A 1,139,177-nucleotide genomic window follows, 5' to 3' on the forward strand; every position below is an offset into this window, starting at 1 on the left:
TGGCTATGACTTTGTTGCAGAATTAGGTTGAAACAGGGGCTTGAATTGAAACCCGTCTTTCAAATTAAAGTTAATATTTGATCTTTACCCATTCTCACCATTTTCATAAATCTCAGTCCGGTTCCCTAATCAGAATTAGCAATGTCTTTTCTTTCATATAGGTTGACCATTTTTTTTCTGTTTCTATTTTGTTGCCTGCCTCCCACACAGTGTTTTCTGTCTAAACAGGTAATTTGATAGATACCACCTTTAAACCTACTGCTGTTTAAATGTAAAAGAATAGAGTTGAGTAACCTGTTTCCAGCATTTGGACAATATACAAACTGCAACTTAAAAAATAATATACTTTGCATGGTATAAAGCAGTTATAACTAAGTGATAAACAGCAATGCAAAATGAAGCAGTGCTAGGGTCTGTATCACAAGTAAGTGTTTATTCTTACATACTGTTCAGGGTAAATTACATAAGAGCATCACTATTATGCTGACTCTTGCTTTTGTAAATATTCAAGCAGCAATGTAAGTTAAGTTACATATTTTGTCTATTCTGAGGCATTAAAGCCATGTTCTACTTTGTCTGTTCAAAAGAGGACATATAAACATGTATTATTTCTTTGACTATTCAGAGAGATAGGTTTGATCACTTAAAGGATTATTGCACTTAATCATTTCAGTGTATTTCAGTGTGTTTCGGACTTGTTTACCTAAAGGTTAGAAAGTTGTTTATGACATTCCAAAAAAGAAACATACATATGCCTGCTGTTTTAAAATGCAGTTAATGGTCTAAATTAATGAATGGTTTTCCCTAATTCACAGAGAATCTTTCATTTAGTACATTTTAGTACTGCCTGAAAATTACCCATTTTCTTTAGCAGAACAAGTAGCACATAGCACATCCCAGATGAAAACAAGCTCTGGCAGGCCGTGTCTAGTAGCTGAGGCTGGGCCAGGGCACAGCTCGAGCACTACACATGACCACTGATGCTGTCCAATAGTTATGCCGATCTCTGGTGCTGTTCACCAGGAGCTGTTTCCAACATGCAGTATTGGCAAGGCTATTTTGGTGGGGCAGGGGCTTGAGTCATATGGACACAAGTCGAGTGGTGTAGCTTTCCCTCAGGGCTCGAGAATAGGCCCAGCATTTTCTGTTAACCTGCAGAGAGAGTCATTCAGAGTAGATTTTTTAAATCTTACAAATTACCTCTCCCCCCCCTCAACTGCATAATTTTCTGAACTGCTGTAGCTATAATGATGTCCACACCGAGGTTGCAGTGTCTGTGCCATTCGCTGGCTCTTTAGGTTCACCTGTTGGATATTGCCTGTAGCAACCAGACAGTGCTCACAGAGTGCTTTGCCAGCATGGCTGGGGGAGCAGTAACCCCCGCGGGAGGCAACTGCAGCATCTGGGCATGGGGGCAGGGGAAAGAATGTCTCCAGTTTTTGTACTGAGGGAATGGTGGCCATCTGTCCAAACGCTGAGGATACAGACAGATCATTAGAAATGATGGAGTAAGAATAGTTTAAAAATGTAGTGCTGTTCAACCAAAATAATAATCGGGTGTGAGCAGTGGTGGTATAGGCCCATTTCAGAAGACATGTGCTTTTAGTTAATTACAATATCTCAAGAAGAAGAAAATAACCTCCACAGAAGTTCACTTCTTAATCATCTCGAACTTTGTCACTTTCAATTGTCTATACCTTACTAAGATTCTACAAAGATGTATATAAACCCCCTAACTGAATGGTTATCACAGTTCAAAACTTAAATTCTTGAAATGCCTGTACTCTGGCAAAGAAACTAGGAAAATTGCAGCTTAGATTTCCATGATCTTCAAGTGTTAGCAACTATCTTACACATAGATAACATCCATACTTTTAAAAACAATGTCCTTCTTTGGAGAACACTTAGTGATTTTTAAAACAACCTTTCCATCCCCTCATTGAGGAAATACTAAAATCTTGAAATAGTGTCTTGGCAGCAGAATTAACCTCTTGACCAGCAAGTGTGGTTTTCTGTCTTTTTTTGGTGAAAAAGAGTGTACACTGAGCAAAATCACTTCAGAATTCTCACATAAATCTGGATACAGACTATTGTATACAAAGATACTGATATATAATGAAGATAGCCCAAAGTTTAGGCAGCAATTAAATTTGGAAGAAAATATGCTTGATTTCTGGGATTTGCATATAATCAAGTTCTGACCATTTAAAACACCAAATAAAAGTATGTAATGTTACAAATATGCACAGGTTCTGTTGGGCTCTTAGTTTTCAATTTCCCTTGTAAGGACTTGGATTCTTCCATGATCTTAATCATAGTGTTTGGTTCTTTAGCTCTGAATGAAAAAGAAGGAAAAGGTGGTATTTTCCCAAGTATTATCCACTTAGCATTAGAAGGAATATACGGTATAGCTTCTTGCAACTTTATGCCTCTCCTTTCTTTGGTCAATAGTGAAGTAGTTAACTAGACTGACCATGAAATTATCGTCATTAAGGCTCAGAATTAATACCCTTATAACATGAATGTGGGACAATTCGCACCCTTCCCAGCAGTTTGAAAAATCTACAGTTTATTCTCATTTCATAATTTAGAGATTTTCCATGTGGCATTCCAGACATACTAATAAGAAAAAGTAAAGAAAGCTTAGATTCTAAGACAACAAGAAAACAAACTTAAATACATTCATCACTGAGCAGCTGAAAGATGATCAGATTGAGCCTTGAATTTAGAAGTAAAGCTTCCTCTGACTTTTGAAATAAAGAAGAAAAAGCTCTAGCAATTTGTTTCTAGATGACACAAAGGAAAAATGCTGCAAGGCAGGTTCCTCACAAGCTCAGGAACCCTGCGGAAGATCTGAGGATATCCAAAGAGAATGGGTGAGACGAGTGAATAGGTATTGCCCTTTCAACCAGTCCTGTAAACAAGTTAGGACTGAATTACTATTACATTTTTTGTGAATGTTTTACTCCCTAGGAGTGACCACAACCCTATGGTGAAGTTCCTGGCCACAGGATTTCAATGGATACAGCAATGTAGGAAGCCAGACACACAGAGTGCTGGAATCAGTGCTGAGTCAGACTTCACGTTGATAGTCCAGACCTTTGCATCCATTCTGGGAGATCTGCCAGTGTTTAGAGGCCAAAACCCATGTCCACTCCATATGGAGAAGGAAGAATGGCATTGAAATAAATGGTGACCTCAGAAACTTTCTGGATTCCTAAGCAGACTTTTCCTAAAAAGGGTACTCTCTGGATTTGGGTTCATTTTTTGTTGGTGCAAAGCTTAGTATTTTATTGGTGTCAGTTTCCTGTCTCTTTTCCCATATTTATTTAGAGCAGAAATAACTGCTCTCTTTCAATAGTTCAGTTATGCAAGATACTTTTCATCTCACATTAAAATTTATATCTTACTCGTTATCCAGAAATAGTGGCAAAGATTATTCTTCATTTCCTGACTGGATGCTCTCTGATATTGCTCAGGTAATCTTATGGATGAACAAACAGTTAGTCTACCAAACTGCTTAGACTTTTTGGGCAACTTTAAATCAGAATCACAGAATAGCCATCATAATTCTCTTCATAATAATGTAGAATACTCTTTTTCACTGCACAGGATTGCAGTAAAACCCTGGAAAAATTTGCATTTACTTCTGAAAAATTATACATACAAAACAGCTCCTAATTTTGACATCCATGTTCTCCTTTATAGCAAAAATATATCTCAACATTGGCAAAATTTTACTGCAAAAATTACTTGCACAAGCTAACACGTAGTATGCCATGCCTTCAGCTGGAAAAGAAAATTCAATAGCTGTGGCATAGCTAGAGAAAGCTTTTTAATTGAAGAAAGCTAAAAACATGGATGCACGTTCAGAACGAGATACTGTATCACACATATGGCAGCATCTGGAGTGTGGGGTGGAAGAACAGTGTCCTATGAGGAAATATTTCTGGATGCCTAGGTCGTCTGAAATGCAGCCCATTCATCCCCACTGCTTACAGATGGCCACTGAAAACTTAGACATCTACTGAAACATGTATATAATCCCACACCACATTGCGAATTTCTGCCAGTAGCAAGACTGTGCAGCCCACAGCAGCAGTAACTTACTGTTTTGGCATGTGCATGGGCTTCAGAGGCCAGTTTTGTTACAAGTCAGAGGACTTCTCTGTATTCTGTGACCTTACCCTCCCCAGGAGCATACTACCCTTAGCACAGTTTTAACACTCTACAGCCTGGGCTTCTGAGAGAGGCACCTTTCTCAGAGAGGCAAACAATAATGTAGTATGAATTTTCTTTCATCTTCTAAGCACAGAGAGGGAGGAGTTCAGAAGAAAATGCAAGAAAAAAGGAAGAAAAAGGCAAGGAATAGTACAATAGCAGAAACAGAAGGAAAAAGGGAGAACAGACAGCTATAGTGCTTTAGAAATCTTTATTTCTATCTTTATTTCTTGTTAAATAAGCCAACAGCAGTATTTCATGTAGACATAGCATAACACTGAAAAGATAACATTAATGTTGTCAAATTACTCTTTATGACTTCAGAGTGCAACACTCATAAAGTAGTGACATGAGTATAAAGTGAAACTTTAGTTTCAGAGCTTGAACTAAAATAACATTTTCTTTTCTCCTTGGTCTTTCATTCCACCGTAACTGTTATGTAGCACCCCTTTTGGGAGCAATTAGCAGTGTGTGTATCATTGCACATAGGCAAATTGGATATTATGGGCATCTCAGTTTGCCCAGTTTCGGTGAAGGAGGTTGCATACACACTAGCATCTCAACGACATACATAGAAGCATGCTCAAGAATTTAAAAATGTTAGCAACCTGGAAACATATATGATGATTCCCCTATAGGTACAGTGGTACCTACAGTGGACCTACCAGTTTACCATTATGGCTTTATTACATTCATCAGCTTTTAAAACGCAGTTTTTCTTCTGCTATATATCCATCTAATGGATGTTCTTACACAAATGCATAGTGATAGCTGGTAGAGTCTATGGTATAACCTGTACTTGTGTCCTATCTGTTCCTCATCTTGTGCAAATGAGGCTCCCCCCACTCAGAGCAGTAGCGTAACCTGCCCTCTGTATGTAGCAGAATTGGTATTGTTTACCAATTTAAGGAATATATAAAACTATGCAGCAGCAGCAGCAGCATAAATACAAATAAATAGTAAAATCTATTACAAAAGCCTGAAAGTCTATGCCAGCATAGCATCTCTTTCTGAGATTTTAAGTTCCTCTCAGTAGCATGGGTATATTTTGGTCTATTAAGGGGGCATTCGTAATTTATGCAACTCTTCAGTTTATGCCATTACCCTATAAATAGAATTGACTACATTAGAAAGGAAATCTTACCATGCAAACAGTCTTTGGAAAGTGGGACCCCCTGAGGTTTTTTACCTTCAGAACCAGATGCTTACCTAGCACAGCAGACTTAGTGAAACAAGTGAAAGATATCATAGTCCAATGGACTGAAGAACAAAGGGAAAATATAGTTCAGACTCACTCAGTAATTTGTAATCGCATATTCTTTTGAGAATATTTAAAAGATTTTTACCAGTTCACCTTACACCATAGTAGAGCTAAATCATTCTCAAAATTGGTTGACTTAAATACATCATTGATTTTGCTGTTATTAGCAGTATACATAGTGTTTATCTCCTTCATATTTTATCTGCTCACAACAAAATTTAATTCAAGTTCTCCTCTCCTCCTTAAATCCACAAGTAACACCCAAAAATTCACATAACACTTTAAAACTATGGTTACAATTTTCTGAAGTGTCTCAGTAACTTAGAATCCTTTTCAGTCTTCCTTTTTAATCCCTCTTAAAAATGACATTTAAATTTTGAATCAAGCTGCTTCCAAAAATGTTGCTCTAGAGACAACTCTTTGATGATACTGATAGTTAGGAATTAAAATAGCTTAAAAGGAGGAAATCAGAGTTCTTGATTGTTTTACAGTCTCACTGATTTTAAAAGGATTTAGGTGGATGCTCTCCAAATAAAAATCCTTAAGAATAACCACTCCCTAGCAATTTCCCATCAGGCACCCAAGGGACAAAGTTGCCCTCCATTTCATAAAATCATTTCCATCGGTACAATTGAGTGTAGAACATTTTTGTAGTGTTCTCCAAACATAAAAACAAATTACTTTGCACACAGTGGTGTATGCAATGGTGTCAGGTGAACTGTCTGACCTCTGATTCATGTCTATTGGTCCAAAAGACAAAATGCTGCTGCATTCATATAAAATGCTGATTAATTAATAGATACTATTTAAAAATCTTTACATTATATATTAAAATGTCTTTGTTACGGACAGGATCCACTTCATATTCACTTACCTAAAAATCTAACTAGTGTTCTAGGTTCTCTCTACAGCAAAACAAGCAGATGTTCACATATGTAAATTAACCCCCTCTTAAAATAGATACCCAAATATTAGGTAGCTAAATATGACTTATACTGATTCCACCAAAATAGTAGTTTATTGACCTTTGAAAATAAGATACATTGAGCCTGTTTTACTCGTGATTGTGAGAATACTGAAGTTGTATGGGGATCAGACGAGAAGTCTATGTAGTGCAAAAGCCCGTGACAAAAAGCAATAAGGAATGAGCAGAGCTGCATTTAGGTGAGAGCAAGCAGGGCGATGAGGTGAGACCTCATGACACGACAGGGAGAAGTCACTGCTCTAGGGCAGTTTTGCCAGCTGCACAATGTGCCACTTGGACAGTGTGTGTCTGCAGACATTCATGCATTGGTCTTAGCTCAGTGTTGCCTATTTTAGGGGACTACTGACAAATGCAAAAGTAGGCCTCTGCTCTATGTTTGCTCTGGTCCATATCACTAATAGTTAGAGGCTCTTTAAATCCTGAAGTGCAATGTTTGGCTCTTGCTATAATTCATTTAGTTTTAACTCTCCTATGAGAAATGTAATCTAACCCATTAGCTGTATTTCTAGTACTGTTCCACTAATCAAACACAGCAGACCACATTTACTCTCATTGAACTCCGCTAACTTCAGTTACTTACTGAAGTTCTTACTTACTTACTTAAGTACTGAAGTACTTACTTACTTTCTTACTTTCTGTAAGAAAAACATAGTTTACTGTGTTTCCTCTTTTAAATTTCTTGTGTATTAGATATTATTTCATGGGTACATCAGCTGCATGCCTAATGTCTAGAGAATGTCTGAGCATGGTATTTCTACAAATTTGTCTGTTTACTCCTGAATCCAGAACACTAACTTCTTAACTGCCACTGGTAAATAAAAGGTATATTATTGGTACATAGTATTCTGTAAAATAACTTCATTTACAGCAAATGTTCTTTTAAAAATTGCGGATTACTTTTTTGCTTCCATGAGTCACGAATTATTTCAATAGATGTTAACTTAACTGGAGCAATAGTACAACAGTGAGAACTCCAATGGTGGCTCCAGAAGCTTTATTTTTCACATGATGATAATGTTGAGTTTATTTGTGTATATAGTCAATATTTTAGCTTGATTCATTCAAATTAGCTGCCCTTTATGTGGAAATAGTTCTATAATGAACACCAAACAATCTAATTTATGGATCCTATATTCCTACTTGTATTTTCCTGGTTTTTGGACATTGACCAACAAAATCCTAGAGAGATTTTTGAAATGTGATCCTTTCCCTGGAGGTTGTTGCCATGGCCACTCTCTGGCCATGAAATGGTAGATTTCATGACTCAAATAGCCACAGATGAGCATATGTATTCAATGAGCTTTTGCACTTATTTTAAATTCCCTTTAACTCACTCTGTAGGACTAGTGCAAATAAAAAAGGCAAGATTTTCTATGTGAAAATGTTGCTTCTTAGTCATTGATTCCCTGAATGACACACTGGAATTATTAATGAAGAATTTTTATATTATTTTAATGTCACACGTCTCCTTATTTTTTTTACATCATTAACAGTACTACTTCCTTTGCCTTCTCACCACTTTGCTCCCAAATAGCATCTATTCCTTAATCCATCATTTTAGCCTGCATATCAACCGATATTCCATATTTTTTCTGGATTGAGAATTTTAGGATGACAGAATGGAAAATTTACCTCTCTCAAGCTAATGAATAAATTGAACTATTTTTCTGTATTTTCTTGTCATTATTCTTGTCATTATACTCATGTATTGCTCCATGATGTATTCTGTACTCCTGATGTTTATGGTACTTGGACACATGGTTTATAGGCTGTCTTTTCTGCTTCTCAAGATGCATCTGCTTGTGATACTAAAACAAGATAATTACTATTCTAAAGGGTTCTTAACCTCTTACCTTGTTCTGTAAAGTGAAAAATACTGTTCGAGCTATTGATAAGTGTGGGTAAACTCCCTGCTGAAATCTTTCATAATAAAATCTCCCATCCATAATAAGATCTCCCATCTCCCAAGGTGTACTAATCTTTTTCTAATATCTTTAATTAGCACAAAGTATAAAATTTCTTCCAAATTAGAGACTGATCAAAAATTCTGCATAGGTATACATCTAAGTACTACATGAAAACTTACTACATTTTCAAACAATGCCTAAAAATAGAAGTGGATGTGGATTTCTTAAGATTATCATATATAGATCAACTGAAAAAAGTGTAATATAAGATTCTGAATTAATTTTCTAAGGTATTCTGGTTTATACCTACCAAAAAAAGGGTAGAAAAGAGGACCCTGGGAACTACCGACCTGTCAGCCTCACCTCTGTGCCTGGGAAGATCATGGAACAGATCCTCCTAGAAACTATGCTAAGGCACATGGAGGACAGGGAGGTGATTTGAGACAGCCAGAATGGCTTCGCCAAGGGCAAGTCCTGCTTGACCAACCTAGTGACCTTCTGTGATGGAGTGACTACATCAGTGGACAAGGGAAGAGCTATGGATGTCATCTATCTGGACTTCTGTAAGGCCTTTGACACTGTCCCCCACAACATCCTTCTCTCTAAATTAGAGACATATGGGTTTGATGGATGGACTGTTCAGTGAATGAGGAATTGGTTCGATGGTTGCATCCAGAGGGTAGTGGTCAATGGCTCAATGTCCAGATGGAGATCAGTGACAAGTGGTGTCCCTCATGGGTCCATACTGGAACCAGTACTGTTTAATATCTTCATCAATGACATAGATGGTGGGATTGAGTGCACCCTCAGCAAGTTTGCAGACTACACCAAGCTGTGTGGTGCGGTTGACAAGCCTGAGGGATGGGATGCCCTCCAGGGGGACCTGGACAAACTGCAGAAGTGGGTCCATGTGAAACTCATTAGGTTCAATAAGGCCAAGTTCAAGGTCCTGCACCTGAGTCAGGGCAACCCCTGGTGTCAATACAGGCCAGGGGATGAAGGGAATGAGAGCAGCCCTAAGGAGAAGGACTTGAGAGTACTGGTGGATGAAAAGCTGGACATGAGCCAACAATCTGCGTTCACAGTCCAGAAAGCCAACCGTATCCTGGGCTGCATCAAAAGAAGCGTGGCCAGCAGGTGGAGGAATGTGATTCTCCCCCTCTACTCCACTCTGGTGAGACCCCACCTGCAGTACTGCATCCAGCTCTGGAGTCCTTAGTACAGGAAAGACACGGACCTGTTGGAGCAGGTCCAGAGGAGGGCCACAAAAATTATCAGAGGGATGGAACACCTTTCCTATGAGGACAGGCTGAGAGAGTTGGGGTTATTCAGCCTGGAGAAGAGAAGGCTCCAGGGAGACCTTATTACTGCCTTTCAGTACTTAAAGGGGGCTTATAAGAAAGATGGGGACAGACTTTTTAGGAAGGTCTGTTGCAATAGGGCAAGGGGTAATGGTTTTGAACTAAAAAAGGGTAGATTTAGACAAGGTATAAGGAAGAAATTTTTTATGATGGGGGTGCTGAAACACTGGAACAGGTTGCCCAGAGAAGTGGTAGATGCCCCATCCCTGGAAACATTGAAGGTCGGGTTGGATGGGGCTCTGAGCAACCAGATCTAGTGGAAGATGTCCCTGCTCATTGCAGGGGGGGTTGGACTAGATGATCTATAAAGGTCCCTTCCAATCAAACTATTCTATGATTCTGTAAAACTTAGCACAAATTAAGTTATCCCATAAAATCCATGTGGCACTAGGACACATTATGGCTTTGGGATTACTTATGTCTTTGAGTATTTTGAGTCATAATGAATGTCCCCAGAAGTAAGTGTAAAAGTGAGATTAATTTTGGAGCTTGACTGTAAGTATTTGCAGGATACAGCTTTCATTTTGTTCATTGCTTCATAAAGTGAATGTACCGACATCTAAATGGCTAACTTGTATCTCTTAAGATACAAAACGTTTCAAAATATATAGTAGAAAAACAGTGGAGTGACTATCAAATGGTTTAAAAATGAAAGGGCTGCCCAGATAACTCCTTAGTTTAACCCTGCTGCAGGTGAGGTCAGATCAATTTTTTATTACCTTGCCCAAAATGTGGGTTGTAAACCTTGTTCAGTACACATTTACTGTACAGAAATTGCCAGCCAATATTTATATGAAATAAAAATTTCTCTTATTATTAAATGACACCTAATGGGTGACTTTCAATATCTTTTAACTCTAATGCATTCTGCTAGAAGAGATATGGGTCTGCAGCATCCAATTCAACAACACGTACAACAATGCACCTATTCAATTGGCCTCCTACCCCACGATCCTCCTGGGGTTTGGGAAAAAGGCCTTTTGATATGAGATATAGGACCTACATGAAGAACCATCTGTTTGTACCTCATATAAACAAGGGTTTGATCATTTGAAAGACAGAAAAATATGTATGTTGATGGTATGCCTTACTTTGTGACCTATTAGTTGCCTCATATATTACTTTTGATTCCTATTCTCTTACTTATATGGTTCTTTCATCTACCTTTCATATTCTCATCAGTATTTGTTAATGTATCTCTCTTGTTCTTGCTGTTAAACTCAGTTAAACTCCTTGTCCTAGAATGTTAGCCTTGGTCCTGTGCACTGCAGTATGAAAATAAAGACATTTCAGTACATAAAAGAAAGTCAGGTAATCTGAGGAACGGCTTATGAATAAAGCTGAGGAGAACCAAGGGTGTTGTACTATGACTAAGACATTAGTAGGAGACAACACTGGGAAAAATTATTCAGTAAAAGATAATATATAAGAAGGAGTAGTGGCATAGACTTCTAGAAAGGAAAGTTTAGGCTGCTAATCAATAAAATACCTGTCATGGTGAGATTTTACATAATGAAAGTTTCAAAAAATGGTGAAGCACACTCATTAAAAACTAGATAGGAAAAAAATGGAAAATTTACTTTAGATTTCCTGTATTTGGACTAGGTGATATAATTAGACAATCCTATTTCTAGAATCTTTAATTCTAAGAAATCTCCATTGTATAAAAATTCACAGCTATAATCTATTTTCTTTACTTTTAGTATTTGATTTTGGGTTGTATACGTTTTGTTAAAATACCTACGTATGGAAAATAGCATCTTGAATTGAGTATCTTAGAACACACGGGTATTCATATAGTAAATGCACCTGGTGAAAAAAACAAAACACAGGGGATGTCCTTTATGACACACAGCAAGTCCAGTTCCAATATCTTCCTTTTAGGACAGGAACAGTTATTAATGAGTGATTGCCTGTTCAGAACAAATCCCCGTGTTCTCCAAGAGCATTGTAGATCTTGAAATCATCAGAGTTTCATACCATCTGTTCCAAAATATGCTTGCTCATACACAGCTCTAGACTTCAAACATTTATAGGATCTGAATCTTAAATTGAGGTAATAAGCAACAGTCTACAAGATAGTTCTGTTTCTGTTTCTCCATTTAATCTCCTGCAGCATCTTCCATTTTCAAACTGCGTAAGAAAGTCAAAGAGCCCAGTTCTTCTCTGTGAAGCTAATGCTGTATCTCCTAAACTTCAGTGATGGCAGCAGAAGGTATTGAAAATAATTTCCTGATGTTAAAACTATATAAACTTTCAAACCGGTAATGAAATACAGACCTTAGTCCCAAATCAGTTCATGACATCAGTGTATCCCGGTAGCAGTAATGTTAAACTGTTGCCAGAGATTCACAATATCATTGAAGCAAAGCACAACTGCTTTACATTATCACTTACTGGTATTTAAATAGCTAATGCTAGAATAGTACTTCCAAACCCTTCCTTAATTCTGACATGAAGCTGAACAGCTAAGAGCAATATATTTCACTTCATGCAGATGGTGTATTGCTTACTTGTTAGGTTTCCTTACTGGACATGACTTCTCTGTCTTATAACCATGACTAAATCCCAGCTACAAAATGAATTTGATTAAATCCAAGTACTTGACCTTGTCAACTAATGTCCCCAGACGCCTCTTTGCTGACTACCATTTTCTATGCGCTTCTAAGCAGTGGAGCTGGAATATTTACACCCTATCCCATGTTCTCTGCCCCCAATAACTACATCTTTTCCCAAATCATTATTAAAATTAAAAATTATTTAGAAGGATGGACCTTCATCCCTTTCAGGCTGAGTTATATTACTTAAAATGAATTATTTTCTTAAACCATGATATCTCATCCAGATGTTACCTTCCCATGCACATCTCTTAAGATAACTATTCAGGACCTGTACCAATCTGTCTTGAAGTAAAACTGGAATTAAAAATAGTTCTAGGTGAAAATTACTTTGCCTCAAGATGTTAAAATTATTATTTTAGATGCAATTTAGTAGTCACTAATCAACTATTTTTAAACAATGGCTTTATGATTCAGTGTCATTTTTGGGGTTGAAATTAGAAACTTTTATTTATTCCATCAATGTATCTAAACTGCCTTTAACTTCAGACAAGACAATCTATAGTCCAATTCTTCTACGTTAGATCAATTTAAATATCAAATCTTAATGATTCAAAATCAATTAAAAATCTACAGAGATACCATTTTGTTATTTAGACTAAAGTTAACTACATTTTCTTACACTAAGATATGTAAAGAATTGTAACATCAATAAAGAACTGCAGTATACAAGTGACTGAAGGTTGTAATAAATTTATGATCTTCAGTGGATTATAAAACTTCCAACTATTGTTAAGTTCCATAAACCGTTGTTTTATGTGGAGTCCTGTTGCACATTAGTGAGGTGTATACCCAGACTTTGACTTAATATGATCAGAGAAAGGCAAGCCAAGTGAAAGAGCACCAAAATGGATGTGAAATTTAAATGATGACACAAAAAATAAATTAGACTAAATTGACCATAAGTAAAATTGACTGGAGACTAGAATAAAGTTTCCAAACATGAAAGTCGTAAGATTTTGGACAGGCTTCCAGTAGGAGAAGTGAATACAGGCAATCTAACAGCTTTAGGTGAAGCAAGTGGTTTCAGAGAAGGATCATATTAGATAGCACCTGTGATAGGAGGGGATTGGGCATGGTAATTTTAAGATTTGTTTTAGTTATATGGAAAATATATTTCATTGTATGTCTCAAAAAAAAGATTATTATACCATTTGTGACACACCAATTTACAGTATTTAATTCAACAGCAAAAACAAGGGCGAATAGTTTTATCTGATGCAAAAGTTCTCCATCATTTGGTACATATTAGACATCATAAAATGCCAATATCCTGAGGGTCACAAACTTACAAACTTTACCTGAAGCAGTCATATTATATTGGGGTCATTCCTCTGCTGCACTGAAGTAAAGAGGTGAGATAAAGATTCTTTTATGCCTCCACCAGTTCAGCACCATCCTGGAGATAAGAAGCCAAGCCAGCCTTCAGCACAAAGCTGGAGAAATCACAGGGGTGCTCTAACGTCTGACAACTAGAACAAAACACTCAGTACCCTCTGTCAGCCAGAGCTGGAAGAGCATTCCACGCTGCACCTTTCCCCACTATTCATTGGCTCCAGGCATCACAAACTGTGTGAATGTATGTAAATATATCCCACTCCTGAAGGTGACAGAAAATGAATCTTTCTAAAAAGATCGCTCAGATTCCATGAAAGGGAAACTTATGGTCATTTTACTTCCCTCCAGAAATGGAAAATGGCTTTATAGGACCTTACAATTGGTCCATTATTTTTCCTGCAGCACACTATTTTCTGTGTGTTTTACAAACACACACACATAAACACACACACATCCCAAGTGTGAGTGTGCATGTATGCATATATTTACACACATATATATTGCCTATATAGCCACACACATGCATCCATACATACAGAATTTTAAAAAGAAATCCAGAAACTCATTAAATTATGGTAACTCAACTGTAAAAAAAAAACAAACACAGTACTCATTATAATCTCATCACATTATTTTTATATTAAACCCTCTCTCTTTGATTTTACAATGTCGGGTCTGATCTTGCACAGCTTAGGTGCAGTATGTTGCCTCTTTCTGTGAACTATCCTCCTATCTATTTCCTAAGCTGTTGTTCCACACTTGTAATCATGTTATTTGAGTGCCTTATGTATTCTAAAAATAACTGTAATAGAAGTTGCATGTAAGTGCAAGGTGAGAAGTGATGAACAGGACAGCAACACAGCACAACCAATCATACTGAATGTAAATGGGAGACCAGACCACACTGCACAGCAATAAATATTATTACTACCATTTATAAAGAAACCCAAGGTGTCAGAGGCACTTCAAAGTACACACAAAGAGACATATTCCCTCCCCTAAAGAGTTTAGAAATGTTGCCAGACTGTTTCTTCTTGTCCCATAGGACTAAAACAAAATAGAGAATGATGACTTAAGTGCTGCATTATATTGGATCATGCTTAAGCCTATACTGCATCAACAAAGTTTATTCTGTTCCCTCCTACTTTATAATACATTTTTGCCACTAAGGAAGGAGCCATACCAGCAGTTTGAGACTTGTTGAAACTCAGCTTGCAAGATACCAGTGATTAAACTCACTTGCACAGCCACAACTTGCAAATAAACTCAAATGAATGTAGATCTATTTTGCATGCTCATCATAACATGAGCTAAGTCAAACTTTCACTTCCTGGAGTCATCGTTTCCAAGTGAGACCTCCAGCAAAACTTTCCTTTGGCTCCCAGCCAACTGCCTGCACTTGTCTACAAGTATGTCCTGCACCACAGACCCTTGAACAATGGAAGTTCAGAAGTTTCTGCAAAAAAACCTAATCCATCACTTCCACTGCAATAGAACGTACCCTTCATAAAAGAGAACAGTAAACAGTTCCTGAAGAGCTGTATTCCCTTCCACAGAATTACTTCATCAATTCCTTTCCAAAACACATACATCCCTAACCAACTTCTCTCCTGCAATGCTGTCCCTAACATTAAACAATACCACAGCTGCCAACAAGGTAGATGTAAGCAGGGGTGAACGAAACCTTAGAACAGTATGGAAATTATGTTATAGAGATACCATACATCTGAAGGTCAATAAAGGTGAGCACAAAGACAAGAATCTGGTATATTATAATGATTAAGAATCTGTACTATATGATTTAAATCTTTTATATTTACCATACCACATCATGTTCGTCCAAGGTGCATAACCCTTTTTTTTGTAGGCACTTACTGTCTTATACTGCTAGGTAGACACCAGGACAGACTCTAACAGGCAAAGGAGACGAGGAATTAGATCTGACTCTTCTGAAGTCAGTGGAATCTTTGCCATTTGCTTCAGTGGGATCAGGGTCTCACCTTGAACTTTTAAAATATAAAATTATTTAAGGGGGATTTCTCAAGGGTTAGGGTTCTATTTCAGTGTGAAAAAGTAAAGCTTAATCTCACTCTTAATGAGAGTGGGTTTTTTCCTAACCAAATTACAATATCAAATTACAATAATATAATATCTTCTGTTACTGGAGATTGATTTGTAGTCTGATTTTTGCTCATCTGTATTTTTCCTTTTCATATCCTCCACAAGCCGAGAAAAAGGTGAAAGGGCAACCCATTGGCATACAGTGTTGAAAAGTAAAACAATTTCAAAAGCACATTTCCACTCTGAAATTGCAAGTAACCTTTAAAATAAATATACCTGAATGAGATTAGAAAACAAACAAAAATATTTGTGTCCCTTTGGTAATTTATTCTGTGGATATAATAAACTGGGCTTATAGTCAGTTTTATTTTTTCAGGGGAAATGGTCTTTATTTTTCAAAGATTATAATACAGAGTGATTGTGTCATTCCCAGGAACTGGTACGGGAAAATTTCATGTGCATGCTTACCATTAGACAGTGGAAAGCCGTGATTATAACATCCTTGACATTGAGGAGACTGCAGGTGAGTGTGCGAGAAGTGAAAAAGAAAAATGCTGCTCTTAGGTCCAGGTCACTTGACTCCAAATATCTGTGATACAATGTGATTTTCCCTGCAGATTTTTTTTTCCATTTCCTCTCAATGTCAGCAGAAACCTGGAATTTCTCTTCAAAACCAAGGTACAAGATTTTTATTGTTATTTCCATTCAAGAGAATATGGAAAATTCTATGTGAATCTGAACAAGAACCCAAGCTCTGAGCCTTCTGTCTTTATGTGGCTTGCCTTGCTTCTAGGTTCTCCATGGTGAAGGTGAATCATCCATCCTCTGCCTTCTCTTGGCTGTAGAGTAGAGAAATTGGAAACTCTTAAAGTCGCAGCATGAGCCATACCTTCCAGGCAGCTAATGTAGCACTGAGGGACCAGAGCCTTGAAGGTAAGGACCATCCAACTATGATCCATGGAACATGAAGGCACTAAGGTCCTCATGCTCATACATGGTGGGGTCTTCCCAGATGTCAGGGTCAGGACACTGGGCAAAGTCCACATGGTAGTGCTGTCCATTTGTGGGTTCCAGTTGTTGCCAGTTTTGGAAGAGTTTCGCAGAAAGAGTAAGATAAAACAGAGGAACCTGGAAGCTGGGGACCACCAGCAGATGGCAAAGTAGGATGGCCTGTGGACTGCCAGGAAGCTTTTCTTGGGTTTCATTGGAAACCCGTTTGCCAAACAGAGGAGTCATAAGAAACATTTCAGTTTTGCAATGTTGACTTTTTCTTTGTAAGGAAAACCTACCGCCTGGAAAGAATCTTAACCAGTTCCCAAAAGCATGAGAGAAAATAAGTCGAAGAGCTGGATCTTGCAATACGGCTCCAGCTTTTGTGTTGCACACCTGTGTGCAGTGACAGAACGCTGTGGTGTGCATGGCTAGGAGTGGATAGAGCCCAACAGTGTTATAACATACTTCATAATTTTCAGTTATTCATTATTTATAGGTAATGAATGTCAGCAAGATGCTGTCACCTCGCCTTGTTTACCAAAGGAGCAGTGATATCTGCTCAAAAGAGCCACTAGAGGGGAGTTTGCAGTCAAGCAGGTGAGGTAGGGTCCAGGTCACAGGCTGCTTTGGCTTCATCTTCCAAATGTGATCCTGCAGTAATTAGTGGCAATCTTTGTATTTCTTTCTAAAGTATGTATCAATAGACTTGATATGTCAAAAAAAGAGTACATGTTATTGCCTTTCGTTATAATAATAGTAAGACCTGCATCTACTTTTCTTCCAGAATTTCCAATGTGGAAATTCACTTCTTGTTTGGTCTAGCAGTAATGCAATACAGGATTTTATTAAAAGAATCGAATATGACTGTCAACTGACAAAGCAGTAGTACTGGATATCTTGTGCTGAAAAGTAGAAAAAATGATGCATGGGAAATATCAATATGGATTAATCTGTGGGCCATGGATTTGACCGTTTATTAAATTGGGTTTAGTTGTATAATGTATATTGAAGTAAGATAAATTCACAATTCACATTTCATTGATTTAGCTAAGTTCAATTGAGAATTTGTGTTGTTGTTTTGTGTGTTTATATTTGACTGTTTCTTCCTATAAGCTTAATCAGTGTAAGCTTACATAGCCAATACAACCTGCTGTGAAAGCTTGGATCTTTAATACTGTACCATAAGCCATGCTACTGAGGTAGAAAATCTACTGCTGGCCAGAAAAATAAAAATACCCTCCCTTCAAGATTATGAAGTATATTTCGAAAAGATTTCCAGCTGGTCTTCCAGCTAGTTGGTTTCAGAGAGGGTATCTTAGACATAGAAAAACATAATTCTGCAGACAGAACTCATGAAAGATAAAATGTGCAAACCAAAAACTATCAAGCCTTTCTTTAGTCAGATGCATATATTAAATCCAGTGGCTCTCATCATCTGCATACTGTCTAGATGTGTAATACCTACAGGTGTGCATGAATTTCAAGGAAGCCTTTAACTTGACTTGATAGAAAACCCTTGGAAAAAATTAATTCAATGATTATTTTTAATTGTCTTTTACTGTTGAATACTTAATTTTCAGTTCATGGGCTAAAGTATTGTTGTTATCTATCTTATACTAAGTATACCAGTTTATAACAAAAATGTATATTATTATGCATAACAATGACATATTAGAAGTCATGGGTATTCGCACGTCCCTTTAAAACATTGCAGTTTGATTTTGCTATTCCATATGTATCAATAGTCATTTTAGTATTAAAGGGCAAAATGTAGTACCTTTACAGAAATTACTTCTCATCAGTCAGTTTTGACATAGTATTGTAAAAACAACATGATGGAGAAACAGACAAAGAAGAATTGTACCTATCCAGACTAACAAAAGAATATCTTGAGAGAAGCAAAAAATATGACTACTCTACTCGGCTAACTTTGTGTTCACACTAATGGTGCTATTGGTTGAAAAAGAATGGTTCTTACAGTTGTGCTTGTAATAAACAGGGATTTCATTTGAAGTAGGCTTTGTAGTTTAACTCTGTAGATCATAGAATCATTTAGGTTGGAAAAGACCTTTCAGATGATCAAGTCCAACCCTAAACCTAACCCTGCCAAGTCCACCACTAAAGCATATCTCTAAGTGCCTCATCCACACATCTTTTAAATACCTCCAGGGATGGTGACCCAACCACTTCCCGGGGCAGCCTGTTCCAACATCTAACAACCCTTTCAGTGAAGAAATTTTTCCTAATATCCAGTCTAAACGTCCCCTAGCACAGCTTGAAGCCGTTTCCTCTTGTCCTATCACTTTTCACTTGACCAGCACACACCACTCGACAATCTCCTTTCAGGTAATTGTAGAGAGCAATAAGGTCTCCCTTCAGCCTCCTCTTCTCCAGGCTAAAAAACCCCAGCTCTCTCAACTACTCCTCATAAGACTTGTGCTCCAGACCCCTCACCAGCTTCGTCGCCCTTCTCTGGACACGCTCCAGCACCTCAATGTCCTTCTTGTAGTGAGGGGCCCAAAACTGAACACAGGATTCGAGGTGCGGCCTCACTAGCGCCGAGTACAGGGGCACGATCACCTCCCTGCTCCTGCTGGCCACACTGTTTCTGATACAGGCCAGGATGCCGTTGGCCTTCTTGGCCACCTGGGCACACTGCTGGCTCATCTTCAGCCGGCTGTCAATCAACACCCCCAGGTCCTTTTCTGTGGGGCAGCTTTCCAGCCACTCGTCCCCAAGCCCTGTAGTGCTGCATGGGGTTGTTGTGACCCAAGTGCAGGACCCGGCACTTGGCCTTGTTGAACCTCATACAATTGGCCTGGGCCCATCGATCCAGCCTGTCCAGATCCCTCTGCAGAGCCTTCCTACCCTCGAGCAGATCAACACTCCTGCCCAACTTGGTGTCGTCTGCAAACTTGCTGAGGGTGCACTCGATCCCTTCATCCAGATCATTGATAAAGATATTAAACAAGACCAGCCCCAGTACTGAGCCCTGGGGAACACCACTTGTGACCAGCCGCCAACTGGATTTGACTCCATTCACCACAACCCTTTGGGCCCGGCCATCCAGCCAGTTTTTTACCCAGCAAAGACTGCACCCATCCAAGCCATGAGCAGCCATTTTCTCCAGGAGGATGCTGTGGGAAACAGTGTCAAAGGCTTTACTAAAGTCTAGGTAGACTATATTCACAGCCTTTCCCTCGTCCACTAAGCGGGTCACTTTGTCATAGAAGGAGATCAGGTTAGTCAGGCAGGACCTGCCCTTCATAAACCCATGATGACTGGGCCTGATTGCCTGGTTGTCCTCTATGTACCATGTGATGGCACTCAAGATAATCTGCTCCATAATCTTCCCCAGCACTGAGGTCAGGCTAATAGGCCTGTAGTTCCTCGGGTCCTCCTTCTGGCCCTTCTTGAAGATGGGTGTCACATTGGCTAACCTCCAGTTCACTGGGACCTCCCCGGTTAGCCAGGACTGCTGGTAGATGGTGGAAAGTGGCTTGGTGAGCACTTCCACCAGCTCCCTCAGTACCCTTGGGTGAATCCCATCTGGTCCCATAGACTTATGGGTGCCTAAGTGGCTTAGCAGGTTGCTAACCATTTCCCCTTGGATTGTGGGGGCTTCATTCTGCTCCCCATCCCTGTCTTCCAGCTCAGGGGGCTGGGTACCCAGAGCACAACTGGTCTTACTATTAAACACTGAGGCAAAAAAGGCATTTTTCTCATCCTTTGTCCCTATGTTTCCCTCCGCGTGCAGTAAAGGATGAAGATTCTCCTTAGCCCTCTTTTTGTTACTAACATATTTATAGAAAAATTTTTTGTTGTCTTCTACAGCAGTAGCCAGGTTAAGTTCTAGTTGGGCTTTGGACCTTCTAATTTTCTCCCTGCAAAACTCACAACATCCTTCTAGTCCTCCTGAGTTACCTGCCCCTTCTTCCTAAGGTCATAAACTCTTCTTTTTTCCTGAGTTCCATCCAAAGCTCTCTGTTCAGCCAGGCTGGTCTTCTTCCCCACCGGCTTGTCTTCCGGCACATGGGGACGGCCTGCTCCTGCGCCTTTAAGACTTCCTTCTTGAGGAGTATCCAGCCTTCCTGGACTCCTTTGCCCTTCAGAACTGCCTCCCAAGTGGACTCTGCCCACCAGGCCCCTAAACAGGCCAAAGTCAGCCCTCCAGAAGTTTAAGGTGGCAGTTCTGCTAACCCCCTTCCTTAACTTCTCCAAGAATTGAAAACTATAATTTCATCATCACTACGCCCAAGACAGCCTCCAACCATCACATCCTTCTCTGCTCGCAAACAACAGGTCCAGTGGGCATCTTCCCTAGTTGGCTCATTCACCAAGAGTGTCAGGAAGTTATCTTCTACGCACTCCAGGAATCTTCTGGACTGTTTCCTCTCTGCTGTATTGCATTTCTAGCAGACATCTGGTAAGTTGAAGTTCCCCATGAGAACAAGGGCTAGCAATCGTGAGACTTCTCCCAGCTGCTTATAGACTATTTCATCTGCCTCTTCATCCTTGTTGGGTGGTCTATAACAGACTCCCATGATATCTGCCTTGTTGGCCTTCCCCCTGATTCTTACCCACAGACACTCAACTCTATCGTCACCATTGTTAACCTCTACACAATCAAAACACTCCTTGATATACAGGGCTACCCCACCGCTTCTCCTTCCTTGCCTGTCCCTTCTGAAGAGTTTGTAGCTTTCCAGTGCAGCACTCCAGTTGTGTAAGTCATCCCATCATGTTTTTGTGACTGCAACTATATAATAGTTTTCCTGCTGGACAACGGCTTCCAGCTTCTCCTGTTTATTGCCCATGCTGCGTGCATTGGTATAGATGCACTTTCAATGGGCTATTGATCCTGCCACCTTTTTGGGAGGAGAAGCCCTAATTCCTATGTGACTGTTCTCAGGCGCTTCCCTGGTTTCTAGCACATCAACAACCCCGACGTCTTTGCTGCCGCGTGAGTCCCCAGCCCTCCGCTGAGACGGCAGTCCAGAGAGCCTTGCCAGCACACCTCCCCTCAAACACTGGCATGCCACCCCCAGGCTTATCATCAGTGAGCCTGATTTTATTCCTTTCCCCCTTCAAATCCAGTTTAAAGCTCTTTCAATGAGCCCTGCTAACTCCTGCGCCAGCATCCTGGTGCCATATAGAGTGACCCATAATCAAAGAATCCAAAATTCTGGTGGTGACACCACTCTTGGAGCCAGGTATTGATCAGGTGGCTCTTCCTGTTTCTTCCCTTGTTGTTCCCTGCCAATGGAAGGGTGAAGGAGAACACCACTTGTGCTCCCCATCCCCTGACAAGTCGTCCCAAGGCCCTGAAGTCTCTCTTGACTGCCCTCGGGTTTCTTGTTGCGACTTCATCACTGCCTACCTGAAGAATCAATAATGGATAATAACCTGAGGGCCATACCAGGGTAGGAAGTTTTCTTGTCACGTCTTTAACATGGGCCCCAGGGAGGCAGTAGACTTCCCTAAGAAGTGGGTCCGGTCTGCATATCAGGCCTTCCGTTCCCCTCAGCAGAGAGTCCCCAATGACAATGACCCGTCTTTTTTTCTTTACGGAAGCTGTTTTTACGCAGGGCGTAGGCTGGCTTAGCCTAAATATTAATTTAAATTATTCTACAGAAATCAGCTTTGCATTGCTATCCATAGGTTAGCATCAAGGTTGTACAAAGTAACGACAGCATAACTGCCAAATTGAGGGGAGATTCAATACGCAGCTCAATGGCATTTCTGCCAGCTTCTACTATGCAATGCCTGGAATTTTACATTTGGTCAATTTCTGTGAATCAATGGGTCGAACCCAATTACTTTTCCTAGTAGCTGGACAGGGAAAACCAGAAGTAGATGGAACTCTGATTACTATGTCCAAAACCTAAAAGCACCTCTGTAGCAGCCTATAGACTTTCTAGTGTAACACTTGGTATGCATCTGTTTCCTGCTTTTTAAATATGGAGTTTCCTGAATAAATTGCTTCCAAGACACAGAGGATGAGTGTCAGAATGGTGACTGGGAAAAGGATAGTAAGGAGAAGGGATGCACACACAGAAAACTTCTGGCATGAAGGTAAGAGAAGAGGGTATCCTAGTCTGGGAGGAAGAGGAAGGGTAGGGATATGTCTATAAACTCTAGAATGAGGTAAGGAACTAAAGGAGCTGCGGAGTTTGCAAAATACAGAGGAGTGGGGAAGTTGGTAGCCAGTGCACTTAGAGGGGAGAACAAAGGCATCCCAGGGTGCACAGTAGGCTTGACCTATGGAAGTAATGCACTATGTGACCCTCTTGTTGATGAAACAACAACAACAGTAATAAAGGATTATTTTCTCTGGCACTCAAAAGCATGCCACATAGTGCAGCCTTTGATTGATAGTAAAATTAAATTAATATGAAATAATCTTGAAATTACAAAGCTTTCTAGAAGGGCTTTGATTCTATACATGACTCAAGTAAACATGATTTTAAAGTAAAAGTGTAAAACTGAAATTAAATAGACTAAGTTGGAAAATCCACCTAGCCATAGCCATTGCCACTTTGCTATAGATGCTTTCTAATATAACCCGGTCTTCACATAGTGGAATTATAGGCTTTGAAAAGATGTTTAAAACAATGGAAATATGCAGATAAATTTGTCTTCTTTCAACTTCTACTTTTTGCCCCATTTTTGAGATAAAGTTTTGTGTAGACGAGCAAAAAATGTTCCTCCTGTGTTTCTGGGAATTTGTTCATGATGTTAATGATGATGTTCATAATGGTATATCTTCCTTTCCTATCTTACCCTTGCTAATCATTTCCTTTAAGATCATGTATAGGTGGATCTTGGGAACAGTAGAACTGGAAAATTCTGTGAGTCTCCAACTCTGCAACATGAGTTGGCTATTTATGATCTGTATGTTCTTCTCATTGGCCTATTTCTCCTTTCTCAAGTGGGAGATGGAAAATACTGTGTTTCTTAGAAATGGATTCTTTTTGCTCTCTTTTTTTTCCTTGCATTATTTTTTTCCTGTTGTTTTGCTTCTTCAATTACGTTTCCTTTTTTTTTCTTTTTTCTTCAGGGTGCCCTTTTAGAGAGCTACTAAAAAACCTTCTATTCTTTGCAGTTTCTGTCTTCCTCTGAGCACAGGAGAGATTTTCTGAGAAGGTTCATAACTATGGTTCAAGTTAGCAGGTGTTAAGTCGGTTTAGCAGAGGTAACTAGAGCTCTCTCCATTTTTTTACGCTATGACGTGTTATGTCAAATCATCCAGCACAAACAAATCTTTCCTAAATGGTGTCAGTACCTGTTAGGACAGGAGTAGTAGAGTATGCACAACCGTACAACACTTGGCTGTGTTACTGCTAGCTTCTGTGCTGATGCTCTTTCCTCTTTTCTTTTTTCAACTGATCTAACTCTCAGCTGAAGATAATGTTTAAATATGAGCAGCTTCCAGGCCCTATTTCATCTCAAGCCCATTTGGCACTGCAATGAAGCTTCAAGATTTTCCAAGCAAGTCTAGAGGGACTTGATTCCCTCAGTTTCACTACCTGGTAAACAACTGGTTGCAATTCCATTTTAAAATCAATGTCAAAGAAGCACTGGCTTACTAAGTATAACATGTATGACTTTTCTAACAGTCAGTATTTTTGTGTCTCCAGTTTCCATGTCCATGAGTCAAATGTATCAGAACACTAGTCATGGCATTAATTCATTCTTATGTGTGTAACAGATATTCATGATTTAGTGCATGAAACCTATGAGATCTTAAAAAATGTATTTTTACCTCCTGTTCCTGCCACTGGCCTTTTAGGACATGAATTTCATTTAATTTGAATTTCATATATGATACAGTATCATATATGAAAGGCAAACCAATTCAGGTTTGTGGGTTTTTTAAATTGCAATAATTGTCAGCAATAGATTTATTATCCTTATTTCTAAAATGTCATATATGACCATTACTCTACCATAAAAAAAGAAAAAGAAGAAAAAAAGAAGACCTCAGAGTATGTTTTTCCTTAACCTTGCACATAAATTATTTACAATATTACAATTAAAACTCTAATATTAGCACTTACAGATTGGATTCAAAAGCAGGTTCTTTAGACTATGTTCCCAAGTCCTAGCTGATATGTCTAAGTAGTGTAATTTTCGAAGTCCAAAGAAAATGACATTTCTTTAATTCAATGTTTTAGCAAATTTTGAGAAACTAAGCTACTTACACTGTACATAAGCATTAAGAAGTCATTTAACCTTATCTCCCATCAGCAGTACATAGCCATTTCTTGTTTTGAACAGAGAAGTAGGGCAACATAACAACACTGCACAGGAGTCTACTGTATGTTCCATGAACTGGCAAACTGCATGCCTGTGGTAGAAAAATAAGCAAGATGAGCCACCTGCCACAGGGGACAAATGGTTTGAAGAAGTGATTGTCAATAAAGCAACTATATACAGCTTTAAGATTTATTAGTTTATGTCTTAAACCAATATACATAGCATCTAAATATCCAATAGGAGTACCCAGTTTTGTTACATGTTTTGAAAGCTCTCGTTATATGTAGAACTGGAGATAATGAGCTCAATCTAGGTTCCAATCTAGGTTCCAGAACCATAAATATATGTATTGGGTTTGCATGGCAACGTTGGGGGGCGGGGGAGGCTACAGGGGTGGCTTCTGTGAGAAGCTGCTAGAAACTTCCCCTATGTCCGATAGAGCCAATGCCAGCCGGCTCCAAGACAGACCTGCCACTGGCCAAGACCGAGCTAATCAGCAACAGTGGTTGCGCCTCTGTGATGACATACTTAAGAAGGGGGGGAAAACTGGGAAACGGCAGCTGAGGAAGAGAGGAGTGAGAATATATGAGAGAAACAACTCTGCAGACACCAAGGTCACTGAAGAAGAAGGGGGAGGAGGTGCTCCAGGCGCCGGAGCAGAGATTCCCCTGCAGCCCGTGGTGAAGACCATGGTGAGGCAGGCTGTCCCCATGCAGTCCATGGAGGTCCACAGTGGAGCAGATATCCACCTGCAGCCCATGGAGGACCCTATGCAGGAGCAGGTGGATGCCCGAAGGAGGGTGTGATCCTGTGGGAAGCCTGCGCTGGAGCAGGCTCCTGGCAGGACCTGTGGCCCCATGGAGAGAGGAGCCCACGCTGGAGCAGGTTTGCTGGCAGGACTTGTGACCCCGTGGGGGACCCACACTGGAGCAGTCTGTTCCTGAAGGACTGCACCCCGTGGAAAGGACCCATGCTGGAGCAGTTCGTGAAGAACTGCAGCCCATGGGAAGGACCCACATTGGAGAAGTTTGTGGAGGACTGTCTCCCGTGGGAGGGACCCCACACTGGAGCAGGGAAAGAGCGTGAGGAGGAAGGAGCGGCAGAAACAACGTGTCATGAACTGACCGCAACCCCATTCCCTGTCCTCTTGCACCGCTCGGGGGGAAGAGGGAGAGAAAATCGGGACTGAAGTTGAGCCCGGGAAGAAGGGAGGGGTAGGGGGAAGGTGTTTTTTTTTTAAGATTTGGTTTTGTTTCTCATTATCCTACTCTGATTTTGATTGGTAATAAATTAAACTAATTTCCCCAGGTCAAGCCTGTTTTGCCCACGATGGTAATTGGTGAGTGGTCTCCCTATGTCCTTGTCTCGACCTATGAGCCTTTCGTCGTATTTTCTTTCTCTTGTCCAGCTGAGGAAGGGGAATGAGCAAGCAGCTGTGTGGTGATTAGTCCGGCTGGGACTAAACCATGACAATATATCTTTCATGTGCTCATGTATCTCCTGGTGACTTGAATAAGACAAAACTAATTCCTTGCTTGATGTTTCAGCCTTGATTAAACAAAATCAAGGCACAGTAATTTGGAAAGTACCTCTAGGGTAAACACCACCACACAGGACAGAGGAGAAAAGGATCCACTGATTCCCAAACTGGCTACCTTCTGAAGAAACATTTAAATTTGGGGGCAGGAATAGAATTAACTGTTCTCTCTGTTTCAAAAAGCAACTTAAGCATAGGATTTTGAGCATTGAAGAGAAGTAACAGGCATTATCACTCCCTCAATTTAATCTCCTCACACAGTGGGTAGATCCACTAGAATAGGATAACTGTTGGATACTTACATTCCTAAACATAAAAATTATGTCTTGGAGGCTATCAGTACATAGAAGAATGCACCCAAAAGTTTCTTCCCTGACCTCTCTTTTATTTGCTTTGTACAGATATCACTCTAAATTCTTTTGGCTTGTTCTGGTTTGGAAATTTCAGAATGTTTATTTCTGAAAAATCTGTTGATAGTATCATGTCTTGAAACTGTGACAGATGAAGGGATTGACTTTGATGAGAAGGGATAATTAGGTCTCCTTGTTTGCTCAGTCTTTGGTCCCTTCATTGACTTATTTAAGAAAATTATCAAGCAACAGTTTCCATTATGTGCCCAATCTCTTGGTAACTACACTAATCATAAATTCAAGTTTAAAACAATCATCTGCCCTAATCTACATTAAATCTGAACCTTTTACCTGTTTCTTTCAGCTGTTCTAAACTGAATAATAACTGGACACAAATGCCACAAAGCCTATTTCCTCAATTTTTGTAAGTTATTTTCATATTTTGTTCCTATGCCCAACAGAAAAAATCGTGGAACCATAACAGTGAAAATGCAGACAATTTTGTGAAGACTGAATGAAAGAAAATTTGGTGCATTTAAAGTGTATTTCCCTTTTTAGACAAAATTAACTAGTAAACAAACAGTCTTAACCTTTGCTTGCTAGCTAAATGCACTAATGTCCCATTTCTAATGTTTGTGTTATCTAAGAAAAAAATGGAGAGGAGTTATTTAGAAAACCTCATTAGAAGTGATTTATTTACCAACCCACAAATGTATAAATACCTTACCTGTAAGTCTCAGCTGTACAAAGACTATTAGCTAAAAATGTGTGCTTAGATGTAACAGAAGTTCTAAAAAAGCTGCATTCTTAAATACGTTATTTACGTATATGGGGTCCAATTTATAAAACAATGAACTCTATCTAACTCATGATTCTTGGGCATTTTGTGTAGGTGGTAAGTCAGATGAATAGCATCTGAACAACATATGCAATCTTCATAGAAGTATTCCCATTTGGAGAAAAGAGGGTTGAAAATACTCCCTCATTCTTGGGATGCCTTTTTAAATACATCAAGGACATCCTAATACAAGCGTTCTATCAGGAGTCTTTGAAGAATCACTGAAAAGTAGACTGATCAAGAAATGGGATAGCAAACTAATTAATAAAGTCTAATTTTTAATATTAACTATAGAATTTAAAATGAGATAGTTTTGTCTCTGTTTGGTTATACACTGGGCAGTTAAAGAACAAGATTAATTTAGGCCTTTCCTTCACAATCTTAAATATGAAGCCTGCACATATATTGTATTTCTATATAAGCACTATATATGGTTTGGGGATGTATGCATGTATTCCATCAGTTCTCAATGTACTCTAATTATTTAATGATCTTCACCAGCAAAAAGCGGCCATAAAAGCAAAGATCTCAGGAGGCTGTGCTTCAGAGTTGGAGCCCTACTGCCTGTGTCCCTGCTGCTGCCTCTGAACGGCATAGCTGGCTTTTGCGTGGCTTACTCACTCTTCAAGAATGCTCAGATGAGGCTCAGTGAGGTTCAAACTACTCCAGGGACTGAAAATATTGGAAGCACACCCCAGTGCTGCATCTTCCTCCACTTACACACCTAGTGTCACTTAGCAGCAGCTCTGAATCGGGCTCATAGTGAGGTGCCTCTTTTGCCTAACTGCACAGCCAGGTATCAGCTGCAAAACTTTACTGACAGTAAGTTCAAACTTACTTGCAGTTGAACCCATCTATGAGGGTTCACCAGTTAGAATTCAACATTGCTGTCTTTCTACAGTGTATTTACAGCATTTTGTAATTTTTAACGCAAATTAAATACCACACTCCTGTAATGGCAGATTGTCAGTGTAGCGCTTGGTATTTTAAAATGTAGGCATTTTGCAGTACAGTAATAATTCAAAAAGTGTATATTTTCTGCAGCTGATGATTTTATAAAGATTTCAAATGTCATATTCAAATGTCAAATTTCAGGTTGACAAGCTAGAGCATGAGCAGAATTTTTACATCTTCAATTTTCTATTTAGTGTGAACTTCTTAGTTATTGTTTTTCTATTTGAGAGATACTAAACATTGTATTTTTAATAATATTTGAATGTAACATTCATGTTCCTAAAATATCTTGTCCTGATAACTAAAATACAGTGTAACAGATATCAAAGGCAGAATCCTGCTCAGGTATTGTCAGCAGATCTATTTGGATGATCAAGGCAAGTGAGATTTGCTCCGTACTGTATGAATTGTCTTTCATTCTGACGTCCTCATGATCAACTACGGAATAAGACTAGTGAGAAAGAGTGAAAAAGACAAAGGAGAAATTAAACTAAGGGCTGAAAAATAAACTGTAAGAGTTGATTCACTGAAACACTATTGAAAGGTTGTCTTGATAGAGACAAAATATTTTTTTCCAGCAGTGTTTAGTGGAGGGCCTCAGATTTTGGATTTGCCTAGTCAAGAAAGGTGAAGAAGATAATGATGGGGAGAAGTCACTGCAGGTTAGAAAAAGATAAACAGTTAAACATCATCATTTGAAAATAATTATTGACCAACTAGGAGGGAGGAACAACCAAAAAGAAAAGAGCAAGGGGAAGTAATTATTTGAGGGGAGAAATACATTGAAAAGAGAAGGAAGGAGACCTGAAACACTATAGAAGAAAAGCCTTGTCACATGGCATAAGGCACCACTAAAAAGTGAAAAATGTGTTATATAGGCAGGAGTAAAACTGCCTATAATAATATATTGGAATGAGATAAGAAGAAATTAAATCTATAGAACCATAGAAATGATCCACATATGTGAGAAATCTATAGTTGTCAGAAGAACCACTTAGGTCAAAGAGAGTAAGAGGAAATAATGAGGTATGGGCAGCAGAAAGAGGGAGTCACTTTAGTCACTAAGAGCAAGAAGTGAATTCTACATAATGGCCAGATTGCAGTCTAGACTGATACTGGGAAAAGGTAGCATTGAATAACACAAGCTTGGGAAAATTAGAGGAGGAGTTTTTCTTTAAGAAGAAAAAAGTAAGAATCTGCACAATATTTCTGAGGAGTTTCCCTTCAATTAACAAATTTAGGAAGATCACAGAAGTGTGAAAAGCGAAAAGATATGAGAGATGTAGGTATGGAAGTAGCTATCAGCCTGGAGTCATGTTCACAACTGAGAAAACTGTTAGATTGCAACGGAGAAAGAAGTCTTTTCAACTACCCCCAGAAAACACTGGGAAGGAAGAATAGCCAGGCTGGTTAGAGAAGAGTGTTACTGATACGGAAATGGAGCAGTGGCCACAAACATACATCTAAAAGAGGAAGAAAAAGAAATTACACTGAATTTGCTATAGTTAGGCATCCCTATGGAGCATCTGATGAGATTTACAGCTCTCCTAGCAGACCAAGATAGCCCTGGCAATGAGATGAATACCTGAATGGATTCAGTTTGTACAGAAGTCCACTGACAGCGTGAGACTACAGAATCCCTGAGACAGTATCTGGGGATGTCACAATAAAGTATCGCTATTTGCTGAGTACCAGTATGTCGCAGTTCAAAAGTGCAAAGCCTTCCTTTGTAACTTTGTTACGGATACTGAGCATTAAAGAGAATTATAGTTCTGTCTGAAAGGTTTCCTTGCCTTGTCACCCAACTCCAGCAAAAGGCAAGTGTGTGCAAAGCCATAGTCTGCTCCAGCAAGGCAGTGTCAGCGCACTCCATGTCTGGTATGGAAAAGCGTGCAAAAATCAGCCACCTGTGGGAAGGGTAAGACACAGTGCAGAGAGCAGGGAGCAGCCTGCCTCTGGCACAGCCTTCCAGCCACGGGCAAGTGCAGATCACACTGCTAGAGAGTAATCTGTAGCTCACTGGAGGCCTGGGGAAAACAGATTGCTCAGGGGCTGGAAGAATTCACACTGCCCTTCAGTAGGTGAGCTGGTGGTCGTAAATAAACAGTTAATTTTTATTATGGTACATAAATGCTCGGGGCAGTTCCTAAAGCTTTGGGAGTCTTATTACTGTCTCCTCTCCTGTAAATTCTTGCAAACAATGTTATCCACGATACCTATAAAAAAGTGTATCAGCAAGTGAAAATTCTTAATAAAAAAACCCAATAAATTCTTATTAGCACCAAAAGTATATGCATGCAAAAATAAAAGCACCCTTCTGGGACACAGCCTACTGTGGTTTTTTTAGGGCTCTGACGTGTACATTTGAAGGCCGTGAATGCCAATGAAATCTTGAAGTACTGAAAAATTGTGCAGATGTTATGGGGAAAGTTGCAAATCAATAGACAACCTCAATATATGATAGAAATGAAAAAAGAATTCTGGTAGTGGGCATGTGCTTAAATATAATCAGAACTTGATGACAGTGTACTGAAAGAAAATGTGTCAGAAATAATTAAATAATAAAGAGAATATGCAGACAGAAGGATATTGCACAATGGTAATGTCGCCATGTGTATAGGTGGGGGACTTTGGAAATAAGGAAGCTGCATTTAAGACTTTCCCATGGCAAGCTCAACCAGTGAATTTGAATCCTGTCCTCATCCTAATAATATCCCTGGCTGGCTCCTTCTGCAGAATTTTTCAAGAAGGCAATATGTTGATAGGTGTAACTTTGATTTAGTTAACGTATTTTTAAACTCAGTAAATCATTAAACAAAATTAGCACCTGGATGTATAAGAATAACATCTTTCCTATCATATTGAGAGAAAGCAAACTCTCCTAAACTCACACTTCTTTTGCACTGAGGGTGGCAGGATACAGTGGAAAATTCAGCGAGTTTCCAGAATACTAAATGAATGTTAGATATTTTTGTGTATATCAAAACAACTTAGACTCAAAATGTTGCCAAGTAGATTCCATATTTATGTTGTAAGGATTATGTATTTAGAATAGTGATAATTAAAAAAAAAAAAAAAAAAAAGAAGCAAAGCAACTCCTGGAAGTTGAACATTAGTCTTTTGCAGGTAACAAGCATGTAAATAATAATTTTTTGGAAACGTGTAGGCAAATATAAAAATGTATGTGTAAATATGTATGTATCTATACCTGTATGATCATTTCTTTGATGAATGAGCTTGATCCATGCTCTATCTATTGGTATTTTTCATTATATTTAATTTTCATTCATTTATTCATAGTTTTAACCTTTGTAAGAACATCAGTTATTTAAATGAGTAGAAGGTAAACCACATCAACAAAACTGCAGTGTTTAATGTTGAAGATAACTGACATGCATGAAGTCATTGTATTAAAATATTGGTTTTCCCATTGTTTAGCACAGATGGTGCTGGTAATTAATACTGTGCTATTTTTTCATCAGGGGATTCCCTGATTACAAAATTCACGCAGTATGTAATAAACTGTTACATTACACTATATGAATAAATGATTTATGATTTATATATTTATTAATGAGAAATCCATTATCCAAGATGCAAATTATGCAGTGTTTCAAAAATTATTGTGAGATATTTTTTGAAAAATCATGTATTTTTATAAAATCCATAATTTATGAAATACTGTATACTATCAAGCAGACCCTGTTTAACTTCTGTCTTTCCTAAAGGCCTTATCTAGGTGTTGATGATCACAAACAGGCTCATTAGGAAATGCACATCAACAATCAAAATATCTTTGATGGTGTTCTGATACTTCTGCAGAGGGTATTTTGAGGACAGTTAGGAATAAATTCTTCTGTCTTTATCTATAAGGGTAAATATTATGTCCTGTGCACCACCTTTATTCCAGGGATTTGTTTAAATCATAGAATCATAGAAACATTTAAGTTGGAAAAGACCTTTCAGATGATCAAGTCCAACCATAAACCTAACCCTGCCAAGTCCGCCACTAAAGCATATCCCTAAGCGCCTCATCCACAGGTCTTTTAAATACCTCCAGGGATGATGATTCAACCACCTCTATGGGCAGCCTGTTCCAATGTCTGAGAGACCTTTCAGTGAAGAAATTTTTCCTAATATCCAGTCTAAACCTCCCCTGATGCAACTTGCGGCCATTTCCTCTTGTCCTGTCACTAGTCACTTGGGAGAAGAGACCAACACCCACCTCTCTGCAACCCCCTTTCAGGTAGTTGTAGAGAGCGATGAGGTCTCCCCTCAGCCTCCTCTTCTCCAGACTGAACAACCCCAGTTCCCTCAGCCGCTCCTCATCAGACTTGTGCTCCAGACCCCTCACCAGCTTCATCACCCTTCTCTGGACACGCTCCAGCCCCTCAATGTCCTTCTTGTAGGGAGGGGCCCAAAACTGAACACAGGATTCGAGGTGCGGCCTCACCAGTGCCGAGTACAGGGGCATGATCACCTCCCTGCTCCTGCTGGCCACACCATTTCTGATACAGGCCAGGATGGCGTTGGCCTTCTTGGCCACCTGGGCACACTGCTAGGCCTGGTGTGGGGAAAGTGAAAGCCTTGTCTGTGTCAATCACTCTGAGAATGAGGGGAAAAAGTATTTCCCCCCTACCTAAAATACAACTACTGGGATGCCTGAAGTGGATCAAAAACCATTCCGTAAGAATTAGACATAGAACGTTAATCTAGAAATGGTTGGGACTATAGGCTGGGACAAGAATTATATGACTTTTCCACATCCAGTCTGTATTTAAGCCCTAGTAAGTGACCTGCTCAATCAGATGTCCTTGTGCTTTTTCAAGACCTGAAAGAGGCAAAGTCTTAACCAAATCTGTTCCAGCAAAGTTTCCATGTTTTGAGGTTGTGCAGACTGCATTTTGTTTCATTCACATGCAGTTCAGGGCTGGCATTTTGAAGCAAAAGCTCTAGATACTCAACATGACTTTTGAATAGAGCAGAAAATGGAATTAAAATGTCCATAACAAAGAAAAGGATACTTTTGTCTTCTGAGTCAGGATGCCTAAGCCCTAAGCAACAGCAACTACCTAGTACATGATACTACAGGCTTCAGAAATCGTATTTCTTAAAACAGTGGATTTTTTTTCTGAGCAAAATCCTAATTATGTCTACTGCAAATATAAGTCATTTCCTGTATTCACTGGATTATGAACATATTCACTTAAAAATGTATATTTCAAAAGCATACTGAATATAGTTTCTATCTCCAGTTTTTATTCTCAGGTATTAATATAATTCTTTTTGAAGATATGTGAAGATGGCTATAAAACAGATGAATACCATAATTAATAATTGCACTTAATCATTAATAGTAAAGCAATAGATAATTTGAATGTACGCTTATGCTATACTACATGTTGTCACCTTTAAAGTACAAATTTAAAAATCAATACCTTTTAGCTATTGGAACTTTTATAATCATTTTAAGCTAAAAGGAGTAATGCTGGATATTATTTACATTTTCATCAGTCATTTTGCAGGTATCTTTCAAGGTCTCTCTATCAATATGCATCACTAATAAGGAGGACAAAATGTTATAATTATAATGTAATTTGTAAGTAAATGCATGTTCAGTTTAAAAACATGAAATTATTTTCCCTTTCAAATTAATAATATCTGTCATATGTTATATTTTACAATCTGCAAATTTATTATGACAGTGTTTAGTTTCAAGAATCTCTCTGGGATTTTTGTTCCCACACAAATGGCATATACATTTGTGTGGGTTCTTTAAAGTTCCCTGAGTTGTTAGGCTATTATAGCATGAATTAGTACGTTAGAATGCAGACTATGTATCTACAGCATAAACTTTTTTGGGGAGAAAAGCAGTATTTCCAAACAGACTAATGCTGGTACAGTATACAGTATTTATGTTTTGCTGCATGGAAAACAACAGGTTTTAAAAAGAAACATTCATCATGAAGCAATTAATCCAGCCTGGTTAACTTTTTAATGGAAAGATGTTACAAGAAGTGTAATAGTAGCTCCACTTATAAACTATCTCACAATTCTCAGTTCTCTATTAAATATTACTGTAATGTAAAATATTGAATGTTTCAAATTTGCAACAGAACAATTTAAGAAAGAGCTAGTAATTCCTGCAAATAAAGCAATAATAAAGCTCATACTGATCATTGAGACTCTTCTCCTAAAGTGGAAAATGAGTTGCTTAGGATTTCAGCTTTCCACGGGATTTTTCTTTACTGTTTTCTGCATGAAAATGTTTAATGAATATGGGAGGCGAATGTGTAAATATCCAGCTTTAAGCTAGTATAATAATCTTTCTTTCGAATTCATATTTCACAAATACTGTGTTGACTAGCTGCATAAAGAATATTAGTCCAAATCATGGAGGATTTGTTCTTAAATCATAGTCCTTGAATCACATGCTATCTAGTGCTTAATGTATTTGTATACAAAGGACTATTTATTTTGCAATAACTGTGGAAGAATTTAAAATGTGTAAAACAAATCTTTCTACTATGATATTTTCTACTTTATGAGTTTCTGCTTTGACTATTTTCTTTAATTCTTAGTTGCTTATTTGTCTCATTTAAATCTGGTTACATGACTATACCTGAGTATTGCTTGCACCAGTAAGAATTAAAGATGATCTAAAGCATCATGAAAACAACTCTTGATAGAAGTCACAGGGTATTTTGGGGTCTTGCCACTGCAGTCCTTTCGCTTGCAAAACTCACAATATTGAGCTTTTTGGCCACAATTTTAGGCAAGTCAGGATTACAACTATACATCCAAAAGGACTATGTGGCATAGGCTCAGTTCCTGACAGTTGTTCTAAACTCGCAGATTCCTCTGCCTTATTGCAACTGATTGTAAGACTGAGGTCACTGGCTAGTTTACAACATTGGATTTATTTGGTCAACACTAAATCACTGATCCAGGCTGAAATCATTTGTAATTGCAACACAGGTAAACAAATGTGCATGTGCAAATACAAAGCAGACAGCCGTATTTTTTAAAGAGCTCTCGCAGTTATTTCACAATTTATTTATGATGGGTTATTTTTGATATTCACAAGATAATATAACACAATCATACTACTGTAAGAAAATACGTAATGAAATCTTGATTGTTATAAGAAGATACTATAGAATATCTGGTTTAATTAAAAAAATGTACACTTTTTAACATAGATGGTCTTTATCTGGAAAATAAATGGTAAGGAATACAATTCAAATAAATTAAAAGTTAATATTTAGGACCAAGCAGAAACCTAGAGGTAAAGGTAAATGACTTTTTATACTTCGGGGAATAATATTTTTAGCAATATTATTATCCTTGGAATTGCACCATTAAAACTTACTACATTGTATTAGAATTTTCTTTATGTTTCATTCTGCCAAGTATCATACCTCGGGATCAATAAGTAGATCATAAATTTCATTTATTACATTGAACAATTACAAATGTGATCTATGGCAGCTGAAATGTGGTACTAGGAAGAAGTAACATTCTAAATCTCTATAAGTAACCTCCTTATGGAAAAAGAACAGTGCTGGAGTTATTGGACACTTCTGCTCCAAACAAAGTGATAAGAGAGAAACAAATATAATGATTCAGAGTGATTTCCTACCTTGCTGTCTATGGCTTTCATCCTTTACTTTTACTGATAGATTGCAGATATTCATTATTGTTTTAAAAGTATCTACAAATATACAGCTCTAACCATATTTTAATCTGTACACTGAACTTTTTACCCAGTACTCCAGTGTTTGACAGTAGCGGGAGCTATGTGTGAGGATCTAGGATAGCATATGGCCTGAGGTCCAGCTGGATGTCTGAGTATGTCATTCCAGACGCAGGTTTGGATTGCTCAGTAATTAGCAACTGACTGTTTAATATTGTTAACTCATTTTTTCTTCGCAATTCATGTCCCGCTTTTCAAAATTCTAAAAGCACAAATTGTGTGAGTGCCAGAAAAAAATAATAGTAACGAGCTCATTTCCATAGCATTGGACCCATTTTCATGCTGACTGATGATGGTTTCCAAAACCGAGTTTTACTGGCAAACAGGGTCCTGCTAGCATTGTCCTTCCAAATGCCTGGAGGAAATAATCCCAGGTTTCAAATGGAAAAATAAAAAATATGCTCAGTTCTGTGTAGGTTTTAGCTTTACTTTTGTTATGAGCTGCAATGGCCCATAGGAAATGTAGCTTTGGAAAAAATGAATTTTTCTTTGTTAACAGTTTGAAATAATTTTGTTCCTGCTCATTAGATGCCACAGATTCAGACAGTTGGACTCCCCTTGCTCTCTCTCAGTGAGGCAGAGACTTACTGTGATTTGTCAAATGTTGGCAACTCTACGGCTTTGCCTTTTCTATTCCCAGGCTGCAATCTGCCTCGGAACAGATCTGCAGTGGAAAGTTTTTCCTCTAATGATTTGTGCTTCATTGTTGAGGTGTATCTGTAAACAAGCAACAGCAAAGTTGTACAGATGTGGCATCAACAGGAAAATATTCAATGGCTGGTTCTTGTGTTTCACTTGAGCACAAAACACAGTTACTCCAAGAAGGACCATCTTATTTTCCAATAGGCTGCAAACCCTCATCCATTATTTCTGGATTTGCTATTTTAGTGCCTGCATGCATTCACCCTTTCAGTTTTGGAATGGTTGCCCCCCCCCTTTTATTTGCCAAAGGCCATCTTCCATCTTCAAGTCCTATCATCAAGTGCTGTTCTGGAAAGCCTATCTGAATGCAGTGCAATTTCTGTAGTGCTTTATTTGTATGTCACTGACCAGTGAACATTACAAAGCATTCTTTCTGTATCGGGCTTACTCCACTCCTGTTCCTGAATCAAACTGCCCCGGGGCCAGGAGGATGGCTGAATATGATTCTGATTCTGCTCAGCTCTCAACAAATAACAAACTATCAAGGTGACTACATGAAGCACACAATGGCGTTCCTGGTTCCAGGAAATGATATATTTTTTCTCTGTCGGCAACATTAGCCAAAGGTTGAGTGTGTTTATGGGCTTTTCATGCAAATACTCCTTTGTGAATATATTATGCTGGGAAAAGTTATGTTTTCCTCCACTTTTTCTGGCTTTTCTAGTACAATGGTAAAAATACACATATTGTGCCTACGCTGTAACTTCTGTCCTTGAAAACTCCAGCTTTTAATTTTTTCTAATATAGACAACACCTTTGTAGCTCTGTGCCAGGATTTGTGGCAGAAAAGTGGGTTATACCTTGCAAGTAAATTCAGCATTTTACCTATCATGTCCTGATCTTTAAGAGAGATTCTGACATTCACTGAAAGTTATCTACAGTCCATTCACTTTGTTTTCATAGAGCTAAGGAGTTCAGGATTATACATGCTTTAGTTCTTTCCCCAAGTCCAGAGAAAAATGAATGAGAGAGGGAAAGGAATGGGAGAAAGCTCCCTGGGTCTATCACTGTGAATTTCATGGATACCTTGTTGACAATCTTGAAGCATCTGAATAGGTCAAATATTCTGCACATAGGAAAATTTCATTATTTCTTAGACCTGAGCAGTTACCTTAGACAAAAAAATTATCAATGTGTGACAACATCTGGCGAGTTATTTCTTTACTGTTGCTGCAGGTAGTTCATCCTGGAGGTTAGAGTTGGAGTTAAGGGTACATTTTTGTGTAGGTTATAAAATGAAAATGCAAATCTATTCATATTAAAATGAAGTGTGACATCTATCAAGTTGGACTTCTTCTTGTTTCTTGACACTGAAACTATTTGTTCCCTTGTAGCTCCACACACATTCATAGCAGTAGGTTACATGTGCATGTAATCCGACCAAAGACCATTTGAGGACACCCATCAAGGCTCCTTTCCAAAGACAAGCTCCCGTTGCATCTACCCACTTATTCTTATGGGATGGTAGTCATTTGGTTAGTTGTGTGGACTGAGTTAAGATTTTGTGTTATTCTTTGCTTAAATTGCTGTTATAACAACAAAACGCCAAGCTGAAAGTGAAAGTGGGTAGACACAAAGGCTTTCCAATGATTCTAAGTATCAGTCAGTCTCTACATTGTAGATGATGGACCCGTATCTGGACAAGCAATAAAACTCTTGTATTCTGAATGCAGTCTAACAAATTCCTATACATCTATGGCATTCCATATGATCCTGTTCCATCACTTGACCATATCTGATGTGTGTTCAAATCCATAGCTTATGCTGTAGTTTACACCCGCTGGCCCAATATGCAAAGGGTATGCAGTATGGAAAAGAACTCCCTATAGGAACTTAGAAGCATTCCCAGCTTCCTTGGTATAGGTGTCACTGCATAACTGCTGAAATGATCTCCAGCACATTAAACAGAATTCATACACTGCACAAAACCGGAAACCCTAAATTAAACAAAGTGAATATTTTTGGAAGGAGGAAGGAAATTCCTCTAAGTAAAATTTACAAATCAATTGGTAATTAATTTAGAGTTGCTTTCCAGTTATAAAATTGAGGATAGATTAATGCCAGGCAGTGCCATGCATGGATAGATTGCAGTCATTTGCTTTGCACTGAATCTAGGCTTCTAAACTAAGGTAACATTTGTGCTGACCACTGATCTCAGTTTTTTGGCTACATGTTGATCTTCTATACAGCCAAATCAATACAGAGATTGATGACAAGGAACCTGAGAAATTTTGCATTTGTCATTTGAAAAAAATGCTGATACATGAATAACTGAAAGATCATTGTGTGCTGCAAAACCTCTTTTTCCTGCATGCCGTGGCTGTTGGCATTCTTTTCGGTGCAAGAAATATTCATCCTACTACCCTACCATGCCAAAAAATCCTCCACAGTATTAATGTAGAAATTTTGGTTCCTAAATCAGTAAGAAAAGAAAAATATCTTGACTTCTATGTGTAAAAAATCACGTATGAATTTACTATAATGCAACGTTCAATACAAAGTACCTACACGTATGAAATATCAGTATAGAAACTAGCCATTTGTAGTTACTTAAATAATGATTATAGGGTATTGCTATGTACAATAGGATGAGAATATAAAAGGTGGAATATAAATATATATAAAGAATATAAAAGACAAATATTTTTAATTGATAACTACAATTTTCTTACAGCTAAAATAAGTTTAGCCTGTTTTAAGTATTTTTATATGTGTTTAATGATGTAAATCCTGAAGGTTTGCAGTATAAATTCGTGGGAGGAGAACCTTTTTGTTAGAAAAGATCAACACTGACTGTAGCTTAATTAAACCTTATTTTACTAACAAAATTGTAGTGAAATGCAGGTGTTACTAAAAGTAAGCAGGATTTTGCGATTGATTTGAAAAGAGTCAGGATTTCACTGTAACAGATTAGGAAGTTCTGTGGTAATATGCAGTTCATGCAATCTGTGTACTATTTTTTTTCTCCCAAATTAGGTTGGAAATAGTTATTTTCACTAAAAACAGTACACAATTGGAAATGCATATCTCAAGCACTTTGACTATTTGGCTGTTAACTTATTTACTTATTTAGGCTACAGATATATGCAGAAAGGACACAGAAATGTCTTTCTTTAGAGATTGTATTTATCACAATTTCACAGTGATTTAAAAAATTCAATTCTTTTAAATGTGGTTTCAACTATTTCTCTTAGGAGCTAATAGAGTTGAATGTGAACATAACTATTTTTTTCTAAAAAGCATTTTTAAACATTTTGATTTTGCCAAAACTGTAATGTTAGAATTGTAATATGCCACAAATATCCTCAAGTTCAGGAGTGCCTTAGAACTGTCAATCATTCTGAAGCAACTGGAAAACCTTCTTTGTTCTCTTTCTGCTATATAAAAACATATCCTAATGTGATCACTAGTCATTCTTGTAGGGTGCTTTTTGTTGCCTGAAAATTCAAATTGGAACACTGACATTTTATTTACTTACTAGTGACATGCATTTCATAACAGGTGCTAATTTTATACGGTAAGATGGCCCAGCCATGTATTAGACTCATTGTTTTGTATCTGAAGCAGATTTGCCACAAATATCGTTGTTTTGCTGTATGTCTTTTTTTTTTCCTCCAGTAGGTGCCTGCCAGTTCCTCTAATTTTTTTTTATTTCTTTCCCATGTATTTTTAAAATGAAAGAGGTCTGTCTAATAACGACAAAGATTTCCTAACAGCTAAATCTCCATTTGCAGTCAGCGTAGCAACTTTTCCCTCTCTGCTAACTGCGAGTGTCAACATTACCTTCTACAACAGCATAAATTGCTGATTTCTGGCATATGGACATGGAATGCCAGATACGTTGTGGCTTAGCTGAGGCATTAAATCTCTCAGTGTTGCTGAATGCCGCTGCTTCCTAGGGTCAAGGAAATGAAGGATGTGAATTTTGTGGTAGAGAAACAAAAGGGGAAGAGTATTTGGATTTTTGGTAATATCCGAGGAAAAAAGAAGGAGAAGAGGTAAAGTCCTAGCTCCCCACTAGCTCTCGTTATTCCATGTGCAATACCAGGCTGCTATGGAGTACAGCTGAGCCCTTTCAAAATGTAAGTACAATCCACAAGAGCTGCATCGAAATAACAAAACACATTACATGTTGTAAATGAGGTGAACGCAGAATCTCTAAATGTAGAAAGGATGCTAAGAAATGCAAGTTAACTTTGTGAAAGATAGAAAAAGATAAACTGGTTTTTGGGATCGTGTATTGGCACTTTAAAAACCCCTTCACGCTAGACAAAGTCTAAATATGCCCTACTAAGTTTGGCTCACGTAACTGTAATAAATAGGAGCCTACGACACTGAGTACATTGTTTAAAGACTACTTCAGGACGGTTTAAGAAGAGGATGATATAATCTAAATATGTGATAAAAAGAGATTACTGGTACATATAATATTCCTCACTGGCAGGCATTCCTATCATGTCATATCAAAGTCTAGCAAAATGTTGAAAGTTAGAAATGTTATCTAGCATTAGCAGGCATTTAAGGAACGTCTCTTGAATATTTCTAGCATAAAAAAGTATTTCATGTGATGTAAATGAATGGTAATTTTCTGACTTTAAAAGAGAACTGTGCCAGTACATTTCAGCATTCTGGACCCAATTCTGCAAACATGGAGATGCTTTCAATTTGCTCTGCCTGCCTTCCCGCCTTAGATGGCTGCGATTGCAGCGAAATTAATCCATTTAAAAATCTGCGGCTTAAACTTAAGGATTTTCGGTTTTTTTCCCTCTCTCTTTTTTTTCTTAGAATATCAATAAGTTCCAATTGAAGAGCGGATTCTTTTGCAATTCAGGCATGTGCCGGCGATAACGGGCGAGTTGGCATGAAGAGAGGCAGAGATGGATTAATTATGCAGAGAACATGGAAATTCTGCTTATCATCGGCTAGCAAAGGAGCCCAGCTCACATAATCAGCAAACGAAGGGAGAGAAAAAAATAACAATGCAATGGCACCTTCCAGCCCATCATCAGGATTTTTTCTACCCCCTTGTAATTAAAAAATAACATACACTTATAGCCCTATCTCCTGTGCAGGCAAGGAGTGGATGTCCACAAAATAATTGCACTGGGATATTAGAGCTGGGAAAAAGGGCTGTCCATTCCGACTATCCCTTACTCTCTCCCTCCCTCTCTCTTCTGGCCTCTCCTAGGCACTTTCTTTCTGTCTGCATTCGGAATCAGATGAATGTCTCAGGTGACATCCTATCTCAGTGTCCATAAGTCCCAAACCTCACCCTTATCAAGATTCAAGCAAACATGTATATGATAAATATTTGAAGTGCTGAACCTGTGGGGTTTTATCCTGATCACCTACGAGCTATCTGCAGAAAATCACTTTGATGAAAACCTTTCCAAATAGTCTTTCTGAGTTACAAAATAGACTGATTAGAAGGGGTTTTTTGTTGCTGTTCCTGTTTCACTTTTGCTTAAAGAAGACCATGCTACCTGTAAAGTTGTTGGGTTTTTTCTTTTTCATCTCATCTGTTTTTTAAACACAAGGTAAAAAATAAAGAAAAGCGACACATTTATTGTTTAGGTGAAATTATGGTGGTTTAACAATGTTCAGTAGCAATATATTTGAGGAGAGCTACGTAATAAAAAAAAAGAAATCTCTTTCTTGTAAAAAAAATAGATTGATTCTACATTTGTTAGTGTTCATTTTACTAATGGTAAATCTCATGCAAATTAAGATGCAGACAGTATATTTTACAATTTTGCTCCATAGGCAGATGATTTTACAAACGTGTTTTGCTGCTTTTCTATCCATCTACTATTTTGCCCATTGCTCTTTGTAAGTCATGCTCCCAGACATCCTGAGCCCTGGTCTCCCTCCCCCTGGACTCATTGGTCAACAAGGGGACCGAACAGGGAGGATGAAGCCCAGAACGACAGAAAATATGCAAGTAGGAAGGGAGAGCAGTAGGCCAGGATTATAAAGCTGGCTGTCTCTGGAAATTTAATTTATTCATTGAGTTCCTCCAAAGCAGGGGACCAGTGTGGGGCGCAGTTTGCACACCAGTAAATGAGCTCCTGGGGACTTTGATGATAACTGATTCTCTACTAAGTTTTTAAAAAAAATTTAATCCCCATTTGGAAACAGCACTGAAGCTGGAAAAGAAAAATCTGATTCCATTGCACAGTTATGCATGATAAATCAGTAATAAATTTTCATCAGTATCCTTAAGAAAAGAAAAACATTTACAAAACTGGCATCTTAAAGACAAGATACTGTTCCAAACTCTGCTCTGAGGCTCCATAGTATAAACCCAGAATAAATCCACTGAGCTCATTACATTATATAATCAAAGCAGTGCTAATGTATACGTGCACACATAGTCACACATGGTTTCAGGAAAAGGTTCAACAGGGTGAAGCTTATGCTATTTGTTTCAGCAGAACAAGACCCTGTCTAAAATCCTGTATTAAAATTACCTCAGTGAAGTTTCTTTGTTTGTTTTAAATGAAATTGGAGCAGACCAGCTCTTCCTGCACCGCAGGGGTGCAGCAGCGGCGTGTGCACCCCTGGAAAAATCACTTCCAGCCTGAGAAATTCCCCTGTCCGATTCTTCTGACTCCCAGCCACTTCTCCCAGCGAAGATGCTAGCTAGGGGCATTTAGAGTTCGGTGATCCCACCTGGGCATTTTTTTGCTAGGAAATGATCTGAGACCTTCCACCGTTCCAGCCACATCAGTCCTTTGGGAGCAGATGGACTCTGGGATTCAGTTCCCTATCCCCATACCAGTCTTAGTGTTATTGTAGAGGGGACACAGCTAATACCAACCTGATGGCAGCCCTGTTGTAACAATAGTTGTTTAGGGTCATAACTGGCAATGAATGGAATAAAAAGAAAAAAAAAAAAGAAAAAAAAAGGTGAGATGATATGTCCATAGTCACAGGAAAACATCAGAGGTACAGCCACCAGAAGAACTAGGTATGTCTTGATTACCTAGATTACCCATGCATAGTCTATATGTTAGATCGGAGCTAGTAATCAGTAATACCTTCACTGCAGAGGCCACAGCTGGTCACCTGGCTAAGTACTGTTTGTGAATAGAAGAAATCATGGTCAGAATCTAAACCAGCTGCCAATATCATCCTCGAGCCTGTAAACAGATCGGCATAGCCAGGCATACGTTCATGCAGAGATGCAGCTACAAGTTCACTTGCTGAGTTTCATCTTTAACAGTTCCTGGTATTAAGCAGGTTTTTGTTGCTCTGCTGTGATAGAAACTTTGCATAGAGAGCATACTTCTATAATCTTTTACATTTCCTGAAAACAAGTTTCAACATCTTTCACAATAGGAGGCAGATAATAGAATTCTCAGTAACCGTAACAGTAAATGGATTTGTAATCTACCCATGATTAAAATTATTTTCATCATGAAGCAGAATTCTCATTATTGTTGCCATTTTAATATTATCAACTATAAAGTGTCTCAGTGATTGATACTATAGACAGCAAAACCCTATATTATGGTAATTAAATCTAAAATGAATCAGCCATCCTTATACGTCTTAGTATAGCACCTGATTATTTAAAAACAATTATATTCTGGTGTCACATAATGGGACACACTACTTTAAGGAACACACTGATGTAAGAGCTGCTCAGGGTGAAAAAGTTGAGCCATAAGCAAAACAAAAAGGAAAAAGAAGAAAGATATGTTAACCCTAATTTTAAATAAAGAGGATTTACATTTGTGAAGAATTTCAGTCTATTCTTTTCATAAGTTCTAAAATCTTTGCAGAAGTCTGGAGAGAAACGAACAGATATCTAAAATGTAGGCATCTCCTTGTTCATAGTATTTGCAAGCGTGTGTGCTTGAACAGGCGTAGAAGAGAGGAAAAAAACCAAAACCCATTTGACTTTAATTGTATTGGTTCTGCCTTTGAAGGAAATCAAGTAATTGTGAGAAAAAACCTAAACTGTCCCCTTTTAAAAAAACGTTTCCCCCCCCTCAAGTTTTAGAGTGGCAGTTTACTGCTGTCTTAAATTGGAGCTAGCTTGTGGATTAGGAGCTCTTCAAAGCAGATGTCAATATCTGGAAATGCTAAACTCGGCAAAAATAGTCCAAAAAAATATTTTTGCACCCTTTCCATATAAGAAGATTTTATAGGGACAGGAGCTTCTCAACCAGAAGAGCGTTTATATCTTTTATCCCTTTAATCTTCAGCTGTTTTCAGTGCATTCTGCCACTGCCTGCTCTTACAAGCTACTTTTTTCATTTTGGTGAAATTTTAGTACAAAAAATTCTTTAGTGCCTCCGTTCATTTGCAGATTTCACCAGGCTTGCAAAAGCACACCTGTTGTGCTGTCTGGATTTCCTTTTCTGATCATAGGCTTCTGACAAAGAGGGGGGAAAAGAAAGATTTTTATCAAACGCTCTTCACCGGACAATGAATTTTCTTCACCATTTGAATGTATCTGTGGAATGCCTGAGTGATTCATTACAGCAGATTCTGAAGTATGACAATGGGCCGCAGAAATGACTGATGGTATCTTTTTCCTGATTTCATTTCCCTGATCCTCTTCATCCCTTGGCCTGTGTACCTCGATTAATTAGAAACCAGGGATTTTCACTCATCAGCTGATGGGTTTCATGCTCCACTCTGTCACAAATCTGCTGCTTGCACTATCTCTCTTACAGCTGGTGGCTGCTTTAAAAACTTTCTTTTTTCTTTTTTCTTTATTTTTCTCTTTTTTGAAGCAGTGCTTTGTGACTACAGGTTTAGGCCTTTTTAAGATTCAGACATATTTTTAAAAAGAGATTAAAAATTAAAGTAAAGAAGATTCAAAATCTCTGATTAAGTTAATCCCTATCCAAATGATACTTGTCCAAAAATGAACTTTTTGAAGAGATAATAATGTAAATGTTTCATAGCTCTCAGCTTTCCAAGTTCTTTTTTCAAGATATAATAATTGAAGTATTATGCAAAGGATGAAAGTATATAAATATGATTTTTGTGAAAAAGGCCCATATGCTCAGTTCACATGCATTTTAGTCCTGCCTATACTATATTGTTAAGCCAATTGCATTTCAGATTTCACTTGTACGAGGCACCTTATAATAGGATCCTGCAATAAATCATTGAACCATTATTGTTTCTGGAGGAAATATTTCATAATTGAAAATATGCTGCCCCTTAGGGTATATACCAAATTAAAATCACATGGTGATATAATCCCTAAGGAAACAAACCATAATTAAATAGTATTTAAAATGCAGAATATTTTGCAATAAAAATCCCCCTCAGAAACTTAAAATAATGTGTGAATCACAGACAACAAACATATCAATTATGTCTACCATAGAAAATGTAACCACTGCTAGTTTACTTTCTTATCATTATATATACCCTCCCAGAATTGTTTCATTTAATTTCTTCATTTAATATATTGTCGGTATTAAAACAGGAGCCTTCTTTTTCTCCCCTTTTTTTTCCTGCATGAACAAGGATCAGAAGCAGCACAGTCTTTCTGGAATGTCAGACTTCGTAGATGCCATGTGTTACTGAGAGGGGCAATGCAGAGCCGTAGACATCCACGTCTTTTGTTTCTATGGATTAAAATAGATCAAGTCTACAAGGTGGTTAAATTTAAATATGATTCTTTGAGCCTCTGTATTATTGATTAATGGCCTAGGTATATAAGTATACACCCAATATCCCATGATGCAGTCTTCTGCCAGGCAGGGATTTGCTCAAGCAAAAATATTTTTTGTTTATTCCTTTCCTTGGTTTTCATTTTCTCTCAAAATAAAAGGTGTGGCTGATGTGTAAGGATGCAAGAGCAAAGAGAAAATCAACATATCTGTGCAATTAAAAATCAGTTTAAGAATTTTAAATGAATTACCTTAATCCACTAATTTTTACGGTTCCTTTCTACACTAACTTATTTTGCTCATCGATAATAGGATGCCTTTACAAGGCAGCCTCCGTAAGCTAGCCTAGTGTACAGAGGATCCTTGCTACCCTGCAGCAACCTAAACCTTGGCAACCTGCAGCAGAGGGACAGTCGCACAGTGACCAGGTGTGCGACTGTGCTTGCTGTGCACCAGGACCTGTTCCAAGCAGACCTTGATGGGATGTGCTCAGCTACTACCTTCTCAGATTTTGCTTCTTGATGTAATACTACATTTATACTAAAATTAAAAAAAAAGGCCATCAGAAATCTTATCTTTGGGATTTTTTTTTCTTTGCTGCCATTTTGATATTAGTTAGTAAGAAGAGGACTAATAACATTCAAGTACTCCAGTTTTTATCAGACAGATTCTGCAGCCAGACATTTTCACTCTTTTGGCAGCTTACAATTTGTGTAAACACATTAGCAACTGCATATTGTGTTTCATGGGAATTTTACCATAGACACCTGCTGCTTTTTCATGATGAAAAAATAGCATTATTTTGATTAGTCTCATATAAATTATTCCCCAAAATCAAGCCAAACCCATTGTAAACATTCATCCACATAAGTCTTCTGTCATCTCTATTTTGTGATCTCCCTTGTGCAGTACTCCAAATCAGCCAGTTCAGAAGTTTGCTGCTAAAACCATTTGTCTGAGTCATCATTCTGAATTCCTTTACTAGATCCCTTTGCTTGACCACATCAAGATCAAGCTCACAGTTCTTCCCTTGGAGATTAACCTTATCCTGCATTGCTTTGCCACACACGCCAGCTGCTAGTTCAGACTGCAGCCTTCTCTGCTGCTGGTGCCGGTGGGAGAGTCCTCACCATCACCTCTGGGACCCAGCCCCCAGGCATCTCCCTTATGGTGCAGCCGTGAATACCACCCTTCTTGATCCCTCTGTGACCATTTCTCCAAAGTAATTCCATGTCTAATTCAGTGTGATAGTTCTCCAGATTCCCCATCTGAGTCCTTCATCTTCTCTCTAACCCCATTTTAAGTGTCAGCATGGTTGGACACCAATAAGAAATCAGCTGTTTAACAGCAGATGGAAATGGAATGGATGAGATGAGAATGTGGATTTTCCTTGTATTTAAACTGTTAACACATGCAATAAGTGCTACATTGTGGACTTCCAGCAACTGTAGTTTTTCTGTGTTTCAAGGCATGGTGCTCCAGTCTCCAGCTCTAAAAAAAGTAGACTTTGCCAGTTGATGGCTTTGTGGATCTTAAGGCACATCTTACTTTCTCTGTCCAGACACCCCATATTGAGTAAATAATTTACATTAGCTTTTTTTTTTTTTTTTTCTCCTAATCAGCTTTTATGCTCCTTCAGGCAGGAACAGATCTTTGTCCATCTTTGCTCTGGGGCATACAGGTTCAAGTATTTACATAGTCTACTTCAGGTTGCTGTAACCATTTAATTGAAGTACAGGCACCTGTATTTAGGACTGCAGCTTTCCTATATAGTACATATAAGAAAAGTTAGGAGCCTTCAGAAGGTGATTTAGAGCTCTAACAGCAGCTGTGAAGAGTTACAAAGGGTAAATATTCCTCGCCCTCGCTCCTGGCGATGAGCACAATGATGTTCTGATCCTGATGGTGCCTTTCTGGGAATGACACAATGATAATATGAAAAAAACGATAATAATTTTAACTGTCATTTGAGTCTTGAATAATTCTGTGTGTTACAGAGGAAGACCTTTAAGAAACAATCTGTGAAACTGAACATTTATTTTGTGGAATTGAACCCTGATGAACTGAAATCCCATTATCATTTCATTTGTTCCCTGAGATTCATTTCTCTGCAGATTTCCAAAGAACAGCACTAGATCAGTACATCTCTCAGCCCAAGCTTACCAGTCATCATCAACACTATCTTTGTATTTGAAAATTAAAAAGTTAATTAAAAAGCAGGGATGGATAAGAATTTGCATTTCTGATCAACAAAGTTTTTAAAGTTTCTCTTGCTATCAGACTTAGTAAGAAAAAAAATATTATGCCAAACAATTTTACCTGTTTATTAAGAAGCAGAAGAACTTCTTTAGGCTAGGAAACACCTATCTCCTTTTATACAGAGGCATTATTATCTGTATTTTTCTCTAAACTCATAAAGACATTATCAACAGCTCCTTTTCCAAGTTGCTTAATTCTGACATTACAGGTGAATAAAAATGTGAACAATGAGCTATTTGCTCTGACACAGACAGCATTTTGAAAGGATCTCCAAAGGCAGTCAAGGGGTGCAGTGGAAGCATAAGAAAATTAAGTAACCTGCTGAGGGTAACACAGTAGATGGAGAAATATGGGGGAGGAACACTGGCTTCCCAACCTGGCTTTTTAACTTAGACCTTGATAAAGGCACATCCCCTAAAAACAAATGCTATCATAGATACCCTGAAGTTAATCAAACCTAATCAACTTGAAAATGTCCTTGAAAACAATATCCTTCACTGCAGTGACAAGACGTAAACAAACTCCCCCAAAATGAGCGCATTTGTGGATGCTTCTGTTTTGCTCATCTACTGTAAAGAGGTTGGATCTGGACTGATTTCCCATCGGTAGGACCTGATCACGTCGACTTTTCGGCTCAGCAGCTCAAGCTGGTCTGTGTCACACTAATTCTAAGCAGAACCATGAAGAAAAGCTGTTTCGAATGCCTGTGTGTAAAAATGGCATTGGTCAGAACTGGGGGGGAATCAGGATTCATAACAGTTAATCCAATGAAATTGCGCACATGCAAATCCACCATTTCTGGGCAAATTCATGTCCATCATATTTTGACTTATTTTTTATAAGTTTGATGAACCACTCATTTTTATTAGAAACAGTAAAACCTTAGACATTCAGAACATCAGCAATATTTTTCTCAGACGAAAAAACAACTAAGACAATCCTGGTTTGATTATCATCGCTGATAGCGGACACTTAAAAAAGGAGTCCACTTCTGAAAGGAGTCCACTGTGAAAACAAGGCAAATCTTCCCTTGCTATAACCTGCATCCATCAATGTAAGGCTTAAGGACTTCCTGAGCTGGAAGGGAAATCTCCTTCCTTGTGCTTAACAGGTCTAGGAGAACTTTCTCTTCCACAAATGTGCCTAACTGCTTTTTTTAACGCAGTGATACATTGGGCTTCCACAACATCCTGGGCTCACCCAGACTGCACGCCTGATTGTGTGAACTTTGTGAAGAACTTCCTTCTGCATAAAAATTTGCATGAATTTAAATTGATAAGGATTCTTGTGCAATAGTGAATAACTATATAATAGTGAATAATTAGTGAATAAGCATTCCCCATTCACTGTCTACATGCCTTTCATGATTTTATGGACATTAATTTATGTTTCCCTACAATCATTATTTTTCCAAGCTGAAAAGTAATTTTCTATTTAGTCTTTTCTCATAAAAAGCTGGTTTGTACTTTTTTTCCACTTACATTTTTTCTAGTTCTACTATATAATTTTTCGAATTGGACTACTAGAAGTGCACTCACAGATTAAGATGTAAGAATGCTGCGTGCCTATGCAGTGGCATGGTATTTACTGCTTTGCTCTTTATTCCTTTCCTAATAATTTTTAACATTTATTTTCTTTTTTTTGATTGTTGCTAAGGGTAGAGATGATGTTTTCCTAGAATTGTTATAACTCCAGGATCTTTTTCCCAAATGGTAATGGCTAGTTTACAGCTTAATCACTTTCTAGATACAGTCAGAGATGTTTTTTCTCATTTACGTAACCTTATGTTCATCAGTATGAATTTCATCTGCCATTTTATTTTCCAGTTACAGTGTTGTGACATCCTCTACAAGACTTCTCACTCAGTTTTCATTTTAACTAGCCAGAATAATCTTATACCATCAGTTCAATACCAAACCCTCCTCTCCTTTGTTGATAAATATGTTAAATCACAAAGTATCTGCGCAGTCTGTAAGGAGCTCCTCTGTTGACTCCTTTGTGCTGTAATCATTCATTTCTGCTACTTTTTTATGTCTTGGAACCTGTGAGAGCCCAGATTTCTAAAATCCTTTGTTGGAAGTTTTTTTAAGAACTTTGTAGAGTTCCAGGTATGTTAAGAGAATCTGGTCACTTTTATCTATTTGTTCACTGACTCCACTGAAGAACTTTCCTATAGGTCAGTGAGACATAACTTCTCTCTGCAAATTTTATATTAAAATTTTCAAATTATATCTAATAATAACAAATTGTCTTAATGGTATCTTAATACAGAAGTTCTTTAATCTTAAGAATATCTTAGTAATAATATATGACTATTCTTTACTGTGGCTTTCCGTCAGCTTTCTCAGTATGAAAGACAGCTACTAGTCTGCAATCTATCAGGACTTCTTCAAAACCTTACATTTAAACAGATAGCATACCTAATAGATTTTTCCTCCGATATGAGTTTTAGGCTCTATATAATAACTAATAACTAATAATATGATAATACTAAAAAATTTCATAATTGAGTCCATTCAGAAGTATTGGCTAATTCCTTGCTACTATTAATTTTATTGATTTTCTCTAATTTCTAAGAGATCATTTTGGCTGTGTGGACAGATTTTTTGCAGCAGAACCAAGCAACCCAAGCTTTTTCCTGACCTGTTGCTGAAGGATTTGATTGACTAAACAGACAAGCTAACTGGGCAGGGCATTAGGAGGGACTCCTGACTCTTTTGGTTGAATAAAAAGTCCAGGTCATAAGTATCACTTTCCCTGAAGGAACTAGGATTAATAGTTGCATAGCTGCACAGTGTATGAAACCTGTGGTGCAGCATACACATTTGCTGTAAGGATTAGGCTGGTGCATTGGCTGGTTACAGCTCGTAAAGGCAGTGAGATGCCAGGCTGGAAATGTTTGTCAGGTAAAAAAATTTACACAATATGTAAAATGTATACAATTTATACAATGGCATTCAAATTTAGAGACAGGAAAAGTTGATATGGAAAAGAGTGGAAAATTAATTGTGGGAAAATAAGAATTCTTATTCTTTTATTGTTTCTTTTTGTGCTTAGTGTTAAAAGTTCAGGCCTGATTTTTCTTCCGGCTGCAGAAGCTGGATAATACACTACTCAGCTCATCCTCAGCTTTCTCCTTTTCATCTCTTAAGGTGAGACTAAACTGAGCTATAAATGTGAATGTGAGGTTTGAACCCTGATTTATTTTAATTTCTTGCATTAATCCTGACTTCCAGTACTCTGTGCATATATAGCCAGTACAAAAGTTAAATTCAGCTTTAGTAAAAAGTTATTTTATAACTGAAATTAAGGAAGAGAGTGCTTCCAGAGGATCCAAGATTATTGTAAAGTGTCCTTTGAAATAACAAAGTTAAATAGTCTTATTTCAGCCACAGAAGCCAATATTAGTTTCACATCTTTTATTAGCATAACCAAGTCAGCATCTTGGATAACATCATAAAGTTCCCCAACAACTTTTGATTGTTGTGATTTATTACGTTAAGTCACAGCAGTACCAGGAAATGCCCTGATGCAGTATACTGCAGTAAATATAAAAACCCAACAATATTTGAGCTTAAATCTACTACAGTTATTCTTATTTATGTCAAGTAGTATTCAATCACTAAGTAACATGCTGAAAGCATTCATAGAATATTTGTATTATCAAGTACTATTGCTTCTCTTGATATTACTCCTACTGCTACATAATGGGAGAAAACATGGCAGAAATGGCCCCTGATCAGCCTAGGACATACTCTCCTGAGCCTTAGAAATGTTCTGAAGTTGGGGAAGGGCTGATCATAGCTTTTCCCTCATTTGCAGGGCATGGCATTGCACAGATGAGGCACGCTTTCCTTCTGATTTCCTAGGTATGCTACAAAGGGCTGGTAAGTGATGCAGTGGCTCATAGGAAAGGCCTGGCACAGCAGCTCAGCGCCAGCTGCATCCATGAGAAAATGTGTATAGAAGACCTGCGTCCCACAAAGCTGTACTGGGATTTCAGTGGCGACATTATAAAATATTCCAACCTAGGAGGAAAGCTGGAATTTCAAAGCACACTACATTAAGTGAGCTTTTTTATCTTCACCTGCCAGTTTTACACTGGTATGCGCAGCTATTAATGTTAAAAGGGTTACAAATTATTAAGACCCTTGGGAGCACTTACGTGATGAGCAGAATACATCAAGGCATATCTATTGTTTAGTTGTATCATATTTAGTGAGATGCAGGCCCTGTTATTCATGAAGGTAAATGTGGCAGTACTAAAATTTAAAAATCAGTTTATTTCCAATAAAACCCTTTTTTATTCCTTAAGGATTTTTGAATAATTTTTTAACATCTGGGCTGTCTTGTATCTGCTTCACCAGTCTAATAGTCTCAGTTTCAAAAGAAAAAAAATTTCACTGAGATTCACCGGTAGATGACAGATGGATTCTCTCATACTGCCTGAGACATGAAATTGCAGGTGACACCTGATATATGATAATAAAAGAGCACCCATCAAGTAATCAGCCCCTGGCCTTTATTTCAGTGACGTCATGAGAACGCAGGTGGCTTACCTCTGGATCCCGGCGCTTCAGAGCAAAATGGTGTGCATTGTTAGGGGCTTACTAAGAAAACTTTTATCTCCCCATCTGTGTGGTCTCTGTTGCGATAATTTTGGAGTGAAGCCGTCTTCACTATTCTGTCTGCTTAGCTGAAAGTTAGGAGCAATTGGCTGCAGGGCTGTTTATCCTGCACTTTCTTTTTGTAAAAGCCACCATTTGGGGCTTGCCATTGTTATCAGTACTGGAATATGTCCTGGACCATGATTAAGAAAATATAAGGGGAGAAAATGAATACTGCTGCACTGTTCAACCCTCAAATACAGGTCAAGCCAGTTTTCAAACTAGTGTTTGAGCAGTGTAAAAACCACAAAGAGATCCTTCTCCTGTACTGTTTGCATCATATTTGGTGGTTTGAAGGAGTAACCAGTTTTTAATATACTGGTAGACATTTTCAGAGCTGTCAGCTGAGCATTTAATGTAAAATCCACCATTCATGCTGGCAGTCTAACTATTCTTCATTCCAGGAGTCAAGAAGATATTATGGAAGTATAATATCTCCCCTATAACGTTCCTAAAAGCAAGATGCTGCCTGTGGTTTGCAGCCATCTTTTCAAGCATTCCTGGAAAAGCCCATAAGAAAACCCAAATCCTAAATCAAAGAGTCTTTGCCTCAAAGCATGGGGCACTGAATTCAAGTGTGTGAGACACCTGCAGACCCTTTGTGGTTCTTGGTTATGACCAAAGATTCACCTGTTAATGAAATCATGTTGCAAGACAGTGCAGAGATATCAAATTCACTGGGGTGCCACATTTTCAAGGCTGCACCCCCAAAGTGTCCTCTTGCCTCAGAGACCATTTTATGAATAAAGCCTCAGTTGAAAAACAGCAACCCATTGTCATGAACACAGCTAAGCCGCTCGCATCTCTGTGAAGGGATTAGTGGAATTGCTTTGATTACTCAGACTGAGGAAAAGGTGGGACCATGATCAGGATTGCACTGCTAGTCCACCCTCCACAACATCTTCAAAGAAACCAGAATAGCATGTCCATTACTTAATGCAAAGTACACAATACCGCTGTGATGGGCTAAAACAGGCTGTGTAAAATGAGTTTTGCAGCTAGTGTAAGCAAAGGTGCCTTTTTGATGGGATGCGTGCTGTGTGAGATGAGCCAGCTCTCTGTAACACAGTGACACATAAAGAGCTCACAAAAGCAGCAGCAAATATCTGACAGCTGTGCCCGTGGTATAGGTATGGTTAAACAAGTCACCAAGAGGGGCCTGAAGGGTGGTGGTAGCACAGCTTTGTGGCAGTCCCAATAAGGATGTGTTGTCCAGCTGCCCAGGACGGTAAGTCATGACTTCATTGCTGGCAATAGAAAGGCCTGTATTTCAGGAGCCGGGGAGGAGTCAGTTTGGAAAATGCACCCAAGGGGAAGATGCATCAGCAATGTCATCAGTCCAAATAAAAGGAAATAGCAAAGCTCAACCCTATGTGTGGATCAGTCCAGCAGACAGACATTATTGCTCAATCCAAAGTACAGAGAGAGACTGTTCCTAACTTCATCCCAGGAGCCCTTTCCAAAAGCTAATACCTCATTTTCTCCACCTTATTTCATTAACAAGGACTTGTTAGCTTTTCTCTTTCAAACTGATAGCTTGTACATGTTTCTGTTGGAGTAGGATGTAATTTCTCCGTTGGCTCTCTTCTTGGTTATTGCTCTGCCCGCAATTTTCACTTAAAGCTTCTAATATATAGAATATACCTTTATGAGTGTGCCTCTTCCATTTTGACTTTTCCTAAGCTCAGTTTCAATAAAATGCTACAAGCCATTCTCTTCCTTTGTTCTAAGACCTTGATGATCTTCATCAATTTTTTTCACTGCTCTCTTGCTTTTATATCTCACTGAGATCAAACTCCTTGTTCTGTCTCTCAGAAACACAGATTTTATTTAAACAGATTCCTTTCTCCCACCCACATTCTGGCAGCAGTTGGACTGAGCACAGTTTTCCCATCCACAAAAGTCTTGATATTTAGAAACATTCCTGTTTTACATCCAAGCCCCCTCAAATAGACAAGCCAGACAGCACTTCATCCACCCCAGAGCGGGCAATGGACCAGTGATTCATGAGTTTTCCTGTGATCCAGGAGGAATTTGTTTTTCTGCTCTGCTTTAGTCAGAGGTGAACTGCTGGCCTTCCGCAGCTGAGGAGGTAGCCACAGTCACTTGGTGCTTTGCTGCTGCGAGAAAGGTGTTCAGCCAGGAATTCCCTTCTTATCTGCTGTGTATGGCTGTGTGAGCATGGTTTTGACAAATTAACTCTTCATGGAGAGAGAAAAAATTAGACAGAAAAAAATTTCTTCAATTGCTGGAATCCTGACTATATTTTCTATGATCGGGGCACTCCAGCTTTGCTAGCTGGCAGGCTGGATTTGGTCTCTTCCCTTTATAGCCTGACCCGAACCCTGCTGGTAGCAGTGAACCTTATGTTTTCCCATGCTTTCCCAATGGAAACTACTCCTCCTCCTCTTCAGTCTCAGTTTTCTTCAGTGAGCTTTCACCTTTTCCATCTTCCAGTTGTAAAGAGTCACCAAACTCATGCTCTTGCTCTGTTCACAGAAAGCTAGGAAGATCTGCGGCCTCATTTGGGAAAGTTGCCATTGTCACACTCAGAAGAGCCAGGGTCCTGCTGTTTATGTTTCTGCTACAGATAGGAGAGGGGAGAAAGCAGAGGAGTGGATGGGAGAAGCATCTCAGTGGTCAGAGCCAGTATGCAGAGAGTGAGCTACCTGTCCTGTCGTCCTTCTCCTTTTGGTGACCTTCCAATAGTAGCTTTATTTTTCTGGCTATGGGAAGCCTTATTAAGGAGGTGTTTGGAGCAGTATTTACAGTCTTTCTTACCAAGAATCAGGCAAAAATGTTCTTCCAGAAGTGTGAGTAGGACTTTGAAAACCATGTTTTGGAAATGTTAAATACAAGAATGTGTCTACCTTTTTAATGGTGCTATTTTAAGTGTTCGGCCTGCCTTCCCAGTGTATGCTTTGAGATGGTTGATTGTGTCATAAAAATCAGGTTTTGACCAATTCCTGTCTTCAAACTATTGAAATAGTAATATTTTAACAAAAACGCATCTATGGAAGGATTTACTTATGTGTTATTCCTCTGGTTCCCTGAAGAATAAGGCAAAATATTGTTCGTGTAAGTTCTAGCCCACTACAGCAAATACTATCTCCATAAATACTTACACAAAATAAAAAATTATTTGGGGATGTTTTCATACCAGGGTTTTTCTTCCTGTGTACTTCCTTGAAGTGTCTTTTCATTACCATGAACATCTCATAAAGCATATTCTAATGTTGCACGCTCAACAATTGCAGGTATTTATTTTTCAGGAGCTTTCACATCAGGAGCTCTGGATCTACAATTATACACATCCAACCAGAGAGTAAGAAGCAATTACATGAGTCTCCAGTGACCTATCATAGCTAAGAAATCAACTGAAATAAGAAATGATGGAGAAACAAAAATTCACAAAAAAATTGAGTGAACAATTTCAAACACAAGTTAAAGGAAAATAAGTTATTTTCAACAAACAGGTAAAGAGGCAATAAAATTATTGAAAAATTGATAAGTAATGAAAATTATTCGTTATTTATTGGGAGGATTTTTTTCACATGATGGAAGGAGATATACTAGATAAGATTTTCAAGAGGTTTTAGCTTAGAGTGCTTGTCCTTGACAATGCTAGACAATTCAATGTGCCATTTTTTATTAACCTTAAAGGGACCAGATTCTTTATCATGAAGTCAACATAAGTGGAATCAGACCCAGATCCTGGAAGGTATCCTTAGTATCCTCAACAGTTTTAGCTGTGATGCTCATTTTCCCATTTGTTCCAGTCTTAAAGAGTAGTCTTAATTATTATATTTTTCATTTAGGGCTCAAGCTGTAAGCAAGCAGATACGATGTCTGTATATCAACACCTGAGTGTGCAAAGACTGCTCTGCACATACAAATTGTGTGCATGAAGCAGTCCTGGGGAACTGTTGTTTTATGTAATAGTATCTAGTCCTATGTGTCTCCAAGTTTTGCATTTAATTCAGCATTACACTATCAAAGCAGCAGTGAACTATACCAATCACTGCAGATTTTTTGGTCCTTGCTGTATAGGCAGCTAAACACATAAAAATGTTTTTGCCTGATAAAGCAGAAAGGTATCACTGAACCCTGGAGCTCCTCAGACTCTGTCTTAATCACAAAGCTGCCCCATTTATGGGACAATTTATGTATTATAATATAGGTCTATAACAGAAGATCATGTCTGAGCTTGGTCTATAAATGAAATGTTAACTTTTTGAACTAATCTACTTATATATACTGTATATTCAGTCCTGCATTCACTGTCCTCTGAAGTACTTGGTAGACTAAGTCAGGATTGCAGTAGGATAGAGAACTGTCCCTGGGGATCACTATGACTAAGCTGAAAGCTCTTACATTTCTAGAGGGTTTGTGCTACAGAAGTATTTCTCTAACTTGTTTATATTCTGCCCTGTTATCGGAGGTGGGACTGGTAATACTGCTTGTGTTGAATGTTGTCTGATGCTTCCCATTTTAAGATTCTGTTTTTACTTGCTGACGCATTTTTCAGACTTTAACTTTTGGTTTTGCAGTCGGAGTTTTCCTGTTGTGTAGCTCTCTCGGGCTGAGAAAGTTTGGGAAATTTCAGTCAAAAGGGATTCCACCATCTCTGAGAATGCACACAGGGAAAAAGCACATGGTGTCTCTCCGAGGGCCCTCTAGCCCCATTAAATTGTTCTAGTGACCTCTCCTTAAAAGATCTAGTGCCCCCATCCTTGAAATGAGTCTTTCTGTCTTGCTTATAAGAATCAACTTCGTTTGGATCAGATCACAGGCCCTTGAGAGGAGCAGTTTTACAGCTGGAGCCAGCAGCGATGCCTGGTCTGCGGGCTCAGGACCCCGGTCTGCCCTGCGAGAGGAGGAGCACTCCACGTGTCCTCCGAGGCCTCGGTTTCTACACGTACCATCTGTGTACACATACTTTATACACAGGTAGCATGTGTAGAAATTACAGATGCTACAAATAACATCACAACTGCACGTAACATCCGAGCAAGCTGAGCTTTGAACAAAGTGTGCTCTGAGGTGAAGGATGGGTACCAGAAAACAGTAACACATATTTGTATCAATCTTTCCATGCCTCCATTCCCTATCTACAAAATGAGCATAAATAATACTTATTCTCAGAAGAACAGTGTGAAAACATCACAGTGTCATCACTGGTTACAAAACTGTAGTACTGAGCACCATGGCAAACTCACGAAGGAATATGTAATTCTGTCTAAAAAACAGTCCAGGGCTTCACCAATGAAAGAACAACAGATTGGATAGCTGATCACCAAATATGCAGTGGATAAAGCAGAAGCTATTTAATCAAAATGTCTTTTCACTAAAGATCTGAATTGTGGTGAAAGAGGCAACGTTAACATCCTACCAGTTTCTGCCTGCTAAGAGTCTGAATCTGCCACTTGAGTACATTTATATTAATATTCATGGGTAATTTACCATAGAGTAAATGTGCACTGCATATAGTTTCATATTAGATTTGCTTCTGTATTTACTTGTGAAACAAATACCTATTTGGTCCATTATATCACCACTTTCCTCTTGAGAAGGCTATAGAAAACATGCTTCTTCAAGTTCAGAGTTTGTTCTACTCGACTAATTCTCTATATGACTATGAGCAATTTTTATTATATTCTACAAAAAAACTGTAAAATATTTTATCTGATGCCACAGTCCCACAATAATCAGCTGAGATTCACTCACTGAGGTACATCATCCATTGAGCCGGCTAGTGCTTTTTCTCCCCATTTTTAAACTGTAAACCAAAGTCTTTTTGCTAGCAAATTCTTGCCTTTTCAAATTACTGGTTAATACTGTAGTAGCAAAGATAAACTTCATAAAATAGATTAAATACTAAAAATGTAATTATGTTTTAAATTAAATGTAAATGTTTAAAAATATAAAACTTTGTAAATGTGTTTTTGCATTTTGTACTGAAACCTCCCATATATATGTATAAAGCAATTGACCACACATAAAACTGTCTCACAAATTTCAAAGTAATAGTTTGTGTAATTATATTGAATCAGAGGGGTCCTGTTACTTTGTTCATAGCTGGGAAAAAAAGCTTATGTAATACTGAAATGAAATGTTATTACAGTCTCACTTACTCATTCTTGGAATTGGCTTAGTGATTACTTCAACATCGACATCAGTGAAAAACATTTGACATCTGGCCTAGAAAATCAGACAGCAGACCACAGAGACTTTGATTAAAAAACTTCATGTAATTTTCTCCAATCAGCAAGCTGGCCTATTCTTTTATTAGAATGAAGGTTTCTCTCATCACCTGCAAATTTCTAGGAAGACCTCAGAAAAGAACAAAAAAAAAAGCAGTTCTACCACTTTTATAATAAATTCCCATTCCAACAAGCAATTGCACAGACTGAAGAGGAGTGTCAGTTCCACTGACAAATTGTTTTCTTCTGTTTGCAAAGGGTCAAACATTTGATTTCCACAAGTGTTTTTGCTATTTATTCCTTTATCAAAGTTTACTATTCCATCCTTCTCTATTTAATGATTCCTCAGGAGTTTTGCACAAGATGCAAACCCATTTTCTGGAAAAAGGCAGCAAAATGTACAAGCTTTTTCATGCTCCTTGTATGTCACTGCATAATCCAAGCTAGAAATAATATAGACCACTTACGCTCATGTTTTTATATCCTCCTCCAGAGCACAGCCACTATATCATGAGACAGAACAAACCATTAGCACAGTATTACAACATACATTCAGAAATGAACTGCACTGCAGTATCATCATGAATTAGAGTCTCGGGCTGAGACTTCGGTTCACAACATGAGAGTGAGGCATCAATGAACTCATGCAAGAAATACTGCAGTAATGAACCGTCACACTGCCTTTCCCCTTTGAATCAAATTTATATGATGAAACTGGATAATTAACTTATTTTCAACAAACTAATGTCAATGTATCTGTTTTCAGCTCAAACAAAGTTGCTGGAGCCGTTTCAAATGCAATACCCTGTCTTCCTCTTCTTTGGCAAGGACAAAGTACTTGCTAATATAATGCCACAGTAGATTTGCTTACCTCTTAAGAGCAACAAGGTATGTTGTAAAACATGATACTACTTTCAAAACATTCACAATCAAATCCTAATAAAATTACAAAGTTGGAATAGAAGGAAACTAATGTATTTCCTTAAATTGCACATCACAGTGTAACCCTTATAAAAGCTAGTGCTCAAAAAATTCTGGCGAGCAGAACTGTAGCAAGGAGAGGGGATAAGCTAACTCCTGGAAACAGAACAAGAAATCTTTCTACCATTGTAAACTGAGGACTATATTTAATGATGTACCTTACAGGTCCTGACCGGAATCGGTCATGGTTGGTCCCAAATGTTTCAAAGCAGATGCGATTCTCTTGTTACTGTTGGGTTTTGTTAGAAGCAGCCATGTTGAGTCCTCCTGTTTAACATAGCCCTTTAATTATACAACAAGTTGATACTTCCAGCTATTGCAGTCATATTAAAGGAATAAAAATTTCCCTTATGAAGCTGTGCCTAATAGCCCAAACACAAGAGCTCAAAACATATGTTAACAATATAACACTTACGCCATAGAGCTTGTTTCCCTGTATACAGGGAAAGAACAACCTGCTTGCTATCAGAGCACAAACGCTGGTCACTGCATCCTGGCTGTATTCTATAATTCCTCCTTTAACTTCAACTGCTACTTCTAAAATACCATGCTTAATTTCCCACTAAAGCATTAGCACGTAACTATGAATTTCACAGTATAGCAAACCTATTTTTATAATGGATATAACTAAATCTCATTGAGAAAGATATTGAATAGAATCTATTGCCCTGTTATTCTAAGTCTTGTTACTCTGTTTTATATTCTCAAAATGTTTTGCATTCATGCTACACTCCATTCCACAGCAGTCTTTTTTTTAACAGTTAAAACGCTGAAGTCCCTCTACCAGGGGCTAGGTCAGTTATTACTTTTTTAACAGTAGCAAGACAGAATAAAATCAGAAAGCTGTATCCTCCTCCCTGTGTTAGAGAAAAAGGGGAGAGGACTGTACACAATGGAGGTTTTTCTCATGTGGTGTGGAGACCAAGTGGGATACACATGGGGGTATGACAAGCTGTATGTTTTGTTTGCTTTGTTCTGCTGCATGGCTGCATCCCCGCAGCGGACGATTGCAGAATTGGACATTAATAACTTTACTCTCACTAATTGGTTATGGACTTTATAGTACTAATCAATAAACTAATTAAGCTGGGTCAGTTGGTCTCCTGAGCCCTTCTTAAGAACAACAAATAGACAACAGTCAAACCCACAGGTCACAGGCAGCGCCAGAAGGAAGTGAGTGATGTACCGGGGGGATGCATGCAAGCCTGGAGGCCTGTGAGCCCAGGGATGGGGGGGCCAACGGGGACCATCAGGGAGCTTCTGCTGCTGGGAGCAGGCAGGCAGAGAGAAGGGAAGGACACCTGCAGAAATATGGAAGTCACTTGAAGCACAACCATGAGGGAAAGCCAAGAGAAAAGACTTTTTTACCAGAGCACTGGCTTAAAAGACTTCTGAAATTGCTTCCCCTTCTTGAGCTCAAGTATTTAAAGTTTCTTTTCAAAACATGTATAGAACAGCATTAAAAACAGATCTGCCTCTATCGTTGACTTCACCCTCCGAACAGAACTAGCCTGTAATATTTCAGCAACTCTCTTAACCGTTTGGGTAAAGAAAAGCAACAGAATGGGTTTTCTGTACAACAGTGTAGATATGTGTACATGAAATTATAATTTTCCTGCTTTTCTCTTGAGCGTGTGCTACCATTCTGGCCTCTGGGAACACTAAACTTTATATAAATTTGTTTCTGCCTGAAACTTCAACCACAGCCATTTGGTTTTTTCCCCATGAGTATATTACAGACATTTACCTAAAGGTGATTGACCCTGACAATGTATGATAAACATGATGATCCTTTATGCTATATCGGCTTAATGCAATGAATCTGGTAAAGGCTAAAATAAAAGGAATTATACCATCAGATCATCCGTGATCATAGTGAATTGGAGTAAGTGACCCAGGATAGTCCTTTCAGGCCTGTGCCCCTATCATTCTATTTCAAGCTATCTGAATACGAATTAAGTGACACAAAATGTATTTTGTCTTCAAAGTAAGTAACATCTGTTTACTGAGCTCGACATGGTACTTGCCAAGGATGTAACAATTCTTCATGTAATTGCAGTAAATGCTCAGCACACTAAGCTTCTGAACTAAGCAAGTGACATATTAAGACTAGACTAAGAGAGAGCTGTCCTGTTCTATAATTCCGCACACCAGTACATGTTATCAAGTGACATGATGTTTCTTTTCTTCCTATAATTCTTTTTAAATAATTGCATCACTAACAAGTGATATCTCATCACAAAGGACTAGAGATTTCATTATTTGTCTCGGATGAATCCTCGAGTATGTCATGCCTGAACATCTGCTGTTTTGCACTGTCATGAGAGGAAAAAAAAGAACCTCCAGTAAAATTTTTTATGTAGCATAAACAGTCCATTTAACTGGTTTGTTTTAAACAATACAGGAATTTAGTTAAGTGTTATTTAACTTCTCCCTCAGAATAAAATTAACTCTTCTGCTAAAACAGTCTTCATCTTTGGGGTTATTTTCCTTTTCTACAAAACAGGACAAGTGGTTTATTTCAGGTTTGGCCATGATTAAAGATAATTAAAATTTCACTTTGGGTCAACCTGAAGTATTTTTTTCTTACTTCAACCATTTTTTAAGTTGATTTCAGGTGTGATGAATTTTTTCTTTAACCTACACTTAAAGTATTTTGTTCTGATATTGTTTCAACCATACATATTTTTTGTATTGATACTGAATTTGATTCAAATTTGAAATTAAATCCTACTTTAAAGCAAAATAAATTTAAAAGACAATGAAATATTTAATTTAAATGACTATAGTATTTTCTAAGCTTTCATCAAAACTCTGGCTTAATCTCTAAAATTCTCTTTTCCTGATTAAAGGTCTTTTCTGTATACTTCAAATTTCTGGTCTTTAACTTGACAAAGGTAGCGTGCTAATACAGAGACAATACCACTAGGATTTTTCCTACCTTTTCTTCATTTACATCTGTAAGATAGAAGGAAGTCTGTTGTCTGAAACAGTAGACATTTATTATGGAGACTAAGTACGGTACAGTTTGAAAATTATATATGGGAATATTTGCTAAGAATGGGTTTGGTAAATATTTCTAATACTATGGATAGTATTTCATCACCACATGACTCTTTTTTGGAGGGTTTATCTGTGACAATTTCATAATCTGTCACTAAGGGGATTGTATATACAAATGCATTAATTCTTTGTTTGAGGATCTTATGACCATCCTAAACATGGGATCCTGCAAAAAAGTCCTGCCTAATCATATGTTTACAAAGTTTATGTTTGTTTGCATACTGTATGGTTGCCAGAATATCTGGATTCAGGACTGTGACTGTACAGCTGAGGGACGGGCTGTGTTATTTTCCATTCAGTAAAGATACTCTATGGTTTGCTGTTCCTAGAAAAGTTTCTCTCAAGTCCATTTTTTAAAGACTATTATTCTAAGGTTTTCTCAATAAAGAGAAAATAATAATAAAAATAATTCTCATTATAATTAAAAGGTTTTCTCATTATAATCTTTTCAAATGTTTGGGATTATCTTAAGAGCAACCTCAGCTCTGCATGACTTAGGTACCTATTAATTTCTTTTGTTCCGTTGGATTTTTTTTCATGATAGCTATATTCTTGGAAAGCATTTTCCATGTTAGGTTACTTATATGCACCCCAAAACTAAGAACCAGTACAGGAAATAATGTTGTTTGCAGATCTAAAGTAATCTTGATCTTTATTACAGAAATAAAGTTTGATCTTTATTACACTGAAAATAATTCAGCATAACAAGGCAGAGAGCAAAAAGTTGTAGTGGGCATTGAGTAATATGATGATAAAGGGAAATGAGAAATAAAGGGATGTGTTTTGCTGTAGAGTTACACAGGCTTCATCTCAGAGACAGCAAGCTGACTTCTTTGCCCTTATTTACCATGTAACCCAAGTACATTAAAACACCAGATGATCTCCTCCTACCCTAATGTCAGCTTGCACCTCTATTTAAAGCTGGCATTGATGTAACTTTCAAGTTACAATGTAAACAATTCTATGAAATCCCACTACAGCATTCTATAAGAAAATAAAAACAATTTTTATGTATTAGAAATTATTGCAATTAATAACGGATTTTTTTACTTTCAGCTCTTACATCACTGTGAATTCTATTTACATGGCAAAAATAATTTCTGGTAATCTTTAGCAGATATGCTTTCCTTCCTTTCCAATATTTGTAAACTCTTAGCTACATTGCACAGCCCAACATAATTCTCTCCCAAAATATTATCATGTAGCGTATAAATTCTTCAGCATCCAGCTGACATGGCCCATAAGTTCATCTGGTAACCAATGTCTTCAAGATCATGTTGCTGAAGGAGTTTTTATTAGTTCTCCAAATTATAATTTGCAGCCTTTATTGTTACATGCTTAATCGTTTGTTGCATTTTTTTCTTGTTCATACAGTTATGGTACTTTTATATACTGGCTTAGAGGAGTTTCTACCAACAGGAGTGTAGGGAATTTATTTTTGATCATGCACCTAAGAATTTTTTAATTGAAAGCTCAGCCCTCTATTAGCATTCTGATTCAGCAAATCTGTAGCAGTTAGAGGAAAGAATGCCACCTACTGAATTATGAATACCAATTCAGTTCACATCCCATATTTTTCTTACAGGTCCCTTACCTTAATACTGATCAAGCTCAATACTAGATAGCTCTGATACTTGGCAAGACCACAGACCAAAGAAATATGACGTCATGATTCATATGATGGGCAGCTGAATTTTTAGACTGTTGAAATCAAATATAAAAAAAAGCATTAGTACATTTTGTAATACATTGCATTCCCAGAAGCACTTAGCAAGAAGAATTTTAGGAGTTTTATGAGATTAAAAATGTTGAGAATTAAAGTAACACCAACACAGATTTTTTTAAGTTTAGAAAAGCAGATACTGATGGATCACGGACCACGTATACTTTTTAAATTGCATAGTGATCAGAACAGCGACAGTAGAAGGCACTTCTTCGCACTTTTATCTTCTCATAACTCTACCAAGATGAATGACTAGTGATAAAATTATTTTAACGTGCCTTGTAACTGTGGGTGATGCAGCTGTGAGACAAGCTGTGTTGCATCCTACCCTATGTTCCATCGATGATATTACTAACCAGGTTCTGTTCAAAAATCTTTGACTGGCAATAATTTAGCCAATATGAATACAGTTAAATCTGTAAAACTTGTGGCAAGTATAATTTACTTCAAAGTAAACCTGTAAACTGAGCAGGCTTGATCTTTAAACTACTAGAGTAAAATAGTATGCAAAAATATGGGCCAGTGCTATTTTGCCCCAACTCAGTTTGACTTCAAGAAAATGCGTATGCCAGAAGAGAATATGGCCATCAGTGTTTTCATGTTGTTTTTTTCTGACAATAATCCCAGTGTTGTTATTCTATTGTTGTACACAGCCCTACCCAATAGTCATGTTACAGTCATCCACATTCATATGATTTTTAAAAAAATATGTTATTATTTGTAAGGTCAGGCCAGCATTTTGGGTGTAACTTCAAATGACCTTTGCTACACTTGATGATAGTATTTTTATATAGCAATGACACTTGAAGAAACAGAGTGGAAATCAGTGCAGCTTTCAAATTAAGTAGATAATGGCATTAACATCTGCTGTGTAAAACAAGGAGCGCGCAACTCCCAGTCTCAATTTTTTTGAAATTAGGTCACATCATAAGAGAATGGAAACCCTCTTCTAAATGGTACATCTGAATGTAACAGTCCTTTTTCATAAACTATAGTCATTCAAGATAATTTAGAATAAGTAGAACTTTATTTGTCATTTAAATATGCACATTAGCACTGAATACCACAAAGAAAGCAGTATTCACATTCCATTCAAGAGCAGAAATATTATCCTATAATTCATATGGAAATTTGTACCTGAAAAACAACAGCAAGAATCAAGTCCATACTGTTGTTTTGTGTGGCTGTATTAAGCATTAAAATAAACTTCCATTAGTTCATTTTTATTTTTCATATACAAATCAACAGCAGCTGTTGTTTTAAAATGAGTATATAAAATGTCTAGGTGCTGAAAACAATATATAAAACATGGACACAAATAATAATGGTACAATACCTTCTTTTTGAACAAAACTGGTATGCATTTCAAGGGTACTTAGAGTAATCAATCATCCAAATGAGAAGATGTGCTCGGTAGGGTGCTGGAGTACTGCAAGAGAGGGCACTGATCTGTTAAGCCACATATGATGATGTGCAAAAATCAGAGGAAAAATCAGAGGAAAATCAGCTGGGAACAACTCACATATTGATAGTGAGGAACTATTTTTTGCGTGAGAGCAGGAGGGGATCGAGGGCTCTGAGGTCTGCCTTAGCCATCGTCCCGCAGGGCGGAGGCGGGGAGGGACCTCGGAGGGGGCAGCAGGACTGTGCACTGCTGCTGTTTCGTGGCTGGCAGGTGCAAGCCCCCTTAATCTCACTCACTGCTGGGTGAGCTTGTGATGACAGTACAGCACCTTTCAAAGCTTTAAGTACTCAACAATATGCTCAGATAGTATTTTAATGACTTAGAAAAAATTTTAGAAATAGCCTGGTCTGAAGGAATGTCTATGGGCAGACGGCAAGTCTTATGAACATTAAAATTCATTCGATGTTAACTCATTGAAGTAATAAAAATTCCCACAGAATTTGTATTACTTCCTGTCAGGAGATGTGCAAACACAACAACAACATCATAGCATGATTAAGAGTTGCTTTTTTTGCTTTAAGTTAATTCACATTTTGCCATTGATGCAAGAAATTTTTTTCTGTCTCTGAGTTCCCCGCCTCTGAAGTGGTGTAAAAATAGCTGTTACTCGCAGGGTTATTGTGACTACAGATGGTTAAATTATTTCTCATGATTTGACAAAGCAGGCTTTGTTTATCTAGGGCAAGTCATTTGCAAACAGAGTTCGCACTTCACAAATATATTCTCTGCTTGTAATTGTTTAATGAGCAACATTTACAAAGACCAGCGGTGGGGTTGGCTGTGACCGAGTTCCTCTGCTCAAGGGTTCAATTGGGTTGTTGGTCACTTTAGCCACACCATTTTGTTTCTGCTCTTTTTAACAACTCAAGTGATTTAAAGAGGAAATGGCTCCTATTAAGTAACGACAGTGAGAAACAGGTATGTTTTCCCATATGATGGATCTTTTTTATTCAAAAATCATTGCATTTTTCCATTCCCTCTGAGAACAGGCATAGGTCTTGATGGAGCTCACTGACTAACACTGAGGGCCATCCCAAAAAAACAAAATACTCCACAGGAATAGCAGCAAACAAGCATGGAACTAGCAAAAGAGAATTGCTGCTGAGAATTTAAGTAGTATTTGTGAGCTTGGTCTCGCGATATTTCCTGAACTCACACTGCTACTGTGAGGATTAATAGAACATGTAGAAGATATATATTACCATTATCTTCTTCATATATCTCATTGTTGTTTTTTTTTTAAACCTGGTAATACTTGATTCTTTTCCTAATCTTGTTTGTCACAACATAAAGAAATGCTTTTGATGAATACTATTAGCATGGTCTTTCTCTGAGTCCCAGCAAAAGAGTGAGCACGGCTGTTTGATGACAAGATATGGTAACTCCCAGTATTTATTCAGCATTTATTCACTACTCCTACCCTTTGCAGGCCAATCTCTGTCTTTTGGCCTTAATCTACCCCCTCAAAGGAAATGTTAGGAAAGGCAGAAAATGAAACAGAACTTTCAAACTTCCATCAAGCAAAAAAGCGACAACCAAAAAAACCCTTCATCCTTCTCTTGTTATGGTTTGTTGAATCTTCCTTTGTCTTGTTGTATAATAGGAATAATGTTCATGGCACTGGAGTATACACACAATAAATAGCTTCTGTGGTTATCAAACACCTCAGCTTCACTTCAGCATTTAATCACCCACAAAAGCCATTTCTCTGCCTTGTATACTTCTCTGCCACAAACATTATCCTGTAGCTAACATACACCCTGGAGTGCCAGACCTTCATTTTGCACTCGGAACGCTGAATTAGAAGAATGAAAAACCCAACCCTCAGTTTTTAAAATAACAGTTAAAAAGTTAAAAGGGGGGTAATAGTAATCAAAATCCCCAAGCCCCCATTAATGCAATAGAGAAAAAGATCTGTCTTAAACGGTCTCCCAAAATTACCTGCTGGAAGGACTCCAAAGAAAAAGCATAGTTATGATAGACATATGCTAGAAGATTATGGTAATAACTTTGTTCTGGGAGGAATTAACTTTGCTCCCATGTTAGAAATAACCCTAGCAGAGCCAACAATACTCTGCATAACACAACTTAGAGAAGTTTCAATCAATAAATACAAATGGCTCTCTCAAGCTGCTTCAACAGGCCCAAAATGTTAATGACCTGAAAGGCATAAGGAAACATAATATAAAATTAATATTCCCCTTGTTCATCTTCCCTGCCTTTTCCGTGTCCCTCTCTTCACAGCTCCTCAGGTTGCCCCTTTAAGCTGTAGACAGCACTGAAGAGTTCCTGAGACCCTCAAAACTGGTGAACGTATTTTATTCTTGGGCAGTCCTGTGTTGACAGCCTGTATGCTCCTGATCAGTCCAACTGTCCTCTTCATTTATGCTTTAATCTTATCTATGTCTGATCAACAGTATTTGGTCAACCTAAGCTACTCCAGTTCCTGGATGGATATTTGTTGCTTCTAAGTACTTAGAAGTCAAAAATGGAGAGATGAGAGAGAATTGAGCCTGTGGAAAAGCTAGACAATGAATAAAACTTTCTCTGTTAAAGTCAGAAAGGAAATACTCTGGGATAGTAAAAGGAAAATGTGTCTGAAGAGAAAGAAGGAAGGAAAAAAGGAAAGGCAGACAAAAAGAGAAAGATAAAGAGAAAGAAGTAAAGAATTTGGGTGACCAGAGAAAAGAATAGATCAGCAAAAGGAAGAGAGGTAATGCTATAAAAAGAGAAACAGAATATGACAGAAGAAGAAAGAAAAACTAAACAAGTTCCACAGTGACTGGAAGTAGAACTGAAGTTTAGTAAGAAGGGAGAGGCATTGTAATACTGGAAAGAGGGGCAAAGAACTGGAAATGAGAAGAAGGAGGTCAAAAGAGAAAGAAGGAATGAAAGAAAAATACTAGAGGGACAAACAAAGCATCTGATGTTAGGCTGGTGGATGTATTTTTCAGTGCTTTGGCCACTGTGAAATTATAAAAGTGAAAACCCGGGGGCTACTGTATTATACGCGCTATTGTATAAGCTATAGTTGGACGAGAAACACCATGTACATAAAAGCAGAGAGTCCTTGCATTGGAGCTTACCTCTTTTCCTACATCCCTTTGATTTATTCTGGATTTGTTAATGTGAGTTAGATGGAAGGACTATAAGGCGAAGCAGTGTCGTGGTTTAAGCCCAGCTGGCAACTAAGCACCACACAGCCGCGCGCTCACTCCCCCCCTGCCCCAGTGGGATGGGGGAGAGAATCGGAAAAGTAGAAGTGAGAAAGCTCGTGGGTTGAGATAAAAACAGTTTAATAAATGAAATGAAGTAAAATAATAATAATAATGATAATAAAAATTGTAATGAAAACAACAACAAACAAGAAAGGCAAGTGATGCAAATGAAAACAATTGCTCACCACTTTCCAACCGATGCCCAGCCCAAGCAGCGGTCCCCCGGCCAGCTTTCCCCCTAGTTTATACACTAAGCATGACATCATATGGTCTGGAATATCCCTTTGGTCAGTCGGGGTCAGCTGTCCCGGCTGTGTCCCCTCCCAACTTCTTGTGCACCCCCAGCCTACTTGCTGGTGGGGCAGTGTGAGAAGCAGAAGAGGCCTTGACTCTGTGTAAGCACTGCTCAGCAGTAACTAAAACATCCCTGTGTATCAATACTGTTTTTAGTACAAATCCAAAACACAGCCCCATACTAGCTAGTATGAAGAAAATTAACTCTATCCCAGCCCAAACCAGCACAAGCAGCAAAACGAGTGAGTCTATATTGGTGCATGTTAGCAACCTTCCCCTGATTCTTTAGGAGGAATTTAAAGAGATGAGTTAGGGTTTTTTGCCTGGATGAGGAGGGAGGCTGCTCCAGGTCCAAAACACAGCACATGAAACAGTTCAGGGGCAGACATTGTTTGAGCTGTTTCTTCTAGAAAATGTCCCTTTTAGCAAAAGCAGAGGTTGTTGGTATGTTACTCAAAGTTCTGCATTTTAATTTCCAGTATCTGTGGTGTCATGTTTGGTCCTAATATGAGGCTCACAGAGAAAGAGTCATTATAGTAAGAAGGTTGCATGTGTTAGATAATATGACACGTTGCAGCTTTACCAGTCCATCTTCAGAAGACTACAACAGAGACAGGTAGAGTGAAGTCAGGAATATGTTAATTCAGATATACTATTAAAAGGTTAATTTAATTAAAAATATCAGCAGGTGGAGAGAAGGATTTACACCAGGTAGTCACCCTGCCCCCTCTCCTGCATAGCACATATCCAACTACAGGAAATAAGGAAGGAAGTCATCTCAAGGGGGAAGTGAACAGAGAGATTTATTCGCTGCTGTGTTGAACTTTGTCATGTTAAAGCGTCCTGCCGTCTAATGGAGTTCCCAGTCCTGATTTGGTCAGTTCTCAGGGGTCCCCTATAGAGTGAATAGGAAGGGGTGGGTATGAAGAATCGCATTCATGAAAGCAGAATGCTGCCTGGTTAAGGAGAGGGTTGTATTTATATTCATCTCATTCAAGTTTCTCTAAAAAAATCACATTACAGAGTCATTTTCTTGCCTTTATCCATTCACTGTCCCAAATAAATATTGCATTATGTCATATAGATTCACATGATAGGCAGAGGAGGTCCCACCGCAGGTTACCTTGCAGCCAAGGGCATTCTCTGGGGAACCAAAAGATGGGATTTAAGGGCCCAACAGGAAGGGGAGTTTTAAAGCTGGATCTTTCACAGTCCAAATTAAAAAAAATCAACACTGACCTCTTAAGTAAAACTGTGGATGCAGTCACTCTCTCCTCCTCTTATTCTGTGTTACCTGAGCCTGCTAGATCCAGCCCTGCCAATGGCATAAGCTGAGGAAGACTAACCTGTAAATAAAAGGCACGAGTAGTGAGCCTAGGTGCTTCAGTCTCTCTGGATTTAGGTGTTTCTTGCTTTCTCAAGGTGTCAGGGAAGCTGAGGTACCTACAGGATTAGACAAGGTGATACAATGTTATTAGATACCAGCGATACCTAAATGCTGGTCTTAGGTGCCTAAGGAGGCATAGAGATCCTTAACTCTCCCTTGTAAATTGAGCCCCGTGTTTCTTCTCCCATAAAACTGTCTCTGTCAGCAACATTGTTCGTTTCAGAAATGTTCATTTTGATTTATTTTTGCCTTTATATAACCTGCTTTACATTCTTTGTTGCTTCTATAAACTTATAAAATCACCCTATTATATAGAAATGTAAGTCGCTTATGTCATCTAACAACATTAGCTCCGTTCAGTACACTCAGGATGAAACAGCTGTATAAGCTTTAACCCTTTATGCCAGTGTCTGTTTATTATCCTCACTTATTTGACTCACAAGCTGAAATAACTTCCTTGTCCTGAGCCGTGCAGTTCTCTTCTTCTGACTGAGCTGCTAAATGTTCTAGTTGTTCGGCTCACATTAATAGCTTTTGTTTTGCGTTCACACTGGCTTTTCAGCACGTTCTAAGTGGGACTGGAAACTCTCATTTAAGGTTTCCAGACACTCTGCTGAGTTCAGTTACTTAAAGCTTAGCCAAATTTCAGCTGTTTGGGATAAAATAACGTTCTATGCCTTGTGTCTGGCCTAGGCTGGATTTTTTGAGAAAATTTCAGCCAAGGTCACTGAGCCCCATTTGAGAGCAAGGTGAGGAATACTACGCAGCTTTGCTCGTATTGAAAAATACTGGTATCACTGCTGTGAAGAATTTCACCTTTTCTTTGCACTGAGGCATGGACTATGGCTCGGACTAAGTGGTCTTTGTATCTAGCCTACAGGCAAGATAAAGCCAGCCTGCATGGGGCTGCCTGTCCCAGCTTGATTTGCTGTTGAAATTTAGCCCGCTTAAGTGGCAACATACGCCAGCGTAGGTGGTGGTGGTGGGGAAGCAGGCTTTAATCTCCCCCATGGGCTGCTCTTCTGCTGGAGTCCCACAGTCACCGGGATAGGAGGGCAAAGCTGGTGTTGGAATAAGTGCAACTTTGCTGGTCCCAGGTCTGCACTGGGACTGTGAAAAGCAGTTCTGGTCCTACCAAATTTGTCCCAGTTCTTGCTGTGACCTGCACACACTGCTGCTCTGTGGGATGTAGGCTCCAGGGAGCATCTCAGGGAGGACACAAGTAGCTGCATCCAACCTTTGACATGATCAGTTGAAGCGAGGAATGACAGGGACTTGAGCACCGACCTCAGGATGAAACAGTGGTACCAAGTGACTCACCAGACTGGGGATGGGGTAAGAAAGGTCAGCTGTCTGTCTGCAGAATGGACGTGAAATGACATTAGGACCACAGAGTAAAGGGTTGGACTCCAACAAAATGTATTGCATAAAGTGGCAGGGTTATTGAGTGATGCTGGGCAATCACTTAAACCAGACTTTCCACAAGATGTCAATAACTATATTTTGTTCATTTCCTGGGTCCTGATTTCAAACTGGGATGTTTGATTTGCAGAAGTGGTAAACATTTATGTCTGACACAAATGAAAGGGGTTTTGTGCATGTACAGGGATGCTGCAGAGTCCTCCCAACGACAAAAAAAATCAGATCCTAGATATATCTAGTTGAGAATCCAAAATTAGAGCAAGCTTTCTATTTTCATCAAAATTTGTTTCAGCTTTAGCCTGGAAATAATAACAGCACCATAACTACCCACTTGAAGAGACTTATTGAGAACAATCCTCACTTTTTGAGAAAAATAAATTGGCAAAACAGTCAGGCACACTGCTGGCAGGGAGGGATTCATAAAAGGCACTGCATGGCATGCACTTGTGGGTGTTATAGCTCTGTGTTATGCCACTGCAGGAGTTGCACTGCTCTCCCCACTGCCGTTACAGCTATCTTGCTAGCAATGAGCACCAGAGATGAGCCCAAAAATAACTGACTTTGCCTTGGGGGAAGGTATGAAAAGCGTGCTATAAATATAGTTTCACAGCACACACTGAGCAACGAGGAGACAACAAAATACAGAGCAACAGCTTGTTAAGTGGGGGTTGTCCATCAGGTACGATGGATGAGGTAGGGCCTTGTATACAGCTAGACTTCAGCCATGCAGTTAAGGGCTGTACCAAAATGAATGCAAAAAAATGAGCCAAATCAATGATGCCCAAGCCATCTTTTCTAGCATTTGAGTGGCTGATTCTAAAAACCTTAATGAAGTTCTTGCAGAGCCTTTCTCTGTGTGTATATGCATGTATGTATGAAATCAAATCCTTCACTCAGTCATTTTTTTAAGCTACTTTTTGTTCCTTACTTTTTACATATATTCATTAATTTACATTTCTTATTTAAAATTAAATGAAAAAAGTATCCTGATATCCATGATAATGGTACTTTATCAAAGAATATCTTCTAAAGATGACACCTGATATTTATAGTGTCTGCATTCATTGTGGTGGCATAGTAATACTGTAATTATTTGATATAATAAAAGGTATTATTTCTCTGTGCAAATCTTACCGCAATCCAAGCAACCAATTTGGCTCATTGATTCTCCCTACCAGGAGTATCCATCCACCAATGATTTCCTGTAAATCTAAACCATGATAATAAGGAGACCAGGCCATGCTCATTATTTGTTACCTCCATCAAAGGCAAAGTATAACGTCAAGGATACATTTGACCTTATTATCTTTAACTCAGTGTTAAATTTATAATAACATTCATGAGGATGTTAAAGTACAACACATGACACCAGACCCAGATTAAAAGCATTAGTGGCAAAATCAACATATTATTGGTTCATTCCACAGTAACAAAAAGGACTTCAGGCTGTTGCAGAAAGCTTGCAAAATCAGCCTAGAACTAGATGAGAAATTTTAAAAATGCAGAGAGCAAAAATGAATGCTGGTGAAAACAAAGCAGTTCCGTAAAGCTAGATTGTGTTCAAGTTGCAACTACCAAAAGGCTTTCCTTGAGTAAGAAAGATAAGCAAGATTTGGTGCTTCTGTTTATTGGGATTGTGTTAATTCATGCAAGAGGGGTTTTGGAAAAACCATGTAAGATACTACATTTAAACAGGAAACAGATGGCCCTTAACTGGGCATGCAGGTGAGGAAACAGTGGCTTCCTAATTTCACTGAGCCAGCAAAACAAGAAGAAACGTAATGCCTTGTTTGTTCCCTTCAGTCCAGTACGCACTGGATTGGATATTACCTTTTATCTTTTTTTAATGTATTTTAATTTTTTTTCACACTCATACTTATAACAAGGCTACAGCCTCACCAAGGGTTCATTTCTGACGAGTATCCTTCCTAATCACGTATATTTTCAGAAACGCAAACCATTCCCGCTCAATTACACATACAATGGTATTAGGGCAAACAACAGAAATCCATGCAAAGTTAACTATTTGCAAGGCATGATGGGCCTGGGAGAAACCACAATAATTTATTGAATGCATTAAAAATGGATTGCAAGGAAATTTATGATAGGCAGCCACACAATAATAAAAAAACAAAGATTAATTAACATAAAAATTCTAGCTGTCATATTTCTCTAAGTAGAAATAATTGCAAGGCAATTTTATTTCACTGAATGAACCTCCAAATAGGCAGAGTAAAGTCGACATGAAAATGAAAGTCACCTTTAGACTAGTAAAGGAACAGGTCAGAAACTATCTGGGTGGGTTGGTAGTAATGTAATTACTTTGTAAAATGCAACTGTACTGGAAACAGTATGAAGTTAAGGACATAAGAAAATTTAAAGGATTTTTAAAAAATCTGTTTTCCTTGCACTTTTGGAAATTTATGATAAATGTAAAACCCTCAAAAAGCAGACTTAAAATAAGATAAAAGGAGTGAATCAAGGGCAGGAAAGCAGATTTTTTTTTTTTTTTTTTTTTTTGATTGACAGTTACAGGGTAATTCTGTATGAAAAGTATTATAACCCTGATCTGTATAACAGTGTGTGCATATAAACATATATATATATGTATTTTACCCCACGCAAATATATAAAAATCACAGAAGGCCATATCTTAGGTGCAAAATTGAATGACACTAGCTTTACAGCCAAAGAAGAACTTTTTCCAGAGGTTTGAGTTTGCTCTCTTTTGCATCACTCTGAATCAGGAGGTAGCCCACCAAAGTCAGTCAAATCCCAGCTCTGAGACTGGCTAAGGGGAAAGATGAATATATTCTTCTGGCTAACTTGGAAAACAAAACCTGAATATTTTTTTAAAGTTATGCTGCATCTTCAACGTGTGACTACTGGTGTTGTATCAGATATGGCTAATGCCACTGAAGTGGGAAGTGGAATGTTTCATAGAGAAAACATCTGGTTTTGACCTGTCCTGACTACTTTAGCAGACTGCCACAGAGCACAGTTTCCAGGGGTGTGTAAGCACTGGGGAGGCTGACCTGTATGCCCTTCTTTCATCCTCTGTAATTAAGCTGGAGCAGATACATTCCGAGTTGAAATTGATAGCTGGTGGCAGATCTAAATGAATTTTCACATATTTCTGACGATGTACAATACAGTCCTGTTGTTTATGCCGCATCATGCTGTATGCCAAAATGATGCAGCATACCATGTGAGACTCTGGCAAACTTACAAAGGAGGGAACAATTTTAATAGCTTTGTCTCAGATTGGATGGTAGGTATCTGATCTAAATGTTAGGTGATTTCTCTTGAAGTGCATATCAGTAAAGGCTGATGATTTAAACATCTCCAAATACTTTTAATCTTCAGATATTTTAGTGCCAAGTTCTTTTTAGTGAATATAATGGATTTCAATGTTGAGAACAGTGAAGAGGGTGGGGTTTTTGTATACATGCAACTGTGAGCATCTTTAATGCCCTTTGAAATGTGGTAGAACAAAGCTGCTTTCTTCTCTGATTTAGCCAAATTGAAGTGAGGGTTTATTTACACTTAGACTCATTTAAAGATGTATTTCTTCCTCTGCATTGTATCTGAATGTAGTATTACGGTTAGAAAATACAGATGGACTTTGTCTACTGTTCAAAGTCTACTTTGAACTCAGTACACTAACATTATCATCAATTCTTAGTTTAGCATTTTATACATAAATATTTTTATTGGATTCCAGTCCCCAAAATTTTCACCTAAAAATTTGCTTCTGTATTTATATTTTTTATATTTACAACTTTTTTCATTTCTGTAAATTTGGTTAAAAGGCTAATACTTCAAATAAATGGAGAAAAGGAACATGGTGTTGTGGCTAAACCACAAGGCCAAAAAGAGAAGTGCGTATGAAATAAGCCTCCGGTTTTGTAACTTATGGTTCCCCTTACGTATCTGTTCCGTTAACGTAGCTTCCCTGTCCTATCATGAGCCTCCAGCTTCCTTCTTCTGGCTCCTTATCCTGTGAGTTGCACTTTCTTGGACTCCATTAATGTCACTTAAGTATTTGGCTGGATCATCTCGCATTTCCCCTCTGCATTTTGGACTGCAAATCAGGAGTCAAAGATATTTACTCTTCTTCTTTCACAATTGGGTTCTTACTTCAAGTTTTCCAGTCTTTCAGATGCATGTGTTACTATGTGCTTCACAGGGCTGCTGTGATATTTAAATAGTTCATTTTTGTTGTTAAAGTACATACGGGAGCAGTGATGATGCCCCCCTCACACGTGCACATCTTAAGACTGACCTTCATACAACAGATCTGCACAAAAAGATCTCTGATGGCTTGTATGATGTTAATGCAGCAAGGCACTGATCTCTGTGTAAAGTGCCACATTTTCAAAATCACCTCACCAATCAGCAGTTCCTAAAATTTGGCCTCAGTTACTTGAACTGAGCCCTTTGGAAGGTCAGTCCTGATTTGTATTGAATGTGCACATTAATCAAACATGGAGAGTGTGGCATGCTGACAATACTTTGTTCTGTAAAAATGTATCTGTGCTGATAATGCCTGAATTTGTTTTGCTCTGAACCAGCTGTGAACTCACACCTGTGAGTGCAAAGTAGGTATGAGATGACACCAAATCAGAACAGCCTTTATTTTATATCCACTTTCAACCAGTGACAAACCTATGCAAGGAACAATAAAATACATGTGCTCTAACTGGACCAAATCTTGCATATGGTAACACGTCTGTGCACGTTTGTTTTGCAGAAGGACAAAGCATGGTGGGAGGCTGTGTTACCACTGCTCGATGCAGGGCTCGGCAAGGGAGCAGTTGAACAAAGCCAGCCCGTTCTGAAACAGGAGTAGGAGTGACTACTTAAAATTAATAAAGATAGATATCATGAACAGGTTACTTAGGGCAAGCTCAGGGTAGAGAGGAACAGCCATGTACGTTGTAGTAAAAAAGGAAATGTCATTCGTAAGTCTTGAAAATACAATACCATTAATAATTTCAGTAATAAATAAAATGTGCTGTACTATCTGCAATGATTACACACATTGAGACCATTATTTTTGGTGACTAGTTGTAAAGACTCTGGTGCATTGTTGAAATAACAGTATAAAGGGTCTGGGTGGTGATGAGGCTTTTGCTTCTCCAGGCTTCCTTTCACTGCCTATTGTTCAGCAATTTTTATAGACCTTGTAAAAACTGGAATTCCCTGTCCTAGTAACGAGACATTAACATGCAAAATGGGGTGATATGAAATGCAATATTTTTATGAAACTAGCTATATTCCTGTAATCCTCACAACAGCAATATTCCTTGATCATATCCACTACATCGTTTTACCTTGCCTGACATTGTATTTATGATGTGGTAAAATTAATGCATTAAGACAATAGTTTAGCAAAAACTGCCCAAGAATATGCAAATAAACTCAAATTGAAATACAAATATTAGTTTATGGTGTATGGCATTTTAAAATTTAAAAAAAAAATTATTTGTTTTCAAAATATTATTCTAGGCTTTAGTGTCAGAAATAAGGGGAGATCATGAATGCTGAAAAAATATATCCAAGTATACTCAAAAAGTTTGATATGGAAAGAAAGAAATTAAAGCTTGTTAATGATTTGTACATTGCAATGGGCAATTCAAGAAATATTCAAAATAGAAGCAGCAGTGGTATATGCAGTATTTGAACATCGTATCTTTTGTGACTGTGCCGTCAAAGTCCAATACAAACACAACATGCTGTACCTAGAGAATCACTTGGTGCAAAAACACTACATATTTTACAATCTAGATGTTCAGTTATGATGAATGTCAACAAAAGCTGCCACAAGAATGACCCTCCTGACTGCACTTCAAAATCTTGCCAAGAAATGTATTCCCTATACTGTCATAAACAATCTATTTGCCTTCATTGTCTACTGATAAACATTTCCTATCCATTCTTTTGAAGCACGTAATATTGACATACTCTGAGATAACAATAGGTAGTCTAAAATAAAATCCATTTGGGTTAACTCTAATGTTCAAGGTCTACTTTCCTAATAAATAAAGCGATCTTTAATTGTCATAAGCAGTCATCAAATACTGTGAAGCGCTTTGGGTGTCACAACTTCAGAAATACCACTCTGTGTTAGCAGCACTATCATTTTCCAGTTGTGACACAGCTTTCTTGTGCAGAGCTGATACTCCTAAATTGGCAACATAGCCTGAAAAAAACCCAGGAATACTGTTTCATCAAGCAGCAGTCAAAAAGTAGCTCTTTAGCTTAACTGTTAGCAATCGAGTCAGAGCATTCTGCTGGTTATCAGTAAACAACTGATCCATAGTCTCTCTGAGACCCGTATCTCTAAACATATTTGTCAGTCAATTTTCCTACTTTGTTTTAACAGCTATACTGGCCATGTTTACAATGTCAGGAATGTTTACTGAATTAAGCATAGTTGTCATGCAGATAATAGTATTAAACCATAGGTATTAATATTGACTCACTATAGTTCCAAGCAATGCTTTTAATGCATGGTACCTTACCACAGATAAACAGAGCACAGTAAAAAGTTATTTTAAATATGGAATGATCATATTGTGCCGTACTACACTAATGTCTAAGTCAAATGTGTGCGTCAGAAAAAAAACTGAAAGAGGTTCCACATACATTGACTTTTCATCTCAAGTTAGTGATGAGTCAACAGTCACGAAGCACTTCCTAAATATAATTGCAAGTCTATTTTTCATGTTTGACATTGAAGGTTTTCTGAACATGTATCACATCTTGTCCAGCCCGTAGGAGAGAGGTAACTTTCACCACATCCCTTTTACAGCTTGAAAGAGTTAAAAAACTGGCACATATTTATTAGTCATAATTATTAAGGCAATTGTGTAAGCCAGGCACTTGGGCACCGTGTCCATATACTGTGGTCTATCTACTAGACTACTGTCAATAAGTCTGATAATACACAGAAATACAGGTATGTTTATGGCAGTTTCCAAGGAGGCAGGAATAACAGTGTCGAGATTCATATTTTTTCCAGAAACACAGAAAGAAAAAAGTGATGAAAGAGAGAAAGAAACACAAATTCTGTTTTGTTTCTCTTCATCCTGTAAATTAGAAATGAGTATTTCTAAAAACATCCATTTTGTCTGATACTCTGTACAATATTCATTCTAAAATACTACATTGCTAAGACATCTATCCAAGTCACAATAGCTGAATTATGCAGTGTATTCCCAAAGAAATACTCAGAGCCCCAGCACCTGCTGCTGGAAGTCTGGAGGAAACGAACGCATTTGTGAGTAAGGCAAAAATCTCTTAGGAAAACTGGCAATATCTCCCAAGAATCGCCAAGATGTAGGGAAAAGTGTGTCATTTTCTCACCAATAATCTGCACTTTTATCTTACATGAAACAATTTTTCACAAAAAAAGTCTGCACTCCTTGTATTTGATAAAGAAGAAGAATTAGAAATAGGTCCAATTTCCTTTTGAAAAGCAGGCTTCTTCTGCTTTTGATTGGCCTTTTCCATGACCCTCTATACAAGAAGACAGATAATAAATATAATGATTTGTACTGAAAAGAAAACTGTAAGGATAATGGCCCAAACAGTGTAGTATTTTATAATGTTACCATAGTAAATAATAGCAGCATGGTTAGCATGGTTATAGTTATGGCTGCATCAGTGTTTCCATTATAAATCCTGTTTTTCATAAGTTTACAGTTTCATTTTAATAAATTTTCTCTTGGCTGAACTGCAACATAGAAGGTTTCAACAAGGAACACTTTTCCTTTAATTTAAACAATAATAATTTTTTTGGCTAGTCGTGAGCCATCTGTTAATCAAAAAGAACAATTTACTTGTTTATAACAATGTTTTGCACCATCTGACAGAAAAAAACAACTTTGAAATGAAGTAATGAAACCAGGCAATTGATTAACCTACAGCAAACTGTCATCAGTCTTGATTGTGAAACAAGTTCTTTTGCTCATCTGCTAAATGTACTTTTTGACTACACATACTAATACCTCCTCCAAGCCCCCATTCTGCAGTTAAGCATATGCTTAAGCGCCCTCTTGAATAGGAATGCTTTCCAGAGCTCAGGCCTAGAAATATATACATATTTAATTAGATGGTAGTGCTTGAAGATAATTCAATCCTCTCCAAACAGCATGTGGTTTTACTGACTTCTGTGTGTCTGACAGCAGTGTATTTTTGCATTTGTGTATTAATGATCAAGTATTGCTTTCTTCCCTCCACACTATTCCTTCATCTTGATGGGTATGTTTGTTAATCAAGGAAAGGTGAGGGTACACCTGAATATCTGCTTAATCGTACAGTGCCTCCACATACAGCACTCACTAATTTCACTAAGTATTTTATGTTGCGCAGCCCGAGAAAAATTATAGCTTGTTTACCATGCATTTCCTTGATTGGTCTGTGTCATAGCTCCGGAATTACCGAAACACAGAGATGTGTGTTAATGGGGAATATTATTCATTAAATATAATGGCAACAGATCTATTTTACTATACATTAATATACTATAGTGTTTCACAGTACTAACACTAATCTATTTTACTTTACATGGTTAGATATTAGTGACATAATTTATTAGTGACATGATTTAATAATCTAAATATAAAAATAAGATCTCAACATTGAATAGCAATATATAAATATCACAGGTGCATGGAGCTGCAACATTTTAAGCAGCCATGCTTAGGAAATTTCAGATCGTCATGTTTGGAAAAGATCTCTTCTGCACAAGTCAAAAACCCAACTTGGGCAATCACCAAGGAGTCAAAAGCCCCCAGCAAGAGCTACTGATTATTACTCTGCAACAACCCTTCTTGTTTCTCCTTTTCAGAAAGGGAAATATTTGCTGTCCTACCCAAAGAGAAGCTGAGTATCTTGGCTGTCCGCAGCTGCCGAGACCATCAAGGTCTTCTGCAAAGCGGGGGTGGGATAACTCTGCTGAGGGGAGGTGGGATAATGCTGCTGTCTTATTCAGGGGAGCCAGCACCGTAACAGTGTTGTGCAAAGACTGCTCAAGTGCTCAGTGGATCATGAGGAGTCCGTCTGTGAATATACTTTACATTCAGGGTTCTGGGTGAATTCTGCTCTAAAAATAGGATTCAGCTTTTATTCTTGCACCCTGAACACCAGACTCATTCTTGGCCTTTATCCTGCGCTAGAGCATCTGCACTTACTCATATTCAGCAGAGCTGCTGCCTTCCCACCGCCCGAGGACACTCCATGCCAGACAAAGCTGGTTTATGCCAACTGCCGGTGCCTGTAGCTGGCGGCTCGGGGGTGAGTGAAGAGGGCAATGCAAGGCTCTGGGCGGCAATACGGGGGGCACACCTAGGCCATGGGACTCCGCACACGTGGCCAAGTCCCTCACCAGATCCTTTTCCTCACTGCTTGCTCTGATGTGTAGTCCCACATATTGGGAATCCAGTAACTAGACAGGGACATCACAGATAAAAGCAGAATACTAATAAAACACAGGAGCCTCCATATTATCACTTGCCTGCATGATAAACAGCTCTACAAATGTTAATTTCTCCAATGTTACTAGTAGTACAAACAGTACATATTGCTTCAACGCTGCTGCACACGGCTTGTGCATTTAGAGGGAATGTGTTTAGTTTTTATATTTATTTACTAGGGACACAAATTTTAACAACATGAAATATTTTGCTTCTATGGTATGAACACCAATAGTTTAACATAAACTATGGAAGGAATCCAGGCTGTGTTGACATATTTTATGAATGTTATGGGATGCCAGATTGGAGGTGTACATCTGTGTGGGTTGGCCAGTCATCCCACTGCCGTCTGTGTATCTGTATGCTTAAATGAATTAGCTATTATAAAAACACTGCATAAACAAGTTTAATGCTGTACACTTTCCTTTTGCTGATATAAAAGTATCTGAATCACAGTGAAGTAAGCTAACAATGATATTCAATTGCTCTTTCGCTACTCTCATGTAAAAAGTTGGAAAGCTGTGCACTTTAAACCATTTCGTCTCCAACGCTGAGGACCCCCTCTCTCCCTTTGACTCCATCTCCCTCCATGTCATTGGCAGCAATTGTCTTGCAGCCCCTCATGGTGGGAAGTACCACTGCATAATCCTGCAGTCAAAATCATTACCCAGTGACTGCTATCCACAAGGTCACTCAAGGTCCCTAAAATCCCTTCCAACCAGCCCAGGCCTGGACCAATGACTGCCAGAAAACGGCACCAGATTGCCCAGCTACCAGTGCCAGGATACCAATATAGAAGTCGGGAGCTGTGAGATACCTTAGGGATTCCTCATACCTGAGGCCATCATGCTGGCTATCAAGGCAGACGTGGGAATTGCAAAGAAATCTTTTTCCTGCTGTGTATCTGAAAATGATACTACAATAACTCTTTGTTGCTCCCTTTTTTTACACAGCACATGGTAATAAAGGCTTTGGGTTCAATTCTTGTAACCTTTACATTCGTCAGAGGATAAACATAGAAACCTCAGTGGTCAACAAACTTGGTAGGAAGTGGGATACTCAGCAATGAGACAAATCACAGGGGAACAGGGAAATCATGCCGCTTCTATTTCACTGTATAAATAAACATTTATAAGCTTGACATTATGCATCTTGTTCTGAATATACTCGTCAAATGGAATAAAAGAAATGGATTAGAAGAAAAGTTTGTGTGTTTACTTAGAGAGTTTGATCTTTGAGTTAAATTAGAAACAATAAAACATTTTGAACTTTTTTTCAGCTAACAGTTTGTAGGCTAATTTTGAATTTGAATTCATTCCAAGCATGATAGCTTAGATTTGCCCCAGATGGACTTTCAGTTCTGTTCAAATCGCTTGACAGCACCATAACAGCCATTTGTAACTAAGTCTGCAGAAATGGGCTGGCACTTGCAGCCTACTAGCATTGCTGATCTTTTTGTATGGGAAAAGCACCCATAAATCACAGTGCATTAAAAAGGCTCACACATCCCAAGCAAACATCATGGAGAATCCATTGTCCTGTAGATAAGTATACAAATAAGTGCAAAGCATCACTTAAGTTTTATATAAGGCACATATTTTTTGGAAGGCAACCAATGCAGTTTCACATGCTGTACTTTTTCTAATCTGACTGACTCACAGTCTTGTGATAGTGAGATAAGCTAGGTAGGCAAATTTTTACAGAGTTGCAATTACTGAAATTGTCATTACGCTGCTCACTGTAAAATAAATATAGATAGAAGTGAAATTATGCACAGGCTAGAAGTAGAAAGTGTTTTGCTTCTGTTTGCTAAATTAATCTCTTCCTAAATGGCTGCAGGCCAGGTAGGTTAGCATTTGTGGTTTCAAAGGTTTTCAGCGCTTGCAATGAGCCATGAAATTACTGCATGCTGCTGAAAATGGCAGCTGATGAAAGGAAAAGAGCGAATCCCAAAGGCAGAAAGACAGGAGGAAGCAAAATTACAGGCAGAAAGTCTGATTTTTGATGTTGCTCATTGTGAAATGTACACCCAAACTTTTAATAAAACATAAAACATTAATAAACCTGCTAACAATTCCTTACAATTTCTTTTGAAGTCTCAGTATAATTTCTGAATACTTATTAAAACGGGCAATGATTCAATGGTGGCTGAGCAGTTTCTGTCTGTCAGATATGGTATATTGGTATACTAGTGACTTTTGAAATTAGATTTTTATTGATGTTTTTTAATTGAATTATCCAAAGGATTGATGTTTTCTGTTAATAATGTGACCCTAAACTCTTGAACTGTTGATCAAGTTTAACTAATATTAAATTAGACATTCAGTGGTAAAATACACTGTCTGATCAATGCTGCTTCACCATTCCAAATCTTCTCAGTTTGGTTGGGAAAATAAATCTGGCTTCAGCTAGTCATGTTGCCAACAGCTAGTTTATTATATGACATGTACATGCCACAGGAATCTTGGCGTTACTTCTGGGGAGGGATGAAACAACGATTTTAAGCACTATGAAAAGGAGGCTACTAGCAGAAGAATCTTGCACAGCAGTAGCTGGGATACTTCAGTATAGTACCATTTTAGTTTTAAAGGAACATACAGAGGTGCAGTTCCTTTGGATTGGTATCATGCTATCAATTTTTTGGCTGAATCTCCTACTACTTTCAAAGACTCTTCTGTAATTACTTTGTAATTATTAAGACGCAATTTGTCATAGAAGAAACTTGTTGACAAAGAAAAAATTAATTTTAAAGGACGTAACATTAAGAAATTGGCTTTCTATTAAAAAAATACTGAACAGATTAATGAGTTATCCTAGAACTTGGTTATATTCTTAAGGGCTCTGTGCAGACAGATAACTTGCTTACTGTGATCAACGTAAAACAGGATACTTCCTGGTAGAAATAAGCCTGCATCTAATACCTTTGGGGACTGAGGAATCTTACATTTTTCTGATATAATTGGTTATGTAAAATAGTATCTGCTTTTATAGGCCCTTTAAAATAGATCTGAATCGAGCAAGACAAGCAGGCAAGAACTGAATTCAATATTATGTCTAGGAGGAATCAGGCATGGAAAGTAGGCTCACATCCTAAAATTTCATTGATAGAGGTGGCTGGCTTTGAAGGTTTCTTTACCTTAGCATAGCACTTTTGACCTGAATTGTCTCCAAAATATATATCAATAAGTACAAGGACGCAGAAATGGTCTACAGTTAGAGGTGGCCACTAGAAGTAGGAGTGCAATATAGGATGTGGCAAGTGGAGAAGGTACTTCAGTGAAGGAACCTGGGCAAAAGCACTTCTGGAGTGTCACAGGCCCCTCAGGGTCTGTGTAGGGGAAATAGTTCTTTGGCTTTTAAGGTATTGTCCACCTAAGAAGGAAGCACACAGAAAATTGCGAGGAAAGCTGTTTTTTACCCAGGGTGGTCAACTGAATCAAGGCAATCACACTGTAATTTGAATGGAGACAGAAAAATCTTAGCCTTCCTGAACAGGTACCTGACTGCATCCTGAACAGCAGAGTGGCAGCGGCCAAATCTCTTCCAAACAGAAAAATGCAGTGGCCAAGTAAAACTGCAGGAGGAATGCCACAGGTGAGAAGAAATCACTGAATTGGAATCACACGTATGTACATACACACAAATTGGGATTTTGTGTGCACAAGTTCAGTATGTGGTAACGCATGTGCAAAATGTCACGCCCTTATCTATTCAGTTGTTCATTCATACCGCACTAATCACTGTCTCAGCACCTAATTTTGAAGACTATAAATATTTTATTATCCATACAAAAATCAGAGGTGGTAACTGAGCTCAAGCTGTGCCCTGAGGAAAATAAAGCAAATTGTGTCACATAGTAAAAGATAGATACAGAAAACCATTGCATGGACATAATTCATATTCATATTAAGGAGCCCTATACTATATCTAGAGTAATCACATTATTCATTATATACTGTATGCTAGAGAAATAGAAAGTGTGTACTACACATATTGTAGCCTAAGAAACATTTTTAATTACATTTTTATTAAAACTTGTAAAATAAGAAGAAAACATAGAACATGCTTACCTCTCAGTGTGATAGGAAGAATTTACTGCTGCACTACAGAAAAAGATAGCACAGCACATTTCCAACATTTAAAAACAAAATTGTATATACTCAATCTATGATCTTCCTTACCAAACTGAAAGAATCTTATAAGCCTGTAACAGAAGACAAACAATGCCAGCATATACTAAGTAAGTCACACATGCACAAAGAATAGCATTGAGTTTCATGGAAAAACACAGTACTTTTGAAGCTGAGTTATAAAACCAGAGACATTTCTGATTTTTAAAATCTTAATACCCAAGCAACTTTCCCCTCATCCTCCTTAAAAAAAGAAAGAAAGAGAGAGAGAGAAAGAGAGAAAGAAAGAAAGACAGAAAGAAAGAAAGAAGGAAGGAAGGAAAGGAAGAAAGAAGGCAAGCATCCCTAGGAATAAAAGTCTATTTAAAAATACATGAGAAAAAATCAGTCGAGAATAACAGAAAAAGCTCATGGTATGAATACACCTGAGTTTTGGGCTGAATACTGCTGAAGTCCCCATTTAAAAAATAAAATAAGTGGCAGAAGTGAAGATACAGAAATCTACAACTGAAGCAAACTAAATGCTGGCAACGTCACCCTTTCTTCCCAGTTATGTAAAAGAGAAGACTTTTTTGGATGGATCCTCCATACGAAAACAATGCTGTGTGTGATAAGTAAAGATACGGAGGTATGCGTTATTTGATGGATTATTCTGTAATGAATGCATGAGGAATGCCTAAGTGAATTTGGGTGGAGAAATAAATGCATTCCATATGAAGGGTGTTATAGTTTGCTGCACAGAATGGAAATCTAATGCAAGCAGGACTTGTAGAGGAAGTTGCAATTTATGTGCAGTTTCTGTGGAGAGGAAAAAGGAAAGAAGGCTCCTGAATCGCTCAGCAGGCTATGCACTATCTCCCTGAATTGAGAGAAAGGAGTTCCGGCTCCCAAAACTGCCCCTCTTTGCTACTGACAAAGTATTAGGCAAAGTCAGTAACTTAATTAGATAAAGTGTGAGTTAAAATTATGTGTGAATATACGTTGCATGTGTGGGTTGGAGAGTAGAGCTGACCCTTGAGTATTTCACTACTAAAGGTTTAAGTCTGGTAGTATACATTGTTTACTAGTACCAACTGGAGAATGAAATACAATGATCACAATGTACACTCTGGAAATACACACTGTGCAAAAGTCAATAGGTCTATACTACTGTAAATCAAGAAATCAGTCTACCACTCTGCCAAAATGATAGGAAGTATTTTCCAATTAGATTGCCACTTTTCTCTGTGGTGCTGTGGGCTCACACGCTCCCTCAGCAGGATTCATTTTGAAGATGGAGAGGTTTGACTAAGTGGTTTGGTTAAAAGATTTGATTAAGAGTGATTAAAATCAAAGGTATTCCTCCCTTTGTAGCAGGTGGAGTTTCACAGCAAATGGTTTCATAGAAACATGGGTCTGTTTCAGTCCATTTGACCTCCTCTCTCTCCTGCACTGGATTAGAAATGAAAATGAATCTCAAAACAAATCTCCAAAGCACTGCCATGACCTGTATGGTTTCACCTAGCAGTATGCCCAAGAAAGCTCGAAGATCTCCATTCTGCATTACCTTAGCTGTTATCTTTGGAAACTGTTCCCTTCATATGGGAAGCAGATTTTATTTATTCCCTTTAGGATTCAACTATGTTTCTTCAGCCATTGTTACTAACACAGCTCAATTTAATTTATTTAATTGCAGGTATTTTGCAGCAGAAATTGTAATTAAAAGTAGGAACATTGAGTGATACGATACAGCTTTTTCCCCATCTAAATAAAAAATTCAGAAGCCTTTGGCTTCACTGAATTTGAAGCTGAAGCTGAACCACATTTCTTAATCTGGCACAAGATGGATAGTATGTGCCTAGATGACTTCTTTGTCTACCAATATATGTGAATATTCTTAGAAATAAGGTGGTGTAGCCTTAGCGAGACTATCACTGGAACACTGAACCTTGACGAATTGCAAGGAGTTTGGTAAAGGGCCACGGGAATGACTGACAATGTAGATCTCACCTTAATGTTAGAGAAGTATAAAGCTTTATTTCTTTAGTTTGTCAAAGTGAATATGAAAGAAGCAACTTGAGCAGAGCCTACAAGCAAGTGCGGAGGCAGAAGTTTCCTGCTTGCAGATGGCTCTTTCTGCCTTCAGTCAAAGACTGGACAAAATTCAATACATGGCAGGTAAAGCCAGACAAATTCCAGGTGGCATTGTTATAATGTTCTAAACACTAAAAATAATTAACCACAAGAAGTTCTTACCTATGGAGGTGATAGACATCACCTGGAGTGCTACACCTGATGTCTTTCTAAAGGCTATGCTTTATTGCAAAAGCATTGGAAGGAGTAGATTAAATTATAGCTTCTATTTTGTGCAGAAAGTCAAGTTAAATTATCATTATGTCTCTTCTAGTTGTAAAAAACTGCAGATCTACAGGAAAACAAAAGAACAGGTGGTAGTTATAAGAACAGACAAATCAGAGAAAAAAATTAAGCAAGCCAAGCCAAACCTTTGTGAATTCCTCTTGTTGATTATTCAGGCCACATGTTCTCTTTTCAAAGTTTGCCAAATGATTTGTGCTCACACAGGAGCCCATCATACTCAAATAGATCACATTTTTCCACTAATAAAGTAGTGGCCTTTTGGACTGTTAAAGTGATTTCTAGTCAAAAGAAAAAAAGACAAAAGCACCTCCCCAACTGAGAAGCGCATCAGGATAAAAAGTGGGTAAGGCCCCTCGGTTTCTGAAAGCAGCGGCATGCGAGGGAGTGAGATGGCTAGGGGCACACCCGGCTGCAGCCCAAACAGCCAGCGCCTGCTTCCTGATGCACCGAATGGAGCCAGTCCTCAGCACAAGTCAGGAGCAAAACTTCAGACCACATCTCCACGTCTCCTGATTATACCCCTTAGCTGCACTGTTACCTCAGCCTGGCTAGGCTGTATGGGGGAAGAGGGGTGAAACCAGGCTGGAAGTGTTTCAGGTTGCCACCTTACACACTGTTATTCTGCTCCCAATTTAGGCAATTACCTGCACACACTGCCACTGCTGGTTGGCTGCTTGGCAAAGTTGCCACTCCAGGAAACTGTAGACGCAACTGGAAAACCATTGCTTAAAGACAGCCTGACCTAAAGGTCTACCTTTCTCTGAAGCACAAACATGAAGACGTTCTTAAGACACAGGAAGCAAAAAATAACCTAAACTCATGACTCCACTGAGAATGCACGCTAGTGGCAATATTATATCAAAGGGAATTTTTTTTTTTTTTTAATGCATTCACCCCCAAACAGTGACTTTTCTGTTGCTCTCCATATGAGGCAGTGTGCAGGAGCACAAGAAGTTAAAGTGCATCCTGCCTGGCTCTGGCGAGGGAGCCGGGGTTGCAGGAGGAGGCTGAGGACTGCTGTAGAGATGGGGAAGGAGCGCTCAGGATCGCCCGCCCGCTCGCTTGGGGCTTTGCTGATCACCAGGAGAGGGATAGTTTTGTTACCTTTCTTGATTCGTGTTTGCAAAGATCCTCTCCTACTGAACAGACCTTACTACATTTTGCTGTATTTATTTCTACTCGGTCATTTTACCAGCCTCTGTTTCGGCACCTGCCTCTGTCATGCCCAGTGAATGAATGAGTGGAAAGCAACAGATTGATGCACACATTAAACATATGAGAAAAAAAGAAAAACCCCAAGCAGGACTCAGAAAAAGACATATTCAAAAGGGCATTCAGAATGGTTAAACACAGGCAAATGTGAAAATCTGCACTTGCTTTTGTCAAACTAAATAAAGATATGTATAGTATAAATTGTCGTCTGCTTTTAGGACCCAATTCTGATTTCCCTAAAATCATAAATGTAAAAAAATCCAGGCTTTTATATGTGTGTGTATATATATATATATATATAAAAAAAAAAATCCTCCAAGTGTTCACCCCTCCACATGTTGCAATGTGTCCTCGAGTGTGATACTATGTCTAGGTAAATTAGTGGCCAGACACATGTTTGTAACGATGCAAAATTAATGTTTGTTTGCAGAAGATGTCACTGTATGTGTTCTGAGCTTTTACATCTTTACCAAATGGTTGCATTTAATTGGTGCTTTTCTCCAAAGTGTTCAAGCTAAGAAAATATTAACAATTATGTGGAAATAGAAGACATCAAGGAATAGAAAATATCAAAACTCTGGAACAGAGAGAATGTCTCCTTATCAATAGCCTCAGTAGAGATCAATTTGTCAAAACCCAAATAACACATTCAAGGTATTTAGAAAGTCTATAAAGATGTTTTATGAAGATGACACAGGGAAAAAAAATATCCCTCTCTTATGAGCAGGGAGTTCAACTTAGAATTTCAAATTAACTTATTGTATGATGCATTATTTAATAAATGTTAGCATTAATTTTTGAAGAGTTCAATTTGCATACTATTACTGGGCCAAATGGTTGATGAGGATCACAATTAAAGAAAGATGCACTATTCATTTGGCTAAAAAAGAAAAAATCAAACGAAGTCAAACCTTCATCATTACACAGAATAAAGGTGGCCTATAACTGCCAAAAAATGCAGAGCTCTATGACAGATGTATTTAAAGTTCCGCTGATATTTAAATCAAACTTTCTGTAGTCTGACCCTATGCAAAAGCTCAAGATCCTCTCCTAGACTTGGTTAAAATATTTTAAAAACAAAAGCTTCTAGCCTAGGAAGAAGATCCAGTGAAAGAGAAGTAAGTTAGAGTTTCTTTTAGGATGACATCTGAAATAAGTTTTCATCACCTTATCTATGACCCATTTTCTGACTTTTTCTGTGAAAAATAACATTAAAATATTTGAGCAAAAGTGTTAGCATTAACTTACCCTACCAGCTATATATGTTATACCAAAGAATGTTACAGCTACAAATAAACATTGGCATTTAGAAGAAATGAACCGTAAAAGATGGTAGCTCTTACAGATTCATGGATTATTATGCTGGAAGAGATGATTGTGACCCTCTAGTTTGACCTCCTGCATAATGCAGGCCACAGGACTTCTCTGAATTAATTCCTGATTGAACTAGGGCATCTCCAATAGACTCGGAGTTCAAAGGCTCCCGTCACCTAGCCTGAGCAGCCACCTTTTCCATGGTACACAGAGCTCTTCTGTGCAGATCCTAGTTTACCGCATGTCACCTTTGCTTTTGAATTCAGAGGAAAAGATTAAATTAAATATTTTAAAAATATTTTTCATACCCCTAAAAATCCTTTCATGGAAAAAAAAGCCCCACAACAGTAAGTGAAAAATGTTGAGAGTTTCCAGTCTTTCATCAAAAACTGGAAAATGTAAATCAAAATGTATTTTGGGGAGAGGAGGAAGGCAGGCGTTGTTGGAAATAATGGTCCAGTGAAAGACTTCAGCTATTCTCTTTTAACCTCAGCACAATTACCTTCAGGCACACGAATCACAGTTTCTTTTCTGATGTGCAGTTTCGGAAGGGCCCAAATCCTCAGCTGCCCTGGCCTGACTCCACCACGAGGGGCAGAGGGCTCCTCCCTCATCTTCATGCCTCTTGAATCCTGCATGCTTTGTCACAGCCTTGAAAGGAGATGTTAAGAGAGATCAATGCTGAGTACAATACTGATATAGCATCTGGCAGTTCTAGCTTTGGACTGGGACTGCATTGCACTTGGGACTGCACAAAACAGAGCAAAAGGAAAACTGTCACAAAGACAACATTCAGGAGACAAAAGAAGGATAATGTGTAACTTCAGAGTCATTCAGTGTCATCTTCTCTTAATCATGAGGGGCAGCATAGAAGAAAGCACAAAAAGTTGAAAGTTGGCCTACTGGGAGTCAACATCAGCCTTTAGATATTGAATCAGGGCTGAGTGGGGACAACACTGGTTAGGCCTTGTACATGAAGATAAGTAGAGCTTTTTTTTTTTTTTTTTTGAGGTGACAAAGGGTATAGGGTCACTGAAGATCTGTATGGAGAGGATTGTCTTGAAAACCTGCAATTCCTGCAAGGATCTACAGAATAGTTGTTACAAAGACCAATATTATCTCATCATTTTCTTGAGCTTCCCTGGCTGCCTGCACCATCTGTTGTTTTTTAGAGATACTTATGCCATAATATGTAAAGGTGAGCCATGGCTTGGACATGAAAACTAAAAATCTGAGGCAAAGATTATGTCCATGTTAGTGGTGTGAGTAGCAGGCACAGTAACAGAGAATAGTCTGGGGCAGAAAGGAAAGAGCTTTTTCTTAGTCATGTTGCACTCAAGTTGAAAGCCGCATCCATGAAGAGATATAAAGGTTTAGCTTTTCAACACAAAGATCTGTTTCAGGACAGAGCATTAGAGATACCTGTATATGATTCATCTGCACAGAGATGGTAGCCGAAGTTGGGTTATTTAACTAAATTGCCCAGATATCAGATGATGAGGAAATGTTACAGCGTTAATGTCTTCGAAGAGTGGAGCTGACACACAGCATAACATTGAGAGGCCAATGTCCATGGAAGCTTTATCTGGTATTGAATGTTATGGTTCATTTTATCAGAATGGTACACTGTACTCATAGTCCATGCTTTTCCCTGGCTACCCATCTGCTGCCAGGTCAAAGTGTTGGTTATAATCTTTAAATCCCTACAAAGCTTTAGGGTCTGCAATTCTAGAGACTGCCTCTCTATTATATGTTCTCACACAACAGTTAATCCTAGTTATAGCTGTTTCAGGTAAATGGGAAAAAGAAGCAAAGGATGCTGTTTAATTAAGCCACAACTCGATTTATTTGGGAACTATTATCTGCACCATGAAATAATTTGTAAATTGTTCCCAACTGAAGAGGATTGCCACTAACTCCACCCCACTGAGCTACTGGACTATTTTGCTTATCAGATATTGAAACTCAACTCTATCCCACTATTTCTTTAACAGACACCTTCCCCTAAAACTATTCCCAATGTGGATTCATGAGGAAATATTTTCCACCACGGACTGAATAACTTCACTGGAGAACTCTCTAAGATAAACTTTGGTTAATAGTAAGTAGGTAACCCCATGACTGACTAACCAGTCAGGGCAAAAAAAACCATACCCCATGCTGAACAGTATAAAGGTGAGAGGAACAACATTTTGAAAACACCTGATGTATAATATCCCTAGCTGACTGTGTAGGGGTAGGGACCACTCATCCAGGCATGTGAGCAGGATCAGACTTTGGAAAGACAAGGGAGTTTTTATCCCTTTCCGTATATAGATTTACATCCAGTAGCAGAGATGAGCCAAAAGGGAGGGGTGAGGGGGGTGTGGGAGAAGGACCCTTAAACAACATGTCCTTCGCATCCTATCTCAGTGTTGAAGAAAACATATTTTCTAGGAACTGTGTCCCCTGTTATGGCAACACGATCTTAATATTGGTTCTTGGAGTTTCTCTCGACTTCAGCAAAGCGGTCAACACTGTTTCCCCCAGCCTTCTCCTAGACAAACTGGCAAGATACAAATTGGGTGGTTGGTCTGTGAGATGGGTAGGAAAATGGCTAACAGGTTGCATTCAGAGGGTGGTAATCAATGATTTTTTTACCTAGGCTGGCAGCCTAAGTAAAAGTGGGGTCCTCCAGATATCAATACTGGGCCCCATGCTGTTCAACATTTTCATAAATGATCTGGGTGATGGGGTTGAAAGCACCCTCATCAAGTTTGCTGATGACACCAAACTGGGTGGTGAGATGAGCACATCAGAAGGGAGAGACATCTTACAGCGAGATCTGGAAAGGCTAGCAAGAACTGTATGAAATTTAACAAAGACAAGTGCAAATCCCTACAGGTTAGGATCTGTGTGGCTGGGGAGCAGGCTTGATGAAAGGGACCTGGGGGTCCTGGTAGACAACAAGCTGAACATGAGTCAGCAGTGCACCGCTGCAAAAACAAAGGCAAATTGGATCCTGGCCTGTATCCACAGAGACATTACAAGCAGAGATAGAGACATGATCATCCCACTCTACTCAGCACTTATCAGACTGCACCTGGAATACTGTGTCCGGTTCCGGTCCTGGCAATTCAAGAAAGATGCAGACAGACTGGAAAGGGTGCAAATGAGGACCACGAAGATGATCAAAGGGCTGGGGAACCTGCACTACGAGGAAAGACTGAAGGAATTAGGTCTTTTCTCCCTGGAGAAGAGAAGGCTTAGGGTGGGATCTCATCACAGTATTCCAGTATTAAAGGGCAGCGTCAAAGAGGACACAGGTCCTCTCTTCACAAGGAGCCACTGGAGAAGACAAGGAGCAGCAGGCATGAGGTTTCATCTTGACATAAGAAAGAAATTTTTTACAGTAAGAACAGTCATTCACTGGAACAACCTCCTCAGGGAGGTAGAGTTCCAATCACTGGAGGTTTTCAAGATGCATCTGGACAGGGTGCTAGATAATCTCATCTAGGCTCATCTAGGTTAGACCAGATGATCACTCGAGGTCCCTTCCAACCTGGGGAATTTTGATTCTATTCAGGGTTAATAACAAGGCTTCTTCTGAAATATCAACTCCACCCCATGATCCAATGAAGAATATACGTGATTTTTAAGGGACAAAAAAAGACTTGGCTGTTCCACCTTATTTTCAGTTAAACTTTGTAACAGTTGTTACAGTTTTCCAGTTTAAATGCACGCACTCTTGTCCAAGGCCACATTAGCATCAAAGCTATCACTTTGAAGTACTCTTCCCTTCTGTCTCCTGGTATGACACTGGCCAGCAACTTGCATTTTATTTCCATAATGTTTGCCCATTCATAAAACAAGGATCGTGAAACCTTCCCTAATAAAAAGCTTTGATATCTAGCTTGAAAAGCACTATGTTGATGTTAAGAATTTGTGTTAATCTATTTGTGTTTTGAAGATAGGAGCTAAACTAGCAATAGTCTCACCATAAATTTTTACAGCTTCACTTGCAGTTGCTACACCTGTAAAATCTGATAGTTGTCTCATTTCCAGTGAAGAAAATACGGGAATGCATTTAGAAAGTTTTGAGCACATTTAAGCAATAGGTACTTGAAAGTGTATTTTATAGAATAACTGTTTTATGACAGATTATGCTAAAAAAGAATCCACATGAATACACCTATGTTGAGCAACTTTTTCAAACTCAAATATATTGGCTATTTAAAATACATATGTATAATGCCAAAAGTAATTAAACCATATTATGAACTAATTCCTTGCCAAATTTTCCTGCTTACACTGTAACACTTTTCAGGTTACACAAATACAAAAAAAAGCCTCAATAGAAAAACCCCAAACAGCTGAACCACTATCTTTGAAAATTTATTTTAAAGCCTCACATCACTCCCAAGCTAAATCCTTGAAGTTCTGGATGCCAAGTTTCAGACTACAGTGTGGGTTTTTTTACTATTGGGCTTTAAAACTCAGAAATGAAAGTTCATAATGCAAGTAATTATACAATCTGATTTTTGTGATGCCATTGGGTGTTGCTATAATTTACAATGTATTCTTAGACTATGAATACAAAAAATAACAAATAACAACAAATATAAAATAAAGAAACATAAAGGTAAAAAGTGAATATTATTTCAGGGCTTATTGCACTATGATAATGGATTCTGATTCTCATCTGTTGAACTGTTACTTTACTGACCCTTTATAGATCCATTCTTCCAATAACCCTTGTTACTTACTGTAATATTAATTCATTTATTCACATTTCATTCATCAAGAAAAAGCCATTAAAACACAATAGTTCAATGTGATCTAAGGCAATCTAGCTAAAACAGATCCTTTGGTAAGGTTGATTTAAGATTTTTTTTCTCTGTCACTAACAGACTAATGGGAATTCTGAAAGGTGTTGCTAAACTGCTAAATATCTGACTCTTGATACCATCTGAAGCTCTACTTCTTTTGTGCCTGAAGACCACTATTTAGTAGTTTAGAGGAAAATATTATTTTGGTTTTCTTCTGTTACAGCAATGTCAGGTAGCAGTCCCATTAATAAAAGACATCTGTTGAGAGTAAATAATCCAGGTAGGGTGTTGTCAGATGAAAGATGTTGTCACCCATTAGCATGGATTGCATTATCCAATGGTGTTTCAGAGGATTCTGGATCCAGCAGTCTTTGGGGACTAACCTCTCACAGCTATAGTGTGAGGGATATAGCATATCATCTGTAAGCCAAGCTGAAAATCTCCAGAGTTTAGCTATGTTTAATATTTTTGTCATCTCAGGTGTATTTAGAAGCTTTAATTATCTATGCATGATATTGACAGATGAAGTATCAAGTGTTTAAAGCATAGGCTGGTATCAAAGCTGCACTTCTTGTTTTGGAGAAGGTATTTAAACATATGGCTATTTCTGTATACTCCATAACGCAGTCCCAGATATCTGGCCAAGTCCTTTGGTCTCACAGGACTGGCTTTCTTCAGAGCAGGTCTGCCACCTCTGCAGTGCAGAACGTTTGGCTCTGGGGCCAAGATGTCCCAGAGCCCCATCTGGCAGCTGAGGTTCCTAGGAATTTTTTTCATTTTTTTCATTGTTTTTCAATTGAAAGTGCCTGATATATTGTGAGAGTTGTGCCACAGCCCACCAAAGCGGTATTTTTAATATCACAACACTAAAAGCATCTTTTGTATGCCTGGGAGCATGAATGAAGTTTGAGGGTAATGGTGATACGTACAAGGACTTTGAGGCTATTTGGGACATAAAGATGTTCTTTTATCTCTTTTTAGATCTAGCCTGTACTGTTCATCATAAAGATTCTGAACTCTCTGGGAAGGACCAAGAGAGAAATACTGTCTCAGCTTGAATCACTGACAGCACAGCCATTGCCAACAACACTGCTAGGATATAACCCTATATGTCTATTTCTCATGTGTATTACATTATTCAGAAACCTAATAGTCAGGGACAGAAACTAACTGGCAGATGAGATCTTATTACAAATATTGGAAACCAAAAGGGCAAGGTCACTAAACTGAGTTCACCTAACTTAAACATGGTTTAATATAATACTAAAGAAAGTGAAACAGTTTGGAGAAACAAACAAGTCTGTTCTACTATAGTGTCGGGAGACCCTAACTTCAGGAACAAATTACACATTTTCCAAGAATTTTGGTCCTTTGCCATAGGCAAGGCAAACAGCCCTTGAAAATGCAAGACGTGTATCCTGTCCAACCATTAACATGTGACTTAAATGAATTTGAATGCCCATCTCCACTATTAGCATTCTGCATTACTGGTTTGATTGTATTCCATGACCTGAGTTATGCCTTTCAATACTCTGTGCAAATCATTGCATATTTCAGAAAATCTTTGCTGCGCATGTGTAGAAGAAGGAACTTTCTGCTTATGCTGAATGGCAGGATAGAAGAGAAACTCACAACAATTTGCATACTAATAGGATTGCATGAGTGATCTCTGATATATTTTATTAAAGTAATTCCTGTTTTTATTATAAATCGAAAGCAGAGAAAAATATTTGTCATAATTTTTTCAGTGTATTTTCTTTGTTTGAATGATTGCTTAAAACATTTTAGTTACTTGTATTAAACCTTAATAACATCCTATAGAAATTAAAAACAGGGGTTATAAGTGAGATATCAATTAACATAAGAATCAATTTAATGGTAATTTAAATAGCTAACTTATAATTTTTGCATAATGAAGTGGCCTGTGGGCTTGAAGTCCTAATCATGACTAATTAATTTAAAGGATGTTACTTTTTATTACCATTGAAATGTCTGACAGGTGATAAAACATTTAGGTTTGGAGTTACAAACTTTTTACATCAGCTATAATACAAGGCGACAGGTTATATAAACCCTTTCTCTGAAAAATGAATATTTAAGGAAAATAGTGTTAAGCAATTTGGATCAAATTCAGCCATGGTAGAAGTGGGTGAGAGTCCCATGAAGAAATTATGTCTGCCTATGTGAAGCCTCAGCCTTATCCTATCTTTCAGTAGGAACTGGGTTGGGAAACTCTGGGTTTCTTTGCTATACATAGAGAGTCCTATTGAAATGAATGTATGTATCACGCAAGGAAGTCTTCACCAGGTGACATTTTCACAGTCAAATTTTTCTTTTTTTTTCCCCTCTGTGAATCTGAATAAAATTAAAAGGTGACCTAATTAAGTCCTAATGTGTGGTATTTTTAAAGAAAGTAATGTGTTGGGGTGAAGACGACCCTAGTTCTCTCCCCCTAAGAAAGAGTAGTTGCGACGTTGCGACCTGCAGTATGTTTGCTGCCACACCAGTTATGTAGGTGGTCTATACATGCCATTCAGCAGCATGGCATTCTGGCATGCGGTGCCTGTTGGAGCCTGCTCTCTCCTCTGTCTCTTAGCATATTCCTGCCCTGATAGCACTGAGGCTAAAAAGGTTCTGCATGTTCTTTAGTTCTTTTGCTTATACGTAATCCAGGTTGTAGGAATCTCTAATAGTGGGGAAAGAGGGCAGGTCATAGAGTATATACATGAGGATAACACATCTCAGAGGACTGTAGTCAGTGTTGGGTAGGAAACAGAGCGAGCCTTCAAAGGGCTGTCTAAGATGTGCCACTCGAGGTGAACTGCGAGCCCTCTCCCTGTGGTCAGGAGGTTGTACTTATGGGCTTTTTGAATAGTCTGTCAAGGCAGCTTTTCCAAAGCAGGTATCAAATCTTGATGCCCAGAGTAAGGGAATAAAACTATATGGAAATTAAGACTAGTCTATCTCTAGAAGCTGCAAGAGCAGTGCTGTACTGGGCTGTAAGGAGCGCCTGTAATCTGAGCAACTCATGTAAGATAAGCCATCAGAAAATTTTCAAGACTTGTCAGCTATCACACCCAGCTGACAGACCATGGAAGCAGCTTCCAGGAGTTATGGAGAAGTTCTCCCCTGTTCTGTGAGGGAAACCCTATGGGGAACCCTATAGGGAAGCTGCATGCAATTTTTTGTGAGGCTAAAGGAGGACAATTATGACCTGACTTAAATGAAATCCAGTGTCCCAGTCAGATCCCTGCATGTAAGACTGAGAAGTTACAGACAGCCTACTGTCTTTCACCAGGGCTAGGAAGGGTAACCTGTATTTTTCCCTGTGTCTTTGAGGTGACTGAAGGAACGACTGCTTTTTGCTGGCCTGAGTGGACAAATTCTTGACGGCTAGACTGTCGCACAATAAAGAATGCAAACGCCCTCATTTTCATACTGATTAGGAAGATAAATGTGATGAGAAATTAATTTTCCAGAAGCACTAGTCAACTTTCTCTTGAATACCTTAACTTTAGCAATCTTTATTAAAGGTTTAAAAAAAGTTTAACAAGATGAGACAATTTTACATTGAAATTTTATTTTATATCACAGAATTCAACAGCAACAATAAAGGAGAAATTGTATAAACAGGTGAAAATCTGGCAAAAAATTGGGGAACAAAAATAGACCGCAGTAGAGGCAGGATCAATAATGAAGTGTATTTTGAAATTACTAGGACTACACAGATGAGAAGAGGAAACTTGTGTAGAGAGCCATGAGGACATAACTGAATGCTAGAAAAGAAACACAAGTATCAGGAGTAGACATACGGGCCATTTGTACATCAGAAAAAGGACAAAGAAACTGCTATACAGACAATTATGTGTGGATGAGTAGGAGGCAAGAAGGTCTTTACATCATACCATATCAAGTTACCTTGCAAATAAACAATTTAAGCACAATAGATTAAAAAAAAATAAAATGCCATATATTCACCTACAGTGAAGAGGGAGCATGCCAGACTCTTTTGCATTGCCCGAAATGCAACTAAGAAAAGGGAAGAATGCAAATGGAAAACACATTTTGTTTATAGAAGGATATGCAGCTAATCGTGTTCAGTTATTATCATAGAAATTACATGTTTTCTGCTTTAGCTATATTCTGCCACAGTTAATAATTAAAACACAAACACATGAAACTAATTTAATGGCAGACTTTGTAATTATACAAGTACTGTAAGTGTTTGTTTTGGAAACATATGTGAAAATCTTATGTACATACTGTAATTAGGAGATCGTAAAAATCAGAGACTATCTCAAAAGGAAAAACTGTCCCACTTCTTTTTCTGAAGCAAATGGAAGTGTAAAGGGTCCATCATAAAACAAGTTTTTCACAAAGCCTTAAAGTATCTAAGCACGTCAGTTAGTCAATGCATGTCTATTGCTGATTCTACAGTTTATTTTTTACAAAATAAAAGCTGTTGGCTCAACCTGCTCATAGCTGTGGGAAGAAACCCCAAACGAGAGCGGCGGTGCTCGTGGGCTCCCTGAGGAAAAGGCAGGGCTGCCAAACCCATCCTGAAGTCTGAAGAAAAGTAATGGTGGCTCTGAGAGCAAAGGCCTTCATTTGAACAATCATGGGGAAGGATTTGGATTTGCATCCTATCCTGGGTTTCTCAGCAAACAAATTCAGCTTTTGGAAATCTTTGTTTCCAAAGAACTTGTCCAGACTGCACTTCTTTGTTATCTTACTTGGCTAGGTGTCTCTTCTTCTATGCCTATCTCATGGTAAAGAGTAATTGGGGAAATGAAATAGGACAAAAGAGAGATCTCAAAGGAAGTAACTTGCAAAAAGAAGGAAACAAACATGTTTCAGAAAGAAATGAGCTGTGCCACAGGAGAGCAGGACCCAGGCTAAGGAAAGCGCTGAGACCAGAAAGGAGAGCGATCCACAAAGACAAGTGGTAAGAAGAGGAGGAAGGAGAAATACCCGAGGATTTGGGATAGAAGGGAAAAGAGAGAAGGTCCTCAGCAAGTCAGGAAGAAAATGAGACAGGCTTCCAGTTCTTCGCCAGCCCCTCTTTGTCTTCAATACTACAGTCATCCTCCTCAGTTTTCTACTGAAAAGCTGGCAGCTTTGGTGACAAAACAAGCTCCCCTTCACACACCCCAGATCCCTTCCTCCTAGGCAACTCCTTTGATTTGCCTTTTGTCACTCAGGTTTTGTTTGTTTTTGAACCTTTGTACTCTTGCAGTTGGACTTCTTTATTTTATTTTAAAACAGGAATGTTGTTTGACAGCAATACTTTTTAAAAGAAAATGCAAGACAAACAGCTGGACTTCCAACCCCTGCACTCGCTATAATCACTGGTTGCTGTCCACAACTTTTCCATTTCTCATCATGCTCATCATGCATGAGAGTAAAATCTCTGTAGAGCACAGAGGCTGGGCTGATTTTTCTCTCTTGCCTGGTAAACATCTCCCCAGAGGATGTTACTGATAACTCTTTTTCACCGTGGGACTCTCCTGGCTCTAGAAACATCCTTCTCTGGTTGAAGAAGCAGAATATCTACCCGGGCCTCTAGACCCCAACCTTTGCCCACCCTGTGGTTATTTTAAAACATTATCCTAGTTTTCTGTTCAGAAGGGACAACGTTTAGACACTGTTCTAACACATAATTAGGTTTGAGTGAACCATTTCAGGGTTTTTTTATGATTTTTTTTTCCTTCAGGTCACCCTGCCTTCAACTAAAACCATCACCTCCCCTTCAAAGACTGTTTGAAAGCCATCTCTGTCAACACACTTCTCAAATCAGCATCCGAACAACCAGACAAGCTGCTTCTATTGACTTCTGCTGCTGTTTCAGCACATAAAACATCTTCTCATTTTGTATCCTGTCTTCACCTGCTCTTGTAGTCATGTAGCCTCATTTCAATGTTTCCTTTGAAATCCACTCAATCAGCAGCAGCTGAAATCTTCTCTCAAATCCATCCATGCACAGTTCATGTATCCTGGTGAGCCTGCTCACCGATGCTTATCTCAGCACTGCTTTCATTGAACTAGGCTTTTACATTCACACCAAGACTGCTCTGAAGGTATACATATGTACATATAAGCAGTCCCGCAAAGTGAAAAAAATTCAAAAGGAAGTACTGCAAATGAACCCACTTCTGAATCTCTAAGGTCCAGCCACTGCAACAGAGGATATGCGTTCAGATCTACATAGATAAAAGGAGAACATCAAATGCAGTCAAATCTCTCTATCCTTATTGAGATGGGCATCAAAACTGTACACAGAGGATACTTGGATTTACTTAAGGGCAGAATTATACATTTTGTTTGTGCCCTGGTCTTTTCCTAATAATTCCCAACTTTCTATTTTGTTTTTGTTTGTTTGTTTTTAACAGCTACTGTGCGTTAGGCTAATGTTTTCTTAGAATTACCTATTACGACTTCAGGATTTCTTTACTGTGTGGTAACAGCTCAGAACTCAATACCATGTTTGTAAAATTAGGCTTGTTTTTCTCCAACTGCATTACTCTGCATTTATTAGCACTGAATTTCATCTCCCATTTTACTGCCCAATTACTCAATACTGTGAGATCCTTCCACAGCTCTTCAGAGCCAGCTTTCATTTTTACTACACTGAATAATTTAACATCATCAAGCTTTATCAGTCTCTACCACCTTTTCTAGATCCTGTATGAATATGTTGAATAGGACAAGCCTTAGCATAGGTCTCTGTAGGGTACACTATTTTCCTCCTGTTATGACCATTTATTCCTACCTTTCATGTACTATCTTTTAAGAAGACATTTACCTGTGGGAGATATTTATCTGCTCTTGCTAAACTGATCACAACTGATCAGCCTTTGGAAATCTCAGAAGATTGTATCTGTTGGCTCATCCTTGTGCACATGCTCAATGACTCTCTCAAATAGATTACCTAATAGACTTGTGAGACATAAGTTCTCTGTACAAAAGCCATATTAACACTTCTGTCTATATTTGTCGAATTGTTGGCTGATTAATTTCTTTTATCATAATTTCTACAAAGCTTCCCAGCCTGGACATCAGATTTGCAGAGCATTCAGGAGCCTGCTTTAAAAATTGACATCATATTTGCAGCCTGCTTTTCCAGAGGCATGGAAGAAGCTCTAAGTGATAAGTCATACTCTGTAAACAGAAGGTCAAGAATTTTATGGCACAGTTTCACCATAATGTGCACCTGCATACACACAATCCCCGTCTGAAGATTTGTCATTATTAAGAATATCAACACATTCTAAAATCTCTTTTTCTGACACTTTGGTTTCAGGCAGACTCTCTAAGACGTTCCCCATGAAGGTTCTAGCATTGGAGCCTCTTTACCTCCTCCACAGTGAACACAAATGCAAACAATTTCTTTAGCTTTCCTGCTGCAGCCAGGTTTTCTGTGAGTGTTCCCTGAGCACTCGGGTCAGCTATTGGTCCTCTGGATCATCAGAAAGGCTGTTTGGTCCTGAAATATTGGAAAAAGTACTGGTGATTATTTTTTATAGCTTTAGCAAACCTCCCTTACTTGCTGTTTTACTGTAACAGCCCGCCCTTGATCTCTTTGGAGTGTCGCTATATGCTATGCACCCCCGATGCAGCGTGGTTAATTAATCTGAGACACCTGCAAGCATTTTACCTTTTGATTATCTATGTCACCTTACCACTGGAACCAAAGGCATTGATGGCATCCAGGTTAGCTGGCAGCTAAGAATGGATCTGAAGATCTCTCCTGGGAGGTTTTAGGATCAGCTGCGTGACTAAGGCTGACCCATGGGTCTGTATGCAGCGGGTCCTTCATGCTTAGCTGATGATCTGCTTCCCCCCTTGTCCCCTTTTCTTCCCTAAGGTGTACCCCCTGCTTATCCCTTACTATCTGTTTTGTCACTAGGCAGTTTTGACAGAAGAACCAATGAAGATAAAGGGGTTCTCTTGACACAGAGAGAAAACAACGAAGATTTTACATTTACAAAAATCAACCACCAAGACCTTACAGCTCAGGCCACCCCTGCCTCGCCATATGTTGCAGGCTGAGGACGTATGCATGTGCAAATACCCTCTTCCATGTGTATACCATACGCCATTGTCAGACCAAGCCCCTTTCACTGAACTGTTGAACCATTATAGCTGAGTTTATGTTCTTACCTTTGTGAAAATATCCACTATTACGTTTCTTTCAGTTTGAACTTGAGGAACTCCCTAAATCTTCATATCAGGCACTGTGGATAAACATCACTTTGCCTGTCCACCATTTCCTGCATGTGTCTTTCCAGTGTATGGTAAAATTGGAGCAATTGTATTTAAATTTGATACCAGTAACTCAGTACCCTCTTTTTGATGAATTTTTGTTAGACATTTACTGGAGAATCAGCAAGCGGGGAAAAAAAAAGGTGGTAAAAATATTATTAGAAAGGCCTATTTCGATAGTTCTTTTCATTCCTATCTTTTTCCCTGAAGAACATAGCATAGCCTTGGAAATAAAAAGGGAAAACATAAGGGTTAGAATTTTTCCTGCCAGCAGGAAGAGAAGGAAATGAAACAAAGAAAAACAGTTTGCCACCTGCATTGTCTGCCTTTGCCTAACAGAAAAAAAAAGTCCTCCTCTGCAGGATGTAGTAGGTCAAAGAGGCTAGTAAAAAACCAACAAGAGTCAGTAAGGATTAAGCTATTCAAGAAGAAGATACAAAAATAGAAGGAAGTGTCTGCTTTCTGCATATCTTAGCTATATCACCTGCTTCTTTCACTGGGTCTGCTTACATCTTCTTCTCTACAGTTTTCATCCAGCTTCTTTCCCTTCTGCTGGATACTCCTTTTGGCTTTCCAGCTTCTCAGAAACTGGACTTACTGTCCAAGTTCCAGGGCATCAGCTATGAGTTTCTCTTTCACTGAATATTTGCTTTCACTTATCTCAACTCCATTTCTACACAAGATGAAATGGCTCAGCACTCTTATCTTTTCAGAAGCAATATTCTATGCAATTAAAGTATTTCTTTTACTATCATGTGACTTTTTAATCTGTGTTGTACTCGTGAAAATTTTCATGGGAAAAATCCTACACTAATCTTAAAAGAATACCTTTTAACTGAATATGCCAGGCACCTCTACAGGGGATTTGTTTAGGAATCAGAGCCTTCTACAGCCCTTCATGTCAGATGATACTCAGCTAAGGTGCACTACATGAAACAGGAGTTCAGGTTTTTTCTCATCAGCAACATACATAGTAATTGATAGCTGAGGCAGTTTGTGAACATAATAGAGCCCCAAGAGTGATTTTAAGCTTGTATTCACTCTATGGCCATCTGCTGTTATTTCAAATAGAAGTTTTATTAGCTTTTACATTTTAACCTTAACATTTCTACAAAGGTCACAATTAAATATTAACACTTTAACGTGCAAAAAAATTAATCATTCCTTTTCTACTAATAACACTTGGTCTTTGCTTCTGAACATGTCATAAATGTGATAAAGAAAGTGCTAGAGTGCAAGGGAGGTTTCATCAGCAATCTGGTCAGTGAGGTTAGAAAATTTATTTGTGTATCATTTCTTTCTCTCAAGGGAAGAGTAATTAGGATGTTTTGTGATAAGAAGAAAAATCATGCACATTTTAATCTTCATGTGCACATTCTTTTTTGCAAATACAGAGCAGGTCTCTTTCTGAGCACATTATGAACTAGAATTATGATGTTGGAACTACTAAAGCTGACACATCCAGAAATGGTTCACTTTAAGTTGAAATGCTAAATAGAATAAAGACCTGATGGTTTTGTTGGAATCAGGATTGAAGTACTGCGGAGCACTTATTAGCTAATGTAATTTAAAGTATGCAGTGTTTAGGAATGCAGTGTACCAAATAGGTGACAAGAATCCCAAGAGAAGCCCTTGTAATTTCAAAGATACCAGTCTTGAATGCCCAGTTAGAGTTTTCTTGCATATGATTTAAACTTCTGAAATGATTGCCTAGGGATTTTTTTTTATTTTTAGATAGCAATCATCAAGCCAATAAACAGATCTGATTCTGAAAAGGTTGAGTTCAGTATATTATGAAATCATGTTTTTTATTGTTTCTTAAACTAATATGCAAAACTAGCATTCTTGAAATAATTTCTGATTTGCAAAACATAGGTTTAGGCATTCCGCAAGACAGTGAAGATATTCTAAAAACATGGAGCAAACGAAACAGTGGAGGGGGTACTGCAATGACTCTTGGATATCAGAAGAGAATTTTTATCAGCATAACTCATCTAGGAAAAGCACGAATAAAGGGCAGAACTTAACAGCAATCTTATCACCAGAAGGGCAATATCTCTGATGCTTAAAGTCATAGTCTTGCAGTACTAGCACATCTTTCAGCATTGAAGACAACAGCAAACTGGCAAAAAGAACCCATAATCAGTCTCCCAAAGGCAAACTAAGTGTGAGGAGAAATAGAAGTAGGTAATACTGAGTGGCAAACATGAGTATTGCAGTGCATCTTAGGTTCACTACATAATACTTGGGACTGTGAAAAATATTTGGAACCGTCTTAGTATTATCCCTATCAAAGAGAGCTGAGTTAAGCCAGTAAAGACTTTTTAAAAATGCGTCTTCACATGCATGTCTTATTTTTCTAAAAAAATAAATGTCCTAACCGTCTTTGAAACATTTAGAAAATGTGGAGCTGGTAGCGACAATTAAACAAAACCAAACACCGCACTTAATATAACATGGTGCAAGAGGTATGGCTTGGTATGGAAGTAAATTCCAGAAAAAATAATCCACTCAAGTTCATTTTATATATTACAGCCACCTGGACTGCAGGATACCATGATAGACCGTAGAGGCTTAAACCTAGTTCAGCTGAATCCTGGTAAGGACCTGAAGGACACAGAAACACACTGTGGTAGTATGTGAAGTCTACTGTTTACCAAAATAGAATATTTTACCACCAATGGAAAATCTACTAAACCCAGTCATTTTCTGCGGAATGTTCTGTCATCAATTTTGTTTTCTGAAACAAAAATATCTTGTCAGGAAGGTTTTGAACATTCTAAACTGTGAAAATTTAATCCATTACTTGTTGTTGTTTTGTAATAACTGGGTCGTACTTCCAAGATATTACTTTTCTGAAGAGGAATTTAGCCATGTCAACACGCTGAGGAAAAGAAAAATATTCTGGGAAAGGAGATTGTCCTACCCTGCTGCTGCAAACACTCCGTAGCTGTAGCTCTTGTTTTGTTTGGCAAGCAAACAACAAAGCCAGAGCAATGAATGCACTAACTAACCCTATTTCCTGAGCGTGAAGAGACTCCCCATCAGCTGTCAGCAGCAACAAGTTTGTCTAAACAGTGCCCTGAAGTGCTGACTTGGGATCCCCATGCAGGGCAGCCACAGTCCCCAGTTGGCTCTGGTTGTGTTGTGGCACGTGCCTTCCCAACTTAATTGCCCAGTCTATCTGCCATTTAGACATGCACAGCACTGCCAAAGTACTGTTTTTCAGCTTCAAATTCTGAGGTTAATTCATCTGATGCTGTCTAAGATGTATCCATAGAGAGGGAAGAGACGTCTCCTTTGCTCTTATGTTTCAAGGAACAATAAGACACAAATAATTTCCAGGCAATTACCAGGATGTGCAGAAAAGTTGTGCTGTGGACTACACCTTCATGGAGAAAATATTTTGCAAACTCTATCTCCTGCTGGGATGAATAAGACAACTTTCTATGGAAAGGTGATACTAGGGAAGTAATGAAACAGACTCCAGAATGAGGACTCCACTGTAGGTTTTAACCATTGTCGTTGGATACTCTGTGAGGTCTACAGAAAGGCAAATGTGACTGACATCCATTCTTGTTACTAGGGTTCATATCAATTTACATAGAGTTTCACTAAAGCTGATGAAACTAGAATCAACCTAAAGTCTCATTGCAGTCACTGGGGAAATGCAGGCACCAAAGTCCTAAATCATCCTCTGGAAATATTTCACCCTCCTCTCTGACTTCACAGAGTGTTGAGGGCATCTCTAGCCCTAATTTAGACACTGCAGTCAGGTGCCTAACCTTAGATAACAGAGTATGAGTCTGTGTTTGAAGCTAGCAAATCACAGATGAGGGGAATAATGCATTTCATAAAGGTATTGGAAAAAATACACAGAGTTTTACCATTTAAATATAAGTATTAAGAAGCCAGCTTGGTGGAAATATTTTCTTTTGCTTTATAATGCATATATTCAGTTACTGTGAAGACATGCTGTTCTACACATAACATCTTTAAGTCCCAAATGCAAAACATCATGCTGCTATCATTTAATACGCATACCTTGAGCATATGTGTACATCACCATTACTACTGCATCCTTACTGCATGGGTGCCTGTTATGCAGCCCTCCCAATATTCAGTAGCACATGGTCTCTAAACCCAGGTGCTCCTGGACTGACTATACCATAAATTTTCATATATTATAGTGAATTAAGTATAAATTGTCACATTTTAAAAATATTTTGAGGAATTTTCTAGACAAGGCTTCTAATATAGAAATGACCGTGATAGAGGGGCTCTGGTTGTCAGAATCCTCAGGGTGCTTTGCAGTCCTATGCTTTTCCAGTTCCTCGGGCTCTCTGGTCAGATTTGCCCAATTGTTCTATTGACCTTGACTAACAGACCGTTTCCTGTGGATCACCAGTAGTCTTCCAAAAAAGACAGGGCCTTCAGGTTACACAATTGCTATCTTTGAAATCCTGACGTTACTGTAGCTTTGGGATTGGGATCATATGGAAAAGTCTTAAAGGTTTATTTTCATCAGTTTTGCTTATCTCTGACCGTAGTGTCATAGTCATTATACTCTGATGTAAATTCACATTGCCATTAACAACCTTCCCTCCGTCCTCAGCTACTCATTTCTGCTAACTCCACCGTGCTGGCACTAACATTTGCACAGCTGTTCAGAGAGCTGGGCACTGTTCAGAACTAACCTGAAAACTAACCTGATCAGCTCTGAGTCTTGGTGTCCTGTGCATCTCTTTCACATAGGGCACACATTTGTGTCAGATGAAAGTGACAATGTAACTACAACCTCTGCAAACTTATACTTCGACTGAGCTATGCTTTAAAATATCATTACATAGTTGAAGTGTTAGGGAATTCCAGACGAGCAGGGAAAGGAGCCTTAACACCACCATTTAAACTCTTCCTGCCCCTAATCTTTATTTTTTCCATTTGGAAAACAACACTAATACTTTAAAAATAAATTGCATAAATTGGACAGGGATCTGTAATTGTTGTCATACCTATTATATAGACTGACCTGAATGACTAAATAAGCTTCATCTTTGGATTCAGAAGCAACTGTTACCAACATGTAAATATTGCTGCATAAAAGATGTAAAATGCAAGGGTTTTCCTTTTGTTCATTACTAATTCCTGCCTTCACAACACAGGCATGCATTTCCTCCTCTGTTAGACATGCAGCATTCATTCTGCTCCTGAATCAAGGATTTGAATGGTGCAGCCTTCTATAATTGGGATTTCCTTAAAAATATTGAACATTTTTTACTATTAACTGCTATCTTCAAAATCCTAGGGCAACATTCCAAGAGCTTTGATTTGCCCCCAAATGATTTGGTTCCCAGAATGTTTCAATTTCTGGATTTAGCAACTCTGAGCTGTGGTGCAGAAAAATATATTTTAAAAAATCTTTGAAGCTAAGTGCAGAGAAGAGCCCAGTAGCCAGCTAGAAATTGCAGCACGCTTTATTTTATTTTTTCCGGCATCAGGATTCCAGCCCAGCAGGCATACAAACATCCAGTGTATGCCAGAAAACACAACGAATGAACTAGATATCAGGATTTAACTTTTTCTAATAATAAAAAGGCAGAGAAAATGTGGCTGCTGATATTAGTTTGGTAATTATCAGCTTCCATATTATCTGTCTTTTTTTTTCTCCCATTGCTGATGGACACAGCCTACTGAACTCTACTTTCAAGTTTATAGTCCTAGCCATAGGTAAAACTGTCCTACTGTCATAAAGCCTTAAATAAAGGTAATTTTCTTTCTATCCCCATTTCCTCATCTTCAGCAAAGGGAGTAAACCCTTAAACTAAGAGTAGCTGTGTGCCAAGAATCTCAGTTTTTAAGGCTTGCCTTGCTAGTTTATGTGCTGGCAAGAAACTCAAGGGGATGGGAGAGATTATACTTTGTCCTGGAGGAATCTGGATGACTACCCAGGAACTCCCACCAACTAAGTAAGGAGGTGATGTTGATATTTTCTGAAAAGTCTTGCTGGGAAGAGAGAGAGTGACCACATTATAGAAATTGGAAGCACTATCTAGTGGATTTCTAGGAAGGTACTTTAGGTCCAGTCTATTTAACATTTTCATTAATGAGTTGGAAGTGAAAGTAACTAGCCTGTAATTACATTTGCTGATATTAAATTGAAAGGAGTTTCAAACTTCACTGGGGACAGAGAAATAACGCCAGGGGACTTACGGTACAGATATAGGCAGAAGAATCACAAAATGAGTGGGAAGGATGGGAGTAAGGGAAAGAGGAAAGGAAATAGAATACCATTTTAATTATTTTTTTAATTGATTTGTGTTCCTCTCCATTAATTTGCTTTGTATCACATACAGAAAAACACTAGTTCCAGGTACTGAGTAGCCAGTCAAATACTATAATTAGGTATTTGGCAGACATCTAATAGGAATATGAAGGAACTGCAGGGTGGGAATCAGAGGTCCTGTGACTGGGAGGACAGTTGTGGGTTCACTGTATCTGGGAAGCAGCTTCACAAGCAGCAGAGGTGCTTTGCTCTTGATACGGTTTGTGAAGCCCTTGCCTTCAGCCTCTAGGCAGAGGGGTGCTTTAATAAAGGTGTTTGGACCTGCACTGGTAAATCTGGGGACCAAGAAGTGATTGATGGCTCTTTAAAGGGAAGTGAACCCATTTTGTTCACTTGATTAATGCAGGAATTGAAGCAGGTTTTTTTCAATGCTCCCTTAGTCTTTTCATAATATGACCCTTGTTCAGTGGTGAAACGATGATTTGTTTTCTCTTATTACTTAGAAATTTTTGATGACTCAAGTGGGAGAAAAATATATGCCTATATGTGCACATTTGCACATGAAGAAATAAACCAGTTAACAAGAATGGAAAACAAAAAAGGGTCCTTTTGCTGTTCACTGCAGAAAGCCTTCACCATGCTACTAATAAAGGCACAAGATGTCAGAAGGCAGAGCAAGTACTGTATGTTAAAATATTAATGTTAGTAAACATTGATTTGTTTAGATTTAATATAGAGGATTAAGGAAAGAGGAATGAAGAAATGGGCATCAGGTAGTGCCCCAAGGTAAAATGCAGCTTCGTAGTTATGAAAATTTAATTTGACTGCATTGGGAATAATTGCTCCTGTTTGGTAGCAGGCTTATGCCAGCAAGATAACAGTCACTCAAATGGACATCACCCTGCATACACTCTTAAGCAGCTGCATAATATTCTCGGTTGGAGAATGATGTTGTATCCCATTGTTACCGGAGAACCATGCAGCTGAAAAAGACACTGAATCAGTCTGAATAATACTCTAGTGCAATGTTTTTCTGTAATGAAGCTTCCTTTTGTTCTCACATAAAAGTCTGCTTAAAAGCCAGAAACTTTTCATTCTAAAAATGTAAAATCTATTGCATTGTTAAAAAAAAAAACCTTCTGGGTCTTATTTTCACTGTGGTTCTTCCTTCCTTCTCCCCTCCCCTCCCCTCCCCTCCCCTCCCCTCCCCTCCTATCCTCTCCTGTCCTCTCCTCTCCTCTCCGGTATAATGATGTAAAAGCTCTTTAAAGGTGTGTTGACTATATCTATATATTGAACAAATAAATTCTATTTACATTCAATGTAGGATATTTTGACATTTCCAGGGCAGGATAGAATGGCCTTAATAAAGCAAAAGAACTAAGTCCTTGTGCTTAATCTGCCAGATTCTCTGGTTTTAAAATTTGCTGTTAGCACCCAAAAAATCAGCAAAAAAAAAAAAAAACGGAGCAAGGAACTAGCATCTCATCTGAAGACTTACAGTAGTAAATGTACTCATTCACTGTCTACATTTCCTATAACACTTTTTTGCATTCATCCTTTTCCTCTTCTGTTTTCCACAACACTTCATGACTACTGAGAAAACGTCATTAATAACTGATACAAAGAATCACGCATGTGCATATAGATAAACTGAGGATGACAAAATATCAACTTGCAGCTGCTCAATTGAAAGCCATATCTACACAACGGGTAATTACTTTTAATTTAATTAGTACTCCTGGTATTGTTTCTATCTCGTAGATTACATTATAACATGTAATGTGTTAAAGCAGGAAGACAAACTGTGAGAAGACACAGAAAATATTACCTGTTTTGCCTAACTTCAGCACCTCTCTAAGCACTTACTGCTTATTGGCAATAATCAGTTCTTGCATCCTGCTCTTTTTTAGCACTTTGGTACATTCAATACACTCAAATAATATGATTTGGAAAGATACATTTTAGCTTTGTAGAAGTAACATAAATTGACATATATCTTGGGCAAAACTTTCACAGTTTTTATGCTCCAGAAAATGCAAATTTTTAAAACAAACTTCAGTTAATCAGCTGCAGAGTATAATCATCAAGCTCAAAGAGCAAAATATATGATTTACAGAAATCAGTTCCAAGAATAAAATCCTGTTATGTGAAACACAATGGGACAAACCTCCTACTGGTGTAAATAGGAATAGTTCCTTCATCTTCACTCACTTATGCCACCAGAGAACATATCAGTTCTTAGGAGAGCAGTAAACTGAATGAAACAAAAATAACCTGATAAAATTTTGATCTATTCATGTAACTAGACAGATTTCAGTGCTGTAACTCTGTCTTTTACACAGTTTTATAGTCTTTCAGTCTATTACGATACACAATTTCTTTGTTAGAACCTGATTCTGTACTCAGAATAGAGCCTCTTATTTTAACATACAACAGAGTCCATAATTTTTTTCTCTGATTCCCTATTATGTGGCACTTTGCTTTCTATTTATCAGCAAATCCCAATAAAAATATTCAGCCAGAAGTGCAAATAATCTTGCTTTATTATTTCATTGTGTTAGACAAACAGATCTAATGAAATCACTCCTGAAGGTTTAAGCTAGCATCTGGCCCATCTCTTCCTCCTCCTCTCCCCATTCTTATCCACCAGCATTTAACATCCTCCTGGACTGTCAATGCAGGACAAACAGCAGAGGAAATGCTATGCACATGGTAGATTATCAGCCCAGACTACCGTCCATTTTATATTATATCTCATTTCCACTCTCCCTATGAGTGTGCCATGGAAAAAACTTTTCTTTTTATATTGGTCAATAATCATAGAATCATAGAATCATTTAGGTTGGAAAAGACCTTTAAGATCATCAAGTCCAACCATTAACCTAAAGCTGCCAAGTCCACCACTAAACCATGTCCCTCAGTGCCACATCTATACATCTTTTAAATACCTCCAGGGATGGTGACTCCACCACCTCCCTGGGCAGCCTGTTCCAATGTCTGACAACCCTTATGCTGAAGAAGTTTTTCCTAATATGCAATCTAAACCTCCCCTGGTGCAACTTGAGGCCATTTCCTCTTGTCCTGTTGCTAGTCACTTGGGGGAAGAGGCCAACACCCACCTCTCTGCAACCCCCTTTCAGGTAACTGCAGAGAGCGATAAGGTCTCCCCTCAGCCCCCTCTTCTCCAGACTGAACAACCCCAGTTCCCTCAGCCGCTCCTCATAAGACTTGTGCTCCAGACCCCTCACCAGCTTCATCGCCCTTCTCTGGACACACTCCAGCACCTCAATGTCCTTCTTGTAGTGAGGGGCCCAAAACTGAACACGGTATTCGAGGTGCAGCCTCACCAGGTGGCATTGGCTTTCAAAGTCCTTTTGTCTTTACTGCTAATGCTGGAAATGCCTTTGGGGCTGATTCTCTCTATATAATGACCTGCATTTTCCTCACTCGGTGCAATCAAAAAAAAGTGAACCTGATACTAGTTTTCCAGTTGTACAATGATTAATAATAATAAACATCTTTCCCATAATATGGTCAAATTCTGACCTTGAAAAATTATTTTTGTATGAGTTCAACTGAAAATGAGGGCAACTTGCAATTTAGACCTGAAGAACCATAGCCAAACCACCAGGGTTTCACTGGTGGTTCTTTTAGTAAATTGTTCTGTGTATTGAGCAAGTTCAGTTCTCCAAGGTTGGTGCATATGTCTAAACCTGAATATAAGCCCTCATAGCATATACAGCAAATATTATGTGCAACCTGAATAATAAAAGTATAAAAACATCAGCCCTTCACACTGAAGTGAATAACTCTAAATGAAAGTAAATTTCAGTAATGGTCAGAACAAAAACTTTGTTTCAAGGCACCCATTGCAAATTGAAACATTTGTAAATCCTTACTACCCCTGCCCAAAAAAAGAAAATTCCATATGAAACCAACCATACAAACAAAAAAACCCAGCTGCCAACTGCTGCACTTCATATACTTTCTACTAAAATGATTAATCCTCTGAGAATTGCTTTGTGAATTTGCTCTGAACTCAAGTGAATGATTCATGCACCTTGGCAATCCTGTCCTGAATCTGAAGTTTTGTTCCTGGAGTCACTCATACCACTTATGACATAATACTTTAATAATATTCCTGGTAAAGGAGCAATATTTTTTATACACTTGTATAAGTATGAGTGATTAGTTCTTTTCATTCAGACACTTTAAAAATAACCAAATAGCAGGACACTGAGGGATGTGAATTCCAGAACATCCTGATGAAGGATGCTATCCTTCCCTGAGATGAGTGTGTTGGAGGACTGATAAAACCCTGCAAACAGGAGATAGCGACACTAACTGACAAACTTAGACCTTTCAGAGCTGTGCTGGCATCATAAGACATCATAATTCTTCAGAGACTAAGACTAATTAACAGAAAGAGATGAAGACCCAGGGCCCAGGTTTCATGGGAAGTTCACAGCCACTTCACTGAGTCTGAACCTGAATGTCATCAGTAAAAGTCTTAAAAGCTGGTCTTGGCAAGAGTTCTGGCACACAGAGTTCTGGAGACATTTTCCTTCTCCCATACTTTAATTCCTGTTTAAATCCTGCCTAGCTTAGGTATTCCAGAAGGTGGCAATAGGTCTGCCCATTTGCCCTGACTGTCTTTGCCTACTTATAAACCAAGGTTATCCTTGAAAGTAACATTGAAATGTTAGACTGTTTTGCTTAACAGGGAGGAGAATGAACCAGGCTTGAAAGGACTGATAATGGTACCACTTTGTAATCCCCTCAGTGATAAGCATTTAGTTATATCAAGGGAGAACACCATACATGTAATAACTGTACAAAATTTCATCTCAGTATGAATCTATGGAAATAGACTGAAACTATTTGCATAGAATTATAGAATCATAGAGTTGGAAGGGACCCATAAGAATCATTGAGTCCAACTGCCTGCTCCTTGCAGGACTGCCTAAAACTAAATCATATATGTTGCATAGCTAGCAACATTTGGCATCTTGATAGAAACCACATACTCTCCTCTTGGGGAGTGGTCTGCTCTTCAGCTCATCTGTTTATTTTTCTCAGGTTCTGCTCCACCGGTTGTCCAAACTCTGATTTGCTCCTAGGCATTTTTCACCCAATTCTTTCCCTCTGAGGTGAATCTCAGATGTGGTCTTGTGTGTTGTTTGCTCTAAGATGAAAGGACACTGTACTGAAGTCCAAGTCTGCATCTCCAAACTTTATACCTACAAGTAGCTTGCCTGCTTCATGTCTTGCCACTGACCATAGTATGCATCACATCCTCAGCATGCTGCTATAAAGACTATGTCATAGGCCGTGACAGAGCGGTCACATCTTAGTCACTTCAAACTGAAAATAAAATTATATTTTAAAGTATATTTCAGAGGGTTACCTATGGCCTGAAAATATCTGGACCAAGTGTTACATATCATGGCTGGGGTTGGTTGGCCTAAATCAGTTTGGGAGACATTTTGTTCCATTTGGTCTGTAGGTCAGGGACTATCCCTACAGCACTGTACATACAGCCAGAAATTATGAAACACCAAAGCAAATCCATCTTGTCTTTTACTTAATTAGCCCATGCTCCTTAGCATTAATGAAAGTCATCTTCAAGGAGGCCATTGGCTTTGTCTACATTAGCAGGTATCACTACAGGAATGGATCTGTATAACAAAAATTATTTTCAGATGCAGTGTCTATGATGTTTCACGATGAGGTAGCTCCAGCCTTTCCTGCGACCAGAACACCCTTTAGTGGCTGGACCATACCAGGAGTAGTCCTTTCAGAGCTTCTTCCGGTTAGTTTCCTGCAAAGGGAATTCAGCCTGCATGCTCTGAGACCTCTCTGCAATGTCACCTCTGGGCATGGTCAGGGGATTCTCCTCAAAACCACACTCACCAAAAAGTGGACAGATGCACCTATAGCATGAGCCTCAGTAAACAGGACAATAAACCAGCCTGTGATGAAGCGTGGTGAGTTAACCTTGGCTAACAGTCAAACCACAGTGGGTCAGGGAGAGAAAATAGCATAAGAAAGCTTGTGGGTTGAGATAAAGACAGGAAGATCACTTACCAATTATTGTCATGGGCAAAACAGGACTGGACTTGGGGAAAATAAATTTAATTTATTGCCAATTAAAATATATTCTGGAAATAATCACTACAGCTTTTATCTTTGCTACTTGGCCACGTTCAGTTTGAAAAGTAATGGTGATCAGTTTGAAAAGTAATGGTGATCCCATTCCTGTTGCATACAATTTCCTCCTATCCATATTTCAAATCTTCCCAGACAGACTATTGAAATGAATGAGGAAGAGATGCCTCTAGCTGTGATGATAGCTAATCTTAGAGCCATGATCAAGGTGTCACAAACATTACTGTTCAAAGCAGACATTAATACTGGTGTTTTTATCAGTTGCTTTTGCCACCATGGATCACAAAGTTCTGAGGCTTCTCTCTGTAAATAAATGAATGCTCTACTGACTTTACCCTGGCTTCTCTGAAAGACTCCAGAGATTATAACAATAGGTAATTGTTTTTCATTCTTGAGGTTTTAATCCTTTAACCTTTCTTATTCAATTCCTGTGTAAAACTGGTGGGATGGCCAAACTTGTGGCCTGTAAATTATACCCAAGAACAGCTCTTCTTCAACAAAAGAGGTCCAGATAATAGTATTTCTCCAGCAAAGTATCTGAAGGAGAATGACTCAAAAAAAAAAAAAAAAAACCCCGAAAAGAAAATTGTCCAGAGGTAAGTTCAGGTAAGATGAAGGTAACATTTGGAGGAAGAGCAAAACCACTAACAATAAAAAACCCCACATTTCCAGTGAAGAAAGCCAATCGCAGTCTCAGGAACCAAGTAATTTTTACTGTTCAAGTATATAAAAAAATCTGCAATGTTGCCAAACCAGAAAAAATATTCTCTTTTTATCTTTATCCGAATTTGTTATACACAAGTTATTATTAATATTTATCATTTATCCAACATTGAGCAAGTGAGCCATGCCCTCCTTATCTGCAGGCTAAAAGATATGAAAAGATAAAATATCACAAAGGAGGCATGCAGACAGTAAAGCCATTCAACTTAAAACAAAAGACTTTATTACGAGGAATCTCTAGAAACTTTCCAGAGTCCATAAAGTTGTTCAACAAAATCTCAAACAACCTTATTAAACAGAAAAGCAATACCAGGTGGATTAAAGATGCTGGAACAGAGGTTTAACAACAAATAAAACTAAAATTAGCAGCAGAAGTGGTCAAGAGATCCCTTAAGAAAAAAAATGTCAGGACCAGATGTTATCAATAGTTTTTGGCTTCAGTACTTTATATTTTTGCACCCAAGACTCGCACAAAACTCCAGGCAGTTCTCTCAGGAGTAATCATTAAGATGCATGTCAGAGTAGTGTTAATTATGGGAAACAAAAGCACAGGCCTTCAAGTAGTTCCCAACTCCTAAATAATCACATGTCTCTCAACCATGTGCAAACTGCTAACATTGATCATATCAGAGCAAATCTACTACAGTGTGGTTACCAATGCAAATTTCACATGGGAATGAAAAGGATGCAAAAGAAATACTAGTACTTCTGGGGATCGACTTCTGATTGACATGTTGGTTATGAAGACTGCCAAAGCCAGAAAATCTCAGGACAATATGCAAAGACTATGAGGTCTTTGAAATTACCCCTCTTACATGAACAAAGAAAGCATTAAGAATGTATAGCACTCCAATAGCATAATTCCTGCAAATTTAAATAAAAACATCTCGAAGACAGATCTCGCCCTCCAAGATTGCAACTTATACCCAGTCCATAACCCCTGGGGAAGTTTCCTGGGGGACTTGTTATCATCCCAATTTTCATAATTTACAACTTGCCATTATTCAGCCTTCAAAGGAAAATTTGAATGGAAATTCAATGCATCTTGCAAAACATTACTAATAACCACCCCACGTATAAATAATCTTAGATGATTACTAGGTCAGGTAAAATTATCCTAACCTCATGAAGATCATCAAGTCTTTCAAAAAATCATGCAGCTCAGACAAGTTCCAAGAAATTATTTACATTTAAGACCAGAGGAAGCCATTGAACTGTTATCCCTCAGAGACAACTGACTCCTTAAATGCCAAATTGGCAGAAACAGCCTCTCTTCAAGGCAAATAATTCCATGCCCTATCCTGACTATGTGTTGCAGGGACTTACTTTAATAGAACTGAGGCAGTTGGAAGAAAAACCAAAAAAGTGACTTACTCTATAAAGAGCATTACATCCAAAACCAGATGCTGAAATACTAAATATACTTAGGAGGAAAGCTGGAAGAAGTCTGAAAAACTTGTGTTTAGAGAGTTATTTCTCAGACAAGCTTTAAAGTTATTTGGTAAGGAAGTAATTGTGGAAAACGCGGGAAAGAAATCCAATCGTGGGAAGAAAATCAGTTTTAGAGGCAGGAGGCCCTGATACAGGAAATGGGTGAACAGACATTAAAATGTCAATAAAGACTCTTCTGGGTAAGATAGCTCAGCTAAAATCATTCACTGCAGTCCTGGCTGCAGTTGCACACTGCCTCTTCACACATAATGGGAGGAGGGGATAACACACGTGAAAGGCTATAAAACATAATGCCATAATACATTTGGCACAATGTGTAAACCACAGATAGCATCAACATTGCCCTTCACTATGATCTGTGTGGCCAATATTCCCCTCCTAGATATCACAAACAATGAGATCAGAAGCCTGATCTACTGGCAGATGAAAGAAAAAGGAAAGAACCTTTGGGGTCTTTTATCGGGATAGATCAGTAAAAGGCAGAAAAATGGATTCCAGATACTTCAAGATCATCATGACCATTATCAACACGGCCTGCCCATAAGCTTAACATAAGACAGAAAGGGAAGTACAATTCCAATATTTCAGCACCACCACTTTGAATATAAGCCTTCAGGAGAGCATTGAAAAGGACAGGAAGAAGAATGATCAGAAGAGTACTGATTTTTACAACTTCTTCTGTGGCTCAGCCTAAAACCCCTAGACAACCTCTCAACAATTTGAACAATGTTCTGAACATTTTCATCAGTAACTACAGTCCCTGGGAACCTGGCTGTTTCTTTCCCTGACATCTTTCACATTTTGACCACACCCTGACCCTAAAGATCTGGTTTTTAGCTGGAGGTGAACCATTGCCAATTTATAAACAATGACACCAATCCATTAGAATGTGATATGAAAAAATAATAATAACAAAAAAAAAAAAAAAAAAAAAATTTGCAACTTAATTATTCCAAGAAACTGGAGGATAAACGAAAGAGTATCACAAGGATAAAACACCCACATAAAACCAATGATGACTGCAAGCTCTGCAGCATATTGTTCAAAGGTGACAACTTCCTTTGAAAAAAAATCATGTTAAAATTGCTATCTGTTCTTTGTTGGCAAAATCTACTGCCCTGACCCACTGTCTGTGTGTTAAGAAAGCTGTGTAAAGCTGAATGCAACTTCACGTAGCCCAAGAATAGTTATTATTGCATGATGTGGACAATATGCAGAAGAGGGTGGAGGAACCCAGGACAAAATGGGATGAGTTACTCTGAGTATTAGCTACTCAAAAAACCCCAATGAATTTCTGACTTTGGAGCTCCTTAGCATAGTTCAGATAAAAAAATTCTGTTATCTACCAAAAAAAAAAAAAAAAAGAAAAAGAAAAAAGAATTGTATAGAGAAGACTGTAATGGTCAATAAAAAAGATAGTCCCATTATCAAGCTGTTGCCCCTACCACATTTGTTTGGGATTGACTTGTTGATTCCTTTGTTGTATTGTGGTGTGCTGCTGTTACAGTGGTGAAACTCATTTGCCCACTGAGCATGTGTTGACGCATGTACTGCATTTCTAGCAAACAATCAATAAAGAGCTTTTAATGAAAATCAATCATCATCTTCATTTCACATGGTGGACTGTATGTTTCTTTACAGACAGAAAAACAGGACTGACTTCAGCAGTTAGTTTGGATTTGCACAAACGGACAGGGTCTGGTTAACAAAGCTGAGATGCAGCAATGTTAGTGTGGAGCACAGCATAAGAAATCAAATGTGATCCCTGTCGTTGTTCCTGCTTTTTCCAGTTTTGTATCATAGTGTTCAGGTCCTTCAGTATATGTCTTCTACAGTTGTTTCAGTGCCAGCACGCTTAGTCTATGCCATTGCCAGAGTGAATTTTGTTGACACAAGCAGTGATCTCAACAGTATGCTGTATTTGATCAATTGTGGCTACTGTTCTCATTTCTCTTCTCCAGCATCATTATCAGATGGTCCTGTCTCTTATACAACGTGAGAAGAAATTATTTAATCTAGAAGAAAAAGATACAGTTGGTTGTGGTTCTGTGTCTTCCTACATGCTGTTTAGCTAATGCAGATAGAGTTAAAGCTATCACATCTACTGTTGCACACACATACACACACTGGCTGAGAGCACAGTATGGCATAAAGTAGCTGACTAAGAGTCTACTTTGAGAGACATGATCCAGTAAAGTAGCACAATATTGTAGAAGTTGCAGACTTCTTGATTGAGTCCAGCTGTGGGGAATCAATATGGATTCAACACTCACTGAATCATTATTTTATGATTAACAAAACTTGTGGAAAAGAAAGCAGCTAATTCATAATCACTGATAGGTATCACCTGTAATTAACAAACTTTCTGTCATCTTTTTCAGTTTAAGAAAGATTTAAAAGTGAAGTGCTGCAGTAAAGTTTCCTTTTATTAAGACTTCGTTATTTTTACAGAACACATTCCATGTAATGTTATAATAAATAATTAAAACTAAATGAGAAAAAAACCCACATCTTGAAATACAGCATCTTGGACTTCAAATTGCCTTTTTTTGTTTTTGCTTTTTTACTGACTTGCAAAACTCAGTAAGTTTTAATGAGTCTCCAAGGTCTGTAGTGCAAATCGTAACATTTCCACTATATTCCTATACACTAATTCTCTTTCCATCTAACAAATTTCACACAAGATAAATAATACTTTATAGTTAGCAGAGTCGATCTCTAAGTGGGAGATTGATGTTATCTAACTTCAGCTGTCCGAAAACTGATGTCTGCCTTGAGGGTGCTGATAAAAAAGGAACAACATTTAAAAACTGGACAGCAGAAGAAACGTCCACTTTGCATCTGTGACATGAATAGCCAACCCAAGGCAGGAACACCTGATCTACACATGAATTTACTCCTGAACTATGGTGTCCTATACAGGTTTGAAAGCTGTAGTGATTCAGGAGCTGGTTACTATGTAGACAAGATGTTTCTTCCTTAAGGGCAGAAACATTTTTCAGAAATTTGGGCAGATGGTTGTGGGGCAGTTACAAACTCAGCTATGCAATTTCAATATTCTACTGTATCTTTCTCATAGCTTATGCCTGTCATCTAGGCTTCCTCTGTAGACAATGAATTGAGACTCTTCATCACAGAGTGTGATGAATCACTCTCTGGAGTTTCCTATTTCTTTATTGACAATAGAACATGTCTGTATGACCAGCTTAGATTATATTTCTAACTCTTAGATAGTTAATCTTAAGTACAATGAATACCACCTCAGGTGCTTTATTGTCATCAAGTTGACCTTCTTTGGTTTGATACATGACTCTGTTTCTTACCTTGGTGCTTAATGCTAACTGGTTTTTAACCTGTAACATTCACCATTTCAAAAGATTGCTAAACTTGATTTGGGACTTAGAAATCTTAGAAGCCTGGCTGCAATGCAAGTTACGCTGGAGTTTTCACTTCTTTTTTTCTGTGTTGGAGTCAGATGTAAACAGTTTTGATTCAAAGGATCTGCACAACCATCTTGCGACTCTCTCTGTTCTGACATTAATGCTGGCATTTATGGCACTTTACAGCAAGAGCTTGCTAGAAGTTTCTTTCATTGACATCTTATTAATTTCAGATACCATAAAATGCTGCTGGCTCACACTTAAAAGTTCTAATAACACACTGTCTTTGTTATCTTTCCCCTCCTAATTCTATCCCTCTAGTCTATCCCTATTTCCTCTTTTCTCTTCTTTCTCCCCCTTATATTTTGACCTCAGGATGAACAAGCATGTACACATGCACACAGGTGCAGTCTCCCCGTAAATAATACCCTATGGCCCACTTTGGTTTTGACAGATTTCTGCCTGTTTGGTGGCTCTGTCAGCATCATAGCTCCAGTCAGACTTGCTCTTCACTGCAATCCTAATGGGCAATTTCAGGCTCATGATGAAGAGTAAGACAAACAGGCAAACGGCTGTAAGCACGCAAGCTTGAAGGGGTTTCATTGCCAGCTCATTATAGCTCCACTAATGAGATTTCCATCCAATTTGTGGGATAGCAGAGCTCAACTCAAAAAAAGGACAGAGCTACCAGGATTAGTATGCCTTATTAAAAAAAATAACCTTTGTTAAATCAGGACTCAGTGGTTAGGGCAGTGTCCTTATACACTGGCACAATGCAAAAACAATTGATGGATTATTTACATTACACTCATCAGCTTGGCAAAATTGCTGAAGTGATGTAAAACTCATGCAATTCACTTAGGCAATAACAAATGCATACTTTATGTACAATCTTCAGTAAAGTACAGTTAGTAAGATTTTTGCTAGCAAGTAAAAATCAATGCTGTTTGTGAAAATGCTTTTGCAGTGAATCTTGGGATGCATAAAGTAAATGGCAAAAAGAAATGGAGATCCTGGACACTAACATAGAAACCTGTGAGGAAATATAAAGTCATTTCCCAGTTCTGCGGTTGTACATGAGGGACTGAAATGCTGAAAATGTGAACAGGTTTTAGAGATTTAGCAAAAATTTCTTTATAATTCACCCAGACATCTGCCATCTACAGTCCATGGTTGCTAACCTCTAACTCTCAAATAAAGTCGTATTTATTATTTGCTTAGGTATAATTATTTCTTTTGATTAACCCAGTCCCTATGTAAACCCCCTTGAAATACGGACCTACCTCTTCAAATTCTGAACTCGCTAACAAAAGGTGATCACTTCATTATTCAAATATGCAGTTGGTATACATTTCAATAGGCCTTTTATAAGTGCAGATCTAGCATGTAGCCTAATTGAAAATAGTTACAAATTTGTTTCATATATACCAGAAGTAGCTCTTAGTTCCCTAAACTGTATTGCCTTTGCCTTCACCACAAAGGATGTAGATGTAGTTCTCCGTGTTGTGAGGGCCTTACTCTCCTGAACTTCTGGAATTAGCAAGTAATATTCAAACTGAGAACGAACATTTGTCCTCTCCAAACATTGCTCTGTCTCCATGGAGGCAGATATTTCTGTCTAAATCCACATGATTTTTTTTTTAAAACTGCAAAGCACTGTAACAGGATTTTTTTTTCACAGTAACAAAACCTCAGTTCTGTAACCAAATGGAGTCAGCCTGGTTTAATCAGGCTATCAATCACCCCGCAGAAACTAGAGAGGAGGTAAATAATTTTTTTCCATCTCCTGCAAAGGCACAGAATATGCCATCAAAATTTCTCAGTGTTGCAGTGGATCAAATTTAGCATGGGACTTCCACCAGAAGGTAGAAATATCGGTCTCTGTTACTTAACCCACTGCAAGTCATTTGTAAGCCATGCTAGGAAAAAGGCAAAGCTACATTTAGGGACCTTCTCAAAAATGCTGGAGTGTAGAAAGATCATTAGAATGTGCTACCAGACTGCTAATCAATCAACCATCAGCCAATATTTATTGCAACAGGCTGGAGACTCAAAGCGTCTGCCAGTCTTTTAAGGCAGGCTCTCAAAGTGTCAAACACATGCCTCAGTCTGTTATTTTTCACTCATTGCACACCAGCAAGACCAGCTGCTAGCTGGAGTGTCCCAGTAAGCACCAGACTTAGCGAGCAATCATCCGTGCTACAGACTCTCTAGGCAACAGGAGAGCTGGACCCAGATTTCTTGAGCTGCATTCCCAGGTACTAACCATGGTCTTCTTTGCAATGAACAGTAGCTTGATCTTAAAGATGTTTTAGAGATGAGCATGCCACACAAGAGATCTAATAACCCCCACAAAAAGCAAAAACGGAGGACTTCTTCATTAGAATGTCGGTGTTCCCAAGTGCTCTAGTGACATAAACTGAAACAGTTCTAGGTTGGTGTCTAAAATAAAACAACTTAACTGCAGACAAATCTTGCAGGGGCTGGTTGTCTCATTAGCCTTTTCCTCAGGGCAAACCATTATCTGCCTTGTTGTTTAACCCACAGATATGCTGGGAGATCTATTCAATATTATACCTTGTATATTTTAAAGCCTGATTAGTTGTATTTCTACCCTGGCCTGGAGGCTGGCAGTTTCCCTAAGGCAGACATTACTATGTTCTGGCATAATGATACTCAAAGGAAACTGGAGGAATGTGCAGTTTCTTCAGGAGTCTGAAAGTGGCTCTAACATTTTCGTACAGATAAATGTAACAGTTTTATAGTTTGATGAGGAAAGAAACCACCACAATCTGCTTTGGCAGCATGTTCACTGTGATTTCTGCAGTGTGTGAACACAGCAAGGAGCGTGACAGGGTTGGTGGGATTTCTCAGCCAAGCAGCATAAGTCAGAAACAAGTTCAACTATGGTAAAAAATCTTCTTTGTCTTTAATTACCATCTCTCTGTATATTTATAAAATCCACTGGCTATAAGGCACAATGTTAATATATACCTTTTTTTTTTTGAGATTAGTTCTTTCTCATGTGTTTGTTAATTGTTTTTCATCTCAACATAAATGAGGCGAGAGCCTTGGCATGTTCCTTGTGGAGTCCAAAGAGAAAGGAATGATTTACAGTGGCTTTGAGTGTATGTTGGTTTGGAATTGCAGTCTAATGAATCTCATGGTGAAAATATTCAGACATGGAAATCCTCCTAATTCTACAGCATTTCAGAATATTTCCCAACAAGTACTTAGGCCAGTAGATACTTCAGGAGTTTGATTGGGTTAATAGTCTTAGAACTATTTTGGATCAATGCACATGTCAAACACCATTACTATCCTGTTATTCAATAGTACATTACTGAAGGAAGCCATACAGAACAGTAGGTATGGAAATTAAGAAGAATTTCGAGGGAATACATATTTTCCCAGGGAATTAGATGAATATCCATGCACTTTCCAGAAAATAAGGTCAATAACTCACTTCAAAAATTTCCTGTTTCTCACAGAACCTTGTGGTAGCAGACACAGCCATAGCAGGTGAATGTGAAGTAATTTCAGAATGTAATTTTTCTAATAGAGTCCAGAGAAAGACAGTCTGTTGCAAGGTATCCCTTAATGAACAGGTTACAATTCCTAACTCTTTTTCAACTGAAATAACCTGTTCATGATTTTCCCTTGTCTCGAACCAGAGGCAGTGTGGAACTTTTAGTGCACTAACTTGCCTGTATAAGAGACGATTGTAACATTGCTTGATTCATATGAAATATAAAGGACAAACATGGCAGTGGAAACCTCTTCTACCAAGGACATTCTTCTTTGGTTTTCATGTAATTGTTCCTGAAGGAAGGAAATTTTCCCAATGAATGAAGCAAGGGTGTAGGAATTAGGTTTTAAAGCAAGTGTCTTCCTGCAAAAAAAGAATTTGTTCTGTGACTACACAATAAGGATAAAAAGTTCTTATGAGTTCTAGTTCATAGCCATGTGGTAAAATAAGCCTATAAACTACTTGTCAACGTGTCAACAGACTATGAAAAAAGCCTTTAAAATAAGCATAGTTCCCTTCTTTTCTCTACACCTGCTTTATGAACATTTTTTACATTCAGATCTTGTACATAAATAACTTACTTGTTTTTACATTGGCATGGCTTGTGTCATGACAGATTTTGGTTAACTAGCTGACAGCAAGGTCCCTGTCTCTTTGGATGTAACAGTCCTTTAACCCAGGGTTGGAAATCACTCTCGTGGTGCCCAGAGCCCTGGTACAGAGCCCTGGAAGTGAGACGGGGAACTCCGTCTCAGCTTGGTCGGGCTAGGGGACTCAGGGCCAGGCAGGGAAAGTGCCCAGCCTGGATGTGGGCTGCCAAACTGGTAGTGGGTGCACCATCACAGCCAGGCTCCCCAAAGAGCACACAGCAGTCTGGTAGTTTACTTAAACACCGGAGCTTGAGAGTTAGGGAGTCAGTTCCTTATTCTACCACAGGGTTCCTGTAGTGACCATGCTAATAATACTCATTTTTTCCTGGAATAAGAACTGTTTTAAGGGTATGTCACACTGCAGACAGCAATGTATTAGAAAGATAACTGAGCTAGCTTTAAACAGGAAGGATAACTAGCACCTATCATACCGTGAGCCTATATGCTAACATACCTTTACTGCTTCTGGCAGCCAGGCTAGCTTGGTTATCTTTGCAGTATACTGCAGTTTACAATGAAGGCCTGTCCTTGGTATGGTAACATCTACCACAGATAAATCGCAACCCAAGATGGGACTTGCACTTACGATCATTGAACAATGGCTGAGATATACAATGACAGATTCTTGTGTCTGTGACCAGTTCTTCTATTTTAGGCAGCATTGCCTGGACCAGACAGGGACACCTCTACCCATGGCAGAACAACACTCCTTCTCACTGGTTTCAGTGATCTCACTTCTTTCAGACTGAGCTACTGCTCAGCAGTTATGATGGTCACAGTTTGGCCAATTAAGGGAAACAGCCAGAAACTTTTGAAATGTAAATGAAATTTTAAATTTCCTACTGTTTTCTTCATTTGCTGTTGGGACACCTCATTTGCCTGATGGTAACCAGGCATCTTCAATGTGCTACAGATTTTGGGAGGTGTGCACAGAACTGGATTATGGAAGTTACCTTGGGCAGAGATAGGGAAAGATGAAAGATGGGATTCTGAGAGCTCTAAGGAACAAACAAAGACACAAATAAAACATGGTAGAGGGCTGGGGTTGTGGAACAGTCACAGAAATATCCTTCCACTTGGTCAGCCCTTAAATAGTTAACAATTGTGGTACTTCTATTATCTTTAAGTTTCACAATGGACAATCCAACTGAATGAACCAATTTGGTTACATCTCTGTTACAGATAAAATTTCAGGCTCCCTGAAGATTCAGAAAAGAGTATTTTTATCAGCTCATACCTGGTGCATGTTTTAAAAGATCACAGTGATGAACATATGGTAGTTGTTTTTATTTTTTAAAGTTTTTTGATTCAACATCAAGGAGATGATTCTGCAGCCAGTGATAATTACGCAGAGAAAATCCTGGGGTTTTAGTTTTAAACATAAAACAGAGCAATAATCCCTCTAGGCTCGGTGACTGCAAAAATCTAGGTTAACCAGACTCACTCACCCCAACCAGTACTAATTCTGTGATCTTAAGTTGTAGACTTTCATGGGTTTTATTTTGCAAAACATGACATCTCTGCCTGTAGCTATCTCAAGTGGCTGACTCCTTTCAAGTGAATGACATGGACAAAGCTTTACTGCTCTATAAGAAGTTGCCTAGAAACCATCTATACCGTGGTTGAATCATAGCTTCAGTTTGGTCGCTTTCATTACTGACTTTCAGGGAATGAGCAAGCCCAGTAGCACAATTGTCTCTTTCTTTTTACTTGTGAGATTACTGTCAGTCATGATGGTACTAAAGGACTTCTAGTGATATTACATACATTGTTGATCTACTCATGTAATCTCTTTTCTTGACCTCCTTATGCAGTCATACATGGAGAAGTTGAATATGGATGGGTTGGGAAAGTCAAGAGGATATTTGCAGTCCTTTACTGATCTCAGCCAGCAACACATGCTTCATCCTGGCTCTTGTCATCTAACAGCAAATCTGCCCAGTCATAAGGGTAGACATCCTGGCTCATTTGTAAGGGAAATTTCGTTTCATCTAGGATCCCTTTCCCACAACAGTTTGGCTTAGATGATCTTTCAAGGTCCCTTCCAATCTGGGCTATTCTATGATTTTATGATTCTATAATATTTCTCTTCCATTAGGCTTCAGCTACAGAGTCTCATTTCCCAGGTTTTGCTGCTGTTGGGTTTTCGTGCTTGATTTCTAAAGAAACCAGTGTCCTCAGGGAGAGCGCTCAGTATAGGCCACCTCTGCTTTCACCTCTCAGCAAGCTCTCCTGCTATGTGCAGCATCCACTGTCTTCTGATTGAGAATAGTCTTTCTGGACTTAAGAAATGGTCATCAGGCCTTTTTTAATGTAGTGTGTCAGGTGAGAATCTCACAATGTCCTTCTGGTATTCAAGCACTGCTTTACAGAAGATGGTAGTTTCAGCTTGTCTGTAGAGCTGTCTGATTTCTCTTCATGCTGAACAGCATTTCAGAGTTTACACAGGACTGATGATCCCTGCGCACACTCTACTATTGACATCTTTATGGTTTTGATGGTTCATCCCCTTTGTGTGCCATATACTGAGGAAGTCCATGCTATGTCACACACGTAAAGAGGCAATGCCATTGTAGTCCTCTTGTGGAGTCCACCACAAATAAGTTTCTGATATTTATTTGGTATTCTATAATACTGAACAATGCGTGCTCAGGCTGAAGTAGTTACTAGATGTCATAATTTCAGCCTCTGAAGTCTTAGCAGCTAATGTTTTCCAAAACATACTTCTGAATCACAATGAAACAGCATGATTGTTCCAAGATTCCCACACACATTTAGGACAATTCACCTGGCCAACATATTGAAAATCCAAATCTGAGCCAGTCAGACTATCTTTATATTCAGTGGCATGTAACAGGCAACTAGTTCATGTCATCTAAAGCAGACATCTAAAATAGCCTCCCTAAGACACTGTTCTTTTCCACTAAATCAAAGACATTCAACTGTGGCCAAGTCAGATGTGGAGTTATTTTTACTGTATGCCCCTCAATATAAGGGGTTAAGGCAAAATAAAGGCTATGGGGTGACTTTATAAGCATTTGTTATGTGGAACATAAAAATGCAGAGGATATTAATGGGAGAGCTTTATCCTGGCAATGGATTGAGATTGGAGAACATAATGGTTGTAAACTAGGACTGTTTCTTAATATATATGAACGATGGGCAGAAAGAATGAACAACAGTGTGACAAAATGTTCAGATGACACAACATCATTCAAAATAACCAGCACATACAAAGATAAGGAGTTTAGAGCACAATGCAAGTCTACGTGAATGGGCATCCTAAGAAAAGTCAGCTCAGTGTCAACAATGGTCAAAGAAGGAAATAATGTATAAGACTGAATAAAGAATAGGATAGACAATTATCCTAACAAGTTATATCAGGTCATTAGCTAAACAAGTAGTACATCCTCAACTGGAACACTGTGTTCAGCTGTGGTTATCCGATCTTAAAGCAAAGACAGTAGGTAGAGAAGAGGTTTACTGACAGCTGATTAATATTATTAGAGTCATGAGAGAACTATTACAAAATGATTCTGAAAAAAATGTGCCTGGCTGTTTTAGAACAAGCAAAAATGAGAGTCAAGTCATAAGAATAGTGAGTAATAAAAGATAGTGTTTTTTGCTAGTTTGCTCACATTTCGTTCATGCTTCTAGGTAATAGGTGCAAAATATTCAGAATAAGAACTGTGGATAATGGAAAAACAGGGTTGTGAGGAGACCATCTAATCCTCCCCCTGCCCTGACAGAGGACCGAACAAGCCTAAACAGTACATAAATGTTTGGTTTACTTGATATGAAAAAACATCAACTGGGATTGCATAAATATCTTCATTTGTGTGCTCCATTGCTTAAGAATCTCAGTTACAAAGTCATGTCTAATACATAAACCAAATCTTCTTTACAGAAAATAGTTCCAATTATTTCTGAACCTACCTATAGTGGACACAAAACCCATGAAATTTTAGTCTTTTTGTAACAAACTTTTACATATTGAACGGCTGCTACCATGTATCTCTCTCAGTCTGTTTTCTCCTAGACTAAACAAACCAAATTCTTTCAACCTTTCTTCATACACCATGCTTTCTAAACCTTTAATCACTCTTGTCACTCTCTCCTGGACTCCCTCCAAGCTCAGTTTTTCTTAAAGCATGGTGCCCAAAACTGGATAAAGTATTCTACCAGTAGTAGATAGGCCAGAATAATTACCTCCCAAATCTCCCATCCAACAATCCTTTTCTCACATCTTGGATTAAGATTTTCTCTTTTTGAAACAACAGCAAGTTTCTGCCTCACATTCAGTCTGTGGTGCTGAAGATGTTTTCTGCAGTACAGCATTCTTTCTAGTTACTGTCCATTTTGCATTTATGTATTTGCTTTCTTCTTTCTGTATGTATCACTTTCTACTTTTTTGCCTTGGGCTTAAACTCATTAATTGCAGATTTTAATGTTTTGTTTTATTTTATTTTATTTTTCTAAGTGTCCGTAATCCTCCTGTTCAGTTTTGACATTCACCAATTTTGTAACTGTGCTTTCCAGTTCTTAATCCAGGTCATAAAAAATATTGTATATGGTTCAATTTGACTCCCAGTTTTATAGAGTGCTATTGATATATTCTCTTTGAGTACTGTCTTTCAACCAGTTCTTCATCTACAATGTAATTTAATCTAGTTCATATTCCCTTGATTTTCTTGGGAGTGTCATATATGACAGCATAAAAATCTTTACAAATGTCAAGATAAATCATCGTTATCTCTTCCAGCTTATTCCAATTACTCTGACAAAGGAAGAAAATAGATAGGGTTGAGATAATTTTGTCTGGACAAAGCCATGTTTACCTTCTACGTGCTCACAGCTTATTGGCTAATAATTAGGTTTAATATAACAAAAGTAAGTCTACACTGTCCTATGTCCTTTATTTTTTTCATTTTTAGAAGTCAAGTACTCTGTTTTCCATTCCTTGGGCTTGTGAATCCCCTCCATATTTGATGAGTTCCTAAACATAATCACTTACTGGATTGTTTTGACTGGTTTGTTGAAAAGTCTTGGAAAATACATCTCATTTGTCAAAGTATTATCTGGCCATTTTTTCCCCCTACTCTCCAGTAGGTCCCCTCCCCTCCCCTCCCCTCCCCTCCCCTCCCCTCCCCTCCCCTCCCCTCCCCTCTCCTCCCTTCCCCTCCCCCCCTCCGCTCCCCTCCCCCCTCCCCTCCCCTCCCCTCCCCTCCCCTCCCCTCCCCTTCCCTTCCCTTCCCTTCCCTTCCCTTCCCTTCCCTTCCCTTCCCTTCCCTTCCCTTCCCTTCCCTTCCCTTCCCTTCTTTACCATTGTGGCCTTTTCTTTTTTTCATTTTTCATTTTTTGATTGCATTAAAGATTTCCAGATGTAGCAATGTTGGTTCTGCATTGCTTATGCTTCACGATAGTTTACTGCTATGCCTTTAATCTTGTCTCTCTTATGTATGGCCAGCTCTTCTGAACTTCATTTTTCTTCTCAGGATTCTTTCCCAAGGGACTTACCTAGCCATAGTTTACTGACATCTTCCTTTTCAAAGTTTATTGTGATTACTTTCTTCACCTTCTTCCTTTCACTAGAATCAGGAACTTTCCATTTCATGAGCCTTCTGTCCACGAATTTGTCAGAGTCCCTCCCAAGTAAATCAAATCTATATTGACTGCATCCAATTTCTTCATTTTTCTTCCATAATAAAAGCTCTTGCCCTCAAAACAATCCAGAACAGAAAGAATGATATGAAGAATAGGAACTGACTGATCTATTTAAGCTTTTTTTCACAGTACAAAAAAAAAGAAAAAAATTAGTGATATTGAAATTTGGTAAGTTTCAAGTTAATGAAAAGATGTTTTTTACCCCACAATAAACACTTTGTGGAACTCATTGCTGCTACATATTGTAGAAGCAAGGAGTCAAGCTCACATGAGGATTGGATTTAAAAAATATTAGTCATATAAAATTTTATGGTTCAGGGAAGAGGTTCATATGAGGACTGGATTTAAAAATATTAGTGATATAAAATTTTATGCTTCAGGGAAACATCCAGCCACTGTAATGTCTTAGAGTAGGTCCTCTGAAAACTTACACTGTTTCTTTTTTTCCCTTTTTCGCACTTTTTTCTGAAATATCTGGGGTTAGCCATTGTCAAGATAAGAAAAGTGGACTCCTAATCTGATCCAGTTCTTCTACTTCCATGGATAATCTTGGCATTAAGATTGTCTGCAAATTCTTTCTAGTCTAAACACCAGTAAGTTAAATGCAAACCATAAATATAAAACCATTGGCAGGCCAAAAAAGATTTTGAGGAACAACTTGCTAACAACATAAAAATTAACAGTAAAGCCATCTTCAGACACATCAAGAAACCAGAAGTCTGCCAGAGTCTGCAGAGCTGATAGATGATGAAGGTGCAAAAGGGGACCTTGATGAAAATAAAGCTTTAGCAGTGAAAAAACACAGAGAATTTCTTGCATTAATGTTCACTCTTGAGGGGCATGGAGGGAGTCCAACACTGGAGTCTTTCTTTGAAGAGGACAAGTTTGACGAACTGTCTCAAACAAAAGTGTAAATTGAAGAGGTTTTAGAGCCTGTGGAACAAATGAACAGTAACAAATCTCTAGGACCAGATAGTATTCACTCAAGAGCTCTAAAAGATCTCAGTATGCTGCTGTTCTGGTACTCACTGCTTAACTCTGGTTCAGTCCTGACAGCATGGGAGGAGGCAAACATGACATCAGTTTCTAAAGAGGGCTCCAGGGGAGACTGTTGGCACTACAGATCAGTAAGTCTCATTTCTATACTGGGAAAGCTGGTAGGAACAGAGAGATAAGTTAATCACTGTGTATAAAGGAGGGAAAGCAAAGAATAGGGATACATTGACAGTGGAGGAAGGTTACAAGAAGGTACCCACGCATCTCTCTGCTCATGCAATTGAATTTCAATGAATCCAAAATAAGGTATATAGGGAAAATAATCCTAAATGTAAATTAAATAGCAGTAATAGAATATCAGATTACCCTTCAAAAGGAGATTCTGGAGATAGTGTGGCTATTTTTTTTTAAAACCTTAGGTCAGTGCTGTACTGTGACCACTAAGTGCTGACAGCATGTTAAGGAGCTGTTAAATGGGCAGCCTCTGTTTCAGGAAATCCTTAATCCACACTGAGAGTGGCAGGATATGCCAGGGGAAGTACTGTTCTCTCCTTGCCCTGGGTTTCTTCGGTTGGGTTTTTGTTTTTTGGAGTCTGCTACTGGCAACTACTGGACACGGGACAGCCGGCTAGATGAATGTTTCATCGTCTCCAGTACAAACATGCTAATGTTCACAAGAATTATCACTGGATTTACAGGCTGGTCCTGAGTTCACACTGAAGAAGCAGCCACCAATTCCCCAAATCACACAGTGATATATTCCCCTCTGGAACCTTTTCTGTTTCTGGTTGAACATTTCTTGAGTTACCTGAGAATTTATGGCCAGATTTTTAAAACTGCACATAAACACATTTTTTTAATCAGCTAATACAGCAGATAAATCCATGTTTAGGCACCTAAAACTACAGATAAAAACATGCTTAGGTGCCTAAATACCTTTAAAATACGGCCCTACATGTCTTTGAAGATGATGCCAAGACTTCTGTGGACATCATTAACATAGGGCTGAGTTTCAAACATATTTAGCAGGATTCAGATAATGTACAGAGCCCATCTTGGCACAAGCTCTTCTTAAAGGTCAAGAACTAAAAAAGGAAATTCTCCTACAAAGATGGAGTGTACAAAGAATCTTTTGGGAAATAGAAAGACAGTTCTGGGCCTCCCTTTATCTTGATGAATAACATAAGGGTAATGAAAAACAAGGAGAGAGAGATAAGGAAACAGAGATAAGAAAATAGATAAGAAAAGAAAGCCAAAGTTTTTAACATTAAATGCCATTAGAAAGCAACATGCCAACTGGGGAAGTGAAAAGAATATAAGAAGTTTCAAAAAGAGCATTCAGGATTTTTTTATTTAACATGATAGAAGCACCTGGAGAACTCCTCACTTATATGAAATAGCTTTAACCTACACAGGATGGCCCCTACAGAATAAAACTCAGAAGTCTATCCCTTTTTAGACAAAAAACACCACAGAAGATGAAATAAAATGTTATCAATATTTTCTTGCAGATTTCAATTGGAACGAACTTCGAGAAAAAAAAATTGACATGCCCATATTCTGTCCTATTTTTTTCAAGATACATTCCTTTTTGTAACAGGCTATCAATACTAAGCCACATTTCAATTTATTTGTTTGCAGTGCATACTAATTTATGACAGGAGATCCGTTGTCTGCCTGGGACCCAGTTTCACTATGCATTATGAAAAGGGATTACATCTCTTACTGCAGACTATGGTATTCTGACACTAATTTTAATCTCTGACTTTGGTCTTGAGCCAGAATCATTGGTGACCAAATGACTTTTAGAAATCCTTTTGCTCTTTACACCTTGCTGTGAAATTGTTGTGACAGATGTATATGGCATTCAAAATAGTTCCATGTCTATGCACCTAAAATCTGTAGCAAATTTACTTTTCAACATTTCAGTAATAGCTTTCTACAGATATTAGCTATTATTTTTCTGGTGAACTAAATCTGCTCTGTCTGTGATTGTGTTCTTTCACTTATGACTGTGCAAAACACATGTTCTGAAGTAGAAACATTCCTCATGTAAACTATGGAGGTGTAAATGAATTCACACAGGGTTCCACCAATAAAACATTGAGGCTTATGGGTTGTTCAAGATGATGGCCATTTTTCTTATGTTAACAGCCAGCAAATACGCTTCTCCAGAGAGCACCCTGGTGATGGAGAGTATCCTGATAAAATGGACTAAAACAACACCAGGAGGAACAAAGGTGGTAGCAACTCTCTGTAAATCATAATTTACTAATAAACCAGAATAAACTGAAGGATTTGTACAAGTGAAGTCAAGAGTAATCACAATACACAGTGGTATGCAGTGGTAGCTAATGTAGTCAATCATTTCCACAGATACACCACTGTATATATTTGACTGATTAAATGCAATCCTGCTGCTATGACTTTCTTGATATCCAAGCTGGCTTTTATTTTGCATTTTATTGGTGTTAAGACAGCTACTTAATTGTACTTAAATAATGATTATCAGTTCCATGTTATTACACTGAGCAAAATATATTGTGATAATTGTAATGGACTTTTGATGTTATTTTGCTTATCAGTTGCACCATTTTAGTAGTTTTCCACATCTGTATATATGACACTAGTTATGTTCTGGAAATGTTAATTAAAGAGGAAAAGAGAACTTAGAATAATATATAATATGTGTAGCATGTGCAGCAACAAAATATGTGAACTATCTTTATCTCACATTTCTTTACATAGTGATGACCTTAGTCATATATTCAAATAAAATTCAGTTCATGTTCATTTTAAATTTCTAATAGAAGACTTAATTCCTTTGTCTCTCTGTCAACATTGATCTTATTAACCTCAATTTTCAAAAATGCTTGTTAAATAGTCAGCAGTTATTATAAGGTTATGTAAATGAGAAACAAACACAATGTTTTCTTATATTCCAGACTGGAAAATAGTACAGTAACTCACAGCCCACCCCTGGTAAATTCTTGCCCTGAGTTCCTCACTTTGGTATTTTTTTTCCAATTTTGTTATATAATGTAATTAAGAGGAGTGTTGGAATTGAAATACAGTGTTTATTTATGAAGACTGACTGGTCTCAGGAGAGTATCTCAACAGATTTGGCACTCCAATACTTGGGCGAAATTCATTCTAGTCTTAACTCTTGATAGATACACCCAGGGATGAGTTTGGTCCTTTTATTTAGCAGAAATATATTGCACTGATTTGTCCCTCTTTTATTCATTTTGGCATCTTCCAAGACTTAGAAAGACGTAGGAATATATTGACTATCACTTTAAATCCCATTCCACTCAAAAATCCTTTGAGTAAAGTAAGGCATCTAAATTTAAAGTTTAAAATAAGACAATCCTTGCAGTAAAAATCAGTCACTTATCAGTATACTTCCATGCAGCTCATTCGGAATTCAGAATTTGGAACACAAATTTAGAATATTGAACATGGCATTATTCATTACCTGGCACACACTCATTCAAGGCAGTTAGCCAAACAAGCTATCTCTCTACTTACAGGTGAAACAATGTTTTTGAGAATCTTAAAAATTTGAAAACATTCATAAATCAAAATACGAGGGTTTCTAAGAGGGAAGCTAACATCATGCCAATTTAAAGTATACTGGATAGGAAAACAAGTCAGCAGTTTAAAAGGCTTCTCTGACAGGCACTTCCACTTATTCAGACAATATCAATTAGTGTCTGTAGAGCAGACTTACCAACGATGATATTTCAATTGGTGTGTTTTCCAGATGCGAAGACACCCTATTTTTCCTCCCTTTGTTCTAGAGTGCATCAAAAAGAACAATGAATATTGAGGGTTAGGACATGAATGGGGGTATAGAACAGGTGCTTATATATGAATTTGAAAACCAGGTCCAGAAACTTTTCCACAGTGGTCATCACCACCCCTCACAGCGATTTTCTGTACCAGTGAGCTATTTTTCTCTTTTTCCTGTGACCGTACACTGAGAAGCATGTGGCAGGACTGCAATGGTGGGAAGGGCTGGTGGGAAGTGGCCCAGGAGAAGACAGAGGGGTGGCCCCGGCCACATAACCTGTTCCTGGGGGAATGGGTAGTCTGCCAGACCACATGCTTGTGTCCCAGCCATTGCACTCCTTCAAGCCCCTTCGCCCTTGTCTTTGCGCTTGCAGCCCATGAGCAGTGTTTCCCAAGGTGGTGGGTGGGAGCGAGCACTTGCTGTGGGTCCAGGAGGAGTGTTCCCATCCCACCGAGCTGCTGCAGACACAGGACCTTCTTCCCTCCCTGTTGCCCCCTCACAGCACCAGAGGGTTTTGGTAAAAGGAGAAACACTTGGCAATTTGAGATGAACAATTACTTTGTCACAACACTGACTGCTGACCAAAAGGAGTAAAGCCCAAATGGGACTTACAACCAGTAAGTTGTGATTTCCAGGGTGGCCTTGTGCCCATGCAGGCAAGGAGATCCAAAACTAAGCTGTCAAGTAGCCCAGTAACCCGTCCTTAAACTCTCTTAAATGTCTGCTGTGTGATAAATAGAGGCAGGGTTAAATCAATGGCTCTGAGGCATCCTTCTGTTACCGTGCCTGTGCTTACCTGCATCACCTTACCAGCAGCATAGTCCTGGCTGAGAATGAAGAGAGACCTATGGGACAATTTGGACAATTGCTGTAGCTGGAAGAATGAATACAAGAAGTGCTATCTGACCAGTTTAAAAAAATAAGCTGTTAACACTGTACAGCTCTTCATTTCTGCCACTATAGCTAAATCTGTTTTAGACTATGTTGAAAACTGCCACTTCATTCTTAATGTCCATGACTCCCAAGACTTTAAGTAATTTCAGCATGACTATTTATATGAGTAGGGTGTTTTGGTATTCACCATTCGTTCACCTTTGGTAGTCCTTTTTTGTGGTAGGGAGCTCTAAAAAGCATCAGCCATCCTTCAGGAACTCAGAGCAATAGTATAAGGTTTAGATGACCAGTTATGCCCTATAGACAGCAAGTATTAAATATGATTGGCCTCCATCAGTGCTTCAAAAATAGATCAATTGTAATAACTTTATGAGAAAGACAAAAGCAAATATCTGTGACTAAAATATATCTACAGTATGTTCAGTTTATGATACAGTTTATGATACAGCAACAACAACAACAAGATACAGAAAAAAAGTCCTAAATTCATGGGAAAAAATCATTCATAACAAAGAATTTAATCACATCGGCAAATATTATTCTGTCTGCTTGGAATCCCCTGGAGTTTCAGCTGGATTAGTTCTCCTTCACTTCCTGTCCTAAACATTTGCTTTATGTTTCTGTCTCCTGTTAAACAGAAATTGCCTTTCACCTCAATGGATGCCAGGATTTCAGTGATGCATGAAGAGTTTCACGTATGTATCCTATACAAAGTTAGACAAAGACATAAGGATAGATAAATGGGCAAGCACGTGGTTTGTTCGTTAATATAAAAGAAACGTCAACATGTACTATGCAATGCTTATAACCTGGGTTGGATTCATATCAGTAGAAATGGGTATAGCTGCTGTAATTTCAATAGAGCTAGGCTGATGTATACCCTTCTATACATAGAAGACAATATTTATGTAGGTCCTTCAATTCAAAGGGATCCTAAAGTGCTTTGTGTTTTAGTAAAAATCTCTTATCTGTATTATAGCTGGGTGAATAGTACTTAAGGAATCCATTATCTGAGAAATTTTACCATTTTTCATCAAATAATGTGTTCAACAAGTAGTTTTATGAGGTGTTAGAGTAATTCTATGTGTAGTTGAACACTATACATGGTTGAATAAAGAATTCAATAAACAATGGTAATATGGATCAAAAAATGCATTCAATTATTTTAGTCCTTTAAAAATGTGACCAGCTTCAATTAATTTCTATATAAAGAAATACTAGTACATCTCTAATACTGAACACCTTGCAAATTTTGATCAACTTTCCCCCTGCCCCCAAGAGAATAAACATCTGAAGGAGGTCTCCTATTCTCATTTTAGAGACTGGAGATACAGAGATATGAAATACAGACCTTGACTCAGGTTTTTTTCATGTACACAAAGACAGAATAAGTCCCTTCTAGGAACTTTTACCTGCTTACAGTTCATAAATGCCAGTAAACAGAATCTGCATCTTAGACACCTCAGCAGAACCAGCCAACAAGAAGTGCTGACAAAGGGAGGGTGCTTCATACCCTGCTGGCCCTTCCCTCGGCCAGAGCTCCTCTGGGGTGCCTTTGTGCACCTGGGTTACAAAGCCTGGCTCTCTTTCTTTCCTACAGCTCATCCCACCTTTTCTTTTAAACTACTGTAGTCTCTATGGGTGCAACCTACCTTGTGTAAAGTATCACAGTGATTAGTCCCTCAAACAAGAAAATACTAGACTTCTTTTGATGTCCAACTCACCCTGAAAGGATTTAAACACATTTTCCACTGGCCAGGAGAGTAGACTAGTTGGCTTGGGGAAGGTGGGCTTGAATTTTACACACTGTTTAAGAACCATTTCTGTATTTATAACTGAGCAAAATACAGGAATAAATCTTGAATCAGGTCTCAGAAGGCAGTCCTCCCTCTTCTGTGCTCTCCCTCCCTCCTTGTCTTCTCCCTCTCTCTCTCTCTTGCCAGAGAAGTCATGTTTTATTTTGTTCATCTGCTGCACCCTCAACAATAGGCTAGGAGGTCAAATACAGGCCTATAGTTACGTATTAATTTCTGGATCAGCTGTCTTCCCTGCTTACCGATACAGACAGTGTATACCTAAATAACAATGTACCTGTGATATAGAGATAGCTCTTTTATGAGAAGCAGTAATAATTTAATGAAGAAGCAGCAGACATAGTTTGTTAACCTCTTTGGGATCCTGCACAATGAAAGGTGCCTCATAAGTTACGATTAGTGGTACTATGATTGCTACAAAAGCCTTCATAGTGTCTTATCCTGAACAGATTTTTACAGCTGAAAAGACAAGGACATATTCAATATTTTAAAAATTGTGATCTACCATGATCTTACCTTATTTGGAGTGTTCTGAATACATTTAAATAATGATCAGATCTTCCTTCATCTTTATCTTTTCACAGTGCTCATGGAGCCAGAATGATATCAAGGTATTAAAATTCAAGCATTATTCTTTTTAAAACCAATATTTCTCTTTCTGTAAGTGTATGGTTTAATTCCATGTAAATTAATTTCACTCAGGAAAGTATTTTTTCACTTCATGTATCTGTTAAATGCTTCTTTTTACACCCAACCTGCTGGCAAAAAAATAGAAAGCAAACAAATGAGATGATTTGCAGTGAAGAGACGGGATGCCAAAAGAGCATAGTATATAATTGGAAGAACACAGGAGAATGTTTAAAATAAGTTCAAGAACAGCGATAAGGCTAAAGATGATGTTATCTGTTGGACAGAAGAAACCATTAACATACAGCAGAGTGTTTTCAATCACTTAATCAGAAAACCCTTTTCCTGAGCACTGTTTCTTGTCCATGTGCCATGAACAAACATAAATATTTTGGATTTCCTGCATCCTTCACTCTGATAATGGGCTCTTAACTGTAAGCCCTTCCCACCTCAAAGAAAGAGCTAAAAACAAATGATAAAACATGAACCATAGAGATGATTTCTAGACCAGTTGAGTTACAGAATTCAACTGCATGTTCAAAATGGCTTTTGCATTTTGCACAAGGACTGTTAGTCCTAGTTTAATAAGAATGTAATTCAAAATGAGAGACAAGGAGAAAAAGGCCATGGATGAGGATGGAACTGTTCCCAGTCAGCTCAAATAACTATCACTGCCTGCAGTGGTATATGTTCAGCAACACAGAAACAAGAGCTTGACTGTTCTATTTCTACAGCAAATACCAAATTTTAGTTTTCAATGAAATCACATTTGATTTCATAGAAGTATACTAGAAACAGACAATCTTGTTCTTTTTTTTCCTCTTCATACACATTTTGTGTGGGAGGCAAACGTACTTACTCCAAAGGAGATCTCTAAGAGGTCTTGAGGATGTCATTGTCGCTGCTGCTGGAGTTTTTTCCACCAGTTTCTGATTATTCAAGGAGGAAATTTAGATGACATTAACTCTTCTATAGAAACAATGACTGGATGATTTCTATAACTGTAGATCTCCATCAATGCTTCTTGCATGTGTGTTGCATATATTCACTGTTCTTTGTTACAGCTGAATGGCAGTCAAGTATCCTGCCCCATACTTACAGCACTGCAATAATGCATCCAAACATTGCATCAGGAAAGGACAGGACAGCATTCACTCTGTAATGGTCACAGTATATTATCAGAAACATCCCAAGTTTGGCAACAGCAGTATGGCTTCAGGAGCTGTTTTCAGAAAATTCTGACACCACTGATGCAATGTTTTCCTTGGTCCAAATGAGCTGTATCAGTCATTTGAATAATAATGAACTAGAAACTGCAGAGTGTGTTTCAACAAATAAATCAAAGTGTAATACTTGGGCATCAGGTGAAACTAACTTTAAGTGATCATTACATAGAAAAACAATAGATCCGTTTTAAAATGGTTTTGTACTGCTTCAAATGACCAGGAGACAAATTTGTTTGCTATGTTACGACACGTAAAAGAAATCACACAACACATAGTAGATTGATCACTAGTCAAGATTTAACTTCCCAGAAGCTATATAAAAATAAATAGTGCCAAATAGTTAGCTGGTGTAAACTAGCAACATTGTACTGAACAGTACCAACTTGCATCAGGTGAGGATCTGGCTGTTGCACTAGTTCCGGAACTTGAAAGTGGTAATTTGCAAGGTTTTAAAATACATGTTTTGGGACAAAAGTTGTTCTAAATTTGAATTGGACTTCAAAAATACAAAATGTATATAAACAGAAAAACAAAAAAGGTGTATTCTGGCAGTGAACCAAAGTCACAGAAAATAATTACTCAGTTCAATTAAAATATTTGGAAATGTTATACCATTGAATTAATGTGCAAAATCTGCCTTTTCCCAGATGGCATGCAATAGTTATCAGTTTTATACTTTGGTGTAAGAGTTCACGAGTGACTTTTTTGCCATCACAGAATGTATTTATGCGCTCACACTTGGATTCCAAGTAAAAACAAACAAAACCTCCTTGAATACATGCAAAATGCAGAATGCAGAATTGAGTTGATTCGGTGCTTTTGATGTATGTTCCCTTAGTTTGTGTGTCTGAGCTAGCAACAGGAAAATGTATGCAACTTTCAGATTTATGACATTTTCCACTTGTTTTTCTTACAGGTGAGATGCACTTTTTATAATAAAAAGATGAAAAAAATATTTTTTCTGAGGAAACTGCTACGGAAATCTGATGGCTCATTAGAGAGACTGTTTTCTCATCATAAACATTTCCTCTCATTACTGAGAAAACTGCCACTAATCAAACGTATTTCTGAAGTACTACAAAAGGATTTGGCATTAAATTTCAAGATAATGGTTAAGTGCAGCTTGTTTCATTCTTAGTCTTTATTTTTAGCCTGTTATTGCTTTATTCTTTTTCAGTACACTGGGAAATGTGCAGCATTGTTTGTTATGGAGTGTGGGACATAAATATGAATCAAACCTGTTTACATATGATTCTGATTTTGGGGGGACGAATTACTTCTCAGACAATCAGACTTAATAAGTGCTACAGAAATGAACAGAATGCGGAGTTGGTTTGTTTTTTCCTTTGAAAAAATGTTGGTTGAATCACATCAAAATCTCAAGACAATTCCAAGATGAACCAACTCAGAGAGTAAATGACCTCTTCATCTCAGTGATAAAGTTCCAGCCAAAATATTCTCTCGGCCTGAGACGTGATTCATTAGAAATATGTGCATGGTGTGGAGCTCTACTCTCTATCTGGCAGAGTCCGGCCTGCAGACTGATAAGAAGCAAATGCAAATGTCCTGATAAGAACTGAATGCAAATATTTATGATATGATATTCCCTGGGAATTATGTGCAGATAAAACAAAGTGTATTATTTTCCCGCTTCTCTTTCAGGTTTGCCAAAATGCCCTTTTTCGCTTTCGGAATTTGCATTTCTTCAAAATTGATTCGGCTTGCGTATTATGTTAAGCTATTTGTTTGCTAAGGATGGTAATTAGTTACTGTAATTACAGCAATGACAGTTGCTAAATTGTTTTTAAAGCATTACAGTGAGCCTGTGCCAGAAGATTGCAGTATTTTTTTGGATTTAAGCAGAGGCTGGAAAAACTCCCACTCTAAGGCCAGCATGGGATTTTCAACTACAAAGCTGCTTTTCCTGATTGAAATATTTTTTTTAAGAAATCATTAATTTGCATTGATTGTAAGTACTAACTTTAAATTTTGGTTTATTCACAGATCACAGAAATATTAGTGATAGTGGGCCCTGTGGGAAAGGAGATACAAGGGGGACGCCCATCGTAAATAAAAGTGAAAGCTGATAGCAGAGGAAAAATGGTATAACTATTACTCTGAGCCTGTTAATTAAACTCTTTAGCCTGTTTTTAGATAAATTAAAAACAATTTAAAAACGCCTGATTGAAAGTCATTCCTGAACTTTTCTGAGGTGCTCAGAGCTAAGTAAGAAACTCAGAAACAACTATATCCACCAAGTCCTTACTGTATAGCACTTTCTGATTCAAGACAGAGCAGAAGGGAGGAGACAGCTCTTCCAAATAAACTCACAAAGTCACTTGAAAATAAAGGTTTTTTCTATGGTGGCTTGAAACTGTAGTCACTGCTTTTCCATTCTTATTTACAGACTAACACTGGACACTTGCATCCGGAGTATGTCCAGGGCGAATATTTGGTGATAAACTCAGAAAGCTCCGTTTCATCCTTTCCTCCTTCCCCCTAGCATTTCCTCCAAAGGAGGTATTGTCACAGCAGGAAAAGTGTGCAGCTCAGCAGTGGAAAAGCCCCAGGCATCTTAGCATGAGCTCTTCCTCTTCCAAGACATGTGGTCTCAGGAGATTAGCTGGTGTGTGTGTGGGAACCCTAAGGCTTTCACCCATCTCTTCATTCTGTTCCTCCTTCCACTCCACCCCCCGTATAATCTCATTCCCCACAGTTTATAGGAATAGACATAATCACTGCACTTTTCTTCCTTCAGAGAAAAGGCAGCCTCCTTTGAGGCTACGGTTCTGCTCTGCAACTAGGAAGCAGAACACCTGCAATCCACCTTCCATCACCTTCTTGGATGCCAATTCACCTAGAGCCCTGAAGCCTGAAGTGCTGGGATTTATCTGAAGATTCCTCCCACCCCCAAAACCAGCCTTTCTTGGCTGGTCCTCACCACCCGTCTTGCTGCATTTTTTTCCAAGTCCCATTTTACCTCTTGATCACTCCCGCCTCTCTGTTGCGGATGGCCATTATACAAGGAGCCATAAGTGGTACACACTGCTGCCTTTGCATGTGTGTGGATTGCGCTCTTCTACTGAGCGTGCTGTCACTGTATTTAAATAGACAGCACTGTATGAAAGCAAAATTTGCTTCATGGTTTGCACGCCTATGTTTTCATTTTGACATATAGTCAGTCTTTCAAAGGTGCATTGTGCTTTGCAGTATCATTTATCTAGTCTCCAGTTAATAGGCAAGTCCAGCTGATTAACTAAATATCCAGTTCTTGCCCCAGCACACCAGCCTGAATCAGCTATTGTCCTCATGCTTACACAAAATCCCATTATTCTGATGACACAGAAGTCTTACATTTGTTTGGGAAAAAAAAAAAGATTCTGTGCTGTATTGTCTTCATGAAGTAACTAAAGATCCAGAGAAATGCAAGTCCCATGATATCACCAGATCATTCAACACAGGGGAATCTTGCTGGTTTTAATCACGAGGGAATAGCATGCTAACAGCTCATGAGAAACACATGGTGTGACATTCTAAGGTCACTTTTCTATCCCGTATATAAACTTACAATAGTGGATTTTGACTGAGCAGTATTGGATCAAAGAACAACTTCAGGAAACATAAGTTAGGATTCAAATATCAGCTAAGTGATTGCTTAGCTACAGAAAGAAAAACATCTCTCCTGAAGTGAGAGAATTTTCTTGTCCTGAGTTTCAAAGACTTATTCTTTACAAAGTTTATTGGCTTATATTTGGATTATACTCTTCACTTTGAAACTCCTACCAAGGATTTACTTCCAAGGCCCTGCACTAGTTGCATAGACAATATATCAGGATATAACAGCCCCATCTGCCAGTAAGTAGATTTGTATCTAATTTATACTTGTATTTGGATGATAGCGTTTTTAGGGAAGGATGAGAGAATATCTTTAAGCATTATTTTGGATCAAACTCTATATGGCATTTTAATTTTAAAATGGAAAATAAGTTGATAGTGTAAGCCTGTATGGTATGTCATAGATGCTTCTCAGAAACTCTATTAAAGGAGTTGTGAGCAATGTATATAAAAACCCCAATTATTCATTAGGCTTTGAAACAACTCATAACTATTGACAAATCATTTATTAACACATCTGGTAAACATTTAGTACCATTTATTGGCCATTTATAAATCAATATATAAGATCTAATCAAGTGAATGAGAACTGTCCGTACATTGTCGTATTTGTTAGAGAAAGTAATTGCTATCTACTTTGGACTTCTGAGAGCAACACAATGGCAGAATATATTTATATTTAACTTGCATAATAAGCTAGTAAATATATTCAATTATTGCAGGAGTGAGCATGACTGTAAAATGACATTCTAACTCTATAATGACTTTATTTTGCTTTGCGTGTGTGTATATATATATAATGCAATTATTTGCGTTGTGCATGCAGATCCTTAAACTCTGCTACTTGTGAGTTTGGCAGACATCATCTAGTTAGAGTCATGTGAAAATATGCAATGTAAAGCACACAAGAGTGATATATATATTTGCATAAACACACAAAACGTAGCAATTTACTTGAAATCAGGACCAAGGCTGTGGAAACACGCATCTGTCCAACTCAGAGGTTAGCACAGCAGGTTATAAAGGACGTATGCAGGTTATAGTAAAATTAATCTTGCAAAACACTGGGGTAACAGATTGGTGGCTGCTTTATTTGTTCCTGGGTTACAGGAGAGTGACTGGGTCAGGGGAGAGTCCTGGAGGGAGGGTGACATTGCACTGTCTCAGCAGCTAAGGGACTCTTGGAGAAGCTGCTTCCAAAATCCAGTCTGGGCAGGAATGAAAATTGCAGGGAGTCACAGTGAGGATTTGGGAGACTGCAGCTTAGGAGGGGATGCTAGGAAGAGCAAGGGAGAAATGCACAGCTAGAGTTTTGAGGCGATGGAAGAAGAAAGAGCCTGGGGATTAAAGAGGATTGTGCAAAACTGGTGCAATCCAGACGATACGATACTTCCTGAGTGGCCTGAACCAAGTAGGGAAGCAAAGACAGACCTTGGAGGACTCAGATGGTGGCAGGAAAGGGCTTTCTTCCCTCCTTATTACTTCTGTGCACTCTGACCTTATTACTTTGCCTTTTCTCTGTATAAGAACTTGTTAATTACCCTAGTTTAGATAGCAACAAAACTTGGCATTTTGAATTAAAAGTCTTTGTTTTGGGTGGGTGTTGTCACTTGCAGTGTATAAAATGTAGGCAGATGCCTCTCAAAGGCCTGACTAAGTCAGGATTCTGTCACACTCCATCATTGGGGTTTTGTTTTGTTTTATTTGGGTTTTTTGGTTTTTTTCTTAAAAGTCTCAGCTTTTGTAATCAAGAAATAACAGAAATACATTAATTAAAAAGGAGGTCCTAGGCCATGTGGAGGCTAAGGAAATCTTGAAATGCACCCAACTGAAACCAAAAAGCTCAGAAAAAAAAGATCACAAGTGGGGGAAAAAACCCTAAACTGTATTGTTTTAAAAATCTTGTTATTTTTAAACTAGTCTCAGGCTTTTTGCAAACTTGAGGTTGCTTATGTTTTAACTGTTTTAATTCTATGCTGACAAGGGACTGTGAATACAGAGCATCACAATACCGTAAGAAGAAGTTTTACACTCCCTGAATAATAAAGCAAATGATTAAATAGATTTCTCTGATGTGATGCATTGTTTAAGGTGCTGTCTTCCTGTGTGCATCCTGGCAAATGATAGGGATTAAAATCCCACACAGCATTTAATTAACACCAGTGCTCTGCCTACAATAAAAGTTGAACAAATAGATACAATGCTTAGAAACGTGTGTTTATTTTCTAGCTTGAAACACATGAAAAGGTTTAAGTTAATAAATTATTGCAACCCTCTCACTTGACCAAGGCCAATAGACCCTGATTATTGTAACAACTGTTGGTTTTATTCTAAATCAAATATAGAAAAATATTATATCAACACTTAAGTGCGATGTTCTCTGTTATTATTATATTCTAACATGACAAAGTATGGATGCCTTGATGCCGTCTAGGTATTCGGAGTCTGCTATGCTTTTGTGAATAATGTCTCTTCTTGCATTTCTGTCACTGCCTAGCACAGGTTTGCTGGAACTGATGATCTGTCAGGAAGGACTGAAAAAAAAGAGTTATGAAGTGTGGGTTATTATCAGTGAACAACCCGTCGTCAGTCCCATGGTGAGTCGGTGACTGGATGCAGCTGTGATGGGGACAGGGTGGGGAGCAGACTGTAGAGACACCATGGGCTCATTTTCCCAACTAGAACAGGTCATGCTAATGGGATCTAAATGGCGAGGGAGGAGTACAGGTCCCTTTGCACTTTCTCCTGCACCCACAGTAAATTGACGACTGACCCTGTTATAAGTCAGAGCATCATTATGTTACTGCCTGAGGTGCTGTGTAAGTCCTCAATTCTTAAAATCTGTCATTTTACTCCAAAAAGCTCTTAGTTCGCCATTTCAGCCTTCTGCACCAAATTTGAACCACAAATATTAGTTTGGCAGGAATTTTCCACCTGAAGTCTTTTTTTTCCTACTCAGAGAATCTTCCAAATGATCAGTTTTGATGTTTGTCTCACATACATCATGAGGTCAAACTTAGTTCTAATGTATGGTTGTACTGCTACTCCTCTATCATGTGACATCGAGCAAGCACACTTCACTGGAAGGTGCTAAGAGGGAACTGCTACAGCCTCTTAACCTACGAAATTCTTAATATCTTTTTCTTATCTAAATGCTTTGCAGAACTATGCTGAATTTGACAAGTTCTCATCAATACACAAGAAGAATTTTCAGTAGACTGGAGCAGGCTGTTAGGACACACTAGTCTGCCAGATTCAGTGACTCTGGGGCAGTACTGCCTTGGACTAACTTGACCACATGGACTGGAGACCTTCCAGGTTCCCTGCCAGCTGACTGTAACTTGGAGCTGCCTACACCACCTGTTTGTGGTGAAGCTTGGATCTCTGTCCCAGCCCAGAGAGTGGAAGTTTTGCAAGACTCCATTTGAATTGTGACTTTCTAGACTTCTATCCTTCTGGCTTTGAGACAGGGGTCTTCCCTGAATCAAGGGACTTCCCCAGAATGATGCAGACCTTTCAGACAAGTCAGGTTTCCCCAGTTAAGTTCCATTAGTGAGAGACAGCTTCTGTGTCCTTAGTCTGGGGACAGTGTGATGAGTTCCCAGGAGCTGGAATACCTGGCTGCTCCATTTTTTGCTAGAAAAATTTAACAACACATGAAAGTTTACTAAAAAAAAAAAAGTTTGGGGTCAGATTCAGTGTGAGGTTAAGACAATGCAATTTAAGTATCTACACATAAACCACTGCACTAGGTATCGGAGTCAGTCCAGTTCAGCGTATTGTTCTTGGTAGCATCGTGCCCTTTGAGCTGCCCTGGAGTCTCCCACTGGTCCTCCTGGACCTCCTGCCACTCCAGGAGGTCTTTGGTCTTCTTTAGGCCCTGTGCTGGATTCCCAAGCTTTTGCACATATTTGAGATATCTTGGGGCATCTCAGACGATACTAGTTAGCTGTCTAAGGGCAATTGAATGAAGCCCAGTGGAGTCAGCCATGCTTAGATATTCATTTAGTGAACACACAGTAGATCTCTGCTTTGGATAAGCTAAATCACTCTTTAGGCTCTATTAATTAGATCCTTAGTAACTATAATGAAAGTTTAGGCACTTGGTGCCCATGTGGGCATCTGCCTGTAGAGTCCTGAATTTAAGCATCTTAACCTAGAGCTGACCCCACTAAGAGTAAGTTATATCAGTCATATGTAGGTATGTGCCATCAGTACCCCTTAGTGCAACACATATTTCAAATCACATAAAGGGGAATCAACAGTGTAACCCACACTTCACAGCTGCATCTAACAATTTGATATAAAAGAAACTGTCCAATTTGCTTATTTGCAAGATTTTCAGTTGTTAGCTTAATAACATCATTTGTGGTAAAAGAGTAATTTTTGAATTAATTGTCTAAAGAAAATTCATGATAGATTTTTTGATGGCTGTATACAGGTATAAGGCATGTGCATTTATTTTAACTTACATCTATAATCTCAGAGTATTAATTGCACATTGCATATTGTCTTAATGTGCAATGAAGACATATCTAAATAGGATAAAATCAACAAGCACAGGTACTTGTAACAATTCAGCTATGGAAGAGCAGGGTTCATAATTATCTAATATATTCTGCTTTTTTACAGTCTGTTGGGTAGATACATCCTTATAGTTTTACAATGACTTACAGAATCATAGAATAGTTTGGTCTGGGAGGGACCTTTAAAGGTCATCTAGTCCAACTCCCATGATTAGGAATGTGCTACAAATATAAATACGATTTGTATGTGTACAAAACACAGCAGAATTTACCAAGGAAGATAACCTTTCTGATGAAATCACTAACAAATGAGTGTAGCCAAGTCTAACATTGGATGAACTCTGAAATATCCATGATGTGCTGAAACAAACCAAGTACTTGCTGGCACAACTTTGAAGATGGCTCTGTTGTGTTCCATTAGGAGGATGAATGTGTCCTAATCACAAGTCCTAAAATAGTCTCAAACTCCATCAAAAGAAATTCATTCAGTCCAGGTGCACCTCGTTTCCAATAAAGTTTTGATGGTAGATGATAGATGGTAAATATAAATTAGCTGTACTGGATCAAAGACCAGCTGTAATGATGGGGAGAGAAGAATGGCTGCATTCATCATATCATAAAGCGGAGAGAGACATGAAATGGTACTAGTTAAGCTGAGCTGAGAATATGTGAAGGGGACAAAAAGGAAAGGAAAACTAAGATATAGAAGAGAGACTATGAATCATCATGCACAATCAGTATCCATATCTTAAAAAAATGATTACAGAAATGTGAAAAAGCTATTATTTTCCAAAGGACTCTGCAGATCATTTAAGATCGTTTCATTATCCTCGTACTGAAACTTCTAAAAATATTGTGAAAAGAGGTTATATCCTACTTTGTTTTTTAAATGTTACATGTTTTAATATTAGCTTTAATTTTTTATCAAAATATAAAATCTAAATACAAGCTATCAATAATCTTAAACTTTTTGCTAAAAAAGAAATCTGACTATAAATGAAAGCAAAACAACTTTTACACACTGAGAACAACATGTACCATGGAAATTTAAGCATTTTGGATTTTTCCATATGAAACAGTTTTGATTTGTGAAATCTTATACTAGAAAAAAAAATCAAATGGGGGGTTTCTAATCTGACTTCAATATTTAACACAGCTAAATGATCCCTTTCCCACAAAACTCAAGATAGACTTCATCCATCTTTTGTCAGTAATTCACTTTCCATAAGAGTCTGTCCCTTTACATGAAAGCTTTACTCCCTCCTGAAGTGCTTAATGATTCAAATTCATTATTCAAAACTATCAGCGCTTAGGTCCAGTGTCTGAGTTTCATTAAGCCTATGACCAAAGGCCCCAGAACTTGAAGGACATTGGAAAGGTAAAAGGGAATTGAAATTGCCCAAGGTAAAATGCTTGGCCCGTTGTTGGATACCAAAGGCTGAAAAGAACATAAAGATTTTCTCTAATGCTCAGGACTAACCAGAGAAAATTATTTGAATGGGTAAGAAATGCTTATGTTTGCACTGTCTAGTCACAAAAAAATGTAAATGCATCAAATGTAGCATATCCTAACTACAGTAAATATATATACCTGACATCACTGACTAACACAGAAAGTCAATCTCTCCTTTCTTCCCTTTCTGCATACCTGACTATTGCTAGGGTTCATGTGTTAACTGATGCAGAAGCAGAGAAGACTTTGCGAAGTTTGTACTTTATAAGCCTTTGCAGCAGGGACCTTCTGTGTTTATATACCAACTACAGAAGTGGGGTCCTGGCTTATCCTAGAATTAGATCAAATACTTATAATAGCAATAATACTCATGACAGTGGTAATAACAGCCCATCAGGCTCACCTGACAGCTACATGCTAGCACGCCTGAAGATATTTCAGTTGATACCATGCTCTTTGAAGCATTTGAAAGCTCCACTGGTGTTATGCAGGATTTCTTTGGCCTTTTTTTAAGAGCTGTGCTGAATAAGGACACAATGGATCTAAAATGAATAGATAATTCATTTCCACACTTATGCAGAACACTTTAACCTCAACACACAGTAAAGTCATTGAAGGTTTTATTTGTGAATTTCTTTGTGATTATGCCTTCGCTGTGAAGAAACTCTGCTGCTGACCTACCTGTACTTAAGAATAGACCGGTTCTTCCCAGGACCTTGGATCTGTGAGCAACCTCTTAGATCATGCAAGACATAATTTACATATTAAACAAACCAGAAGTATTTTACACTCCTTAATATGAACAAGTGATGACAAAAGACAAAATAGAGCTGTTCATTAGAAAACCCCTCTTTGACAGCAGAGAAGTATTTAAAAGGTTAACTCTGCTTCTGATTACCTAGTAAATAAATAAATGTATTTGTCCTTCTGATGAACTCTTCAAACCTACCTGGAAACAGTGCAGAACTAAGTTCATTGTTCAGCATGCTTCTGAGCTGACTGTGTTTCCCAGATTTATGAAAGATTTCTGCTGTGCTATAGATGTTGTAAGACTTTATTTGAGTTTCCTTCAAAAATGATGGGAGAAATTTTGCTTCATGCCACATATTTTGTTATATTGATGTGGTTTACTGCAGTATGGCTGAAGTAACAAAACATGAAGTGGGTTTTTTATAGCTATAAATCATTTCCCGGTACCTCAATGCTAGAGTATTAGACGTATGCTAACACAACAGAGATAAACTTCATCTGTATAACGTGATGTGAATTTTTTTCCCTAGCAAGTGGGTTTGATCCAAGTTAAATCAGTAACAACGTTTTGATAATTTTGATGGGTGCAGACTTAGGCCCTAACTCAACCAAAAGAGTAACTTCATGTGGCTTGTTGCACTCTACATATACAGGAAGACAATTTCAGTGGTTCATGTCCTGCCTCCTCATAAAAAGAGCCAACCTGTACCTGTCCAGTGATTTTTCATTTCTTTTAACCATTGCCTTTGACAACACTGATGAAACTGCCTCCTTCGAAAATACATGCTCAAAACTGCCTTAGCACATGGGTGTCCATGTTGCTGTTGTAGCCATAAGAGTCTAAAACTTTAAGTGAAACAAGATTTGTGAATGACTCAAAAAAGAGGCTGTGCACCTAAAAACATGCTGTTTTTTCCAGCTACTTATTATCTTTTCTTAAAAGTTTTGTCTTTCATGGGCTAGAATGCAATTACAAATGCTCATGGACATTGATTCTGATCTCTGTTATCATTCTCTCCAGAACCCTGACTATATTTTCCCATCAACTCTCACACTGATATAAAATCTTCTTACTAAGTTGTCTCTTTCATAGCTTCTCCCATAAGAGTGTGGATAAGAAAAAGGTAGATATTTTTCTGTGTTTGGCAATGCTTTGCTTATATGGAAGCATCTTGGAGCTCCAGACAATTGGTTGCAATTTAAAGCAATTTTAAGGCTATCCTAAATTACGCCCCCATAGGAGTCCAGGAATTAACATTGGCAAAGAATTGTTCCACCGCTCCTCATCTATATGGGACCTCAATTCATCACCTGGTTATATATTTAGTTATATTCTAAGTGAGTAATAAAAAACCCACATGTTTATCTCAGAAAATACTAAATCAAGTGCATACAAGTGAGACCTGTGATTTTCATCTGGTGGCTGATTTAAGAAGACTCAATTAACTTCTGATTCCAAAAATGTGATGACCACTTTCAATCTGACCAAATAAATATTTCAAAGGTCATAATTTCTATTCACAACCCTGTAATTGCCTTGGATAAAACAGGTAGTTCAACAGAGTGAAATCTGCCTATATTTCTTACTTTCTTATACTTTGCCAACATTTGCACAGTTGGCTTGCCAAGCTACTCTCTTTCTATTGAACTGAAATGCACAGCTTGGGAAACACAAGTAACTTTTTTTTTCTGAGAAAAACATCATTCTGTTGGTTAATAGTAATCAGAAGTCATTGAAGTGTTTACTAGATGGCTAAGCAACGAGACTTACTAATAGCTCTTCCTTCAGAAAGGGTTATCAGCCTCTGCTTCACTTTCATGTTTTGTGTCTTTTATCTGAAAAGCACTTTTTAGGCCTACAATTCATGACAAACATAATGAAGGTCCATGCAGATTTCAGATTGCTAATCAACTCACTTAATTTGTCAATGAATGCCAACCTATCATATCTACTTAATGTATAGCATGCTTAAAATAAGCATAACTGCAGTGTATATTAACACAAAAGGGGTATTTCACTGCCAACAAAAGACTGTTGTACACAAGTTTTTAACAATGTGTTACTGATTCCCAAATGGTGTGTTACTGATAGTAAAACTACCCTTTATAATCGTCTGTAGAATGTGTAAAGCACAGAACTCCTGCATTTGCTGAGCATTACCTAGCTGTTTGTCTTTGAGAAAACAAAGAATTCCAGACCAGGATTCAAAATATTTGGTAGCTAAAAACCTGTGTTGCTGAGTTAGTAGTAGCTAAATCCTTTACCAAAAATATGCACAACTAAACAAGGAATTGTGGACCTCCCAGTACTGTAAAGAAGATCATGCAGTTATCATAAATGAAGATGAAGCTATGCCATCTATATCAACAGATTTGGGACACATGCAGATGTCCTGCCTTTACTTTGGAACCAACACATCTGCTGTTACTAAGAATCAAGTTTTAGCAATGTTTATAAATAATATAAAGGGCTATTATCAGGCTTATTGTATTTTTTAATATTTCGGAATGCTGTATTTGAGCTGCCGACTGAACAGTCATGTCAAATACAGAGTTAAAATTTTAAAACCAAAACTGGACATTCATGTACTCTCTTGGAACACTTGTAAAACTAAATAGTATTACTGCAGGATTATCTTGGTAAAGGCAATATGACAAATGTCCATATGGCGTTTTCTTCATGTTTTAAAAGTGAACGCTGCTTAGTATATATGTAATTCTTGCCAAATTATCATGTACTTCTGCAGCTAGTCTGAATTTCTATAGTACCATATTGTATTTACAAATCCACACATCCTACATGTCTGGTCAGAAATACTGAAACAGTAACATAGGTTGTAGTTTAAGAACACTTTTCTTGTAAATATCGTTATAATCCTTCCCTTGGCAGTGAGGGTTTGAAATTCAAGATGCTTTAGACACAATTTTAATAGTATGATTTCAAACTTATTTAACAAGTTAATGCAAAATCCTTTGTTCATTTAGGAAATGTTCTATTACATGAACTGCCTTGCTGGTTTCGTACAGGGATGCTCATGTAAGGAAAGAATATGCCTGTGAGTAAAATTAGGAGGCCAGAGACATGATTAAGCGTTTAAGATCTTTGTGTATAAGGAAAGTGCTTAAAGCAGGCTCTTTCACTGTGGGCAATTTAGCCAAGGAGCTAAACTGTTCTCTTTTAAAACACAAGAGCCACAAAAAACTCAAAGATATGAAGGATTATGTCAGTTCAAGGCTCTGTCTGAAGTCCATACATTTTGGCAATAAGCTAAGCTTTGCTATTGGCTGTGACTTGGAATAAATTGTATAGTTTCTCAGTACCTGAGCTTCACTTTCTGTAAATGGAAGAACAACTCTCTTTCTACTGTGTACTGAGATGCACAATGCTAATGCTTATAGAACATAATGTTTTGCTAATGCTCATAGAACAATGTGAAAGTCTTAGACAAAAACTAATACGAAAGTACAACATATTATTTCAAGGAGAAAAACTTTCAATAAATTATTCAATACAAATCTCATATTCAGACCACCCACCAACACACATAATTAATGTATTAATACTTATCATAACTACTCCTTTATCATTTTTTAACATCATTACTGAGTTGAAAATGGATTTGTTTAGGAAACTATGGTAAGCCAAGCCACACACTAAAACTGCTATTCCCAACACCTGCCCTTTTACAACTAGTGTTCTTCTTCTGTTTTAGGGCTGGCCAATAAATAAAAAAAAGAAAAGAAGAAAAGATCGGAAAACTGGGAAAATTAGCAGAAATGCAAACAGAGAATATTAAGCCGATATTAGAATTATCTTCAAAGCTTGCCTGTTGGTATTAGTGGCCTTTAAGCATACATTTGCAAGTTACATAAAGAAAAAAAAAACATAAATGAGTGTTCCAAACCCTAATTGTTGTAACTTATCCATGCATTCCAGCAAAAATTTTCAGTGCTCTTCAGAAATGTTTGTTCACTTGCTGCAAACCATGTCACAAATCTTCAGTGCAGCAGCTAATATTTTACAATTGATCAAATAAACTGGGATATGTATTCTAAATATGTGACTTAATGAAAACAACTTAAAGATTTATGCTCCATTTAATGTACTTAGCTGAAGTCTCATGGGATTGCCAAAGAAGATAAAAACTGCAACATGGGTTAGTGCTTAGTTATCTTTTGGTTAACTTATATAGCTTAGTAATCAAAGGACATGAAAGGAAAACCTTTGATAAAAAATAGCCTATTTTAAAATTCCACAAAAGACAGCTGCCTTTAAATACAATACAATGTAAACTTTTAAACTTCCAAACAAGAGCTCATAGCTAAACTTAATTTGCAATTTGTAGACAAGAACAGTATTCTTGGTTGCTTGGTATCCTATTAAATGTAAAAATCAGTTTGGAGAGGAAAATGAAAAATGTGAAATGATAAGTAGTGTTGATACGTCTACATATTTTCCTCTTCTTGTCTTTCACTGGCTTTTGCAAGGCAATAGTGGAAAACAAGATTCTGCAATGTAGAACATTACCAAAGAAAGAGAAAGAAATAAATGATGAGTAAATAGTCTTCTAGGTCTCTGTCAACCTCTCAACATTTTGCAAACTGAAATAGAAGTATAAAATGTATTTGCTTAATTAGTCCACTGAAGAACAGTGTTATTGATTTTTATAATTATACCACCTTGTGAGTAAATATTGCTGTTGGTGAAAATAGTCAAGTGGTATAACACTGCTGTTACAAATGTTAAAACAAAAAATTGCATCATAAATAAGAATTACTGCTGACTGATTCTGTCCTTAGAATAGAATAGAATTGTTTATGTTGGAAAAGACCTTTAAGATCATCAAGTCCCACTGTAAACCTAACACTGCCAAGCCCACCACTAAACTATGTCCCTAAGCGCCTCATCCACACGTCTTTTAAATACCTCCAGGAATAGTGACTCCGCCACCTCCCTGGGCAGCCCCTTCCAATGTCTGCCAACTCTTTCAGTGAAGAAATTTTTCCTGATATCTGATCTAAACCTCCCCTGATGCAACATGAGGCCATTTCCTCTTGTCCTATCACTTGTCACTTGGGAGAAGAGACCAGCACCCACCTCTCTACAACCCCCTTTCAGGTAGTTGTAGAGAGCGATAAGGTCTCCCCTCAGCCTCCTCTTCTCCAGGCTAAACAACCCCAGCTCTCTCAACCGCTCCTCATAAGACTTGTGCTCCAGACCCCTCACCAGCTTCGTTGCCCTTCGTTGGACACGCTCCAGCACCTCAATGTCTTTCTTGCAGTGAGGGGCCCAAAACTGAACACAGTATTCGAGGTGCGGCCTCACCAGAGCCGAGTACAGGGGCACGATCACTTCCCTAGTCATTGAAACCAACATGCCAGCCCTCTCAAAATCCAAGGCAGACTGACTACTCCAGATCTGCTTTCAGTCTTCTTAAATGCAGTGTTTATGTTCAAATCCAGCAGAACAAACAAATGCACATGTTATTCAGTACTGGTGACTGAAAGACTGTCTTCCTGAGATTGATCAGTCTAGATACTAAGCAACAGAGGTTGGAACAAAAAAACTTCACTCAATGCCATTATACAAAATCTGGTGTGACTAAACACAGAGGATCAACCTATAGACTATTACTCCTCTCTCAAGTGTTATATTACAGGAAGAAAATAACTGACAAGACACTTAAGGTAGAAAAAGAAGAGACGATGTTTCATATTTTTCTGTATGAGTGGCTTTTGCTGGTTTTGGGGGAAGGAGGGGCAGGCTGGCCTGCTATCTATGTGTGTATCTATCTCATAAATTTCTTTACTGCTTGTCCATGTATACCCATGAATCCTATCCCATCTTCACTTTTGCATCTCACTTTCACAGAGATGGCAGAAAATTATTATTCTACTATTATTCCACAGTTTATTTGCCCTAGTGAGTATGAGGCTGAGCTTACTGGTTAATAGTAATATGTTACTCCAAATCATAATAGTGACCACTTAAGTCTAGCGGCTGCTGTCAAATACAGCTTTTGTCACTGAGAGATTTGGGAGATCCAAGAGAAAAAGAGTTTTGGAAGAGCTGTAGGACTGTGTGTCTTGTAATATTCATTGTGAAACTCCATTTTGATGTTTGTGGTTCTAAAAGGGTGGAGTTGAGGAAAAAATTTCTTTCTGGCTGTCCAAGCAGACAAGGAGAGATGAGAGGGCATGCTGAGAGGCTGTATCAGTAACACTAGGCTTCCCCCTTGATGGCTTAATGTCAGCAGGGCTGGTCTTGTTGAAATTAATGCAGTCACAATAATGGCGTAAAGACATGCATTTATACCTCTATTGACTTTTCACGTTCACAGGATAATTGTTGTAACATTTTCTTAAAGGCCAAAGACCTTTTGATGATAAATATATCTCATTACATGGAATTTTATGTGTAATCATCACATGAATCTCTGTGTAATTCAATGGATGTATTTACCATATGTTAATTCTAGCATAACAAGCCTTTAACCTATTTGACTTAATTATAGGCATATCATCAGATTTACTGTAAAAAAAGCTTTTTTTTTTCACATCTGCTTTTAAAAACTCTTTCACTTTTTTAACTCTTTTGTGAATTACCTATCAAAGAATGCATCTTCTCCACTCCTCACCTTGCTTGAATGCAAACCGCAGGGATGCACAACATCACTATTTGCCTGGCTGATGTGAAGATAGGCAGAGCCAGGGAAGCTCCTGAGTGGAACTTTTGAATAGATCTAGACCTGGCAAAGACTCCTACTGTATTTCATTTGAAATACCTTCCAATTTGTCAATGTATAATTGATCAATTCTGATGAGATTTTTCAGTCAGCACTGATGCATTTTCATTGCTTATGAACATGACAAGTAAGACAATGTTTAAAGCCTTCCTAAAATAGAGATATATCAATATGAAACTATCTTAGCAATCCAAATCTATGGACAGTTAGAAGTGAACAGCAGATGTAAGAAAAAAATTGAAGGAATCGGGTTTATTTAGATCAGAAGAAACTCAATTACAAAAGCCCAATTTGTGGATAAGTGTGAAAATACTCAAATGTTGTCCTTGACTTCTGGAAGAATGAGATCACAGAATCACAGAATGGTTGAGGTAGGAAAAGGCTTCTGGAGGTCATCTGGTCCGACCCAGCTGCTCAAGCAGGGCCACTTAAAGCCAGTTGCTCAGGACCACATCTAGACAGTTTTTTAATATCTTCAAAGATGGAGATTCCACGGTCTCCCTGGGCAACCTGTAACAGTTCTCAGTCACCCTCACAGTAAAAGTGTTTCCTTACGTTCAGACAGACACTACTGTTTTTCCATTTGTGTCCATTGCCTCTTGTCCTGTCACTGGGCACCGCTGAGAAGAGCCTGGCTCCATCTTCTTTGCACCCTCCCTTCAGGTATTTACATACATGATGAAATTGCCTTAATTTGCAGGAAAAAAAAAAAAAGAGCGATTGTTAGCAAAAGCATTTAATAATCAGAACTGAAATACTGGGCTTTGATGGAAACTACATAACCGGAGGTTTTAAGAGCTGGTATAAAATATCTGCTGGAGCTTGTCTATTCCCCTGTGATCTTCCTTCTGTGAAAGTAGTTATACTGCACAATCTCCTGAGGTGTCTTTCAGCCACGCAGTTGAGTAATTCCATTACTTTCTTCCTGTTACTTTTCCAATCCTATTTCTTTTGACCAGTTTTAGAACACTACCTTCACTTGAACATAGACATACTCCTAGGAGCCAAAACTTTTCTAAACTAGTGCTTGTACCATATGGCCTCTTTAAAATGTAAACAGATTTTAGATATTCTTTCAAACATATACTTCAACATGGCAGAAAATAAACCCCATAAAAACAATGCTTCTTTCATGAAAATACCATATTCATATGATAGTATCAGCAATATATTAAGACGAAATGCAACAAAATCTTAATTAAATCAGGTTAAAGTCCCAGTATTTACATAAGTTACATGTATTCAAGTTTACAGTGCCATATGGTACTCTGCCACCGGGCTGTAACAACCTATGTGAAGTAATCTCTGGACCATCAGTGATTGTGTCCAAGATTTTGTCAAGTATGGGGGAGGTTCCAGGGTACTGAGAAGGGCAAATATAGTAACCGTTTTTAAAAAGCAGAAGAAGAGGACCCTGGAATTATACCTCAGTTAAAGGCAGCCAGAAAGACACACCAACAAATTATTAAACAATCCAGCTGGAAGCACCAAGAAGATAACAAGGTGAAAAGAAACAGCCAGCATAGATTTGTCAATAACAGATCACATCAACCTAATTTCTTTCTTTGACAGGATGACTGGATAACAGCATAGTAGAAGGCAGAGGAATTGATAAATCCTGACTTCAGTAGGGCTTTCAACACTGCTCTGCATACTGTTCTCATAAGCAATGAAGAGAAATGTCGTCTGTATGATTTCATGAAAAGATGTGTGACCAAGTGGTTGAAAAACAGTACCCGACATAGTAATTAGTACGGATTCTCTGTCAGACTGGAAGGTATTTCAGATAGGATTCTGCAGGAGTCTGTCCCTGTGCCTCTTTGTTCTAGTGTGATTTTCACTGGCAATCTTGATGGTGGGATGGAGGACACAGTTATATTTTTTATACGTGACATTTGTGGGTAATGTCCAAAGAGTAAGTGGAATGAGACAAGAACTACAAAGCATTTTGGCAGTTCAGTCAGAATACAAGCTGTTCTTCAGGTCCTGGAGAAGCATTCACAAGTGAATATAAAATGCAATCAATATACATGCAAAATACTAAGCTTAGCAAAGTTGTATGGGCAATTGTTAAATGAGGAATAAATAAGCAATATTAATCTAAAACAAACAAACATAGTGGGGCACAAACTAAATAATTTCTTGCTGTTTCAGGGAAGTCTGGAGCTCAGGTAGAAGTCAGGAGTGTCATGTATAAGCTATTGGAGGTGATGTTCTGTTGTCCTTGGGTATTGCTCATAACTCAGCTGGAATAATGTTTCCCATTTTGGTCACCACATTTCAGGAAAGATACAGACAACGTAGAGAGAATCCAGAGGAGAGCAACAGGAATGATAAGAGGTTTGGAAAACGTGACCTACAAGGAAAGGTTGAAGGAGTTGGATTTGTTTAGTCTAGAAAAGGGAAGACTGAGAGGAAGCGTGATAACGTCTTCAAATATATAGAGCTTGTTATAAAGAGTACAGCGATCAATTATTCTCAGGGCCTGAGTGGGATTTGTACAAGAAGAAAGCAGTATAATTTGCAGCAAAGGAGATTCAGGCTACAAGGTTTCCAACTGAAAGGGCAGTTAAGGGTTGAAATAGTTCACTGAGGCAGGTTGCAGATTCTCTTTCACTGAAGGTTTTTAAGAACAAGTGAGATATGTCAGGTTTGTTTTATGTACAGTCAGGATAGGGAATGAATTAGCTTATGTCTGTAGATACCTTCCAGCCCTATATATCTGTGATTCCCATGACAATGAAGCATTGATTCCACAGACACAAAAAAGCATACTGTGAGATATATCTATAGACTGCTTCTTGACAGTCATTTGTATGACTGCATTGTGGACTGTCCCAGAAATTAAAGAGCTCAAATGTCCCCAGTAAAGGTCTCTACTATGCTTATTCTTCAGATAATAAATAATGTGAGTTTATACACATGGATACAATGTGTAAGAAGATATCCACATAAGTGAAATGAACACATTTCTTTTGGAAACATGAAATATGGAGATATTTGTTTCTTAGAAGAAAAATGACTGCTTGTCAAACCATGAACCAATAAGTGGCTAAAATGAACATAAAGACAATGCCTGCTGGGTTGGTAGCCTCCTATCTCATTACAATGAATTAGATACCCATAAAATTCTGTGATTTTGTAGCTGATAACAGTCACCACATAAACCGAGACCAATATCACTGTCTTTGATCAATGGCAGAAATTCACCGCAGCATCTGAACCTTGGAGACTAACATAACTGTTCTTCCCTTGTTGAGATGAATGTCTAACTATAAACAAAGTCAGGGTGATGTGAGCCAGAATGTGAACTAAGTATTGCTTTTCTCTAAGTATGGGTAAGTGGTTTTTTTGCATTATCACAAGAAATTTGTTAATGGTAGTGAGAGCTGAACTGCTCCCATGAGGATCTCAAAAGGGGAATAGTCCTATTTTGGTAAATCAGCAGACAGGTATGTCTGATGCTGTCTTACCTATACCAAGTACTCAACAGTCACAAGTCAGGCCCCTACAAACTATCAAACTGTCTTTAAAATATGGCTTTAAAGTGTCTTACAAGGTATGTTTCATTTGTCTTTTGGGTTTTGAGCCTGCAACGTGGACCCAGTTCACTTTTTCAGACCTTTCTCAACAACCGTTAGAGACTCATTAGCTTTTTAAGCTTTGTAGGAAGGAGGAAAAGAAGTAAGGAAAACCATACATATTTGCAATCAAATCTTAATCGATACCAGTGCTGGAGATAGTTCACTCTTCCAGGTGTAGGTGGATGGCTTTGCCTTGGTTGACATGGTGACAGCCTGGTGTTGAGCACTATAATACGAACAACTACACTGCTTCACTGTCAATGCACTGCCTTGCAAAATTTTTGTTCATGCTGTGTAGCTTTCTCTGCAACAACACCTGGACATGGCTTATGTGACAGCACAAGTCAAGGACCAGCCTCAGGACAAAATAGAAGAGAAGAAGAAATTCTTAAGTAGTACCAAGAGTGTGCTTTTTTCTAAGTTTTACTTCCATTGGCCTAAGAAAGAGAAAAGCATATAGTGTGCGTGTGCATCTCCAAACAAAGCTAAGTGACCAACACACTTCAAAATCTGGATGCTGAATGCTCCATTTAAACTGCATGTAAATAAACAAGAAGGAAATTCTGCTATCATTAAACTCCTGCTTGCAGTATTTAATGTCTGGATTTTCACACTAAGCTTTATTGAACAGGAGGATCGCTACTGGGAGAAAGAACTGCAGTTAGTTCAAAAAGGAAGGAAAAAGTCACTCTGGGCTTCTCCCATGTTACATTATGGTCTGTGATGGAAGACAGGGCAAGCTGGACACTGCAGCCTTCATGCAGAAAATAAGAAAATACAGTGAATAAATGCAAAGGGAGAGATTTATATCACATATAACCATATGGAGCATATTAATAAGTAAATGTATGCATATAGACCTAGGTGAGTGTCACATTTAGCTATATATTAACATACAGATAAAGACACATACACACAAACACAAATATGGGATATATTTATACTCCACAGCCTCTTCCTTATCTCCAGAGCACCTCTTTCAACAGCAGCACAGTTGTAGCCTTTCTTGAAACTTGTTTGAACTTTCCCTGTACTGTAAGGACACTAAATTAACTTTAAACTAACCTCCAATTTGGGATTTCATTTCATACAAAGCAAAGTCAAAAGCCAGCAGGTTACCACTGAAGCATTAGAGAACGTGGCATCTCCACTGATACAGTAGGTAGGGAGAGGAAGCTATTAACATGTCTGTAACACTTTGCTTTATACACAACTACCCTGCTTTTAACTCCAGCCTTGGTCGCTAAGGTCAGGCAAGACAGAGCTGACTAATAGTGTCGCTTTCCTACAGCCTTGCCATGTTCACCCCCGCCACAGCATGACAGCCCAGAGCTGGAGGGGTAGTGTAACACCCAGCCAGTGCAGGGAGGGGGAGAGAAGAGCTAATCGGGGCTTTTCATTAAATGGTGGATGTTAGGGAAATAAGTGTCATACCGCCATACCTATAAAGCTGTTGAAAAGAGAGCTACTTAGCCATTCATGAAACACTGTTATGTTAACACAATAATGAATAGGACAAGGTCCCTTATTGTCAAGCAGGTGGTGGACTTTTACTCTGCGTGAAGGCACCTGAGTGCCCAAATTGCTCTAACCAAGTGTAAAGAAGCTCACAAAACATAGCTGCCAGCCTATTATTTCAAGTTTGAAATAAAAGTATATGTGATGAAATGCTCCAACAGAAATTGAATCTTCAGAAATTCCAGTTCATAAATGCATCCTCTAGACTGCTCTATGCAGTGGGGCATCAGTTTAAAGGTATAAGCTAGTGGAGCATGAAGCACTCATTCAATCACATCGTTTTTGAATATGAAATAACAGCAGATTTTTTTTTCAGAAATTATTTAAAGCATTCCTCATCACTGTGGTTGTATTTGTACCTGTCATTCAAAAGAAAAATGAGCCACTCTCTAAGAAGCCCTTCTCAAGACCAGTCCACTGGTCCACCAGCAAACAGTGCTTCAATGTGGTTAAGGATCCAGCACTCCCTACAGAAAACTTTTAGCAAGGAGACAAGCTTACCCCTCGATGCTGAGTATTTTGGCCATAGGTACTGCAGTAACTGGAAGACATGACTTGGAGGAATCTGGGCCAAACTTAGCACCATAGAACTGAATCCACCTCTTAGCCTCAGAAAAATACCTACACCAAGAAGGGCTATCCTTCTCCTCCAGTGGAAGAACTTGGCATCCTGAGTCCTTCAGGCAAAACCCTTTTTCACCATTCTTCTACGGTAATTCAGATTTCAAGAATTGTAAGGTAAGCTGTGTTAATTTTATAGGTGATCTTTCTGATTCATATTATTTTAAATCCTTTCAAGATTTCAAGCAATTCAAGATCCAATTTTCTCTTCCTAATACAGTTTTTTTATCAAATACAGCATTAGGTCATTTCCATTCATAGACATGTGAATACACTACCCTTAACTAATGGGATAGAATACTTTATGCTAAATGCACTTGATATAACTAAATTTGTTACTCGTGCTTATAATGTAATTATTGATGTAATGGATAAAAAAATTGGAACCACAAGAAATATTCTAGAAAATATATCTGGGACTCCAACAGCATTGTCAACAGGAGAATTGATGCACATTTGCATAAAATATAACAATTAATGCAGAACCTCAATTTTTTTTTAATTAATGATTTTACTGGAAAACGAAACATACATTTGCTCATGGTATATGCAGGATCACTTCTCTACTCTGTAGAGAAAGCTAAGACAATAGAATTATAGAACCAAATTATTCAAAACATGACAAATGCTTCTAAAACACAGAGAAAGAATAGAACAGCTCAAAAATAATCTGCCAGATCCAAAATGGTTCTCTTGGACATTCTTCCTGAAGATACAACTTTTTCTTCCAACAGGTATAAACTTCTGGTATTTTATTTTCTCTACAAAAATAATGTAATATACAATGGAAATGGGAAAAAAGATCACAATGACACTAAAAGGATTTCAGAGGTGTCACAGAGCACCCTGTGCAGAAAGCTGGCTAGACAAAACACAGTGGAGAATTAAACCAGAGGACTGAACCTCCCTTCTTTCCTGTCAAAGGAACAGGTAATTCCTCTAATGTACCCATGTGGAGCAGATTCTCCAGTTCTTTCCCTTTACAGTCTTCTAGCAATTCTTTTCAGTTTGGTGAACTCACAAAAAAGGAAAGGATGTAACAACTGGAGTGTTAGCTTAGCCTTTGTTAATCAGAAATTTATTTTGAACAATTATTCCTAGATTTAAAATTGGGCAAAAGACTTTCCACTTGTCCACAATACCAGATGATTCATTTTACTTTCTCTAAACAGACTTTTGGTTAGATAGATGTTTGTAGAAGATGATATGCTGGGAAGAAATTACACATTCAGTAAGGACTTCTGTTCAAAGTATACAGACAGAGCTGAAGCTTAGTGAGACAACTGAAACACTGCATCCAGTTTTGAGACCCCAGTGCAAACAGGACACTGATAAACGGGGGCCAGTTCAGCACAGGGCCCCCAGGCTGGACAGGCTGGAGCACTTGCCCTGTAAGGAGAGGCTGGGGGAGCGGGGCTGCTGCAGCCTGGAGAGGGGGCAGTTTCAGGTGCCTAAGAGCATCCTGTCATAACCTGCTGGGAGGTTGTGCAGTCTCCATCTTTTTTGTTTTTCAAGAACAATCTAGGTAAAAACCTATATACTAATAACATAATACAGACAATATTATAACCATGTTACCGTAACCATCTTTACTTATATTGATGACCATAGTTTGTAGGGGCCTAATCATTAGGAATTTTAAAAGTCAGCATAAGCCTAAGAAAATTTAGGCTAAAAAGTTTGTCCCCACTTCATTCACAGTCTATAGAGAGTTACAGGATATGTCGGAGAGCGACTCAGTGCAGCAGTCTCTGACTTGAGCCCTTCAGGATATTATTTCTCTCTGTGGCTAGAGACAAGACAGTATAACAGGAACACTGATTTCATCCTGAAAACTGGTCTTCCTTAGCCTCTCTCTCATTCCTTCTTCTAGATCTTATATAGTCAACTTAGAGCAGGAGGGTTCTGAGTTAGCTGAACTTGAATTTTGCTGTGATGTTTCCTTTTCTTTTACCAATGGTGTTCTCATAGTATAGCATGCAGATCTTTGGGAGATGCTTCACTACTTCCGTGTGGCAGTGGGAGTTTCAAAGGGACCCCTCCTGCTACTCAATTTAAAAAGCTTGGAAGGTCCTGCATAATGTGTCCAGTTGTGCTATTAAAAGCAAGTACTTACTTTTCCTTCATAGAGAGGAACTATTGAATTAGGTCCAAAGCCTCCTATTACTTCTGTGAGTCAACTCTAAATGAGGCTACAGCTGCCAGCAAGGGAATCAGTCCTCAGTTTGAATGTATGAAGAATTTAATAATTTGTATAAATGTAGAAAAATTAAATTTTCATTTTCTTTGTGAACATTTGCTTTTCAGTGTTGTCTTTGACACTTACATTCCAAAAATCAATTAATGGTAAAATTGTGTCAATTAATGGGAACTGCAGCACACATCTGGATTCACTTAAGTGGAGTCAGTCTGAATTTACAGCTGTGAAGATAAGTACAAAATCTGGCCTGTGTTTTCTTTTTCACTGGTAATTTTCAGCTAAAGAATGACACCATGGCCATCTTCATTACTTTAAACTGACATCTTTTCTCACCTGTATCACAGCTCAGTAGATAGCATTGGAGTCTGAGTATCAGGCGGGGTTCTTACAGAAAATCAAAGCAGTACTTCTCACTACAGATCAGGGCTACTGTTGTGAAGTGCAGAAATACAGGCTGAATACAATAAGAAACATCTGGGCTTCAAACAGCCCCCCATCAGGGGATTTATCTTTCTAGTAAACATTGATCTGCACTCCTTAAATGCCACTTATCAAGATGGGAGAACTAAAAGACCTTTTGTTCCTTCATAGTATTTTCAAAATAACGTAGATACGTGGTGAATCATTTCTGCAGTGGAAAAATTATTTCAAAACCAATTGTTTATATTTGGTCACTGTCTCAGAATGCCAGAAAAGTACATTTTTCTAACTATAAGGCTATTTGTAACATGAAAAAGAAAACCATAAAACATAATCTGTTAAATATATTCTTTGAAAATGCCAGCAATGTGAACTTGTTCTTTTTTTTGCTGCTAGTAACAAAACAAGGATTTTCTAATATATGGATAGATTAAATGTTAATTATGAATAAAATATAGGCCCCACAGGGAAATGACCAGAAGAATATACTTTTTTACAAGGCTAACTTGCTATACACCTTAAATATTGCAAGCCTTGTAAAAGAAAACAGTCATTATAAAGAGTGATGGAGAGTTCTCCATAGAGAGGTCTTCTAAAAACCTTCAGGCACATTTCAGAGTAGTTTGCATCAACAATGCAACCTCACTTAGCTTCAGAAAATGTCTGTGTATACATGGGAATGTATGTGCATCTGCCCTTGGGTCTTCAACCTGTTTAGGTTTTCTGTTGGACTGTGCTTTCATGGCTTTGCTCCAGGCATCATGTTGAGCTAGGGACGAATCTCTCTCACTGACAGAGTAGTATAGACAGGATTATTTTTTTCAGTTTAGGTCTCTCTCCTGCTCCCTGCTTCTTGGGCAAGCACATTTTTCATGACCTAGGTGTCAATAAGCACTCAGCTGGGGCTTGCTTTGCTGAGAAATCAGAATTCAAAGCAGGAATAGGAGAAGCTGGGAACAAAACTGGAAGATGTGCGATGATGTCACATACTGTACTAAAAGAAAACAATCCCTTTTTCCTCATTGTGTCACATGCAGTTTAGTGATTCTCACAGAGCCTCGGGAGTACTTGCTGGCCATGGGTTAACAAAGTGCATGTGGCTGAAATGGAGGAAAACTGGGCAGGCAGGAAAAGGAAAAGCCATCAGAAATCCTCCTCAGTATATAAAGAAGAGTTTTGGTGCTGATAGTTGCTCTTGACTAGCTAAAATGGGTAATAATGGGAAAGATATATGGGATAATCTACTGCCACACAGTCCCACACACATTAGTACAATTATGACCGAGTTACAGCACACCTGTCACGCCTTGTCCTTTCTTTTCTGGTTTTCATGATAATGTATTACAAGACTTTGTGATAATAGCTAAAAAAATAGAAAGTAATTTTCTAAACCATTACGATTTTGAATACATTACCCCATCTCAAACTCATTCCCACATCACTGAAGAATTAAAGGAAAATAGGAATTTTAACTGCACGCTGAGTACAGGACTGGGGAAAAATAGAAATAAGCAGCTGACCACTGTCATGAGTGTCACAGATAGAATCCCTTCTAACTTTTGTTATTCAATTTTCATGCAATAGATTGTGGCTTAAATTTCTTACTCAACTACTCGGAGTAAATCAGTGAGATTTAGGCATCACTTAGACATTGTAAAGAATATACATAGTGGATACAGAATCACGTCCCAGATTTTTCTAGAATGACAGTAGACACTTCCTGGGCTGAGATTTAAAAAAATAATTAGAGGATATGTGAATCTATGCCTTACAAGTAGGCAAGTATATCATACGAAATATATGTGAGTCAGGATAAAAGGTCCTATTGAAATAGATTGCATTCTGGTATGGCAATTCTGTGAAAAACTATTTTGAAAGTTGGTTTAGAAAATAATTAAATGTAAAGTCATTTTAATATACAAATGTCTGACAGGAACTTGAAGTCCAACCCTTAACCCTGAAAAAAAGATAAAATAAATTTAGATTAAAAAAGGATTTGAATTTCTCTAAAACCCACAGAAAATGTTACCATTTAGTAATGACATTCCCTCTCCATTTGACCCCAGCTTGACATGCTGAATTGCTCTGAAGATCTGCCACCATGTACAGAAAGTCTTACTTCTTAACTCTTGCTATTCTAATTTGCACACAAAAGTACATTAAAAGGGATGTTAAGGCTGTGACATAGAACAATAAAAGCAGCAAATTCAAAAGTAATTAGGAAACATACTGTACAAAATCTTCTCCAGTGCAAAAGGGCTGCTAATACATCACAGAGAAGATAGAGTTCTATGAGAAAACAATGGAATTTTCTGATACATAATGTGATGTCCCCATTTTACAGGAAAAAAAAAGAGTAACTGCAGCTTGTAAACAGAGACTAGCATAGCCATGTACGCTGATAAAGTATTATGGCTAATTCAGAGACGAGGCCAGCACCATTCATTCAGAAGTGTGGAAAACCAAAGGACTGCGTACAAAATATTTTAGACCTCTATTCTTCTATGTAAACTATGTTTATGAAAGCATGAAAGGCACCTTCAATTCTTTCCTTTATCTTTACTCGTAGTTTGCTCCAAATCCCATTGAAATCAGGTGGAGAGAAGCAGGGATCAAACAGTACAGATGTGAGAGCGCTTGATTCGTTGTATATATGGGTTACTCTCAGCTTTCATGCAAGGAAGGCTGAATGTGTTAGCCTGATGTGAACAAAGACTTAGACACTTCCTTTAACCAGTTCAATAGTTCCACCAACTTCCCACAGGCTTCAGGCACTGCCAGAGATAAACACTAACATGTTGTCAGAAGGATGGCGCAATAAGTAGGATGGGATTTGTTATAATGTCAGTGAGACATAGGGCTACATCATGGGCCTCTGGAAGGTGACATTGCAAGCTCTTTGGGCACCTTCTTTGAAGAAGGGGAGCAGGACTTGTTTTGGATTGGTTTTTTTTTTGCGTATCTAAAACACTCAGCATATTTGTAAGAGCTAAATTTATTGGCACGGTTCAGGGACATATAAATTTTGCCCAAAGGGGAATAAATTGATGATAGCATTAGCTGCTTTTGGTATCATCCCATCGATTTCTCAAGTAGGTATGAGGTCCAGTTTCCCTGAATATTGTAAGAAACAACAGGCAGTAATTTTTTGCTTATATCTCCAAGCATCATTTTGCTAGTACCTTTCCCCAGAGGTCTTTCACGGGTACTTTTTCAAGGCCAAGGTGTCAGTGTTTCTGCAGATGCAGCCCTGCCACAGCTTAAGACTGTCCAAGTTGGAGCTGCCATAATTACAGCCTGTGCCCCCTCCAGTATCACCTATTTGTACTCCATTCACAATGGTGACTCAGTAAAGGGAGCAGTGATATGAATGAAGACAAAACAGTGATTTTTTTTTTAACAGATTAGTTCATTCCCTGAATCAGCGCACAGAGCAATTTCGTGACCAGGAATAAGCAGCCAAGAGCTGAAGGGAAGGCCATTGCAGATCCCACCTAGATGGGAATATGCCACTGCAGAACTAGGCTCTGGGTCTCCTTCGCCTTTCTTGTGTTCCTGCTGTTTCTTGTCCTTGCACAAAATTTTCAGTAAGTAAAAGCTAGTGAAACTCTTTCTACTTACACTTTGAAAATATATTCTGGGTAGAGACACGTCTCTATTTGGAAGGCAGGCTGCTAGTTACATAAAGGAGTTAAACTGTTTCTTATGGACTATATACCATTGAAGATGGTGGTTACATGTTCCTTCTTCAGAGGAATCTGACTCAGCGTAAAGCACGACTGTCAACATCCATTGATAGTACTTTGTTGTTGTTTTTCTGGGAATTGAGGAACAATGGAAAACAGATTCATTTTTTTTCCTAAATAAACAGATCAACCTTACGCTTATTCATAGGGTCACAGTGTTCATTTCTTGCAAGTATTCAGATGATCATCTAGTATTTGTGAAAATGTTTTCAGTTCTGAAATTATTGTACAAGCAGCATTTGTCTGGGAATGAGTGTCAGAACTGTATTATTTTTTATTCACTATTTTTCATATATCATTTTTCTATTTTAAAAATGTCTTCCAATCAAAGATCAGAAAAAGATCATATTAACTCAGGTGAAAAATGTCAGTCCTTCTACCAACTGGAAAAAGCAAACAGCCAGTTGACTCTAAATGGAAGCCCAGTGAAGATACTCCTAATAGTTTCCATGGGATTTGGTGTCAGGGAGCAGCAAACATGAGGCTGCTCCGAGAGGGAAGACAAGCCAGGAGATGATGACCCCAGCACAGGCAGAGGCAGTGCCCTCTCCAATGAGATGCAGATAATTTTCTTAAGAGAATAATAAAGGTAAGAGGCAAAAAAAGCCCTTGAGCCAAATGTTCCCTCTAGATGTTAATAAAAGAAGTGTTTTACCCTAGGTGATTTTGGATATCTTACGAAGTTCTGCCAAGGTCCTTTGTAAACACTTTCTAACTGCCCTAAGTTTGGGAGTCAAGATGTTCTTCGCAGTCCCTTCAACATATCCACATTTGGATTTCTTCATCCCAGTAGGCCCCCTAAATTATTTATTGGCATTTTGACTTTACCCAGTAAAACAGTAAAAGCTTTGTTCACCCACCAGCAGCTGAAATACACGTACTCAACTCCAGGAACTTTTCCTCTTCACTTAATGCTTCTAGAGTCTTTTCTGTATCCCAGGTCCCATATGCCTATATGCATCTCACTTATCATCCAGTTTGCTTTCTTCTGTCACTCGTACATCTCTTACTCTATAACCATAAGGTCTCTGATGCTATCACTCTGGTATCTCTTGTTCTTTCACTCTAAGTTCTCTTGTTCTCTCACCCCTAAATATCTCATGGTATAGTAGGTTTCTCCAAGTTTCACCCACTCCTTAAGTCTGTTGTTGTTTGTTGTCTGTTGTCTGTTGTCATCTGTTACTGCAAGCGTGAAACAACTAGAAAATTATGTATTTTGTTTGAAAGATAATTTTGCTATTTTCCTTGCCCACATTTCTAACCTCTCTATGATCCTTTGTATCATTTCTTGTTCCTTGCAGCATCTCTCAGACAGCTTAGTATACAAGAATATTGTTAACATGCTGGCTGCTGCTTCATCTCGAGATCATTAAGTACACCATTAAAGGCTGGAGCTGCTATTTAGGAGTACCACTGCCCTCCACAGGAAAGAATGGCAGACATACTCAAGTGTGTCCAAAATACCACCTCTGAAACAGCCATACCTTATGGCAAGTCTTCTTCACCTCATCTGGCAGAAACTATTGATTGTCAAGTGCAATGATTTGAAAGGACAGAAACATGACAATGGTATGTTCCATGTATTGGTGAGATAACCTGGGGAATGAAGAGTCTCAGAAACCCTGCCCATCTATTCTCAACAGCCAGTGCTAAATGGCTGTTGGGTATTTTGCTTCTGGGTAAAATACAATGAATGAATACTCCCTCCTTAACTTTACCACTTGATCAACAGTAGACAGAAAATTAATCCTTTACTCTTCTTCTTGTGAAAGCCTGCATCATGCAATTTCTTCCTATGAGTTGCCTCTCTGTCTCTGTTAATCCATATCTCCCAGAGCAAACATTCCGTGTTCTTATGAAATGCTTTCTTTCTGGAAGCTCCTCACTTGCAGAGATGCCTGACTGTCTAGTCAGAAACACTTGAGTCTTAAAGCTGATGAAATAATTCAGTTGATGATTTCTCCTGTAAATTCAATGCAGTAATTATCCTACACTGAGAGATCTACACCTTCTTCCTCTCAGCTTTACCTCTACTGCAGAGACTATGAAGTGTCCCAGGCTTCTGTAAAACTCACTTTCACCGGGTCAGTAGCTGCTACTGAACCAGATCACAGAGAAGAAAGAAAAAAGCCCTCAGTACTTTCTTAGTGCCACTTAGTCTACTGAACTGCATCCTTAGTTTGCATATAACTATGGTCTTGATTCATCACTACTCCAAGTCAATTATACTGGAGCATGGCAAATGCTGAATAACTGCATTTGAAAATAGGAAGTACTTTTCACAAGGTAACATTTCTGCGGGTGCCTGAATGTTCCCCTCTTTATCTAGAAGCTACTGATTAACTGCATTACAAAAGATCAGTTCCCAACACAGAGAATTAGGACTGGCCACATCACTCTCATCAACATTAACAGACCAGACGTGCTCATATGTGAAGTCGGTCCTTCGTTACCTTTACAAGTAGTGAAGTATTCTGAGATAAGACCATCACAGAGGGAAAGTGAGTAATATTTGCTCTTTCACTTCTGGTTTACCCTGGAGTGACTCCACCAACACCAGCAATGAGTTGTCTCTTTTTTTTGTTCCCCTATAAATAAACAAGAGAGTGGCCAGCTTTGCTTCTCATTATTTATAAATAACAATGCGAAGTGTTATCTCAGAAGGGAATTTTGGTAGTGAAGTTACATATCCTTTACAAGAGGAATTTATAATGGGAAATATACAGAAAGAAGCTATACCCTTGGTATTGTAATTAAGCTTTTAAAACATCCGATAATTTGGTGTTATTTGTTTTTCCTTTCTTTGATGAACTGATAAATGTCACTTGAATATTTGCATGAGCACTCAGTAGAGAAGCTGGTTTTCTTCAAAAGAAAATAGCATGCACACTTATTCCTCCTCTAACGTATATAAATTCTAAATAGTACCTTGGCAGAATTATGAAATAAAAATGAATGCTTTTAAAGGCATTTGTGGAGTCTGGGGAATAAATGATAGAATTTTCTTATATTTCTCATATATGCAGATAACAGATACATTTAATGCAAGAAGGAAATAGAATTTTAATAGAATTTTTAACTAAAGATCTTGAAACAAAACTAGACATACATTTTAATTGAATTTCTGGCTCAAATTACAGCAAACCATTATAAATCATTAGGAATCAGTTTTAAAACTGCTTTCACTTTTACCCGTATTACAAACACAGAGGTAAGCTTTTACAGCTACAGATAAGTGTTAATAAATTACCCGAATTTCAAAATTAATGGCTGCCCGGCTGCTTTGGGGAGATATCATTGTGTTTCATGAATATTTTGATTTTGTGATTAGATCAAAATGCACTGAATTCCTAAACAGTCATAACTAAGGTCTGCTGATCATAAACTGTTCTTTTTTAATAAATTATATTCCTCACAAATCTGCTGATATGGAATAATTAGAAATTGGTTGCCTGCATTTACTGTAATATTTGCATGACTTTAGATCTCCACCTACTGATCTAGTGGCTGGCAGGAAATGTACATTTTGTACATTTCTAAATATACCTTGCCTGCAGAGATAATGGTTTATATTGTGATGTTAAGAAGGTTTTTATTTGCAAAAAACAAAGAGGTGTCACTTGCCAGTTCTGGAAGACATTGATTAGGCTGTTTATGTCATTCCTATTCAGAACTTATTATTTACAGCTTTCCTGTTTCCTTTCCTTTGTAGGAGATAATGATCTGTCTCTTGTAAACTGCTTAAAGTGTGCCTATTTTCTCTTTTTTTTAGGGAGTCTTGAGATACATTTTATAGAAGGCAAGCATATTGAAATGGAATGTAAACGGTGTAAAATACAGCGTATTAATCGAAAATGATATCTGTCAGTATAATCTTTAAATTAAGTGGTATACAAATATTTATAGTTAGGGAAAATGAAAATTGCAAATCCATTTTTCATTGTGGAAGGCACATGTATCTGAATGTGATCCTGTAAGACACATATACTCCATAATTAAACGCACTTACATTTTGAGAACTATTCATTTTAACAGTACTGTACATGTGCATATCTGGTTTTTGCTACAGATCTTAATTGAGGGAAGGGAATGTGCATTGCTATCTGGCATTCAGCTCTCAGAATGGCCTAAGCACGCAGTGTCCTTATAGATTCTTTATAACCAGGTTCTTTAGGGCACATTTCAAATATATAAAGGTGCCTTCACTTTTCTGGCATATGCAGTAAAGATTTAACACATTTGTTAATGGTTACTGTGCACTCCGCACCAAAGAGGCAGGCTACAGCCTACTATATAACGTACTTAGATGATAGGAGAAGGACAGTATTTGGGATATTCACATGCTAAAATTAGAATAATCCTCCATTTCAAAAAAAGCAAATAGAAATTGTTGCCATTGCCGTAGCTCTGTAATGTGAATGATAGATCAAGGAGAAAATACTGATGACAGACAAAATCTTTAGCCAGTTTGCAAGACATTCTAATGATACTATCTCTTTTTGAAGAAAAGTTGACCCTGCTGCCTATTTTCTCCCCATTGCTACTATAGTTGTTACTGTACCTCAGTGAAGAGCTTCTTACTCCCACACTGGACAACTGGTCCTGTAAACTAGAAAATATGTAAAGTGATCAAGGATGAAGCTGTTAATTGCTCGCAGTCATGCCCTTTTGACATTTCAGCCAAGTCTTTGCGCTGTTTATTTTGTGTGTATTTATCACATTCTCCCTGGCAGTGTGACCTACTTCCATTAAAACTTAATTCTGAGTTTCATCAGCAATGTATCATACACCAATTTCAACTCTCCCCCAAATTAAATCTATTTTCCTTTTTAAGATAAACGAAATCAGTGCTGTAGAACAACTCCAGTGGCTCCACTTGTTGAATCACATGTATCGATTGATGCTTCATCATTAGCCCTCAAAATTGCCACAGGAACATTATTCTGTATAGGAAGTGCTTCTTCAACCCTGAAAAAATCTCATAATTTGGCCAAGCACAGATTAATAAATGTGGTGATAAAAAGGGAATCATATGTGTTACATCCTTTCCACTGGTCCTACTGGAAACCAGATTCCCTGGCAAGGTCCTAGCCTGTCTCACTGGCTGCAAGTCCATCATGATTCAGAGCCCGGTGGTGTGTTGGCCCCACTTCAGTACATTGTTTCTAGCCTGTTAGTAACTTCTGGTCAGAAGCAAACCCAAATGGCAGGGTATGTCATGTGGAGGGGCTTTCTCTGTCTGCATAGGTAGGGCACATTGCATAGACAAGGGGGTATGTGACCCACTGCCATTAGAGACACAGAAAACAAGGAAGAGGCTCTCCTAGCACCAAACCTTAGGGACTTTAGGTGCCTAAACTGGAAGTCTTTGGTTCTAACAAAGGTTTCCTCAGCAAATGTTTCAGGCAGGAAATTAACTTAGGCAGCCTAAAGTTTCTTCTAGAGGAGACACTCTGTCTTCATTAGTTATATTGGAAGCTGACAAAAACCAGCCTCCTGACTGAGGCATGCAAATTAGGTATATAATGTTGGCCAAGGAGAATACTAGTGAAAAGGAAAACTAATTATACAAATAACTAATAAATGTACAACAACAGCACACAATGCAAATCATTAATGATTGAATTGAGCTTTTTTTTTCCCTACACTGGGAATTAGAATTAGATTAGAATCTGGGAAATAATCCGGAAAACAAGACTGAAACAGGAACAAATAAATAGCCAGGCTGATGTATCCTCCAGAACTCCTGACATCCAAGGAATATTTTGTGCTCTGTGGAACGGAGACCTACAGATAGAAAAAGCACATGGCCTAGAGTCAGAAAAAAAATGTTTTACTTTGAAAGCTATGTTTGACCAAGATATCCTTAAAAAGTACTATGTAGGACATGAGAGCTGCTATGGTTACACCAGTGAAGATTGTCTTATTTGAACCTAAAGATTTCTGTGAGAATCCTAATTCTACCCTTAGCGGATATTGCTAACTCCCATTGATGTTAGCTCTTCATGGGACAAAGTTTGGGCTGGAGGATTGTTAACTGGTATAATTCTTATGAAAAGAGAATATACATTTCTTCTTGCAAAGAAATAACAAGGGATAATCTGAAGTGCTCTAAGCCACCATCAGGAAGAAGAATTATTATCTTTTCTTTTCACAAGAAAAAAGAACCTACATTTAAGCTAATATTGACAGATCTCTGCAGACCAGAAGAGAAACAATCCTGCAGCCTAAGCAAAGCAAAGAGATCAGTCTCTGACATCCATTCAGAGACCAGCTGCTGGTGAAAGAGAACAGAAGAGCTGAGAGCCGGGGGAACAGATGTGTCTGATGAGACGTGTGCAGGGCATATTCCTGGGACCCAGTAAGTAGGCCTAGCTATTTAGCAGATTTTGTAAAGTACCTTTTGTGCGGAGAATAAATAGACGAAAATATGATCCTGAAGATTTCAGGATCATACATGGCGTAAGAAACTTGGGTAGCATCAGTGTTCTGCTGCTGAGTTATTTGTACCTGCGCGTGTTTGCATTAGTGATAGTGACTTCAAAGCACTGCGGTGACAGTCATTCTGCATAATGCCAAACAGCCGAGCGTGTTTTAACAAGGGGGCAGGATTACATTTTCAGTAGTTCTGGTGCTATTTGCTTTGTGCAAATGCTTAATTGTATGCTAAATTGACTGTAGACATGATCTATTAAAGCTCGGTTTTTCAAGGGTACCTCAGGGAGTTAGCGTCCACCTCCGTGTGACATGCAGTGTGATTTGGGCAGGGAACTCCCTCAGGCTCGTTCGAATATCCCAGCCTCATTGTATATTTGAGGGCAAACATGTGGCAATCCTTGTCCTGATTGGGGTGGGCTAATTAGTTAGTATTTATATTGTGTTCTGCAGAGTGTAAAGTAGGAAAGAGGTGCTAACTGCTGTTATAATTATTACATTATACAACAAGACAAAGCCTGGGAAACCTCTCCTGGATGCCTCAAGTGACAACTATGAGTCACAACCCTGTTTGCATGGGGTTTTGTTAAAACACCCAGCCCCAGGAATAGCCTGGGCAATTTTTTAACATTGTATGTCTACATGTGCTGATGGCTCCTGTCCCTGAAATACAGGGAATTGCACGTGTGTGAGGTGAAGAGGCAGCATTACCCCTACTCCCAAGGAAACAAAGGCCAAATACTTTTGCAGTGTCAAAGACAGAGAGCCTTGATCTCTAGTATTGCCTAGCAGTACCTAAACTGAAGGGCTACTTCAGTGTATAGTCAAAAACAGTGCTTAGTCATGCAAACTTCGTGGATTTGAGATTTTGCTTATAATTTTCCTAGGTCCTTCCTCAAGAAGCAGACTGATCCTCTTGGTGTCCTCTCTTCCTGCCTGGGCATCCAGAGTCTTTCTTCCATCACTGGCCTGACCCCCTTTGCTGCAGATCTGAGCTCCCTGGACATGGTGATCATGACAAAGGACCTAGCCTAGAGATTGGAAAGATTGTTTTCCCCTTATGGGTCTATTTGGCAAGGGAAGGACCAGTCAGGATTAAATGAAGAGGAAGTTCATGTTAGCAGAAGACGTGGAAATATTGAGCATGTTGCTACTGCAGTCCCCTGCAGTTGCTATTGCAGTCCCCTGAAGATGAAGACAAGAGAGGCCAGTTGCCAGAGGTAACTGAGACATGGACCTGGTAATGTTGGCATGTCAGAAGTCCTTCTTCATTTGCCTCTATTCCATCAGGGCAGATGATGGCAGCGTTCAGAAATGAACGGTGTCTTTGGGATAGGATGAGAAAAGCCAATCTCTACTTAACAGTTACGTGGTATAAAACCTTCTAGCTCTTACTGGAACCAATTCAGTGCCTGATGTGTGTGGGAACACCCCTATCATTATCAAGTTGAAATAGTATGTCTTCTGTTCAAAACCATCCTTCTGCCTGATTTTGTGCTTATGAATGCACATATTATTACAATGGCACAGCAAAGTAAGATCATTCTGCCGTGTAAAACAAGATCAATTTAGGAAATTAAACCCCAGCCTCTACATACTTGGAAGCTTTGCAACAAATTATGAGTGTCCCATGAAGTGGGAGAAACACCACGTTGCCTCATACATGCTTGTATCTTTAGAGTAGCCAGTGACAATGGCTAAAGAAGGGTAAACTATAGTTTTGCTGAAAAAGTCAGAAGTGCAATATACTGATGCATTACCTAGATTCTGCCTCACCGGAATGGCAACTGGATATGGTAAAAGCAAAGTGTTGAGTAAGGGGAGCATTACCTATGAATATTTATACATACACATAGGTGTGACAAATTTCTTCAAACTGCGGTTGCAATCATGACTGGCATGTGGAAAAGAGCTCACAAGTCTGAAATAGACTGAAGTTAGGTAGAGAAAATCAAGGGGAAAAGGGATATCTCTAAATATGTTCAACTCAGGAGAACAAATATACCCAAGAGTAGACCCCCCCCAGCACAGCAGTGATCATCCTAGAGGCACCTGTGTTAAGTATGAGCTGGGATGTGTACCCACACAGCAAAGAAAGATGCCGTAAAAAGATAATGCTTTAGGACTCAGAAGCAATACAGATGCTGTTGAAGATCATCCCTTCTGATGCCAGGGGTAGTTCCCAGCTGCTAGGTAGACTCACTCTATGTTATTGTATAGTGTTGTGCAGGTGTCCATTAAGAACCAGTGGATATTGCAGAGGCAAGGGCAACCCCGCTAATTGTTGTTCTTGCTGCTGCCCTGGCCCATGGAGTTTTTCTGACTGCTGTATGGGAGCGGAAGGTCGCTGTCCCTCTGGTGGGATTCCTTCTCTCTTTGATTAACTGCTTAGCCTGTTCTGGGGCAAGCTCCTTAGGCCAACATTTTCAAAAATAAGCCCATCAACCAGACACTTGAACCCATGTTAGGCACTTCAATGAGTGGACAGATTCCTCATCATGTAAAATCTATAGCTATCACAAGGTTGATTTGGAACTATGGGTGCTCAGCAGCTCTAAAAACTAGGCCATTTTTGTTTAGAGTCCCAAAGCCAAAATCAAATATGTAGCTTTAGGCAACTTCAACCTGAACCTTGGTCCTAATCTCTTTTTTAATTCTCTGCTGAGTAGAAGGATGCAAATAGTTACTGTGTACATAAATCAGTGTTGTTTCAAAGATTAGTTAGGGCTTGTAAAATGTTATGCAACTTATTAAAGCATATCCATTTTTATTCTGTACAGACAGTGAAAATAAAAGATAATTGCCTTTATCTAACTTTTTCTATCACCCACATCACAGTATTACTCAAGTTGTACATTAAATTTATGTTTTCCACATGGGTTGACTCTCTCTACAGAGAGAATGGAATTGTTGTGGGATGGTTGCTTTGGATTGTGGTTATTTTGTTTTAAACATAAAAGCTTCTTTGGGTTTCTGTTAGAAAATTCAATGAAGAAGAAGTTTTCCACTGGCTAAGAATGAAAGATCAAGAAAATTTTTACTTACACAGAGGAATGTTGGCATTTACTTCATGAATGAATGATACGAGGGCCAAATAGAATAATATTAAGTAAGTATTTCATTTGTAACTGTATTTAAACAAATTATGGCTAAATCTTTATTATCTTGGACTGATGGGCACATATATAAAGATTTTTCCTATCTTCAGGATTTTAGAATTAGAGGTATGATGAGAGTTTTGCATAAAAGTTGGATTACAGTGTTTACTCTAAAAATCCTGGAATTTTGCCAGTAAATAATGAGTAGATCTTGGTGGTAAGAGGGTAAAATAATTTAAGATTTTGAACGAATCTATCTACATGAAATAATCTTAAATAATTCTTAAATTGCTCCAAGAAGAAATTTAATGGGATCACTGGGCAGGTTCACATATAAATTCTGTTGTATGAGTAGACTGAATTTACTTTGAGGAACACTGCACACCCACAACTGTGGTGATCCAACTGGAACTACTTTTAGAAGTAATTACTTGCCAACAAGGAGCATATAATCAGGCTCACAGTCTTCTTGTAACAGTGATTGCCTCTGATTCTGCATACCACCACCAACCCAAAATTGGAAACTCCCAGTATCTCATGGTTATACTATTCCAAAAAAATAACTTTTTGCTAGTGTAAAGTAATCAACAAGGGTGATGCAGTTTTCTCCCTAGTCATGAATATTCATTGTTATTCATGCACATTAATTAGCCCTTTTCAAAAGATAGAATTATTTAAAGAAAGTAGAGAAAATTATGGATTTGAGGAAATCATTCAAAGAAATATTGTCCAACAGAAGGTCAAATATTAAGTGTTGCTCAAGCTGTTTTCCAGTTGATTTGTGGTCTAAAAAGTGTATTTTATACAAAACTCTCTGTTTGTCCTAACAGCTAAAAATCCTTTAGCATCTGCAGGATATAATCATAACCTTTCAGTATGCTGTAGGGTAATTGCTGGATGGTATGTGGTCTTGGTAGAGCTGGGCACCTCTGACAGTTGGAAACACCTCTTTCACTTGAAAGTATCTCAAGGTTGTATGTTTTAGCCAAGGAATCTAGCAGGATAATAAAAAAAGGAAGATATATCATATAACTTTATTAATCATAATGGAAATTTTGTCATAAGGGGTATTGGCGTTTGAAAGTTTGCCTATGAATTTTATATACCCAAATTAAGAAACTATGGTGTATGTTTAAGGTATTCAACAGAACAATCACTCTCATAACATTCAATATTCAAGCAGAAAATAGTGCTTGGAGAAAACACACTTTACCACGTACTAAGCTAAGAAATCCATCTTATCATACCTGAGAGCACAGGTGTCTTCAAATGTATATACCAATAAGACTGATCATATCCAAAGCAGTGCATGTTGTAATGGAAATACTATAGACCAATATTTATTGATTGAAATTAAATATTAATTTTCAAAGTAAATTAAGTATTGAAATCTTTTCAGCATCCTTCTAAATCTAAAAAGGTGTTTTAATTTGATGGCTAATTCATGCATTCCTAGGCTGTAATGTTAGAAAAAATGTTGGCAATATCACCTGACCTCCCACATGAGAAAAGTGTATGGAAGTTAATATTGTTTATAGTTAGGCAGGATTGTAACAAAAAATACCCAAATTCTACATTTTTTCTTCATTGAAATATTCTGCAAGACCCCTAATTTCAGGCAAAGTCAGAGGAGATAGTAATAAATATTTTTTGTATTACACCATGAAAACAATCAATCCTTGTGGAAATTCTCCATATTGAGACAATGTTGGTGGTAGTAATTTTTGCTAAGAAGTTGTACTGTTTCTGCCAGAGGAATAAAGGACCACAATTACAGACTGAGAGAAATATCTGCTTTAACAATCGTTTCAGGCACCTGAAGAGGAGGAACACCAAGTGACCTTTCCAGCTCTTTAAAAAATTATTTCAGCAGTGCTACACAAGCAGCGTCCTGCCTCTGTTAGAAATCTTTTGGCTTTTTGGGCTGCATATGAAAACTTATATCAGGGTGTCACATTTGGAAAAGAAAAGAACCCCACCCCTGTCATCATTACCTCTTTGCCTCAACAAATGGCTTTGTGGTAGGTCTGAAAAGAAATTGCATATCACTCCAAAATTTCTCTATTGTAGAGAAATCCCCAGTGATCCTGTTATGGCAGTGTCAAAGAACTGGATACCCACTTCTTGAAAAATGGACTTATCAGTGACTTAAGTTGGGTTCTTAAATTCTCTGAAGGAGGAGCTGCAGTGTCTTGAGAATATTTTAAAACCGGATCAATTTTTGAGGCCTGAAATTTTCAAATTAAGACAGAATTGGTCATAAGAAATATGACAAAGTTTTCCTGTGTCAGATGCTCATTTGACTAAAAATATTTAATGAAAAGAGTTGGTGAAAAATGCTTTAAAAATATAGAATCCTGTTTTGATTTTTTTCCGTATGAATGTTTTACTTGTAAAGTAATTATTTATACATATATATTCATTTCAAAATGCACATATGCCTTAAATATACCTAGAATATTTTCAATTTATTGAAAAAATCATTGAAATATAGAAACATAGAATGGTTTGGGTTGGAAGGGTCCTCAAAGACCTAGTTCCCACACCCCTGCCATGGGCAGGAACACCTTCCACTACACCAGGTTGCTCGAAGCCCCATCCAGCCTGGCCTTGAGCACTTCCAGGGATGAGGCATCCACAATTTCTCTGGGCAACCTGTTCCAGTGTCTCACCACCCTCATAGTGAAGAATTTCTTCCTAATATCTAATCTACATCTACCCTCTTTCAGTTTAAAGCCATTACCCCTTGTCCTATCACTACATGCCCTTGTGAAAAGGATTCAAGTGGCCATTAACGAAACTTTAGAAAATTGCGTCATTAAAGTCCTGTTTTCTTTTCTGTGAACCCCCACAAGATGCCTTCACTTTCCTCCGTACCCAGCTCTGCACTTTGCCTTGCTGCTGCAAGATGACCACTCTGTTCCCCTGTAGCATATAAACTCTGTCCTCTCTTCCTTGAAAGCAGTGATTAGTGCCTGCAGGCAGCAGCACAATACAAATAATCAATACTCAGTAATGTTTTCTGAGGGTTTTTTTCTCCACATTCAATATGAGCCTCACCCCTCTCTTCCTATTCACGCCGTGCTTTCCTTTACCACATCTATTACAGCATTGTCATTCTCCTGCACTCCTGACTTCCCAGCTGGTGAACACTTAGTGAAGAGATGGTTATATTAAAAGCCAGATAAAGTGAAGAGAATAAATTTTGAATAGGCCAGAATGTCCAAGATGGGACTGGGATGCTCTCTTTTCTGAGCATTTAAAATCATTCCTGTCTTCACAATGTGTGTCTCTGCCCCATAGAAAATTGGGGGAGGATGAACAGTCTTCAGATCATGACATATTTAGAGTTTATCAAAGGACTTACTGAATATTTTACAAGTATTGATGATGCCAAAACTAGCCAGTAGCTGTTTGCATTTGATGTCATGTATGCAGAACTCAGCAAAAGGAAATTATGGTGTTGAGATGCCAATAAGTACAAGCAGAGCATGGGGTTGACTGAGGAAACCACTCGCTTAGATTGTAGAGCAGTGTGTCCTGTCCCAGGTAGATACCGTTAGACTGACCTCAAAAGTAGCCACAAAGTTATAAAGCAACAACTATTTTAAAGTACATTATGGTCCAGTCATTCTCTAGTGTTGAAGCTGTTCTGCACACCTAGCTTCTAGTCCTCTGCTATGGGAGCTTCAATGTGAAGTAACACCTGTCAAATGATCAGTCTTAAAAAATTCTACTTCTCTAAAGCTTTTCAGAAGTATGCCTTTTAAAATACATATCTTACGGGCAGCACAAAAACATTTTAATGAATGCTAACATGTTTGTAAACACAATAAAAATAGTATTTCCTACTGAGCAGTATAAGATCATTTAAATAAAATATCTGCCTTTGGACATCAGACCCTGCTGGTGATCCCAATAGGATTTTTGCTTCATTTTCCTATTGGAAAACACAGCATATATGGACATGATTTATGAGAATTGATAAAAAGAGAAATATCTAACACATGACGTCTGTACAGATTTCTTCTTTTTAAATCCGTGCATCTTAATAGACTTCAGAAATTTTTCCCTGAAAATGTGATGACTTGTTCTAAATGCCTCATGCTAAGAGGTGAATATCAGTATGAGGATTCATTATTTTAATAGAACTAAAGTTTGACAGAGGTAAGAGAGCAGAATGCAAATGTCAACATTGCTGGAGGTACCAGGAAACTGATAAAGCCCATTTATTTATATGACTGTATTTTCAGTACAACAGTGTCACTTGAATATCTTCAGTCACTTTATGTTTATTCTAGTTTCTTTATAAAGTGACTTCCATCTAACACCAGAACCTGATGTCCTACCTCAGTAAATACTGAGTTCTTACTCAATAAAATGTTACTTGGGCTAAATCCTGAAACCAACTAAAACAGTGAATAGAGAGGTTTGCAAGGTGCAAAAAAAAAAACCCTTCCGCAGTTTGAACACCCTTCCCTCGGTGTCAGTGAGAGCTACAAGTGAGAGAGCATGAGCACATGAAGGTGACCACAGAGCCTCCCAAGGTTCAGGCTCCTGGTTTTGTTGGGGAACCTAAGCCTGAGGGCCCTGCTGGGTGACTGTATTGGGTTTGAGTGGCAAGGTTTTGGTAGCGGGGGGGCTACAGGGGTGGCTTCTGTGAGAAGCTGCTAGAAGCTTCCCCCATGTCCGATAGAGCCAATGCCAGCCGGCTCCAAGACGGACCCGCCACTGGCCAAGGCCGAGCCCATCAGCGATGGTGGTAGCGCCTGTGGGATAACACATATAAGAAGGGGGGGGGAAATCCCTGCACAATTGCAGCTGGAGAGAGGAGTGAGAATATGTGAGAGAAACAACTCTGCAGACACCAAGGTCAGTGAAGAAGGAGGGGGAGGAGGTGCTCCAGGCGCCAGAGCAGAGATTCCCCTGCAGCCCATGGTGAAGACCATGGTGAGGCAGGCTGTGCCCCTGCAGCCCATGGAGGTTAATGTGGAGCAGATACCCTCCTGCAGCTTGTGGAGGACTCCACATAGGAGCAGGTGGATGCACCAGAAGAAGACTGTGACCCCGTGGGAAGCCTGTGCTGGAGCAGGCTCCCGGCAGGACCTGTGGCCCCGTGGAGAGAGGAGCCCACGCTGGAGCAGGTTTGCTGGCAGGACTTGTGACCCCGTGGGGGATCCATGCTGGAGCAGTCTGTTCCTGAAGGACTGCACCCCGTGGAAAGGACCCATGCTGGAGCAGTTCGTGAAGAACTGCAGCCCATGGGAAGGACCCACGTTGGAGAAGTTCATGGAGGACTGTGTCCCATGGAAGGGACCCCACACTGGAACAGGGAAAGAGTGTGAGGAGTCCTCTCCCTGAGGAGGAAGGAGCAGTAGAAACAACGTGTGATGAACTGACCGCAACACCCATTCCCCATCCCCTTGCACTGCTGAGAGGGAGGAGGTAGAGAATTCAGGAGTAAAGTTGAGCCTGGGAAGAAGGGAGGGGTGGGGGGAAGGTGTTTTAAGATTTTAAGGTTTTATTTCTCATTACCCTACTCTGATTTGATTGACAATAAATTAAACTAAGTTCCCCAAGTCGAGCCTGTTTTGCCCATGATGGTAATTGGTGAGTGATCTCCCTGCCCTTATCTCGATCCACAAGCCTTCCGTTATATTTTCCCTCCCCTGTCCAGCTGAGGATGGGAATGATGGAGCGGCTTTGGTGGGCACCTGGTGTTCAGCCAGGATCAATGCACCACAGCGACCAAGCCCAGCTGCCTGCTGCCACCAGCTTTTTCACCCCTTTCCTCTTACAGACCTGCTTGTTCTTGTGCAGTCAGTGGCCTTTAGATCATATGGCTCCGCCCTCTGATCCCATTTACAGGCAGTAGTCATATCTTTCCTAAATACTGCAGACAAAGCAAACAAAGCTTTTTCTCTTCTGAAAGAGTTTCTTTTTCCCACACTGGTAGCCCTTTTTACACCTCTTCCAGTTTGGATTAATTTTTTTTAGATACCAATGCCAGAATTTTGTACAGGGCAACAAAGGAGACCTTATTAGCATAGTGTGTGTGATGGCCCTAATATCTTCTGTCTTTCATAAGCTGTCTTCTGTATTTGTCATCTTCATGGCTGCAGCATCCCAGCAGCCTGCAGCCATCCTGGGATGATCTGGTACACCAGGCACTCCTCTGCTATGGGCATTTCCAGCTGGTGACCTCTCAGCTCTCAGAAGAGGTTTCTGATCATATCTTTCCTAATGAAGACCAATCTGAAACTGATGCATCACTTTAGAAATGGCCCTGTAGAATATGAACCATAGGTATCTATCAAGTAGCTGCGCTTCAGACAAATTTACTTTCATGTGTTATAAACTACTCAATCTGTTCAACTCACTATGCATTTTAATTTATCTTTCTCAAAGAAAACATATTTAGAGTTGATTTATTTTTCTACTTTACAAATATTATTTTTCTGTTCTATCAAGAAGAGCAGAAAGACATAAATATATGTACCCACAGCTACCATATCGACTAGTATTGGTGTAAGCCATTACTGAGGCTAACGAAGGACTATTCACATTAATTTTAGTGATATATATTCAGTAGCATAATTTATGACATTTGTAACACTGGATGGCTACCGACTAGGAAATTCTAGCTATGTGAGATACAGAACTGAAAAAAATCTGAAGGAACACATTTTTAAACGCAAGGTCTGAGTGCTGATTGACATGCTTTGTACGATAGTAAAATCTGGCAGGTGCATTAACTTGCATTCCTCTGATCTGTACACATCCACACTTGTCTTCTTAGGGTACTTGGTAATAAGCTTCTTTAAAGATCCCTGAGTAAGCACTGAAGATAATATCTGGAGTATGTAGCACTCAGTCCTTTTAGAATGGCTTTTTCCTGCTCCTTTCGTTTTCTTAAGAAAATGTCAGTTTAATCATATCTTAATGCTTTGATAATGCGTTTCTTTACATAGCTGTAGAACACTCACTTCAGTGTTTTAAAAGAATTAATGTAGATGTAAAAATGCCAGTTAAATGAGATTTCTTCCAACAGGCTAACAAAACTGAAGTGTAAGGCTTCAAAACTTGCAAGACATTTGCACAGCAACACAAACGTGCTATAACAGTCCACTCTGCATTTATCATTGCAGAAGACACTTGTGTTCCCATTTGGCAACTTCAGAGAATCTATATACAAGCTCACCTACTGCCAAATGCTGCAGCTAGCTTTTTCATAAAAGTTCACTTCTGATTTCTACCTGGCAGTCCACAAATGTCACCGACCCAGAAACCCCAATGGCAGTTCTTTGGGACTAAATATTAATTGTCAGAACTGGCCAAACTCATAATGGTGTACCCTTCTGTTGCTGAAGAAATTAAAGAATTGTACCATGTTTCACTGGCTCATTCTGTACCAATAAGTATGCTCTGAAACAAAAATATATTCTCTCAGAAAACAACACAACAAAGCCCCAGTATAGGCTGTCATCAAAGAGTGAGCACACCACAGACCAGGTTGAGGGAAGAGCGTTCAGAGGCAGGCGCACATTCCTCAACTGAGTTCTGCTTGGTTCACAGGTTTCCAAAGAATGCATCTCAAACTGCTTATATATGTTAGCAAAAGTAGCCATGATTTTACCTTTTAATGAATTTCTTCTTACAATACATGCTCAAACACAAACCCAAAACTTTCTTATTCACTTACAGTATAAAATTAAATATTACAATGTGTGTTACAGTGGCAGACTTAGAAAAGTATAGCATATTCATTTACACATACATAGCAAAAAAATCAACAGGAAAAATAAAAACACAACCTTTTTTTTCCTTTCCCCAGCGCAGGGAGGATTTATGCTGTTTGACATTTAACTGATGGAATCTGCATAATTAGGAGATTCTACAAAATTCCTTCTTCACCATTATGATTCTATGATTACATTTGACTATTGCTAGAAATTCGCTTTTTATTATTGATTTGTAGACTCAGCTGCCCTAACAGGTATAACTGAAAGGTTTTGTGAGTCTTGTACATTAGTTTCCAAGATTAAAAGAGGCCCTTTCCTCCAAGAAGAGCATAATTTATGATGTACTGCAATATACATTGCATGAGATAAATTGACAACTTGCATGTCTTCAGCTGTAGTCACTTTCTATAAGTAGAAAATACTTCTAATTCCCTGTGTGTCTTGTAAAAAGTAAATATCTACTCTGAAATCCAAATGCAATTTGGCAGAATATGACATCAAGTAAGACGATCCTACCTTCGGTATTTTGCTTGAAATGTCAGCCAAGAGTCTCCAGTGTTTCAGTAGGCATAGAACAAAACCAAGGAAAATCTTCATCCACACCCATATGAATTTAATGAAATTAATTTAATGGATGAATGAATATATGGATCTGGAATATTTGTGGTCTGATTTTTTTTTTTAAATACTCTTACTGCAAATTGCTTTCATATGAATAAATGTTTGGAGGATGTGCTCTTCTTTTTATGCCCTATGTCAGAAGCAGCATGATCAAGGCTGTAATTGTGATAGAAATCATGAAGCACAATGATTCAGAGAGTTCATCCTTCATTTATGCCCTTATCTAAAACCTGTGGAAGTTAATCAAAATTTTTCAAATGATACAGTAGTCTTTGGATGAAGTCTTTACACAGGCACGAATAAAAAAAACCCACCATCAAATCTACAAAGTTACACAGTTGTGTAATAGGTGAAAATTAGAGGGAACCAAGCGCCTCTTAGCTGTTGAAGAACCATTGTCTCTTTCTTTTAATCCCAGGAGGCTTAAAAAAAATGTATTATATAAAAAATACATTTAATATCATTGTTTCTAATGCATTTTGTAAAGCAGTGATTGCAGCCTTGAGCTACTGAAGAGGCACTTTAGGAGAAACCATGAGCAGACTACTATCTGAGAAAATGACATCTTTTCTTTTTGTTCCAAGAGGCTGTTTTACTCCTGTACTGGTGAAATCTTCCACAGTTTTATTTTGTGACATGTCAGCTTGATTCCAGCTCTGTTGTTTAACAACTATTCTTTTGGACTGTTTCTTGTAATTATACAGGCAAGTCTGTTCTTGTTGGCCCCCATCATACCCAAGACAGTGCAGGCTGGAACCATCTTTACTATGCTTGGTTTACACTAGGGAAAGGCAAGGCCACCTAACACCAAGAAGAGCCATTACTTCTTGGTGAACACCAGGTGGGTCACTGCAAAGACTACTCTGAGGACTAATAATTGGACTTCTTAAGTAATAAGTCAAGATGCACATATCCTTTTGAAACTGAGAACTGAGAAATGGTAACAGCATTTCAGAATTCAGAATACAAATTAGAGTAACGGGACTTTGTCTTTGAACTCCAACATAGATGTTCTGACAAAAACTTCTTGGCCTGGAGAAGACATGCTCTATTGGCAATCCCAGAAATATGATTTCACTTAGATGAGAGAGAACAAAGCTCGGATCCCTAATGTACAGTAGCAGAAGAAAGGAAATAGAAAGAACTGCTACTGTTGAAACAAAGGAAGTACAGAATTTGACACAGAAATAAAGTCTTTCTAATAATTAACTTACAGGCGCTCTTTCTTTAAGCTAATTTTTAACTGTTCTCCCCACCCTTCTCACTCCGTTAAAACTCAGTAGGACTGAGCCTGTGATTGTGTTTATGTGGATAAAAAACACAAGACCAAAGATATCTAGATTTAGAGTTCTTGTTTTGCTCTGTATCCAAATGTTACGGTTTGTTCTTATTTATAAAGTGGCATGAATTAAGACTACAGACTTTAAAAGTATGTCACAATAAGTTTGTAGCACTTATGATGCTTGGAAGTAGACTTAAAAACTGCATTTTCTTCTCCCAAATGATGATCAAGGGCTATACCTGGTAGGTAGTTCTCTAACCAGGGATATTAAGTTCAAATAAAATGTACTTAAAATACCTAAGAGAAAATACTTCATTTGGCTGTCTCACATAGAGAAGATGTCACAGTTCTGAAAAAAAAGAGAAATCTCTTTTTCAAGTCTAGTGAATGCGAAGTGCAGCCTTCCAAACTTTATCCGTACCTTCCTCACAAGCTCTTTTTGTTCTCCACTGAGCCAAAAGTGGTAAATAATTCTGAATCAGCAAATGATGCATCAGATTAAGGATGTGACCTCAATCATTATGCACATCTAACATTCATTTTCTCCTATTGCATATTACATTGGCCTTACAATGAACAGCAAGTTCATAGGGCATGGATCACGGCATTTGGACTAGTGCGTTCTTCCAATGAAAATCTAGTCCTGACAGGACTTACCATTGCATGTATCAGGCAATCTTAAAAACTCAGTAAACTATTATGTTAGACTCTCTGATTAGCCAAGATTACTTGCAACCGATTTAGCTTGTTCTATTTCATGCTGCATAAAGCTGTCGTTATATTTGAATGCTGGGTGTGGATTTGTCACTATAAAACTACCAAAAAGGAATAAAGATACCAGATAATTCAACTAACTCACTTTTGCCCTGTTTCAGTTACAGGTCCTAGATACTCTAAGGAAAATTTCCTAAGCACTCCACAGATGAGAAATATTTTTCCCATGGTGAAAATTAGGGGAAAATACCTATTATTGGTAATTTTTCCTTAAGAAAAGGCAGACTGCCAGAAGCATTCAAGCATGCGCTTATTGGGTCCTTACTCAATAAATCCTCTCCTAACATTAATTTTCTTGCCAACTATTGTCTGATTGCTAAACCTCCCATTTCTGGGCAAGATTATTGAAGAGATGATAGATAGCAAATAGTGTCTAGCAGCATCTGCTCTTAATTTTTAGACACCAATCAGTCAGGCTTCAGACCTTGACATGGCATCTGAAGGGCATCAGTTTCAGTGACTGAAAATCTCCCTAGGGCAATGGGACAATGTTCAGCGTCCTTACTAATAACTCCAAGTTGCAGTGACCTTCTGTCTTTGATTCCAGAGATTGTCAGGTGCTGTTTATTTGTCTGTGGAACCTGATGAGGGCTAAAAAAATTAATTTATTCTTTCTTATGCTGGAGATGATCCTGGCGGGTTATGATCATTTGCTTTTCCTCTGTATGGGCTTTGCTGGGGCTGCCTCTGAAGTACAGCCCTGACAGCCTTAATCCTTTTTTTCTGTGCTAAGGGGAAGACAAGCTAGGAAGTGGGAAAGTCTTTTAAGCAAAAATGGGCAAATTTGCAAGTATAGAGCTGATGATATTCCATTTGGTCTCCTAGTTTTCCAGATCCTGGCCCTGAATTAAATTTTGCCAGGTAAAGGTCTTGCTGTCATGGAGACAGTGCTGGCAAAGGAAAGCATAGTAGTGAACCAGTAAAACTTACAACCACTCCATTTAGGAAGTGTATCTTCCTGCACTTTTATAAGATGATGTGTAGATATGTAGTCATGCTCAATTCATTCTGCTTCTGGTTTCCCAAATAAAAAGGGTCCATATACATGTTTCTGCTCTGCACTTATGACCCAGGCAGATGTCACCATTCTCAGCCATACTTCTCTTTTGCATGGGCTACACCACAACACGTCTCACATATGACCTGTCATGAAATGTTAGTGACATTCACATACAAAACTCAACAGTCAAAGCCCACCTGACTGGGAGAAAGTTCCTTTCTCTCTCTTCCAAACCCATCCACCTACTTCTGTGCTGAGTGGAGACAAGCAAAGAAAGGGTGGCTTGGGCAGTTCAGAGGGCTTGTTCTCTCAGTCTTACATGTAAATCGAGTTTCAAAAATCCAGGATGCAATGCACTAAATACATGAGCAAAGGATTGCATCCAGGTGTTGGCAGTGGTGTTTAACTTGTTCTGGTTTTGATGTTTCCTCCCTTCCTGCCTGGGGGAAAGCAGACCTATCTGTGCCTTCCCCTGGGAAATGGTTGCTTGTTTCCTCAAATGCAGTAGTGATGGAAGTCTCGATTTGAGGAGAAAAAAAAAAAGAAAAAAACAGAGGGAAAGTTAAAATAAGGATTAATGTCAACCAATAAGATCAAAGTAAGAAGCCATAGATTTAAAACCATAATGAGAAGAACAGATTCTGAAACAACCTCTGAAAAAACCTTGCTTGTGTTGAGGGGAGCATCAAAAAATACCTTGCTGCTGTCTCCAGGATGTGTTTTATGGACATTAAGCATTTGTGTAGCATTGTGAACCCTGAATACCAGAAAGACCTTCCATTTCCTTCTCCCTTCCCCCACTGAGGGTGTCCTGTGTGATGAACGTTCCCTGGTTCTGGGTAGTTATGAAATGTGGCTGTCAGCGACATGGCTCACCAGTCCTGGTCAGAGCCTCCCTCCTTTCACATCTGGGACACATTAGGGTTTTGGAAATCTAAATCCCACTGGAATCGATGAATGTGCAGCCTTCCCCTTCCGGCTTCACAGATTCAAGTGGTTACAGGAGGCAGTTTACGTGTAATCAGAGGGAGATCTAATAATACATGCTTAAATGTAATTATGAGCCGATTCCAATACATTCTTCAGAGACTGCATAAGGCATTTCTTGCAGTACATCAGTGGCTGCAGTGCACTACCCTGAGAGATTTAAGGCACGTCATATAACAAGAAGGGAGCAGGGGAGTAAGTGAATTTGCAAATAAATAAGCAACGCAGTGCATACAGAGTTATAGATATTGAAACATTATGGATTCTGAACAACATAAACCAAATTTTAGTGAATTCGAATCTCACTTTTCTCTATTACTACCCCTGTTCGTAATATATCCCAAAGTGCCCAGGAATTTACTGTGAGAGAAATCTGAGAACCTGAAGAGAACAGCACAGAAAAACAGACCAAATACCACAGGGGCACACAACCTGAAAATTTGCATAAGGTATTTGCACCCATGGTTCAACTTGGGCAGACAGAATAAGGTAAAAATACTCTCCTCAGATATTTTGACCAAAATTTTGTTTTGCAGACACATTTTCCTAGCATTAAATTGTTCTAAAATCATTGGAAATATATGTCAGTAAGTATAATTAAGGGAGACTAGCATAACTGGCTGGAAATATTAATAGCATATATTTTTCCAGCATAATGAGGGGTTTTTACAAATAAGAGATTATAAATCAGATTTATGGAATTCACATAAAAAGCTAAACATAACCAGAATGTCATGAAAAATATGGAACAGTGGTGTGCATTATATTTCACAATGCTCTCTGAAGGGAAGTGTAGGAAGCTCCATCAATTTAGTCTCTTAAGGCTGGATTAAGGAAAACACAAGTACACTTTGGGAGGAGAAAATTGCAATTGGTAGATGTGGAAGACTAAACATTTCTAGCCACAGATCTTGTCCGTCTCCAGTCCTTTTTGTTTTATTAACAAGAGAAATACAAAGAAGCAGAAATATCCATCACAGCATAGTGTTACTTTCCATGGATAGAATTTCTCTGATGAGATTTAAAAAATCCTGGTGCTACACTGCAGAAAACTGAAGCTCTCAGAAACCAAGCTGAAACCTGCACAGTATGTACCCAATTTCCAGTCTGATTATTCAGTTTCACACAGTTGTGAGAAACTGAATAAGGACTTGTCTATTGAAAAGTCCTTGATTACTGCAAACAACTGCAGGGCCACAGCCCCATTTAGCTGTTTCTCAAAAAATTTCTTGACCTTTTGAACTGCTAATATTAACCTGTATATTTTGCCTTCTGTGGAAAATGTATAATAAATACCTCGATAACCTGAAAAACTGTAGTTTCAAGCCAGTACTCAATAATAGCCCTTTTACTCTAAGTAAAATTTTGTATGGGTGATTGTCAGATACAAGTTTCTTTTAACAACAAGGTACTGATGAAACAAATTATTTTACAAGACACTTCACCGCAGAATCTTTTTTCTCTATTGTCACTGTTGCTGTTGTTATTTGGTAAAAAATCAATCCTAATGGTTAAACTGTAACTGGAATATGTGTCTTTATTCACAAACCCAATATTTCATAATCTTTTGTACTCAGCAAATCATGTAATCACATCTCACTTCATTCCCCTACAAAATGGGTGATGTCCTCTGCCCTGCCTCATATAGCTCAGCATCAAGCTTTGAGACTTAATTAGTTAGAGTCAGTTGAGTGTTTTAAAATTTCCAGACAATATATGTAGAGACAAACTGAAATCATCCTTGGTTTTTGCAGATGTCTTCAATTGCCCTAAATGTACACAGAACATTTATTTGGTTCATATTATTTTTATTTTTTTCTGATTCTGTCAAGGTTTTTTCCTTCTGCTATTTTAATATCTGAGAGAATAAAAAGCCCCTGTGGATGTACACAGTGTGTAGCAGCAGCTGAGATATCACAAAATAAAGGTAGAGTCAAAGAAACACACTTACCTAAATAAAGAGGTGCTGGCAGGGAAAGTCAGTGAAAACCTTTAACCGTCTTTCCTTGGAAATAATAAGAAAGGTATCAAAAGATTTCAGCATTTCAGGATTTCAAAATAACTGGAATTCATAAGTCTTAAGAAAAAGGACTTTGCTAAAGTGAAGTAAGTTCAGTCTTTGCAATGTAATTCAAATTGCACTTGTAATTCAGGTCCTGAAATTAACCCACTGAAGCAAAGCTTGAAAAGATTTAGATTTACTCAGGCTACCAACAATACAATAATGTCTTACAATTTCACAACTCCCTGTCTATTGGTGATACTGCCAAACCATGGTAATCTGTCAGTCTGAGGCTCAGAGTTGCTAATTGTTAAAAAATGAATCTGGACATCATTGCTGAGTTTCTCTGGCTGAAAACTTACACAGACTCAAGCACTTTTTAATCAGGATGAGATAACAACTGAGCTCTTCATTGAGACACTTGGAGAATGTGTTTAAGTCCCATTTTTTATGGGAGAAGAGGTGTATTCAGGAGAGAATTCCTGCACTGTCCGACCATTGACTCTGATGAAAAGAGACTCTCTCACAGCATTGTCCTGATTGAGGTACAATTCAAGTCCCCTCAGCTACCTCTTTATTTCCCAGGGATGAATCCCTTGGGTATTGAGCGTGGGGACATTATTTTATATTTTTATTTAATTATATTATTATTATTTAATTATATTATGTAATTATATTGTTTCATTATGTTGTTATTTACTATTATTATTTTTTATTGGGAGGAGAGCAGCGGGGACCAGGGAGGGAGAGGAGAGAGGGAGGACGGGGCTGGGAGAAGGACCTGGTTGAGGGTATCAGTGTGTGGCAGAGCCCAGCCAGGCAGCCTTCATTTTGCAGGATTGTCTGTGGGCTTTCCATACAAGCAATTTAGGTTAACTCTGCTGTTGCACCTTTATCAAATTTGGCAACAGTTCAGACAGCAAAGTAAATCAGGTTTAAAGCTTCATTTTTAATAGGTATGCTCTTTGTCTGTCTACCAAATAATGCTACAAAATGAGTAACAACACTATTGTGATGAGGAACTTAAAATTTCAACAACATATCCAGCTATTTTTAGAAGTATTCGCGATTATTTGGAAACCAGGGCACACTGAAGCCAACTCTTTGTTGTTTTAACCTCTATCCCCAATGGCGAGTCAACTTCAGCTAACAAGGTCCCTCCACTGATTTCAGTGGGCTTTGGATCTGGCTCCCTCAGAGTAAGAGAAAGCTGCAGTAATGTACTAAAATTGGTGCTATGTAAACAGCTAAAATAGTAGGAAAACATAATGAGTTCAAAATTACACACACAGAGAGATAATAAACAAAATGCTTTGTGCAGATGCTGTTCCCACATGGAAATAAAAGAAATATTACTGGGAGTAGCACAAGGAAAGAATTGCTGGTGAAATCAGAATTCTTTCCAGCATTTTATGATACCCCTACAGGGATGATATTTGTTATCACAAAATATGTGTACTTTTTGTCTCATAAATAAGATATAATTTAGTATCAGAATATTGTATTTTCTGCTAAAATCACCCTATGCAAAGCAGGGCAGTTTTACATATATTTAGCTTCCTGCTTTCTCTCTTTTAAAACATTTATTAACCACAAAGACCTCACTGACATGTAAATTTCATTTTCTATGCCCAGCAGATTAAAATACATCTGTTTCAGACATCATTCAGTAAAGAAATAATTTGAATAGTTCATTTTATTAAAAAAAGATTTATGTCAGCATTCAACTATGACAAGAGAGGGGATAGTGGCATGTGCACAATACTGGAAACAGATTTTTCCATGAAAAGTATCTGTATTGAACAGAATTGTGCAGAAATAACGTGGGCTTTCTATGAATAGGTTAACCTAGCAGGTTGTGGACAACACCGGTCTTTCCAGGTAGAGATATTCTGTTCCCTCCCTGGACAAATCACTCAGGCTCCTGAATTAGCAGCTGACTGAATCAATGTACATTTAATACACATTAGGAGAATGTGCATGATGAGGTAGATGGGAGTCAGTCCTGTCTGGCTATATGGAGCTCCACGTGTCGAGGAGAGAAATTTCGTTCTCTTGGGGGTTTAATTGCACTGTCTCAGGAAAAGTCCCTTTTATTTTATTTTTATTTTTCTTATAGTTTGCAACAAGACCAGTAGGCTAGACATCTCTTTCATAAAGGCATAGTAAATATAAAGCATAAGAAATACAGGAGTAACATAATAGGCTGCAGTATCCTTTGCTATATGATCTAGCAGCATATTATAACGCACTGGGATATGAAAGGTGATAAAGTGCTATGCATGACTAGGTAGTTTAGGGAATGATAACAGAATGCAGATCCCACCTTATCGAGGTCACTAATCTGAAGGCAACCTGGTTTTTTGTGATTGGAAGTCATTGCTATCCAATTGATTTTTAGTACTCTGCATGGGTTGAGACCATGATAACCTCATATTTTTAAGAGAAAGTATTCCCCCTAACACCAGTTGACCTCTGGTTTCTTCCAGGGCTAGACAAAAATTACTACTGTGTTTGTAAATATTTGATTCTTTCAAATGTCGTGATAGTATGAATGCTGTCATCTATTCATAATGTAAATATTAAACAATTGTTCAATTCCTGGGAGTATTCACACCAAGTTGAGAAAAATGCTTAAGCCTGTCAAAATTAAAGTATGCTTTTCAGAACTTGCCTAAATACAGAAGGTGGGAAGCTTTCCTGAACTGGAGCACACAAGGAAAAGATGAAGTGGAAGAAAGGACATATCTGTTGAACAACAACTTTGGAAAAAAAAAAAATCACAGCATTCAATGAGCTGTTAGGATTGTTATCAAAACATACTGGCAGGTGGATTCAGAAGGGATGGGTGTCTCTGCACCTCTAATGCAGTCATACCATGTTAGTAAATCTCAGCTGCAGGTCTAGAGACTAAATTACCGCAAAACCTCAGATGCAAAATGCCAAATAAATATATGTCACACTGGTTGAGCATATTGCAGCATTGTAATGTGTTCCTGTTCATACAAATATTTGATGATAGTGAACAGCCAGTGCAGGCTGATGCAGAAAAACGGAGTACCAAAACAGAGGCAGAAACAGATGAACTTCAATATAGCCATCGTCAAAGCTTGATAAAAAAGCACACAAAAATTTTTTGCCTAAGTTGCAAACCCCTGCTTATGGAAGAGATCTTTTAAACATACACAGGATTAAAATACACTTGCTTTACATACCTACAAGATAATTAAATAAATCTCAAGAAATTAAAAAAAAATATATCAGATTGAGAAATTGAACTAATAAAACACAGATAGAATAGAAGCAAATTTGAAGAAGAATGGTAAGGGCTTTTTAAGTGCTAGTTATGGTATCCAGTAATCACCATTTGTGTTCTTTACAGCCAAAGGCATATATAAATTTGCCCTATGGAGTCTCAAAAGATGTAAATCTCTGCATTGCTCTGGTTCCACTCTACTAAAAACAACTGGTAAGAAACTGAAAATCTGGTTTGCTTCAAAACCCTCAGACACAGCTTTGAATCTGGCTAACTAGAACTGCAGCTTTAGAAAACAGTTCCTCACATTGCAATACAGTTATAAATATGACCACTATTACTCATGAAGAAATCTTGATTTTGTACAACAATTAATATCTAAATGCATTGAAATTCTCTCTTAAATAAGTTTGTTGCATTGCCCTTTAAATATTTACACAATGTATTTCCCATATGTATCAATATTCAATTCCGTGTAATTATGTTCAGTACATATATAAGCTAATGTGAATAGTGAGCTTGTGTTCACATATTTATTATGTTCTGTATATAAATACACAAACACAAATCAGAAAGTTTTACAGACTGGGATTAATTTTACCCCAATTTTATGCTCATGTTTGAAAGCCATTACAATATGTTACTAAGGTATATAATTGGAGTAATAAATGAGCTTTTGACCACATTTTCCTGTCTGCAGTGCACTGCAACACTTGATTAGAGATCTCCTGAGAAGGACATTTGTGATAAGGAGATAGTATATGTCTCAATTTAAGGATCATTTCCCAGTTAAATAAACCGAATTAAACTGGCCATAGCAAAATACCAAATAGGAAAGCCTTTTGTACGATGTGAAACATCTGCATTCCTCCTTTTGTTATGGACTCGATTCCCAAACCTTTGAACCTCCTGAAGGATTTACAGTAAATGACAAGTAGAGAAGATGGCCACTTCATTGTGCGGGAATAGGCTAGGACCCATACTCCATTTATTTCATGAATGAAATCAGGTATGGCAAGCCTTGGTTAACCCATTCCTGCTCCAGGCAATCCCTGTTTTATTCAATATAAAACCGCCTTAAAGAAAGCAGGCTAAAGGAAATCCTTCTGAGAACTGTGTATCTAAAGCTGTTTCCCTTAATTAAATTCCTGGCAATAAAAAAACCTTATTATTACAACTCTGAATTAAATGCAGCGACATTCATCCTAAAGGACCGCAAACTGTCTTACAAAGTGTGTGTATGTGTTTGTCATGGCCACAGTTTCACAAGGAGGTGAAATTATCTGTCAGAATAATTTTCGGAACAATCAGGAGAGTTGTCTTTAATACTGGAATGAAAAAGGGTGCACAAAGATGCTGCTTGTTTTTATTTTTCTTTTACAAGAAGGAAATTCAGGGAGTTCCCATTGACCGGAGTTTGGAGAGAAAAGCCCAGATCCAAACCGCTGGTGCAGGCAGGTGGAGCACCACAGCTGAGCTCACAGGATTGGGCCCGAGTGTGCTGCTGCTCTCGCAGAGCGCCGTGGGGATAAATTTGCTCTCAATGGTTTCATCACCCACACTTCTAGTTAAATATCGTTCAATTATTAAGGCCTGTAGAAGTCAGAGAGACTAAAAGAAAGAAGAGATCTTTGAAAGATCTGAGGGGAAAATGGCATTTTTTATTAGTATAAAGATTATTTAACTTCGGAGCTCTACTAATGATAATTTCTGTGACCAAAAATGTCCCCTTATGATTAATCAATTATGCAAACCATCCCCATTTCAAGGCTAGTAAAGACTTATTTAATGACATTTTTCATGCATCTCATGTCTTTAATATATTATTTTTTCCCTTTGCTCTGACAGAGCAATCTGCTCTGCAGAAGCAGCACTGTTTGCCATCAAATAAAATCATTCCCCATATCGAGAAACAATTGTTTATTTATAATACATTCTAAAAATTGATCCTTTTAAAAGAACTGATTCGGTGTTCGGCTTGTTTCTCTGCAGCACAAATTATTCCTCCACCGGCACGTTTCAGTACAGAGTGTTCTAACATGAATGGCACGAGACACTGAGAACAACAGGCCCACTGCAGGGTTGGGTTTTTTACTGTCTCTCCTTTCTGCTGCCCGAAAAATGGTCCCATCTCACCTTGGATATACCCTGTCTCCAGGGATGCAGCAAGTCATTCAGTCCTTTCACTGATTCGTTTCTGGGTATCTTCTGGACAGACACTGGCAATAATCCCCAACTGCATGTTACATGATGTGGACTAGCATGTGCCTACGAAATAAGCTGAGACAGCCAAGCTCATTTTAGTTAGGGCCAGTCTGTAGCAGTGTCCGAAAGCTTGAGGTCAGTGCCTTATGCGCTACTCTGCAAAGCAATTTGCAAAAGCCCAGCTTACTGAAGGGAGAAGAAAGAATCCATCAAGAAAGGAACTATTTAAGACAATGGCTCAAAATATGATTCACATTCTGTGGCTGAGCTTGACATCGCATGAAAGAAAGAGGCATTATTAAACAAACAACAACATGTTAACAAGAGAGATTAATTTATTATCGTGTGTACAAGTAATACGGAGATTTGGGGAAGATTGAAGGAAAGCGGCTTTCACAGTTGTATTGCTCAGGTTTAGTTAGGACACAAAGATCCCATTTATGGAAATAACAATGCTTGGGTCATTAGTACTGCCGCAAGTGAGTGGCTCCGCTGTCTTTCCCCTTGTCATAATCTGTGCTACACAGCGGTAAGACAATTGTCACTGTAAACCGCATCCTGCACTGAAAAGTGAGAAAACAATTGCAATGTGCCATTGGAATTAAACAAATAATTAGGACGAAGAAGAGCATGTGCTCTACAGTTCCAGATGCATTCCCTTCTCTTTTGAAAGATACGGTGTAACCTTAATTAAACTTGTATGTTTAAAAGTAAATATTTATTTACTGTAGATTACCTTTCCCAAAAAAAACCCTTGGTAAAAATATAAATGCCTGAAGAGTAAACTTGCATTGCATGTACTCTGTCCATGATAAAACAGATTAAAATAAAGAAAACGCAGGATAAAGGAGTCTCTTGCATGGCTGACTCAAGATCCCCATCTAGCGTCCACAGGAAGATTAACAGAACCTTTTAAAAACTGGTATTTTAAATTAAAGAACAGAAGATTTCTTTCTCTGAGGTTTTAGGTCTCTTCATTTTATGGTACACCATGATGTAGAAATTGCCATATTTCATCTTATGGCCCCTGGTTGGTTTTCTTCACTTCACGAGTCACTTTGCTTCTATTCTTTTCTATTCTATTCTACTCTATTCTATTCATGTCCTTATATTGACCTCCTCACCACTGCTTATAAGAATCTTTAAGAAGTATACTAAGTGATATGACTAACATATGCCATGTATTTTTCTCCTATCTTCTCTTTAGAAGGAAATTATATTTAGAGAGATGTTTAACTATGCTATATCGCAGGGAAGAGTGGCTTGTAAGTCCAGCTGGGTTCCTGTTAATTGCTCTGTTTTGTTGTTGTCACTGCATATGCACATATTGGTCCAAATTTTTACCATAAAAAGCCAGATCAGAATAAAGTGCTGTGTGCTCATGGCAGCAGGTACCATGGTTTGAGAAGCTCCTGGGTTCTGTTGCCACCACTTGGACCTGCCACATTCCCCTCCCATAGAAACACAGCAACAAAAATCAGGTAAATAAACAACCCTAATATCTAATCCAAACTTATCATACACACTAAAAACAGTATTTAAAAAAACTGTTTAAAGTTCAAGGGAGGGATTTCTTCCTTTTCCCCTCATTCTACTCCTCTATGCTTCCTATAGTTTGGGTAGAAAAATGGATGGGTTTTTAAAAATCTTTTCACAGTATGCAGCATATATCTCTCAGTCAGCATCCTTTAGCTAGCAATGTGGGAAGAAACAGCAGCATGGACTTCAGCACGGCTGTGCACAAGAAAGAGGCACCCTCCCCTAGGCCACTCAAGCCCAGTGCTAGTTCAGCTAGACCCAAAAGTGCTGGCCCACACCTCCCGACTGCCGTGTAGATTCCTACAAAGGCTTGTTTATCAAGGCACACACAGGGTTGTTACCCTTCCATTTTATGGTCCTGGATGAAGGGGTCTTACAGCACGTGGTGCCTTGACGGCTATGTGGCTTAGAGTCTCTCTTGGGTGTGAAATTCTGGATGCATCTTCAGTGCTGGCCAAAATCAACTCAGGAGAAGGAGGGAGAGCATTATGGGAATGCCAGTTGTACTTAAAAACAAACCAGAAAAGGCTGAGCTGCTGCGAAAGGTCATTTTTTAATATTGTTTCCAACAGGTTCGTAACAAGTATACAAAAATTTGAAAGAAAATTTCTTCTTCTGAGATATTCCTGGACTAGAGCAGTCTGGATGAAATGAGCCTGCAGATACCTAGAGCTTGTGCTCCTTCCCTTCATGTGAACTAGAACACTAAGTGAGCACATTTATAAAGCTGACCATGGTTTTCATAGAATCATAGAAATATTTAGGTCGGAAAGACTGCTTAAGATCATTGGCATTCCCAGGTTTTTGCAATATTCCTTATAGTTACGGTGGTGAATGCCCCTAGAATCAGTAATATTTCTGAACGTGGAATCAATTTTTCAAGAGCAGGACTGTAACTAAGCACATTACAGCCATGCTGAACTCAGCGAGTGAACAAGGTTCTCTGAGCTGGCTCCTAAATCCAAGTGGATATTCTGTAAGGCAAGGATAAAACACTCTGTCTTTTCTGTATTTGAACTTCCAGATGAGGAGAAGGCTTTCTTACACACAAAGACCACATACTTCTGCTGCAATATAAAGACTACTGAGGCAGTGCCTCCCAGCTCTGGTCAGAGGCTTGTCCCAGGAGCTGCACGAATGCAAAGAATTAATAGGAGTGAAGACCACAAGCCCTATTAGTTAGAAGAATGTAATCAGGCCTGAAAGAAGACAACAATTATTGCATGTGATAGACAAATTTATCCATCTACCAGTCATCTCAACAGTGTCACATTGTCCTGTAGACACCAAGGTAAAGGGGTTTTAAGGATGGAGGTTAAGGAGACCATTCTTTCAGACATCTCCTAAGTCTGGGGGCAGCATAGGAGAAAGAAGGAAAATGCTTCTGGCAAAAGTTAAAAGGAGGCAGCAACAGCTGGCACTCACGGGGTGGATGGAGGTGGGAATCCACCATGTCAAAGCTAAAGCAAGACATGGAGGATGAGAGAGAGGACGAGTATCTGACAGCTGAAGGGAGAAAAACACAGGAGCAAAAAGAGGTGAGAGGGGTAAAGTCCCATCAGCCTAGCGCAGCCAGTGCACTTTATGGGGCAGAGCAGTGCCTTTCTTCCTCTATGGTGTCACCAAAACACCAAGGGCTGAGGATCAGAGATGTGCTTTTGGCTATTACTAATAGTGTTATTTCTTTCTCAAAGTAAGAATCAACTACACCTTTTAAAGAGTAACCAGAAAATTATAAATTCATGTATAATTATATTCTATATGCCAATATTCTTGGATTGTTAGAAGCATAAGTATCTCCAAAACTTTCTAATTTCTTTTATTTTTTAAACAAAATCTGTCAACTTTTCCCATTGTTCTACCTTAAAGTACTGTATTGCATGTAAAGTGCATGTGTGCTTCCTTTAATTCACAAATCCTTAGCTTTTCTTTGTCTGTACTTACATAAACTGTTAAATATTTGTTAAAGATAAATGATGGGGAAATTGCAAACTGACAAATAAAATTAATATTGACAAATTTCTCATGATCTTCTATGTACCAGTGAAATAGTCACTTTGTCACTGGTCACTGTATCTCTTTACACCCGTATTCATCAAGCCTTGTTATCCATGCTCCTGGTGCTTTTAAGAGAAGCCTTCATATCCAAATTTCTTTCCTCTTCAGATCAGTTCTGGAATACCTTCTCCACCACACTTTGCTTCCCTCATTTCCTATGGTTACCCAAATCAGGTCTCATAGCTTCCTGTCTAGTATGTAAACATCTCCCCATTAGTAGTTTGGCCAGGATACATTTTGTAGGACTATGCGGTGCTGTTTGATAAGATAGCAGGAAAGAAGCTATTTTCTGATTTAAAGATAGGGTATCTCTCCTGTCAGTTTGTGTGGCAGTTAAAAAGTTCTAAAAACATTTGGATTCCCATTAGTACTCTGATGGCAGGGCACAGATAAAACATGTCAAATTTTATCAACGTGCAAAAATTTCCTCAGTTCTTAAGGTGTAAACCAGGCCCTACTATATCAAGCATTAATTCTTTAGGTAAACCAAAAGTCACAGAAATGAAGGGACTTGTAGAGTGGAGAAGACTGCATGACTAAAAGGCACAGGCAAACTCTGGCCTCATTTACAAAGGTTTTGTCCAAGAAAGGGCTGGCAGAAGCAGAGTGATCTCACTGCTGTTGGCAGGGTGGCCACTTTGCAGGGATTTCTTGGTGAAGAAGAAGCTTTCAGCTGTAAAAACTGACAAGGTTTACAGTTATAAATTGATTCTCCAGTATCCTCAGTATCTACCCACCAAGCATGCTGTCTCGCTCAGCCTTTCGCATGAGGCGTACTGGAAGGGTTTTCCCGACAGCATTGTCAGCACTAATTTTCTAGCATCGTGGGCTTGACACAGAGAAGAAGTACTTGTTTTCTACTGAAATTAATTCTTCTTGTACATAATTACACCTCCAGAGTGGTGCAGTGTACTTTTCAAAAGTGTGTATGGATTTGAGGGGCCACCTCCCATTGCATTCATGGGAATGGCTTTGGTATTTGGGCTAAGGTGGCCTCATAGCTCAGGGGTGCTCTCTTTCTTGGGCATGACAGCAGTATTTAATAGTAGGCTCATGGCCTCTTCTGGGGCTGGCCATACAGATTACAAAACTCTAGTAGTTTTTGCAAGCCTGTAATCTTTTCCTCAGTCCCCTCCCACCAGTATTCTTCAGATGACTTGGTATCATTAAGGTTATATCTATGTGTCCCTTAAGCAGTGTGCTATCACTTGGTACCAACACAAGTATAGACAAATAGAGACAAAAGCTGTCCCAGACTCCAAATAAAAACAGAGAACAACATGCCCAGGCCTCCACACTGCTGGTCTAAAACTAGCCGGGGTGCAGCCACAAAAGCTGTAGTCTCAGCTTTGGGCTGGTAAACTCTCCCTGTGTGCTCTTTGAACCCCAGGGAAATCGTTACTCAGCTCTGGTTGTGAATAGTCAGAAGCTGAACTATAGTTATATTTACACCAGACATTGTTTATCCAAAAGAGAGAGGGAGAGACAGAAGATACTTACAAAGCCAAGAAATAAAATAAAAGCCTGACCAGAGTCTTACTAGAGGAATCTAAACATCATTGTGAAATAGTGGTAGCAGCAACCTTCCACAGTGATGACTCCCTTCCCGACATCAGCAATCCCTGACAGGTTGCCCAGAAGGGAGGCTGCTTTTTTTCATCTTCCAAAAGATTTGGTACTCGCTTCCAAGTAGAGGCTGTGGCAATACCACCCTGGCTCCCCCATGGACTCCAGCCGGGGAAGCAGCTCTGAACTGTTCTCGTCTCAGCCACAGCAGCGGCCGCTGCTTGAGAACTGCTTTAAATCAACACATTTACCAGATGCTCGGCCCTGCCAGCTTTGGCAGCTGTACCATCTGTCTCAGTTCCCGTGATGGAGTAGACTTGGTGGGCTGCTTGTAACTCCCACGGGTCCCTCTGCACAGAGCATACATTGCTGGGACTCGCTACCTGGGCTCTGCCAGCAAAACGCAAGGAATTAATCCATCTGAACACCCCGGGGCAACAACGAGGGTGATATCTGTTACAAACTGTTTCCCTCAATCTGCATCCCAGAGGAGGTAATCTTTATTTTCATGTAGAACTCCCAGTTTCAGAAGAGATGACAGCCTTGGATTTAAAATCTACAAAGGCTTTTTAAAGTTCTACCAATTCCTTCTTTCTTGTATCTTTTGGCTGAAGTCTGGAGAAATTGTTATCGCCTGCCCTTGGAATTCAATGCTTCTCTCTTTCCAGGCTGCCTGAAGGATCTTCTCCTTATCTCTCATTTCCACTAAAGTCACAAGCATTGTGTTCTTGGAAGGAGTACCCTTGAGTTGGTTGTGGGTGAGTATTTTATAGCATCAATCAATACAGGAAACATCCTCATTCTCTGGCAGCTCCCGAATAGCAGACTGTCATTTTTCTAGGAAATCCACTAGATCTTTTCTGTCAGTTCCAGCTGAAGATACTGAGATTTATTCACACCGAGGGTCTGGTTTAAATACTAGCTTGTTTCTGAGAATTTCAGGTCTCTGAACATGGATTACATGGTTCGTTTTAACAGATCTTTGTTTAGCCTGCATGCAGAAGGCTTTTGTGTCCCAGCCATTGATCTGTGCAGTCAATCTGATTTTCCCCACATCGACGTTGAGCAATAGTACTCGCTAACTTTGCTAGAAGCCAAACACCATCCATAAGACAAATCCAAGGTCTGCATTAGTAATCGGGATCTAAAGAAGCAATGTTACTATTCCCTTCTCGTTCTTTTTCTCTCCCTTACTTTGGAAATCAGTGAGTCATTGGCAGGGCTGTGGGGGACAGAGTGGGGGAGAAGAGAGCGTTGGCACAGAAGACATCTGATGATATGTCATTTCATAGAATCGATTCAACCCTCAGAGGTACTTTTATGATCCAGAGTAAAAGCCCAGAGCTGTAATGGCTTAGCAATATGCAGAGCTATAAATTATTCGCTTTATTGGGGGACAATCTCAGTAAATAGACAGAGGAGGGCAGGACAACTGCATTCTGCTTCTGCCACCACCACTGACCTGTGCTGCGCAAACCACCCCAGCTGTCAGTGCCTCCCGGCTCCCTCCTTATTTTGTGTATTTAGATTGGGGGTGGGGGGGACACAGCATGTGGTTAAAAAGAGGTTTCAATCTCTCGAGATTGCTTACAGAGCAAATTACTATTAATCATAAATTTCAAGACAAAGAGCGTGCCTGACAGGCTGCAGTGGCTCCTGGATATACACCCAAGGGATGCGCATAATTTCCCAGCATGGGAAGTGCTGTGTACCTGACTGCTTTCCCCACATTCGCCTCTGAAAAGGTTGCAGCCAACAGGGGCAACTGTGGGAATGGAAGAAATTTGTTCCCTCTCCTTTGGGGGTCTGTTCATACAGAAGCGGGGAAGTGGGGAGGGTGTTACAGGTGTCCTCCTGCTCTCTACCGTATCACCTGTGAGTAACAGAGAGGCAAGCCCACTCCTGCTGTCGGGTGCAGGGGGTCTGGCTGGGCAAGCTGTGCCTACGCAAAAGCCGTAGGGGTGGTCAGAGGAGTTGGGAGGGGGCAGAAGAGAAGAGGACAGGGGACAAAACCACCGGGGAACTGAATGGCAGCATGGCTGAAGGCTGTGAGGATAAGAAACAAGATGATGTAAGGGCAGAACAAGGGCAGACATCTAATGACAAACTCTTTTCTAGGAGACTTTAATCACAAAAGCTGACAATCTCTATTGAATGCTACAGGCTTCCGCTGATGACCACAGTGCCACTGTATTCATTAACATCTTCAAGTCGTACTTAATTATATTTATTAATTGTCTCCTTCTCCTCTGTCATTTTCCTCCTGGATTTCATTTCTTCATTTCTCTTTCTGATTTTGCTTTCTGTTCTTCACTTTTTCCTCTATATTTCCAATTCCATTAATTGGCTGAGATTGCAAAGATTTTGTAAAAAGGTTTATATAAAAATAAAGCATCCCTCACTGAGTGCCTGATAAGATGAAATTACTTGTTAGCACATGTTGGATATATTACAGCAGTGACATCTTCACTGCAAAGTTCAAGATCTCACTGCGCTGAAGGGATGGAGCATGGAGAAATCAACAGATTCCCATTCTGTGACCCTCACATGCTCAAAGTAAAATAAGAGATGGGTGCAATGAATTCTACTGTGTCACCTCCATGCCGTGTCAGGATTACACCAAACAACCCCTTCTTTCAGTGGATGTGCAGAGGAGCAGCAACCCAGGCTGTGATGGAAACAACGGCATGAATTCTCTACCAGCCAGAGCTCCCCTGCCCCAGGGGTACCACCGCATGCACCTCCAGCTGTGAGCACTTTCGGTGCAACCCATCTCTAGTACCTTGTTGCAGGCTAGATCTTCATCAGGAATAAACCAGTTTAGCTCCACTGACTGCAGGGAAATCATACCAGTGTAAATCAGTTTGGAATGTGATAAAACCTTCTTGAAACTAATAGAAGTGGGCTTCATTAGGAAACTTTCAAGAATCTAAATTGATTAAAATTAGGAGGTTATGATTTGAAATAAATTGCAAGAATCACTTGAATCAATTTTTACCTTTTCCCGTTTACAAATTAACCACAAATGAGTTACAAATTTGTCAAATACACTTATTATTTGAAGTCAGTGAAAATTTTATGAATAATTTAACCCTCAAATTATGTATATTCGGGTCTTACTAAGAATTTGGTATTCGCAGTCTCAGATATTTATTTTTGTTTTGACTGAACATACAGATCAGTGATGGATCTCTGCTCATTAGTATGAATTTTATGTTGTTGCACATAAGATTTACTATCTCATAAATAGTATCAGCAAACTCATTTGTTAGTATAGCCTGACAAAATGAACACAAAAAGAGTATAAGCACAGCTGAATAGAATGTAGTTAGAAACTGAATAGTCACAGAATTTGACCTTTTCAAAGCCTCTTTGTATGAGTCCAGTTTTAGTATGCCACGAAGTAGTCAAATCTCTAATATATTTTGGGGAAAATTGTGAATTTATGTTCCTTTGCACCTTTATAAATAGTCTCAAAGGGAATTGAAAGTGTATGCTGATGAGATGCTGAGAAGGTAACAGCTGGGGGAGAGGCAGAGACAAAGAGCTGTGCAGAAGGTGGACCTTGGGCACATGACGAGAAAATAATAAAGCAAATTCAATTTGTAAATATGTTGTGGGCGGAGGGAGGCAGCACCTGCTCTGAGACCACATGGTTGAGCCAAAACCATGGCTGGTTAGAGACATGGTTAGGGAGGTTAGAGAGGTTAGGAGTTGTCTTCTTTTTTCCAACCTCACCTGGTGCCCATTTCTTGCCATGTTTCCTTTTTCTTGAAGGAATTTGTAGCAGCCATGGTATCTTGCTGAAGGTTTTTAAGAGCTGAAGCAGCCCTGGGGTGCCACCAGGGACGAGCCTGACCCTGGGTCTCAGGGCGTTGACCCAAGCCTCCGCAGGCAATCTGCGGGGCTTTGTAGCTCCCCGGGGGAGGCCTGTACCACGCTCTGGAGAAGAGCATTTCACTTCTCCTGAGTCAGTTTTCTTCATTTAAAGCCTGTTATGTTTGCCCTTGAAATAACTTCTCCTGCAGTGGAAGTCTCTGTTTGCTCTCATTTGATGTTGGTTTTCTCAGGCGGTGGCTGTTTGGTACCGCATTACTCTGGTATTGCGAACAGTAGAATGGCTATCTTGAAACCAGACACCTTCTGTCCCAGTAGTTTCAGACTTTGCTGGGAGCCCATCTACCAGACCTTCTTGTAAAGGTATAGCAAGAGGTAGAGGGTATAAATGGCTAGTTTCTTTCTACATGCAACTATGAAACTTCACGTTATGTTTTAGAACTAAATGGGGAAAAACCCTCTGTGGCTTTACGTGTGTTTTTTTCTTTGGCTGGGTTTGTTGGGGTTTTTTTGGTCTTTTGGCTGAAGGACCTTGTCAGATGTTTACATTAAGGGTTTAATACTTCTGTCCTCTAAATTAGAAGTGCCATAAAGCACCAGGAAGCCCAGCGTAGCAAATTTACATTGTTATATGCAGCTCTTGATGAAGTTGGTGACTCTGTGCTCAACTTACTTTCAGGGTTTCTGTCCCTGATTATGTTCCTTGATGCTCCAGACTGCCTCTTTTCCTAGGCTGTCTTTACTGAAAGATGAGAAAAACACAAAGCCCCAGCTTGCAAAGCATTTGCAATCTCAGCTGAGAAATGAGTCATACCATCATGGACACTTCCCAATAATGCTGCAAGATTTGTGTGCGTGATTTGTGGTCACAGTTCGTAGGAGAAAGGAGAAACTAATATGTTTAAGTATATGTTGTTGGCAATGTTTCTTGATGAAAGACAGAAATACTGTCAAGGAAAAAGGACGTTTGCAAGACCTGGTAGGAGGGAGGGAGTACCTCACAAAAAAAAAAAATGGGACAGGTGGGGATGCCCTGGAGAAGCTGCATCCTCTTGGACTGAGCCTGTGTTTGGAATTCCTCTGAGATGAGGCTGTTTGTGTAGCCCGCTGTTGATAAATAAAACATTCACAAACTAGGTCAAGATTAGAGCTATGAGACACTAACAAAACTGGATGATGAGCAGCTCTTTTATGTTGTTGAATAAATACACCAAGACTCATGAGCTGAAACTATTAAAAATTGCTTGTTATTAACTTGAGAAGTCCAGGGCCATACGAAAGAAATCTCTGGAAAAATTCTTCGGGCAGAGTAAGTATCCAATTTTTATAAGTATTAAAGAATTTTCAGAGTTCTGTTTGGCGTATTCAGCCTCTACTGTCGAACAAAACTGGAAATAAATGGAAAACCATTAAAATAATCATGTTTTGTTTATTGTATCACTACTCAACCTATATGACTCAGTCTATAGAATATACAGGAGTGTCAGGAATGGCTTGGCAGAACTATTGGGAGCAAAACAAGTTTACTATCAGCCACCCTGTGATGGGCAAAGCAGATGGCAGCACACCGAAGGCATGTTGTTGAATAAGAACTATCCCAGGCCACTCTTCTAGTTTCCACCAAGTTTCACTGTCATGTTTTAGGGGCGGGCGGCATGCTTTGCACACCCTCCGTCCTGAGGCTGGGAAATGGGACAGTGCATTGAAGTTGTTTTCCAAGACAGTGATAACAAATAGAGGGCCCCCCACACCAGTTTAGGAGACATCACAAACAGGGACTGTTGGCTGGGATGAAACTTAAGTTGTGGTCTGGTTCTAGATCCAGACAGTGCAGGTCTGCTATAGGATTGTTGTGGCAGTTCAGTTAAACTGTTGGGTTATTACTGTTTCATTTCTCATTCTACAGTTTGTGTGTCTCTGGTGTTAGTCTCACACGCTACTCACACTTTGATTTCAGTTTGTCTACAGTCTTACAGCCAAAAATCACGCTTATTGAAAGGTTATTCAATCCCCAGCATGATGCAACCCTGTCCCCAAGTCAAGTGCCGCTGGCTGCTATGCTAATACAGATGACCAAACTAGTGTGTTTGTAAAATACACCTCAAGGACTCGATCCAGAGCTAGTCAGTCCATGGATTTTCATTGCAATTGATGGTGTTTGTATGCTGCAGAGTATGCTCTGTTACCTGAAGAGTCCACTTCCAAGGTGTACTTCTGAAGAACCACTCCTGCAGCCTGTGTTGCTTCAGTACATGTAAATAATATTTACTGAATAGCTCAATAAATTGTAAATGATGAAAGCAAAGTGTTAAACACACGGGATTCACAGATCTACACATCCGTGGAACAGCCTTTGAATTTGGTCAGATAAATGCAAACTCTGTGAAAGAGAAAGCATAGTTTCGTATCTTCCGTGATTTCCGGCAGAACACATTTTGTGTTTATCTGTTCATTCACAGATGAATATGGATGTACCTGTTTGGCATTAGCGAAGGGACACTAGTCTGAGACATGAGATAAACTCCGCTGGCAAATTGGTATCTCATTGCCTATACTATGCTCTTCAGCAAGTTGTCTCACTCTCACAGCTCCTGTTTCCCTTTGTCCCTGTTTTTGCTTGAACAGTGGGCCTTCCCCAGCAGGATCTGTCTCCACGCATCTGCACAGAGCCTAATTCTGGGTGGGGAGGGCTGGAGCACAGGAAATTGTTACCCGTAACAATGGCGTTAGTAGCAGGCTGACATGAGTTACTCGAATAGCGATGGACTGCTGGACTGGGGCCGCGATCACGAGACTTGCAGACCTGTTTGAGACGAGATGCTTGGTGAAGTCTGAGTTGGTCAGTGGACATCCGCATTGCCTTTCTGACTCCTCTGGTTTATTTTAAAAGCTGCCTAATTCAGCAAGCGGTACCGGCCGGTGTATGGCAGTTTACCATCGGCGATGGGGGGGGGGTAATCTTTCACCCGCAGATTTTAACATCTAGTTTCAGAAAAGAAGCTTAGGGAAGCGGCTGCAGCCGCTTCTGCTTCTTCGCCCCCGGGCGGAGAGCCCCGGCCCGGGCGGGGCGGGAGCGCGGCGGGGCGGGCGCCGCGAGAGGCCGCTGTGCGGCAAGCGCTGAGCGCTCGCCGCCGCCAGCCCGCCCCGCCGCAGCGGCGCCCGCCGCCCCGCGGCCCCGCGGCCCTGACGGCCCCGGCGGCCCCGACGGCCTCGCGGCCCCGCGGCCCCGTGGCCCCACGGCCCCGGGCTTCGGCCTCGCTTCCACGCACCGTGGCGGCCGCTCCGGCTTTCACTTCTGTTGCAGGTAGAGAGGCAGCGCCGGCAGTTGCGGAGTAGGAGTTTGTCCAGAAATTCAACCAAACTTTGGCACGTTTTCTTTTCAGTACAAGATTCAACCCCTTATAGGATAAAAAAGAAGATACTGTGTATGTGTGTAACCTATGAAACGATTCTAACCAGCTGCATTATTTCCGCAACCTGCTGTTTTCATGAAGCCAGCGTAGTGTTTACCACACAATTAACAGCACCCATGCAGCAAGATTATGTACAGAACATAGGTCTTGCATCCCGATTATTACTTTTCTGCCCCTGCAGTGACTCGTCAATCAGTGACTCGTATTGTATAGCCACAGTTCCATTTACATATATTTGCACATCTCTTGTAGACATTTTCCCTTCAGACAGATGGTGTAGGTCAATCAAGCAAAGGTCTGCCCTGTCTGCCTGCACATAGGGATCTAGCTGATGGACCTTGTGTGCATGAACTCTGTTTCATGGCTTTCTAAAAAAAAATCAGTTGTTTTGTGCTTTAACATACGAACCTAGCCAGCTCTATAATCGTATCACCATTAAAATTGATTTTCAAACCAAAATTCTCTCAGCACTGATTTTTCTAAGATTATTTACACACTTACAGTGAACTCTACATCAAAGCATACATTAATGCCTCTCTGCAGCAGTGCTCCAAAATTACCTTTTCTAACAAGAAAGCCAATTAAACCCATTTTTTTCTTTTTCTTTTTTCCATAACAGATCATAAATTGTTTTTGTGAAACTGAATATATATATATATATACAAAAAAATCTATTACTTTTCAGAATTTTCCTTTGCAATGACACAAATCTGTTTAGCAAATAAAAATGTGGGTCAGAATCTTAGCATAATGGCAATAGAATTGGTAGAAAAGGATTGTGTATAAGCCGCTGCATGTAACTTTCAGCCATTCTTCTGTTGTTGAGCCTGTTGTTTTTTTCAGGGGTCAGGCTCTGACCATGATACTGTTTGCACACTGAGATACCTTCTGCTGCTGCTGAGGGAAATTCATTACTTCTAAAGTTATCTTTGTGTCTTTCAGTTTGCTGAAGACCTGCATCTAGAATTTCAGAATTGTCCTTTGGAAACAGCTTCAATTTTACAGTTTATAAAGTGTTGTTGCTAACAGTACCTTGATGCTAGATAGCGCCCTTAGTCCTTTGTTGCTGTTTGGATGTATGTGTATCTTTTTCTGTTCCTATGTTAATACTAAGGGTAACTAAATCACACTAGAAAAAACTCTCCAAAACACTGCCGGCTGCTGTATTCTTTGTCTACTCCTGTAGCCAAGATGGTTACAAAGGACAACACAGGTCTGCACATCGGCATTTGGTTTTGGTAGTCTCTAAGTTCCCTGGCCCATGAAGTTTACATAACTAAGACCCGCACGTCCTTTCCAGTATCTGTCACCATTTATCTCAGTGACCATACCGGTTTTGAGGTTTGAGGAGTGAGATGGCAGACAGAGCTTTGTGAGTGCCTTGCTCTACATTCATTCAAACTGATGGGGACCACTGTCCTTCTCGTCTCTCTTTCCAAATTGCAAATACTACTGAGGGATTCTTGCATTTGATTTTTAATGCTTTCTCTTATAAATGTTGTGACTTTAAGTTACTTTTAGCTTGCATACAGGCCTAAAAGGACTTTTGAAACTAAGTCAGGAAGCAGAAAAAATGGAATTAACTCTGACATGGACCAGATCATTGCCATGGACAAAGTAGCTTGAAGGGAGCAGAAACAGCAATCCACTCTTTCGAAGAAGCTGTCTCTGCTCCTGACGGCACTGAATGAAGGAAAAAGAGAGAATCCTGTCCTGCAGGTGATTAATGCTGCATTTGTCACTTCCGTGGGCTCAAAGGTTCATCTGCAAAACCACAGGGGAATGTTATAGTGAGGCAGTGCAGGAGGAAGGGTGATAGGAAAGAAGTTTGTGTTCCTGAGTACATTGGATCTGAACTGCCAGCTCCAGAACATTTCAGAAATAGAGAGCGTTTGATGGGGATGGAATAAAATATTTCATTTCAAGTTTCAGCCTTTAATAAGGTAATTTTGATAAATGCTCTGATTTTTGTTTAATTTGGAATTGCTTTGTCTTGAAAATATCAAAATAAAATTGAGATGAAATTTAGGGAAGAAAAAATCTCAAATCTACTTTCTCCCTACCCCAAACAAACAACATTGTTTTAATCGAATTTATTTCTTCAGCCTTCTAAAGGGATGAAGAAATTTACCTAAAACAAATGTGTGTATTTTGCTCGCATCAGCTCATCCCAGAGTGCATGCAGCATGCGATTCGGGAGTGGAACTGATGGAGTGGTTAAATCCGGGCGGCAGGAGGGACAGCAGGCCTAGCATCTGAAAGGAGAGCAAGGTACCACTCTGCCGTAAGGCACAAAGCAAGCCTGGGATATGACACTAGTCTCAGGGAATTTGAATTCAAAAAACTGAAAAATGACTGATGTGCAAATTATTCTGCAGAATGGCCACCCTTCTGCAGGATCAGGTTTCTCAGCTACGTTAGGCAGCAAATGGTCTTTTATCTGCTTTGTTTTTTAACAAGGCACTTTGATGATAAACTGTACCTATGCTTGCAATATGGCATTTTAACATACAGCCACACTGAAGACTGGATCCTGACAAATCATGTTTTAAGTAGCCACACCCACAAAATAGCTTGCCCTGCGTATAAGCAAATTAAGAGGTCACTTCAGTCTTTCTTGGTTTCAAAAAAGGTCTTTGTAGCATGAACACTCAATGCTTCTTACCTCCATTCTCGTCTCCTCTTGGCCTCCTTTTCTTACTGAAGTATTTGAATGCGTTCCAGTAACACATTAAGTGAACTCACTGAGACCTGTCACATGTTGTTCTTTCCATCTTTCTCTCATCCCTTCCTCGTGGAAAAATATTTATCCAACTTGTTAATTTGTGTAGTTATGAAAGGTCAATAGCAGCACTCGAAGCAGGGCACATGGGGTTTCACCTTTCATCCAGAAAGTCTTTTACAGACAGCAGCGTAGGGATCGAAGTGAGAAACCCATTCCAAAATACAGAGTCTCCCAGATTTCTTAACATCTTCAAAACCAGAACAAAGACTAAGCTATCGTAGCCATTCAACTGTTTTTCTATCAACATGTAACAGGAATCAAAGTGTATGTAAGCAGAATTCAGATACTGTATTTCTGTACTGACATGAAATAGGACAGAAAAAACCCTTGAAAAAAGTAAAGAGAAAGGACACATACAGAAAGAGACTCACAAAACTGGTTTAGAAACGATAAAAAGAGTTATTGTGTATGTTGCCCCAAAGCTCCAGCGAGTTATCCTAGGGTGCCCCAGCAGGATAAGGAGGGAGCACTGTGCTTCTTGGCCATGCCTCTGCTATCTGCTCTACCTAGCACAGAGGAAAAGGACAGGCTGCTGTCCTTAATGGTTAGATACAGATAGCAGTTTAGAAAACACAAATGGCAGGGAAGCGTCCAACTAAGAGTGACTTTCAGAAGAAACTGTGGGTTTAATAAAAAGAAGTCACATGGGATCCCATCCCGCAAGGTGGACCTCAAGATACACGTTAGCTGGCTGCTCTCCCTGCTCAGTGCGTGCGCTGCCTACTTCCCAACAGAGCACTGCATCGGGAGAGCATAAACGTGTGGATATGTCTGCTTAAAACATGTATGGGTAGCGAAAGCTGACACAGCAGCTTCAGGCTGCCGTAAGCCTACTCCCCACTTAGACCCAGATGGGCATTTTCTGCTGAAGGTGAGACTATGCCTTAGGGGAGTTTGAGGTTCAGCGCCTTCTCAGCCTGAAACAAGTGTGCACCGTACATGATCCAGGAAAGTACTGTAACTGCTGGGGTGAGATTAAGCTTTGGGGAACATATTTCCCCTCCTACTGCTGAAGAACTGCCTCTTGGATAACACAAACCAAACCCATAAGGTCAAAAACGGGAGTGCCATAAGAAAGAGTGTGAGTGTAACTTAATGACATAGATTGTCTATGCATTTTATACTAAACATTCATTAGATTAAAATAATAGAAATAACCCAGGGAACAAATCTCCAGTTCTTTTGCTGTTGAGCTGACAAGTTCTTATCACTGCTGATGATTATTCTGGAATTTGACAAATGGAAAAAAACCATGTTCTTAGACATGGAAAAATTCAAGTGAGAAGTTACAGGAAACTTTAATGGTCATAAAATGTGCAGTCTCTCAAATTTGGCTGACAAAATCACTTCAGCTGACAGCTTCCATTGTTAGGGATGTAATGGGTTTAAAAAGAGATAGGAAGCAAATTATAGGCTCTTGAAAAATCAAACCCACCCAGCACATTTCTGTGGTATGCAGCAGTCATTTCTGCAGGTCCCTGCCAGGCAGAGCCTGGGGTAGAAGCCATGCTGCACCTGCAAGAGGCTGATGTGAGACTTTTGTGAGATGAATACACTGAATTGCCAGAAATACTTTGCAGGGATGTGGAATTAAACTCGTAAACTTTTATCCTTGGTTCACAGAGTTTAAGAATTTTTTTTTGGACTACATCACCTGGCACATATTTTTGAAGGGTTGCTCCATACCCTCCCTAGATAGCATTCTGTAGTTTTCCTGGGATCTAGCCTAAATTACTCCTGGTTACCTTGCTTAGCTAAGACAAATTTTATGTCACCTTTTCCCCTCGCCTCCACTTTTACTTTGAAAACCCCTTACTGGCAAAGCACACTTGTTGCTGGGGAGCCAGTGGGAAGAAAGCAGCAAGCAGTGGAACGAGGCAGGGGGGCAGAGACGCAGGCGGATCCAGAAGGGAGGCCCTGGCTGGCTTATTCAGCGCCTGCTCCCCTCCCTCCAGAGACACTGGGGATAGCAGGGGGGAGTGGAAGGTGTGTCGGCATCTGCTGCACAGATGTGAGGGTGCGAGTCCCCTCCCGACCTCCTTCTCCACTCGGTAGTGGCAAAAAGGTTGTGACTGGCTTTGTGGCAATCATTCGCCATCACCATCTGATTTAAAGCTGCTATTACGAATGGCACGCAGAACTCATTCCCCGTGCAGCTCTATTCAAAGTGGCACTTAACTGCGTTGAGTGAATGCTGATGAATGTTCCTTAATTAAAGTGCTATAATAAAAAACACAGAACATCTGTGCCAAGGTGCTAAGTAATCTGTCTAAACAGATGTCTAATTTTAAGCTCAGTCATATTACAAAAATATTATATAAAATTTTCAAATAGGAAATAGAGTTGCTGCCTTTCATATGTGCATTGTATTTCTCTTTACTCAATGCAAATCTTCTCAGTCTGCATTTGGTTTTATTTGAAGTTCAGTCAGTTATTCTCCTTTGGGCTTCCAGTTAAGCAGCTGACATGCTTTGTTGGTAGAAAACTGAAAAAATTTCCCTTTTCTTTTATTGTGATTTAACAACCTAGTATTTATTACATCTAAAGTACTGGAAACAAATATACATGCAGACATGAACTTTTATGATAAATTTAGTTTGCAGAAAACATTTGGGATTGCTTGCGTTGCAAGCAATTCTTTTGAAAAAGAGACCTTTACTTGAACAAACTGACCTTGCTGAAAAGCTCTGCAGCCCATGAGTCTCTCTTTTTAGTAGGGAGCCTGTGGACTCCAGCATAGCCTGACTGCTGTCCTTGAACACACCAAACTGCAACATAATCCTGAACGCTGCATCAGAGAGGCAGCAGCCTGAGCTCTTCTAACAGGTATCTTCTACAAAACACAATGCGAGATTTGATCCTGTAAGAAATTAGGTCAAAAAAGAAGAAACTTATTTCCAGGAGTGATCCAGCAGATATTCACAAGCCAGGTTCACATATCAGCATCCCTTCGCTCTGTTTATTTTATAGCCTTGTCTTCAGAAAGGAAGTTGTAGACTGGTATACCTGCTGCTCCTCCTGTCGCTAAAACCTTCCCAGTACCTACCAGCCACTAGAAAATGCAATGACACCTTCCACCTTTCAATAAAGACTTCTTCTCTTTACCTTTAAGGCTCTCCCCCATTCCGCTCCAGCCTTGGTATGACAACTCATCTTGGGACAAAATGCCAGCTCCAGTAGACTTTTGCTGAAAGGTCAAAGCTCTGGAAACGGTCGGCAGCCGCCCGGGCGCCGGGGGGGCGGGGGGTGCCCTGGGCAGCAAGGTGTGCTTGGTACGGTTTCGGTAAAAGGTTTCTGGGATAGAGCCCTCTGCTAAAAATAGCTTTGCTTATGGTTTGTCACATTCTGCCACAGTTTTCCAGAAACCCAGAGAAATAAAAACTTGTTTTGATTCTGCTTCCCGATGGCTGAAGCTTACCCCAGCGAAAGCTTGTCTCTCACTGCCCTGCAGGGAGAATAACATGAAGAATAAGAATAACATATTAAAAAAAAAACCCAACACAGGAAAGAAGAAAATGGGAAGTTCTGTGAACAGGGGAGTGTCAGCCTCACTTGCAAACCTAAACTACAATGAGAGGCAGAGGTGCCAAAAGACCTTTTGCCTGCCCGTTTTTATGTGAGATGGGTAGCTTTTTCCAAAGGGAAGTGGAAATGACCCAGACACTCACCCAGTGGCCACTGGAGCTGTAATCTGGGTAGAAAAAACAGCGGGGAGAAATAAAGATCCTTACGTTCTGAGGAAAAAGTGATTCGGGAAGGTGAGAGGGGGAAGATGGGGGTGTAAAAAGAAGTATAGTCTGTGTGCAGTGGAAAATTCAGAAAATGTTCACTTGTCGGAAAGGACAGAAACAGTGCACACGGATGTCCACAGGGAGGGGATGGAGGAGCTCCGTGCAGCATGGGCAGAGCCCTTCGTAGGTCAGGAGGGCAAATAAATCCAGATGTGAAGAGAAAGAGAAATTGGGGCAACGGTGAGTGAATCCCAGGGAGAAGTGGCAGGGGGGAAGAGACTAGTGGGATCAGGAAACGCAGGCAAGGCTGGAAGCTGGAAGGATTGGTGCTCTCCTTTCCCGATGGGCTGAGAGACACTTGCGTCCTCTGGACCAGCTGAAAGGTTGTCTTCTTCTAGACTACAGCTGCTGCATATTTAGGTTATCTCAGACGCATTCTCCTTCTGCCTGAAAACTTTTCCAAGGTGGATTTTAATTTTTTTCTCATGTTTGTCCCATATTTCCTGGCAGAGTAATTCTTCCCGATCAGCGTAATTCCTCAGGTATTCCAGCCCATGTGCTGTGTGTCTGCAAATCCTGAGCAACTCCACTTCAGGGTGATTGCCAGCACTTTCAGGAAGAAGCAGCTGTGCTGTACATTAACTTTTCTGCATGTATGGGAAATCCAGGCTGTCCCAGGCCCGTCTGGATTCACAGTATGTGAACAGTGAGGGTCAGTATGAAGTTACTGTGGAGGCACCACACAGCCTGTGCCAGGCAGACTTTGCATAAGGACCTTTACAAAAGGCTGGGGTTTGCTTGTTTTAATAAGATCTTCGTAGTTTTTTTGTTGAGAGATAGACAATTAACTCTTGCCTCTGGCTGTCGATCAAGTAGGCCGCCATCACCTCCTGGGAAAGCATTACTGTGGCATGCAGCAAAAAGCAGTGCATCCAATTTAATTTTCTCCTTTGAATGCTCCTAGGCCATTTTCTTATGTTGCCTGAGCCAGTGCCCCATTTCCTGCCCTCTGTATAGTCATGTTCTGTGACCTGCTCCATAATACCAAAAATTAAACCCCTCCAAGGAAATAACTGTTGCTCCAGGGAAATACCAGCTGAGCCGTTACAGTTCTCTGCATGTGGTAGCAGTAAAAGAGGGGAGGCAGGAGCTGGGGGAGCAGATAGTCCAGCAGGATGGGAGGACAGAGGGTGGCAGTCAGCTGGCTGGGATGTCCTGGAGGCCGCCTGCTTTGCTGTCCTGGCTGGGCTGCCGGAGCCCTGGAACATGAGATCAGAGTGCAATAGCTGCCTCTGATTTATGTCTGCAGTAGCAAAAGTGCTGGGCAGCAAGGAGTAAGTGTTCCTGCGTGAATGGTTTCCAGAAGGCAAATGGCTCGATGGAATGAGAGGAGAGGAGATGAGCTAGAAAAGCTGTCACTCGATTTTATTGTGCCATTGACCCTGTCAGGATGTGGGGGTAGACAACCTGATGTATTGTGTTACGGCTCTACAGAGTGCAGCTTGAGCTTTCCACAGTGCTCCTTAATCGATCCAAGTGCAAATGGAAACGCAGTTCCTTGGGCTGTGGAGTTGCAAGCAGCTACACAAACAGGCAGCTGTCTCTGTCCTTCTGTTACCATGTCTTAGTGGGGCCTCTAGGCTTGAATGGATCTTACGTCTTTGTGAATGTTCATGATCTAGTCTTTAAGCTATGTCAGCCTTTGTCATTTGAAGGGTAATACCTTTGTCATCATAAATATATAGTAATTGCATGCAGTTCCGGCAAATATATTTCTGCTTTTTCTGTGCTCTCCACAGACATTCAATCAGCCTTCTTCAAATTCACCACAAGACTTACCTCCATTTTGACTCCCTGCTACCTGATTACAGCTTGGCTGCTAGTGAAGAGTCGATTCCTTGTTTTCCGTAAGGGCCAAAGCAAGAGAAGACATAGCAAATGCCGCATCAATCTATTCCATTAGCGTTTTGCAACTTAGCATACATAACTCTCAGAACAGCAAGCTTTCTAGAGCAAGAATTTTTTGTCATTGTTTGTGTAGTTTCGAACACAATGGAGTCCAAATCCTTGATGTGTGCTGTATTATAGACCAACAAATTACCGTACTTTTTTGGTAGTAAAGAGAACGAAGCAGACAAGAAGGAGATGAATCTTTATTTCAAAGGGCAGTGAAGAGAAAATGACTCAGAGGAACATTCTGTGGTCCAGTGCACCTGAGTTTGCAGGTAGTAGAAATGATCTTTTACAGGCTTCTTTGTCTTCATGCACACAATGCAGGACCAGCATAGGCTCAGGTTAAGAAATGGTCAACAGAAAAAAAGAAAAGGTCTCTCATCCCAGCAAGAATACTATTCAAAGTGCTGCAAGGATTTGTGCTTGGATCTCTGCCATTTCCAACCTACGTGAATGGATCCAGACATATGTTCCCACGTGAACGGGTTAAAATACTAAGACTGAAGTGTTTCAAGAGCAGAATAAGCTATGTGTGTATTAGCTGGAGAGGAGGAGATATCTGGAACAAATGGATTTTCAGAAAATATTTTCTGTGAGTGTCATGATGTAAAGGAGTACCAGGGAGGAGATAGATACCTTATTTAATTAAACACTCTTTGTCTCCTCTATTATTTGTTTCCTTTCCTACTACTTATTTATCTTAGAAAGTAATGCAGGAATTAACCAGAACAATGTAGGGAAAAAGTGACACTCGTGGAAAACCAAATGCTGATCATATTTGCATAAATGTGTGGGCACAAAGGTTTATGCACAAATGTGCGTTGACCACTTTGCAATATCTTTGCTTTTCCTCTTGTTAATTAAGAAGTCATAATTTAAGCAGTGAAAAAGCATATGACTTTTCTGCTGCCTTTTTTTTTTAAGTGGAGGCGATTCACCATGTGGTTCATGTTTTGTAGGAATGCAGTAAGTATTTATGTAGCTGAAAGCCTTTCCTGGTAGCTGAAAGTCATGTTTGTGTAACTGACAAGTCATAACACACTCATTTTTTATTCTTACTGGGTCCTGAGGATGTTTAATCAGCAGTGTAATCTGAACAAGTCTAGAAAATCAGTGTTGTTAATTAATAACTATTTCTGTTGCAGATTGAGATGTTTCCAGTCAACATGAGTAGAAGATATAGCTTGAATGTTTTCCTGTTTGATTCTACTTCAAAAAATATAAATATTTTATTAAAAATGTTAGAAATAATAAACATTTTCCAGCTGCTGTGGTAAATAAATCTATTCACAAAACAACTTTAAGTCTTAGAAATGTTTGTGTGAGGACACGCAGCATGTACATCAGCCCAAGGCTTCTTCCCCTGCTTTGGCTATTTGTTCCTCATTGTTTGTGATATGGGCTTTGTCAAGTCCTGCCAAATGGGACTGCTTCTCATCTCTGGTCAGCTGAAACTTAACATGGGAAAGGGAATCTGAGTATCATTAACAATAACTGAGTAAACAGGATATTTTTGAAGTTAGCAGGTTAGCTGCCCAAATACCTTAGTTACCACGCTTGATGCAACTCCACTTCCAACACTGTTCATGAGCAGTTCTTTAACCAATCTGACAACAGAGAACCAGACATTCTCGTGAAGCTATTTTAGAAAGCAAATATAGCTATGAGTGAGCAAATTCAGGGAAATTGAATTTGATAATAAATGTGGAAATTAAAAAGGCCCTAAAAACAGCTAAAATGTATTTATTTTCCTAGCCGTAACATTCACACTGTGCTTGCTGCTACCAATGGCTTCTTTTTTATGTAAAATACACACCTGACTAGTTGATACTGAAAAATGTTCTTGCTGTTATGTTACTTCATCATCTGTCTTGTCCTGTCTTCATCACACCCTGATTTTTGTTGGTCTCATCCACTAGTTACACACTGTCCGTTTGCGTGGTGCCTGCAGCCGGCTGGGTGCCTGCCTGTCGTCTTGTGTGACACAGCTCCAGCCATCTATGTACATCACAAAACAAATAATTACAGCTACCGTGCTCTACTATGTGTGATTTGTTTGAAAATGAAAATTGTCATCGATCTGTGAATTTCAAATGAATTCTGAATGTCTGTACCATGTAGCAATTTATAGCAACTGAGTATCTGCACTTAATACTTGAAACATGTCTTTTGTCAGGAAGCAAATTGAGGATCCTTCTACATCAGATATGCGTGCTTGTATTTTTTAATTGCACTCATGTACTCAGTGATTTGAAAAATACTGCTTTATGCATTCAAAAGGTGATACCAGGCACTGATCCTAGGAGTAGGAACTTGTCCACCACAGGGACATCTTGATAATTAAAAACTATCGCCAGCTGTGGGCAGGGGCAGAGTTGGTGCTTGCTTAGGACAGCAGACTGGTGAAGGCTGTTTCGTGGTTATGCCCCTCCTGCTTATATTGCCTGTGGCAAAATCAGGAAAGTCACTGATGAAAGATGAGGGCACGCACAGGAAGCCCAGCCCCACAGGAATGCCCAGTGCTCCTCTTCAACAGCAGAAAAAACAGCAAACTTTGTACCTTCGCCAGCTTCCCACGGCGGTTCTGCCTTTCCCATGGTCGAAGCCCTGGCTGCTCCATCCTTAGAGTGGCAAAATTCGATTTTACCAATGCATCTGAGGAGCCTTCAGCTGTGTCTATATACTGCAACTCCACACTTTCTGATTAACATCTCTTTCCTTATCCTTCTCCAACACAGAGCCTTTTCTGTTGATGACCTCACAAAATTTTCTGCATCGCTTCTTTGGCCTGAAAAGCAGCACTTTAGGGATTACTAAACTGCAGTGTATCCAGATTTTATCCAGAATTACAGATCATAAATATCCTGAAAATTATAATCTTCAAGGGTGAAAATGAGTGGTGGTGTAATTTAAAAAAAAAAAAATTATGTGTCTTTCAATGTGTATGAACAGCTAGGTAGATTACCCCTTGAACTGCATAATGTAACCAGTAGAAAAGTTAACACAGGACTTGATCTGAAAATAAGAATTAACCAACAGCTGATTAGATCATTATAACTATTTATTTTAGCTCATTTGACATGTTTGTTCAGTTCACCCTCCCATAAAGATTGTTAGACTGCATATGCAATCACCTTTTCACTTACTTGTTAAGGCTGGTGGGGAAGAAATGTAATTAATTCCATCTTTGTTAATGACTGCAAGATTCTGGCCTGCTATCAATAGAGGCAGGCTTGATATAAAATCCAGATTCTAGATCTGGAGCCAAAGATAGACACCCTTAAAGGTCCATACTTGCTCAGAGCTAACTTGGCGATTAAGCTGCTTTCTCGAAGATCAACTAGGCAAAGTAAATATACTCATGTTCAAGACCTTGTTGTCTAGAGGATCTATGCAACAATTTTCTAAACCTCCAAATTCTCCTGCTTAAATAGATAAATGGCCTGGCATCAAAAGAGGCTTGTAAGACAGCTAATTTAATACCATTTTATCATGCAGTTTTGGAAAACATTTGCACAACTGAGTATTTAAGAGATATACAGATGGTCCTGCCGAAATGTATGTAAGCAACTTTCCATAATTACTGGAGTGTTTAAACATCTGCATAAGGGTAATCTGCTTTCTTGCAAGGTTCAGGTAGATGACAGAAGTAGAAACCTGACTGTGCCGTGCCCCTCTTTGATCCTTGTCAGACTTCTGTGGAAAGGATTTTGCCGTCTCCAGAAAATAACAACAAATTCCACCTGATCTGAGGGGCGGCAAGGCTTCACTCAGCACACACGGCTGCCGCTGTCAGGGCTGCGTCACCCAGCCAGGGCGTGGAAGGGACGGCCCAACACCTCGGGATCATCAATGACTCCTTGGTAAGAAGAGTATTGAAATGCCTTTGAGAGGTCTGGGGGGTTTATTGTTGTTTTTAACTGGGTCTCAGTTAAGCCAGTAATCAGTTAGCAAATGATACCAAGCTTTTAAGACCCATCTGGAGGAAAGACATGTAAATGGAAAAGAGAGAAGCATATTTAGCCTTAAAATTATCACTGAGTTTACTACCATCAATGTTGCATCTCATCTTCTTTATGGCTTTGCAGTCTAGGAAAGAATAGTTGCTTGACTCTGGTTAGGTGTATGTTGAATGTAATTACCTTGGTTACTCAGCCTATCAGGCCTAGAAGAGATTTAACATGACAGAGCATGGCATAGGGTATTGTTATTTTCCATGGAAATTGTAAATATTCACTGTCTATTGTAACTGTTCTTTCATTTTACAGTCTTATCCAAGCATATCTGGGATTTGTTAACTGGAAAGGAGCAGAATGAGAGGATACGGGAAGCTATAAATAACACAGCGCAAGCCCTGAGGGGTGGAATTGCATAGCTAAAAACTTTTGGCCACACAACTTCTTCCAACTGCTTTTATATGTGCTGCAGTTCAGTGTATCCTACTTGTATCTACTACAAGATGGATGCAATTCACCTCTGGAAATGACATGCTGTGGCAGTCCTGAGGGAAGCTGACACACAAAATGCTCTTTCCCTGGGGGGACCTCGGCTGCCAGGGCTCTCCCAGAGCAGAGCAGGAGGACAGGAGCAGCAATGGGAAATTTGGGAGAGTAGCTGCACGTCCTGTGAGTGCAATTGAAGAGACCTTGGCAGAGCTGGTCTCTCAGCTTTGTCTGGAGGGTTGAAGAGGCAGCTGGGAGCTGGGAGGACCAGATGCACAGGACATAGCTCAAATGCCATGCGGATGTCTCAGGGCTCTGTTCTTCCCCTCACTAAATGAGGGCTTAGAGAAGAGTCTGGAAACCACCCTTTAATCCATCATTGACTGTGAGATTTCTGGGTGCCATTCATTTCAGCGTGACAGAGAAAAGGCTAAGGGCTGACTTGTTTCCCAACTATAGGCTGTGATGGGAAATTGATAGATGTGGGATTTTCAGTGTTGGCTGCTAGCCAGTAGCTCATGCTTGACAAAGTTCAGTCCAGAAATTGAACCCAGAGGCTTACTTTGCTTCATCATCTCTTCGTTGTTTGAACAACGAGGGCAAACAATTAACCAATGAATGCTGTGGGTTGCCTACCACTTTTTTTTTTTTTTTAATAGATCTAAACCATTTTAATAGATCTACACATTTTTAAGTGGTTACTTATTCAAGGATATTCTATAGTCTTGTCCATAAGAAAAAAAGATTATTGCAGTGGTTCATTCTAGCCTTTTAATCCAGAAGATTTTGTTGCTACTTAACATACAAAAGCAAAATTAATATGTATCAAACAAGAGTTTAATTTCCCACAGTGCCTCCCCTCAGTCTGGTGGGAAGAAGGAGAGACAGGAAAAAGATACACATACAAATACCATATGAACTAAAAATAGGATGTGCATAATGATTTTCAACTGGTAGAGAAGGACTTTGATGAATTCCCACAGAATTGGGAAATAACATAGGTCAGTAGTCATGGGGTGTTTCATCCTTACTCCTCCCTCCCAAAATCCACCTAAGGAAACAAAGCACAGGGGGTTGAAAAACCCAAACAGAAAATGTTCGTTGCTGCCTTATGAGATCTGAAGTCGTTTCCAGATCCTGCACACTCTTCTACACAGCTGATCTCTTCCTCTCTGTGTGACTAGGAGGTGCACATCTCAATCCAAAATGACAACATAAACATAGTCAGGATAACTTTCATTCTGGTGGCTTCAAAACCCATGTGGTACCTATGTGTTGGTTCCAAAACTTCTTTGTACCTCATCCTGTGACCTTAAATTTAGTCTCTCATGCTTGTGTAGACGGTTCATTTTCATTTTGCTATGGAGTACCCCTACCCCCTACCCATCGCAGAACAATCCTGTTTTGAAATCTTAAAGCCTGTGTAAGTATTTCTGTGGGGGTTTTAATGTGTGCTACCATGGTGCCCAGTCTCCAGTCACACCAGGATGCTGTTGTGTAGCAACAGTACAGAAGCACGGGGAGAAACAGTCCCTTTCCAACATATTAGCTGCTTAAGTAGCAGAGTGCTTTCCTTTCATCTGACAAATGCAGAATTATGGCACAGAAACATGAAGTGAATTGGTAAATGCAAGAATTGACTCTGGGTTTTCTAATTGTAAACCCAGCCTTTAATCACATGCTGATCCAGCCAATCTCTCTTCTAGCTTTGGGTTGTTCTTTGTTTAACGGAAAGCCTTTTCTTTATTATTTTCTTGTTAATTTTTAAGCAGATATTTTGTGTAGTTGTTGCTGCAGAGACCCTAATAGATAACACTTCCTTCAATGTGATCGATTGGTTTACTATCATTCCCCTGGTGTGACTGGGGAAAGGGTGATTAAAAAAGCTTAATAATGATAAGTATATGCAAAAGGACACTTATAAAACAAAATTTATTTTAGTCTGATTTTTCTAAAATGTATATACATAATAAAAACTTCCTGAAATCAGCATTCTTGATCTAATGATACATTAACTCCAAGTTATCTTTACTGTAAGAGATCAATTGATACTTTTAGTGTAGGAACAGTGCTAATGTTCTTATTAGTAACTATATAAAAAGATCACTTAGCATAGTTATAAACTATTGCTTTGTAGGATTTAAAAGCAGTTTGCAACTCTTAAGGACCACACTATATAGCTAATCTTTTCTGTATGACTAGAAAATGTGCTTCTATTGAAATGTATGTAAATTTGTCACATCAGGTCAGTTCTAAAAAAGTAAAGAAAAAAGATTAGCAGTAACTAAATTGAAAGAATTATGTACTTACTGACAAAGAACACTGGTATTTGCTAATCCCTTCTAAGGCTTTTTCTCTGTGTGCAAGATTATGGATATTTTTCCTGAATATAATAATATGTTTTCAAGGGTCCCTAAAGGCTGAATCTTCTCACCTTTTAGGAAGAAGAATTATTTCTTAAAATTATGGGGCATTATTAACACTTTCAAACTGGTTCAGAAAGAGATTAGAAAGTTATACCCCACTAGAGAAGAGTCAACATTTCTAAGAACAAAACCTACTTCCAAAGAAAACTTAAGAGTTTTGCGTGGGGTCAGTATATTTGTAAATCACCCCAGAACAGGTTTAGGTTGCCACCATTTTGTCTGGCATTAGAGCTAACTGAGACTCTTCCTATAGAAATTTACTTTACATTTACTTTCATATGGGTCAAACAGTGATGAACCTGGATTTTTCCAAAGCTCAGCAGCACTATTATCAAGGATGGACGAACCGCTGCTGTTTATTCCAGACTTCAGCTAAACTCTTGATGTCATCTTAGTGAAACATTGATAGCTCTAGCCTTTTTCTTCGTTGAGTACGAGTTTCTTGGTTATTAAATATGTTGGCTCCTAAAAGATTTCAATAAATAACAAAGAACTGTTTTCTGATCTAAGTAGTGAAGCAATCTTCAGTAATACATTTTTGCTTCACATGCAAAGTATTTTGACACCTCTATTCAGGTGCTGGCTTTTGGTGAGCTTTCAGGACAAGCAGAGAAGTTTTTCTCTGATTCTGTCCCAGAAGGGCTTGCTGCCTTGTACAGCAAAAGCAGAGCGGGATTTACAGGCAAACCTGTTCAGAAAACTTCCTTCCAGCAATGTGGATGTAGGGACTGTCTGTCAGAAAGCTTTATTCTGAGGCTTATATTTGTGTGCATAGTAGGGGAATAGCCAAAGTGGCATTTCTACTCAAAACCATGAAGCTGTGATATTAACTTTTCAAATGGCACTATTCCTTTTTTTTTTTGAGAGGAAAGCTAAGAAGGGCTTGTCTTGAATACATCTGATCTAAATTAAAATCTTTTGAACTGCACTAAAACTTTTTATCTGAAGTCAGTTCAATATTTAAGTGTTATGGATGGTTTCATGGATTTGTGCAAATGCTTTGTGTCCCTCCTCTCCTCTATGGTCTGAGCTTCTTATTGCCTATACATCTCTCTCATGATGCATTATGGCACACTGTCACGGCAATCATGGACTGCAGGAAAGGCTTCCTAACCCTTAGGCAGGAGGGAGGGCTCTACAATGACAGGTCCAACGAGGCACTTCAACATCATAGGCTGCTGCAACTTCATGTGGCCTTCAATAAACTTTTCTTCAGTTGGTTTTAATGCAAGAAAATTAAATATGTTGATATGAAAATGCTGAAATGTCTCCTTCTGGTTTGTGGAAAAAAGATCTTTTCTGTTTTTTTCCAAGACATTTCAAACAATTTCTCAGAATGTTTTGGTATTTAGTCTGTTCATGGAACAAAAGTAACATCAAAATATTTGAGCTTAGAAAATATTTGAATGAATGGTCATGGGAGTCTCCATCAGTCCCAAAAGGAAGAAAAGATGCTCTTGAAGACAAATAAAGAAAGAGGAATTTCCAAAACACTGACGGCACCATGAAATATTGGGTACACAAACTGCATCAGGCTGTTACGTGAATGACAGAGAACTGTTTGTCATGTATAGTGCAGTTGATGAGACTGAGTGACTCAAATTGTCTTTTCTTAGCCTTTTGTCTATGATGTGCTACTACTTGGTTCCTCTGTGTGGATGTACTTCCATAAATCCTCATTTGATACCTGTACTATGCTATTATTTTATTTAGATGAGTTTCTTAAGAAAATTTTTTTATTTTTATTTTATTTTGGTGATCAAAGCAGCCAATTGAAAGTAGCTGGCTAATGTTTCTCACAAATTTTGACTGTGGGAAACTGCCTGGATGGACCAGTAGCTAAGAAGCGCTTTGGGTTTTGGCTTATCACAGAAATGAAATCATACTGCCTTTGTGCAGGCGTATACAGATGTGGGTTCTGTTCTTAATCACTTTTGAGCTCATTGTCCCTGTGGAAATCAGCCCTCAGAGATAATTACACTCTGTGAAAATAGGTGATTGGTTAGAGGAAGGAGATACCATACATGCCCTCAAGATGTTGGGTGAGCTCATCCCCTTTTAGACACTAGGTAATCAACAGTAGAGGGAAGATACACAAATGAGCTGGCCATAGAAGTTTCAGATGAGCTTGCACCTTTCTAAACAAGTAAAACAGAAGTGACTTACAAGCTGTAGAAACCAGGCATCATTCATTTTAGTGGTTGTAATGTTTTAAGAGAAGGTTTCTCTTCCTCTCTGCCTGATGCTGCCATGGTAGTCATTCATTCAAAGAGGCAAGTTCTGAACCTGAATTAAGGAGCTGACAGAGAAAAGTCTTTCAGTGTTTGTGTTCTCACAGTTCTCCAAAGCTTCCAGCCACCTTGCAGCAGTCCTGGCTTGCAAAGTGTCAAGGGAAAAAAAAGTAACTAAAAATACGTGTTAAGTATAACTAATCTATTTCTCTCCACTCTGTCATGTAGCTATCTCAACATATGATCACAGGATGCTCTGGTCTCTGTTTATGCCATAGTGCTATGCTTGGAGAAGGATTGCTACAGAAAGAAGAGTTGATGTTGGCTAGGGTGAGGTTTATGAACTCTACTTTGTTCCCTTTTTGTTTTGACATCCTGCTATCAAGTAGGTCTTCTGAAGAAAAAGAGATGAGACTGTTAGACAGGTTTTCTAGGTCAGATTGGTATTAAATAGAAACAACTAAAATACTTGCATTTCATAAAGTATGGAGTTAATACTCCATGACATTTTGATTTAAAACCTTGCTTTGTTTCAGAACTGGAAGATATTTTAGTGTATTTATTAATACAAAAAACAGGGAGGGGAAGTTCCAGAAGGACCAAAATCCCTTCTTTAGGAACAATGCTATGCTATAAAAACTGTCCTAATTAAATTTGCATAGTCTGCAAAGAGAGCTGAAATAACAAATTACTAAGCGATGGGTGTTGCTTAGTCAAATGTCACTTTGTCTTTACTGTAAATGTTCAGCAGAAAGCTTTTGCATGAGATTTAGATCTCTTTCTAAGAGTCATGCTTCATCGAGCTTCTAGGGGGTGAAATTCAGCCTAAATATGTAAGATCAGCAGAGAAGATTTGTACTCATCTCAGTCTGAAAGCCACTAACATTGAAAGTTGGTCCCCATCTATACTGTGAACTGAACCTAATACCCATTCAAAGTAAACACTAAATCTGTGAGGAGGTCCAAATCAAAATTTGGATACCATGGCTTATGTGTGATGTCTGAAGTTTTCCTTCCATAGTTGGCAGTGTCTTAGATTTATCTCTATTATACTGCTGTCAGTGCTCATCGATTTTGCACACTCCAGCTTGATGGACCATTTAATTAACATTAATCTGTTTTGAATATACAGCCTGCATAGTTAAGATGTGTACACGGTAGTAACCAGTTTCTTGTTAAGTACTATCTTTATACAATTAACTGTTGATAGCCTATACCTCATTTACAGATAAGCTCCTTATAAATTTCCTGTAGTGTGGCAATTCTTATTTTAACTTTTTTTTTTTTTTAATGCAAGGTCATTGGCAAAGTTGTAGATGTAATTTCTTACTGTAAAGGCTGACTTCTAACACCAGTCTGGTAACTGGACTATACAGCTGGTTCTTGAAGATAGGCCTTTGAATCATTTGCCATCTGGTTACTTGGAAGTTTATGGTGGAAAATGAATTTGGTGTCATTCCCCAGATGTCCAGCCTCTTTTGCCATTTATGTTAATTGACCCAGTTTGCTGGCCAACTCCAAAGAAGGGGCAAAAAATGAATAGATTGTAGAGATCAAATTTCTCCATCTTTCACAGAAATGACTGAAAGGTTGGCAGCATGGAGCAGGAGAGCTGGCACTCTCATAATTTACTTTCCAAGAGGATTTCTTGCAATAGTCAAGGAACTTGTAGAAAATCTGAATGTGATTTTTTTTTGTCTTATTTAAAGAAAAGCTTTCATTCCCAGAGGATATGGTGTCTATTAGAGCAGTGCAAATGTACAGTCAAGGTGAGCAACCAACATTAGCCAAGCTGAAAATTATTATAATGGGTCACAGAGGAGTAGCTGGTTTGTTTGGTTTTTTTTTTTTTTTTTGTCCTATAATCAAGGTCAGGAGGGAAGAACTAGAGATTTATTCCAAGTTTTTCATGTACATCTGGAATAAAAAATTGTTGTGAAGGAAGAACAGGAGTTGCCTACATTCTCAATGTAGGTATCAAACTATAGAACCATAATATCTAATTTAATACATTCTTTAGGAAGGGGTGAAGATAATGACTCAGAATTTTGGAAGGTGAACTTACTGACTGTAAAGAACATTAATATTAGAAATATGAAAAGATTTGTGGTATGCCTACCTCTTATGAAAGCTAATCTCTCAAGTCACTGGGGTAAAAAATGATACCAAGTTTGTGATTTCTAGCTCTTTGATTCTAAGATTAACGAGGGTCCAAGAATTTTGCTAAAAAAAGGAGAACTTCAGACATGGGAACTTCAGTGTTTCTGGGAAGCTGTTTACACCGCAGGCCTATGCAGACCGTATCTTTACAGTGGTAGTCACAGGAGGCATGTGCACTCCCAGGACTTAATACAGCAGGGAACTGAATACCCAACACATCAAAGCTGGAACTTCAGTTAAGCAAGTACAAGAAGTAAATCATTAGCTTTGTCTCAGGAGCTGATTTCTGCTTTTTAAAAGGATTTACTAGGCAGACCTGTGATCCACATCTTAATCACTGCTTCTTAGAAGTATCGATTATTAAATGCAGACCTGAGATCCATATGGTAATCACTTTCAAAATTTTGGATGCACTTCAAGGCAAAAGGTCTAATGTCAGGTCTAGATCTAAAATCTCTTGGTATTTCACTGTCATTTTTTGGTTTATACAGGCAAAGACGCCACTGAGAGCTGAAGTTAAAAAAGGGAAAACAGAAAGCAGATGAACAAGTGCTATGCTCAACTCTCTTCTGGGAACTGGTAGCAGCCATGTCAGCAAAAAGACTATTTTGCTACTGTAAGCGAGGCTGTGGACATCCATCCTTGTCCAGGCTGGGCTGTACTGACTGGAGATATTATTGTACCCAAGCTGCTCATTGTTTGCCTGCCCCCGTCCGCAGTCTTGCAGATGAAAACAACCATGCCACCACTTCTGACCCAGCTGGACATCCTGAAACTGGAGCTCTGGGTGGACCGAATCCACTGGCCATGCTGGGAGCAAACGGAGAAGGAAAGAGTCCCCTGATTTTCCTACCTCCAGAACGGGGATGGTGAAAGCTCCCAGCAAAGCACAGGCAACAAACAGCTGGGAGAGTGGTAGCACACTCAACCTGCAGGGCTGATGTGTAAAAAAGTCAAAAGCTTATTTTAGGATGGTGTGCTGCTATGGTTGTTCCTCTACAGAGGAAGGTTTTCCTAGTGAAAACAGGTTTAAAATATTCCATAGACAGTAGCATGAGAGTATGTGTTCAAAAAGCCTGCATGTAATGAATATGCAAGAGGTTGTGGAGACACATTTAACTTTGGCTGGTTTTGCAGTCTGTATGTATTCTGAAGATAGCTTTTATACGGAATGTATATATATAACGTATTTAACATAATCCAACTATTTTTCTATATGAAAGAGCATAAAATATCTTGACTTCCTGTGATGAAAAATTGCAAAAAAACCTCAAAACCAATGTATTTAAATTGACTGATATAAAATGGAGGCTTTTTTTGTAAAGGCTCTGAACAGTTTCAGCAGCACAGACACTTTAATTCACGCTCTTTGCTTAACTAATGGCAGCTGTATTCGCCAAAATTGTACTCTTGGTTCTGTCCTCCTACATGCTCTAACAGCTAACCAATAAAAGCTCTCAGGGGTTTAAAAATAATCTTACTCAGCTCAGGGCAAAGGAGGCTTTTACACTGATGATATGATACAGACCTTTTCTAAATCAGTTTATCAAACCCAAGATAAAGCTGCAAATCTAGAGATAAATTTTTAACTCTAATTATGCATGTGGTAATTATTAATAAACTGATGGACAGCAGTTGAGTGTTCATTAGGGACTGAGTATTAGTTCTGCAAATGTCTCATTTATGTTGCTTTTAACATTCAGATATCAAAATAAATCATTAAAGCAACCATTAGCATTTTTAATTAGTGACAGATCTGGATGATTTTGATGGAGCCTTAATTTTCTGGAGAATTGATACTTCTCATCATCACTGATGCTAATTGACTGGGGCCAGTGAGAAGTTTCACTGACCACAGTTTTATTTACACAATTAAGTTTAAGGAGCCGGGTTTGAAAATAGGGTGCCTAATTTAAGCACATTTTTTGACAGTGTCATGTCTAAGGGCAACATACTGCTCAAAAGACAGACATTTTAAAAATTTTGTTAACAGTTGGTACGAATGATCATAACAAAAGGAGAGGAAGAAATCACCCCGTTTTCCAGAAGAAGCATTTATTTAGAAATTATATTTATCAGCAGTACTTGCTGTGTAAGGACATGTGTATTGGCACATGCTGCCTTACAGTCATGGTACTAAAAATTCCAAGAAACTAGTTTGCAATGCAACCAGAGAAAAAATGCTGATAGCTAAAAAACCCATAGAACTTAATCTATTTTGCTGACCATATTTTAAGTTTTTCAAGGGTTTCCCCTGCATGTGGATGCATGGCATAGCCTCCAGCTATGTAGCAGCCCCTTGTCACTGTGTGACCCTTTGTGCCACAAACAGCTACTGACTGTGTTGTAGGCAGACTCTGTGTTTGGCGTGGTTAACGATCTCATCTTTCCTTCATGTTCATAGGAGTGCTGTGACTGTGCAAGGCACACGCAGTCATTTCAGTGCTTTTGTCACTTGGACCATCCATGAAAATGTTAGATAGGGTTGACTAGTCTTTGACTATTGATCTGCATTTAGCTTAAGAGGATTTCAAGGGTTGTCCCTGCACCAAGGCCACATCATACAACTGGAAGCAGGGTTGTGGCACTGCCTGACACTGTTGGATAATCCAAATACTAGATTGGGGTTATCCTTGGGCCAGTGGTACACCCATGGCCGGTTTACAGCTGGACCATCGTTGTTAACCACTGCATTCAACTCTTGGTCTTTTGGCCAAGGGAAAATTTTTATAGACAGTTGTTAGGATCAGGATTAGGATGTGTACTGCCAAACAGAGGATATGACCTTTTTGCTGTGTAACAGCCACCAAGAGAAGCATCAGCGCAATGTCATTTTGTAACAACAAAGTATAGTAGGGCCAACAATTTTATTATCAAAGGGCTTTCATATGTCAGACGTTCACCCAGAAAGATTTTGAGGGCTGGAAAAGAAGGCAAAACCCAGACATTTGGTAGCCTTGCTCACAGTCAAGGGTGTCCTAATTTACCCCTTGATTCTTGTGCAGTGCTGCAGCTTCCCATGTGTTATGGGAAACAGTCACTCTTTAAGAGATGTCTCTTGGTGCCATAGATGTCCTCCCAACTGTGAGCTGCAGCCTTCCTCCTACACCTTGTCCCCATATGCTGGAGGTGTAGCTGAGACAGGAGACAACTCTACATGTCTAAGGGCATGATGCAGAACTAACTGCAGAGTTTCAACTCCTTTTGAGCCTTACTGAGTCTGTGATTTTAATCACTGTAAATATGGGAGTCCAGTTCCCTTCCCCACCTGTGTTGCTGTTCTAGCACCATGCCGATGAAATGCTGCTGGCTGCTGAAATCAGAGGAGTTGCATTTAAAAACAGGAGAGGTCAGTGGTGAATATAACATACAGTTTTTAACTGTAAGCAATCACTAGAATTGAGCTGATAAAAAGGGACATGGGACTAAGCAAGAGAATAGGGAAAAGTAGACAGAAATTAATGGCAGAAGCTAAAAAAAAGCAGAAGGAAGGAAATAGCCTGGGAAAATTAGGGAGGAAGAAAGAGGATGGAAGCAGAAGAATCATTGCTGGAAGAGAAGGATGCATCGAAAGTGAACTCACAGACACTGGCAGCACAGTGGAAAAAAAGAAATACAGAAAAAGAGGGAAATGAATAATGTATTGCTCCATTTGCACTTCAGTTCTAAAGTGGATTTTGGAGTTATTACTGCAATCTCAAAGTTTTCCAACTGAATTGGAATCAAGCCCTCACTTCACCCTTCACATCCTATTAGGCAGTTCTTAGATCATAAGTTATTTACAGGTGCTCATAATCTCCCATCCTGACTGTGGTAGCTTTGCTACAGCTTGACCTTCTTGAGCCTTAAATGTCTTCCCTCTGTCACAGACTAACCGCAGCCACCTCCACATCCACCTGAAGCTGGCCTCCCTTTTCAACCTATTGCTCTGAATTTCCTTTTCCCTTCTAGAACCTTTCTAACAAATCCCGTTTACTTTACGTCTTTTTCATCACCCCATTGATTGTGTTTGGGAGACAGGCTTCCATGTACAATGCCTGGTCACATCTTATATCACATTGCCCTCTATGCCTTGAATCTCTTCTGAATACTCCCTTCTTCTATGAAGTCAGGAAAATCCAAACTGATATCATCGAAGTGTGTTTTATGGAGTAGAAGCTACATTTTAACAGAAGAAAATTTTCCTGCTAAGCTCAGTCACCAAGATGTAGTCTATTGTAAGCTGCATCCTTTCAAGTACTGTTTGTGAATTTTATGCTTTTTGGGACAAGTTTTGCATTTTCTCCTGTGGTTGGAAAATACCTACCACATGGGTACGAGAAAACCATTTCAGAAAGTGCTGAAAGTCTTCATGGGTAATGGCCATGAGTAACGAAACAAGCCCTGACTTGCAGGCTGGCTCGCTAAGCTTTTGCTTTAGGCTACTGGGTTCTCTGTATCTCTCCAAGAACAGGAAATGGAACAGTAGCACAAAGGTCATCTGATTTACAACTGAATGAGTTTCCAGCCTGAGAAGAGACAGCTTGAGTGCCCACCTCTTATCCACTTCTTGCCCACCTTTGCCCTTCCACTGCCTTTACCTCTCCCTCCAGCACAGAGGGATTTAACTTGTTGCACATTTAATTATTTCATAGCTTGGGGTAAAGGAAAGGCTTTGCTGCCTTCATCTACATGTTCTGTATGATGCAGGGAATTAGCAATAGGTGGTAACACTGACATACCCTCTCTAATGCTGCAGAAAGGACCACCAGTGTAACAATTCACTGTTTTTGTAATTAGCAGATTCCTGTGTCCTAATATCTTCCGTAAGCCAAAGCAGTCGTCACCAGAAACAATTTGCCCCACTAGCCCTACATCTGTTCACAGAGCGGAAGGCAGGTCCCGTCCATCGCACTCCTCGCCAAGAGAGGAAGAGCTGATCGCGCTCAGTGAGAAATGGAATTACGGTCACAGCAGAAGCCCTGCTGTAATTTATTTGTTTCTCATTGCATTCTTAAAATTATTTTGTTGTTTGCTCTAAAGTTATTGTTTGGCTTCGGTGATCTAGCAGTCCAAAATATTTAAAGTAAGCATTTTAAATATAAGATAAAGATGATAACATGGGAAATATGATTAGCATATGATTTCAGCCTTTAAAACAGGAAAAATATGGGCATTGACAAGATGTCTGTAAGTCATCAAATCAAGTTGGTTTTAATAGAATTAATATTTTTAAGCTCACTAAAATAGTATTGTAAGCTGGTGCAGTTTGGGATTTTCAGAAAATGGAAAACTTCCATTTGTGCTATAGAAAATTGCCTTTGAACATTTTAATGACTAACGATTTCCTGTAAAATTGTTTTGTATGTCTTTATAGTATTCTGACATTAATGGAGTTGCCAGTTAAAAACAGAACCATTAAAATACATGTGAGCAATTAAATGTTTCCTTTGCACAAGGAAAGCCTGAATCCCAGTGAAATTACCTATTGTAGCTGAGGAAATGTGATGTTATAACCGAGGCTGTTAAAGCCTGGTAAGATATTCAGCCTGTATTTCTTCTATGTGTAAAAGGAAGCAATCGGGGGATTAATGTTTAGTATTTGCCCGCAATCCAGAAGCCTTACTGAGTTTGTATTCAGGCATTACTCGAATTAAACATCCATTGACTTCTGGAGACAGTGGGACCGCTATGTATACAGCCTGAAACTTAAGTACAAGAGTATGGGCTATGTCTTTGGTGGTAGTACTAATTGTCTAGTCTTACCTTTCATCTTTGTCGCACGCTTATTTCTGCTACCTCAGCTTTCTGTGCTTTTCCCATCAACTGGGACACACTGAGATGCTCTTGTGGGTCCTACAAACCTTGAAGTCTTGCAGGCCCACCTAGTACACACTTTCCGAGCTTTATCTGCATCCCAGCCTTATCCATAGCCCACAGTCACCACAAATCACATTGTCTGGCCCTTCACCAGACTGTTGAGCAACTGTATGACCATGCTGCCTAGTGCTCCCACAGCTGACAGCAAGTTGCATGAGACCTAGAACTGGAAGACCATATGATGCCTACTCCCAACTCACTTAGACTTATCTTTTCCTCAATATCAAACGGAATTAATGCAGGTTATGCCACCTGGTAACCTGCTTCCCTGCTTCTGCCCATCCTACACCATCAGCAGCTCTGGAGAGCCGTCCCTGGGTGAAACTGTCACTGGGTAATGAGACACCACCAGCTGCTGATAGGACCATGTGCTCGACCACTCACACCTCTACATCAGGAACAACCACCATTAGGTATTAGCATATTTTCTTTTGGTTTGTGACTACACAGACAGCAGAACTGAATGTATACCATTAGACTCATAAAGAATGTTTTCCCCTCTGCATACAAATGTCAGCACCTGTATCTTTTTTTTGCTATTGCTACAACTTTATTGGCCACCTAGCTCACGCAATGAATGCACAAGCAGATATAGGCATTGACTCACTTTGGCACTTTATATTGATGTTATTTGACTTTGGAACAGTCCTAAGATATTTTACGGTTCTGCAAGTACTTACAGTATAAGAATTATTTGGCCAAAGTCAAGGATGGGTCAGTGTCCCACCTGCTCTTGGCAGTTTTAGAATAGGGAAACCAAAATGCACTAGTGAGACCACTTGTCCTGCCACATCTGCCACAACCACAGTGCGCACAAAACCCCAAGAGGAGGAAAGTGTCCTCTCTTCTTTCTACCAAGAGCTGACTCACACACAAAACCAAAGAGCAGACACTTTCAGTTCAGCAAAACAGGGCAATTCTGCCTAATTAGCAGCGAAAGAAAAACCTGCCTTTTACATCACAGAGAAGATGTATCTGTCCCTTTTAGGAGAATAGCCCTATCCACAGGGATGTGTGCTTTTTAACTGTTCTTTTTGAGGTACCTGTACCTGAAAGACAAAAATCTCATTATCCTTTTCTCTCCTTCTTGGACTGGAAATCTTTTAAAATTTTCCCTCTGGAAATCAGGTCCGTGATTTCAGAACATATGCTTAGTGTGGCCTGTTACTCTTTCAGATCTTAAAAAGGCCCAGATGCTCTGTTCCTCCCCATCCTCTGGGTCTGAGTGCTTTCCCTGACAGATGCTGCTGCATGGGCATGGTGGCTGGGGGCTACAGAAGCCGTGAACATGCTGCAACACATCTTCTCTGATTATGGACAGTTTAACAGGAATAGGCAAAAATCAGGCACAGAAACTTGGCACTGATGTTCATATTTTTCATGTCTCCTATTTCATGGCCTTATCCTGCCAGTTCGAGCCTGTACTTGGAGCTGCAGAGAAGTCTCCCACGAGCAAATCTTCACTCTCCTCTGTCTCCCAATATGCTGAAAAAGAGGAAAGGGCAGACTCATGACGAGAAGTCAGGCTTCTGCCAGATCACTACTCGCATTCCTTTGCCAAGGCTGGGCTCATTTCTTTGCAGACCTTGTCCCAGAAGAATTGCCTGGAGAAGATCTCTGGCCCCAGCTGGCAACACCCAGGCGCCTGGCAGAGACAGCTGTCTGCTTGGTGGCACCATGCTAATGGTACTACCCTGCTGTCTGTCTGTCTGTCTTAGATGATTGACCTACCTCTATGTGCATAGAGAACCTGTGGCTTCTTCATATGTCCTTGGAAAGTAAAATGGGCATCCGAGATTAGTGAAGTGATGGTGTGCTATGGTTATAGTACATCTGCCTAATGCCACATTCACCCACATTGGACGAAAAAGTGCTCTAGCCTGGAGTGTTATCACTACGCAGGCTGTTGACCACAGCCTGCCACTACCAGGGCTTGAAATCTGCTGATTTTCATGGCTGATAGATGGGGACTAGATTTGCAGTAACAGGTCTGAGGAGCTGTGAGTGTGACTAGTAAAGCATACAACTCTTTTACTGTGACTACTTTACTGTTGGGTGGATGAAGGGAGAACAGCAAAGACGCATAAGTGGAGGAGACTGGGAGAGAGGGGAGTCTTTTTGAGAGCCTTCCCATCCCCAGGCACTCAGGTCTGCCCGTTGGCTGCCAGCCTGCCCTCCATAAACAGGGGTGTGCAGAGCATGTCCCCTCTCTAAAGACGACGTTGTCTTCCCTTCAGCCTTGCTCCCCTCCCTGACAGCATGTGTACCTGCACCGGCACACTCGCAGAGCAATGCCACAGAGCTGGCTGGGTTGGGCAGCTTAGCTTTGACTTGACCTGGGGGGGAGCAAAAGTGTTGCTGCCATGGCCGCAGACTGGGCTTGGGAAGAAATAGTCTGTCTCCTGTGTCTTGGAAACTAGTATAGACAGGATGGGTGATCTGGCTTGGTCATAGCCACTTTGTGAAGGATTTTGTCCAACTTGTGGTAGCAAGGGTGAATCTGCTGAGCTGCTCCAGGCTGAAGATTTTTTTTAGTGGAACAAGCATGTTCCACACTGGAGATCTATTTCAAAGTGAAATGGTGTCCTGATCTGTGTGTACCAGGCCTGGGACAGATCCACTGCAACCAAACCATCGCTTGTAGGAAACTAGTGCTCATCCTCACCAACTCTGCTGCTGTTACAGCAGAGGTGAGAAAGTGAGAGCTGCTCCGTCCAGCAGTACATGTCACAGCATCGGGCACTGTCATGGTGCCTGTGCCTGGAGGCACAGAGCGAGGAGGGGGCAGGATACCTCGGGGGGCCACAGGCGGGCAAACTGGAATCCAGCGATGCACTGTGTCCATCTGCGGATGCTGTGAAACTATCTGCCTGCCTCCAAACTTTTCCTTGCAGATATATCAACATGTAGGCAGTATGGATAACTGTGGACTAGGACTCCTGCAAGAAATTCAGTCCAACAGCATAAACACACCCTCTCAGTACATATCGCCACTGTCAGTGTTAAGAGAACCAAGGTCACATTTTGTTTTTCAGCAGTCAGGTGATAACTGTAGTTACGAACTTAGCCACAAAGCATCAGGACATTATTAACAAGATCATATGAGAAAGCACTGTGATTCTGATATATGGGGTTTATGCCCTAAATATTGGAAGTTTTCTCCCTCTCTTGGATGAAGTTTTGTGAGCAGAATCTTTGCTGAAATGAATTCCAACTGCTTTTCCATCAACAATGCATGATGCCAGCGCATACGTTCCTGTCTGAATTGTGAAATGGAGAAAATGGAATGTGAGACAGCTGTGACGAGGTTAATAGTAAATTAGCATTTTCCTACTGGAGTGTGAAGAGGGAGGTGAGAAGCATTGTTAGTTCTCAATCTCTCTAAAAAGTCTTAAGAAAACTAGTCAGTTATCTTGCAACTTAACATTTTGCAATGCTGCTTAACATTCAGCTACAGTAAGTGAAAGCCAGCACTGGCTACTGTGCTGTACTTATTAAAGCTAACAGAGCATTACAGAAAAAGATTTATGGTTACTAGCAGGGAGGGAGGGAATGTTTCCAACAAGAGGGAAAAGAAAATAATTCACAATGCAAATGTTAACTTTTAAAAGTTCGCATATACTATCTATTACTTACTTAGTGTCCCAAACTCAAAATATAAATGTTTCTAAAGAAAAGGAACCCTTTCATTAAAGCAATGTACTTTGATGTAAACAAATGAACAACACGCAGTACAAATAAAGTTTTGTATTACTGACCAATTGTCTCAAGACTGAAGACACATCTATAGATTTAAACACTTAAGAATATAAACTGCCCTAAGTTACAGAGAGTAATTTCACTACAGTTGGTGAAGTTGCTTAGTGTTCACATCTGTATGAGAGAGATCTTTTGTTCCTATTAAATCCTCATGCATTCAGGTGATACTGTACTCTTTTAACTGTTGTGTGATAGTCTGCTTAAACTCGGAATAAAGCACAAGGAAACACAGGCTTATTGAATAATAATAATATTTCTTTAGTGATGTATTCTGAGTACAGAGCTTTATCAAAAAATGCATATATACATGTATCTACATAGCATCTTCTAAGTTTCCCAGGCTACTTGTGTATTGGATTGTTACAGAAGACAAGTGTTACACTTTTGCACAATGACAGTAGGTATGGAGGGACAATTTGGGTGGTTTGTGAGCTGGAAGAAGCAAGCTAATAATGAGTCCAGCCATTGCTTAGCTGGAATCTCTCCTGATTCTTCACCCTTCTGCGCCAACACAGGCCTTTGAATACCTCCCTTTTAAAAACAGTCAGGACCGGTATGTGCCTTCCACACTGATGTAAAGATAAATGAACCTTGGTAAGAGATAAGCATTCCTCTTATGCCTCCACCCATTTATTTGCCATCAATTTCCTGTTTGTTAGGGGTGATTTTCCCACATCATCTGTATTCGGACTTTGCTTTGAAACCTGAACAGGCATGAAAGAAATCTGCTGTAGGAAGGCAGACTATCTTTAGTGTTTATGCTTTTCACATACTGGCAGGAAGAAAGGAACCTCTGAGAACAGTGGCAGTGAGCGTTGGGGATAAGGCTGGAGAAGAAAAAAGTTTTGTAATGTTCCAGAATAGGCTTGAAAAGATTCTTTTAGTAACCTTTCTACCAAGCTGAAAGCTTTATCTTGTTGCTTTTTGACTCAAGTGCTTAGCCAGTATTCAGAGCTACACCCAATTACTCTGCTGGTAGGGGAAATTGATTTTTACAACAAGGTCTTTCTTTAGTGAAATTCAGTTTATTTACAAAAAGAAATCTATGCAGCGTGCTGCTTGTGTGGACACGCTAAGACCAAATAGCAGCAGGCAGTTCACTTCCTCGCATTTTCCAAGCTGTCCTTTCCAGTGAGCTTCACCTCAGGAGCTCAGTCTGCTTCTTCGCCACACGGCTGCAAACACGGCTCCTTGGGGTGATGACTCTGCCCTCCCTTCCTTGTTCCCTTTTGCCTTGGAGCAACAGATGCACATATCTGCTCTCAGTCCGTCTGCTGGTCCGGGCGGTTTAGCCACGCTCTGGCCCTGCCATCCCACCTTCTGGCCGTTAGCTTCAGGTTCAGGTGCTCCTTCATTTAGCAGGAACAAAGGCTGCCCTGCTTCCCCGTGGACTCTGGCCAGGTGTTCTGCTCAGGACAAGCACTGGCTTCTCCCAGCACGCCAGCACAAATGCTTCCTCCTAAAATTCCGTAACTTCAATAGTGGGAATATTTGTTTCTTTTTGTGTATGTTATGGCTAGCACCTGCAGAGAGCATAAGAAAAGTATGATACTGCCTGCTTCAGTTGATGTGTTTGTTCAATTTCTCAATATATATTTATGTGCACATTACACAGTGTATGCCCTCAAATGAAAAGGAAGACCCTCTGCACATGTGGATTAAGAAAGGAATATGAACACCAAGTTTGGGAAGAAATGTGCATGTCCCAAAGTCAGAGCCACAGTTTTGGTGTAGACCACCACTGCTAACAGTTCTGAATTCCCCAAGATACATAAAATAGGAGGGGGAGGCTATTTAATTTTATGCAAAAGACTTATAGATCCAGATTTTTAAAAAGCACAGTTGGATCACTTAAGAGAAAATACTGCAAAGTTTAAAGCAAGTGTGAATGTGAAGGTTCCTGAGGGAAGGAAAGAGATTTCTGCTGATCAGAACACGGGAAAAATTCAACAGGAGAAATAATGAAGTAAATGTTTTACTTGGTAATAATATCAATGACCTACACTTACAAATATTTGGGTTTATTATTTTTAAGCTGGTAGCATTTAACCTGTTACTGTTTATACTCTTACTGTTTATAGAAGGAAGTTAAAGAATTTAAGTTAAAATCCTAGCTGTGGTGTCATTTTGATAATATTTTATTTCCAAGACTGTTGTCATCACATGTATTTATAATGAATAGAAATTTTTGTAATTGGAAGAGCTATCCAAAGAAACCCAGACTTTTTTATTTCACAACTAAAATATCAATATTTAGTAGTAGTCAACAGACTGAGTTATACCTGTGATACTGTAGTTATTTATTATTTTATTTTAATAACCAAGTTGTCAATGTAGCTGCAGCGTGAAAAATACTGACTTTTAAAATACAATGTATGAATGGAGTGGAGGAGACTACCTCACTAGTTCGTTTACACTGAAAATTTTCATGGTGTGACTTTCCCTAGATTTCCCACTGCTAAGGACATTATTGTTGTTTACATAATGCTGAACTTGTTTTTTCCCACAGGGAGTGCATGACAAACAAGCTGAATGTTTTAATAATTGTAACAACTAAATATGATGGTGTTTAATTTGCTTGCATTTGTAATGAGACTTTGTTGAGTGTTTAGTATTGAATTCGTTTATAAAATGTTACCTGCTACACAGGAAAAAATCACACCTGCTTGCTTTGTATTCAGAACAATGAAGAACAGCATTTCTACAGCATGCTACGTCAGATCTATTATCAGCACTCTTCAAATTTATAAAATATAAGATGACTGATCTGTTATTTTGGCGCTCTGCAGAGCTAGCAATATAATCTCTAAGTACACCATTTAAACTCAATATTTACTAGAAAGACATAGTTTCAGAGTATTTCATTTGGCTACCTGTAGAGTCTACTGAAATTAAGAAATGGACATTTTATTTTTTTATTTCCATCATTCTGTATCACTTGATTGCTGAAATTCTATCATCTTCTGTATTCCACCAGTGAGCAGCTACAGCAGCATTTTGGGTTTGTTTTTTTTTTTAAGAATTATGACAGTAGATCAAATGGTAAATTGGTTATCTAACAGATGTTTTACATTTTTCAATTTACCAGTCTTTGATGATGTCTTGTTTCGAACAGTATTTTTCTGATTAAGACATTGTGTGATCCCTTCGCATTTCTGTAGTGATTAACTCGACTTTTTCAATTTGTCAGTAATCACTCTTAAAGGACTCTTTGCTGAGCAAGCTAAATAAATGTAGGTAGTCATTCCACCTGTGGTAAAACTCAGAGGTCCTGTAGTATAATCAGTACAAGCTACTCTTCTGAATTAAAAATGTACAAAGAGAAAGATTCTTACAAGTTAAGCTACTTTGGAGAGGACGAAATATAGGTCAGATAACTCAGCAGATGAAAGACGAGCAATGTAATGCTATGAAAGGGCAATGTGATTGTGAATTCCCTTCTTCTTGCAGCTGCTCATTGCTAGCACTGTCCAGACCGTAGTATAAGCACATGTACAGTCAAGCTGATGAAGAGAGGTACGTGTATGGGCTTGGACCTTTTTCTTGGCAGCCTCTGCACATGGGCATCATTGTAGAGCTCCTTACAGTGGCCAAATCCAGGTGCTAGCCACATGGCATACGTGCCTGATTCCAGATATACTTCACCTCCTGAATCCGCATGCGTTGCAGATTTTTGGTAAAGAAGCACTGGAGTTACCTGGCAGGATATTTCCATTTCACCTCCAGAGCACAGCGCACCACCCAGCACACATTCTCTTCTGCCCCAGGGGAGCAGTTGAGCGACCACATGTGACAGACAGTAGTCGTCTTCCTAATCCCCTGCAAGATACTCAGAGACCACAGCAAAAAACGCGGTATAAAAAGGTATGTTGAATAAAACAGCATGAAACATTGTCTGCTCCCACAGGAATTCATGGGTATTTTGTTGTTGACTTCAAATTAATGTAGAATTCCACCCATGCTATTTCAAGCTAATTGCAAAGTTTTCTTGAAAATTTCTAACAGGAATAAAATAAATTTTTTCTTTCTTTTTTTTTTTTCCTTTCTTTTTTTCTTTTTTTTACTGAGGGCCTTCTCCGTATTTAACTAGGCAAGTTTGGATTTGACTGTTTATCATTGCACTGTCTCACTGAAGAGGGATCTCAAACTCGCGTTGCTGTTGACTATGGAATTGCTGCTCTCTCCATGACTCCTAAAGTCCTATGAGATTTTATAGCTGTATCTAATAGCTATCTGATCAAGTCTTGAACTAAAGTCTGAAGGTGTCATATGCTTTTGCATCCACATCCTTTGACTTGTTGTTATTAGTGCCCACTGGTGTAGATGCATATAGATTTTCTTATTTATTACCTTAATTAAGTTTACTATAGTTCAAGAAATGTTTAGCAAATTGTAATTACTAGTATTTCTTTACATATAACAAAAAAATTAATCAGTCCATCTCTTCATTTCCAATTCCTTAGATATGATTCTGGCTCTCCCTTAGCTTACAAAATATAATTACAAGTCAATCAGTAATTTTATTAGTGAATACCCTGAAGACTACGGGATGCATATCTCCTAGACTGGCTCATCCTTATATATGCTGATTCTTCATGTATTCCCTTACCTGCCAGATCACCAGATATGGTGACATAATCTTCATTACTTAATTACAATTATTAGTCAAGGGGATTCCACCCCAGACATATACCTTCCGAGCAGTCTGTTGAACAGATTAGCAACAGGTTTAAAAAATAAACCATTGGACACTGGGAATATTATCTGCTAGTCACCTAAGAAGAACAGTAGGAGAATAAATACCCATTTGTTATTTGGAGAATGCTATGTAATGGACAAGCACAAAGACAGAAAGCTGTATGGGTATCCATTGCTAGAATGTATTCACTTTTGAATGCACTGCAGTTTAAAGTACTTTTTCTCTTAACATATAAATTATGCATGTATATATATGTATAACAAAAATGTTGGTATGTTCCTTATGGGGGCTGGGGCATTTCTTGGAGGGAGGAAAATAAAGGCGGGGGATGGGGGGGGGAAGGAGCTTGAAATTCCGGTGAAATCTAATTTGCAAGTAATTCGCACTAGCAGCTATAAATTTCGCTCAAGAGATTTCCAGGTGTTTGGTGCAAATCTATACATGGGGATCATTTCCCAAGAAATGAAACTTAATGGTTGCAGTAAAATGAATCAGAGGCCTTAACTTGATGCAGGATATTTGCATTCCTACTCTCTGTGAATCTTTACTTCATGGATGCCTCTTTTGCTTTTGCTCTGTCCTTGGTTTTTTGAAAAGAAAGCAAGATGAGTAGGCTTTCTACTAATGAGTTACGCTAACAGCCTGCTGAATTTCCAGACATACATTTCATAAATGTACTTGTCTTTTATGAAGGCAGTTCTTTGATTCAGTTTACTATACACATTACAGCATCCTTGAAATCAGAATCCTTGAGCTATGGGCGCTGTGCATTCATGCAATGAGACATACACCATCAAAATCACCCCAGTTTAAAGGGAAAAGACGGGCAGAGGGGCATTATCTCATTCTATACCTAGGAAACTGAGACTCAGAAAGACTTTGTTTTTTCTCAGGGTCACTGAGGATAACTGTGCCAGAGTCAAAAAGTTATCTCTTGATTTACTGCCAGTTTGTGCCAGCTCCCATGGAAGTCCTGTCAGCAGCACTCTAATCTTGCATTATTCTTGACCTTCCTTTTTTTCTTTTTTGGCAAAGCCTAAATGTCACAAATTGTCACAGAGCTAAGTAGACTATCCTATGCAGAACTGCCTGTATTGAAAGCAAGACTTTAGTCTGTGTCTGTTTAATAAGTAGTTAAAGTAGGCAGCAAACTGAAATATATGTGATACGTTCCACTTCTCTGTGCTACTGGTTGGAAGAGCAAGAAATGAGTAACTAATGAGCAGAGCTTTAGAGTCCGCAGAAAAGTTGCAGCAATATGTGGAGCTTTCTCTGACCTTTCCTTTGTCAAGGACATTTTAATTCTTAGAGCAACAAGTGCCATGTCTGTACCAAGCCTGGCCAGGAGAAGCCAGCATGTTCGCTGCAAACAGCAGCCGAGTTGGAGGTTGTCTTGATAGGTTTCTTGATGTCCCAGACTGTTGGAATGAAGTTTTATAGTTCTGCCCCTATTTTCAGCAGGTTTTATCTCCTCCTACAGGAAGAAATTGCCAGACCAAGACAGGGATTTGTTCCTGCACTTTATGTTCACATTCAGACTAGGAAGTTGAAGTCTTCCAAGGAAGCAACCAAGTGAGTTTTATCTTCTCCTCGGTGTCTACAGCAGCTTCTCTAGAAAGCTTTATCTGTTTAGGGGATTTAGAGATTAACAGCATGGCCAGAGTGTATACTGTCTCTGGACACACAGATTAAGTGTGAGGAAATATTGGCTTCCCCTCAATTTTTATCCTTCCAGCTCTAGATCCGTGATGAATGGGGGGGGGGGGGAGGCGCACAGGGGAGTGAAATGAGAGATGGGTGCTGCAGTGTCAGCTAGCTGGGTTTCTGTGACACAGACCAGTCATCAGGGACAGGATTGCAGATAGTGATGGAGGGTTTATTACTGACAGAGCCTCTGTATTTACCCTTTTGCCCTGGACAGTTGTGAATAAACAAGTAAAATTTGAACACTGTGAAAAATAAAAAAATGCCTTTCTGAATGTTAAGAGCCACACGTGCTAGTTCAGAAGAAAATGATCCCAGCTGCCAGCATTTCCAGGAGTCCCAGATATCTTCTGCAATGCAATTATGCAGGCTCAGTAGAAAACTATTCTGCACATTTGGAGGTAAAGGACAGTATAATAAATTACTGCAGTGAACTACATTGCTATTGCATCAGATTGCATCTGAATCCACTACTAGAGGGTTTTCTGGTGCTGGAAATCTGCCCTTCAGGATCTCATTGTCCTCTTGTTTGTTTGCTTACATCCTCCTTGATACTGCAATACCACTGCAAGTCCAAGGTAGATTAGAAGCAGCTGTTTTGTAGCAAACAAACAAAAGCCTTTGTCTATTAGCCGTTATCACTTTTTTCCAGTGGGGAAAAAAAGCCAGCTGTCTGTTTGCAGACAAGCGAAACTTCATCAAATGGTTGAACGTTTTACAAATGGAAAATTTGGACCTAGATCCAAGACTGATTTCAGGAAAACCTGATATTAGTGGAGCTTCATTTACTTTGGGGAACAACGCTAATTCCTGCAGTTCATGATATAGCCTGTAGGTCTAAAATCTCTGAATATTGCCATGAAAATATTTCAATGTTATTGTGCTACTGCTCACTTGGAGTGTGTCAAAGACTTCTACAAGCCTGACAGGAATATACTGAAAACATCATTTCAATAAATAAGCAACATAAAATAGTAGGTCTAAAGCTTGAAAGGGAAAAATGAAGTGCAAAACTGTCTGGCACAGTGGAAAACTAAAACCAACTGAGTTTAGTCCTAAAGCCATTTTTCAGTGTATTGAAACGCTTCTCCAAATGATCATGCTAATTCCAACCCACTGATCTCTGCAGCTACAGGAGAACAGGGAATATGAGGCAGTCTCTTCTGCTGTGGATCTCCCACTCTCACTCACAGCAGATGCACTGAAAGATGCAAATGGGATTGAGACATCCAGGCCTTAATTTACTCCTGTAGCTTTAATGACTAGATATAAAATGTACTGTTGGTATGTTCTCTGAAGAATAGGTGACAGAATGTGAATGTCATAATCTTAATCGTCCTTTCACATTTTCTTGTATTTTAATTAAAAGATGGAGAAATGCTAAAAAAAAAAAAAAAGTAGGACATCTTTCTTCACTACAATATATCACCCTACCACAAGGTCTCAAGACATTTTATTTTAATTTATATTGCTGAACATGGTTATTGAATATACTGATGTTCATCTTTAGGAATATGCACTTTGTCTTCTGTGAAGTTTAATATAGGTTTGATTTTACAAATAAAGGTAAGTTTGTATATTAGATTTCAAATAAAGGTCATTGTGTCAGAGAAGACTGGAATGGCCTATAAAATACCTTTGTAAATGGAAACAAACTAAAAAATAAATTAACTGCTTTGAGTTCTAATTTACATGCGTACTTTGCACGCACTTCACAACCAAAAAGTTCGTGTTCGTCTTGGGGACTTGCACAGCTTTGCAAATCCCTGGCACTCTTAATGTATTACCACATGGTTTTTGACTTAGCTTGAATGGGTGAACATATGCAGGTATTGCCAAGTTTTATGAGTCAAGTCATATGCAAAGTCTTATTGAGAGTCTTACGATTTTTTAAAAACCATGTGATTTGGGGCAAGGGAAGGTGAGACCTAGAATGACTCCTAGACTGTTTGGAATAGGTACTGTTAGGATTAAGGTACCTAGATAAGAGTGGAAGGTGTAACAGTGCATATGAACATACTACATATACATAAGCGTGTGTCTACTATCATTTTGGACCTTTGACAGAATAACTGTCGTGTTCAGAAGTTTAGGTGGAAAAGTGTAGTACTCCTTGGAACGCTTTTGCTCAAGCCAGTAACTGTCAGTTACTGTCTCTCTATTTCACAGCCTGAGACAAGCTCTTAAAAGCCCTCTCCTCTAACCTTGGCTAACCTGTGGGTTATGTTAAGGTCTTACTACAGTTAGTTAGATGATCTGACTCACAGTTCACATGAACCTTCACCTAAGAGATATCATTGCTTTTGGATTTAAGACTGGGGTTCCTCTTGCCAAATCCGGTTCAGTCATGCAGTAAGAGCCGAATTATGACTTTGAAGGATAGTTTCTGCTGGATGGGACAATGGAAAGGAAGAGTAACACTGAAGTAATGTAACCCCTCTCTGAACATCTGGCTCCTGTAGGGGTTCCTCCCTTTGAAGCTAGAAGCTATCCTACAGAGTGCTCATGCCCACCTCTGCGAGTTTACACCCCATAGTTTTCTTCAAATTGCAACACACATCTACGAAATGGCATTAGGTATGGCTAAGCCAAAAGAAACCTGTTAAGAATTTTAAGACAGCAACATCCCAACTGCTATTGTGTAAGAAAACCAAAGCACTTCAGTCTTGGTCCTGGAGAATTGTAGAAATCAGTTTTAGCACGTTATTAGGGAAGGAGACTGGATTAAGTTCCTGAATGCGCTAAAGGGCTGCAGAGCTCCTCTGGCTGAGATCCTGCCCTCTGACTCAAAGTCTTCCACTTGGAGGTTATGGGTGCACCTGACAAACAGATGATCTGGAACCGTGGCTAAAGATTAGCTGCACTCAACAAGATAAAAAAAATCTATTTGGGCAAAATATTAACACATCACGTTGGTTGTGTTTTCTTCCAGCCCTGTCAACAGGCAGAACATGATTACTGCTACAAACTAGAGTTCATTCTGCTACTTTGAACTTTGGGCTATAGTTTGGAAGTACTTCAGACTTCATGCTGTTTCTGCCTTAATGACCAGTGGGGGCATTATGTACATGTGCAGCTCAGGTGAAGGAGGTTCTAATTTAACCTAATTGAAAAGCAAGAATATTACCAGTGTCAGTACGGATCTTGAAAAGATAATTGCTTCAAAAATTGTGTGTAAGAAAAAATAAATTGAATTCAGAAAATGAAAAATTCCACAAAAAAACCTGTTGCTTTTTAATAGCTCCTTCCACACTAGCTAATTAGCCTCTTTTAGGTTTTGAAAACTGCTCATGAAATGTTCTGTTAGTATTGAGGAGATTTCTTGGTTTTCTTTGCAATCATGAAGTCTTTTGTCTTGGATTTTCCTTTCCTTTGGCATATCCAGGTTTTTTTACCTTTCTTTTCCGCTTGGTCTTTGGGTTTGTCTGCTCTAAAATTAAAATAGTATTAATAGCTTAGTTCTTCATTCTATCCATGAATTAGCTGAACAGTTGTGCTCTTTCTGTGACTGGATAATTATTCAGAATTATTTTAAAGTTTTATACAAATACCTTCGCCTATAAATTCATTGTTTTGACTAGACTTTAAACTCAGTCTTTTCTTGTGGGTTTATTATAATGTTTTATAGAGTAATGTGTAAAAAGCATATAGGTTTTAAAAAGAGATTGTAGTGATAGAAGTTTCTTCCAGGTATCCGCTAGCAGATCCTGAGAAGCTAAATCCAAAGGTAAGAGAACGGCTGCTAAGAGCAGCCTTAAGTCTCTCATCACTGGAGTGAAGGACTAGATTTTCTTCTGAGATGTGATGTGACCATGGACTCAGATTCTGTCCTATCTTCTGATGTTATTCAACCACTTTAGATAACCACTGATGCTTCTCTAGTGCACTGGAAGTCCTGTAGTAAAATAATGCTAATATAGTGGTTCTTAAGCCACTTTTGGGGCTGTTATTAGGGATGCAGGCAGAGGAATGAAGGTATCACCATACTTACCGATCTTTGCCTGCCATCTAGGTCCACATTGCCTCAGTAAGAGTTAAGCTGCTTTAGTTAACAGTAAGGAAATAACAAAAGCAGTTTTAACATCTGTGATGTTACCATGTTGTAGGTACTCACCTAAGCATTATGTTACACAGTGTAATTGCAGGCTGAATTAGGTCACACTTTGACACAGGGCTTATTCCAAACTGAAGTTCCTTCTGTTTGATTGTCCTTGCAGCAGCAGCAGTGTACTTTAATAAATACACAAGCTCGGACAACATTTCCAGAAATGCCTAAAACTACAAAATTAGTCAATAGCGATTCATGCAGCATATGACAGAAGTGCTATTAGTGTCAGGGAAACTACAGAGCCTGTGACTACAATTCATGATTTAATCTGAACAGTCAGCTGAACATAAAACAGTTGTAATAATATTTAAAGCATAATATCCGATACATGTAAGAGAGACAGTCCAGATTCAGATGACTAGTAAGGAAAAATAACTACTATTATATTAGGGACATGAATTTCTTTTAACTGAGATAACAATTTTGTAGGCAGTTCTTAAAACTTGCTTGTACACAAACCCCTTTCTCCTGCGGGGGGATCTGGTTACTCTGTTTAGATCCTAGGCAAAGAGCTTACAAACTGTCTACAAATCTACAGTCCCTGGGTGATAAAGCATGGAAAAAGAGCACTGACTTACTCCAAGTGCTCTGCAGTGGTTTGAAGAAACCAATGTGAATCCCAGAAGCAGTTAGTGGACCACGCTGCTTAAACTAATGTGCCCTACAAAATTAGTTTGGGTGCAAGTTACAAGGATGCAGCTACACTGTCACTGGCTCCAGACATACTTCTGCATACAACTGCAGTTAACCGAGCTATATTTGGACTGTTTTCCACTGCACAACGTACAGCATGTCCTATGTTTGTACAGTCCTTAACATAATGGGACCCTACTCTTGATTGGACTCTAGACGGCACAATGATACTAATAATAAATACCAGGGAAATAAATGATCACTTAACACATTTGATATATTTTCTCCAGCATGCAACAGCGATACTGATATGTACACCAGCAGAACACAAGCAGATTCTGATGTATGCTATATATTTTTAACACAATGGCCTTCATCCAGACATTTCTGGCACCATCTTCTACTGTCTTTCATCATTTTGCAGTGGAGTTATGTAGGGTACTCTAGATTTGAGGCAGCTGTGCTCTAGTATTAAAAATAATGTAGAATAAAAATCTATTTATTAGCACTCTTTAGACAACTGTCGTGCAAAGAACTGTTTGTTAAAAAAAAATAAAAATCACTGAATAGATGGAACAAATAATTTTTGTCCCAGTCTTCATATGTTGTGCTGCAAAACAAATGCAAGTCTGGGAGAGAAATCCACTTTCTCTGCTGCGTACTTTTTCATACTTTATAAATAATTGTTTTGGAAAAATCAGTATCACAAAATAAGAAAATTTAGAATTCCATTGATGTCCTTTTTCTGATAAAATACTTGAGTTCCTCTGTAAAAAAAAGGTGAAGAAAAATTCAGATGTGGTAGAGGTCTCACCAAAAATTAAACACTGGTACTGAATATACCAACATTTCTTATGACCTCACCTGAAGGGAGGATATGGGGCAGAAGGTAATGAGATCAGTAAAGGAAAACTACAGTTACTTTTTTAGCTGAGATCTAGTCAACATCTTAAATCGTCCCCATTCTTATTGTGTATTAAAATGGTGCCAAGAGGTCCCAACCAGGACTTGGCATTAGAGAGACATACTGTAAGATTGTATCCTACCATTTTACAGACAGTCAGAGCAGGAATAGAGAGAAAGGAATGAACTGGGGGCAACTTTTACAATGGGTCATAAAACTGCTGTTAAATCTGTGGGTGGCATTTGCTAACAGTATAGTCTGAAGGGACAAAAGAAAGGGAGAACTGATAAGGAAGGGGTATGAAGAGAAAAAGAGAAGATGGTGAGAAGGAAGCATGTGTGACAGGCAGTGAAGTGAAGCTGTAAACAATCAATCGTTAAAAAGAGAACAATGTTGAAAGTAAAACTACAGGGGGAAAAAATCATATTCTGATATCATCAGTGGGTGCCTGATAATTCTTGCTGAAGCTGCTTCAGTAGCTTCATCTGCCAACCAGGAGGTTCAGACAGAAGAATGACTGCCTGTTACAACAACCTTGGTTTGGTTCAAGGTGAACCATGTGTGCACTTTCAGGATGTTTATCTTCACCTGCCTTCAAATACAAAAGAAAGACGGTGTCAACTTCTGTGCCAGCTTAAAATGATTCCTATTGATGAACTTTTATTAGTCTTCAGATAAGAGTAAAAAACAAACAAACAAAAAAATACAGTCATGATTAGAATTTCACATACATAAAGTTATGTCTATGATTTACTAAGTACTTTTCAGACATAGGAGAAACAATATTCTTCTCCCCAAACATCAAAGAGATTAAGACAGCTCTCGGCAGAGGCCAGCAGAAGGAGCAGCAATAAAAAAGGAGTTAGACTTTTTACTGAGATAACTTTGCTAGGAAATAAGTCTTTTGAAATAATTTAAAGTTCATAGATTTGGTGAACTTGCTAAGGGTGTGGCATGGGAAGACGTTGCTTGACATCCTGAGAGTCTTATCTGGATTACTAACACAATCTCTTCCCTGGACTTACAAGATCCAGCTCATCTCATATGCAGGCAAACTGCTCCTGCAGAGGTTTTTTCTCTAGATTATTACTTCAGTATCTCACCTTTTGCTTGCCAAGCTCATTTAGTACTGAGGCAGGACTCTTCTGCATACCATCCTTTGCTCTGCATTTTTGAGAACAATGTTAATTAAGCACATGTCAGGGGTTGATGCTTTGCTCTCTTCTGGCGTGAACGATCAACCTGGGTAACATGGTAAATAGTAACCCCTTTTTGTGCAAGTGATTGAAAACAGCTTTTCCAACAGAGATATTTGGCTGTTTGGAATAGCATTTAATCTGAAAAATTAATTCCTGTTGTCTTCTTAGTTATGCAACTAAAATCAATGGAAAATCTATGGAAAGAGAATCATCTCAAATCTCAACAGCATATAACTGGGTGGTAGAAACTGGGTCAAACTAGATAGACAAAAATAACTTTGGGAGGAGTGGAGGAAGGCTATGGATCATGTGCTAATTTGTTTAATGTTGACCTGTCTCTATGGCAGAGTTTAACAGGTTCCAGTAAGGACTTGCACCCAGCACGTACAGCTGTAATTACTGTGGGTTAGTCCCTGTGCGTTCATAGGCTCTGTGCGGTGTCTGTTCATAAAAGCTGTAATGTCTTTCTCAGTGGCTACACACCAGACCTCCTGAGCATCCTTCCAGTGCCCCATTGTTAATAATTAAAAACAAAAAGAGGAATGGGATACACTGATGTCGTGGTTTAACCCCAGCCGGCAACTAATTCCCACACAGCTGCTCGCTCACTCCCCCTCTGGTGGGATGGGGGAGAGAATTGGAAGGGTAAAAGTGAGAAAACTCGTTGGTTTGAGATAAAGACAGTTTAATAGGTAAAGCAAAAGCTGCAAACGCAAGCAAAGCAAAACAAGGAATTCATTCACTACTTCCCATCGGCAGGCAAGTGTTCAGCCATCTCCACGAAAGCAGGGCTCCATCACGCGTAACAGTTACTTGGGAAGACAAACGCCATAACCCCAAACGTCCCCATCCTTCCTTCTTCTTCCCCCAGCTGTATATTGCTGAGCATGACGTCATATGGTATGGAATATCCCTCTGCTCAGTTGGGGTCAGCTGTCCCGGCTGTGTCCCCTCCCGACTTCTTGTGCACTCCCAGCCCACTCATTGGCAGGGTGGTGTGAGAAGCAGAAAAGGCCTTGACTGCTCAGCAATAACGAAAACATCCCTGTATTATCGACACTGTTTTCAGCACAAATCCAAAACACAGCCCCGTACAAACTACTATGAAGAAAATTAACTCTATCCCAGCCAAAACCAGCACAACTGGGTGGAAAATAGGACATCTGAGGTTTCACTGAAGAAGTTGGTTAGACTTGCAAGTAGAAAGAAACCAAAAAGGTTATTGGCTAAGACGCTGGAATGCTTTACTTATTTGTATAAACCTATAAATAAAGGTTGTGTTTTCTTCTCCCTTGAAGTACTAATTTTGTATGCATACTAATGGCTTCTGAGAGGTGAACAGTCACATTCCTCATAGGTTCAAACTGTGACTGGACACATTTACTGAAGACTAATCCATTCAGGATTATTAAACTCAGTGATACCATCATCTCTAGTACAGGGTGTTCCTGAGCCACAACTTCTCAGAGAGTCGGAGAGCATTCATGCTTGTCTGGTTTACCTTCCTTCTTTGGTGACTATTATTAATGCTGTATCTTCATCCAGATGCTCACCCTTAAATAAACCTCTCCTCCCTCCCAAGACATGCCCCCAATATACTTCTCTTCTTTCCCAAATAGACTGGGATTGGGAAATAAATGTGGTAGACATCAGAGAACAACAAATGAAAGGAAACGGCCTCAAGTTGTGCCAGGAGAGGTTTAGACTGGATATTAGGAAAAATTTCTTCACCAAAAGGGTTATCAAGCATTGGAACAGGCTGCCCAGGGAAGTGGTGGAGTCACCATCCCTGGAGGCATTTAAAAGACGTGTAGATGTGGAGCTTAGGGACATGGTTTAGTGGTGGACTTGGCAGTGTTAGGTTTACGATTGGACTAAATGATCTTAAAGGTCTTTTCCAACCTAAATGATTCTATGAAAAAAGAGAGGAATAAGGAGAAATAGCATAGAGCACTCCACCTAGCAATTACCATTTGTGGAGCAAGGACTCTGGTCTGATCCAAAACATCTGTTCTCATAGTGTAGCTACGAAGACCTACCAATGTATGTTAACTTTTGCTTTTCTCAGGAATGGTAATATTTTGTTTTTCCAAGATCTAGTAGAACAGAGGCAATAAACACTTCTCCCAGTCTGCAACAGGCACTGCAAAATTCAAGCTAAATATAGAAGTTGTGCTGTGAATCCCACTTGCTTTTGACACTCGGTCAAACAATTGAGTGTGATAGATAACTGTGCAACAGGAAAATGGTGTCGTTAAAGTGTGAAAGACGGTCAATCGTAATTGAACTGAAAAGTGTCACAAGGAATTTCTATGGGCTCCATAATTTTGGATGCTGTGCATCTGCAGCAGTTATGCTTTTTTGCTCCCACGGTAGTTTGCCCGTCTCACTGGTGAAACGCAGATTTGGAGGTCAGAAACACAGCGGCCGCCAGCTGCCGGCGTGTCTCTGTGCTTTATAGATGGAGTTTGATTTCACACACTGGGTTTTCTTCAGGGCAGAGCGCCAGGACACCCAAATACCCATCTGGTTGTTTTACGTGTAAGCCGGGAATCCAGGCTGCTCTGCCGCCGTAGTGACGGGAAGACTCACCCTCCCTCACCCGCTTGAGCCCTTCTCCTCGGAGGACGCCTCCTCGGGTCAGCGACACGGCGGCGCGGCCCGGGCGGAGAGGCCGGCCCGGGGGCTCCAGCCCGCAGAGACGCAGCCTCGGCTGAGGGGGCCGGCGGCGGCTCCCGGAACGGGGCGGGCAGAGCGCTGCCAAGGGCGGGCCGAAACCTGGCGGCGGCGACAGAGCAGGAGGAGGAGAGAGAGGGGGCGGCGGGGTGGCGACACGCCGGAGCATGGCGGCCCGGGCCCTCCCCCACCGTCTGGGGGCCGCTGCTCCGCCCCGCTCGCCCGCCCGGCCCGCGGCTGCCGGGAGCGACTCCATGCGCTCGGGCCGCCAGTGCGCAGCCGCGGCGGAGCCCAGCCCGGGAGGAGGAAGCGGCGCGGCGCGAGGGGAAGGAGGCCGAGGCCGGCGGAGGTGGCGGCGGCTCATGGCTCCGCAGGCAGGCGGATGAGGCGCGGGTGTGCGGGCCGCTAGCGCTCCCCGAGGCGGCAGCTCCGGTGGGCGAGGGGGCGAGGCCCGGCCGGCCCCTCTTGTGACGGCGGCTCCGGCTCCCTGTCGGGGGCGCGGAGGTGGCAGGTCCGGCTCCTCGTCGCCTCCCTGCGGGCTGGTGTTATGGCCCCTTGGGGGAGCGCAGAGGGCTCCCCGGCTTGGAGGTCAGCGCAGCTCCTGCTCCTCGTCGTCTCCTGCTGCGGTAGGTACCGGGGGAGTGACGCCACCCGTCCGCCTCCGTCTCCCGGGCCGGGAGGCGGCCGCCCGCCGCCGGGGAGGCGGAACAAAGCCGCCTTTCTCCCAGCCGGCCTCCGGCGGCGCGGCGGCCACGGGCGGCGGTGGGGTCCCTCGGCCCGCCCCGGGCCCTGGCGCCTCCCGGGACCGCCGCTGCCTTCCTCGCGGCGGCCCTGCTGGTGTCCCCGTACTTCCTCGCCCCCAGCCCCGTCCTCCCCTCCGAGCTCGGCTGCTCCAGGACTCGCTCCGGGTCTTTTCGTATCTGTGGGGGTGGGCGGAAGTCTCCTCAGGGAGGTCCTTAAAACTGAGGCTGGCATTTGGCCCAGCTGCCCTCGGCTTTCTCTCTCGGAAATGTACGTTGCCGGGAACTCCGGAGTTGGCGTGCGGCCGCGCAAACAAACCAGCCCCAAATCCTCTGAGTCACGAATAATCGCTGTCTGTGGATAATGGGGATGCCTGGGAGATGTTCCACGTCCCGCCGGGCTGGGAGGGATGCGGCCTGGTGTCTGGGGGCAGGACGAGCCCCTTGGAGGGCCGAGGGGCTGCGGGGACTGGGGGGTGGCTGGCGCTGTGTGATGAGTTTGTGACACATCGGCATAGGCCTTGAAAACCCTTCCAGGGACCTTTGCTTCTGCTCAGCCTGCTTTCAGTTCATACCTGAATGGCATTTCATTTGTGGTTATAAACCCACCTTTAAACAGAACTGCTAATGAAAAATACGTGTGTAAATGCATTAGGGAATGTACTTATGTTGTTTTTTTACAGTATGTAAGTGGCCCAGTAATACATGACAGATCAAAAAGCAGATACTCGACAATGGGAGTCGTTACATGTTTTCTCACGGAGTTGTGTTTGTTTTACAAACTCAAGTGTAGGTCATGTCCGTCAGCCCCTGATGTGAGAAGCAGCCTTTGGCACAGAGCTGGGCGTGTGCCTTCTTCTGAGGAAGACAGCAATAGGGGCCCTGATTTAGCAGTTTCTTAAGTAGGTGCCTTTGCTTTAAACATGTGATTGAGCGTATGAAATATTTCGGGTTTGTCTGTGCAAAAATGTCTAGCCGATGCCTGTGCTGCAAAGATGAGTGCAAACTCTTTGTAAGAACATCTCATATTTACTGAGTAGAAGTAAGGTAGGCTTCTTCAAAGAGAACTACAGTTACGCCAGTACCTGTAACTGAATAGTTACAGTGGTAGAAGTTAATTTTTGAGGGGGCCTACTTGCATGAACTGAGCAAGGTACTGACCGATGTTTTAAATGCACACAAAATCAAGGAAAAGAGTTTTAATACCTATATAGACTGTTACAAATTTGATACATCAAAAGCCAAACTGAAAGCACAACTGGAAAGGAGTTGTTTTATGGTAGAGCAGAACTGGTAGGGAAGAATCTCAAGTCTGGGTATATTAAGCTGTCCTTATGTTTGTATACATAATGTACTTGAGCAATTTAACTTCTGTGCGAAGGTTTTTTACAAACTCAGTATTTGTTTATTATACTCATGACAGAATTGAAGTAAAAGTAAAAATTAAGTTGTCATGATACATCTCACCAATTGGACTTCAGTAGATAGATTTGGATTGTGATGCTGTAACTTAGGCAGTATTGTCAGCATTTCCACTATAAAAATTTAAACCACAAGCACAATCTTTACCAAATAAAATTCTTGCTGAATAACATTTTTCATAGATCTTTAATCAAGGCTTTCCAAAGTTCAACCAAGAACGAAGGCTCCGTAAGTTTCTTTTGCCTTGCTGAGAAACACATTGCCATCTGTTACCACCACTGCGTGGAAGGAGAAGCTTGTTCCAATTTCGATCAGTGTGCATGCACTCATCGTGAGGCATGGGTTTCTCCTAACAGTTTTTGTTACAAATGTCTGAAGTTCTGACCAGTTTCACTGCTCGAAGGAAAGGAACTTTCTCTTCCCCAGGCTAGACCGACCGTTCAAAATGAAAGCAAGCATTTGCAGTGTGGTGTAGCCCTATCTCGAGCTGTCATTTTGGTTTCACCTGTTTGTTTCTTTTGGGAGAAGGAAGTGGGAGTGGGAACTATTCCCTATTAAAACATTTTACCTTCTTGTACAACTGCTTTTAGCTCTTCCAAACTAAACTAATTTAATATTGGCATGAATTTGATCAAGGCACTGCTGACAGCACAGCTCTGGACTACGATGTTGATCCTGAGCACAGCCTTGTAGATATTATTATGTTACTGCGTGTTAAGGCTTTGAATACAGTAGGCAGTACTCAAGGTAAATACACGCTTGGAAAAGCAGTAGTGCATCACTTTGGTTGCCTTCCATTATGCAGTTGCACAGCTATAATATCTAGAATTTTCCACTAATTAAAATACTAAACTACCAAGGTTGATATGTGGGCATTGAGCTCTCCAGAGAATGTTTTGCTCTTTCCCTGTAGTTAGTGAATTTTTCAGACCTTTCTTCTGATGATGACTATAATTATAAAAATTTGAGAAGGAGGAATACTGATAAGTGAAATGTTGGAATAGCACTGACTAACGAGAATTATAGCTTGGTGGGGTGTTGGGCAATGGTATTTGTTTTTAATATGCCTGGCCTTTCTGTTGGCTTGAGAGTTTTATATTCAAGAAATAATTGATTGTATGTGTCTCTATATAATCCTGGTATGGCCTTTACTGGAACAAATATTAAGACATTTCTGCATATCTCAAAGGCCCTAACAGTTCTCTGAGTTCAAAACAGAACTGTATGTGGTGCAAAGCAGTTTCTTTAGGGGGAAAAATGTCTTTTGAGAAATTGGTCCTGTTCTTGAGGGCAGAGTTTTTCAAAGTTTGATGATTGAAAAAAAAAAAAATTGGAAATCAAATTAATCTTATGGTTTTATTGTTAAAACACAAGCTTAGATTAGAGAACTGAATTCCTAATGTTACCATTTTGTTTGATTTTTATTTAGCCCTTGGAAGGATGATGGTGTGTATCTTACTGGTATTGTGATGCAGCATTTTCAGGACCAGTTTGGGAGGGACTGGCGTTCCAGAGCAGAGGCTGAGTTGTTATGAAAAGTCTCTGAGGGGTCACAGTGCAAAAGCTAGGAGATGCTTTCCTTTGGAATGGAGTCTGGTAGTGTGGGTACTTGACTGCTTCAGATTTCTGGAAAGTCAAATTTGTTAGTCTTAACTATACTTGGCACCCCGATATATTAATTTGAATTTCTGTACCACTGAACAGAAGACTACAAGGAACTTTTATAGTGTTCTGTACAGTTGGTAGTAGTCAATGCAGTAGTACAGTAGGTAAATTTTCCTGCTTTTGGCTTCACCAGATGTAATGACTATCAAAGAAAAATATTTACAGTAGTAGGACAGTGAGACTAAAACAGTTCAAAGGTAGAAGTGGGGGTCGATAGAGATCAGTCTTAATTCTCCTTATCTCCAGGATGCGTTTGGCTTTAGTGAGTACTTCTTGAAGTACCAATGACTAAGAAACATTAGCAGATGTCAGAAAATTACTCTTCCTAAAAACTGTAGTTGAAACAATGTTCTATGTTACTACTAAGACTGCAGTGCTATTGACATTATTCTGGCCCATTAAAGAAAGACATATTACACTTATAAGCTTTAAAACACTTAGTTTTGGGTTAAAACTATTCCAGGTTTCTGTGGTACAAATGTTGCTTGAGATTACAACGAGATTATGCATGTAATTAATTGTTCATTTGATTTTAAGATAAGGCAGGTAAAATTGTCATAAAAATTCACTGGTCAGCACCCAAATTTTACTTACATGTCAGTTTGCTAATGATGGTATGAGGAAGAATAAATAATTCTTCAGGTTTGTTCACCTTGTTTGAAAGAATAGCCTGAATCATGTAAGCAAATAAAGTCTGCCAGCCAGTTTATTTAATTTTCTAAAGAAGTTAAACTATGAAGCCAGGACAGACTGTCCTAAAGAAATGGCTTGGCTTAATAAATTATTGTACCTTAAACTCTTGAATGTCACTCTTTAGTGATACTTTGTGATACACTGAACAGATATATTTTGCTAAGCTGTAAATCGTATTACTGGCAAAAATGCTGCATTTAATTTATTAGAATGGTTTTGTAGTCCTTGAAGTGAAAATGTCCTAATTTTAATGCCATAGAATTTCATACTGTCTAATAAGTTGATCATATGTTGAGTTGTGCAAGTACATGCATATTCAGCTGGCTGTTCAGAGCCACAGTTAGGTCTGTAGTCAAAGTATCTATGAGGTCACATAGACAATATTTAAAGCAGTGTTCATTCAAGGGGAGAAGAAAAAACCCACATCCTAGACAACCTCAGAGCAAAAAGAGTTTGAAAATTTAAGCTAAGGTAGTTGGTTGTTATGCACAAAATGAGAACATCGTCAGCCAGAGGAAGAGCAGAGAGGTACTTGTAACTGGAATCAGGACAGAAGCCACCTGACTCCATTCCTGTCATCAGAGCAAAGCATATAATTAGCATGGCTCTTTCAGCTGTTTCTATCATTGCTAAGAGAGGAAGAGCTCTGCAGGGTTAGTGTTGGAAGGGCCCTACAGGTGAATCTGTTTAACTCCTTTGCTTTAGTCACTCCTATTTTAGTATCAAATAGATGTAAACTGTATGCATATTATTTTCAACTAAGCCCTAAATATATTGTTTTATATTTGTCCTGGCTAAAACCTGCAATTATAATCAGTCTTGTGGTTCGTTAACGGATCTCAAATTTTTAAACTTAGTATCTTTGGTACGTTAGGTACATCCTTCCACACATCATTTATCTTTTACCATATGCCTTAGTTTCCCAAGCTGTAGACGTTATTTTCATACTTGTTAAGTAGAATTCGCTAATTTCCTTACAATTTTTTAAAATTCACAAGTACTGTTTGTACTGTATAAATAGTGTGGTTTTGCTTTCCTAGATAACTCTGCGTTTTCCAGTTTTAGTGTTCCATTTATATTGTCCCAGATCGTTAATGATGATGTTAAATACTGGAACAGCTGAGATATCTAGCTGGGCATTAGTTGAAAGAGTGCGTTTTATCAACAACCTGGGATTTTTTTGGCTTGTATGCATTTCAGAATTACTAGCTGTAACATTCTGCAGTACTGATTATTACTGAAGCGTCAGTTGGTCGGCAAGGTTCAGCTTGCTTAGTTCACATCGTTGTAAGAAAACGCTGGGTACCAATGCGTTTGATACTATGGAAGCTGGTTGTAGATCCGAGTTCCTGTGTTTATCCCCTCAGTAGAAATAAATGCTCCAAGTGGTTTATAGCAGGCTGTATAATACCAAACTCTGAAGAACTGTGTTGTTCTGACTAAATTTTTTTGTTTTCTGCACTTGATTTTTTGCTGCAGTTGTTACTTTACTAATGCTTTATTACATGAAGGTTTACAGTTGCATTGAAATATATAGTATTGATTCTTGTGAGCATCTAAGTTTAAACCACTGAATTTAGTGTAATTGACAGATCAGTGCAAATACTTTCAAAAGCACTATTCCAAATTGTGGTTCTCACTTGTTTCTCTGAACAGATGCTTTAAATTTGGATATACTATAACTTTTGCTACATTGTTCACGTGTTGATGATGTCTTTTTAGCAAGGCAAGCATATTTAGTAGCTATCTGATAGACATTTTTTTCCTGCTGTTCTCTTTGACACTCTGAATTTTAGGTTATGAGGGAATTCCTGTATAACTTTCTCATCTGTTTTGTGAGGAACAACTTTCTGGAACTGTTCAGGAAGAAAAAAAGTTTACAGTCTTTTTTTTCCCCCTGACTTATTTGTTACTGGATCAAAAGTAAGTTGGCAAGCAAGAATAAGAGCCTCAAAAAATTTAAGAAAGCTTACAAGTAGAGCATATTTTGAAGGGGAGGGGGGGAAAAAGTCAAATGAAAACATTAGGTTTACTAGCTTGAGTTGTCATAAGATGGTCTCTCTTTCCATTTAAGCATCTTGTGACTTGTCAGTACTTTCCCAGACACCTTTAGTTGGTTGTGGAATTTTTTGATGTGCAAGAAATCTGAACTCGTTCACTCTTACAACGAACTATAAACTTTCAGCAAAGCAATGAAAGTGAGCTAGTTGTGTTTCTCTGTGAGTGGAAAGTACACTTGAACTATGTATTAGTATGTGAAGTGCATGTTTTCACCCATCTGATTGTGTGTCTGTAATTCATGACGACCCTTCCCTTAACCTCTGAGATGTTTCCTCCACTAAGTGGAAGCCCCGGGGACTGACTCTGGGTAACCAGAGCAGGCTTTTTGAGTCAGTTGCAGCCAGAAAACAGTAGAGTGATCCTCTAACAAGCAGTGTGAGCACGCTTTGGCATGTGGTGGAAGTCTATAATGAAGTTGTTTGTGTTTAAAAGTTAGGAAAAAATGACTCTGCTAGAGGCTCCTGTAACTTGGTTTTATTACTCCAGCTTTGTATGAACCTATTGGGAGACATAGATAGGTCCCTCTGAAAGTACGGATTGTGAGAATAGTTCTTTCATGAAAAAAAGAGGATTTTGTTTTTCCTCTGATTTATACACTGTTACTAGTAATAACTTGGTATAGTCAATGATGTCTCTTAAAAATTTAGTGATCTAAGGAACGGCTCCTTTAGTGATTTAAGGAACGGCTCCTTTAGAAAGAACTTTTTAGTAACTGAAGGTGAGCAGTTTGGAACAGAAAATGGAAGTCTTATTGATGTGTCTTGTAGAGGGAAGGCATACACTTACATTCATGTGCTTTGGCTTCTAGATTTTTGTTGTATATGAATTTTCATAAGACTTTGGTTAGTGCCTTTTTTCCTGCACTTTACAAAGTGTATTGCAATCCAATTAATTAGTATACCCTGATAGGGTGTTTTCCTTTTGTGAAATTGCATTTTGAGTATCCCAAGTAAAAGAAGGTAAAAGCTTCCATTAGGGATATTGTAGTAACTGGGACTGGACAGGTAATGAATAGGTCACATGCAGTAAACAAATCCATATATATGTGTTCCTCTTATCACATAGTTTTAAGTAGAGGCTTTAACCTTCCCCTCCTTTTTTCCTGCACATAGAGCTAAATGGAGTCCTTTCCAAAGAAAGAATGATTCTAGAGTCCTAATTAATGTGCTGTTTTATTAATAATATTTCTGTATTTACTTCAGTCTGCTCTTCATACTACTAAGCAATTACATTTTTCCATTTGCTCTCTTCTAAAGAAGTGTTTAGAGAGAGTGCATAGGGATTTAACTCAAAATGTGTGTCTAAACCATATGGAAGTATTTGTAACTGGACTTGGGAGAGTACGTATCTCATTTTTTTTCCACAGTTCATAATTTTTTAAAAGTATGGACACAGAATGTTTTTCCTTTCCAAGATGTAAACATCAGTTTAAATATTCCGAAAGAAATGCCTTTTGGTGTCTGTGAGAAAAATGAATGATAAAATCATCAGTCACATGTCTCTTGATCACAGCTACATGCAGCTGGAAGTACTGTCTGGGATGGATTTGGGTAGTTGTGTAATTAGTAGAAATGACTTTCCTCGTCAGAGCACCTTCCATTGGTCGTATTTCCTATCGAAAGGTACTGAAAGAGCAACCAGTTCCATGGTTAAAGTTCAGCTAGTGTCTGTGGTTAGAGATATTCATGAAGACTGCAGAGGTGGAGTGGCAAGGGAGGGAAAGATTAGGATGTCTTGGGAAGGCACGTTCACTGCTAAAGGTGGCAGAACCATTCTTCAGTGTGGAAGAGGAAGCCAAGCTGTCTGGGAGAACAGCTGTTGTTAAAGAGGCTGTACAAGTGGAAGGGAGGAAGGGAACTAGCCCTTCTATTTTAAGGGGTGTTACGGTGGCTGAGTGAGTATCTAATCAGTCTAAGAGGTTATTCTTATGACTTACCAGCAAGCAGGAAAAGGGGTTTGAGTGCAGGAGGAGGTCAGGAATTGCATGAGGTCTCACTCTGAGGCTTTCCAAGTACTCTCAGGTGGGGGAATGTTACAGAAACATTAGATTCTTGCATTTTACCTGTGCTTTAGAAAATAAGTGGATGAACAAACAGAGATTTTTGAGCATTTTGTAACTCAGCGTATGGCTTTTGTCAGTGTTTTGGAACATCCTTTTTTGTGACCCTGCTTTGTGTTCCTCTTTCTGGCTGATACTGGCATTTGGCAATTGTGCACTCTTCAGCAGCTTTACTGCTGGGCGTGCCTGGGAGCTGTATGTTTCTAGAGTTCAGTTACTACTGACCTCCATGTTGCTGCTGATCCAGCTAATGCTGTTTCCAGTGCCTGTTGCCTAGGTGTTGTCTAGCTTGCCTCACTCCAATCCCTGATTTCAAGTTACCTGTTGCATCTGTCATATGTGCACACTAACAAAGCTTCAGTGGTGTCACAGTTCTAATGTAAATGGCAATCCAATATACCAAAGCTACTACTCTCAATGTTAAGTCCACAATACCAGCTTCTGTGTTTCTATATCCATTGTGGAAATCTGGGGCAGTACTGTCTGTACAGCCCTTTCGCCTTTACACTGTAGATGAATAAGGCTTGGGAAAAGGGCTATACCTTTATCCTCTTCCCTTAGTGAGGAACACAGGCTGCTTTCTTCACTATCTGTTGGAACTGCACAGCTTGTGTGTGGTGCCTTTGGGGTTCATGAGGAGTTTTCCTGGAATGAGATCCTGTGTTCTGAATGTGCAGATCAGGAGGAGCAGCAGTGCTGCAAACTGTCCTATGCAATGACATCTCCCGGGGATGACTCCTTTGCAAGTCAGATCTGCCCAGAGTGAAAAGTTAAGGTCATGGCTGCAGTCCTAACAGAATGTTCTAGTAGTACTTGATAGTGACTTTTTGGAATAAGTATCATGAAATATTCAGCTGTATATCTGTCTTAAAATGTTAATTAAAAGCATGGAGGCCACGAAGATGTATGGGGAATCAAGTGAGTAAGTCCACGTTTGAAATTCTTTCACCAGTTTGCTACAATTGCCCCTAGTTTGTGGCTTTACAAAGGAGATGGATCTGAACTCTAGATAGCCATTTAGAGCATTGGACATGATGGAATTTGGCATAAAATGCAACAGCTTTCAGAAATGATTAATTATTAATGAAAATAAAGCTGAATTTCAATTTTTAATCCGAGATCCTGCTTGCTGACCATACTGCACATTTGGGAGCCAATAAAGTGCTCAAAGCGCTTTTTGAAGTAAATAATTTGAACTAAGCATTCACAGTTTCTCAGGCATGTGTGTATTAGTCAAGTAAAATGATCACGTCAAATAGTAGGTTTTTTCAAGGGAGATGAGTTACTCTGGGAAGGAGGTCTGAACTAGCTTTAAACTTGTGAGTTGTGGAACACAGTTTTTAAATTATTGCTATGAATATAGGGATCATGGCATCAGATTCTTGTTAAGCAACTCCTTCATGCCTGTGCTGAAAAAGGGTGTACTTTGATGTATTTTTGAAGTGTCTGAAGATATTTTAATTTATTTAGACATGTAATCAGAGTTTGTGTTTTGCAGATTATGGGGTTCCATTGTGCTGGGTCTGCTTTTCTCCCTATATCTGGAAATCTGCGATTAAGCAGGAAGGATGTGTACTGAAATGAGCGATATACATCATTGTATAAAAGCAGATAAACAGAAATTCAACCATGCAGTCATTACATCTGACATTGATCTTGTGCTTGTCACCATGCTATGTCACATTTTTTGCTATTTTAAAATTCGGTACCTACCTTTAAAAAGGGTGTAGGAGCAAGTGCTGAATTTTGTTAGCAGGCTGGCTTTTAATAGAGTGGAATGTCGGCCTGTATATGTAATTTTTTACCCTTTATTTTACAGCTGAATTAGTGCATTGAAGCCTAATTGACCCATTTTCCTTTTCAAGCTACGTTCCTTAAAAAGGAAACCCATAGCTATTTGAGCCTTAGAACCTTTCTGTAGCAGTATAGAGTGAAGCATCCTCTGTTGTAGCATGGTCATGATTATTTAAGAAAAAATATATTGCCAAGTGCTGTATTCTTCAGTTAAACTTCTCCAGAGATAGGATTTGCGTATTTGTGTAGGGCAGGCTAAGAACTTCTGTCATTAATCCACAACTGTGTTTCCTAAGCCAAGACTAACTTTCTCTGTGCTTAAGGTTGTCTCCTGTTAGTTTTGTTGTCCATTGCCTTAGCCCTTCCTTAGTGAAGTTGTCATTGACTTCATCCATAATTCTGTGTCAGCGGAAGTTGGCAAAATCAAGGTAAATCTTTGGTTTTCCAATGTGCGTATGATTTTGTGTAAGTACTGCTAAGTCCTGTGTTTGCTTTGACTATGTATATACATATTTGGAAGGGGGAGGGTGTGGAATTTTAATCCATGCTCAGTCTTCACTTTGCTGTGCTTTGTTATCAGTTTAAATTTTACTGCTGACATCAATAAGGTCAAAGTCAAATCAAAATGAACTGCTCTTAAAAATGTAGTAAAATTATTACCTGCAGTTTGATAATTATAAGCAATGAAATTAACTTTAGACATTAGGAACTTCCAGTGGTGTGTTTATTAATTCAAAATTATCTTTATAAAAAGCTGCATTTGAAAGTTTTACCCACCCAGGATTATTGTAGGACATTTATCTCTGTTGTAGGTGGTCCACATTAGAAACATATACAGTTTGTTTTGCTTTGAGAGAACAAAGGCCAACAGGAGTGCCATCTGTACCACCACTTTTAGCTGCAACAAGCCTAACAGTTACCTTCTGGGGACTGAACCAGCTAAAATACTTCGAGTGAATAAACAGGTCTCTTGAGAAATCACGTTGTCTGGTGCCCCAACGCTGGTAATGACTGTATCCATGTAAAAGTTGTCCTGTAATGTCAATGCTGAGCCTCTCAGTATGTCTGTAGACGATCTAGAAAGGAAAATCAAGTAAATAGTCAAGTGGATAACAATCAGTGGTGAAGTATAAACAGTGTAAGAATTTGCAAGTATTCTGTCTTCACAGTATCTACTTTATCACAAATAAGCCTTGCTCTTCAATTTTGCAATCTGTATCAACTTGAAAGTACTTCCTAATTTTAGAATGTAGTATATGTATATACTGTCAATAAAAGATGAGGAATGGAAAACTCAGGTACCATGAAATATTCCAGACTTCCTTTATACTTTTTTCCCAGAACTGTACCTCTTGTAGTGATATCCTCTTCCTTTTTTGAATAGCAAACACACAGCAAAACCAATGCTGTTAAACTGTGGCTTATTATTATTCATTAGGCAGAGTTGCCAGTAAGGAATTGTAAGGGATGTAATCTGCTTTCATCAATGCACAAGTGTAACAATGCTTTTCATGCAAATTGAAAAGAAACTACATCCAAAAGAATACAACTGCCTGTCAAGTTTAGTAAATGGTATTAACATAAAAACTACTATCTTTTTCACATAGCTATTTTTCCAAAGCATTTTTCATCCCTTTCTTTAAAAAATCATTTTGTTTCATTCATAGACAGGTTGAATCTGAGTGTCCCAACAAATAGCTGCTGTTTCAGTTTCTTTCCCTAGTTGGCTGTTACTTCATATATGGCATCTCTTTGTAAAAGAACACTTGTGTATCAAGCAGTGACTTGCTGGTACTGAGCTTTCTTAAAACTAGGCTTATACCAAAAGAATACTATAAACCTAATTCGCATCTAAATTTACTGTGCTTTACTGATGCTTGGAAACAAAGCTTCAATGAATATTTTTCTTACTTTAAAATATTCTTTGTGTAGTTGCCTAAAAGCTCTTTATTATCTGAGGTTTAAGTATCAAGATAGACTAATAACCCCTCACACTGACGGTCTTCCTGTAAAGTACTGTTGTTTGCAGGGTAGAAGCTGAAGCACAGAAAATAAATAGCTGTTCCATGGTTGTGCATGAGTAGAGTTTGTTACTCCACGTTTCTGATCCTGTGCTGATTTTGTGTGTGAGTGTGAAGTGAGGAGAATTGGTTTGTCTTAACTTAAGGCAGAGTCAGTGTGGGAAAAGGCAGGCTGAGAGGCAACAGGAATGTGTCTTAACTGATCTGAAGTCACAGAAGTCTCAATTCTCTGTGTAGGAAGAGCAGTCCTAAAGCATTTAAATGCAAACAGCGCCCTTTTGGGAAAGATGTAGTTGCTGAGTTTTTGTTGTGAAACTGGAAATAGACTACTTTGAGAGCAGGGTATCTGTTCCACTTTATTTAAAACTCCAAATCCTATCCTTGTCTGTTTTTATAAATGTTACTGCCGACTAATTTCTCTCATCCCCAAAATGCCAGTCCTGTTCTGCTCATAAGAAACACAGTCCATTGTATATTTTGGCTATTGTTTCTGAAGTGAATTGATGCAGACTGCTTTAAAAGGTTTAGTGATGATCTGCTGCTGCCTCTTAGAGAACTCCTTTCGACCAGCTATCTTTTGTTGGAAGCAGGCCAGTAGCACATTTTTTCTCATGGATTATTGTATTCTGTGTGGAATCTCTTAGTAACGAGAAATTTTACAATTAAACCTTTCTGTTGGAAACCAAGTAGAAATGTATAATTTTTTTTCTTGAAATTATTAGCTGGATTTTTGGGACTGTTACTCTTCTGCCAAATGTGGTAGAAATAGTCCAAAGTATTTGGAAGTTGTGGGGAATGTACAGATGTGCACAACTGCTCTTATGCTGTGTGATCCATGGGAAACTAGGCTCAAGCTTATATTCAGATCGCCAGATAGCAGTGAATATGCACAAATTAAACAGCTGAAGTGGCTTTTGGAGTATCTGGTTGTGAACTGGGTGGACAAAGGGGTGAGCAGCAATTATGTAACTTGACCTTTGGTCATGTGGTGTTTATCTGAATAATTCTTGGCAGGGATTTCCTCCAAAAGGAGAGTCGAAACAGGTATCCCATATATTTAATAAGATATTTTTTAGGAAACTTGAGTGCAGAAAAAAAAAAGTAAGATGTTAAAATTATTCTCGGGAAGGAAGACAATGACTCATGTAAACACGTGTAGCGAGAATTTTTTTTGGTCGAGAAAGGAATAGATGAGAAGAGCTGGAAGAGCTTGTGTCAAGGCAAAAGTGGAGTTACAGTGTACTAGGTGTAGGGATAGCATGCTGGAAGGTAATTATAAATATGAATGTCAGGATAAATGGTGATAAGGATTTTGGAAATACCTGTTAGATCACATTCTCTTCTAGGCATTCATTCCTCTCATTATGTTTAAGCCTCTCTTCCTATTTGTGCTTTTGTCATAGGAACTCTGTCGTAGAGAGAGAGTGTGTGTGTGTGTGTACACACACTCACTCATGGCTACCTGCTTTTCCCTCCCTGGGGGAGCTGGTGGTTTGGTGAGGTTTTTCAGTATATGGGGGTGGGAGGCTCTAAGTATTTTCTTGGTGAGCATCCCAGGACCTGGAGGGCAGGGGAGCATGTGCCTGTGTGAACCCTCTTTCCTAGTTCTGCTGGTGGGACTGGCATGTGGGTAAGCCTGAGAAACAGGGGTATTGGAAATCGGCAGCCTAACGCCAGCCCTATCAAAGCGGAGAGGGATGGTACAGTCCCAAGTATGGCTGTGTTTCGGTGGAAGGAGGCAGCTTATTTCTTTGTCATTCATCTCCATAGGGCTTTTTCATTAAGATGATAACATTAGGTGGAAGTGAATGGGCCAATTCACACCTCTGTAAATGTGCCTATTTCAACCATCTAACTCATTGGAAATCGGTTTGCTCTTTTGAATTGCTGTGGACTTGTATCTAAAACATCAAGGTTCAGAGTGCAATGAGACACCAAATTTGGGTTTATTTGACTGAGAGATAAAAAAATAAAGCATATATCATGAATTTTATAGACATTTCCAGTTTCTGGCAAAATGCTCTGATTGAAATGATGATTCTGCTGCACTGGGGTACATGTATGTGGTGGACAGAGGGTCAGGGTGGGAGCATCTGTGCATGTTGGAGAAAAAGCAGGATGTTGTTCAAATTCTGTGTTATGAAGAAGAGTGAGATAAAGCTGAAGGGTGCAGGACTTCTCTTGCATGCTTAGAGCTACTGTAACGTAATAAAACTTAGGATTTTGTGTCCTGTACAGTGTGAGACTTTTTCTTACTGGCTCTATAGATAGTAGGCATAGAAAGTGCATTTAGGGTCATACAAACAGCCTTTATTGTACACTATGGCATCTACAAGTTATTGTGATCTTTTAATTTCTGTAACAAATACTCGCCTTGCTAAAAGCCAAAACTAGAATCCATATAGTAAATTAGCTGTGTGTCTACTTTAACACATTTAAAGTTTTCCAGTGGTAATATGTATGTCTTAGGGAATGTAGTTTGACAGCAGGGAAAAGATATACTTAAGTTTTTTGAAACAAACTTTGTTCCACCCTCTTTGACTAATGTTTCCTACACTGTAACTGTTTGGAAAGCGTGCTGTACTCTGCTGAATTGCAGCTGCCTAAACTGGCTGTCAAGTCAAATACTTATTCAGCTCTACAGAAAGGATTTCTTTGCTTCATTTTGCGATTGTGGAGTCATAGTACTATCCAACACTCTTGTTTCTAGTTCCTGATAGCAAGATTGTGTTTATCTTTTCTAACTACTGGGAATCCCTGTGGCAAGAGGCTCCAGTACCCTGCAGTACTATGCAATGTGAAAAGAAGTATTCTGGCTGTCAGATGTGCACTTCTTTTCATTGCATATAAAGGTGGCAGTGTTCACTGTCTTTATATTGCAATTACTGTTCTACAATTGTTTTCACATAAGCTCTGCTGTCTCTATAGCTACCTCCAGCACAATTAATGTAATTCAGACTTTCCTAAATGCTTCCTGAAGTTTCCCCTTTGGGAAAGAGACAAGCCTTTACCTTTGGTGTTCAGAATTTTGAACTTTGTTTGGAGTGATTTGGGGGAGAGAGGGAAAGTGAGGCACAATGAGGAGTGTTAGCACAGGACAGCTGTAAGTCAAAGCTTTGTTTCACTTGGTTTTACTATCCTGTCGAGCTGCAGTGGTTCTTTAGTACTCATAGCTTTATCACTTACTAACATTACTCAAGTTTATCCATTCTTTACTTTGTGCTTCCCACCACCTGGGTAGATCTGTCCATGGGAAACACAAAGCCATCATATTTGCTTTCTTCAAACCCTCTTGACTGTGCTGTGGTTCCTATAAAGCACTGTTGTCTGATTATGTTTTGGCACATGGTGCCAACAATTGATTTCCAATTATTTATGTATTGTGCTTTTTTATTGTCCTTTCCTTTACCTGATAAAGATGTAACATACACAGTTTTCACAAAGCAGTGAGCTCTGTGGAGCAAGAGTTGTTTTTCTTGTTTGTACAGTTCCTGACACAATAAAGCTATAATCATGATAAATGCTTATTTGTGCTGTTATGAAAAAATGCAGTAGTATGTTACTGTGCATTACAGATATCATGAGCCAAGTAAAGAAGACTCTAAACTTTTTGCAAATTTATTTTTAAGACACTGCATAGTGTCTGAAATTAAAGGTGTTAAACTCTTTTACAGGTGTACTCATGCTAGTGTGCAAGGTACAGCACCAGCATCATTCTTGCAGGACAAGAGTCACAGGATTAATAGCAGATAACATGGAAGGGGAAAAAAAGAAAAGATCTGCTTTCCAAAGAGAAGGAAAGAAATACTGGTTTGGGTCTTAGAGATTCACACCTGTTTCTCTATTGTTTTTTAATTGTATAAATAAGTATAGACTACTTCTAGACCTTTTATAATATCCGTGGGGCTTCCTGAAGTTTCCTGTTTTAGAATCAACGAGTTGAATCAATGCAGTAGCTGTAGCAGAGTTTTCTCGAAGTGTACATAGGTTTTGCATAAAACACTGGAGAGAAAGTAAGTTTTACTGGATTATAAATTTTACTGCGTATTTCCCTTACCATTTGTTTGCTTTGAAACTAATTTGTTTGAACAAAAGAATGTAAAAGTAGCAAGGCTGCCATGCACAGATCTTACATGGTTACTGGGTGTACTTGTGCAAGTATGTGTGCATGCATGTATGTACCAGGAGTATGCCTTGGCTGTTTTAAGATCTGATTCTTAATTAAAGAAGTTATTAATCTGAGTAAAATCAATTTCATATCTTGCAGGCAATCTGTCTTCTATTAATGTCTGTCTTTTTTTGAATAGAAGCAATTCATGGTGCATTTTGAGGAATGCAGTATGTTATCACTGGCAAGTTATAGCAAGTTCACCTCTTATTCTTCCTAAGTCCTGAAGATATTTAATAAACAGCACAGTTTAGGCAAGTCTAGAAAATTAGTGTAGCTAATTAATAGCCTTTGCTATTGTGGTGATTGAGATTTTGAAGCTGACAAAGAACAGTAGAGGAAAAAGCTATGTGGATTGAATGTCTTTTTAATAGTGAGAATGGAAGCATCTACATATTGTGGTTCCCTTGAAAATCAGTGACATCTCCGCTTCTGTCTGCTACAACTAGAACAGATCAAATTATTCATAATAAATAATGAAATTAATTTTGCGTGTGGCTATTTGCATGACATTAACAAAAAGCTTTGTTTTACAGATGTTGAAAGCACAGGCAAGAGGTGTATTGCCTTAGGAGTTCTTCCCTCCTTTGGCTGAGCTTTTTACTGCGTTGTTGCAGTCCATGTGAATGGTGCTGTGCTGAGTTACGTCGTGCAAAGTTACTTCTACGCTTTAATTAGTTCAGTGAAGCGTTAGTAAGGCACAGAGACTCTGTCCTGTATTACTGGAAGATAGCTGGGCAGGCTGCATGACATTTTGTGTAACTTCAGTTTCAGTCTGAATAGGTACTAGGGGTCTAAAAACTGGTTGCCATACTTCGCATAAACAAGTCTGCACAAGTATTTGCAAGGTATGTGGTTTCTGTGAACTTTTTTTGTAAATTAAAGAAAACAAGTTTTCTTGAGAACTCTGGGGTGCTTTTTAATTCTATCAGAAAGAAACCAAAACACATTAAAGAGTATAAAAGGTTGCCAGAAAAGTTTTATTTCTAGTAATAAGTAGCGAGAAGGGAAGAAAACACAGTTTTATCTTTCAAATGAGGATATTTTTTCTAGATACAATAAACATGCTGTGTTCTTACTATTTTTATATTTGATGTATGTGCAAAATGTGCATGTAAACATACTGCTGCTTCACCACCCTTTCCAGTAAATGGCTTGCATTCAATTCAGTTATGTCATTACAGTAAATGCAGTTGGGATGCTTTGCAGTTAATTCTAATCTATTGTTGTTACCTTCATGAAGGTAACGAGTTGAAGCTCAGTGGGTATATACTCTTGGCTCCAGTATTCCCTGGTTTGCTCAGGCCAATATTCCAGAAATAATCTAGCAAATCTGGAAATTATGGTAAGATTTCTCAATCCCCTGCTTTTGCTCCTGTCAGAAGTATGAAAATTCTTCTTTGATTTCTGAATTGTAACATCTTAGCTCATCTGTTGAATAAAGACTTAAAATATATTTATAAATATAAAATATATTTTATTTTATGAATCCAATAAGCTTTCTGGATTTTGAGACCATTATTCTCTGGATGTATTTTAGGCAATGATGATTTTTTTTTCCTTCCTTCTAACATGACTAGTGTATTTCTTTTTCTCTTCTGTTTTGAGTTGTTGGTCACATGAGATGTAGGCTCCATAATAAAGATGCAGCAGTGGAGCGGTGTTTTCCTTTTCAAAAATCCTCGTGATTCTCCCACCCCCCACCCCCCAATATCAAGTACTCCTACACTACTTAAGTCTTTTTTGGAAAAAAATCAGTTGTCAACTCTGAGTCATGCTGTCATCTGGAACTAGAAGCTTGGATGTTTTGAGGGTTCCTGTTAGGGATTCATGGGGTAACAGCAGATAATATTTTAATTTCTGCAGGCTTATAATAGATTTATGATGGCTGCTGTTATTAGTTAATGAATAATGATTTCATTTCTTCTGTTAGCACTTGTTCAAGACAGAATGGAATCAAATAATTGGAAGAAAACAGGATAACCAGCAGTTTTATAGCTTAAGAATATATGATCTGAAGCCCTGCTTTTACCATCTAACTTCTGGTAAAGGCCTGAAATCTTCTGATTGACTGTAGATGTTTGGTGGTGGTTTTTTTGGTTGTTTTTTTTTTTTTTTTGTTTGTTTGTTTTTTTGTTTTGTTTTGGTTTTTTGTTTTGTTTTAAATATAACATACCTACTGTGTGTAGACTGTTTCCTACTGCCATTTGTTCCTGTAGTTATAAGGAGTTAAGATGGAAATCAATCCAAACCTGCATGGAGCAAAACCAAAACTAGTTTTTATAACTGCAACAGCAATTTAAAGAAACCGTAGTAGATAAAAGTACGAAGCATGTGGAGAGTATGAATCAAATCTGAAATGCTCTTCCCCCTACTGTATCAGCACTGTGCAGCCCACACATTGAAATTTTCCCCCAGTCTGGCACTTCTCAAATGTGAAATACTTGTAGTATCTGAAATAGAATTTCAGAGGAAAATAGTTACTGCAGCTGAACACGTATAAAGGATCTGAACAGTCCTTTGTTAAAATAATTGAGCTTTATTATTTTAAACGTAGCTGTTTAAAATAGCTAGAAACTTTGGCTTTTTCTAGGTTTGTACGTAATACAGCAGTACAACGTTTTCAAATAGGATGGCAAATTGTTAGGTATGCATTCATGATAGGGTCTAATCAGTTAAGAATAGGCACCTAAGCCTTATAAAGGAGACAGTTCATTTAAGGATGGGTAGGCATTATGGTCTCTCTTGCCTTTAACACCCCCACCCCCCTCCCTGTTCCTGGTCTACGCTCTTTTCCTCTGATTTCTTTACCTTTTTTTAAAGTTATCTGAGATTTAGCTGTAATTTAGAAGACTGTATTCACTGTTTGAACTGTTTAATTTGGTTTAGTAATCTGGTTTTTCTACTCTCAGTTTGTCTAATCTGAAATGCTGCTGTGGACTACCACCTGAGAACACGTACAACTTGCAGGCAACGGTCAGTCAAGTAACTTGCTTTATACCTGGCTGGGTAGAAGTATAGTGCTTGACATGAATAGAACTACTTATGTGCTTAAAATCAGGAATCTTGTTGAAGCTGAGCCAGTGTCTCTGCTAGATTTCCAATTTCCACTGCTTGCTGCCAAGTATATTAGAGCTGTCTATAAATAGTTTGTGGAATTTCTGAGTGAGAATTAAAGAAAAAAGCCAAGTTCTTTTCTGTCCCCACCTTTTCTAACTACAGCTGGGAAGTTTTAACTGGTTTTGCTGAAACTTTCATACAAAAATCATTCTCTTAAGGAAAGCTGGTTTAGTTATTAATTTAAGTTTTTTGTATTTTAATGACAATATACTCAATTAAAAATTGTCTTGTGGGATTTACAGATGTGACCAAATGTTTTGGGTTTTTTTTTCCACCTGCAGCATTAAATCAGAGTTGCTATAGTTACTACTCTAGCTTCTCTTCTGCAACTTAGGATAAAAGAACCTTGGGTTATTTTGCTAATTTGGTATGCAAAGATCTCTTTCAAAGGTGTTTCCTGTTCTCTTGTGAGAGTCTCTCCTGCTGGTATACGCAGAGAAAAGGTTTGTGCTTCATTAAACACAGCCAAGTACAGAACTGCTGGTTGCTTTGTGTCTTTGTCTGGCAACAAGGGAGAGCTGCCCCTTCCTGTAGAAGGGAGAAGGAAGAATGGAAAGTGACTGAGAAGCCACACCTATAGAGTAAGAATGTGAGAGCTCACATTGTAGACTGCAGCATCTTCCAAATGTTTACTTGATATATCACAGTGGTGCTGAGGGCTCGATTTGAATACTCCAGCATCATCTGGCTGGCAGCATCTATGTCAGATTTGCATTATGCTAGCATCTCGTTATGGTTTATACGGAATTTTGTAAATTTTCTTTTGTGTGTTGCAATGACATTCACAAATGGTGTAATATTAGTGAATAATGATTCATTAAGCACTGCATACCAGAAAGAGAACTTGTGTTGCTCACACTGAATGACAGTGGAAACTGAAGCTTGTGCCTGAAGTTGAGGTGGAGCCTCCCTGGCAGCACTGGAGTTGTGGTGAGCAGAGAGCACACTTGGTATGTTGGGTAGCTGGAGGTGTCTCTGCATTGGCATGTCCCACAGCCTGGCAGGAGGGGATTTGTGGAGTTACGCGGATGATCTAATGTTTGCGCTGTATACATTTCTGAAGGGTTTTCCCTGGACTAGCTCTAGTGTGGTCCAGAGAACTGGGTACCCATTACCTGTAGGAGTGTGTCATCTAAAAGGAATCCAGTTTGATGTTTCCAAGGCCACAGTGTAATGTGAATGAAAGCAAAGGAAGTGGAGCAGATCAGGAGATTCAGAAGCATGCTTCTTACCTGAAATAAAATACTGATGTAGACAAATCCCAAGTTAACACCATAAAAATGTTGTCAGGAATAAAGGATATATGGTGTTTTGGCAGAGAAGTTAATAGATCTGTTATGACCTGATCACTGTATATTCTTCAAATTCAAAGCATTCACTTAAGTAGTGAACTTTGATTTTTAGAGTACCTGTTTTAATAGTCAATTTTTGAAGAACAAACACAGACTTTTTTTGGTGGGGTGAATAATATTACAATGCTAAAGAATGTAAAAAAAGTAGAATATTTTTCTTTGGAGATTTTTAAGTCAGTGTTACCAAGATGATAGCAATAAAGGTATGTGCTGTTGTTCACTCAAGTGAACTGATTAACTTTGGGTTTAGGCTCTGTACAGTGAAAGTAGATTAGTAAACTTCCTGGCTGTGATTATTCACAAAGAGATGAATAAAGACTTGTCTTCCAAAAGTATCATGCAGTTAGATGTCATTTAAAGTCCCTCTGTGAGGAGGAAAGGACAGTATGAGAATGAAGGGGTTATACAAAAATGCAATGTTGGACAACAGGTTTTAAGTATACACTGCAGACTTTCAGCAGCACCATACCCATTGTTTTATACCCAAACAATAATTTTCTAAGCACAAAATGGTAGATATTGGTTGTTGTAACAAGTAAAAATAAGAATCTAAAACCTACATAAAACAATTCCATTGCAGAATTGATTCTCTAATTCTTGTCTTAGTTTTCTAAATAAAACTACATCACAGTTGCTCTAAAATAAAAATGGTACTACATAAAATAACAGCATTGAGTATTGTAAACAAATGCTGTGCTTTATCTGTTTTTACAGTGAAATGTTATGTGCTTATTTCCTGCTTTTGTATCATAAACACATTTAAATAAGCCACTATTTCAGTATAGTTTCATCTGTTAGTCATTTTTATTCTTTCCTTATTTAAAGAAATTAATTATGCCATTGTAGTGTTCGAGTAGACAACACTTTCTCATTTTGTGTGAACATTCGTTTTCACTGTTTGAAATTGTAGATGTATTTACTGTATCTTCTTAGTAGCAGATGTTCTTCTGTTACAGGGATTTGGAATAAATCTTGTCACTCTGTCGCTCAGCTTGCCTGTAGTAGAGAATTCTGACTGATGTCTGCACAGCAGTAAGGCTTTCTCTCAGTGTTTCTGTCTGTTGCATGTGTAATTTTATATTAAAAGAAATGTTTCTTTAATCCTTCCCTGAAGGATAATGTACATCTTGCTGCACAGCTTAATACTGTTTTACAAATGACCACCTGAAATTCCTATGACTCCAGTACTGAAGTCTAAGGAAATACGGAAAAGAACTGCACGTAACTAGTTAACATCAAACTGTTGATTTAAAAATAAATAATACAAAATTTGTCAATAACTCTTGCAAAGATTCTTCATCTCAGCTGGAGATTATTGATCAGTTAATGCCTAAAAGTCAATACTGTTACTTCTTAGGATGCTTTTTTAATTGCCTTTTGTTATGAAATACATGAACTTCGGCAAAAGCATGTGTTGCCCTTTGTCAAGGAAGTAAGCAGCAGTTGGGTGTAGCACAAAAACTTCTGGTCAAAGATACAATGCACATTATCTAAAAAAAGAGCAATAAAGACGTAAAAATATGAGATGACTGTGGATCATGAATATTATCTTGAGCAGTTAATCCAAATGCATATTGGTGCACAAACATGTTAATTTGATTTCATGCATACCTCAAATGAAAAGGATGCTGTGATTGCAAACTAAGCCATCAGAAGGCAAGAAATAATAAAATGGTGTCACCTGTTAAAGGCTGTGATTGGTTTCTGTAGGAATCTGAGAATGACACTGCTGCTTCGCTTTGTTACTGAATATAGAGACGTAACAAATGTTGCCTGGCTTCAGTGGACTGTGTACTCTGAGCTCTGCCGCACCTTAACTTGAAGCATTCCCTTGTAGCAATAATACTGTTTATTTCATGAACTGTTCTGGGAGAGTAAGTGTCAAATGCTTAGGTAGCTCGCTCTCTCTTTCTTTTCTTTCTTCCTATCTGCTCTGCTTTCAGTTCCTTGTCTCTTCTAATGTTGAAGTTGCACTTGTAGCTCTGTTCCTGTCTTCAGAGGAAGGCAAAGTCTGAATTTCTTTCATACAGTTTAGCAGTGGTAGGAGAACATATTTTGCACAGATAGAAGAGAAAGTACAGGAGAAACCATATTCTCAGAGACTTTTCGATGTTATAAAGGATGAAGAAACAAGTCTAGTCCCTTTTGTACCCTCATGTTTGTTTGACGTTACAGAAAGTATGGGGGTTTTTTCTCAGTTGCATAATCTCAATTTACTGTGTACTACTCTTTCTGCAGTACAGGAGAGTTTGGTAGCAGTATGTCTGTATATCTGTGGATATGTAGCTCTCTGCTATTGTTAGAGCATTAAATCCCTGCAGCTAATGCATTTAATTCTAAATGCACAGTAGTTTAACAAATACAGATGCAAAATGTTCAGGAGATAAGGAAGTTGTAAACGATGAGCCAAAAGACTGGAGAGGATCCTGCCTCATTTTTTTTGGCTCATTAAATGCATGTGACCTACATGTAAATAATTCAATATAGTATTTTGGGTTACATAGCGAACAAATGTTTTTATCAAGCATGGTTTGAGTTGGAAGGGACCTTTAAAGATCATCTAGTTTACCTGGAGGAGGGTGGTAGTACTTGTTTTTCTGTTGATCTCCCAGATGCTCTGCTCTGAGCTGTGACATCCTAACCTTAGATTATGCGTAGGTATGATGGGTAGGCAGTTAGCCTTTGCACTTTTCTCCCACAGACTCGGCAGACAAGTGTGGCTGCGGTTCAGCCTGACAGATGGCGTCTTCAGGTGGAGCTTGTTTCTTCACAACTGTGCTTAGGTATTTGCAGGAAGTGGAGGGCGAGATGGCCACAGGCTGGGACTGTCACCAAATGTGCTAGCAAAAGGGGTCATTTCCAATAAGCATGCTGGAATATTACAGAGGCATCATGGATGTTTCCAGCTCCCATACCTCTAGATCAAGATGGTTTTTGCTATTTTTAGACTAGGGCATTATAGAACCATTGCTAAGTGGCTTTTTAGTGGGGTGATAGGTAACACAGCACCAGTTTGTTCATGGAAATGTATTGTAAGATTCTTATTTTGGTAGCATCATCCACATTTGGTCAGTTAGAAGCAAAATTTGGTGAAGATTAATGCAAGATAACTTCAGCTGACAAGATGCAGTGTAAACAAGTTAAGCTTACTCTCTGTAAGGTACAGAGGGGACAGGAATTTTGGGAGTAGGATGAAGAAAGGAAATTTGGTCATGAAGTACATTGTCTAAAGTAAAGCAGGTTGAACACGTACCATGATAAAGGGTGTTTGGAAACGCATGATACACAGGAAGTGTTGCTGATCTCTTGTCCCTGATAAATGTGGTTCAAGAGAAGTGTCCTGTCCAGTCTGCTTATGTAGCATTCATTATGCACCACAGTACCTTTTAACTCAAGGTAGTTTAAAAAGGCTCTCTGTTCGTAGCCATTCAGTTACAGCAGTTCCTCAATTTATACAGTTCTGTTTATAGGGAGGGTGTTAATTTGGCTGTTAAAGCTAATGGCAGAGGCTTAATCTTGATACAGAAGAATTTAGCTTCAGTGGAGATACGTGTGCGTGATTTTTTTTTTTTTTTTTTTTGTGGACAGTAACTACTTGGTCTAACAGCAAAAATAAAGGTAACTTAAAGGTGGTGTTTGCCACTATGGATTTTCTTTTCATTTTTCATTTCAACAGTCAGGTTAATTTCTCTGTAAAACACAGTCTGGATTTAACTGAGTCCCAAGGTACATGATGTTCTTCCAAACTGAAGTTATAAAACTCAATTTTACAATCACAGTGGACAAAGAAGTCGCATGTACCAGATTTTTTTGGGTGCACTTTCACGATATTCATCACTTCAGTACTAGTTTTAGTCAAATTGAAATTAAAATGGGGTTTTCATTTAAGAGTCATTATTTGATATTTCAAATATATCAGTATTTAGATAAACTTCTCTTCTCTGTCTGAAACCTCCAAGTTCATATATCAGGAATGCAGAAGCTTGTCTTATTTAATCTGAATGGGACACTTAATTATTGGAGGGGGGATTTGTTTGGAGGGGGAATCTGTTTGGCTATGTTTTTTGAAAACTGCATGAATTGGAGTAAAACTTAAAGGAGAAGATCATTTCAGGACTGTAGGCTTAGTTTTATGCTCTGAAGTTTTATGGAGATAATCCTTTGATATTCTTCCCACTTTGAGAGCGAACTGTGCTGCGCAGGCCATGGGGAAGGAGGGATGTAGGGGGGGTATCATCCCAAAATGAAGGTTGCTGTGTGGTGGTTAGCCTCCACGTTAATCTGAGCATCACTGCTATTGTCTGGGTTTCAAATATGTAGGATGTGGCAGCTATTTTTTTTCCAAACATGTCATGCTTTTCAAGTGTGAAAGCATTGTTTTTTCCACACTTTCCCCTTATAGCTTTCCTTTGCAGTTTGGTTGGAGTGTTTGCTGCTGAGACCACCTTGCTGCCAGCCACACTCCCCTGGCCCATGTTTATTTTTCTGTGATGAAAGTCAGAAGATGTTAGTGAGTCAGGTACCTTCCATGGCCATGGTTTTTATCTTCCACGTAGCTTTGTTCTCCTTTCCAGAGTCCGTATAGGAGTATAGGGCTCATGGCTCTTTGACCAGGATGTTCGGAAGTGATGTTGTCAGCGTGTTGGGTTTTTCAGGGTGGGGTGGGGGGTGTTTAATGTAGTTTCATACAGACTGATAGGGAAGAAATGTCCCAACTGCTGGAAAACCTGAAGGCAAACCTAGTGTCATCTTGCCTGCTTCTGTGGTCAGTCAGCTGTGAGACACAAATCAAAAGGCATTAATTTAAGTGTTCATGGAACTACTTGTTGTCTGTTTCTGCCTACTCCCAAGACAAGACAGCATCTCAGCCTGGAGGATTAGAGTGGGATAGAAAAAACTGACGAAGGTCAAAGGGACTGGCTTTGTGCTGTGAAAATAAAATAAAATTTTATGGATGAGTCCATCAGAATCAGTGACCAACTTTGACCATAACAATACTTCGAACATTTAAGAGATTTTTAAAGTTATTCAAGACAGAAAGGCACCTCAGAAACTGGAGATTATTCCATACTGTAAACGCACTCTATGAAGAGTCTTAACTCATTTTATAACCAATTGGCTGTTTTTTGGGGTTTGTTTTTTTTTTTTTAATTGCAGTCAAGGAATCTTTAGAGGTATTACCAGCAGTGGTGGAAACACACTCATGTGCACTTAAATAGAAAGCCATTAAAAGTACTTTCCATACTTTTGTTTAACCTAAAGGTTACCAGTAGTTTAACATATTTCGTATCCTATTTACCGAAGATTCTATTTTGATTTTTTAAGAAAAAACATTATAAACACTTGTTTTTATCTTGAGCCTTGTCCATTTGAAATTTTTAACTTAAATGCAGTTGCTGACCGTATCTTAAGCTGCAGGACTGAAGTTAACATACATTTCTGTTTAATACTGCTTAAAATAAGTGGTCCATTTGTCATAAGTATTTATAAAAGAATATGAAGGAGATGGGTATAGTCCTGGTTACACAGGTGATTTTTTTTTTTTTTAAGTCACTAAAAAGAAAAAAAGTAAGTGATGGAAGATGCCAGTTTTTGAAAAACAAACTTGGTTTCTTGCAGGCAGAATGGATTTGTGCAGGAACTTCTCAGTGTGTGTCTTCCAGTGCTGTGCTGTCACGTGTACTTAACCAGCTCCTGTAATTGATGTGGGTAAACTTTGTTTCAAGTTTTGTTAGGTGGCACGTGTTTCAGTTTTAAACTTCAGGTTCCAGTGGAAATGAATAGTAAATATTTCTTTAAAACATCAAGAAATATGAAAGCTTACTGGTGACCTAAGAAAATTTTTTTTTATATACTCGTAGTTTGCTGTATTAAATAGATAGACTAACAGGAATTTAAAAGATAATTATGTTCCCATATCTTAATGGAAATTACTGATCTGTTATCTGATATATTGATATTGTAGTGGGCTCAGTTTGTATGGAACTGTGTGACATAATTGAGATCATTGCCTAAAAATTTCATAAAGTTGTCAGCAGTTAGTAATGCTTAAATGGCATCTGAACACACTCTATTTCAATGACAGTTTCCAATAAAAAAGGAAGTAATAATCTGAGAGATTTCTAAGGTTCATCTAGGTCAACTCTAACAGTCTTTGAGTTTTCCTCATGTATTTGAGGTTCTTGTTACCCAAACGCATCACACTTACATTGCAGTTCTGGTAGAACAACTGATTTCACATGTGTGAAAATCTGTTTGATATGGCAAATCTTCAATATTACAAAACTTTGAGGGATTAAGAGTTGTGTGTTTAAAATTTGCTTAGTGATGTATTTTGAATTTTAGATTCACTGCCTATGTTCAAAGCAGCTTGTTTATGAAAGTAGCTCTCTCCTCCCGAAATGCCTGGAAGATTTTATTAAAAATTTGTTGTAAAGGTTAAAAGAAAAGATGTTGAATAAAGGAGAGGAGAATGAGAACTGTTCAGTGGAGGAAATGTGCACAAATACAACATGATCTGTCACATCATGTAACAGGGCTACCACCCATCAGCAAACGTATTCATTTTAGCAGACGACTTTTACTTTGGAGGAGTACAAAGTAGTATGAGATTTGAAGAAATAACTTTTTGTCTCTAACTCTTGATGACCTCATGGGTCTCGTTGTTCATCTTTGCAAGTGTACTTCGTTTTAAAGAACATTGATGGGGAGTTACTCTTGAAGGTAGCTAGTTCCTGGCTATACCTGAAATACCGTTTTGGATAAAGGGTATAGGCTGCAATTCATTATGAAATAGATGGATGTCTTCCCCCAGATGTCTTTATTTGCATAGCATTTACTTACGAATCTTGATCCAGGAGGAGATGGGGAAGATGCATTGAAATAAACCTTTCTTGAAAAGAAAATAACATTTGATGCAAAATCATGTAAAATCTACTATCTAAAATGCCTGAAGTTTCTCAAAACTCTTTGCTACTATCAGTCTCTCGTTCCTTAACTTTCTAGTATATTTAATTGTTCCTAGTACACTAATGATGCTTGTTTCTTATTTTCATTGTAGAGCAACTTTTTCTCTATTTTTTCTCTAAGTTTTATTATAAAATGAACATAGGACCTTTAATGTTTAATATTAATTAAAATAACTTCAGTTTTGTTCTTTCTGTTCTGTAAAAAGGTATCTGAAGAATTTTTACAAATTTTATCTTGGAAATTAGCTTATTCATTATGTTTAATTTTAGGAAATGGTGCTCTTGCAGAACATTCTGAAAATGTGCATATTTCAGGAGTGTCAACGGGTAAGTCATTTTTTGTAATGTTTAAATTTCATGCATGACTTAAATAGTAAATATTGAAAGCCACCTGGTATCTTATGAAGAGATATTTGGCTATAAAAATTATTACTGCCTTTTGCAGCATGTAATAAGGAATGAAGCAACTGGAACATGGAAAAATTCTCATAAGATAAAATTGATACCTGCATGCTCATGAACAGATTATGCCTTTCTAAGTGGACTGCTTAATTATTTTTCCATACAAACATTGAACTAAGAGAAAAGTTGGTTTAAGTTGAATTGATATTTTCTTTCCACAGTAAAGTTTTTGTGAAATGTAATTTATTGAAATGTAATTTTGGACACTGCTACTATCAAATAATATAACTCCAGGAGTTATGCGTTTCACCTGATTAGATTGAAGCAGTAACTGAAACTACTGTACACTTGACTGCACAGTTTCCTTAACGCAAGAAAAAAAGGATTTTAGGACTCATGAAACTGAGAAACTGATGAGACGCTGGGAGAATATGGGGTATAAAAGCAGCACACGTTGCTCAAAGGTTGCTACATTCTCTTCCAGTAAGTCGGTCTTAGGCCTTTTCTGGGCAGCAGCCACAGTTGGGACTCTTCTGTGTTAGTGATGTGACTGTATGTCCATTAAGGCGTTAGGTGATACCAGTGTATAGTCTTTGTTCTTTGCATGTTAAACAGTGTCAGCTAAGTTGCTGGTCGTGTTTTATGGTACAGATGCTCAGAATATGTGCAAGTGGGGAAACAAACACTCTACAAGCCTGATTCTTTCCATAGGGAAGGTGCCCCTAATCCCAGGAAATTGAACTGATTTTCACACCCTTCTCTGAAAATAAGAGTCAAAATGCAAACTCGCCCTTTTTGACAGCAGCTTGCACATCTCACTGTAGTTATCGTTGCAGTATCACTTCAGACTTTACATTGCTACTTGTGCACGATTAAGTTTTTTGGATAAATGTAGGGTCAGTGGATGGTCTCTGTTACACCATACTATCTTCTTTTTCCCTTCCATTTTTTGCCACTCAGACTGTCAAAAGTCTAATTACAGAAGATCTTTGCCATTCTTGTGCTGCATCATGAAGAATGTTGTTGCTTTTCAACAGTATTAATGCACCAAGTATCATATATAGTACATTTATGGCACACTGTAAATAATAAATAACAGCACAGGTACTTGCCACTGTTGGAACAGTTGTTGCTGAATTGTATTGTACGAGATACACAGCCTAAAATCTAGCTATGCAGCTTTCAGGATATGTTTTAATAACCCTTCACCCCTTTGTTTACTGCAACAGTCGTGTCACAGGTCTCAATACAGGCAGAAAAGCATCTGCTGGGCAAGAGGTGAACGGAATTTTTGACTCTGCTTTCAGTACTTTGGCCAGCACGCTTGAATAGGCAGTGCCAAGAAGAGGAGAACACAATGTACTTCCTACGCAAGATAACAGCAGCTGGTAGACAGACGTTTAACTACTGAAAAGAAAGATCCAGTGAGGACTTCCATTTAAAGATAAATTAAAAAATAAGAAATGTAAATATATTTTTTAAAAAAAGGCAGTTCTGGCTGTCTTGTGTTCTAAAATAGCTTTCCAGCTGGGGAAAAATAAATATCATACTCTTTAAGCTTCTATCTTAATATAAAATGAAAATTCTTCACTGGAGAATTTTGAGATAATGGAGATGGGGGGGGTCTGTTAATGAAAACCTGAAGAAAGCATGTAGGCAGACCTAGTGGCATTTTCCTTACAGTTCTTTGTATGTACATCTTAAATGTTTGGTGTATGGCCCAAATATAAAAGATGGGGATGGATTTAGATGATTTTTGAGTTCCTTTGAAACAACCTGGGTCTCCCAAACATGTTTTTGTACTTGCAGATTATATATTTTATCAAGCATACCTGGACAGCTTTATATTTATCAGAATATTTTTAAGCAGAGTTTCTGTAAAATAGAACCAAAGACATCTGGCCTTTAATCTTTCTAAATCCAACTTTAACTTGGTGTTGAAACCAAGCAAGCGATTTTCTTGGACTGTTGCTACTGAGAAGGGATTTAAAATGAAATGATTGTCTTGATGGTAGAATTCCTGTCATGCTGCTGCTGTAAGGCTACATGACCTACCTTACTAAATTATGTTTTAATAGCACAGACCTCTGTGGTCTTTGGTATTTATGCTTCTGCTGTATATTATATCTGCCAAGTTGCAGGTACACCTCTAATATATAAGCATGCTTTTTCTACCAGCAGCAATAATAGAATGTTGTCTCTCGCATATAAGCGATCATAGAGAACAAGTGTTTATGCCTTTAAAATCTGAAAAATTTAGAAATATTTTTCAAGTCTCTCTTTGGGGTATGTAGCACCATAATTGTCACAACTGCAAAACCAATCCACCCCCACCCCGGTTTTAAAGAACTTCTACACTGGTGAAAACACTTGTTCACAACAATTTAAAAAATAATAATATTATTATGATTCCTTTTTACTGGGAGTGTCTTTCTATTCCAGAGCAAAGGGCATTTTAAATTAAAGCTTTACAGCTTGACCTGGAGGCAAAGACTCCTATGCCTTCTTCCCCTGTAGCTCTCCAAATAAGACTTTCAGTGGCTCCTGAGAGTTACAAATGCAATAATTATCCTCCCTATTCATGGTTTAGACTTTATCATAACATTATTCTCTTTTTACTCTAAGCTGTTTTAAACACCTTCAGATCATTTATCCAGCTGCATTCATGTCCTTACCATGTCCAATATAATGCATACCTTATCATCTTGTGGTTCACATTGAAAGCTAATTCTTTTATCTTTTCAACTAATCTCCTGGCATTACTGTGAAGATAAATCCCTAATCTCCCTCTCCCTGCTTTTCTGAAGTGACTTTTTTCCTTGACATGTTGTTCACTGTTACTACAGGTACTTTACTCCTCTAGATCTTGCTATAGAAGTTTTGCATAGGTTTCTCAATTATTTTCTTGTTATAACTTGCAAGTTGAATTTTGTACTATAAAGTTTTCATTTGTCTCTCTTCTGTTTACCAGTCAACATCCCATAGGTAGTTTACGGTCATATTCTGTAACAAGGGGTGGTGAAGAAATTTCAGGAAGAAGGGAATAAGGAAACTTGTACATGTTTTTAAAAAGTCTACAAGAAAATCCATGTACACCAGAAAACCACGTGCACAGCTTATCTTCTCAGCAGCTTTTTTTGACCATTATTTTGCACTTTAGTCTATGAAACATCTTCAGTCCTAATTACAGTATTGCAATCTACTGAACAGAGTTATGTCACGGTAACAAACAGATTGTTAAATTAAGTAAATAGAGTGTTAATAAAATAAAGGCTTACAACGGAAAAAGTTTAAAACGGGTAGGTGACGGATGAGCAGAATTGTACTAAAGAATATAGGGGAATTGAGAGGAATGTAGGAAGAGACAACACTCATGCATGAGATTTGAAAACATCTTGGGCGTGCATCACTATGTATCTTTGCTTCTCTGTGATGCAACCTTCTCAATCTCTTTTGTGCTTCTACCTCCATTACAAACTCATCTTTTTTTTCTGACTCCTCTAGTTTTCATTGTGCTGTTTTCTTATGTATTTTTAATACTTTTAATAAATTATTCCAAACCTAGTCAGTTTTCTTTGTAATTTTAAGTTCCTATAGACATAACTGACCTGTATGGCAAATGCCTGCAGGGCCACTAGCAATTGAAATTAGAAGTGCAAATTCTCCACAACTTAATGAAAAGATGTTTGCCTCTATTCATACATGTCTGTTTTACGTGCTGTCAGTTGAATTGTATTTTTTGATTCCCATGCCCTTCTTGATGTTGCTCACATTCTCCATGTTTACAAACACATGAATAAAATGTATTTTACATTATATTCTCAAAAGCTTTAGAAGAAATAACCTAGTTAAGCAGAGGGTCAGGAACTGGTTTTAAAAGGCTTGCTATTATCTTTTTATAAAGTAGATTCCCTTTAAAGCTCTTCTATTTCAAAAGGTTATCCTTGATTTTAAAAATCTTTCTGAGAAATTATTGTCTCTCAGAATGACAGCATTTCTGAAGTGAAGCTTCTACACAGTTGATCTTGACCTTTATACATTTTTTTTAAGCAAATGGAAGATTTCTGGGTCTCCTGAGTTATAAGTAAGAGATTTCAGTGCATGAATGTATACCAAGTATGCAAGTACATTTAGGTTATGTAGCTAACCTTCAGCTAAGGAAGCTGTAATTCACTTTTCAAATCCATTCCCTTTTATTTGTCCAATCCCCACTTTGTCATATGCACACTTAAACCATCTTAAGTAAAAAAAATATAGGAAATACAGGGATATGACTGGTATTGCAAACAAAGGCTAAAAAATACCAAATTTGAGTAAAACTGAAAGTTTTCAGAGTGCTCTGAAAATACTACCTTGGTTATACAGGCTTTCTATGTGGAATTTCTTCCATTCAAACTCCTGTAACAAGTAAAAGTTACTGCTTATACTACTGCAGGGATTGGACTGAGTAAATTATAGTTGTCAGTGTGTGCTGTGCCAGCATAAGTTGCAAAGCTAATTGCTTAGTAATGTACAGTTGCTAGCAGAGTTTGGAGGTTCCTATTCAATACGCACATGCTGTACATACATTTATAGCATGCTTAAGTTTTTGGAGGTGAACTTTTTAAAATTGAATGAAAATATGTTGAATGGATTATTTTTATCTTCTAGAGTAAGGTTTTTCTTTGTCAGGCAAACTGAAAAACTTCCTTAGAAGTTCTCAGTGACAAAATCTCATATGTCAGTTTGTAAATATCTAAAACCAGATGAACGTTGTAATAGCATGAATTTCACCTGAAGGCAGCTTATTTTAAGCTGAGCGCTATTTCAGTAGTAACCAAGGAGTGCATGGAATTGCTTGCCAACATCTACAAGCTTGGTACATTTGGTTTATACATACTTCTACTTTTTTGCATTTGTTTTTGTACCTTTTAAAAATGCTATTTTACTTCAATATTTAATTGCAAATAACCAGTTTTTCTTTCCAGCCCTCCTATTTCTTGTCTGAACAGATGTAAAGTATATCCAGATCATTCATATAGGAGTAGTGTTCCAAAATATCATGGTGTTACAGCACCACCTATAGGGCTTGCTCAAAATTAAAACAAGAAAGTTTCCAGGGAATAGTTTATTGAATACTCAAATAAAATAATATCTTTCTGTATCTTGAGACATTTTTGTCCCTAGATATTAGGAGAGGTCCTGTGTTCTGTAGCCAAAGTATGTTAGTACTTGACTGTGCGGCATGAATGAAGCTGTAATAAGAAACATGTGAAAAACTATCTAAAGCAATGTTTTCTTACAGCTGTATGTGAAAACAGTAAATTTACTGAGTTTTATTTTTGTTTCTAAATTTCTGTATTTAAACTAATGCAGAAAATGCAGGCATATGCCAGAATTTTTGTCTTTTAATCCTTTCAAACCTATTTTTAGAGATGTATTTGTTATGCCATATATAAGTATTTCTACGTAATAATAATCATTTAAGAATATAACTTTATTGACTAGCTCTAATACAATATAATTTCAGGTCCCCATAGTCTTGAAAAATGATCTTAAAAGCTTGATTGTGGATAAAAATAGAAAAAAAATTAATAACCTGTTTACAAATTACATTATTACAACTTGTGCACTATTACAAATGCAGTTCATTCTTCATCGTGTGTTATCACTGCATCAGTTTGGATTTGTTACTTTAATCAAATACGTATTCAAAATTTTAAAAACACTAAAAGCTTTTGATCATCAGACAATAATGAAAATGCCTCCTCATTTGTAATAGTTTTTCTGTTTAAACTACTGTGCGTAACTGATTGCTCTACCAGTAAACTTTGAGAGCTCACAAGTTTTGGACTAGCAGTGAGGAAACTGAAATAAAAGGACAGAGGACAATTATTTTTAATGTGTTTTCTGACCTCTGAAACTTCCTCGTAATTTCAGGCTCTGTAGTGAGTATTCTGGCCTTCCTATTTATGTGAAGTTTGTGAATATGCTATATGACAGGTGTTGGATTTGAGGCTGCCAAGGGGAAAAAAAAAAACACAACAGCAAAACAAAACCACAAAACTAGTAAGTACATGACTTGAAATAAAATCAGCAGAGCTGAGAATGCTCCGGTGAAAGGAACAAGCAATTGAGTTAAGGCCAATACAGAAAGCTACACTATAATAAAGTAAGAATACAAATGGCGAAGTTACTTCAGTTGCATAGAATTAGTCCTACAAATACAAGCTTTCTAGTCCATTATCAGAAATAGAGTTACGCAAGTCCCTCTTAAGAATAATGTGTTGTAAACCTAACTTTTAATATCTATAAATGAAGTGTGCTGCAGTAAGTGCTTTTCGCCTTGCAAGCATTGAAATCATGTGTATGAAGATCATTTTCATGCCAAGGACTGGAAGGGGGTATTTAAATGATGGCCAGGCATTGGGTCTTCCTAAGACAGGAAATTTCAACTACTTGATTGTTTTGCTTTAATTTATTTTTCACCTTCTAATGCATTTTTCAGTATAAGATATAAATGCATAGTTAAATTGAACTGAGTCTTTGTGAAGGCTAAAAATAAAATTGGGAAATACAAAACCTTTCAGATTGCTAATGAAGTGTCAAAGTCTGTATGTAGTAAGCTTTTTTTAATCTGTAGTACTAATTGACATTAGTATAAACTTCTGCACTATCAACACTGGAAAACATCTTTTGGCTGACATGCTGTGAACTGTGTCCATTATGAACTTCTTTTAGACATTGTTTTTATTGCTACCTCATCTAACTCAGTGGGATATTTTCTGTGATAAGTGTTGATTGATTTTTGTCCTACTGACTTTAAAAAAAATGGCATTAATCAAGTAGCTTTCAATATATATGTGTTTTTTAGCTTGTGGAGATATTCCGGAACAAATTCGATCATCAAGCGGGACAATCACAAGTCCAGGGTGGCCTTCTGAGTATCCTGCCCGAATCAACTGTAGCTGGTACATCCATGCAAACCCAGGGGAGATCATTACTATAAGGTAACAGTGCTCCTGTATTAACCACATGGATTGAAGAAGTACTAACTAGACATTTTTAACTGCCAATTGTGTATGTACCAATTTTCTCTTCCTTCTTGTAAATGTAGGATTTCTGTTTTGTTTGTTTTCTGCCTTTCCTTTTATCTGATTTGTTCTCACACAGCCATGTAGCATTTGTTTTCAACTGGAGAGTTGGTGACTAGAAAAAGTTTGTGTGCTGATTTATTTGATTTCTTTTTGATGTCTCTGAAATATAAGAAATTTGCATTAAAAAATGTGTAGGGGAAGTTCTGTAATGCTTCATTGCTATGAAGTCTCATGGTGTGCTTAAAAGTGGCAGGATATAAATAGTAAATCAATACGTATGATTGCAGTTTTGTAAATGCTGACTTTTGGTGCAGGGAGCTCCTCACATTTTCACATACCTTATAATTTTTCTGAAGAAGTAATGTAAAAAATTTGTATCGTAGGCTCAAGTTCTTATGAGTTTATTCCCCTTTACTGCCACAAGGGAAATCTAGGCTTGTTTTAGCATCAAGATATAAATTAGTACTGCTTCACAGGCTGATCATGAAACTACATTAGCTGCAGATTTACTTCAGTTTCCAGTACAGACCTGCTGACCTAAGAAGCAGCTCTTCATTATGAAGTATTTGCTTTGACATCAGTTACTCTTCTAAAGTACTGCTTTTTAATTTAAACAGTCTTTCTACTAAATATTAAACTGGCATAAATGCAGTGTAAAGTAGGTAGAGCTGTTCATCTACTAGAATGCTTTCCAAACTTTTTCATACAGTTTATTTTTCATAAAACTCATTCATTTTTCTCACATTGTTTCCTTCCACTCATCTACGTAGCATACATTTCACATTTCATTTCTGGTTTACTGCTGTGTTGTCTGTACTGACCTGTTTTGCCCAGACTGTCTCCCCTTCACACTTCATTACCATGACGGCATGTCTTGATATAGCTGTAGCCATTCCATGACATTCCATGACATAACCATTGGGTAACTGAGTAGTGCAACTGGAAGCAAATTTTATCTAAAATCATAGTTTTGAACAATTTAACTGTATTCATAGTGTCAAGTCATATCATTGGCTAAGTGTAGCATTAGCTAAAGTTCTGATGAAATTTGGGTTAAATAAAACCACTTAGTAGTATATGAAAGTCATTAAATGAGACTCCCAAAGACAATTTCATTAACAGAATTATTTAATTTATTTTTAAATGAAGACTTAATGTGTTTTTTATAGAAAACTGAGCTGCCTTAAGTAGTGGATGCAGTATTTTGGTGAACAGAATAGATTCCTGCTGTCCTAATAAAAGTATCATCACCACAAGATTAAATCCTATTCTTACATGGGTAGAGAAGCCGCTCCTTTTATTTCAGACCAGAAAAGAACTTACCTCTGATTTCCATTTTTATGTGTAGCAATTCATCAGCTTGGTTGTGTAATATCCAGTTCAGTAGCAATTTTGACCTCTTTTTTTTTTTTTTTCTTTTCTTTTCTCTCCCTCCCCACCCCCCCCGCCCCTCCCCCCTCCTCCCCAGCTTTCAAGATTTTGATGTTCAGGGATCACGACGATGCAGCTCAGATTGGTTAACAATTGGAAGCTACAAGAATATTGAAGGCTATAGAGCATGCGGCTCCTCCATTCCTTCACCATACATCTCTTCACAGGATCATGTTTGGATCAGATTTCATTCAGATGATAGCATCTCCAGAAAAGGCTTCAGATTAGCCTACTTTGCTGGTATGTTTCAGATGATACCTAGTTCAGCTTTATGGTTTCATTTTTTGTTTTCTGTTTCAAGAAAGACTTCCTTGTAGCAGGGTACAGTATATGCATTTCCTGTAGTCGATTCAAGGCTTATTGTGTAGATTATTTTGATCCCATGCACAACTTGACTATTCAAAGCGGGAATTAGTGTTCACAGTAATAAGTAGAGTGAATGATTTGGGGGAGGGGGAAGTTCACTATTAATACTAGGCAACTTGGGAGGGTTTTTAACATAGCTTAAGATTTGAAATTTTTTCATCAGAATAAAATTACTTGTTGAAATAGTAGGGTGGACTTCTGAGTAGCATAAATAGGGCAAGAGAAGAAACAGTGGGATTTTTTTTTTTACATTTGCATCACTTTTTCCCATCTCCAGGAGGTGTAGTCTCTTTTTTAAAAAAAGACCACAATTAAAAACTTATTAACATGATAAATTACTCTAGCTGAATATAGATATGGTTTTGTACATGCAAAACTTTTATTGGATCATTCAAGTATGCAATATAAGCTATTTACCAGTAATAATCTTTTGAGACTGTTTTATGGGCAACTCTTGCTCTAGTAGCTGTTGCCAAGAGAGAGGAGGAAGGCAGTAATGGGTAAAGACTAGCTCCAAACTTTCTTCTGCCCTTAAGCGATACTAGGATTTTATATAGGAGCATGATCATGGCTTTCTATGTCCTGATTATCAAAAATACTTCATTAGATTCCTTTTTGTTTTCATAATGGTTTCGCGTTCTCTTGCTTCCTCAGTATATGCCTATACTCGACTCTCTGACCTGCTCCAAATCTCTGTGCACTCTTAACTCCTCTCTTCCATAAAACAATTCATACTCTCTCACACCTATCCACTGCCACCCATCTTCAAAACTATTCCACCAAGATTCAGTAAAATGAGCCCTGATCTCCTCTAGCCTAAGCCATGTATGTTTGCCACCGTTCTGTGTTCTGCGTTCTTTCTGCTTAACGGCTTCCTCCACTCTGTCAGTCTCTCACAAACCTCAAGTTTCCAGGCAGGCATATCCCTTTCTATCACCTGTTTTCAAACCTACAAAGAAGTTCCCTCTACACTTCAGCTCCTTGCAGCTCAGCAAGTCTTGGAAGAAGTAATGCAGCCTTGCATTTGATGCTGGCTCAGCTTTCAGGGCAATATTCTATCTGGGTTTTGCTTACTGTCTCACCAAAAAACATGACGGGGGAAAAAAAAAGCTACTGTCTAATCAGTCATTCTCTACTGCTGTTTCTGCTAACTGCTCACACACATGCTATTATCCTGTGTGAGGCATTGGCTTCTGCCCTCTTCTCATAGGTGCAGAGGGAAGGCAGCGTTCCTGCCTGAGGGGCTTTGAGAAGGACATATTGGATAAGGCTGTGGAATGGGCAGAGGAGGAAAGCCACAGGCTCAGTAGAGTTTTTCTGAAAATCCTTTGCTCTCTTTTCCTCTGATCTTGAAACAATTTCAGTATGTAACCCCTTTTGGAAGAAGTTGCAACATTTTCAAGAATAAGCAATTTTTACTGTTATGTGATTTCTTCTTGTTAGCATCATGCAGTGGTACTCAGTTTAGAGTACTTAAGACTTTAACCAAATGTTTTCAAATGTCTTTTCAAAAACAAATTTTGGTTTTGGGTTTTTTCCTGTTTGATTTTTTTGTTTTTTTTTTTAAATGAACTTTGATGAAACTTTGGTTTGAGCTTGATCTCTATGCTTGATAGGACACTTAGGAAGTATTTCATGATTGAGGTGGAAGTGTAGTGTTGCAGTGACCAGAGTAGTCTTCTAATGTTGTAAACTGACCTGTGTATAAAAGAGTTGACAAATCTGCTTTAATAATCATCTGATCGTTTCTGCTTTCCAGTGTGAAAAGGAGACTCCTGAAATACTAACAACACTTTTGCTATACATTCAACTGTGCCATTATGTTATTTGATTTCTTCTCATTAGTGTCGTGCAGTAGTGCTCAGTTTAACTCCTCAATAGACTATTTAATTCAGTATTGTTAAGGCTACGCTCAAAGGTGGCATGTGATCTTAGAAAAAGGGGAAAAAATAGTAGTACTTCAGTTACACGGATGCAAGTTAGGCCTACTTGTGCTAGAATGATAGAAACAATACAGATTACAAGTGTGAAGGGACCATTAGGGAACCCCATGTTTAAAATCTGGTGTGGAAGATTGGCCATGTGAATTGTTTGAATTAATTCTTGTTTAAAGTAAATAATATCTTCCAGGTAAATATTCGTATTTATTTTAAACAAACAGAACAACAACAACAAAACAAAGCATTACAGTTAGGAAGGGTACTTGACTAGAAGGTAAATTTTGTCACTTGTCTGTCTTTCCTCGTCTTCCTCCCACCCCTTTTAATTTATCAGCCTCTTTAATTACAGATATTGGAATGGGATGGAGTTTACTAATGGTGATGTAGAGTGGAAAATAGAGTTAATAAAAGTACAGAGGTTTAGGTTCACTGTAAATGCACATAAGGATTATGTTAGTCCTTTGGCTACAACTGCACATGGGTTCTGCTAATTATCTTGTACTATCCTGAAGTCTTTTGTGGTACAGCTTCCAAGACTAGTCTTATATTGTACATCTCTTATTTTACGACTCTGATTTTTGATTCATATGTAAACTTTCCTGATGTAATGACTTCAGGATCAGTGATTAAAAATGCTAAAACAGGATGAAGTAGGCAGCTCTTTTCTGGGACGTCTAAAAGCCTGCAGAAAGAAGAGCTTAGGTTGAAATCGTATCCTGTTTTGTTACTACAATATTGCCATTAATATTTATAGCTCCATGTTACAGCTTTCTACTCAACCTTTTTCCAGGTTCTGCAAGGTAGAAGTACTGAGCTAGAGTTTCGTCAGTACTTGAGCAAGTTCAATGACTCTTCTTATGCATATTCTACTCTATTGCCTGCCACCTATGGGGCACAGTCATTCAGTTTAGGCAGAACAAGTCTCGTAGTTCAAATTCCAAGTTTTAAATTCAAGGCCAAGGTTCATACTAAGTATTTGCTATAATAATATTATGACAATGTGTATGTGTTTGTGTATAATTATATCTAAAAATACCTATATATGTGTAACAGAACAAGAAGATTGTATCATTTATACTAGATCTGTTCTTTGGTTTTTTCTTAGTGAAATAAACATTTTCTAAAACTTAATCACTGGCAGCACACACATTTTGCTCTCCTTTCACTCTCTGTCAGCAAGTTTATTGACTTAAACACTCTTCAGTAGTGCTTATAACATTTATCACTCTTGTTGGTTTCATTTTTTTCCTGCATTCATTTTTTAAAAACCTTAGCATTTGTGCCATTTTTAAAATGCTGACATTGCACCTTTCTTTAAAAAAATTATTTCAAGGTAGGGTATTTCTTTTTAATGCTTTCTAAGATACTAAAATAGCAAAAAGGAGAACAGAGGTGTGATATGACTTGACTGATCCCAGCAGATCAGTTGCAGCAAGGGAAATTCAGGCTAGATATGAGGACTTTTATCACTTTGTGTGGTTAAGCATTGGAACTTTTAAAATACTTAGTTGGACAAGGCCCCGAACAACCCAATCAAACTTCAGTTAGCCTTGCTTTGAGCAGATTTGATTAGGTAATGTCCAGAGATCCCTTCCAATCTGAATTGTTCTGTTATAAAGCAAGATAGAACCTGCTTATTCTGGGAAAGTCTGTATTTCAGTAAGTTCATCATGCTGTCTTTTCCTGTTTCTTTTTTAAAACCCTAAGTATAGTGTTATTTAGATTTAGTATATATTTGTCTAATTTAGTTCCTGAATTACTGTTGCATAGGACCATCTTCATTGCAGATTTTTTGAAATTGTTTTTGAGGATTGACCACAGCAGTTTGTTTTATAGCCAACTTTAATGTCTGTATCATGGTTTTTAGAAATTGCAGTGATTTTAAATGATATAGCAGTATTTGACTCAGCTAAGTTGTTGCAGAGCGTGAAACAGCTTGCTTCCCAGGTATGTTTCAGTGTTTAACATGGTTGGGACTTTAATAAATGAATCCCTGAAAAAAATATTATGGATGTTACAAGTGTGGTAGTAGCCAGTAGACCACATTTTCTTAAATAAAGGGTTGTCTTGACTTTTTTTCAGAATTAAAAAAAACACAAAAAAATCCCACACTTCCATGTTTTCTGGACCACTACTTGGATCCTTAACTTTTAAAGCATATTTTTGTATGGGTTTGTATGTTTTAAGTATGTGTTTCTGCATTTGCTGCACTCTTTTCTTAGGTGCTGGAGGAGAGGCAGGAGCAAACAGGGGCAAGAGGTGAGGAGAGAGGTTTCTCTCTTCAGTTGGTGGTAATAGGTAATCTTCAACTGTCAGCTTCTCTCTTGCCATAGATCATAGAATCAAAGATAGAATGGTTTGGGTTGGAAGGGGCCTTAAAGATCATGTAGTTCCAACCCCCATGCAATGTACAGGGACATCTTCAACTAGATCAGGTTGCTCAAAGCCCCATCCAGCCTGGCCTTGAACTTCCAGGGTTGGGGCATCCACAGCTTCTCTGGGCAACCTGTTCCAGTGCCTCACCACCCTCATGGTGAAAAATGTCTTCCTTATATCTAATCTAAACCTACCCTCTTTCAGCTTAAAGCTATTATGCCTTGTCCTATCCCTACATGCCCTTGTAAAAAGTCCCTCTCCAGCTTTCTTGTACCTGAAGGGGGCCTACTGGAAGGCTGCTATAAGGTCTCCCCAGAGCCTTCTCTTCCCCAGGCTGAACAACCCCAGCTCCTTCAGCCTGTCTTCATAGGAGAGGTGCTCCAGCCCTCTGATCATCTTCGTGGCCCTCCTCTGGACTCCCTCCAACAGGTCCATGTCCTTCTTATGTTGGGCTCCAGAGCTGAACGCAGTACTCAAATCCTTTGGTACAAAGTAGGAACCTACAAAAACAGAACAGAGGTCTGACTGCTTTTACAAGAAAGAATTTGAGAAGGTAACCAGTACTGCAGGACAAAATGTTTCTGTATTTCGAGTGATATAGAGGAGAGAAACAGTATCTTTCTGACTTCTTTTTAGCGCCTTAGAAGCCAGATTTTTCAATCACTATAAATGAACATTGGTTTTTTTGCTTGTGTTAAAGTTATTTGAAAGCAGCTAAGGATGAGGCTCATGCTGATACCCTAAAAGAATTTCGACTTGAAAAAACTGTTTTATCATGAAATATGCTGAAAGTTGTGATGACTTACAGAGAATTTAAATAGTTGTTTTGCCATTCTGAACTACGTGGTGTGGCAAATAAATATGCAACACAAACCGTAAAGTGCTAAATTCTAAAAGATAATATTTTTATAATTTCTTTTTTTTCTTTCAGGGAAATCTGATGAACCAAATTGTGATTGTGACCAGTTTCACTGCGCTAACGGGAAGTGTATTCCAGAAAGTTGGAAATGTAATAATATGGATGAATGTGGAGACAACTCAGACGAAGAAATCTGTGCCAAAGCTAATCCTCTGGTAGCTTCTTCCTCTCAGTCTTGTGCTTACAATCAGTTCCAGTGTCTTTCACGCTTCACCAAGCTTTACACTTGCCTTCCAGAGTCTTTGAAATGTGATGGTAACATTGATTGTCTTGACCTAGGAGACGAAATAGACTGTGATGTGCCAACATGTGGGCAGTGGTTAAAATACTTTTATGGTACTTTCAGTTCTCCTAACTATCCTGACTTCTATCCACCTGGAAGCAACTGCACCTGGCTGATAGACACTGGTGACCATCGCAAAGTAATTTTGCGATTCACTGATTTTAAACTTGATGGTACAGGCTATGGAGACTATGTCAAAATATATGATGGATTAGAGGAGAATCCACGGAGGTTGTTGCGTGTGCTAACAGCATTTGACTCTCATGCTCCCCTCACAGTTGTTTCATCCTCAGGACAGATAAGAGTGCATTTTTGTGCTGACAAAGTGAATGCTGCAAGAGGATTCAATGCCACCTATCAAGTAGATGGTTTCTGTTTGCCATGGGAAATTCCATGTGGTGGAAATTGGGGTTGCTACACTGAGCAGCAACGCTGCGATGGCTACTGGCACTGTCCAAATGGAAGGGATGAAACCAACTGCACCATGTGCCAAAGAGATGAGTTTCCCTGCTCTCGAAATGGTGTTTGCTACCCTCGTTCAGATCGCTGCAACTACCAGAATCATTGCCCTAATGGTTCAGATGAAAAAAATTGTTTCTTCTGTCAGCCAGGAAATTTTCATTGTAAAAATAACCGCTGTGTGTTTGAAAGCTGGGTTTGTGATTCTCAAGATGACTGTGGTGACGGCAGCGATGAAGAGAATTGCCCAGTCATTGTGCCCACTCGAGTAATAACTGCAGCTGTCATTGGGAGTCTTATTTGCGGATTGCTGCTTGTCATTGCACTGGGATGTACTTGTAAATTGTACTCACTCAGGATGTTTGAGCGAAGGTGAGTAGAATAAATGGCCTCAAGAACTTGAGTTTTTAGAATATTTTCATATCTTTTATTGTTATACGTGAAACATTTTTGTTGACATACAATTATTGTTGCATGTGATTTCTAAAGGCATTGTTCCTTCTTATTCTTTGACAGTAAAAAGAGGTTAGTTAATCATAGAATCATAGAATATCTCAAGTTGGAAGGGACCGATAAGGATCATCAAGTCCAACTCCCTTCTCCTTGCATGACCACCTAAAACTAAACCACATGACTAAGAGCGTCATCCAGATGCTCCTTGAACTCTGGCAGGCTTGGTGCCGTGACCACTTCCCTGGGGAGCCTGTTCCAGTGACTGACCACCCTTTCAGTGAAGAAAATGGGATAGAAGTATTCTGATCACTTAACTATTGAGAGTTAAGCTTTCAGATGATGTTACCAAAAAGAAAGTGTGGAAAAGCTGCATTTCTGCAATTAAATATCTCAATTCTGTATTTAACAGCATGTTTCTTCTATTGTAGGCTATCTCATACCAGGATTACATGTTCTTCAATTTTTATAAAATAATATAAGCATCTCTCATGGTGCCTTTTATATTTAGCCTTTTTTTTTTTTTTTAAAGAATTTATTGTTGGGTTGGTTTTGTTGTTCTTGTCTCAGCTGGACAGACCCATAGGATTGACTGCAAGGACTTACTGTGTATTCTTTGTAAATTAAATTTCCATTAAATTAATAAAACTTCATCTGCTGAAATTTATTATTTCAGATTATAGTAGTCTGATGTAGTTTTAAATATATGTATACACATCTTAGTCTTATGTATTATGAAATTTCTTTTCTCTTTGAAAGATCATTTGAAACTCATTTGTCAAGGGTTGAGGCTGAACTGTTAAGAAGAGAAGCTCCTCCATCCTATGGACAGTTAATTGCCCAGGGTTTAATTCCACCAGTTGAAGATTTTCCTGTTTGTTCACCAAATCAGGTAGGATTCCAAAATAGCAGGCAGACCACTTCAAATTTTAAGGAGGTTGAAATAAAGATATTTTAACTTTCATTTGCATTTTTTTGTTCTATAGAATTTCCTTTTCTTCCTTTCAGGCCAATACTATTATACTAAGGATCAGCCACTGGACAAAATAATGATATGGTAGCATCATGCAGTTTTCTTTGCAGGCTTTTTTTCTTGTTAATGAATGCCAGTAATGCACACTAAAGAATCCCTCTTGAATGAAAAGTAATAGATTGGTAGATCTAGTTTTATGTTCTGTATTGATGTTGTTGTGTAAGTTAAGACTGCAAGAAAGCACTTTGAAATTTGGGAAAGAAGAACTGAAGACTTCTAATGCAAAATGGTAGTTCATATCCACTGTGCATATGTGTTTAGGTACAGTCAGGCCCACTATGCTTAGAAAAGATGATGGCAAAGGCAAGGCTGTATTATCATATAAAATAAACAGGAATGAGTAACAAAGTAAAAGCTAGGAAATGGCAGTTAATAGTGTCTAGCCATCTTGAGTCTCAGATGGATCATTAGCACAATTCCTATTTGGCTGATGAATTAATTTCTATCAAAACAACTTTTTCATTTAAAAAATTGGCTTTCAGTTATAATGCTCTTTTGTGAAATACAAGAAAAGTCTCAGTCTAAGAATCCTGTTGTGGTGCTGTATTAGAGTTGGCATTAACTTGTATTATGTGTTGCAGTTAATATAGCAAAGTTTACTGTTAGCTAATATTGGTGAGCATGTAAGAAAAATACTTACAAGATCATAAGAAGGGGAATTGTGGTTTTTTGGTTTTTTTATTTGAACAGGACTGATTTCATTGAACTTATTCTGCCATAGATTTCACTTATTCTTTCACGCATACGTGTTCACAAGCAGCAGGTGTGATCCATCACAAAGGATTTTGCAGAGGAAAAGAGGAAAATAAGTTGCAATTTGCACGAGAGGCTTTGAAAACATAGCAGAAAGAAAACATTGTGAAGATTTTTCAGTAGCTAAATTAGCACTAAACTTATTAATGAGCTTATTAGTGAATGCCTATAATGAACATTATAGAAGCCCTCATTCTTGTTGGATGGGTTTTTGTGTTATAATAAAGATCAGTATGTTTCTGTTTAAAAACAATTCTGTACTTTTAAAAATTTGGCTTGCTGTCCCCTTTTCCGAAATAAAGCTTCACCAGTTTCTGGTGCAGCTATGCTCACAAGCCTCTTGAGTTAGGGTTAGCTCAAGAAAGTCTGTTAAGATGGTGCAGTTGTCACGCCCAGATGTGTAAGTCCTCTGGTACAGGTAGCTTGGAACAAACGAATGTCTCCCGCACATCCCTACCCTGTATGGGACACTTCAGGTTTGGTGCACATGAACACGTTTAGGAACCATTATCATTTTCATACAAACTTAGCTTGCTCAGACCCTGTCTTCATCATGAAAAGATTGCCTAAAGATCTTGGGTTTTACTAAAATGAAATCTCCTGATAGAGAGGACAATTCTGGAAAACGCAGGCATGTAGTGGCTGCAGTCAGAGATTGGTAGTGGAGCTTTTAAAAAACCGTGCAATTACTGAAATTTTCTTTTAGTTTGACTTAAATTGAATTAACCGCTGTTGCTTTGGATATATTTTAAATTATTTTTCAGAACTAAAATATAATGGAATTTGAAAGACTTACTGAAAGTGGCAATCTTTTGTAATGACACATAACAAAATGTAGTTGCTTCATAGTCTTTCTATGTAACCATGGTTTCACACTCCATAAAAATACTGATGCATGTACAATAGTTTTGAACAATGGAAAACTGTTAGTGAATTCCCATTATGAAGACCAGTGGCCTTGAAAACTTAAATAGCTACCCTGGGAAATTAACTAGCATAAAAATAAGGAATAGTCAGGAGCAGGCCGTCACCTTCAAAAATAATGAAAAAGTCATTCTAGAACATTGATGCTTCCATGTTAAAAATTTTTACTCTTATTTAATCAATGAACTTGCATTGTTTAAAAAATTTGTTTTTCAGAGGAGAGAACACAAGTAAGAACAAAAACTTTAGAATTCAATTTACATTGCCTCTTTAAAGTTCAAATTAAACTTGTAATATGGTTAAGTGTTGGGGGGAGGGAGTCAGTATTAAGTCAGGCTGTGTTCAGCTTGCTTTGTTTTGAGCAATATATACATCTTAAGATTGCAAATCTGTGTAGGACTGAAGATACCTAGTCGAGGTTTCCTAGAAGTTAGTAGTCTCAAGCTAGAGGAATCTTGGTGGTTCTGATTTGTATGTAATGCTTTCCGCCTAAAACTCATACATGCCTTCAGAGCTGGATTTTCAAGGGTGGGTAGCAGTCTCCCCAGTAGCTTTTGAAAGTAAGGCTACTGAACATATGTGTTTATATGCTTGAATTCAAATATCTTTCTATGAGCTATTGGAAGGGAAGAGGTAGGTTGTGCATGAAGTATTGTTTGGATACTGTGCTGTGTATGCCCTGTGGCGTCTGAAGGATTGCGGAAGGGAGCTGAAGGTGGCAGCGTAAGAAGACGGAAGTTCAGTGTTTGTAAACAAAGTGAAATATATGCATATATGTTAAGCATTGAATTGGGGGGGGGAAAGGCTATTCTGAAGAATATTCTATATTTTTGCCATAATCTTCATTAAAAGATGCAAATATGGACTTTATCCTGTAATTAAAGACATCAGTGAATATTTTCAGAATCGTGGGCATCTGGCCGATCTTCTAACCTAGTATTTGAGAATTGAGCTTACTTAGCTGAGGCACTGTTTTCTGTAAGTTTGAGTAAGGGACCCCCAAGTCAAAGGTGTTAATATGTTTGTGTTACCTTACAAATTAAGTTACACAAGGTTTTAAGCAGAAAAATTGAGGCATGCATTGTTCTATAGCTGAATGACTAGAAAATGTATACCGAATTTGGGAAATGTATGGTTTAGAACATACAAGATAATTTTAATTAAACAGAAGCATTAAAGCATTTTGAAACTGGAATTAACTGATTATGCCAGAATGGGGGGGAAAAAATCAAACTACAAGCCTCTGCTAGAGAGGATATTTAATTTAGTCTCTATTCTAGGTAGCCCCATGGTAGTGGATAAGGAAAGGTCACCTCTGTTAAATCTTTCTGGAAGATTTAGTTTTTAAATCCTAAACTTTTTGAGGCATGTTTCTATGTATTGTACTCTAAAATCTGCAGTGACTACTTTATCATCTTGGTAAGATTGTATGTAACAGATCTTGCATACCTGCTGTAGTGGGTCTGCACTGGGTCTGTGGATGTACTTTTCTGTAATCAGTGTTCCATATCCAGGTTATAGTGCTTTGGTTTTCACTTTGCCTTTATTTAGAGGTCCTTGATCTGGGCAGAAATGTACCTTACATACTTCATTGCTCTTTTATTCCCCTTTTTCTTCCATATGTATTTCCGCTTAATTTTCCTGTTTGTTTTTTCCTCAACAGAATCTAGACTTTTTTCATGCTTGATTTTTAAAACAGCCTATTGCTACATACACCAGATCCTTAATATTAAAGATGCAACATTTTTTAGTATTTAAGACTGTACATTCAACTTTGTGGTTATATGCCGTTTTGCACAATAGTTGTCGTTCTTCTTTTGTTAGAACAGTGCTAACATACTGTCAACACTTTATCGTTGCTTGTCTTCTCATTTAGGCTTCAGTTCTGGAAAATCTGAGACTGGCAGTACGATCTCAGCTTGGATTTACCTCAATCAGACTTCCTATTGCTGGCAGATCAAGTAACATTTGGAATCGAATTTTTAATTTTGCAAGGTCACGTCATTCTGGATCATTGGCATTGGTCTCAGCGGATGGAGATGATGTTGCCAGCCAAAGTACTAGTAGAGAAGCTGAAAGAAATAATACTCACAGAAGCCTGTTTTCAGTTGAATCTGATGATACAGACACAGAAAATGAAAGAAGAGACACAGCAGGAGCAGTTGGTGGCGTTGCTGCCACCTTGCCTCAGAAAGTCCCACCTGCAACAGCAATAGAAGCAACAGTCGGAGCGTGTGGGAGTTCCTCTACTCAGAGCGGCAGTAGCGGTAACACGGATAGTGGAAGAGAAGTGACAAGTGTAGAGCCCCCAAGCACAAGTCCCGCACGTCACCAGCTCACTAGCGCGCTAAGTCGTATGACTCAAGGCTTACGCTGGGTGCGCTTTACTTTAGGGAGATCAAGCTCAGTGAATCAGAACCAAAGTCCTTTGAGACAGCTTGATAATGGGGTAAGTGGAAGAGAAGAGGATGATGATGTTGAAATGTTAATTCCAGTCTCTGATGTAGCATCAGACTTTGACATGAATGACTGTTCAAGACCTCTACTTGATCTCGGCTCAGATCAAGGACCAGGGCTTAGACAGCCTTACAGTGCAACACATCACGGTGTAAGGTCATGCAGTCGAGATGGCCCCTGTGAGAGCTGTGGCATCGTACACACTGCCCAGATACCTGACACTTGCTTAGAAGCAACAGTGAAAAATGAAACTAGTGACGATGAGGCATTATTACTCTGCTAGGTACGGATTGTTTAGGAAAGATTGTGTACAAGTTGGAGCAATATCTGTCATTGTTTTGTACTTCACAGTTAAAACTAGTTTTTAGTTTTAAAAAATCCAGGACAACATTATGTTAAAACTATTTTAGCCTGTGTGGTTGATTAAACATTTCTTATACTGGATGACGTTATGGAACTATTAGAGTGAACATTTTAATGGCTCTGAATACACGATGTGTGTATCCAGTATAATCTGATTATTCTTTAGACTGAAGTTATCCCAGTTAGTTTCAAATTTAGTTTATCCTGGTACTGTGGTTCAAACCAGAAACACGGCTGCTCAAGACTTATTTGGCTGCCTGTTTAACCCCATATTAACAGGTGAATTTGTACAGAATTATTTTCCTTTAGGAACTGACTCTGTTTTACTATTGCCAACATACTTGTAACTTAGTATACTAAATACTGGTAAGGATTGTTAATGTAAAATAATGTACTTTTCTTTGAGTTTATACAACACTTTGTCTAAATATTCTTGAATTTCATCATAATGTGAACTTATTTAAAGGGAGGAGAAACTTTCTCCAGAAGCATTCTTTTTCTTTCAGAAGTACAAAATGCAATGATTTGTGAAATTTACATATAATAGATAAACTGATGGCAAAAGCTTTTATAGCACTGACTTTCCTAAACTGCAATCTAATATGGTACAGCCAAATAGTATGTAAAATCCCCAGTCATTAGTCTTTTCGATTTGAAGTAAAAAAGGGCCGAAGATATTACAATATATGTTAGTTCTTTAAATATCCAATACGTACAAATACACTACAGAATAAGTTCCAACTGGTAATAGATCTTTTCCTAATACTGTAGGGTATAAAGCTTGTTTGGACTCAAGGGATTTGCACTAAAATCGTATTAAGGTCTCTAATGAGCTTAGTGCACAAGCACTATCACTTTAAGTACTATTATTGTCTAATATTGGAATGGCTATATATTTCCATGGCTCTTTTCTTGGTGTTGCATTTTTGTTGCAATTGAATTTGCTTTACTAATTCCCTATTTATTCGTTGTATTTAAAAACTGGTTTATTTGGTTGCAGACTGGTTGTTTCAAAAAAAAAAAAAATCCCTTTCAGTGTATTTTTTTTTTTATGGTATTACATATTGGAGCAAAACAAATCAGTGGGAAAAAAGCTCATAACTTCCAATTTTGTGATAAGCAGGTTAATATGTGGCTACTAGCGTGACAACAAGAATCTACACCTTTTAAAAACAAAAATGTCAACTACTGTTTTATTTATTCTTTGCCAGTCTGTTTTTAGTAGGCTTAAAGATCCAGTATGAAATGTATTTGTGTGTGATTGTATGCTATTTATTAAATTTTAAATACTTTGTTGAATGTCATTTTAAAGCATGTTTAAAGTCTTGTGCATTTCTGTCGTGTTATGCTGTCGGGCAGAACTGACGAAAATGTTTTAATATGTATCAAAATTAAATTGAATTTTTGTTATGTTTTTGAGGTACTTTTAAAGATAAATCCAAGGTCTGTCTGGCTTTTTATTTTATTTTTTTAAAATCCTCATCTCTGAAGTACAAATCACATGCAGAAGAAACAAATAATTGAATGGATTCCAAAGTGTATATATCTTCTCCCTCTTCTCTTCATTCACAGACACTGGGATGAGAAAAATAAACGATTTTACCATCTGGTTGATTTTACTCATGAGAGTTAGCAGGTAAATTCTGAGTCCAGTCCACGGTTATGTAGATTTGTGCTGTTGAGGAACCTTATGTGCAATACAGTTGTAAAAGATTTTATTATAATGACCTATGTGGTTTCAAGTTTCAGAACAGATCACATCACACGGGTACCAGATCAGGTACAGATTGGCCCATAATTACACATACTCGAGTAAAAGTCATCAATGGCCATTTTTATTCACATTGAATAATATCTAAATCTGTGGGTAATCTTTAGTCTGATTTCAGTGGCATTGCTTATAGAGCAGGCAACTTTGCAATACGAACATGGTAATACACCCTGAAATATATGTGAACAGTATGTCCTGGTATAAAATACTGGGTTTTTAAACCTCCCTAACTAATTGTCATTAGAAAGTGGTTATGTAAATGTTTGTCCCTGAGGCAGATACATTTTGAAGAAAGTCTTCACAGAATACCTTCGGTGTTAAACAAACACATAGTGATCTAAATTTGTTCCATTAGATGCCCCAAATAGCATGTACTTATGGACTCCATATTGCAGATGCAAAAAGAACACAATGTTTAATTTGTTTTAAAGGAGAAATGCTACACATTTAACTGAGAAGTTGGATTTGATTGAGAATTTGGAAAATTGTAAATAAAATTCATATTTGTATGAGGCTCATTTGTTGCAGTGATTTTTTTTTTCCTTAGTGATTTTAAAGGGAGTGATCAATTTTTCTTCTAATTAATGTACTAGTGATTGAGGGTTTTTTGTTTGGTTTGTTTTTACTGAGACTTCCATTTAGTCATATTACTTCATTTCTTTTTATTCTGGAGAGCTTGAATTAGTGTTTTGTTTACATGATTCTTAATTTAGTTGTGCTACAATGCTAGGGAATTTTGAACAGAAGTCAGAATGATTCATTATGAAATTATGTTATTTTCTGTAATAAATCCCTTTCATCTGAAAGCTTTGAAGAATGTAGGTTATTGTGAGGCAAGTTTTCTCCTCATGTAAAGCGTTCTAAGCATGGAAGGAGTTTGTCATTGTTCCTTTTCACATATCACACTTCTCTTATCATTTGATTTGCATTGAAACATTAAGGGAGCTGACTGAGCTTCCGATGCTGCAAGGGCTTGTTTTGTTTCCAAATTAAAGTCCATTTTCAGTACAAGTTCAGCAAGTATTGCTGATAACTCTTCTTTCAAAACAGGTTCCCAGAGAGGATGCTGGAATTAGGTACAGTATCTTGTGTTCCACTTCCTGTCCAAATGCCAAAGCAAGAACTTGTGGCAAAGCTTGGATTCAGTCTAGGGAAATCACTGTTCAAGTTTGGACACAAATGCTTTTTCAGTGAGTCTTTACATTAAATACTCGCTGCTGATCAAAGTTAATCACGGCTTTTCCTGTTGGGATGTTTTTGCTTCCTTTCTGAAAAGTGAATGTTTACTGGCCTGTTTCATTCTCCTGCAGCTATTCGACTGCTGCAGTTGTCCTGAGGAAGTACTGCATATTTCCCATAAATCTTATTTTAAGTCAACGGCTTTAATCTTTTGTAGTTGTGATGAGGCTTTTTGTGGGGTGTCTTCTGTTGGTTTGTGGGTTGTTTTTTTTTCTGTATCTCTTCTTCCTCACCTGTGGGTTTCTGAAAATAAGCTGTTGGTAACTGAACTCCAGGACATCAGCTACAATTCAACTGCCCGAAATGGGGTATGTTCTGAAAGGACAAAGGAGAAGTCTGTCTTGTCCCTTTGCCAAGTCACTGAAAGTATGGAGAGGTAAGCAGATCAATAGTGAAAACTCTTTCCCTTTTATCCTCTTTCAGGATTTGACTACTGTAGTTAAGTTTTCCCTCATCAAAGTAAATTTAAGTCCATAATTACTGGACTTGATATCGAGTAGTTTTATAGCACAACATTGCTTTCATGTCAATGTATTTGTCCAGTTGAGGCTTCTATTCACATCCAGTACCACACTGTGGTCTCTCTGGTGAATAGTAGTAACTTGGGGGAAGAGAATGTAGTAGTCACTAAATTGAAGTATTATCTAACAATTTGGATAGACAAAGACTTCCTCCATCACTGACAGGAAATGAGAGAAGTAGCTCTATAAGCAATCTAGTTTAGTGATTCCTAATTGTGCTTTGAGAAAGAGCATTTGGGGAAAGCCAGCATTAACAAAATGTAGCTAATCTTTGGGAATATCCAGGCACAAATTCATGTTTGTAATATTTCCCCATGCACACTGAAATCTAGCAAAAGAGTTTGGCTTTCAGCATTAGTTCCTCCTTGTGATCAAGTTGCATCGTATTATTGAAGTACCAAAGAAAAGATACAGCCTGAAATACTTCACTTGCATTCAGTTTGAAAGATTATTCCACATTACAGTCACCCTGTACGCTGCTTGTGCAGGAAGGAAAAGGATGGAACACAGGAGGCAAAAAAATTAAGATGAAAAGATGAGTCACTGTATCTTGAATTTGAATGATGGGAGTGTTGTAATAAAATGGACTAGAAACTTTAAAGGAATATAATTGTAATCTATTACATTGCACAAAGGATTTTTTTTTTTTATGAGATAAGCCATTGTAGGAGATCCCCCAAAAAATAAGTCAGAATGGATAGGGCACGTCAAATCAGGAACGTGTAAGAGAAGGGAAGGAGGAGTTCTGGTTCATGGTGCACTTCCTAACAAATCATAATGGTCCTTTATATTTTGCATAAGAAACAACGGAATAAGCTTGTGCTAAGGAATAAGGAAAATACCCCTGAAATAAGGATACATTGTAGATACTACCTAACAGGTATCTGAACCCAGAGCAGGTATCTCTGATTCTGTCACAGCATTGTTGACTTGTGGTGTTACAGAGGTAAGGCAGAATAATTAGTAGAATTGCATTCGTACCTTTGCAACCAAATAGTCATGTATCTAAAGGTATGCCAACAGAAATGCAGAAATAATTTTTAGCTGCTTCTCCAGGTGTAGAAAATTGAGCAAGAACAATTGGTAAAATTTATTGGTTTAAACCTGTCATCTTTCCTATGGTCAGTTAAGAAGGACCTTTGACAGCCACAGTTAGAGGAAGTGGTTCTGGTGCACCAGATGAGAAACAAAGGTAGGAGCGATATACAGGATAGTGAGGAAGATCATAAACAGACATCTTATTTCTGCAGTGGTATGGCAAGGAACAGAGGTGTTCAGTTTTGCTTTTTCTTGCCTGGTATGTTGGGCAGCAGTTATTATTCTGACTTCACGCTCCTTCAAAAGAGAGATGTTGAGGTTGAGAATTGGCCAAAAGAATATAAATAATATTGTGCAGTGTTTTTCTAGATAATGCATTAGTAAAAATAACAATTTCCAAAGGAAGCTAATCTCTGTGCTTTTGTGGTTATGTTTCTTGGAGTTCAAAAAAATCCTACCCATGAACTGGCTTTCTTTGGCTGAGATTATCCACCAGGAAGCAACTGACAGATCTGATGAGTCTTTTTTTAACCAGAATGTCCTGAGACCTAGAACTTCAATGCCCAAGTTGAACTGCCTTTGTGGTCTCACAGTTTTTTAGAAGGTGGCCATTTTACTGGACCCTTATTAAGCCACTATGGGAAATGAATAATGAAAAGAGCATCGTATTAGGGGTTCTTAGATGCTCTTCTGCTGGGTTCCTAGTCTTTCTTTCCTCTTCCTTGGTTGTGCTGTCTGTGATTCTGTGACTTGTGTTGAGCAAGTTCAAGGAGCACTTGGCATAAGGCACTTGGCACTTTCATAAGGCACTTGGCCTTATGAAAATGAGAGAGAACAGTCACTACCTATTGTTGCTTTAAAAAGTAGGATGGTCTTCAGCACATGCAACAGCTGTGGCTGCCTGCTTTCGTGTCACAGATGTGGGGCCCAAGGCTGGGTGCTAATGGGCTGCAGCATCACTTCCAATGTATTTGGGGAAAGACTGGCACTAGAGCTTGGATGTGGCCCAGTACCTACACTAAGGAGAGAATATTTATAATTGTACAGAAGATGTGGAACTACAGGATTCAACTCCTTTCATAATCTTTTTTTAGCCCTGTTTTATTATAGGAAAGCAATAGGGTGTACTTGCTAGTTTTGGAAAGCATTTACAACTGAAGAAGCCTTTAGAGATTAGATTTTAGAATATCACCACTTGTTTGTCTCCGTCTCATGAAAGTAGCACCAGATTGTTCAGAAAACTAGTTGTGATGTTTTGACAAGGGGCACCTGACTGTTGTCACAATCATGAAGACTTTCCAGGTGCAATTACATTGAGACATGATTTTATTGAATGAGTATTAAATTCCCCCTGCAGAAAAGAGGACTGTGAAAGTAAATCCATGTGAACAGGTGTTATGGATTCTTTACAGGAATTGCAGAGAAATGCCTACTGAGTATTCAAAGTACTTCTGACTTTCTGAATATGGGAAGAGATAACCATTTGTTCCCTTCTGCAAATCCAGTTCACCTCAAACTGACACATCTTTACACCGATTGTCCAAAACCAACTGCTTTATCCAGCATTACTGAAAGTTGGTTGTATCCCTTCTGTTAATTTTCTTGCATTGAAAATCTGGTTCATGATCCAGTCTTTCCTCCTTAGAAGAAAGTTGTCAAAAACGGAAAATATGATTAGTAACACATCTTCATTAGCTGAGCTTTCTCCGCACTGCTCATCATCAGTCTCTAGTTTCCTTCATAAAACATCTTTATTGTTCGTCAAAAAGCCTATTTGTCTGCATCTCCTGCATTTTGAGATACATCTCTGTTTCACCGACTTTTATCTGAAGCTTAATGCCACTAAGAATATTTGGGTTAAGAAAAAGCTGAAGACTGAGCGATGATACAAGGGCTTTTCAGAAATAGGGTATGGTAGAAAGGATGTGAAAATAGAAGCAAAGGGAGGATAGGAGTAAGATGGGATAATTACAGCAGAAGATAGAAATTAATAATGTTTTATGCTGGGAGGTAGCAGTTAAAGGTTCCAGGGGGAGGTGGGTGAGTGAGTGTGTCTCAGAAGACTTTAAACTGATTGTGTCTTCATTATAATGACTTTTAGAAGATATCCTCAAGGTCTTCTGAATGTTCCAAACTTCAGTCATCCATTTCTTGCAAACCTATTCCTTAATTTGCTGAATTATTTTCTTTTGGTAAATAATAGATGTGGATTGGGTTTTCTTCAGGGTTCTTCATCTTAAAATTAAATCAGTTAAGTTAATCATTAGGTTACTGAGAAACCTCTTTGATCATACTTCCGTGATAACTAGACTAAACAAGACATTCCAAAGTTTAGATTTCCAGGATTATTTGCTTTGCTACCGACCACAAAAGCATTAGCATAAGATTCAAGTTCAGGGTTGCAACTGATGACTTTCTGTGATGTCTCTCCAATCATTGAACTACTATGTAATATTTTAGGATAAGTAAATGTTTCTTAACTGGAAAGTTCTCTGCACATTTGTTGTGGTTTAAGCCTAGCTGGCAGCTAAGCACTGCACAGCCACTCGCTTGCTCCCCCCCAGCAGGATGGGGGAGAGAAGTGGAAGGGCGAAAGTGAGAAAACTCGTCGGTTTGAGATAAAGACAGTTTAATAGGTAAAGCAAAAGCTGCACAAGCAAGCAAAACAAAATAAGGAATTCATTCACTACTTCCCATTGGCAGGCAGGTATTTAGAGCCATCTCCAGGAAAGCAGGGCTCCATCACACGTAACTGTTACTTTGGAAGACAAATGCCATCACTCTGAACATCCTCCCCTTCCTCCTTCTTCCCCCAGGTTTTATTGCTGAGCATGACATTAAATGGTATGCGGTATCCTTTTGGTCAGCTATGTCCCCTCCCAATTACTTGTGCACCCCCAGCCCACTCGCTGGTGGGGCGGTGTGAGGAACAGAAAAGGCCTTGACTCTGTGTAAGCACTGCTCAGCAGTAACTAAAACATCCCTGCTCTATCAACACTGTTTTCAGCACAAATCCAAAACATAGCCCCATACAAACTACTATGATGAAAATTAACTCTCTCCCAGCCCAAACCAGTACAACAGTGTGGAGTCAACCACTGATTACAGAACAAAGATTTGTTTTAAATGGTGCAAAGAGAAGGATAAAGAGTAAAATGTTTTGTGGGTGAGTGAAGGTTACAAGGCCAATTAGGAGCCAGAAGCATTGTTGCAGCTGGAACACGTATTCAGTGATCACTAAGAATATGGGGACAGTTGTCTTCTCACAGTATTATAAGGATTATTTCTGTCCCACAGGTGGTATTTCAGACCATTCTTTCCAGGGACAGCCGAGCTGTGAAAAAAACAAATATTTACTAAATGTACATAAATGCAGCTGATGTGAGATTATCTTGTTGGTCTAAATGGACTAAATAAAAGGATTGCTTAGACAGAATGTCATTATCTACCAATAACCTATTTAATGTGTTCAAATCCACCTGTGGGATAAATTCAGTTTTCCTAGGCACAATATTGTAAGACCTGATACTCAATTACTTTGTCGGTTTGTGGGACCTGCAGCTCTGAGTTGGGCATGAAGTTAGAGGCGGGAAGGTTGAGGCACTTAAGAGTAGGATCCACAAAGTCTGTATTAGCCAGGAGGAAATCGGAGGAGGGGAAACGGAGCTCAAGCCTGATGCTGTTCAGAAACAGGGGTAAATAGGATTTTGAGCTGTGCTATTCTTCATGCATTTTGGTGTCAAATTCATGTCAGCTCTTTCCTGTGTGACACAGAAAAAAAAGGGAACTGAATACCCTGGTGCTTACCATAGTCTGCTGTGATGTGGCAGGCCTGCCTTCAAATCTCCCTCTGCGCAATTTGCAGGAAGGATTTGAGCAGGAACAGTTTACCACTGCCACTAGCCCAAGAGCATACTTGGAGGTGATTATCTAGGTCTGTCACGTAGAAACTCGTTTTGCAGAAATAACTAAATAATCATTGGCCAGGAAGAACTAGTAAGAAAATGATTATTTTAGGTTGGCAGTTTCGGCACCGAGCTGGGAGATTCAGGGTGAAGCCTCTTTTCCAATAAATACTGAAAAATTTGTTGATGCTGTTCCACATGAAATTATTAAATACCCATTGGGACAGGCATATGAACCTGACTGCTACACCCCATATGACTGCACATGATCGAATGAACCTCTTTCTTTGCCACCCCCTCTCCTCACTTATCAAATGTCACTTCATTAAACTTCTGCACCCTCATCTCAGATCCCCAGCAGTCTGGCTATTCAGGTGCCCATCTGCATGGTGGGAGAAATGGGTTCATTGCCTCAGCAGCAGCAGAGTTTCAAAGTATACCCCTGTTATCCCCTTTTCGGTGCCCACCTGGGCCTCTTCCATCCTCACTCTCAAATGTTCACAATTCCTGTCTTAAAGCGCCACAGTTTGACTTCCCCCCTGCGTCTTTATTCCCCAACTCTTCATCTGAATAATCATACTGCTGAAAATCACCTGTTCCTGGCTCATCAATACCATTGTAATTAGTGAGCTAGAGTTCCTGCCTGAATTCCCACCACAGTACCTTGATCCTTTTCTTTTTACCAGCTTTAAATGCAGCAGACGTGGTAGGTGCAGGTTGTCCTTTCCTGCCCGTTCAGCACCACGCAGCTGCCCCGGAAGCCTTGGGGCATTTCACTTTGTTGTTCTCATTCTCTGCTTCGCTTTTCCAAGTGAGTTTTGACCTTTTCCGTTGCTGTGTGGTGTGATGAATCCCAGCGGGCCTTTATCCCACCGCACAAAGGGGAGGTGTAAGAATAGGCAATTTTGGATGAGCAGATACACAGGCAAACATCTGGTACTGCTCTCCTATCCACTGGTAGAAAAGGAACAAAGGTGACACACTGATGGGAAAGGGAGCATTTTCCAAATCTAGTGTCATTTGTCCGAGAGTCTTTTTGGCAGCCTATGTGTACACCCTCCCATGGCCCCCACAGACAACACTCTGTCTTCTGAAGCCACTGTTGCTGAACTGGAAGAGGTTGAGGGGATGAAGATGCCGGTTCTCAGCAGATTCAGGGACATGCCTGAGCAGCGTCACTGCTGAGTAGGCAAACCCCGGGATACGGGAGGAGGTAAGCAGGGAAAGTCCATAGAAGCAAGTACCTCTGGGATGGTGTAGAGCAGGTCTTTCCTCTTCTGCTCCTTTCTAGACACCTTAATTTTACTTTCCCACCTCTTTTTCCGGCTCTGTATTTTGAAAGGCACAAGCCGCCTCTCCCAGCCAGGGTCACGCCAGCCCTGCATGAAACACACGGCAGATCACAGAATCACAGAATCACTACAGTTGGAAAAGACCTGTAAGATCATCAAATCCAACCTGGAAAGATCTCACTGCCCAGCGGCGGCATCCGCCGCCCCGGCCCTGGGGAAGGGGCCCCCCTCCGGCGGGGGAGGCGCGAGGGGTCGGGCACAGCCCGGCGCGGCTGGCGGGGGACGGCGGTTGCTGCCTGCGCGGGCCGGAGCCGGGGCCGGGCGGGGCCGCCGGCCGTTCTGCGGGCAACAGTGCGGGGGGGCGCAGCGGGCAGCGGCCGGCCCGAGCACGGCGGGCGGCGGCCGCGGGGGCGGTGGTGCAGATGGCGCACGGCAGCAGCTACCGGAAGATGATTTTCACGTGGTCCTGAGACAGCGGCCACTCGGCCATGGCGCGTGAGCGTGCTGCTGAGCGGGTGAGGGGAGGCGTCGGCAGCCTCCGGCAGTCCCCGAGCGGCTTCCCACTTCGGCCCCGTGTGCTGTCCAAGTAGTGGCATTGAGGGGTGGGGGGTGTCTGTGTTTGCCTCCTGAGGGTTGTGTGTCCCAAATCATCTGAGACACAGCTCGGGAGCAGGTGGTGATGCCTGGTGTGCTCCGTCGGTCGCTCAGTCCCATGGCAGCAGAGTGGACGCCACCATAGCGGCCTGCGGGGGCGCGGCTGAGGCGGGTGCGACGCTTGGAGCACCGCAGCCCTGCGCTTTCCCAGCCCCTCTGCACAGGCAGGACTCACAGGCTCCCCGGACACCGCAGCAGGGAGCTCAGGTCACCCTTGGGCTCCCTGGCCACTTCTGTAGAGAGCTCAGGTCACCCTGGGTTTCCTGAAACCCCGTTGCAAAGAGCTTGTGTCTCCTTTGGGCATCACACACTGATGAATGACCACACTTTCAAAACGGCCCTGCACGTTTCAAACCTTGGGGTGTACAGGGCAGGCTGGAGTGAGCACCGTGACAACCCAGCTGGACCCTCCGGAAAGCCTGGCCTCACTTTCTCCAGGCAAAGCATCTGGAGCAGCAAGGGCCCCAAGCCAGTGCTCTGCCACCAGCCTGTGCACCCGCTCGCTGCACTCACCGGGCACTGGTGCTTCGCTGGAGGCGGTAGGTGGAGCTGCCAAGGGCAGAGGGGGCAATTCCTCTGGTGTCTGTTCAAATAGCACTGTGTGGTGTGTGTTTAGGGCCATTTGGAGATAACTGCTGCTCTGATAGAAGGGCGGGCTTTGAAATACTCTCAGGGAAGAGCAGCTTTCTGAGCTGAGGCCTAACTCTCGCCTTCTAGGCTCCCATGCCACGCCAAAACCTGGCTCAGCAGAGACTTTTGATCAAGGGGGGAAAAGTCGTGAACGATGACCACTCTGTGGTGGCTGATGTGTACGTGGAAGACGGAGTGGTGCAGCAAGTGGGACCGAACCTAAACCCTGAGCCACAAACTGGACTCGTCGTGCTGGATGCAGCCAACAAGCTGGTGATCCCTGGGGGCATCGATACTCATACACACATGCAGTTCCCTTTTATGGGTAGCAGGTCAAAAGATGACTTCTATACAGGAACCAAGGTGGGTGCACATATGCATGTCTGTGTGTGCATCTGGGCTTTCTCAGAAGGGGATGTCTGCTGGTTATTCAATATTACTTCTAAAAGAGAGAATAGAGTGTGAGTCGAGCACAGGCAGTTGTTACTGTCCCTTGGCTGGGACATTGTAATAAGCGGTTAGAGTGCTCAGAGGTCCACCTTCAACCAGTATGTTGCTTGGATTCCTTCAGAGACTTCTCTGGCTGTGGGTGGCAAGTGTTAAGCACAGTCGTTTACCCTGGCTGTCGCCATGCTTTGGTACATGCAACAAGCTTTATACTTTTCTGAGCAAAGGTTAACTAAAGCAACAGTTTAACTCCCCAGTGCATTTGGAGGACTTCTGTGGTAATCTGATCTTTCTCCTCCTTTAGCATGAGGGAATGAAAGTTTTTCTTGTTATTCACTTCTGTCCTTACGGTGTCCCTCAGTGAAAGTCCAGTTCAAACACACTTTCTAAAAGTATCTAATTTCTCCCAGTTTTACACTTGGAGTTCTTTTTTTCAGCTTTTTAGCTGATCTCATTACATTCCCTGCATTAGCACTGTATCAATTACTAGTATTAACAGTATTCAACATCATCTTGAAACAGTAAAGACACTTATGCAGGGATCCCTAAAATTTGTAAGGTACTTTTCTAAGTGCTTTGCTGTGCTGGGTGAAATCCTTTGCACACAGAAGGGATCACATTGCCCTGTGAAATGGCTTGTCTGTCAGCCAGCATCTTCAGAGAGCCTGTTAAATCTTGTCCCTCTCATGGCAGAACTGGGGTTTGCTAAAAAGCAGAAAACGATGGTGCATCCCTTCTAAAGAAATGGGTTTCACTGATGTGCATTTTTTCTGATGTGCAAAATACTAATTTGCCTCTTTGAAATAGTTGAAATAAGCTAAATTCAACTCTTTTTAACAAATGATGTGGTGCAGTAACCACGTATCTATTAAGAACCTTTGAAGTTTGCAGTCCTGCTTAGATTGACTATTTAACGGAAAATTTCATTTCTTGCTTGCCCCATCCTGTCATGAGAGTGCGAGTTAGATTGAGTGGCATAATTGTACATTTCCATACTGTAATAAGGATTTGGCTTGTTTTAATGTTGAGCCCAGAGTACTGAAGGTAGGAGTACAAATGACCTGTATGCTATCCTCAAATTACTGGCATATTTCTTTCAATAACAATATTTATTCCAACTCAAGATAGATTTGCTGGCATTGCTGCTGTTACTTGGAATGGAAATACTTTACGCTGGATAGTTTTAAGCACTAGAACTGTTCTTCTCAATGAGCACAGAAGTTACAGTGGCTCATTATAACTGACTGTAATTATTCTGCAAAACTCTGGCAAAAAATCATTTTGTCCATCACAGCAGATCTTTCCTGCCATACCAAAATGGTTGCTATGTCAAACATAACATGTCTCTCCAATCAGATGTAAGACAAGATATAGAAGGAAAGCTACAGCATTGAATTTCTACCTCCAGAACTGCTAGCTGGAAAGGGATTATAAATTTGATCATGGGAATTTTTTTCCCCAAACTAAGTCTCTTCCATAGCTATCTGGTAGAAATGAGGGAATCTATTATTATATGGGCCTCACAATGCTGTCTTTTTCAGATGTCCATAGACAAGAAATATTTTTTGAAAAAAAATGTAGTTGCCAAAATGGCTTCACAAGCAGTTTTTGGACTTCACACTGCTTTTTGTGATAAATGGAGAGAAAAAAATCAAGTCCACAATGTCTGTTCTCCTTGCCTACAGACATCACAAAGTATGTTTCCTGGCTGAATGAAGTGCAGAATTTGATTTACATGATCTACAGTACATAAAAATGTATATTAATATTTTGTCATTTTCTGCTACAACCATCTCTTTCTCTGTGAAGACCATTTTTGTAAACTAATTATCAACAATGTATTTAGAAATTTGACATTGCAAGAGAAATCAAACAAATGTGACTTGCAGCCAGAAGATGATTTTGGTGGACAGGAGAAAACATGTAAAAGAAATAGCAATGACTGTGGCTTTCTCTTAAGATGTCTGCTTGAGGTGTAAGTGAACTCATTCTTCAAGTGCCTCCATTGACTTTAAAGGGAACTGAAGATGCAGACTAACTCAGATGTAGGTGCCTACACTGTAAATCCCAAATTAAAGGAGATAAATCATGTGCTAACTTGCAAAAGAAATTTCCGTTAGCATATAGGTTTTTTGAATAAATTTTTGAGGCACTGGACAGGGAAGCTGTAAATCATGGACTGCATACACAAAACAGGATGTCCAGATGGTCACTTTGGTGCCTAAAAGAAGACTCTAGATCCAGCCTAGTGATCAGATGTCAAAAAGTTCTATATTGTAGACCTTCTTAACCCAGGTCAAAGTGTGGCAAGTGTTCAGAGCTATTTACTTAGGGTCATGATTTGACAAATATTTTGGCAAGAGAAACAGAGAGACAAAGTTGTGTTCCAGCTATTGCAAAATATGCTACAATGATTAGCTAAGATTCACCCATTCAGTTAAATAAATAAAAGAACAGCATACCTCTTTTTACAAAGAGAGGGGAAAAAAGATGTTAGGGGAAAAAAGATACTTTGAGTGGAGTTGTGGAACCAATGACTTTTTTTTCTTGAAGTTTATAAATATTCTTTAATTCTAAATCCTATTTAACAAATAAGAAGTCAATCTGTCTTGTTGAAAAAAAAAATTGAGAATTTGAACAACTGCTCTTGGAGAAAATGTTCTGCTGAATTCATCACTGATTCACAAATGTTTATGTCACTCTCCAAACTTCTTTTTGCAAAATATACTGACATATTTACAAGTTTGCTTCTGATTGCTAAATGGAGAGAAGGAAGGGACTACTGGTTGATCTAGAAATAGGAAGAGTAATTTAGCATTAATTTGAACTGTGTATATTTTGATCTGAATTGGTTGTACCTGTTGTGCAAAGGGATGTTGTCCAGAGCAATAGAGAAGATTTCTCTGGGTAATTTGAAAGATTGCAACAATTACAGCAAAGGAATTTCTATATTGGATCAATATCTGTTAATAGAGGATTTGGTTTTTGGGAGTGACTAACAAAGATCCTTCAAAGGAAAAAAAAAAAGTAATTATTCAATTGTCCATAAAGGAGAGTGAAAATTATTGGTTAAAAAGCAATTTTTGATCCTCCATAAAGTAAATTTTTTGTTTATTTATTTACTTGTAAATATTTATATGGAGGATGTAAATACCTCATTCTCTTTCAAAACCTGCTATGCAGTTTTACTAAATGATACCCTGTCAGTAACAAAAATAATTTTAAACCACTTCAAAAATCCTTCTGGTGTTAGACAAGGGTTTGGGGATTTTCACACTGGATTTTCAAACTGAATCTGTTTTCTTTCGTTGTGTATCTGACCCTTAATACTTTCCTGTCACACGGGCTTGTTTTTTCAACCACGTAGACTCTGAGGAAGCATTTCTCAAGTTGACTTCTGGTGCTCTTCTTTCTCAGTGATCCTACCCACTTAAGGAAACTCACTGATGCATGAATGCTTCAGACTCATCTCCAAATCTTTGATAAGATTTTGTACATGTGCGAAAGCTTCTCTTTCAGTCTGAGAATTTCCCCATAATTCTCGTGAATACCTGTTTGAGAACATCCTTCTCAAAGGAGGTGAAATTAATCTCCACAATCATTTTGCAAATTCAGACTTTACTCAGGGAAACTCTTCAGTGGCTTTTGGCTTTTCAGTGTATCAAGATTAATTGTTGCACAGGGAATCGGAGAGGGTGGGAGGAAATTTGCATTCTCTCTGTTTGCTAAATAATAACTTTCTTGCTTTCAGGCTGCTATAGCAGGAGGAACCACTATGATCATCGATTTTGCCATCCCTCAGAAGGGCTGTTCTCTTATTGAAGCCTTTGATACGTGGAAAAGCTGGGCAGACCCTAAAGTCTGCTGTGATTATGCACTGCACGTGGCAGTTACGTGGTGGAGCAACAAGGTAGACACAATAGCTGATTTTCAGTTCCATGAATTGGTACCGCACCTGCTTTGAATTAGTCCTCATGTGCTAAATATAGCTTGCTGGCAGTGTAATAGTTATTGTATTTTTGTGTGTAAAAACTACATTTTAAATAGTCCACATCCTTCTAAAAGTTCATGTGTTTGAAAATATAAAGAAAGTCTGCAGATAGATAGCCTACATCTTTGGATAATACTAGACAAAGTTAAAGGAAAAGGAAGCAGTTGTGCAAGACCAAGACCAAGCAGGCCAGAGGAGGCAAGAGGTGTTTGCATAAATTTTGGCTTTTTTTACTTGAATGTTTGATAATCTATGCTCCTGTTGGGTCTTGGTGTTTTGTTGTTTTTTTTTTTTTTTTTTAATAAGAGTATACATGAAAAATACGGTACTTGACTTTATTTGTAAAGGAAGAGTTCTATTACTGAGTGACTGCAGTAATATCTCCTTAAAGTAAAGCAGGACTAGAGCCAATAATATGAGATTATCTAAAAAACCTTTTTGGAATTTATATATGTGTGAGAATCATCCTTGTTGTGTGAATGTTTGCTGATAGCCTGAAAGCTTTACTGAATAAATTAACTCTTCAGGTGCTTGACATCTATCTGAACCTGACCCAGGTTTTTAAAGACCACTTTGGCTCCTCAGAGAACATGCATCAGTATATAGATATATTAAGTAAATTAAATTTTTAAATAGGAGTACTTCTTCTAATTTTTAACTTTTAAAATGTATAAACCAAAGCCTTCATTCTGCAAACACCCCATCTTTGGTAGTCTGTGCACTGAGTACTAAATAGACTGACCCCAACTTGTGACTCAAAGCAAAGACATAAAATAAAATCTCCAGTGAAGTTTGAGGAATGTGCATTTGAAACAGCCTTAGTAGAGAACAGTGGAATTGTACTGAAAAATCCAATAAAAGTAGGGAGGTGTAAATCAATGAAATGTTCTGGTTTATGTTAAGAAGTTAACTGTTTTTAAAGGCCAGGATTGAAAGAAATAGAAAGGTCTGATGTTTTGTAGCTGTAAAAGACCTGGGTAAAGAAGACTTTGATATTTCATGCCCTTCTAATTAGCTACCATCATCTCCTCAGGATTTAAAGTATTGATTAAAAACATACATTATTTACAATGCCTTCCCTTAGTCATAGTAATTCATGAAGAAGAAAATAAATGGTGTGCCTCTATATTTGTGCCAGAGCAGGGCCTTATGTCAGGTATTTATTTGTTTGATAATTCCCACTCAAGATATGTTCCCATCCCTCCTCTGGATAAGTCCAGAAAATTTCCTTGAGTTTTGTATCAATCTCTCACCATTCTTGGGCAGATGCAACCAGATTATTAGAGAGAAGATGAAAAATATTGTTTTATTTTTTGAAAGGAATTCATCACATGGAAGTTGTAATAGCATGGCAGATACTTGTCAATTACTGTCACCATAATTCTACGGGGAAGGGAAAGCCAAAGTTAGGTAATGGATAGTTCTAGCTAACCAGCTGCACAAGAAACCTTTGGGCTAAAAGCTGCATCTTTCTTTCTTTCTTTGGGACATAAATATTTTGCTGGGCTTTGCAGATTCTAGCAGAAGCAGGGAATCCAATCAAGGAGTGCATATAAGAAAAAAAAGCAGGTTTGCATCTAGAGTTTTAGAGCCATTTTGTTTGATGACAAAATATTTCAAAAGGCTATGTGTTGTTTAGAGTCAGGACAAAGCTCTAGGAGATAAGATCTTTTCTGTTGCTTTGTTATTTGCCAGAAGCTGAAGCCTATTACGATCCAATTTTGAAAATAAATTTTGCACAAATCTCCATACTCTATAAGTTGGATACATTCACTGTAACATCGGACTGGGTGTTTTCATCATCAGGAGGTTTATTTGGAATAAAATTCTGCTTCACTATCTTTTGTAAAAAGCATTCCCTTCCTGCAGTTAGCTTGTGCCCCCAATATCTGCACTGCACTGGTACTGGTTTATACACATTGAGAATCAATTTGATACATGAAGAACAGTATAAGTCAGTCTTGAAATATGTGACTTAGGCTGTTTGGACTGAACATATGTTTGATGGGTGAGTAATGGCTCACCCTTCGTCCTTCCAATTTCTTTATACAAAATTATTAACAGGTAGAATATAATATTGCTGTTTTTTGAAAATTGCTGACTGTCTTTCAGGTGAAGGAAGAAATGAAAAGTCTTGTTCAAAACAAAGGCGTCAACTCCTTCAAGATGTTTATGGCCTATAAAGATCTATACATGGTCAATGATGAGGAGTTATATGCAGCCTTTTCCTGCTGTAAGGAACTTGGAGCAGTTGCTCAAGTCCATGCGGAGAATGGGGAGCTAATTGCACAGGTAGGCATTTGACATTTTGTCCATCAAAGTCAGGAATATAAATGGTCCTGTTATCTAAGCACTTCAATAGATGTATTAGTACCATCATTGTATCATAGGGAAAGGCTTTTCTACCCTGTTTTACTTCCATGGAACTGAAGACAAACTTCTTGTCCAAGATCCTAAAGGATGCTTGTGGTGGGCTAAGAAATTGTAACCTGGAGTCCTGCGTTCAGGGTAGGGACAGTAGTAGACAGGAGGGAAATGATCCTGTTATAATGAGAGTTAAACTTGCAGTATACTATATATACTTGCAATATGATATGTATACTTGACTGACAAAGAAAGCATCAGTCAGAGCCTGACCATCGACCAGGTCAAAGGGGGAGCACTTGGCCAAGTGTTTAGATGTCAGGTGTGGGATGCCTAACCCTAGGTCTCTCCAAACATAGTCAGCTCATCTAACAGGAACAAATCCAGAAGTACAGAGAAAGCTTCACTGACTGGGCACAAAAGTCTAAACGTCCCTCTACACATAGCTGGCCTCACCTAACGCTTGGTACTGCCATCTTAGTGCTGTGTGGAGGCACTGGGAGCATAACTACACTGATGTCCTTGAGTTTCTTCAACTATTCTAGTCAATAGTGCTTTGACTCTGCACCAGGTCACATAATGGAAATGAATTTATTGCTAAGTAATTTCAAATCAGCAAAGCATAAGTTCCTGGAATACAGTGGGGACAAAATCTTATGCCTCTTAAAACCTTGAAGCTTCATTCAGAGGCTCTGGATGTGTATCTTTGTGCTTAGTATGGATCTTTCAATTTTTTTTTTCCATTGAAGGGATAGTACTGTCATCTCAGTTACTGGCTGTGATCATTTAAGAGTACATATTGAGAGAGAGGTAGGATTTTCAAAAGTGGTGATTTATCGCTGCAAAGCAGTGGAGCATGTTCTCTGAAGTCACTTAGGTGTTCTGAGACCTGTGTTTATTGAGAGATATATTGGATTTCAGATAATACAACAATAACTTCTCTTGAAAAAAAATCATAACTGCCTTTTTTTTTTTTGCAAACTAGCTGCAGTGGCTGGTTTAGGATCCATTTGACTGACAGCATGCTCATGACACCATGGTTGCACTTTAACTGACTCTTACATGTTTTTGTGTGGTGTTCAGGGTGCAAAGAAGATGCTGGCAATGGGAATAACTGGCCCTGAGGGGCATGAGCTGTGTCGTCCTGAAGAAGTGGAAGCTGAAGCTACGCAGAGAGCAATTACCATAGCAAATGCTGTAAACTGCCCCCTTTTTGTAGTCCATGTAATGAGTAAATCTGCAGCAAGCGTGATAAGTAATGCACGAAGAGAAGGTAAAAGTCCTAGTTCTTTTATGCTTGGGCAGTGGCATTGTAGGAAGGGTCATGGAAAACCAAACGTAGCATCAGTGTCCTACTTGTCTTGGGTACCATAACCCTCAGAACATGGGTGATTTTCTTGGAGTGGGGTGTCTAAACTGTGTGTGAGTGTTGTGGGGCCCAAGGGCAGCTGAGCAGCGTGGAAGAACAGCAACTGGGATTAAGACTTTCCCTTCTCCCCAGGCAAACTTTTTCTCCTCTGTTCTATACTCCAAGGTCAAAGTGATGGCCAGGACAGCATTATTGCATTAAAAATGATGTGACCAGTCCAAGACAATATATGCTTTGCTATTGTCCTCTCTTGAGTTATAGTCTGCAAGCTATTATTACCAGCTACTTAGATGAGGAATTCTACAACAGACACCATACCATGTTTTTACAGACAGTGCCATGGCATGACCAGGACTCCTATTCACTGGGCAGTTAGAAATCATGGTGATGATAATAGTGTCTGAAAGCCTTGATGTCTTCCAGGGAAGGGTTTCTCAGGTCATGCACTGCAGGGTTCATAAATAGTTCTGGTCAGCCAAGGGAGCCTGACTGTCTTGACCATCTGTTGGGCAGGCTAGAAGCAGCCTGAAGGCTGTAGGGATTCAGGATGTTTAACCTCCTCATCTGTAAGTTCATCCAGAGCAGCCTGTGGAACCACAGTGCTGTGAGGACACATTATATGGTTAGAAGGAGCAGGCAGATGCCCATGATTTGGAGGTCCTAAAAGTTTGTGGAATATCTGTCCTCGTTATCTTTTTACATCTCAGCTTGTGTTCATCTGACCTAACATGAATTGCATACAGACCTCAGTTTCCTTGTTTCTTGACTTTACATAATGCTTACACTGGGGGCGTAGATTATCAATATCAAAATGCAGAGTATGAGAGCTTGAAGAAAGTGCAATCAAAACCAGCATGATATCATTGTGCTAGTACAGATGGATATGTTTATATGGAATATGTATTGATTATGACTTCTAGTAAGTCTTATCAGCAATTCAAATTTATAAAAGTATCTACCAGAGTATTTTTTACTAGCACATCTTTTGGTACTGTGCTGTATTAGATTCCTCCACTAGGTGACAGTGCTGCTGGTAATGTGGATTATATCCGTCAGTGTACATTCACAGGTGTGGTGTCAACATTAACTACAAGAAGCTGTAACAACAGTTAAAATACCCAGATTAAAGATGAAACACTGGCTGTGAACATAAAAGAGCTAAAATAGGAGGTGGTGTTTTATAACACAGTATTCAAGTGCAAAATTCTATGCTGATAGTAAATACTGTAAAATATTGTTAGGCATGTGTTGTAAGAATAGTCTGCAGTGCCAGTATGATAGCTGACTTGATAACAGTACGCTTCTTTGATGTGTAAAAAGAAGAAATTCGTACAACTTATGCTTATTATGGTGCAAATTGGATTTTATAGCTTCCTGGGTTCATTCAGTCAGAATCATCAATGCTTGCCTTTGTGCGTAGCAACATATAACATCTCTCCATAATTAATTTCTATTTGCATGGAAGTATACTGTGTAGGAAACAGAAATATAGGATTGATTAAGAAATTTCAAAAGATAGCTACTGTACCACAAAGATAGGTACAATTATAGTTTTTAATCAGACTGATCTGTATAAATCCTGGCAATTAGAAATTCATTGTTGTTAGTTTCAATAAAAGTTATTTTCCATTCTTCAATTAAAAATGTTAATACAAAACAAGGAGTTCCAGAAAAAAAAAATAAATTCTCAAAGTATTGTATGAATGACATAAATAAAACCCAGATATTTTGCTGAAAGATATTCAACTTGGACAGGTTAAAACCACTCTGATGTGAAAGCTGTGTAAAATAGAGGAAGGCTCTCAAGCATTTGAAATATTCACTCTAATGCAGTTTATTCATCTTTTCAAGATTATTTCTCCATCTTTTGATGCTAGCTTCCTGCTATTTACAATTGTGAAATTTTTTGTGTTCCTTTCCAAGCACTTAGCATGAAGTACAGCATATGGCTGCATATTCCTCCCTGCTCATGTCAGGGAAAGATTGATATCCCTTCCTATTCCATCACTGACCTCAAAAGGGGAGAAACTGATCTTCAGTGAGTGTAATCTGTTTTCTGGGTAACAGTGTGATACTAGAGGTGAAGCATTGCTTTTCAAATTCTGTGGGATGGTGATTTTCCTAGTCAAAAATGTAAGTCAGAGCCCAGTTCTTCTTTGTCCCTCATTTAGCTATACAAGGTGAACAATAATATTAGAGCTAGCGACCAAAGGCCTGATCCAGTTTGCTGAAGACAGTAGGCATAATTCTGTTGTCTTCAGTGAGCTATGACTCAGACCTTAAAGGCTAAAATCAATCATACAGACTGTAAAGGGATACTAGTTTTTATATGAGAATAAGCAAACTTTAGGGGAATCAAAGGAGTGACCATCTTTCCTTCTCCTCTCCATGCCAAAGTCCACCAGCTATGTCTGCTCTGATCTCCAGCAACACTGGTCACCGAAGGAAATCTTCAGATTGTAGCAGCATGTTTTTCATGTACATCAGCAACAGCTCCAATGCTGCTGAATACTCAACAGGAAATCCAAGATTTCCGCATTGTGACTGTGTTAAAGAGGGAGAGGTTAACTTATGCCCCAATTCTGTTCTTTTTGGGCCTTACCAGCCTGTTTGCCAAAAGCAGTGGTTCACCATTTCTCCATTTGAGAGGGTCAAAACCAGCGCCTCTCTGTGAGAACAGTTCTTGCTCGTGTCAGTGGCTGTTTCTTCATCTCTCGGCAGAACATGATCTTAAGTCTTGCTAGAATAGGTAGAGGAATTGTCTGCTTCCACAGAAGGGCAGTTTGATATCTTTGTGTGCTCAGTCTTACTCCCTTGAGTGGGAAGTCAAAGAGAATCCTCTTTCTGCTATTATGCATCTTCCCTACAGTGAGAAGGCAAGGCTGTAGAATGCTGGTGTCAAGCAGTGCAGCTCCCTCTCCTTGTTAGGACTACCTGATGTGAACTTACTGGGGAAAACTAATGTGGCCCTGTCACCCATTCCTTCGGCCAGTAATACCTACAGGGAAGCAAGGCGAAAAAAATGTGGTGTAGGGATATATGACTTATACTGCCTCCCACTTAAAAATGCTTTCTTTCTAAGTGTATAAGAGACCAGAGATCATGTCCTTTTCCCATTTAACTGCGCTGTTACAGCTAAGGAAATAAGACTTTCTAGTGCAGATTAGAACTGGAGAGCAGCATCTTACTAAAAAGTCAGGTTTTACAAGGTTTCTCCCTTTTAAAAACATGCATACAAAAAAGATGTACTTGGTCAGATTACAAGAAGCTTGCTTAGACTTACGAAGTCAGCACCTCCTACCATCAGTCACGGGTTAGGTCTGCTCTTAGTGAGAGGAAGGGCATCTCCATAGCTGTGGGTATACAGACTCTCAAGCTGATTCTGAGCACAGGAGTGCAACTGAAAATGCCAACTTTTTAGCTGGCTCATGCTGGACAGCTCAGGTCCAGACTGTAGATAGCCTAATTAATGCAATGCTATGCCTGATTCAATAAACCCTGCCTTGCAGTTCTGCTTCTTTCAGATCATAGCTAGTCAGTGAGTATCTTTGCCCCATATGACCTTAAGTACTTCTGAAACTTTTACAGGAATAAGCACACAGGGACCAATTTTTCAACTTGTAAATGTTAGTTGGTGTTTCTCAAGTTTTTGAGTTCTTATAGATGGTAAAATAAATTGCAGTTGCGTGTTCTTCTTCTTTGTTATAAAGTAATTAATGTGAAAATAGCTCTCGCCAGCCAGTTTGGGCATCTGATGAAGAAGTCACAAAATCCACAGCTATTTTCCAGCAGCTCAGAGATGTGAGAAAGACCAAACAGCAGAACACTTTCTGCTTACTATTTTTATTGAATGCAGGAAGACATAACAAATGGAAAGACCTGATTTATTACTGCATTACTCCAGTTTTATGCCTATAGGCAGAAGCCAGACGAGCTAAATCACAGAATCACTAAGGTTGGAAAAGACCTGTAAGATCATCAAGTCCAACGATCAACTAACACCACCATGCCCATTAAACCATGTCCCACAATGCCTTGTCCACACGTTCCTTGAACACCTCCAGGGATGGTGACTCCACCACTTCCCTGGGTAGCTTATTCCAGTGTCTCACCACTCTCTCAGTAAAGACATTTTTCCTAATATCCAGTCTGTATCTCCCCTGGCGCAACTTGAAGCCATTTCCTCTAGTACTGTCACTCATCACTTGGGAGAAGAGACCGGCACCCACCTCTCTGCAACCTCTTTTCAGGTAGTTGTAGAGAGCGATAAGGTCTCCCCTCAGCCTCCTCTTCTCCAGACTGAACAACCCCAGTTCCCTCAGCCGCTCCTCATAAGACTTGTGCTCCAGACCCCTCACCAGCTTCGTCGCCCTTCTCTGGACACACTCCAGCACCTCAATGTCCTTCTTGTAGTGAGGGGCCCAACACTGAACACAGTATTCGAGGTGCAGACTCACAGGCGAGTACAGGGGCAAAAAGAACCTTAATGCAGAATTTCCTTGTTGCCAATCGAGCTAAAAGAGCCTTAATGTAGAATGTCCTTGTTATTTGGATTAAAGCAGAATCTTGATATTATTGCACCCTTCAGTCTGGCAAGTCATAGTCCAAATGAAATGCAAGAAGTTGCACAGTCAGCAAAAGTGTCCAGATGTAGTCCATTGAAGCTGTAGTGTTCAGTCACAAAACCACTTGAGGAAATGGCTTGTACTCCTTCCCACTCATGGGAACAAGGGGAGCGGCTCAGGTCAAATTCTGACTGCAGAGATACTGTCATCAGCTGTTATACATGAGTTGTTAGAATCAACTCGGCATATACAGCTGTGAGCTTGGAGACTTCTTTTCATTGTGGAACTGAGATAAGAGAATTATTTACAGAAGCTAAACATTTACTCCTTTCCTAACAGTTTAACTTTTATAATTTATAGCTATATCCTAATGATTCATAGTTTAGGTTTGGATGGAAGTTTCTTTAGCATGTTTAGATGCAGTAGCAAAGACACAGACCACACTACACTTCCTCCTCCCCCAGTTTCCACTGACTTTGCTCCTGAAAAACCTGTCAAAAGCCTAATAGGTAAATATAGGAGATATTGTTTATATATGCAGGACTTTTTCTGTATATATCTAGGTTTGGGGCAACCTGCCCTCAAATACTGTGTTTGGAGTTGCCCAAGGAAGGCCAAGATCCACTGAACTCCTGCAGCAGCTCTGAATTAGGAAAACACTAATCTGACTCAAACCTCCTCATTCACTGAGTGGACGTATCACATACATGGGTGGCCTTATATCCAGTGCTTTAGGTTTTGAAAATAAGATGCAAAAAACAGCAAATAACTGTGTAAGTCATGATTTCCAGTCTGAAAAATGGTAGTAGTCTTCCTCTGACCCCAAGTGTAAACCATATGTAGATAAGTGGGACTGGTAGCTTAGAATCCTCCAAGCCAAAGTGTCAGTACGAGACACGCATGTACAGCATGTCAGAGCATCTTGAGATGGTGATAGCAAATTAATAATGCTAATAGGGAGTCTTTAGGTTGTGGCAGAAGTTATACTATGTAGTATTTGGAGTAAATGTACAGTATAGTAATGTCAGAGCAGGCCTTAAAACCTTGTAGAAATACCTGTAGAACTATGGGTTTTAAATGGTATGAGGCCTTTTTGCAAGTCTGGCACAGAAAATAAGAGGAATGGCACTACTGCAGTGGGAAACATATTTTGAAAAGAACTGAGCTCCTCACTAGCTAGTGTAACAGTTACAATCCAGTAGCTCACAGAAGTACCAGAATCTAATGTACAGAGAGAAATCTGCACAGGTTTGCTTTGCTGTTTTCCAACAGTACAGTGAATACCTGACTTGCAGAAAGCCAGAGAAAGGTCACTGTCTTGTATCACCAAGCAATTACCAGCTGAGCCCTTGCTGGGGTAACATAGTGATAGTTTTGGTAAAAATTATGCCTGGAGTGACATCTGGAATCCCTAGCAAGATACCCACTGTCTGTAGGGAGCAGGGGAGGGAGAAAGTTCTTGCTGGGATCCAGCAGAAGCTGCCTTTAACCAGCATCAAGCAGCCTATGAGTGGGTGTGCAAGGTCCCAGCTCGCTCTGGTTCTTTGGTGACCATCACAGTCAGGGGCTTTACCACCTGTTACCTACAGAACTGCAAAGTGGCTGGACCACCTCCTCAGGGAGTGAAACATCTTGTTTTATCTCCCATTTTGTTCTGATGAGTTTCAAACCTGTGTTTCCTAGGAGGAAAAATGGTTAAAATATGTTAGCTCTATCAAAAGGCTAACAGCCAGTCTGGGTTGGCATCCTCTTCTGAGGAATCTGGAATACTGTGCAGCAAAGAATTGAAGATTAAAATTTTGGAAATAACTTTTAAAATTAAATTACTTATAGTTTTTTATTTAGGAAATTTTTTTACACTCTAAATTTATGTCTGGTGCTATATTGTTCTTCCTGAAACAATTATATTCTGACAATTAAAAATACCACCTTGCAAAGTCTGTATGTTCTATATGTTAACTTACATTTATACACAGTCAATAATTTCAGAGCACCAAACAGGTGCTACCAAGTAATATATGGATCTTGAACATAATTAATGCAACTGAGGGCTGTGTTGCTTTTGAAATCTCAATCACATGCCTGGTAAACAATATATAAAACCCATTATAATATATCTGTCAGCAATTTAATTGAAAAACTTGCCCAAGCAATGTTCTTAGGAGATATATTGGGAGATCACCAACAGAATATTCAGAACAGAGATGCTGTGTTATAGCTTAGTTTATTACGTCCTTCCATACGTTGGTGTTTAATTTGAAACACTCATTCAAATTTAAATCCATTGCCACCAAAAAGATCCGGAACAGAGGAAATACATGATATGCATTTTTATGTTGTTTGATGGTGATACTATTGCTTTACATTTTTCAGGAAAGGTGGTTTATGGAGAGCCTATTGCTGCTAGTCTTGGCACTGATGGCACCAACTATTGGCATAAAGACTGGGCTCATGCTGCAGCATATGTCATGGGACCTCCACTGAGACCAGATCCATCTACTCCTGGTTTCCTCATGAACTTACTGGCCAAGTAAGCAGATGAACAAACAGTGACAGCTGATGCCCAAATACACAGCAAATTCTGTCTGGAGTACATAATAACAGGTTGATACTCTGGAGATTTTCTAAGTGCAGAATGTTACATTATCAGGAAGGATAAATGGAAGGTGAAACCATAGATGAAAAACATTCTTTGTTACAGAAATTAGAAAGTGTTCAGATTTTGTTTCTATGAACTCTTGTGGCCTTCTGTCCCCCTCTGATTTTAATCAATAAGCCTTGCCTTGCTAATACTGCAGCAAAAATTGAAACATGACCAGGGGGACAGTAAGGCTGTAAGTTGGTTGGAAACGTGTAAAAAGTGGGGTCACAGCTAAGAGTTCTGGGTTTTGTTGCCAGCTGCCTTTTTCACTTGAAATTTGGATGCTGCATAAAAACTAAGCCTGCTGGATTCTGAAGGTAGATATAAGTTCTCCACTTTATAACATCTTCAGAAGAAAGTAGGAACAGAAGTATCCTTCAGATACTTGCAGTTAACAAAATATGTAGTTCACTGGTATTTCGTTACCAATAAAACTTAACTCCGCAAAAGCATTGAACTTGACCGTGGAGTCTGTGAAGGTATGCCTTAACACTGACTGATGGTTGTGCAGATCTGTAGTAATTTCACAGGGTATATGGAGCTGACACAGTCTAAAATTGCTCTATGTGAGGATGAAACCAAGCCCTTTGCTCTCGGCAAAGTGGGACAGTCCTCCATTTGTGGGACACCTTTGACATATGCAAAGTAAAAGTGTTATTTTTGGTCCTTGGTTTCTGAAGACTAAACTGCTTCATAGGGGAACTGGCAGTTACTATGGAGCTACTCTTGGATGATGAGACTGAAGACAGGCTAGCAGGACATATCAGTTTTTCCTTGCAGAAGGGGTGGCTGGATCTACCCAGCCTTGCACCAGATTTTCCTATGTGGCACTGTCTGGTACATGCTCTGATTCATAATGAACTTTGTTTTTTCATAGTGATGACCTGTCTGTGACAGGGACTGACAATTGCACCTTTGACATGTGCCAGAAAGCTCTGGGGAAGGATGACTTCACAAAAATCCCTAATGGAGTGAATGGTGTGGAAGACAGGATGTCAGTCATATGGGAAAAAGGTGTTGTAAGTATATCAAGATGTCTGAACATGGAGGTAATTGATTTCTCCAACAAAATACAATCTCTCAGTGGTATCAACTCTCCAGTTTTATCAAGTGTATTTATAATAGGATAACTCCTTTGATCAAATACCATAAGAAAGTCCTTACTAACTCTCACTTTACGGTCCTGGGAGATAGAAGAATATTCTTGGTGCTTAAAAAATAGCACTAGAGAATGATTTCCACTGTTTAGCAGCAAAGGACTGCTGTTTTTTCATCTGTAGTGCACAGTACATTTACTTGCAGCATTTTTTTCAACAGATGAAAGTAAAAGGGAAGAGGTGCCCACAGTTTTGACTTGGTCAGTTCTGTATTTTTTCGTCTTTGATCTCTCTCAAATGTAGCTGTTGGAGGAGCTTCTACACCTGGTGTGTGCCTGTCAACTTCTAATTTGTGTTTTCAGCCAGAGGAAACAAGCTAGAGACAAGAAATGCTTCTCTAATGCATGTCTCAGTCCTGTGGTGTGATGAGATGAGCACCTTCAAGTCCCATTGACTTCAGATTCTCAATGTCATCACAAGAATGCTTGGTGCTTCTCAGGACAATACCCTTCAGGCTCTAAACAAATACAAATATGAAAGCTGGTGGCCAGGCTTTTTGGATATGGAGTAGTCTGATGAGGGGGGAGGTGAAGCAATTTGTTGAGGGATATGCTGCTTACTGGGTGTTACGATTGCTCTGGCTAATACAATACTGTTAAGTTCCAGAGGCTCTAGTTCAACTTTCTAATTAATATTAAGATCTCGTGCAGTAGTGAAGTCCTGTTGGTAATGTACTGTGAAGCATATTTATTTGTCACAGTAGAATTATCTACTTCACACACTTGGTGAGGATGTGGTTCAGAATCTCTCTTGTTTATCTGTATTTGGGACTCACTTCCAGCTGTATGTACAAAGCAGACTTCTGCCTATATTCACCTGTGGCATAGCTCTAGTGTGATTATTTTAGGTGTAAATTGGAATATAATCTAGCTTGTGGTTAGTATGAAAGGGAGACATGAATACGTACATCAGTGATGCTTTTAAACAGTGTATCCTGTTGGGCAAGATAATTTTTCAAAACGTTCTTCAATCACTGATATCCCCCCTTTTCTTACTCATAACTCATGAGTAAGGATTGATGAATGTCTTACTTATACTCAAACAACTATGAGAGTTTGTTTGGAAAGCTTCCCTCCCTTCCCACACACCATTATTTAGAAGAGCAGTGTTCACCACTTTAGTTACGCTTTTCTTCTCAGGTGACTGCTCACAGGCCACCATACAAACATGTTTTAATGACATTCTGATTCCTAGACTGACCTATGCACAATATTACTGCCAGTGTAGCAGGCTTTCCGAGCAAACAACAGTCACGGACGCTGGATTATATTAGTTATGTAGCAGTGAACAGTCCCAAGACACGTGTATCCATTATTGTTTGACATTTTGCTAATGTGTCACATCAGCAAATTGTTTTTTATACTGCTTGATCTCAAATATTTACTGAACAGTACTATCCTCTGTGTCATTGTTGAAGAGATTTGGATATCACCTTTCCTATATTACACATTGTGCCTTGCCTCTCCTTTATCATCTTCTAGGCTCTCCTTAATACTGTCTCACCATTTTCCAAAACCTAGATACTTGAGAGATGTTATGTTACCTGAGGAAACTGCTGAGCAGGACTACAGATTCAAAGCCAGCTAAAAATTTTTATTTCAGTTGACTTGGGACTGGATCCACAGAGCATTTGGCTTTAACGTTGTCTTTTTTTCCCTTTGCTGTGGGATAAAGTAAGATAAAGTTACCATATTCAGTGAATGTACATTGCAGTATGTGCATCTGAGACAGATAGTTATTTTTACTTCTTTTAAACTCTTCAGCATGACATTTAAAAAAAAATACTGATGTGATGTTGACAGAGAACTATCACTCATCCTGGCCTTTTAAACATGAGGAACATTTTTTTTATTCCTTGTTTAAAAAAGTAATGAGTTTGCTTTTGTGTACTCTTCTGCAGTACAGTGGAAAAATGGATGAAAACAGATTTGTAGCTGTTACCAGCACAAATGCAGCAAAAATCTTTAACCTTTACCCAAAGAAGGGGAGAATTGCTGTGGGTTCTGATGCTGACATAGTAATTTGGGATCCCAAAGCTACAAGGTATGTATGGGTAGTTATTTCCTCCCATCCAGCCTCTCTGCAGGAAAAAATACCTCAAAGACTCTATGCAGCAATAAGCCTTTGGGGTGAGGTTTTGGTGTTTTTCAACAGAACTTCACATGAATTATTTACAGGTTATTTGTCTCCTACAATAGTGTATGTAAGCAGAGATCTTTGATCTCTAGATGGACTTAAAAAAATTTTCCTAGATTTCTGACCAAGTGCAAAAATAACAAGGTCTGTACATTATGGTACCAGGGCTTGGTATCCTAAGAGTAAAAATAACCACTTTGGGATCTTAGAGTAACTCTGTTAAGTGCTAGAGTATGTTTAGCTTCCTCCCACTGCAAAGAGAAGGGAGAGGAGCCTGTGTTCCTACAGGATGACCCATTGCAAGCTTGTGTTTTGAACTTACAGCTCCTTCAAACATATTCAAAGATGGTCAGGATGGGTGGTGAAAGTGTGGGGTCTTGCCCTCCTAATGTCTTCTCCCTAGCTGATAGAGCAGATACAGTGGTAGAGCCATAAGTGAGCTTAGTTCTGAAGCTCAAGCTGTGCATGCTTATGCTTTTATTTGAGGAGTTTTCTGATTTTGTGCACAGTAGGTCTTCTAGAATAGAGCTTGTCAAACCAACAATAGATGCACAAAAGGAGTGCTTACGTCTCACGCTGCATGACTTGATGCCATGCTACATTTTTCCTACAATGGACATGCAGTGTCTTTCTGGGAGCCTCACACAGCATACTCTGCATTACAGCTGATTCCTGTCTTCAGGTATATTCACACCATCAGCCAGCTTCCATAGTCAGGCCACTATAAACATCTCAAAAATTACACATCTTGAGTCTTGCTCTAGCTCTTGTGCCTATCCTGGTCTTGTTTAAACTGCCTGGAAATGGTCTGGTAGCCAGCTGTCACAGAGCGAGCTCACCTGGGGAGTTATCTTTCTCAGCTGAGATGCCTATGGGCTGTGCGAGTGCATCTCCACTGTTCAGGTGCTGAGCAGGTTAGCTTAAATCTGCAGGCACTTTAACAGCTGAGTCTTGCATCTGACCACATCCAGCCCTGCACATAGCAGCAGCAGGTCAGGAGGTGTGCTGGGCTGGTGCTCTTGTCTTGGGCTCAGCTCTCATGAGCAGTGTGAGCATACAACTGCCCTGAAGGCACACATTGACCCTCCTTGAAATGTCTTCATCAGTGTCATACAAATAGTAAATCCATAGAAGATAGCAATCACTAACCCTAGATGAGCTTTAGGGGGTGTTGGGCATGATGACAGTATGGCCAGCTTTCGTCAAGGTATCACAGTGTTTGATGTTGCTAAAGCCTGAGCTGTTGTAACTCAGATAGCATTATATTTTCAGCCTTTGTTTTTTAAAAAAAGAGTTGAAGACCCCCCTCATGGTAGAGGAAAGTTTTGAAACATAACTGGGTAAATCTGATTTTGGAAGCCAAATGGAGGAAAAAAAGCCCTAATCCTAGATTTACCTGACACAAACAAAATTTTCTTGACCAATCTTCTTGTTTTTTGAATTTTTGGTAATGCAATTCTCACTCATTTCAGTATATTCATGAGTATAAAAAATGCATGAGAGTGAGAGGAAAAGCATTCTGTGTTTTAAGTTGCAAAGCTTGAGGACATGGAGGTTGCAATTAGAAGTTCAACAAAAACTGGCAGCACCAGCAAAAGAAGTTTTAGGAGTGTCAACCCCAATAAACATAAAGGCCTGCCCAGCTCTGGGTCAGAGAGATTTTCATGTGCATTATGCCTTCTGGCATGTTGAGCAAGCATATTTCAAGATACTAGCAATGAGCTATTTCAGGGCAGTGGAGCTATGAACTCTGATTAAAAAAAACCTGAAGGATTCTTTTCTGAGCTCACTTCTGCTATGCCTGGGGACAGATGAATCTAGAAGGATAGCAGAGTTTTGACATTGTCCTCAAGGTGCTTTGTCAGCTCCTGAAATTATTTATCCGTTTGCCTCCCAAACATTCCTTCTGCCTCCCTTCACTCTCTCGTGAGTGCTCTAATTGCCTTTTTGCCCACTGCAGCTGTGAAGATCCAGTTTTTCTTCAAATATTTTTTCAAACATGAAACTGTATTTTCTTACTGAGTGAGCTGATTTTAAGTTCAGCCAGTACTTTTTTTCTGATCTGGTACTGTTCGCATTGTTTATCCCTTTCCTTTGGCTTTGCTGGGAATAAGCCTCTCTGCAGGTACAACTTTGTGAACTACATGAGTAAGTATAAATAAATCTCACTAGTGCTTGTCTATTCATTTCACTACAAATCCTGAAGAGGGCACAAACAGCCCAGCAGAAGAAAGCGATCTAACTAATGGACTTCAACTATATTACACAAGGTGCAGCCTCATGTGCTTTTGTTGACTCTGAGGAGTGATTTTCTATTTCACAATAGGCTTGTTCCTCTTTCTTGCAAAGTCCTTCCTCTTTTGAGCATGACTTTTTTTCTTGTTTGTAAATCTACATCTTGTAAGAGGAAAATGCAATTTTCCAGTTCTGATTTGATGCTGTATTGCTGAGTCTTAAAATACTGGCTGATACTAGCTTGAAGAGTTAGACAATTGCCGAAGTATTGCTGTGAGGAACTGGTATTAGCACAATCTGTCAGAGGAAGTCTATAGGGAAGATTCTGAAGTCATTCTGAAAGGTAGCGAAGCTCTTCAAAATACAAAAACTTACATCCCTACAAAATCAGCTGCGTTTCCCCTCCCACATCATCGCAGGATAGCAGCATGTTGGGTGCTACCTGGGCATTCAGGATTTTCTCTTTCTAGGTTGCAAAAACCTAGTGAATTCAATGTGACAGCTCTGCAAGCTGGGAGCAATTGCAATTCAAGGTTCTACTTCCAGCATTCTGCCACTTTAGCCGAGGCTTTCCTTCTACGGGTCAGCTACATTGACTGACCTATTTGTGCAGCATTTTCTGGTAATTTCTGCAGAAAATATTATATGAACAGTTATCAGATTTGCTGCTGTATTTAAAGGCTTCTCAATACTGTTTTTAGCGGGTCCGCATGAAAGCAAGCAGTATTGGGAAGAAACACATTCAATGTATACATTTGTTAGAAACTGCATTAGAAAAGATGGGTTGTGAGTTCTGCCAGGTTAGGTCTATTTCTTAGCTTCCTTGTACTCATTGCATATTCATTAAAGACCGCACAAATACCAAAGGGGCCTGTTGGTTTAGTGCAGCCATGTGCTACCAAACATCATCTTGCAGACCTCAACACCCTCAGCATCCCAAGTATAGCCTGTGCACACAGGATTGCTTTGTGAGAACTCCTTGGAAAAAGGCATGTAGGCAGCAAATGTATTTTAATCTGTGCTTTGATCAAGAATGTTCACTGACTTCTTTCAGCTGCACACAAATAATATAACAGCCCCAAGTCTGTGAAACAAAAGCAACTGTGAAGACTGTTCCAGAAGGAGAGGGCAGAGTAAGCAAGGAAAAGGGAATGTCACCTGTCAGCAAGTCTGTGTCCTCTGTAGCTGATGCCTTTAGCTATTTGAAAGCAAGCAAGAATACAAAAGCAGTAGGGTTTGTTTCAGAAATGCTCAGCAAGGAATCTAAATACGGCAGTACCCAATTCGGACCATGGGAAGAGCTGAGCATCCCTTGTAAAGTAGGGGCAGAAGGTGCTAAAGATCTCGGAAGAGACATTCAGCTACTAGCAGATACTAGGGCTCAATAAACGCACTGTAGCCTGTCGGAGCCTTGCAAATAAGCCCTGATTCAGGCCCCAAGGCAAGATCAAACACCTGTAGGGATAGAAAACCCATCTTGAATGGAGTTTAACTTTCTAAGTCCAGCCACTTCATTATAACAACATGCGGTCTGGGAAGCCTTGTCCACCAGTTTTTTTCCACTCACGAAATACAGCCTAAAATTTAGCTACTTTTGAATGCAGAGGCAGAGCTGGCTGTGTAGGTAGTAGTCTCTCACCCCATCTTCCTTGGGTTCCACTGGAGTGGCCCTCTTTGGCAGGCCCAGTGTGTGCCCCACATGTGCCAGTGAAGCTGGGCTCAACCCTGAGCACGGCAGTGATGGCTGCAGCCCCAAGCACACTGCTGCTGGACCGGGGTCGCTAATTAGCAGGGGAGGCAGGAGTCCTGAGGTTGAGGGGGAGAGGGAGGGAAAGGACATGTCACTCTGTAATCTACCTGCTATGACATGACCAGGGAAGACATGGTTTCTAGCCCCTGTTTCTGTTGTTGTTTATGCATTTTAGGGGAAGTAGTCACTGCATGCAAATCAGTGAGAAGTCAGAGTGCCCTAATCTGCTGGCATATGTTCCCTCAGTGCCTTTGCTTATGTATAGATGTGTTCATGGATAAATCTTCTGCATTTGTTAGAACCAAAATCTGCAGCCTGTGTCTGTCTCATTTGTAGTCAAGTCTTCAGCCTCAGAGGCTTAAGTGGGGACAAGTTACAACATTTAAGCACTCTTTGCTAAGCAACTGCCTGTAATTTTTTCTAACATGAAAGAGGAGGAAACTAAGATGTTAGGAAGTGATTAGAATAAATAATGCTGCAACTGTCTTACTCTTTTGATGAATGAGCATAATTTTGAATACTGAGTGTATGGATAACTGCATCTAGACATAATGAGGCAAAATGAAATAATGTGGCATACAAGTATGTATGCATAGGACAAGTATGTTCTGGCATTTTCAATAGCCCCATATTCTTTTGCACAAGTGAAAGCCTATGCATGCATGAATGTACACTAATTCACTAGAATCAGAGTTCCTGTCAAAGGCGTGTTATCTCAAATTAAGGGGACATGGAGAAAGAAACAATAGGCACAAATTAAAATACAGGAAATTCCATTTAAAAATAAGAAAGAACTTTTTTTTGCTGTGAGGGTGATCAAACACTGGCACAGGTTGCCCGAAGAGATTGTGGAGTCTCTATCTTTGGTGGTACTCAAAACCCAACTGGACACGGCCCTGAGAAACCTACTTTGGCTGACCCCGATCAGAGCAGAGGGCTTGGAACAGATGATCTCCAGAGATGCTTTCCAACCTCAGTGACTCTGTGGTTCTGTGAACTGTAACAAAATAAGCCTCTCTGAGAGAGCATGATGTATGTTTCCCTAGTAACCTGCTGTCTCACTAAATGTCAGCTGCTCTCTTTAGATAACTGAATCTTAGAAATGTTACCAAAAAAAAAAATCTTTCTTATTTTCTCCTTATATAACCTTGCTTTTTTGTTCCCAGTAATCACTTCCAGATCTTCTTTAGTCATTGAATAGACTCATTTGTATTTTCCTCTCTTTTCAGGCTTTTCTGCAGGCTTAATTTCTCATTACTGTTTCCCTCCTGCCCATTATACAGTTTGACAATTTTCACTTCCATCCCATATCAGCTTGGAGTGATTGATAGGACCAGGCTGATAGTATTGTTGACAAATTAGTTACTTACCATAATCAGAAAAATAATTTTGTTGTCATTTTCTACCCATCTTAAAATGAGGAATTTTAGGAGATATGATTGCATGAAATAAAGATCCCATCCCTCAGATAAGTCACTTTGACTTGGAGCTCTCAAACATTAACTTCCTACCTCTTCTTGCATCTGTTATTTTATCCAGAAATCTCCTCAATTCATATGGTTTCTCAAAGGCAATGCTTATTTAAAGATATTTTTTAAGAAGCTAGGAATACAACTTTACGAATAGTTGCTTGCATATATTTGCATGTGCAGTTATTGCAATTCCTTAATATAAAATAGGTCATGGGAGTTTTAATCCATGTTACAGGCTTATAGCTAGCATTTTTGCACATAGATTTTAAGACTTTCTTCTTTTTCTTCTCTTTTTCCCCCCTCCTTTGCTTTTCTTTTTAATAAAACTGACTGTTTAACATTCACAAAGTTGAACTTAATTAATTATCATTATAAATGAGTGGTGGCACAGGACAGCACAGAAAGGTGAACCATCGATTTATTTTTTTCTAGATTTCAGAAAAGCAGGTTAACAATATGGAGAGTTCAAAGGCATCTGAAAGTGATGTGAAGAGGCAACTCGCAAAGGCTGATACTATCCTCAGCAAACTGGCATTTCTCACCTACCCCCAGCTCCGAAAAGCTTAGAGATACTGCACTGTAAGCACTGATAGAAGTTGCTTACAGCTCAAATGCTCGCTCTTACATAAGTTGGTTTTCTATGGCAGGTGTCAACAAAGCGGTTGTTTTCTCTGCAACAATGGACTTCTGTCATTTTAGCTGCCTTTATTACTATGTTTTAAATTAATTAATTAAGTAATTATAAAATAGGTGTCCTCCCTTTACTGAGATGTTGAACAGCTATTCTTGCCTGAGGGCTGTCAACTACAACTCATATTCCTGTGCCTGGAATTCTTTAAGAAAAGTGTGTGAGGTATGCATCCAGTTTCCATTGAAAGTAATTAAATTCTTCATTTTCTTATGCCCCGCTTGAAAATCGAAGTGATAAACCACACAACAGTCAAAGTTTAGGTTCTAGAGCTCACTCTAGTCCAACATCCACCTTCACTGGGCTGATGTAGCTTCGTGTCCTATGCATTATGAGGGGTAGAAAATTACTCTAGTATCTAATGGTTTCCCTTCATCCAGTTCCCCCTTCTCCCTGACTGTAACTCGCTATTTAGTATTTCAGGTTCTGACTGAGACGTAGACATGTTTATGATGCTCCTGGGTTGTGTTTGACTTGAAATGAAAACTGGTACCTCTAACTCCTTAACAAAACTTTTGAGCTGACCGCCTGTACAGTCTTGAATTTCACCCTACAGATTGCTGCATTAGTCTAATCTGATGCTCTTTTCTAAAGTTCAAACTTCAGTCTGTAGTTTATTTAGATACAATATTCTAGGAGTGGCAGTAAAGCCCTTTCTTACATAGAGAACAAATAAATACAGGATTACTAGTCACTGAATTCTCTCACAGCCAGAGAATATCTGGTAATTGCTCTTAGACTAAAATAATTGCAATTTGACTGTAAATTAGTTGGACAGAAGCACTGGATTGAAAAAAAAGACAACTTCAGAAGCAGTCGTCGTCTTTGGTACTAGAGGAATATAAATTGTTATATTGATAGCCTAAAACCTCTTTGCAAGACGGGTGTATCAAAAACAGCTGAAGTGAATTACATGGAAACACTGATGTAAGTAAGAACAAAATAGGGCCTGATGTCTTTGCAGTATTCTCTTTGTAGAGGAGAATGTTCTTTCAAATGCTTAAGTAATCATTCTGATCTCAGTCTCCATATGAGAAAGGGTTGTCTGAAACAAGAGCCACTGTAATTAATAACCAGAATTAGAGAATTTTACAAATTTTATTAAAAAAATCCAATTCAGGTTTTTGAAGCCTGGAGTCAGAATCTGCTTTCTCATGTTGAGTAATCCCTTATGTCAGACATCGCTTAGGGTGCTGGAGACAGATGTTGTGTTATACTTCATTACAGTGTCAGTCTTGGTTTCTTGGATTATAAGTGGGTTACAGCTGTTCTTGCCATCAGCCAAGTGGTCAATAGTGTTCAGACATTTGGAGCAAGCATTGGAATTTTGCTAAGGTTCCCAGCAAGCTGCCTGCTACTGAAATGGCTGATACAGCAGTAAACGGTCTGTTGTGTAAGGTTGCTGAGCTGTGAGCTTCAGACTGAAGCATAGCGTCTGGTTCTGTTTTAATTGGTTGCTCACTTACTACCCAAAATTTTCATTGCCATTGATAATGTCAAAGGGTTAAATCTAAACACAGATGAATTTTGGTGATCTCCATCAGGGATAATACACTTCACCTTCAGAAAGGGCAGTGTGATCTAAGGCTTGTTTCAACAGAAGAGTTATAAATGAGTTCTATACAAGTTTATTGTTGAGACAAGCTCTGGGAAATGTGTTTTGTCATATTGTGAGGTTTATCCGTACAAATGGATATTTCTTTTAAATGTGCTAACTTCCATTCATTTTGTATCTTTTTACAGAGGACGTACTTACCTCTGAGGCATGTTTACCTCTAGTGATGCTGCTCTATCACATTTAAACAGCTCACATGTTGAGTTGAAGGATCTTGCTTATTTTTCTGTTCATTGGCTCAAATTACCTTTTCCATTTTTCTTTTTGTGTCCCAGTGCTATTGTGCAAATAGATGTGATTTATACCCAGAGAATGCTAAAGATAATTATATTACAGTTGTTCTTACTTCCTGTTCTACCAATTGGACCCATAAGGGTAATGCAATAAGCTATAGGAATATGTTCACAAACTCTTTGTAGGGCTGTTATAACACCCACGGATAAACTTGTTCTACAGTATTCATAGGACCGGTGAATACAAGACAGGTCTGACTTCTATTGCTCGCTCTTTCCATTGTGAATCTACAAGATGATGCTGATACTGATGAGCAGGCATGTGTAAGTTTTCTGTCCAAGGTGTGCTGAATAAGAAAAAGTTTTTATTCCTATAGGCAGATTGGCCATAAAGAGTATTTCTATATAGAGAGCCTTTGAAGAGTCAGTCGCCACCAAGTTTTAAATGCAGCCCTTAGCAGAACTAATTTCTCTTAGTTCAACAGAACAATATGAAAGGAAAACTAAGTATCTTTCCACAAATTCTTTTTTCCTCTGTGTAAGTAATTGTTTGAAATGTATGATAAGCAATTACTTTTGAAAATGGTTATACTTCAAGAAAGATACAGTTTTTGTTGTGGTTTTCTCATTTTGATAAGGATGTTAACTAAAGTTTTAAAAAATTCTTCTCCAAATAGATCAATATTTTAATCTATTAATATTTCATATTAGTTTTGACTTTGATAGTTGTTTTGCAAAAGATGTAGTCTCTGGAATAATGTTAATGCTATATATGCATGATGATAGGTTTTTGATTTTGTGAGCACCCATTCTGGAAAATTCTGACTGCTAGCCAAAAGCATGAAGCTTCTTCCCTTTCAGAAATTACAGATGACAATAAAATTATAAAATCTCGAAATTCTATATAAAAACATAAAAATACCTGTAGATTGGAAAAAGGAAGTTAATAAAATAATTAACTAAAATTCCAAATCTTGTGACCCATTTTAGATACAGTAAGTAGTAAGTAGCTCAGCAGGGAAAATAGATAGTAAAGGAAGTATACACGGCCTGCGCTTCTAGATGCTAATGTCAGCTCTAGCATTGGCTCTGCCTTTTATGTAGCCAGCTAGCGTTGGAGAAATTGACTAGAAAAGTGGTGATCATAAAGAATAAGGTGTATGCATAAAGAAAGCAATAATACCATAGCTCAAATTAGTGCTGTTGAGGTCTAAAATTACAATTTGCTAATACCCTTGAAGGAAAGGTATGTAGAAGTTTGATGTTGTCATTATTTAGCAGCATCGAGATATTTGGGCTGTCAGTCACTGGATCAATTCAGCTCACATTAAGAGTTAACCAAAATTCGTTACCACCTACTGACTTTCCAGTAAAATAGTCTTTGTCTTATTCGTGAGTCTCAATCTTTGAAACATTGCAGCCGTACTTTTCAAACTTGAAATTGCAAGTCATTCTAGCTAAAAGGTCAGAGCTTTTTCTGACCTTATCATGCATAGATATTTGCTTGACAAGGCAGAATGAAATCATATTATCCAAATAAAATATTACAACCTGATTTTTTTCCCACTAATCTCTTTCTAGTGGAAAATTTTGCATTTCAAGGCTCCAAAGTTCTGTCCTTTTGACTCCCTCTTCATTCTTTTGAAATGCAATTACTGTTCAATGAAATGTTAATGCTTTACCCTATTTTTACAGCTGTTCTGTGATGTACTGTACAATGTCATAGTTAATAATGCTGCTAACTTTTCTTCCTTTGTCAATTTCTCCAAATTTTATAATGAAGTAAAATGCCAGGATCATAGTAAATTTGGGTGTTGTTTTGTTTTGTAAACACAGGACAATATCTGCAAAGACACATCACCAGGCCAACGACTTCAATATATTTGAAGGAATGATCTGCCATGGAGTACCAATTGCAACAGTTTCAAGAGGCAAAGTGGTTTATAAAGGTGGAGCTTTCAATGTCACAGCAGGAGAAGGCAAATATGTCTTCCGTCCACCATTCCCTCCATATGTCTACAAACGAGTCAGGCAGCGGGAGCAGGTTAATTAAACTAATAAATCTCTGTAATGGTTTGTACAACATGAGGATAACTAGCTCTTGGGAAGAGAGGTTTGGGGATTCAATGGTAATTTCCCTTACTAATCAAAATCTGCCAAGGTGGGAGGAAATGAAACTAAGGACTCAATTTTTATTGCTCTTTATCTTACAGAAAAATATCATAGACTAGTTCCTGCTCTTAGGGTAGTCTGTACAGCTCATAGACTAAGCCTGGGTACTTTTTAAAATAAACACGTCCCACCTGCAATAAAAGTGGACAAAGTTTTGCTCATGGGTAATCTGACTAACTGCTAGATTTCATCACTGATTTCACTGAAATTCTGAGAGGCGTAACACCATATGCAGGAAGAAACCTTATACTGAGGAAGAGATCAATAATTTTCTAACTAACTCTCATGGATCAGATGTTTGGAGGTAAACCTTGTAGAATATTGAACCCTTGGCTCTGTTCCAGCAAGAATGTGTTAAAAGCTGAACATGTGCGAAGGGCACTGCTGGACCAAGCAAGATAGCTCTGTTCGAGCTCTTGTTCTATTTTTTTTTAAGAGAAATACTGCAAAATACATGAAGGTTGAATTTTCAATGCCTCTTTGCTATGGAAGCATTTATGAAGAATGCTTTTGAGTCCTTAGTGTTACTTATTGTGGGTAGGATTTTCAAAATCACCCGGACTAAATATATTTGAAAATCACAACCTGAATCAGTGGGATTCACTTCAGGATCTAAAAGCTGAATCAGACTAGCATCCATGTGATATATGGCCCATTGTAATGCTTCCAAGATAATTCTGTATATTTCTTCCTACTGTTGTCTTGATGGACTGAGAAAGGCATGTAAAAGTGGCTGAGTGAGGCTTTCCTCCAAAGACCTCACTTTCGCAGGAGCTGGTGGGCTGTCTGCAAGTTGATACACAACTATATAGTGGATAGGCAGGGAAGTCCACTCATGAGCACACAGTTTTTCCTTGGGAACTAAGAACAGAAAACAGATGATTGCATTTTGGGCTTTTCCAAATGTAAAGGAACACTTCTTTTTTTGTACCAGTACAAGTCAGTGTAAATTAGATAAACTACAGGTATCTTCACTTGCATTATGTTACCATCTAACTATGCTGTTTCTACTTTGCTTTTTATTTTGAAACCAGATTCCTCATTTAAATCTGTCTACAAATTTTATATATTCTATTCACCTTTTCAATGTGAATGAAGGTTAATGTTTCTAGGGGAAAGGAAGGGCAAAGAAAATAATCTGTGCCTGGACTTCCCAGACATAGTAGAAAGTGAACCAGTAGTCCTAACTGTGAATTTGTCCAGAGAAAAGATCTTCCCTTTCCACTGAACATTTAACTGACTTTAAACAATTGCTCCAAAGGTCATGCAATTCCATGGCCAGCTGCAGATAAGATTGTCTCACAGGCTAAATAGTGAGAACTACTCGCCTGCAGGAGACTCATTCTGCATTTTTAATCTAGGTAGATTCTCTTTGCAGTGTTCCTCTTAGAAATCATAGTCCTTTGAATCTACCTTCAGTGGGATATGTATCACACACAAAGCTGTATGTGCCTGTGAGTCTTTTTAATCCACTGGACACTAAAGATATTTGGTACTTTGTTAATAAGGGCAGCTTATTATTATAGTATTTCCTTTGTTGTGCAATGTTGATCCCTTTGACTTTTAATGCAAAATAAATGCCAGGTAATGGTAATAGAAACTAGTTATTGAAACCAGAGTTGTGCTGGCATTACAGCAGCAAAAACTTGGGGCATTCCTTTTCATGTAAGAGAATGTGCTGCAGTTATTAAATGCTCCTGATGAAAGCTGAGAACTGAACAGTTTAATCCCAGGGTAAGGGATCTTTTAAAGAGAGAGGTTTGATGAAAGTGTTGGGATGCATAACATACAAAGCTGGGTTATCACAGGACTGCTATTTTCATTGTGTAGAATTAGCAATTGCAAGGGTAAGACAAATAATAGTGAAAGATTTTAAATATTTCATTATAGGTCTGTCAGCCTGTTCCTGTTAAGAGAGCACCCCATACAGACATGGTCTCAGGAACATCCATCACACCGAAATAATAGGCTCATTCCCCAGTTTTGGCTCTTGCAGGTAACTGTCTCTTTTGATTAGTCAGAACTACTTTACTTAATGCTTCTCTGAAATTTCAAGAAAACAAAAGTGCAGCAGACCATCTAGCTTGTGACAGGCTTGTCTGAAATAAGCCCTCTCAGAAGCTGAGTTGTGTTGGTATCTTTAAATTTGATGAAAATGTGTGGCAGCGCAGGTATGGAGGACCTCTTTCTGATTGGAGCCTCATTTTAAAAGTTCAGCTGAGAGAAGCAAATAGAGTTTAACTGCTACACTGAGACGTGTGTGAAGGCCCATAGAAAACCTGAATTCAGTTTGCACCAGGAGTACAAACAAAATATAAATGTTTGGCTTGAAAATTTACAGAGAAAAACCCAAACCTAGCTTGATGTGAAAAATTAAATTCTCTAGTGTCCCTTTGTTACAGACAATAACTCTCCACCAATTGTGCTGTTTGGGTTAAGTTGATAGATCTGTTTTGCAAAGACAACAGCTGTCTTCATGCAATAGAGGTGCTGCAGTCAGTGCCAGCAGTGGTCTAATGGATGGTTGAGCTGCTGTAAGGCTCAGTGCTGCTAACAGAGCAGTAACGCAAAGCATGTCCCCTTCCCTTCTCTCCAGTGTCCACAGTGCATAGCTTGGTTATTGATACTCCCTTACCTGTATATGCCCTGGTGCTTGGTAGATCTTTGTGTGAGCTGATTTACTTGCTAAGCCAGCAGAAAATGATTAGCTTCCTTTTTCTGGGTTAGTTTTTTGTTGCCTTAGTGAGTTGAACTGTCTCTCAGAAGAACCTAGCAAGGATCAGTGCAGTGCAACATGTGGGTGGGATAAGGCAACTGGGTAGAAGGACTAGGTGGCACCACCTCACCCTTTAACTGTTTAACAAGCAGAAAAAATGCTTCAGGAAAAAGTAAAAGGACTAGGTAAGACCTTCAGCAAGGACAATTGAGACATGATGCTGCTGTATGCCAACTGCAGCTGAAATGTTGTGTACTACAGCAGGGGAGTTGATTAATATGGGTCAGGGGGACAGTGAGTGGCAGTAAATATGACAAAATCCAGGCTGAATTTTTCGGTGTATATGTGTTCCAACAGCATCAGCTAGTTTGAGAAGCAGTTTCCCAATAGATGGATGTAAAGCCCCAGTTCGCACCTCATGTACAATGGGTCTGTTCTTAGTGCTAATTCACATGAGGACAGGAACAAACTTGCAATGGGGGGAGGGTGAAGTTAGCTTTTCCACATTTCATTGCATCATTCCTTTAAAGCTCCCTCACAGTGAACCTCATCCAGGGCAGCAGCAGCAGCAACAGAGTGCAGCATGCTATTTGTTTTCGTCTGTCATAAGGGAGAAAGCTTTTGTAATAGAGAGGACTAAAGGCTAAAGCTGCAATAGAGTGAGGGAGCAATAATCATTCTTTCTAGCTCCTACCACTCTTTCTCCATTATTACCTCTCTGAGTGACAAATTGCAAAGCAGAGATTTTCTTTTGAAAGATTATATCATATTGTCTTTTTCTTCCCTGTAGATAAAAGCAAATGAAAATGACCCTGCTGTCCCTACCAAAGCAGTGCATTCTGGGTCCAACAATCAGTCCACAATCAACTTCTCAAGAGCCAACATGAAACGACAGTAACCAATAAACATTATACTGGGCTTCTGCATGAAAGCTGTCATTGCAGTTTCTCTTTAAAAGGAATTTTGTTATTAGATCTGGAAGATTCTTTTTAGAAAATGGAGTAGTAATAAAATAATAACTACAATTATAATGTGGCAGCAGCTCTGTAGGTTCTTAAAAGTAGGTAAGTCTGGGGATGGTATTTCTTAATATTTATCTTTAGAAGGTATCAACTAACCTATAAAGTCAAAGAAATGAGCAGTGGCCTTTAAGCACATTTTCTACATTCTTGCTCTGTTACGTCACAGAAGATGAATCCTAATTCTCTAATTTCATGTGTTAGGAAGACCTCTGTTGTATTTAGCAATGCAGAGAATTCTGATAGCAGATGGTGAATTTGATTTTTTGTTTTTCCCTTACTGGTGGGGGTCAAGTACGGAAAAATGCTGATGCAGGGGAACTGTCACTATTTTAGAGCTGCTGCTACATCCCCCTGTCTCTGTCTTTAAAGGAGGTTATACATTCTGTCCCTGCCCGCTGCACAGCCAAGTGTTTATTGGTGTGTTCAAGTCTTTCCTTTGTTACACCCTATGCAAACCTGTGCTAACCATACTGGTGAACTCATCAACAATACTGTTTTGTATTCTGGCTTTATGGAGAGACACACACCCATAACTTGAAGGCCTATGAAGTGGCATCACCAGAGCAAGAGCATAATGCATTAATTTAAAAAAACGTTTTGTACTGAAAATGTGAGTTTTTTCCCAATGTAACGAATACTTTGGGGTTTTTTGTAGGATAGGATTCCTAATTTTTAAAAAATCTCATTTGCTCAATTTATCTGATTTCCCATTGGAGAGGTAATTGTATTCTTAGAAGCATGATTCTGTTACCATGCCTAGACAGGTTTTGCCTCGGAAACCTATAATGTTGTTTAAAGTTGCATTTTCACATGTCATAGCCCTTCTTTTTAAGCAACTGTCACTGGGGAATACTTAAGAGAGAAATGAGGCCAACATAAAAAACACCTGTACAGAGAGTTTATTGTCCTGTATGTACAAACAGTATAACCTGTACTTCTGTGCAACCCATGGACCAAACAGGCACAGAAAGACAGACACAGAAAGCATATGATAATTACTGTTATTTTTAATTTGACAGTGAAAGGCAGACTTGTAGTTCCTGTTATATTCATAGGCATACAGTGATGTATGAGCTTGTATGAGAAACAAACTCCTACTAGGTCTGTAGTTCATGTATCTCTAAATAGCAAAGGAGATTTTTTCTTTGTAAGATGATAGAGGATAATCATGGGGATGTTCAGGAGGAGCTAGCACAGGTTCCCATTTCTCAGGTTGTCTTTGGGGTGGCAGAACAGCAGAACCAGGCATCCAGCACTATTACAATGACTGTTACAAGGGAATGGGATTCACTGTTCAATGCAGACTTCTGTATTGCAATGGTTTGCATCTGAGTTTGTTGTCTAGTCTCCCTCTGTAATCAACAGAAGGAAAGGTGCTTCTGGAACACTATTCATCTCTGCATGAAGATCTAAAATAGGCTAGATGAACCTGTCCAGAGTTGTTCTCCTTTGGGATGAGATGAATAGTTTTCTTGCAATGCCAGTTTGTCTCCATTGACTATAAAGAGAATACAGTGTGACTATGGTGCAGATGTCTACTCTGCAGACACCTTCCACGTAGCCTGTCTTTGCCTCTCAGAACTGGAACTTTCTGGTATGAAGGATGCCAGTCTTTTCTTATGTTTTGTCTCGTCAAGAGTGCATGTCAACCATGAATCCATTCTTTTTAATTAATCTTTTGCTATCTTGGAAGAAGAGCAGAAATTTGGGAAGAGTAGGGGAAAAAGCAAAAGGGAGAAAGGGCCTATTTTTACTTTTAACAATAACTTATATTTGTGTGGAGTCTTTTCATCTGAGGCTTCAGGTTTTAACAATTATTAGAGCCTTGCAATTGCATGATATACCTGTGAGACAAGTAAATACAATTAGAATAAATTTACAGTTGTGAGAACTATGGATGCTCAGAAAGTGAAACCCAGGAGTAAAGGCTGCCAGTCCTTTGGATTCTGTGGACGTGCCCAGGACCTTCAAATGTCCTTTGGGCTCTTGGGACATCTGCTGAGATCAAACTGATACAAAAGACTGCAGATCATGAAAGCCCAAAGGAACAAAGTTAGTGATTTTTCTAAAAACAGATGTTTTCACAGTGTGATAACAGCAAGTAGTTTTATGAGTTATATAAACACCCATTTTGTGAACTGAGCTCTCCAAATCATCAAAGTGTATTATCTGTGGAAAAATGTAGAATCTTTTTAGGTTTTTGTTTCAGAGTGTGCTCCTCTCTCCATGGGTCCACAGGTCCTGCCAGGAGTTCGCTTCAGCACAGGCTTTCCACAGGGTCACAGCCTCCTTCTGGTGCATCCACCTGCTCTGGTGTGCGGTCCCCCATGGGCTGCAGGAGCATATCTGCTCCACCGTGGACCTCCATGGGCTGCATGGGGACAGCCTGCCTCACCATGGTCTTCACCATGGGCTGCAGGGGAATCTCCGCTCCAGCGCCTGGATCACCTCCTCCCCCTCCTTCTTCATCGACCTTGGTGTCTGCAGAATTGTTTCTCTCACATATTCTCACTCCTCTCTTCTCCAGCTGCTGTTAGGCAGTTGGTTTTTTCCCCCTTCATAAATATGCTATCTCAGAGGCGCTACCACTGTTGCTGATGGGCTCAGCCTTGGCCAGTGGCGGGTCCATCTTGGAGCCGGCTGGCATTGGCTCTATCGGACATGGGGGAAGCTTCTAGCAGCTTCTCACAGAAGCCACCTCTGTAGCGCTCCCCGCTACTAAAACCTTGCCATGCAAACCCAATACAGTTTCCTACAGATTTTTATTAGATTAGAGAAGAGGAAGCTTCTCCCTGTACAATTATCAAAGAGTTCCTGATCCTTATGTTGGTATTTACTGCTCTGTACCATGGATTATACTCCTCATAGGGAGTTTCCTTTGGATTTTGTTCTTAACAAATGCCTACTTTTTACTTCCAATGACTCTTTTAACTATTGTGCAGATGTCATGGAAAAATTACCTGCATATTGTGAACTGGGATTTACACCAAAGCATCTGCTGTATTTTTACGTTCTTGAGTGCAACAAGTTATTGAGCCTGTCAGGTTTGTGAAGTTTATGAGTATTTGTTTTGCCATGACACGTGCGGGATCTAGTACCTAAATCCTGCCTCTAGCCACAAGGTGGCAAGTAATAGCCCTTGAGAAACTGTGTGACATCCAAAGTATTTCAGCTGTGCTATTCAAGCACTACTACTGAAGTTGAGACTGTCAGGCTCCAAATACCTGCGGTCCTTGTTCTTTTCCCGCTTATGTGGGGCACACTATAATGGTGGGATCTCCACAGGGGTATAATTTTGGAACTGCCCACATCCCTGTTCCAAAACACCAGTAATGAGTGATAGCAGAGCCAAACATAGTAGAATGTTTTTTCTAGTAGGCATATAGTTAATTTGGGAGGAAATGGGATTATAAAATGCCTTTACGTCAGCACAGGTCCTGAACTGGAGCACTGGAAGGAGCACTGAGGGGTCTCTCAGTCCTGCCTCAGTCTCTAGACCTTGACAAGACTTCTAAATTTGTCCTACAACCTCATCCCAGCTATCGCTTGCTCATTACATTCTCGCAAAGTTGTTGCTGGGGCTGTGCTATAATTGTAGTCCTAAGACAACAAATGCCCCACACTGAGTTGGAAAGAGGGTTTAGAGATTTGCAGCACAGTTTCCTTGAGCCTTTCACAGAGAAGTAAGACAACAATTGCTTTCCCAGATGTTTGAATCCTACCTCATTTAGCCACACTCCTCAAGCTTCTTCAGCACCTACTGAGAAAAATGTTTGCTTTCTTTGATTCTTCCTTCTGTCTGTTGGTCACTCAGTGAGAGTAGACTATCTCTGATTGCTTTGAGAGGTGGCATTGCTCCATTAAAACCCTTGTTCTCTGAAGCAATGCATCTCAGTACAGAGGAACCAAGGATCTTATTTTGTTGAGGCTGAAACACAGAACAGCTTTTCCTTGCTCAGCACTTCTCATGGGGATTCTGCTGGTTTCCCCTCTGCTCTTGTATAGAAAGGTGAAGCCTCAAATATAATGCTAAAGTAAGGAAAAAACTCTGTTAACCATATTTTTATCACTCTCCCCAGCCAGACAGAAATTCGGGATCTTTAGTACCCCATTCTCCCTGGTGATGTGGATTCCAGGGGCAGAAGCAGAGAAGCAATTTAGGAGATCTGTTCCTGGCATACCTAACATTGCTTTCATCCCCATCATTTGCCAGAGAAATCCTCATGCGGCCAGTATGTGTTTATTGTCTGGTTATCTGTTGGCTATCATTTCACTGCCTGTAAAGAGCTCATGGCTGTGGTGCAAGCACCTACACCTGCAGGGCTTCTCTGTCATGAATGAGTGGTTTACACCACTTAAAGAATCACCATCAAGGATATTGGCAAAAGCAATTTTAATAGAAGTTTATAAAAATGTAACTTAACAGAATTTGATGGTAAGGTTCACTCTATTACTTACTAAAACATACAAAGGAAAATCAAATTAAGATTGAATCAGAATTATTTATACAGAGAGACTGGAGAAATAAAAGGGTAAAGAGAACCCGCCCATTGAGTCATGAGGTTCAGAATCGACCCCCTTGCTTTCTAAACTTCTCAGAGAGGAGTTTAGGTGCAGCTGAATCCAGACTTAGTCTCAGACTTGGTCAATAGTTCATGTCTAAGGGAAAGAGTGCAAGGAACAAAGAAATCCTCCCGTTGAGTCACGAGGTTCAGAGAAGACCAGCTGGGTCCACTCCTAGTCCCAGACTTGGACAATGGTTTATGTCTAGTAGAAGAGATACAAAGAGTAGAGAAGACCCTCCTGTTGAGTCACGCAGTTCAGAGTAGACCCCCTTGCTTTCTAAATTCTCAGAGAGGAGTCTAGGTGCGGCTAGGTCTAATCCTAGTCTCAGACTTGGTGAACGGTTTATATCTAAAGGACTATATGCATTTAGGAGCAATCTAAGGTTCATTCACAGTTTAAGGTAAATCATAAGATTTTAGCAACACTTAATCGTGGATTACTTTAACATTTGCAAAGTAAGTTAATAGAATTTACCACAATCACAACAGTGGCTTGATTACAGATTTGAAATGGTAATACTATATTTGCTCTCAAATATTCAAACTGATTCACACACGCATGCACAGAGACACAAATATATATATATAGAGATATATATAAAGGTACACCTGTTAAAAATTCCCCTTGAGTTCTGTGAAATACTCACTTCAAATGTCTCAGCATTTCTCAACAAGGGTTGAGCCTCGAGGAGGAGAGGGTTTCAGCCCAGGACCCATCACCAGCTTTCAGTGGTTGTCCTCTGAATTTCACAAACTGGAGAGTTCGTGAAACTCTGAGAGGCACCGCACGCAGAGGGAGATGCTGGTCACAGCCTGCTGTGGTCCAGGAGAGCTCAAAGGGTCTCACTTGGGACCACTGTTTATAGGTTCGTAAAATGATTGGTTTTAGTCATCAGCAATTTACTGGAACATTACTGGAATTCCAGAAACGCTGGTACCATTCCACTAGGGCTACAGTCCAGGTAAGGGATGTTCCAAGGCTGATGTCTGATTATTCCCGCTCTCATTACCTGCCTGGAGTTGGGTAACAGGAGTGCTTGGGACGGTCAGTTCCGTTCCCCACTGTAGCCATGCAAGAGTTTCTGGTACAGTCAAGAGACTCTTAACTTCCCAACTCATTGTGCAAAGGCCAAGGTCTAGCTGGAATTCCTGAGATCGTAGAGCGGCTCAGGAAAAGGGGGGTTGAAGGAATGCACCACCACATTCTCTCTTCAGCCTGAAGTACCAGGGGATCTCTGCAGAGAGTAGCAACACTGGGGTATGTAGCTTTACTGGGCCACTGGAGGGCAGGGCTGGTATTATGTATCAGGAATGAGGTGAGAAGGAAGTTACTCTCATGCACAGCAGCACCCATGAAGCATGTGCACATATTTTGAAGTCTGTGCCCATAAAGTCAACAATAACATCCCGATTTTCAGGCTTTATTTCATCAGCAGCAAAGAGTGATACTTTGATCCTTACTTTCCACTTTTGCAATGTAAAACAGAACCAGAGGAAAGGCTTTGTCTGTTCATTTCTTCTTTAACTGCAAGCATCTCTGGGCTATTTAAACAGTGATGAAAACAAAGTGAGTCAGTGTGACAATATTGACAGAGCAGGGATCTGGGTGAAAGCAGTTGTAAACCCAGCATCTTCTGACTTTGCACACCCAGCTGCCCAATACTGCAACAAAACTAGCGCAGAGAAAAAAAAGCCTTTAGCTTAGCTATGAAGAAAGCTAAGTTCGGGGGTACGGAGTGGTGATGAGGAGAGTTCTATAAACACGGTTGTTGAAAGGAAACAGCCTCGTTTGTACTGTGCTTCAGGAGGGTCAGGAGCACTAGCATGTCTCTCTGAATTATCTTCATAAGACAATCAGGTCAGCCTTTCATTAATTTTGCAAACCAGATTTGGGGAGATTTTTCACAGTAAATCAAACAGCTTCTACACTGGTGAAGGGCATTTAAAATGGAAGTTGAGCTCTGCTGCGAGCTGGGGGAAGGAAAGGGATGAATCAGTCAAAAGCCAAATGCAGACTCCTCAGACTCTTCTGGCTGCTGGTGCTGTATGAATACATTTCTGACAAGCTCTAGAGAGGCAGTTAGAGACAATGCCCAGTAACGTGAAAGATATTAAAAATTTCCATTAAGCCAACAAATTAATAAATAAAATCCTTAATTTCAGCTGTACCTGTAGTTCACTTGTGCTCAGCAGAAAGAAAAAATACGTATTTTTATGTATGGGGAAGAATGATCTATTGGAGCAGAAGAAAACATATGGAAAGAGGAAGGAAGACTTCAGATGACAGACAGGGGAAAAGAGCCAAAATAAAATGCAGGAAATGTGGTGAGAGGGTAGGCAAGAAGAGGAACAGAAATAATTGTGGATGGAATACTGTTTTTTTATTGTAACTTGTATACTTGAAAAAAAAAGAAAAAAGAACAATGTAATCGTGTGGTTGAGGGTTATGGTAAACAGAGAGACCAAAGGGAATAGCTGAACAACTTGCAGAGGAGACAGCTGAAGATAAACAAACCCCCAGACTTCCCCAGCTCACAGGACAGAAACAAATAGAAGAAAACAGAAACCAAGAAAGGTCTGCAGAGAATGAGAGATATGTCTCAGTGTAATGCCAGGGGAGAGACAGACCTGCCTTTTCATCTGTACAACTAAAGAGGACCTCAGTTTACTGGGTCTTTCTTCTACTCTGTTCCCAACCACAGGGCAGCTGAAGGAATAGACGTAATACTGTAGATTGGAGTAAGAACTGTTCTACTACTGAGATAATCTCAATGTCTTTGAGGCACTGAAGGTGAATTTGTTTTAGAATTAAAAAAAAAATGTGCAGAATGTGCCATTTTCCGTGGTACCCCAAGTTTAGGGAGATGGGGAAGAGCAAACTTACCTCCTTTGCCTGCCATCAAGCTCACCTTCAGCACACGGGTATGCATGTGTATAATCACAGAAGCAAACAGTGCATTAGTCCACTCAAGTACATGACTCCAGTACGAGTGTAATGGCAACAGTATTTGTGAGGTGGCAGCCTGGTTCTGGCACAGCACAATCACAAATTAACACAAGCTTTTGCTGTGCATATCTAATATGTTTTCCGCAATGCTTTCTGTAAAAGTCACTACAGAGTGGCAGAGGCTGGCAGGCACCTTTAGAGATATCTACTCCAACCTCACTGCTCTGAGTTGCTCAGAGCTGTGTCTAGTTGGGTTTTGAGTATCTCCAAGGATGGAGACTCCATAACCTCTCTGGGCATCCTGTTCCAGCATTTAACTACCCTCACAGTAAAAAAGTTTTTCTTATGTTTAGGTGATATCCCAGTCAGGTTCCTGGCCTTTATGTTAGGAAATGGCTTCCAGGGGAAATTGCTCCATCACCTTCCCACAGACTGAGGTAAGGCTGACAAACCTGTGGTTTCACAGATCCTCCTTCTCCTTCTTGAAGATGGGAGTGACATTCACTTTCTTCCAGTGCTCAGGAACCTCTCTTGATCACCATGACCTTTCAAAGATAATCAAGAGTCACCTCACAATGACACCAGCCAGCACCCTCAGCACCCATGGGTGTCTCCCATCATGTCTTATGAGCTTAAGTATGTCCACTGTGTTTAAGTGTTCTCTGACCATGTTATCTTTCACGGGGTTGTCTTCCTTGCTCCAGACTTTCCCTCAGGTCTGAGGGACCTGGTATGGCTGAAGGTCAGTCTTACCGGGAAAGACCAAGACAAATAAATATCTTGGGCTTTTCCATGTCCTTTTTCACTGGGAGTGGGGTCAAGCATCTAGGTAAAATGTTTACCAGAGCCGAACATTTTGTACTGAATTACAGTTAGCTTCCCAAGGAGGATTGCCTTTTATCACTGCCATGACTCTTGCCAATTTGAGGGAGCAGGCTAAGCAATACTCAGTAAGCTGCCAGTTAGTGGTGGGAGTCCCAGCATTCAGGTACGACACTGGTCTGTAAACCCTGCAAGACCTTACCTACCCTGCCAAGGCCTAATGGCTCTTTTCCGTAATCAGTCACTCCCACTAGGCTTAATGTCCTCAAGTAAATACAGACATGGTATTGTCCTGACACTGTACTCCCACACTCAAAATCCTAACACATTTAGGCATATATCCTAACCGTTGACCCCTGACTGAGTCATTTCGATGAACCATTCCTGTGTGCTGCAAAGCTTTCACTTGCTGCTTGCAGAGTAACAGAGAAAAGGTATGCTGGGTGGCTACACACCATCAAACAGGAAAGGCAAGACAACTTTTGCCTCCTGGTGCCAACTGAAGCAGGTAGTGTTTTGTGGTAGTACTGTCAATCAGGCCTGCCCCCACCTTTGGGCATTGTAATCCGTAGGAGATCAGAGCTTCTTACCACCTTGTCCTTTTGAACTGAAAGGAGCACATCCAACTCCTACCAGCAATGAACTTGTCAGGATTCAGCCAAAAATGCTCAGCTTTTGCTGACATTTGACTCCTTTTCTCCTTTCATCTGCAATGATAACAAGAGTGAGGGAATATATCCTCTTGCCAATAGTACCTGGACAGATAGTCTGTTTTGTGAAAAAAATTTAGAACACCCTTCATTTTGCTCCTTTTTCACCAGGATGCTTTTTGCTGCTAGTCCTTGACGGTAGTACCTGGGATATGAATGATGTTCTGCTACTTTCCAGGGCTGTCGCACTTCAGCAAAAGAGGACATAGCCAGGACACTCAGAGACATTCAGCACAACCCTCAATAATGCACGGCATTGATCTAGCACCCCATTCTCTAGAGACAAATTGTTGGCACACCAGCAACGTGAACAACCTGTGTCCATGGAGGAGTGATACTTTGTTTGGAAGATCCAAAGAAAAAGGGATTGGTGTTTTTCAGTGTTTCAGGTAGAAAATAACTTCTGACACTTGCTACTGGAAAGTCTTAAATAAGCCTTTATTCATTCAGGTAACAGAGACATTGATCAATGGCTGTCCTGGGACCATGCGCCTATTATAAAGGAACAGAGTAGAGTTTGCTATTCTTATGCAACCTAAGGAAGGAAGTTGACGGTGGCTGAAAATCGAGTACACTGTGTCTTGGGTGGATTTTTAGCTCTGCATTAAATCTCTCGTGCCATGTCAGTCAAGCCATTCCCATGTCTTTATGCTTTTAGCATTTGTCCTTGTGTCATATGAAGGTCACATTGCCAATGTTAGTTGAATAGGTGAGGCACTCAGTATTGGCTCAGTTTTGTTTCTTTGAAGTCAATGGTGGCTTTAGCAACAAAATTAAGCCCATTTTTGCCACTTCTGCAAGATCACTCAGACTGCAAGACTCGAAGCATTGTTCACCTCTGCTCGTATGCCTCTACGCCTCAAAACCAGCTCATTTGCACCCACAGCACCTGATTCCTCTGTATTCCAACTCTTGTGAGCATTCTCACTTCTGTGTGTACTACATTACCTCTCTCATGATCATCAAAAATACAGGGCAATCTGCACTAGCGATACAGTCTATGGATCTGTGAAAGTGGGAGACTAAAACCAAGTGAGGAATTCCGGATGGGAGACTAGGATTAGAAACTTCTGAGAGACAAATCAGAAAAAGTAAGTCGGGGAGCTGAGGTGGGAGAGGGAGTTCAGCTGGGCTAAAAGATTAACAGGGCATATAGAGCCCTGGCCCTACAGAAGCAGGAGGAGGTGTATGAAGCTAGGGATGGGAAAGAACCAGGGTGAGCTGTTTGGGGCAGTTGAGGGTCAAGTCTGATAGAAATGACTAGAAACATCTAAGACCACTAGTCAGGTTCTTGGCCAGCCCAGAAACCAATGGACAACCTCTGCTGTGTCTTCTATCTTCAGTGTCTGGCAAATGTGAAGAATACAAACCTGCTGCTGCCATTATGTCCTCTGTTGGCTCAACCCAAAGAGGTTTGTGCTGTAGTCCTAAAAGCTCCAAGCTGGTTGATTGCTTTTACACAGAAGAACAGACCCTCCATGGCTTTCTAAAGTACTCGACAATGCAGACCCCAAGATGAAAAATGAGTATTAATGCAACCTCGAGCTCTTTGTGGTGGAGAGCACATGATCTCCCATGGCTTCTTTTCCACATGTTTCCAAAATACTGCTGATTAGCCATTGATCCTATTTTTAAATTTTAAAATTGAAATTCCATAGGAAAGATGGGTGCAAAATACAGGTCCCTGTGGAGCTAGAGCATCTCAGCCTTATCCAAAGATGCACTTGGTCTTTTTCACACCATGTTGCCACTTGCCACACTCCTTTCTTTCTTTCTCACTGCCTCTCTTGCCTTGAGTATTGGAAACCAAAAGTTGATCTGAAAAGACAGAAATATGATGCTATGATCATGGTACTACTGAGTTAGAGATTGCCTAGACACTAATATCCTGTATAGTCAGTATTGAAGGCTATTAAAAAACCCAAACCAAGGCAAACTATATGTGTTTGCAGCTGGATTTGCCATAAATATATGCATGTGTGTTTGTATTTCCATTAGTGCATATATACATACATATAGAGGGTGAATGTTTTTGGAAGCAAAAAGTTCTGTTTCTTAATGGTATTTGCAGTTGCACTCCTACTGTGTTTTAAAGCAGAAATATATCACCTTCCATTTTGCTAAGCAACAACTGAACATCTTTCTCAATATTAAAAGGCTGCTCACAAATGCCTAACATTTGCTGCCTAGATTTCAGAAATACCTGGAGCTGGAGGTACTTTTCATACATTCATGAAAACCAAGTTTCTTCTCTGAAGAGCTCTAAGTTTGAGGAGTATTTTCTTGCTGGCACATGGTCATTTAGGCGTACCTGTGTCATGTCTGATGCATGTGTGTTGAAGGACAGAACAAAACAATGTCCAAAGCATTTCCAAAGAAGGGCAACGAAGCTGGTGAGGGGTCTGGAGCACAAGTCTCTAGACTTGAGGAGCGACTGAGGGAACTGGTGTTGTTCAGTCTGGAGAAGAGGAGGCTGAGGGCTGAGGGGAGACCTTATTGCTCTCTACAATTACCCGAAAGGAGGTTGCAGAGAGGTGGGTGTTGGTCTCTTTTCCCATGTAACGCGATAGAATGAGAGGAAATGGCCTCAAGTTGCGCCAGGGGAGGTTAGACTGGATATTAGGAAAAATTTCTTTACTGAGAGAGTGGTGAAGCATTGGAACAAGCTGCCCAGGGAGGTGGTGGAGTCACCATCACTGGAGGTGTTCGAAAAACGTGTAGACATGGCACTGCGAGACACAGTTTAGTGGGCATGGTGATGTTGGGTTGATGGTTGGACTTGATGATCTTACAGGTCTTTCCCAATCTTAATGATTCTGTGATATGATCTAATCTTACTGATAGGCAAATTTTCTCCACACCCTGTGCAGGAAAGCACTGGGGAAAGTCTATTAGCACATAACTGAAATTAGCAAGCGTTTCCTGGATCTGGCTATTAACCTGAAAGAAGAAGATTTTTTTGTTCCCTAGAGCTGATGGCTTACCGTTCTAGCAAACATGTTCTTCCCAGTTTTCTCTTGGAGCTTTGCTCTTTTCTTGAGTAATTTTGCATGCAAATAATGTATCCGTTTCATCTCAGTGTCAGGATAAAATGAAGTTGACACGAGTATTTTAAGTTGGGTCAGGAGGCCAGAGAATAACCCAAAAATGATTAAGAAGAAGGTGATTACTCCAAGCTGGATCCATGTCGTGGAGACAGTGAGCTCTGGCTGAGGGATGCAGTCACGCTTAAACAAAGAGATCTTGAAAGGATCAATCTTTGCAATATGCTCTCTCATACCAATGACAAAGCTGTTCTCATTCCTCTGCACAAGAAAAGGGAAAAAAAAGACTTGATATAGTACTTATTCCCTCCTTTCTTCATATTTCTCCCATTGGACATTCAGATTTACAAAGAACCATATATCATCTAGTCCATCCAGTGTCTATATATGCTATGCTCATAACAACGTATTTACTGGCTGTTTATAAATGTTTCAGACTGCATTTTCACCATTTCTCTTGGGAGACTGTCCCACAATTTGGACTGTTAAGAACTTACCTTCTCAATGGCTCTGACAGACAAATATTTAGCTAATCTGGCTATAATAGTTTAATATATTTCCAGTCCCATGAATCTGCTCAGATCCTCTGTTGGAGGGTCCCTCCTTCAGAGTAAAACAGCAGAGCAGAGTGTGTCTGTCCCTTTGGTTGTGGCACAGTACATGATCAGCAGTGCTTCCACACCCGCCTAGGCAGGTGCTCTGACCACAAGGTTAGCATATAAACAAAGCCACGTCTGCTCCTCTAATAGGTGCCTTTGCTTAGAAGAGCTGATGTCTTGCACTGCTTGTGGCTTGAAATGCTGAATGAGAGGGACTAAATTAGCCTTGCTGCTGGGACAAGTATTTCATACTGGCAGGCAACTTCCTGCTCTGTGTGTAGGAACACTGTAGGAAGACTGAATCACCCAGCCCTCTTTTCTGACCATGTCAGGGGAATATGTAGCTCTTCCTTGTGACTCTTCTAACCACCTTACAGAGGTCAGGCACTTCTGTTAGATGCTCAGAGGAAAAATCAGGTGGCCAAAGTATGCCACCCATTTTCAGCCTGTTAGCCTTTCCTTAACATTATCCTGTTCCGATCTATCTCAGTACATTTTATCCCTGAACTGAACCAATGTATAAGCAAGGAAAAACTGCATTAGGAACTCAGTATGAAACAGTGGCACAAGTTGTAAAGAACTTTACTGTTCATACCAAGAATAAACTTCTCAAGAAGTCGTTGAGTCTGTCCTGCTCACCCAGCCAGCTTTCTAGACTCCCTGAGATCAGCAGTCCTGAAGTTTGTTATGACAAATCTGTTGAGGTTAGATTTTGCTTTTTAATGTGACTAGCCTTCCTTGGGGAACTAGAAACAATCTGATGACTGCATAATTTTCTGTTTTGGGAGAGTCAACCAGCTCTCCATAGGAGTGAGCACCTCACATAAAGAGAGCAAATTCATAGTACAGGACTCATGAATCAGCCAGACAGGGCCAGGCTCAGGCCCTCTGTCCATGGATAGTGGGGCTAAGCTCCTTCTTTGCCCTAACTTGAGTCACACCCAAGGCAGGTCATGATAAGGGGCTGTCCTCAAGGTACAAAGGATAGAAACACAGGCAAAACCACCCACAGCAGTACACAGAGAATAGCTGAGGCTACAGCAAGTTGCTTAGGGCTGTGTTCAGTTATGTTTTTAATATCTCCAAGGATGGAGACTCCATAACCTGTCTCATAAACCTCTGTGTTTGATCACCTGAAGAGTAAAAAAAAAAAAAATTCTTATGTTGAAATGGAATTTCCTTTAATTTGTGCCCATTGCCTCTTGTCCCTGCACTGAGCACCACTGAGAAGAGGCTAGCTCCTCTTTCTTACAGCCACCCTCCCATCAAGTATTTCTGTACACTGATGAGATCCTCCTGAGCTTCCTGTTCCCCAGCCTGAACATCCTCAGCTCTCTCAGCCTCTCCTCATATGACAGATGCTCCAGTGCTTTAATCATCTTCTTGACCCTTTACTCAAGTCACTCCAGTATATGCATAGCTCTTTTGTACTGGGGAGCCCAGCACTGGGCACAGCACTCCAGATGGGTCTCACCAGTGCTGAGGAGAGGGGAAGGATCACCTCCCTCAGCTTGTTGGCGACGTTCTGCCTAATGCAGCCCAGGATAGCCCTTTCTTTGCCCATAAGGGCACATTGCAGGTTTGTGGTCAACTTGGTGTCCATCTGAACTCCCAGGACCTTTTTCTGCAAAGCCGACTCCCAGCCAGTTGGCCCCCAATACGTATAGTGCATGGGGTTATTCCTCCCCAAGGACTGCAAGACATAGCATTTTCCTTTGCTGAATGTTGTGAGGTTCTTGTAAGCCCAATTCTTTAGCCTTTTCAAGTCCCTCTGAATGGCAGCAGAATCCCCTAGTGTTTCAGCCACTCTTCCCAGTTTTATATTATCTGTAGACTTCTGTGGCTACAATCTGTTTCTCTGTTCAGGTCATAAATGAAGAGGTTAAACAGTATAGGTTCCACTGTCTGCTCCTGGGGGACATCAAAAGTGACTGTGTGCCACTAATCAGAACCTTTTGGGTTCAGCAGTTCAGCCAGTTTTCAGTTCACGTTACTCTCCATTTATCTAGACCATGCTTCATCAGTTTGTCAATGAGGATGTTGTGGAATAAATGCACAATCAGCATCCGCTGTTCTTTCATCCAACAATCCAGTGATCGTATTGAAGGCTGTTAGGATGGTCAAGCATGATTTAGCCTTTGTAAATCCATGCTGAATACTCCTAATAGCCTTCTTGGCCCTAACATATTTGGAAATGGCTTCCACGATTATATACTCCATCACCTTCCCAGGGTTCAAGGTGAGGCTGACCAGATTGTAGTTCCTTGGATCCTACTCCTTGCCCTTCTTGAAGGTGGGAGTGACATTTGCTTTTTTCCAGTTCTCAGGAGCCTCTCCCAGGTACCATGACCACTCAAAGATAATCAAGAGTAGCCTCACAGCGACATCAGCCAGCCCCCTCAGCACCCGTGGCTGCCTCCCATCAGGTCCCATGGACTTACTTTGTTTAAATGTTCCCTGACCTGATCCTGCTCCACCAAGGGTAAGTCTTCCTTGCTCCAGACTTGCCCTCTAGTCTCAAAGGCTTGGGATTCCTGAAGGGTGGTCTTCCTAGTAAAGGCAGAGCTGAAGGTGACATTGAGTACTTTGGGCTTTTCCATGTCCTTTGTCACCAGGACCCCTACTGCACTTAGCAGTGGACCCACATTTCCCCATGTCTTTCTTTTGCTGCTGATAGACCTGTAGAAGCCCTCTGCGCTGCCCTTTGCCTGCCTCACCTGATTCAGCTCCAGGTGAGCTTTGGCTTTCCTGACCCCATCCCTACACAATCAGACAGTGTCTCTATAATCCTCCGGGGCCCCCTGTCCCTGCCCCTGCTTCCACCTCCTCTATGCTTCTTTTCTACATTTGAGTTTTGTCAGGAGCTCCTTGCTCATCCATGCTGGCCTCCTGCTGCCTTTGCTTGATTTAATTGGGATGAACCATTCTTGAGCTTTGAGGGGCTGATTTTTGAATACCAACCAGCTCTCCTGAACCCTTCTTCTCTGAAGGACTATATCCCATGGGACCAGGACCATTTCGCATGCTGGTTTGGTGATGATAGATGTGCAGGAGCAGGGTTTATATGAAGTGTAAAGCCCCCTTAGCATCCATAGCAATCTGCCTCCTCAACATGTCTCACATTAGACTGACTGACCAGATGATGAAAGTCTCTCTGCTTTTGCACAGGAATCTGAGCTCTCCAGGATGGGTCTGACTTGTTACACATGTGCTGATGGCACAGTTAGAGTGAATCCAATGGCTTTTGCACCTACCTTCCTAAAGGAAAATTCAGGTAACAATTAGAAAAGTAACAATTAGAAAGGTAACAATTTGAAGATGGCAGCCTCCATCCTTTAGGAAAACTGGTTTTCCGCTGACACAATTTGGAAACCTTTGGCTTATGCTGCCATACAGTTTCTGAATTTCTCTACTCTTTGTTAACATAAAACTGGACAATAATTTAATTTTTATCCCATGGAAGAGTTTGATATTTTGATATAAAATACAAAATATCATCACCTGAAGTATGACAGATTTTGACCAGCAGCTTGACTCCATTTCAGCTAATTTCATTAGTAGTTTACATTTGCCTGAAGTGCTCCCATGCTTCAAGAGTGCTGTGCACTATGTCTTCCTTCTCTTTCATAGTTCAGTCCCAACCAGAAGAACATCCCATGACACATGGGGACCACCAGTCTGCCACAACACTGCCTAAGCTGAACCTGCAATGGTTTAGCAGTGTGTCATAGGAAATGTGGTCTGGCTGAAGAAACCAGCTCAGAGGTTTAATATGTCATGTATGGAAAAGCGAGAATGAGAATCTGCCAAAGATTGTATGTCCTGTTCTGTTTGCTTGTAATTTCAAGCAACACACTTACTGCATTGCTCACCTTAATAACCTTACTCTCTGGAATTGCTTTTGGCTAGATGAATTTTGGGGGGATGGGGAGAAATGGGAATGAAGTCTCATTATTATGAGCTCTAAGAGGAAGTAATAGAAAATGCTGAGTGAGAAAACATTGTCAGAAAAAAGAGCATACATTATATTGTACTAACAGTCAAACATGACTTTGAACTCTTTTTATCTTGAAAGTATCAAAGGGTTATATGCTTTTGGGAAATGTTTTAAGCCTGATCTTGCAAGCTATCAAACTGGACAGTTTTCCTGTGCCCACACAACATCACACAGGTCACACACTCCAGTGGTGAAATCTCCAGCCTTAGAAGTATTCACAGACAAGACTCTGAGCAATCCGATCTGACTCTGAAGTTGGCCCTGTTTTGAGCATGAAGTTGGTCTAGATGGCCTCCAGACGTCCCTTCCAACCTAATTACTCTATGGTTCTGTATGCCACTGCTGCTTCTGCTAGAAGAACCTTGAGATTTCAGCAACATGTTATTATTTCATGTGTATGCAGTCATGGTTTTTTCAAATGATGAGCTCCTCACATACTCAGCAAAAGAAAGGTAGGCATCTCTTATATCAGTGCCACAGTGGCATTCTGACTATAAAAGTTGTGCTTCACAAATGTCAGCACTGTGACTTTCCAATTTTAAGCTTCCGGTCTTCTCCACGTATATAAATGGAGGAATGAAAGTCCTTCTTCCTCTATTTACTATTCTCTAGAAATATGATGACACTTTGGAAAGTGCAGAGAACTGTCTGGTTCCATCCAACATACGTATCTGTAAAGGCAATGGCCCTTTTTGAAAGAAAATGAATGATAATGCCCTGAAATAACTGATGGCTCATTGGCTGTACGTCTGCTCCTGCAGCTGCTGAAGATGAAGGGAAATTTTTCAACACTAAACTAAGAAGTATAAAGTACCAATAAGTACTTACTTGCTGAAAGAGGCTGAGTTGAATCTCTAGATCTGGTACTTCCTGGAGATGTTTATTCACAGAAATAATTAACCAATAAAACAAATAATCTACTGCAGCAAACAGAAGCCAGATGCAAAGATGAATAATTACCGGGAAAAAAAAATAATGCATATTTTTTCTGTCCTTCCTTGTTAGGCAGAAAGATGGGATTGTGACATAATCTTTTCTCTCTTTTCTGTTAAGTGGCAGAAGGCAGGGTCTTTGCTGTTGCTTTTGAAGCTCATCAAATGCGATGAATTGTTTAGTAATATAAGTATTCTTAAATTTGGCACTGTGAGAGCCCACAAATTTTTTGATAAAGAGGCCAGTTCCAAAAGAAGCTAGAAAAATCCCTGCTATAGGCAATACTTTCTGGCCTATATAGGGCAATATAGTTAGCATAAAAGATATCTGGTTAGCAACTCTCTGGATTTCTTGCTTTGTGTCATTTAGCTCTTGTTTTAATGCATCATCTGAAATTGAATAAGATGGTGTGAATTCATGCCTTAGGAGCACTATATGTTTAGATAGTTCAGTGGAAAGCTTGGCTGTCTCGTAAATCCATTTCACCGCCTCAACATAATATTTTATCAAGGCAAATTGCTCAAACTCCAAATGACAGGTAATACTGTCAGCCAGAACCTTTAGGTTGTGAAAAATATTTTGGATGTTGCCGGCCACCACGATGCCTGTGCCAGCAGTAATAAGAGCATTCCTGCCATTTTGCAGTCCACAGGAAAGAAGGAACAGGACACTAAAACAGCGCAGGTGCTTGAAACAGGAGAGCGCAATAGAAAGCGAGATCCAGATGAATCCAGAAATCAATAAGGGACCCAAAGGGTGGTGTGCCAGGGAGAAGTGCATGCCAAGGAATAAGAGAAAGCTTGAGAGGAAGCCAACTGCAGAGCAAACTGCAAAAAGCTGCATCAGATACTTCCAGCCAGGCTTCCTTTCGGATATAAAAATTCCCCAGAGATTCTGGGCTGTTGAGACAAACGTTCCCATTTTCTTCTGATTGTTGCTGACACTGCGATAGCTCAAACTAAAAGGAAAGGAAAACAAAAATACTGTTAGTTACAGGGTCACACTATTGACAGTGATGTGCTTTTAACTGGCTGATCGATAGTACTTCACATTGCAAAAAATACAGGTCTGACTTACATGGGGGCTGAACCACCCCATGTGAGACCCAAATCTTCATCCCCAATATCACATATATAAACATGGAAGAGATGACTCTAAAAGGTATTCTATCTTTTTTTCAAAGTATTTTTGTCATTTTACTTTTTGTACAGTTTGATTTCTCATTTGCTATATAGACACAGCGGTTCATATGTACATGAACGTGTTTGTGTATGTATGAGGAGAGAATGAGAGGGGATGCAAGTCTCCCGTAGCACCCAGTGCTTCCCCACAGATACTAGCTTTGCCTTACAGGGGCACCAGGAAGGGAAAGAGTGGAGCATGGAAACTTCCCATCGGTACCCCGATGCAGGGCAGCGTGGCTCGACCCATGGGGAGCAGCCAGAGCAGCTTCCAGGGAGGGAGGAATGGGTGGAGCAGTGTGTGCGCGCTGCCCGGGGATGGGGAATGAAGCTGTCCTTTTTCAGCTGGAGGTAGGTCAGTACAGAGGGAAGAAAGTGTGTCTCAGAGGCATCGTTCCTTCTTTGCGTCTCTCCTGGGACAGCACAGCTACAAATTGGCCCATATACACTTTTAACCCTAACTGCTTGTACATGTCACCATCTCTTCTGCCTACCAGCATGCCTGTGCTGTAAATTACATAGTCCTGTGAGATTCAATTCAGTTTGATGGGAGACAGTCCAGTGCTCACATCTTTCCTTTTTCTTTTATAATATAATATTTATACTGCAATTTGTCCAAAGATGCAAGATCAAGGTATATGCATATTAGCCTTTTAACATACTAGAACAAATGAGATACTAATTAAATAAAATAAACTGTTGCAATTTTATCCTATAATAGGGAACAGTTGTCTTCGCAGATACATCCTGAAGATACTACTTTGTCTTTTGTTTAGCTTGAACGCAGCAGGTAGCCAGAAACTAAACTATTATTTTGTACACATACTGTATTTTACTGGCATTTGACTTTATGAATTCTGCTAGCATTCACTGCACCATTTTCCCCTTCTCCTCGTTGTAATTAGTTATTAGTTATGTCATTATCAGCTTTGCATGCAGCAGGAATTGAGGGTGACTGGTGCAGGCATCTGACGCCAGCTGGGACATTCTTGGACTGCTGTACTCAGTGTCCTGCTTTTCCTTGGCCTCACTTGGGCCTGATCCTTTCCAGTGCTGAGGGCTATCCTGAAAGATGCTGGGTGTTTTCAGTGCTTAATAGCTTCAGCAGGGATTGATGGTGGGCAATAGCTCTCAGGGTGGGCTCAATCCCTGGCACTCTCACTCTGCTTGAGAAGGCTGAGGAAATTGCTTCCCTCCAGGGCCTCTGAACTCAGCTGTAAAGGGAGTGTAACAGCAATTAGCAGCTCCTTCACAGGAGCAAACTCAGTTAATTAATGTCCACGAAGTATTCAGGGAGCTGTAGGTAGAAATTGCTGTGTGTTTGGGAAAGTGGTGCAAGCGAAACAGGGAGGAGAGGTAGCACACAAGCCACTGGACTCCAGCTTTGCAGTGAGCAGAGCTGTCCTTTGCTTACATGGATGGTCTGCTTTGACCTCTTCCTACTGACCTAGAAATTAATGAGGAATTTTAGGAAACATAATTAAAAAGGAGATGTTCATCATCCTGGAGTCAAGCAGAACCAGACCTAACAGCCAGCAAACCGGGCCAGCAAATTCTAACTTCCTAGGTAGGATCCTTAAACAGTATGTGCCACCAGATCTTCTTGGTAGATCTAAGAAAAATTGCCCTGTACAGTGAATAGATTTGGAGTTGTGTTCTTGATTTAAGAAGCATAAAAAAAATCAAGTGCTAAAAAGCTAGCATTTATGTAATATTCGGCAAAAACTTCTGTGTGAGAAAATACCACATTTTGAATTTTCTTTTGCAGCATTGATTTCACAGCTGTTCTCAAGCATAGTTTCTGCAAGGTTTTGTGTGTTTGTATGTATGGCTATAGTGTATTCCTGTTAATGTTTATAAGCATTCGGTAAATGGCTGCAATGTGTCACTGGGATCTTGGCATGACTGCATCTAAGAACTGGAGAGAGTGTCAAGAATGAAGCCTTAGAATTAACAAAAGCTGTACTTTTGGACCAGGAGGCTGGAGACTTGCAAAATATGGACAGAATTTGAAAATAATCAAAAAGTCTCCTTTACTGGGAAGCTTCAACGCTGTTACGTGAGATCACTGCGGTACTCAGCACATCATGGCAGGTTTGTCCCTAACCTGCATGAACCCAGAGTTTTAAGGCAGGAAAGGCATCATAAGGAGCTGCTGATTTTTGGAGCCTGTGGAACGGATGCTCAGGTGTCTCTGTGTGATCGCTAAACGTTGGGAAGGGAGTGTCCCTCTGCCCTGCAGAGCCTGTCTCTGAGCTCAGCCACCACCGGGATCAGAGCCAGGCTCACAGCATGCATCTCTGTGGCTTGTCTGACACCTGACACGTCCGTTTTCCCCCGCAAGACATCACAGAATCACAGAATCACAGAATCACTAAGGTTGGAAAAGACCTGTAAGATCATCAAGTCCAACCATTACCAAAAAAAAAAACAAAACCAAAACCAAAACCCACACAAAAAAACCCCACCCACCCACAAAAACCACCACACAAAAAAACACCCACCACACAGCTCCATGCCCATCAAGCCATGTCCCACAATGCCACATCCACATGTTCCTTGAATACCTCCAGGGAGGGTGACTCCACTACCTCCCTGGGCAGTCTATTCCACTGTGTTACCACTCTCTCAGTAAAGAAATTTTTCCTAATATCCAGTCTGTATCTCCCCTGGTGCAACTTGAAGCCATTTCCTCTAGTCCTGTCACTAGTCACTTGGGAGAAGAGACCAACACCCACCTCTCTGCAACCCCCTTTCAGGTAGTTGTAGAGAGCGATGAGGTCTCCCCTCAGCCTCCTCTTCTCCAGACTGAACAATCCCAGTTCCCTCAGCCGCTCCTCATAAGACTTGTGCTCCAGACCCCTCACCAGCTTTGTCGCCCTTCTCTGGACACACTCCAGCACCTCAATGTCCTTCTTGTAGTGAGGGGCCCAAAACTGAACACAGGATTCGAGGTGCGGCCTCACCAGCGCCGAGTACAGGGGCACGATCACCTCCCTACTCCTGCTGGCCACACTGTTTCTGATACAGGCCAGGATGGCGTTGGCCTTCTTGGCCACCTGGGCACACTGCTGGCTCATCTTCAGCCGGCTGTCAATCAACACCCCCAGGTCCTTTTCTGCAGGGCAGCTTTCCAGCCACTCGTCCCCAAGCCTGTAGCGTTGCATGGGGTTGTCGTGACCCAAGTGCAGGACCCGGCACTTGGCCTTGTTGAACCTCATCCAATTGGCCTCGGCCCATCGGTCCAGCCTGTCCAGATCCCTCTGCAGAGCCTTCCGACCCTTGAGCAGATGAACACTCTCACCCAACTTGGTGTCATCTGCAAACTTGCTGAGGGTGCACTCTATCCCCTCATCCAGATCATTGATAAATATATTAAACAAGACCGGCCCCAAAACTGAGCCCTGGAGGACTCCGCTTGTGACCGGCTGCCAACTGGATTTCGCTCCATTTACCACAACTCTCTGGGCTCGGCCATCCAGCCAGTTTTTAACCCAGCGAAGAGTGTACCTGTCTAAGCCACGAGTCGCCAGCTTCTCCAGGAGAATACTGTGGGAGACAGTGTCGAAGGCTTTACTGAAGTCCAAGCAGACAACATCGACAGCCTTCCCCTCATGCACTAGGCGGGTCACCTGGTCATAGAAGGAGATCAGGTTGGTCAAGCAGGACCTGCCTTTCATGAACCCGTGCTGGCTGGGCCTGATCCCTTGGTTATCCTGCACGTGTCCTGTGAGCGCCCTCAAGATGAACCTCTCCGTAATCTTCCCAAGCACTGAGGTCAGGCTGACAGGTCTGTAGTTCCCCAGATCCTCCTTCCGACCCTTCTTGTAGATGGGCGTCACATTGACATTCCTCCAGTCATCCGGGACCTCCCCCGTTAACCAGGACTGTTGATGAATGATGGAGAGCGGCTTGGCAAGCTCCTCCGCCAGCTCCCCCAGCACCCTTGGGTGGATGCCATCAGGCCCCATAGACTTGTGGGTGTCCAGGTGGCACAGCAGGTCGTTAACTGCTTCCTCCTGGATCGTGGGGAGCCTATTTTGCTCTCCATCCCTGTCTTCCAGCTCAGGGAGATGGATACCCTGAGGATACCTGGTCTGGCTATTAAAGACTGAGGCGAAGAAGGCATTAAGTACCTCAGCCTTTTCCTCATCCTTCGTGACAATGTTCCCCACCGCATCCAGTAACGGATGGAGATTCTCCTTGGCTCTCTTTTTGTTGTTAATGTATTTATAGAAGCATTTTTTGTTGTCCCTCACGACCATGGCGAGGTTGAGCTCTAGCTGGGCTTTTGCCTTTCTAATTCCCTCTCTGCATGACCTAACGAGGTCCTTGTATTCTTCTTCACTTGCCTGCCCCTTCTTCCAAAGGTGATAAATTCTCTTTTTTCCCCTGAGTCTCAGCAAAAGCTCCTTGTTCAGCCAGGCCGGTCATCTTCCCCACCGGCTCTTCTTACGGCACATGGGGACTGCCTGCTCCTGCGCCTTCAAGATTTCCTTCTTGAAGAATGTCCAGCCTTCCTGGGCCCCTTTGCCCTTCAGGACCGTCTCCCAAGGGACCCTCTCAACCAGTGTCCTGAACAGGCCAAAGTCTGCCCTCTGGAAGTCCATAGTAGTGGTTTTGCTGACCCCCCTCCTTACTTGGCTAAAAATTGAGAACTCTATCGTTTCATGGTCGCTAAGCCCAAGACGGCCTCTGACCTTCACTTCTCCCACCAGACCCTCACTGTTCGTAAACAGCAGGTCAAGCAGGGCACCTCCCCTGGTAGGCTCCCTTACCAGCTGCATCAGGAAGTTATCTTCCACACACTCCAGGAACCTCCAGGACTGTTTCCTCTTGGATGTGTTATACTTCCAGCAGACATCTGGTAAGTTGAAGTCCCCCACAAGAACAAAGGCTTGCGACTGTGAGACTTCTGCCAGTCGCTTGTAGAATGCTTCATCGGCTTCTTCGCCCTGGTTGGGTGGTCTATAACAGACCCCCAGCAGGATATCCGGCTTGTTGGCCTTCCCCCTCATCCTTACCCATAAGCATTCAACCCTGTCATCACAATCATCAAGCTCTATACAATCAAAGCACTCCTTGACGTACAGAGCCACCCCACCGCCTCTCCTTCCTTGCCTGTCCCTCCTGAAGAGTTTATAGCCCTCCATTGCAGCACTCCAGTCATGCGAGTTGTCCCACCATGTTTCTGTGATGGCGACTATGTCATAGCTGTCCCGCTGCAGCAACAGAAGTAGATATTCAGCACAGGAGAATCACGCAAAGGATGAAAACTCTAAACCTAAAAAAATGTGGAGGCTGAGAAGTCCTGTATCAGCAGGCACTTAGACAGCTGTGAATGCTTGGGAAGGGAAAATAACACCCTGGCTCAGAGGCAGAACTAAATCTTTGGCTCCACTAAAGAGGCCAATTCAGTGCTTAAAGAAATAGTAAACCTTGAGAGCTTTCTGGAATGATTCGTCTTGAAAACATAAATCACAAAAGCTCTCCTGAAGCTGTTAGGCGCAGATACAAATTCTAACAGGAGGCTGACAAGAACAAAGCCTTCATTTCAGTTGCAGTCTGAAGCAAAGTATTCTTTCTTCTGTCCTGTAACATGAACTAACGTGGGGGCTGCTACCGTTACTTATGTAGCATAAGGAAATAATTATTCTTGGAAAGCAGTTTCTTGCTTTTAAGTGCCAGTTTCTTTCCACCATACTTTCTCATGATGTACGCTACAGAGGGGAGCTGGAAACTCTTGCACTCCAGCTCTGCCTTTGAACCTGATTTTTCTGTAGGGTCCAAGGGGAACCTCTCTATGCTTTAGTTTCCCTCTATAGGAAATACTTACTCAGATCTGGAAGTGTGATATTCATCTATCATATCACATGCTGGCGGGAGTAATTACGAAACCAAATTCTCAAAAGGACGCTCTCCAGCAAGGAGTTCGGGCCATACTTCTTAAGGTTTGTGATGTATTGAAATTAATGCAATATAATTAAGAGGTATTTTTCTAGTTTCATTTTAAAATAAAAGGGGAAATTTTTAAAGAGTTTTTAAGGTCCTGTTCATGATATTTCAGATATTGGCAATAGTTTTTAAGTAAGCAGAGGATAAGTACATAGCATCAAGAGTCCCTAGAAAATGTCTTTCCAGCTCAGGCATGATCCCTGTGCTGGAGCTATGTCATTTTTATACAGTACATACTCATACTGTGTATGATTTCTTCCCTGCTTGCTATGGAGACTCCTCCATATTCACTGTCCAAGAAGTTGTGGCCGTCTTCACTACCAATTTGGTCCTGTCCTAGTCCTTTGCTCACCCCATATCTGACGATGGCTTGCTACAGTTAGATAGAATAGAACAGAATAGAAGGCAGTAGAGTAGAATAGAATAGAATTAGTTCAGTTGGAAGGGACCTACAATGATCATCTAGTCCAACTGTGATAGATTGAAACTCGTTATATTTCCAGGGAGTATTTCTTAAACCTTCTCTGCCCAGGCTACTGCTTGCTTAGGGGTGATCACCAGGCCTACATTTCTAGTATATGGATTAGCCACCCATGCAAACTCTTTGCCAGTTTTTAATACAACGGAAGAAGTGAATGTCTCCTAAAAATGTATAGTGAGAAAAAGAATGGAATTTACTAAATAATTAACTTTTTTAGAAGAGACACAGCTGATTTGGCAAAGCATGACAAACAGAGTCAGATCTTTAAGTCTACTTTCTCTTTTGACACAGACCTAACTCAGACAAAGCCTGGGGACTACAAGTTCCATTGAGTTGGGACTGTTTAGTACCAGTCAGTGTTTGTACCCTCACACAAAGTCTGACACAAGTTTTCTCTGTGCAGCACTGTTGTTTGAGCTGATCCTAGGAGAGGCATGGCAGTTTGGCAGGCCCTTTGCCCCGTGCAGTGCACAGGATCCTCATACATAAAAATAAAGTCTTATTAAAAGAGACATTAGGTTAAATGGGAAACTTAAATCCCATTGATGCTAAAGCTTCAGCTACACAGTGATTTTTGCCTCATAAATCCTGTTTTGATTTTATACAGGAATTAAGGAAGAGAAAGCACACAAGAAGAATATAAAAACAAGTATTTCCTTTTTTGGCAGTTTCAGCAGCCTTCTCTCCTAGCCTGGATCAGTTACATTGAAATGTAAGAGAATTACTTCCCTTTTTTGGATACCATCAAAAAATACAATGCTGAACTATGGTTTAGTAAGAGGCAAAAATACAGGAGGGAGTCCCACATTATTTCCTTTTGTCAATGCAGGGCATTCAGCAAAGAAATAAAAGTCCAATCAAAAATCCTGCAACGTAACTGTAACTATCCCCAGGGCTTCATTGAGACCCCTGTCATTTCTCATGTTCACATTATTTGCTTTTAGCTGCAGGGGGAAGGAGAGTAAATGGTACCAAACGCAACAAACACAGGCGAGGACTAAAATATCTGATCAAATATGTGTACATAGGAACTTGAAATACTGAACAGCACAGCAATGCAAACAAAACAACAATTTATACACATGCAAAAACAAACAAACAAACAAAAATAACAACTGATCAAGATCTCTTTTTCTTCATGTACTTAAAATACATCGCTCGGGAAAATTCTGAACACTGCAAGGTATTAGCAAGTCTTTAGGATGCCACAAACTGGTTAAATGTCATCTAATATCAGATGTCTGTAGCATAATGTCCACATCTGAGCTATCTGTCTTTATGTCAATGCGGAGAAAAGGACAGTTACCCAGAGCCATATTTCAGACCTGTTTTAGAAGTTCATCCTTGCATGAGATGGATTGCATCCTATTAGAGCTTTTTCTCTATCTCGACTATGAAAAGAGTCTGGATTACTCAGACAGAGCTATCCAAAGTCAGGTGAGATGAACCTCTCTCCCTGTTTCTCCACTGCAAGTACAGGTTATATTTGACTCTGCTGCGCACAGCTCAGAGCAGGACAAAGAAAATGTATTGTGGGCAGCTGTAGAAAATGGACAGCTATGGCAGAAACATGGAACAGGAAATCAAATTTTCTCAGTTATACCGCTATGGGCCATGTTATGTTTGGAAGCTCTGATGCAGCAGACCCACAGACATATTCTTTCCTTAAACAGCAGGCAGGAATGAAGACACAGTTTGGGAAACCCAAATGGTAGTTTGCCTATTGACAAAAACAACTCTACAAAACACAGAAAATTCCAGTGTGAGGCATGGAAGGGAACAAGAGAGGTTACATAGTCCCTTCTCCTACACATAATATTACTATACATAGTTTTGGGAGAGCTTAGGACTAAATTGTTTCATGAACTTTAGGAATAGACCCTCCAATCAGTAAGGTGACAACAATTAACTTAAAGCAAGTCCTTTTACCTTAGAACAGCTAACTCAGTCCATGATTACTATCCACAGTTCCTTGATATTAACCCTAAAGCGTTACTTACAGGCCCTCCTGTAAAGCACATGAAGGATCTTCGCAGTGCTGTGTGTCTCTTGATTTTGGTGAGGAACCGAGAGAGGCACTAGTAAAAAATTTCACATGAGTAATTTGTTTCCAATACCCTCCCTCAATGAGTCAGGCACACTACAATTTTGAAATTATTCTGGTTTTGACAAGATTCATGAGGAAGTAACTTATGCACAAGACCAAAATAGTATATAATTTGCAAGTGCCACTTTCCACCTTTTTTCTGGCAGAGTAATAGATATCAGCAAATGAGTTCTGGGCCCAGATTTCAAAGACTTAATTTTATGTTGAATAATGCCTTAGGTCTAGAACATCTAAGCTATTTTGGTGCTTCTCATTGAAACTAGCAGCAATTCAGTGCGCAAATAACTTCGAAGCTCTGATCATTTTTACCCTACAGATGTTCTTACTGAGATCTGTGTAAATATTTCTGTAGACAATCTGTCAGAATATGGCCCTTAGAATAGTATCCACCTTAAATATCCAACAAAGACACTCAAATTATGTACAAGTCGTACTTGATTAATAAAGATAATTGATATACAGGAGGGTAGAGCTGCTATTCAGAGGAATTTTGACAGACTGGAGAAATGGATTGACAAGAATGTCATGAAGTTCACAAGAGGAAAATGCAAAGTCCTGTCCCTGGGGAGGAATAACCCCTGACACCAGTACAGGCTGGAGCTGACTGGCTGGGAAGCAGCTTTGCTGAAAAAGACCCGAATCTCTTTGTGGAAACCAAGTTGAACACAAGCCAGCAATGTGCCCTTGTGGCAAAGAAGGCCAGTGGCATCCTGAGCTTATTAGCAAGAGTCTTTCCCGCAAGCCAGGGGAAGTGAGTCTTCCCCTCAACTCAGCACTGGTGACACCACATGTGGAGTGCTGTGTCCAGTGAAGAAATCCCAGTACAACAGAGCAACATGATCCAGCTGGACCTGCTCTGAGCAGGGAATTAAACTAGATGGTTTCCAGGAATCCCTTCCAACCTAAATTATTTTATTCTTCACCAGATGCCTTACCAGTGAACACTGAGATATCAAATCCATTTAAACTTGCTTCTGATCTCTACTGGCACAGTACCATGTATATGTGCCGTGTTCATATTCTACATTTGCTCTAGATAAGTTTAATTAATATTACACACCTATCAAAAGTAAAACATTCTACTTCAGTAATTAAAAAAATTCGTAACAAAATACTATTACTTTAGTAGTTTTGAGGTCCTAAAGAAAGGGTGAAATCAGTCTGTCTTCCAGGAGTTTATGTGCATAAAGAACTGCAGAGTAACTTAGGGACTGATGTGGGCATCTTAAATACCCTACAGCTTTTATAACTTGAATTATCAGTCATATGATCTCTTATTTTTGCAAGACGGTAGTTTTCCTACAGAGAAATGAAAAGTTCATTTACTGGATGTGGCAAATGGATTTTCTTCTTGCTTGTGGTACTGAGAAAAAAATGGTGAGAAGTGCTAGTTTGTGTTCAAACATGAAAAGACTTGAAAATCTGGGACAGATTTCATTATCATAGTGATATGGGAACACAACACACAGCAGAGACTTTTAATAACTTCTGATTCATTCAGTAGCCAAATAAGATCATATTTCTTACAACTTTCTGGAAAATACATAAGAAACTTATTTTGCTGTCAATTTGGCACTTAAAAGTTTACTTTTAATAAACTATTGGTTTCTGCAAACACTACAGTTTGTATGCATATTTGTGTGTATGGGAGAGAAAGAAGTTAATTCTGGACACCCATCCCCTCCACTTGAAATGTGTTGCACAGATCCTACCAATTACTGGATTGATCCATTGAACCAGTCAGTCCTTTCATTCAGTTGTCATCAGGGCCATCTGATAAAGAGGACTACAGATATACTTTAAAGGAAATCAAAGGCTGATACACTGCTTTACAAGGACAACAGCAACAGAAAGAGTAAGAAGACTCTTCTCCACAGTCTACTAAGCACCTATGGTATCTTTCCAACAACATCCTCCATATACTGTCTTTTACAGCCACTTTCAGAACTAACTTGCAATTATGGTTTTACTGTTTATGTCTAAATTTCCAGATCCATTTTTGGAATAAAATGTGTCCATTGCTTTTCTCAGAAATGTCATAGGTGGTTAGGTCCATTGCAGACATGCTACCTACTACACCTAAGGAATTCTAAATTAGAGATTAACTCTCGTTTAGACTCTGATTTCAAAGATCCAGGGCTGTACATTGGGCTCAGTTCTGTCCTCCGACTCTTTGTAGAGTCCAGCCCAATCAGCAGCTACTGAAGTGCTGGCATGAACATTATCTTTTTGCCCTTGTGTGAAATGTCCCTGCATGTAGTTTTCCAGACAGCTGGTTTTCCAGCAGATACTGATAACACTGAAGTACCAGGTCTCACTGGCTCACCATAAGACCAGGTTTCCCCTCCACAGAGCAGCCATATCCCTGCTGTTTCAAAAGCAGCTACTGAACAAGTTCACAAAGCTGGCAGGCAGCAAGATGAACATAGCACAATGTTCATAGCTTCTAAATTATGCATAATGTAAGGGTATAATTAGATACAGCGGACCATCTATAACTGAAGAAAGTCTTTGTTCATTATACGATGAATGAATGAAACGATCTTTTAGCAGAACATATCCTTCATAGTATTACATAGGGGAAAATTCTGTGAAGTGATCCAGGTATGTGCTTATTAAGTCAGACCAAGTCTGCACTGAGCCCAGCATTTCAGCCTTGATAGCAGCATGTAGCAGATGTTTACAGAATCACAGAATTCTGGACCATCTGGACATGGTGTAGGTGACTCTGCTTCAGTGGAGGGGGGTTTGGACCAGATGACCTCCAGAGGTCCCTTCCAACATCAACCATTCTGTGATTCTGTGACAACTGAGATCCCTGTTGGTCCATTTCTCCTGCCTCTGAGGCCACTCTGAATGGCAGCACAACCATCTGCTGTATCAGCCACTCCTCCTAGATTTGTATCATCTGCACTCTTTCCAGGTCATTAATGAAGAAAATGATCAGGGGGGTGGAACACCTTTCCTATCAAAAAAGGCTGAGAGAGTTGACGTTGTTCAGCCTGGAGAAGAGAAGGCTCTGGGGAGACCTTATCGTGACCTTTCAGTACTTAAAGGGGCTTATAAGAAAGCTGGGGGCAAACTTTTTAGCAGGGCCGGTTGCGAAAGGACAAGGGGTAATGGTTTTAAACTAAAAGAGGGTAGATTTAGACAAGGTATAAAGAAGAAATTTTTTACAATGAGGATGGTGAAACACTGGAACAGGTTGCCCAGAGAGGTGGTAGATGCCCCATCCCTGGAACCATTCAAGGCCAGGTTGGATGGGGCTCTGAGCAACCTCATCTAGTGGAAGATGTTCCTGCTCATTGCAGGGGGGGTTGGACTGGATGACCTTTAAAGGTCCCTTCCAATCCAAACTATTCTATGATTCTATGATTCTATGTTATACAGTACTGGCCCCAGTATCAACCCCAGGGACACACCACTAGTGAACTTTGCCCAGCTGGACTTTGTGCTGCTGATAAAAATGCCCTGAGCCCAGCAGTTCAGCCAGTTTTGTCCACCTCATTGTCCATTTATCTAACCCATACTTTGTCAGCTTGTCTATGACGTTGTTATGGGAGGCATTGTTGAAAGCCTTTCTGAAGAGCATCATCCACTGCTTTCCCGTCATCCACCAAGCCAGTCACCTCATTGTATGCTGTCAGGTTGAGTAAGCATGCCTTCCCCTTTGTAAATCCATGCTGAATACTCCCTGCAAAGGTTTAGTTGCTCCATCACCTTCCCAGGGATCAAGGTGAGGCTGACCAGATTGTAGTTCCTTGGATCCTACTCCTTGCCCTTCTTGAAGGTGGGAGTGACATTTGCTTTTTTCCAGTTCTCAGGAGCCTCTCCCAGGTACCATGACCACTCAAAGATAATCAAGAGTAGCCTCACAGCGACATCAGCCAGCCCCCTCAGCACCCGTGGCTGCCTCCCATCAGGTCCCATGGACTTACTTTGTTTAAATGTTCCCTGACCTGATCCTGCTCCACCAAGGGTAAGTCTTCCTTGCTCCAGACTTGCCCTCTAGTCTCAAAGGCTTGGGATTCCTGAAGGGTGGTCTTCCTAGTAAAGGCAGAGCTGAAGGTGACATTGAGTACTTTGGGCTTTTCCATGTCCTTTGTCACCAGGACCCCTACTGCACTTAGCAGTGGACCCACATTTCCCCATGTCTTTCTTTTGCTGCTGATAGACCTGTAGAAGCCCTCTGCGCTGCCCTTTGCCTGCCTCACCTGATTCAGCTCCAGACGGCCTTGGGCTTTCCTGACCCCATCCCTACACAATCAGACAGTGTCTCTATATTCCTCTGGGGCCCCCTGTCCCTGCCCCTGCTTCCACCTCCTCTATGCTTCTTTTCTACATTTGAGTTTTGTCAGGAGCTCCTTGCTCATCCATGCTGGCCTCCTGCTGCCTTTGCTTGATTTAATTGGGATGAACCATTCTTGAGCTTTGAGGAGCTGATTTTTAAATATCAATCAGCTCTCCTGGACCCCTCTTCTATCCTGCACCATATCCTGTGGGATTCTTCCAAGAAGATCTTGGAAGAGTCCTAAGTCTTTCTCAACATCCACCAAGTGTTCATTGCCAATCACTTTCTTCATCTCTGTATGCAGTCTAGAGAAGGCACTATTTTCCTCACAGAGGATGCTGTCTGTCTGTTAGTCAATTTTTATACAGTGAAATAAAACAGTTTATAGGCACAGGCTTTAGCTCTTGGGCATGGAAATTTTGCAGCACCTCATAACCCCTTCAGGGCTCTAGGAAGAAAAGAGGCTCCCACAGCACCATTATAAGCAGTGTGAGTGTGCAACAGGACTTTTCTTCCATGACAAGCCAGTTATGGCACTGACAGTTCATTCATAATAACCCAAGTGCTGGCCAGGTCAGCAGCTGTTAACCAAAGAACTGGGCCCAAAGAGGAGTATGGGGAGGAAGGAATATTTGTATCCACTTGGGCTATACATGAGAAAGGAAGCCGTTTGTGGACATCTGGGTGGAATAACTTTTTCCACCCTTTATGTTTTCAAGAACAAGGAGTTGTGGGCAGGCTTTGCCCATACTCACCAATTTGAATTGAGTCGTGGCAGTGACTGGCATTAGTGCTCCTAGCCTCTCCTAGAGAACCAAATAAACCCATAAAGTACATACAGACAATGCAGAAGTCAATCCTGCAGCCTGAAAAGTGTCCTAACATTCAAATTACTTAAGGCCATAGCTCCCTTCAGTGATACAGCATGCTGATAAAGATACTCAGCTGGTCTTTCCCAACCCATATGCTGCAACCAGGGACACCTCTCAGGTGTGCTGGTGTCACTGGGTTTTTCTGGCAGTTCCTTTAAAGCAGAATATTTTAGTGAGCCACTCACAGCCCACCCTCACAAACTGTTGTGTCAGTACAACTGTCCAACAACTGTCCAACACATTTTCTGGGACCAAGGTGGATGCCTGCTGACTGGAGGTGGCCGAGGCCACCAGGTCACAAACTACAGCACGAGCCTCTGTGGGAGATGGTTTCAGAATTAGTGCATTTCTGACCTCTTTTCCTATTTTTTTTATTAATCCCTGCAGAATGACTAGAAAAATTGGCTTGCACAAAGAAAGTATTAAAAACGTCACTGCTCAAGATCCTACTGTTCTGGCAGTTCCTTAATGCATTTTAACTGATAACAATGCTGTGATTAACGGTTTTGATAACACTGTGCTTCAACTATTGTAATGTGCAAGCTGAATGCATATTTCTTTGGATTTGTCTTTAGGATGCTGAAGGTTGCTTCTTTTTGTGACATATCTGTGTGCTGCAAGAACAAAGCGAGTTCAGAGCTGTGAACACCGTGTCACATTGAAATCACTCGATATTCTGCCCAGCCTGCTTCTGCCTAAGGAAGACCAGCTAGCAACTAATAGTCCCTCCTTGTGTCTGGCTTCCAGAGAGCCAGGAAAGAAACAAAGATCAGCGTTTGTAAATATTTGTGCTCTTGTTTTTGACTCATGGTTTTAATTACTGTTTCTGTTTTACTGCTACAGCAGAAATTTAGATTAAAATAAGACAATTACATTTTCTTTTCTAAATATCTGAGGAAATGAAATAATGACAGTGGATCACTACTCACAGTGAGCAGAACTCCACTGGATAAGCAATATGTCTGGAGCCAGTGACACAACAGCTATGAGTAAATGGTTTTCAGAGTGAATCAGGATTGCAGAAACTCACTTCTGATGGGCTCCAGTGAAAAACCTGATCCAAATACTGCTGAGCTTGGGTAAAGCTTGTATCTGATGCTGGTAGCTGAAGCTAATCTTTGTATGATATAAAGGTAGTGTTTGAGTTGCTATGAAAACACGAACTTGATGCTTGCTGTAAAGAACTATTCCTGTAAGTTGAGCTGGGGAAGGTTCCTAACAGTCTCCAGGAAAGCAGTTTAGCAGGGAGTTTTCAGCTGAATAATCATCATTGATGGCCACATACATGCTCCTGACTTGGTCCCAGGAAAATGGAATCTTGATACATCTCTATGGAGTCTTGATTGAATGCCCAACAGATATCATGAAGTGACTGCCCAAAGCACAGATTTGTTACATCCTTCTTCTTTTGATGAAAGCTGGATATGCCTCTCTTCGCTGTTGTAAGTTACTTTACTTTGTTTATGTTTCATAACCTCTTCTGTGTTGGAGATGTCACCCCCAACAAATTATGCAGCCAGCTACAGCTGCTACCTCCAACTGCAGAGAGAATAGGCATTTCAAATGAAACATAAAATCAACATTTAAAAAAGCACTGGTAGCAGTTTCACAGTTATAATGAGAATCACACAGAATCACAGAATCAGTACGGTTGGAAAAGACCTGTAAGATCATCGAGTCCAACCTGGGAAGAAAAAAAAAAAAAAAAAAAAAAAAGAAAAAAAAAAACCACACAACATCAAAAAACCCACAAAAGAAAAAAAAAAAAAAACCAAACCACAAAACCCACGCCACACAACAACAATAACAAGCCACAACCCACCCAACACCACACAGCACCATGTCCATCAAGCTACATCCCACAATGCCACATCCACACGCTCCTTGAATACCTCGAAGCTGCACCTGCCTAACTAGCTCTACTAAAAAGGAGGATGCAGCCTGTGTGAGATCCTGGGTTAAGGGGTCTGTAATAACAAACTTATTTGGAAATAAATGCTTGCTGCATCATGGCTGCCTGGAGGATTCCTGACCTTCACTCCACAGCCGGAACTGTTGGGCACATTCATGGACACATGCTTTAGGGCTGGAGCTTCTCCTGGTGCAGTCATGCACCTTGTTTTGGACTCATGTGAGTCCTTCGCCTGAGCATTCCCAGCCTCCTTAGAGTCACGTGCCCAACTGCTCCTGTATTCCTGCTTTAACTCATTTCAAAATCATTTTGCTTAGAAAAAGGATATTATTAAAAAACCTTAAAGTAAGTGGTATCACTTTGGCACTTTGGTTTAACCCTAGCCACCACACAGCCGCTCGCTCACTACCCCACAGTGGGATGGGGGAGAGAATCAGAAACATGGTAGAACACGTGAGTTGAGATAAAAACAATTTAATAGGACAGAAAAGGAAGAAAATAATAATATTGATAAAAGAATATACAAACCAAGTGATGCACAATGCAATTGCTCACCACCCGCTGACCAATGCCCAGCCAGTTCCTGAGCAGTGGCTATGCCCCCCCCAACCAACTCCCCCCAGTTGTTTTTTTTTTTGTTCAGCATGACATCATATGGTATGGAATATCCCTTTGGCCAGTTTGGGTCAGCTGTCCCAGCTGTGTCCCCTCCCAGCTTCTTGTGCACCTCCAACCTCCTCGATGGCAGGGCAGTGTGAGAAGCTGAAAAGTCCTTGACTTAGTGTAAGCACTGCTCAGCAACAACCAAAACATCAGTGTGTTATCAACATTATTCTCATCCTAAATCAAAAACACAGTACCATACCAGCTACTAGGAAGAAAATTAACTCCATCCCAGCCAAAACCAGGACACACTGTTAGACTAACAGGAGATTGCACGAGAGGTTATTCCAGAAAATCTGAGAGAAGAAGTAATCTCTGCCAAGCTGTAATGATGGGGATGGGCTTGGGAGAGCAAGGCAAGTTCTCAGGCTGAAGATGCTGTCTTAGCTCCTGCTCAGCTAGGGGACACCTGGGGATACTCAAAAAGCACATTTTCCAGAATTACGTTCCAGATAATTTTCATCAGCTTAAAGTAAACCCCAAGCTATTTATACATTGATAACTGGATTTTCATTCCTTTTTTTTCTTTGTGTTTTCATCCTATTGTTCACTCAATACCCTATTATGTTTTTCACCAAAGCAAAAGATACACCAGACATTAGAATTGACTTTTTTAAATGACTGTAAGGAAATGAAAAACAAATAGGATGCACCGCAAAAAGGTTTTGCCCCAGACAGTTACACTGTAATGAAATACCAAACTATTCCAATCTAATTTTTCCATAATATGTGCTATTCCAGATAACTGAAGTCAGCATTGCTCCAGTGAAGGTGCCCATACAGCAAAGACTGCCAAAGTGATAAAGGAAAAAGGTTATATGGAAAAAAGAGAAAAATGTAATAACAGCATTTGTTGGACCATATCTTACCAGCAAATCTGATACATTACTAATAAATTCCATACTGTATGCTATGAAAAGAATCAGTGAGATAAGGAAAGAAATAATGTAGCCAAGGAACAGCAACTGGATAGCAATCTTTGCTTAGAATAATGTAAGTAGAATTTATAATGGATCTATCAAAGCATCTGGCAATGTTGCTATAAAATAGGTCTGGCATTTCCATCTTTACCCCTCAGTTACTTTGAAGGAGTTTATAACTTTGCTAACTTGATTGAAACTTGCAGTAAAGTATTATTTCCCAGTCTTGGATGTTTGGGTTTTGTTAGTGACTAATAAGAAAGTTCCTTCTGACAAAAAAGAAAAAAAAAAAGAACAAAACAGAAAAAAATTAAAAAGTAAGGCAGCCTAAGGCTTACAAGACAATACTTGTCACTGTTCTTTCCAAAGCCTTTCCTTGTGTTGTCTTCTTCTGGCCAAAGACTGAATTCTCTGCCTTCTGTTTTCTGAGTCTCACATGGTTTAGCTAAGAACGGCTTCTTTAAATTGAAAGGGGGGGTGGGGGAGGAAGTGGTTGATGCAGTAAAGTTAGTTCTTGTGCACAATGAGTATATGATATAAAACCACTATAGAAACACAGTGTTTTGAGGAAGAAGAACTGGTAAAACAAAGGCGAAGGCACAGAATGAAACCCACAAAGCATTATAAAACAGACCTCAACACATACGAGTTTGCAGAGTTATGGAAATAGTTAGAATTTCATTAGACATTAATATGTAGTGTTATGAGTTCCCATCTGTCCTGTAACTTTACAGGACATGTCACCTTCCCAGACAGTCACATCCTATATATATCAGCTACAAAAATATTAACAGTTCTGTAGCCATTAAACAATTAACAGCATAGTTTATCTCCTCAGAGGTATAAAACCAATGAAGGTTTGAGGCTGAACTACTTAGGAGCTGAGAATATGCATTATCCAGTAGCTCCCCCAGTGAGTTAGGGCAAAAAGCTGTAGTTCAGTGCTTCTGCATGCGTGTGGAAAAGGGTAGTGGTGCCTTTATTTTAGCAAGAAGAAGAGAGAAAAGAGAAAGACATAGATAGGACAGGAAAGGGAGTGACCACTGTATTTATATGGTCCTAAAACTTAACCTTGACCCTCCCTTTAACAATCCTCCTCTGCAGGCAGGATCTCGGGAGCCCCCACAAGGAGGGGAACTCGCAAACTGTACCAGCATTGAAGTGATGCTCCCGTTTCTGCCTCGGCAGGGCCCTGAGCTGCAGGACATCCAAGGGCACAGAGAGAAGACAAATATGAGCAGAGCTATCCTGGGAAGGACCTGCAATAAGAATGATGACAAAGTGAGAGGGGAAAGATTAATATCAGGCCATTAAAGCTTCTGTAATGGATTTTTTTTTTTTTAGTTTATTTGGTTTGTCTGACTGGAGCAAATTAAATTATCTTTACGGAAACAAGCAAAGAGAGACGGTGTGCATTCTACTAACTGGAAGCTGCAGCTCATGACAGTTCTGGTTGGAAGGAAGAGGATAACTCAAATATGGAGAACTTAAACGTTTATTTATAAATAATGTTACAAAAGCAGTAAAAAAATGAGGTCCCAATGATAAAACCTGAAAGGTAGGATGCCACTTTTCTTCTGACCTACCTGGAGATTTTTTGACCCCCAAATTCACTAATAAAATCAGAGGATTAGCTGTATGACATTTTCAGAGAAATCTGGTGTAGTGCAAAAGTAAAAGAAAACCTTTTGCTTATTGACGATAGTAAACACAGGACAATACTAATAGTTGGCTGCAAAGAGGGTGAATGGAAGAAGCAAGCGACGTGGCTGGGGCATTGCCAGGAGCAACCGCGGGAGATTTAAACGGCCCTAGGGAGCACTAGCGACCAGGGCGGGCAAACAGGGCACGGCGCTGCAGTTAGCACGGCAGTTTGCCTGGAAGGGCGTGCAGGGAGGGCGCAGAAAGCTCTGCCGGCTCAGCAAGGGAGCTGTGGTATCCACTCGGCAGAAAGCCATGGCCTCTCTAGGCTCTATACCCACCATGACTGATGCAGCCTCCCAGAGCGAGCTCCGGTGGGTACACGCTGCCAGCCAGGTGTCAGGCCGCAGGCTGTGCCCTGCTCTGACGCCAGTACCGGTCGACAGCAGCGAGCACACCCGTGGGAGGTGCACCCAGGTAGACTAGCTGCTCCGCTTAGTGGCAGAGCTCCGGGAGGAGGGGAGTACGTTGAGGAGTATTGGGGAGTGCGAGAGGGAGATAGACCACCGGAATCGCACCCTACCTTCCCTGGGACAGGCCCAACAGGCAGACAGGGCACGGGATACCGAAGACTCCCTTTCCTCTCTCCACCCAGCGGAACAAGGTGACTCAAGGGATAGGGGGCAATGGCAACAAGTTCCTGCATGGCACAGCAGGTAACCCCCGTTCTGTTACTACCCCACCTTCCCAGGACCTCTTGCATGGTAGGTGTGAGACTCTGCAAGTGGAACGAAACAATGACAAGGACGAGGGTTAACCTAGCTTGGAGGTGTCACCAAGGCTAAGCCGGCCTACGTCCTGTGTCAAAACGGCTTCCACAAAATAAAAAAGACGGGTCATTGTCATTGGGGACTCTCTGCTGAGGGGAACGGAAGGCCTGATATGCAGACCGGACCCACTTCTTAGGGAAGTCTGCTGCCTCCCTGGGGCCCATGTTAAAGACGTGACAAGAAAACTTCCTACCCTGGTACGGCCCTCAGGTTATTATCCATTATTGATTCTTCAGGTAGGCAGTGATGAAGTTGCAACAAGAAACCTGCGGGCAGTCAAGAGAGACTTCAGGGTCTTGGGATGACTTGTCAGGGGATCGGGAGCACAAGTGGTGTTCTCCTTCACCCTTCCATTGGCAGGGAAGAAACAGGAAGAGCCAGCTGATCAATGCCTGGCTCCAAGACTGGTGTCATCACCAGAATTTTGGATTCTTTGATCATGGGTCACTCTATATGGCACCAGGGCTGCTGGCGACAGGTGGGGAACGCCTGTCTGTGAGGGGGAGAAGGATGCTGGCGCAGGAGTTAGCAGGGCTCATTGAAAGAGCTTTAAACTGGATTTGAAGGGGGAAAGGGATAAAATCAGGCTCACTGATGATAAGCCTGGGGGTGGCATGCCAGTGTTTGAGGGGAGGTGTGCTGGCAAGGATCTTTGGACTGCTGTCTCAGTGGAGGTAGGTGATGGGGACCCACACGGCAGCAAAGACGTCGGGGTTGTTGATGTGCTAGAAACCAGGGAAGCGCCTGAGATCAGTCACATAGGAATTAGGGCTTCTTCTCCCAAAAAGGTGGCAGGATCAATAGCTCATTGAAAGTGCTGCACTGGAAAGCTACAAACTTTTCAGAAGGGACAGGCAAGGAAGGAGAAGCGGTGGGGTAGCCCTGTATATCAAGGAGTGTTTTGATTGTGTAGAGGTTAATGATGGTGATGATAGGGTTGAGTGTCTGTGGGTAAGAATCAGGGGGAAGGCCAACAAGGCAGATATCATGGTGGGAGTCTGTTATAGACCATCCAACCAGGATGAGAAGACAGGCGAAATATTCTATAAGCAGCTGAGAGAAGTCTCACGATCTCTAGCCCTTGTTCTTGTGGGGGACTTCAACTTACCAGATGTCTGCTGGAAATACAATATGGCAGAGAGAAAACAGTCCAGGAGGTACCTGGACTGCGTGGAAGATAACTTCCTGACACTGTTGGTGAATGAGCCAACTAGAGAAGGCGCCCGCTGGACCTCAGTGCCAGCGAAGATTATGGAACAGACCATCTTGAGTGCCATCACGCAGCACGTATGGGACAATCAGGCGATCAGGCCCGGACAGCATGGGTTTATGAAAGGCAGGTCCTACCTGACTAATCTGATCTCCTTCTATGACCAGGTGACCTGCCTAGTGGATGAGGGAAAGGCTGTGGATGTTGTCTACCTGGAATTTAGTAAAGCCTTTGACACCATTTCCCAGCGTATTCTCCTGGAGAAGCTGGTGAATTGTGGCTTAGACAGGTACACTCTTCGCTGGGTTAAAAAACTGGCTGGACAGCTGAGCCCAGAGAGTTGTGGTGAATGGAGTCAAATCCAGTTGGCGGCCGGTCACAAGCGGAGTCCCCCAGGGCTCAGTTTTGGGACCGGTCTTGTTTAATATATTTATCGAAGATCTGGATGAGGGGATCGAGTGCTCCCTCAGCAAGTTTGAAGACAACACCAAGTTGGGTGGGAGTGTTGATCTGCTCGAGGGTAGGAAGGCTCTGCTCTCTGGACAGGCTGGATCAATGGGCCAAGGCCAATTTTACAAGGTTCAACAAGGCCAAGTGCCGGGTCCTGCACTTTGGCCACAACAACCCCAGGCAGCACTACAGGCTTGGGGACGAGTGGCTGGAAAGCTGCCCCACAGAAAAGGACCTGGGGGTGTTGATTGACAGCCAGTTGAAGATGAGCCAGCAGTGTGCCCAGGTGGCCAAGAAGGCCAACGGCATCCTGGCCTGTATCAGAAATGGTGTGGCCACCAGGAGCAGGGAGGTGATCGTGCCCCTGTACTCGGCGCTGGTGAGGCCACACCTTGAATCCTGTGTTCAGTTTTGGGCCCCTCACTCCAAGAAGGACATTGAGGTGCTGGAGCGTGTCCCGAGAAGGGCAACGAAGCTGGTGAGGGGTCTGGAGCACAAGTCTTATGAGGAGCAGCAGAGGGAGCTGGGGTTGTTCAGTCTGGAGAAGAGGAGGCTGAGGGGAGACCTCATCGCTCTCTACAACTACCTGAAAGGAGGTTGCAGAGAGGTGGGTGTTGGTCTCTTCTCCAAAGTGAAAAGTGATAGGACAAGAAGAAATGGCCTCAAGTTGTACCAGGGGAGGTTTAGGTTGGATATTAGGAAAAATTTCTTCACTGAAAGGGTTGTCAGGCATTGGAACAGGCTGCCCAGGGAGGTGGTTGAGTCACCAGCCCTGGAGGTATTTAAAAGACGTGTGAATGAGGCGCTTAGGGACATGGTTTAGTGGTGGACTTAGCAGGGTTAGGTTTACAGTTGGACTTGATGATCTTAAAGGTCTTTTCTAACCTAAATGATTCTATGATTCTATGATAAATTTTCTGTGGTTATATAATTTTTTGGTATCTTAAACCAATTCATGGTACAACAATTGCAGCAATTAATTATTTAAACTGTTACAGGTAAGCACACTTAGCATACATCTAATGAAGAGAAATATAAAACCCAACACTAAATGTTAAAGTATGTGATTTATAAGAAAAGGAGTTTCTATTATAGCAGATTTACTTACTTCTGCATTTCTTTCGAAACCAACATTCAGGCTTTCACTATATTACGTATTCTTCAGTAATCACAACTTCAATTACCATTTATCAACATTTGTGTTTTGTTAGGAACAAAACAGCTAATCAGCCATTTCCTTTCCTGCAATCAAGCAAATATTGTGTTCAAGATGAGATAAGCCACTTTAGAACTACAAAGCGTTCTGTAAATATGGGAAAATTGGGGGAAACATACATTTTACTATCAGCTAACAGGTTGTAGCATAAAAAGTTTCATAGGTAACAGGGCATTTGACAGAAAACAAGGGTGTGAGGAGCCTTTGAGGAAGACAACTTTCCAGCTTTCCAACTTTCAGCCAGAGCCTGAGTTTTTCTCCAAGTACTCAGGCAATACAGCTCATATGCCAGGACTGGGAAAATATGGTTGAAAACTGATTTTAACCGAGGTATTTATAGAAGGACATATTTTTGTTGAATGGTAATTACTAATGGGCTGAATTACACCATGCTGGAAGAGCTTGATTATAGCCATGATGCTAAGGATTGTTTGGAGACATTAGCCAAACCTCCTGGAAGCAGAACAGGGGGAGAACTTGAAGCTGGTTCCTCTCCAGTGAGGTCCTGTGGCAGTAGAGAGGTACTTTGCAAAGAGAGTTAGCCTGTGATACGCTCAAAATCTGAATCGTAAATTATGTTATATGTTAAAAACCTTTCCATATGATAATTAAAATAAATAATTCTTGCTGAAAAACTTGCTCCTAGCTGACAAATGCCCTATTACGTACTTTTCAATGATCCCAAAGAAAGTATCAGTGCTATGACAGAATTACTGCATTTTCTTTGCTTGTGGCATGCTGTAAATGTTCGAGTCAATTGGATAGGAATAAAGATGCTCAATACACTGTAATTACTTTTCCTTTTTCCTGATTTACCAGTTCTCGATGGATCTTCCCCCCTCATCACAATTATACTGAAAGCTTTCATTCTATTTTCTTTAGCCTTCGTATGGAGATTGTTTAAATATTAATGAGGTAAAATGTCTGTAAAAGGAAATACAACCAAATCTTTTCAGTAAAAGTCGGTGAATATCCTCCTTGTTTCACTGAAGTTTCATAAGATTTATATCTTAGTTACTTAACTATTAGGTAGACAGTAAAGCTCAGGTTAGGAAAGAAAAAAACTTTGTCATACTTCTAGTCAAATTGATTTTCTACCATTTATTCAGAATACCAATGTCATGGAGAGTTTAATCTTGCTCCAATATAATGAGCCTAGTAACTACTGAAGTCTGTTATGTATTAACTCTTCATTTCCTGTAGCTTGCTGAATGTTCCTTCTCTTAAGATACAATTAGTTCCTTTCACATTTTTAAGAGAGACTTTTTTTTTAAGTGCCACAGCCCTGATGTCCCTACCAAGAGAAAAGGCCTAGTTCTTTACATCAGTGGAATTTACGTAGGAAGTAATTGGTTTGAGCCAATTGGTTTGTCCTCTTTTTGGCAAAACTTTGTGGCAGTTGTAACTGACCTTTTCCTACAGCTCCAGTCATCCATCCAAGCAGAAAAATCTAGTTTTCAATTAAGACACATGATGTCTCATAGCCACACAAACTATGTTAACATTTCTAATAAATTAATGATTCCTTTCCTTATGCAACCCAAACAAATAATAGTTCCAGAGAAAACAATAAAATATCCCTTCCCATGCCTCCATGCTTCCCCATTCCTGACTATGCTTCAGGGTTTTACCTTTCTCCAGGAGACCCCTTGTCACACATAGGCATTTCCTTCAAATCACGGGGTCTCTCAGATCCTTCTCCCTTTCTAAAACAGCCAAACCTCCTTTCTGTATACTCTGTCCTCCGTATCAGGATGAAGTCATGAATGAACCCCTTGTCAGGTTGTTGTTACTGTCCGCACCAGACCTGCTGCTTAGCTACCAACCAACCCAGGTGCTTTCTTGGTCTGGCCATGCCATTGCCCAGAGATTTAAGCAGAAGTGTTTTAGAGCTTCATAAACATCTGTTGTTAGTCCTATATCACCATTTCCAGGAATTTCAATCCAAGATGAAGGCAAAAAATTTGCATATTTGGCTAGACCAGTAGTCGAAATAGCATTTGCAGTTCATGACCTCAGCTGGAAATATTGGTAAGAAATAAGATATGTATCACAAAGTTGCCATGCAGAGAAGGTGGTCGTATTCCTCAGCCTGGATACATTAGAAACTGGCTGAAAATGGGCTTGTCTCAGTGTCCATATGAAATGATGCAGGCCAGATCTGCCATGGTGAACAGATTTCCTTGAGCCCTGCTACAGGGTCAGGACTGTTACGTGCCATCACAGATGCTGCCCTCTCTGCCTCCAGCCAAAAGCCCAAACAGCAGCATTCTTGCAGCACTCAGCCCTGTTGGCTCCCTGCAGCTCCCCAGTACCAACCCAGCGTACCCAGTGCTCTCCTGTGCTCCCCCTGCACAGTGGGAGAGGAGATACTTATTGGGAAGGTAGCAGCACTGAGGAAAAAACTAAACTAGGTATTTTTAAGAACTTTCCAAGGAGGGGGGAGGAGGAGAGCTTTAGCTTTGGCCCTGATCGACTCTCATGCCATGGTCATTCACATACATAGTTCCCTCTCTAGACAGGGTTGGGGGCTCTCCCTCCCTCTCCAGCCCACAGCTAGTATCAGCTGTGTGATCGGGCTTCCCAGACTAAATCTGTGTGTGTATTATGAAGTAAAAAAATGAGCAGACCTTGTGCTGTGAAAGGGCAGACCAGATAGTCCTGGAGCAAGACAGCACAACAGAATGGGCAGAAAGGAAGGAAGGAAGGAAGGAAGGAAGGAAGGAAGGAAGGAAGGAAGGAAGGAAGGGGTGGTGACCCTCTCCCCTGCTTTACCTTGCATGCTCGGGACCATGGTCACTCCCTCTCTTCCTTGGGTTTTGGTAATTTTGGGGGTTTTTTGTCTGGGTTTTTTTTTCCTGTCCAGGCTACATTTCTCCTTTTTCATATAACATAAAGAAAACTCACATGCTGCCTGCCTATTGACAGCTGGGCTTGTGCTGGGAGAGAGGAGCTGGATTCCCAAGGGATCATTCAGAGGATTTTGCCTCACCCATGTGTAAAGCTGTGTAATAAGTCTATGCACATTTGAAGTTTACTTGGCTTTTTGTCAGTACGATAGCTACCTACCATTTAGGGTTCTTCTTTGATGGCCCTTTCTCATATGTCTTTGCATTTAATCGATTTTTTTGTTTCTGAGTGGCCGGGCGTGCCTGTGTGTGGGTGTGTGTCAGAAGACACTTAAGACCCTTTTACAGCCTGACAGAAATGTCTTCCTTCCACTTGTCAGAATGTTTTAAGGAATAAGAAGAGCAAAACATCTCTTCAGTTGATCATACATAGTGGATGCTAATGTGATACACATTACTGACAGCACTTGGTGCAGACAGTGCCCTAAGGTGTGCCTGGGTGGGCAGACACGACCTTCCTGGGGTATCCAATGGCAAGAGTCCACTGCACTTCCTAACCAAAAACCAGAGTTACTCAGCATGTACCCCAGGGCTTGCCAGCGATCACTCACCCTAACGTGATTGCAAAACATGCTCTCAAACTACACTAAACAGATTTTAAAACTCTTTGCAGACCTAACTCCATGCAGCTGGCCTGGATGTGTTCTGCCCATACCCCAAGCTTAAATAATATTTTTAATATAGCTGTAAAATTATAATTTTTGCAGAATATTATCATTTTGCTTATCTAAATGCGAAGTACTTCATTTATTTATTTTCCTCCCTTTAAACTGCTAACCAATACTTGGAAGACCATACAAAATGGCCTGCAGATTTTTTCCCTCAAAGCTTAAGTTCTTTACTTAAAAAAGGTTGAGATAAATGGCTTTAGTGATACAAATGCATCACATTAAAGCCAGTTATTAGCCTGTGTGGTAAAAAAGAATGGGACTTGTTTCTGTTTCCCAAACTCAAAATTACTGTGTGTATTTTATTTTGTTTTTGTTTTTAATTAAAACTCTAGTACAGCATCTTTTGTGTTTGTGGTAATTATTCTGAACTTTGTATCCCAAAGGAGAAACGTGTAAATAGTTCACTCTTTTGTGGCTATTTGTTCCTGCCATTAGCTCAGGAAATGTGTTTTCCAAGCTCTGCATTAGTTTAGCCAACTGGTGACAAAAGTAGTCATTTCTGTTAAGACAAGCAGAGCAGCGTTAAGCAACAGAATTGACTACATTTCTGAGTAACATATGACCTTCTGAGGAAACAGTAATTGTACACAATGTTTTGTCTTAAGTATACTCTTTATTATCCATGTGCTAGCTGTCAATGTGGATGGAGAATGGTTTATAAATCATTGACAGCTGTCGCCGGAAATGTTTGTATTTTGAGGACTTTTCAATCTGTCCTGCTGTCCTTGGAGTCAACATGGACACTACTCTCGACTTACACTGTAATGAACAGGGGGATTTAGGTTCTATCCTAACATACATTGTGCTACCCGCTTTGGATTTGACAGATACACTACAAACTCAGCCCAGAAAAGTGGCCGAGGCTCTGCCCTGAGCCAGCGAGGCTGCAGCATGCGAGCAGCAATGCTGAGTGCCGCCTAGCAGCCATCAGAGGGGAAATAACCGAGTGATCCTTCACCAGCACAAATGCAACTGGTAGGGCAGCATGGCACAGGCATTCATGAGCTACCAAATCAATGATTTTGGAGAAAAAGGTGTGTGGATAAAGCCACATTCATCCGAGACAGAAACTCTGAAGTCAGTTCAAGTCCATCAACTTACAGCAAGTCCCTGTGGAGGTAAAAGTTACAGAACAGACAGTTTGCACCCTTTGGGTCCATGGAGGGTGCAGGACAGACCTGGATCCCAGTGGTACTGTGGGGCTCAGGGCAGCAATACCTGCTGGGCGGCGGGGAGTTGCCTGCAGAACTGCCTGTGGTTGCTGGAGAGCCCTGTGGTGCTCCTCGGTCCCCACCACCTCACTGGGACAGAGACAGGGACAGAGCCCCTGTGCTGACAAACTCCCATGGGGCTCTGGAAATGCGGACGCCCATCGAGCTCTCCTCCTGGCCATCCTCCAGATCCGCACCCTCCAAGCCCCTGCTCCCTCCCCATATCCTTTCCCTCTCCCCACTTCTCCCTTGGGGACCCCAGGGCTGCCACTTCTGCCACCTCCACTGCCAGCCTGCAATCTTGACTGATCCCTGATGAAAAGCCAGCCTGGGTTTGGGCTGGCAGCACCCGTGTCCCTGCAGGCAGCCTGCCACCACCCTGAGCTCCCAGCCCCATGCAGTGCCAGCCCACGCCTGGCAGAACCCATGCCCCGTGACAGGCAACTGCCTGCTTCTGCAGCCCTGGAAATGCCTTTCTGAGGCGCTTCCCAACTTGATATCAAGAGTCGGCATGGAATAACACCGACAGATTATTTAGAGAGGCTGGTATGTGCTCGTTTTGGAAAACACCACCACTAAACCCCTACTTTTCTACAGTGTTTCAAATACTCCTGTTTTACACCAAAGCCAGGAGCTAGTCCTATAGCAAACTATTAAATGCAACAAATCCTGCCAAGCAGTCTTTTGCAGTAATCCTGTGGGTTAAAATTTCACCACAGTTTGCACTTCAGAACTTGAATCTCATAAAAGGTGAGTGGTTTCTCAAACATGTGTTGTGTCAAACTGAAGAGCCTCCCATCCCAGCCCACCCCACCAGGCCACGTTACCTGGACACTGATGTCCATACCCCCTCAAGCCCCCACCCCAGCAGGAGGCTGGACTAGAGCCCTACTGAGGTCCCATCCAACCTGAATTATCCTGTTATCTTGTGATTCTGCTATTCTGCCCCAGGTACAGGACTTTGCGTTTGCCTTTGCTGAATTTGTCCTTTTGGCCCATTCCTCCATCCTCGCTGGGTGCCTCTGAATGGTAGCACAGCCCTTGAACATATTGGCTGATTCCCACCCCCAGTTTGGTGTTGTACACAAACTTGATGAGAGCAGACTCCACCATCTCCTCCAGGTCATCAGTAAAGAAGTTTAAGTGGACAGGTCCCAGGACCCTGCACTCTACTTCTGCAGCATTCGCGTGGATTATGGCCCATTAACCACTGCCCTCTGAGCCTGACCGCCCAATCAGTTTTTTACACATCTAGATGTCTATCCATTCAGACTGTCATATCCTAACTTTGATACTTGAAGGACTTAATGTTTGGAAAATAGAGCACATGCTCTGCCAGCTCTTACTTCTTCAGCTAAGAACTGCCATGTGGGTCTGTTCATTCATTTTTCGTGTCAACTCTAGAGCCTTTAAGAGCTTCATGACATGTCCTTTCCTTGTCTTGACTGTGTCTCAAATGAGTCTGGTAGTGCAAAAACACCGATCATCCAAATTTTAGCTGGAGTTTAAAGTCAGAGTAATCTTACGCATCAAGTGGGTTTAGAAAAACATTAAGTTGTTAACACCCTACACAATGACTACTTCATTGAATATCTTAAGTGACATTGTAGTTGACAGCTGGGAGTTTTCTCCTGTCTGACTATTACCTTTGACCTGTAATGCTTGTATTTTCTGTAATGAATCAGGGACATGTGATCAAGGGGAACTAGAACTATTCTGCCCTTCACAAAATACTGGTCTTTATTACAGAGTGTGCTAAGGAAATGAGACATTTGGGAACTAAAGACAAGTAAGGCTTGGCTGGTTTTGTGCTGCTCTGGCAATGCAAACATGGTTTTGCTGGCCAGTGTGCTCTGACAGCTTTGGTCTGTTCTGAATCTCTCCTTAAAAGTTGAAAAAATTTGAGTGGTTTTACCACCAGACTCCATAACAGCAAAACATTAAAAATAGCAAGGGATGTTGTTCAGTGTTTATTTATGAACTCTTTGCTAACTTTCGAAGCCCAAAGATATTTCTAGACAAACATGTATATTAAAATGGAGATAAAGCTGCTCATCAGCAAGATAAGGGTAAGAACGAAACACATACCCCAAATCACCTATTCTGAGCCCAGAAAATTCGAAGTTGAGCTAACTGAAGTGAACCATGTTGACTGTTACTGATGTATCACTGAGACATCCACAAAAACTTAATGCTTCCCAGCAATGACGATGTGAAAGAAAAATATTTTAAAACCAGGTCTTCAAAAAAATCACAGAACCAAAGAGTACTTGAGGCTGGCAGACATGTCTGGATATCATCTAGTCCAGCCTCCTGCTGACAGGAGGGTCACTCAGCAGGTTGCTCAGGGCTGCGTCCAGTCAGGTTTTGAATATCTCCAAGGATGAAGATTCCATAACCTCTCTGGGCAACCTACTCCAGTGTTTGACCAACTGAACAGTAAAAATATTTTTTTCTTATGTTGAAATGGAATTTTCTTTATTTCAGAGTGCCCCCATTGCCTCTTGTCCCTGCACTGGGCACCGCTGAGAAGATTCTGGCTCCTCTTCTTTACACCCACCCCCCATCAGGTATTTACACACACTGATGAGATGCCCCTGAGCCATCTCTTCTCCAGCCTGAACATCCCCAGGTCTCTCAGCTTCTCCTCATATGACAGATGCTCCAGTCCCTTAATCATCTTTGTGACCCTTCACTGGGCTTGCTCCAGTATGTCCTTGTCTCTCTTAGAATCATAGAATCATTTAGGTTGGAAAAGACCTTTAAGATCATCAAGTCCAACCGTAAACCTAATCCTGCTAAGTCCACCACTAAACCATGTCCCTAAGCACCTCATCCACATATCTTTTAAATACCTCCAGGGATGGCATGACTCAACCACCTCTCTGGGCAGCCTGTTCCAGTGTCTGACAGACAGTGTCTTGTACTGGGAAGCCCAGCACTGGGCACAGCACTCCAGATGGGCCTCATCAGTGCTGAGCAGAGGGGAAGAATCGCCTCCCTTGACCTGCTGGCAACACTAAGCCTAATACAGCCCAGGATACATTGGCTTCCTTGCCACAAGGGCACACTGCTGGCTCGTGGTCAACATCTTGTCCACACTCCCAGGACTTTCTCTGCAAAGTTGCTTCCCAGACAGCTGGCTCCCAGCCTGTGCTGGTGCATGAAAACCCTTTTAATCTACTCTGTCAAGAAAAAAAATAAGGGCAACATTAAAAATTACTTTGGCGCCTCAGAGCAATTAGGTGGACCTTACATACCTGTGGTCCCAAGAGCCCTTCCAGTACTGCCTTCAGGTTCTGATAGGCTGTAGGAGTGTGACTGGCCTCATCTGCTTTTACATCTCTGTATGTGCGCTTGCCACTTGCAATCCTCTTTATAGACAATGTGCACATGTGGGGCACAATTTGTCCTGACTGCTTTAGGATGAAATGGGTCATATGGCACATCTCCTTGTCTCCTTCCATCTGCTGTAAAGGGAATCTAAGTGACCCCTTGGGTCAAATGAATCCATCCCCTGGTCTCCATGCTTTTGCAGGAAAATGCAGGACACCAGATGATGCTACACTTTCCTTCGTTTTCCTGTGATTCCCACCCTTCACTGCCAAGTGAGGACATCACACTTGGGAGTCCAGAATGAACAGGGATCTGATCTGGGCCTAAAATAACACATAACAGAAAATGGTTATTTTTTCAACTGAGCTATGTTTCTGCCCAAATAGTTGTGTCCACACCAGGGAGGGTAGAAACCAGCAGCTGCATGAGTAGAAGCAGATCTATGAGGAGCTGCAGCTAAGCATGACCCCAGCAAAGTCGTCTCGGAGGCCTGCTTTTAGGGGTGTGCTGAGAGTCTGACACACACTGACAACACAGTGTCCAAATCCCGCAGGTCTGATGCTGTCTCTTACTGCCGTGGCTATAATGGTCTGGCCTAAGGGGCACCAGAACATATTGCTGTTTCTTTGCTCCTCAGCCCTTCCCCGAGTTGCCCTATGCCGCAGGCATTTTCTGGGGAAGAAAAAGAAAAATTACTTTAAATCACCTTAGATAGTGCAAGGAACTGAAACAAAGCCTCCCATCACTGGGCCACTGGGCAAAAGATACACAATGGTTTCTTTCTGGCTCACTTTTTAGGGAAAGAAATGTAAGCCAGTCATTCCCACCAAAAGAACGTGGCTGGGCAAAACTCAGTCCCACAGAAGCGCCTCAGGGCTGCAGGTAGGCACTTGTGCCTGGGGAAGACAGAAAGAGAAAAAACATAAGTTGCTTCTTCAGAGTCATAATTTCTTTATCTCTCCTTTTTCCTCCCTCTCTATGCTTAATGCACTGATGCCTGCACCCTCTGAAGACAAATGGAATGGCTCTGGGATTTCATCTCTGCAGGGCAGAGGTAAGGATGTTTGGATGTTTTACGGATATTTCAAGCTAGTTCATTTCAAGTTACAATCCAAATACCATTTTCCAGGTTTGTAATGCACAGTTTTAGTAAAAATATAACTTCGTGATGCTCTGGGCTTCCTCCTCTGTCTTCCTTCAATGTCACCTTAACGTGTCTGGGAACATCAACAAGCAAACCAGTTCCAGTTTTTCAATGCATTTTAAACAAACAAATAGCAAGCGTGGTTATAGCTAACTGAAGCTGCACCTCTACAAGTTCTTCTATAAATACATGTTGTCTATTATTAAGAAAAACCCATCAGATTCTGACTATTCTTGTAATAAAGCACTTGTGTTACTGAAGCTGTACATACAGGAATGACTAAACTTACTGAACCAAGGACAAAGGGTTGGAGGTTTTTTGCCCGGAACATGTATGAGCCACTGAGCCTTGCAAAACCTCAGGGTCAGGCTAAGGTTCCAATAGTGGAGTACCCCCTTAGAAAGTGGAAGTTCCTCGCACACAGAAGAAGCTGTAATGACTCCAGCTGCAGGATGCACAATGACTGCAGGTTATACCAGCAGGCAGTCAGGAGTAATCCAAAAATATCTTCTGAACCACCGAGGGTCCAAAGCTGTGTTCGCTGTAACACCACGTCAAAGCCAGAGATGATGTAGCTTGTTTCTGTTTCAGGTCTTGTCTGAGAGTGGGCGAAATCCCTAGTGTGCACTTGACATGCTGCCTGAGCATTGTAATGGCAGTTTCTTCTTTCTTCGACTACAAGCGGAGAACACACTGCACTCTATCAGAGCAAATATCACCAAAATCAATGGATCACGCCCATGGGTTTCTAAATTCAGTGTGGATTTCATGTTCACAGCACCTGATCCTAATTCTATTACAATCAATGAATTTCACATAAGGACTAAGTATAGAAAATAATGATAGAAATGTCAGGTCAGATACTATAGCCTAATTTTTAACAGAGCACATTTTACTAAAGTGCTTAAACTCATGCTTTTTATGTGTGAGGCACAGCAGACATAGTGGCATAAATCAGTCATGCACCAGTGAAGTTGCTCAGTAGGAACAATAAGTGACTCCTTAATCACACCAGTCTCTTCACATGGAGACAAGCAATGCAAAGCTCCCTTCCCAGCTGAGGCTGCAGGGACCCCTCTGCCAGGAAGATACTTTTGCCCGGGACAGCAGAGTTCCCACCACGTGTCTTACATAGTCCCATGGCCAGAATGGCTCACCTTCAAAACCATAACCAAACCCACCGCTTTAGGGGAATGCTACATCTAACTCCATGCTTAGGACTGGCACAGTGGTTCTTGGTGGGAAAAGGCTGCATCTTACACTGAAAGTGCTGCTTTTCTGCTCTATTGCTCAGTTTCCCTGCCAGCCTCCTGCCTACCCTGAGACATCCCACTCGAACAGGCACAGTTCAGCTCAGGAAAGACGGATTAAACCAGAGCACACAATGATACAGCTGGAGACCATCTGCTTTCCGGACTTAGCCCTAGGCAGTAGGATGTACAGATATGTAAGCACGTGTTGCTACAAAGCACAGAACAAGCAGTTTTGTGTGTTGTGAGGTTGAAGCTGTGCATGGGAACAATTAAGTAAATGTAGAGGCAGAGGCAGAAGTAACTCTAGGAATGAAAGGAAATGGCCTCAAGTTGCACCAGGGGAGGTTCAGGCTGGATATTAGGAGAAATGTCTTTACTGAGAGAGTGGTGAGACACTGGAATAGGCTGCCTGGGGAGGTGGTGGAGTCACCATCACTGGAGGTGTTCGGGGAACGTGTGGACGAGGCATTGTGGGACATGGTTTAATGGGCATGGTGGTGTTAGTTGATGGTTGGACTTGATGATCTTACAGGTCTTTTCCAACCTTAGTGATTCTGTGATTCTGTGATTTGCAGAAGCAGTGCCTAGAGCATGGGTCTCTACAGCTGTGTAGCAGTGCCCTGGCCTGGTGCTTCTCTCCAACCAGTGAATATCTGATTGTTACACACAGAATACAGGACACTTAACAGTATGGGTAGTATATTCTGAAAATGCTTCTTAGTTTGTGCCCCTAGTTTGTGGATCCACGTAGGACTTGGGCAGCAGCAGACAGGCTTAACTAAAACTTCAGATGCCAACGCAGCTTTACTGCTTAAAACCTGACTAACGCCTGTGATCAGTGAGGATAACTGTTAGCAGCTGCATAATGGGGGATTCAATGTTTACAGAGGCAGTTAACGGAGACTAAGGGTGGACGTGCACTGCTGTATTGCTAAGGAGACACATGTGAGTTGCTCCAGCTGGGCAGCTCAGAAGTGCGGTGCTTGAAGCCGGTGCAGGTCCCTGGCACAGCCCTGAAATCCCAGGGCAGACCTGCCCTTCGGCTGCAGCTCTGCAGCCTGGGCCCAAGCTGCTGCCAGGGGAGGTGGCTCCTCCCTGCCCTTACCCTGTGCCCATGTATTCCCACCTCCACCTTCTGCAAACCCAGATCCACACAACTACGTGGTTACTGGATCAGGGAACTAATGAGAGCTAGTCCGAGGCATACTACAGCTTACTGTTATTGGCAGTATGACACAGCTCAGCCTAACTTGACCTGAAAACTCACACAGATTGATATGCTTCACTTTGAGGAAAAAGGGCTTGTTCAAACCCAATATCAAACCCAATATACAGTGGGTGAAAATGATCTTTTATCACTCCAAAGGGTCACATGCTGACTGTGTGACAGGAAGCGGACACACCTTTTCCTGATACCAAAATAATTACAGAAGGGAATTTGCAGATTACTTATATGAGCTCTCTCTGCCAGTCCTTTTCTTAGCTCTCTGCTCAGGTTTTTATAAGGCTGGGCTGATTTTCCTCCCTTTAACTTACAAGAAAAACTTAGCTTTAAAGGGAACTGACTAAGGTCTGTATAGCACAGTTCCTCAGGTAAACATAAAAATACAAGGGTAAAGGTAAAAGTTGAAGTAAGCCCTTCTAGTGGCATCTGAACATGATTTTGAGTAGCATTTATCTGCTAATGATCCCTTAATGGTTGTGTCTGACAAATAACACAATGAGAGGAACTTAAAAAATGTCTCTGCTGATAGCTATGACTACTGCAGTGGGAGATACAGATCTGTCTCGGATGAGTCAAAGGTAGGGTATGGCAAACATTACAGTGACAAGTACTTGGTTTCGAATGTTTCTCATGGTCTATGGAGAAACACCAGTTATGGAAGTGTTGCATTTCGTCTGACCCTGACACTGTAGGAAGACAAGCCTTCACACATTGGTGTGGGGATTGTAAATCTTTGTCCCCTTCCTTTAAAACACAATAGCTGGCTCAGAGAGGCAATCTTCACATTTTTGGTCGGGCTGCAGAATATGTTTGACTGCACAACATAGCTGTGGTTTTCCTTCCTATTAAAACCAGGATATCATGTATTCAGCTATTACATTCCTTATTTTTGTTATGTAAATTTATAATACCCAGTACTACAAGAGGCTGCCCCCAGCCTACAGCACGAAACTACGTGTTACTCAGAAACCTTCCCACCAGTGTGATGGAGAGCTTCCAGCCCTGCCAGTCACCTCTTGCTGCTGTGCGAAGCCTCCTATGTGCCAGTGCCTCTCTACCACCACCACGGTACCAAGCACAGGGTGCTTTCACAGCCCTGGAGGAGGCTGGTAAAAGTAATTCCTTAAGCCAGACACATTTTACGTAAAATGTGGGTGTGGGAGATAAACCATGGTTTTAGGCTCCTCAGAGCTATATTTTGGAGGAACCATTTTCCTTATCTTCCTCCAGTTTATTTTATAGCATTTTTTGTTTTCACAGCTGACTTAGCAAAGCTGGAAGTCATGATTTATAAACACAGGAGGAGAGGTTGCAGAGCAAACTCCTGTAAACTGAAGACCTGGTGCCTCAGGACTTTGTAGGCTGTGGTACCTGAGGTGTTTTTTTCAAGTTATGTGCTCCCTCTAGGTTATGGAGGCATTTGCCTACAGGTTTTGTGGAGTCATTCCAGAGCCTTCACATGATTCTTTTTCCCAGAATCATTTTGGTCTTCAATATTTACAGAAGAGGCAGTTTCTGAGCACAATGTCAGTCACACATTGTCTTAACAGTAAAAAAAATCACATCTGCTTCTGCTGTTGCTTTTGCTTTTGCTCTGCTTTCACTGACACAGGCACCACATCGCCAGACCACAGCACTGGGACATCAGGGGACTATGTAACTGTGTAGCCCTGTACTACAGCATTGCTATCACTAGTAACAGGCTATAAGCTTTGATACGAGTCTGCAAGGCCTCACGGCTGAGGCTGGTCAGGCTTGCCCTGTCTGAACTCTCCCTGAGCTGCCTGCAGCTCTGGTTTACTTGGTTTAGCTGTGACAGCAAGTTCTCCAATTCTTCAGGTGTCTATGGATAATACCTTTCACTTTGTGTGACGCAGCCCTAGCTTTAGGTGGATACCAGGCAGTAACAAGCAGTTACTCTGCACTGAATGAGAGAACTACCACTCCAACACCAGGTTGTATTGCAGAGAAATACAGACCTGGTGCGACAACAGAGGTCTTGAGAAGTAGGGACACAGGATGTAGAGTAGAGGAGCACAGACAAGGGGTGATGAGAGATAAAACATGGAGGTGCAGACCGGTGAAGAAAGAACAAAAGTGCAAGGGCATGTTAGGAAAGGATGATCCCAGGTGGATCTTGGAGAGAAGAAGAGGAAACGATCATCATGAGTATCATATTCCTCCAGAGAGATACTCCAGGTGCTGGAAACTCCCCCACCAACACCAGAATGCAACCACCAACCTTAGGACCCATTGGAGCAGTGAAAGGGTGAGTGGGAAAAGGGGTAGAAAATAGTAAGTATGTGTATAACAATTCTTAATTGGATTCTGTTTTGGGGCAGCACCCTATAGGCACAAAAGCGAGGTACACAGAAATGCTGTGTGCTCTGGGGTGTGACAGTATCATTATTCTTTTTTTTCTTCCCTAAATTGGGAACCGAGGTGCACAGGAATGTGTTTATGTGCTTAGATACAACTTCAATGACTATTCCGTGATTTCACAAGGAGTCTGTGAAAGCCAGGCATCCCAGAAAGGGTCACTGAGTACAGTCCTTCCAGTTACAGGCACCACATCAATCCTATTAGAAACCTCTGAAACCTCTCATGGTCTATCCACACAGAATCACTTCTCCATTTACAGAAAACTGAACCACTTACCCCTCCCTCTTGACATAGAGCTTCAGTTCCTTCAATGAATGTTTATACTTTCTCACTTGCTATTGATTTTATTAACATTATAAAAGATATTCATGGCGCTAAGTAAAAATGTGGACAATATTTTATATGGCTACTGTATAGCATCCGGAAATCTCATGTTTCCTGCCTCAGCCTTAACAATTCATGAATGCATCCAGTTCCTAAAAAAGTCCCAGTAGGCACAAACAGTCCTATTGATTTCTGTTGTATTCGGGAGGTCTGGAGCCAAGGTTTTAGTGCAAGACTGCTCCTGAGATGTTTTCTGGAAATAGCATAAGAGGTTTAAAGTCTACCAGCATCCAGAGGCAGTGTGGGGATGCTTGCATTACTACTGCTTTAGTGGGTAAAAGGAAGACTTTACTGCCCAGGGCTATCAAGCCAGCCCTAAGTTTGTCTCCAGCAACTCCAGTTCAGTGTTTGCTGAGAGACGAGTTTGTGAAATCAGTTTTAGTTATCTAAGCAAGATGACAAAGGCACAAAAATCCCTTGCATAGTCAGTAGAAACACTCATGCAATTTTCAGTGATGGAAGTAGTGACTTGGCATTTGCCTTCTTGGCAAAGCTTGGCAAAGCTTTGAGGCAATTTCAGCCAAGCAGGCACTGATGTTATAGCCTGGATATTTATCAGTCTGAAACATGTTAAACGTTGAATGTCCATACTGTGACTGCATTTCTGAGGTTTTTGATCCCCAAACCCTTGGAAGTTAAAACCAGAGCTGAAATCCAGTCCAGTACTGCATATGTGTTGTACACAGTCGCTCTTGTCTCATAGGGCAGGGAGACACTGCCGAGAAGTGAAATTGGTTGCTGCAATTAGCAGAGGTCAGTGCTTGTGAAACAACTGCACCATCTCAACATCTGTGGTTTGTAGGTGTTAGGATTTAGCTTTCTCTGTATGTGAGATAAGTAAGTAAGTAGAAAGCAATGCAGCCTGAGCAGACTGCAAAAGTTTCTCATTTGTCTTCCCTCTCTTTCTTTTATTGTCATGATTTCATGGGTCTCATTTATAAGTATTGATTCTTTTAAAAATGTTGGTATGGGATTCTCTTCCAAGAAAAAAGTCAAAATATAAAACCATGTAGTCTAGTGGTCACGTAACAAGGCTAAGTGGGACAATGATGCATCTTATACCTACTGAAGGGAAAAGTACCATCAGAGCCAGAGGATGGAAGAGAGGGTGTCAGGACCCCATTGAACAGATTCATTTCACTCTATAGCCTGTCCATACACTGGTGTCTTCACTGTGCCTGTGTATGCATATGTCTGACTTCTGTCTGTCAAATACAGTATACGCATAAACATAATTCTGAACATCAGGGAAAAGTAGAATAGAAAAAATTCAGAGAGAGGCATAAAAGCCCGTCACTAAATAATGCTCCGTTCTAGCTGTGGATGTAGCACAGTTCAGCAAAAGGCTTTTCAGAGAAGTGCTGTGATGGCTCAGTGTCTGGTTGCAGTCAAGCTTTCCAAAGAGCCTTGCACTTGAAGAGCGAAATAATCCAACCTGAAGTTCATCTCCGTCCTGCACATCATGTGCCTGGGAGTGTGACTGCTGAGGCTGCCACGGACAGGCAGCCAAGCAGGCAAGGGCCGTGCGTGTGCTGGCAGGAGAGGCTGCTGCCAGCCTGTGGGGCTGCTGCCGTGTGCCAATAACACTTAGCACAAGCATCTAATGTAGAGCTCTTTTTTTTTTTCCTTTGAGTGTGCTGTGATCTGCAGTGGAATAAATTAATCCTCCACCACAAAACCACTATTTTCTGCAAGGATGAGAAGGAGAACCTAAACCCCTTCTCCACAGGCGAGGCAGAGCCCTCAGAACTAATTAGCAGGGAACAAACTGTACTGATAAGTCTCCACTTTCCCTTTCCTGGGCCAGGGAAAGCAAAAAGATTCAGAGCACCATTAAAACTGAAATTTATTATAGGGAGCAAACCTTTTAACATAGGAAATGGGAGGCTTTAGCGGAGATAAAAGCTTTTACATTTTGGTTTCCTGCCACTTCAGTGCACAAGGCAAGCCTGTTATCTCCCACCGCTTTCCTGGGGCTCTGCAGGGCCCCCAGTGACTCAGAGCAGAGGCCTGCAGATCTTCCTCCCATCAGTCACCCTCAGCTGACTGCTTCTTTCGGTGGCTCTGTCCTCAGCCAGCCTGGAAATTGTCTGCCCCTCTCAGTGTAACGCTTTGTTTACCTTTGTTAAATTCTGGAGAAATCTAGCATTTTAGTAGAGATAATATATTCTACTCAACAGCTGTTGTCAATGCTGGTTTCTTAGCAGATAATAAAACTTTTATGGAAGTGCTTTACAGTGCGTTGCCCTAAACCAAAAGCATGTTTAAGGGCTGCTCTTCGAACTCTGAGCAGAGCCAGCAAACTGATGTTACACCACTGCTGAATCTGGGCCCTCCTCTACTCACCCGGACTGGCACCGAGTCCTGCTCTCCTTTCTCTGCTAAACCTTAAAGATTAAGTTTTAACAAAAATGAGAGTTTTACTAGAGGGAAAACATTCAAGAAAGTGTCTTTTTGTGTTGCTCATCTTAATAGTCACCATATAAAAACCCCAACTTTGCATATTTTTTTCCATTCCCAAGTGACAAATCCTTAAAAGTCAATGGACAGAAGTCCACTGGGTACAGTTTTAACTGCATCAGTTAACAGGAATTTTGTTGTTGACTTTGATGAAATAAGGATCTGAGACAGGCATCTCCAGGGTGGGCTCCTCAAGTTTAAACAATAAATTGTTTTAAAAAAGAGAGTACAATTCTTGGGTTGGTTTTCTGTGTTCTCAGCTAGTACTGAAATCACAGAGGCTAACTTGGAAGTTCCAGTTCCTTCCTTTATGCAACATTTTTTCTACAAACGAGGATTCAAAATCAGGTGCAAGTTAAAGAATAGTCAGTTCAACTGAAGGTTAATAGGAGAGCCAGAAGATGGCCAGAGAGAGAAGCACATGTAGAAATGATGGCATTCAGCTTAATTTCAGCTGCTTTAGAGATAATACATAATAATAAAAATAAAGCTGCACAAATCTGCTCTCCAAGGTAACAATTATCTTTGTTGTTTACCAACATGCCTGCACAAATCTGGCTTGGATGCCATGATCATTTCCTGAGTGCAAAGGAAAAGAGATGAATGTGAGACGGGATGGGTATATTTAGGCCACAGAACCCCCCTCTGAAATTCCTTTATGAAGCCACCAGTCTCCTCTTATACTGGGGGATATCTTTTAGTACAACATCCAGACTTGAAAGACTCACAGTGATGCTGAAAGCACCATGTCTGTGGGTTAGCTGCATCATTAACTGATAATTTTCTAGTGTTTAAGAAAAAAAAAAAAAGGGTGCCATTTCATCATTGGAAAGTGTCAAATGCCTTAGCATTTTGCCTTTGGTCTTGCTAAGACACTTCTGTGGGGCTGGAGACCTGCCTATTAGCAGAAGTTTTGTTCCTGAGTAGACCAGCTATGAAAATTTGGAAGGGAAGCCCAGGAGTTATTGGTAGCATATAGAAAGAACTTTAGGAAATACAGATAGTGTATTTCCCTCAGTGTGTTCTGGCTTGCTTTCTTCCAGTGTCTATTTGGTTGCATGTCTCTGGAGCAGCCTCAGGAGGCACCGCTCCTCCTCTAACTGTGCTCTATGCTGGAGCGTGGTGCTGTCACGTCCTTGGACTTGACTGGTCTCTTAGTGTCCATAGGGCTAACAAAGCAACCTTTCTTACATGTTCATGTTTTTCTCAACCAATGTCATATATGTTGCTTTTGGCTAGGATCTGTGTTACAAAACCAGTCCACTAAAATCAGGCTCAACCTGCAGGTGTAGCAGTGATTTCTGCAGTCCTTATAGATCCCCTTTAGCACAGCACCATAATACAGCCCTGTGTCCTCTTAGCACTGGGTCTGACAGTTTGGCCCTTAGCACATTCCCCAGCCACAGGTCTCACTGGTGTCACTGGAACAAGAGGAGAAACCCATGCTCAGCTGATGTGTATGCCGTGTGTATGTAACCAGGCTGCACATCTGTGTAACCTTGTTGCGAGCCTCTTCTGGACCTGTTTTTCTAGCATTAGGACATTTTCTTCAGACACAGGACACAGACTGCTGCTGAGAAGTGCAAGTGGGCAGCAGTGTCAGGAGACCTTGGCTGAAGTGACATCCTTCTCTTCACCTCTAGGAGAGGTGGCAACTTGGGTGTTTTGGCTCATTTTCAAGTGTTCTCCTTGTGTATTGCATACAGAGCCTGGGTACCTCGTTCAGAAGTGGAAGCCCATTGGGCAGTAGATTCAAGATAAAATCAGGTTAGAAACTTCATTAATATACCCTAGAGATGTCAGACAGTATCATGGTTTTACTTCTATCTTCCATCTCTTCTCCCAAATGCTTCCCTTCTGCTGCCTTTCCTTCTCAAGCACGTAGCCTGACGCTTTGGAAAAGGGAAGGGGGTTTCTGAACAGGTGATGGAATAGTAACTGTCACTGAGACAAAAATTCAGTAGCAGGTTTTCCTGCTGAACATCATTCCCTCCAGCTGGAGTGAACATGCATCAGAGGGATAAAATTGTACGATCTTAGGATTAAAATAATGGTTGATAGTACAGGAAAGAAGAAATGGGAAGATTTAGGGAGATTAAAATAAGAGGTATTCTTTCAGACAACAGATGCTTATGTGTGAAGGCCATGTCACTTGTAGAAAGCATGGTGGAGACATGGGGTTTAGTTTGAAGCAGAGGAAAAGAAAGGAGTTGAAGCCTGTTCCTGTGTTGTGAATAAGGTGGTCTGTGAGAGACAGACAGTCTCTACCCAGGGATGTTGTTGTTTATTTTATTCAGCAGCTGTTTAAATCCAAAACCCAAACTCCCTCAGATCCCAGCCCAGAACCTAGGCATGCCTAACCTCTCAGCTCAACCAGCACTCCCATACGTACGTATGTCTGCCTTGGCTCCCAAGCCACATAGTTTCACAGAGGCTGGAAAAGTCCTTCTTCCATCACATGCCTCAGAGCTGGCTCTTGGGGGCCCTTTCCGCTCGGCAAGAGAGCTGAGTGTGAAATCTTTCAGGAGTAAGGGGAAACTCAATCTCACTCTCCAGCATCTGAAGCTCATGCTATAGGTGAAAGACTGAGCAATACAGCTGCCTTGGCAAGCTTTTAAAAACCAGCCTGAGGCAGAATTAGAGAGAAGGCAGGCTGCAGCCATCTGTCTTTGGGAGAGGGCTCTCACTCTGCACCCCAGAAACAACTCCTGAACCCTTACAGTTTCAGACATATCCAGAGATGTCTTTGCCATCTCTGCTGGGTTAGCTCAAGGCATCTCTTGCCCTGCAACTACTGCGGTTCTTTCATCTGCCATCCTGCAGCACTCAATATGTGTCTCCAGCAGCCTCGGACTGGATGCTGCAGCAGTGCCTCTTCTGTGCTGGAGCCATGTAAGAGGCTTCAGTCAAAAGCCCTTTTGAGTCAATAGCAAGACTCAATGGGATTCAGCTGACTAGATGTACATCTGAGCTATTCCTTTCATAGTCAGTGACAAGAATAGGTACAGCTAAGCTATGATCCATTTCCATCTTAAAGATGACATCTAAAATGTCAGATAATTTGGGTTCTAAAAGTACCATTTCCACTGTCTATACAGGGAGACCAGGATGAACCACACACCTGCCTGACCTCTGCAATTAGGTGAGATAAGTCCTATCCCTAGAGACTTGCCAGATGGCAGGGCCCCGTCAAGCTTTAGTACCAAGGGAGCTTTAGTACCTAGGTGAAAGCACTGTAAAACACAGTGCAGGAAGCTAGGGGAGGTGGTGCTAAAGTTAATGTTGTAACACATGGAGCATGCATAATCCCAGATTAGGCATTTATGCAACCCATGCAGCAGGGAATAGAACTTGGTGCCAGGGCAGGAGGAGAGCCCAGTCTCTAATGGGGATCAATGGCGGCAAAATCTGTCCAGTGTCATTAGATACAAAAGCTGGAACAGTCCCTTCTTGCAGGAACACCCTTCAGAGGGAGACAATGTGCCTCTTTTATGCAGATACCAATAGGTATTTACCTGCTCTGGGGAGTCCCAGTCTGCCGGGGGAGTGGAGTGCTTGGCAGAGGGCACTTCTCAGACACTGCACTGAAAGGGTTTGCTGGATATAACATAATTCAGTGCTGACTGGAGCAATAATTAGAGGGCAGGTCTTATCCCACAGCTCATGGTGCCTCCATATCACTCGAGAGCCTAGGAGTCCTTCCAGCTCCTCCTCACCACCATTTCACTAGTCATTATTGGTACCTGCATTTTCATTTTTAGTGAGACATCTAAACACTTTAAAAAACCCAGCCCTGGCTACATGCTGATCACCATCTAACTCAGCTGTGCCCCTCATCCCTGAAGATCTCAAGGGATCTGTGTGGTTTCACATTCCCAGTAGGCGGTTCCTCTGAGGCTGACTTGAGCTCCTCTCCCAACAAAAGAAAGTTCCAGTGAAGGCTCAGTGGGAGATGACTGCATCGCAGCTTCTTCCAGCTTCTTCTCCCCCTGCAGAGCTTTGGGTAATAGTTCTTCTTAAAACAAATTCATTTTTGTTCAATTCCAGGGGAGATGATGTATGGGATTTGGTGTCATTTGACAATGGCCCATTGTGGAGCCTTGTGAGGCAGGCACTTATTCTTTAACTTTCCTTTTCTGCATGAATTGTGAGCTGTTTCCTTCCAATTTGCCATTTTCTTCTTGGCCTCTACCCAAGACAACACTTCTTTTTTTTTTTTTTTCAGAGAAGAATTTGTCTTGAACAACTCAAGCTGTATTAACAGTTAAGACCTGGATACATGTGCTCAGAAAATAATAGGATAGTAAAATAAAAACCAAAACCACATTTGGGTGTAAGAGAACTTGAGAAAGAAAGAGAGTGTCAAGTGGAGACTCATAAACATGATCTTTACACCGTCTCACTTTACTGTTATTTGGCATCTTTAAAGACAGCAGATCAGTAGCAAGATTAAGGCTAGCCTCGAAGACCATGGGAGTCACCATCCTGGATCGCAGCCTCTGGTTTCACCTCGGTTTGGCAAGTACCCCTGCTAAATGATTCAAAAGAAAGTACATGACATTCCTTGATAGATAGGAGCAGGATAACCTGCCCCACCAAAAGACCTTATCCTTGTCTCTGGTGCTTGGAGACCAACTTCAGCCCTGAAACTCAAGTAACTGCATCCTTTCCAAAAATCAGTTAGGAGCAGTTGTGGCATCGAGGCCAATGATGGCCCTTTATCGGAAAAACCACCTGCATGCTTGTTTGTATCTTTTACCTGTTGAAACGATTATGGGACAATATCACAGGTGCTGAACTAGACAAGACAACACCGTGGTTGCAGCCAAGGAATGTAGAGGAATGAATTAAATTGCTTAGTAGGGTTTTTTTTCCCCTCTCCTCAGGCTTTTAATTACTTAGCTTGGTCCATTCATGTTATCCTTGTTAATTGTGATTAACTGGCCATGAGTCCGTTCTCTTTTTGCAAACTTGTGTAAGTAGGACCAACTTGAGCAAGGTAAATATTTGGCCAGAACAGCAGACTTCTGGGAAAGTGGGAGATGGATCCTGTTGCTTACTTTTCCTGAAGCAGCTTCTCAGGAAGCTGACGGGCTCTTACCCTTCCTGCTGATGGGGGGCAGGGTATGTTCTGTAGCCCTTTTTAGTACCCCCTCCAGCTCTCACACCTCCCACCTTTCCTCTGGTTGCAGCAGCACATTGTGGCTCATCAACACCACCTAGATGTTTCTTTTAACTCCATGTAGCTCGGCCCTCCTAGGGCAGAGGAGAAGTGGCCCTTGTACACTCGGGGCCAAAACCTCCAATTTTGCTCACGGTGCCTAGGAGCCTGGCTGTCTTACAACAGCTTTTCATTCCTGAAATTCTTGTTTATTTCAGCCTTTCTCCCTTAACAGATCTGCATTTATTTAAGCATTTATTTAAGACCATATGGAGTAAAGGAACAGGCTTCAAATATGGCAAGAAAGGTGCTGTGTTCCCAGCTTGGAAAGGACTGTTCTGTCCTTTGCTCATCCACTTGAATTCCCATCTGGCTTTGCATCCCTGCATACAGAGGTGGCCAGGCTACATCTGTAAGCAAGGACAGGCCGTACCCTAAAGCCCTGGCTTGTACCATGCATACTGTGCCATCGCTGGGATGGCCCCTGCTGTGGTTTTGACCCATGACAGACAGTGCTCTCTCAGGAAATGCTTTGGGGATAGCCTAGGCCAGCCCTTGTTCCCAGCAGTTTGGGAGAGGCAATCTTATTTGAGGAGGGGAAGGGAAGGGAGAAAGGAAGAGACTTTGGGTGTAAGGATGCAAAGCAAGCTGTGCTCCTGGGTCTCCGCGCTTGCGAACTGGAGCTGGCATGTTTTATTGAGCAGTGCAGGTGTGACCTAACTGAACAAGGTCCAGAAGCTGAAGCGAGGCAGGGACACCGGGACGATGCTGTCGCAGGGCTCCAGCAGTCAGGTGGCATCTTGCTTGTCTGCAGGTGAAACTCAAGTAGCTGTTTGAGAGCAGAAATACGACCAATCCTCATGCCATGGTCTGTCACCAAGGCCAAGGTCAGCCACAGTCTTAGTCCGAAGTCCTGAGGTTTGCATGAGAGGGTGGAGAAGCTTCAGTGGGTACATTTTTCCCTTCCCCACATTTTTGCCTTCACAATATTCAAATTCATTGTCATTCAGGTCTCAGGAGAGAGACTTCCCCAGACATTTTCCGGGAGCACCGGTTATTCTTTTATGTCTTACCCAGAGGGTGGCATTGTGGTTTCTGGAGCTATTTGCATGGTTTACCTTGTAAGCTGAACTGCCTTAGGCTTCCTATGCAGCTGATAGTGAAAGGTGCTCAGAATGGCTTTCCAGAGGATCGTAAATTAGAATGACCCTGGCGGGCCTCCTGTCTCTTTCCACTGAGCACAATTAAATAGACTCTTAATTCTGGCCCTCTGCGTTTCACCTAAATTATATGTCTGAAGACAGCCTGAGTATCCATCTCGGGCTGTAAGTGTGGCTTGCTGAACTGCATTGGCACCCAGCTGTCACAATTAAGTTTGTTAATCAGCACTGAAAGCAAAGCTGCTGAGGGAGGGAGGGTGAAAACTATATGCCAGATTATTCTGAATCTGTCGCCTAAGGCATCTGCTCACATTTTAAGGATAAACCAGACACATATTAGATGTGGAAAGGTCATGGGGAGGTAGCTTGGTCCTGCTCTTGGTTTATGGATCATTCTTAAAGAAAACAAGGAAGTTAAAACTGTGCCTAAGCAGATAAAGAAAACAATTACTATACAAAAATAAGTTCTTAGTTACCCAAGTGTAACTAAAGAAAACTATCCCTACAGCTGTATAGATACTGTGCTCTTTACTGATCCTCAGCATGCTAATTGAAAACAAGAAATCCTGGGTTGGAAATGAACGTGGTTCACGGAAATCTGAAATGGGGATTCTTATGTTCTTTTTTTTTTTCTTTTTCATCTTACTGAAACTTTCAGAGTTGAGAGCTATGCCAACAGGAGTTTTTTGGCTTAATGTTCCTTAAGGTGCTGGCAGGAGCATGTCACCTCTGTGTCTCCACTCAACATTTCCTTGTCTAGCACCTGGCTCATGTGTTTAGGGGACAGATTAGAGATGCAGTTGGTTTTTAGCTGATTTGGTGGCCTGATTCCCTTCATGTGACCCAAACACTTCTTGGCTCACTCTGAGATCTGCTCTTCTTAGCTCTCACTTTGTTTCAACGGCCAAAGTGCATCAGGATATATAAAAAATGTCTTTTCTCCAACTTGTATCTTTGCCAGTGAAGAATAAAGTTATCTATTGGTGAAGTGCCATATTATCCCAGGGCCGTTCCTAGAGAGCCAGAGCTGTTGGCTTCCAGGCAGTTGGGCTTGTATAGCCGAAACACAGTGAAGGACAGGATGCATTTGTTTGTGCATGCAGCTGTGTAAATATGTGCACTGACACCTCAGGCAGGTGGTAGCTAAGGCTTCTGAAAGTCCAAGTCAGCAGATCTGAGAGTAAGCAGGTCTTGAGTTCAGACTCCAAAACAGAGAATCACAGCTTGGAAGTTGGTATGGAATCAGAATATGGGCTGAGAAACTTTTAAATAAGGAAAATCTTTGTGTCATTTCCAGTGTGTGGTAGGCTGTAAGAAAGCACTTGAAATGTTCCCAAGCTTCTTAACTGAGTTGCTTCCCACACAGCAGCTCTCTCAGTGTGCTAGTCCCTGGGAGATGGTGCCTGATATAAATGACTCTTCCTCATCTTCAGGGAGCTGTCTGACACTATTCAGGAATGCTGCAGTTGAAGTGCTAATTAACCAGAAACAAAACGGGGGATCAATAAAATATCTGCCCATTGTTACTTTGATAATTTCACATTCTTACTTCATCCCTCAGTCTTCCCTAAATCTGCTTTTTATTCTCATCAAGGGGATAATAATTTTGGCTGCTATTGGCATTCAAACGAGGTTGACGTGCACTGGCAAGTCTAATACTGGTCTTTTCTTCATGTGTCAGATGCACTATTCACATACCAGGACCCGCTGGTTGAGTTCTGGCCTATTAAGTGTTCGTATTTTGTTTTGTTTTCATTTCAGGGAGTGGTGTCGCCTTAATGTAAATATCAATCATCTCTAAAACACTGATTGTTCCATTACCAAAACTGCAGCTAGACAGAGGGACTTTGACTAACAACTCTCACACTAGCCCTGCTAACAGCTGTCCAGAGAAATCATAGAATCATAGAATATCTCGAGTTGGAAGGGACCCATAAGGATCATCAAGTCCACCTCTCCGCTCCTCGCAGGACTGCCTAAAACTAAACCGTATGATTAAGAGTGTCGTCCAGACGCTCCTTGAACTCTGACAGGCTTGGTGCCGTGACCACTTCACTGTTCCAGTGACTGGCCACCCTCTCAGTGACGAACCTTTTCCTAATGTCCAGTCTGAACTTCCCCTGACACAGCTTCATTCCATTTCCTCGTGTCCTATTGCTGGTCACCAGAGAAAGGAGATCAGCACCTTCCCCTCCGCAGCCCCCCCGTGAGGAAGTTGTAGACTTCAATGAGGTCACCCCTCAGCCTTCTCTTCTCAGAGCTGAACAAGCCAAGTGACTTCAGCCGCTGCTCGTAAGTCTTGCCCTTGAAGTAGTCTACCAGTGCCAAACCTGCTCCCACCTCGTTGAGGTATCCTAAACCTCCACGCCCATAAAGCTAATGGCATTCAGTGCCACTCACCCACTCCATCTTCATGCCAACACCAGTTCAGCAATATGTACATTTTGGATGACACTTAATAAACTGTTCTTGGTGGCAGGACCCATCACAGAGGACAAGCATTTATGACAAACTTTTCCTCAGTCCTGTGTCATGCACATTCTGCAGATCTAGGATGCTCTTTTCTTTCTGTGTGACCTCATGTCAAATACATTTTGGGGCATTAACGCCCTATGGTTTAATTAGTATGGCTGCTTCTCTTTCTCCCTGGGGCTGGGCTGAGGAGTGACCTAACAGGGCAGTGTGTCAGATCTGGGAAATTAATTCCCAGCCATTTCCTCCCTCATCAGTCATCAGCTGCTTGCTGCCCTCAGACCTGATAATTATACATGCAGTTCAGATAGGACTTGCTAATGAAGGACTATGGAGTCTTTGTTCTTATTCCTGGTTGCTGAGGCTGGGTCCTCTTCTCCAAAGCTCAGCTGCTGTGAAGTTAGACATTCAACCCAAGCCAGCCATTGCTTTCTGCCTCTGTGGTCAATGGAGAGAGAGGAAGAGAATCTGATCTCCTCAGAGTGACTCAGCCCATCCTAAACAAGACATCTAAAACAGGCAGGTTTTAAACCGATAGTTCCAGAAGTTAATTTATGTTTAGTATTGGTAGCATATAGCTTTTTTTTTTTTCCCCCAGCTAAAGCTAGCTCAAATTAATCTGTCCTGAATGTGGGCCATTCTCGCCTGGGAAGAATGTGCATCTTCTTTCTTGCATAGCTGCTGGCCTCTGGTAAAGGCTCACTGTAAATATTTACCAAGGAAGGGAAAGAGAGGGTAGTCACAGCTGGAAGACTGTTGTGAGACCTACAGCTCTGGTGTCTGCTCTTTGCTGCTTGGGTGACAGGGACGTGAGAATTGCACAGAGGTTATGAGCTAAGGAAACTAATACGAACTGCTCTAGACTCCCCCACAACATTACCTAACTTTGTGAGGAAGCTGTGAAATCTAACGCTTCATTAACCTTTATGTCATATTAAAGCATTGGTGTCTAACCTTCTATATAAACACACTTACATTTTAATTAGTTACACAGTTGTGAACAGCTATTTGATAGTAGTAGGAGGCTATGAGAATGCAATGGTGTGCTGGTTAGCATGTGCTGGCCCCACGCTCACCCTCATCATGGCAAGAGCATCTCGCTACTTAAGCCTTGAAGACCTGCAGTAAAGGCATGGAAGCAGAAAAGCCCCACAATTAGGGTGACATAGTGTTTTACCGCATTTTTATTGGCACAAACACGTCCCAGAATAACAGCATGAATCAACCATCTGAGCCAATGTTTAGTAGTCATGAGTAAAGTGGGACTGTTAAGATTAACATCACCTACAGTTCTGTTTTGTTTGAAATTAAGTGGAGGTGAGCAAGAAGGTGTTGGTGAGGGGAAACAGCAAGCAATCTTGAGAAAGAAGAAAAGGACCCTTTAGAAAAGTAGTATATTGTGGCTTTTTTTGGCCTGTACAGCTGTAGCGGCGCGCCTTCTCAAGTATTTGCTGAGTGTAATCGTGTTTATTCCTGCAGAGTGCCAAAGGCAGATGAGCTCTGGTGTGTTCATCTGTGGGAGGAGGTGGGTTTGCTGCCCTGCTGCCCACCCCACCACAGGGCCGGAGGTGATGCCTCCGGGGCACGGGGCAGCCTCGCCCGCAGTCACAGCCCAGCTCTGCCCTCTCACCCTTGCAACAGCAGTGTCAGCGTTAGGAGAGGAGACGGGGGGACCTGCTGGGATGTTAGTGGTTTAACACTCCAGAAATTTGGGTCTGTTCCCCCAGCACCCCACTTTCAGATGCAGTACAACAAACCGTTTCCTTCCTCACAGTTCCCATCAGTGCTCTGCCCAAAATACACTTGCTGGCTTTCTTGGTGGTTTTATCTCACCACAGTACCACAGTGCTTTTCTTTTGCCTCATATCTGGAATCAAATACACACATTCTGCTGTCCAAACCACCAGCCAGCCTCTCAGTCTTCAGCAAATTTCCAAGGCAGAGGTACCCGACTTAGTGGCAGTGCTCGTGTTTTGCCCAGTCACCGCTGCCTGTGCTGATGCTGCCTCTGAGGAGTCGGGCAGAGAGAAAAGCCTCCACTCCCACCCTCTCACATAGCTGTAGAGGTGCTCGACCGCTGCCTGCTCCCTGCTGCAGAGGCTGCATGAGCCCCAGCAGCCACCACTGCCAGCTGAGTACTCTGTCCTCGTTTCTACCCTGCTCATAAAAAAAGGCAGCTAATATTAGCTGGTATCTAGGGATAGAGTGGAAGCTTGTAAACGTATTCTTTTTACAGCCCAAGCCGTTCGATATTATAGCCCAGCAGCGAAAAATCTAAGGCTGCAGCTTTCCTGGTGAAAGAAGTGGTGGCAGGACCCATACCTGGCCAGGGAACACCGATGGCACTGCTCTGGGGAGGTCGGATATTATAGCCCAGCAGCGAAAAATCTAAGGCTGCAGCTTTCCTGGTGAATGAAGTGGTGGCAGGACCCATACCTGGCCAGGGAACACCGATGGCACTGCTCTGGGGAGGTCGGGCAGCGCCCTCCTGACACACCCGGGAACGGGACTGGAGTTCTATCCACAACCATCCCCAACAGCCACCTTGAGTGTGGCCACCCTCTTCCAAATGCTGGAAGTCTAACCGGGTGGCACAGCTGCTCCACACCAGCTGGCAGTAGCACTTCACAGTCCCAGCACATGTAGTGTGCAGGTTATGTCGGAGTTCGAGCACGTTCCCACAGCCAGGGTTGGCAGCTTAGAGCCAGCTCCAGCCCCGGAGCCATGCCCCTGTTTCAGCATGTGACAGCAGGAGTGCGGCCGGAGCGCAGAGCCCGACGCCTGGCTGGGGGACAGGCAGAGCCAGCCTTCCACCCCCTGGCCTGTGTGCACACGCGGTCCAAAAACCTCTGGCAGTGAACGTGTTATCTTAAAAATGGCATTTCATTTCTAGCACTGTTACAAGAAGAAAAGCTTGCTGCTTCTTCAGCTGCATGTGCTGTTTGCCACGAACTCCACTGAAGGATGCTGCTGACAACCTCAGAGAAAAGCAACAAAGCGCTGCACACAAGTTCTGTAAAGAAAATTTTTTATTTAAAGTGTTAAATACCATCACCAGAATGAGTTTGATTTACATTAGTTGGTGTTCATTACAGGCCTAATCTGCCCTTTTTTTTTTCCCCCAACTGTAACTCCTTTTAACTTTTTAAAACGTACTATGTACAAGACAGCAGTGATCACTGGAATAGTGCTATTTACATGACTAAACCATAAGTAGAGTTGCAGATGTGTGAAAATTAAAAAAAATACATTAATTTTTTTTAAATAAATACTGCATAATGACAAGTATGTACAAACCTTCCATGCGTCATGTCCTTGATTTTAAAATTTGAAATAATTTATATAGGACTATGCATACAAGAATGTGTGAGCACATCTCACAGTATCAGGAAAATTGTTATGTATTTTTGTTTAATATCCTAGGGGATATTGTAGACTGCATGTTAGTAGTATTTATTTGCTGCTGGTAGACAGGTGTCTAAATTATTTCAATAAATATAATTTTACCAGTCTGTCCATTAACTTAACAACAATCCATTATATAAACTCTGAAGACAAGACATAATCTTGATCTATATGATATTGCACAAAGTAAAAGGCATTTTAAGTGATACTGTTATTACTTTTGCCCTCTTATGAGGCATGTACAATTTCTTAATGGGAAACTTTAATAGATTTTTCAAATAAAATCAGAATAATTCTGTGTGGCCTTAAAGGTAAATGTAATGTATATTTCAAAAATTATTGCAAGGTTTCAATATTAAACCTTAAATAGGTATTAAAGGCATACAAAGACCCAGAAAAAAAGGATATTTTGTTATTAAATGTTAGCCAGTTACATTCCTTTTAAATAATGTCATTTAATGAGAAGCTTGAACTTGCAGCACCACCCAACGGTAGTTACTGTCTCCTACAAAACCCAGGTTTTTGAAGATCCATTGACTGCCGTGAGGGTTCTGGTAATGGTGTCAAATAGCTGTCGGAGTGGTACAGGTAAGCTTTCCTTAAGGCTATTTTACAAACCAAAGACTGATATTTTCCAGACTGATATTACCTAATTATGTCTTTTGCAACACAAATGTAGTTTATGAAAATTGAACTTTACAGCAGAAGGACTGTACGAATTAGCAACCTTTGTTGCTTTTGTAGTCTCAAAAATGTAGCAATTCATTTGGTTCAGTGCAACTAAAAGTGTTTAAATTTATTTCCTAAAAATCAACCAGGTACTTAATTTTTCCTCTTTCCAAAAACCTTCAAGAAATGATAATTCAATCTTTGAATGAAAGATGCTGGTGCTGAAAACAAATTCATTGAAGACATCTTACAATGGCCACATGATTCCAGTATTTTGCTGTAGAATTCAATTTGAAGGTGAGAAAAAATGAAAATAAGTTACCATGCACTGTACAATAAATTGCAAAAAGTTCAAATATCTTCTTTATCAAATACATGCTGAATTACATTAATGTACTCCCAAGCCATGTTGCAAAATCCTTTTCAACATGCTTGAAAAAAAGTAAGTTCTTAAACAATATTTTTCTCAAATAATTCAGAAATGCAGAACAATCTGCAACCCTGAACCAAATATGGGGCATAAGAGAGTAGTAAGTCAAAAGGTAGCCATTTTAGAATATGATGATCATTCTGGGAGGTAGAGGGGAAAAAGAGCAAAAGGAAGAAGGGAGACTGGGAGGAGAGACAGAGAAAGGAAGAGGTAAAAGAAGTGTACAATTTGCACATTATGTTGAACTTTACAAGGCTTGTACCTTTTACATTTAAATAAATTTAATATATTACACTTATTTCTTGTCACATAAACAGAATTTTAAATATTTGCTAGAAATTATTTTTATTTTTAATATACGTCTGCAAAAATACAGACCATGACTGGTTTAAAGAATGATAAACGTGGTGTGTCTTTGTATCACCCTGTTGCATTCTCTTCCCTTTAAAACCATGCACTAGTGAAATTTATTTTTAAAAATAATATAAATTGTTGAAAATGGCTGATTTATTCTTTTTTTTTTGCAAGTTGCAGCCCCAAGAAAATAATTTAAGTGTTCAGCTAAATCTGTGTCCATGCAAAAAAGTTTCTTTAGTTTCATACAGTACAGTATATCCACAGAATTTTATTTTTCAGTGAGTCCATCACATCTGGGGTTTCACTGTATCTATAGCTGGAGATATGAAGCCCGCTACTTCTTGAACCTTTTCAGTATGAAGAGTTTTCAGATCTCAAGCAACTGTTTCAAACGACAGTTGACCTTGCCAGCATCCTTGCATTCTTCTTTTCTCCCAGTGTCTGCTAATCCACTGACTTGTAACATGGCTTCATGGGAGGGTAACTCCATTTCTGTGGCATAACCAAGCTTTAGGAGGGGAGGGCAGATAAATAAAGAAACGGGAGCAACAAAATAGATATGCCATTGAAAAGGACTTTTGTTGCATGAAACAGATTGATTCTTTTAGTTTAGTCCATGGCTTCAGATTGGACCAAAACTGAGTGTCCCTGAACTCCAAACCTATCAGTTCTTCATGACTTCAGTCCTTCACCTGAGGGCCTTCTGTAGGGCACAATGTGTGCAACTTCCTTGAGAACACAGGATCGCGTTGCAGCCCTAGAAACAGGCTCAGAAGACACAACATTAAGCATGCAGTGTTACCAGGGTTTGCGACCTGTAATTTTATTTTTTTGTAACGCTGGTTGCTATGACAACAGTTTCACAGCTGCTATGAGCGAGCATACGAAGGTCCTGTTGAACTTTCAAGAGATGACTGGGAAGCTCTTCTAGTGAGAGGAGCTAAAGTTGGGTCTACTAGGGAAGAAGGAGGGAAGAGTTTGAACCACCCAATCACCATGTTGGACAGGTCCAGTTCATCTAAAAGTATCTGTGCCACTCCCATAAAGGATTTGTGATCCATACGTCCATAGTCTCCCCAAACAATTATCTGTTAGCAAAGGAAACACAAGAAAATAGAAAAATTTCAGAAAAAATGATGAGAGCTTCAATCTGATTCGTCAAATGTCTCTGCTTATTTAGTTATAGTAAGGAATGAAATATTTGACTGCTGACATAGTTTAATTCTGTGCATACTAATCATGATGCAGTGACAGAAATGACCTGGGCAGTAACAGAGCAGTTATCCATGATACTAAAGAAAGTCCAGTGAGAGAAGGAGCCCATACATATAGTAGAAGCAAAATAATCTACAACTAACTTTTGCTCAGCACTTTCTACTCGCATCAACAGTTATTACTGTAGTATTTATCTGCTCAACAAGTATTTGATTAGCAGAACTTCACAAATGAAGTGTGAAAGGAAGTTTGAACCTCATTCAGTGAAAACTGTACAGGTGACATTTTCCAATTCAGAAGAATATTGATGCAAATTACCTGTAAAACTTTTCCTTGGGGACTCTCTTCAAATGATAAAAGTTGCTGATAAAGTGGTTCCAGCGTTTTTCTTGCTACCTTTGTTTTCTTTTTGGCTATGCAGACTCCATTTTCTAATAGATACACCTTTACATATGGTGCTTAGAAGAAAGAAAATAAAGAACAACAAGTAAAGAAGAAGTCCAGATTCTTTGCACAACAGATGCATTGTTCTATCACCATATGATAAAATTTGCTTTTTACTGGATACATAACTTATATGAACAAATCTCCACAAGCGGTATTAACATTTATTCACATGCAAAGCATCCATGCATTTTATTTACTTTTCTCCCTGGTATAATTTTTTCTTTACTTCTTTTTATATGTCTCTTTTGCCATGAAACAATTCAGATTTTGACCTCAAAAAATCAGATATTCCTATATATAGTATCCCTATACTGTACAGTATGCAAAATAGGCCTGTTAAGTAAATGAATGACTTGCACTGACTTTGGTGAGATTTGGATCAATGCTCCAAATTGTTAATAATTTAAAATTATCTACAAGGTGAAAATCAGTGAAGAAAAGACTCTGACACATTTTCTATTTCAGCACAAGAGCTTGCTAAAAATATCATTATATTGTCCTTTTCACAAAGTGTTATAGGACATCAGATTATAAAATAAGGAGTAAGTATCAAATACTGGTCTACTTTTCAAGTAGGTACCTATTCCACATCTCTTGTTGATTCCCTTTTCATCCCTAAGATTCCTATATCACAGCTTCAGTATATACCTTCCTTTCTACCCTATAACGAAGGATGCATTTGCTATTACTAAAATACTTTTGTGTTTTCTGGTAGCTCAGACACCAGTCTGATTTTTTTTCCTCCTGCAGTAGGGTTGATTTTTTGTGTACCATTTCAATATTGCATTTCAGTGTACAATACTGTAATCTACTGACACATGAATTTGCTAAGAGTTTACCTAAGTTTAACAGTAAGCTTCAGAAGTTGGAGGTTTGTTAGAGTTTTCTGGTAGAACTCTACTCTTGTTGCTAAGATTTTTCTTCCTTACCTGGCAGTGTCTTTGAACCTGGTTTTACAACAAGGCCACGGGCTCGGATTATTTCCACTTCCAGTTGTCCTTTCTTATCCATCATTCCCACCTGGATATCTCCTAGACAACAAAAAGAAATCCTGGCATTGTAATTCAGAAATACCTAAATATATGAAAAGCTATGGGAATTTCTAGGATGAATACATGATGACTTGTATGGTCTGCATTCCACCAATAAGTATGATCGGGATTTTAACAGTACTAGATAATTTAATATTTACCCTCTTCACTACTATTTACATTAGTAAACAATTAAAAAAAACTGCAATAACATCTTGTCTCCCATTTCCCATGTCCCTATCACTTCAAATTTATTTTTTTTTTTTCCTGAACAATTTCACATTAAAAAAAGTCATTACAAAGCAGGTCTGTAAAACTGCTTGAAATCTCTTCACCATGCCTCTAGTTTAAGACAAGATATGAAAAGATAACTTGTGAATGTAAAAAAGTCTGTAAGCACAATAATAACAAATACTTTGCACCTAAATTCCCATTTTTATTCGATACTATCCAAGTGATTCAGAGAAGGATTGGTCTCATTAGCCACATTTTAAAGACGGAAAACTGAAGAAGAAGAGATAAAAGACTGAATTTTTCAAAGCACCTTTCTACTTTTGAGTGCCTTAATGAGCATCCATAATTATGTTCAACTTTGGCTGAGGTTATAATTTTGGTCTTAACTGAGTTGTTCAAAACCACATGGGAAATCCGTATTTAAAGACTTGGAATCTAGACAATTTCTATGCTCTAATTACCAGACCCAGTAGACTGTATCATATCTATAGGACATAAATGCTTACCCATTGATGGTGTTGCCAAAGTCTGTCGTCCTACAAGCTGGGCAGGACCAAGCCCATCCAGAAAATCACTGAACTGGCTGTCTGCAGCCAATCTCACACCAGGGAAAATCAAACTGAAAAATAATATTGAAAAAAAACCCAAAATAAATACACTTGAATTTGCCCTTTTTTGTTTTCTAGATGTTTTGCATTTAGCATTTATGGTTTTGGTACTACTGCTCACAAGAACTTATTTACACTGACAAGATTACAAAATAATTACTGTAATGCTCAAAACTTCACAGTGTTCAACAAGCAGCAAATCGGCCTCCAGCATATAAACAAACAGATGAAGGAAGCACTAATCCTCATTAAGTCTAGTTTCCATAGTAATATTTTTCCATCATGTTCTTTTCCCAATATATTAAAGACCACGGTTAATTGTTGTAGTATTGATATGAGACCAGTTCAATAAGAAACTAATACATGCCCTTACCAGTAATTTAGTTACACAAAGGTAAAATTGCTCACGTTTCTCAGTCAGTGTGAACTCAATGGCTGAATGTCAAATGTATCCAGTGAAATTATTACATCAGACTGAATGCTGGTCACTATTTTTAAAATCACCTTTTAAAATCAGCATTCATTATAAACATTTCATTAAAAATGTCTTTGAGAATGACATCTATTCAATAATGGAACTGAAATCCATTGTGGCAAATTACCAAAGTAACTTAAAATTCAGATTCTTGCTATAAATTATCTGTAACCCATTACAAGGCAAGAAGAACTAATGAGATTTGCATCTCAAGTGTCTATAGTGCATCAACTTGGACATGTAAAAGATATCATCCAGTATAGCTGTATTATCCAGTGCTGTGTGTACCACTAATAAATCTATGGGCAATAAGATTTTTCTGGGCAATGTCTTGGACATAGCACTCAAGTCTTTAACTCGGGCTTTTATGAAAAGCATGATACATGACGGTCTCATACTTCTGCCCAGATCATTTCTTCAGGATTAATTAGCAGAATCTTTGAAAAACTCTTGAGCCCAGTGAACGATAGATGGAAATGCTCTGGAAATGCTTTGCTCTGCAAAGCACAGATGTATATGAGGAGTTTTCCGAAGAGAAACTGTCCTTTTCTGTGTTTTACCCAGTGCACTGAACCTGCTTCCCCTCCTGCCACACTGCATGCTGATGCTCTGACCCACCAGGTGCCCTTCTCACAGCACAGCAGAAATGATCCTCATCCTTCCGGCACCAACAGTGGGAGACTCTTTCGGTCAGAGGGGAATACTTAGGCTTGGTCCATCAATGACACTAGATTGTGAAGGGAATTCTGACTGAACAGGGCCTACAGCGGTCACCACGCTTTTGTCTAGCTATCAGTTTCATGGAGAAACATCAGGTAATCGCAGTTATAACTGCTGCTTACTTTCCCTCAGAGCTATAGCTGTTCATGCTCCCATCCGTCGACTCCCGGCTGGCCTGACGGGTCATCCAGTTCCTCATCTCCACGGCCAGCCCTGTCTCAGTGCTCCTCTGGACGGTGCTCCGCAGCTTCTTGCCCCCTGCTTCTGCGGAGACAAAAGAGAAGCCCCCATCGCACCGCGCTGCCGCAGCTGGGCGGCCCTGCGGGGCACCGCTGCGGGCGGCACACCGCCACTCCATGTGGCAGAAACGCTCGAAGCCAGAAATTAATGACCTGTACCAAAACTTCCATTTAAAAATTACCATTTTTTTTTTAATTATAGGCAAGCAGCATCGTAAGTCTCTTGTACAGGACCTTAGTTCTGTCACTGCCTGCTTTCCAAGGGCAGGCAGCATATGCACAACACAAGTCTGCCCACAGAGGTAATCAGATTTACACTATCCATAGACTAGTGTGTTTAAAATATGTTTTCTCTGGATAAATACATCCCTCTTAGGAATTCAATTAAAATGTTACCATTATGTCAAAACCTGCAGTGTCTGAAGAATGTTCTAATTCAGATGAATTATTTGATTTAAAAACATATGGTCATTACCTGCTAAATCAAGTTACAGATATCCATTAGTGAGGATAGTAAACAAATCAAGAACCCTTCCCAGTATTTCTTCTCTATTCACGCTCTTCTCATTTCATGAACTGTTTTAACTTTATATCTAAAAAATACAGCACTGACTTTTATGCACAATATGAAGCTTTATTACTACCTCCAAGAGTAACGATTTTTGTATCTGCTTGCATAGTTTAATTTTAGTTGTAAAAACAGGAAAGTGGCAGGTAGCTGGGTAGCAGGCTAGGGAAAAAATACTCAAAACTTAATATAGTAGCATTTTAGTGTAGGAATTTTGATCAAGACCTCAGCTGGAAGATATATTGAAAGCACCACGAAAAAAAACAGAAAAAAAAGAAGAAAGAAATGAGTAGGAAAGAAGCTTTGTTTTTTCTTTCATGAATAAGACAGTCACTCCATGTAATTTCTGATTTTAAATGCTGTTCCCTGCAATGGGCCAGGGAATTCTGTATTCCCATTTCTTTTATCTGTTCAATACCCCCCCAACTTCAGGACAGTGATGTGTGATATACTGATAATATTATAAAAGAGCAGTAACTCTAAATGTACATGACACCAAATAATACTAGAATTCTTAAATATTGATACAATGAGGGTAGAGTAGCATCCAATATCCTAGGATATCTAGGGACTTTCCCTCTTCTGCAGTTGTTTGTAGCCTCTGCTACCCTCTACACCTTCTCTGGCTCATCATGTACCAGAGGACAGAACTGCTGGACCTGCAGGGTCGGTGGAGCTTGAGGGATTTGAGAAAAGAAATGAGCAAGGGAGGAGATTGTCCTGGGATAAGGACTCTCACACCCCGAGGAGAACGTGTGAGCACAGGGGCTGGCTTAGAGTAAGAGGACCTGCACCCTCAGACAGGGAATAGGAGAGGGGCATCAGTTTCAATGTCCACACTCAGTGTCACTCTGTCCTACAGTCTGCAGTGTGGGTTGAAGTCTCCCAGGCCCTCCAGTCAGGAGGGATATTAGGTCAGCTAAAGAACGCGAGAATTTTAGTGGAGTGGGAAATAGACACCCAAAACACCTTGCAACCCACTGGCCCCTTGCCCAGAAAGATTAATAGCTTTGCAATATTTAGTAGTAGTGAGACATTTCTATAGCAGTATCATGAGTGGTTTCAATCATATTGCTTATTACAAGCCTTCTACGCATTCCTTAAGACCATAACTTTTAATCAGTATATAAAAATAACAGAAGTAATAATTTTCCTCTAGAACTTCAGCCACCCACATGAATTTAGTACCCAACAGAGTGAAATAATTTTTTTACTACATCAAAACTACTTTTGAAAATGCCCATCAATATCTGGTGCAATAAATACAAATAAAAAAGATACAAGGCTAACATGACATATGAAAAATGAAGGGCAGAAGTAAACAATTTCATTTCTATTGGGTTGTACTGTTCCAAGTGTCTGCTGAGTTTATTATTTATATTAAAGCCAGCAGCTGACTTCCAACACTGGTCCAGCGTTGTTCTAAAATCCAATCACTCATATCAAAGAAATAGTCCCACAAAACTGCCAGGAAAAAAACTGTGCTATAGTTTTGTAGAAAAGGTACACTGTGTCATAGTTACATGTGAAAGGCACACAACTGCTGAAGCCCCATGCTCTTTTCATTCAAGTATTGTTACAGGATATTACTCTTCCATTTTAAGAGATCTTTTGATTAGTAAGCATTCATTTTCGTTCAGACTTGTTGAATGGTGGTCATTCTCAGTTCATTGTTGCAAACATGAATTGTGTCATGCAAATTTAACAGAACATCTCCATCTTGCGTGATTCTTCAATCTCTTCATATCATATCTGTCAAAGATTTTGGGATTTGGGATAAATATGTGGTTGAATATGAGATAGGTGAAGGAGTATATAGTAGCTCTTATTAATTAGTAAGGCAGATTTTTTTCTGAATTACAATTAGAAATCTGTATGCCTTCACTCTAGCAGAACATTCACAGAAAAAAATCAACACATCTGTCGCACATCAATTTACTGAGAAATCAAGGCAGAACTGGTGCAATTGCCATTCAAGTCTTCATAGAGGCACATGTGTAGCTGTTCTTAGCATCCCTCTGAATCTTACTTTTAAGCAGTTTTACTTTCCCACATTCATTTTAACTGAAATAAGTGCTCTGGTTCACATGAAGACAGGCCAACAGTTGAGAAGGTACAACTTGGCTACAGCATGAAAGCTAGGCATGCATAGTGTATCCAACTTTTGTGTAAGTGCAGGTGGTAAACAGTAATTATTTTGACCTTAACACTGAATTTAAGGAGGATTGAAAGGAGGCTATGTGAATAACTATTTTCCAGTTTTCAACAGAAACAGGCAAAGCTCCCTGATGGTCTCAAAAGAGAAATATCTGACTCTTCAGCAATAAGGCTCCAAATCATGATGTTGATGCTTCTTGAAACAAGAATTGAAGATTTTAACAGCAAAATGGCACTTTGGAATAGAAGTAGAGAAGAAGACCCAGACCACAGGCGTGACTCCTGAGCCACTACTTTAGAGATGAATATTCTTTCAGATTAAGCTTGGCTAAACTAATATGTAATAATGCACATGAGAAATACCTGCACTTGATTGCCCACAATACTAGCAACACATTGGTCCCTGAAAAAATGTGATAAATCAAAAATAATACCACAATTCCTCAAACAATTTAAAAGCAAACAGAGTATTTACATAATCCGTAATTTCTGTCTCATAAATTTAGCATTAAAATACTTAAAAGGTTGCAAGTAGCAATGAAAATGCAAAGTAGTAACTCAACTCAAAGAAACAGCCTTTGGTGTCATACTTCCAAGCTGTAACTGATAGAAGATCTGGTTGAAAGTCTTACCACTCTAGTAAATCCAAACTGTTTTCCCTCATCCTGCCTGGAAATTAAAACCTCCTCTGTTGTGCTAATTCAACTACTTGTGTGGCTGAATTCTGTACTGGACTCAGCCCAAAAGGAACAAACCAACAATATGTTTTGAAGTTGTTCTTTTTCTTTTAAGACAGATCCTTTCCCAAAAACATTTGTGAAAACAAACACACAGTTGAATGAACCCAGTTGAGGTGATGCTAACCTCTAGCTAGATGAATAGCTTGGGAATGCATCTGACACTAACACAGAAGTAAACATGTAACTGGTGCCACTGTAAAACTGGGGGTTGTTTTTATAATCATAAAGTATATATACGTATACATTCACTTCATGCATGTTGCTTTTAATCCTACCAAATGAAATGATGCGGAAACAAGAGAGTTTAGTAGCGTACTTTGTTGCTAAGTATGTTGCTGACCACCTACGCTGAAAATCATTTTACTCACAATTTACTAAACTCTAATAAAGAACATTGAAAATGTTCTCCAAATTAGCATAATCTAATTGCCCTAGAAAGAAGACATTTCTCTTAAGTCCCCATCACAAAATATGGAATACATTATCTGAAAAACACTAGTCCAGATTCTTGCAGCCATACTGTAAGGAGTGGAATAAATTACCAGAAATAATTGCTTTGGCATTTATGAAAGCACATTCATTCTTACAGTTAATCACACTGGTAATTTAACTAATATGGTTACTGCAGATAGATTCCACAGGCCACATTTTCTAAATTACACATGGAATTATTTGTTCCCACAACTTGGAGTGCAAATCACTTGCAAATTAGGGATGCAAAACTACTGGTATGATCTTCAATATCAGATGAGGACAAGTCGAAAACTGCAGTGAATGCAACAGATTATCTTCCGTGATCTGGGATCTAGCCAGCTGAAATCTGCCTCTGGTGGGGAGAGCCAGAGCTCTCAGCTCCTCTCAGCAAGAGCTCCCAACAGCTGCTCCCCACCAGGCACAGAGCCCGGAGAGGGGACACTGCTGGCGCAGGCAGAGGCAGGCTGGCTGTGCCACTCCCCAGGTGGTACGTGATCTCTTGGTAGGACTCGTACTGAGCGCAGAGCAGCTGTGGCTTCAGAAACACACTCAAGTGCTTCAGGTGCTGCTTCTCTGCTCTCCTCACCTCACCAAAAATGCTGCATAAAAACTGCTTCAGTATTTTCGTTTGAACTCAGGAGTTAGGTGCCTGTAAGTGACCATTTTTCAAGAGTAAAGCTCTTTATGTATCTAGAGATATGCTCTGGGCATGTTAAGAACAGGTTAGATAGATAAAATCATCAGACAGTCCAAGAACATTCAATCCTACCTAAGAAAAGGGGGACAGGGTAGGTCTCAAATTTCCTTCCAGCCACACAATTCTGCCTCTGGAACAGCCCAGGTTTTGGCCGCGTTGAATGAGGCATTTAGCTCTTACTGAAGCACTGCTGGGAACCACAGCTGAGTTGTTTCTTTCCTTGTGTCACCCACAGACCCCAAGCAGCAGCCACGGGTTAGGATCTACTAATTTAAGCAGTCCTTGGGAAACCCAGATTCCACTGTCACCTCAGTCTGAGAAGCTTTGAGATCACCTCACCAATTCTCAGAGGCCAGTGCTAACCACCAGCTTATGAAGCGTCCTGTTACAGTCCTTCTGATGAAGTTTTTTCACAGCACATGCCATAAGCATTTCTGAAGCCCAAAGAGCATTGCAAGGCCAGGGAGAAACTGTAGCCAGGGTCTTTCCCTTACTTTGCCCTTGTAAGGGAGAAGGGAAGACGTGTTCCAGTTCCTGCTCCCATGAATATATGAATGTAAAACACTGAGAAATTCCAACTGGGATGGGGATGGCCTGCCCTGATAGCCCAAAAGCAGAGCTGCCTTCAGTAGGGAAGCTCTTCAGTATGGGAGCAGCCAGGTTTGGAAAGTCTGAGAGAGCCTGGACTGACAGCCTCAGTTTGCAATACGCGGTTTTAAATTTCTTGGGAGGCCTCACTAGTTTTTAATTTTCAGTCAAGAAATACTTCTTCACTCTTGTCCTGTGCCTTTGTGTTTCCTCCTCTCTCTTTCCTCTGGCCATACTGGAAGTATGGTTAATTAAGATTAAGGTTAATTAAGACAGCACCCAAGAAAAAGTGAAAGAAAGAGAGAACTGAATGAAATAACCAACTGCAAAACTGTTGCTTGAGCTTCTGGTCAAAGGCTGGTATGAAGCTTTCAGGTCCCATTCTTGATGAATTCCCATATACAGGACCCGAGGCAGCCATCATGAATCTCAGTTGTTCCTGGGATAGAAAGCTTTGGCCAGATTGCAGCATCCGTTGTCTGTACTTCATTTCCCTTTCACGGCAAGGCTGGTTGTACGTTCAATCTGGAAAAGATCCCCCTGGCTTGTTGTGTCTGCACGATGTGAAGTCAGTTTACCACACCCTGCTCCCAAACAATGCTGTGGTTTAAGGCAGGCACCTGCTCCTTATTCTCTCCCAATTTTTAATGTGTTTGAAGTTGCATTCTGCCACTTGAATTTCACTGCTGTGCTGATGTCCATCCTTCAGTCCTAACTGACCCTTCAGCAAATTCTTAAGAGCATCAGACAATAGAAACTGCTTTTGTCTGTGTGGGGCATCCATCAGTTTAAGCTCTTCAACACTTGTGATCCCAAAAGCTTTTGAAACATTTTTACAAGCCTGATTTGTTAACAAGAGCTGTTTTTCCAGATACAAGATAATTACTTAATGTACCTAAAATTCCTGTATCCCTTGTATTATTATTCAGAATCACTGTTGAACATGCTACATATAAAAAGGACAAACAGCCATGTCTGACAGCTTAGAGCTTGTTTTCAATACCTGTGCTATGTAACACTCCTTGGAAATCCCAATTAAGTATATATGGAACCACCGCATGGAGGTTTGCTTCTTGGCCATTGCCTTGACAAAGAATTCACCCCTGATAACAGACAGCCAACGCACTGGGAGCCATTCTAGGGAATCAAAACTAAATAACTGTACCTGTAAGCATGAGAGGTGTTAGTACTGATGTGATTTCCACTTCTCTTTTGGTTACTTGCCTCTATCTAACTACAAACTGGCTATGCAGACTTCTGGTTGGATCCTTTCTTTTATAAATGTTAACTACAGATTTTGATTGTAATACACAATAAGAAAAGAAACTATTTTTTATATTTTTTAATCACCTATTTGGCCCAAGAGAGATCAGGACATCTCTATTACGATTATGCTATTTTTTTCAAATGTATGACTGCATTGCCAAGAAGGAATGTTTTCTTCAAATTTGTGTAAGATATATTTCCAAGTAAGCTGCTATACTGAGATTTACTGAGCTAGTAAACAACCCCTTGGCTAGCCAGTCTAACCGGAGATCCATAAAGGTTTGACTCTAACTTGGAAAAATACTATTGTACATGAAGTGGCTCAAATATGGGATTAAAAAAAAGTTTAGTTCTGATGCAATATAAAAATAGCAGACATCAAATGCAGAATTAATATGTTATCCAATTACTTTTGTTTAGAAATGTACAACTCCTGACAGTGAGATGTGAATCAGGAGCACAACTGCACACAGCCACTCAGGCCTTTCCAGCACTTCTGCAGAAGTCTCTGTTTCTGTTACTGGTAAGACCATTGGTTTTCTAAGTGTGGTCAAAGGATGCACCGGCCGAAAGCCTCGTATCATTGCTGTAAAACTGAACGCAGAGATATGACAATGAAGCAGCACGTGGCTTTGCAGCCCACAGCTGTCTGTCCCCCATGCCAAGTGATCTGAATGAACAGTTTTTCAGGAACCCTCATTTAGACTAGTTATGAACTCCACACAGATAGGGGTTCTTACCATTTAAATATAACAGGTCTGACTTCGTGCATATTTTGTGCATATGTCAAAACAGAATGGTAGCATTTCATATCCACTTTGTACAACCTGTACAGCAATCTATATGACTACAAAAAGTGCAAAGCAGTGGGAAATCAATCTCATCCCCAAGCTGTTAAAATCCTGAAAAAATAGAGCAAGCAATTTTGTGGAATTACATTCTAATTTTATATATCATTTACATAAGGAATCACTAAATAAGTGCACATGTTCACCACAAGAAATCTTTAAACCTTGTCTTTGATTTTGCCAATGACAAAGGATGACCATCTTAAGTAAAAAGAAATCATCACTGCAGTTTTGAGTTATAATGTTTTTATGTTTATATGTACATTCAATTTCCTGGAGGTATAGCATTTTTGTGCGCTTATTAAGAGCAATTATTCCATGCAGTGCCAAGAGCAGATTAAAACTTCTTAAACAGTGAAGAGTGTATATATTGAGGAGCTTACAATTGCTTTTTTATTTTTGTATTATATGAATTGAGAGATACTTTCTAAATATGTAATAATGACAGTAACACCATTCTTTAACCCAAACTTGATTATTTTTCGTACAGCTAGGGTCATTACGTACACTATCAGACAGATCTGTGCAGCATTTTTGAATGATGTAGCGTGCTGAAACAATTCAACACTCTCTATTAGGGCTTAATGAGATAGATGGTGCCAAGTAGTTGGATGGCTACTGAGATTACACAAATTAGAAACAGTTCTTCCTCCTAGCTTTGTCTAAGATGAGTAATGATACTATGCAAATATCATTATTTAAATAACCACAGATCCCAAAACTCTGAGCAAATTTCACACTGTAATGACCCATTTTCAAACTACTGCTGTTAAACATTTACCTCTCCAACTGAAACAATGGCAACACAGTGCACTGCTGCTCTGACTACACTATTGATCTTGCCATTGAAAAATGACAATTACAGCATGTAGATACAAGTGAGACAGGTTTTTTTCAGGTTTATGTAGGTACCACAGAAGATGAACTTGTCATACACTGTAGCTTCACTGCTTGCCGATACAGCCATACCTGAGTCACCTGTTAGCTATTCAGGTACGCACTGCAGTGTAACTAGCAGGTCAGAAGAGAAATACAACAAATGTAAGAGAAATACAGCTTTAAAACTCCGTTGAACATTTCCATCACATAGTCAGGTTGAAGTATGTTGTACTTCGAATGTCAATCCTTCTGCAGTCTCTTCTATTTTTCTGTTGATTTTTCAGATGTTTCCCAGAATACATGAGTTTTGTTTGTCACACTCTTTACTTCGCCAGCAACAGTATAGCTTTTTCTATGCTTCCTTTTTAAAAGGTCTTATCGATTTTGGCATCTACATCTACTTCATCAGTATAGTACCTGAGTGTAATTAGTAAAAACACTTGGGACTGGAAAGAGAGATGCAAATTGCTGGAAATGTCTTCTGTACTGCCTCCACCCTGGAGTCAGCCCAAGGAGCTGCAGAAGTGGGAGAGACCCAGCCGCACCACACTGATGGACAGACTGACTCAGCTCAGACCCTGAGCAGCACCTGAGCAGCAAACATAAAAAATTACCGACCATAAACTTAAATGTCATACAGATTCTGTATGGAATGGTTACTATTCCATATTCGGAGTGATTTTTGTCCTCTAAGATGAGCCACCCCACTGTTGCAGGAGATGCGCAGCAGACAATCTCTGGCTTGTTAGCATCAATCAAGCCAAGGTCTTTAAAGCTTCATCTTTTACAGTGGATACCCTGCCACAGGGCAGTATACCCTGCTTTCAAATTCCACCTTGGCTCTGCCTATGAACATTCCACGTAAGCAAGGTCATCTTTACCACCAAGGTGAAAAAGTAGGCCAATTCCCCCAAGAAGATGTAGTTATTCTCATTTTCTTCATTGCCTGATACTCCTACTATTACTTTATTCTTTTTAAGAGGATAATTTTAAAGCATAACTACTTCCTGTGCAGGATTCTTTTCACTTCAATAATTACTGTGTTAATGAATTTATTGTTACTACTTCCCCCATTTTCTATTTCTGGTTAAATTATTGTCTGCTTGTTATTGTCTACTGGGACCTCCAGAGGGACAGTGTGATCCGGCAGACTAACCACAGGAGCAGAATCCAGGAACTGCCGAGCTTTATTCCAGCTCTACCAATGCGCAAATGATTAATCGGTGAGAAATGCCCCTGAAACCATTAACAGTGCTCAACTGAGCATACATTTAAATAAGTCCCGATCCTTCACTCACTAGCATCAATGGCAACACTCCTGCTGATCTGTGTGGGATCAAACAACCCCTCCAGCAAGTTTCCCAGATAGTTATCAGCCAAGTGACAGGAGCGTATAATGTGCTTCTATTCCTACTGAACTCCTACAGCAACACTCAGATACTTCTTTCGGTAGACATCAATATGCAAAACTGTAATGTATCTTCTCCTCAGCTAACACAACTAACATGCTATTTTTGGCATGATTGTCTTGGGCTGAAGAACATTCTGTGGCGCTTTTTCTTTTTCCAATTGCCTTTTGTTTTTCTAACATACTGGGAGACCAAGATGCTTTCCAGTTCTTTCTGAATTAATTTATGTCTTAAATTATCATAAATTATCTCTTGAATTGTCTTCAGCACCTGCAAAGCATTTGACTTTCCCCTTGAATCTCATAGCTTCGCTACCACCCAAAAACTTCGGCAAAAGAAGACATTACATTGAAATATACTCTCTTTTGGCAGGCATAGTTCTGCACACAGATCTTGCCATAACTAGCAGTTCCACAGCTGCACTCCTGGCAACCTGCTATTTAACAGTTTATATCAAAACTTCAGGACAAATGCAAATCAGAAGTGAATGTAAATAGAGTATAAAAAGGAAACTGTAACGCAAGTTTATTACAGCAAACAATACACACGGTGTAATTTGAGGAAGCACCAAGTTAACAGTCCCACTCATAAAAATAGAGGTAGGCTTTCTAGTGACCGCATGCAATCTGAGCCTCCCTCTTCTCTTCTCAGTGCATGTTGGATAACTGTCATGCTTCCCCAGTAACCTTCTTGTACATACGAATTCACTTGCTTTAGCACATTTTCCAGTTGTCCACAGGAAAGCTTAGTAAACTCAAATCCACTACTTTATATTACGTGCACGAAATTTTGCACTATGACTACACAGACATCTAAAAGGATGTCACACACATTTACATTGGTTCTTTGAATTCAAAGACAAAATTTCCTTTAGTTTCAACAAAGCCAGGATTTCATGCAAAATGTGAGACTTGGGATGCTTCAAGAGCAGCTGGAATTCAGACAGGTACTGATTTGCCCTCTGCACCCCACATCTCTCTTCAACAATTTCCACGTAATTCAAGTCTGTTCCAAGCATCACTTGATACCAATTCCCACTTTACAATGCAGGCCATGCACTTTATCATCAATGAATCTAACAAAAAATGCAGAAGACACCCTCTGATAACCTTTATACTTTGATAACATACGCAATTTGCTCTGGTACCGTATGAAGCATTAGTTCTGTATGTGCATGTGCACACATGTTGGAAGTAAACTGATGATGAAAAACCTGATTTTTCAATACCTTTTACTAGACACAGCTAAGAATAATAAACTCCTTTAAAAATAAAAAATGTGAATAAACTTGAAGGATTCATGAAACTGATCAGCCAGTAGGAAATGCAACAGTGAGTATCAGTTCTCTGGGCTGTAAACCTGGCTGACCACGGCAAGTTCAGGCCTACCCATGGCACGTTCACGGCTGCCAGCCGGAAAACTGCAGCGTTTCTGCAGCCCGCTTCTTCAGTACATTACAGTTTGGATGTCAGGGCTGAAGAAGTTTCCTTCTTTCATCAACTGACACTCAAATGGATCTCCTCAATCATCGTGTTCAAAAATGGTTTCTAAAATTATTCTTATAAATACGCTGTATTGAGTTACTTACTCTTCAGTTACCTCTGAACCTGACATTACTCATATTCTTTCATACCCAAAGATATACATATGGGCCAGTGTATTCATTTCAGCAGTTAATGAACATAAGTCTTCAAGGGAGTATCACAAATAAATGTCTCAACAGGTTAGATTTTCTATTTGTATTAAAAACGTGATTGAGTGGGAAATGTAAAAGCACCCCTGTAGCAGGTTGTCTTTTTTTAATCTATCCATCACATGCGGAACTAACTACATCTTGAGGCTGGATAACTTATGAAGTGGGTTTAACATCTATCTTTTTCGGATTCAACTGTAAAAGGGCATTAAGTACATGAACATGGAAATGCATGTACCACACCCGCTTAAGGATACTGGTGGTACATAAATATAATTGCATAGAAGCACTCAGAAGACAACAAATTCCAATTTTGAGTGCAGAGGTGACTTCTTTATAATCTCAGTGAGTGCACTGGGGAAAAGGAGTTTAGCTGTCATGCCCGTCACTCCCTCTGTAACCTGCTATGTCTGAAATCTCAGGTAGCAGAAACTCAGCTCCATAAAAACTGCACAGCAATTATACATCTGCTTTTTCACTGGAATTACATGAAATGCATTTTCAAGTGTAGCCTACATCTAAATAGAACCAGATAGCGTACATCAACACAACATGTAAAAAAATCAGTCTACATTCTTTTAACCCTTCTGTTTAAATAACTTGACAGCACAAACTAAATAAATCATTACAGTTACCCTTAAATTAACAGATATTCCTCTACTGACTCCCATAAATCCCGTGTTTCTTTGAACCAGTGAACAGTTTTAAACATACACAGATCTCATTGAGGAATAAGTTAAGTGTTTCCTAGAGAAGTAAAGAAAACAGACCAGTACAAAACAAATCAATACCATGATTCTGAACCAGATTAATGCCATTATTGTAACTAATAATCAGGACTGAAAAGACAACTATTCTGGAATGACAGAGAAAAAAATCTTTAAAGAATACCTAAGCATGTTTAGCATAATTTATGATATTTTCAGTGTTTTAAAAATGTGTGTTTTCAGCTATAGTGTTTAGTAGCACGTCAACAGATTAAAAATGCCCTCTGAAGCCTTCCCCGCAGTCTACTGGCAATATTTTGCAGTTCACTTCATTGTTCAAGGCAGGAGCAGATGAGAGTACTGAAGGACAGCACATTTCACCCCAGGGAGCAGCTCCCTCCTTTCTATGTAAAGGGGCAACCTGGCCAGCCCCAAAGTAGGGTCCAGGGGAAAGGCGAGGGACCGTACCTCGGCATGCGCATCAGAAAAAGAAAGATGCTTTGGAGAAGGGACTTCAGGGACTGTTGCACATGAAAACATAAATCAAGACATGTGGAGACTGGGAACAAACATTTGCTGCTGAACTCTCAGCCTGAGACGTGGAAGGTGATATATGCATATGCAGATATTTTAAATACAGATTATGAATGGTGTACACACATAGCTGCTACATGTTTGTCTACCGGCACTGTACAAGTATTGATATCTTCACTTGATATTGCTCCAATCCATTGAAGGTGCAATATGCTCCATTAATCTTAATGAAATTAAAAATCTTCAATTAGTTCTGATAAACACTGGGAAGACCATCAGTTCATTCTATATGTAAACATACTTAAACACCCCAGATTATTTTCTTTACAAACCCAGTATTTTCAAAACAAACTCATGAAACACAAGTTCTGTCCTGGGTAGGGTTTGGTGCCATGCTTAACTATACATGTACATTTGTTACACACATTCCAAATAGGAACTGGAACTTTTTATTTTTCAGGTTTTTTGATAGCTAGCTTAGTTTTTGTTATTTTAACTTTTTTTGGCGACAGTTATACAGAAAATCCATTGCCATTTCTCTTCTTTGTCATGTAAAGTTCTGATCCTGCAACAAACAGATGGAAGTTACACATGCTTTTCACTGGTTGGACTTACTTTTGTGAGTAGAGATTAACTGTGAGTGAGACCTGCAAGATCTACTTGTACACGTAGCCTTCTACCTACCCTGCTGTTCCTAAGAAAAAGTTAAAGAGGGCCAGTATTGTTCAAATCTGGTGTTCTTTGTAAATTGTGTTGTAATAACAGACAAGGGATACCTGAGCAAGCCCATGTAGTGCCAGAAAACCACCCGTGAGGAAGTGTGATTTGCTTTCCTTATGAATGAGCAGAAAACGGAAAGACCCTCTACCCCATTTTGTTCAACAAAACTGAAGCTCAGCTAAGAACTTCGTTTCCAATGTGAATGACAAACAGCATCTTTTAAATCACACCTCATTCTCCAGTTACAAGCACTGTGCCGACAACCCCTCTCTGAACACAAGTAACTCTCCGGGAGCCGCGTCGCCGCAACGAGCTCCGCGCTCGGCACCGCCGCCCGCCCGCCTGCCGGGACGGGGACTGGGGCGCCCGACCCCCGGCCCTTCCCGGCGGGGTGCCGCCGCCGGGCCCACCCCATCGCCGGGAGCGACCCAGGTCCCGCCGTCCCGCGAGGGCCCCTCCCTGCGCACACCTGCCGCCGCCCCGGCCCCGGCCCCGGCCCGCCACGGCCCCTCACCTCTGTCCTCCTCCTCCAGGGAGTTCATGCAGGGGAAGTAGACCGCCAGCGCCTCGAAGGAGGCGGAGAGGCTGCTCCGGCTCTGCGACCGCTGCATGCTGCGCCCGCCGGCCGCGGTCTGCCGGCCCATCTTGGCCGAGCGGCACCCGCCTTTGGCGCGGTACAAGAAGCGCGGCGTCTTGGCGGCGGGCGGCGCGGAGCGGCGCGGAGCGGAGTGCTGGCAGCGGCGGAGCGGCGCGGGGCGGAGCGGCGCGGAGCGGCGCGGAGCGGAGCGGAGCCGAGCCGAGCCCTCCGCGGGCGCTCCGTGCCGCGGGGGGCTGAGGGCGGCGGGGAGCGCTGGGCGGGCTGCGCGCCGCGGAGCTCCGCTCTGCCCCGCTGTGCCCTGCTGTGCTCCGCTGTGCCCGGCTCTGCCCCGCTGCCTCTGCCGGCGCCGCTGCTTACGGCGGGGCGGGCCGCCGCAGCCAGCACGGGGCCGCCTATCAGCGGGGTGAGCCGTCAGCCCGCGGCGTAAGTCACCGGGGCGGGCGCGGGAGACGGCGCCCGTCGTGCGAGTCTCGCCGGCGGGGCGGCCCGGCCGCGGGCGGCTGTAAATACCGACCGCGCCGGAGGGAGGACCGCGAAACGGCGCCGGCCGTTAGCGGCGGGCCGTCCCGCAGGCACCGCCCGCAAACTTTGTTCCTCCCCGCCCGGTCCCCGCTGTGCCGACGGGTGGCCCCAGCGCGGCAGGAGGCGGGAGCGGGGCGCTGGGGCCGGCCGGGGGCCCAGAGGGACGCCGACAGCGGGGAGAAGGCCGTGGGAGGGGTGGCCCCCACGCTTCGCCAAGGCGTGGAGAGCGCCTGGGTGGCACCGGGGGTAGGTCAGGCTGGTGCCCACTGCCGGCGCCGTGCAGCCGGCTGGCAAAGTGCTCTCTGGGGGTGTTCGTATGGAGAAGGAATGAATCACGGAATCGCAGAAGGGTTGAGGGGGGAAGGGACCGACGCCCCTGCTTCAGCGGGGTCATCTGGAGCCAGTTGCCCAGGACTATGCCCAGACGGCTTTGAGTATCTCCATGGATGGGGACTCCACAGACTCTCTGGGCAACCTGTGCCAGTGCTTGGTCACCCTCACAGTGAAAAAGTGTTTCCTGATGTTCAGAGGGACCCTCCTGTGTTTCAGTTTGTGCCCATTGCCTCTGGTCCTGTCAATGGCCCGGCATCTGGTGAGGAATCAGCCCCACAAGCCACAGGCAAGTCCTTCACCTCTCCTCTACATCAAGCAAGCTCTTTTTCTCTAAAGCACACCTGCCTCCTCAGCAAACGTGGGTGTATCTTTCCTGAATTCACAGAATTTGCTCATAGCTACAACACATAATTTTTATTTTTCGTTCAATTTTACTTCCATATTTTCCTCACCACTATTTAACATTACCTTTCTTTTCTGTTTATCCAGTATTTTATATTAATGGAGTGTATAGCACTGGGCAACCTTCCCCCCAAAATGATAAGAAACTAAAGCACTGGACATAATCTAAAAGAGCTACAAGCTACTGGAGCAGTATTTTGCACTATCAATAACTTATTCCGCTGTAGTTCATGACAGTGCAAAAGCGGTATCAAACCTTGCACATGGCTGTTGTTTTCTTACTGGCCCTTTAAACAGCAATGATAGTAAATGTGATTTTTTTCTTTCAGTTTTCTTTCAAAAGTCTCTTTAACTTCCCCAAAATAATGGTAAACAATATTTAGGGTTTGATCTAACAAACTTTGCAGACAGAATGCCAGTTCAAAGCCAAATGAAACTCTTCATGAAGAACATGTATCGAGTCACACCCCTGGAGCGTATTTCATTGAATTGATGTTTGGAAAGGAATATTTGTGCCTGGATAATACATGATTATAAACAGCCAATGCTATTACTCTCATATTTTGCTAAGGAATGGAAACCAATTGGAACTTCAGCACTCAGGGGTGGAACCTGTCATCACTTGATCTACAGGGAAACAGTGAGTTTTGACAGCTATTTTTACAATATGCACAATGTTTTCATTTCTAAATAACTATAATCTAGTATTCCTAGTAAAACATGTTTCATGTGACACCATAGGCACTTATTTTAGAAGAACATGAATCCTCTTTTCCTCTGCACTAGCTAGAAATGATGTCCAGGGCAACTTGTCTAGGCTTTGACATCTTTTAGACAACTCATTCAGGTCATACTCCAAAATGTGTATTTAGTTGGTCATTCTACATAAGTTCGTGTTTCTCTGGCCGCATGCCAAAGGCTCTCACCTTCCAGTGTATCTGTGACTCTTTGCTGGTTGTCAAGAAGGTGAGCTGCAGAGACAGACAGACACTTCCCTCATATGCCACAGGCAGGCCTGTGGACAGGCCATGATCACAGAAACATGCTGAGCCACTTGGGTTTGAGGTGGACTCCCAGTTAGCCTGCAATACCTCTAGCACTTCCTTTAATACCACCCTTTGCATTTGTACCTGCACTATATCACATTAAAGTATATTCAAGTTGCAGAGTGAACTTTTTCCATTTACAGGTTACTCTAAAAAGATGTTACTAAAAGACTAAAGCAAACAGCTCTAAAATAAATTATAATTATAGCAATAGTAATAAATCTTTAACATACAATTATCATGTAATTGGCAAAAACCAATAAAATGTGTTGAAGTAATTCCTAAAGATCTCTTTAAAAGACTTGGTGACTATAAATATCTATATATATCTATCTATAAACACTAAAGCAGACAAAATAACTTCTTCTAACATTTTTATCAGTGTAAGATATGGCAGAAAAGTAAATGTCTGTGGCTTGATTAAATAATAATTCATGACTGCATTTGAGAAGTTGGGTGCAAAAAAAAAAAGTTAATGGTGTTCATTGCATTTTGCCTGAACTACCAAAGACTTTCATAAAATCAGCTGAATAAAACTGAAAAAGATGTTGAGGATGCGGAGAAAGGTAAAACAACAATTAGACGACTTGGAGATATTTACAAAAATACAGGCAAACTGTAGAATACATATTCAAAGAAGAGCAACTGATTTGTAACATCAGTTTAATCTACTTTCACTCCCATTTATAAATACTCTTTTTGTAAGTACTTTCTTTAGCAGTATCCCTTGTAGAAGAAATAATACCTGCTTAGAAGCCAGCAAGCATTCAAGCAGTTTGCTCTTGTTTTCCTTCCCAAATAAGAGGGTAAGCACCTACCCCACCTCCCCTTAAGTTCTGACCTCAGCAGAAACTGGCAGTCCCCCTCTGACACAGAGGCCTGACATCCTGCTATGACACGGCCATTGCAAGGGTGGTGGGCACACTGCACCAAACAAGATGCTAATGGGGCACTTCGTTGGTGATGTGTGGCCTCGGTGGGAATTTGGCTGCACCCTGAAGGCTGTGCCACAATGCCGGGGCCCCCACATCTCTCAGCCCCCCATCACTGAACAAGACCTAGCAGCCACAGAGATTATAACGAGTTGATGTTTTTGCTAATACTGCACAGTATATAAAAAAACCTGTTACCGTCATTGATAAAACCAGCCTCTACCAAGAAAATATCTTTAAATATTCCACAATCTGTAGTCAATTCCAAATTACCCCAAATAGAGGCTGCGATACAAGACACCTATTCGGCAAATCTGAGACAAAGCACCAGATCGCGATCCCATCCAAGCTTCCTCAATATGCTTGCCTCTCCTGATTTTCTTTCTTTACAATAAAGGTTTAAAGGGAAGAATGAAAACAGAGACAAAGAACTGAGATAAGAAAGCCATAAAATGTTAGGTTTATGGGATTTGGGGAGGCTCTCCTCAAACAGTTGCTAATGATTGCATCATACACAAAATCTAATTGATGGCAATCTAGACACATGCCTTGACTGCAGAAAACAAGATTACTACCCTGACATAGATAACATCCCCCAGATGTTTTGCTGATTTTTTTTTTTATTTTAACTGCTACTCATTGATTTGTGTCATCAGTTGCAAATGAATCAAATTCCTGTTAAAGGAACTGCATCTGAACTCACATCTCAATGCTAAATATCAAGAAAAAGCTTGAGACTCCCAGGTACCATATTTCTTTAACATTTTCTGACAGTTTGCTGAAAAACAGTACATTGTAAGAATCCAAGTCAAACAGAACAAGGTCAAACATCTGCTATAAATGTATGTACTGTCCTGAGGCAATTCTATTTGTAGAATTGGATATATTTTCAAATATTTTGGTGGCTCATCTACTGAACTAGGAAAGCAATTGCCTAATAGTTGCATTCCCTGAAAATTACTAAAAAATGTCATGTAACATGAATTTATGGCACTGGATCTTCAGTGCCTACCTTCTTTAAATACGGGCAACCAATCATGGGATTCTGGATTTAATGTGTGTATCTTTCTTTTTTTCTATAGATATAGTAAGTATGGTAGTTAAACACAGGAAAAATTAATGTGGAAATTAATGTATTCTCCATCTTTTTCCATCTTTAGATGTGACTGAGTGAATTTCAGCAAGTGTGCTCCAACTAAACACACATTATTAGACTTTAAATGGGGATGCATAGGAAAAACAATGATTTGATGATTCCTTCCTGAAAACATATTTTTTTCTGGGGGGAAAATAAAAAGAAAGTTTCTTTACTTCCTATTGCTACTTCTGTGTACTTGAATCTGGAGGTCATAATTTCCTGAATTTGAGGAATGCAAAATTAGTTGTGCAGGTGATTTTTTTATTACTGCCTATGTAATCAATTAATTCCTAAAGCCTGCTCCATCTCCTGAATGCAAAATAAAAGGACGTATTGCCATAGAGGGGTTCTTAAGGCCTTGTGCACATTTTGGAGAGGATTCTTCAGTGCAGACACTGTGAAAGGTGATCTAAAGTTTCTGAACACCCCCTTTTAAACTTGTGATTGAGGAAGGTGTTCTGGAAATGGGACTGGAAAGCAGTTATTGCCCCTTTCTTCGTCACCTTTTCTGTTCTTCTGTCAGTCATGGCTCACAGTTTTTTTTTGTTTGCTACAGAATGGATTTGTTTTGATCATGGTTGTCTTTAGAAAAGACAGTGCAGCTGCCTAGCTTTTTATACATGTTAATTATCTTGAACTTGCACTACACCTATCAGCTACTAGGCATAAGACAGTACAAGTGTAATTCAAACTCTTTAATGACTTTCCACCCAAAGGCTTCATCACTCAGGAAAAAATCTTTGTGCAATGTGTCAGCTACAAGAAGGGCGAATGGCTTTCCCTCACAAAGTGAGGGACAGTCCCCAACACCTCCCACTGAGGTGCAATCCAGAACGTGTTTTTTTTAACTGAGTTTTGGCCTCCTCTCATACCCTCAGCCTTCACTAAGCAGAGACAGCCACTGCACTTCAAGAGAGAAGAAACACCTGATAAACACCAAGGGCCTCAGAAAAAGAGTTAACTGAAATATCTCCTCCTCCAAAAAAATAACCCAGTTTGAAAACCCAGCACTTAACTAATTCTAGGAAGACAGAAAAGGGAAAATAAATACCAGTATTAATTGGAGCAAATGTTATTCTCCAAATAAATTATTATTCAAGGAATTTCCAGTAATTTGTCCAGGTTAAGTATCACTGGGATGTAAGACTGCAATTATTACTGAATTAAACTTTTTTCTTTTTTTTTTTCCTTTTTTTAAAAATCTAAAACAATACACTGAAAAGATCATTAAAAGTACTGCCCAGTCAGTGTAACACAGGGTTTATGTACGAAAACTTGTAACGTGTAGTAACAAGCTGTTACTTACTGTAATTTGCTTAATGTTGGGACTGTGCTGGCTGTCCCCATGCCTACAGGGAGTGGCATGTGGCAACTCCAGCCAAGCACTGGGAAGGGCAGATTCCAGAAAGCTACAAGGTCCTTCACAAAGTAATGGCCGTTTTTACTGTTTCACATCATATAACAATTCACTATTCTTGCCTTAGTATTTTTTTGATCATGACTAACATGATCATGAACTCTGTCCCAGGGCAATGGCTCCTAATCCATGCAGCAGTAACCTTCAGTGGTCTCCTACTCTTCTTGAAATTTCATGAGATAATGACCACTCCTACAACATTTCTATGCCCAGCAATCAGATATAAATTTTCTAAATTCTATTTTTTTTTAAATCAATACATTTTGGATTTTCTGAGCATTCCCTATTAAGCAGTCATGGAGAATGCAGCCACGCTTTTCCTTCTGCTTATGTGATAACAGTAAATTTTTCCATTCTCCCAGTTCTTTTGGCATTTTCTACTATAAGGTCAACACTGCCTCAAATATCAAGCTAGGTACACAGTACAGATTTCTACCAAAATAGCTTTGCTGACTGACACAGCTGTTCTGGGAGAATTCCCTAGTTGTTAGTGCAAGTGCGGTTATATCAGCAAAACTGGATTCTCCTAGAACTGCTTGTTTTGCATGCTCGCATTGGGACTCATTTGCTGGTACCCGATTCCACTATTCCTACACTGGAAAAGTGCTCCCACTGTTCCCATTGCCATAACAGTCTGTGCCAGTGGAACTCTACCTGTAAGTAATTTAGCCCTTATAAGGATCATTTCAAAGTCTTGCACATTTTCAGAGGATACAGATTTGAAGAGCTGAAACAAAATTGGTTTACTATGTCCCTTCTGAAAACACAGATTTCAATTTCTGAAAATAAATTTTGGAAATTTTAACATAAAACTGTTTCAAAAGGTAGAGATGGAAAAGTAGTAAGATTTTTCTTCCTGGAAACATAGAATGCTTTCAGATCTGTGGAAATACCAGTTTTAGTTTCTTAAACAACACAGTAGGATTGCTTGTCCAGCAGTTGGCATTCTCTTCTGTATCATGCATTCCTTAATGAATATGAAGGAAATCTGTGAAAATATTAGTCACATGTGAAAGCTGTCTGTTCTTATTTAAATAAAATATATTTAACTTTCCCCTCCAATTTTTACGATAAAACCACAAAACCAAAATAAAGTCGTAATTTTTCTAAATAACAAAGGGAGTTGTTAATGGGCTAGCATGCAGCAATGGAGTGTAGCTAGCTCACAAGCAACTAAGAGGTCAGAATTGGAGCAGAAAACCTTTACACAGCTGAGCATTTCTATTTTGATTAAAATAATTTCACACCTTCGTGATCACAAGGCAATCTGCAAAAGGTGTCTTAGAGCTTCAGCAAAATATATTACTTCATAATGCTTCATCAGAGTGACAAACAAAGAGCATAGAAATAAAAAAGTACATGCTCTTCTAAGGAGAAAGTGTTTTTGAGAAAGAAACTCACAGGAAACCATATCGAGCTGTAAAAAAAATCAAAATCAAGTGGTTTGGTTTTTTTTAAATGCATACATGGAGGCTATCTGCTCTCTCTATTTAGATCCTAATCCACCTTTCTATCTCTGAGAGTAACCTTCTTTATAATTCATCAGACCCATCAGCTCAGAAACAAACTGCAGTTATTCACGTATACTCTCAAATCTTATTATTTCAGCTGCCTGTGTACTCCACTGAAGGTTTTCAAAATGACGTAGACAAGGGCAGTGTAATTAGTTTCTGAAATTGTAACTTCATGAAACATGATTTGTTCCCCTCTATAATTTAGTCTTCAATACAGAAGGAACAAAACCAGTACAGAACTATTGGCACTTGCGCAGCCTGTGGAGCGCGCTGTACTGCACAATGAATGCAGCCAGTCAATGCGCCTGTGTTGATGCAGCAGTCTGCTGATGTTACTTAAGAAGATATACTGTGGAAAAGCACCCTGTGATCTTTATGCTTGTATTTTTCCAGAAAAAAACAGTACAAAAAGAAAAAAAGTACTGAGGTGAAATGTGTTTTGCAAACAACGTGAGAAAATGACAAATGAAAACAACAGGCTGGAAAGCAAGGTGTGTACCTGTCACGCACTGTTCTCTGCACTCAAGGGCTGCAATGTCTAGAGAGTGCATAGTTTGCTGAGGACATTGCCGCTACGATGCAGATCTGGTTAGATATGTTCGCCGTATAAAAGTATTACATTATCATCGAGTGGTGAAAGCTTCGGTGAGTCCAAATGTCAGCACTGCAAAGAGACATTTGTCTTGCAAGTCTGTAACGTAATTTTGACATAACCTGTAGAAGGTTAATGCATATTGGGCGGGGATGACTTTGCAAAGTTCTGCGCTTATTAAGTTATCTGTTTTTCTTGAGAACACAGACTACATTTACTGGAAACACTATATGCCACAGCCCTGTGCATTATTTCAGAGCAGAACAACCAAACAAGTTTTCTGAGGCTTCTTCTGCTGTGCAAAGCCCTGCAGAGACTTACCACAGCTACCTTGTAAAGCACGCTCTTTCAAATTGCCTGCGCTGTGTAGTCCACAGGTAACCGATCCGCTCTAGCCAGCTGGCCTCGCTTCCACTTACATCCTTATGGTTAGTGCTACCTGGTAGGTGGGAATTTCTGAATGCCTGAAAGTGCCAAAACTTCAGTGGAAGCCATACCATTTTAATGAGGTCGTGAACTTCACTTCTTACAGGTGCAAATATATGTGGTGTGAATACTTTAAGTCTTAATGAGGATTTTACAAGGGGACCATAGTTAGAGAATTCAATTCACTAATGAAACACCTTAATTTTAATGGTCAGCTCTAAACTCACTGACTAGAGTCTGAGTCAGTTGCTGTGCACTGGGATCCATCCATAAATAACAATAAAAAATACTCTCCCAGCAAAGTCTCAACGACCAAGAGGAAAGACATATATTTTTATCTACTGATGTCATGTTTAACTGCCAAAATCACAAATTTTCATTTTGTTTTATAAGTTTTCGCCCTGTATTTCTGGCAGAGGAATGTGTGCTGTTGTCATTACCCTGCTCTCATTTCCATGGTGTTTGAGTCATAGCAGTGTCTCTTGAGCCATGATCACACAATCACATGAATCCCAAAATCCCATAGCTGATGAAAAACAATTATTTTATTTTTTTCTTTCAATTGTTTTTATTCTGGTAATCTGCAGCTATGTCTACGTGAGTAAATACAATACAGGTACTAAATCATTTTACTGCTACATTTTTAGAAGAGTCTCTAGCACAGTATTGGCTTGAAGTTCTAGAGCACCTCCAATAAAGTCCTGGTTCAGGAGTTAAAATGGGCCAGAAATCACTTCAAAAGGCTGCTTTGGAGAGTAGGAGTATGGCTTTGGGTAACTCTGTGCCAACTGGACTCAGTGCCGGAGAACAACTCTGTGTGTTTTAGTGCTGTAATATAGCGGAAACCTGTTTCTCTCACATATGACACTACTGCAGATTTAAAACTGCCAGGCAGGAGCTGGATTGCAGGTACAAAATATGAAGTTAGCGTGCCAAACAACTTATTTGGCTTCAGAATCACTGTTACAAATGACTTATGAAACAAGTTAGCTGTTTGAAAGCCAGTTAGCCACGCTATCCCTATATAGCTGTAAAATTCCATAGCCTAGTATGCTATTACTACTATTATTGTTATTATCACTACTAGTAGTACTAGCTAATATTGACTGCAGACCAGATGTGCTGGTATAGATCTGGCCCTAGGCATGACCTGTTTTGGATCCTGCAAAATGCTGAGCAACTTTAGCTTCTTTACCTACACTGGCCTTTAAGAAACAAAATTTGCTTCTCCAGCTAGTAAGATCATCCAAGATGATCTAAAAATAACATAAAACACAGAGGATGTCTAAAAATAGTGTAGAATGATGTCATAAAGGTGTAATAGGCTACAATTTGCAATAAGCTACAATGAAAGCATTTAAAACATTAATACATTATAATCATAGAACCACAGAATCACAGAATGGTTTGGGTCAGAAGGGGCCTTTAAAGATCATCCAGTTCCATCCCCCCTACCATGGGCAGGGACATCTTTCACTAGATCACGTTACTCAAAGCCCCATCCAACCTGACCGTGAACACTTCCAGGGATGGGGCATCCACAACTTCTCTGGGCAACCCGTTCCTGTGTCTCACCACCCTCATCGTAAAAAATGTTTTCCTCATATCTAATATAAATCTACCCTCTTTTAGTTTAAAACTAAAGTTTAGTTTAAAACTATCACTACAGACCATGGTAAAAAGTCTTTCTCCATCTTTCTTATAAGCCCCCTTTAAGTATTGAAAGGCTTCAATGAGGTATCCCCAGAGCCTTCTCTTCTCCAACAGCCCTCCTCCACGAAAACAAACATTTTTATGGCCCTCCTCCTGTGCTCCATATCTTTTTGTATACACATTCTCTTTAAATAAGTGTGTTTTTCAGACATGTCCAATTCCAGGTCTAAATTCTTAACACAATAAGGAGACAATATTAGGTAGAATGACTATAATTTCTTTTTCTAAGTTAATATACATCGAACTAAATTATACCAATCATCGATGGGTATCATTCATCACATAATACAGGCACTTCTGACTGAAACAAATGCAGCAATCTGAAGGTTTAATGAAGAATAACAATAGCACATAGTACATTGCCATGGCAGCTAGCAGATCCAGGAACTGTTATGCCAGGTTCCGGGGTATGTTGGGCTGCATGGATCACCTCTCCTGTAACTTGGTTACAATCAAATAGTGCAACTGGATCATAGAAAAAGATGCAAAGTGGAAGTCCTAGGAAAAGTGCTTTGTGATTGCTAGTGTTTCACATAGCATACGGGGCTTTAAACATCTCCTTCAAAGTCTTCCACAGATAATGAACTGAATCAAGTCTGTTGAGAAGACTGAATCCTTGGTATTCAAAGTCTTGCTACCCTTTCAACACTATACAGCTCCTCTTAAATTTTTAGAGGAATCACTTCAGAGGAAATATTTTTCAAATTGCTATAGAAATACACTCATATCCAGAGAGGCAAATACCTTCAAAATATTTTTCAAACTGCAGTTTGCTAGTAACATTGAAGGAAATTCATGGTCATAAAGTCCCCAGACTTGGGCTGCTTCTAAAGGAAAGTGGGTGTGTGGAAGAGAATGTCTAGAAATTGCTCTGCTTCAGATACCTGAGCAGTTCTGCTGTGTTGAAAATACACACTGAGCACACAGCTCATGCACATAAGCAATACTTATGGCTCACATAAACTATCAAAACAGTAAATGCAGGCACTGACTGACTTTCTAAAGCTCAGAAATGTGGTTCAATGTCTTTGAGGTATAATTTAGGCTGTCACCTAAAGTGTAAACGACTGAAAATGAAAGAGGTGAGAGAGATGTCATTGACGTTAACCTCAAGCCACTTTTGTTCATCTGCAAAACCACACATGAGCATGGGTCTGTGAATAGCATTCACAATTTTGATCAATTTTCCTAGGATTATGCTATATTTGCTATTTGACTGTGTTTCAAAATGTTGATCCTTTAGTTTCAGCTGGCTACTTTTTGTTGTCATATGTAGTCAATGCTTGCATAATGATAAAGCTAGATGACCGAATCAAGCTTGGACCTGAATATAGAAGACACTATATGAACTCATAGTTTGAGTTTTTTTCTCAGAAGAGCTTAGAGTCTGAAAGGCACAGTAGATAAAAATCACAGGCTACAGAATAGAAAGAAATGGCACCAAATTTACACCATCCTCAGAAAATCAGCAGGAGAAACTTCCTGCCATCTGGATACCCTCCATCAGCATACAATATTTCAAATATATTAGCAAATAACATTCTACTAATCTTTGCCCACCTATATATATTAAGAGACAGTTTGTATCAATTTCCGTTTCACTAGTGTAAACTCAGACTCTCTTACTGAAGTGAGGACTATGGTGTCCTCAGTGGAAGAAAAGTGAAATTTGTGCCTTTTTCTTTATCTGCTTGTGTCAGCTATTTTAAATAAAAAGAAGCACCAATATAATTCTAATAAAGAGTGGTCCATTTAACAGTGCAACGTCCAGTAATTGTATTCTTTTTCAAGGGTCACGGCAGTTCCCGTTGCTAGTGGTAAGTGATTCATCTAAGTGCAAAGGTGTTTCTCTGGCTTAGAGACAAAAAAAGAGTCTCTAACTAAAAAGAAAGAAAAAAAAAAAAAGATCTGAACAGATCATGCTGTGTGACATAATGTGTTTACTCACACAGCACAAAGGAGCTGGTACTTTAGCCCCAGCTTGGGTACTGGAAACTGCATCAGTGCTGGGTTTGGCCAGGCTAGATAGTTTTGCAGAATATGTCACTTGTTTGTCTGGCATCAGCTCAGGTGTTTGTAACAGTGCTATGCTGTGTGGCACTGACGTGCACCAAGATTCATCCCATTTCACTTCTGCATATTAAAAGTAGGAGTCCAGCTTAAGCCAGCTGCCTAAGCTCCCTCTGTAGTCAATGGAGAAAAATTTGAAACAATCCAATTGTAGCAGATTGTAATGCTGGAGTACCAACTGTGGCAAATGAATGAATTTTCAGTCCTGGAAAAGTTAACAGCCAAAGTTAACTGAAAATAGAAAACCTACAGACTCAGTTAGGAGCTATATACAGCCATAAAATTAATAGAACCAAACCTAGAAGATGACAGAAACCCAAATGACCGATACTGCTGGTGACTGTCAGCTACGTAAAAGAGGCTGTCAAACGTTAAGGCACGTCAAGGTTTGCACTCAAGAGAGTGCAAGGTAGTACAACATACAACTCCTTCTGACTCACCCACCCAGAAGCCCTCGGGCCAATTTACAGACAGACCAAATAGGCAGGTTGCCTCCCACCTCCCAGTCCAGACGGAGATGCCTAGCTACGCTGACTGCTCCTTTCTAGTATATACATGTGTGTCTAAATGCACACATATATTTATATGCATATATAAAAATACACACACACACAAGAAATGCTATTTTGTGTTTGTTCACACACACTTGGGTCTATATCATGTTTTAATGGTTTTATACTGCAGAAAGTGTAGGAGTTGATGACGGGCTGAAAAGACCAATCAGGTAGACAGCCTATCTGTTTGCCATATCTCACAGACAACGTATATTTAATTTGAAATTTTCTTATATATAAATGGTATGTTTAAAATAATCCCCAGATAATCAATATAACTATGTTTTTGTTAAAAATATATGATTGTTAAGCCTTTCTCCATAAATTTCAGCTGAATAGTACATAAGCTATTTTGCAGAGGAGCTGAGAAACTCTCCCTCCCACTTCTTTTAGAGGGATCTGTCAGGAGCTCTGGGTTCTCAGAACCCTAAAAGTCAAGCCAATAATTCTTTGCTTATTTCTTTCCCCCCTACCCTGCTCCTTTTGTTTCAGAAACAAAATAAAATAGACACACATTTTGTTAATTAAAATTCCTTTTTTTTTTTTTTTTCTGTATGAATACTGGCTATTGTTACTTTCTAAAATAATCTTTTGTGGATTTAACAAATGTCAGACTTTCATCAGATTTCTGCACCAGCATTCTTGTTTAGAGAGCTCTACAAAATTCAATTAGAATAGAAGCAACCCACTAATGCAAATGAGTTATTTGAATACAGTTTTTCTACGTCTGCCTTTTACGTAGTGCGTCAAAGATAGTTGACTCTTTTCTTAATTTTTACAATGTGGGCCTTTAGTTAATGTTTTAATATAGTTTAGTTAATAAACATCTCCTAATTTTCTCTATATGCTACCCTCATTCAGTCCCACCATGTGTTTAGTTTGGGGAATATCTTTAGACTCAGGGTCATTTAATATATAGATGAGTTCAGTCCTGTACATGTGAAAAAAGAGGAAAAATGTTCTCTAAGCACAAATGTGACAGATGACCATATGAGAACAGTTTTTCCTGTAAATATTTAGAGAATGTTTTAAATTTGAATTTAAACCTTATTTTACTCTGTGAATTTAAACCTTATTTTACTCTGTGCAACATGATACATAACAGAAAGGTACACACTGCACAGTTAAACTGTTGGTGCCAGTGTCTACTAAAGACATGGGGCCACCTCCAGGCTTTGCTTACATCAGTGCAAATACGGACTTACTCCATGAACCTCTCTAGGTTTACATTAAATTTGAGGTTTCATAGAAGTATGTCAGGTAAGCATAGAAATCAGCTGAGTTATGCACCTATTTGCTTTAAAATCTTTTATAATTAAGCTAAGATCGTGGTTAGAATATTGTTCTTAGGGGAAAGATAAGTATTCTTAAACACAATTAAAGACAAATAGCTTAACACAATGGTAAGCTGTTTAACTGGGATAATGAAAAACAGCTTTGATATGAGCTACTCAGACTTTTTGAAAAAGCCAAATAAAACTTAAATGGATGTAGTCTTCAGAATGAGGAAAAAAGAAATGTTTCTTTATAGAGCTGAATCTGCTGTGCTGACATACAAACTTCTGGTTTCCAACATCCATACAGTCTAATAATCAGACTGCTGTTTTCGTGTCCCAGACCAGAGACAACTATGGACAAAACATAAGAAAATAAAAATGGCCATATCAGGAAAAAACAAAGGTCCGATTATTCACTATCCTCTCTGTCAGCATGGCTAGTACCAATGACTAAGAAATGCATGTGAAAAAAAAGTAAGTATAGGAAGGAACACCTCTGTTTCCCTGACCACCAGTTTAGAGGCTCTCTGAATTAGAGGCTTTTGTGTTTAATTGCCATTGTGAGGTCCAACCCACCTCATTTTGTCTAATCTCTTTTTGAGCCAGTACATAAATCAGGTCCATACAGTATCCTATAGAACGGGTTCCACAGTTTAAATTTGTACTGTGAAGAAGTACTTCCTCTTGCTTTTTTGCCTGGTAATTGCCTGCAATGCCCCAGTTCTTACATTGTGAGAACAGTGAATAAATCATTCTGTAGTCACCTTTTTCACAGTTTTCCTGATTTTACAGCCCTCAATTATCTCCTTCAGTCATTTTTTTCTGAACTGAAAAATCCTATTCCATATTTTTCATCACCCTTGTTACATCTCTCCCTACTTGCTCTAGCTCTGTGCGCTTTCTGAGGCTGTGGGGCCATCAGAGGTGCATACAACAGAATAATGATATTTTCTGCTCTGCTTTGTTATATATTTTCCCAATAATTGTAACTTCATATTTGGGGGGAAAAAAACCCATAGGAGTTTGACTGTGGAGTCAAAACAGAGGCAGGAATACATTAAATCACACTTTCAATTTGAGATGACTTAATAAGAAATAAACTTTCTTATTTTTTTAACAACTTCTAAGCTGTAAAGAGGGATGAAAATATTTCCCTTCTGTTTTGGAAAGCCTCAACACATAAAAATCTGTGTTCAGACAGTGTTCTGAGAAAGCAGTGACCAACTCTGGGTGCGTGAACTCAGGGACCTATGTCTCTTTGAGTATACAAATTGTGACTCAGGTTCTATGCTTGCTTTGTGTTGCATCCAGCAGGACTGAGGTGTGTCAGATTATCTATCCCGTTTCAAGTTCATGTATGATTGACACAGACAGAAAATTACAAACCTGGACAATTTTGCTGCCATATGACAAAATGAAACTGTAGAGAAAAATGGGAAAGTTTTTTAGACTTCCTAACTAGGAAAGTCTTTGAAGATAGGTAAAATTTTGTGATAGGATTAAGGAAAATCAGTGGTTAAGAAGCTGGCAAACAGGTAATGAGATCCACCAGAGGAAGCCAGCAAACAGACCTGGAGAGAGAACTGAAATGTTAGGTGAAGATGATACGTAAATGAATGACAAAATAAGAGCAATTGCTTCTTAGGCCCACACCATCAAATGGTAAAGATATATATATTTAACTAGAAAATACCTCTATTTGGGATTTGATGTAAATCGTGCAATTAATTTTTATATGGGATTTGGGGAAACCACTGATAATCAGCACCAAATTTCAACTGGAAGGGAAAAATCCTCCCCTCCATGCAGTTTGCGCTAGCCAGATGAAACTGAACTAGATGGATGACTGTAGCCAAGTACCCAGTAAAATCTTTGGCTCAAGTCATATAAAGAAACCTGCAGACACAAACCCTAATGCCTGCAGAGTCCTGTGATACTAATGAAAGTGTGCAGGGACATAAAGGCTGCTGTATGCAGGATCAGCCCCCTAGGAAAAAAGATTTTTGCCATAGGCAACTAAACAAACTGGCCAGTTGGAAGATAAATAATAGGTGCAGTAGTTTTCCTTTTGAATTCAGTATGACCAAGGATGGGCTTTCTTATAGAGGAGAAAAGATTTGAAACAGTAGAAGATAGTTGTGAAAGGGAACTTCAGTAAGCATAGGGAAAGTGTGCACGTGGGGAAATTTGCAATATATACAGACAGGGGAAAGGAGACAGAGGACACAGACTGGGGAAGTTTCAGGAGATTGTGCTGGGAGTGTTATCTCCTGAGAATTGTCGAGCCACTGTGGTGTTCAGAACAGACTGAATTCATTCCTTTGGACTGGGTGAAACTAGCAGAGAAATATACCTATTTTTATTATTGTGATTCCATTACAGAGACCACAGAGGCTTTGGTTATATTCTGGGCTGCTACCAAATGCCCAGATAACAAACACAACTCACATCACAGCAAATTTGACTTGGTTTTCAGCTGACTAAAGCATCAAGTAATGTGGTCATTGCCTTTTCCACTACCTTGAGTCCCTACCACGTGCTCCCGAGGTGCAGGGAAGCAGGTCCTTCCAGCTGGTACTCTCCGAGCAGCTCTGTCTGCCAGCTGAGGTGCACTCATGGGACAGAGACCCAACAACTCCACTGCAAAGCATGACCTGCAGATGCTGTGAGGGAGTAAAAGGGCACAGAAGAGGGGGCCTTTCTCAGCACCTAAGATTTAGCAGGTCTGGTATTGACAGTCATCAAAAGTGCTTTTGCATTTTCTGTTACTCAGGCTAATATTTTCTTTTGTTTGCTTGTGTTTTCTCACTACCGTCCTACATCTTGTCATGACATCCAAGGTTACTGCTAGAAACTGTGTGTGGACCTTCGCATGAAGGCTGTTTCGTATCCTAGAAGAGGACATTGTATCTTTGATTCACAGTTTTAACTCAAACACACAAATTAGCACCCAAAAGCTACCTAAACAGGCACTTTTAAATTATGAAGACTTACGCATTTTGAGTCATGGCTACCTCAAGAACTACCTCTTCCTTTTGTAATTACTCCACTAGTGAGTATCAGTGATATCTAATCTATCAAACAGAAAAGATGTAAGAGCAGGGTATTTTTTGAAAAGGATCCTTCACTTTCAAATGTAGTTCCACTTAGAGATCAGAAATCTCTGACTTTTAGAGGAGTCTGTTAACTTTTTCATCTTCCTTAGGATTTTGAAGAGCAGAAAGGGAAGTTAGGAGGGAAGAAATTGTAGTTTTTAATCTGAATGGACTCTGAGTAAAAGTAATAATTTAATTTAGACTTTGCAAAGAATTATTGTTAACTCAAATATAGAATGATTGAAATTTACAAAATAAAACAATTTTTAATTTTTAAAAACAGCACTATGTGAAAAAATTCCTTTATTTCCCAAGAAAAGGAAAGAAATTTGCTGAGAACCATGGTACTAAATAAAGTTTGCTCTGTGAGATATATAACAATTGACTGTATTTAGAAAGTGACTGTTCCATTAGAGAGGATTCTTTAGCCTTAGTTTACTTCAGGTTCAGTTTGAATCAAAAATCTGACCTATTATTTTGGGGTGGGGCAGTCCAGAACACATGGCTGGAAGGGACTTCTTGGGTCATTGAGGCTGCAGGTCCCTTGCTGCAGGACTTTAGAATCCATCAAGCTTGAAGAGGCTTAGTATTTGCAGGTGACCATATCAACATCTTTATTTTTCAGGTGCTCATCAAGAGGTGTTAGATGCTTTGTGTCAACTGCCCTGCTTTGTTGTACTTCTAGAAGAGTGACAAAGGTGCTGTAAGCCTCAGGATCTGATTCTTTGCAACAATCCCATTTAGGAAGATTAACTGAGAATACTTGGATCCGACCACAAAATAATCTTTTCAGTCAGCAAGGTGGTGAGAGGAAACAATTAAATGCAGATTAATTGGGGTAAGAAATAATGACGCTGATACAAAATAGTATTATCATTATAAGTACTGAATTTGATGAAGCTTGGTAAACAGTCATATGAAAATCAGGTTAACAGATTTCTAAAAAAGCTTTGGAGTTCAATAGCAAGGAACACATCTGTACTTCCTCATGACTGAGATACTTTTAGTGACCTTTTCTTTAAAAAGCTGCACCCTCAAGACCACACATTTATTATTTAACATTGTATTAAATACTTCTGCAAAATCAAAAGATAATGTATGTGCTCAGAACTTCCAAATGATGAATTTGAGAGTGGAATGAAGTCACATTCCTGTTCCTTTTATGGTTCTCAAATGTCTGTCTGTACTGGCAATTTATTTTCAGTACAAATAGAAGTAGCATTGTAATTATCCTTCTATGCTAACAGTTTTGTTATTGTATTAAAAATGTTTTAAAAGGAACACATGGCATTCACTGGCATAAACAGTTGTATTATGAAATGGCTCCATACTTCTAATGCCTGCTCCTTTGCCGATAGAATTTTCCGGCAGTATGTCTATATTGTATTTCTATTACTGCAAGTTACCACTTTTCTGAACAAATACAGTATTGTTTGCTTTCACAAAAAAGAAGAAAACACAGTAGTTCTCTAAATTATTAAGATCATATTATGTAATTACTTGCAACATAACTTGTTAATTTTGAGTATTTATGATGACCAGGTGAAGTAAAATACAATAATGTTCAGAAAGGTATTGACACATCACCTGTTAATGGCTAGGATAAAACTAAATTTTTTTTTTTTTTTTTGGTATTATAAGACAAAATAGGGTGCACAGATGTAGGAGTAAGAAGTTTACTGGCATACTGTTAATGCCCGTCAGATGATATGAATGAAGGTTCAACAGACATAAATGGAGGTGGGAAGAGTGCCAAGTATGCAGAAACCACATTTCTGTCAAAGCAGTCAGGGAGCTGATGACATAACAGAAGTGCAGGTTGGGCAGAATCATTCTAGGCATTTGATACACTTTACACATCAACCATACACAGGACTAATATTCTGATAAAAGTTACTTCCATTGAGCTCTACCCTGCCTTGTAGCTTATGTAGATTTCTCCATCACTGAAGCGTATACTCCCAAAAATTTATTTTCTGAATGTTCATCTTACCTCCCTTGCTGAATTATAATAATGTAATTTTTTTTTTCCATGAAGTGTAGTGCTGTATATGTACATGTAAACAGAATGAGTGAGGGAGAGAACAATCTTTTTCTTGTCCCATAATAAAAATTCTTCATTTCCCCTCCCTTCTTTCATGGGGAGGAAACATTTTGTTCACATGCCCCACTGAACAACCATGTAACTCAAACCTGAGGGCCTAAAATTGTAAAAGAGAGTCCATTTACCTAGTTTATAAGTGTGCAAGCCTGTATTTTGTAACAAAGCAAAGGAATTTACTCATAAATGATGTCTAAATAGGTATTGATAATACACTCCTCGCCACGGTCTACCCACAGTTGTGAAAAACATAATTTGCTAATTTTTATTCATTCTAAATGCTATCTGTGCATCTAGCTTTGCTGTCAGAGTGAAACAAACAGAAGTAACTTGATGAGAAACAAAACTGAGTAAGGGTAAGAGGAAGAATCCTGAAGGATGTTGAAGTTCAGGACACTGAGGTTAAATTTGTGGGGATAAAAAGGAAGAGAGAAAGTCTGTCAAAGCAGTAGGTAGGGAAGATTATTTTAGCTACTGAGTACATGAGGGCATCCTGACATACAGGAGAAGCCAAGATATCCTCGGCTGCAGAAAAGAAGTGCATATACAGCACAGAACTGTACAGCATAAGCATAGGACTTGCCTACTTTTGGGGAAGGGTGTTACTATAAAATAGTGTTTGCCTTAAAAACCACATTGTTTTTTTCTGCAGGCAGGACAAGACTAATCTCTTTTTGCCTAGAGAGCAGCAATGTCAAGTCTCATAATTCCTGTGTCATACTCCTGTCTAGTAAAAATAAGTACTCCACGCTTATTAAACTAAGCAAGGATCAGTCCTAAACTGCTGAAGAAAGTTACAGGAAAAAGCAGCTCCACGAATAATCAATGGTGAAATCTTTAATTTAATTTAATTTAATTTAATTTAATTTCATTTCATTTCATTTCATTTCATTTCATTCATTCTTTCAATTGATTTTCCTGCTTAGGGCTTAGTCTTTTGCATAACAAAGCTTTAGTGCATTTCCAATACAGTAAGGAGTGGGTGGGAGTAATAGTTATCACTAAGAAATCATTTCCACACCTGCGTGTGAATCTCACCCTTCTCTCTTGCAGCACTTCTATGGCCTTCCTCACTCATGCCTAAGATATATTAAATTTTGCACATGATCTGCATACAGAGAAGGACCTGTAGATTGTTTCTGAGGCTGTCTCTTGACGGATCAGAAAAAAAAAGTCCCATACCCTTGTTACCGTAAATTTATTACAAAATGAACTGAAGAACTAACACAGTGCAGAGGAACTTTCATGGAAAAGTCACAGAAATCAAGCTGTTGCTTGGTGGCCAGAGAAAGCGTCAGCGTAGGCACTGTAACATGGTGACTTTCTCACCAGGTCTCAGTTTGGAACACAGGAATGAAGCGGTTAAATCAGAATAATATCTATCACATATATAGAAAATACCAGTTTTCACTGGGAGAATTACAGAAATTAGAAACAGAGAACTCTATTAATTAATTAAATTAATAAAAGTTAGCCATTGCCAATGCCAGAGCAAGGGTGTTCACTTTCAGGCAGCCCATTCAGGAAGGGACCAAAGACCCTATGGCATGATGCTATTAGTTGCTGTATGTCGCATGAGTTACATTTTTAAAAATAACTCAGCATGTCTACAATATACTATTAATTGTTAGGAAGAAATTAACTTACTAGCTTCACTTACATAGATTTGGCTTTAAATTTGACCGAGAGCCCAATTCACGACATAATCCCTGAGAAAGACATAAAAAACTTCATGACCAAGCATCCAAACCACTTCAAGCATCCAGCTGGTAATTCTGTGCTCATCCCAGGCTGAGAAATGAAGATGAGAAAAGCTCCGTTTCAGGACTGAAATATGCCATCAATAGTAATTATCCTGTCCTGATGCACCGAGAGCCCACCAATGCCCCATGCTGCAACCTGACAGGGTAACTGCAGCTGCCAGGTACGAAAGTTAAGTATGCCATTTCTAGACATCTCCTAAGGAAAAGGTTCTTGTATGGTTGTGCTGTCTGCCCACGTGGATGTTTTTTCTCCTTACTAACTTTTGAACCTATAGTACAATTGCATTCCACAGTAGATAGAGATCCTAAAGGTATTAGTTTCCTACAGGTTTAATGAAAACAAATGCCTGCTAAGAGCTGCAAATCAGTGCTCCCATGAAGGAGCCTGAGCTCAGGTTGGACTGTGCCAGTCACCATTTGCACAGCTTGTCTCCCACTAGCAGGGGATGTGCAAGAGAGATAAGAGAGCTTCAGGGGTTTAGAAGATTTGATCAAGAACTGCAGTACTCTGGGTAAGAGAGGTGAGATCATTGCCCTGTTGAGAGGAGGCGTGTAGGCTCCAATGCCTCTAATATTGGTAGAACAACTGAAGTTAGGAAGAAAGACAAAAACTTAAAATATGTATATAGATATATGTGTATATATGTGTATATTATATACATATATCTTTGGCATGTACTTTTGATGTACTTGAGAAGTGTGTACATCTCAAACACATATTTAAGTCAAGTTTGCTTTCTTTGAGATTGCGGAATCTAAATTTTTTTTTCAAAGAATCGGACATTTTCTTTACTTTTCATTACCAAATGGGATACTTCAAAAAAGCACCTTAAAAGGCATCTTAAGGTAACAGATAAAAATCCAGACAAACTTTAATGCAAAATCAATAGAATATTAATAATATAATAATATATAAATAATAATATAAGTTGACTTATTTTTGTTTATTGCATTGAGGATGGGCCTGTGAAACTACAACCTGATTTCCTGTCCCCAACAAAGTAGTGATTTTCAATTACTATTCTTGCTTATTAAAAACTATAACACTTTTATAACTGTTCAGTATTAAAAACTAACAGGTGATTCACTAAGAATAAATAATTACTGAGCCCAAACAGTAATAGAAAATTAATTAAGGATTATGAGGAAAGGGGAAGGAGAAATCATGACATCTCAGAAAAGAAGGCATTTCTATCTGAGTTGCTCATGTACTCAGCTTTCTTAGAAGGATTTTCCTAGTCACTTCAAGCAGTACTATACAGTTCTCCTTCACAAAAGCTTTTCTCTCTTGCTATATGCTTCCCCAGCTGCTAGTCTTCCTCAAACTACCTTGTTCCTGATTCCCACAGTCTAACCCGCAGTCAGACCCCTGCTGTCATTGAGACCTCTCCTGTGTGTGCCTACTTCTCCTTTCACTGAAATAATTGTTGATTTTCTCCATACTCCACTTCCCTCACCTTTTGACTCTTTCTCTCACGTTAAAGTCTGCCTTGCTGCCTCCTGCAGTTGTTCATCCTCTCCAATCTCTTCTGCTTTCAGGCTGTGGTTCCTCTTTGATTAAAAATTTCAACAGGCTGTTGGCTACCAGCTGCAGACACTGAGCCCTTCATCCTGGATCTGTACATTTTTACTAGTCAGATATATGCCTTGCTACCTTCCTTTGATATTAATATTGCCCTATGATATTAGTACCTTCCTTTCATACTGATTTAAGACCAATGTCTTATGGGTGTCTGTTTTGATAAGAATTGATATAACAGTTTCCTCTTAATATTTTTAATTCTCAAGTCTTTTTTCTAGAATCTAGAAAATACCTAGGAGGTCACTGTTTTCATGTCTGCTTCCATGTCAAGGTTTCAGTGAGATCCAAACTGTCTCTTCTCTAAAACCAAAAAAGCAACAGTGTGTTCACTTCTCTGGTATTTAGCACAGGACAGACGTGCCATAACTCAGGATGAGAGGAAGAGAAAAATCAGGAACTGATGGGCTGAAGGTGGAACTGGAAAACGCAGTTAACTCTGCTAAAGGGATGGAATGCAAATTAGCTAAAAATGGCTAATTAGCTACCTACAGAGTATTTTCAGATGAGAAGAGAATTCTTGGTGATATGCCAAAAAATTAAATGGAAAATAAGTTCAAGTATTTTAATGAGTTTTACCTGTGTGATCATTGTCTGTGATTCAGCCACTTCTATCCTGTCCGTACTTCTATATATATGTAAAAAAAAGAATTATGAAACACAAAGCTATAAAACTCAGAATATAAAAGCTAAAAAACTCAGAATAATTAAAGTGGAGATAGAGGCTGCAGTAGGATTTACATGCAGGAAAGTATTATGAGCACATTGCTCTGCCATCCACCTTATCCTCTTGAATTTAATTATCTTTGTGGTCTACTCATTCAAATGTAGATTAAATTAGCCAAGGCATTATAATACTACAAGGTGTTATGGAGGGTGGACACAGGCAAATAAATCTTTCATTGTGGAGGGGTGGCTGCCTGAGACTAATTTTCTCAGGATATATTTATAGTACCAAAGTCTACAGGGGTGGGACACTGACTTACAACCATCCTCATGATTTCTTAGCCCACTCCCTGCTACTATTTTGACCGAAGCCAGCAGAGCTTTCCCAAAAAGCAGTTTAGGAGACAGCACGGGCATGGGAGGATTCCAGTAGATCCTAGGGATGAGGTGACCCTGTTCTGAGGAAAGATTAAGATAGGTTAGCCATATGGCCATCAGCCAGATCTTGCTCTCAGAACCACAGACAGACTCTGGTCTTTTTATTTGTCTGTACAGTTGTAACCTTAAATGATTATAAGATTGAGAGCTTTAGAGATCTCTCCAGAAGGAGACCTTCAGATTCCTTTCCATATATACTGAGTATCTTCAAACGCCAGGTGAGTACAGGATGGCACCAAGGTAAAATCAAATGACAGAAATTTTTTTCCTCAATCCAGGAAAGCTGAGAATATGCAACATGGACACAACTGGCACATGTTTAGATTCGTCTCCCCACTGAGAAGAGGCAAGCATGGTGGCAAAAGCCAAGATCCAGCTTGGGCCATCTGAGAAAATTCATTTCAAAACTGCAAAGAATCCTTTTCCCAGTGGGGTTCTGTTCAACAATTCCTACAATCTGCCAACACGCTGCATGAAAGCACTCGCTTAAATGGAATAGCAAAAGGCATGCAAGTTAATGACTTCTGCTGTGCACTGGGCACTTACAGACTGCTCTGTAAGGAAGCTGCTGAACTGACTGATCTGTTCATTTTCATGCAGCCTGACCTCTAATGGGTAGCTGTTGCTGGCACCTGGCTTTTGTCAGTACATTAACGGAATATGAGGAGTCTCAGCTTGCGTGCTAGCTGAGAAGTGGTGCTTTTAAAGGTAACTCCTATGTCAGTATGGTCTTCAGCCACTGGGTAGCCGATGGAACAGCACAGTGAACAGTTCTCTCCAGACTTTTATGTATTTTACCTATTTAACTGGGACTGATTTTCTACACTTCCTGGCATTTCTGTCCCTTTACTGATGAACACATAACTTTGGCTATTGATAAGATGGTGAAGTTAAGACACAAAGTGTAGCAACGGCAACAGCAAGACAGCTGAAGGGTTTCTCTAGTTCTCATCCTTTAGTGGTCCTAGCAAAGCAAGTGAGCTGAAGCAGAAAACAGGATTGCTTCTGTGTGAAAAGCAGATTCACATGTCTTCCATCCCTTTGTGAGGATCAGTATCCTTCAAATGTACCACTAACTTCAGTGAAACTACTCATATGCTTAGTAGCAAACACATGTACTCAGCTAATTTCCAACATTCATAAATAGTATTCAACCTCAAAAATAAAATCAGAATGTCTTTACAACAGGCAAAAAATAAAAAGTCTGCCTAAACCTTTTTCTTCCTCCAAGTTACACATATTCATATAAAACAATTTCATTTGCATCCTCTGTATGGGAGCTCAATTTTCAGCCAAGTAATGCAACTCATGGTATACAGAGATCACAAACTGAAGCAACTTTTCAGTTGCCTACAGCCTCTACCAAGGAAGCAACTGGAATGCCTGCTCTACAGATATGCACGAGAACAGCGGGGAGCTCAGTGCGACTTGTGAAACAAAGAGGACAAATTTAACTGAGAAAAAAATGACATAACAGGGAAATATAGCTGGTAGCGGGGGAAACAGTTTCTTTTGCCCTATTGAAGAAAAAGCACATTTTGGTGAAACACAGGCAATGCTTCTAACTAGACCTTCAAATTCAATAGTGGTCCTATTTTAGTTTTGAAGACCCTTTCAGGATGCATAAATTTTCACAAGAAAATTATTCCAATCTGTGAGTTTAAGGTTTCAAAAATACTACCCCATCTTGCATACTTTTGAAATTACTGAAAATATTAAAACAAATATTTAAAAAGTGACATCAAATTTGTAAAATGTTGACATTTAATCAAATCATAGTGTTTTATATGAATACTTATTGCAAAAAAAGTACTTGTTACTGATAAAATTCAGAAATCAATGAGTAAATTACTTCAGTTATTAAATTAAAACAGATCTGTAAAGAATTTTTCTGATGTTCATATATTTTTATGCTGTATTAAAGCAAAAATAGAATATTGCTTTGCTAGAACATGTAATTTACAGATTTTAGAACATCTATGATGCAGAGTTTCTATAAAAATCAGATTTATTTTGTAAGGTGTTATTATATTATCCTTTCCACTTAATATATTAGTTAACTATGGCACTGCCTTAATCATGGCAGTTTTCACACAAACTACTGTATTCAGTTTACATTTTGAAAAATACTTAAGATATTGACCTTATAAAAACCTCAGTAATGTTGGTAACTGCTAATTAATTTAGTTAATCACAGGGAAGTATTTTTTCCTTCACAGTACAAATTTGTTCTTGACAGGTCTTACTGCAGCAAATAGTAACAAGAAAAGTACTTATGACTGTGACTATTTTCAATTAAGTCTCATTGTGATTTCATAGACTGAGCTAAAAATAATTTTTGCTGGCACTAAATTCTACCTAGACAATGGCAAAACCTAAATATTAGAGTACTATATTTACAAAACTGGATAAAATCTGAAAGTTTTAATTCATGTAAGATAACATATATAGTTTAACATTTCATATTGTAATGAAAAGATCATGACAATAAAAAAATTCAATGTCATTCACACAAGCACTTTCAAGCATAGGAAAAACTCCTAAAACAGGTATAAAAAGACAAATCCCCTCCCAATGTTAAAGAGACTGTGTTTTGATTACTTTACAATAAAAAGTAGGACTGCTAAGAAACTATCTCCCAAATGTTCTGTTCATCTTATGCAAATACACAAAGAACCATACGCAAATTATTTAGCTGATGAGGAAAAAAATAAATTTTTGCCTTTGTTAAGGAATCATTCACCTTTTCCTAAACATGCTCCATTAGGAATGGTTTGAGAACAACCTGCACGTTTTCTTCCTTCTGTGACATGTTCTCAATGACAATTTTTTGCTTCTTAATGTATTCCCTGAGCAGGAAGAGAGAGTTTAACTGAACTCACATATGCCTAACAGTATTAGAGAAAATCCTATGACTTTGTTCAAGCAGTAGCCAAAATGCAATAACAAAACCTGTGCTGACATTTCAGAAAGATCTTGGATCAATTTCTCAGTCGTAAACTACTAAAATATAAAAAAAAACTGTAGGAAAAATATGCAGTTCACCAGTGCACTCCTTGAACTAGATTCTCAAGTTTCCACTGAATTTACATGTACTTTTGATGTCTTCAAAACCCTCAATATCCATTTTCAAAGCATTTGGTAATTGCTAAGTATAAGGATGTGTTTTACTTCATCAAATTGAAAAAAAAATTAACTTGGAGTTGTCCAATAGCACAGGTAAGAAGCGCAATGTATACCCAGAAGGACAGAAAAATTAATCTCACAAATTCTTTTTTGTTGTGTTGCTAAAGTATGGAATAGGGAATTGTCAAGTTTTAGGCTTATATTCTGGCTCTCCACTGAGTTGAGCTAGTCTCAGGTAACTTCTCTTTTCTGTTCCTCTCTTATCCTTCCCCGTGTTTGTCTCACTTCTCTATACAGACTGCAAAGGTCAGATATGAATAAAAAAATGGTTTAAAAATGGATACAAGTGCCTAAAATGCACAGGAATTTAGCATCTATTCCAAAGAAATAAACCTGAAAAATCCTGCTTATAGCCCCAGTGCTGCCTAAGTTCTCCCAAATCAGCTTTTTTAACCTAATTTTCCCTCTAGATTTGATTCTGTATGTGTTGGGAAGCTACTGACTCTTGTGAACATGGAGATGGCAGGGACCTATCCTACACCTCAGCATTCAGAAAACACAGGTCCTGCACATTCTCCCTCAGGGACGAATCTGGTAAGCTTTACAAACTGTGGCTACAGGATTCTGCTCAAGAAATGTAGTTTTGGCCACTGCTTTCTTTTATTACATCTTTAGAGAAGGAGAAACCGAGTCTCAGTTTTATATTGCAACCAAGAGGATGTATCCATGATGGAGGGAGCTCTGGGTTCAGAGCCCCTCCCCTGCTGGAGAAGACTAAACCATTTCCCACTTTCTTGGAGAGTACCTGGCACACACTATCTGACACATACCTGACATGCACTATTTTGCAAACTGAAGTTTTTGCTAGCACCCAAAAAAAGAAAAAAGGTCAAATAAAGCATTGGTAAGAGAGCCGTGACTGTAGGCCAATGGTTAGGGCAACTTGTTTGTGAGTAGAGGGTTCAGCTTGCTGATCCAATGGTTGCTTGTGTATGTTCCGTGATTCATCACTGGTAGTCTGTTGTTAATATAATTTCTCCTGTAAGAGTTTTCTGTTAGTGGCATATATAAGTTTTGAGTGATAGCATCATCACACTTCTTCCATGGAAGACAAAGCCAATCTAAATGGTCTGGAGATGCCTAGGAGGCATATCCCAGTTCATTATGAGGGACATCAGCACAAAGACTCCAGAAGTATGAAGAACCCACACAACTGTATTCTCAGTATCTGCATGATTTCCCATGAGCTGTATATATTGTGTGGTGTTTAAAAGCAGAAGTACCGTAACGTTTATCTCTCTATTTTATCCTATGGAGAGCACAGATTACTCTTATTTATAATACAGGCATACGACAGCCAGCTGAAATGGGCAATATGAGAGTGCAGTAAAACTGAATTATTTTAATACTGCAACATGCACATCAGTTGCGTACCAGTTAAGGCCAGAGAGCTGTTCTGAATTAGTCTACAAAGCATGCCTCTAATACCACCTTTACTTTTGGGGCTATTTTCATGATTTTTTACTTTCAGGTAATTATTTTATAAATCACCTTCTATCCTTAAAAAAAAATCTTAATTTATCAAAACGGTATTAATAGTATTGCTGATGGCATGTGTAGTGTTAGAGACATAAATTAAATATGGAGATACGACTTGCTAAAGGACCTTTAATATTTCATTCCATTTTAGTTCAAGGAAGGAAATCCTGTATTATTATGAAATGTTAAAATAAAAAAAGATGCAGCCCTAATGAATCTGTAAATATAAATGTCTTATTTATTTATTTTTGGTGCTAAGCTCACGCTTATGATAGCTGTCCAAGAGCAAGGTACAACAGCTCTCTTCTTGAGGGCCTTTGGAAATCTGAAGTAAATCTCCCTTCACAGCACATTGTTATTTAGTCAAGGTGGTTCACAGAGCAATGTGTAGATAAGTATTAGCCTTCTGGAACAATACAAACAGTAGTCATTGAGGTGGCTATATAAAAAAATTGACAATACTAGAAAAATTATTTCAGCTGGAAACAAACTGAATTTTCTCCCCCAAATTATAAACTACATAGATACACAGAACTGTAACTACAGGTACATATCCTAGACATTTCAGGCAAACTGAAAACTGATTAATTGCCAGAGTAAAAGCATGAAATTGCCCTATGAAGTTCTTCTTTTCACTCTCAAGTTTCAGTAGGATGAAGTCAGAGCCCTTTTTCACAGAATATCCAGCAAGAAATTAAAATATATTGTATCACATGTCAGCTAACGGATTGTAAAATCCCAAAAGGAGTTTTCAAACTGAAACTTTCTTAAGGAAAGCCTAAATTATTCTGTTGAATAGCTCTCACATAGCCTAAAAAAGAAATGCTCTCCAGATTGAATTAATTCAGGAAGGACTGTAATGGGTTTTTCTTATGTAACAACACAAAGAACAAATATTGTTTACTGTGAAATCAGAAATAAAACAGCTTTAACTTTTTTTGATGAGATGTGTATTTTTTTTAGTAGGGCTCTTGTGAGAATTCTTCTGCTCTGAATAAGAAAAGATAGCTTAGCAGCATTCTTACCAAGAAAGATCACCCTATATTTCTCCCTCTATTTTTACCTCTAATTATGGAAAGAAAAAAATCTTGTGGAAGGTCAAGCTAAATGTTCTGATCTCACTTACAGCTTTCTCTTTTTTTTCCCTTATTAATGAGATCAAGTGGTAATATAAGTAAGTCACTTTTTAAGGAAAGGGTTGGCAACACAGAAAATAATTTTTGGAAATATAAGTAGAGGTTTTTAATCTTATAAATGCCTACAACCAGGGGATTTAGTTTTACTTCTACCACAGTCAGCTGGAAATCTCACAGGTGTATATCTCACTGAGTTGGTAACTACACATTACAGAGAGGAATTTCAATGAGTAATTTGTGGCTGGGACAGTATTGCTCAGTTGGTGTACATGATCTGCACATTTTGTCACAAAATTAAGCCTTTTATTCTTACTTCCTAGGCTCATTACAGGACTGCCTTCTCATCTGCCTGGAACTCTTGCTTATATGTGGCATAAGGTGTCTCCCACACTTTGTGTATGAGAAGTGTCTTCCAGAGGACTTCTATAAGATCACAGCTAGCACTGCCTGGAGTTCAGTTCTGTCACCTCAGCTATATATTTCTTTTTCCTGCATCAATCTCTCACAGAAGCTTTATGAAAATATGAGGACTCAAATATATACCTACCTCCTCTACAGAAAATCTGTTGAGGAGAGTTGCATAAATTTTGTATTGCCTTATCTTCTTTCCTAGTCTTTTCCTACATGTGGAAGAAAACAATTTAAAAACAAAAATCTATCACCTTAGTAAAATATATTTAAAAGCCTGTGTAGTCAGCCTTTTTAGTTTGCAGTTAGAGTCTATTTATTTATTAGCATACTCTCCAAAGTTTATTTAGTAAAAGCTGATTAATGCTCTTAGTAATGTATTTATGGTAATGGTACTTTCTCTTTGGTAAAGGATTCAGGTCACAATTCTCAATTAATCAGTAGGACAAATTGGCCTGAATCTCTTGTCAACTGCTAATTTTATATTTCTATCAATGTAATATGGGGTTATTTTGAAACTAAATCAGATTACACATCAAGACTACTGATTCAAGTATAATACTACACATTAAAGCAATTCATTAACATTAGCAATCTGTCTCTGGAATAGGAGAGGAAGTAAAACCCCAAACAAATGGCTTGCTTCACCTGAATTATATATGTGATTTAAAAAAATAATTAAGTACATGGCCAGATTAAAAGTAGTGAGTGATAATTTCAGTGGCCATTTTAGCCACATAAATTAATTCTAGGGATAGAAAATGACAATGTATATTATGAAAACAAATAGACTTTCAGTTCAGTAAGTTGTTTGCTTACCATCTTCTATCTCATTTTAAACAATGAAAGGCAATCAATGTAGTTTCTCCTTTAGTTACCACTGTGTGATTAATCATCTTCTTTTTAATAGGAAACATATGTACTGTATGTGTGGTAGAAGACTGTTTTTTATATAAATCTGAACTTTGAATTGAGAAATGTGAAATTCCATACAAGACCAAGACCGATGTTCTCAACAGATTCCCTTCAATTATTCCAGTAATTGAGGAAATTGCTCTCAGGCTACATGGTTGTTTCATGACAGACATAACTGAGACTATTCTACTTATGAATATAACACTTTAGACTGCAGTTTCAACACCCTAAAAACCATAAAGAATCCAAAATTTGGCTTTTAACACACACACACACACACACACAGACAGAGAAAATAAAATCCCACTCAAGCTTTTTGCTCTGAGACACCTACTTCTCTTGCATTTCTTCTAAGAAAAGACGTAGCCATTAAGTGTCAAAATTTCAGAATACTTTAACCTTGTTTCACTGGGATTACCCTTCGGACCTCTCCGGAATATGTTAAAATGGAAGTGCCTCTTTTTGACAAACACTATTTAATTCTCTCAGGGGCAATCATCATTTTATTTGCACTGAATCAACTGATTTTTGGTGGTTTTTTTTTTTTCTACAGAGAAATATAACTTCAAGAATATAATGCCATGGTTTAATCCCACCAAAATTATGAAGGATATTATGAGAGCTCAGAACATCATGACACACTGTCCCAAAACTCCACTTTTACAGCCCTATAACTTCATGCCACATATGGCATCTTGCCAAAGTTTGTCTTCCTGCTAAAGGAGAGACAGCCTTTATCTTGGTCATTAAAAAAAAAAAAAAGCTTTTTGGTTCTAATGAGATTTTAATAGGTTTTAATACGTATGCATAGCTTTCCAATAGCTTTCTAATGCTTTCCTACAACTTTTATCTTGGAAGAATTCACCTATTAGAAAGACAAATTAGCTTATACGGAGCAACATGTCGCCACAGAGAAACTGCACTTCAGGCAGTGTCCGTTGACCCCCAGCGTCATCTGCTAGGTTCATGTGTGCAGGGCCCTCCAGAGCACTGTACCTTGGAGTAATGCTCTACAGAGACACACAAGGCCAATTTATTTCTGTTCAAACACATGGTTACAGCCCTCTGCAGGCATTACTGCACAGGTCACTCTCAAGTCATGCTGTTACGTGCTTTTTGTCATCTATTTTAATAGATGCCATCTATTGTGATCATATACCCAAGGATGTCATGGGACTCAGTCTCTGAAAGTGCACTGGACTCTGTACATGTGACTGAATGTACACACAGGAAATGTTTTAGTATGTATGGTCCATGGTGTGGTCCAGATTCTAAAAAAAGTCTTGAAAACAAAGATTAAACTGCTTAGGCTTTTGGATATAATCAACTTACAAACATAATAGGTCTTGGCTAACTAAAGAAGAGACAAAATATTTTCCCAATTAAAGGAGAAATGTCAGCTAAATAAGGGAAGTCAGGACACCTGGGTATCCACCTGCCAGAGACAGTCCATGTAACTTGAAAGTGAGATCTAAGGTCATGTAATCAGAAGAGGGCAAAGACTTCACTCATTCATTAATGAAATACCACTGAGAGTTACAGGTCTGCACTTGGATAGAAGCCTGATTATCAGTTCCCTCAGGGCTGTCCAGCAGGAAAAGGATTGCATTCCAGATATGAATAGCTAAGCAAACACTGTTAAGATGCTGCTTGGGATTTGCATTTTGTATTTTATTTTCCTCTGTAAAGAAAGTCAGCTTTTCTGCTAGGAAGAATGCCTGTGGAATCAAGGACCTGAAGGTTACAACATAAACTCTTTCTAACCCAGCCAACATTGGCTTCTAGGAATGATTGCTTGATTCAAGAGTAGGGACTATTCCTTTAGCTATTTTTTGTAGCACTGAAAAGGTACAGGAACCAGAACTAAAATCAATTCTGATTTACTTTGCCACTCTACTCTATAGTATCTTGTCTTTTACTAAAGTCTTATCTTAAGTAAAAGTTATCTTAAGTAAAATTACTTTTGTGTCATCCAACTATTAGCTTGATTCCAAGGTTAAAGAAAATGCAGGAATTTCCAAGCTCTTTTATTTTTTTTAAATTGCTTTGAAATAAATCAAATCAATTCACAAAATACTGATCCTGTATATTCTCACATATAAAATTTTCATTAAATCAAATACTAGGAAAGAAATATCACAGCAGTAATATACATTGTTAAAAGGAGTTTGAACTTCTGAAAAATAAATTACAACTCTCCTTTAAGCCCAAATGGAAAACAGAGAATGAGTCTCATCTATTTTTATTCATGTTTTCTGTATTCCCATGGTCTTAACACTGGCATTTTTTCTGCTCTTTCTTTTCCCATAACAATAGTGATCCACAGAGAACCACTTAAGTTCTTTTCATATAATGGATATGAGAACACGCTTGGATTCTTTTGCTATGATAATCTGAAAAGATCAGTTCCTAGTGCCTATGGTAATGAGGTCAGATCTTTTCAACTTCTTGAATTATTATTTTACTCTCATAAATTACCCTTGATGGGCCTGGTCAGCAGAGTTACCAGATTAGCAATCTTTTAGGCATTTAAGACTGTATACATCTGAGGAGGAAAAAGCATTGCTTATTCAGGTTTTTGTCATACTTCAGATGTATTCAGTTCTCTCTCTGGAGGCCTTCCAACACAGAATATACACTAGCCATAGTTGAATGAAATCAAAATACCATTGTTAGGTAGTACTATTATTATTGTTATTATTATTACAACTACTCTTTTTACTCCCACCTATAACAACAAATCAACATACCCTTTACCTGCAAAAATACAAAAAACTGCTCCTACCTGAATACACTAAAAGAAGTACAGACCAGAATAAAAAATACTTTGTTGTATGTATTTTGAGTGTCAATTTCTTAATACTATGCCAAATAACAAGAAATAGCATAAAATTAATTTGAAAAGACTGTAAAACCAGACCTTTTAAGGAATTTATTGCAAGCCTGATTCACAGTCCTGAAAGCAGTTATGATGCCCTACTTACAAAAAAACTTCTGGCATTTATTTAGTTAGTTGCAAAATATGAATGAAGAAAACCACTGAAATACAATTATGCTTTACAAAACACTTGAAAAAAGTTTCAGAGATACTGATAGGCATTTCTTCACTGACTTCCATATGAGCACACAGTTTATGAAAGCCTAGTTGCTATAAATATGATCACAACTTTCTATAGAAGTAGTATTGTAATCTCATATCGGCATGCTTTTTCAAACCTGATATGATCGATTGAATGACATAATTTCTTCAGAAACCACCTAAGAACCCTTTATACTTCAATCCGTTTCTATGTGGTACCAGTGCCTTGCCACCAGAATATCCCCGGCCTCTCAGTTTCAGAAAACTGTACTTACAGGACGTCTACAGCACATTAGTGTTTGATCCCAGCCCTTGTATCAATGCTTGTACCAATACATGATTCCTTGTGCAGGCACTTACCATCTGAAAACAGGAACATAATGAGATACACCAGGGAAATTTCTAAATTCATTAAATACATTAACTGCAAGTTTTAAACCTCTGGCATTCACATATAACAGTGGTGGCCAGTATTTTCTTTAAGATGTGCCGATGGATGCTTAAAACACGCGAGATATTTCTTTGTGATGTGACCTCACCCGCCCAACAGGCCATCGCCTTGTGTCACTGCGGACACAGCACTGTACAGATACTTCACCCAGGGGCTGACATGTGGCCACAGGCTTGCTCACCGCATGACCCCCCTATTTAAATGATGCACGTGCCTGTTCTGCTAGGTGCAGCCACATGTGGTCACCAGACAAACCGCCTCAGGAGTGCTGTCAGATAGGGCAGCAGGAGCTGGTGTGCAGTAAGAGCTGCACAAAACAACCCCTATCCAACCAATACACAAGGGGCATTTTCAGAAGGCGGCAGCAGGAGGTGCGCTGGCTGCTCTCGTCTGGGCCAGGTGCCAGCCAGCGCTGAGCACAGACCTCTTCCAGGGAGCAGCCACGGGAGAAGGGCTGCCAACCAGAGCCGTGCGTCCTGGTTTCTGCTGCACCTCTAAGAGCACTGAAATACAGGTCCTTATTCAAGAGCTTTTCAGAACATCCCATCACAGTCAATGGGTCAAGAGCTCTTGAACACTTTTGAAAGAGTTACATTTCACATTCGTCCCTGACTTGAGCATCTAATCAGTTGTTGGGAAACTGATTGGATAAAACAGAAAGAAAAACTTCAGACTAAAGGTCCCAAATAACTAAGACAGCGTAGTATTTAAATCAAATCTAGGCAAGACACACAATACAGATTCTCTCTAGTGCTGAGACATACTTCAACAGCATAGGAAGAGCTGACATCCTTCATTCAATATCTCTTATAGTAAGAGAGACCCAATTAGAACAGAACTAGTAATGTAGTGTGTTGTATTTGACTTGATATCCAAATATATCAATACAGTTACATACCTGTGTACTATCACATGAGTAAAATTTGGATTTCTAGGTGAGAAAGTGGCGAAGTTTTTTTCATGCCCAACCAGACACTTCCCAGATTTGTATAAAGATGACTTCATCTTTTGCCTCGCATTCATTTGAACTCAGAGAATATAGAAATGTATATGAAACTGCCATTTCCATAACCCGCAAGTGAGTTGGTAAAACATGAGACTGCTGTGAAGACTTGCCTACTGATGGAGTCGTCAGTGTCTGCGTGATATTCAGAGCTTTCACTATATATGTTCTTTCCTCTCTTCTTCATTCTCTCTTGTCTCGTATTGCATTCAGTAAGACGCACACTCAAGCTCCCTGCTCTTTTTCTGTGCTCCTCCTTCTTCTGCACTGTTACCCCTCTTGCTTACCCTTCCTTTCCCCTCTTTTTCACTTCTACTCTTTCCAGGTACTTTAAATCCCCTTCCTACAAAAGTTTACTTACAAAATTTACCACAGTTTCTGACATTGCAAATCATCATTTTGCTCCATTTACTTGTACATTACAACTCTTATCACTTTGGTTTCATGATATAAACTGCAAAATTTCCACAGAACTGAAAAATTTCTTATCAATGTTTGAATGGTGGTTAACACAGTGGAGACCTTCAGATGGGACCACACACACCTGAACATTATAAACTTATGTTGAACCATGTGACAACATTACAACAGTTTTGCTTAAATACTGAACATACAATATATCTTATTTATATACCTTGAAATATATAAATATATATGTGCATAGCTATATAAATGGCTTAAACACTTTATATATATGTCATTTAAATGCAAATAATCTTCTTCTATGTAAAATATACTCATCCTACACAGCTTCCTTAATTGCCAATGAGAGCTTTTCAGAGTGCATTATATGGATTTTCCCTGAAATAGGAGGAACAGAAAAAATGCATACACTTTCAAATGCTTTAGGCATCAAAGCAGAAAAACTCTCCACCTTTCCTAGGTAGAACATTTCAATATCAAATTTTAACTGAGATAAACAGAAATGAGGAAAAATTATACTGATGGTGAATACATTTGTAGGCTGAAAAGAAATTAATTAAAAAGCAATAAAACAGTTGTACTAAAGTAATAAAACATATAATTTTGTTCAGGAAAATTGTTTCATTTCAGAATAACGTCGCATGTTCAAATGTGAAAAAAAATAAATATTGAAATACACAAACACTATTTGTGACAAAAGCAAAGGAATTTTGCAACATTTCAGTGACCCTTCACAAAAGCGCAGTAAGGATTCCCCCCAAACAGAAGTACAGTGGCTCATGTTGGCTCCTGAGAAGCAAGGAATTAGTGCATTAAGCAGGTTCCAGCAAGCAGAAAATAGAAGTCTCAGTTCAACCTGAAAAGGATCTTTGCTAAAAAAAAACCAACTTAGTAAATGTCCAGAGAAAGAAGATGTTTGACCATTTTCTTCATTCCGGAGAATATTGTTGATTAGGCTACTTCAACAAGATATCCAAATGATTAAACCGTAATACATACGCATTATGTACATTTAAATGATAATTTGAGAGGGGAAAAAAATCCAGTTCCTACCAGTTTGGCTGAGTTGTGACGTGCTACGGCTTTTTCGCGAGAGACCCACAATGGCGACCATCTTTGCACCGATGCTGGAGCGTCTCTTTTTGCCACCACCGCCAACAGTGCCCACTGCTGTGTCCGACTGGCTGCCATCGTTCTTCTCCAGTGTGTACATGTCCCCACTGATGCTGGTGCTCTTAGTCATGTTCTTTCCTGAGGCGCCCATCTGTCTGCTTTGCATTTTGGACGTAAAGACACTGTCAGCCAGTGGATGGATAAACAGCGCAGACAAAGAAGAGTAAAAAGGGGAAGACAGAAAAGGATAGGTTTCAGATGGAAGGTTTTGGGAGACTGGAGGGTAAAAGCACCTAATTCACACAGGTAGGGTTTGGTTTTTGAGAGGTAAAAAGGAGCAATTTTAATTCTAGGTTCCTGTTTGATTTCCTGTAAACATACTTGACTCATAAAAATTTTGTTTTAAAAAATAAGCTCTTATTTACTGATTGTCTTAAAATACATTACCAGCAAAAGCATATAAAAGAATTAATACATCAGTATACCATATATACATTTTTTGCTAGGAAAATTTAAGTTCTGCAGTTGGTGCTCTGCCCCTCTTCTTCTCACATACATACACACAAATAATCTATATTCCTCCGGGAAACAGATTCATTTTTGAGTGGAATGAAAGCATATCAGTCTGAAGTCTAGCTTTGGTTTCTAAACATCCAGACATTTCAAGGCTGTTTTCAGTAATCTGGTTTAGCTCAGTCATCCTATGATTTTGATGAAATTACACAGTAATGAACAGCCATAGGATTTTTGCTCCCTCTCTTCAGCAACAAATATATGTATTATAGAGGTATTTCATACAACACTTGGCTGCTATGTGACTTAGATAATCATTACTGATAAATGGAATTTAATTCTAATATACCTTTTGTACTCATTTATAGACTGTTTTTACATGCTCTACACAGCTGAGTCTAAATTATCTGCTGCAGCATTTCACAACATGCCCCAGGGGGACCTGATGTCCCAGTGGTCCAGGCTAAGGGACGTTTCCTTGGCACAGAAATGACAATCTACAGTGATGACAGCAGTACCTATCCAAATTTTGCCCTAACATCTAACTGGTAGGTGTCTGGACAAACATCCAGACCTGGAAACTCTGGAGCACATGTGGGCCTGAGAATACATAGAGAATATTTCTATTTCAGTGAAATTCTTGCACAGAACTTAGACCTTTATTATTCTGTTCAGCGTATCTCCCTAAAAAGTTCCCACTAGATACAGTCTTAGACAATCCACAAAACAGTGCAATATTTCTGAAAACCAGGGGAAATTATTTTTGTGTGAAATCACCAGTATGTAAAGACTAATAAAGAATATTTTTGCTTTTTAAACAGATTTTCAAAAACATGCAAAGGCTATTCATAGAGCTTTACCGCACAGCAAATGGCTCTAGAGTAAATTTTAGTGGGCATAGCCACACTCCTTTCCCCTTACCTATAATGGCCTGAATCTATTTCAAAAAAGGAAGGTTGTATTGCTGCTTTACGAAGTTTTTACAATACATGTTCTGTCACAGAAAGCTTATCTATGGAGTTAATGCAGTGCCCTCAAAAGCAAAGGGATCACTGGGTCTCTTCTGACTCGGTCAAGGGGAAATGGGATGAGGCATCAGATTTGGCACAATACTACAACTATTTAAGATATTTGAGAGGTACCCATAAAGTGCTTTGCTCTTTATTTGACAGCTGCATATGCATGAAGGCACAAAATGCTTGGAGTTAAGCCACAACACAGAGGAAAACAAGAGCTACTTTATAGAAGTGGACCTCAGCCATTAAGTAAAAAAAATATTGGGTGTGCCTCTGGAGGAAGTTATAAGAGAAAATATGAACGAGAGTTTGGATCAAGAGAAGGAGAGGCACAAGACAAAGCTGAGACAGAGCTGTAGTGGCCTTGCCTGGACAGACAATAACAAAAGGCTGGAACACAGTGATAACCTGAAAAACTTTTTTTATTCTTTTTTAACTCTCTTTGTTGTTACATGTTAGTACACACTGACGCACATTGATACATTTAACACTAAGCAAAGAGTGGGATAGGATGCAGGTAAAGAGGAAGGCAGGGAAGAAAAAAAAAGTGGATCTGTATTTCTGGGGCTTTTTAGCAGTATGATAATTTACTTGTCAGATGGTAACATCACATGCTGCATTTTCTTTCAAACACCTTTAGGGACTGTTTTACAGGAAGGAGATGTCACAGAAACTACTTCTCAGTTTCAACACTATCTTGCATATAAGAAATACTAGAGAGATCTAGGAAGATCAGTGTGGGGAAGAGCTAGTATCTTCAGCTTTATCTTAAGCAAAATTCTTCTAGGGATCAGAAAATTAGGGCCCCTTACCCAGTAATGCTTTTTTTAACCCAAGTTTTCTAAGGAGATATGATTAATGTGACTCTGTTGTCTGTCCAGTCTCTCTCTTTTAAATATTTTTTAAAGTCAGTTCAAATTTGACACAGGAGTAGAAAACTAGAGCTATTTAGTTTCTAAAACTGTTTTGAAAACAGATCCCTGAAGAGAGTTCTTATGAATGTCCCTTTGAGGAAGTAGTATACGTCATTACTGAATCTCTGTTATTTCACGTGGGAACTCATTCGCACAGCACAGACTGATAGGCAAAGTAACATTTTTACTGCTTGCAGAACAACCTATTCCAATGATCCATTTTTCAAGAATGATATCCAGAAAATCAGTGGGTTCCTGTCATATTTACTAATAGGAAATAATAATTATGGCATTGCTTTATAAGTGATATTAACATTTAGGAAAGGTCTTATGTCATAGCAGTGAAAACAGAAATATTCTGTTTTCTCATAAAACTTACACTGAGGAGAAAGTTCCCATTTCCTGAGTCTTATGTGCCTTTGAGGTGCTTCATGTGTCATTTCCCAAGATGTATAATTCTATTTAAGTGCAATGGATTACAATAATTACCCTTATGAAAGAAATCGATGTGCTTAAAAAGGTTGGCCTGCAAACAAAGTTGCTAGAATTTCACTAGGCAGTTAATTATGAAAGCACTATGCATTACAAAAATTTGCTCTTTGGCTACTGTCTAAAGGCTTCTGTATCACAAAATGAAGCTTTGCTGTGTACACCTGCCAACAATGAGGTAGGCTTCATTCAGCCACATTCTTTTGACCAACTGAGAAAAGTAAGAAGGAGAATTCTAGTAAGGAAAAAGGGATTTAGATTTAGATTTGTGTGGATATACCACATACTATTACAAATGGCTAATATTGAAAGTTCATTCACAAAACTATTTTTTTTTCCAGTAGACTTCTAAAAACATTTGCTTTAATTAAAGGTTTGCTGTTGGGTTTTTTTTCCCTCTGTAAAAGGGAAACAGCTGGAGAAAGCCATCACAGCTTTGTTTTTTCTCAATTCTTCTCTCACCAAAAAAGCTTTGAGAAATAAGTACTAGGAGAGTTCTGAGTGGCTTATAGTACCTCATAGTAAATCTACAGTGCTGATGAGCAAGCCAAGTCCTTTATCAGCACTCTGAACCCTTTGTGGCCATCCAAACCCTAATTCACTAATTATTCTTGGTAGATGCACCAGTGAAGCTATCTTTCTACCCAGAGTGTCTTCTGATAGTGCCAGAAATGGATTATACCCAGAAAAATAGGGTGTTGTATGTCAGGTTCAGTTCCTTTCTGAGGTAACAGAAATATAAGATGGAGAGAATAAATTAAAAGAAGGTAAATTCTACAACCTTTTCTCTTAACAGGAAACAGAAATTACTTATACATGAAGTTTTCTTTACATGTACTTATACACAAACATAATCATACACACACATCCAGTTAAATATGTGCAACAATATTTTAAAACTGACATTAAATAAAAGTAATTTATGAGATTATATGAGTCAAGGAATAGATATGTACTAAAAACAGGGTTCTCAAGGTGCTTTATAAGATATTAATCTTAAAAATACCCTCTGCAAAGAGAATATGCAGCCAGATGGGATAAAGAACCCCAAAATTAAATAAAAGAATTAACTATGCTAGTCCCAATCACATGTGCATAATGGCATAATAATCACCCTTATTAGAATCAAAACAAGAACAAAATCATCACAGAACCCCAGCTGCATGGCAGTCCACAGCCTACAGCAATAGCAGAGTGAAGGTGACAGCCAGGCCACTGACTATGGCTTATGGGGTCCAACTAGTCAACAAGAGCAGTGCGATGGGCAAAGCTCACACAGGAACGTTCCTTCTTGCATTACCTCTAAATTCAGGAAAATAGCTGAGGACACCGAGAACTGCAGACAGGTCTCTGTCTGTGTAAGTAGGCTAGAAACTCTAGGCAGATGCTTCAATTTTCCAGTGAACAGAGAAAAAGGAAAGATTTCTCTACTCTGCCTTCAACTCCAATCACTGTCTTTTCTAGCTTTTCTCAGTTGTGAGAAGTATCTTTATACACCCTTCCTTTATACACCCTTCCTAAAATGCAGTATTCCTCTGTAATCTCTTCACAAACAAACAGAGGGAATACTCAAGCAAGTTAAATGACTAGTAACAGCTAAGTGTAAAACAAACTCTGAAATCTGATCATCAATTAAAACAGTCTACTTAAAGCAAACTCAAAACAAGCATTAAGCATATTTATGTTTTCCCAAGTGACAATTATTTCAGACAGTCAGGATCAAGTTGGGCATGTCAGCTTCCTGTGGATTTTACAGTACATTTTCTTAACTTTAGCTGTTTGTGGCCACCTACACTATGGATAAATTTTAGAGGAATACGTTCTCAAAGCTAAAGCAGAAAGTTCTTCAAAACAAACAAGAGAAAAATTAGAAACATTAGAAAAGAAATTAGAGTAAGACATCTATAAATATTTGTACTTTAAAGCCGACGGCAGAGTATGACAACTCTAAGCACCAGATATTATTCTTAAAAATATACCATACTAGCCAACTGAGGGGAGTCATACTGACAGACACCTATGACAGGAAATTTAATGTGGTTCTCATTGTCATTGAAGATGCCTGTGCCACACCTATAGTAGTTAATAAAATGGCTCAGGCCTGTTCTCTGACCTTGACAGCCTGCATACACACAGCTAGCTTACATCCTTCCCAAAACAGGGTTTCGTCAGGCATGCTGCCTAGAGGAAACCGACCCTGACCTGTGCTATCTCCTGAATTGTGCCTGGGCTGAATCAGAGGCACCTTATTGGTCTGTCCAGCACAAAGCTATGCCAAGGAGGACACAAACTGTTTAAACAATATGGGTGATCAAGACTATGTCCTGGCCCTGTCTAGCTTACTGGTATAGCCATAGCCTTGAATTCCTTAATGGTACTACAAATCTCAGATTGTTTTCAAATTCTGATATTCAGCAGGCCAATTCTAGCCCATAAGCTTTTTCTGAATGCTTTTAAAGAAAAACAGTAAGCAAGTACAAAACTGCTATTCATACATAGCCTTATGGAAAATGTAACGCTACATTTCTGGATTTCTTAAATGCATTCATCTTCAAGATCTCTTTGCAGAGACCCACTTGTTTTCAGAACAGGGAGTGCAATTATTCTCTGGAATCAAATTTGCTGTCAAGGTTTTCCAGACTGCTACTATAGCAGACAATCAGAAACTACCTTGTTTTTCTCCCCAGATATTTGTCAGTATCTGTGGTGCATTACAGAAAGATTAGAAAACACTGGCAGAGAGACCCTTCCAAAATACAATGCCTAGGACTGGCTACTTGGAAAATGATCCCTTCTGGAACTGATGCCAGAGAGGAATACTGTAAAGTGCTTAAGGAAATCCTCATAGAAGGGAGGCAGAGAAGCAGGTCTCATAAGATCTTTGCTTTAGTCTTGGTATCTCCTGGTTTAGACAGACCACTTCCTTGATGTCTGACCAAGAAGGAAAGCAACTGCTTGTGAGGTTTGGGTTAACGAGAGGGAAGATTTCACAGTGCAAAAGGATCCTGCCCTAAAGGCCAAGAAACTGATCTGGAGCCACTTTATATACAACAGTATAGCTGGTAACTCTTGCACCAGGTAAGATGGGCTGCGGTGTGGACAAACGCTCAAGATCCTAGATGAACAGATTCCAGAAAACAACTTGGTTTAATCAACATTTTTGGATGTTAAGAAGTAAAAAATAAGTCAGAAACTTCATCCAACCTCTCCCAATTTCTGACTGACTTACTTGTGCTTAAAAGGTGTTTTACAAAAGGGTGTTTTACAAAAAAATACTAATTTTAGAACTAATTGATAATATTGTTGGCTGCTGGTATATTTTCCATGAAGCAGTTGCAGACACCCTGAATCCTTATTGTTTCATATGTTCCAAATGGAAAGTCTCATCCTGTCTCCATAGTGAAAAACCTGCAGTCTTTGGCTGCAGCCTTTGAAGCAGTAGCAGAGTTGGACAGCATCTCTCTAGTTGGTCATATTCTTGCCTATTGAAACAGAAACTTTTTATAGAAACTCGCTGATTAGTACGGTAAGTGCCAAATGTCTTCAGGAACCTTTTGTTTAGGCCAGAAAAAGAAAAGAAAAGAAAACAAAACATAAACTAAAAAAAAATGACTGACACCTGGGAGTCCTTATGCTTTATCATGCCTATTGAGATTTACAATATGTGGCAAACCAACTAGAATGGGGATGGAGGAACTAAAGACAATGACTCCCCTGAAAGCTGTTACTGCTATAAAAAGCAATTATGAAGTCCCACAGGTTAAAGAACTTCATTAAGGTTTTTGCAGGCATCCTATGTCGTTGCACAGGCCCATTCTTTCTGTACATTAAGCAATCCAACAGGCAAAAAGGCTAAACTAGGGAAATACACTGACTCAGTCTTTCTCCATAGACAAGAAATACAAACAACAGGCCCAAACCCAACTCTTAGGACACCATGGTCATTCAAAAAACACAGATCATATCCTTTCAGACATCCTCTGCCATCTCATTTTCCTATCCTTGACTCTCGTTTGTTAAATAATTATCATAATCCATCTGCCAGCTCAAAATAAGTCCCAGCACCAGGAACCCCAGCCCTGTAGCTCAGCTAGTGCCTTGCTGAACTGAATCATCATTTCGCATAACCTGTAACGGTTTCACAGCAATTTCTCCTGTCTCTTCCTCTCCCTGCTCTTCCTTCCATCATGTTCCTCACTAACATACTGACAAGACAGATATTTTGTGTTAGTAGACATAGAAAAGCTTCCTCTTCCCTCTTCACTACATTTGTAAGTTGACATCACATCATCAGGGTTCTGCAGGAGTAAAGTACTGCTGAAATTATATAAAACTGACTTTGAAATCAGGCCCTGACCCTGAACTGTAACAGTCCGTGGCAGAAAGCAGCACAGTGAGCAGTACAGAATCCTTACACTCAGTGACTCCGTGATCACTAACAAATTACAAAGAATATCACTTATTCTACGGAGAATAAATAAAAATGTTATTCTATCTGTTTCTAAGTATGACTGATAGACTAAAATTATTATGACAATCTTGATACTTTTTTTTCACTTACCAACAAATACAGTTTACTAAAACCAGTATAATGAAGCACAGACTTTTTCCAATCTACAATATTATTAATATTTTTTAATGTGAAGGGGAAGATATCAATACCATCTATTGTACTGTATATTCTCAGTGGGCTTTTTGAGGATTTTGTTTGTATTTTTTCAGTCTTCTTTATGGCAGAATTGGAAATGAGAACTTATAATCTTGATGCTCTATCAAAAGTGTATATATTGGAGAATCAGATTTACACCTAAGTCATTTGGTGGATCTTGAAGGTTTCTTTTTTTCCCAATGCAAAGTCAATACTTCTACTTCCCTGTCATTTAGCTTGGTTCTCTGGTAATGATCCCTAATGAAAATAAATCACCTGCAATAGTAACAATCCACTTTGTCAAGTGTGGAGTACAGCTGTGTGCTGTGATGTCCTAGGGAAAGGATTTTAACAAATTTTCAATTGTTGTAATGGATACTTTCTAATACATGTCTCCTGTGAGACTGGAAGACCCACTGAAGATTTCATTTACAGCTTTTTACAAGCAGGAGAGGAATTTTAATGCCATTCTTAATAGACCTCTTAACTAATTTGGTGAGGCTCTCATTTCATTAATTTGCTGAAGAAATTTAACAAAAACAGCATTATGGGGACAGCTGTGATGTAGGAAATAACATTTCCATGGGAACAATGCTTCTGGCCAATGCACATACTCATCTGCCAATTCACATCAAAGAGAGGCACTGCAGGTTCAAAATTGTAATGACGTAGTCTCCTGAGATTCACTTGGTCAAAAATTATCCTATTAACTCAAATTTGTGATATAAATCTCTAATAGCTGTGGACTGACTGACTTAATTATTAGGTTTATTTTATTGAAATTATAACAAGAAAGTTGGTGGGAAACAATAAAGCGGTGATTATAATGTATTTTGTTACGTATACTACTATTCAAAGAAATCTTGTGTGCACATCTCAAAATAAAAGTAACAGTATTTTTATATGAAGTATCTGTTTCAAAGCTCTCTTTCACTACAAATCAGAAATACCTCACCTGTTACAGTACATAGGTTGATTTCAACTGGATCTTCCCCACTCTGCTAGATATCAAGCTTTGCACACTGCTTTATCATTATAAATTAATAGATGTATAGCTTTTTCTGTATCATGACTAGCATGTTTTTTTAAAATAGAAACAAATTTAAAAATCCTTTGGGGTCAGGCCATTGGATTACTTGTCAAAGATTGCTACAACAAATGTGCACTGTAAAAGATAACTGTTTCCAAACACTAGCAGTTGAATTCTTCACAGAGCTTCAGAGATTTTTGATAAAAGTTCTCACCATCTCTGAGAGAATAATTGGCCATTTTTTATATAAAAATACAATTTATTACATTTTTTAAATTGATAACAACTTTTTAATTTAAATTAAAGTTATTAAAATATTATATTCATATTCATATTCATCTGCTGTTGATAAACTTTTATGTTTTCCTTTACAAAGTTACAGAAAAGCTTTATTACCCTGCTAAAAGTAGTGAATCTATGCAGAAATCCCTTCCTTTGATACGGTCAACCAAACCAGCCATTTACTTTGTGTCAATTCAAAAGAAGGATAGAGAGAAAACTGGCTGAGGTCCAAAAGTCCTGTGTTAGTCAGCTGTCATAATAGTTTGATATTCATTTGTAAATACAAGCAGTCTATATGAGCTCTGAAGGCTTGGCAATAAAGTAAGTACATTCCAAGCAAAGACAGAGTCGGTTTTGAATAACAACCAAAATCTTTGAGTTTAGAAAGCATCTTCTTTAACTCCGCCTGGCAAAGAAGCAGTTGCATTTGTAAATGCAGGTTAACAACAAGCTTGCCAAATTAAAACTGGCAGTGGGCAACCTGATTTAGTTGAGAGTGTCTTTTGCAGAAATGCACCTTGCATGTACTTAATCTGAAAGTTAAATGTTATGTGCTTATTCAAACATACTGTTGAATTACAGTCTTCCAACAGAGTCAGAAGACAGGGGTCATTCTGTTTTCTATATTAACACTGCTAACTAAGTCACAAGCTATACTGCAAGCTTGCTTAGTGCTGCCCAGATTTGTTACTTGAAGGGCTGAAAAGAAATGAAAAGCAAGCAGTGAATTGAAAAACCAGACTTTAAATACGCTATGTGTTCAAGACCAAAAACCACTGGAGAAATAATATAAAATCAAATCTGGAAAATGAGAAAAATTTCAGGCTTGAAGGCAGAAATTCTCAAAAATATACAGAGATAAGAGACATCATGTATTACCTCAGGGTAAGAGGAACCATGATTTATCATCTTTACTTGCTAAACTGAAATGAGCTATAAGGAAGATTTTCTTATTTAAAAAACACATTGACAGCTAGAAAACTTTGAAAGATAGACATGCAGGAACCGGATAGGATACACTACTGAGATTGCATTAAGGGAAAAATCACATAATACAAAGGGAAGAGCCAGATGTCCTGTAAGGGCTTTATTTAAATAAATTGCTGTAGTTAATATGGATTTCACTGTAGCTGCATCTAGACCTCACTCATGAAAGACTGGATTGCTTTGATTAGTACAGAACAATGTGGATATGCTCATGCTCCTTGTACTGCTTATGTGTATGTGTGTGGCAGTGGTCATCTAAAGAATAAAGTAACTCTGACATTTCCTTCATTCCTTGTAAATTCAGGTTGCTGGAGGACTCCAAAAAATCAGGGTCAGAATAGGCAGTGCTAACATCTCACAAACCCATAGCATCTCTTTGAATTGTTCTTCTGGGACTGAAAGCTAAATGGACACAAGCAAGAGATCTGAAGCCATAATTACCTCAGTCAAAGAGACATTATCTGGGACATCATGATCTTGCCTGTCTGACTTCTGTCACTTTGACAAAATGACTTGGAGTCACTTTGGGCCGCTGGGTGAAATTAGAAAAGCATACAGAAAGCTTAAGACCATCATAAAACGAAAATGTTATGAGGAAACTTGGCTTACATCTTTCGGAACACAAGTCTGCAAACTTTGTTTTTCTGACCTGGGGAGGACAGGTCTATGCCCAGAAGTCCCTGCTGAGGCAATGCGCATGTTATATACACCATGCACGTTTGGAGCAAAGGCTCCGCTTGTTTACCTTGGGCCTCCATAGGAATTGTGCTTGTGTTATGGCTACAGTCTGGGAAGCGCCAGGCTCCCAGTGGTATTTGTAGGGAAACACATAGGCTTATTTCCTACTAGGGGCCACCTGATGACACATCTCCCAGCTTGTTTACATAGCACCTTATGGACTTTATAGACTAAGACAAGTATGAACACCATGCAAATACAGTAATAGTACTAAACCAAAATGTTCAGATGCTCGGTCAAGCAACATTAAAATCAGATAGATGGGCAATGTCAAACTGCTGGAGTATCATCTTGCCATAGGTATTAAGTAAGCAATAGTAAGCCCAGCACTGGGCCTCTGACCCTTCGTTAAAATATCGTACTTGCCAGATGGGTGCGGCAATGTGTTTCAAACGCACTGACACAAAACCAGTAACTGTTTTAGAAATACTTTTATGAAATAACAAGAAGGAGTTTATGTTTGTTTCTTAGAAGGCTAAGTGAAAAGGTTATTAATTATTTTTAATGAAGTACATTTAGAGGAATCAGAAAAGGAACTATATTATTTTTACAGAATCTTTTCACTTTTCTACTAAAATAATACTCAGGTGAAATTAGTGAAACCATACAGCACTAAGACAGAACCACAGAATCATAAGGTCAAAGAAAGAGAAGCCTGATGGGCTTCAACATTCAATTCCTTGTTTTTATAAGTTTCTTCCTCACACTTAGTTGTTGCTATTGCTATTCTGGTCCACAGACGTGTTGTGCTCAATCCTGTACAAATAAAGATTAAAAAAGTCTGTCTATTGAAGAACTCATGATTCAACCTAGTTTTAAATATCTTCAGGAAATTAGTCTTTTTTAACACAATAAAAGTGCAAAAACTAATTTAAACGTTTAGATTTGCTTCAAATCCTTATTTTAATTTTTCCCTTCATCCCTGCTTCCTTGCATGTCTCTAGAGCTTTCCATCTGCACCCCTATTTTTTTTTTTTTAAACTACTAATGCGCTGTTTTTAAATAACCTTATGTAACAGGAGTGCATCAGTGCTTTCTGGACCACAGGTCAGAGCTGACTCAACAGTGGTTGAAGTGCAGGCTGCATTTTGTGGAGAGGAAGGCAGTCTCAATGACACTGTGTTGCTGTCCAAGAAAAAATGTCTGAGTTCCCTGATTGGCACCATATATGAAAGCTTCAGACTGTTTCAAATGAGGTATTTTCACTGTTCACCTGTTAATATAATGTGTACTTCCAAATTCATTACTTTATTATTTCCCAGTGGATCAAAATAAGTTTACTAGCTGTAAAGGAGTCTATACGTCTTTTGTACTTACTCCAAAGTAACAGGAAAAAAATGGGTCTCCAAGGGTTTGATAGATGGTGATGAATAACTTAGAAACAGGCGACTTTTTACTAGATTTCTTAAGTGATATGTATTCTACTCTCAGTACAGATTTCACAACAAATATATGAATTCATATCATTCCTTTCTGAACCATTAATATTTTGTATCCTTTTCCATAATATTTTTCCAGAATTCACAGATAATTTTCTTGTGCATGTCATCTACGAAAGTGTAAAAAAACAAATGGCAAAATTATTGACTGTGTGTGTTGGTACAGACCCAGTAGCTATATGAATTTACAGCTTTTGAAAATTTGCCGCACTGTGGAATGCTAAAGTTAAAATCTTGTGTCAGAAAGTAGTGAGTTTGAATCTATGCTTCAAATGGGACAAGAATTTGCCATGAGCTGCTTACAGACTACACACAGCCCAATAATACTAATGAAATCTTACTGAAAAAAAATTTGGTTTAGGTCCTTTAATTTCAGAGTCACAGACTGGCAATACATGAGCAGCTCTCTACTTATCTAGTCAGAAGTATGCAGAAGAGTTATGTTAGGGGGACACAAAATAAAATTGCTGCTTTTTGTTCAAGGACTCAGTCCATCATACTTGCCCCAGCTGTCTGAATAACGAAATGTTTTGCAGCTGAAGAGCTGGTGAACACTGTATTGCAACCTGCCATTATCATTCCAGGAATGGCAAGGTCACTTTGTTGTGATGTTAAAGTATTTGTTACACCAACATCTTGGGTTGAGAGCTCCAGGAAACTGCATGCTGATATGTTTTCCCTGGAAAATTACATGAACATTGACATAGCTGTACCCAAGTTCTCTCTCCCCCAATGGCAGAAATTACTCTGGGGGAACCTTATCTATCTATCTATAGACCTATTGGGAGCATAGACTGCCTGCACTGCAATTTTGCTAAAGGACTGATCATGCAGCGGGGAAAGAATCTCAGACTACAGCTTTCCCTTACAAACATATGGCCTGTTTGGCTAGAAAGGTTAGGCACAATTAACTTCTTTCATCCAGTAGTCCAGTTTGAGCAATCGTTATAATCAGTCTGAAATACCTTTAAGAAACCAAACAGCACATGCACATTGAAAATGGATTCTTGATGCTTGTTATCTCTTGCACGGTTTTTGATATTTTTACCAGAATATAGATTTTCAAAATATGTTACCGGCTTCCACCCCTGTGAAGGAGCTTGCACAGACTGAATTGACATGCTTTTTCATCCAGCTTTGCAAAACACTGCATTTAACTGATAATAGCTGCAATCACAGTGGAAGGCCCATAAAATTGAAATACTAAGATTACAATGAAAAACTAAGGAACAAATACTCATCAGGAATCAGTTTTAAAACCTAGAAATTAAATTCTTTAATGATTTTTTTGACTGAATGACACAAAAAAGAACTAGAAAATGAATTTGAATCTTTATACACAACAAGGGAAATGGCACAGAGAGCATGAAGAACCATTAGGAAGAGAAAAAGTTTTGAATCTGAAGAAATTCATTACTTAAAACTACATCCTGCACTCTGTTTCTTGTATCTTCAAGTGCCTCTGCAAAATTACATCCCAACTGACTTTTTCTACTACAAATTCTCCTTCCTTGGTTGTGTCATCTTCCTACTTAATCAGCTCTATTTCTTCTACTGTCCTTTAGCATTCACTTCTTTTCTTCACATGGGATGTCACTGATTTCTTCTGATACATGGCAAAACACATGACCAAGTCTTCTGTGCTGTCATGGTTTAACCCCAGCTGGCAACTAAGCACCACACCACATGTGCTGTCTCTGCATTCTCCGCTTTATACATTTCTCTCCCCTTGCCCCTGTCATGGATGCAGAAATTTCTCACTCGATCTCTTCCTCAACTGTTTGATTTGCCTAAGTGATCATATGCTATCTTCTGATTTCCTTTCCCTCCATGCCTCTTTTCTTATTCTTACCTCTAGCCACCTGGTCATCACTGGCTCTTTCCCCAAATAACAGAAACATGCTTTAGCATATCCCTTTAGAAAGTAATGCAGAACCTCTAGTCTTGCTCTTATCAGTTCTGCAACTACAGCCACACCTGCTTTCTCTTTTTCATCTCTGAATTAATTGAACACATTATTTTAAGTAAATCTCTTGAGTTCTTGTTTTCCAATTACATTTCAAACCCTTTCCAAATATTTTTCCCTTTTTGCATTTGGTTGAAACTACTCCCGCCAAAGTCTTTAATGATTTCTTAAGATTTCAAAAGTACACTGTTTTCTCCTTTGCTTTGCTACCATTAACCATGCTTTAATATGTTACTTCCCTTAGTTCCCACAGTTCATTCTCTCTCAATTTTTTTCTCTCTCTAACCTTACATTCAAAATATGCTGTAGTAGATTCTCATTTTCTGCTCACCCAGTTAACTGTGGTGGTCCCACAGGGCTGTAGCGCTGTCTCTTCTATTGCTATCCCTCAAACATCATCCCTTTATCAACAGTACATCAAAGCATTATTCCCTCTGCAACAAAAACTCTGGCTCATTTCCCCTGTATCCTCCCGCCTACACTACAACCTCTTTCTTTGGCACCTTCTTGTGAATCACCAATCTCAACTCAGTATTTCTCAACGAGAACTCTCTTCTGTTTCTTCTCCCAGCCACGTGGATCACGCATGTCATTCAGGCCTGCTATTTGGGCAGACCTTTTAATTCAGGCTTCATTTAGGTCCACATTTTTGTGACTTGCGCATGCTTTCTATTTCACATCTCTACCCTCTCCGTCCACCCACACAGCTAATTGTTTTGCCCACTGTCTCACCATTTCAGATGCCAGATACTGCAGTGCTTTTCTCCAGCCTTGGCAATTTACCTACCCTAACCCCTTTCAGGATACTGAAGGAAAGATAAGTTTCATAGTCTTTCAGTTTGGCTGTGTCATCTTTCTCCATACGTCAGTAAAAAGCTGTACTCTTTTATCCAGTTGTACATAATTCATTTTTATTTTCTAGTATTTTAGCAGTTGTTCCTTACCACATTTATCTTCTCACATTCAAGACTGAACGATCAGTTCCTGCTGCTCATCAGACTTGCCTCATCATCCACCTGATATATTTTTAGTAAGAACCTCATGTTTTTTCCTCATTGCCTCTAATGCTTGAAAAGAGCTCTCCAGAAACATTCACAAAGCTATCTTATTGTCTTCTTCAAATCTCCCCTTAGTATTCTCTGTTGTCAAGATGTCCCCAGCCCACTATTGTAACTATCTGCTGTCATGTGGAACATTTCTTAATTCTCATGTGTTTCCCTCTCTGGACTGATATGCCATCTTATGATTTAGACTCTGTATGTTTGGAACAGAGGTTATATTTTTCTTCTGTATTTCAACAGTGTGTAGCACAGTGAAACCCTGCTCTATGATTACAATTGCTATCATGACTACCAGAATTAATGCTTAGGATTTACATTTAGCAAAACATTAAGGAAGGTTAAGATTTAGAGCAGTCTTAAACAGATTTCCTGCAATAAAAATTATGAATGCTCACATATTAGGTCTAAGAGGGCTTTTTTTGTCCCTGATATCATCAGGGAGCTGGAATAAGAAATAATGTCACAGAACTGTACATAAAGAATCTTTAAAAATTATGACAGGGAAGCTTGATCCATACTTTCTGTTTACTAACACGTATTGCCAAGAAAGAACACAATTATGTTTTCCCTATCGGTCAACCGTATGCCGAGGTTTAGTTTTACAAGGTTTAATGAAGGCAAAATCTGATGCTGCAGTTATTTCTGCCAAAAAAGATTTATTGATTTATTGTGCTCCAGTGCCCCAAATGCTAATGCAGTTTATTGCGCTGAGGGACTCTTTAAAATAGGCATAAGATGAATCCTTGATGGATATCTGTTTTCACGCTCATTAAGTTACACTGACCCCACCTATGATCTCAGCAGATTGAAGCCCTTAGTGTGACTATTACCATTACCCATAAAGTATATAAGCACAGTGACATCAAGAGGTATGACATATCCCTAAAGAACTGATTTTTGATGGTGGAGTGATTGAGAGCAGCCCCTATATTCCAGATTGCCCAGAGGAAAGCTGACTGCTGTTCAGCTAAACATGCACCTCTGAAGTAAAAATGTATGTTGAAAATTCCCATCTACAATATAGCTTTTCTTGATGCCCAAGGTCTCAGGAACTAGATGATAATTTACTACTATTCTGTGATGGATGAAGTGTCTCTTTTGGTTTTGTTGGGTCTTTCAAATACCTATTGATATGTTTAATTATTAAGTGATGCTTTGGTGATTGTTTAATATTGGTCGTGGGTCTGAAAACATTGTTCGGAAAGCTGAAGTTGTTAACTTATTTTATAAGTATCTTATAAATTGCCAGGCATAAGGTATCTTATAAATTGCCAAGCAAGCAAGCAAGCAGAAAGCACTGAATTTACAGCAATGTTTAGGATCGATCCTGCATTTGGGTTTGTCCACTGAATACACAAGTCATGATATTTCGGTATGTTAATGATATATAAATCTATACATATACATATACCTGTATGTATATAGGAATCAGTCTGTGCTTTTCAGTTTGCTTCTTACCCTCGAAGAATGCTCAGACAATACTAAAAAGATGAGCACTTGCCATAGGAAATGAAGTTGGATATAGAGAAACTTTCCTTTTTATTCACAACTTACATACTGAAAGTGGTCAAAATGGGCAAAACAGGCAAATAATACTAGAGGCTGATTTCCATGTTGGGAGCCAAAATCTAACATAAACAAAAGTCCCTGCACAGCAGTCACTTAATAATATCTTGTTTCTCTATCAAGTAAGGACTCCTGACTTGTGCTGCTTCTTCCTGAAGGCAGAGAGCAGCTAACAAGCAGAGGAGCAAGCTGGCATGGGGAACAAGAAGTGGTTTCTCAAAGAGGACTTTACTTTCTGTGAGGGACAGCATTTTGGCTGAAGACTAACCTGAATGAAAGCAGGGTCACACTTTTTGAGAGGCAGGACTTCCAGATCCATTGAACTAGGAACTTAGTGGGAGCTGGGAGAGAAAAAGGTCTTTAAACCATCTTTCCTGCACTACCATTTAGCAGTCCCTGGAACATGTATGCCAAGGCAGTCTTAAAGATAGCTGTTTCTAAACAACTGCTTTTGCTGAATTCTAAAATGCACTTACATGAGTGAAGGAATGATGGCACTTAATGTATAAAAGCAGTAGTATGGCTATATAGGCCCATACCACCCCAGACTGAACACTATGTGTTTTGATTCTCTTTTTGTATCACCTTTGCTTTGTGCATGTTCGTTGTGTGTTTATGTACAGGCATGTACACGTGTAAATTTGTAGCAAAGGAAGAAAGTGGATTGCCATAGAGTTCTCTGTGCTTACCCTAATATATATGAGCACAGCTTTACAAATATAAGTTATCTATAGGTAGTGCAGAATTAGCAGGTTAAAAGAAAGTATTTTTTTTCTGAGATTTTCTGCTATTCTTGTGTAGGTGAGAAGGGGTTCAAGAATATTCAGCAAATCTCAAACTCATTTTTTGCTAACGGAGAAAGAAGGAATATTGTATTTCTCATAATGTAAATTACATGGATTTTGAAACATAAAATGTCACTAATTTACATTAAAAGTCATGGTTCAAAGGAATTGTGGTAAAATGTATAAATCTAGAATATTATCTGATGAAACCAGAGCCAATTGTGCTGAAATATTTCTGGAGACAATACAGCAGCAGAGGTACATGACCCTTCCACAATACAGCAACCCACGACAGATATTCACATGGAACAAAAAAAAAGGGAAGACTCTGCTTATCCACATTAATTGTTGATCAATATGCACATTTATCAGCATACACAAAGAGGATTACAAAAAAAATCCAAATTCTCTTCTTTAGTACTGCCACAAATGAAAGTAAAGATGGTTTTGATATTGACAAGGTATCACTCAACAAAAGATTTTTCTCTGAAATAATAATTCAAGCAGAGAATATAAGGAGGAATCTTACAATTTCTATTGTTTATTACAGTCAAACTGAAACTCCAGTCTAAACCAATTTAAAAAGTAATATGCTGCAGTTCCACGCATAATAATGAGTCAAGTTAGTGTGCTGCATTATTTGGTATGCAGAACAAGTTCACTGAAGATGAGAGTGAAACTTGTTTAAATATGAAAGCATCATGTTTGAAAGCAAAAAAAGCTGCAGAGAACAAAGACAATAAGCTGAGCAAAGGGAAAAAAAAGGGAAGACAAGTAGGGTACTGCTACAGGAGGAACTGGAATAGATCTATAGAAACAGAAGTCTATTTTACCTGTCATCCTCTTTTCCTTCCTCAGCTTGGTCTTCTTGAGCTTTTTCATCATTCCCTGATCCTTTCATTTCCTCCTTATCACAGTTCTCTGCCACCTCTTGCCCTTCCCCTTTTTCATTAATTTCTTGCTCCTTTGCTTTTTCCTCCTCTTTTTCTTCTTCCTCAGGAAACATTCCATCTTGTTCATCCCCTTCCAGCCCTCCCTCTTTTTTCCCCTCTATATCCCTTGTCCTTCTGAAGTCAACAAAAATTGAAAAAGGCATGCAAAAAGAAAAAAGAAAAGTTAAGGTCATGGAGAAGAGCATGCATGAACTCAGAAGAAAGGAAATGCAAAAGAAATGAAATAAAAACTAAAAGATGGAAGCAGTCATAAGTTAAACTATGCTGGCTAAGACTGCAGCCTAGACTAGAGAGCCTTGGAATGTTTTCTTAGGACAGTCTCTAACTCCCTCTTCGAATAAAACTTGCATGGCGATACATCACATTTAGACATGTATACATAACTCTATGACAGAAACAATGTGGTCCTAACAATGCTCACATAAACAGATGTTAAGACAATTTTTTGAAATGCACCGTTTGTGTCAAGAGGACAATTTTCTGAGAATTAATATAGGCTGACATCGAATCTTGCTGAGAGATGCAGGTGGGTTACACCTTCCAAGAACAATGATCTTTCATTTCTTCTACAGCCAAAGCTCCTCTGAGTGTGCATAGGGTGCAGGCAAAGGAGATGCTGTGTTTTGCTATACTATGTACATCTTGTTGAAGAGTAATTCGATGGTTGTATGCCTACAGTTAAATTGGACTGTGTAAGTGTCACATAAATTGAATTGGTCTGTGTAAGTATTAAATAAGACTTCCAATAAAAGTTCAGCATCTCTAGTTTAAAAGGAAATTAGGATTCCTCTGACATTGCCGGCACAAATTTTCAAGTTAAACTGTCTCTTAAGCCATATTAAGTATTTTACAAAATGGTTTTCAGAAAGTGCAAATCTAAGTGTGTCTAACGCTTGCTGACAGCATATGTTTATCATTTTAGTGTATGTTAGTATAACCCAAAATGACAAAAATTGGCTAAAAACAAATACCATGAAGACTTCAAAAATCATTAGATGAATACATTTAAACCAGTATTTTGCAAATTCCCTGCAAATTTCAACCTGGGCAAAATATTAATTTCAAATACAAATATTGACACGTGTTCAGTTATGTAAATTACATGGCTATGGCTAGCACTACAGCTCCTCGTGCTCACCTTATTTTCTTGTTTCCTCTTGGACGCTCTGACTGGACGGACATGTAGCTTGTGCTGCTGAAACGTGAAGCGCTGCTTGTCCGAGAGACAGCTGAGACATCACTGACATCACTGTCTGAAGACTTATTGGAAACATTGTCTGAGCCTCTCTGAGGATCCCGTCCTGACCGATACTGTAAGAGGAAAGGGACAAAGATACAGATGTTGACAGTGACATTACCACAAGTCAGCTAGGGCACTATCTAAACTGCCTTTGTCACCAGATTGCCTGAATTTTTATACTGAAGTTTTTAACTGATACAGAATACAAGTTATGTTTTAGTTTCTATTAATTTTACTCTGCTTTGCTATCCCATTCAATTTATTAGTGCCTCAGCTTCATCCATAGAGTGACTTGTACAAAACGTCCAGCTCTTCCAAAGGTTTCACAAACCTTAGCAAAGACATCTAAACCATCATAGAATATTCTTACCACAACTGTTTCACCAGTGCACAAAAGCAAAGCAGAGAGACTTAGTGATTTGCCCATGATTACTGAGCTCATGAAAGATTGAACAAGAGACAGAATGTGCTTCATGCTGTCTCTAAAATATGTGTCTCTTTTGGGGCCTAGCCTATTTACAAGAACTTCTGGTTGACAAATGTTACCTTTTTTTTTTTTTTTTTAAGTAAATAGATAGATGAGATTATCAAACCAAAAGACAAAGCAATGTTGTAGCTGTGCAAACAAACCCCATATCTTGCTGGACTACTGGGCTCAGAAGTCTGAAAGGATGGGACAGGACTAGACATAATTTGTACTGACAATGTACAAATACCTCAGAAACTAAAAAATTACAATACCATTCGAGCTTGTTAACAGTATATTCCAAATGTGGAATTGGCAGGTGGCTGGTGATCAGCAGTAAGCCCATACAACATAAAGCAGTGCTGTGCAGAGGTATCCTGGTTAGATCTGAACAAAATATTATGGCTCTTTGTTCTTGTTACACAAGTTACCTCTGAATTAATGCTAAGTCTGTGCCACTTTGCATTGCATTATGTGGAGATATAATAAATAGAAGAAAGATATTTTTCCCTGCTTCATATACAGACATTTCTGTATATACAGAAATCTGATGGGTTACTATAGATAATCTTTTCAGAGAAATAGCACTGCAAGATGAATTGTCAATGATCACCAGGTAGTTGTTTGGCTGACATGGAAAGAAGACAGTATGGAAAGATGTGAAGAGCAGCACAGGTGGGACTGAAGGAAAACAATGGGAGAAAATAATCTGCATAATACATCAGTGGCTTGTTGAACTCCTGGGGGTAGCAACATTGGACTCAGCCACCTGGAGAAAATAAGTCATAATGTAAAGTGGCAGACCTGCGTAGTCTTGCAGAAGAGAAGGGTGTCCAGGTTTGTCTATCAAATTTGTCCCTTTTTAATAGTTTTAGAATAACTGTCTTTCATGAAGTACACAGATCAGTTGCTTCTGTTCTCTTGCAAGGAATGTTACACTGGGAAATACTAGGAAAGACTGTGCAGTGTCTAAATAGCATTTCAGAATAGCATGTCAGTGCCTATTTACCATAAGTGAATTTTACACTTAGAAATAGTAAGTTAGTTTGCCCGTTTTAAGACAGGGAAATGAAATAAAGACAAGAAAAAATGCTCGTGCAGGTTACACCATACACCTGTTGCAGACAGTGACCAAGCACAGCCTGAACTGCACACTTGCATAAAATGGTTGCACATGCTGCTGCTGGCTTCCTGATCTGTACTAATTTACAGTATCTGTGTTCATTGAGAAACCACTCAAGCCCTCCCCAGCCTTTAAGTGTGAGAGTGCACTTAGCCAGCCATAAACTCACAGAGTATTTCTGTGACTACAATGTTTAAATGTTGTAATATTTACTGAATTTACTGACTGTTTTTATTGATGCCATTGCCATTAATAGTTTTGCTTCATAAAGAAGACAGCACCTATTATTACTATTATCATTTGGGAACATAAGAACAATGATTAAACAGCTGTCCTGATCATCAGAGGTAATGGAACATTATACCAGAATAAAAGGATTGTTCTTTTTCAGCAAGTCCTTTTAAAAGAGCAACTACTTAGCCCTTTGGAGAAGAAAAAAACAACTATGCCTAGTGAAATGTGTATATATTGAGTCTTATCTATTCAGTTCCACCCACCTAACCCTCCCTAGAATAATTCTGCATTGAAGACAAAGTTATGAGTGTAGTTTGTGTTGATTTAGCCTAAAACTACCAAGACTGGGAAGTACAGCATGGTGTACTGGGCTACCACCATGCACTATAGAAAAGGCAACATAGAGCTGCCCTCAGGCCTTTGGTATCTGCTGAGGCTCCCAAACAGATGTACTTGCCATGCCGAATGCTGTGCTGCCAAGACTACGCTGCTACTGGCTCCCAACAGAGCTAATGTACAGCCAAGTCATGTATGCCTATATGAACAGCTGTCGTATTGACAGTGGCTAGTGACCTCAGGGTAGACACACTGCTAGTATTACAGACCTAATGTGGCTATCCTTTGGGGAAATAAGATAGACCGTAGTGTCAGATGTAAATCATTGACGGAACTGTTAATTACATTCCAATTAGGGGATAGATAATGACTTGTGGTGATTCATAGAACAACAGACCTCAACCTGCAGATCCCACATTGAGCTTGCCAAGCAGTGCATGGAAATGAGCCCTTCTAAATTAGATACATGCAAGCAACATGAAGCGGTAAACAGTATCAGCATTGCACAAAGTTATTCTAAAGAGTCATTCTGCAGCACACTGAAAGTTTCCAAAACCTATGGTTTTGATTTTGTCTGTTTCATTTCTACACCTGGAGAACATCAGTTCTTAAAATACATTTTTCATAGTAATGTGCTGTATATAACAAATCAGACATTTTCATAAATAAAAAAACATTATTGTATTTTTTTTAAAAGGTAATGCAATAGTAATAATGTAGTGATATATGGTGAAGACTGAGAATTGCTATGGCAAGAAAAGCAACTTAAAGGTAAATCATTTCAGAAATATAATGTGAAAAAAGATCATCAGATCATTACCTTGTCTCTCTTTTCTCAGTTGTATGTAAAGGTACTTCCCATCAGATGTTTACAATTGTGTCAGGTGGCACAGAAATATTATTTGTCCCTTACTATTTTAGGATGTTTTAGATTTGAAATTGGGAAAGTTAATTTATCCTTTCATTAAATCTGAATGTCTTAATCTATAATACCTGTTTTTAAAAGCATTATTTACACATTGTCTGAGTTATAGTCTCAGCATCTGCTAGCTGCCTCTCAAAGTAACTGAAACTACTGTAGAAACTGAAACTAAATTGTCTTCCTTGCTGGACAAAGCTCAGATAACTCATACTAATCCATTAACTCTGCTCCAAATTGCTCTTTATTCTGCTGCTAAGGTCTACTTTTGACCTTATATCTGACTTAATTTTGTTTAGGAAATAGATTATAATAGTAAGTCTGTTGCATGTTAGTGTTTCAGTAACTGCAGCACAGAAGACAAAAGGAAACATACTGCTTGTCTGACAGAAGACATGCTGGCATTTCAGTCTTACATTTGTTTCTTAAATTGCAATTCTGTATAAGGCAGTTTCTGAAGCACTCCTTTGCTGTCTGCCTTAAAAGTGAAATGGCACTTCCATTGTGCAAATATTGATTTTTAAAAAGTATTCAGTTCTTTCATGTTATATACTCTGACTGTAAAATGCAACCATTTTTGCACACTTTTGCACCATTCTTTCTTCAGTTTTTGTGTGGCTAAAGTTGCCTCAAGGCATTACATCTTCATATATTTCATATAATTCCTTGTTGTCTTCCTCCAAATTTCACTTTCTTTTTTTCTAAGTGTCACCAACTGTATGATAAGATCAACTATTAGATTGAAAAGGTCATCATTAACCAGGTGCCATCCACCCATTATAACTGAAACACAGCTACCATTTCCCATCCCTCTCCACTGCTGTCCCTACATACCACGCTGTAGGAGTTTGCACCATCTGAATGCACACTGCTGAGGAACTGCAGCCCCCGTGGCTGGATCCTGGCTGTAGCATGGACACAGGTTTGGACCATCAGATCCAACAACTACCTTGTGTCCTCCAATTTCCCTCAGAAGAAAACATGGGCATGAGGACAGTGAGGGAGCCTCATGTGCACTGGTAGCTCCCCTGGTTTGGACAGTCAGAAGGTCTAGGCTGTGGTGAAGTGTACCTGCCTACTACGCAGGTTAATTAAATACTGGTTCTTTTTAACTATTTTTTATTTTTTAAACAACAGCCATGGCAGTAGGAAAATTATCTCCTGACTTTCCTCATGCTGGGAATATATGTCTCTTTTATTGGAATAAGGTTAGATTTTCATTTCCAACCCAGTCAAGACTCATATAATATAGGCAGCATTCCGGACTTTATGACCCATAAAGCAGTAAGAGTACCCAGCCTCTTCAAGCTGTTTCAACAATAGGAAGTCTGCTGCAAGCAGACTTAAAAGTCTACTTTTTTATTTTTAATAGTAAGATGATTTTGTCCTATTTTGCTGTGTTGAAGAATGGGGTAAGTTTCATTATTACAGATTCTATCAAACAAGGTTTAAAGTTTATAAAAGCCCTTTCCTCTGCATTAGTAAACTAATCAGCTGGAGGCCCTAACAAAGTGACAGTTAGGCATTTGTGCTAATATCTTGCAACTGCAATAGATTACTCTCCTCATAGCGATGAATTCAAGATTATTAAAGCTGAAAAACAAATACCTGCTCTGCTTCCTAATACAACAACTTCTGCAAACGTTTTGACCTCTTTGTGAACTACTACTATATGACTGACAGGCCACATGGAGATACAACTGCTCTGATACTTATTTCTTGAAAGAAACTGTTTTGGAACTTCTAATTCAAAGGGAATTCTAAAGTGTTTCATAGTGCTTTAATCTATTGTTATCAGTCTTCCATCTTGGACTATACAATCATGCAGTTGTCTAGGCAGTTGAAATTGTCAGTGATTTCCAACTGTCTTTCTATTTTATTATCTTTTTTTTTCTTTTTTATAGTCTACTCATCAGTTTTTATTTGCTAGCATTTACATAGGAACACGCAAATCTGCTCAATGTTTTTACTGATCAAAATGTTGGGAAGATGTTTCAGACAATTGTCCATTGTACTACTACAAGAAGATTAAAGAACCATTCTGGACAGTTTCATAGTTCTTTGCCTTGCTGACAAAAGCTCTCGAGCAGCCAGAGCACAGCAATTGTACAAAATGTTCTGTAATTTCAGCTGTAGCTTTCAGTGCAAGTTCACAGCCTCTAAAGGCATTGCAAATTTGAATGAATGTTATTGGATTGCTTGATTCTTTCTAAAACCTTTGTTAATGGTTGCATAATGAAGTCTGCCATTAAGAATAAAACCAAATACTTAGTAATATTTACAATAGCATTATATTTATATAAAGCAAAAAATTCTAAGTCATTCTTACAAAATACCATAAACAAATGAGAGAAAATACCATATACGTAGAGAGAATATATTTTATCTGTAACTTCCATACGCACAAACCCAAGATGAAGGCTATGATGAGTCTGCCCTTGTATGTAATTCATACTTAGCCAACTCAATAATCTGTGCTTACACTTGTCACTCCTGTCAGGCTCCATCAAGGCAACTGAGGTACAGCTAGCCAGGTCAGCCTCTGCCAGCCCTGCTTTAGCTATCAGCTGCACATGGCATCCATCAGTCCCTTGGGAGACTTCAGGACTGACCAGGCAGCTTAGTTCTTGCGCTGCTCTGGTATTTGGTATATAATAAGCTCCACAGTTGCCTTGGGCTTCTCAATAAGGAGCTGCAACCGGTTCAACCTCACACTCGTTCTTGGCTGCTGATCCTGACTTCTGCTTTGTAGTCCTGGATCCTATCCTATCTTCCTCATTTTTATTCCTAATTCTTGGATCCTGCTTTCTTAGCCCTATATTTTGCTTCTGATGAGTTCCATTGGCACTGTTCCAAACCTGTTCTTCCTTCAGCCAGTTCTTGCTTTGCATTAGGCACCCCTTGATCTCCTGACCCTGGCCCTACTGTGCCTCTCTTGGTACTCTTGTCTTGCATTAGCATGAAAGAGAGAGCTACACATGGTGTTGCTACTTCTGAGCAGTATGGTGCTGGAGCCAGTAAATCTTGCTGGATGCACAGTGGTTCCCTGTACACCCATTCCTTACTCCCATTCCTTATCCAACATCATTTTTCCCCATTATTCAGAACATTCCAATCTACTTCTACCTTGAATAAAAGGACTGACAACTTGATTTGCAAACCCCACCTTCTAAATCAGCCTAATCTCCAATAAAGTTAGGCCACCAATTGAAATATGTTGGTAAAAAGGAACATCCATATTTCTATTGAACATGTGAAAAAAACCTACTTCAAAAGTTCTCACATCTTTCCCTTATGGTTTGGTGCCATCTATTTACCAATTTCACTAACCAGTGCTCACCTATACAGTCTTACAAAGGAGCTCCTAAAACTTGATTTCACTATGGGACTAAGCCATGTTGCAAACAGCGTCCTACGGCTAAATTAGTAAATGAAAACTGAACAATGAAAAAGATCAAGCAAGTCAGCAGTGGGCCCTGACAGCAAAGAAAGGCAGCATTGGTTGTATTGACTGGAACATAACCGGTAGATCAAGGGGAGTGATTATTCCCCTTTACTCAGCACTCATTAGACCACATCTAGAATATCGTATCCAGTTTTGAGACCCAAAGTACAACAATGAGCTTATTGGAGGGCCACCGAGACGACTTGGGCTAGAGCACTTACCCTGTCAGGAGAGGCTGGGGGAGCTGGGCTTGTTCTGCCCAGAGAAGCGATGGCTTTGGGAGTACCTAACAGCAGCCTGCCAGGTCATACAGGGAGGATGTCAAAAAGACAGAGCCAAGCAATTCACAGCAGCTCTGACTGGTATACGAAGGCACATTTTTACCATAGGTACAGTGAAGCAGTGGATCAAGTTGCCCAGAGAAGTTGTGAAGTTTTCATCCTTGAATGTTTTCAAGACCTGGCCGGATAAAGCCCTGAGCAACCTGTACTGATCTCACAGCTGACCCTGCTATAAGCTAGGGGTTGGACTAGGCAGCTCCTGAGGTCCCCTCCAACCCAAATTACTCTGTCATCCTACAGGTCAAGGTGATTCAGGAGGAAACTGCAAGGGCAGCATTAATGCAGAAGCCACCAATGGATCACTGTCTAAGGACAACTGGAAATCTAGAAGGAGGTGGTCAGGAGGCAAGCCAAATCAAAAGACAAAAAATTATCTGCTTCACATATGATGGCATATGGTGCAATTTTTTTAAAAACTCCCTAAGTGCACAGTATGAAATAAATATAGGAGAGCACTAGAAAATATTCTGGGATTACATCAAGGAGAACTTAAAGGACCTGCAAATATATGGTAAAGTAGGAAGCACTAAGGTGGCTCTTAAGTATTTGGGTCTTTTAGTGAGCTTCAATATTAGCTTGTCAACAAGTTTGTCTTGCAGTCAGTTTCAAAACACCAAGTAGTCTCTTGTTCTGATGTTCTTTTTCATACAATATGACTTTCAGAAGATCAAGACAACCTCTAATTTCAACTGCATTGATATCTGTTCTGAAATCAAGCTGTTGCTGATGCAGAACTAATTCACAAAGATAGCTTCATCCAGTCTTATTTAATCTTACTTTAAGTCAGGACCAAATTTTACAAATTTTGAATGGAGAGAGCACTGCAAACTTTCTGCTGGGGTATATAAAGTTACCACATTATTCCAAAGACTATTCAGAATCAGAAAGACACTGTTTAAAATCCCCTCTCTCCTATGAAAAACACAGTGGGTAAAAACCTGTTGTTTAAGGTGAAGTTAAAGACAAGTAAAACAACACAGGAACAAATCTAAGCATCACATCAAAAACATTCTTAAAAGGCAATCCAAGATGTGTTACACACTGGAGTGAAAATATAAGGTTTATAACGGCCAATCAGGTGTCTCATAATGTCTCATCAAAAGCTACTCTGAAGTCACTACTCATAGGAAGAGCTTCTACTCCAAATCATCAAGTCGTTGGAACAGGACTCTGGGACATGACATTTCAAAATCACAAGAGGCTACCACCACTGGCCTGCGTCCTTCGTCAGTATGTCTCTTGTACTATATAACTAGACATCTACTTTAAAAAAAAAGATAGCTAATTTCTTTTATCTATCAAGGAAAGTAACTGAGATTTTTAAGAAGAGTTTTCATAGTCTGAATATTAAAATAAGATTATCTTTTCCATGGTTCTAGTTGATTCTGACAGATTAAATGAGGTAGAGACTCAGGTATAGCATAAGGCTAGGGTGAAACAGCTATAATTGACTGTATAAATTGGAATGACTAGAAAATCTCATGTGTCCTATGGATGGACTTCACCTTGTTACAAGACCTGATGATTCCAACATGCCTTAACAAGTTACAGGTGAACCATAGAATTCTCTCATGTAGCCAGAATATTCCCAACAAGTTTTGAACAAAAGCAAAGATCATGAAGAAATATGAGTCTACATAATATGAAGGTAAAGAAATAAGAGCTTCAAAAGAAGAACCCATTAATAAGAATTAAGGGTAGAAGGATGTCCAACAATCAGTACTCCTTTTCTGACATGAAAGTAATTCAGAAGCAGGCAAAAAGGAAAAGAAAACAAAGCTCTTACTAAGATTTATTGAAACATTTGCTATCCAAGTTCCCTTTCATACTGCTGACTTTCTGATTTTTAACTGCTATTTAAAACAGGATAGAGTCAGTCACCAAGTTTCACTTTAGAGAAACAGGTCCACAGTCTGGCTTTGTGATGGTGGGTAATAAACTCTTGATGTAGATCTTCTCAAACTTCCCAGCATCTTTTTAACTGCCACATATTAACTTTTTGACTGTCTTACACAGAAGGAAGAATATATATTCAAAATAGAGATCAGCAGTCCTTTAGCATTGCAGAACACTGTGCCAAGTCTCCTGAAGGTGCATCATCATGGACACTGTTCACTGTAAAAAATCTGAGCTTTTCAAGTCAGCGTGATTACAAAAACACAGGTGTCCAGGGCTTCACAATCTACTGTGCAATTGCATATAACGGGATCTCCAGTGCTTTATCTCCTGGTGAACTCCAGCATGTTTGTTAGCACAAACTGGCAACCCTGCCTACAGTTAACTCACTTGTTCAATGGGTTTAGTTTCAGTGATAACTCTTAATTCTGTTTCTGGTCCTTTTTGGTCTTCTAACTCTAGTGAATCCAACTTATGCTGGAATCCAAGTGTGCTTCCTGTATTTGTTGCTGTTCCTCAAGTAGTTCACATGCCATTTCTGTCACCACTGCACTCAAAATCTCTTGTACTTCATACAGTCCTGCCATCCAGGCCAAAACTTCTTTTTTGAAGAGGGTAACAAGGCAGAATTTCTTTTTTTAAGAAATACTCTTTTGTCTCTGATTGGTCTACCTAATTTGGGCTTCTTTGAGATGTTACTTTGCAAACGCAAGCTAGGAAGTCAAACAATATGCATTTTAAAGAGTTATCATTTAACCTGGATTTTAAACTACATTTCCATAATTTGTTTTTAGTCCTTGGGTCTCTCATAAAAACAAAAACAAATAAAAAAGATGGAAAGGCAACCATCTTTTTTTATCACAGAAATTCTGTTTCATTACACTTTATTTCACCCCAAAAGCCTGTTAAGTATTTCACCATACCTGATGGTTTGAGAGCAGAAACATGACCTTCCCCCTTAATCCTACTTTCTCTATGTAACATTTAAATATGACTTTCACCAAATTTGTCCTGGGACACCGCACCTTAAAAAGAATTCATGCTGAAGAGAACAGCTGGATTGACACATGGGCCATCTGGTGAGTGCTTATTTCTGTAAGCGGAAGTGCCTAAGGACCATGAGAAACACAATTGCTCAAGAACAGGATATAAATATATCTTTGTATGAATCCACTTTGTAAGTTCTTAAATTCATAGATATCAGAGGGTAGCCTTCAAAATCAAGCAAGATTTGAGGGAAGGTCCCATAGTCTTTTTTCTTAATCTCTTGTTTCCCCTGATTATTAGGATACATCTTGGAAAATCCCTGTACAATAAGAAATATATGAGCTCAGCTGATAATTTGTTTACAAATTTTCTGCTGATTAATGGCTAGCTAAAGGGGAAACAAATCTGCAAGATGCAGATACCACCATCTCCTTATCCCTCCAGAAGGAAGTTAAACTGCCTAGAAAACATTGCTTTTCTCTAAGATGTGTTTCCTCAGCAGCTTTACCCTTGTTATATTGCAACTAGGAGGAAAAAGGCTGCAGGGAGATCCTGAGCATGCAAACCGCTCCTAGGGAATAGGAAAACTGAACTCTCTCTTTTTCTCTTTAATCATTGTGCCTCAGTTCTCAAGGAGGGAGTAAATAGAAAACATGTATTACTTATGTCTGTCATATTGCATTGTAAATACTATAATAATTTACCTCTTTGCTTACTTGTAAGATTAATTTGAATTCACTTTTACAGAACATATGCAGCACCTATTAACATTACTTACAACTTCAACTTCACCACATAAAACACTTTAACAGTAGGATCATAATATGTAACATTTCTAGACAAGAAACAAAAAAATAATTCAGTTGAAACTGTATGAGAAATTTAGATCATTCCACAAGACAGTTATCTATATTGGAACTATTCTGGGGTCAAAAACTTCTGTGAATGTTTTTAAAGACCTTTAATGTCTATGAATTATTAGAACCCTTGAAGTTATTTTCATTTTACAGGTGTTTCCTTAGCACAGCATTAGCATAGCATTTCCTAAATTTATGTGACCAGAAACTAGCTTAGAGGTGGGAAAGGAAGTATTTCTAACTGCCTTCTAAAAAACACCTAAGTTACTTCTTTAAAATTCTTGAAACTGAAAGTCAGCCTGTTTACCAGAATTGAATTTATGTTATCGTCTCTTAGATACAGAAAATTATGTCACAGTGTTTTGAATTTTGTCTTTAGAAAATCATATCAAAACTAAGTAACGTGCAGATATTATTAATTGGCTAGTTGCTTCAGATTAAACTGCAGAAGTATGCAAATCACTAGAAATGTTTTTTTACCTGATGGCATGCGTCACTCAAGAGAGAACAGAAACAGGATGATGCATCCTGGTTCTCTGAAATTTAATGGATCTAAGATACTCTATATGAGGAAATGAATATAACACCTTTTAAAGATTTTACATAGTTTGAAGAAAAAAGATATATCAGATACATTTTACTGTGATAACACAAGTTGAACTTCATGGAAAAATTGTGTATGTTTGCCTGTAGGATAAATTAATTTTTTTCCTCAACATAAACTGACTCTGGAGGAAATACAATTTCCAAACTTCTTTTCAGCATGATACTTAAGGTTATTAGATGAAAAATCTGTATATTTTCAAGGTAAAGATATAGGACAAGATGTTCTTTTAGGGGGGAAAAAAAAAAAAGGTTTTGGTTATGCAGACTTTAACTTTATTTGATAATTTTGTCTAAAATTTAATTTTCTACTATCTTGGAATACTGCTAGTAGAATAAGTTTGCTGCAATAATTTAACTATTCTACTTTTTGTATTACAAAAATGAACACTTTTTGGGTACATCATTACTCTGTTCAGAAGTAAGGATTACATTTTCAGAACTGCTTTTTTTTTTTTTTTTCCTTGTTATTTCCTGTTATTATTTGCTGATTCCAGACTGTTGGTGAAATCTCTGGTAAAACAATAATTTCCATCTGCAGGAGGAGGATCATATTCCTTCGAATGTACTACTAAAGAAAATACTCGATTGCCTAACACTAAATCAATATTAATTCTTGTAAGCAAAGACTTTACTTCCAAGAAATGACAGTCAGAAATACCATAGGTTAGAAGGGCCACAGAGATAATTTCATGGTTTAGTAACATTCTCACTAGAAGTGTTGCTGAAGGCATTAAGGCTTTACAAAGGAAAGACCTCCCTATGCTGAAACTCCAAGATCCTGACCCAACTTTGATTAGCTCCACCATGCAGAACCAGCTTTTACAGAATAATGGTGGTGTGTTACATATCCATTCACATCCTTCGTATATACTACTTGCAATACGGATGCTTGAAGTTACAGTTATCTTCACTAAAATTAACCGCAGGAGATTATGTAGTTAAGATACTTAAAAAAAAAAAAAAAGACTTAAAGAAATGCAATGCCTTAGGGAAATCTGATAGAGATACATAGCTTTTTTCTTGCATGAAAAATGGCAAAAATTCCTCAAAACCACAAATCTGTTGTTTGGAAAAAGGTTGATAAACTGGCAAAATTTCCACTGATAACTTTGGGACTGCTATCAAAGAAAATCAACCCATTTAATAAAGAGAAGCACTCCCAGAGACAGAACTGACAAAAACATCCACACCGCTAAAACCACTTCACAGGCCTCATCATTACAGTCAGAATTGCAAATGATAACAGTAAACTCTGGGCAAATCCTCGATCTAAGGTATGCTCAGCTGAACCACCGGAGAGGCTCTCCGGCAGGCAGGGCAGGAGGTGCGGGAGGCGAGGGACCAGCCAGCTCTCCTGCCTCGGTGTCTGATAGTGCTTGGTGGCCTCTGAACCACCCCCCGTGAAGCAGACAGGCAAAGGTCCTGCTTCTTCACTTTGAATCCTACACGTTTAAGCAGGCTCCATGCGAGCACTGCACTGGGACTTCAGGTCTATTCTTTCTACTTGCATGCCATGCTTTCCTTGATTTTTCAAGGTCAACAGCCCAGCAAATTGATCTAGCAAACATGTTTCCATCTAGCTGGAACCACTGTGCTACCTGTGAATAATGTCCATTTTGCACCTATTCTGCCTGGCACAGAATTTAAGTAGCACAAACTGCAGTCTGGTGTGATACATGTTATCATATTATTCTAATTTCTTGGAGCTCCCTGACTGTTGCAGCAATTCAATTAACTTCATATATTCTCTATTTTTGAATGTCACACTTTGGCACCCGGATATTTAGTACATATTTCCCAGTTAATTTTCTTTCTTGTTTTCCATAGATTTTCTCATTTATTATCAGCATAACAGCAGTTTCAGTGACATCTTAAATAATTAATTCAAGCACAGTCACACTATTTTATATATTAATTGTTACTCAGTTCAATAGCATCTTGGAACTTTACAGCTAAAATTCAGATAAAAACTGTAAACAGAAATAATTGAGTTTACTACGAAAAGATAGCCACTCTGAACCAAAATAGACTAATGGTTTAGCAATTCACATGTCTACACAAAGCAGTTCTGAAAGGAAAAAACCTTCTATTACAAAAAGGATAAATGGATTTAAGATGAATTGCAGTGATTACTCTGGCTGGAAATCAGTCAAAACAGCACCCAAGTGATTTGTAAATGTTATTATTAATGGAATGGTTACAATTACTTAATTGAATCTGGCTTTGATAGAAATCTTTTGATATACATTTTGATGTGTATTGGATATGTATGTGTTTGATAAAGTATTTTTTTTCTGAACAATATTTACTTTTTACAAAACAATATTTAACTCATTGCTGTAAAATTCAAGACTTTGTGTTACACAGTATTTTTTGTGGGTTTTTTAAATGGAAAAACATAATTTTCTGCTATTGAAATCCCTTTTTTCCAATAAACTCCAATAACTAATGAATATTCAGAGCCAAAATAGACTGATGATTTTATTTTTTACTTTCAGAAGTAATTTTTTCTCTTTGAGATTCATTCTAAAATTATAACATACTTTAACAACATTTTATAATGTATTTAACCTCTGCTTTCTAGCTATGTGATTAGCAATAGAAGCTTACACAAAAACTAAGAAAATGTCTGACAACAGAAAGTACCTGCTGACAGATAAAGACAGCCAGTATCAGTCTACTTTCAGATGTTTGTATTTCAGTCATAATCATAATATGTGAATGCAGTGTTTGTGTTAACCACATTATTATATCTAAGAATACCCTAAATCTCTAATAGAGGCATGGATACTCAAGATTAAAAAATAAATTAGGAAAGCATCAAAACTGAAAGAAATTAAAAGAGAACTTCAATTACATGAAAAAGAAAAATGACAGCAACAGAAATCTTGAGAGTTTGCATATCATAAAGAAGAAAATACTACAAATCACACCAATCCACATCTGTATTCAAAGTAGCTAAATTACTTTTAACCCATCAGCAAAATGCACTTTGATAAAAATAGAAGTGAAAGAAGAGGTGTTTTCTACATTACCGTGCATATAGAGCTCAAATCTAGAATTCTGAATCTATTTCATCTAGCTACATTTTTAAGTCTTATAATTGAACTATAAATCCTGTATTTATCGGAACCAGAACTTCAACATCAGCAATTTATTCCACAAACTTCTTATATTAAAAATACAATAAAATACTTGATTGAAAATGTAAATGCTATCAGCACTATGGGCCAGAGAGATTCTCTCTGCCATTGAGTAGTAAAATTCCTTACATATAACAAACGAGCATGATTGATTAGGTAACCTGAGCGCTCACAGCCTTTTGAGAGTAACAGGACCTGTCCTTCCAGACCAGACAGCTGGTTTAGCTATCAAGTTCTTGTCCAAAAATACAATTACTGACTAGTCCATAGGAAAGCACAAAAGCCATGGAACAGGCAATAACTAAACAGTTTCTTCATATGCAAAATTCTTTGCTAGCCTAATTGATGTTTGGTTTATTTCCTCAAGCAAAGAGCTTATTCTTGTGGAGGTAGAAAAGGGGAAGACAAAGGGAGTCCATAAAACTATGCATAACTATTCCCATTTATAAGCCTATTAAATTCTACTAGTTAGGCCCTTATTTTTACAGGTATTTTATAGAAATTAATTGCATGGAATACTTGTATGTGGTGTTACCTGTGTTAATTTTTGCCCTCTTAATTATTCTTCAGTATAGCTCCATTCTAATTATTTAGTCTTTCCAAGTTTTATCCAGATATCTAAAATTTTAAAATTTAAAATGGTATGTTAAAAAGAAATATATACAAAACATTTCCAATTTCTGCACTCTTTTGAGGGAATATGGCTATCTAACCTAGCCTCCATTTTTTATTCAATATTTTGAATATTTCTAATTACATCCTTAAAAACTGAAGTTGTAAGAACCAGTTGTAGGGTCAAAGAGGTATATTAATAATTGTTATAAATTATCAAATTATTACTGGGCATATCATGATCTTCCCAGAACTCCCAAATTCTAAGCTTAAATTTTCAAAAACAATTGCCAATTCAAAACTAATATAAATCAACTACAGCTTATATACAGCAAGAATATCAAAGGTCTCATCCTGTTTGCTTGGATGTTTGTTCAACTCCTCCTCCACAAGGGTTTCAAGAAGAAAAGTGACAAGTGTTTCTGCTAGCTATCTTTGCTAATCTGTGTACTGCTCTGTTTTGATTTTTAAAGAGGAGACAAGGGCATCCCCAAACCAGCATTAAATCAAATGTTTCAATCAAACACACAGGCCAAAGGATACCACACGTAGCTGTACCAATGACACAACTACTTACTGCAGGTTTCAGAGGAAAAAGGCAGTTCTTGGACACTTTTGCACATGGCGACAAGACTGAGAGTTAAGAAGATCTGCTTCTAAAGTATTCAAACTCAACCTCTTCCACCTCCAGTGTTACAGCTCTTACCTTTTGCACATTCTCTCACACAGGTAAGCCATAAGGTGGTACTTGATTCATTGCTGAATCAAAGTGTCTCAGTCTGAAGAACTGCAGCTTTTCAATGTCTGCATGCTCCAAGGGCATTTCAGTTGCATCTATATTATTTAAATAAACTGAGTGCATGCTTAACTCTTCTTTTCCACAGCTTAATTTGTCTTGGTCTTGCTAACAGGTTAGAAGATCACAAAGTAGCATGCTAGTATGCCTAATATTACTGGTCTCCTACACCAAACACAGAGAATTATGCTCATATATTTATGATGCACAGTATCTTGCAAATCTAAAACTTGAATTGTGGTTATTGATTAACAGGAACTGCAGCATTACATACATCTGATGATGTAGAAAGTTTCAGTCTTATGATCAATATGAATCATTAAAGGAGGAGTTGGAAAGTCCTCTTTGGTGTTCTGTATTATTCTCTATTTGGTGTACTCTTTTCTACATTTGGCTAAATAATCTTGTCACCAGTTCTGCAAAAATTTCAGTTTTTATCTGGTCTTTTACCTCTTTTACCCCAACTTTGTTCCTTGTTGCTCTAATATGCTATATTCCTAATTACTAACTATTACTAATTGCTATATTATATAACTGGATTTCTCTGCCTTTTTGTAGGTCATTATTTTCTCCTAATAGAACAAATAAAATGAGTCTCATGATACTTAGAGGTTTAAATGTGTGCCAGCTAGTTGCGAGTCTCTGTTTTACCTTTCTTCCTAAAGAAAACAATCTTTTTTCACTCTTCTAACCCCTATATAAATCCAGCCCCCTTTAGTTTGGCATTCAATGGTTTTAGTTACTCAGACTTTTTTGTGGCAGCTAATATGGCCTGAGTTGATGCAATTGTCTCTTGATTCTACATTGATTTCACATTGATCGCAAATGCTTCTAGGGCTCCACATACAAGAAGTATCTTGTCTGTCTTTTCTCAGTAGCAACAAAGCTTTTCAACTCTCCCCAGCTGATCCGCTGGGCAGGTTCCAGCCATGGGGGCAAGGAGAGAGGAGTGGCACGATTCCTCACACCCTTTATCCTTCATTTATCAGCAGGGACTCCTGAGTCTGAGCAGTGGTGGGAAAAGCCAGGGGAAAGAGTTATTCACCATGCACAGCACTATCGATTTGTTTGCCAGAAGAGCTAATGGCAGCAGCACCAAGCAAAACACAAGGCAGAGAGTTCCAGAGAGGTTTTAAGAGGTAGTTTGGGAACTGACTTCAAAAGCCAGATCAACCAACTAAGTCTAAAGCGATTCTAGCATGCTGCTCACTCAGCTTCTCTGGGCTCCCATTTTGGCCCTTCCCTCTTCACAGTGCATCTTGCTTAAACACTTAGGAACTGGGAAGCTTAGTTTTTATGCAAAACAATAAACTAGTCCTAGAAAGATTCTTGAGCAAAATTACATAAATCGGTCTAGTGTTGCAGAGCCACAGTATGGTAAATGGCTATTTTTTCCTCTGGTGGAACACTCTTGTGCTACTGTGCTTTTTTTTTGTATTACCAGAACTCAGGTTTTCCTGCATGTCAGCTTCTACCAGCACTGCAATTCAGACTTCAGTATATATCCTATTTAGTATAAGTCTACTAGTACTCAATATTCAGAAACAAATAGTTGTTCCAATACCAGAAATACTTTTACCTAATCCTTAATGCCCAAACTGTTTTTCCTCTCATGTCTCCTTAGTTGTAAATATATTTATATGAAAATCAAATATGTGGCTTGCTTTCCTTATGTCTGTGCTGAAACCATACTCAAGCAACTTCTGCATTTAAGGAAATAACTCTTTTACACAATATATTACCTGCCAAACTCATGTATACAAAATATTATGGAAGCAGAATATTTAGTTTTCCAAAAATAATGAGGCATGTATATGAATAATAAAAATACAATCTGCAATTTCATCAATCATGAGGAAAAAATATAAGGGAAAATCAATTTCATATTTCAGCAGCTTCTAAGAATACAGTTGTCTGGAAGTAAACTTTGCCCACAAGCTTCTTAATGTATGACTATGCACCATAGAAGTGTATGTACCTTTCTCTAAAGCCTCTGGTACTGACTTCCAGGGGTAGAACAAAACTAGAGTGATATAATACAGGATGCCTATTTTAATATTTAATATAACTTCTACTGTTACAGCTTTTGCTTTCTCAGCAAGGAAGAATATTTTTTCTTAACTCAAAGTAATCATGAGGGACCTACAATTGCTGTTGACTTCCATTTAAAGAAAGAAATAGAACAGAAATGCAAAAGAAAGTTCCATGTGCTAGCTTTCCTGAATGTGGCTTAATGCCTGGTTAATGACATTTTTCTCAGGCATGGCATGCTTGACTGCCTGCTTGTGCCAGTTGACAGATTAAAAAAAATCAGTCACTGTATAGTATACAGAACATAAGATTTCAGTCAGTATTTGACATGTGTTTCAATTCATGATTCCAGAATAATTTTTGTAGAAACCAGGTAGATAAATTGTACTTACTCTTTTTCTGTCTCTAGATAATATAAGTACTTAATTAAGGGGAATTGAAGCAGTGGTAGTAAAAAAGTGAAGACGAAACTCTCATATGGCTTATGAGAGTTACGGTTCTCATATGGCTTTCAAACTACACAATATTAAGAATGCATTTTGAATTAATACATATATGTGAATATTCACTGTCTAGTTCCACAAGTTCATTGACAGAATAAATAACTCATTTTCAAATACTGAAACTACACTTTGGCAGAAGAGTAAATTAAACTGTTTATTTCTGGAGACAATTTGTTTGATGTGTGCAATAAATAAATCACCATTTTCATAAAATAATTCCATTTATAATTTTCCTCTTTAATACATTCCAATAATACTGAAGGTAAAATTTTAATAAAAAAGATAAAAGATGTATAGTGAGGCCCATTAATATGGTGTGGGTGAAATGGAAAAACAAGGGTAGGAAATGTTTCCTTAGGTAGTTATAGTCAATCCAGCTCCCTCACGTGAGAGCCCATTTATTCTCTTTACTCCATACCAGTCCTACTTCTGACTCAAATTTCAGTCAAGCAGGTTATACATACAATACATAAAGTCATATTTCTGTGGTACATACAATCATAACACTTGCAAGAAGGTCTGCTCACAGTATTACGCTCGTCTCTAAAAGGTAACACCTTTCAAAGCCGACAACATAGACACACGTGAAAATAATTTTGCCATAACTGACAACATAAAACAAGCATCTAAACATGACACTATACCAAGTCTCTCCTGCATGTTTAAAAAAGTTCCTATGCCTTCTGTAGTAAAAACTACATTTGTAAAATACCCAAATAATCATGCAGCACATCTACAGAGTTTTTAAGTATTTTAAGCCATTTTCACAGTTCTCTTTTTGCTTTGTCAATTCTTACTATTTTCATTAACAGTGTTTTCCATTTTGTCATGGGCTTCGCTAAAGCTTTTCCTCTATTTTCTCATACTGAACTGTACATTCGAGAAAGTATATATACCAAGTATATTAGCCTACATTATCTGCAAAACTAATAATACTTAATAAATTTGACGATTTCTTTGTCTTTCAATACGAAATGGCTCCGTTTGCAGTAACCTTGCCAATCCTTGGAGCGAGGAACTACATCCTGGAAATAAAAGTCTAAAGCAGACTTCTCTTCCTCAGTCAGCTTTTATAGGTCAGAAGTCTTATGTTTCCCACTTACAATCTGACCTCAATTAATGAAGTTTTTTTAGAGGACACTAAATTATTTTTGTATAATAGAAGTTTAAATTGAAAATATCTTGATTATTTTCATTAACACACTGTATATGACATGACCCTGTTCCAGATAGCAGGAAATTTTGGATAGTATATTTGGGGCTATACTACTATGAAATGATTCAGATTTTTGGTAAATTGCCACAGCTGGGGTAGAAGCTTGTGTTGATGTATAAAATACTTTTCCAAAAACTAAACTGCCACTATTAAACTATGTAACACTACATCTTCCAGTTTACAACAGATCAAGATAACCCTGTGTTCAACTATATGAAAGCCATGAACAGGTTTCAATAGCTCTCATTCCATCTGTCACTCAATAAACCTCTTTTTTCCTTCTCTTTGAGCTTTTAAATCATGGCCCTATTGTTCATTCCAATGGATAATTACACTGCCACTTTTATTTGATTTAACTTATCCTTCTCAAATTTTAATAATCAAGAAGACTCTGCGCTAAGGGTTTTGCTGCACGTTTCCAATAATTTTATTAGAGACACACAAGAAACTTTTACTGAAGAAACAACCTCCCACTCATCTATTACTTTCTAAAAGGACATTGGATATTTCAGTTTAGCATATTTTGTTGCTTTTCAAAACAAAACTCCCTTGCCTTAGAATGATAATCTTGCTCCAGCCTGGAATCTGATCCTGCTACTTGTTTGTACTTGCTCATTTTCATTTGGCGATTCTTCTCTTCTACATCCATTGCACCTGTTAAGTTAAAAAAAAAAAAAAAAAAAGAAAATAAATTCACAAGCAGTCCTCAATTCCAAGTTTAAAGTTATGCTCATGGAATTTTTAACCGAAAGAGATGAAATTTGATTTACTTAAATTACAGTGTATATAATTTCAGCTTCTCAATTACAATTTTGCAGAAAACCAAAAAATTATAAGAGAAGGAAAATAATAGATAGGTAAGTATTTCAGCAGAATCTTAATAAGTGTTGTATTATCTACACAATTAAAATGAAACCAACTTTGTGGAAGAAATAAATGTAAATGGAACAGATTTTCTACAGAATAGTATTTTACTGTTTCAAAAATATTTAAGAGACATTGAGTCATTAAAAAAAAAAAAAAGGAATGCAAAGACAACCTGCTTATTTTGGGCAGAGATCCTGGTTCTGCATTCGTTATAGTGTGATACAAGCATTTTTATCCCAAATTTATACCAAATTGATTAGTAATTGCCACAGGCTGACAGAGCTTCTGTTTACCCTTTGAGCATATTCTTAGTATGTTCAAACCAATTTAAAGATGTATAAAGGAATGTTAAAGAGCCACCCAGTGGCATCACTGTATTACATTCTAATGACACACAACTTCAAGAAGGATTTCAGGATTCACTCTTCTTGAACTAAATACGTGATTAGACTCAGTTAGGGATGGGTTTGGCATGATATGATATGACTTGGGCAGCAGCTGGTTTCAGCCAACTGGTACTGTAACACCGCAATTTACAATGTAAAATAATAAGGAAGTAAGTGCTAAAGCTGAGGTGGAAGAGTGAGAAATGAGAGGAAGACAGCAGCCCGGAATTAAAAAAAGATTTTAAAACAAAATATAGTTATCTATTATACACACATAGGCTTGATTCTCTTCCACTTTAACATGGTATAAATCAAGAGTAATTAATTATCCACTGAATGCTAAAAAACATTCATTTTGACTGACAATTGTCTTAAACTTCCCATAATTTCAACACAAAAGTTGTCTAGGATTAAAATTTCAGAATCCCACTAGTCATAAATGGAAGTTTCTGTACATTATATATATTGAACTATCTGGACTTTTATTTATGGAACTGAGATGGGAATATTAGATTCCAGTGTACTATATAAATCTGATTTAAACTCTAAATCCCAGTTTTGAGTAGTAATCTAATAGTAAAGTGGGGCTTTGCACAGGGCCTCTGCAGGGCCTCTGAGCTTTGTATTTTCTTTCTTGACAACAGTAATGGTAGTAGCACATTCTGTGAGAGAGACCTGCCAGCTAAATCTTGCGGCACTTTGTGGGAAATCTGGAATGAGGAGGGTGAGATGAAGAGGGAAGGGAATAAGGCTAATCTGTACTGTTATCTAGAAACCCTCTGGCTTCTGATTTTTGTATTCAAACTCTCCATCTTTACTCCCTACAAACAACAAGAAGGACAAGCCTTCAAGAAAACTTTTAAGAGAAATGAAAATCAACAAAAATGAATGAAAAAGAAAAACTGGTGGTTTATAGGGAGAAACAAAATGAAAAAGACAGCATCAGATGAAAATTCCTAAAATAAAATATAGCTAGATTTTCCTATCACAATTTTCCTCAACCAGGCCCCAAAGCAATACTTGCCAATTTTCAGTAAGATGCAGTGATTTTTTTAAGGATCTAGTTTTAAAAGCTCTTAAGATGTATTTTCTCTCTTGAAAACAAAAACTTTAAAGTGGAAAATGATATTTTTCTTCTTTCAGTGACAGAGTAACACATAAGTGGTTTTGAAGTAAAACACTTTTGCTTAAAGAAGGAAATAATCTTTTGCTGAAGTCATAACATTCTGCAAATCCGCCCATCATTCTTCAGTAATGTAACAAAGGAGATGTTTTTCACCAAAAGGGAAATTTTGTCTATTTTTCTTATGACATTTTCTTACGAAATCATCACGTATGTTCTCTTTCCCCAGATATTCTGCCAAATTTCGGGAAATTACAAGAAGTGATGAAATAACACCTCTTGAACATAAATAAGAAATTTCACAATTACTTGTGAAAATATTTATTCTTTTCTATGATCATGTGGCAAAGTGAAAGTTAGGTTTTCAATTGCTCATGGTCTGCAAAACTACGCACTCTGAAATATGCAGTTGAAAGGGAAGTATAACACATAAGCCCTCAGTGTGAGTCCTCTGTAGCAAAATAAGCAAAACTGGTGGCATATTTTAGTCTCAAGAGGAAAACAAGACAGCAAAATTTAGGAAAAAAAATTCAATTTCCATAAAAGCTTATCAAAAGAAAACTTAACTTGCTATGTATTTTTGAAACTGCCTTTAACAAGTAAGTGAATTCAGTTACATGCAAAAAAAAGGGAATGTTGGTAACCAAGGCTGAACATCAGTCCTATACTAAGGACTCTGCTGTAATCAGGAGGTGTATACAGAGTGTGTGTAGACAAATCAGAACTAACCTGAATCTATTAATTATCAATAGTGGTGAAAATGTAGGAGCATAAACTTTCACACTGGTAGCACAAGGCTGACTGAGCCCTTGTATTATTCAGGTCCTTAGCTAGAACCCAGCACAACACATTTTCAGGACTATAGAGACGGACAGTAGAAGAATTAAAACTACTTCTGATACACTTTCATGTACTGCCACGATGTACCAGAGTGTATGCAACAAAATTTTGGCCAGGCAAAAGTGAGTTCATTTGTACGCTTCTGCCTTTCAGAATTTTGCTTCTAGACAGTAGCTGTGCCTCCAACAGAAACAGCCAATGAGACACTCAGACTTCAGCCATAGGAACACTAAAAATTAAGAAAGACTGATGGAAGAACAAAGCCTGATGTTGCTCACCAAACACAACTGGGATCATTACACTGTAGGCAACATCTCGGAGTTTTGCTTATTTTGAACAACTCTAATGCTAAAAAAACCCATGGCCTGAAGGTTAGCTCAGTGGGGTTTTCATCAGCACAGGGAAATTCCTGGCTGAAAAAGACCCAGATGCTGATTCAATACCAGCCATTTTCCATATTTTTAGAAGAAAGTGTGCTGAGGGAAGGCAGCACAACTACAGTGCAAACACAGTCCTGAAATGCCAGAGTAAGGTGCCCAAGTACTGTGCACAGCAACCTTGTAACCTGCCCTCAGATCCACAAGGACTGTAGTGAGAGAATATTTTGTGCCACTAGTGACTAAAGTAAATTAAGTAAAGTAAATTAAGACTTAGACCACACAAATTGTACTTTAACCTTTATTTTTATCTATGGAAATGAAACTGAAGGAAGGAAGTATAAGTAAAAGTTTAACTACAGGATATTCTGTATCAAAAGATAAGGAAATGTCTCAAGATACAGACAAAAAGGGTGCCTGGAGGCTGCAGGAGCAAATCAGAAGAAGAGAAGACCCCAGACATCACGAACAGGATTGGATGAGCAGAAGTGCTATCAGGAAATCAAGTGATCTATAGAGGCTATAAAATCCAATAGCAATCAACCGGTGGGGCCCCTTTTCAGAGGCACCCAGCTTGAGCTGTAACTACTATTGTGTATTAAACATAGTAGAAGAAGGAACTTTGTTTGATTTTTTTATTAAAGCAGAACCTAGGGATGAGCCCTTTTGAGGTTGTATCTGCATAATTCCTACCATGGTCTAGGTGGCAGCTGCTAATTCCTACAACAGGACTCGGGGCAGGCCCTAGAATCACTGTTCCAGCTTCAAATGCAGACCATTATTTTCATGTTTTAACTTGAAATAAGATAAGATTCGGCTACTTCACCATTAAAGCTTTCCTCATAACTGAAAACTAAATGTTTCATGCTAAAAATTTTAAGGGGCTGTAGTCAGTGGTGTGGGTAATACCTAACTTTTCCTGACCTCAACTGCTCATAGAGTCACATTTTTACAAGGAAATAAGCAATCATTCAATTCAGCCTGGAGGTAAAGACTGTTATTTGCTCTTCAGGTCAAATATTGGTTACTCTCTAGGGTAAGTCTCTTCAGTTGATAGCCTGTGGTCCACACCAGAGACAGAAGGGACAACAGGGCCGCACCTTGAATACTGTGTTCAGTTTTGGGCCCCTCCCTACAAGAAGGACATTGAGGTGCTGGAGCGTGTCCAGAGAAGGGCGACGAAGCTGGTGAGGGGTCTGGAGCACAAGTCTTATGAGGAGCGGCTGAGGGAACTGGGGTTGTTCAGTCTGCAGAAGAGGAGGCTGAAGGGAGACCTTATCGCTCTTTACAACTACCTGAAAGGAGGTTGCAGAGAGGTGGGTGTTGGTCTCTTCTCCCAAGTGACTAGCAACAGGACAAGAGAAAATGGCCTCCAGTTGCGCCAGGGAGGTTCAGGCTGGATATTACGAAAAATGTCTTTACTGAGAGAGTGGTGAAGCATTGGAACAGGCTGCCCAGGGAGGTGGTGGAGTCACCATCACTGGAGGTGTTCAAGGAATGTATGGATGTGGCATTGTGGGACATGGTTTAATGGGCATGGTGGTGTTGGGTTGATGGTTGGACTTGATGATCTTACAGGTCTTTTCCAACTGTAGTGATTCTGTGATTCTGTGATTCTGTGAACAAAATGGCCTTATCACCCCAGAGCTGTGTTCTTTCATTCTTTCTTTCATTGCCTTCTCCAGTGGGAATTATTAAACTATTCTAGTTACTATAGATGCTGGTGAAGGTGATGTCTTTGGAGAAGGAGTTTGCTGTACAGTGGGGCTTCTGGGGCACAGAGAGTAAAAGGGGAATCTGGGGATGGAAGTAGAGTGGAGTTTCTCTTAAAATACTGGGACAGATTTAGTTTTGGATAGGCATAGACAAGAGGGATATAAAATCTGGGAGGCACAGCAGCTCAGGCATGGGGGAAAACTAGTGAAGAGGGGGCTACAGAAACACTGAGATTTTGGAAGTCAGAAACCTGTAATAGAGAGGAAAAAGGCAGTGTGCAGGTGAGCACACTTTGTGGGGAGCACAGAACAGAAGTCTTAAGGTGTACAAGAGCCTTCCTTAGCTGATTCTTGTCTCTCTCTTCCTATTTGTCACCCTGATTTGACTCCCTTAAAAAAGCAAAGGAAATACATTTGGGAAAGCCATTTCTTAGCTTCCATTTCCTAGTGTCTGTTTTCAAATCCCCAAAATACATCAAAATTGTGATCCAACTCTATGGTACACATTTGCTAAGAAATAATAGATCAAAGAACTTAAGGGCAAAACCATGAAAATATTTTGAATAAGTCACCCTACCTGTATCCCCATTCTCTGGATCTGCTTTCTTTTCTTCTATAAACAAATGAAAGCAATATGTAAAACAAAAAGAGGGGGAGAGAGAAAATGCAGAAATAATAATAAAAGTAATATAAATCATGCATTTAAAAGGAAAAATGAATAAAACCCACCAAATTAATTTAATTTGATGAGTTTAGTCAACAAACCAAGTATGGTGTTCTACATCCAGAGGCATATTCACTGCATGCTAGTGTATACATTGGTGCACTCTTATTGAAGACTTTACTGGAGGGTATTTTGTGCACTTCCAGAAACATTAACACACTCAACACAATAGAGAGCAAGGAAGGTGTCAGGCATAGTTACTTTACAGTTTCCTTGAACAGAATGACAGAAAAATAAAAGTAAAGCTTGCGCTGTATGTTTTATGCAGTGCACACACAATATGCAGTTTAATGGTTCAAGCATAAAAATTAAATGTGTCAGAATGGTTTTGAGTAATTACTTCAAATCTTCATTGGTTTAATCAATTCTCATAGCTTCTACAGGTTAAAAGGTGTAATAATTATATTACTGTAGCTTGTCTTAGAGTTAAAAAATGTTGAAGAATAAAAAACACTAACAGCAATACTCAGAACCCAGTTCATGCACATAAATCCAGCTAACTGATGCCAACAAATATTCTGAATGCATATCAAAGGTTGAAAATGGCTCAGGGCATTCCTCGGTCACAAAGAAATGAAAATACATTGGATCCCAGTCAAATAGTTTGGCAGCCCATAAATACTGCACTCTGAAATCCAAGTTTGGTAATTAATGTGAAAGAATCTTAAGTCAAATGAAATTTACTTTAATTAGAAATATATTAACTTTTGAACAGACTTTTTCTTTTTCTTACTGTAAGTCAAAATGATATTAAATTCAATTAAAAGAATCCGATGAATATGGAGCAACAACCCCCAAGCTACAAACTAAAAATAGCATGTATTATTAGAATTAAATATCTTTCCAGAATTATTGGTTACTGAGGGTTGCTCACAAAGTTATGATCTACTTTATAGTACACAGACTGAAGAGGGAAACAGAGCTGTTATATTTTAAGGAAATATCATTTTGTAGATGGGTATCAAAGCAGAGGATGAAGTCATACTTAAAGAGAAATCATACTTGGGCAAGGTAGAAGTGTAAGAAAGAAAAATATGCTCCTGCAGAAAGCATAAATAATGTGCCACACTTTGATAGGATCTGGCATCCCATCCTGTGTGGGATGAAGGTTGTTCTTATGCTGGCAATTCCTGGTGGAACTCTTAGGCAAATTAATGGGAAACAGATATGGCAAGTCATAAGCCTACAATTTTGGAAATCAGTGGATACTAAATGGGTTCTCGAAACCTCTCCCATTCCCCGACTGTTCCTGCCCCATATTGTACACAGATTATAAATAAGGCCTTTTGCACTCTTCTGCTTTGGCCTTTGGGCAGCCTGGCCTATATTATCTATGTAGGTTGTGGATATTGCTAGGACAGTAGCAGAAAGAGAGAGATAGTTGTGTTTGCTTTTCAAGCTTTCAATTTTATTTTATTTTTTAAATTGCTGTCACCAATATAAAAGCTACAAATACAACACTGTCTTCTATTTCCTCATTACTTTCTAAAGCAGAAAGCAAATTGATAGCAATACCACTGATTCAACATAACGCAAAATAGATTAAAGTGAAGTAAGAGTGATTAAAATACCCTTGATTTTGAGCTCAGACAGAATGATGACATTTCTAAGTTATTTCATATGCATGGTGAAAAGAAATCTTTACTTTGCCTGAAATATCATCTTAATACAGAAATCTAATACTGTATAGGATAATTCCTTTTTTAAAATGCCTGGAAGCCCATTCATCCATATGTCTGGATGTTTTTCAACCATGAGTCTTTAAATAAAGACATGGTCAAAATAAGGGAAACCTGAAACCTGTCTGATTTTCACTTGTTCTTGCTCCATGTTTAAAAAGTATATAGAAAAATATTTCCAAATTGACTTATAGAAAAGGATATCATATTATTAGCAAGCATAAAATTCTATTAGATTCTTGAATTTTAAAAGTGTAATTGAAGTGTGGTGACATTTATTACAAATCTCTACAATAAATAAATCCTTTAGATTTTTACAGGAAAGGTCAGCACAGTGGATCCTACTCTCCAAACTGAGGTTTCAGTTGTATTGTGAAGAGCTGTCTGAAGAAGTACTAGAAAGAACACAAGATTGAATTGAGAAAGATTTCACTTGGGTGGGAATCAGCAGAACTGAACAATAGCAGTATTGTCCATTGACCAAATAAAACAATGCTAACTTCTGAACAGCAAAGATCCTCACAGCAGCTATGCACCTAGTCATCATCTCTTAAAAGAATTCAGAGCAGGTTCAGAATGCTGATACTAAAATAATTAATGCTTTTGGTTCCCCCAGTTATTAGGTGCTCAAATTGAAAAAGCTACAAAGAGCCTTAATGTCTTGAAAATGCTGAAAACCAATAAATCACTATGACACGATTTTAAAATTACTCAAACTGAATAATATAAAATTACAATGTCACCAGTCATTCCTAACAATCTTTGTCTATTTCTATTTACATTATATCTTCAATATCATCACATTAGTCAATATTTTTCTACATCACTTGAATTAACCTTGGTTTACAAAGTGAAAAGCATATACTCTACCCTGTGGTGTAATTATCTCAATTTAAGAACTAAAATTTTTCAGCATTAAACAATTTGGAGAAAAAAATTATGCTTTCATGAAAGAGGCATTTCTGTACATTACAGAAAATAATTGTTTTCAGCTTAATCAGAATACAAATATATTGAAGTATATTGATAAACTATAGGATGAACTATAGGCACAGAGAGATTGAAATGCTGGAAGATCCTCTCTCAAAACCTTCTTCCACCAACACAGCTGACATTGCTATTATGATGGCCACTGACATTTCATAAAATAGTAGACACAGCCATGTTCCTCTGGTCTTCTAACGGTCTATTCTTTCTAACAGGTACCAATATATCTAATCGGTTAGATCTAACAATCTAACAGATATCTGGAAGATAAAATGAACAGAAAAGAATTCTAATCAAGAGCCTCATACAAGAGCGGACTTAACAAGAACTAAAACTGATCTAAAATGGCCTTGAATAGCTATATTTTCTTGGAAATGCCTTAACTCAATGAGGTCAGCTGTTCTGATGGCAACTTGGAGGTGCCATGGCCAAAGCGCCCCGGCAGACTTCACCCACCTCCCCCCAAGAAGTCCCATGGAGCAGGGACCCCAAGTCCCTTGGAGCAGAACATGACCATCTCCATACGTGTCCGAACAGAATAACAGTAGAATAACAATTCCACAGGAGAAGCAGGATAGCAGACTTCTCCCTAGCAATGGATACTGAGGGTAGCGTCGAACAATTGCTCAAACATTGCTGGCTTCCTTGGGAGGACAAGGGGGAGCTTGACTCTGCAGCCTTAAGGTTACAACTGCAAGATGCTGGGCTTAATAGTCTTTCTCCCAGGGTTTCTTCCTTCTCTCACAACTGACTACCCCAAACTTGAGGTTATAGCCTGGTTCTCTCTTGAACTGTCTCTCCTGAAATTATTTTTAGCTGTGCAGGGAACAGTTCAACAGGTTTGTTCAAGATAGTACTTTCACCTGGGATGCGGAAGAAAGAGATTTTCATCAGCTCAGGCTGGGGCCTGAAATAAACCTAGACATCCTTACTTTGAATGAAAGAAATTGCAGCCTCCAACACTAGAGGATGTGCATCTTATTACAACAGACAGATGTGAAACTCCTTGCTTGTCTCGGAGTTTAGGCATAAGATGCAAAAATGATGTAAAATATTTTATGCTTCTATTTTTCATATTTGCAAACACTTAAAATCAGCATTATGACTAGAAACTGTATTTATAGAGTAGATAAATTAGCTTCTTCACTTAAGTGCTTTATTGAAAATTGAGTCTGATTTTTCAAAGTAGTGCAAATCATTAAATAACACTTTGTTTTTAAAATCAAATGTATACATAGGACCCTAACTTTTGGTAAGTACTTTTAAAAATACTAGCCAAATTTCTTACTAGAGATTTCTCTTGAAACACTATTTATAAGAATACAGGAAAATAAATTTTATACTGAAAAAACCCCTGAAACAATATTCTTATCAAAACAGGGAAAGGAAACAAGATTGCCTCCTAAAAGCAAAATCTAAAAGTTATTATTTGCTTTGAACATCAAAACTTGTCAGTTAAAGGTCTTGCACTCAAAGGATTACATTTCCTCCTATTTCCAGAGCCATTCAATTCCAATTCTACCTCTAAGAAATTACATCTAAATTCTGTCATTCTGGCTGTCTACAGTGTGAAAAATATAACTGCCTAACTGCTACAGGTCTAGCAAAACATCAGGTGATGTGTGATATAAATGGTTGCTGAACTTTGCTCCAGGGCTTTATGTCCAATGTGTGGCAAATACAAAAAAGCTGTTGTTGCAGCAAGGAAAGCCTTTCCAAGAAGTCTGTGATTCACATCACAGTCTGAATGAAAAGAATATGGCTGACGCCTACAGAAACGTGGAACAAGAAAAAAAATAATAAAAGGTTGTTTAAGTGTTTTTATATTACTGTTTAAATGAGATTGAAGAGTCCATTACTGTCCTTAAAAGGGAATGCTAGAATGAAGACAATTTCAGTTAGCCAGCTTCCTAGTCGGGGAGCATGCCTTTGCATTCCTGTTTTCTATTTGAGAATTGCTTGATGGTTTTGTTAGGTTTTTTTCCTTCTTGGCTTCAAACTTGACACACTAAACAAAGACTGAAACCCAGGGGACATTTCTCACCAATTAAACATGTTTTTATCACAATGCTTAAACCATGTTAACAATGCTACTTTGGATTATTTGCAGAATACATGGCACTGTTTAGTAAAAGAATTGAATAAGACGGTGTGGTGATCTAAGCTAGAAAGTTAAACAATCTCTAGAATCACAGTTCATAAACTGACAGGGTCAGCTCAGGTCTTCATCACTAAGGGTAGATCAGTGCAACTGGTAAGGGACAAAGGTCTTTTGAAGCAAGCTGAGAAGTTCTATTTTGCATATTTATTAAAGTAATGATTAGGGTTATGACCAGCTTTTTTTTATGGTGTGTGGAACCTTTTCCAAAGTGATTTTTGCAGGATACTCTGTGATGTTTGTCCTCGATGCCTCATACAAAGGTGTACATACATTTTGGTGGCCTTCGAAAAATACTGAGCACCCACATGGAAAAAGGAAGAAAGAGAGAAGCAGTAAGACAAATATTAGCTAAAACACCCCATTTCGCTTCTCAAAGAATTCTGGCACATCCTTCCTATATGAATGATATGCAATAGGATTTTGAAAATGTAAAAGAAAAAATATCTAAGGGGTCAGTAGGCCCTTACATTCTGTACTTATAAAAATCCATTCAGATCAGCCATGCTATAAACTCTGCATTGTCTTCATGAAAGCCTGAGCACAGTCTTATTGTTAAGTTCTCCAACATCCTGTTTGCCAAGCATGCAAGCTCCTCAGAATTCCCACCACTGGTATACTCCACAGTATAACCACAGAATATTTCACATTCTGATATAGCCACTTCAAAACATAGGCACAAACACTTGATGATAACTATGCCTCTACTTCCAGAAAAGCAAACAGCTATTAATAGAGATTCTTCAGCCATCCTACGAATGCAAGACATCTTCATTATCATCTCAATAACCAGAAATATAGTCAAAGATTTGACCAAACAACACAAAAACAACAGTGGTGTATGCACCTGCATGTAATAATCAGGAGAATTACAAATTCAACTAGCAAACCTTTACTGATAAAAAATATATGCGTAATGCTATTCTGTCTTTTGCACAATTATGCTCTCATTTTTAATCATATAATCTGATGTTTTTACTATTTTTCCTTCAGCAGACTGAAGATCAGCCTTTATCTGTGTGGTTCAGTACAGATGGCTATTCTGGGGGTTGGATTTTGAGGACTTTGGTTTCTGGTTTCAATTCTAATAAAAATTAAAAATAAGGACAAAGAGCCTCCCAGCCATCCAGTATGATACGTCTATTAACATGCTAAGTACCTTTAAACTAAATTTGGAATTTACCTATCACTTTGGGTTTTGTTGACCAAATACAGATTTAGACTCTTTAAATGTCTCAGTCATAGTCTTAAGGCATCAAATTTTAAACACACCTGTCAAACTAAATATCACAGAAGCCTTCAGAGATGCACAAGTCATTTAATCATATTTGTGCTAAAATGTTACAAATTCCACACATAAATTTCTTTTCAGCACAAGAAAGATGGAAACAAAACATAGCACCTTCCTAGTCTTTAAAGGGAAGTGTGTCACTGAATACTGACTATAACAATAACTCAAAAATAGAGGGATGTCATGTTCTGTTTATAAAGGGTAAATATATCACAGTAGATTCACTCTTGGAAGCCTTGAAAAACTTCTTATGATACTGTAAGATAAGAACAAATCCAAATGACTGTGCTCCTTGTCTGTTACTGCAGTTGATCTCTTAAACTCTCTCAATCACACAGATTTTTTTGCCCTTGCTTTCTCAAACAGTTTTTTTGCCAGACTCTTCTACTGTTTGGCCCTCCACAGTCCAGGGCTACGAGCTCTTCCAATTTCATCACTCATCTTTAATAGAGTTTTTTAGTTTTTGTAGGCTTCACCTCCAGCAATCATGTTGTTACAAAGAAACATCATTTTCCATAAAAATGGTAAAACACAGAAAAGAACATATTTCAAAGTACTGTCTATTTGAATATCATTCTCAAAGATAGCAAAAACTCTAATCAATCCTTCATGTGCTCTTAACATGAGAGTTTTGCTCCGAATGTTGCAGAAAAGAACTGGAATCTCTATTTCCCTGCCTTTCATGGCCCTTTAGAAATGGAGCTGTCCCCACTACTCCATCTTCTCATTTTCATCCACCTCCTTAGAAAGCAGCAATGACTGGGCATCACTACTCCATCCCTTCTCATCCTGGAACAAACTTAGAATTAATTAGCCAGCACTATTTCTGCTACATGTACACTGACTGCCTTTAAAATGTCATGGATCTTTCCATAGTTTTGGTGGTCAATTTTTGGGAATAGTTACTTGAGTCAGCTCACATCTATGCCTAGATTAATTTTGCAAGGCTGAAGAATGTTTTCTGTATCTCATACATTTGAAGACCACAGTAAGTGTTGCTTGCAATTGCAAGTGAGTGTTGGCACAACAGTAACTGGTTGGTCTGAACCATCTTACTGATGAAAAGAAAGATGTCTTCTTCATCACTAAGGTTCTCTGGCAGGCAGGGGCTTACTTCCATTGCTCATACTGAATACATAGGGAGGTGAACAGGCATATGTCTCCCTAACAGTTTTCACAATACTTAAATCCTATGAAACGTATTAAATATGTTTTTAGAAACAAATTGTGAAAACTCTGCATCACAAATCTCCTCCTTCATGCAAGGAAAACAGGGTTTGGTTGTTAAGGATGCTATCAAGCTGTATTGCTGTCAAATAACAAAATTTGTATAAAAATAGTATTGCTTGTTAGCTTTATGAACTTGCTTTTGTATTTGAAGTATACAGCATAAGCTTTGAATGCACACTTATAGGACTTTTCAATTAAAAAAAATTCTAGATATTTTCAGGGAATAAAATTTTCTCATTTTTACAATTAAAGATTATACTTTCAAGAGAGAGGAAATGGCAATATTTTTCTTTCAATACAATACTCACATATTCAGACATTTAGCTTTCACAACCTCTCTTAGCCTAATAACACCTAAAATCAATAGCTAATCCTTTAATTCACATGAATGTTTGGTAGCATGGTAAATACTGTGAAAAACATTTCTTAATGAAGCCTGTAAATGGATAATCCTAGTTCCACACTTTTTAAAGCAAATTCTAAAACAATGGGAAAACATCTCCTTCTAAAAGCATGCCTTTGAAACGTCACCCTTGCTTTTAGCTGTGTGCACAGCTGCTCAAAGTGCCTTGTATTGAAATGTGTAAGCTATTTTGTCACTGAAGTAAAACATGGAAGATTATCTGTTTCAAATATACATCTGAAAATATGTTACTATGCTCAAAATAAGCTAATTGCTCCTGAATTTAAGGGCAGTAATAATAACTTTTGCAACTGCACTTCTGATCATGCTTTTGCATTTCTGTGCTAGACAGTTACATTTATCAATGCCTAACACATTTACTTAACTGTTGGTGAGCTAAACAGTGTTTTGCAAAAACACTGGAATTGGAAAGGCCAAAAAAGTTAATAGTGCATGGGTACTGCCTTCTCACATATGCTTGAGAAACATAGGTGATGAAAATATGTGTTTTCTGAGACACTAGATATCATTTTAAAGTCTGATTTCTTCTAACCCCAAGAATCAGATGGGATAATTCAGTATTTTGATTCAATATATTGATTCAATGAATAACTCAGAGGAAGGTTCTTGAATAAAAAGGTCCACAACTTTCCTTTTCTTTTATTATGAACAGATAGGAAACAGGTCACCCAATCCTCTAATTTCATTTTAGTAATGAAAGAGATTCAGAATCACTGCACAGGAACTAGGAATGGATCATAAGCACAAGGTAAGTAAACTCAGACTTTCTACAGCATAATTTATTAATTTCTAGTAGTGGTGATTTATAGAAGATGGAATTCAGATCGTACTACCAGTTGTCTTCTCTGTCCATACGCAACCTTTTTTCCCCTGTAATTTAAGTGATTTCTATCTTGAGATTTGTTTAACATGAAAACCACAGCAAGCAACATCTGCAAGATTCTGTAAAAATAATCTCTGACTCTGATTAGGACAAAAGTAGTACCAAAGGTAAAATTGTGTTCTGAAGGAGCCAGCCATAGTAGAGAAAAGGCAAAAATGTTTGACTAAATACCACCTAATTTTAATGGACCAGTCAATGTACCCAAAAAGGGCTTCAGATTTTAGAAGCTAAATGGCATGCAAGTGGCTTCTCTAATTTGTTGGGATAATAGCAAAGGCACAGGAAATTAATTAGAGCTTTGACATAATAATTGCAAAACTTACTTTTTATAGGTGAATTTAATTAACTTAAACATGGGGAATTTCGTTGTTCTGACACACCACAACTGAACAAGCAGGGAACAACTACTGCATTTTCAGAGCTAGGATGCCTTGCTAGACATTAATATAAAGTACATGGAAAATTCAATAAAATGGCAGATTAAAATTGAATATGAAAGATGAAACCACAAGTAATGCACAATATGAAAGAAAAGCCATGAACAATACAGCTAAGTTAGAGCTCCTTCAATGTTTTGACTTCTCGCTCTCTCTTGTTATCATAACCTTATGTTTTACACTTTCTGGCATGAGAGAAAATAGCTTTTGATCACTAACACTGCTACTTCTAGCCAAAATAAGTTTTAGTCAATGAAACTATGTTTGACTTTCCTGTGCATGAAATTTAACTTACTAAAATTATTCAGTTCTCAAATTATATCCTACCCAGAATGAAAAATAACTAGTTATATCAGAGTTCCATAAGTTTTGTAGCAGTTTTCAAATGCAAAGATAAAACAAATTATAGATTGTTTTCATGTGCTAGTTGGAAGCTTAAAGGCTAATTTACAGATAATGGAGATGGGAAATAAGAACTGATATGACAGAAATCGAATCAGTTTAAAGTCTTAAGGTATAGCACACATATCACCAGTTACCTTTTAACACTTTTTGTAGAGTAACATAGCTTATAGGTAATAAAAATTACATAAGCATCTAAAACTTAAATTCTTACAGTTTGCCAATATTTAAATATATTGAGGGGAAAGAAAGTGAAAAGTATGTGAGGTGAGCTGTGATAAAATCTAGGGGAAAGGTAAAATGAAAAAAATAACACAGAGAAAAGCAGTAGAAGAGACAGACCTGAGTTTCTTCTCCTTGATGATTCCGCTTCTTCTGTGATCACATCGTGTAATGTACAGACATAGACAAAGGAGATGGGCGTGAGAGGATGTATTCAGAAGGTTAAAACTGACACTGAGGGAAAGGGCCAAAAATTGTTTTAGAGAGAAGTCTGCAGAGCTGAGTTAGTAAAGGGGAAAAAAAATAACACAGACACCAGAAGGAAAAAGAAAGCTGAGGAAGAAGTGGTTAAACTACTGTTGTTGAAAAAGAACAGTAAAGACAGGGTTAGTATAGGAGCTGAGGAAATAACAAAAGTTATAATTGACAGCAAAGTCAATCCTTGCAACAAAGCTGAAGAAAAAGCTGGATAGTAAAAGGTATGTTAACTGGCATAAACACTTTTGTTCATGACTGTGTAACTTTAGGAATATTATCTACTTGAACACAAGTATTTTTTTTCTCTCTCAAGTTTTGAACATTCAGTTTAACATCACCAATGGGAAGTCTGTTATTAGATTTTTCAATTATTAAATTGTTGCAATTTATGCTGAACCAAACTTCACATATCCAAAATGGAAAACAGATTTTTTTCAAAAGGATATACAAGCTCAGAAATTTCAGAATCCACATAACACACTCTGGAAAGGACTGCATTATTGTAACACTCTGCCAAAGGCAATATTATCAAGACCAAAATGCAGAATGTGAGAGAAGAAAATATATAACTATTAACTCTCATGGTCAATTTAGCAGCTACTTTTTCAGAACCGATTGTTACTCTCATCTCACAGAAGTCTAAGTTACTGCCAATGCATGCAAGTTAAATGCCAAAGCAACTATCTCATTACTTACTTTATTACTTCACATTCAAAAACACACTGCCATTTCAGACATGGAGAACATCTGAGGGACAGTGTCAGTCTCTGTACTGAAAATCTATTTATAGCAAAAGAATGGGAGGAATTCATCTTGAAAAGTAATAATAATTATGAAGAACTGTGAAGCTACCATCTCTAGCAGAACAAATGCATTCTTTCAAAAATCATCAGAAATAAAAAAAAATATATATCTATAGGCCCTCATCTAATTTCAACTTGCAGTTTATTAACGAGTCACAAAACATTGCTCATAATTCATTAACACTGTATACGTCAGACTAAGAATTCCAGAAAAATTCATACACCACAAAAGTATGCTATAATTTTATCCACATTTTACAGTCAATATCAAGACACCATTGAAAAATGCAAAATCAGAATAAGCAATATAAATCAATAAAACGAAATGAAAGACAACACTAAATTTCATCTGATAACCACTATGTTCTATGGATAAACAATTTTATTCTATATCTGGCAGATCATAATTTTCATCTACTATCAAATGCCAAGACTGTACCAAAACTTTGTTGTAAACACAAACAGCTTGTAATATATATATTTAGACTGCATTTTTAGGCAATTAAATTTGCTTACAGAATGAATACATGTAAGTGCTATATATAAGATACATAATACGAAAGCATAGCAGCTGACACATGTTAAAAAAAAAGTAATGGCATATAAATATCTTTTTATCTGGGCAAGTACAATGAATCCATAGGACAAAATACAAATAAGCAAATACAAAGATCTACTTCTCCCTGGTGTATTACAGCTTGTATTAATATAGTGTAGCTAAAATTGCTGTAACTGTTAAATAAATAAATCATTATTACCACCACAACCCAGCTAAAGTACTTAAAACTTTCTGAAAATATTTTCTATTACATATCTATATCCCTGAAGTGAGCACTCTTACTGTGATAAAAAGTTATTAGAAAGTCTCTATCATGACCCCCTTATACTTCATTTATTATTTTTAATATCCATAAGAATGCATAGCTTTGAGACATATACTGCATTAAGATAAAACCTTCTCAAGAAATTTTCAAAAGATATTTGGAATCATGTTATTTCCAAATTAGGAATATGCCTGGTATGGTAATGCAAGGCATCCTAGTAGTGTCAGTGGGGCTCACAGCGTGGTCACAACTGAATACCAGGGACACTCCCTTTGAAGATTTTAGAACCAAATGACCAGTATTTAGCTGCATATCAGTCACATGTACCAATAGTTTTAAAAATTGCATTTTCAAAATCCTCATGCAAAGTATTTATTATGAAAAAAAATTTACACATCAAATTGGCAATTTTTAATTACAAATATTTTTCAGTTTTAAGTTTTTACTGATCAAATGTATTAGAAGAATAATTCTCATAGAAGTCAGAGAGGAAAATAAAAGATAATAGGTATCTTCTCACTGTGGATACCTGTTCAGCTGATATCTCTTGAGATAAATGGCTTATAATATTTTTGTATTAATTTTCGCAAATATTAATGGATTAGTAGAAGTTGTGGCATGATGATGCATCAACTTCTTTCAATTAATGATGATAAATAGGAAGAACTAATAGACTGATTAATTTAGACACAATAGCACTTGTGTGAATCAATCTCCTCCTGATTAAGAAGCCATGCCATAAATCCCAAACAATAGTTTGAAATTTCTCTGGCTCTGTAGCTTGTAATCCACTAAAATATATCTTTGTTGACAGAAATACATTAAAATCTGAGAACAAAATAATGGAATAAACCTCTATTAAATTTACATCATGTCAATAGGCAGTCTTCATTTGCATAGTTATTGCTTTGTTGTGGAACTAGCATTTATTTGGATCAATTGTTCATCTTGACGTATGAGAGTGGTATGTATAAGGATATTATACACAGATTTAGAAACAAATGAGACTGTCAATGAATAAACTTATAAAGTAAATGAAAACCAGGTATTGTACTGCAAGTGTGAATAAAACAAAATAAGTACCATCTATTTTATCACGCTTTGATATAGAACTTTTCATTGTAAGTAATGTCACTTATTAAAGAGAAGTATTTAGGAACTTAGTGTTCAAAAAAACATGGTTGAAACCTTACACAGCAAACATGCCCATCTGAAATTCTAAAAGCAGCATAGGACAAAGAGATGTAAGTTAACTATTCTTTTTTTCCTCAAGGCTTTTCTTAATTTCAGTTTTCTCTTCTCCTTAAAAACAAAGATCTTTCACTGCATACATGGTCTCAGGAATTTCTGACTTCCAGATTTGGAAAGTCTCATTTCTGGACACTCTTCACAAAATAAGATGTGCAATAGCACAATCAAATACGCATAATCTTAAAACAAGGAGGAACCTTTAAGATAGAAATGTTCCATGGAGTCTGTATGTTCCATAAATATATGTCATTAATCTGGATGTGATTAGACCTGAAGAATGACATAATGCATCTAACTCTCAGGAAGGATGTTCCCTGACACCGTTCAAACTCTGCAGTGCTAAGGGTACTGATAAAAGAGGAAAGGTAGACAGCAGAATAGTTAAGAGCAGAAATATTTGTTAAAAGAAGATTTAGAGTGAAAGGCTATTTGACTACATTGAGGTGTGAATAAAAACACTTTTCCTTAACCTTCTTTAATTATGTTAAGCCACATCTTCCAGTTACCCTTCCTGTAGAAACAGAGCCTGTTCCACACTTCTGAATTTTTTAAAACAAGGTAATTCCCTACTAGTTAAAGGTGAGTCCTTTATCTTAAAGTGTAAATCCATACACACAAAATCACAGCTGTATACTGGACAGATGCTGACATTTTTCCTCAAAAATATAAGCAGAGGACTAGCTAGGATAAAGAAAATACAGGGAAGACAGAAGCAATACATTTAATTTTGCAATTACATAGTATATGTGATATATAATATGCTATACATAATATATGCTAGGTAAAGACAGTAAGAATATGGAAAATGTGGGTTATTCCTACCCAAAGATAAGGATAATAGACAAGAAGGTAGAAAACAACATACAAGAAGAAATCTTAAATATTCTCAGTAGCACGAAGTCTATAAATCCAACAAAACCATGTAGACTGCATTATTTTTTCATAAATCTCAAGAGATAAACTAAATGAGGAATTCAGAGAGAGAGCTTTTATGATTTTGTTTCTCTGAATAAAGTTTACATTCTAATTTTATAGGGGGAAAAAAGACAAAATAGTAACATTTCAAAATATTAATGCACTGTAGTTACACATTGGATTTGAACTATCATAAATCCTGAAAAGATAATAAATCTCACTAATAAGTTAGGTGATTTAGGTAGTCAAACACCAATACTACTTCAGAAAAGATACCTAACAGCATAGATAAAAACACACACATGTCTCCCTATTCTAAATCTATTCTCATCCTAGCGATGTCAAGAAGTTTCACCACCTACAGAATCAGATTGTCCAGGAGCTCACATAGTTAAGACTGCAGGAATGGTTTCCAAAACACAAAAAAGCAGTAAAAGAATATATACAAAAAGGTGTGTGGTTTGTTAGACACGTACAGGCCACCTCACTATTTCTGTCCCATTGTAAATTACAATTATACCCTGAATTAATGCAATTTGGCTAGGACACTGAAGTGCAATATTTGATTACATCTGTGCCCTACTCACACTGGGACTGCAGTTCCCATCCACAGAGTTGCCATTTCTCTTTTGAATCCAATTCCTTGTTACATTGGTACAGACTACGCATATTGTCTTTCAAAGTGGTATGGGAAAAAAATGAAATCAAATTTTAAAATAAGCAAATACATGAGAGGACTATCTGTTTTAAATACACCATTTATTAATTGCAAGAGTCATCCCTGGCAAGTGTGCAAACGCTCTTTTATTTTCAAGAAAACAATTAGTTATGCCAAATATTCAATCTATATTACTTCTCGCTTCTCACAGGTTAAAAGATCCTCATAGATTCAACATGTAGCTCTTTTTGTAAATTTTACCCACTTCACTGCTTTCCAGATTCCACAGCATCCTCATAAGGTCTTTTTCTGTACCTTCTTCCCCAAGCCTTCCACAGCACACTGAAACTTGCACCAGGGCCATGGACCTTTTCTTCTTCCTTTTCCCCATCCATTTCTTTTGAAAACTGTTCTACTGCCTAGTCACTTTTCCTCTTCAGCAATCATAAACTAGTCCATGATTCCAGTCTGTTCCTCTCCTTTTCACAAGCTGGTAATTTTATACCAGCCTTCTTCTTTAACCATGATTTTTGATTTATCCATGAGCATCATTATGCTCATGATGTCATTTATAGGAAGTACTAGTGTGCTCTCCTCTCTCTCTCTGTGTCCTATCATCACTTTGTCTTTTCCAGCCTCATTCATTTCCCATTTCTAACCATATCTGCCTTTTCATAATTGTCAATCTATCATACTTTCAATTCTGACTACAAACTTCTTTTAAAATAACCACCACTTTGTTTTGAATTATTTTTGACCACTGTTTTCCTACTTCAACTGATTCCATGCAATAAATAAACTACAAAATTATAGTCACATTAACCTTATTTCTGAAAGGCTTTGGCTATGTATAGTTCAAGAAATACTTCCACCCAGGAGAGAGACATAAATGTTCCATGGATAAAACAAGCCATAATTCCCTTCAAATTGAAAGTATATATATATATACACATATATAAAGATTTACCATTTGTAAGCACGCATTACCTTTGTATTTTCTGATGTGTTTAACCTACCATTGTTATGATTCTTCAAAAACTTTAGTACTATATTGAAGAAATATGGCTTTCCCCCAAATAATTACAAGGACATTCCATTTTTTACCTTATTCCATTCCAAGCTATACAAATCCATTTCAACTATTCTGTCTCCTTTTGGTCAATCATATTAAAATATGACAGCACTTTCCCATGGTTCTGTTCTTTAGCTGTTGCTTAGAAATTGAAAGTGTCTATGGCAAAGGCTGGATATTTGATGACACTGCAATCTTCTCAACAGGCAATAATAATGAAATCATTACAGGATGGTTACCAGATAACCATCAAATCTACTGTCTCCAAGTAGGAAAAACAGGGGAAAAACAATAGTGGCTCCTTTGCTATCTCATGAAGGTTGTTTCTGTATCATCTCTGGATGGAGACATAGTTTACTAGGCTGCATTCAGCTTCCAAAACTTTGGATAGTAAGACTGATTGAACACTTCAAAAACAATTGACAAAGGAACAGAAATGAGTATCACTGCCTTGGTACCCTAAACTATGTGCTTTCCCCATTTAAATAACCCTGATGGGTTCAAGAGAGACTAGTGATGATACTAGATAAAAATAATTGCTTTTTAAGAAAAACGGTATCTTGCCTAACCTTGTATCTATCAGTACAGGACACATTCCCTACCCATAACCTACTTCTTTTCCAACTTCTTCTCTTAAGGCCTTACATATAAAAATGCAAAACCATGTGAAAATGTTTGCATGCTGTGCTTTGCTTTTTTTTTTTCTTCACTACCAAGGAAATGTCATTAGAGGACTAAAGCTTTATTCACTTTCTTTCATATGCCATCTATTACAGCTCAGAGGCTGGGGTGCTGAAAGTAGAAATGCTTAATAGTATTAAATAGGAACAAATAACTATTCCACATGATCTTTGATTTGGTGGTCCTGAGAATGCAGCATTCTCTGACAGAGTGCTGACATCGGCTAAAGGAAGGGCACACACAGTCAAGACATGGTTTGAATTTTGATGCTATGCTTACCTAGGATTCTGCAATTTTACCCTTCTAATCCTTCAAAATCTTTGCATAAATACAATTGACTCTTTGTAATATACAGAACAATTATTTTGCAAATTGCCTCAGAAGTTAGAGATTACAGGCACTGTTAAGAAAACATGTTGATATCTGATATTCAGGATCAGGAATTTTATCAGCATCTTCTATTGAGAAGCCTGAAACATAAGATCCATTTTACTACTTTAATGACCTTAAATTGTCCTCCAACAAATTTGCTAATCTCATTTCTAGTAATGCATATTTCTTGAATATTAATTCTTCACATGTTACAGTATTAGTTACTTTTTCTGTTACTTGGAATTATTTTTATTATCCACTTATGTTTTTATCTACAATTTGCACCCAGTTTCAGTTCTTCACTCATGATATTTATGTAATCAATACCTATATTTTCTCACAGATTTTCTTAGCTATCATACTGCCATGGCTATTTCCATGTGACTGGTTAGGTCAAATTCTTAACAGACAAACTGAACTTTAAAACAGGACAAGTTTCCGTAACAGGCTATAGCAGAAAAATCTTTGTATGAAAAGGCAATCAAAACAGGGCAACAGCAATATGAGGTGCCCATATTCCTCCTTGCTTCTCTCTGCAGACTGCCAACTGCAGCCAAGGACTAAGTGGTGTTAGTATCACCTTGCTGTTTTCTGTGCAAACAGAGCATTTAAAGCATTCTCAGATGAAACAAAAAGCACAGTCCTGTTCAGAGGGTAAATCCCGTACTGGAAAGCTTCAAGGAATTTGAAACTTCCTTAGGTAGATTCCATCAGGCTACATCACTGGTAGTCATGGTCACAGATACAATATATCTCAACGTCCCGGGGTGAGTATAGTGTTATAGCACCTCCTTCCATTTGTCCTGACTGCTATGCCTTGAGAATGAACTAAGTGTTTGTAATGATACGGTGATGTCTATAGGGGACAGTAGTGTGCCATGCATAGCAGATAATGCAAATCCTGGAAGCTGCACTGATTGTTACGCTGGTACTCCTCCGCTTCTACCACTTTAGTACACAGGGCTTTTTGACAGAGAGAATCAGTTTGGAAAAGCATCTGAGGAATACAGGTATGCACTCTTTGGTGCCCATTGTAGAGTGTTCAGAACCATCTCTGATGTTTCTGCCTCACGTATCACTGTCCTATGTGAACATACCATGGAAGACATTACTGTTAACATAAATCAGAGCAGAATTTATGCTCTTATCAGGCATCTGCCCTCAGAGAAAGACCTAGGACTGTAGAGTGCAGAACACAATTTTTACTCAACTTTGTATCTATTCTAGACTCTGGCAATTGTGACTGTGGCTTTCTAAACCAATTTTGTGTATTCCCTGCAGCACTAGAGATCAATGGTAGTGTTCCACAGGGAAAAACAGAATCAGATAAATATTGTTTCAATACACAAAACACTTCTAAAGTGAAAACTTTTTAATGTTCATATTTGTTTCTGATTTCTATTCTTCTACCTGTCTTTTTAATCTTACAATTACAATATTTCACTCATGTTCCAAAATCTACAATGCCCCAAGAGCAGCCATCTAACAAAATATGGCTCCTGTTTTTAAAAAAAAAATGAGGACGCTGGCTCTGACCAAATATTGCTAATAACTATGAAAGTGCCACCTGCCTAGACCACAGTCCAGATCCCATCTCAGCTAGGAGATGGAGATAATGTTCTTACCTAGCTACTATGTAAAGGAAAAGTCTGGGCAGAGGCATTATTCTGCAGAACTCACCCTGGAAAGGCAACAGTGAAGATCTGTAGAGATTGTATTTTGTATCTGTCATGCAATAGTTAAAGCATTCAGCTGGAAAATAAGATACATTACATTCTGATCTTAACTCTTATGAGCGGTACTTGTTTTATCCTGTAACTTCCTCTGATGCATTAAGAAGTCAGGGAACAGGAAATACAACTGCAGGTTTGGCCTTTTGCCTAATTCCTAGGTTACAGAGTCAATCCAGATTTTGCTGCTCTTCTTCAGTTCTGACTCTTGCACTTTCAGCTGTACAATACTTGAGCTTCAACAAAATACTTGGAAATGCTCAACATGTAGGTGAGCCTAAAACTGAGATTACAGCATTAATTTAGGAGATGGCACAATTGGCCAGTCTTGTAAACTTTAAAATGTGTGATTGGTAAAAGTGGTGTTAGTAGAGTAAGTCAGACAACTAACATGCCCAATAGAGAGAGATTTGCAGCACAAAACTGAACCTAAGTATTCTTGGAACTGAAAAATTCCCATTCACTTGAGTAGACATGGATCAACCTTTAAATACAAGATGAAACCTCCAATCTAAATCTTTCTTTTTTTTTTTTTTCTTTTCTCTTTTCTCTTTTCTCTTTTTCCTTGCCTTCCCTTCCCTTCCCTAATCCTCAAAGTATGCTTATCACCATAATATCACACTGCCTTTTGCAAGTGCATAAATTAATGTGATTAGGACCTTTTATTGTCTGATTCAGCAGAGAGAACAATACTATTATTATCATCATTATCATAATGATTATCACTAGGTTTACTTTTATTGCTATGCATTTGTAGGAACAAAGATAGAGTCAAAGAATTGCACTATATGTTTGTGGTATAAGAAAGTTTGCGATAGTTTTTAGTTTCAGAAGAAATCCATTCATGTACAGGACAGAGGAAGGAAGAGTCCTCTTAGATTTGAGAACTCCAGCCATATGGAGATATAAAATGCAGCTTGTATAAAAAATTACATCGGAACATTATTTCTGCCATGTGTGAGGGTGCAAGAAGGTTTCAGATTCAAGTCTTTAGAAAATGACTTTCCCACCATACATGCAGTAGATACCTTGGTTTGGTCAAGTAAATAAGAATCAGCATAACTCATATTTGGATTCCTGAGGCTTGCACACATAGATAAATCATGACAAAATTCAAAACTAAAAAGCAAGCTAAGTCTAATATTGTGCCAGAACACTTTTTTTCTAATGCATGTGCATTCTAACACAATTGTACAAAAGCAGATCTAGTTTGGCTATTCTAAAACAGAACTATGTAATCTAAATGGTCACTACATACTAAAAATTTCACACCAAAGTGAAAAAAAATAAGGTACATCAAGCACACACGCATTACAAAAGCATGAAATGTGTTTTTATAGTCTCATGCTTTCATGTGGTTTTCCAAACCCTGACAAACCTGGCTCAGAATGGTGTTTCTTTTTCGGCAATGGTTTGTCATCAGTTATTGTACCATTCACCTTTTTCTGCTGGTCCTCCCATGTAACTTCTAGCATAAACCAAAAAAAAATCAGAAATATTATGTAACTTACATTATAAGACACCTAATATCATTTGGGACAACTTGATCTAAACAAATGTACTATCATTAACACGGTAAAAATTTAGATTAGTTCTTTAATTTAGAGGTCTGTGGTGGAGAGAATTAGTAAACGTCTTAAACATGGAACAGAACATACTATACGGAAGTTAGCATCTATATAATTTGTCAAATATTCTGCTCTGTTTGATATTTAACAACTGGAATTACAAAACAGGAGGTCATTTACACAATAATTATTTCTTCCATTTTTAAAAGTTAGTACTCTATATTCTATAGCTTCTTACAATATCATATTTCTGTAAATTAAAAAGGAAGTTAAAAATATTTTGGCAATAAAGTCTTTGCAAAGGTATAATTCAAAAAAACAAACAAACAAAAACAAAACTGAACCAGCAATCATATATGTTTACTTTAAATTGACAAAGTGTTTTTAACAAGGAATTGTTAAGCCAAAACTAGGTTGAATTTACTTTCTAAATCTGGGATTTGATTTAAATTCAGTTTTTATTTTAGGCAGATTAAGTTACTCAATAAAAACTCTCTTGCTAATTATGTACTCTGTGTTAACCTTAAAAAAAGAAAAAAAACCCCAAAAGAACGATTATAAAAAGCAACACAGGCTACTTTTTTAGGTTTATACTAAAAGTGATAGTATGAGCATGTAAACACTTTCAGAAAAGGTTCCAATGACCATCCTTCTAGAGCTTTAGTTATTCTTATGGCACGTCAGCATTAAATTCAAATGGCTGCTTAATTTTATCAGCAGTTAAGTACAACTCTTAGATTGAGTATATGCAGATTGGAAGTACTCCAGATCAGGCAAGAAGCTTCATTGACTTCTAGAACATTGCAAGAGTTTGGCTAGTAATGGTTATTATTTCAACTGAGAAATAAAAATAGATATATCCATTAGATTTACTCCAACATTTAACCTTTTATTCAGCATTCTCTAATTCCATTTCCATCTCCATGCTCTACAAAGCTAAGAAAATATGTTGTTAAATGAGAACTTTCTGTTTGGGAAGTAGTAAGAGATGCTGATGAATAGGCAAAATGCTAAATGTCAGTGCTGCCCATATCCTCTCTGGTTAGATAAATGTGCATTATAGTCTCTAAAATCTCTTTCTTTCCTCCAAGGCAAAGGGCCACTATCTATCCCCTTGCTGTTTTAACCAAAGCCAACTTTGGTCAAATTGTGATTTATTTCGAAAGAAGCCACACAGTTTTCTAATTCATCATTCACATCTTATCACTGTCACTTCCCATACAAACAAACTTCAATCTGTCTTCTGTTGTGATAATCAGTTTTGACTTACGTACAAAGAAAGGTGTAAAATTATTGAATATTTGTACAAAAAGACCTCATATAGATTATATAAAATATGAGATTCTTGAGTCAGAATACTTTAGTTATATCTGATGCACCTTTGGGGCTAGAAGGATTTGACAGGTGCACTGATCCAGATTTTTCCCATCAGTATGAAAGGTACAATCTTTAGATGTAGTTGTTTTGTTAGATGCAGTTGTTGCACCTACCCCCTGGGCACTGCCCACAACAGTGAATTATGTAGCAGGGCTCTCCCTGCTGCACGTCAGAATGACACTTGTTTGTATGCCATTACCTCTTGAGAATGATACTCACTTGCACTGCCTGGGAGAGAGGGGTAGTGTGCTCCAGTACATCTAGTGTTAAGTACAACCTCAGCATTTCTTACAGTTTTGTTTAGAATATTCAATATGAAAAATACTAAAAATGCGGAAATAACGTATGATAAGAATAGTTGCATATGTCCCATTTTTCTGAATTTCTAAACATGCCAACTTAGCACCAGGAACATTGCAGTTGAATGGGAATGATGCAGCAAACTGCAGAAGTACAAGATGATGCAGCAAGATACCAGATGCTAATGATGAGGAGTTTTCTTATGCAAATACTACCCCTCCTTTCTTTTCTCCACACTACAGACAGTAATAGCCCTTTTCACAATTACCCTTTGCTTGAAACATTTTTATATACTTTCTCTTTTACTTGAATTTGTCTTTTTTTATTAAATCCACTCAGCTTTTTATTCTTTTCAGCACTTAAAATTTCTGTGAACCAATTTTTACCAGTGCATTTCTAGTTTTAGACTTTTAATTAGGTTATCATAAAGTCTTCACTTTTTCATTAGGACATACTTAATTTAGTCATCTTTTCCTGCAAATGAAAAATCCTCAGAACTTCTTTCTATTTTTAATTTTATAAGATGAATGCTCAGAAAGGAATTATGTTCTTAATAACGTATGGTGACAACTACTGTAAAAATGAGTCAAAAGTGGATTTGGCTAGTGCTTCTTAAACACAAAGCAGCACAATAACAAGCCATTAGAACTGTGGGATAAACGGTCAAAAGCTGAGAAATCATGTTTTGAACCAGGTACTCAAGATCTTTAACTCATGCATTAAGAACACAAGAAGAAGAAGAATTAATTAAAGACATAGAAGAGGCTAAATTCATGCTATACAAGTTTTAATTTACAAAACAAAGCCCCTAAGAAAATAAAAAAAAAAAAGCCATCAGTCTCAAGAGTTCACACAGAGAGAAATATTCTCTTCTGTGTCAAACCTCTACTAGGGGAAAGCAAACGACTTCAAGTCATAATATATTAATTGGCCCAGATGTACAATATTATATCTGGAATTAATCCAGTCCCACCTTGCACCACCAGCATGCTGCTAATGGCACCAAGGCCAGCTCCCAGTGACACAAAGTCAGCAATGAAGGTTTTGTGTCAGACTGCTGCTGCTCCTACATCAGAGAAAACTTCAGGTGCCTCAGTAAAACAGCGCTGATGTTCCCCTACCCTGCTATAACAGGAACTAGACTTGTGCAAGATCTGAAGACAAATAACAACACACAGTCTCTTTCTGACAAATTCAGAGCAAGACCTCCTGTCTCTCCAGGTAACTTTCTACAGCAAATCCGAGGAAACCATTTTTTAGCTTCCTCTTTTGACACAGTAACAGTTGATCTACATTTTTTTCTCCATACACTGGAAGAATATTTTAAAGAACGATTCTATACATTAGAGCTCAAGATATTCATCTGAGACATGATGATCTATGTTTCCTACAAAGAGTGAAATGAATTTGGGTCTTTCATCTTAGAGCATCATCCTAAATGCTGGTAAAGTGTGGACAGCATAAAGGCAGGGACTGCAACTCTCCCTTGTGTGTTTTATAAGCCAGACAAACAGCGCGCATGCACACAGACACCCACACACCCCTCCACATGAAAGTAGTTTGCAAATTTGTGTCAAATCAACAGATGAATGCTGTTAATAACATTCTAAAATAAATAAATTGTTGTTCTTAAATGGCTATGTAAGCACCACTTATATCATGGGTTTAACTAATGCAGCATTCCAATAAAAATTGTGACATATCTTAATTATTTATTGTTTCGATTTCATCTTTCTCACTGAACTACACATTCTGCAAAAAAACCCCTGGGCTTCATTCCCTGAGCCTGCAGTGGGAATACAGTAACAGAACTTTAATGGAAGTCATTAGGTAGGTAATAAAAAATATTGCCACATATCTACATTTAATATTATTATTGCTGCTGTAACAAAAACGATAGTGCACTGTAGGTTATTCATTTACTCCAGAAACGTTTTCTTCAAATTGACCTCAAAGCTACATTAATTATTTGTAGCTGTAAATCACTTAACAAACCTAGTTGAGTAGCATTTTCTTCTCACCATTTCCCCTAGCTGCAAATCCCATCAATTGTGTTCTAAGCTTATTTTTAAATTTTTTTACTAGTGGATTCCTCTATATGGGGAATAAATTGATTTGAATCTTCTATTGCTTATTTTAAAGAAAAAAAATGTAGAAGTACTCAAGCAAGGTCACAGAGAGTACTTGTTGCAAAATCACTTAATAAAGTCACAGCCTACCTTTAGCTAAAAATCAAAGTATCATGTTGACACTTTTATAAATACAATGGAGTTGTAAAACATGAAGAAACACCAGAAAAACTTAAATGCACCAGATTAGTCTGAAGAAAAAAATACAGTCAGTTAATGGTACATTAAATATGTGTATACTAATATTTATTAAAATATATTTAAGTATCACAAAGTAAATATGTTATTTTTAAGCCACTATCAAGCCTTTTTTTCCAGGACTGCTTGGGGCGGGGGGAGGATTTGTTTGTTTGTTTCATAACTTCTTATATGTTTTTAACACATGGCAGTTTTGCTCCCTCTTCTGGTTATATGCCTGAAACACGTTAGAAATGAATGTGATACAGCTGGCCCGCTGGCCTATTATCAATAGGTGTATTTTGAATATCTCAGAAGCTCTACTGAGTCACCGATTTGGATAAGCACTGCAGGTTTATGTTGACAGGACTGATTTAAGGTGGGAGAAAGGGTGCAGAGAGCCTATGAGGGAGATGAAGACACCTTGTAAAGATACCACTGATGTTTCTGTAGATTCCTGAGGCACAAGTCGCAGGAGACTGGGGATCCAGTATCCTCGATAAGCACTACTTACACACTTGTTCTGCTCATGTTCCTTTCCCCCAGCATCCACGCCTGGTCTGCTGAGGACCAGACACTGGGCTAGATGAATTTTTAGTAAGACCCGGTATGACTATCCTCATATTGCTATGAAAGGTAAACACGAAGAAAGTAAAAATATCTCCAGAGTCTAATGATTAATGAATTTAAATAACGCACATTACAAGTAATGGCCAACATAAATGTGGAGCAAAATGCAAGCTTCTGCTCTGCACCTCTCTCCCATAGTCTCTGCTCAGTTTGCATTCCCATTCCCTGGGTGTCAGCAAGTGCTCTGTGCATGCAAGGAAATGTGAACAGCCTACAAATCCACCCTGAAGAATGCAGGATGTAAGGTTTAGCTTGGTATAGGGTTTTTTTTCCAGGTTATTCTTATTCTTTACTGAAAAAGGTGCAATCTTTTAGCAATTCATAAAATAGTCACCTATATCATAACGAATTTCAGTAGAATGTAGGTTCTTCAGTGTGGAGAATTAGCATCTTATGGGTACTTTACTTCTACTGTTTTGTGTGGTTGTGTTGAGGTTTTTTTATTTCACCATTTTCCCAGTGTGCAGATTACAGTTATGTGCCTGTCTACAACTACCACAGTCTCAACTTGCTTAAACCTTAGTTTGCTTGAACTAGAATTTAATTAAAATGTAGTATTACTCTAGGTACTCATAACACATATGAATATGTTAAATATTCTCACAGCACACATAAAACACATATTCAATATAATTTTTCATGAAAAACTCAGAAGCTGTCATGGTTTCTTAGCGAAATCTAGAGTTAGTGGGTCGGGGGAATAGAGAGCACACAAGAGACTCACAGCAGTCATGTTTAGTAGTTCAGGCAAAGTGTAGTCTCCATTTCCAGGAATCCCAAACAGTCTTAGATGGAAGGAGATGCTCAGGTCAGCCAGCAGGATGAGAGTTCCCTCTGGCATGACAGCCACATGCTTGTTTTTCAAAAAAGCATATGTACACACCATTTCTGCAAGTCAGTTAAGCAGGTCCATCTGTCATCTCTTCTTTCACTGGGGTCCCTTTATTCTGCCTAGTTTGCACTTCAGTCACCTAAATTCTTTAGATTGTGTCTAAACTGTGCAGCAAGTCTGGAATACAGCATACCTTCAATTCTAGTCCTCCAGGCATCCAGACCGCTGACAGAGTGGTGGGGCTCCCACGCATGCAGAAACCAGAGTGCATGGAAAGGGGAGGACTCAGTGACTTGGGTCTTGTCTTGGTATAGACTAAAGATACAAATAGGCTCCAGACACTTCTCAGCCTGGGAGATGGACTGGGAGTGGTGGACTTAGCAGTGTTAGGATTATGGTTGGACTTGATGATCTTAAAGGTCTTTTCCAACCTAAACAATTCTATTCTATGATTCTGTGAGAACTGGAAAGCATTTCTGATTCCCATAATACAGACAAAGCTGTTGTGTAATTATTTAAAATATCCTAATGGGTGAGGGAACTGGTAACCTGAAAGGCTTAAAATTTTGCTTTGGTAACTATATAATCTTTTATGCACTCTAAATTAAGACAGAAAAGGACAGAATTACCTGGAGCCTTTTCTCACAAACTCAAATGATCAAAAGGTATCGTACAAAATACATGAAAGAGAAATGCAAAAGACCTGAGGAAGTATTGAAAGGGATAGCAGGTTTGGTAATAAATATTTGAAATCAAGTATTAGGCATGGACCATTCTTTTGGAGTAAAAGAGCTCTGCAGAAGAAACTTCTAAAACATAAAATGGACACCTTTGAGAAATTAATAAATATATGAAAACAAACTATCTTAAATACAGGTTAGTAGGATTTAGTTTATTGTGCAAAGTATATCTTTCAGGCTCTATAATTAAGTATATAAAATATTGGTTTAGTTGAAGGAGTGGAAAATAAACTGAGAACAGAACCAGCTTTAGCCTGACTTAATCACTGATTATTGGTTTGTCAACCTCGTCAAGTCAGTGGCAAAAGCCTCCAACTTTACCAGCACTGGAATTTGGATCTTAAAAGTATAAGACGCTGAACTATCTGGTAATTAGCATGCATTACACTTACAGCAGCAGACCTCCAGCATTTGAATTCACTCAGGACTATGCTGGCACAGCCACTAGAGTAAGGGAGGTGACCCAATGCATTGCTCTGCCCGGCTGCCAACACAGTGCCTTCTCTGCAAAGGCACCTATTCAGTCTGTCTACACTGCATAATAAGCGGCGTATTAAAAATGGTGTGGTTTTCCCTGCAACACAACGAACTAGCACAAGCAAAACTGAATCCCTGCTCTCCTGATACGTGTATTCCCTCTGCTAAGTTATTCTAGGGAAAAGAAAGCTAGGAATAGCCTGTAATAGTGTAACTGGGGCTATTCCCTAGCTGGACTCCTGGTAGACATGGAAGTGTAAGAGTGAATATCCAAATTTTAATAAAGCCAAGGCACTATCTAGATGATATTTCATTCACTGGCAGAAGATATTGATGAGACAAAGTCCAAATGTAATATGACTTTAGAAGTACATGGAAAAATAATAACAGATTTCTTCAAAATTATCAAAGCAATTTAGAAGCATGAACTCGAATAAAACTTCAAAGTAAGCTGTAGTTGTTCATTGCAACTTTTCCATTCTATTTTTAGATAATAAGTCTAAATCTCCATGTTAACATTTCAGTGCTTTGAATTAAGCTTATTTCTACAGCATATGAAATAGAAGAGAATATTGAACATAATAAGAACTAGACAATAGAGATGATTGCTAATAACATAAGCCTTTCTCTATCTGTATATGCTAATTAAAATGGTCCAGCTCTCCTGTGATTAGAAAAAATGTGCCAAACTTGTAAAATATATAGCCATTTGACATAAAGGTATACAGACCTGGTAAAAAGTGGAAGACAATGCAGACAATTTTGTAGATGTCTGCAAACTCTACTTGGTCTCTTAGGGCAAGGCAGACTGGGAATTCCTAAGTGAGCAAAAGTATGGAAACTATCCCACCAGTTCTAAATAGGCAATATGATCACATATCTAGGTGGTGTAAACTACATCTTCAGTAATATAGTTAGTTGTAAAAAACAAAAACCTAGAGCTTTTGATTCCAAGAAAGATTTTAAAACCACAGTTGAAAATAATTATTTTAAGTGCATGAAGTAAAATAACACATTAAAATTGAACATACATGAACTTACTAATTTTGAACTAGTAGAACTAAACAACACACACACATGCAGCAAAAAATAAGTAAAATTTCTCAAACACCCACAATTCACTAGCAATATCATCATCAACTTGCCTTTTCGCCCATTAACAGGTGGGTTTTGATGTTTTTCCTCATAATCTTTATAACATTAAAAACAGACAATGATGATTAACAATTGGGATAGCTACTATGATGAACAACGTAACTATAGCACACACAAATATTTTGCAAACTATGTTAGCACAGTTCCATGCACTATGTTTGAGTTATCACAAAGCACACAGAGTGAACAGTACACAGTACACACACCAGTGAACAATACACACTTAGAGACAGAACCATAACAAAAGCAAGAAAAATGTACACTGTACTACAAACGAAAAATGGGAAGGCAATGATCTTAAAGGACACTTTGGATGTTTAAGTGAAAACTACAATTAAAAGAAAATAATAATACTGCTTTCCACCTCTCAAATCTTGAAATTACTCTAGCATCCAGATTTCCGAACAAGTAATGAGCCCTACCACAGTCATTATTCCTGACCTTGTTTTAAGAAGAAAATAGTGATTCATATTTTCTTTTCTTAAACAACAATGGGAGTAGGGTCGAGGGCATGGGATTCCAAATAAACTGTGATTCAAGCACTTACACTTTTAAGCAGGGATGGCATTTTAGGCATACTTATGTTTAGCTAGTAATCTTTCCTATCAGCTAGTACTAAATGTGTTTCTTGCTTAGCTTGTCATTTTTTTGGGCCACCCTTCCAGAGCACTTAATTCTCTCCATATAGCTGCAGTAATACCCTCAGCACATTATCTTTCTCTGGGCTTCATTCCACAGGCCTTGAGGTATGTACCACACTGCCTACTTTTAGGCAGCTAAGTTTAGCATTGGTCTAGCCCCAAATATTTATAACCAGAAAAGCTTATCTGTGCTGCTCTTCCTCATCCACCACAGGTGATGTATTGTCACAGACAATTATTAACAGGGATAACAGAATGTAACCTATTAACAGTACATGTAAATGCCCACTTATGCTTTTATGATTCTTCCTTTGAGAAAGAAACTTAAGAGCAGAAAAATGATGGTTGAAAAAATCTTTAGATCTCTGCATGTTGTTGAACATGTACGGTGTGTGTTTTTGGAAATTAGAAGGTAAAGTTGTATATTTTAATCACATGGTATTTGTGTTGAAAAAATATTTGCATCTGTTTGATTTGATCATCATCTCTCAGTTCTCATTCTTCAAACTTCTTTTTTCTAACAACTGAACTATTTCCAAGCAGGATTAGGGACATTACACAAAATATTCAAAGTATTTCCATGTAATGCTGTTTCCTACTATTTTTGTTCAGCATCATCAGTCCGCCTACACAAACTAGGGAAAAAAAAGTGTGATGATACAATGATGTTTACTTCCCTGCTTTTAACAAGTATCAATGCAAGGTAGTGGGTACAACATCTAAGGGGTGTCCACACAGATCTGCTAAAGCTGTAACTTGATCATAGTGACAGAGTACTTCCATGAAGAGGGATAAAAAAAGTAAAAAGTTAAGTGATTTTTTGCAGGTTGAACTATTTTAAGCATTCACAAACTGGTAAATAAACTATGCTATATTGAATTCGTTTGCCTTGTTCTTACATAAAATGAGATAATTATTGTCTGGATTTTGACTTTTAATACATATACAGACTGGCTGGTAAAGCTTCCCTACATGCTCAGGGGAAAATGTTTCTAAAGGAGATAGGCACTTGTGGTCCAACAGACCTGCCTCGACCTCTGATTCCTGAACTCCAGTACGCTTGTTTTCTTCATCTCCTGCTGCATTTGTATAAGCAAGGTATGGAGGGGAAAAAAGCAAGACAAAAACATGCATGCTTTGTTACAAGCTGTTCAAATAAAAGATGAACATCAAACAAAAGACATTCACAATAATATACAAACCTTTGGTCTGAGGCATAAATTATTTTTTGAGTAAATCAAAGATTAAATAAATCCTTGTGTTATTTTTCATTAATATCTCTGGTTTACTCCAATGAGATCCTTCTGCAAGTAATGATGGTCATATGCAGCCCTTAATATCCCTTGTTGCCAATTTCTTATTAAATTATTGAAGCACTGCAAAGCAGACAGTAAGTACCAAAGCAGACAAAACAGACATATATTGGTAGATAATAGGTTTAAAAACATCTTCTGCTTGGTTTTGCTTTAGTTTTTCTAGAAAATAGAAGTCCAAGCCTCTATTCTCGAAAAGCATATTTAAAATTGTGTATAAATTGTAAGTGGGCATACTCAGTACCTTAATAAGTGCAGAAGAAACAATGCAGATGTTTTTTCAGCTTGGAAAAAAAATCCTCAATTTGTCAGATAATATGCTTTTTAGCTGGATTTCAGAGAAGTTAGAATTCAGAAAGAAAGACACTTTTCCATCAGTAACTACAGTTGCCTAGATTATATCTAAATATTAGAGAACACTGAAATAGTTGGAAACAATGGTAAAAATACAGTTAATGATAAGCAACACATATACTTCTTTCATGTCATTAATAAAGGACCATAATTTTCTTTTGTGACAAAGCTCATCTAACACCAGGGTAACAACAGTAATGATATAGAAGAGTGTTGAACTGAATAACTGGTGTAGCATATGCCTGCTTTAATTTAAATACCACTTATTCAGTAAACACTGTTTTGATGTGATGCAATACACTGTATTTTTTCAAGGTTCAGATTTTGATTATTTACTCTTTTTTGTGTGTGTGTTCTCTGTTCCCAGAATTTTTTTCCAGTTCTCTCATTACTTGTATGGGTTTACATGCAACTAAATAGTTAATTGAATTATTTGACTTCGGGTTTAGCTAGCATGTAATAATAATTTTAAACCTACTGTGTTCTAACAGGTTATTGTTAATAGGGAGAGAGATTTAGGCTATAATCACAGCCAATGCAATGGAAACTAATCTCTACATAGATTTCTACTCTATAATTCTGTGATAAAATCATGACATTTAAATTCCAATTGAAATCATGACATTGAAAATTCCAATTAAAATATTCAGCAGGGTCACCATCTATATAGTCAACCTTCTCTCATAGAAAATAATGTATAGAATGTATAGAAGGTGTGCCAAAGACTTTAAAAAATGGATTCCAGTAGAATAGAACTAAAATGTTTTTGGCATGTTGGTACCCTGAAACAAATAAACAATGGCTGTTATGAGCACAGCTGTATGACTCTTCACTCATTTTTCTTTTTGCCCTTTGTAGTCTCAGACCTAGACAGTAAGACCTTCAACTGGCATAAAGAAAGAGATGTTTAATCCCTCCTTTTGCCAATCCAAGAGAAAATTATGAACCATTACTTCCCTTGAAAGGTCAGAACCTTTCAAGAAAGTACCCTAAGCCCTGTGTTATAGGCAACATTTGTTCAAGTTTTCCTATGGAAATTGTACTAACACAAGTAAAATATTTTAATATTCTTCAGGGGCTGAGGATTCTGCCACCTCTCAGAAAAGTGAACTAATAAGCATCCATAAGTAAAACCTAAAGGTATATTTTTGCAAATTCCTAGCTGAAATCAAAAACCCAAGGTAGATTCATGCATTATCCTAAGGCAGCCTTGTTACTGATATTAACTAAGCTGTTCTCTTTACTTTCCTGTCAAGCGCACATAATTCAAGTTACCCCATGCAAGCATGAAGGTGTGTAACATCATACAGTCAGTACCACAGAAACATCCACACAAAAAGGCGGTGGGTGCAAAGATATGTACCTTCATTTTTTAGACTGCTGTGTTTTACTAAGTCACCAACTTCCTAGCCAAGCTGAAGGTAGTCCAAGTTCCTATCCTATATTATATACATGTGATCAATCACCTTTTACAAAACAAACTACCTGTATGCCATATATTTTTAAAAACCTGTGAAATCACAGCTGATAGAGTATGATGGAATTATGACCAGTGTGAATACAGGTTCTCTGCAAATGCATTATAATAGTCTTCCTCTGTCTCCCATCAAATTATGATAGGGCACTGGAAAACACACAATAAAATTCCTTCTCATTTTGCAGAATTATGTCTCATTTAACAGAGAAATTATGTTCTGAATGAGACAAAACTCCTTAAAATAAACAGCATGTCTTTCCATCTGTCAATAGTGTTTTCCTAACCTCAGTAACTTGCACTCCATACTGAATGATTTGCGACAACAATACAATTGACAGTACAGATATTTTCTTTTTAAAGATTTGAAATTGTATCTGAGAGATATAAAAACTGGAGTTATGGCTGATAGCTAACCCTGATTAAACCTAATCAACTACCCCTGTTAATTCCATTCATAGGTAATTTTGTTCTGGAATAAGATCACCCATACCTGAAATTAAGAGGGGACAGTTAATCAGCATTAATGTCAGCTTTAACAGCCTCTGAAATAACTTTCCCAAGACACAAGATTATTATGAGATCATGTAATTAAAATCTGTACCATAGAGCATAAAAAGAAGGGCAAATCCTCACTGAGTACTACTATTTGCTAAATTTCTGAGCACTTCATTTTACAGGTTTTATTACATTTGTTTGGCCTGACATAATTTTCTAGTTTTTATGGTCAGGTGGATGGTTGGGGTTTTTTTTGTAGGGATGAAGAAATAAAGGGCTATGTTTGTTTTTAAGAGGAAAAAGAAAAATCTATCTTAGGAAAAAATACTCTCTCTTTGATTAGTAATTAACAACAAACTGAAAGGGCTAATGCTGAAGACTTTCAAGAGCACTTTATGTTGTTCCATTTTAATTAGCAGCAAGCAGTCACTGAGTTCATCCTTCTTCCAAGCCAAGCAAGAGCAAAGAAATATATTATAGCCACATATAAATGAAAAAAATCTTGTTAACCCTTAAAAACTATACACATTCCGGTATTCTCTTATTGTCAATAGCACTAATAATACAGAACATTTAGGAGTACATAACCATTTCACTGCTAAAACCAAGTTCAATTTAACACTATTGTTTTTCTACAAAAGTTAATTAGAAACAAGATATCTCTATCTCTAGCATAATTTAAAAATATACAAGCAGAAGTTCAGCTAAAAAAAAAAAGCCTTCTGCCATTTCAGTAGTGAAAATCCAGTAAAACCTTATGTGGTCCCAGACTTCTATTCAGAACTATTTTCCAGCCATCTAACATGAAAATATACTAAAGTAACAAAGTCTAAAGCAAAACCCAAACTGCCTAGATGCTTATGGTATATTCTGGCTAGATAAGATAATGACATGCATTTCAGAGATACCCACTCTTTCTTCTGAACAGGTAAATCTGATCCTGGCAGCAACACAGCTGTGGGAAGCTAAGGAATTAGCCAAAATGTCATGATCATAAAAGACTGTAAATGCAACATTGCTAATGATATTTGTATGTTCTCCTGCTGAGCATGTGGGACACTGAGAAAAATATATATAGGTCAATACACTACTATTAGGAATGGTCCTTCATAGCTACTCACAGCTAGATTTCTTAAAAACAAACTCCTCTGGCTATTTCAGAATTTTGAAATAAATTATTCTGCGGAAACCTTGATGTCCTGGGGCAAAAACCTGCAACCACATAATACAGTTCACTGAACTAAATCTACCCCAAATCAATGTCTTTTAATTCTGATCCTAATCTGGAAAGCAGTTACCCAGATATTTTTTTACCTGTAGATTCCTTCCCTTCCAATACTAGTCACATAGCCATAAGCACACCGTATTCCACATTATACTGAGTGCTGCACTATAACAAAAAAAAATCTCCCCAACTGCAGATAACTTCCTTATTTCTAGTTGAATCCCTGTATTTCTACTACATTTTAGGAAATGGTACGCAGTTTCAACCCTGTAACAAATACAGATTCTTCAAATGTATACAGACTAAATGACATTACTGTAGGAGTTACAAACATAGAAGTTTTTCTCATTTCCGAAATTGAGATGGCTTCCAATTCCTTTTTGTCTATCATGTATCTTTTACTAACTCTTTTCTTCAGTATGATTTAATCTTAATCTGGTCAACAATAAAATCCTTTATTTCAAAAAACAGAAAGGTTAACCATCACAGCATGTTTCCATGCAATATAAAATCCCCTCTCTCGTTTAAGTGTAAGCTTCTGTAAGAACAGAAAGGACTACTCTATGACAATGACATTTTCCAGTATGGCCATATAGCCTTCCCAACAACAGACAACTTGGCTGTTGTTGGGATTATCACCAGGGCATATAATAATACATAAAAATCTACTCAAATGTCTATAAAGTTTTCATGTTTCCTTGCTGGTTTATTTGTTAAATAATAACATAAACTCCTTCTACTATAGTCAACATTTTCGATTCTACTCAATTTCAGTTTTTATCACTGATACTTCATTTGCTTAAAATAACTTTTTGTAAAGTTCAATTCTCCACGGTAAAAAACTGCTATTAATCATAATTACATTCTGTCACTGACAGAAGTTAGGTAATCTGCTGTTCTTGTAGAGCGTTATTCCTTTTAAAGAAAGTTATTATTCCCCTTAAGGAAAAGAGTTAGAAAATCCTAAATAAGGATAGAAAAAGCCACAAAGTGGAACTGTATTATTATTAGAATATCAGGTCTTAATTCATGACAGAAAATTATATAGAATACGGTGTGAAAGCTGTATCTATGGGTTATGTTTTTAATTACAGTGTTTACCACCTTTATACGTGTAAAATTCAACATGAAATGTGTCTAGTTACTGTATCTTGAGTCACTGATGATGCTTTGATTGTGTATTAAAACTCCAGTATCTGTGGATTTGGCAAGTTTCCATAACCCAGATTTTCCAAGAGACTACCCAGTCTTCAAGTAAAAACAGAGTTCCTCAAGTCCCAGCAGTACTTACCAGAGCAAACAATTCTAGCACTCCTATAAAAAATAATTATTTTATTTTATTTATTATATTTCTCTCTATAGAACCTATGATGTAAATAAGACTGCTACCCTCTCCAATTAAACACAGTAAAAATATGCAGTACTTCACAATTGCTGCCCTAAAGAGCTTACAGTCTAAATAGATATACTAAGCAAAGAGCAGGGAAGAGTGGTAAAACATGAAAGCATATACAGCAATGACAGCAAACATGACGTGATTAGATGTGATTATTTCCTGGCGTATCTAGACGGTATTCATATAAGCGTTTCACAACACATAAGACAACAAAGAAATTAATATACTAGGGTGATGATCTGAGAAAACAGAGTTTTCTTTTCATGAAGTTTTGCTTCCAAAATGGAAATAAACACTGTAAACATTGTAAATACTGAATTAAAAAGTCTGATGAGACAGATACAGTAATATTACATATAGACCCTCAGTGGTATAACCAAGGACTGCAATTGATATCTTGTGGCTTGCTATTAAGCAAATTAAATGGTTTTAATGGTATAAAATATAAGGGGATTTAATTTTAAGCAAAAGTGTTTTAACTTTTTGAAAGACTATCTTGATTCAATTAATTTTTGCTCCTATATTATTTGAAAATCACCTAGTAATTCAGCAACTGTATAACGTTATAACATATTTGGAATAAAAACAATGTTCTGATTAAATGCATGGCTAACATTAAACATGTCAAATAGCACAAATGCTTAAATTTAAATATGTGCCTGAAGTGCTAATCCTGAAATTGTACATACATACATAGGTTAACTGAAATACTCTTATTTGCTGCAATGTAAACCCTTGGTATTTAAAAATGGGTACATGTCTAGGCACTTTTTTTAATGATGATCGTATTTAAATAGTATTATTTATACTGTCTTTTTTCATGTAGAACCTTGTGCAATTTATGAGCTACAGGTATGAACATAAAAAAGACTAAATAATTATGACAATAATTCTGACTATGTCTGTGAAATCAAGTAACATCAATTGCAGTTGGGTTTATTTTTCCCTATATAGCCTCTCAAAAAGGCTTTCAGGTGAAAAACAAACTCTCCTTTATGTACAGACCTTCATAAGATTCTATCTCCTTGTCTCCATTGTCTAGGGAAAGTAACAAAAACAAAACAAACAAACAAACAAAAAAAAAGGGAACCAAAGCACAGGGGTTAAAAACAACAGAAGTTTTATAAAAGATACAATATACATGTTAAGAAGGATTAAAAAAAAGGAGTGTATATGGCCATTTAGACTGATCTTGCACAGCACAGCTAGTTATCAGAAGTGGAAGGGTGAAAATGTATTTGCTATCAGAAACGTGTTTATCTACCTCTGTTTCTAAACATTTTGGAAAATGTATCCATTGACCGGTGTTTTTATAAGACATTAAAGACAAGCACAATTACAGTACCAGTAAAACATGAATCATGAAATATCTTGCTGACCTTTCCCATTTTAAAGATTATTACCTCTCTCCTTGCTCTTCCTGTTTCAGGATGCAAAGGTTTTATATTAGCAATCTGTAACACACTCCATGTGAACCCACAAGTGATCAGCTATGCTCCTAACTCCCAAAAGAGACAGTTTTATCACTAAACAACATACAAAAGGTCATTTCCTGTGCCTGTTGAAGTCAATGACAAAACATCTATTGAGTTCAAAAGGAACAGGATCATGCTAATAGTTAGTCCATCTTGGTTCATGTGTATTGCACTGTTGATGATTATTGTACTGATGATGATTCATTTCAGTCAAGAGTGTTGTAGATATTAAAACATAATGGAAGAAAATACCATACAAAATACAATACTACTATCAAATCCTAATTCTGTACACAAAAAACTCAAGAGATTTCAACTGTAATGCCAAAAGAAAATTAATAAATATAATCGACCTTCATGAGCAATTTTGCAACGTCATTAAGGAGAAAGCCATACACTTACTTCTCTCCAACGTCCCCTTTGGTGGGAGCTGCGGTAACTGCCTGCCCCTTCGCCCTACTACTGGAGTACTTGATGGACTTGTCTGAACAGACCCAGTTCGAGGATGTGACCTATGAGACACATATCAAAACAAACCATAGCCATTAAATGACAAATTCATCCTTAAATACTATCAAGAACTGATAACATGACTAAGGAGGCTTTAGATCACTTGGGACCCTTGCAGTCCCATAGTGAAACTATTATTTCTTTTCAGAAAAAGATTCGATTAAAAAGAGAAATCTCTCCATGAAAAAGAAGAAAAGAAAGCCAAACTAAGGCTGAACATCCATAAAATGCTTGTTTGCACAGTCAAGCCAGAAAATGTATCATGTGTATATTCATGTGCATATGGGTATAATACCCACATACACATAAAATTATCCACAAGTCAAATTCAATGATTTTTACTCAGCTTGTATTTGGTTAAACTTCCATTGAGTAGCAATGAGATTAGAGGGATTTATCTAAACAAAGTAATAAACTGAGAAAAGACACTGGTATTTGACTCTAACTCTCACTGGGGATTTGAAAACTTCAGAAAACAAAAGTACATATTCTGCAGTTCTAAAATAAGGAGAGGCTTTACTGAACATCAACTAGACCAAAATGTACTCATCTTTTTATTGTATTATGTTTATAAGCTAAGAGTAATGTATAGAAATCTTCAAAATGTCAATCAGTAAAGTATAGCACTCAAACAGGAACAATACAGACTATGGCACAGTAAAATGTAGTCAGAGAAAATGGTGGTTAAAATGGTAATTAATAGACAAAGTTAGTACAATCCATTTAAAGAAACTTTTTTTTTTTAAAAAAATAGTTTCATTTGATGTTATGATGTTTGTTCCATAAGCGATGTCTGATGAACACAAACAATTTCTCATTCTGTAAGAGAAAAATGTGATAGTTATGAGGTGCTTTATGTGGGAAACCATCCAGGATTCCTGATAAATGAGAAATCACAAACAAATGTAGTTAAATACTGTTAGCAAAGAATTTGCAATGGCAGCCACACCATTATATCCAGAATAGAATATAAGTAGTGTGTTGGCACTGAAAGGGTTAGTATCTATTGCTACTAGTGATCAGCTAAGGATGAGGCGATACCAATTAGCTACTGGGAAAATAAAATGGTGAGCTGGTGGGGCAGAAGGGGATTAGTCTGATTGATTTGTCTGTTTCACCTCGGTAAGGCAGGTGAAGGAGGGGCAGATCTTCCAGTCATTAATGAAGGCATCGACCTGATGAGGTTTGAGTCAGGACGCTCTGTGGATCGGGAGCGGGAGTTCGTCCGCTCTAGCATAGGACGTTGCTCTGTTGATCTGGATCTTTGATATGGCTGTCTATCTGCTGCTTCACAATTCCTGTAATGTTAGCCAAAAAGCAGCTCAGTTGACCTTTGACTTTTCTATTAATTATAAAATATGCTGCATGATACTGGTTTGGAGCAAATAATTTTGTCATGTACATTTTTGGAGGGGGTAAGTTTTCTGAGTTCGCTTCTTGATAACATACAGGTTTTTTTATACATGTATGATTTGGCTTGTTCCATATTCTTGATAAATGGGCTGAAATGTTTCCAATGTCTCAGTAATGACTATCCATGCAATAGTCTGTTTCCTGACAATTTCTGGATAAAAATATTGTTATTTTTTTAATTAATACATCAACCTTGGAGGAAAAGAATAGCTGACATAATGGTAAGTCTCACTAAAGCTAAAGACTCATGTAATTGTGCAGTTTAACTGAGCATTTTTACTCACATGACTACATTTTTACAGACTGCATTATCTTTAGACGTAGTACCCTTGTTTGTAGGAAAGTCCACATTCCAGATGTTATAATCACCATGTAGCACTCTTAACTATTATTAGACTCAGGGTGTCTGTTAAAATATAGGCTAGGCTATAGTGATGGATTGATACGTGGTGCTCGGACTGTAGTCAGAGGAAAATCTACAACATCATTAGTACTTGCAGAGGTTCCACTAATCAGACAAAGTTTGGTTTGTAATAAGAGAAAAATCTTCTAATCCACAGCCTAAAGAACTGTACCAAACGAGCAATGGAAAAAGTTACCATTAGAAGTGCAATGGGGAGAAATTAGACTGAGTAAAAGAAAATTTCTTGATCAAGCAGTCTGGTCTTCTACTATCTTAGGCAATTAATCATGCCATTACTTTCAGAAATTAATCAAGCCCCACATTTTTTTCACAATGTAATTGGTCTGTTTGCAAGGAGTAATATTTTCTAGCAATATCCTAAAATACATAAAATCAAGGTAATTTTAAAAGTAAAATCCATACCATGATGGAACTACTTATTAAATTCACACTCCTCCCAGCTCTCCTTGAGTAACTGAACAGCTATAGAATACAAATGAGGAACACGTACCCTTCAGGACTTTTCCTTGCGCGAAGTCATGCATTTTACAATGAAGTCAGTTAATACAAAGTGTGACTGGATGGTGATTAAGTGTAACAAGAAGCTGAATCTTAATTAGTATCAAAGAAGAGAGAGACATACCACAGCCTCATTACGAAGAGTCTTACGTTATTAACAGCATTTTATTTCTAAAAACCATATTGAGACAGAGTATAGTTGTCTCTAGGGTGGCTAACTTTGCTGAATGGGTTGATAAAAGATTCATTAAAAGGAATGTCTCTTCAGACTTTCCATGAGGTAATAATTGGACGCCTAGAGCATACGAAGGAATTACCACAGACAGGTTCAGAATAATACCATTCACCATGAACCTACATCTATAAGCTCCTAACAAGCAAACACACCACAGTGAGACACATAATGGTAATTATAAGCTGAGGCACTAAACATTGGAGGAAAAGTACAATGAGCCTGGCACAAAACCACAACAAAATTACCTCACTTCTTCTTCTATCAGTTCTGTTTCTGAATGGGAAGCTTCATCAGCAAAAACATCCACTGTCTCGCTTCTTTTACATTGTGAATAGACAAAGAAACACAACCTTAGCTTTGATATGAATGTTGCTTAGTTTAGGTAACTGTTTAAGAGAGATTTCAGTGCTATGGAAGGTGAGAAAGGTGTCAGCCATCTGCATGGTGGTTAAAAAAATGACCATGGGAATAAATTCTTAGACTATGGGAATAAATTCCAAGAAAAAATATTCCTAAATTCAACAAAATTACAAAAGAGAATATCACCAAGGTTCAGCCAACCCACCCCTAACTTGTTTACCCACATGTTTAAGTAAATTAGTGAGCCCACAGAGACATTCTTCTTTGGATCTGTCACACACAGAGAGCTAGAACAACCCTTCTCCTGCTTGTGAGTAGGGGACTGCTGGAGCACGCTGCAGCAGGGACTGGGCAATATGGCGAGAGGTGTAATTCCATTTTCTATTCCTCTCTCCTTCCAACAGCCAGTAAGACATACAGAGGAACAGGTGAGTAGCAACCACATGATTCTCATAAACACTTCATGAGAAGTTAAGCCTCTTTCACTTGTTACTCCTAAGGCCTCATTCCTCATTCTCTTTAGCTGTAGTATAAAAAGTATTTTTTAGGATGTTAGGGGTCTGACCCATTGCCTGCACTAGAAGGCAGGGAGGCATTTTTACCATTAGGATCAACATTATTGGCTTAGTGGGCAGGTTTTGTATTCTGCAGAACATCATGGAGCCACTATAGCTAACCACTATGCTAACAGATAAAGGCCTCAGAAATTTCATATTCAACAGTTAATATAAATATTCAGTTTGCCACAATCTACAGCTGGCAGTTAATTCAGGTGGAAAAACAACCAGAAGTTCCCAGAAGTGAAGGAGAACACGGATTTTGGCAGTGAACATTTTGCTTTTAGATGAAGCTTTGGCACCACTGTTGTTTTGTGGACTGAAGGATTTGAAGACTAAGTTGAATCCTGAGGTGAAACTGAGTTGTTACCCTCAAGTTACAGGCTACATGCTGCAAACCTCTCAGTACCTACAGCAGCAAATGGAGGGCTATATAAGCATACTAACAGTCTTCCCCTTGAAAGCTTTACTGTGTGGTTTTAGATCATGCACATATAAAGTACAATTCAACAGACAGTTTTACTGTCTGTTCTTTGTCCTCACATGTTTTTTTATCCTTTTAACAGTAAACACATGTGCTATATGATCCAGGTCTTCAGAAACAACTGTCCCTTTTATAGAAAAAATATCATTCCAGTAACCTGCTTGGGCGGTGAAGCTCCTCACCTACTACAGTATACAACTATGCATTAATATCACAATCCAGCCATAAGCATGGAGGGGGAGTTTTTAAAAGACCTCAGTGAATTAAAAACAGAATTTCATAACTTTTCAGCTAACATTCTTGAGGGCTTACGCTCCCAAGTTGTCTAGATTAAAGTTTCCTTTTTTTCTCATTATAATTCATACCATATAATTACTGGTTTTTAAAGAGGAAAATAAAATAGTCTAAATTCAAGTATTCAACACCCATATAATATTTTAATGTATGCTAGAGCTGTTTATCTTTGCTATCAGACTTCTCATTACAAAAAATACAGTTAATGAAACGTCAGTAATGACCTTTTCCATTTAGTGTTGCCTATCATAGCATCATTGTACCTTTGCTAAGGAAAAAATGCGTGGTAGGTCGCCTATTCCCCTGTCAAAGTCTACAAGACTTGTAAGCATAAGTCTCCCCTACACTAAGGAAAGAGTTCAGCAGTAAGTGTTTGCTTCTTAACCAAGCACACCTATCATTCTGAAACTGTTTGAGCTCTCTGTAAGCCACCATGCAGAAAGCTCTGTTGAGTATTCACAATCTAATTTTATATTCCAAACCCATCAAAAATGAGAATTAGAAACCCATACTATTTAGGTGCCACTGTAAATTCTAGTCACTACAGTATCTAACAAATGGTCCTACATTTTGTTTTAACTACCGATTTATCTGCATTGTTGTATATTCATATTCTGGAAATTTCAAAAGCTAACTCTTTTCCCAATGCAGAAAATAACCATTTCTAATTTTTAATTTTTCAGATTTGTTACTTCTCTTAACAAATAAAAAGGAGATTTTTCAACAAATGAATACATTCATTGATCTAAACTTAAGTATAGAGAAAACCTTATAAAGCATGAATATTTTTCAACAGTAAGCAATCATAACAGCTTACAACACAAATATAAGTTATTTTTTCCCCAAAATAACTGAAAGCAGTTTATTTGAAAGCCCATGTTAAATTCTTCTACTGTGTGCAAGACTAAAAAAGCAAGCTATGAGATCATGCCAATCGCAATTTTAGTATTAGGTTGTTATTGTAACAAAAAACTGAAGAAATAAAAATAGAATTGCTGTAGGATTACAGTACACTACAATTCAGCTCCTAGCACATCTTTTTGCATCTAGTAACACTGAGCACAGAACAAGAAAAATACAGTGGTACATTTTCTAATTATAATGATTTCAAATTCCAGCTAATATACAATGGTAATACCTGTCAGTATCTGTGGATGGCTGCTGGATTTCAATCCTTGGACATGTTATTCTTCTACTAGCTATAGGAACTTTGCTGTTTAGTCACAGACACAAGATCCTCTGTTAGCATAACATAGATAAGCACGTCTACAAACAACTGAGATTTCTAGTACCAAGGAAACTTAAATTTGAGTCGTAAGTATTGCAATGGAAAACGGGAAAATGGGAAGGAGCAGTATACTGACAAATATCTAGATAAACTGGTGACTCGATAGCTCACTAAATCACTCATCTATACCTATAAAGAAACTTAATATAAAATTATGTGCTGCTATAGGTTTTAAAAGCCAGAAACGTAAAGCTTTTAGGTACTCTTGAAAAATAAACAAGAATAGGAAGCAAAGCAAGATATTTTTGCTGCAGTAATATTCTGTCCTTATATATATATATGTAGTATATATATACCTATACACATACATGCACACACTCATATGATCTATTCACACGCACATTACACTGTGCCGCATGTGATAACTACAGTTATATCTACATGACAGTCACAGGCATGACTAAACAGTAACATGCCAGTATCTGAACTACTTTTCTACTAGCTGACTCAGCTAAGCAGACAAAGCAGAGAACTCAGCTGCAATTCCAAGCACATTGTGCTCCACGCTGCTATGCACAGATTGCTACAGCTACAGAAACTCAGTTGCTTACAGCTTGCTTAGGTATCTGTACAAGGCATTGCAGTCACTTTGGTGATTCTGTTGTAGACATATCTAATCATGCTAACACAATTATAAAAATGCTTAAAGAAAGCACATACAGCTATATCTATAGAGATTTACTCTCCAAAATATGTTTTATCATCGATAGATTTACTGAGGAATCACAAAGCCTTGCTTTAAGTAGGGAGTTAGACCGGATAGTTTTTTCAAGGTTCTTTCCAACCCAAATGGGTTTATGATTCTGTGGATGCAGTCAGATGTTTATGCTAGCTATTACAATCAAATACCAACAAAATCAATAAGTAGTCTCAATCCTGGAATAATTAAGACTGAAATGATGTGCTGAAATATTTCATATCCTCTTTATCTGTAAAATCAGACCAAACTAATTTTGTGTATTTTGGAGGAATGGAAAAGCAACTCATACATTTGAAGGTAAAATAATAAAAATATGTAAGCAATTTCTTCTTTATAGAAAACCTCACCATTAAACAAAAAGAAGTGTTGAATGCTATTGAGAAAGTCTTCTTAACTTCCAGTTAACACTATTTGCAACAGCATTCAAATGAAAGCAAACACAGCAAATGAGCTAATAACAGTACTAATTTCACTTAACTAGTTAACATTAACTAGTTTAAGAATCAGTTTCCAGTATTTTACTCAAAGGTAATTTCTCAAAAAAATGAACCTTGCAGGCTACCATTTCCTTGCACAGAACGAATGCAAGCCACATATCTGTTGCCTTATGTCTTACCAATTTATTTAGCTTGCACTAACTTTATCATATTAACATTTATTCATATTTTTATTCTGTGCCTACAATATGAAATATTTGGAGGTATTCCTTCACTACTAATTGAAAAGTCTGAGACACTTAGGCAGATTTTTGCTATAATGTAATATGTTAAGTGTTTGCTTTTACATTATTGTTTCTGGTACTTGTAACATACATTTTCATTTATACAGCCAATTGCCTTTTATAGTACCTTGTATTTTGCCAACTACTTCCAACTTTCATCATGTTTAACATAGACCCTCAATTGACAAATATTAAAGAATCACACTGCAGGAACACGTATCTCTATCTTCATGAGATGACTCAGCTTTATATTATAACTTTATTACACATTTTTTCCCATTTCAGAACACAATATTTCACCCACTCAACTTGAATGTTGTATCATAATGTATGAGCAATGATAGGAACATTCAAGGGTTTTAACGAACATGTATTTCATGACTGAAGAGTAAGTGGTATATAAAACAATGTATAGAGAAGCTTGAGAGAGAAACGATGAGAGAAGCATTTCCTAGTAGGGTTTGAATGGTCAAAGGGAGTTCAGCAGAGCACTTAGACTATAGACTGATCAAGTGAATTAGTTGAAGGCTTAAAATTAAGCAGGTACTTAAATATACCTTTGGACAGTGCAGTACTAAATGCAAAATTTGAAAAGCACTTGGTTCTTGGTGGTTTTTGTGGGATTTTTTCCTCAGATCTTAAATATAACCTTATTTGTACATGGCACACTGTATTTAGTTGTCCTCTTTTTTTCCAGTAACATTTTAAAAGACCAATAATATGGCAGACATTTAATTAGTAAATTATCATAAACAGGGTTTAATACTGCAAATATGTGATTATCTGTCTTCTTAACTTTTGGCAACAGACCTGTAATTCTGACCTCACTGAAGTCAACAAGAGTTCTGTCACTTGATGAGGCCAGGATTTCAATCAGATCATTCCAAGATAAACAGTTATGTAAGACTTTATTATCTTTTAAGCTCTTAAATTACAAATGAGCAAAATAGCGTACTGTTTCTGTTAAAGGAATTCTGTAAATCCATTGATCTTAACAGAATCTGATCCATTTCAGTAGTCTTCATTCTATTAAAGTATGTTCTATGCATTATGGTCTACCTAAAAGTCATATTGGTTCACAGCAAATGTTCTTATCTTTTATTTCTTTTTCCACAGATTTTGGAGCTAAATTTAAATGGGGACAGAGAGTACTAACAAATAAGTTTCTTTTTCAAGTTACAAATCTGTTTTTAACCCCTGATATTTACCTATGTTAGCATCTATACAGTACTAAATCTAAGACAAGTGAAGTAAACTAGAACTATGTGACTATCAAAAGCAAATAAAAAAGCTTTTGTTTACACTAAACACTTTCCAGCCTTCTTCAAATGCTGTCCATTTTCAGTATGCTTGTGCACCTTCCCAGGAAGAACTAATAAGCACGGCCCTTGCCATAAGCACAAATTTAGCGTATACTTCATACACTTAAAATTGAAGAGCCAGCAAACAGTGGCACTCTGATTCAAAAAGCTAGGGAAGAAATACGTTCTCAAGTAAGCCTCTGTGGCTGCACTAATGTTGAGCCAAAAGACACTTACAAATCTCTCCTCTCTAGAGAAGAGAGAAACTTGCATTAAAATATTGAAGGATTAATTCTTTTTTTTACCAGACTTTTTTATTTTCAAGTTGACAAAGTCACTTATGTTCTCTTTCAGTCTCTGAATTCCTTAAACAGAATTCCTGTTTTAGTCAACATATACAGTACAAATATGAATCACAATTTTATTTAAATAGCCTTAGGACTGCAGGTGAACTGTGACTAATCCCTTTCATATATATATTTTCTGTTTTCAATATATACTATAATTTTATGTGGTTTGTTATATTCAACTGAATATAACAGTGATCTGGTTTAGGTACATAACTATTTCCCCAGAGAGATATATTGACTTGTATCACCACAAAAGAATAAATAGAAACACAAAATTCGAAGTATGCTCAGTAATTAATTTACTAATAAGTAATTAATTCAATATTCATGCACAATTTACATGTTATTAAGTATTTGTATGCACAAAATTACAGCATTTGAGACACCAATGTATGGCACTGTTTTGTATAATTTCACAACAAATATTTTTGAGATACAGTTTTATAACTCTTATTCTTCATCAAGGAAAAGTTCCCAGTAACTCTGTGGGAGTTTCACTTAAGAACTTCAGGATTTACCAGCATTTTGGACCCACACCATATATTTGTTTGTTCTAGCCAAAATATGCCACCAGCATAGTTCAGCTCCTACGTAAAAGATACAGAAGAGCAGAAAGAAGCAAACTCTGTGCACATTCACAAAGGAGGTAAGTTAAAATAAATAACAAAAATGTTGCAAGAGCAAGAAGAAAATGAGGGAGAAGCAGTAAAGTCAAAGAACTAATAGCAAGGAAAATCTGTGCACTCCCTTGATTAGGAGCCGAATGCAGCTGGGAAGAACTGAAGATTGTAATGTACACAACACTTTGCATGGGTTATGCATCAATCACACAGGTAGATAGGGTAGGCAGTTAGAACTGGGATTATTTCTAAAACTAAAAAGTATTAGGTCTCAAAGATACATTCCCCAACACTGTGAATGTAGGCAGGTATTATCAGTCAAAAAGCCCTTTTTCATTAAAGCAGCCCAGAACAGTGAGAACATGTTTTAAAAATAGTTCAAACATAATTAATGTTCTTTTTGTATTTGTAACTGAATAAAATAGCTTAATCTTGGAAAAAAGACTAGCACATAAATGTGCCTTAGTCCTGAGTCAAGAAAGAAAGAGATCAAGAAAGAGATACTTATTAGGAATAACTTTGGTACAATTATAAATGAACTCTTACTATAAAGATTAGAACTACATTTTAGCTATATCTGTAACACTACACTCTTTACTTACCCATAATTTTCAGCTGAACCATTGACTACATGATCTGCCCATGAACTTGCACCATTGTACCACCTTTACAATGCAGTTAAAATAAAGAAATGTTATAAAGAAACATATGTATTATTAGTAACACTCTAATTCATATGACATGACCACTTCTCAATAAAATGGGAAGCTTTCCAAATGTTTCCAAATCATTTTGTACATTTCCTATTTTCTCTCAGGTATGAAGAAAAACATATCTTTTTTAATTAAAAACCTAGCAAATTATGTTTAATTTTTCCTGATATAATTCTTAATATATTTCACCTTTATTCTTTTCAGCAGTTTAGCCATGAATTTCAGTTCCCTAAAGCCTAACTGATCCCTTATCTTTTCTTACACAAATGTCTTCATGTTTTCAATGGCTATTGAGTTTCTGGAATAATAAAAAAGTAATTGTGGAGATACAACATTAACAAAAATAACATTCTAGTAGAAATAGTTTCAGATACTGCTTTTAATGTCAAATGTCTAACTTTTTCAAATTCATTATTTTTTCTATTTAATAGGGTGGTTGTTTTTTATAGTTATTTAAGCAGCAGAAAAAAACCTCACTTCACTCAGATCAAACAATGAAAACTAATTAAATTTTATACCTGTATTATTTTTCCACGTACTGAACATGGGCTGCCTAAACATTTGCAGCATCATTTCAGCAAAACAGTTGAAGACAACACAAAACACATGTAGAAATATTTTATCTTAAGTAGAACCATTGAGAAAAGGAACAATGGGACAAACCAGCTGCTTTCATTTCAGAAAGCAGGGGATAAACTGTTTATGTGCCATTACTCCAGTATATTAAAAGTATATACAAATTATCCAACATTTGGTAAAGGAGTTTCAACTGGATCTCTGGAGTTCTGTATTTTCAGGATCTGCTTGGGTAAATCCTTGGAACTGCAATAGTCCCACAATTCAATGATTTCCACATGATAGTGAGCAAGAAACAAGGCAGGGATTTTCAGAAAAAATTGAAGGACCACCATATTATCAACTTGGATATAAATCTTCCTTTGTCTATACTGAAAATCCTAGCCAAAGTCTGCAGGATGAATTTTTCAATGGCTTGAATACACTTATCCAAGGGTTTTCATGAATCTTTTCCTGGGAACCACAGCAGTATTTTTTGCAGACTACATTTTTTTCCAAACTTCTCTGATTTCAGAATCTGAGGGTTTGCAATATGTTTACAAAATAAATAACCCCACACCTCCTGGTCATTATGTTGAGGCAAGACAGAAAGGAGTGCAGTATATGTTATGTGAGCAGCTGAGAGAGCTGGGGTTGTTTAGCCTGGGGCAGAGGAGGCTGAGGGGAGACCTTATCGCTCTCTACAATTACTTGAAAGGGGCTTGCAGAGAGGTGGGTGTTGGTCTCTTCTCCCAAGTGACTAGTGACAGGACAAGAGGAAATGGCCTCAAGTTGCCCCAGGGGAGGTTTAGATTGGATATTAGGAAAAAATTCTTCAATTAAAGGCTTGTTAGGCATTGGAATGGGCTGCAATCCCTGGAGGTATTTAAAAGGTGTGTGGATGAGGCACTTAGGGACATGGTTTAGTGGTGGACTTAGCAGTGTTAGGTTAACGGTTGGACTTGATGATCTTAAGCATCTTTTCCAACCTAAACGATTCTATGATTCTATTCTATGAATGTCACTCAGCTGCTCTTGTTTCTTCTACATCAAATTGGATGGTATGGGGAATGGCATTTTTTTTGCATGGTTTGTAGCCAGATCAATGACTGGATGAAAGTTACTTTAGTTTAAACTAATTTAGTTTTAGATTAGATTTGGATTTAGTTCAATCTAAATTAGAATACAGCTGGAGAATGACAGGTATATCTTTACACTCTCCCTCGTCATCTGTATCCTTACAAGGATGAAAAAAGAGAGCCAGTCTCTCCAGTTAGCCAGTATTTTAAGTAAGATTCTTCCATAAAAGTACTGTATTATAGACACCATAAATACATAAGCATGGTTTTAAAATTGCAGTGCACTTTATTTTTTGTTAAATATGACTGTATTTATTCATCGCAATCAAATACAACTGAAATTTCTTGCTATTAGTTAGAGAATAGTCCCTGCATTACCTGCTCCCATACGGTAGACAAAAATCAGACACTGACTTAAAAATGGACACAGAAATAGAAAAGATCTAATTGTATAAAGGGTGACGAACATCAACTTGCTTCTTTCTTCAGATTTCTTTCTTTTTGTATTTTTCTTAGCTTTTTAAACATGAAATGCTGTTGTCAAATAACTATTTCCACAGATACTCCAAAAGTTTTCAGACTACACATCAGATTTTAGTTATATTATGTTCACTGCGATACACTATATGCATACCAAAATTTAGAAAGAAAACAGTACTTTTGGTCCTAGTACAGCCAACACCCAAAATCAATTTGAAGGCATTCATTTAGTCCTTTTTTAAGTTAATATGGGCAGCAACATGTCAAAAGCTGAGGACCTTCTTAAGTGACTCAGGTTATTAAAAGAACGAGATTGAGGATTCTAAATTATCCTATAATCACTCCTAGTGACTGAAAAGGTTAGCCATTAGAAATATGCTGCAGTTAAGTGGGGAAAAAACCTTCAGTTGTAGCTAGCTCCTCTGTACTATTCAGTTTTCCTCCCCCATCTAATGAATAAAAAAGTTTTCAAGTTAAGTATTATGCTTAAAAAAAAATCCAAAGTCAAGTTAATGCAGGGCTGAAAGAAAATGAGGTACTTAAAACCATGGAAATTAGTTGTTCTGTATTTAGAGAATTACTGCATAAAGTGCACTGTAAATTTAAATATCGTTAGTCTAGGCCAATTAAAAATTTTAGACTACACTTCAGAAAAAATGTATTACTCAACTTTATCTATTTTTACTACATAAATTAAAATACCTTTCATGAATATAGGTTGAGTCGTCATAATATGAATTAGGCACTCTTCTCTCCTGCCTAGTCCTCCTGAATATGAAATAAACAGCACAGACATTTCAGACATTTTAAAGGGTGCTTCTTTCATGATGTTTTCCCTCACTGTATTATTAAGATAGCAATGAACACAGAGCACATTTATCTACAATTCAGCAGTATATTCTGAATGTATATTTTCATATATATGTCATTTTAAACTTCTACTTTCAAATTACATTCAGAAATAATTAACAACAAATTAAGAACACTTATCAATGCACACATGTTTCATAGGAGTGAAAAGTTACATTAACAGGAAAATAGTATTTGAGCAACTGAGAAATTTCACCAGAAATAGAATATGGATGTTAGAAAACTTCTGACTGGTAAAATGAAAGTCAGAAAATAAAATGGAAGCAAAATTTTGTTTCTTTAAGTGAAGCAACAGAAATTCTGCCTGAAATAAACCTCACATCATGCACAAAATGGGCACAAACCAACTTTTATTGACTTCCAAAAATTAACCTCAGAGGCTAAGCAAAAAAAATGAAAATAGCACATGGTGTGGTGTTCTCAGTGACTAAGCTGAGCTGAGATACGTAAGTTGAGAAAGAATTTCATACAGTGAGGTTTTCAGCAGATTTTTATTTGGGAGGAACTGCTAATATTTTAATTTTAAAAACAATTGGGATAAAAATCTTGAGAACATTATTCTGTCAATGAGATCATGTGCATGTCAGTCAAATTAAAACGAGTGTCTGTCAAATTATGAACTAGCCTGCATAACTCTATAGGATTGTGAATTGGGGGGATATAAATAAAAGTGTAAGTAAAGCTTTATGTGTCCAGCCGTGATGTCTTATATATGTTCAATCTGAGTAGCTGCAGCAGTGTGAACTGATACCAGCTAGTGCCAACATGCTGACTATCTCATTAAATAGTCAAGGAAAATTGGAGTGGTGTACTGAGCAGCAGGATGTTCTTGAGAAAGCCCAAGGTCCAACGGGCACTGAAGTCACTGAAGCTGCACATGTGCCTGTTCTCTTCCTTAGGCATATGCTGGAATAAGCATCTTGTCAATGCCACCTCCATTTCTTTAGAGGGGGGAAACAGTTGGACTTCTTCAAAAGGGGGGAACTATCATGAAGACAAAATGATGAGTGCCATAGCCTAAGAATGAACTCAGAAATTAAGGTTTTTGATAATGTAAATGTGTGCTAGAACTAATGAACTAAAGACTATCAAACCTGGTAAACAGTAACTGAAACAAACTTCAGCAGAGAAAAGATGAAAGAGAACCAAGTAGCCACTCTGTGGGGAAAAAAAAGACTGCTAGAAGAGAGTTAATGGGCTGGCTGTGAACGACTACAAGATAAGCAGCAAAGGAGACATGAATAACAAAGGTGGCAAGTTACTTTCACTAATGTATCTGTATTACTTGTTTGCCTGCAGGACACCCGCACTGGTGGAATCACAGTGACATAAGATGCAAAACTCTCTGTCCCAGACAAGAGACTCTTCCCTGAATGCTGGACTGTGCAGAACAATGTTTGCTATTGTGATGAATAGTGGAAACTGGAAAGTTATTTCACATGCTTAATAAAGTGAAAGTAAAAGACAGGAAGAGAGGTGGTTACTTGATATCAACATGACATTGATTAAGCAGATGGAACTAAGAAGACAGGACTAACACCTTGACCTACAAAAATAATGTAATTTACAGGAAGCATTAAACTGGGGAAAAGTATAAAGATAAATGAGCAAATACTGTTTAAAAAGTAATTTTTCATATATGTCCAATGAATAAAATACCGAAGAGGAAATTAATTAATGTTTTTCAATGGATAAGGAGGAACTGGATAAAGATTATGCTTTAAGTCATTCTTAAATACCCAGAGAACTGCTATCAGAATATGGGAAGACAAAAAGGATGAAAAACTAGGAAAAATTATAGTGGCTATGAGGTACTCAGAGTAGTTCATATCTGGTAAGGTGACTCAAGTAACTTGAATACTAATGTTACCCACAGGCAGCCTGGATTCAAGAGGACCAGAGAATCCAGGATCACTTCCTAGGCCCAAGAAATCTCAAGATACTGTTCTAACAGTGAGCTAGAGATATTCCACTTCATGTAGGATTTTCCTTTCTGACCCCAGGAGGAATTAGCTGTAATAGCTTTCTCTTTGATAAAGCCCTGGAAAAGATTTACTCCATCCCACTGCTTAAATCCCAGCTTTTTCACTGTTATGCAGCACTGTCACTTTTGATCTTTATTTTCATTGATTTTACTTTATTTTTGAGAAATTGATTTCTGTAGAAACAAAGATTAAGATTTGCAAGTCAAGATCCTCAAACGAAGACAATTTGATAATAGCTCCAACTTTCAGCAATATCTGAACAGTCACAGATACAACCAGCAATCTGAAACAGGTTCAGATAAACTAATGCAAATGTGAGTACATAACTAAGGCAAAAACAGTATATAAAAATTAACAATTGAAATAGCATACGTATGAGCACATTTCATCACATATTTTCAGAACCTCTCCTTATTAAAGTTTCTAAATGCAGACTGAAATATTTACACACTTTCTTTGTATTAGGTTTCATGTAAAACAGCATCATTTCAAAACAAATGTTTAACTGAGTTCTAAAGGTTATAATGTCTATTATACTATAGCTTTGGAGAATTTTTAAAAAGCAATATTTCTTTGGAAGGAAACCTTCTATGATACTATAAAAGTTTCAGATTCTATTTTGTTTCTGCATCCAAAAGTAGTTTTACACTTACTAAAAATATGTTTATATATGATCTGAATCCAGAGCAAACCTTAATGAACTTCTCAGAGGATCTCATATCCAGAGGGCAGCCTTAAAGTTAATCTATCAAGAGTTCTTTAGTTCTTGCTATGGAAAATTTTAGATGGCCCCTCTTGTAAAGCAATAGCCATATCAACCATTATATCTGCTATTTGAGATACGAAGACACCAATTCCTTTTTATTGGCTCACAGTTTATCAGATTTATATCCTTATTTCTATTCACACACAACCATGTAGACTTCTTCCTGTTTTGCAATATTTCTGAAAATACCGTAATCACAGTACTTCACTAGCATGTCTTATTACATCTCTTAAAAGCTACTGTATTTCAAGTATAATTATTTCATAGAAATTATTACGGGCTCAAACTCTCTGCCCTATATTTTATATATAAATAGGAACTCTGATGTTCTGTAATCACACACAGGTATTGTGAATGCATAAATTACAGAATAAGCACTATACAAATATCTACAATATAAGCTTATATATTTACTTTTCACTTTATTTTTCTGTTAAGCAAAGTATGAGATTTCAGAAAGACTCTGTTTCTGTGTGCTTTGAAGTAGATATGCTTTTCCTCATTATTTTAAAGAGAATAATAAGTACTACAAGCACTTTGGAAAATTCCAGCAAAAATAAGGGTTATACAAAGACACTTACATATAATATCCATATAACCTAATTTATGAAACTGACTTCTATAAAGCTATTCAGCTTCTCTTGGGATTTACCCATAGTCCTGAGTAGTCAGTTTTAGATGCATACACATTCACAGAGTATTATAAAACATCTTCACTGTATGTGTTTATCACTTAAAACATAGACTACATTCCCAGTTTGGAAACCAAACACAGTACTGTCAAAGTATAAGTGGCAGAGCTAACGATATGCTCCACATCAATTATACCTCTCAAGATCATAGTAAGCACCCTCAGAATAGGTACGGCACATCTTACGGGAGCGAAGTAATCTGATTGCATCTTCACAAAATAGAGGGTACATTGTGTGATCCTGGCTGCCAAAACATAAAGGGTGAACGCAATGAAAAGCAACACAAAGATGAAATGAGGACAAAACAACATGAAAAGCAAGCAATGTCAGCGACAGAACAAAACACTGGAACAAAACTCAGCTGGAACTTGGGTGCATTTTTCAAAACTACTTTTAAAAATTAAGGTATATTGGCCTGCAGCTGAGACTACGAGAAAGATATCACACTCCAGTTTTATCTATTGTAACCTTTAACACAGCCATACATGTATGACATTCTGTATATGAAAATCACAGTATTAGCAGGTATTTGTTTTTTTAAATAATTTCCTTTATTGGCTTTTTAAAATACATTAGAATGATGTAAATATAGCATCATCTTCATGGCCCACCAATTATAGACTATTGGCAGTGAAAAAATGTTTTAAACGTGAAACATATGAAGAATTATCCAGTGTTTGTCTACACACTGTATTAGGAAAGCTAATGCTGATATTAACTCAACACTTCTAAGTTTTCTACCACTATATGCAGACTAATAAAACCAGAAGTGGATGTGTAGGTACATAGAAGTACATGCATTATCCACACAGTGTCACACAGAGGAAAACATATACCTGGCATCTCTGTAATGGTGATCTGTGGACTGGGTGTACCGGGAACGAGGTAAAGTAACATAATGACTGAGTAGATGGCAGAAAGAAAAATAGAAATACGAGACAATAAGATGGAGAAGGAATGAAACACATCACACAACAGAAGACATGAAAATCTGAGCATACAGGAGCTACAAATGCATTGTATAGAGCACAGAAATTATTAACAAAATTAGAAATCTGACATACAGTTCTAAAGGTAAAATTGTCTAGGTGATTCACACATTTATTCTGAGAAGCCAGCAGGAGACTATGGATCAAGCGGATAGCTAAAATTTGGGATTTTCTACATTATTTCAGTTAGGAGCAAAAAATGTATAAATCTCTGTCTGAAAGCAATCTCAAGAAGTCAGATTGCCTGTTCCCTTGCTTGAAGGCAGTGATAACTTCAGCATGAGTAATATCTTTGGCAGAGGTTTACCTAGTCTGTCTTAAAGGCTACCACCATTGGGAAATCTATCCCCATATAGCTAGTTCCAGAGCTTTCCCATTTCTGAGTATAAGTTTTCCTAATATTTATCTTATTGTGATAAAAGATGAACTTAGATGAAAGCCTTGTTATTATTCAAATAATTAATGAAGACATATAGCATCTGTAACAGAATATGCCAAAAAAAAAAAGCATGCACTCAAAATAATAAAAACAAGATATTAATATTTTGATTGTATTTTTAAAATATGTCAAAATTTATATATTTTAAATATATTTGTTACAGCACTAGATATTTTCCAATTATCAAAAACAGAAGAATGTTATTTCTCTTTTAGTATAAATATATACACACAGTTCAGGAAAAATGCTTTTGAAAATAGTTTTTTCCTTCCAATTTACAAAGAATTATTACAATGCAAAGGAGTCCCTGGTCTACAGCTCCTCTGAAGTTGAGGTATTTTAAAGGAATGTCTAATCACAAAAGTCCACATTGGAAGTGTAAACTGATTTCACAAGAAACATGGAAAACTTCATGTTTATCCTCCACTTTCATTTTGCATATCTTAATTTGCTTATAATTAATGATTAACTGGTTAGCAGTTGGACTAAATGATTCTATGATTCTATGATTTTCTAGTAATCAAACACATTGTTACAGGTAGCTATATTACCGACACTTATTATCTTTGCCTCTTTTGCATGTGGCTAAAATGTATCATCATCAGCTACATGTAAATATTCCTTTTATTAGATTAATTATATATAGTACAAGAGATCTTTGTGCACACTTCTTGTCAAATAAATGCAAAAGCATAGTCACCACTATAAAAAGCTTCTAACTTAAGTCTCTAATTACGCAATTTAAATTTTGCAATTTGTTACAAGAATGAGGAGCTGTACAAAATTCAGCAGGGCCCAGTTTGTCACAGTACTCTGCAAATTTGAAGATGAGATCCTAAGAAGGACTAACAATTAAGAAAACAATCATAGAGCTACACTGCAGGGTGCAAAAATTATTAGGATTCTTAAACTAATGCACAGACCTGAGTACCAAAAGCAGTCTACCCATAACAGCCTGGCAGTCAGCATGCTGCCAAGAAGCATTAAAAATAATTCCATCATGTTCTTAAAATTTCCTTTAGAATATAGGCACACACACAGGAAGAACAATCAAATAGTAGTGTAGGAGTCTACCCCACAGCAGCTATGATATGTGTGATGATGGCAAACAACTGCATACCAGCTTATTCTAACCACTATGTGGTTACATTCCCAGGCTATATCCACATGAATACCCTCTCAAATAATTTAGATGCAACCCTGGAATTAACACTGCAAAACTCTTGCAAATATTACATTAGTATTAATAAGCAATTAAGTGTTTCCAGCTGGTAGATGACATTTTAGTGTTCATAATTCATTTTCACTTCCCCTTTTATCTCTCCAGTGAATGGTTGACAAGTTCTCTTGATAGTATTTCAAAAATCTAAGACTTTAATAAACAGAATATATTCAACCAGTTTTTAAAGAGCAAAGCTTTAAACAAACCTAGGACTTCAAGCTGAACATGTGTTGCAGAACATGAATTTCATGGGAATGCAATTGCTATTTGCAACTAGCTTAACTTACTGGCCATAAGAAGGAACACCCCAAACTGTTCCCTTCACCTACTTGTATGTTATTCACTTGTATCAGTTAATGTTCTGCTTAGGATTTGAGTCATAACTACTTTTCAAATCCCCACTAAACTATTTTAAGTGTCCAACCTCTGGTATCAAGTTTTGTCCTAATACTTCTAGAAACTCAGAGCTCTAGTGATCTTATCAAGTTATAAGAGTTTTACTTGTGAATGTATGGAAGGCAGTTCAACCTTTTTCTTTTTTTTTTTTTCAACTCAGGAATTCAGAATCAGAGTAAGCTGGCATTTAGATACAACCACTTACACCATTTGATATGTAATAACTTTTAGCAACTTTGAAATATGCTTCGTCATCACCCAGAACTCTGCTTGTCTATCATCTAGAGAAGTGAGGTAAGCTTTAGCTTGTATTTGACCTGATCCTCTGGCATTACTGGCTATTCATACTTTCCCCTATTCTTTAGAACCCGTGTTATCCATGCTACCTAACTCATAATACATAACAACTCACTATAAAATGTTCTTACAAGTGCAACATAAAAAATGAGAAGATTATTTCTGAATTCATTAAGAAAAATCAGTCTATACATGAATTAACACAGTGACTTACTAGAGTACAAGGCAATCATCATAAATCAAGAATATATAACCTAATGATGTTTGTGCATTTTCATAATATCTCTAACTTTATAACAATGTTAACTGTATAACAAGGATAATTATAGAGATATTATTCATGTAAGCACGTGTGTTTCTGTCTGGAAATGGTTTCTGTTGAAGTACAGCAATATTTTACATAAAATATGCATGGTTAGTAAAAAATTAAAGGAAAGGTGCATGCCATATCTCTACGGAACAATGATTGACATCACCTAGGTCAAAATATGATAGTATGCACATTAGGAGGCAGGATATTTTTCTGTGCTTTATGTATTTCAACATGCAGAGCAAAAGGCTAAAATGTCATCTATCTTCTGAGCATCTGGTCAATATTCCACTATTTGTTTCTTTATTATTAATACTTCACATATTTAGCTTAAAATAAATTCTTTATCTTTTTATAAATATGTTAACAACACAACACCAAAAATGCCTATGACATACCTAATTCTCGCTGTCCAAAACTGAAACATACGCAACTTTCATTTGGCTAATAGCCAGTCTAAAACACTTCAAATCATAATGTAAATGTATCATAATGTATTAAAATCATTAAGCTTTGCATTGCCTAAGTGCAAAAGAACTCCAGAAATGTTCCAGATCTGCATCTAAAATAAACATATCTTTTGTGCTGTTCATGAAAATCACGATCTCATACGCACATGTAGATGGGAATGCTCGGAAAACCATGGAGATATGGACAAGGTTTAGATATAGCAGATTTTAAAAAAGACAAAAGAACTCCAAGATAAATTTTTTGGCAAACTTCATTTAGACTTATAGCCTTTTACCACATGTTCCTTACTTGCTGCATTATAGTAGTTGATGGTGGAAGTATATCAAATGATGGTATGGCAAAATGAAAATATTAGTCTACATCCTCACAGATTTCTGGAACGTTACATATTTTGTTACAGATAGTAAAGACAGAAAATTTGCAGCAGCAACTCAATTCACTTATATTAAAATACTGAGGTTTTGCAATATTATCATTAATGTACACACACACATCCCACCACACAACCCTGCATCAGGTGAAAATAGATTTCCACTATTTTGACAAGAAGATTCCAGACATAGAGGCAAACATAACTTTCCTTTTTTGAAATGCACAGAAAACGATGACTTAAAATTTTCTGCTATCACTCACATATTTGTCCATTTCCTTACACCTTCATAAAAATTCAGTGAACCATGAGGGTAACAAAACAGAGATTGGTGATTCAGTGACATATTAGATTGCCTAACTGGAAGTGCTTAGTATCCAGGAACAGGCTTGACATCCCAGAACAGTCTCAGAAGCACACTTGAAAACACACACACATACACAGACTGCCTCACTTGAACCATCCATGGCATACCTTTCTGTTCTTCTTACTGTGCAAGGGGAATTTAACCTGGTCTTTACTGCTTGGGATATTTTATTCAATAGTAAAGACAAGGCATTAGAAGATCATCTATTCCTTTCAATTTTCATTCTCTGTGACCAGGTCCCACAATTTGATTAACATTCTAGTTTCCCTATTAGAGTGGGAAGCTGACTCCAAAGTATTTCTGTGAAAAGGATGAAGTACTGGAGTACTATTACATCCTGACAATCTTGTGCTTATTGGAATACCCATAAATAAATCTGAATGCAAATCAAGACTTTCTGTTCCACTGTTAGAGCCTGCATGAATCGAACTCAGCTGACACAAGAAACTTCTGTCATCCTATTACTGTTTATATATTCTGATAGTCAGCTTTTTCCAATGTATTATCTGGTTGTAATTTAAGTAATACATTGTATCATTGGCAACACTACTATCCTCCATTTTTAGTAACACTCTTTTATACTTTTTCAATTGAAATAGCAAATTAAATGTATGACAAGTACGAAATTATTAAGATTGCTAAAAAATAAATATAATTTTTTACTGGTATGAATTTGCCTTTAACCAAATACTCCCAAACTTTTCAAGTTACAATTTTCTGAAAAACTAGCAATGTGAAAAAATAGCAATTAGCTTAATCAGACTGCAGAGTAAGAAATAGGTGGTTCTTTGGGTCGATTAGTCAGAAATTTAGGGGAAAAAGAGTCATTGAAAGTGGTAGAAGGGAAAAGAGAGAGGGCTGCCACACGAAATTTAGAGTAAGTACTGTGGGAAGGAATGAAGTAAAAAACTGTGCCTGGGATCAAGTTAGGACTGCAAGACTGAGCGCAGAAATCCTCAAGGGAAGAGGAGACTGGAACTAATAAAATGATGCGGCTTGAGGGAAAAGGTGTGCTATACTTCCGATTAACAGCTTACTCATTCCAACTATGGTAAGCAACTACTACAACTAGTTACTTTTTCCAAATAAGTGAGGCCAGTGATACAGTTCTAACAGTTTAGATTCTCATCTGAACAAAGAAGGAGTGAATGTGCTCTGTGGAAATCACACTAAAAACTACATAAATAAAATGTGAAGTCAAGCTCTCAACATTTAGAAAATGGCTAATGCCATTCAAGAATAAAACATTAGTTATATAACTTCCCCTGCTACATTCCATAGAAAAGATTAGCAGAATAGTTTTATTTAATAGTTTAGGTTTTTTAAAGGAGAATTAATTTTCTCTACATATAAACATTATCAGTTTTTCCACAGATAATGATATGGATGTTTTTGTCACATCAATTGTATAGAAATTCCTGCTTATCTCCTGGGATAGATGAAATCCTAGAAATATTCCAACTGATTGCAAATGAAAGTTTGAAGACTTTAGCTGTGAAACAATAGCAATTATCATGAGAGAATTTGTGAGCTGACACATATTCAATCAAGAAGACTTTCAACAAGAAAATCAGTATGACATTATCACAGTGCTCCCCATAATGTATTTTAAATCTCTGCTCCAAGGGTCTTTTATCAGAACTGCATTATTTTAACATAGGCATTTTATATGTGCATTTTATTCTGAGGAATGTACCTATGACTTTTTGTTGTTGTTTGTTTGTAACTGGGCTCAAAAGTTCTAAATCATGAGTCCTTACAGATGTAGCTACATTTGCAAGACCGCACTTTTCTTGCCACCTTCCTACTCCATCCTTCTGTTGGAGGGTACCATCCTTCAGCAGACACATGGAGGCACCAGGTGGGTGGTGCAGATAATTGTGCAATTTAACAGTGATTTCACTGTGAAGTAATCTGCCCACTGTAAATAACAGCAACTAAAGAGAAAACTCCTTTCTGCCATTTATACTGCAAGGCTAAAACATGGCAATGTGCTCAGATTGCAGTCCCTTCAGCAGTTAAATCCATTAAGGGTCATGACTGAGAGCCCTGGGATAGGAAACTGTATTTGGCAACGTTATAAGTAACTGAAAACAGAATCTGTTAATGCAAAGTGTAGGACAGTTTTACTTATAGGAACCCCTACTGGTACAATCTCTATTACATTTTTTACTTGCAATTGTAGGCGTAGATATACAAAATAATTAGGAAGTGCAATATACTATTAATGCACATAATAAGATTTTGAAAGGAGAAAAAAAAGAAACACTGCAATTACTGAGATTTAAGTTGATGCATACATTTTATAACATAGCTATAAGCAAATTTTCAGCAATGCATTTCTTTTACTTTACCGGGTATTTGAAAAAGCAAAGAAACAATGACATTGCATACCCACTAATGGGTACATACCCATATGACATATACAACTAAAAATTGAACATATCCCAGAATTTCCACATAAAGCCTCAGGTACCCTTATACACTAAAACATCTTTGTATCTGTAATATATACTTAAATAATTGTACTGTCAAATACGAACTAAATAATAACTGGCTACTTAATTACATATTATTCAGCTGTGTATTTAATAAAGAATATGGAAAAAAAAAATCTGTTAAGTTTTCTGGTTTTCACTATGGTGCAATGTCTCAAGAGACGCTTTTCCTAGTTTGACCTAATCTGGCACCTAGCTGTTAACAATGTTGGATTAGGAGCCTGCCAATTATAGATAAAGCAACTGCCAGTGTAAGATGAGTTTTAGAAATGTAGAATTTATATTCCTCTTGGCCACATTTACTTTTGTGTTAAATAATGGAAGTAGCTAATTAAATGGCATCTTATCTAACACACAGCAGACTGATGGTAGTGAATTATTTTGGTCTTCACTGGTTTGATTATAGCAATCAGAATTTTTGGCATGTATTTTGGCATTTACTTTAAGGCATGTTTAAAAGAAAACTTTCAACAGCATGAAACAAAAAAAGTGTTCAACAGAAAGCCTGTATTTAAACATGCTAATGAAATCATCTCTCAGTAACAGTGGCGTGATAGTCATGCTAGTCCCAGCATATCAAGATATCATCTATGAAGTGATTTAAAGATAATGGAGAATATTTCTTTAAATAATCATGTCTATGACTACCCCATTACTTTAACATAGCAGATAATAACTTTTGTTCTTTAAAATGGAAACTGTGCAATAGTCCTGATGAACGGATAGCAGACCCAAAATTTAACTTGCTTTTTCTCTCTTGTTTTCTTGTAAGTCCCTAGTAGAAAAACATTTATACTTTAGGAGTTTTCTCACACATTTCCACTGCAAGACTATTTGAGTTAGGCATTCTCTGAATGCTCCAGCCTACTATATCTATGCTAAATTCACCATTAGCAATTTCATGCTTCAGGGAGAGCACATCTAGGATAAAGAATATAATGAGATTAATAGTTGCTAAATAGTATCTAAGCTGGTTAGAGCTGCAGGCCTGAGTACAATTTCCTTACTCTGTCTTGGTGTTTGTTGTTAACTGCCGATAGATCTTTCAGAAAGTAACACACAGATATAGTTTTGCCTGATGTCTTGGTTTTGGAACTATGCTAAGATTCTCACATTGTTCCTCTAAGTCACTAATTACATTGATAGCCTAAATATAAAACTCTGAGGTCAAATCTGGCTGTTTCCAGCATTTTCCCTACAGCTGAATTAGTTTCAGCTTCTGAAGTGAGGTAAAAGTCTGCTTTACAGAGTTTATTAAAACATGTCAAACTGAAGTTTACAAGGTTATCCTGTTACAGATAAAAGATCTTATGGCACTTGGGGCTGTATTAGGCCATAAGCATTCATATTTCTTTCCATTACAAATTTAGACTATTTCATAAAAGAGTGTGGGTACTTGCAAAAAAACTCCTTGCATTTTGACAAAAATTAACTAGTGCATCTATATTAAATATATAGGAAACAAATTAACTTGATTTCTCCATTTGAGTTACCAATATACACAGTTCAATTCTGACATTTTTCATAATATAGCAAGAGATCCAAATTTTAATTGTGACTTTACCCTGCCAATAAAAATCAGTATACAATTTGATAGCAACATTTGACATATTTAAAGGCTTGGTGTTTGAAATTAAATTAAAAAAATTATGCCTTTCAGCTTTTTTAAATAATATGATTTTCACTTCACAGTTTTGAAGGAATGTTTACATTGCCATTAGATTGGAGGTCATTAGACATTTTTGTATGTGGTTTCAACTCCTTAGTGCTATATACCTTTTTTTTTCAGAGGTAAGTGTGGAACAAAATAAGGATGACAAGCAGAGAGATTATAAACCTATACAAAGGTTTAGTTTTTCCACTTCTCCAAACTGCCTGCAGTTTCAGCAGTTTTCAGAATCAATACCATTAAAGAGTTACTTTAGGGACGTGTGTACACACCATTGTTTTTTATTATGTAATACAGCCAGTATCACAAATATTCACTAACAAAATTTGAATCTAATAATCTTTCCATTCATAAAATCACTGTCGAACTTACAGTGAATACAAAACATGATAAATGTTTGCGAATAGTCTTTTTCTCTTCTCTTGAGTGTTGCCTAAAAACAACATGCTTCAGAGACTGTATGTTGCAATAGAGGCATAACTAGTCAACAATCTGATTACACAGGCAACCACTCACCATGTACAAACAGGAGAACTTGTGTGTGTGTTTTGGAAAATACTGACAACATATAAACCTGAGTTCAGAGAATCAGAGCAGACCTAACAAGCAAATACCTATTCATCTAGAATGGTCATGTGAAAATTCAATAATCTCATCACTAACAACTTTCTGACGTTGTTTTTCTGACGTATTCTAAAAAACCAATTCTCTCTCTCTAAGCCAAGCCAGTCCAGTAGGGATTATTTGATTGAATTGATGAGGAAAGATTGCGGTGCTGTACTTCAACCCACCTTTCACTGCTATGTATTTATCTGGGAGGCAGCAAGCAAACTCACACAATGAACAAACCCAGGAGCATTCCATAAGGCATACAGAGGCTCTAAGGACAAGTTTAGATCCTATTTCAAGGATGACTGGTCTAAAAATCTACGTAATATTATCCCCAAAACATTCTGTTCTTTTCTTTTAAGGAAACAGCTCAGAATCCTTAAGTTATTGCCTTCTGTATGAAAATCAGATAGCCTCATGAGCCAACTAATCAGCATTCTTCTTTTCTATAACTGAAATAGAATTATTAAATAGTTTAATGCAAAAAAGAGGTTCACCTATGATCTATTATACTTGCAATGAATACAGTTAACATTCTGGATGATAAATACTTGATTGCTTTTCAATATCTTAATTTTTTTGCCCATGTGACTTTTTTTGGTCAAATTCAATTACAAATCACTTGAATAGATATGCTTTTATTTTTTTCTTTTGGTACTCTTTTTTCTAACTTACCTAATTAGGAACAATTAATTATAATATCTTTTCCTGAATAATTTTGTCTTACATTCCTTACAATCATTGACCATCACATCAATGTTCTTTTAAGACATATTCACATTTTCTGTTCAATTTTGCTAACAAAAAGCCACTGATTTCTTAAATTATTTGTATTACAGTTAGCAACACCAATTATGTGCTTCGATGTCACTTGAGGAACAACCTGTAATAATCATCTGTAAAAGTATTAACTTCAAATACTAGTCACATAGCACTCAGTAAGATTACAAAATATATCTGTGTTAGTCCTTGCTATATGGGATTATGAAATGGGACAATATCTAGCAATCATGCCTCTCCGATTATAATGTGCAGGTTTTCAGCTTGGTGTATAAGAAGCTGGAAGATTTTCAAAATTAAAGGTAAAAAATGCTTTTTTAACTACATTAGCCAAGTATTGCCTGAAATTCTTTTTTACATCATTAAAATTCATAGAGATTGCTACAGCTTTGCTCACTCTTTGGGAAGTTCCATTAGGCAAAACATTAGTCATGGTAAGATGTGCCTCTAAACACAAAGATGCAATTTCATTTTAACACACATTGCCATAACCTTTTTGTTTGTATTTTTTCTTCTACGAAAATGGTTCATGAAGTTGAGAAAAGACAAACACAGTGCTAGAATACACTTTTGTTATGTCTGTGAATTGCACTGTATCCAATGGGAGCATTACATTAATATTGAGCTGAAATTATCCATTTTTATGCCTCTTTATTCAGCAGCAAAAATGACCAAATCTACTGTTAGATTTTTTTAAAGATATTCGCACTTAAAGAATTTATTAATACAGTACATAAAAATATTTTTATAAAAAAGGACAACTAAGCTCTTTGTCTTTTATATTGTACAATTTCTCATAACTTTTTCAGATTCCCTCTCAGCAAAGATACACTAACTTGACAGTTTTGTCAGGCTTGTGTACACTGTGTATTTTTTAATGTATGTCATGTATCCAGTGGATAAATGAGTCCAGAAATGTTCATCTGTGGGATTAGGTAAGTAATTTTGCTATTTACTTTAGTGAGCTACCATGCTGAAGTAATTCACGTTGCTGAGTGTAGGCTACAGCTGTTTCTAATTCCAGTCAGATATTTACCTCTCTCTGTCCGGGGAGTAGTGGTCATCTATAACACGGTGTCTGTCCATTCGGTTCAGGGTATTGTAATGCACAGGAGTAGATCGAGTCCCTCGTGGTCCCTGATCCACATTCCGACTAAGGATAAAAGACATCAGATTCTGAGTTCTGGGTGAGCCTGGACCACATCCTCTCACTGGTTTGTACAGACAATTATTAGCAAACATGGTGGTAATGAGATGTGTTAGCTGACCTATCTTTTGTATACTTTTACTCTCACATAATTTCAGATCTCATGATAAAAAAATTTTCTCCTACAGAAAAAGGTGCTAAATCCATGCTAGGGATAGGGTTTTTTTCTTTTGTTTCAATGTTTGTTTGTTCTGGAAATGAGAGGATAAGATTTTTTTTTAAATTAAAAAGGTTAATTTTAGAGAAAATTTCATTACTCTTTCCAGACTAGTACCTTCAAGGAAAATTTCCTTTCTAGCTGAAACATACACTGTAAAGAATATTCCATGAGCTCTTGAGTTTGGCTATGCTATAAAGATGTAAACTGTAGCAAGACCCAATGAGGACTCTTGGCTGTTACAGCAGAGTGCAGCCTGCTGAAAACCATTGTCATCTGAATTAAACAACAGATGCTTGTTTTGCACTGCTAAGCTTATTCTGTAATCTCACTAGAATAGAATCTGAAAAAGAACTGTTTAATTAGGTATAAGTGGTACACATAGTGCAGGCTTCATTAAAGAGCACCAATCACCTTTACAGTTTTGTACTATTTGAGACCAAAGCTTTGCCCATAGATTGCTTTACCCAGTTTAACCATTAACACCTACTGATACACACTAACTTCACTTTTCCTGCTCTGTAAAACAAATCCACAAGAATAGGAAGACAGAAAGACATCAGTTAACTGTAATAATTTTGGATAATTAAAACATAATTGTTTTGTGCAGATTTGAAAATAAGAGTTTGCATGCTTCCCTCCACACAAATTCAAATTTTTGACCAATAAATTCTTCTGCCTCCTGTCCTTTTCTGCAGTCTTCCCTAATATGTGACTCTTTTTTTTTTTTTCATTTTTAAACCATTCAGTTCCTGTGTCCTTCCTTGTCACTTTGTCTACCCTTTTGGTACTGTCATCCTTATCCTTTGTCATTTGCCAGTCCCTGATTAGTGTTAACCTGTATGTGTATCCTTCACTGCTGCTGCCATGCTGTTGTTTATTTCTGCATATAAGTGCTATGAAGATGTTGCACTACACAAACTTTTGCCTTCAGCTCTACTTCATTTCTCCACTCTGGCTTTCGTGAAGCCAAATATAAAGCTTACTCTGGCTAGTAAACTTCATATTTTCCATATTAAAAGTGAGTATAATTCTTCTACCTTTTACTCTGCAACTCTTTCCTGCAACTTCTTCTCTGTACGTGTTTTAGCCCCCTTATTTATACCAAAGTGACAGAAAATTCAGTATAGCCTTTACCCTGCCATTTGGACTCTTTCATGTACATTTGTACTCTAAAACAGACATTGAAAGGGCTCCTCTGCTGTTCTTCGTTAACTTTTTTACTTTTCCCAACAACTAATTCTCACTCTTCCTTTCTGAATTCTAGTTTCTGTCTGACCCTTTTCCTCAGGGTCTCTTTTTGTTCAGATTAAAAAAAAAATCCTTCGTTTTTTTTTCTGTCTATAGCATTATCATATTTTACCCATTTCTTCCTTTGACTTAAATATTTAAGCTTTCTCAAAGGTGTCATTTCTTTGCAAAACTTCCCAAAGATCTGACCTTTGCTGTCTGCCCACACAATCAAAACTCTTACCTAAACTCTGATTATAAGCCTTAATCCTGAAAACTTAGTACCATCCTGTCTGCTCAAATCACTTTCAATAAAACTGTGTTATTGGCTTATTGTTCTAAATAAATAATTCCTTCTTTAAATTTCTGTATTATACCAGATTCTGACTTCATGCTGCTTTTTTAAAATCCTACACAACTGTATTTCTTCTACTTCAAAGTGTTACTACTATTTCAGTTCTGTTTCGCTCTGCTAAGGATGCTTTTGTCAGCCAGATTTACTATTTAACAGAAAATTACATACTTTCTCCAATGAAATTTGTTCTATAAGAAAAGTTGCTTTCACAACATATGTCTTCACTCCTTTGGAACTTTCTTACAGTTGACAGAACATGTATGGAGCAACCAGATAACAGGTAAGCAGGTGAAAAGGTATAATTGCAGGTAGTGATGGTAGAGAATAATGAGCGTCCTACTAAATTTACCACACCATTTCAGCCTAGCCACTTTCTATAGTCACCTGCATCTTGCTTTTTCAAATGCACAGTCTTAGACAAAGCTAAACATGATGTTGTTCAGTGCCTGCCACAGTCTAAACTCCATTCTGATCTACAGAGAGAATAATAGTCCATTAAATATATTAGCTGAAAACACTACAAGAGAAGTAATAATTTCTTGTCAGCTCCTATGCAACGTGGCTTTGGTGGAGTTTATTAACAAAGTCCAGTAGAAGGACTGAGGGCTGCAAAATGGCTTCTAAGATGTAACAGCAGCTTGCACTTCTATGGCCCAAGAGCTCCTGCCTGCAGAGGCATCAATCAGTAACTGGGAGATCTCTGGGCGTGCAGCATGCTTACTGCAGTTAGAACATGTCTATAGCAGCACATGCATAACAAATTCAACTAAACATGGTGCAAATGTGATTAACAATGCTTATAGCTTTGACACACCTGGATTTTCATTAGAAATAAAAAAGGCATTTCTGTAACCCAAAGATTATGCTTCTTTTCTACAAACTCCCAAGTTCTGGCAACCTAATTCTCTGGGCTCTATGAGTCCTCAAAGAAATTATTTGGTGTGTGGGCAGGGAAATACTATATAAATAATGCATTTGAACGTGACATTGTAGGAAACAGCTGAAATGTTTTTCTCTGTAAGTTCAAAATTGTATTTAAAAATTTAGCTTTAGGAAACTCAGGAAGCAAGAAACATTTCATACACATAAAGAAATGCAAAATTACAAGAAAATGAAAAGAATGATGTTAGACAAGTCTTAATTACTAGCTTGGGTAAAAGTTCTGCCCAAAATGCAAACAGCATGCATGCACACACAAACACACACACACAAAGAGATTTTGCTCACATTTATGTCTATATCCAAGAAAAATAACTCCAGGAGATTTAGGATAGGCAATTACTTAGACTGAAATCAGTGTAGTAGAAATCAGAATAGGCCCCTCTGTGTCTACAGTTTATGTCTCATTTAAAGTCAGGCTGTATTTATGTACGGTTTTAGACTTCAAGTAGAAACTTACAGTTTCTGCCTGTTAGCTGTCTGTGATGATATGGGATAATTTGGGATCCTAATACTTCACTAATGCAAAAGGTTATTATTTAGTCTGTATCTGTTAGAGGAAATGGTAAGTAAACGCATAAGAGAATATGAAGCCAAAAGAATTTTAAGCTAACAGAAAGAACAAAGATAACAGAAAGGAAAGCAGAAAACAAGAGAATCAGAATGGCTGTAGAAGAAAGGGATACACACATGTACCTGACTGGAAATATTGGATACCAGATATTCAGTATTAAATGTGAATTGTGAACATTATAGGCAAAGGAAAAAAGTTCCTCTTTTATTCCAGCTGAATTATAACAGCTGGAAACCTACCCATACACAGTGACAAAAATGCTGGAAAACAGGCTTCGTTCCCCTTTACATCTATCCTGCTTCCTCTTAAGAAAGTTTATCAGTGCAGGAAAATTCTTAATTCTGGCTTAAACAGTATATTCAATCAAGTAGCACTCATTATCCAAAATGGCTAGCTTTTGGAAGAAACATCCTAATCTTTTTTTCACAAGATAACTATTTATCAGAGGCTTTCTAAGATCAGTTGACATTTTTCAGTATAAAATTGTATGTGTGTCAATTTATTCTTGATGCTTTAAAAGTTTGAAAAAAATAGTAGAAAGAAAGCTACTACAGGCAGGAGGTATAGCTCTCCCAGAACCTTAATTCTATGCAGACAAAAGGGTTGAAAACAGCCACTGACAAATGAATGCTAAGATGTCAAACCATCACATGCTATAAAACATGTGACCTTCTAAATACCTCTTGAAAATTAAAATCTGGAGAAATATTTTTCTTTCCTTAGATTGGAATGTACTGATTTTTGATGAAAAATAAGACAAAATTAGGTGAATTTTTGCACATCATTATAATGTAAGAAAAAACATTATCGGCTTTAGATAATTTCATAAGATCTAACTAATTCATTGTGATTTTGAAAGCCTGGAGATGCTTTTCAGTATTGTTACAGGATCAATACCACTTAAATTTATGTACCTGCATAGTTAAATAACGATTTACCTTTGTGGGGGAGGGACACTGGGAGACCACGATCTAGTCCGTCCTATACTATCTCCACGGTGAGGGGACCCTGATCGAGAGCAATGATTAGACGACATAACTTGTTCTGGCACTGATAGCGTTGAACTTTGAAGATCTCTCCCGTTATGTCGATAATCTAAAAAGAAATGCAAATATTCAATGAATCTGAAATTGCACTTTTTATTTTCCTACTACATCTGTAGTAGTTAGAAGTATGATAAAAGATGGAATTTGATCAAGAATGTTATCATGTCTTCTTGTTTTTTGTAATAAAAAATGCATACATAAAGTTGATTCCTGTTGTTATGCTTAATTTAAGTACAGCTATAGTTCCTATAGTTATATTTTCAAAGTATAGAAATAAATTGCTATGCACCAAACTGGGGATTTATGATAACCAAAATATCCAAATTTACCATTTATTTGTGGTCAATATGATGCATTAATAATAAAAGTAATAAACCTGACCTGTTTCTATAGAATAACATACAAAATGAATTATTGCATTTTCTAATTACAATTGTACTGTAACAATTGTGTATGATATACTTCAAACAGAAATGTCCACAATTAAAAACTAATCCAAAGTTCAGTTTAAAAATTTGGGATAGGAAACTACTACAGGGTTAAATATAGAGTTTGGGTTCAAGAAAGATTTGTATTTCAGAAACAATTAAAGTAACAATGACTCAATGACATCATATTTCACTCACTGGTCTGAACTTAAACAACATGATTCCTTCACAAATATATGAGCTAAGGCCACACAGACACCTGCTTACATCCTGCAGCTAATCTTGAATTAGGATAATAGAAGGCATAAATGGTCTAAGCAAAAGCCTTCCCAATTGTAATAGCTTTAAAAAGCCATCACATGGCCATTTTGCATAGGCTTTTAAGAAAAATCTTTTTACAAAGCTGGATGTATTAAAGTGACTGCCTGCATCAAATTGAAAAAGATTAATTCACTGTCCCAGGGTACAATACTCTCTCTGAAAAAAAGATGCCAGATATACAGCAGTTTCAAAGAAGTTTTCCCAAATTTTGTGAAGATCAAATTAATATACGATGGTAAGAAATGGAAGAATTGCAAATCTTAACCTGATTATGTTTTGCAGAAATAGGTCTTCAAAGAGTTCCTGGTGGCTATGACAACTGATATAATTGGCTTTTTGTTCTGAAGACAGCAACCAAGTAATGAATATTTAGAGATCCACCTGGCACTAGAAAAATTCTGGCTCATAAAACTATACTTCTTTTCCCATGAGAAGCTTCTGAGAGTCCAAGAGTATTTGGTCTTCTACTCCAGACTGTTCATAGTTTTCTTCCTGGAAAATGTTCAGTAAGCACCTAAGCAAAACCTCATTAATTCAGTCCATTTTATGGTTCCAAGAATGTTTGATACTTCCAGCTGAGTATTCCTATTTATTGTGTGTCCTTAGGACCAAGGATATGTATGAACCACTCTAATTCATAAATAACTTCTTCCTCCTATGTTTAGGTCTAAGCTACTTTGTGTGTGTGTGTGTGTGTGTGTATGTGTGTACATAAAGGGGAAAAAATAGCACATCATCACGACATTACATTAATATAACGCTGAGGATCAAATACTCCCTCGTCACTTCAAAGCAATCAAGTCATGTTACGTATAGTCTCAGTTGAGAGCCAGTAATGAATTACGGACTTTTATCCTGTGTATGAAGTACACTTATTAGCATACACACTGATACAGCATATAAGGACCAGTGCAGCACAGTTCTGGTTGAAATCACTGAAGGAGAGACAGGGGGAGTTTTATCTGTGTTTGAAACAGGGTGTTGTTCACTAACCAGTCAAGTACAAAGATATTGGTATAACAAAGACATTTTCACCTCTGAAGAGAAACAATGCTAACTTTAATTAAGATGAAAGGCCATAACGTCTGGTGGATAAAAGGGAATATAAGTTTAGGCTAATTACAGGACTCCCACGTCAAATTAAAGGGGAAATCAGCTGGAAGAAACAGAGTGAGCTGTGATCAAGGCATATAAATAAAGGAAAGAGCTATCTTTTTTAACCAACTCATCATGTAAATAGTTTATTTTCTCTTTCATTTCTTATTTATCTTATAAATATTTTAAACTTGTTTTGTCTATGTCAGGTATTGTAACTGAATGTTTTCATCTGAATTCAGTCTCAACTTTGCTTTTCTTAAGTGCCACCTTACTGCAACCGGATATCAACAAGGTATTCATCAAAAAGGGCTATCCCAATCTATAAAGGGGGCAATTAACTACACTCCTGAAGACATCCACTGGAGTACCAAGCATATAACCCCTCAGTCCAGCCACACAAGACATGTTGAGAGCTGGAACCAAGGGGTCAGCAGTGTTTCTCAGCAACTGGTGGTACATAGGAAAACTTTTCTAGAGTGTGGTAAGTTATCAAGGTAGCCTTAAGCCCATTGTGTCTATAGAATGGGTCACAGCAAAAAGAATACAGTATAAATTAATCTTAATACAAACACAATCAAATTTATTGTGTGAGGCACAGCATGAACAGCATGTTTACTAAAAGGGCAAGAAATTCAGACCCAGATATATGGACAATTAGTAAAGTATAGAAGATGTCTGAATAAAGTTTTTGCAAGTCTGTCTGGAAATCAATAGACTGCAATTCTCCAATTCTTTAACCAAAAGAGAAAAAGCTAAAGTAACAGCTGAAAGCTCAATAATGTTAAAATAAAAATGCAACAAAGCAATAACAAATTTCTTAATTAAGCAAATCCATGAGATATGTGACAGTTTTATACACTAAACAAATTATTGTCCTCAATACAAAAATAATGCACCAAGAACTCCTTCTTATTGATAAAACCAGCTTTTCTAGATAGAGTAGGGAAAGGACATATGAGATATTTATTTTAATTTGCCCGGAAGCTGGAAGAACATGAAATGTACTGCAGAGCACAGAGAGGTGGAAAATTAGGAGGATCATTTTGCAGATTCTTTGAAGACTCTGGTCAAGATGTCACCAAAAGAAAAATTTTATAGGTAAGAAACAGGCAACCAAGGGAATACAAGAGACCTGTGAAGAGCTTTGTAGACCACCATCCGCTACCCCAGAGAGCAAAAGAGCTATAAGCAACTCTGAGAGTTAAGACCACAAGTGAGAGCTCTGCAGACTGTTTTTGGACAGACTAGAAGGTATTTTCTCTATTCTTAAGTGTTTTTTTTTATATTTTACTGATTTTAATTTATGGTTTATATCACTAAGACAACAAGCTATGTTTTTCACTGAACTGATTAAAAGGCATTGTGTACAGAGTAAGAAATGTACTGAAACAACCAGCAGTTATTATGCTATGATATCACACCATATACTGAAATAAAACAATACCCCAAACCCATATTTTCTGCAGAGAAGACCAAGTGAAATTGGAATAATTTAGAAAGTATTGTGTTTTTTACTATTACAATAGTTGATTAATTGCAAACAGCATCCTTACAATGCAAAACACACCTTTTCTAATTTCACAGTGAACAACTTATTCCGACAATGTTTAATATTTTCATTAAAAAAACTGAAAAATCTGGAAAATGGCTTATCAGTTATTTTTTCTGATTATGTTAATTGAAAAGTATTGTAAATACCAACAAGAAATAAACAAATATCTAAAGATAATCTTAAAGTGGCAGAAAGGTTTTAATCTTTAAAAGACAACTTGATACATTTGGGGAAATAGGAAGTTATCTCCAGGAGGGCATAATCCGAAAAGACATAGGTGAATAGCAAGTTAGTATGAGTTTATATATAATGAAATAAAAAGCATTATTTACTGTACAAGTACACATGACACAATATTGTCTATTATTATTCTCGTAATCCGTATCTATAGGTATAAAAAGTGCAGCAATGATTCCTAGCATTCTGCATACACAGGGAGCATTTGTAGCATTTGAAGATGAAAAACATAATGAAGAGCAGTAATATGGAGAAATGGGAAAATCCTTCAAAAAAAATCCAACATTTAAATCAACAGTTTTATACAATATTTGGTATGTACAGTAAACACCAAAGTACAAGGGGAATGAGTGATAGCATAAGGTATTCTACCTGAATGAACATAGTGAATGGCAAGGAATTCAAATAATAAAACACAAAAAAAACCCTACTCTGTCTAAAAAATTCCTTGAAGTGAGAACTAGTATGTCAAAATAATTAAATTTATTAAATCCATATAATTAATTACTTTGAAACAAAAAGCCTCTTCCAGCTCTATCTTGTTATTGTAGTTGACCACTTGCACATTATTGTTGCAATAAGCCAAAATATATGACTATCAAATTAAATTGTCAAGTATAATCCTGATTAAAAAATGTTTTACATTAAATTGGAAGCAGACATGCAATGCTTTCTGGTAACTAATATTGGTAGTGCTTCCTTTTCAAAACAATTTCAAAAGGCAGAAACTATCAGCACTCCTAATAATTTTGCATCAACAAAATTAGACATGTTAAGCTCTGTTCGAAGAAACAGATTAATAGCCACTATACTTTGTTGCCAGAAAAAAAATTTTAAAATTTATAATTCACAGAATCACAGAATCACTAAGGTTGCAAAAGACCTGTAAGATCATCAAGTCCAACCATCAACCAACACCACCATGCCCATTAAACCATGTCCCACAATGCCACGTCCACACGTTCCTTGAACACCTCCAATGATGGTGACTCCAATTAATTCGCTCAAAACAAAAACTACTATATTTATAAACTTCTCTTTTGCCAACAGGTCACACATTGAAAAGCGGCAGTTTCAGTACGGCAACCAACTAACATGAGTTAATTCCAAAGTCATCCTTCAGTTTTGTAAAGTGAATGTAGCTTTCTGCCTTGTATCACACTACATATTTTCACTAGCTAGGAGTCAAAGCAACATAGAATGCTATCTCATACTGAAAATAACTATATCAGACTTTCACAGAAGATAACTCTCTGTGAGCATCTGTAGAATTTAATACTTTTATTCAATAAAAATATCCATTTCATAAAGTTGCAATACCAGAAAATATTAACATGTGTTTAATGTGGAGAGAAAGGAGTTTAGGGATAGATCCAGTAAGGTTCTTAGGTTTCTTGAATATAGTCGTTATCATTCCAACACTTTACAGCCAGAACAAAAACTGAACTGTAAAGGAAAAATATTTAAACTGTAAGAAAGTATGAAGAAAATCACGTATTTTAGAAAAATTATCCAAAAAACTACGTGCTGTTAACATAGCCATGTAGATACAGCTCTCAGAAGATGCCATGTTTTGAACTTAGTTGCCAAAATCAAGGATGCAAGGAGGATTCTTCCATCCACTCAGGATCCAAAGCCCTGCATTTTCTCCTGACATAATATATCTTAAAGTATTTTTTAAAAGAATTGAACAGGGATAAGATGAAAACTGTTTTTTCATTTCCTGGGAATCTAAGAAAACTGCTAGGCTTTCATAGGAGCTAACTGGCCACTCACTCAGACTATGCCAGTTCTGAGAAACACATTCAGAGAAAAAGTATGATCATGTACAAAATTTTCAGATCCAAAAGGTTAAGAGCTTAGCAAGTTTCTTGATCGGTTTTGGACTTAAGCAAGTCTGCCTAAAGCCAGCTTTGGCAGATCAAATAGTTCGGAGTTACAGTATCTGTCTTGAAGGCACTTGGTCCAAGTATATCACAGTTTAATGATTCATTGATCTTGCAGTCTTTATATTTATTTAAAAACAAACTTTCTTTATTTATAAAAGTGGAGAATTTTTTAAGTATTAGTTTTTTGTTAAAAATGTAATTAGTTTATTGTTTTATTTACTGTTTTGTTTTTACAAATAAATGTAGATTTCCAAGCCTCAGGGCCAGTGTAATATTTATTTTACTTTCTGAACCTAGAAATCAGAATTGTATAGTTAAAATAAAAGTATAGTTAATTATATCTTTTCTTTTTTAGCATGTGACCACTACTATTCCAGAATGAAACAGTTGTTTGTGCTTGAATCACAGAGACAGCACATGTTGTGTGCCCAGCCAGTGGGATCCACCATGTCTTTATGCTACCCATGCACTGATTTTTTTTCTCCAATTGAAACCAAATTAAAAAGACTGCACATACCAGACTCAACCTTGAGACTTCAACTGGTATGGGATTTCAACCCAAAATTTAGAAAGTCTAAGAAACCACCTTGGATACAGTGGGATACAGCAGGAATATAAAAAGTACCTAAGAAATTGTTTAAGAATGAACTTCACAAGATAAAGTATATTGAGACTCTGATGATACCAAAATAATTGATTCAATCATCTTTCACATGTTTATTCTTTCATTGAATTTCAATGGCTTTTGTTGCATTTACTATTTATCAAATAAAATACTCTGTATATAGGAATTTTGTGCCTTTCATTGACACATGAGCTTCAGAGGAAAGACAAGCAATCTGTGATTACTCTGCAGCTACAAGAGATGCAGAGAGAGAGAGCAATGGACACCAATCTGTACCACCCAGAATTGGCCAACACTGTAATAAATATGTTTAGCAGTCGACACTGGAGTTCTTCTAAACACCAAACAGACTTTAAAGCTGCTATTGATGATTGATTGACCATGGGATAAGAAGTGGTAACTTTGGTACTCCTAATTCTCTCTATAATGTGACTGGCTTTGCATGCCCAGGAGTTGAAACATTCCTGTCTCTCTCAATACAGATGACATGCCAAAAATTATGGTGACACTCTCAAATGAAAAAGATACAATTTAACTTCCAATTTCAAAAATATTGCTTGTCCTGGAAATAAGGTTAGAGAAAGAAAGTAAAAATATTTTCTTGCAGAAAGAAATTATAGACAGTAAAAACAGGTCATAAATGAGACTTGACCAAGCTGCTGCTATTGAGCAAAGCAGGTAGTTATTTACAGCAGTAGTAAAAATAGGATAAACATTGGAATCTGCTTTCACCTATAAATATTAAGTCATTACCATAAAATCAAAGGCTCTATAACTATGGCAAGCCTCTTAAATTAACATACAGAGCACACAGAACCTGATAATCAGTATAGAGATAATCAGCGGTAAACAACTGTGAGCTGCGGACACTTAAAAGATGGGCACATGACAAAGATAACTGCAGTGCCACCACCACCTTCTTTTCATGGGAGGGTTTCATTAAAAACCGTGATACACCTCAAATGAGGGATTTTACAAGGCACACTAAATATAGCTTCCTCTGAGCTGAAGTTTTAATTTTATCTGTTTTAAGAGAGAATATTAATATATTTGACTTAAAGTGTTCACCCACACATTATGGTTGTACTGTGCTAATATTATACTATGCAGGGTACATGTTCAGTAAATAGTAACATTAACAAATTGTTATCAAATTCTGCAGCTTTCAGGCACAAAATTACAGAAAATCACAAACCTCCAAAAATGAGGTTCACAACCACAGCACTAAAATAACCCTGAAAAAAGCCAACTGAAAAGTGCTAATGATGCTTTTAATTTAGAAGTCTTGCTGCTTGAATGACTTGAGAGAAACTCTTTGTATGAAAATTGTTCTAGAAAAGCAATATTAGAATTGCTGTTCATCACAGGCAAAATAATTGACTTGTTTCAGACACTGGTGCTAAGTGGCGTTTTCTCCACTTTAACATCTGTACTTGATTGAGGCATCAAGTTTTCTCTTTATCAGATATTTAATTTTTAACACTCACTGTGGTTGGGCTTAGAACAAGCATTAATTAAAAACGATTATATAATCAAATCACCAAAAATGCTTAACATACCAAGATTTCACACATGGGCACTTTGGAGACAGTTCAGATCTTTTATACAAATGTGCTCAGCTTCTGTGGTAATTTGAACATCTAAATGCACAATTTGGATGTCCTCCGAAAAAGTGCTGACAGTAACTGATCAAATAAATTGAATTATTAATATCTGATTACTCTATAAACTGAAGATACATTATGGATGGGTTTGGGGATTTTTTTTCTTGCATCAAAATATTATTCTACAAATACGAAGAATGAATATATAGTGAAAGGAACCAGAAAACATTACAGTAGGAACAATTGGTTACTTGCTGCATAGTAATTCAGTTCCTCAAGAGGTGTTTCTAGATCTACTGCACTAATGGTGTGTATAGGCCCATTAAACTTGAGACAATTCTCTGATCATTAATACATAGGAAGAGCATTCCCACAACAATAATAAACCAGAGCTTGCTAAGTTTTCAGTGCTGTCCCTACACCCAGTATGACGTACAAAGCTTGAAAAAACACAGTTACTATACAGATGTTTCTTCTTATTTAAGTGCTCATCCATATATATTTTCTGCTATCCAGCAAGTCCCCCAAATTAGCCTCCTCTTGACACTGTTGACTGGAATTTATCAGTCCTTTCATGGAGCAATTCCTTCTTAGACGTGCTTGTCACCACATTTGTAACTCATCCCAACCAGGCTTTCCCATATGTGAGGAGTATCTGTCAAGAGAGTGTCTGATAGGAATGCAGCTTCCTTGCAGCTTTCCATTATCTATTAGATGCCTTTGTCCAAAATATCCTGTAGATATTAGGACTGTGGTAGAACATGAACTAACATGCCGAGTTCATATTTGTTTAATTTTATTCAAAGAGAATGTTACTGATAACTGCTGATCTGCAAGTAAAACTTGAATGTAATTACATCTTTATTTTCAAAGTGGAGTGATACAGCTTATATTTAAATATATAAAACTAGTTTTTTAAAAAAATTGTATTAGTTGACGTATTTTGGATGTTTGAAGAAAAAGTTGTTTTGTCAGCTGAGGAAATGATACTAAAAAGTGGGTTTTTTTAATAGTAAAAGTATTATTAAACTTTATCTTTGATACATTGAAAATGAAACTAAAAATACAAGGAAAATCTTGAAGAATTATAATAAAAATTCCTGTGTTAAGAACTGTAGGCATAAATTCGTAAATAATATACACCTCACTTGTTTAAAAGCAAGGATAATGGTTAAAGATCCCTTGACCTAAGGGGTCAGCATAAAGGCTATTTTAACTTTGCTTGAATTTCACTTCCAATTTTGGGGGGAATTCTTGAAAGACATAGACACTAAGCTATTTTTTACTCAAGGTAGAACCCACAAAGAACAGATTTTAAAGCAGGGGAATGGGCATTAGCATATAATAACAGAAAAAGCTTGTCAATGTTTATGTGTGTAGTTACTGGGTTTTTGGGGCACTACAGACTCTCATTTAGGGCTAGCTGATGATCTACAATGAAATCCTTTATTTCAGTAAGGGCAGAAGACATCCACTCTATGTATTAATGCTGTAAGATGTCTTTCAATAGGCAGTTGATTTCAGGCTGTAACCAAAGTATTTGTGTGTTCTGTATCTGCTTTGAGCAGCAATTATCAACAGGATCCAGCTATAAAAATTCAGGTCACATTATCAGCAAGTAGAGAAAGGGCCTTTTGTTTCCTCTGCAGGGAAGGCTGCAACATGACAGTGAAAGAATTCTTTTGAACAAAGAACTCCTCAGATGTTTTGAGAAGTGAAGCAAAAATGAATAACTGCTTTTCATTCTTCTTCAAAAACAGAATCATTTTTGTAAGTTCAATAAGAATTACTTTCTGGTTGTTACTATTTTTCCTAATCTACTTGGCTCTAACCATCCTCTGAAGAAATAGTTTATTTGTATTCTTCTTTTGCTCCTGAAACATCCTGTTATCTTTTGCATGATGAGAAACACTTATCACTATAAATGTTTTTCTTCTCAAGGCTGGAGAATGCATTCTTTTACCTGGAAAAGCTCTTCTCTACAGAGACTTGCAATGCAGTTTATGCAGAATTCACTGCCTTACATTCTTCCAGGATTAGTTTGTTGAAAAATATCTCAGATTACAAGTGTCTCTTAAAATGATGTAGTGCAGATGAGATATTGGTGTAGAACTGAATTTTAAACATTAATATCTCACTTGATATTTAAGTCTTACAACAATGACAGGTGAGACTTTTTATGATTAAATGGTCTTGACAACACATATCTCTTTTTGTTCATAAAGTCAGACTCAGTAGGTTACTTGTACTTAGCAGGTTACAGCAGGTTCAACATACACTATGAGAAAGCGCCTGGGAAGATAACTGTTTAGAAATTATATTCCATATTCATCTAACATCATTAACTGTAATGCCCATTCAGCTTTGGTCAATAGAAATAAAAAACCCAACAACCTGCTTTTCATTGAATTGTATTTAGTATTATGATAATTCAAATGGCGTTTTGTAAAGCGCTCTCAAATTTTTCTAAAATCTATATAAAAATACTGTATTGCTTTTATCAATAAGCACATAAGAGCATTCTAAGGGGCACGTGAAGACGCTGATGTGCTCCCACACAGAATTGCTGATGACAGACAACTTTATGAGGGCCAAAGTTTATTGTTCAGGACAGCAAAATGAATGCTTTAAATGGTTTGAAAGCTATGTACAAGCAATCTAAAAGACAAAACCAGAACTGCTAATGCCTCTCCTTCTGCTATCTATATACGAGATATAGTAGAGATTCTGTTCTAGTGGTTTTGATCCCAAGATGAAATGAATGTGTATTGTATATGAAGAGAGATATTTCAAAATCTTGTCAAAAATCACTTGGCATACTTGTTTAAACACATAACATGTTATAACCCTTTCTGACAGTAGCTGGCATAGAACACACATATAGTCAGAAAAAAATACATTGAAGTTTTTCAATTGATTTATCAATATTTTCTTAAAAGCTTTTCCTGTTGACAGAAACAACACTCTCTTTAATAAGACTGATAATTATTAAGTTTGTCTAAGCATGATAAGATGCAAGCCACCAGAAGTGATAGCATTTATAAACAATTTTTCCAAGAGATGTTTGAACTTTTTGTAAAAATTAAAGAAAATAATAGTATGAGAAATAGACATAATTTAAGCGTTTTATCATCAGGAAATTAAATCAGTGGATCAAAAGTATCACAGTAGTAACAAACAGCAACTGCAGATTTATTAAAAATAGATGATGATGCAAGGAAGTGTAGCTTATAAAGTTCCCTCTGTTTCAGTAAATACAATCTAACACAGTCTTGCTTACAGATGTGCCTTAAGAAAGATCTTCAGTTGTGGATTTCTACCTATCACCAGCTTATCCAAAGACAAAGTCAATTGACCATATGGGACCAATACCAGAGAAGTTATATAAAAAGATACTGTGGAGAAAGAGAAAATCTCAGATATGATCAGGAACATGATGAAGCCAGACAGCATATATCTTTCAATGAACTATAAATAAATACATAACGAGATCAAGGAAGGTCCATGGATTTCATAGAATCATAGAATAATGGAATGGTTTGGGTTCAAAGGGACCTTTTAAGGTCATCTAGTCCACTGTTTTGAATAAAAATAAATTAAAGAGAAACCAAAAGAGAATTCTTGCTGTTCTTAAAGGTTTCTGGAGTATAGTTCACAGGTCCAATACTTTGAATAAGCATAAATTTTATGGAAAGGATCACTGAGAGTACCTGACAGATGTTAGCAAACATACTTGATGTGATACAGTATTTATATGGCAGAAGAAAAAGGAGCAAAATGAAGTGTCATGTTAAATAAAACCTGAAAATACAAAATGAAAGAACTGGGGTAAGTAAGAAAGAAAGAAAACAAAGAGAGACAAATGGCTAAAGTATTACACTTCATGCAAAGAAGACATATATTTAAACGAAGATTGTGATGAGTCTGCAAATTAATAGAAGAACCTTAAACGAGAGAAGGATGTGGATGATAAGACAAGACAAGGATAAATCAAAAGACTTGCAAACATAGCGACAGCAGCACAAAAAAGAAAGGCAATAAATAAATATTTGAAAACCAAAAGAACATCAAACTTTCCCACCCACACAGCCAGTCTGACTTAAAATGCAACTAAGGTGTAGAATTGTCAGTGGAAATCCAAAAGCTAAAAGATCCTAAAGGAACTAAAGGTACATCAAAAACTCAGGTAAGGGAAGTAGACTCATTCACTGAACTGTAAAGACCAGAATTTTACAAGTTGTCAAAAGAGGAGTTAATCTATTTCCTGTAAAAAGCTAGCTAACACAGGGCAGATTTTAATGACCACTTTTACAGTCTTCACATAAACAATACAAAATGCAATAATGGAAAACAGATAAAGAAAATCAGTTCTTTAAGCTGGATTTTCAAAAGAGAATTGATAATACTGGTAGAAAGAAAAGGACTTCAATAGCACTGGAAGATATATGGTCATTCAATATACTGCATTAGAAAATCAGATGTCATAGGTGTCTGAAAAGAAGAAATTTAGAAACAGATGCGTTATCATCTTTATTTAAAAGTCAGCCTTCACAAAGAACATGGGAAAAATTTAAAAGGCTTAATGTGTTTCGAATATTGTATGAAGTTAACAAAAAATCAAATCATAAAATTATAAATACAGGTGTTTCACAAGAATCCCACTGATGTTCAAGCACCTGGTAGAACTTCTGCAAAACTCGATACTTTTTTCCAGGACAATACAAAGATTTCCGTTTCAAATGGCACCACACTGGGCACTCTAGACATATATCCATCAAACCACCTTTTTTCCTCCCTTTATTATTAAACTCCAGAGTCAGGTTGATACATTTCTAATTTAACTGACCAACAGGAATATGAAAGTCCTTCCCTTTGGGAGGACAGGCAATCTGAAAGCCTTAGTGACTGCCAAGCATATAAAGAAAGCTAACCAACCTAAGACTGAAAGTACAGTAAGTAGGGACTTCTGAGGATCACTGCCTGTCTGGTTCCAATACTTCACACCACTCTGGCTACATATCCTTCCTGTCTTCTGACTGTAGTAAAGCAAACAGGGGAGTGGGAATATAAAAATGCCCTAAGTTTTCCTAAATATCTTTCTAATTAAGGTAATAATCTGAAAACTGAGTCTATTACTGTTTGAAGATAAATGATTTAAGGCAGATAGAAAATTTAGTGGTCTTGCATCCACAATGTTTATTCAGTCTCTCATAAAGTTGTTGGAACCTTAGAGTACAGCAACATTTGAGCAGAGGTTAACGAAAATCTGAATGTTTATGCAGAAAAGATAAAAAATTATATTCTTTTGGGATAGAATAAGTTTCACTGTGGAATATCTGCAAGGTTATATTGTTCTGATATGAAAAAGGACAACTTGTGCTTAAAAATGTATGCTTTCTAGATATTCTAGTAAGACACCTACAGTGAACCACAGCCAATAAACATGCTAACAATATCACTTGCCCTGTTTGTACCGCAAAGTGTGTACATTATTATGTTAGTTTAAAAAAGGGCTGCTTGATAAAGTTTACATGCTGGTTAATAAAAAAATCCATTATCCCATTTTCCCAGCAAGCCCAAGACCTGTGGCAAGGGAATAGAAACATAGCAGGGTCAAAAATTAAGCAGAACCTAAGAGATAATGGTGAAATATCTGGAAATATGGGAATTACTACATAGACAACACAGAAACGCATCTGAGCTCAGACTGGTAACAGTTTTTAAGATAGGACTGTGCAAACCCAAGCAATTAGGTAGCTCACCAAATGTTTGGATTTATCAATACTTGGCTGCAGCCCTTCTTGCAAAATCCAGGGTTGCCTATTTTACCTCCTTTTTTTCCTCTACCCCCAGGCCCAGCTGTAGCAAAATTCCTCTGAATCCTGTTTCCTATATGCCCTTCCTCAGCGTGCCAGCAGCATGTACGGTACCTGGTGTAAAAGCTGCACATATGCTGATGGGTGGCTGCATGGCAGGAACAAGTTTTGACCGACCATCTGATCACTGTTTTACAGCTGCTGCATAGACCAGGCAGCATATACTGCTCCACCGTTGCTGAGTAAGACACACAAATCACTATATACGTACACTTTGGCTAGACCTGACCCAAGGGAACCAGAAATTGTCTAACAGACTACTCTGAGTGGGTTAACAAACTCAGTAGAGCTGTAGGGTAACAGAGTACACACAGAGCTCTGCAGCCAGCTGTGTGCTGGTACCAGTAGCCATCAGCACTGGTTTAAAGGTGGCATGGCTGCATCCTAAATATATTCTCTGTTGTAGTCAGCAAAAGCATATGATTCTCTGATTTTATTGGTTTTGGTTATGATTACAGTATTATCTTGTCTCTTAGAAGAGGAACACAAATACTCTTTCATATGATGACTTTTATCTCAAATACTCATTAAACTCCCAATTCCAATACTTCTTAGTAAAACATTATCTGTTAAAATATCTCCTGCCTTAAATGTTCAGGTTTTAGACCTTTGGCAGTGCTGTTATTCCACCATGAAGTTTTAAAGGATATAACAAACCTAAATGTCAAAAAAATCAAATAAACACTACTATACATTTAATAAAAAAAACCTTTTGTGCTATTTTTACCATTTTATAAGAGCAACAAGGGAATTCACACATTGATTTTTTCCCTCTATTGGTAATTTTTGTGGTTAAATGTGCGTTACCCTTAATACTTACTTTGTGTCTGTTGGAAAAATATACATTTAGGTTCCACTTATTATTCACCAGAAAAACATTACAAAATTCATAATAATAAATTGCAAATAAGAAAGATTTCTACTGAACCTGGAAGAGTAAATCTAGACAGTAATACCTGAAACAACTCCAATTCCATCATCACAGTCATAATCAGAGACTTCACTGTCGCTTATTCTTTTGGACCCTGCCAAAAAAAAAAAAATCAGAAATGTATCATTTATCTTCCTGTAGGTGAAAGCTATCCTCAGCAAAAATACATAAATAAACATAAGGATTTCATACTAGACAATGAAGCATTAATCTAAGCATATAACGGAAATTATTGATGTTGCATTATTGCAAATATTTTAGTGTACCAATGATTTTCATCTAAATGTTTAATGTAATATAAAATTAAATGCTGCAATACAGCTCCACAACATTGCTTTTATGAAATATTTTCATATACTTCATATCTATATATATTCACTCCATCTAGAAATTGTCATCACACTGTTCATCTTCCAAGTTTTCATATACAAGTCACCATCCCTCCCCAAAGTCTTTGAACACCAGAAAAATAAATGATAGCAATAACATTAAATGGATGTAATGTTTTCTTTAGGTTATTAGTAAGCATTCTCAGGAGAACAGGCAGCTTCACACATATAGTGTGTCCTGAAAAACCAAATTTCTCTGTGATACTTTAGAGGAAGCAAGTTATTAAATGCTCTATAGGAGTACACCTGTCAAAATACCTAGAGCTTAGGTGGCAAAAGCAGATTCCACATCCACAATTAGAGCCAAAATGTAGGTCACACAGGACAAATATATAGTCAGTTTGTGTTTAGCTTAAGTTTACTTCTGTCCTCTGTGGCATCTTTTAAACAGTATTTGATTGCTGACATCAGGATTAAGCACTGGCATGTGAATGATAATTATTCATTTACTTGTTTTAAATGTGAAAATCCCTGTTCTTTAGCAAGATAGTGTGTCAGTTCTAATTCTCTGACCATCTAAAAATAGGTAACTAGTAGGTAGAAGATTTAATATAATTATCACCAATCCTTCAATCATGTGCAAGATTTTTTTATTCCTACCACAGGATGATTTATTCTGAAAAACACACACACACACACACAAATACCAGTAAAAACTGGGAGCAAACCTAAAGAAGGCCAGGACAAAGAAGGATTAATGTTCTGTCTGGGTGACTGGCACAGAAGAATCCCTACCCTCCTTTCCCAAGAGAAAACTGGGAGAACAAGTGCTAAGAGGATTTTTGACAAAAATAAAAAGGTTTCAGTTTAAAGACATTTTAGAAATTATTTGAATCATAAGAACTGCTGTCCTTTGTCAGACTGTCTAACATCTGTCTACTCATCAAGGGATAGGGGAAGGTCCTTCTTCAGTGGAAAGAGTGTGCTTACAAGACCTTTATAGAAAAAGTTTTCTGTGTTGCACCCTTCCAGCTTTCAACAGGTAGGGGTCCTGGCAACTGAGTCTTCTCCTAACCCATCCTGTTTACCCTAAGTCATTAATCAGCCCATTCTCCACAAATTCATATGATTTCTTCTTGTGTCAGAGTATTCTCTTGGCCTCTATAATACGCTGTGTCAGTAAGTTCTGCAGTTTAATTTTGCGTTGTGTGAAATAGACTTCCCTCTGTTTTATTGCTTTTACACTATTTCAGACAACGCCCTCCAAGCTTTTGTATTCTGAGAAACATGAATCAGCATTCTGTATTCTCCCACAGTCATCTCTTTTTTTGAGCTGAAATATCATTGTTTAGTGCCTTTGCATATGCAAACCGTTCCATATTTCTAATTGTTCCTGCTGTATTTGTATGTTGTCTATTTCTTCTGTGCCTTTTATGAGAAGTCAGAAGTGATTGCAGCAATCAAGATGTGGGTGTATGAATTTATAAACTAGACTGCAGAGTATTTCTTTTGGGATAAAAATTGCTCTGTTAAAAATTATTCAACTAGAAAATGGTATAAGTGTGATATGCATTAATTCTTAGAAAACACAATCTAGCCTGCCATGCCATTATGCAATTCCAGTATAGCAATGTTAATTATTGTTATTTAATTACAGTAAAGGTTGCGAGTTTTTTGCTTACAAATAGGAAATTAAAACTAGTACAAGGAAATCCATGCTTTGTTTTCCTACACCCTGCAATTCTTACACAGTAGAATTCAGGAAGGTTCAATTTATTATAAAAGTTTAGAAATAGCCATGCTACAATGGGGAGGGTGAAAGGTGTCTTTGAATTCAAGAAATAATAAGTCTTTCTCTAAAACAAGAAACAGCAAGCAAGTGATCATAATTAGCACTTGAGAAAGCCTAGAAGATGAGGGCAGGAGTGAAGGAAAAGTTTTCAGCCTCCTAATGGACTTTCTGAGAATCAGGATTTCTAAAAGCAATGAAGTCTGACAAGGGCAATATTCAATCTGATTATTTTCTTAATTATAGTGTCACAGAGGTCCAATGAAAATCTCTCCTGCTTCCCAAAGAAAGAGCATCCATTCTGCCTGTGATGCTGTTCCTGATGTCATTTTCAGCAGAGCCTTCTACTGGTGTGGTGATATACACGCCAGTGAGCAAGAAGGATTAGTCTCCATGCTCCTTAGCCACTAATTCAAAACCAGGCTAATAAATAAGGACAATATTTGTGACCAAACACTAAGCAAGAAAGCCCTACTAGTTTGGCTGGGATTTGGCTTGGATCTAAAAGGCAGAAGCCCCTAAAGGGAGTGCAGAGCAGTGCAGTTCTGGCCTCTGGTAACTGGTACTGATCTGGCAGCTGGACTGTGGCTGCTGTGCAGAGATGCCAGTAACATCACTCAGGCCTATCAGAAAGAGGGGACTGGGGAATCGGAAGATGAGGGCAACTGAACAGTTTGCTGATGCTTGTCACATGGATGCTTGGAAAGGTTTGTGTCATGAAAGACATAAGAGGACTGAATCAACTATGATTTGAATGAATGTCATCTCCTTATCATCTAATTCATCCATATGAAAGAATCTAATTACAACTGAAGTTGCTTTTTATTTATGTTTGTATTTACAACTAAGTACATCTGCTTTAACATATTTTTAGAATATTGCATTCTGTATTCTGGAGAAAAGATTTGCATCTTTGAGGATGAAAATAGCCAGCTGTTGTCACAGTTGGCTCTAGACTTCCCAGTTGCATAGCTAAAATTATATGTTGTAGTAGTCACAGGATACATCTGGCAGAAAAGAGAGACTAAGAAGCTTTAATGGACCACAGATATAAAAGACGGGGGTCTCTCTCTCTCTCTCTGTCCCCTCAAACTGCATCTACCTTTTCCATAATCTCCGAACACCTCAACTCCAAATCACCTTCCAGGATCTAGAGACCCTTTTCTCTTTTTACATACAGACCTCTGTCTTCACTCCCATCCAAGCTGCAGGGAAGAGCTGATGCATGGGGAAAGTGAACGGGCCAGGACTGAGACCTGCCCTAAGGATGGAAGTAGAGAAAGAGTAGAGTCAAGGGAAGAATCAGATTTCAGGGCTTTCTCCAATTGTCTTTGCCACTGCGAAGAGGAAAGTCTCTTGTAATAGCTGACATCCCTTAAATATGAAAACATTTTCTCTATGACGAGATATGAAGCTCGTTCAGATCTGGTCATCTATTCTATCTCCTCAAGCAGAGGCTACCTTAAGCAAACTCTAACTACTAACAGACTTAAAACAACTGAAAAATGAACTTGTTTAAGTAATATTCACATTTAATTATAAATGTAAATTTAAATAATGGTTAAGAAGTCAGAAGAAATTTAAACCAGAATTAATTACTTGGTTTTATCTTTGGAAATCAATGTTTTCAGGAAGAACGGAGGAAGGAAAGCATGTCAATTAAATATGTAATGTCAAGAAGTACTGCCTGGAATATGTAACTTCTGCAAAGGAATCAGATTATATTTATTTAAAATGTCTTCCATTAATTTCAGAATGGAACAGACTAGAAAGTGCACAGGTCAAAATCCTGTATTGAATTGAGTATTCAAAATACCAGTATAATTGCTGGCAGCTTAATTTAATATTTGTTATTATTTTTGCAACAGTAATTTCATCTGCTATATATTAATTTTAGATGGTAATTTTCTTTTTAACCTATTGACAATATAAATTTGAAGATTTAGGCTTCAGTTCCTCCTTAGCCACATCTTTTCAAAATACCACTTCATTATCTAAGTAATTTGAACGACTGACCATAAAACAGAGAAAGAACAATTCGTAGTTTATCAGGGAAATGTGACAATGAAGCCTTTCACAAATTATTCTAAAGGAACATTGGTAATGAAACTGTTATTTAGTATTTTAACGAATATCTTAACGTGTATGCCAAATATGTTATAAAATATGGTACTTCTTTCAAGAGCAAGAAGATTAAACCCATTCTAACATAAATTCAAAATTCAGTAAAAAGTTTAAGCATGTAACACCCGGAACACCAGGTGCATCAAATAAATGCATTGGTGCCAATGGTTTGCATATAATTAACTTTTTCTTTGATGGATTTTAAACATGAGGAACGGCATTAATTAAGTTTCACTGCCATTGCACTGGAATATAGCCTATTAATGAAACATTCTTAGGGATATTATTACCATTTTGCCTGATAACTGGGTGGTAACAGATGGTAGATGTTGACTTTTGAATGCCTTCCACCAGGATTAATGATTATTACAGTTAGAGACTGAAGGCAAAATAGACCCCATGCTGTATGATTAGCTAGTGTAAGGCACATTAAAATGCCTTAATTCAGCATAACCTCAACCCCAGTGAAATCAAAAGATACATTCTTGTTCACTTTAGCAAGTTGTGGTTTAATAGTCTTAAACAATCAATAAAACTGTTCTTCAGGTATAGCTTACCTTGGGGACAGTGGAAAACCTCCCCATCAGAACTGGATAACCCTCTGCATCCTCCTTCCCTCCTGCACCTACCTACTCCTTCCCTACCACTGCTCCACAAGCTACCATCGCACCCAGCACAACAACTCTGCAAGAGCATGTACACACTAGAACTGGAAGTTTATGGCACTTGCGCTGTAGTTTTCATTGCAGGGTTGGGGAAAAACCCCATCACCACAAAAACATTAGACCCATTATTTTCACTTTTCATTTAAAAAGTACTTTCTGTTTAAATTTTTACTATTTTACTATTTTTCCTATTTACATTTCTATTAGGCAGAAAAAGAATTTAAAATACAGTAGTTAGTTTAAAAACCTTTCCATTTTTCATCTTTATGGCTAGCAATAATGGAAAGAAAGAAGTGAGGCATTTTATTCCATTTTATGAATCAGATACTTATTTTTTTGTTAATTTTTCACGAGCTGCAGTGTTGATGGCCATGGAAAGCTCTAACAACTTCTGAATAAAAATAATATGGAAATAATTGAAGAAATTTTTAGAGAATATTCTTTGGCTATCCCAAGCCTGTCAGTGTTTAAGAGGCATTTGGACAATGCACTTAATAACATGCTGTAACTTTTAGTCAGACCTGAACTGGTCAGGCAGTTGGACTAGATGATCATTGTATGTCCCTTGCAACTGAACTATTCTATTCTATTCTATTCTATTCTACTTCGACAGAATCACGTTTCTCTCCATAACAACATTCTGAATAACTGGAACTCTTCCAAATGAACGAAACAATCTGCAATCATAAATATCTTCTTGCAAGACAACCTAAATCTGTGGAGAGTTCCGAAAGATATTCTGACTTCTACATGACAATTGAAGTTGGCACAGAGCTGTGCTCCACTCTATTAATATACAGGGGAAACAATGCAAGATATAATACCTTCTGTGCTTCATATATTGCCCACTGGTATTTCTGATATAGGCCTCAAGGGAAGACCAACATATGAGGTTCAAAACTCTACTAAAGCCTATATGACCAACCAATATAGTTATCAGAACTGACTAGGACAGGCGATAGAATGAGAAATAAAATTAAGGTGAGTCAGCTTAAATACAGAATGAGGTGCCAGATTCATGGCTCAGGAATTCTCTGGTTTCCCTGTGGAAAAAAAAAAAAAGAAGAAGAAAGCAGACTAAGCTCCCGAGCTGGGGATCCTACCCTTTACAATGCAGAAAGCTTCTACAAGTTTTTATGGATTCCTTGGGGGAACAAGGTAGTGAAGCATGCTTATGAGCTCCTTCCCTGAAGCTCACAGAAGGCCTTCACAACCACTTAAAGTAAATTAACATTGCCTGTAACTGTTCTGTGATCAAAGCTGACATATATGCAACCCTAAAATCAGTCTCACAACTGTCTTAAGAATTTGCTCTCTTATATTCATCCAGTCTATGCCTGAGGGTTCATAGTGTGAGCTAACTTCTCATGCAGTCCTGCTGTCTCCTCGTCTATCTGTCACTTTATCCTCCTGCACATAATAGCGTTGTTTTAAAATTTTCGACCAGTTTCATCTGCATTGACAGAGGGGTATAAATACTAAATTTAATTAAGTTCCTACAGATCTTTGAAAATGGTTGCTGGATAGAAGAGAGATACACAAATCAGAACCCCTTAATGAAAAAGAAACATTATCAAGCCAAAATTTGTGGCTAAGCCTCATGCGCACAAGTCCACAGTCGCCACAGCAAACATGGTCTCTTCCCATGTGAAGAGATCGTAAAACGTGAGAGGAATGTGGGATTATTTCAGGAGAGAAAGGAATAGAAGAAACATGGGAGACTAAAGGTAGATGAAATGGAAACTGGGCTTTATTAGTACTACTCTCAAGAAACATCCTGTGAGATTTTTTTTTCTCTCCACCATGGTATTGGATCTATTTTCTTAAGAATGTGTGTTTTATTTTTTAAACATAACTAAAAGGTAATTAGACTAACTAATTCTCAATGAGATTCCCATAATTAAAACTGCAGGAACTGCCAAAAGTCCCACATGAAATGCATTACAAAATTTAAGCTTGTAAAAACTGTCCATTATGAATTTATTTATATTTAATTAAGGCAAACTTCTCAGATATGGCAACTGAATTTGTAACTGGGGATTTAAATCAATATGAAACTGTAAAAGTATATATCAGTATGAATACTGATTTTGCCAGTACTTCACTTACCGCATGTCTATATTCTAAAAATACTTACACTAGTTCTCAAACAGCTGTAATAAAACAGTGTTCTTTTTAATATAGCTTAAGCAAAATAGCATTTTCCTAGTGTAGTTAATAAAGCTCACTACAGTTTACCTACCAAAGCTCTACCTAAAATAAAGGCAAGCAAAGCAAGTATAGTGTTACAATACTGCTCCAGTATCAATACTGAGATGTTAAGAACAGAGAAAGAAATCAAACAAAAGACCTATGACTGAAAAGCGGACAAGAAAAGCCAAGGAACATTTAAGCAATTTAGCATCTGCGCAATAGATAGCAAAAGCATACCAATAAAATACTGAATTAAATTTTGCATGTATATGGAAGCAATAAGCATTTCTGGCATGCTGAAAATTTACCTGAATTATATGAATATAAGCCTTTATCTGGAAAACAAATATTGAAATGAAGTAGTGTCAGGGAAAAATACATGAATTAATACATGTAACAGGGATGGTTAGAACCTTAAACTTCATTATAATTGCTTCTGGAGACTGAAGAATTTGATATTGTAGGCCACATTCATTCAAAACAATAAAACTCAAGCAGCTAGGAGAAGTTAAACCACAAAAATGCCAATCACTTCTGGATCAACATTTATATTCAGTAGTCACAGAGGACTAGTAGAGCTATTACAGTAATTTCAGATTCTGAAATACAACTGCACATTTACTATAAGCAAGTGTTTCACTTTTTAAGGGCAAAATGTATATTCAGCTAGGCACACAATACAAGCTGCTACCCTTAAAGTTACTGTACACTGCTGTTGGCACCTCAGCAGGAAGTTATTAGCAGAACTTTCCTGAGATGTAGCTATGAATCCTACTTTAAATTTAATAGGCTCAGAAGTGATGTTCCAGTCAATCTTCTGTCTCCAGCTAGGTCTTGATTTGGTAAATATGCACAAACATGAATACCTTACCTACATACCATTGTTACCAGCGAATTTAAGAGTCCTGATGTGAGCACAATGATTAAATATTTGCAATATCCGTTTTATTGTTTGCATTCCTTAAGTCTGAATGGTTAATGTATTTTAGCTTTCCATACAACCATACCAGTTTTTCTAAACTTGACAATATAATAGTATGCAAACATTTGGACAATTATAGAAATATAAAATGTTACTTTGTGTTTGCAGATTTTGTAAATGTGACTTCCATAAGGTAATAAGAGGAAGCCAGGAAGTCAGAATAACATGAATAGTATCTTGCCATTAGCAAGACATTATGAATGTTTTTATTCTTTATAGTTGAACAGTTCACAGACACTATCTTAAATATTAAAGAGTGACAGTCCGTGAGTAAATGACGCACCTTAGATGACAAGATGTGACAATGTTAGCGGAAAAATGAAAATTTCAATTTCTTGCCAACTAGTGCTGTTAAGAATTCATTGGATGACTAGGTCCCTCTGGCATGTCACACTTTTTCTGACATCCAGGTGCTAACTATTTTAATACGTAGACCATATCACTAAATCATCTACTACTTACAATTTCTAACTCTCTATATTTTCAAATCGGGTTTCTTGATAAATGTAACTGATTTTTATGGCCCAGCTCCAGAGTTCCATTAGGCTATATAACTTCAAAGTAAATAACAGGGTTTTTTTTCCCAGCATCATTTACAAATTTTTAGATGTGAGCTTTACTGCATAACTTCTCTAATATTTGTATTTCTTGGTACTAATCTCTTCCAGTTATGAATTTCATGAAAATCTGACTCTTCTTTGGCTACAAAATTATGAAAAATGGAGTACAGGGAAGTTTTCTAGTTTACTCCAGCAACATCAGAAAGTCACCACAGGTTCAAGTGCCATAAAAAAAAAAAAATTAAAAAAAATCAATTAACGCAGTCTAGAAATTGTTTATATAATTAAAAATTATGGACTTCCTGAATTTAACTTCTGGAAAAATCTGTAAAAGGGCAGAACTTCTTGACGAGCACAAAAATATAAAAATACTGCGATTATAATGGGAGTGAGGACTAAGCAAGCCATGTTTTTTTTCTGTATGGTTACAACACAGAAAGGAAAAAGTCAGAATAGTATTAAACCCATCTGAAAACTTCATCAGAACCATCACACTGTTATATGATAGTTTATTATGCTTCAACAATTAAAAAAAAAAACACACTACCTTTAGCCAGAAAAGGAAACTACTGTATGGATCTGTATCTTTTAGAATCTTTTTAAAGGTCACCTGACTTGCTATTTATCGACTGCCTAGCAAGGTTACTTTACCCTATCCACTGAGTTATTTCAACAAAGAACTAGTTTTTCTATCATCATTACATGACAGAAGAGTAGTTTAATAACACGATTCTATCAAATAAATAGAGGAACAATGTTATAAATAACCAAATTCCCTTAAAACTGTTTCAAAACAGGATTTTAAGAATTTTTGTAGTTTAATTACAATTTAATAAATTTGTTTTAAAATTTTCAAACAGCACAGAATTAATGTCTTAAATAAGTTTCTTTTATTAGGAAAAAGAAAAATATTTTGCTAGTTTAAGGCCTTTTCAGACATCCCTGTATCATGTTAAATACCTTTTAATTAAAGTATTTAATAAACCATAGATGTACAATAAATATAATAGATAAATCATAGGTGTAAAATAAATACAATACTGGTATATATATCCATCTTTTGTGAACAAAACATCAATACATGCAAAGAAAGATAACATGCCCAAGGCCTGTGCTCCATTAAAAAAAGAGAAAAATTAAGGAAGAAGCATGAAAGAGAAAAATAAGTGTTATTTCTGCTCTCTAGGGTAAAATTCTTATAATACATTCATCATTCATGTCTGTGCCACTGACCATAAAATGCTCCATATTATAATTTGAAAAAAAGTCACTGATGCATGTTTCCATTAAGTACAACTCGTTTACCTACTAGTGAACAGCATTATTATAATTCCCTCAAGTAAGATCCAGTGACATTGATTTAAAATTATCGTACTGACTTACCGTAATCACAACAAACTACAAGGAAATTGCTGAGACAGCAAGATCCTGATTCTGCAGAAAAATGGGACTCCACAGAGTTCCAAGGAAGTCAATAGGTTTCTTTGGAAGGCTGAGGTTTGAAATGCAGGCGCTCAGATTTCACAGGGTAAAGTTTCAGATACATTGTAATTAATTATTATTAAACTTCAGTGATTTTGGTACTACCAAGTGTATCTCTTAATGTTCTACAATATACGCTTGAAAATTTTAACATTTAAATAATGGAAGAGAGGGCCTGAATTAACAGTTATAACATTCAATTAATCTTTGATTTGATTGTACAGCCACAGAACTTTCAAAAAAAACCACCTCAGCACCCAGCAACGACAAGTCTATCTAAAAAAGTTTTTCAAAAATTAATAAGTAATAGAGTCCTTTATTTGTTAATTCAGTCTATCAGTTTGTTTTTTCTAGTCAGATGTAATAATTTTTAGCATGTTAAAGTCTCAGTGTTGCCCCAGAAAATACAGTCTGACTCAGGAAAATGTACAAAGCTGACAAAAGAAGATGACAAAAACTTTTCATGTGATTCAAAACACTTTTCCTATGCATTATAGAATTTTTTATTCCCATCTGAATGAATAAACAAAATTCAGAAAAGGAATGTTATATATATTTTTTTGCACACTATATTCATATACTTTGTAGAAGATAAATATATTCCATTTTTGTCTCCACAGTTTAAATACTCATTACTGTAATTTCTCTCCCTCCAGATTTTTTTAATATGTCTTAAGAATCATGCAACTCAGTGAATGGAGGCATCAATTACTTTAATTCTAAAAGTAATGAAACTCAAATTCCCTTTAAAAGAAAGCTACTTAACAGTTTATAATTATTTTGAACCTGACTGATTTTTCTGGTGTTCAATTCTTGATAACACAGTTTGATCCAGCATTTTGAACTTCTATATGTTGATTTCCAAACACTGCCACTTCTAAAATCTCTTAGACCTTGTTATCAGCAGAGTTTCTCTCACATAGATTTACTACTTGCCCCTTACTGAGGATGCACAAAATATAAAACTTCACTTTTCTTTTTCAAACCATATTGTGCATTCTCGTGGCAATTAAAAGCTCTCCTTCCACTGTTGTACATACCTATGCTGTAAGTAGAGACCTGAAAATGTCTGGTTTTACTTTTGTTTTTACATTTCTTCCCTTGTTTTGGCATTTCACTGCAGATCAATAATTCAAACAGCTTGGTTTTAAAGCTGCAAAATCTGACTTAGAAAACTAGTGTCAGTTACTTTTTAATCCTAAGTAATCAGGAAATTCTTAAAATACTTGAAGTAAAACAAAATCTGCTTCTAAAACAAATTCAGAGTCAATATAAAACTAAATTGTTTTTCTTCAAAATACACAATAATCCAGTACTCTTTATCAACTAAACAGTACCAGCTCACACTGCACAAATGTACACATTACATGAACATAACTGTTAAAGACTGAATAAGAATGTCTCAGATCCAATTTGATGTCTGTTATCTCTGTATTCTGGGCTACATGGAGAGGAAGTAATTTTTGATTTGCAATCCCATGGTATAAACCCTGCTTGATTTCTGTATCAGTTCTCAATGAATAGTAATACTAACAATAATTTCCATCCCATTGATCCTAACTCCTATGAACACAACATTCAAACCACATTCAATTTTCAGTGAAATCTGTAGTAAGCCTCTTGCTTAATGTGAGATGGAACAATAATACTGTGGCCTAAGCAACAACAGGAAATCCCAAATATTTTTTTAAATAATCTTTAATTTTCTGTTTACAATCTCTTTTCAGAGGTAATATAAAAAGAACTTCAGTTTTTCTGTAATTCTAGTTAATGCTGTCTGGAATTCTTAATGTATGGCTAATTTTGTCAAATGTTAGAGAAAATGAAGCCGTTTTAAAAAGTCACTTCAAAAGATCAGCATGATAAGTAAAATAGACCTACTCATTACCTCACATTTCACATAAGAAAAAGCTTAAAATATACTCATTGGATAAAAACCAGTCAGTTTATGAAAATCTGAAATATAATTAGCTGAAATACCTAGTAAGTCATAATCCTATGTTCTATATTAGTTCCAGTTTCGAAGTAGATGTCTTTCAAAAAATACTAAGGAAAAAGCATAGTAATGATCCTTCATCACTAGGAAGTTAATGGATTGTATGGATCAGAGGACTGAGCAAAGGAAGGTGGACAGCTGGCTTAGATCAGTCTGTACAACGTAATGCCCACTCAAAGATACTGAGAGATAAATATACGGAGAAACTAAGCCACTGTCTCTGAAAGCTGATTCCCCAAAAAAATGGCATCTAGGGCTCTGTGGGAAGCTTGTACTTTGCTACTGGCTATCTGTAAATATAGGAGTTCAGTCCTCAGGGCTGACAGTCTGTGCTTCTTCAAAAATGCTGCAATTCAGCGATATTGAAAAGAGAACAGAAGTAAGTGGCAAGTGTAGGTGGTTCTTTTAAACTACCTTCAGAGAATAACATTTAAGTATTGTCTTCAAATATATGTATTTATAGCTGCTTGGCAATCATGAAGATAAGAAAGCTTAGATGTGTAGATGTCTATTTATACAAACAACAAACCACCTTGTAATTCAAAATATCTCTCTTGTTACTTCTCACACTAACATTTTTTGGGGACATGCCGTTGTACTCAATAATTCTATGCATAGAGACATCACAGTAATGAACAAAAGGTGGGAGGACTGAACTGCTCAGATTTTGCAGCCCCAGAAATTCAAATCAGCCTACGGTGTAACAGCACAGTAAGTGTTCTAAGATGTGCTTTGAAAAAGATAGACATGCCTTGTCTTCATTCGGGAGATTTTTTTTCACATTGTCCTAATGTGCCACTGGATAACATCTTCTGTTTCATCATATACAAGAGTTGTTATTGAAGGATATAAAAAGAGATTCAGACACAACAAACTAAGATAATACGTTTAACTTAACGTTCTTTCGAAACCTCCAAAAAAAGTAAAAGAACCAGACTTCTGTATGTTATTAATATATTACAAATATTTTCCTTAGTGAAGGCAAACAGTCGTAAGATGTGCTGTCTGCTCTTCACCAGTCCCCTGGTGATGACATACAGGTTGGGAAGGGCTTTTTGGAGGCCATCTGGTGCAACACCTGTTTCAGGCTTGGCCAACTTACATTGCCTTACTTATGGCCTTGTCCAATTGAGTTCTGGATATCTTCAATAGGATATTCCACCACCTCTCTGGACACCAAGAAATACTTATATTTCCATTTCAAAGGTGTGACACCAATTAAAAAAAATTGGTTTTTGTAATTGCTAAATGGATTCTGCTACTATTGCAGAACTGTGACCAGATGTTAAATTTCCATTAGGATGCCTTTCCAGTCCCCAAAAAGGAGGGATTTTAATTCCGAGAGAACTTGGTCTGTACGTGTGAAACTATCTGTTTAAACTGAAAATTATTTATGGTGCACAGAATTCAAGAAGTGCAAATATTCCCAGGACACTAGAGAAAAATCCTTCTTTACGGGATCCTGATCTCAGTACGAATGCAAATAGAATAATTTATTGTATGAGAATTCTCCAGCAATCACAGTGATCATCCGACACTGCTTATTTGGCTGAAGTTTTTAGAACCTCAAGTTGTCAAAGTACTGCTCTGGGAGCAGTCAAGCTAAATCATCTTCACTGAAAAGCAGGACTTCTACACCAAATCTTAGTGTTTCACCAAACCAGAAGTTTTGATAAGTTCTTCCCTCTGCATTTCCAGACAGGCATATAAGATTGTTTGGTTGAGCACAATATTAGTATTAGTATTAGCATTAAAAAAAAACTTACCGACTTTCAAATTTTGAGTCAGTAACATTGAACAGATCTTTAGTCAAGTATTGCTACAATCTTTTCCAAAATAAAGAAGTTACTGTTTTATTCATTATTCATGGCAGTTTTTTATTGCACAGACAGGAATTACTATAAACAAACAGGGTTTGTTTGCAGGACTGAATATTTCCTGAAAACCAGCATTTCACCAGTTTCAGATACAAACAGATACTGAAATGTCCAACTGGTCTGTAAAAGTAATTTTACACGGAAAATTTAAATTCCTAAAATGTGTTACAAGATGGTAGAAAAGATAGAAGAAAAATAATTTAAAAACTTTACTTAACAAACAGTCATGGTACTTGAGAAGACTGAAGAGGACTGAATTGAAACAGAACTCCTACCTGTTAACTATCATTTCTTTCCTCCTTTTGTGGATAAGTATAATCTTACAGCTTGAAGGTTATGCACTGTAACTCTCTGTTAATGTATCTATCTCAGAATATTATGATATGGAGCATTTTAATCCTTCTCACCATCCACTGCACAGACAGAAAAACTATCAACTACTTGAAATACTTATATACAAGGGATTATTTAATACACAATCCATACAGAACATATGAAATACCCAAGCTTGTTTGCGTGGCTACACACCCATATGTTTCTGTGAGTTTGTGTGTAACATACGCACATACACACTCACATACAATGACTCAAAAAAACCCAAAAATTTGTAGAAATAGTTTTTGGGTTTTGGGGGTTTTTTATATCAAAGTCAACTGATATTTTATAACGTTAAGAATAACTTTAAATCACTGACAGTACTGAGCAGCTGAACTAGAGAAACAATGAAATGTTAAGGAAACCGATTTTCACCCTTTACTGTCTTATACATATGTATCTATTTTTATTAGCATATTGTATATGCTCTATTTTCAATACATCTACTGATAACATCGAACTACTGTGGATCAAGCATACCAAACTCTACAAAATAGAATTTGAAGAGAAATTCCATTTGTGAATGTCACCACGGAAAATAGTATCAAAACAAGGCAACAGACCATGGTGTTAATTTAGCCACATATTATGTTATATACAGGTCACTTTACTTTTAAGAAGTATGAGCTAAAGAGAAAAGGTCCTGCACATTCACTTTTGGTTGAACAATGAAATGATAAACATAATATAGAAGGTAGGACTTCAAGATAAAAACAGCATGTTGCAAAAGACCAAGATAATTAGCTCAAGGTCAGGATCTGAACTAGGTAGTCTCATAAGAAAAACCTGGTGTATTGCACAGTGTTCAATATTACCATTTGCAGCATGTCAGACTCTCATCAGGAATTGTAAATGACCTAATTCATAACAGCTACAAATGAACACACAAATTCTGTCAGCTTCCCATCTACGAGAATTCAATATCCTTTATACATTAATTCAAATGAACTATACACACTGTGTAAAACTAACAACCTACTTTGTAACCTCCGTGTGGGACTCTCCCCATGGAGTTGTCTGCGTGGCAAATATGGTGAGGGATGGGGAAGTGGCAATGAAGAGACATCATGCGTTTGAAGTTTGTACCAGTGAGGTTCATCATCTAGTAATGCTGTCTCTAACTCAATAAGAATCTAAAAAAGAAAAAATAGTTAAAAGCAGGAAAGCATTACATAACAGAATATTTAAAAATAGGTATGTTCATAAATTTTATTCTATTCTTTTCTTATTGTTAAGGACTTTGTCTGAAGTTTTATAAAAATCTTGCATTTAATATGAAAGGAGTTCCTGTGCCTTTTACAACACTAAATATACCAAAAATCTTTCACAAAACCTTTGTTACCTTATGACAACTTTTACAGTATTCAAATATCTTGTAGCAAGTTAGTCAGCAACATTCCAATGTTTTGGTAAAATACAACTACGGATAATATGGATTTTAACGAACAATTCTAAAAGAAATTGAGAAACCATGTGCATGCTGTTACTAAAACAGAACAAACACAGAAAGAATCTCATATCAGCACTATGTGACAAGTGCAAGATCACTATTTGTTTACTACTAAGTGAAATAAGGACAAAACCAACAATTTAAAACAGTTTTGCTTTGCTATATTTAATAATTTTTTCAAAGAATTTTCAAAATACTTTTTTCAAAAATACTGTAGACGTGAATACGTGAGCAACTGTATTTCTATAATAACTACCAATAATTGTATACCTCTCCTAAAAATTCACTTTCTTCTTCTCGAACTCGTGCTTGGTCCCAAAGAGTAATTTCTAACATTCGTTCTCTAAACTCTCTCCGATGAACTGGAGAATAAATGAATGTCTGATTCCATTTAGGTTCCAATGTTTTCTTTACTGTTTTTGTTCTTCTTTTATTTTTATCACTGCAAAAAACAATTAATATTAAAAATGTTCAAAAGACCATTATACTGTAATAAGTATATCATGGAAAGTAGGAAACCTTAAATCAGCAGTACATTTTGTGGTACTATGGGCACTATAATCTATGGCAGGATTAATCCTTTATGATAAAATAAAGTTCAGCACATATATTGAGGATAATTCATAACTTCATATTAAAAACTAAAGTTAAGGTGATTTCCAGTTCATGTGCCAATTCCAATTTTAAGACGTTCCCTGAAAACCAGAAATGTTTTAATATGTTTGTTTTGCAAACAGCATTTTGTAAAGCAAAATATACTTCTGTAAATGGGATTTCCATGAGGCATAGTCTGACAGTAGAACATGTATGCAGACAACATTGGTCATAGCAAAAATCTCCATTTCAGATAAACAAGCCAGCTGGTTCACTCAAGCTTCCAGTCCTACAGTGGCTGACTGTTAAACTGCAGAGCTGGAGGGAGCAGCTGGCCCACATGAAGGACTGGTCAAGGAACTGTGGGCAGTGCGGGGCCTTCTCCGCAGGGTTTTCCTGACTAAGGGCTCCACAGCTGGGAAACCAGAAGCCCTGAGAATGAGTTACATATCTTCTTCCAGCAACACTGTAAGGAACACTGCTCTCAAAACAGCTCCCAAAAACCTTTGGGTCACCCCAAGAAACCACCCAGGTTGAAGGTGGATCTCCACCACAAGGTTGGTCTTATGTTTCGGAGCCCAATGAGATCTCCATGCAAGGTTACCATGGAACTCCTTACTCTGACTCCACGGTGTTGTTGAAAGCAATGCGTTTTGCAGAATTTTTCTGCTTGAAAGAATTAATAGTTTCTGATGGAAACAAGTTTCACTGGAAAACACCCACACTCCTCCTACTGAGAATACTGACAAGAGTTCTCATAACAATGCTTAATTTTAAATCTGCTGATTGCTGCAGAATGCAGCTGTGATACTAATTTATGTGGATTTTTTAGTATGGCAATGCAGATACTGTCCATTCGCTAATACTTGCAACTGTAATATAGTTCTTGTATTTCTGAACTGTTATTTAGAAGCTGGATCAAAATATTAACTAAGAAATAGTATTTTTAGACACATTGTTAAAAAAAATTATGTAATTATTTCTGTTATACTAAAGATTTATTTACCCTTGAGAACTGAAATAAGTTACATTGGACAAGCTTTTCCAATGACATTTGTTCAATCAAAGAGAGTTCAGTATGTTCATCTAATTAAACGCTTGACTTATTTAAGTGTATTTTACCTCTAGCACGTTTCCTTCTACTACACAAGAAATACATTGTTGCTTACTCAGCTTTTACCTCTAAGGAAAGGAAAATGAATTTGCACATCAGAAAAAAAACACAATTCAATAAGACAAATTGCTGATTCTTAGATAAGTGGTAGAACATACACATAATAAATAAAGAAAAAGTTTGAATACTTCACATAAATGGGAAACACCAGTATAGCATAATAAAATTTAATGTTAAGAAACTTCTTGTATCTGTATACTTGAAAGTATTTAATTAAGTATTTTCCTTCTATGTATTTCTAGTTATTACAAATTACATTGTGAAGCATTCTGAACACAGACATTTTTGGTAGCTTTATTAATCTGGAAAAAGCAGATAAAATAATTTAGGCAGATCTGATTCTCAGTTTAGCACAGCTTCAGCATCTCCAAATACACTACAGCAATTTGAATAAACTAAGAATCTAGTCCAACAGTTCAAATATTCATTAGCCCAAGACAATCCTTCCAAAAACTTTTTGTCATCAATGATACAGCAAATTATGCAGTCACAGAAAATTTTCTTGTCAACGTATGGTGTACAATGAAAGTGGAAAAGCAATGTCTTTCAAAATACTGAATAGCTTTAATTCCTGCTGAAGTCAATCAGTACTGGAGACAGCTAGCATCTTCCCAGTTCAGCTATTAGGAAAAGCAAAGGATGTAAAAATATAAACTGTGAAGTTACATCCTATTCTACAGATTCAGCATTCCACTGGTCAATTTTTTATATACTGAGTCAGGTTAAATCTTTGAATTATTTGGTTGATACACTACAAAATAAAGCTCAACATGTTCCCCTACTGACACAATCTGAGGAAATAACAATAAAAAAAATCAACTAGAGAACACATTATCCCCTTTGCTGTTCTTCCCAGCACCTAAGTGGAAATGGCAGAAAATCATAGACTAAAAAATGAAGGAGCTATTCAGGAATAAGGGTCCCTACCAGAGTTTTCCCTAAATGCTTATATAATACCAGTCCTGATAATAATATCAGTCCTGTGCTTTAGAGGAAGTTTTCAAGGTGCATCTGGGAAATCTCAACTGAGTCCCCTTCAGCCGTAATTCACTTATACTGTGATATGAAATCTATGGGTTTCAGATGCCAAATCTGTTCCTGCTTTGCTGCTTAAAGGTGGGGCAAACCAAACTGCTGGACTGATCCGTCCAGAAATCTGCAAACCTAACTTTGTAGCATTCGCTTTGCGCTAGACAGAAATAGGAAATATGGGCATTATAAAATACTAACAACATTCTTTGCAAATAACAGAGATCCCCATGCAATGACGTATGTTTACCTTTCCTTTTCTATTTGGTATTTAATAAAATATCCAGTGAAAGTGAGTTTGTGTTTAGTGTTCAAAGACACATTGCATATTCAATAAAGAAACTCCAAACTATACGATTTTTCTATATATGTATGTCCAGTAAACTCAGCTGTGCGTGCCATCTGAGTATCAGACTAATTCTTACTCAAATGTTCCTTGTCTTTGTGTTCACCCTACCTTCTGTCTGGAAGAAAGTAAATTTTAACATAAGGATTCCTTGGCCTCCCATCTTCCCTTGAAGGAAGATCCTTTGCTCCCAATATTGTCACTATTAACTGATGACCAACCTTGTCATACCACAGTTTTATCTGTAATGAGAAAATATTAATTAGTGAACTAATTTCTACAACAAAGTAGCATATTAATCCTTAAAATTAATTTTGCTCATACGCTTCTCTTTATATTGGTTACTTAAACAGAAAATACCATGTTCTACTTTGTATTTATAACAAAGCATAAAAATAAAATAATACTATAAATATCTTCAGCATGTACCATGAGTTACTCTTTTTTAAAAACCCTGTACAATAAGTACATTATTTCATACTAATTGTTTTTCACATGGTGCCCTGTTTAGGATTATTCTCTCTTGGCAGTGATACTGTATTACTTGCATTACTGATGTATGGTATTCATATATATACATTTCTAAGGAGTTTATGCACAATGAATGAATGAATTTTTCATGTCCTGTTGTGCTGGAAAGACTATGGGATAAGATCATAAATATTTCAAATCTCTAAATGTTTTTCAAGATGCAGAGACGCATGCTGAAATCATATAAGCCTTCTAGAAATTGTAAGAGAGTGAGGCTCAGTAGTCTAACCCTCTTCACAGTCCAACTCAGCAACAACAAGGCAAAAACTACTATTACTCATCTGTAGAAATTATTATTAATCAGTCTTAGTCTTGGTCTGCTATCCTTTTTTACTACAGTCATTAGAAGTTGCTATTTAGCTATTTCAGTTTGAATACTATAGCTGCAAACACATTATTCGAGGAGAGGATATACCTACTTTAGAGCAGTCACTGTGGATGGGGGAAATGGTGCAGTTAGGGCAAAACAAAGTTTTCCAAATAGCCAGGGAGTCATTACATGGTGGTACCACTGCAGTATCATTAACTACAGCTGACAGAGGAGGCTGTCTTCATGGGGAGTTTGCCTGAGACAAAGGACAAACTAGGACATTTAAAGGAAATACTGTCCCTGCCTGAACTTAAGCTAATCAAAGAAGGTAATGCCCAACTCCACACCTAAGCAAGCACTGCACCTTTAAGCATGAATATACCCTAGCTAAGGTAAACATAACCAGGGGAAGGTGCACTTTCTGTGGAGCCCATCTCACATAATTTCAGAGACAGGGTCTCCGTCTGCTGTCATAGCTCCTCATCTTCAGCATTGCAGTCACTTAAAGAAAGGTCTTGATGAAATTCTCAAGACTTCTGACTCATCAAGAGGCTGTTTTACCTTTCTGCCATTCCTAATACTTCAGTGAGATTACACTAAGACACAGCAACTCAATCAATGGTGGCAGTGTACTTCTTACTTCTCCATTACTTAGATCTTGCAACTCCTGTAGCCACCAACCAGCAGTGTTGGAAAGGATATTAAAAAGGGGAGTATACCTGTCCTCTATTATCATGTTATTGGCCCTACTACTGACTTTATAGGTTTCTGGTACCAACAGTTAAAGGGCTCTACTAAAGCAAAAAACTGTGTGAGAGAAATTATCCTTAATACATCAGATTTAAGGGAGTTCTAGATGCTGTTCCTACATTCCTGCAAAGCAAGGTGCTTTGTCAGTATTTTTTCTAAACTAAGAATTATCTGAACTACTAAGTATCTTCATCCAGCTACAGATCACAAGTAGAAAGCTTTGCACCAACTGTATAAATCCACAGCAAAGCTTTAATGACCCCTGAAGTGCAAGTCAACTTAAATATTCTCTGACACTAAATATATCCACTCGCAGGCTTCCTTGGGAGTCCTTGGGCAAAGAACAGACTTGGCTAGTCCCACACCCCAAGGGGATTAGCACTGAACACAATCATCTTCTTCATCTGCTTTTTTGGGAAAAATTATCCTTGCTTAAGCAGAATGCAATATATTTGTGATCCAGACATTATCACAAACTGTGACTGAATGAAGGTGCCAAAAATATAACCAGATTTATCCATTCATATTCAGGCTAGATATTTCTTCTCTGTATTTGCTTCAGACTGAAATTTTGCAGGAAAACATCAGTCAAAATATTTGGAGAATGACTCTAAGCAGAAAGTTAAATCATTTGACACTATTTCTTTGAGATGCTCTAACATCTGTGTTTTGGAACAAGAACTCAACATTTGCATTGTCTTATACCTTCTACTTTTCTCTTGATGCTCTGAAAAAAATTGGAAAAACTTGTACATAATGGGCATATTTTTCCTGTAATTCTCTGTAATTTGGCTTGTTACAGGAAAGGTCAGGAGGCAGACTTGTGACCAGAAGGCTCTCTCTCTCCTGTGTTCACACTGCTAGCACTCCAATATACAGCACATGCACTTGCAACCCAAGAAGCCATTTGACTTGGATGCAAAGAGAAGAAAGAAAGAAACTGGGAATGAGAGAATGGACAAAGAACCCCATGGAGGGGAGGATGGGATTGAATTCTCATGGGGTTAGAAGAAGGAAGAAGGGACAAATCAGAAACTGCTTTAGAATTACTGGGAAAGTAAAGGATACAGGATGCTTCTTGGTGAAACACAGGAAGAATGGAGCCACTAATGTCAGGGACCACAGAAGACCAGAGGGGCAAAACCAGACTGAATGAGAGAAATAGAATGAGGTGACAAAAGTTACATTCTGTAACTGGCACAAAATATGTTGCACAGAGAGATTGGGATGAAACAAAATGTGACAAGAAGTCAAGGCAGGAAATTGGAAAGGAAAATGAGAAACAAGGAGTTAGACTAGCATACTGAACACAGAAAATGAGTTTGGGAATAGAAATGATCTAATTCTGACTATCCTGTGCATAAGTATTATGACAATATTCAGATGGTAAGGTATTTTCCTACAAGAACCTTTTCTTTTCTATTCACAAGGGGAGAAAGGACAGCCATTTAAGACAGCCAGGTGCAGTCCAAGAGGACTGGGTTCCATCCCTTCCTCTTTCCCAGCACTCTTGCGTATTGAGGGGTGGATCCCTTAAAACACTTCAAAAGGTATTTAGAAATTGCACATTCTTTATTGTCTGGGAGCCTGGAATGAGAGCCTGGAGCCTGATTTGTAGTGGTAAGTAAGGTATTGGAATTGAAGTCTGAGGTGTGTATTATGCCTGTACAGAACCTGGTTGTCTCAGACTCTGTTCATAGTTTCTCAATTCTTAATCAATAAATGCAGGACAATCCCACCACACCTCATAGAATACTATATATATTTTATGTTGAGAAATAAACATGGGATGAAATAAACATATATAACAGAAAAGTTGATAAGAAGTTTTTTTTCTTTTATAGCTTTGTTGAGTTGTATGCAGAGAAGATTCCTAACACCAAAAAGCGAAGAACATTGAATTATTCAGTCCATAGGGTGAAAGTCCCACAAGAATGTACAGGTGTGATGCTCAGCACTGAAAGACTTAAGCAGCTGACTAACAGAGCAGAATCTACAAACCCTCCATTCAGCAGTTTTTTACACATGCAGGAATGGCACTTTTAAAAGGTTAGAACATCTAAGAAACTGCAACAATGCAATCCTGATCTAAATGAAGGAAAGGGAAAGCTAAAATTACAACACATGAAATACACCACAGGAAAACCATGCTGGCTGGTGTTAATGTGGAGGCTATTACCTGTAAAAAAACTTCTTGAATAGGACTTTGTCTACCTAGGTAATTTAGGATGTAGCACCTAAAATTCACTTAGAAAGTGATCCAACCTGAATGCTTTCTAAAGATCTTTCCACTTAGTGTTGAACTCCTGGAAACTTATTTGCCACACAGAGGCTCATATACTTCCCTTCCTAGCCTCCTTCCCTAGGCACATGTACCTGATTCTTTACTAAACTTCCATTGTAACCTACATTCAGACGAATAGGTAGCTAAATTCAATGCACCCTGAAACTGTGAAATGATCTGTTATCCATAGAGTGGTGCATCTGCTGCACTCCTTGAAACAGGCTTCCAGGTAAGAATAACTGCCATGGGGAGCACAAGAAACAAGAACTCTTCTGCAGTCAGGTAGTCATCAGGGGAGAACAGAGATGAGGGTCTTGTCCCAGCTTCATAGGATTCTTTCTGTTTTTTAACCAATAGTTGTCTAATACAAGGTCAATACACATTCTGGGTAGCAGGTCTGGAATCTGCTACATTAAAATTAAGCTTTCTTTACTGTCACCGCACCCTTATATTCCCAGCCACACAGTATCTCAGCTTCAGATAAGACTTCATACTCCAAAGGAGAAAGCGATGTGCAATAGCTTGATGATAAAGGCACTTTTCTGAGAGACAGGTTCAATCTCTTCAGTTTAAACAGGGCTTAAACCACAGATGTCCTGTTTCTGGAATGAGCGTTCTACACATAGAAGAGTACATAAAAGATGACTGCTGGTGTTGCATTCAGAGAAGTGAGGATGCAGGTATCTAGCATTCCTGTTTGGTCTTCTGCAGCCTCAGAAGACGACACCTCCCTCTGGAGAATCAACTCACCCTCTGGAGTAGCCTAAGTTTCAAATAGAGTTAATGGGGATAGACGTCCTTTATTTGGGCTGGATCACTCACTGCAGATATAGAGGTACTTAGTTCTTTCCTTCAACTGTGCAAATCTAAGCTCCTCCCCAAGGCACATCAGACTTATTTGAAGCTAGCATAAGTTTAGTGATAAAAATTAAGGACATAAAGTCAGTTTACTAGATTTCATCCTTTTTCTTTTAAATTTCATCTTAACTAGAAATTTTATTCAGAGCACTGATTGAGGTAAGAGTTCTAAAAAAGAAGTAGTCATGTAATTAGGACCCATACTCTAATACATATGCATAAGAGAAATCAGTTAAGAAAATCTAGATAATATTATTATTGCCACTTCCTATATTCCTACCTCATGAATGCTTGACTGCTTAACTACGCATTTCTAATGTGGTTTTGTGTACAGCACATACAGGCACACCGTATCTTGTGATAGCTTTAGATTTAAAACCAGAGAATATTTGAAGTTTTTAATTCTATGCTACACTTTTCTGTTATATAAGGGTTGCTTCATGACTCTCACGGAAAAAGAGATAAAATTTGTGCCACTGGGAGAGACCGCCTGCCCTGTAGCTTGATTTCTACCACCACAGCCTACTCAAACATCACTGGGTTTGAGAGACAGCTGGCCAGGCATTTTTGTTCTTTTGTTGTTCATTATAATTTTTCATGCAACATACATAACCATTTATTAGTGTAATATTTTGAAACTGAGATACTACTTTTCTTTCTTGCATTATTCTAAAACAAGAGATACACCAGCAGGATCTATTGTTTCAAAAAGAAAAAAAATTCAGTTTATTTTAAAAAATGCTTGCAGCAATCATTTTATTTGGACTTAAGCTTATGCAGATGCAGAAACTGCCCTGAGGTGGTAAAGTCTTTGGAGTAGCTGAGGTGAGCTTTGGAAGTTGTTAAACATACCTCTAACAAATCCTGACTACTGAGGGTTGCTAAACAAAATTGTTATTGCTGTCTGCTTCAGTTGCTGTGTGATATGCTAGAAAAAATACAAGAAAAGGCTGTCAAATTGAAGAGCTTTTAGGATATGAAGGCCAGAAAATTATGGAGGTATTTAGGCTTCCCTAATCTAGATTTCTTTTAAAAAGTGGCTTCATCTTGATTTCAATAATGCCAAATAGATGGATGCATATATTTTCATACATGATCAAATATACTGAAGTTCTGTCTTAAAGCAAAAAGGATGTCTGAAATTTCTGAAGGTAGAAAAAAACCAGGGGTTTCATGGCAACTGTGGCTCAAAAGGAGGCTCCACCAAGTAAACAAGAGATACTGCATGGAAAACGCAAATTTAAGAACAGATCGCTCCCTACAAAGATATTGCAAAGCATCACTCTGTAAGTTAGAAAATTGCTGGTATGCTAAACTGAACCTAAAAGTTCAAGAAATAAATACACACTTTTCCAAGTACTGTAGAATTAGTAAAAGTTCAGGAGAAGGATCCATGGTAGGGAAGAAAGTAAATTTAGTGTTTTTCTTCCCAATAAAATAATAATGATGGGTTTTAAATTATCCAGTGATACAAGAGCTAAAAAATGAACAGAACGACATGGAGAGAATTGTGGAAGAGGAACTTGTGCCAGAATCTGGGACATTTATCACTAGGATCAGTTTCAGACTACCAAGTGAAGAAGATGCAAGCAAGAATAAAGATGTGCATTTCCTGTTGAGAGCAATGAAACAAACAGGTATAAACAGAATGTTTGGAGATCCTCATTCTTGTAGGGGATTCTACAGCCGCAGCTATACCACAGCCCACAATGTAATGTATACTTCCTGACAACCATAAACAACAGCTCAGAGCTCTGACTTAGCTAATTTCTCATGCCAAAAAGTAACCAGAGTTCTGCACTCTGCTGGACTGCTTCTAATACCCTTGTTTAAAGATCACTGGAGAATTTCTGTTCTTCTCTGCAGCCTGCATTGTAAACATATAGTAAATTAATCCATTTTAAATTATCTACCATCCCTACAAAAAGTGGGCAGATGGGGGACTTTTGACTTTTTGTTTCAGTCTAGTTGTAAAGATGTTGCCAAGGTCATAAGCTTCAGTTTTTCAGGAACTCTTGTCACAAACATTATGTTTAGCTGTAAGTGTTACTGAGCTCTGCAAAAAACTGTTAGAGAGGTCCACAATGACTCCACAGACATTGTGAAGAAACAAAATTGGGGCTAAAGACAATTTTTATCTACAATATCAAAAATAATCCATCCAGAGGTTGGATACTCTCTATCAAGCATTACACTTGTTTTATTTTCTTAAATGACTACAATAATAATTTGATCAAGCAATATTTGTTTTTGTTAGAGGATATTAGTCTAAGCAGAACTGACAATTTTTAAGTCTATTTCTTTATTTTATAAAATGTGGTTAAAGTAAGGAACTGCTACTACATGTTTCTTCTTCATCACAGTATTTCATGAAACATGCAGGTTTCAGGCAGATGTTTCCTTTTTAAATTGAACAACCAATTGTCACATCATTTCTTAATTTATTTTGCACATATCTAAAAAGAAAATAAATATTAGAAGACTACTTATGTCACATACAATATTTATCTTTATGAACTACTTAACTTGTGATTAAATTTGTACACCTCTGATTTCATTACCATGAGCAGAAGCCAATGTTCTGAATCGTGTTAAAGGATGTTTTAAATTTTTAATACAAAGCCAGTTTATGTCAGTAGCACATAATAATAAGTAAACCTAAAACAATACTATCAAGACATTACTTTTTTAATCTCAATTTTTTTTCTCAGATTTTTTATTTTGAATTTACATTTAAGCAGTGTAAGGACTACTTTTGGGAAATAATATATTGTGAAAAAAATTGTACTTTACCAAATATGAGTCATAACCAAACCATTTTCTACAGTCTTATTTAGAATTCCTTTATAAATATATATATGGGGTTTTTTCCATTTCAATAGGAAATTTAGTCATCACATTCTGATCATTTAGATCATCCTTTACATCTTTCTTTCCTTGAGCAATTGATCAAACAAAAGAAATGTTTATACAGCTCCCAGACAAAAGATTAACATCTCCATAAATATATTTGGTAAGAAAAGCAGCTAATATTCTATTTACAAAAAACTTTAAAACATGCATTAAAGCAAGATAAGCATAGTAACATATTAGTAAAACCTACTTTTGCGTTTATCTACAATACCTTAGGAGTCTCCTAATGAAAAAAGGCAAACAACTTGTACCTAAATAGAATACCAAAGCTAAATAAATTCAGTAACAAAATGGGAGAAATATTTTTTTATTTAAATGGAGTTTTGGTTATTTTGATGTACTTTTAAAATGCAAGAACCAAGTTTCATACACAAGAAATTTGTTTCTTTAAAAAAGGTACAAATTTTTTGCCTGTCTTCCACTCAAGGCGCTACTATTACTTGGAAAATGCAAAAAAGGATGTGTTAAGTAATGATAATGAATGATTTAAAGAGACATTCATCTTCATATAATGACCTCAAGCACAAAATTGTTTATTGCTTAAACAGTACACACATTTTGTATGTGGGATGCATAGCCATCACTATTGAAACCTGTATGAGTTTAATATTGGGTAAACAGCAAACAAAAACTAGTTGTCTCTTTAAATTTTAATATTGTAACCCCCATGCAGAATTTTACGAGCTGCTCACAAGATGACATGAAACTTGTTAATATGGTTCAAAGCAACACACTAAAAATATGGGAAAACGAACTATAATGTAACGTTTTCCTGCTATGCATTTTCCATAACAAACAAAAGAAAAAAACCACAACTTTAGTTTCTGTCAGGCAGACGAAGTCTTTACCTGAACCCTAGGAACAAAAGGCGTTGTTCTTCTACTAAGGCTTTGGCTCTGGTAAGCAAAATTAAAGAAAAAGCAATAAAACAAAACCAAAAAGGACAACACGCTGGAAACTAAAAGACCAAAAGTAAAAACAAAGACACACAACTATTACTTTAAACACAGCTTTACACCAATGACATATTTATCGAACACAAAGTATTTTAATGCAATGTATAAATTAAATCTGCAAATCTATTACCAAACCATATCAAAACCCTGTGATCGAAATTCTGGCCTTAGGGAAGTCAGCAGGAATTTTGCCACTGATTCCCCAGGAGCAAGGATTTCACTTTGCGCGTCTACAGATAACATTTACAATGTATTTAGAAATAACATTAACAAAAGGAGTAGGTCAGCAAAGTGTGATTTAAAAGTGGGGTAGGAAACATAAGTTCAGCTCGATCATCTCTTTCAGGAACATTGTAGATGCATATTCAGAGACAGAAACAAGTACAGTTCATGCACTGACAACTTTGGTTGCTTTCTAGAGTAAAGCAAGTAAAGTAAAAGGTTTTCTCTTTTCTGCAACTTTAAGAGGCATTTTTATAAAAAGCCCTCCTAAATACTTTAAAAACCATTAAAAGAAAGTTAGCGCTATCTGGTATTGACATTCCATGGGGGAAGGTACAATCGACGTATTTCAATTTTCTAGCAAATATGACAGAAGTGACATATGGTATATACAGAAAACCCTTGCATGAAATGGGATCTAGAGCATTTAGCAAACTCAGTAGTTGCATTGCACACACAGATGCATTTATAACTCTTATTTTTGTGATACTTCAGACCACATACAGCTTTGTGGCTTCCAGTGGGCTATATCAAGAATACATCAGTGCAGGTAACACTCCTAAGTTCCTGAACTAGCTACAAACTCCAACCAACCACTCTCCATCTTCAGCTTAGAGCAACAGCTAATGGAGTGTCACAGAAAGGGTACTAAGTATGGGGAATGGACAGGAACAGGAGCACGTGTTGATACCTCAGACGGCCAGTCAGTGGGGGAACAGGAGCATGGGAGTAGGTCCCAACAACCACAGCAATCTGACAGATTTGAATCTCCTTTACCTCCCTACTTGGTTTTCCTGAGATTATTGATCTACTTCAAAACAATGGAAAGAAACTACTACTTAATATTCACTTCTGTAATAAATGTATCCAAAGTATGGAGATAGGCAGCGTGCTTCTGCCATCTTTCTTGCTTACTTGGCATGCACAGATGCGAGAGAAATCTGTTCCATAAAATGTGTGAAGTTATCTGTTCCCACACCAAAGCAAGAGGATATATAAGAAAATTTGACAGTCTGGATCACGGGTTTTGTCTGATGTGCTCCTGTGCTCTGCGAGGTGCAGCACCTGCACGCTGCCACCCACTCTGCACAGGCAGTACTGCATAGCCCAATGTATGGGCGCCAGAATATCACCTACTCATGTACAATAAAAGTAGATCTTCAGCTTGCTTCTGCTCCATATTACAAGAGAAATACAGATGTTCCAGAATATTACAATCCTAAGAGGGATAGAATATCTCCTCTACCATGCACCAACAATCCTCACCTGCCGTATTCTGCCTTGGAAAACGGAGGGCAATAAGCACATTGTGTGCACTACCTAGAACTTTCCAGGTTTTGACATTAGAGCAACAGCAATTTACTTGTGTAGAGGTAGAAAGGGGAGAAAAGAAAGGGAAAAAGGAAAAGGTGAAAGGGGGAAGGGGAGCATGTCTCATACTTGACCTCATCCCCCCAATATGCTGACATATGTCCTTCACAATGTACAATATCCGCTTTCTAATATGCTACAGATATTACAACTATTATTAATATACCTGTAATGTTATTGTTTTATAAGCTGAATATATATGGAAAATCTATTGAAGTGGTTCTGTGGTGCAGCCATACAAGGAAATATATTAATTTTATAAATTATATCCCTTTTCTGTGAGAATTTCCACCAGTACAAAAACGAAATATTGTAATTTTATACCTGTATCCACTTACACTGTCTTCTAGTCATTATCAGTCTCTAAACCTAACTATTGCAAAAGCATTCCAAGTTACACTTTTCCTGCAGTATTGAAAAAGTAGCCAGAATGCAGTAATGAAGTGAAAAGCACCAACACACAAAGAATACAGACTTTTTCAAAATTGTATTAAAAGAAAAATAAATCAGTGAAAAAACACAGAAACGGGAACCAGACAAAGCAAATAATAAGAAAACAATAATTGCAATAACAGTCAGACACTCCCCTGAAAGAACAATGTGGATCAAAGATGCCATAAAATAAACTGCACAGAATACAGATAAATTATTTATATACCTTAGTAAATTATAGCATGCAATAGTTTACTGTAGCTGCACATAATTTCTTCAATTAAATATGTATTTGGGCAGAATAATTATTAAGGGAAAGAAGATTTCCTAGCTATGTGAGATGGTTTGCTTCATGGAAATTCCTATTAGCCAGCTCTGGAGTGTCACTGTAACCTCAGCAGAAGAAAACAGGTACACAGACCAATGCTAATACAGAGGAAAACACGGAAGACTGAACAGAGAAAGACATCCCTGAGTAATAGAGAGGCATCACTGCAGCTAAACTGGCTAAAACCATACTGAACATAAAGAAATACATTCCAAAACACTATTAATATAAAAAACCTTAAAGGTTCTGTAGCACTGTCTGAATAAGGATGCATATATCCAAGTGTTTATTCAAATACTTCAGACCTCCACCCGAACTGTAGGTATCTCCGCTTCTGCTCACAACTTTTGTATTTCACAGCCTATTAACCACAGCTGCCCTAACAACAGCCCATCAGGACTACATGGTATTATCCAAAAGTACAGAAAATACAGAAACACTTCCAAAATCTTGCCTATCATCCGTTGTCTCAAATTCATCACACCTGTCTGAATTCAGCAACGATCTCCCAGAACATCAACTGACCTGCCACTTCGAAAAAGAACAGCATCTTGTCCCCTTCTACTGCCAGGGCTCTGAAGTTATTCTCCTGCCTAGGCACTCACCATAAAAAGCACATTCCCAATTACATTCAAAATTTAGTATTTCCTTCTATTTCCATCTTACTCAGCTATTTGGAACGAATGAGTGTTCCATCAACTGTTCTGTCAGAAAAGAGCTGATTAAAAACATGGAAAAACAAAATACTGAAGCTCGTTCATTTTTTAGTGTTCAAACTAAAATTTTTTTTGGAACTTGAGGAGATCTTTAAAATTCAATTTTTCCCTATTACTTCACCTTTGCTAAAGGTCCAAAATTAGAAAACCTCATAGTCCATTCTGATTTTTCAAAACATCACCAATTCTACAAAGAGTTGTTTACTTCACTAACTCTTCTGAAGTTTCAAAGCTTTTTAAAGTTATAAAAGGAGAAACCAAAATTTTAAAAAGTTAAGGAAAAACTATTCATTGCACTACCTTCAAGACACATAAACCCCCAAAACTGAAAACTCAAAACATTTGTGATTTTTCAAAACTAACTTAAAATATCAGATCAAAAATAAACTACAGGTATTTACTCTTTTGAAAAAAACTGTTCCTGTAGAATACTTCAACTCTCTTAAAGTCATCTTTTTCTAAAAATATATTCTAGTCTACACATTCAGTGTGCCCAGTTAGGTGCCACGTTGCTATCTATCCACACCATCTTCAGACGTTGTGACAGCCACCTTTCCTCGCAAAGCAAAAGGTTTAGTACTAGCCTCCCAAAGCCTTGAGCCAACATAAGCAGGAGATGGGTTGTGCCATTAACATGATTAACATGAATTACAGCTATTTCCAACTTTCCTTTAGCTGGTGAGGTAAGATAAGTGTCCAAATTTTCAAACTGTCTACTAATGTTAGGTGTCTACATTGAGACAGTGGGACTTTAGGGAATTACTAAACATTTCTGACTTCAGTGTCAGTCAACTGGAGCTGTGTGTTCTCAGATACCAGCTGCTCTCTGAGGGAAACAACGATATTGTGCAGTAGGGAGTATCGCGTATAATTGCAAACAGTACATAAGGGAGTACAAAGAGAACAAACGTAGGAAAGATCTTTAAATGTCTCCTAACGTTATTTGGTTACCTTATAAGGACAGAAATGCAATAAACTTATTAATAAAGGCATTTATATCTTGAAACAAGCAAAAAATAATTAAAAATAGGAATTATGCCTTTTCGAGTTAAACACTGAATTTATATGCCATTATGAGATTAAAAAACCTTGTGAATTCTTTTATTCTCAGTAAATGAGAATATACCTCGAAATACCCTGATACTATTCTTATGCACCTCAAACTGCAATATCCTATCAAACCACAAAATCAATAGACTTACTGACTTTACTAAGAAATCCTAATCTTAAAATCCTAAAGATTTTGTTTCTGAAACCGAGAAAGTGAGGAAGTCAGTTCTGTGTGGTTCCTACTTGGACCATTATTCCACAGTGTCTGTGCATTGGATGCCTGAGCAGCTAACTCTGGATCTTGAATTTTGTGCTGAGAGCTAGGACCCAAAACTTTTTGACAGGTTAATCTTTTATGAGATTTAGCCAAAAGATATTTCCCACCTGTTTCCACTGTCAACAATTTTTGCTGTCTTGTAAAACTAATTTGGTTTTTAGAAACCTTGGTCTGTATATTTTGACAGTGCATGTTCATGTTCCCTTGTCATTGTATTTTGTGCAAAGCATTCTGTACCCTACAGTCAAGATTTCTAGTTTTCCATTTATCCAAAGGATTGAGTCTTTCAAAGTAGTTAAGTACAACAGTTACAGAAAATTAAAAATTACGTATTGTAGGTGGCTGATCTGATGAGCGAAACAAATAATGTCTCATGCATTGCAGAATGCTGTCTGCTGAACAGACAGAAAAATATTTCTTCCTCTCCTCTATCAATATCATTAATCATTTCTGTGTGACCTATAAACAGTCTGCTTAGATTTTATGCACATTTTTATGGAGCACTCCTTATCTTAATATAAACAACTTGGAAGAAATGTGACATTTTCAAACTTGTTTAACACCACTTTTGCACTGCTTCCATTCCATTTTCCTCTCCTTTTCAACATGTAACAGGCCACAACTGAGCACTTTTGAAAAATCACACTTTGGACTTGTAAACGACACAGAAAGATTTACAAAAACCTAGTTCTTCGGTTTAGTACAAAAAATTATGCTTTTAAAGAAAACATTAATGTAATGAACTTTGTTCTCGATGAGAGTGAAGAACAAAAGTGAATAACATGGGTACAAAGAATACAACAGTAAACGATCAAATGGATATCTGGGGAAAGGTATATATGAAAACTAGTGCATAAGAAATAAGCAATATTAATGTCCAAGCACACAGGTAATAAAATCTACCAACTGTACATGTAAGTGTTACAGTTGAAAAAGTGTATACATTCAACAGCACAAACATAACTGGAGGCCAAGCTTAGACCTTTTTAAAAATTTGACTCTACCAGTCTAGCTTACTAGATAAATATACATATATATATATATATAATTCAACATATATAAAATTTCCAAAAGCTAATAAAATGGAATGTCCTTATGAAACTATGGCCCTGCCTACACTGAGTTATGTAGCATTAACCAAAAAATTTAGCTAGTTTAACAAGGAATTTCTGTTAGAGGTAGCTTGCACTCTGCAGTGAGACTTGTATATCCTGCAAAAAGCACAACATTAATATCAATGAAATGTTTACATACTGAAAGTTGTCCAGACAAGAACTGTGGAACATCCCTTAACATGCCAGGACTCATAGGAGAAGTCACTGAAATAGAAGGTCGGTCCATTTTTTGAGATTCAAATGAACTAGAACCTGTAATTATAAATAAAAATATTTTATAAATAGTAGCACTTATGCATTTTTCACAACGCTTTTTAAATAAAAATTGTAGAAATATAAGCAAACATACAATGAAGTTGTGATAAATATCACTTTTTTATATATTTAAAGTTACCAAATAATTATACTCAATCTTTTGGTGTTCAGATGAAATCAAAAGCTTTTATTTATAGACTGAAAAAGAGTTTATTCAGCTATTTCTGACTGTAATTGTGTCAGTAAGTTGAAGGCCCAAAATTCCTAAATAGTAAAGTAAATACTTTACTGTGGTCAAAGCAATTCAGTCTTCTGACTTATTATCTTGTACAATCAGACTAATTTTTAGTTAGATTTTTACAAAAACATCAAGATGCATGTAATATTTTTTGTGCATTTTGTTTCAAATCTACAAGGTCTACAAACTGCCAGAGGACAAGATTTGACATATAAAACATAGAGTAAAAGTAAAGTATTTTTATAAATACAAAAGACAATCCACATCTCACAAAACATAAAATGGATTTTATTTTAAGACTTGGCTGATCAGTGAAAAGTTATTGGAGGAGTTTTTCATATTATTATAATCAAGTTTATGCCATTGCATTTATTCATGGCTTCTATTATAAAAGAGTTCTAAAACAATGAAAAAAAATAACACCAGGCTGAAATCCATCTTATCAGATCTAAGCCAAAGAACAAGTTCTTTTTCCCCCACATGAAATACTGGTTTAGCCAATTTAACGAGCGCTGAATGGTTCTAATAAAGTAGAAGTATTCTAATTTCAAAGTAGCTGTCTCTCAGGTTGTAAATAAAGAACATTTCATCCGCATTTTTAGTTTGTAAGGTTCAATCGAAATGCAGAACGACAAAACAGGAAATTAAAAATTACTGTTAATGTTCTTGTATATTAGTTAGAAATAAGCTTTTCTTGTCAATCAAAAATAGCCTAAGCCTGTAACCAAATCTCAAGCCTAAATCAAAATATCCTGGCTTTTGATAGCTTATTATTAAACAAAGTTAGATAGATAGTACAATAAGATGACATACTGAGACTAATATGGACAAAGAGACAAGAGCTCTACTAACTGTAGATGACATTTTTCAAGCTATTTGTGCTTACATAAAAGAGAGAGAAGATTTTCCTACCCCACAATTGAAACTTACTGGACTCCAGCTGTGCATGTGTGCTGTCAGGTATTCTGGGAATGTCCCTGAAATCAGGAAAATTAAGACAGGCTGATCCTTTATCTAACAAGCATATTCAAATTTCAGTTACACTATAACACTTCTCAAGCCACCATGGAATGCCTCAGGAATGGTGTATGATCTGCTTGCTGTCCTCAGCCACGATGACGATTTATCTTCTATCCAGTATAAATAATGTCAGTGGCAAATTAAAGCCTACAGAACATGTGGTTTGGTGGATGCAGGAGAGAGGCTGCACAGTCAGAAACAAAATAATTCAGTAAATTAAAAAAAGAACAATCTCAGAGTTAATGGTAGACTAAAACTGTCAGTAGTAGACTTTATGATGACATTACACATTAATTAAATTTATTGGACCCTCACTCAAACATACTAGACTGCCAATAATGGCTATCCCAATGTGTCCATTCCTGTCCTTGAACCCCAAATCTGGACAATCTTACCTTTTCCATGACTAAATAAAATGTGCAATTTCCTTTGGCAAAATAGCATACTTGCATACACATGAGGTGTTGCAACACCTGTATTAAATTTTGTGTATAGCTATGTAATTTTAAAGCACTCAGTCGCAATGACGAAGTACCTCATTACGTCTGCCCACCCCCCAAAGGAACATATTCTGCCTATGAGGGGCAAACATTACTGTATGTTAATAAAAAATATCAATATGCTAATAAATAATTTTGGAGGTATTTCAGCAAAACCAAGCAAGATGAAGAGCTTCAGCTCCGAGTCACAGAAAGAACAATATTTAAGATAATGATGTGTGTTTCAGTGCAGTTGGCTTCTTCAAGGTTGCGTGGGGTGTCGGTGCCGAGGGGCTGGCAGCGGGGGCTCTGTGAGGAGAGGCCGGGGCTGCCCCGTGCCGGACACCGCCAGTTCCAGCTGGTTCCAGCCGGCTCCAACGGACCCACCACAGGGCACAGCTGAGCCCATCAGCCAAGGCGGTGGTGCCTCTGTGATAACGTATTGATAAACGGTAAAAAGAGCTATGTAGCAGGAGCAAAGGAGTGAATTTGAGCCTGGGAAGAAGGGAGGTGAGGGAAAGGTGGGTTTAGTTTTGTTCTTATTTCTCACTCTCTTATTCTCTTATTAATTCCTAGTACATTAAATTAGTCATCCCCAAGTCAAATCTGGGGGGTTTTTTGTTTATGGTAATTGCGGCATGATCTCCCCACCCTTATCTTGACCCATGAGCTTTTCCATCTTATTTTCTCCCCCTGTCCTGCTGAGGAGGGGAAGGGAGAGAGTGGCTGGGTGGGCATTTGGTGGTCAGCCAAGGACAACCCATCACTAAGGTATATGAAAAGGAAGGGGAAGTTAAAAGTGCTTTCAGTGATATCTACTGTCTCATACAATGAAAAAAAGAGGCTGTACTATGTATAAAGAAAAGTTATCTAGTACCTTTTTGGTATACTGTTTCCAAATATTTTTCAAGACTCATTAGAAAGATAGCTTTACTAAGCAGATTGAGGAAACTTTGCAAATGAATTGATGCACAGTATCCAATAATACAAACCAATCAGAAGGCATGCAACTGCTGTAACTGCCCACTGTAAAGAAGGAAAGATCACTGTCTCTGCTGTTAGTAAGCAAAACTTGTCAGAAACTTGCAAGGGCTGTTGAAGAAGTAAATATTTATGTTTGCATATTTGATATATGCAGAATTTATAAAGGCACCCAATACCTATTACTTTACTCAGAAATACACTCCTGAGCCTAACTTGTAATTTCAAAAAAGTATTTCTATCATATGAGTTTGGGAAGAAAACTTTGAAAACATGTATCATTGTGAACAGATGGAATATGAGTTTTCTATAGATAGCTGAAACAATAAACTTGAAAGCTTTGAACACTATAATTTATGTTCCTAAAGCATACAGATCCCAGTATTTCATGGTAGTGTGAATGGTGTTTTCTTCAAGGAACTTTTACTGAGATAAACAGATGTAGGAGAAGCAGAACTAGTTTTAGGTATCTTTTTACATTTTAAGATATGTTCCACTGCAAGCAGATTGTATAGAATAATTAATAAAGCACAATGCATCATACCTTCCAAATTCAAAACAGTAGTAACTATTAAAATAACATGCATTTTAAAATAACTATTTCTGAGAATTAGGAAGCAGAAAAAAGATAAGGTCTTGCATATGAGACAGCCAGCTCACACAGAATAGCAACTTGGCCATCAATTTTTATTTTAAGACAGAAAAAGCAATAAATTGCATGCCAAAATGGTATGATCATTTTTTTTTTAAACGAGCCTCCCATTTTGTCTTCCTTTATCAGCTTAGCTTGTCATCTTCAGTTTTCATAGCAGTCAGCCCATAGGAAAATGAAAAAGAACTAACAATCATGTTTACCAGAATTTGGTTTTGTATTCAGAATATCAGGATGTGACAACAGGCTCTCTTTCTCGGCTAAGTTAATTGCCAGTAACTGTCTGAAGCTTTCTGGCATGAGTTAGTGCGCTGCCATGAGACCATCAAGAGACTCTCTTTAATAAGTAAGTAATGGGATACACCACAATGCAAAAGTTAAATCCTCCAAGTGGACATCAATTATGCTAATTGAAATAATTATCACTTCTGACATCTGGTAAATCTGAACTTTTAATGATTTTAAATACATTGAAACTTTATTACCTGGGGCAGAACACAGACCTATGGTGTTATATTTCTTTGGGCAAGCATAAGATATTAATTTCTATAGTCCATTTGATTATGACCTGAAATCTTCTAAACTGAGAAGATAATATGGTATCTCCAGTTCATCAGCTCAAATCTCATGAAAAACATTTCTGAAGTTATATCGTCAATATCAAAATCCAAAGAATTACATACATCTAACCAGAATCGAAAACCTTACCAACTTGCAGAAACTATTCATCACTGAGACTTCAGTTATAAACCCGTTTAGATTAGTAACTGGAGTTTTGGAAGTGAAAACCCTCTTTTACGTCTACTGCAAAAAGACACTGGGAATCAAGTACACAGAACAACTTTTTTAGCCCTGACCTGGCTCAGTTCTTCAGACTATGTGGCAAGCAGTTAATGCTGAAGAAGGCATCTTGAGAGCCCACATTACTTTCTTTAAGGAATTATAGATGAGCTGCTCTAGTGACAGCAAGTGGAGCACATGGCAACATAACAAAAGACATGATGATAAGGAAGGTAAACAACAGACAGTAAATATAAAAGCACAAGAAAGAATACAGGAGGTTTTGTACAATGAAGAGAAGCAGAAAGAGAAAAAAAAATGAATATTTTCAAGACGTTAGCAGTTCCTTGAAACTTTTGCTATAAACTCCTGTTTGAGAGAAACTATGAAAAATCTTACACCTGTATGAAATTAATTTGAAACCTCCTTTTCTGAGACAATATTCTTCTAGTAATTTAGTCTGTCCCTTAGCATTACTATTATACGTGCAACTGCCAAGTTATGCAAATGTTTTTAAGGACAGGACAGATGATACAGCCTTCACGCTAAAGGGGCTGCAACTCAATATATATGTAGGAGATAACCTCTCAGCTCACTGACAAGCTAAAGCAGTTTTTGTTATTATCAACTTTGTTTAAAATTGTCAAACCAAATTAAGTTCCTACACGTTAAGTTCCTGATGTGTGAAACACATTAAGTTCCTATTATAGCTGAACCGATAACAAATTATCCTCACTGAAATTCCATCCTCAGATGTACAGTTCTAGATTTTTTTTTAGTACTTCTCGATTTTTAGTTGTTATGTTACCCATGCTTTCTCATATAAAGCTAAGATAATTGTGTGCATCTTATACAAAATAAAGGGATAAATATATTTATTAATATATAATTATAGAACCATAGAATCATAGAACAGCCAAGGCTGGAAGGGATCTTGAAAGACCATCTGGTCCAACCTCACGTGGAAAAGGGAGCCTAGATGAGATTACCTAGCACCCTGTCTCGTACATGATATACATCATAATAAATTCTGCATGGGAAAAGAGAAAATTCTTAACAACTGTAAGCATCTTCAAATTCAGCAGTAAGTATCCCCCTCTTCACAGCCCTGGTGTGACCAGCTATGGAACGTCCAATGGAGAAGTGAAAAAGGGATGGATGTGACTGTAGGCTGTAGGAACTTGGAAGAAAAAGAACAGATGAAGAAGGGGAAGTATTTTCAGTCTAATATAACAAAGCAACTCTAACAGCCCTATTGCCATGCAAGAAAAAATTAAGTTTAGACATTGAGAGATAAAAGTTAAGAAAACTGGGCAATGTAAAGCACCAAAGAAAAAGTCCCACACAGTGCTAGCTGTTCATTCAGATATGTTCTGTATTAGATAACAGGCAATAATTTAATAAATTTCATAGATGAAGATGATGAGAATATGGATTCGAGACTTTCCAAAGCATACTGATTATGTCATTAGCATACTGTATTTTGGGAAAATTCTACACTGCAGACTCTCAATAAATAGAGTTCATCATCAGTTCATAGACCAAATACGAATACATAATTTTATATATGTTATATAAAAATGGGAATGGAGAAATAAAAATCTAGAGTCAAGAACTGCAACAATAAAGAGTATAACCACAGTTTCAGAGCCAATATAGGCTGCATCACCAACTAAACAACCAGATAATGCCGGGACTCTTTCAGAGAATACAGGATTTCACATCAGCTCTTTTTACTTACTGGCATGCCCTATCATACTAGCTATGCTTTTGGGTTACAGAATTTTGCATACAGTTTTACTGTTTACAGTGTTTATTAATCTGTTTGATAAGCTCTGCCCTAAAAGTGAAATTTAGCAGCATTTTTATCATATTTAATAAAAAAAATTACAAAATTACTTACCCTATTGGTCTTGAAACGACAAGCTCCACTTGTGGCTCAGGTTTGGATTCTAAAATGATGTTATACACCTCCTCAAAGGTGGCTCCTTGCAGTAGCCTTCCATTCCATTCTAATACTTCATCACCTATAATTTCAGTAATAACACTCTGCTTAGTAAGTCTGCTGTGGACTGTACTTACAATGACAATTTAAGCCATTCTACTGTCAGTTTACTGAATTGTGAAACCTGTGTTGTATAACAAGTTTGGAGTTCTTCATACAGGAAAATCATGAGTATTAAAGGTTTTCTGCAGCTCAGCTTCAAATAGGGAAAGTTCAGTGAAACAATTTTATCTTCAATTCAATAGAACCCCTATCAAATTAGATACAGCTCTTACTTGCTTTGGCAGCTGTGGCTTACAGAAATCCCAACGTGCTCTTTAGAAAATGCAGATCTTTAAAACAGCATATCTCATCAACTTACTATTTTGAAGATCCATTTACCCCTACAAATTTAGTATTTAAGGTTCAGATAGTTCTTATGTTAATAGTTAATATTTCTTGCACATTCTTCAATCTAGCAATCCATGATTTGCATGTTGGGATAGAAGCAGTTTCTTAGCCAAACTGTTTCTGTTCACACATTTGTAGTAGCTTGGTTTGCTCTAAATAAAATATACACCACAAAATGACTGGGCAGGACATCAGTGGAATATTATTTTGAGTATAAAAACATGAATGAAAATGTTAAAATATGATTTTGAACAACATGAGAATTTATGCATTCCACAAAAGCAGTAATGTCAATAATCTAGTAACTGAATATCAGGTTGTGTTCTGCAGTAGTTCATCACACCTATTTAATATAATCTCACATCTAATTAAACCCGCTCACTTGTTATCACCTTCAGAAAGGCAGGTCAGCAGTATAGATCTATAGTAGATACATACCTGGTCTAAGATGCCCCACTGTATCAGCTAAGCTTCCTTTTTTAACTTTGGTGATAAATGCGCAGAGTCGACCTGATTCAGTCATCTTTCCTCCTACTACCTGTTTCAACGAGGAAGTATTTTCATAGAATGAAAATTACTTTAAATTACTTAAATGTTCTGGCAACAGAAGGAAGAATTCAATTATTTCCTTGGTTTTCAGGTAGCCCAGGTAAGACAGATACACTTGAAAAAACCACCACAGAATTTTGGCTAAGACAGGTTATGCTTGTTCCTGTTCTGGCTATTTGTGTAATTTTAACACAATGCAAACACAGAATGTTAAAGCTTTTAAACTTTAGCAAATATATGTATAGTATTTCACTGTATTATAAATTACCACCCAGAAAAAGTAAGGTACTGGTCATTAGACTGCTTACTTCAATACTTTTTAACTGAAAACAGCTATATTAATGTAACAGAACTCATGATGTTCACACTAAGCATCAAACATCTCAATTAATCAAATTCACTTTGGCTGGACAAGTCAGAAGAAAATACTTGTCATACTGAAGATTTCTCTACAGGAAACTTCAACAGGTTTGACCTTAATATTTATATTAGAATCAGGAGATTCACATTTCAGAATCAGTTATAACTGCATAATCTTCAAATTCTTAAGGTTTCTTAACAGTCTTCATATTGGGATTTAAAATTTGTAATACTAAATCCAGTTTCAGTTACTTTCAAAAATGTAAATATTTGAAAATTCAGGTCAGGAATAACTGCTGAAATTCACTCTTTTCAGATGTCTATTGAGATTAAAAAATAGTTACTTTTGAATCTAAACTATTCATGAATCTCAGTGAAGAGTTCATCTTTATAATGGAAGATTTTAGAATTTTAAACATGGAAATTTAAACAAAAAGTACTTCATAGTGGCACTGTTAGTTTCTTCTCTTACATTTTCTGACATTAAAACAATAACACACATATCAAAAATGATGCTCAACTGGCTTCTCCACTGACTTAAAAATAAAATAATTTGTCAATTAAATAAAAAATTCAAAAATTTCCAAGGCATGTTAGTGTAAGTTATATCTACACTGATTTAATCCCTATTTACAATGTATGACTATAGCCTAATCTGTGTACCCAACGTGAAGTCAGTGTCATGCTAAGTAAAGAGAATTAATCAAACTTCTTAATGATTTCTCACAACAAGGATGTTCAATAAAAATAAATACATGCTTGTTTCTTTTACTGTGTTTAATTAATTCTCATTCTTGTACTAGTATTGCTGGAACTGAAAATGATAATATCACACAAAAATGAGATCAAGATATGAGCTAGAAATAACTTTAAAATGTGTTCGAAAAGTACTGCATCACTGAAAGGATTCAAATACATTACTTTGTGATAATATACAATAAATATAAAATAATTTTCTGTCTTGTGTATTTAAAATGTAGCAAATCCAACAATAAGAGGGGAAAAAAATCCAGAAAGAGGCTCTTCCATTGGCAGACCCTGCTCTGGATTGAAATGTCATTAACTTCCACATGTCCCCCAGATCTTCAAAAGAGATAATTTATTTTTCACATTTTCCCCTTCTTTTGGGGAACAGAAGTTATATCATGGTGCAGTGCTCAATACTGAAGAAAGTGGACAGGGCTTTGCTTGCCCAGCAAGGATGCAATTAGTACCTTGCAGAGCAGACATTCTTAGAAAACTTGTGCAAACATGTCTAGTCTTTCGGAAAAATACAATTTTTGGAGCCTGTCAGGGATCCTGTAAAATTACTCTTGGTAATTGAATATAAAATGTCTCTCTATTGTAATTTTGAGAATGATAAGGCATTATAGATATCAGTAAGCATACACTATAAAATATGAGAATACTTTCATTATAAAGGTAGCTAATTTAACTGAGAGAGTTGTTAGTTCCAAAATTATTCATTACCAACCTTCAATCCAAGCATTGCTCCTGAGTCTCTAGGCACACTTCCATCTTTTAGTCGTTTATTTAACAAAATCCGACCAATGAGACGGTCTCCATCTTTGGATGGTTGCCAAGTTACTGGATGCTATCATGTGGTGTTAATGGAAAATACAGTGAATGGGATTTTAAAGAAAAATATTTCAGTAATACTTCTCATTTCCTGATACATTTTAAAAATGCTATGAAAGTATTATGATTACACTCATATTTAATGTAATAGAATGACAGAAGACTGTGCTGGAAAAGATTTATTTGGATATATAGTCCATCACAATGTATGTCTAATATTTAATAACATTAATTTACTAAATTCAATTTGTCAATATCTAGAATGATCTTTGTGTCTTGATTAGACAGATACAGACAACTATACATAGTTATCTACACACAATGACAATCACACCTGAATACTGACAAAAACAACTGTAGAGGTCTAGTATAATAGTAGTACTGAAAAAGAAGTTTAACTCAAAACAGAAATTTGATGTAAGACATTTCTTCTTTTTTCACTATTCCAAACATGTCAGTTTTCTCTAAGACTGACAAACTTTTTTCAGTGTTTTACTTTCTCTCAGTAGTAGTATATTAAAAATTAGAGAATTCATTAAAATGTATAGTCATTACTCTATTTAAATGTATTGCTTCTTTCTTGGAATAATTACTTCACATATGAAGCATAGTTACAGTGAATGTTATTATTCCATTACTATACATGGGCACAGTTGTATATTGGCATAATTAATAAAATTTTAACATTTTATTTTCTGTAATCATAGCACTTTTTCACAGAAAAATACTATTTCATGCTCTATTTCATGCAAAATTAGCAGGCATAGACAAATCTGCTCCCATTACAACTAATAACTCTAAAAAGATTTATCATAATCTCTACCAAACAGAAAGCAAAAAAAAAACCCCAAAACCAAAGCAGATGGCAAAGCCTTTAATTCTGCACAATACTGCACAAAAATGGCATGGCAACAAAACAAAAGAACAACCACCATGACAGTGAAAGGGAAAAAAGAAAAACAACTTTTTTGTGCAGAGAGACCCAATTTTCTCCCTTTTCACCTGGGGTTTAAACTATTAATTTAATTTCAGCCCCAGGAGTTTGAACATAGTAAAGCAAATAAGCCAATCAGTAGAATCCTTATTGTTAATTACTTTATACTTGAAAGTAATGCCATGATATGCTATTATGCAACCATAAGACCAACACTCCTTTATGCCTCTCAATTTTTTTCTTAGGCTGCCAAACAGTAAAAGCTGCAAGCATGCAGGGACTTTTCATTTGTTTTTCTTTTCTGCACCTTAAGAAATGCTACATTGTCTCTAGAAACACCCTATCTTTTATTTTATGCACTATTTTAATGAGTGACAGAGAGCAAACAAAGATCAAATGAGCAGGTTAAAATGCAGGCTCCACAATCTCAGTACCTTCTCGCTATGGCTATGTTCCTCGTTTAGAGTTGTGCTACTACACGTATCTACCCCAGAGTCTTTTATCTGAGGCTCAGACCATTCCAAGTCCTCTTCCAAAGAGTGGCCACGAAAGCACACCATTTTCTTTTGCCTCTCGGATAAGGTGTTAGAATCCGACAAAACTGCCTGCTCACTAGTTTTTCTTTTTCCCCTTTGACTGTCCCCTATAGGTGCGGGATAAAAAAAAGGATACAAAAAAGAAAACATGCAAAGGTGTAAATAAAACAAAGGAAATGTGAAATGATAAAGGAAACTAAATGGTAAGGCTCCACATGTCTCACCAAAGACATTGGGGATGCCTCACTGCTATGCCAAGACGTATGGTCCAACCAGTTGTAATCCATGTCTCCTGTGAGAATCAGACAGACAAGATAGTGCAGTAAAGGAAAGGCGAAAGAAAGGACAGACAAAGATACAGTAAAATTGTAAAGACTTCTGATTATCCTATCTGATTCATAACCTCTGCTAGCAGGGCTTGCAAAGTGGTTCCAAGAAAAAGTTAAGGCTCCAACAGAGTACATGGAATATGAAATACAGTGAGGAAGGAGGTATGTTTTTGTGCATCTATGTGTGCATAAAATTATGTACAATGTAAAGCATTAATTTTTGAGACTTTTAAACTGTTCCTATAAAATTACTTACAGTAAATTAAATGAAAAGGCAAACTGTATTGTTTTCCTAACAGGATTTTCAGAAAAGAAAGCATTTGAATATGGAATGAGTTCTCATCATAATCTAAAGAAACAGTTTTGTCTTAAGGAACGTATTTCTTTGCTTTTCTAATACAAACTAGTATTTATTCTAATCACTTCAATAACATACTTAAAACAATGGTACTCTATATTCAGCTGTATAGTAGATGATGTTTTAAGGAAGGCTAAATGGTCTATTAAATATGATAGAATGATAAGAAAAACAAATACAGAAAATATTTTTAGAATAAAAAGCATATTAACTTTGCTTGACATTCACAGAGAAATGTCTACTGGTTAAATATCAGGAAGAACTCTAATAAATACAGGTACCTCATAACTGGTAATAAATGTGTAGGGTTTTGACAAAATATATAGGTATATATACGTTTTACAGAATCAGAATTTAACCTGTATGGCAGACACATGGTAGGAAGAAAGGTTTAAAAAACAGTTTTAAAGAAGTTTATATTCATGCTGCTGTCCATAGAACTGGAGAATGACTCATGTACTTAAAACATTCTCTTTTATGTAGGTACTTTAAGTTGTAAATTATGCCCACACATTTTGCATTATTACATTTATCTCTTTTTTTTTTTCACCATTCCTACTACATGTTACATGAAAAATATTTCGTTACTACATGCTACATAATACTTTGACACTACTGTATGCAGGAAAAAATACTGATTTTTCTATTGAATTTCATGACCAAAAGAATACTAAACCAAAGTAGCTCTGGTCTTTTTAGTAGAGACCACAGACGACATTTTTCTATTTCCATTACTTCAGACCCTGCTTTGACATTGCTCAACCTATTCCTCTGAAACTAAATCAGTAAGTTGGTGAAATATAATCAATAGGTCTAATCACAGACTTAACATTTGTCTAGAAAAATTTACAGAAAAGACGTGAAGATACAGCCACATAAAACTAAACTACAAAAAGCTAATATATGCTTTAGAAAAATAAAATATAGTCTCCTCAGAGGGATATTATGTACAATGAGAAATATGACCTTTTTTCACTTGTTTTCTCCTAATATATAGACTTGCATATGCTATTTGGGGAAAAAAAAAAAAAAAAAAAAATCAAGCCTCATTTTCATTTTAAAGGAGGAAACATATGGAATACAAAGGCTTTTTTTTCCAAAAGACACTTTGAACTTAGTCCCTTACATTTTGCAGAAATATTGTATCATATTAAATATCCTTTGATTTCATAAAAACAGTGGTAAGGGACCTCATGAAATTATTTTGAAGCTTTAATTCATTCATATTTTCTAAGTAATAAATGGGCCTGCTGCAAATGTATTAACTGTGTTTCTTGAAAGGAAAATAACATTTTAAAATGGGAAATTCTCACCAAAATTGCTTTCTCATGACAGTTAACATTTTGACTATATTACAGATAAAACTGTGGCTATCCTACTAAAAGGAAGAGAAATATTCTTCTGAAAGATAATAACACTTTGCAAAAGGTACTTCTGACATGGAATTTCCAGTGCTGTCTTACCTCTGTCTCCAAAGACGTTGCTTCAGAGGAACTGAGTGAAATAATCAGTGAGATCATGAAGATCTAGCCTTTAGTGCATAAATATATATATAGAGATATCCAGGAGATTGCAAGAGTTCCAGTCTACATATTGCCTGTTTTACAAATCCTAGTTTTAAAATATATTTTAAAATGGATCTTAAGTGAGGAAAACTCATCTCATTACAATAATGATGACTTCTCAGCTTTAGTTGCATGAACTAAAGGCACTTGAGCCCATACTGTTTTTTCCCAGCAGTTATTTTCTGTGTCATCAATGCAACTGCAGTACCCAAAACCAAAGTCTGACTAAAAAATTTGTAATTTGGTTCCCTATAAATTGGTACCTAATTCCAGGAGAAGAGCACTGAAATAAAATGGGCTTTATAAGCACATCAGTTAAAACTGATCATTCTCACTGATTCTAATTCCTGACTATTTCTGAGAAATGGAGTATTTTCATTGAAAAGACTAAATTTAAATGTAGGTACCTACCATTAAGCATTAAGAATCTACCACTGCAAATTCCTGGCCATTTTTTAAGGTTTTAAAATTCTCAGCAACAATCTCAACTATCACTTATAATCCAAAAGAAGCCACCAGAAAGGAATCCAGGAGTATAGCTATTATGTCCCTGGTGTTCTACAGTGAACATAGCACTTTACCTGCACTTTATGAAACCCGTCATGGTTTTGCCCGCTCTCGTATTCATGCCATTTCCCATATCGATTATGCAGTTTTGTATTATCTTGTCAGGAGAAAGGATTCCTATCAAACTGAACTGTCACTTGAGTGCCTACATTGAAAATAACTTCTTAAAAATAGGAAAATAAGTTATTGAAAAGTTGAGGCCCTTGAGATGTACTGACCATGTACAACACCATGTACACATTCCCACACAGCCCACAGATAGGCTGTACATACATAAGTTCATCCTGTAGGTGTTTATATGAGCAAATGTGGACCAGTGTTGGGCTCTAACAGTCTGGCATATGCACAGTTAGAGAAAGAAATTCTGGATCTTTTTTTTTTTTTTAACAGAGCTATCAAAAATAGTAACCTACATACCTACATACATTAATGCATACAATAACATGTGATATTATTGATATCACATATTATTTAAGTTATTGAGAGTGATAAATTATTGAGAGAAATAACTTAAAATTTTTAAAACTTCCCATTATACAGTAAAAATAAAATACATTGGTTATTTTCCTACTATAGAACTTGTAATTTCTTCTTTCAGAGAAAAAAATTCTCATAATATAAGTCCTTTTACATCCTGTTAGAGAAATTTTACAGCCAACTCTCAAATAATTGAATCTAGAGACCTCTAATTCTTCTACCCAAACTTTGGATATTTATTGTACAGATCTATACATCTAAACAGACTATGTTCCTTTTACAATCAGTGAAGGGAAACAGAACTTCTTAAGGTGTGGTTCATTTGACCTGTTTTATATGTGTACTTCCAAGTAAGATGAATCATACCTTTATCATACCCAAAATGACTTATTTCTCCTCCACTGCTTATAAAGATGGTCTCAGTGACTCATTCAGATGGTCATCATCTTTTCATCAGGAGGATCCTACTACCCTAAATTACTATTTTGACACAGCCTCAACTATTTGTTTACATATCCAAGAAAATACCGAAATTATCACAGAAAGGACTCAGGACTCTTCAAGGTCTCATGGGAGGCAACCTTACTGTATTTATTTTATATAAATAGAAATACCAAATATTTCTTTTAATATGTCATTTGAACAGGGGTATCATATACTCTCTTTTTCACTCTTTAACTTAGCAGTGGTAATAGAGACTAAAAGGATCTCTGGACCAGTTTCTGTGTTCACATCTTTAAACATAGGTCCCAAGCTCATCTGCTGGTGTAACTGATTTCTGCTTACTAAAAAGGTTTCCAAGACTCCTCTCACCCATGTATTACTATATCCACATACTATATGTCTCCAAGATTAGACACATTTAGCCCAGCATACTTGAGGCATTAGCACATAGAAATTACTTACATTCTAAAGGATCCAGTTATTTTGCAGCAACAGTTACTCTTTATCAAATGGTAAGCCTTGAAGCTAAACCTGCACAAAGGAGCATGTGCAGAGTTGAGCCTTGTGCCAGATTAAAGCATTCCCACTATTTTCCCCTCTCCTTTTCAGTCAAGATGCAGAAAGCTGACTTTCTTTTCAATTTAGTTTTGTCTCACAGTAAATACCAATTATTCTAAAATTAAATAAGAAAATAAGCAACAACTCCATCCAAAGACTGCTTTGTTCATATCTATATTCTTTTTTCCATTAAAGTATGTAGCTATATGTTTCAAAAAAATTGTCATAGAAATTAGAAATTATACAGCCCTTGTAGATCATCTAGATTTTGCCCTTAACACTGCATTAAGTCATCTAAATGACAGGTCTAAATATTATAGAAGTTAATTAAATGCATCAAACTATTATTAATAAAATATTTAAACTTATAAAAATACACCCAGGATGACTGTCTGGAAACCCTGTAGCATATTACATTTCTACGAGAAACATGTATTGCTTAGTACACCCACAGTTTTTTGAGGTACAATAAATGACTTGATAAAATCACTGGACATAAATTTTTCAGTGCAAGTTCTATAAATATTAAAATCTTGACTGGGTAAATGATTTGTGAAATCTTGTAAAATTAAAAGTAATACATGTAAGACACATAGTTGCTTCCTTACAAGAAAAACTGTTAAACCATAATCTTTCTGGAAGAGACACTGTAGTTTTAATTCTGACTACCAGAAAACACACTTGCTGGTCTCTTATATATTTCTCTCCTGCAACAGCACATTCTTTATTATTGGGAATATGTGCTTTTAGGGTGTGCAACAGAAATGACTCATGAAAAAATGTCACCTCGTTGATAAATTATGTAAGCTATAATATCCAAGCCATCTTTCATGGAAAAAGGAACTAATGTATTACTAAGCAAGATACTCTTAGCTAATGCCATTATAACAGCATTCAGATGCCTCAGGAGTTCAGGAGTGCAGCTGGATACAAGAAAGGACATATGTGAGGTCTGCTCTTATTAATGTCAGTGAGCTCTATGTGTATATGGAAAGCCTGCATGGACAAAACAGACTGGGAGAAAAAACACATCAGTGACCTAGCCTTTCTGTATAAATGGTGTTAAGCTGGGGCCTTTGTAAGCTTCCTGATGTTTAGTATGTTTTGCTCATTTTCTTTAGCCAGAACCAAATAGGCAGAGGAAAAGCTTTTCTTCTTCTCCTCCCAGGAACACACAGCAATGGGAACTTCCAGTAGCAATGAGAACCTGGAATAACAGTGTATATTTAAAAGAATTCCATTCAGATTCCATTCCCCTTCTATTTTAATGTTTGATTATGTATTTTTTGCTTCTTAAAACAGCTTTCTCACCCAGAAATATGGTATTTAAGCACCTTTTAAAATGCACTAAGTAATTTCAATCTAACCTACATGGTATGTGCCTACAGTTTCTTGAGTGTTTTCTGAGTTCATGGTCAGATCCAAAACCATTAATCTTCCAAACAGTTTAGACATAAGACACTCAACTTAATTGGCCATTCTATACATGCAGAGTCATTTGGGATGCTCTAAGGTGCCCAAAACCTTCACACAGGATATATGGATGACCCACCCCCTTCCTATCTAAAGCAAGACCTATCTAAACTGGAAAATTGTTCCCTTGGTAAATTAAAAACATCATCTTGTCTTGAACCAAGCAACACAAGACCATTTCCTTGGATTCAAATCTCACTGCCAAAAAGGACAGGTCGTATAACTTTAAATTCTTCAAGCTGTGGAGTCTACCTGAGTACATACTGCGTGCTGAATACATACCACATACTGACTACATGAGCCAATGATTGTGCAGATGTGTCATTACTCAAAACTACAGGTGATTTAGCCTTGCAATTGAGTGAGTATATTTCCCCTCCAAGCTGATTTTCAGCATAAGGCTACAGTGAGCAGAGCACATCCCACGTCACTTGATCCTCTTCTTAACTGCAAGGCTTCCAGTGAAGCCCTATAGCAGAATGACTCTGGAGAGAAGTGGAAAGTGGACTACAGCTATTGAAGAACTCTCATTTAAGCAGGTTCCTTTCTGTGTTTGCAATACTATCCATCCAGACTGCCACACCACGGGTGAGTCCAAAGAGGAGCTACACAGCCAGAATTGCCTGGAGGTGATTACATGAGTGCTTAAACAATTGCTTTGTCAGCTCTGGACACTTCAGGGACATGCTAGCATTTGGTGCAGGAACAAATGCAAAGCTGCCTGGCACACATAAAGCGCAGAAATATTTTTCAGCAGAGTCACTAACGCAGTTTGAGTACTGATGACAAAAGGAAGCTGCTTCTTGCAGGTCTATAGCAGGCTTTGAAACTTCTTACCATGCATTTCAATATTTCTTGTTTGGAAATAATTATTTCTCTGGATTTGTCAGTTTTTGACATGGAACAACCTAGGAAAATGGCTGAAGGATCTGGTCCTACCAAAACAAAAAGAGAAGCTGTTCTTTATGTAAAGGATATGAAGTACAGTCTTCACTTCTAATACGTGAAATATAGAGAAATGCAGTAATCAGGAGAAAAATGTATCAATCTTCATTAGTGGTAAGGAAGCTGTGGACCACACTCTGACATTTGCACTTAGCCCTGACTATGCAAATCAGCGACACCTATTCCAAGAGCTTTATTCAAAGGCCTCAGGAGCCTTAATTCTGGGGGTTGGAAAGTCTCGGGGCAACCAGATAAATAAATGCAAAAGATCTTGGGGACCTTTTGTCAGATCTCCTAGGCAGCAGACCTTGACCCACTTATGAGATTCAATGCTGCAGTTCTTAAAAGAAATCAAAGATTAAGTAGTACAATCACACTTCTGCACAGGAACTTGACAATCATAAGCACTAAGAAGAAAATCACTCTGCACAGTTCAGCAGAAACTTTTGATTTGGAGCTTAGAATACTAGCAGGTGTTGTAATAAGTAGGAAAGTGTCCCTCACCTGAAAAGTAGAGACACCGAAAACTGATCTCAGGTAGTTTTAGATGTCTATATCTGAACCAGTTACTCTTGGCTCCATTCATCTGACTTGTTTTATACATCCAGTTTAAGGCTGACATGAATTGTACTCAAGAAGTGTATTTTCTTCTTCAATGACTGTAAAAGAAGTCAAGATAATTAGCTTGGGTGTAGATGTCTAGTTTGTGGATGTCTACATTTAGTCAGATGGAATTCCAGCTCTGATACATGGATCTGCAGATTTATAGGACCACTACATGTGATAAAGGGTCTAAGAGTGATTTTGTATGACCCTGCATAACTGCCCTTGTTAATCGTGAACGCCCATTACATCATGAACATTGTGAACAGGCTAGTCAGTCTCACCTCTGTGCCCGGCAACATCATGGAGCAGATTCTCCTGGAAACTATGCTAAGGCACACGGAAAACAAGGAGGTGATTGGTGACAGCCAACATGGCTTCACTAAGGGCAAATCATGCCTGACAAAATTGGTGGCCTTCTACGACAGGGTTACACCGTTGGTGGATAAGGGAAGAGCAACTGACATCACCTACCTGGACTTGTGCAAAGCACTTGCCACTGTCCCACATGACATCCTTGCCTCTAAATTGGAGAGGCATAGATTTGACAGATGGACCACTCTGGATAAGGAATTAGCTGGATGGTCGCGCTCAAAGAGTTGCGGTCAACAGCTCGATGTCCAAGTGGAGACCCGTGACAAGTGGCGTTCCTCAGGGGTCAGTATTGGGACCAGCACTGTTCAACATCTTTGTTGACGACATGGACAGTGAGATTGAGTGCACCCTCAGCAAGTTTGCCAACAACACCAAGCAGTGTGCTGCGGTCGACACGCTGGAGGGAAGGGATGCCATCCAGAGGGACCTTGACAGGCTTGGAAGGTGGGCCCGTGCAAACCTCATGAAGTTCAACAGGGCCAAGTGCAAGGTCCTGCACATGGGTCAGGGCAATCCCAAGCACAAATACAGGCTGGGCAGAGAATGGATTGAGAGCAGCCCTGAGGAGAAGGACTTGGGGGTGTTGGTTGATGAGAAGCTCAACATGACCCAGCAGTGTGCGCTTGCAGCCCAGAAAGCCAACCATATCCTGGGCTGCATCAAAAGAAGTGTGGCCAGCAGGTCGAGGGAGGAGATTCTCCCCCTCTACACTGCTCTCGTGAGACCCCACCTGGAGTACTGCGTCCAGCTGTGGGGCCCCCAACATAAGAAGGACATGGACCTGTTGGAGCAGGTCCAGAAGAGGGCCACAAAGATGATCAGAGGGCTGGAGCACCTCTCCTGTGAAGACAGGCTGAGAGAGTTGGGATTGTTCAGCCTGGAGAAGAGAAGGCTCCGGGAACACCTTATAGCAGCCTTCCAGTACCTGAAGTGGGCCTACAAGAAAGCTGGAGAGGGACTTTTTACAAGGGCACGTAGTGATAGGACAAGGGGGAATGGCTTTAAGCTGAAAGAGGGTAGATTTAGATTAGATATAAGGAAGAAATTTTTCACCATGAGGGTGGTGAGGCACTGGAACAGGTTGCCCAGAGAAGTTGTGGATGCCCCAACCCTGGAAGCATTCAAGGCCAGGTTGGATGGGGCTTTGAGCAACCTGGTCTAGTGGAAGTGGAAGGTGTCTCTGCCCATGGCAGGGGGATGGCAACTAGATGATCTTTAAGGTCACTTCCAACCCAAACCATTCTATGATTCTATGAGTAACACTTGAACTTCTGATGGCCAAGAAAGAAAAACATAAAAAGGAAGCTACCCAGCTGGAAGAAGATCATCAACAGCAGAGTGCTGCATTCCACAAGGTAGGTGAGAGAATAAACTGGGGTAGGGGGGTGCACATAACAATGCATACTCATGTGGCAAGAATGATGACATGGAGAGCATGAGAGCATTAGGGCGTTGGCTAGAGATACTGCCACCAAAGAAACTTCTCTGGTCTATACCGGCCAGCCATTAAGAATTTAAAAATCTCTTAATTTTTTTTTTTTTTTTTTTTTTTTTTTAAGTGATACTGTTTAGGGAGAGATGTTATTAAAATTGAAGACCCGGGTTTACCCTCAAAAAATATGTAGCCTTGTTTTCAACTACTACTAGTACTGCTCAACAAAAAGGATATTACTCTTAAAGGAAAGGATTATTTAATGTAAAGGGTGAAAGGGTTTCAGCATAACTGTTTTGTTCTGGCTCTCTTTCTGAAACTGAGACTTAGCATCACTGTTGATAGAAGAATATTTACTGGAAGTATTTTCTTACATATGTTTTGCTGGAAGGGTTTAAATTACGGGAAAGACTTTCTTCAAAATTACATTTTCTAAAACAAAATTAGCCTTAGTCTATTAGTCAAATATATTTTGATAAATGTCTTCCCTTGGAATAAATTGAAAGAAAGCATATAAATATACAATTGTATATAAAAATTGCATATATGTATATACAAAACACATTTGTATGATAAATTGTCTACTTTCTGTAGAAAGATACTACATACTAAAAGCAGCGGGCTGGAGCTGAAAAAATAAAAGAAAAAGAGAAAAAGAAATACCAGAATTTCTTAATGGAAGTCCACACTCACCAGACTCCCACTGGAAGAGATGCTTCCAGTCTCGGCACAGTGGCACATACTAGATGACCTCAAACACTTGCAGCCATGCCTCTCATATGACACCTGGAGTTTGACCCTATATGTCACAACATGGCCGGTATCATGTGATCCAGTACACAAACTCACACTCTGGATCACCAAGAAAATGGACCGGTACTGTTAAGAAGTTGTGGGAAAAAGCCAGACATCTTATACTGGGGAGCGAGTCCACCACTGCTAGTTGATCAATATTAATATTCAGGTTTCTCAGATTTGCACACTTTTGTCATATGTTCCCTGCTACTCTATTTCTAATACGTTCTGGGAAAACTGGAACTAATGAAGCATGATATCCTATGGATTTCTCTCTTGTGTGATTGTCTTTAAGACTTTGTCTTAGGAAGACATTTACTCCAAATTACACTTTTGACCCCACTTCTGGCCTTTTCACTTTTCCACTTCTTCCTTAGGAAGTTTTAAGCCTATGCCTGGAAAAGGAAATTCCTTCAGCAGAATACAAAGGAAAACATGCTTTGGAAAGCTTAGAAAAGACAGTATTTCTAGATCATGCCCAGTAGTAAGTAACCAAAAGCAATTTACAACTTTTTAATTATTATTCTAAATAGTCTAAATTTTCAATCTCTTCTTACAGGATATGTTTTTTTCTTTTTTCTTCCCTATTCACATCCGCAAAGACCATACATATGTTCATGAGCTGACCTCACACATCTTCCTTGCTTATCTGTCATTACCATGCATCCCTCCACCTTAGGGTTCCAACTGACAGCTTCATTGCAAGTTCTTCGCCGTCTCAGGCTTGGAACCAACATCAGCAATACCAGCTTGCCTATACCTGAGCGAGAGACCCATTTAAAGAGGAAACAAGCACTATTAGTAATGCAGGGGAGAATAAAAACTATTAATACCATTAAAGAATCCCATATCTGGCCCTTGTTTCAGCAGCTCAGTCCTCTGTAACACTGTGATGGTATTCAACTAAAAGTAGATCGCCTAATCAGGTGTCCCAAATGAGCCTACCTCTCTTCACAGACTAGTCTACTGCAAGTTAACAAGCTCTTGGATATAATGCACATAGGAATTAACTGGTGTCTGGAAGGTGAGAAAAAACCTCATGTTTCCCAAATCGCTGGCTCATAAAAATGAGTCACCTTGAAAAATGACTGCTAAGGAAGCGTAGTTCTGTCATACAAACACAGAAGATCCAATGGTTCTATGATGTGTTGGAGCTGCTGCACAACTGGGAACTGATCTGCACACGCACAACAAATTCCTTCCTCAGACTTTGAAAACAGTCTTGCTGCCAACAGCAAGGCAACAGTAAAACCTGCCAAGCCAGTTGGAAACTAGCCTTATAGCAACCTGGAAGAGAACTCGGTTCATAATTGGAGCACTATGAAAATCTGTGAGAAACAGCTGCAATGTTTAAGAAACAGGTCTGGCTCCTGTGTGCTTGTGATACATATTTCCATTAGATTTTTCTTTTCATTACCATTTTATTTACACTCACCGAAGGACGCTTGGTTAAACTGAAGAAATAAGTACCTTCAGGAAAACTCTATTTAGCATTAGTAGACACATTTACTTATGCAGTTCACTTTGTGCTGGCTTACGCTATATTCGGCTTTCCACAGATATACACTCTTTTTACATCCTGAAGTTGTGACTTTGGCAAAATGACTGTCAGAGTAGCTTCAACAAGGCTGCCTGGCGTCTGGAAGTCTCAGGAGCATAAGCCTTACTGCACATGCACTGAACACTAAATGTGAACCTATTTCTTTCTGGACATTTTGGACAGACATAGGAGCTCTCTACCTTTGAGAGGCAGTGTTTAACCAGGTGCATTTTAACTTCTTTTAGAAACGGGCATCTGCTGACAGGGAGTCTATACCAATGTTTTCTTCAAATACAGTTAAGGCTACTAGAACAGCTGAAGCCAATGCAAATAATAAAAATACGTTATTTATTTTCTCATCATGTACACATATGCATAGATCCTTCTAATAATTTTCAGTGACAGAAAATACAGAAAAACTAACCCCTTATATTGTGTACTTATTTACTTTCAAGCTTTAGTGCTTTGATGTCAACACTAATTATCACAGAAAATAACCATAAGCTACTTTGAATCAGTATATCTTAATTACTAAGTAAGCCTCAAATTTACAAAGTGAAGACAACAGGAGACCATGAAAGACAGCAAGGGAATGGATTCTTTATGAGACATGATGTCAAATTCACAAACAAGAACATAAACTTAGCATGTCAGTTGTACTCATGACAGAGCTGTATTAAATTTATCAAGAGAACAATCAACCATAAGTAAAGCTGAAATAGTGAACATTTCAGGAACGAAAGGAAAATCCTCTTCGCTTCATTTTAAAGAAATGTAAATATATTAATTCATAATAACTTTCTATATTTCTACCCCCAAACTCACATACAGATAATCCCAATGAGACACTACTAACATAGAGATGCCTCCTATGATAGGCACATCATTATCTAGAATCAATTTCCATCATCAGCCCAACAGCCATCCATATATTATGATTGAGGATCAGACAGTTGTTTCATTGTTCAGATATTTTTCCTTTCTCTTCACTACTTTCAGTCAGGATCACTGACATCTTGCTACCAAAAAGTTATATTAAGAAAAACTCATCTTGTGATTTTCAGTATGAGATAACCAATGAATAAAAAAAGGAATCTGTGTATCTAATAGAATAATACAATAAAAATAAAAATAATAAATAATTTAAAAAATAAATATTTAAAATTTTGAAGTGAAAAAATCTTATAAAATAATCAAACCAATATCTAAGTTCCAGTTCACCATTGCCTTTTCCTGTTCAATTATTAGGTTTTGTTTGGGAGGAAAAAATATCCTCCTCTTCTACCCTTGGACATAGCTGTTTTCCTATAAGGACAGTTGGAGGGAAGGAGTAAGGAAAGAAAGGTTAAGTCTACATTTTTGAGCATGGTATTCCCAATACTTTAATAAAAGCTCTGAGTAGGCACAGAAAAGGACTCTAAATTTTAGAATAGAAATAAGAATAACCTTAAAAACAAAATTTTCTGCGTTACATACTTGAACAGCTAGGCATTTTGAATAGCAAACCACCACTCAGGAGTTAAGACGACTTATTTTCTTGTCTGTGATTCTCAGTTTGCATTATGCAGAAAGTCATAGGCAAATTTTAAAATTCTATGTAACAATCAAGAGGGAAATAAAACTACTGTGGTAGACATCACCAGTTTAAGAGTAAACTATTTGTAAAAAGGAAATACAGCATTTCAATACAAATCATAGCAGCTTTTTTCTTTGAAGCTGATCTAAAATTTCACATGTGGATTACTAATAACAGCCTTTCTGATTGTCTAAACAAGTGTAATTTTTAACTAATTCAACCTGCTGAATTCGTCTGATTTCTAAACTGCAGTAGCCACAACATAGGCTCACTTCACTGTTAAAATGATTTGATTTAAGAAACAAGAGGTTAATCACAGCAGTAAATCCAAAGTATCATCCATTTCTGGCAGCACACATGCCATAAACAGTCTAGAAACATGCAGTGCATCTGCTGATTCAGTAAGCCAGGGTGGCAGCAAAAAAATCCGTGCGAGAGGGTTTTTCATCACCTTGACACTGCAATAAAAGCCTCTGTAAACTAGTAATTGGATCATTAATTATTGGTCTCCCCTTTAATAGTCACAATGAAGAAAGTAATTTGGTATATGTAAAAACACCTATTGTTTTGAGTTTGGTTACATGTTATTTTTGTCAAACCACCTTCTTTGAGGAAATTAATTACCTCCTTAAAGAGGAACAGAAAACCTGAAAATGAAACTCCAGTGGATTCCAGAAGTAACAATCATAATGAGCTGTCTAATTCAGTTTCATACCTTCTATGCACAGGCTTGACAGCATACTACTATATAATCAAATTAGTTTAGAGCCATTATCTGTTATACCGGGAACAGTTTAAAGAATGGATGTGCAAACATAAAATACCAATGACTGTGGTTGTTTTTTAACATACCTTAGCACCCTCAACCTTATTTTGTGCCTATATATGTTTATATGTACATATGTGCATGGAGGAAAATTCACATACTAGTTACATTAAGAGGAAGGTTAGGCTACAAAATGAAATATTCGGAAGGTAAGAATGATATGAGACTTAGTTTGCCATGGAGCATTAATTTAGTCCCTATACAAACGTATTAATGCATAATCTTTCATAATATGTTGACAAACTCCCCCCATCCCCCAGGACTGCAACTGACTTCTGGGCACAGAACAGAGGGTATAGATTAAATAAGTAACTTTTCAATATCTTTGTTTCTTCAGTTAATGACCCTTTTCATTAGTTACTGAACACCATCTAAATGCAGATCTAAATGCAAAATTATTTGTCTCCTGACAATATTTCTCTGGTTCTCTCAGAGTATGTCAGTTCTGCAGGAGTTGAGGTTAAATTAAAGGAACTTTTCTTTGTGGCCTGTCTGCATAATGAAATGAAGTGAATGCTACAATTACCCTCTTTTAAAATGAGCTGCTGACATAGAGACATAGAACTGAAAACTGTGAAATGTTCCAAACAATTTTCAGTGCCAAACTTGAGAAATGTAGGACTTGATTTTTCTTCAATAATTTCTAGGGGTGTAGTTCTGCCTTTTCCTAGCTCTATTATACTCATACTTAGTAAATTACAATAATTTATCAAAATCTACTTACCAAACAAGCCTTAAATTTTATTACATGATTAAAACAAAAAAAAATCCTCTCCCCAACATCCATCCAGGACTGCTCATGTCTATGTATACAAACTGGATGGAAACCTCTTTTGAACAGAAATTGTCTAAGGATGTTCTTCAAAGACAACCAATATGGTTAGTAAAATGTTGTGGAGATATAAGGCTAAGATTGTTAAAGTCATATAGAGAGAGAAATATAGATACGTTCACATTCCAAAATTAATTTTGAATCCTTATGATAAAAAGTAGATTTCTTAACTCTAATTTTCAGTGTCTTCACTATTTCAAAAGAATACAGAACAATGGAAGAAGGCTCCACGAAGGAATAGTTGGTTGATGTTAGCTCTGTAATTATTTCATTTAGCTGAATACATAAATAAGCATGTTGCTCAGGGACCTTTCCACAGTCAATGAGAATTACTCCCATAATTATAGTCTTCATGGTAGCTGAAGCTGTAATAAAAGTTACATAAGAGATTTAATCTTAGTCTCCTGTTTTTATATGATCACAATTATCCAAAAATAGATCTCCTGAGGCTAAATGTTTCCAGAATGAGTTTAAGCAAAAGGTCAATATTTTTCACTACTTTATAAGGAAAATTCCCCTACATCCCCTACTTGCTCATCTTTAAATTTCTGGAAAGTTGAGGAGAGAGGAGAAAAAAAGTTATAATATTTAATACGTGCAAAAACAGCAGGGAATTTCACCTCATAAATTTGACCAGGTCCTACATTACAAAGACCCTTCTCGCAGAAAGCAGTCCTTCAGCCAGTGTAACTTGTATAGCTCACACCAGAAGAGTTTTTCTTAGAATCCTAGAATGGTTTGAGTTGGAGGGGACCTTATAGTGTAGATGAGCCTTCTCTTCTCCAGGTAGAAGAACTATATTCACAGAAAAGACATTGCACATTTCTGATGTAAACACAGAAATTATACTGCTCCAAATGAGGTCAATAACTCATTCTCATTACAAATATATGAAGGATAACAAAGCAAAATGCTTCAACAGCCATCAAGTGATTTCAGATAGAATTGCGTATGACACTTGGGGTGCAGCCATCCTCTTCTCCCCTGCTTCAGTTGCTCATTTCCTTAGGTGTGCACCTTACTTGAAAATATAATTAATTCAGATTAACACAACTCTTCAAATAAAAGGCTTTTCACATTTGCCTTGTGGCTCTCCACATCAGTTTTATCTTCAGATAAACCGCTATTGTACGAACCCACTACTACCTAAAGAAGACTAGCAGCAAATGCATCATGTCTTTTCCAACCTAAATGATTCTATGATTCTATGTTCTCTCCATTGCCTATCCTCTTCAGAGACTTGTGCACTTCACTCATGAACTACTTACTCATCTCTGCACAGTATGAAACTGGAAGCCTTTGATGGGGAAACATACAAGAAATATGAAAATTACATAAACAATTTTCTTCTTTTTTATTTTGAATTAAAAGTACCAGAAACCTATTGAAAGAGGGGATTCCTGTTATTCAAATATTACTGTTAAGGAAGAAATTTTTGTTGCCTTTTATGGTAAAGGAGAGGAAAGTCAAGCAGAGGCTGCCTCTTTTCCTCATCATGCATTCTTGATAACTCTGTACAGGACCCAGGTGTGAAATAAATAGTTGTGGGATCCAGCTGGCACAGGTGTCATCATAATGACCTTAATAGATATGGCCAGCTGACTTTTAAACAACAGAAGGCTCATTCTCCTGATTTAAATCTGGCAGCGAACACTTGAAAATGAACCCATTAGTCCCTTGAAAGACTGCTCAGCAAATTTTTCTTAGAACTCCCTGAAACACTCTTCTCTGCCTGTGTCTGCTCAGCACAGACAAAATACTATAGAGCATCTTTGCTGTGCTGTAAGAACTGCATTCCTTGCCCAAGTCAAAGTTTTATAAAAAAGCAAAGCCTTGAATAAGCTATAAGATAATAATTTTACTATGATTAGAACATTTTATTACTTGAATCTGTCATTTTAAAAAATGAAATCTTGATTAGTAGTAATGCAAATACAAATAATGACACTATTAATATTTATTACTATACATTTCATAATGGACTGTGATTTGTAATTCCCATTTCTAGAATTGATTTGTTGAAATAAAGCAATACCACAGGTTTTTGCAAATGTAGGATTGGCTATGCTCATAGCTATACACTGTAAACAACACAAGCAGTTAATGACTTTTTAGCGTGACATTGCTGTTCCTGCCTATTTTTTTTTTTTAGATCATCTTCAGTCAAATCCGATAAAGAACTAGCAAGTATGATATGCTTTGGGAATAACAACTTTGCCATACTACATGTCTCAACAAAAATAGTTACAGAATTTAACTGCTCTTCTGCCACAATTCAGCATCTTTTCTTTTTCCTTGTTGTTTTCAAATGGGATCTTACGCAAAAAATGGCTTCCATGTTTCATATATGACTGTTCTTAAGATCAGTCTCTTACAGTTTCCTTCTTTGTTTGTTTTTACAACATCCTTTCTTTTATAAGCAAACTATAATAAGCAATTTGTTATTTCTTTTAGTAAAGTCGGAAGCAACAAAGGTTGATAATACGAAAGTCCCCTATTCCCTATATTTCCAAGTGTAAGAGTGTCCCAATGGGGGAAAGGTAAAAAACTTACTGCACTTTAATTCCAGGTACTGCACACAGCAAGAACTTAGTAGGAGTCTGCCTATTCTTAGAGAGAATAGGAGTTCGATAGGACTCTTCACAGTCTTTTACTAAAGTGTCCATTACAACCATAAAATCCATTCCTGTTCTTATCTCCAAAAACTCTGCAACATGCAATCAACATCATGTAATCAGACATGGGAGCTAAATAAATAGGTGAATGCAATGCTAGCAAAAGACAACTTTGGATACAAACTTACTCAGCTACAAGAGTTGTCCCAACCTTTATCAACCTTTACCTTCTGTATCAGAAATAGTGTGGCCAGCAGGAGTAGGGAAGTGATCACGCCCCTGTACTTGGCGCTGGTGAGGCCGCACCTCGAATCCTGTGTTCAGTTTTGGGCCCCTCACTACAAGAAGGACATTGAGGTGCTGGAGCGTGTCCAGAGAAGGGCGATGAAGCTGGTGAGGGGTCTGGAACACAAGTCTTATGAGGAGCGGCTGAGGGAGCTGGGGTTGTTCAGTCTGGAGAAGAGGAGGCTGAGGGGAGACCTTATCGCTCTCTACAGTTACCTGAAAGGGGGTTGCAGAGAGGTGGGTGTTGGCCTCTTCCCCCAAGTGACTAGCGACAGGACAAGAGGAAATGGCCTCAAGTTGTGCCAGGGGAGGTTTAGGCTGGATATTAGGAAAAATGTCTTTACTGAGAGAGTAGCGAGACACTGGAATAAGCTGCCCAGGAAGGTGGTGGAGTCACCATCCCTGGAGGTGTTCAAGGAACGTGTGGACGAGGCATTGTGGGACATGGCTTGATGGGCATGGTGGTGTTAGTTGATGGTTGGACTTGATGATCTTCAATGTCTTTTCCAACCTTAGTGATTCTGTGATTCTGTGAAACCATGAGAAAACTTCCTGAGCCTGTATTGTACTGCAGACAATACCATAGTGCTCTCACTGGCAACTGCAGCTTTCATACTTAATTCTGTGTGGCCCTGAACAAGACAGGGAAGCGTTCCAGGCAACACCTTACTGTAAGCCATAGGTTATGAGTTACCAATCCACAGTGTAGCAGAAGACCAAAGTGACCATTGACCTCATCTTGACAGCTTGGGTACATTGAGGAATGGGGGCTAGCTCATCTATGACAAGCATGATAAAATAGTTGACTCTGCAAGATTCATGCACTTTTTCACATCTGTGGAAGCTGTCTATTCTGGTAATAAACACTTTCAGAACTGTTGTGTAACCATCAAACCAGGTATGGCAGATGTCAAGACTTGCAGTTCTTTCCCTGGCGTAAAGGCACCCATCAGGAGAACTAGTGGGCAGAGAGAGCACAAGGAAGTACTGGTGTGGATTGTTCTTTCTCAAACACTGTATAACAAAGGCAGATATTCCACACTGGAGACTTCAGATAAATCATAAAAAGAGTAGATTTAGGAGAGCTTTGAACATAGCAAAAGGGGTATGAAGTCAATGTAAAGGAATTAACAAATGCTAGTAGTACTAACAGAAGAGAGTCAAATGGATATCACAGTTTGAGAATTTAGAAGATTTTGATTTTTGCAAAATCTTACAAGACCCAGAGCAGACCAAAGGAAGAAGACTAGCACACAGAAAGTCAAAGAAGCAAGCCTGGGGGTTAGAGGGAAGTGAACTGAATGCAGGAAAAAAATAGGTCTATTGCTTTGTTTAAATGCTTTGTGCCTGAATAGAACATCACTTCAACCAAAATTTTAGCAAGTGACCCCCAACTGAAATCTAATAATTATAATGAAGGTTAACTCAAATGTGAATCTTCAGTTCTTCCCGTAACAGTAACGAGCAAATAGCTCAAAATACAAGGGATCTGAATGCTAAGCTTAGTTCTGACAGTGATCCATTGATTTCCAGTCCATAAAATCAAGATAATAAAGCTTTCTTCCACCTACAGAGATAAAGGAATGAATGTGAGCTACTCAAATACTACTGTGATGAGTCTTCTGCAAAAGACCATGAAAAAAATGGACAGTTACAATAATCCAGGCTCTATCAATAAGAATTAAAAGAATAAATATGTCTCATTTCTCCAGATACCATTCATCCCCTACAAGGAAAAAGGCAGATGCCTGCTGAAAAAGGACCACGGGGTAATCAAATTAAAGATATTGGTACAAAGCAAATATTTAAGGAAGTGAAGTACAGCTGACCATGCAATCTGTTTACTGATTTTTTTTAATTCATACTTGATTCTGAAACACAACAGTGTTGTACCCAGATTCCAGTTTAAGGGAAGAAGTAATCAAAGATGGGCTCTGATTCTGTGCACAAAGGAGCAAATGCCTTCTCAAAGGTGCTCAGGGTTGAAATTCCTCAGGCTGGTATGCAGGAGCTTATTTTGTCACACTGTGGATTTAGTTTTGAAGAGTAATCTTAATTTTTTACACCAGTACTTTTTTTACAAAGCTCCTATTTACAGTTCTTGTTTGCTTTTGAGTTAAATCACATTCTAGTAGGATAATTAGGAAACAGAAAGAAATTACATCAAAACTTTGGCTAGTTCAGCTATTTCACATAAAATTAATTTAAATTCAATTACTCAGCCTATGTATTAATAAAATGAAAAAATAGATGTACTTGCAGCTGTGATGTTTGGGAGTATACGTACATAATTTTTTACTCAATTTGGATATTATTAATTTCAATATTAAAAAATCTTCATTATACCTTAGCAGGTGCAATGTTCTATTTAACAACATCAAAACACTGTTCTCAGTCTGTATTTGACATCAGCCAGAATGTTGTCAGCTGGCATTGCAAATACAGATGTCAGAGAGAATCTGATCAGCATTTCTCAAATTGTATTTATATAGTAGTTTTTTCTTTTGGCTTAGGAAAATACTTGGCTTTGTTTTATATAAATAGAATCCTTTTAAATGCATACATTATAAGTGTTGATGGGAATTTTTTTGTTTTTTGTTTTCTGCTAACATCACAGAAACATGGATCATACAAACAGAAGTATCCTCATTAATTAGATTACATTAAATACACTAAACGTATTCAGGGACAGACTTTTTTGTAGAATAGAGAGGAAAAATGTGTTTCTTTACACACAAAATTCTCATTTTGGAATTTATAAAATACTATAAAATTTAGAATACCTCACTTTCATCTGTCAAGAGTAATTACTTTTGTAGTTTGAAAAAAATCGCCTTGGGTGACTAATGTCACATGGGTTATACTAAGCTGGAATGTGTAAAGTAGCATTGTTACAAAACCCTTATGTTAATATTCACAAACCTTTTGGTCTTTCTGTAAGCATATAATGCTGTATTTAATGGAATTGTTCCAGAACTTCATCATGAAAAAACAATATACATTTTTCAGATATAGAATACTGCTTTATTACTCAGTTTTACATCAAGTATGTTTTTAATATTTAGCTCTTCCACATATAATGCACATAAGTCCCCAGCCTGTTTCTCATTAGAACTTTCTGAAAAATCTACACTATATTATGCAGCTTATGGAGAGCATAATGCAATTTATAAAGAAAAATTATAGTATTATCAGTCTGGTTCATCATTACTATCAACAGTCAGCATTTTAAAACATTGTCACACCATTTCAATACTTATTCCTAGAAATACGTTTCATATGTTTCATATTACCATATTATTTCATATTGTTAGCTACTGGGAGAATATGGAGTAAGCTATAGGTATGAACCAGTTCATTAAATTCCTAGATTTGATTATACATTAACATCATACTTACTGAAAAAGATAATCATAATGCATATAAATGACTCCAAAGGAAATAGAGAAATTCTCAGCTGACTTCTGAATTCATGACTTGCACATTCTGCCCTTTGCTCTGCCATGTTCATTATTCATGACTCAGGTTAACAGATACCAGTACACATTAACATTTCAAATTGAAAAGTGAATTCAATTTTTGTACTCTTTCCTACCAGTGGAAATATTTTTCAACTACAGGCAAAAAGTATTTTTGTGCATATGTTAAAACATTTCTCTAAAGCAAGTTCCATATTTTAATAAACACATGCACTTCCCATGCTGGATTTCCACTCTCAATTGCTAGTATTTTTCAGCCATTTTCTTTGCAGTCTTGTAAATGCCTGAATAGGATGCTGGGTAAAAGAAATCAAGCACCTAATTTCTTAGGAAATGGCATAAGTGGAAACTCTTATACAACTCTTACTTTCAAAATGAGAACTTCGGCAATCAAAACACCAGAAAAAGGCAAAGATAACTGTCCCAGACACAAAGCAAATGTGGCCAACAAACATCACAACTAGAACTGAGATTTTGAGTCACTGCTCAGCTGAAAGGAACTATAAAAATGTGGAGCTCCCCACTGAACTCCCAGTGATTTCTGGATGAAATCTGCCCATATTGCATTTTTAAATGGCAGTTCTTGTTACCGTTTTCACAGCAAAATCAGCCTGCACCTTAAGAGCCTCTTTAGGCTTGTGCACCTCCAAACATAAATTGCTCTACAAGTAGAACTTTGCTGATGTTTGGGAATGAGAAGCAAACCATCTCCTTCTCCCAGCTCTCTGGGGTGCTTACAAGAAGCACAGCATAAATCAGGTTAGCAGAATGAAGAGATTTGACAGGCATAGCAGGTCTTTTCACTAAGATGCCAATTTTACAGTCATCTTTCAGAGGAAAAAAAGCACCTTCAGCTGTAGCTAAAGAAGATATAAAACATCTGATAATATTAAATGAATACTGTGCTAAGAATACAATCTCATAAGCTTTATGAACACTTTGCTTCTTTATTGAATTTTTATATCAAATGAGAAAATAACTTCAGAGTTTGTCTTTCCTCCATGTTCTAATTTACTTATATGACACATAAATCAAATAATAATAGGAGTTACCACTAACAGTAACATAATGACTTAAACATGAAAATAATTTTTGTTGGAAATCATGAAGACCACAAAACTAAGTACTAAGAAATGGAAAATGCTTTGTTGGTGTTAAGTTCTTTGTTTTGTCTCTACTTTCCTTTCTATTTCTTCAGTTGTGAGTTCTGTGTAATACTGCAGAGATACCAGGTATAAGCAAAAATACATAAGTAAACTGTACAGCAAGCTTAGATTATTGCGTTGTACATATTCTGCATCTTTTCTATTGACTTGATTACTTAAGAAATGAGAAAAGTAGCTGCATCATATTTGTAAAACTTTGGATTTTTCTGGTTGTTCTTGAATTTACTAATGTTTCTACATTTTTCCTTTTGAAATATTAATAAACTTACTTGTATTGCAATTTCAAAGTTTGCAATGAAGGCCTTAACAGATAAATTATAATGGACTCATTTAAAACTAAAAAAAATAGTATTTTAAAAATATTGGTAGTATTTAACCTGTATTTATAGATTCACCTGGGCTGCTGTTATATACCTATCTACTTTCTTCATCTAACACTAATATAGCAAATTTCACCCTTAGATCTCAGAACACTTTGAAAAGAAAATCATATAGAATCACAGAATAGTTTGGGTTGGAAGGGACCTTTAAAGGTCATCCAGTCCAAGCCCGCCTGCTCTCTGGGCAACCTGTTCCAGTGTTTCACCATCCTCAGCGCAAAAGATTTCTTCCTTATACCTTGTCTAAATCTACCCTCTTTTAGTTTAAAACGATTACCCCTTGTCCGATCGCAACAGGCCCTGCTAAAAAGTCTGTCCCCATCTTTCTTATAAGCCCCCTTTAAGTATGGAAAAGCGCAATAAGGTCTCCCTGGAGCCTTCTCCTCTCCAGGCTGAACAACCCCAACTCTCTCAGCCTTTCCTCATAGAAGAGCTATTCCATCCCTCTGATCATTTTTGTGACCCTCCTCTGGACCAGCTCCAACAGGTCCATGTCTTTCCTATACTGAGGACTCCAGACCTGGATGTAGTACTCCAGGTGGGGTCTCACCAGAGTGGAGTAGAGGGGGAGAATCACCTCCCTCGACCTGCTGGCCATGCTTCTTTTGATGCAGCCCAGGATATGGTTGGCTTTCTGGGCTGCAAGTGCATATTGCTGGCTTTTGTCCAGCTTTTCATCCACCAGTACCCCCAAGTCCTTCTCCTCAGGGCTGCTCTCAATCCTTTCATCCCCCAGCCTGTATTGATACCAGGGGTTGCCCCAACGGAGGTGCAGGACCTTGAACTTGGCCCTGTTGAACCTCATGAGATTCACATGGACCCACTTCTTGAGCTTATCCACGTCCCTCTGGATGGCATCCTGTCCCTCAGGCATGTCAACAGCACCACTCAGCTTGGTGTCATCTGCAAACTTGCTGAGGGTGCACTCGATCCCACGTAAAATTCAAAATTTTTCAAATTTGAAAGTTTAGGTGAGGAAGAACACAAAAGGGGGAATTTGTGTATATTTATTTGAGTATAGCATCTAACAGTCTTGAGGGGAAATAAACTTCAAATTTTGGTTCATAAATTCTCTCAAAATTTTATCATTCAAACATTAAAAAGAAAGGAGAAGGAAGGAAGTGAAGTATGCATTTACTTTCTTTGTATGCAAAACTGCTTATTTGTATCTCTATTTTAGCCATTGAGCTGGAGGTGGGATTAGTTTGATCTGACACACACAAGCAAAAGGATAAATGTTCAGAGTAGAAAATATGCTGCACCCCCACTATAATTCATTTTCTCTTCTAAAACATATGTCATCCCATCCTATTTGCTGACCAAACCATCACTGAACTTCAGGAAAACAGAACAGCATTTAAGAAGCTGAAATTGCAATAAAAGATTCAAAGTTCCAAAACCAGACCATTTGAATTTTTTTTTTTTTACAGTGGCCATGCAGTGAGCAGCCATGAGAGAACTTGGAGGATTTGTATTAGCAATGCTTTTAGCCATTTTAACAGTCCTACTCATGTCAATGACAGGCATTAGCTTCACAATCGCTCTGTTTGCTGCATTACAATTCGGTAGCCTTACGTGCGAATCTAGGGTGTTATCCCGGATTTACTGCCCTCCTATCCTACTACGCAGACCTAGATCAGCCCTGTGTCCCAATTCTCTTTGTTGCAAGTGCCTCTTGCCAGGTCCACACAGTTCCCATTTTTCTCCCTTTTCCTTGCCACCGCTATTATTCTTTTTTCCTCTCTCTGCTCTCAATTTAACTGTTTTATCCCCTTTTCTTTACTAGGTTGCCAGAAAAAGCAGACTGATTCTGCTGTATGACTCTGCCTCCTTCAGGTTGGCAGACCCTTTCTAACTACCACATTATCCAAATTTTTTCATAGCATTGGACTATGCTAGAATCACTGTTAGGAAATAACTTGCCAAATGTTTTACACTAAAATACGATGGAAATGAATCCACTGTGAACAAATTGTGAGCAAACCAACATAAATTTTCGCCCATGGTATAAAGGTTCCAAGTTTTTCAATTCCAGAATGCAATCCTAATTTAATTTCTTTTGTGAATATGAATACTTTGCTTGATCAAATCTTATCCTGTGGCAGAATGATTTTTTGAAATTTAGTTAAGCCACAAACAGCCTTTTTTTTTCCCCTCCCCAAAAGCTCCAGTTTCTCTGTTTGCTAAGGAATACTAATATTTGTAGAAGAAAAAAAAAAAAATCTTCCTAATAGCGTTACATACATCTTACAATACAGCTATTACATTAAAAGTCTGTTTTCTTAAGAACAATATTTAAATCAAGACTAGCAGGGAAAAAAACCCAGAACATTGAAAAGACTAAAGATTAGACACAGAAGTATGTTCAGATAAAAGGTGGTTAATCCCAAAGACTTGAGTTATAGGATTATGAGGCTCCTGTAGGGCAGATGTTTGTTTATTAATGTCACAGAACATAAAAAGCAAACAGAGGGAGAAAATGCATAATTTTTCACTGACTAGAGATTTTTGACATCCTAAATACACCTAGTAATAAAGGAAGTCTTCAAAACCCTCAACAAACTCTGGTTTGCCTACAGACTTTGTAAAGGTACTAAGGAGTTTTGTTTTCTCAGTTTTCATCCCCCAACTCTTTTCCATAGTTTATAACTGTTATACTGCAACTGTCATGTATGGCAAATCTTTACAATTTGCATTCATAAAGAAAATCATTAACACTCAGACAAATTATAGGGTAGAAAGAAGGTCACAGCTAACAAGTCTGCCCTTTTAAGTTCACCTCAGTGCACAAGCACTACATTGTAATGATTGTATTCTCTTGTCCTTTCCATTCTTAACAAATAATGTGTTATGCTGTTCTCCTCACTGCCTTAGGAGAGCATCCTATCCCAAACAAACTCTTTCTGCAAACAAAAGATAAGAATGCGTAGGTTGTTTATTAATAAGTTGAAGCAAGAAACTAGTTATGAAAAATAAAAGCCTCTGTAGATATGAATGTCTACAACTGCAAAATAAATGCTGGGACAGAAAACTGAGAGATTAATTTAGATTAAACATTTACAATATTTCATTGTCACTTTGACTGAACATAGTATTAAAAATACAAAGTCTACAATCAGATTATCTCACCTTTATCATACTTAAGAATTTGTTGTGCCAAAACACTGTTTTATTATTTTCTAGTTGAAGTGTCTGGCTAAAAGCAAAACATTACTTACCTTTTTTTCTTCTATCCTTTATTCAGACCGTGAGCATTTTATTCCATGAGGAACGCACATCAAGGCGGCAGAATATGTCATATGTACACTTTTCAACTGTATTACAATCCTACCTTGTATCATGCCATAAATCAAGTCTTATGACACAACCTGCTTTAGAAAAAATAATGTAGATGACATGCTTAGTAGATACTGCATGCATGCCTGTAGGTACTGCTTAGTCATATGTGTGATGCTATAAAAAGGTTTTTTAACCCTGGACTTCAAAAGTGCATCTGCTATTCACCATCAGTTTGAATTTCCCTGGCCTGAATATTATTCTTCCACCAATATACTTCTCTCTTGCATTGCTGAAACTACATTTGTGATGATATTTTTTCCTGAATATTCTCATAAAAAGAAACTGTCAAAAAATCATTAGGATAACTCACCAGGGCCCTCGTATGGGAGTATTTGTATAAATGTAATTCAAACACTTTCTCTTACAAATAATTTTGATCAAAGACTAAAAATTTCAATCAAAGATGAGGCATAGCTTTACAGAAACATTGCAGTCTGGTCACAGATGCAATTAATAATCATGTGCAAATGATTTTCACAGCAGAGGTACAAATGCTTTACTTAGCCACACCTGCACAGGCATTTGAGAACAGACTTAATCTGGTATGCCAATTCACTATCATTTGCTTAACAGAAGTGTATTATACTATCATTATTCAATTTTTTTTTTCTTCTTAAAGGAAATAATTAGAGTTTTCTTAAAGGCAACAAATATTTCATTCAAAATTGTGGCTCCCTGAAAAAAAGTGTTTTGATTTTCAAGACTTTTTCAAAATAAAAGTTAGGAAAAAATAAACATTGTCATTGAAAGGGCACAAGCAAGCAGAATACTTTCTTCTTTAATTCTCTTTTTAAGTTTTGTAGGATTAGAAGTATCAAGCACAATATACTCCAGGTATTATATGGATCCTCCACATAAATGTGCACTTGCCATTCAGATATTTAAATATTTCTCTATTGCTTAACAATCGTTTTTCACTCATGCTTGTGTCCGATATTATAATTTTCTACCAGCTTCAACCTTATGTTGTTTTACTTGAGAAGAAAATTTCTTAAGAAACCTGAGTCAAATGACCACTTAACACTTTCACAAACTTTATTACTGTCATGGTCAGCTTCTGTTGACTTCTACCAGAAAAATCTAGGCTGCGAGCATTAATCTTTGCAAGAAAGTGGCTGAGTATTTGCTGTCTGTTAAAATAGGTTAACTTGAAGGTGCTTAGATTAAACGGATTCATTTTTGCAATTAAAACATAAATCCTCATTTCCAAGTGATGCATATGAGAGATTGTCTACTAAATTCAGGGGAGCCAAAAATATGCTGAGCAGATGAATTTAACAGAAAATAATCTCAATGTCTAAATCTTCGCATAAACTCTTCAAATTAAAGTATAAATTTATTTTAAAATAAAATGTAGGAAACAAACTTTCTTACACTAGAATTGGAGACTTTGGTGGCTTTATAATCAGTGATAATGCCCCTCTCAACATTTAGACTGAAACCTGGCTACACTTAAGACTAGGAAAATTCTCACTGACTGCAGTGGAGCCTGTATTTCACTATTGCAGAGCAACTCAGAAATACTACTGGCCATCAGGGATCTGCAACTCACATCTTGTCATCTTGGAAACAAAACTTTTGTTTTTACACTGCTTTACTCACCATTACTCATCCCACAACTGTTCCTGCTGATTAGCTATCTAGGCCAGACCAGAAACCTGTGAGGTGGTTGACTGGGTGAATCTGAAACGAATACAATCACTATTACATTTTCTCCCTTCACCACATTCAATTTTCTCTTCTGTCATTTTGTTGACTTCTATATAACCAGTTCCAAAACCATCCAGCTTTTGAACTGACTTCGTCCTATCAGCACCATCATAACCAGTATGAGAAGCTCAGATACGGTAAGCAATATTGTCAAAACTGGTAATGAAAGGAGGAGAAAAAGCAAGGCAATTAGTATAGCCCCAAACTAAAGTCTGGAGATTAAAGCCTACCCATTCTCAAACAATATGTTTACATAGTCTTGTATTTAATTCTTTTCTGTTTGTTTGTAGGTGTTATAGATGTGAATAGCAATAACAGAAAGAATTATTTTTCTGTGAAAGAAAACCCTTTACCAAAGCCCCACAAATAATAATGAACTGTTCTGCTGCTGCCACAGTGAAAATAGTACCTTTAGACATATTATTCCCATCCTAATAACGGGTACCATCTGTAGAGTCAAAGGGAGCAAGGTCAATATGCCAGTTTAGATTGTGATCTGATAAACTTCATTAGAAAGATATCTACTCGCAGTTTAATCCACTCTATCCTGCAGAAGGCTAGTAGTATTAGCAGATATGCACAGAGCCAAAGCAAAGTTTCTCAACTTTGTAGACAGAACTGAATTTTTCTTCACTGAGGGCTAGTGATGTCCCATAGTAAGGGTCAGGGAGACAGAAGAGATAGAGCTGAAGATGAGGGTGAGAGTGCATTCAGAGCCAGGTTTGTTGTTCCTGCTTCCTACAGGCCATGGCTGTCACTGTAGCTTGAGGAGGTCACTCAGCTCATCCTCTCCCTCTCTCCAGCTGCTGCACCAAACACTAACCTCTCTTGCAGCAGCAACAGCAAGCTCAGCAAGCAAAATAATCAACTGGGCAATTTCACCAACCCTGATTATCCTGGGCTGCTGCCTACTTAGATTAGTCCTGAAACCCATCCAGGACATTATCATCTACACAGTCAGCTGTGAAGTCCTACATGCTTACTTCTTCTGCCATCTCTGCCAAAGATGCACAAACAAGCCCTCGACTGGAAAGAGTATAATTGTATTTATGCAAACTGTGATCATGCTAGTAAAACCAGCCACTCCGGTGGTTTATCAGGCACATACTAACATGAGGAAACGGCTGTTGAACTGGGGTTGGCAAATGCCCTTCTAGTTGAGAGTACAGAAGGGGCTAGCACTTAGCTCTGTGGATGCATTCAAGTGCAAATTTTACCATTTGCATCTTGTTAACAATTCAAGCCAATGCAGGTAACAGAATACATCAATCTTAGAGACACAGAAAGTTCCGTTCTTTCTAGCAAACCTGAAACGTTTGGTGCCACATTTTAATAGTCTCAATGTGTTACTTCTACATGAAAAGGCCTTGCAGATTATGTGATGCCAAGTTTATTGAGTATCCAATAGTTCACCTAAACTCTAATTTTTGCTTTCGTTCATTGCAAGTACTTTAGGCTAGACAATACCTTTACAAAGCATTTCAACTTCTGCTCCTTCATGCTGGTGTTACCTGGTGCATCACAAAAATGACTACAGCTGCTTACACTTTCAGGAAGGTATGTTGATTCAGCACAAACCCTCCCTGGCATCAGCCTGCAACAGGATCCCCTCTGGCAGCAAAAGCTTAGTGTTCACCCCACAAGAGCTGGCAAGAAACATTTTTTTCTGTTTCTCTGTTTCTAAAAGAATCTTTCTGATTCTTTTAGAATCCGTATTTTCTCCTCATATAATTTTAGGAATGCTTCCCCTCAATGATTTTAAATTCACTAAGCTTATTTTTCTAATAAAATTAATAGTTAAATCATAGCATCATATAACATATTCTCTTATCACTGGAATGATAATGATAGACATAATCTTTACCCTCTGATTTCTTGGATCCTCATTTTAAATGGCAGGAAAGTACTTCATCTAAATGAAATGGGTTTTGAAATTTTCTTCCAATAAAACTTCTCACTCTCTTTCCTGTAGTTCTTTTCCTATATTAATTTTTATTTAATGTCAATATTTTTCTTTAAATAATATTAATCCATTTACAGGTTTGCTAGCTCACAACATCTAAATTACTATATTGACAGCGTAAAGCAAATCAGCCGGTTCATACATAGCACACAACAAAGCATATTCTCAAACAGAAATGTCAATCTTTAATTAAAACACAATATTATTTTCTCTGGTTGTGTCTTCACATCTTTTAAATTCAAAACTCTTCATATTAAAAGGTGGAAAAGTCATCTAGCTAAAGTCCAGAGCAAAGCAGTTAGGAGATCTGTTTAGGGATCGAACTAAGAATATTTTATCTTTTTAGTTAGGTTGAGTCCTCATAATTATTAATGAAAATGCATCCAAACTTAGTAAGATCAAGTTTTGCCATTTGCAGCAACCTTAGGAGCCCAGATGACATATAGATATGAGCGTTGCTCTCTGTTACTGTTCCCACGCAGTCTTAGGCAAATGCAGAAACTTATACTTTATGATTAATACCACTGACTTTACCAGGATGATTTAGAATGCATAAAATTAAGCCTCTATATCTTTCAAGATGAAGGTTTAAAACACATGCAAGGAGAGGTGAATGTCTGGAATCTAAATCCTCACCTTAAATGACAGCAGAAATCATCTACTGAAATGAACTATTAAGAGACATCATAGATTCTCATCTCCCCTTCACACAAATGCTGGATGCCTTTCAAGAAATGCCCTTTGATCAAACGCAAGATGTTCTTCAGTCATACAAGTTATTGAGCTCAATAACAAATTAACAGCATGACACTGAATGAACTGTGATAAATAGCAGGCTGTATTAGATGTTGTAATGGTAATTATTCATTTTAAATTCTGCAAAGCTATAAAAAAGGTTTAGAAAAAACAGCAGAAATACTACACAAGTACTAAAGCAGAGCTTTCCTGCTCAATAAAGCATTGTCAGTCGACCAAGTTAGACTTTAGACAGCAGTATATTAGTTCTATTGCAATAGTACCTAAAAGCAGCAGTCAAGGATTAGGGCCCTCTTGAGTATGCCTCAGCCTGTAATATGGAAATGCAGCTACTATTTTATGCTTATGTTTTTATCATAAACAGTTTGCAAGTACATGATCTGATGGGGCTGTCTATTTCAGCAAAATCTGCTTTATTTTTACAGGGAATATAACAGCAAAAGCATTTGGTGGATTATGCTGCATAATACCAAATTTAAACCTCTAATAGGCAGGCCAGATCCCCGGCCTTGAAAAAGACCTACTGTGCACTCCTAAGCCATCAAAGCGGGCTTAGCTAGCCATCTGATGAATGGCTAGTGTGAGAAAGTTTTGGGTTAGCATAGAAATGAAAATGCCAGGTACTTGCCACATACTTGTGGAACCAAAATATTTCTGCACCACAGCAAGCCTTACCTATTAAAGTATAAACTGGAGAGACAGAAGCATCTTTACTTTTCTAATGAACACTAGGACATCACAAGCTGATTTGATAGAGTATAATCACAGCTGTGCAACTGTTAGACTGCAGCTGTATCCACCATGAGTCACGCTGAGATCCTATCGACCCTGTCCCCCAAGAACAGTAGAGCTTTAGGGAGCTGTTGTATATATAACTTCAGTTACATATTAAATAAACAAACACAATGATTAGCGATCTACAAGTGAATACAGATCCAAAGCCTGAAATGGGGGGGGAAATGCAAATCCATCAATTTATCTTCCACAATTGAGTTGAATTCCCTTGCGTCATTCACTATTAGACAATCCATTTCAAAATTATTTACAACCCCTCTTGACAAATATGATTAGAAAAGATTTGCCAACTGTACTAACTGTTCTCATACAAGGATAAATCTTTAATAACTTCCACCCTTGCAGCAGCAGAGTTTTCAAAAGGAAGTTGGAGAAAAAACATCCACCTAGAAGGACCTAAAGAACAACAAATACTCAGAAAACTGTATACAGCAGCAAAAAGAAGAATGATGAAATATATTAACAAACCAAAAAGATATTGAAATTTGTTTCAGAGAATGCAGTATCTGAAGTTCTGCTTTGTGAGCTTGCTGATACCATTGCTATAATATGATAAGGACCATGTCATAGTGAACAGGAGAGACAGTTTGTATGGCTTGTTATTGCCATAGAAATCACTTAATAATGCTGTTTCGTGCATCTGTACCAGAGGCCTTGACTGTAGGAATTTTCTCAAGGAACTATATTTTTACAAGGCAAAATAAATTATGATAATAAGCTTAAGTAAATTGCAGAAAGTACTATCTGAACAACATTTAACATATAATTCTCCCCAACCAATATAAAGAGTAGCTCAGTTTAAGCATGGGTCTGTGATGATCTGTTCCATTAGGAACAAAACATTAACACATAGCTTTGGCTGAAAAAGGTGCTGTTTGAAAGGGTATTGCACTATTTTCCTTTAATACAACAAGAATTTAATACAGAGCTGTCACTCAAATATCTTTAATTCTTTGGTATAACTGTTTAAAAGTTCTTGTTCAGAACATATTTCAACTTGTCAGAAAAGATCTACCATCAACTGTGCAGACAGAGGGAAAAGTGTTTAACTTCTCTTTAAGTATTATGGGTGAACAAATCTCATTTTTCTCTCAACATTTCTTCCTTCCTCAACCTTCGCTTCCCCTTGAGCAAGAGGTATTTTGAATATTGTAACAATTCCTAATATGAAAAAACCATATAGCAGGAGCTGGAATCAGGTAAAAGAAGCACTTGTTCAAGACCGCTAAGGAAATGGGGCCTTGCAAGAGTATACTTACTGCAGAAACCCTGGACCAGCTGTTCAGTTCAGATCTGCACAACTATAGTGACAGTAATGGAGTTAAATATCTAGGTAAACAAAACATTTATTTTGCTCTTCTTAAGAACAGAACAGTTAGGAGAAACAGAAAGGCCCTAGGCTAAAGGTCTGTTCTAGTTTAAAAAACAAAGTATTTGACAAAAGCAGAGTAAGTAGGATAAAAGAGAGAATGAAATAAATAATGGATTTATGTACTTGCAGAATATCACAATAAGCTAATTTTAACAAAAAATATATCACCTCTGTTCAGTTATATTCTCTAGATGTCGAATCTTTTTGGTGTCAGTATTCAAATAATAATAATGGAAACCCACACAGGGGAAAGAACAAGAAACACAGATACAGTTGTAAGATCAAGCGCTCAAAAAATTGGGAAATAACACAATTAATACTACCAATCCCAGCCTCATTACCAGCTCCAGATTCCCACTGGCTAGCACTAGTCCTCCCCTCTTCCTCCTCTCTCAGCTCCCCAGCCCCCGTCTGCCCTTGCCAGAGTCAGCAGCCCCCTCTCACTCCCACAGGCTTCTGTCTCACTCATCTACTCCCAGGGACAGTTTCTCCATCTCCTGTCTCTGCCACAGAATTCTTGTCTCAGTTTAGTGTTTTTCCTCCTGAAATTACCTTTAGTCCACTTTGTAAGCCATCTGTTCTTCCTTCCTGGGGTCAGCAGGATGTGGAAGATATGTAAACAATAGGAAATATATAGTCTTTCTTTTGTACTTCTGTACTGCCTTGGTCCAAAGCAGTTACAGGGAAAATCCTCTTGTGTCTATGAGTACCCAGAGGAAAACTAGCTAATAATTCCTTAGGAAAGGTCCCTATATATTGTGGTTATACACAAGTTCAGTAGACCCATAGATATTAGCAACTGAATACTAACAATTCTCTCCTAAGCCTATGTGAACTGTGATTTTTGTTCAGAGGCTTATAACCCAGCCAACTCTGTGCCAGTCTTCATGGTCACATGAAATGCACACGCCCAGAATGAAGGTGATGCACCACTTCAAATTAGTGTCTGAAGTGCTTTAACATGGACAAAACAAGACATTTTCTGCTGGACTCACCCTACAAAATGGTTGAATTACTTTTTCTGAATTGTGATTTTTTTTTTTTTTTTTTTTAAATCAGCCTGCAGCACAAATCCAGCAAGGAAAACTGCAGCACAAACAGCCAAGTCTCACTGAGAGAGAAATTAAAGATAAAACAGTCTCCAAGTAGTCTCTCCCTCTCTCTGAGGAAGTCTTAATGTAAGGCAGTGCTACGACCTGTTTTTTACAAACAGTCCGGGTGACCTGCAACTGTTATCTATAATTAGCAACTAAATTATATAATTACAATGTACTTTCATTGTACTTACAGCACATTTTACCATTGTCAATGAAAAGCCAACTCTAGCTTCACCCAGCTCTGTAAAATGCTCAGTGACATGTATTTGTGCAGAGTTGCTGAAGGTCATTGCCCTCACAGGGTGATGGGATTTCACACTCACACTACACAAATGTAAATGGCTCAAAAAGGTAGGGCACTGTGTACAAGCCTCTTTCCAGATATTTGAAAAGAACAAAGCTGTTGACTAAGCACTCTGTGGTCTCATTGAATTTCATAGGCACACTGAGACTTTAGCACTTCTGAAAAATAAAGCTTTTATCTTCCATTGTGATGCATGTTGTCTAGTCATGTTATCTACTGTGAAGTGAATACAAGGAAGGTGTTAATGTTAATTCTAGCAAATCGGAATGGTAATGTTTTACATCCACTTTTCAGCCACTTTGTACAGAGAAAAAGAGAGTGGAGGCACAGAAAATCAGGCTCAGAGATTGCTGAATGAGAATCATGTCAAGATGCCTTCTTGTATATCTGTTTTTACTGCATTTTTCCTTTCTTACAGAAAACTATTAGTGAAAAAGGCAACAGCATTGAGCAGATGATACATTTTTCTCGTACAAAGTTTGCCATAACCATATAACTTTGTGAACTTAACCTACAGCAGTAACACAAAGTATTGCCATCTTCATGGATGCTTTTTCTCATCTTACAAAGGTGCCGTAACAGATTCTTATTTGCTCAAGCTTACTGCTTAGAGAAGTCGTCTTCCAGAGGCCAAGGCTGAAAAGCCGCTTATCTCACAGGGTATGTGTACACCAGTAGTCAGCCTCCGTAGTAATGAGGACATAGGCATAGCAGCTCAGCACAGACTTATCACGTGAGTATTTACCCAGCAGTTAGCATCCTCTGCAACTCCAACGCTATCAGTACTTTAACTACCGCCCTCAAAATCAGTACTCATCTATCAAGATGAGCTGAAGTCACACTTTGGACTGCAGTGCAGCCCTATCTTTAGATAAGATATGTGGTTTCAATTTTAGGAAAATAGGAATTCCAAGTGGCTCTCACCTACTTTATCACCTCTCAAGCTGTCACATGCATCACCCTTTAAAATCTGCATTTTTGCCTATGATGTTGCCAGTGTTGCTTAAAAGTCATACTATTATTTACTGCTTAGTGCAGATGTGGTCCATTAGATGGCTGACTTACCTAACAGCTCATTGTCACTGGATGTGGTTGTCTCATTCCTCCTCTCCACGCTGCTCCCAGCAGTGTGGCTGTGATCTTTTGTGACAGTTCTGGTAACGGTGCAAAATGCCACAGTAATTCTTCAGCTTACTAAGGTGAAAGAAAAGTGTTCATTTGTTGTAACAGTTTAGTTTTGTACCAGTGTAGTGACCTAAACTGGCTTACTAAAAGTCAGGTAAAAAACGGATTTGGTCCAGATCAGGGAGCATGAGAGAGAATGAGGAATGGGGCTTTCATTCAAGATGGCAATGAGCTGCTGGCTCACCACAGCTCTCCTTACTGAACCACGCTTCAATACAAAACTTTGTGCTCTCTGTCTGCTCACTCCTTAAGTGATACACTAGCACTTGGTGTCTTCTCAGCTTTTAACAAGGACTTTAAGTTGGTTCAGCCACTCTATTGGCCTTAGTTTCCACAATAATTTTATACTTTTACAATTAAATTCCTAGTTTTCAATGGATTTATCTTTTCTTGCAATACTGTGTACACAAAACAAATAGCAAAAAACCTGCTGCAGCCAGCCTTAGTTATTCTGAATTACATCTATGAAGAATTCAACTACTGACTAGCCTTGGCTTTTGTAAAGGATCAAAGTGATTGATACGAGGGAATGGATTATGTATATCTGAAAACAAGGAACTTTCAGTCTCCTAAATATATTTTCTACACTGAAGAGACAATAGCAGCCTTTTAAATTGTTCTTGAATGATTAGTCTGAAGTTCAAGCCTAATTCTAGTGGCCTTCATCAGTCAAAACCTTTCAAGAACAAATTCAATTCCTTCAACTGATCAATATGCTAGCTTAAAAAATGCTTTTTGTTGTAATTTTCTTTTTTAAAGTGTATTAAAATTGCAGGATGAAAACAGAACAGGAAGATTTTCAAAGGAACTCAGCTTTTAGAAATTCTCAGTATGAACAGATTTTCAGAACTGAGCTTAGAAAAATTTTAAAATCCAAACTATAATATGCAGAATAAATGTTAAAATTCTTAAAAATTATAAAATCCGATGAAAAATACTGCATGCAGTCACTTCTTAGATAAGGTATCTAGACATCCCACATAGTGCATCACAAGCCAAGCCTTTCCTTGTTATTATAGATGTATATAAAAATGGTCCATAAATATACATAAAAGTAAATAGTCATGGAGATTTGTGATGAAAACTTTTATTTGATTCTTATTTAGATTATGTAACTAACATCCATATATTTCCATTTTCCAAGTAAACAGATTATATAACTATGGCCCTAAAAGATATTCATAATCTAAATGTTCAGAAAGGCTGCAAGTATAAACACTGGAACTATTTCTTAAAGAATGTTTCTCTAGAATACCATTGATCTGAGTACATTTCCGTAAGAACTGCTATCTTCAATCTGGTCTAAACTTCAGTGTGTGACACAGGTATTTTTTATGTACATATTCATTCAGTTCGTCTGTCTTTACACATCTCAAAGGAATATCTTAACATCGAGAATACAGAATATACTGCTGCATGAATACAGGCTATTAAGTTCCCTTTTCTATTGAAACAGATGAGACATAAACCAGAATCTGCATTACCACACACTCTTCTTTCACAATCTACATCTCCATGCTCATAAATGTTACTCAAACTTTCCTTTACAAGTTACTTAATCAACGAGGTGAAATGGAGAAATCAGATATGTGTGACTTCCCACAGTACGTGACAATTTAGCAAGTTAAACATTAACTGAAATAAACTGTTTTAAAAGTCTCTTCAAGTCTGAAAGCCTGTAAGTGCTGCAGCATGATCAATCAAATCATTACCTCAACTACATAGCTTCAAAAAAGAGGGAAGGAAAAAAAACAATGTACGACAAAAATTCAAAATTCAGTAAAGGGAAAAAGCACCACTGAATATTGTAAAGATTTTGATGGGTTATGCAAAGCGGGAGCAGGCTGCTGGGTAAGTAATGGCAATCTTGTCACAAGGAACTCAGTCAAATTTTTATGTGATCTCTCTCCATTTTTCCCTCTCTCTTTTATACTGTAATGGTTCTTTTAACATGTAACAATGCCCAACCATAATCACTTAGTATTTAGGACCAAAAGACTGCAGACTAGCTTTGTCCTCAACACATCTGGATGTTCTAAGATGTCAATATTTTAACAGTAGAACATAATACATTTTATAGGAAATATTTTCAGAAATAAATTATAAATTCTATTTTTCAAATGCTTTCACATTTCAAAGCCATGTAGAGAACTTCATAACTAAAAAGTGATGATTTATAGCCAAGGGAAAACAATGCTGGGCTAAACATTATTCTCTGTGCAATAAAGGTCTTTAACCTTTCCATGACAAATAGGATTAGTTCAGTAGAAAAGGTGGAAATGTTAGCATATATGTTAGCATAAAACTTCACTTTTAGGAGACATGTAAGTACTTTGTATCCCAGGCAAAATACATTTCTCAATGCGAAATAAATTTCTCAATGCAATTTTACGAGAGAAATACTGAGCACCAATTTGACAGACTGCAATGACCAATTCTCTTCAACCAGTTTTATTTAATATTTTCTCAATTATCAGGAAAGTCATCATTACATCACATTTTTTCTATCTTGCCCCTAAAATTAGGATTTTAATATCAAAACAGTGGACCATCACAGGAGAAACGCATTAATGATCCTTTGAAATTAATGAAAGACACCAACAACTTCAAAACACATTTATAGGTTTTTAAATGTATGTTGGAAAAAGTTAGCTAGAATTTCCACAAATAGGGTGAAATTTGTTTCCTAAATCAATAATCAGATTCCTAGGCAGGTGGCCTGATTTTCAAAGCTATTCGTCATTCAGCAGGTCGATTTTCACTGGTGGGGCAGTGGGGAGATGCAGTGTTTCCTTTTTTTAAAAAACTTGGCCACCTCCCCAGGGCTTTGGCTGGGAAGTGGGGACAGATTTCTGTAGGACTGTAGCTGTGACAGTTCCTGCCCTAAGCTGCCTGGCTCACCCCTCACATTTGGGCTAGTGCCTTCATCACAGGAGCACGTCCGATGTTATATAGCAGCTCCTGGACAGGTGTGGTTGAAATTACAGCCAGACCCATTAAAGGACACAGAAATTGGTGCCACTTTGCCTAGATTATTCATGCCGAATATTTCTGGTGGCTAGATTCTGAATTGCAATGGATGAGGCTTAGATGGGGAGAGAACTGGGAAAAGATGGAAAGGATATGCTTTCCTCTGGCGAACATATGCTTCCAGCTCTCACATTTGACAATATTTAATTTAATCTCAAGCAGCTTCTGTGACTAACTCCAGGTCTTGGATGGGGCATTTGGGGAAGCTTGGGGCAGCAGGGCTAAAGGACAGAGCATCCTAGGAACCCAGTTTTCAGGTGAATGACATATATACAGCCCATTCTGCTTATTCCCCCTCCACTTCTGTTTCTCTACTTCTTCCCTTCTGATTATCTTATCTTTAATGAAATACACATAAAAATAAGAGCAGAACAAGAAAGATGCTTACATTTTTAAAGAAAATGTAAAAAACCCCATACCATATTATTGATATAAATTATTATTGATAATAAATGAAATAAATTTTTAATTAAGTAAAATTATTTTACAGGGGCCCTTTTAATTTCTGATAGTTAATTGGGGAAGTAGCAAAATTACCTGCAAAACCAGTTTAAATATGTCATAGGAAAGCACTAACACAGTTTAAAATGACAGTGAGTTTAATCCAGTCATTAGATCTGTAACAGATAGGTTTGAGGGTTTTGTTTTACTAGAAGAATAATGATTTCATCAAAGTATGAAGGAAACTATAATTTGAAAAATACATGCTCCATGTATTCTGGAGACATTACATGTCATTTTTTTTGCTGTCATTATTTCTGTTTGCTGGGATTCCTCTGTGAAAAGACTACAAACATCACAGTATGTAGCTAAACATTCTGAAAACTTCAGTGAAAAATTCCATGATGGCTTTTTTTTTTTAATTCTATCATGGCATTGTAAAGAACCGAAATGTTTTACACAGAATACAGCAGGTCTTCATTTTGGCTTGTCGCTACCAAATCTGTATGAATTAACGGCACTTACTTCTGATGCAAGACTCGGATCGCAAGTCCCAAGTTTCTAACTTAGTTAAACCGGAATTTTGATTAGAAATAAGTCAAACAGGTTGTGTAAGATAAGAACTACCTCCATAGGAAGCCTTGTATTTCTTAGGATGAACCCCTTTCCAGGCATGTTTGGACAGTAATTTCTTTCATTGCTATTTACAGTAAAAGGTTAATGAATATTTATTGAGTTTATTCAGCAAATATTCCAGCTGCCAAGATGTGAAAAGATAATGGGAAATTATTTTGAAACTATAACACAAGTTTCTTTTTTTTTCTATTTAAATTTGAAAAGGATAAAAAAAGTGCTCAGAGAAAGCAACAATGCTTTTTAAGATACTTTTAAGATTGGTCACCCAGACAATTCAATGGCTTACAGTTTTAACTGAAGAAGAAAAATAAACATCTTTACCTTCAGAATAGAAAATTTTGACCATTTCCAGGGCAAAATACATCTTGTAGTTAGTGTTAAAAATATAGAGTTAAACTGAAGATAAGTTCCAATGATAAAAATTTTCCCTAATTTAAAAATATTAAAAATCATGCTGTCCTACTAATAATCAACTTAATCTTATCTGGAACCATAAGTAACTACAACTAATGCACTAAAATACTTTAATAATAACTCATAGTTCTTCCATTGCATCATATAAGGAGAGAATTAATCTGGTGCCCGCACAACATTTCTGCTACAGCTGTAGTTCCAGCAAAGTCCCAGAGTAAAAGGAAACATGATTAAAGAATTAGACTTTTTAACGGTTTGCGTACATTTGCATATAGAATGTTCAGGTTGTAATTTAGTCAAGGTTTTAATCAATAAAATTGAGTATTAGACTTTTTTGTTGGAATCAAAGTGCTATGAAATTATTCATGTTAATTTACTTAAGAGAAAATATTCTGTCTTCTCTGACTATTATATGAAAATATTTCTTCTTCCTTACTTCAGCAAATCCCTATATATCCTCAGATTCTGATAAGGCATAATCAGTTACACACCATCTTTTCAGCATGCATTATAATATCTGAGACAACATTCAGTATAATTTTATCAAGAAGCTTCAAATGTTAATATTTACCATCTTTTTGCCTAATTAGTGTTAGCCCACAAAAGTTTCCTGGCTTGATGCAGTATGTACCTGCCTGAATGCTTCTGCCAGCAGAGCAAAAGGAGTGATATAAGGATGTGAATATGCATCCAAGAAATGGGAAAAGGCAGGGCTCTTTCTGTGAGGGATATTATTGGCTTATGCCAAGTTTAAGTGACTACAAATTTAAAATATTATACTGTAGATTCCTCTAAATGCTGCAGAAGATCACATCCCTTCCCTTTATCTTCTAAGGAACACAGAAGTGTCTAAGTAGGAGAAGGTTTGGCAAAAATATAAAAAAGCATTCTTACTATTAGAAATCTCTGCAACATTAAACATTCTAGTTCTGTTATCATCTATGCATCTATGAACATTTTTTGTAGGAAACCTCTATCATAGCCAGTACTAATATTTGACAGTAGCAAGGTATATCTCATTCAATGTTGTAAGAAACACTTTAAAAGCAGTGATTTTTTTATTGCTTAAATATATAAGGAGAAAAGTGTAACATTTCTCTCAATATTTCTTATTTTGCACTGAAAATAGAGGCAGTTCATAAAAGAAATCTGAAAAAAAAAAAAATAGAATTCTGAATTTCCAGTCAAAATCTTTATACATTAAAACCACATTTACCTTACACAAGACGTAGAGGTCTCTATGGAAAAAAATATTTCTTTATAAATGCAAAACACAATCTCTTACACTGCAATATTAAGTGAAATAATAACAAGAAATTTTGTGACTCCTTCAAATCTGGCTTTAAATAAAACATGCCAAACACTTCAGTATTTTAAATAATCAATTATTCTCCTTATGACCATTCAAAATTTTGTACTTTGAGTTCTAAGATATCTCCATACTGAAACTGTGTAGAATTTCAAAGCCTCTTGTGTTCAAGTTAAGTGCTGTTGCTCAGCCCTGAAATTTTGCCTTCTAGTATAATTTGTTCCAGAGAAGTTAGACTTTCAGGAACTCTCTAACCTGAATGAAGCAAATTTTAGAAACAATGACCTCATTCTGATCTAATTTAGCTCAGTGTAACTTTGAGGCTGGCACAAGTAGGATTGAAATCAGGTCCCTTACCTCTTAGCATTTAAAAGTGAGAGCACTGTGACAGTATCCCACTTGCTTGGCATCTCTGCTCATGTAAGACATGCACTGTTCTTGCAGTAGCACTCAGAAAGTATGCTTTCTGCTCCTCATACCATGAGCTACCATACATTTTTAACTTGTGATGAGTATATTGTTTCCAAATAGACTTTATTCTCTGTCAAAAACTAAACTGTATCTCTACCAGATTGGTTTCAATATTGCAATAAACAAGTAGGTCTTGCAAGCTGTTCCAGACATGAGGACCTTTTTAACTTCTATAATGAAAAAGTACACTTATTCATATGTTTATAAATGACCATAACACAGCCAAGGCAAGGCTATATACCCATGTTTTCAAAGCACTTAGTAACAAAGAACAGCGTATTAACCCCTTTTCCTGCATACACACATTTCTGCTCACACAGGCTGCGCTCTGTGGCTTTCAGTTAACAACACAGGGACACTGAAGTATGCAAGATCACTGGAGCCTATCTATCCACATGTTATGTGGAGGGTGTTGGCCGACAGCCAGGTGAATATGAGCCAGCAGTGTGCCCAGGTGGCCAAGAAGTCCAATGGCATCCTGGCCTGTATCAGAAATGGTGTGGCCAGCAGGAGTAGGGAGGTGATCGTGCCCCTGTACTCGGCGCTGGTGAGGCCACACCTCGAATCCTGTGTTCAGTTTTGGGCCCCTCACTACAAGAAAGACATTGAGGTGCTGGAGCGTGTCCAGAGAAGGGCGACGAAGCTGGTGAGGGGTCTGGAGCACAAGTCTTATGAGGAGCGGCTGAGGGAACTGGGGTTGTTCAGCCTGGAGAAGAGGAGGCTGAGGGGAGACCTTATAGCTCTCTACAGTTACCTGAAAGGGGGTTGCAGAGAGGTGGGTGTTGGTCTCTTCTGCCAAGTGACAAGCGATAGGACAAGAGGAAATGGCCTCAAGTTGTGCCAGGGGAGGTTTAGACTGGATATTAGGAAAAATTTCTTCACTGGAAGGATTATCAAGCATTGGAACAGGCTGCCCAGGGAAGTGGTGTAGTCACTGTCCCTGGAGGTATTTAAAAAATGTGTAGATGAGGCGCTTGGGGACATGGTTTAGTGGTGGACTTGGCAGTGTTAGGTTTACGGTTGGACTCGATGATCTTAAGGATCTTTTCCAACCTAAATGATTCTATGATTCTCTGAGTCTACACATATGAGTTTCTTTGATGATAAAAATGGGCATCCATCTAGCTACCATTTTTTAATAAAAAAACAGTGAAAGCAAACACTAAACTTAAGAACTGCACCTCTGACAAAACACAGACACATTTGCCTTTCCCACCACAGATTCCGCCCACATCAGATGTCAGCCACCGTCTGTGCAAACACATACTTCTCACAGAGTGCTCTGGAAGGTGGCTGGGAGCATGGTATTGCGTATGCCTGAACTGTTTACCACCACTGGAAAATCTACTATGTCCTACTTTATATTTAGAGCAAATAAGAGCAGTATTTAGAGCTATCGTGCGCCTGGATTTCCTTGAATGAATTATCTTTTTCCATGTAGAGATTGTCTCTTGCTGGAACCCTGGCGTTTGAGAGGTTTGTAAAGAATTGTAGGATATCCAGGACCACCAAATGTTTGGGTAAGGAGCAGAAGGAACTCCAGCTCCAGCACAGGTCACCTCTCCATTGCCTATGTTCTGAGTGGGGGTACAACAGCCCCAGGGATCACTGGCTTTCCTGAGCGTGGCTGTGGCAAGTCTCTACAGACTGGCACCATGGCAGACTGCAGGTGTGACAGTATTGCCACAGGGAATATATGGGCAGTGGTACTGTTTGATTTTCTAACTCTACCTGGAAAGCCTGTAGCCACACAGAACAAGCCTGTAGTACTCTACTTCACATCTGCTTTATGCTGGCTGACAAATTATGGGGGCCCTTTCAAACCTACCCTAAGGCCTGTTCCTTACAGTTGCACTGACAAATATCTAGCTGAAAATTCAAATAAAAATTACTTTAATATTCCCTCACAATAGAAGGCACTTAAATTGGACAAGCAATGCAGACAGCTTGGCCTAACTTGCACACCACAAAAACCATAGTTTCATTTGGAGCTTTGTAGGTGACATGGTTCAATGTTCGCTTTACTGCAATTAACACCACAACAGTTCTTATTTTATAAACCATGTTTCTCAGAGCCTTGAAACTGAACCAAGTAAACTGAGATGGTTTTGAGAAAGAATTAGTGAACTGAACAAGCCAGAACATTTAAAAATAAGTCATTGTGATCTTTATGTTTACTGACTGAGGATGCATTTTACTGCCATTTAGAATTTATGATTTCATAAAAGCACTGGCATTTCAAGAATTGTTTTCCACTAACATTTTAAGCAATTTTGTTCTTTCAGTATTAGGGAAAATAGAAACATACCTAATATTTTGGTCCAAAACACATGGTCACCTTCTGGTTTTTTTCCCTCGTCAAAGGGTATTTCCCAACACAGACAGGGAATCCTACCGTGGAGATACAGCCTTGGACTGTCTGCTACCCTGATCTGCAGGACTGGCAACTAGTGTTGCAAATGGAGACACGGTCTTTGCAGTTTTCAGAAGTCTGATATTCACAGCAAGAGTAAAGAAAGGTCCCTTAGATACCTTGGAAAAAATCTTGGGAGCTTCAGAAAATTTTGAGTAGCACAATAAGTAATTGTTCATCCTATGCACAGAAAAAGGCAGAGGCCATTTGGTAAATTAGTATTCAGTTATGTCACTAAGGACAGTTTTAACGTGTATGAAGACCTGCACAAAATTCAACTGGAAAAATAAGTCTAATTCTGGCACAACCTAAGTTTCAAGTAAACACGTTTACAATCTCAGTTATGTCCATTTAACACTTTTGTCATGCATTGTTTCCTGACCTTTTGAAGAATGAACTGGTCTGTCACACCATTGGCTCCTCACCGTAGTCCTGCACTTCTCACCGCCTGCCAAACCCCCTCTCGGCACTTCAGGTCAATGCTGCCAGGCCCATGCTCCTTGCTCAGGGAGTCCCAGTCCCTCTTTGCCAAAGCTCCCAAGCCCAGCTCAGCCCTCCCGTCCTTCTCTCTGAATGCCCTTTTCCCAGACACTCGCCGTCTCTCCCAGACTGCTGCTTCTGCCTCTTAGCCAATCTCAGAATCCTCTAACCTACTGCTCAGGAAGCTCCAGTTCTCACCTTCCCAGTTACCTCTATCACATCTGTTTCCTTCACTTTATCTGTTCTTCCCAAACTACAGGCCACAGGTTTAGCCTACTTGATCTACCAGCTTTGCTCTCCCCTCTTCTCAGTTTCCATCTCAATCCACTAGTTTCCAGTCACCCAATGACATTTTGTTTTGCAGTTCCTAAACTTCCTCCCCTTGTCTGCTCGTCCTGAAGTCTCCTGATTCCTATTCCAATATGCCAGTCCTCAGCCTAGTTTATGACCCGAATTTCCTCATCCAAATATAGTTGCTTTACAAAAACTATGCAGTATCTTAAGAACCTAGCTCTTCTCTTCTGCAGTTGACTCTCCATCTGCAATGCTTCTTCACCATGCCTGTGTTTCACATGGCTGTCTACTGGGTGTCTGAGTTTTGTCTGGATGCTCATCAGCTTTCTCTGCTCACATTTTCCCTTGTCCCACATGAAGAGGAGGCAGGAGCATTCCAAGGCAATGGTTTCTCTGGCCATCACCAGAAACATGCAGAAAAATAATTTTGCCTTATCCCCTCCCTGAGAAGAATTAGATTACATTTTTAAAAATCGAGGAAAAAATTACCTTAAAGCAGACAGCTACTGAAATGAGATCAGACCCAAATACTTAAAGTCATAGGCATTCAGTAATAATGGATGCTCTTCTCAGAGCTCTTAATCCAGCAGCTGAGCCACATCTCTATTGGACTTTTGTAAAATGAAATGGCTGTCTTCATTTTGCATGCATATGTATATACCAACCATATATGTGTATCAATCCTTTTAATTTTGGAGATAAGCTTAAAAAGGCAAACTTTCAGCCCTTTTAAGAGCATATGACTATAATTTTTCCTACATTTTTGGATAATTCACAATTTTCAGACTAGTTTCCTAAAACCAATATCAGGGCCTTGTAAAATCTCAGATTCAGTGAACAGCTGTTCCTGAAGCTCAGGCCCAGGCTGCTCCTCACAGCTGAGCAGTTGTTAATATTTATTTGCAGAATCTGTGAAAAGATATGGGTACTCCATAGAGAAAGAGATGGAGAACAAATTATTCTCTCTTTTGGAGAACTCATTATTACTGCATCCAAATTCTCACTCTAACATTGCCACCCTTCATCACTCCAAGGCCAAATGTTTTATATTTAGCATTATATCTTTGGCCAAACAGACTTTATATGTGGCTTAAAAGGACAGCTGAGAAATCCTCAGCTCTGGGGAGTTTTTAAAGGGCAGAAAGCAAGTAATATGGGGGAAGGAGAAACCCATTTTTATAGGAGGTGTTTAAAATAGTTAATTGTATTTTATCAATTAAGGAAATAATGTATTGCAATACAAGGAAGACTGATGGGGGTTTATGTGCTGGATTCCTTTTGGTGGTATTCATGAAGAAATTACTTGCTTATAGGGAGTCTGAGTGCAGGCTGGTTTACATGGTAAGAGAGATTCATGAAAATAAAAAGAATGAGGTAGGACTTTATGGGTCTACCTATAGCAGTTGAAAAGGCTGGATCCAGGTGGTGAGACCCCGTCTTCCTATTCATCCTAGCAGATCTCTTCTCCCCCATGCCTAGCAGCAGCCAAATCTTCCCTAATCCACTCAAACAAATACTTTTCTGGAGCTTCCACTCTAGGGGTTAAAGAGGGGCGAAGAAGTATGAATGGGGCTGAGGATATTGTCTGATAATGTGACCAGGGCTGCTGAGGCTGGCACCAGCTGGCTCGAGCTCTGGGCACAGGTGTTACTGCTGGGATGGCTGCCTGTTCCATGCATGGTCACTGCCTCCCAGCCCATCAGCAAGGGCAGAAACAGGACCCTCCAGCTCAGGTTGGAAGCAGGCACAGTCAGAAGCATCAGACCTCTTCCCCAGTTCAAGCAGTTACTCTCTTCCTCTATGAAAAACCAAGGCTGTTCTCCACACTGGTTCCAGCCACGGGCCACCACTGGGCCATGCTGACACATGCTACACTCTACATGTCATGAAAACTGGTTACAGTAATTCAGTCAAATTAAGAAAACATAAAACAGAACATTTTTTCCTGTAAAATTTTGCAAGCTTTTTTCATTCATTTATAAAATACACACTCAATTTAGCTTCATTCACTACCTCAGAAATCAACACAGACATGACTTTATCACCATTATTATTAACTATTGTTATCAATAATAATGTTTTCTTTGACAGTTAAAATAATAGAAAATTATTTCAGTGAAAGAATTTATGTCAGATTATTATGATGACAGAGAATCTAACATTGTTTGTATAGTATGTTTTAAATGTATATGTTTTGTATGTTATGTGTACAAAAAAATATATTGTTTGTATATTATTCTGTACACTATGTTTCCTACGCTGAATTTCATTAAATAAACACCTTGTAACTACTTCCCATATACTGATTGGGTCTATTTTTCTCAAGGTTGCTACTAAGAACAAAATTGTAAAGATCCTGAAGTTGATAGAAGTTTTTCTACTCATCAGGAAGACTAAGGGGCTCGTTTCCTCACAGTTGTTTCATGTAAGTGCATGTAACTGTCTACTTTGACCTGGGTGAAATTTCCTTCCATTCTACATTATCTTGCTCCTTATTTATCAGACCATGGTTGCTGTTATTGACATATGAAAATTCAGAGTTATTTCACTAACTCTAATTAATTACTTGCTTCAGAACAAATTTGATATAGCAATATTAATAACATAGTATCAAATTTTCTAATCCCACTCCACAATTAGTAAAGGTGCACCAGCATAAGAATAATAACTGAAAACAGGTTATAACTTTTGTACTTTAGACCCACAACATACATGAAGGTAAGCGAACTAATATTATTAATTTGATTCAGTTTAAACTGATGGTCCCCAATGCTTTCGTATTTGAGTCATACATTACCTTTCAATAGGTTGGGAATCATTTCAATTAATCTTAGCTTTTATTTCTGACAATGGAGTAACTCCAACATCATGAATCCTAAAAAGCACTAAAACCAAAAAACACCATAGCCCCACAGCAAAAAGAAATCTCCATTGGTATAAACCACACGAGTCATTTTAAATTTGTTTAAAAACTTGAATGGGTTAACTTCATACACACAGGGTTTTTTGCAGATCAGATGCTCTTTAACCTGCAGCAGCCAGCATGAAACTGGCACAAACTCTGTATCATGTGTTCCAGTTAATACAACAGAAATGCGGTCATGCGCCCACACTTGATCCAGATCAAATATGTACTCATTGTGATCCAGGAGTACGCAAATCTGGTATTAATGGACATGAAACCATGGCCTTATATGACAGCCCAGCTTTAGATACTTTGCAGATTTATTTAACAGGTTTTTCAATAGGCATGTTTTTTCCTTTAACATATCCAAATACTTCTAGTAGCTGTGATATTCTTTTCCATGTAAATCATTAAATCTAGATTTAAGTAAATGAAACACAAAATCAGAAAAAAACAACTCCCATCACAATAAACTTGAGTCATCTATGAAGGGCTGTAGATATGTGGTTGCAATAAATTCTAATGGGCAAAATAAACATACAATGGAATGGAAACTAAACCACAACTATATATTGAAACAGTCAAAAAATTAGGAATCTTACCTTTTTCACTGACACTTTCACTTTCAATCTCTACATCATCACAACTCGTATACTCTGGAGTGGATGCCAGTTCTTCTTCTGAGCTACTTAGTGAAACCTGGCGCATTTTACCTCCCTTTTTCGTTTTATGGGGCTTTGGTGGTGGAGGTCTGACAGATTCAGACTGGTCTGAGCTGAGTGAATCATTCCGTAACATGGTCTCCATCTTTTCACGTTTTGTTTTCCGTACGGCAGAATTGGGATCCAAATGGTGTTGTTTCCTCAATGAATCAGAGCGCCTCATGTCTGGTCTTTCCAGAGGAATTGGACTCCTCCTAGGTGTAGGAGGGCTATGATTTGTGGTCCTCTGACGATTGGGACTTGGTCCCTGAGCCTCTCGAGTTCTTTCCATAGAGTATGAACGTTGGTTTTCCATGGCAGCCCTGCGCTCAGACACTGATCTTTGTCTTGACGGTCGTTCCATCCTCAGCATAGACATCCGAGAATCTTCCAACTCAGTATTTGCCAATGAGACATCACTGTGTCTCCGTTCGTGACGTGCTCGGGACACTTCAGCATGGATACGCATTTGTTCCTCATATGGTTGTGGCTTGACTGGATAACGAGCCAAATTAGGATCACTTCGGTATCGTGCCTGGTATTCCTCTTCCCTCCGCTGCCTTTCATATTCTTCCCTGTTTTGTGCATCTTCCTCTTCTACCGGATACTCCTTGGAACGCCTGCGACTCCTTCTGTTGGAATCTCTATAATCACCCAGTTCAGGTTCTTCATATAACTGAGGCCCACGCTGCGACCGCCTATCTGAATAATCTGATGGTGACCTGGGCATCGCACTGTCTGATGTAGCATACTGTGAATATTCGTCTCTCTCGTCCCTTTGGTCGTATCTTCTGTTCTGTTCTCTTGATATTGATGGGCTTCTTTTCCTAAATAATCGTAACAAGAAAGAAGAAAGAGAATTCTGTCAATATTTCTTGTAGCACAAATGTACCGTTAATGCTAATTAAATGATAGAATGATCAGCTGATGCGAAAAAAAATCCGTTCATTGCATTGCTTTGTGAATGTGCTCACGCATTTTCTGTACGAAAATAAAGAAAGCATGTCATGCTACAAATCTGCTTATGGTGCACAGTTTAAATCAAAAACGGTTTTAAAGGAAAAATGCTAATGCAATATTATAAACTATAGAATACAAATACTGATGCTACTTTGTAGTCATAACTGCTTCGCAAGTATCAAAATTTTATAATCCTTTGTAATCATTTTACAGCGGTGTAACTTGACCATATACTTCTATTTCATAGGATTTTATAATCACCATAGAAATTAAGGCTAGATGGATCATTCAGTTAGTTTGATATTTTAGCAGCCACTATTGCTTGAAAACATGCTGTGCTGGTTTTGGCTGGGATAGAGTTAATTTTCTTCATAGTAGCTAGTATGGGGCTGTGTTTTGGATTCGTGCTGGAAACAGTGTTGATACACAGGGATGTTTTAGTTACTGCTGAGCAGTGCTTACACAGACTCAAGGCCTTTTCTGCTCCTCACACCGCCCCACCAGTCAGTAGGCTGGGGGTGCACGGGAAGTTGGGAGGGGACACAGCCGGGACAGCTGACCCCAAGTGACCAAAGGGATATTCCATACCATATGACATCGTGCTCAGTAATACAAAGCTGGGGGAAGGAGGAGGAAGGGGAGGGGGCGTTTAGAGTGATTGCATTTGTCTTCCTAAGTAACTGTTATGTGTGATGGAGCCCTGCTTTCCTGGAGATGGCTGAACACCTGCCTGCCGATGGGAAGTGGTGAATTAATTCCTTATTTTGCTTTGCTTCAATGCGTGGCTTTTGCTTTACCTATTAAACTGTCTTTATCTCAACCCATGAGTTTTCTCATTTTTACTCTTCCGATTCTCTCCCCCATCCCACCTGGGGGGAGTGAGCGAGCGGCTGTGTGGTGCTTAGTTGCCGACTGTGGTTAAACCATGACACATACATTTCAGTTCCCACAAAACTATGAAGTGTGCCAAGGGCAGAAAACAGGACAGACAAAGATCCAATGACAGCACTTGTCTAAATCAGATGAACTCAGAAGACCTCAACTCAGAAAACAAAACATTTTTTGTGTTGCCTAAGAAGGGAAAGAGCTTCAAAGTCCTGCCTGTCTGACTTGACAAAAAAATCCTTTACATCCCTATAGGGATGGCAATAGTATTAGTCCAAGCATTTGAGCAAGACACACCAGCCAGACGCCAGAATGGAGTTCCTGTACCACGTTAAGCATTGCCTCTTTGTCATAGATGATATCTAGCCATAGACAACTTCTGAGGCTTCAGAAGAAGGTGATAGAAGAATTATCAGTAGATATTCTTTCCTGACACCAACAAATGATTGAGTGAAGCATGTGATTTTTTTATATGCAATATTTTAATAGAGGATGTGTCTGGAATACATTATGAATGTTATATGTTCTGTTGTTTGATACGATATTGTTTGCTACTTGATTAGAAGGGATCAATTAAATAGGGAGTAGTGATTCATAGGGAAAAAACAAGCTGGAGCTTCAGATCAATCCTAACAGGGTAATGAGCATTTTATCAATCCTAACAGGGTAATGAGCATTTAAAATGTTTCTTCCAGACACGTCCAGATTCGTACTTAATTTTTGACCCCAGATGGATCTGAAGGAGTTACCTGCAGGAAACTGGGGCAAAGATCCCAGGTGTGGAAAAAAGAGATTAAAAGGTGGCCCTTCTCTGGGATAAGATAGATCAGCTCAAGCTTTAAGTAATGAAATTACGTATGTGAACCTATTTTTGTGTTCTCAGCCCTTTCCTCTTATATTTAGTTCTAACTTTATAACTAAGATCCCTTTGAAAATGTTTTCTACCCTCACAAATGGCCACTGATCCTGAAGGGCAGCCTTGCAGGCAGCAACCAGGAGATCCTGCCTAATGTCAGGAAGGATGGGAAAAAGGAAAGCAAAGACACAGCCCTGTTGTTGCCACAGTTGTCCTAGAAGGGATAAGGAAAGGAAAGGCTTCAACTTAGTGAAGGGGAGACAGAAAAACAGGCTCTTCTTGGTGCCCAGAAAAGTAGAAAGGGCTCTGCCTAGCTAGTGGGAGAGAAATGCTCTTCTCACAGCCAGAAAAGAAAGGCAGTCTCTGCTCAGCAAGGGAAAAACACAACTGTCTGAGCAGAGTGTGTGCAGGACGGTGAATAGCAAATTGGCATCCTGTCTTAGGTACCATACAGGGTCATTAAACTGTGCTTGAAAGATTTGGACCCAATCTTGCATTGTAAATATTAAAGTACTTTAGCCTTACAATGGCATCTGCAAATGAGGAAACTAATTCAATCTTGCAAAAACGCAACTTTCCCTGTGAAGCACGACAAGTGATATAAGCATCATTTGGATGCCTATTTGCTTATGGTGAAGCTAAAATGTCCTATCTGTCTTCTTAAAGTGTCATGTTAGTACCAGCACAAATTATAACCTCTGTAAGTTTAACAAAAACTCTGTGGATTCTGCTACTGGGAACTCAAGTTGAATCATTCTAATGTGACATGAACAGAGTTTTGTAAGTCTAAAACCAGAATGGCCAACCGGAACAGACAATTAGGACAACAGAACTACCAGAACCCAGAGAGTTTGCAAAGACATAGAAGTTTTCATTAAGACCACAGAGACTAGATGTGGAAACTTATTTTAAGGAAGATAAATATTTTTCATTTAAATACTTCAGCGGATGAAAAATACGCCACATCACAAAATAAGTTCTTCCAAAAACAAATTACCTACATCACTGAAAATTGTTGCCATGCCTATAATAAAACCGTGCCAATTTCCCCTTCCCAATTCTGTCCCCCATATAGGCAAAATCTTTTATGTCTACGCAAATCCAATTGGAATAAATGGCACTCAACAGATATGACATTCATCCATGTGGCTCTCATTGCAAGATTGAGACAAATATGTGTGCACATGGAATGTACACATACTCTACTGTTAATACTCACACTGTGTATACTCAGAGTGTATTACGTATGGATCAAGTTGCATTCACAGCCACAGATTTTTGCATAGATTTGATCCTCCAAGACATCAAAACACTCTAGAGAGTATGGTTTCTAGGATCAACTCCATCATGAACTGTGTAACACACAAAACCATATAGAATCTAGTTTCACAAATCTTATCTGTGCCTTGGAGCAGACTGAGTGTACACATTCTTCAGGATTAAACATCTGCATATATGTATCTATAGTAATATAAACAACAGAATAGTGAGATTTGGTTTAGCTACCTATAGGACATTACATTTATATATATACACACATACATATACAAGTGTGTGTATATATACGACTCCATGTCATAGTGTCCTCATATGGATGCAAAGAATAGTGGACAAATCTCTCTGGAACCATTGCTGCTACAAAGTCATGGGGGGAGAGGCTGGGGGGATAAACAGGATGGCATTTCTGTATGAGTAAAAACACTTATTGTAGACTTTTTTCTGAGGCAAATGTACTTTTATCAGGAAAACACATCATCTGAGGAACTGGCACAAGATTTACTAAAAAATCCAACCTTGTTTCTAGCATGAACTATGTTAATGAGAGGAAGATGTGCCACTTTAGCATTATATTTTTATACCTCTTACACAAACATTTTCAAACCTTGTCTGTTATATTTACCACAAGCAGTGATTGCCTTTCCTCCATTTTGTTGCTAAGACATGAATATAGGAACACCATCTATGGCTGACTAATGTAAAGATCGGCTGGGTCCTCAATCTGTTCCAACCTTTCATGAAGGACAAAGCTTTACACAGGTGCCCTGCATGTGGCAACTACTAGACCACATGCAAGAACAAGGACCTTCCTGAAAATGCAGCCTTTTTCTTCAGAGAAAGCAGTATGATAGATAAAAGTAACTAATTTAATTCCTGGCCTATGTTGATTGGCACTATCAAACTCCCTTTCTAATTATTTTCATCCCTGCTGAAGGGATCTAACTTCACTACCAGGATCAAATGCCAGAAGTTGTAATCCTATGCATCAGAAATAAATTAACCGTATCTATACACCTGATTGGCCAGAAACCTTGCTGGCAGGAGAGGGTTCATCATGCCCAGCAGTCACCATACCACTTAGTATTCAAGCCTGTCATTCTCTTTACTGGTCATCACACCACAATTAGCCCCACTTTACAATTAGTCACTTTTTTTCATTTTAAAAATACCTGCTACAAACACAGTTGTACAATGTATGGTATACATTTTAACCAGTGTTATTAAATCATGGTAGGATGAACAGTACTTGTGAAAACTTATGGCCGGTCACTACTATTAAAAATCTGCTGTTATTTTTAGATCACAAGCTAATGCTCACTCACCTTCATGAGCCTTTGTCTAATCTATTTCTCACCATTAACTACCTTAAACGTACCTTAATGAAAGCCTTTCCTCATGTACTTCCAGCTACATATACCACAGAAAATTACTACTTCTGCCTTTCCAGGACTTTCCTGGAATATTAAAAGTTAAGAGAACTTTAAATATGTGTCAACAGCTCTGATATGCACCCTTCAGCTGCCAGCTCAGCTAAGCACTATATATCTCTTGTCAGAAGGATTACCACCTTTTCTGAAAAGGTTACCACACCACTGAAAAATCCTCCAGGCCATTGTAATTACTGCTTCTTTGAAACAATAATAAAATAAAATATCTATTATGGTTAGAAAACTCTAGAACCTGCACAAATCTCTTCGTCAGGCACATTCTATAAATATTATTTTTTCATTTATAGAAAATGAAGCTTATTTTCTACTAATTATCAACTTTTTTTTTTTTTAATTGTAATTTATCAATACATGACATTTGGTCTTTTAACACACATCTCTTAACCTTACACTGATGGAAACCTTATTTGCAGTGCACTACAGATATCACTAGTACTATGAAAAAGCAAATAGCTTGATTGTAACCCGACCTGCTGCTCATAAAGTTAAATTATTCAACTCTCACACACTACAATAGGAAGAAAGTACTTAAAATATGGCACAGAAGAATGTAAGACAGCTATTCTGCTTTGATGGTTCTGATTTCAGTAATGGAACTAAATAGCTTGAAAGTCTTTGTCATTCATTTGTATTCTTCCTTGAAGAGAAAACACTCTTCTGCTTTGATTTAGATTTTTTAAAAATCAACCCAAGCGTACTGAGGAAAAGGAAATTTTAAAAGGTAAGTTTCCATCACATTTCAGAAGCCACGGATATTCAACAACATTGTAATATATAAAGTACTTATATCACAGTCAAAACTAGATCTCAGATCACAGAATCAGTACGGTTGGAAAAGACCTGTAAGATCATCGAGTCCAACCTGGGGGGGGGGGGGGGGGGGGGGGGGGGGGGGGGGGGGGAAAAAAAAAACAACACACAACATCAAAAAACCCACAACAAAAAAAAAAAAAAAAAAAAAACCACAACCACAAAACCCACGCCACACAACAACAATAACAAGCCACAACCCATCCAACACCACACAGCACCATGTCCATCAAGCTACATCCCACAATGCCACATCCACACGCTCCTTGAATACCTCCAGGGAAGGTGACTCTACCACCTCCCTGGGCAGCCTATTCCAGTGTTTCACCACTCTCTCAGTGAAGAACTTTTTCCTAATGTCTAGCCTGAACCTCCCCTGTCGCAACTTGAGGCCATTTCCTCTAGTCCTGTCACTAGTCACTTGGGAGAAGAGACCAACACCCACCTCTCTGCAACCTCCTTTCAGGTAGTTGTAGAGAGCGATAAGGTCTCCCCTCAGCCTCCTCTTCTCCAGGCTAAACAACCCCAGCTCCCTCAGCCGCTCCTCATAAGACTTGTGTTCCAGACCCCTCACCAGCTTCGTCGCCCTTCTCTGGACACGCTCCAGCACCTCAATGTCCTTCTTGTAGTGAGGGGCCCAAAACTGAACACAGTATTCGAGGTGCGGCCTCACCAGAGCCGAGTACAGAGGCATGATTACCTCCCTGCTCCTGCTGGCCACACCATTTCTGATGCAAGCCAGGATGCCGTTGGCCTTCTTGGCCACCTGGGCACACTGCTGGCTCATATTCAGCCGGGTGTCGATCTTCCTGGCTACTAATCTTGTTCTCAGACCAATAGAAGACACACCTGAACTGGAGAAAATTTTCAAGAAAATATCATTCTAAAGACATATTCACACATATGGGTACCTGAATTCATCTCAATTTACTTGGAAATGTTTAAAAATAAGAAGGTTTGGGTCCATTAAAAAATAGTAAGGGCTCAGTGGGCCTGAGCCATCATCAGCTACATGAAAACTGAATATTGGTCACCTGCTTGTAAGAGCTAATTATAATTTACTAGACAATACTTTAATATTTTGTTCTCTGTTTCCTATAAATCAGCAAGGAATAAAATTGACTGGAAAACTAAAACTGAAAATATTTCTCCTGCACATACTGTAATTTTGCTTAACTCTTTTCAAAATGTGATCCTTTCAGTACAAGAAAGAATCATTCAGAGTAGGTAAAAAGTCACATTTCCCACTGGAACTCTGTCACGAAAGCCATGCAAGAGACTGGGCTTCTTGTTAGAGACCTCATCAAACACTGAGCACAGCTTTGTCTCTCCTTTACTATATGGCTCCTGTCAGGAAAACAGAATTTGTTGGTTCCTGAGTGATCATATAAGAATAGTTCTACTATTCTAAACTTTTATACTTCCATGTTTTATATTATTCAACAGACATTCAGGCACTTGTTTTAAAACAAAAGTGACAGGGAGCAGATAAAACACCATCATGACACCTTGCAAAAAAGTTCCTGGGCTGCAGGAAGGTGAGCTGAACACACTCCGGACCTTGCAACCGAAACTCCCGTGAGTGCACCGAACCCAGAAAACTTGCCGTGCAAAATTAAGATCTGGCTGCCTTTCTCAGGGAGGGTCCTACCCTCTCACTGTAATGTACTCTTACAAAAGCATTTCTACAGACTTCCTTTGCCATACTGAAGAATGTGCAAAATGTATACCTATTTTTGGCAGTGTTTTTAAGAGACTAGGCGGTATTGATTTAACTCCTTTTCTCATTCTCTGCTTATAACTTTTGCTTTTGCTGAGTCACATTGTGCATGAGAAATCATTTTGCACACTCTCCAAAGCAGCTATGGCTCCAGCATATTGAAAAAATAGCTTTTTCTGACCTCTAAACAGTTCCAGTCTCTACCAAGATCTCTTTTTGCAGTTCTTCTATGCTGTCTAGTTTTATACTAGATTAATCTTCTGATCTGTCTGTTCCCCACTCCTTGGTTTCTCACCCTCCCCAAAAAGCGAAAGAACATAAGCAACCAATGCACGATTTGCAAGGTGATTAATTTAAACACACTACTCTGATAAAAAGAAAAGGTATTTATTGCATTTCTTGACCAATATAGTTTTAAACAGGCTGCCCTGAAGTACATCTAACACTCGGAATCTAAGCAATTCACTAAGTTCATCTGAGACTTCATTTCATTTCTCATTTCAGCCATGCCTTATAAATTTTATTTTATAGCAACCATATTTTGAACCATTAAAATACTTTCCAGCTAAATGTCTCCAAACAATAATAAATTAAGTTTACAATGATGATTATAAAATTTACTGAAGCATGAGAGTGATACTGCAGATGTTGATCTCGATTAGATTTTATCTGAAAATATAAATTCACTGACTGCAGGCTGGTATCAACAGAAGAAAAGGAAATCTGTAGTAACAAAACATTAACATAATTAAATTCACCACTGATAACAACTTTTCTTTGAACTTGACATGATAGCACAGACATATAAAACAATACAATTACTTCAGAATCACATATTTTCTACACAAGCAATTCAGCAAAAATTCAGCATTGCAGCTTTCAAGGGATAATTTCAATTTGTGTGGGGAAAAGAGTTATAATCTTATGGAAAAAATTAGGAACTGCTGAACAAAACTAGTGATTTTAAGTATCCCTTGCTAATCTACAAATATTTAGGTAATAAGTTCATTTCATGGGTTTTTATTACATCAAGAACATCACAGATAGTAAAATGGGACTATCAGTAGAAATGGCTTTGTTGTCCTTTATTTTGACTGTTTTCAGTAGCCCTTATATCATATAATTTGATTTTAGAGAACTGCAAAGAGAGAAATAAAATAACTATATTTTAATCTTACTGTTCATTCAGCTACCTTTTACAAATAGGTCAAACATCCTGAGATTTTTCTTTATTTCTACTTTTGAACATTTTCAAAATTAATATTTTGCAAGTTATTCCCACTTAATATATAAACAAAAAATATCTTACCTACTTTTTCAGTAAAATCTCTTGTTAAAAAAGCTAATAATAACAACAATGCTAAATGGATTAAGTTGCTTTCAAGAATAATTGGTCAGAATGTGCATTCTAGTTATCTGTCTCAGTACTGACACCACAGAAATCATTTGCAGAAGGGTGGAATCAATTAACAGCTGTCATACAGCAGGATTCGGGCTGTTAAAAGAACAGCAGGTCACAGAAACATTAAAACATAAGAATGAGTTACTACATTACTGAACTGTCACTAAAAAGGATTTAAAACAATATAAAATACAAGAAAATTCCAAAATTATGCATATACTATTTTTATGAAAAGAAATCCAACTTTTCAAGAAATATTTTTGTCACAGAAAATATAATACAATTTAAAATACTAATTTAAAGAAAAGCATAAGACTTCATTAAAGATACTGTTCTCATATATCTGAAGCACAATAAAAAGTTTTTCCATACTTCCATTGAGCTTTTTTTGCTAAAAGCAAAAAATATCTTCCTAATCATGCCCCAAAAGGGCAAAAAATGCTGAATGTTACACATTGTTTTCACACAACACATTCAGTATCTTTCTTCCCTGCTTTACCTCTTGATCAGCCACTGCACATCTGGGAAGTAAGAAGCCTCGGGTTCATGAGAATACATCAATTTCTGTTCTGGCTAGGTCTTTCATTTAATCCTCTAGGTTCAGTGAAATCATATGAACAGTCTCTTAATTTTGAGACACAATTTTTTAGATATATTTTACAATCCTCTCCCTTCCCCCAAAATGCAGTTACAAAATATAAGGCATCTAGGAAAAAAAAAGTCTAGTATATAAAACAACAGCAATTCAAGTCAGAGAGCTGACCCAATGGGAAGCTATTGAGAGCATGAGAGGAGTGTTATAGTTTAATGCTGTTACCATGTGCTGTATATAGCTGGAGGTCAAGTAAGAATTTACCCTTTAAGGAGGATTACGGTACTTAGCTGATTAGTGCCTTGCTACAGAACTATTGCCTACAAATGTACATGCTGGTCAAGGCATTTAATTTAAACTATTTTTAAAATTGTGCAGTTCCAGTATTTCATGTTTTGTGTTACTAGGTCCAGAATCTTCTTTGTGTTCTAGGTCTCAAAAGAAATTATATAATATCTCTTATTTTTAGTTTGTAACAAGTCAAATTTTGACATAATTTTCAACCGTTCGGCTAAAATAGCTGTAGTAGCTTCTTTAGTCTGATGTGTTGAACATACTATAGAACTGAAAATACATTTTTTTACATACCATTTGAAAAGAAAACAGTGAAAATGAATGGACTAATTATTTCCAGCAACAGTCATCAGAACTCACTTTCAACATATGGTGAGAATGTGAAAATGATAGAAAGCATATATGTAGACAGTCTCATTTGCATTAAATAATTTTAACACATTTTTCCACGATTTCACAAACAAGGTATCCTCTATCTATGCAAACTAGCTTACAGATAAATTATGTTTAATAAAGCACCACACCCCAGCCAAATTTGACTGTAATAAATTTAAGCTATGATAACATGGCATGACATGGGAAAAATAGACTTAGCAGCAACCTAGATTCTTTCCACCTCAATAATAGTGAGTTCATACTCCTAGAAAAGGCATTCTGACACCAAAGTTTTTTCCCTCAGCCATCACAGAGAATATATCATAATACACTTCATCTATACATTATTGCATCTAATTTTGAGTCTAATCTTTTTAAAGTGTTTCAGGTTCTTACTACAGGGATCATTCAGCAGGTGCTTTTCCCAGCAGTTGAAAGTATCCTGGTTTTTCAAAGGAAACCTTTAACTCTGATGAAGAGGAGAATTTTCTTTCAAAGAAACACTCCATTATTATTAGGGTATTATCACCACTACATAAAAAAGAGAGCTACTTCAATAATGATCAAACAGTAAGAAAATATCAGCAAGATGGATGGTCATATGAGAATTGTTTTGCCTAAGAACATCTCTGCAGGCTGTTTTGGATTTTTGAACTCCTGAAACTGTAACTTTACTAATGAGTGTGAGTCAGTGGATATTTTTTTTTCTCTCTTTTTTGTATCCATAATTACAATATATATGTGATATCATACAATGAACTTATGTTTTAAAATATCTCTGTGGTTCATATTTCAGTCTGAAAGAGATGAAGTAGGTCGTACTGAGCTGTTTTGATGCCTCCACAAAAGAGCAAGCAGAAAAAAAATGCTATGAAAATGTCCAATTTCTTCAGTAATGTGAGGTAAAGGCCCATTATTAAATCCAGTGCATTAAATCAGTGGGGGCTCATCAATGAGCTTCTGCACAAAGCTGGCAAGCTAAACATGTTCATCCCAGGGAACATCAGCTGGACCACTATGAAATGAGACAGGTGCATTCAATAACTCTTGAAAATTACCATGGTACCTTAAACTTTAAATTTTCAATTCGACTGTCATTCTCAATATGCTGGTGAGACAGGATTAAATCTGTGTATTTTTAAAGCAGCACCTAACTCTAGCCAATACAGGAGCAGACCAAAATTTTACAGAAAAATAATTTGTATTTCTGTGAAAAGCTATAGCACCTGTACTATATATTGGTGGACATGACTTTACAATGTTTTTCAAGCTAAAAGAACTTGGTCCACAATAGTTTAAGTACTGGTCTCTCAATCCACAGTCCTCATGTGAGCCCAAGTGTGCATCCCAATGCACAGGATTGAACAGTTACAGCTGCCTAGACAGACGTCCTTCAGTTTACATCCCAGGGCTCAGACAGGAGGAAAGGAGATGTCCACCATGCCTGTGCTGCCTGGGTTTTCAGAGACGCTATGTGAAAAGCTTCCCACCACACTACCACGTAGTAACAACATCATGTGCATAACAACAACCCGGTTTCTTGAAACAGCAAAGAGAGCAGGGTCATCCTCAGATATCCAGTGTAGATCCCTGAATTAGGTGCTTCTTCCAGAGCTACTTTGCTTTTCTGCAGTGCTGAGACCAGCTCTGGATGTTTCCCGTCTTAGTTGCTGATAGTCTCTTGGAGTTGTCTGCACTAGAGCAAGTCTTCCATAAAAGAGGCTCAACATGCAGCTTTCCAAAGAAGAAAATTTATTCCCTGATCTTCACAAAAATCCATATGGAAGATCACTAGCTACTCTAGGAAGCGTGTGGAAGTGAACACCTGGAAGTGAAAAGGATAACCCTGGCTGCCTAGCAGCATTTATATGGAAAGGTGGCCTCCAGTCAAGATGACAACAGTATAAAACATACGGAGGATAATACCGACCTCTTCTAGCAGGAAGCAAGCCACTGTTGAATAGTCCTTGGAGAACTACTAGAAACACAATAGCCATGAAGAAAATTTAATGAAATATATAACTATGTCTCTTCCAAGAAAGTTGTGTAGGTATCAAAGGCACTTTAAAATGAAACAATTAAAATAAATCTAGTCTTGTAATGTAAACAAGCCCTGAGATGTAGTCTGCATTCTACTGCAATGAAGATAGACTTAATTACTCTAGTCTTACTTAAAAAAAGAAAATAAGATGCCAGCTTTTTATATTCCACAGGAGAAATGAATGCTCATTTTGTAACTCCATGTGTATATAAACATCCCAAGTAATTAATGCTTTACAGCTCCAGTCATGAACATAACCTGCATTACCCAAGAAGACAGTTTTCAGTAGGATTCTCAAAAGTCAAGATGCAAATGATGGAATTCTAACTAAAGTTCAGCTGTGTATCAAAAGATTTTTGACCTAACATTGGTCACTTCTTCCATCAACAACAGCATTTCTAGAACAGGTATGAGAACTAATAAAAAGAAGGGCAACCAAGACCAACTAGACTCAACTGTCAAATAGCTGAGAAATACTGAGAGGGAATTGTTCAAGTCGTACAGGTTCTCAGCACCTTCAATAACACAAGTCTATTCTAAAAATTACAGAGTACTCTCAATAACTCAGTCTTAAGTAAAATGTGAGCAATCAGCTAAGAACACAGTAAAGGAACAGCAAAAAGGTAATTAAGGAAAGCGATGATTTAAAACACTTTGTGAAGACACTCGTGAAAGCGTTTAGACATTAGTGATGACTTCATCACTCTCGGTACTGTTGTTGTCAGATTGGGATCTGTACTATATTTTAAGTTAACCTTTACTTCCATTGTTGACCTAAGCAACAAGAAATGTTAAATGTATGCTCACTGAAGCACTTTTCAAGCATGAGAGCAACTGGATGTTAGGCTGGGGACCCATGCTAACTGCAAGAGACTATGAAAGACATTCAGGATGCTTGAGTTGACAGAGCAGAAAGCGAAGATCAAGTTTCTGTAGTTTTACAGGACAAAAACAATGAAAATGGATAGTTGGACAGATTCGGCTTTTACAATTGCTAAAGAATACTTCATGGTATGTAGTAATTTTGAAATGCATATCCAGGTGAACTAAAACAAAACAGTTACAAGATTAATAGACTCATATATAATAATGAGAGAAGGATAACCATGATCACATAGTTTGAGATCCTTCCTCCACAGGAGGGGTTTTTTTTCTAGAAATTAGATTAATGCCGGATATAACTGAAACTTTGCTGAGAAGGAAAAAAAATCAAATTAAATTCCTTATATTGTGCCTTACTGTGGCACCAAGTGCATTTATCCCTATCATTCGGGTGACATTTGCCAAAGCAATGGATTAGATTAGATTATCTGGGTTTTTATGTATGATATGCTATTAATAGCACTACCTGAAGAACTTTTACCTTTCCACTATCTGGCCATTTCCCTAGAGCTGTATGTCATAGAATCATAGAATGATTTGGGTTGGAAGGGATCTTAATCATCTAGTTCCAACCGCCCTGCCATGGGCAGGGACACCTTCCACTAGATCAGGTTGCTCAAAGCCCCGTCCAACCTGGCCTTGAACACTTCCAATTATAAGGCATCCACAATCACTGGGCAACCTGTTCCAGTATCTCACCACCCTCACAGTAAAGAATTTCTTCCTAATATCTAATCTAAATCTACCCTCTTTCAGTTTAAAATTGTTACCCCTTGACCCATCACTACACTCCCTAATAAGAGTCCCTCCCCACCTTTCCTGTAGGCCACCTTTAAGTACTGGAAGGCTGCTATAAGGTCTCCCCGGAGCCTTCTCTTCTCCAGGCTGAACAACCCAACTCTCTCAACCTGTCCTCATACAGGAGATGCTCCAGCCCTCTGATCATCTTCGTGGCCCTCCTCTGGACCTGCTCCAACAGGTCCACATCTTTCCTGTGCTGAGGGCTCCAGAGCTGGATGCAGTACTCCAGGTGGGGTCTCACGAGAGCAGAGTAGAGGGGTAGAATCTCCTCCCTCGACCTGCTGGCCACACTTCTTTTGAAGCAGCCCAGGATACGATTGGCTTTCTGGGCTGCGAGCGCACATTGCCAGCTCATATTCAGTTTTTCATCCACCAATACCCCCAGGACCTTCTCCTGTAGCAAAGTGAGAAGAACTAGTGGTACTCAGTTGGAATTTTGAGTTTGATTCATAAATCCATAGAAAATTATTGCCACAGATATAAACATTTAAACACAGAAAAAAATCATGAGAGAATTACCATCATCAATACATCATAGAAAAAAATGGGTTTCTAATAGCTATTTTTGTCAAAAGTGGATAGAAAGATATTACTGTGCTAGCAGTTATAGACATTTCTTCTTCAGCCCCTTTTTGGTTTTTTAGACTATTTTAGAAGTATCTTCAATAATGCATTAGAGACTATCTCTGAATGGAGAATTCAGGTGCAGTTACTGATCAATGGTGTAAAGGCTAAAAACTGACTTTAATGATACAGAAGCATTTTCTAGCTAGCATGTGCCCAATATTAACAAAATATTGGGCGTATGAAGAAAAATTTAAGTTTAACAAATACATGAGAAGAAAGGTATTAGATCAGTTTAACCAAAAGTAGAAACTTTATCCATGACTTCAAAAGGGTAGTCCACGTTATAAAAATGCAATAGTAAAACACAAATTCCTTCTGGAAAACACAGGAACTTTATGACTTTCTCAGTCATTCAAACTAACAGCGAAGCATTTTATCTATGCTCTACGCTGCTCTACGCTGCATTAATGCTTTATCTTGTGGATTGCTTATTCTGCACTAGGACTGCTCTTGTGCCTTGTGACAACTCTGTTCCACTAGACAGTTTAACCACATACAACAAAGTTAGACTGCACCAGCATTAATAGCAGCAGGATAGTTCCTCTGAGTGCAACATCCCTAGATACTTTTAGAGACAAGTGCCAGCCTAGGTTCACCTACTTTGCTTTGATAGGCACTGTAGCTGCCCTATTCCATGTATACTTTTGACATAGCTCTTAAAGCACTGGCTTAAGTGAATGTCGAGTGGAATTTTTTTACACTACTGCAAGAAATATGAGATAAAGAAGTCAAACTTCTAAAGTCATTAGGAATAACACACATTTCTGCTACACAGCAAACTTCACATGGAAAGTATGTTCATAGCCAAGAGATCCAACACTTTGCCAGACATTCTAAAAACTCTTTGTCAAGAACATCAAAGATACAAGCTCGGGTAAAGGCTGGTCCAGTAAAATACTTGAGGACTATGCAAGGCTGGCAAAGACTGGCAATTATGTAATCGTCTTAATTCAACTTAAGAAATTCAGTTTTCTCTCTTTCTCAACAAGTTGCCTTAAGAGAACACTTACTGAACCAAAAGACATTTTCAGGTCAGGTCAGCCTAACACTGGTAGGACCATGTTGTCTCGCTGCCTGCAAACGGTACTTTTTTAGTTCAAAAATTCTGGATTTAAAAAAGAGTCTTTCACTTATACAGGAACCTGGACTTGAGATTTCAGTTCCAGATTATCAAAGATAATGCATCTATTCATCACATAAAATAAAGTGATTAAAGATTGTAATAGAAACAGTGAGATGATTGGCAATTTATGCAAATCATGTATAATCAGAGAGACTAACACGGGAACCTATAAATACTGCAAGAATCTGGACTGGGGACTTGATCAGGACTACTCTGCTATTATCTTAAAAATACAGGGGAGCTTCAAGCAAACACAGAGATATGCATTTCAATCCAGTGGACTAAAATGTTTTCATTAATTGTTTTATTTGGAAGTTGTATGTCTTGCAATCAGTATTTAGCACTAGTTGATATGATGGGCAAAGAAGCTCATGAAGGAATGAAGAATGGGATAAACGCTAAACCTAATGAAGTTTTATCAAAGAGATAATCAAATTTTGCTTAATAAAAATTTGACAAAAATATAAAGCTGTAAATCAATATTACAGCTTTACAAATGCTGCCTGCAGAAATCAAACCAAAAAAAATCGGTGCTGGGAAAAATGCACACAAAACAAAATGCAATCCAGGATATTTCTAATCTGAGTTTCTGTCATTACTTCACATTCTCTGTAGTAGCAATGCTTGTGGGAAACAAGAAGGGAGTGTTGTACATTGCTCCTGTACACTGTACAGGAGGTGGGACGTGCTAGGCATAAGTACGGGCTAAGTACCCGTGCAGGAACAAACTGTGATACTCTGGTTTATTTAGATGCCTAGAAACATGCCCAAAAATATTCCTGCTTTCAAGATGTTTCTTATCATTCCCACTCCAAAATTTTCAAATATCTTTTTGTTAGTTTATTCATGAACTTTGTCTTCTGGCTTCCTGTGGTGAGTAATGATTTGCCCCTTATTCTTCCTTCTTAAGGAGGATATTGCCACAAAGAGTCTTCTAGTCTGGAATGGGACAGCATTTCTTGCCTACAGCATTTGATACCTGCTTGTCTATGAACTCAAAGGAAAGGAGAGGGTTAGCTAAGAAACATATGTCCTAATCAGCCTTAGACTAGCAACGTGACAATAAAAATTTATTTCTCACCTTTAAAAAAAACAAACCCGTGCACTTTTGCACTCCAAAAAACCGTGGATGGCCAAGATTAAGAATTCAAGATCATAAGGGCCTTATCATATATACTCACAAACTCGTTAATTTTCAGTAAATCTCCTTGATCAAGTTTAGCAAGTAGGAGTGTAAGTCTCCATGTTTCATTGTTTATGGCAAGCTTGAAGGTGCCTGAAAATGCCTCTGGGATGATTATCTCATAAAAAAAGGAATGACTGCATAAGTAAGGTTAGGGCCAGTACATCAGTGCTAGGTGTCCTCATAAAAATGCTCATACGAACAGCTTTTGGAAGTGAAAAAGCTCAAGTGATTTTGATGGGGACATATGAAAAGCAGTTTTATCACCCGATTCAATGACCAGGCTCAAGCACCAGCATAACAAGAGGGGTTTTTTTAATATATGTTACTCACAAAGATCAAGAGAAAATTAGTCCTCAGCACTTCTTTCTTAAGCTAGCTGACTAGTAAACAGTTTCAACACAGACATGATTTCCTTTTCTGACTCCCTCTGTTGTCAAGCTAACTGCTGCCTAACAATTATGCTAGTGTTTCATGTAGTACAGCAAAACATAAATACTCCAAATAGTCTAGTACATGAGTTCATTTGTTGTGGTGCCCAAAAACCAAACATAGGTTTGTTCCAGTAACACAACCTGCACACTAGTGTTATTGCAAAACTGTTTTCTGCTTATGCATTTTTTTAAACTTTCCAGTTCTTTACATGTTCCATAGTTGACTGGCATATTGAAGCCAATAATACAAGATGGCAAAAGAGCAAATAAAAAACAATACACCTTATATAGATATGCACTTCATTTTTTAGTTACTCTTCCTGAACCCACACATATTCCTGTTCTCTGCCATCAAAAGTATCTTGTGACCATAGCAAAATCACAACTTTATCAACACCAGGGATCCAGGATCGATATATTCCTATAACACCTTTTAACAAGAGGCATTTAGCTTTCAGGCACAGTGCCATGATTGTGTCCAACTGCAAATCAGATCTCTTCCATTTGAGAATCTGTTTGCATCAGGCCTTCCAACAAAATATATTTTTAAAGCATTTATTTTCAGATGCTTTTTCTGAGAGATCATACTATCTTTTCAAGTCGTCTTTTAAGACACCCCATTTTGAGGGTAGACAACAAAAATCAGACTTTGGTTTGAACTGTCTCTCTTCATATGAACCGGAGTTACGGAGGCTTTTCTCAAGTAATGATTCAAGATCAGCAGGGGAGATAAAATTGAAACACGCAGATATGAGAAGTGGATACAAAGCAAATAGCAAGATTAAATAAGGCAATTTAAGTTAGAAGACTCCCAGAGTTCTCGGTTTGAGGTGACCCACACATTTTTCCTGTAGTAAGTAGTACACTAAGGAATAGCGGTACAATTACTCTACAATTATTAACAATTACTTTCACAGTTGAAAAGATTTAACATGTTATCTTTACCATTCTTATGCAATATTGTGTTGTAGATTGCAGAGTGGAAGGTACCTAGCCTTGAACACAAGTCCAGGTTGAAATCACAAGTATGAGAACACTTAAGCAGCAGTTTGGTATGCAAACCTTCCAATGTTGCAGCCATATGAGGAAGTTTCAATGCTGATTGTCCATGTTCTCTTGTATGGAAACCATGACGCATATAACACCAATGCACACTAACTCTGATTAGAAATAACACTTAAGTCTTCTGAATTTGTTACTTTAGCAACAAATAGATAAAAAATAAAGAGGTCCATGGCAAGGATAAAACCTTTATTTGGAATTCAAATGGATAATGCAAAGGAGTAGGGGGACATATGACTAACTTCATGAAAACTTCGGACAAATAGTTGTGCAATGGATAGGCTACTGCACATCCAGAATGTAACCACCTTCAGATTATTCCTCTATGTCTTCAGGATAAGAAGGAATGGAGAGACAGAAGAAAGACGGAAGCATACATATGCGGAACTTCAAAGAAAAGGTTGGGGGAAAAGAAATAGAAAGAGAAGCAAGAGAGCATGTGCAGCATAACCTCCACCTCCTCTAAATGAGGTTCCCTTCATTACATCAGGAGACCTATTTAGTGGTTCTGATAGCACCAAATTTACTCCAGCTAGGAGTCTGAAATTCTCAAAAGTGCATAACGTCTGATTCCATGCTTCATGGCTTTTCCCAAAACCATTATTTTTAGACAGATTGTCTTCACCAGAAAAGCTATTTTGCTCTTATTACATACATCTCAGTAGAAATGCTGTTGTTGGGGATTTAAAACCTATTTATAACTTTTCCATAACACCCAGACAAATAGCAATCTGAACTTCAGAAATCTATGTGAAAAATTGTTTAAATTAAAATGTTTCTTAAAATAATAAGCCCTAGCTATAGTATAATTAATTTTTTTTTTTTAGAATAAATTGTAATATGGCAAAACACTTATAAGTCTGAACATTCTTTTGGAATATTCAGTATAGAAAACTTAACAAAAAAGTATATGGCTGAAACAAACATTTTTCTTATATTACGATTACCATTTTAAAAAAATGGTTTTTTTAAAGAAAAAAGTTATCATGCTAAAGAGTAAAAACTATTATAGTATCACTAGAAATTTTCTGTAGTGTGACTACAGAACACGTATTGCCTCATCTTTGAAGAATTTGTCTCCCGTTCCTTGAGAGGTGACATTCCTGTCACATGTTTTGTAGTGGTGGTTAATAACACAAAAGTTATCCAGTCAGGATAACGATCAGGAGCCAGTAAGTTTCAAAGCCCATTGAAAATGAAAATCATGAAATCAAGTCCACATACTCAGTCATATCCAGAGAAATCAAGAGATTCCAACAAGATTTAAAGCTGGGATTTCTCAAAATGAAAACTGACAACAGGAAATAATTACTCCATGTATCACTGGATTTTTTTGGTTGTAGTTGTCTTTATTAAAACTTCTCATTTGATCCTTGCTGTTGCTATAATTAAAAGAAGACAAAAAATTAAAAGTATTGGGCTAAAAGCAAAATGATGCATTTATAACAAAGCTTAATCTGACATTTATTATCTGTGACCATGTCCTACCACAATCACTGTGATCAATAATGTGGCATCCTGTAAAGAAATCCAGACCCCTAAACCTGAAAACGAAAAGGGAATAAAAAAGGAGATATTTCACTGCTAAATTTCACACTAAGCTATATTTTCTGATTAAAACCACAATGTCAGGAAAAATGTCTATTATGGATAACTTCAGCCTTTATTTTATGTGGCTAAAACTAAGTATTGGTGGGGAGCCTGATTTTTAGAAGGACAAAGATGTCCAAACAGACATAACTTCAATTGTAATTCCAGGCATGACCAACAGATATTGCATATTTTTACAATACGTCCAGAGACCTGTCAGTGAGATGAAAGCTGGCTGAGACTATGGGCAACCATACCATAGGTTTAATAAGGTTTCAAATCTTTTAACCAGTAGAGTGTTGACAATGCCGTGAGACAGTTTCACTGTAAGACAGTTTTCAGTGCTTAAACAGCTAACATCAAAACCTTCAATGAAGTGCATGATTATGAACTCTCTGGCCCACTCTACAGAGATCAAGATTTATACCTTTATATAAATCAAAATATTGCTATTTTACCACATTCTGTTCAGTAAAAAAGATATTTCTGTTATGTTTTCTGTAATGAACATAAAAGCAAATATGGCAAGTAAATGTCTTTAAAGTTCAAGTCTCTTTTCCTAAATTCCAGATTATATTACTTCTGAAATAGAAAACAATTTACAAGTATTTGTAAAATACTTTTGAAATAAATGAAGGTAAGCTTAAACATATTATACTCTTGTAGTTAAAAAGTGTAACTGCTTTCCTTGTCAGGATCTAATGGGGACGTTGTGCAAGGCATAACATGACTGCTGGATCAAAAACCCAAGAGCAAGAGAAGAAAAGATACTCTTTATCTTGTTTGGAATATTGCACCTACTTTTGTCACATTTCCAAAGATATTTATATGGAAATTTCTCAATTATCAAAATTCAGCATGCCCCTGAAGTATGATCCTCAGGCTTAGAAAGCCTTAGCAATTTTTACTTATATTTTCTCTCTTGAAAATCATGCTTCAGTGAATTCATTAATTTGAGGTCTCTACACATCATGCTTTTTAAATCCATAGCATCCCTTACTTCCAAGCCAATGAGGTTGGTCAAACTTCTATTATCTGCTTAGAATAAACAACATACCAAAATGTAAATAAATTATATTTTTCTAGTATTCAGAAACAAAATTATTTTTACAATAAGTATATTATTATAATTACTTTATTAAAATTTCCAGACTCCTGACATAGACTATTTAACTAATTTTACCTATCTTTCCACAAAATTAATTATATCATGAAATAATTATATATAATAGCTGTTTTAGTGTCAAAGTTGTTTTATATTCTACTAATATAAATTAGTAATGCATATATTTTTTGAAAAGTTAAAGGGATTTTTTGCAGTGAAAGGGACAGTTTTTAAAAATAATTGTAGTATTTATTCGATGTTCTCTAAAGCTCCTTACTTTTCATGCCATTATCAGAACTGGAGAGTACATGCTGGGGCTGCATTGTACTTTCCGGTTGAAAGAACAGCAAAAGGAGACAACTGCACATTTACACTGATATTCACTAGAAAAAAACTTCAATACCTGCAAAACAAAAAACATCATACATGTTCACTCTGAGGGACACAATAAAAATGTGAATACAAGATCCTTTCAGCAAGTAATGACTCATGCATTTAGGCTTTGTTCATTTTCTCTTACGGCTCATGTGAAATGCTACAAAATACTGGGTCACTGAATATACAAAATGTAACCGCACGCTTAGTATCACAAAGACATGCTCCTGCACAGACTCTTTTAATAATAGGACACAGCTAACCAATTCAAAATATGCTATGCAGTCTACTGAATAAACCATAAAAGTGATATGCCTCAGTCTATATTTGTGACTGTGCTTAAGAAATGTAATTAACTGGCCAAGAAACAACTGAAGAATCTAATCAGAGCTGGATTTCTCAGAGAATTCAGTGCCCTGTACGAACACACAGAATTCTGAAAAAAAGCCAGTGAAAATAAAATCACCAGAGGAAAATATACAGTAATGCATAAGCAGTCTGCTTCGTATTTATTTTCCAAGGTGCAGACACCAGAAGAGAAGAAATATCTACAGGAATTAAGGTACTGGATTAGTTATTCAGGAGCATTATATTCCAAGAATATTTAGGATGACCACAGATTTTAAAACCTCAAAAGCAGACTGAGATCTTTTGAAAACTATTATCTTTACACTTCTATGAATCACCAGATATTATGCAATAGCTCTGGATGTGTCAAAATGTACTTAGTTCTTCCTCCCATGTCTGTAGTAACAAATATTTAATTTATCTACTTATTGTTTAGCCACTGCAGATCAGGGAGATACATAAAAATTTCATAGGAAGACAGACAGACTTTTTGGTAGTTTATTTTTAAGAATAAAGGGTAACAAAAAAGATTCAGGGTTTTTTTTTACAGCTAGCTTTTGCAGTCATCACTTTTGCACATAATCCATTTTACTTTCTCATACATGGAGACTTAATCAGTTTGCCTGTTTGTACGAATAGTCATAAGAAGAAAAAGGAGATAATAATTACTTACCTTACAGGAACTGGAGTTCTTTGAGATGTATCGCTTTGATGCACAGACACGTCAGGCACTCAACATGTAAGGCCATCGATTATTTGTTGGGGCTGTACCTGACTGCTCCTACCCTACTCCCTATAAGGCATGAAAAGGGCAATGTGAGGACCTGCAACTCCCTTGCCACTGCAGAATCCAGGTGGGAGATTCCTCAGTGGTGAGGACGGAGGAAGTACATGCCTCCATATGCACAGAACGCCTCAAGGAACCACAGGTATTGACATCCGCTTTCTTTTTCAAATGACTGGTCATCAGCAACTCATTTTTGCTGACTCACAAACAGTAACTTGATATGCAGAATCTTGATGCTCCAAGTCTATCTAAAAATGACTCATACGATTCTGCCAAAATGAGCAGCATACCTACAAGCCTTTATAAAGAAATAGTATCCCATAAATGTTCATATTAACGCCCAGAGAGCAGCTTTTTAAGAAAACCTACAATCCCATCCTGAAAGTGAGGACTTAAGTTGCAGCATGTTCATCTTCATTTACAATAATTCACTGAAATATTAAAAAAATGCACCCCCTGCCCCCAAAATATCAAATCATCCAACATTTCACAGTATTTTATTCTGGGCAGAGTGCCTTCCCAGAAAGGAAAAATGAAGAAGAAAGGGGAAAAATCTTAATTCTGCTTCTGTATGATTGTTTAAAATTACAGGGAAACATCATAGAACATCTTTTAACTCAGGGTTTAATAAATGTGATGAATAGGTTAGTCATAAATAAAACATTTTTTCTTCTCAAATTCACCACAAAACTAGACTTGACCATAAATTTCAGTCTTGCTAACAAAGAATGATTTTCTATAACATTTTGCTCATTGTGCCTTATATTGTATTAATCCAGTTATCCCTATCCGTTTAAAATAATTTAATTTATATTTTATTGCCAAATCAGAAAATTTAATTGCTTAATTCAAAATATGTTGATAATGCATACACAGGGATTATATTTGTTTTACTTTAATATGTAGATGAGGTACCTATATAATCATATTTTAGTAAACCAAGTTTACCTACCTAAAAGTGAATAAATACTATGCCTAACACTATCAAGACTACATAAAGATAAAATTCATATCAAGATAAAATTTGACTACATACATTTTTGCTCTGTTCAGTAGCAATGAAATCTGATCTAATGAGTGTGTTTGAAATCTCTTGTCTGAAACTCAGCATATCTAGAAAAAAATCAGAACTAGAAAACTAAATAGTACATGTACCAGAAACCATATGATTCTGTACCTTAAAATAAAAATCAAATATAGAATATATTACTCTATAATTAACAGATTTTACTCCATCTGACATGCTACATTGTGATACTACTCTTAAAGATGTAAAGAAAATAGATTGAGGTTAACCTATCTCCATACAGTATGGGACAAGAACCTTAATTTTCAACATACACCGTAATGGTATATGTTGGTATATACACCTTAATGGGTGCACACTGACTTACAAGTGCTTACAGAGCATTAGATTTTGTCTATGTACTTACATGGGGATATTCAAACACTCTTTAAATTATCTCAGAGAATCTGCTCTCCCCAGGCTCCCTCTACAGTCAATGGAGAGAGGCAGACGACTCTAATGGGCAATTCAGAGCAGAAAACTAAGTTTAGGTTCTCTGAATCATCCCCAGAGAACCTATCTCTCTCCATCGCCTATGAAAGGAGCCAAGGGAGATGAGCTACAAGGTAAAGTTAGCTTTTATGAAACTGTTGCACGGTATCACATTGTGTAAAGTGTGAATAAACTATCACAGTCCTCACAGCTAAGAACAGGCATCTACATCTTGTTTGGACAATGCTTTGTGAAAAATCAGAAGAATCATTCATTTATATATGGCAGTTTCCAAAAACACTAAATGAAGTTGAAACTTTTGCCTTTCTGATACTGAACATTACATGTTAAGGTGTTGAAACTAGCAATCATCATTGTCGTCATTAAGACTCAATTGTAAATACGGAAAAAAAGCAGCCGAAAGACATTATCAGCGTGGTTTTCAATAGAACATCTGCCCTTTTTATGTTTTTATTTAAAACAAAATAATTTTTTCTTCTAAATTTTCTTTAAAATAAATGGAACAACAAACCTCAGACCTAAGGGACTGGGTGATCTCACCTAGTTTGAGAAAGCTAGGCACTCCAGAACAAGCTCCCTAAGTCACCAGTCACTCCCTTAGAGACACTAGAAAGAAATGGCACTTGTAGAGTCTAAGAAATTTTAGATGTCTATCATGGGAAGAAATTAATTTTTCCCTAGAAGTGCTTATTTCTCTCCATTTACTGTAAAGGAAGACTATACAACTAAGATACATATTCTACACTGTAGACTTTTAAAGCCAAATGAGACGAATCCAAAAATGTGAAGAATATCAAAAGTACTATTGCAACCACAAATGCAAAACAATAGGAAATACAGGAATAGGAAAATAAGAAAGCCCTGCTCTAAGCTGTGAAATAACTGACAGAAAAACAAGTTTGTCACTAACTTTAGGACCATTATGGTATAGGTGGGGTATGCGTGATGCAGCTGCTGCATCATGAATTGAGCCCAACAGCATATTGATCTGAAACTAAACAAGTAATACCACATGTAGTCTTACCTTATTTGGATGATGTTTAAGAGTCTGTCTATTGCTAATACTCTGGCAATGCTTATATAACTTGTCATGACATGAAGAGTCCAAATACATTGAAAAAATATAAAAATAATCTGTTTAATAGGACCCTTCTGCATCTTAGTCTCCTTTTGACGGTGTTTTTATTAAGAAGAATTCTACAGGATGCTTATTTACTACCAGGACAGGCAGTATTGCATAGAACCATAGAAAGGTTCAGGTTGGAAGGGACCTTTAAAGATCATCTAGTCCAACCCCACTGCCATGGGCAGGGACATCTTTCACTAGATCAGGTTGCTCAAATTCCCATGTAACCTGATTTTTAACACTTCTAGGGAGGGGGGATCCACAACTTCTCTGGGCAACCTGTTCCTGTGTCTCACCACCCTCTTCGTAAAAAATTTCTTCCTTATGTCCAATCTAAATCTTCTCTCCTGCAGTTTAAAACCATTGCCCCTTGTCCTGTCACTACAGGCCCTGGTAAAAAGTCTTTCTCCATCTTACTTATAAGCCCCTTTACACATTGCAATAAGGTGTCCCCAGAGCCTTCTCTTCTCCAGGCTGAACAACCCCAACTCTCTCAGCCTTTCCTCATAGGAGAGGTGTTCCATCTCTGATCATTTTGTGCCCCTCCACTGGACCAGCTCCAACAGGTCCATGTGTTTCTTGTACTGGGGACCCCAGAGCTGGATGCAGTACTCCAGGTGGGGTCTCACCAGGGGCGTAGAGGGGGAGAATCACCTCCCTCAACCTGCTGGCCACGATTCTTTTGATGTAGCCCAGGTTATGATTTGAATCCTTATGGTAGTCTGCAAGAACTGAATAATCAATCCCGATCCTACATGATGAGGAAAATGTGGCATGCTAAACAGTCTCACAGACTTTCTTAATTTAACAAAGTTCTAGTAAAAGGTTGGGGCAGCTGTTCTGACGGCTGAAAGACTTGGTGCAACGCCAGAGCAAAGAATCAGGATATAGGATTATTTTACCAAAAAAGTTAATCATAAAACCTTTCAAAATCAGTGTACTTCATATTCTGAATTATACTCTCAGTACTGGATATGTAATAACTCAGGAAACTTGGCATTTCAAAACATCAACAGTCCTCAAGCTAACAAAGGACAAGAGGAAATGGCCTCAAGTTGCGGCAGGGGAGGTTCAGGCTGGATATTAGGAAAAATTTCTTTACTGAGAGAGTGGTGAGACACTGGAATAAGCTGCCCAGGGAAGTGGTGGAGTCACCAACACTGGAGGTTTTCAAGGAATGTGTGGACGAGGCATTGTGGGACATGGTTTAATGGGCATGGTGGTGTTAGTTGATGGTTGGATTTGATGATCTTACAGGTCTTTTCCAACCATAGTGATTCTGTGATTCTGTGAAAGAAAAACTAGTCTGAGCATACTGACAACATAAAAATGTTATGTGGTTCATCTTTACATGTATCTTTAACATTTCTCTTAAATCTTTCAAGATTAATTACAGTCTTAGAAAAACATAAGATCTCTTGTAGAACAAGAACTAGAGTTGAGAAAATATAGTGTATTTTTGCATCACTAGTATCCTAGTGTTGTATCTTCGTACACTGTAAAGCCTAAAATTAACATATACGTTGCTTCCTCAGATGCAAAGGATTCCTGCCCTGCATTGGTGTCTACTCCATTATTCTGCAAGAAGGAAGACAAAGTATCTGCTTGACATCTATATTTCTTTCATCCATCTTGTTTCTCTTCTTGCTGCGTAACTCACATGCTGTCTATCACCGTTATGTATCTGATAAAAAGGATGAGACCATCTGGCATGAATGTTCTTTTCTCTCTCTCTCTCTAAATAACTGACAGCCAGGATGATGACATTGCCCTCCAAATGTCCAATGTGAACTTTCAGACAAAAAGAGGATTGACTCAGACCTTGCCAGGTTTAAAGCAGGATCTGAAAGCAAGGCCTTTTTCCTTGATAACGCCTCAGCTGGTTTGCCTTATTTTCCAAAGCAGTCTCAAAGAATTAGTTCAAAAGAACTCAGAGCGCTTTGACTTTATTTTAATAAGTTGCTTCATATAATAATTTAAACATCAGGAAACCCTAAAGGACTAATGAAGTCCTTATAGGATAGGTGTATTTTGAGTAAATGTCTTTCAATTTAAAATATATCTTTTTAGTCCATATTAACAGGACTTCATGACTTCTGAGAAGGCAAAAATTCTGTTACATCTTTTTATCAAATATTAATAAAATTTTACTGGAAAATGGCCCTAAGCTTAAAGATATTTTGTAAACTGAAAAGAAACTAAGTATTGTTAAGTCTCCTGGAGCACTGATTTTTAAGTTGGTATTTAATAAAATTATTTTGTATTATTCACTCAATGTTTCAGTTTCTGACCTTGAATTATGAACATCTCAAGGCTCTGTCTACAAATATGAGAATTATTCCATTTAATTTAGTCAAAATTAGTACTCTGCATATGTTACAGAGCTTTAAATGACATATACAGTGAATCATAGAATCATAGAACGGTTTGGGTTGGAAGGGACCTTAATCATCTAGTTCCAACCGCCCTGCTATGGGCAGGGACACCTTCCACTAGATCAGGTTGCTCAAAGCCCCGTCCAACCTGGCCTTGAACACTTCCAGGGTTGGGACATTCACAATTTCTCTGGACAACCTGTTCCAGTATCTCACCACCCTCACAGTAAAGAATTTCTTCCTAATATCTAATCTAAATCTACCCTCTTTCAGTTTAAAACAGTTACCCCTCAATCTATCACTACACTCCTTGATAAGAGTCCCTCCCCATCTTTCCTGTAGGCCACCTGTAGGTATTGGAAGGTTGCTATAGGGTCTCCCTGGAGCCTTCTCTTCTCTAGGCTAAACAATCCCAACTCTCTCAGTTTGTCCTCATACAGGAGGTGCCCAGCTCCCTGATCATCTTCATGGTTCTCCTCTGGACCTTCTCTAATAAATCTATGTCTTTCTTGTACTGAGGACTCCAGAGCTGAACACAGTACTCCAGGTAGGGTCTCATGAGAGCGGAGCATGGGGGGAGAATCATCTCCCTTGACCACACGTCTTTTGATGCAGCCCAGGATACGATTGGCTTTCTGGGCTGTGAATGCACATTGCCATTAATGCACATTGCCATGAACACTGAGAAAAATACATATTTCTATGGTGTATCGCTGCCTCATGAAACAATCCAGATTACTGTGACACTTTATTGACACCACTTCAGTTAAAATTAAGTTAAGCCCATTGCATCAAAGTTTTATGGGAAATTCTACATTTTTGTTAAACATAGAATACACTTCTGCTTTCTGTTTTATTAAACTGATCTGCCAAAGCAAAACACAGGAATAAACATGAAGTCAGTGGTTTTAGATAATGTGAGATTTTCCTGCCAGTATGTGTAAATATTATGCTGAAGTACTATATTATTATCCCAAATACAATAGCCACTCCAACAGAACACTTCCAGATAATTTACAAAAGCTCTATTTAAATGCTATCGAGTATAACAATTTTCTTAACTAAGTAACTGCTAGCAAAATATAAATTAATTATTTTTCTGAGAGACATCCATGCACCACTCTTTACCTACTGACTTTTGCAGTCAGTCTTGAAAGCCCCATTCCCTAACAGGCTCTGTTCCAGAGCTTGGATGCCTTCATTAAGAAATTTTACTGAGTTTAAGCATTAATGTGAGCTGACAGACTGACTGGCTCATGTTCACAAGGTCAAAATGCAGGGCTGTGTTAAATACACATGGTTAAACACTGCAGGAGAGAAGAAGGAGTTCTTGTGTGAGTTAATTCTATTTCAATAGAATCTGTGTTGCTTTATTATGAGATCTGAACTTCTGCACTTTCTGACTAAGAGGTTCTCAGCTAGCAGTCAAGAAAAAGACATCCCCTAAACGTGCAATGCTTAAGTAGACACTTGGAAGCCACACATGGTCATGAAGGAATCATTTTTGTATTACCACCTATAATTTTTATTTACGGAGATTACATCCAATAACACTCACAGCTGTATCAGAGATTAGCTATTGCCCCTTATCTGATTTGCTATATCTCCTCCTTAATAAGCGTCTTCAGTCACCTTTTTTTCTCTTTATTCAAGTTATTTAGTAAGAGGAGATAACTTGCAATCCTGCTAAGGAAAGCAAATGCAAATAGTTTGCACACTTCTTATGTATGATGCTGCTAAGAAGTAAGACCAATTTTGTTATCATCTAATGTACACCAAGCCAAATCACTTAGATCAAAGGGTTTAAATTTTTAAACTGCCACTTACTTTTCACCCTTCAATCAGACTGCAGCACCTTCTGCCCTAACTTCAACATACTCTCATGCTAGGAAATTATGGTACTACTCTAGTTCCAAAAGGACTTTATTGAAAATTGATATCTACATTCTTACACAGGTCTCAGAATCCAAATTTAAATATTTATTTGACTTTTGAAAGAGAAAGTGGGAAGTCATGTAAGCAGCTACTTTTACACCCACCAGGTATAAGGATATAAGGGCAAATATTCAGAAACCTGGGAAAGAGCTTAGGTAAACCTTCCTTTCCCCATCCTCAGTCAAAATATACCTCAATATTATTTGCCTGTAGACTTTCCCAGTAAAGAAATGATATTATGCTTCGAAGGCAATTCGCCTTTTTATGGGAATGTAAAGCCACGATGAAAATTAAAAATCCATAATAGTCCATTTTTAAAGTTAAACCAAATAGAGAAATGTCATTTTTAACCTTTGTCATAAAAAGCTATGGAAGTCAGAATAATATCTATTTAGAGCCATCAAAAAAAAACCCTTACATCAAAATTAAATAAAACTGTTGGAAAGTAAAGGCTTTTATAAGAACACTAAAAAAAGAGTAAGTAATATTTTAAGAATAAATTATTTCTTTAAAGACAAATGAAGACTCACTTTCTAGTAACACTCGCAGCATGTTCAGTGGTCCATAAGTCATTTAATGGGAATGGGTACATGATTGAATGTTGAATTTCAAATATGTTACATGAACATTCCAGTAATATGATTCAATTTCATTCAGAGAGAAAAAGATGTTTCAGTAAAGAAAGTACAATCCGATTTATACACAGTATATCCAGATTAGCTGTTCAAATAATCCAGTCACTCCAAATTAGGAAAAACCTGTAGTTACAGTACAACAAAATGTGAAATGTTTTGCATTCTGATCATTCTCAACATTCTCAACTGTGCTTTCACAGCTCACTGCAACCTTAGTCAGCTATTCCTCTCAAAATAACATCAGCTTCAGCTAAAATTTTAGCACCTACATTTTGTTCTTCCAAGTTACTAAGACTGTGAATTTGCTGTAAAGCAATTTACAGAACAAAAACCCTAAAACAGTAAAAGCTTGATTAAAATCCCTCTTCTTCAACTGTTAAGGAAAACCTCCTACCTTTTTGGTAATGGACTATTACACTGTGTGCTGTATTATGCTTTACTACATTCTATACGATATTACATGAATATTGTAGTTTAACATACTTGTGCCCCAGATAAAAAGGCTATTCAATGATTCAGCTATTCAAAAATACTGTGAGCAAAGTAAAATGTCATCACAAATTATGCTTATTGTCTTTTGTCCTTCATACTGGGACTCGTCAAGTGAAAAAATCATTCTGCAATCAAAAAATGTAAGAGACAAAAGATAATAAATATACTTTTCTTTTTAAGCAATGTTTTCATGTGTAGGAATATCCACATTCAAGCCAGAGGCTACATGAATACCTTACCAAGCAGAAAACATGATGAACTAATTAATTTACAGTGTGATCTCATTTAAAAATTTACTTCCCAGAAAGAATAGTTCAGTAAGCAGTGACCATTTTGCCACATTTACTTAAAAGGAATAATTATTAGGAGTCTGTCATTAGTGAAAGCAAAAAAAAAAAAAAGACAAGTAGCAGGAGAAGGTAAGAGATACCTATTTTAGCTGTGTAAGCATTATATATGTATGGCAGTTTGTAATTCAGCCTGGCAAATGAAGTAAAAAAAAATACAATGGTACACAGGGGATTTTCTCCTAAATGAAGCTTCAAACAAAAGCTCGAGCTGCCTATGGGAGCTAATTACATAGCCTTCAAAGACAGTTGGTGTAGGTGTTTAAGGGCATTGAGGGTAAAAATAGAAGCCTGAACAACTAGTAAAAATTCAGTTTGCAACTGGGCAGTATCTCTAATCCAAACTTATTTTTTTAAAGGTAAAAAAACCTATATATACTGTACAGAAGTATAATTAACAAATTATCCCTAAGCAACCAAAAAATCAAAATTTAGTGCATAGATTTTTAGTAACTACTATACAGTTAAGCTTATGAGGAAGAACAATGTAAAACCAATTCTGTTTGTTTTATAGTGTAATTTCACTACAATAAATAGAAGTCCAGTAATGTAAAAGTGGACTAACACACTTTCTCTGACCTTTGTTAACAGATATTCTCTTTACCATAATCAAATACTAACACCAAATAATAGAACACAAAGCTGTGGCCCAGCAGAACCCCTAATGGGAACATGGAAAGTACAGGGTCCCCAGTATCTATGCTTTCAGTTTGACTCAACTCTGTTCATTTATTCAGTATCTAAGATACCATAAGAAGTCATCCAACACACTGCTCAAGGACGCATTGTCTGACTTGAAGGAGCTACGAATGAGCACTTGCAGCACATCTACCCAAAACGATGGTAAACTGTGTCTTTAGAGGTGGGAATGTATGAGCCAGGATATGGGACAAATGAGAATGGACAAAAAAATTCTTAAACTGTGAAAGACAACGGGTCATCTAAACTGCATTCTGAGCAGGCTAATTGATGACTCACATATTCAAAGTTAGGCACGCACTTCATTATCTTCCTGCACAGAGATAGTCACTTGCATTTTTAAAGCCATACTTCAGCATATTCTTTTCATTATAGATGGTATTTTTCTAGAGTTCATGCTATTTTATCCTTTTTTTTTTCAACTCCAGTGTTAGCAACAACTCTCACTTAGCATCATCGAAGTGTTTAATTAACATAATATTAATCTCTAGACACTTTACTAGAAATGTAGCATGTGATCAGATTACACAAATCCATGTATTACTTGTCTCCCATCCTGAACATTACCATTTATCCTAACCTACTGTATGGTGTCATCCCCTCTCTTTTCAATACATGCAGTTGTGCTTATGCCCAGATGAATTGAAGTAAGACAATTTAAGAGATTGCATTGAACTCTTCTGCAGAGCACAGTAAACTATGCATCCTCTTTATCCTCTTACACAATTTTGTCAAATAAAATAGTGCATAAAGCAATATTTTTTCTTCCTATTTTCAAAATAACACTTGGTTTTAGGTCCCCATACAGATTTACAGATGTCTTCCTTTAAAATTTTTATTATTTTACTGGGAATTGAAGCTGGATGTAGGGGATGGAATTCAGCAGGCTTACATGCCATGGTTTTGAAGATTTGTACTACATATCCTATCTCATCCCCCTACACATTTTTATTGACTTTTAAAGCTGTGCAAATCCAAGATACAGCAACTAGGCAAATTAAGCAGGAATTCCTTTTGGATATTTGAAATGACCAAACTAATGAATAAAGTTGGAGAAAGGTAATAGACTCAGAGAGAATTAAGAACAGGGTCTGATCCAGCCCCTAGTGAAGTCAGTGGGAGACTTTCTATTAATCTCAGTAGAAGTTGAATTAGGCTATTAAAGTAGACAAAGGGGGTTGAGTACATAGAGTACTAAGCGTAATGGACCTCAAAGAAGCACTTATACTACCAGGGACTGGGTATCTGGGGACCATATTTGAAGGAAGAAGGAAGCACTTACAAAAAGGAAAACTCTGTGCTTCTCTACCTTTCTCTCTCCTTCCATCTCATTACACATTAAAAAGACCTGGGGTTTATACAATCCTTAAAGCCCGTGGTGGTAGGATGGGGGGAAGGTTACCAGGCAGAATCAGTACTCAAGAAAAAGGGTCTTTAAAGGCAACAGAAAAGGCAAGCATTCAAGAAAGCGGCATCAGAGAAAGACTGTTGCTCTTTGAGCAAAATGTGTATTAAATAACTTATGATGAACTAATCCACCATGTGAACTTGGGAAGTTCATTTGGGACATGACAGTTTTCACAGTTATTTAGAATACAATGAAAACTGACTGCTAAGAGTTTCAATAAAGATCTTACAATAATGATTGGATAATAAGCTGCCAGATAATATTAAATGTTAAAAAAGAGAAAAGGGCAAAAATAAACCTAACCAGACTTAACTGGTTAAAGACTATAAATTAGCTATTATCTACTCAAAAACCAGAGGCATTGTGGACAGTTTTCTGAAATATCAGCTTAGTGGTCAATAGTGGTCAGAAGCATAGAAGCAATGCTCCGAAATGTTGAAAAGAAACAGGGAAGGCTGATGGAAGAAGATGTCAGTTCATAAAATCATATATGAAAAGGAAAAGTTAAACAGGAAACAATTACTGTATCTCACAAAACTGCATGTACCTGATGAAACGGTCAGATTACAGACTTCAAAATAAACAAAAAGGATACACTTTTTTTTCACAAAGGGCATAATTCACGTGTTGCAATAGTAGCCTATGGATGCCAAAACACTACCTGGATTAAGAGAATTATTAAAAAATGGGAGGACAGGTCTACCAGAGACAATCCAGCTGCAACAATGCCTCAAGAAGTCCCTGAACTTATATTTCTTGGCAGCTAAGCTGTTCTACACTTTCACTGCTGTTCATATGTGTCCCTAAACCTCTGTTTCTCATCATTGTCAGAGACAGGACACTGACGTACTCGAATCTCTGACCCGTATGGCCTCGCTTACCTCATGAAAAAGTCAATAGGGTGGGAAAAGAAAATACAAAGGTGATGCTTCAACAAGCACAAGGAACTAGACTTTTACATTACCATTATACATCATACCATTAGACTATGTGCACAGTTATAAGTAGCCAAAATAGTTGTTCTGTTTTCTCTAAATGATATGTTTGCTTTCCAATGGGATATCTGGTAAATCTTTTTGCCACTAAAGTAGCAGGTGGTGAATTCTGTGTAGTTGACCATCCTTTACCCTCCATTAACTGATGGATTCATTGTTTCTTATGAAAATTCATGCAAGCTGAATATTATTTAGATGACCTACACATTAAGCAGAAAAAAGGAATCTCAACTCTCTCATTTAAAAAGGAAATACATAGGTTTTTTTATAAGGTAAGTTTCTAGTCCTTTCAGTTACAGAGAAAAAGTAGAAAACCTGAATCCTAAAGATTCTGAAATGGAAATGTACAACATCCATTCTTGGGAACAGAAAAGAAAAAAAAAATACCCTATGATTTTAAAACCTGAACTGAATCTTTGAAGTACAGTTTTGGTTTGTCTTACTCCTAAAAGTTGGCTGCACAAGTGTTGTTTTATAAAGTTATATATTGTATAGCAGAAATCAAACGCAGAAATTTGCAGCCCAGAACCATCCATGTTCATCAGTTGAATTTGAGAGTTTCCAGACATACAGAATCAAACACAATAACAGAAATGGGAAAATTTAATAAGAAAAAATGGAATCTTGCTTAAACGCAAGAACTTCTGCTGCAAAATATGTGATCCTTGACTGAAGCTGTTAGAGGAGGCAAGGGAGGTGTTTCTAAATCAGATGCAGGATACATGCAGTGGCCAATCAAAGCATGACTGTAGTATAATACAAAGGTGTGATATAGTGAAAAAGGCAATCTGATTCTAGGACTAATCAAAAACTTACCTTCAGCAACAGAAAGAAGTATTGGTATCATTCTAGGAAGTACTGTAAGACTGCATTTAGACTACCTTAGATGAGTGACACTTTTGGTCACTTATCCTCCAAAAAGGTAAATCACATAGAAGACCTACTGCAATGACAAGGAAAATGGAGAATTTCACTAAAAAGTAATACTAAAATAGTTTGGCTTATCTAGCTATGCGAAATAAAAGTCAAGAGGGAATATTATGACTCTATGTATGTAATTAGGGACAAACATGGAGAGAAAAGAACAACTTAAGCTGCAGGATAATGCTGTAACAAGATGAGACAGATACAAATCAGTCATCAATAAACTAAGACTAAAAACTGAAAAGGTATCTAATCATCTATGAAGTACTTCTCTGGGATTGCATTCCAAATGGTAGCAGAGGCACAAAACCTACATTGTTTTACAACAGAAGGAGTAATTTTAAAGCAGGTGTCATCTGACTATGATATAGAAATATAAGCTTGAGCTATGAGCACATAGAAGTCTGTTTAACTACTACACATAAGGAAATGTTGAAAAACAAGGCTTGGATCCTGCTTGTTCCACCATCTTATTTTAAAAGTCCTGTGCTTTGTGACTTTCAGTGCTTATACGTACATTCTTGTTTTTCCAGAAGCATGATTTGATTTTAGGTTTGCTAGACTTTAGTTTTCACTGATGTGTGAGAATTTGGCTCTATCTAGCAACAGATTTTTGAGAGGAGGACAAGCATGTTCCAGACGGTATGAAAAAAATCTCAGCTGTCTTATTGTTGTGTCTTCCTTACCCTTTCATGGATAGACTAATTGATGCAATTGAGGTCAAGAATGAATTTTAGCTATGTCAGATTGGTGGGGACTTATTTTTTGTCTTTCTCTGGTGTATAAAGTATGGTCTACTTTTTAAGGTCATTTGGCATTCTTATCTATGGGTGTTACTTCTTTTGCAAAAATATAAGATACCGGTAAAGCTCTTGGTCATTACTTCCCTTTTCCTGAAATCTCACACTATAGGCCTCATAAACAAACAAAAAGACCTCACAGTGCTTTATAGCAGGCAGTATTTTGTAGACCTCTCAAAAGTATCTACTTGCTTCCTTTACTGCAGTGTAAGGGATCGGACTCAATTCTAGTACCTTTCACCCTATGCTCTGTTTGAGGATGTACGATCTCCTATGAGAACCTTTATACATTTCTGAAGGTTAATTAGCAGCACAACCCAGCCAAGAAGAGCTGAAGGATTCTCATCTGAACAAAGACTGTAGCATAGCTTTCCCCAAATCAGAAATTAGACATGAAGTCAGTGTAAGCATATTGTGCTGGTTTTGGCTGGGATGGGGTTAACTTTCTTCATAGCAGCTAGTATGGGGCTGTGTTTTGGATTTGGGCTGGAAACAATGTTGATAAAGCAGGGATGTTTTAGTTACTGCTGAGCAGGGCTCACACAGAGTCAAGGCCTTTTCTGCTCCTCACCCCACCCCACCAGCGAGTGGGCTGGGGGTGCACGGGAAGTTGGGAGGGGACACAGCCGGGACAGCTGACCACAACTGACCAAAGGGATATTCCATACCATATGACATCATGCTCAGTATATAAAGCCGGGGGAGGAAGAAGGAAGGGGGGGACATTCGGAGTAATGGCGTTTGTCTTCCCGAGCAACTGCTACGCGTGATAGAGCCCTGCTTCCCTGCAGATAGCTGAACACCTGCCTGCCGACGGGAAGTGGTGAATGAATTCCTTCTTTCGCTTTGCTTCTCCACGCGGTGTTTTTTTTTGCTCTACCTATTAAACTGTTTTTATCTCAGCCCACGAGTTTTCTCACTTTTACTCTTCTGGTTCTCTCCCCCACCCCACCTGGGGGGAGTGAGTGAGCGGCTGTGTGGTGCTTAGTTGCCAGCTGGGCTTAAACCACGACACGTATTTAGTAAATGGATTAATTCAGCTATGAAGAACTGTTCTATAAACTGCAACATTGAATGTGCCTCAAATAAATGTGACCATAGCCCTGCTTGGCTGAGGTCTTTATACACCAAGAATTTATGTGTTCTAGTAAGTTTTATTACATGATCTCATTCATTTGGAAAACCTTTAAATGGAGTCACCTTTGCACTTTTCCCCATAGGGTACAAACATTACATTTTAGTTTTTAAAGGTCTTTGTTCTCTCTCTCTCAAAAAAGGATTCTTTTTCACATTAAGGGCATGCAGAAGTTGGTGGGTTGTTGCTTTGTTGGTTTTTTTCCTGAGTAGGCAGGAGCCTAAAGGAAAAGGACAGAAAGAAAAATAGGCTGTTTGACTTGAAAGTGTGTTAATACTAGGGAAGTAAGAAAGAAAGTGACCTAAGGGACACTTCATGTATGTGTTCTGTAGTGAGTAGTAAACCACTAGGAACTTCAATCTTGCAAAATACCTGCCAGATATTATTATGGCTATAAGAAGGGAGCTTTAAGTAATAATTGTGCAAAGGAACAAAGTTTTGGAGATTCAAATGCTGCTTGGATTTGCATTTTAACCCACAGAGTTTAATTTCAAAGAAGGGACTGTTTTTCTCACTGTTAGAAAAGTATGGGCAAGGTCTTTTGAAAGTCTCTAAACTGTCAGACAAGGTTATCCAAGATGTCAATGAAGAAAACTGCCCAAGAATGTAACCATATCTTTCTCACTGGAATGGAGTAAACTACAGGACATACTTGGTTTAGTGGCTACCCAGCCCACACATCAAGACAAACAAACATGTCCATAGAAAGAACTATAAATATCCAAGAGATAGATATGGTCTTTGATGATCTCTGTTGATAGAATGTAATGAAAACTTAAAAAAAAAATTCTGCAAGAAATAGATACACTACTGGATGCCATACTACTTCTGAAGTCAAGATACAATTATTGCCTGATGGGCTTCTGCTACTGGTAATGACACATATCAGAATTAATGACAGTGCCATACAACACCTTTGCAGGTTATAGATGATTTCAGAACACTAAGAACTAATGACTATTCTTGAAGACATTATTGATCACATTTTGGAAGTGAACTTTTGTCTAGGCATGGATTTATAGAACATAAATGCACCATCTCTAAAAGACTCATTTCTTCATACAATTCATGTCATTAAATGGAGTCAGATAATTCACTTTACTAAATGGGTTCCCTTTAGTTCCTTTACCTACCTTCTGTTCACTGAAGAACTTCCAGCGAAATGACCTTTAATGTTTTTAAATCAGTGTTTTAACATATAAAAACAAGCTTGCTATAATTTCCCAGGCACCCATGAGCATCACTTGGTATGCACAGACTTTGTGTCATGTGGCAGGAGATCAATCAGCTGTACCACTTCCAGATTATGGTTGTTGAGCTTCAGACTAGCAACAAAGCATCTAGTCACACTAGCTAAGTAAATGCCAAATGCATTAGGACTCATCTATAGGGTAACAAAAGAAAAGATTTTTCATAACGTGGAGACATTAGTATAAGCATATATGCCACACATACTGGAAGTCTCAGGTTATCAATGCCAAAATATCACAAGAATTTTTTAGAAAGATTTCTGTCAATGGTGAAGAAAAAGTATTTCATCAACACAAGACAATCTTTATAGACATCATCCTGAGAGAACGAGGAACCAGTCACATAACTAAAACTTAGTAACAACCTAGGTACAAATGATCAAAATTACTTTGTATTTGTTATATAATTCACAGTCAAATCCAAGCCTGTAATATACATACATCAGGCTTTAAAGTAATCTGTGCCCCAAAGCTGAAAACAAATCCAAATCAGGATCCAAATCAAATGAGAGAAAAAAATGTGAACTGAAAAGTGGAAATTCTGATCGAGTACTCTTTAGAACATTTTAGAAGCTATCCTTTACTTCAGCAGTAAGTGAAAGCAGTTAACACAAATATAACAAGTGGAAAAGAGAAGCAGCTGAGAATAATTAACATGAAACTAGAAGTTAACAGAAATCCAGTAATGGAAGCAAAAATATATAAGGAAAATCCCTTGTCGCATGAGATATTTCTGCAAGTATGTTAAGAGCACAGGAATTCTAACAATTATATGAGTCTGTTATGAAATGGAAAATTTTCAGCTGACAGACAGAAATGCTTGGTAAATATTGCTTTCCCGTGGTTTGGAAGGAAGCCAGATTGATATTAGGTTGTGATGGTCATAAATATTTCCCATTCCATCAGTAGCTAAGGAAATCTCTAATTTTAGTAATGATTGGGTTACATTTTTGAATGATACAGAGTTTATAAGTTTGTACCCAGTAGCTTCAAAAGGGCTACACAAAGAGCAAGGTGACATGTTAACAGTGATTTTCAAGATCCTGAAGCATTGGGGGTGTTGTGCCAATAGTTATTTATGTGGATGAAAAGCTGGACATAAGCCAGCAATAGGCACTCACAGCCCAGAAAGCCAACCACACCCTGGGCTGCATCAAAAGAAGTGTGGACAGCAGGTTGAGGGAGCTGATTTTCCCCCTCTACTCCACTCTGGTGAGACCCCACGTGGAGTACTGCATCCAGCTCTCCAATCTTCAGCACAGGAAAGACATGGACCTGTTGGAGCAGGTCCAGAGGAGGGCCACAAAAATGATTAGAGGGGTGGAACACCTCTCCTATGAGGAAAGGCTGAGAGAGTTTGGGTTGTCCAGCCTGGAGAAGAGAGGGTGCCAGGGAGACCTTATTGTGGCCTTTCCATACTTAAAGGGGGCTTATAAGAAAGATGGGGACAGACTTTTTAGGAGTGTCTGTAGCAATAGGACAAGGGGTAATGGTTTTAAACTAAAAGAGGGTAGATTTAGATAAAGTATAAGGAAGAAATTTTTTACAATGATGGTGGTGAAATACTGGAACAGGTTGCCCAGAGAGGTGGTAGATGCCCCATCCCTGGAAACTTTCAAGGTCAGGTTGGATGGGGTTCTGAGCAACCTGATTTAGTTGAAGATGTCCCTGCTCATTGCAGGTGGGGTTGGACTAGATGACCTTTAAAGGTCCCTTCCAACACAAACTGTTCTATGATTCTATGATTTACATATAGATATTTACATATCTCTAAGAAAGCATGAACTTGTCAGTGTGACACTGACTGAATGACTAAAGGAAAGGGATAACTTCAAAAATTGTGTTACAGCACAGCTAAATGTAAATCTTAACAGCTATGAAAAACCAGGTAAGCCGTAGCTTTAGGATGAAGGAAAAAAACCACACTGAAAAGTGGTTGCTTCAGTTTTCAAGAAAGAATCTGAACAAAGGGGCTAATATAATTCTTGAATACATAAATAAGGAACTGAGGAAATTTAATTCATTACAGAAGTTGTATTACCTCCATTATTGCTATAAAGTTATATTGCAACTGCCTCTGAAGATCATGTCTGGGTCTAATGATTGAACTCCAGGAAGTACAGATAGGTATGGTTCAACCACTGGGAACATGTCACTTAACAAAGACTCAATTAATACGATCTATTTAGTTTATCAAGTGGGAAATAAATTTCCTAACAGGAACCTTCTTGATTTAGGAAAAAGAGTAACAATATTTAATACATGGAAATGGAACCTAAATGATGAGGTGTGCTCATTGTGCCTTAACAACAAAGCTCTTAGAATTGGAATGATTTTGAAAGATTACAATGGATTGTAATGAAAACTGTTGATTGAAATATGAATATTTTCTGAACAATATATATTATTTAAGCCATGAGTCCATTAAGTCTCGGTATTTGTCAGACGAATTGATAAGCACACAGATAAATTGGTGAGAATAATCATAAATATTTTTATGAGGACCATAGAAAACAGCTACCTGTGGCTGGAGTGGTGAATGAGCAATACCCACCATCTGGGCAAGCTTCTTAAAATGCACAGAAATCATATCCACCCCCCACTCATTTGGACTGCTAAAATTGAACATAAGGCATGCAGTACATACAAAACATACAGTAGTACATATTTAAGTAATAAACTAGATTTAAAATTATATTCTCAGGTAAGATAGCTAAGCCTTTAAGGCTTGTTTTAATGCTAAAATCATTATTACTTGAAATGCCTGCTATGGAAAATTTGCTTGAATTAAAATATCTCTTCTTGGTTGACTGCAGCTGCAAAATGCATTGCTAACGGATGTCAAAAGAAAAGCAAAATTTCCTGAAACTCAGTAATCTGGTTCATTGGGAAAGAAGAACATAATACAAAACAAAAGTCTACAGAAAAAAATTATATTATATTAAAATGTATAATATTTTATTAGCAAGATGAATAGTTAAAATTAATTCAGAAATTTTCCTTCAAAAGTGAAATAATGTTCACTTGCTAGTGCCCAATTAATATTGCTGCTTTTTCATGTTATTGTTGATAAATAAATATCAGTTCTTCTATATAGATAAACCAATAAAATTGGAAAAATGTTATATTCACAAGAACTAAACGTAAAGACCGTTTCATATGGGAATATCTGGGGCGAAAAAAAAATCTATCAAATTACCCTGTTGGCTGATATATTCATAGCTTTGACCTGCTGTGTGTCCATAGGCAGACCACATTACTTCTCTGCATGTTTCCACTCTCTTCCTATATAACAATTTTATCTCCACCTGAGACGCAGTTCCTTACTTATACTACAACCTTCCTTACCTCCCTTTGTCACAAATCTTTGAGGATATGGCTTTTTCTATAGATTTTATACTCCACTTGGCCTTTAGTTAGTTCATAAATTAAATTCTAAAGGAATTATTCTTATCAACCCATATGGTCTCCCAGATTACAAAGACCAGAAGATTTCTTACTTTAAGATCATAAATTGCATTTGAGTTGAAAAATAAACTTCTGAAAAACATTAATTTGTGATTTAGAGTCTTTTGATATAAAGGCCCCCAATTCTAGAACAAAACTTGTACCCTTTTCTAGTCTGAGATGTTGCTTTCCTTTCAGCTAATGGATTTTGTTGCATCTAAGAAAACTTTTCAGGGAGCAGGCACCTATCAACCATTATCAAGTAAGCATTTCACCTTCTGCAACTTTAGTCTCTTAAACTTTAAGGCAGGTTTTCCAGACCTTGAAGCACCCCTATAGAGCTTTCTTAAGCTCTTCCCAGGAGTGAAAATCCCTTTGGAAGACCTGAACCTAAAACTGGATACAGTTAATGATCTTACTAATGTTTTTCACACTTATCTCCCACAAGGGCAAGTCTAGTCATACTTGAATTATGTTCATACCTCTCTGAAAGACAAAATTTTGTCTGAATTAAAGACTAAGTCATGAAACACAATCCTACAGTCAACAAAAAAAAAGGTACTGACTTGTCAAGCCATTAGGAACTCATCCATTTGAAACTCTTACTGTTCCTTTATTACTTTTTTATTCCTTTTCTACCCAACTAATTGTCCTACAATTTTATCTCTATCATGAGATAACTTTGGGATTGCAACACTCACATGAGCAGTTCATGAAATGTGAGCAGTCCATTCAATTTTTCAGATACTCGTGTTCTTGCTTCAAACTATACTTCACTTCCGGTCCTGCTTGAGCTTTCTCAGTTCATTCTCTTTTCTCACATATAAGATTTAATTACAATAACCATAATAATGATAGTAAGTAAGTCACACACTGCTGAGAAGGTGACAGATTTTTTGCCCATCACTCATCATATCCACAGATAGGGTTCTTCCTAAGCCAAAGTCACAGGGAAGACCCTCCTGATTCTTCCCTGCCCCTTCCACCCCCGTTCATTAACCCATCCTTTCCCATCCGTCAGGTTGACTATACTGACTGCACTGTTCTGAAGCCAGCTGGACACCATTTAACCACTTCCCACAGCACACTGTATTGGAAGATCTACCTTATTATTCTCCTCCATGACTTGTAAGCAATTATTTCTGTCAGGGTTTGATCACCTCAAGCTACAGTACTATACAAGACTATAATAAATATAGTAGTGCTCTGCAAGCTTACACGATAATAATCTACTTATGCATTAAGTAATTCATAATTAACAATCTGTTTATGGATTACAAAGTAATAGCAAAATAAGTTTTTACACTGGACCATAAATAATTTAAAATAGAGTTGCATGGAAATTTTTCACTTTACTTATGTTTACAAATAAATCTTCACAGAGCTTTTTAGACAAAATGTCAAGACATAGTTTCTTTCTAATTTAGAAATTAAGCTCCTTATAGTGAAAGTACAGGACATAGATTTTTTTTTAAATAAAAGGAAAAGTTGTGTGATATGTCTTTGTTATTGCCAATGTCACCTGTAATCTATGGACCAATGGCTAACTAATACGTAACTGATAATAACAGCATGTACTCCTGCTCTACTTCTGGTGTACAGAAAAAAATCTCAAAGATTACTGCATCAAAACCCAAAACTATGTTTGATTACAGACTGAAAATGCATTTCAGATACAAAATTTCCTTTAAATGAAAATATTTGAATCAGTCCTGCACCTCTCATACTGCCTCTGACAACAAACCCTGCTTTTCATGTTTTCAGGACCAATCTCATGCTCTGGAATGTCAAAGAAATCTGACCAATATTCCTTCCTCCATCTGACCACCCTCCCCCGCCTTGGCTGCTATCCCACTAAACAAAGGAAAACAGAAGGAAGGTAACTCCACATTTTTCAGTATCTCTTGCCAGAGCCTTAACTTACCATACTACCATCTAGAGCTGAAAACCAGGGAAAAAAGCTGCTGATAACACAGAAAGTATTAGTATTGCAGATTAAAGTCTAACAGGTATCTTTAAACCTCGCTAATAACATCACTAACTGAAAATCCCTGGAAGGAGACTCCACTGGCAGTTTAGGATTCCTTTGATCTCCTTTGAAGAGCAGAGAGGGAGCAAGAATGACTAGAACAAATTGCCCTCAAGTTATGACTGTGATCTGTTGACATTTTTAAGATAAAACACTCAACCCATTTGCTCAAAAAGCTGGACAATACTCATCTCTGTACTATATAATAATTTTGGTTTCCATTTCTTCCTTCAATCTCTCCATCAGTAGAGACCTGGCATGCTTTGTGTTATTGTATCTTTCAAAAAAAAAAAAAATCTACAACATGTTGCTTAATGTGCTTAGCAAGTAAATTTTATGCAGTACATTCAACAGCTAAGATGTTTAACTACAGTTATCGAAATCTCAGCAGTTCATGTAAAAGCCAGGGAGTATAAAAACCAAGGTATCAAAGTAAAACCAAATAACGGATAAGTTATCAATAATATATGATTTCAACTAATCTATAAAGATCCCTTTATTTTCTCCAATTTTATAGTATCTTTCTACAGCATACTGCTTTTAATACTTATTTGTTGCTTGAAGTTTTTTAAGCTTTAATTTTTAAATATTTACAGGAAGTGGACTGAAATGGAAATGTTTCTTTGTTTCTCACTCTAAGAGGTAATGAATATATTAAAAAAAGTGCTGCTGCCAGATTTTATTACATATGTGCATAAATAAATATCCATAACACATGTAAGAGAAAAACAGGTGTAACTGTTTGTCCCACCTTCTGATCAACAATGTCTTAAAATCAGAAAATAGCAGCTAGATATGATAGTGGTGCAGAGTTGAAGATGAGAAGGCCAGATAATCTTACTCCCTTACAAGAACTCAGGTATGGGGACAATGACAGTTGCCTCGTAAGTGTATAGTTCATCAAGTAGGAAACAAAATACTAAGTTAATCATTAACAGTTCTTACACAGCAAATGAGAATATTTAGGAACCTGAGAATTTGACTCACTATGTTTCTAAGCAGTATGTGGGATACCTAAGTCAACAAATAGATGGCTCTCCTCCAAGACTCCACCAAGTTCCTAGCCCTGATAAAGCAGGCCATCCATGCCACCAGCAAAGAAAATCTTTTGGGGAATTTGGCATTTTTGGGATCTACTCTTGCTCCCTCATCTCCTGCTTCCACTCTCTCAATTGCATCTCTGATTGCAGCATCCCCCACCTCCCGGGTGCCCCCAGGGAGTATTGGCTCCTACCTGGAGTGCTCTGCTTGGTGTCTCTGTGATCCAATTTTGAGTCTTTGACCGTCACAATACTTCCCTTTTTTCCTATGCGTCTTTCACTCTAGTCACCTTCTAGGAGGTCCTTATGGTTTTGCTAACAGGAGAACAAAAGATCCCAGGCCCCAACTGTGTAGTCTCATAACTCTGTTTCTGAATGAGCGTATCCACAGTCAGTGTGTCTTGTGCTGGCCTCAGGGCTCTCTGCTCGTCCTGTTTGCCTCTGAGCATGTCTACTGCATCAAAGCGTGCCTCACTTGGGAATCCCATACAGTACTACATGTTTATTAGGTGACAAGGTATTCAGCTCCACAAAACTGGTAAGACCTTCTCAGAACTGCAAGAAGTATGTAAATTGAGAATCATAGAATCATAGAATTCTTTAGGTTGGAAAAGACATTGAAGATCATCAAGTCCAACCATAAACCTAACCCAGCTGAGTCCATCACTAAACCATGTCCATAAGCGCCCCATCCACACATCTTTTAAATACCTCCAGGGATGGTGACTCCACCACCTCCCTGGGCAGCCTGTTCCAATGTCTGACAACCCTTTCAGTGACAAAATTTTTCCTAATATCCTCCCCTGATGCAACTTGTGGCCATTTCCTCTTGTCCTGTTGCTAGTCACTTGGGAGAAGAGACCAGCACCCACCTCTCTACAATCTCCTTTCAGGTAGTTATAGAGAGCGATAAGGTCTCCCCTCAGCCTCCTCTTCTCCAGGCTGAACAACCCCAGTTCCCTCAGCCTCTCCTCATAAGACTTGTGCTCCAGACCCCTCACCAGCTTCATCACCCTTCTCTGGACATGCTCCAGCACCTCAATGTCCTTCTCGTAGTGAGGGACCCAAAACTGAATACAGGATTCGAGGTGCGGCCTCACCAGTGCCAAGTACAGGGGGACAATCACTTCCCTGCACCTGCTGACCACACTGTTTCTGATACAAGCCAGGATGCCATTGGCCTTCTTGGCCACCTGGGCACACTGCTGGCTCATATTCAACTGGCTGTCAATCAACACCCCCAGGTCCTTTTCTGCGGGGGATCTTTCCAGCCACTCGTCCCCAAGCCCTGTAGTGCTGCATGGGGTTGTTGTGACCCAAGTGCAGGACCCGGCACTTGGCCTTGTTGAAACTCATAGAATTGGTCTCAGCCCATCGATCCAGCCTGTCCAGATCCCTCTGCAGAGCCTTCCTATCCTCAAGCAGATCAACACTCCCACCCACCTTGGTGTCATCTGCAAACTTACTGAGGAAGCACTCAATACCCTCGTCCAGATCATTGATAAAGACATTAAACAAGACTGGCCCCAAAACTGAATCCTAGGGAACACTACTTGTGACCGGCTGCCAAATGTATTTAACTCCATTCACCACGACTCTCTGGGCTCGGCCATCCAGCCAGTTTTTTACCCAGCAAAAAGTGCACCCATCCAAGCCACGAGTCGCCAGCTTCTCCAGGAGAATACTGTGGGAAACAGTGTCAAAGGCTTTCCTAAAGTCCACGTAGACAACATGCACAGCCTTTCCCTCATCCACTGTGCGGGTCACCTGGTCATAGAAGGAGATCAGATTAGTCAGGCAGGACCTGCCTTTCATAAACCCATGCTGACCGGGCCTGATCGCCTGCTTGTCCCATACATGCCGCATGATGGCACTCAAGATGATCTGCTCCATAATCTTCCCCGGCACCCAGGTCAGGCTGACAGGCCTGTAGTACGGCGGATCTGGCCCTTCTTGAAGATGGGCATCACATTGTCTAACCTCCAGTCCACTGGGACCTCCCTGGTTAGCCAGGACAACTGGTAGATGATGGAAATAAAAATAAAAACTTAGTCATAAAAATGTGGGTGTCCATGATCTATCAGCTACCGAACTACTTATCCACAGATTTCTATGAACTGTTTAATTTACAAGCTGGACACAGATTTATTTTTCAAAATGTAAGCCAAATAAACAAAAAGAGTAATTCTTCTTCTTTAGGACAGTCATAAATTTGTGTTAAATATTAAAATTATTTTAAAATGTGTGTGTATATGTGCATACATATATATAAAAACACACACACTGAAAAATATCTTTGATGGATTTTTACAATAATTTATATTCTAACATTGCATCTCTGGATGACTGAACAGAAAACTTATCTGGAACCAGTCAGACTGACAGTGCAGTTGGATATGTGTCCTGAAGCATTTGGTGAAATATGTTTTTTACTTGAATGAATTAATTGTGATTGTCTCTGTACAGTATTTCAGAGATATTGAATTAAATTTTATGTGGCTTCTACTTTACCAAAAAAACAATTATAAAATGAGAAAGTTCTGGGGACTGCAGCACAAGAGACAAAGTTAGAACAGAAATAAAGAACTAATGATAAATCTAATTTTAATCTTAAACATTTGTATTAAATTTTTCTCCTGTTCTTTAAACACAATCAGAATCAATGTAGCTGTCTTATGAGACAAATAAATATCTGACAAGCATTACTTATTACTTTCAATGAATTAGTATTCTTATTTTTCTTTTGGCACACAGAGCCTAAATTAATATTCTGGAAAATGTGGCTATATTTTGTGCTGACTCTTTTTAATTTCAGAGGTTTGGCTGCAACAGCTGCTGTTGACTGTCATAAGGAAAGAAAAGGTAGGCAGCAGTGTATTTATCATTAGACTAACATGAATGTAGGACAGATTTAAGTGAAATTTTTCTACGTTGAAATACCTTATTTTAAAATGTACCGTCTTTGGGAGCATGACAATTTTTTATAAGTCTGTAATATTTTCTGAGAATTTTTTCTGTAAGAAGATACTTGTTATTTTCTCTTCATTCTAGAAATCGTATTATCTTTGTAAAGTGCAGGAACTTGGATGGTCTTAAATTAAACAGTGAAGGCATTTGAAAAAATAACCCTGAGAGTAGTATATTGATAATTAGTATAGTTGTTTCTATGGCAAATGATACAGAGCTCATTTTTGGCAAACAGTATTAAATTGTGCTTGCAGTGAATTGTCCCAATGACAAATTTACCTTCTGAAAGGTTCCACTGCTGTCAAAGCATACAAGGATAAGCAAATATTGTTGCGGGTTTGGACCCTCACTTAAAAAAGGGTTCAAATATTTTTTTGTATTTCAATAAATATATTTGATTAGCCTCAATCAAATTTTTCATTTTCATAGACTCAGGCTGTGGTAATTTGAATTTCATTAATCTTATATTACTTATTTCATTTAATGTTTACATTTAAACATTTGAGTTTATTCTCTGAGCAGCACTGTTCCTCCTATCAACAACCATAGTAGCTACATGAAAGAACAAGACTTTTTTTTATATAGACACTACATCTCAACTACTAAGGGAAAGAAAAGGATAGCATTTCTCTATCACAGTATTTGAGAAATTACTTCTTTTCTATATATGAATCTTCTTACAATCTAGATAGAAAGAACTGCCTTTGCCTAAGGAAAAATAAAGAAATAATTAATGCTATAACAAATATTTATTCTTTTGCAACTTCTGGTTTTTTTAGAAGTTATATCGTCATTAAATATTTCCACACATTATACTGCCAAAATAACCACACAAATCACCATTAACAAGGATACACTGACCTCAGTTAGACAGACGATTCAAAATCTGGGTGCATCTAATATTCGTTTTCATATGAGGTAATTAGTATTTGTCTCACACTCCTTTTCTCAGAATACTCTAAGTTTCATTATAATTAACATTAACTGGTTAATTATCTTCAACATGTAAAATGTTAGGCATGCAATGTGAGCCAGGGGCATTAAGATGGGATCTAGGCAGCAAGGAAATTTTGAGGGAATAGTAGTAATTACAGCCTTTGCACTGACACCTCTCTGTAAATGCTAGCTCCCCAAAAAGATTAAGTTACTCCTACCTCGCCTTTTCTGGTCAGCAATACACTTAAATTAATGTAGCTGCCTAAAACATGTCAGCTGGTTTCTGCCCTAAAATATCTATTTCTCTCCACTGATTTCACAGGAAGCCTATGGTGCTTTGATCAGTATCTGAAGTTAGGCGAGACAGAGCTGGGCAAAGGTCTCGTTTCCTTCTGCAGCCGAAAATGTTCTTGGTGCCTGATACCAGCCTCTTAAGTTCGGTGTTAGCTTTTGAAATACTCCTTTTAGCTTTTGAACTTTTAATACAAGCTCAATTTCATGTGTTTGTAAATACACTGTCTGACGCAAAAAGTTTATATAACTGAAAACTATTTTAGCAATGCAAAGGGTAAAACCTTTCTGCTGAAAACTTAGAAACCATAGATAAGTGCCGCAAGCATTAAAAATGCCTTCAGAATCTATACATTCTGTCCTGGGGGTTTTTTGCTATTCCTTTATATAGATACTTGACTGCTGAAGTAAGTCTTGTAAAGAAGGGCCAAATATCGAATTGGAATTTAAGCAAACAGAACTTCTGATGATGTTTTAACTATGAACTTCTCGCATGATCAAGTGACAGTTACCTCTGGAAAAAAGGCTGTTAGCTTGATGCTAGGTCAAATTATTTTTTAACATTATGGGAAGAAGCACATATTCTATCTGTGATACCAGTCTTTAGAGAATCTTCCAAGCAAATAATTTACTCTATAAAAACTTGTGTAAAATGTAACATACAAACACAGTCCAAACATTTTTCTGAAAGCAAGGTCATTCTTGCCAAAGCGATAATTTAGATAAAGGATAAGTAAAATTAATTAACTTTAGTTTCAGTTCTTTGACTTGCCTTACATTGGACTGAAAGACAGAACTAGCAAAATAGAAGTGATGCTGGCATGATGCAGAAAGCAACAGATAGTAGCACTAGTATTTGCTCTGTTAATAATGCTATTTAGTCCATGTGTTTTAATTAGGCATTCATGTACTGTAAACAATAAATCCTACTTAATCTTAATGAAAGATAAAACTTCTGATAGTACTGAAATCTCAGCTATTAGCATACTATATTGTATTGCCAGACAATAAAAATAATCCAAAATGCCATCCTTTTCTAACTTCACCTGAAAATAAATGGCAGAAATAAAATATAGCTAGAGATGGAAAACACTTATTAGATCATCTAGTTTGTTTCCATGACAATGAAGGATCTTTCCCCACAGTACATTTTCTAGAGTTTTCTCAATCTAATTTCAGAAGTTTGGTTTTTTTTTTAAGGCTTATACCATTTCCTATGTGACTTCTTCTACAATGTGGTAGATTTAAGAAATTTGCATGGACATTCAGTCAAAATCTTCTATTGATTACATCACACTTCAGGATTTTTTTTTTAATCTCCTAAATAAATCTCTTTCGTTCTTGCTGTTTAAATAACAAATACATGCATATGCTGCTAATCTGTCTCCTTTCAACTCTTAATTAAACCAACCTGTTCGTATTTCCATTTCTCTTCACTATTTTCTTCTGGATTTTTTTTTTTTACCTCCTTTTATTACTTTCCTGAAATCTAGATTTGCTAAAAATGTATGTCCAGAATTATGCAAAGTGATCCCAGTGTCAGTGTCTGAGTTGTTTAGGACAGCATGTTTCACCTTCTATTTAACAGTTATAAATACTACTCAAAACCTAAGATGGTGTTCAAAACTTTTTAATTAGGTGATAACCTGTCAGTCATGGTCAGCACCAACAGGCACCTGTGGGTTTATGTGGAAAACATTAAATTTCCATTCTACAAATTATATTTATCTGAAGTTCACTGCTAATTTCAAAAAGTCTGAATTATCTGTCCCAGTTCCTGAGTGACATACAATAAACATATGTTCATCACTAAGAGTTCAAATATAAATCTCCTTTTTCCAACTAGTTCACTAGAAGCCAAAATTCTCATCAACATATAGAAAGATGGTTCAGAGAAGGAATATAAGGATGCTTGGGAGGAATACCATACGAGCTTTTCATGGCAAAATGTATACCTATTTTATTGTATTAGATTTACTGAGGACAACAGTAGATATTGCAATCCTCTTTTAACGAATAGTTTATTTCTGTATATATAACCTAAAATAATTAAACCACCAGATTAAAAACAATCTCTGTTGACTAATCAAAATCAATAAAAATTCATGGAAAACAATCTTTACTTAAACAGTTTTAGTCTTTTTTAGTTAGCATATCATATAGCTACAAAGAAACTGAAAAAAACTATACTAGTATGTTATTCCTTGTACTGTTTGTACAGAGTTGAAAAAAAAATGAGACCCAGTATGTACATACTTAAAATATTATTTTACAGGATTAAAGATTCTTCAAGATACTTGGACAAATCTAGCTTTCCTGAGAGAATGCTAGGAATACCTGAGATTTTTGTTCTCCTTCATAAAAGCAACAAAATTAAATTTTTTGCTTCAAAGGAAAAAAAAAGGGGATTTAACATTAACTATGGATCCATAATTAATCTATGATAATACATGGATACCTGTAAAAATGTAGTATCATTCCTGGTTAAGTATTCAAACTGCCTTATTTATTATACAAGATTGTATACCACAAATAAAATGCAGCAGCCCTGCAGCAGAAAGTGCAGCTAATTAGCACAAAGTATATCACAGACAGAAAATATAATCAGGGGAAATAGAGGCTATGCTTTCACTGCAGAGTTAATACAGACTTCTGCTGTGATATTGACAGTATTCTTCCTCACAGCTGCTCTCATAAATGTCATTTTCTAGTTCAGTAATGCTTCTAAATTGGACTGCCTGACATGTTTGGAGTACGGGCAAAGTCCAGGTATATGGTCTGTATCCAAAGGTCCTCACTATGACTGTATCAGTTTCATGCTGACATTAGTCAATTTGCAATCAGTATAAAGTGCATTAAAATTAATCAATGTAGCATTTTCTTATATTTTTTCAGTGTATCCAGTTCAGTCTTTGCTAAAGCACATTCTAAAAATACACTGCATAGAACTGTGAAATAAAAAACCTGTCATAATAATAGAAAATAAAATTTTCTTTCTAAACGTGCGCAGTACATAGACTAATCCAGTAGAGTGCTGATAAAAATCTGAAATTAATATATTGGCCTGAGAACATGTCACCTTCTCTTGGTTTTGATTATATAACTTAAAGTAGCACATTCTCTTCTGGAAAATAAAAAAAGCCATCAATGGCCATTAGTGCAAAATAATTTGAAAAACTGAAACAAAGATAAGTTATTTGGTTTTAGCTAGTGATATGAGCAGGGAAAGATGTTGAACTTTGAATGAAGTGCTTTTCTTATGCAGTAGAATGAGATTCATCCCAATATAAAGTAACTAGGAAAGAAATGAAAGTTTCCAAAATGTGTTATTTAGGTACACGGAGATAATTAAATATTCCACTCTATTGCCATGGTTTAAATTTTGCATTACATGAGGGATGCATGACACATGATTTAATGAGGATATTCTATTATTTTGCAGCATTTTCTTGTCAGGGGAGAGAACTGAAGCAAGAGAAAGAAAAAATGTACAGATAGGCAAGAGACAGAAATAACACACTGCAACTCAATGATTAGGTCTATATGATAAACTGCATTTCCTATCTTATCTCCACACTTTTGCACTCCCTAGATTTCAGTGTACTTTTTCCACACATTTTCATGGCAATTACAATGAGCTAACATTATTTTCTGGAGAAAAAAATGTATCACATCACTAACACATCACTCCAAATTTGAAATTGTTATAACAAAGCTCCCAGAATTCAAGTAAACCTGATGTATTGCCAAAGATCTATTAATTTTTTTTTCCTTTCTTCTTTTTAGTTCGCTCATCTTACTTCAGCTGAAGCAACAGTAAATTTGAGATTAGTTCTCAATCTGACCTAAACTCTTGTTTCAATATCCACTTGCTCCAACAAAGGTGAATATATGCAACAGACTTTTTTCTATATGAGAAAAGAAGAGTTCAAATATCTCCCATATGTGATCAAAATTAAATACTGATTAATGTATCTTGCATAACTTCAGTAGAAAAGTGATTATTGAGACAGCATTTAGACACCAGTCATTATTCAAAAGGTTTCCCAACTAAAGGTAAGTAGGAAATGTTCAAATTTCTCAGCTGTGTTTATTTCTATATTTAGCTGTGAACTCTAAAAGACAGACTTATTCATAATGGATTACACCAATAGACCGGAATCCAGTAAAGATTCCTTTGCATTAGTTGCATGGAAGTACTGCCACAATAAAACCCAGAAAAATGGAGATCTGCAGGTTTTTCCCCAGTTTACCGTCAGGAGGCCACACAACACCCCCTGCAGAATTAATGATTTTTTCTGTGCTTAACAGGAGAACGAAGTATTTCTGTACACTAGTGCAATCTTGTGAGCGTAGTCTCTGAGTATATTGTATAGTTACCCAATTTTTTAGTGTCTCCATTATACTTGGCAAATATTACCAAATATGCTTACCACACAACATCCACACACTTGTTAAGAATTTCTTTGCAAATACAAATACATTTGCTTTATTTGTATATGAATACAGAATTGAGAAAGTATGTTCAATCTTAAATTAATGAAAAAAACTTCTGAAAGACCTATCCCAAGACAAAAAAGTCACTGTAGTGAGGACACATCAGCTGTGTAGCTGACAGTATGTAAGGAAATAATGTAGTTAGTAAAATGATGCAATTGCAGCTGGTATGACAGAAAGCATCCTTGGTGCAAGTGAAGGGTATGGCACAAAATCCTTGTGCATCTCTAAGATATTTAAGTTACTCTGCCACACGGCCTAAAATCCAAAGATGAACCTAATTTCCCAGAAAATAGAATGCAAATTTAATTTAATCTTTCACTCGCATATACTTACAAACCCAGGATCAGTTAGACCTTTGCAAATATTTATAAATTAAACTTCAGAGACTCCCATGAAGTATTAAATATGAAATATATCCCAGAAAACTCCAGCAGTGAAGTTTACATGATTTTCCTGGCACTACAAAGGAGATGTTGACAGAGACAGGTGTAGAATTCAAACCCCTGCACCTCCCAGTTCTCTGACTGAATGACATAATACCCTCTTCTTGTGCTTTATTCTAAAATAAGTGATTTGAATTACTGTTACAGATACTCCTTATACACCATGATTATGCTGTGTCCTACAAATGAGCATACTTTAACATTAAAGATACATGCTAAGCGAAAGCAAGGTTTTGTGCACGTAAATTATTTGAATTGTTGTGTTTTTAAAATCGTAATTCTTGTTGCATTTTAAAAACATGTCTCCCCTCCCTGACACTTTTCCAAAACTTCTAAAAGTATGACAGTTAGACGAAACAGGTTCTATTGGAAAAGTTCTTGAAAACAGGGCATGCACTTAGAAGCTTTTACCATAGGTTATTTGAATAATGTTTAAACAGTGTTAGAGTCACCGTGATACAGAAGAGCTATAAAAATTGGGTCTTCCCTAAAAACCACATTTTACTTGTAATTTTACAGCAGAACAATGCCATCATTAGCAGTGAAAAATGGAAGTTCTCAAGTGAATGAAACGCTGACTACCCCTCGGGTCCTAACATCCATGCAAAATGCACTTGCTCTGAGTGCAATCTGAAAACAGCGGAGCAACGACATAAAAAGTAATACTAGAAAAATCAAGAAATGTGAAGAGAAACATTGCAATATAAAAGAGAAGGGGGTAAGAGGGGAGGAGAGATTTTATGCTTGCTTTATCAGCCAAGATTTTTAATGTTATATTAGATTCTTTTAAATTCTGTTTATATAGCTATATTGGCAAATAAATTTTGTAGGACTAGAGATAATTAGTCAATAATCGTAGTGTAAAGTCATGAAAATCTGATGTTCCATATTTTAGTAATGTTTTATTCATCATCTTCTTAAGCCACTTTAAAAATAATATTTTGAACGTGTTATATGGAGAAAAAAATACTAACATTTGCAACAAATATTCTTATTTCATTATTCTACTACTTATTTAATAATGAAGTGAGTTATTTTTTACTTACAAACATACATACATAATACATGCCAAAAGGCCCCATCTTTCGTGCACAACAGTTAAACCACATACTAAATTTCTTTGTTTTAGAGTATTTCCTCTGTGACTTTATGTATTATTTTATAGGTTAAATATGGTAAGTATTTAAAAGCAGTTATCATAATTGCATTTCCTTGTTTGTCAACTTAATATTGTGCACCTTTTAAGAAGTAAAGTTTATTGCTCCTATTATAATATATACGGCTATTACTATCTAAGAGACATGGACTAAAAAGTAATTTATTGAAAATATTGATGAAGTTTAATGATAAAAAGTTATCTTGAATACCAGAAGATAGGAATTTGGAACTATACCTTAACAAGAAAGATAAGTCAAAAGTTGCAGGGAGGATAAAGTGTATTAATCAAGGTAAATTTCAGTGTTCTAAATAAAGACACAATGCAAATTCATTCTGACTTCTGTAAGATAAATCCAACCCAATTCTTATTCTAAAACCGATAAAAGTTATGTTTCAGCAATTCAATCTGTAATCCCTGTCATACAAATTTGGGACAAAATTCTCCAATACACAACATTTTTATTTCATTTCTCATTCTCATAATTATTTCTTGTCAGTTTAAGGAAAAAAAAAAAAAAAACCCAACAGAAACCAAAAAGCAGCTACCAGAAAACTGCCTTTGCCTCCCTATAGCAAAGCACATGCTGAAAGGAAGCCAAGGACTTGAAATACTTCCAACTTCTGCTTCAAACCTTTTATCCCAGGGTAAAGCTAAAATGATACTGTTACTTCCAATACTCATCTTGGATTTCACATTTTTTCAGGGGCCAATATTATATTTTTTATTCCTTTTCTCAGAACCTTGTACATGGCCTGAGGCCCAGATACTAATCTTTCTTGAACTGTTTTGAAACATAGTGTTTTCTATGAGTAAACCTTCATTCCACCTTTATAGTGCAAAATCAAGAGTATATTCTTCAGAAATCTAAAGGGACACTAGGTTTGTGGTTAGCGACTGGTGGGACAGCCCTGTTTCACCTGAAAGGAAAGCAGCCGTGCAGCTGCAATACTGTTCTCTTCCATCCTCCCCAGTTTAACCAGACCTACACAGCCAAACTTCCCAATTTTATTTGTGCTATTCTGCCCACCTGTGAGTTGTGATAGTAGATGTTTAAACAGGTTTGGCTTCCCTTCTAATTCTCTTCCTACCAAGAATCACACTACGCCAAAAAGATCAAAAAGAGAAAAAAGTACATCAAGAAATGGCAGGGCCCACAGCAATAGAAGTGGTCTTCCTCCGTTCCACTGTTTCAATGAGCCAGTAATGGTGACAGAAACAGCTGGCAAAACTTCTCTGTCGAGGAATACAAAGATGTATCTTAGTTCTGATAAGAAAAGTTTTGCTTTTCAAAGCCCCATGTTTCTACAATGCATTATAATTACTATTACTGACTTGGTAAATGAATAGTGCCATTAGTAGGTCCATTGTGCCATAAATGTGCATGTGATTTATCTTACTGACCCTAAAGGAAAAGAGCTAAAAGGATAAAAAAAGGAGTGAAAGCAAGGTGAGGGACTACATTATGTTAACCATTTTTTTACATACTTGGTACTGAGCAAAGCAGGACTGGTAAAGACTCTCACAAGGAGTTTTTGACCATACAGGTGGGAAAACTGCAATCTTTGAGTATGCACCTGACCAGGTACAGCAAACGGTCTGGCATATTGACTTTGCCTCATAGCAATATATCAAACTCTAAACTGAGGCAGTATGGAGCAGATTCGCATAGCATTCATGCCAGTTTTACCAGCGTGACAGCACCCTGAAGAAGGATAAAATGGATAGCTGCGGCTAGTTATTGTTTCAGTCGTCACAGCTCAATCTTTCCCCAAATGTATCTATTACCTAATCAAGGGTCATGACTAGCTACTTTGATTTCTGGATGTCCATGTTGGAACATACAGTTTTCATAAACTACTGGGCTTTTGTCATTGAACAAATCTTTTTAAAATGTTTCAAGCCGAGTACACAAAACCACTAGTCATTTTTAATATCATGGCCTCTGCCTTTTCTTCTTCCAGAAAAAGAAGATAATACCCACATCTTATGTGGATGTTCTGAGGGATGACAGGAATTATCTGAGTTTTTCAAGAATGGAAAGAGATTCTTTTTATATGTTCTGATCAAAAATGTTGTACATGGTAACTCAAATATAGCTTAGATTTCTGTTGCTCTCACCCAGGTAAGGAAAAAAAATCAAGTTTTAAGGCATGTTTAATCATTTCTACATTTAGGATGATTTCAATTTGTCAGTTTAACATACTATCTGAATTGAGATGAATTATCCACCTCTGACCCATCCTCTTTTTTCTTCCTGGTGGAAGGTTAAGATCATATGCCAGCTAGAATTTTATTACCATCATCAGATAACAGCAGCTGATGCACAATGAGAAGAGAGAGAAACCTGTTATGGCTGCAAATATCCACAGCTCTGTGAGATTCATGGAGGAAGCATATGTCACCTTATTAAATCTGTAGCAACTGAGGTGGAAGTAACAGAAGGTATCTCTCTCCAGAACTGGAGGAGATGGGAAGAGAAATGGTTCTGTAAGGAAATCTCTTACTTTTCCCTCTCTGAAAATATCTGTAACAGGATGTTACAGGGATGGTTTTTCCTAGAAATAGGGATTTAAAAAACAAACCCAAAACCCAACAGCTGCCAAGACAGGATGGAATATAGAATTTCTTCCCAGCAAGAAATAGCTTTGGGGCAAGTTATTACGTTCAGTTGCTTCCTCCAAGGGAAATAGAAAGATGAGAAGGAGATTAAAAAACTCATGCTACTTGTCCCACTTTCTCCCAAAGTAGCAAATCAGGGGGCAAAGGATGGATAAAGTTACATATTCACAGCTCAAAGATGACAGAGTGGTCTGTGAGAGGGATGCATGGCAAAGGTGCAAAAAAGGCCAAACACGGTCACTAAATTCATCCCTGAGCTCCCTCATGCCTGCTGTCTGCCAGCAGTTGTGTGTTGGTTTGGGGTTATTTTTGTAGTCAAAAAAATGGGAATTTTTGAAATTACTTACAGAAAGAAGAGGAAGTAAAAAAGTTTCTTTCCACTTCGTGTTTCAAGATCTGTCTTTCACGGAATACTAGGAAGTACAGCTGTAAGAGTCTCTCTCTGCCTTTTATATACAACTTGCTGTCCCAGCCAATCTTCCCTTTGCGTTTACAGAAGTTTTTATATAAGTGTGTCTATATATGTGTGTGTGTGTGCATAGGGATTCACTTGAATATGGCTTCTAATTTTAGCAAGAAAAAAAGATAAAGGATCATTTGACATGGGTAAACTCTCTGAAGTAATATAGACATCTAGGGCTGGTATTAGATTAGTTTTGAAATTCTGATTGTGTCTGATGCAAGACACAAACAGTTAAGAACTGCGGGGAGGGGGGGAATAGCTTTGCTATGCCTTTAACTCATTAAGGAAAAAATACAGAGAAGCAATACAAACAAAAGTTCTGGATTTTTTTCCAACATTGCATGGTTTTTCAATTGAGAAAGCACTTCAGCACAAATTTCAGGAAATTATTTAAGACAGGATTATATGAATCTAGTATGGAGGTAAAAAGGGAGCAGATGTCAAAATCCCAACTATATTTTTAAAGGTAGTTATAGACAAGCTAGTTTTTGAAAGTGAGGACAGGCAGTTTCAGTTATTATTCACTATTGTATGTGACAATATGGACAATATACTCTCAGTTCTAACGCCATCAGTGCTTTTTTATCCTTGGCTCTTGGACTAATAAAATTTGAAAATGCGACATATTCTTAGAATTATAGCAAACCCCTTGCTTTGTTGAACTGATACAGTCAGAAAAAAACCCTGAAATCTATTCTACAGAAATATCTCTACAAAATAGTTTCACAAGAAGGAATGGAAAATAATCTTTTTCCTTCAATGTCAAAGTAACCATTAATTGCACCATACAACAATTGTCTATGCCGGTAATTCTTGACATCATGTGATGGCTTCATTATAAAATGGAGCATTAGTAAATAGCTCATAGGTATAATTAGGAAACAAAACAAAAAATTAAATAATGAAAATAAATAATATTTTTCTGCTAAAATGATATTTTCTGTTTAAATATCTGGTTTCATGAACAGGCTAATGTATTAGGTATTTTAGTAACCTTTTGAAAATCTATGTATTTATGTAAAAGATGCTTACCAAGGGATTGAAAAAGTGCAAACTCTTAAGAATCTTTAAAAATATTGTGGTTTAATTTAATGAAAGAAAATACAGGTTAGTTTTTTAAACTAAGTGTGTCTAATTTCAAAACACAGACCATTCCTAAATCTTTACTGTACATAGAATTTGTGAACATCCTTTCTACTATTTGTGGGCCGAATATATTAGTTATCTTATGCCCCTGTGTGGCCAACCTAGACAACAAATTTACTTTCACATAGCTGTAACAAAGAAATAACAATGTGTCATGGGAGAAACCAGGCTTAGGTAAATCCACTGCTTTCCCTTCCCAGAGAAAAGCTGTTAATATATACTGCAATGGTAAAATTGGACTGATACTGTTCTGTACATTTTGTATCAATTTTAGTCGCAAAGGATGCTCGCCATTATGCAGTGATGTGTTAATCTGAATATTGCCCAAAGCAACTGTGACTTCGCAAAGCATGCTGCTACAAATAGAGCATCTGACAGCACGGCATTTGTACACTAAACTCTAAATGAAGAATGGCAATCAGAAAATCCAGCTTATCTGATAACTAGAGGTTTTTAAAGACGTTTAAAAATTTTATTTCATTGTCTTTAGTCATTTGAATGAAAAGTATGTCACTGAAAGTCATCAGAAAATTTTTAGACTTCAGAAAACTGAAGCTCCTTTAGATGCTGCTTTAGAATTTGGATGTAATGTAAACACTTAGTATGTTTTCAGAAAAATTCTCCTGATTTCTTTTCCCAGACACATGAAGACTGTATTCCACAAACTAGCTATTTGCCAAATGCTAAGAATGCAAAACAATTCTTGTGACTTCCTGACGTGAGGTAATTCTAATCATTTTTCAACAGAAAGTAACCTTTTAGACAGGAAATAGCACTACAGTCCCCAATGTAGGTGAAACACAATTTTGAAGTCATAGCTCTTACTGCTTCAACTGGCTGGAGTTGGTAATGTCAGATAGGGATGTGCAGGACCAGGAGGACAGCCCAGTAAACCAGCTGTCTCTTTTACACTCACAATAGCGTCTTACAGAGAAGAGTGTTGCCATGTAGCTGGCAAAAGAAAACTAAACTGCAATATTCCTCCAACAGAAGCTGTTAGCAGAGGATAACTAAACCCATTTAAATTGTGAAATCAACCTAACTCACAAGGATTAATATCATTTGGGTCCTCTCACATCAGCTACTGAAATGCAAAAAATATGCACATAAAAATGCAACTCATGTAAGGTTTCTATGTGAAATGATAAAAACCAGTTTAATATATATTCCTGCTAATGTTTGGTATAATACCAGAAAGCAAAGGCCGATATAACTGGCTTTCCTGCAACAAAATCACAGCGTATCTAAACTTTCAGAAGAATTGAAGAACTCCAAGAACAGATCATGTGAAAATTAATAGGAATGTATTTGCAGTTACAGTTATATGCATACTACCTAGTTCCCTACGACTTTCTGTTTTATACTTCATTATCTAATATACTATTAGTATGCATTAAGCTGTTTTCTTCACATGACTACTTTGTGTAACCAGCAGTTAATCATTCTGTGCTTAATGTCAGCTGTTATCTTTCTGGACTCTGACTTCTACTTTTTAGATGTAAAAGCAGAAAGAAAAACCTTAAAAAGAAAAAGGATCATCTCCTTTTAGTCTGACAAAATATTTAACTTCAAAGTCTGAAGAAACACACCACATTGTACCTCATCAAAGGAGAATCTTTCGTATGCTAGAAGTACTTTTCTTTTCCCTACCACAGTTCTGAAACATTAACTCTTAATGCATGAACAATAAGTTTTTAGCAAGTGCATGACATTAATTGTGCAAAGTTTTAAGTAAAAAAATCTACCTAAAATATACACTACATTGATTTAATTAGAAAAAAATAAAATAGAATTTTTTTAATCAGTAAGACAACAAAAAGGACTAGCCTCCAAGATAAATGTCAGCAAGGTTTTTTCAGAGTCTATTCAATAGATGACTTCTTCAAAGCCCTTTTATCAAGATCAAATTTTAAATACTGATACTTATTCAGAAGACAGAATCTTTTTACTCAATAACCTTAAATAACTTTCAAGTAACTTTAACTTCAGAAGACACAGAAAGCATGACTTAGTCTCTCATAATTACTGCTGCATATTGTTGAAAAATCGCACAATATTTTCTTGAGGCTAAAAGCATTGGTACTTAGTAAAACATGACATTGCTCCTTATAAATATAGAAATATTCTCATCCTAAATAAGATAGCACATACTAGGTAGGAGGCTGGGTTTCCTAACAACCCTTTGTTGTTTGCTAGTCTTCTAGAATAAATATCATTCTAAATCTCAGGCACAGCAAATGCAATAAAATAATTCTCTGATATCTTTTGATTTGAAACCAATACCATATGCAGCTTTTGCCAGAGACTTACAAGCAAAATACACACCTAAAAGCACCATGCACATGTATCTGTAAAAAAAAATAACAAAAAGCATGCACCTTGATCTGCAAAAAGCATGCACTTTCATCTGCAAAAACAGATCCAGAGAATCAGGACTTGGTTTGTAGCTGATTAGAACAGTTGCTAAGGGCTCTGTTGGTTGCTTCAGGCCTGAAACTATGCACTTGGAAATATGCACTGTTTTACAATCACAGTTGATAATACATAAATTATTGCTCCATTTTGTAGAGCTTCAAAGATTTCACAGTACACCAAAGATGTAAGAAAAATGTCATTGACTACAGATTTCATATATATCTAAAAAAACCCTTAATTCACGAAAGTGATTACGATTACTAATGCTACCTCCATAATTTTACATGCCTAATGAGAAATTCATAACCAAGATATCAAAACTTGAAATCAGTAACACTAAATAAATATTAAAATATTTATAAAAGAAACACTAGCAGTCAGGGAGAGAGTACTCTGGGAAATAAAATGACAACAGTTTTCTGAAGTATTAAGTGCAAATATCACTGCATTTAAGAAATAATATCCCATTTAAAAGGGATTTCTCCCACAGATATAGGGAAGAAGATTAAAATGCTGGATATAGTCTCTGCAATATTACTTCCACCCTTTTTCCAGAATGTTTCCATCAGTGCACTATCCTTATAAAAAACTAAAAACTACAGGATCCTTTTTCTCCCTGATCTGCACTCATGCTCTTTTAGACAAAATTCGTAATCATTTTTACTGTTAATATTTAATAGCAGTATGAAAAAGTTCTAAACCTCAGTATTATAGCATGTTTACTGAATAATGCCACAAACATGAGTCATTATTAATTCAGTTTACCCCCAAAAAAAATCCTAAGAAACCAATTTCATAACCATCTCACACCAATAAACAACATCATCTCCCCATCATTTCTAATTCCCACAAAACAATAGCTATTCATAAAAGGATAGCCTACAGAGCTGACTGACCTGCTGCAAAGCATCCACTGATCAGCTATAAATTGGCCAGTTAAAAAGATTATTGAAAAGCATCGCACACAGAATCTAAGTCTTCGAAAAATAAGAAACTGTTTTCTGCCTATTTTGCAAATGGTATGCAGGACTAATAATTTACATCTTCCAACAAATTATGTATGGTTAAACAGACATATTTTTGAGCATTTAATCCTTTCACTGCCACATCCACATCAAAATCACTTTCTCAGACAAATTTGTTTATGAATATTTAATGTGCTTTAAGGATTATGGCTAATAATGCTAGCTTCTAATGGTAGCTAATGTATTTGAAAGATACATAACCATCTCACATATTTCATTCTGACTTTGCTAGCTCTATTTCTGCAGATTGAGTTCTCACTTAAATCCTTACATAAAACATAAAAACACCAACAGAAGAGACTCACTGCTACCATAAGAATATTAATATCTAAGAGTGCAATTATAGAAGTACCCCACTGAAAAACATGCAAATAGATTACTCTCAGCATAAGCATAGAAATGGTAAGGTAAAAATCTTTCTTTTCTACTCACCTAGTGTTGTTCAAGGTTTGTCCAAAAAGATCATTTTGTAAAATATTTGGAGGGGATGAGAAAACCCCATGAAAATGAGATAAAACAGAATTGCAGACCTGGCGCAGTGTCTCAAATTGCATTTTCTCTTTTTCCTTCCCTTCTATTTTTCTTCACCACCTGTCTTAAAAATCATCTATTTTGCACACACCATCAAATGCAAACATGCCAATCAAGTTCCATATTTCTCCTGATCTCTGTAAAAACTGTGCCTAAATGAGCAGGGGCTGATAGTTAATTGTACTGTCATTATTCTTCTAATTCAGTCGTAGAAGATTTAGTACCCGTGCGGCTTTCTCCTGACTGTAGCAAGAATTCTAAACAGCAGTAAGCTTTTTGGGCATTCCCAGCTGAAGTGTGAAGCTGAGCTGCTTTCATGTACTCTACTCATATTTCTCTAAGCCTATTAAAAACACGCAGTGAATAGATGCTGTCGTCAGGAGTTTCAGCACATCTGGCTGCCAGCAATAAAATCTCAGAAGTAAAAAAAACGAGGGCAAGGCATCCTCATACTGTTACTACTGTCTAAGGGGAGGAGGATTTCTGCATCTTCCCCTCCTCCTTCCCTCCCCTGTAAAAATGACTAACATCGGTGACCGTGTATGTAGGTCTTTTTTTTCCTTAATGTAAAGACAGCTCTACAGGACAGAAAGACCACTCTAAAAATATTCTTCATATAATAAACAACATGTAGCACTGAGACTGTAACAAAGGACCTTTTGTTTCATATCTGAAAAGCTATACCGTACCTTACATGAGATAACAGGCTTTTCATTGCAAACATTTAAATGTAATATCAACTCATGACTGAAGCAAACAGTATACCTTCTATACATAACTGCTCTGTTAGGTACTGTATATACAGCATCAAGGCAATGATTTATCACGCTAACTTGAAAAAGCACTAAAAAGAATGACTGCATTATATATACACTAATTTCAAAATAAGAAGTCTTCAGCCTCTTTTAAAAGTTTATTGCACAGAATCAGCCATAATTGAACCAAGCAAAATCAATCACTTCTTTGGGTGCTGCATACCTGCCTAGTTCCAGGAAAACCCACTGCCTTAGGAGCCTACATCTCCGGTACACATGCAGTATAGGAAGTCAAAGAGCAAGAAGCAGAATCAGTCGTCTAACGGAACACAGTGAGATTCTGCAGCATAATATGCATGGTGAATACCATTAAATGTACAGAAAATAAGTATCCCTGACTGCAAAACATATTTTTCCTCTTTTCTTTCAATGCTTGTGCCAGAGGATGACATTACATAACAGTACAGAATATATTCTATCATTGTCAAATTGAAAAATAACAATTAAAAAGATTTTCCTTAGAATATCTCATTTTTTTTCCACAGCTTTTAACATCTTAGCACTAATTACAGAATCTCCAAATAAACCAACATAAAATGAGGGCCATTATTAAGCTCTTCCACTGAAAGCAATTTTAATCCCAGAAGATATGGGAATAACCAACCTTCCAGCTAATTACAGTGTCGTATTGATGTGCTCAGAAGGGAGTACCCATCCAGGCTTCTTTGGCCAGAGGATGGCAGCTACAACTCAGATTTTCAAAGAAAAAGAGAAATAGGATCAAATTCATCTCCAGGCCCCTCTAAAAGAGATATAGAAGTCTTCCTACTAACACCCATGTTAAATATTTCAAAAAAACTAATCAAGAAAATATACATTAATAAAACTGTTCCCAAAACTCATGTGAAAGCCTACAAAGTACTACACAAAATAGTTTTTAATATCTGTATTTATGTCTATAATGTACTGTGCATTATGGAAACATTTGTGTTTGAGAAATGTATAACAATTTGTGGTAAAAAGTATTAAGCTATATGTATGGCAAAGCTGGTAACTGTTGAGATCCTGGAGTAGGAGCTAATGAGTACTTATGGCTATCTTGCTATAGCAAAGCAAAAACTTAATACTTGGTAACCACCTTGCCTACGTTGCAGGGAATTCATGTTTGTAATATAAGAAAATTTGCCTTTACATTCAGTCCATCAAAAAGACAAGATATTTGTATCTGCTGCAAGAAACAGAATCATCTTGTTACAAATTATTCAAGTTATTAAAAAAATTGTTAGTCTCATAAAGTCTCACTTTTAACAGTTTGGAGACAATGTAGACTATGGAGTAGGTACAAGACCAATATCCTATCATATGTTTCGATTATATCACCATTCTGTTGTGTGCCTTATGAATGGTCATCAAAGCCAAATCGCTCCTGTAGTTGCAACCAAGGTCTGGACATTTGACTTTCACCTTTCTGTCTTCATTTTCAGATATTTAAAATGGAAGTTATGACATACATTCTTCTTTTTAAAAATTGTTCTAAAACTACTGACAAAATGGGATACATATATAAAATTTCTCATTTTTTCATTTAATTCTGGGGTAAGGAATGAAGAGAACTCTGCAGATATTCGTGCAAGTAAAACCTTTAAGGCAGAAAAGATAAAAGTAAAAGGATACTTTTAAAGGCAAATACTCCATAGTTGCTATTAGCAGAAAATTCAACTATAATAACAGGGTTTTTGCACAAATACACAATTATATCCTCAGCATTCCCAGATTAAAAGCCTCACGTAAGAATTCTGGACAAGACAGGAATTAATTTTTTTCCCTATTTGATATTTAACTTCCTTATACTTGAGCTCTCCTTTTCTCTTCTTCAGGTCACTCCCTCTACACCCTCCAATGTCCAAATTAAAAGAAAAAGAGGTCCTATATGCACTAGCTGCTTTTTTCAAAACACCCCTAATTGTGTATTCCATGCGTATTTCAACATGCACCAGGTAAGCCAAGCACTACTCAAGCATTTGCAATTCTGGTATTTTCTAACATTTGTGGGCCTGATTAAAATAATTTTTATAGCAATTTTTATTATAGTATTTTGTGTATTTATGCTTGGTATATATGTACACATTCTTGTTAATCATGGCTTAATAATAATGAATTTCATTTCTACGGCAGTTTTACAAAGGATTTCATAGACATGAACACAAAGTGCTTTAAAGATTGCACAGTGGGGAAAAATGAGTACCAGATAGTCTAAGTGACTACCTGACATGGCTGACAGCCTATTTCAAGATGAAAAGACAAGCCTGGGAAAGCATCATTGGATCCATTAAGCCAGGCCACACTGAGATCCCTACAGATACCTATTTCTTTAGCCAAGCTGAATCTTAATAAACACCCTCCAGCTACAAGTAGTTTGGAAAAAAAGTTATTCTAGAAAGCTCCCAAGTACGTACGGATATTTTTCAACTTCTTACATAAGACTTTTCTATTTCAAATATAAGATTAAACTTCTTTGAATACAATTCTAGAATTCAGAAAGCTCTTGAGGTAAACCTAATACACAAAGAAAGTTGACAATGTGTACAAATATGTTATCTCAAACATCACTTCTAGGCATCATTTTGTTATAGCCACACAGAAAATACATCTCACAGAAAGTTGTAGCTTAAACAAGGTAAAGTCATGCAACCTTATTAAAGCTATACATTACAGCTCATAAGGCAAAGATTGTTCTGTGATACAAGATACTACCAAGCATAATTTTGGATTCAATTCCATTCTAATTTACTGAATAATACTCTACCATTGCTCTCCATTATGCCCTTACCAAAGCATTTAGCCAAATATTTAAGATTTTAAAATTTTGACTTTTTAAGTATTCTCATTATGAAAAGAAAAAACATCTGAACAAATGCTAATGTAAGTTAACAACAGTGGCCTTGCACATCGGCTGCTGTTATATTATTACAGTTTTTAAGACTACTTATTTTGGGTCAGATTAGCAAACTGATGCTCCAAAGTGGGACATGATTTTAAAGGACTAACTTAAATTAAATTCAAGGATGGACATTTCACTTTGCTACTGCAAGTGAAATGCAACCAGACTTTCTTTTGGGGTAAAGCACACATTCATTTGTATTTCATCACATCAATGTTCAAAGGTTCAGCTTCATAAGAGAAGTTTAGCAAGAACTAAGGCTAAATTTACAACTGTAAATTTAATCACATAAGAACAGGAGTCATAGAAGCCAGTATCCTGAATTTCTAGGATAGTAAATAATAATGAGAGGGATGCAGATAAAGCCCCAACCCCAAAAGGATAAAAGTACCTAAATCCAGGCTGCAGGGAAACATCAGTCTGCTCAAGAGTTGTAATAATGAATCCTCTCCTTGAGCTGGCGCCTGAGCAATCATTCAAAATGCACCCTTCTTTTTATTACAGGAAGTCTGGAGGTTAGAACAGTGTCTGGGAACATGGAAAACTGAGTCCCAAGTTTCCCTTCTGGCTTCCTCAAATATGCCCACAAAGTCCTCATCAACACCCTCTTGGTTATTCCAAAGGGAATTTGTCTTTGCTGTTGAGGCTGTTCTCTTCCCCGTAAAATAATTAAATATTGAAAGAACTCTTTAATTCATGGAGTTAAACATTCATTGAGACTGGAAAAGTGATACCGATTTTATTCCCTGGTAGTCAGGTCACAGATCTGTGATGAAAGATAGTGAAATTCCAGCTAAGAGACCAAACCTTGTTACAGAAAATAACCACTAATAAAGTATAATAATGTAAAAGAAAGTAAATTCATCCTAGTATGCAACCATTAAATATTAAGGTTTTTTCTTGCTTGTATTTTTATCTCAGTATCTTCCACATTACCCTGTTTGCTTACTTTCATTTTTGAGGCATTCTATCCATATTCATATAATTCTTTTCAATGTCCTTTTGAAAAATAGTTCTTCATCTTCCTCCCATTTATCCTTTTAATAGTAATCTACACTCTCCTTTTAGCCTAAGTTACAGATTTTAAACCAAGGATATGAGACTTAGAAATATGGACAGTCTGATTATCCATTTTTCTATCCATATTGCTGTCTACAACTATAATTAATATGCTTGAGGAGATTGGTTAATTTCATATGGGCACAAATATTAAAATTATTATATTCCAAAAAGCTGTGTGAAAATCAGCATCATCATAGGAGGAAAAAGACCCAAGTCAGTGCATGTAGAGGAAGGGTGGGTAGACCTGAGCCATTACCCATTAACTTTGGCAGTAGAAAGATAGTCAGAATATGGTCAGTAAATAGCCACATCATTACCATCTTACATTTGACATAATTATAAGTGATAGGAAAAGGTGCTTAAGTTATCGTGATCTTCCACCACATCACAGAGGAAATAGGACAGAAAAACATGAGACACTATTATAGGCTGCATTGATTCTGGTGCTCATGGAACCACCTGCCTCTGCTTGTATTTAACTCCCTCATTCCTCAGTTTCCAACGGACTTGCTGCTAATGGTATCCCATGCACAAAGGACTCACCAAAGTTGTCATCTCCTCTTCCACCAGCAGTAATTCCAAATAATGACATAATAATAATTTATCCTTAGAAGGAGCTTTACAAGAATAGTTAATCATCACAAACCTTGTAAGTACATTATATATTAAATACATTAGGAAATGAAGCTTAAGTGATCTGGTTCAGGCTACAAATAAGAATAATGTCAGTGCTCCAGATAAGATGTGTGAACCCCAATCCATTCTCTTACTTGCTCTGTTTAGGGTACTACAACTTTGTTGTTCCAAAGTCTGTTGAGCTACCGTTCCCTGTAGCAGCAACTGTTTAGTAGCCTAATTCCAGGGTAATCAGGGATAACACTCCATGCCAGTAGTCTTTGGATCAAGGCCCAAAAGTGCAGTTCAGCACCATGCCTCTAGCTCATTTCTGAATATTGGGACTGCTCTAGTGCCAGCGGAAGCAGTCTGTGCACTGTTCCTCAGTCATGAACTCACCCAGCAAGTACCACATCACTCTGAATGGTTAAGAAGATGCTCTGATTAATCTACCTATATTCAGGATAAAATACAAAGATAAGCTGTCAGTTTAAATTTTGCACCTTTACAGGAATCTGGATATACCCATCTCTGAAAATTTGCAGAATTAATGTCATCAACACAGGGGGTAAAAAAGGCAAGCAAATGTCTGTTTTTCAATGAAGGACAAAATTAACCTTGACATGTATAGACTCCCAAGAAAGTCAGGGAGTATAGACTATATCAGCCCAAAAAACCAAGTCCTGATGGGAGAATACATTTTGCAAATAAAATATATAGCAGCTGAGATTTTATCTAATTTTGACCAGTGATGGCTTAACTGAATTCTAAAACTATGAAAGGAAAGAATGAAGACTTGTGAAAGTTAAATGCTAGATGACTTGTTTATTATAAACAGTTTCAGTGTTAAAAAAAAATCTACACTTTTAAAGCTCAGATAAGACAATGATAGGTCTGATTTTGCTTTTTATGCAGATACTAGGAAATGTGCCATATGTTCACTTGGGAAATCCTGCTGTTAGGCCTAGTACGGACACATACAAAAACTGGCACTGACCATACAAATTGCGCATTCCAGGATGAGTAAGATAGAGGAAAAAAACCAAAAAAGTTGGACGATGAGAATATGAAAATTATCATTTAAAATCCTTTCGTTATTAATGATGATAGACTATACAATGACAGTACTACTTGAAATGAATCAGTAGGTATGCCTCAGAACCAGGTATACCTCTCTATAATTATTTTCAAGCAATCTTTAAGATGAATAACTTTGACTTACTGGTTAATTCCCTTAGCTCAATATAGATTATGGCTTCTCAAACCTCTCCGTGGAATTCCCTTTAATACATTAGTTGAAAGGCAGTATGGGAAATTTTATTTAAATATGACAAGACATAGAATAGTTGAAAATAATTACATGGCATATTTAATTTTAATTCATAGAATCATAGAATGGTTTGGGTTGGAAGGGACTTTAAAGATCACCTAGGTCCCCTCCCACGGCCATGGGCAGAGACACCTTCCACTAGACCAGGTTGCTCAAAGACCCATCCAACCTGGCCTTGAACATTTCCAGGGTTGGGGCATCCACAGCTTCTGTGGGCAACCTGTTCCAGTGCCTCACCACCCTCATGGTGAAAAATTTCTTCCTTATATCTAATCTAAATCTACCCTCTTTCAGCTTAAAGCCATTCCCCCTTGTCCTATCACTACATGCCCTTGTAAAAAGTCCCTCTCCAGCTTTCTTGTAGGCCCACTTCAGGTACTGGAAGGCTGCTATAAGGTGTTCCCGGAGCCTTCTCTTCTCCAGGCTGAACAATCCCAACTCTCTCAGCCTGTCTTCACAGGAGAGGTGCTCCAGCCCTCTGATCATCTTTGTGGCCCTCTTCTGGACCTGCTCCAACAGGTCCATGTCCTTCTTATGTTGGGGGCCCCACAGCTGGACGCAGTACTCCAGGTGGGGTCTCACGAGAGCAGTGTAGAGGGGGAGAATCACTTCCCTCGACCTGCTGGCCACACTTCTTTTGATGTAGCCCAGGATATGGTTGGCTTTCTGGGCTGCAAGCGCACACTGCTGGGTCATGTTGAGCTTCTCATCAACCAACACCCCCAAGTCCTTCTCCTCAGGGCTGCTCTCAATCCATTCTCCGCCCAGCCTGTATTTGTGCTTGGGATTGCCCCGACCCATGTGCAGGACCTTGCACTTGGCCTTGTTGAAGTTCATGAGGTTCTCAGGGGCCCGTTGTTTCTCTTATCTCTGTCCTTTTCACCCTTCTGAATATTACACAATATATACAACTTGCATGGTGAAACAAAAATCTTCTATTGCTAGGGCACACCACAAAACAGAGAAAAAGCACAAGTTGCATCTTGTGACTTAAAAACCTGAAATGGTAGAGCATTCAGTATGAGGGTTTTTTCCAGCACAAGTGGAATAACGCACTTTGGATTTTGCTGTTTTTGATAATATTATATGCTATGTGACATGTTCACAAAAACAACTCTGAACACTAAGTTTTAAGTAGATTAAGTAGCCTACCTCTGGTTTGCAACAAAGCTCCAGTGCCCAGTTCCTGCCTCACTTGCCAGATCTGTGCATTTCTAAGTATTCCTTGCTTAGGCAGTCCTATGCTTAAAAATGAAAATGTTATTGATTTTAGGCAAATTCAGAGGTTGAATATAGATTGTCTGGATCATTGTTTGAAGTTATTAACACAGACACCCAGATTCATTCCACTTAAATATAGATGACTAAGGTGCGTAGTTTAGAAGCCTGGCCATCTTTTTCTTCCTGTATAATCAATAAAGAGAAAGAGAAGCATGTAAAAAAAAAAAAAGCATGTGACCAAAAATTGCACGAGTGCCCAAAAATAGGTTTAATGTTCTTACGCTTGTCTAAGTACCTTATTTAGGAGGTATGACTATAACTCTGTGGTTGCATTTCTATTGCTGGATCTGAGAACACTTTCCAGTTCCTGACTTGGCTGTGTTCTGACACCATGTCAGAAAAAAATCCAGCTGTGCACATTCTCTCCCTTTTTCCTACCTGTCCATTGTCCCAGCATATAATCCAGGCAATTTATGGATCTGCATGTTTTCTAGCAAAATTCCTATTGATGGTAGATCTCCCATATTAAAAAAGAAGCCCCAAAATCTAGGCATATGGGTTTTTTAACCCACTGCCCTGATGTAAGACATCATTTCTCTGAAGCTGCTAGGGAAGAAATTGCTTTTGGTGAACAAAACCCAACCTATTTATCTAATAAATGTAGAAATTACTTCTTCCACCTGCAAGACCATGATTCTAGTTTGTACTAAAATAATTCATACATACTGCTAATCTTGTTTCATATCTGCAGGACTGGTAGGCTTCCTACAGGAGAAATACATCTGCTTTTCTCCACAAAATAATGTCTGTAAATTCTGTGTCATAGAATAATCCTATAATCAGTTCTCCCCTTTCCTCAGAGTGTATGACAGTTTACTGAAATAGCTATATGTCCTAAGCTTTTAGTATGAATATATACATTTGTGCATGTGGTATAAAATATATAAATAATATTTTTAAAGTATTAAAGGAATACTATTAAGATGGAAGAATTGGGCAATCAGAGTTAGAAAACATCTAACAGAGACTTCATTTCCCTGGCTAAGGGAATAGCTGCATTACCTGACAGGAACAGAAAGTTGTTATACTCTGGTTGAATAAGCAGAGGAGTACCTGTAATACACGTTGATACAGCAGGCTCAGAATGCAGTAGATGCTGCACCTTGCAGAATGCATGGTTTAGAGTAGTATATTTCAACCAGTTTTACCTTCAGCTGACTCACAATCAATTGATATTTTTTTGCACCTCATTACAGTACATGAATCCTGCTTTATGCCTCATTTGCAGTTCTGGATGATTCACCAATGAGATGTGTCTCACTAGTCAAGAAGTGCTGGCTAGAACAGAGATTTGATTGATTTTTGAAACAATGCATTGAAAACTTCATCTGTTACAACAGAGATTTCTGATCTTCACTTTCATCAAAAGTTATCATTTGCCACCATTCAAAAAACCAAAAGGTGATTGAAAGTATTACTAACAAAGTATTATGTATGATTAATAATGTAAAACACTAAAAACAGAAGCTGAAAATGCATGCACTAACAGTTTTCAGACACCTGTCTTTTCTGTCTGCCTCAGGATCACATATTCAAGGTGAAAGTTGATTTCCTCAGTGCTCACGGGCAGTTCGTACTTATATCCCTTATTCTGCAAATTATACCAATTTAAGAGAGGACATGATTAGTAGAAAGCAGACAGCAAAAATTAAATCCTACAACAGTCCACTGATGACTACCAACAACGTAAATGCACCCAGCTCATCAATGATTTCAATATACACACTCAGGTAAAGACATAATGGTCTCCTTGTGAAATACACTGTTATCATCCTCTTTGCATGAGATCCTTTACACAAACACTTCTTTGGGTGAACACACTGATCATAAAACTCCTTATGATGTAAAGAAAGTAATAGTTACATTGATCTTGAAGTCCATGGTAGTTAAACATTGCAGAAATTTGCTCTCATTCCCTGTGAACTTGGGAGTTTAATTAATTTTTGAATTCCTTTTAGTCACCTGGAAAATATCTTAAGAGATTTATTGCAGTATCTCTACTTTCAGATGACTGATTTGGACCTTAAAAGGCCTCCAAACTTGTGTTGGGTGTCAACATGTCCAGGTGATCTGTGATGGAAACAAAGGCTAATATATGTGTAAACTAGAAGATAGATCATTCTCCAAATGACAGTAAGATTAAGATTAGCCTTTTCATTTTGTGAAACAGGAGCTAAGAGAACACATCGATGCACTGGATTGTTTATTAATTTCTGCTGTTCAGTACACTGGATAAAAGTTGGAGCCTTCCGTATCTTGAGAATGAGTTCAAAGAGACTAATTTATCTTCCTTTCATGTCATTATAAGATTTATGGTCTCCTGTGTTGCTCCTATCTTCAGCTGATTGGAATACCAGAAGAATATTTTCCTGATGATCACACTCCTCTGCAATTCATTTCCTTTGACAGTGTCATGGAGCCTGGGTTTGATAAGCATTAAAGCAGTGTAAGTATTTTACTGTGGAAAGATTTCCATTTAATACTGGTGTTTTATGTTAGTGGAGTGAAGGCAGTGCTGGCCATTACCTTAAAAGCTTTAGGGCCGGGGTTAGGGTTCATTTCATAATTGATTGTTATCATAAGTGTATGGCTTCATGATACTTGGTGATATACGACAGTATACATTTCCAAATAAATCTCATTTTCAGAGAGAAAAAAATGCTTCCGAAAGAAGTACCTATATGCCACATAAAGCATGAAATTTAAAATGCTTGTCTTGAGGGAAATCTCCTGGTGTAGTTAGCTTCACTGGGCTTAACTCTGAAAATAACTGACAGCTTTTGTGAATATCTACAAATGGGATATAAGCATTCTTATAAATGCTCTTAATTACTTGAAAGAGGAGCGAAGTAAAGCAGGTAAGAATGAATGGTTTTGACCTTCGCCAGTGCATCAGTCATTACTGCAACATAGTCTATCATCATCCAAAACAAGTTTATTGAGGAGGAGAAGTTGAGACGCTACTAGTACTGGCCTTAATATCCAAAGCTCCAGAGTTTGTTTTGAGTGAGTGTCATCTACAAAATATTCTTCCCTTTTCCATTGTTTTTAAGTGACATACCTTCCTCTTTTCCTTCTCACTCTGATTCTCAGGCACTTTATAATTGATATTCTTCTTTAGGGAAGAATGTCTTCATCAAAATAAAAACCTGCTGAGTAGCAATTAAATTATTTTTGCTTTCAACTTTAGTTTGTTCAAAGATCCAATTGCTTGCTTCAAATATTGATACATATTTTCTAAATGAAAATAAATTCTCCAAGCATTGTATTTACTTGAGCTACAAGACATGGGAAGCACCCAAGATATACATTGTTTTTTAAGAAATGCAAACTGAAGTTAAATTGGGTTTCTTTCAAGAATTCCTTTTTGTTCCAATCCCTGTTAGTGAATGGTACAGGAAGATGAATCTTTACATGCCCATTTTAGGAATAAAATTCAATTATCTCAGCATCATGATGAGGTGAAATTGCTGAACTAACTGTTGAGTTGTCGAATTTTTTATATTCAAGAGGTGAGATTGTTGAACTAATTGTGATTCCTCTTCTAGCTTAAATATTTTTCACAGTTCTAACTGGAGTTCATTTTTGTCAGCCCAGCACCTCATGCCAGAGTCAACAAGATTTAATTAAAATTAATCTACCTCTGGGAAAAAAAAATTGGTTTTGTGCACTGACATGGAACTCTAGAATGCAATGTCCTTCTGAAGCTTCCCAGTTTATTTGGAATTGCAAAGAAAATCAGATGCTTTCTACTTTAATCCCATCTGCCTTGATGGCTATTTTTTTAATTATTTTTTTTAAGTGAGCACCAAGGAAGTCTATCATTTAAAGTCCAGGATTTTCACAAAGTCATTACAGAATAAAACCTCTTGCAGCTAAAATGCATTGCTTTCAATCAAGATATTACCATTAGAACTGTTCTCCTTGCTGTTTTCTTTTTGCCGAAGAAAATGGGTTTTCTGCAGCAAAGTTCATGGTTTGTCCTATTACAAGCTGCATAATGAAAACTTACTCTGGCAGATAAACTACATCTAGGGACGCATTCAAGCATGTAATATCAGCTGAGAAAACACTGGACCAGAAATTGGGAAAACTGTGTTTGGAGCAACTTAACCTCCTGTTATTCTATGAAGATAATACACTTACTGAGGTCCCTAATAGAATTTCCAGGAAGCCCAGTGCTGCAGAAGTGGGCACTTCCTGTTGTCATTTTCTGAAAGACCGGGGCATGATTACAGGGCACAGTGCTGCACAGTGCAGAAATGTCAGAACAAGTTGCATACACACAACCCACTGCATATCATACATAGATATCACCTTGGATTGTAAAACTCCACTTAGTTAAGAGTCACTGACTTCAGGTCACCTACATTTTTTACTTAACTTCAAATGACATTGTATGGCACTACTTTGCTGGAACAGTTAACTATTTCCTTAAAATGTCTGTGGCTGTCTTCCTTTTGGTTAGTAAAGAATGCAGCAAGGTCTGTTTTCACTGAAAGGCATAAAACTAAGATTTCTCAAAGCTTGGGAGAGAAGCGTCCACTTCCTTTACCACAAATCCGAAATGACACTTATGAATGGATGCAGAATTGTTGGAAATTGAGGAAGAGAGGTGAGCTAGAGCTAGGGGCAAGAAAAAGAACTGGGTTAGAAAAGAAAAGAATGTCTGTCTTGAAGTGAAGGAATACCATATCTTTGAAAACACTTCCAATGTCTAGCCAGAGTTTGGCAAGAGCTCACACTAGTGAGAAAGAGATGATGACACTCCAAAGAATATGAGCTAATAAAATAAATAAATAACTAGATAAAGACATTCCAGAGTAGACAAAAGGACAAACAAGGTTTTGGCTTGAAGAAGGGGCAGAAAAAGAAACAGAATAATCATGCTAAAGACAAGGTAGAAAACAAAATCCTATTGCTTAATAATGTAATTTTTAATTATGAAAACATGGTCACCCTGGTCCTATACATTCATTTTTAGTTATATTTTTCCTCAGATCTTACTTAATAAAATAGATTGACATTTACTAAAATTATTAAACTTGCCATGTAACAGATAAATGACAACTAAATCACACTACAGAACTGATTGCTTTATCATTTGTGACACAAAGAAAGACCCAAAGAAAGAATTTGTTCCAGTAACAATTATTCATTCTCATTTTTTGTTTTAATTCAGCCTATATAGCTATGGTAAAAAGTATGAAAATAAAAGGCCACTCATTGAATTGCCTCCTGCAGATTCCAGAACCACTTTGTTGCCAGAAACTACAAACTTGAGTTAGCAGAGTCCTTTACTAAATGTTAGCCATTTCCCTCGGCTGCGCTCCACAGATGTAACTTATTCACCTTTACACACCAATTTTGTAAATATGAAATTCAAACAAAATCTGTTATTTATACTGCTGAAGAGAAATTAGCCTCCAAAGAACAGAGCACAGCACAACTAAGGATTATAAACACACAGTGAGCTCTAACATTCATGTTTGTGCAAGGTCAACAAAACAGCACTTTAAGAAGACATGCTCAACCCAGAAAGGTACTGGCCTCATTAATTTAAAAAATTGAATTAAAAATGCTATTACTCTCAATTTTTTTCTGGTATTGCTTTCTTTCAGGGTCAATTTGGCTAAAAGCAAAACTACATTTAATTCCATAAATGTTAGATGCAGTTAGTACTTAATAAAAAATGTTCAATATTTTGATACAGCTGAGATCTGTGTTTACAGATTTAGATTATTAATGGTCTTTTAGCACGTTTAAAGACATAGCTGTGATATACAGAAGCATAACACTGCAATGGAAGGCCAAACTCCGCTTCAAAGATACCAAATACCAGCACTAATATCAAGACTTCTCTGAGCTCATTCTGCATAAGAGGGAGAAAAGTCAAATAGTAAGTGCTAGTTTTCAGTAAGCAGTATGCAACAAATATTCATAATTAAGAAAAAAATCAAGTAATCAGTAACAGTAAGCAAAACACAAACATCATGTTGCAATGGAATTATTTTTTAAAAGGCACTCCACAGTAACTTGTGAAAATGAAATTCCCTAAAACCAACATGAGATTTGCTCACTGCAGAGAATGATTGAAGCTGGGTTCAGATTATCACTTAAAGCTGGAATTCAATCTCTTTGTTATGTGTTTAATTAAAACACCCTTTAATGTTTGGAAAGAAGATTGTTTATTAAGGTAGATTAGCTCTGCTACAGTTAGGGAAGTTTCCTCTTCTCTTTCTCTCTTCTCCAAACAGATTAGCTTTCTCTAAAAAGAGGATCCCAAACTGTATCTGCCATTGGTCAGATGTCCAATGCTACTCGGTACAGATTCTACAACTAGGTAAATGCTGGCTTTAAAAAAAAAAACTATTTCTTTTAATAAGACATCATCAGAAAAAAATTAAGAACAGTTAGCTCATTGGTTGTTCTGCCATTTTGGAGGAAATATAAGTGGAGGGAGGGAAGCAATGCAAATCTCAGAAAAACCACACTGAAGTCACAGTATGGCTGCATATGTCCTGAATGTTGTGTTAGCATTGTCACTATTCACGTGAGCGGGAGACCCACAAAACCGAGATTAGGAGAGAAACAATTGTACAAGCAGTTTTGTTTCTCAGAAGACAGACAGTTCTGCAAAGGCAATGGACAGAAAAAGCTCCCCCTCTTTTCCAGAAGTTAGAACAGATTGGAGAGGTCACAACCCATTGCAACCTATTAATAACAGGTAGAAACATAGTATATCCGCTGTAGGTAGTCTGGGCTGTTAATAGACAATGTCAGTATCATTCAGGAACTTCTTACAGAGACTCTGCATGTAGGCATTACAGATGGTACCAAACTCCTTACTCATCCTTATAAGTAGGTGTAGCTTAGTTCTTGTCATAAGTGTCTAATTATTTCATTCAAACTTCTGCACTGACGGATTTCTGACTTTCTTGGACCCAAGGTATTTCTTTTCAATAATTAAATACTGCATTTTCTCTGGCTCCCTTCCCATAAATTTCTGTTCCTTCCTCTGGCCATAGTTATTATTAATTTCCTTTTTATGCCATTCCAGATTGAGACAGCAGATAAGCGTAGCTTTTTTTTTCCACCTGAAAACCGGAATAGTGATGAAATGTTGATCCACACCCCTAAACCTATATGTAGAGGAATGAAATAATTAAAAGATGAGTTCTGTGAAGAAGAAAATAACTCGTTTGTTCTAAGTTATTACTTCAAGAATCATACAATGCATACACTGAAATGGAAGATAGACAGCACAAGAAACAAAAAGCAAAACTACTGAGACTACAGCTTTCAGATTCACGTTGGTTTCACTTCACAGCTCCAAGGACTGACCATCGAAGTGGTGAAAAATGCTGGAAGAGCAGCAGGAAGATGAAGATAAAACCTAATTTGGATGCAGTTCAAATCCCATAAAACTTAATTCTACAGTTAATAAGTTAAAAATACTGTAGGTTACCTCTCATGCCAAATTTTGCATTTGTTCTAGCACCAGGGAAAGTCAGTGACAGCTCTTTGCAGTCATGCATGGAAAAGAATATTGATTCCATTTTAAACTCAACCTAAAAAATACTTGTACAATCATAAGATTTATTCATGAAGTGAAACAATATAATTATGCTTTCTCAACAATTGTGGGGTTTTTCTACCGTGGCAGTCAACAATGTTAAAACAAATAAATTCATGTCAGTTAATTCTTACATAAAAAATTCTAAATAGTTTAGAGACACTGTTGTCCGTAATAGATCCTTCTGAACACGAACAAATCTGCATATAGCATTGTCAGTCTGAGTCTTGGATATCAACTCCCTTATTTTAAAGACTGTCTCTATACAATTCTTTTAATATTCCTCACTGTCTTTAAATATGTCAGCAGGTAGAAAAGCATAGGTAAAAAAGTTAAAATGCCTCTATTTTACTTGAGATTGCTTTCAAATATGCTTAGTTTCCACAGGTCCGAGTAAAGATTGTATGCTTTTTTAAGACACCTGGGCTAAAGATCTATCAACTCAGCTGCTCAGAAATAGAAACAGTCAAAATCAGGGCTGCACTACAGTGCTGTGTCATAAGTGTTGCAGAAGAAAATTAGTGATCATCTTGGGAACTGGCCAGTTTTCAGCCTTTCAGAAAGAAATGTAATTGACTGATTCTTTAACATTACGTTGTCATATTTTAAATTGCAATAAACTGCCATCAGTGATGTTCTCAGTATCAGTTGTTCATAATCCAGCAATTAAAGAAGAGTCATTTGAAAAAGATATAACATGAAACAGATGGACACACATTTTCATTTATTTAATTCATGCTGCTCTTAGACGTTTCTCAGCTAGCTTATGCCTGCTTTGTCCTCTCTCCTCCTTTTCCCTCTTATTTTGGTCTCTTTTTTCTCTCTGTTCACACCCTGACATCCCCAACCCTGACAGTCCCAAAAGAGAGAGCCTACGCTGCCAACTCATACTGGCACTCCTTCCAAGAACGGAAGCAAAGGAACACAGGGGACTGCTTTCATTCTACTGTCATTGGTAACGCAATAGAATAAAACCTTTATATGTGGGAAACACATGCATACATTACATAAAGAATATATGCACAAAACCTGCAACTTCAGACCCAAGTAGCCTCAACAGTCTTGTTTGCAGTTCTTACTCAGAATAAAATGAATCCTCCAAGCCCACCATAGTGTGTGGAAACCACCATGAAAATCCTCTTTTTTCCTGAGTTAAAAGGGATAATAGAAAATGAAACCCCAAAATAAATATGTATCTTTGAAAGGAGAAGGGAAGGAAGAGGGAAGGAGGATATATTTTATTTGTGTCTGCTGGCCTGGAAAATAAATACTGCTGTTGTGCAACTCTGCAGCTGCTCACTCTCTCAATTTATTGTTTTCATTCTGGTTTTCATGATTTAATCTCATATCCTTATAGTTAATCTGAAAGGGGTTCAGGCAGCTTTATTCATTAGTCTTGCTTCAAATCAGGATCTTACAGATCATGATCGTTACAGATACCAATAACCAATTCTCTTTTTTTGACATAGCTCACCTTCTGATAGATGCAGCAATAATAAATTGACTCATGAAACATGAAAACAAACTTTCTCACAATATTTTCACTTTTTTTTTTTTTTGCATTGAATCTCATGAAAAATATCCTTGAGGAGAGCTTTCCTTACACTAATAGAATCCATGACAAATATATATTGTAAATTCAAAGTTAACATTTTCAAATTTTGGAAAGCATTTTGGATTCATAAAGGGTAGATTAGGGGGAAAAAAAATGAAAAAAAAAAAACAAATGAAAAAAACAACAAAACACTTAATCATTCACATCTACCTGAACTACATAACATCATTTCAGAAAGGCATTAGATTAGAAATAGTTATGTCATCATAACCTTTCACTGGGAAGATGCATGGGTTGTTTCCTACTTCAAGAGAGCTATCACTTAAAAAGGATTCTGAAATATCACATATATAGAAAAGACGTTTGTGAAGCACCACCTCTGGAATGTCACAAAAGATTTATAATTTAAAACACTGAATTCATATGTGGAAAATTATTTAAATGGCTTTACAACAGATCCTACCAAGAGCAAGAAAAATAATTATTTTACAACTCAAGCATGGCAACACCACCTAAAGAGCTAACAATTTAGGCAAACAGAATGACACAAAAAAAGCTTTGTATCAGCATTAAGGTTCCCTGTTCCCCAGCTTTTATTATTAGGATGTTGTACACATTTTAATAGGACATTATTAACATTTGCTTTGGCTTATGCTTTGGAATGAGGAAATCAATCATTTCACAAGCTGATTGCCTGCTACAAAATGACTGAAAAAAGATTATGTCTATTCAAATAATTTTGCTGCTAGAAAGAAAACACAATGTATTGAATGATGAGTAGCATAGGTCTTGGGAACAATAGAATACATGAATGTTTTTGATCAAAGTAAAATAAAAAGGACACTTTTGTATAATCCAAAATTAATGTGAAATTGGATAGTACAAATCAAAGAACTGCAGTGCATACAGCCATAAATCTACCATCTGTGCACAGCAGAGCTCAGAACGGACCTTCTGAGTCTATGGATTACAGACAGTAATATTTTGCATTTCTTTGATTCACATAATTTGGCAGTTTTCAGGGAGTCTAGCATTATATTACATCAGCATCCATACTCTGCTCACAAGGTTAAGTCTGTGAAAACCACTACATATGGTTACTTCTCAACTGCTCTTAGCATAAAGTCTACATACGATACAAATTATGCTAGTCTCACCTCAAACAATGTCAAATATAAGATGGTCAATTACTGAAAGTAAACTAACACTGGATCCTACAGTGTGCCTGCTGCCTCTGCCTTCTCCAGGGGTTTACTACACAGAAAGCAGTAAAAGCGCAGTAAGGCAGATTATAAATATCGGATATGAACTACAAAAAAATTTCATGATGGAAAACTGTTCTGCTGGTGGTAAGTACAACTTGCTCCTGAATAGTTTTTGACTTCTTTTTTCTTCTCTAATGGATCCAATATAAGAAAAACATCCTTGGAGAATGTGCAATCCAAAATCATCCCAGACTTCTTTAAGGCAACAAATTTCAGATCAGTCAAAGAAGATCTACAGTCAAGTACCTATCTGTCTGGCTGAACAGCTTAGGATCTATCGATTACAAATGGGACTGTTGCATACATCAGGGGAAGAGAATACTAGTCTAATGGTTGAAAAAATTAATATTATTTTAATGAAGAATAATACTAGTAAAGAAAACAGGAAAAAAATATGGTGAGTACTACTCAAGAATGGAAAAACAAAAAAGCACAACCAAAAAAGACATAGCAAGGAATGAGACAGAAATGGCATTGATGTTCTTGAGATTCAAGGAGTGAATGTTGCCCTTTATTCTGTGACCAACTTGTCTCCAGATGACCAAGATAAGATATATGATACTTGATATAAAGAACTACTAAGTAATGATTGCTGCAACATCAAAGGAAGCTGCAAATGTTTAAAAAACTTTGATGACAAATGACATTTTACCTTTCTATTCAAATCGTAAGTACACAAGTATATGGAGTGTTAGTAATTTTTTTTTCACAAATGTTTTATTGTTTTTAATTTCCTAAATTATTTTTTGTGCCAAAACTAATGTGTTTGGGATGAAAAATAAAACAGACAATATAGTTCTCACTTTCTACTTACTTCTATTACTGATGATGTCCAAGATAAACAACAACCACTTCTAAGTATTTCAGGCTTTTTTGGCTATTTCCCTCTTATTTTGAACATTTTGAACTGCCATGTTTTTCTCCTAGAATTATCTTATCTAGACAAATGGTCTACTGTACTAGAGTAGCTCAATTTCTGCATAGAACTAATTTAAGAATAGAAAAAAAACTGTCATGATGATCTCTCGTATAACATGTTTCTCTACTGGCTGGTTCTTTCAGTTAATGTTAAAAAAAACCCCAAAACCATAACATGAAGCATTCAGAAAAGAAGACAGAAGACCAGAAGCCTTTAGGAAAAGTTATATACAATTGCTTGGCCACAAATTCAAGTTTCAGATGGATAAAAAGAGTTTTCTTAACTTGATCAACTATAATAAGCAGAACATATATCAATTTATAAATTTTAATATTAAAATTATATTAAATTATTATACATATTCTATGCATGACTTCAGTATAAAGATAATAATATATTATCTTCTCCTCTTTACAGTGGTTGAATGTAATAAAATAGTAAGCCTTCCCAATATTATTGTTGAGAATAGCAATGGCGCCACAGCATATACAGGTCCAAACTTAAGGCCTATCCCCATCCTTGAATTCTGGGATGGTCTCTCTCAGAGATGCTGATATTCTCCTCTAAAAGCCCATTTGACCAATCAGACATTGATTGGCCATCAAGGAGGCGTCTTTTTCATTACCTCTAGCAAAGGAAAGACAGTTTATGTGAGGAACATTAGGGAAGTAAATTATTCAGAAGACCCTCTAAACTTCAGTAGTGTGTAATATATACCACAAATATATTCTAAGCATACTTGTATATGGTAATTAGGGAACACTAGCATTAGTATCCAAATAAAACAGAAAGGGGATAATCACTGCAAAACCAATTTGGATTTAAGCAATATGTTGAGTAGAAGTGATCACAATCAACAGAATATTTCTGATTTCAGGCACAGTCTACATTCTTCCTGTTGGCAAATATTACTTTATACTGTCCACGTTTATCATATAACTCTGCTTAGGGTAAATGCATGTTACATATCTGAATTATATATTTATTTGTATATCACTTCCTCTCTCTTTCTGCATGCATATAATATAAAAACACTAAGAGTTAAATTACGGCTGAGAACAAAAAGGGGTTTTTTTTATCATCACATTATGTATCATTCCATTTTCCTGGCAAAATTAAAGAAAAAAAAGAACCCCAAGAGAATCAGTCTCTCTCCTGCTCCTTAGCATCAAGCTAAGTTGCCAGCTCTATTTCTCAGACACCATGCACATAACTGAGGAGCACTCAGAGCAACTAAGTACTGAACACATTAGCTGAAATCAGAGCAAAGGGCAACAGGCACAATAAGTGAAACAAAAAGGGTTAGATTAATTACATTCAATTTGTTCCCAAATAAGACCAAAAATAGGTGGAATACAAGAGGTGAGGGAAAAGGAAAACAATTTTAAGTATATTAGCTGTAAAAGATATTACAGCTGTCTAATTTGTTTCAAGTTTGCGGAATAAATATTGTAACGAGGTCATAGCTGGGCAGCAGAGGAAGGCTGCCAGATTATACTGATCTGGCTGCCAAATTCCAAGGCAGGTGGAGGTCTCTGGAGAGAGAAGGTATCATTTCTATGGAAACATGTGAGCAAGCTCACTCTCTTCTTTCCCTTCCCATTATATTTAAAGTTCTATTCTGGTCTTGCTTAGAAAGAAATTAAACTTATTCAATTAAACAGTTTTTACTTTTGTGTTCCAGTAAAACGTAGCTGCAGAGGTTGAGAGCCTTCTGGTGCCTTTTGGTACAATCACATCAAGAAAAAAGGAGAGAAGTTCCAGCTCCAGCCTCTGGCTAAACTCAGTCCTACTAGTTTAAACTAGTAAACAGCCACTAAAACAGCCACAGTTTCAACCAATGCCAAGTAACACTGAGATAAACCAGTGAAGAAAAAATTTTTAGTATTAATGACAATAACTAACAGCAAGAAACTGAGAAACGATGAAAAGACTCAGGTCATCACACGAAGATTTCACCATCTTCAATACTATATACTGCAAGTAATACCAGATGTTTTAATTCGGTAGTCTGAACACCCACCATCTTCCATTAACCTGCTTTTTTGAGCCCTATTTTGGATTACTAAAATTCTGCTATAAAGTTAGTGGCCACAAAAGAAATATGGTAACATTCTGTACAGCACAATGACTATGATTCGACAAAGTTGCAAGCACATGGACAAGCTCTGTCACACTGCAACTGTCATTCTCCATGTTGTTTTTTTGATGAGAAGGAATGAAGAACACACATTGTTCATGACCATCTGAATACAATAAGAGACTCCTCAGCTGCTGCTTCATAGGATTGATTCAAAAAGACCAGTATGTATTTTATAGGCTACAGAATAAAAATAAGATAAAACTTAAAAAGATAAATTAAAATTTGTAGCATAAATTCAGCAGATCTTATCAGTATAAACATTAAATACTTTCTTACCTGTCTGATGTTGTGTCACTTGTTACTTGATGCTTTACTCCTGAACCATTCTTAATTGAGTCTTGTCTTGTGAGGCCCTGAGATCTGTTTTTGTCCAAAACTTGTGTGGATATGTCACCTGATGGTCCTTGATACTGAGAATGCTCCTGCAGCTTTGCTTTTTTCTCTTGAGGTGCTTCCTCGTTCCGCAGACCTCTAATAGCTTCTTGGTCAGGCTGCTGTGGTGCATTTGATCCACTGTTATAGAACCAGGCTCCTGATTTTGTGAGGATTTCTTGTTGTTTTCGGCACAAGTTACATACCCACATTACCTGTTCAGACATATTTAAATGGGAAATCTGTTAGCTTGTAAACACTGTATACAAAGTTTTCATCAAGCATACATCAACTGATCGTTGTCGTTTCCAAAGGTAGAAAGAATACTATTTTAATTCTTTCTATTAAAATTACAACAGTTTAGCCACAGCACAATAAAATATGTCTGTACAACCTTGGAGGAAATTGCTTTAGAAAAAAATATAAACACAAAGATACTTCTATTCTACTTTTGCTTCATCATTTTTAATACAAGGTAAAAACACAAATAGTAGCAATATTAATGAAAAGGATCTACCTATAGACATTCCAATGGCAGTAAATGTAAAATTTTAAAATGAAGACTATAGGTTGAGGATAATAGGATGATAGAAAAAAGAAAGGAATAAAAAAATTCATTAAACATTTAATCCATTGTCTTCTAAGTCAGAGTAAGGAACTTTGGAATAGATCATCTGCTGTTGCAAACAAGTAATTTTATAATTCTCAAAAACGCTTTGCCGAATTACTTCAGCAGTGGTCTGTATCTTATATTTACATGAAGAAGCTGACTTCAGGAAGTGACTTGATTTTCAAAGCCATCAAATATTAAAGCCATTTTATAAATAAAGTAACACAATATATAAGGTGGTGAGTCTCTCCACTCTCCACACTGGCCAAGATTTAGCTTTCACTGTATGCTTACTAAATTATTGAAATGATTACAGCTTCCCAGTTGTGAGATTCTGCATATAGTACTGAGATTCTTTAACATTCTAAAATGTACTTGCTTGCAAAGCTTTTGTATCCGATCACTTTAGTCACATGGCAGTGCAGGAAATTGCCAGTGCCAATTATCTATAAGTTAATTTCACATTCATTTCTTATATCAGATGAGAATAAATCAGGATGTAATGAATCAAATACAACAGGCCACGTAATACAATGGCACATTCAAACTGGTTATTGTGTTATCTTAAAATTTGTATTGTAGATAGCATTAATTCACCACAAATTTCGTCCTTCACTCCTTAATCTTCATTTTTCTTTAGCCTTAACTCAGCTTTTCTGTTCTTTATATATTTTTGTCTTAGTTCACAGAAAAAATTGTATCATTTTTACTGTGTGTTCCTTGAATGTCTACACTCAGCCTTCAATCTAGTTATCTTGCCTCCAGTTCTAATCCTACACTGAGCCGCCTCTTTTTCAAGGGTTTACAGTACGGGACTTTCAAAGGGTTACATTAATGCTCTTCATTATTCTTTTCAATGCAGCTAGCTCAATGGTTGAATCACATGGAAAATGTAGTTTCTACCCCCACGATACATCTAGCTCAGTCCACCAGAAAAGGTTTCAGAAGGGGCAATCTTTATCTTACTTTTATTCCCCGGGCAGTTATCTGATAGAAAACTTGGGCCATGCTGTCTAACCAAGTCTCACCAAAAATGTTTTGATGAAAGCTTCATATAGAAGGCTATTTGGATGCAAGGTTCATACTCAGACTAAGTTCACTGACTGCCTCATTCACAAACTGCCATGCTGGGGCAGGAAAAGGAGGCATCACTTGCCCATTTAATGGTGGCAATATGCCCCATCCTGGTAAACTTCCTTCTTAACTTTTTATAGTGCTGATACTCCATCTTTGAGAACTCATGTCTGCTTTTTTCAACAAGACAGAACAAGCTATCAAAGCACTGGGGGTAAAAAAGAGAGACTCCCTGAGTAGCAGCTTGCTGTCTGAAGTAGGTTAGATGTCCTGAGAACAAAGGTCAATACTGTGTATGCTTCAGGCCTGGCCATCATTCAAATACAAATGTAAGAACAGGTCTGTTTTACCTTTTCTAATTAAGCTCGAAAGCTCCAAACTGAAATTTCAGCACCAAAGACAGAAGTATTTTTGCCTTCTTTCATCAACAGCAATCAAAAGCCTTTAACTTTTCTGCTTGGTTTGTACACAGATGAAAGAAGTTCTAAACTTTCTGTATATGTGTCAGCACAATGAAAGGACCAGATCTGAAGCAATTAAATAAGTATACAAATATATAACAATTTGAATGACTACAAGATAAAATCCCCCAAAGATTTTGTGAGCTATTTTTCCTTCTATTAGTAGATGTTAAAATGTCACAAAAAATAAGATACCACAGTCTAAACACTTGAGCAACTATGTCCTTGGCTGACAGCCACACTTTGTCCCAGGACAATGCACTCCAGGATGACCAGTATTATTCTCTTGTACCCAACGGAATGAGAGGTCCTTCTGAATGAGTATGATTTAATATCTCCTCCTCTAAAAGTAGAATCAGGAAGAGTACTCCTGACCTAACCTCTTCCCTGTGACACACAAAATTTAGTGATCTGTTTCAACATAAATCTCAGGTCCTGCCAAACTAGGTAGACAATGATGTATAGCAGAACAGAGCAATACAATTGTCAGTGCCATGAGACCCATATGAAACAAGCAAATATTTTATGATAAAAGTTTGATCAAACCCAGTCCCTAATTAACAAAGCTATGCTTATCTTTGTTGTTGCTATCTACTGTATCATCATCTGGTATTTTATTTCCATCTCTACATCTTGGAAGCTGTTTTTCACTGACTGTCAGTGACACTTTAAGGAAGACATCATATTATCTCCCAGGCACTACTGAAGTCAAACTGTTTCCAACTGTCCAACATTGTGCAATGTTTCTTACATATTACCAAAGTAATTGGGTCAGACCTGCAGGAAACAATATAAGCACTTAAACTGAAAGCACCTCATGAAACACAGAAAATTTTTTTAAAAAGAAAAAGTTACTTAAGGTATTTCATGTTGAAAAAAATTCAAAACACACTGCATGAAAAATGCATATATTTATTTATTTTGCAGATATTTTTCTGCCTTTCTAAGAGTGTTTCATAATATTTATAGCTAACACTTCTGATAAAGCCTTATTTCCAATGTACTTGCAACGTGCAGACTTCCATAATATTGACCCAAGCAGTTATAATTTTAGCTTCAAATAATCACACACAATGAGCAGAACGGCAACTGTCACACAGACATAAAAATTTATATGCTTTGGGTAAGCACTAAGAAATTCAAGCTCTTGATTAATACACGGCTAAACTGATTTCTCCATCTTATCGTAGCATGTAGAAGCATTCTTGCAATCTAAAAAATACTGGTAATTTACAGTGCAGACCTCTCAATTAAAAGACAGACACCCATGTAAGATAGTGTCATAAGAGCACAGACGGGAAGGTGGCATATTCCTGGACAGGATTTCCCATTCTGTCCCCCAGGGCTTGCGACAGAGCACTCAGCAGCTCACACACACACAGAGCAGCTCTGGCCCCGCCAAGTCCCCGCCAGGACAGAGCATCTCATGTGACTGTGAGAGCAGCACAGCAGAGAAGGGATGGGGAGACTACACGCGTGGATCGCATGCTTAATACATGCATTTTGACATGTCTGCAAAGAAGAACCACAGAAGTTTCCCTTCTAAAACAGTAATTAAAAAATGGTTAATCCCTTCCATCAGAAATCTGCACTCTAAAGCAGGCACGCTACCTACCGCACCCATTTTCAAATCTCCTAACCACCACTCTGAAGAGTTCAACAGTCGTAAACACATTTTGTACACAAACATCAGTGTTGCAATTTGTGGGTGTCAGTTCTCAGCATGGGAACGCTGCCAATTTGAAAAGGAAAAAATGTACAAAAATCTGCTCTCCAACAGCTCTAATTATTATTTAAGTACTAGTTTAAAACTAGGATCTAAAGTGCTAGTGGTACTGTATGGAGAAGTGCATTTCAGTACAAAAGGCTGAACCACCACCTAGTGCCTAAGATACGAATTGCTGAAGTTCTTTTCAAATAAATTTCTCCTGTAAAGTGTGAAAATAACCACACAAAGCTTAACTAGCCTGACATTTTCACATTAACTCTTAATTTAATTTGCTTTTTAAGACAAATTTCTTTTTTTAGACAGCGCTGAAAAGAAGTATTCTGAATGCAGATTAGACAGATTTACCTCAAACCTTCCACGTGCTTTCCGTTCACAAAGATTAATTCCATACACGGAACAAACAAGTTCCAACTCATTTTGGATTTCTTCACCATTTTTTACAAGACTATAATATGCTCTCACTTCTGCTAACACTGCTCATTTTGGATTTCTTCACCATTTTCTACAAGACTATAATATGCTCTCACTTCTGCTAACACTGCCCAAAAGCTTTCATCACATAATATTAGCACTTTTTATTATATAAGCACACAAAAAGAAATTCTGCAAAACCTGCAATATCCAAATAATCAGCCATTTCACATCTACACATCAGATATAATTAATGCACAAAAAAATCACTCCTTTGTATTCTCCTAAACAAAACATTACAAATTTGTCTATTAGACTAAATTCTTCAAAACACATTTCACACACCACTTTAAATTCCATAAAATGGAAAAAAATATTTATAAAGAAATTACATCTGCAAACATTTTAAAGCAAGACATATGTAATTTAATAAAAAGGATATAGTATGACAATCATTGTAATATTTTCAGATAAATTATGTGAAAAGACAGCTATCTTGCAAGATAACATTCACTGTTCCCCTAAGTATAATTAGACGGCCTAACACTAACTTCTAAGAACAAAATGGAAATCTTATTTTATTTAAGATTAGATTAAAAGGCACAGTATATTTGATTACATATCAGCCTGAGTTTGATAGCTTAGACGCTACAATCTAAGAAATAATTACACCAAATCCTCATCAGCCTTCAGAACATTACTTTGAATTACAGGTGTGCAGAGGTGCAAAATCGTACTGGAAGGCTTCCATAGGACAGTAAGGTTTATTATTATGCTTTTACCAAATTTCTTAGAGTTCATTTGCTTGGCAGAAGCACCTAATATATTAGCATTATATTAACTGTTGTGCTTGCTGCTAGTGTTCTTCAGAAAATTTCACTTGATTTAAATTCTTTTTTTTTTTCTTTTTGTCCTTGGATTTTATGCAAGATACAATTCCTTAAATATTATACAAGGCAATGGGAATATAGCATTGAAAGGAAGGGGGAGAAAAATGGAAGAGTAGGAAAACCCTTTGCTTGGGTCCAGCATCGAGGTAACTAATCATGTTTACTAACATACTACAGTTAGTCCCTTTTTTTTTTTTTTTTAAATTAATCTGTCACAGATGCAAAACAACTTCATTACATCATGGAGTAATGCAACATTTGAAGCCACCCTGTACCAAGGAAGTTTTTTTGAGGAAGGAGTACTTCATCTCTCCATTAGTCACTGCGTTGACTTGGAGTAGACACTGCCGAATCAGCATTGGTACTCAGTAATATGTGAGTCAGCTTCCTCTGTACAGTGATGGAAGTTACAATTGTACAGCAAATCTATGCATCTTTGGCTAATGTGGCCCTAGTATAAGTAGGGCCCAATGGTATCCTCCTTACCTCTAGTCCCAATTTCTGCTGATCTTTCCCCATTTTGCCTATTTGAAATATAACAGTGTTTCCAAAGAACCCTAAGTTTAATCAGTGGGTCTCCTGGTTCTGGGACTGCAAGGGTCACTTTGAATATTGTCTCCTGAGAAAATGAGATTGATCAGCTTTTCTGGTTATTGGTTTGTTTCTGAATACATTGAAATCCCCCAAAGTTTTCCAGTAAAATAGCAACAGCACTATTAATTGTCCCTGACAGAAGTAAAACTTTTTAGTACTCTGCATATTATTTGGAATTCAAAGCTCTTTGAATTAGAATAGAAGAATTCATGATTTTAGCTAAAATATATAATCCTATCTATTTGGTTCTATACACCACCAAAAAAAATGGCTCATGTTTGCTCTAAAAAGCAGTAATTCACTTTTCCCCCCATCTGAAATCTGTATTCTCTTTTTCAGCTAAGAGTACTAATTTCCATTATTGGTGAGGGAAAGTTTGTATTCCTTTCTATGAGGTGCTTCCTTTAAAATTTTTAATTTTGGTATTCCTTTTTAATGGAAGCAACTGCCTACAACTGTGTAAGACTTATACATAGCATGTGCCATCAATAGTCAACATTCATATGTCTGGAAACCACAGAGGTTTTTACAGTGGCTGCAGGATTTAGGCTCATCTATAGAGACATCATTCTAGAGGTTTAGGTCCAGACTACTGATGCATGTTTTGTAGTTACTAAGATCTATTTTAAAGGCACAAATTCATTATTTTGCAGTGAATGGAATAAATCATACCTACTTTATGCTCATACATTGTAAACAGCAGAGTCTAGATATATTTTTAATGAAACAGAAACTTTTCCAATTCATTTTACTATTCTGCCTGTACAGACGAGTCATCATCATGTAAACATGAGGGCCCACCTGTCATCAACTTCTACCTTTTTTTCAAAGAAATCCTGTTTTTCATTTCCTGATGTTTTCTTTCCAAGCATCTCTTTTTTTTTTTTTTTTTTTTGAAACTTAATAGTTTTTCTCTTTTCTTTTCCAGTGTCAATCCTACTTTGAGCAGAAGGTTGGACTAGATAAATCCCATGTCCCTTCCAAATGGAATGATTCTATGATCATTTGCAACTGCATTTTGGTAACTATTATTCTACATAAAAATAAATCCAAATAAGTGGTTTAAGGTCAACAGAACTGCTCTCTATTTATTTGATTGTAACTGAGAACAAAAATTCCTTGCAGTGGTTACAGTACTGTGAAAAATTCCTTAAAGATGGTTTAGTTTTTTATTTGATAGCAATCAGTTTTACTGCTTCTATTTCAAAGCAAAATGAATTTGCAAGATTTCATATCCTCTAAAAAGAAATTAATAACATATTATTGACATTGCCTAGTAGCTTCTTCTGATAACTGCACTATAGCAAACAGAGATTATTTCTTAGCATTTATCCATTCATCTCTACCTTATTAATTCAACTGTACCTGTGGGATACCTTCACCCTTTGTGTCACACCATTTCCTTCTGTGAAATTAATGCATGTAGTCAATGAAGTATATTACAGGAGCAAAGAAAGGCTCTGAATTTGTGATGGTTTAATAAAGATTACCTGCTTTTTCAATATTTTGCTATGCCACTAGTCTGTGCTGTGGTACTGACTTTCACTTTCATGCAAGTAATAAAGTTACAATCAGTTTGACCAACTGCCAAAACTGATATAATGTTTATTGGCCCTATATCCGTAATGACACATGGATATCTATCCCCCAAAGTTGTATTAAATACCACAAGGATTCCAATAGCAGTTAATAAAAGTGGGAAAGCTTACAATACTAGTATGAGACTAGCATCTTTACATGTATTTTAAAGGATATGTGTATCTGCTCACAAAAATTCTATATATTGAGAGGGTGACCATACTAGACATTTGCTCTTAAATTTATGGTGAATGGGTATATTATGTATGAAAATTTATGATGGTCATAAACAACCAAGTCAGCATAAAATTAGTATATCCCTTTTGTGTATGCATTTGATAAAGTATATATTTACATGATTCTATCTTTTAAGTATAAGAGAAAAATATCATAAGCGACTACAATTTTAAAAAGGTATACTCGCTCTTTTGTACTAACACTGTACTTATCATCCTAATGAGATAGTGCATCACTTTTGTATCAATTTTTTTATTATCTTTAAGGTATATACTAGCAATTTTGCTCATACTTTTTTTTTTTTTTTAAACAAGAGTACAATCAGTGAATAAGACATCTGATTAGGAAAACAGATTATTTATGTTCAAAAAATGTGACAAAGGCCTCCACGTGCACAGTAGGACTAGAAACTGTTAGTTGGAGCACTAATCTAGTGGGTTTATACAAACTAGTGCACATCCTTCCTAAAGTATAATGTATAAAAAGAAGCAGTTCATGTATAAAATAACTGATATTCTTCAATATAAAGGCACTCATTTGCTTTTTTCATTATGGCACAGGCACAAGTCAACACTGTCCAGTCCAAAGTCTTTCTAATCAATGCCAATGAAAATTGCAGGAATTATGCACTATTGACCATACACAACTCTTTCATGAGTTTTCATGATTTCAAGAACTAGATGGTGTAAAGACTTCCAGTGAGGAAATGGCTAATATGAAACCAGGTGTGATCTGTACATAGTACACACCGGTGAGTGTTACGTCCCAGCAAATACAGCTGCACTGCTTGCAAAACAGAGTTTGTAAGCCCACACCATACTCCATCGGGCCATGAGGGCTCATTAAATAAGTGTGGTGGGTTTTGGCATGAAATAAACCTGCCATAAGTGAACAGAATCTACAACACGGTTCCACAAAGTCTTTCTTTAACCTTGAAACTTGCATAATTATGCAATATTGAGAATGTACAGTTGATCAAGCTACATTTTTGCTAAAGTTTCAGAGTTGTAACAATCTTATTAAAGCAAGAGGACTGAGTATACATTTGCTGTCACTTTTGTTAGCAAGTTTAACCTCACTAAATAGGAATATTGGATAGAAAGAGACCTCGTGTATTGATTCCAGTTGCCTGCTGCTTCAGGCAACAGCATTTTTTTTAAACAACTTTATAATTTAATAAAGTTCCATCTTAAAATTAACTGGAAATAATGAGACCAAAATCTGTCAAAATGCTTTTCCAAGTCCTACAGCTACAATGGAAAGAATGCCTTTTAATTTCCAGTGCTCACTTACTCCAAGCTATTTTATTGCTATTTATTCTTGTAAGAGTGTTGTCATTTAGTTTAAATAGCTCCTTCCTCTCCTCAGTGTTTGCTGCCTGAAGTTTTTATAGAGACCAATCACATACTCTCTCTGCTTTCATTTTTCAAGACCAAATAGATTTTGCTCTTTCAGGCTATGCCTATACTAGTAAGACATAACCATGTCACAGGGCCAGGTGCTGGCCCATGATTGCCTGTTAATTCTTATGCTTCCTGGCACACTCAGGTCTTTGCTAACCAGCATCTCCCAGACAATGCCAGCACAAAGTGTAGGAGAACAGCATGGAGCAAGAACTGTTCCTAATAAGCAGCTTGGACACAGCTACACTGCTATGGGAAGCAGAATTCATGCTTGTTGAGCAGGACTGAGCCACACAGGAGTCCCTGGCCTGTAGTTCAGAGTAGAAATTCTTACTAGTCCTTAAATTCCCCGTTTTACACTTAGTGTTATTTAATCTCACTCATTTTTACTACTGGAGTTCACAAGGTCATCTGGTTCTTTATTATACAGTATCCCATTGCTCCCCTGTACTGATAAGTATCCAACTTTGTGTCACCAATGTATTTAATTACAGCATTCTTGTTCTCTATGCCAAGGCCACTAGTACTGGGGAAGATCTTTAATATTTTCATTAATGCTTGAGGAACTCAGATAGGTAGTTGCTTATAGCTTTCCCCTCTATATCATTATTCAATTAATCCTCATTGTTTCAGTTTAACCAGTAATTTATAGGTGGTCTTCTATCATTTAATCTTCTGCAAAGAAGTTACAGTTAATTGTTACACTCTAATCCCTAGTCATCTCTGCACACAAATGAGTTCCTTGAACTCCTCAGTCCAGCTGGTTTTGCCTATTTGTTCACTTGATTCCTCAAAAAATAATTCTCTCTGTAGACACTGTTGTTAGAGCAACTTTGCTGATGGATTAAAAAATTGTGATGGAAGAAAGGAAGTTAAATTTTTGGTAGAAAAATACAAATAGGCAGTAATGGCTGGAGTAAGGTAATATAAATAGACATTAGAATTACTAATTTCCCACAATTTTATAGCGAAGTGATTGATGCTAACAGTTTATAACACAAACCCAGGATGTCTGAAAAAAAGTTTTATTTAAGGAAAGATTATTGTAACTTTTTCTTAGTTTCTTAAGTATTTTTATAATAATTAATTCAGGCAAAATAAGTACTGTGTTCCACCAGATTTGGCACATAATATAAATCATCCAAATGACAGTTCCAAGTTGTTTTATTTCACAAAGATTTTTACTCTCAAAGGCACTGGTAAAAATATTCAAATATCTTACAGTGATTTGATTTTGAGACTTTTGTTGCCTGAAAGTCTCAATTAGATGTTATTTATGCTTCTTTGTGTTCAAAGTTCTGTACTAATGTCACAGCTTCATTAAGGAACCAGCTAATAAGAAAGAAAAATTATCTACAGCACAGAGGTGCTGAGCATATTCATTAGTTAATGCTTGTAAACTGTCTGAAGATGAATGGCACTAAGTGTTCACAGGTTTACTACTGCAAGACACGATATCAACATCAACAAGAGGCCAAAAAGGGAGAAAATGTGACAGGACCACAATAAGCCTGGAGTCTATATGCAGATGGCATTAAATTGAAGTCAACAGAACTACACTACTTACATCACCTGTGTCATCATTCATTACTGAAATTGTCTGAGAAAAATGAAAGATCCAGCTGTAATGAAATGTAACAGAATGGTAATAGAAAAATTGAGATGCTTATCATGCAGTTACTGCTGTATTGAATCCCACATAAACATTCTTCAACTTAACATAAACTTGCTGCCCAGACTCTAACAATGTAGTCACAGCAGCACAGCTCTCAGTTCAGGCTGCAAAGCTCAGCCAAAAAAATAAGACATATAGAATCACAAAATATCTCAAGTTGAAAGGGACCTGTAAGGATCGTCGAGTCTACCTCCCTGCTCCTTGCAGGACTACCTAAAACTAAGAGTGTTGTCCAGATGCTCCTTGAACTCTGACAGGGTTGGTGCCATGACCACTTCCCTGGGGAGCCTGTTCCAGTGACCAACCACCCTCTCAGTGAAGAACCTTTTCCTAATGTCCAGTCTGAACTTCCCCTGACACAGCTTCATTCCAGATCCTCGTGTCTTATTGCTGGTCACCAGAGAGAGGAGATCAGCACCTTCCCCTCCACAGCCCCCCTGGGAGCAAGTTGTAGACTGCCATGAGGTCACCCCTCAGCCTTCTCTTCTCCAAGCTGAACAAGCCAAGTGACCTCAGTCACTCCTCTTAAGTCTTGCCCTCGAGACCTTTCACCATCTTGGTTGCCATCCTCTGGACACACTCTAACAGTCTGATGCCCTTCATACACTGAGGTGCCCAAAACTGCGCACAGTACTCAAGGTGGGGCTGCACCACTGCAGTGCAGAGTGGGACAATCACCTCCCTCGAATGGATAGCTATGCTGTGCTATCCAGGCTGGAAACCTACACTGAGTTTCATGCTACAAGAGCTACTCATCTTATGCCTACATGAGATGGAGCCACAGTTAACCCTGACAGCAAGTGAAAAAAAAAAAGATTAAAAAAAAATTTTATATGCATGTCAGTTTAATGAATTTCAAAATGGAAAAGGAGAATAAGAGTAGAAAAGCAACAGACTTAGTGACACCTAACACAGTCAGGTGTACATTACTTATCAATATCCTGAAGATAAAAACCGTATTTTACGAAAGGAAAAAGGAAGTTATGTACAATGAAATAAAGTTAATTTTTTTCCTAATTCCATTTTCAAATAATCCCCTTTGTTAGGAAACACATCTGGTAAATTGCCTACATTTCTACTTTATATATAGACAACTCTCTGTACTTCCGTAATTATTTCTTCTTTTAAAATATCTACAAATTCCACATAGGCAAACTCCTGGTACTTCAGCAGCCTGTTGAGGTAGCTAGGTGAATGCTTCCCTTTTGCTGCTAGTGTAAATTAGCAGGCTTTGAAAGTGTTATTAGTGAGATTTACTGCCTTCCCTAAAACAAGTACTACTTCACATTTCACTCAGATAATTGTATCTAAACGAACATTTCCTGCTTTATTGCTGTTTTGCATCCTTCCCTCTTGCAAGAAGAGATAGAAGGTGGTAAAACCCTTCACATACACATTATGTGACCTGACAGTATAAAGCAGAACAACGCAAAGTCTTGGCCCTTAAGTCCTTCATGTCCTTCAAAACTCATAATATGAGAATACAGATGAAATAAGAACAGGAAACAAGCCACGGACTAAGTGTCTTGAAGAATACCAATAGCTGAATAGGTAGTAATCTCTCTTCAAAAAAGTATCCACACTATGATTTCAGTTTGCAGCTAACAACTAGCAGACTTTTCAAAGAATATTACCTAACTATAAAGGTAATTTAGTCCTGACAAACTTTGCACCAGGATTTGAAGCTCATATCAGAATAAAAGGCTTTCTAGAAGTATGTCCTGGAAATTATGTCTGTGCCTTAGAAATGACATGCAATTTGGCCAACAAAGAGCATGTAGTTTGTTAGGAAATCTTTTTAAATAGGCTGTGCAGTTATTACCTTCCAGCTCACAGCTGGAAGCTGTTATCAATTTACCTTGATAAACCAGCATATCTTACTATTGTCATCTCCATGTGGCTTCTGCTTCTCCCTTCATTTTTTCAGCATACATTACAGACAAAGTTGAGTGAAGCAAGTCAGGGTCTGTGGAGACACCGCATGCAGCCTATATAAATGGACTAGGTTAAATGTTTGAGGCTTCAGAAAGAAAAGTGGTTAAACAGGCACTTTCATTGAGATTAAATCCTGACACAATGGTTTCTTTATGAAAGAAGTTTTTAACTTGCTAGGATGTGAAGTTGTATGTGTTTTCATTCCCAGTTCTGGACCAGACCTAACCCACATTTAACTCCATTGAAGGTGAAGACAGTGGTCTGTTTCTCTCTGATAAAGCCATCCCTTTCTTCCCCAGTTGTTATGTGCAAGTTTGTAACTGGTGGCATGCTCTACCTCAAATAATTGCTTATACAGCAGACAGCTCCTGTTTTGGATTTGGGGCACGAACAAATCTTTACCTATGACAACTATATGACATGCCGATTAGAATGTGCTATAATGGACACAGCATTAAGTTACACTTTCCTAGAGTTGGATAAAAGTAGAAATGGAAATGATGTAAAATACTGACTTGGCAATATCATAATAAAATATTTCTAGCTCCCTCTAGTGGGTTTTAGTCGTGTACCATGTTAGCAATGTTACAGTAACGCACCAACAGTAAAAGGCTTTGGAAAGTTGTAACAAAAACTTTGAAATCTTCCCTCAATACTTCTGGCATTTTTGCAAACAACCCCTGAAGTTAGCCAGATTTCTTTAAAGGTTACTGTTTCATTTTATTTTTCTTTTCTTTTAGAATTCAGATCTAGATACTTGAGAGGCCCTGGTTCAACAACGTATTTATATAATACCTAAGTATATGAATAGTCCCCCTCCCTGTTACAGTGTTCTCTGATGAAATTGTTCATGATATAGTGTCAGCTTTTCTATAAACAAAACTGTTTAAGTACTTTAGAATTTCTTAAAATCTGTGAAGTACAAATTTTCATGGTGCAAATCCTTGAATATTTCTGAATTTGCAAAATCCCCTGTGTCATCAGTGAACATCACCCACAGATCAAGCTGGTTTAACTACTTTTATTCTTAAAAGAGTTTGGTTTGGTTTCTCCTTAAAACAGCTGGTTCCAAAAAAAAGAAGGCTCATTTAAATATATTAAAGTGACCAAGAAAAATTCAAGATTTCCTTATATTTCTGTTGTACAGCTTATATTATCAGAGCATTCAGTAGCAGGAATTTTCAAGTTCCAAATTAGAGCCAATAAAGTGTTTTATTTTTTTGTAATTGACTAAAAATATACTTAAAGAATTTTAATGTTATTCCCTAATTTGAAAACTCTTTCTCTTTTTTCCTGCATCTGCCAGTACAATGAAATCAAACATTTGAAATCCTAATTTAAGTGTCATAGAACACTGACAAAGTTTTGTGTAGTCTTTCAGTTGGTTTTGTTCTTTGTTTTTTACAATTAGGACACTAGTTGCATTAATATGTTTAAATCAAGTGGATGACAGATGGTGAGTATGTCAGTAAACTGCCTCCTGATTCTATGTAATGGATGACCACAACTGAGGTTGTGAAGATCAGCTTGCCATCACAGATTCTAGAACTGAAGTCCAGCCCATTATTCAAAATACACTTATATACACTGAGAGTATTTCAAAAGATTTTTAAAAAATGGTAAATTGTAAAAAAGAAATTCTGAAAGACTGAGGGCTTCCCGTACTACAACTAACGTTTGCAACAGCAAAATTGTTCCAGCTTCAATTAAACTGCCACAAAGAGATAAACCTGTCAAAGACTGATTCCATGTGACTCTTTCAGGAAAAAAAAATTAATTTTACATCAGTATTAGTTAAGTGTGAAAGCAATAAAGCTACCAATAGACAGCAGAGAAGACTTGATATAATACAAGAAAAGGGAAATGGTATTCTGGTTTTTAATGTATCTAATCTGAAAAATATGTTCCCATGACACAGCTGCTATACAATTTACAGCCTGCTGTATCCAACTACGACTCTGATTCAGCTAATACTAATGAACAATGGAAACTCTGTCCTCAGTTTTGAAGCAATATGATAGTACTGCATTTTTCTTCTATCTGGTTGAGAATTATATGTTGCCTGGAAAATGTTTGTTGAATAACTGGTTTTGAGAGAGTAACTCACAGACAGATATCCTCACTGTAGTAAATGCACAACTGCTTTGACTTCTGAAAGCAAACCGTATGTACACTTTCAACTTTTACAAAAGGAACATCAAAACAATAGAATGCTGCACAGTTTCTTCTCATATATTCAGAGTAGTTTCCTGAAAATTCTCAAGTGTCCTATCAGAAAAGACAAAAATTTTGGTTCAGACAGAAATTAATTCCAAAAATTAATTACTTTTTTCTTTTCTTTAAATCTTAGTGTAGTTAAACTGTTATCAAAAGAAGTGAACATAGCAGATCTTCTGCCCAAAATCTAATCTGCTAAATTTCTTTACAGGTCAGAAAATGGGAAAATATTTAAATTGATGTCTAGAGGAGCGTGCATTCAATAAAGCCTATAGAGTAAGGATATGCACTTTTCTAAGTTTTCTATGATTTTTTCTAAATTCACTAAAGTCATCCTACTGAAAAAAACAAGTCAATAAAATTAGCTACTTTCGTCATTTTCATCCCTTCAGATCAGGGTCCTCACATGGACATAGCATTAAGTTCATAGTTCTAAAGGATGACTTCTTCAAGATATAGAAGCTCATAATAGTAAAATTATGAAATACAGGCAAAAACCCCACATTCACGCAATTTCACTGCTTGTTAAAGAAAAACAGGATGAAGATGAAATCAAACTTCAGTAATTTAAAGGATACCTTGGGAGCTGAGCTGAAGTGATTGGAAAGGTAAAGATTTTTCATCTACTAAAAATTTATTTGCAGAATTTCTTGTGATCAGTTACGGCTCCACTCCTATTTAACAAGTTGATTTCCTATAAGCATAAGGTAGATAAGACAGGAAGAACTGCTCACATCAAAATTAGCATCACCATATATTTAACTGCAACAAGAGTTTGAACACGATCACACACAACTGCAAGGATGTAAGCCACAGGAAAACAAAGCTTCCATTCCACAGTAAAAATACTTTTTATGAATTTACAATAGTAACAAGTAAGGTCCTTGCCCAAGTAGAATGACTGCAATTGTTTTCTAATTAACTGTAGAGAATCTAGTAAATGCTGGGATACATGGGGCTAATCTCTGTAACTGCAGTATAACCTCAGGCTTTAAGAATAATAGTCACAGCTCCCTCACTGGACAAGCACAATTGTAAAGGCATAAAAAAAATCTCATTGCAGATTTTTCATATGATGGGGGGAAGAACCTGACTTGCCTTTTTACATTTCATATGACATCATGAACTTTCTGAAGGACTGCTTTAAGGTTTATTGTAATAAAACAGAACCATATAATCAGATATGGACCAAATAATTTTGGTATACATGGAAAGAGCTGTACTTCCACTTTGAGTAAAAAAGGATGCTTCATGTCTAGTAGTTTTAAAAAACTATCCAAACTATATCAGGGCTGTCTAAAACCAAAATGTGTTTGAGTTCCGTTAATGCCCAAAATTCAGTGTTGCATTCCTTCTCATGTGCCAGGACTGCTGCTAATGAGGTGAGAAATACTGACTTTGGAGAGGTCAGTTATACATAATTCTCGTCCTCCCGGCCTAGAGACACACTCTTTTCAATTCAGCATCAGCTGTGAGAACTACTGCAGGCTTGAGGGAAAAACAGGAGAGAGCATGCATGTGTACTTACAATGTAAATGACAAATTTACAATATGTGCATGTCATCTAGCTCTGTCTTTCCACATCAACGGATGTGAAGAAAACTTTCCCAGGCTAATTAGAGGCTTGAGAAAAGTAGATCGCTACAATATCTCACTTACTGAGAGCATTATCACAGTGACAGGAACAAGGTGGCACATTGGAGCAGCAGGTTTGGATCAGTCATGTCTTCACCATCCTTGAAGGAAGTAATGCTGTGTTTCCTGTGCTTACTAATTTCATCACTGCAGAGTACATCCAGATTTACTGAACTATTATTCTCTGTTGGTTCAGACACTGTATGCTTTCAAATCGAATGCATACTTCTCTAGTTATCTTTTTTATTTAGGAACATTTTTTCACAAAGGTGTCACAAAGATCTGAAATAGTGATTGATCAATGAAGTTTTATGAAAATTATATTGCAGCAGATCATTTCTGAGGGACACACACTTCACAGATGTGTTCCACAGAGCCAAAACAATACATTTATGTTAAGGCCTGGATCTTTCTTTATCATTAAAGGACCCAGTTAGTTCACAGTCTTCTTTGTTCAGCATGTCACCTATGGTCTATAGGAGGCTTCAACTAACAGAACCTATGCTGATCTGAATGGTAACCAGTAAATGAAAGTATACCTATTTAAAAATCACTGAAAACAAGGATCATGTCTTCTTAGCTTTACTGAAAATCACAGAATCACAGAATCACTAAGGTTGGAAAAGACCTGTAAGATCATCAAGTCCAACCATCAACCCAACACCACCATGCCCATTAAACCATGTCCCACAATGCCATGTCCACACGTTCCTTGAACACCTCCAGGGATGGTGACTCCACCACCTCCCTGGGCAGCCTGTTCCAATGCTTCACCACTCTCTCAGTAAAGAAATCTTTCCTAATATCCAGCCTAAACCTCCCCTGGCGCAACTTGAGGCCATTTCCTCTTGTCCTGTCACTCATCACTTGGGAGAAGAGACCAACACCCACCTTTCTGCAACCCCCTTTCAGGTAGTTGTAGAGAGCGATGAGGTCTCCCTCAGCCTCCTCTTCTCCAGACTGAACAACCACAGTTCCCTCAGCCGCTCCTCACAGGATTTGTGCTCCAGACCCTTAACCAGCTTCGTCGCCCTTCTCTGGACACGCTCCAGCACCTCAATGTCCTTCTTGGAGTGAGGGGCCCAAAACTGAACACAGTATTTGAGGTGCAGCCTCACTAGCGCCGAGTCCATGGGCACGATCACTTCCCTGCTCCTGCTGGCCACACCATTTCTGATACAGGCCAGGATGCCGTTGGCCTTCTTGGCCACCTGGGCACACTGCTGGCTCATCTTCAGCCGGCTGTCAATCAACACCCCCAGGTCCTTTTCTGCGGGGAAGCTTTCCAGCCACTTGTCCCCAAGCCTGTGGCATTGCATGGGGTTGCTGTGACTCAAGGGCAGGACCCGGCACTTGGCCTTGTTGAACCTCATACAATTAGCCTCAGCCCATCGATCCAGCCTGTCCAGATCCCTCTGCAGAGCCTTCCTACCCTCAAGCAGATCAACACACCCACCCAACTTAGTGTCGTCTGCAAACTTACTGAGGGAGCACTCAATCCCCTCATCCAGATCATCAATAAATATATTAAACAAGACCGGCCCCAAAACTGAGCCCTGGGGGACTCCGCTTGTGACCGGCCGCCAACTGGATTTTGCTCCATTCACCACAAAAGGTTTCATTTACACTAGGTTTTCCTTAAATAATCCTCAGATAATCTGTGCTGGTAGTGTTGTACTGAACATGAGAAGGAAAGATTAATAAATAATGTTAATAAAAGCTAAAAGTTACAGGAAAAGGAAAAACCTAATAGGCTTGGATTCGTTATTACTTAAAATTGAATTTAAAATTTGTGGCACAGCTTCAATAGAAGTATCAGAATCCTATTCACAATGCAAAATGTATTTACTGTATTTTGTTAAGCTTTTGGCACAATAAAATTACAGAAGTCTAGTGTTGCAGGGTCATAGCTATTTTATTTCAAAATCTCTTATAAATACATGAAGAAGCTCTAAAATGAAAATAATCATATTAATCTGAAACAGTTCAGAAACATAGATTATCACAAAAAAACCTTTTTGCCACATGGTCCATAATAATAAAGCATTTTCTCTTGAATAAAAAGTGATGTTTTTAGACATTTTTATTGAGCACTTGAGATTGGTCTCTGCTTCTGTAGGCTAAATTGTGAGCCGATTTTCACTTTTTGCTACAAAACTTATACGTTAATAACAATGCAAACAATTATGTTCTTCCCAAATGACTGAGGCCAGACATCCACTATAGTGAAAGTTTTCTTCGGCCTCTCCCAATGATGTCCATGACAAAAAGAAGCAAAACCAGGATTAGATAAAACTAAAAAATAATTTAAAGCAGATTAATAGGAATTTCCTTCCCATGTACAAAGTAAAAACAGTAAAAATAAATATATCTAAGAACATATATAAAACCCCATATCTATAAATAATTATCATGGTGTTATAGTTTAAAAAGGAATTAATACTGAATGTTAACAGACAACTAGGCAATTGTACACATCAGAGAAAAAAGCTTTTGAACCCTACTTCAATGTAGAGGTAAAACTATTCTAATCTCTTGGAAAGATACTATACATTCCCTGCCTAGAACTGTAAGGAATCCAAATCGTTAACAACAATAAAGATCATCTTTCATAATCACGTGACCAAGTATTTGAGAGCAAGAACACCTTAATTAACCAGGTCATGACTCTGAAGTTATGTAGCAATTACACTGAAACTGAAAGATGAACAGGTTAAATGAACACTAGCGATTAACACTGCCCAAGAAGTTTAAACTTTTAAAGATAAATGGGAGGTGTACCTGTGTACATAGTAAACTAAACAACTAAGATTCTAACTTCAGTTAATAAAGATACATCTACGATTCTACCAGTATAAAAACACTCTAGGGGTTTATTTTGTGAAAGTATATTATCCCCAACATCAAACAGAACTCCTGTTAATTTTTTTATGTATTTGGTTTACAAGGCTTAGGTATTTTATTTCTTGCAGATCTAAAATGATAAGAAAGACTTGTGAACTACATGAAACTAATTCTCAAAAAAATACAAATATTAGCATACATCAATTGACTGAAATTGAATTAGCTACCTGAAATCCAGGCTTTTCCGTAGATCTCCTTGATGCTGAATGAAGGCATCTTTATAATAATTCAAACCAAGGAATTTTTAATTTTCAAATACCTTCCTATTTATACTTCATAGATGACATCTTGTTTAAACACAGTATTTCTCATATTTATTTAAATTTCTCCATGAATGCACTGAAGTCCAATATCTGCTGAAGTTGTCTTACATAAAATCACTCATGCTATGCTGAATAATTGTCTTGCCCGTGCATCCAATATTTGATATATTTGCCATACAAATTCCTTTTTTCACACAGCAGATCCAAATAGCAAACAGACAATATTAACCCACGTGCAAGGCCTTTTTCATTTAATTCCTCAACCTATCAATAAACTGTTCCTTGAAGACACTAGCTAAATAAAGCTCTAACAGTTGAGGGGGGGGGGGGGGGAAAAACCCACACAAAAAACCACACTGTGGGAGGTTTGCTGCTTTACTCTGTTAGTAGCAATGTCTTCATTATTTATATATATAGGTGCTGGTTTCCAGCCACTGAAGCTGAGTCTAGGTAATTAAACATTTATACCATCCCCTGCTGTGCCATAATACCTAACTGTGTCCAAAGAGTCCTAGGTGTGCTGTTACACACCTGGGACTGAAACAAGGAATTTGCTGAGCTACCTTCGATAAAGGTCTACACCTGGAACTTAATAGCACATGATATGGTTTCTGAATATTGCAACAGGTGACAAATATAACTTACTGCTCAAGAACTGTTTCATCTCCTGGTTCCAGAATTGCAAATAGCTTTATTAATTTGAACAAAAATGAAAGTGAAAATTTATTGATGTGATAAGTATATATTATTATTATTATACTGTTTCCATACACATTTTAAGATAAGATTATGTTAGGATAGCTTGAAGAAGAAATTAAATGGAAAATTTATCTATTTTGCATGATTTGAAATGAAAAGATAAATTTCTAGTGCTATCAGGATAGGAGAAATAGTTAGCAAAATGAAAGCCAGCTCCTCTAATTCCACCCCTAAATCAACTTTAATGCTTTTCAGAAATTCAGTACCATCTAAAAGCAAACAAACTACTTCTAATTTCTATACTGCAACATTACAACACCATAGTGTACATGTACAGGAAAATATTTACAGGAGGAACTAGTATCTTTTTACACTGACTGTTGTAGGTGAAAAAATTATACAAGCTTTTGGGCACTTAAACCCTGGCTCATTTAATATCAAGGAAGTACGTATATGAATGTAAAAAGATTTTCAGACTTACTTACTCTTCTAGTTAGTTTTCTGTTTGTTCTTAAGCAAGAAACACAGCTGTGTGTTCTTCAAGCTTGCTAACAAAAGCAAAGTCTCACTACATAGATATGTAAAACCCCATGTAGTCATTAGATTGAACTAGTTAAGACCACTCTGAAGCTACATTGTGTCAAGAAGTTGTGTTATTTTCCAATTAACTTTCAAATACAAGAAAAGCCAGAAAAGCAGACTGGCAGTTCCTAGGACCACATCCCCCTTTCCTTGAGCACTGTGGAGGGCGTGCCATTGATCTGTGCCTGAGGAAATGGGCCAAAGGTCACTGTGGTGAGGAAAAAGAAAAGAAAGAACGACCCCTCATTCCTTCCCCATGCCTCCCAACTTCTCCAGCAGCTCACAAAAGGTAGTTCAAAGTTGGACTACAACAAGTTGGAGTGTAATCTCCGTTCCTTGACTGTGATGGCCAACACAGAGTATATCTTAGTATGGCAGTCAGGCAGTCAAAGTTAACAACACATGGGAAGAGATCTAATTTAGGGAAAACATTTGTATGTCAATTTAACCATCAGTATGATGCATTTACTGTTTAGTCTTCATCAAGATTTCAGGCAAGTTTAAATTTGCAACTTTAATAAGGTGTATGTATACTGACTACATTCTATCACATGTCACATTGTGACAGCCTTGAAAATAGTGAAAACGGAAAGCTAGGTAACATATTTTTGACTAGAGAACATGATTTGACTGTGCAATCAGAACAATTTTGACAGAGAGAAAAGAAGTAACTTAGTATTTAAATATATTTACAGACCATTTTATTTATGTTTTGCAATCCAACTCCAAGAAACAGAAGACAGAAAAACTGCGGGCTTTCAGTGCCATGTTCATTAAAAGCACCTTCTGCTACTGGAGGTGCATTCTGTAGTGATGAAGGAAACAAGAGTGAGCTCTGAACACAGCAAGATAAAGGAGAGCAGCTTAGACAAATGGATACATGAGAAATAGGATCAGAGAACAGCCCAGGACAAGTGGCCCAAGACAGGAAGGTCTAAGTTGCCAACTCTCCAAATTACTTTTAGAGATCCCAATCTGAAAGACAATACTCAAGAGCTGAGGAAAATCATTAAGCTTTCTGCAGCAGAAAGATATCTCAGAAAACAATCCTAAATAATAGCTGGTGCAGGAGGCTTTTGTCAGAGGTAAGTCTAGGAAATATTCTACTGTTTTTGCAAGTCTCTGTAAAAAAAGGTTTTTTCCAAATTTCAATAATCTGGAAATTAACATATTTCTTTGTTAAAAAACCCACATCCTTTAGAGAATATACAGCCCATGAAAAGCTTGATGAGACTCAGACACAAAGTCAGTCTGAGTCAAGTGTCAAGAATAGGGTAAGAGTTTACCCAAAGAGATATTTTCCAACAGCAAGAAGGCAGTGGCAGGAGGAGTAACCTATGGTTTCTATGAATAGTTGTCACATTTGTGCAATTCCAGGTGAGAAAGTTGTAGGGTACTGTGGAGGTACAGACCTGCAACACAGATGGTTTAGAAACAATAGTATTTTTGTCAGGGCCCAGGACTTGTTCAGAACGGCAGAATTAAAATGAGAAAAACCTTCTCCCTAGTTTAACAGTGAAATTTCCACAAAATTACAGGAAGCATTCTCACCACTACCTTGATCTCTCCTAACTGGCATAATAATATTCATTACTCTGGAACATGGTGAAGGAAAACTGGGGAATAGGAAGTTTTAACTGCAGTAAGACAAAGGAAGAGACAATAATGCCCTATTATAATTGCTTTTCATCTTTTCTAATGTAATTTTATATGGAATTTTTTTATGAGACTAATTTGCTAAAAATAACTGCCATTGTCTGAACTCTGTCTAGGAATCTCAAAAATTATTGAACTTTGATTAAATTATTAAAGTTCAAATAAAACTCCAAAGTCAGTCAAGTTATTAGGGAAATTAACCTAGGAAACTACTCAGTAAATATATCTGATTTTGAATTTGCTTAGAAGAGTCTTTGAGATGACTTTATAAAAAAAAATACTGCAGGTTCTTAAGATTGGTGAAGGCTGAAGACTTGATTTTTAAAGACAAGCTATTTGTCTGCATCTTAAGTATTTCAAAATGCGTAACATTACAAGGTTAAGAAGACTTATTTCAAGAAAAGTGTCAAATGTTTTATCCACTTGCACAGGAAATAAATACAGAACAAGGAGGAAGTTCCCTGGCATTGCTCCTCAGGTTTATCCTTTACAGTTCTGTTGAAGGCTTTGATTTACCTGTAGAAGTTTAAAACAGTTTCCCTAAAAAGAACTTCCTGAACCCACTAAAAGAGATGAAAGGACAGAGAAAGGATCAGTACCTCCAAAGGCCAAGCCACTGAATTGCCCATTTCATGTCACTTTAAAACTTGTCACTTGAAAACGAGCACTTGAAAAACAAGAATTTATGTATCTAAACCTTGAATGTCCATAACTAAACACTGTACAGGAATTTTATCAAAGTTTCAAAAGCCAGATCATGACCAGCAAGTGAAAGAAGCTAAATCAGAAGGAACCATGTTTTCTCCTGCCAACTGTTTCCAAAAACTTCCTATATTAGGTTGCTTCCTCATTTGTTTTCTCCAGAAATATCAGTGATTACTTTAAAGACACTGCCTCCAAGAAAAGGTATGTAGTATATAATTTCATTTAAATTCAGGAAAACATTCAGTCAAAATTAAAATATTCTACTACTTCTTCATTTCCTACTCTTTGCAATGAAGATATGTTTTTACACCAACTGTATTGCACTTCTTAGTTCCTCATCTTTTTAATCACACCTTCCATGATTTTCAATGACATAGCCGTACAATTTCACTACTCTAGCTAATGGTGTTGCTCATTTTAATAAAGTTATTTGGTTAGAAATATAATTGTCAAAATCTAAGTAAAAGGAAGATGATCCTGCGAATCTTTATTTTTTGAAATAAACTTAAATTCAGTCTGCCTTAATCGACTCTGGTTTCTCAAAGAGCATTCTGCCACCTCATAGTCACATTTTGATTAAATAATAGTGACACAAATGCAGGATATCTTTTAAAATGTACCTTTGTTATTTAAAGAAAAAAAAAAATACAGAAGATGGAAAAAATTCACTGATCACACTATTTTTCAATTTAAAAAGCCAATTGTTTTCTTCTCAGAGGTGATCTTACTCTTTTATAACTTAACATAAATTATTCCTTTCTGGCACATTTGGGCCTCCATTTTGCAAAAGGACTTCTTTATATACTGTGATACCAGACTAATGAAGAACTGGGACATTCACTAGTCATTCCCACGTTTTCTGTGGAAAAAGGCACAGTGACCTTTATACTCCAAAGTGGTATTAGTATATAATATAAGTTCCTTTCTGTACATGTTTAATGGTCCAACTACAACATTACAACACAGTCAAAATTCATGTCCAACTCCATTCCCCACCACCATAAATAGCACCAGGAGACTGGCATATGATCGTCCCAATAATTCAACAGCATGTGCTGTCCCACCTTTTCCTTACAATCTTAATCTTTATCAAAAGATGTGACAAGATTTCTACAGGGGACATACTGTCTTTCTACTCTCTAACTCTTCACAGACCTGATGCTTTGAATACACCTCATTTTCCAAATCCGTACTGTTTAATTTGGTCAACATGCCACTGACAATCACCAAGTATCTATCGCTTTATCTAGGAGCACTCTAGATTGAATTTGCCATTCTATAGTTACAAAATACAGAACAAGCTTCTTAAGAAATACTGGAATTCACACCTTCTCTGGTATGCTAACACTGGGAAATGAAGGATAACCAGTACTAGTAAGGATTCTCTAAGTGGGTTAACCTACTGGTAAATGCTTTATCACACAAAATTAAAAAATCCTATTTATATTGAAGTATCTGTTTTGAGGGTGCCTGCATACAATACATCAGGGTTTTTGACCTTACTGTTAGCACTAAAATAGCAAGATGACTACCACTGCTGTCCCTACTTCACAATGTTTGTAGTTGAGAAAAATTTGACTTAAAATACTTATTGTTCTTTCTGCCTTCATAACTTCCAAAACATCTATTATGAATCAGCAGAAACAGATATTACCAAGAGCAACTTGAGGCACAGTCATTATTTATGGAAAAATCTAACTAGTTGATTAGCTAGAGGAATTCCTGTCCCTTCCCTCCTTAACACATGTACATGGTAAAACTAGATAATCATATAACCTTATTACTGTGACCTCCTTTACACTTTTTTTTGCCCCCCAAACAAATTTAGCATTTGATACTGCTACAATATAGATGAGTACCTTATAGACATTAGTGGATTGACTGTGGGAATACTGCTAGCATGCATCAGTTACTCACAAGATTATACTGAAAGGGTAAATTCTTCAAGGAGAAAATTGTTTCTTTTATTCATCTGCCTTTTGTACTCTAAAACTACCTCTGTATTCTAGCAACTGGTGTTACTTCATGGTTTCTATGAGTTCACAGCCTTTTAATTGCAAAAAACTCTGATGATGCAGGCCAAAAGAAAACTACGTAACCCTCTAACAGACTGGGGGACCAGGATGTGGCCCACCACAAAGATTGCTTGCCCACTAGTAAAAACATATCCTAAATGGTAACAACAGCAGATGGCTTACAACTTTTACATGGAGCAATGTATTTATGAAACACAGGCGTGAATTCAATGTGAGCCTTGACATTGCTCTCAGTAAGAAAAAAATTACATTTATTGTAGTAAAAGCCTTTGCTGTGTATACATTCACTAGATGCATATGTACGCTATTTCTTTAGTCAATGTAATATAGGAACTCACTTGCCAAGCACTACAGGGCAAGTTGCTTTTGCAATTGCAATTCTTTAGAATACACTAGAGATCTTCATGGAAGAGCAGATTTACACTAGCTCAGGTAGTTTTCTCAATTCTGTTATTTTAAAAAAAAAAAAACATCACATTTAATTTGGTAAAATTTTGAAATATATCCAGGCTTATTCTCAAATTCAGCTTTATACTACCTTTTCTAAACATAGTTAAAATAAAATCAGATTAAAATATTTACTGTAGGTGTAATATTAGCAAGACAAAGACAGTGTCACTGACATGCATAACATCTAACATTATTTCAACATTACGCTCAATACAATATGTGCACTACATTTTCGGAATACCTACATACCATTTAATTTACAAAATAATTTATATATTATTGGATAACTATGACATTGCTGGCATATTCCTAAATGTTTAGAATAAATATGTTTTCTTAACGTTTACTGGTATCTAATTGTATTGTCATTAAAAACCAAAACTGAACTACCATGCTAAAAAAAAGTTACAAGCTAAAATGTTGAGTGCATACATATCAATGATACAAACATCACTACCACAGGGTGCAAAAATATTTTAATAACTTTTGCTACTTTGATAAAATTAATTTGTATTTTTGTAAGAGTAACACCTATAAGACAATTACCTATTTAATATTTTTTTTAAACCGTGCACATATCATATTGCAAAACTAAAGGAAAAGTAGAGTCATGCTCACAAAAGCTGCAAACAGAGAGGAATATCATGCATAATGTTCACAACAACTCACAGATTATTAGTAAGTTATCTGAAAAACAGGTAAGCCTCTCATGCCAAACATTGCTTTCATTTTAATGACAGTAACTCCCCTTGCCTTCAGCAGGAATTACACCTGTGTAAATGAAAGCAAATGTAGGCCAGGAAATAAGTCTACCCATAAAAGAACTTTAGACAGAAAAAAGGCTCTAACCACTTTGTCCTCCTGGAGTTCATATCCACGAAAGCAAGAAAGAAAGGACAGAAAAAAGACAAAGAAGGAAAGAGTCACTTTCATTTTGAAAGCAAGCAGTAGTATTTGTTAGTAAAATAAACAAACAAATATCAAAGGAATCAATATAGATCTTTCTTATTTCCCCTAGCGGTGAAGAAAATCTAGTGAAAAATATGTCATTTTAATAATTTTCTTAATCCTTTCATGGGTGAAATTGAGATGATTTAATATATCAAAGAAAATATTTGTAAAAAAAAATTGCACGAAGAAAATTATTTTCATAAAAATTATTTGGGAGTCATGTCTTAATTACCTTAATAAAACAAATGGGGCATCTCATATAAAGGATGCAGAATTTAGTTCTACATGCCTTGGACCCCACTATTGCAAATGATTAGCATGCATCAACCCTTTGCACTTACAAAGAGTTCAGTGAAATGAAGAATGTTTGCTTACTACAGCCAGCTATAGGGTATGCATAATGGCATAACTGCATGTTAATCACTCAACAGGTCTTTAAAATTCTAGAGTTTTAAAGCATAAGGAGACAGAATTTGTCACAAGTGTTTACTGCATGTCATATCAGATCTATATTATTTATACTTTCTTTTTCATACCCATAAATATTAAATGCAAACTTTCCCATTGATTATTATTGTCCTTGAAGGAATTGTCTTTTTAGCTGTCTAAAATTTTAAATGAAATAACACTTTAGAAAACAAAAATTTTCAAAATGCATTCAGTCAAAACTATTTCCCATTTTTGTGAATGATGAATGACGATTTTTTTCTGGTACCTTGATTTCACATGCCAAGACAGAAACTAAATCTAGGCATGCAGTTAAGCACTAAGCCGTGTTGGAAATACACTGCTCAGCAAGAAAGGGTGACAACTCATTTTATAGCTTTGTTGTTCAGATACCTATATGACATGTAACTTTGTGCTCCTGCGCTCTTATAGAAGTTTTAGGTTCCCCCCAATTCTAGAGATACAAACAAACAGGAGGGAATACAACAGAGGCCAATCGAGACAGTCAGGGCACTAGAGCACACAATATACAAGGAGAAGCTGAGGGAGATAGGCTTGTTAGGCCAAAAGAATGCTTGGGTAGGGAAGGGTGCGGGAAAAGCGGAATTACTTGCATTCCTCAACTACTTATAGGTGAGCTATAGGGAAGACAAAGGCAGAATGTTCTTGAAGATGCACAGCTAATGGACGAAATGCAACAATCAAGGGATTGGATATAAGAAAAAAAACAAAACCACAAGAGTGGTTAAGCACTGAAAGAGGTTGCCCATAGAGGTTATGGATTCTCCATCCCTGGAGATTTTTACAACTCAATTGGACAAGGTCCTGAAAACCTGGTCTAACTTTGAAGTTAATCCTGCTTGGAGCAGGAGATTGGTCTAGATAACCTCCATAGGTTCTATCTGACCCAGTATGTTCTATGATCCTATGTACGGTGGTAAAAGATTGAAGTATTTTCAAAGATGCTACAGGTTTTAGTGGGATTCTCAGTTATATAAGTAGGAGGGATTCTCAGTTATATAAGTAGGAAACATCATTGAAAGCGATCTAAATCACAGGACTTCGAAGTATTATCACTCTGTGTGCAGAGACTTCTTTATCTGCACAGCATCAGGTGCTCTGCTACTTTTCTAGCAGGGCTTCCTGTCCCACTGCAATAAGAGTGGCAATAGTTGCTCATAGATATTTTGAATGGAAACACCTAGTGCCTCAATTTCTCATCCTCACCTCTGAAGAAATACACTCTACTATGCAAAAGGAGCATAATCCATAAGCAGGTATTTTTAGCACAGAGGCTAAGAAATTTTTTAAATCATAAATGCCTGATTAGATTGCTTTCTCAGTGAATGTCTCGCAGCCGCAGGAAGGGTTAAGTAACAGCACAGAAGAGCAATTAAGTCAGAATAGTCCAGCTCCCCACTTTAAGGATGCAGACAGCAATTAAGAATAAAATTTTAAAACAAAATAACTTGAGAAAATTAAATAAAGTTGAACAAGACATAGTAGGTAAAATAGCACATGACAAAGATAAAGATTTAAAATACAGTAAACTGAAAAAAAGTAAAGGTAGCAGATTTCACTAATAAATGGGAAACAGACATAGTGATATTTCAAGCTAGAAAATGGGAACATCTTTAAAACAATTGATAATGAATGAAAAATGTAAGTATTAAGTAGAAGAGGTTAAAAACTTATACGAAGTTTTAAAAGGGGCAAGATCCTTAAGAAAACAAATTTTGAGATTAAAAGTATCTTTATTACTTGATTTTTTTTATCATATAGCTTAGCTTACTGTTCTACCTGCCTAGGCTGACTATTCTTGAAAGCAGAATTGCTCATTTCTAACACAGTCCTTAATGTCTTAATTTCTTCAGTTTTACCTTCTGTTTTTCATATTCTGCACTGCACCACTATCCCTGAAATTTTAAAACAGACTATAAATAAGGCCCATAATATTTCAAGAAAATGCTCAGAAGTTGTTCTATTTCATTATAATTTTCACTACACAAGACCCATAGATTGGTCATTTGATGACAAGTAGTAGTATGCATAGTATTCTCCTCAAAGATACACATTGAAGCATGGGACAAAAGGAAACAAATAAAAGTTGGAACATGGGAAATTCAGACTAGACATAAAAAATTTTTCTTCTATTTTTTTTAATCATGAGAGTGGTCAAGCACTGGAACAGGTTGCTCAGAGTGGTTGCTGAATCTCCATCCTTGAAGTCTCAAACTCATGTAATTCAACATTCTTTGAGCAAAAGGTTGGAAGAGATGACCTCCAGCGGTCCTTTCCAACCCAGTTATTCTATGATACTTTTTTCTCACTCATGAAGAAAATCTAGCTATAATAACCTTTTGAAATAACTTTCTCCTACATACAATACACCTACGTATATTTAAACATTCTGTTTTGTCATTCATATGGATTTCTTTCCCTATTTTATCTCTATTCCAAAAACAATTATTGATATAATTTATCCATTGTCCTGACTACTCTTATGCTGTTCTAACATAGTATTCCAGTCTAGCCAAACCATAAGTTATAGAAAATTTTACCTATTTGTTATTCTAACAGTCTTCTGCAAACACACAGATGATCTGCATCTCTTCATGCTATGAATTATGTTCTAATTTATTTTCACCCAGTAGTTTTCACCTAAGATACGAGGATTGTTAAAATGCTTATGAGGAGTAAAACAATAATACACAAGAAGAAATGTAAATTCATACAAAAAAAAGCAAAAGTCAGATGACAACATAATGGAGTATACATACAAACCAGTAATAGGGACGAGTCAGAAATGAAAAAATTAAAAGACAGAAACAAACTCTCGCTACAACACTCATATATATTTTAAAGAGGACAGTTTAGAGTTTTGAGACAGTTTTTCTAATACCTACTCTTGTGCCACAAGGTTCTAATGTTAGAAACTCCTGGCTTATAAATATTGATCTGATAATACTGTTCTGTTCCATCACTCTGTCATTTTGCCAAATCTTAATTTGTGTTCAAATCAAGAGTTTCCAAGAAAACAAATTTAACTTTAATCACAGAAAAGATAAAATACATACTAAATGCACCCTAAGATTGTAAGCAAGGAGAACATACCAACTCACATTTCCTTAAACCTCAGACTACATTAGTGAAAATCATGGCTAATTAGTAATTCTCATGTATCAAAGATATTATCAGTAGAGAAATCTCACTCTCTATTAGCTCAAATGATATCCCAAAGTACAAACACCACTTAAGCAACAATTGAAGTAGTATATATACACATATTTATAAATTATATATAAAAAGAAGCTGAAAGATTTGTCTTAGAAGTTAATGGCGTAATGAAGAGTGTCAAACACTTCACCATGTAAGTGTAAGCTTTCCAACACAAAGCAGTAATTCCAAAAATTGATGGCTTTGAAAGGGCAGTTAAGACTCCAAATCCTGTCATTCACACTGTGATCATAATAGTAATCAAGACTTGGTTCACACAATCTAACTATCTTGAATAACCTCCATGATGAAGAGTCTCTTTTCAGAAACAGGCTATGAAATATAAACGTACGTGAAGTTCAAGACAAGCCATCACGCTTTACTAGACACCTAAGACTACCTCCAGCTTCTCAGCTGCCTCTCCCACATTGCTGTCAAACATTCTTGAGTTCATAGCAGTACAATGTAAGTAGTGACATGACTGACCATATGAGAGACAGTCTAGTCAGTCATTTCAATAGCAAAGACATTTAAGAAATTATTCAGTTCAGTTCTCAAAGAACGGATGCTAAAAAAGCAATGAATCGGTGAGACTTCGGTGGTATTTGTTCCACAAGAAAATGCAAGTATATTTTAGTATCAGTTTTATGGGGCAAGGCCTTGAATATTCAGACACACAGAAATGTCAGCAAAATGACTGGAATTCCATCCCATACTCAAAATAAATCTAGAATGACTCAATAGTTACACCTTATTATTTTTTAAAAAAATCTGTTAGAAGGTCAATCTGGCATCTGACTGCCTGAGCCAAAGCCACTCTTCAAGACAATATTTTTTCACTTTAAGTGCCTAAAATTATCAGTTTGTTCAAAATTATTAGTTCTTCATTGTGTCAGGTTCATAATAATCTCTAAGGTTTTTGAAAGCTTTGAAATAGTGTGAAGAGTTCAAACATGCCTAGCCTCTGTTGAAATTGAGACCATCATCTGCTGTTTAATGAGATTCAAAACAGCTACCAAATGAAAATAGTTTCAAATAAATAAAATTAATAACAGCAATCGTTTGTGTAGTTGTCATTTGAAGGGAATTATCATATCCACATAGTTTGTATTAAAACCACAGGATTCTTTTGAAGAATCAAGAGAACCCGAGGTGTCAATACATAAATGCAGATTCTGAATATTAGCTATGCTAGCCATCGGTCTGCAAGAAAAGTTTACAGGCTGGAAAGGAGCAACATCTCCCAGTTCAAAATTATTGTTGTGGCAAGGCTTTCACTCTTAGTATTAAATGCAGCAATTTGAAGAAGTGTTTTGCTGGGACAACGCACTACTTCTATACTGTCCAGGCACAAGCAGAGTCAGCACCTTGACCAGGGCCAGGAGCAAGTCATGCCCCCACCTGCAGGGTTGTGTCCCACAGCACACGTGCAAGGGGAGCAGGGTAGGGCCCAGGACTGTAACTAGGGTCAACAAAGAATCCAGGTCCCCAGCAGGTGCACGGTGATGAGGCAGAGCTGAGAACAGCCAGGAAGCCAAGCCTACAGATTCAGGTCAGCGAGGGACCCGGACAGGCAGCAGCATGGCTCAGGCAGGGACCAAGGTTGAGTGCCTGAGCTGAAAACAGCTCCCAGGCGATGGGGTGGAGGCCCCAGGAGGGCTCATTGCAGCCCCTTCTCCCACAGCTCTTTCCCTAAGCCTGATCCCAGGTCATAGCTGCACCACATCAGAGCTCCCCATGAGCACAGGCAGCCAAATCCGATTTGGGGAAGGAGGGGGAATGGTACTAAGGACCATGATGTAGACTAGCTGAACTGTAGTCCTGATAAGTTTGGGTATAACTTTCAAAAGAATAGAGGCTGATCACCTCAAATAAAATGGAGCTAATCATTGTTTAGAGATGCCTTAACAATCATAGATGTTCACTAAGGCATTAACACTGTTTTCATACAACCAGGACCAGATTTCAGATTGAAGTCTTTAATGTATTTGATAATACAAACTCTATTCTATTCATAGAGAGACTGAGATGTGAAATTCATCCTAATTAGAAGGATAATTTTTACAGCCTCCGGTTGTGAATTTACAACTTCTAAATAAGAGATTGTCTTTGGAATAATTTAGCAGCTGACTCTCCTTTCTTTCAGAGATACTTGTACTGAGATTCTCCAGAAAGATGAATACAGTTGTAGGTTATCAGATTTTACAGGCGCTACATGGACTAAACTGAAAAGAAAAAAACCCCACACACCTAGTTTAGAGATATCCTTTCCTCAAGTTTGTAATGTCACATGTCTTTTCTAGGGAAATGCAGAATCAAACCATGTTTCCTAAGGACCAACTTATTTGTGTGCGATAGGAATTTATTGAGTTTATCCCAAATCCTAGTGACTTAGAAATCCTGATTGTGACAGGCTAATTCTTTGGTGCTTGCCAATTATCAGCAGAATGAAATGGACAAGCATGCTAAAATTTCATTTTGTGACTCCATATGGATGGTCACACTGCAAGTCCTGCAGTTAGAATCATTCAACAAAGAGAACTTGATGGCTTTCTGAAAATCAAACATAGCCCCAGAGAATAGTCAGAATGCAAGGCTTTCACAGAACCAGAGGGAGCTGAGAGAAGTTCCCTACTTATACCTTATGTGTTTCGCACACAGCTGCTGGGTCCTATAAAACAACCTTAAATCTCCCACTTTTGATGTTCAAAGGCAAAGAGAGAAGGATGTTTCAGTGGCTGCAAGTGATAGCAAGTTGCCAAACACCCTGAAAGAAGGTATTAAGCATGCATCAAATAAGTTTTCAGACAGGTATTGTTTTCTTTTTCTACAAGTGAGATGTTGGTTTACTGAATTGGCATTCTGAGCTGTTGGAATTTATATTCACTGCATACAAAGTTGTATCTATCTAGAAGCTGTATTTGTCCAATATTTTATCATGTAAATTTCTCAGCTGCATAAACCTCATTATGCTGTCTACTGCCTCATTCAGTGTGCATTTCCCTATATAAACCAATATATATTTCAAAAAGAACAGTAGTATATTTTGTATATCAGTGGTACCTATACTACTAAGAACTACTGCTTGCTGTCATATGATTTATGTTTATGAACAATTTCAGAGTGATTAAAACTGAAATAATAAAAGATGACAGTTCAAGGTCCCTTACTCCAATGAAATTTAAGCCCCCGTCCTGACTGAATACTCCATTCACTAAGACAATAAGCAGTACAGAAGCAGCAGTACCACCATGATCAGTTTTATTTGTTTGATCTAGAAGGAACTCCCACATAATGATAATTTTTGTACAACCTGAGCTGAATGTTAACGCTTATATTTCAGGCACTGTAACTAAACTGAAAAAGGTATAAGTCAGCCAATCATTCTGAGAATCCTAATCTAATGCTCTGACAACAGTCAAATATTTCCATGCTCTGCTCCTACTCATGACCATGAACCCTGTAAGCAGTAGTCCTCCTCGTGACCTTTGAAAGAGAAGTGTTCTTGGCAAATTTACATCTTCTGAGATGCATGCTGCTAACACTGGTCTGTACTAAACTATTTAACTAAACTACTAAACTAGCAGAATCTGGTGTAAATGGCATGAATTTGGCTTGGAAATTGCTATTATGAAAAAGATCACGAACAGATCAAACAGCTCCATCAAAGAACATTTCAGACAGTTTAAGAATCAACTTATATAAGGTCCAAAGCAGAGATATATCACCTGTCAAAAAAACGTCTACAAAGACCAAAGAAAATTTAGCACAATTAAAACAGGAAGTTATTAGAAGTCATCCTTCAAGAAGCTGAGGTTGTATCCATTAAGGAAAACAGAAAAGAATGAATTCTGGTAAATTCTGGTAGACCAAAAATAATTTTCATGGAATAATGTGAATAGGCATAAAAGAGATCATAAATAGGAGACTACCACAGTCTGTGGCTGAATTACATCTTTTGTGTTCATGTTCACTGTGACTAGAGATACTTACTCTACAATATTATTTTATGCAGAATGAACCAGAGGATATACTTCAAAGTGATTATTTCAGAAAGAGAAGTGAGGCAACAGAAAAACCAGTAACAAATTTGTAAAATCAGATGATATTCAGCATAAAACATCTCAAGTCTAAAATATCTAACTATTAACTGCAATACAGAGTCTTTCAATGACAATAAGAATAGAAGGTGGCAAATATGATGCCAATTTATTAATTTCTAAGGAATTTCAGCATTAGATCAACTGAATAATAGACAAGTGAGTCTGATGTCCACATCGGACAGATTTGCAGAAACTAAAATAGAGAATTAAATTAACAAGCGTATGAATAAATTATGACAAAATGTGGAAAAGTCAGAATGGCTTTAGTAAAGGGAATTTGTGTCTGTTACATGTATTAGAATTCCTTCAAGGAGTCACAGAGAAAGTAAGTAAATGGGATTTGTTCATACTGCTGAACTGGGCTTCCAGCCTTTTAAAGAATGTCAGGTGTCATGGAATAGGAATAAACTGATCCATGAGAAAACTTAATTGATGAAAAGACAAGAAGAAAAGAACAGGAATAAATGGTCAGGGTTTTTTATGGGAGAGGTATCACCAGTGAAGCCTCACAGGGGATCTGTCTAGAGATGCTCTGTCCAGCATATTCATAAATTATCTAGAACAGAAATCAATGAGAGACAGAAAAGCTTATTTATCGCACTAAACTATCAACAGTAGGAGAAAAAATGCCGGCTGAGAAGAGTTGCAGAACAGATTCATAATACTGAATGGAGAAGTTGGCTTACAGAAAGACAAATTTAGGTTAGACAGTAAGAAAAGCTTTCTATGGTGAGGATGGTGAAGCAGTGGAACAAATGACCTAAGAGGGTGTGGAAGAATCTCACTGGAAATCTGTCAAGAGACTTCAGACAAATATCTGCCAAGTTCACATGATCTGTCCCAAGGACGGTCTAAATGATGTATCAGAACGTTTCATTAGGAGATGAAGCCTTCCTCCTAATGCGCTTTTTCTATGTTTCTAAGTACATAGATATAATGGCTCAAATATCTGTCCTGATTGCCTTTTATAATCAGATGAAACTAATACAGAAATTATTGTCTCTTATTACTGGCAACATGATTTAGTTAGTTACAAAAAACCAATAAAAATATGTGAGCTTACTGAAGACAAAATTTTAAAATTACCTTAACAAAATCCAAGGCAGTTTGAGAGATTTAAATATATTCTCAGTTACTTTAATCATCAGGAAACAGCAGATTATTTTATACTCTGTCAAACAAAAACTTGAGTCCATTGAAAAGTAGGCTTAAATAATCTTGGACAAAGAAATATATAATGTTTATAGCATTGCCTCCTACATTCCAAAAGATTAAGATAATATTTGTAGATTGCATGGTATTTGCAATGAACATATTACAGAAAAAAAATAGATTTATGGAAATAAATTATACTGGAAAATTATTCTATTAATAAAAATTAAATTATTACATTATTGTATTGATTTTTAAAATATGCGTTTCCACAAAAGATTAGCATAAGATGTCTTGAGTATTGTCATGAATATTCTACAAGTAGCTGTCAGAATCTGAGAAAGATGTGTAACAGATATGGATGCTTTATCTAAAATGTTGAATAAACTGATTTCAGAACTGTTTTCTGTGATTACCTCAGTTGTGCTGAATTTTTTACTCTGTGATCAAACTTTTTAAAAATTCAGATTGCTGTTTGACCTGTTGTTATACAATAGACACCATTATACTAGCTGTAACTTTATATTGTTAGTGCATTTAATTTTTTCCTAAAACTATTTTGACATATGTATGCATATTTATATGTACATACACATAATATATGTGCATGTGTATAATAGATAATAAACATTTTAAAACTCCGTAATATGTTGTACATACTGTTCTAACTCTAATTTTACTATAATCTTATACAGAAGAGCCTGGGCACGCAGAAAAGAAACAAATCCTTGCTCTAACTTGTAATAATCAGGCTCTCCACATTAGCATCACTAGATCACAGGATATACCTCCCTGTCTCCAGTACAAAGATTCAATCCTCCAATCAAAGAATTGTACTTTGATGAGTCTGTTAGTAGAAATGTGGCATGTATTGACTTAAAAGCCATAGTCACAAATCCATCTGCAAATGGAAATTATTTTAAATGAGGACAGATGTCTTAAAAGCCCCTAAAGTAGGTATCATTACCTCCTTAAAGGAAATCTGTTCCAGTAGCGATGTGATTTGGATGCATAAGTAATGAATAAGAGATACTGAGTTTAGGAGAAGCTTGTATTAAAATTTCATAACTCCATACCTTATTTGATCGTAAAGACACTCTTCCTCCACAGCGCGCACAGAATTTTGTTTGGCAATATGAACAGTTATGGCCACAGCCATCAGCAAATTTTGTTTTGTGGCAGATACCACAGGTTGGGGCATCACCCTTCTGCTCCTGCTGCTGCTGTGATTCTTCACCCATCTTCTTCACTTGCTCCTTATACATTTCAAACTGCTGATGTAATTTTCTGCAGAAGAGAAGAGATCATTAACAGTTGTTTTATTTAAGCCCACAAATACTTTGCAATCACTAAATTGCAATCAATTTCAAAAGACAAATCAGAGAGAAATACTGTAGTAAAGCAAATACATTTAGTTTATGACGCTCCTGCAGTGTAACATTCAATTATTACTTCTTTTTCATTATAACTAAACTCTAGGTGGAGGCCCAACACTGATAACATGCAGCACAAAGTTCAGCTGTTACAAAGAGAAGTATCTTTGCTTTAGGATGTGACCAGTTGTTAGCTGCAAATACAACAGTAGGAAGCATGGGCTGAGTGATACAAGAGCCCATGGCACTAGACAATAAACTGGTTAATACCAGGGAAAAAAAAAAAAATCTAGTTTATTCTTCCAAGTCTACTTTTACCTAATTCCACCAGACAGATGCAAATATCTTCTCCTGATATAGCTTATCTTCATTTACCCAACAATACTGCACAGAATAATGATTCTAAAATATTTTTTCGATCACCTTTCAAGCACTGGGTGCAAGCCCATAAAAAGTTACCTCAGCTTAACAAGTTATTATAAATCATTTAAGCTTTTCACATCATTATATAGGTACTGCCATCTCATGCCAAATGTAAGGTAAAGGACTACCTTAGGTGTAAAATCCAGGGACAGTAGTTTAATATACACACACACTTTACCTTCCTTTGCCAGTGGACTAGGAGCACATTCATAGTCAGCTGCCATGTGCATACAGAACTGCAATGATTCCTTCAGGCATACTACTTCATTTACATTTCTGAGCCCACAATAATCAAATCTCCATACATGATAGTTAAAACTGTCTCACTATGACCAAAGTTAAAGACTCATTTCATGTTCTGTAATGGCAGTTTTTTCTCAAAGCCCCTATTTCTGAAGGTAAATGAAGTCATGGGAAATTAAATTTTCATCGTAAAAAGTTAGAATTTTTTAGCTCCTGTCATTGCTGGAAAATGTGTCATACCGTATTGTAAGAGATTCAAATACAAAGAGAAAACAAAAAGAACTTTGACTTCTCTTTTGTTTTTATCCTTGTGATTTAAAGTGGTCTGAACACTGATCTTTAAATTCTTAGCATGAAATTCAACTCACCTAATTTTGCTAATAGAGACCATAAATTTTAGCAATCTAAAAACTGTGAATCTAGTTTAAGCAGTTTATTTAGCTCCCTGAGCAGACACAAGCATTTTCTATGAAACATTGAAATGGTATACCAACCCAAAAAATTAAAAGTGCAAAAGAGATTTTATTTTCTTTAGAATTATCCTTCCAGAGATTCTTGAGATAAGTTTATTCAAAAACACCCATGAAGCCTAAGATAGAATAAAGAATAACTTCCTGGAAAACACTAAATCTGGGAGACCAACTTTCTTAGTGCAGAAATATATCCTTTATATAGTTCAGATATAAATTAATGATACAAAATTAATTCATCAGAAGTGTCAGAGGCTTTTACCAAAACAAATGTTACCACACTGACTCAGTTAAAAATTATCTCAAACAATATTATTTACCATGGAGAGCCACACATATGGCAAGAATTGTTGGGATTTGCTTTGTTTTTTCAGGAAAACTCCCCTAAGAATATATTTTACATTATACCATAGAGGAGTTGTAGGAACAAACAGGCAGCTCCCTCCCTCCATCAGAAAGACAGGAGACTGGAGGCATGCCTCTTCTTCTGTGTACCAAAATGCTGCCTTGAGCTCTCAATTGCCACTGACCCTTTTCCAAACAGAGGGAAAGAAGGATTATTTCATTTTGCTTATGTGTCATTTTTCTAATCTACCTGCTCTTGTCACTTGAGTTCAATTCTGAATCTACACGCTGCCCTCAGGACATAGCAGTTGCATATTTTTCTCTCGTTTTCAGCTCTTCTCTCCCACATGCGTACAGAACCTTCTGGCCTGTAGCAGAGCAGTGAGAGGGGTCGTGCCTCTGGCCTCCACAAGAAGGACATGAGGGTCATCATTGCCCTAACAGGCATTTGTGAGGCAGGGTAAGTGGCTTCCTCTGCCTTCTCACTGGTTCAAAAAGAGTTCACTGTTGACTGTTCTTTGTTGAATGGGGCAGGACACAAGTTACTAATAAGAAAGAGCTGAATGAAGTTGAGAACAAAATTTGGAAATCTGAAAACCTGGCACAGTTCAACGTTTTACATTGACAACAGTATATAATTGGTAGTTGGTAGTCTGGTCCATTTCCATCAATAATACATAGAATCTCTGAGACTTTGCTTGCCTTTTAATTTTGCCAAGCATTGCATTCTTCATTTAAAGCATATTATCTATGCTGAACTTCAAGTTTATTTTAGGTTACATTCAGTTTTGTGGCTTCCTTATAATCTACAGCCTTTGTTTGTATGATTATTCGCTTACCAGTCTCACTGATGCATAAAAAGCACAAGCCTTTTGCCAATTCCTAAGCCTTATGTACTGAAATAATTTCACTTTTGTTTCCTCTTGGGCACAATAATCTATGTAAAGGTCACAACTTTTGCCTCAATGTATAAACTTTTCAAGGTTATACAGAGGAGTTTTCTAAAATCCTTGTTCTAGTAGCAAACAACTTACGGTCTGCCAAAATAGTTTGTTATTACATCTTTTTCTGTTCCAAGAAAAATATTACATGTATTGATAGCCATCAGAAAAAAATAAACACAGAAGACAGAAATCTATTAAATAATGTTACACACAACATGTGTTCTACTTACTGAGCAGAACCACTTGAGATGAATATGCATACTTGAAACAAAATACAAAGTATTCATTTTAGGAAGTCCATAAAAAAAACCCTTCTGAGCTATTTTATAGATTAATAATTTTTTTATCATCTAGTCTGCAAGGGTTTAAGCCAAAAACTAAACTAATAACATGCAGTGTTAATTAGGTGTTTAGAATAGCACAGTATTTGAAACACATTTAGTAAAAAAATGTGTAACATTTTTCAGAAAATGCAATGCAAATAAAGCTCCATTTTGTTCAAGTTGTCTGCACTCATGTTTCTAGTCAGGACATTGCTGCCTGAGAGGGCTCAGGAGTTCACTTACCAGTGAACTGGAAGTAACTAGTACCAAGGCAAACTTCAGAGCCTGGAGCTGAACTTGATATCCCTGGATTACAATTTCCAGTCCCTATACTCCAGTGAGTTACTCTGTTAACGCAAGTGGCCAAGATCCGTGCTGTGAGACTGAAAAAACACAGGCTCGCAGATGAGCTGCATTTTAGGCCAAAATGCTTATCCATAATACAAATCTTATTCTTAGGCATGATAGGGTTTTTTGGTTGTAATAAACCCAGATAATTACATCAAACCATACAGTAACAGAACATCTAAGTAGAAAATTCAGCTATATATATAACCCTTTTATATGTGTATTTTGACGATGGCCTCAATAGCACATGCCATCTATCTGCACTGATGCAAAATCTCTCTCCTCTTCCACATTGTTTCCAAAAATACAAGTATCCACTTTAATAACTGCTGTAAATTTTAGAGGAAAAAGAGAAGTTGGTATGAGTTTATGCAAAGAGCTATTGATAATGAAAAGTTAGGCTGGAAAATTGATATTTAAGTTCTGGTCATTTTCATCTCTTGTGAGAATGAGTTCCCTGAATCACACTCATATCTGCTGGAAGTTACAGTGGTGAAGTTCATGAGGCTTATATGACTAGTCAAGACTTTTTTTGTACTGTAGAACATCATATCCAAGACAGCTGCATAGAGGACTTTTCAGTGTCAAAAGCAACTGTTTGTAAGAGCTTGGATTGCTCTGTCAAGGTCAAGAAATAATTTCTATTGGAATACTTGCTTTGTTCTGGAAGGGAGTTAATTTAATTCTGCTTATTCATGGTTCCCCACACCTTTCTGGAAATGGGAAATTCAATATCAATGAAAAAGCAGCAATCTGTGGGTCTCTTATGATCCATGAGCTACTGCCAAAGGCAAGTAAGAAAAGCAAGTTCAGTCATCTTATGTCTCTTATTGTTGTGCAGAAGTTTTTATTTTCTCCTGTGCTCCAGAAATGCCCACAAAACTTTCAGCGTTTTACCAAAATAAAAATCCTTAATACTGACAAGAAGTTCCAAAGTCCTTCCTGCCTTCCAAAAGTTCACTTAAATGTTTCTGAAATTCCCAAAGCTGCTTAAAATCTGCCATTAGAAGGGGGACTGTTAAACAAGTATCCAGGATGTTGAGGACAGATATAAGTGTAGCAGCCACTTCTCATTTCCTGGCTACACTTCTCTCAAAGTTTTATTACTGATTGTAGCCCGAGCCTCATTTCCTATTCCCAGGCATGGAGCACGGATGTGGCTGGAATCCAGGCTTCAGAAAGGGTTTGTTCGCTTTCAGTTCTGCCAAGTCCATTCGTTCAACGATTCTTCTGCTTGGTAGCAATGACTATCTGGTAACATACAACGTTCTTCCCTGTACTGCATTAAACACTTAATGCTTTCTACTTTTACAGCAGTGCTAGCTAACCTGTTACCAAGTACACCCACTTCTTTTCTGAATGGATACTATTCTTATACATATAACCCCATGTGTTGGTAGAGGTTAGGAAACAGCTGGCTGAACAGCAGCTCTGCTGATAAGAAACCCTGGGAAATAGGGTGGAAACCAGGCTACAAGCCAGAGGTGTGTGCACCCTCACTACAAATTGGACAAGTTACATATGGGGCTACATTAGCAAAAGTATGAGCAGCAGATAAAGGGAAGTTATTTTTTCCCCTTTAATTGGCACTGGCAAAGCTGCACTTGGAATATTGTGTCCAGACTGAGGTCCACCAGTTCATGAGGGATGTTGACAAACAATTCCAGTTTGTCAACAAAAAAAATTTTTAAAAAATGGTCAGGGTCCTAGAGCATGTAACCTGCAAGGTGGGAATACAGGAGTTGGGTTTGTTCAATCCAGTGAAGAGGAATGGACTAAGGAGTGATCTAACACCTGCCTGAACCTAGCTATCTAATCTAAAAATTACGTGAAAAAATTACGGAGCCACAAATCCAAAACAAGGGGCAAAAGGTACTATAACGGCACATTGAGAGGTTCAGGCTGGACATTAGGAGGTTTTTTCACTAGGAGGGCAGTGCCGCACTGGAACAGATTGTCCCGAGAAGCTGTGGGATCGCCGTCCGGGGGGGGTTCAAAATTCACCTAGACAAAGCTCAAGCTCCCCTGATCTAGTGTTGGCAATAACCACGCTTTCAGTGGGAGGTTAGTTTAGAGATCCCCTTCAAACAGCATTTCTGTGGTTATGTACTTGACAATGGCTTTGTGGAATAAGACAAGAAATACGAGGTCTAAACTCAAGCAGAAACATAAGAAAAAGTATTCAACAACAAGTATTTGGCTCAGCAGTGCTGAAAAAATAGACGTGACTTAACTTTTACCAACAGGAAAAAAAAACAAAAAAACCTCTTCATGCATTTTATAAACTCATGTGAAAATAGTTAACTTTCTCAAAGTTTGACCAATGACCTCACATGTATTTTCAGCTCCATGTAATGCAATGGGAAGAAAAACCTTGAGTTTATGCTTTCATACTGATGGCTATAAAAGAGCCATTTTTTAAAAAACCCACTATGTTCAGCAATGCAAAATAGAACTTTTCTTAATCACCAAATGGCAGTTTTGCCAGTATTTGACTGAAATGAGAAAGGGCACCATATAAAACTCCTCTTCAGAAGACCATGATTCTACTTTAAGTCTAGCAGACAAAAAAAAATTATTGACCAATTAAAGACTCAAGCCTAACTTCAAACAAGAACATCACATCCATTCTGTTTAAAATTAATGGATTGTCATACCCAGACAGATAACACAACTACAGTCTTGATGTCATTCACAATTCACTGTTTTCAGCTTTCGTATCAGTCAAAATGAAATATTGACAGAAACTAGATGTCAGCAGAGATCTCTACAAACATTCACTTAATCCACAGCACTTTAACTTTCTTACTGGCGAAACGAAATCTCTACTGTCTCATTAGAATTGATGTACTATTTTAACTGCCTGGTTTCCTCAAATAAACAATAATTAACTATTTTCTACTGTCAGTAAGTTTAACTTCAGAGCCATCTACTTAAGAGAAATGCCTAAGCTTAAACTTTAGCTAAAAAAAGTGTACCAAAAATATTTAGAGAATGCAAATTGAAAAGGGTTAAAAACCACAACTGTAGAGTAAAATGCTACTTTTAAATCTATGCCCTGGAATTTACAATAACTGGGAGAAATCCAAGATACTGAAAAGAACTAGTCAGAATTTTCTAATTAAATGTTTTTTTCATTTGAGGCACTTACTTTGATTTGCTGCTGAAAGTACCAGTTTTAGCTAAACTTTCACTAACTTTTTTTTTTATCTCAGCTATAATGTCCAGAAAACAGAAGATACCATAAAATCCAGTTCGTTTGGATATTTACTTGAAATGTAAGAGACCTAGATTTTATTTTATACCTGCCCTGAATCCCAGTCTTCCACAATCTATGCAGGAACAGTAACTCCCAAGTTTATCTCAAAAACAGTGCATAGTCTCTCCTGTGGGAATTGTTGCACTTTATGTAAATAATCTGAAAATTTTTAATCTGTTCAAAGTGAAGAATGTAGGGGGAAATGAACTCCGCACTATTTTTTTCAGGTGCAAAATGCATTTTTTCCCCAACTGTAAACCAAAAGTTAACAGATACAGAAGTTTTTGCTGGCTTTTTAAAAGTATTTTGTTTAGAACAAGGAGGTTAAATATAAGACATATAATGGCAATAACAGCCATGTTCAGCAGTGTCAAGTAGCGAGTAAGATATTTCACATAAGGTTTTTTTCTAAACATAGAGTAAACCCTCCTGAAATTGTCAGTAGAAATAAATCTGAAATTTTTAGCTTTTTCTCCAATATATGGTTGGCATTGTTTTTACAGATGGAGCTAACTGGAAAAAACATCATTTTCACGTTTCCCATTCTCTAACTTATTAAGGAATATGTACTTAAACTATTTTGGGATATTCATTAACCTGAAATAGGAACAGATCAACACAAGAGATCAAACTTTAAGTATAAGAACATGTTTAAAGAGCCTACAAAATAGAGTAGTCACAGAATAAGGACTTCACAGAAGCCCTAAACATTCTGAAAGACTTACTTACAAAAGAAATAACCTCATTCGCACTAAGATAAATACTACCTCTCTCTCAAATCACAGAAGTATTTCTTTATCAATACAATACTCTTACTTGAACTCACATGAAAAAGACAAGGTGGCCAAAATCTGAATCCTAGGTTAAAAAGACACAGATGCAGTTAAAATAAGTTACTGCAGTTCACAAATATGGGACATTATGTTTTCTGATAATTTCACTGGAAGAACTATTGTAAAAAACAAACTTTTATTATAAGCGAGTATATATACCCTAAATCTAAGTGAGTTACACCGCTGTGCCTGAAATGCTGAATAGAAGAAAAAGAACTAAGAAAATGGAAAGAAAGGAGTGTGGTTGCTAAATGATCTTGCCTTTGGTTTATACCAGTGCTGCTGCTCAATTGTAACTCAAGTAGGAAAAGCAAACTACAGTAAAGCTAATCAGGATCCAAAACTAAGATCTCTGTTTTGGTCTCTCCTTGTCATGCAAGGGATTAAGGTAAAGAAGTCCTATTATGCCCTAACAGCATTTGCCTCACACTGAGGAATGGAACCAAAAATTCTCTGCTAGTGGCAACTTCGTATAAGCCACTCTTAGAAGTAAAAGACATGGTCAAGATGAGGTCTTCAGGCTGCCCTGGCTCCATTCTCTCTTTTCCCCTTTTACTAGGGCTTTCTGCAAAGGCTTCCAGTTCACACTTTACCACATTTTGTTCACAGCTTATTTGACCTCCCCCACAAAAATAGCAAATATTCCTCTCATTGCATTCTTCCGATGTCATAATGGATTAATTAATTAATCTGGTATGACACTAAATAAATTTCTAACTACAGATGAAGTCACATCACTGAATCTAATTTATTTTAATGTATTCAGAAACTCAGTAAAAAAGACAAAAAAAGGAAGTGGAAAAAAAACCCCGCAGTTTTAATAATTGAGTAGAATATGACTCTGTGAATGAATCAACAGATTACATGTCAGCTAGACAAAAAGTCTAGCTGGAACTGGCAGGATTACTTTACCTGTCTATTTTTTTCTGTTTATAGTGCTCAGTATTGAATAAAACTGCAACCTTTATTTATTAACTTTGTTTGTTAGCAGCAGTGAAGCTGCTCTTTGCTGGCAAGTGAATGACAGCTAAGTACAATAGTCCTGTGCAAGGCTACAAGAAAAAGTGAACATGGAGAAGATGAACATACAGCCAATTAAAGGCTAACCCAATTAATGTTACTATATTTCTATGTGGTTTTAATGATATCAAGATAAGGCTAGACAATATATATGTAAAGGAAAAAAAGAAGTAGGTAACTCCTGGGTGTACTTGTTACTTCCAGGTTTCCTCAAAACAAGAAAGATACTTGCTTCTACCTTTTCTGTAGCATTTCAAACTAGTTGCAAGATTAAACTGAGAAGTGGTATCTTTGTGACTAATTGTTTCTTCTTGTTTGTTAAAATTAATCATTAACTGAATTGTTTATTGTATTTTTACAATCTGTAATATACAAAAAGCTATAAAGTCCCAATTAAGGCTTAAACAGGCAGAATATAATAACACATCCAATTCATCTAGAACTTTTTCAACACTCTTTTTTAGCTATAATAAAAAAGAGAGGCATTTTAAAATAAAGAGAATACCACATTCCTCCACTAGTTTAACAATGGGCAAATCATTCAGACAAAGCTACCTAATTTCTCCATAACTGACAGCTATGGAGACTACAACTAGTCCTCTACAAGTAAGGGAGGTTCCTTCATAGCTCCAGATGGAAATTACTTTACACCTTTGAATATTTTCACAGCCCTCTGTGTTTTATTTCAATGTTCCTAATTATCCTTTTCTGAATCTTATTTAAAATCCTAACTTACAACAGAAGTTTCCACAACTGTCATACAAATATTTTGTTAATTACACTGGAGTATTTTTTCCTCATTCACATTAGCTGCTTTTGTATTAGGAAAAAAAAAAAAAAAAAAAAGAAAAAAGCTGTAAAAGAGCTTCTTTAAACCATTATGAGTCTATAGATTCCTGTCTTGTTTGTCTTATTTGTTTCTAAAATAAACGCCCTTAGCTACATTTTTCATTCTTTCTCCATAGAAAGTCTTCATTATTCTTCTAATAAATTTTGCCACCTACTTTAGCTTCTCTACCTATACTGCAAATATTAGTAGGACTCCTTTTTTAATGTTTAAGCATCAAGCAGGTAAATTAAATCCATACTGTTATACACAATAGTGGTAGTTTTCCTTCTGCTCTTTACCCTTGTGACAAGGCCGACACTTCCCAGGTAATTCGGGTCTCATTCAATGTAAGATTAAGCATGCCAATTGTAATTGAAAAATGGAATCTTCCAGTGCCTGAGTTTCCAAGGAAACTCTCCAAGATCATACCACAGCTTCATTCCCTTAATTAAAAATATTTTATCTCCAGTTCCATGGGCCTTGTCCCTGTGTTTGCAATCCACACTATCCCAAAGGAGCTGCTTTGGTAAAGTGCTGAAACTGTAAGTATTAATCCACAGTTGACAATGAAGATCAGGAGCAAGTAGTTGAAATTCCAGTAAAAGTAAGCTGCCAGGAAGTGCATGCGGCAGAGCACAAGAATAGGATCTTTAAAGATGGGCATTTGTACTGTCATTTCATTTATATTTCATCCCAGATATAGTAAGTAAAAGAAATTACAAGGTTACAGATTAAAAATTACAGATAATTATGGTCAACTTTTTTTTTTTTTTTAACGACCCTGTTACGAAACAAGATGTAAGCAGTCAATCTGTGTGCCTTACACATCCAGATACTTTCGACCTCACTTGAACAATTTCTGCCAATTCTGATGGGAAAGAACAATTGTCTCAAAGACAATTGGATTTCAAGTTTGGAAAAATAACCATAGTGACAAAAGGGAAATTTTGGAACTGTCACGTCTAAGGGTAAAGATGCATCATGAGCTCAAGCTTTACTGAATATTAGAGAGGATACAATCAGAGAGAAACACCTTACAATAGGTGATACTATATGAATCTTCAGCCATACTGATACCATAATATCATCACATGTTGCTGCTGCTAAGCAGTTTGGGCAAGTGGTAGCGGAGTTTTCAGAGACTGTGCATAGGAACAATGAGTCTTTCTTTCAGCATTCAGTCTCATATTGCTGATGACCAGCATCTGTCCTTAATTTCTGTGACAAAAGGCACAAAGGACAGGAAAAATCTGTAGCATGTATATTGCTGTGAAATAGGCACATCAAAGTTTTGGTGTGATGTAGCATCATGTACGTTTAGAATCATGACACTCTCAACTATCACTCCTTGTGGAAGTCTAGGTATTGGAAAACCCCAACCAGAGACCAAAATTTCTTAGACCTCTAAATCAATCAGCCACAACAGACCCCCAGGTAAAAAGGTAGAAAGAAGAGTCAGAGCTCCTTGCTAAACAAAAGGGAAATAACATCGCACAACTTATTTTGTAACAGCAAACAACTTTATAAACTAGAGTTAGTATTATTTTGCAGTTATTGCAGCACCTTTATTAAGTTTTGAGCTTTATGCTAAAATTAAGACTCCTATTCGGGTATTTTCCATGCACAGTTGACACAGATGTACACAGACTTTCATCCCCTATGCAAAAATTCTCACCTGAAATCTAAACCACTGAGGAATACACTTGGCTGAAGCTCTCATAAAAATTTCCTTTTACAGTCTATTTGTATCCTATCCTTCCACATTTTATATTTAAAAATTATGCTGGCTACTCTTTATAGCTACTTTATAGCTACTTTTACATGTTTAATCCTGATTCACTCACTTGAATGAAATATTTTGTAACAGAAATGTTATATTAGTTTAAAAACATTAGAAATATAGTGCCATGTTGGCTATTTCTGATTTTTTTTCTGAAATTGTTTGTGTTAGGAATCCAAATAAATAGCAGTTTTTAAAAAAACTAAGCCACATCTATATACTTTTTAATTACTAGACCTTTATTTTTCAAACAGCCTCATTATTAAAAAGTATACAAATTACTATTCTATCCAAATAATTCACCCACAAAAAAGTTTCACAATTTATCTTACATTTGACTTGTTTTCATAAATCATACTTTTATTTACTTTTATATAAATTTCATTTTAAATGCATGCAATATTTACCAAATGTACATTAAAAAGAGGCTAATTCAGTTACTGGCAATTAAGCACACTGCAACATTATTACATTTATAAAGGGCATCTCCAGCCAAGATAATATTTCTCACAGTCACTCAGGTTACTTTATTTGCATCATCAGTTGACTTACAAAAGGAAGCCATTAACTTCATACCTGCAGTTTTAGCAATGTCCAAAATAACTAAGTTACTGAGTTAAACTTTTTTATCCTTACTATCAAAGGCAAAATTACTTTTTCATTTGACAATTACACACACAGCCAAAATAAATACATGCTAAATAATAGGTCAGACTGTCTTGGCTCCGAAATGTTACACCTCCTGACATTGTAGTATCATGATTAGAGCGAGTTCATTCCACATTGTTTACAACATTCATGAGCATTTTCAATTATTAAGTAGCCCCTATCTTTTTACCTCTGCGACAGGATTGTTCCTATCTTGATGATTTTCCTTTTTTAACAAACGGGAAATAAATTTGAGCAATGCTAGGAAAGCTAGCGTAAGCAAGTCTCAGTTGTGCTCACCATATGGTTGTCTCAACTACATCTAAGCAAACTACATCAACATGCTTGATGCTGAATTGTCACCACCAGAACTGGTGGTAGTAATAAGTTGTGGTGCATCTTGGTTTTGACTGTATCAGTATTCTTACTGTAAAAGTAGCATCAGTGGAACCATATTGCTAGCAGCACTGTAGGGGGAGATCCTCTTGAAACAGTTCCCCAATTCTTAGAAGACTGTAATTTTCCATACTGTTCATATTCTAAAAGTAACAGGAAGTAGGGCCAAAACACAAATTATTTTCGTCATGCTGATGTAATCTCTTCTAGAAACAAAAAAAAAAGAAAGGGGTCTTGAAATGGAAATACAAATATAAAAAATAATTATAATTTTTTATGAAGAAGGAGCTCACAAAGGGAGAGAGAGATGCTCTCACCTGCAGGAGAGTCTTTTCATAAGTGCATGTACAAGGTGTGTAACAATTGTCCCCATACTAATTATATCTAAATCCATGCCTGCATACCTTCCCTTTACTCAAAAAAGTGCACTGAACTCAAAATTTACTTCTCAGAAGTAAAATATAATGTCAATTTAGGTTGCAGCAGTATTTCTCCATTTTAGATAAACAGTATTAGTTAACAATAGTAGTTACTCTAATACTATTTCTGAGAGATAATGCTTGAGTTGACAGCCAGCTGAATAGGAGCCAGCAGTGTGCCCAGGTGGCCAAGAAGGCCAACGGCATCCTGGCCTGTATCAGAAATAGTGTGGCCAGCAGGAGTAGGGAGGTGATCGTGCCCCTGTACTCGGCACTGGTGAGGCCGCACCTCGAATCCTGTGTTCAGTTTTGGGCCCCTCACTACAAGAAGGACATTGAGGTGCTGGAGCGTGTCCAGAGAAGGGCGACGAAGCTGGTGAGGGGTCTGGAGCACAAGTCTTATGAGGAGCGGCTGAGGGAACTGGGGTTGTTCAGCCTGGAGAAGAGGAGGCTGAGGGGAGACCTTATCGCTCTCTACAGTTACCTGAAAGGGGGTTGCAGAGAGGTGGGTGTTGGTCTCTTCTCCCAAGTGACTAGTGACAGGACAAGAGGAAATGGCCTCAAGTTGCGCCAGGGGAGGTTCAGGCTGGATATTAGGAAAAATGTCTTTACTGAGAGAGTGGTGAAACACTGGAACAGGCTACCCAGGGAGGCAGTGGAGTCACCATCACTGGAGGTGTTCAAGGAATGTGTGGACGTGGCATTGCGGGACATGGTTTAGTGGGCATGGTGGTGTTGGGTTGATGGTTGGACTTGATGATCTTACAGGTCTTTTCCAACCTTAGTGATTCTGTGAGTTTTCCAAATAATTGGAGTTGTGCAAAACCACCTCAAAAAATCAGTGCCAGAGAGGAGATCAGAATTCAATCCTATATTTAAATCCTTTAACCTCTTAATTAAAGCTTATTAGTTAACCATTAAAAGCTCAGAGCTAGTAAGTATAAATGAAGGTTGTTAAGAGAACAATGTCGGGCCACCAGCAGGCCTGCTGATCATGCTCTGCTGTGCATAATCCCATAGAGTAGAAGTACATGGTAACAGCAGGCCCTGTAAACTAGCAGAGGGAGCAAGGACACTGTGACACTCAAAGGCCAGGAACTATCCCAGAGACAGCCTTCTCCTGGAGTACTTCTGTCTGGAAAAATCATTAATAGAAAAAGATTCTACTCACATTCATTTTAGTGTAATTGCACTGAAGCAAGTAGAACAAGTCTTAGTTCTGCTCCTCATCAACCAATATTTTTTCCTGTATAATAGTTCTTACGTTCATGTATTCCATTTTTTCATATTGTTGATCAGGGATCATAGATTACTATATTGTTATGTGAACATGAAAATTGCTGAGAAGCCCTTTTGTTTAAATAATAAGATCTGCAGTCCTAACCCCTGAGTGAGTTCAGCCCATCTCATATGTTCACTGCAAATCAGACTTGGCAGACTCTGGCGGCAGAAGTAAAACCTTACTTTATAGTGTTGATCTCCTTTTGCCCCTTCTCACTGAGGTATCTTGAACTGCCATGGCCTTTCAACAAATCTACTATCCTAAATTAAAGACATTGCAGAATATAATTTGGAGAAAAATAAAACTATTATCATTCCTACTGCAGAACATGGTCAATTCCACCTAAAGAAAATAAATCCAGATGTCCAAAATCAATTGCCATTCTTATTTTACATATGTCTTTTGTATCCAGGATTGACTGGAGATTACTATTCAAAGAAGATACAATATCAATACTGATAAATTTCCAATTCTTCTTTCTGCTAATGTAACTAAGCTGTTACAATAGGATCTTTGTAACAGTAGGTTTCCAGCATTGGAAGTAGGATCTTTCTTTTAATATGGACATCTAAAAAAGAAGCTGATTATATATACATCCCTCTTTCCTCTTTCCCTGGCCTCTAAAGGTAGAGTCAAAAGAGAGGCAAAGGTATTGGCTAGGACTTAACAGCCAATACTTAAACAAATCACAAGAGGAGATAAAGTTGTGATCCTAGGATTATCACAACTCATCAATGTTAACCAAAGAAAGGATATTTATTTAGTGTACATAGGTAAGTAATATTGTAATAGCTACAAAATATGGACAATGGAGTCACAAATTCAATAGTAAATCTTTTGGAGAATAATTTCCAACAGAACAGATAGCATAACATTTTCTTAAGAGATTAAATATGGATACGGTAAAGAGGAAAATGGAGCATCATCACTACATATGATAAAACGTGGCTGGAATACATTTGTCACCTTAAATACACATTCAATCTTGAAACAGACAACATTCTGCTGTTTCAGAAGTCACCTGTTAATCAGATTTGTGTCATACAAATGTTAGTGTTTTTCATGGTGTTGTTGAACACTGCACTAGAAACAATAAAACACATTTTGCTCTTAGGTACGTAATTGGGACAAGGCGGGGTGGTCCATAACTGTTCCAAAACTTGTTTTCTGTCACAGTCTGTATCCATGGACAAAGTACACCTGAGATGAGAAGGCTCACTGTGACCCTGTTGACAGAACCCAAATTCTCTCTGCTGAATATCCTTGCACTGAACCAAGAATATCCCTTTCCTAAAACAAAACTATCCTTAGTAATCAGCTGTGGAAGCAGGGAACATGCAAATGGATGTAAAGCTTCCTAAAGGATGAGAAAAAGGTGACATGTAGGACAAATAACTGGAATTACTGACAAGCTTTCAAATTTTGGGATCATTGAATCATGTTTGTGACAGATCAAAATTTCCAATAGGCCAAAATAAAAACTGGATTTTTGTTTCTGTGAGACTGATGTTTTTTTTTTTTCTCTGTGACAATCTTCACCGTCTGTTAATGTTATTCATAGATGAGACTTTGTACTCATCCTCACCCCAGGCTTCTGATCGACTCACCCTGGCACCATCTGTCTATGTTTGTTCTGAATCCAAGATACTCCAGGAGCCACATCACTATGAATTTACTTCAACTTTCTCTATACACAGAACATAATCAGAAAAACATCTTTAAGAAGAGGTAAGTGAATTTCCTTCTCCTGTAAAATCAATGTCACTTCTACTATGATCACAGAAAGCCACCTGTGAGCACACATGTAAAAAGCAAATGGGAATGATTACACTGAAAAATTAAAAAGATACATTCATCTGTAAAATAGAAGACCTGACTGAGGGTTTCATGATATAAGTGTTTGGAGGACCATGCTTCTTTTAGAACATACCTGAAATGTTTTGGATATCTCTTCAGTCATCCTCAAATATCTAAAACCAGAACTAGAGTAAGGACTACCACCACATCACAAAAATCTGCACCTGGTGATAAAGGACAACTATCTTATCTAGTATGTCTTCCCTAGGTAAACACGACAGAGCTCCACATCCTGTAGTCAGCCTTTCTAAATCAGTCTAGTCCTTTCCTGCCTTAAATAAGAGAGGATAAATAGACATTTCTTTCCTCTAGACTTGCTGCCCCTCTACACCTCTTCAATTAAGGTGTGAATACTTCTTTTTATTTTTATGTCATGAATTGACCAAATACTCCAACTGTTCCTTATCAAAGGAATAAAACAACAATAAACAACAATGAAAAGAATACTTTACTCAACCTCACTCACTCTGAAACACGTAATACAATCAACCACTGCAAATACATCAAAAGAAAAGCATATAACTGAGAGAATAAAGTCTTCCAAAGACAAACAGAACACTGATCCATAGCTATCAATTAAACAGAAATGTTCTTGAAAGGAGTTGTGAGTTTAAAATCATGTAACCAACATTTGAACTTTCTTCCGAAAAAGCTCTGCAGCTGGGAAACCTAATTGTATTTCCAGCAAGCCTAATTATGTTTCCTGACTCCAGGGGACAGGAATTCCCCAGATACTGATGACTGACAGGTCTGGTTCTGCTTTCAGTCTGCAAGTAAGCAAAAATACCCACTGCTATGTGAAACTTAGCATGAAAACCAACCACTGTTTCCACTGGTATCATTGGCAGCTGGAAGTGCTCAATACTTCTTAGTAGCATTCAGCACTACCCGCAGCTGCGTCATTTGTAGAAGTCATTTGCACAGGTACAAATTACTCTCAGTACTTGCATTCAATAGCAAACATTAAGATGTAGGGCTTAAACCACACAGGTAGCCTTTGTGAAGTGCCAAACATCTTTCAGTACTAAAGAAATTCGATGGAGTTAAAAAGTGTCCACCAGCATTTCTAGAGTTACTGTCACTAACTGTTTGAGAACCTACTTCTTGGTTCTGAAATTGGTTATTGATTCATGAACCTGATTTTTTTTTTTTTGGGGGGGGGGGGGGGGGCGGGGGGGTTAGAGTTTGATCTGATTTTTTGAGGGTAGTTATGCAGTTATGATGTTATAATTTATTCAACCATGGTCACAAAATCTCTCCTCTCTCCTGAATATTTATTCAGCATTGTTCATTATGCTCTTTTCATGTCTTAATATCATTCATACATGATAGAAAGGGATGCTAGTGTTTATTTGTTTTAAGAATAAACTCAACCCTTGGTGCAAATTAAAAATATATAGCATCTTTTATATCTCAAATTACCATTCATTAAAAATACCCTTTTGAAAGCATTTTTTATTACACCAATCACTACTGATTTAAGAAGTCTGATGTATTTGATAAAGATAATTAAAAGTCTTCAGTAAAGTAACTCTGGTTGTTTCAGAAAATGTTATTTCAACTTCTAAACAATCTTTTATACATCTCTGACTTCAAATTCTTGGTCAACTTTCTTCCCAATTCATCCAATAATTAAAAAATATCTCCTAGTTACTTTCAGAAAATTTCCAATCACTTGAAACATGTACAACAAAAGAAATGAAGGTATCTTCCATTCATGCTTTCTTACTATTGGTTTATATGGAAAAAAAAAACAGGGATTGCTCTGGAAGAAAGCTACTGCTCTGCAAAAAACAAACAAGTCACCACCTCTACATTAGTCCTACCCTTACTCATGTGTGATAATATTCTGGGGTTTTATTCCACTTTGGTGAAAGCCATTCTAAGTTTTTCCAGGTGAAATGTTAAGGGGATGAAAGAGGTTGAAAGAAGGTAAGAAGGAATAAATTGAGAAGAGGTATTGAAGGACTGTTTTAATCTACAGCCTCATGCAAAAGGTCTAGAGAACCATCCCAGGAGAAAGTAGCTCTTAGCAGGTGAGCCTGAGTGTGAGTGTCTCTCAGTTCCCCTGTAGTCATTTACAAGTTCTAACATCCTTTGATTTTGTGATTCTGACTGCTAAGCTTCTTATTTTCTCCTGGAAACCTCAACCAAAAAGAACACTAACTAATAAGAATCTATTCTGACACATTTTTAAAGTAGATAATACAGACAACACAATAATGTGTTGAGCTGTTCTTCAAATCCACTAGTATCAACAGAAATTTAAAATATTTAGAATATCACAAAAGTGCTGAATATCTCACTAAAGCAAACATCGTTGGCTGAAAACATTTAAAAGAAAAAACAAAAAGCACAAAAAGCTCATGAACACCAAGGTCCCTGATGATACAAGTGAGAGCCACTAGAATAATTGAAAGACATGAATCTTGTGTAATTAGTGTTCTAGACAGTGCAGCCTCATGATGCCATGTTCACATATATGCATCATAGAAAATACTGACAACAATAACTGATTTCCATGGGGAAGAAAACTGTAATAGAGTGAACAAGCTCAGAGAGCCAAAAGAAAATCCACTGTGAGATAAAACTTACCAGAGAGAGATGGACGTGGAAGTCTTTGAACTAGAAAAAGGGAAATCTTGAGTTTGAAAAAGATGGTCTATGAAAGTGTTTTTTCTAACCAGAGACCAGAAATACTACAGTTACTGATGACAAATGCATGCTATAGATCTCAATTCTCCACACACTGCAGGGGTCCTGTTTGCATGTTTACTCTACAGTACATAAATCTCTGCACCCTGACTATTTCTGTCAGAGGTCACAGAATCACAGAATGACAGGGGTTGGAAGGGGCCTTCGGAGATCATCTAGTACAACCCCCCCGCCAGAGCAGGTTCACCTAGAGCAGGTTGCACAGGAATGCATCCAGGCGAGTTTTTAATATCTCCAGAGAAGGAGACTCCACAACATCTCTGGGCAGCCTGTTCCAGTGCTCTGGCACCCTCAAAGTAAAGAAGTTCCTCCTCATGTTTAAATGGAACTTCCTATGATCAAGTTTGTGTCCATTACCTCTTGTCCTGTACATAAGGACTCTTGTCAGTATACAAGGAAACAACAAGCAACCGTTTCAGCTTTCAGAGTCACAAATAAAACAAACATACAACTTCATACTCTTTTGCTGACTTCAGATCCTTTCTCTTACATAGCTATATTTTGTATTTACAAGGACATTTAAGACACTTTTTTCATACATTCAAAAAAAAAGCTTTGTTAATTGTGTTCTATGTTGCAAGAAAAAAAAACATAACACATTTCCTTATAGGGATTTGGGATATTTGTTACCTCATTAATTACCACACCTTGGTCTGATTTAAATTGTTATTGAAAGAATTATCACCATTACTAGCTGGTCTTCAAATTGCAGCAGGATCAAAAGTTGTTAACAGAATGTAGTAACCCTTCCAACTCTCTCCCCCATCCCACTGGGGTAGGAGTGAGCAAGCAACTGTGTAGTGCTTAGTTGCCACCTGGGGTTAAAACATGACACCAAAACACGTCATTACACTTTCAGATCATACACCAAGCAGAGTCTGGCTGTACCATATGGTTTTCTCCTTCAGGTTTCAGACTAGGATTCTGACTATGCAGGAATGCTGTAGGTCCCAAGCTTCCCTTCAGTTTCAAGCACCTTAACTCTGTTTCCATACGATAAAGTTTTTATACTAAGCCTAGATTCCCAGCAAGAAAAATTTACTAGAGGGCAAGTAACTTAGATAATATAAAGCCCATGGAAATTCAAACTTCAGTATTCGTTATGTTCACAATGAGAATCATGAACCTGGTCACTATCCATTCCTGTGATACCACTTCCCGTATTCTTTATTTGCTACCCAAGTATCAGATGACAAATGCTCCCTACTTGAAGAGAAAGCCAAAGGTAGCAAAAAGCAGACAATAGTTTGTATCAACCTGCACCAAAACATAAGAACTAGAAGGTATTCTCTTTTTCTTTTCTTTTGCTTAGTCTCTGCCAAGTCATTTCCATGAATTTGACCAAGAGATTATTTTGACAAAACAGAAGCTTTATAAGAAAGCTAAGAATATGTTGTTTATGACAATATTTCATTGGTTAAAAAAAAAAAAACAGTTATTAAAAGTTACTTCTGCAACCTTGGATTTTCCTCAAAACTGACATTAATAAAAGATATATGCCATGAATGGTTAAAAATTGAGACATAATCCATCAAAAATACTCTATACATAGCAGCAGCTATGGGTGCACTGAACAGTTGACCTCTAAATAAAAATCCAGGTGTCTCTACAGTGTAAATCTGTATTTTCAACAATTAATAATTACCTACATTTCCATATATGCTCTACCCTGAAGGTGAGTCTGCCCTCTGTAAAAGTTGAAGCTTTTTTTAATATTTCCAGCAAGGTTTAGTCAGCTTGCCTCAGCAAAAATAGCCAGTCTTTTACCAGCTTAGTCCCTGGCAGATACAAAAAAGGAAATAAAGGAGCAGGTGTCTGTAATGGACTGAAAATTGCATGGGAAAGTAGAAGCATGTTAGAGGAGGGAAACAAGAATGTATGTAATGGATATTCACACCTTTCAGACATAGGAGCATGAGGGAAGTTGCTCACTTAGCACCAGAGACAGCATAGGAACTATACCGAATAAGCACATGTTGATACGCGCGCAAATGATCATTTGCAGTTTAAAATGATCGCGAACATCAGGGAAAGCAAAGTTCAAATTTTATCTGGCAAGTCAAAAACATCTTGTTCCATTTTTTGGAATAATTTCTCATAAAAATAGAAGTCTTGGAACTAGTAACATTGCAAGTAAAATAAGGTTCACATCACTTTTACTCACAAAATATAGTTTGTCCTGTCATTTTAAGGAGCAAGACTTTAAATTATTAAGAATAATGCATAGCCAGCAGAGTGCAGCAGCTGTGATAGGATCCTCTCTAGAAGTTTTGACCTTCCTAAGACAAGATTTGATAAACATCATACAAATTGAACCTGATGCATGACCTTTATCATCAGTTCTTCACAGAATGAAATCACAACTCTTCTTGGGGAAAAAAAAAAATAAGATATCCATTACAGTTACGGTCAATGCCAAAAAGAGTGGATAGCCTCTATGTCTTCCAAGAACCCCTTTTGCCACTGTCATGAAGGCAGATTCCATTGGAGACTGAGGTCACTGATTCAGCTCCATGCTTAACGTGCTTTCCTATTAGAGTAAGAGTATCACTTCCGTCTTGTTTAAGTTAAGCTTATGCCAGCTTTTTCTAAATCTATTTGCTTATCTCATTCAGACAACCTGTCATCCCTCTAGGGGTACTGTCCATTTATTTTGGGAAGCAGTTCAAAGCAGGATGTTGTCAGCATATTAGTAACACCACAGCCTGTGACATCCACAAACTCTGAGAAATTTCAAAAATTATAACAGAGAGAAAATGCTCTCACATCAAGCTTTTAGGAGCTGCTATAATTATGTTACAAAATATTGAAGCCTGTGTTGTCTAGATAGCAATGGATTTATTTACACCTGTAAGTATATATATGGAAACATTCTGTTCTTCAGTTATACCAATATTTTTTTTTTACTTCTTATTACATTGCATAACACAAAATATCTAGAGATTTTAGTGCACTAAATAATTCAGATATAGCTCCATTTCAGCCCTACCTTATAAATAAGTGGAATTATTTTTCTTTATTACTATTTTAACAAATTTCTTATTTGAGTAAAGTATATACACTTGGATTATGTCAGTTTGGGAGGCTTTTTTCGCCTTTTCCTTGCCCATAATGTTAACTGCTGGCCAGCTAAGTTTTTTTGATTGTGTTCTTCTCTTTCTACTTGCAAGTCTGTTTTTTAACTCCAGATCCTCAAGGAGTTCCTCATTATACCATACTACCTGATTTCTGTTTAAAGATTACTTTTTTCTTGCACAAATAGACATTTTCTTAAACAATAGCTTCCTCACATTGTCCCCGAGTATTTTTTTTGATGTGAAATCTATTAACTATCATGTTCTGTGGGTTCATCTGCAGAATTACAAAACTGTGTATATTTTAGGATTAAAGTAGATCAGTTGGATTCCAAGTTAAGTGTAGGAATATATTTCTTATGATTACTATATTAACCTGTCCCCAACGTGTTTGTGTTTGCCTTCTGATAAAACTGACATCCACCACATTCATGACTACTATCGTAGCCTCACTAACATTGTGAACAATCGAACCAACATAAATAAGTCTTTCTTGTATTAAATACTATGAGGAAAAAATCTGAAAAAATTCTAGGGCATCTTTACAAGTCAGGCAACCATAATCTTACAATGCAAATGGTAAATTTAAAAGTCTCATAAAAGTAAGACTCATCATCAGTATCACACAACAGAAGTTGTTTAGGTACCTCATATTTACTTTATTATGGAGACAAAAACAGTTTTATAGTTAAACTCAAATATAAATCCACAAAATACCTTCTTCAGACATCTACAATCTCCCTGTTTCTTTTTTATACTGCAAATTATAATTTTATTTTTAGCTCATTTACTCTCCATTTTCTTTCCATCTCACTGCCTAAGAAAATAAACACAGTAGAGTGCTAGATTTCTCATTACTCCAATTTCACAAGTGTATTGGCTGCAGAGACATATTTTTCTCTTTAAGAAAAGTATTCCTTCAAGTGGAGCGTGTTATTTTCAACAGGTTCTATTAAAAACCATACTGAAAAGGAACTACTCAGACTGCGAACAAAACCCGCTGACTGTATACAGTGTAAATTTAATAAAACAGTTGTTTATGTGGGCTTGCTATCAGACCTGGGGTAGATAATCTGAAGAAATTCAAAGCTACCTAGTTGTTTACAGACATATTGTTTACACAGTAAATTTAGAATACAAAAATAATGATCCATTGACTAATGGTAAGTATTTGAGAAATGCCAATCTATTTTAATTATTTATATCATTAAAGAGTCTATTTCAAAGATTGCTTTAATTCAGACACTGACTAAAATATCAAGTAATATTTCATTACTGGACATTTCTAATTTTATGAAGAAACTAATAGTATATCTAACCTAAGAAAGCCTACTTGTCAAATGCTGAATTTGGGAACTGGTAAGACTGAATTTGCATCATAAACCAAAAAAATGTTGTATGTATTGCATCTTATGCTCCTTTGTACAACTTTATGCAACAGTGTCTTAAAGAAGATGTGGAATAATGACACTGTCTTCTTTATAAATACAGTACCTGTTCTTCACAGTATGCACATTCATATACTGAAAAAATTTCCATTATGTCTAGAGCCACCAAGGTTCTGATCTCTTCGCCTGGGTATCCAGGAATAGGACGCATGGGAATGGTTCAAAGCTGTGCCAGGGGAGGTTCACACTGGACATTAGGAAGCATTTCTTTACCAAGAGGGTGGTCAAACACTGGAACAGGCTTCCTAGAGAGGTGGTCAACACCACGAGCCTGTCAGTGTTTAAGAGGCATTTGGACAAGGCACTTAATAACATGCTTTAACTTTTGATGAGCCCTGAAGTGGTCAGGCAGTTGGACTAGATGATTGTTATAGGTCCCTTCCAACTGAAAATATTCTGTTCTATTTTATATCAACAGGACAGGGCATGTTAACAAAACTATGTTGTGTAATCACTGAGAATGAGTATATATCGTGAAAATTTGGTATTACTCGACATTTCTGCTAGCAAAGGAATTAAAATGTAAAAACCAAGCATTCTTGATGGATAATTTCTTTCACTTACAGTTGTTTATGGGACTTAATTTAAAAAAAAAAAAAAAAAAATCTATCTCCTCAAGACTACAGGAGAAGGTATTTTACTGGTTTGCTGGACTGCTCTACCAATAGAAAAATTAATTTAGTTTACAGAAAAATATGCAAGAAAAGGTTTTAGTAACTATCATTTTACAGTAATTTTCAATCTTCATTTCCCCATAGTGACAACATAACTTCCAGAAAAACATTAAAATATATATTTATTAACAAGCCATTTTTAGCAGAAAAAAAATCCTCCATGTTGTGCTAAACAATGTACATTTTTTATCTCCCCCAGAACTAGTCTAGTGAATGTACAAAAAGGCAATTAAATATTTTAATATATTTATTTTTAAGTAATTTAGATACAAAAGGCATTATGCTTAATGGCTTTTGATGCTGACTGTATTTTGCCTACTGTTTATTAATAATGTCCTCATAATTATCAAAGGAATTGAGCCTTTCCTGCCATTCGTGCAGCCAGAGTCAATGATAGACCTCTTACAGTTCTGGTAGTTGAACATGAGCTAGCAAGGTGCTCTTGCGACAAAGAACAGGAATGGTATCTAGGATGCATTAGGAAGAGCGTTGCCAGCAGATCAAGGGAGGTGATCCTTCCCCTCTATTCAGCATGGTGAGGCCACACCTGGAGTACTGTGTCTAGTTCTGGTCTTCCCAGTTCAAGATACACATGGACATACTACAGAGAGTCCAGCAAAAGGCCACAAAGATTATTAAGGGGCTGGAGCATCTCTCGTATGAGGACAGGCTGAGAAAACTGGGACTGTTTAACCTAAAGAAAAAGTTCAGGGGGGAATTTTATCAATCTATACAAATACCAGAAGGGAGGGTGCAAAGAGGACAGAACCAGGCTCTTTTCAGTGGTGTCCAGTGACAGGATCAGAGGCAATGGGCACAAACTGAAACACAGGAGGTTCTGTCTGAACATCAGGTGTAGGGGTGACCAAGCACTAGCATGTGTATCTCTAGCCCAGAGACGTTCTAGAGTCTCCATCCCTGGAGATATTCAGAAGCCATCTGGACATGGTCCTGGACAGCTGGCTCTAGGTGACCCAGCTCGAGCAGGGGGGGTTGAACAAGAGGACCTCCAGAGGTCCCTTCCAACCTCAACCATTCTGTGATTCTGTGGTACAGAATTCATGTCCAAGAGTGTCAGGATAATCCTGCCTCAGCCCATAAGGACACATGGTCAACCTTTCTCAAAAATATTTTCACCAGAGCAAAACTGAAATTTGTAACATGATACCTTATGTCTTCAGCCACTACTATGATTCCTTTTCTGCCTTCTCCCATCACATTTCATCCTCCCCAGATTAACTGTAAATAAGTTTTTTCATAAGCAAAGTTAGACAGCCAGACGTATCTTGAAATCCGTTACAGACTCAGATACTGACAGTGATTTCAAGTGAAAATAGCCCCAATATGTATGGATAGTGGTAAAAATTTCTTCAAACATAAAGAGTTCCATGCTGCTCCTGAGTATCGCACAATGTTCCTAGGTACAACTGTCCTCTGCAAGCCATTAAAGTCAGAAAAATAAATTAAATAAGGAAGTTGCACCATTAGTATTTCTGTTCTTTTTTCTCCCTGAGAGTTTACAATAATCACAAAAATAAATCATATTAATTAATAAATTAATGAAATTATCACAAATAAACAGTGCTGGAAGACACTTTAAAAAGTCACTTAGTCCATTCTCTTGTCCCAGCTACACTTGTGTCTCTGCTAGCAGACATTTGCCAAACTCACTCCTTAAGATTTTCAGTGACACAGTTTCCACACAAGCCCTAGGCAAACAATGCAAGCATTTTAAGTTTTCTTTACAAAGCTGAATCCTCCCTGATGCAACTTAAGTTTACTCCTTTCTGCTTCACCACCAGAAGCATAGAGAAGAGATTATTTCCTTCCATTTTTCAGCAACTTTCTGCATAATTAAAGATTTATCCATCTCCTCCATCCCCTGGGATTTTCTCTTCAGGAGGCTAAATCACCTCATATGTTTCAATCTTTTCTTATACATGCCATATTTCTTAGACAGCTGATTATTCATTCTTATTACTCTCCACTGAATTCCAACTGCTCCACATCATTTTTGAAAGATGGTGTCCAAAAAAGGGCATGCTGTTCCAGGTGAGACCTTACCAAAGCTTAGCAGAGTGAAAATTTCTTCACAGCACTTCCAGGCTAGTGTCTATACATTCCAGTATGATATTTGTCTCTTTCACAATACTGGCTCCTGCTCAACTTACATACTATTATGGCTCCCATATCCTCTGCCAAAGAGCTTCTACCTACACCATTTTTCTCTATCCTATGTAAACCACATAAACTATCCCTACATAACTACACCACCTTGCATTTGTTCTTTTGAATGGCATCATAACCACAGCTTGGATTTTTCAGGATAATTTCAGAATATAATCCTGCTATTAGATGTTACACTTCGCCCAGCCTTGTGCTATCTCTAAATTCAATGAGTATACAACTTAATTCATTTCTTAATCATTTAATAAAAACACTGAACAAAACTGGTTGCCGAAGAGATCACTGGTCAAAAAAATTCTTCCGTAGTAATAGTAACCATTTATAAATACTTTTTGGCAACTATAACTCAACTGTTTACACTGAGTATATAGTATTTTCAGTTTCTTCAAAGCCATATGCTTCATATGTACATCATTGGTAAGCAGAACAAACTTTGCTGCATTAAGGAGGTACTGAGGCGTTGTGAACAAAATGTAATATTGGCAGTATCTAACAATAACCAATAAAGAAAAACTCCACTATTAATATTATAGGCAATTTTATAAGAACTCAAGTGAGGATATCAGAAACAGAACTCAGAATAATACATTGCTTTACAGAATATCAATTTTATGGCCTATTTCTCCATTTAATTTTGTGAAAATTTCTCACTGTGTATTCTCAAAAAATAATTCACAGCTTTCATGGCCTGCAAGTATGAAACACCACTTAAATATACATATTTTAAAATAAACTAAAACTGATTCTGCCTGGAAAATAATTAGCAACAAATAATATGCATGTTTTAAACCAGTTATGCATGGGTTCAAAAGCAAACATTTCTTTTATCATGTGAACTTACAAAGCATTCCCTTTTAGAAGAAAGAAAAGACAGCAACTTAACTGTTTAAAGCTCAAATAATATCAGAAGTCACAATTTAAGAATTTGAAAATTTGAAATAATAAATATTTTTTAGTTTCTCACTATGAAAAGAATATTTTCAGCTCCATGCTTTATGTTCTACTCTAAGACCGAGTGTCCTAGCTTTGCCAGTTTCTGTTAAATCTTAAAATATTCAGATAGCAAGAAAAATAAAATTTTTCATATGGTTGTCATACTGGCTTAGCACTGAGTCCATGGATGAAATACTGGCCCCATCGAAGTAAAAATTCCCTCAGCTTTGACAGAACCAAGATTTCACCTATATCTGCTAAAGTTTTGAAACTTTACAGATATTTTAGAAGCATGAAAAAAAATGAAATGACATTTTCCTGGTCCCTAGAAAGCTCTTCATACATATTATGTAGATTAGTATAGCATTCTATGCATGACCAATATCACAAATACCATGCATGTGCATAGACATGCTATATATAATACTACATGTTTTATCATTCCAGCTCTTCATGCACAGAAAACTCATTACTTCACTGGGATTTTCACGTATGGAGCATTTGTAGAAAAAGACAAATGCAGAAAAAGGCAAACAGAGCAGTAGTAACGCCTCAGATTGTATTTTAATGTAATCACTTAAGTTACTGATAAGGACAGTACAACCTGATTTTCAGTTTTCCCTTTACAAATGAGGGGTCAGAAAGCAAACGATGTCAGCCTGTAAAATGCCCTCAGCAGGATGTTCTAAATGGGCAATTACCTTAAACATACTCTGCAGTATGTTTTAATGCTATACAGACATTACTTAGTCTACAGAGAGCAGCTTACTTACGTCTGGGGCTCCTTTTCATTTTGCTGTTTTTGCTGTGGTTGAAGAACGTTATTTACCAGCTCAGTGATCCCACTAAAGGGAAACCACCTGTTTAAATAAGCAAATAATGTGACTGAATAACCAATAAAACCACACTAGTTTAAATGTTTTCTTATCCAATGTTAATAGAAATATACAGGCGGAAAAGCTAGAGCCAATGGGAATGTTAGCTGCAATACTAAGTCAGCCACTAAGGATGTAAGGGAAATAAAGTTTTACAGTTCACCAGTTCACAAGCAGGCAGCAAGAACCTACATCCAGCTAACAAGTGGATGAAGTAAGAAGCTGCAAGCAGCTCTCTTACAAGCCAGTCAGGAAGCAGATGACAAACTACCTGCAGCCTATCAGGTATTAGTGAAAGCTAATACCATCAAAGGTGCAGAAAGCAGAACATGGCAAAGGTAGAAAAGTCAAGCCTACTGCATTTTTAAGATATTTTACTTACTGTGTCAGCTGTGGTTTTTGCTCTTCTTTGACCCTAAAAAGATAAGTTTGCACAACTGAGTGCAACATGTTGTAAAACAACTACCCTGAAGTTCTATAATCTGTATCACATGGGCAGGAGGAAGTTCTTACTTTAAGGTAAAAGGAATTAATTTAATATTTGTTGTATATTTCTATTAGGTTGTATTCTGTGCTTATTTCCATTTAAGATTAAAAATGGGGAATGCCAAGTATCTAAAACTTCTAGTTACAAAATGAAATAGGTAATGTTCTATAACTGGCTTCCAATTCTTTGGACAGAATATCATGTCAAAACATTTCCAACAATACTTTCAGCTATAAATGCAAAGGAAGGTGCTTTGATTATGTTAACTATAATCTATTTTTTTTAATTTTTATTTACAACCAAATTATCTATCATAATTCAAGGTGAATTTATAATGCGTAACATGTCATTTAAAATGCAATATCCTGAACTAATAGATTAAAGGAAAATCTGCACTATATTTATTAAACTACAGTGATGTCAGGGTCTGCAGACAATGTAACACTAAAAACTACAGAAGGAAAGATAAGGAATTTTACTCTGAGTAAAATTTACTAGGCCTTGCTAAAAAAAAATAGATAATACATATACTGTGTCTGTATAGTACTGATTAAAATTTGTCCATTGTCCTTAGCAAAATATTCTATGTGAAATACATGCTTTAATTTGAGTGAGCAAGCCAATGTTTTATGCAATTCCTCTCCACCAAACCCAAGAATGGAGACATATACTCACAGGAACATTTACACCCTCTAATTGCAGATATGTGTCTTAAATATCAAGTTAGGATCTATCTTCCCTATATGTTCAAAAAACCCAAAAAGTTTCCTAAATGAATGAATGCATGCCTCTATGGAGAATACTCTTTTACCTAACTAAACAGGGAGTGCAGGCTCCCAATTTAAGCAGATGCTTAACATTGGAGAGAAAATGAAAGCTCACCAAAATAGATCCACATCTCCTCCTCCATACGATATCACAGTGAATACCTCTATAAACAGGGTTCAGTGACTACACAAAAACTAAATAAGTGGACACTAAGACACACTAAAAATTTTCCAACGTTAACTACGGAAAGGGAAAGCTGAACACACAGCACAGTTTTGCCTCTTCAGCACTTTAGACATTTATATACAAAGAAATGTTCCAGTACCAAAAAAAAAAATAAGCAGATACACTCCAAAGTTAAGAAATATGAAAATAAAAATTTCTGATGCAGTCGCAATTCTGCTCTACCATGCATCTTAATCATATTATCTTTAACCAAGAAATTCCATAGTAGTTTTTTGACACAGGAAATTCAAAGGGAGTGGAGTGGCAGAAGCAGGGAATCGAAGCATGTCCATACTTTTTTCGCGAGACAGCTTAGGACATTTAATTCAGATCCCCCAACATTAAGAGCCTAAAAGCTTTGTGAGGTCAACTGTGAGAAGGAAACACTCCCAGACAATGATTCAGAGCTTCTAAGTCACATGCCTAGAGCTAGACAGTGTAAATATCACCCTCGTAGCAACTGGACTAAGAAAACTGAATATGCAGCTAATCCATGGTTCCTTATATTCCTCTCAGTACATGACTCCCAGACATATTTACTGGACACTTTTAAGTCATTACTTCATTGTCATTTTTTCTATTGAACTAAAGAAAGGAAATCTGAGTGCTTCATATAATCAGATTACAATCAACATCTTTCCTTTGGATAGTGACCATGGCCAATTTTTTCAACATGTGGAACTGAGATCAAAATAGAGCAAGATCAAAATTGCAATAGCGCACACTAATTCTGAGTGTGCAGTTTGAAATCTTTGGTATGTTTTTTTCAAGAGGATCTAGCATTTTAACATAACAGTATATGTTTGGTGACTTCAATTGCAGCTGCAAACCCCTGGTATTTTTTAAAATCTTACAGTCAGGTTTTTAGTTTAGCACCATTAAATAAAAAACATTGCCCATTAGAAGACACTTTGAAAATCCACATTTAAAATAATTTTCCCAGCATTTTATAGGACTGCTCTGTTCTAAGTCAGGATATAATTTGACCCCACAATTCAAAATATATCTCCTATGAAATAATCTTTTCTCCTCCTACAATTCTATGTCTCATCCACTATACATTTTCCAACACTGCAGTTATGTGAGGGCAACAGTTTCCATTATTATATAACTGTGACGCATTCCTTGAGCACTCTCCACACATCCTTTAGTCCCTGGATTAGGCAACGATCTTCCTTGACTTTATAACAACTATGGAGGGCAAGCTACAATTTGAAAAGAAATTATGAAAAAATCTATTGGAAAAAAATAGATTCTACCATATGAAATTAAACTAATATTGACGTTGTGGATCAACAGGCCTGGACCCTTCAGGTGTACAGCACAGTTATTTATCTTTCAAGGTCAGAAAATAGATAGAGATTCTGGATCTAAATCAGCAAACCACAGGCTAATGCCTGCTACTCTCTTTCCAAAAGACTCTTCAATCAGATGAAATTAGGAGTAGAAGTTGTGGTAACTGGTAGAAATAATGACATATTAGATGAAATATACAGAATGTGTTTTTAACACTGCTGTGGTTTAAATAGCTTTTTCTAGACAGAAAAGGACTGAAGAGACTCCGCGTTCTTAAACCCTGTCTACATACACACATACAGTTTTATTTCCTTTGGTTACAAGAACTGCTTTGTGGTTTACTAGATCGTGTGCTCCTATATATATGCATTGCTTTCTGCCCTCTTTTCAAAAATCAGCAACTACTAATTACTTAAAAGTGAATTAACAGGTCAAAAAAACTCCAAACCTCCATTTACTCAACAGACCAACAGAAAAACCCCAAGCAGTATGACTGCATTCTGCTTCTTCCATACCACCTGTCTTCATTTTACCTCCCCACACATTTTCCATTTTATCCTTTCAAAACTCTGCCAAGAACAATGGCAGTTCTAGTCATTCACTAGAAACAATTTCCAGTTGATATCCGTTTACTAAAATCAACATGATGCAGATAATGTGTTTGATCAACAGTGACTGGGACAATGTATTCTAACAGTGCCAAATATTAAATACTTTACCACACATTTTCAGTTTTGAATATTTCTGTCTTTACAGGAATTCACTCGACACTTTGCACAAGCACCAAATTAATTCTAAAATGTTAGAAGAGTTTGAAGCTTTTATCACATTTTTTTTGCACAGATCATAACTCCATATACTGCTTCACTTGAAAACAAGCCAGGATCTTTCTACTTGTCAACCATAAAGAATTTTTGCTCCTTGTACTTTATCATAAGAACCTCTGCCCTTTGAAACATTCATAGCACCATTCCTCTTGTGTTCCTCTGCAAGCCTACACAGTGCAAGTGCCAGACCCCTTTGATCTTTTCCAGGAGCTAGCATCATTAAGTTAGATCTCAAGTCTCAGTGAACACTTTTTGATGTTAGATCCTCTCCGTGTACTAGAATTTCCTCAAAGATTATGGCTAGTCCCACTGGCACAGAGAATGAATAGGAGAACAGAACAGAAAGAAGAGGGAAGAGAACAAGAAAAACGGAAGCAGGAGAAAAGGTAGTGAAAACATCATTAACATAAAAAATGTTCTTAGTCCTTTAAACTCCTAATACTTTTCTATTCTTAAATCTACTGCCATCAGTAAAAGCTTCTCTCTAAAATCTACTATGCCAAAACCATAAGGCATTCTTCCCAAAAGATGCGTTGGTCACAGGTAAACCAACAAGAACTCTGTTATCAGACCTCTTGTCTACTTTTATATACTTGGATACATAGCCACAAAAATGTGGGTAGAATTCAAGTGCCTAAATCCATGAAAATGACCTGTAAAAACACACTCTACACCTCCTAGATATCTGAAATGAAACAGGTATCCAGTTCTTCTCCAGTGAATTTTGGGGAAGTTCAGATTTCTGAATCAGCCCCCCTTGGCAGGAATAAACATCTTAACGTCTATCTCAAACCCAAATGTGCTCTCATGATTCACAACTTTGCCATCCACGGAACGACAAGCACAAGGAGATCTGACCTGCAGGAATAGTCTGGGTGTACCTAATGTCTCCTAGAAACACTGAGTTGAGCATAAAGCATATAATGCTCTATGTCACTTTCATTTAAAAATGTTACAGGCCAGTAACATGGGGATGCCATTCCCTTGGTCTAACTAGGGATTGTGCTGAAAAAGGGGAAAGTTTATCAGTTCCAGCCACATTCAGAGGTTTCCACCACCTGTCTTAGAGTGCAAGGTCCATTGATCCATTTTCCTAGATTGCCTGCTACTGACTCTTTCTTTTCTTTTTCTAAATCTCAGTAACAGTATCCCAATGATATGCCCTGCACCAAGTGGCAAACTTAAAAAAAGGATTAGTATGCAGTGACTATCTGCTCACACATCCAAAGTCAAGATATATGACACATACACGATATATAACTTTGCCTGCACCCACTCTTGGCAAAACAGTGGAGTTAACACAGTCACACAGTCAAGTATGTGTAAAATCAGATATTTCCTTGGAAGAGGGCACCTCTATGGATTAACTAAGTTAAATTATGTAAGTATGTTTAACTCCAAGAAAAGAGAGTTAAGGAGGTTAAGTATAAATGCCATGTCAACTGGATAACTGGAAAATATTTACATAACTGAATTGATTCTCTGCATTGATTATCCTATTGACGCTATAAGAACATTAGCCTTACAACATTCAGCTTAATTATTTTTGATCAAAATTAAAGTCTTTATTTTACATTACTGCTCCAAGTTTTTTATTAATTTAGGGAGTATAGGTAGTTGAATTAAGAAGGATCATAATTTGGACAATAAAGTAATGTCTTTTCAAAGGAAAGATTTTCCTGAAGAAGTGTGTAGGTGATTTTCCTGACTAATTTTGACCTGTTTGTAACAAAAGTATCGTCAGTTTCCACAAAAACACCTCCAAGATCAGTAGCTGAGAGGTAATTGGACATTTGATATTCATGAACAAGCAGGTGGAGAAGTTGTGTACTTAGGCTAGAAACAATACCTGTAACACAGAACAAATTTAAAACCTATCTAAATCCAAGATGAAGAGGTTAAACATCCCTGAAGTCCAAACTGAAGTGATGTTAAAGATACAAGAGAAACAAGAAGAAAGCACCATACACACTTTATGGATAAGCACAGACCTATACATTCTTCTGTATAACAATAGTCTAGGCTGAACGAGCTCCCTGCATGAACCTCAGATGAACATCACTCATAAACATGATAAATTCTGTAATATTAAGACTACTCTGACATTTAGATAATAATTAGAAACAGGATGGTTTCATCACAGGTTCCAGACAAACAAGTCTCAAAGTGGAATTTTGACACTAATGGTTTTAGAAAATACATAGTAAAATGTAGTTCACTGCAACTGAAAACATAGTGCTTAACAGCCCTGTACTTTCAACTCTAAAACTGAAGAGACTGACAGTATGTTTTGATTATTTCAGAACCAGCACAATAAATCAGACTCTGCTTGTCTTAGGATATGAACTCTTCTGGGCAATAATGTTTCCTATTATTTGTTTCTGGAGTAAGACGTAGAGACACTGTGTTCTACAAATGAAAGCTCCCACACTTCTCACACATTTCCTAGCTTGGTCAGACTTTGTCCTTTCTGTTACAGTGTTCATAGTAAAATCATAAAATCATAGAATGGTTTGGGTTGGAAAGGACCTTAAAGATCATCTAGTTCCAACCCCCCTGCCATAGACAAGGACACCTTCCACCAGACTAGGTTGCTCAAAGACCCATCCAACCTGACCTTGAACAAATCCCAGGGTTGGGGCATCCACAACTTCTCTGGGCAACCTGTTCCAGTGCCTCACCACCCTCATGGTGAAGAATTTCTTCCTTATATCTAATCTAAATCTACCCTCTTTCAGTTTAAAGCCATTACCCCTTGTCCTATCACCACATGCCCTTGTAAAAAGTCCCTCTCCAGCTTCCTTGTAGGCCCCCTTCAGGTACTGGAAGGCTGCTATAAGGTCTCCCTGGAGCCTTCTCTGCCTAAATCATAAATCAGCACATGAGAAAATGACTGTAGTACAATTGTAATAATAAATAAGTACTGCACTGAATGCTAGCCATTATGTTATGCGCAGTTCCAATAATTAATTCATGGATCAATGCTCTCTTTTGAAGGTTATCCAAAATCACAAGCAGGAGGCCTCAACCAGGGAGGTGATATTAAAAGGTCAATGTTAAAAATCTAGTGTTTGTCCAAACCTACCACATTGTTTAAAATGGACTACTGTGGCTTTTTCCTATATTTAGCAAACAAAAGATTATTTTGGTTATCACAGAGTAGTGGGAATTTGTAACCGTCAGCATTATAATTGGTTGCCATGTGGAATATGCCAGCTGCTTCCCACTTGGGTGTCTTCTGTCTGCTGAGGGAATGAGGCATGTACAAAAACTAGGAAAAACAAAAATTACAAAGCAATAGTTAATAGAAAGTCTTGGATCAAGCAAAGTTGTCAAAGAGGGGCAACAAAAATAGCTAGAAGACAGTAGCATTATTCATCCTGTATAAAAAATATTTACAAAAGAAAATATATTCAGTGAAGAAGTGTCTTCCAATCTTAAAGTTCCAGAAGTTTTTTTTCAGGTTGTCACATTACCAACTTGCTTGAACTAGGAGTTTCACCAGTCTGATCTTCTCTGGGTAAATTATCCATCACCTGTTAGCCGTTCACCTCTGACACCATATATAATAGCTGCAAGATCAGACCAGCTAACTCGCAATATGTAAAACCAAAAATTAGACTGTGTTAGAAATGCAGTAAGAGCAAAAAAAGATCCAGTCAATGCATATGAAGGCTGTCAAGGGCAGCAGTTAAAAAGAGCAAGCAAGTTTTAAGGAGTCCTTGAGCCTTAGTAAATATTTCTTTAATAGAAGTTTAACTATTCAGTTTCTATTGGCTCATTTAAAGAGCAGTTAGTATTGCATAATTCTTCACTGGAATGAATTTCCAAATCCAATTTCAAAGACATGAGATACAGGTAAATACCTCCTTGAATTTAATCTGTTTGTTCTGTCAGTTCTAGACAAAAAAGGCTGTGTTCCTACAAATATCCATGTTCTTATCTTTAAGAAGCTACATTGTAAGACAATAGTTTAATCATTTGTCATCTGTCCTGCAGTGTATTTGGTCACACTAATGTCTGTCTCACACAACCTGAAAAGCCCTGACTTCTCTTTAATCTCAGTGCTTGTATGATATACAGGCTGAAAAGCCTCACATGGGAGCCTGACGCTTCTTCAGGGCCTTTACGTAACCAGTAACTGTCTTCACTCAGGATGTTCAGGGTATTCTAAACTACGTTAACAAAATTTCAGCTGGTTAAGCTTTAAAAACATGTATATTTAAGTTCATTGGAAAAAAACCAATTTTATTTGGGTTTATTTTTTTCTCTCCAATTTAATAAATGTTACTCTCAGAAATCCTGCAGATATGTGGATATTTCAGGCAGGTGATTTAAAGAGAAAAAAAATATTCAACCTAGAATAGCAAGGGTCAAATCAGAAAAAAATGCTGGACTTTCATTTTCAAAGAAGGGACACAGGCAAAATTGTCCAATTCTCACGTAAGATTTGTTACTAAATGCAATTCTGTGTAATTATGGGGGCCCCGTAGCAAGTCTCAGGTGAGATTTGAGATGAAAAATGTTTCAGTTACACATACTACTACAACCCAATCTCCTAACAAAGATTAATTTTTGACAGCTAGAATTCATTTGTATGTATGTATTTTTAAATAAAACTGAAGAAAAATCTAATTATCTTTTACTTTATTACTGGTTTTAGTTTGAATTTAGCTAGGTTTTGGTTTTGTTTGTTTGTTTTCCTACATTTTTAAGAACAGTAACAAACAGTCAATTGGAAAGAAAATTTTTCTCCAATACAATCCTTAAGACAAATACTCTACTCCTATACCTCATGTTACTCTAAAAAAATAAAGTTTCACCGCAGGAGTGCTGGAATAGCACTTAGGTCTTAGGTCTACCACCGTAATCTTTCATATTTTGTGTAACAGAAAAAAAAATGTTTTATAGTCTTGCCTACAGGATGTGTGAAACATACCACAATAGCTGCATTACAGAAAGCCATACTTTACTTCTGGAAAATAAGATGACTATAACGTGATGACTGTGAATGATATGTTCTTCTTCATGACCAAAATGTAGAATTCACCAGTATCATTGATAGTAGTAACACATACATAAATATATCCCAATGTAACATACAAGTTTACAAAACTGCTCAAGCTTGAATAAATCTGTAATCTCCATGCACAATTTTACCAGAGTGAACTTCAGTAACTGATAATCAAATACCATTTTAGTTGTCGTTGTACACTTGTTTTTCTTAAAAAAAAAAAAAAAGTCTTTTTTTTTTTCCAGAGAAAGGTCTTTCTCTTAATATTTCATTCCATTTAAATGAAAATTTTAATCACAAGGATTTTAAGGGATATTTATTACAGTGTCTGGATTGCAACTTTCCTTATTTAATGCTAATTTAATTTCCTTTAATTCTATATTGGAAAGATTACTATTTTTTACTTATCTTTCATTCTGTTTTCAACTAACTGAAATTCTTATGGAACTCATAAAACAAAGCAGAAAGCCTAGTTTTAAAACTGATACAAAAGCTGGGATACTGAAATAAAAAACATTTAATCCTTTTTCATAACATTAATTGAATTCTACATAATATATTCTAGATATTCTGCAAAAAAAATGGCCTCACAAGTAATAAATGTACAGACATAACAATGTAAGCAGAGTTTTATTTTAGAACAAACTACTCCAAAAAAGCAGTTCTTGCTAGGGGTTTTGGGTTTTTTTTCTTTGCTTCTTCAACAGTAGATGGCATTCCAAGCATCTCCTGCAGAAAGTGCTTTCCTAGACGCTTGTACTGTCATGTCACCAGCTGCTACAGTGAAATATGCAACCCTGGGCTCAGCTGCTAGCAGGTGAATTAAATAAAAATTCATTTTAACTCTGTAATTAATTTGAAATGCGTCAGTAATTACTTTGGTCTTGATATGTTATTTTGCCTGTTAAATAAGGACTTTATAACATTATTAGCTATAGCATATTCACCAGGTGAAAATCATATACACTGAAGAGCTTAACAACTACACAACAGATAGTAAATTAGAAGTATTTCTCAGACTGAGACATTTAATTGCATGAAATGGATTCAGATTTCTTCCAGAGTGCAGGCAATCCTAGAGAAGGATTGCTTGCAGAGGAAATAACAGGAACAGAATAACAAATATCATAAATTTGTTCTTCTTGTTCTCAGCCTCTTCAAAATCAGCCTTACAGAGAACCCCTTTGTAGGGCAGACTTATGTCCTGCATCCACTCATACATGAAACTCTGAATGACTATCATATAATAAACAGTGGTATTGGCAGTATAAGTACTCCATCAGTAAGGCCGGCTTACTAAATGTCATGAAAAATACAAGTTCCCTACCAAAAAAGAAACACAACACAGCTTCTGCTATGAAAACAAGATTAGAATCTAAGATTTAAACATGAAATGAAAAATCAGGAGAAGAAAAGTAAATGAGAAATACAACAGTAATGCAGAGTCTATTGTTCCATACAATTTTTGTGACAATACTTTCAAATATATTTTTTAATCCAGGAAATGTTATTCTTATTGACACAAACTTTACTCTGACATCTTCTTGTTAAAGACAGAAAATGTAACTACATACATCTTAGATATGGCCATGTTTAATAGCCAATTTATCAAGAAATCAATCATTTTTGCTGATTTGCTGTTGCTGTTCACATAAATCTTGAGAGGTGCAAATTATATTATTAAAGACAATTTTTTAAATACTCTCTGAGGGAATAATTCCAATATTCTTAAGACCTTCTGTTATGAGAATAAAACATAAAATACTGGGTTTTTTTGAGAATATACTTAACTGAATAAAAATATAAATGGGAATAATTTTAGCTCAGCACTTTGAAATATCTATTCACATATTCTACAGAATTTGTTAGTTTATATATGGAAAACCACTGGAAATTACTGTGATGTAATTGTATCTACCCGGTACATGAGATATTTGAGGTAAATACAATGCCCGGTTTACATGCTACTGAAAGAAAGCGCCAAGTGGTTTTCTTTGAAAACAGATGTTGTCTGGTGATTCATTTGATGCATGGAAGAGCTAGAATCATAAATAGAACATTATTATAAAGTGTCTGCAGAACTAGCTATAGTAACACAGTTTACAATAGTGGAAATCTTCTTTTCCATTGGTTTTATAAGCCTGAATCAATGTTCCACTGAGAAATAAAAGGTATCAGTCTGGTTTTTTACAGAATGGTTTGCTATTTCTGTCTATCTGTCTCTTTTGATCAGTACTCTGTTGGGGTTTGTTTGCTATTTGTATCTTTATTTTAAAGTGAATTAAAGTTAGATAATACTTGGAACTCACCAAATTTTTCTAGACTTTTTCTTATTCTTTTTCTGAGTCCCCTTGTCTTGTACTCATTGTTGTATGAATAAGGCTTTCCTAGTCTGAGGAGTTTATTTAAATTGATAATGTTTGTGGAATTTTTTATGTTAATCCTTATGTTGTACAGATCTATTTACAACTAGCAAGCAAAATTATTCTAATGCTTTATCATAGATGCCAATTAAAATGGAGTGTTGTAATTGTTCATAATTATTTTTATCTAGTGACTAGGCATTACCTGTCTTAAAAGAGGAACTGCTTTGGTAAAAGAATTCTAAACAGAAACCAATTCATCTGGTCTAACTCATGACTTTCTTTAAAAAAGGAAAGAAAAGCTTTTGCAGAACCCATTGGTGAGATGAATCTTTAATGATTTTGATTTTTTTGGCACAGAACTAAAATTCTTTCAAATAGCTGCTATATCACAAATTGCAGACTAAGCAGAACTTTAAAAGCATTTAGATCATCTGCTATAAAAATTAATATGAAAATCATTTCTTTCACACTAAGATGTAAGGGCCTCTGATCAGAATTCCTTAGCCTTTCCAAAATATCTTGTTTTGGCTGAGAATACCAATAGTTTTAAAAGCTAAAACTATTTCATTTTGATTAATTTTCATTAACTCCTGCCACCTGTGAACCTCTGCAGTGGCCAGAGGCTGAATCTAACCGAGACATTTCCTGGTTGTGGTTTTATTCAGCCTACTAAAATCTTGCTGCACCAAAACTTGTGAAGTGTGATGTTTTGGGTCCATTAGATTTGATGTTCCAGAGTACAATGCAGGTTGATGAATCAGGCTGTACTAAATTTCAAGGCTGTAGTAACATCACATATTTATTTTCTCTTTGGTTGTCAGTTTCCTTCAGTCTCTTTTTACAGGTTATTCAGCAAATTGGTTTAATAGCCAGTGAAAAAAAATCTTAAATGTAATCCCTCTCTGCATCGTAGAATGAAAAATGAAATAAGAATCTGATCTATGTAACTATTCCCATTGCTCAATGAAAGCAAAACACCTACTGTCTAAATAGGCTCCAGGAAAGAACTCTGGAATCCAAAAATGAGAGACCATAACCAAACAAAAACTGTATTATTATTATTATTTAGTAAACTCTGTGTTTATTTACATTCCTTTAATTGGGTTTCATAGGACAACTACTCACACACAAATATAACTATTCCTCAGAGCAAACTATCAAACCTCTGAGATCTTACATAAATTATAGCCTAAATCAATAGAAGTTGTTCAAACATTTAATTTCATTCTTCTTCTGGTTCAAAAATACATCACAGTGGGTCCTGAAAGTAGTACAGGCATTTCTGTAAAACTCAGAATTCTCTCCCAGAAGTGGTGAACAACTTCAATTGTGTGATTACTTTTAACATAGATTTTTTAAAAATATAAATAAAGTATAACTGAAACTGTAACAGTCTTACAGTTTTCTGTCTGACTTTGCCTTCTTCTATTTTTTCCTAAGATTAACTTTCCTAGTCAGACTGCAAAAAATCTTCCAACAGTCAGAAGCAAAATCAAGCATCTAGGTTGGTAGCCTTTAAACCTTTTCACCAAATACCAATGAAAATTTTAAATGTACAATTAAACATCATACTCTGTTTCTGTTTCTTTGGAATAAATTTAGGAACCAAGTAAGAACCCAGAACCCTCTCCCTGACATACATGTTATCTGGAATGCTCACTACTTCTTTGTAAGAGTTTTGGATTCCAGAAACCTAGGATTGGCCATAACAGGTTAAAGGCACTTGTAGGGGCAAGACAGGTTTAGAAAAAAGGAACTTCAGTTCCTTCAGATCTCACATTCTTTCTCCAGCAAAACTACACCTGTTCTAGAGTCATAAATGTAATGCTACCTATAGAAATACTTACCTCCATGAGCATCATTCTTCATAAATATATGTTATTCAAACTCTGCTGTGAAAAGAAGTTCTAAATGTTTAATAACGGAATTCTGAATCACAGCTTTGGATGATCATTTAACTCCTAAGTCTTTATTGTAATGCAGACACTGATTGTTCTCATTTCCAGATAATTACAAGCATTCATTCATGTCTGTTTGCAATTAGGGTGCATTTAAAATTAATAGAACTGCCATTCATGAAGACACTATATATAAATGAAAATTAGTAAACACAAAGTGACATCAAAAACAGCCCAGACAATAGTCCTATGATTTAAAATGTAGCACATGCTAAACATCCTTGAAAAACTCACTAGTTAACACATTTTGCAGAGCTACAACACTCGTATCCATTTCTAACTGGGAGTATGAAATTAAATTTTGTAAATTCAGTATTTTCTTAAATCCACAATAGTAGTATAAATTAGAAGTAAAGGCAATCTACAGAAAACAAGTTTGAAAGTGATTCTCAGGTTTATAAATTAGTGGATTTGTATGCTGCTGTTTTGTAAGGAAAATACTAACCCCTTTCTTCTGAGGTAGGAGGTACATTCATTCATGCTTAAAGAGACAGTGAAAGAGAAAAAAATGTACTTTATACATGAAAAACCTACTCAAAATCAGCACAAGGGGTAGGGTTTTCAGAACTGCAGAAATTACTGATGGAAGGATGAGTTTACCACATTTCAGTCATGGTTATTCTCATTAGTCATTGCCTATCCCAAGCACAAGTTCAATACACACAGTCACGTGTGAGGGGCAAATGAAAAAACAGTGCATTAAATAGCTTAACGTGTAATAAAAATTAGACCTACTACCTTATATCTTGTCTGAATATCCCAAACTGCAATTTAAGCTCAATAGTTCTTGTCCCATCATCTGCTACGGGCATGAAGAACAGCAGCCTTTCATTTCTTTAAAGATCCTAAAGTTCCCCTCAGTCTTCTGTCCTAAAGCATATCAAATTTGTTCAGCATCCTCTCATGGCATGTGTTTCAGAGATTTCACCTGGGCTGCTGTCAACTAATCCACCGCTATTTTGAGCTGCAGTTTTCAAAAATGAACACATTCCAGCTGGGCATTTACTGGTGCTGATTAGAACTGAAGGATTGCCTCACAGTTTTGTAGGACATAGTAATGTTCATGCAACCTATGATGGCAAATATCCTTTTCATAACAACAGGGACAATTAAAGTTCACGTTCAGCATAAGAGGCAGTTTAGAGCCTAGATATTGCACTTGGGAATTCCTACCTAATCAGTTGCTAACTTCAATTTAAATGTATGATTACATCTAAGCATAGTACTTACTGAATAATGTCCTTGTTGAGTATCATTCAATAATTTCAGACCGTATCTCTAATTTGTCAAAATAATTTTAAACCTCTTTTCTAACATGCTTGTAAGTGCACCCTATTCCATCATTCTGGGCATTAATGAATGTGCTTGACAATTTCAGCAAGTTTCATTTGGTACATCTTTCCATTTAGACAGAAAACCATCCATAGATACTAAGTAAAACTTTGTGACTGCTACTCATTGATACGTATTACTATTCTGCAGGAGTTTTCTCTATATCACCTGCCCTGGCTTGCTTAGGAATATGTTCTGCAAGATGATATTAAAGCCTTCCTCAAGTCAAGATACGTTATCTATTGCCACTTCTCTGTCTACAGAACCTGATACCTGTTGCAGAATTAAATTAGATTTTTTGGCACAATTTGTTCTTGATAAATCTACGTTGTCTGTTATTCATTTCTTTTTTGTCTTCTAGACACTTACAATAACTTTGCTTATTCCTTCCACTGTTTTTCTGGGAATTGAAGTGGTCTAAGTCACTTCTAATACCCTGGCTCTTCCTCCACCCATGCCACCCCCACTTTTTAAAGAGGGATTCTGTGTTTGCTCTTTTCTAGTCTTCTCTAAGAGCATATCCAGAAAAGAGATTCCATCAGATTTCCTCAACTTTTAAAATAGCTTAGAATAAAATCCACAAGACCCAACTAATTAGTAATTTTGTTCTTACTTTGTGACTCACAAATACATTTAAATTCACAATTTTAGAGACAATCCCAGCATCTCAGTTAATTGAAATACTACTTTAGTCGTCAGAAACAGAAAACTACTTTCTAAAGCCCTGTCTATTCAGACCATTTGGTCTGAATACAAATATGAGTAGAAAGTCTAATCTTGACCTTCTAGGATCAAAACAAGGTAGAAAATATCTGTGACCACTTTTATAATTTTTCTCATTCCCATTCCTGAAAAAAAAAGCAATAGTCCTGTGCAGGTACTGAACACTCTCTCCTATAGTTAAAACACTTGTATTAACCAAGAAACATAATTTAAAACTGTTTAATACTTTTGGGCAACAGTGTCTTGGAAAGCATAATGGTTTCTTACTAATACAGATGACCCCTATTCACCAAAGACAGAGAAGGTTCATCTATCGTAGCCCTGCTGGGACTGTGGCACTGCTTGCCTGTATCAAACATTCCAGATTTTTTTTAACTTATCTGGGCTATTTCCCCAAGATCTCAGGATTCTTAGTCACAGCTGAATTCTTACTTGAAGAAGTGACTGTGATGGAGAACAGAAAATGCACAGAGAGATGGATGTGCTTGTCACAGCTGCAGAAACAACATATTTTGAAACTGAGCCTTACTTAGAGTCTCAAATTTTTCACATAGAAAATAATACTCTTTATTTTTCCCTTCAAAAAAGACACCAACTATAAGGAGAAGGACCTAAGTAGCTAAATTCATGAACAGGGTATACAATTCAAAAATTCGCTTAAACCTTTCTTTCCAAACAATGTACAGCAACAGGGGGGTGAAAAGAGGGACCAGCAAAATTGCAATATTAAAGAGCTCACAAAAGATGGGCAAGAATGGCAAAAGGACTGGGGAAATGTCAGTGAGACCTGAGTTCAGGATTTTTTAACCTTATTGCAAAAGTGATAAAACCAGTAACTTGATTTCAATCTTATCAATTTCTATATACACAAGAGACATAGACACTCTTAAAGAGTGTTTTCACTGTGAGGCTGGTTCATTTTCTCTTCCACTTTGGCACTCTAGCTCCTTGATCATCCAAAGTGTACTCATATTAGTTTGCAGCCAGGCCCATTATGGCTGAACCAAACAGTCATCTTGATCCAGAAAAAACAGCTATGAATGAGAAGAAAATAAAGATTGGTCTGCACAGTGAATACAAGTACCATCTGGCTTGGAAGCCTGGGCTTGTTTCCTAACATATATAAAAGGACAGTATTGATACAGACTGAAAAATCTATTCTCAAGGAATAAAAGTTGGGAGGAAAAAAAGATTAGAACAAAAATGCAAATTTTAAAAGCTGAGGTTTTTTAAATATTGAAACATTTTACTCACAAAAGGAGTGAAGCTTCACAATTTTAAGTCAATATTGGATGCATTTCTAAATATGTTCTGTTTCAGTCTCACTTTCTTGAGCTTGATGTACTAACTGCTCAAAGAGATTGTATTACATATGTGATGGATGAAGTCAGATCATAACGGTCCCTCCTCTGATTTAAAAATCTACTTAACCACTCTTCCCTTCTCTTATTATGCACCCAGAAATTTTCCTATGTGTGTGAATCCAAACATGCAGCCTTTTTCAATTGATCACCCCTCTCCAAGATAAACCATCACCTGTTATGTCCTAATCATATACTATTAAAAACCACCTAACTGAAAAGTGAGATATATCTGAAACGAACTTTATGTGACTAATTTTACAGTTACGTAAACATTTTCAAAAAGGGATAAATAATAACATGCACTGAAAAAATAAAGGTTGCATTCTATGCACAGGGCTTATTTTAAGTTAATAAAATACCACCACACAAATTCAAAGTTATTTTAAATGTATACGATACAGTTGATATTTAAATAACAATTGAACAATGTTATCTAAAAATACATAGCTTTTTTATGTATCCATTCTGTTCATGCATTGTCACACAAATCTCTGCAGTTTGCATAGCTAAAACTAGAGAAGTCAGTTTTTTAGTTTGCCTAAAATTATTTTGTTTCAACATCTCTGATAATAGCTGTATTACAAGCAATGCTAAAAATATTGCAATATTATCTCATTGATTGCAGTGACTAAAAAAAGTAGCACTGTGCAAAAAAAAAAAAAAAGGCTACATTTAATAAGACTAGATGAAACTATAAAAATATAAAATCACTGAGTTTCAGAGGAGAAAATAGCAAATTCTTCCAACTTATGTAAAAAAGGATCTTCTTACTTTCTGGAGAACTTGTTTACAGTGGATTATAATGCAGCTCAAAGAAAAGATCATACCTGGAAGAGAAACACTTAGAAAATGGAAGTGTAGAAACAACCTCATTTCTGTACAAAATAAAACCACTCTAGACTGACCTGTAAAAAGCACACAGAATTACTACCTAATTAATTACACTTAATGTTTTTTACTGCTAATACAATGCTGCAGAATAACACTGATTTGCAAAATGTTCTTAGAACAGAAAGCAGTGATGGAAGTACTCTGCATTCTTCCACAGTTCTCGTAAGGAAAGAGCAAGCTCTTTTGATTTCAATAAAAAGGCATTCTATAAATAAAATGTATTTATATCTTTGCAAATAAGCACGAGAGTTACACTGATCATGGCTTTAGAAATCTTGCCTAATTTTTCTATGATGCTTCAAAGCCCAGCTTAGCATCTGGTTGCGCTGATTTTTATCACTTATAATGGTAACAGGGTTTCACTACTTGAACAAGATCTCTTCAGGAATGAAGAACAGCTGGTGGAAGCTGAGCAAGATGAAGTGAATGGGCAGAAGAGACCACTTTGAAATGTTTGTATCCCTATTTTGTTGAACATATATATCCTCAAACTCAGTCAAATATTTTAAAATTCCCTTGGAATTCCTCCTGATAATGGCCTACCATATAGCACCTACAGCTGTTTTTCTCCTTTCCTAGCTTGTCAGGAGACTCCATTTCATCTTTATGGGTGCCCATATTTATCAGCCACCATTACCATTACCTATGTCAATCACAGTAATGCAAAATTCCTCAGCAAGAAGTTATCGGCCATTATCAAATTCCCATTTACATTTTTCCATCACAAATGCTGTAGCCTAGTTTTCTACTCTCTGCATTGATTTTTAACAGAAGAGAGCATCGAGTGGGAAGTTTAATTTCTTATGTTCAAAATGTTCAGCATCTTGTGATCAACACGTCCAGGATGAAGATCATGGTCAAAAGTTTCACTCCTCAGGCATAATAATGGTTTTAATATACAGGAAAAGAGACAGAGCTTTTCTACTATAATCCTTGACTCCTAAACCACCCTGTCTTCTGTTCTAGCTGCAAGGCGCACTGATCTCACCTCTTCTAATATGAACACAAAGAAATGTACATATTTTTAAAAAGCCACCATGTTAAAATAAACCCCACTAACTGCACATGAAATTCCTCCCCCAGGGAGAGAATGTGAGAGAACAAACCAAATGTAACAGATGTTAGTCATGTCATTTAATGCATGACTGAAAGACTAAAGATGCTATGTTGGTGAGGACAACATAAGAACCTCTTCAGAACAGAATGGGATTAGCATTTCAGTATCTATTGTTAAAAATGAGGGAACAGTATAAAATAAATACAAAGACAATTCTCTTTTTCACATTTAATTAAACTGAAAACTATAGATGGCCCAACAAGGACGCTTAGAACTTCTAATTTGCTAGAAAGCCTGCCAAAAACCCAGAAGACTATGATTCAAAATTAACATTAAATCAGCCACAGATGACACAGCACTGTGGTCAAACTGATCGATACTAATAATACTCAATTTGTGACACCTTGTATTGTTCTTGTGCATGATTTCAGGATGTAAATGGAAATACTTCATTATAAACACTACACAAACTAGTTACTGAAACCACAAATGAATGTCAAAATTCCTATAATCATTGTATTATTAATTATAGGTATTATCACAGCAGGGAAAAAATGATTGTGGACTCAGACTTTCTTTAAACAAAACAGGGTATTTGTTCTGTGCATCACTGACACTAACCTTGAAAAAAAGCTGTAATTAAAAAATATTAAAAGTGACGTCTAAAAAAAATGTATAATAATTGTATTTATTGGCAGTTACTTAAAAACCTCAGAGTTCAACCCAAACACTCATAAAAAGAGCACTTAAAGTTTAAATGTGTTTAAATATCATTAAAAATATTTGGAAAATGCTAACCACTTTCCTAAATGCTAGCTGAAGGTAAGATAATTATTAAAGAAGGTGGTCAACTAATTAAAACAAATATGTATGATATGCAAACATATCTATGGAATGACCAATGTAATCTTTTCAGTTGTGAAATTTCAAGTAGACAGGAAATGCAAGCTATTTTCTATAAAATGGAGCAGATCAGCAGCATCTGTGATGATACTGTCATAATTAACACATTTTGTCTTAAATTGTCATCTCCACGATAACTATACAAAAAAATACATTCCGGTTGGAATGTCAATGACTACTTAAAAGTTATATAGCTTTTTAAATATAAATCAATTGACTGTGGATACTGTAAGTAATTTTTAAAAGAAACAAAGCACAAAGTCATTATCATTCATCCCCTGGGAAATAAAGGCAGCTTCCCTATAATCATTCTTGGAAGGAATTATATCCCAAAATTCCTAGTCTTGATACAATTGATAGCTTAGAGCTTTTTCACACTCAGAGATGAAAATCTTATTGCAATAGCCTTGGACTTTCCAGGTTTCTCATTTAAAAATAACAGCACTATCTTATCCATGTCTGTTTGATATTTCTTACTGAATCAGGGACATATTCATATGCTGTGGCCATAATATAGACATGGCTGTCAGGCAAGCAAATACACAGGTCTTTCTTAAATAGGGCAAGTCTAAATCAACCTTCAAGAAACAGAGCAACTGCCCAGTTAGCTTTCCAACAAAAATTATTTCTCTGCATTATGACAGCACATAGATGCCCCAGACAACTCTCTCCCACCACTTTTATGTTAAAATTCGTACATACAGCAAGAGAGAGTTGAAGAGCTCTGTTTTCAAATAAGTTGAAGGTCATGCTCCAAGACTGCAAAAGTTTATGAACATGCTTAACTTTACACAAGTCTCTGCACAGGCATGGACTAATGGCAAGATTTAGTGATTACTGTGCTGCATTCTTACAAGGCCTAGAAAGTACCACAAGAAAACTATTTAAAATGACTAAATTATGCACTAAGTACAGTTAATGAAGTTAAGTATCCTTAAAACAGAATCCAGACATTTGAAAAACTGACAAAGAAACTGTATAGATCTAGCCAACAGAAGGAAAAGGACACTGCTCTTCTGAGCTTCTTTCTCTTACGTGAATTTGGGTACTTGACTGAGGCGTCTCTACACATTTGAAATTATGTGCAACAGTACCGTGAATTGTCTTTCCACAGTATATTCTTGAAAAAGTCAGAACCAAATTAAACGGATTCATTCTTTTTATAAACATGGTATCAATCTTTTAGATAATAGCTTGTCCATCCAGAAATGAAAGTAACAGAATGGAAATCCAGACCTTTTTACACTCCCAGATGAAGTCTGTACCTGTAGGGCTACAGAGCCAGGCTCTCCAGCTTGCTTTCCTGTCAGCCTCTGAGGTTTTTTGCATTGTCTCTATAACATCATAAGTTCAACAGCTGGGATAATGGATGTCCTATTAGACTTTCCACCTAATTCTTGTAGGAACTGTGAGTCTCAAACAACCCGGGTGGAAAGTTATGGAGCAAATACTACTGGAAGCCATTTCCAAGCACAGGAAGGACAAGAAGGTCAATGAGAACATGCCTGAATTAGCTGATTGCCTTGTGTGATGAGATGACTGGCTGCGTGGACAAGTGAATGTAAAGGCTTTTGACTCGGTCTCCCATGGCATCCTTATAGCCAAACTGGGGAGACATGGACTGGACAAGCGGTTGGACTGCCAGGCTCAAGGCGTAGTGACCAGACATTGAAGTCCAACTGGTAGCCAGGAACTAGTGGTGTTTATCAGGATCAATCCTGAAGCCAACACTGTTTATTATCTTTGCTATAACATGGATGGTGTCCATCATCAGCACATTTGTGGATGATACCAAATTGAGAAGGAACAAGGGGAGTCTGTCAATATATCTGTCAAGGAGGGCAGGGCTGCTCTGCAGAAGACATCGAAGGTCTGGAAAAATGGGTAACAGGAATACTATGAATTTCAGCAAAGATAAGTTGAAAGTACAGCATCTTGGAAGCAACCCGTGGCCCAACTAGTTAGAAAGCAGCTTTGCTGAGAAAAGACATGGAAGTCCTAGTGGAGAAGCTGAACAGGAGTCCTCAGTGTGCCTTGCAGCAAAGGCCAACCACATCTTGATCTTGCTTTGAGCAGGACCACTACATGATTTCAAGAGGTCCCTTCCAACCTGCACGACCTTATGATGCTATGAAATGATCTTCTATTGTCTGGGCAGTATTCTGACCACCTTCTCTCATTCCGTTATTAAAATGTAAGATGTTTTCAATTACATATAGCCACATTTGCTGTGTTTTACAACAGACTCAAAGCCATAGGTATTCATAAGGTGAGCTCACTGTATCTCTGATGATGCTCAGACAGAGTTTAGGCAATTCTCTGACTAGTTTTTATATTGTGACAAGCTGAACCTCCTGTTTCTTCATGCTAAGACACTTCTGTGCACATGCTAGTACCCAAACTTAGACATGCAAGGAGCTTTAGAACAAATATCTCCTTGCATGGCAATGCTTAGGTGTATGTCAGAAGACAAATTTCTTAGACATCTGGATCTTACATATGTTCCTAAGACTGTGAGTAACCTTAGCAATTCTAGAGATTATTCACTTCAGCAAAGTTAAGCATGGCTGTTCAAGGCAAAGCAGCACATTAACTGTTCATTGCTAGTATCAGTGTTGTTTTGATTCTATTTCAAACAGAAATGGCTCATTCCACAAACAAGTATCAGCTCCACTTTTTATATTACATTTTATTCTGTCATCATTCATTACACTGACCATTCATTTACAATTCTTAATGAAGTTTACAAAAGCAAACATTTGAATGAGGATTCAAAGAAGCTTCTGTACAAATAAGATTTGCCATTTTGCTAAATGATAGATAAGTACTAGTGTAAAAAAAAAGTAACTGTGATTTTCATTTAAGTAAACACTGTCCAAAAAAGAGACAAATTATCAATTTAGCTTTGCCATCTGAAAAGCTGAAACAGCAAAATCTATGCATGTTCCATTTTTGTGACTCTTGGAAATTATTACAAAATGTACTGGCTGTAAAAAAAATTAAATAGGGTAATAAATATTTGTACTGAAATGTGCAAACACAATTCCTTTAACTGTTTTTACCTAAAGAAAACACGTCTAACAAGCAACCATACCAAGCAACATGGCAGGTAGTTTCTGACAGATGCCACTGATCCTTCTTTGTTTAATATAGAACAAGCTGTCACTAAGTGACATTCCTAACATTTGCTTTTTAAAGGATTTACCACAAGTGGCAACAAGTGGACTGGCTATTTTCATTTTTTATTTGTAATATTTTCAAAACATACTGTACAAAAGGGGTAAATTCATCATCTTGATGTTCATGGATATCAAACAGGTATTTCCTCATCTTCAGTTCACAGAAGCTCACAGAATCGCAGAATCACGGAATGACTAAGGTTGGAAAAGACCTGTAAGATCATCAAGTCCAACCATCAACCCAACACCACCATGCCCATTAAACCATGTCCCACAATGCCACGTCCACACATTCCTTGAACACCTCCAGGGATGGTGACTCCACCACCTCCCTGGGCAGCCTGTGCCAATGCCTCACCACTCTCTCAGTAAAGAAATCTTTCCTAATATCCAGCCTGAACCTCCCCTAGCACAACTTGAGGCCGTTTCCTCTTGTCCTGTCGCTAGTCTCTTGGGAGAAGAGACCAACACCTGCCTTACCACAACCCCCTTTCAGGTAATTGTAGAGAGCGATGAGGTCTCCCCTCAGCCTCCTCTTCTCCAGGCTGAACAACCACAGTTCCCTCAGCCGCTCCTCATAAGACTTGTGCTCCAGACCCCTCACCAGCTTCGTCGCCCTTCTCTGGACACGCTCCAGCACCTCAATGTCCTTCTTGTAGTGAGGGGCCCAAAACTGAACACAGTACTCGAGGTGCGGCCTCACCAGTGCCGAGTACAGGGACACGATCACCTCCCTACTCCTGCTGGCCACACTGTTTCTGATACAGGCCAGGATGGCGTTGGCCTTCTTGGCCACCTGGGCACACTGCTGGCTCACATTCAGCCGGCTGTCAATCAACACCCCCAGGTCCTTTTCTGCGGGGCAGCTTTCCAGCCACTCGTCCCCAAGCCTGTAGCGTTGCATGGGGTTGTTGTGACCCAAGTGCAGGACCCGGCACTTGGCCTTGTTAAACCTCATACTATTGGCCTGGGCCCATCTATCCAGCCTGTCCAGATCCCTCTGCAGAGCCTTCCTATCCTCAAGCAGATCAACACACCCACCCAACTTGGTGTCGTCTGCAAACTTGCTGAGGGAGCACTCAATCCCCTCGTCCAGATCATCGATAAATATATTAAACAAGACCGGTCCCAGAACTGAGCCCTGGGGGACTCCGCTTGTGACCGGCCGCCAACTGGATTTTGCTCCATTCACCACGACTCTCTGGGCTGGGCTGTCCAGCCAGTCTTTTACCCAGCAAATAGTGCACCTGTCTGAGCCACAATTTGCGAGCTTCTCCAGGAGAAGTTATCTAAGTTATTAGATAACAGAAGTTATCTAAGACATTTCAATGAATTGATACGTCTTCCTTTCTCAGGGAGAACAAGACAGTTACAGTTCCAACAGTTGTCCCACCATGAAAAGTCATTCAAACCTGGGGACTACAATAAGTAGGCAAATGCAACATGCCCAGGAAATGCGCATCTGGACAAAATCTATGAAAAAGTATGTTTCACAACTTTTCCTATTGACCAAAAATTTGAAAAACTATGTGCATACATTAATACACATTTGGAAGACAAGAAATCATGTGATGTGTGTTGACAATAGCATGATTACTAGCTATTATCAATATCTTTTTTAGTTTTACAACAAAAGCAGACAAATTCTGCTACTCCTCAAACCACAAAGTTTAATATCCAAAAGGAAGGGGAAGATATAGCAGACTAGGTATTTCTAGTTCTCATAGCCATAGTTTTTAACACAGACCACTACAAAAATTCTACAACCCGTTACACAGAACTTAGACAATATGGCCATAATGGCTCCTCTTTAGGAGGAGCTCCTCACAGCTTTAAAATCAATGAACATTTTAACTATGAACTATTAGGATGCATGCTGAATTAAGTTTAAGACAGCTTGAAATATTTTGAGTAGAACTGACCAGTAACAGCAGTTTTGAATTTCCTTCTGAAGGGAAAGCCTAAAATGTCACATAAAAAAAAATTCTTTACTATGTCAAATAGTGACTATTGTTTCATTAGCATTATTTTTTAAATAAGGCAAAAAAGTTCTATTCTCTCCTACAATAGTAAGTCATTTTTCATTTTGATGATGACTTAGTGATCACATACAAACATACTGATCTTTCAATATGAATCTAATACAGAAGACTACTTAGAAATAACAACACTGGTAAGTAGAAAATTTAGAACTTATCATAAATAAATAAATCAGCACAACTATTCACCTCTGAATGTTTGGTTGAATTAACTTATTTCTATGGAATGTTTTTAGTTGCACTAAAAAGTATTTATTTTTGCTTTGAAAATTTTTATAATGCAAAATGAAAATCAGCAAAAAAATTGAACCCCACTTTCAGTGAGCAATTATTACACTATACATGATCAATGCATACATTCTTTAATTCTTCCTTTTCATTTACATGTACAAAAGTAAAAAGAAGGAATTGTCAAGGTTGAAAAAGGTCATCTTACACCAATGCAATCATGGTTTTCTCTGCCTTGAATAGGAGATTAATGTGACATCTTAACTGCCATGGTGATAACTGAGGGTTAAAAAAAAAAGAGCTTTCTAAGTTTAACACTAGTTTGCAAAAGAGTCTGTCAGGATTTGGAGACCTAAACTTTGGCTTCAAACACCAGCTGGGTTATTGTATTGGAAATGTGCTTCTTGAAGTCTCTGTTGGTCTGTCACTATACTGAACATGGAGGAATCTTACTTTTGCAATAAATCAGTAATCTTGCATATTGAATTACTATAAGGACTCTTAAAATGTCAAATATGTTACAACAATTAATATTGACAGGAAAAGACACAAGAGACAGATGAAGTGAATTAGCAACTGAAAAAAGGTTTCATTTCAAAAAATACTTCTATCACCAAAGGACCATGTGTTAATGATGAATGGTAAACTAATCAGAATGTCAGAAATTAGCCTTAAATGATGGGGAAAATACCAGCTGAAGAATGGGCTATGTTGGATTATTTATTTAGTCGTCATTTGCCAGGACAATTTGCCACCCCCTCATCTCGTACGGCCCAATAACCAAAGCAATAGAAACAAGAATTCATTGGCCTGATCCTTAAGAAATATCCCAGCCAGACCAAAATTTTAAGAGGCATCTCAAGCAGCTACTCATAAATCACAGAAAAAACCTAGAAGGCAAAACTCAAAACCTGTCTCAATGATTCTTTTTCTTCTTTGCCTTTTACTTCCTCTTTCGTTTCTCTCCTATTGCCACTACCAGATCAGAAACTTCCTTCATAGCCACAGCCTCACGGCTGCAGCACCCCCCTGAGCCAACGATGAATAAGACAGCTAAAAGCAATCATTTAACTACTTCAGGCTAACAAGACTTCATACTCTTCCAGCAGTGAGTTGCAAATAAAAATTAACACAAAGATACATCTTTCCTCTTGCTTTCTTTTACCTTCCCTTTATGTGTGTTTGTCAGTAAAAGGAAGAAGAATCAAACTAATGATGGTAGCTAAAGCCCATCTTGTCTAGTTCTTTTCCTTTTCCTAATGGGACATCTAAAGGACTGTCAGATGTTGTGACAGAAAGTTTTCTTTTCAAAAACTCCCTAGCTAGCATGAAAACATTAAGAGATACTGTTAAGAAAAAAGTGTTACTTAGCATTTTACACTTTTAAATGTTTTAATTGTTCCTTCTTTCCCTGTCACTTAATCAAGAGCTTTTAAGAGATTTTTGTAGTCATCCTTTCCATAGGATTAACCAGACCCAGGTCTCTTTTCTCAAAACTTTGAATTTCTTTTAGCTGTTCTGCAATATGAAGCTACACTGTTATACTATTTGCTAAACTCATTCATCACCTCAAAACTGACAGAATATCACTCCTCTATTGCAGCTCAGCTAGCCTATTATTATTAAACTGCACTCTGGCAGCCTCCTGAGTGTTAAATGCTGTATGAAGTATAAGACATCATGACCTCTCCTACACCAAATCAGAATTTTCAATCACTAAACAGAAGAAAGACAGGGGAAAGTAATAAAATATACAAAAAAAAAAAAAAAAAAAAAAAAATCGACACAATTTAATGAACAAAGAAGTAAACTGAAATTTATTTCTCTTAACTATTAATTACAGTGTAGTCTGGCAAAGTTATTGGTTTGCTGCAAAGACAGATAGACGCATGAACTACAGCTACTTAGTCTTCCATTTTACCAACTGCTACTGTGTTCACATTATATTAAAACAATCTATTTTCACACTGATGTAAGACAGAGTAAACAGCAAATACATAATGTTATTTAATTTTTATATAAATATTAAGTATACTTTAAAAAGTTAAATCCCAGTTTCCATCCCAGAAAGAAATAACTGAGGTCATCCTTTGATTTACTGCAAAAACTTTTTAATACAATTTAAGAGATTATTTAGAATCTTAGAAAGAAAACCTACAAATTCATACAGCTGGAAATGTTGATTCTTTCTATGCTTTAGGCAGGCTGTGTGCATCACAGCTGAGATCCAGCACTGCCCTCCTAACCAGGAGCCATCAATGGGAAATGACAATTGCTGATTCGCACTCCATCGTGCACATAAGCACACTCCAAGTAATACAGAGCCTCTATAGTCACAGGCTGATGTGGAGAATGACACTGATACAGTTTATAAAAATAATAAGTCAGCAAGTCAATTATCTTATTCTATGTTTACATCAATCAAGCTAGATGCTCTCTTAACTTCAAATCAGATTATATCTGCTTCACATAGCATACTTTAAAAAATTAACTCACTACTGTATTTGCCACGTTTTCTCTGCTTTGTAGTCCTTAATAACACAAAAGAAAATGTTACATAAACAATTCATGTCTCAAATACAGACAGTTAAGCAAACTATCCTACCTATTCTCAATAAAAACTAATTTCAGGACATGAAAACATGTCATCATAGTTAAAAACAAACTGAAATTCTCTTTTTATGAATTTAAGTATCAATTCTCTGTAATATGTGAGGCATACCATTTTTGTAGTATAAGTATACATTCACAGACAACAATCTTCTGATTTTCCCACAAATATATTTACAATGAAAAAAATGTTCCTTTACACTGGAGAGTTGTTCTAGAGTTCTCCCAGTGTTTCCAGAGAACATAAAATAGAGCATTTTTTTGTTTACAGTGTATAAAATTTTTAAAAAAAGTTAAATTATGGTCTTAATATGTTCTCTTTGTGTTTTTAAGTCACACTCCTACTTTAATAAATACATTTGCATGAATTTTCACCTCCACTAATACCTCCAAGATAGCATTGCTCTGACAATGAAACAAATTTTGTTTCAATTTACTGGCTGATTTTTCACTGTGCTATATTTTATGTTAACTTTAACCTCTCTTCATTTTTAGCAGAATTATTTACCAAAATTCCTTTTCCTGATGTCTGAATTTGTTTATGATGAAGAACATAAGGGAAAAAACCCATGAGTTTAATTTAAAATTCCCAGCATTTAAAGTTTAGCAACTATGAAGCGCTAAGATTTTGTTTCAGAGGTTTTATTTTGGTTTTTTTTCTGCTTTCTGAAAGGTGATAGATTTAACCACATGTACACAGAAGTCCATACTGTCATTTTCACTTAGCCGTTTTTCAAATCATAACCACACGATGGGTTGCCTTTAGCCTCTACTGTTCTCATATACTGTAACAAAGACATAATATTTCATACAGAGAGCACCAGCCCCTATATCCTAACAAATGTAAAATTAAACTTACAGAGTTTTTAGAGTAGATTTTGGATTTTATTTTTAGCAATGTGTGTGCCATACTTTCTCATAAATTATTTTTCTGTGGTAAGAAATCAAGATGAATCAATTAAGATGCTATAATTAAAAAAAAAAAGATGTATACACACATGAAGTCAGGTAGGTATAGGTTAATGAATATTCTTCTTTATTAATAGACAAGGATGACCATGCAGTCCCCATTATAAAACACTGTTTTCAATTGCTTAAAACTTTATCACTTTTCAGCCATTTGGCCTGACATTCTACATCACAGGTATTACTTCACTCTGCATTTCTTTAATAACCTCTGTAAAGGTTTCTTTATTTACATAAACAAAGCTGCAAGAGAACAAACTGCTGTATTTTCAAAAAATGACCAAAAAATCTGACGTTATCATATTGAGCAACATACTTTGGAGGAAGGCCTTAACATTTGACAAAGGATGTGCCATTGGTCATCATATGGAAACCAAAGAAAAAAACTTTGAGAGTAACTTCAGATCACACATACTAAAGAGAATACTTAGATTTTAGAAGCCAAATCCTCCAAACATTTCATCTGCAAGGAGAATCTTCTAACCTGGGCTGAACAAAGCCATATCTGAAATGATAGCTCTGAGCTTCTATGAGTCATATCAGGTTTTGATCCAGACACTTGAAATGAGAATAGAAAGGCTCTTTCTCCTGAGCTCCCTGCTGGCATCAGGAATCTTACAGGAGATGCATTATAATCCTCTATAAATCCTAATATGTATTACACTTATTTCCCACCTCAGCTAAAAACTGAACCCACAACTATCCAGCATTCATCTGTTAATACTGCTGACAGTCACTGGCAGCATATCCCATCACGCACTTTCTATGCATTCAGGCAGAAAACAATGAACAGTCACTGTTAGTATTTTATTAGCTCCTTTAACAGAAATAAGAATTGTCATTCTAAAGGTTCCATACTTTTGAGGATCAGTGCAAGGCAACTATGTGCTATGTTCGCACATCATCCCTTCTGTTTATAAAATGAAGAACTGAAGACTTAGAAAATATATTAGAGAATTAGTGTTGCTTCTGTGATCTCTACTTGGATTCTATGCATATGTTACAATAATTACATGATCACACACCATTTTTACCAAAGATCCTATGCCTCACTTAGCATAGTTCAGCTAAGCAGCAGTTATTCAATATTTCGGGTTCTTCTCGATTCAGATCTCCTCATTTGCCCCATGCTGAATTTAATGTATACTATCCAAATCCTGCTCTCACCACATGATTCAGTATTTGCACCAGACTTTTCAGTTATTCTTGCTGCTGTAATCTGAACCTTTAAAAAAGGAACGTTATTTATCACTAGTAGGAAATTCTTCAAGACGTGTAATCCATAGACATGTTCCCACCAAGTGTGAGAATCACATTTAAACACTCAAGATCAAACTTTTTAGCTTGACAGTTCACATGCATTCCATTATATCCTGTGCTGCTCACCCACAGCTTTATGGCAGAACTTCTCTGCCAGATGCTACATCACATCTAGAGGTCACCGAGGCATAATGCTTAGCAAGAGCGGTTGATCTGCAGACCTCAAGCAAGCAGGTTCTCTTTGCAGTTGATACTGCCATCACTGCGTCAGGTAGTTGACCCTCACCCCCAGTGTAGCTAGCTATTTCTTAGTGCTTTCACACCAGTCAAGAAACAATTTTGATAGCCTTTACTGTGAGGGTCTTCGTGTACCTCTGATTCAGAGACAGAAAGACAACAGAATTTTGTTCAACATATATAAAATGTAAATTATTCTAGACACCCAGGATGGAAAGAGACATCCAGGATGTGAAGCAATATATATTAAAAAAGGAAGAATTACCTTAACTTAAAAACCACATTAGAACATATCCTGGATACCTCCCTAAGTGAAAACTTACTCAGAAAAACATCATATAGGGAGAATCATCCGTAAGAGTCTTTCTACTTTTCAGGCAAAAATGGCAGCCAACAGAAAAGATCTGTTTGTCCAGAGATGAAGGAGTAACTTTATTGCCAGAGAGTAAAACACAGTGAAGCACATAGGCACCAAATGAATCTACCATCACCATCGGTGATATCATTTATCAGTGTCTGAATGGAAGAGAAAGGTTACCTCAGGGTACAATAGTGAAAAAATTATTCATAATGAGAACAGTTGAGGAACTGAAAGCAGAACAAAGGAATGCCGCTACAGTCTCCCAACCACCTGAGTAGCCATGTGTCACAAGTTAGAGATTTCTCTTTGTTCCACACAACACCACTAGATTCTGCATAATCCTCCATTCTCATATCTCTGTAGTGGATCTTCTTAGACAGGAACTCTGCAGGTGTACTGGGTCTGGCTGGAGTCAATTTTCTTCATAGCTGCCTTTATGGTGCTGGGTTTTTTTGGATTTGTGACTAACAGTGATGAAAACACAGCAGTGTTCTGGCTATTGCTGAACGGTTCTTGCACAGCATCAAGGTTTTTTCCCAGTCTGTCCCTCCACAAGTAGGCTGGGGTTGGCAAGAAACTGGGAGGACACACAGCTGGTATAGCTGATCCAAAATGATTGAAAGGATATTCCACACCATATGACATGTTTTGAGCAGTAAAAGCTCAAGAAAAGGACAAGGAAACAGGGATAGTCATGGTTATGGTGTTTGAATTGTTCTGTGTGCTGAGGCCAAGCTTACCAGAAATCGGTTAAATATCTGCCTGCCAGTGGGAAGCAGTGAATAAATTCCTTTGATTTGCTTGCATGTGTAGCTTTTGCTTCACCTATTAAACTGTCTTTACCTTGACACCTATTAAACTGTCTTTATCTTGATCCACAAATCTTCTCACCTTCCCTTTATTTTTTTTCCCCATCCCACAGGAGAGGGGAGGGAGCGAGCAGCTGTGCTTAGCTGCTGGCCAGGGTCAACCCACCAAAACAGAAGAGGAAGAGCTTCCTCTAGTGCCTCTGTGCAATGGGAAAGATCATGATAATAAAGTCAAAATGATGTTCTGAAGACCAGTTCTGCAGATGATACACATTAGGTATTAGACTAATTTTGAAAATTCCTTTCTTGTTCAAGCACAAGTCCAGAGAGAAGCCCATCTGACATTCTAATTAAATTGACCTAAACTGCCAGATTGGAAATTTATCTAGTGAAACTCTCAGACAAGTAGTTTTGAGACTTTTTTGCCATTCCTTCCTATTACTGAGCTCAAACGTCTGGCAATCACTACAGTTCTTCCAAACATGTCTTCACCCAGACAGACATCCAAGAAGGCAAGAATGGCTGTCTGACAGAAGGATGCTATACTGCATGCCAAGCAAGGCCTGAAGCCAGAGGATTTTTTTAAGGAGCAGCTTTGTGAAGAAAATGAACTAAAGTCCAGGAAAAAGTTATAAGAAATTAACTTCCCCACTGAATACAAACAGCCAGGAAGAGAAAAAAAAGTAAATAAAATGTAAGTAAATAAAGCAAATACAGAAACAAACAAAACAAACAAACAAAAAAAATAGAAGAGGTTCAAAACAAAAAGAAGCTATTCCAACTTAAACATATGGCATCCAGGATGTGCCTCCATTCATTTGCATTTCTGAGGAAAGTATATGGGGCTGAATAGGAGTATGCTGCACAGAAATCACTAAGGATAACAAAGTTCTTGAGACCTTTATAAAAATCACTCAAGTCAATATTAGGAACTGTAGGATCATAAATTAAAAGGAAATAACTGTTGCATTGGTCATCAGTATTGTTCTTTACGGTGTACCTACAGATACAATGCTTAGCCTTGTTTTGAAAGAATCAAGTAACAAGAGTTCGGGCAATCCCTGTAATAGACTACCCCATAGACTAGTAAGTCCTCATTCCTAGAATATTTTTATTAAGAATTTGTACTTTTTTTTACTTCTTCTCCTTGATTTGCTTCTAAAATTGTTTAGACTGCTATATTCTTCCCCTTTTACTATCACTAAACCCTGTAATAACATGAAGAAAAAAAAAAGAACTCACATTCATGGTCCTTTCCTGGGTTCTTGTAAACAGCTTATAGTTCCTTGAACAACTTTTAAACCATCGATTTACTTTTGACCAGAGGGCCTTAAAAGTGAATACAATATTCTAACAAAGGTCTCACAGAAGAGAGCAGGAGGGGAGTGGTGACATCTCCAAAAGAATAGCAATTAATTCATTTATGCCTACATTAGGAATGATAGGAAACTTACTAATTAAAAGAAAAACCTGTTATAAGAGAAAGACTATACTCAAAGAAATAAACCTTGCTACTGAACTTGCCATCCTGCTTAAAAAGTTTAAGCACATCTCCATTCATGTTTTGCCAGCAAGGCAAGTTGTTAATTACATTTTTATACCACTATTTATGCTAGCAGAAATCTCACCTAAATGTCCCAGTGATGCTTGGGCTTCTAAATGCTCAGATTACTTTTGTGAAGTTACCTTTCCTTCCTGTTGCAAAAGCAACTGTGTTTACCAGGCACTCATCAGACAGGCCTACCTCATGTCTGCCTCTACCTTAAGTCTGCTTAGCAGTTGCAAGACAAAGTCAGACTAATTATAGCTAAAAAGCAAGTCAAACTAATCTTTTTTCTTTCAAAAACTGCTGATTCTCCAGGGGGAAAAAAAAATCCAGACTTAATTTTTATAGATTTCAATAAATGTTTGATGTATGCCACAGAGAAATGAATTAAACCAATCAGGAACTGGCCCAAAAAGATGTCATTATATCCTATTAAAAGAGGAAGCATTAAGCTGAAGAAACATAAATAGTAAAGTTTCTCTAAAATCTATCTTGGGAATATTTTTTTTAAAACTTGTCATTAATCTTGTATCTACAAGTGAGAGCACAACGGGTACTTTTGCTGACACCACGAAGCCAGGCACACCACTAGAACTAAGGCAGATCAACACTTTGTGCAATATAAACCAGCTGACCTGAAGTAAAACCACAACAGAAGCAGGATGAGAGCTGGTGTGGCGGTGTCACATGCAGCTGGGACTGCTGAAACAGTCATTACTCTCCAGTGATCATCCAGTGATGATACTCTCCAGTGATGGGACTAGCCTGGGACCCGCAGCCTCACACAGCTGCCTCCACTAGCCTGTGGAGAACCTTCCAGAAGGGAAGGTGGCGCCCACACAGCAATAGCCAATCATCAGTCACCACAGCATCTTGAGCCAATCAGAATGGGGCATTCCCTCCCCACACCTATAAGTGATGGGGTCAGGGTCCACTGAGGAGTCCTGGCAGAGGAGGTGGCGGCAGCAGTGGTGGCAGCAACAGCAATAATAATAATAATGGGAGTGCTGAGGGCTCCGGGCAGCGGGAAGGCATCCCACAGCTCCGCACTAGGGGTGAGGTGAGGGTACCCCACAGCTCCGCACCCAGACTGCCCTGATCAGCCCGACCTCCTCTGGGACTGTGCCATCTCTCCTCACAGGAGGCCGTATGAGGAACTGCAATGCTGACCCCCGGCTTTGCTCCCGGGCCATGCCATCTATCCTGTGGAGCCCAGAGGTCATGTCACTCATTAACGTGAAATGTATCTGTGATTAAGTGTGTTGCTGGTATACAAGTTCATTTGGTCTCCGTGCTCCCAGTTCCTTCTCAAACTGCTACAGCCAGTTGTGCTAACTACGAGGTCATGCATTTAAGAAGCCAATATACAAAAGGAGTTCATGCTCGCGGAGTGACTGGGAATGGCCAATAATTTGCAAAATAAAAGAGGAGATCAACTGGAGAAAGAAAATGAGTCCAGCCACTGCTGCCAAAGGAAAGAGTGTTAATGCCAACACACTGATCCTTGTACAAGGATCCTGAAGAGTTAGGAGGATGATTAGGGAATAGAGAGCCTAATTTAAGAAAAACTATGAGGGATTTGAATTGTAGTAAAATGAGAAATGAAAAAGTGGAGTAAAAGCAGAGGCAAATATCAGAGAAAGGAGAAAAATGTTAAAGAACAAACAGGTATCAATCAGCTGGGAGCAGTTCAAACAGGAAATTAGAAGGTGCTTTCTGGCTCTAAAGAGAGTGGTATACTAGCACATCTTCAAATAAGAAAAGTGAGAGCAAAATACAGTTAAACTAATCAAGCTCTACCTATAAAATAGTCATGAAATAGACTACTAAGACATGCTTGTCTGAGAGCTAGAGTTTGGACTTGGTGACTTAAGAATCATTCATTCCTTCTAGGCACTCTTCTTCCATCCAGCTACACAGTAGAAAACCAGGAATGAAGAATAATTATGAGTTCTCCTTTTAAAAGCAAAACAATCGATGATTTTTTAATTATAACATTTGGTACCAAATATGTGTATACCAGTAGAAACTTGGCATTTCTCCCCTTTGACTCAAACACTTCCATATCTTTATACGTGCATACGCCCTGCACATAAAAATATCTACATTTTCAATAGCTGGTCATAAAAGTACCTTGGATATTGAAGCTTACTGGTGAGACTTAGAAAATAGTCTTCAGTAGGTATTTCTATGCATTATGTGGACTCCTCTGGCTTGTAAGAGTCTTGTACTTTTTCCAAGCACTGCACTCACAGAAGACAGTGCAAATGCAGTACAGTAGGTGTTTTATAAGCTTCCCAAAGCTATCAGGAAACAATGTAATGCCAAATTTCCTAAATGTTACCAAAAAAAAGATATGGAAATGGCTATTAAAGAGTTAAATAAACAAATTTTACAACATTAAAACCTGGCAAGAACAGCAATCCATCTGTTCTGTTATCTAAATTATAGTTACATATACAATTTTAACAAGATTTCCAGCTAAGTAAATAAATCTCACACTATGACCATGTACACATATATCCATATTCTCTAAATTGTTCCAGTTAGCACTGCTTTACTTCTTTTAAGGCAAACTATAAATTCTTTACAAAAATTCTGAACAAAAAAAGATTGTACATAAGGTTACAATCACATTTAGACCAAAATTTTTATAATTTCTCTTACATTTGCATATATAACAATTACAGTCCAACATATAATAAGAAAACTCTCTCTTGTAGTTCTGAGGTGCAAAAAGATTTAAGTACAGTAACTGGGACAGTAGAAGGCAGTTGAGTAATATTTATACTCAAGTCAACTTTTGATATTATCTAATAAAATTATCAAACTACAGGAATTTCTCATCTGTACTGTACTTAGGACAAAACAAATCAGAAAACCTTCATATGGGGCATTAAACTGTTTTAATTAAAAATGCATGTTTAATCCCATATTTAGTGCATTCTCATGTTTTACAATGTGAGTTCTCAAAGCTTGGATATTGTCATCTAAACTCAAGGCAAATATGAAAAAATAAACTTTGGTGACAAAATTCCCCTATAGTACAAAGTTACTGGAATTTGAAACTGATTGAGAAGAATTGTAAGAAACCTTAAAAGACTGAATAGCCAGGCAACTAAATGTTAGATAATATTCTGTGTGGATATGTGCAAAGCAATGCACATGGGAAAATAACCCTAGCTACGGATGCAAAGCTCACTAATAAATTAGCTATTATGATGCAGGAAAAAGAGTTTACACTGGTGGTCAAATAAGGTAAAACAATAGCTTTGGGGGTTTATTATGAAAGACAATATATTACTATATCACTTGATAAAAATATGGTATGCTCATATCTTTAACATCTCAATTCCAGTTACCAGCCCTCAGAAAGAATATAATTTATTAAAAAAACTAGCAAGAAGGACAATAAGAGTGATCAGAAGCATAGAACGATTTCCGTATTGTAAAATCTATACATGATCCTTTTAAAGACCCAAGATCAAACTGAGATAGACTAAGATTGTCTAAATTGTAAAAAGAAGCAGTTGAGAGGGGATATAACAAAAGTCTATCCAAACACAATGAATGTGGTCAAGGCGAATATGGCTTCACTACTTTGTTCAGCATAGTAGAGCTGTGTTGTGCCTACTAGAGTTATCAAGTGGCAGATTTAAAAATAAACAAAACCAAAGGGTTTTCTTCCACAGTGCATTCATTCATTCAGTTGGGAACATGACACACAGTGTGTTGAAACCAGAGGTATGAATGCGTTCAAAAAAGATTAAGATAAATTCACACACAACAGATCATCGGTGCCTCTCATGCCCAGTGGTGTGAGTACAATACCCAGCTCAGCAAGTCCTACGTTCTGGCAAAAACTTTTCTGAATAAGGATAGCTATGAAAATGCCTGTTGAGATATTATTTCCTAAATATTCATGCCTGGCCACTGTCAAATATATCAGCCTAGATATGGGTCCAGGGGGACCAGTTTGGTAGTTTGTACATTTTAATTATTTAGTCTGTCATTCACCAAAAAAAAAATTATTTTTCTGTCTTTTGTATTATTGAGAAGGTGAGATAAAATAAGGTATATAATCCATAAATTCAAAGAGATTTAGAATGCACAGGTAATCCAGACCATTCCCCTCTCTATGCTGAACTGTAAAACCAGTGTAGTTCAGCCTCCTTAACTGTCAAAATGGAATAAATGAGACTTTGTTCCAACTCCTACAGGAAACCTAGAAAAATGCATAAAAAATATTTTTATTCCCATTTTGTGGGAGAGGGGGGAAAAGACACATCTCCTCTAGTATTTAAAGATTAGTTCCTGAATTTCACTGTATGTTCTTACTAAGTCAGGGCACTACAAATGAAGGAAACAATGGTTTCCTTTACTATTTCAATTCCTGATGTCTCCAACTTTTGCAATATGTATATCAAGTTATACATCAGAAGCCTCTTAAAAAGGTGTAGTGCACTGTTTCTTCCCCAGTACATTTATTGATGAATAATCAATTATTACTTAGTACAGAATTTCAAATACTTATCAACATACTAAACCCCATGTCTTTCTTAACCTCGTCTTACTATTGCCTGTCCAGAATTTTCTCAAGAGAATGCCAAAGTTAGTACTTCATATTCCTGTGGAAGTTGAAAAGCATTCCTTAATTCTTCACCACTGTTTGTGGTGAAAATATTAAAAGTTTAAGTATGCACTCACATGACATCCCCAATGTTGAGGGTTGTTAATCTCCTTGTTACACACGACTGTATCATTTACTCAATTAATGAAAGCCCCCTATGGCCCCGAATCAAAACAAAGTCTTATTTGCTTCTTCTGCAAAATCCCAATTTGTCGGATACATCGGCTATGTTCTATGCATTTCTCTTGAATAAAAGATCATTCCATAGCAAATAATACTCCAGATGATACTATGTGTTTTTAAAAATAATAAAACAAATCACTATCTATATCCCCAGCTTCATCCAATAGGTTTTACATTATTTTTAATTCTATTCCTCACCAACCAGTGGAACAACAGGGGTGAGTGTTACACACCTGAAAGCAAACTTTATTGGAACATACACGACTGATTCCCAGTAAACAGATCAATTGATATATATTACAAAATGTAAAACATATTTGGTTCACAAAATCACTGCAACCTTCTTGTAAAGCTACCTGTTGGAAGTGGAAATAGTAGTCTACAATTAGCATACTTTTTCTCAGCGTGCATTTACACATCTATGACTGTTTTGCCTCATGAATTAATTCTTTGTGTCCCATCAACACTAGCTTCTTACATGGCATTTACCATAGCATATCCTGCAAAGTCTTAGACCTGGTGTAACATTTGTTTGTATGTCATATTTTGTAAAAAAGCCCTCTAGCTTACCCCTTAGACTTTTCAGTCTCTAACTCTGCTATATCCTTTTTCATATATTTTCTTCAACACTTCAGAAATCACTATCCTAGCAACATTAAACCAAGTTCCTAGCTGTGACAGTTGTCTCAGGCATGCATGCTAGTAAATGTGATTGCTTTCTGTATCATCTTATACACTTAACTTGGGAAATGATTACTTATAAAAAATTTAGTAAAATAAGAATATTTAATGTAATATGAACCTCTGTTTAACACAAACTGGAATTCCAGTTTGTGTTAAATTATTACAGATATTGCAAGCCTATGAAAACAATCCCAAATCCCACATTTTGCATTTGCTGTAAAGACAGAATGGCTTTTCTGGTTCCTTTAATCTGAGAGAGGTACAACAGCGCACCCAATCTGTAAATGCTAGAATATACAAACGAAGCCAAGTCCCTGGTGGAAAAATAGCAATTTGGGAAGACCCACAGAGTCATTCAAACACAACTGGCAATGCTCTGCCAGAGCTTGAGCAGTGTTGAGCTTTGGGTCAGTAACGTAAGGAAGCTAGAAAGAGGGTGAAGCAAGAGCTAAATATAAGTATAGCTATAGTAAACTAAAAAAGCATGATAAAAGATGTTTGGTGATTTTACCAACAGACTTTCTGATCTGTGCCACTGTTAAAAAACAAAAACAAAAACAAAAACAAAAACAAACACCTCCCTAGCACAAAATATTCCTGGTAGATGGTCATATAACCATTTGGGTGACCTCTCTCCTAAATGTTCTGTAGAACAAGTAGAAGAGAGCACATGAACACATAATTAAATAGGAACCCTGATTTCAATACACACTCTCAAAAAGTAAACCTCTAAAAATTTTATTATGCTAACATTTGACAAAGATCTGATATCCACTGTTCCTTCATTCTCTGGCTGGAACAAACATGCAGTGACTAGACTCTAAGAATGCAAAATTTTTTTATGGAAACCCAGAGATTTCCCATTGTTCTTCTGTGATCTTCTACTTTGTACTTAAAGGAAAAGAGCCTGCTTTTCAAAATGAGGACATGAGGAAATTTCAAATTTTCTCTTTATTCAGAATTCTCCAAATTTCTTTTTATTCAGCCTAATCTTCTGACATCTAGTCCTTCAGACTCTTTGGAAGGCCTGTCATTTTCTAACAGAAACTGAAAAAAAAAAGAGAATTTAAATAACCCAAATTTCTGAAGGACGGAAAGAACATGCTTTCAGTTACATCACTATATTCTAATCCAGACAGAAGCCCTGAAAATCTTCTTGACAGACTTCTCATCTTTGAGGACAATGAACTTTTGATGGTGAGGCACCATCCAGGCACATAACCCTCCCCAAAAAGTCCCACTCTTATTTAGAATGAGCAAGGAGTTCAAGATGGGAGTAAAGTATCAAGCTAAAAGGTGAAAAGCCCAGTTTGAACCAAATTTCTTTATATGTTTTTAGTCTGCCATGGATATCAGGTACAGAGACAGAAGCCAAAAACTTTCAGAACATCAAAACTGATCATCACACCACAAATTATTTCTAAGCTAATAAAAAATTCCTCCTCAGTTTCAAGGGTCTTCAGAAAATGAAGAAAACTTTTTCAAGAAAATGACTGTCCATCTGTAAGAAACCGTCTTGGCAAATTTGTTTTTATTTACTATTTTATCAACAGCAACAGCACCATAGCGGTCCATGCTTTCACACAGATTTCTACATGTAGTCTGAAAAAGAAATAAACACAATTCTGGAAAAACATGCCATAAAATCATTCAGGCTTGAAGCAAGAATGGTAAAATAGAGAGGGAAGTAGTTATATTCTCCCAAGTGCAGATGAGCAATTTGCTTCACCCACAAGTCAAGCTTCAAGCTTTTTTCATTTGGAATGCTAAGCAAACACAGGAGAAAATATGAAAATAAAATCTTCCAGTTTTTCTTAGGATATCGTGATAGTTTCCTCAATGCCAGCATAGGAAGTGAGAGTAGACTGTAAGTTAGTCTTCTAATAAAGACGTAAGACCACATCCTCAGCTAGTATAAATCAGCACCTTCCAAAATACTTTTCTGACTAGGACACTCACTCTTCCTCCTTTGGACCAGAGTCCAAAGACGGTATGGGAGAAAGTGCATTTTTCTCCAAGCTGTTTATCTCTGAATAGCTCAGTCAAACCCCCTTCTTATTCTTTCACCTCTCCTTGTGCAGCTACCTCTTCTTTTTTCAGAGATTGACCCCTGACTAAGAGGGCAGCTGTCTGAGCCTGTGGAAGTGTGCCAGTAAAGTAGTCCTGGGAGAAGAGCCCGACATGAAATTCAGATGGTGGAGGAAGCTATAAACCAGGAAACAGAAGGGAGCTATTTTCAGCCCCCAACCTTTTTCAGAAAACTGTTCCAAAAATTTTTAAATTCTGACAGTTACAGTGACAAAAAAGAAAAAAAAAACTAAAAAACAGGTGAAAGTGTGAAAAACTGCTTACTTTTTATCTTAATCTCTTTGAATAATACCTGGTGATAAACAGAAAAAAAAAAAAAAATCCACCATGTGTCTGACTTAGTAATTAGCTCCAATTACATTTAAAGAAACTGATTAACAAAGATGCAGCCTTTGAAGAAATTTAAGGTTGACATTGGTGTTAGTTCTAAGTGTTATTTACTATTCTCCTGTTTCATTCATAAATGTTTATTGTTGCCTCTTCATATGTTGTCAGCATGAGCTCTCTTCTGGGTTGTCCAAAAATTCACGAAAGCAAAGAGGCATATTTAAGAGCAGCTCCTTTGGGGAATGTCAATCACAGTTACATTTTAAAAAAACTTGTAGAAAGACAAATAGTTACCACAAATTTTAGCATAATCCAGGGCAGACATGCACTTCTAAAGCAACAAAAACTCTTGTGAGCTGCGCCCAAATGCTCACAATATAAATTAGATAAGGAAGAATAGGGAAAGGTAGGCTATTAAATTTGTTCTCTATTATTCTCTAAGCATAAGACTAATCTCGTTTTCTGAGGAGTTAAACAAGTTTTTTGTTCTAAATGAGACAACAGAAGGCTGTCTGTTAAATGATAACAATAATTAGAAGTACATTTTGTTTGTTGGCTGTGTTGAACACACAGAAAAGAATATTTAAACACTATAGAGTATAGATAATATCAGAGTTTTTATAGCAGAGGTTTAGCCCGCTATGCTGTCAGATTCATATAATGATGAAGTGTTGGTTCAGCAAGTGATTTTAATCAAACATATAAATAGAACCCATTCTGGGTGAAAACTTTGTTGGTTTATGTAGTTTCGGCAGTTAGTTTGAAGACTCCAGTCCCCAGTAAAGAGAGGGGTAGTCAGAGGTAATAATATCTCACTGTACAGATTAGCTGGGCTGAATTGGTTTTCTTACCCAAGAAACATTTCAAAATCTACATAAGGAAAGGAAGATACAAGGTTCAAACCTAGCAGTGATTCCATTCTATGGAAGAATGAACACCAAAAATTCAGAAATTTTCCACAAAGTGGAATTACTTTTTTTGACCCAGTTTAATCAGGAGTCTGGCTTTTGCAACAAGCCACCTGACATGCTGCCCAGAACTAAGGGTCCTGGAAGCCCCAGCTGTCTCTATTGCTGAAGAACCAGGGACTGAACGATGCAAAGGATGCAGAACACGGCTTCCCACCAGCCTGCCAGTGAGGCTGCCAAGGAGCTGGGGAGAGGAGCTGGCAGAAATTCTGGTTTCTTCCAGCAGAATCCAGATACCAAAATTTGTCTGGCTTCTAGCAGCACATGAAAAGTTCTGTCAAAAAAAATGTCCTGACAAGAACTTAAAATATTTTTTTCATTACCTCAGCGAACATGCAAATCCCAACAAAAAGTTGAGAAGGTCTAATGAAGCTTTGACTACACCCAGACCCTACTGAGGATGTGAAAACATCCCAAGGAGCCCAAAAGAACATACACAGTTGTAATACTTCTGCACAATACACTGCAGTAGGAAATTCTATTGGTAGGGTTTGAAAATAAATAAAACCTTAAATGAAACCTTGAAAACTCTGCAGACAAAAAAGGTGCTTTCTCCTCTCAAGAACTTCCAAATATCACTTTCCACCTGGATCTGCCTTTCAGCAGTTACACTGAACAAAACCCAGACTCTTCCTTCTGCCTTCCTGCTCCTCACATCTCCTGAATGCCGTATCTCATACTGTATGCCATTCCTACAAAGAAAAAAGTCATTGTAGGAGCGGAGTAATGGTTGCACTGGACAAAAACTGCCTGTATCATAGAAAGCTCTTACAAGGAATAAGCACTACAGAAAAAAAAAAAAAAAAAAAAAAAAAAAGGAGAGAGTGAAAGGAAGTCTGAAAGAGAGACAGTGAATGAAGAAAGAAAACAAGTACTACCCAGTTCTTGCAAAGTCAAAATAGACATAATTTATCCTTAAATATTACACATCAAATAAAACCTTTCCCTTATCCCATTTAAAAATACACAAGGAATTTTTGTTCCCCTTTTAAACAGAGAGCCCTAGAAAGATAGCCTATACTGAAATGGAATGCTAGACCGTAAAAGAAATTGAAAATTACAGAGAAGTTTCTGAGGCTCACTAACGAGATCAGGAATGAGTAATACTTTGTCACAGACCACTTCTTTAATCACTTCAAATGAAACCAGAGAAACTAATAGCAGCCAGATTTAGTTCTGTGGTTTCTCCTTTTCTTGCCCTTTTTTCTTTATTTTTTTTCCTTTTTTTTCATCCAATGTTATATTTGCTTTATTTCTGACCCAAAGAAATTTATGGCAGTGAGCTAAATTCATCCACCATAAATGTCCTCACAACAGATAGCCTGACTTATAAAAAGATTTTTTGTACTGTGTACGAGGCCTGAAAGGACAGGTCAAATAAACCCCACCTAATAGTATTCAACAGTAAAACTGTTAAAATAAGAATAAATGCCATTATTCACTATTAGACTACAGCTAGGGGCACAGCAAGCTAATTGCTTCATTACAATGGACGGATTAGATTATTAAGAGTGAAATGATTATCAAGTGCACAGTCATGGGGTCATACTGGATTCTTCATTTCTCCTGGAGGCACAGTTGTACTGATGGCAAAGAGTGTTTTTAAAACCTTAAGTATCCAGGAGGCTGCATTTTTTCTTTTCAAATGAGGACACTGTCACTCTGATTCATTCTTTAATCATTTCCTGATCAGACTACTTCAACTTTTTCTAACGAGGATAAGAAAACATAACTTGTATAAAATTCAGCAACCTCCTTGTCAAACAAGAATAACCTGGGAGAACACACCTCATCACACAGTCTATGGTTAAAAACATTACTGCAGGGCAAACTACAGATTTTGCTGCTATAAATACTGCTATACTACATAGATAGTAGATACTACAATACAATGCACATTGCAGGTAATGGAATTCAGGAAAGGACTTAGGATGAACCTAAACAAATCTTTCATTGTGCATCAGGACCCAGATATCCTCACCTCTGAATCATCCAAACCATCTATTTTTTATAGTATGCCATGGGTCTCACCTGATGCACACAGCGATGCTTCCTTTTTGTGGAAACCAGGACACACAGGAACTGAAGAGAATTGGTACACACTTTGCTTTTGTCCTATTATGGAGTAAAACCTCAAAGTTGAGGTGCATATCTGGATCCAGAGAACTGGAACATGTACCAAGTGCACAGATACTGGGAAATGTATTCCAAGAAACTCTTGGATTCTCAGTACTGAGAATTGTATTCTCAGTTTGGAGCACAAGTTTTGCAACTATTTATTTTCAACTACTAGACTGAGCTCAAATTCATATGTCCCTTAAAATGAATGGCCCACCTTCCCTTTGAAAACTTTTTGCAATATTCCTCAAGGAGAGAAAAAAACAGAAGCAGAAAGAGACAGACAAAGATGAACACACTAAGATAGGAGTCTCGTGGATGGTGCGCGTTTGCTCTATTTTTACTAAAAGCCCAGAGAAAGGAACAAAACCTACTTGTGCTGTTTCAGGGGCAACGTTTGTTCAAGGCTGTGAAAATGTATTTTGGGAGTGCAAAGGGATAATCTAAGTCAGATTTGTTCTTGTTTCTAATCACTTCCTTCTTTGTGAGAGTGCAGACAATCCCAAAACTTGCTAACAAATGTTAAGGTCAACTCCCTCTCCACCTCTGCCCAGGAAACACCCACATAGCTGCTGGAGATGGAGAGTAGCAGGCCTTCTTCCTGGCCCTGAAAAGAGCTCTGTATCCCTCCTCAGCACAGTCAGAAACAGGGTTGGGTGATTTCACTGTACGGTCAGCATTTTAGTGTCATTCTGAAGAATATAGATCAATCCGCTCTAACTAAAACTGGATAAAACATCTTATTAAAATAAGGAAACATGGGAAAACAAAACTAGTGTAGAAATGTAGACTACAACTTCCTTTAAGTCTGTCTGACAGATTGAGAGAGCACAAGTAGGTTGTAGCAAAGCAAGAAAGTGAATAAGCAAATGAACGGAAATTGGTAGCATACAGGCTCTCGCATTTTGACTGGCACGGCTGTCTGTCACAAGCAAATTAAAAACAGCACTTCAGTTTGAAATGGTGCAGCTGACAGCGCAAAAAAAAGCTTCAGCTATCAAACACCAACTGTTAGAAATAACATTAATTAAATATGCCCTTTTCAAATTTCTGTGCTTTGATTCTTATTTGACTAAACTGGATAAATATAACTACAGACAGGAGTCAATTTTGTTAGCACCCATGAAGACGTAGTCCTTTAACAACAGACATATAGGGATTTGCCACCAAAAAGAGCTAAAAGAAAGATACAGGGATAAAGATAATTCAAGACAATAAGCTGACTATTTTTACATATTATCTACTATGGATTAAATAGTGCTGAAGTGTTTTATAGTGTAGCACAGACAGTAAAAAAATTTCAGAAATATTTTCTTAATGAGATCCCAAAAGATATTGACTTGTCATTGCTTATTTTTCAAAATTAATTGCCATTTTTCATAAAAATCATATATACACACATACAGAGAACATTTTAGACTTTTTATATTGGACAAATGCATGCATGATTTCTACTTCACACTTTATTAATTAAATAGCTTTCTTTTAGCTTTAAAATTACAATTATTCTTCAAATATTTTTGGATTCCAGAAAAATTTGTATAAAAATTATTCAAGTAACTCAAATAATGAATGTGCTCTTAAAGGCTAGTTAACTGGCTATAAAACAGAGAGAACAAGAACAAGAAGCACTGAAAGCCCTATTGTCCTCCCTTTATCTACTGCAAATAAAAACCTTAAGCTGTATTTATATACAAGATGATGTCATAAGCATAGATATCAAGTTGCAATTTCCTTCAACTCCCTTACTTTTTATTATTGTAAGCACAATACTTGCTACACATGTGATTATTCCTGAACTTTAATCCCAAAGCTTTATCATGTTTGTGGAATGTACACTTGTTTCACTGTTTATTAAAACGCTAACCTTTATACTGTGCGTATTCCACAAACTGATGTTACACAAGAATATCTGGAGGGAGCAGAGTAGGCAAAGATGCATGAGATTAACAAAGTATTTAAGATCAAAAAAAAAAAAAAAGCAGAAAGCAAAAAACTCTAGAAGCAAGAGTGAACACAAGAAGTGCTGAGACTACAAGTCTTGCTAACTTCTTCACTATTTTGTAAGTTAATTTTTAACAGGTACAGTGAATAGCTTGATTAATTTCAATAGTTATAATGGATAACCATCATTTTACTCTCTTGCTAGGGTATTCTGGGCAAATTGTCTCTCTTTTCTGTATTTATTTTCCAGATTTTATCCACTTATCTACATCCAGTGGAACAGTAGACATTATAATGTTTATCCACTTCTGAGAAGGGAAAACATTATCAATCTTTGAAGAAATTACCAGAAAACACCTTACTGTGTAACAATAATAAAGACATCAGCAAATTATTAGCAGCCAATCTAATCTACAATCCATGCTTTCAGTACATACACCTCCAGCTCAAGCAGTATTAACAGTAACTGTAAGAAAATTTGGAAGCCTGTACAGTGTTTATGGCAATACAATAAGGGTCCTCTGTATCAAGTGAGAATGGAAGAAGTCTTACTAGACCAAAAAATACAATTCCGACATGACAGAATAGGTTTTTACTAGTTTCAAGATGTCCCCAGGATGGGCACTACGCCTCACTTCAGATTGCTGTTCTCTCTGCTCTTCCACAGGCAGCAATGCTAGTTCAGGAACTACAAATTCATTGCTTAAATTCTACAGAACAGGAGTGAGGCTGTCTGCAGTCTCTCACTCCCGCATGGCCATTATAGCTTTTGACATAAATGATAAGGAATAATGGGCCTAATTTTTTTTTCTTTGACAATAAGATTAAATCAGAAGTGATCTAATAACATCAGTAGACTTATAACAGAATAAAAGAATGCAAGTTAAACCAAAATCGGGCTCAATCATTTTATTATGGAAACAAAATTTTCAGGAAAGCATCACAAAAAAGCTGTGTGTGTTTTATTTGCCAGTGATATGGTCTAACCCAAATATTTTCTTACAAGCTCCATCCATAAAAAATGAGTTGGGGAAAGTATATAATTTAAAACTAATCTGTATTAAAATCTATAGGACTGACAGACTTCAATGGTCATCTCCCAGAACACTTTTATATATAAAATGGATTAAAAAATATGAAAATTGGAAAATCCTATCTTGTATAACTTTAATGTAAGTAAAATTTAAAATATTAAACTATTTATATACATAATTTATATATAATATATGCTTATATAATTTAAAACATATTTGGAGCACTGGAAGAAATATATGACTTCTTGGATGGAAAAAACTTCTCGTTTAAGATGAACATGCCCTCCATAATATCTTCCTTTTTTCAGAATAATTCCATTATCCTCTCAGATAGACCTCTATTGAAGTTCCACCCTTATTTTCTACAGAGAGAACCATGTAGTATAAGTGCATCTTCTTTGCATACAGCATTAGGAGGAAAGACCTTTTAGTATTTCATTTTACAATAACACAGGCATTCAAGCCAGCAGTAAAAACCAGTAATGGAGTCACTGTAATCCAGTCAGACACCGGACATTTGTTGAACCAGCCACTGAGACAGTCTGAATATTAACCTGTGAAAAAGTAAAAGCCTACTATACCCTCCAGAAATTTGTGTCTGATATTTATAGAAAAAATGTTCAAAGGAAGTTAGTTTTAATAAAATTGCTGGCTTCTGAGAGAATATGACATTTTAAAAATGTATAATTTATTTATATTTGGGGGCAGCAAATCATTCCAGAAGAGTGGGCTTTGATTCTGAAAGGAGGACCATCATACTCATTTGGGGGTATAACACATGTTAACATGTTAAAATATTGCTTCTGTAGTAATTTTACCAGCATTCTAGAGGGGAGACATAAGAAAGCGGTCAGCTGTTCTATTTGTCAATAAAATGCAGATCAAAGATGGCTGTAACAGCAATCCAAGAGAAAAAAAAAAACAAAAACTTTCTAACTAATAGTAGAATGTAGCTTCTAATGAATACTGGGCTAATATTAGCAACCAAGTAGTACAAAATATGTGAATATTTAATAGTCCTAGTCCTAATAGATTTATTTCTCTTCTGAAAGAATGAAATGTCCCTCTAAATATAGCATTGCCTAAAAATAAGCCAGCTAGGTAGGCATTCAGAAAATTGCTACTAGCGTGGTAATATTTTTAATTGCTATATTTCTCAAACAGTCATTTTTTCGAAAAATTCAATTAAGTCAATGAAGCTACATATCAGATGCACAAGTAAGTCTGCAAGTCTATAACTTAGCAGAATCAATTACTTTTATTACAATTAGAAAAAAAATAAATGCTTTGATGCAATGTCTATCTTTTTCTTATGTGTTGGCATAGACAGTAGCAATGGTAAGTTCACACTTTTTGTTTCTCTGTTAAATCTTACGAACTTCCAGTGGTTCATGAGTTCATGACCCTGGCATGTTGAAATTCAATCATAATTGTTGACATCTACAGGATTCACTATTTAAAATTATGTTTTAATAAAAGATTAAATTACAACAAAATTATTTATATGTCCTCTTTTTTAAAATATCCATGTAGCCTATATTTCAAGTAAATTGCAAACAAACTTAGAGCCAAAGCCATCACATAATTTGAACAATCAGAAGATCTTATCGCCATACAAAAACTGAAATACTAGGGGCAAAGCAGCTCTCCCATTATTTTACACAATAAAAAGAGTGTCCGGTCACCTGTGAAAATAGAAGAGCTTGTGTGTGCAGCAATTACAACCAGGACCTTTGCTACTTCTTTCATTATTTATGTCCCAGATCACATTGGAAAATGCAACAACACAGCTTTCTAGAGCCCATTCACTTAGTCAGCTTCATCTAAGGTACTTCCTCTCTCCTTTCTTTCCACATCCTATAAGCTGAACAAACTTATTCCATTATGTCAGAAAATCAGAGTTTTAAAAGTGTCTGAGAAAAATGTGCATACACTGTTTGATATTGGAGACACAAAACCTAGTTCTATCTGAACTAACATTGGCAATGGTCTCCCAACTCCAGTTATTCAACAGCAAAATTTTATGAGTGTTTTCTTCATAAGAATAGCTCCAAAGACTAATTTTGGCTGCACTGACTCATAGACCTCAAACAGCACCTTCAAAACCAGAAATAATTTTGTAAGTGTTGACTGCTGCTTTTCTCAAAGACTGCCACATGACCAGTCATTGCAGACTGTGGAAATAACAGTGGAGTAAGTCCATTGCTCCCAGAAACTCCAAAAGTACTGGAGCTAATCTCCGCCAGCCCCTCAGTTGTGCTACCTCAGCAGCTTGTGGGACTGTACAGTAAACGAGATCAGTTCTTTTTTGTAGCTTAAAAAATGCTCTGCCAAAATATTTTATTTTCATTACCTTAACTTCCCTGAAGCAGTTTCACTAGACAGTTCAGCAGACACTTGCACCAGGGCCATGGTGGTGTCATGGAGGCAGGAAGGTGCAGCTGGGCCGATGATGGAGCTGCCTGTGCTGCACTGACGGCAGAGAACTGCCTGGGGCTCCAGAGCTGAATTTAGCCCCTCAGAGCTGCCTTCTAGAGCAGCCTCTCTTTCTCTTGCTGTGTTGATTCTGCAGGGAACCCAGGAAGAGTGGTGTCACTAGGCTCAAGTTAGCCTTTGTAAATATATTTGCAAAATACTGTGGTGGGTTGACTTTGGCTGTCTGCCAGACACCCACCAAGCCACTCTCTCATTCCCCTTCCTCAGAACGACCGGGCAGCAAATAAGATGGAAAAGCTCATGGGTCGAGATAAGGACAGGGAGATCACTCACCAATTACCATCATGGGCAAAACAGACTCCACTTTGGTAACATTCATTTAAATTATTGACAATTAATAACAGAGTAGGACAGTGGACATAAAAGCTAAAAACATCTTCCCCCCACCATTTCCTTCTTCCCAGGCTCAGCGTCACTCCTGAATCTTCTACCTCCACCCCCCAGCAGCAGGTGGATGGGGAATGGGTGTTGTGGTCAGTCTATAACACTTTGTCTCCGCCAATCCTTCCTCCTCACGCTTTTCCCCTGCTCCAGCGTGGGGTCCTTCCCAAGGGATACAGCCTTTAATGAACTGCTCCAACATGGGTCCTTCCCAAGGGATACAGTCCTTAATGAACTGCTCCAACATGGGTCCTTCCCACAGGCTGCAGTTCTTCAAGAACTGTGTCAGTGTGGATCCTTTCCACCAGGTACAGTCCTTCAGGAACAGACTGCTCCAGTGTGGGTTCCTCCCACAGGCCACAGGTCCTGCCAGCAAACCTGCTGCAGTGTGGGCTTCTCTCCATGGGCCACAGTTCCTGCCAGGAGCCTGCTCTAGCACAGGCTCTCCATGAGGTCACAGCTTCCTTCAGGGCACATCCATCTGCTCCAGTGTGGGGTTCTCCACCGGCTGCAGGTGGATATCTGCTCCACCATTAACCTCCATGGGCTGCATGGGGACAGCCTGCCTCACCATGGTCTTCACGATGGGCTGTAGGGGAATCTCTACTCTGGTGCCTGGAGCACCTCCTCCCCCTCCTTCTTCACCGACCTTGGTGTCTGCGGGGCTGTTTCTCCCACATTTTTCTCACCCCTCTCTCACAGCTGCTGCACAGCATTTTTTATCTTCTCTTAAATATGTTATCGCAGAGACACCTCCAGTGTCACTGATGGGCTCAGCTTTGGCCAGCAGCGGGTCCGTTTTGGAGCTGGCTGAAACCAGCTCTGTCTGACATGAGGGCAGCTCCTGGTGTCTTCTCACAGAAGCCACCCCTGCAGCCCCCCCAGCACCTGGATATGTAAACCCAATATGAATACTTACTCCATACCGAAAAAGAAGTGATACAGTTTTTAGTTATGAATCTAGTGAGTCACATGTATCAGTAAAAATTCTTACTTAAGTTTTCATTTATTACGGCAATATGAACCTAATGATGAATTAAAAGGCAAAGAATAATCGGGTTGATGGGCAAGAGTTCAACAAAAATCCTTTCCTCCATTTGTTTCACACACACAGGAATTTTTTTAAGAAAAACTTTATTAAAGTGAAACTAAGGCTAGAACACATTTCAGTAATGTAAATATAAAAAATATTACACAGATGTTCAAACCATCCCTAAAAAAGATCCTAATGATGACCAAACATATTAAGCAATGGAAATGCACAGTAGAGCTCTTGTATAAACCTCCTTCCACATCATGATAATACCAGTCAGTAACTTCATAAATACTGAATAAAAGTTGTTTATGTCCAAGATAGAAGATATTTAATGGCAATTTCCCTCTTTTAACACAAGCCACCATCTTTCTTGTGGGCAGCTTTACTGAACACCCAGCAGTGCCAAAGGGAGTCTGGAGCTGTTTTAAAACAAGTCATCATTAAGGAAGTGTTTAGTTTTACTTACATTAGGAACAGCAGTCGCTTTGAAAGACAAATTTTTCATTGATTACTATAATAAAACACTCCTAAGCCTTTGTCAGAGAAAAACATTGTGGCTATGAAGAGTGACAAAAAATGTTACCAATTCTGAACTACTCTTTCTTGTTTAACCAAAGAATAAAATTAGGAGTATAGCATCCAATTATTTCAAGAATAACAACAACAAATATACAACAGTGCCTTTACTAATTTAATGACCCACTGAACTCATGAATTTTACTGGTAAACTTTCACGAAATCCTTTCTTATTAAAAAGAGTAAACATCATAATTTGCAAAGCATAGTGTATATTCTTTATATGCACAATGGTTAAAAACTAAAAAAAAAAAACCCAAACTGATTATTAACTATTGAACCATGACTCAACTTCCATAGTGAAACTCCAGTTTCAGTAAATGCTTTTTCATTATTATTTTAAAGTGTTATTAGGCAAAATTATAAAGTCTAAACAAAGGCACTATTTTAACCCATATTCCTTTTAATTACCAAATCTCTTACTTGTAAATAACTGGTCCTACTGAGTTAAGAAATAGTTATTTATGTCTGAGAAGTTGTTTGGGGCACAACTGTCAGTGTGATCATGGCCTAATTCTACATTTATTATCACTCTTGTTTGTGCAGTACAAATATGACCATTTATACTAATAGTTAAAAATCTAACTAAATGTTTGTTTTGTCTTTCTCCAAATAAAAGCTTCTTTTATACAAGAGAATATCTGTGTTATAAAGACTTTTCAAATATGTAATTCAGACCAAATTTTAGACAAGAACACTCAGTAAATTCTGCGGAAGACATGTTCATATAAACACTACAAAGTAGCTAAAAGCACTTATCTTCCAACCATGCCTAAATAAATTCAAAATACATAAATGTACATCAGTGCTCAGCGATAGTTCATTAAATTTCATTCATTTTTGGCCACCTGCATGTTCAGATATCAAGCAGACAGAATAATTCAATGCTTTCAAATACCAAGTACTTTCTCTATACTCTACCCTGAAAATACCTTTTCTTGGCTCAGTGCCTTCACAGCACCCTCTACAGCATCTTTTCAGATAAACCATAAACAGGGGAGGAAAAAATATATTTGGATTTTCTAATACATATTTTTAAACGTGGAAGATACAATTTTTAAGAAGAAATGTGGATACTAGGTAAAAATAAAATTTTCTTTCAGTCATATTGGGGTTTTGCTTAACTTTACAACCTGCTAACTTTTGATTTCCTTGGCATATTTGGTAAAGTTCAGCAGAATAATTAAAATTGCTTTTTCACTTGAAATGTCTTCTGATGTGATATATATTAGCATGGAAGTAATATCAGCACTTGAGAAATATTTCCAATTCAGTTAAATTTAGTTCCTCAAACCTACCACTTATATGTAAATCAGACTATCAGCAAAGCATCCACAGGCATAATTTTACAACCATTACAAAAAGCCAATGAATTATTAAAAGTCAGAACAAAAAGCTTCATTCTATCCATAAATTAAAACTAAGTTCTTATTTTAAAATAGTTCATATTGTTTACTGTGATATTTGCTATCTGTAATGCTACAAGTAGTTTGAAAAAAGTAAGATTTTCCTGAAGCATTTTAACTTTAGTACAAAACATGTGTTCAATAAAAGTATAATCCTCAGCCTTCTAAACGTGACAGTGATGGTATTTCTCTAGCTGTTAGATAATACATGGTTCAGCTGTCACCTACTGTGCAGCAGTCGGTTACACAGAATGAAATCATAATCGCAATGACTAACCAAATTAATGAAAGCATGCTGAATCAAAACCCACGTTCCCAAACTGTCTTAGGGCCTGATTCAGCAAAAATATATTAGATTTCTACACCACACAACATCTTCCACAGATACCAGGCTTTATCCAGGCTTTTAAAGCAAGGAAGTGCTGAATTCAGAATGCATAGCAATTCAATAGTATGTTTTTAACAGACTACTATCAAAAGTGACCTATCAACTTATAAATACACAGTAGCTAAATAAATATTGTTAAAGTAATGGCTAACTGGCAGAAAAGAAGAATTCAAGGCACAGAAGATGTTCAAAGCATATGTTGAAATCTCTCTGACTTCCATTGATACATACCAAAGGAGAGATAATGTGTGACTTATGGAAAGAAATTATCAACTTAAATTGAGTTTATAATAGAGTTTTCTTTGGGTCTTAATGTTATACTGTTTTGAGTTTACATGTAGTAGACAAATCTTGTGCTTGTAACTTCTCATCTAGCAATCAGACTAGCTTCAGCTATAAGATTCTATCTTCTGGCTTAACATATCCACTAATCATTCTTATTGGTGAATGGCATGTGAAGATTTCCTTTCCAATGTACTTTTGTTGATAGATATGCTTAATCCTACATGCTGGAAAGGTCTTGTATTCCAACATCTTCTTTTAGATCTCATTCTTCGAAGGCTTTCTGAATTTAGTATAAAAGTTATACCAAATCCTAAGAATAACCTTGGACTAAAAGAGAAACATACTCAGGTTCCCAGTAGTAAGTCTCAAATAGTAAATATATGCATAAATGAGCATGCTCTAATTAATAATTGATTGAAATATAAGCAAAATATGCAGATTGACAAACAGGCTTCTAAAGAAATCTAGAGAAACATAAAAGTCAGTGGTCAGTGCCAGTAGGGAAAGTGGCTACGGCATTCTTATAGACCAAATAGTGAAGAGTTACTCTCAAAGGCAGAACTCTGAGGGTGACATTTAACTTACCTGGTTCAAGATGTCTACAAGGTAGACCTCTACATCTGACACATTTACTCTATCTTCTTTTTAAGTCCATAGCCAGAAATAGGCTCTGCAATTCATCCGGTCTATTTGAAATGTCTAATTTAAGACGAGATGGATCACAACCTAAAAGCACCTCTTTATTTCCATTTACTTCAAACAGAATCTAAGCGATTTCAGATGTAGATGTCTCACACTGCAGATACTCACATCTGGTCAGAAGAATCCCAGAGATTCTCTGGGCTTAATCCTTAAGCCAATCTCTAAATATTGTAACACCGGAATTAAAAAGATACCAAAACTGAGGCAATAATTTTCATTAATCAAGCATTTCTACGAGTGCTGAACCTAAAGAAGTCTGATTTCATGAGGACTCACAGCTCATGCTTGATTTATTTTGATGTCTATGGTTGGTTCTCCCCTATGAGGACTCCTTGGTATGTAATATGGTATAAGCAGACTTTTCCACAGTCAGGAGTGTGGACAACCACTTTCCACTACCCATCTACTTATTTTCATTAGACCCTTAGCAATTAAGTATCTTTGGGACCTCAACTTTTTTGTCAAATTTGTTGTAAGTCAGCCAACAGCTTCCACGGACTGAATAAACATAGAAGAGGACCTAACTGTTTCCCTTAAAATAGTGTAGCAGTTACGTCTTTCCAAGGAAGTGCAAGACCTCTGTTGTAGACCCTTCTCAGCTTGAGGAGATTTGAACACAGCTCTCTCTTCCCTAACAAACAAGCTATGGGAAAAACTGGAATAAGATTATTCTGCATCCTACCAGTGAAGTTGTGCAACTGTGCAGTCAGGAATGTAAATGTATGGACAAGCAACAGAAAGTCTAAATAGCTCTGTGATTAGGATACTCTCTAGAGGCAAATCCTCGTTCTTGCTCCAAGGGCTGTTTGTGCATTTTATTTAAGCACTCTAATGCAAAATTCATAAGAGGCATCTGATATAGATAGAATACAACTCAACAAGGATGAAGACAAACACTATGCATAGCTGAGGTAATCAACTTCAAAATACAAAATGAGGAATGATTGATTCAACAGCAGTTCTGCAGAAAAGCATGTTGAAGGTATAGTAGATCACAAGCTGACCATGAGTCCATAATGCTATATCACAATAAAAAATCCAAACATACATGACGATGACTGTACCAGGAAAGTGTTCTGTGAAAGACACATGGTGTTATCGTTGTGCTCTCCCCATACACTTTTGTTTGGAATACTATGTCTGGTTTTGGACATTGTATTTCAAAAAGATCAGTTAGAAAGTATATGAAGAACAGCAACAAGAATGATCAAAAGTCTAGAAAACATGACCTGTTCAGTCTACAGAAAGGAGAGGAGGAGATAGGATCACATTTGTGAAATTCATAAAAGGTTTTTGCAAACAGGACAGTAACAGACTGCTCTGCATTTCCATTGAGGACAGAGTAAGTAGCAAATGGCAGGAAAGAGATTTAGGTTTAACAGTAGGGGGAAAAATATAATGGTAAGGATAACGACTCTGAGTAACCGAGACAAATTACCTAGGGAATCCAAAGAATCTCCATCCCTTGTTAGGTCAGTAGTTGGTTTCATTGTTCTCATACCTTTCAGTAGTAAACAATCATTTGAAAAAACTGTAAAAGTTTCATACTGGATCCAAGAGCTTTACCCTAAGATCTGTTTGGCTGACTCCTCACCTTCCCCTATGTAGGCAGCAGAGCTCTTGAGCTGATTAGCTTGAATTCTGTGTTATGTGCCCCTGCCTCAGCCATGAAGCCTATTTATTTCACTGGCTAGGTGGGCCCTTACAGTTGGGAATCACTAGATTAGACAAATAAGTGTCAGGAATTGCTATTTTATAGTTGGCCATACTTTGAGGCAAAGGATGAATTGGAAGACCTCTTGAGGTCCCAACCAGCCCTATTTTCTTATATTCTATGTATATCTGGGCTTTAAACAGCTTTAAAAGCATTACTTCTCATTTATCCTTTCTGTAAAGAGAAAAATGTATAAATGCACCAAGAGTTAGAGTAACAGTATGTCAAAAAAGATTTCTTGCTGACACACTGGTGTACTTATTTCTGAAAAGTTATATGAAAGATGGTTGCAAAACATTTTCCAAAAAAGGCTGACTGCTTCTAGCTGACAATTCTAGTTAAAGGTTAAAACATTGATGTCCCTCATATGCTTAAGATAATGCACATTCTAAAGAAAGACTGCCCTCACAAATACATAGAACCAAAACGCCACGTTATATCGTATACCTAGTAATGCTATATGACCTGTGAGATATGCTATGTGCAAATACAATATAATATTTGCTATAAGAAACCATTCACCTTAAAAATATTAATGTTAAATAAAGAAAGAATAACTTATCAGGAAGTATTTTAAAAACTTCATATGAGATTGAAGAAGAAAGAAACAACCCTATAGAGACAGTAAAAAGAAAATAACGTTTTTATGTTTTATTCAAAGTTTAAAGATTTTCTTTGTGAATTTTCTAAACAGAAGCACTCAGACTTTTTTGAAACACAAGTTCAGCTCTTGCTAATTCCTGATAGAACAAACAGGATATCTCACTATGGTTTTAATAAAAGACTTTAAAGTCTAAATCAAAGATATTGTTTAGGTTCTCACATCAAAACTTCAAAACTCCAAAAGATACATAAAGTAGACTGTTATAAGCTCCTCCCCTATCAAAATGCATTAATTTAATTTCAGTTTATCTAAATGCAACTAAGATCACTCTGCAAACATTTTTAGGCAGAGAAATGTGATGACAGCTGATATTTGAATTCAAGACTATAAAAGAATTGTCTTCCACCTTCAATGAAAAGAGCAGCCAACAGTTTAAATTACTTTGAACTCTTACTCTCCAAAAATGATATGTATTAATTTCTTAAATGCACTACTACTCCCCTATACAATCTTCTACTGTTACATTAACTCTTATAATCTCAGTCCTGACTGATCCCTTTGCAGCTTCAAGACAATACCTTGGAGAAACAACACGAGGAAAGCGTCAAACACACTATCACGCAGAAGCAGCTTTTCAGCACAACACTGATTCTGCAGTTTTATTGTCTCACCAGAAGTTCAAAAAATCACGAGATGCAGTTGCTCAAGTTTGCTGAGTTTACAAAAGCACTACCAGATTAGATGTAAACTGTTCTTATTAATAAACTATAATATTCCCTCAACAGATAGTTATGCTTCGAGGACGTAACAGTTCCTTCTGTTACACAACGTAGTTCTGCAAAAGAGACAAAATCTAAACTCAGTAAGCATTGAAAACAATGTTTGATTTCAACTTAAGAATTCTAATATTAACTAATTTATCTGAAAGACAACGGTTTTTGAATGCCATTTTAAAACAATTGGTATTTAAAGAGATTCTTCCTGCTTATGAGTCTAAATTAAGAAGTCTCACTGTTGCTTGCAGGTTTTCTGTGATAACTTGTAGCTATTAACTGTGATATAGTAAGATACATTATTAAGACAGCCCACATGATCTAATCTTAACTCAAAAAATCATCCCCACGTCAAAGCTCAGTGTTAAGGTGTAATGACTGTTGCAGTCAAACAACTACAGAAGAGATCATAACTCATCATTTCTTGTGTTCTTTTGGGGTTTATCTCCCCAAGTTCCTGTCAAAAAAGCCATGAGAGAAGACATTCAGAAAAAAGGAAAAACGGCAACACAAAAAAAAATTCCTTCTTGGAAAAGGTAGGCCTAATGGATTTAGAAACCTTCATAGCCTTCTGACTGACTGTGAATATGGCAGTAAAACTTTAAGGAAGCCAGTAAGGCAGAGGGGTGAGAGGTGTCATTCTGCTGAAGAAAATTCCCAAGACTGTGATGTCTACCTTACAGATAAAAACTGAACATTTGTATACATGGCTAATTTCACATTCCACTGGATTAAATTTCAAAGTTCAAACCATTATATTACTTTTTTCTCCTTGTTATGGAACTTCCAATATGCTGCAAGTATTTTAAAATTTCATTGGCAGGGTGAAAACAAATTTTATATCAGTTCTGTAGTAACCTATCACTTCTGTGCATTTTTGCATTTATAATATATACACTAATTAAGCTGTTGTTCCAATGGAAAAATCAATTCTTTGACATTCTCAGTTATTTAGACATTACCCAGCTCACAGATGCATGCAGGCAAAGTCCAGAATGGACCATTCAGCCCCCTAACCTCACTTGCAGAGACCACTGATTTTCACCCAGTCACCACTTCCTAGGATGCAGTCCCAGCACCTTAAAGTATGATCTACACTCTTGTCTTTAAGATGTAAAATTATATGTTTTCTTCTTTTTGTTTCAAAGAATGCAAACGCAGATTTATTTGACAAGATTTCAGAAAGCACATACTGGCTGGTGTTATATAACTATTTTTTGAGTTCTTTGTTAACTAAATCCTGTATCAGCTTTCCTATTTTTCAGCCCAATATGATGTCAGGCCTTTCTACATTCAACCCATCCTGCTTGTACTTTTTGAATGCAGGAACATCAGCACTATTGCAGTCTTCTGAAATTTTACCCAACATTAGCATTAGCAAATCCAGTAATTAATGTAACTGCCAGTCTGTATAATCTCCAAATACATTCTGCTTAGTCACTAAGAGGAAGTACTACTGCTATTATTTGAGACAGTGCTCAAAAGTGTGCTAGATGCTGTAGAGAAGTTGTGAACACCGTGTCTTCTTGAAGAGCAAATGGTACAAGCCGTAACATCCTGACAAGTATTATCTACAGTGTAAAATGTCTAAGCATGTGGTAAGAGAGATGAGTAAGGACTAATGACAATTTTGAGAGAGGCCCAAAAAGCAGTACAAATAGTTAAAGCAAAAGAAAGGGGAGGTGATAAAGAATATTAGGAGGGACCAGAGAATGAGGTAGTAGGAAGGGAAAAGAGCAGGGCATGGGTGGGGACAACTATCTTCCTCAACTATATATTTTCATATAAATTCCACTACCACTTATTTTACACTGCATAAAGTTATTACTTTTAAAGTCACCTTGACCATATTTTATTTTGTAATACATAGAAACAAGAGCAAAATAATGAGTGGTGTAGCAATGGACTGTTCTGAGCAGCACTCCAGATTCAGACAAAACGCAGTGTAAAGTTATGGAAGCATAGCTTAAACAACTAACCTTGCCTGGAGTCCTAGTTTACTCTCTAGCCAAAAGCAAATCTTTTTGCATTACCCTGTAAACTCTGGAAATTCCCATATACGTGTCTGTTTTCAAAAAACAAACCAAATAATCACCACCTACAACTCTTTCTTCCTTCCAGCCCCAAAATCCAAATCCTAAATGTACAATGCTTTTAAAGCAGTGTAAATCGGAGTTGATTATTTATAAATCAGGATAATTATTTATAAAGCAGTATAATAGCTTTGTTAGGCGGATATTTACACTGCTGTGACTCACAGCCATCAATCTATTGCTTCCTCTCCCCCAGGCTCCGCATCCTGCCCCACATTTTACTCACGCACGGTGCCATACAAGGCCCAAACAGTCTAGCTCCTTTGAGGTCTGCTTGTCACAGGTTTTGTTTCAGTCAGTGCAGCTATCCAATTTTGACCACGGCTGTGCAATCATGGACACAGCAACTGAGCACGCGCAAGGCTGCAGTCAGTCGTACCTTCCTAAAGCTTACTCTGGACTTGACAGTGGTGGGTAACAGAGAGCTACCATTCTCTAGCTAGCCCACCACATTTCCATCCGTCTTCTCCCCCTGGATAAAACAGATGACGATGCCAGTTGATTTCAGCCACACCCACATACAAAAGAGATCTTTTATAAGGACCTCATGGTAAACCTGTGATGCTTTGCAAATATATGAAAAGTTGGATGATTTCATAATGAATTTTCTCTTGGGAAAACTTGTCTTCTACTGGGCCAAACTGTCCATACCCATGAAAAGCTGAAATTCATGTATTTTCAGAGCTGCGAGACTGACTTTACAAGAATAGCATTTTATCTTTAGAATAGTTAGGCAAAGGAGCTGGAAACTCATGATGCTGCAAGTAGAAAAGTGTATATGCACATCACACAGGCTGAAATATAAGTCTTTACAAATAATGTCAGCATCTTAGCATCTTCTGCAAATCTTTTTTCTGTGTGCATCCTCTCAATCCAGTCCTTCGATATAGAAATAAAGTATAAATGAAAAGTAAAAAAGCACAAGACTGATCCCATAAATCAATCCATATGGAGGAAATCTGTTTTCTAAAATCTGTTAGAAAGATTATACAAACAAAACTAGAATTTATAAGGGAAGGATGTGCATAATGTAAAGGGAAAGCCATCATCAAAAGTTCTATGCTCTATGCATGAAAGTAAAACATCCACAAAAAGTTGAAAATATGTAAATATTCCTGTAACAGCAGAGAAGGACTTACACCCGGTGTACAGACATAAATTCACTCTCTCTGAGTGTCATGCATTATGCATACTAAATATTATGCAAAATATACGTTCAATAACCTTGTCAAAAAGGCACCTTCTTAGTACATGACATTTGAAATGCACTCCAAGGGTCCCAAAAATTCCAGAAGAGAGAGGCATTTGAAGCAGCAGAGTTTGCTGCCCAACCTCCTTTTTAAAGTGGAAGCTCTGCCCCAGGAACATAGTGCACAACTGTAGCTGGGCGTATTTCACAGATTGAACCATGCCAAAGGAGACAGCAAATCTGGAAAGCTTCTGCTTTCCATGCCATCATGTTCCAACAAATCCTGGCAAGAATTCATGCTGACCTGATCACTATTAGTTGCTACAGATTACAACTCAATACCATCTGCATTTCCTTTCCCCAAAAAGAGTAAAACAAGCATAAGGAGAAGTTATGTATCTATTTTAAATCCACACATATTTACCCCAGGGAGTGAAAGGAAAAGAATAAATAGTCCACATTACAGATGTGAGTCACACTACTTAATGCACTTTTGGAAAATGCTCAAATACCACAGTGATGGGCACAGCAAAAGAATTTGAAAAGCACAAAATAGAAATAGAATGGAGAAAGGAAGTAGAGCCCAGGGACTAGCCATTCATACAGACACTCAATCACCATAAATTATCAAAAAAATTAGAGGAAATCCATGCTTGCCCCTTTCTACAACATTTGAACAGTTCTTGTGATAATATCTCTAAATGTTGACTCCTGTTTTCAGCATCTTTTTTTCTCTTCCGATATTTCTCCATGAAATGAAATGACACAATTTTATTGCTTAGTCAGACAAAAATACCTTCCACTTCAAAAGGAGCTTGCCTTCGAGGAGAATTACGCTTGAACAAAGACTGCAGGATTTAGCTCTATATTTATCTCTATGTAATAACAGTAGTGCATTCATACAAATATGGGGGGGTTCTTTCTTCTTCTTTCTCTTCTCTTGACAGAAGGAAAACATCTGTCAAGAGAATTAAACTCAGTAATATCTACCTAAAAACACAGAACAAGCTCTGGTATGACTTTGGTGGAGGGTTGTGCTTAATAAATCTGTAGATATTTTCGGAATAAGCATGTACCTGATGGTTCAAGGAACCACTTCACTTTAAGAAAAATGAAACTGGTGAGTTATGCATGTGACACCAGATCACTTCTCAGTATCCTGTAAAATATTGTAGGGCATCTATCCAAATTCCATTGACAACAGCATTTTCTTGAGACAGCTGTTTTAGGCTACCCTTTCTGTATAAACTTTACGCCATACCATTTCCCTCATGACTTACACAGCACTCAAGAGGAAGCTTTAGTGAGACACGAGAAACTAGACCCCACATGAAGCTTATAGTTTAGATTTGATGAAGACCTTTCTTTTGTTCATTGTCTGCTTCCAAGATTCTGAAGATTACAAATGAAAACAATTCTGTTTCATTTCTTAAGTTGGTTTTACCTTGTCATTACTTGAGAACAGTTTATTCTTCATTTGTAAGCTTAACAGTTCAAGCTGATCCTAGTATCGTACTGAAATCATACTTTATACTGGATCATTAATATTATTGTCCGCAACAGAAGTTGCCAGGAGCCTTCTTTAAAACTGTAATGCCATTATTATATATTTAAACTCCAACTTGAATAATTTTCCGTTTCCTTTTTCGTTAATGATTTTTAAGAGTGCAGAAATTTTAGACAAAAATTTGCATTTATTTTGATATGCCACACAATTTAGCAATGCAAAGGAGTCTAAATTGCTTTAAAATAAAAGCATCACAACAGCAAGCATGAGACTGAGAGGTAGCGACAAAACAAGGTATGGCACTTTATTTCCAGTGTTCACGTTACACTGACGCTCTTCAAAATGTTCACCCAATAAAAAAATCTTTTTAAACAGACATTGAAATGTTTTTAGGAGATCACCTCGCAGTTTAGTAGCTGTCACACAAGTGATATCTGAAGTTTTCATTATGACGCTAACAATAATGCAATGAATCTTGGAAACAGACTTCCAAAGTCAGCAACTAAAGAAAGCCCAGAAGACAGCTTCCAGGCACTGAGTGTGCAGGGCCAGCTGCAGTTACCATGTCCAAGACACAATACTCATTTTGGTATAAAAAAACGCTTAGTGCTTCAGCTTCACCGCACTCATAAAAGTCACGTCCACGACAGTAGTAGCTTTGCTTATGTTTAAGCCGTTAGCAGTCAGTGTGATTACTCCGCCAAGGAGGGAGAACAGTTTTCTCTAGTTTACTCGGTGCCGCCCAGCCAGGCTAGGGAAGGACACGACCCATGCCGCTCACGAGAGCAGCACCCCCGCGCCTCCAACACGGCCCCTTTCCCCCGGCGGCTGGGGCCGAGCGCAAGGGGAAGGCTCACGCCTCCCCGCCCCGTCCCCCCGCGCTTCACGCCGCGCCCGGGCAGCAGCGAGCGGCAGGACGAGACCCCGCGCCGCCGGGCCGGGGCCGCCCAGCCCCGCGCAGGATGGGCTGCAGGGGCGGTGCCGCCGCGGACAGCTCCCGGTGCTGGAGCCGGGCCCGCCGCCGCGGACAGCTCCCGGTGCTGGACCCGGGCCGCCGCCGCCACCCATGCCCGCGCCGGGCGGGCGGCAGGGCGCCCCGCTTCCCCCGGCGCCGGGGCTCACGCTTGGAAAGAGCAGCGGGGCGGGGGCGGGCGGCAGACACGTTGTCGGGGGAAGATGGCGGCTGTGGCAAACCCACCCAGCGAGACGGCCGGAGCCTAGGCCCCGGCAGTCCCTCTCCGCCCCGGGCGGCCCCGCCAACGCCGGGCACGGCCGCCGCCGCCGGCCCGGAGCCCGCCGCGCCGCCGGGACGGGGCCCGATGCCGCCGATCCGCCCCCTCCGGCGGCGCCAACCGCCGCCTCGACCCACCCCCCCTTCCTCCTGATGGCACACGCCGGGTGAGAACGGCACCTGTGCGGCCATGTTGGGCGCCTTGCCCCCGCCAGCGCCGGGGCGTGCGGAGCCGGACCCGCCGCGCCGCCGCCCGCCCCGCGGAGCGCGCCTGAGGCGGGCGGCGAGCCCGGGCCGCGGCGCCCTGCCGGCCCGGCGGCCTCCCGGCCCCGTCTCTGCCCGCTCTCGCGGCGGCGGCAGGTCCCCCCCGCCGTGCCCCACACTCGCCCGGCGCCGGGCAGCCGCCGGGACACGGCCGGCGGCGAGAGACACCCCTGCCCGCCCCCGGCCGCCCGGCTCCTCTCTCCCGCCCCGGCCGTGCCGCCCCCGAGGCCGGGGAAGAGACCTCCGCGACCGTGGGCCGGGAGGACGAGGAAGGGATGCGCCCGCCCTTACTTGAGCACGGATTGCTCCTTCTCCTCTTCCTTCTTCTGGCGGTCCATGACGGCCAGAATGATCTTCCGCTCTTCCTCCGTGAGGTGGCTGAGGTCGGGCATCTCGGGCTGAGGAGCCGGAGGGGGCTGCGGAGCAGCGGGGCCGCCCCGGGGCCCGGCGGGAGCCGACATGTTTGGTGGGAGCTCACCGCCGCTACGGGAAGCGCTGCCCTGACTCCAGCGGCCGCGGCGGCACCAGCGGGAGCGGCCGCCGCCGGCGCCGGGAGAAGCACATACAAATCAATACCCTGTAATCAACCGGCAGCCGAATGACGGCCCCGCCAGGGAGGGGCGGGGTGGCCGGCAGCCCCGACCTCGCGCCCACCCGCCCGGCCGCCGGCTCGCCGGGGGCAGCGGGGAGGACGGGGCCGGCGGGGCCCAGGGGGCGAGCAGGGGGAGCGGGGAGGGGAGAGGGCAGCGCCGGGAGAGGAAGGGCCGGAGGCGGGGTGGGGAGGGAGAGGGGAGAGGGCAGGATCAGCCGCGGGAGCGGGAGCGCTGTGGTTTGGGTGCGAGCGAGATGGTCCTAACCCCGAGCACCCAGCGCGGAGAGGGGGGACGGCGCCAGCGGCGGGGCGGGCAGGAGAGGGGGGCAGAGGCTGCTGGGGGGGCGAGGCGGGGGGCGTGCGAGAGCGGAGTCCCGGCGCCCCGGGGCGCGCAGCGGGGGAAGCCCCAGCGGGCGAGCGCCGGTCCCGGCCGCCGGCCGCGGCTCATAATTCCTCGCCGCCGTCCATGGAGGGGGCCGCGGGGCGCCGCGCCCGCCTCCCGCCGCCGCCGCCGCCGCCTCCCGCCGCCGCTCCTCGGCCGGGCCGCGCCGCTTCCTGCCTCCGCCTCGCTTGGCTGGTGCCCTCTCGGCTGCGGGATGGAGTCCGCCTAACCCATGGCATGGCGGAGAGCCGGAGTCACGGGAGGGGGCTCCGCATGGCCCCACCGCCTCCCCCACCTGAGCGGCGCGGGGCGCGGGGCCCGGCTGCCGCCCCTAGCGGCGCCGCGCGGGCTGGGAGGCGGGGGGCGGCGGGGGGCGGGCGACAGCGGTCCTTACTTATTTATTTATTTATCCCCGCACAAAAAATGGACGCGATGAAAATCACGCGAGGAAGGACAAGGAGGAGCCAAGGCGCCGGCGACGCGCTGGGAGGACCCAGCCCGGCGGCCGCGGGGGGGTAAGGGGGGGAGGGCGGGGAGACCCTGCGTCGCTGCCGCCCCCGCCGCTCCCGCCGCCGGGGCTGCCCGGGGGGGCGGGCGGAGAGGGGCGCCCGCCCGGCGGGGCCCGTCCCCGAGAGCAGCCCCAAGGCTACAGAGCTGGCGGCGGGAGCGCCGGCCCCCGGGAGGAGGAGACGGAGGAGGAGGCAGCGGGAAGGGCGAGAGGGGAAGCGGCCCGGGAGGGCGGCAGGGCCGCCACAGCACCGTCCCCTCGAAGGCCCGACGGCGCGGTCTGTTTAGGTCCTTAGCAGTTTAGGCTGAGAACCGGAGAGGAACGCCGGGGGGAGCGGCGGGGCGGGCGCCGGGCGGGCCTCCGGCTCCACCGGGCCGGGATCGGCAGCGCCGGTCGGCCGTGCGGGTCCAGCCCAACAGAGCAGCTGCTCCGCGGTCGCCTACATAACGTCCTGCTGGAGTGTCCTTCAGCCTACGCAAGGTGTGAAATTTGCCCCAGCGTCTGTCTGCACAGGTTCCTCCAACCCAGAAGAGCAGGAAAGTGACACCGATGAGAGAAGGCTGGAGAAGGAAGTCCTCCTCCTGCCCTGTAAACCAGGCGGTGGTGGAATAAACCTCTCAGAACGCTTTTGCTACCTGTAAATCCCCCACCTGAGCAGTCATTTTGATGGCAAAAAATAATTTCTGGACAATGCCCCAAATGCCATCCAGCCCAAATAAATGGGAAACAATCTGTCCAAGAATAACGAAGAAACAATTCCATCCAGATCTGTGGGGTTTCGATCTATTTACAGACAGTAGAGTTCTACCTGCTGTTCTCTCACATTATGAGACGTAACTCCTATTTCACATCAATGTTAGATATCATATAAGTGTATGTAGCAATAATAAAGTCATTTTGTGCAGTTAAGTTTGGACAGTTTGAAATCTCTGCCGTAGATCATACATTTCTGGAGCTGGCACTATTTCTAATGGACTATGACACCAATTTATAATCAGGTACAAAGGCCTGGAAAAAAATGTCATCTTCCTGAAAGTATCCTGGTCCTCATTAGCTGTATTTCCACAGAGAATAAATTCTAGGATGTACTTTCACTAGCTAAAGAGTTCCGCATGCGATGTTGGGCTGAAGACATCATTCCTTTGGGAAAACAAGTTCTGGAGGAACAGATCACCAGAGGGACATGATAGGTTGGCTGTGGTAAAGCAAGTCTCAATAGTAATCCATACCTATTGTCATGCACATATATTCATCAAATTTTAATTTTGTCTAAGAAATGTCATTGGCATTCTTAGCTGAAAGGAACCTGTTCCATTTCTTGATGTAAAATTATGTATAATAGACCTTTTGTTATTATACACAAACCATCGTATAGAAACTGACCATATTGTATTTGGGCAGATACCCTTGTAAAACAAACTATATGATTTTCATCAAGTCCTCAAAGCATTCTGCTCTTCCAGTTAACATCACCTTCACCTTTCGGACTGGATTTCAGCCAGCTGGCTTTCACCCAGTTCCTTGTTTCTTCCAGGCACTAGATAAATCTGGCATCTAAGTCAAAAAAAGGAGGAAATGTAGAACTGTGTGTCATCAGACTACCAAAGATAGTACAGTCCTTATCAATCTATAAATTTTGAATGGAAGAATTAACTGGACTGATCCCTTTGTGAAACTACATTTTGTCCTGGGGAAGTGAGGAAAGAGAGAAATCACTCAATCGCTTTTAAGAATAATTAAAAAGATCCAGAACACTTGAAAGCAGTCTCTCCACCCTGTCAGGTCACCCAGCTGTTTCAAAAATATTTCATGCCATGCCTCAACCGTAAACACTAACAGTATTCTGACCATAGTTTTGGTTGCGAGACATCGCTACTGTTCTTTGGGCATTGCTTCACTCATCTGAATTTCTTTCTGGTGGACATTTACCTCTGAACTTTCTGGATTTACAGTGCCTGCTTCTGTAATCATTTCAACACGCCTGTGATTTTTCATCCACAAATTACAAATATCTGCTCTCAGCATGATCGATTGCAGAATTTCAAGAGCTTTCTTTTCTCCTTGGTATTTGCCCTGTTCCCACTAAATCCTGTATCATTAAGCAGGTAACTATAAACAAACAAATCCAGGGACAAGAACTGTAATCCCCATATATTATCTAGGTATTTGCTTTGAAAAGGGAGAGCAGATTCAGAGCAGAAGACATCCTGTGACTCACTGAAGAAATGGTTCAGCTTGACCTTTCTGTGCTTCTACCTTCCTTTCTCCTCATCAGTTCCACCTATCATTCCTCACATTTTCCTGCAATTAAATCAAAACATTGTTCACATTCCTGTCAGCCTGCACAGAATTGTCTCATCTCTCCAGTAACAGTACTGTTATTTACATTACCCAGGTAACATACTGATGCACATGCAGAGCACAGGATTCTCTACCTACTCCAGAGTAACGGTGTCAACAAAAATCTACAGTCAACCAACAAGACAAATTATTATGATATAGTATGATCATTTATGGAAATTATTTTTAAGGAGCGTTCATTTGTAATTTCCTCAGTAGTGAAACATCCATAAATTCTGACCTTCGCGTTCACTCACGTGTCTCCAGGTACCTGCCCTTCCTGTTCATCTCAGCTCTTGTTCCGAGCTTACTAACATACTCTGAAAAAACAGATTCCCATCCCTGGTTTACATTCTTCTGTTGGAATTATTTTTCCACTGCATAATCTGCAACTGAAAGTTCACTCCAGACATATATCAAAGGTACGTGATACTTTGTTTTGGTGGCTTCTCCAAGTCATCTAAATGTACTGACACCAGCAGGGTTATTAATACAAGTTTTCTGATACCCATATTTCTCTGTTCTTTTCCAGTTCTGTTAGACAAGAGGGGGTTCCCAAGGAAACCATAGTATTGTAACCTGGTTTTACATATCACCACAAAATGTCTTTCCCTAAGGGTCTCATTATACTTACTCCCATTTCCTTCCCCATAGCAACTACAAGAGTAAATGACTTGGGAGTTTCATCGTTCAAGCATGCCAGGTGCAATTCTTTCCTGAAAAGGTAACACTAACATCGGCTTTATAATGTTTTGTGTAAGGGAGAAATTCAGTGTAACTAATTCTTTCCATTATGTTTGTCCCAAGTTGAAATATTCACTTGGAAAACGTCTTTATGTAGCTGACATGAAAGTAACTCTAAAGTATTCTGTTATGGATCAGTGAATGGAGAAAATGAAAAACATGTTCTTGGTTGAAAACCTCCAATACTCAGACTCTTGATGGATCAAATCAGATGTATAAGCAGCAAGACATGCGTCCCGTAGGACTCTTCCTGGAGGCATTTTGCAAGGGACTCCTCAAATTCCTGTTGAGGAAGGACAGAACTTTACACCGCAACAATTTGTGATTCCCAGGTCCTATACTAAGTGCTATCAAACCGTCATGGAGTGGTTTACTGGTGCAGTCTTGGATGTTTCCTAGTTTTCCCCTATCTAAATTGAGGAAGCGGATAATATTGTATAATGTCACCTACATTTTCATTTGGTTTCTTTCATGAGGATTTTGCTTACTCTATATGCCATCTTTTTCTGCTCCAAGCAAATTTCTTTTAGATAGATGCTTCCCCACAAGTGATTTGAAGAATGTTAGATATTTATGGGTAAAAGTTAGTTTTCTTTATTTGTTACTCTCAGTTCTCATAAAAGAGGGTTATCCATAGTTTACACAGCACTTTCCATACCCCTGGGTCAGCTACACTTGATGAAATAGCCTTTCCCAATTTCAACAGTGTAAATGATCCATCTGCAGTAGATGGAAAAACATTGGTCTTTTAGCTAGTGCCCCCACTTTTTCCTCCTCTTCATACATGTGATAAGTATCTTCACAGACTCAGAAGAAGGGGGAAGTCTAAGTTGTGCCAAAGAGCAACTTAATCCTACCCACTTCCAAACCATTTCTCTGCTCAGCTGCTCAGGAAGTATCGTTAGCAAAAGCGTTTTGGATTAGAGGAGTGGGGGCTCGCCCACGGGCATCGTGGTGGTTGCTGGGGCTATGGAGGAGTTTTGACCTTATTCCTACATCAGCTTGGGTGGCAAGAGATTGTTTTGCCTCCTCGCAGTGGACTGAGGAGCCAGTATCCAGGTTGTATTTTGAAATGTGACGTGGGAGAGGCCCTGGCACATAGGTGTTTGCTAAACACAGTTGGCTGAAAACTGAAGAAAGGCTTGGATCGGTTAGATTGTTTTCTGAGTGGGATACTTGAGAAATATAATTTCTAGAGCTTCAGATGTTTTGTCCAGAGCAGTTATACACAGACATACAATTCATAAGATCACAAATATGATCAATTCTAATAACTTTATCATGCCTCATTCCTGCCATTCTGTTCACATGCTCAGCTAAAAATTCCTGCGTAATGACAGTTGTTCAGTTATACATCTCTGTTCGATTCTTGACCTCTGCTATCAATGTTTCTAAGTAACTAGGCAGTAAATAAAATCCTGTACTCTAACAGGCCATGATACTAATAAAGCAAGGATTTTGTTTTCAACAGTGTAGCAGCTGTCCAGCTAATTTTCAAGAATCCTATCAAAACCATACAAGAGTCTGTTTTTATTGGTCACTCGCAGGCCCTTCATTGGTATTAAAAATTGTCCCCAACTTGGGCACTTTGTTTTGTTTTTAACTGTTCTGAGTTGTCAGATACTATACAGATTTCAAAATCTAAAAGAATGAGTATATAGACATTATTCAATACATAAAGTGCAGCTTCACATTGGGATAGTAGGTGCTTAGAATGTTATCACATGTTCCTGTGAGGTATGGATGGATGCAGCATTACCTTCCCTGCTTGCTGCCTTCTATTCCCTCTTCCCTGACCCCTCCTACATTTCTGAAACTCAAGCTGCTTCAGAACAAACACCAGTATTCTTAAGTCCCACGTGATTTTTTTTTTCATTCAATCATAAGATTGTCCTTCAGACTTGGTACAGAGTATCCTGTACCAGATCTCAGGAATACATTCATTCCTATTGTAGTGACAGCTTGAAAGTCCCAAGTCTCCTGATTTTCTACAAGACAGAAATGAGTGTTTACCTTTTTTTTTTTTTTAATGGAGTCTAATATGTGATTCTGTCTCTCAATTAACTATTCATTGTTAAAAGTAGTAATAATATCCTGAAGAATTATTATTGTTGTTGTTGTTGCTGTTGTTATTACAGTAATGCCTAGAAAGCCTAGTCATGTATGAAGAGTCTAGTGCCCTAGATATTGATAGAAAAAATAGCACAGACAACAGCCTGTTGCCACAGGAAGCTCAGAGAGCCATAGACAAAATGCAACGGGTGGGTAACTCAGATAAATGCAGCGGGTTGAAATGAAAAGACAGCAATAAGATAAAGTTAGCAACACTAAATAAATGGAAGATGACTATTTTTTTACGAACTTTATCCTAAGATGGGGTTAAATTGATCTTTGAAGAGAAACAAGGAGAGGGGGTTTTGCAGGCAGAGGGGTATTGCTGGAGGAGAACTGTTTAAGCTTCTCCCAAAGTATCACACGAGCGGGAAGTTCTCAAGGTGCTGCTGATCTGTTCAGCAGAGATGGCAACATCCATCCATGCAAAGCCAGCCCATTACAGAGGTCCTTCTTTCACCACACCCACTTTAAGTTGTGGCCTCTCTGTTGGTGAGAGAAAGAATGGACTTTGCTCATTTTCCTCAAAATCCAAAGCAGCTGGGCTTTAGCTGTTTGGATTTTCAACTAAGGTTAATTCTCACAGACCTGGAATATAGCAGCTTTCATCATGAAAACATGCCTGAAAGGGATGATAATTAAAGCTTAGCATATGGTATTTTCTATCTAGAAATCTACCTATCTAGGTTTCACATCTGCCAAATGACCAGAAAATTAATCAGGAAGTTCAATTAATTCAAATAATAGGTAAAGGCAGAAGTGGTAGCACTGCCAAACTGCTTCTAAAAGTATAAGGGCACAGGCATTATATTTTTTTATTATTATTCAAGCAAGGAGTCTTTTATTACAATTTTAGCTCCAGTAGATGAAGAAAGGAGCCAGTATTTTGTGAAAGTTAATTTTATGCTCCAGAGACAGAAGGCACTAGAATGACAAAAGCTAATGTCTAATTGGAAAACAATTTCTTTCTTGTGTATTGAGATCATTAGCACTTGACACTTTCTAGTACTGTTTTCCTGAAAAAGCTCCCCATGATACCAGATGACATACCTCGGATAAAATCAAACCCTGCAGCATGAAAAGTTTGTGAAGAACAGTATTAAACAACATTAATCAACTTTGGCATTTGACTAGGCTAAGGGAAAAATTGCATTAGGCCAAATGAGAGTCAGCAAACGCATGGTAACATGACAATGCCTGCTTTGCATTCTGCTCTCAAGACCAGGATTCTGCCGTACTTAAAAGCACGAGTATAATTAAAACAAGATTCATTCACTAGCTACATTAAAATAATTACATTCATAATGATTTCCTAATAAGTAGGAAATCAAAACATTCAGAGAAGGGATTCATGTGCACAAAAGCTTGGCTGTTTTTATTAGCAATATTAGTCTAAGAAAATACATGACCTTTGAGTACAAATATTACCATCCCTAGGCTAGAGTATCTTACAAATTGACATGAAAAGCATGTGTTAGGATTGCTGACAGATAGTAAAGATATTTAAAACATTAATGGATCTTAACTGTATATTTTTACTTTTATTTCCAGCTTTTCCTGATGATGGTGAGGTGGAAGAAGCAGCAGCTTCTTAGACACATTATCTGTCTTCATAGTGGACAGAAAAAAAAGCATTCTCTCTGAAGAATTGTCTTGTGACAGAAGGGATGGAAGGCAAGAGGGGATAAAATATGAGCTAATTTTTGACATTTCATCTTGCATTTCAAAGAGGTATATCAAAAAAGAAACTGTAGTGAATTTCCTTCTTTGAATGTAAAGAGTTATTTCACTCTCAGTGTGCAAGGAATCTCTTAGCGAGACAATATTTTGGACTATCAGCTGTTAAATCCTGCCTTGTCTCTTATACAAGGGACTACATCCACTATAAAATTAGTGCATGACACTTTCAAAAGCAGGGAGTTTATGAGCTGGAAAGGAAAAGATCAGAACCAGTAACTACCCTAATACCTAGAAGGTACAGTGAGCTAAAACTGCTGCTTAGCCTATATTTAATTAACCACCAGACTACAATTCAGATTAGTGCTACAAAGTTGATGTACTAGAAAGCCCAAACAGAATACAGCTGCGCAGAAAGACTTCCCAGCCTCATCTCTATTTTTACACAGGGAGGATTTCCACAGCAAATTTACGTGCTTTCCCAAGAGCAGAAGGAGCAGGCATTGAAGCTTTCTAGCATCAACCACACAGTGGATTGAGTTTGTTCTACACATGGTTTTAGGGGGGCAATAAGCCTGTTGCATGTACAAAAGCAAGAAACTATCCAGCTGCACTGAGGGTCAGGTGTTTATAGTTGCTTCAGTAATGCAGTCCTATCCTTACAGTGCTAACCTCATTACTGCTGTATTTCTCTCTGTAACAGTGGCTAGATTAATAACCTTTTTTATTTTTCACCAATATGTTAGCAATAAATATCCAAATAAATTCCTCTAGTTATCTGGATGCATTCTTCCCTATATTTCTGTCTTGTATATGAGCTGTTCTGATGAACAGCCACCTTTTTGGGAGTGTGTTCTCCTCAGTGCTAGCTATTTCAGAAGATAGCAAGCAAGAAACTATCAATAACAGTTGTTGGCATTTTGTTGGTGATATTATGGATTTCATAGGTATTCACCCCTCATTTTGAAAAGCATTAATGGCTGTCAGCAGTTCAAAAACCATAAAGAGTAGCCTGTAACACACCTGTGTCCAAAACTCAGTTGTAAAAGGTATAGAAAAATGAGTTAGACAGGGAAATAAGGCATTACTACTTATGTAAAAATCACTTTGCCTCAAGAGGAGTGTAGGACAAGTCAACATTTGACAAATTGGCTTCAAAAACTGGTTACTTTTCTGGTCATCTAGTTTTAGTGAAACTAGCAACCTGCCTTCTCCAAGGAAATAATGATTTACAGCAGTGACCCAGGGGTTTTCCCTCCTTGCTTTCCTTAACTGTACAGACCATGGATCCAGTCTCCAGGTTGCAAGCTTTACCAATTATGTCTTTGGTGGAATGGAATGGAATAGAACATTATCAGTTGGAAGGGACCTACAACTATCATCTAGTCCAACTGCCTGACCACTTCAGGGCTCACCAAAAGTTAAAGCATGTTATTAAGTGCATTGTCCAAATGCCTCTTAAACACTGACAGGCTCAGAGCATCAACCACCTCTCTAGGAAGCCTGTTCCAGTGTTTGACCACCCTCTCGGTATAGAAATGCTTCCTAACGTCCAGTCTGAACCTCCCCTGGCACAGCTTTGAACCACTCCCACACATCCTATCCCTGGATACCAGGGTGAAGAGATCAGTACCTCCCTCTCCACTTCCCCTCCTCAGGAAGCTGTAGAGAGCAATGAGGTCACCCCTCAGCCTCCTTTTCTCCAAACTAGACAAGTCCAAAGTCCTTAGTTGCTCCTCATAGGACATTCCTTCCAGCCCTTTCACCAGCTTTGTTGCCTTTTATTGACCAACAGATGAGACATTTGATCTGACTTCAAAGAAAGCCTGCTTCAATACAAAAAAATGTCGTTTAGGGCACTGTCTGCAGCAGAACATCAACCACCTCATTTCAAAATAGGCAATCAGATTTTGCCAATCTGGCTATTACTGAAAACACTTCCATTGCTCAACACCTCAACCTTTCCATTACAGAACAAAAAGTTAAATTATTTCTATCTTTCAGCAGATGCAACCTAAAATTTACAAACAGAAGAGCTGCATCTAACCCATAGTAGCAGATGACTGCAGGCCAGCTAGCGACAACACTGCTGACTCACAGCCTGAAAGCAACGAGGACATGTTGGACACATGGCTACTTGCTTCTCTCACAAGGAACTGTTCCTCATTTCTAGTCAGAAAGTTGCCTCCTGTGACTTTGTCCACCCCATGCAGCGTCTTAGGCTTTCATATATTCATCTGCTATTGCCCTGAAGTCTACACTGTTACTGTCCACGATTTTATATACAGCAACTGTTTAACTCCATTGCTTTAAGCCATGTTTTTACCCCGTATCAGTACATAGGATGAGAAGCATATGCAAATATGCCTCAGCTTTGCTTTACACTTTCACAGAGTAGCTTAAAGAGGAAAAGGTAAGCCTGTTCATTACCTGACTAAACCATTCCATAGGGAATATATTGTCTCTTTATCTGATGCTGCCCACATGTGCTTATCAATGATGTTTTCCTGCATTCAGACCTTCATCCTCAGAAGCGGGATGAAGGTAGCATGAAGGAAGTAGCATAAAGTATTTTGTTTGTGTTTACATTAACTTTTTTCCTATTTGGTTCTACATCATGTATATATTGATCGCCTCTTGTACTTCTCCAATTTTGGTACAATGAATTCTACATTATTTTTGAAAAAGAAGAAAAATCAATACTATTTTTTTCCCCAGAACAAAGTGAAAGATACATGACAACAGAATAGGGTGCAACAGGGCTAATCATTGGAGAAAGCAAGATCTGGGGTGATAGGAGGCAACATTTGCATGACTCAAGAAGGAATAGAAATTTCTACAGGGCATAGATTCATGAGTCAGAACCACATATAGAAAATAAGCAACTGACAAATTTTGATTTATAGAGATATAATTCTATTGAGAGTTTCTGTTAACTGGACCATAAATCATCTGAACTTCACTCCTGTGGTTTATAACATCACTGAAACCTCTTGTTATAGTCCATTATGCATCTTTCTTTTCCCTCATATTCTCACACACACACGAATGTAGGAGTCTGCAGGACCTGAAAGATTATTTAAATACTGAAAAGATCTTATTTATCAGATTTCTAATTACATGTCATTTAGAAGCATTTTACTTCAAGACATTACGTGATGAAAAAAGCACTTCAAAAAACAATAACAAAATAGTCCACCAGACAACATGTAACATTTGTAGTATTTTCTCTGTAAATGAAATTAGCTGATGGCTGAGAATAGGATTTTCAAAACCCTCTAAGCACCAGATATGAACAAATAGAGGAAAGCTAAATTAACCTGCTTAATTCTGAGTATACTAGAACACAAATTGACAGAATTACGTGGAGTCACACACGCGCACACACCCACCCCACACACAGAGGCAAACCCACATTTTTCCCCATTTCTGAAACTAGTACCTTGCTGTGTTGGGTTGCTTAGGAGACTCTGATCCAACGAGTTATGTCAGCAGGATTATGTAAGCTCCCGACAGGTCTACCAAGGCTGGATACATCAAAGATAGAGGCCAGACAGAAATTTCACTCTCGATTCTTCAAGCGTGGGAGCTGGATGCAAGGCTGACCACCTTCCTCTTTAAAAATATTACTGGCTAAGTCTTCACTTTGTCTCCATGACAATTTCCATCTCAGTTCCTTGGATTAGCGGATAGTCCCAAATGAATCTGTGCAACAAGCATCAGTCCAATCCTGCCTCAGCAAGGGGCTCGAACCTTGAAGTAGCTGCTGCTCCAGAGTCACTCCATGTTACGTATAAGATTCTGGCATGTACATACAATGCTGCAAGCTGGAAAAATCAGCTCAAGTTGTGAGGGAGATGGAAAAATACAGTATTGATATTCTCAGCATGAGTGGGTACAGATGGTCAGGAACAGATTGTATCAAATTGAAGAACAATAATAAAATCATGAACTACTCAGGTTCCCCAGCTGGAGGGAAAGAGAGCATTGCACTGATTGTGAGTGACACCATGTAAAGAGCCCTGCGAGACAGACGAGGAACCAATTAACGGCAAAGGAGCAGGTACACAGTTCAAGGTAGTAGGTGAGGATGAAAACCCTCCAAGTGCTACCATGATACAAAAACACTTTCTAAAACATCTTACAGAACCCCATTAGCAGCAGCACGCCCTCATTGACATGGCTGGGCATGAATGGGAGAGTAGGGACAACTAATTATGGATTGAATGTGACTTTGGTACCTGGAATTCGTTCACAGAGCAGCACCGATGAAGAGCTCATCCAACTCGTTGATGGTGAGAACATGCTCTTCAGCCCACAAAATCACATCAGACTGGTTGTAACAAAAAGACAGGCATACCGGGTTTTAATCTGCAGACATTTTTGTTTGTTCCTCTGAATGTTTGGGCGTGTAAGTTGCATGTGCCGACATATATGCTGCCATCATGAAAATAAATTTAAAGCAAATAGTTGCAGAAGCAGCAAATAAGAAAATCACCACTCAAATGTATGGAATTTAAATGTCAGTTCTTAAAAAACATGTTTTCCACAGACAGATGTAATTTTCAGCTTTCACATAAACAAATTTGGAGGATCTTTAGTAAAACGTTTTAGTAGAACTAAGAATTTTGTGGTATTTTTCAAAGCCTAGGAAAAGGAGGGGTCAGTCACTGCAGTGCTATGGAGTGGCATCATCAGAGAGGGGCCGGCAAAGCAGAACCTCCCAAATGGTGAGGCCAAAATGCCATTAAAAATGGAAAAAGGGAATAAATGGTTATGAAGAAAAGACAATCACATTGACAGGGAGCAAAAAGGGGGCTCCTGAGGATTGTCTTCCAACCACAAAGAGCTTGCAGGTGATTTTAATCATAGCTAGAATGAATTAATAAAAACGAATGAGGAAATATTATTACCATCCAAAAAACAAATTAAAGAGGAGAGGAGACTTTCGCTGCATGCTGAAACTGCCCTGTCACCTGAAAAAAAATCAAATTGGATAATGCAAATAAGACAATAACTGTGAGAAAATCATCTTGCATTAAGATGAAAGTAGCTTAAAAATGAAGAAGTGGAAGGCACAGTGTAGGGTAAAACAGATCGGATCTGCTCAAAGAAGGCAGCAAAAAGGAACACAAAATGATGCTCTAAATCTTGAACTGAGCACAAGAGAGTGAGTCCACTGTAGAAGAACATAGAAGAAAAACTTTCAAAAAACTACCTGAAAGACACTTTTAGTGACTGTAAAACTGACATAGCATCACAGTCCTCTACAGAAAATTCTTCTACATACTTACACTGAATTGGATTTGCAGCATCGCTGCATCTTCAGGTACTTTAAGAACAACAGATTACCTTTGGCTGCCTGCTGTTAGCCTGACCATATTTTCAGGCTGGGCACTGTCACTGAACAACTAATGCACACCAGCAACAGCTGGCACATACCGAACATACCTAGATTGTGCTGACTTTCAGAAAGCTTTCAAGAGGATCTCTGAAATTTCTCAGTGACCCTGTACAATACCCAGAAAATTTTATGGTTTCCATTAAGACACCAGATGGACCAAGATCTCTAACCAGTTAGTTTGAAGTTAATACTGAATTTACCATATTTTGGAGGTAACAGATCTTCAAGACAGTGAAATTCTGTGGTCAGGTCACACACATGTAGGTCTGGACATGGCTGATGGTATCTGCCTCCAGGAGACACTGGTAAAAACCATGCCACTAAAGAACTGTCAGAACTGAATAAAATGTCCTGAAGTCAGAAAGTCAAAAAACAAAGGTGGTAAAACCCAGTGTGACCTCAGATGATTGTATGGCTCCGGAAGAGGGAAGTCCTGAGAAGTGTTGTTTATTAGCTCGCTTACTAAAACAGCAACTTCTGCATGATTGCATCTGTGAGTAATGACTCAAGTGGAAAGCCTTGCTTTTCCATGGCCAGCTTCCAACAGGGAAATCTAACGCCATCCACGACAAGCTAGGAGTCTTTTGTAGCTATGCATTAAACATATACCTGCGGGTCAGGAGGGAATCGATGGAAAACTGCTTTCGCCATTGGTATTCCCCTTGGTTACTCAGAGAGCTGTAGTTGCGCACAATAAAGCAGGCCCTGTTCTTGGACTGGGCACGCCTTTACATCGTGGCCCAAGACACATGAACTCTGGCATCCCAAACCCAAGCAAACCAGAGGGACATTTTCAGTAGAGTATTAACCGAAGCCGCAGTTTTGCAAGAAAATTTGGAAAACTGTGAAGGCATTGGCTTGTGATAGCACAGCTTAAAGGCAGCTGAACTCTTACGCTTTTGATGATATGAAAAGTGGCTTGAATTAAGACAGATGGATAAAATGAGAACCTGACTGATCTGCAGTTTCTTCCTTCAGATATCTCTAACTGAAAGACTTACCTGGTTAGTTTAGCATCCCGCTGCACACTATTTCAGCTCTTCCCATCTTGTGAATAAAGTTTTTGGTTACTAAACATTTTAACAAAACTTTTTTTTAATAGATTTTTTTGAGCATTTAGTTCTGATCTGTTCTGCCACATTTTTCCATGTCTGCCACCATAAATGCATCCCTTAGCATGACTATCCCACTGAATTTTGACTTAGTCCAAAATTCACTATGACATTTCTTCAGTGTACAGAGCTCAGTCAAAATCTCTGTCCAGGGGCAGTTCAATTAAAGACTCTCCGCAGAATAAGGCACAAAACCCATAAAGGTATTTGTCTTTTGAAGCAAATTACTACGCATTGTCCACAATTTAAAGAATTGTCACTGAGCCAAATTTCTGGGTTTATTCTTTTTATTCCTGGGGGGGAAAAACCCTCTTCTGATTAAACCTTAGTTTCAAATCGCATTTAGACACCCAATTATCGTATTAAGTTTATTCCACAGTTTGACATCAATATCATAATCCAGTTACCTACTCCATGCTGCTTTAACTTGTGATAGTGAACGTTTTCTGTTCAAGATATTGTCTTGCAGTCATTGGACAGCCATAACTGACAGGATTATGTAAAAACAGTGGCTTATCATGAATGTCCTAATGTTTTCTGATGTTAAATACTCACTTGAGAATGATGCAACTGCAAATATTGCCAGTGGTTTTGTTTGCCAAGGTTATATTTTGCCTTAAGTGATGCAAAAGAACACAGGCTCCATTCCTGAAATAGCTGGTCTATAAATATGATACCTTTAGATATCTAGCTGGGCCAATGAATCTTTTGCCTCCAGACTTAAATGCTGGATTATCCCATTTGTGGGGGAAAAAAAAAAAAATAAACGTAGGCATTTTAGATATTTTGCCTTACATACTTATAGCCTAAGAGAGATTGATTTTTCCCTATCATCTTTACTCAAACTGAGTGAGAAAATGCTGATATGCTCCTTCCTTTTCCGTCTGTGCCTTGCAGATCCCCTGACTCCTGCCATGCCAAACCCCACCCCTTTGGCCAGTTTGCAAATCCTTGTTATATTCTGGCAATAATCCTTCCCCTTTGGCTCTCCTCTCTTCTCATCCTCCAAGCATTTTTGATACCAGGTTTCCTTCCCCCTAGTACATTCCAAACATTATGCACACCATAGTGTAGGTTCATAGGCATCTGCAGATGATTAAAGCAACCATAGGTCTTCCAGAGCTTAATGATCCTCATTTTGAAAGGACTCAGGGTAATGTCCCACCAGATAATATTATATGGTAGAAATAACCTCGGGAAAGAAGTATTTCTGTTTTCTGGTTAGCAAAAGCTAAGCGATACAGCAAAGTCAATGATGACCACATAGAAAGCAAGAATTTCTGAGGCGCTATTTAGGGAAGCAGGGATGTGAAGAGAACAAAAACAGGAGAAAGAAAGCCGTACTGCTGGAAAATCTGTAATCCTCTGATCAAACCGGTTTTACAAATACAAAGAAGGGATTTCATCCTCAAGTACTAGTCAATCTCTACCTTAGATCTCAAAGTGCAGAAAAACAGCAAACAACTGTTGGTGCAGAACAGAGTGAAAGGGAAATGAGTAATGACTGAATGCTGCTGCCTAGCTACCCAGGGATGTTTGCCCCAGACCCTGCAGCTGTTGATAAAGTTTGGCTCTATGATGAACTAGTGGACTTGTCTCATGCACTGTTTGAGGCAATGGCCTCTCTTAACAGGTGTAACAGATCTTCTATCCTTTGCTACCTCCTCCTATTCATCCCATCTTACGCCATGACAGCTTTTATATGTTGTTTTGTAAATTAATGGCATTTTTCAGCTCGCTGGAAAAAAAATTGTCTTATTCTACAATAAGGCTCTTAGAAAAAAGTCACATCTTTAAATAATTCCACTCTGCTTGAACACAAGTTAGAGGCTTGGATGTCAGTCTTGTAATAAATAGTGAGTGCACGTCTACTAAATCTATATTAAATCTGAGGTTTTCTATCACATTGTGGTTTTTAATCACATCTTCACAATGATGGGCAAAATACCATCTCCATCCATTTATCTTCTTAATAATCAGTAGTGCTCCTCTGTCTGCTGACAGATCTCTGGTTTTGCCCACACAGCCCTAAAAGTAGAAAACATGATCCAACATGCTATAAACTCCTGATCACATCCATCTACCCACTGAGAACACATCATTTGCATCTGCTGAAACTGCTCCAGACTTGGACAAAATGAAATTGCTAAGTATACTAACATTTATTAATATAAGAAAAAACTTCAAAAATCAAGAACTTCCACTTTGTATCCTAAGATGCACAGAGATCCCGGATCAAACTTTCAAGGCACTGGAAAACAGCAGCTCTGCTTAAAGCCAGTGTAACAGTAATTACCACCTTTGAAAATAAGTCCTTAAGGTTGTTTCAAACTGCATATAAAGAACATGATCTTCAACTCAGAGAAAGTGTATATTTTTTTCATTTAATATAGTAAGGAATGACACTTCCAGCCATTTTTAGTTGGTGGCATTTGAACTGTGATCTTTGATTTTGTCCTAGAATTCTTCACGTACCTCCTAAAGCCCCAGAAGTCCTAGGTGAGCACATCACAGTCTTTTCTTTCTAATTAAAGTCCTCTTCTTCAAATGCCCTTCCATCTTTCTCTAGTATAACATTGAGCTCTTCAAGTTTCCCCATAAACTACTATCTGCAGAAATGTCTTTGTCCTCAGTTATGGAACCTTATTCATCTCCCTTCAAACGTTTTTAGACTTTTGTTATGCCGAATAGCAGACAAGAACTTCCAGGTGTTCACTTGTCGCTGGTTTTGCTCTTCTTAAACCTAATCACCTCTGTGTGTGATTATGTCCAAACCTACACAGATATCCACAAGTTAACTAGCCCCCTTTGGTATCACAGTATTAATTATAAAATAAAACAACTTTTAAGTAATAATATAAATGTCTGAAGGATGGGAGAAATATCCCCTAAAAGTAACTATTTTTCTCCATTGAATATAGAGTGAGATCAGGTACACAAAGCTGTTCACCATGCCCGTCCTGTAGACATCTAAGGTTAAGCAAGATGAATTCTACGCCAACCACCACATTCTTGGTCCGGTAACTAGGACCAGAAGGCACTGCAGAGATATTTTCATATAACAGAGCATGTTAGGTTATCTGACTAAAGGTTAAACAAATTAAACACAAAGCCATGGCAAGGATCGGAACAACAATTAGTGAAAACCGAGCACACTCACTCACTAGTCCTAAAACCATCAAAGAACAATTCAGATCATTGTTCCTGGTGCAAAACACACTAAAACAAGTGTAGGAAACTCCCTAGAAAGCTGTGCAAACTGAGAGGTTACCTAAAGGGACATAAGACTTCTTACAGGATACAGGGGTATGAGAATTTAGGGACAGAACAGAGAGAATTTGCAGACTATGTAAAATTTATTATGGGATTTTTTTTTTAAGGGGATTGCAGCAATGTGCAAAACTTACTATGGGACATTTAAGGGAAGCACCAAAGGTGTGTAAAGGGAGGGACTGAGGCAGACTGGCAAGAAACAAGCATGGAAAAAAGAAGGACGAAGAGGATTAAGGGGGCCAGTCCCATGTAGACAGCTTAGCTATTACACTTCAGTGCATGATCCTTGCATTTCATCACTGCAGTCCATCTGATACTCTTATTACACCTTATTTCCAACAGGTCTTGTGTCCATGCATGTGTCAATGCTGGCAAACTCCCAGTGGGACTAGCCCATGAGTGGGACCACAGGATTAAGTATGAGCCACTGGAGCGGGACCACATGTCTGAGGAACTTGAGGGTCTAGGGGCTAGCAACTGGGGGAGACGGGCTGGATGCCCATTGCTGCGTGGACTGTCTCACAGCAGCTACCAGAAACCCATACTGCGGGTGCATGCACAGCCCACAGGTGAACTTCAATCCTGGCCACCTGGAAAGAAGGAAGAGGGTGGAGCTGCAATACCCAAGCACAGCCTGTGTTTACACAGGTGCCAGTAAAGGCACTGCTCTCTCCCCATGTTGACTTGTAGCTGGCCATGTGTTTGTGTTGTATGTAGGTGCACACTCTGTGTAGGTGTGCACACAGACACTGTTTTGTATTGTTATGGGCTTGCGGATACAGAATCACAGCAGCCTTGGATCCTTTGGATGGGGAGAGAAAAAATCCTCCAGGTCCCAAAGGCCATGGGATTCTGCTACCACGAACAAAGTGAAGAATACCCACAGGGACACTGGCAAAAAAAGCTCCCGTGGATTTTTTTTTAGTTGGTCTAAAACTTTTATCTATTTCCATATACCCCTCAGAAACCTGAGTGGCAGTTTAGATTGGTTTACATATCTAGAATATAGAGAGATTCTTTGGATATGGCTCATGCAGTAGAGCTCCAGACCAATACCACGCTGTAACCAAACTAACTTCAGAAGTGGAAGCTCTCTGGTTACATTCAGAGTTCTGCACCAAAGCTAAATAAACTCCAAGCAGCAGGGCTGGTTCACACCAGAGGTTATCATGACTCAACAAATCAACCACCAACTACATCAACTCAAGCTAAACTGACAAGGCTGAAAATTTTTAATCACATTCCAGAAGATTAGTCTGGTTTTGCAAATTGTGCAAGACTTGACTACAGCTGTGTCACAAGCCATACTTTGGACTGCACATTCTCCCTCAATTTTCTCAGTGTTTCAGGAAGGAAATAAACTGTACTAATACAGTGCACTCTGTGCCAAATACAACAGGCACACAGCCAGTATCAGTCTATTCCCTGATCTGTTCCACTGCTTCTCATCATCCTACTTATAGCTCTTCAGATCTGCTTCTCTTCCTGCATCACCCCATAAAGTAAGTGATCCAGAGATTAAAAGATACATTATGGCTTCTTATCACCAGCCAGCCATAATTTTGCCATGATGATCCAGGAATCTTGCCCAACCAGTGCTGGAAGAGACAAGTGAAAAGGTAATAACTAGAAATGCATATGGATGTTAGTGTCAGTAGATACATTAAATAGGATGCTATATGAAGGTAAATGCTCAAAGTGCTCAATTTCCAGATTAAAATAATAATTGAAAAAGTTAAACTATAAAGTTAATTCTAATTGAGTTCATACTTTTTTTTTTTTGGTGCATAAACTCGGGATGCGGGGGAGTGTAGTTACAGACCGCATAGCAGTGCAAAGGCTTAAAAAAATCCTTTAGTACAGAAGATGTTAAGCAACACTTACGGTTATTAAATATCTCATATTTCTGCAAGAGAAGCCTTCAGCCTAGAAGGCTGTCCTCATTTTGGCTGGGATGGAGTTAATTTTCTTCCTAGTAACTGGTATGGTACTGTGTTTTGGATTTAGGATGAGAATAATGTTGATAACACACTAATGATTTAGTTGTTGCTGAGCAGTGCTTACACTAAGTCAAGGACTTTTCAGCTTCTCACACTGCCCTGCCATCAAGGAGGCTAGAGGTGCACAAGAAGCTGGGAGGGGACACAGCCGGGACAGCTGACCCAAACTGGCCAAAGGGATATTCCATACCATATGACGTCATGCTGAACAAAAACAGGGAGGCACGGCTGCTGCTCGGGAACAGGCTGGGCATCAGTCAGCAGGTGGTGAGCAACTGCATTGTGCATCACTTGTTCTGTATTATTTTCTTTTTTTTCCCTGTCCTACTAAACTGTTTTTATCTCAACCCACAAGTTTTGCTTTTTCTCCAATTCTCTCCCCGATCCCACTGGGGGAAGGAGGGAGTTAGCAAGCAGCTGTGTGGTGCTTAATTGCCAGCTGGGGTTAAACTACAACAAAGACCTAGATGAATTCTAGTATAGTTTTCTGATTACTTTAGTCTAATCTTCAGTAAAAAGCTAAGTCTATCCCACTAGAAAAGAAGCAGAGCATTTCCGAGACAAACAGTAAAAGAACTACAGGCTACAGGTACCTTGTGAAATGTGAAGCTTTTATTTTTTTTTATATAAAACTTAAAATAGAAGGCTTATAATAAATCTCACCTAAAGAAGTTTCTGGGTTTTATGTAATTTGTGTCATCTTTCATCCAGATTTTAGAAGTTTTAAATAAGCTAAAAACACATTTATTCAGCTATGTCATCATTAATATTAGCAACTTCAACAGTCTGAAGTTTTGTCAAGTCATGTAACAATAGTTAAGACAGAACAAAACTATAAATATGTTTACAGATGTCTGACATTCCTGTTGAATTCCTTTTGGATAAAAGAAAAATAATGTATCGTACTGTAATAAGTATAACGCAATATATTTGTCAGTTGAAATAATCAAGATCTAGTCCATTGACTTAAGGTCACTTGTTTACTTTATTAGATTTGTTTAAAAAAAAAACAGCATAAGGACAACTGACCTTATAACTCTATATGGAACAAAGTTATTTTGCCTCTGACAAATCTGAATTGATTTCATCCTTTTTTTGTAGTAACAGCACCAAGGCATAGAATTGGAACTACAGATATCCTCCACCAACTACGAAGTTATCTGCTTTTATCAAAAGGATCAAACTCCACTGCAATACACAGTGTTGGGCCAGTAACATCAGACAGGCAAATGGCAATAAAAGATTACAGGGCCGATTGTTACGAATACCCAAAGCAGACAATGACTTGAGAAATCTGAGCTTGTGTATACTTGGAAGAAAAGCCACGTTTCTGGAGCCACACGCTGTCTTACCAATGTCCATCAAATTTTGTAGAGTGGATTCATTCAATAGTGACACTTTCTTTCATTGTGATGTTTTGTACATGTGAAAACAATTATTTCACTACTGCCACAATATGTTTCTTCCTCTCTGACACAAATGGCACAGATCCTGGTTTGCTGTGCTTACGACGATTCAGTTCCCTAGGGGGAAAAAAAAAAAAACACCACAGAAAAATGAAGTTCAGTAGTCAGCACAAAGATTTAAAAAATACTAGCTTTCTCCTTAAGCTACTAATGGAGATATCCCTACAATTTAAGAAAAAAATTAATAATTGCTCTGCTTTTATCAATCAAAAACCACGTACTTCCTCCTTTGAGAAGAAAGATTGTGCCTTTGAAAAGTAACTTTATAATTGGCTAATTTAGAAAAGTTTCAAATTGAGCCTTTTCTTGGGAGCTCAGTTTACTTGGGTTTCGTGTCAACAGGATTTACTGCTCAACTTTTTAGAGTCTTTCAGCTGAGAAAGAGGACTAAAACCCACCACTTTTTCGTTTTACTGTTAATTTAATGGCTACAAAGTATGCCACTTTCTGCTCACAGAAATTCCAACATGGCAATGATCCAGGTGACTGAAAACACTCATCCTGGAGTCTAGCATTAAACACAAAAAAAACCACAAAGAAACAAAACCAAGAAAACCTCCACACACCCAAAATGGCCCATTCTGTTTCCATTGCAATGTTGCATCATGTCATGCTTAACAGAGCATTGTGGCTCCTCCCAACATGGTATTTGCTCCCATTTCTTCAGTGAACTTTTGGGAAGCAGCCAGTCCTCACTGATACTGACATTTGTCTGCATTTTCCTTAAAATCAAAGGTTAATCAATGCAGTAGTTCATGATCAGTTTTTCAGATGTTATAAGTAGTTCATACTTGTTCTTTCCACACACTGTAGCTCTAACACCCCCATCCATTGCTGCTAGAGCACTGCAGTGATGCATTTTATTAAGAGAAAACAAAGCCAGAAGAGGAAGACATACTTTCGACGACGAGCTTCTCTCATAATACGTTGCTCCTTGATTTGGCAAAATATACTTTTAGGCAAGTGACGGTGTTGAGCTATGCGCCTGATCTTTGGGTGATACTGGAACTTCTCCTTCAGCTTCTGATTGTAATTCATAGCTGCCTTCTCTCGTGGTGCAAGCTATGGGGAAAACAACCCAGACAAAGATGTTATAAAAGAACAGGGATTTAACTGTCATGATTTTCTCTACAAAACAAAATTTTAACTTTGAATTCAAACAGCTTCCTTCCAGCAAGTGGCTGTAATCACAGAAACTTCAGCATTAGGGTAGGTAAGTATTAAAAACCTACAATTTCAACAAGACCCCAATGCTCAAACACAAAACATTATCACAAGTTTCAAAGTTCAGTAAAGTAACTGAATTTACTCCCTGAAAATTAGATTTTAATGTGCTGTAGAGAAAGAACAGAGAATAGAAATAGCTGACAGTAAAACATCTTTGATCAGAGTCTGCCTGCTTTCCTAACTTCTGATGATGATCAACTTCTGCTTTGAAACAAATATTTGCAGGCATTTTAATCACTAGCCAGTGTAAGTACAAATGCTATAAATGAATTGCCTTCATTAACAGCTTTACAGACAGCTCTTTAGATGGCCTAAATTTTAGCCAGCACTTTGATCCATTAGGAAGCACAGTGTGCATATCAGAATTCAAGTATTAACTTGACTACTTGGCACATAGGGAGTTCCAACTTTCATCACGCAGCTAAAAATATCTTAGTATCACAAATGCATGAAATACAGGTGAGCTAGTATTACCACAAAAGACTAACTTCATCCATGTTTAAAATTATGTCTGAGCCACCATTAACAACATTGGAAGTGAGAAACACCTTTTCCTGACAGCTAACCTACAGAGGATATTTTTTAATTTTTTTCCAAACAGGCATGTTTCCTTTGGTCCTAATGCTTATTTATCAAAAGGGGAAAAAAAAAGTGTGCACTGTTGTGCTGGTTTTGGCTGGGATAGAGTTCACTTTCTTCATAGTAGCTAGTATGAGGCTGTGTTTTGGATTCGTGCTGGAAACAGTGTTGATAAAGCAGGGATGTTTCAGTTACTGCTGAGCAGTGCTTGCACAGAGTCAAGGCCTTTTCTGCTCCTCACACCGCCCCACCAGTCAGTAGGCTGGGGGTGCACGGGAAGTTGGGAGGGGACACAGCCGGGACAGCTGACCCCAACTGACCAAAGGGATATTCCATACCATATGACGTCATGCTCAGCATATAAAGCTGGGGGAGGAAGAAGGAAAGGGGGGACATTTGGAGTAATGGCATTTGTCTTCCGAAGCAACCGTTACACATGATGAAGCCCTGCTTTCCTGCAGATGGCTGAACGCCTGCCTGCCGATGGGAAGTAGTGAATGAATTCCTTGCTTTGCTTTGCTTCCTTGCGCAGCTTTTGATCTACCTATTAAACTGTCTTTATCCCAACCCACGAGTTTTCTCACTTCTACTCTTCCGATTCTCTCCCCCATCCCACCTGTGGGGAGTGAGCGAGCAGCTGTGTGGTGCTTAGTTGCCGGCTGGGACTAAACCACAACTGTGTTTTTGTTTAAAGCATGCACTGCTTCACAAGGGATATCAGTTTCTATGTATTCTGGATTTGCTCAGATCTCTGGGAATTTCACCTGCATTTCAGCCTAGTGAGCTTTCAGACTTTGACCAAAGCAGCAAGTGAATCTTTATGGAAAAGTAGTCCTCTACCTCCCAAGCCACTTAATGTTTTTTAACATAAACAGAAAATCTTTTAATATTAACAGAGGATAATACTACCCTCCCTCCCAAAATACACTCTATAACTCCAGTATTTCAGACATCTAAAAACCTTTCATATTCTCAAACAAGCAGTGGCACAAGTCTTTTGCCCTCACACATTTATTTCATCCACTACTACCTTCACCTAAAGTATTAAAAGCAAAACAATAGTTCAGACAACTTCTATTTATTCAGCTTTGCAACTGACATTGTTTCACGTTTTTTTTCTTGAGAAAGTAAGAAATTAAAGAACCTGAGTTTCAGACACTAACACAAAAAAACTACTTTATTACACACACAAAAATTTGGAAATTCCACCTACATTATGAGGAAACATGCTTTGTTCCCCTTTGAAATCAGCAATTAGCTATTTTTCCACACTGGAGGTCACTTTTAGAAGTGACTTCTGCTAGAATATTTCATAAATTCTGAAAAAATAAATATTATGCTCAGATAATTTTGGTCCAAAATACCATAGTTAGTCTGAAAGCAAGTATTAATAAAACATATGGCAAAGGAGTTTCTCCTTTGGGACAATAAAGAAACCAGGTACCAGATGCAGAGTCGCTCATTGCTCAAAAAACTCTTATTCAGGTATCAGAGACACATAATACTCCTAACTCTGTTTCTCCACACCCTCTTACTCGTAAAAGGAAATCCTTCTGCTTTACTTGCAATTTGAGAGGTCATGATAAATGTGAGTAAATTTTACAATCTTAACCCACTAAAACTACCCCCCACCACCCTTTACTGAAATTCCTTCTAGTGAGCCAGCCTGAATAGCTGGTTCACTCTCAAAAAATCCCAGGTGTTCCCACCCTGCAGAAAACTGCCAACATAATCCAAATTAAAGAGCTTTTATTTTAATTAAATGCAATGATTTTCCTTTAATTTAAGAAGAGCAAATTGCTGCCGATTTAGTATAACCTTGATGATTCTACAGACAAGAGATGAACCTGTAAATTAAAGATACATCCAGGATATCTTATTTAAAAAATTAATATAGATTAAGCAGCGGTTATTTTTGAGTCTGATTCCATTTTCACGTGTAATGTGGTATATAGAAAGGCACATAGCTGGTGACTTTCCATCCAATTACTGAATGCCAATGCCCCACATACCAGGCTGTGCTAAGTGCACCCTAATCTACATGATGGTAAAAGAAGATTTTGCAGTAGTGACAAGTTTCTCTCTATTTATAAAAGACAGTAGATAGCTAACAAAGCAGACTGCAATAATGCACTGAATTCCAATCTCTCTCTTGCAAGTCATTTTACAAAGGTCAGTGTAAACAGCTGAAGAGAACAGCATTACTTCCCATTCTGCTTTGAGCTGGAGAAGATGCTGTAAACACAGCACGATTTAGAAGGATTAGAGATTTTGTTTATAGGGACTAGAACACTTTACAATATAATGAATTAGGATTTATATGAAATCATGAGTGGAAGACATGCTCAAAGATTATGTATGTCCCTTTTTTCATACATGCCAAAAGCATATGTGCAACTTCCTATATGACGGAAATACAAATAATGTGGTAGAAAGACAGCTGCAATACTTCACAGCAAATACCTAAAGTGAAAACTAGGGAAAAAGAACTCTAAAATGCAACCAGGTTGTCAGCAATAGGAAAATGTGTCCTCGAATAAACTGCCTATGCCTCTTTCCTCCCTCCAGATCTTAGAGGCTGGTTATTTTCCCCATCTAAGCAGAAGGAAGGTAGGCATTTTTGCAGAGCCCCGATTGAAGAGCTAAAACCACCTTTAACAAAAAATTCTCCTTTTAAAGAGGGCTGTACTTGTACTATGCAGTATTTAAAACTCCACACTATTAAACACCTGTAATTTGCTATGAGAATACGAAATGGCTGGTTATCTATCCTGTTCAGGTTGCCCTTCTATGTTAGGGTAAACAGAGCAGAGATGCAACATATTTTTACAATACAAACATATCCCACCAATTTTCTACACCATAGCTTATCTTTATTTAATTTTTTTCCCATTGCTCTGCTGAAAACACCTTTCTAAATTTATTGCCATGAAGTTTATTACTCATTGTTTCCTTGGATCAAATTTATGGCTTTTTTACATCTAAATGGATGACAAAAAAAGAAAGGTAATGTAGATGTTAAGAGCACAAAATCATAGCTAAAGGGATGAAGCTACACGTGCATTGAATCACAAACCCAAAATCACTATGAAAAGAATGCCGTGTCATACAATATCTGGTACTGCTTGTTATCAGCCTTATCTCACAAAAAAGGAACTTTATACTAGAAGCAGACTGAAAGGATATACAATTACTTAGACAGTTTTGATGCGCTCCTTCTAATGCACTTCGCTAGATCAAAACTAAGACTTGTAATTGCACTCTCCCCCATCTTTTTCAGTCCTTACTCAAAAGCTGTTATTTCTGCATCTTGTAAGAAAGCAGCAAACCTATGCTCCACTACTGTTACACTCCTCACACTAGTTTTACACTTACTGAAATAGAAATTATTCCCAAGCAGAAAGTTTTCTTCAATTGCTCTGTTCCAATTCTTAACTGCCTTGGAAATGTAACAGAGCCAACTTTTGCAGCTGTTACTCACAGAAGCAATGTTACTTAGCATTTAGACTCTTAAGAACTGCAGGTGTAGATTTTTTCTAATGTGTCAATAGATTGAAGAACAATACAGCTTTTTGAAGCTTTACTGATGGTTCATTGCTTTCACTAAAATTCAAAAAACCCAATCTATCCCTTTCTTTGTATTTATTAGATTAATTCTATTTTATTAACTGAAACCTACTCTATTACTGCTGCTTTTCTAGCGTTTTCACTCAGATGAGGCTCTATTTTCCCTTTTTCCTCAAAAGCCAAAGTCATTTACCTTTTCAGAAATCCCAAACCTCTCCAAGAGCACAGGTACAAAAGCCTCAAACATACTTAACATGTCATATTTTATGTACAGTATTTGTACAGTCTGAGTAACTCAAAATTCTTGTTTAATTGGGTCTTTTGCTTCTGGACATGCAAAGCTAGATATTTACTCTTTAAAAATAAAACCTGTTAAGTCCTATTTAATAATATTTATTTATTATTTAATCAAATTTAATAAAAAAACTAAACACTGCAAATTCTTTTAAAGCAACTTCTGCAGTAGCTCCAACAGAGATATTTGGGTGTTGTTACCCCTATGTAAAACCCATGCAGACTTAACTGTCAGTGGAGTGGAGACACAGCATGCCTCTGGCTCCTCCGGAGACTTTTATTCTTACTTTAATGTTTCACTGATTTTAAATAATGAGTGTGATGCCAAATACATTAAAAACCAAAAGAAACACGCATGTCAGAACTGATGACTGCTAGGGTAGCCACGGTTCAGAAAGTACAACTTTCCAACTGGATAAGTGTTCATCAGTCACAACATAAGTGTGTGTATATATATATATATATATTCACTACAACTTCCTTGGAACTCAGCAATGCTAGAAACAAGTAAGACTAAGTACTCAAAAAAAATTGTTTGATTGTTATTTTTCTTTTGCTTTCCGGGTGCTGGTTTCCATTCACCCCTACCCCAAAAATATCCATCTTAAAATACAATGTATTACAAGATGTTAGCATTATATCAGAAATACAGTGACCTTTGGATGAGTCATTCAGTAAAATCTTCTCAGCGAAGAAAAACAGCAGACCAAGCAACTAAGCATTTAAGACATTCTGACACTTCCGACAGAATTACTGAATGTTCAGCTTTGAATATTCAAAATATTCAAAAAATAGCCAGAGACTATGGAAGAACTGGACATTTATAAAATGAGCAAGCATATGTCTATAAAGATAAGAACACCAATCCTCTAAAAAAGAAGGAGCAGGTACTAAAGAAAAACAGTGGAACCTGGTAAATAGCCATTAACAGTTGCAACATTAAGAATCACAGGAACTACCAGGTTGGCTCAAATAAGGATTGGTACAGTTGCCTTAGTCCAAGTAACGTTTCCAAGATACAGCCAAGAATGCAATAAGCCATAAAGATTGCACTCTTAAGTTCTATTAGAAACAATTACTCCATAAGCATCTGAAAAAGAAAATTTCATAGTGCTTCTAAAAAAAATTTTTAACAACTATAGCAGCTTTGGACAGTTACTAATTTAATATGCAAATTCTGTGTCTTGCTAAATTCAAGGCTTCAACAGCATCATGCTTGAGCACATTTCCACACAAGATATGAGGATGTGAAACATTATCTCTTATTATAGCATAATCCTTTACAAGTTCATTAGCGTCATCCATTTGAAATGAGAGCAGTTTTTCTACATAATTTTCACTATGTCCCTTGTAAGTCCTTGCTGTATTTCTAAATAATTTTGCTTTCTTAAGATGTCTTTTGAAGTTGCAAGGTTTTTTTTTTAAGATAGGATGACAAGTTTTGTATTCTAAATGACGGGATGACTTCCATTTCTGATGGAAAAACAAACAAAAAACTCCATGCCACTTGACCTGGGTGTTATGGATAGCTATTGACTTAGTTCTCTTGGACCTGATAGCTGAAGATCTTTGTCAGAAATGCTTACAAACCCTTACACATGTGCATGCTACAAAAGCTGTATTTGTATGATCCCACCACAGCAGAACTGAATTGTATGCAATGGTTTGCCTATTACTTCCCAGAGCCAAGTATCCTTGGCTCCTTTTCTTATGAAAGAGTAATGCCATCTAGTAGTCAATAGAGTGAATTTTCTGTTCACACCTGAAAATACTAGGAATCATTCTACGTGAAAATGGTATTTTAAACGTTCTTTTTACCGACTTGTCCTTCACACAAAGAGTAAAGATGCCTATCAAAAATACCAGACATTTCTGTTATAGAACAACATCTTAAAGAGAGACAGCATGCTCTCTCACTACGAATGTAGTGAATAGAGAGAGAAAATTTCAGTTAATACCATAAAACCAGGTGAAAAGGGCATTGCCATGAGCATATGGATACGACAATAGGAAAACAGGCAATATTTCTGCCCAACACTGCACTGCTTAAGCAAATTCAACATAAAAGTTAAATCAAAAAGTAAAGTCTACAATAAGGTTCGTGGAGTCCTTGGAATTAGCAAGTATGGGACTTGATATTTAAATGTTTTGACTGAAGGACTACATGGGAAAGTCCCAATAATAGAATCAATTCAGAACAGAAAAAAAAAAAGCAACCTCAGCAAAAAAAAAGAAGAGTTATTCCATTAAAGAAATTCAACTTAAATAGTAGTTTGTAACAACAAATACTGTACAGGCTACAAAGTTGTTGGGTTTTTTTATCTATAGCTCTATAGCAAAGATGAGAAAAATAATAGGACTTCCAAATACCTATGGTGGGCCATGGCTAAAAATACGCGTGTTGTTTTAGCTGTGCTACTCCATATCCAGTGCTTCACAGTGCACAACAGCTCATGAATTACCCCATTCTGCATAGTAGCCCTAAGTACCTCCTACCACTCCCATTCACCTGCCACCTCTCCCAGCTCCACTCCACTTCCCTCCTATGGAGATACTATCGCTTGATGGAGATTCAGGTAACCACAAGCAGCCTTAGACATAACTATGCAATAGATCCATCCCCTTATAATACTCTTCTCTGAATTGCAGCTTCCCTTTCCTCCCCCCTCAATCTTTCACAAGATCAAGCAGGAACTCCCCCAAGCATTATTTGATAGCTATGCTGATGGGCTCAGAAAAAAGCAATGTAAGCACCTCCAAAATACCCTAACAATATAAAGCTACGTAAAGGGATTACTTCCAGCAGACAAAGTGTCAAATTCATTCTCCAAAGCCATTCAATACTTTAATACAACGGTGCAGATGAATATATGCAAGTGGTAACTGTAATAGAACATTTTGGCTTTGTCTATACATAAACATTTGGACAAGTGTAACTGAAAAAACATGTATCTAATCAGACTGATGTTTGTTCCTACTAGGAACACTTCAACCAAACTGACTTACAGACACCACACTAGTTTGCCCACTTGATATCTAAGAGTTGTATAGGTTAATGACAATCTCAGTTATGCATCGGTGCAAATGGTCTGTTTTACAATGCATATGTGTATCACAGTATGAACTGCACGTGAACCAGTTGCATGCCAGTCAAAATTTTTAGAAGTAGTAACCCTAAGCTTCAGCAGAATGACTTATGTATGGCAAACCAGAATTTATTGCTTTTTCTCTAGTGCAAAGGGATGAATTGTCACCTGTAGCACCCAGGTAAAAAACTCTAATCTAGTTTAGTTAGAACTGATAATTATTGTTAACATTAAACAAGACTAAAAAGTCACCTTGTATAGCAATAACAAGGCATGTAATTTTATTGTAAGTTGCAGTAAATGCAATGAGCTATACTGTGCACATCAGTTTTCAAGTTAAATACAAATGTCAAACTACCATTTTACGTTTTCCCTTTAGAAAAAAAGTTTTTAGAGGTTGACTAGGCTAACCAGTTGAAATAACAATAAAAAAACCTAAACACCTTGTCTTGTGATAACAAAAAGCAAAATGCAACTCTTACCACTCCCAATTTTTCAGAAGCATTAGCTTTCCACAGACGAATATTCATCTCATCTGAGCCACACAGAATGTATTTGTTATCTGAAGTCCACTTTACAGTGATGACGTGCTGCATTCGCTTTGTATGATATACCTCTCTAAAGCAAAGAGAAACATTTTTAAATGATCTATCATCACTTTTCCCACCAACATTACCTTTCAAATAACAGAAAGCATTCTGTTCAAGGCAAAATATATTTTTTACTTTTTGTTGTTGTTTTTTAAAAATCCGACTTTTGCTAAACACTGTGCAGATCTTAAATCTATACAGAGATATTCAAATAAAGTACAATGGTTAGACTGATAAAGGACCACCTAGGATAGGATGCTTTTTAAAAAAGTGTTTTCATAGAAATTACAGTAAATAGCTAAAGAATAACTCTTTTTGCAAAACATGCCATGGGTATACAAAAATTTAAAAAAGTCACACAGACATCCAGTCCCATTTAGCAACAATTTACTAAATTTGATTTCTTATAGCTAATCAATTTCCTAATTTAAATTTTTATTTTGAAATAAAGTAGAAAGCAATGGAAGTTAGAAGTTTTTCAGATTGGCGGGAGATCAAAAGTCAAAATTGGAATATCGTCAGGATCCTTGCTTACAGATGCTCTTAACTGCCCTCTCAGTTTTCTAAGTGGGATCAGATCTTCTATTTGGAGACTTTTGTCCATTCCATGGGATTAATTTCAACTGTGCAATTCTAAAAAAGCCCAGCTTCTAAAGAATTTTAAGTGTCCCAGAATGCCCTAGTCAGCTTATATGAGGCTAAGTTCTTCATTTGTAAGGCTCTTCCTCACTAGATTTATGGCCGCCACACAGAAGGGGAAAAAAAAAGGGGGGACACAGAAGAAAATTCCTTCCATGGGCCTTGGCAACAATCTACTATAACGTGGAATAAAGCCTTTTACTGTTGCACTATGGGGTCTGCAAGCTCCCCTCAATGATATGCTTTAACTTTGTGTATCACCACTTTTGTGAACATAACTATTCCATAGAAAGAAAAATCTGTAGAACACAAGAACTGCTTAATAATACAAGAGTTAAAAAAACCAAAACAATTAAACCCAGAAAGGGACTGCAATACCTAATTACATTTAAAATATTATTGCAAACAGGAAGAAAATGAAAACTACCTGTAGATTAGTTATAAAGGAAAATGTAAATAGCCCCTCTCAATCTTTAATGCCATATAGGAGCATACAGTTATGTTGAATAATGCATACATAACTGCATCAATCAATAATAAAAATATACTCCTCCCCCAATCAATATTTCAACATTACTGCCCCCTAAACCACCTAGAACTTGACCTACTAGCAACTTTTTCGGGGGCCAAGGTTGAAGAGAGGAAGGCAACTGGAAGTAAAATAAAGTTAAGAATAAAGAAAAAAGAGGAAGAACTGACAGAGAATAATGAAGGTAGGTTTATGAAGAACAAATGATACCAGACAGATCTGATAACTTGCTTCAATTTTCATCAAACTGAAAAAAAAACCAATAATGGAGACATAGTAGATCCAATCTGAACTTCAACAAAAATATTTAATACACTGCCTTATGAAATCTTACACGAAAAACTAATTCAAAGTGAACTGTATTCAAAGCATTGCCACATGAATCAAAACCTGGTTAACAAAATATGAACAAAAGGTAGTAAGTGTACTGAAACAGATCACAAAAGTGTCCCAAACTGATCCCCAGGAATTCATACAACAATGCTTTTCATATAACATCTTTAGCAATCATCCATATAGGACAAAGACAGTCCCTAGAAAACCAAATGCTACAATGTTGTAAGGCACTGCAAACTTAAGTGGTAACAGATAAGAGTACAAAGTGACCTAAAAACATTAAAGATACATATGGAGGGAAGTAAGATGGGATTCATCTTGGTAAAATACAAACAAGTACACCCAAGAACAACACTGTCATTTTAATTCAAAACTGCGTAAGTACTGCTATCCATTAAGTAGAAGTTCTACTCTAATATGTACTGCAGAATAATCTGTCAACTACATGACCTGTCAATCTCAAGTTATATACAGAGTAAGATTTCAACATTCACAGTAAGTGAATGCCCCAGTAAAGATGTTAATGAATGAATTAAGAATTTTGAGGACTAGAGAGGGAGGTCACTGGAATGAATGACAGCGAGAAAAAGGTGTTAAATCACTCACCTGCTGTGACCTTTCTCTACAGGAAAAATGCGGACAGACTTATCAAAGCTGGCAGAGACAAATTCTTTCCCAGTGGGTGAATAATCCACATCAAGAACAGCAGACACGTGATCCATATGCACCGTCACAGGTGATTCAAGGAAGCGCATATCAAAAGTATATAAGCTTTAAAATAAATACACCAGCAGCTTAATATCTTAACAACTCCTAAGTAAACAGTACATTTTTGCTGAACAGCTACTTTAATCATAAATAATTATAAATCACACTTAAGGATAGATCCATATTGTAGAGGGAACTCTTTAAAACTGCTCATAACACATGAAAAGAAAGAACCGTGCATTGTTTAGGGCTTGAAAAAAATTTATTAACCAGAGGCTTTAGTTATTAGATCAGACCTAGGTTTCTCGCTCACTGTCAAAGAACACATAGTCTCCACTATTCCCTTCATCATCTGTTCATGGGTCACTGACCAAACCTATTTCTCCAACGACCACACTGACCTCCTTTACTCCATCTTCAGCTACAAGTATATAATCTGAACTTGGACAAGCATCTCTGATTCACTATGACAAGCCTATTAACTCTCCAAGGCTTCTAGATATTCCCATATTGGAAAGTCCTAGTAATTAAAAATCTTCTGTGAAGCTTCCATTTAGTTGGGACCCTTTCCTACTGCCTAATTGTTTTTAGGCCAGACAATGTAGGAGTCCAAAGAAAGCCTGGTCCTTCAATACATGGAGATACTAGTTCAGCAGAGCACACTACCTGTAGAAAAGCATTACATTAAAAATAAACACACAACTGCTGGACAAAAGCTGGTTTGCCCTTAAGCACTTCAAAGCTCAGGTAAGGTCTACCTGTACTCCCTTTGAATCAACAAGCCCACTGATATACAGCAAGGCATAATAACTGAGTAGATCATTAATTTGCCTAGTGCCAATAAGCAAAGGTGCTTTACAGACAAAGCATTTAATGAAACCTGCTTAGGACATACTATTTAGTAGAACTACTTTATTAAAAACTTGTAATTTAGCAGTACTAATCTTCTCACCCTCCTTGCTGCAGATGAATGTATAACTGGACTTAATTCAATGCCTCTTATTCAATAGTTTACTGGCAACTATCACTTTTTCCTTCTAAATTCCCCAAGAGAAAATATGCTAGCATCATATTCAAAACTGCTACTCCATATAATCAGGCAACACTTGCATGTGCATTCTTGACACAGGCATTTGCCACTGCACTTATACTAATTGCTTTAGTTTGCAAGAGGACAGTTGCCCCTGACAGTAACAGCTACCATTTTTAGTTTAGAGGGTGGGGGAGGGGGAAGATTTGTAAACAAATAGATTAGGTAGCCTGGTAGCCTTACCATACCATAACCAAGACAGGTGAAAAGCAGTACATTAAATACAACACCCACTTTCAAGGTCTGGGCCAGATTCCATTTCCTTGGAAAACCAGCCTTAACATAAGTGACAAAATTCCTATGTATTAGAAGAAAACAGTGATCTATTGTTAGATCACTGACTTCCTGGAAAAAAGGATGTGGAGCACATTTTGCAGTGGCCTAGTTTCAAAGAGACAGCTTCTTCAATATCAGATTAGCTGTTCACATGAATAGTATTGTTCAAAAGTAAAAAACTGCTCTGAGACTTTGAAAGGCTAAGTATTGCAGTCTCTGGAACTGCTTCACAAAAGATTTTTTTTATTTTCAGAAATGTTCTCATCAAAATAGCTGATCAACACAATATATCAAGCTTCACAAGAGCTGGCAAGAAAATAAATACTTATATTGCCTCAGACTGGCCCAATAGTATTTCTTTTCCAGGTCCCATTGCAAGGTACACTTGCATTGGCTCAGCTGCATTTTCTGCAAGTTACACTGCTTCCTCCCCACCCCGGGGTACTGAAATACAGAGAAAGAGGCAGGCTACTGTCAATTCATTTTTTTTAAATCAGTGAGCTTATAATTCTCTAGGTTATTACTTAAGGGATTCAAATTTAGACTTTAAGTAGTTTTTTTAAAAACATATTTTAGCATGATGATAAACCACTAAAAATACAGATTAAAAACATGTTCAGGATTATCAAAAAGCAAGGTCACACTTACTTGTAATCTTCATTTGCTGCAGTAAAAACGAAAGCTTCCATGGGGTTCCAACACAGTGTATTTGTCCTCATGTTCAAGATAACCTGAAAGATATTTACACATTGCTACCTTGTTACAGGCAGTAAAATACTCATTATATAGCTCAAAGCTTCCTATACCACTGGACACAAGCACTTTCTAGATACAGAATTATGGCAGAGGAATAGTGACATGATAATGTTTCCTTAAGCAGTGTTAGAATTGGAACTCAAGACTTCCCATCACTCGTCATATGCTCACTACTTTGTGCTACGCTACAATTAAATTTTCCTCTGTAAGTCATCTTAGAAGCAAATTTTTCTAAGCGGTCTTTTAAATGTAAACATGTTAGTGGTCAACATGTAAATCTGGAACTTCTGAAAAATTTCACTTCATCATATTTACAGGAACGTTTAGTTAAGTAACCTATAAACACGCCTAATTAAATGGTTATTTCAAAAGATATAGTCATTAATTAATGCTGTGAACCAGCATTTGCAAAGCTATTATAACATTTTGATCTTCTCCCAGTTATTACTATCCCTTCATTATTTTATCTCTGGAATTGCAGTTCATGAATTCTCCAGGACAGTTGCCATTTCTTGTTGAAGTGCCAAGCAGTGTGTGCAGAAGTTACTGTGTTGTAATCTACTCACCACTATCACTGTATTAGCGGTCAATCATTTGCTACACATTCATATGACTTGCTTGCTGCTAGTAAGCAGATGGCTACCAAGAGGCCAGTTTGCCTTGAAGTGAGAGGAAGGCAGCTGATGACAGCCTAATAAGACCCTTCTACTTTGTTAACAGTGGATTAGACAAGAGGTATTAAGAAGCTGTATGTCAGATGCCCCCACCTTGGAAGACAGCTGTGGCAGTAACAGCTGGGCCCTTCTGGGAGAAGGGGAGGCAGGGAGGAGGTCATCTGACACCCTGTATGACACAACAGCTTTGGCTTCTGCTGAGTCTTGGAGGAGCTTTCAACCACTGTATTTAAAAATAAATCCTACACGGTATGCCTGATACAAAGTAGATGTATAATTACAGAGCAACTTATTAACAAACTGAACAACTCTAAATAGGATTTTCCACAATGCTCCAGGCCAGCTACAATCCTACTTGAAAATCCTGAAATTAATGCTATGGTACTCCAAACTCATTTTTGCTCTCAACTTACTATACCAAACACCATAAATTTACATACATATAACAAAATATAGTTATACAATTATAACTTCTACAATAATGAACACAATCTCAAAGTGAGTTTATAGTGATGACCTCTACAGAAACCCTACAATTAAAAAATTGTGATTTTATGACTGTGTGCACATTCTCATGATTCTTATTCTCTGTAGGTCCTCATTTCCTAGGTGACATTACCCTGTTCAACATGAAATTAAGTCTGTGCTGCAAAATACTGCTCATTTTCAGAAATTACACTGAACGTAATCATCAGACATCTCAAGTGATCTCTACTTTAAAAAGTTACTTCACTGAAACGATAGGCCACTGAAAGGCCCTATGTTTACAGTAGTGTGACAACTAGAATTTGTACAGATTTCAGTATTGTTCTTCTAATTATAAACCTGGCATAGAATTGGGAAGCTAATAATCAAGGAGGGTTCTTCAGTCTTCCGTGTCCAAGTTTTTCAACCACTACAAAATGAGTACACGATTAACTGAAACACATATGTATGACAAATATTTTAAATCATGCCACAAAATAACCCTAATATGGCTGAAAAATTCAGCTCCTTTTCAAAAAAGGGGTCAGGTTTGGTCAAAATCCACGCTCCACATCTTGCTTCACTATTTTTCCACCTAAACTTAAAGCATTCAGTTTATTTCAGTAGTGGCATTCGGAATTAAAATAGTGCTTAAGAAAAGGATTCTCTCTACAGTTCTAGCATTATATTCAGTAACAACTATGTAAGGGAACCTGGTCTGGAAGTGATGTTAATTTGCTAGTAACGGCATTTCAGAACTACCTAAACCTGTAGCAGAGCCATCTTCTGACACTATTTTTTTTTTTTTTTTTAATCGATTGTAGATACACTTAGTCATTTCATAAGAAAAAGTCCTTATTAAGACAAGTCAAAGTTGTGAAGTCACTGAAGACTTGGCTGTCTTGGTTTATTTATTTTAACTGTAAGCACTTGCTTTCAAAGAATGTCAGCCCGGAGATTTTAAGATTACTTTAACACAAAACTGGATCGGACAAATGATTAATCTGTCCTCCTTTACTATCTACAAGGCATTTGGTTGAGATGAACAGCTAAGAATGTTACAAGCAACAGACAACACAGTTCCTGTCAGCTGTTTAAATGCTAAAGTCTATCTTTAAAACACCCTGAGCTTTTCTGTGATCCCACAGGTTGCACAAGAATGACTTTTAAATTGTACCAACTTCTGTTAAAACATCTTCCTCTTGCCATGCAACAGGAGTGCATGAACAGCTTCCCCTCATCTTTTCCCAGCTCTTTTAAACTAGTTCTTATTTTGCACTTAGGCAGCAGCATTTCACCATCTTATCCGTCCCTCTTTGAAACTTAAGAAACTCACAGACGGGACAAATGGGCAAGAGAGCTACTGCTTGATGAAGTAGAAGGTTGTACTCCTGTTTCCATTAAGGAAGGGACTCCCACTGAGTTCCAAACTCAGGGCAGTATGTCAGAGCTGCTTTGCTAATCAAACACCAGGAACACAGCAGTATTAGAAGCCAGTGCCCATACATAGGTAAGGTACCTCTAATAAGCAGCACCCTTCTCTTGGGAGTTACAGAGCTCTTAGCTCTCAATGCAGAAATGGATATTCAACGTGCCTCTCCACAGGAGAATCATCCCTATCCCAGCAGGAAACCCAGTGCTGTATCCATGGATGCAAGGAAGTGTTGATCAGCGTTTTACTCCTGTAGCAGGAAATGCAACTAAACGTGTTGCTTACTACATGAGACATATGTATACGTTTATATAGTTAGCATATATACATATGTAAAACTCTGTTAGGTTCAAACTTAGTTCATAAAGGCTCAAACTACATCCTTTTAACTTGTTACTGCAGATCTACAGCACTGGCTGTGTTCATTTTGACATTCAGGTCTCCAACTGGTATCACTGACAATTTTTAATAAGCACTCAGTGGCCCAAATGAAATTTCATTAAAAATTGTTGGGGCACAGGGAGAGAAAGAAATACTGTTATGCCAACAACGTTCCTATTTTATAACTAAGTATCGTTACAATATTCTAGAGTATATCAGACCAGTGTCATTGCAGACAGTACATAACATACCAGAAGGATACTGTGTATATTCACATGCCAGAATATTGTATTTCAAGAAGAAAATTGTTAAGATAGTTGTGGGGTGCAAAACTACTGAACTTGATCAAGATTAATACTTGTGTATGAATTACTGGTTTCTTGTTTTAAATAAATACATACACTCTCCTAAGGATAAATAGAAGTCTTCATGCCATTGGTAAATTCCCCATATAAATACAATTTTGATGCAATTGGAAGGATTTCTGATTGTTTCTACTAGGTGCATAGGGGAGGGTTTATCTACATGCAAAAGGAAAAACATCTATTCAAATTCAGAGCAAGGCTCTCTGAACAGTGGAAAGGAAATGCCTTAGAAGTTACCTTGCTTCCTTCTGGCAAGGAAGAGGAAAAAAATAATATAAAAAAAAAATCACACATATGCAGACAGAATGCAATATAGGAACATAAAGTTCTTATTGTGAAACTGCTGTCAGGTCAGGCACTTTATCAAGAATTACAAAAAAGTGAGCACGACAGCCCACTTGAATGCAGAAAAGGGCCCTTCTAACTCTCCATGGTCTAAATCCCAACATTAATTCAAACTCAGTTAAAAGATTCAAAATTAGATGATGAAAATTCAGTCAACTCAGAGTTTGGAGCTTTCCTTTCTCTATCATCATCAACAGCTACAGACTATTTATGTATTCAGTATGATTACTAGTGCCATAAGCTTCTGTTAAAAGAAAAAATATTACCTTCTTTAATGGTGTTGATTTTCTCATATCATATAGCACAATGTTTCTGTCAGAGGCACAGCTTCCCAAAAGGTATGTCTAAATAAAAAAAAGAAGAAAACCAGTGTGTACAATCTTCTAAACAGTTCTAGAGTATAGTTAACAGCTTACATTAGGCACCTAAGCTATTTCACAGAGCTGCTATTCAAATAGTTCCTCTTTCAGTCATGCAAATATATTCATCATTCTTTCTGTGCAGCTAATCATTCAGCACAAACATTTTAAATAGCTTCCCCTTTAAGATTCAAAATCCACCTGGTCCTCTCTACTTCAAAAGTAAAAAGCAATTCCTCATAAACACTTCATCTATGAACACAGCCCAGCCAAGAGGCATACAGGAACTGCTGTAGAAGATCAAATGCAATTGTTTTGCCATGGAGTGGGGAAGAAGTCTTAGTCACAGGGAGTAAGGACAGCACTGGAACAGATGAGAGCTCCACAGCCACATATAACTGCTGCATTGTATGGTTGAGGTATGGGATATGTATTTCTGTGGGCAGAACGGAGACCACCCTACTTTTCTTTCTCCTCTCCCCCACTAACAGAGACAAAAGATAAAAAGATGAAACTATATAGTACTACATTCCAAAGCAATATAGCAATAAAAATATATGTAAACAACCCCTTAAATATTATGTTAAAACACATATCAAAATCACATATCAAAATCTAAATTTGGAAAAAGCCATTAAAGATGGTGTTAATACAGTTTAGATCTTATAGTGATCGAGCAAAACATTGATTTCCAATATATAACAGAAGCATTACCTCAATGGGATTAAATTTTACACTGCTTATGCTATCAAAGCCCCATGTCAGAGAACACATGGGACTTGTCCTTTGCTCATCCCAAATGTCCACTTGATGGCCACAGGTGGCAAAAACAGCTTCCTTCCAGTGGTGATCAATTCCTGTATATACTGTCTTCAAAAGAAAAAAACAAAAAAAACCCCAAACAATTTACAAAATCAATACACATAAATATGCAAGTATGTTCTGTTACAAAAAAAAAAAAAAATCAACAAATCATTGCATATCAAGTCTGCATGTTTTTATTAATTTATATTACTGAAAACCAAGTCACCACTGCTACCAGAAACTAAACCATATCAGATGTACCTTTACACAATAGACTAGCTTTCTGTGTACTCACTTAATGTGCATGCATGCATTTCTTGTTAATTTACAATGGAGTCAGCATTAGAAGCCCATTTACAAAGTTCTGGCTGACTTCAAAGCAAATGAAAATCTTACAGGTACAATTACAAATTTTCAGTGGGAACCTGAACAGATTCCACTGACATTAAAATAATTAGAGTTTCAAACTACCTATTTACAAAAAAGCATTTAATGTTGTTCTTAAAATAATCTTATCATAAATTGAAAGTGCTGAAGTATAGATTTTTAGCCTGCTTTTGTCAAAAAGAAAGACGTAAAGTTAAAATTTTGTATTGAACGGCTGCGAGGTACCGGCATAAAAAGAAAGTTATTTAACGCAGACTAAGCACTGACAGCACACGTCTGAAGAGAAAAAGACTACAGAAAGATCTGACCAGTTCGCAGGAAAGGGATGATTAGTAGACAGATCTAAGCAGTCTCTGATAGCATTTGAGATACTCCTTTCTGGTTACATGTAAAATAAATGTAATAAAAACTTGAAGATACTTTAAAACTGCCATTATAAAATTTGATGCCATCACCTTACAACCCATTATGATAACAGGTGATATCAAACTATTTCTCTTGCCTCCAAAAGTTAGATAAGAATTGGTTCAAACTTAATTCAAAAGAAGGAATGTGGGAAAATCAAAACTTGGATTCACTACCTTTCCAAGAATTGTATGAATAGGTTCTTCTTCTTCTCCGTACTCCGGGCTCTCCATTTTCCACTGCTTCACAGTTTTGTCATCGCCAACCTGGAAATATTGGAGAAAGCATATACAGTTTTACATAAATATATTCTGTTTATTTTACTAGATGTGCTTTGCAATTAAGTACAGGCAGCCTTTCAAAAGAGAATCATCTATGACGTACACAGAAGTGAAGTGCTCTCTCCTGCCTATTCACTGTTCCCTTTTACACCTCCAAGCTGAAGTTAGTTCTCCTTGCAATAATATTTCACTAGAAACTGAGAAGGTACATGTACATCATCGTACTGGAATGGAGTTAACATTCTTCATAGAAGCCCATATGGCACTGTGTTTCAGATTTGTGGCTCAAACAGTACTGATAAGGCACCAGTGTCTTGGCTACTGCTGAACAATGCTCGCACAGTGTCAAGGCATTTCCCCCACAGCAAATAGGCTAGGTGTGGGCAACAGACTGGGAGGGGACACAGGCATGACAAATGACCTGAATTGGCCAAAGGAGTATTCCATACCATATAACATCATGCTCAGCAATAAAAACTGAGGTAGTGGAAGAAGAAAGAGGAGGTGGGGGCTGGTTTCCAAAGCGGCTACTGCTCAGAGACTGTCTGGGGATATTTCTGCTTGTGAAAGGAGGGGACTGATTTCCTGTCTGTCACTGTTTCCCCCACCACCACGACCTTTCCTTCACTTATTCAACAGTCTTTATCTCAATCCACAAATCTTTTCCAGTTTTCAAGAGTTACTTCCAGGGTCGAATAGGAAAAAGGTGAACTGGAATGATAACTATTTTTTTAGGCTACTTTTTGTGATTCTTCATCAAATGGCACCTTAAACTGCAAATTATCTTCTGGAAGATATTTTGATGAGCATGTAAACAGTTAAAAGGCACTTCCCACCTCAGTCGCTCCAGTTGTCTGTTCCTAACACCATGCTACCTCTTGCACTATGCCAGCACAAGCTTTTACATGGCTGTGCAGCGACCTGGATCAGGCAAACTGGCCAAAAATTGTTAGCTACACACGTTTAACTTCTCCTCCTGACAACACGACTACTGTTTCTTCTTCCCCTCTCTCAATTTTCAGGCAGAGGGATTGTCCAAAGGGGATTCTAGTTTGGAGTCACTTAGAATTTTTTTCCTATGACTTCCCCTACATTCTAACTACTGTCCTCATGACCTGGTATGTACTTCAGAAAAGATAAATATTTAGTAGTGAAAATAACTCTTTATGCCCAGCTAAACAGAAGCAAAACCTCAGCACACTCTAGTCTTCAAAACCAATTATTTTTATTGTATCATCTTCGAATTGGTTTAATGCAAATAGGAAGACATACTATTTCCAGACGGTTGACACACAGCTGAATCAGTTGTGGTTGATATAAGTTAATAAAAGCTTAATTAACATGGAAACATCTTCACTTAATCAGCTTATCTTTAATCATAGTATATGCAAATGGTTACTTTTTTAAGTGTTTGTATGTCTTTCAATGACCATAATCTATCTACTACTTTAATGAAAACTAGTTTACTGAAGTTTTAATTACATGACAATCTGTTAGCAATTTTCTGGTATTTATCCCTTCCATAGTCTTAAATAACATCTATATCACAGCATCAAAAAAAAATTAATCAGAAATAGACTTGTCAGGTTCACTGATAAATTTAATAAACGTATTCATGCAATATTTAAATATTGTATGGCAGAGCAAGTCGCTCACTGGAAAACAGATGGTGAACAGGCACTCTGTACAGCTACACTATACTAAGGAGACACATTATACTTACAGTAAAGAATGATGTACCACAGAAACGAGCACACATGCCTCGAACAAAGCCTTCATGGGCTTGTATAGTACGAATACACTGTCGTTTGGTCAAGTTCCAAATTTTAACCTGTTAAAACCAGAAAAGTATCTGTTGTTATTTAAGTTTTCTACAGCCCACAACTGCAGTTCATAATTCAAGTACAAGAGATCACACATGTTGTAACAAAATGGCATAGATGGCTTGAACAGTGGCCAGATTTTATGTTAAAACTACTTAATTATTCCCTTCTTGAAAAAAACTTTTAAAAGTGCAGCCCTTTCCTTCTTAACCCTTCCCCCCACCCAAGCTGTACACTTACCATATTTTTGCATTCCCCTATTTTTGAACAAGAATTCTTGCTAAAAGACAGTAGCAGAGATAATTTTACCAAAAAATACCCCTCTAAAGAGAAAAGCACAAGAAAATAGCCTCTGGAACCAAGAGAATGTTTTCAGTCCAGTTGCTGTACTACATTTTATATAGATGTCCACCTCTTACAGAGGTTTTGGTTCCAAAGCATTTGGGCCCATTTAAAAAACAAAGAAATGGGAGGTCATTTTTTATATTTGTATGTATTTATAGTACCCAGTACTTCACTTACTCTATCAATAGATAAGAAATTTAGCCAACTTTTCATATAAATTTATTTCCCTCTGCTCTGAAAAGATTAGTCTCCCTTACACTACTGCATGACATATGCACCTTCTACAACAAGCAGAAAGCAATCAGCTACCCAGAAGACACCTTTAAAATACGCAAGTACTATCAAATGAATAAGGTGAGAGACAACAGAGAAAACAGGGAAGACAGGAAATTTTTTTTCTGCAACTGACTCCAATTAAAGTGCCCTTGCTTGCTATTTGTAACATTTATGTAAAATAATCTAACAAATACAGTGTTAGCATTTTTTAGGCAATATGATAAATTATTCAAAAAAAATTTTGGTTGTGTGCCCCTTCCCCCTGGCTTATATGACTTCATGTAATCTTCTTAATCTGCAGCAGTTTAACTTCTTCAAGGGAAGGTGTGGGGTCATGTGGGCAGCAGAAAGCAATTACTGTAAATATTAACATTCATTGCTCCATCCTGAGGCACTGAATGTCACACCCTCTGCTCACAGCTGAACACCGCTGCTTTTGTGTGCTAGGAGATTACAACCTCCAGTTTGAGAAAGACTGCCCCAAACTGGGTAAATTGCACAGGGTATCATGCTGAACAAAGACACAGAAGAAGGGTAAGCAGGGGGCATTAAAAAAAAAAACACCATAAAAGAGAAAGAAAAAAGAAAATAAGGAAGAAAGGTATCTTGTTTGTTGTCGTTTGTAACTGCAGCTTACCTCTCCATCACAAGCTCCAGACAGCACTGTAGACAAACTCTTTGGATGTTTGGCCATGCAATTAACTCCATCTCTGTGGCCATCAAGCGAGCTAAGAAAGGGTTTTGCAAACACACGTTCTAGCTTTGTTGCATTCAGAGCTCTTGTGTACTCTCGTGGAACCTCAAACGGATGCAATGCAGGGTCATAATTTCTTGGAACTGCAATAAGAGTAACACACACATTAAAAACCCATCGTACATAGTGTAGTTCAAGATAAGCTAAATTCAGAAGCTCTTCTCTTTGATTTTCCTGCCATGGGAGAATTTGCTGCAACACTAAAATTTTTGCTGTTCCTACTGTTTCGAAATTGGTCTGGGGGACCATTAATATGCTCACTTAACAAGCTCGAAGTTAACTTCTCTGAAATTATCTGACATTCTTTTCAAGGGAAGATATGAATGTACATATCAAACTGGAAGATGCAGATATCTTGCAACTATTATTAAAAAAAAAAAACACAAAGCAAAAAAAAAAATCCCACAATACCAACCTCCTACCACTAAACTCTAACATACACAGAAAGGACACAGCTACATGGACACACACAAAGAGAGACAACCTAGTTCTCTCCATGTTTAGTCAGCTGCAAGCCAGCCCTGGCTCAGAAATGAGACTCATTAGTTTCATTAGCTTGGTCCTTTGCTAAGACTATCTTAGTTTGGTTTCCCAGACAGGAGCGTTTACATCCAACAAGCTTCAAGCAAGGGTCCCTGCATCCACCTCCACAGACATACCTTACAACAAATTAAGAAAGACAGTGGATATTGATATTGTGCTTCTGTTTTTTGTCTCTTTCATTCTGTTTCACACAAAAAGGTTGAAAAGTCAGTAGAGCAACTGACAACAGATCACTCATTAAGAACTGATACTTAGTTCAGTCTGCTGGTTTCCAAAGACTATTTGATGTATACCAAGACCTCTAAAATCTTTGATGAAATGGAGTTGGGTATTACCCTGTAGTATAACAGAGAATTTGATTTAACAGCTTACACACAAATCCCACTTAGAAAATTAAGATGCATTCAGCTACTGTCCCAGGGGGTAACTTCAGTAATATTTTTCCATGTTACAAGTATATAACCACAATTAAATAACTAGAAAGTGTTAGTTATGATGCTACTTTGCACAACATAGCCACCTACCTCTAATTCAATCAAATAACAAAGAATACACAATTTAAGATAATACAGGTCTATTGTCCTGCTCAAAATCGTTTGATTTAGTGCATCCAAGATGCCCAGATCTTGCTCTTTCTAACAAACCGTGGCCATTTTACAAATTTATTTCTGACACCAGGGAGAAACTAAACCTCATTTCCATCATGTTACAGAGGTGAAACTGCACGACTGTGTAAGATGAGTTCTACAGAGGATGAGCAGAACAGAGCATGAAAAATCATTATCTCATCTACCAGGCTACCACTGCTGCATCTAACAACGTGTAAAATCTACACTATTTTTGCCAGTCTTAATAAGGGATATGCAAGAAGTGGGACGAGATGTACCAGGAAAAAAACAGTAGTAAGTACAAAAGATTGCTAAGAGTAACCTAGGTAATACTAAGAGTAATCTCGGAGTACCAGAACGGTGACTAACCCCCCCAACTCCACGCTCCAGCTGTAACGGCGTTTCCAGACCACGCTCTAGCACCCCGAGAACCCAGGTTCCGGCAACCGCCAGGCCCGGTAGCAGGGCATCGAGCGTTTTTCTCGGCAGATGGCTACCGCACCCACACCACCGCTTGGGACAGACACCACCTCTTGGGACAGACACCCGCGGGTCCCGCCGGCGGGCGGCACGGGGCAGAAGCCGGCGGGGAAGGCCCGCCCCTCGCCGGGCGGCCCAAGGCCCACCGGCGCCTCACGGCAGGTCACGGCCCCGCAGCGCGAGGAGCGGAGCGGGCCGCCCGGGCGCATGCGCACGGCGACCGTTACCGCCGCCTCCACCGACCGGGCGAGCCCGGCGGCGGGAGGGAAGGAGGACCGCAGCCTGCCCCAGGCTCGCAGCTGGCTGGCACCCTGCTCCGGGGGCAGCTCAGCAGCGAGGCGAGGCGAGGCGAGGCGGGGCCAGTGGACGCCTGAGCGCCCGCCCTCCTCCTCCACCGCCGCCGCCGCTGCCCTAGGCCCTCCCGGGCGGGCGGCAGGCGAGCCGGGCCGAGCCCCGTTCCAGGCGCCCCACTCACCGCGCTGCAGGTCCAGCTTCGTCTCGCGGACGTAGTCATCGGGGTTGCGGCTCAGCACCTTAACCCGCATCCTCGCCTCCCCACACGCGGCCGCTTCCGCGCCGCCAGGAAGTGCGCCCCCGCCCTCCCCCCTCGCAGGCACACGTGACCGGATGCTCCGGGCGGGCTGTTCTCGCGCGGCGGTGCTCCCCGCGGTGCCGGGACCGGCTGTCAGCTCGCGCGGGCAAGGAAGGGAGCGCCGGCCCGCCCCGCCCTCTGCCCGCGCGCCGCTGCCGTTGGCGATGAGCGCCGACGGGCCCGCGTGCGCCGTGGAGGCGCCGCCGTCGCCCGTGCGGTCCCTCCTCCGCCACGTGCAGCTGGAGAACCTGGCGGCGGGGCTGAGCGGCGGCGTCGTCTCCACCCTGGTGCTCCACCCGCTAGACCTGGTCAAGATCCGCTTCGCAGGTGAGGCCGTACCGGCCGCCCCGGGCCGGGGAGGCTGCGGGCCCTGCGCCGCAAGGCCGCGGTGCCCCAGGCGGGGGCTGCCGTGGCTACCGGAGGTCGGGGTCGGGGCCGCCCCCGCGGGGCCGGGGCGCCCGCTGAGGCGGTGGGTGTGCCGTCAGGGAGAGCCCCCGAGCCCGGCTCCCCCCGAGCCCGGCTCCCCCCGAGCCCAGCTCCCCCCGAGCTTGCCGCCGAGGGCTACGACGACAAACCGTGCTTTGTGCTAGTGATGCACACATCGCACTGAGCTCGCCGTTGCCATGCCAGTGACCTTACCGGCTTTGTCCTGAGGGGGAGTGCAGCCAGATGAGCCTGCACATTTTTGCCCAAGCCTGTGTGTGGCTACGTGACAAGAGGCACTGGCAGGGTAGCCTCACGGCTTGGAATAAGCAGGCCGTAGGCCGAAAGGGATGGTCTCCGGTTCTTTCCTCCCCTCTCCCAAAGCTTGATCTTCCTGTCATTTCTAGGGACTATAAAATGCACTGTGTGCCTCAGGCTGGTGTCAGGCAGATCAGAGAGCTGGCCAGGCTTTTCCCCCTCTTTCATGACCACCAGTGGCATAGGACACAGCAGGACTGGCTGTTTTTAACAGGAGGACTGTCTCAAGCCAGCGTTCAAAGTTCACCTTTATGCTAAAGATTTTCAACAATCAAAGCATAACAGTTTTACAATAATCCTGGTTGTTAACAGTAGCGGTGTTGTTTTGCAAGAACTCTAACTTGTTTGGTTTTCCCCAGGGAAACATGGCAGCTTCTCCCTATTGATTTTGCCATTAATATGAGAAATGCATTGCCCTTTTACCATATTCTCTTTTACAAAAGCTGAAAAATTTTGCTGTATCTATGGATTGTTATCTTAAATGGATAAATGGGTGTTTAAAATATCAAAACCCAATGGTGAACTATCACAGAGAAGTTTTAAAAAATTTAAAACATTACATTTCCAAACAGGCTTTTTGCAAAGTTGGTTTTAAATGCTTTCCTGCATATCCTAGTATGGGCACATCCTGGGCTGTATTATGAAGAGCATAGCTAGCAGAAGTGCTCCTTTCTCTCTATTTTGCACTTGTAAGACTACGTCTGAGGTACTGTGTCTAGTTTGCGGCTCACCAGTACAAGGAAGACATTGACATACTGGTGAGATTCCAGTGGAGGCCACCAGACTGGTGAAGGGGCTGGAGCACATGACATAGGAGGACAGGCTGACAGAACAGGATCGGTTTGGCCTCACAAAGAGAAGGCTGAGGGGAGATACTGCGGTCTATGACTATGTCATGGGAGGACACAAGAGAAAGTGGAGCCAGATTCTTCTTGGAGGTGAATAGTGGTAAGGCAGGAGAGAACAAGCACAGGCAGGAACATGGAAAATGCCCGTTATTTATGAGAGTGGTCAAATACTGCAAGCAGTTACCCAGGGAGGCTGTAATCTCTTCAGCCTTGGAAATGCTTGGGAACTGACTGGACATGTCCCTGAGGAATCTGATCTAATTAGATCTTTTGAGCAGGGGGCTGGATTACATGACCTCTGGAGGTCACCACCAGCCTAAATTACTCTGTGATTCTCTATGATGGTTTCAGTTTTGTTCCTGATTTCCATCTGTCAGGTTTTGGTTGGACTCACCAACACTCATGGCTTTTTTACAAAAGTTTGTTACAGATCGTTGAGATCTGAAGTCCTGAAATCTGATTGTCAAGGTGTTGAGGCCTTGTCACAATGTACTCAGAAAAAGCCTTTTGTCTTTAGTCCTGAAGTCATGACATACAGTACTGTACACAAAGTTCAAAGGAGAATGAATAATAAATGTGGCACTGAACAGAAAGCATCTGAAATTCATGATTACCAGGATTAATCTTAATGGGGACACAAAAACTATGATGCTGTAAAACTTTGAGATTAATTTTCAGTAAAATTGCAATCTAACCTTATGTCTATATTCAGAATGAAAGCTGCTGCTATGTTGGCATCACAGAGTAATTTAGGTCAGAAGAGGTCTACGGAGTTCACCCCAGATAAGGTCTGCTTAGATCGGATTGCTCAGGGTCTTGTCTGCTAGAGTTCTGAGTAGCTCCAAAGATGTCTCTTTGATCACTCATTTGACCACTCTGATGGCGAAAAAGTTCTGGTTAGAATTCCCTCTGTTCCAGCTTGTGTCTGTTAACTCTTGTCATCTCACCATGCGCCGTATCACGCATAGATCATCAGTAACCAACTTATTCTCTTGGTGTTACAGTAGGAGCAATAGTGGTTATCACTGTAAGTTGCATGAATATCTGTATTCTAAATGAAATCTGTCAAACAAAAACTTACATGTTTTTTATCTTTTTGACAGTGATGTTTTCTGAATGTTTGGACAACCAGCTGTTCGGTTATTGGGTGGGAGAAGTGTATGCATTTGATGTTTTCCTGCAAATCCATTCAATAAGAATAGAAGGACAATACAGGAATTTTTGATGGAAATAACTTTTGAGTGTTTCATTAAAAACTGACTTTGGAATCAGTAAGACATGACCTGTTGAAAGTATTCAGATCTTTATAGAACATTTTGAAGAGGAAGACTGAACTTCAGAGTTGTTATTTGGGGCTTGTCTAAACTCCTTATAGAAACGTGTTGTCAAACACATTCACATATCACACGTATCACTTGAAATATGATGTGAAATTGCTGGGACACTAAAAAGAAGATGCAAAACCCTTCAATTCAAAGCTGCTGCTCCTCACCAAAAATGCACAGCAGTGCAGTTAGTTAACCTTGTCAGATTGATGGAAAATTTTCCTCTTGCAGAGCTTAGAAGTTCTTTTTCTTTTTTTTGTTTCTTTTTCCTTTTTTTTTTTTTTTTTAAGTTCTTTAACTCTAGACCTAGGAAGCTGTAAACCCCAGCATACTTTTAAAATACAGTTGATCAGTTAGGTTTTCATGTTCATTTGCAGCTTGCTTTGGAGGCTGTGTACTTCTGTGGTGGCTTTTACACAGCTGAACTTCATGCTTCCTGAAATGTTTTTCAGTATAATTTCTTTCTTTCATAGTAAGCGACGGATTGGAGCTGAGGCCAAAATACAATGGGATTCTCCACTGTATGACCACTGTTTGGAAGCATGAAGGACTACGAGGCTTATATCAAGGGGTGACTCCAAACATGTTGGGAGCAGGGGCTTCCTGGGGACTTTACTTTTTCTTGTAAGTAGAACTGTAAAATGCGTCATACCCTGTGTAATGTAATGTTCAGATATACACTGCATCTTCTTTGGGGCGTATAAAAATGCTAAGTGGCTTATAAACTTGTGATTCTTTTAGTAAGTCCAGGTCTGTTACCCTTTATTATGGTTTGCTGTTTCAGAATTTAAGCAATTTGAGTCAGAGACCTGTTACTTTGTCAAGTACAGTGCATTCCCTTGATGCTGTGAAAATACTAAGGAACTTGAGAGATGGTGACAACATTCATGAAGAATCTTTAAAAGTGCCAATACACTGTGCTTAAAGCCTCACAAAAAATAAAAACCTAAACCGACATGTTAAGAATTAGAGAATGTGATCAAGTTTCTACTAAAGCTAAATGTTTAACTGATTTTTAGTAATTTTAGTGACAGTCAGTTCTTTCATCGTTTTTATGAGTTGATGGGCTTTGCTTATAAAGCCCATTTCTTAATACTTATTCTTTTCTACTTTATTAGCTGTGTAACTGTGACCTGATTTACTGCTGATCCCTATTAATTGAAACACTTTAGGGAATAGTTAGTTGGTATGCCTATGCAAACCTTGCCTGTCAGTTGTCTAGACTCTGTTATTGTTGTACTTCAGTCCTCAAGCTTTGCTATAGGTTCCTGTTGGCGATTCAGCTCCTGTTGACAGTTTCTCAATCCACAAAGACTGGAAACTGGATCAAAAGAAGAAAGCTCAGTGTATTTCTGAGCTAGAAGATAGATACCTGTCACAGTTGCTTTCAATAAAAAAGGAGGCTATGTAATCGGTTTCTTTTAGAAGTTAATTCTTGAGATCCAGTAGCTTTTTTGAGATGCAGTCCCATTGATACTGACAGTAATACTTTATCAATTTAAATATGTATTACCATAGTTCACTTTAAAGACCTAACTGCTCAGAGATCAATTAATCAGCTAAACAAAGATAGTTGGCTTAGATATCTGTTTCAAAGGCTGTGTACCACCTAATGTTTTTCATCATCTTAAGTGAGGTGTTTTGTTGTTTTGGGGTTTTTTTAGTGATGTAGGTTTGTTTTCACCTTTACCAAAATGTATTTTACATTTTCCAGTTACAATGCCATCAAAGCTTACAAGATGGAAGGGAAGCTGGAAAGCCTCAGTGCCACCGAACACTTAGTGTCAGCTGCAGAGGCTGGTGAGTTTAAATGCAAAGAAGATTGATGTTTGCTTCTAGCCTTTCCATATGTTGCTCCCTGCCATTGTGTGTCAGTGCTCCTTTTTCTTACAGGTGGGAAGTGTAAGTGTTCAAGTCCAAATGCAATCATTTGTTGTCTGTAAATAAATTAATGATGTCTAAGATGAATAGATGGATCACTGTGGTCTTTTCAGTTTTGCTCAGAAATAGCAGTTGTCAAAATACCTTTTGATCTTGTTTTCATTGTGTGTAAGCATATTCCATATTTACTATTATATTGAGTCCCAAAATATAACTATATAAATCTGCTGCTACCAGCTTGTTAACCCATTAAATGTTTAACACTTAGACCTGGAAAAGAGAAGGCCTATTGAAGTTAATAGAATAAGTGAATTGGTCATTGGTCTTTGAAAATCTTTATCTATGGTCCAAGTTTTCTTAGAAACTAAAGATCTGAAATAAAAATACAACTTCTATCAGCAAGACTTTTAATATGTTGTTTCTAACGTGTTCTTGGACACGCTTCTGTGTTGTATTTAATCTAGGCAATTGAGAAGACTTTTTATTAGGATGTTGGAGCATTCATTTAATGTTGAAATATAAGGCATATTGTTTGATGTGAAAAATAGTAATGGGTTATTTTACAACTGTATTTCCAATAACCTATAAAGCTATAACAGTTTGCTTCTATGAACCTGTCCATATGATTAAGCAAATTTCTCATGACTGAGGTGTCCATTAAATTTTGAACAATTGTATAGCCAAAGAATAACTCGGATAATCAGGAATATATTAAGAAATTACTTATGATTTTGATCTACTACAGATTACACTACTGACTGTGGAAAGGTGAGGCAAAAAAGGTGATGTACTATGAATATGCAAAAAGCCGCATGCTCTACAGAAGTACCCCCTCTGCAGTAGTAGGTTGGACTTGATTGTGAGCTTTGAAGGCAGAGAGAGGGAACAATGGTAGGCATAAACTTTGCCTGTTTTAAGTAATATGAGTACTCTTGTAGGATAAGTAATTTTGTCATTGTAGAAGCCTGTTTTACACTGGACTGAACAAACTGGACAAGCTTTGGAGTTGGCATAGCAATCAGTCTAACTTCCATCTCTTCTCAGGAGCCATGACTCTGTGTATTACAAACCCAATATGGGTAACAAAGACACGACTTGTGCTACAATATAATGCTGGTGTTGATCCATCAAAGCGGCAATACAGAGGAATGTTTGATGCTCTTATAAAGATATACAAGACGGAGGGCATACGTGGCTTATATAAGGTAATAAAATCTAAGAAAATTTCCAGGATTGGCTGGCACCACTCAGTAGCATGGTGAGACTTATAAGTACTTGTCTACAAAAAAGCAAGTCTTTTTTTGTATTAGCTCACTTACTTTTATTCTGTGAGTCTTCTTTCCCACTGAAGAACTGCAGCAAAAAGGCTTAATCAGAAGAAGAGCTATTATACTGTTGAAACGTAGGAAATCACTGAAGAATAGAGTGTAACTGTTACAGCTAAGCCATGTTCTGTTGGGTGATAATGCTGAAATGAGAGTAAACTACAAGCTGCTTTTTAATTTGTTGGAGTCTTCCTATAATTAGAGTTTGGATAAGGAGGGCAGCAATAGCGTAATCTGTCTTGCAGCTAGTTCTTTCTTCCATTTCATCCCTTATCTCTGTCTTTCTGACATCTTGTGCAACATAACATATGACTAAAGTAGTTGCTAATTTTTTCTTCCACAGTGGACGGTTTCACAACTGCTCATTTGCCCTCTAGTTATTGAGGTTTGTAATCTGTCATCTCTAGATCCATAAAATTTGCAGACTTCTAAATATGGTCTGCGTATGTGTGGGTTTTTTATTACCTTTAATTTAGGGAAACAGATGGCAACTGGATTTGGACTTTTTGCCTCCTCCTTCCTTCAGGCCATGACATCAAGATGCATTCATCAGTGCCTGGAAGGTGTGAAGAAACCTATTTTAGTTCAGTCTGGCTCTTCTACTGCAAGTAATGCTATAAACAAGAACACTATCTCTTAGGAATTGTCCTGATTACTAAACATTAGCTTCTTTTATTTGCAGTGAAAAATATAATCCTTCCTATGATGAAAGACTAGTATGCCACATGTCGATGAATGTCAAATTCTGACACCATGAACAAGGCACCTTACTTATTCCTAAATTTAAATTGTCAGGATTTCTGATTTGCCTGCCTGGATGTCTGCTCTGTTCCATGTAGATAAGCTCTAATTTCTTGCATCTGTTAGGGTTTAAGATGTCCTTCCATTGCGTTACTTTTCAGATTATTTGTGCATGTAGCGTGTGTTGCCTTTGGCACTAGACACTTCTTTGTAGTGTTAATCTGCAAGTGAGGTACTAAACCAGGTAGTTCCTTTGAAAGAGCAAATTACTTGCTTAAATCTGCAAAGAAAGTGACCTAGATAGGTCCCAAGTGACCTACATAACTCTGCACACCGAGCAACTTTCATTTGACGTCAGGATTGTCTCACTCTTGTCTATACTGGGGAAAAAGGCACCTCTTCAGGTAGCTCTTTGACTTGTCCATACTTTAGCCTTCCTCCATTTTCTGTTTTTGAGGGAGTTTTCATTTTTTCTCTTTCTTGCTTTATTTGAAATTTGACAGCTGAAGTTTTGTTAATTGCCCTGAGTTGCAGGAGCTGTAGTGCACATGAATGTCTTCTTTTTCCTCATAAGCTTAATTTCAGATTGAGTTCCTTACATCAAATAAGGGGATCTCGGAGGATATCAGCACAAATTGGAAATAAAATCTGGAAGTAGTTTCTTTCTGATTAATTTGAGATTAGTCTTCTAAAGAATGGTATTTCTGTCCAAGCAATTCCATATGTTGCTCTCTGTTGCACAGGATTCTGTTACTGGTCTGAGCAATTCCTTTTAGTTCTTTGGGACACAAGACTAGTAATGTCAGGATGCATGAATCTTTCTAGCAGGGATCAAAGCTGCCTGTATTAGCTCTGTTGGGTATTGTTCATTCATTAAACTGTAGTTCATCTGAAGCTGGGTTCCTCAATAACTTGTTCTTCTTGAACTTGGCCTTATTTTGAGAAGACAGGAGCATTTCCTTCACTGATTATCCTGGTAATCATCTAGTCAGTGATACTCTCCACCCTCCATCCATTAGGCTTTGTCCTTTGGCCTCCATCCCCCAGATGTCTGGGGACAGAGCTGCTCTGCTGCACACCAGGCTGAGGAAAAAAAACAGCTTGGGGTTGTGTAATTTGAACACGTCTATAGGTCTGTTGGAGATCTGAGCTCAGAAAAATTACTTTGCCATGAAGTTGAATGTCATGCAACCATCTCCATGTTGAGAGTGTTGTATGGTTCTTTTCACGCATTAAGGTAGGAAGAGATCAAACATTGTAAAATAATCGTAAAGATTGTAGGAGTTGGCACTTTCAGAAAAACATAAAATATCTCCGAGCTATTGGGAAACTGTTAGATGTCTAGTCTAGAGTGACTGACTACTAAAACATCAATCAAGAATGCAACTAACATTCTTCCTGGCCTCCATGCTTCTGAATTTGTATTTTAAGTTTCGTTCTCTTTCAGGGGTGATGTAGAAGCAGCAGTTAGAAATAGAGCAATGTTTAATTGACAACAGTAAAACAGGATGTGCAGAAAATTTAAGGAGATTAAAGGAAAACACAGAGTCATCAAGACTGAGAATAATAATGCAGTATGCTAACAACAACAAAAAAATCCCAGCAGTAATGTGTGCTCGTTACCAAGTGAAATAGATATATTGGACACTTCTGTATTGTCATTTCACCTTTGGTAGGCAAGATTCTATACTCTGAGGATAAAGTATTTTTTCCAGTCCATTAATGTCTAAAGCACTTAGGTCTGTTTATTTTGCTATGCTTTTGCTTATGCTATTTTCCTCCTTCTTGCAAATGTGAAGCTTGTAAGCTAAGTGACTTTCTATGACTTTGCACTTGTATATAGCAAAATCCACTGAGATTTGGCCAGCTTGATTTTAACATTAGTCCCAGGTTCTACAGACAGAAGCATAAATAACTTTCACAGAAAAGATGGTACCATTTTTTACCATGAAGGAGTCAAGATGCGTAGGGAGATAATGGCATACTTCCAGTGTCTTTGTGCACAGGTTGTCAGAGCAGGGCACTCTGATACTACTGGTCTTTGGCACACTGAGAACCCAAATGAAGACAACACTAAACAGATTACAGGGCAATATCTGCTACATTCTTTTGAAACATATAGCAGAGGCTGCTCTGGTGTGAGCCCTCTCAAACACTTCAGGGAGTGATGTGAGTACCTGTCGGGAGTTTCCCGAAGATGTCGGGAGTTTCCCGATGCCAGGAGTTGACCGACGGTTCGCGGCTGAAGGAACGGATGCGTCCGACTCAATATGAGTGATAAAGCATAGTCCACTTTATTATTCAAGCAACACATATTTATACCGTTAGACCTAATACGCACCTACTTGTTAGATCCTAATTGGCTGAGCCTAAAACATACGTCTACTTGCAGTTTGAGCCTAACAGTTACTTTTGTTTATGTTCTTCTACTTGCAGTTTGAGCAGCTGTATAACTCCCTTCTACTTTGATCATAACTACTTGTTATCTACATCCTCACTTCTCAAGGACGCCCAGTCCTTGCCACGTAGCCCTTATTTATTGCTTCGCTTGTAATTTTCCACAGGCCTGTCTTTGTCTCAGAACAAGCTCTGATCCATCAGCTGCACAGGACCACCCCAGGGGCCCGCATCCTGCCGTGCACAGGACCACTCCAGGGGCCCGCATCCTGCCTTCCCACAAGTACCACATCATCAAATGAACCTTTACTTTACTAAGCACAAGCTTTCCACTGTATATGTTCACCTGTGTTCCTTTTCATTGTGATGGGCAACCTTTGAAACACTAATCAACAGGACATTTTTCTCTTGTCTAGGATCTTTGGCACTTATGGCTGTTTGAGCCAACTTTAAAATGCTGTCTACTGTTCAGAATTATATGCTTTACAATTTAAATTTATAATCATATATTGAATTCTGTCTATTGTTCTAATCCTCCAAAAGAGAATTCAAACAGGACTTCTTTGAGCAGCCATTGATCCTGTCAAGCCCTCATAGCAAAAGTCTTCTAAAGATATATTTTGAATATTAAAGTAAAAAATAGCAAGAAGTACATAAAGATAAATTATTTTAAAATTGATCTTCACAGTCATATTATAGATGAAAAATAAGTATCAAATTCTGTGGCAAGAAAGATTTTTGTGTAAAATTGTAAGAATAAGAAAACAGAGTAGGAATATCTTTCAAAAACTTCCTCAGCCAAGATATTTCATTACTGTGAAGAATTCAGTTTTGCTTTGAAACATTTTTCCATAAGAACACATGGTTTTGTAAGATTAATAGAAGCCTGGGTCAACTCTTATTTTACTGAGGCGCATTGGCTGACAGTTGCCTCACTCCCTTCTTGCATTTTTTTAATATTGGCCCAACATTAAAAGCCCTTCAGTCTTTGGAAGCTTTCCCCATCAGCACAAGGCGTAGAGCGTGCTGGTACTCATTTAGCAAGTATCATCAGTAGATGCTTTAGGACTCTTGGGTGCAAGTTATCCAAATCTGCTGGCTTAAATTTGAGAGTTTAGCACTCTTAAATGTTGTTCAACATTCTTCTTTTGTTGGTGGGGAAAATATTACCTCATTCTCCTATGATATAAATACATCATTCTAATTCTTTCCAAGTAGAGAGCAATTACTTCCTCTGTCTTTTAACAGTTTTACTGTCTAATCATGGGCAAATGTTTGTGAAGATTTTCCCTGCTATTACTACATATAAATTTCATACTGTTCCTTGTTCTGCTGACCCAGATAATTTTTTCTTTTATATTTTTGATAATTTTGTTTTTCTCTGTTCTTCCTCTTCTGTTTTTATATTAATGGTTAATTTTCTTTTCTGATCCAGGATTTCTGAAAACCAAAGTTGTCCTTTTCCCTCTGTTATGGCCCTTTGGCTTCAAACTTCACGGAATTCTGTGATTATGCTCACAGTTGACATAATATAGATGTTTGGTTTAATTCCACTTATTCTCATTTGTGGAAGTGTTTTTTCTGGGACTTCAGCTAGCCTTTAGTGCATTTCATCAGTTCATGGTTACTGATGATTAGTTCATGACCATTATTTTCTACTGTGAGAAGGAATTCATCCTCATTTATAAAAGAGATCCTAAAAATCACTTCCTGAATGGCTGTAATATCGTAAACCTGAGAAATCTATAGCATGCAGAGAGCTAATCTCTGAGGTGGTAGAAGCTCTGTGCAATTTTTATGCCTGCTGTTGTTTTAGGTTTTTTTTTTTTCCTGCAAGTTAGGAATTTATGAAGTAATTTATCATTTTGTCCTGTTACACTATTTCAGTGGACTCCTACCAGGATCCCTTCTCTTTTTCTTCTACTTCTCCAGGCTCTTAGTATATTGATAAGTCTTTATTCAATATTCTGGGCTTCCGATTTAGTCTAATACCGAGTTTTGTGTCTGGACATATCTTTTAATTCCTCTGTTTTACCTGAATGGATCATGGGAAATAAGATAACACTGTTCAATACCAGTATTTTTGGGGAAATTTTGGTCCTTTGAGTCCTTTTACCCACATTTTGATCACTTACTTCATTATAATTGTCCCTTTGCAACAGTTCTCAGCAAACTTTTGGCTCCCTTAAGTCATTTCTAGCCAAGGTGATTAATTCTCCATTTATATGTATTTCTCCAGAGTAAGTGACCAAGTCTTCAAAAAAAGAGAATTAGTGCTTCTCAGAACCCATGCAGCTGTCAGCTCATTTTCAACAGAGCTAGTCCTGCTCCTGAAGGAACTCCTGCCGTCTCTTTCTTGTAGAGACACTTCAGAAAAATACCTGTTCCCCCCTTCCTTTCAACTTTTTTGAAAGAAAAGGTTTCTGTATATTTTTGTATTATACTCTTACTGTCCATTACTGCCTCTTACAAATGGGGAACATTTCCCAGACTGCTTTATTATACCTTTGGCCACCTCTGCTGGGCTGCCTTGGGATGTGCTCTGAGCAGGGTGAGGAATGCACTCAAACTGATTCAAATCTTAGATTTATTTCTTTAATGTAAATTGTCCATAAGTACTTGTATGAGTTAGGTTTCCATCGGTGCCCTTCAGCTTTCCACTGTGCAAGTGTGTGTGTGTGAAAGACATTGAGGTGCTGGAGCGTGCCCAAAGAAGGGCAACGAAGCTGGTGAAGAGTCTAAAGAGGCGACTTATGAGGAGTGGCTGAGGGAACTGGGACTGTTTAGTCTGGAGAAAAGGAGGCTGAGCAGAGACCTTATCACTCTCTACAACTACCTGAAAGGAGGTTGTGGCAAGGTGGGTGTTGGTCTCTTTTCCCAAGTGACAAGTGATAGGATGAGAGGGAAATGGCCTCATGTTGCACCAGGGGAGGTTTAGATTAGATATTAGGAGAAATTACTTCACCAAAAGGGTTATCAAGCACTGGAACAGGCTGCCCAGGGAAGTGGCTGAGTCATCATCCCTGGAGGTATTTAAAAGGCATGTATTATGTGGCACTTAGGGACATGGTTTAGTGGTGGACTTGGCAGTGTTAGGTTTACGGTTGGACTCAGTGATCTTAAGGGTCTTTCCCAACCTAAATGAATCTATGAATCTATATACACACACTTTTTTTAATATAGAAATGCATATATATCATAGATACACATTTATATATACACACATACACGCACACACGAACATATCTATCTCCAGGATTTGATCACAGGAATTTTTTTGTGTCTGTTCTCCTGATGGCCCTCCTCAATGAGACATCAGCTTTTGTCATTGCCTTACCAGTCTCAGGAAACAAACAGCTTAGTGCCAGTCCCTGGAAAGGGGCAGGCACTGAGCACACATTTGCAAGACTGCAGCTTGATTTGTGTTCTTACAGTCCTGCTCCATGTCGCCAGCTTTTTAAGACCTGAGCTTGTGCTCTTTGAGGTGGAGTCCCTAGGCCATTTGTTTTATCTTGCTCACTCATTAGGTATCTTTAGCCTGTATGTCATTCAGAAAAAAGTAACATTTATTACACTTTTGTGTGATACCTACTAATAAGAATACCAACCCAGAACGGTCTTCGAGTCGTACTGCACAGTAAATGTGTGCCGTCACAATTTGTAGAGTAATGGTGGACATAAGTATGTGTGTAAGCTGAGCTCTGTCAAGTTGTATAGTTTTTGTGTGTTGCCGTTTAACCTTGTTTTATTTTTTTTTTAGGGATTTGTGCCTGGTCTGTTTGGAACTTCACATGGAGCACTTCAGTTCATGGCATATGAGGATTTGAAACTGAGATACAACAAGTATAGAAACAGAGGATCAGATACAAAATTGGTAAGATTATTGAGAAAAAAATGTATTGTGGCATGTGTACAAGTGGAAATTTATTCCATTTCTCTATGTCATAGAACAGCCAAATTTACAAAGTATTGATACATTAATTGGAATGTAGAATATATAGAAGGAAATAATGCTTTTTCACTTTTTAGAAAAAAGCAACTCGTTAATGCTATTTCTTTGTAGGGAAACCAACTTCTTATTTTGGCAAGTCTTTTGAGAATTTTAGAGGGAGAATGTTTTTTTGTCTTCCTTTGAAGAACCATATGTGGAGGTCTTAAACACTTACATGGAAAACTGGTCAGGTGCAAGTTGGGCAAAGGTAGTTACTTTTGGAAAAAGTGTTTGACTTGATAGGAATGAGAGAGTTCCACACACATTTTATAATGAATTACCTGCAGCACTGTGTATAGTAAACTTTGCCATTTTTTTAAATGTGGGTATTATAAAGGGAAAAAAAATCTAGAGTATTGTTTAGTTCAACATTTAAAAACCAAATAAGATTTTGGGAAACTGGCTAATTTAATCCATAGTTAAGTCTAGCCTGGCAATTTTTGTTGTTTTTAGAACACCGTGGAATACATAATGATGGCAGCTGTATCCAAAATATTCGCTGTGTCAGCAACATATCCCTATCAAGTTGTGCGAGCTCGTCTTCAAGATCAGCATAATACGTATTCTGGTGTGTTTGATGTGATCCGTAGGACATGGAGGTAGGCATGCAGAGTTCAAAAGCTTACATCTTGGAAAGTGAGTCTTACAGAATCAGAACTATGTTTACTGGCTTCCATGCTGCTGACTTGCAGAACCAGTGCAGCTCAGAGCAAAAAAATGTTAGCTGTACAAAGTCATTTTGTGCAAGATGCCACTAATAGGAATACTCCAAGGACAAAGGAGGAGATAGGAGAGGGCCAATGCTAGCTTGCAGACTTCTGTTGTTTATTCTGTCTCCCTTCTCTCTTCCCCAACAACTTTCACTTACAGGTTAAAAAATAACATTGAGTTCGCTGGTTTGGGGCTCTTAAACAATGAAATCTCACTTGAACTGCTTTAGATTATCACATACAACAGGAAGGTTGTGTTGGTGGGAGCTGTGGTTAATCCAAATTCCTGGCAGAAGGAAGTGAGCTAGCCAGAGCTGTTTATACTGATGTCCTTGGGTTACCCTGTGGCCTGGCTGAATTTGTAGTCAAGTCCCAGCTTCCCATAGGACCTTTAGAGAACTGTTACCTCACACCTATGCTTATCTTCCTACAAACCTTTTCCCTCAGCTTCAGAAAGCACATGAGAGTTTTCACACAGAACTCTATAGTTATTAAGGTTGGCCACCTTTGCAGTATGCAACCAATATTAATCTTGCTTTAGACAATGTTTCTGGGTTGCAGCATATTGCTAGAGAGATGTGAATGGGGTCAGCTAACTCTTGGGGTATTAAGAGGTGCCACCTGAATGAGTGAATGAGGGGGTGTTGTTCCAGGAGCACCCCTGGCTCAGAAGCAGGGGTTTTGACTGAAGCCAATTCAAAGTGAAAATAGCTCTGATGTCTCAGCACTGTGCTCTTCAGTGCTGCAGTCTATAGGAAGGCTTATTAGTTCTGATGAACTGTGAATGTATACAGCCATTCTGGGGCCACTACTGTACTCATTATGAAACAAATGCAACCTAGAGCTCTAGGGAGGGTAGTGTAAACCACACCCAAGCACTCTGCAGGATTTGTGTTAACTGTACTTATTGCTGCAGGTGTCCTAGGTCCCTATGAAGCTGGAAAATAGGGAGCTGAGATTAAAAGTCTTGGAAACTTTTTAACATGAATACTCTGATTCAAATTGAGAGAAGTTAGATTCTCATTTATTGGCCAGTGGAATCAAAATTCTGGAGGAGGTGCTTTAATTCTCTGAAAATAAATGCTGACTTGCCTTAGTTATGTTGACCCTCAGCTCACTTGCTGTTACATGACCCAAAACCACCAAGCCTTTCAGCCCTTCTGGCTTCAGTCTGATTAAATATGTAACTGCTTTTTGGAACAGGCTGCAGAAATTTTAAGTTACTTTAACCAGTTCTTGTGGCATGAATAAAGATAGTAAATTGCCTCCTACTTAGACAATACAAAGAAAAAAAAAAAACACACCTAAACCCTAGGCTAAATAACTGACCTACAGAATAGTATTGTATGTTCAGAAAATGATGGGTTATGATTTGATATATTATGGCTCTTTAAACACTGTAGTAAGGAATTATTCTGAAATTGTTATCCTAACCTGAAGTACCTCTCTCAGTGCGAGCACAAGAAGAAAAATGCCAGGCTTTGTTTTATGTCTGATTTCTATTAAAATACATTAATTAAAACTAAATGTTTTTCTTTGTCTTTAAAGGAAAGAAGGAATTCATGGATTTTACAAAGGAATTATCCCCAATGTGATCAGAGTGACTCCTGCCTGCTGTATTACTTTTGTCGTTTATGAAAATGTGTCTGGTTTTTTACTTGGTTTTAGAAAAGAAAATAATTAAAGGTTCGAGCTTGTGTTCATAAGAAATCTACCCTTTATTTTTTTATATTTATGATCTGGGAGATTTAGTTCAGCAGTCTTTTTTGACACTGTGAATTGACCTAGTATTTTGAGGAAAGAACCTGGAGATAGTAAAACCCTGCCAACATGTCTTCTCTTGAATGTTCCTGCATTGCTGCCTTCCTCTCCATCAGCTGTGTCTGCTTTAAACACATGACTCTACAACTGTGAAATAATAGCACTGTGACTGGGTGAAGGCAGCTGTGCAGCAGTTCAGTTCATCCTGGCCTGCCTGGAATAATGGACTAATCTGCTTTGACAAGTCACAAGGTAACAGTTGGTCAGATTCTACTCCTACAGAAGTGAAAAACTTCATATAAAAGCAACTCTGGGGTCTGTCAAAAGTTTCTTAAATCTTTATCTGAGTCTCACGAAGAAAGTATGTATGTAGTTGTTTACAGCAGTGTCTTCTGAATCCACTTCTGTGTTATTTGTCAGATTTTAGGATATGGAATGCTCCAAATTCCATTGCTCATCCAACACAAAAAATGCTGCCTCAGCGGGGTGCAGTTTGGGAACTCAAATTGTTTTGTAAAGCAGCTGTCCATTCTTGGGTTTGAATAATTGCCAATCTGATGAAACCCAGTTCTTGTCTCATACAAGGACAGGCTTGCATTGTGGTTTTTGGCTTGCTTTTAGCACCAGACCAAAGTGTATGTATGTTGTGTGCATCGCTGGCCACTTACTTAATTCATTTTCTCTCTCTTCTCTGCCTGCCCTCTCGCTCTCTCTGTGCAAGAGATTCTGTCTCCATTACTGATACATCTGACCAAATATTACTAAGTAAATGCATATTTGAAAGCAGGCTTGCTTGCATTTTAAAAATGAGGGTCTTGTCTTTTCTAGTAATCTCATAGTGATGCAGTTTTCAAACCACTTTAATAACAAATATGACGATGCTTTTTTCAATAATACTCTCTGGAAAAAAAATCCGTAAGTAGTCTCAAAAAAATTGTGCACAAGACTTTCTTTAAAAAAAAACAAACCGGTCCATTAATGTTTTCTGATTTGGTCTAAGGAAAGGACTGTAAGAATATATCAGTTGCTAACTTAGCGATAAACTAAATTACAGTACTTCTCGGTAAATTTGAATAATAATTATGTTTATTTGCATGCAGTAATTGCTGTCAAGGATATGTACTTTTTGGAGATCTGGGATTAGTTTATTTTTTTAGTTCTTCTTTTAAGAAAATACATTACTGGTTATAACACCTGCCTTCTGTTAGTAAGAAGGTACTAAGAAGTATCTAGAAAGTGTCACTTAACTGAGGAGGAAGTAAGTTAGCAAAGATTATTCAACAGGTTAGGAGGGAAATAATCAGTTTCATCAGGAGCAGAGAATACTATCCAGCAAAACACCTGAATAATCACTTAGAGAAGTTTTCTGTTTAACAGAAGACTAACCTAAAGCAGAAATAAGGCTTTTTAATAAAAATTCAACAGATTAGGGAATTGGTTTCAATTTTAAATTAAAATCCGGAAGGCTACAGAAACTGCTCAATATTTTGAATCTTAATTCAGCAATCCACTTGCTTGTTTCTGTTGATAACTATTGCCACATGCCACATTTTGTGTATACTTAACTTTATTAATAATTTACACTTCCTCCTTCGTGATCCCATCCCCTCTACTGATACAATTGATACTCTCATCTGAAAAGGGCATGTGGCCGTTATGGCTGGCTTTGGTTTTTATTATAAAAGTTTCCATGTGTATTTAGCTGAAGATCAAATTTACTGGAAGTTTACCATGCAAATTACTCTACAGATCCCAAACAGCTACTGACTTACTTTGCCTTTGGAGGGTGTTTATTTGGTCTTGTGTGTTTTCTAGTATGCAGAATTAATTTAATGGAACACTGACTTAAGTCTGCCACCCAGGGTCCAAAAAATATTGTAAAGACATACTAATAAATCATAAGAAAAGAAAAAAAGTTGTGCATTTACTACCCTGGATTAGTGTGCTCTAGGCCCAGAATAGCTTACTCATGCTCCAGGATAAATGCAAAGACAGGCTACAAGCATGTACACAATCAGTTACTGTATGTTCACTGACATCCTGTAAATTCACACCATAGCTTAGCTCATAGTAACTTGTCTGTGTTCAGATACCTTAAAACCCATCATCCAAGCCAATGAAAACAAGAGACAAAATACCAGCTGTATAATTTGCTGGCTTGCAATCACACAGCAGCTTGCAGTTGGGAAAGCCTGAATCCTCTCCTAGCTGCAGGTGTGTTCCTCTAGATTTTTAACAAAAACTGCAGACAAGAGTGACCAATTTGGGAGATGCCTGGGGAAAATCTTAGAACCTGTTCAGAAACAAAGCTGAGATTTAATCCTAAACAGCTGAAATAAATTCCTTATCTCAGATTTAATTGGTTTTTTCCTTTTAATTTCTGGGAAGAGTGTAGATTTCTGCATGTTGTACATGCTTTTTTGTGGGTTTTTTTATTTCATTAATGTAAAATTGATTTTGTAATAGAAACATGGCTATTGTTTCCCTTTAGAATCTACAATTTTTAAAAAATTTGACTATATATCACTTGTTGCATTTGGAAGCAAATACTTAAAACACTAAAGCTAATGCTGTGCTGGCATGATCAGTGTTGTCACTTGTCCAGTCTGGAGGCTGCAGTCAAATAGCTGTGACATTATTCTTTCACTTTACCAGTATACTTTTTGAAAAACAAGGCATTTCAGCCTGCCTTATTTCTGTATCTTCCAAACTATTTAATATATCTGCTTTTAATTAACACCATAGTGATTGTATATATATGAAAAGCTAAATCCAGGAGAATTATTTTATTGGAGCAATGAAATTAAGTTTTGTAACTGTGAAATTATTTAGTATCTGCATGCTAATAGTGGAGATCAATAATAGAAGTTTATACTGAAATCTAGTCTATCAAGAAGCAAAAGAGGGAAGGAGAGCTTCAGTAGTCTATTTTTACTTTGTTATTCAGAATGAGGTATTTATGCTTACCATGTCATCTAGGTCACAGTTAAGTCAGCAAGAGTTTGTTGAGAGACTTAAGACTGTAACAGCAGAGCATCCTATTCTGTAGTCAGGTTCACAGGAGTAGATGTTAACGTATGTTTTCTGAAGGCTAAAGCCAAGACCTGAGTTTACTTTCTTAGAACTTTATATGAAGTCTTCTAAAAAAAATTGTGTATCATAATACCATGTAAAATACCTTAAACAGTTTGATGATCAATAAAATAGCCTGGATTTTTTTTTTGTAAAAGGTCTTATTTATTTGATACAAAAAGTTACAGTCAATTCTGAAAATGGTGATGGTATATTTTCATACGTCAAACAAAGAAGTAAAAAAGTTAATTAACTTGGTTTTTATATTTATATTCTAAAATGATTATTATAAAAAGCCTCTGCAATGTGCAAAAAAAAGGCTAGACAAAGACTACAGATGCAAGAGTTTGGTGCCTTTCAGTCAAATACTTGCATCCAACTCTATAGAAAAAAATTCTGAAGAAAATTGTACAAAATAAAAAAAATAGGGAGAGGTTATAAAAAGGGAGGGAAAGTTATTTTGGCAGTTCTTCAATGATGATTCGGGAGACTGAATTCCATCCAGTAGAAGCATCTCCCCGTGGATAGTCTGAGCAAGTCCCAACCCAGATGGCAATATCCACCAAGCCAGCATTGATCCCTTCACACAGACCTTCCACTGGTTAAAGACAAAAATCAAGTTACCTCGGCCGACACAATCGCTTTGTGTTTCGCAACTGAAGGTGGACACAAGCATTTAAGAACAGCAGTTCATTGCAAACTCATGCTATTTAGCTAAACCTGAATAGCATTTTTAGAAATAAAAACTATTACTTAGAGATGTGGCAACATAGGTTACAGAGTCATGCACTGCCTTTATGCATGCTGCTTCTTGATGTCTGTTGCAGTACCTGAAGCAGATCACAATCCACAGGATGGCTAAATGGGAGGTATACCTGCTTCTTTAAATGTCCAAATTTACAAACTGATAGCAGGGATATGGCATCAATCCCATCCAGACATCTTTTTAGCAGTGACGGAGAGGGGGTACGGGGACACAGCCGTACCTGGCTTCCACAGCTAAGCCTTACAAAGGTGACTGCCACCCTGTAATCTTTTCCACTCCTACCTAATTCACTGCTTTTGTATAAAGTTCCACTTCTATTACCCCCCCCCTTTTTTTTTCCCCACTAGCATCACTAATTGGAGGTGGGTTAATGAAGACAGGTAGGTTCTACCGCTTGATGAAAAAACCCTATCATAGCTCTAGATGTTAGACTTCATGCAGTCGTGAAGTAGTACAGGGAGAAAAAATGTCCTTTTGCAAAGAGCTGGGCTGCTGGCATCGCCGTCCTTCAGCTTTATTCGAAGCTGAGGACAAAATACAGCTTAGACCACTGATGTAACGTGGAGAGTATTCATAGCCAGAAGCCTGTTACATTCAACGCAACCCTTTTAGGTTTAGAAATACTTCTCAGAGTGTAAGTATCGACCATCAGAAAGGAGACAGAGTATAGACTTGACGTTAGGCCCCTTCTCCTAGTATCACCTCCTTTGGTGTTGAATGACTTCACTGATTTGCCTTTTGCTTAGCAACAGAATAATTGTTCCTAGGTATTTCACTCTGGACGTACTTTTGTGCCCCACCTGAAAATTACAGTAGAAATTCCAGGAGGAGTATGCACAGATAATGCACAAATATCAGTATTTGAAGCCAGGATGACACCGTCTATCTGGCAGCAAGGCAGTTTCTCCGTATGCCAATACAACACAGAATGTCTCTGTATTCATGTTGTAGCAGACATCAGTAGAACTGCGTGGATAGAACTGTCTTCCATTTCTAAATTGCAGGATGTGAATAACATGAAAAATACCAAGTAATAAACTACGCTTAATAAATAATTCTGTTACTATTGATAGCCAACTATGAGAAAGCAGAGTCGGAGTAGCAAGTGTTAGCTGGCCACTCTTCCACCTCTTCTTTCAGTCTTTTGACTTTCTATGGCAGACTGCACTGTGCATTTGGTAACTAGATTTGCTACTGGCTTCTACTCCATCTCTGTTCATGCAGTCTTGGCATACATACCTGAAGAAGTTCGGTGTATATTAATAGTAGAATTCAGCTCCGGGCTTCCTTGATCTAAATATATTATGGCTTCAATAGGAAGTGGCCCAGCACATTCTGCTCCATTAAAAGTAAAGTACCAGCGCTGACAACAGGCATTTCTGCATTTCAGCCGAAGCGATCCACTGAAGAGGACACGGAGAGCGCTGTTTGAGCGCATCTTTGTAAATGTACATTCCTAAGATGAGACAAAAATGTTTCCGAAATGTTTTCAGAATGTTTTGCCTGTTCTCTTTAGTCCCTTCCCTCTGCAAAAAAAAACCCCAAACCACAACACCAAAACCCCAGAAAGTAGAGCCTGGCAAATACCATACGATGCAAAGATGCAAATCAGAAACAGCACTTCATAGATGATCATGGAGAAGGGGGATTATGGAAATTCTTAATTTTATTTAGACACTGTCTGCTGTTAAGTAGGTAACTAGTTACCTTCTGGGGTTTATGTAAAGGGGTATGAGCTGTCTGAAAGCTGCGCTCAAATCCTTGCATGAGAAGACAGTACAATTTCTGCCTCTGTTACCAGAAATTCTGGATTTAACAGTGCTCATTTGTCTGGGTTAAAAAAAAAAGAGGCTTAAACTCTCATAAAAGCTCCACAACTGAGTAAGAAACATTTTCAGGTTTTTAAGAGGTTGTTATTCTGCCTTCAAAATGCTGGATATTGGGGGGGGGGGGGGGGGGGGGGAACTAGGGACAGTTCTGCAAGTGCAAGGCAGTGAGAAATGTCTACTCAAAAAAAAAAAAAAAAAAGTTGATTCTCACTCCAGCCACAGCAATAGCCGTTAAATTAATCCAACCAATCTGGGCATTGCTTCATAGCTGGGATTGACCTGGGATTTCTTCCCCTCCTCTAGGCTTGCACCGTTGTGTTTGAAAGTTTTACGCTCCAGGGCTGCGGTGGAGGAGAGGCCGTTTGGGTCAGTCTGCGTAACGCTTGTTAACTCTGCTCCTGAACAATGCTGATCCTTTCTGCAGTAGCATCCTGCAACTGAGTCTCAGTGAACAACCATTTTGAAGCAGGGGTTGTAAAGACAGGTACAATTAACAGATTAAAGATGTATGTCTCTCTTGCTCCTTTTGACTGAAATGGTAAAAACCTTGCCCTGCTTTGGGCAAGCTGGATGTACTTTGGTAGCATGACTTCACAGTTACAGATACGGCCCTCTGAATGTACTTTTACACCAGGCACATCATTCTTTTGAAACACTATTAAAGAAATGCAGTGGGCACATAGCTGTAAGACACAGTTGAGATGGATCTGAAGTAGATAAACCTTTGAGAAGTTCACCCTTACATGTAGAAAAAGGCACCAGCAGGAAATCTGTACGATTGGTGCTACCCAGCTCATAGAGGCAGATCTAGAGCCTGCTGTGGTACCACTTTGGCTGGTGAACTGCAGCATCCCAGGCAAAGCTAACTTACCGCTATCTTCCCAAGATCAATGCCATAATTAAGCGCACTCCACGAACACTGCTTGAAGTTGGGCGTCCAGGACTCCTCAATGCTCTCGCGCATACACTCGCCCTTCTCCCCCTTCAGCCCGTCCCGTCCCGGGATTCCAGGTGTCCCAGGGATCCCGTTGGCTCCCGGGTTTCCATCCCGTCCAGGAACACCACTGGGGCCTTGCAAGCACACGCCGTTGTACTAAAATACAGAACAGATCTTGCTGCTTCTGTCCATTAACTCCGAGGCTAACCAAGTTAAACACAAACATCAACAACAAAACACAAAAACCCCTGCTGTGACACAAACTAATGGGTTATTTCTAGATCACCAAGAAAATGGTTGCATCGAGGAAAAAGCAGGAAAAATAAAATTTAAAAAAATAAGCAGTGCCAGCAGAATTTCCTGTAAATTAAGTTGCCAATTATTTTATGAAAAGATGCATAAATCTTAGAATTAAAAATTGTCCTAGTCCAAGGATTAAAACTCGATAGAAAAACATCAGGAGATTCAAAACATTCCAATACAGAAACAAAGAAAAGAGTTACATGTTAATAGTTACTTTCCCCTAACCCACCATTGCTTTTGTAACTGTCTTGGCTAATAAGCTTTCATTTTTATTTTTTTCTTTTTTTTGTTAAAGTAAAGAAACTTTTGCATTTCATAGAGAGCAGAGGTTGACGCTGGTTTTCTTCTGCCACCATTCCCGCGGGACAGAATCACGTTGCGATAGTCAAGCCACACAAGTCAGACTCCAGAGCGCACACAGTGTGTCGGTGCTGATGCGGACGTGGAAAGCTGCACCCTGGAATAATCCTGAACTCAGGATCCCTGTTTGCAGCAGTGGGAAGGCACACATGGGAGGACGGTTCCTTCCCATCTGGTGACTGACTGCTTCCTCCAGCCTTCATCCCAAATCCTCACAGATAGATAACTCTATATCCTCCTCTTCCCCCTTCCCACACCTATTTCTGTTCATCCCTTCTAAACCACCTAATCCCCACTAGTTTCAAAAAGAAACAATCATACAACTATTCCCCCTCCTCCAAGCCATGCCACTATTTGCATTACACTATCACTCTTGTTCTGGGGTTGTTCCTTTTTCTGTGTGTCAGTGCAAAAACCAACATGGGCATCACAGGCTTGGCTGGAGCCACTCTACAAATAAAATCAGTAACTACATAGTAGTATATAGTTATAGTAGTATACTAGCTATAGTTCCAGTAAGAGGTAAGATGAGAGTCAAGACTAATGGATGCCGGGATTCCCTTACTGCCTTCACCAAAGAAAACACTGTTGGCAAACGGCAGTGGAAATAGTGGGATGTTACAATCAAGAAGGCCAGACTGGATGTTAGGAAAAATTTCTTTACTGAGAGAGTGGTAACACAGTGGAATAGACTGCCCAGGGACGTGGTGGAGTCACCCTCCCTGGAGGTATTCAAGGAGCGTGTGGACGTGGCATTGTGGGACGTGGCTTGATGGGCATGGTGCTGTGTGGTGTGGGTGGTTTTTTGTGTGGTGGTTTTTGTGTGTGGGTGGTGGTGTTGGGGTTTTTTGTTTGTTTTTTGTTGGGTTTTTTTGGTAATGGTTGGACTTGATGATCTTACAGGTCTTTTCCAACCTTAGTGATTCTGTGATAGTGTGATTCTGTTTAAAAACAGCTGGAGAGAAGGCTGCTTGGCGACGCACACACTGACCTAGGGACTGAGAGAATGATGCAAAGACATTTCTGTTTCACACAGCGCTGGTTACCTGCTTTTGCTGTTATTTTCCTCTCGGACTCTATTGTGCCTGGCTATGGTTTTTGCACATGATTACTCACCACAGAAATCCCGAGGACCTGGAAAGCAGCGAGCGCTGGGGCTCACCAAGCCTCAGACCTGCCACCCCCCCACCCCCCCGTCCCCGGGGCACTACAAGGGTGCAGGGCTGCACCGAAAGAGGAGCTGCCACCGCAGCGCCTAGAGCCGCACCGCTGCCTTCCAGAGAGCAGCTCAGCCCTGGCACACCCAAAAAAACTGATGTGAGCAAAAGAATTACCTGGGCTTTGGGCTCCACTCCAACTAAATTCAACTACACTTGCCAAATCAAGGGATTTTTTCATGTTTTCTTAAGCTGGAAATGCATAAAACATCATTTAAAATGTCCGCTGAAGGCAGGATCCCCTCTTGGGCATGACTTCATTCTGCCCTGGAAGGGCTTTAGCTAAAGCAGTCCATACAACCGGGCTGTGCCCGACTCACCCGTCATCGATTTACCTGTGCTTTGCTGCTCACTCTGCTACACCCGAAAGCATGGAGCAATCCAAGAGAAATGGGGGCCCCTAAAATACCGCTCCAACAGAAGACGCAAGCTGCTCTGTGTGGGCAGACTCCTTCTTCTCGATGCAATTCAATTTCCACAGTAACAGCGAAAGAGTAATGAGGTGATGTGAAAGGGGAGGAGCTTTGCCACCCATGGTGCTTCCAGCACATCACTTTTGGGGATCTCTCTGGAGATCATGGAAGAAATGGCCATGCCACTGATTTTCTATAGGAGGTGAACGGCAGTCCAGCAGCTCACGGAAATAGCTTCACATCTGCTTTCTACATTCCAAGGCCTGGAAAATCTCCCTGAGATGGGATAGTCCCAACGCATTCAGGTTTCTAGTTGCAATGGAATTGCAAACAGAGCTCTGCAGTCCCAGGTGCCAAAGGGACTAACGCATTCACGCGACTCCAAGGGAAAGCGGGTTCAGCAAGCGTGCGGATACAGTTTTCACAGTATCTAATGGCTGCTAAAGAGCAGTCCATTTATTTCTCTTCTTGTAGTTTACTGGCTAGCCTTTTAGGAACTAGTCCGCCTTTACTACTTACGTTGCGAGGGCTGTAGGACTTCAGCGCGGCCCCTGCAGTCGGCAGAGGGCAGGAATCAGCTCACAGTGCAGCCTTTATTCCCGCCGCGATGCCTCCCCTCCGGCGCGGCCTCGCTGCGCCGTGCGGGGATGACTGGGAGCGGAGACTATGCCGGCTTCAGCCGCAAACGCCGCAGACTCTGACCCAACGTAGAAAACACGAAGACACGCGCCCAGCCGCCGACAGCCAGCGGTTCCTGTCAAAGCCCGCCCAAGCCCTCCTCGGCATTCTCCTGACTCAGCACAACCAGGGCGCAACAAAAAACACCGAGCCCTGCGGCGCAGGGCTGCCCGGAGCGGCAGCGAGGTTCTCCGAAAGCCGCTGATTTTCGCTCGTTTCCCAGTCTTTGCCAGAAAAGAGCAGCCGCGCGGCTCCGCCGGCCGCCCCGCCGCCGCCGCCGCCGCCCTCGCCCCCGCCAAGCGCCCGGCCGGCCGCCTCCCGGCCCCACGGCCCCCGCCGCCCCCGCCCCGGACCGGCCGGCCCCGGCCCCCGCCCCGCGCCCCGGCGCCCGCCGCTCTCACCATGTCCACCACCTCCCGCTGGCGAAGCGCCTTCTGCTTCCCCTTCGGGCTCTCCGAGCCGCCGGGCGGCGGGGCCGCCGCCAGCAGCAGCGCCAGCAGCAGCAGCGGGGCGGCGGCGGCGGCCGGGGCGCGGCGCATGGTGCGGGCTGGGGGCGCGGGGATGCGCGGGGCCGGGGTCGGGGGCCGGGAGGCTGCGGCGCAGGGGCCCGTGTCCGCCGCTCGGGGCGGCAGCGCGGGGATAAATGAGCCTTTCAGCGCGCGGAGCCCGAGCTCCCTCCCCGGGGAGGCCGGGAATTTCCATCCTGTAACCGAGCGGGAACGTCCAGCCAGAGCCATCCCCCCGCAGCCATTGGCACGGGGGCCGGGGGGCTCCCGCCCTCCCGGGCCAGGCCCCGCGGAGCTTTCCCCGGGCGATGCCGGCACCCCCGGCCGCGCCGCGCTGCGCCGAGCGGCGGCAGGGCTGCGGGGGGCGCGGGCACGGGCACGGGCACGGGCACGGCGGGGCCGCCCTCCCGGCCCTCTCAGAGCACCACCGAGCCCTCCTTCAGGTCTTCGAGAATTCGCTCTGCGGACGGTAACACCTTTCTGACGGAAGAGCTGTTTTGCCGAGAAATCGCGTAACGCCACTGTGGAAGCCTGAGGGGGAAACGGTGATAAAATAGCAGCTGGGTATAAATCACTGGTTTCATTTTAACAGAAGTACAAGGTAAGGACACAGAATCCCTCTGAACTGCAGCGGAATTCGGACTTTTATCGAAGAACCTGGTATTGCCCGACTGAACATTGTCAATGTAATGACGCAAGAAAAGTCCTCGGCAATCCAGCGTAAACCATCTCATTTTGCTTTCATTTAAAATAATATTTTACTTTTCATCATTCTAGAAATAAAAGCACTGTAAAATAAAGAATGTCCTATGTCCTTAAGCATTAAAAATAGAAATAACAAATATTTGAAAGATAACTTCTGTATACTGCAATCTTCGTGGGGTTTGTGGAGGTAGAGTTTCCAGAAGGGGGAGATAAGCTTCAATACATTTTTTTTCTGAAGTATTTAACAAAAACACACATTTCTCCTGCAGGAATGCATGTTACAAGACATTGAGTCATTCACGTTAGACCACACAGAACCAGGTTTTTGTTTACACCAAACCTCTTCGTGTTGCTCTGACTGCAGTTACCTCTGCACTGTGAGCTGCTTCTGTCTTTCTCCCCTTTCCACGTCCGTACTGGCTGAACAATAGCAGTGAAGTGCGATTTGCACCACAGGTCACACTGCTATCGTCAACGCTGTCACACGTGGTCCTAAGAACGGGTACTGATGCCAGGCGCGTTGCTGAGGTGTGGGCTTCTGCTTGTGGAGAAGTGCAGCGATACACCCAGCCGACTTCATAGAACGGCTAGTAAATAATAATGGTTCCCTAAACCAGTTGGGAAAACTTACGGAATTATGTAAATCCTTAATGGTAACAATTGCTTCTGTGACAGCCTCAGTGAACATCCATGAACATGCACATGCAGAGGCTTCGTTGTGCGATTGTGCGCCGCTGCCAGCAAACCCTCCTGCCTCTGGTCCAGGTTGGTGGCAATACTGGTGAAGATGGTAACGTTTGGCTTCTCTGTAACGTGGGTGTTCACACAAGCATCGTTAGCAAGCGGCTGGGGGTCCCCAGCATCAATATGGGCTGTTGCTAAGGCAGGTCCCTTCTCAGACTGCCAAACTTCTCTATTACAGAGTTAATTTCCTCAGGCCAGGTGCAACAGCACACAGCACAGCAGCACTGTACACCTTCCTAATACAATTACTCAGTATTTTGGATAACGAAATTTGCACATACGTCCGTATGCATTTCCCCACCTGGGTTTGTGCACCTTTAGAGTTTGGGTCTGGGCTAGAAGATTTTAAATCCCAAATGGCTGGCTTTGCCAGGGGAAGCAAACTGAGGAGCGCTGTGAAAGAAGGTCTTAGCAAATAATGGTGAGACATCTGCTTTGAGCTCTGGTAAGTGCACTGCGCAGTTCCTAGCGCTCATTTGACTTGCAATGTGCATTACCATCTGGAAAACAGAAATATCAACATCCTCCTCAGGCTGCTTCAGTCTGAGCAAGCCTTGCCATCTGCTAGGCTTATGCTCTGTGGGCTTTTGATATATTTAAATGCTTCTGAGGGCAGCAACCGGTGTTGAACGCTGGCGAGATACTTGAATTGAATCAGAACTACGGATCTACTTTGCCTTAAATACTTCCCGGACAAAGGGAGCTGTTATAATAAACTTGCCTGAGCATCTTCAGACCAGGATCCATATTATGTCAACTAGTGATTCCTTCATCTTACCCATACTGCCATATGATATAGATTTTATCTTTTATATGCGACTTTACAAACATATCAGCAAAGAGGTACATACACCCACCATTTAAATGTCGCTAAAATCTTCCACACGATCAGTCTGCTGCTGCACAGCCCAGGCAGGCTCATGCACGGTCACCGTGGTGCCGTCAGCTCACCATACACAGCAGATGCTCACACCACCAGGCTGGTGCCATGAGTGCAGTTTCTCTGCTGTGACTTGAGCTGTTTTCCTCCCCTCACATAGCCTCTCAGCATCCCCAAAAAAAAGCCACACAAGCCTGGGAGAGGAGGATGTGCTCATACACACATCAGCTATAAAATGTTTACATTCATGGGGCTGTCCACGGGGTCACCAGGTCTCTCTGCCTTTCTTGTGCAAACTCCTGCAGTTTATGAATACTATTTATTAGAGCACTGGTTTGAATTCAACCAGTAAATAATTGCTATTCATTCCTTGGTCTTCATAAAGTGAAAAAACCACCGTAGGAAAGATTAGGAGCATTTTACCATGGGAACCCATTGCCTATGGTTAATGCAGAGCCTGGGAATGAAAGACCAGGTCCATATTCCAAATCTGGTAGAAGAGACCCAGATCTAGTAGAAGAGTCTCTTTATAACAGTGAGGGGAAGCTTTAACCACTCAGAAATAGATTCTTCTCAGATGGGAACTATATTACTTGCGGCTTTTCACAACCAGGAAAACCAGGCTTAGGTGTCTAAATATTACAGAAGGTTCAAGGCTGAGGATCCTGAGCCAAAAGAGGCCCAGTAAGGTAAGTGCCAAGACCTGGACCTCTCATCTGCTTTTAACTCTTACTGCTTTCTACATTTCCCTGTTCTGGCAATGTCTGCGGATTTTGACTTTGATTGGCAGTCCTATCTACGCATTGCTTTGGGGAACGCGTGCATACCCCAGGGTAAGCAGCAGAGCGCTCAGGGTTAGCACTGCAGTGCTCAGCATTGCAACGCTCAGGATCTTTGCCGATCTACCCTTGGTGCTTTTAATTGTGCAGTTCATCATTTAGCTCTTGTTCACTTTATTACTGATATTTTAGGGTGAGTTGTAAGTCGGTGTAAAAGGCTGAGATCAGAGAAGACTGTTGAATTTCTTGAATGGCTCTTTGCAGCCTGCCTGTCTGATCAAGGAGACAAAGAGCCATCTGTACTGCTGTAGAAGAAAACCGAAGTAAGAGCTCTCAGGGAAATTTATTACAGGTTTAAGAAATAGATTTCATTTTCTTCCACAAAAAAGCCTTGGAACTGCATAAAAATCAATGGGATCATGGCCTTGATCCCTTCTAACACCTTTTAATTTAAATATATTATTTATATAGCATGCTTAATATTTTAAAATAATCCAAAACTTCTCTCCCTCTATTTTGTTCCTTTCCTAGCACAGATACACCTATTCAAAAAAATCTTCCAGTAGCTTTGACATAAAATGATAAGCATGGCATTGTAGTCATAGCAAGGCTTTGCAGGTACACATATTAACATTTGAATCTTAAAAACTAGTTTGGGGCAGATTTTTTAGTGGATTATAATACTCAGCGATGTCCTGTTTCTGCCTTTGAGAAAAGCTTAAAAGTGTAAGTAATATCAGTATTCTACTTGCTGAGACTCTACATCTCCAGCTGACAGTCAAGTCATAGTAACAGTTCACTATGCAAGCCATGAAAAAAAATATTGATCATCTGAATGACAGCCAGAAAGGACAGGCAGAGGTTAGAGCATGATAACAGAGTTTGTCAAAGACAAGAGGGGCATAACTGTCAGGAAAGCATATGCTAACCCTTTAGAGGCTTGTCTGCGGAAGAAGATTCCTGTGTCCATGTGCAGGAGGATGGCATTTTTTGAGTGTGAGAGAAAAATCCTGCAGTTAAGTGTTAATTCTTTACTTCTCAATAAGCACATGGCAGTTCTTAATGTTACTATAGCAAACACTGTATTTTTGCACAACAGAAAACACTAGAGAGAGGATTAACACTTTTTATTACTCAGATTAATTAAGTTTTCTATCGAGATAAATCTTTGACATTGTTACCAGCAAGCCAAGACTGGGACGTACATCAGATACCAAAGAGCTCATCTTGTGGAAACAGCTCCTTTCATAGCCTGCTGGGGCTTCTAGGCAGATCTTGTTTTTCTGTCCAAGTCATCAGTTGATTTATAGTTGCATTTCCCTAAAGCTGTGCCTTTTACAATAATAATGGAAGCATTGAGTATCTTAAACTAAACACCACTCACAAACTGTCAGACAGAGTTAGATAAACTTTAATAAAACTATTTGGGAGAACTGTCTGCTTCACTGATAAAGGGTAACTCAGGGTATCCAGACATTTCCATAGTGTAAACTTTATGATGAAAAGCCCATACTGAGACCTGTTTTCATTGATTGCTGGTTACAAATGTCTGACTCGGAAGGAGCCTGGTCTGTACCTCTGCAAGACTGTCCCCCAAGCGCAGCTGGCGCAACCCTGGCCGCAGTCATGGAAATGTTTGGGTTGGAAGGGGCAGATGCCTGGAGTGCATCTGGTCGAAGCAGGTCCAGTTAGACCGGGTTGTTCAAGGACTTGTGCACGTGATGGAATGGGAAAATTAATTCAGTCCAGTTTTATGTTAAATTCACTGTGCCTCCAGTGAATCATCATGGGCAAGGAGAGAGCTGAGGCTCAGGAGAAACATTTGCTCATGAGAGTGGCTGTGAATTATTCAATGGTAGAAAAATTACTTGACTGCCTCATGAATCCTCAATGAATAGAAAGGCCTTTTGCAGAACTGAAAAGCTAATTTTCCTTGAATCCTGCGCTAGTAAATCGTTATTAGAATGTGAAATACAATGCTCCATTCAGAGAGGAAAGCTTCTTCATTGAAGGGAACAGTCTTGGTTTTTCTACACCATTCATCAAGTGCGCTGCCACAGGTCTGTCCTTCCAGTTTTGGAAGACAGTACCTCAAAACAGTCATAATCCTAAAATTAAAGGAATGGACCTGAACTTTGAAATGTTTATTTCTATTTGTATCCAGCAAGCCCTTTGAAAAGGAGTTCCTCAGGAGAAGCAAGGCAGCAATGAGGAGTGGGCTGCAGGCTGAGGAAGGGCTGCATAGCGCTTCAGGGTGGCTTACAGAAACCAGAGGTCTACAGCCACCATAGCTAGCACACACAAAATACACAGAAGCCTGTGGATGCAAGAGGATTTGGTCCCAGAAACAAATAAATTGGCCCAGGACACTCAACAGTTGCACAAAACTTCCTGTCTCAGAGGAGAGGGAGAGAGAGAGAGAGGGGCAGACCCACAACAACGATGACGGACCTGAACATGCATGGTCGCTGTGGCTCTAACTGGAGCCCGCGGCATTCCTGAGACCCGGCTTGCACATCCACACTGTCCCCTCACGTGGCCTGACCTCAGTGAAGAAGCACCATGGCATGCTGCAAGCAGGGCTGTGGAGCTTCTGGGCAGCACCTGCCTCATCTGTTCACTGATGACCCACTCCCACCAAAAGGGCAGTAGGTTTACCGGGGCTGCTGGGTCAGGCACAGTGAGAGAGAGTCACCATGAGCGGTTCAGTGGGGTCATCCCATAGCTAGCCCCGAGGATTCTTCAACAGATAAACTCTTGCATTAAAATTACTATATGTGCTAGAATAGAAATCTTATTTGACTTGCATCAGCAACTGACTAGTGCAACGGTGCTGGAAAGGATCAAGCACGACACCGAATCCTTGGCTCACGTGGAGATGAAATTGGTTTTGGCCAGAACAGCAAAAGACCTACCAGGTTCCTGTGAAAAAAAATGTCTTTTCAAGTCCTTGTTTGAATTATATTTTTTACAGCAGGTGCTCATCTAACTATGCTTTTGTGAGGCATGACTTTATTTCTAGTGTGGTTTCCTTACTTCTGTCCTTGTAACTTTGCTGCAATTACAGCACCTCTTGGTTGATTAAAAATCTCATTTATGAGTTCACAATTTCCCATTGCCAAGTAGAGAAACTTGCAGTATGTGTGCCCTAAAAATATCTAATGCTGTTGAGGTTATATTAATTTAAAAGACCAAGGCCTCCCTTGTTTTTTAGTGAGTGTGCTTTCTTGGGTTTTCCTACTGGCTTGGTGACTTTCCATTTTTCTCCATAGGGAATCTCATCCCGACTATCAGCTTCTCTCACAGTGTCCATTCTCAGGATGATCTTGCCTACTAAAATCACATTTTAAGAAAAATAGCTCCAATTAATTCCCATGGTGACTCCTGACTTCAGCCAGCCCAACACATTTGCATCTCATCTGCTCACTGGCATGTCACACCCCTGTCAGTGCCATCTCTTCACGTTTCACTGAATGACACATGTCTGGATTGTTAATCCCTGTAGCACATCCACTTGTTCTTTAGTTGGAAGTCTGGACTGAAGCCCTGCCTGTAGGAATCTGGAAGGAGAGTAAGTCCAAGAGAGGGCTGGGTCCGATGGGCAACATCGGTGACTTAAACCCAGTGCCAAGAAACTTGTTCAGCTGCTTCAGCATCCTCAAATGCTCGGTCTTTGGCTGGGTCATTCAAGACCTCCATACACTCTTGGATAGTAGGTATGATATTGCTAGAGCTGGGTCTGGAGAGAATGCAGCTTCCCAGCTAGCTTAAGTGATCAACTAATTAAATATCTTACTAATAATTTTCTCAAGGAACGTACCTGGCAGTGACTTATTTTTGTCCCCATGTCATTTCTTGTGATCCAGTTTTGTGTGGTCAAGCAAAACATTAGGAAGATAAACTGAGATGCACATTATCTTCATAAAAATATAGATACTTTGCTCATCCTTCATACACAACAAACATGGAACATACCTTTTCCTGTTAAGATTCCCCTGATGGCCGTGACTAATGATCCCACCATCATCTCCGTAACTTGCAAACCTACTTGATGGAAGTCACCAGCGCTGTAGGTGTTCAAAAAACGTAGCACTTCCGGACATGGTTTAGTGGGCATGGTGGTGTTGGGTTAATGGTTGGACCTGATGATCTTATAGGTCTTTTCCAACCTTAATGATTGTGTGATTCTGTAAAATTTCTTCTTGCCATTTCCCTTCACCTTGTATGTCAAGAGTGAGTCCTAAAATATCAGTGTATTCCTCTCCACTTAAAACACCTCATGTTCTCTCATGACTATACCGCCATACCTGAGAGTATGCTCTCCGGGCTTGAGATCAGTGTCCCTCCAGTTCACCTACGCCCAGTACTGAGTGCCCATTTAGCACTTCTCTTCCACAAAAATTGCTTTCTTCCACACAGCTTTTCTTGCAGGAACTATTCTCCTCTCCAGCTCGTGTTAGTGCTGAGAAACCAGTTGTGAGCCATTTAATGAAGGTAGATTTAAAGATCTCTCATGTTTGTCATTACTTTGTTTTAACTAGTAAGAATCTCAAATAAAGCAAACTTTTATTTTAGATTTCATTTTGATTAACAAAGTTGAAATGCAGGGAATAAGCATTAATGAAGAGCTCAGATATAAATGTCCTGGCATGTTTTTAATCTTTTAATTATACTTTGCCTCTCAAGTGCTTTTTAATAGGAAGTAAAATCCGGTTAATATACCGAAGTGGATTTCATAGATGTACATCAGAAAGATACTCTGAGCTCCGCTTCCAGAGATACAAAGCAGACAGCTCATGAAGGTGTGGTACAGGTTGCCCAACCTCTTTATTTTTAATTACAGTTAAACTCTAGTCCATTAAAAAAATATGTAAGTATGATAAGGAACAAAAATGAGAGTGAAAGAGTAAGTGCAAAAAAGGTAATGCACAGGAAATAACACTTATTCTCATGAGACTCTAAAATACCTTTGGTGCCAGCCATACAAATTACTGCAAATACCAGTGGTTAATACTGGCAGAGATCTTTACCAGTGAATCCAGCCAAACAGAGGGCAGCCAGATACCTTCAAAAACCGATTCAACAAGCAGCCAGTGTCAAGGGAGGGATGCAGAATTTCTCCTTTGATGTGCAGTGAGCTGAGATTGCACACTGAGACTGGGTGGTCAAACTTCAAAGGGAAATGTGATTCCTCATCCTGTTCAGCTACAGCATTTTTCAGTGCTTTGTAGAATGCTAAACTTGTTTTTATTAAAGTTCAACTTTTCATATTTAAATATTTTTTCACTTCTGAAATACAACTAGATTTGACCATCTTTAAACCAAGTATATTCTGCATCCTGTAAAGAAAAAGGACCTACAGTTCTCTGTAAATCAGCTGAACAATTGGCAAAGAAAACAGTATGATGCTTCAGTTTGTTAGTACTCTGTATCTGAATTGGGTTTTTTGAAGTTTAAAAAAGCAAAAAGATTTAAAGATATTTTAAATACTGCAGATATTTTTCTTATCATCTGCTAATAGCTCCTTTCAAATGTTAAAATAGAAACAAACCACCATTTTTTCCATATTCTGTGTTAGTTTTGCAAACTTGGACTACTTTTTCCAAATATGTGCATAGCTTTATTTTATACTCTAGGCAAACTTCATCCCAATTTTCACCAAAAAAAAATTAGCAAAATAGAACAGTAAAATAAGAGTATACACAAAATGTACCATAAAACTACTGTAGTGGTAACCTCAGGTGCTGTTTATATCACAAATCAAATATGATTTAGTATGTTAAATGTATCTTGTCCTTTAAAAGATTTTCTATGCAACCTCAAAACTCAGTGTAACTCATATTTTGAAGTGATTTATGACAGAGATCCATTAAGAAAAAGCAAAGTAAAAGACCATTTGGCACACATATTTTAAGGCCTGGAGAAGTTATCAGTATCCTTTATTCTAGCTTTCTACAAAAGCAGAAAACAAGACCAAAATGCCTGTATCAATCTTCTCAGTTGTTGGATTTACAGTGCGTCTTTCGAAGATAGCCAGTCTTCATTAAATGACTTAAGTTGATGGAGATGTCCCAGTAAGAAGCTATTCTTACAGTTTAAGAAAAGCCCTTTTAATACGAATTGTCTGTTTTCAGTTTTAACTTTGGTCAGATAACAGATGAAAGCAAATAACCTAAACACCTTTTGTTAGAGAAACTGTCCATTGCTGTAAGGCAGCCTTTCACACCCTCACTCATCTCTGCACCTATTTTCTTTCAGTTTCTTTCCCCCCATCATTTTTGTGGGTATTCAAATAGCTGTGCAACTTTCCAGTTAGTGCTTGGGCATTTCAAGGGGAAAGCATCCAGGGATCACAGTCTCTTTAGCTATAAAGGTCACCTTGGGAATTCACATTCTGTACATCATTTCTGATACAGCAGCAGTGCTACAGTCTCGTTTTACCACTGATGCATTTCACTTCCAATGAATGTTATGATTAATGCTTAGTTAGTATATCACAGTTCTTTGAAAATGTATCTATTTTCAAGCCCATGGTATTGCTGTAACTTCAAAATTACTTTGCATTCATCTTTAGAGTAGTTACCATAAAAGCAAGACTTTTATTGAACTACCTAAAAAAAGTGAGTAATATTAAATAAATTTAAAATGTGTATCAATATTTTAAGAAAGTTGAGCAACGGCATAGTGTGGAAATTCATATTCTGTGTAATCTAAAGGAGGTCTTTAACTAGAGGTCATGAAAGAAAGAATGCTCTAAATGTTAGGATGAAAGAACTAGTTCAGTTTCTCACTCCTTCATAACTTTCTGTGTTCATGTGAACAATTCCCAGCATTGTTCTGTCTCAGGTTCTCACTTACACAGGAGGGACAAAAATCTTTGCGATACTTATTACCTCACAGAGCTCTAAAAATAACAACACTGAAGTGTCTTAGGTGCAAAAATACTACAGTAATACAGCAACAAACATGCTACATCTAGTTAATAAGAAACATCAACTCAGAAGCTCTTACTATACGACAGGATATTTTATTACTAACAAAGACAGTAATAACAAAACTATTGAATACGTGTATAAAGCTACCCGTTTACAAATGTGACTACAAGAATGAAGGGTACGTAGTGTGCATTTTCACAGGAGACTTTTCAGATCTTTCTCACTGCCCTTCTGAGCAGCAAGAATTCTGGATATTTTAAATGGGGAAATTGTAAAAGAAACAGCATGTCCTGTTGAAGGCAATAAATTATAAATGCTAAAATGCAGATGCCATAATATAAAGGTAAATACATTCAATTTTTAATATAGGATGGATAAAACAAATTAACTTTGGTTTATCAGAACTGTAGTTCCTGTTGATTGAGCATTTACATGACCTTTGTACCATGTAATTTTGCTTGACTGTTCAAAGCTTCACCATGAACACGGCCCAAATTGGAACACAATAGTTTATCTGCATAGTATAAAAATATTGAGAAATATTCTCATTAGTAATCAAATGCAAGATGCTGAACAGTCTTACAAAATGCCCTGATATTTAGGTTTAAAAACAGCAAAATCCTAGCTCCAAATTATCTCAAGTAATAAACCACATTGACTTCATTGGAGCCAGGATTTCTTATGAGCAAACTGATAAAATTCTTATCCACGTCAGTAGTACTTGCTTTTGAGAGCCACCCTGTCATAAGAAAGGCTACATGTATGAAGACCTTTTTGATTTAAAGAAAATATACTGCTGTAGTGCACAGAAAATTAAGCTTTGTAGAAAAAGTATCTTGTTTTCAGTAAATACATTGTTAAACAAGCCTGTATATTAATAACTCAACAGTTTATTTTCTGCAAGATATTTCTCTAGAGAATTAAAAAGTTACTTGCATAGAAACAACGTGAAACATACACTTTCACTGCAGCTCAGTAAAAAAACCAAAGTGTATACTTCAGATTCTGTCCCACATGCCACTCAGGATCTGAAGTGTTTTCTTCTTTGGCACGATGCACTGGAACACCTCACCAGGAGGGGCTCCAAGAAGCATTTTTCTGAAGCAGTGCTGCATCTAATGCACTATCGCTTTAACAGGTTGCACAGACGTCTGACCAGTCTTGCCCCAAACACACAGTGTACAGTGCATGTTACATATGAAGGTATAATCTGCTTTACTTGGAACTAAGTAACATTGTCTGATCACCACAGGACTGTTGACTTCAGCAACATCTAAGAGAAGCATGTTAACTTTACCAAGTTTGTACAATACATACAAAACAGTAGTTCTAAATATTGACCTTACGTAGTCAGTTATTTACAAAATCCATTTTTATGTACAAAATAAATCACTATAATTGCAGATTCCCTTTCATATTCAGTGTACAAACTACCATAAAACAGTGCTATAACTGATATATAATTTAGAGTATTTATAAATTTGTGTATCCCTTAAGTGATACTGCTGTTTAAGACACAGTAAAAAAGAGAAAAAATTAACAAGTTTTGAAAAATATCAAAGATGCAGATATAACTTTTACGCCTTGAAAAGTAACAGTGCTTTCTAAGCATTATTTTAATGCAATTCATTACAAAGTGTTCTTTACATTGGGAATAATATTTGTTTCTCTCATCTTTTTCTTAAATTACTGCTAGTCAGTCCAGCCATGTCCTACAGAACTTCTATTGCCATTATTCCTGGATAGGATTAAATATAGTACATTATTGCTAGCTGTCCCCACAACAAAACTTACATTTTTTTTAAGTGCAAAGCAAGATATGTGTGTTTTTTAATAAGGCACAGAATATCAGTTATTTCCAGTGTAACACAGAACCTGTATCAGTTTTATACATTGAAAATGTTCATATAAAATTTTAATCTTTCAAGGGTTTGAACTGTTTCCTGAATCCAGCTCTCTTCTGGTGTCTGAAGCCGAGTAGACAAGTAGCGATACGGAAGCTGACTGTGAGACACCAGGTATTTGGGAACAGCTGCTTTGTAATGGAGGAGATTCAATAAAATCATTTTTAGGAGCTATTCTGCAAGTAATGAAAAATAAAAACACAGGGAGTCAGTTTTAAGCACAGTGCATTATACTGCAAAAAATTCATTTTTAGCAACAAAATTATAATGTATCTTAAGCTATATTCCTTTCAAGAGAATGCAATACAGTGCTGTATACTTTTCCAAGCCTAGGGTCACGATTGTTCTTTTTTAAACTTGTCACATCTCAAAATGATTGCATTGCAGCCACAGATTTCTTGAGGGTCACTGTTCAACAATACAAAAATATCCTATGAGCTAAGCTCCAGCGCTCAACGCTTAAAAGGAAAAGAAGAATCCTAAAAAAAAAAATATGAAATAGCTCATGTGCTAAAGATACATGGCCATATGAAATAGTTCGTAAGAATTACAGTACTCTTGACAGCTACTGAGGGTTAATTGTATTCTGAGAGTACACTGATTCTTCAGAGAGAAGAAACAGAAAACTTACAAAAATAGTGGTAATACATATAAACAAGCAAAAGATCGAGTTAAGGAACCTTACCTTCCTTCACCTATTCTCTTCATACTCTCAGCCAAGTTACTCATATCACATGTGCTATCTGCTTTGTTTCTTTTTTCCACTGGATCCATGGTCAGTTTAGAACTAGGTAACATTTGATCTCCACTGTTTTCACCTTCCTCGACTCTTCGGGCTGATGTTCTGTCTGCCTCTATCTCTTTCTCAGATGTTTCTGGGGAGGTTTTAATTTCTGCAACAGTTTCTTGGCTTAAGTAATCATGATTAGTGATTGCTACTGCCGAAGTTCCATGATTCGTTGTGCCACCTGTACTAGTCCCCATTGACTTCGAAATGACTTTCAATCTGTGTGAAGTTGATTTGTAGTGCTTCTTTTTATGTTTAACTTTGGAATTGTGCCTCAAGAAAAATTCACATGATTCTTGCAGCACTCTTCGACTCTCACTGATTGGACTGAAAGAAAATACAAGCATGTAACTGAATGAAGAGGATAACCTTAGATGTAATGTACTATAGCTTCATACACAAAACCATGAAAGAATAGCAACCAATGATGCAATGTGAGCTGGATGTTAATGAACACGAGGCAAACAATTATATGCGAAAAGAGGAGAAAAAAATCTGATCATAATGGCTCCAAAGTAATTATGTCTGTGGAACAATTAAATAAAGCAGATTTCTACATTTCTTACTTCTGCAAGTAGGTCCAATGACTTGAGTAGATTAATCATCTAAGAGAGGAAAGCAGGATTAGCTCACAAGCAGCTGTATTACCAAATTAACTTTACATAAAGTAAGCCTCATTCAAGTGAAAAAAAGGTAAGCATTATAAAATTGACTTCTTTGTTTTTAAATTCTTATAGCTGAAAGCAGTTAACATCTGAAACACAAGAAAAATTATACAGGAAGTGGAAAAAGAGAGGAGAGTGAAAGGAACCTCTAAGCTCACCATCAAAGAATGCAGATATACAATAAAAGGAGCTTAAAGGACTGCTGCCTTGGGAAATCCAAAGAAATAAAAAGATCTAAAAATACAGTATAATTTATAAGTAACAAAGACAATGTAAAACGAAATAATCAAAGAATAAAAAGGAATGGTAAAAATGACAACTATAAACATCATCTCCATTTCTTGTAATCTGTTTAAATACATAGATATAAATTTACTAAAATTAAGTAATAAAACTAAATTATTTTGTTTCAGAAAAAAAATAAGGAACAGTAAATTAATACAATAAAAGTGATACAAAGGAGGGTTCAATGAAAATTAATTTTAAAATAAGACAAGCCTGGCAGAGGAGAAAAGCAGAGGATGCATGATAGTAAACACAGCTAAGTACTGTGCCAAATTAAGTAGTCAGAACACGTGAAAGTATCTAAGTTGATGGCTGAAATTGTCTTCCCTCATTTGACTGGAAACCAGAGATGTATTAGCCAATGCTGAACACAACAACATGTCTTCTGCTCTATGAAGAGAACAAATCAGAGGAAAATATTTTCTGTCTTCTGAGAATGTTGTCAAAAAGTCATTGCATATGAAAAACTCCCACAGACTCCAATGGAGTTTTGCTGATGCCCATATGCAATATTTAGACTCCAAAAAGAAGAAACAGTTTAAGGACAACATTTTGATTACCTGAGCTATATTTAAGAAACATGTCTGAAATCCAACTTAAAGTATACAGTTTAAAAAACAGGAATAAAAAAAAACATTCTTACTCTCTTTTGCGGTTTCTGTTGAAGAAATTGGCCCATTCAGAACAGGTCTTTTTACTTCCCACCCAGAAGACTGGAGATATGCCAACAATTAATGTCAGCAAATATTTCATCAGAAACAAAAATATTTCTGGTCTTGCTAGTGCCTTTGCCTAGAAGATAACAAAAGTTAATAAATGCAAAGAAGAAAATATACTTGATTTATTTTTTTAAACACAGAAAACAAATTATGTAGAAGAGAGACTTTCTCCTCATGGCTGTTGTTCTTTGTTGAGGCTTGTACTGCGGACAAATGTTAGACATGTACAGTCAAGTCAGACCTGGTTAATGTCTACAGCTGAATACACAGTGAGAAGATTAGTCAGAAGGAAATATTTTTCTTTTAAATTGAAAGGAAAGATAATTTGGGGGTAATAGTATTAGTAACCATGTTCTTCAGAGATAGTTTGTGTGTATAAGATTTATCCCTTCAACTTAAAAGAAACAGTAAGTGGACGAGTTGGGAGTTAATCAGATTAGACAGCATCTTCAAGGAGCCGCAGGGAACTATATAGTAGTTTTCTGTTTACTGCAAAATTAATCCACCTATTTGCAGAACTGGATCATAGGAGCTGAGACATTTAACTCAGTAAGAGATCATTATCTTCTGCTCCCATGATCCAAATTTAATTTACATTACCTGGCTTATCTGTCAGTCCCATCTACGAAAGTCACTATTTTTGATGGCCAGGTAACATTAGCTACTTAACTGAAGTTTGTTTCTATTTGGTTTTGGTCTGGCCAATGTAATAAAAGTCTACAAGCTAGTCAGGTAAGCCAAGGCCGAGCACGCCACTTTAAGCTACTCCATAGTTAGCACACGCTGTTTATTACAGGGACAGATCCCATTAAGTACGTCTTTGTGTAACATTCCCTGTTGCTATTTACTCTTTCCAATGGGTTAATTAAAGGCTGAGAATACATGCTCTTTCTGCCTCATTATGCCAAGCTGTTACATTTAAGCAGCAAAAAAACAAGGTTTGGGATTCTTTTTAAACCATAAAAGCCTTGTCTTCAACCCTGTATATTTTGGACCATTTACGATGACACAGAGCTCAGTGCAAAACCTGCTGAAGAAAAAGTGCACTTGTTAAGAATGGTAACGGAAGCAAAAATAACCAAGAAGTCTGTGAACTGTGCTTCTCTCAGCTTACACTGACTTCAATACAGAGGATATAGAGGATGTTTAAGAATGGGGAAGGATCAAGCCTTATCATTCCATAATGCATGTGTTTATATTCCTCTTTTTAATGACAGTTTATTGCAGTAAAAACGTAGATGGAAAGTGCAAAGCAATGAAAGATGACACGAGACACTTGCATTTCTCTTAGTGATGGTGTCTTCTTTTATATTTGTTCTTAAATGGAAAGAAAAAAAACACAAATTACTTGAGATTGCAGGGAGTTTTCTGTACTTACAAGAGATTTAATCCACAGAGTACTGAACATGGGCAGATTTACTTTAAAAGCCTTTCCAAGGAAGTTGGTTTTTTAAGAGTCAAATGTTAAATATGAACACCACCACAATTTAAAGTGCTGTTGGGTTGTTTGTTGTTTTAAAGATTTCTTCACATTACTGAACATCAGCCTGCAAATGACAGCTATCATGGAAAAAATATACTGGAAATTTGTTTTGTAGTTTCAATTGTTTTATACTTGTACACTTCGAAGAAAAAAGATGAAAGTAATTTTAAATCTACGGTTATAAGCAACATTTTAAATCCAATTTAGACTCAATTTTCAAGAATCATTGTTTCAGCTTCAACTGAAATTGATGCAAATTCACCTTAGGTACTTTGATACTGAGCTAGGCACCCAAATACTGAGCAACTACTTTTAGGAATAGATACTGTGAAGAATGATCCTTCCTCCAGCACAATTTGTAACATGAAGTTCAAATATCGTAAAGATTATATATGCCCTTTAGAGCTACGAGTTAGAATTTAATTGCTGAGTGCTATCAATTTGATTAGTGAAAAGTTTCAAAGCAAAAGTATGATACCACCGATTTTGACTTAAAAAAGCAACTAATCACTGCATGTTCTTCAAATGATTACTTAATGTGAAAATAATTTACTAACTGCATGGCAGATACAGTGATGCATAAGGGTTTTTGCAATTATTTATAAATGTATTATTTATAAATGAAACTACTACTTACCTGATAAGGACAAGGAATATGGTACTGGTCACAGTGGTCAAATACCCAAGTTGTTTCCCAGATTTTCCGGTTCACCAGTTCATAGACATAACATCCAAGAAGGGCTACAAGTGGCACCAAGTATAAACCACTAAAAACTCCAATTCGGATCATAAATTTCTTTAGCTTCTCTTGGTTTCTGCCATCGTGCTGTATGACTTGCCGCACATGATTTAAAGAAATAATACCGGCTAAAAGGAGAGAGAGACCGAAAAAAACACAAAGGCACAATGGCAAAAGCACAAAGTACAGAGAGGCATCCAGATCGTAGAGACCCACAAAACAAACTCCACTGATATTGTCCCCTTCAACTTTGTTCATTGCAAGGAGCATAATGGTTAGGAAACCTGGTATTCCCCACGCAACTGCATGGAACCACATGGCCTTTTGTGCAATAGCTTCACAGCTCCATTTTCTTCCCGCTGCAAGGAACCAAGTAATTGTAAGAATCACCCACCATATAGTTCCTGCCATAGTGAAAAAATACAAAACCATGAAAAGGACAGTACAGGCTTTGTTTTGGGAGCCAAGAACAACTGTTTCACCAATTTCTAACTTATCATCTGCCTCATTACAGGCAGTTCTGTTCCCAAGTAAAAATCCAATAAAGTACATTAGAGAGACTATGCTGTAACAGACGGAGTAATATATGATCGGCCTCTCCGGGTACCTAAACCTTTTAACATCAATCAGAAAAGTCAGAAATGTGAAAAGTGTAGCACAAAGACAAAAGATTGAAACTATTCCAATGAAGCTTTTCGCAACATCCAGTTCATAATTTTTGAAGTACATATTGGGACATGGGGGTGCACATTGATCAATTCCTAGAAACTTGTAGCCTTGTCCATTGGTAGTGTGTAGGTGTCGTGGACACCAGAATCCATAATCCCTTCGGGTCTGGCCTGGGGTCTTCTGAGTTCCATGTATGTTTGTGGTTACAGCAGCAGTGGCAGGAACAGTCTCATCACAATTGACTAGTCTACATAAATAAAGACAAGAGGAAATATCTTAATACCCCTCATTCTCAATTATAATTATTTCTTAGAAATAAGAAAAAAAAACCTGATTCTAAGCACTGTTAAATTTTATAGATAATGCAAAATATGCATTATGTGGGGAAAAAAAAAAAATCAGTCAGCATTTTCAAAAACAGACTTCAAATATTTTCAGTTTAGAAGACTACTCAAACACAACCATTTAACTGTTGTTCTCTACCTGTTTTATTGCTTATGAAACACTACTCAAATTGCAATTGTTCTTTTACAGTCTTAAATTCTACTAAACTTTTACATAAGTACATAAAAATATTTACAGTAGGTTTTTTTAAATCTGGATAGACTGTTGGAGACAGCAAACGATCTTGTCAAAATGCAATCTTCAAGAAACAAAGAAAGAAGGCTGACAGTATCTGGAATTAACTGATGACTAGTATATGATTATTATTGTAATTTGTGTTATAGTGATATTTCATTGTTGACAACAATAAAACTACCTAGCTGAAAAAGACAAAACCAAAAGATATAAGCATTTGGAAAAAAATTATCACTATTTTAGCAATTTTTTTTCTAGCTCCATAATGTTCATTTAAAAATTGCTCAAAACTCAATTGCTCAAGGGTTTAATTGGACACAATATGTGACCGTTTAATATGGTCAATATTGTATTAGCAGTGTTGGACATATCTTCAAACCAGATTATGTAAGTATAACTCAAACAGTTAGGCATTTACTCAAAATGGGATTTCTATTTATATGCATTCCAAGTTTAAGCGTATATTTAAAAAGAACAAGTTTAATATTCTAGCTTTTAAAGTAAGATTTGTTATCTCAAAATATTCTTTGTCAAACGCTATATTATAATAGAGTCCCTCAATGTCAGTTTGCAGGCTCAGCTGGAGCTAAAAAAACCCCTTCAGTTCTTTGTTTCTCTGCATTAGCATGCTGTCCAAATAAATCCAGACTAACCACTAAGAAAACCGATTCTGTAGCAGATTCTTTCATTAACCATGTATGTCTGTAAGAATACGAGAGTGTGAATCTCAGGATTCCTGTTACTGCCATCCGCATGCCAGCTCCTCCTCCATGGGCTCCAGCAGCATGATGTCTGCTGGTATAAGAACATCCTGTATTACATGGACTTCTCTGTATTGGCTATTGGGGAGACATTATTTCACATATGACCAGAGCAGGTTCATTTTCAGTAAATGCTGGCAGTAATTTAAAGCTGCAGTCGTTCCTGCAAAAATGTCATTTGATTGAAAATGTCATTTGAAAGCTATATTGAATAACTGGATTCACCTGTAGTTCTCCTATTTTTTCAAAACAATTCTTGAAGACATTTGCTGTGCTGAGTGGCACTACTGTTGCCTAGAAGCTCACACTAGATGGGAAAAGTTGATGCCTTCTTGTTTTAAAACCCCACAACTTCAATTTTTCTGCAGAACTAAGGGAAATAACATTAATACCACCTGTCATATTCACTCTGATATGGATTTCTACTGGAGATCATGGCACAGGACTACTGTCCCAGCCCTCCCTCAGCCCTATCACAGATCAGCAACTGCATGGGGGTTAGAAAAATGATTTGAGTTTCCACTCTCTGCTCCTTTCCTGTACTTCTTGCCCTGACACATGTTAAAAAACATCCATCTGGCCTTAATAATTTATGAATATCTGCAGTTGAAGGTCAGAATCTCAAGAAGATTACACTGGAGTGTTTTCAGTGGTTTCCATTTCATATATATAGACTCATCTTTTCCCCAAATGTAGTATTAACTGTCTTCTGTGGAACAGACACATGAACATCTTTGAGAAAAAGGTGAAATTTTTAAAAAAGATACTTTTGGCAGGCAGTACAGGAAAAGCAACAAGATTCAATTTGCACATTGAAGCAGTTAGGAGTAAGATAAGGCTTCTACTACTTAATGATCTGTGTCCATTCAAATACAGAATATTTTATATTTCATTATTTTATAAGCAATTATTTTAAAACCCCCGTGAAGTAAGTATGATCCTCCCTAGTTTAGAAATCAGAAACCAAAGCAAAATCTATGCTGTAACATCAAATATTTTCAATTTTTGAAGAAACTTAAAGTAAAAAGCTTCTTTTTGCAGGGATCAGAATACTGAAAAGAAGTGCTGCAGAACTTTGTTGCAAAAAAGTCATAAGCAGGAAATGCAGGTGATCATTCAAATAATAAAGATGTTTTAATTAAAAAAAATAGTCCTACACATAAGCACTGTAGGGTCACCAGTGATGAGGAAGCTATAGCAAGGTGATATTTAACATTCTGCCTCAGATTGACAACTCAGTCTAGGTCAAATATGAAACTATCACCCCCACCACCTGTCAACATGAAAAATACCCCACCTGGCACATTCCAGCTCTTCAGGCCATATGATTCCAAAAGTGTCCATCAACTGCTTACAGTCAGAATACACTTTCTCACAGAGGCTTCGACAAGGGTGAATCACATGAACTTGCTCCAGGCAGGCAGGGACAAAGGCTTTGCACAGAAATGTGTGGACATCTGGTGAACAGTGAAGATTCATAAGCGTAAGAAAAGGCTACAGGGAAGAAAAAGGCTTTGGTTAGTAATTTTAAAAAGGTAATTCAAGGCATCAAGACTTTCATCACTACAGCTCACATTTGTCCCCCTTTACGTTTGAAAAGACACTAGAAAATAGTGTTTGTTCAGCAGCTGTGAAAAAGCAAAACCCGGTGGCCCGAGCAGGGAGAAGCTCTGTTAGCACTTCTAGCCCAGTCCCTGCCCCGGGATCTTGGCCAATCAATAACTACTCAAACCTGATTTTTCTTGTATGACAATATTAGAAATCTAAAAGGTATTATGAAAGCTCACTATTTTAAAAAAACAGGGTAAAACATTAAGTTCCTACATTCACCAGTCAGCTTCTGAATAAGTGCCTTGAGATTTTTAAAGGTGGTCTGTCCCTGTAGTTCCTGTTAGGATTTTCAATCCCAAGTAGTGTGTTGCACTCATCATCTTGTCTCATGATACAGAAGTCTGGGGTTTTTTGATTAGTGAGGTCCAAATATCATTATTCCTCATTTTCTAAACACTGCATTAAAAAAAAAAATCTCAACATGACTGAGAATTTCTCTACCTGTATTACTGAGCACCAGGCAGTGAATAACTGATGACTGTTCTTACTAGAGAATTCACAGAATGAAATCTAATGCAACTTTTTTTTGCCCCCAATTCATTCAATCAATTATTTACAGTCAGACAGGCTTTTAAGGAAAAAACCCAACTTTCCTCCTCTACATTTTAACAACTTTACTATTAGGGAAAATTATTTTAGCCAAAATACTACCATGTGTGCAAACTTCAGACTAACCAGAGGCTGTCGGTCATTTTTGCAACTGCTGGAAGGGGAGCTTATTGAAGGAAGCAAGCGATGACACACTAACAGCATCGCCAGGCGTGCTCCTGTACTTCTAAGTGGGCCGCACGTCTAAAGCGGTGGGGCCAACGTAAGGCAGAGGTGCTGAGGGGCTGCGTAAGCAGGCCCTCATGTTTACGAGCACAGGCAGAAATAAAACTGAAGAAGCCAGCCACGCACTGGGGACCCATTGGTGACTCTCTGGACACGTGGAGACCAGATCACAGATCAGCTAGGGCCACAAGGCTGCAGCATCGCCAGGACACAGGGCACGTATAGGATGCGCCAACGTAAAGAGTGGTGAGGCGGCAGGCCGGTGGGGGTGTGCAGAACGGATGGGCTCCTCCGCCCCGCTCACCGGGCCTGCAGAGACTGCCCAGCAAAAAGGAAGGGAAGCAGAGAGCGGCTGGTGGGGCGTACATGTGCTGACAGGCTCCGACCCCACTGGGTTTTCAAGAAGCCCCAGCCTTTGGATCCACTGCAGGCTGCTGGTCACTGTCCTGTCTGCCACGCCAGGCACACATTCCTGATCCAGCTCATGAGAGTAAACCAAGCTAATTTAAACACCATTCTGAGGGTGAAATCAATCTGTAGGATCACGGCAGCCTTTTTTACGTAGGCTTTTTGATAAAATGCTTCTTGGATTTCAGGAAAAAGGAATCTCCATATCACATGTAAATAGTCAAATTCATGCATCAGGAAAGCTGAAACAGTGCTGATAAACAGGGACACTGCAGGAAATTGTCAGAGGCGGCAGAATTTTTAGTAAGAATTTTATTTAATTCTTTGCCATTAACAGCTATGTATCTCAAATATTCAACTAATGTCTGGTAAAGGAAGGATTAACTTCTGAGCCCAGAATAGCATCCTTATTTTTGTCAGCTTTTAAATATCCCAAACATATATACATCTATACCTCGAGAGCAAGCCTTACTACTGAGCATGCAGTTTAAAAGGAGAGACATTGATAAATACTTTTTCCCCTTCAAAATGGAGTATTTACAAATCCTCAAGGGACCTTTGTAATAAACATAGGAATGTGTGGGGAGGGGGGGGAGGGAGAAGATAAGGCAGAGCAAGAATAACAGAAAAATGCTTTATGAAAAACCAAAAAAATGTTGGCACCCATCCTTCAGAGCACTCCGGCTGTGTGCTGCATCTGCAGATGCCATTACAGCAGGCGCACAGAAGTCTGATCCCCCCTCTGGATGTCTGCTCTGGAGCCGCCTTCTCAGCAACCCAAGACTTGAGTATTTTATGACAAGGAGAGAAGTATAGCTCTGGTATAATGCGCTCCAGTTCCATAAATTGGATTATTTCCTAAATGCTACTCAGCTTCAGTGAAAAAAGTCAGGAGTTAACCCTAAATGAATTAAGTTTCCTTTGTACAATTATGCTTGTTTTCTTTGCTCCAATGTTTAATTTGTTAGCTCTGTTCTTTCTGGCACTGAGGAAAAAATAAAGATATAGCCTGGGTAGTCATATACATTTCCTATAGAAGTTTAGTTTACTTTTGAAATTAAGTGTTGTAGAAATTGTCTTGATTGTTATGAATTCTTCCTTTTTAATCACCCACAGGTCATCGGAGTTGATAAAAAATAAAATTAATTTTCTACAGCAAGTTTTGGGGTCCCAGTCAAGAACTTTTGTAGACCTGGTTAAAACAGCAATATTTCCTCTAGAAGCAAGAATTTAAAAAAAAAAAAAACAACAATATTCTTATCTATGAAACCAACTTTAGATAAAGAGATATTTTACTAGTTATTTTAATTAGCAACTAACAATTTTTAAATAGCATTTTCCAACACAGCTAATAAGGCTACATATCCTAAGTTCGCTCCCCTGATACAGAAAACGGGTATAAAGAAAGCCATGTCTGGTGAAGAAAGTCAGGACGTAAAACCAACCTTTACCATTCTAACAGAATTCCTGTTACATGAAAATACTTAAAAGCTAAAATATCACAAGAATCACTATCTACACCTCTAATATAAAGTATTATTGTGTAATGACAAGCAAAAATTAAATGGTTGCAAGGGTTTTACTGCAGCATGTTGTCATTGGCGAAATACTGTTGTTTAAAGAACATATTTTATTTAAGTACAAAACTACCCTAACAGATAAATGCAAAAATGCAAAACTGTAGGAAGGAAGCTATGCTCAGCCCGTAATGTATTCAGAGTAGAAATCCAAGGACTTGGCTGACAAGGAATTGTTCTCACAGTAGTTCTTCCAGCTTGCTAAAAATATTTAGCTTTGACACCTGAAAGTATGAGCACAAGTTAAGAGCAGGAGGTTTGGTGTTCTGAAAACACAAGCAGTCCTTCTGAGTCAGATCAAACATACAGTCCTGACCCTGGCTGGTAGCAAGGGGGGTACAAGACGACAAGCTGACATGCTTCCCAGTTTCCAACAATCAATGGTTTAGGAAACTTTACGAGCAGCAGGTTATAACACCAGCATTGTGTTGAAAGACACCAAGAGACCTCCTTTCTTCCTAGAACACATCTAATCTCTTTTTCAACCATTTATGCTTATACTCTTTGTAAAATACTACAGCAGTAAGTTATATTGCCTAATTTAATCAGGCACTATTGAGAAAATACTGCTTTTTAATTGTTTATTGTAACTCCTGGGTTTGCAACCTAGTTTGTGTTTTGACAGTTAACAGACTACTCTCTACTTTGTCCATGCCATTTTGCCATCCTGCTATCCTTTACATATTATATTTATATATTATTATAATGTTTTACATTTTTATTTCTACTCCTTTCATGATATACTTTGCCTTCTATTTGCCTTGGCTACATTTAAACACTGATCTCACATTTCCACAGAACTATCCACAGTGACAACAAAGACTTTTTTCTGAGTGACAGTAATTAATATAATACCATGCACATCTACTTGTATGAATAGTGGGGGTTATCTTCCCCTATATTCATTACTCTGCATTTATCATCCCTAAATCTTACCTACCATTTTATTGTCCAGTTGCATCTATCACAAGACCTTTCTGCAACTCTTTAGTAATTTTTTTTTTTTCTTAGCAAATTCACTATCCATCCCTCTTCCAGGTCATTTATGAATTAGCTGTGTGTCAGAGGTTTCAGTACAGATGACTAGGGGGAACCACTCTAGTCATTTACTTGCTATAGGACAAAACTATCAGCTAATGATTTTATACCCTACTTAGTGACAAAAGATTTATTTATTCCTACTTTTCTTCTTGTTCTTTAGGTAGGCATTGGAAAATAAAGTTATCGTTGGGTTACCAGAATAGTTTCTTTAAAAAAGCATCGGTTATGGCCCTGGCAAAGCCCTTTTGAAAATTGAAGTATAATATGCAGGCTGAATCACCCCTTTCAACAAAGTTATTGAGACTAACAAAAAAAAACTCCAATAGATTTTTACAGGCAATGATTTCCCTCAACCAAAAAACCCTCTATAAAACGTAAACCTTTGCCTCAAGCACACGCAAATAGTATTTGTAAAAAACCATATATTTATTTTCAGAAACTGCCTAGTTTTACCATTTAAGAACAGCAGAAAAAGGTCATGAATTGCTCCTGGAAGTCTGCTAACAATTATGTATCTTTAAATGTGGGCATCACTTCCAGCTAGGCAATTTGAAAATGTTTCATTATAGAAAATAATAGGTCTGCATTTCCTGACGGACCATAAAAGCAAAATCTCACCAAAACCGAAGTATTCACTCCTCCTGCTGGATAGCATGTAAGCAAAAAGTGTAAAACCGAGATCACAAGCTCACTGAGAATATGAATTGGTTGCTTCAAGGCTGTGTTATCTGGATCATGGGTATCCAAACCACCAACCATTTTTTACCCAAGTGGTTAGCTGGGTAACCTGCACACATGGATGCTCAAGACATCAACACATGCAAGTCCAAGATTAAACCTGCGGATTCACCAAGCCAGTGAATCTAGGATCTAGTACCATGTTCCTCTCCTCTTCAGGAAGGTCAGGATGTGCAGGTGGCACAGCCCCACAAAAAGGCACTTGGCATATCTAGCATTAGCAACCATTGCCCTGTCATGTGAAGAACAGAGATGAAAACCTGCAGACTTGGTGATGGCAGTGCTAAAAATAGAGTGAAGCCAGGCCTCTTTAAAACCACGAATGGAGCCTCACAAAGCCAATACAAGTCCTAAAATATAAATTCTCATTGTCCTGCCAATGGGAAAAAAACCCCAGTAAATGAGGCAAACTAGAACACACCTACTAGAACACAATCTACCAAAAAACCCTCCAACAAACTAATCACAACTGTAAAGCCAAAGATTATGTAGTCTGTAACAACAGAAACACTACCTCAAGCCATAGCAGTGAAGAACTGAGGGCTGTGAAATGAAAACTTTCCACTGCATTGTCAGTGCAGAGTATGAGGGGCATATGCCCTGTACAGAAACCTGTCAGTGCAAAACAGTCTGAATTGAACCCTGTGAAGCATACACATACCCACTGTGAATAAGGTCAAACAATTGAAGTGAGCAGAGCATCGCTGGCCAGCAAGAAGAATATCCTCTGCACTGAACACTCATGTGCAGCAAACACCAACACCTTACTTAGTAAATTCTAGATTCTTTACAAAGTATGTCTATGTTACATTTTATCCAGAAGCAAAAAGCCAGTCTACCTCAGAAATTCAGTTATGGTGTGGTCCTACAAACAATAACACAACTGAGACAAGTGAAAACAAACGGTGCAGAGTACAGAATAAATGGCTAGGTGCAAACACAGTCTTAAACATGCTTTGCCAACAAGTAAATCGCAACCTAGAAGTGTTTTTGAATCTCGTGCTCGGCATGCTTCCCTGTTTTGTGCTTAGCAGGCTTACAAGTCCAAGACACAGCAGAAACAAGCTCATTATTCCAGGCAGACAGTGCAGATGCTCTGTCCTACCTCATCTCAGTTTTATCCTAGAGAAGAGTATTACTAGAGATGATCAGATGTTTCTGGGGTTGGGATGTATGGTAACTACTAACGTATGTCAAAACAAGTAAGTGAAAACGTTCTCATGTACTCTGCTGATTAATGTCACAAATATTTAAATAATATAGAAAACGGTGGATCAAAATATTGAGGTTGTTGTTACAATCAGCTATGGCAAACCTTGATTGTAAGAGACAGGAAATATCTTGAATTGCTGAGGTATACAGAGGATAAGAGCCTTTGTTCAGCCATCGGAGCCAGTTATTTAAAGACAGTTAACAACCTACTCTCCTAACCACTGAGGTCTAGCTACCAAGTTAAAACATTTAGTTAACCTCAGTGTTAACTAGGTTAACTAAGCTAAGTTAAACAATGAGAGACACCAGCTGTCTCACTGTTAAGCAATGGTACCCGTTTCATGATTGGATACAATCTTGTGACCTAAAGCAACATTACAACCTTGTCACTTACATAACTGTATTTCAGTCATGGAAGTGAACACCAGCTTAAATCTCAATTTCTACAATCATGTACCCCAGATTCCTATCTATATTAAAGATATGCATTGTTATTCATGAAGCTATTTACCTGCTTTACAGGAAATAACACCTCACCTTAACGATTAATAAATAATGATTAATAATTTACAGCACTAGACTCAAACACAACTACTGTCCAGTAAATGTCATTACAGAATGAAAGCACAACCTCAAAACCTAAACACAATATTTTACATATACACTTTCATACGCGATATGTAGGAAATATAGCCACTGTCAGCCATGGTGTATATAAATTGTCTCAAAAGAGTAGGCAGTAATTATTCTTTATACTCAGAGCTACACTAACGATTAATCTTCACAGTATCTTTAGCCGCTTTTATAATGATAATCTGTTTCAATTAAAAACAATGAAACAAGTATGGCATGGTTGATTTAATCCTACACTATTGTTTCAATAGAGCGATTCTCAACTGGATCTGAATGAGATTAGCATCATACCCAGAGAGATTAATGCCTTCATACAATTCCCAGATGGGCTGGCAAGGGTGGTAATTTGCTCACGGCCACAGTGAATCAGCTGCCAAGAAACTCTGACTCCTAATTCATGCACAATTAAGTCACGATAAATAAATGTCCTAACACATGAAACTAAATGAAGGATGAAATTTTCAAGTTTGATTAGGTTCAAAGCAATGTTGAGAAAAGACTAGGTTCTTCCAACTGGATGCCGTATGGATGGATTTAGATCAAAGGCAAGTTAAAGACACTTTTAAGTTGGTATGTAAGGATTTAGAAACTACTTTGCAGGAGGCTAAGGCAGTTTGAGTGTCAGCGTCTTGTTGCTACATGTCTGCTAGAAGTTGCTACTTGAACAGCAGAGCTGCAAAACAGAAATGTGGGTGCAGCTTATGAACATTAGTGCAATGTCAGCCATCCTTTAAACTACCAATGAAGATGGTATGAACTAATTTGCTATTGATTTAGGGGGGCCCCAAATACTCTGTGTCACTACCTGAGCTGTGGGTAATAACTGACTATTGCTGCCAGCAGCAAGGATCAGTCATAATCTGTATTTTCTAATCTCAGTCAAAACTGTATGCGTAACTCCTCTAAGACTAAAGTATTGCAGGACTAAAATTCACTGATAGGAATAAAATATTTCAGATCTGAATATATATAAATTTAGCATGCACTAATGATGCATATTAATTTGACAGGTAAAAGAAAACCATTGAAAGCACATGAATTTGACTTATTAAAATAAGCTGCTTCTAAACAAAGCAGCATTACTTTCTACAGCTTTCAAAATAGAATTAAGGCATATACAATCATGTTTAAATTAAAAGCTTGTCAAACATTTTTTAAATGTAATCAGTCTAGCATTTATAGAAGTAAGAATGAAATCCTTTGTCAGAATAGAAATCAGGTTACCCCAGTAGTTTAAAAGACACAAATAGTTTAAGTTTCCTACTCAAGGACAATCTAGAGTTCAAGGAGCCGAGGGAAAAAAAAAAAAAGAAAGAAAAATGTAGTAAACAAGCAAGTGGACCAAACAATGCTGTTTTGCAATGGAAGATGTTTGCAAAGATATGAGCTTTCATCTTTGTCCTTCAGCTGAACAGCAAAGGCAATGCATGCAGTTGGACTTTCAAAGGCAACAAGTTATTTTAGGGCTCTGAACAAAGCGTGGGGACAGCTTAACTTGCACGAGTTGATAAGATGAACTGTTCCCAGCAGCCTGCTCCTCCCACAGCTGTGGGAGCTGCCAACCGGTCAGCACCTGAAGTACCATAATTCAAAAGGCAAAGTCAGATGGCATCTGATCTTAAAAATGCTGTGCTGTGAACTCCAGTGGCTCAGGGACTGACTGGCCAGCAGCCAGATGCCCATGCAGTGCAGACCTTGGGGGGCCAGACCTTCATCACTCACCTCAAGCTAAACTAGCCAGGCATCAGTTCAGATCGCAGACTGCAAGTACTGAACAAGCTGAATTACTCATCATCTAAACGTTCAATATATTTGCAACAAAATCATGAGTATGTTTGCAAACTCTTCACTATCATTCACCCCTACACCTACATACATATATATGCAACATACTTTAACACATATTCAGTTGTGAACCTTCATACTAGCTGTTCAAAATTGATGGAACTATTAATGAGAAATCCAACCAGGGTAAGGACAAGGCACATGAGGGATGGTTTTCAGAGGTCAGTAGGGCAGCAAGATACTCACTCACTTTAAAAAAAGCAAAAACAAAAAAAATGCTCTACCACCACAACTGGGCACTAAACTTGCCATTGCCAGTATACACAGACACGCACAGAAAAACACAAAGCAGGCTATTCTGCTTTTCGCTTCTATGGGCTCTGGACTGTTTCGCATTAACTAGCAACTACAGATTCTGTAGTAAAACAACTTAGTTCCATGTTTTCCCTTTAAGTATTTCTTAAGTACAAAATAAAAATACATATATCCCTATATTTCTTAACTATAACAAAGGTTAGAAACAATATAACAGGAACATTACATCTCACTAAGGAGTTATTCTGAATCAAACTAAAAGTACAAGTATTCCAATACCTTCCAAAATAGCTTATTAGCAAAATTCACTGCATTTTGTGGTTCTAACCTAAATTATAGCTTGATCTAAATTATAGATATTCCAGCCTCTGCAATTTACAGTCCAAAACAAACATGAGAGAGTTTTCCCAAGCATTACAGAACTGAACTATTTATACAAAGCTTTCAATTATATATGGTTTTGTCTCCATGTATACTACACAGAGCATAAAAGACAGACAAATATAAGTCAGCTGAAGGAAAGTATACTGTGGGACCTCAAACATCTGAAGTCTAGACAGAGCTTCATTACATCTGGACAGTGGTAGCAGAAGAACCTCAAAATAATCTTAAATCCTTCATGTATTTGCCATGTATTACTGAAGTAAATGGATTTATTACTGAACTTTTTGTGTAGAATACAATTTAGAAGATTACCAGTAATGCTGTTGACAGACTGCCTGTTATCTACAAAAAAGCTCCTCATTTGAAGGGAATTCCAGCATAAGTCGTTATTGCTCTGGTTCCAAAAAAAGTCAAACCAGATTCATGTTACCCCCATCTTTGTGAGTGTGGACATGCACTTTAGTGGAACAGCACCATGCAGGTTACCAGAGTAGTAACCCTGCACCATGCTTTCTTCCTTGCCTACTTCACACATGAACTAAATCAGGAAAATCTCAGTCATGACAGAATTGATTCTCTCAAGCAATCTTCTGTCAGTCTTCTGTGACATCAAGTAAAGCAATCAAGAGCCAGATCTGCAAAGGGGACTAGCTATTGCAACAGAAACTTGTGATGCCTAACTCACAGGCACTTCAAAGTCCTCAAAAGCAGTTTCCCCATCTGATGTCCACTCAGAGAGGCACCCGAGAACGACATTCACAGAATTCAGGAAGCAGACATAACCTCACAGCCAGAAGAAAATGCTCAAGAGGAGCAGGAATCAAATAGTACATATCTCCAAAAGTTAGGCAACTAATGCCAAGCTCCGAGGCAGCGTTTATGCAACAAACTACTTCTCAGAATGCTGAGGGATCCATGTTCAGACACCTCCTTTGCCTATAAAAAAAATTTAAGCAGTCTTAAAAAAATAAAATAAGAGCTTAAGTCAATAGCTCAGTAACTGCTAGGCTCATGGGAGAGAAACTGGGGATCCTGTTCCACTGAGTATTTAAGTATTTTAAATAAGGTGATACAGGTTCAACAGAGAAAAGCGAGAGACATTTCTGTGCCAGAAAGCCATACAATCTGCAGTTAGAGATTTACCTGTTACTGCCAACTCAACCTGGAAGGGACAACCAGTTTTCTTCCCCACAAGATACTCAACTCCCCTCTTCTAAACCCAAGACACACTAATACTAGGAGAACACCAGAGCATTCAATGCCCTTTGCCATCTCAGAGTTACCAGCAAGCCAGTTATAGCAAGAAATAGCAAGAAAACCAGTTCTGTGGATGCAAAGGCATCTGAACCAGCTCTGCACTGATCTGACCAGCCAGGTGCCATTTCTACATGGCTGCTGATCCTGCTCTGGGCCCACCCAGGAACAGTTATGTGGCACAACACCTTTGGCTAAAAGCTGGCCCCCTTAGACCTGAGGAAGCTCTGCAAGGAGCCACACTGTTGCCTGCATCAAGTTTTCCACTCTTCGCAGACCTGGGCTAGCCATGCTATTGGTTAGGTGGGGGCAGAGATATTGTATATAAATTGGAAAATCACCTGGCTTATGAAGTTAATTCCCATGCTAACAGGGAATAATAAACTGCCACCTCAGCCTCCCAAATCCAACAAAATTAAAAGTAACCACATCTGTTGATTTCTTGCCCATATCTCATAAAAATGAGACATAGCTTGTCTCATGGCCAGCCAAGCAGTGTGTCAGTGTCTCAAGGTATGACCAACTGGAAATACTGAAATCAGAAGACAGAGGTAAGAACTGCGGGCAGTGAGGTAGATAAATGCAGCTTCACGGGCTTCAACTCCATCACCTGACTTGTGCATGCCTGACTGACATTGTCTCTTACATCAGAACAAAGTGAATGGATTAGCGAAAGTTTACAGAAATTAGTAATTTTAAGAATTTTCATGCAGTACAGTATCGAATGCTTTCCTGAACTTCAAATAGACTGGCTTAGTCCCTAGAAAAATCTACACAAGTCAATTCTATCATGCACACGGATTGACAAGGAGGATGGGATCTTCCGAATGAATTATCAGTAACACAGGAGCACAAAGCAACACAAGTCAGACTCAACACTAGAAACGAATGACCTGGGAGCCTGAGCCACAAACCAGAGACAGTTCAAAAGAATGACAGAAAACTGAATGGCAGCCTTGGTTTGTTTGTGTTTGGGAAGCTTTCACCATGTAGCCAACTTTCTAAATACTTAGCATCCACGATCTGCTGTAAATTTTGATCCACTGTAATTTTCTGTAAATTCACTGCTTCTGGGAAGATTAGTGCAAAATGAAAAACCAGGCCTTCCACTTTAAATTCACTTCTATAGCTATCATCTTCACTACAGCTTGAAAATATAAATTTGTAATTATTAATAATTATTACTATTCAGAGTAGACCATTATTGCAATAGGAAAAGCAGTACTTAAGATTTTCAGAAAGTTATATGTAAAATCTCTTTTTTTTAAAAAAAATGATACTTCATTCCCAAGTATTTGTGGGAAACAGTTCTTATCTTCCACATATTTCTTTTTGTGGCATTTTTGTTCAGTTATTTATTTTTATGAAGTTAAAAATGTCTAAAACAATTATAACGTGAGTAGTTATAGAGTTTTGCTCTGTAGGAATATGTATGCACCTTAATTCAATTACTTTTGTTTATTAATGTCTATTTGCTCTTAATTTTTTTTATTCTGAAACGTAGGCCAAGCTGAGAGGCAAAGAAAGCAAGAAAAACAACTCGTTTTTAAATAATGCTAAAAAAAAATATCCAAATTCTAAAGGATTGATGAGGCAGCTGGTAAGGAAAGAAGCTAATTCCTTTACTCCATTACTTTATGATCGCCTCTTCCTCCAAATGCAAGATACCCAACTATAACAAAGGGCTCTCGCAGCTAATGATGTTACTACAGGAGCCTCTTCCTGCACGCATTGCCTCACACAGTCTCTCCTCTATCCCTTCAAAATACCCACCCAAATCCTTGACACTATAAACACCCTGTCTCCTCCTGCTAGTGAGATCAAAGAGTCACAAGAGAGACAGTTTCCCAACAGTTCATTGCTCACTGTAGCACAGAAGTAACTCATCACTACTTGATGGGACCACCCCGTGTGAGCTTTCACCCACCCTTCACAGGAGCCAGTCTAAACAGAAACAGGTACATCCCTAACACCTCCATCACACTGCAAAAATCTTCACCCATGAGAAGCTGGGGGCTGTAGGGAGCTCAAAAGCCATGTTATTGCACTGTAACATCAGAGGCAATCGAGGACTCACATTTGCTTTTCTTCTCGTTCACAAATGCCTCTGATAAAGAGGGAGATGCATCCACCTCCGTATCAGAGGCATATGCAATGGCATCTCTTCCTTCTCCCTCTTTCCCTAGCATCTCATTCTTACACTGCTGCAAAAGGCAGCACACACCCGAGGGGGGGTGTGTCAGTCACCCCTGAGGCAATGCTGCAGCACCTTGCAGCTGAGGTGGCACTGGGGAAGGCAGACAGAGAAACAACACTGTGCAAGTAGTCACTGAAAGGCCCACCAAGGACATGGAAGAGGACCAAAGCAGTTCTTGGCCCACCCTGCTGCCCAACTATCAAAGGATCAGGAAGCTTTAGACACATGACAGGGGTGACAATTTCTGCAGGAGACCTTCCATTCCCCTCCAGAGCTACCAAAGTATTGACCATAGTGGCAACCAGTGGGGCAGATGCATGAAGGCCTATAAGAAGTCAGCCCCATCCTAGAACGACCTCCATCCTTATCAATAACTGCTATTCATCCCCATCCAGAGGCACCTAAGCACCCAAGAGAGGGTGGCAGGCAGCATGCTCGACACAGCAAGGTGGCTGCTGGGAGCCCTCCTGTTCTCCCCAGTTCTGAATGCCTGTATTAGCCAGTGTTTCCTTATTGTTAGCCCACAGTGCTCATTTTGTTGGCCATGGTGCCTTTCCCCACCATTAACTTCCCTATTTCTCCTGTTCTAAAAACTCAAGGCCACCCTTTCTTCTACCCTTTCATCTTATGATCTGTGTGCCATGTTATCCTTCAGCATATAACATTTTGTTTGTAGCTCCAGGCATACTCCCCAGAGAGATCCTCCACCCAGCTGGGTTCTTAAGCTTTACTTAAAATGATGCACCCTGCACCTTCCTAGCAAGAGCTCATGTGAAGCAGTACGGATCCAGGACATGAAGTCTGGGTAACCGGGTATTGCTAGGCAATGATGAGGCTGGATGGGTACAGTTCCTCTCCGAAAATATGCTTTTAATTTTTGTATGCAGGATAAATGTGTGGAGAGTTTGGCCACTAAGTGCTTTGTGGGACTGAAGTTACTGGGACTCAAGAAATCTGGTTGTGCAGGCCCTCTGGGGAATACAGCATAGGCCAAACTGGGAAAGATATGGTTATTGCCTGAAAGAACTTGATCTACCAGAAGTTTAAGCACAGGAAAGATGAATGATTCTCCCTGCCCCAGAAGCTCTCACCTGTCTCACTACAGGGACAGAAAGGAGCAGGTATCTTTGGTAAGAGGACACCCTTTCTGTCCTGCAAAGACTGATTATCCAGGCCTGTCCCCTATGACTCTACATCATAGCAAGTTTCTCTCTCCCCGTTTACAGTAGCTGCTTACACAGCTCTTGTGCTCCGCTGCACACCTCCCCTTCTTCTAATAGCTAAGCAGAAAGCAAGCAAGTCTCCACGCATCTCCACCACGTAATTCAGGAGAAGAGGGCAGATATATGCATCTTTTCCTTGGGCAAGCAAATTACTACTGTGATGCAGCAATCACAGCTGCACACAATACACAGAAAAGGTCCAAAAAGGCAACGGGAGACAAAGCAACCATGTTTGCCCCAAACGGCTGGTGAATCAACAGCAAGCAGATACTGAGAGAGGGAAAAAGGTGGCAAGTTTTGTGGTGCAGACACTCCTACCCTCTCTTTTGGAATAGGGTAGAGAACTACAGAGATGACACAATAGTAGTTTTAGAAATACAGCCTTATGACCCATGCAGCACTGTGGACAAACAGCATCTCTCTCAGTTGCAGGAAGGCACCTAAACACCACAAAGCCCTCTTCGGAAAGAAGGCATCAGAATCCTCTTCCATTCTGAGGCTAGATTTGTAGAAGGCATAAGCATCACGAGCCTTGCAAAGATGTCCACAAATGCACCTTGGTGGTTCACCAAGGCCTGCAAGACAATCAAGTTGCTGTTGCCAGAGCTGCCACAGGCTAATGCACTGGATGTGAGCTGTTAATGAGATGCTTGATCCCACAGTTTGACAACTCATGGACAGCAGAGGGAAAACAGCGTGGGCCACCTGTACACAACAGTATACAATTTTGTCCACTTGTCTACAATTCAAAGGAAGATAACGTGAAGAATAACCTTTGAAATCATAGTCATCACATCACCCTTAGTAGACTTTTCCTCCCTAATCTGATTTGCTACTGACCAGATGAAGTTCACAAGGTTCCACAGGGCAACAGTCACTTCCTTAAAAACATGGAGATGATCTTGGAATTGAATGTGATGATGGTGAAGTGTAAGGACAAATGTCAGCCTCAAATACACCTTTCTATGTCTGAAAGCTTTGTACCCACTGCTGGCTTTCCCCAACTCCAAGGCTGATGTGTTCCCACCAGTCTGGGCTCAGCTCCCAAGCCCTAACTGCCTCATATCAATGAAGGCAAAGCAGTTCCAAACTCAGTAGCTCTGTCCATGTTTTCCTTCTCTATATAAACAGATTAATGGAAGGTTGCATGACTCCATTTATTCACAGGTGTCCTCCTGCAATAGGCTACAGCCGCAGGACTAAGCCCATCACTCCACACCTACGGTGCCTTGGTTTAGTCAGTGACCACACTTAGCATACGAGTGTGGAGAAGAAAGGATCCAAGACATAGGCTGCACAACAAGACTCAGAAACCACCAGGGCTTGCAGCTACCCAGGAACACTAGATAGAGCCCTATAGAAGGGACAGCAATCTGCAGGGGACCAACAACAGGATAGCACAGTATTTCCCAGAAAGGTCTGCTCTTGAGAAAGATCTGGAAGACAGCCTTCCGTTGGCCAACTCCAGACCTCATGCACAGTAGGACTAGCCTAAATCTAGTCCAGAGTAAAAGCCCTTAGTCTCATGCAGTGGACAGGTAAGAAGTGTGTTAACAACTTCAACTAGTGATCCACTCCTGTAACACCAAATTACTTGCTAGTGTAGACATAGCCTCTGAACACGGATAAAGATGAGGCTCTGGGAATCACAGTCAGCACCATCTCAATGAACCCCAGTTACCATAGGGTAAATACCCTCTCTTCGTCAAGCATGCATTACTTTGGACCCCTATGCATTCTAAGCAGCATCCTTTCAAGGGTGCTTGGAAGGAGCCTTACAAGGAGCAAGGTAGTACTATTCACATTATCAAGTAGGCAAGGAATGCTGTTCAGACAAAACAGCATTGGATTTTGCAGATGACTGATACACTTAAAGCCAGTGCAATAGGATTACACACATTTGCCCATCTGGTTTCAGACAATCTGCACAAGCTAATCACACTTGATGAAGGGCCTCAGAACTACAGGTAACAAACGCTTTTTCAGGGGCTGTAATTTAGCGTACACACAGGAATCTGCAAAGACGGTTTATGAATGTGTTGCTGTAAGAGCCCCTGTAAGAACTAATGATGACTTATGTTTCTTTGGAACACCTGAGAGCAAGAGAATGCAAATATGAAAACACACTTCGCAAATTTGTATAGTACTGTACAAAATGACACAGATGTGTCTAATTCATATGTTTTTGACCCCTTAGCCAAAGCTTTTCTACAAGCGACATGGTGATGCTCAAACCAGAATTATTCATATCCAACTATTCTGTATTTCTAGAGACTTACCCAGCACAGAAGTCAGTCATACTGCTTTGTATTTCCCTTGAACCATAGGAAGTGTCTATAAAAAATACTTTGGCATTTGCCAACTTTCATTTAACAAGCAGCAATTTAGCTGTTTCACCACCAAAATCTTTTGTGACCAACAGTTTGTTCTGATAAGCTAGAAAAAAGTTACCTTAGTTTGTCCTAAGTAACGTATGATGTACAGCATGCTACATTTACCCCTTTTTACACAAGCCTTCCCTGCCTGTTAGTACCAGTGATATATGGTAAAGAAACAGCAAAAATTTTACAAGCAAAATATGAATTAAAGAGCCCCTTGTGCTTGTTCCATTGGGTCAATGTCCACACCTCTGCACCCTTTCTCCAACTTAAGCTCTGAGGTAGCATCAGGGACAAAACGTAACTCCAAGCAGATAGAGAATCTTGACTGCTTTCCTAAATGAAGCTGAGCTACCAAAAATTTAAGAGCACAGAGATTTAAGCTTCAAGTACTAGTGGTTCAGCTATTACACCAAGCACTGCTCATATAGAGTAAGAGGGAGAAGCAGGATGCCTGTCCATAGAGGTTTCAGTAAATTCACACCTGTGCTATTTTGCAGAACATCCCAGTAACAACCATCTACACTAAACAGTGCTTATTTCCCCAGAACTCCCAGCTTACAGAAGGTGGACAGCTTCCTCATCCCTGTGTGTATACACACACACATACATATATGGACTGATTTAAACTTGCCAGACCCCAGGTTTCTAGTTTTTGGAAGTATCTTCATACTGAATTAATTATGTATTTATATTTAGTGGAAGCAAATTAAGTGATTACATTAAAAATTTTAACTCACAGAACTTCAGTATTAAGCTTTTGAAGGTGGTACTTATTCCACCAACCCTAGTTCTCATAATTTCTCCCTCTGCTGCAGCCAGTGGCACTGAACTCTCCATAGACACACACACACACATATATTCTGGCACATGGTCATGAACTCAAGTGAACGGAAAACTCACTACTGACTCATTTTTCCAGTCTCTCTGAGGTACTTTATTGTTCCCTGTGGGACATTTTCCAGTGTTTTGTATAGTCTGCTTTAAAAACTCACTGGCAAGCCTTTTGCCTTTGTGCTTCTACAGACCTGTAGATCCTACCCAGATCAGGAAGTCTTAAGGGCTTGTCTACAGTGGATGCATTCCAGAACTGCAGCAGAACAGATTAAGCGATATGAACAAAAAGTTACAACACAGTAATATTCTCTGCCTTGCTGAAGTAACGACTTACGTTGACAACCTATTCCGGGATAGTTAAAGAAGGAATTACTTTGGAATTAGAAGTGACTTGGTTTTGTGCATGACCACGAGGGGGTGTGACACCTATTCAAGTATAGCTGTAACGAACCAGCTATTCTGCTGTGTCCACCTGTTTTCCTTACTAGATAAACCCTAGATCTTCAGCCTCCCAATCTGAGCTAGTAGTAACATCAGCAGTGTTACTGTTAAAACTGTTTCGAGACACAGATACAGTAAACTTCTGCAAATAATTAGATTCCACTGTCATGCAGCTGTTTACCTAACTTACACAAAAGACAAAACTTCACACCACAAAGCCATGTGGTTTTACTTTCCTAAAGTCACCATTTGTTGTATAAACAAAACTAATCCAAATATAAAGTAAAACTTAAGTGGCCTAAACTCAATCTGTCAAGTTGAAAGGTCAGAATAATAAATAAATAAAATAAGGGGGGGATGGAGGGAGCAACAGGAAATTATGATTTTTTTTATTGCAGAAGATAACATCCCAGAAAGACTATAATCACTAGCCAGAACACCCATAACAGAGGCCATAAGATTGAGTTAGTCTTTTTTCCTGCTCTAATCAGTTCAGTGTTCTGGTTATAGCGCATCATTATGAAGAATTGATACGTAAGGCAGAAATGTAAGACCACGGATCAGCTGATTTCCTGGAGGACAACCACCACCTGAGACAGTGGCTCCACATCATCCTCTCCTGGAGGATTACTGTGAAGACACCATCCCAGGAATGCCAATTTAACATCTTTCCAGAAAGTAGAGAAACTGTACAGAAGCCTTTGTGCTCCAGCAGATGTAAAGCACAGCTCTTCTGGCTATACAAGACTCCCCACAGCCGAACATGCCTGTAGAGCCTTGAGAGTGGGACATAGGATAGAGTTACCACAGTTTTGGTGAGTGAACTTCACCTTCAGGTGAGACTTGTCCCCTTGACAAATCTTTGTTCTTTCTGGAAGTAAACACTCCATATAAGTAATGGGAAGAAGCTTCCAGAGGGGCTAGGAGCAGAAAACAGGACTAACATCAAGGCCCTTTCTGCACAAAATACTTGGATTTCTTGAAGAAGTCTCCACCATGTGCCCTAGGATTACATGATCAAGCAGCTTGCTCAAAGTCAGTTAAGATAAAGTGAGGAAAATATTACAAGCCTCAATCTCAAAACCCAGTGTTTACATCCTAAGACCATGCCCAGTCTTGAGAACAGGCTGTGGGGAGGGGGAAGAGCGAGATGGAATTAAAATGCCTTTAAGCATTCCTACTGAAGATCAAAAGAAAGGTTTTAACCAACACACTATTAAAATTCTTTCTTTGGTATGAACAAAGTTTGGACTACCAATTACAGAAAAATTCAAGCTCTTAAAACAACAGAAGTCTCTTCCACCTCCCAACCCACTACCTCTTTATGGCTGTGAAGTGAAATTAAACAACTCCAGAAGTCAATAGCTCCTCCTCCCCTGCTGCAACACCAAGTCCCCTGAAAAGCAGAACCCTTTGACAATCCTGAGAAGGTTTCCTGTTGCAATCAACCACGGACAAGCTACACTAGTGCTGTTACTGAATACCATGTAGAATCACATCGAAATGTGTAAGCAACATTGGCACTCATCTCCCTCAGAAAAAAGGCCCAGCAATGAACCACCATAAGCTTACCATATTAATTCCAACCTAACCGCTAGCAACAGATTCAACACAAGCTACATATAGAATGGGAGGAAACTTCCTTACCTTTTCATCAGTAAAGCAGCTGTCTGAAAAATTCAGTTTGACAAAGCAGTCAATCTGCACTGCTGAACCACAAATAAAGGCAGGCAGATCAGCACACGTACACATTAGGTAGTTTAGAAATGTGCACAACACTAGAGTAGTGAGGTATGCCAAATTAGAGGCCAGACAGTGGCAATGACAAGACATTAGGAAGCAAATGAAACAGCACAGGGAAATCAAACCCTAATAGACACTGTTGGTCCACATAGCCACCCAGTCAGTTGGCTGAGTAGTGACCAACCACTCAGAGGTGGTTATAAGGGAGACAGGATGAAAAAAGAGCGAACAACAAAACTTCTCAGTACCACACAGTTCTTAGGAAGTAACTATATGAGAACAGATAAGCCATGAACCCTTTCCAGAAGGAAATCCCTCCACACAGAAGGCATGTACTAGGCAGAAGTTACTGACAGTTCAGAAAAGTCAGTCATAGCAAACTAATAAAAATGGTTCTGTGGTCTCTCTGCTGTAACAGCAGCATAACTGGAAGGCACAAATACTGACAAAAGCTGGCTCAACAGATGTAGTTAAGACACACCAAGTAAGAACCAGCAGCATACCTGACGAGATAAAGTGGCAGATGCTGTAGAAAGCATTCCTGACAAATGATGTCTAGAGAAGGCATTGCACAGAGTTTACAACTGAAGTCTACAGCCTGCCTTCCAATTTAAAAGCCCACAATTTATCTGAGATCTGCAGCTGAATTCAATTGTTTGCATACAGGTGTCTTAACATTCGATACGAGAATTTTCCATATGTCTACACTGGACTGGCAAACATGATGTGAGACCAAAGCCTGTGCCCTTCCACACTGGCAGCTAGAGGCCAAACAGGGAATCCTGACTATCCCAAACAACACTAAAAAAAAATGTTTTGGCAACTGAACCAAGCTCCTCCTCCAAGGTCAGTAAAGAATATGCAAATAAGATTTTAGTAATAGTAGCCACCTCCAATACCACCTATAATTTTTTTTAAACCAGAAACTTCTGAATTTTCAACTCACTTTCGCTTCACTCTGCACAGTGCAAGATAGTAAGCTTTTCAAGACCTGTGCTAAGATGTTCCCCCTCCTCTTACCACTGAAAAGCCATTATTAAAACAGGTTTAAAACTTGTTTTACAAGCCTCTCACACAGAGAGGCTCTCGCCCTTTACAGCTATTGCTATCTGCAAAACCTTTCCACAAGGTGGCATATTCTCAAGGGAGCCATATGTTACAGTCAGTTCAGGTAGGAAAGTGTTTGTTTTCAGACACAAAAGAAAAAAAAAAAGGAGGAAAGTTGCTCTTTCAGTCAGAAGTTTCAGCATCCAATCAGAAGACAACAAAATGCAAAAGCCACAATAGGGAACAGGGCTAAGAATAAGTTTAGGTACCTCTCCTCAGTAGACATAAGCTAAGATAGGAACAAAGAGCAACTTCGAAACATTATTTTTACACTACCTGAGTTCATGCAGGCCAGGATATCATAAGCTATGTCGCCAGAGTATTTCAATAATTGCTCTGTGTATCACTGAGGGGCCTGGGCTATATGCGATCAGCTCTGCCAAAGAGCTCTGAATAGCCATACCGCTTTGCTACACCCATTCCTCTTCCACTCTAATACAGGATCCAGGGCGAGGTGGGGGGAGGGCATCTATAGCTCCCTTACACAGTGCTTATACAACCAAGCAGCTCTAATGCACTCACTCCAAGAAGATTTAAAGAAACATCTAGTCACTAAACATTACCTGCCTTGTCATTCAGTGCAACAGATACCACAAATCATTTCTCAATGACAAAAAAGTTTGTTTCACAGTGTTTATACTTACATACTACAGTAGGGGTGGGAGAACTTACCTCCATTTGGAGAGCAGCCGTGTCCTGATCATAGTGTCCCATGATGTTTGGGAAAAAAGTCATATTGTAAGGCATTCCTGAGCATCTGGAAATAGTAATTGGCTCACATGTGAATAAACTGTGCCCTTGCACCAGAGTTAGAAGTAAACTGCAAGTTGCAGAGAACACAAGTACTCCCATTTTGTCAGGATCTCTAACTTCAGCACATAGCTCTGTTCAGTAGTTAGACAGACCGGCTTTGCACAAGGATAAAAACACACATCCTCCTCTGCCAGTTCCAGCACAAGGCAAGGACAGGGGTGTAAGGCAGACGATCAGACTCCTCACCGCTGCTTTAGGCATCTCCCCATTTTGGCTGACCGCGGTTTTACTAAATGCCTTCTTCCTCGAGCCCGTACGCTGCAGAAGCAGGAAAAGACAGGACAGAGTAATTCACAGCCGAAACAACCCGACCACGACCACCCGTCCGAAGGCCGAACTCGGCCTCCTCACAAACCTGCAGGAGACAGGGCACCTCCCGCCGGGACCGCACCGCACCCCCCGCACCCCCACTCCCCGCTCCGCCGGGGCAGCGTCTGCGACTGCCCCCGGCCCCCACATACCCCCCCGGGGCCGCGGCACGGCGCAGCCCGCGCTCCCCCTGCGCCCCGTCCCGGGGAGCGCCGTCTCGCCCAAGGGGAGCAGCGCGTTTGGCCACCGCTCCCGCCCAGGCCCCGGAGCCACCGCTGCTCCCAACGCCCCGTTGTCGGCGCTCGGTTCCCAGCCCCGCCCTGGGAAGCGGCGCCCGCGGGGCCGGGCGGGGAGCGGGCCGAGAAGTCGGCCCAAGAGCCGGGGCTCGCCGGGCGCGGCCTCGGCGCCGCATCCTCGCCACGCCCGGGCCGCGCCCCCGCCGCCCCCTCACCGGGACCCGCCTCCCGATGGACGCTTCCCCCTCGGCGGCCGCCCCGGGGCGCCGCGCGCCGCTCCGGGGAGGAGCCGCCGCTCCCCGGGACTGGACGGGCCGGGATCCGTCCCGCCCCGGCGGCGGCGGCGGCGGCGGCGGCGCCCCCCTCCCCCGCCGCACTCACCTGGGCCGGCGCGGCAGCGGCCCCCTCCCCGCCGCGGCTGCGTTGGCCGCGGCCGCCCCGCGCCACCGACAGGATGTGGCGTCTGGCGGCGGGAGGCGGGGGGCGCTCGCGCGATACTTGGCGGGCGGGGGCGGGGCGGCCCGCACCTTCCCACCCCGCCCCTCGGTGCGGGACGGGGTCTGCTCGCGGGGGCCTTCCCCCGGGAGTGTGCGGGGCTCCGGGCGCCCCAGAGAGCAACGGCCCTCCCGGCCATGGCCACGGCCACGGCCGGCGCGGTCCGGCGGCCCGAGGCGCGCAGGCCTGTCCGTGGCCCAGCGCACCTCAGGTGCAGGTTAAGCCTCAGGTGAGAAAGTCTCCGGGGCTGAACGCGCAGATGGAAACGGCATGAGAAATCCGTCCAAACAATACCTGGCACGGCTTCTTTTCATAAAAATACTCGGTGTTGACTCTGCAATACGCTGTATAAATATTAAGACGGTTTACGGACTTTCAAGCGCCGGGAAATGAGCTTGTCCCGCCTGTGGAAGCGATTCTGAGGCTTGTTTCCGAAGAAGCGCCTGGCTGGCAGCCAGCCGCGCCGCTGCCGGGAGGTGCGAGGGCTCGCTGCCACGGTCCTGCAGAGTGCCCCACTCCTCGTGAGGTGAGGGGTGCGGATCCCCGTTAGGTGAGGCTAAGGCTGAGGAGGAGGTTGATAGCAGAAGTCGATGTGGAACGACTGAATTTAAAGAAGGAAAGGGAAGTGATTTGAGGTATGTGGTGAGGTGAGAAGAAAGGGAAATGAGTATCCAGATGAAGGAGGAGCACCAGCCACTGGCACTCAGGCCACTGCTGTCTTCCAGAGACCCGGCTCAAGGATGCGTGAACTGTCCTCCTGCTGCACCGTCTGCTGCTGGCTGAGACCACACACACATCAGATATGTGTCCGGCAGTGCTTAGCTGTGTTTGCAAACACAGGCCTGAGCTTATGAGACCTAACTATAGACATGCTGAAGGTTGCTAGGCAGACATGACCAAACTTCTCTGCGCAGAGCCACCCGAGGTCTCAGCAGGCTGCTGTTTAGCCATGGAACTCACTCTGCGCTCCAGGGCTGGAACAGGAAGCACCAGATGCCAAGACATGCAAACCAGGTTTAGAAATGGTTTGACAACGTGCAGGCAGCGCTGCCTTTCTGCTAGTGTGCCCCAAGGTAGTCTGTGCAGTCGGGCACATCTACCCAGCAAATCCATCCATGGATGGGGAGGTTATTCGGAGGACCACAAGCATCTAAAAACTCTCTCTTCATGCTGATCTTTTGTGTATCGTTTCCTGTGTCGCTCCGCAGAAACATGAAACCCCTCCAGATTCCCTTATGTGAAACTATTTTAGCACCTGTATGAATCATGAGGAGGATTGTACCTACCTGCCACAGATCCACACAGCTATAATGGTGTTAAATTTGCTGTACAAACAAACAACTGAATCAGGAGGTGACTGACATTTTCCTAGCAGGTTTCACAGGTGACATTAATGAAATCTTCATGTTTGCAGGTTGTGGAAGTGAATGTGCTTAAGTTTACGGAGACATCTATGTTACCCTCTGTCATCATTCCAGTTCTCGTCTTGCAGCTGGCGTCTGTCCTAGTCTTTCTCAGCAGCAACTTCCCATCCTAGACATATTAACATTTTTCTTTTCATGAGCTCTGAGACGCCACACACTCTGGGGCTCTGGCAGTGAAAGCACCAGGAGCACGCAAGAGAGAGTCTCCCCACTCCGCATCTGCAGAAGCTATTCTAGGGAAGCTCTTGCTCAGCCCTTGATGAAATTGCTGAGTTGCTCTCCACTCCGGGAACACCATCAGTTCCTTGAATACACCAAAACCTTGCAGGGACAGGACATGTTCAGTACAGATTCACACTCCAGCAGATTTCTACTGAATTCTCTTTCCTTTCTAGTTTCATTAACTAAGCCTATAGGCATTTTCATGGAAACAGCAGCAGAACTATCTAGGACCATCTATACCAAGTGAAAAGTCTCTGCTTCCCAGTACGTAGGGTTGACAATTCTCAGACAAGCTTCTGTTATAATTTTAATATGGGGAAAGCAGCATGTCTTACATGATTTTCATGAAAGCTTAATAAGAAATTTTACTGAAACAACCAGACAAAAATCCAAGGTGTGGAAATTTCAGCCAAACCACAGAAATTTGTCAAAGTAGCAAGCACCTGAAAATAAGGTATTGTGAGTTTAGCAGCCTTAGCTGTATGCTCTGCTAGTATCATACTGTGTAAATATGGCATTATATAAAGTGATGGCTTAGTTCCTTCCATCAGAATGCTTTTTCATACATAAATTAAATCTCTGACAAACAGATATGACTAAATAGCATTGTTTTCCTTCCTTAAAGACTCTCGTGTTTTTGTTAGATGACAGAAAAACGCAGAGAAAAGGAAGGATGAGCTCTTTCTTCAATCACAGTATTAATATACTTTCTTTGCTCACAACCTAGTTGCTAAGCAAGTTATTCCAGAGGTTGGTTCTCAGAGCCGTGATTTAAATATATTTGTTTCTGGCTCTGTAAAGGTCTTGACTAACCAGAGTGAGGAATGTGAGCACTCTCACTGGTATCTAGCAAAGCACCTTTAAGTATGATTAAGTATTTTAAGCACGTCCTCAAATATATTGCTGATTAGGGATGCAACTACTCGGATGTGTAAGTACTTTGTTCACCTGGCACTGGAGATATTGTTAACATTTCAGCTAATGTAATATTAATTTGCTGACCTTTCTCTGGCACCGCTTCAAACGATTATAGTTTAGCAATTTTTAATACAAAGAGTTTAAGTGATTTAGAGCCTTTTTTAAATCCTAGGTCATCTTCAGACGCCTTTCGACAAATGTCGCAGAGGGGGTTTCAGCAGTGGCCGATGGCAGCTCCCTTCCAAGCTCTGCTGGCTCCTACCACCTGTGTGACGGATGTGGTGGGACAGATTGTCTGCCCACACTCCATCCGACTGGCTTGAACACATTTTCGGCAGAAACATTAACAGCTTGCCTGGGCTATGAACTGAAGCACCTTGTTCTCCTTCAAATTTTTGTGGGGACATCCCTCCAGAAAAGGTAAACAGTAATGTGACCACATTTACCTGCTGCGTGAACATGTTAGTGCCCCACATGCTCATGCACTAGGGAGGAAGGATCTAAAATGGTCGGCAGTTGTCAGGAAGAAGCCTACCTCTAAGACACAAGGGGTATGTATGTGTGTGGCTTTAGTGCTTGAATTCTGCACACAAGCAGTCGTATGCTGGCTCGAGCTTTCTTCTGTTGGCACATCTAAAAGCTTCATAACTGAATTACACCGTTGGAACATTGTACCAAAGTTTGACTTAATGTAATTTAAATATTACAGATTTGCCAATTACATAGTTTGATGTTGGCTGATTCAGTTACAAGGTTCATAATGTTCTTACTATTCTACATTTAAAACACACTATTCATAATTTGGTGAAATTTAAAAGGACTAAATAGCCAGTAGATGGCACCAATAAATCCTGTTGTGAGACTTAAAATTGAAAAGTGTAATTCTTGTCTTTTTCTCAAATACATTTTGGACATGAAAAAAACCTAGAAAAAACAGCATTATTGATATAATTTATACTTATTAGTCTACAGTAATAGTCTGGGAAAACATTTCAGTTTATAAACAGAATGTGTTTCCTAAGTCAAAACTCTACCATGTAATTGAATAAACTGAGAAAGGCTTAGTAAGAACACCCAGATGTGTTACAGTAATTTCCTAGTTATTTAGAAAATCCAGTCTTTGATGAGTTAATGTCTTCTGAGCACTTCTCCAATCTCATGCAGATGTGTCAGCTTAAACCTGTCTTTATAATACTTTTTTTTCCATAAAGCCTTTAAAATGTGACATCTCCTGCCCCTCAACCCACAATGGCAATGAAAACTGGAGAAGGAAGCATATTGAGAAAGCCAGAAGGTTTATGCATTGCCGTGTGCTAACCGCATTACTGAGTACTTGGAACTCGTGTCATCTTCTTCCCTGAACAAAGTATGAGCTATTTAGACCTTATTCCTTCAAAATATTATGGCTGTGTGGGTTGTGGCACCCTCACATAAGCAGATTTTTATTTCCTTTGTGCTAGAAGGATTTAATCTTTCATTTGTCTGTACATTACAACACTGTGCCTTCATAGTGTTGCTTTAATAAAGCAGTGATTATGCTAATAGTATTCCTTTCCCAACAAGGTCACATCACCTAGCCTCGGATATTAAGCACAATGTAAACTAAACAGGAAATATGCTTGTAAAGAGTAAACTTTCATAAGAATGATCAAGGATATTTCATTCCTTGTGGACTTTTAGCAGCTGCCTTCACTCCTGATAAATCTGCAGCATGTCTTCTTGAATAAGAGTAACAGTAGCAGCGAGGGTGAATGTTTTTCCTGACGGAGCCCCTCTTACCTCATTTTTTCTGCGGCTGGGGTGGTACTTACTTTGGACAATTTCACAAAGGCTGGGGGAAAGGAAATCTGTGCTACAGGGCATGAGTCATTTCCAGTGGAAAAGACTGATACAAACCAAGCACCCTGTTAGAGTGGACAGGCAAGGTACAGGTGACGCTGACAGCAACACATATAGCATATGACACATACGCATATATACACATATGTGTAAATATGACACGTAAGTGTAAATATGACACATATGCATATGTGTATATATGCATATGACACATATGCACATAACACATATGACACATAACACATTTGACAGCAACAATACCCAACTAAGTCCTGACTTAGTGGGGTATGGTGTATCTTTGTTCTTCGCTCCCTCCAAAACACTGATGCATTAACTAGAGTTGAACTGTCCCTATAAATACGATGTGCAATTAGCAAAGCAGGACTGACTTTACACGCATTTCAAATGCTGTTTTTTAAGTTGGTAGTTCAAGATATTTACTGAAATGTGAGGATGCCAGGGATACAAGAAAACAATAGTTTTAGAAGCTCAGGGGCTAACTACTACAAGGCAATGCCGAAGGTACTAATCAACATGTTAAAGGCAGAGTAACAAGCATCCACAGCACTGTTCCAGGGTATTGGTAATTACACCCATCCCATACCCAGCTAGTGCATACTGTCTTCCCATCATAACAATCCTGTGCTGCAGGGACTTCACAAGTTCTGGGGAACTACGTAACAGAGTACCTTGTACAAAAAACCGGATCTGTCTGTAAGTACATCCTCCCAACACCTCCCCCCAGTGGGATTTCTGGAGTGGCAGATTCACTATTTGCTAAACTGTGAAGGAGGAAGTTCAGATAGGAAGCACAAATTTTTGGTTTTCATTGCTTCACAATTTTCTATTTATCTTTAACAGCATTTTTTTTAAAATGCTATGGAGTAAAGTTATTGTTAATGTGTAAGAATTAAGTAGAAAGTATCATGATCACTGTATCCATCATCTCTACAAATAGAACAGCAAGTTGTTTTCTGTCAAATTTTTTGTCACTGTTTATGGTAACAGTAAAATTATTTGAATCTTATGGTTTTAATACTCAGAAATAATGAATGGATCTGCTTTTCCTAAGCTTCTTCACAGGTGCTCCTGAGCTATTACAAAATGGAAACATCATGCAGAATACTAAATATGTTTTCAGCTGAGGCATACAGTTCTGCCCGAGATCAATGCAGAATACAGAAATGAGCCACACTTTAGATCTTAGGGTAACTGTAACCACATAACAACTCATTTCTCAGGTTAATAAAATCTGCTGCACTCCAGGACTTGTATCAGCATTACTGTTTTAAACTAAGATTTGCAAAATATGCTTATGGAACCAGTTATACCATGTCCTGGGAGATAGTGCTGACCACTGTTAAGACTTACAAATTATATAAACCTCATTTTCTCAGTCTCCTTCCGTGTCTTTTCATCCTTGCTGTTTAGGATCAACAATTATATCACCAGTCAATGTCTGGAAATGAAGCCTATCCATCCAGGAATTCGTAGTCAGAAAGATTATGGAGCCAACTGTGTAAGTGTGAAAGCATCTCAAATACAAATTATGTCAGAAAAATGAAATGTGAAATATTGTTAGACAAAAAAATAAAAATAGACAAAGCCAATAATGAATGAGAAAGGAAAGGCTTTAGGATGTGTCAGTAGTAATCTCAGTAGGTCATAAACAGAAAAAAATGCTTCATTAGCAAGGAATTGATTCTAAACACAAAAATACATTTTCTTGACTACATCCAGTTTACATTTGAATTTGTCTTCCCACCCGGCAGAGTTTTGGTAATTCACAGTTATCATCAGCTATGACTGACAGATGATTTTAGAAAAGGGGAATCAGAGAAGGGGCTAGCCACTACTCCGTTATGTATTTTTACATGATTTTTGTAACAAAGTGTACTGGTTCCATGTTTGTGCCTTCATTTTCTTTCTTGGACTTTCTGCCATGTAACTGAATGTGTTCAACTTGAAGGGGAAAGAGGAAGCCAAAAGCCAAAAAGTAAAGCTTCAAATAGAGAAGGAAGGCCAGAAGACAAGGGGGAAGGGACAGAGGGATGGGCTTCTCTGAGGCAGTGGGATGACAAGCAGAGGAGAAAGGCCAGGAGGCTCTTTGCTTCTCTGAGCAGGGCAGACAGGAGGCTGGGTGAGAGTTTACTTGCTGGATGGGGATGGAACTTATAAAGCTCAGCTCTGGGCAGTTGCTAAGGATCTTGTGAAGCATCCAGAATGGCAAAGCAAAGCAAAAATGTGTCATATAAGCAATAAGAAAAGAGAACCGTAGGATGTGAGGTGGGATTTATGCATGTCTGTGACACAGGAATCCTAACCCGCCCTTCTCAGAGTACTGGTTCATGAAGGCCTGTGGTCTTGGTTTCCAAACTGGGAATACGGCTGAGAAGTATCCATAAAGCATTCCCTCTTACAAAGGGAAAGTGGAATGCATTCATACCATCATCTCCTGGATCCTAGAGAGCTTCTGTGAGACAAAGAGACACTTAGGGTTCATGGGAAACTTCTCTGGCCTTCCTTGCCAACAGCAGCCTAATCATCATGGTTGTCTTTGTCCTCAGAGGACCCAAACTGCCCTTGAATGATAGGGATGCCCCTTGTCTCCTTCCACAGAGACACTCACGTACGTTGGTATAATGCCCCTGTCCCACAATAGAACACAGTTCAGATCCTCACAGTAGCAGAGGACAATGACTTAGCAATGGCTAAGTGTTCATTATCGGTTTTAACTGTCTTGCAAGTCTGCCTCAGGGCCTTAATTTTAGTCTTGCACCGCTATAAGTTGTATTTATACCTGTGCTGGGCCATCTGGGCAAAAATGACCATGGTGATTCACCCTGTGCCACTAGTGGTCACCCCATGCACTGATGATCAAACTTGCAGGCACTTTAAGGACCATCTGAGAGGTTCAATTGGGATCACGATATGCTGGAAGTACACATTCTCCTGGAACATTATTTTTAATGATTGCATTAGGGATAAGTTTGGGATGAGGTTCTATGTCTGGTCCAACTTTGCAGTGGTACCATGCTGTAGGACCAATGACTTTCATGGTGAAAAGTGAAGATAAGCAAAACAATCCCAGCATAGTAGTAGAGGCCATAGGTCTACCGGGCATCTAGATGGAGAGGCTGATCATGGCTGGTAGCTCATACAGACCTAAAGATACTGACAGCATTTAAGGGACTAGGCCAACCAGCAGTCCAAGTCTCTAAAAAGGGGAGCAGGGATATCCAGGCATGGCACTGTTTACAGAGGTCAGAAAACGAAGGGAAATTCCATACCAAAAGTACTGTAATGCAGCTCCTGGGACCTTTTCAAATGTCAGTAGAGCAAAATGGATAGACAAGACCAAAATCAGTTTAACTCACCCAACTCAATTTCTGCTGGAAATGCAATTGGAATAATGTAGCTAGGATTTTTCAGTCTGGCCCTTAGATTCATAAATCCGATTTTACTGTCTCTTCTTTGTGCATCAAATGTCATAACAGCTGGCATAGACTAAGAACTGAAAATAAGTATCTAGGAACTTCATTCTTCACCACTCAGGCATTTATTTGCTCCTGCACGAAGGGACTGAAAATAAATCCAAATCAGTAATAACAGACAAAGATAGTAGTTTGTTTCTATTCTTCTCTTTGCACTTGCATTATACTAGCATGTGCCTCGTTATATTTTGCACCAAATTCATTCAACTTCCTTTGCAAAGCTCAGGTGAAGGTGTTTAAGCAGCCGTTGGGAGTAATTTATACTAAAAATAGATACTAACATTTTTAATAGGAGACAAAGAACAAATTCTGTTATCATATCAAAAATTTTAATGTATTAATTGATTTACACTGATATAACTAGCATCAGGATTTAATCCAATGGAGTGACATTTCCATAATTCCATAATTCATATGTTCCCCTCCTTCCATTCTCCTCTCTGTACCTGTTTTGGCAAGATATACATGTTTTTGCATCTCTGCCAATTGCATTGTGTCTTTTCTTCAGCCACTAGCAAATACAAGGTTTCTACACTCCTGAGAGTAAAGCTAATAATTCAGCTAAGCTTTTGTTTGAGCTCTACATGAACTGTGTGAGTGAAACTGTTGAATGCCAGGAAAGAATTCTCAAATTTCTACCAATTTGGAAGAATCTAAAGCTGCTTTATATTCAGGAGCTCTAGCTGTATCAGTTCAAGTGCTGGTTTTAACCTGTTTCTGAATTTGAAAGCAATAAAAAGGGAAGAAAATCTAACCTGCATTATTGGAGCTTTCTAATTTCATACTAATTCACGGTAAGGCAACACGGTTTCTTCTGGATTATGGGCTATTGTGGGAGAACAGCAGCAGCATAATACATGTTGAGTGAATAAAGAAAGAGGCTGTTTTAACTTGTGAATATGCACAAAAGTAATTTGGTTTTATATTGTATAAAATTATATAAACAAAAACCTTGGAAAAAATACAAACCCACTGATTTTCACCCACAGTTAAGTCACCTTATACCACATTCGCAATATAAAGGGACTCATGAGAATGTGAAACATACACTCATTTTAAAGCCTTTATGCTAACAAAGTAGACAGCGTGGTATGCAATGGTCTTAGTAGAAGTGAAAATCAGCATCACTTGAATCAAAACTGACCTTTGGTAGGTGCAACCAAAGCAGTCAGTCAATGGAGGAAGAAAGATGTCATGTAGACCTATACCCACTGAGTTTTAAACTGCTACATTAGATATATGGAAGAAAATCATAGAGTAGAAACAATTTATACTAAATTGCACTGGTGTGGCTAAGCAAAGCTTGAACTTGTCTGTCGTGTGAAGAAGGAAATCATTATTTCTTTTGACCTTAAAGACAACCCAAATACCCAGCAGAAGTGGAAGGTGCTATTACTTTTCTAAGAGTCTGACAGGCAGTCTGAGAGCAGTGTCAAGATATATTTATTTACTGTACTACTCATGTCAAAAAAGTGGTCACCTGCGTTTGGTCAAGCAAATCTCCAACAGGTTTTTGAGAGGACAGAAATATATCTAAGAATTTAGTAGCAGTGTCTGTTCAAGTATGTGAGATATGTGCCATTTGGATTTGAAAAGAAACAGTTCAAAGAACTGAGCAGAAATAAATCAGGATATTGTGAGTTAATATGAAAAGATCATTAATTTACCACTGGAGAGGTCCGCAAGGTGGTGATAAATTTGGTGAACAAGAACCAGCAGTACTTCCTCTTAGGGAGCAGCCTTCCAGTTGCCTCAAAAGCATCCAAAATAAAAGCCCTCAGTTATTAATACCTATGACAGTGGACTTCCAGGACACAATGTGCTTAAGACAGTAGGAAAGACTTCTCCATTAATCTAAGTGGATAACCACAAGTAATGAAATGCATTTGAGAAGTTACCACTCCTTGGTTCTGAATGACCGACCTCCCACCTGAGACAGGGTGACTGACCACCCATGGGGTAACTTCTCATTGTTTTGCAATGTAAGTCATGTGCTTAAACTACCAGTGGAAGGTTCTCTCATGTATGGAAAAGGCAAATTTTGAATCACTGCAGGATCTTCCAAGGAGGACATAGAGACTGTGAGTGTGGATAACTTGCCTCTGTCACAGGACGTGCTTAACTTGAAGGGTGTTGAGTCAGAGAAGCAGTGCTGATGTGGCTGGAAGAAAGAGCTTAGACAAAACTTTTCAGCAAATGTTGGTCACAGAAGTGCTTGGAGACGTTAGAGAAATTATCTCCCATTGCTTGCATCCTGCTGTGGCCAGGGCAACCTAACTTTGTATACTCTCTATAAATAAACAGGACTACATCAGAGATCTGTCATCAAAATGTCCTCCTAAATCAAATTTTGGTAATTGTGCTAGTCACTGTGATCGAAAAGGAGTAACACATGGTCAGTTCTGGAAGGATTAGTTTATTGATTTTCCCAGGTATATAATTAAAAGTAACCCAGACTTTACAAATTTATGAGTGGAGATAAATGAAATATTTTGCTTTTTGTGTGGGGAGCAACATATGAACTCTTCTTAGTCCAAATTTTATCCAGATCCAAATTCGGCTATGGGCAGCTAGCAGCTATACTTCTGAAGGCATCAGCCCTATTGTAGCTTATCTTCAGAATGTCAAGGTTAGTCCCTCCTAGAGCAGGCTAGCTGCATCCACACTGCACAGCTGTGGAGCTTGCTTGGTCTGTATCCAGCAGGCTTTCCTCCAGCTCACCCCTTGGCCTTTTCTGGTGTGCCATGTATGGCACTTTCTGCTCTCATGTATGGCAAGCGACCGCTCCAGCAGACTCCGCAAAAATTGTCTACACACTCCCCACGCTGACATCCCCTTACTGCAAGAACATGCTGCCCACCACTGCTGCCATTGCACTTGCCACTGCAACTGCTTTTTAGTGCTTCTGCCACTGCTGTATTTACTGGTCATGTTCATGTCAAAGAAACTTTGATGTTGTTTATGGTCTGTCCAATACCTGACTCCTACCCTTGAAGGAAGTCTCCCCCAAAAAAGCTGGAGACATCAATCCTGACAACTAGAGCAGCCATCCATCCTAGGGAAGCCAGCTTATGGGCAGGCTGTTGCCACAATGAACTGCCGGGAGTCACTGGGACTACATTCTTGCCAGTTTCTCTGTAGTTCAGAAAAGATTTGTGACGCAGGATAGCAGTGTCTTCTAATGGGGTGTTCTTGCTGTAAAGTGACAGAGTTGGCTGTAAAGCAAGGATGTGTGTGCGACTAGGCTGTGCTAATAAAACATTAATTAGGTTATCAGAAAGCTACAGCTTTACCATGGTTGAAGGAAACCAGGGGGTTGTAACAGAGTCCCTGAAAGTACAAGCACGGGGTGACAGTAGAGGCCTTCACAGTGCAAGCGCAGACTGATACTAAAGGTGCGAGGACTGTAAGCACAAATCACACATGGTCAGTTATTAGTCTCTAGAGGAAAACAACCCCGTGGATTGGGTTAAACCTGTTTTAGGGATAACAAAGAGAGCAAACAATGAGCCTCCAACACAAGTAAAATATGCTATATATCAGCAAATTCCAACAAAACATGGAATTGCAAACCAATGAGGAAAGAGCAAGCAAGCAGACTGTGTTAGAAAACATATAAAAAATTACTCCAGACAGACCCACAGTGAGGAGGAAGAAGCCCTCCAGCATCAGTCATACTCTTTCTGGAGAAGGTGAGATGGAAAACTTTGAACATTAACATCATATTCCTCCCAGGCTTCCCCCTTCCTTCTTGGAGCAGACCGGTGCCATTGACTCTAGCACGCAGAGGGGCCAGGCAGGATGAGGACAGCCCCAGACAGCGGGGTGGGTGCTGAGCAGCGGGTATCCTTCCTGGGAATGGGCTGTAATAACTGGACAATTTGGACTATCAGTATTAGTATATCACTGTATAACTGGACTGATAGCAATTACTTTATTGGACTGTTAACATTTTTATTAAATTGATAATAAATTCTTGGCTGTGCATACAAGAGACACAGAAAGCCCTTCCAAGAGCCCTGTGGCATTTTTGTGAACAGCCCTTTGTAGGCACCAGCCTACAGTAATGACACAAGATAACAGCTGATTTTACCCAGACTGTAACTTCTGATGCAGTGGGGTGGTACCTGTAACTCGAGCACAGGTGACTGTGTAGCTGAGTGGAGAGCATCCGTGTACATAAGTGGACAGAAACGTGTGATGAATGACAGTGGAAAGAGTGATGTATTGCGATGAAATGTGTATGTGAAGAAATGCAAGATCCCAGGAGGGCTGAGCTACGGAAGAAACAAGGAATGTGTGTTGGGTCATTCTGCCTGGAGAAGGAGGATGGAGACTTAAAAGCTAAGGGCTTGGGCTGCGGTTGGGCTGCCCAGGTGGCATTCCTCAGGAAGCTGGAAAGGAGGAGCTGATAGGAACTGGCTTTCAAGATGTGTGAAAACACCTTTCCCAGAGTAATTAAAGGATTGCTCTGCAGCTCATAGGAGCTCTTTGTAACACACCGCTGATGCTCTGTGAGACATGCCCTGGGGCATAACGCAAGGGCATCTGTGGGTGTGCCAGGCTGGGATCCCTGTGGGGTGTTGGAGGTCTCTGTAGGACGGAGGGAGAGGGACACAGCGTAACCAGTGCCGCCTGCAAGGAGCAGCTCCAGAATCACAGAATCACTAAGGTTGGAAAAGACCTCTAAGATCATCAAGTCCAACCATCCACTAACACCACCATGCCCACTAAACCATGTCCCGCAATGCCATGTCTACATGTTTTTTGACTCAACCACCTCCCTGGACAGCCTGTTCCAATGATTCACCACTCTCTCAGTAAAGAAATTTTTCCTAATATCCAGCCTGAACCTCCCCTGGCACAACTGGAGGCCATTTCCTCTTGTCCTGTCACTAGTCACTTGGGAGAAGAGACTAACACCCACCTCACCACAACCCCCTTCCAGGTAGTTGTAGAGAGCGATGAGGTCTCCCCTCAGCCTCCTCTTCTCCAGACTGAACAACTCCAGTTCCCTCAGCCGCTCCTCATAAGACTTGTGCTCCAGACCCCTCACCAGCTTCGTCGCCCTTCTCTGGACACGCTCCAGCACCTCAATGTCCTTCTTGTAGTGAGGGGCCCAAAACTGAACACAGTATTTGAGGTGCGGCCTCACCAGCGCCGAGTACAGGGGCACGATCACCTCCCTACTCCTGCTGGCCACACCATTTCTGATACAGGCCAGGATGCCGTTGGCCTTCTTGGCCACCTGGGCACACTGCTGGCGCATCTTCAGCCGGCTGTCAATCAACACCCCCAGGTCCTTTTCTGCGGGGGAGCTTTCCAGCCACTCGTTCCCAAGCCTATAGCATTGCATGGGGTTGTTGTGACCCAAGTGCAGGACCCGGCACTTGGCCTTGTTGAACCTCATCCAATTGGCCTTGGCCCATCCATCCAGCCTGTCCAGATCCCTCTGCAGAGCCTTCCTACCCTCGAGCAGATCAACACTCCCTCCCAACTTGGTGTAGTCTGCAAACTTGCTGAGGGAGCACTCAATCCCCTCATCCAGATCATCGATAAATATATTAAACAAGATCGTCCCCAAAACTGAGCCCTGGGGGACTCCGCTTGTGACCGGCCGCCAACTGGATTTAACTCCATTCACCACAACTCTCTGGGCTCGGCCATCCAGCCAGTTTTTTACCCAGCGAATAGTGCACCTGTCTAAGCCACGATTCACCAGCTTCTCCAGGAGAATACTGTGGGAGACAGTGTCAAAGGCTTTACTAAAGTCCAGGTAGACAACATCGACAGCCTTTCCCTCATCCACTGGGCGGGTCACCTGGTCATAGAGGAGATCAGGTTGGTCAAGCACGACCTGCCTTTCATGAACCCGTCCTAGCTGGGCCTGATCCCTCGGTTGTCCTGCACGTGCCCTGTGAGCCCCCTCGAGATGAACCTCTCCATAATCTTCCCCAGCACCGAGGTCAGACTGACAGGCCTGTAGTTCCCCGGATCCTCCTTCCGGCCCTTCTTGTAGATGGGCGTCACATTGGCAATCCTCCAGTCATCCGGGACCTCTCCTGTTAACCAGGACTGTTGATGAATGATGGAGACCAGCTTGGCAAGCTCCTCTGCCAGCTCCCTCAGCACCCTTGGGTGGATGCCATCAGGCCCCATAGACTTGTGAGTGTCCAGGTGCCATAGCAGGTCGTTAACTGCTTCCTCCTGGATCATGGGGAGTTTATTTTGCTCTCCATCCTTGTCTTCCCTGCAGTTGCAGGGCCATGATCTCATTGCAATTACTGAGATATGGTGGGATAGCTCACATGACTGGAACGCTGACATGGACGGCTATGTTCTTTTTAGGAAAGACAGGCCAGCAAGGCGAGGCAGTGGAGTTTATGTGAGAGAGCAACTGGAATGTACCGAGCTCTCCCTTGGGGCAGATGAAGAGCAAGTTGAGAGCTTGTAGGTGAGGATTAAGGGGCAGGCTAATATGGGTGACACTGTTGTGGGTGTTTATTAGAGGCCACCTGATCAGGATGGGGAAGCTGGTGAGGCCTTCTACAGACAGCAGAGAGTCACCTCACAATCACAGGCCTTGGTTCTCATGGAGGACTTCAATCACCCTGATACCTGCTGGGAAGGCTACATGGCCAGGCATGTACAGTCCAGGGGGTTCCTCCAGTGTATTGGGGATAACTTTTTGACTCAGGTGGTGGAGGAGCCAACAAGGAGAGGTGTACTACTGGACCCAGTACTGACAAACAAAGAGGGACTGGTAGAGGACATTAAGGTTGGGGGCAGTCTTGGCTGTAGCGATCATAAGATAGAGTTTAGGATCACGTGCAGTATGCACAAAACAACAAGCAGGATTGCAACCTTGGACTTCAGGAGGGTTAACTTTGATCTCCTCAAGGAAGTGCTTGGAGAATTCCCATGGGTTAGTGCTCTAGAGGGTAGGGGGGCTCAAGAGAGCTGGGTGATATTCAAGTCCCACTTCCTCCAAGCTCAGGATTGGTGCTTCCCTAAGAGCAAGAAATCAGGCAAGGGAAGCAGGAGACGTGCATGGCTGAGCAAGGAGCTTCTGAAAAAGCTCAAGTGGAAGAAGGAAGTTTACAGTACGTGGAAGAAGGGACTGACCACTTGGGAAGATTACAAGAATGCCGTCAGAGTATGCAGGGATGAAATGAGGAAAGCCAAGGCCTCCTTAGAATTAAACCTGGCAAGGGATGTCAAGGTCAACAGGAAGGGTTTCTTCAAGTACATTGGAGGCAAAAGGAAAACTAGAGAAAATGTGGGCCCACTGTTGAATGAGACAGATGATGCAGAGAAGGCAGAGTTACTGAATGCCTTCTTTGCTTCAGTCTTTACTGCTTGGGCCAGCCCTCAGGAGTCCCAGACTTTGGAGGCAACAGAGAAAGTCTGGAAGAAGGAAGACTTTTCCTTGGTTGAGGAGGATCAAGTCAGAGACCAATTAAATAAACTGGACATCCACAAGTCCATGGGTCCTGATAGGATGCACCTGCAAGTGCTGAGGGAGCTGGCAGAAGTCATTGCTGGGCTGCTCTCCATCATCTTTGAAAGGTCCTGGAGAACAGGTGAGGTGCCTGAGGACTGGAGGAAAGCCAATGTCACTCCAGTCTTCAAAAAGGACAAGAAGAAAGACCCAGGAAACTACAGGCCAGTCAGCCTCACCTCCATCCTTGGAAAGGTGATGGAACAACTCCTTCTGGGAGTCATCTCAAAGCATCTGGAGGAAAAGAAGGTTATCAGAAGTAGTCAACATGGATTCACCACGGGGAAGTCCTATCTGACCAATCTGATAGTCTTCTACGATGGCATGACTGGATGGATAGGTGAGGGGAGGGCAGTGGATGTTGTCTACCTTGACTTCAGCAAGGCCTTCGACACCATCTCCCACATCATCCTCATAAGCAAGCTTAGGAAGTGTGGGTTAAATGAATGGATGGTTGGGTGGATTGAAAAGTGGCTCATAGATAGAGCTCAGAGGGTTGTGATTAGTGGCACAGAGTCTAGTTGGAGGTCTGTAACAAGTGGTGTTCCTCAGGGGTCAGTGCTGGGCCCAGTCCTGTTCAATGTATTCATCGATGACCTGGATGAAGGGATAGAGTGTGCCCTCAGCAAGTTTGCTGATGACACAAAACTGGGAGGAGTGACAGACACACCGGAAGGCTGCACCGCCATTCAGCGTGACCTGGACAGGCTGGAGAGTTGGGCAGAGAGGAACCTTATGAAATTCAACAAAGGCAAGTGTAGGGTACTGCACCTGGGGTGGAATAACCCCATGCATCAGTACAGGTTAGGGGCTGACCTGCTGGAGAGCAGCTCTGTGGAAAGGGACCTGGGAGTCCTGGTGGACCACAGGATGACCATGAGCCAGCAATGTGCCCTTGTGGCCAAGAAGGCCGATGGCATCCGGGGGTGCATCAAGAAGAGTGTGGCTAGCAGGTCAAGGGAGGTTGTCCTCCCCCTCTACTCTGCCCTGGTGAGGCCGCATCTGGAGTACTGTGCCCAGTTCTGGGCTCCTCAGTTCAAGAAGGACAGGGAGCTGCTGGAGACGGTACAGCAAAGGGCTACGAAGATGATTAGGGGACTGGAACATCTTTCTTATGAGGAAAGGCTGAGGGATTTGGGTCTTTTTAGTCTGGAGAAGAGAAGACTGAGGGGGGATCTTCTTAATGCTTATAAATACTTAAGGGGCGGGTGCCAGGAGGATGGGGCCAGTCTTTTTTCAGTGGTGCCCAGTGACAAGCCGAGAGGTAACAGGCACAAACTTGGTCATAGGAAGTTCCATCTAAACATGAGGAGGAACTTACTTTGAGGGTGGCAGAGCACTGGAACAAGCTGCCCAGAGAGGTTGTGGAGTCTCCTTGTCTGGAGATATTCAGAACTTGCCTGGACACATTCCTGTGCAATCTGCTCTAGGTGAACCTGCTCTGGCAGGGGAGTTGGACTAGATGATCTCCAGAGGTCCCTTCCAACCCCTATCATTCTGTGATTCTGTGATTCCAGCTGAGGGAGCGGAATACCCTGAGGATCCCTGTTTGGCTATTAAAGACTAAGGCGAAGAAGGCATTAAGTACCTCAGCCTTTTCCTCACCCTTCATGACAATGTTCCCCCCCGCATCCAATAGAACATGGAGATTTTCCTTGGCTCTCTTTTTGTTGTTAATATATTCGTAAAAAAATTTTTTGTTATCCCTTATGACCATGGCCAGACTGAGCTCTAGCTGGGCTTTTGCCTTTCTAATTCCCTCTCTGCATGACCTAACGAGGTCCTTGTACTCTTCTTCAGTTGCCTGCCCCTTCTTCCAAAGGTGATAAACTCTCCTGTTTTTCCTGAGTCCCAGCAAAAGCTCCCTGTTCAGCCAGGCTGGTCATCTTCCCTGCCGGCTCTTCTTACGGCACATGGGCATTGCCTGCTCCTGTGCCTTCAAGATTTCCTTCTTGAAGAATGTCCAGCCTTCCTGGGCCCCTTTGCCCTTCAGGACTGTCTCCCAAGGGACCCTTTCAACCAGTGTCCTGAACAGGCCCTAGTCTGCCCTTTGGAAGTCTATCGTAGTGGTATTGCTGACCCCCCTCCTTACTTGGCCAAGAATTCTGTCATTTCATGGTCACTAAGCCCAAAACGGCCTCCGACCATCCACTTCTCCCACTAGTCCTTCCCTGTTTGTAAACAGCAGATCAAGCAGGGCCCCTCCCCTGGTAGGCTCCCTTACCAGCTGCATCAGGAAGTTATCTTCCACACACTCCAGGAACCTCCAGGACTGTTTCCTCTCTGCAGTGTTATATTTCCAGCAGACGTCCAGTAAGTTGAAGTCCCCCACAAGAACAAGGGCTTGCGATTGCGAGACTTCTGCCAGTGGCTTGTAGAATGCTTCGTCCACCTCTTCGTCCTGGTTGGGTGGTCTGTAACAGACACCCAGCAGGATATCTGTCTTGTTTGCCTTCCCCCTCATCCTTACACATAAGCAATCAACCTTGTCATCACAATCATTGAGCTCTATACAATAAAGAGCCAGCCCGGTTTTATCAAAGCTCCAGGGCCAGCCCGGTTTTATCACAGAGGGAACTGGTTGTTTTGTTCCCGTGTTCACCAGGAGTGAACACACACATGTGCATATGTACAGTGCAGATGGTCTGGGACTAGTACTGGAGCTAAGTGATTTGGCAGTGTAGATTCACCGTGAGATAAAAATGCGTTTGTAATATGAAATGCCAGTGAGAGCTTATTAAAGGGAATTGAAAAGAACCTATATAGTGCAGTCTCAAGAAGCTGCTTTCTTACCATGGATGCAAGTAATTAATGCGTTGCAAGAAAACAGAGCATGCAGACAGATATGCAGTAATGAAAGCAATTTCATCTGCGTGCCTGCTGGGAAATGTAGCCCAGTCTATATTCTGGAAGTTACTCTGTTGTATTTAATTAATTATTCTTCCAAACTGTTAAAAGATTGCCATCATATCAACCACAGTCAAGGGACAGAAAATCCTTATTTGCTAGGTGTGAAATCCCAGCTAGAGCAGTGAAGTACCGCGTTCCAGAAGTGCATGTAAATACTTGCCTTAGCAATGATTTTAAATATGTTAGTTCATCTGAAAGATATTTTTGAATTGGAAACATGAATAATGAATGTAATTTACATAGAGCACTACACCTGTCCATTAATATTGAACTCCCTGCATCCCAGCAGAACTCAGAGGCGATGATATTACTTGTGTGGGGCTGCAGCTGGACTGTGAATCAATGAGAAGTAACTTTGCTTCTGTGCTTGGCAGTTTTGATCATGAGCTTTAGCTTCCCTGGGTCCATGTCTGAATTGGTAAAATTATGCTCTCTGGAATATAATAACATGTCTAATAACATGCTGCAAAAATTATGTCATATTAATACTCTGAATAAAGTGGAAAAAAATGTTTGGGGGGGAACTAATTTGAGAGAAAGGTAGATGCCACAGCACTGCAGAAGGGATGGTTTAGGCACATGGGCAACACTCAGCACTCAGTTTTAGGATCAAATCAGCCCTTCAGCCCTTGAGTCAGGCAAACCGAACATTAAGCCACTTACTAAGCGTGACCTGGAAAGTCCTATCTGCCTTGCATGAACAAGTCCAATACTTTTATTTCTTGGTAAGAGCAGATACAAATGACCATAACTATTTTCATGCCTTTTGCATTTGACAGCTCCTCATAGCTGATAAAGAATAGGCTGCTGATTAGCCGTGGTGCCTTTTCTTAAGCTGCTTTTTGACTGTGAGCAAATTGTTCTTTCTATCCATGCAGTAATGCCCCAGATGTATTTCCCTGTATCCAAACACGTGGGTGTTTTGCAAAGGTTAATGGAAATTAAATTAAAGCTGAATAATACTGGTTATAATGCAAGAGTGTGCAAGCAAGGCTAATTACTACAACTGGCAGCACAGCTCAGTCCTGACCTGTGACACCAGTCTCTTTCTTTCTCCCTCCACCCTATTTTTTTCCTCAGCAGCCACCCACCGCAATCCTTGTTTGAAACAGTCTCGCAAGCTTGGTATGGACGGATTTAGAGGCATCCCACTTCTCTCACTCAGGACTTAAATGATGTTCAATCCTCCCAAAAGAAAAGAAAAGATATTATGTTCTCCCTTCTTCCTTCTTGCTTATGAACATCCTAATTATACCATTAAGATTAGAGTATTATTTCCTACGTTTTAGTGTTTTGTGAGTTTTTCTGTGCCAGGAGCTGTTGCAAACAAACTTGGATTTTATCTTCTTAAAGTGGAATATGTTAACAAATGTCTTTTCTCGTGAATCAGTTCACTTTTTATCCTATATTAATGATCCAACTTTGCAATTAGTTTACTCCTGGGCAGGAGGGTGGCTTTTAACTCTGGATAATATGCATAGGCTATCTGAAATCCGACAGGAGGTCTTGAAAACCCCAGGATGACAACGGGACAGAACAAGAGATCTTGCACCTCTGCATCTTAGTCTACCACATCTTATTTCTGTCTGTTACCTCTTTCACATCCTTCACCAAGAAAATCTGCAAAGGAGGCACCTGGCAAGGCACTAGTGCAGTGAGGGATGCTTGGCCTGCGGACACTGAAGGTTTAGTTTTCAAACATCACAGTGTATTGAGTTCTTCAAAATATGAGGCCAAATTTGCCTCACTGTGGAATGAAAATGTACTGTGGATGCACTGTGTACACAGTGTTGTAGATCACGTAACACCTCCTAAGCTTTAATTTTAGAAATGCCACCTCAGCACATATTTCCCAGAGGCACAAAAGGAACAGAGTCCATTAAACCCCAACTGCTTTGGGGGCTTCGCTTGCAACAAGATCCCCGCCTCTGTCACTCCCTGCAGCAATAAGGGCTCTGCGTGCAAGCCACAGGCTGACCCCCGAATTTGAAGTGTCCTGTTCGCAGGGTCCCCATGGGGTCTTACAGGCCTGAATGCCTGACTACAGCTTCCTTGTGTCCCCAAATACTTTTTCTTTTTGGCAGATCTGAAAGCTGTTCCTTTGATACTATTCTTCCGTTTCCACAGGAAACAAACCAATTGCTGTGTCAGCATCTTGGCTAGGAATCAAAGAGAACAAGCTACTTGTCAGACAACACCCGAGGCATAGGCAATTAGGATGGGGATGATATTTCAGCAAGAGTAACCCTTTCTGGCACTAAGGAAAAATGTCTTAAAAATTTACTGTAATTTTGAAACAAAAGAGTGCTATCTGTAAAAGTTATGAGTTTATTTCTATGGCACAGGTTAAACAACACAGCAGCTACTTTCTCCACCCTTTGCTTTCCAGTTCAGGCAGGAGGAGCAATGGTATTTTATCAGCTATGTATTCTAGTTGCCTCATACATTTACAACACCTGCACCAAATAAACAGACAGAATAAACCATGTCCCCTTTACTCTCCCCCCCCCACTGATTCTTCTGCTGGATGTGAACCAGGCTGCCGGCTGCTGATCTGTTGCTGCTGGAGTCCTGGAGACCATGGATCTTTTCTATAGGCAGTTAACAGCTTTGCTGCTAGCATGGGCCATGCAATTTCTCTAGCAGCAGCTTTGCACTGTTTTCTTCAGCATTGTACTTAGCTGCCATTCTTTCCACACTACTGGATATTTTTTTTAATCTTTGCACAGGTACTGACTAGAATTTGTCATTATTTCATTGATTTTTTTTCAGTGTCATCATAGAAAACTCTAAACACCATAGATACATTGCCTTTAATGGGGACCCAAATGCACAACCCTCACTAAAGACACGTCTATATTGGTATGTCACTGGGGTATGTATAAAAAAGAGCTTTTTGTGCCTGCTGTGTATCGCGATGAGGCTGCCAAGCAGGATTAGCTTCTTGCTGCCTCTTGTGGTACTTTTTAATCCTTCTCTCAAATTTGGCTACCTTTGTAACAGTCACTTATTGCATACTCATTTTACCACATTACAGGAGGGTCTCAAACAGATCAGCAATGATTAATATCTTGTGCAAGAAGAGCACAATATGATATGGCTATATCAAACATATCAGAAATGCCTAATATTCTCTGCAGGAAGAAGAGGATGTAGCTATATCCTGAAGCCTGAACCAGGACTGACTCTATACATTGTCTCACTTGGTTTTTGACAGTAGCATTTTTGATAATGCCTTTCTGATGATTATAGTATGTCCTGTAGCGATTCTTCTGGATGTTGCCTGAGCACTGAACAGTTTCCCATGATTCAGAAGTACATGTTGTCTTTTTTTCACGTTTGAATATACACCTTCTTTATCTCTTGCTGTGCCATACAGATTTTCTCCAAGATTTCAAAACATTCCTCACCGGCAGAATACTCCTACATGGCTAACGTACAGAATCATTCTTCTCCTCAGCCAGCTTTTTTTTTTTTCCTGTTGATCATACTCAGTTCCCATGTCTTGTCTCAGAGAACACTCTGTGTCTCCTGGGGGAAGGTCTGTCTCATCCTGTGTTCTTACACAGTCATGTCAGTAATGTATCTTCTGGGTGCAAGTGGTAAAAATGACAAGGGAGGAAGAAGGACAAATAGCTATCATTACCACTCAAGGAGAAGCAGGGCTTTCATTACATGGGCATGTAATGCCTGATATGAGCATGTCATCCCTTTTCCCCACAGTCATTATATTTGCATGAGCCCCAAATAGTACAAGACTAATGCAGTATGTCAAATGCCTTTTTTATTCACAGGTTACCTAAGGGAAGACCTCCTTGAAGAACAAGAGGTTCTAAAAAATTGAGTAGAACTGGGGATTCCGTGGGTTGTCGCAGAACAACATATGAAGTGCAGAATCAGTTGTCCCTACACCACACAACAGGTATGTGTCAACTGTGTTCGTAATAAACTTTCCTAGACAATCTGTCAAATACTTATTGATCCTCAAAGTTTTTTATTTTCTAGCATTAATCTTTCCAACTTGGCCTTAAGTCCATTTCTTCTTGTCTTCTTCCTAGTCAGTGTAAAGGAAGACCACAAGCATGATTCCATCAGTGCTCTCTTGCACTGAGCAGGCGGGCTTCCTCGGGCTCTCCTGGGGGACTGTGCCTCCGAGGCTGCTGTTGCTTTTGCTGGTCTCTTCCTGACTTGCTTAAAGTGAGGTGCCAGAAATAGCTGAGTGCTTCAGCAGGGACCTTCCCGAGGCTGTGTAATGGGAAAGGATTACCTCAGCGTGTACTGAATTTGCTATTTATAGAGGCAACTTTGAGTTTGGTCTATAACTCTCAGTTCTTGGTCTCCTCTCTTCCCCCAATAATGTGGCATCTTACTAGAGAAAATGTCTCAGATTCCCAGTGTCTTCCACTTTAGCCATGACAGCAACTACAAACTCTCCCATTTATAATTACAGAGCTACAATTCCTCTCATTTTGACCTCATAAGCCCTCTTTGGCAAATACAGCAATTGCTTATGGGGAATATATGTATTTTAGCTTCTTTGATGTGACCACAGAGTCCATGAGCCACAGCCTGAGGACATCAGACATAGAAATATTCTGATTCCATGAAGAGAGGAGGTGAGAACCATTCATTATACCTTCGCAGTCTTTGGTCTTAGCTCTTAAAGATAAATCAGCCACAAACACAGGAATGCAAAATGCGTGGAGTAATAAACAGAGACTTAAAAAATTTTCTTTATTTTCATTTTCAAGTTCAAGGTCAATCTTCAATAATTTGCAGATAAAATGAGAGTACAAAAATGCTCCCGTTAGCCTAGTTTGAATTTAGATAGATTATTCATTATTTCCAAATAAAACTAAGCCTGCTTTTTCAAAGACCATTTCTGTGCACAAATTATATAGCTCATTCTTTTCGTAAGGCATATTAAACAGATTTCAGTTCAAACATTAAAACATTTTACACTTGGGTGTGAGAATTAAAAACACAAGTAAAAGGTTCACAAAAACCCATGCCTGAACTGCAGAACAGAATTACACAGTGAAGACTTTACAATGTATACTCGCAGAGATATGCACATATGAATATATATGTATATGAACATACTAGGAAGATCAAAAATATCTGTTTTCTGTTTTGTGTGTGATCTCAGCCATTTAGCTAACAAGAATGTGTGTTTAACCCAGTACTCATATATTGCTTACACAATAATTATACTTTATTATTTTTTCAGTACGAGATCATTTCTGTCAGACAGTAAAATTGTGTGTCTTCCAGTCAATGTCCTACATTAATGGTGAAATGATGAAATACATTAAGGAAGCATAAGGAACAAGGTGAAGGAATACTGAAAGATAAAATTGCACTGAGTCTTTGAGAAGATCAATTTGCCTAATGTTGTCTGTTAGCAACTGTAAATTCTCTCTCTTCTTTATCCAATGTCCACTTTCTTCTGAGTGATTCCATTTCTCACATAGTGGAAGAAAATGTATTTTACATGTATATACACATCAGAGGAAAATCCTATCTACACATTGTATTGGAATTATGGAAACGTGACAAAGTAAGTTTGTTTAAAACCTAAACTCAGGTAAATCATAAAAACTCACCAGGTGTTGGCAAATCATTCCAGCAGAAAGCGTCCTGTTTCAGTGTAGCTGTAGAAATCCTCATGTGCAGCCGCAGGACATCGAACAAATTAAGTCGCATAATATCTTTTGGGGGAGAATTATATTTCAAAAATCCTGTCATATAAGAAGACAGAGATGTCCACAGGTCCTTTATCTAAAAGTCTATTCTTCTAACATGGTTATGTTATTTCCTGTATTTGAGCTGTTTATATTTGAAAGATGCTACTCGAAGAACAGATCATGTAAATAAGACTCTTCATTCCTAGGAAGGCCACCTGGAGCAAACATGTCCAGATGATTCTTTGAGCTTGCTTCTTCCACTGAAACTAGCACAGGAATCTATTTTTAGGCCTTTAAATTGTCTTAAGCAGTATAGACTAGATTCTGTCACCCTTAATTATACAGAGTGGTATATTATTTTATAAACAAATTGGTTGTTTCTACTGGTGGTTGTGTCTAGTAGAAGAAAAGTGAAGAAAACATGAATATAACCCTATCTACATACAGAGGCAGGATCCACATCTCCACAACACATTCTTAGTTTTATTAAGTTCATTGGAAGCTTACACATCAAGAACTAAGAAGCCATCTAAGACATAATGTAATTTCTTTTCAGTTACTACCTAATGAATAAGAACAGTAATGTGTTACATGAGAAGAGCTTATAAAGTTGCTTGTAACTAGACATGGTTTGCACCACAGAAGTTGGATCCAGTCTTTGAATGCCCTAAAGTTAAGTTTCAGGATATAAACAGGTTTATAGGATCTTGAAGTAGCTCAGGAAAGTTATCATGAGCAGATAGAGGGGTCATCCAGGGCAGTCAGCCTTCACCACTCCATGGGGAATGTGGTCAACATAAGCAAGGTCTCTAGTATTGCCCAGGTAATTATGTACCAAGGCCATCTCCTGCTGACCATCCTGTCACAGCTGGCTGCTGACATGCAGCTAGGGCTGTTTCTCATACAGCTGCACAATGCAGCATTGCAGGCTTGCTTCTGTTGTGTGACCCAAGCCATCAGATGCATCTGGTCAGCACATCATTACAAAACAATTTCTTAGCTAGTAAGTAATCTCACTGCCAGGACTCCTTTGTTCGTGCATCTACTTACCCTACGGTGGTATCCACCCACGACAACTATCTGTGGTACAGCTTCTTACACAATGAACCTTCTGTTTTGCCTTCCTTCAAAATCCCCTTTACCCTTTCACACACCAGCATCATTAATCGCTTTCTGTAGCTTTCCTGTAGCATACAGGTTTATACTGCACTCTCTCTGCCGGTAAATCCTTTGAAAGAGAAGCAGGTTACAAGTCTGGCACAGATCTGAAATGATTCATCTTCTGCTCTAGACAAATAATGCAGAATCCTGAACACGTGCTTTCAATTAGGTCAGTACACAGCCACCAGCAATGGCTATCCATTTCTAAATTAAAATTGCTGAGCTGCTACAGCCACTGTTTATTGTTAGAGTGAGTCAAGTCCCTTCCTCTCCTATAATGTTGCCAGCAAGTTGGCAGAGAGCCACAAGTTGGAAGGACATACGCAGACTGCCGTTGTCTTACCTGTACAACACTATTGTCATTATTTTTTAGTTCTTTTATGTCAATGTGCAGCAGAAGGTCACTTACCAGATAATGTACCAACCTGCAGAAAGCTTAGCACAAGTTCTTTGCCACTTTTTAGGGCATCTAAAAATAAGTATTATAGGTATGCTATTGTATGCAAAAATCTCGCACTGACTCTGGATTTCAGTTTGCCTTTGTATCAGAATAACTAATAAACAATTGCCTATTGCATAGACTTGTTGTACTCCAAGGAAAGTATTAAGTACTCAGACACCTGGCAGCAAGTTATTAAAATGATCCTAATATGGAATAAATTAGGATTCAGTCCCACAATTCTATTTATACTTATTTGCCTACATGTAAAAAGGTCTTCTTGCAGTTCATACATGGATTTTCTTCCCAACGCCATCTGTTTGTTATGAACAACTTTTGAATAGTTATTTTAAATGGCCCTCTAAGGTTACTCATATATGTCTGATGGGGGAGGCAAATAAATTTACCTCTTTTATCCTCACAAGTGTACAAACTCACAGAGAATATATATTATTACTTCTATATTAAGAAGTAATATGTTGAATTAATTCCTGGTCTTTACTACACTGAACATTTATATTATTTTTAGCTGTGTATTTATGATAAACATGGAGCATTATGATACAGGATACTTACAATGCAATTAAATAAGTTCTGCACAGCAAATCAACTATACCTGATCAAATAAAGTCAATTTTTGGAGCTGTGATTGGAATATTGTTTTAAGAATTATGGTTATTTTCATGTAGTATTAGCGATCACTTTTTTCCAAGTCAATCTGGGCCTCAGCGTAATTAAAGGGGCATATATGAAATAACAAAGTAGGCAGAGCCCTACCTGCCAGCTAAGACTGGGAACTTCAAGTAAGGCTGATCAATATGACAGTTACTGTTTTTAAGACCTAAATTCTGTCAATACAGAAAATAAATTGAAATTAAGTAATTAAAAGATTAAGATATAAAAAAGTTACTATATGACTTAACTATATATAAGATTTAATGGAAGCCACCTGTGTGTCTCTTTCTGGGATCTCTGGGTTTGAGTTTTATGAAAGTGAGCTCTTTAAATGAACTCCATCGGTTTGAATGTACACACTCAAAACCCCTTACCACTGAAAATGCAGAGTCATTTGTTCATTTCCTGTTTTAAATTGCGGTGAAATGTACCTCTCATTGTCCAGCCTCATCCTAATAGCAATGCAGAACAAGACATACACAAGGAGATAACGTAGGACTTACTTAGTAAAACCTGAATGGCACGAATTTTGGTGTATGTCTGTGCAGTGGCACTGCTTTAGACAAATGACATCTGAACATCCTACAGTGTCTGCAGCTAGTTTCTACAAGACATGTTTCTGAAGGCACTCAGCAGCAGCTGCCTGCTGTATTCAACGTGGAACATCTGGAGATCTTCATATCTTCAGTGACTGATGACATTTAAAGCACAGCGAAGCATTGTTAGGTCCATCCTCACTTGCGCTTTGCTTCATTAATTGACACAATTCTTTGTTTTCCTTCTGTCGCTTTGTCTGATGCTTTTTGTAACATTAATGGTGACTTCTTTTGTGGACATTTTCTGTGCATCCCATTTACTCTGTGAAAGTTTTAAACAGTACAGTGAGTTCCACACTGACAGCACAAAGAGTCATTGACGATTACCTCCTAATTTATGAAAACAGTTCCACTTAATAAACAGAAAGACTCCAGCATTCTTCACACAGTACTGTGATGTGGAGCAACTTTCTCATTCAGCACGGACACAAGGTTTTATAACTGCTCTAAAGGCTGTGGACGCCAGTAGGCTTTAGATCAACCCTCTTGGCTACCATTAGCATCTCTACACATGTGCATTCTATAAGCGGAGCAAATAAATCTAGTTTCAGTCCAGAAGTGGAAATTAGACGTTCCTTTTGGTGTCACTGGGAGTTGAGTGTGATTAGCCTGAGACAGAATTCTCTCTGCTTCATTTTACGTTTCTTAAGTGAAAATACAGTTTCAAAATAACACTTAGTTCTACCTGCATATAAGACCTAAGTACAATATATAGCTTTCAGAGCTTCATCAGGTTATTTCCAAATATTCAAAAAAGTCAGTCTGTCTGAGGCATGCAAGTGCATCCCTAATTTAAATTTATCCTTCTCCATCGTCTAGTCTGTCTGCTTGTTGCCATAAGCAACCCACTATACTGCGCAATAAAGTGGATAGGTCTAGCAAAGGACATTCAGAACTGGGCTGATGGAGACACAGAGCTGAGTTAGGTGGATTTGTTTATTACATCTCCAGTGTTTCATGAGACACTTCGTGAGTGTAAAGATTGCCAGGTAAATTAGGCATCATTTACATGGTAATAATGCCAGGTGCAATATTGTCTGGTAAACTTCCACTGACGTGAGTGGAAGGTACATAATCATCTGAGAGCAAAAACTGGTGTTTATTTGCCGGTGTGTATTACTGCACATTTCTGTAGCCTGAATACATCCGCTCCTTTGCTGTCTACTCCCCTAGTGCTCATGTTCACACAAGGACTCTTCAAAGACTACGCATATCATGAAAATCAAACCAGGTTATTGTCAGACAGGGAGATAATCTGGATACCATCTCTGCTTTTGAGGCGCTTGACCATTATATTGCCTTCACTGGTATTAGGACTCTTTTCATCATCAGCATATTTTACTTCCAAGTTGTTTTGACATGACTCTTATGAGAGGATACTAATATTTCCCAGACGCAGCCCATGTCAAACCCTTTCCCTTTTGAAACCACTAACTGTACCCTGTCACGTAACTGATGGTGGAGGTAAGGCAGTAGGATGCTTTAGGGCTTGATGCCTGAGAAAATGAGAAACAGAGAAGTAAAGCAGTTTACCCCCTGCTGCCCCACAGGCCGATGGCAGAACCCAAGTCTCCTGAGAGCACTGGGTGTTGCATTGCATTGTATTCTACAGCATGTAGAGGTAAAAGAAAAACTGTAGTCAATGTGAATATTCAGGTGAATAAAATAGGCACATTTTGAGTTGGGGAGATAGTCACATTCTCTACTCTAGGCATCTAAACTTTAGGTGTCCAAATTGGAAACCTACTCATCTTACGCTTCCCTAAACAGTCAGTGGAGAAACAGAGCTTCAGCATGGCAAACCAGAGCTGGAGCCTAACTTAGATACTACACTTTCACTGTAGGAAAATACATTTCTTTTTTGACTATAAGAAGTTTAGACAAATTACTTTCCTTTTTTAGACACCTGCATTAGATGCGTAGAATAATGTAAATGCCCTACTTAGCATCAGAAATTTTCTTTGCACTGGGTTGCAACAGTACAGGTATATATTACTGAATGTATCTTAGCTAGAAAAAGGTGGGAGAATACATTCAAAGCCATAGGGCCCCAGGTCAGGAACCCACACTTCTCTGAGTAGTCCCATTACAGTCAACACTCACTTTATTAATATGTTGTGGGAATTTGCCCATACTTCCGAGTAAGTCTAAATGCAGACAGAATTTTTCAATCGCTTACAAAATTAGACAAACGATTTTCTCCAACAATATGTCAAGTATACACATAATTCTCAAGTGTGGCCAAGTCTTTTTCAAATCGGATTAATAATTATGTTAGTTCTGTTCAACCATATCCAACCTGACCAATTCATTTTTCTCTGTGGGCTAGTGGCTATGACAGGCATTTATGTTTTTCATTTACAGCAAATCCATGGCTCTAGATGTCATGCTGCTGTAGAATATGTCCCTGTACATCTGGAGCTGCAGTATCTCTTGGAAAGATACAGCAGGATCCATGTCACCGGGAAATATTTCTGTACTACAGCAGTACAGAAGATAATACAGTGAATGTATAAAATAAACAGATGTGTACCAATGTGTTGTTTGCTAGCAAATGCAAGGTGAAGTTCAATCCAAATTCCCTTTTTCATTTGCTTAGTCCCCCTGGGTTTAAATTTGCCTCTCTCAAGGACGTGATTCTCAAGAGGGGACAGCTTCTTATGGGGTGGGTGTAGTGGTTCCACCACACACTGTGCTGAGAGGTCTTCCCGTCTGAGAAACCGAGGAAGCAGTAAACCAACTGTAGGGTTTGGATTACTTTAATCTGCAGCAGCTCAGCAGCTGGTATACGAACAGGGCAGCAGGTGGAAACCTGTGAGAGACAAGCAGGTAGGCAGCTAGGATGGGAGAAGTTTGGGCTTTGGTCTAGCCCCAAAGCCTTGGGTGTTCATACATTATTGTTACACTGGATGATCCTTCTACAATGTATGCAACATATAGGTGAGAGGAATAAGGGGGGAGGATCTGATCCAAAGCCTTTTGAAGTTATTGGAAAGACTCCCATTGACTTTTTCAGGCTTCACATCCAGCCTTGAATGAACCAGCGTTCATGCAGTGCATATAATTTAGGCAAAACAGCAAAAAAGGAAAAAGCCATTCCCTCTCCGATAATTAAACAGCTTCCACAATACATGCCACAGCTGGACTGAGCTGGAAAAAAATAAGTGTGGGTTGGGTTTTTTTTGCTGTAACAAGTGTATGTTACTCCAATTGCCAAATAAAACATCAATTTTGTGGCCATTCAGGCATGAGGTGTTGTCAGAGGTGCTAGGCTCAATCATGCCGTGGCTGTGGTGCAGCCATTTTCTCTTATCCCAAGGCATTAAATACAGTTTGACTGCAGCGAGGAAGATTGTCACAAAAATAAGTTTGACCTGGCTGAAGCTAGTGCTGAGCGTCAGGAAACATAATCATACTCTTACCTCTGCTGTCCTGAAGCTGTGCTGTCTCTGCATCGTAGCTCCCGTGCTGTGGACCATGGGGCTCGCACAGTGAGGGCCACAGTTGTTCCTCTTCTCGGTGTTCAGCGTTCCAGCTGTGGCTGATGCTGTAGTTACACCTGTCTGAGCTGATTTCCCATCATCCAGAAGACCTAGAAGGGACACATGAAATTGTGCGATTAATACTGAGGAGCAGTTTATAACTGGCTCTGGCTTCCCTCTGTTTCACCACGTTTTTGTGATAGCACAAGTCATGGAAGGTACGGTACAGTACTACAGTGAGAGCAGTCTACCTCCTTTTGTCACCTTTATCCTCACACTTTCCATTATTTGGCCTTTCTCCTATAGTCCACTGCCCTGTGAAACACCAGCTCAGAAAACATGGAAAACCAGTTAATGAGTGCAGCATATCAGTAGCCTTTTGGTCACCTGTGGATCTCCAATGGCTTCTCCACACACACAGCAGCTTGCATGACTGAGGGTTTAACTAAGGACCCAGAGAGGCTCCCCTTAAATCTATTTCAATTCGGGAAATGAAAGGGTTAGATGTGAGCATGACAGATGAGACTGATATGGATGGACAGATTGCTCTATTCATTGCCTTGAACATTTTTTTCCATCATAAGTTGAGGAAAGAAATGCAGAAAAAATATATTTCATACTGTTTTGACTATCAGTAATCAAATAAATTATTAATTTGCTTTCAGCTCTAGCTGTGTGGCTAAAAGCATGCGTTGTACAATATGATATTGGCCAGCCTAAAAGAATTTTCTCATCTTATTGCATTAACAAAAATCAGTTGTCATTTATGGTGCGTGCAGAGCACTAAACATCTGGTTGCAACACTGGGCCTGAAATCCAAATACAAAGAGCAAGTGGGATGCATGACTGTAGCTCTCAATTTCATTTTTGGCAAAACTGATTTATAATAAACTTTATGTTCAAATAAGAAAAAGAAAAGCAGATTTACTAACTGGCAATGCAGGTATCAAAACTGGAAGAAGAAGCAAGGAGTCACAGATACTAAGTGAAAAATAAGTATGAGGAAAAGCAACAACAATTCATTGCTACTTGAAGTGTGCATTGTGTCATCAAAACCTTCTGCCATGAATCAGGTGGGAATTCAAGCACAGTATTAAGGACATTAAAAAGGAAGCAACGTCCTGAATTCTTTCCCAGAAATCTGTAAGAAAAGCTGCTTTATCAGTAGAAAGCAACATCAGTAGCAGCTAGCAAAGGTAATGACTGAAATCAACTAAGCTCCAAGCAAATATTTGAAGTCTTGATATTGAAAATATCTAAAATTGTGTAAGATTTAAGAAGTCTAAATACAAACTAGTCACTACATTTCCCTGAGCAGTCAGAAGATGGTGTTAAGAGTTTTCCAAGGACAATTTAACTTGTAGTAGTGGTAACTAATAATGCTAAGTCATCTACTTTTTGACAGAAAAAATTTTTAGTTGAAATGTGAAAATATTACATTATAGTTCATTTAAAAAAAAAAAACAACAAACTTCAGTCTTTGGAGGCTGCCTTTTCTGCTAGCTATAAAAACTAATGTCATTCTCCCATCTAAATCTACAGGCAACTTTCCATAAGACAAGACTAAACTTTACTTCTCCCACATTTCCCAGACGTCTACACCTACTTATGTTTTAGTTCTTATCTCTTCCTACCACTCCACAGTGCCAGATGAGAGACAGAAACATGACTTGGTGCAGAACAGTAAGTGGCATAGACTGATACCATAGACAAAATCAGTTGTCAGGTAGGGAGATGGAGAGGCAATTAGACACGTGTGATTCAGAGCTCTAAGCTCACGCCTTAGTCTACTGCTTCACCTTGCAGTGGAGCTGTGAGAACAAGATCAACCACAGCTTTGAACAGGCAAAATGCTCTAGGCATTACATACTAATTCCATTAATTGAATCTTGGACTTTTCAAACATACACGAATTATGAGTTTTTCCTTCTGTGGAGTCATCCTACCAAATTACTTTCCACCATGTGTTCCTTTGGCCATCTGGCCTCTAACTAAATTGTCTGGTGAAACAGCTGTCAGCTGAAAAGCCACTTTGTTATTAAGCACAATTTTTCATTTATCAAATTGTGTTGCATCTTTTGGTCTTGCACAGAACAATTTTTCTTGCATCAATCCATTTCTGGAGACTGATGGAAAATCTCTATCCTGAAAATGGTACATCTCCTTCATTTTTTGTCTCCTGTTAGTTTGCAGCCTGAGCATCCTTGTTGCATCCTGCATTGCAGGGCTGACACTTTTTTTGCAATACTTGTCAGAAATGAACCAGGTATCAGAATCTGAGCCTTCCACTATCACTCTGCTGTATTTTTATACGGGAGACCTAATGGTCACCAACACTAGTGCAAAAAGCTTTTTTATTTTATTCTGAAATATGTTTGCATATGAAATATGAACTCTTTTTCAATGTCAAACAGATGATTTAGAGAGTGGGCAACAGTTTAAAGACTTCAGTGACTTGCTCTTTATGTATGAGCACTGAGCAGAAATTGCAGTGAGAATGCATGAGCAGTGGAAGTAAGACCATGAGGTTTGTTGGCAATTCATAAAGCAACACCTATTTTATAGACTAGATACAAAGCACAAAACAGATGATGTTAAAAAAAGATTAGGAACACATGGTTGCTTTTAAAATAGCAAATATTTCTGCATTGCTATTTAGGGTTTGCCACAGTACACAAAAATGGAAGAGTTAACTTTCTTCTTCTGTACAGTCTGGAATTTGCAAGCTAGCAGGATGGCAATACTCAGGGTCTTGCCTCAGTGCCGTTAGTTATCTCATCCTTGCAGTATGGGTTCGGTAAATAACCTCCTCGGTCTTTCACTGTAGAGCTTCAGTAGAAATTTAAACAAACGGGCGCAGTAATGTTGTTTTCATTCTCATGTTCTCTGCCAGGCCAACCCCTGCCAAAAGTCCATGGGCCCCCTGAGGCCAGGGAAAACAGCAGATCCCATCACAATGCCCTGTCAAATACATGTATTTCATTTTCGAATGAACTGGCAAGCCTAGAATATTCTTACGGCTCCATTCCCAAATCCTGAGTTTCTGGGCGATTATCAAACCCCCACCAATGTGAGGGTGACCTTTCCCTCAGGAGTGGTTCGTCAGGGTTTGGGCGACTGCCAGGCTGTTCCCATTATGGGGAGGAATGGATGATAAGAGGCAGGTATTTCATGGCATGCAATCAGGTTTATTTATAAAGAATGTACAGGAGTTCTCCTTCAATGGACACAGGGAGAATACCCAAGCAGCAGCCCCATTGCTCACAAATCCGAGTCTATCTTTCCAGCATGAAATGTGCTTAAAAGAATTTGTCCACCCACGGCAATGCTCACTGTCGTCTTCCTTTTCACTGGCTTGCTAGGCTGCACAGGCGAGCTAACTCCTGCATTTCTCACCAGTCCAATAGAAATCCTTTAGGCTGCAGTTTGACAAATGCTTTTTTTCAGCAGCACCAGGGAAAAAAAGGGTTATTTTAAACTGAAATCAATCCCTATACTTTATTCATCACCCAATGACGCAAGCAGTCAGACTGGCACAACTTGGGAGGTAGCACAGGAATCGAAACAAGCAGCAGAAAGCAGCTTAGGTTGGTGAGCTATCCAATAAAACAAAACAAAACCGAACCCCACTCACCCAGCTACACTCGTTCTTCTCATTGAGTTGCTTTGCTGAGCTCACTAAATCCTCTGGAGGTATACTCACATTGCTTCCAACTACCCCTGCCTCAGGGGACATGCATTTATTTCACCCATTTAGTTCAGATTCACCAAGGATTCCCATTGTGTTACAGGAAAAACAGTGTCCCAAAGACTTCTAAAGAAGTTGCTGGCCCAGAGTAAGATGTGATGTGACTGACTGATTACAAATAACCTATACAAAGAAACTTTATTTCTAAAATCTCTTTCACCAAGAAATCTGATTATTTAGACCAAATGACAGCAGTTCAAATAATCTTCTGTTTTGTGTGTTTTCACATTGAAAATTTGTATAGATTTTGAAAAACCAAATTTACCCAAGTTTTCTTCCACTAAAATGCTGGCATTAAATTACAGCCTTTTGTTCAAAATTCCCAAAATACAGACGTTTTGGAAAATATGGATATTGACAAAAATCAACTGTAGTTATTGAATTTTACAAATCAAAACTAAAAATCAGTCCCTAGGACATCTGGGTATGTTTTAGCTGTTCCGCAATCTAAAAGAGGGTCGTTTAAGAACAGCTTTACAATTACAGCAATATGTAATGAACAGAAAGCTACCTAAAATCAGAGGTATCTCAATACGAGTATGAAGACCAGAAAGACAGAACAAATCTGCCTGAAATATGTATCTTATGTGAAGAACAACAGGTGTATTAAAGGTAATATAAATTCCTAGAAGAGGACAAAGAGAATAGAATGTGAGAATTGTCACTACTGACACAAAAATAAAGGCACTGGTATTTTTAAGTAGTTCGTATAAACAGTATAAATAAAATCAGCTCTCCAAGAACTGCTGCTACTCATAATTAATAGTTTATCTTAACATTGAATATTCAGACTGCCAGTAGGACACCAAGTTTTTCCAGTCTTTCTGGGATAACCTCCTACTCTCTCTGCTGTAAATGTAATCAAAAATTCAGTGTGTCCAAGCAAACATCAAAATTAGTTTTTAGAAGGCTCCAAACACTTCAATGCTTCTGTTATCTTAGTTCTCTAAAATTGTCTTTGTCAATTAACCATAGTTATTATAAGCACAATTCTTTGTGTTTCAGACTATTAAGTTGTGTATTCATCACAGGTAGGACATGACCATTTTTTAAAGAACAGATGTTTTCTCCATAACAGAATTGTAGGCAGCAAACAGTACTGTTCAAAGGTGTCTTTCAGTTCCTAAATGATACTTGAAAATTTGATGCACATTCACCAATGCATTCAAAGGAATCCATCCGTGATGTCTTTCTTTCTCTGCTGGCTGTAACATACCTATGTTCTAACTTCTGTCTCTCAACATCTCCCTCTCTGCCTCACTTATCTTCCTGGCAGACTGCACCTCACTTCTCTATGAGCAAAAGTCACCAAGTCCCATCTTCCACCATGTTCTATGAGACCTCTTAATATGTACTGGCATGTGTTCTTTTGTCTACAATCCTAATAATTTTTTACATTTTGAATCAGTTTTCAGAAATTCCCAGACAGCAGCATCCCACAACTGTGAGAAGTGAAAATAAGATGTAATGTACAGATAGGATTCATTTACACATCACCAGAAAATTAATTACATAATACTAAGGCCACCCCTGCAACATTTCTTTTCTGTAAGCACTAGATACTTGAAAGCAATTTATAATAATATTAAAGTGCATAAGTTCTTAATACCGCAGACATTTTGTGTTTTAGGAGATACATACTTAAAATTGTACTCCAAAAAGTTGCTCACAGATTTGCAAGCTTATGTCTGTTCAAAATAAAGAATGCTTAAATCATACTTTATCACTCTTTAAAACCATTTAAATGGAGCTGTCTAAAAGAATCATTTTGGTAAACAGGATGCTCATCACAGAGCAGTTAAAGAAAATGTAAAACATGGAATGGAAATTTTAGACATTAGACCTGTATTTCTGATTTCTTTTATTATAATGACAACAGTAGTGATAACAAAACCAAGGATAAACAATGCATAGATGTTGCTGTAGTTCTTCATACAGCCTGGTTACACCTAAGAATTCAAATGATCCTTTACGAGAGTATCTCATAAACATGAGAGGAAATTTTCACTCTTAAGATTTAACTCTTTCTAATCAGATTTTAGTATGGAAATAAAGATGATGTGAAGAGGGGGGAAATGACATAATTAATTCCGATTGTGAAAGTAAAACTGGAGTAAAAAGCAGAATAATGTCACAGATCAACAGCTGGCACAGAGAGAGAAGGAAAAAAAGAGAACTAGGGGGGTCAGTTTTGTGCATGACAAAAGATAAAGGTATGACTTGCTCAAGGCTTTTTGCTAGACCTTATCTATGTATTAGAAAGCTAATATTTGTTTTCTAATGATCAAGAATGGGAGAAGGAACCAGATAGCAACATTTAGGGGTAGCCCTCAATTCTCAGGACTACAGGAAACTTCTCAAACCACAGGTGGCATGAAGGTAGGTCCGCCTGGATCTCTTTGCATAAACCTCATCAAAAGAGCAATATCTTAGTAAGATCCAAAATGAACTGAAAATTTCTGTGGCTAACAAAAATCAGCAGTGCTGCAATATCTAATGCTGGCAAGAAATCTGGAAGGGGTATGATGCCTAGTAGCCAAAAGGATCAGACCTTTGTGGAGAAAATTGTTCCACATGTGCTTGCCACAATATTCTCCTACCTGATTTTAAAGCAGCAGGTAGTGGCCAAAACTGGAGATGAATTCTGACCCAAATACGCTATAGATCTGAGCCGTCACACACTCTGCTATTGAATGACAAGCACGTATTTGTTTAAAGTGGTTAGCTGTTGATTAGTATGCTAAGTTTGTATCTTTGGAATTGACTATGAACAAACCAGTAAGGTTCAATTTTCTGGTTCAGCAACACCCTTTTTTATTTATCATGGCTGTTATCTCATGAATGATGCATAAGATGCTGTTTTATAAAATGCCTGCATAATAAGATACTGCACTGTAAAAATGGACTCTGAGAAAACTCACAGTAAAGAATAATGAACAATGTTATCACAACATGCAGTTGTTTCCAGAGGAAATACGTATCTGTTACCAACACTGAGTTTCTTGTTTTTAATGCTACAGAGTAATAACAAGTACACAGAGCACTGAAATACCTGTTTTCTATACCTGTTTTCCTGATATGAAACTATTCGTGTTTGGGAAAACTACGTATCTGCTGGCCTGAGAGCTGGTATGTACTTCTACTGAATAAATAGAACATAGAATGGCTCCTATCAAAAATGAATGGAGTAGAGGTTGTGACAAAAGTCCAGTTTAAGTCATTTCCTCCAAAGCAGCAGCCTCAGAGGTGAGGCCAGATGCTCAGGAAATCTGCACTAGCTTTTTTCCAGAACAAGAAAGAATTTAGAAACATTCAGACATAGCAGAGAATAGGTTTGTAAGGCAGGACAAAGGATCAAGAAGATCTGCAGAGGGACGACCTGCTGCAGCAGAAAAATGTCATCAGAAACAATGTTTTGTATTTATTGAATCTGAAAATACAATAATGCAATAAATTTACTGCCCAGATATTCAGAGAATCCAGAATGATTTATCTGAACTCTAATGTGATATGAATTTTAGACAGTGAAGCAAACCACACCAAAACAAATGTATTTGCATCTTCCACACATTCTGTATCAGCCATCGAAAATCTGTGGAGTCGCTCTTTAGGGAAAAGTTTCCCCCATGGGCTGCGGAAAAGGCGGGGGAAGGAGACCTGTTCTCCTGACACAAAGCCCTCCATGGACGGCAGGTCCCTCCAAAGCTGACTTGAACCAGGCAGGGCTGAGCCGTGCAGCTCAGGTACGACAGGCGTGGGGAAGCAGGGGGGAACTCTGGGCCTTCCTCCCTACTTCTGTGGGATGCTTAATTGAACTCAGCTCACCCGAGAGCACGAACAGCCTCTTCATTCTCCATTTAGAAGGTATATGCTTTACTTTCGGCACTAAGGGAAGTAGGTTATAAATAAGAGGAAATTCTATATTTATGCAAGGCAATGGGGGTCAGATAATAGCTAATAGCAGAAGGCAAATCAGGCTTTTACATCCTGATCTGATCATGGTTTTGTCACATTCAGGAGCTTTATGGAATGATGTTCTTTTGTAAGATTATGGTATTTAATGTCAAATTCAGGACAGAAAGAACTGGCTCACAATGAATATATTTAATGCTTTTAAATTACTTTATGCACATTGGAATCCTGGCAAAACTGGGAGACCAAGCACTACATCTTGCGACAGTTTTGGTGGGCAGATTTGCTTATTTTCCTATTTCCTGCCACTTCATTTCTGAGTGTAAAACAAACAACAGTCCTATAAATTTCTGTATTTCAAAACTTCTTTTACCATTGCTGTTTTGAAATGAGGCAAGAGGCTCCTCTTTGTTAGGTAACAGAAATTTCTAAAAGATTTTAAAACTGGAATTTAACATGTACATGCATAAACAAGTATACTATAAATAGCTCTGAAAGTCTGATCAGATTTATTACTATAATATGAAGATTTCTACTACAGAGTATTCAAGGATTCTAGCAGACAAGTAGAATACAAAAAGGGCAGCATTAAAGCTGCAAACCTTGACATTCACAGAATCACAGAATCACAGAATCACTAAGGTTGGAAAAGACCTGTAAGATCAAGTCCAACCTACAACTCAACACCACCATGCCCACTAAACCGTGTCCTGCAATGCCACGTCCACATGTTCCTTGAACACCTCCAGTGATGGTGACTCCACCACCTCCCTGGGCAGCCTGTTCCAGTGTTTCACCACTCTCTCCGTAAAGAAATTTTTCCTAATATCCAGCCTGAACCTCCCCTGGCGCAACATGGCCTAATTTCCTGGGTAAAGGCAGATGCTAAATCTTTGCATATTGGTATATTTTGATTTCAAATTATGATACAGAATCATAGTACAACTATCTTGTAAACAAACTTAGCACTGTTGCAACCACATCTATGAAATGAAAGGTGAATATAAAATTTATATTTATTCCAAATAGAAAAAGCACAATGCAACACTCTCTAACAATGTGTCATCATGTTAAAGGTCAAGACAAAGGATATTACATGGAAAATAGACTCCAGAAGCAGAACAAGGGGGAATTGGTCTGACCATGAAGGGAAGATACGAAAGGTAAACTTCAAAGAATTGTAATCAGGGTGCTAGGGAAGGACATAATGGCAGAAAGACAACAGAGTTTGATGGATGAAGATACAAATTTTAATAACTGGAACAGGAAAGAAGAACTGAATTTTCACTATATTGTGGAATAAGAATTTGGCAATATTTTGGAAGACATTGAAGGCTAAGTACATTTTACGCCTGGGAAAATCAGGAGAGGGAATGGATTAAGCAACATACCAGTGCCACATGATGTGTCAGAAACGAAACAGATCACTAATTCCTCCCAAGTGAAAAAACTAACATACAAATAGCAAACCTCTGAAGTGCTTTTCATAATACTGCATTTTAGAAGGATAGGCAGTGCAGGGAGATCTGCTTCTCCACATTCAAAGATACAGGCTATGTTTCTGTACTGCCCATGAAAAATTCACCTTAAAAATTATACCCTCCATGCACAATACCTCACATCACGGGTGTCCAAACTAAGTCAAGTCAGCTTGTTTTCCAAAGGTGCTTGCTTTTGACTCAGTTCCTGTCTGACCCTTTCCTTAAAATATAAAGAAAGAAGTTCCCATTACAGGAAAGCACTGTGTGAGATGGAAAACAAGCAGCAGGCTCAACCATCCTTCCCACACCTGTACCCACCCTGTTTGAAGACAGGTTCTGAACAGTGGCTTAGATCTGTAGACATTCACATGGTCTTTCCTCCTCCTTCACGTGGTCTTTCCTTCTCCTTTGGGATGTGGTAATGAAACATCACTCATTATGTTTTAGACTAATTTCTAACACAGAAATGGCAAGTATTATTATCGGTCTCATTACCTAGCTAATCACGCATGGAATTTTAAGATGAGTAGGTAGTATCATTTCAATTAATCATACTGAGGAGCAGCAAAAATATTTAGGCAGACTAAACAGGAATCCTTATGAAAAGCATCTAAATGCGCGTGAAACTTGAGCTGAAGTGACTCTTTAGTTTTGCTCACCAAGGTTCAGCAGCTGGAAATTGAAGCTAAAGGTTCCAGGTAAGACATTAGACATGTATTTTAACAATGAGTGATTAGCTACTGGCCTAATTTACAAAGGCTTAGGCAAAATGTCAGCCACTGGAAAGCTGTAAATTAAGTCCGAATGTCCCAAAGGTATGCTCCATATGGGAATTAATTCAGGAAAGACTAGTGGGCTGTATGGCCAGGTGACATTTCCAGCTTTACAATCTATGAATATATGAAAGGATAGGATGACTTAACTGGCTCACGGTATGACTGCAATCATAAAATGCTTTGGCTTAAGATATCTGTATGCACGTGAAAAAGTTATCACTCATGTTTAGTGTTCATCCTAAAATGAGGGCAGTAGCTGTGTTAAAACCTAATGTCATCAGCCGTTAACAATCCACTAGATGATAGATCCATAAAATTTTTTTCATCTTTTCTACAGACAGTGTAAACACTCAAAAAGCACCTGGGCTTTACGCAAGTAGCAGAAATTCGTACTTTTAGCACTGCAAGTGCTTGAAACAATTCTGATAGCCCACCTGGGAAATACTAGCAGTTTACAAGAATGACAATTGCAACATGGGGACAATATCCAGATGAAATGTACAGAGACAGAAACACAACTATATGCATTGCTAGGAAACTGGCAAAAAAAATCAAAATATTTCAGTCAATCAATAGAGGGATTGGCTGATTATTTTGCTCTTCAGTAGCTAGCATCCACCTGAACAGGCTAGCCTGAATCCATGATCTTCCAGGAGGAATGAGAGGCTCAGCGTTACTTCTTTTTCATCAGCTGCTTAAAATTTAAGGCTCAGTCAAGCAAACAGCAATGCAGAAACAATCTGGAGGGGCTTGGTGGATTCAGGAAAACCTTAAAATGGAAAATCCTGCCTTGCAGCTTACAGCTGCCCATGCTAACGGGTAGAACGTCACTCCCCCATCTACCTGTTTGTTTTACTTTTAACCTGTATTTTTCCTAAGTGGAAAAGGCACTGTGACAGTCTAGGGAAGTAATTATGCATGTACTCATCAGATAATAAAATTGGGATAGGAACGCATTATTTATTTGTATACAGTAAAGGACCAAGCCACTTTTTTCACGCAAGGCCGCTGCTAAGAAATGCACACAATCACACAGCTTTCAAAATATTATCCGCATAGTCTAGAAAAGAGTGCTGCTTTGTGCAAGTCAAACAAAAAGCCTTACAATAAACTCATGGCTTTGCTCATTCAGTTTCTGAGACTTAACTATTACTGTATTTTGATTTAAGGTACAACCCAGCTTTGAATCACAGATTTTTTTAACTGCAATCAATTTATTTCATTTTTAAACTGCAGGAATACCTGAGAAAAAGTGGAAATTTTGGAAATTTTAATCAATGGACAATGAGGTAAACTGCACTCTGAACTGTGTTTGCTGAATGAAGTACATTACACCTCTACTTTGAGACTGGCAGGAGTCTTCACTTAAAGCTAATTCCATTTTTAAAGTGTTCGTTTTGAACTATGCATTCCTAAACTGGAAAATATAGGATTAGAACTGGCCAGAAAGCATAAATTCATTCCTGAGGAAAAGAAAAAAGAATTTTTAAATGTCCTGAATCAGAATATAAAGGAGAAAAGAAAAAAAAAAAAAAAAAGGAGAGCTTTTTCCACAAGAAGAAGGATTTTGCAGACCAATTTCCTTCTGAGCATCCTGCAGGCAGGACCTGTCATTGACAGAAACCACTGCTCAGGTTTCCTGCTCAAAGCCTTTCAGACACTCTCCCTCTCTCACCATCCCTCCTCCCCACCGCCTGCTGCAGAGGCAGAGGGCAATAGCTCTTCACGAGTTAATGACAGCCTTTTGGCTCTCAGTAACTACGAGAAATTTTCTCATGAAAGATTTCAATGCTGCAAGAAGGATTTTTTTTTCAGCTGGAAAATTATCCAGAGAGAAGGTTCCAAATCATCTCTCCTGCAAATCATCTCTATTGATGCTCACCAACCTTTCTCCTTTCTGGTGCTGTGACAGTTAGGAAAGCCTTTCATGTAGTTCAAGTGTTCATGCACATAGCATGTTTAGCGAATTTACTTTCTCTGCGTGTAAATGACTATACTGGGGCAAACTGCGGGTGATCAATCCTAGTAGGTCTGCTTTAGACTGCAGGAGGGATTTAGCAAGAATGTTGGCCATTAGCTAAATGGGAATTAGTCAGAGACTGAGAGACCTTGTGGAAAAGCTATCATAATATATTTTAAATTTTTATTTTTAGTACAGCTTTTGGAGTGCTTTGAGAGAATCCTAGAGGCAAAAAGTGCAAGGAAGAGGCTGCCAAGGGAGGAGCAGGCAGCTGGAGATCCCTGCCCAGCCCCTGCCCTCCCCTCCTGCCTCAGGGGCACGGGGCGGCTGCTCTCGCCTGAGACACCAGGACCTTCCAGGAGGCTTTGTGCAGTACCTGAATGCCACTAACCACCTACCATTAAACAAGACTGAAGTTTTTCAGCAGTTGAGTCTAATACATCTAACAAAATAGCAAGCTGGAGGCTCATAATAGAAGAAATTTTCTCATCCAGCAATTATTTCTGATACTTAAAGAAAAAGCTTTGCTTGCTATAGGCTCTTCCTTTTTATATGGCAGTTGATATTTATTAATAAAGAATTAATTTAAAAATACTTTTAGAGGTGGTGGAGGGTTGTCACTTAATATGTTCTGGTGGGGCAAATAAGTATCACTGATGTTTTTTAACTGAGTCAACAGAACAAAATAAATACAACACCCACAAAGTATATAATTACACAGAATGGCCATAGTGCAAAATGGCAGCAACAGTCCCATCCAAATTACTTACATCCCCTACGCATTATCTCAAACAACATTTGTGCCTGTAACAATCCTACTCTCATAATTTAGCAAAAAGCGTAAGCACAGTTGGTCTCAATATCAATGGGACTTTTTCCATGCTTAAAAATGAGGAGATGTTTAGTTTTGGGGGGTGGAATGGGGAGGGGGTGGGATGACTCGGGGACATAAAATGAAAATGCTGAAGTTCTCTGACAATATGTTGAAATATATTGTTGCTTCCAATCTGTATTTCAGCTTTTGTTCTTAAATGACATCTGTACCTATGTGAAATTAAGACAGTATTAAACTATCAAATGACAGCAAAGATGAAAATGTATGGATTGGAAGGATTAACAGCAGTGGTCAGGCTGAAAAATATGGTTATTACAAAAAGCTGTATTTATCTGTTGAGTCTAATTTTTCCAACAATTTAAATGCTGTCTTGTGGTGGAGTAAATACTGGTTTAGGCCAATACTGGAATCTTTGACTGGGTTCTACGCTGAGCAAACCCCAAGTGTATGTGATAAATGAAGAATAGCAATCTGGAGTAGTTTCAGGTCAGTGGGTTGACAACCATCATTTATTACAGTGATTATCCATTTAATTCTATTATTTTCCTCTATTGCTATCTAAGGTTCTTTATCATTCCCTGATCCATAAACTGATGGAAAAATGTCATTTTTTACTAGCAAAAATTGTTATTTTTCCATTTTTGAGGGAGGCATACAGCTGGGCAGTGCATCCGTGTTATTTCCCTTCCATTCTGCAACACTCCCCACCTTTCTCCCGCAGACGTGCTGTGAAAAGTTTGACCAGAAGTCCCTAAAGCATATGGGAATGGTTAACTCCTCTGAAGCGGCAGGGTCTTTGGGCTTTTCCGTTGCTTTGGCTTACCTCCACATTTGGTACTGAGTTTGTACTTGCAGTACTGACAGCAAGGTTTGCTGTTTATGTGGTCTTCCAGAGCTGCAGAGGGATGACACAAAACTAGGTGCCATTCGGAAAGGAACCCTTTGAAGAATAGCTCTACCAAATCAGGCTTTTAAGAAAGTGATTTTCAGAGGGCTTTGAACCCAGTCTTCTTCTTGTGCAGATGGAAGGACCTACACAAACCCATTCTACAGAGACACTTCACAGATATAAGAAGTCTGTTACCCATCCATATAAATGTTAACGCACAAAAAAGTTGGTGTACAAAGTTGAGCAGGCACATGAGAAGGCTGCTTTCTGAAAGCTAGGCAGTAAAAATTAGATCCAAAAGCTTTCTCTCCCTACTGTATGAAACATCCCACATGTTATTTTAAATTTTATTCCCCTTTTTGTGTGATTTAGAAAGGTTTCCTCAGTACCGCACTTCATACAGAGGCTAGTGGCAACTGAAATGGCAGAGATCATACAATCAAAATCCAGATACAATAGTAAAATGGGATCCTTTAGCAAATACCGTATCATTATATCCAAGGTCTGGACTAAGGTGGAATAAGGAATCACTGTAACATGTCTACAGTGCAGGAAAAGCCTGTATTTATTAGCTTTTACTGTAAAACTGTAATAAGGTTATCTCCTGAAAAGACCACATGTCAGAATCACTATAATTGTGTCTTAAACATACCAGATTTTGAACAAACCCATTAGTAAAAGAACAGTAGTAAATGGGCATAAGAGCACAAGGAGATACTGATATACCCATATTACACACTAGCAAAAGCGATCCCTCTCTGGCTTTTAACCTAAACCAGATTTTTTATTAAATACTTCTCAGCGGTCTGATTTACGAGAAACCATCTGCTGCACAAAATAAGTTCTTCGTTTACAACCTGATGCTTGCTTATGCATTTCTGTTCAGCTTTTAACTGGACATATACCTGGTAAATGAAAGAGCAGATGTCCGCAGCTGCGGTCCAAGCCAGCACCAGCCCCTGTTGTTATGGCGACTGGTGTTCACACAGCCCTGCGCCTTGGATGCAGCTGCTTCCAGCCTCTCCTACTGTAAAGGGGAAAAGCAATTTTCAAAAACTTCTCTATGAAAGGCTACCTCTGAAACCCTGGATTCTGCACACTGAGTCTCGACCAGAGGCTAACTGCAGAGTTGAACCTGGTCTATAAAACTTCCCACAGTTGTCAGCGATCACAAACCAGCAGAGCAGCAGCAAAAGCTGGTCATGTAAGACAAGAATTATTCATAAATGTACAACTATATTAAAGGGAACTATGTAAGATAAACTGTTAGCCGGCCAGATTGCTAGATAGTGACAAAATTTCTCCTGCATTCCTCTGATTTTATTTATTTATTTTACAAAGGACTCGATTCTACTCCCATTTCATAGCTATTTTGCAAGTGTCTTCACTAGGGAATGAACCAATCCTAAATTGCAGCTTTCATTCATGGCAAACCACTGACTGCAGGTACGTTTGCTGATGCCGTGAGCAAGTTTTTCTCCCAAGTGCATCAGGTGAGTCTGCGTGAAATGCGGATAATGTTTTTCTTTAATACGCCTCAGGAGAAAAGACTTTGCTATAGAAATAGTGCAAAGTACAAAGAATGAAAACTGTCTTTGTTTTTGAAGCCTTAGCCAATACTGTGAGTCAGGTAATGATAAAAATAAAGAAATGTTTTATTAGTTGAGGCACTGAACAAATGAGTCCTGAGGCAACCAAGACACAGCTTTTCAGTTCTGATGCAAGACAATTGGTTTTTACTTGGTTGCTACATCATTTAAAAATTAACTACTTTTATCTGCATTTCAGCAACAACCTCCAGCCAAGACTGGGGTCTTACTGTGCTGGTTGCTGCTGGAGAATAGGAAAGACAGATCCTGCCCTAAGGAGTTTGCAGCCCTTTAGCTAAATCATGATTGTAAGGTCTCTCTGACCACAAGGCAACATGCTGCTTTAACCACTCTGAGGCACTTTCAAGTACAATAAAGAAAAAATAATTGAATGCGGCAGCTAACTTAGCCACTGAAGAATGGAAAAAAATAGAAATAAGATGACTTAAAGCCTGCTTTAAAACAAAACAAAAATTAATTTTTGTTATAGTTGATATTGAACGGGTTTATAAAGCACTTTTACAGCACTGGTTTCTGGTAGGAAATTGTGCATCTTAAGTTACTAGCCTATACATACATATACATCAGCAAGTTAACCCAAGGTAACACAGCAGGCTATGCAAATGTGTTTCAAAATACTTGACAGTTTTTGTGCAGTTTTTGTTAATTCAACCTTTTCCCGGCGGTTTGCTTGTAACCCATGGTGACTGCCCTGGGGACTCGACTGCTCCTGCAGATTCTTACTTTCCCAGAAAGTCATTACTTGTGCTAACACTTCCACTTAGCTGAATCAGACCCTCGAAAAGAGAACGCAATTTATGCAAAGGGTTGCAAGGATCAAGGAACGGTTACTAAGCAGAAATGTAGTCTGTTATTTTCCCCAGCTATAGCCTGTGCAGTAGCTGAATCCTGTGAAAAGTTCTTCACTTACATAGCAGTGGATGTTCTTAAGAGAAACTGCTCTATTTTACGGGCTCACGGGGTGTCTTTCCTTTTTTCCTCCCTCCTGGAAGCCACTGACCCTATGAACAGAACGTACGCTTATCTTCTAGAAGATGTCTTTCAATTTCACCACCTACAGTGCTTCATGAAGTTATTTATTACTCTTCTACCCCTCCTCAGTGGTATCAATTTACACTGTTCATCATTGTCAAAGCCTCAGCAGTGTATTGCAACAAGTTGCTACCACCTGTATTTGTGGCTGTTAGTGACTTGTCATGAACCTAGGAAAAGTTGTCTGTCTTATTTTAGCTATATTATAACAACTGATATTGTCCTGTATGTCTTCCTGTAAAAAATAGGGAGATTGCAATACACTTTATTAAAATGGATGTTAAAAAATCAAGTCGGGAAGTGAACAAATATTCTAAGAAAGGATCAGTTGAAATAGGAAGAAAGGAAAAGCGAAGGAAAACTAAAAAACCTCGTGACTTCCTTTTTAATTTAATAATATTTTAGCTTTCAAAATGCTTTAGTAAAGATACAAACATTTGGCTACACAAATACTTCTAGTTCCAGTCAGAGCAGACACAGAAAGCTAAATATGCTGGCTGACAAAAAGAGAAGGATATAATGAAATTTTGGGGTGGGATGTGATTACTAAGATTAGTATACGGTAGTTACTAACCCTTTCCTCATTGATATGCTTGCTGATCCTGTATACCATACATTCTTTCATCCCTGAGTGATTTACCCCTCTTCTCATTTTGATGTCCAATGTCTGGTGTTGTTTTTTCCACTTAATTGAAACATGTTGACAATCACAGCCACCTTTTACTGCTTTTGGCTTTTTCCTGAAATCTTTCCGTCATCCTGCCTCCAATTCTCTGTCTTCACAGAGTTTCACCAATTTATTCCAAGCAAAAAATGACAAAGAACAACTTCATTCTCTTCTCCCCAGCCATCTTTGGCTGGTCCCCCCCTTCCCCAGCTGCCTCCTCCCTTTCTACGTCCTAGTTACAGGAGCTTCCTACCTCCACTTACGCCAATGTCACGTCCCATCTCCTCATCTCCCCCATCCTGCTCTTATGCCCTCCCTTACTCTTCCCTTTCGTCTCTCACTCTTAGGTAGTTTTCAGTTCTCACAATAAAGGCATGTTTTCCTCTTCATGTCTTAAACCCATACTTGACCTCATTTGCCCCTCCAATTGCTTCTTCCTCTCCCTTTCATCTGTAAATTCACTGAAGGTGCTGTTTCTAGTCCCTGGAGTACCTCTCCTTATTCCATTCCTTTCCTACCTCAAGCCTTACCCCACAACAGCTCTCAATGAAGTACTTTATGACTTTCAAGGCACTAATTGGGACCAGTGTGTGTTCCTCAGGTTCCTTAAGCTGCTGCCACCACGGCTGTGTTAAGGGTGAATCTCACCCTTCCTGAAGTCCTACTAGTCTTTCCTTTGCTCCTACTAGTCTGTCATCTCCTCATTCCCTTCCTCTCTAATCTCTTCTGCATGGTTTTCTTGTAAAGAGTTTCTCTTACCCTAATGACTCTCTACTGGACTTGAACGTTGTCCTCTTCTTATCTCTGGTATTCTCATCTGTAAACACAAATTCAATTATCGCATGTTTCTAGGAAGAATACTTACTGATCCACCTCTTTATCACCTCCTATTCAATATGAAATCTTGGACTATCTGGCTTCTGTTTATGATGTTTAGGCACCAACTCAAAGTAAACACGGCTAAGATAATGCTAAGCGTGGGTACAGAGGTAACACTTGCTGTGTTTAGCCCTCATTGCTGGAGACAAGACTGTCACCTGTCATTCCAGCTTACTGGCCAGTACCGTCTTGAACCTCTTTAAATTCCTTATATCATCTTCTTTAATACAGCATTTCATATACCAACTCACCTGCAAATTTTCATAATTTCACATGTGATTACTACAAAGTCTTTCTTTAGCCTTCAGGAGTACAACATAGACCCTTTATGACTTCTCCCTCCCTGTTTTGGTCAGCACAGAGTCATCATCTCCCTATTCCAGTTGGCCTGTGATGCCCACCTTTGTGGATTTTCACTCCTGCACTTTCATGATTTCTTCCTGGTGCTTTGTAGCTTGCTATAAAAGTCTGCAAAGCTACTTCTTTTCCTCTGAAGCTGCCTATAAGCATTTACTGCTTTATATGCAAATTATAATCTATCTGGGGCAGCGACCATTTTCATGTTGTGTTTGTACAACATCTAGCACGATGAATTTCTGGACCTAGACCGAGATTTCTAGATACTGGTGCAATAGCTAACAATTCTGAAGACATTTTAAACCCCACATCAGATCAGAGCTCCTCATTCCCTTTCCCATCTCTGTCCCCACTGTAATACCTCAAGTGGACAACTAAGAGTGTCCCACACTGACAAGAACTGGGAAATTCAAACTTGCAGGTCAGCGCCTGTGCAGCCCACCATCTGATGAGTTTTCTTTTCTGTCTATCATCCTAATTTGAGGTAGTGCGCAAGAAGGCTGGCGTATCACTACCTCTTCCTTCTTTGAAACCTATTTCCTAAATGACTTGTCTTGCAAAAAAAGCCGTGTATTCCACAGCAAGAGCCTCAAAGACCAAGTTCTCTTCCCTTCTGCTGATGTTATGACATAGCTGATGGCATTTATATGCTCTCTCTCATAACCAGGCACCACCGCGAGAAGGTCTCTAGGTACCGAACCAGCTCTGTCAGAGAAAAGCCGAGGGCGCGGACGGCCGGTCTCGGCGCGCTGGCCGGGAGCTGCGGGGCCGGCGGGGAACGGCGGATGCTCTGCGGTGCTGCCGCGGCGAGAGCCCACCCTATCTTTAAGCGCAGACTTTCGCGCCTACACTTCTCGGCGGTGGCAGAAAAAGACGGTCTCCGACAAGCGGACACAGCGGATGGATAGGTGGACAGACACGCCTATATACACTATATATACACACGCGTATGCATACCACAGCCTTTCCCCTCCGCCGGGCGGCCCGCGGTGCCCGCCCGCGGCGGGGCCCCCACTCACCGGGGCGCGGGGCGCCCTGCTCCCGGCCGCCGGCCTCGGCGCTGCCGCCCTCCTGCGGCGGGCTCTCGGAGTCGGTGTTGGTCAGCCAGGTGGACTCGGTCTCCCGCGTCCAGCTCTCGTAGTAGCGGGGCTCGATGGCGTCGGCCCTGCTGCCCCCGCAGCCCATGGCGGCGCCCCGCTCACCGCCGCCGCCACTGCCGCCGCCCGGGCAGCATCGCGCCGCCGGGCACGGCTCCCCCTCCGCCGCCGCTCACGCCCTCCGCCCCATCCCCGCGCTCCCGGCTCCCCCCGGCTCCGCTCGCCCGTCTCCCCCTCCTCCCGGCTTTATCTCCTCTAGCCCCCCCCCCCTCCCCCGGCTGTCCCCTCCCCTTCTCCTCCCGGTACCCCCTTCCCTCCCCTCCCGCTTCTCCCCTCTCTCCCATCCCGCCGCCCCCCTGCCCGTCCCCGCTCTCTCCCCATCCCCGGCTCCCGGGAGCCGGCGGCCGAGCCCCCGAGGAGGGCGGCATCCGCTGCGGCGCCGGCTCTGCCCTGCAGAGCCCCTCCGGCTCCCCGCAGGCGGGGGGGCGGGGACGGCCGGGAGCAGGCACACGCCTGGGGCTGGCAGGCTTCCCCGCTTCCCTGGCTTAGGGACTTGGGCATACGGGATTTATACGTACAGGCTGGCAACAGATGCCAGCCTGCCGTAGCTAACACTGCGTAGCAGCCCTCCTGGCCTGGTTTTGCACCCCATTTAGGTACCCTGGTTGTGTCTCGCACCCCGTTTCATAAAGCCGTCTGCCCCTTCCTTGATTTAGCTGGGAGAGCCTTGCCTCCATCTTCCGCATTAGCTGATTTGCTGCTGTATAATTAGGAACTGAAGATGCAGTACCACGTGCTGAACTCCAGAGAAACTCCCAATCTTTCCTCTTGGATACACGCTTTGGGAAGCAACCAGGAACATCGTATTCCTGCAAAACAGACTGTAAATTATGCTATTGCGGGTAATCTAAATGACAGACCCACAGAGAGATTTGACACTGTTTTGAGACATATTGATGGGTGGCTGTAGTTTGTATTGCAATAGCTGTTTCTCAAGGCCCCCATCGGGGATGGAGCAAGCCCCATGAACACTACACACTGTGGGATCAAATCACAACCGGGAGACTTCATCCCACATAAACGTTTCTCTCCTGTAACCGTTTTGCAGTAGAGTAGCAGGTATGACTCTTTCCCCTAAGACATCTTACAGCGTGATACAAAAATCATGTGTACTGCACTTCATGCTGTTATGCAAGTGGCCGTTGGCTAAACAGGCTACAGCCAGGGAAATCTGGAGAAGCTCCGGCTGCCCTGTGTTATCAGAGTTGCAAGTAAAAACACAAACTCTCTGGAGCAAAAAACCCTTGTTCCTAAAGGCTGGTAGAAGAACTTTAAGAGGCTCCAACAGGCCTTAGCTTTGCATCTCAGCCGGTAGGTCCTGCGTTCTGGTTCCAAAGTGATTCAGGTCGGAGAGTACTGCCCGAGTTGCTGAATCACCCATTACGCTTCCCGAAGCAGATGACTATTGAGATGTTTCTAAGCAGCTTCTCAGCCAAATACTGACTCACGACGATCTTACTTTCCTACCAAGATCTGCTGAGATCCCTTACAACATGGGAGTGCTGCTGCCATTTATTGCCCACGTACTACCAAGGTGCCAGGATGAGCAGGGCAGTGATTTGAGAGGAAGCAGCTGTTTTTTCAACACTATGGTAATGTTTTTCTGGATTAATAAGACCTTTTTTTTTTTATAAAAAGAGGCTTCCAACAGAGATTTTATTTTAATCAGACTGCTCCACCAGCGGATAGTCCCCAGGGCAGTGGAATATAGTGGTGTCCAAAGCCAGCAAAGAGGTCTAACACACATCCCACTTCCCAGGAATTGTGTGTGCCCTAGGTGGGCATAGGGCACAGCCCAGGAAAAACTGCCAAGCACGCCTGACTCTCCAAGTGAAAACCTGAGCAACACAGTCAATGTCTCACACTGTAACTGTGTAAAGAAACTTTCTAGACCAAGAGGACTAAACAACATTCATGCTGGAACAGAACCTCGAAGGAGTCTTTTTATTTTGTTTCATTTTAACTTAGAAGTTGGAAGGGCTCTGACAGGTTGCTGTCGCTTTGCACGTGTACTTTCACATCACTTAGATACCAATTCTAGCTGTACTTGCAGGAACTTCATCCTCCAGCATATTTTTTTCCTAGCACAGTTTTCAAACCCTTGAAAAGCCACCGGCAAGAGAACAATGAAAGGCTTCTCTTTCTTTTCTGTTATTGCTACCACCACTAGAGAGGAATTAGACCGTAAATGTAAAGTAGGGTCTTAAAGCGTTATATCAAACCACGTTCATTTTCCTTGAGCTCTCCAGAGGTGCCTGCTTTGCAGTTATACTTTGCATCAACCTTCAAATTTCCGCTTTTGGTGGAACATAGAGCAAACTACTATAGAAAAGTAATAATATAACTACTACTGCTTTCATGTTTAAGCAGCTGGTGTCATTGTTGATCTGTTTATTAAATCAGTTGGACAACAGTAAGACCTGATAATTTTCACTCTCAAATATTAAGGTTTGTTGAGGTTCAAATGAATTTTAAAAATCCTTCAAAATGAAAATGTTTGTATGACTAATACAAACAAAATACATTTGTTAGCTCTAGTAAGTAAATGGTTCAATTTTATTTTCATCAATTCCTGGTGGAACTGAGGACTGCTTTTTGAAACTGGATTTTTTTTTCCACAGCTAAAAGAACTTTTATTCTTTGGTGTGTTTTAAATTCGTTTAAGAGACTAGGAGAAAAACAGAGTTTTGTATTCTTTTGTTAAAAGAATCAAATGCGATCAATCGCATGTATCTTTGTATCAAAATCCATTATGATTAATTAAGAAAATTACTTCTCACTAGCAAGTGTGCGGGGCACAATGTCCACGTATCTGCACCCTTCTGATTCACCCCTGAGCTAACGAGCAAACTCCGAGGTACATCGCAGTTGTGTGAGTGGGCCTGTGCTGTAGCTGTAAAGTGCCACAACCTATGGCAATGAAACGCGTTTTTCTTTGCGCGTTGGCTGACATGAAACAGATGGTGGCAGCTTTAATACAGCGAGGCAACAATACAAGAATATTAATTTGATAATATTAATTTTGCACTGAGAATCATGTCAGGGAAGAAAGTGGACAGAAAAGGAAATCTGCCTTCAGAAACACAGAAAATACTCAGAATCAGATGAATCCTTGGCCTGAGTCCATCTCCTCCACTGGTGTAACTGGGTGGGAACTAACCTGCTGCTGAAGCCGGGGGGAGAGCAATTGGTGTAGAGCAGGAAGAGGTTGATGGCAATGTGTGAGTGAAGAACTGAAATCCGCAAGAAACCTTGGGGGGAGAAAATTTACAACTTGTTTTTCTTCCTTTACTTCAGCACCTGGGGTGGTGTAGCCTAGCAGGAGTAAGATTAAGAACGCAATCTTTTGGGTCTCGTTTCATTTGTCATGCTGTTACCCTCATGCCAGGAGATGATTAAGGCAGTAAAATGTGACCTCTCTCCATCAATCATTAGCAAAAGGATGGTCTCCCAGATATCCTATTAGTGGAGCTGGGACTGCATTTTAGCTGTTCTGGTTTTGCGCTGCCTGATGCACACGCTGCAGCGATGCTTTTCTTCCTCGTGCTGTCAGTAACGCCTGCTGTGTATATGCCTGTTTCTATGGCTGTTCTCTACTCTGAAAACAGGATTAGGAAGTAAAGGGACAGGGTGGGCAGGGGATGAGAGAGGGAAGGGACTCTCGGAGATTTAAAATTTATAATTTTTCTAAAATGGGTTTAAAATAATTTGGTTTTATACTTTTCCTCATAAAATCCATACAGAATTGTGGTAGGACCCATTATTAATTTTCCCCTCCAAATTACTGGATCAAATTAATTCTTTTGTGCCCTAGTGACAACTACTAGGTGTATGTTAGCTTTTATATTTGCTTTCAGTGTTAAGTGCAGAAGAAGCAATAGGAGGTTTAGGTAAAAGATGTCCTGCCTGTCTTCAGCTTTTTGGGTGGTACCTCTGCTTGTTCTATTAGATGGTGTTTAGCAAGTACCCCAGTTAGATACGGGTTTAGGCCCCAGCTTTTCTCATAAACCTGTTCACTTCATGCCAGAAAGCAGATAGGAGGTCAGTTTACTCACTTACCTAGGGACCCCTGTGGTTCAAGGGCATCATTAGGGGGCAGAGAGGAGTTTGTATTTAAAGCTTGTTTTATCTAGCCAGGTACTTTGTATATCTGAGGAGTAATAAAATTAATTAGCTGTGTTATATCCATTTGACATCATCGCTCCAAGCTTGCAATACGCCTGGAAGCAAGATTGCCTCCGAAGCTTTTGCACTGTGTATTTGAGTCAGCTTTCCTCCTGACAGCAGGTATTTACTTCAAGTAAATGATAAAGCATTCATCTTCACTGTGTGAGTACTTGGAAAATATATTTTTCTTGGCTTGATTGCTCAAATATTTCTCTCAAACAATTTTCAAATGTATACCATACAATTTCCATGCTGCTCTGCATTAATGATGCATTTCTTTCAACAAGGAAACAATAGCATTCGTTTATCTCATGTGGCCATTCAAACCAAGAAAGTTTTCAATTTCATATTCACAGCTTCCTGAAAATGTGTATGTGATATTCAATATTAGCTACAGCTGAAGGTTTGGTAAGATGTCTCCAAACAGCTCATAAACAGCAAGAAGTTAATTCACTCACTCTTCCACCGCATCTTTTTCATGTTTGAAGACGACTCTGAAACACAACCTCAAATCCCAACATCCACATAGTCAGAGAGCAAGGTGTTGAATTCCTACATCTGAGCCTGCCGATTTAGTTTTAAATTGATTAAAACCCCCAAAAGAACAATTTTCCAGATTCCTAATTGGGAATAATTGTGCCCCAGCAGCACAGAGATTTCCCGAGATGGTGTACTATCATGAAAATTTCATGGTCATTTAAGCTTCCCAGGCTTCCCAGCCTTTGAACCACAACTGGACTTCAGCGCTGACCTGTCCTTTTCAATGATCCAGTCTCCTTCCCCTGCATCTCAGGTGAATGTTTCCTTGAGATCCCACCATAAGCAGGAGGTTTAGGATCAGTACAAGCATATTCACTTTCCCAGCAAGTAGTGGAAAACTACTCCATAGCAGGCATCAAAGTCTCCTCGCTACATGGCATCTTACTGATATGACTGAAAATTGGGCCAGATGTGCATGTTTGCGCAGTGTCCGTCGTGCTTTTGGGTGTGCTGTGTGCAGAGAAATCTTCAATATCGGTATGTGAAAAGACAAAATCTTAGGTTTGCCTCCATCTAAATTCTAAAACATTGGGAGTTCAGACATTTTAAAGTTATTCCAGAATATTTTCTTGATTTTGGAAGTGAGGGTCAGTATCTTTTGCTGCAGTTGGAATACAGTGGCACCCCATTTGCAGTCAAGGATGGAAAGTGGATTGCAACTACTCAACGGAGGCAGAGATGAGGTGTTGGATGACAACGGAAACTGGTTTTTCAGGAAAGTGGGGTGTTAGATATTGGCATAGCATTTTTGCTAATGGCAATATTGCTAATAATTGCTTACTAATATTTTCCCTCAGGGAAAATATCTTCTCAAATACTTTCCTGTGAATTCAAATAGTTCGAAGGGATCGAGAGGAGAGGAGGTATGAAAATGGGCACAATAAAGAAGGTTTGGCCGTGTTACTTTGTAACATTGAGAGCTGCTGGTTGTTCTAAAAAGCCATTTCCTTCACCAGAGTGTTTGAAGGGCATAATAACCACCCATGGAAACACATCCTACAAAGTATTGCTAGGCTGTGAGAGCCAAGTTGAGAGCTCCTCCTTCTTAAAGAAGGTAGAAGGTCTTCCTCCAGTCCCTTTGGGTGTCCCAGACCTGTCCAAATAAACTGGCAGCTAGTGAAATAAAATTATTTTACAGGAAAAAAATTGACAGCTGTGCACCAGGCTTTATTTGAGAATGTTTAAATATCAATTGACCAAGGAGCCTGAGTAGAGCAGATCAAGTGTAATGTCCAGCAAGGATATTAAGCGTAAGCACAGCAAGGATAATACAGAGTGAGGCTCAAAATTGTTCACACAGGGAATTTGTGGGTGGCATTCCCCAGAGGAAAGAGCTATTGAGTTTATCACTAAAAGGGTGCAAATCAACCACTGCCACCTTGCAGAAGCTGGCATTGGCACCAACCATAAAGTCGCTGGAAACCTCAGACCACAAAGAGAGTAGCAGCACTATGTGGTGATGGATTTATTCTCATTTACCCGAGTGTCTGCAGAGCTTCTCCACATAAAATCTGCTGACCTTGTGCTCCATTCCAAGACTACACTTTGTCCCTAATTAAGAAGGTAAATCATAAAACTTGGTTATGAAATGAGTATTTCATATAACTAAGTATCATACTGGGTAAACATTTTTCACTTAAGATGTTCCTGGCAGAGTGAGTCTGAAATTTTATGGCCCTAATACCTAAATATTAATTAAAATAGCTTTGACTTATTCCTTCACATGCATTCTTCTCTCTGTGGGTGTTACAAGATTAAGCAGGTACTGCTACATTTTAATTGTTTATAGGTAATTCATTTGTTCTGTTATAGACTAGATGTTCTAACAGCCTAAAGCAACAGCGCAGGGAAATCGAAATGCAATTAAAAAGGAAGCAGGCAGACACACCATTAGTTGTGTACTGCATTAGGAAAGCTCTGTAAGTTGAGGAATTGCTAATTCTATATGTACAAGGTCCATTCAGTCAACTATAAACCTGACAAAATACAATATTTTGCTCTCTTCTCTTCTTAGGCTTTGTTTCCAATCCCTACAGTGCCAAGAGGATGGAAAACAAGGAGAGGGAAACTGCAGGGTTTGATTACATTTGTGTTATCAGCCTGTTAGGTAAGAGTTCAGTTAGGAGCAATCATGTTGAATTTTTAAAACATGTTTTGTCATTTAATAGTTAAAATGTTTTAAAATGAGAGATAAAGATAATCTCCATTCAATAAGCACTTTTGAGTATTTCCAAGCTTCAGAACAACCCTTTCCTGATGTACAAGTCTTCCTTTGAGCTCCAGTGCTTCTGCTGAGTGTTTTTAAAAATGAAATTGAAAACTTACGTCCGTACAATTATTCTGAATTCAACCTCATTTTTTGTAAAGTTAATTCTGAAAGAGTCTGTCCTCCTGTTCCTGTCCTCTTTTATTCTGTCTAAACACTGTGGAGTTTAGAGCAGCTTCTTCCTAAGACTCCTCCAAAGTTTTGACTCCTCAGTATGACATGGTCAGTCCCAGGGGAAACCAAAATAGTGGTACAACACCAGTGCCCACTCCCAATGACTTTTTACACTGAGATGTGAAATGCAACTGTAAATATTTTGAGGTTTCAGCCCTTTTAGGTTGGTGCACAGCATCTGACTCACCGGCTGCTGCACAGTGCCTGTGTTTGCTGTTGTATGTCAGTGCAAGAGGAGAAAGCAGATGATACTGTTATTATGCAAAATCACTTCCACCCACCCTAGTGACTCACCAGCACGTCACCGAACAGGATTTACATCAGTTTCAAAATATATCTCTATTATCCATTCACATCTCAGCAGATTATTTATTTCTTCCTTCCACTCCTCTGAATGACGACAACACCGCTATGCGTTTTCCTCTCGGAAGCAGAGCAGGGCTGGTGGCTGCGGCTGGCTGGTTCAGCTGAGTTTGCCAGAAGCAATAGCCTCTTGCTTATGGACGGAGCAGAAATGCCGTGTTGCAAGGGCTGCATCTTCCCTCTCCATTGAACGACTGAGCCCTTTTCCTATGATGGAGGTTTTCTTCTTCAGCTAAGATTTTTTTGCCTCCATTAAGAGCAGGTCCATTCATTTGTATCTTGAAGAGTTGACTCATCTGTGAATTAACGTAAGGTAGCGCTGATCACCGCTTGCGGTGATGTGCCAGTCTGTAAATGATGACGACTCAAGGGCTGCTTAAGACAGATTCATTTGCCTCAGTTTAAATTTGGTACTGCTTTTAAAACCTTAGTCAAACTGCAGTGTGAAGTCAGTTGATTTGGGAGAGGAAAATGAAGATAACCTCTTTTAGAATAGCTAGTTATTCTCCAGTGGTAACGTGCTCTCTCAATATTGTGGAAGAACTATAACTGATTTTGACCTGTTAATGATATTAAATAATTAATTGCATTCTTATTTATTTGAGGTGTTCTATTGTATTATGAATTTCATGGTTCTCTGCTCTGCCATACTTTGTGTCTAAATGGGAGTAGATGACATTTAAGTATATTTGAATATCTGGGCTTAAATTAAATTGAGATCTGATGGATTTACAAATCTGAAGATGTCTGGAAATTTGGAGGTTTAGCTCTGTGCCTCATTTCTCAAACCTGTGAAAAGGGAATATTCCAGCCTTTGGGTTGCTGCCAAAGTAAATATACATACATTGTATGGGATGCCGTACTGGTACACAAACTAGGACATAGTCTATAAAAGCAAAAAGGTCTAGCAAGTGGAAGATCTATCCTGTGAAGGAGCCCGGCTGCTCTCGAGAAGGCACGGGCACAGGGAACTGAGGGAGCATTGCCCTCCACAGCGGCTGCTGAGCCGGAGCCACCTGTCCCGCTCCAGGGACCCCAGGGCTCCCTGGCTGTCTTTAAACTTCCTTCGTCAGTCTTCTCCATCACTGATGGAGCTCTCAGGTCTGGCTCAGTCTGAAGGCCCAAACCTAAAGAAAAACCCTCCAGAAGAAGCTTCCCTCACCTGCCCTATAATCTGGGCCATCCGTAGCTTTTCCAACATTTCCCACAATTATTAGACAATCTCCGTGTATCACTTTCCCTTGCATGTACCTAACTTGATGCCAGTTTTTAACTGTCAGAAAGTTTTTCTTTGTCTTCTTCAGTAACATTTCAGGCCTTCAGTTCCACATAAAACAATGCATCTTTTTAAAAATCTCAGGGATTTACCTTTCCCTAGGAATTGTTTGCAAGTGAAAGATAGGTGATCCTACCCTGACTCCATGCCTTACTTTTATTTCCTCTTTAAACAGCTGTTTGTAATCACAACTAGCCAAAAAACCCAAGACTATGCAGGAGCTTCTCATCAGCTGGAAGGTTGTGTCCCAGCCCCAGCTGAATTCCTTTCAATAGACCATTTTCTTGACTAGTCATCACAGACATTTTGAACAAAGATCTGGATATTACTAATAGTAATAGGAATAGGAATAGGAATAATTTATTGTCCTTATTTCAGAGCTTCATCATTAGTTATTGGTTAGGTTATGAAAACCCATTTCAATATTAACTAACTTTATTTATTAGAGTGATGAATTGTCCTGAGTTTGAAAAGAATTATTTACAACTTTCTTGCTGTGGTGTGATTGAATGATGAGCTGAAGTTTCTGCTTTTTTACACATGACACCAAAATTTCAACTTAAACAGTTACCAGATTTTGTGTTTTTAGTAAGTGCTGCTTAAAGTACTGTGATACTGCTGTTCTCCTTCAAAAGCACAAAGCGGAGGAGCTATACACCAAATAAAAATCTGTTATTTTTAAACACTATGGTTTTCCTTTTGGGTTTTCTTCCTATCTATCTTCGGCATTTAACCTGGCAAATCCCATCTGATATCAGCATGGGAAGAAGTCCGTTCACTAGGATTCAGCTGATCTCAAATGGCTGAAAACTGATGCTATCACGGAGGAGCTAAAAATGAGACAAACTTTTATTTTCATTGTTAAACAGAGAGGATGGCACTGCAATCATTTAAGTGTAACTATGGCTTACTGAAGTGTTAATTTATCCAGCTGTTTAAGACTATGTGTTTTACCAGCAAATAAGCACTAGCTCAGTGAGCCATTTCAAGCCAGCTGCAGAAGTTGCTTGCTGAAATTCTGTGAAATTCTGTATTGCTACCCATAACTGTCCCGTTGGGCTTAAACACATTCACAGAATCACAGAATCACAGAATCACTAAGGTTGGAAAAGACCTGTAAGGTCATCAAGTCCAACCATCAACCAAGACCACCATGCCCACTAAACCATGTCCCACAATGCCTCATCCACACATTCCTTGAACACCTCCAGTGATGGTGACTCCACCACTTCCCTGGGCAGCTTATTCCAGTGTCTAACTAGTGTCTCACTCTCCAGTCTTCATCAAAAGAAATTTATAGTCATGATTGAATACAACATAAATGTTATACAAAAGCTTGACAGCTTTGAAAATCACCTTCTCCTAAGAATTATCCTTATCTTCTGTTGCTACTTTGTTTTAAAAGGGAAGCAGTTTGTATTAGCTATGTACAAACCCACCAGAGAGCTGCCTGGGAAGAAATTGTCCCACCACAAGCGTTTCATTAGCTGTCTCCCACTTTGGGTCTCCTGTTAGTTGTCTCTCTTGGTTCATGAGATGAAATCACCACACTGGACCTCTTCCCTTGAGTGGGCATCAAGGACTGTAGATTAAGATACAATAATTATGATCTTCTTTCTGATCTTCTTTCATGCTAGCCTAGTGTGTGAGGAGAAACGTAAGAGATGTGTGGAGTATGATCAGACTCAGACCTCAAGGAAAGGAAGAAGGGAAGTTAAGCTCTGCTGATTTCTGGCAGTGAAGATCCTCATGCAAAAACATGAGGAGTCCTGCTCAAAATAAATCAACGCGGCTGTGAGAGGAGGTTAATAAAGTCAAATCTGTCCCTGCTAAAGGGACTTTTTTTCTTTTCCCCTCTTTCAGGAAGGGAAGAGTCAGAGGTTTGTGCAATATTGCATGCTGATATCACTGTGTGCAAATAGCATTCGCCTGTGAGACATGATCCAGGAAAGGGAGGAGGAATTCATGCATGACCACAGGGTTAGTCATAATTGTAAAGACTTTGAGGCCTATTTTTAAACATGATGGTATGAGCATTTTGTGTTGGTCAGCCATATAGCCTTCTGTAACTGCAGACTGGCTACAATCCTGTTATCACTAATGCCATTGCAAATCAGAGAGTGGAGAAGCCTAATTTCAGATAAAATCAGTATGTTTCTTTATCTGCCTTGAGGAAAGGGAAAGAGGGGGTTAAAGAAGAGAGGCCAGGGAACAAGACGATTATCCCAGTATACTCACAGGAAATGTATCTCAGCCATAATCGTGAGGTTACTCTGAGTGCAGCGAGGTGACAGAGATTAAACAGTTATTTTAGTGAAAAATCATCCCTCTCCTGATGTCACCTAATGCAGGCGAAGTCCGCTCATTCACGCCGAGAACATTCCCTGAATTTTGGATTTATTCAGCTGCTGTTTTCAGAAGGAGCTGTGCTACAGACCAAAACACTGCTGGAGGGCATTGTCTCACTTGGCCATTAAGTCTATCCGTGACATCACTTCAGCGCACAGATTATTTATTCGCAGTTTCACTCTGCACCTGGGAGCCCTTACTGTGTGCCGCGAGTTTATTGTACTACGTCTGTGCAAGCAGAGCAGCCTGAGTCAGCTGGCCTCAGAGGATGGTAGACCGATAGCTAGGGGAGCATCGGTTGTTGTTTGCTCTTTGCATTCCTAAAGGTTGAGACAAAGTCATGAGCCTGAGTCTGCTGTCGCTGACCACAGCTGTATCACTGATATGATACCAGTGTGTTCAACATTCGGCTGGGTTCACATGCAACAGGGTGGTAGCACCTTTTTTTCATGCTCTTTGTGCAATTCATCATGAGGATAGGCAGAAAAAACCACAACTTTAAATAGCTTCAAGAACAGTTAAAAAGCAACAGCAAAAAAAGAAAGCTTGAAGCAGCCTGGCATAACACTGCAGAACAGTGATTTCACAGAATCACAGAATCAGTACGGTTGGAAAAGACCTGTAAGATCATCGAGTCCAACCTGGAGAAAAAAAAAAAAAAAAAAAAAAAAAAAAAAACCACACAACATCAAAAAACCCAAAAAAAAACCAAAAACCCAAAAAAAACCACAAAAAAAAAACCACCACAAAACCCACGTCACACAACAACAATAACAAGCCACAACCCACCCAACACCACACAGCACCATGTCCATCAAGCTACATCCCACAACGCCACATCCACACGCTCCTTGAATACCTCCAGGGAGGGTGACTCTACCACCTCCCTGGGCAGCCTATTCCAGTGTTTCACCACTCTCTCAGTGAAGAACTTTTTCCTAATGTCTAGCCTGAACCTCCCCTGTCGCAACTTGAGGCCATTTCCTCTAGTCCTGTCACTAGTCACTTGGGAGAAGAGACCAACACCCACCTCTCTGCAACCCCCTTTCAGGTAGTTGTAGAGAGCGATAAGGTCTCCCCTCAGCCTCCTCTTCTCCAGGCTAAACAACCCCAGCTCCCTCAGCCGCTCCTCATAAGACTTGTGCTCCAGACCCCTCACCAGCTTCGTCGCCCTTCTCTGGACACGCTCCAGCACCTCAATGTCCTTCTTGTAGTGAGGGGCCCAAAACTGAACACAGTATTCGAGGTGCGGCCTCACCAGAGCCGAGTACAGAGGCATGATCACCTCCCTGCTCCTGCTGGCCACACCATTTCTGATACAAGCCAGGATGCCGTTGGCCTTCTTGGCCACCTGGGCACACTGCTGGCTCATCTTCAGCCGGCTGTCGATCAACACCCCCAGGTCCTTTTCTGCAGAGGAACTTTCCAGCCACTCATCCCCAAGCCTGTAGCGTTGCCTGGGGTTGTTGTGGCCAAAGTGTAGAACCCGGCACTTGGCCTTATTGAACTTCATCCGGTTGGCCTCAGCCCATCGATCCAGCCTGTCCAGATCCCTCTGCAGAGCCTTCCTACCCTCAAGCAGATCAACACTCCCGCCCATTTGCAGAGAGATCGTGTAAGAACGGCAACTTGAGATGGGAGGTTGGAGACATCGTAGTATGGAAATGAAGCCATTAGGATTCAGTTAGAGATGAAGACATCTAACCCTGTCTATGGCCCATTACAGTCTGTGGGGATCTAAGGAGTAGCTTGGAGAGCAGTTCAGCTGCCCAGTCAGAGGGGAGTCATGTCAGGTAGATAAGCAAAGCACCTAGTGATCCAGGTAGGATCCAGAAGGATAGGGCCTCCCGTTGGCCCCATGCCTTACCTCCCAGTCCTATGGTTGGACTCAATGATCTTAAAGGTCTTTTCCAACCTGAACGATTCTATGGTTCTATGCTTCTAGCAGGGTATTTCAGCTGCCTTATGGTGTGTGAAAGGGCACTAGACACCTCTGTTTCACACAGCTGTAACAAACTACATCTCAGGTTGTCTATGGTGAGAGCTTAGACATCCAGCTTACATGCAGACAACAGGATTTTTGCTGTCTAGAGCTGAATCTCACACCTCATCTTGCTTGGTTAAGCTGCCTTCTGTCTCCTAACTCTGCTCCTTCCATTCTTTCACAGGAGATGCTCACACATCCCGATTCCTTTGCCACGTTATGCAAAAAGGTTGGATACTTCAAAATTTATTGCTTTGAGATACTATAATTTGCAAAGATTTACTTAAGATATGGCAAGGTGTTAGTAATTACATGGAAAAAAATGAGTATAGTTAGTACTGTAAAGTAGCTGACCCACTTCTAAAGTTTGTTGTGAAATTCACGATTATCTTCTTCTACACTCAAATTTCACAGTTGTGGGGGGAGTTTTGTTGTGCTTTTTTTTTTTTTTTAATTAGGAAATAGTTCAAGAGGAACAACATTCCCACGTAGTTATTTTAAACATAAAAGGATTTTGTATTATTGTTCGGGTTCAACTATTCAATTCCTTGGTTTCAGTTGCGTGAGAGCCAAGTGATACAAAGGCCTGAATGAGGAACCTGAATTGTCTTCCACCAAAGCAGAGCAACAGGAAAATTACAGGTTTGATTCAGCATTTTGAGTGTAATCCTAACCTGACTGAAACAAGTGGCAAGACTGCCATTAACTGAAATGGGGACAGTATTTAACTCATTCCTTTTAGCTTTTCCAGTTTTGAAGCTCTAAGGTTTGAAGTACTTGTATATTTAAATAAGAAAATTATTTTTATTATTACAACAGCTTTTTTCACCTAAACACAAAAGAATCCTTTTCTTCCTTTCCTAAGTAATACCTTTTCAGAAGGTCAGCTAAAGTATTCAATGAACCTAAACCTGATTTTAAGAATTTAAAGCTTTCTTTTTTTAAAGAATTTAAAGTCATTTTTAAGCTCTACCTAAATAATCATCTTAATATATTTTTCCATTAGAAAAAATTAGAAAATTATTAGAAACAGCTACTTTACAGTACCAACCACATTAATTACTAGAAAAATGCCAAGATGTATATGCCATAACCCGTTCCGATATCAGCAATAGTTTAATTATAAATTTTCCACAGAGTTTGGTCCCATTTGAAAACACTCAGAGTAATGGGTTCGACATTGTTGTTTGTATTAATAGTGAGTACTACAGCAGGCGCTCTGTTGAACATGATGGCGGTAATTGTCTATGCAGCACCTAAAACAAATGCCACAGCAGGCTACCTGTGTAGGGGTTTCAAGATGGCTTTAGCACTGTCGTCTCAGAGACACGGTTCTGAAAGGTTTGGCTCTTCTTTCATTCATCTGAAAAATTAATGCACCATTTATGTTGCCTTTGGACCACTTCATATCTTCAGAGAAGGTACTGCTGATTTATCCACTTTGCAAAGAGTCAATCAGACCTTTCTCCACCAAGGCTGAGGAAAGAAGCTTGTTCTAAGCCGTGGCATTTCCACAAGCTGCGAAGTCCAGGTTGAGACCAGAATGAAAATGAGATCAAAAGCACCTTCACCTGGTAACAAAGATGCTCATAGATACACACTTACAAGCACTTTTCTAAATTCTTATGAAAAGTTTGTCACTACAAGTGGATCACTTACACATCTGTAGAAACTAACAATTTTGGACAGTTTAGGTGAAAAATTCAAATTACACCAGTTTGATATTTGGAAAGAAACTTTCTGTTTCTGTTTCATTCTGTTGAAGTAAAATTGTGTTTAATTATATTCTTCAGAGTACTCCAGTTAAAAATGCAACTGATTTACTATTTAGCACAATTTTTTTTATTACTATTAATTTCAGATTTTGTTGCCACCATAATTAAAATCTGATTTTTTACAGTTTCTCTGTAAGTACAGCTACATGGATCAGCTCCACATATTCTGCCTAAATAGTTTCATTGGCTTGAATACTCGTACAACCATGATACACCAGTAGAGCAATGGTGTCAGAACTAATCCTTTTCACATGTGGAAATAAACTCAGCAAGTATTACTACGGCATATTAAGGCAGGACCCGCCGCTTCACACCGGTGCAGCTTGCACAGCACAGGTTGCGTGCAGGTAAGAGCAGCGGCAGAGTAACTGCATCCCACTGGTTCAATGTTCATCCATTTTTAATGGGAATTTATCTGCTGGGGGGGTAGAAAGAAGCCAAAAATATTTGTTAGTTTAGAGGAAATGGCAGTAAGGAGTTCCTGTGGGGTGGGGCTCTGCATCATGGACGTTTCTCTCTGTGCAAAGGTTGCTTGCCATGATCTGAAAAAGTAAATATAAATTTAGGCCTTATTGTGTCTCTAAACGTGCTGAGCACTTCTAAGCAGTCTTGATGCCCAGTATGTTAACGACAGGCTGATAAAGCCTGTGGTGCCATGATGGTACTAACATCTCTACCACAACAGTCCCAGCAGCAGTACAGGTCTGTCACTTTGTGATGAACCTCTCTTGGGTCGCCTTTGCTCTGTGTTTCCTACTGCATTCATCTAAGTTCACGATGCTTGTTTTCATGTTCTTTTCTGGCACCTATTTACTGAACCTTAACCTTGAACTGAGCTGTAAAAACACCGATATAGGTAATTCTGATCCACAGTTTCGGAAGGGACAGCGGGGATTTTGGGGGCAGTTTGGCTTCAGTAGCTGGTCAAAACTTCTTTGTCTTTTCTTCTTGCTTCTTCAAACATTTTCTCTACTATTGGTAACTGAAAAATCCATATATAACTTAGTTTTCCCAGACCCTTAATCAATGGAGCATAATGAGTAGATTGATCAAATACTTGGTCAGTGTACACTTGGTCTTACGATGCTTTGGAGCATTGATGATTGCTGCAGCACAACAGGGGTCAAGTCACGTGCTCCGGTGCCTGGTTCAGGTCGGATAAGCACTTAAGAGCAGGTTATAAGTCTCTTGTAGCAAGGCAGTCAACAAGTAGGTTGTGAAATAGAACCAATTCCGAAACAGTATTGTCCAAGAAATAGTTTTACTAATGTCTACGAAGTTTCACATGGGTGAATTTGGCAAGTTAGGTTGCTGTTTAGCTATGGGAGATAAAGACAAGGATGCATCCGAACTTAAGGGAACCAAGCAGGGATCACAGATAATGAATACTTCTAAGAAAACCAGGCTGCTGAGAAGAGCGGAAGAATATTGCTTAGCAACATGAAAACATTCAAAACTGCAGCCTCTGGTAGAGTGGCACTTTATAAATCCAGGAGCAAGAAGGGAAGGGAGCAGTGGAAGAGTGTAAAAAAGTGAGAGCAAGGGGAAGATGGGAATAGTCAGACTAGGTGAAAGACAAAGAACTAAGAGATTGAGTAAAGAGGATGCAATGACCTATGACAGAGTGATGCAACCAGGGTGGTAAGATAGAGCAGAACAAGACTGGGGAGCAAGCAGAGGTAAGCCATTGCCCTTGGCCGCTCTGGTGTGGAGAACGGGTCCTTACTGAATGAGATTGTTCTCTGTATCCCAGATCGACATTTGTTCTTATAGTTGCTTTCTTCATCATGTTCACAGGTGAAGTTAAGTTGAAAAGAGTTTTTCTGTTTGCCAAAGCAAGCAACCAGTACATGGGAAACCAGGTGGGTTTCAGCTGGACCAGTTGTCAGATCTACCTTGGACTGACACTATTACTGACACAAGGCAGAGAACAGCAAAACAGACATATGCAAGAATAAAGTAACCATGTAATGATGTTCACAGTGCCTCTGTCCCCAGAGACCACGAATTTCCCCCAAAGAGTCTGGAAAGAAAAGGCAAGCCTCTGCCAGGTTCTATTAGAAGCTATCAAAACCCTACATTTTAAATATTTAATTTAAAATCTAGGTTTGTTGTTGAAGTAAAATTTGATAGCTCAGGAACTACAGGAATATTTGCACACATCAAAAAATTCAGAAATCTATTATTTTAAAAAAAGAAGATGATTAAAAGGCCTGTGACACTGTTTTATAGCCTTCAGCTGCAGGATCACTCTGTCTGCTGGAAATATAACACAGCAAAGAGGAAACAGTCCTGGAGGTTCCTGGGGTGTGTGGAAGATAACTTCCTGACACAGCTGGTAAGCGAGCTGACCAGGGGAGGGGCCCTGCTTGACCTACTGTTTACGAACAGAGAGGGTCTGGTGGGAGAAGTGAAGGTCGGAGGCCGTCTTGGGCTTAGTGACCATGAAATGATAGAATTATCAATTCTTGGCCAAGTAAGGAGGGGGGTCAGCAATACCACTACGATGGACTTCCAGAGGGCAGACTTGGGCCTGTTCAGGACACTGGCTGAAAGGATCCCTTGGGAGACGGTCCTGAAGGGCAAAGGTGCCCAGGAAGGCTGGACATTCTTCAAGAAGGAAATCTTGAAGGCGCAGGAGCAGGCAGTCCCCATGTGCCGTAAGAAGAGCCGGCGGGGAAGATGACCAGCCTGGCTGAACAGGGAGCTTTTGCTGGGACTCAGGAAAAAACAGGAGAGTTTATCACCTTTGGAAGAAGGGGCAGGCAACTGAGGAAGAGTACAAGGACCTCGTTAGGTCATGCAGAGAGGGAATTAGAAAGGCAAAAGCCCAGGTAGAGCTCAATCTGGCCACAGCCATAAGGGATAAAAAAAATGCTTCTATAAATACATTAACAACAAAAAGAGAGCCAAGGAGAATCTCCATCCTTTACTGGATGCGGCGGGGAACATTGTCACGAAGGGTGAGGTACTTAATGCCTTCTTTGCCTCAGTCTTTAATAGCCAGACCAGGTATCCTCAGGGTATCCATCTCCCTGAGCTGGAAGACAGGAATGGAGAGCAAAATAAACTCCCCATGGTCCAGGAGGAAGCAGTTAACGACCTGTTATGCCACCTGGACACTCACAAGTCTATGGGGCCTGATGGCATCCACCCAAGGGTGCTGAGGGAGCTGGCAGAGGAGCTTGCCAAGCGGCTCTCCATCATTCATCAACAGTGCTGGTTAACGGGGGAGGTCCCGGATGACTGGAGGATTGCCAATGTGACGCCCATCTACAAGAAGGGCCGGAAGGAGGATCCGGGGAACTACAGACCTGTCAGCCTGACCTCAGTGCTGGGGAAGATTATGGAGAGGTTCATCTTGAGGGGGCTCACAGGACACGTGCAGGACAACCAAGGGATCAGGCCCAGCCAGAATGGGTTCATGAAAGGCAGGTCCTGCTTGACCAACCTGATCTCCTTCTATGACCAGGTGACCTGCCCAGTGGATGAGGGAAAGGCTGTCGATGTTGTCTACCTGGACTTTAGTAAAGCCTTCGACACTGTCTCCCACAGTATTCTCCTGGAGAAGCTGGTGACTCGTGGCTCAGACAGGTGCGCTATTCGCTGGGTAAAAAACTGGCTGGATGGCCGAGCACAGAGAGTTGTGGTGAATGGAGTTAAATCCAGTTGGCGGCCGGTCACAAGTGGAGACCCCCAGGGCTCAGTTTTGGGGCCGGTCTTGTTTAATATATTTATCAATGATCTGGATGAGAGGATTGAGTGCTCCCTCGGCAAGTTTGCAGATGACACCAAGTTGGGAGGGAGTGTTGATCTGCTCGAGGGTAGGAAGGCTCTGCAGAGGGATCTGGACAGGCTAGATGGATGGGCCCAGGCCAATTGGATGAAGTTCAACAAGGCCAAGTGCTGGGTTGTGCACTTTGGTCACAACAACCCCATGCAATGCTACAGGCTTGGGGACAAGTGGCTGGAAAGGTGCCCCGCAGAAAAGGACCTGGGGGTGTTGATTGACAGCCGGCTGAAGATGAGCCAGCAGTGTGCCCAGGTGGCCAAGAAGGCCAACGGCATCCTGGCCTGTATCAGAAATAGTGTGGCCAGCAGGAGTAGGGAGGTGATCGTGCCCCTGTACTCAGCGCTGGTGAGGCCGCACCTCAAATACTGTGTTCAGTTTTGGGCCCCTCCCTACAAGAAGGACATTGAGATGCTGGAGCGTGTCCAGAGAAGGGCGACGAAGCTGGTGAGGGGTCTGGAACACAAGTCTTATGAGGAGCGGCTGAGGGAACTGGGGTTGTTCAGTCTGGAGAAGAGGAGGCTGAGGGGAGACCTCATCGCTCTCTACAGTTACCTGAAAGGGGGTTGCAGAGAGGTGGGTGTTGGTCTCTTCTCCCAAGTGACTAGCGACAGGACAAGAGGAAATGGCCTCAAGTTGCGCCAGGGGAGGTTCAGGCTGGATATTAGGAAAAATTTCTTTACTGAGAGAGTGGTGAAACACTGGAACAGGCTGCCCAGGGAGGTGGTGGAGTCACCATCCCTGGAGGTGTTCAAGGAACATGTGGACGTGGCATTGTGGGACATGGTTTAATGGGCATGGTGGTGTTAGTTGATGGTTGGACTTGATGATCTTAGAGGTCTTTTCCAACCTTAGTGATTCTGTGATTCTGTGGTCTTTTCCCTGTGTCGCCATGGGCGTGAAGCAGGATTGTATATTGCAAAAGGAGACGACACAGAAAGTTGGAAGTTGAAGACTTTCGCTTTGATGGAAAAAGCACATGATCCATAATAATCCCTTCATTTAATATTTGGTAAAATCAACAGAATTAGTAAACAGTGTAGTCAAAGAATCCACATTTAAAATATTGAAATCCCATAATGTACTTGAAGTTAGACATACACAATTTTAAGTAGCAATTCTGAGCCCACCAGAATTCTGTTCCACTGTCAGGACAAGTCAATCTCTTCAGACTCTTCAGTGAGATGTTTTAATACGTGCGTGGCACCATATGAATCTCTAGGGAGTATAGGGAAGCAAAATGTAATAATTACAGACAGTATTAAAAATTTCCTTGGTATTATGAGACCACGAGATGAAATCATTAAAAAATCAGACACTTTAGTTCAAACCGAAATAATTCAGCAAACGCTTCGTGAGAGTTTTAACCCGGCAGCTTTTTGAAAGTAGCTCGAGGTCGCTCTCTAGAGGTGAAAAATAAAGATTTCATTTCTGAAGACTTTATTCAGTCAAAACACTTCGTTAGGGAGCACACACACAGACATATTATAAGACAGGAGGGGTTCTTAATAAGCCTACATAGGACAAAAGCTAAAACTACCACATTTTTTAGAAGAGTGATACTGGGGCAAATAAATAGTGAACAGCCCTACCACACTGTGCACGCTCACACTTCTTGTTTAACTCTTTCTTTAACATACAAGTGCAGTTGTCTATTCAAAGCTGGCTCTCCAGCATCTACTTTTGCTTAACTTAGCTTCCCCTGTAGTTTTACCGTTGGCTCTGTCCACTGCAGGGCTCTCCAAAAGTGTCCACACAGCTGCAGCTTCTCAGGTCCCACCAGCATCACCATCTAGCCTCAAAGTCTCAGAGAAAAATAACATTGCAATAATCTCTTTATGGACTCAAATGAACCTCAGGAAAATCACATTCAATTCAATGAAGTTGCAGGAATTCAAATATTACACTTGTATTTCCCCTGACCCTATAAAATGTGAGCTTCTTGGTGATACACAAACCCCAGACCTTTGCAAGATGAAGCATTCATGATTTACTCTCTCCGTGATTCTTGCAGCTAATGCCATAGTACAGAAAGTGACAGAGTTCATTTATTTATACCGAAGCAACATTAAAAGCTCCCAGGCAGGCATCCCATCCCCACGAAGTGAAGGGTGATGCCGTTTGCTTATGACTCATCTCACATATTGTGCTCTTAAAGATATTTAAGTTAGTATAAGATAAACTATACACTGTCTGCCTGAAGACAAATACTAAGCTGCTGGCAAATGTTAGAGTCTTTCACTGTAAGAATCCAGTCCCAGTTGGGTGGAAGACAAACACTGCATTTGTTGACATAAGCGCTGGAGCAGAATTCAAACATCCTTTCTGCAATGGGAATTCTGCCAAAAACCCCAAATTCATGTACAAAGGTATCTAGGAAGAAGTTACCTTCTGAACACTTCTGCTTGGGAATCAGTCACTGCATGCAATGTTTTTCTATATCTAATAGTTCAGCAGAACATAGATGCATTTATCTTCCAGAAAGCTTTCAAAATCATTAATAACCGTATGAAAATTAAAATAATACAGAGGTTTAAAAGCTGAGCATTTCAAAATGCTATTATATTAAAAAAAAAAGAAACAAACCAAAGATCTTGCATCCACTGGTCACTGTAGATTGCCGTGTTTAACAGCTACATTCCTTAAAACAAAAGCAGCCCCAGAAGCAAGTGCTTGAATACTGCAGGAGCACTCACCACCCTCTGCCCAAGAAAATGAGTAATCTCAGGAGCATCTTATCAATGTTTATCAATAACTGATGGGAGGGTGTAAAGAAGAGGGTGCCTGAGCCTGACTCCTCTCAGTGGTGCCCAATGGGCACAAACTGAGGCACGGCATATTCTGTCTAAACGGAAGAAAGCAGTTTTACTACATGGGTGTTGAACACCAGAGAAGGTTGCCCAGAGAGGTTGTGGAGTCTCCAGTCTTGAAGATTTTCAACACCTTACTGGACATAGTCCTGAGCAATCTGTTCTAGCTGACCTTGCTTGAGCTGGGGGGGTAGGGAGAGGCAAGGGGGCTAGATGATCTTCAGTGGTGCCTGCCCACCTCAACTACTGTCATTCTGGGATGTGGTCTCATCAGTGCTGAGTTGAGGGGACTAATCAGCCTCCTCGACCCATTGGCAATGCTCTTCCTAAGGCATGCTGTTGGCCTTCTCTGCTGCAAGGGCACATTGCTGCCTCATGCATGATTTCTTTTCCAAAAGGAGTCCCAGGTCCTTTTACTGCAAAACAGTTTCCCGGCCAGTTGGCCACCAGTCTGTACTGGTACATAGGGTTATTCTTCCCCAGGTGCAGGACTTTACATTTCCCTCTGTTGAACTTCATGTCTGCCCATTTCTCCAGTGTATCAAGGGCCCTCTGAATGGGGACCATCTGGTGTATGAGCCGCTCATCCCAGTTTTGTATCACCAGCAAACTTGGTGAGGGTGCACTCTGTCCCATCATCCAGGTCATTAACAAAAATGCTGAACAATATTGGTCCCAGTATTGACCCCTGGGGTACACCACTAGTAACTGGCCTCTGGGTGGACTACAGGCCTTTGAGCCCATGAGTTCATCTCATTTTCAGCCCACCTCACTGTCCACTTACCTAGTCTGTACTTGATCAGTTTGTCAATGAAGATGCTATAGGAGACAGCACCAAGGCCCTTGCTGAAGTCAAGATAAACAGCACCCATTGCTCTCCTTTCATCCACCGAGCTAGTCATCTCATTGTAGGCGGCTATCAGGTTGGTAAGGCACAAATCCACACTGACTACCCTTCATCACCTTCCTGTCCTTAATACAGTTTCCTCCCTCATCTTCCAGGGGATCAAGCTGAGGCTGACCAGACAGTAGTCCCCCAGATCCTCTTCTTGCCCTTCTTCAAGATAGAGCAATGTTTGTTTTCTTCCAGAAAGTTCATTTGTGGTTCATTTTCCGTCAGTTCACTGAAATTCTCTTCTGCTCTGTCCTCAGCTATGGTGATGCTCCCCCATACCCCTTCCTGCTCATTAATGAGTTACTAGCTATTTTCTGCATCTGCACTGCCCCTTCTACAAGCTCCTAGCTACCACGTTTCCTCCTCTTCTGCTCAGTTCTCCGCTCCTTTGTCTCCCCAGTCCTGGTGATCCTGGAACTCACTGCAGGTATTGTTTTCTCATACGATTTCATTACTACATTTTTATTTGTCAGTTTTCAAATGGTATTCATCAGCATTTCAAGGTTTATGTTAAATTTACTGAATTATTAGTACATTGTTATTTTAGATACTTCTGCTGTGCAGCAGCTGTCTCCCCTTCTCAGATTTTGACTACAGACATGTAAATTGTGACAGTCCAGTTATACCTGCTTGTCCTATTAGGACATAAATCATCTTTTGTTACTTATTATAATAAAAAAAAAAATTCCCATACTTCTCACATTCCAGAAGAGACTACGTTCTTAATTTTTCCAAAAATTACTATCTTAATCACCTGGCATACTTCTCAGAAACAGAATGAAAGTTTTCCATTTCTACACAGTTCAAACCCTGTTCCATTTGCCAGAAAACTTTTAAGAACCATAGAAATACAATAAACTGTAAAAAGAGAAGGTTTTGGTTCTAGCCTTTCCCTATAAATCAAATCTAACACACACTAACTGCCACCCCCTGTATCCAAAGCATCTCTTCACCACTAGGAAAGCCCAACAGTATCAGACATCAGCTATTCCATGGCTGGTCACTAACATTTAATATTCTATAATCTTCCCTTTGTTGTAAACAGCAATTCTGAGTCTGTTCAGCCACAGAAAACTCCAGTCTAAATGCATCACTGAAAGGAAATGCACTGCAGTTATTTCCCTGCAGCCCACAGAGAGGACCACAGTGGAGCAGGTATTGTCCTGCAGCCCACGGAGAGGCCATGCCAGAGCAGATATCCACACTGTAGCCTCTGGAGGACTCCACATCAGACCAGGTGGACATGCCCTGCAAGAAACCTGGCCTATGGAGGACCCATGCTAGACTAGGTTTATCGTGGAGGACTGCAGCCTGTGGAAGGAGCCGTGCTGGAGCTGGGGAGAATAGTGAGGAGGAAGGTGAGGCAGAGAACTGTTATGAAGTGACCATAAGCCCCCATTCCCCATCCCTCTGTGCCATAGGGCAGAAGGAAGGAGGTTGGGAATAAAGGATTGAAGTTGAGTCTTGGAAAAAAACAAGGGGGATAAGGTGTTTTATTTTTTGTCTGCTTCTCACCATCCAGATCTATTTTAATTGGCAATAAACTAAATCTTCCCCCAGCAAGTTTGTTTTGCCTGTGACAATAATTGGTAAGCATTGGCCCTGTCTTTATCTCAACAGATGAGCTTTTTCACTTTGTTTTCTCCTGTCACATTGATTAGGGGGAGTGAGAGAGCAGCTGGGTGAGTATCTGGCAGCCAGCCAAAGTCAACCCACCACAGCCTCTATTGAGAATTTCCCATCTTCAAACTTGTGTCCTCTGCCTCTCATCTTATTACCATGTACCTCTGAGAACTGCTCAGGCACATCAGAAGGCTCCATCTTCTCTGTATCCTCTGCGCAAGCAGTTGTAAATATCAGTAACATCTGTCCTTTGCTTTCCCTCCGTCTCTTCCCCAGTATGAAGAGACACAATTCTTCCAGTATGTCATGGTGTCACATGCTCCAACCCCCTGACAAGCTTGGGTAGCCTCCACTAGACTTGCTCCATCGTGGTACTCCATGTCTAGTACTACAGAGACGTGACCTCACAAGTGCCAAAATACTGGGGAAGGATGGCTACCCTCTTACTAACAACAGCCCAGGACAGGGCTGGCCTTTGCCGCAAGTGCAACTTGTTTTCCACAAGCTGTCCCAGGTCCTTTTCTGCAGAGCTGCTTCCTGGGTAGGCAGCCCCCAGCCTGTACTGGTGCATAAGGGCTATTCCTCCCCAGGTGATGGACTTGGCAGTTCTCTTTGCTGAAGTTCATGAGGTGCCTGTCAGCCCATTTCTCCAGCATATCTGCATCCCTCCGAGCAGCAAACCTGGCTTTCAGCATATTGACTGCTTCCCTCACGTTGGGTGGTGGTGTCTTTCTATTATCCAGCTGCCTCTTGCTTCCATTCATTTGAGGATGTAGTGATGATTTAGCAGGCACTAGTGAACAGGGCAAAGTATACAGCAAAGCAGTTTGTACAGTACTTACTGGAATCCTAAGCCTTTATACTGCACTTGTTTGTAGGAAGGCTTTGAAAAAAATCGGAAGAGAACGAGATGAAGAACAGACAGCAGTGTAGCCTGATTCCTTCTGTGATCAGGGAAGCAGGATTAAATGCTTCCAGTGGGCCAAAAAATCTCTTTACCCCTAAGTAGTTTATCTCAGTTACAGTGGGCTCAGAACCAAGACAACTATCTTTGTATGTAGTAATAACGAAAGCCAGTGGAAGGGGCAGAGTTGCGTGATAAAGGGGAAAACCCCTTCCACTTGCTCACACAATTTTAACAACCTGGTCAACACAGTAAGCAGCTGTTATCTTCTGTAAAGAAATGAGAGAGACCATGGGAGCATGAGCACAACTGAACACTTGATCTCACTCTTTCCCCTATTAAAAAAAAATTAAGAAAAGCAAATACAATTTTACACAGTAAATATTTTTTTTATAGACCTCAAAAGCCATTTCGTTATCAGTAGCTAGATGCAACTCTTGGACTGAAAAGCTACCCTTCTCTTTTAATAATCAGAGATCTCAATGTTGGCTTATCAAAGATAAATTCCTCAAAACTGCTTCTGGTTCAGGATTAGAGATTCTATAGCTGAAAGCTCTATACTACTTAAGATTCACAGTACTGGTATTTTCAGTTAGTGACCAAATTAGAAAAAAATCCAGTTGTTACAGTACTTCAAATAGTAATTTTGACAAATCAGTGCTCCTCCAGTCTCAGTCTTAATTCAAGTCAGTTTTAAAAGGTACTGCAGTTTTTACTGCATATTTAGCAACTGGAATATGTTGAATATTTGTAATAGCTGTGATAACTGCTACTGACATAAACAACCCCTCTCTATAAACATTAAATGGAAGCTGTCATATTCCCTGTAGGGTGGAAAGGATGCTGCCAACAAAAAAAAATATGAGCCTCTAATAGTACAGTATTAAAAGCCATAAAGTAGTCCCAAGCTTCAACTCATTGAAAAGAACAAAGTATCATCAAAAAAAATCCCAGATAAACCTAGCTTATTAGCATCCCAGGTTATTCCCATCTTCCCAATAATCATCTCGTATCTCTCTTTAGAGTCAAAGATATAAGCACGAAAAACATTCATATGTAAGTTTGGCGGCCAGACAACATACTTGCAGGTATTTCTTTTACTTTGTGCAGAAACACTCATCTCTTAAAAGTATTTGTGCTGATGGCAATTGCATTTCTGTACCACTGCATGCAGGATGCAGCACTGGTTTTCAGACTTAATACATTGCTTCAGTTTAGACACAGGTATCTACAGTTGTATGTGATGCAAGAAAATGACACATTTGCACAGGCATGTTTATTATTTCCTGTGTTTACAGTGCTACGATTGTAATTTTAAACCACTCAGAAAGCACAATTTCATACCATTTTTACATACTTTACATCACAGTTCAACAACGTTAACACAATTGTATCTACTAAATCAAATGAAGAAAATGGCCATGAACATTTACACTCTTCTTCTGTAAACAAGTTTTTTTATAAACAATGGTAAATGGAATTAACACAGACCACCGTATGAAAGAGGAATGAGCTTTTCCTTAAATAAATCACTCTGTTTATAAATACTTCAACTCTCTCAATATACATTTACAGACATAATTGGTTAAAAGCAGATTACCTACACTGTTCTTTTTAAAAAGAAAATGTAGAGAGATGGACCGCTGTGTGTTAAATTCACCTAACATAAGAAGCAAGCATATGACTAGTAGAGTGTTAGAAGTATTACTGTACTTGAACCTCATGTCTGTTTGTTTACACCAACACTGAGAAGACTGTCATGTTAGGGAACTTTTACTTGAATTCCAGCAAATTACAATCGATCTTGTAGTACACATACGGGTAGTACTCCTGCTGACTGAGGTTTAAGCCTGGAATATCCATAGTTGCCTGGAAATAAAGTTTTGAAGCCAGTTACACACTTACAATTCAGACTCCTATTCAGAAGTAGATGAAACATTCATATGTTTTAGAAGCAAATAAACCAGGTAAGACTTCAAGCTTAAATTTTCACGTTCAAGTGACTGTTTAAGCAACAGACAAAGTTAGAACTTTGACAAATGAATAACAGTATTTTTCAAAATTAAATACAAGTGCTTTTTCAAAATCTAAGTAGTTTTATATCAATAATTCACATCTGTTGCTACAGTAAACACACTGCCACTAAATGGAAGAAAAAGTACTGCAATTATGGTTTAGTACTTCTAAACACAGTCAGTTTATGAAAAGAATGTTATAGGGTGCTGAATGATCCAGGAAGTTACATGAAGATGTGGGACGTGGCTTGATGGGCATGGTGTTGTGTGGTGTGGGTGGTTTTTTGTGTGGTTGTTTGGGGGTTTTTTGTTTGGGTTTGTTTTTTTTTTGTAATGGTTGGACTTGATGATCTTGCAGGTCTTTTCCAACCTTAGTGATTCTGTGATTCTGTGAAGTTCAGCATCTTTAATTTTCACCTTAATTGTCTCACACCCTCTTTCCCCAAAAAGGCCTGGAAATACTTTGGAAAAACATTACATTAAATATAACATTAAGAAAGATGATTTTTAATATTTTAAAATTCAGCTAAACTCATTGTGTGGTCTATCTTTAGTTAATCTTTAACTATGAAAAGCACTGCTTTTCAATACAAAACAAATTAGTAGAATAAGCCTCCCAGCAAACCAGTTTTAAACAGGAAAATGAGACCTCTACTGATGGGAAGGATGACTCCAACTTGACATCAATTTCCTCTCCCTTCAGTGGAGAAGGACAACTATCTTAACTTAAAAAAAGACAGCAATGAAACAAAAAAAAATTGTTTCAGCATTAAGGCCACTGTTACTGTAGACTGTGGACAACTTACGTATTCGTTCTGGGCTCAAAAAAGATATGAAATGCGTTCAAGTTCCTTAAGCCTAGCTTCAGATCAAAATTGACTTTGTTTGAATACTTTGAGGATATGAATATGTATGCAGTCTATAAGATATCTTTCCATGAGTAGTAGGAAAGAATGCAGTAAGAAGAAATTATGAGACTTTTATACCAGACAGCTCGTCAAATGCATTGGTTGCAACTTTAAACACCATCTGCTTTGCCAAAATGTAAAATAGAAGTGCCATTTTTACAAGGAGAAATAATTTTCCGTACTGTGAGAAAATGATGGAGAATATGGAGAGATGTAGCTTTTTAATAAATCCAATAGACTTTTTTTGTTTGAACAGACTAAACCTAATATTGAAGGGGAGTAGCAGTTACAAAAATACTTACATCAATGATAGCTGCTGCACTGCTGTCAAGGTGTTTGTATAAGTCATACAAAACCTCCCTCAGTTTCTTCATTGTTTTCTTATTAGGCTGAAGCAGCATTGCCTGGAAGTTAACTGGCAAACCATACCTGAGGAAGTCAAGCAGAAAATTACGAAAATGCTGAAAGAAGCCTTCTTTTGTCTTTCAAAGCAGAATTTTATTTTATTTTGAGAAAGAATGCTATTGCTGAAGAGGAAGTTCTGCTCATTTTCATTTTTGCAAGACCATTCTGTTTCTGCAATTCATAAGGCATCAATAAAGTAGAACTTCTTTCTTCAAGTTTAAAATAACAAAACAGAAGTCTATATGCTTTTAAAATCATTTTATATCCTTGAGTACTTAGCACAATTCTCAGAGTTACCTGAAGTCTCAGACTGTTTTGAACATTCCAATTAGTTTACTTGCAAGACTTTGCTTATGCCACTAGGTGGAGAATTTAGTCTCTAGTCAATCCTGCTTTCTAGGTGTGTGGAAACATTTGCCAATAGTCAAACCGAGTTCAGCTTTCTTCCTTACTCAAGTCTGCCTTCAAAATAAGCCCGTAGCAGCTATGAAACGGACTAGAATGCAAGTTAATGTGATTTTTTTTTTTTTTTCTTTTTCTCCTCTGGTTGTCTCCTTTATAACAACTTATCAAAAAGGCTAAAAAAAGCCTTTCCATTTTCTGATTAAAGCAGAAGTCCTTTCAACTCTAAAAAATATCCAGGTCCTTCCTTCTGCAGAACAACTACAGCTGTTCCTTAGTCAACTTAGTAACTATACTTCTGGATCGGTATGAAGGAAAAAGCAGAGAAATTTTAGTTATAATATTGAACTGTTTAATACTAAAAAGTTTAGACTACAAGATTCTTAGAAAGGCATATTTTAAAGAAAAAGGATACATTTCAAGATGTCAAGCTACATTACTCAAAGCCCAAATACCTTTTACTCTGAACTATTCACATTTCCTGTTTAAATAGAGGACATAGTAAGCTCTTTTTACAAGCAGCTCATAAAGCAAGCTAAGAATCAGCAGAAATGCCTTGTTACAACTTACAGAGTATCTGTAATTCCTAAAGAACTGGTGGAAAGACTACCCAAGGAGGAAGATACACAATTAGCTACCTCAAATATTCCACAACTGGCAACAAGAGCTATTGCCATCAGCTATTCTTACTGCCCTACTTCTTGTTTCCTCCTTCCAGGAAGAGCGGCATTCACACACCTCAGTTTGATAAACACAAGCTAGATATAAATTCTTAGAAAGTCTAGAAAGAAAAGCACTATTCAGGTCTGCCTCATTACCTTAAAACAGATTCAACAAAAACTCTTAGTGCTTTCACATGAATCCATGCAATGAAAGCTTCACTGAAATTAACTTTCAGCCACCGAACCAGAGGCCCCTGTAAAAGGGATGAGGGGGGAAAAAAAAAAAATCATGTTATTCAAACTTCAGAAAAAGATTCAGCCCATTAAGCATGTTTGAGCAGATACTTAATATCTGTACCATGATAATAAAGACAACTTAAAGGCAGAGTTCACTATGGACATAAGCTTTAACACCCTTAAGGGTGTTTCGACACTAAGTAAAGAGAAATTTAATGAGACTTCTGTTGTCTCTTCAGTACACCATCTCAGCTGCCGTGAGCTAACTATATTAAGGACCATTTTAGTAATATCTGACTACTTCATTCAAATGCTTGTCCACTTTCAAACATCATATATTATCAGCTGCAATATCAGCACTTGGTTCAACGCAGTGAGGAGCATTTGTGCTACAGGAAACTCAATTATTCCTGAGCAGATTAGCTGGGTGGCAGGCTGACTACGTCATGTCATCCTTGCAATGCTTTCTCAGAATCACAAGTTCATGAAATTGTTATGTAGCAATAACAAGCCTTAGATGTCTCATGTTTCTATAATGACTACTTTATACAGACTTACAAACTGTTTCTTCTTGTCAGTTGACAGTCTATTCATTTCTTCTTTATCCGCTTTCATCTCTTCTTCATTATACTGGAAGTCACGGACCAGAAATCTGCATTTTGAAGTGAAAAATCAAAAGTGGCTATCTAGAGATCCTTCAAAGCATGAGACACAGAACACACACAAAATAAGCCTTACTTATATTCTCTGGCTTTATGCTTGAAGTCATCCACTGCCTTCCTGAACAAGGTGACATTACAAAGGTAACTGTCTTGATCCTCAAAGAGTACACTACACAGAAAAAAAAGTGTCAGAATTAATAAGGTTCAACTCACCACAGATCTGATATACAGTAGCTGAAGTTGTACTTCATCGCTAGCAGGCAAGAACATAAACATAGATAATCACATGGGATTAGTCCCCAAATTAAACACCTTATACAGAAAGTAACGAAAACTTCAGCAACTGCTCTTACTATTCCCTTTGTAAAGGACAGCAGTTTCCATTTCACATTCAGAGACTTCACCACTCAGAAACACTTCATACATGTCTGGATATTTGTTCAAGTTCAAATTATTTTACAGAAAAGGGAACTAAAGCTGGTTTAATTCTGAAAAGTTTGGACTACAGAATTCTTAGAAACGCATGTTTTGAAGAAAAAGGAAATGGATTTAAAATAGAAAAGCATACAAATTAAAAAGACAGGTTGGTAAGAAAAAGTGTTTCTTAGGCTGTAAAGATGACCCCTAGATTTACTGTTTTATAGTTCAAGACAATGCTGCTTATTTTGAGACTTCACCTTAGGAAAAAAGCTTGAAGATATTTAGACTGTTCCTCAGGGTCATACTGTCTTCAAAACAAGCATTGTCCAACAGTTTAACAAGTCACCTCTTCTTAAGCTATCCCTAGATCATGGTTTCCCAGTAATTATTCCCAGTAATTATTCCCAGTAAGAATCATTAGCAGATCTCCCACTAGGCTTAATTTGATCCAACTCAAATGTGAAGTTAGCCAGAGCAAGTTCAGATTTTATAACTGGCATGAAGCTTGTAATATCAGATCTGCCTGATCAAAACCTCACTCTAAGTTAAAATTAACAGCACAGCAATGCTTTGTGCTACACGTTGACTTTTTTTCCAATGTGGTTACAAGACTGCTAAAATGGCTTAACAGTATTATCAAATCCTGGCCTCAGCCTTGTCCATCACAGATACCAAGCACCTTTGTTAGCCTGAAAGAGACAAGTTACTTTTCTTTGCACACAAGAAAACCATCTACACTTCCAGTTCTTAATTCTTTAATCAGCTTTCAAAGAGTATATGTAACTTGTTTCAAGTCCTCTGAATACAGGCATAAAGCTTACAGCTAGTATTTGTTGCTAAACCCCACCGTGCACTAGCTCGAAGTGCCTGACCTGAACTAGATTAACTTTCCAATTCTTTTACTCTTCCCACATAAGTTAGTTTGATAACTCTGTTAACCCTAGAGTTAAGAGATCCTTTGAATTCTTCCTCAACTACAACATAATCAAGCTTGATCACATAAAGCTATAAAGCTAGACATTTTGACAAGTTTTTGACCAATCTTTAAGATTCAAAGTCACTACAGATGAGGAACACTTATAAAATATAGCACATGCAAATATGCGATTTAGCATTTAACAACTTACTTGCTGGAACGTGGTACAACCATCTCTGCTAGTGTTTCATATTGTTTAACCCAGTCATTATAATTTAACCTAGAGAATATACAGGTTATGGTTAGACTTTTGGTACTGCAGTAAGAAATCTTAGATCAATGGATCAAGTTTTTTAAAAAAAACGTTAAAAACATTTAATCACCACATCTTCCAACCCAGGTGTAGGTTGTAAGTAATACACAAGACATCAGGGACAGTCCTCCTCATGTTGTTAAGATTATTGCTGAATAAACTATAATGATAGCAAAAGTAACATATTTTCTCTTCAGTCTTCGTATAAGTTTATAAGTGTAATTTTTTTAAATCAAAGAACTATGAAATTAAATTAGTCATCATTAAGTACAGATTTCAGAGGACCAAATGGACTTAACTGTCAAGGTTTATCAGAAACTCCTTATGTAACTCTGCTCTTCCGAGTTACTAATAGGAATACTTTTTCCACAATTACAAATGGTTTCCCCAGAGTCCTGCACTTGCCTGAAGGATCACTGAGAATTTTGGAAGCCCTGCCTTTCTGTAGTTGGTGGTGAAGATGTTCCACCCTTCCAACTCCAAAACCAAGTCAAAGGTAAAGGAAAAGTAACAGTCGAGATATACTAGCCACCTGTTTTCTGCTAAACCCCCTGCAAAACTGTTTTGCCTTCACCAGAGTTTTACATGTGACAGAGACTACTGCTTCCTGTGATAATCAGCCTAGTGGCTATCTTTACAAGTTAGACGCTCTCTTTGTTCCCAGCTCCAGAAAGACAGCCTAGTGCTATTTTCTCATTTTACAAGATTCTTAAGGACATCTGTATCACCACTTTCCCTGGCCAGGGTAAAAGGTGGGGGTTTTGTTGTTTAAACACTTCAGACAGGTTTGCTGCAAACAGGTTTTTCCTTTTACATGATATAAGCAGTGTTCCATTGGTAGAGACTTAGATAAGTAAAAAAGTGCAGAGCAAAGAAGTAGAGTTCACTTCGCTCACTAAGTGGTGAAAGCCAGCATAGTCCTAACCAGGATAATTCAATCATTAAGCCTTCTAATGTACAACAAGCCATGTTTCAACTCAGTACTTATTATTTTCATAAGAATACCTTCTGCAACATGACTAGCCATGGCTAATACTAGATAAGAGACAAGTCTAATCTCCAGTTCCTTAAAGAAATTAATGAGCACTCAGCATTCCTTATGATGAGTTCTTGTGAACAATGGAATACAGGTACACAGGCTCATTTGCCTCTACTAAGTATCCAAAAGTTTGTGTTAGTTCATCCAGGAAAACCCCAAACGCACTCAGATGTCCTTTCTTACAGTATTGTAGGGTTGTGGGATCTACCATTTGATTTAAATTTCTTACTGTATTCTGCTCTTAGGACAAACAATAAACTTACTTCGGTACAATCACTAATAACGTGACCAAATATTCTGAATCAAGTACAAAGTCCTCTTTCTTTACAATATCAGCAAGACTTCTGGTTAGCAAGCTTCCCCTGCAGAGAAACAAAGACAGCCAAAGTAAATATATGTTTAAAATTGAATTCCTGTGGACAGTTTCCAGTGCTTGATAGTATAACATTTTCATAAATGTATTTTAATTAAGCATTCACTATCAGCAGAACAAACAAAATGTCCTTATACACATTTTATATCTTACTGTCTAAAGTCACTGAAAGTTTTTATCAGTAACTCCACTGCTGTGCGTCATTTCCATATTCCAAATACCTCACACACTTAAAAAGCCAAGTTCTCTTTTTAAAAGTGATTTAAAAACACAAGAACCATTAAAACCATAATTGTGAAGTCTACTATATGGAGTCTCATGTACAACTAATTTAGTATAGACCTACATATAGAACCTCAATAAAAATTTAGAGGAGCATATTGTATTCACAAAAAGACACACACAGATTCAATGGGACTTAGCTGACAAATTACCGTGGCTTAAGATGGAACTTAAGGCTCACTCATAAAATGGCTATCATTAGTATGACCCACAGTTCTCAGCCAGCAGGCTTGTACCATTAACTGTAATGGTAGGGTTGGGTCAGATTCATCAACCATATTTGCACAGAAGAACTACTGTACCTCAACTGTATTTCAGATAATCATCACATGTACATGACAAGACAGCACACAGTCCTTGTTTAACTTATTCTCTGCATGTATGCAACTGCTGTCTCTCTGCTGGTTTATTTTGAGGGGAGAAATGCAGTAATATTGATATGCTTAAAGCATAAATTGCAGTGAAGGGAAAGACTTCCTTGCTTAGACAGACACCTAAGCAGCAGTGTTACACACCACTTTAACAAGCTTCTCTCAAAAGCTCCAGCAATTTATACTATTTGTACATGCTTTTGTGTATTTCGTAATCGCTTATCAATCAGAAGTGAGCTATTACCAGCAAGTCAGCTGGTAATAAATGTTCCTTAATGACAGCTGCTATTCAAGATTGATAAACACCTCACAAAGACATTAAGCTTAGAGTCTACACCTCTTCACACATTAAGTTTTCATGGTTAGACAACCCTCCTGTGCTACATTAGCAAAAAAACCAATGTGACTTACGCATTCTTTCTTTCCAAATTCTGAAGGTTCCCTTTCAGATTATTGTATGCTGACGCTCTTGCTTTCAGATCATTGTCAATCTGGTTTACTCCCTTAAAAATAAAAAGAAAAGGAACAGTGTCTAAAGAACTAGAATAGTTTTTAAATGATTTCTCCATTTCAAAGCTTAGATCTGCCAACAAGAACTTACTGAAAAATATACAAGTTAAAATGTTTATTTTTCTAGTGCTTGACAAACTTCACTCAGAACTCAGAAAACCCTAAGTGAGAATTCCTTTTAAGGAAAATCAGCCAATAATAAAAGTTACACATCCTCTTCTGGTATCAACTGGACATGCTACTACATCCAAGCTGATGATCCACTCCATCACCTTGAGGCTACCACCCTCCATCTCAGCTGACAGAAGAGAACATTTGAAGTTTACTTCCTACTGCGATACAAGTCCACTTGTGAACACTGGGTATCATTTCCCCCAGCTGTTACCTCACTTCTCATTATACCTTTCCCTCATGAGAGTTTCAGCGACAAGAGAGATGGTACAGTATATTGGGTTTGTGTGGCAAGGTTTTGGCAGTGGAGGGGCTACAGGGGTGGCTTCTGTGAGAAGCAGCTAGAAGCGTCCTCTATGTCCGATAGAGCCGATGCCAGCCGGCTCCAAGACAGACCCGCTGCTGGCCAAGGCTGAGCCAACCAGTGATGGTGGTAGAGTCTCTGGGATAACACATTTAAGAAGGGAGGGCAGGGGGAGGTAGAAACAACTGCGCAAACAGCAGCCGGAGAAAAGAGGAGCAAGACTATGTGAGAGAAACAACTCTTTTCAGTGAAGGAGGAGGAGGAGGTGCTCCAGGCACCGGAGCAGAGGTTCCCCTGCAGCCTGTGGTGAAGACCATGGTGAACCAGGTTGTGCCCATGCAGTCCATGGAGGTCCATGGTGGAGCAGATATCCACCTACAGCCCGTGGAGGACCCCATGCAGGAGCAGGTGGATGCCCGAAGGAGGCTGTGACCCCGTGGAAGCCCATGCTGGAGCAGGCTCCTGGCAGGACCTGTGGCCCCGTGGAGAGAGGAGCCCACGCTGGAGCAGGTTTGCTGGCAGGACTTGTGACCCGGTGGGGGACCCGCACTGGAGCAGTCTGTTCCTGAAGGACTGCACCCCGTGGAACAGACCCATGCTGGAGCAGTTCCTGAAGAACTGCAGCCCATGGGAAGGACCCACATTGGAGAAGTTCATGGAGAACTGCCTCCCATTGGAGGGACCCCATGCTGGAGCAGGGGAAGAGTGTGAGGAGGAAGGAGCGGCAGAAACGACGTGTGATGAACTGACCGCAACCCCCATTCCCCGTCGCCCTGTGCCGCGTTGGGGGAGGAGGTAGAGAAAATTGGGAATGAAGTTGAGCCCGGGAAGAAAGGAGGGGTGGGGGGAAGGTGTTTTTAAGATTTGGTTTTATTTCTCATTATCCTACTCTGATTTTAATCGGTAATAAATTAAACTAATTTCCCCAAGTCAAGTCCATTTTGCCCATGACAGTAATGGTGAGTGATCTCCCTGTCCTTATCTCGACCCATGAGCCTTTTGTGGTATTTCCTCTCCCCTGTCCAGCTGAGGAAGGGGACTGATAGAGTGGCTTTGGTGGGCACCTGGCGTCCAGCCATGATCAACCCACCACATACAGCTTTATGAGTAGCAAATCAAGAATTAAGTAACCCAAAGCATTAATGCTTTGCATCATCTACAACTTAAGAGGAGACTCTGTTGCACTGCATTTGCCTACCGCAGTTTGCACCTCTCCTTGAGATGAACAGCCTTGGTCACTCAGAGATAGAATATCAACTAAATGCATCATCTGCCTGATTCCAAATGGCTGTTACTATTTACAATTCTAAATATTATCACAATTATGCTCCCAAGCAGAGCTATTCCCCATTCTGTATGTTTGCAAAGAAAATACAATAAATTATAACACCATCTCCCTTCACAAAGTCATCTTTCATGCTGCTGTTTTACATTGACAGTGGCTTACAACTATAAAGAAAAATCTGTTTTAGAGACATTCTTCATTTAGTAAAAACTTATGTATTTTGGCATGTCTGAAGTTGCACAGGGTCAGTTCCAGGGTAGACAGATAAACAGTACTTCAGATTTGAATTCAGTTTATTTCAGACAATAAATATATCTGTCAAATCAAGTAGAGGCATCATTCTGTGTTTAATGTCACTGGCAGCCTTCATTCATCTCTCAATCTTCCATATCAAAGTTCCAGCTATTTTACTGTTTAGACTCAGACTCTCACATTTGGCTTGCCATTGCTGCTCAAGTAAGCCATCTTTCTCAAATTCATCCTCCAGGATTAATTAGAACTGTTACCAAAACCAATTCATTCCCACCTAGGTAACTTGGCAGCAAGTGGAAGAACACAAAACAAATTAAGCAATTGGTAGGTCTTAAACATCCAATCATAATCCTATCAGCGTGTACCCTATACAAGGAAGTATTTTAAAATCAGTATACTTAGTAACAGTCAGATACCTGAAAGAATGTGGTACAGTACTGGTTTGGCATCATAATGCTGCCTACTCCCTCCTTCACTGCTTCCTCACTATGGTAGATACAAGCATATAAAAATTCCCAGGGAGAAGTATCTGAACATAGTAAGGGACTCTCCCTTTATTTGGGCTTAGACCATTGACAAAACATTTTGTTTGCATATAACAGTTCAGCTTGGGGATCCGGATATGATTTTGTTTCCACAAAATAAATCTCTCTTAAAAGCAACGTCACCTAGTTATATAGTGACCTTGTTTATGGTAACACATAAGTTCACTTGTCTGTACCAGGAAGAAGTCATTAAAAGCCTGAACATTCTGGCAGTTTCATTTGGCAACACGTTAACAGCTTGCCCCTTTACAGATACAGCAATGTTTTAAACAAAATACTCTGACAATAAGACAATTTACTTTTTAAACAGATGAGCATTTAAGGTTATTTACATTCTTTGACTGATTTAACATTTAGCAAAGCATATGAAACATTTCAGCAGGCGTCACAAAGCACACATCTTCATGAAAACTTTTTTATACTACAAGAAGTGGCACTATTTTTTTTTGCACAGCTAGAAGACGTCATTAGGGGAAAAATTAATCAGAAGCTATTAAGCTAGTACCTTTGTGCATCTGGACTATTTCCCAGACCGACAACCTTCCGCTCTGCCTTTTCCAAAGATCAAAACTTTCAACAACAGTCTAACTATGCTTTGTTTAATGACAAAAAGCAAAAACCATTGATACCAAACACTGCCCTTATGAACCAGTTCCATTCATCGTTTCCTAATTGTCAATACTCTAATTGCTCTCATTTGTAAAGTCAGTAGCCTTTTAAAAGATGTCTGCTTAGACAAAAGCTTGTTACTGCTGCACTGACTGGAGTTTACTGTAAACAAGAATCAGCTTTACTTCCTATGAAAACATTAGAGAAAGCAGAACCACAAACCTCAATGTCACAGCAGAGCTCTTGAAAATACATTTCTGTAAAACTGCCAAATGAAGCGACAATACAAACTTCCTTTTGGTAGCAGAATTGGTGGATAACTCATAAATGTCACAGCAAAATGAGGCAGGCTCATGATATTGCTAAAGAATGTATCAATCGAACATACTGGGCCTATTTCTACACATAGCAAAACCCAGATATTTAAACCACTTACATAGTCATTGACAATACACGAGTGTCTTCTTGTAACTATATAACTGGGCTGTTGTACTTCAGTAGATACCTGGGTTGCTGAAAATGCTGGACTAAGGCATTAAGGCTATTGAGGTTGTCTCCTTGCATAACAGTCTTACAACCGTAATTTCAAATACAAAGAATGACTAGATTACGTGACAGCTTTCGCATGGCACAGATACCATCTTCTAAGTCTTCAGTATTGACACTGGGGTTCACAATACTGCTGAAAGTTAAAAGCCAAAAAAACTCGATGGATAGTTTCAGTAGATTTCCTTTTATTTTAAATGTTTCCAACTCTGCTATAATTTTTCCTCAACTGACAAACTCCCCATTGAAGTTGCCATGACTCTTTATTTTGACAAACATCAGAATCTGCTGCTATAGTGAGGGAGGAGGATATAAAACCATACAAGAAAAGTAGTAACTCATGATTTTACAAGCTTTTCAAGTTATTTTAACATCAACATGTCAAGAGGCCTCACAGATTTTAATTAATGTAGCTCTACCAATTTTCCTATATCTTCATGTTAATCACATGCCAAAGTGAAGACTTATGTCAGGACTCTTTGCCTTGGGACAAAACTGCTTCAAGTCTTGTGACATTATCTCCTAAGGCATCACTTCTACAAGAACATAAGGCAAATTCAGTCATCTTCCTTCTCTTCTCCACTTTATGGACACACATCTGTGGCTCACAACTGAAAACATTTTTTAAACTATTTGAAATTAGATTTATTACATAGGTGTCCCTGAAGCTGTCCCTATAGAAGACAGGTACAGCTAAACATGCAGACAAATGGAAACCCTCAACAGGATGATTCAGGCTGAACTCCAGCAAACCTGTTTCTCTGCATTTAGTACCCAGTCTAATAACTCAGTGAGGTCCCTAAATTAGATGAAAACTATAAGCTGAGTTCTATAATAGCTTTTAGTACCAAGTTTTGTGCGTAAATATCTCAAGTTCAAATAGGAAAGTTTTATAAAACAAATTACCTTACCTTTGCAATAATTTCTGAAATATTCTTCAAGGATTGCTTGATTGGGTATTTGGCCATATCCCACTGGAACCTGGTTATATAGGTGACCAAGTCAACTAAAATTTTAAAGATAGACAATAAAAAGACTGATGTATTATATTCCATGTAGGATTGCTGTAACAGAAGAGTACTGTAACAGACTGTTTGTGGACCTTCACATGTGTGGACACTGTTGCTTCAGAAATTTGAAAATAATCAAGTCGTAAGTTATCGTGACCTCTGCCTTCACATATTGGTTTCTCCACCTCTATAGTAGTAAATATAATTTAGGGTCTAAGTCAATGACGGCTGGAGAAGTACAGACACAACCAACTATTTTTTGCTTTGTGTGAAAAACAGGTGGGCGAAGGCAGGGTTACAATGGAAAAAAAGGCGGCAAAGATTATGTGGCTCACCTGAAGCAACAGTTTTGTGAACAGTTTTGTAAAGCTGTCTATGCAGAGACCACTCCAAGCCCCTAATCTAAGAATAACTATGTTAATTAGGACCACTGCACTTGTCTTCATGTTAATCCACTCACATTAGCCTCTCTTGCATCAATACAAGCTGTATTAAATTTTATGAAATGGCTTTGAAAACAAAATACTGATTTAGAGACCAATGCAATTCTTTACAGTAATAAAATGGACAAGTATTTCCATGAGACGACTAGTTTTGTATCACAATTATTCTATCACAGTTTGGGAACAACTGAGTATTTCAGCACAGCTTACATAAAATCATACCTATTCAGATGACAGACTAATACAAAGAATGTTTACAGTGATCAGTAACAGTAACTTTTATGCTCCACCAGAGAGCACTGATGACAAAATACAGCCCTAAAGGATCAAAAGGCTTCTGTAAGGGAGTATTTAACATGTAGATCTAATTTCTTGCTGTTATGGATCCTGTAATTTGTTTCAGGGCAAGTGACTCATGGAAAAAAGTACCTCCATGTCTAAACTAGGCTTTCAGAAGGTCATACAGAGAAGCAGCATTCAGTATGTTTCAGGATCATTGCCTTCCCTCCTACACTTTCAGGATGCACGTATCATGGTTAACATTTTACCTCCATTAGCCAGAAGATTCTCCTGAACTTTATCTTTACTGTCTTCTAGAACATCAGCCATATACTGGGCCACTTTCTTTACAACACTGAAAAATGAAAGACAAAGATATGAAAAAAAGAATGAAAAAACCTGCCATTTTGAGAAATACCATTTATGAAACTGATCTGAAATTGCCTGAGGTTGGATCAAAAGAGATTGGCTCAAAAAAGGAAGAGTTGATTGCTTTACATACAAGCTTTCCAAGAGCACAAACTGAGCTCAGTATCTGAAGGAGACCAACTTCCCAAATACATGCCAGAACTTTATTTAAATCCTTCTCTAGTGTTGCCACTCATCAGTTCTCAACAAGGTGAGGCTACTTCCCTCGCCTACAGGTAATAGGGGTTGACTTCAGGTGTCATCTCACTACATTCCAATCTTTTTTTGAAATCTGTGGTACTTTCAGAATCCTAACCCCTTTCTAAAAATAGATAGCAAGGTAGAAATCATCAATAATCCGAATTAAACACACGGCAACCATGACAATGAAAGAAAGATAACTGAAGAGCTATGGAGAAACCCCAGCCCTAAGCCCTCATGAGATCTGACACTCAAGACCTGTCTTCCTCATTAGAAAAGCTATGTTTAATATTACTCACATGTGCCATGCCAAATAGTTTCCTTTTCTATTTAAAAACAACTACTTAACACTTCTCTACTTGAAACAGAAGATGGCCCCACCAGTTCTCGTTATGTGAAATTTTGTTACATTTGCTCAAAATCACTTTCAAAGGACCATTAGTTTCTTCAAAATTAATAGCTTTTGCATTTTAATATTAATGCTGTTTAATCATCTCTGTTGATTAGGAAACAACGCGGTTACCTTCTCAAAGTCTGTAAATAGTACTCCAACTTGCAAAAAGAACAGTTTTTACTCCATTTCATCATCACTTCCTGCAGCTGTCAGGCTCAATTCTTAACAGTTCTCCAGGACCTGGCAGCACACAGCACTACTATAGGTAGAACCATCCTTCATCAATGTGTAATGTCCCACTATTCCACAAGAATTTCAGATTATTTTTTTTTCAAGTACTGATACTAGGGAAAACAGCAGCTTAGCTTTCTGAAATCTTAGCTTGCTGACTGCCTGCAGAGGATCACTATGAAACAAAAAACCCAAAAATAACCTCTGCATTATTAAGGCTCAACAAACCATCACATCATTATTGTAGTATTTTGCATGCTAGTAAAAATAAACTATTACCCCTCCACAAACGCATCCAGTTTAGCCAGCTCATCTGACAAACCAACCAAAACATCCAGTGTGCCAACCTAGAAGGAAAGATCAAAATGCATTAGCAATTGTATATAAACATAGGAAGATAAAACCAAATAACAATAAAAACTAAATGTCCTGAACAGATAGCTTTGCAAAACTACATAAAATACTGTACTCTAAGATTTCAGACTTGTTGATTTAACAAAGTCACACTGTGTTTCATTTGCTCAAGATACCCCTAAAGCACCACTGTCTCAGATCTAACTCACTCTAGTTTGGTGCACAGTTTCAGTCCTGCATTCCAGCCATCTGAAACATGTTAAAACAACTTTTACATTATGAGTTGGCTGCATTTCCCACAAGTCACTGGCTTCAGCATTTGATTTACTACTTTAGATCAAATCTGAAATTTCTGTAATCAGGTATCTCAGTGCTGGAGGCAACCAGAACATTGAAAACTGAGAAGACACAAGACTACTGCAGCAGTCAGACCAACAAGAGTCTGGACTTTTTGCACCTGGAGTAATGGAAAATCTAGCTTGTCTACAAGCTTTCACTCTTTCTTCCCTTCTCCTCCAGAAAACACTTTCTTCCCTAATTTCATGTAATAATCTAAAGCAAAACATACACCCTTCTGGGACCAGGGATGACACTTACCATTTTAAACTCTATATAATGCAAACATGAAAATTACAGCACAGTAAAATATTCTCTTTAGCTCTTTCATAAACAAGTCTCAAATGGGTCTAAGACATCAAAAAGTGTAAAAACAGCATGCTCAAGTTAAACAGCCAAAGGGTGATTATTTTTAAACAGGACATATAACATCAGTGTTTCTTTGGCTGTCTCTTCAAGTACCTACCTATTTGTTCATTCTGTTCAATGAAAGTAAGAGATATCTCAAAAAAGACGACTCTTCTTATCTTTAATATTTTAGCTACTAGTTTATATTTCTTGCTGAAATACTATTACGTGTAAGTGAATCACCTGTCTAGTCAAGATGCTATTAACGTTATTTTTAGTCTAGCATCTTTGTTCTATATATTTGACCACTCAACTGTACATGATTCCTGTTTTCTTCAGCTTTGAAGCAGAAAGGAGCACAATTACTTAAGTAACATCACAACCAAATCGCCTCCCATGCCCCACCTTCTTCTGAGCTACATGCAGAATAAGGAAGCTAATGTTCTGACAAGCCACTTACAAGCCACAGGACAAGTAAGTCTTTAAGCAAGGCTGCTGCTGTTCAATGGAGACTAAAATCACTGTTTCAAGGAGTTTTAACTAAAGGATCTCACAGAAGCCAGACTATTTCCCATTGTATAAAAAGTATACTTAGCTTCTGCCCCTTTTAGGAAGTAGAAACAAAAACAATAGTTTATAATGGGAATGGGCCACATCAGTTTTCAGTGATAACTCTTCTAAATGCTGTAGACACCCTACGGTTTGAAAGGCATCCTGACTCATGTCCAAGGATGTCCTGGGAAGAGACAGACCTCTGCTAGTATATCTCTTGAAATAACTCTGGACGGTCTAAATGAGAATGCAAGTCATGGCAGTTGGAAGATCCTCTTAAAAGACACACTAAAGCACTTTATGCCCTGGGTCTGTTCCTCGGCAGAGATAGGAACAAGGCATCATGCCACCTGAACTTGATCCATTCTGTAGACAGAGATTGGTGGCATTTTTTCCTCTTCATTTTGATACACTTTGATGAGCTTTCACTCAGTTACTGAGCTCACAATTATTCTTGTTCAAGAAACATTCATGTGTCAGGATAGACCTTTTCCTAATCAATACACCGGCTCATAATTTTTCCATACTCTGATAATTGTATTTAACCATGAGAAAATGCTTTCAGATTTTGTTTCTCTTTGCTTCTCACAGTAATAGTTCAGTTTTCTCCCCATTTTCTATAACGCACATTAGCAGGTCACACTGGAATGCTCAGCCAGAGACAACCACTATTCGAACAGAAGAATGTTACTTCTGGACAGAGAAAAGGCAGCAGCTGTTTGATCACCTCCTGTATTTTAAATAGAACCTTTTTGCAGCATCTTACCCAGAAAAGGAGAAGCAGACAATTCAGAAGTAAAAAAAAAAAACCCAAACCAGAAAACCATCAAAGGAAACCTTATCATCTGAATACTCGGATCACAAGCCTCCATTTTTCCTTCCAATTTTCTTCTCCAGCTAACTGCTAGCAGTATGAGGTCAAGACTATTATCCCTGGAAAAACTTCTGTATTAGCTGAAAGAACGCAGCTTTCTGAACCTTTAAAATTCACAAAGTGAAGAATTTTTAACTTGGAATTTCAGAAAAAAGATAATTGTTGTCTCAATTATTTTTTAGATCCACTTATAATCATCAAAAGAAGTCAGCTGTTCTCTCTAAAAAGTCTGCAAGTATTCCCCATCTACAGTTTTAGTCTGAAGAAACAAAGATGATGCAAACCAAACGTACTTTGTAGGACATGAAATGGGGCTTACATACCTTCAAGTCCGGAATATTGAACTTTGAATTAGTAGAAAGATTGTTATTTTTTGTAGTTGCGGCATGTAGTTTCTCCCATGTCTGTTGACAGGTTTTTTCCCCAGGAGCAGAAATCAGCCAAAACTCTGTCATTTTTGTGTCTTTATCTTGACACTTTCTGCTTCTGAAGATAGAGGCAAGATGCTAGTAGAAGGGAAACAAGGTGGGGGGAAGAAAAAATATCTGCTTTTAGTTCAGGATTCAAAGCTTTGCCTGAAGAAAAACATCTCATTCCATGTTACTAAAGTGCAGTTTCAGCCATCGTAAGAGATTTTACCAGGAGTATCATGTGGCTCAAAGTCATTTTTTCCTATCTTCCAAATCACATTTACACAGTTGGAAAGTCTTCATAAACTATCCATCCTGCAAGTTAAAGTGGGCTGAGTTTGCAACATTAGCATCTTTCAATTGCAATTCCACAAAATATTATAAGCAAACAATCGAACTGAAAATAAATCCAATAAAACAGGACCCAAATCATATTTTCACAGATGTATATATTTTCCAGCATCTGTACAACAGACAACTTTTTCTGAACACATTTGAGAAAAAAAAATGAAATTTCAACTCTGACATTATAGCTTTTCCAATCACTTTTCAGATTAGGACAGCGTAAATGCCAGTGAGTAAATTACTAGAAATATATTTCAATCCAATAAACTTTAGTTTATTCTTTCAAGCAAAGAAGGTTCTCCTGGCAGCTAAAAATTTCAATAAAAAGAAGGACTAGTCTTGGTATCTCTGTTGTCATTGCAGACCTTCAATAATGTTACACATACTGGCATTAGTCAAAAGAGTATTGGTACTAAATACAAATTATGTTGAGCTACTTTGAAAATGACTTCAAGAAGTTAAGAGTATATAGATTCCTCTGTCACTAAGAAACAGACAACCTGGTTAAGTTACTGGATTTTTTAAATAAGGGAGTGAAGAACAAAATCAATAGCATACCTTGACAGAATCTAAACGTCAAATTTTGGTATTTGCAATGTCTTCTGTAGCAACTTTGAAGGAGTAGAGACCAACCTACATTTCATAATGAGCACAGAATACAGCACTCAATTTTTTTTGAGAGAGAGAATCAAATATTGTATTTGTAAGAATTAATACACAGTAGCAAACTTTGCCCAAAACAACACATATAGGTCCTGAATCTGTAATCATTCTAGATTCAAGTTATCAAGGGTGTTGAAGTTAGAGATGAGCTAAAGAAAGGCCTGTTAGCTGGTTCTTTTGTTCAGCTACTCAGGAAGCCTAAAGCTGAAGAAAGTTTACCAACCATTAAATTAATATCATGAAGCATAACCTGTCACTGGCATAACAGCCATCCTCCTTCAATTAAGGGGCCTTGTTTATAACAAGAGATGATGACATCCAGTTATTGAGGCTCTTGATACCGCCCACTCCATGATGTCTGACTCTCCATTACCAGGTAGTAGCACAGCAGTGCTATAATACTAAATACAGACAATGCCAAGGCAGGTACAGATATTTGAGAAATCAGAGTATTTACAAGACCAGACACATGTCCCACTCAACACAAGCTTGTCCAGCCTGACCCAGCCCAGTTCTGGGCACTCTCCTGTGCTGGGGTCACACACCTGCACAGCTGGTTCTATTCACCAGCAGAAAGTCGAGGACCTGGAAGTTATCTGTGCTCTCCTCACTAGCACTACTCTCTCTTCTCCCCTAACAAGCTGCCAAAGCAGGTTGGAAGGAGAAGGGACAAGGGGCTCTTTGCTCCTGGAAACAGCACAGGTGAGAAAAGGGGTCCTATCTCTGAGGACAGGTGAAAAGACTGGGTCTACCTCCCCCACCATGCTGTGGCCTTGACTGTTGGGGGAAGGTCCCCATGAGCAGAATCAGAGAGGGGGGTGAAACCCATGCCAACGGCCCCTCATGCTCACAAGCACATACTGTAACAATCCTTGGTCATACTGTACTGATGATTTTGGTATCAGGAGGTATCATTAAAAATTAACGCAACATCGGTCATCACCAATATAACATAGCATGTGCTGGGGCTTCTTTGTTTAGGGAAGCACCAACCAGATTATCTCACATAACAGGTCTCAACAGGAGGTCTATTAATTATCAACGATTTGGAAGGAGACAAAATTTCCTCTTATTCCGACTACTTCGATGCATTATCTTCCTTAACACATGCCAAACTTGGTTGAATCCATTGCACATGTTTTCCTACACTTCACTGAACCCTGGCCCTATAAAAGACACAGCCAAGTTTACAGTAAACTTCACCCACACAGGGAGACACCACTACAGCTGGCACACAAAGTGTTTAAGCTTTAAATTGGTTTTTGTTTGTATTCTACTACACTAGTACTACCAGAGACTTTGGAATGAACATTGGATAAGTAAGAGGAACTACTTCAGGCACCAGCAGCAGTAGATATAAAAGACAGAAGAGCCATAACGTAGAAATCCAGCCTCCTATTCAGTAAAATGTATGGAACACCGCATTCTCATGTTTTCCACTAAAACATAAATAGCCCTTAAAGAATATGTATAAAGTTTCCAGATATTATATCATTTAAGGAAACAGTTACACGCTTACAATGACAAAGTCTCATTCCCTGCATTACAGATTGGGAAAATCAGCTCACCGTTACAAATCTAAACATCTCTTCCCAGGGGGAAAACAAAAAAAATCTTTACTAGACCCACTGCAAAGAATAAGTGCTTTAATAAGTAAAGTTTTCCAATCTTTTAAAGTTAATTTTCAAAGACCAACTCTTCAGACTTCATATTATGACTACAAGTCTACCATAAACAAGCCTGAAGTTACAAACACCTGACAGACTTGCAGCAAATCTTTTTTCATGCTTAAAAACCAATGAACTAGAGCACTTCATGATTCCTTAATATCAGAGGCAAAAATGGATTGTTCAACTGAATAACCAAGGTCTTTTTCTACTGCTTAAAGTGAAGAGGCACAGGTGGAACAGTTGTAGCTCCCAGGAATCGTTAAGCTAGAGGACTTACCCTTCCCTTCCTCCCTCACCATTTTTGTCTGTGCGGTTGGTTTTCCTAAAGCTCTGTTCAATTTCTAATAGCCATGGAAAGTAAGGTGATTCCCCATTTCAGGTACTCATTCAATGGAGGTATTTTCAAATACATACAAGGAAAACAAGTTTGGTAGAAAAGTTTTAAATGTTTGTTTGTATGTTTGTTTGACATGAGGGGGGGTGGAGTTTGAAATCAGAACTGTAGGGAATAAGAACAAGAAGTGGAGAAAGGAGAAGTACTACAGAATGGTTAAGAAAAACAGAAACAAATGCTAGTCAGCCAAAAAATACATACTGACCCACTGTAAAAAGAAAGCCATGAAATTTAAAGAGAAGGACCACAGAATAAAGCAGGAAATACCAAGTGTTCAACTCTTCCAAGTACATTGACAGATAGTTTTTAGTAAACTATTATTTTATTTCTTTCATCTGCAAATAATGGTATATAGTCTTCCTTGAGATTCACTGCTGTGGTGAGTTTATTATTTCTTTAGGTCAACAGGTATTTGTGAATTGGCAAGCCTTGGCATCTCAGCAGTCTGCAAAACCTACCACTAGTCTCTTTTTGGCCTTAACATTAGAATATCAGTTATATGGATACAATCATTTATTAGCTGCACCTTGCCCTGAAAAGACTTATCTATACTTTTGACAGTATTTTAAAACTACACTATTGCAAGCAAGTGATCACCCAAAAATTCTAGTCCAATGCAGACTGGGATTTCATTGTATTAAGCATTGCCTGTATAAGGATACAGCCCTAACCTCAACATCTGCAGTCTGAAGCATTGTATGCTGAAACTTAAGTTACAGGGGGAAAAACAAACACAACAAAACCAAAGCAACAAAGAAGTTACAACAAGCATGCTGGCAGAAGCAAGTCTTGTTTAGCTTTTAGTCACCTCATATCCCAAGAAAACCCAAAAGGCACCATTCAAATTTTTAAGTACTTGGCTAACAACCTGATGATTAAACTTCTTTCCTTTCTCTACTTTGCTCACGACTGCAACTGAAAATATTAATTAAAGCTGAGTATCTAAAGCAGAAGCAGGGAGGATAACCCCAACAAAAAGCTGCCTATCAGCTATCATCTCACCTTCCTCACTCCCAAAGACCATTAGCTGCATCATTGCAGCCAAGTTTTCTCAGACTTTCCTGCTTTTAGGTTTTTGGACAATAAACCAAGGGAATAACCAAAAAAAGGTAGGAATCATAAAATCTAGAATAAGCAATAAGAATGGACAAGTGAGCTATTGTGTACACTGTGTACCTCTATAACCAGCACTTTTTTGTAACGTACTATTCAGTAGAACTTATCATAGCATAGTTTCACCTAACAGCTGTTAGCTATTTTTGCTGTTTTGAATGTTTCTGATGTACGCTCTTAAGAGATATTCATAAATGGATAGTTCTGCTGAACACGGGTAAAGCCACCCATTAAGGAGTGAAACTGCTTTTGAGATGCCATTGTAAGTATTTTCTGGCCAACTTCAACAAAAAGTGTTTGCTACACAACTGAAAAAAAAAAGAAGTCAGGAAAATAAGCATCAAAAGTTTACATAAGAATCTCTCTATAGACTATGCTGAAGCAAAGTTCAGGACTTCGAGGAACAGGTTCTGGAATTCCAAGATCACATATGGCACTAAGCCACCTACCTTGATATTTAAGATCCCACTATTTTAATACTGATTGACCAAACTGTCAGTATCTCAAAAGAAAATACTTAATCTTGCAAGAGTGGCAGTGCTGTGACCCATCTTCATCTTTTTTAGTACTCACAAAGGATGTAAATTCTCATTTTTAAGGGCTTAATACTACAAATTCATTACAACAGGCGTTTCTCTGAGCATCATCTCACTGAGTTTCCCTTGACACTTTCTCATAAGTATACTCACAATATAACTTTGAAGTGTAATGGTCTTCCATGTGCTGTTAATAAAGATTTAAGCAACAAACACATTGCCAAGACGCTCCGCTAGTCAAATAAGCACAACTCATCTGTAAAATGCTTGAAATATTTAATCCCTTGAAGCTTCCCTTGAAGCTTTCCTTGAAGCTTACCTGGTTTTGACCCTAACTAAACGTCCAAAGTAAGTTTGATATATTATTTAATATGCATTTTGCATTACTACCCACAATTTATACTTAATTTCTTATGCTTAATGTCTATGTTATTAGGAAAGGGGATAGTAAGAGAAAAATGGATTTCTAAAGAAAAATCTTTCACACAGTATACTATAACCTAAGCAATAAAACCACTAAACAGCTGTTTCAATACCACACCTGGAAACACACATAACAACGTCAAAACAGAATCTCAACTAAGACACTTTGCATTGCATTTTTTCCAAAACAACAAGGCTAGGGGGAGAGGATTGTTTCTTCTTTCCTATTTAGCTCAACAGGAAAGCTCAATTTACTAAGATGACTTCGAAGTCTCCCAATGTCCAGCCCTAAGCCCCCAGGATGTTACTTCTTCAAGCTCACTCTCAGCAATCACTCCTGACACTTGGCGTTTGGCCTTCACTGCCTCCACATTTCATGAACAAAAGTGCCCACAATGAGGAAGCCAGAGCTATGCCCGGGAAGATTTCACAAGGGAGGGTTCACATGCCTCGTGCAGAGGCCATCTGGGGCTGGCACATGGGGTGGGGGGAGCTGGCTTCACTCTCCCCAGAGCCGCTGATCTGGATCACAAGGATTAGACGACAGCTCCCGTAACCCGGGCAAGCAGCAGCTGCCCCGGCAGCCACCGGCGCGGGCTCCCAGGACCACGCTTTCACCTCGCCCTCCACAAGATAAAAACCCCACAGTGGCTACCTCACTCCCGGCGCGGGAGCCCGGCAGAGCGGCGGCAGGGCAGCCCCGACGCCCGGCAGCCCCCGGAGCGGCGCCCAGGCCTGTCAGAGCCCCTGAGACACGCGGCGGCGGCGGGCGAGCCCCCGCGGTACTGCCGGGCCCGGCCGCCTCTGCCCTTCAGGCCAGGCCCAGCGCGGCCCGCCGCCGGGGAAGGCCGGAGCGCTGCGCTAGTCGCTCGGGGCGCGTCGCGGCCCAGGCCCTCTCCCTCTTCTTCCTCCTCCCCTCCCTCCCTCCCTCCGCGGCCCGGACCCGGACCCGGACCTGGACCTGGACCCGGACCTGGACCTGGACCTGGACCTGGACCTGGACCTGGACCTGGACCTGGACCTGGACCTGGACCCGGGCCCGGGCCCCCCCAGCAGCGGCTCCCCACGGCGTTTACCTGTCACTGCTCCATCCCCCGCCAGCAGCCGCTGCCGCGCGCCGCCCGCACACCCGCCAGCGGGTCACGTGAGGCGCCAAGTCAGCTGACGCCGCCGCAGCGCCGGTCACGAGACGGCGGAGCGGCAGGAGGAGGGGCGGGGGGAGGAGAGGAGGATCAGGAGGAGGTGCTGACGCAGCGGCGCAATGACTGACAGGTCCGCTCGGGGCGCTTGCGGGGGCGAGGCCGTGGGTTCGAGACCCGGCTGGGCCGGGGCCGGCGCGGTCGTCCCTTCACTCCTCCCCAGCCCAGAGCCAGGACTCGCCGCGGGCACCGCCGCCGTCACGGGCATCGTCACGGACACCGTCACGGACGCCACCAGCCTCTTCGGGGCGCCGAGCCGAGCTTCCTGCGTCCGCCACGGGCGCCTCAGGGCCCGGCAGGCTCCAGCGGGCACCAGCCGCCTCAGGGCCTGGTCAGCAATGGCCACCTCAGAGCCTGGTGGGCTTTGGCCACCTCTGATAAATCCGGGCTTGATTAGGGCATTTCTGGGAAAGACACATATGGATCAGAGCGGCCTTGTCCATCACAGCAAGCAGATGGTATTAAGAAGGCTTTATACGGTTTTGCCTTAGGGCAGAGAAGGATAGACAGGTTTGAAAACGTGTGTGTTTGTTTGTTCTTGCTGCAGTTGGCTAATTTTCCTCACATCGGCTCTTGGAAGACACACAATCTCGGAAAATGCAATGGTAGTTCAGTGATCAAAACTATCGGTACGTGTGTACTTAAATGCTCTTGATGTGTTGCGAAGGACTTGGGAAAGAAGACAACATGCATGCAGGTAAAGAGTGGGAAAAGATGAACTTAGAAGGAAACTGTTGCAGTTTTATTTTGGCACCAAACCCATTTTTCTTACTTTGCGCAGTAGTTGCTAAATAAAAAATAGCGGGTTGTAAATTGCTGTATTACTAGAGAAGTCAATTCCTTTTATTGTGTGAAAATGCCTATCACCTTATTTGGCAATATTATCTGGAGAAAGCAGGAACCATACACAAAAAGCAAACTACTTCGGTTTGCTGGGTTTGGTGAACCAAACGATTCATTCTTATTTTTTCTTTCTTTTCAAGTAGGCAAGAGTTGGGGCCATCCTATAGCTGTAGCGGGCAACTGCAGCACAGAGGAGGCATAAATGTGATTGCAGATACCAAAAAGGTAACTTGACATAGTCCCAGCCCAGCAAAAGATGTCGCTGCGTGTCTCTGGGAGCAACTCCTCTAGTCCGGTGGTCTTCTCCCCCTTAAGTATTTCTAGATCTAGCAGCTCCAAACTCTACTTAGTCAAGTTCAAAATGTGAACGTTGCTAAACAACTCTTATGTGGCAAGTCAGCCTTCCTTCAGCCATTTATGTTGTTCTTCAACCACCAGAGGCTTCTAAAAATGTTCCCATTACTGAACTACCCACAGCCATTTATAATGCTCTCGACACGCTCCAATTCAGTTAGAGAGACATTTCTGGTATTAGTATAAAAAAGCATACTCTAAAATAACTCAGTAAATCAGAAACTTACCCACGTTAAAAATGGGCAAACTTAATTTTAAATACCCACATTCCACCAAGAATCATTTATTTATGGCTGAATTATTAACATTCAGTTTTCAGTGGAAATTATTATAAAACTTCACAATAGACACATTTTCTTGTTATTATTGCAAGCCATTTCCTCAAAATGTGGCAATATATGCCATATGCCAACACTAACTAGCAAATGCAAGTCATTATCTATGTTATTTTGGGAACAAGATAAGATTTTTTTTTTGTGTGATCCATAGCTCCAAGCTATCAGACAGAAACTTGATATTAACCTCTATAAATAAACAGAGTAGTTAGTAAATGATACTAGAAAATAACTACTTAACAGAAGAATAGCAAGCATTTCTAACCAGCATGATGCCAACAAGCTTGTAAAACCACAGGAGGGGATTCTGAGAACTAGACCTGCCACTTAAAAGTCCACTGCCTAATGTGGTTGGTTTTATTACAATATTTGCCATTTGGTTAGTTAAGATCAATGAGGTACAAAACAGGGCAGTAGGCAACCTATAACTCTTCACTAGAAAACAAAATAGGAAAAAAGAATTAACACAAATTAAATAATCGACATATTAGCACCCTCAGAATAAACACACAGTAACAATGAGCTGCAACATGGTCTTTAAGCGAGCTGTCAGTAAGAAACCCAAGCCAGGTGTGCAGTAATTATAAATGGTATCATGGAGAATACTGTAAAAAATAACATTTAAAACCAGAGCTGCTACGATATGAGTGGGTATATGGTAGATTAAACAGATCTGTTCGCTAATATTTTTATAAACGTACTTGCCTGTAACATTGCTCCATCTGGCCTGACAGGGATATTTTTATGAAGACTCAGAAGCCTGAAAGAAATAGTACACACTTTTTTTTATGGCTTGAGAAATTTATTTGTTGACGTTTCATTTGGGGGGGATGGGACTGTAATGAGTCTTTTAGACCTCAGTTGTTTTCTGTTGTATTTTTTGAAAAATAATTCTCTTTAAATCCTTGCATACAAATCTCATCCTACAACCCAAATTTTTGTCAAAAAAGACCTTAGATCAGCTTTGCATATAGGCCTGTGTTCAGGTCTGAATATTCAAATGACTTCTTGTTTTTGTTCAGGAAGACTTATGCACAGGCTGAACACAGACTGACTTGAGTGTGCACAGAGATATTAGCAAAGAAAAACAGTTAGAATTGAGAAAGCTTACCTAGGAGTTAGGCAAGAGGCAGCAGGGGGGCAGGGTTGTCCTTAGGCCTGACCTTTTACCAGCTGTGGAACGTGGTTGCTCTTTTAGATTTGGAGAGTGAAAATAAGAATGCATGAGATAGCTTATGGAAGTAGCTGCTGCCGTTCGAAAATCCTGGTGATGAAAGTAACACTACCCAGGGCTAGAAGAGTCCCACAGGGCTTACACGACCCAGAGCGTGTGTGCTGCAGCAGGCAGCAATGGGGAGTCCCCAGCTGGGGAATCCACGCCTGCTGCGCGGGAGCCTCAGCCAAAAAAGCCCATGCAGGCTGCTGTCAGAAGCCATCCAAGGACTCCGTCCCGTGAAACCCTCTCATCTGTGAGTCGAGGTTTCCATTCCACGTTCCCTCACGGTGACGAGTGTTTCCAAAATGAACGTGGTGAAAGGATTTTAGCTTTTCGTTCTAGTGCAGTGACTCTCGACATCTTCAAGCATTTCTGAGGGAAATACAGATTTTATTTACATTCTAATTATCCAATCATTATCTTTTGATTTATTTGTTTTGGTGTGTAGCCAACTTTTCTGCAATGATCTCTGCAGAGCTACGTGTTCTTCTTTGGTATGTAGATGACATACACAACAGAGATTGGCAGAGACGGTATAGATTTCTCTTCCTTTCTGGCATTCTCTGAGGCTGTATTCCTCAGATATTATACAAACAAAAGCTGACATACTGACTTCCTGAAGACAATGGAAATATTATCATCAGTTTTAACAAGATCAGAATTTTATTCAAAGTTTTATTAATGTGTTAGTGGGATTTTTTTATTCTGGTGATAAAGGTGCTAAAATAAAGATTCTGTACAATTTGCAGGGGTAAAGCCCTAAAAATGGAAACCTGTATTTTCTAAAGCTTGAGAATATCTGTAGATCAAAAGACAGAAAAGAATAATATTGCTACACATATAACCCAGTATCAAGTTGCACAGGATTCAAATACCTGAAAAATAAGAAAAACAATGGGGTAAGATCATGATGTTCTGTGTAACACAGGGAAAGTGCTGTATAAGACCCCATCCTCCAGCCTCCATTGGTTTGGCTGATAGGAGAATGAGAGGAAAAAATGTTATTGTTTTCCCAAAGTTATTCAAAGAAAGTGGAGAGAAAATAAACTTGTATTACTTTGTTATTTACTTTCATTTTCCTGGAGGTGGCTTTTTGAAAGCATTTTAACAAAAGATACCTATCAAAGCACATTGCATTTTAATCTTTCTTGATGTTGCCTGGGAGACACAAGCTTTAAGATTGAAATTTAAGTCTTTGAAAAAAGATGTTTGCAAACTGGAGCAGAAATTATATATTTTCTTCCGCCAAGTTTTGTGAAGGAGACAGAATGTCCCTTCCCTAGCTGCTTCTGTTTTGAAATTGCCTCCCTGGCTTTCAGCATCAGATCAAGGACTTGAGGAATGTAATAAATTTTAATTTTCAAAAAATTTAAAAAATCCTGAATTACCCCAATTGAAGTTGAAGTCTCCATTTATATGTGCTTATGCATATGAGCATTTAATTATTCTATACAATGTGGGCAGCATCAGGACAGGTGCAGAAAGACTTAAACCAGCATGTCTAAAAAGCTTTGGGGAAGGAGGTACTCTGGCGAACTTGAAATCCGTGTCCAAACCCTTGTTCCAAATCAAGCAGAGGGAAGTTACGAACAGCATTTGCAATCCTGAGTGTGTGCTCCACCCAGACAGCAGTGACCGCTGCCTCGCCTGTTCAGTGCAGGGCAGAGAGTCCTTGAGTACCCTACTGATGCAGGACTCGAAGCCAAGATATTTGGGAGACCTCCTGATTTATGGAAGGGGTCACTGGGAAGCTCGGTGCTGTCATGAATCTGTGTTTCAGAGCGTCTGATTTAGAGCTCTGTTGTAGAGATAAGCTGATGGGGACTTCTTCTGCCACTCTAGCTCCAGGGGTCTGGATCAGAAGGGTCTGGGAAGGCTGTAACCCTGTATGGTCAGCAATTCCCGGGGACACATTCAACCCTGTAGCTGCGTGGTGCTTCCATCCACATGCTGCTGCATTAGGCTTCGTGTTCGTCCCACTCTCAAATAACGCAAAGTCAGGCAACGTCCTCTTTGGCCAGCATACCTGTGTCTACGGCAGAGCTCGGCTGGCCTGGCCACACCAGCAGAACTTGCAGGGTGCACAGTGTTTCAGACAGTTAGGAATTTGTCCAGCAGAAGAAATCTCGGAGCCTGGGGGGGGTCTGTCAGCAGAATGGTTGGATGCTTTGGGAGCTGTGGGAGGAGCCAGGAATAAGCTCTGTGGACACCACTGATGCCAGATGTCACTTCACTGGAGTTAAATGCCTGAATCCCCCTGTGAATCTCCACTGAATTAGAAGTTAGTTTGGGTAATTTCAGTATCATACAATAGTATTTAAATTAATTATATGTCTGTGTATTCTGAAAAATGGAAGTAATATATAATCATAGCAGTGATAGCAATAATGGATTGGCAATTTAAATTTTATGAAAGTTTGCGAAGATACCAGTGACAATAAAGTACTGTTATAACTTGGCACCCGTCTCTGCAAGCACTCATTTAACTAAGAAGGGCAACCCTTTTGTCTTTGTAGATGGTACCTTTGAACACGGAAGTTGCTGGCTAGAGAAGAGATAATACAGGCTGCTACCAGAGTGGTTTTGACAGGAAAAGCAAAAGCCCTCTCTCACTCCTATATAACCGTCCTAGAGATTTTTCCTTTAAAAATTATTTTTAAAAAACCAATTTTAATAACTTACTGTGTTATCTTAAATTCTCAGTTTCCTCTCATTCAAATCTTTTGGCTATAATCCTGGCCAAATATTTCCCCATCACAGCATTATATTAGAAAAGGTTTTGGGGCATAGTTTGATAAGAAACTATTTGACATCAGAGCCAGCTTACAAAGTCATCGTCTCCCTTCTGTGTCCTTGCTTGCTGGCCCCTACCCTGTGTTACCTCCCCTTCTGCACAGTGCTGCACCAGCACAAGGAGTCTGCAGCCACACAGTGGACTCATGTGGCTGAAAAACAATCTTTTTTCCACACACCCCACTGTTATTTTTCAGCTGAATCAGTTCTTTAACCTGATCTACTCAGTGGCTGTGTAAATGTGCCAGTGCTTGGAAGGAGAGAGCTGGTGTGAGAGTGAGAGGCTCAGAAGGTACAAGAGCACCGAGCTGTACAGCTGATTCATGCAGCACCTCCACTGAATGGCTAATCATGTCCTCACATTAATAAAATTATCTATCTGTTTATGGTTTATATGGTGTTATATGTTTCTTATGCTAACTACAACAAAAATATCTGCCAAATGCAAAACTTGTAAATCACGTACACTTTACTGAAAAATTCTGATAGAGGGCAATGTTAGTACAGCTCATCTTCTGATTCCTAGTTCTGCCCTCGTTTCTCACATTCTATAAATGATGGTATGTTTTGATCTTCACAGACATGCAGCAAAGCTAATATTTCACTCGAGGTTCACGGGAGCTGAAGTGTCATTTTTCTCCAAGGCAACCACATGGACTATTTGACACTTACATATCAGTGCCTGTTTTTTTTTAATTTGCCAAAAGGGCAGTGGTTTACCTGCTGGTAAATTTAGATCTTTGAGTATATTCCCCAAGTGACAGTGGAAAGTCTTCCCTCTCTTCTCACAGTGGGTTTTTTACCAATGGGCAGATGGACTAAAGAAGTGCTAAAATCCAGGCAGCATATTGGAAGTGCTCAATATGGACAATACAGGGAGAATGAGCAAAGTCAGTTAAAACCAGCCAAACCTCTGCCCAAAGCACAACTACATCTTCGTTAGACTTGATAACCTGTGGCTTCCTTTGCTCATCTTTGTATTATTCAGGATTTCTTCGTCCTGTTTGGTAGAAGAACCAACCTGCAGGAAAAGACTCAGGAAAGGCTGGTCTCAGGGCAATGTGAGGGTGCAAGTAGGATCTTTGGTGAAAAATTAACAAAAATGGCTGTTGTCTAGTGTTTGAAACAGATGTTTCCAGCCCTGGTAAAAGCAGGAAGCATAAAAACTGAAGAGTTTTGTAGCAGTGTTATGGTCTCCAAAGATTTAGCTAAGTAAGTCCTCCATCTCATGTTTGCTTTCTCATGGGACGTTTTTTCTGGCTTTGCTATCATGGGAAAGGAGAATTCAGGAGGTTTATTCACAAAAACTGAAACATGAGGCTCTTTTTCCAGCCTTACAGAAGCTGCAGGTGAATGCAGCAGTTGTTATTCTGCCCATTAATGAAAGTGCAGAAAAAGCCTCAGTTTTAAGGTGCTGTTCAAATGAAAATGCTCCTTGGTCTAATGGCTTTTCTTAAGTACTTGTATGGTCTTCATCAGTATAACATTCAAATGCTGGGAGTTTTTGCACGGCTGTTGAAGTTGTTCTAACTTAGGGATTAGGTTAAGGTGACGAGTATACTCTGAAATGCGCAGTAGTTAAATCGTAGACATGGAAACAAACCCTGGTTTTGAAAATCATGGATGAGTCTAGGAGAAGGCTGTTGTCTTTGCTGCATTTGAAGAAACATGAAGTTAAATGCTGCCAGCCTAATTCAGCTGCAAAGCTTCTGGTGAATGTATGGAATAGGATTACACCCTTGGGATACAATTTAAGCATATTAAAATTGCAGTCTGTGTATGTGCAAGAGGTGAATTTTAACAGCAAGGCCCAGATAAACAAACATTCATACCATCCAACCTGCTAAAAGTCACAAGCCATGTCATCTCAGACCTGATTTTTTACTGCTATGTAGTACTTTATTGATTTTTCCTATGAAAAGAAGACCTGAAACACAGCCAGGCTAGTGGTTTAGCATTGTGTATTAGCCAAAGTGAGGTAAAAAAGATTGTTTTAAAGGTGTGTTCACAGCAGAGTTTAGGAGTCTGGACGGGACATTTGCTCCCAGTAAAACATTGCTCATTGGAAAGTTACTCATTCCTTTACCAGAATGAAATGACCTCACAGGAGGTACTGGAGTTTATTGTAGCACTTACTCCCTATTTAAGAGTGATCACCCAGCAGTGGCATTTTGGATATTTTATCTTTCAGTCTATTCTAGAAGTATATTCCAAAGTTCAGGGAAGGAGTACATTTTATTCTCTCTCACACCTGGAACGCAGAAACACAATAAACATCTTTCAGTTAATTCAATCACCATCGTTTGCATCATTTTACTCTTTGTTTATTCTGCAGCTGAAAATATTCAAGGTCTCTCTTTTTACTGGGCTTTTCTGGACTCGGATTAAATAATGTACTAGCTTCTTCCATGTCAAATTCCTTTGAATCACATTTATTCTGCTTGGGTGAATTAGTAAATGGATCAACTGTGTTTCAATTAAGCAATGAAGATAGACATGAACTTGCACCGAATTCCCTGGATTTGGAAAATACAATATGAAACAAGACCTTCTTAAGATAAGGCAAGCATTGAGAACAAGATAGATAGCTAGAAGAACTGTTGACACTTGTTACATGGATTGGAGGCAGCTGTAAGATAAGGAGGCATCTTTTCTTGCCTAAAGCACAACTTGGATGGCAAACAATCAAATTTGGTAGATGCAGTTAGGTATTTCATGTGAGGTAGTAGCTAACACATTGCAGGTGAGAAATGAGATGTAAAAGTGTGAAGAATAATAAATAACAACAGCAACAATATCTCTTTAATACTACTTTCATTTGTAAATCTCAAAGTTATATGTGTCACTCATATATCTTTGTTTTATGGATGAGAATGAACCATTGGGAAGGGACCTGACTTGCTCCTGGTAAAGCTGTGTTAGAGCAAAGATTGAACCCAGGTCTTCAGCCCCTAGCCCATGGCGAGAATGGCCCCGCTGTGGGAGTGGCTACCTTCTCCAGGATGTCTTTTCTCATCAACAGCAGAAATTTAGATTTAATTTGAAATGCAACTCTATTAGTAGGACTGCTGGTTCGGTTCCTACCACGCAAAGGCTGGCTAAAAGCATGCACTTCCCAGTAAAGGAGAGCTTAGAAAAGGACAGAAATGGTACAGTTCAGCTTGGAATCATTATATTTGGGGTACTGGTGGATGAAAAGCTGGACATGAGCTGGCAATGTGCGCTCACAGCCCAGAAAGCCAACTGTATCCCGGGTTACATCAAAGCAAGCGTGGCCAGCAGGTCAAGGGCAGTGATTCTGCCCCTCTACTCCGCTGTCATGAGACCCCACCTGGAGTACTGCTTCCAGCTCTGGGGACCCTAGCATAAGAAAGCCATGGACCTGTTGGAGTGGGTCCAGAGGAGGGCCACAAAAATGATCAGAGGGGTGGAACACCTCTCCTATGAGGAAAGGCTGAGAGAGTTGGGGGTTGTTCAGCCTGGAGAGGAGAAGGCTCCGGGGAGACCTTATTGCAGCCTTTCAGTACTTAAAGGGGGCTTATAAGAAAGATGGGGACAAACTTTTTAGGAGGGCCTGAAGCGATAGGACAAGGGGTAATGGTTTTGAAGTAAAAGAGGGTAGATTCAGGCTAGGTATATAGAAAAAAATTTTTACGCTGAGGGTCGTGAAACACTGGAACAGGTTGGCCAGAGAGGTGGTAGATGCCTCGTCTTGAAACATTCAAGGTCAGGTTGGATGGGGCTCTGAGCAACCTGATCTAGTTGAAGATGTCCCTGCTCATTGCAGGGGCGTTGTGCTAGATGACCTTTAAAGGTCCCTTCCAACCCAAACTATTCTATGATTCTATGATACTTGAAACCAACTGTCTAAATGCTGCCTTACTAGCTGCGTTACAGGTAAAAATGTGCTCAGGAAGGGCATAGTTGCCAATGGGAAAGAAATGGCCTCTTTGTCCATGATGAAGGGGAAGGCTCCATGGAAAGCTGTGGTTCTTCCCATTTAAAAAAAGGAGTCTTTTTGGCAAACAGTGCTTTTGACAATGCAGAGCACATATTGCTCACAAAAGTGCTTGGTGGATCACTTCCTTTCCTTTGCAACCGAACAAGGTCCCTATGCTAACTGCAGCAACTGCTTATAAAACAATTATCAGGAAAGTAACTATTTTTTTCCTTTCTTTAATGGTGTTTTGTGTGTTTTATTTCTTCTTTGAGCAAGTTAATTGCTCTTGACTTCTTCTCCCCCATCTGCTTTTCTTCTTCTCAGTATGCTTTTTTCTATCTGCATATTCAAACTCTTCCTCACACATTGCACATCAATCTGCTCCTCTCCCCCATGAGCCCTCAGGGCAATGCTCTCCTACGAGTGAGAGACCACGCTGGTTGCTGTGCTGTGGTAGTCCTGATTTGGAGATGGCCTTTAAGTTTCTTTCACCCCTTCTTTTAAATGACAACAGCTCCTGGGAGCTTTTGGCCCAGAGGCTCACACGTTTCCAGAGTAACAGGAACAAGAGTTCAGCTTATGTTGATCTGGTCCTCTAGTTGCATCACTGGGTTTGGAGGAATTATATGGGTTTGGAGGAATATTATATTCCAGATTATATAATATGGAATTATATTTATACCGCAGCTTGATCGGAGCTACTGTATGCTATGGCCACAAGGACAGAGCACGTTGGGAAAGCCTGGATGTGCCTATGGTGCATGCCCAGATGAGATGCAGCAGTCGTGCAGTGCATGAGCAGCAGTGCAGCGCTGCGGGGGCCAGCCAGACCTACGCTGAAATCCCAAGCAGAAATAGGGCAGCCTCGCCGTGAGACCTCCTTAACCTCACAAAGCAAAGCGCTCAGCGTGGACCTGCCTTCACTCCTTGTTTCTATGGCATTTAGAGAAATGAAAGATGAAGTCCACTCAGATATCCAGAGAGAAACGCTGAATAATTTAGGTTGGAAGGGATCTCTGCGGGTCCCGGGTCTGACTCGCTGCTCAAAGCCAGCGCGGGGTGAGATGAGACAGAAGTGAGAGGTCTGGGGATTGGGGCTGGAGGTCTGCAACCCAGAGAAAGGAATTGGAGCCCCATGACCTTCCAGCTCTCTGCAAATGCCGTGGATCAGTTGGAAAGTGCCATCATAACAAACACAGCAAGAACACTTGGGGCTCAGAACCCTTCATCCAGGGGCTTCACACGCAATTAAGCCTGTTTAATAGAAACAGTCCTTTTTATAGACAAGGTAGAGATGGGGAACATGAGGCCTTGACTGAATTACTTAAGTTACAAAAATCTCACTATTAAAACCTCACATTTTAAAATCGATCTAGTTAAAGTAGGGCAGTCTTTCTATTATAGGCATGCCCTAGGGCATGGAGGGATTAACAGCATGCTTCCCAATGTCTGGAGCATCCATGGCTCTTGTTAATTTCATTTAGGAATATGAATGCTTAACAGTCATGGAAATCTGGCCCTCAGCAATGGGCCGGAGGAAACATGTATTTTTTGCAGCAAGCCAGTGATAGGAATGAGAGCAGCAATTTGGTTTTCACGGCAGGGAAGGGGCCAAGGAAGAAGAGCAAACGGCTCTGTAGGGTGGCTCTGCTCTCCTGCCTTCCCTTTCCTCCATAGCCAGCCACCACTGGTCATACACATAGGTATATCTATACCCCTCTGGGCTGATCCAGCTCTGCAGTGCCCTGTTCAGAGCCACATCAGCATCAGGAGGTGTCCAGGGAGCCAGGATTGATGTCCGGGGTACACACAGCATATCAGCTTGCTTTGCCATGTTAACTTGTTTCTGATAAAAGTAAATTATTTACATCTCCGTGGTGAAGTGGATCGTGTGTCTGTATGAAGAACAGACAGCTGAGCAAGCGCTGGCCAGGTGAAAAGAGTAGAGCGCATGTCTGTGCTTCATTGCTCTGAACCATAATACTGATAGTAATGCACAAACTGCAGCATTGTCAGCTCCAAAAACCTCAAAATAAGTAATTAAAAAAAAATTCTTATGATTGCATTTTAGACATATTCGCGCCTTTCTGATGCCACCAACAATTCCCACCTTCGAGTTTTTTTACACAGCCCATGATTTTTTTCCTTTAATGAACATGCAGATCCCTTCGCTGCAGAATTAGGCAGAAAACCCATGAAATACCCCAGGCTCTCGCAATCCTTAGCAAGCGTTTCAACACTGCAGCTGGCTCACTATGTTTGCAGGACCTTTTACCTCGGTAGCTCGCACATCCCGTTCGTCTTAATGTCACGCTGCTGGTCCCATGGATTAGTCCAGACTTTGTGATCTGATATGAGCTGGTGCTTTCAGGGAAACTGGGGTATTGGAGTGAGACCTAATACTTGATATGTCCTTTGCCGAGTTGGTAACGCGCACAGAGTGCTGGATATTTCTGCTTATGTGATTATTTTTAAAATTTTACTTCTTAATACTCAGAGCAGGTTATTTTTACAGAGAGTTCATGTATATCTAAATAGATTTCTTAGAAGTGTCCCTTTGTGGAAAGGAAGTGTGCAGGGCTAATTATGATTGAGAATTAGCGTATATCTAAGGCCATAACATACCTGTAATCTGGGACATTTATCTGTTTTTAAAGGGCAGTGAACAAACACTCCTG

The 1,139,177-nt window shown here is 38.6% G+C and overlaps 10 protein-coding genes across 52 annotated transcripts; 3 read left to right on the top strand and 7 right to left on the bottom strand.

Moving 5' to 3' along the window:
• Positions 1 to 258,991: 258,991 nt before the first annotated feature.
• Positions 258,992 to 310,078, top strand: LRP12 (LDL receptor related protein 12). Its single transcript, XM_059815311.1, has 7 exons — positions 258,992 to 259,124; positions 286,832 to 286,888; positions 293,817 to 293,952; positions 295,508 to 295,710; positions 301,084 to 302,185; positions 303,023 to 303,155; positions 306,850 to 310,078. Exons 1-7 carry the CDS (start codon positions 259,046 to 259,048, stop codon positions 307,711 to 307,713), a joined length of 2,574 nt encoding a protein of 857 aa, XP_059671294.1. The 5' UTR covers positions 258,992 to 259,045; the 3' UTR covers positions 307,714 to 310,078.
• Positions 310,079 to 318,936: 8,858 nt separating this feature from the next.
• Positions 318,937 to 349,643, top strand: DPYS (dihydropyrimidinase). The gene is made up of 9 exons (XM_009810293.2): positions 318,937 to 319,206; positions 323,042 to 323,200; positions 325,394 to 325,573; positions 326,729 to 326,918; positions 333,953 to 334,109; positions 335,098 to 335,239; positions 337,278 to 337,420; positions 347,343 to 347,550; positions 349,569 to 349,643. Exons 1-9 carry the CDS (start codon positions 318,937 to 318,939, stop codon positions 349,641 to 349,643), a joined length of 1,524 nt encoding a protein of 507 aa, XP_009808595.2.
• A 12,551-nt stretch (positions 349,644 to 362,194) lies between these two features.
• DCSTAMP (dendrocyte expressed seven transmembrane protein) lies at positions 362,195 to 369,954 on the bottom strand. The gene is made up of 3 exons (XM_059836338.1): positions 368,929 to 369,954; positions 363,445 to 363,765; positions 362,195 to 362,278 (listed from the first exon to the last, which is right to left on the bottom strand). The coding sequence occupies exons 1-3, from the start codon at positions 369,952 to 369,954 to the stop codon at positions 362,195 to 362,197; spliced, it is 1,431 nt and encodes a 476-aa protein (XP_059692321.1).
• Positions 369,955 to 424,260: 54,306 nt separating this feature from the next.
• Positions 424,261 to 912,950, bottom strand: RIMS2 (regulating synaptic membrane exocytosis 2). 42 transcript variants are annotated; one of them, XM_059815822.1, is made up of 42 exons: positions 912,781 to 912,950; positions 821,801 to 822,011; positions 811,705 to 811,716; positions 785,016 to 785,326; positions 699,570 to 700,495; positions 651,332 to 651,540; positions 649,860 to 649,979; positions 647,915 to 648,014; positions 646,985 to 647,108; positions 642,100 to 642,146; positions 640,816 to 640,928; positions 635,058 to 635,105; positions 626,675 to 626,805; positions 623,691 to 623,862; positions 622,950 to 623,103; positions 615,007 to 615,033; positions 607,624 to 607,692; positions 592,930 to 593,086; positions 588,566 to 588,682; positions 577,949 to 578,014; positions 577,249 to 577,356; positions 573,502 to 573,567; positions 570,575 to 570,637; positions 566,131 to 566,205; positions 563,543 to 563,614; positions 561,846 to 562,025; positions 560,620 to 560,729; positions 559,748 to 559,780; positions 553,508 to 553,561; positions 551,832 to 551,876; positions 543,835 to 543,924; positions 534,013 to 534,045; positions 524,033 to 524,068; positions 518,701 to 518,801; positions 498,535 to 498,707; positions 497,277 to 497,510; positions 478,950 to 479,191; positions 428,244 to 428,385; positions 426,825 to 426,937; positions 425,983 to 426,084; positions 424,925 to 425,064; positions 424,261 to 424,479 (listed from the first exon to the last, which is right to left on the bottom strand). In XM_059815822.1, the coding sequence occupies exons 1-42, from the start codon at positions 912,948 to 912,950 to the stop codon at positions 424,261 to 424,263; spliced, it is 5,715 nt and encodes a 1,904-aa protein (XP_059671805.1). The 42 variants fall into 42 exon arrangements, with proteins under 42 accessions (XP_059671805.1, XP_059671806.1, XP_059671808.1 ...); XM_059815823.1 differs by lacking the exons at positions 497,277 to 497,510; positions 551,832 to 551,876; positions 553,508 to 553,561; positions 566,131 to 566,205 and adding exons at positions 849,321 to 849,407; positions 849,805 to 849,837; XM_059815825.1 differs by lacking the exons at positions 497,277 to 497,510; positions 524,033 to 524,068; positions 534,013 to 534,045; ... (6 more) ...; positions 577,249 to 577,356; positions 577,949 to 578,014 and adding exons at positions 849,321 to 849,407; positions 849,805 to 849,837.
• A 20,279-nt stretch (positions 912,951 to 933,229) lies between these two features.
• Positions 933,230 to 959,063, bottom strand: DCAF13 (DDB1 and CUL4 associated factor 13). The gene is made up of 11 exons (XM_059815404.1): positions 958,979 to 959,063; positions 956,756 to 956,955; positions 955,398 to 955,505; positions 953,570 to 953,659; positions 952,512 to 952,667; positions 951,705 to 951,782; positions 947,669 to 947,751; positions 945,553 to 945,717; positions 943,335 to 943,470; positions 934,998 to 935,161; positions 933,230 to 934,156 (listed from the first exon to the last, which is right to left on the bottom strand). The coding sequence occupies exons 1-11, from the start codon at positions 959,046 to 959,048 to the stop codon at positions 934,069 to 934,071; spliced, it is 1,338 nt and encodes a 445-aa protein (XP_059671387.1). The 5' UTR covers positions 959,049 to 959,063; the 3' UTR covers positions 933,230 to 934,068.
• Positions 959,064 to 959,259: 196 nt separating this feature from the next.
• Positions 959,260 to 978,038, top strand: SLC25A32 (solute carrier family 25 member 32). The gene is made up of 7 exons (XM_059836340.1): positions 959,260 to 959,422; positions 962,483 to 962,633; positions 963,724 to 963,809; positions 964,935 to 965,095; positions 972,114 to 972,227; positions 972,798 to 972,943; positions 974,603 to 978,038. Exons 1-7 carry the CDS (start codon positions 959,260 to 959,262, stop codon positions 974,736 to 974,738), a joined length of 957 nt encoding a protein of 318 aa, XP_059692323.1. The 3' UTR covers positions 974,739 to 978,038.
• Positions 978,039 to 978,047: 9 nt separating this feature from the next.
• On the bottom strand, positions 978,048 to 984,929 carry CTHRC1 (collagen triple helix repeat containing 1). The gene is made up of 4 exons (XM_059836142.1): positions 984,792 to 984,929; positions 981,354 to 981,575; positions 979,893 to 980,109; positions 978,048 to 978,485 (listed from the first exon to the last, which is right to left on the bottom strand). Exons 1-4 carry the CDS (start codon positions 984,927 to 984,929, stop codon positions 978,343 to 978,345), a joined length of 720 nt encoding a protein of 239 aa, XP_059692125.1. The 3' UTR covers positions 978,048 to 978,342.
• Positions 984,930 to 995,015: 10,086 nt separating this feature from the next.
• FZD6 (frizzled class receptor 6) lies at positions 995,016 to 1,026,225 on the bottom strand. Its single transcript, XM_059836234.1, has 6 exons — positions 1,025,861 to 1,026,225; positions 1,004,828 to 1,005,024; positions 1,001,420 to 1,002,437; positions 999,224 to 999,372; positions 997,529 to 997,957; positions 995,016 to 997,019 (listed from the first exon to the last, which is right to left on the bottom strand). The coding sequence occupies exons 1-6, from the start codon at positions 1,026,038 to 1,026,040 to the stop codon at positions 996,863 to 996,865; spliced, it is 2,130 nt and encodes a 709-aa protein (XP_059692217.1). The 5' UTR covers positions 1,026,041 to 1,026,225; the 3' UTR covers positions 995,016 to 996,862.
• Positions 1,026,226 to 1,053,818: 27,593 nt separating this feature from the next.
• BAALC (BAALC binder of MAP3K1 and KLF4) lies at positions 1,053,819 to 1,076,720 on the bottom strand. The gene is made up of 3 exons (XM_059815273.1): positions 1,076,555 to 1,076,720; positions 1,057,330 to 1,057,499; positions 1,053,819 to 1,054,169 (listed from the first exon to the last, which is right to left on the bottom strand). The coding sequence occupies exons 1-3, from the start codon at positions 1,076,718 to 1,076,720 to the stop codon at positions 1,054,065 to 1,054,067; spliced, it is 441 nt and encodes a 146-aa protein (XP_059671256.1). The 3' UTR covers positions 1,053,819 to 1,054,064.
• Positions 1,076,721 to 1,102,875: 26,155 nt separating this feature from the next.
• Positions 1,102,876 to 1,120,766, bottom strand: ATP6V1C1 (ATPase H+ transporting V1 subunit C1). Of its 2 annotated transcripts, none has more exons than XM_059815205.1 (12): positions 1,120,589 to 1,120,766; positions 1,118,081 to 1,118,148; positions 1,116,837 to 1,116,922; positions 1,115,747 to 1,115,841; positions 1,111,025 to 1,111,116; positions 1,109,851 to 1,109,949; positions 1,108,447 to 1,108,515; positions 1,106,976 to 1,107,068; positions 1,106,796 to 1,106,889; positions 1,106,157 to 1,106,254; positions 1,104,834 to 1,104,960; positions 1,102,876 to 1,103,477 (listed from the first exon to the last, which is right to left on the bottom strand). In XM_059815205.1, exons 1-12 carry the CDS (start codon positions 1,120,718 to 1,120,720, stop codon positions 1,103,382 to 1,103,384), a joined length of 1,149 nt encoding a protein of 382 aa, XP_059671188.1. In that variant the 5' UTR covers positions 1,120,721 to 1,120,766; the 3' UTR covers positions 1,102,876 to 1,103,381. The 2 variants fall into 2 exon arrangements, with proteins under 2 accessions (XP_059671188.1, XP_059671187.1); XM_059815204.1 differs by having other exon boundaries at positions 1,116,816 to 1,116,922.
• Between the last annotated feature and the right edge of the window lie 18,411 nt (positions 1,120,767 to 1,139,177).

This window comes from Gavia stellata, chromosome 3 (assembly GCF_030936135.1).
Source record: "Gavia stellata isolate bGavSte3 chromosome 3, bGavSte3.hap2, whole genome shotgun sequence".
Lineage (NCBI taxonomy): Eukaryota > Metazoa > Chordata > Aves > Gaviiformes > Gaviidae > Gavia > Gavia stellata.

Excerpts from the sequence above, each read along its gene's own strand:
- LRP12 (XM_059815311.1), top strand. The coding sequence starts at position 259,046 with ATGGCCCCTTGGGGGAGCGCAGAGGGCTCCCCGGCTTGGAGGTCAGCG. Across the intron at positions 259,125-286,831 it reads CCTCGTCGTCTCCTGCTGCG|GAAATGGTGCTCTTGCAGAA; the intron begins GTAGGTACCGGG and ends GTTTAATTTTAG. Across the intron at positions 302,186-303,022 it reads CTCAGGATGTTTGAGCGAAG|ATCATTTGAAACTCATTTGT; the intron begins GTGAGTAGAATA and ends TCTCTTTGAAAG.
- DPYS (XM_009810293.2), top strand. The coding sequence starts at position 318,937 with ATGCCACGCCAAAACCTGGCTCAGCAGAGACTTTTGATCAAGGGGGGA. Across the intron at positions 325,574-326,728 it reads ATGGGGAGCTAATTGCACAG|GGTGCAAAGAAGATGCTGGC; the intron begins GTAGGCATTTGA and ends TGTGGTGTTCAG. Across the intron at positions 347,551-349,568 it reads GAGTCAGGCAGCGGGAGCAG|GTCTGTCAGCCTGTTCCTGT; the intron begins GTTAATTAAACT and ends ATTTCATTATAG.
- DCSTAMP (XM_059836338.1), bottom strand. The coding sequence starts at position 369,954 with ATGGGAACGTTTGTCTCAACAGCCCAGAATCTCTGGGGAATTTTTATA. Across the intron at positions 363,766-368,928 it reads AACTCAGCCTCTTTCAGCAA|AGGAATGAGAACAGCTTTGT; the intron begins GTAAGTACTTAT and ends TTTCTTGTGCAG. Across the intron at positions 362,279-363,444 it reads AGAACATGTTTGCTAGAACG|ATCAACTTTTGGTTTCCAAT; the intron begins GTAAGCCATCAG and ends CTGTCTTTTCAG.
- RIMS2 (XM_059815822.1), bottom strand. The coding sequence starts at position 912,950 with ATGTCGGCTCCCGCCGGGCCCCGGGGCGGCCCCGCTGCTCCGCAGCCC. Across the intron at positions 700,496-785,015 it reads AGTGACACAACATCAGACAG|GAAAAGAAGCCCATCAATAT; the intron begins GTAAGAAAGTAT and ends ACGATTATTTAG. Across the intron at positions 640,929-642,099 it reads ACATGCACAGCTGGAGTCCA|GTTCTAGTTCATTTGAATCT; the intron begins GTAAGTTTCAAT and ends TTATAATTACAG.
- DCAF13 (XM_059815404.1), bottom strand. The coding sequence starts at position 959,048 with ATGCGGGTTAAGGTGCTGAGCCGCAACCCCGATGACTACGTCCGCGAG. Across the intron at positions 956,956-958,978 it reads GAAGCTGGACCTGCAGCGCG|TTCCAAGAAATTATGACCCT; the intron begins GTGAGTGGGGCG and ends CTCTTATTGCAG. Across the intron at positions 935,162-943,334 it reads CTTCTGAAAAATTGGGAGTG|CTTGCACCACGAGAGAAGGC; the intron begins GTAAGAGTTGCA and ends TTTTCCCCATAG.
- SLC25A32 (XM_059836340.1), top strand. The coding sequence starts at position 959,260 with ATGAGCGCCGACGGGCCCGCGTGCGCCGTGGAGGCGCCGCCGTCGCCC. Across the intron at positions 959,423-962,482 it reads GGTCAAGATCCGCTTCGCAG|TAAGCGACGGATTGGAGCTG; the intron begins GTGAGGCCGTAC and ends TTTCTTTCATAG. Across the intron at positions 972,228-972,797 it reads GAGGATCAGATACAAAATTG|AACACCGTGGAATACATAAT; the intron begins GTAAGATTATTG and ends TGTTGTTTTTAG.
- CTHRC1 (XM_059836142.1), bottom strand. The coding sequence starts at position 984,929 with ATGCGCCGCGCCCCGGCCGCCGCCGCCGCCCCGCTGCTGCTGCTGGCG. Across the intron at positions 980,110-981,353 it reads TTGATCTTGGGAAGATAGCG|GAATGTACATTTACAAAGAT; the intron begins GTAAGTTAGCTT and ends GTCTCATCTTAG. Across the intron at positions 978,486-979,892 it reads TATACACCGAACTTCTTCAG|TGGAAGGTCTGTGTGAAGGG; the intron begins GTATGTATGCCA and ends GTCTTTAACCAG.
- FZD6 (XM_059836234.1), bottom strand. The coding sequence starts at position 1,026,040 with ATGGGAGTACTTGTGTTCTCTGCAACTTGCAGTTTACTTCTAACTCTG. Across the intron at positions 1,005,025-1,025,860 it reads CGGCTGCTCTCCAAATGGAG|CCTTTTCTTACGCTTATGAA; the intron begins GTAAGTTCTCCC and ends TCTTCCCTGTAG. Across the intron at positions 999,373-1,001,419 it reads ATATTCCTTGTCCTTATCAG|GCAAAGGCACTAGCAAGACC; the intron begins GTAAGTAGTAGT and ends GTTATCTTCTAG.
- BAALC (XM_059815273.1), bottom strand. The coding sequence starts at position 1,076,720 with ATGGGCTGCGGGGGCAGCAGGGCCGACGCCATCGAGCCCCGCTACTAC. Across the intron at positions 1,057,500-1,076,554 it reads GCAGGGCGCCCCGCGCCCCG|GTCTTCTGGATGATGGGAAA; the intron begins GTGAGTGGGGGC and ends TGTCCCTTCTAG. Across the intron at positions 1,054,170-1,057,329 it reads ACAGCTTCAGGACAGCAGAG|AGTAAATGGGATGCACAGAA; the intron begins GTAAGAGTATGA and ends AAACTTTCACAG.
- ATP6V1C1 (XM_059815204.1), bottom strand. The coding sequence starts at position 1,120,720 with ATGACAGAGTTTTGGCTGATTTCTGCTCCTGGGGAAAAAACCTGTCAA. Across the intron at positions 1,116,923-1,118,080 it reads CTGGATGCGTTTGTGGAGGG|TGTTGTAAAGAAAGTGGCCC; the intron begins GTAATAGTTTAT and ends TTCATTTTTCAG. Across the intron at positions 1,109,950-1,111,024 it reads AATTTGGAAAGAAAGAATGC|GGGAAGCTTGCTAACCAGAA; the intron begins GTAAGTCACATT and ends GTTTCTCTGCAG.